General features: G+C 44.1%; 5 protein-coding genes across 8 annotated transcripts; 2 read left to right on the top strand and 3 right to left on the bottom strand.

Annotated features, from left to right (window-relative positions):
* The first annotated feature begins 54,081 nt into the window (after positions 1-54,081).
* On the top strand, positions 54,082-71,753 carry CALM1 (calmodulin 1). The gene is made up of 6 exons (XM_030213970.1): positions 54,082-54,188; positions 57,046-57,076; positions 58,225-58,368; positions 69,810-69,916; positions 70,476-70,611; positions 70,949-71,753. Exons 1-6 carry the CDS (start codon positions 54,186-54,188, stop codon positions 70,975-70,977), a joined length of 450 nt encoding a protein of 149 aa, XP_030069830.1. The 5' UTR covers positions 54,082-54,185; the 3' UTR covers positions 70,978-71,753.
* Positions 71,754-229,144: 157,391 nt separating this feature from the next.
* Positions 229,145-742,552, bottom strand: TTC7B (tetratricopeptide repeat domain 7B). Of its 2 annotated transcripts, XM_030214578.1 has the most exons (21): positions 742,388-742,552; positions 724,613-724,767; positions 712,733-712,901; positions 658,132-658,262; positions 612,087-612,208; positions 556,956-557,034; positions 551,429-551,601; positions 546,020-546,083; positions 526,480-526,617; positions 502,562-502,645; positions 499,646-499,750; positions 495,430-495,547; positions 490,685-490,742; positions 489,527-489,599; positions 467,856-468,016; positions 412,351-412,467; positions 405,876-405,973; positions 402,248-402,367; positions 379,911-380,051; positions 307,532-307,734; positions 229,145-231,247 (listed from the first exon to the last, which is right to left on the bottom strand). In XM_030214578.1, exons 1-21 carry the CDS (start codon positions 742,506-742,508, stop codon positions 231,026-231,028), a joined length of 2,652 nt encoding a protein of 883 aa, XP_030070438.1. In that variant the 5' UTR covers positions 742,509-742,552; the 3' UTR covers positions 229,145-231,025. The 2 variants fall into 2 exon arrangements, with proteins under 2 accessions (XP_030070438.1, XP_030070439.1); XM_030214579.1 differs by lacking the exon at positions 402,248-402,367.
* Positions 742,553-783,159: 40,607 nt separating this feature from the next.
* On the bottom strand, positions 783,160-966,985 carry RPS6KA5 (ribosomal protein S6 kinase A5). The gene is made up of 17 exons (XM_030215299.1): positions 966,874-966,985; positions 936,993-937,064; positions 918,292-918,510; positions 880,451-880,566; positions 865,757-865,864; positions 845,742-845,825; positions 842,094-842,197; positions 836,236-836,386; positions 830,076-830,237; positions 821,450-821,575; positions 820,481-820,614; positions 820,105-820,198; positions 814,151-814,321; positions 804,251-804,442; positions 795,896-796,055; positions 789,672-789,835; positions 783,160-783,598 (listed from the first exon to the last, which is right to left on the bottom strand). The coding sequence occupies exons 1-17, from the start codon at positions 966,929-966,931 to the stop codon at positions 783,359-783,361; spliced, it is 2,355 nt and encodes a 784-aa protein (XP_030071159.1). The 5' UTR covers positions 966,932-966,985; the 3' UTR covers positions 783,160-783,358.
* Positions 966,986-967,613: 628 nt separating this feature from the next.
* DGLUCY (D-glutamate cyclase) lies at positions 967,614-1,092,533 on the top strand. 2 transcript variants are annotated; one of them, XM_030214223.1, is made up of 13 exons: positions 967,614-967,736; positions 1,010,550-1,010,661; positions 1,020,153-1,020,306; positions 1,021,971-1,022,169; positions 1,024,301-1,024,451; positions 1,032,461-1,032,583; positions 1,034,179-1,034,376; positions 1,051,634-1,051,894; positions 1,059,307-1,059,406; positions 1,065,481-1,065,629; positions 1,067,033-1,067,152; positions 1,077,655-1,077,806; positions 1,090,652-1,092,533. In XM_030214223.1, exons 2-13 carry the CDS (start codon positions 1,010,562-1,010,564, stop codon positions 1,090,790-1,090,792), a joined length of 1,848 nt encoding a protein of 615 aa, XP_030070083.1. In that variant the 5' UTR covers positions 967,614-967,736; positions 1,010,550-1,010,561; the 3' UTR covers positions 1,090,793-1,092,533. The 2 variants fall into 2 exon arrangements, with proteins under 2 accessions (XP_030070083.1, XP_030070082.1); XM_030214222.1 differs by lacking the exon at positions 967,614-967,736 and adding an exon at positions 1,008,217-1,008,303.
* Positions 1,092,534-1,103,728: 11,195 nt separating this feature from the next.
* On the bottom strand, positions 1,103,729-1,150,886 carry GPR68 (G protein-coupled receptor 68). 2 transcript variants are annotated; one of them, XM_030215171.1, is made up of 3 exons: positions 1,150,714-1,150,886; positions 1,121,914-1,123,136; positions 1,103,729-1,103,977 (listed from the first exon to the last, which is right to left on the bottom strand). In XM_030215171.1, the coding sequence occupies exon 2, from the start codon at positions 1,123,018-1,123,020 to the stop codon at positions 1,121,935-1,121,937; it is 1,086 nt and encodes a 361-aa protein (XP_030071031.1). In that variant the 5' UTR covers positions 1,123,021-1,123,136; positions 1,150,714-1,150,886; the 3' UTR covers positions 1,103,729-1,103,977; positions 1,121,914-1,121,934. The 2 variants fall into 2 exon arrangements, with proteins under 2 accessions (XP_030071031.1, XP_030071032.1); XM_030215172.1 differs by having other exon boundaries at positions 1,150,718-1,150,886.
* Positions 1,150,887-1,153,433: the final 2,547 nt, after the last annotated feature.

Genomic DNA, 1,153,433 nt, shown 5'->3' with positions numbered 1-1,153,433 from the left:
GGCTCCACCTGGCAGCTGAATGGCTTTTTGGGAAGGTGGGGGAAATGGGGAAGAAGCAGGTAAACCAACTAAGCTCCACCCCCTGCCTCCCAGCACCTACTTTTGTCATCCTTCCTTGCATACATTTTCTATATAAAACCAATAAAAAATCTTGATGCTAAAAAATCAGCTGTGATGAGGGCATGTCAGTACTGATTATTCTATACTACGGATGTCGAGGGAGTAAAGCAGTGAACTAACGACTAGAGCAGCAAGCTGGGCACTGGATAGCACAAGTTGAAATCCCACAGCAGCTCTGTGTGGCCTTGGGCAAGCCATTTAACCCTCCATTGCCTTGGACCTGGTGCTGGGCAAGTGTTCACAGCACTGTCTCTCCAGGTCATACTCCCTCCATTCAGGCAGCAGCAATATAGTGCTGCCTCACACTGCACGGGAAAAGGCAATGGCAAATCTCTCTGGTGAACAGTGGCTTACCTAGGCTAGTTGTTCCTCAACTGCATGACAAATAGCTGGCCATGCAGTTTGTCATGGAGTTGAGGAACAACCTGTTAATCTGCAACACAGTGAGGTCTCCAGAAGAAGCTGGAAGCGAAACGGGTCCCCGTCGGGAGCACACTGTTACTTCTCTCTGCTGCATCGGGACACGATTATTACAAAGATAAGTGCCCATTTTTAGTGACTACATATCGATTTTTATATATATACTAGCCGTTAAGCCCATAAAAATGGGTGAGATTTCCAGCTACCCTCCTCGCCGCCGCTCCCTCCCCCCTCCGTGCCGGGCCCCCTGCACTGACCTGACAGCACCTCTCACCTCCGTGTGAAAGCACTGCAGGCAGCAGCAGATCGCTCTGCTGCTGCCTGCAGCGCTTCCACACGGAGGAGAGAGACGCTGCCAGGTCAGTGCAGGGGGCCCGATATGGAGGAGGGCGGGAGCGGCGGCAGGGATGGGTGGAGGTTGATGCGTGCGATGTTCGTTTCCAGGCAGCAGCTTCCGACAGTGACTCTGACTCCGTTTCCCTCTCTGTTCCGCTCTCTGACGTCATCACGTCTTGACGCGAGGGCGGGACAGAGAGGGACGTCTCTACTGCGCATTTGCAGGTGAGTCAGTCACTTGCAGTTTATATGTTTGATATATATATATATTTTTTTTTTTTTTGTATTGCACGTTATTGAATAGTATACTAAGGAAGTTTTTTGTGTTTGATGATTTATTGAATATTGGACACTTTTCACAGCATGGAGGGTTTTTTTTTACCTATGATTACTGTTTTAACTGTGTGCAAGATAGTTCACCGATGTAGTGATTTATTTTTTATGTCTTTTGCCACAGTTTTATGAGGTCTTCTTCCTCCTTCAAATTTAAAACAAAGGGAAGAGTGTTTGAATATCATCAATTCACTATAATACTGAGAATTAGTACAAAACACAACAAATGTCACTCAGGACCTACAAAGCACTTCTACCATACCATAAGTAGTAACTTATGGTATGGTACACTTAGGGTGTACCTAAGAAAAGGCAGCATCTTAAACACTACAGTGAGCACTAGAACATCAATACACCTATTGTAAAACCAAACCAACCAGAATACTACAGATCGTCGATCCTGCACCGTCAATGCCAACAGAAAGCCATGTCTTTTTCACAGACATAGATACATCTTAATCCAGTATAGAACAAGTACAAATAGAAATGTGTAGACAAAAATTAAACTGAACCCTCAAGAAGCCAGACTCTGCATAATAGTGATGTATGTCCCCTAGTACTGTGCAAATATAAAGATAGCAGATGTAAATTTGAAAAAACTAACAAATACCAATCACCGCTTTACAAATTAACAAATATAAATAAAACAAATATGGAAAATAAGATAATACCATTTTATTGGACTAATACATTTAGCTTTCAGAGGCCAAAACCACCCTTCTCAGGTCAGTACAGTATACTACAGTTACAGTATCTTGTCCTGACCTGAGGAAGGGGGTTTTGGTCTCTGAAAGTTAGTAAGAATGTATTAAAATTAGTGCAATAAAAAGGTTACCTTATTTCCATTTTCTGTATTTATTAATATTGCTACAATACTACTTTATCCTAAAGCAAAAAAAAAAAAAGATTTTATCTACCTTTGTGGTCTCTGGTTTCTATTTGCTTCATCTTCTCTTCACTCTCTCCCTTCCAGTGTCTGCCCTCTCGCTTTCCTTCCCTCCAGCATCTGTCCTCTCTCTTTCCTTCCATCCAGCATCTGCCATCTCTCTCTTCCCCTTCCATCCACTGTCTGCCCTCTCTCTCCCTTCCATCCACTGTCTTCCCTCTCTCTCCCTTCCATCCACTGTCTGCCATCCCTCTCTGCCCCTTCCATCCACTGTCTGCCCTCTCTCTCCCTTCCATCCAGTGTCTGCCATCTCTCTCTTCCCCTTCCATCCACTGTCTGCCCTCTCTCTCCCTTCCATCCACTGTCTTCCCTCTCTCTCCCTTCCATCCACTGTCTGCCATCCCTCTCTGCCCCTTCCATCCACTGTCTGCCCTCTCTCTCCCTTCCATCCAGTGTCTGCCATCTCTCTCTTCCCCTTCCATCCACTGTCTTCCCTCTCTCTCCCTTCCATCCACTGTCTTCCCTCTCTCTGCCCCTTCCATCCACTGTCTGCCATCTCTCTCTTCCCCTTCCATCCACTGTCTGCCATCTCTCCCCCTTCTATTCACTGTCTGCCCTCCGTTCTGCCTGTTTACCAAAAAACATCAACAACACCTTGAACTACAGGCCAGTGGCATTCATACCTCTAACAACTAAAATAATGGAAGGAATAGTGTCAGCCAACCAACTGACTACATTAACATATTCTCCATACTACATGACTCCCAGTCAGGCTTCAGACCCCATCACAGCACTGAAACAGTGTTGACCACACTACTAGCCAACTTCAAAAAGGAAATCTCAAATGGAAAAAAGCATACTTCTACTACAAATTGACATGTTGAGTGCACTTGACATGGTTGACCACCTAATTCTCAAAAGAATCCTCGATAAAATTAGAATTGGAGGCAAGGTGCCTAACTGGCTCCTAGGCTTCCTGACTGCAAGATCCTATCAAGTCAAGACAAATTCTTCTTTCTCCCTTCCATGGAGAGCGGAATGTAGGGTCCCCCAGGGCTCACTGCTCTCACCAATGTTGTTCAACATAATTATCACCCCCCCCCCCCCCGCCCGAACACTATCCAAACAAGACTTCAACCCCCTTATCTATGCAAATGATGTGTCCACTTACATTCCCTTCCATAAGAATTTGATTGAAATTACGTCTAGAATTGTGGATGGCTTAAACATAATGGAATCCTGGACATCATCATTCAAGCTCAAACTGAACAAAAAAAAAACACACTGCCTAATACTCACCTCACCACACAATATCAAACAGTACCCAAATATTGATGCCATGGGCACATCCCTCCCAATATATAGCACTCTAAAAATCCTAGGAGTCTCCATTGATCGCAACCTATCCCTCGACAAGCAAATCTCAAACACGATAAAGAAAATGTTCCAAACCATGAGGAAACTGAAACACATAAAAAAAATACTTCCCGAAAGATGTATTCCCCACATTAGTCCAATCCATGGTCCTCGCCCATGCAGACTACTGTAATGGAATTTACACCGGATGAAGAGAACAGCTACTCAAGAAACTGCAAATGGCACAAAACACAGAAGCCAGACTGATATTCGGAATAAATCGATACAAAAGCGCTAGACCACTGCTCCTCAAACTTCACTGGCTACCCATCAAAGCACATATACGTATCCTTCAAGATCTGCTCTCTAGCTCACAGGATAATCTTTGGGCCTTGCACCAGAATACATGACAAATCTAATAGGAATGTGCAACGCAATCGAAGGCACAAGAACCTACCTCACTTCCCCAAATGCCAAGGCCTAAAATACAAATCTGCACACTGAACCAGCTTCACATACATTTGTTCCAAAATCTGGAACACAATACCGAAAGTCCTAAAACGCACTACTGACTACTTAACTTTTCAAAAACACCTGAAAGCCCACTTCTTCAGGCAATCTTTCTTCGAAGATCTCACACAGGCTAACTATTCAGCAATACAAGTGGAGTGAGTGGAGGAGTGGCCTAGTGGTTAGAGTGGTGGACTTTGGTCCTGGGGAACTGGGTTCAATTCCCACTGCAGGCACAGGCAGCTCCTTGTGACTCTGGGCAAGTCACTTAACCCTCCATTGCCCCAGGTACAAATAAGTACCTGTATATAATATGTAAGCCGCATTGAGCCTGCCATGAGTGGGAAAGCGCAGGGTACAAATGTAAGAAACAAAACATGACCACTAACAGAAAGTAATCAACAATGCATGTTAACTCCCAATGAAAATGTAAGCCTACCTGTATTAAACTGAAAGCCACATTGAACTGACAACCTGATTGGAAAATGTGGGGTACAAATAGAGAAATAAATAGTAGTTTTGGTACTATGATATTGTCAAAATGCAGTCTGATTGGGATGCAACACGTGAGTCTTAGTAATAAGGTCTACAAGTTGAGTGTGAACCACTGACTTGACTATCTTTGAAAGGAGGATTTGCAATGGGATCAGGGGCAGACTGACCATTCAGGCAACCGGGCAGTGTCCGAGGGCCTAGAGGCTTTAGGGGGCCCAGAGGGTCTACCCAGTTTCCCGACACCACTGCAGCACATTGTAGCCCCTCCCCAGTCCTACCTTGAAGGGTCTGGTGATCTACTAGCCTCTGTAGAGGCAGGAAAGAATCCCACTCTTTCCTGCCCACTGCAGCTACTCTGCACGGCGGCACCATGTTTTAAAAATGGCTGCTGAGATTTCCTGCAGATGTTTCGCGAGACTGCTGAGACCCGTGAGACTAATGTGATAAGTCTCAGCAGCCATTTTGAAAAACACAGCGGCGCCACAGCACCATGCAGAATAGCAGCAGCGGGAAGGAAAGAGTGGAATTCCTTCTTGCCCCTGAAGAAGTCACTAGACCGCCAGGCCTTTCAAGGTAGGACCGGGGAGGGCGGCGGCACAATGGTGGGGCAGCGGGCAGTAGCCAATGGGCCCCAATTACCTTTACTGCCCGGTGGCCCCGACCACTGACAGTCCGCCCCTGAATGGGACGGTAGTTTTGTAAGTCTGAGGTAGATGAGAAGGGACCTTTAACCTTTGGGCGAATGATAGCTGATTTCTAGTACCTGTAGATAAATTTAGTGAAACCATGGAATGAACAATGGGAAGCAATGATTCAAGTGAGAATTTCAAGCCACTTTTTAGAGCTGGAATAGAATCTGAGGCCGCTCAGGTCCATTTTGTCTTTCAGTCTTTAGCCACGAGTTTCTGCAGAGCTTACTCAGGTAAGAAGAATTGCATCTCCTTCCCCTAACTATCCCTGGTAGGAAGTTATAGGGAAATGTAGGCGTCCCCCTCTCCTTTGCCCTGATTGGGATATTGCCAATCCCTGGGTGCAGTAAGGAACCCAACTTCCTCAAGTCTCATGATCCTTCTAGTGTGCTCCCCTCCTCCAGCTATTAAAGAGCACGACTCCTTTGGGTTTTCTGATCGCTTCCTTTTCCCTTGGGTTCATAGTAACACAGTAGATGACGGCAGAAAAAGACCTGCACGGTCCACCCAGTCTGCCCAACAAGATAAACTCACGTGTCATTTTTTGTGTATACCTTACCTTGATTTGTACCTGTCTTTTTCAGGGCACAGACCGTATAAGTCTGCCCAGCACTATCCCCGCCTCCCAACCACCTGCCCCGCCTCCCACCACCGGTTCTGGTACAGACCGTATAAGTCTGCCCAGCACTATCCCCGCCTCCCAACTACCAGCCCCGCCTCCCACCACCTGCTCTGGCACAGACCGTATAAGTCTGCCCAGCACTATCCCCTCCTCCCACCACCGGCTCTGGCACAGACCGTATAAGTCTGCCCAGCACTATCCCCACCTCCCACCGCTGGCTAAGCTTCTGGGGATCCCTTCCTTCCTTCTGAGGAGGGTTCAGTGAGGATTCCACCACCTCCACCCCACCCATTCCTTTAATCCAAAGCCTCTGACATTTGTTTTTAGATATGGAAGAACCACTGCTCTGCAATTTTGGGGGTTTTATTCCTGCTTCTTGTAGGGCTGTTCAATTACCCTCATGCCCAGACACCTTATTATCACAGTACATGCTATGAGGCCTGGGCCAAGAGCTTTCTCAGCCATGAGACCAGCTATGAGGACCTTGAAGAATGCAACAGTGTTGCCCTTGTCTTCAGCCTGCCTTGGCGCTCTTGCATTCCTCAGCTGCCTTCTGTCTCTCACCACTCAGTATATTGTGCACGTGATAGCAAATGCCTGATTGACTATGCTACCATCATTGGGATCCACTCCAAACAATCAGAGAGGCTGCTTACAGTGTTCAGCCATATGTGTACAGCAGCGATAACAGAGAGGGACTGTTGCTGCTAATTGCTTGACAGAGAAGACCACTTTACTACTTCGCTGCCCCTGAGCGATGCTATCAAATAATGTAATGGCTCTGTTTACAAAGTTGCGCTAGTGGCTGCGGGTGCGCTAATGGGGGGGTGGGGAGGCACACAGCTGCCACGCAGCAGCTGCTAACGTGGCTTTGTAAACAGAGGGGTTTATTTTTTAGCGCTGGGGTGGGTCGGGGCAGAGAGTAGGTGTGCTCTGTGCTAATCAGCACAGCTAACATTGCCGCATGCTAACCAATTAGTAGCGTGGAGCCCTTACTGCTTACAAAATAGGTTGCGGTAGCGGCTCACAACTGATGGCCACATACTAATGGGAAAATTAGCAAATGGCTATTAATTAAAAAAAAAATAGAAGAAACAACCATTTTATCCCTGCAGTAAAAATGGCCAATGTGCGTGAGAATGACACAGTGTGGCCACTTTTTACCTCAGTTTTGGAAAAGGGCCCCTTAATGTTTGTTGATGGCACTTCTGTTTTTAGTATTGTAAATGGCTTGATATTTTTAAGGCATCTAATATAATAATTTGCTCCGTGAACGTTCGAAAGTGTCTAACTTGGGATCGTAACCACCTGCTGACGTCACTGGCCAGCACTAGAACCCTGCTTGCCTAACGACAGGAGGTGGTTACGATACCACTGAGAGACGCGGGAAGCGCGCGACCGGCAAAAAGAACAGTTGAAGAACAGCGGGAGCGGGCAGAGACATCCCTACATGCACATTGCCCCCCCCCCCTCCAAAATCGCAAAACCCCCCTCTGCTACCCTCCCCTCCCCCCTCTTACCGGTGTCCCAGCGGCAGCAGTGTCGGCGAGTCGGCTGCCTTCCCTTCTCTTCGCTCTCAGCTCTGACTCTGGTCCCGCCCTTGCAGAACCAGGAAATGAGGGCGGGATCAGAGACAGAGCTGAGAGCGAAGAGAAGGGAAGGCAGCCGACTCGCCGAGCCTGCTGCTCGCCCTTTACTGCTGCTGCTGGGACCCCGGTAAGAGAGGGGAGGGGAGGGTAGCAGAGGGGGGTTGGCGATTTTGTAGGGGGGGTGACGTGCACATAGGGGGATGGGCGGGGCCAGTGTCGGGGAGGGCCGCGGGTGGAGGCATCGCAAGGACATGTCTGTGAGACTGAGAGAGGGAGGGCGATTTTGGAGGGGGGCGGGGGTCTGGAACTTGGAGGATGGACAGAGGGAAGGAGAGAGAGAGAGGGAGGGAGAGAGAGAGGGAGGGAGCACCTGGACCACAGAGGAGAGGGGGGGAATGCACCACCTATAAAAAAAAACACACACACAAAAAACAAAACAGCACCCCCAATCAGGCCCGTACAGAACACCTGGAAACTTATGGACAAAGTGGTGAGTTGCAGGGGACTGGGAGGGGAGGGAGGACGGCCTGGAAATCGGAAGGGAAGAAAGGGGGCCATGGGACTTGGAAGGGACAGAGGGAGAGAGCGAGGGAGGAGGGGCATAATCTTGCTAGTGCCTGTTTCATTTCATACAGAAACGGGCCTTTTTTACTAGTACTTGTATATTACATTAACTTGACAGGCTGCAGACCTCTACACCTCCAGCACATAAGCTGAGGTGCCATCAGACCTTCTCAGATCAATGAGACCAAGCTTGCTTGTGGGTCACATGACAATAGCAGTGCAAGCGATCAGGTGATGTAGTGTTGTTGGATTTTATGTTGAACAATTTTTGTCGTGAGAGTCTTTGAGATTTATTAGCAGTTTTTATTGCCGATCATGAATGCCAGTTCAGTTTTCCAGATTGGCAGCGACAGTAGCCACCTGGGTCTCAGTCCATGGTAAGAGTGTAAGAATCACTGATACATTGCAGACGCACATCTTAGGTTGTCTAGATACAACACCATAAGTACGTTAGTATTGCCATACTGGGACAGACCAAAGGTCCATCAAGCCCAGCATCCTGTTTCCAACATTGGCCAATCCAGGTCACAAATATCTGGCAAGATCCCCAAAAAAGTACAAAACAATTTATGCTGCTTATCCCAGAAAAAGTGGATTTTCTCCAATTTAATAATGGTCTATGGACTTTTCCTTTAGGAAGGCGCCCAAACCTTCTTTAAACTCTGCAAAGCTAACCGCCTTTACCACATTTTCTGGCAACGAATTCCAGAGTTGAATTACACGTTGAGTGAAGAAAAAGTTTCTCCGATTTTTTTTAAATTTACTACTTTGTAGCTTCATTGTGTGCCCCCTAGTCCTAGTATTTTTGGAAAGAGTAAACAAGTGATTCACGTCTACCCGTTCCACTCCACTCATTATTTTACAGACCTCTATCATATCTCCCCTCAGCCGTCTTTTCTCCAAGCTGAAGAGCCCCAGCCGCTTTAACCTTTCCTCATAGGGAAGTCGTCCCATCCACTTTATCATTTTCGTTGCCCCTTCTCTGCACCTTTTCTAATTCCACTGTATCTGTTTTCCTTCACATGTAGTAAAACCAAATTACTATAGTGAGCAATCCTACGCTCTGTTTTCCTACCAAGATATTTGTTATTCAGTAGTATGAAACCAAAGTAGAAAATATCACCTTCTTTCAGAGAGCAAAGTAAAATAACTTGAATTCTTTGCCTCCGTGAAGAGGTTAGATATTGCTGTACATTCACACAGTAGGAGAATAAGCAGAATTATCAGGAAAGGCACAAGGAGACAGTGAGGGTGGCTCAACGTGTAATTGGAATTCGTTGCCAGAGAATGTGGTAAAGGTGGTTAGCTTAGCGGAGTTTAAAAAAGGTTTAGACAGCTTCCTAAAGGAAAAGTCCATAGACCATTATTAAATGGACTTGGGGAAAATCCACTATTTCTGGGATAAGCAGTATAAAATGTTTTGTACATTTTTGGGATCTTGCCGGGTATTTGTGACCTGGATTGGCCACTGTTGGAAACGGGATGCTGGGCTCGATGGACCTTTGGCCTTTCCCAGTATGGCAATACTTATGTAGAGGAGCAAAGACCTGGATGAAAGAGAAAATTATCCAATCAACATAATGTGGAAATGAATTCTTCTTTAGATAAATAAAGGAAGACACGCAAAAGGGAAAATAGGTACAATCAAAGGAGAAAGTGTGATTTGCAAAGACGAGGAGGGCCAGCAAGAGGTAGAATCCTTTTGTTTGATATTTACAGACGAAGCAGGAGGTGATGGATCCAGAGAAGAAAATGTCATTGCTGCATGTAAAATGATTACAAGCAGAATTGCAAAGGAGGAGGTACTTGAAGTACTTCCACAAAAGACAGCGATAAGGCCATGGGAGCTGGTGAGCTGAATGAGCTCAAGAAGGTGCTGACAGCACTTCTGACACCTCTGTTCAGCATGGCCTGGAAGATGTGGGAGGTGCTGAGAGACTGGAAGAGAATAGACATTTGATCCTACTGGACACAGTAAGCCACACTTCGCATAGTGTCTAAACATGGGAAATGGGACATCCAGGTTGGGAAATTCACATTTTACAAAAGGCTCTTGAATGTGGAGCATTTTGTAAAACATGTATAAGGATGCCAGTAAATACTAGCACATATTTTTTATATTTGTACCCCGCACTTTCCCACTCATGGCAGGCTCAATGCAGCTTACATGGGCAATGGAGGGTTAAGTGACTTGCCCAGAGTCACAAGGAGCTGCCTGTGCCGGGAATCGAACTCAGTTCCTCAGTTCCCCAGGACCAAAGTCCACCACCCTAACCACTAGGCCATTCCTCCACATATAAAAGGAGCAGTGATTTTAGAAAAATATACTTAGAAAAAAAAAGGATTTGCTTGACTTGGTAGCTTCCATATGTAAGTATCAGCAGTTCTAAGTATAATGGCCCAATTAAAAAAAAAAACAGTACATATAAGTGGTGCCAATTAACCAGGCAAACTGCAAAAGATTTTATATTTTAACTTTGGAGACAGAAATAAAGAATGAGAAATTAAGGGGGGAAAAAGGAGCATGTTTAAAGCCCTGGCCGAAACAAACACTTTTATGAAACCTTTCTATGCCTTGGACCTTGGCGCAAAAGCCAACAGGGTCATTTAAAAATATATATGTGTGTGGTTTTGCACTGTAAAATTGGAAATACACATATATAGATTTTTGGCATGCTCAGACCGTGCCCAAAACATGAACACGTGTACAGTAGAGGCCGGCCAAAACCGGGATTCTTGGTTTCAACCGAAACAGAACCGGCAACCAAAATTTGCAGTTCGGTTTGGGCCGACACTGAAACTGAATACCTCCCCCCAGCTATCAGTCTCGGCAGCCTCCACACCCTGATTATTCTTGCCGCTGCTGCTCTCCCCCTCTGCAAACACTCTCGGCTCCTTCCCTCCTACCACCCACTACCCAAAGGCCTCCCTGGGCCTATCTTTAAACCCCCTAATGGTCTAGTGGGTCCTTCAGGGCAAGAGTGATCCGCAGGTTCTGCAGCCAAAATGGCAGCCAGGACATCCCAAGGCAGCCTCACCAGATTGCTGCGGAAGGTCCCGGCAGCCATCTTGGGACTGGAACCAGCATAATAAGCAAGAGCAATATTCAGTCACTCCTGGTTATGCTGTTTCCAGTTTCAAAATGGCCACCAGGACCTCCCGTGGCAGTCTTGTCCTGACGACCACTAGACCACCAGGAGGTTTAAAGGTAGGCCCACGGAGGGCCTTCGGGTGGTAGATGGTGGGTGGGGCGCCAGGCGGAGAGTGATCTTGATATATCACTTAGTCTGGAGAGCAGGTCAAAGCGGTGTACATAATAAAAACAAAAGAACACCATTGAAAATAGAACAGACTCATCCGTACCTGAGAATGGAAGACAGCCAATCTACATATGTAAATGCCACTAAGTGCAAGTATTGATGCTTCTAAAATTACCGCCAAAACTGCAGACAGGTAGGAGCACCTAGAGACCCTTTAGCCTGGGGGTACTCAAATCTGTCCTAGGGGTCCACATGCCAGTCGGAGTTTCAGAATATCCATAATGAACATTGTCATAATCAGGAGCATGCCCAAACCCTAGAAACCCCTCTCCCTAGGAAAACAGTTGTTTCAGAATCCCAGAGTGTACTAGGAGATAGTAAATTTCCGGGCTGGAGTAGAAGGTGAGGAGAGGGATGGTCACGAGTGATAAGAGGTTGAGCAGGGGAAGAGTTAATGAAGAGAGAAGCCCTATAGAAGATGAGCCTTCTTGGGTCCATAGATGCTATGTAATGGCTCCAAGTAAGTCCAAAAGTGCGGGGGGTGGGGGTGGGGAGCTCCTGGACGGTCCTGAGAGGTTTGAGGAACTCACTCCTATGGAAGTAGCAATGACAGGGGTACCTAAGGGACAGCAGATGTCTAATTCAGAATACATGGACTGTACTGATGCAGAAGTTTTAATGGACCCCCCAAGGAATGGAAATATGAAAAGGATTGCATGAATTCCCAGTTCATAGAGAAGAATTACCTGCTACCTGTGCTTGACAGCTATGGGGCAGGGAATAGTGCCTAGAATGTGAGAGAAACTATCCTAAGGGGAGTAGCTGTCAAGAGTCCCAAGCCTACTCAAGCCGAGAAGGACCCCAAACTAAAGCAGAGACTGAAAGAAATAAAAGTACTTGTTGGTTTTGGAGGACTTTATTCCTTATTGTTCTATTGAGATTAAAGGAGAGGTTTCTGGAAAGACCTGGAGGAAGCTGGATACCAGAAAAAGGACTGGTGTTTTCCAGGAGCTAATTTGCATATAACTTGTGAACAGTTTGAACCTCTGGATTACAAGTTGGGGAAGGAATGATTCAGGTTTGGAATTATGTTATAGCCTAAGGCTAACTTATTTTGGAGGTATATAGTGTTTATGCTGATGTCTGTTTTGAACTTGTTTGTTCAACCTGAATGTGAAAGGGACCTGTAATAAAGACCCCGCTGAGGAAGCATCAAGATTAACGATAATACTGGATTGAGGGCTGACCTGTGAGAAGGAGAATTCTTTAGCTGTTCTGGCACTAAGCCACATTGGTATGCCAAAAGTTAAGTACACCTTTTATGACAGGCCAACAGCTAACATAAGAGGAAGCACCTAACTGTGCCATGCAATGTGCATAATTGATAGTATTCTATACCAGTGTTTCCCAAGTCCAGTCCTAGGGTACCCCTTGTCAGCAGTGTTGCCAGGCGGAAAATGTTTTTCCCACCCAATCCAGCACAAAAACCGCCCAAAACCCGCCCAAACTCAAACCCCGCCCTTGACACCCCCACCCCCGCGTCATCACCCCTGCCCCCGCCGTCATCAACCCCGCTGTCACTGGCTCCGCCTCCCCTGTCATTGACCCCCGCCTCCTACGTCATCGGCCCCGCCTCCTACATCACTAACCCCGCCCAAAAACGTCACTAACCCCGCCCCCCGCGGCCGAAAAAGCCACACAAAAAACCGCCCTGAGCCCAAAAAACAGCCCAAAAAAACCGCAACCCGCCGCGGGCAAAAATTTCCCGCGGCGGGTCGCGGAAAACCGCCCAATTGGGTGGTAAAACCGCCCACCTGGCAACACTGCTTGCCAGTCAGATTTGTAGGATATCCACAATGAATATGCATGAACTTAATTTGCATGTATGGAAATCAAGTTCATGCATATTCATTGTGGATATCCTGAAAACCTGACTGGCAAGGGGTACCCTAGGACTGGACTTGGGAAACACTGTTCTATACATTGCATGCATCGCCTGGCAATATGCCCATGCTCTGCCCACTTGTCTAACCTCTTGACAATTGCACACTAAGGACAAAATTCTGTATATGGAGTGGAAAAAAATGAGTGCTTAGCGCTATTCTATAAAAGGCACTCTGAGTTAGGCGCCGTTTATAGAATAGCGTCCAGTGCTGGGATCCAAGCCTAACTTTTAGGCGTGAGAGTTTACACCAACTGAAACCTGGTGTGGAACCCCGTGCCTAAATTAGGCTCGGATTGGGCATATTCTGTAACAATGTGTACAAATTCTTGGAATGCCCCTCCCATGGCCACGCCCCCTTTTCAGCTGTGAGAGCGAGAATTTACACAGGCATCTTTATAGAATACACCTAGCAAGATGTGTGTGTAAATTCTGATTGTTGCCAATTACGGCTGATAACTGATTATTAGCACCCAGTTATCGGCACTAATTGGTTCACTATTCAATTAAATTGAATACGGAATTTGAGCATGCACCCAAGTTTGCAAATGCAGGGGTAAGTGATTTAAGCGCTTTCTGGTCAATATTCAAAATGATTTTAACCAGCCAGAAATGGCTGCTGACTTGTTTGAAGCTATCTGCTAATTAGTGCTTAAGTAAAACCTGTGAAACCCAGCTATTTGGAGGGGGGGGGGGGGTGCGGCGTTCCAAGGGCAGAGTCAGCACTTGGATGGTTATTGTAAAGTAGTATACTAGGCCATACTTTATACTGTTTGAATATTTTTTTACTGCTGTAATTGTCTGTTGCTTATGTTTGACTTATACTTGCTGTACACCGCCTTGAGTGAATTCCTTCAAAAACGGAGTAAATAAAGCCTAATAAATAAATAAATAAATAAATAGGAGCCAATATTCAGCAACCAGCCAGGGTAACAGTATAAATGAGACCATATAAAACACAGTACTATCTTTATGTGGGAACCCATGGCCAGTTGAGGCCTGAATATCGACTTAACCAGCCATGTATTAGCTGGCGCAGCATAAATCATATATTCAGTCGAAGCCCGGACATGGCCCAGCATTGAATATCTGGAAACAACGCCAGCAGTGGTCAGCAAAACGCTCACCACCACAGGCTGAATATTGACCCCACTGTTAATAAAATGGTGAGCGTACCTGCTAATTATTGGTGCTATTCACACATGAAAGTACTACTCTATGGACATTATTGGTGCCCAAATGTAGGTCTAAGTTTCATACTTTTATTGACGAAGGACCCAACTTGGCCAAGTTTCGACCATAAAACGTTGGTCAGGGGTCATCAGATTCTTCCATAATAAATACAATGGACACCTGTGAGTGTAGATCTTCAAAGAATTATTGAAGATCTGATGTCCCCTGATGAAGGCTCTATGACTGAAACTTGGCCATGTTGGATCCCTTCTTCAATAAAAAGTATTAAACTTGCATCATTGGTTGTTCCTTCTTCCTGGACCACCTTTGCCGTCGTTGTGCCCTTAACCGATTCTGCAGAGGTTGTACTCCTCTCTCCTCCAGCCTGCCCAAATTTAGATGGCAACTTATAGAATTGCCATTTTAGATCATAAACACTCAAGGAACAAGGAAATACCCAGCCTGAATGTAGCTCACCCTGAGCTACTACTGAAAAAGGTGTGATTTAAATCCATATAAATAATTTTTTTGATAATTTCTACTAGGAGAATGATAAAAACATGGTTGTAGTTCCTTTAATACGAGGAATCAAATCCACTGTTCTAGATTTTTTTTCTTTTTTGTGCAATGACAACTGTTTTATGGATCCGTTACTGTTGTGGGATGAAATGAGTCATACCACTATTCTGAAACAGCAAGGGAGTCATGCAGATCCTCTGAGAACCATCATGCTCAGCCTATGTACTTCCTGTGTACAGGCAGGATGATTGTGCAGTTCCCAAGTGACATCATATAATTGGTGCTCTGAGACTAGTGTGTTCAGATGAAGCTTTGGCAGGATCCTAGTGAGACAGCAGCAGTAAGTAGGAGATGTAAAGCAACAGACCAATTAGTCAAATGTCTGTGTCAGGAGCACTGTAGCTGCTGTGTGACTATAATAAAGTTGAACACTTTTAAGATGAAATTTTAGTCTACTTTCCCCCTCTCCCAATAACTTTTGTTTGGTGTCCTAGCCAAGCTATAATTTTCAGGATATGTTAGGGAGGACTCTAGGTGGGATTTTGATGCTCAGATCTACTCGTATGTGCTGAGTGTCGATATCCACATCTCAAAAGCAGGTTGTGTAGTTCTTGCTGGAGGAGCAACCTAAATGATTAGCTCATCGGGCCCTGGTTTAAATTTCACTTCGTCTCCTGGTGATCTTGGGCAAATCATTTATCTCAGGTATAGACTTAGATCGTAAGCCTTTGGGGTACAGAAAAATACTTCCTGTACCTGAAAGTAACTCACCTTGAGCTACAATTGAAAAAAAGACAGGAGCTAAATCCAAAATCCCTTCCCTCTAAGAGACAGGATATCACTCCAGGGATCCGCATCTTAGTTCATGAGCTATGAATAAGTATTATGCCTACGTGATGAAATCACAAGACCTGAACACCATAGAAATGTAGAATGTAACAGCATACAAAGAGCATAAGGTTCGTTCTCGTTTCCTGTTCAGCTTTACTGGCATCAGGTTGGAGAGCCCTTGCAGCAGTGGCGTAGCCAAGGGTGGGCTTGGGTGGGCCCAGGTCCACCCACTTTGGGCTCAGGCCCACCCAGTAGCAGCACACTTATGATGTGGCTGGCAGAGATCCCCAAGCCCCACCAGTCGAAAACTCCCAACAACTGTCTCTCCTGCATACCTTGTAAATAGCAGATCTTTGCCTGCAGTGAGCAGCGACTGATACATACTGCTCGCATCGGCCCCACAGTCTTCCCTCTGATGCATTCCCACCTATGCGTAAACAGGAAGTTGCATCAGAGGGAAAGCTGTGGGGCCAATGTGAGCAGTGTGTATTAGTTGCTGCTCGCTGCCAGTGAAAATCTGGTATTTAAGTGGGTATGCGAGGGAGGGGGAATGTTTGAGAGACCTTATGGCATGCAGGCAAGAGATGGAGAGACCAAATCACTTGTGGGACAAGACGGAGTTCTTCTGCCCACCCATCTTGGGCCCAGGCCCATCCAAAATTGGGTGTCTGGCTACGCCCCTGCCTTGCAGGTAAGCCACAGTTGGATTCAGTGTTTCTTGTTATGTAACTAAAATAATAAAAGATAAGACCGGCTTACAGATAACTTGGGCAGGATATAGATTTGGATATCCACAGCGTAGGAGCAAGGCTCCTCAAATCCATAATCTGGTCCAAGGTCTAGCCTTACTGAAATGTAGTACTTTTCACCCTCACAACATGTATATAAAGATTCATGAGTTTACTCGGCATTACTGAGGTGTTCCCAGGAGTTCCCTTTTGAATTTCTGAGGACCAGTCAGGTTCCTCGGGGGAGGGACTAATGGACCTTGTATAGCTTCTCTGAGTCTACATTGTCCCAAATGATTCAGTAGTTCCGATGCAGAACCCCAGCCTCCAACTCAAGCAGACTGGTTTAAGGGTGTTTGCTCTGACTGCTGTTCCTTTTCCTTCTTCAGAAATCCTCTGGGCGTGTCCTACTATTCCTGAATCTCCATTACTTTTCTCTGTACTACCTCCATCGGGTGACTGTTCCATTTGTCCACTACCCATTCTGTGAAGAAATGTTTCCTTAGATTACTCCTTAGTTCCTCCCCCTCATAAGACATTAAGGTAGACTGGAATGTAGCCTTGGTCATGGTTGCTAGCTCTGTGGTGCTCCACCAATAATTTATACCTGCAAAATCTCCCACATTTGGGAGACACCCCCCCCCCCCCTCCCTCATATAAGGAATACATCTTCCAGTCTCTTGCCTGGAAGTGGAGAACTCTCACCAACTGTGAGAGCCCTGAGTCCACTAACGGACTAACCCAGCTCAACTTCCAAACTGTTCTGTGCTATTTTCTGTCCATTCCTGTCGATGGAACACAATTGTCATGGCACTATACGCTATGGGGCTCAGAGCAGGTGCAGTGCAACCTGTTCCCATGCCAACCTATCAGCACACTTCCTGTTTCAAAGTAAGAGGAGAAGGAAGGTTGCAGGAAGGGGCACCACCGTGCATGCACTGACCCCTGGATTCTATATATGGCACCCAATGTGGGGTGTGTTCCCAGATGTTTGCACATTAATTGGCTATTAATCATCAACAATTGGATGCTAACAACCAATTATCAACATTAATTGGCACCAGTTAGGATTAGCACATGCATCCTGCTGCATGTCAGTCTATAACATTCAACCCAAAAGGGGGTGTGGCCATGGGAGGGCATGGGCAAGTCAGGAGCGTTTCAGAATAATTGAGTGCAGTGGGTTTCTGCGCCCAACTAGGGGGCCATGATTTACCCCAGGTGTCAGCAGGCGTAAGTCTGGCACCCAGAGCTGGGAACTGCTATTCTGCAACTTATCTAGAATAATGCTTAGCACCAATCTTTTCCGGTGACAATTTTTGAGCCTCATTTATAGAAGAAGAAAAGGGATAAGGGAGAAAAAAAGGGATAGTAAATAAGACTGAAAATACTATAATGCCTCTGTATCGCTCTGTGTTGTGACCTTATCTTGAGTATTGCATTCAGTTATGGTCGCCTTATCTCAAAACAGATATAGCGGAATTAGAAAACGTTCAAATGTGAGTGACCAAAATGGCAAAGGGGATAGAACTCCTCTTAAATGAGGAAAGGCTAAAGAGGTTAGGGCTCTTCAGCTTAGAAAAGAAATAGCTGAGGGGGGGGGGGGATATGATTGAGGCTACAAAATCCTGAGTGGTGTAGAATGAGAAGAAATTAATCAATTTTTTTTATTTGTTCCAAAAGTACAAAGACTAGGGGACACTCAAGGAAGTTACATGGAAATACTTTTAAATCAAATAGGAGGAAATATTTTTTCACTCAACTAATAGTTAAGCTCTGGAACTCACTGCTGGAGGATGTGGTAACTATGGTTAGCGTATCTGGGTTTAAAAAAGGTTTGGACAAGTTCCTGGAGGAAAAGTCCATAGTGTGCTATTGAGACAGACATGGGGAAGCCACTGCTTGCCCTGGGATTAGAATGTTGTCACTATTTGGGTTTCTGCCAGGGACTTGTGACCTGGATTTTGTCACTGTTGGAAAAGGATACTGGACTAGATGGACCATTGCCAGGGGCGTATCTGACTTTCCCTGGTAGAGGGTGCCAGAGCCCGAAGTGCGGGGGCCGTTTTTCACCCCCCCATAGGCTTCCATTGGCGGCACGGGGGGTTGGCGGCGGTAGCGGGGGCCAGGGCCAAATGTTCGGGGGCCAGGCACCCGTTGGCCCCATTACAGATACGCCCCTGGGTCTGACCCAGTATGGCTATTCTTATGTTTGTTTTTTTTAAATGGAAAGGGGGAGAGAGAATGTCAGAGAAAGATAAGGGACAGAGGAAGGAAAAGAATGAACAAGATGAAGAGGAAAATATGAGTGAACAGAGAGGGAGGCAATAGAAGACAAACAGAAGGAGGTATTATTCCCATTCCTGTATAACAGGGGTTCTCAACCCAGTCCTCGGAACACACCCAGCCAATCAGGTTTTCAAGATGTCCACAATTCTCATGCATGCCTCTGTTGTATGTAAATTTATCTCATGCATATTCATTGTGGGCACCCTGAAAACCTGACTGGCTGAGTGTGTCCCAAGGAATGGGTTGAGAACCCCTGCTTCAGGACAATGGGTTAAGAAGATCGATCCTGGTGTGCAAAAGATTGCATATTGTAAAGTTAAATATAAAAGGAATGGGGAAAACTTCAAAATTATCTTATATAGTATATCTGTCCATCCTTAAAGCACCGACTACTCTTTGTTGTAATCTATAGAATGGCTTCACAGATAACCAAAGTCATTTTTCCTTGCCAAGACCCAAACACCTTATTAAAGTTTCCACCATTTAGTTTTGAGTTTGAGACTCTTCGGACCCTCCTTAGGTATTCTGATTTAGTTTTAGCTTTACTTTTTTCATGTAAGATTATTATTATTATACAGAATCTTTTTAATATTACATTGTGTTTGCTTTTTTTTCCACTGAGATTTTTGTTGTTTTTATTTTGCACTAAAACCTTTTTTAAGCACGCAAATCAATTCTGTGCATGTTAATTCAGAAGTATGGGTGTGTAGAAGTAATTTATCTAATATCCTCCAATGCAGTATATAGCATGAGCCAGAACACGTCTGTCTATTGCAAGAGCATTGGCAGAGTGAAATGACAACTTTTTTTTTGTTTTGTTACATTTGTACCGCGCTTTCCCACTCATGACAGGCTCAATGCGGCTTACATGGGGCAATGGAGGGTTAAGTGACTTGCCCAGAGTCACAAGGAGCTGCCTGTGCCTGAAGTGGGAATCCAACTGAGTTCCTCAGGACCAAAGTCAACCACCCTAACCACTAGGCCACTCCTCCACTGTTGCTACTATTTGAGATTCTACATGGAATGTTGCTATTCCACTAGCAACATTCCATGTAGAAGTCGGCCCTTGCAGATCACCAATGTGGCCGCGCAGGCTTCTGCATGGAATGTTGCTAGTGGAATAGCAACATTCCATGTAGAATCTCCAATAGTATCTATTTTATTTTTGTTACATTTGTACCCTGCGCTTTCCCACTCATGGCAGGCTCAATGCGGCTTACATGGGGCAATGGAGGGTTAAGTGACTTGGCCAGAGTCACAAGGCGCTGCCTGTGCCTGAAGTGGGAATCAACTCAGTTCCTCAGGACCAAAGTCCACCACCCTAACCACTAGGCCACTCCTCCACTCCACTTCTTGCCTATTTTTACTCTCTCGGTTTTCTCCTACTTTTCCTAATGATTTAGTTCCTTATTCTAGCCAGGTTACCAAAAAAATAATTAGTTGACAGTGTGATCTAACCTTTAGCGGGACAACCTCTCTTCTCTCTGACAACTTGTAAACATGATAGTCTCTCGGCAATTAAAAAAAATGCACGTCTTTCTGCAGTAGCACCTTAGTTCCACGAGATGGCAGTCCTGTGCCCAAGTACACTGTTCAGTATTTAACCGCCTGCAGTGTGGTAGTGACATGAATACGTCGGTCAATGAAATAGTTACGAAGCTTTATTATGCATTACAGGAACTATAACATCTCCTTAATCAGACACATTCTAGTCAGCTCAGAAGGTTTGCTAATTGTACACTTTGCAGATAAACACACCGCACAGATGCGAGTTATGAGTCAATATGCTCCCATTGCCTTCAATTTTGTTGTTTTTGATGAAAAATGTATGTTATTCCATATAGAGACATAAATCAGTACTGCAGTGCCCACAGAACTGGGTCTAAATGAAGGTCTACCACACCAGTCACCCATTTTTGTATAAGCACAATTTATGTGGCTATATTTATTTATTTATTTATTGCATTTGTATCCCACATTTTCCCACCTATTTGCAGGCTCAATGTGGCTTACAGAGTGTGGTTACGACATAGTCTATAGGATATCAGATACAGTTTGTAATGTGCAAAGATTAAATCAGATACAATTCAGCACTCCGATGATCTGACTTGACTGCATACACCATGTCACTGGCGGGCTGAGCCACTGAAACCTTAACCCAGTCTGAAGCCACTTCCTCGACTACCCAGGCAATGGCAAGCTGCAGTTCCAAGCAGAAAATCATCTCTGGCTCAACTGAACCCCACCTCCACCCCTAAACAGCCATTTGCATATTTTGAAGGGGGGGAGCAAATACTTTAAAACGTACATCTGAATGGCATAGCTGCAATAAATGAGTTATTGGGGGGGGGGGGGGGGGTAGTTCTAGCTGGTGTTTTCTCTCCAGCTGTTAAGTATCAGCATTTCCCTTTCCTTCTGTCTCTTTCTTATTAATATTGAAACTCAAGTCAACCCTGTTATACTATCCGGTGTCAGCTTAATTTGGAGTTATTTTTTTTTTGCATCTTCCCTTGGATTTTCAGTGTCTTGGAACAAGCAACCAGGTACTTAGAACAAGTAACTTCACCCATCTAAATAATCAGTTACGATCACCCGGTTACTTGACTGGCATTTGATTTGTGAGGTATCACCAGACTTCAGTGCATTCCTGGAGTGATCAGCAATCAGCATGAGATTCACAGCCTGTAGAAATGAAATCCCTGCACTTAAAAGCAATTTTGTTAATTGTTAATATTAAAGAAACGCTGTTCTGCTAATCTCACTGCAACACCTCTATGTCCAATGTACAGGTAGGAAGGTGAACTGAAAGCAGACTTAGTTTTCAGAAGAAAAAGCAACATATGCAAAATAAACGTATGAATCAGCTATTGTGCACAGATACTTTATCCTAAATGCTCATTGTGGCTGTCATGAAAACCAGACCCAGATGTGACACAAGGATTGGAGTTCATAGTCCCTGCTGTATTACAAAGTGCCCCTTTACAGAACTGGTTATCAAGGACTAAGATATAAACACATACTGAATTTACTAATTACAGACTGGACCTTACCCTGGATACGTCATTATAAGGCAAGGTAACTCAAGATCAAATGACAATACAACCTGCAATGGAAAATTCTACATTTCTAATGTAAGATCAGTAGAGGCTGACAGAAACTGCCACTAAAGCCATCTGAAAGCTTTAACCAAAACTGCAGCTGAAACTCATCACCTGATTTCAGCCAAAGCAGAAACTGAAACCAAAAACTCAAGGCTTTTTTGTGTGTGTGAATGTGAACCAGTGAGGGGCACTGGGGATTGTCAGAGTTTTGCAGCCTGCATGCCTCTGCTAAACCCATAATATTCAAACCAGCCTCCACACACATAGACAAGGGCTAATGAAAACAAACTAAAAGCCACAGTGCTTTAACAGTGACTGACTTTGCGCTGCAATTGGAATGACAGCTGATGTCATAACGCCACAGAGAGGCTAATTCCTAAGAAGCTTATCATCTGAAATATACAGACATAAATTCCTGCTAACATTTTGTGCCAAAAAAGGCATTTATTTGGAGCGCAAACTATTGGGCGAGATCATAACTGCATTATTTTTTTTATTTATTTATTGCATTTGTATCCCACGTTATCCCACCTATTTGCAGGCTCAATGTAGCTTACATAGTTTTGTTATGACATTGTCACTCCAGAATATCAGATACAGTTAGTAGTGTGTCGAGATTAAGTAGGGAAGAAAAAGGAAGTGATTGGGCGGGTGATAGTAGAAGTGGATTTTCCTAGCTGGTTGGGTTGGGAAAGTGAATTAGTGAAGCTGTTGGTTCTGGTTGTAGGCCTTGTTGAAGAAGTGTGTCTTCAGAGATTTGCGAAAGTTATTTGTTTCGACAATTGATTTCAGGTCTGTGGGTAGAGCATTCCATATTTGCGTGCTCGTGTAGGAGAAGGTAGTGGCATGCATCAGCTTGTATTTTAGCCCTTTACAGCTGGGGAAGTTCAAATTGAGAAATTTGCGGGATGTTCTTGTGGCGTTTCTGGGAGTTAGGTCCACTAGGTTCAGCATGTAGATCGGGGCGTCAGCGTTGATAATTTTCTGTACAATCGTACATATCTTGAACGCAATGCGTTCTTTAAGTGGGAGCCTAAATGGAAATCTAAGATACTTAACAGTTTACTATCAAAATACTGTACTGCTTGTACCGGTACCATATTTTTTGCCTTTTGCAAAATGAGGATGCATTTTAGAATCAATAGCGTCTTTGAATCTAGGATTAATTTTTCCACTTTTGCAAAAGTGGGGTGCATGCATCTTAGAATCGAGGAATTACGGGACACTCTGGACATCCCAATTCCTACCTCAACATTCTATGCAAATGGCAACTTTACGTGTCTTAAACTGAAAAGGTCACCCCTCCTTTTACTGTCTTTTGGAGATGTGTAAAGTAATTATTAATCCAATTATTTCACCAATTGTTACCAACCGGAAAACAGCTTTAATAAAGCCGTTTATGAATTGCACAACTGCTCAAAACAAAAAAAAAAGTGAGGGATGGTAAAAACTCATTACAGAAAAACTACTTTGCTTCTTAACGATTCTACATTAGAAATAGAACTTCTTAAGTTTTCAGGTTTTTGCAGATAAGAAATCATGAATTCTTAGGATTTTATTTTTTTCCAGATCTGCTGCTGACACCCATTTAGCAGGAAGAAACCAGATTAACAATAAAGGTGAATTTTAAAAAGAAAGCCAGATCTCTAAAACCCAATGGACCTGTTTTGCTCTGCCTGTCATTTTCTCCTTCTCCAAAGCACAGCTCGTGTCCCAGTTATTATTAGGCTCCTTCCCCCGCTGGAGTCTGCCCGAACCGGGAAATTTATGGCACGTTTGCAGAAGATGACAGAGCAGTAAAGGGAGAAGCGCCACCTGATGCAATCGAAGGAACACGTCCTCGCACATTGCAGAAAAGGAGCTTTAATTATGGCAAAAAGCATAAATGCAGCCTAAAGCGCTCAGCCCCATTTGTTTGTACTGCAAAAAAAAAAAGCGAGCCCCTTTATTTGTTTGTATTGCTTAAAAAGAAGAAAAAAAGAGCATAGTGATATATTAAAGTCCTTAGAGAGCCCTGCGAGACGCTCCCTGCAAACTTTTACTCTTCCAGCCATTCACTGTCTCTACACTGTGGCGCGCGCGCATTGAACCCGGCTTCCCATCATGACTTGACGCATTGCAGATGCAACGCAGCCAATAGCAGTCCGCGACTCTTCCGGCAAAAGCATTGCGGAATCCCGCTGGCCAATCAAACCGCGTCTCTCAAGAACACCAACCAAGGCTGTGTGGCAGCGCCAACTAAGCAGCGAGGGCTTGGCCAGATTGTTGTGATGATGACAACCGAGAGAGAACCTTCCGCCGAAACAATGTAGTCCCTGTGAATGAAGGCGGAAAGGGAGAAGCTCTGCCCCGCGTGCTGGCTGGAATTTTGGCATAGTACGAAAGAGGGATTTGCAGAGGAATGTCTTTTTGAGCGCGTGCCGGGCTTACTAGTTCGGGAAAACGTGTGGCTCCCCTTTGAGCATGCATGCTTTACACTTAACAGTAGCTCAACCGCCTCAACTCATTTCCTATTGTAACAAAACTTTGGGGGCCCTTTTAATAATAGTTAAACACTTAACACGTGGTAAATAGCACGGAAACAGATGATTGCTCTCAGAGCTCTTGGGTAATCAATAGAAATCAAACAAAAGAAAATAAGATGATACCTTTTTTATTGGACATAACTTAATACATTTCTTGATTAGCTTTGGAAGGTCGCCCTTCTTTGTCAGATCGGAAATAAGCAAATGTGCTAGCTGACAGTGTATATAAGTGAAAACATTCAAGCATTACTATGACAGTAAAATAGATACCATTGGAGATTCTACATGGAATGTTGCTACTATTGGAGATTCTACATGGAATGTTGCTATTCCACTAGCAACATTCCATGTAGAAGGCTGCGCAGGCTTCTGTTTCTGTGAGTCTGACGTCCTGCACGTACGTGCAGGACGTCAGACTCACAGAAGCAGAAGCCTGCGCGGCCACATTGGTGATCTACAAGGGCCGACTTCTACATGGAATGTTGCTAGTGGAATAGCAACATTCCATGTAGAATCTATAGAAATCAAACCAAATAAAACATGGAAAAGAAAATAAGATGATACCTTTTTTACTGGACATAACTTAATACATTTCTTGATTAGCTTTGGAAGGTTGCCCTTCTTCGTCAGATCGGAAATAAGCAAATGTGGTAGCAGATAGTATATATAAGTGAAGCATCCACGCCTTTCATTGAGCTCTTGGGGTAATCTGCAGGTTTCTATGCATTAAACCACACATTATTACCAAAGTTTTCTGTCAGGTGTATGGCATGAAGAGTGGGCACGGAAGCATTAGCCAGTTAATGCATTACCACATCATGCCAATTTGGGGGGGGGTCTTTCAGGGCCGCCGAGGGGGGGACAGGGGGGACAAAATTCCTGGGGCCTCCTGGGGGGGGGGGCGGCGGCGCCGCAGCCCACCCGCCTTCCGTCGCTCCCTGGCATTGAACTTAAGCCCCTCACCTCTGAAAGCGCAGCAAGCAGCGGCAGACCACTCCTTCCTTCTGTGTCCCGCCCTCGCCTGACATAACTTTCGTGAGGGCGGGACGCGGAAGGAAGGAGTGGTCTGCCGCTGCTTGTTGCTGCGCTTTCGAAGGTGAGGCGCTTAAGGTCAGTGCAGAGGGCCGGGTGGAGGGGGCCCTGGGGGCAGCCTTGTCCCGGGCCTGGCCCAGTCTCTCAGCGGCCCTGGGGTCTTTTACTAAAGATTAGCTTGAGTTATCTGCAGCAGGACCCATTTTATTCCTGTGGGTCCTCCTGCAGGTAACTCAAGCTAATCTTTAGTGAAAGACCCCCTGGCTGACGTAGTAGCAATGCTCAAAGTGCTCAACCAGAAGCAAGTACTCTGCTTAATCTGAATGTTAACGCATGAATTGCAATATGTGCAACTTTATTTAAATTAGTTCCCTTATTTTTTTAACTCCTCTTACTCTCTTATCTATCCGCGGGCCCTGTTTACTAAGCCGCTCTATAGGCAGGTTAGCATTTATAACATGCTAAAAATTAGCGTGCGTTAACACTAGAGATGCCCATAGGAATATATGGGTGTCTCTAGTGCTTATCATGCGCTAAAAACTCTAGCACACCTTAGTAAATAGGGACCTTTATGTTCCATCTTTTCTTATACCCTGCTCTGTCTATTAAAATGTTTTATTATGTATTGTGTTGACATTGCAAATAGTGTACTATGCCATACTTTGTCTTATTTGAATGTTTTACTGCTGTAATTGTCTATGCTTATGTTTCATTTATTCTTACTGTACACCGCCTTGAATTAATTTATAAATGATTTATAGATGGGAGTAACTAGCGAGTTAATTACATTTGCTGATGACACAAAGTTATTCAAAGTCGTTAACTCGCGACAGGATTGTGAAAAATTACAGAAGGACCTTACGAGACTGGGCGGCTAAATGGCAGATGACATTTAATGTGAGCAAGTGCAAGGTGATGCATGTGGGGAAAAAAGAACCCGAATTATAGCTACGTCATGCAAGGTTCCACGTTAGGAGTTACGGACCAAGAAAGGGATCTGGGTGTCGTCGTCGATAATACATTGAAACCTTCTGCTCAGTGTGCTGCTGCGGCTCGGAAAGCGAATATAATGTTGGGTATTATTAGGAAAAGTATGGAAAACAGATGTGAGGATGTTATAATGCCGTTGTATCGCTCTATGGTGCGACCATACCTTGAGTATTGTGTTCAATTCTGGTCGCCGCATCTCAAGAAAAATATAGTAGAATTGGAAAAGGTGCAGCGAAGGGCGACTAAAATGATAGCGGGGATGGGACAACTTCCCTATGAAGAAAGACTAAGGAGGCTAGGGCTTTTCAGCTTGGAGAAGAGACGGCTGAGGGGAGACATGATAGAGGTATATAAAATAATGAGTGGAGTGGAACAGGTGGATGTGAAACGTCTGTTCACGCTTTCCAAAAATACTAGGACTAGGAGACATGCGATGAAACTACAGTGTAGTAAATTTAAAACAAATCGGAGAAAGTTTTTCTTCACCCAACACATAATTAAACTCTGGAATTCGTTGCTGGAGAACGTGGTGAAGGCGGTTAGCTTAGCAGAGTTTAAAAAGGGGTTAGACGGTTTCCTAAAGAACAAGTCCATAAACAACTACTAAATGGACTTGTGAAAAGTCCACAATTCCAGGAATAACATGTATAGAATGTTTGTACGTTTGGGAAGCTCGCCAGGTGCCCTTGGCCTGGATTGGCCGCTGTCGTGGACAGGATGCTTGGCTCGATGGACCCTTGGTCTTTTCCCAGTGTGGCATTACTTATGTACTTATGGTAAACCACTATCTGCTATACCACTATCTGTATTCCTAATGTTTGTTAATGTGTTCTGCAATACCACTATCTTATATTTCATGACCATGTAACCCAAAATCCTTCTGTAAAACCAAATGTATATTCTCCTCTCATTTCTAGTATCCATGATGTATTGTAAGCCACATTGAGCCTGCAAAGAGGTGGGAAAACGTGGGATACAAATGCAATAAATAAATAAAAAAAAGCCTATTAAATAAAATACTGGGAACACTCCTTCTTGATGCAGCCTTAGGGGTCCTTTTACTAAGTGGTGGTAAGCTCTACCGCTTGCCAAAATGCAGCTTAGTAAAAGGACCCCATATTTATTTATTTATTTATTTATTCATTCATCTGGTACTAATTATGAAGTCCTTTTATGTTAATATTTAGTATTATTTGATTTATTATGATTTTTAATTATATGATTTGGTCTTATTCTTATATTGGTTTTCATGCCCACCCGCGGGAGGTGGTGGGCATGAAAACGATAACGGAATTCAAACATGCGTGGGATAAACATAGAGGAATCCTATTCAGAAGGAATGGATCCTCAGAAGCTTAGCCGAGATTGGGTGGCAGAGCCGGTGGGGGAGGCGGGGCTGGTGGTTGGGAGGCGGGGCTAGTGCTGGGCAAGACTTCTGCGGTCTGTGCCCTGAAAATGGCAGATATAAGTCAAGGAAAGGTATACACAAAAAGTAGCACATGTGAGTTTATCTTGTTGGGCAGACTGGATGGACCGTGCAGGTCTTTTTCTGCCGTCATCTACTATGTTAGTATGTTACTACCACAAGGCATGCTCAGAAGCCCTGCAGTAGTTCAGGCATCTGTGCATGCTTCCCCTGGTGCTAAAAAAATACTTTGCATTTTTTAGTGCCGGGAGCATATTTGGCGATGGTCCATCTAGCCCAGTATCCTGTTTCCGACAGGGGCCAAGCCAGGTCACAAGTACTTGACAGAAACCCAAATAGTAGCAACATTCCAGAACCCCAAAGAGTAACAAGATTCCGGAATCATAACGAATAGCAAGATTCCATGAAGAATCTCAGAGAGTAGCAAGATTCTGGAACCCTAAAGAGTAGCAACATTCTATGCTATTAATCCCAGGGCAAGCAGTGGCTTCCCATGTCTGTCTCAATAGCAGACTATGGACTTTTCCTCCAGGAACTTGTCCAAACCTTTTTTAAACCCAGATACACTAACCGTTGTTACCACATCCTCCGACAAAGAGTCCCAGAGCTTAACCATTCATTGAGTGAAAAAAAATATTTCCTCCTATTTGTTTTAAAAGTATCTCCATGTTAACTTCCTCAAGTGTCCCTTAGTCTTTGTACTTTTCTAAGTAGTAAAAAATTGATTTACTTCTACTCGTTCTACACCACTCAGGAGTTTGTAGACCTCACTCATATCCCCCCTCAGCTGTCTCTTTTCCAAGCTGAAGAGCCCTAACCTCTTTAGCCTTTCCTCGTGTGAGAGGAGTTCCATCCCCGTTATCATTTTGATCACTCTTCTTTGAACCTTTTCTAATTCCACTATATCTTTTCTGAGATACAGTGACCAGCAGCGTAGCTGTCCAAACCCTATATAATATACATTATTTCATTCAACATAATTATCAATCAAACAAAAACATTTTCATTTTTTCCCCTAGAAGTATGGGAAAATACACAATAAATTTTGGTGAGCAATAAAACTGGTTTACCAAAAAATGCCACAATTTCACTATCATTCCATAGTGTATCTGCATCTTGTGTGCGATTCAGGTTGCTGTCTCTCAAAAAAAGATATAGTGGAGTTAGAAAAGGTACAAGGAAGGGTGACCAAAATGATTTAGGGGTTAGATCAACGCTCATATGAGGAAAGGCTAAAGAGGTTGGTTAGGGCTCTTCAGCTTGGAGAAAAGATGGCTCAGGGGGATATGATAGAAGCAGTGGTGTAGCCAGGGGAGCGGCCGCTCCCCCAAATGGAGTTCTGCCAGCTCTGGCGCCTATTTTTTTCTCAATGTGTTGCATTGAAAATGTGCGCCTGCACCGGTGGAAGTCCGCTATCGCTCCCCCCGCGTCGTCAATCTGGCTCCGCTTCTGGGTAGAAGTCTATAAAACCCTGAATAGAATGAAATGGGTAAACATAAATCAATTGTTTACTCTTTTTAAAAAAAAATACAAAGACTAGGGGACACTCCCTGAAGTTACACAGTAGCACCGTTAAAACAAATAGGAGAAAATATATATATATTTTTTAGTCAAACTTTAGAACTTGTTGCTGGAGGATCCGATAAATGAAGTTAGCATAGCTGAGTTTTGAACAGGCCACTGTTGGGAAACAGGATACAGACTAGATGGACCTATGGTCTGACCTAGTATGGCAATTCTTATGTTCTTATGCTATCAATCCTGAGTCAAAGGGTGTATTCTATTTGGCTAATGTAGTAAAGGTTAATTTCAATGTAATTAATTCATAGCTGAACTTGGAGGCAGCAGAACACTTTCCTAGGCTGGGAGCAAAAATGCTAAGGCAGTGGTTCCCCTACCTGGTCACGGAGGCAACCCAGCCAGTCGGGTTTTCAGGATACCCACAATGATTATTCATGAGAGACATTTGCATACAGTGAAGGCAGTGCATGCAAAGTTTTCTCATAAATGTTCATTGTGGATATCCTGAAAACCTGACTGACTGGGGTGCCTCCAGGACCAGGTGCTAAGGAGAGAGTATCATGAGTAAGATTTACCCCTCCCCCCCCCCCCAAAAAAAAAAAAGAGACTGAAGGCCAAAGAGAGATTTTCCAAGCACTGCGTTCAGGGTATAATTCTAGAAGGATTTAAGTGTAGTATTGGTTTGCAAATTTAATCAGCAGCGTAAATATTATTGGACTCGTTGAACGGTACTGTATTTCCTTTTGTTGTATTATTCTTCCCTTTTCTATTCGGGAATAATATCAGAGGGTTAAGATCTGTCATTAATAAAAGGTTGAAATCTAAAAGGCGGGGGGGGGGGGGGGGAGGGGTCACTTATGGGAAAAGATTGATGACAGATTGTATCTATCTGGCTTTGATATGTATGACCTGATACTGGCCACCCTGTATATTTTACTGTTTGGTATGTTACCTTTGTTATGTCATCAATAAAAAAACTGTTGAAACAAACAAACAAACAAAAAAATAATAATATTTGACTTTCTCTAGTGATTCTAAAAGGATATAGACAGAATGTAGGTAATATGAGGGTGTTTTCAAATGGACTTGCCAAACTCTCTGGGCTAAAAATTGCTCGCCACTCAGGACTAGACTCAATAAATCATGCAAAAAAAATTGGCGTGGAAAAATTATGTGTTCAGTGGTATTCTATAAAAGGCATCCGTACTTTATAGAATAGCGCCTAATCCTCGGATTCTATATAGCACGCCTAGCATTCCATGCCAACGTCCAAGCGTATTCTGTAACAATGTGTGTAACTTAATTGGCTTAACAAGCCAATCAGCATTGTTAACAGCACTTAACAAGCAATAATGAGCACTAATTGGCAATAATTACAATTTGCACGCATAACTTGCTAAGTGTATTCTGTGACACACTGCGCCTAAATTCTAATGTGTGCAGGCAAAAAGGGGCGTAATTATGGGTGGGGAAATAGGCATTTCATGGGCGTTCCAAAATTGATGCGCATAGTTATAGAATATGGCCCAGTGCACCTAAATCTACATGCCGGGATTTATGCCACGTTTTCATTGGTGTAAACGGAGGTGCGTAGTTTTAGATGCTAGAATATCAATTAAGCATATTCTATACTTCACCTTTCTTTAAATTAGTCACCTTACTCTCTCACCTATCTATAAGTTCCATCTTTGCTTATACCCTATACTGTCAATTAAGATGTTCTATTACATATTGTGTTGATATTGTAAGCAATATACTATTTCTTAATACTGCTATCAGTTGGTACTTGGGTATTCTTCTCCCAGCTTGTGTTTACATATATTGATTTATTTAAATGGACCTCAACACTTCCAAGCTTGGCTATCAAACATATAAATGGCAAGTGACCGTACTCACTTGCAAATGCGCGGTACAGACTTCCCTCTCTGTCCCGCCCTCGCGTCAAGACGTCATGACATCAGAGGGTGGAACAGAGAGGGAAATGGAGTCGAATTGTTGGACGCCGCCGCTGCCGCCTGGAAAGGAACATCACGCGAAACAACCTCCACCCTCCCCCCCATCCCTGCCGCCGCTCCCGCCCCCCTCCATATCGGGCCCCCTGCACTGACCTGACAGCGCCTCTCACCTCCGTGTGGAAGCGCTGCAGGCAGCAGCAGAGCGATCTGCTGCTGCCTGTAGCGCTTTCACATGGAGGTGAGAGGCGCTGTCAGGTCAGTGCAGGGGGCCCGGCACGGAGGGGGGAGGGAGCGACGGCGATGAGGGTAGCTGGACATGGGGGGAGGGCAGGGGGAGAGGCCATGGTTGCTGGACGGGGTGAGAGCAGGGCACAGAGGAGGGTTGCTGGACATGGGGGGAGGGGGGAGGCCAAGGGAAAGAGGAGGGTCAATGGATATGGGGGGGGAAGGATCGGTGGATGGGGTGAGGCCAGGGGAGAGAGGAGGGCTGCAATACTCGCCCGTTTTTATGGGCTTAACGGCTAGTTCTCCATAAAATGAAGGTTGGTCAATATTTTCATAAGAGCGCCAACGCTGTAACTGGAGCTAGTCTTATCACTGGTCCTTTCTCTTTTCTTAATCTTAATAGGATAAAGCACTCATAGGCCAATGTAAAAAAAACTCTCATAAGAGAAAAACCATTGGCCCATCAAACTTTCCGTCCTTGTACCAATACACCCATGCTGTGAGAACAATACTCCCGACTTCAATCGATTGAAATCTGTCAACCGCTATCTTTCTCTTGTATAGTAGTTTTCTATTAAATAGTAGTTGACCACTGATTTGAGAGTTCTGACTTTAGACTTTTAGCTTGCCCACAACCAGCCCTGCACTTATCTTTTTCGATGTTCTGTGACTCTGCATTGTATTTTCACCACTGCTGACCATCTGCAGCTGCTCACACCGGCTGGTGCGTTCCAATGTTAACTCTCCTCCAGTGGATTTACTTTACTACTTCACTGCTTCTCCTCCGTCAACAAGAACGTCTCATTTCGCAAACTTCTTTGCTGCTTCAGGAAGGAAAGGTTCAAACAAGTATGATCCACGCACGATTTCCTGCTCCAAGATGGCTGCGGTTTTTAAATGGACGCCTTCCAGGGCTTTCACAATTTCTTAAAGGGCTAACCTCTCTTAATAAAACGCCTTCCATTCAATGTTTTTATTCATGCCTTGTGGTGCAATGGTATCGTATTGAAAAATTAATGTGTGCTTCTTTTGCCATAGCTGTTTTTTAATGCCCCCCCCCCTCTCTTACCCTTCTGTATCATGTCTATCACCATGAAACCCATTTGCTCAAACGTGTGTCCCTTATTCATACAGTGTTGTGCCATAGGTGATTCCATTCTCTTATGTATTAAGCCATGTTTATGCTCAATTATTCTCGTTTTGAACCTTCGAGATGTGTGGCCGATATAGATTTTACTACAAGGACATCTGCATGCATAGATCACGTTTGTAGAATTGCAGTCTGAATTTCCCTTGACTTCTATCCTTCGTTGACCATGTTGCCAGATCAACAGAGACCCCTCAATGATATTAGGGCATATGCAACACCTGCCACATTTCCTGTTGTAACCTCTGCCATTCTCCCGCCTGGACCACACATCTGAGCTACATAATGTGTCTTGTAGATTGGTATTTCTAGTGTAAGATACCATCAGTCTTTGCTCTTTAAACACGTCATGCGTTTGAAGTATCCTCCAATGCTTTTTAATTATAGATGCCACCCCCTCTGATTGTTTTGGTATATTTTAGAATACAGTTAACTCTTGATTCCTGAGCCTTACTCCTCGGACTAAGCAGCCTCTCTGTCATTGAATCGTGCTCTTTTTTGGGCCTGCTTCACCAATTTCACAGGATTCCCTCTCTCTAGAAATTTCTCCCTAAGATCTCCAGATTTTTCACAATATAATTGAGACGAATCACATATTTTCCTATACCTTAAAAATTGTGAAAATGGCAGACTGGTAATTAGATGCTTTGGGTGCATACTGTCAAATGCCAATAGCGAATTACTGTCTGTAGGTTTTGTGTAAATTTCCGTATGAAGCACCTTATGGTCAAATTTAATTGAACGATGACATTGGTTTAACTCACTGACAAATATTTCAAATTCATTTATTGAGCCCTTCCATAGGACAAATATGTCATCAATGTAACAGCCCCAGTATGTTACTTTGCTAAATTTAGGGGGACAGTGCCCGTTGTTTTTCGAAGCGTGCCATGAATAAATTTGCTATAGAGGGGGCAAATGTCACCCCCAAAGCTATACCCGAGGTCTGGAGATATAGTTTTTCACCAAACAGGAAAACATTAGTCAATAGTGCCAGTTCTATCAGCTGCTGTAAAAATTCTGTGGGAACCTGCCAAGGTCTGTCTCTGGAATCCAACGTTTCCTGTGTTACCTCGAATGCTTCATTCTGGGGAATGGAGGTATACAACGCACAAACATCCAGCATGGCTAGGATCGTTGTATTTGTAATATCTTGACCTGCTAACTGGTTCAAAAAGTGTGTGGAATCCCTTATATATGCCGGGATCTTTTCCACCAGGGGACGTAAAAAAACATCTACATATTGACAGAATTACGCGCTGAAACTATTGGTCTCCCTGGTGATTTCTCCAAGTTCTTATGAATTTTTGATACCGTATAGAAAATTGGTATTGTTGCTTGCCAATGACATAAAAAGCTGTTCTCTTTTGACGACAAGAAACCTGCTTTCATTGCACGTTTAGTTAGACTTTGCAATGTGTTAGAATGTCCATGGATGGATCTTCCTCCAATATTTTATAAGTTGACTCATTTTGAAGTTGACTGTAAATAAGACCACTATGGCCCCACCTTATCTGTGCGACGTATCACAATAGATGATTCTTGTCTTGACCGTTGTAATGCTGTTTGCTGTTCCCTCGAAAGGTTTTGCCTTTTATTCCTATGATTTTGTTCCATTTGTTCTATCTCCTTCAGAACCAACTGACAAAAAATACTAATAGCCGGGTCTACAGGACCTGGGGGTGTCCATGTGCTTTTGGCCTCACAGTTAGAAAAGGAATTCTTTGTTTCCCCTTCATTGCCAAAGTACAGTGCAATCCGCTTAAGAGCAAGGGTCTGGGACCAAAGAAATGCATGCAGTTAACCGGAGCATGCATTTAACCGTTGTGACCCAAAGAAGCTTGACATCTGATAAACATATGTACAGTACTGTTTATTATATGTACAGTATACAGTCTCCGTTAACTGACATTAGGCTTACTTGAAGTAATCAGTTATAGTCCTCTGTACACTAATGGGTCTGTGAGTTCCATAGACCACGTCTGCCAGACGGTAAAAACTGTCATATCACTGATATCCAGTGGCCTCCAGATAGGCCCGTACGGTGTTGAGACTCTCCAGCACTCTTGCAAAAGTGACAGGTGGAGGTTGTTGAATTTCGTCAGCATGCGCCTCACTGCTCATTTCATCCTCTGTTTCACCGTCAGCTGTTGTTGCCTGCGTGTAGGGGCATATCTCCACATCAGTGCTGTCATCAGCTGTTTGTAGATCATAATCAACAGCTACACAGCGATGAAACTCCTCTTCAGTAACACCGGCTTGGGATGTCAATAACCTGTTCATCTGACACGTTTGCAACAGCTGCATCTGTTTCGTCCCTCTCCACATCCTTAACAAAGCTTGCCCGCTTGTAGCAGTTCACAATGGTTGCCTGTGTAACATGATTCCAGGCTTCTTTCTTCATATGTAGGGAATCCAACAGTGATAGATTACGAGCCAGTTCAACAGCACGTTTATCCTTGCCAGTCTGGTCATCCATAACGCTCATCAAACGACATAGCACAAGAGCCCAATAATGTTGTTTGAAATTGGCTATTATGCCCTGATCCATAGGTTGGATCAGAGAGGTAGTGTTTGGTGGCAGGAAGACCACCTTGACATTAGACAGTCTGACATCATCCCTGTGTGCAGCACAATTATCACAAAGCAACAAAATCTGATGCCTTTGTGCCCGCATTCTAGTGTCTAACTTCTTTAGCCACTGCTTCCAAATTTCCCCAGTCATCCATGAATTTGAGTTAGCCTCGTATGACACAGGAAGTCGCTTAAATTTCTTGAAGCAACAGGGCTGTTTGCTCTTTCCAATGACGAGGGATTCCAACTTCTCACTCCCATCCATATTGCAGCAAAGGAGGATCGTCAGTCAGACCTTCGACATTTTACCTCTAGTAGTTTCGGCATGTTTGAATGCAAGTGTTCCATCAGGAATCACTCGCCAGTAGAGACCATTTTCGTCAGCATTGAAAATGTCACGAGGTGCAAACTTGTTCAAGATGGTAGGAAGAACTGAAACAACCCAATTTTCAGCACCAAAGTCATCAGCGTCTTCTTTCTCACCATGCTGTTTCTTGAATTTTATGTTGTTCCTCTCCTTCCATCTTTCCAACCATTCAACAGTGGCTTTGAATTCAGTTAGTCCAAGACTTTCAGCTAGCTGGTTAGCTTTCTCCATAAGCAGTGGACCACTGACAGGAAACTGTCTGCTCCTGACTCGAGAAAACCACTGAAGAAGAGAATCTTCTACGCTGATGATGTCACAATATTCATCCCTTTCCAATCCAACCTTACAGAAATCTCGGAGAAAATTATCACTGCCATGAACATCCTAATATCCTGGGCCAACGCTTTCAAGATGAAATTGAACAAAGGAAAAACTCAATGCCTAATCCTTTCATCACAACACGCCACTCAGCTCCCAACCACCCTGACCACCCCCGACGTTACAATCCCAATATCTGACAATCTAAAAATCCTAGGAGTAACATTAGACAACCACCTAACTTTGGAAACCCATGCAAAAGCCACGACGAAGAAGATGTTCAACATGATGTGGGTACTGAAAAGAGTAAAACCATTCCTCCCACAGAAAACTTTCTGCAATCTAGTACAATCCACAGTACTCACCCATGCCGACTACTGCAACAGCATCTTCATCGGTTGCAAAGCCCAAATCATGAAAAAACTCCAAACCGCCAAAAACACAGCAGCCAGACTCATTTTTGGCAAATCACGATTTGAAAGTGCAACACCACTACGTGAAAAACTTCACTGGCTCCCTATCAAAGAATGCATAAACTTCAAAGCCCACACAATGATCCACAAGATCCTCCATAGCGAATCTTCAAGCTACATGGCCAACTTGATCGACCTACCAGCCAGGAACGGGTCCAAATCTTCTCGAACATATCTCAATCTTCATCTTCCCAATTGCAAAGGCCTCAAATACAAAACCTACTACGCATCCAACTTCTCTGTTATAGGCAGCAAACTCTGGAACGCAATACCTCGACACATCCGAACAACCAATGAACATCTACCTTTCCGAAAGCTGCTGAAAACTTACCTCTTCAAACAAGCCTACCCCAACAACCCAACTTAAATCTCGAACCTAATCCACACCACCAGCACCACCCGTACTCCAATCCTCTCCCCCACGTCTCGTCCTATTGTCCTACTCTCTATAACTGGTTTACCTTTGTGATATGTTGTACCATACTTTGTTTTATCTCTGTGATACTCTGTACCATACCTTGTAAGCCGCACTGAACCTGCTATCGAGCGGGAAAGAGCGGGGTATAAATGCTATAAATAAATAAATAAATAAATAAAATACCTCCTCAGCTTTTCCTGCCCGTTTTCGTTTCCGTTGTGGATTTGTATTGTTTTGCCAGTCTTCCAGAGGCTGGTCTTTCTACTTCAAGACACGTGAAATTTGACTGGGATTGACACCATATTCTTTAGCAATAGATGCTTGACTTTGTTTGTTTACAAATTTTTTAAGAACTTCTATTCATTCAACCAGTGTTAAAGTCTTACAGTTCCGCCGCGACAACGACAACAACAACGACCCCAGTGTACACTCTAACAATATTCTTTCGCTTATTCTGCCTGTGGCAGCTAAAGGGGCGGTAAATTTGAAATCTCATTGGTTGTCACTCGCCAATCGGCTTCCATATTCCGTGCGTGCGCTTATGCGGAGTCTTCTCTGCAGAGGAGTGGTCTTAAACCATGCATGTAAGCAAATCTGGAGCACTGATGTTTCTTCTTGATTAAGCTGATAGTTTGATACATTCACTATAGTGAATCTTCCCTTTGTCGAGTTTGAGTACTGGGACCTCTGTACATTTGGGGGAGAATAGCCAAGCTTGGAAGCATTGAGGTCCATTTAAATAAATCAATCTATATTTGTAAACACAAGCTGGGAGAAGAATACCCAAGTATCAACTGGTAGCAGTATTAAGAAATAGAATTTAAACCAGTGGTTCCCACAAATAAGAGTGTTTATAAGCAATATACTATGCCATACTTTGTATTGTTATCTGAATGTTCTTACTGCTGTAATTGTCTATTGCTTATGTTTGATCTATTCTTACTGTACACCGCCTGCCCTTTCTTTTCTGAGCACACTACCAGAACCCTCATCCACACTCTTATCACCTCTCGCTTAGACTATTGCAACTTGCTTCTCACAGGTCTCCCACTTAGCCATCTCTCTCCTCTTCAATCTGTTCAAAATTCTGCTGCACGACTAATATTCCGCCAGTGTCGTTATGCTCATATTAGCCCTCTCCTCAAGTCACTTCACTGGCTTCCTATCTGTTTCCGCATACTGTTCAAACTCCTCTTATTGACCTATAAGTGCTTTCCCTCTGCAGCTCCTCAGTACCTCTCCACTCTCATCTCTCCCTACATTCCTCCCCGGGAACTCCATTCACTGGGTAAATCTCTCTTATCTGCACCCTTCTCCTCCACTGCTAACTCCGGACTCCGTTCCTTTTATCTTGCTGCACCATATGCCTGGAATAGACTTCCTGAGCTGGTACGTCAAGCTCCATCTCTGGCCATCTTCAAATCTAAGCCCACCTTTTTGATGCTGCTTTTAACTCCTAACCCTTACTCACTTGTTCAGAACCCTTATTTTATCATCCTCACTTTAATATTCCCTTATCTCTTGTTTGTCCTGTTTGTCTGTCCTAATTAGATTGTAAGCTCTGTCGAGCAGGGACTGTCTCTTCATGTTCAAGTGTACAGCGCTGCGTACGTCTAGTAGCGCTTTAGAAATGATAAGTAGTAGTAGTAGTAATTCCTTCAAAAAGTCGGTAAATAAATCCTAATAAATAAAATAAAATAAATATAGGCGCCCCTTATAGAATACGCTTAGGTGGAAATGTTTTCCATGCGGATTTTCTAGGTGCCTTATATAGAATCTGACCCTAAATGCCTAACCCGCGCCTAATTTAAATCACCTGCTGCAGGCGTAAATGCGGCACCTAAATTAGGCATGGATCATGCGCATTCTACAAGAATATGTGCTAGTCATAGCAACACCCTGAAATGAGCCCTAAACGCACCCCCCCCCCAAAAAAAAAATACACATTTTAGGATTCACGTGCAGGTTGTTATATAGAATATGATCCATGCATAAATCCCCATTAATGGCAATTATTTGCGCTGATTTCTCATTAATCAATTACATTGTGTGTGCAAAATCGGCAATGAGTGCTGATTTGCGCCCACAACTTTAGTCATCATAGAAATAATCTGGGGGTCAGTGGCTAAAAGTATGTGCACAGGTTTTACAGCATGTGTATCATAGTCAGTGTATTTTTTCTAGCAAAAAAGGTGCCGGTACTCAAATACTAGGCCACTCTTCAAGGGTGATGTGATCACTGAGGGACCCACCCCACAATAGCCAGGCCCCCTGCAACCAGTCACAGAATCTATGACAAGACAGAATTGGTGTGTGGAGCCTGAGCTTTTTCATTAAAACTTGGGGTCCATGGGTCAATTTTAGCAGACAATGGAAAAGGTACCGATACTCAGTACCCCCAAGTACCCCCTCAAAAAAAGCCCCGATTACACTAACACAGTAAATGACAGCAGATAAAGACCTGTATGGTCCATCCAGTCCGTATCTATAGGTACAGTGAAAAGGGAGGGGCGGGGAAGGTGGTACCCAAGAAGATGTGCCTGGATGTCGTCCTGCTGGTAGGGATGCCTCTCAAAACAGTAGTAATTAAGATCTCTGCACTGTCACTGAAGCTCTAATGAGTGAAAGAAGGCCTCAAAAAGTCTGAGAGTGAGAAAGCTTTCAAATGAGCGAAACAACACGCTCTTAATGAGTGAGACTTAGCGTCTCTCTAAAGCGGTAGTTCTCAACCAGTGCGTCCTGAAGCAGTGCTGTAGCGAGGCGGGCTGACACCCGGGGTGGGTCGCCGCTGCGCACCCCCCCCCCCCGGGTGCAGCACGGCGCACCCCCCCCCCAGAGCACATTCTTACTGTCATACGAAAGCGGGGACAGGCGGGAACGCCGATCCGCCCCAAGTGCACATCTCTGGGAGCTGCGTTGGCTCTGCTGGTTCCCTGCTCTCTCTGCCCTGGAACAGGAAGTAACCTGTTCCGGGGCAGAGGGAGCAGGGAACCAGCGGAGCCGACACCCTCCAAGCGGCGTGCACCCGGGGCGGACCGCCCTACCGCCCCCCCCCCCCCTTCCTACGCCACTGTCCTCAAGAGGTGGGAGGTGTGTCCCAAAAAGTTTGGTATAGACAGCCTGTGTTTCTTTTACAACCATCAGTGCCTGCAAGCTGGGAAGACCAGCAATCTTGAGAGTCAGGTTCTTGAAATCCCTGTAACTGGGCCCAATTTCTGCTTCCCCACTACCCCCCTTAATAACTGCTGCAAAATAATGCAGGTCTGATATTTGCAGGTTTTTGGGTTGCTTCATAATATCTGGCAGTGGAGGGATTTTCTGTTGCTGTTACTGAGGTGACACTAGAATTTGAAAATATGTTTGTTTTGTAGTATGACAAGTGAGAAACCTGGGACTCATGTGTTGCATACAGCTTTTAGATATGGGATTGGCAAATTCATACCAAACTTACAGTTAAACAATGAAATATTTAGGCGTGCTTTGTTCAGCTTCTTGTCTGTACTGTATTGAAAACTAATAAAAATATGAAAACTAAAAAATACAAATCCTAATTAAATAATTCCTGAAGAACTACATAGTACTACATATACTACTGCAAACTGTATGCTCCAGAATTACGTTAACCAGCTAACTTGCAACTCTCCCTGTTTTTCAGCTGTTTGGGAATAAAGGCTTGATGCAAAACATTTTGCATGCAAAAATGGCCTCCGCTTTCCATTCCAGGAGCAATAGGGAAATGAAAACAAGTTCTAATGTATTCATATTTAACTAGCTGCAGTTTCAATAGACTCTGTGCCATGAAACGTAGAAACGTGACAGCAGATAAGGGCCAAACGGCCTTCGGTAACCACTAGCTCTTCCGTTTCCTAAGGGATCCCATGTGCCTGTCCCCTGAGCCACTATACACACAGAAAACCAGTCCAGCAGCCATCTGTGCGAGGTAGTGAGACCTCAACATGGTGGCCCAGGAGTCAATTAGGGGGAACCCTGGAGCTATTGCTCTGGTCCCGTGCGCACACCCCAGGAATGGCAACATCTATTAGGAAGAGCCGTCTAGCTACAGGCTTCTAGTTAGTTTCCTGGGCACCAGTCTGCCCTGTGCCACAAGAAGGAAACATGATGATTCCACCCATCGAGTCATCTTCTGAAATAGGATGCAGCTGGGCAGATCAAGAATCGGTCTGAATGGCAGGAAATACTCAAGCGACTACAAGAGGTAGTTCTGAGCAGAGAGCTGATGAAAGCAAATACTGCTCTTCACAACCTTTCAGTGCCTCATGTTGTAAAGGGTTTCTTTGTAAAATGAGCAGCATGTCGACCTCACCAATACTCTAGAGTAGCCCTAGAAGGCAATGGTAGGTCCTCAGGGAAAAACACTGGAATTCCTTATGCCCCAGTGAAGTCTGGTGCTGAATAAAGTTACTTCAACCCACCATTGGCTTGACGAGATTCCTTGGTCCACCCCTACTCCTTTGTTTTGGCTGTTGGTCTATACCTGGGGGTTTTCTTACCCTGATCTGTTGGTTGCTGTTCTGACTTCCAGCAAACTTATTACACATAACAGTAGCTTCCTCCTGTAATAGCATCAGAGCAGAACTAAACCGGAAACTAGATGTGATAGCTGAACTGAGTTGTTGACTCAGCACACACAAGGAAAGCAAGAAATAGGGGCTGGCTTTAACACTGATGAATGTTCTGGCCTTTTTCTGAAAATCTTGGCTTTTTCATCTTAACTTTAATTACATAAATGCTTGAACCTCGTCCTTTTTAAAAAATTTCTAGGTATCTTTATTTTTGAAGCACAGATATGAAGTCTATATTTTACATCTGAAGTACTTCTAAATAACATGTTTCAGTGAAGGACAACTAATTACATAGTAACATAGTAGATGACGGCAGAAAAAGACCTGCACGGTCCATGCAGTCTGCCCAAGAAGATAAATTCATATGTGCTACTTTTTTTATTTGTACTGTCCTCTTCAGTGCACAGACCGTATAAGTCTGGCCAGCCCTATCCCCGCCTCCCAACCACCAACCCCGCCTCCCAACCACCAGCTCTGGCACAGACCGTATAAGTCTGCCCAGCACTAGTCCCGCCTCCCAACCACCAGCCCCAGAACAGACTGTATATGTCTGCCCACACTAGCCCCGCCTCCCAACCACCAGCTCAATGTGTCTAACTCTTTACCACACGCTAATACCATTAATGCATATTATTAATAACTAGGGGGGTCCTTTTACTAAGGTGTGCTAACAATTAGCTCAGACTAAATGCATGCAATTTAATTACTTAACAAGCCAATCAGCGCCAATAATTGCCACTTAAAAAGCAATTATTGATACTGATTGGCATTAATTAGAATTTACGCGCACAACTTGCCAGGCGTATTCTGTAAAACGGTGTCCATAAGTTCTAATGCATGCTGCTAAAAAGGGGGCGTGGCTATGGGCAGACCATGGGCGTTCTGAAAATCTACGAGCAGGGTTATAGAATACACCTGCTCTGCGCCTAACTTAGGCACCGCTATTTACACCGTTTTACTTGGCATAAATGGATGAGCCTAGAGTTAGGCGCAGGCATGGCCACTAGGGGTATTCTATAAACTGGCTAGGCGTATTCTATAAACCAGGGGCGTAGCCAGACCTCAGCGGGAGGGGGGCCAGAGCCTGCGGTGGGGAGCACTGATTAGCTGCCTCCCCCCACCCGCAACTTTGGACACTCCCCCCCCCCCCCCCCCCCGCATCAGGTACCTTGTTTGCTGGCAGGGGTCCCCAATCCCCACCAGCCGAAGAGTCTTCTTCAGCGCCGGTCGACTCCAGCGCCTTCATTGTGTGATCATCTGTTTCTGACCCCTTACGTCCTACATGGGGCTACATGCACGGTGCAGGACATAAGGCATCAGAAACAGATGATCACACAATGAAGGCACCGGAGTCGACCGGCGCGGAAGAAGACTTGGGCTGGCGGGGATTGAGGACCCCCGCCAGCAAACAAGGTACCTGATGTGGCGGCAGTGTGGGGGGCGGGCGGTGACAGCGGGGGGGGGGGGTCAAATGTAGAGGGGGCCAGGGTGTAATCTGTGGGGGCCTATGCCCCCGTGGCCCCACGTAGCTATGCCCCTGCTATAAACTGCGACTAAATCTAGGTGCGGTTTACAGAATACGCCTTGGGCAGAAATATTTTTGGCGCTGATTTTTCAGGCAATATATATAGAATCTACTCCAATGTGCACTAATTCATTAGTACACACTAACTGCCGGATTCTATATAGCGCGTCTAGAGATCGGTGCCAAAATCCAGGTGTATTCTATAACAATGCACTTAACTTAATTGCCTTATCAAGCTAATCAGCATTGATAACAGCACTTAACAAGCAATAATGAGCACTAATTGGCAATAATTAGAATATATGCATACAACTTGCTAAGCATATTCTGTAATGAACTGCGACTAAATCCTGATGCATGCAGTTCAAAAGGGGCATGGTTATGGGCAGGGAAATGGGCGTTCTCAAATTTACATGTGTTGCTATAGAATAAGTACATACATAAGTACATAAGTGTTGCCATACTGGGATAGACCAAAGGTCCATCAAGCCCAGCATCCTGTTTCCAACAGTGGCCAATCCAGGTCACAAATTGTCGTGTTCTCGAGGACCTTGGCATTCTGTCAGGCTTCTTCCCCGGGAACCGTGGGTACGTGAGTCCTTGGACCACAGCTGAGGAGCGGCAGTGGCAGGCATTATCACCTTCGGAGCAGAGAAGAGACAAGGCTGGACTGGAACCCCGGACTGGAGTCCTGCACTGGACACTCGGGACTGGAACGCACCGGGCCAGAACACACTGGAGTAGGCTTCACCTACGCTTAGCTGCCTTTCCCCGAGGGTTGAGCCCTCAGGTTCGAGCAGCCGGTAGGGCTTACAGGAAAACCAGAACTGGAACCCGCAACAGGAACAACCGGAGTTAGGATCCAGCAGTGCTCCCAGGTACCTAGGCTAACGTGAGACAGGCAGGCAGGGAATGTCCGGGTTCTGGCAAAAGTCCGAGACAGGTGGCTGGCAGAGAAGATCTGAGTACAGGCAATAGGCAGAGACAGGTGGCTGGCAGAGAATAACTGAGTATAGGCAATAGGCAGAGACAGGCGTGGTCAGATTCAAAGCAGGAGTCTCTGGGCAGGCGGCTAGCAGAGCAGTAGATAGGTACAGGCAAGGGTCAGAACCAATAGCAAGACTAGGGCTGAAGCTCCAGAAACCAAGGAAACCCCACCGGGGAAAACCAGAGGCTAAACTCAGGAGACCTAGAAGCTGTACACAAGCTAACAAGCAGAGCAGTGCCCAAGCTAACTAGGCAAACACTAGGAACTCACACAGAGCAAACACAGAAGAACTAGTAAAGCTGTACACAGGCTACCAAGCAAGGCTGTGCCCAAGCTAACTAGTCAAACACTAGGCAATCACACAGAACTGGACAATGTAGCAGTGCACAGAGCACTCTAGTATACCAGGGACCTTATACAATGCAAAGGCTGCAGTCTCTAAGTGATTAATAAAGCCCTTCAACACCAGAGACACAGCTGCAGCAATCTCTAAGTAACTACGGAGGCTGTTCAGACACAAACCACAGAGCAGGCAGAAAGCACAGTGAAACACAGAGAGGCTTCCCACACCCAGGTGTAGTGTAGTGAAGCAATTAGAGTCATGCTGGAAGCAGCCAGCACACAGAGAGAGAGAGAGAGAGAGAGAGAGAGAGAGAGAGATAACCCAGGCAACACCCACAGGTGCAGTATAGTGAGGCAATTAGTGTCATGCTGCTGGTTGCAGCCAGCACAGAGAGCCAGAGCGAGTTCAGAAAGGACAGACAGAAGAAACAGGAGCCAGCTAGGAAGCTGACCCCCAGGAACAAGGTAAGTCTGAGGGTGGTCACGGCCACAGACGTGACACAAATACCTGGCAAGATCCCAAAAAAGTACAAAATATTTTATACTGCTTATCCCAGAAATAGTGGATTTTCCCCAAGTCCATCTCATAACGGTCTATGGACTTTTCCTTTAGGAAGCTGTCCAAACTTTTTTTAAACTCTGCTAAGCTAACCTCCTTTACCAATATGGCTCAGTGTGTGTAAATCTACGTATGGGGATTTACACCACGTTTTCATGGTGTAAATGGAGGCACTGGGATTTCAACTAAGCATATTCTATATACCGCGCCTAGATCTAGGTACTACTTATAAAATACGCTTAGGCGAAAATGTTTACCACGCAGATTTTTTAGACACCATATATAGAATCTGGCCCTAAATCCGTTAGTGTGCCTTAGTAAAAGGACCCCTAGGTCCCACTGCATAAAATAGGTCCTGTGATAAAATAACTCACATGTGTTCGTGAGGAGCTGGCTAAACTAAAAGTAGAGAATGCGACGGGGGCCTGATGGGATACATCCGAGGGTGCTCAAGGAACTCAGAAAGGTTCTAGCCACTCCTCTGCCTGATATCTGCAATGCTTAGTGGTCCCGGAAGACTGGAGAACAGTGGATGTGGTCCCAATGCATAAGAGCGGAAGTAAGGAGAAAATTGGAGATTACAGACCTATCATTCTGACCTTGGTGGTCAGCAAACTAATGGAAACATTGCTCAAGTGGAGGATTGTGAGGTTTCTCAAATGAAATGGACTGCAGGACCCAAGTCACTAGAGGCAGGTCTTATCAGACAAACCTGATTGATTTCTTTGACCGGGTGACCAAACAGATGGACTTGGGAGGTGTGTTAGATGTGGTATACTTGGATTTTACCAAAGTGTTCGACATGGTTCCACAAAGGTGACTGATAAATCAACTGAGTGCCCTCGGTATGGGGGTCTAAAGTGAGTGACTGGTTTAAAAACTGGTTAAATGGAAGGAGACAGACGGTAGTGGTAAATGGAGCTTGCTCTGAGGAAAGGGATGTTATCAATGATGTACCACAGGGATTGGTCCTCGGGCTGGCTAATTTTAACATCTTTCTGAGTGATATTGTGGAAGGGCTGTCTGGTAAGGTTTGTCTCTTTGCGGATGATACCAAGCTCTGCAATAGGGTGGACATCCCGGAGGGTGTGGATGACATGAGGAAGGTTCTAGCGAAGCTTAAAGAATGGTCTGATAATCGGCAACTAGGATTTAATGCTAAGAAATGCAGGGTCATGCATTTGAGTTGCAAGAAACCAGGGGAGCAGTACAATATAGGGGCTGAAGTGCTTCTGTGTACGAAAAAAGAGCGGGACTTGGGTGTGATTGTGTCCAATAACCTTAAGGTCTCCAAACAGATGGAGTGGCCTAGTGGTTAGGGTGGTGGACTTTGGTCCTGGGGAACTGAGGAACTGAGTTCGATTCCCACTTCAGGCACAGGCAGCTCCTTGTGACTCTGGGCAAGTCACTTAACCCTCCATTGCCCCATGTAAGCCGCATTGAGCCTGCCATGAGTGGGAAAGCGCAGGATACAAATGTAACAAAAATAAAATAGATACTATTGGAGATTCTACATGGAATGTTGCTACTATTGGAGATTCTGCATGGAATGTTGCTATTCCACTAGCAACATTCCATGTAGAAGCCTGCGCAGCCACATTGGTGATCTGCAAGGACCGACTTCTACATGGAATGTTGCAAGTGGAATAGCAACATTCCATGTAGAATCTCAAATAGTAGCAACAGTGGAGGAGTAGCCTAGTGGTTAGGGTGGTGGACTTTGGTCCTGAGGAACTGAGCTCGATTCCCACTTCAGGCACAGGCAGCTCCTTGTGACTCTGGGCAAGTCCATTGCCCCACGTAAGCCGCATTGAGCCTGCCATGAGTGGGAAAGCGCAGCGTACAAATGTAACAAAAAAAAAAAAAAAGCAACAAAGCCAGAAGGATATTTGGCTGCATAAGGAGAAGGATGACCAGCAGGAGAAAAAGAGGTGATAGTGCCCTTATTTAAGTTTCTGATGAGGCCCCATTTAGAGTACTGTGTGCAATTCTGGAGACCGCACCTACAGAAGGATATAAACAGAATGGAGTCGGTCCAGAGGGCGGCTACAAAATTGGTAAGCGGTCTTAGTCATAAAACATATAGGGACAGGCTTAGGAACCTCAATATGCATATACTGGAAGAGAGGCGGGAGAGATGGGATATGATAAAGACATTTAAATACGTCAGTGGCATTAATGTGGAAGAGTGGCCTAGTGGTTAGAGCACCACTCTTGACATTCAGAGGTGGCTGGTTCAAATGCCACTACTGCTCTTTGTGATCTTGGGCAAGTCACTGAGATTGTGAGCTTTCCAGGGAAAGGGTAATATCCAGTATACCTGAATATAACTCACCTTTGAGCAAAATCCTAATTAAATAATGTACAGGAAGTGAGCCTTTTTCGAATGAAGGAAAACTCTGGAATATGATGAAGTTAAAATAGGCTTAGGAGGAATCTAAGAACATACTCTTTCACGGAAAGGGTGGTGGATGAGTGGAATGGCCTCCTGGTGGAGGTCGTGGACTGTGTCAAAATTTAAGAAAGCGTGGGACAGGCATGTGGGATCCCTTAGGAAAGGAGTTAGTGGTCACTGAGGATGGACAGACTGGATGGGCCACTTGGCCCTTATCTACCGTCATGTTTCTCTTTTTCTATTAAGGGTATGAGTAGACATGCTTGAGACCTATTATCAGGGACACATGGAGAACATGATACTTACCTTATCATAACGTTATTTTGATCTATGGTTTTATGAGCTTTACAAATCTGAGGTTAGGAATAAACAGAAACATGTTTCAGAAAAGAACAAACAACAAAAAAAACCCCTAAACTTTTCAGTTTAACCAGGCCTGTTAGTGCCGTTTGCAGGCTAAGATATCTTCATTTTGTCTGCATAAAAATTATCTGGTGCAGAAGAGCCTTCAAGACTACATACATTGTATCATACTTTGCACTATCTCTGTGATACTTTGTAACTTACTTTGTATTGTATCTGTGATACTTTGTACCATACTCTGTAAGCCGCACTGAACCTGCTATCAAGCAGGAAAGAGCGGGTATAAATGCTACAAATAAAATAAAAATTACACACAACTGAAGCCGATCTACTACTACTACTACTACTTAACTTAACATTTCTTCCAGAGTTTGGCTGTTTTTATTCTTCCATCAATCAGAATGAAATGCTTGTGCATTCTGCCCTATCCTTCTGATGTGTGAGAAACAGGGAATAGAGGTAAATATGCATAAAAAGACATTCATAATCTTGACACAAGAGCCCCCTGGCAATGAGACCATATACTCTTCACCTACAGTATCGCAAACATGATTGTGTAATGTCTTATGTTTTCTACGTTCATAGATGCCAAGTTACCTATTTCCAGGCTGGATACTTTTTGGTTATGAACTTAGATCCCAAAGCTTTCTAGGATTTGTAGTGTTTGATCCTGCCCATTGAAATCAGTGCTGCAAGTCCTACAATGCAATAGGATGGGGTGGTCAACAATCGAAGACTGCCCCTAGACCTCCAGCCTAGAATTGGGTAACTTGACTTCTGTGTATCTTATGGTAGTGTTTCCTAAGTCCAGTTCTGGAGTACCCCTTGCCAGTCAGGTTTTCAGGATATCCACAATGAATATGCATGAACTTGATTTGCATACGCTGCCTCCGTTATATCCAAATCTCTTTCATGCATATTCATTGAGGATATCCTGAAAAATCTGACTGGCAAACGGTACCCCAGCACCGGACTTGGGAAACACCTTCATAAGATACCATAGAGCAGTGGCGTTCCTAGGGGGGCTGACACCCGGGGCGGATCGCCGATGCGCCCCACCCCCGGATGCAGCCCCCCCTGGAACAGCACGACGCCCCCTCCCCGGCGAAAGAACCCCCAATCCCCCGGTGAAAGAACCCCCCCGGCTGCACGCCGGTGGGGGGGGGGGGGGTGCCGCGCGCCTGCCAGCTCTTCGTTTTCATGCTCCCTGTGCCCCAGAACAGGAAGTAACTTGTTCCGGGGCAAAGGGAGCATGAAAACGAAGAGCTGACAGGCACGCGGTACCCCCCCCAGCGGCATGCACCTGGGGCAGACCGCCCCCACCGCCCCCACCGCCCCCACCACCCACCCCCACCCCTTGGTACGCCACTGCCGTAGAGTGTTATAACCATTTAAAGGGGGTTTGGACAGATTCCTGAGGGAAAAGTCCATTGAACATTATTAAGTTTGTTGGGTTTTTTTTGGGAGGGGGGGGAAGTTTGCCGGGTTCTTGAAGCCTGGATTGGCCGCTGTCGGAGACAGGATACTGGGCTTGATGGACCCTTGGTCTTTTCCCAGTATGGCGGTGCTTATGTATTTATGTACTTACGTACTTTTTTATAGCATGAACAAGGAGCAAGTACACATCAGTTCAATTCCCAACTTCCCCCCACCAAACACATATGCATATGTTTCCAAGTGCATTCAGTGCTTACCATCCATCACATGTCTTTTATATGCCTACGTTGAATGACTAATTAAAATCACGATCGTAAGCTGAACTACTGAACTAGTAAACCTTTCACTTCCTCTCCACATCTTCATATCTGATTAATTTCCATCATGTTTCCTTTCCAGGTATTGCTTTCTCTCCCTTTAATGTGGTAGAATCTGTCAATCAAAGCTTTGTCTTTTCAAGAGTAATATAGGGTGCCATGACTACACCTTTCTGTTCGTAACAAACAAAAATGTTTGCATTGTTAAGGTGTAATTTGCACATAAATCACAATTTTACACACAGAAATTGCCTGGGATATGTATGCAGAAAAGTGCACACTATCAATGCACAGTGCATGCTTTTATGTGATATATGCACAAGTGTTCCCAGGGGTGGAGGATGAGCAGAGCAGGGGTGGAGTTGCAAGATAAGTGCATATGTTATATCATGTGCACACAGGGCAAATTGAGGTGGAAAATTTACGCCTTCCTTGGAGTGGAGTAGCCTATTTTACCCTAGTGGTTAGAGCACAAGGCTAACAAGGTTCAAATCCTACTACTTGTGATATTGGGCGAGTCACTTAACCCTCCATTGCTTCAAGTACGAAATCAGATTATAAGCCCTCTGGGCAGTGGCATTCCTAGCCTGGCTGACACCTGGGGCGGATCGTCGATGCGCCCCCCCCCCCCCCCCCGGCGAAACTACACACCCCCAGGTGCATTTTTACCTGCTGGGGGGGGGGTGCCACGTGCCTGTTAGCTCCGAGTCCGCTCATTCCCTCCCTGCTGCTCCCTCTGCCCCGGAACAGGAAGTAACCTGTTCCGCGCAGAGGGAACAGCAGGGAGGGAATGAGCGGACTCGGAGCCAACAGGCGCGCAGCACCCCCCCAGCGGCGTGCATCTGGGGCGGACCGCCCCCACCTTGGTATGTCACTGCCTCTGGGGACATGGAAATACCTAATGTACCTGTATGTAGGTTACCTTGAGCTACTACTGAAAAAGATGTGAGCTACAGTCAAATACAATTTTGCATGTGAGCTTTTGGCAAGTCATTTTATAAAGGTACGTAGGTATACATGTTGTTTTTATAAAATATATCACCATGGGCTAAATTCAGTAAATTGCTTCCAGATGTGGACAGAAAAAAAAAACCACACGAGGACTAAGCGCTATTCTATAAATAATGCTCTGAGTCAGTCACCATTTATAGAATAGCACTTTTATCCATGCCCAGCTGTGGGTGTAAGGATTTATACCGGCTGAAACCTGGTATAAATCCTCAGGCCTAAACATAGTAACATAGTAGATGATGGCAGAAAAACACCTGCACGGTCCATCCAGTCTGCCTAACAAGATAAACTCATATGTGCTACTTTTTGTGTATACCCTACCTTGATTTGTATCTGTCATTTTCAGGGCACAAACCATATAAGTCTGCCCAGCACTATCCCCGCCTCCCAACCACCAGCCCCGCCTCCCACCACCGGCTCTGGCACAGACTGTATAAGTCTGCCCAGCACTATCTCCGCCTCCCAACCACCAGCCCCGCCTCCCCCCACTAGCTCTGCCACCCAATCTCGGCTAAGCTTCTAGGCATAGATCTGTTATATTCTATAACACTGAACGCATACAGTAGGAACGCCCATGCTCCTTCAGTCTGTCCCAGTATGGCAATGCGTATGTTCTTATGCTCCTCCCATAACCACACCCCTTTTTCAGATCCACACAAACATTTACATGCACATCTTTATAGAATACAGATTAGGAAGATGCACGAATAAATGCAAATTGTTGCCAATTACTGCCAATAATTGTTAGCAGCCAATTATCGGTGCTAATTTGCACATTATTCAATTAAATTGCGTGCACAAATTGGGCATGCGCCTAAATTTGCGCTCACAATTTTGAGCACCGTTTATAGAATTTGGGGGCACATGTGCCTATGCAAGGAGGTTTTATGATAGGATATGGCATGATGTAAAAAAGTTGAAGCCATCTCCCCCACGCAGTTGCCATATTGTGTGACCCCCAAACATTCACAGATGCTATTGAAAACAATAGCAAACCTGTGAAGTTTATGACTGCCTTTGTGTGTGTGTTTTTTTTTTATTTATTTGAAAGCTTCTCATGTGTAACCCAAGGCGGGTTTTTTTAACCTCTGGGGAGAGTCCCTACAACTCAAACCCTGAGGCTCAAGCAGAGCCCTTAAAGCTGCCCCCTACAACAATTGCAGACCACAGCTCACGCCCATAATAAACCCTCAGATTATGTAAGGCAAGCTTTCAAATTAAAAAAAAAAACGAAACACACACACACATATAGGCAATCATAAACCTCACAAGTTTGCTATTGTTTTCAAGAGCGTCCGCAAATGTTTGGGGGGGGGGGGGTCACACAATATGGTGGCAGGCTCCGCCCACTGGCTTCAGCCCACAGAATGGGCTAGATAAAACCTCCTTGTGCCTATGTGACTGTACTGACTGGGTGCCCTGTTATATAAAATTACCCTTCACATTTCCATTTTCACTTTGCCCTAGCATGACTGTGTCTGATTGTTTATCCTAATGCAGCAGATGAAAAACAAATGATATTTTCAGGCAGTGGCGTAGCCAAGGGTGGGCTTCGGTGGGCCCAGGTCCACCCACTTTGGGTTCAGGCCCACCCAGTAGCAGCATACCTATGATATGGCTGGCAGGTATCCCCAAGCCCCACCAGCCGAAAACTCCCAACAAGTGTCCCTTCTGCATACCTTGTAAGTAGCAGATCTTCGCCTGCAGTAAGCAGTGACATACATACTGCTCGCACTGGCCCCACAGCCTTCCCTCTGATGCATATCTGCCAAGGTGGAAACGGGAAGTTGCATCAGAGGGGAGGGTGTGGTGCTAACATGAGCAGTGTGTATTAGTTGCTGCTCGCTGCTGGTGAAAATATGCTATTTAAAAGGTATATGGGAGAGGGGGGGTATGTTTGAGAGACCATATTGCATGCAGGCGAGAGAAGGAGAGACAAAATCAACTGTGGAATGGGGCGAGGTTCTTCTGCTCACCCATCTTGGACCCAGGCCCACCCAAAATTGGGTGTCTGGCTACGCCCCTGTTTTCAGGCAGTAATAACTAGACAGATTAGATGAAACAACTACTCAATATGCTGTTTTCCAAAAAGATCTTTGTCCAAATAAAGTGACCTAACACTAGTTCATAAATTATCCCCCTGATTCTATAAAGGTCATCAAAAATTGTGTGCACAAATTTGGGTGTGGTTCCAATTTGCACCTTCAATTTAATTGAATAACAAGCCCCAATTAGTGCCAATAATTGGCTTTTTAACAAGCAATTATTGGCACTAGATTTAATTGGGTGTTATGCACTGAAAGTTAGGTGCGGGATCTGTGCCTAAAATGTACTAGCATGGCCCAAAAAAGGAGGTGCGGAAAAGGGACGGTCATGGGCATTTTGGGGCAGAATGGGGGCTTGGTTCTGAGTTACATGCGTAATTACAGAATAAAGGTACTCTGCATGTAAATTTAGGTGCAGGAATTTGCACTACATTTTCGTTGGTGCAAATGGTTGCACCTAGATTTAAGCATGACCATAATGCTTAACTGTTATCAGGGCTTTTTGTTTGAGGGGATACTTGGGGGTACTGAGTACCAGCACCTTTTCCATTGTCTGCTAAAATTGACCCACGGGCCCCAAGTTTTAATGATAGAGCTCAGGCTCTATACACCAATTCTGTCTTGTCATAGATTCTGTGACTGGTTGCAGGGGGCTATTTTGGGGTGGGTCCTTCAGTGATCACCCCACTCCTGAAGGGTGACCTAGCATTTGAGTACCGGCATCTTTTTTGCTAGAAAAAAACACATTGAGTGTTATTCTATAAACCACACTGAATTTTAGGCGTGGCTTATAGAATACCGCTTAAGCAGAGTTTTTTTTTGGAGCAGATTTTTTAGGCACCATTCACTGAATCTATCCCTATATCTATTACAAGCAAAATAAACAGCTGAACTACACTTGTATGAGGTTAATATGGGTATTTCAGTAAATCCTGTCAACAAGGGCAACTTAGTAACTATGATCAAATCTCTTATCAGAGCCCCTGCATGGCCAAGCATAAATTTGACATATTTGCAAATACATCTCTTCTATTTTGAAGCAGAGATGTAAGAAAAAAGTACAATAGAAAGGGGAAGCCAATACTTGCTGGTCTGTCCAGGACTAACAACCAAGGATGGATTTATATGTAAGGTGGCCCCTAAGCTGTTACATTTAGTAGCCCTCCCCCCCTCCCCCCCATTAAGTAGGAAGTGAAATTTAAATTTAATCGTTTTCTATGCTTGTGAAAGTGTATTCATAAAACACTAAATTACATAGTTTTTTTAATAATTATTAAAATAATACTAACAATGAGGCCCCCTTGTAATGTGATGCCCTAAACTGAAGCTTATCTACTTTATACATAAATGCAGCCCAACTAAAGTTAACAAGTACAGTGCTTAGGACCGTTTCCTTACATGAAGTCTGCTAAAGCTGCCAAATATTTCACATTGAAATAAATGCGTTCATTCATTCCTCTCTACTCCCTGTGTCCCCTGCCACGCCACACCCTACTGCAAAAGTTTCTGCAGCCTTTCTGCACCAAATTGACCAGAAAACGTCATCTGCAGCAGCAGCAACAGCAGCGCGCGCGCACACACACCGCCCTCTCTGCATAGGAACCAGCTTCCCAGGCGCGAGGTCAGGGGAGGAGTGAGGACCGGCAAAGGGGGGGTGGAGTCATTGCTGCAGTCAGTCAGTCACCCCCCTCCCCCTCCCCCTCCTCCCGAGAGCCGCGCACCCGCCGCCGCTTCACTGGCGGCGGAGGGATACGGCACTATATAGAGGTTGTGCGCGGGCTAACACCTTCATCAGTCTGTATTAGCGCTCGAGGAGGGACTATCGTCGCCGGGAGCTGCCTCGCTGAACCTTTTTCCCTTCCCCGTCCCGGAGTTATAACGCCGCCATGGTAGGTAGACAGCTCGCAGGTGTTTTTGGCCGACGGATGAAGGGTTCCGGAGAGAGAGAGAGAGAGAAAAGTCTGTCTGTGCTGCTGGGGATGGCGGTGATGCTGTGTGTTCGGAGGCGGTGGCGGCGCGTGCGTTAACGGCTTTTCCCGCCTGATCTTTCACCGGCTGCTCCGTGTGTGAGGTGAAATGGCTGCGCTGAAAACCTCCGGTTTTATTTGAGTGTTTTTGGTTTGTTTTTTTGGCTGTGGCGTAGCGTCTGGTGGGATTTCCGCTGCAAGCTGCACGTTTCCTCCCGGACGGGACGAGTACACTTTTTTTTTTTTTTTTGCCTATAATGGATGGCGATTTTGGTCTTTTTTTCTCTTTTTTTAAGATTACAAAGAGAAGCATTGATGCCTCTCCTGGGCTTCTCTGTTTCTCTCTTTTTTTTTTAGTATTTGTTATTCTGCGTTTTACCCGACATCTTTGGGGCTGTGGCGACGTGTCTGGTTCGGGCTGTTTTTTGTTTTGTTTCTGACGAATGAATTGTGTCAAACACGGCGGTGGCGGTGGGTAAAGAGGTCCAACATGGGCGATGCTGTGACGCGCTGATCTTCCTTCTTAGCTTTTGCTTTCCTGCTCCCGATCGATTTTGATTTCGGCGTGGAGACTCTTATTTTACAAAGGGGGGTGGGATCAGGAGTTACCCCCCCCCCCCCCAATCGTACTTATTATACCCCAAAAAAGATGGGATTTGGCTTTGCACATGTTATCAATAGAAATCAAACAAAATAAAACCTGGAAAAGAAAATAAGATGATACCTTTTTTTATTGGACATAACTTAATACATTTCTTGATTAGCTTTCGAAGGTTGCCCTTCTTCCTCAGATCGGAAATAAGCAAATTAAGTTATGTCCAATAAAAAAGGTATCATCTTATTTTCTTTTCCATGTTTTATTTTGTTTGATTTCTATAGATTCTACATGGAATGTTGCTATTCCACTAGCAACATTCCATGTAGAAGTCGGCCCTTGTAGATCACCAATTTGGCCGCGCAGGCTTCTGCTTCTGTGAGTCTGACGTCCTGCACGTACGTCAGACTCACAGAAACAGAAGCCTGCGCAGCCTTCTACATGGAATGTTGCTAGTGGAATAGCAACATTCCATGTAGAATCTCCAATAGTAGCAACATTCCATGTAGAATCTCCAATAGTAGCAACAGAATCTCCAATAGTAGCAACATTCCATGTAGAATCTCCAATGGTATCTATTTTACTGTCATAGTAATGCTTGAATGTTTTCACTTATATACACTGTCAGCTAGCACATTTGCTTATTTCCGATCTGAGGAAGAAGGGCAACCTTCGAAAGCTAATCAAGAAATGTATTAAGTTATGTCCAATAAAAAAGGTATCATCTTATTTTCTTTTCCATGTTTTATTTTGTTTGATTTCTATTGATAACCTTAAGAGTGGACTAACACGGCTACCACACTCCTCTACTTTGCACATGGCAAGCGTGTTTTATTAGCCTCTCCCCCCCCCTCCCGGCTGCGCACTTGCCTGGCTCGTAATGCAATGAAATCCTCCCTTTTGACAGACTTCCCGATCTCTACCTGCCTCGTTCTCTAATAGAGCCATAGTTTGCCCACGTTGAAGCAACACGAAAGCGCTCTGGAGTAAGTAAGGCCTTCCGTAGAAAATGGCTGGTTGAATGAGCTTAGGATACCGGAGGGCTGGGCGCGGTTGGGGGAGGGGAGGGGGGTTGGGAAACCGGGATCCTTGGTTTCTGTGGTGTTGGAAAAGGGGACTGTAGGATCGGGAAGTGGTGGTAGATGACGGCAGGTAAAGACTAGTCTGCCCAGGGGTTGAAAATTGGCACTCGGTGCAGTCTACACCCAAGCCTCCTCCCCCCCCCCCCTTCCTTTCCATCTCGGCGATTTACAATTCGTAAAATTCAGAAAAGGAGTCCGAAATTTTAGTGTAGTCTATTGAATACTTGCATGGAGTAGGGGGACAGAATACGTGTTGCCTGTAGGCATAACGCGCAGTGGGGGGTGGGGGAATGGAGTTTGCAAGCCAGTAGCTTTTAAAGAAGGGGGGGGGAGGGGAGATGGGGAAACCAGGTACTGAAACTGCTGTTCCGGCCTTGCCATGTCCTACTGTAAGCAAGAGTTGAAGGTTGGACGTTTTCGTATTCTACACCTTTACTCGAGGGTTGCAGTGCTGCTGTTTTTTTTTTTTTTTTTTATAAGCTTGCTGATCATTTGAGGTGTATTACGTGTCTCTTGTTTTATGAGGTTGGAATTTAAGAAAACTTGTGCTCCCTCGGCCAAACTCTGAAATGGAAATACATTTAGCCTTTACCCTGGTAACCATGGCAGCTGCTGACTTTTCGCTAGGCACTTGAGGGCTTTTTAGTAGTGTAGGACTAACGATATCTAGGCTAAGTGTAAATGTAGGACTGCAGAAAGAAGTTGTGTTGGATGAAATCCCACATGCTTTACGCTATTTTCTGTATTGCCCTGACGAATGCTAATTTTATATAAGGTTTTAATACTGGATTACATTTAATAGTTATTTAAATTGAATGCTCCATTCTTTTGTGGCTTATTTGTAGCTCATCATAGATTGCCATAATACATAATTGACAGCTGATCCATTTGAATGCTTCAGGAAATAGCTTAAAGGCAGGGTAAAACTAACAAAGTTGTAAATGTGCATCTTTCATTCTTTAGGGCTGAAGCTCTCCCTGCTCTGTTTTATGCAAATTTTGGCCTTTGCTTTAAAATAGGCCTTCTCTTTCAACAAAGTGCAGTACCTTTCAAATATCACATCAAATACATTTTAAATTGCTTTTTCTGCTCTTTCTTCTAGGCTGATCAGCTGACTGAGGAACAGATTGCTGGTATGTTAATTATTTTGTGTTTTTTTAGGCACTTGGTTTTGGCTTGACACTGTTATCATTTACTTTTAATATTAGTTGCTTATAGACCATTATTTGGTGGCCTCTTTCCCCAGGTTCACTTGGCTTTCTGAACCAGCAGGACTTACTGAAATGTCTAATTTTAACAAGCTAACTGGATGGAAGTCTTCATGTTGACTTAATCCATTAGTGTGAAGTCCTCAACTTCTGATATTTTCACGTGCCCCGGTGATCTTTTTTTATTTGCTAAGCATTTACTTTTGGGCTTTGTGGGTAGACCCTTAAGTGGACCAATAGTAAGTTGTTTAATTTGATATTAACCCCTACAAGTTGAATTCATCTTCCTTTTGTCTTTCACTTGTCCCCTTTGACCTTTAAAGTTGTGACAGGATTCTTGGGAATGTTGGGTGAACAGTAGCTGGCTCCCTTAGAGGAAAAATCTCTGACCTTGTCATTCTTGCTTTTCTCCAGTGACTTTGCCTAGCTCATAAATTTTAGGCACTTTAGTAAACTGGCACCCAGATTTTTTTGTTTTTTTTGTTTTAAGGCCTGTACCTACCCTAAGCTATAGCCATTCTACCAATGGACATAAAGTTTTTGTCATTAGCAAGTGACAGATCAAAACACATGGATTATAGCTTTAGTTGATCTTGTATATGGGTTAGGCTCTATGAGATTCTACATAGTGAACTTCGGATGGCTCTTGGTATGTAGCATGCCTGTAGTAAACTGGGTATATGCTGCAAGGCTAAATAAGGACTTAGTTGGGTTTAGTTCTTTGCATGCAGAGCAGATGTTCTATGAAATGGTTTGTATATAGTCTGCCTTTTGTTCATAGCACAATAAAATGTTTGTTGTAGACTTAATAACCTCTGCCTAGAAGGCCCATTGGTAACTTCAGGTGTCTAGTAAGAAGGTAACAATACTTCAGTGCTTGGTGTTCTCCAACCTGAAAGTAATGGACCAGTATAAAGTTTAGTATATTAAAGCGTCTGTTCATGTCATATATTTTATAGCTTGCAAAATGTCTGAAATTGAGACTAAATATTGCTTCTCTTGTGGTATTTAGCTATACAGTTCAAATTTGTATTTTTAAATTTAACTGACTTGGGGCAATGCTTGTTCCTTAGAGTTCAAGGAGGCCTTCTCCTTATTTGACAAAGATGGTGATGGCACTATCACAACAAAAGAACTTGGGACTGTTATGAGGTCGTTAGGCCAAAATCCAACTGAGGCTGAATTACAGGATATGATCAATGAGGTGGATGCTGATGGTAAGTCTAAAAAAAATAGATTAACTTTATCACTTATTGTGCAGAAGGCTGCTTCTGAAGTGCGTAGTCATATTTGCTGATGTGGTTGCCGAGTTGAATCCTTGCATCCTATCTATACAGGCTTGGAAACAAAATGCAGTTGCTATGGCTTAGGCCTGAATCTTCTAACTTGTCAACACTTTCTCCTTAGAACTTAGATGTTAATGCTTTACCTTCTACTTTGATTTGGCAATCAGGATTATTGTAAAAGAATCGACTAGCTTAGTCTTCCAGACTAATTAGACTTAATATCAATTTTAGTATTGGATGCATTTGCAAATAGTTCTCTGGAGGCTTGTATACAGAAAGTTAGTATGGTTTGTAAGTCTATACCATTACTGAGCATATTGAAGAATTGAAAGATCACAAAAGGCTCATTCTTCCTGCTTGTCTAACTTGGTTTGTAAGAGCAGCCCATATATACAATAAAACTAGTTTGACTGCAAAAATGTTTTCTAAACTGATGTACTAGTTTAATCAGTTATATAACTTTTGGCCTGGAATAGTCTGTAGTTCATTGGGATTCATGTAGTTTCACAGATTCATGACTATAGGTTTTTCCACTTCGTACAGTTGCCAGTGGGAAGTACTGAACGTAAAGCAACATTTTTAGGTTTGCCATGTATCTTATGAACTCGAGAAGCTCTTTGGCAAAATACAAGTAAATTTGAGACTGTTATACTCCACATGCTCTGGCTTAGGAGTGAGGTTCATTCCTATCATGCTATATGTGAAATTACCCATAAGACTTAACACTAAATCATGAGAGCAGTCCTTTGTGGCTGTATAATAACTAGCCAAACTGGAGCTTTCTTATTTTAATCTACATAAACTGCCTTGTTCAAGTTTTTTTTTTTTTTTTTTTAAGCTGGTAATCTGGAACATGTGGAATTTTAGTTGAACAATCTTATACTTGAATCTTGACTGATTCTTAAGAGAACACCAGTTTGGTGTTTACACAGCTAAAGTTGCTCTTCAAACATGCTGTATTGCGAGGAAAAGGATAGTGCTTTTAGGTTGGTACATATGTTCCATGGAGTGAAACTTATACTGATATTAACGAGAGCAGGAAATATCGGTGGCGGTGGTATTTAGGCACAAGTCACTGAATCGAGATCTAGGGTTATGGTATTCAAATACCCCCGAGTATGAGGCCAATTTCTAAAAGGGGGTTCTAGAACAAAGTTATGTTTTGGGAATGGGGTACTGAAAGCACAGGCTTCCTACAGTAGCTGAAAGGTCAGTCTTACAGAAGCTACATATTGATGTGAAATGATTCACAGTTTACTTTTGAGCTGTTGGGGGTAGACTTAATGAGAAGGTAAAATGGGGTGACTAGCATGGGATTGACCTTGAGAGTAGGAAGGGTGCTATGCCTGTTCTAGTTCTCAATTGTCAGTGTTAATCACTCAACACATCCTGCCCCTTCCCCTACAGGTTTTCATTGGAAACAGCAGTACCTCAAGCCACAGCCTCTGCTGTTGGGGCTCTGACAGACCTAAAAGCACTTGCTTCCCTGCCAGTTGCCCACTACATGTGACCTGCTTCTACCCCATGTTTTGAACATAAGAAGCCATACTGGGTCACACCAGTGGTCCATATAGCCTAGTATCCTGTTTCCAATAGCAGCCAGATTCATGCTACTTATCCCAGGGCAAGCAGTGACTTCCCCATGTCTGTCTCAATAGCAGACTATGGACTTTTCCTCTAGGAACTTGTCCAAACCTCTTTTAAACCCAGATATGCAAACTGCTGTTAACCATATCCTCCAGCAACAAGTTCCACAGCTTAACTATTCATTGTGATGAAAATAATAGCACTCTTTGGTTGGGACATAAATTCCATGGAGTGATTCATAGCAAAAGCCTAACATGCTTAAGGGCTGCAAAACAAGGACCCTGCTCATAACTTTTGGAGGGCAGTGGGTTTATAGAATAACCTAGTGGGCATGGAGGCCAAACAGTATTACCATTAAAATGGGAATAAATGCAGTGCATATTTACTGAATAAAATGACCTAGTAGAAGGTTGTGGAACGTCATCTTCACCTCTTAGTAAACCAAGCTTGTTCTGCTGGGGTAATGGAGGGGGGTGTGGCATAGGCTGGTAGCTAATGTATGTATATTCTAGAGTGAACTCTTCTTCCCCCCCCACCCTCTCAGTTTAGATACTTTCAATTTATTAGGATTTACTGCATTCTTGAAGATTCATCCAAGGCAGGGAACTATAACACGGAAATGCTACGTGCACTGTTTTGTTCTCACCTATTTATTCCCTTACCTTTAATTGTTCTGTTTGCCTGTCTTGTCTAGATTGTAAGCTCTCTGAGCAGGGACTGTCTTTTGTGTATGGTGTACAGCGCTGTGTATGCCTTGTAGCACTATAGAAATGATAAATAGTAGTAGCAGTACTAGGTACACTACTTAAATGTCAACACAGTACACAAGCAGAGGTGGCATGTTCTAGTATCCTGTACATGGGTCTTTAATCTATACGAGGCAAGAGGGTTAAATTTGCTGAAGCTAGAGTAGCAGTGGTATGTGAGCCCTTGATTCTTCTGGCTGCTGCTATAAGGCTGCAGATCCAGGAGTTGAGAAGAAACTGCATATGCATGTGGCCGATCTGAATTTTTACATGTGGTAAATATATCCTACTGCAGTATGTGCAGTCAGTTAATCCTGGTCTAGCTAGCTGCTTCTTTTAAGACTTGAGAGGGAAGCCATTTTCTTTACCCGTTTCCTGTACTAGAAGTAATAACACTTTATGGGGATGAGTGCTAGACTCAAGAGGTTGCTCCTGAAAAGCCTTGTTGGGGGAGGGGGTAATTGTTACAGGAATGCTGTCGTTCAGTATTTGCTGCATTCGTACCCCACATTTTCCCACCTATTTGCAGGTGCAATGTGGCTTACACTGTTGCAAAAGGTATCATTCTCACAGAGTTAGAGAGGTGTGGTCTAATTTAACATATTACTGTATAAGAAATTAGGTCAGTAGAATTATAGTAGTAGTATACTATAATTCTACTGACCTACCTATTATACTACTGACTTACAAATGTTCAGTGCTGATTATGCCCATGTGAGTAAAGGCATCAAATGTTGCTGATTTGGGTAGAAAATCTTTTTTTTTTTTTTTTTTTTTTTTTTTGTCAGTATTGCAACAGGCAAATGACGGACCTTGGAAAGTTAATTGGCTTTTTTTTTCTTATTGAAGGTGTTAGAAAACTTGGCATATCTATGCCTCTGCAGTACAATGTAAGCCACATTGAGCCTGCAAGTAGGTGGGAAAATGTGGGGATACAAATGTAACCAATAAAATATCTGTAGTCTAGAGAGACCTGATTAAGTTCAGAAAGTGATGGCTGTAGTTGGCTATAGAGAACTAGTTTTGATTCTATCCTTTGTGGATACCAAAGCAGCAAGGCTGGATTCTGGTAGCTAGCATTAATGAAGTGCACAGTAATGCATTTGGGCTGTATAAAGAGGAAGGTTGTAAATGTACCAGACGTCAAGGTAATTACCTTGTACTGTTTTGCTACTTCAACACTGGCTAAAGCAAAAGGAATGCTAGGTTGCATATATGCTGCATAACCTACAAAAGGCCACCCTTTTCTGCTAAGGCCTCACTTGGGAATATGGTTTGGAAGCCAAAATGGTGCAGCATTTGAATCAGTACAGTGTATCGGTTATCTCTCACTATTCTTTGGTTATATATTAATACCTTTTCAAAACAAGAAGCTAGGATTAGGACATACAGCAAGACTGTATTCAGCCTGTTCTGTGGCCCTAACTTCATCTTGCAGGAATGAAGCATGATGCCTTTCTGCTACTAATTGTCTTGTCATCACAACCTGCCTGTATTTACTTTGAAATTTAATCAAGTTCCACTAACAGTAAAAGCAAAACTTCTAGTCACAAGTTCAAAAAACAGAGCTGATCAGCATATGAGAACCTTATATCCTAGTGGGAAAGCTCAAAATAGGCTGTTTTTTAAGCATACGTAAAACTCCAGCAGAAGTTTATTCATACAGGAAACTGCCCTTCAAAGGGAGTAATGCAAACTGCAGATATAGAACTAAGATGAGAATGTGGACAGATGTACCATTCTTGGATCAAAGGCTTATAAGGTGTAGTACCTAGTCTAGGTTTCTGAGGAATAAACCATAGATTCTCATCCATCTAAATTAGGATGACATGTCTACAGATTTGTGGCATTGCTGTCTTAAGCTTCTGATTTTTGAGCATTGAAGGAGAAACTTTAATCTTACCTGCCAACTTTTTAATCAGGTGTGCAGTTCATGCCCCTCTACAACAGATGGAGACAAGGATTGAGCATTCCTTTCTATGAAAGGCATTTTGTAGCCTGACCAGTATTTTTATGTAACAAAGCCTTTAAGCCATTCCCACCCACCACAACAGATGGAGTAGAGTTCTTTACAGAAACAGAACTTTGAACAAACTAACATTCCCAGCAATCCTCAGTGAGCCAAATCTGAATGCCTCTTGCAGTCAAGCAGCCAGGACTTTGAACAAGCTGGTAGGACCTGAGGAAGGAATTAGCAAATAAGACCAAATATCTCCTAACTTCCCTGAGACCATTCCAGTTCTGCATCACTTTGAGGGTAGCTTTTCCTCCAGGTTTGTGATGGTCTTGGTCATCTCTGTGACAAAAGGATCCACCATAGAGTATTTAGCATTTATACTCCAGGATAACTAGTAAATATAGTAACATAAATGTTGGCAGATGGAACCTGTGTTAAGTGGCAGGTCTATTTCATGATTAAATGCACTTACATCTGACAATTTTGGGGCAGATGGCAGAAGTCTGTCCTGCACTGGTTCAGCTTCAACTGCTGGAGTTGCCATGAAAGCCCACTCCAGCCTTGATCCTTATGTCATTGTCATTTACAGAACCAACTATAGAAATCTGCCTAGTATTGGTCTTAACAACTTCTGGAGCTGCTGTCAAAGCTCACTCTAGCCATGAGGTCATTTTTAAAGTTGTGGAGTTTTTAATTGGATTCCATCCTTTTTTTCTATATAAGAATCCTTTTTATCACCAGATTCTTGAAATATTACTGTTTCTGGCTTCACAACCTTCCCTGGGAGGTCATTCCAGACATCCACCACCCTTCTGTGAAATTATTTTCAATTTCCTGATGTTGCTTAAGTCAGGGATCAACAAATCCCCAGGCACCAGGTTGCAATGGCAACTACAAAATGAGCTGGGACCAGTACATGTATATAAGTAATGCCATACTGGGAAAAGACCAAGGGTCCATCGAGCCCAGCATCCTGTCCACAACAGCGGCCAATCCAGGCCAAGGGCACCTGGCAAGCTTCCCAAACGTACAAACATTCTATACATGTTCCTGGAATTGTGGATTTTTCCCAAGTCCATTTAGTAGCGGTTTATGGACTTGTCCTTTAGGAAACCGTCCAACCCCTTTTTAAACTCTGCTAAGCTAACCGCCTTCACCACTTTCTCCGGCAACGAATTCCAGAGTTTAATTATACGTTGGGTGGTGGTAATTTTTCTCCGATTTTTTTATTCTTTTTTTTTTTTTTTTTTTTTTTAATTTACTACACTGTAGTTTCATCGCATGCCCCCTAGTCCTAGTATTTTTGGAAAGCGTGAACAGACGCTTCACATCCACCTGTTCCACTCCACATTATTTTATATACCTCTATCATGTCTCCCCTCATCCATCTCTTCTCCAAGCTGAATAGCCCTAGCCTCCTTAATCTTTCTTCATAGGGAAGTCGTCCCATCCCCGCTATCATTTTAGTTGCCCTTCTCTGCACCTTTCCAATTCTACTATATCTTTCTTGAGATGCGGTCGCACCATGGAGCGATACAGCGGCATCATAACATCCTCACACCTGTTTTCCATACCTTTCCTAATAATACCCAACATTCTATTCGCTTTCCTAGCCGCAGCAGCACACTGAGCAGAAGGTTTCAGTGTATTATGGACGACGACACCCAGATCCCTTTCTTGGTCTGTAACTCCTAACGTGGAACCTTGCATGACGTAGCTATAATTCGGGTTCTTTTTTTCTCACATGCATCACCTTGCACTTTCTTAGTTTCCAGAAGTGTATGGGTATGGGTCTGTTGCCCTTATTATTCCTCTCTTTCAGTTTGTCGAGGAGAGCAGCTGCATGTTCCTAGTCTGCCATGTTGAATTTTAATGATGTGGGACACTATAGAGCCCCATGGTTCCAATTCAACATTGGAGCAGAGCCAATGCAACTCAAGCAGCTACCTCAGGGAAGTAAGCAAGTCAGATGTCAAGGGTGACGGGTGCTGGTGGGGAAGAGAGATGTAGGTAGTATTGGGCTGGAGGGTTTAACTGAAGTTGTATTGAGGGACTTTTATAAATATATGGGGGGGGGGGGGGATGTTGAGAGCCAACTACAGTGCTGACTACAGGAGGATTGAGTAAGCTGTGTTGAGGTTTTTGAGTGTTCAGAGGGATAGTGGTTCTGTGCTGATGGGGAATGTGAGCTCTGGAGTCAGTGGGTGGCGGAGGGAGTTTAAGAGCAATGGGGATGTTCCAGAGGGAAGCATGAGGGTTTGATAGAGAACTGGGGGTGGAGGGGGTAGTCCTGCTAGGGGTGTCTACCATAGAGGAAGGACAAAACCAGTAGCAGAAGGGGCCCTCGCATTAATTAGGAAATTCCCCAGTAGCCCTGTTGGTAGGGTAGAATCGACTTATGAGGCAGGTAGTGGGGGGGGGGGGGGGGGGGGAAAGGTTAGAGGTATTGATATTTATGCTTGGCGGGTGGAGGAAAGGTTCATAGAGGTTGCTGCTACAGGGATGAATGGATTATAAAAGGCTGTGGCTGCTGGGACTGGGGAGGACTGTAACTGCTAAGGGTGAGCAGACCATGGAGAAAAGCTGAACCTGCAGCTTGAGTGCAGGTGGGTGCAGCGGCAGCAGCACCATTTCATCTCTAGCAGCTTTAAGTGATGGTTGCTCCAACCACAACCTAAAACCTTGCTCTCTATTGCCTGCGGCCATGGTTGAGGCTGCTAGGGACTGATGGGGTTTGGCTGAGGCTGTAGTTGCAGGGGGGAAAGTGGGTGGGGTGTGTCGCTTCCTGTGCATCACCTTGAGCATATGACTGGTCATTGATTAAATGTGCATAAATAAAAATGGTTCCAAATCTGGCTTCTAGATCCTGTCTCTACCTACCTACCCATCCATCCTTCTATTATGTTATACTTAATTTCCTACTTTACATAACAAAATTCTATTACCTATTACTATGTACGCCGCCGCTTTTAGTGGGGAAAGTGTGGGATACAAATAATTAAATAAAATAAATTTGTCACTGTCCTAAGTCTACCACTCTACAACCAACTCATAAGTTTGTAAGTACTGCCATACTGGGAAAAACCGAAGGTCCATCAAGTCCAGCATCCTGTTTCCAACAGTGGCCATTCCAGGTTACAAATACCTGGCAAGATCCCAAAAAAGTACAAAACATTCTATACTGCTTATCCCAGAAATAGTTGATTTCCCCCCAGGTCCATTTAGTAATGGTCTATGGACTTTTTCTTTAGGAAGCCATCCAAACTCTTACCTCTTGATCTGCTTTATCTCAAAAATGTATATTACCTTTTAAGTATTTAAACATCTGTATCATACCCCCTATCCCTCCTATGTTGTTTATATACAGCCACAACCTTCTTGCCTTAAGACACTATCGCCCCAAGGTCATGCCATCTGTGCTCATCAGCCTTGCCCCCTAGCAAATAGTTTGGGTTTCTACACACCAGGTGTATCACTCTGCACTTTGCATTATATTGTATTACATGGAAATGTTTTTTAAAACAGAGTGAAAATATTTCCTTCTAATGAAGCTCTGGAACTTTCTGCCAGAGGTTGTGGTAACAAACAGCATATCTGCATTTAAAAAAGGTTTGGTTTGGACAAATCCCTAGAAGAAGGGATTGGTAGCATGGATTTACTAATTGTGATCTGGAGATTGGCCACTGTTGGAAGCAGAATATTGGGCTAGATGGACCATTATTCTGACCCTGTATAGCTATTATGTTTTATATTATATTTTTTAACTGCCAAATGGGTTTGGTTTTTTTTAGTCTCGTGTCCACTCCCTCCAGGTTGCCTTCTCTGTTGCAGATCTCATCATATGCAAAACCTTTTCCTTATAACCATTTTGGCAATGCTGATCACAAATATGGAATAGAATGAGCTCCAGTACTGATCCTTGAGGCACTATACGTTTCCTCTAAATTCCACTCACTACCACATGCTGACCTAAAGTCAACCAATTTCTAATCCAGTTCAGCACTTTGGGTCTTAACTTCAGCTGGTTCAGTTTGTTCAAGAGCCTTCTATAAGGAACCATGTCAAGAGCTAATAGACCATATTTATTTAGCACATGTTCTCTGGTCACCCTCTCCAAATCATTTGGATTTTGTAAGCCATTGGATTCCAGGAATTATCCTTCCAGCAATACCGCCACATTTTTTTTTTTATTCCAAACACAGAAGTGAGGCTTATTTAACCTGTAGTCTCCAACTTCTGGGACTTCATCACCTTACCAATACTCCAGCTTCTGGAGTCTCAATCACTACTGGACTGCTTCCTCCTTGTAGTTGGAAGCTCCGTGGCAGCTCTTGCACTTATAATGCTGTTGGCCAGTATTGCAATACTGCTTCACACTCAAGCTGAACTACTTATGCACACTTTTGGCACAGCTCCAGGTGCAGCTCACCTGGCACAAAGCACTATACTGACCTAGTATACTCGGTCCAGGCCCTTCTTAGGAGCCAGAATACAACAGTCCATAAGGACCTTGCAGAGGGCTCTGTATATTTTCACTCTTCAACAGGCCTAAAGTCTCCATTCCCTGCACTGTCACACCAGTATGCACTTTCCTGCCAAGATTCAGGAGCACAACTGGAGATCAAACCAGTTGCATAGGCACCAGTCTACCATCTACTGGAGACAAATACTGGTAGGCAGTACAGCCCCTTTCATAGGTAGCAGTGCTCATTTCCTCTACTAGTAGATGGAAATGATCCGCATATCTGGACAAAGCACTCGTACTTCCTATCTTGTACTGTAATATGTTCTGTGTCTTGGGCCATTTTCTATGGTATCTCAGTGGGTCTGAGCCGGCATATCAGATACATTCTTGCACATCCAACATACAAATGTTAATTAGGTGGTAACATAAGCAAATTTCACATTTTTCAAATCTTTCCTATTTTAGCTTCACGTGTCTAAAAAGTCCACTTCACATGTACACTGACAAATGCAAACCTAAACATCATGTTTGGCCAGAACTGACTTTTTGTTGTTACATTTGTACCCCGTGCTTTCCCACTCATGGCAGGCTCAATGCGGCTTACATGGGGCAATGGAGGGTTAAGTGACTTGCCCAGAGTCACAAGGAGCTGCCTGTGCCTGAAGTGGGAATCGAACTCAGTTCCCCAGGACCAAAGTCCACCACCCTAACCACTAGGCCACTCCTCCACTCCATGACTTGAGCCATGAGGCAAATATGCTCTGGGTAGCATGTGAATTCAGGCTGTGCTGCCATGCGTTTTTTTTTTAATTGCATGGGAGGCAGGTACTATAGAAACGATACAGAAGTAGAACTGTATGAAGTGGGGGGGGGGGGAGTGGAAGAGCTTTGAAGTCATGAATCTTAAGTTGCCTGCGATATGAAGCTAAAAGCAGCAAAATCTAGCCCTTTTCTACCAAGTCGATAGGACACTGGAGCATGTGTCCACCATGCCAGAAGCAGCAGGTGTTCTCTGTGCCATGCTTGAAGGCAATGCAGCATTTAAATTTAATATACTGCCATACTAACTTGTACACCACTCAGGTCTGCCATAATGGTATAAAATCAAAAGGACAGAAAAACTCTATTGTAAAATAGGAAAGACATTCATTCCATATGAGCAGAGAACTAAATCCATATTTAAGAGTAGCATAAGAGGTAACAAAAAGGGTAAGGGATGCAAAGGGAAGAGGGAGCAGTGAGGTAGGGAAACGGTGATAACACAATGAGTGTGTAAGACATTGTATTGTAGGCCTGATGAAAAGCCAGATTTTTCAGTCTTGGAATTTTTTGGAAAGATTTTGATCGTGACTGAAATAGGGAGTTCCAGGAAAATGGAGCTGAGAAGAAAACAGCACAGTGAATGAACTCTGGGCAAATTTTGTTCCTGGGAGGACCATGTGGAAATCATTGATAGACAGTAAATGAAGTAGGGAATTTAGTTGCTACGTCGCAGGCAAACGGTCTAAAAGCTCGGAGTATAAGTTTAGACAATTTGTTGGTCTTAGAGAAGCCAGTGGAATTTTTGTAATGAGTAAAAAATTTCTTCAAATGACCAATCTAATAGCAGTGTTTTGGATTGTTTGGAGTTTCTTTAAATTGGCATGGGTGCAGCCAAGGTGAATATTAGTCTAGCCTTGAAACAAGAATAGGACTAGAGAAGTGTTCTGGTCATACGTCAGAATAGAAAGTGTTCTGCTTGTGTGCACATGTTCAGGCTGCATAGTTTAAAGTAGAATGAAGGATTAGAAGGGTGATAAGCCCCCCCCCCCCTCAAAAAAAAAAAAGTGGGTTTAAGGGGGGGAGGAAGGTAAGAAGGTATTGGAAAAGAGATGTGTAAAGGTAAGGAAGCAAAACAATTGCAGGGGGTTTGGGAAATAGTTATCCTCCTCCCTCCTGCCTAAGACTCATTTCACAGTGCTGTGTACATCTAGTAGCACTTTAGAAATGATTAGTAGTAGTAGTTCTTCCACTAAGTCCAGCCTAGTTCAAGGATTACAATTTAATAAATCCAAGTATATGTATTGTAGAGGACAGACTGCAAAAAATAACTTCTAGTTTCAAGAGTAACTAGCAAAGCATAATTCCCGTGAGCACATCTTAATCTGCCAAAGGGAACTTGGGGCTTTGCTTTTTTTTTTCTAATGCTTGACAGGTTATTTTGGATTGCAGAGGACAGGTAGTGTCAGGTCATCTTGAAGCGATAGTGATTCAGCAAAGCATTTGGTTATCCTGATATGGAGTGAAGATTGGTGGCCTTAAGTGTTGCTACTGAAGGATTACTGGAACAGTAGCAGTGATCCAGTGCATGGCAAATGTGAATGCAGTTGGATGGAATAGCACTGTTATGTTGTGAATTGTGGTATTTGTGGTTTTTACATTTTTATGTATATGTTGAGGAAACCACTTAGGCTGTGGTTTTATAAAATTTAAAGTGTACTGAGGGTGACATCTAAACTTCAGTCTGCATGAGTCTTCCCCCTTCCCTTCCTTTGCATATGAAACTGGATTGGTTTCAAAAATGCCTAGCTAATCTACCTTTTTCAGATTTAAAAATGTTCTAAAATTTCACCTCTAGGGAATGGTACCATTGATTTTCCTGAATTCTTGACCATGATGGCTAGAAAAATGAAAGATACAGACAGCGAGGAAGAAATCCGTGAAGCATTCCGAGTTTTTGACAAGGTGTGTAAGCCTTTTGTAATCTTGAGAAACTAGTCTCCATACCAATTTTTTCATTAGTATCCCAGAGGATGCCTGCCTCAGGACTTTCTTTGTGACCACACCTTTTACTGAACCTGGCTGCTTCCAGTTGTGCATGTAACTTTGTAAAGATGATCATTACTACCAGTAACTTAACCCAGGCTGCATCTGCCTGAAACATGTGGCCCTCATCCACATTTTATTTGTACATGTGCATATTTAAAGCAAACAGCAGTCTTGCAATCTTTTACCATGACTGACAGCTGCCCTCAGTCTCTTCAGTAGCTTCTCTCCTAGGAAGACAGTACAACAGCTACATACTCAATTTTTTTTTTTTAATGGGGCCTAAACTTGTGTGATGCTTACATAACAGGCTGAGTGTACTAACTTCATTGGTACTGCTTCAGCTGTGGTTGCTTCTGTAAGAAAAGTAAGGAGCCTTGTGTATTGTGCCTACCTTTTCAAGTCTAAGAAATTGGAAAATTCAGTAGTAGCAACTACTGAACAAATTGGGAAGTTACAATTCCTGTTATCTTCTTAGGATGGAAACGGTTACATCAGTGCAGCAGAGCTTCGTCATGTAATGACAAACTTAGGAGAGAAGCTAACAGATGAAGAAGTAGATGAAATGATCAGGGAAGCAGATATTGATGGAGATGGACAGGTCAATTATGAAGGTAAGATTTAGTGCCTTGAATGGAGTTAACTTTACATTTAAATGTCTGGGTTCAGTGAATTTATAAACATCCCCTGAGCTGAAGACCTAGCAACCAGCTAGGGAAATAACATTTTATAACCCAATTCCAGTTCTGTGTATTTGCAAAACAGTTCATGTTCACTAGCTTGGAGCAGGGGAAATATAAATGTATGCTTGTTTAAGGTAATGTACAAGGGCAATTTGGGTCCCTAAAAGCTACTGTAAACTTTACCTGATCACTAGATAGGAAGCTATGCTTAACTTTGTCTTGAATTAGTCAATTTTAGCCTCACTGTCCTATTTTTATTCCCCCCCAGAATTCGTACAGATGATGACTGCAAAATGAAGACTCGTCACCTTTTCCCCCTCTAGAAGAATAAAATTGATCTTTTACTTACCTCTTGCAAAAATGTTCATTTACTCATTCTGTTTCTGTATAGCAAAACTGAATGTCAAGAATACCTTCTGTCCACAAACTGCATGTAATGGTGGTCCTGTCCCCAGAAGATAAAGTTAAAACATCAGTTTTAAAGTGTAAATACTTGTACTACTTTCAACAAGGAAGCACTTAGTGGACTAAGATCCATTTGCTAACAATTACACTGTTTGGGCTGGCCAGTTTTTTCATGCATGCAGCTTAATTGAGCACAGTCAGACCTTTGTATTAAAATAAAAATCCACTATACAGGTGGATTGTATTTCAATTTGTAGTATAAATTGTCACTGCAGATTAAATTGGTTTACCTCAGGATGGTGTATAGCAAAGGTTGAAGGATGCAAATTGAGTAAACCCTAAGGTTGAATGGTTCTTTATTTAGTGTGCTCCAAAAATGCAATGATCTTAACTACAGATGGCATGTCTGTTTATTGGTTTGACATTGTCTGCATTGCACTATATAGTGAACAGCTGTCAAGCTGTTACTGTTCAGTTTTGAAAAACATTCACCAAGGGAGCATCTTTGGACTCTCATATTTTTAAATCTTGTGTACCATGACTTGGAGCCGGCAGAGTAGCCTATAGGACTTCAGCACAATGATCAACATGGCTGTTCAGATACAATTTGTCCATTCCAAGTTGTAAATGCTAGTCTTTTTTTTCCAATAAAAGACCATTAACTTAAATGTGGTGGTGTGCAGTGGCTTTAATGAAGCAGCTTAAATGTAGAAATCTTGAATATAGTAGCATACACAAATGTAGTCATTTAGGCCCAAGACATTCTACAGCTTAAAGCTGATCTATTTATATAGATAGACATACACTAAAATAGTCCAAACCAATGGGTTGTGTTTTTCTTCTAGCAGATGGAGATAGAGGAAGAATATAAAGGTATTGTGCAACATAGAATGTTCAGTATTTGCTGTCTCCCAAGCAGATGGGCAATGCACTAAATAGCCCTGCTCCTGACTTGGTTTATAATCAATTTCAGTTGAGCTCTAACTACTCTTTTGGGGTTTTCTGCCTCAGCCAGTTTTATACTGGGACTTTGCGTTTGGGGGTGCCAATTTGGCTTCTCCTGAACAGTTTAATACCTGGGGTTAAATTCAATTGGGGTTTTGCCTTTGGCATAAGTACTGTTCTGTGGTGTGGAGGTGAGGTTTGAGACAGTCCCTCAAAACTCATAATGAAACAAAATAGGGGATAAAGGTGAGCCCTGAGGGACTCTAGCTTTTAGAAACGTCTCCATTCTTAACACAGTATCGTTTAGTTTATTTTTTTAAGACTTCTGTAACCTAATTAAAAAAACTTCCAGAAAACCCAAGCTCATTACATAACATGAGTAGCCATACTGGGTCAGACCAATGGTCCATCTAGCCCAGTATCCTGTTTGCATTGGCCAGTGACATTGGCCAAGCCAGGTCACAAGTATCTGGCAGAAACCCAAATCATGGTAACACTTTGTACAACCCAGATATGCTATCTGCTTTTACAACATCCTCTGGCAAAGAGTTCCATAGCTTAACTGTTTGAGTGAATTTCCATGTAACTTTGAGTGTCCCCTAGTCTTTGTACTGTTGGAAGGAGTAAAAACAAACAAACAAAAAAAAAAAAAACAGTTCTCATTCTACACCATTCAGGATTTTGTAGACCTCAATCATCTCCCCTCATCTGTCTTTTCCAAGCTGAAGAGCCCTAACTTTAGCCTTTCCAATTTACCAGTAGAGTATGGTCAACTATCAAAAGTTCCAGATAATGGGTTTTCTGGAGCAGTTTTGAATTGGTGTACAGAAGTCTTGTGTTTTTTTTTTTTTTTTAAAGAATAGAGAATTAAAGCTGGAATCCCTCGGTGCTTACCTTTATCCCCTTTGTTTCATTGAGTTCTTTGAGGGATTGTTTAATTTATTTGTATAATTTTCCTCATGCTGATCATTTTGGTGCCATTGAGGTAGAGAATTTAATTTAGATTGCATAGAAAACACACGAGCATAGCAAAATTTGCTAAAACAATACTGCTAACAACCGGTCACGTGACGCAGTGAGCGATGGTGGATGTGTGAAACATCGTCTGCTCCAGAGCCCACGCCATGCCAGCAATTTAATCTGCCCCAAACCTCGCAGAACAGCACAAAAGACGTACTAACTTGGTGGGAGTGCATGGACAAATTTTTGACTCAGCACGCCATGGCTGCACCGGCAAAATCGGCAAAGAGAAAAGATGAGACTCTGTGGTGCCGAAAACAAAATGGCGCCCGCCATCCCACCCGCATCCCAATCTCAGGTGCCAGCGGACAGGCTGGTGCTAGAACTTACGGAGGCTGTAGTAAAAGCACTGGATTCCCGATTCTCACAGCTATCGGAGCAAATTACCGGGATTACGGCGGTAACAGCGGAACTAACCCGCCGAACCGGAAAATTGGAAGCGCGAGTATCTGAGGTAGAGGAAGTGCAAGCAGACCACGTGGCAAGTATAGAGAAGCTGGAGCGCCTCAGCCAGGAATACCAAGAAAAGTTAAGACGATCTTGAAAACCGTGCATGAAGAGAACTTACGGTTTGTGGGTTTTCCTGAGACACTTGAAGGGCAAATAAAACTGACCCTGGAAACATGGCTGAAAGCGCGATTCCCGGAAGCTAGCAAAGGGGGAGAGCTTCATTTAGACAGAGCACATAGAATTGGTCTGAAGCAACCCCGTGAGAACAGGCCCCGGATAATTATAGCGAAATTTCATCGCTATACACAAAAAGCAGCAGTATTACGTCTTTATAAAGCTAATAAAGAAGAGGCCAAGTTTGAAGGGGGATCCATAAGAATATTTCAAGATTTCTCAGCGCCATTAACTTCGCGGAGAAGAGCCTTTACGCCCATTTGTGCTCGTCTGGTGGAGAAGCAGCAGCGATTTATATTGCAATATCCAGCCACCCTGAGGGTCCAAACGAGCAATGGCTGGAAGAATTTTGTGACGCCGGAATTGGCCCAAGCATGGGCAGACTCAGCTTTCGGTTGAAAACCTAATACCAGGCGAACAGAGTATTGTAGACTGGACTGATAAGTTCAGCGTAACTAAGCGCACTCATGGACGATGACTACAGCAGAAGAATTGAGGTTCTATTATTATACATGTACAGTGGGGGAAATAAGTATTTGATCCCTTGCTGATTTTGTAAGTTTGCCCACTGACAAAGACATGAGCAGCCCATAATTGAAGGGTAGGTTATTGGTAACAGTGAGAGATAGCACATCACAAATTAAATCCGGAAAATCACATTGTGGAAAGTATATGAATTTATTTGCATTCTGCAGAGGGAAATAAGTATTTGATCCCCCACCAACCAGTAAGAGATCTGGCCCCTACAGACCAGGTAGATGCTCCAAATCAACTCGTTACCTGCATGACAGACAGCTGTCGGCAATGGTCACCTGTATGAAAGACACCTGTCCACAGACTCAGTGAATCAGTCAGACTCTAACCTCTACAAAATGGCCAAGAGCAAGGAGCTGTCTAAGGATGTCAGGGACAAGATCATACACCTGCACAAGGCTGGAATGGGCTACAAAACCATCAGTAAGACGCTGGGCGAGAAGGAGACAACTGTTGGTGCCATAGTAAGAAAATGGAAGAAGTACAAAATGACTGTCAATCGACAAAGATCTGGGGCTCCACGCAAAATCTCACCTCGTGGGGTATCCTTGATCATGAGGAAGGTTAGAAATCAGCCTACAACTACAAGGGGGGAACTTGTCAATGATCTCAAGGCAGCTGGGACCACTGTCACCACGAAAACCATTGGTAACACATTACGACATAACGGATTGCAATCCTGCAGTGCCCGCAAGGTCCCCCTGCTCCGGAAGGCACATGTGACGGCCCGTCTGAAGTTTGCCAGTGAACACCTGGATGATGCCGAGAGTGATTGGGAGAAGGTGCTGTGGTCAGATGAGACAAAAATTGAGCTCTTTGGCATGAACTCAACTCGCCGTGTTTGGAGGAAGAGAAATGCTGCCTATGACCCAAAGAACACCGTCCCCACTGTCAAGCATGGAGGTGGAAATGTTATGTTTTGGGGGTGTTTCTCTGCTAAGGGCACAGGACTACTTCACCGCATCAATGGGAGAATGGATGGGGCCATGTACCGTACAATTCTGAGTGACAACCTCCTTCCCTCCGCCAGGGCCTTAAAAATGGGTCGTGGCTGGGTCTTCCAGCACGACAATGACCCAAAACATACAGCCAAGGCAACAAAGGAGTGGCTCAGGAAGAAGCACATTAGGGTCATGGAGTGGCCTAGCCAGTCACCAGACCTTAATCCCATTGAAAACTTATGGAGGGAGCTGAAGCTGCGAGTTGCCAAGCAACAGCCCAGCACTCTTAATGATTTAGAGATGATCTGCAAAGAGGAGTGGACCAAAATTCCTCCTGACATGTGTGCAAACCTCATCATCAACTACAGAAGACGTCTGACCGCTGTGCTTGCCAACAAGGGTTTTGCCACCAAGTATTAGGTCTTGTTTGCCAGAGGGATTAAATACTTATTTCCCTCTGCAGAATGCAAATAAATTCATATACTTTCCACAATGTGATTTTCCGGATTTAATTTGTGATGTGCTATCTCTCACTGTTACCAATAACCTACCCTTCAATTATGGGCTGCTCATGTCTTTGTCAGTGGGCAAACTTACAAAATCAGCAAGGGATCAAATACTTATTTCCCCCACTGTATGTATAAAATGTTTATAATCGTTTTGAGAAGGAGTTGTTTGGGGCATTGAGTAGAGTTGGTTTACTTGAAGGAAGGTTTGGTGTGGGCACCGGGTGTGTTGTATGGGCCTGCTTGCCAGAGGGAGCGAGCTAGAAGGATAAGAGGGAATAGAGAATGTCAGGGGCGAGGGGGGTTGAGAGGGGAGGGTGGGATACACATAACTTCACCAGGCTTAGGAGAGAGAAGTACTGCACATCAGACTAAAGCAGATGTACAAGTGCGGTGGTTTTTTAGAAGGGGAGGGGGTCTAGGCTGGGAGACCTAGACTATGCCAGAATATTGTGCACGCCTCTAGCATAGGTGAAAATGGCTAAGCCCCCAACTTTAAGACTCGCATCCTGGAATGTGTCAGGGATAAATTCTCCCATCAAAAGGACCAAGATTCTCGCCCAGCTAAAGAGACACGTGGTGTCAATGGCATGTCTGCAGGAGACTAAATTAACAGACGTAGAACATCAGAAGCTGAGACAGCAATGGGTGGGGGAATGTTACTACTCGGCGGGGGGGGGGAGTGGCCCTCCTTATAAAAAAAAGGACTGGCGGGTAAAACCCGATTGGTAGAAAAGGACAAGGATGGGTGGTATGTCCTGGTACATTTGAGCTATGTAGAAAAGGACAAGGATGGGTGGTATGTCCTGGTACATTTGAGCTATCAGGGGCAGGAATATTACCTTTGTGGAATATATGGGCCTAACACTCGTGATCCACAATTTTTACACTCCTTAGTCCAATTAGGCATGAAGTATGACTCAGCTCCATGGGTGTTGATGGGAGACTTCAACCAAGTGCTGGACCCAGGGCTTGATAGATTCTCGAATGCAGTCTGGGGAGCGTTGAGCAAAGGGAAAGGGCTGGATTACTTATGTAAAATGTTAAATTTGGTGGACCCCTGGCGCCTTTTGCATCCCACACAACGAGAGTACACCCACCTCTCCAAGGCACACCGAACCTGGTGCTGCATAGATTACATTCTCATAGCTGAAACATTGTTCTCAACTACACATACAGCAGACATAGGTCCGATGGCAATATCGGACCACGCTTTGATTTGGGTGGATATGGAGATGGGACACCCCGCCGATTTGCAGGTTTGTTGGAGATTTCCTGCATATTTGGTGGGGGACCCTGACTTCTGTAGTTTCCTAGAGCAGAAATGGGTGCAATATGCGGAAATAAATTAACAACATCGAGACACACCAGTGCTGTTCTGGGAGGCATCGAAAGCAGTACTCCGAGGTGAAATCATAAGTTATGTGGCGGGTAGGAATAAAAAGAATGCCTGTACACAGCCTCGAAACATAAACACCAACAGCAGCCAACCCATGTTCATTATGAGCAAATGATGGCAAATCTTGCGGGACTCAATACACTAATACATGAAAGGACCAAAAAATCTCTCTTTCACAGGAAATTCCAATATTTCAAGTATGGTAACCGTACAGGGAAGCTATTAGCTCGTACCGTTAAGACTTGGACGGGGCACACGCGCATCCATACGGTGCGGGCCCCGGATGGGACTAGTAAACATCGTCCAACAGATTTGTTGCAAGTATTTAGAGAATATTTTTCAGAGGTTTATAGGGCAGAGCCCGAGATAGAGGTCTCAGCAATTTAAAGATTATCTGGAAGACTCTGGAATCCCATGCTTAACACAGGAAATGGTAGAGCAACTTAATGCCCCTTTGACAGCTCAAGAGATACAAAATATAATAAGATCTCTTCCAGGGGGGCACAAGCCCAGGAGGAGACGGGTTCTCCACAGAATATTATAAGTTAATCTCACACAGAGTGAGTGTCCCTCTGGTAAAGTATTTTGAAGAGGTAGTAGAGAGAGCGCTTCATTCACCCCTGCAGGAAATCGCCCTATCACACTAATACCAAAGCCGGGGGGAAACCCTGAAACGTTGGAGGCATACAGGCCAATCTCCCTCATTAATGTAGATCTTAAAATCCTGGCCAGAGCCTTAGCCGACCGATTGGCAAAGTATCTCCCTCAGGTGGTGGGACCACATCAAGTGGGATTCGTGCGGGGGCGACATCCAGGCCTAAACGTTCGGTGAGCACTATTAGCCTTGGCCCATAGTCGTGCGGAGAAGGATCCTTTATTGTTGGTTAGCCTTGACGCTGAGAAAGCGTTTGATAAAGTACGATGGGGATAACTTTTTGAAGTACTGAAGCACATAGGGCTAGGAGGTTGGTATCTTCACGCAGTATCGACCTTATATACAGGACCTCTTGCCCGCATTATAGTGAATAGGATGACCTCTCAAGCCTTTCAAGTACAGAGGGGTACACGGCAGGGGTGTCCTCTATCACCACTACTTTTCTTATTATATATAGAACCCTTTCTCTGTACAGTGGAAAACAATGCGGAAATTGTGGGAGTACAACTCCCGGGATTGCCAATCAAGGTATTAGCTTACGCAGACGATATTCTTCTTACATTAACGCAGCCGCAGAGCTCACTCCACAATCTGTTGGAGATGGTGGATGAGTTTCACTACCACTCGGGATTTTCCCTAAATAAAAGTCAGCTGCTTTGCCAAGCACACCGGACATACAGCTTCGTTGGGTGGGCCCCTTCCCCTTGCAGTGGAGAGCAGGCAAAATAAAGTACTTGGGAATTTACATAACAATACAATTAGAACAAACACATAAAGAGAATCTGAAACCACTCTGGGAATCTACTAAGGAGGCCTTGCAAATGTGGCAAAAGCTGCCTCTATTTCTGTGGGGGAGGGTGGCATTATATAATATGATAATAGTTCCGAAGTGGACGTATGTCACCCAAGTGATGTCACTACTTCTAACCCACAGAGAAGAATTAGACCTATATGGGTTGTTAAAGCGATTTTTATGGAATGGGAAAAGAGCACGAGTCTCATTGAAACAAACTTATCTGCCACGTAATAACGGAGGGTTGGGCGCTCTGAGTGTTAAATGGCTGTCTGTGGCGGGATGCGTGAGACACATAGCGGACTGGTTGAGAGGAACAGGACACTTATCCGGAAGCGGAATGTAGGCTGCTAGGAAACACACATTTCAGCTATTGCTTGCCTGCGGGGCTGGGAAAGGTGAAGACGCCCAAACATCTCTGTTTTCTATATACACCATTAAGAAAAACTTGGAAGTGGATCTGTAGGCTGTACGGGCTGGATGCTCGGACTTCACCATACCTGCCGCTTGGTGGAAATGCTGATTTCCCAGCGGGCAGCTCTTCCCGCACATTCAGAGAGTGGAGAGAGGTGGGGGTATTCTTTCTCTATCAGGTCTTACAGAGGGATGGTGCACTGAGGTCTGGGGAGGAATTGCAGAAGAGCCTGGGGTTAGACCTTGGAGATTTTCTAGCTTATACGCAATTGCAACATTATGTGCGCTCGCTTCCCAGGTCTGCATTGCAATATTCAGTACGGGCACAGCTCATGGAAATTTTTGATATAGAGGCTCGATGAGCTGTTCCATTAAAATACCATCATGCACAAATTCGAGCAGCCATGCCATTGGCACAGTACCAACATTTGACAAAAGCATGGGCCGGTGAGTTGAAGTCTCGGATTGGGCCTGGTACCCTGCAGGCCTGCCTGCAGACATGCTATAAAGAATTTAAGAATGCTGATATGCAAGAAACCCAATATAAATTCTTAATGCGTCTATTTATTTCCCCGCATAGAGCGTATAGAGCAACATTGAGGCCCTTGGATGACTGCCCAAAATGTAAAGGAAGAGGAGCGCACCTAGGCCATATGTTCTGGCATTGTCCATTGATATTGGGTTTTTGGTCTTTGATATGTAGGCAAGTTTCTAAGATGTGGCAGATACAATGGGTGAAACACCCAGGACTGTTGTTTGATGAGTTCACAAATCGTGGATCAACCAAGGCGGGCCTGCGCCATTTCCAGAGAAGAACGGTGATGATGGGAAAAAAAACAATACTTAAGCTGTGGCTACAGGAAGATGGCCCCACAATCCAACTTTGGCGGGCATATATGATATCACTATGTGCTTTGGAACGAAGAGATGTGCGTGACTTGGCCTCTAAGCAGGGGGAGAGATATTTGCAATGTTGGATGCCATTTCTGGACACTCTGACACCGCAAGCACACAGTAGAGTTTTAAATGGTTAAATAAAAATCTGATTGAATAGAGGCCTGGTGAAGAAGGGGGGGGGAGGGAAAGGGGGGAAGGAGTGAGAGGGAGGGAGAAAATAAAAAAATTTTTGATGACAAGTTGATGTTGCACAAGACCATGCGTATAGAATTGCCTGTTTGATTGTTTATGTCATCAATAAAAATACGTTTAAAAAAAAAAAAACAATACTGCTAACTCTACTATATCTGAGCACTTATACCTCATAGCATTATACTCTGGACAGGGCAATATTGGAAACCTCTTCCAGGGTTCTTTCATTTTAGATTCACAGTTGACAATGGAATGCCAAGGATCTCTTTCAAATTTCAAAAGCAATCTGATTTTTTTCCCCCTGACCAGTTTATGGTGCTGGTTCAAGCAATTCTGCCTCGAGTAGATTACTGCAGTACCCTATAGTCTGGCAATTAGGCTAGGCTGCAATTTTTGCAAAATTGTGCTACCAGAATGATTTTTGTTGTAAGTTTGATTGTGCTACTTCATTGACAACTACACTAGTTACCTATTGGCCATCAAATTGATTTTAAGATGGCTGATCGGACACTTAAAAGGTTTTATAGTTCTGGATTCTTTGGACAATGTATCTTTGATCACCTATATATCAAACAAGAAAAGAGCGGGTTTATATGAATGGGAACCCTGTTCAAAAACAGTGGAAAGGACCTCATAAGTGACATACAGCAATAATGCTGAACAAATTGTGCTCTACGTGAGCGTCACTACACATGATCACCTACCCATAAATTGATTACCTGATCTAATCTGCTGTAAGCATTTTCATGATGGTTCTTTTAGCTTGTATTTGAAATGCCACAGAGTATAGATACATAATTAGAAATCAGAAGTGCAGAAAATATTTTTATATAGCTTCTAGTCTATATTTAATTCATGTTACCCACTTTGATTCCAACTAGATGTATGCAGGATACAAATGATAGGAATGGAATAGATCACTGACCAGAGCATTAGTTCTTCCAGTTTCTAGAAGTAGTGAAATGTTCTGGGTCTATAAGTAGCCAATATTTCTTTAACTTTGTTGAGGATTACTGTTCCTGTGACAAATTTTCCTTGGTCCAGACCATTACAAGTTTTGCCACCAAAATTATTTGTCAGCTGGTGGATTTTATTTTCCCTAGTTTCCTGGCTGTGATTCATATTAGCTTTCCCAAGTTCAAAAAAAAATTACCCCACACTAGGACATGTGCGCCTATTTGGTTCTTTGCTGTATTCTGCAATTTGATTTAATGTAATTTCTGGTGCTATTACAATTACCTATGTAACCAAACAGTAATTGTCTTGTACAAAAAAAAAAAAAAACCTGCTCAAATTTACATAATAGTGACTGAAGAACTGAATCTTACAACACACAATAGTACAGAACACTGGCCCAAACCTTGAAGAGGAAGAACTGAATGGTTAACTTTGTTCTTCAGGATTGAACAATCAAGAACAGAACCAAGGAGACTGGTGTCCATGAGTCTGCAATCACAATAGTCCAGATCAAAGGCTGCTATCAAATCTTAGGAAATCACTAACATATCTTAGGGTAGTTAATATAGTTTCAGTAGTGTAACCAAATTTTTATGTACAAAGTATCTTAAAATGCTTAGGTGTATGAGGGCCTGTTTCACTAACAGTCTGACAACACAGGTTGTAGGAAGTATTGAAGTTTTTTTTTGCAAATGAGTGGTTTCTTTAAACAGTACACATTGTCAAATCAAAATTCTGCAGGGAGTATATTCTGTTGCTAAATTGTGTTCCTACTGCATTCTATTTTGGAAAGGGTCAATTTGACATTTCTCCATACATGCTATATAAGGCAGTCCACACTGCTAAAATCATGTACCACAGTGCCTACATAATGGAAAACCTGGAGTTATATGTAATATTTTTACATAAGTATTGCCATACTGGGACAGACCAAAGGTCCATCAAGCCCAGCATCCTGTTTCCAACAGTGGCCAATCCAGTTCACAAATACCTGGCAAGATCCAAAAAAAAAAAAAAGTACAAAACATTTTATGCTGCTTATCCTAGAAATAGTGGATTTTCCCCAAGTCCAATTTATTTATTTGTAGCATTTGTATCCCACATTTTCCCACCGATTTGCAGGCTCAATGTGGCTTACATTTGCCTTAATGGCGGTTGCCATTTCCGGGTAACAGAATTACAAAAGGCATTGCATTAAGGTGCATACAGAGATGGTAAAGAATACGCTATTCCTGAGTGATAGATTAGATTGTCATTATTAACAAAGAGGTTATTCATTTAAGTGGTAAAGAGTTCGGTTTTTCTAGTTCATGTGCAGTCTTATTTAGCATTGAGGATGGATGTTATTGGTATGCCTTCTTGAACAGTTCAGTTTTCAGTAGCCTTCGGAAGATAGTTAGGTCTTGTGTTGTTTTTATGGTCTTCGGTAGTGCATTCCATATTAGCTTTGATTAGCTTTTGAAGATAACCCTTCAGATCAGAAATAACACATGAATCACTAGTTTACACTTTCATAACTACTAGGAGTAGGGGGCATGCAATGAAACTACTAAGTAGTAAATTTAAAACTAGAGAAGATATTTCTTCACTCAAGGTGTAATTAATTGTGGAATTCTGATGTGAAGAAGGGTTACCTTTGAAAGCTAATCAAAAAAACATTTAATTTTTGTTTTGTTTTTATTTCTATTTATTAACTTTAAAAGTAGACTAACAGCTACTACAGCACTTTACTCTCTGTTTATGGTAACTGGAAAAAAAAAAAGACTTCTGGCAGAGTACCGGCAGAGTACTCCCAACATGGATTTGATAGCCACACATTACAGTGCCAAGGCCTGCAAGTGTTTTAAGTCAACAGAGGGTGTGTGGTTCAATAGGAATAAATGTTCTCATTGAACCCTTGTCATAATCTACCCTACTCTATCCATTTCTGTTATGACCCCTACCAGATAAGTGAGCAGAAGGATAGAGGATCATCAATCGCTTATGATTTGGTGGCACAAGATTAGTCCAGACACCCTTGCTATGCAGAGCTGGTGCATCTGTTGGCAGGTGTTCCCTTCTGCTTCCCTGGAGACGGGGTCTGCTGCAACAGGGGCCAGTGCTGTGTGTGGATTTGGATCTGTTTTGGCTCAGCAGAGCTTTTGAGCAGTGCAGGTTGCACAGGAATGTCTGTACTCTGCATCCATACTTACCATTTAATTGCAGACTGACAATTTTACTTCCTTAGTGTACAGCTGTCACTATGGCAAATGGAGATATGTTCTGTTTTTGGCTCAACTGCAGAGAGATTTAGAGAAGGGACTGTTCAAGTTCATTGCAAGTACAAGTGGCAGCAGCACTGTCTCCAGAATCTGGATCAGGCACAGGGGCACTCCTTGGCGCTTCACATAGTGTGCATTCTCTTCTGGTTTGGTTGATCATTCAGTGTTATTGTGCCCACTTGGGATCTCAATTTAGCTTCACAGCCAACCTGGGGTCTTCTTTGAGGCCCTTAGACATGTCACCTTGAAGGATTTAAAACAAAGTGGCTTTTCTGCAAGGCATTCGTCTTGCACAGTATATCACGGTTGCAAGCTCTCGTGATTTGTAGTTGGTTTCATGTGATTCATTGTCCTTTCAGCTAGTTCCCTCCCTTTTTGCCTAAAATTGTATATATGCTGCCAAGCAAGCACAAAAATCGTCTCCTTTTTCATTTAAATCGGGTGGTCTCTCTTTAGCCTTTCCTAAGAAGGACCATCAAGATCAGGGGACCTCTGTTAGATCTGCCTAGGTTAGGTATTTGCTTATACTTGAAGGCGAGCAATGCATTTCACAAGCCAGAGAGATTCTGTTTGCTAGTCCACCCAATAGGACAGGCAGAATCAAAGGCTTCTGTATCCACCTGGCTCACAGCTATTATTGTAGCAAATCTGCTCAAGGAGAGCCAGGTTCTAGAAGAGGTTTGAGTGTATTCGTCTAGTCCACAGGCTGCATGACAGATAGATGATTGCACTGTTATGCTAGAGGACATTGGTCATGCAGTTACCTGATCTTCTTTGCATTCCTTCATGAAACACTACAAGTTGGATGTTCATGCAAAAGAGGACTCTACCTTTGGCAAAGTGGTCCTTAAGGCAGCCTTGATTTCTCCTACTGGCTGTGAGGAAGCTTAGGACTGCCTATGTGACTAGACTGCTCAAACATGAAGGTAAGGAAGAAGAAATCTTGCTCTTACCTGTTTTCCTTTTCTTGAGTTTGCTACAAGTCCTACCCGCATATATTGCAGCTGCCAAAGGAGTTTCCTTGTCCACTGTAAGAACATAACATAAGCCTTGCCATACTGGGACAGACCGAAGGTCCATCAAGCCCAGTATCCTGTTTCCAACAGTGTCCAATCCAGGTTGCAAGTACCTGGCAAGATCCCAAAAGTAAAAAAGATTTTATGCTGCTTATCCTAGAAATAAGCAGTGGATTTGCCCCAAGGCTGTTTTAATAATGACTTATGGACTTTCAGGAAATTAATATAAACTTTTTAAAACCTGCTAAGCTAAATGCTTTCATTGCATTACTGTGTTCATTAAAGAAATATTTTCTCCGATTTGTTTTTAAATTTACTACTATATGTACTATATAGCTTCATTCCGTGCCCCCTAGTGTTTTTGGAAAAAGTAAACAAATGATTCACATCTACTTGTTCCATTCCACTCAGTGTTTTATAGACACCTATCGTATTTCCCCTCAGCCATCTGTTCTGCCAGCTGAAAAGCCCTAGTCGCTTTAGCCTTCCCTCATAGGGAAGTCATCCCATCCGCTTTATCATTTTCATTGCCCTTCTCTGTACCTTTTCTAACTTCACTATAAAGAACCAAGGTCCCTGTTTACTAAGACATGCTAGCATTTCTAGCGCACACTAAAAATTAGTGTGCAGTAATGCTAGAGACACCCATATATTCCTACAGTGCAGCGAAGGGTGACTAAAATAATAGTGGGGATGGGACGACTTCCCTATGAAGAAAGACTAAGGAGGCTAGGGCTTTTCAGCTTGGAGAAGAGATGGCTTTCTCCAATATATCTGAAAAAAGTCTTGTCACCTCTCTTTCCATCTTTAGCCATTTTTTCTTCCGCTCGCGCTTTCGCTAGCCTCTTCGCTTCTTTCGGCTAGCGAAAGCACGAGCGTTAGAAAAAATGGCTAAAGATGGAAAGAGAGGTGACGACTTTTTTCAGATATATTGGAGAAAGGAGAAGAGATAGGAATGGAATTGCGAGATTGAAAGATAATGAGAATGGCTATGTGGAGAGTGATGAAGATAAAGTGAACGTGCTAAACAATTATTTCTCTTCGGTGTTCACGGAGGAAGATCCTGGAGAAGGACCGCGGTTGGCTGCCGAGGGAAGGTCTGGGAATGGAGTGGATACTGCACCGTTTAAGGCAGAAAGAGTTTATAAACGGCTAGAGAATCTGAAGGTGAAGAAAGCTATGGGGCCGGATGGGATACATCCCAGGATACTGAAGGAGCTCAGAGAGGTCCTGGTGGGACCTCTTAAAGATTTATTCCTCGCTACTGGGCTGTCCTATCTTCCTTGTTTTGGTAGTTGTTCTGAACCATGCGCTTATCATTAACTGTCAGCCTTCCCCCAGTTTCTAGTTTAAAAGCTGCTGTATCTCGTTTTTAAATGTTGATGTCAGCAGCCTGGTTCCACTCTGGTTAAGTTGGAGTCCATCTTTCCGGAATAGGCTTCCCCTTTTCCAGAATGTTTTCCAGTGCCTAACAAATCTAAAACCCTCCTCCCTGCACCATCGCCTCATCCATGCATTGAGACTCCAGAGCTCTGCTTATCTCTTGGGTCCTGCGTATGGAACAGGGGTCACTTCTGAAAACGCTACCATAGAAGTTCTGGATTTCAGCTTTCTACCTAAGAACCTGAATTTGGCTTCCAGAACTTCCCTCTCACATTATCCTATGAATAGGAATTGTAAACAGACATCTTCTCTGAAGAAGTCCCTGAAACACTAGCCATGTTGACAGTGAGTCCGTCTGAAAATTAGTCCAAAGCTAAGTGCCTGTATATAAGAAATATTGATGGATATATACAGGCAATAGTAATGGATGCACACATCAGGTTTACACATTTTCAAAACAGAAATTAGGACTGATGACGATTTGAAGCGTTTTACTGCTTATAGGGGCCCCTACGCTCATACAACTCACATCAAATTAGAACTACCCCTTGGCTACCGTGTGCCCCGGGCAGTAATTCTAATTTTGACGCGTGTCCAAAACAGGGGCGTATCTGGAATCCGGCGGTAGGGGGGGCCACAGCCAGAGAGGGGGGGCACATTTTTGCCTCCCTCCCCCCCCCCCCCCCGGCCGCCGCCTCTCTCCACCCCCTCCCCGCCGTCAACCCTCCCCCGCTGCTTACTTTTGCTGGCGCCGAGGTCCGACCCGCAATCTCCGTTTTTCGTCTTCCTCCGTGGCCATGCTTCCAGGAAGTAACGCTGCAGTGCTGATTCGTTGAATCCAGTTCGACGTCTGACGTCAGACGCCGAACTGGATTCAACGAATCAGCACTGCAGCGTTACTTCCTGGAAGCATGGCCACGGAGGTAGACGAAAAACGGAGATTGCGGGTCGGACCTCGGCGCCAGCAAAAGTAAGCAGCGGGGGAGGGTTGACGGCGGGGAGGGGGGCCAGGGCGAAATCTGCAGGGGCCCAGGCCCCTGTGGCCCCACGCAGATACGCCCCTGGTCCAAAACATGTGGCAGGAAGTAATTTCTATTTTGTACCGAGTAATGCTAACTGGGCGGTAATCGGCAATATGCGTGCTGACAATTACCACCCGGTTAGCGCGTGAGACCTTTCCACTAAGTCAATGGATGGCGGTAAGGTCTCAGGCCCAAAATGGACATGCATTGATTTTTATTTTGCCACATGTCCATTTTCAACAAAAAAAGGCCATTTTTTGCAGGTGCGCTGAAAAATGGACCTGCATGTGTCCAATACATGTGCCCAGGGGTGTAGCTAGGTGGGGCCACGGGGGCATGAGCCCCCGCAGACTTAGCCCTGGTTCCCCTGCTTTCACCCCTCCCCACGCTGCCGACCCTTCCCGCCACATTCGACCCCTCTCCCAGGGCTGTGCCTAGGGTCTCCGGCGCCCCCCTGCAGTTGGCCCCCCTGCCCCCCTGAAAACGATCGCTACACTACCCGCCCTCTTCTCCCCAGATCCTTTTCCTTTTTTTTGTTTAAATTTACCTCTGTCCGGCAGCAGCGTAGCGTTAGTGAGAAGGAGGCGGTGCTCTCCCGCCCCGACGTGTCAGTCTTCCCTTCGCTCAGTGTCCCGCCTTCTTCTGACGTCATTTGTGATGTCAGAAGAAGGCGGAACTGAGCGAAGGGAAGACTGACATGTCGGGGCGGGGGAGCGCCGCCTCCTCACTAACGCTACGCTGCCGCCGGACAGAGGTAAATTTAAACAAAAAAAAAGGAAAAGGATCTGGGGAGAAGAGGGCGAGGTAAGCATGGTGCGGCGGGGCGCCCCCCAGAGGATGGCGCCCTCCTGCCATGCTTACCTCGCTTACCGTGTTGGCACGGCCCTGCCTCTCATGCCACCAGGTACTTTTGCTGGTGGGGGTCCCTAACCCCCACCAGCCGAAGTCCTCTTCAGCGCCAGTCTCCAGCGCATTGCTGATCTGGATTCTGTTTCTGACATGAGTCCTGACGTCCTGCACGTAGGAACGTGCAGGACGTCAGGACTCACGTCAGAAACAGAATCCAGATCAGCGAATGCGCCGGACTCGGAGACTGGCGCTGAAGAGGACTTCGGCTGGCGGGGGTTGCGGACCCCCCGCCAGCAAAGGTACCTGGTGGTGACGGGGGAGGGTTGGCAGCGATGGTGGGGGGGGGGGGGTTGGCAGCACCGGGGGGGGGGGGATAAAATGTGCTCCCTCACCTCGGGCTCTGGACCCCCCTCCCACTGAAGTCTGGCTACACCCCTGCACGTGCCTACACCAGCGCAGGCCATAATAAATAGCGGTTTGGAAACAACGCTGCTTCTGATGGTTCATAAAAAAGTATTACTTTATTTACAACTGATTATGCAAGTATGTGGCTTATGCAATAGGTACTTAAAACAAGGAGTATTGCTGGGACATACAGGACATTGTGCACATCATTTCCCCACATATACAAATTGAATGAGCCCTGTTTAAATAAATAATAGGACCTTAGACAAGTCATAAAGCAGCATTTGGATGGATTTCTTCTCAAAATGTCCAAATCGGTATTTTCCAAACCTGTTTTGCAGATGTCTCTCTATGCATTTTGTCTGCAGTGTGTCCAAATCACAAGGGGGCATTTCGAAGGCAGGCTTAGAGTGTGCCTAACAAAATGAGAATGTTATAATGCCTTTGTATCGCTCCATGGTGCGACCACACCTCGAATATTGTGTTCAATTCTGGTCACCGCATCTCAAAAAAGATAGAGTGGAATTAGAAAAGGTGCAGAGAAGGGCGACGAAAATGATAAAAGGGATGGGAGGACTTCCCTATGAGGAAACACTAAAGCGGCTAGGGCTCTTCAGCTTGGAGAAAAGGCGGCTGAGGGGAGATATGATAGAGGCCTATAAAATAATGAGTGGAGTTGAACGGGTAGATGTGACGCGTCTGTTTACGCTTTCCAAAAATACTAGGACTAGGGGGCATGCGATGAAGCTACAATGTAGTAAATTTAAAACGAATCAGAGAAAATGTTTCTTCACTCAACGTGTAATTAAACTCTGGAATTCGTTGCCAGAGAATGTGGTAAAGGCGGTTAGCTTAGCGGAGTTTAAAAAAGGTTTGGACAGCTTCCTAAAGGAAAAGTCCATAGACTGTTATTAAATGGACTTGGGGAAAATCCAAGTTTCTGGGATAAGCAGTATAAAATGTTTTGTACATTTTTGGGATCTTGCCGGGTGTCTGTGACCTGCCACTGTTGGAAACAGGATGCTGGGCTCGATGGACCTATGGTCTTTCCCAGTATGGCAATACTTATGTAAGATTTGGACGTGTTACAGCCATAATTGGACAAAATCAGAATGTCTAGGGCAAAAAACGTTTTGGTCTAAACCTGTTTTTCTAACAAATAAGACACAAAATGGTGCCCTAACTGACCAGATGACCACTGGAGAGATTCAGGGATGACCCCCCACCTTACTCCCCCAGTGGCTCCCACCCCCCAAAAATGTGACTAAAAATGGTACTCACCAGCCTCTATGACAGCTTCAGATGTTATAGCCAGAAACATTAGAACAGCATGTATACATAAGATAGGGTCAAATTTAAAACTCTATGTTTGATCTTCAAGACCCTTAAAAGAAATGGCCCACAGTACTTGAAGAACAGCATCTCCCTCTACATACCTCCAAGGAGGATCCCTAACCACACCCTCTCCAAAGGACGTCACACAATGTGATACCCGCCAGCGAGCCTTCTCTGAAACTAACTTAGGACACACACACAAACACCCACCCATTCACTCACTCACACACTCTCTCTCTAACTATATAGCAGGACCAGTTTATCCACTCCTATCCTAGCTAATATTCAAGCACCTTTCTGACCTCATTTGCAACTTTCTTTAAATTAGTACCTTATTTTCTTACTATCTATCTATAAAGTTCCATCTTTGCTTATATCCTATGCTGTCTATTAAAATGTTTTATTGTGTATTGTGTTGACATTGGAATGTAGTATACTATGCCATATCTTGTATTGTTATTTGCATATTTTTACTGCTGTAATTGTCTATTGCTTATGTTCGACTTATTCTTGTTGTGCACCACCTTGAGTGAATTCATTCAAAAAGTCGGTAAATAAATCCTAATAAATAAAAAAAATAGATCAGTGATTCTCTAGCTGGTCCCGGAGCACTCCCTAGCCAATCTGGTTTTCAGGATAACCACAACAAATATGCATGAAGTAAATTTGCATGCACTGCCTCCATGGAAAAATACAGAGTCCTTTTAAAAGCGTCCATTCTATCGCCTATGGATCGCTGTAAAAAAAAATCAGATGGGGGAATCTGAATGATCTCATCTGGTTTAATGATTTAAAAGCTGTTTTCGAGGAGCTCTTTGTTATTATTACTTGTTTTCATCTGTGGCTACACAGGCACTCATTTGGCACTGCCAGTTGGAATTTTGCAATGCAGGCTATTGTTTCTCCTGCCAGAGGTTTGCTCTTGCTGCATGCCATACGTTCAGTGGGTGCGGACCCACGGGAATCTTGCCAAAGTTTACTGACACTTTCCATTCATTCCAGACAAAGCCTAGCTTGTGGTAGTAGACATGGTTAATCAAATACTTCGATGTAAACACATGCAGTTAAATTCATTGCCTGTTGTGAAATAAAAGCCAAATGAATTAAGGATTTTCCTCTCTTCTATTTATGCTTAGAGGGTATGAGCCCTCAGTGCAGAGGCGTAGCCAGACAACAGATTTTGGGTGGGCCCGGGCAAGAAGTGGGTGGGCACCAAGTGTTCTCCCTCCCCCACCACCACGAAAAAATATCTCAGCTGGTGGGAAAACACTTCTTTCCACCTTGGCCGTTTGTAGCAGGCATACACTGAAAACTGAGCATGTGCAGGTGCCAGTATCATAGAGAGTAGCGTTTTCATTATCATCAGGGGGACGTCTTCAGCCGGCGGAGCTTAGGATCCCCACCAGCTACTGCTAAACATGTGCTACTGATGGGTGGGCCTGAGCCCTAAATGGGTGGGCCCTGGCCCACCCAGGCCCACCTGTGGCTACGCCATTGCCTCAGTGGACTTACTTTGTAAAGAATACAGAGTAGGCCAGGCATCATTCCATTTGCCTCTTTCTTATCCCTTCAGAGAAAGAAGTTGTACATTGAGAAGGTCAATTTGAAAGCATCTATATGTGTAAACAGTGGGATTGTTATATGTATATAGGCTACATAAGAATAGCCATACTGGGTCAGACCAATGGTCCATGTGGCCCAGTACCCTGCTTCTAACAGTAGCCAATCGAGGTAACAAGTACCTGGTAGAAACTCAAATAGAAGCAACATTCCATGTAGAAACCCAAAGAATAGCAAGATTCTGGAATCCTAAAGAGTGACAAGATTCCATGCAGAATCTCAAAGAGTAGCAACATTCCATGCTACCAATCCCGGAGCAAAGACTGGCTTCCCCATGTCTATCTCAATAGCAGACTATGGACTTTTCCTCCTGGAACTTGTCCAAACCTATTTCGAACCCGGCTATGCTAACCGCTGTTACCACATCCTCCGACAGTGAGTTCCAGAGCTTAACTTTTAGTTGAGTGAAAAAATATTTCCTCCTATTTGTTTTAAAAGTATTTCCATGTAATTTCATCGAGTACCCCCCGGTCTTCGTACTTTTTGAAAGAGTGAAAAATCAGTGCAAATGACAGTTTCAGGAAGCTGCTGTTGACATGTGGTGATGGTACACAGAGAGATCGAGGAGCACTTTTCAAGAAAGCGAAAAATCTATACATATATTTCTTATCTTACAATGGGAATACACCTGTATGTAAGCAAATTTCGTGCTTGTTTTGGCCATGATTTTACCTGAGGGATTAAGGAGTAAATCTCTTTAACCTCCATTTTTTTTTGTTTCTGCCCCAAATATTTAAAAAAAACCAACAACCGTTGAAATGTGATAAGATCTTCAAACATTGGAAAACAATACGGATATCACAACAACCAGTGAATGAATATTATCACAATGAATTTCAATCTCTGTTGTCATGATAACACACTTGGCGCTAAAAACAACTAGTAAGTATAAATCATTTGAACATTATGATCAAATAATGTTTTAATATATCATATTAAAAGGTGGTCTCAGAACACACGTCTACTCACTGTATGACCTTAATGTTTGCAGCCATTTTGGGGGTGATAAACTTGCCTCATTCATAGGACTACCTCTAATTGCTCATAACTAAGATGATAATTGGTGACAAATACCAGATACAGTAAAGTCTTGCTTATCCAATGTGTATATATGGCCACCCTTGCTCTCAGTAAAATACAGGTCAATGGCTCAGGCTAAAGAGCTAGGCCTCTACAAGCAAATGGCTCATAATAAGAGCTAGGCTTCTCTTAAAAATCCAAAGTCATCTCTGATACAAACTACATTTTTCTGCAGCACAATCTGAACTGAGTTCTCAGGGAGCTGGCACGGGAGGGGGTCCTTTGCTCTTATAAACATGCCTGGGACTGGCATCAGTGAAGAGTCATGAAAGATGTTTTGGGCTAATGAAAGTAGATAAGGGGGTAGATGTACCTAGTTAGAGAGTACTCAGAGGGAGGGGGAGCTGAGAATAGCTGAGAAGAGCAGAGTGACCGATGAAGTCATCTCGCCACCTGTGCTTTGCACCCCTTTTGTGTATAGTTGGAACCTGGGACCTAATGAAGTCACCCTTATCGGTTCCTTATCAACTGATAAGGGATAGCAAGTACTGCTGACAAAGCTGGATCCCATTGGAATCCATTGGGTTGAGACAGTATAAAGGAAGCACCCCGAGAAGTGTAAGACGCAGAAGGAGAGACAGAGAGAGAGAGACAGACGCAGATACAGAGGCAGATGCTGATGGAGGAGAGAGACAGAGTACCACCGAGAGCTGATGTGTCGTGTGATTCTGTTCCACTGTATGATTGACTGAATTGCTGGTATCCTCATTATTGGGTAATGTATCAATGCTAATTAATACTAATAAACTATATCTCTTTAACTAATTAAAACTGGGTTCCTCTTTAATTACAGACTTAGCTACGGCTGAGCCTGTACTGAACTGCCATGAGCAGATTCAAGGTTGGGAAAGCTAGATATTTGGAGGGCATATGTAACTTTGCCAAGAGAGATGAGACGGGCCACTGCTTCCGCTGCTTGATTAGCAAAGGCAGATTCTGAGAAAATAAACACCAACCATCTGAGTTATCTGAGCCTCCACTGATGTCACAGCATTGTGATTCTGATGCATGTGGCTTTTTCTTTCTCTTTCCTGATGTTGCATTCATTCTGTTTTAACTTTTCACCTGTGACCCTGCTTCCATTGTAAAGGCAGCAGTGCTTAATCACAAATTTTTCAAAAAATAACTTTTGTTTTATCGGGGCCCTTGTACTAAGGCATGCTGAGGGGAGACATGATAGAGGTATATAAAATAATGAGTGGAGTGGAACAGGTGGATGTGAAGCGTCTGTTCACGCTTTCCAAAAATACTAGGACTAGGGGGCATGCGATGAAACTACAGTGTAGTAAATTTAAAACAAATCGGAGAAAAATTTTCTTCACCCAACGCGTAATTAAACTCTGGAATTCGTTGCCGGAGAACGTGGTGAAGGCAGTTAGCTTGGCAGAGTTTAAAAGGGGGTTAGACGGTTTCCTAAAGGACAAGTCCATAAACCGCTACTAAATGGACTTGGGAAAAATTCCACAATTCCAGGAATAACGTATAGAATGTTTGTACGTTTGGGAAGCTCGCCAGGTGCCCTTGGCCTGGATTGGCCGCTGTCATGGACAGGATGCTGGGCTCGATGGACCCTTGGTCTTTTCCCAGTGTGGCATTACTTATTTACTTATGTACTTAAGGCATACCCTCCCCCCCCCCCTTATTACCCCAGTGGTCACTGACTCCTTCCCATCCCCAAAGATGTGAAAGAAACCAGTACGAGCCAGCCTCTATAACTGCTTCAGATGTTATGGCCAGTCATATTAGAGCAGCAAGCAGGTCCCTGGAGTAGCCTAGTGGTCGGTGCAGTTGACTGAAGAGAAGGGGACCTAGACCCATATCCCACTCTGTTACACTTATGGGGCATTGCAGTGGACATCATATAAAAGGTCAGTAAGCACCTCACTATTTCACCCTCCAAAACCCACCAAAAACCTACTGTACCTACATATAGGTGACACCAACAGGCATAAGGGCTATTGTAGTGATGTACAGTTGGGTACAGTTGGTTTTTGGTGAGTTTTGGAGGGCTCACCATACAATATAAGGGTGAAATAGTGAGGTGTGTACCTGGTACCTTTTATATCAAGTCCACTACAATGCCCCACTGCTCTGCTGGGATCTGTATGGCCAGTCTATTAAAAATGCTGCCCTCCCCCCTCCCCATACATCCCAATGGCTTGTTTTTGTGCATTTTTTTAATATGGTCCTAAAGGATAGAGACACTGAGCACAAAAACATCTAGCAAATGGCCATTTTTGAAACAAAAAGTTGGATATTTTTCCGGTTTGAAAATGGCCACGTTCACCACTGGAGTTTTGGACATTTTTCGCAAATCTCAGGGAGTACAAGGCCATAACTGAGAAAATAAATTAATTCTTTGCTTTGGCCTTCACTGAGGAAGATGTGGGGGAGATACCCATGCCAGAAATGGTGAGTTTGAAAAACTGAAACAAACTGCTAAACCTGGAAGATGTAATGGGGAAATTTGACAAACTAAAGAGTAGCAAATTGCCTGAACCAGATGGTATACATCCCAGAGTACTGACAAAACTAAAAAATGAACTTGCAGAACCATTACTAGTAATATGTAATTTATCTTTAAAATCAAGCATGGTACAGGAAGATTGGAGGATGGCCAATGTAACACCAGTTTTTTTTAAGGGTTCCACAGGGGACCAGGGAATTTATAAATCAGTAAGCTTGACATTGGTGCCAGGCAAAATGGTAGAGTCTATTATGAAGAATAACATTACTAAGCATATACATAGGCATGGATTAATGGGACAAAGCCAACATGGATTTAACCAAGTGAAATCTTGCCTCACCAATCTGCTACATTTCTTTAAAGGGGGAACAAACATATGAATAAAGATGAGCCAATTGATATTATGTATCTGGATTTTCAAAAAGCATTTGACAAAGTACCTCATGAATGACTCCTGAGGAAATTAGAAAGTCATGGGATAGGAGGTAGTGTCCTATTGTGGACTAAGAACTAGTTAAAAGATGGAAAACAGACAGTAGGATTAAATGGTCAGTATTCTCAAGAGAAGGGTAAATAGTGGAGTTCCCCAGGAGTCTATATGGGACCGCTGCTTTTTAATACATTTATAAATGATCTGGAAACAGGAATAATGAGTGAGGTGAATACATTTGCTGATGACACAAAGTTATTCAAAGTTGTTAAATCATAAGAGGATTGTGGAAAAATTGCAAGAAGACCTCACGAGACTGGAAGACAGGTTTTTCCAAATGACAGGTGACATTTAATGTGAGCAGGTGCAAAGTAATGCATGTAAGGAAGAAGAACCAAACTATAGGGTAGTTAGTGGGGTTCCTCAGGGGTCCGTGCTAGGACCGCTGCTTTTTAATATATTTATAAATGATTTAGAGATAATTAAATTTGCTGATGACACAAAGTTATTCAAAGTCGTTAAATCGCGACAGGATTGTGAAAAATTACAAGAGGACCTTACGAGACTGGGAGACTGGGCGGCTAAATGGCAGATGACGTTTAATGTGAGCAAGTGCAAGGTGATGCATGTGGGAAAAAAGAACCCGAATTATAGCTACGTCATGGAAGGTTCCACGCTAGGAGTTACGGACCAAGAAAGGGATCTGGGTGTCGTCGTCGATAACACACTGAAACCTTCTGCTCAGTGTGCTGCTGCGGCTAAGAAAGCGAATAAAATGTTGGGTATTATTAGGAAAGGTATGGAAAACAGGTGTGAGGATGTTATAATGCCATTGTATCGCTCCATGGTGCGACCGCACCTTGAGTATTGTGTTCAATTCTGGTCGCCGCATCTCAAGAAAGATATAGTAGAATTGGAAAAGGTGCAGCGAAGGGTGACTAAAATGATAGCGGGGATGGGACGACTTCCCTATGAAGAAAGACTAAGGAGGCTAGGGCTATACAGCTTGGAGAAGAGACGGCTGAGGGGAGACATGATAGAGGTATATAAAATAATGAGTGGAGTGGAACAGGTGGATGTGAAGCGTCTGTTCACGCTTTCCAAAAATACTAGGACTAGGGGGCATGCGATGAAACTACAGTGTAGTAAATTTAAAACAAATCGGAGAAAATGTTTCTTCACCCAACGCGTAATTAAACTCTGGAATTCGTTGCCGGAGAATGTGGTGAAGGTGGTTAGATTGGCAGAGTTTAAAAGGGGGTTAGACGGTTTCCTAAAGGACAAGTCCATAAACCGCTACTAAATGGACTTGGGAAAAATCCACAATTCCGGGAATAACATGTATAGAATGTTTGTACGTTTGGGAAGCTTGCCAGGTGCCCTTGGCCTGGATTGGCCGCTGTCGTGGACAGGATGCTGGGCTCAATGGACCCTTGGTCTTTTCCCAGTGTGGCATTACTTATGTACTTATGTACTTGATATTGGATACAGTTATATGAACATTAAGTTGGACACAATTATTTGGAGAACATTTGGACCAATGAGGATTTTGGGGGTTATAAAGAGATGTTTCATTCTACTTGATTTGTAGGTTGGCTCCTTCCATCTGATGGTCCTTTCTTATAAATTTTGATGGTGAAGACATGTGAATATTAGTTTTGGTCATCATTCCTTGCATGGGTTTTTTTTTAATTATTTTTTACAGTCTTTATAAAATAGGCAATCGTTAGAAAATTTTTCTAGGCTCCCTATTATGACCGCCCCACTCCCCCCCCCCCCCCCCCCCCCCCCCCCACCTCCCATTCTGTTAGCACTTGAGCTAAATCTTGAAGTGGCTGGCCTTTCTCTCAGACGTGCATAGAAAAATTGTTGAGGCAAAATCAAAAGTGCAACATTTTCAGTTAAGATAACACAATGAAGAAAGAAATGGAACTCTGAAGAATAATAGGGCTTGTGGCCTAAAGCGGGCCCACTGACAAAAATTCATAGAACTATTTCAGAAATGCCAAAAAGAATCTGACTGGAGAGCCAGCAAGATAATGAAATACGTTTTCTGAGGTACATTGAGCTAAAGAAAACAGCTGAACGCTGATAAACCTACCAAAAAGGCTAAAATCAACAGGAGAACCGCTACATAAAGGAAAAACTATATATATACCATTTTATGTTACCACTAGTAAAAAAGGCCCGTTTCCGAAACCAATGAAACGGGCGCTAGCATGTGGCTTTGTGTGTGCAGGTTGTTGATGTGTGTCTTTTTTTTGTTTTGTTTTTTGCTTGGGGGATGTGCTGTGCTGTCCTTGGTCGCTGTTTGCTGCTGGCTGGGTCGCGGGTAATCCTTCCAGCTGGGCCGCAGCTTGTCCTGTTCGCCCACGTCCCAGATGGTGACGGGCACATTGTTTTCCGGCTCCTCTGACTCCATATCAAGCGATCCCAAATATAGTCTGTGCTATAGGCCCTCTGGCACTCTTCAGTACTGGCATTAGGCATTAAAAAATTCCCCCCCCCCCCCCCCGGTCTATTTTTGCACATACCCACAGCAGGAATATTCTTCTCTCTTTCCAGCGGTGGTTCTGTGCTCTCCGTGCTGCACAGATAATGAGCCATTCTGCTGGGGAATGCTCCTCCCTTATTGTCACGTAGTTTCCTCTGATTGGTCCGTCTTACGTTGCCTAGTGTTGCCTGGGAACGGTGTTGTGATGGTCCTTTGTGTTTCAGAATGTTGAGGGTGTTTTTTCTGATTGGTCCGTCATGCGAGGGCGGGGCAGAGAGACATGGTCAGTGTTGTGGCTTCACCACCATGAATCCATGAACCCTTCAGGGAGTGACTGAGTGACTTCAGAACGTTGTCTTCAGAACGTTGAGGGTGAGTTTTATTATAGTAGATATATGTATTATGTGTTCCGCCGAGGGACAAGTTACTTGGCTTGGTGGGTCACAAATATTTAACATCGACAAATAAATAACTAAAATGCTTCCTTCTCTGCCTACCTAGTTCCTTCTTTTTAGCCAAATTGATTTGTCTTTACATTTTAAATCGCTGTTTCTTCTTTATTTGAACCCCTGAAACCCTGGAGTTTTTGGCTTACAAAGGAGCCTTCCAATTGTTTTTCATTAATTCTCAGCATAATCTTGTTCAAATCGGTGCCATGTCTCTGCAAATGGTGCAAGTGGGGCTCTTGTAAAGAAATTGCAAGATGTTAGAGTGTTGTTTTTAGTCTTTTAAATTATGGATGGTATCTATAGCAACACAGAGCACTTCTTCATTATTTCTGAGTCTCAATTTTCCTGTACAAGTGGCATTTACATAGAAACATAGAAAAATGTAGGCAGATAAAGACCATATGGCCCATCCATGCCATCTACTCTCCCTATCATTCACTTAGAGATCCTGTGTATTTGTCCTGGTTTCTATCTGTTCCACTCCACTCAGTTTTTTATAGACCTCTCTAATCTCCCCTCAGCAGTACCTTCTGCAAGCTGAAGAGCCCTAGCCACTTTAGTCTTTATATAAGTACATAAGTATTGCCACACTGGGACAGACCAGAGGCCCATCAAGTCCAGCATCCTGTTTCCAATACTGGCCAATCCAGGTCACAAATACCTGGCAAGATCCCCAAAAAGTTCAATACATTTTATGCTGCTTATCCCAGAAATAAACGGTGGATTTTCCCCATTTTAATAATGGTCTATGGACTTTTCCTTAAGGAAGCCGCCCAAACCTTTTTTTTTAAACCCCGCTAAGCTAACCGCCTTTACCACATTCTCTGGCAACGAATTCCTCATAGAGAAGTCATCCCATCCCCACTTTCATTTTCCTTGCCCTTCTCTGTACCTTTTCTAATTCCACTATGGGTCTCATTTTCAAAGCAATTAAGGGGTCTTTTACATAGGCACACTAGTGTTTTTAGCACACACTAAGCGCTATAGATGATAAAAGGGATGGAACGACTTCCCTATGAGGAAAGGCTGAGAAGGTTATGGCTCTTCAGCTTGGAGAAAAGGCAGCTGAGGGGTCATATGATAGAAGTCTACAAGATAATGAGCGGAGTAGAGCGGACAGATGTGAAGCGTTTGTTTACACTTTCAAACAACAATAGAACCAGGGGACACAAGATGAAGCTAGAATATGGTAGATTTAAAACAAACAGGAGAAAGGTTTTCTTTACTCAGCGTGTAGTTGGACTCTGGAACTCGCTGCCGGAGAATGTAGTGACAGCAGCTGACCTTACAGAGTTTAAGGGGGGTTTGGACAGATTCCTGAAGGAAAAGTCCATTGAACATTATTAAAAAATTATTATATATATATTTGGGGGGGGGGGGGGGGGTTGCCGGGTTCTTGAAGCCTGGATTAGCCGCTGTCAGAGACAGGATGCTGGGCTTGATGGGCCCTTGGTCTTTTCCCAGTATGGCGGTGCTTATGGGCTTCTCTAGCACTCTTATTTTCAGCGTGCCCATGAAAGCTAGCATGCCTTTGTAAAAGGCCCACTTAGATTTACAAACGTTTCATAAATTACTAACTTTGTAAGTCTATGTGTTTTGAAAATACACCTCTTAATCTTTTTTGAGCTGTGGGCGACCAAAACTGCACACAGTATTTGAGGTGCGGTCACACCAATGGAGCAATACAAAGGCATTATAATATTCTCATTTTTGTTTGCCATTCCTTTCCTAATAATTCCTAACATTCTATTTGCTTTCTTAGCCACCGCTGCACATGAGCAGAGGGTTTCAACACAGCTATACATAAGTACATAAGTATATACATATACAGTGGGGGAAATAAGTATTTGATCCCTTGCTGATTTTGTAAGTTTGCCCACTGACAAAGACATGAGCAGCCCATAATTGAAGGGTAGGTTATTGGTAACAGTGAGAGATAGCACATCACAAATTAAATCCGGAAAATCACATTGTGGAAAGTATATGAATTTATTTGCATTCTGCAGAGGGAAATAAGTATTTAATCCCTCTGGCAAACAAGACCTAATACTTGGTGGCAAAACCCTTGTTGGCAAGCACAGCGGTCAGACGTCTTCTGTAGTTGATGATGAGGTTTGCACACATGTCAGGAGGAATTTTGGTCCACTCCTCTTTGCAGATCATCTCTAAATCATTAAGAGTTCTGGGCTGTCGCTTGGCAACTCGCATCTTCAGCTCCCTCCATAAGTTTTCAATGGGATTAAGGTCTGGTGACTGGCTAGGCCACTCCATGACCCTAATGTGCTTCTTCCTGAGCCACTCCTTTGTTGCCTTGGCTGTATGTTTTGGGTCATTGTCGTGCTGGAAGACCCAGCCACGACCCATTTTTAAGGCCCTGGCGGAGGGAAGGAGGTTGTCACTCAGAATTGTACGGTACATGGCCCCATCCATTCTCCCATTGATGCGGTGAAGTAGTCCTGTGCCCTTAGCAGAGAAACACCCCCAAAACATAACATTTCCACCTCCATGCTTGACAGTGGGGACGGTGTTCTTTGGGTCATAGGCAGCATTTCTCTTCCTCCAAACACGGCGAGTTGAGTTCATGCCAAAGAGCTCAATTTTTGTCTCATCTGACCACAGCACCTTCTCCCAATCACTCTCGGCATCATCCAGGTGTTCACTGGCAAACTTCAGACGGGCCGTCACATGTGCCTTCCGGAGCAGGGGGACCTTGCGGGCACTGCAGGATTGCAATCCGTTATGTCGTAATGTGTTACCAATGGTTTTCGTGGTGACAGTGGTCCCAGCTGCCTTGAGATCATTGACAAGTTCCCCCCTTGTAGTTGTAGGCTGATTTCTAACCTTCCTCATGATCAAGGATACCCCACGAGGTGAGATTTTGCGTGGAGCCCCAGATCTTTGTCGATTGACAGTCATTTTGTACTTCTTCCATTTTCTTACTATGGCACCAACAGTTGTCTCCTTCTCGCCCAGCGTCTTACTGATGGTTTTGTAGCCCATTCCAGCCTTGTGCAGGTGTATGATCTTGTCCCTGACATCCTTAGACAGCTCCTTGCTCTTGGCCATTTTGTAGAGGTTAGAGTCTGACTGATTCACTGAGTCTGTGGACAGGTGTCTTTCATACAGGTGACCATTGCCGACAGCTGTCTGTCATGCAGGTAACGAGTTGATTTGGAGCATCTACCTGGTCTGTAGGGGCCAGATCTCTTACTGGTTGGTGGGGGATCAAATACTTATTTCCCTCTGCAGAATGCAAATAAATTCATATACTTTCCACAATGTGATTTTCCGGATTTAATTTGTGATGTGCTATCTCTCACTGTTACCAATAACCTACCCTTCAATTATGGGCTGCTCATGTCTTTGTCAGTGGGCAAACTTACAAAATCAGCAAGGGATCAAATACTTATTTCCCCCACTGTACATAAGTAGATAAGTAATGCCATACTGGGAAAAGACCAAGGGTCCATCGAGCCCAGCATCCTGTCCACGACAGCGGCCAATCCAGGCCAAGGGCACCTTGTTTTGCCTTCAAGCAGCTTTATCAAGGATACACCCTCAATATCAAGGATACACCCTCAATAGAAATACAAACAAACATAGTTTGAATCAAGAAAATAAGTTTACACCTAGATTTCTCAATTTGTGCTAGGAGCAAGCATGCTTATTAAAATCTCATCTCTTATAGACAATATATTAACATGCCGACTGATCTAGGACTATAACCTCCAAGATGGCGGCTGAGCATCCTGTTCTGAATTTAAAGCAGGATGACGTGGACCAATCAGGAAGCACGAACTCCGACTAGATATTTACAAATATTTACATAAGGGTAGACCACTCCAGTTCGGTGTTTAATCCCTTAGGATTTATTTTATTTATTTATTTTTGTTACATTTGTACCCTGCGCTTTCCCACTCATGGCAGGCTCAATGCGGCTTACATGGAGCAATGGAGGGTTAAGTGACTTGCCCAGAGTCAGAAGGAGCTGCCTGTGCCTGAAGTGGGAATCCAACTCAGTTCCTCAGTTCCCCAGGACCAAAGTCTACCACCCTAACCACTAGGCCACTCCTCCACTCCTAGGCCACTCTTTAAGCTGCTTATACTGTTTTTGTGGTTCTTTGATTAATAAAGATAATAATAATAAAAAGTTCAAATGACAGATGGAGCAGGAACCACAGGCATAATGTCCTGAAGGTAGTTTCTGACTTTAATTTCCTATTTGAAAGGGCAGAAGGTGCTCTCGCTTTTATATGCTACTAGTAAATTCTTTTCCAAAAAATGTTCAGTTCCCTGTATAAGTTTCTTTAATACATTTAGTATGTCCTTAGACAGATGATTTTAAAGGGCAAAGTGCAGACAATTCTGTCTTCCATTAGACAGTTTTAGTAAAGACTTCCTGTCCATCTTGTCAGCTTTATGGAATCTAATTTTAACATATTCAATAGGGTGTCCTCTCTCTAAAAGTCTATCACGCATCAACTGTGATTGCTCTCTAAACTCAGTATCCGCAGAACAGATTCTTTTCATCCTTAGAAATTGGCTATAAGGTAAAATCTTTTTGAGAGCTCTGTTGTGGCAGCCGGTATAATGTAGTTATTTATTCACATCAGTTTTTTTTTTCCGGTAAACACTTGTAGGGAACATTTGAAGGTGTTTAATCGGAATGTCTAAAAAGGGAATCCCTTTATCATGATAATTCATCTGGAATTTAAAGGTTTGAGTTTATGGTGCTCAACCACTCATGAAATACAGATAACTGTTCTGCACGTCCTCTCCGTAGTAGAAATATGTTGTCTATGTATGTTGATGATCAACAAGAACGGTTTCCTCAAATTTAGCCATATAAAAGTTGGCTATAAAGGGAGCTACGATAGACCCTATGGCTGTTCCTTTTTTTGGTTTGTAAAATTGGCCCTCAAAGCAAAAGAGGTTGTCTCTCAGGGCTGTTATTGCTAATTTTTTTTGTTACATTTGTACCCCGCGCTTTCCCACTCATGGCAGAGTAAATAAAAGCAAGAGAAAAAGGAAACCGATATGGTTCTCAAAGCAAGTGGCTGAGAAAATAAAGATTAAAGAGTTAGCGTTCCAGAAATATAGAAAATCTCAAGAGGAGGAACACGGGGAGGAATACCGGATGAAACTGAAAGAAGCCAAGAGAGAGGTACGTCTGGCGAAGGCGCAAGCGGAAGAACAAATGGCTAGAAATGTAAGGAGGGGAGACAAAAACTTCTTCAGGTATATTAGTGAAAGGAGAAAGACTATAAAGGGAATTGTGAGACTAAAAGAAACATCAAAACGCTATGTAGAAAATGATGAAGAAAAAGCCAATTTGCTAAATAGATACTTTTGTTCTGTTTTCACTGATGAAAACCCTGGGGAAGGACTGAGAGGGACTGGCAAAAGTACACCTGAAAATGAGGTGGATGGAGCGCCATTCACGGAAGAGAGGTGTATCAACAACTTGGAAAGCTGAAGGTGGACAAAGCCATGGGGCCGGACGGGATCCACCCCAGAATACTGAGGGAGCTCAGAGAGGTTCTGGCGGGTCCTCTTAAAGACTTGTTTAATAAATCCATGGAGACGGGAGAGGTTCCGAGGGATTGGAGAACGGCGGAGGTGGTCCCTCTTCACAAAAGTGGGGATAGGGAAGAAGCTGGAAACTACAGGCCGGTAAGCCTCACTTCGGTTATTGGAAAAGTAATGGAAGCCATGCTGAAGGAAAGGATAGTGAATTTCCTGGAAGCCAATAAGTTGCAAGATCCGAGACAACATGGTTTCACCAAAGGGAAATCGTGCCAAACGAATCTCATTGAATTCTTTGACTGGGTGACGGGAGAATTAAATCAAGGACGTGCTATGGACGTCATCTACTTAGATTTCAGCAAGGCTTTTGACACGGTTCCCCACAGGAGGCTCTTAAATAAACTAGACGGCCTGAAGATAGGACCCGAAGTGGTGAACTGGATTAGGAACTGGTTGACGGACAGACGCCAGAGGGTGGTGGTGAATGGAGTTCGCTCGGAGGAAGGAAAGGTGAGTAGTGGAGTGCCTCAGGGATCTGTGCTGGGGCCCATTCTGTTCAATATATTTGTGTGACATTGCCGAGGGGTTACAAGGTAAGGTTTGCCTTTTTGCGGATGACACCAAGATTTCCAACAGAGTGGACACCCCGGAGGGTGTGGAAAACATGAAAAAAGATCTGAAGAAGCTAGAAGAATGGTCTAACGTTTGGCAATTAAAATTCAATGCGAAGAAATGTAAAGTGATGCACTTGGGGAGTAGAAATCCAAGGGAGACGTTGTGTTAGGCGGGGAGAGTCTGATAGGCACGGAAGGGGAGAGGGATCTTGGGGTGATAGTATCTGAGGACCTGAAGGCAACGAAACAGTGCGACAAGGCGTTGGCAGTAGCTAGAAGATTGCTAGGCTGTATAGAGAGAGGAGTGACCAGCAGAAGAAAGGAGGTTTTAATGCCCCTGTATAAGACGTTGGTGAGGCCCCACCTGGAGTATTGTGTTCAGTTTTGGAGGCCGTATCTTGCGAAGGATGTTAAAAAAATGGAAGCGGTGCAAAGAAAAGCTACGAGGATGGTATGGGATTTACGTTCCAAGACGTATAAAGAAAGGCTTGCTGACCTGAACATGTACACCCTGGAGGAAAGGAGGAACAGGGGTGATATGATACAGACGTTCAAATATTTGAAAGGTATTAATCCGCAAACGCACCTTTTCCGGAGATGGGAAGGCGGTAGAACGAGAGGACATGAAATGAGATTGAAGGGGGGCAGACTCAGGAAAGATGTCAGGAAGTATTTTTTCACGGAGAGGGTGGTGGACGCTTGGAATGCCCTCCCGCGGGAGGTGGTGGAGATGAAAACGGTAACGGAGTTCAAACATGTGTGGGATATGCATAGAGGAATCCTGTGCAGAGGGAATAGATCCTCAGAAGCTTAGCTGAAATTGGGTGGCGGAGCAGTTGAGGGGAAGAGGGGGTGGTGGTTGGGAGGCGAGGATAGGGGAGGGCAGACTTATACGGTCTGTACCAGAGCCGGTGATGGGAGGCGGGACTGGTGGCTGGGAGGCGGGAAATACTGCTGGGCAGACTTATATGGTCTGTGCCCTGAAAAGGACAGGTACAAATTCAAGGTAAGGTATACACATATGAGTTTGTCTTGGGCAGACTGGATGGACCATGCAGGTCTTTATCTGCCGTCATCTACTATGTTACTATGGCAGGCTCAATGCGGCTTACATGGGGCAATGGAGGGTTAAGTGACTTGCCCAGAGTCACAAGGAGCAGCCTGTGCCTGAAGTGGGAAGGGAACTCAGTTCCACAGTTCCCCAGGACCAAAGTCCACCACCCTAACCACTAGGCCACTCCTCCACTGTTGCTACTATTTGAGATTCTACATGGAATGTTGCTAGTGGAATAGCAACATTAACATTCCATGTAGAATCTCCAATAGTAGCAACAGAATCTCAATAGTAGCAACATTCCATGTAGAATCTCCAATAGTATCTATTTTATTTTTGTTACATTTGTACCCTGCGCTTTCCCACTCATGGCAGGCTCAATGTGGCTTACATGGGGCAATGGAGGGTTAAGTGACTGGCCCAGAGTCACAAGGAGCTGCCTGTGCCTGAAGTGGGAATCGAACTCAGTTCCTCAGGACCAAAGTCCACCACCCTATCCACTAGGCCACTCCTAATTCTATAATAAACTCAGTAGGGACATATGGACAAAAATCCTTATTCTTAGATACATCTCTGATAATGTCTATAGCCTCCATCTGTGGTATAGTAGTGTACAAGGATTCCACTTTCAAAGTTATCAAAAGGATATTTTCCAAAATGTTCAAAGTTCCCAAGATATTGATTATTTATTTATTTATTTGTTACATTTGTATCCCACATTTTACCACCTATTTGCAGACTCAATGTGGCTTACATAGTACTGTAAGATTTTGTATTATTTTACTCCAACCTGCAAACCCGCCCTTATTTCTAAGTTTAATAACGTCCGGCCTCATGTTTCTGTAGTTTTGTTTTATTACTTTCAGCGTGGCGTGGAGGGGCGTAATTGAACGGGGCCGGCCATCTATATGGGCGGCCATCTCTAAGGCCTTCCCCGGAAAGCAGCATACCCGACAGTATAATCGAAACAAGATGGCCGGCCATCTTTTGTTTCGATAATATGGTCGGGGCCGGCCAAATCTCAACATTTGGGCCAGCCTTAGAGATGGCCGCCATTGGTTTTTGACGATAATGGAAACTAATGGTGGCCATCTCAAACCCGGCCAAATCCAAGCCATTTGGTCGTGGGAGGAGCCAGCATTTATAGTGCAGTGGTCCCCCTCACATGCCAGAACACCAACCGGGCACCCTAGGGGGCACTGCAGTGGACTTCAAAATTGCTTCCAGGTGCATAGCTCCCTTATTTTGTGCGCTGACCCCCCAAAGCCCCCCAAACCCACTAGCCACAACTGTACAACACTACCATAGGCCTTAAAGGGTAACGGGGGGCACCTAGATGTGGGTACAGTGGGTTTCAGGTGGGTTTTGGAGGGCTCCCATTTACCACCACAAGTGTAACAGGTAGGGGGGGGGATGGGCCTGGGTCCGCCTGCCTGAAGTGCACTGCAGTACCCACTAAAAACTGCTCCAGGGACCTGCATAGTGCTGTGATGGAGCTAGATATGACATTTGAGGCTGGCATAGAGGCTGGCACAAAAATGTTTATATATTTATTTTTGGGTGGGAGGGGGTTGGTGACCACTGGGGGAGTAAGGGGAGGTCATCTCCGATTCCCTCCGGTGGTCATCTGCTCAGTTGGGGCACTTTTTTGAAGCTTGGTCCTAAAAATAAATGGGCCAAGTGAAGCCAGCCAAGTGCTCATCAGAGCCGGCCTTCTTTTTTCCATTATCGGCCGAAGCTGGCCATCTCGTAACCACGCCCCCGTCCCACCTTCCGTACCCTGCTGAAACGCCCCCTTTAACTTTGGCCGGCCCTGTGATGGAAAGCAGTTGAAGCCGGCCAAAATCGGCTTTCGATTATACCGATTTGGCTGAGTTTAGGAGATGGGCGGCCATCTCCCGATTTGTGTCGGAAGATGGCCGGCCTCGTTCGAAAATAAGCAGGATAGTTGCAGGCTTTTTAAAAATATTTTTTAAGGTCAGGTGCTAATGTTCACATTAGCGCGCAGTACCGGTAAAAAGTTAACATGATAGCTCTTACTGGGCTAGCTGGATAATGTTTTCTCACCTATTTCCCACCCATGACATGCCCCCTTCCACAAAAATGATCAAATAACATGGGATTAGCGCACACCGACAAGCCTTTTGCAATACACCTTTTTTTCCCCGTGTGAAGCGTGCATTAGCGCTTAATGCAATTTAGTAAAAGGCCCCAAATGTTACCTGTTCCTATACAGCATTATGCCTGAAGGGAGTTGTTTTTTTTTTAATAATATTTTTTTTTAATATATAATTCGTTTTTACTGATTTTGATTTATACCCTTCTTAGATTGATATGGACTAAGGGACTCCAGTGGCGTTCCTAGATCAGCTGCCCCCCCCCCTTGGCGCATCACCTCCTGGGGGTGCAGGAAGCAGTCGTATGGCTACTAGCTCTGCCAGTTCCCTGCCCCAGAACAGGAAGTAACGTCAGAGAGAGCAGGGATCCAGTGGAGCTGGCAGCCTCACGGCTGCTCCCTGCACCCCCTTGCAGTGTGCACCCGGGGTGGATCGCCCCCACAACCATGCCCTTGGTACGCCACAGAGGGACCCTTTTACTAGAGGACAATAAGGCCTTATCCCCTAATTCCATAAAAGTCGCTAGAAATTGCACGTGCAAATTTAGACACACAATTTACGCATGCAACTTAATTGAATAATCAGCTAATTAGCACCAATAGGTGCAGCGAAGGGCAACTAAAATGATAGCGGGGATGGGACGACTTCCCTATGAAGAAAGACTAAGGAGGCTAGGGCTTTTCAGCTTAGAGAAGAGACGGCTGAGGGGAGACATGATAGAGGTATATAAAATAATGAGTGGAGCGGAACAGGTGGATGTGAAGCGTCTGTTCACGCTTTCCAAAAATACTAGGACTAGGGGGCATGCGATGAAACTACAGTGTAGTAAATTTAAAACAAATCGGAGAAAATGTTTCTTCACCCAATCCTGGGATTCGCTGGGTGAGGCTGAACCCATATATATATATTTTTTGTTGCATTTGTATCCCACATTTTCCCACCTATTTGCAGGCTCAATGTGGCTTACGTAGTACCGTTAGGCATTTGCCCAGTCGGTTGATAACAAATACAAGGTTGTACAGTGGTCGAGTGAGGTATATGTGGAGGGTCAGAGGGGATGTTGTGTGTTGTCCAGTGCGCTCGTTAGGCATGCTATGCTTTGGGTGAAGGGGTTTACGTAGGGTCATTTGGTAGGCCTTTTTGAAGAGGTTGGTTTTTAATGATTTCCTGAAGTTCAGGTGGTCATGGATTGTTTTCACAGCTTTTGGGAGGCCATTCCATAGTTGTGTGCTTATGTGCTAGTCCCTCCCTCCTTCAACTATTACCACCACCATGGAGAGGTAGGCTGCCGGGGGGGGGGGGGTGGAGGGGGGCAGATAGATAGCGGTCCCACTGGACCACCAGGGCATTGTTGTGTGATGTGGGTGTGGTGGGAGTGGGAAGCTAGCAGTCCCACTGGACTACCAGGGTTTTTGTGCTTTGAAGGGAGAGGCCTGGAGGTTCACCGGACCTCCAGGTCTTGTGTTTGGGGGGGGGGGGGGGGTCGGGTTTAGGTTTGACAGATCTGGGAGAAAATCCCAGACCTGTCAAACCTCTTCTGCTGTTTGACAGATCCAGGTTTTGACAGCCCAGACCTGTCAAACAACTTTTGCGGGAGGATTATGCCTTGGGCGAATGCCCAGGCAAAATCCTCCCGCAGAAGTACCCCTATGATCAGAGCTAATAGTGCGCATAAATTTGCATGCTATTAGCTTTGATCATAGGGGTGTTCCGGCACTATTTTTAGAGCACTGTTTGGAACTGCGCAGAGCTTCTGATGATCGACCCATTAATGCTTATGGGGATTTCAACGCTGTCAACCATATCCATTAATCTTTTTAGTGCTATTATAATTGCTAAGGTAGTTTAGACATACAAGGAAAGGATAGCACTACACTTCCTCGGGAACACCGCAGGACCTGCGTCCGTCCCCGCGGAAACCCTGCAGGACCTGCATCCATCTCTGTTGGGAGTCCCGTGGGTTTCCCACAGGAACTGCGGGATTCCTGCTAACCCCGTTCCCTTGCTGCTCTCTACTGGGAACACAGTCTATGAATTCATCTGTATCTGCTCCAGCCCCTCCCCTCATGGTCTCTCCCAGGTGTTGCCTGTTGAAACAAGAGGGCAGGTGGGGAGGGGGTTATGCTGAAGCAGACACTGCAAAGAAGAAAATAATTGCTCTGCTCCCTTCTCCAGCCCTTCCTGTTCCCAGCAGCTGCCTGAGGGAACGGGCTGGAGAAAGTGAAACAGAACAGATGTTTCTGGCTGCCTGAAATGTGTGTGTGTGTGGGGGGCCAGGGCCGCCGAGAGACTGGGCCGGGCCCAGGACAGGGCCGCCCCCGGGCCCCAGGCCCTGCCCCCACTGCCACCCCCCCAGGTTGTCGCCACCCCCCCCTGAGGGGGGCCCGGCGCCACAGGCCCACCCGCCTCCGCCACCAGGCCGGGCCCCTTCCACCCGAACCCTCGCCAGCAGAAGTGCTGTCTTCTGACTCCGGCGTGCGCGGCCCACACAGACGCGTTCCTCTCAGCTGATCTTCACTGTACTCTGCAGGGATTCTGTGCATCTGTGTGTCTGACGTGCAGGACGTCAGACGCACAGAATCCCTGCAGAGTACAGCGAAGATCAGCTGAGAGGAGCGCGTCTGTGTGGGCTGCGCACGCCGGAGTCAGAACAGAAGACAGCACTTCTGCTGGCGGGGTTCGGGTGGAAGGGGCCCGGTGGCGGGTGGGACTGCGGTGCCGGGCCCCCATTGGAGGCCTGGGCCCCGGGAATTTTGTCTCCCCTGTCCCCTCCCTCTCAGCGGCCCTGGGGGGGGGGGGGCACTGACCAAAAGATTCAGGGTATGAGTACTGTGCGTCAATGACACTCCTGGCCCAGAGAAGCAAGGAGTAGCAGATTCCAAGCAGGACTACTGGGAGCGCATCCAAAACATGTCACTAGATTTAGAATTTTAAGGACAGTTGGAGACTTGTGGCCAGAATCAGGATTTATGAGCAGATAATATGCACAGGAATGATGTGGAGGCCCAGAATTTCCAGGGTGGAAAGTGTTAACGTTCCTGCTCTTTTCCCAGCTTAAACATGAAACAGCTGGTGCTCCTCTCTCTGGCTAAGTGCAGAGGATATAACCCAGAGCTCAACAGCAGAGGAGGAAAAAAAAAATACTGTATGTTAGCAATGCCGGTGATTAATGTTTTATAATTAAGTCCCTTTCAATAGCATTTGTAGAAATCCATCAGCTGAACTTTATTTAACGGGGAAAGCCTTCCGACAGCTGAGGAGAGGCTCTGACACAGGAGCTCTATAAACACTGCTTTTCTCCTTAGGTGGTAGGACTTGAACGCCTCCACTTTACAAACATTTTCAAATTCCACTGAAATTTCAAAAATGCTGTGAGATTTATGCAGGCCAGTGGAAAAGACACTTCAGTCTCCTGTAAATAGTGGTTAATAACTAGGCCGGTCCTCACACCAATAGTGGTTGTTCTCAGCAGAGCTCTTAGTAGTGTATGTCACACCCAGGTCAGAAACTTGAGGATGTGCCTGGTCCCATCACCTAGTTTCAAAATCAAATGTTTTGCTCTTCTTAGTGTAATTAAATGATGTTGGGGTTTTTTTTTACTAGCTAATCAAAACTAGGTTCCCAAAAACGGTCTCTGGTAAAATCACAATAACAAATTTAAATGACTCATTAGTTCTTTAATTTTGAGGGAAGTGATAATTCATCCTTATCATTTAAATTCAACAGGATCACGGGTGTGCATTTGCTTAAAAAAATTGAAAAAACTCAAAGAGTTGTCCACCCTTAGAGACGTAATTCACTTCGGTGTAGTCTCGCTTGGGTGAGTTTATACTCTGAGAACTTCCTTATGATGTTCATATATTAATATACAAGTATTATTTATTAGAACTTGAGTCAATCCTACCACTGCTTAGTCTCCTTTATATTATACTCTGGTTTTTATGTTTATTTTTTTACTAGCTAGGCATTTGCAAAGTGGAGCATCTGGCTTTTGTCATCAGAAAATGTTATTTGATGTACGTTAGGCGTACTAGGGTTGTGGTGTCTACCTATCACAGAGAGTAAAATAGTAAATTTACCAGATAATATTCTTTCTACCTTGTCACACCTGTTCATAGTTTAGCTAGTAAGAACTCCCATCTGTCAACCATACAGACTTTAATGCCTTATCTACATTCTGTGTCCTCTGTCATTTTGGGTAGTTGCATATACAATAATGGCACATAAAGGATTATGGATTTGATATATTGGAAAGGAGATGGGATTTGGTATTCTGCCTTTCTGTGGTTACAGTCCAAGCTGACATATTTCTATGCAGGTACTTATTTTGTACATGGGGCAATGGAGGGTTAAGTGACTTGCCCAGAGTCACAAGGAGCTGCCTGTGCCTGAAGTGAGAATCAAACTCAGTTCCTCAGGACCAAAGTCCACCACCCTAACCACTAGGCCACTCCTCCACTGTTGCTACTATTTGAGATTCTACATGGACTGTTGCTATTCCACTAGCAACATTCCATGTAGAAGTCGGCCCTTGCAGATCACCAATGTGTGGCCGCGCAGGCTTCTGCTTCTGTGAGTCTGACGTCCTGCACGTACGTACGTATGTGCAGGACGTCAGACTCACAGAAATAGAAACCTGCGCAGCCTTCTACATGGAATGTTGCTAGTGGAATAGCAACATTCCATGTAGAATCTCCAATAGTAGCAACATTCCATGTAGAATCTCCAATAGTATCTATTTTATTTTTGTTACATTTGTACCCTGCACTTTCCCACTCATGGCAGGCTCAATGCGGCTTACATGGGGCAATGGAGGGTTAAGTGACTTGCCCAGAGTCACAAGGAGCTGCCTGTGCCTGAAGTGGGAGTTGAACTCGGTTCCTCAGTTCCCCAGGACCAGAGTCCACCACCATAACCACTAGGCCACTCCTCCACTGTTGCTACTATTTGAGATTCTACATGGAATGTTGCTATTCCACTAGCAACATTCCATGTAGAAGTCGGCCCTTGCAGATCACCAATGTGGCCGCGCAGGCTTCTGCTTCTGTGAGTCTGACATCCTGCACGTCAGACTCACAGAAACAGAAGCCTGCGCAGCCTTCTACATGGAATATTGCTAGTGGAATAGCAACATTCCATGTAGAATCTCCAATAGTAGCAACAGAATCTCAATAATAGCAACATTCCATGTAGAATCTCCAATAGTATCTATTTTATTTTTGTTACATTTGTACCCTGCGCTTTCCCACTCATGGCAGGCTCAATGCGGCTTACATGGAGCAATGGAGGGTTAAGTGACTTGCCCAGAGTCACAAGGAGCTGCCTGTGCCTGCAGTGGGAATCAAACCCAGTTCCCCAGGACCAAAGTCCACCACCATAACTACTAGGCCACTCCTCCACTAAGAGTGTTACTTCCTTTTCCAGCAAGTTGTTCCAAGATCCTTTCACTTTCTCAAGAAGTTTCCTCAAGCCTCTATTCCTCCCAGACACTTCGAAAACAATCTATCTCAGAAGTATATCACAGTAGGTTTCCTTATTTGAGACTATACAGTAGTTCACAAGGTTACTCTGGTAGATGTCTTGACTCAATCATCATACAATTTCATTATGTAAAAAAAGAACAATTTTTATTGCACAGGTCTGGGATAAACCCTTGGTTTTAATCTGGTTGGTTCTTATGGCATTAGAGTTAGTGCACATAGTTATAAGTCTGTTTTAAACTTGTCCTCTAGCCAAATCTATTTCAAGCTAAGATTGTAGTTATGGTTTCATATTCATATTTCCGGAAAGTACTAAAGACAGACCTGTTGAGAAAAGCGTACCCCACCGACCCAACATAAAAAACCTGGATACCTGCGACACAACGTAACCAAAGACCGTAATGGACATATCCTAACCATAGGAGCCAACTTTTCAAAATTATTGGGGGTGCAAAGCCCAATGGAAATAATCCCTCCCTGGACACATACAAGGAATTTTTCCAATATTGGGGGTGTTCAAGCACCCACAGAGTCGGCTCCAATGATCCTAACTCTTCCTCTCCCTCTCTAAGTTCCTCCAATTGTATTTACCATACATGTAACCCATTCTACTACTACTACTACTATTTAGCATTTCTATAGCGCTACAAAGCGTACGCAGCGCTGCACAAACATAGAAGAAAGACAGTCCCTGCTCAAAGAGCTATGTAATAAAAGTGAGCCAAGTATAGGACAATCAAGCCATTGTGACATCACTGATGAGGTTGGCTCTTATTGGTGGCCTGAGGCATTATGACATCACAATATTAGCTCTGGTTACAAGAGACTACTACTACTACTATTTATCACTTCTATAGCGCTACAAGGCGTACGCAGCGCTACACAAACATAGAAGAAAGACAGTCCCTGCTCAAAGAGCTTACAATCTAATAGACAAAAAATAAAGCAAACAAATCAATTAATGTGTAGAGGAAAGAGGAGAGGAGGGTAGGCGAGTGGATACAAGTGGTTACGAGTCAAAAGCAATGTTAACGAGGTGGGCTTTCAGTCTAGATTTAAAGGTGGCCAAGGATGGGGCAAGACGTAGGGGCTCAGGAAGTTTATTCCAGGCGTAGGGTGCAGCGAGACAGAAGGCGCGAAGTCTGGAGTTGGCAGTAGTGGAGAAGGGAACAGATAAGAAGGATTTATCCATGGAGCGGAGTGCACGGGAAGGGGTGTAGGGAAGGACGAGTGTGGAGAGATACCGGGGAGCAGCAGAGTGAGTACATTTATAGGTTAGTAGAAGAAGTTTGAACAGGATGCGAAAACGGATAGGGAGCCAATGAAGCGACCACAAGTTCACCTTGTATTGTTCATACCTGTATTTGTTCAAACTGGAATCGGCTAACGCCATTTACAGTACTATGTAAGCCACATTGAACCTGCAAAAAGGTGGGATACAAAAAAATAATTGCTGGTTCAGCGCTTCCAAAGATTCAGAGGCACCTCTAGGAGATGCACAGCTGTTTCTGATCCAAGTTATTCCTGACAAGGGGTGAGGGGAAATGATTTTGCCACGCTTATAAGTGTATAACCTTCTTCAAAATAAAGCTGGACAACACCACATACCAACAAACCATTCCTGATCCTCAATGCAACCCCCCTGATCCTTCCTCCCACTCCAATCTTCAATGCAACCCCCCAATTGTCAGAGAACTACGACCCATGCTTTGTGGTCCAGTAGGGTCACTGGACAGGAGCGATCCCCATCTCCTAAAATGAAGTTACACTGTAGCACATTTAAAAGAAACAGCAGAAAATATTTTTTTTCACTCAACATATAGTTAAGCATTGGAACTCATTGCCTGAGCAAGTGGTAAAAGCAGTTAATGTAGCAGGGTTTTAAAAAAATGTTTGGACAAATTCCTGGAGAAAAAAAAATCCATAAACCATTATTAAGGTAGACCGGGCAAAAACACTGCTCACCCCTGGGATCTTGCTACTCTTTGGGACTCTAGGTACTTGTAGGATACTGGGATCAGGGGCATTGCCAGACCTCACGGTGGGAGGGGGCCAGAGCCCGAGGTTGGGGGCACATTTTGAGTGCTGCCCCGCTGCCCCCCCCCCACTGCCATGCCTCGCCTCACCTCCTTGCCCCCCCCCCACCACTTTGCCTCGCCCCCTCACAAACAAATACCTTTGCTGGAGGGGGTCCCCAACCCCCACCAGCCAAAGCCTTCTTCAGTGCGGTCTCCGGTGCAGCCTCGTTCGCTGCCTACCCCCTGCCCTGCTCTTCTTTCTTCTTGCTCCTCCTGTGCATGCTGACGCTCAGAAGAGCAGGGAGCAGGCAGCGAACACAGCTGCGCCGGAGACTGCTGAGTGTCAGCGTGCACAAGAGGAGCAAGAAAGGGGGCAGGCAATGAACGCGGCTGCGCCAGAGACCGCACTGAAGATGGCTTCGGCTGGCGGGGGTTGGGGACCCCTGCCAGCTAAACCAGGGGCCTGGATGAAATTTGCGCGGGTCCAGGCCCCCATGGCCCCCCGTAGCTACGTCCCTGACTGGGATAGATGAATCCTTGGTCTGACTCAGTACGGCAACTCCTATGTTCTTATAAGGAGGCAGAATGTGTGAGCATGAGGAGGAGGTAAATGGAAGTGTATAGGAGACGAAGGGGCGGCACAATAATCTCTCTGAAATAATGGCAAAATAGTACTTTAAAGTAAATAAAGTTCTGTGAAGTGCATTGAGTTTTGAAAGTGAAAAAAACGGAAAAAGCCCAACTTCCAACCCGAATAGTTGTTTTCAATACCAAAGGTTGGGAAAAGTAAATGGGTTCCTTTTTTTTATTACATTTGTACCCCGCGCTTTCCCACTCATGGCAGGCTCAATGCGGCTTACATGGGGCAATGGAGGGTTAAATGACTTGCCCAGAGTCACAAGGAGCTGCCTGTGCCAGGAATCGAACTCAGTTCCTCAGTTCCCCAGGACCAAAGTCCACCACCCTAACCACTAGGCCACTCCTCCACTGTTGCTACTATTTGAGATTCTACATGGAATGTTGCTACTATTGGAAATTCTACATGGAATGTTGCTATTCCACTAGCAACATTCCATGTAGAAGTCAGCCCTTGCAGATCCGCGCAGGCTTCTGCTTCTGTGAGTCTGACGTACGTGCAGGACGTCAGACTCACAGAGAAGCCTGCGCAGCCTTCTTCATGGAATGTTGCTAGTGGAATAGCAACATTCCATGTAGAATTTCCAATAGTAGCAACATTCCATGTAGAATCTCCAATAGTATCTATTTTATTTTTGTTACATTTGTACCCCGCGCTTTCCCACTCATGGCAGGCTCAATGCGGCTTACATGGGGCAATGGAGGATTAAGTGACTTGCCCAGAGTCACAAGGAGCTGCCTGTGCCTGAAGTGGGAATCGAACTCAGTTCCCCAGGACCAAAGTCCACCACCCTAACCACTAGGCTACTCCTCTCATCACTGGCAAAAAAACCCCCCCTTAAATTCTTTAATGCAAAATGCTAAAACTTCACAGAACTGACTGTGGATCCAAAAACAAGAAGTGAAAAGATTTCTTAACTTAATTCTACTTCCAAGTGCAGGTAGGAAACAACACGTAGAAGATCGATCCAACACGCCAAAGGGGAACAGAAGGAAAAGGTGAAAACAAAAGCAATGGAACCGATAAAGAAGATGAGAAATCTGGAGAAACTTAGAAATCAGAGGGGTGTATGTCAGTGGCGTAGCCACAGGTGGGCCTAGGTGGGCCAGGGCCCACCCACATAGGGCTCAGGCCCACCCAACAGTAGCACATGTTTAGCGGTAGCTGGTGGGGATCCCAAGCTCCACCAGCTGAAGAGTTCCCCCTGATGGTAACAAAAATGCTGCTCTCCATGATACCGGCAACTGCGCATGCTCAGTTTTCAGCACATGCCTGCTGCAGACTGCCAAGGTGGAGAGAAGCATTTTCCCGCCAGCTGAGATCTTTTTTTGGTGGGAGGGAGAGAACACTTGGTGCCCACCCACTTCTTGTCTAGGCCCACCCAAAATCTGCTATCTGGCTACGCCCCTGGTGTATGTATTGCCAGTACATGGGTTTTCTGCGAACGGCGGTCACTTTTAGCATGGCAGTAAAATGGCCACATTGCCAAATTTTTCTTTAATGTCCATGCGGTTATTACCGACCGCGCTAACAGTGGCTGCGGTGTGTGGAAAACCCACATACTGACAACAGCACCAGCCACTTTTTAGCGCAGCCTGGTAAATGGGTCTGGTGAAGAGATCTTCCTGGTTCTTTCATTTTACTGAAACTTCAGGGCTAGAGATCCAAACTCTCGTCCTATCAGAATGTCACAAATATTTTCATACCTCTCGCAAGACCTGTGAAACCTGCTACCTTAAAACATGTTCTGTACTCGAAAAACTCAAAAGAAACAGATACTTAATGGCAAGGTGCCAGTCCTGTGTGTAAGTACTGGTTCCCTAAAATAGATTGCTAAATTCAGTAGACAATGCATAGACAAACACTGGATTTATATTTAGAGATGCAAATCCAGGAAAATGACAAGAAACATATGACATTAGAAAAAATAAATCAGAACAATACAGCAATATACAACTAGTTCACATCTAGAGGAGAGAATTGCAGCATATCGAAAAAGGAAACATAAGTAAATAAAATTTAAAACCCAAATTGAGAGGATTAGCTCAAATAACATGGTCAAAACAAATAAAAATCTTATCACCCACTTATAGATATTACTACCCACAACAGGAGACATCAACGTAATTTGGCCAAACTCCTTTTTATATTTCATGATAAAGTACTTTAAAAATATTGGAAGACGGGTAATCTCTATAATGAGATACATATCTCCTCCATCAGGTCTATACATTTTATCAAACCCAGTGCAATTGATCCGACAACTTCAAAAGGTGTAAAAATGTGTGAAATCATCCAGAGATCAAGACAGAGCTGAGAGCTGGTGGAGCCGGTGATGGGAGGCGGGGCTGGTGGGTGGGAGGCGAGGCTAGTGCTGGGCAGATTTCTACGGGTCTGTGCCCTGAAAAGGACAGGTACAAATCAAGGTAAGGTATACACAAAAAGTAGCACATATGAGTTTATCTTGTTGGGCAGACTGGATGGACCGTGCAGGTCTTTTTCTGCCGTCATCTACTATGTTACTATGAGAGAGAGAGAACAAGCAGCAGGCAGCACTGTTCCAGCTTCAGACCCCCTTTTACTAATGCGCGCTCACATTTTTTGCATGCGTTAAACGTCAGAGACGCCAATGCATTCCTCTGGGCATCTCTGACGTTTAGCATGCGCCAAAAACGTGAGCGTGCCTTAGTAAAAGACCCCCTCAATGTAGAGAAAAGTGAGATTTAAATTTAAACCTCTGTCTTTCTGGCTGTAGGGTCACAGAGACAACATATCAATTAAAGATATGAAACCCCAAAAACAGCATAGACAGGAAACATAGAGACAGGCAGACAGTCAGTCAACCACTACTAAGGGGTGTAGACATGAGGTGGCCTTGGGAGACTGCCCCCCCCCCCCCTCCATTTGGGCTCAAGCCCCCTCCACAATTGCAGCACTGGTGTAATGGCTGGCAGGGATGCTCAAGCCCTGCCAGCCACATAGGTTCGCTGCCCAAGCCCTCGCCCAAGCTGCCTGAGCAGCGCAAAAGTCAGCAGCATGCTTCAGCTGCCAATGCCAGCAGTCCTTTAAAAAAAAAAAAATAATATTTATTTAAACTTTAAAATACAATTCAAGCAATCCTACCTGAGTAGAGAAAACAGGGCATCATAGATAAATACAAATGAAATACACAATACATTTGGAAATAGCAAATCAAAGCAAAAATAACCTTTAGCCCCCAATATGGAGGAGAGAGCAGAAAGTTCAGGAGGGAAACAAGTACAGTGAAATACAAAGGTAATTAAAATGTTCTATTACGTATTGTGTTGAAATTGTAAGTAGAATTTGAATATTTTTACTGCTGTAATTGCCTATTGCTCATGTTTGATTTATTCTTACTGTACACCGCCTTGAGTGAATTCCTTCAAAAAGGCGGTAAATAAATCCTAATAAATAATTGGTATCCGACCTGATACTAATTAAATCCGTACAGATTCAGTGAGAGCCGACTGTTTGGTTGCTAATTTCAGACTGAGTTGGAAACTTAATAGCAAGAAAAATCAATGATTGTTTAGGGTCAAAGGAATCATATCTAGTATTACTGAATCTTACTCAACATTTCACCAGGAAATGAAGAAAAACATTCCACCATTTTGAACTACCTTATTCCACCGGGTGAGGAACTGCTTCTGGAGTTCCTGGGTCTTCCTACAGACATCAGGAAAACACCAAATATTCTTGCCCATAAACAGTTCAGATCTATGCTGAAAATATAAAGTCAGAACATGATTTCCATCCATTTCAAAGGCAAATGTCAAAAGCAGAGTCGCCCGATCTTCCACATGGTCTAATGATGTTTACAATAAAACGGTTACATTCAAACTATCAGGTGATACTACTGAATTTTCTCTAATTAGAGGTTGTTCAATAAGAACAATTGTAAGCCACATTGAGCCTGCAAATAGGTGGGAAAATGTGGGATACAAATGCAATAAATAAATAAATAAATAAATAAATACCCTGCTTCTTAGAAGACAGATAATATCCTTTACTAAGTGGTGGCACAACTTGCAAAGGTATTTTAAGACTCTCAGTCATATCTTTTTTTGAAAAGTTCCCTAGATGAGGTAAGATGTAAGTTCAACATTCTCAAATTAAACTTTCTCATATTCTCCGTTTGCTCAAACTTTCGATGTAACAAAGTACAATCTCAAATTATCTTACTCTGAACAACTTGTGTATCTTGTAATTTCTTCTCCAAAGTCAACGAACCATCCGTAGAGCCCTTCTCTAGAATAATCACTCTATTAGTCAAAGCTGTTAAATCAGGCTCGACTCATTTCAAATTCTTGCTCACATTCATGATTAGTCTAGTAATTGCTTCACCCAGCGTCACTGTAGTTCATATGGATCCTTGCATACACCCCAAGCCAAGAAGTCCAGTCAAAGTTATCTTTCCAGCATTGGCGTCTTGATGGTGAAAATGATCCTTGTATGAATGGAGCACTCTGGGGTGTTTGAATTACATCCAGGGCCAGTGTTAGACATGCAGGGGCCCAGGGTAGTTCCAGGTTGCCACATGGCAACCCTTTAGTAAAAGGGCCCCTAAGATAGCTACCACTGTTCCACAGTCAACCAGCTGACAACCATCGTTGGCTGTTGCTCTGAATTCCCTGAGATGATGTACCAATGAGGGAAGGAACAAAGGACTGAGCTTCCCATTGAACTGGAACCAGGGCTGATAACTGGTGCTATGGACCTTCATCTATAACTATCTGGGCCTTTTTTCACTAATAGGAAAAAATAAAAGCACTTAGTGTAACTGAGTTCAAAAAAAGGTTTTGACAAGTTCCAGGAGGAAAAATCCATAAACTGCTACTAAAGTAGACCTGGGGGAATCATTTCTTATCCCTGGGGGTGAGTAGCATGAAATCTAGCTACTTCTTAGAGTCCAGCCAGCTGTGTCCTGGATTGGCCACTGTAGGAAAAAGCCTTCATGAACCTTTGGTCTCATTCAATATGGCAATTCTTATGTTAAATAAGTCTGATCATTTTAATGATGGTCCTCGGCTGGGGGCAATACACCAGGGCAGCTTCAAACACCCTATAATCATGGTCCCTGAATCAAGTTTTTGCATAACATGAGGATTTTCCTCCCTCTCCCAGGGGCTTTGAGTGCTGCCCCTTCAGCTTCAGCTGACCTGGAGATTGGACAATGTGAGCTGGGAAATATCCCCCCCCCCCCCCCCCCGGAGGTCCCTCTGCATGGCTGTACACAGCCCTGCCACTGAACCACCAAGCTGACCCTGCAGCATTTCATTTGAGTACGGGATTTATATCACAGTAAACAAATACCTGTAACACCATAAAAACTTCGATTAAGAAACTGTACATCTTACATCTATACTAAATACAAATTTCCCGGAAAACATCTTACATGTATCAAGCAAGTAAGAAATATTAAGAACCGAAGATGAAGGTTTAATTATTGTGAAAGAGAAGTCCAGAACAGACTATACAGTAAAGAAGTGACATGTTTATTAAGACTCTCTGGCAGGCTAATGTATCAAATACAAGCTAGGAATTTTCCTTGGGGTACGGAGCAGACATATTTATTTCCATAGCATAGTGCCAGGGTTGCCGGGTGACGTCTAGTCATTAGGGACAGTTTGAGTCTGCCTTTAGCTCTTCATATCTATACACTTGCATGTCAAGTTTCTGTAACAATCATTATTAGCTGGAAAGGGGCAAAACCAGAACTGTCCTGATTGTTTACTTCACGACACACTAGAAAATTCACATAATGGCACCTTTTCAATCAGTATCCCAACACTAGTTGGATCTACGGAATCTTAGCGGAGATTGGGTGGCGATGCTGGTAACTGGGAAGCGGAACCAGTGCTGGACAGACTTCTACGGTCTACACTCTGATCGTGACTGAATAGATAGGGATGGGCTGGAGTGTAAATTTTATGGGGCTTCGACATTAGCTTCAGAACTTTTAGTACAAGAAGAGTGCTGGGCAGACTTCTACGGTCTGTGCCCTGAGAAAGGCAGGGACAAATCAAACTCAGGTATACATATAAAGTATCACATAGCATGTAAAATGAGTTTATCTTGTTGGGCTGACTGGATGGACCATACAGGTCTTTATCTGCTGTCATTTACTATGTTACTCTTTGGGGTTCCACATGGAATGTTGCTACTAATTGGGATTCCGGAATCTTGTAACTCTTCAGGATTCCAGAATCTTCAGAACTTTTAGTACAAGAAGAGTGCTGGGCAGACTTCTACGGTCTGTGCCCTGAGAAAGGCAGGGACAAATCAAACTCAGGTATACATATAAAGTATCACATAGCATGTAAAATGAGTTTATCTTGTTGGGCAGACTGGATGGACCGTATAGGTCTTTATCTGTCGTCATTTACTATGTTAGTTGAACCTGCATTTTGACAGGTCTAGAATTGCCATGTTTTATTACTTCGTCACTGGGGTGTGTATGTGTGCACTGTACACTCTAGGGCTGACTGTGTCTTGCAGTTGCTTTGTGAAGCTGTGAGATAGTTTCGGCGGTTGGGGATAGGGGGTGTGGCAGAGGGAGGGGCAAGGTGTTTGGGATGCATAAGGTTGGGAGGAGTGTGTGCAATATGTATACTTTGGAAGAAAGGCGGGAGAGATATGATATACCTTTACATACCTCTGTGGTATAAATGCACAGGTGAGTCTCTTTCAATTGGAAAGAAGCTCTGGAATGAGGGGACATAAGATGAAGGTGAAAGGGGGCAGACTCAGGAGTAACCTGAGGAAATACGTTTTCATGGAAAGGGTGGGGAATTCATGAAACATTCTCCTGGTGAAGGTGGTGGAGTCGAAGACTGTATCCAAATTCAAAAAAGCTTGGGAGAAGTACATAGGATCTCTACAGGAAAGGAAGAGTTGGTCGATGGCATGGATGGGAACTGGATAGGCCATATGGTCTTTATCTGCCTTCATTTTCTATGCTTCTATGTGAGGATGGAAGAGTGTCTGGCTGGGGTGAAGGTATATGAGGTTGTATGCCATTATCTAATGAAGCCCCTTTAAGTATTACTGCTTCATTACGGATTTACCGACCCTTTCGTCAACTTTGATCAATGAATAAGGGTCTGTTAGATGTCCCTACATTCCACCAGGTCCAACATGCAGTTTCCAGTGCTTGAATATTTTCAGTAGCTGGTCCAATTTTGTGAAATTCACTTCCTCAGGAAAAGTTGATCTCTTCTTTATTTACTTTCTGCAAAGGTTTAAAAACATATTTATTTACGCAGGCTTTTGAGTCATGATTGACTGTAGTTGACTTCAGTGATTGTCTCTGGATTATATTTATATAGCTGTTTGTTGTTTTTAATATGTTTATTTTATTACGTATGTATTTTGTAACCTACTTAAGGCCCCGTTTACTAAGCCTTGCTGTAGGCACGCTAGCATTTTTAGCGTGTGCTAAAAACGCTAGCGCACCTTAGTAAACAGGACCCTTGGACTTTTTAGATAATGCAGGATATAAATCTGTAAATTAAATAAAGTATGTGTAGGTCTGAGGGGGCACTTCCCATTATCAAGGCAGGCTTTGAGGTGTGCATATTGGCGGGGGGAGTATGTTGCATGGAGGTGTGAGGGAAGATATGAGGGTGCTGGTGTGGGGGATACACTCTCCCCCTCCTTTCTCTCTCCCTTTCTCCTCTGCTGCCTTTTTTTTGCCCCTTTCTCTCCTATCTCCCTCCTTTCTTCATAACCCTCTCCTCAGCTAGCAGGACCCAGGTACCCTGCCCAAACCAGATTTCCAATCTGGCAAATGCCAGCAGGCCAATCCAATTACAGACTGAACTGAGCAATCAAATTTATCAAGCTCACAGCCTGAATTTGGTCCAACACGTTAGAAATGTCAGTCCATCACTGTTCATCGCCCATTTTCATGTAACTCCTTCTCTTCAACCCCACTGGGGATTAAAGGGACAACCTTCCCTAATCCCTAAAGTAGAGTGCTTCCCAAATCAAAGCTCTTTTACCAAACTTATATTTAGGGAAAGGGAAATGGGACTTGATATACCGCCTTTCTGAGGTTTTTGCAACTACATTCAAAGCGGTTTACATATATTCAAGTACTTATTTTGTACCTGGGGCAATGGAGGGTTAAGTGACTTGCCCAGAGTCACAGCTGCAGTGGGAATAGAACTCAGTTCCCCAGGATCAAAGTCCACTGCACTAACCACTAGGCTACTCCTCCACTAGCAATATTCCATGTAGAAGCCTGCCCTTGCAGATCAGCAATGCGGCTGCGCAGGCTTATGTTACTGTGAGTCTGACGTCTTGCACGTACGTGCAGGACATCAGACTCACAGAAACAGAAGCCTGTGCGGCCGCGTTGGTGATCTGCAAGGGCAGGCTTCTACATGGAATGTTGCTAGTGGAATAGCAACATTATCATTCCATGTAGAATCTCAATAGTAGCAACATTCCATCTAGAATCTCCAATAGGGAAAGGGAAATGGGACTTGATGTACCGCCTTTCTGAGGTTTTTGCAACTACATTCAAAGCGGTTTACATATATTCAGGTACTTATTTTGTACCAGGGGCAAAGGAGGGTTAAGTGACTTGCCCAGAGTCACAAGGAGCTGCAGGGGGAATTGAACTCAGTTCCCCAGGATCAAAGTCCACTGCACTAACCACTAGGCTACTCCTCCACTCATTCCACCAATAAGAGCCAACCTCATCAGTGATGTCACACAATGGCTTGATTGCCCGATACTTGGCTCACTTCTGATATTGTGATGTCATAAGGGAAAGGGGGAAAGGGAAATGGGACTTGATATATCGCCTTTCTGAGGTTTTTGCAACTACATTCAAAGCGGTTTACATATATTCAGGTACTTATTTTGTACCAGGGGCAAAGGAGGGTTAAGTGACTTGCCCAGAGTCACAAGGAGCTGCAGTGGGAATTGAACTCAGTTCCCCAGGATCAAAGTCCACTGCACTAACCACTAGGCTACTCCTCCACTCATTCCACCAATAAGAGCCAACCTCATCAGTGATGTCACACAATGGCTTGATTGCCCGATACTTGGCTCACTTCTGATATTGTGATGTCATAAGGGAAAGGGGGAAAGGGAAATGGGACTTGATATATCGCCTTTCTGAGGTTTTTGCAACTACATTCAAAGCGGTTTACATATATTCAGGTACTTATTTTGTACCAGGGGCAAAGGAGGGTTAAGTGACTTGCCCAGAGTCACAAGGAGCTGCAGTGGGAATCAAACCCAATTCCCCAGGATCAAAGTCCACTGCACTAACCACTAGGCTACTGCTCCTCCATTTACCCAGGAGCAGCTGTAAATCCCGAAGTAATGCGTCTTGGTGATCATAGATGTGCATTCCTCTTCTGAAATGAGGAACATGCGTGTATTTTTTGCTGTTGCCTATACCGTGCCCTCTTTCCATATGCACACGTTGCAGGTTTACATGTGAAAATCCCAGCTTTCTACATTTTTATGAGTGTTTATAGTATTATTCTTGAGGGGGTACATTGTTAGCAGTTCTTTAGTAATCAAAACCATGGATAGAGACTATTTTTTATCTGTAGTTAGGTCTGAGCCCTGGTTGTTTTACATACCTAGGAATGCGGCTGCCTACTCTTCACAGGTTCCATTCATCAATCCCCTTTATCCCCCACCTTCCTGACCCAATCTCAGCTGATAGCAGGAGAGGAGAACTGGAGCACAGAAGGACAAGTGTTTTGCTAATCCAGAGGTGGGCAACCATGGTCTACGAGAGCCATAGTCCAGTTTTTCAAGATTTCCAGAATGAATATGCATGAGATCTATTTGATATAATTGAAGCAGTCCATGTAAATATTATTCCAAAGCAGGAACTCACCCTTATTTCAGGAGAAACTTTGAAAACTGAAAATAGGTCTAAAGTTTTGGGTCTTATTCTGATTCCAAATTGCCTTTTGAGCATCAAAAAGGTTATCAATAGAAATCAAACAAAATAAAACATGGAAAAGAAAATAAGATGATACCTTTTTTATTGGACATAACTTAATACATTTCTTGATTAGCTTTCGAAGGTTGCCCTTCTTCGTCAGATCGGAAATAAGCAAATGTGCTAGCTGACAGTGTATATAAGTGAAAACATTCAAGCATTACTATGACAGTAAAATAGATACCATTGGAGATTCTACATGGAATGTTGCTACTATTGGAGATTCTACATGGAATGTTGCTATTCCACTAGCAACATTCCATGTAGAAGGCTGCGCAGGCTTCTGTTTCTGTGAGTCTGACGTCCTGCACGTACGTGCAGGACGTCAGACTCACAGAAGCAGAAGCCTGCGCGGCCACACTGGTGATCTACAAGGGCCGACTTCTACATGGAATGTTGCTACTATTGGAGATTCTACATGGAATGTTGCTACTATTGGAGATTCTACATGGAATGTTGCTATTCCACTAGCAACATTCCATGTAGAAGGCTGCGCAGGCTTCTGTTTCTGTGAGTCTGACGTCCTGCACGTACGTGCAGGACGTCAGACTCACAGAAGCAGAAGCCTGCGCGGCCACATTGGTGATCTACAAGGGCCGACTTCTACATGGAATGTTGCTAGTGGAATAGCAACATTCCATGTAGAATCAATAGAAATCAAACAAAATAAAACATGGAAAAGAAAATAAGATGATACCTTTTTTATTGGACATAACTTAATACATTTCTTGATTAGCTTTCGAAGGTTGCCCTTCTTCCTCAGATCGGAAATAAGCAAATGTGCTAGCTGACAGTGCATATAAGTGAAAACATTCAAGCATTACTATGACAGTAAAATAGATACCATTGGAGATTCTACATGGAATGTTGCTACTATTGGAGATTCTACATGGAATGTTGCTATTCCACTAGCAACATTCCATGTAGAAGGCTGCGCAGGCTTCTGTTTCTGTGAGTCTGACGTCCTGCACATACGTGCAGGACGTCAGACTCACAGAAGCAGAAGCCTGCGCGGCCACATTGGTGATCTACAAGGGCCGACTTCTACATGGAATGTTGCTAGTGGAATAGCAACATTCCATGTAGAATCAATAGAAATCAAACAAAATAAAACATGGAAAAGAAAATAAGATGATACCTTTTTTATTGGACATAACTTAATACATTTCTTGATTAGCTTTTGAAGGTTGCCCTTCTTCCTCAGATCGGAAATAAGCAAATGTGCTAGCTGACAGTGCATATAAGTGAAAACATTCAAGCATTACTATGACAGTAAAATAGATACCATTGGAGATTCTACATGGAATGTTGCTACTATTGGAGATTCTACATGGAATGTTGCTATTCCACTAGCAACATTCCATGTAGAAGGCTGCGCAGGCTTCTGTTTCTGTGAGTCTGACGTCCTGCACATACGTGCAGGACGTCAGACTCACAGAAGCAGAAGCCTGCGCGGCCACATTGGTGATCCGCAAGGGCCGACTTCTACATGGAATGTTGCTAGTGGAATAGCAACATTCCATGTAGAATCTATAGAAATCAAACAAAATAAAACATGGAAAAGAAAATAAGATGATACCTTTTTTATTGGACATAACTTAATACATTTCTTGATTAGCTTTCGAAGGTTGTCCTTCTTCGTCAGATCGGAAATAAGCAAATGTGCTAGCTGACAGTGTATATAAGTGAGAACATTCAAGCATTGCTATGACAGTCTGACAGGGTGGGAGGATGGGGGTATTTTGTTTGATTTCTATTGATAACCTTAAGAGTGGACTAACACGGCTACCACACTCCTCTACTTAAGATGAGCATCAAAAACAAATTACCGAGGACATTTTTCTTTAAATTGAGCCAGCTTTTATTTATTTATAGTATTTATACCCCGCTCTTTCCCGCTCAATAGCAGGTTCAGTGTGGCTTACAATGTATGGATACAAAGAATCACAGAGATAACACAAAGTATGGTTACAGAGTATCATAGATGTAATACAATGTGTGGGTAAAAAGTATCACAAAGATAATACAATTGTATTGAGAAGGACAAGAGGAGGAAATGTGGTGGAAGGATTGAGGCATGTTTAATGCAGTGGCGTCATGAGGGCAGCTGACACCCGGGGCGGGTCGCCGCTGAGCACCCCCCCCCCCCCCCCCGCGAGAACATACCTGGAAGGCGGTGAGGGGCAGGCAGGAGGGCCAATCTGCCGAGTGCACGCCGCTGGGGGGTGTCGGCGCCTCGCTGGTTCCTTGTTCTCTCCGCCCCGGAACAGGAAGTAACCTGTTCCAGGGCAGAGAGAGCAAGGAACCAGCGAGGCGCCGACACCCCCCAGCGGCGTGCACCCAGGGCGGACCGCCCCCCCCCATTCCTACGCCACTGGTTTAATGTTAGTGGTGTGGATTAGGATCATAAGTTAAGTTGGGTCGTTTGGATAGGCTTGTTTGAAGAGGTATGTTTTCAGCAGCTTTCAGAAGCGTAGATGTTTGTTTGTTTGAGTTATTCATTCCTCTTTAACTGGTCAGACTTTTAGGATTATAACTCAATCTATTTTATTACCTCAGTTAGATTACTGTAATTCGCTTTACCAAGGTTTGTCAACTAAATTTCTCAAGAGCAGCCATTCCCAACCCAGTCCTCGGGGCACACCTAGTCCCACTGGATTTTCAGGATATCCACAATGAATATGTATGAGATAGATTTGCATGCACTTTCTCAATTGCATGCATATCTAACCATGAATATTCACTGTGGATATCCTTAAAAGCTAGGCTGCCCCGAGGACTGGGTTGGGAATGGCTGCTCAAGAGGTTACAGTTATTGCAAAATACCACAGCCAAATTAATTTTCAAGAAAGGTAAATTCTTGTTCAAAAAGGCATACCACAATGATACAGCCTAACTACCAGATAAAGAAACTCAAGCCAGAACTAGATAAAACCCAACTCTCTATACTTGACTACCAAAGTCTACCCTACCATGAACGAACTTTAACACAATACCACTCTATCTCCTACTCCGAATATGACCTCTTTATACCTGAATGTTTAATCTACTATGCCAGTCATGATCTCTAATGTAATACCACTGTATCTCTCACTCCGGAAATGGCGATCGCCATGACGGAACAATGTAAGCCACATTGAGCCTGCAAGTAGGTGGGAAAATGTGGGATACAAATGCAACAAATCTCTCTATATAAAAGGCACCACCAACGTTCTATGAAGCCTCCAGCTGGAAGTGTGGAGAGATATCCGGTTTCCCCATGAGTGTCTGCCCCGCCCTCTGCTCTCTCTGTAACACAGTGAAGGAAAACACAGCAAAGCACGAAATCAAATCGCTCTCTTTGTAACAGTGAAGGACTCAGAGGGGGGAGGGGAGAGAGGGCAGAGGGCAGGGACACACACACTCCCACATGCACACAGAAGAAAACCTTGCTAGCCCCCGTTTCATTTGCATCAGAAACGGGGCTTTTTTACTAGTAAATAATGTAATAGAGTTTTCCTCCTCTCTTGGAATGTCTGCACTGCCTTCCAATGGGTACGCAGACAGAATTTAAACTAGCATGTTCGATTTTAAGATCTCTTCACGGTCAAGGTCCTGAAGAATCGACCAATTTGCTTGGATTAAAATTACAGACATAATTCTCAGTTTTTAGATAATATGCATTTGGGTTACCCATCGGTAAAAAATCTCACTTCAAATTTAGTTTTTTCATACCAAGGAGCATGGTAGATTTCTTCCTGTCTTCTTTTCCATAAGACTCAAAACTTATTTATATACTTTATAGTTATTAGTATTTTGCTTATGCTGTGATGTGTTAGTTCCCTCGCTATTGAGATTTTTTCAAAAACATTCCGCTGAGAATCTTATGCGGAATATAAGAAATAGAATAGATCAATCTCATGCAAATTCATTGTAGAAATCTTGAAAACCCGACTGGGCTATGGTCCTTGAGGGCTATTGCTGCCCCTCTTGTTCTTCCTGCTCACAGGGGCCCTTTACTAAGCCGTGGTAGGCTCTACGCGTGTGCCCAAATGAGACTACTGCCAGGCCAGCACAACCCCCCCCCCCCCCCCGGTGGTAATTTCAGATTTGGTGTGCGAAACACCTGAATTATTTATCTTTCCTCCCACGCGTGCCATTTACAGTGGTAACTGGCAGTTGGCATGCGCAGACTGGTCACCGCTTGTGTAGCATGTGAGCCCTTACCGCTAGATCAATGGGCAGCATTAAGATGGTTTTAGACGTGAACTGGTTTCAGTTTTACTGCATGCCCTTTACCTGTCACATTAAAAAACAAACAAACCTTTTTTGCAGATGCGGTAAAAGCTGGCCCAGTATGTGCCTAATACATGCACCTACACTGCCACAGTCCACTTTTTACCGCAGCTTAGTAAAAGGGCCCCACAGTTCTTTGAACTATGCAGTATACCATGTGGTTCAAACAGTGGATCTGAGCTGTGAAACAAACACCAAAAACAGGAAATGGGTCATAGAATTGCTGGACCTTCCAGGCTATCAAGCACACTTGTCACCTGAAATTGATCTGCCAGTTGCAAGTGATGTGTGGGGTAAGGCAGGGTAGCAAATGTGCTCATCTTGTGCCACTGATAAAGTAAAGCTTGAACTTCAGCCTAAACTTTAAACCCAGATTATAAAGAGCTTTCCCGTGGGCTACAACCTCCTCATTGTCCTTCTAACTGGACTTAAGCCAGGTACTTCCCCTGCTGCTTCCTAACTACACTGGATGCAAAAAGACAATTACTTCAGGAGAAAAATTCAAATGAGAATTCAAGAATATAGTAACCAATTTCTCCTCGTTCCCATTCTTATTAACAGGGGTAAGAGATAACAGTTGAGAACCACAGGCTTACCCTCCCTCCGCCACGTTACAGGAGATAATGTTGATTTGGTTCCCCTCCCCCACTGCCATTATGCCTTCCTTACCCCAAACTATTACCTACCCTAGTTAAAACACTGCCAATCACGGTACATTTGCAGCTGTTGCAGAAACACCTGTCTCTATTCTCTCCCCCCCCCCCCCCCACTTCACACCTTTATTTGCAAGTTAATTCATATAAGGCATAATTTTCCTTCTCTACCTCTCTTGCTAGCTTTTTCCTTTAAGCTACGAGAACAACCTTTCCGTTCTAGCTTTTACGTCCATCTCCCTGGGGCGGGTTTGATCCGAATCGGGGAAAAAAAAAACCCCACATAGCATAATCCTCCCCCCGCCCGCACCTCACGCCGATTAGCAGCCCTCTTGCTCCCTGTCTGCGGAGGGAGAAGTGAAATATTTGTTGTTGCAACTTGCAACAAACCACAGATTTGCAAAAAAAAAAAAAACGCTCTCCCTCCCCTTGGGACCAGAAAGGGATTGAGAGAAATTAACGCTTTAACCCTTTCAGCTCCGGGGTGAGAAGGAATTTCAGCTGCTCCTCCCGGCACCACCGCAGACTGTGCTGCATTGCAGACCTTGCAGGGAGGAGGAGGGAAATCCGTCGGCTCCACCCCTTTTCCTTCCTCTCCCGCGCAGGGAGGAGGGGAATCCCTTAGCTCCGCCTCCTCGCCCTTCTTTTCCAGCGAAATCCTCTGTGCCGCTGGGCTGGTGATGGCTTAATCAGAAACGATTTTCATCTAGTTCACACACCTGCCCACGCTTTTGGACATTTCTTGTGGGGGAGTCGGCGGTAGGGTTGATTTGAATCATTATAGTAGCAGGAGAAAGTAGGTCTTTGGAAACAGACAGTGGCTAGGAATAGGATTTGATGAGCTGGTCCCTTGCCAGTGACTGACCTATGAAAAGTGTGAAACAAACATATTACATCCACTGTTACTACTGACAAAAATCAGAGACTCCCTTTAGCTCATATTCTCATAGTTGAGTAAAAAAAGGGTTTGTTGACTTGACCCCTATTCAGGGGCGTAGCCAGACAACAGATTTTGGGTGGGCCTAGACAAGAAGTGGGTGGGCACCAAGTGTTCTCCCCTTCACCCACCACCCAAAAAAAATCTCAGCTGGCGGGAAAACGCTTCTTTCCACCTTAGCAGTCTGCAGCAGGCATGCGCTGGTATTGTGGAGAATAGCATTTTCATTACCATCAGGGGGAAGTCTACAGCTGGCGGAGCTTGGGATCCCCACCTGCTACCGCTAATACGTGTGCTACTGTTGGGTGGGCCCACCCAGGCCCACCTGTGGCTACGCCACTGCCCCTATTTGCATCTGTACCTGGAGAGAGAAGTGCAGCCTTAATGATGAATTTCTTCTAGTCTACTACTACTTATCATTTCTAATGCACTACTAGACGTACGCAGCGCTGTACACTTGAACATGACGAGACATTGCCATTTTCTTTCCCACAGGGGCTCTATCTGGGAAATAGGACAGCCATGATCATATTTTCAGCAGTATTTTCCAAACGAGTCAGCTGAAAACAGAGCCTTTTGAATCATGTAAGGACTTGCAGCCCAAGAAACCTACACATGCAGAACATGAGTGGCTTCTAAGCACTGTCACCCAGGCATGAAGGTTCCAGTTTCACAACGTTCACATATTTTTCAGTGCTTACATATGGGTGTGCCAGATTTTTAAAAACTGCACATACAAGAGATGCCAACTGCATTTCAAAGAGCCAGATAAAATAACTCATCCTGAATTTTTGAAGTGGGGATAGATATTTACAGGGGTTACAGCTCCATGGTGCGACCGCACCTTGAGTATTGTGTTCAATTCTGGTCACCGCATGTCAAGAAAGATATAGTAGAATTGGAAAAGGTGCAGCGAAGGGCGACTAAAATGATAGCGGGGATGGGACGACTTCCCTATGAAGAAAGACTAAGGAGGCTAGGGCTATACAGCTTGGAGAAGAGACGGCTGAGGGGAGACATGATAGAGGTATATAAAATAATGAGTGGAGTGGAACAGGTGGATGTGAAGCGTCTGTTCACGCTTTCCAAAAATACTAGGACTAGGGGGCATGCGATGAAACTACAGTGTAGTAAATTTAAAACAAATCAGAGAAAATCTTTCTTCACCCAACGTATAATTAAACTCTGGAATTCGTTGCCGGAGAAAGTGGTGAAGGCAGTTAGCTTAGCAGAGTTTAAAAAGGGGTTTGGACGGTTTCCTAAAGGACAAGTCCATAAACCGCTACTAAATGGACTTGGGAAACATCTATAATTCCAGGAATAACATGTAGCTTGCCAGGTGCCCTTGGCCTGGATTGGCCGCTGTCGTGGACAGGATGCTGGGCTCGATGGACCCTTGGTCTTTTCCCAGTGTGGCATTACTTATGTACTTATGTACAGCAGTTGCTCCCTGAAGCACTGTTGAAGACCCAAAGTCCAAATCATCAGGTACTTTGGTGCTTCAGAGCAGCTGCAAATGCCAACATGGAAAATGCATGAGAATTACATGTATAATTTTGTGGCCCATTCAAACCAAATCGTCTTGAAATAAATTGTTGCATCCCAGTACCTTTATGAAACTGTCATTTACGTATGAATGCAGTCTACTTATATAAAAGCTGTTTGGTGACCTTTTTTCTTCATTTCCCCTCACATGCTGAGGAAGTTTTGCAGGATCATGATAGTTAATTTCCTGTCACCAGGTGGATAGTATTTGAGTTCTAAAAAAAAGTTTTATTTTTGAGTCTCCTTTTCTTAAGACTATGAGGCAGATGCACCAAAGCTTAATGAGCCTTTAATGACCCTCCAACGAGGAAATTTTGAGCCCTTGCATGCATCAAAGGGCTTTTACCGAGGAAGCTAGCAGCTAACGAAAACGGAGTGCAGATGAGCAATTAGTGTAAAAACCCCATTGAAACGAGATGCACTAACCTTTTCCGATTGCCTTTACGCAGGAAAAAGGCAGGAAATCTAACGAGAGGTCTGGACCTCTCGTTAGGACAGCTCTGTGCCAGGAAAAATTGTAAAGTGAAAAAATAAACAAACTTTGAGCCAATCCCAGTTACTTACGTCAGAAGGAGGCGGGGCCTAGGCCAGGGAAGAAGAGACGTCATGGAGACTCTGCGACCAACACAACAGATCTTCCTGCCTGTACAGTGCTTCAGAAAGAGGTGAGAGGCGCTGCTCGGGTCGGTAATAGGGAGGGGGTCTCGGTGGAGGGGGGGAGCGGCGTAGTCGACCTCAGGGGGGGCAGCGGGGCGGAAGAATGACAGGAGGCGGAGTTAGCTTTTGCAAAACAGAAGAACAGGAAGGGAGGGGGACCGGAGCTGCTAGAATTTTGCTTTTTCGTGGGGGGGGGGGGGGGGGAAGCGGCGGAAAGTGGGGAGCAGTGGGGGGGGGGCATGGCCGTCCATACAGGACGCTCCGGATGAGCGCCCTTGCCCCCTCCTGATCCTTTGTTTTTGTATTTTGCTGACCGGGTAGCCACGTGTATGTGTTGTGGCTTTTTTTTTTGTTTGTTTTGACGTTTGCAGCATGCGCAGAGCAGCCAGCAAAACGCTTGGCTGCTCTGCGCATGATTTAGGGGCCGATTACTGACGTGTATTGTGATTCTTTGATACATTGTACGTTTCAATACCGATCTGAGCATGTGTGACTTTTTTTTTTGGTGCATTCTTCGTTTTTTTAAAATCGTTAGGGACTTTAACGATTTAGATTTTTTAACGTTTGGTTGCTGCATCTGCCTCTATGACCTTTAACTTTTTAACATGTTTTCTCATCTTCTTCCTTGATGTGGGTTATTGAAAATGAATTATTTTTTGAACTTTTATTTTATTTCCTGATTGATATGTTACTTGTTTATTTCCTTTTCTGTGTTTTTGGGAAATATATATTAATTACTTACTATTAAGGAGACCTATTCCCACCTGCAAGGCAGATTATATCACCAAATAATTAATCAAACAATACCTCACTTTTATATTTAGTTGAAATAGTAATCTTAATTTAATTATTCAACTTGCAAACACAACCATTTCTATCTGACCACCTTATTGTGTGCAGTGTAAACCAAATGTTCAACCTACTTAATACATCATAATACTTGTTTTCTGTAATTGTCCATTTTTTAGTCCACTATTATGTAGTTCTCCTCTTAAAATGCCTTTCTGAACAATGTTGCCTATATTTAGTTCAGGAAATGTTAATACTATTCCTTTTTTTGATAATAGTCCAGTTTAATCAAGCATTTATTTATTTAACACATTTATACCCCACATTTTCCCACTAGTTGTAGGCTCAATGTGGCTTACACAAGACCGTAGTGTAGGCTACAGTTAGTAAATCACAAGGGGGCATGTTGGGGGCAGGATTTGGACAAATTTAATCTACTCAATGTTTGCTTTTTGAATTCAAAATCTAATATCTCTATTGCAAACTACAAAGTAGAGACTTCAGATACCCGGTGCAAATTCACTCTGTGTTAAAAAGCACCGCTCCGCTCTGCCGCTGGTTCGTTGATTTACCAGTGCGGTTACAGGCGGGCATCCTCATCAGATTTTAGACTGATGAGGATGCCCGCCTGTAACCGCACTGGTAAATCAACGAACCAGCGGCAGAGCGGAGCGGCGCTTTTCAATACAGAGTGAATTTGCACCGGGTATCTGAAGTCTCTTACCTCTTAATAAAAGACTGTGTGGTACTTTGTAGTTTGCAATAGAGATATTACATATAATGGAACAAAGCAAAAACGTCTGGGGCTACAAGTTAAGACGTTTTGGTCTAGTCTTGTTTCAAGGGGGTCTTGTACTAAAGTGCACTAGTGTTTTTAGCTCGAGGTCTTCCACCATACAGCAGAGAGCCACAGCTTTTACTCTACAAAATTTCCTAGGATCAGAGTTCATGCTCATATTTTGTCATGCCTTGGATTGATGGGGGGGCTGGGGTCAATCTTGAGCTATCTTTTATGTGGAAATGCAAGAGCAGAAGAGAGACACCAGCACTGCAGTATTGATTCTGAGAATGATCTCGAAGTCTCTTGTGAACAATGTGAGCAACCACAGGAAGCATTAATCTTGGGAGAAAGTCTTCACTAATAAAAATCAATTAAGGTGCCTGTAATAATTTATACAAAACAGTCAATAGTCTCCTCTTCAACTCACGCAGTGGTGGTGGAAAAACCAAAACATTTCTGTTCCTACAGTTGACAGCATGTTATACGAAGATAACGCCCAGTGCTTGCCCCTGGAGTAAAGTCCCCTAATATAAACCAGCTGCAGTTCACAACAGAGCCGCTAGTCTTAACTCTCACTCTCCGAGCTATCCTTGCAGCTTCGACTGGATTTTGAAGGACTCTGCAGCAGGGGCGTAGCTAGTGTTGGTGGAGGTGTACATTGTACTTATGAAGGCCTGAACCAAGCAGTTTCAGTGCTGCTAAGTATCTGATATCTAAGAATTAATGTACAGACGATGAGAAGTGGAAATTTCTCTTTTTTCTGTAAATTACAATGATATTAAGCAGGCCAGGTGGAGCAAGTACCCCCACCTCTTTCCCCCACCTTCCTCTGACCAAGCAAGTGAAAGACAATGAGCTCCTGCCATTTGTTGTCCATTTGCTGTTCACATGAATGTGTGTATTAGCCTTTGAGAGACTTTTAGGATGCAGATCAAAGGAAGTTCCAGGTGTAGGGGGCAGGGTTGACAGAGGAGAGAGAGATAGAAATCCTGTAGTAAGGACTGGATAAGAAAATATTATTGCAGAAGGGGGAGAATCTCTCCCTTTGAATATGGCCAAGAGACAGAATTCTTTCCCATGAAGTAAGGCTACTATCCAGGACAGAATTACCCTTTTACAACCACAATCAGGTAACACCTTATTTCCTTCTCTGCCTAGAACAATTCAAACACTATCTCCCTGGTCCCTGGAGTCAAAAGCAATAGTTCTATTGACAAGAGAAACCTAACACCTCTATAGCAACTGGAAGCAGTAAACTTTTGTCTCCTCTTTTAGAATAGGGGAGATATTAAATTAAAGGTTTGAGAAATGTATGTCCAAAACATTTGGACAACAGACCAAATGCATCTTCAAAAGGAAATATAAACAGATGCTGTGTATTTTATTGATACTAGAGATCCTGACTGACTGTAAGGTGCTAACTAAGGGGGTGTGACAACCCCTCCCCCTTGTGCTCCCTTTTTGTCTTGTAAGGGAAAAGAAACTCTATATATTATGTCTTTGCCAGATAAGAAGTTGGTCAGTGTCTAGTGCACTCTGCCCCATGCCAGGGGATGGAGAGCCTGACCTGACTATTTCCATTGTCCTTTCATGTTTTCTCTCCTCTTTTCTATACTAGACTATACTTGAATATTTTCTTATTTTTTTATCCTAATCTCTGGATAATTAAATAAACCTGTGTTAACCCCAGGAAGCACTTCCTTGGTCTCTTTTTGTCTTGGTTACAGTCTAAAATAGTGCTACCAGTTGTCTGGTTCTCTTAAGATATTGATTGAGAGAAATTGTATTGTGTAAGTAGTGCTGGCCGTGATTAGAGACTCTGGAGGCAGCACGAACAGGCACAAACACTAGACAACAGATTTTGGGTGGGCCTAGGCAAGAAGTGGGTGGGCATCAAGTGTTCTCTCCCCCCACCACCAAACAAATATCTCAGCTGGTGGGAAAACGCTTCTTTCCACCTTGGCAGTCTTGAAAACTGAGCATGCGCAGGTGCCGTATCGTGGAGAGTAGCGTTTTCATTACTATCAGGGGGAAGTTTTCAACTGGCGGAGCTTGGGATCCCCACCAGCTACCGCTAAACGTGTGCTACTGTTGGCTGGGCCTGAGCTCTAAGTGGCTGAGCCCTGGCCCACCCAGGCCCACCTGTGGCTACGCCACTGCTCTGCAGACATCTGCCTGTACTGTAAGATAAAACCCTATGACTCTCAGTAAGTAGGTTAGAAAAGATTTCATTCCCACCATGCCTTGCTATAGGAACCAACTCTGCAAGTGCTAGCGGGTTTTGAGCACCCCCAAAATTAAGCAAACTCCTTCATTGTGTCCGGGGGGGGGGGGGGTAATATGTACTAGTGTGGCACCCCCAATCATTTTGCAGTGTTGGCACTTAGTTCCTTGCCACAGTCTTCATGATTATTAGCTTGGGTTTCATAGGTTCTGGGGTTAGGTAGGGGATGGAAGGGCCGCCATGCTGACTGAACCCAATGCCATGCATGTATACACAGGAAGAAAAGGTATAGTCTGGCTGTGAGATCACAGCCTAGTATTAGTCAGGACAACACTGAAGTGCTGGACGTTCAACTCTTGTTCTTCCACTGATGTGTTGTGGACCAGGGCAAGTCACGTCCCCTGCCTGCAACTCAATTTTCATAATAATAGAAGAATAGTCATACTGGATCAGACCAATGGTCCATCTAGCCCAGTAGCCTGTTTCCAACAGTGACCAATCCAGGTCACAAATGTCTGGCAGAATGCCAAATAGTAGCAATATTCCATGCTACTGATCCCAGGGCAAGCAGTGGTTTCCCTCATGCCTATCTCAATAGCAGACTATGGGCTTTTCCTCCAGCAACTGTTCAAAACTTTTAGAAACTCAGATATGCTAACTATTGTAACCTGGCAACGAGTTCCAGAGCTTAACTAATTGTTGGATGAAAAAAAATATTTCCTCCTATGTGTTTTAAAAGTATTACCCATTCTATACCACTCAGGATATTGTAGACCTCAATCATATCTCCCCTCAGCCCTCTCGTTTCCAAGCTGAAGAGCCCTAACCTCTTTAACATTTCCTCATATGAGAGGAGTTCCATTCCCTTTATCATTTTGGTCGCCCTTCTTTGAACCTTTTCCAATTCCGCAATATCTTTTTTGAGATATGGCGACCAGAATTGCATGCAAGACTCAAGGTGAGGTCGCACCATGGAGCAATACAGAAGTATTATAATACTAGTAAAAAAGGCCCGTTTCTGACACAATTGAAACGGGCGCTAGCAAGGTTTTCCTCGGAGTGTGTATGTTTGAGAGAGTGTGTGTGAGAGTGACTGTGTGTGTGAGAGAGAGAGAGTGAATCTGCGAGTGTGTTTGTGTGACAGTGTGAGACTGGGTGCGAGTGTGTCTGTAAGAGAGAGTGTGTGTGCCTGGGGCCCCTCCCTCCCACCCAGTTCCAGTGTCCCCCCTTCCTCCGTGTTCCAGGGTCGTTGTTCCTCCTCCCTCCCTCTGAGTTCCAGGGTCGTCCTCCGTTTTTTGTTTTAGTTTTTGTACAGGTGGTGCATTCCCCCCTCCTCCCCTCTTGTCCCCTCCTCCAAGTTCCAGACCCCCTCCCTCCCTCCGAATTCCAGACCCCCCTCCCTCCTCCGAATTCCAGACTCCCCCTCCGAGTTCCAGACCCCTCCTGCTCTCCAAGTTCCAGACCCCACCTCCCTCTCTCCGAGTTCCAGACTCCACCTCCCTGCCTTCCTCCCTCCGATTTGCAGACCCCTTTCCTCGGAGTTCCTGACCCCCCCCTCGGAGTTCCTGACCCCTGGAACCCCCTGCCGCAACCCTCTCGAGCCCCCCTTCCCGCCGCCAACCCTCGGGGCTTCGGAGCCCATCTGTGAAGAAAGTTACGGACACAGGCAGGCAGACGCATAGAATGCTGGAGGTGAGAATTATTATATAGGATTCTTGGTCTTATTTTTCATCCCTTTCCTAATAATTCCTAGCATCCTGTTTGCTTTTTTAGCCGCTGCCACACACTGGGCAGAAAGTTTCAGTATGTTGTCTATGACGACATCTAGATCTTTTTCTTGGGTGCTGACTCCTAAGGTGGACCCTAACATCAGGTAACTATGATTCGGATTATTCTTCCCAATGTGCATCACTTTGCATTTGTCCACATTAAATTTCATCTGCTATTTGGATGCCCGGTCTTAGATAGCAATAGCGTGTCATCACTCCAAGTTTCTGGTGTGGTTTATAATTATGTGTTAAGAAAGGAAGGCTATTTTGTAGGTGGTAAGGGCTCAAGCACACTAATCATACATTAACCACAGCAATGTAGCTTCTTAAAAGAAAAGTCCATTATTAAAATGGACGGGGAAAATCCACTGCTTATTTCTACGATAAGCAACATCAAATGTAGTGTTTTGGGTTCTTGCCAGGTACTTGCCACCACTCTCCACCCCTTCTACAGTAAATAATATTTTAGCACATGGTATGGGCGTGCTAACCTGGAACTTATCACAGAATGCCTGAGCGCTCCTCGTGGTAAGCCCTATTAAGCTGAGGTAAGCATACTCAAGTGCCTAGTGCAGCTTGGTAAAAGGACCCCTAAGAGGCAGAGCTGCCAAGGAGTCCAATTCACTCAGGGGGAGATCTAGGGCCCATCTCCAGCTCCACCTAGTCCCACCCATTGCTCCACCCAACTCCACCCACAACTCCACCCATTTCTCCGCCTCAGCACAGCTGATTTGCAGCCAGTCGCTACAGGAATGTTCTCCCTGTCCAGCGGCAGCAGGAAACGCCTTCATAAAGTATCATCTCCTGCTGCCTTGGGGTGTGGGATCAGCAGTAGCAGGAGATGGTGCTTTATGAAGGCGTTTCCTGGCTGTCACTGGACAGGAGGCCACTCAGCAGGAGATCCCAATTTCTCGGCAGGAAATGACACGCGAATACGGGAGTCTCCCACTGAATGCAGGAGACTTGGCAGGTCTGAAAAGGTGAATATTTTTCAGGCACTGTTGGTTAAAAAGAGTTAGATTTAGCCAGAATTCAAAAGGGAGTAAGGATCTGGCTTCTTCAGAATGCAGACAGATTAGTGACAGACTGTGGGCTGGGAGATCTGTGAGAGATGCAGCTGACCTGGGGGGTTTTGCATGAGATATGACAGTTAGTAGGGGTGTGGGTTATTAAATTGGGTTTTAATTGTTATGCTTTTTTTGTTGTTGTATGGTTTTATGCATATAATGTTGTGAATCACATTGTTAAAACATTGTTTTTTATTATGGTAGATTACTACTTTTAAATAAATCAACACTTGGCCACTGCCAACTTTCAGCAGTTAGTGAGGGGGCAAGCACGTCACAATTTCCGGGCCCATTTCACATTATTCAGGAGACGTGTCATGTCTGGGAACAGTAGCATCAGCACAGTGCTAGGAAATCAGGCGTTATCAATAGTCCTTTATCCACTGCAGCGTAAAAGACCTAGCAAGGGCAAGTCCTGTTCCAAACGCAAGAAACCAGCCCACAGCAGGGACCGCTACTGAAAAGAGAAGGCCAGAAATCCTTTACAAGAAAGGTCTAGCATGAGGTTCGAAGATGCCTGGGGAAAGGACATCATGGGGTCTAAGGCAACATGTCAAAAAGTCAGTTATTAGCTAAGCTGCGTAGTTGTTGCTGCTTTTCAAGGCACAGTGTTTTATTCAGAGGCGTAGCCAGACTCGGTATTTTGGATGGGCCCAGAGGTAACTTGGATGGGCCATTCGACGCACACGTGCCCCCCCCCCCCCACCCCCAACCACCACACACCACAAATATCATCCCAGAGATATGGCAGCAACATCCGTAAGCCATTGATGCTTAGCTGGCGGGGACTCAAGCATGCTGCCACCGACTGCAGAGCTTGGTAGAAGGAAGTTCTGGCCGTCTTTGGAGGAAGTCCTCAGCTGGGGAGGCTTAGGATTCCTACCAGCTATACAGCAAGGGCAGCGCTCCGGGCAGGAAAGAGGGGGTTCTTTCCTGCCCCGAAGAAGTCACTAGACCACCAGGGCAGTAGATAGTAAGTAAGGGGAGGTGACAGGGGGGAGGGGAGGGGAATATTTGACCCGGGGGAGGGGAGGTGACAGGGGGGAGGAGAGGGGAATATGTGACCCGGGGGAGGGGAATATGTGACAGGGGTGTGGTGAGAGCGAGAAAAAGCGGGGCGAGGATGTGAAAGGGGCGTGGTGTGGGCGGGGCAGCGGGGCGTGACATGTGTCCTCTTTTTCAGAGGGCAAAATATGATAACCCTACCTTTTGCCATCACCTTTTCTACCTGTTTGACAACTTTGAGATCATCTTTCGCCTTTCTGCTCCACGGTAGGTTGTGTCAGTGGTGGTAGACAGGTTCCTTTTGCCCCCCTGTACCTGTGTTGCCTTGAAACAGTCCAGCAGCTTTCCTCGCTCTGAGATTGGTTCCCATTTCTTGTACTTTAAGGTTAGAGACTGTTAGCCAAAGACCTTAAACTTTTAGGGAAAGGGGATGGAACTTGATATACTGCCTTTCTGTGGTTACAGTCAAAGGGTTTACATATTATATACAGATTCTTATTTTGTACCAGGGACAACGGAGGGTTATCAAACCCAGTTTCCCAGGATCAAAGTCGGCTACTCCTCCGCTTAGAAAAAAGAGTAGATGCTGCAGGCCAGAAGTTTAAAAGTTACTGTAGATTATGTTCCTTTACATTGATAGTAAGGAGTTGGCCAGGGACTCACAGCCAAAACCCTGGCCCCCTCACATTAAATTGCAGTGGCCGAGTTTCTGGAACCAAAGACAGGAAACCCCTCCTTAGGCTGGGTATTTATACTAGTCCAGATGTTCCCTATCCTCCCACCCTGTCAGTCAGGAAGGAAGAAAGCCCCTGTTCTAGAAATTGTGGGGTGAGAAAAAGGTCAGAACTCCTTTTCTGTGGTAGAGAGAGAGACACAGGGCAATAAAGGTTCTTCACTGCTGAACAGGCAGAATCTTAGCTGTGTCTTTATATCTTTAATTAACATATTGTCAAATGTCAGTCAAAGCCTACCAAAACAGGAGAAGGAATCCATACATTCAGAAGTGTGGAATTGGTTAAACACCGAAACAAAGTGAGAAGAATCCTGTGGACATAAAAGAATGATATTCCACTGGAAAATACTACAAGGTAACATCAGATAGAGACAGGCACATGTTAGAGGTGGTGGAGATGAAAACAGTAACAGAATTCAAACAGACGTGGGATAAACATAAAGGAATCCTGTTCAGCAAGAATGTATCCTTGGGAGCTTAGCCGAGTTTAGGTGGCAGAGCCGGTGGTGGGAGGCGGGGCTAGTGGTTGGGAGGTGGGGATAGTGCTGGGCAGACTTATACGGTCTGTGCCAGAGACGGTGGTGGGAGGCGGGGCTAGTGCTGGGCAGACTTATACGGTCTGTGCCCTGAAGAGGACAGGTACAAATAAAAAGTAGCACATATGAATTTATCTTGTTGGGCAGACTGGATGGACCATGCAGGTCGTTTTCTGCCGTCATCTACTATGTTACTATGTTACTTAGCTTAAGGCTGTCAACTGGATCCACATTTGCAGGGCAGGGTTGATCCAGGCCTGGGTTTTCCGCATTGCATGCAGGGACTTTGTAGTTCTGATTTCCCCATTGCATTCCCTAAGAACAGCAAGTCCCAGCATACACTGGGGTAATCCCAGGACCGGATCAACCCTGTCCTGAGAATCTGGATCCAGGTGTCAGCCTTAACTTAGCTTCAAGACCTCAGCAACACCTAAGGTAAGCATGAATTCCACATTTCTTTTTATTTTTGAACTTCTGATATCTTCTGATACTTGGATTGTTCAGGACAGTAGCAGACTATAGCCCAGGGGCGTAGCCAGACAACAGATTTTGGGTGGGCCTAGGCAAGAAGTGGGTGGGCACCAAGTGTTCTCCCTCCCCCCCCACACACCAAAAAAAATATCTCAGCTGGCGGGAAAATGCTTCCTTCCACCTTAGCAGTCTGCAGCAGGCATGCACTGAAAACGGAGCATGTGCAGGTGCCAGTATTGTGGAGAGCAGCGTTTTTGTTACCATCGGGGAAGTCTTCAGCTTGCGGAGCTTGGGATCCCCAGCAGCTACCGCTAAACATGTGCTACTGTTGGGTGGGCCTGAGCCCTAACTAGGTGGGCCTCGGCCCACCCAGGCCCACCTGTGGCTACGCCACTGCTGACAGCCAGACCTCTTTGTCATTTTATTGTCTGTCACTTGCTGTTGTAACAATTTTAAGGAAACAACAAGAGCACAGCTAAACCTGGTGAACAATGATTCTCACTCCATCACCCTGGTGGTTTGCTGCCGATTGTATGTGTTCCTATGCATTCGTCTCTTCTATTTTTTTGGAAAAGGTGGTAGGGTGGAAGTCTAGGCCCCGCTGACTGATGAGTGAATGTGCTGTGTGTGCTTCCTGAGACTCACAGCAGATGATATCAGTTCTCAGTGTTACACAACTGGCCCTGCATTAAGAACTTTCTCTATCTTAGGCTGTGCTGAAGGGTGAGGCCTATGCCCAGCTGGGGAACCAGGCCTTTAAATGGATCCTTTGTGAATGCTACCTGTGGCTATTTTGCAGCAAAAAGAACTTTTGTTTTGTGAGCTAGAAAGTGCTCTGTGTGTGTGTTGGGCTTGGGAAGGTCTAGAAAACAGACTGGCAGAAAACCGGATGTCTGCCTGCCTTCCTGAGGATCCATAACATATGAATACTTTAAAATCTCATTGGTTGACTTTGCAGAATCTGCGGTGAACGTGGATATCTTTGCGCAACGACAAAAGCTTTTTAACAATTTATTTCATATTTTTGGGGGTTTTTTTTTCCTTTGGGCTTCCAGTTCAATTGGAATCAAATTCTGTTGGTCCACAGTGCCGTGTGCCTTCATTTGCAACCACTTGGAATTTTTTTCCCTGCTCAACACACCTAGCCCAGTCAGTGAAACTGGTCATCTGGCAGCCACTCCACCAGCAGTCCTAAAACTACCTCTAAGAAGCAGGTGAAAGCCTGGCTCTTCTCCCAGGTGACTGACTATCCACTCACTCTGCACCTGGGCTAGCTTGCTGCACACCCTGTAACTTAGACCAGTTCCTCATATCTTGTTTAATTTATTTGTTACATTTGTACCCCGCACTTTCCCACACATAGCAGGTTCAATGCGGCTTACATAGTAGTAAGATCAAATGTACAAAGAGCTTGCCTTGAGTTTTAGCCACCCATCTGCTTATCCCAATTGACTCTGTACTACCTATCTTGTCCCCATCTATATAGCTGCACTTGGCCCCTTGGCTACCTAGTAAGCTGTATTGTAGGAAAAGCATTAGCATCATATCACTCACACATAAAATCCATTATTCTGGCTCCCCCTTATTTCTGTTTTGTCTACTCAGTGGCCTAACATAGTAACATAGTAGATGACGGCAGAAAAAGACCTGCACGGTCCATCCAGTCTGCCCAACAAGATAACTCATATGTGCTAATTTTGTGTATACCCTGCTTTGATTTGTACCTGTGTTCTTCAGGGCACAGACCGTATAAGTCTGCCCAGCACTATCCCCGCTTCCCAACCACCGGCTCTGTCACAGACCGTATAAGTCTGCCCAGCACTATCCCCGCCTCCCAACCAGCCTAGCTAGGATTGAATGGGTCCCAGGTGGAAAAATTGAGATGGGCCTCCTATAACCCCATCTGCCTTGAGCTGGTGGGCACCCTTTCAGTTCTCTGGTAAACAAACCCTACAAAAAGCAAACATACCCTGTTTCCCCAAAAGTAAGACATCCCCCGAAAATAAGAGCTAGTTGAGGTTTTCCTGAATTGGTAGATATAAGGCCTCCCCCGAAAGTAAGACCTAGCAAATTTTTGTTTGAAAGCAGGGCTGCCGAGAGCCACACAAGGCCACCCCCGGGCCGCCCCCACACCCGAGGTCGCCGGGCCCCCCCCCACCCTCCGTTGCTCCCGGAACTAACCTAAAACGCCTCCTTTCACCTTCGCAGCAAGCAGCAGCAGGGCAGACCTCTCCTTCCTTCCATGCCCCGCCCTCACGGACGTTACGTCAGGCGAGGGCGGGGCATGGAAGGAAGGAGTGGCCTGCCCTGCTGCTGCTTGCTGCAAAGGTGAAAGGAGGCGTTTAAGGTTAGTTCCAGGAGCGACGGAGGGCGGGTGGGCCAACCCCGATCCAACCCCGATGTTTCCCCGAAAAATAAGACAGCCCCTGAAAATAAGACCTAGCGCATTTTGGGGGGCAAAAATTAATATAAGACAGTGTCTTTTTTTCGGGGAAACACGGTATTCCAGACCTATACAGAAAACCAGTCACAGTAATAGAAATTGGCATGCAAGATGTCAGAGATGCACATTTCTCAAAGATGAAATATTCCAATTAATAAATTCAGAAACAAAAAAAATACTTAATTTCTACCTTTGTTGTCCGAGCATTGCTTGGTCCCAGTGTCTCTCTTTTGCAACTGTCTCCAGGGTATCCTGTTCTTTTGACATTTCTTCTGTCTCTATGTGCAACATTCAGCTTTTCTGTGTGTCCCTATCTTTTCTATCCAGCATTTTCCCTCTGTGTCCCTGTCCCTCCCCTCATGTTCAGTATCTCCTCTCTGTGTCCAGCATCCCCCTCTGTATCCCTGTCCCTCCCCTCCCCTCATGTTCAGTATCTCCTCTCTGTGTCCAGCATCCCCCTCTGTGTCCCTGTCCCTCCCCTCCCCTCATGTTCAGTATCTCCTCTCTGTGTCCAGCATCCCCCTCTGTGTCCCTGTCCCTCCCCTCCCCTCATGTTCAGTATCTCCTCTCTGTGTCCAGCATCCCCCTCTGTATCCCTGTCCCTCCCCTCCCCTCATGTTCAGTATCTCCTCTCTGTGTCCAGCATCCCCCTCTGTGTCCCTGTCCCTCCCCTCCCCTCCTGTTCAGTATCTCCTCTCTGTGTCCAGCATCCCCCTCTGTGTCCCTGTCCCTCCCCTCCCCTCATGTTCAGTATCTCCTCTCTGTGTCCAGCATCCCCCTCTGTGTCCCTGTCCCTCCCCTCCCCTCATGTTCAGTATCTCCTCTCTGTGTCCAGCATCCCCCTCTGTGTCCCTGTCCCTCCCCTCCCCTCATGTTCAGTATCTCCTCTCTGTGTCCAGCATCCCCCTCTGTGTCCCTGTCCCTCCCCTCCCCTCATGTTCAGTATCTCCTCTCTGTGTCCAGCATCCCCCTCTGTATCCCTGTCCCTCCCCTCCCCTCATGTTCAGTATCTCCTCTCTGTGTCCAGCATCCCCCTCTGTGTCCCTGTCCCTCCCCTCCCCTCATGTTCAGTATCTCCTCTCTGTGTCCAGCATCCCCCTCTGTGTCACCGTCTCTTCCCTTGTATCCATTCTATTTCAATCTGCAGTACAAAAATGACAAATTGAGATAATTCTACAGGGAGTTTCAGCAAACCAAATCATGATTGAGACTTTGTCCCTGAGTGCTTAATATTTCAGAAAATCTCTCTCATTTGGCTACGTTACAGGTCTAAGGAAATGATGGCACTGCTGTGCTTGCTCTCTTTTGAACACCCTGTGTAGGCATCTCACACACACGCATGCAGAGCCCACAATTAACAGGAACTACAGAAGAGCAGACTCTGAAATGAAGAACCCTGGAAACAGGAGGTTTGTGTTAAAAATAAATCAAGCATTGGGTCGGCCCATAGGCAGTGCTGGGTGCTGTTTTGCAGAAGACCTGGGCTGGATTCCCAGTCGTGGGTTCTACTGCTCAGCCCAGCTGGGATGAGGGATGAGGTGGGAGGCATAAAGAGTCCCGGTCCCCACTCATCGCTGGCACATGGAGGGTGATATTATGACAGAAAAAGGCACATTTATTTATGCATTTGTACCCCACATTTTCCAGCCTGTTGGTAGGTTCGATGTAGCTCACGGTTATCTTTATGAGAAGAGTTTACAGTTATATAGGTTCAATGAGGTTTGCAGTTATCTTGTAAAAGACCTGTTGAGTGTGGTACAGCCATTTGGAATGATTCACTTGGTTCAGTTTTGTCCGTGGTCATGATAATGGAGTGTTATCCGGTGGTCTACTTGGTTATGTGAGGTCACTGGAAAGGAATGTTCTGAATAAATGGGCTTTCACTTGTTTTTGGCATGTTAGGTAATTGTTTATGAATTTTAGGTCTTTCGGTAGTGTAGTCCAGATTTTGGTGCAGACATGTTGGAAGCTGGTTGTATTTGCGGATTTGTATTTTAGGCCTTGGCATCTCAGGAAGTGGAGGGTAAGGTATGATCTCGCACTTCTGGTTGCGTTATGGATTGGTAGATCGATTAGGCTGGTCATGTAGCCTGGAGAGAGGCCAAAGATAATTCTGTAAGCCAGAGAACAGATCTTGGAGGATATATATGCTTTGATACGTAACCAGTGTAGTTTTCAGAGTAGAGGTCTTGCACTCTCGAATCGGGTTTTTCGGAATATGAGTCTGGCTGCTGTATTTTGTGCTGTTTGTGTTTTCTTTAAGTTTTGTTCCTTGCATCTTGCATAGATTCCGTTACAGTAGTCAGCATGGGCAAGTATCATGGTCTGGATAAGGGAGCACAATACATCTCTTGGAAAGTAGTTTTTTATACGTTTGAGTTTCCACATAGTGTTGAACATTTTCTTTGTAGTGTTTGCTGCTTGATTGTCAAAGGATGAATCAAAGGTAACTCCTACGATTTTCAGTTTGGCTGCTATTAGGAGGGATGATCCCACGGCATTGATGGTTGTAAAGCATTTGGTGTTGTGTGGTGATGCGAGTATCAGGTAGTGCGTTTTTTTCCCTGTTCAGTTTCCGTTTCAAGGCTGATGTCCAGGATTCCATGATATTTATGCTGTTCGTGATTCTGGATGCAATTTCAGATAGTTCATTTTTGAAAGGAATGGAGATTGACACATCATCGGCGTAAATAAAGGGGTGAAGCCTTGTTTGGATAGGGACTGGGCTAGTGGGACCATGATTAGGTTGAATAGTATTGGCGCTTTCCATGGGGGGATATTACTGAATTTGACTTCACTTGGTAGGATCTGGTGGTCAGGAAGCCTTGAACCATGCAAGTACCTTCCCTCCGATTCTGAGTTTGTCGAGTACTTGTAGGATATGGTGGTCAACCATGTTGAATGCACTGGACATGTCAAACTGGAGTAGGAGGATGTTTCTGCCTGTTGAGAATTCCTGTTTGAATTTGGCCAGCAGTGTAACCAGCACCGTTTCTGTGCTGTGGTGGGTCCTAAAGCCTGATTGGGAGTTGTATATTATTGAGAATTTGTTGATGGAGTCAGCGAGTTGGTTGGTTGCTAAGCCTTCCATTATTTTGGTCGTTATTGGTATGGGTGCTACTGACCTGTAGCTTGAGATGTCTTTAACGTTTTTCTTAGTATCCTTTGGGATTGGTGTGCGCAGTATATTGTCCTTTTCCGTTGGGAATCTGCCTTCCCGGAACATAAAGTTCAGGTGGGATGTGAGTTGATCTATGAAACGGTTAGGAGATCCTTTGATGATATAATTGTCAGGCGAGAATTTCTTAAATTGAGATCAAGAGCTTTGGCTCTTGGAATTACTTTTTTCTTGAAGTTTTCTAGGCATTGCCAAGTGAAATTTCAAGGGAAGGAATATATGTTCTTAGATCGCCTGCAGCTAGAGAATCTTTTGCAGACTCAAGAAGCTAAAGGGTCCTTTTACTAAGGCGCACAAGCGTTTTTAGCACACACTAAAAATAAGGGTGCACTAAATGCTAGAGACGCCCATATATTTCTATGGGTGTCGCTAGTTTTTATCGCCCGCTAATCATTAGCACGCACTAAAAACTCTACCGTGCCTTTGTAAAAGACCCTCTAAGAGAGTTAAAGTAACATCTGTTTAGAATTTGTAATGTATTTGTTTATTGGGTGGAAGATTGGGCATAGATTCAGTTAGGGTACATAAGTGAATTGTTTGTGACTATTATTAGATTTCTGTTTTTATTAATTGCTTTTTTCCTATCTATTGACAGGATTAAGCATTAGGTTTCTCCTTCCATTTTTCCTTATTTTTTCAATGATTGAAAGAGAGCATTAAATTTTTCTTTTTTTTCCCCCCTTTTTATATTGCCAGTTGCATTCCTCTCGGAACATTTCCTTTAATGTAAATGTATAATTCTCAATAAAATAAACAAAATACACTACATCTAGCACTTTCCCTTGATCCAGCTCTCTGGTCACCCAGTCAAAGAAATTAATCAGATTTGTCTGACAAGACCTGCCTCTAGTTATACCGTGCTGCCTCGGGTCCTGCAATCTTCTGGATTCCAGAAACCTCTCTATTCCCTGTTCTAAAATCATTTCCATTCATTTACACACCACGGAGGTCAGATTAACTGGCCTGTAGTTCTCGTCCTCCTCCTTATTCCTGCTTTTGTGGAGAGGGACCACATCTGCCCTTCTCCAGCTCTCTGGGACCATCGCCAATTCTAGAGGAGCAATGAAAAGATCAGCCTGAACTTCCCTAAGTTCCTTCATTACGCCTTGATGTATGCCATTTGGCGCCATCATTTTGCCAACCTTTAGTTTAGCTGGCTCTTCATGAACACAGTTCTTCGAAAATCGTTCATGGTCTACCACATCTCCATTTCTGCAGTCCTACTCCAGGCCCTTCAGCTCTAAACACAGAACAGAAATATTTGTTAAGCAATTCCTTATTCGCCTTATGCTTATCAGCTTCTACGTATTCCTTCCCTTCACACTTGGAGCGGAGGAGTACCTAATAGTGACCTGAGAACCAGGGGAGCTGGATTCAATTCCTACTGCAGCTCTTTGTGACTCTGGGCAAGTCACGAAACAACAAAATAAGTACCAGTATATCATTTATTTATTTATTGCATTTTTACCCCACATTTTCCCACCTATTTGCAGGCTCAATGTAGCTTACATAGTACCATCAAAGGCGTTTGCCCAGTCAGTGGATAACAAATATAAAATTGTATAGTGATCGTATGAGGTATAAGTGGAGGGTCGGAATGGATGAAGATTGCGTGTTGTCCTGTTCGATCATAGTCATGCTGTGTTCGTAGGTGAAGAGGGTTACGTGGGGTCGTTGAGGTAGGCCTTTTTGAAGAGGTTGGTTTTTAGTGATTTCCTGAAGTTCAAGTGGTCGTAGATTGTTTTCACAGCTTTTGGGAGCCCATCCCATAGTTGTGCGCTTAGGTAGGAGAAGCTGGCTGCATAAGTTGTTTTGTATTTCAGTCCTTTGCAATTTGGGTAGTGTAGGTTTAGGTAGGATCTTGACGATCTGACTTTGTTTCTTATTGGTAAGTCTATAAGGTCTGTCATGTATCCTGGGACTACGCTGTACATGGTTTTGTGGACTAAGGTGCAGATTTTGAAGATGATCCATTCTTTGATTAGGAGCCAATGCAACTTTTCTCGGAGGGGTTAGCACTTTCGAAGCTTGTTTTGCTAAATATCAGCCTGGCTGCTGTATTTTGGGCAGTCTGGAGTTTTTTTAATGAGTTGGTCTTTGCAGCCCGCGTAAATTCCGTTGCAATAATCTGCATGGCTTAGGACCATTGATTGTATTAGGTATCAAAAAGTTGCTCTTGGGAAGAAAGGTTTTAATCGTTTGAGCTTCCACATTGAATAGAACATTTTCTTTGTTACAGAGTTTACTTGGCTCTCGAGGGTTAGGTTGCGATCGAGTGTGACACCGAGTATTTTCAAAGTGTCCGAGGTAGGGAGGGTATGTCCTGGAGTATTTATGGTTGTGGGTTTGTATTTGTTATATGGAGAGGAGAGGATGAGGCTATGTGTTTTTTTCGGTGTTCAGTTTTAGTTGGAATGAGTTTGCCCAGGAGTCTATGATGTTCAGACTATCGTTGATTTTGTTGGTTATTTCTGTCCGCTTTGATTGTAACTACAGAAAGGCGGTATATCAAATCCCATTCCCTTTCCTTGAGTCTAACAATACCTCTATTGCAATTCCTCCTATCAACAACATTAAAAATAATGTCTTGGGGGGTCACGTGATGCTTTAGAACGAGGCGGACGTGAAACTGGGCTCTCCCGGTCCTCGACTCGATCTTTTGATATAAAAGACCCTGCAAACGCGAAGTGAGACCAAAACTTCGCCGTTGATTCAATCCGAGAACTGCATGGACAAATATATGAGCGTCGTTTCAAAGACAATGCCCCCCAAAAGCGCAAAAAAAGAAAAAGAACCGGCGAAGGTGGCAGGAGGCCTAGAGGTTGGAACACCACCACACACCTCGGGGGCGTTCACGGCTGAGCAATTACAACAGCTGACAGAAGTGGTGAGTGCCGCGATAGATCCGAAGTGGGAGAAAATTGCAGTACAATTGAATGCACTAGAGTCACTCACCGCAGAAACAACGAAACGGACAGGGGAGCTGGAACAGCGAATGACGGCACTAGAAGACACGCTGACCCCCGCGCAACAAAGGCTGACAAAGATGGACGCCAAACTAGAGACTTTTCAGGAGAAACTTGACGAACTTGAAAATCGCTCCCGCCGAATGAACCTCCGTCGTGGGGTTTCCGGAGTCTGTGGGAGCCTCAGTACTAATGTCAGTGTTGGAGAAATGGCTATCGACTGAATTTGCGCTATCGGATCACGCGGGGCCCTTGTGCTTGGAAAGAGCACACCGTGTGGGTAAGCAACAAGATGGCCGACGAAACCCCAGAACAGTGATTCTGAAGGTGCATAATTACATTCATAAGGATGAAATCCTGAGGGGGTTTCGGCAGAAGCGAAACGAGGTTACATTTGATGGACATCAAATATTAATATTTCAAGACTATTCAGCAGGGCTCCAGGAAAAGAGGAAAAAATACACCCAATACTGTAAGAGGCTGCATGAGCGGAAAGTCCAATTTATGTTGGCTTACCCAGCGGTGTTGAGGGTGAGAGACAACGGACAATGGAGAGCTTTAGGAACCCCCGAAGAAGCTCAGGCATATGTGGAAAATTTGGAGACTCAAGAACGGGACTCAAACAATAATGACTGATTATAAGCTTCAAAATGAGGAATTCACGGGAGCAGGAAAGTATCTATGTTTGTAGTAGTTAGAGCTGCAGGGTTCACACAATTTGATTAATGTCTATATGAGTGGGGGACCGGGAGAGGCAGAAACTCCTGAGACCCATTGAATATGGGCGTTTGTTGTGAGGGACTTAGGGATTGGGGAGAAGGGGGGAGTTGGGGAAGAAAGTGGGCGGTTGGGGAGGAAGGGGAGTGGGGAGGGAGGGAGGCAGACACACAAGCAGTTCTCAAAGTAATAATGGTTTTTCTGATAACATGGGCTGAGTGGTACAACAATAATAACTTGAAGAGGGGGCTGAATCAAAGTGGTGTGCAGATGGGGACCCTTGGAGTGGTGGCTGGGCACTCTGAGGTGGCAGATGTTATTGTCATTGTAGCAGATTCAAATAACCAAACATGCCCCCAAATAGAATCCGCATAATCTCATGGAACGTGGGTGGCATCACCTCCCCCATTAAGCAAGCGAAAATTCTGGCGGCATTGAAGAGACATGGGGTGGGAATAGCGTGCCTCCAGGAGACTAGGCTCTCTCAGGAAGAACACGAGAAGTTGAGGCGTCAGTGGGTGGGAGAGGTATTTTGTTCCCCAGCAGCTGATAGAAGAGGAGGGGTTGCCATTCTAATTCACAAATCTCTCATGTGCCAAGCACAAATGGTATTTAAAGATGGAGAGGGGAGATTAGTGGGGATTAAAATTAATCTGCAAGGGACAGATTTACATTTGGCTTCTGTATATGGTCCTAACACTCCAGCACATTCCTTTTATGCCCAACTTTTAGCAAAATATAAGACCTCACCAACATTACCGCTAATTCTGGCGGGTGATTTAAACCAAACGATGGACATAGAGCTGGATAGATCCAGGCAACAACAGCCGAAACAAAACCCCATTATCTCATTGCTGCAGGTCTTTTGTAGGGAAATGGGCCTGTTAGACCCCTGGAGGATCTTGCACGGGGAAGAGAGGGACTATACACACACCTCTAGAGCGCACCATACGCAGTCCAGAATTGATTATATCCTCACAACACAGGACCTCTTCCCCAGGGTCAGGGATGCGCAAATTGGACCAGAAGAGATATCGGACCATGCTATGGTCTGGTTGGATGTGGAAAATCCGCAATACTTTAGACAATCCCCAGGGTGGAGGTTTCCAGCCTACCTGTACCGCTCAAAAGAATTTGAGGGTTTCCTTCAAAAAAAATGGGAGGAATATTCGACTAATAACCAGGCCCACAAAGAAGACCCAACGTTATTTTGGTCAGCAGCTAAAGCTGTCTTAAGGGGAGACATAATCGCCTATGTTAGTGCCCGGAATAAACGTCTCTCACAAGGGATAGTGGATTTAGAAAAGAAGCTTAGGACAGCTAAGGGGAAGTATACTAGAGCTCCGACCCAGGCGACGTATGAGCTATTGGTATCCACCCGGACAGCGTTAAATAGTCTATTACATGAGAGAATCACAAGATCCCTGCTATATAGGAAATTTAATCTATGCAGATTCGGAGACAAAGTAGGCGGGATGTTAGCCAGGGTGGTGAAAGGTTCCCGGAAGTCCCACTTTATCCCTGCTATAAAAAAGCCCACAGGAACAGCAACAACTAATATGGCTGAAATAGCACAGACGTTCCGGGACCACTTTGCTGCATTATACGGGGCGAACAGTAAAGCAGGGCAAACTGGGGGTGACATAAGACAGTATCTGCAGGCACGGGGACTGGGAAAGATCCCGGCAGGCCATGTGGAGATTCTGGATAGTCCAGTGACAGCAAAAGAATTGCAAAAAGCTATAAGTGCGCTGAAGCTGCACTCGGCACCGGGGCCCGATGATCTGTCGGGAGAGTTCTATAAATCACTGAAAATGCAGATAGTGGGTCCTCTGACCGAACATCTAAATACTGTGGTGGAGGTTGGTCACTTTCCACAGCACACCAATTTGGCCACAATAAGTTTAATACCCAAACAGGGTAGAGACCCACTGCAACCTAGCTCCTATAGACCTATCTCCCTCATAAACGTAGAAGTTAAGCTACTGTCTCGAATATTGGCGGAAAGACTGGCGCCCTTGATACCAAATCTTGTTGGGGAGGATCAGGTGGGGTTTGTGCGGGGACGCCAGTCGGTACAAAATGTTCGAAAACTCATCATGGCCATGCTCTCAGGGGCTGAAACTAATACCGGCAGGATGATTGTGAGCTTAGATGCAGAGCGTGCTTTTGACCAAGTGGACTGGGCATTTATGTTTGAAACACTGAGACAAGTGGGTTTGGAGGGGTGGACTCTGCAAGCTATCCAGGCGCTATATACTCAGCCACGGGCTATGGTCCGAGTAAATGGGGTCCTAACAGAAGCCTTTGAGATAAACAAGGGTACGCGGCAGGGATGCCCCCTTTCCCCACTTCTTTTCTTGCTAACCCTGGAACCCATGCTAATGGCGATACGGGCGAATAGAGACATTAGAGGTATTCAAGTTCATGGGACAGAACTTAAAGTCCTTGTGTATGCAGATGATGTCCTGTTGTTGCTGAGCGACCCTCAGGCCTCCCTAGACAATCTTTTACAAGTTATTGACATATATGGCAAATTATCCGGATACACACTGAATAAGACAAAGTCGCTGGCCCTGCCATTGGATGAGGGGGTTAGGGGCTCCTGGAGGGGATGGCCCCCGATTCCCTGGGCGAACCAACACTTTTGTTACTTAGGAGTTACTATCCCAATAGAAATGGAGGCGTTATATGATAGGAACGTGCGACCCTTATTAAATACCACAAAGAGATTGTTACAACTTTGGAGTTCTTGCCCGCTTTCATTAATGGGCAGAGTGGGGTTGGTAAACATGATAATAATCCCTAAGTGGTTATATAAGTTTCAAGTGTTGCCAATCTACTTGAGAAGGAGAGAGGAAAAAGAGTAACATAGACTCATACAAAAATTCCTGTGGAATCAGAAAAGGCCTAGGCTTCCACTACATATCATCCAGAAGCCGAAGCTACAGGGGGGGATGGGATTATTAAACATCCGCTATTTAGTAACTGCTTGTTCCATGAGACATATTAGGGACTGGCTGACAGGTCACCATCATTTTTCAGCTACCAAATTAGAGATGAGGATGTCCCCAGCTGCACACTTGGGATGGGTGCTACATGCGCCAAGTAGAGCGCTCTCTGGGGGGCTGGGGAAAAATCCACTAGTGGCCACAGCGAGAGCAGCATGGAAATGGCTCTGTAAAAGATATCACTTTGATTGGATGGCAACACCTTTCCTGCCTTTGTTTCACAACCCTGATTTTCCAGAGGGCACTTCCTCGAAGACCTTTGGTCGCTGGAGAAAACTGGGGATCCACTATGTTTATCAGCTGGTCTCCGAGGAGGGTGAGACCAAACCATTCATGGAATTACAAACAGAGTTTAAGCTCCAGGAGTCGGACCGCTTTGCCTACCTTCAGGTTCGACACTACATCAGATCCCTAGGCTGGTCGAACCTAAGTGAAGATGTTCAGGATACACTGAGTTCTGATCTGACTTTGGGGGCGCAAACAGTGGTGCCCCTAAAATATCATCACAGATCCCTACAAGACTCGACTGAGAACATAGATTTTAGAGCCAGTGCCCAACGCTGGGCTAGAGACCTGTTAACAGAAGTAACAGAGGAGACATTGAGCAATTTTATTACTTCCATTCAGAAGTCTTCCATCTTTACCCGACATTGGGAAATGCAGTATAAATTTGCTCTAAGGCTATACATCTCCCCGGATAGAGCGAAGAGGGCCGGCTTTGGTGGAACTGGTACTTGCCCATGGTGTGAGCAATCTCTGGCCAAACTCGCTCATATGTTTTGGTACTGCCCACATATCTTGCAACTGTGGACGCAAATCTTGAGAGAGATTAAGAGATACTGGGGACGCACAGTACAGAGACACCCTCTGATGCTTTTTGGAGAATATAAATACGTCAAACCGGCTCCATCGGGCTTCCTCTCCTTCCTACAGAGAGCGATGCTGATGGGAAAGAAAGTAGTTTTGCAACATTGGCGCAACATTAGAGCTCCCACCATTGGATCCTGGAGAATACAAATGATTGAACTTTTGAAACTAGAGAGACGTGGTTATCTGGATTTGTCTACGGAGGAGGGCAAGCGGTTTCAGAGAACGTGGGAGAACTTTTGGGACACATTACAGCCCCTGGCAAGAAGCAAGATTCTAAATTAGAAGGGCCGGAATGAGAGATTCCACCCGGATAACTGATAGGACAGCTTGTGTCTGGGGAAGGGAAGGGGGGGGAGGGGGGAGGGTGATAAACGAAAATATTTGGCGTTGACAAAGTTACTGCTAGTTGCTTGTTGTATTAGTGTTTTAACGATTTCCAACCTTGATTGTATTTTATCAAGCATTATATGTCAATAAAAATGATTTAACCATAAAAATAATGTCTTGTACCCCCATTTTATCGTATTGGCTATTTTTTTCTTCCATTTGTATCTTTGCTTTCCTGACTACTTTACCAGCTTCTTTTAGCTTTTCCAGATATTGTTGCCCATCTTTCTCTTTCTCGGATCTCTTGTAGTTCTATGAAAACTAATCTCTTTGTCCTTACCTTTTCAGCTACGTCTTTTGAGAGTCAAAGTGGCCTTCTTTCCCTCTTACGTTTTATATACTTTCCTTACAATCTACCCAACAAGCATCGGATTGATGTCCCTTGTAGCCTTGGGCCAGTGGAATTCAAACCTCCTGAGCACTGGCACACATGCAACCATGCTGGAAAAACTAGCACGGTGCCTATGTTTACTCACGGATATACTTATTCATTTTATTTATTTATTTTTATTTGTTGCATTTGTATCCCACATTTTCCTACCTATTTGCAGGCTCAATGTGGCTTACAGAGTTCCGTCACGGCGATTGCCATCCCAGAGTGAAAGATACAATTGGTATTACATAAAGAACATGGGTGATAAAGTGGAATTAAACAATCAGGTATAAAGAGATAGCATTTGGGATTAACAGATAAGGCGGTAATATGTTAAGTTCATATGATGAATCATTGTGGTATGCTTTGTTGAAGAGGCAAGTCTTCAGAGATTTCCGAAAGTTGATTAGGTTGTGCTTTCTTTTCACTTCAGGTGGTAATGCATTCCATAGCTGCGTACTCATGTAGGAAAAGCTGGATGCATGTGTTAATCAAAGTTATTATTTAACAGAGTCATGGAGGCCTACGTACTAAGCATTTCTCCTATAGGTACAGCATGGGAAAAACCCATTAGTACCTAATGGTCCGCCTTGAGCCAGAAGCATGTGGATTTGAGCCAAAGTGAGCTGCACATTCTGTGTGGGCACATTTTTGTTGTCAGACTGGCAGCTCTGGTATCCCGCTCTTTGATGCCAGGGGATGAGAAAACGTGGGTTTACCCTTCAGAGCAGTTGATTGCTAAATCCACACCAGCTGTTTGTGCTAAGCCCAGCTTTCTGCAGCTAATTCCCCAGAGCACAGCTAGATTCTCTGATCTACAGGAGCTTTTTACATTTATTATGCTCTGCTTTGTAATATCAGTTTGCCAGTGGAGACTGATCTAAAGTAATTTGTATGATGTCTTGGTATATATGTTGCTAACAGGAGAAAAAAAAATCCAAAGCTCTGTTTTCAGGGGGAAAGGTTGTATATTATGTAAATAACTGTAAGGGACCAAAACCTAAACCAAACAGTAAGATATCGTTCATTAAACGCCTTTGGTAAACAAGACAAGTATAATTATGTCTTAAATCCATCTTGGCTAGAAGTTTGATTTGTTTGGGGTTTTTTTTTACTTCGCTTTCTCTCACGCTTCTTCTCACATTGATCTATACCTCTACCCTTAAAAGTATGATCTATTTTTATTATGAAATTTAAAGAGGAAGCGTCTGTGTTGAGTAGAAATAAGTCCTAGACCTCGGCACTTGTTGCAGAGAAATGCACAGGAGTTCAACTGCAGGTGCAAAGAAACGTGCAGGGGCGGAGCTCCTGTTGTAAACAAAAGCACAAGAACCCAGGACCTGCTGCCAAAAAAGGAGCAGGAACTCAGCTCCTGTGGTAAAGAGATGTAGAGGAACTGAGTACCTACTGTCAGTGTGCTGCGGTGGCTAAGAAAGCAAATAGAATGTTAGGTATTATTAGGAAAGGAATGGGAAAACAAAACTGAGGATGTTATAATGCCTTTGTATCGCTCCATGGTGCGACCGCACCTCGAATATTGTGTTCAATTCTGGTCACCGCATCTCAAAAAAAAAGATCTGGGAGAATTAGAAAAGGTACAGAGAAGGGCAACAAAAATGATAAAGGGGATGGGACGACTTCCCTATGAGGAAAGGCTGAGGCAGCTTGGAGAAAAGACGGCTGAGGGGAGATATGATAGAGGTCCATAAAATAATGAGTGGAGTGAAACGGGTAGACGTGAATCGCTTGTTTACTCTTTCCAAAAATACTAGGACTAGGGGGCACGGAACGAAGCTACAAAGTAGTAAATTTAAAACAAATCGGAGAAAATGTTTCTTTACTCAACATGTAATTCAACTCTGGAATTCGTTGCCAGAGAATGTGGTAAAGGTGGATACCTTAGCGGGGTTTTAAAAAAGGTTTGGATGGCTTCCTAAAGGCAAAGTCCATAGACCATTATTAAAATGGACTTGGGGAAAATCCACTGCTTATTTCTAAGATAATCAGCATAAAATGTATTGTACTTTTTGGGGATCTTGCCAGACCTGGATTGGCCACTGTTGGAAATAGGATGCTGGGCTTGATGGACCTTTGGTCTGTCCCAGTATAGCAATACTTATGTACTTATGAGGTGCAGGAACTTCAGTTCTCCTCCAACGGAAAGTTCAGGAACTCAGCTCCTGTGCTAAAGAGATGTACAGGAATGCAGCAGCAGCACCTGCTGTCAAAAAGACAGAACCAGTGTAAGGGTGGTGGGCACCCTAGGGAAACTTCAACCTTACACACGCTCAATTAACTTTCATGCCCCTAGCCTGGAGCCCAACCCCAATAATTTAATAATTAAACTCAGGATCATCGTACAAAAAGCCTAAAGTATGTGCTGATGGTTTTTTTCAGTTTGTGGTATGTCAGAGCCTATTGTTTTGCTTTCATGCAGCTACTCTTCGCTTCACCCAGGAGCTGCTGCCATAGGCAACCGCCTAGTCTTGCCTAACAGTCGGGCCAGTTATGCCAAAAAAAAGTATCGGAGCTCAGCTCTTGTTGTCAAGAGAAGCACAGGAACTCAGCTTCTGCTGCAAAGACATATGCAAGAATTAAGGACATAAAAACATTAGCATCGCCATGCTGGTACAACAGAAGGTCCGTTAAGCCCAGTATCCAGTTTCCAACAGTGGTCAATCCAGGTCACAAGTACCGGCAAGATCTTTTTGTGCTGCTCATCCTAGGAATAAGTCCATCTTAATAATGACTTATGGACTTTTCTGTTTAGGAAGGCGGTCAAACTTTTTAAAACCCTGCTAAGCTAACTGCTTTTACCACATTCTTTGGCAATGAATTCCAGAGTTTAATTACATGTTGAGCGAAGAAATATTTTCTCCAACTTGTTTTTAATTTACTACTTAGTAGCATCATTGCATGCCTCTTAATCCTTGTATTTTTGGAAAGAGTAAACAAGCAAGTCACATCTACTCATTCCATCCCAAGAGAAGCACAAGAACTTGGCGCCTTGTAACAATGAGAAACAAAGACAGTCAGTTGCTGCTGCTGCTGCACAGAGAAGTACAGTGCTGAGATATGGTGTACTGTCAGTGGCGGGGATGGGGAGAGTTCAGGAGGTGACTCTGTGCATACATTCTGCCACATTGAGAGAACTTGACAGAAGAGAAAGATCAAAACAAACCTTGTTCTCTACAAAGAGTGCCACCAGATCTATACAGCTAGGACCAGATTTAGTAAATGGTGCCCAAATTTGAGCACTGGAAAAAAAAAAATCGGCACCCAGCAATATTCTGTAAAGGGCACTCTGGGAGCCAGCCCTAGAGACAGAGTGCTGACAGTGATATATGAGGAACCAGAGAGAGAAATAGATAGGGACTCCGAAAGACTGAGCTGGGCCTGGGGCAAGGCCACCACCAGGCCCACCCCCCAGTATCGCTGCTGCCGGGCCTCCCCCTCCCAGGATCGTCACCGTCGCCAGGCCCCCCCAGGCTCGCTGCTGTTGGGCCTCCCCCCCACCACAGGATCGTCATCGCTGCCACCGCCGCCAAGGATCTTTGCCACCACTGGGCCCCCATTGGAGCCGTCACCCCACCCTCGCAGTTTGTTGCTGCCACCTGCCCTGGGTACCTTGGCTGGCGGGGATCCCAAGGCCCCACCAGCAGAAGAGTTCTCCAGCGCTGCACTTCTTCCTTCTGCCGCGTGGCCTTCCCCTGCAGCTGCTTTTTCTCTCAGGTCGCGCATTCGCGGCCTGAGGGGAAAGCAGCTGCAGGGGAAGGCTATGCGGCAGGCGCTGTGTCTATTCCTCCAGGTCCTCCCCAGCCTCCAAGGGGGGCCCGGTGCCAGAGTTTTCTCTCTCCTGCTCCTGCAAGGACACGATCCCCCTGGTCTCGTCAGGAGCAGAGGAGAGAGACCCTGACACCGGGCTCCCCTTGGAGGCCCGGGGAATTTTGCCCCCCCTGCCCCCCCTCTCGGCGGCCCTGGAAATAGAGACTGTGCTTGTGCAGGACTAAAGCCTGTGAAGTAACAGGGGTGCACAGGCTGAGACATTACAATACAATATTTCCCTTTTGTTTGCAAACCCTGCCTGTATGACTATGTTTGTGAGAGATCCAAGCCACACCCTTAGTCACATGACCACATAGGACCATTACTCAGACATCCAGACTCCCGTAATTGGGGTCTTCAACAGAAGTCACAACTACTTGAAAATTAGGAGACTTCAGATCAAAAGACTTTATTCGGGGGGGGGGGGGGGGGCAAATGTTAAGAAAGAAGTCTATACTGAAAAGATTGGCAGTTCCTTTGTGTATAAAAACAAATAGATGGCGACATATCCACTCATACTCCATACACAGACTCAGACGCACACCCACCCACCTACATACCTACATAGATATGTATCAGAGGGACAAGTACAGATCTATACTCCGACATTCACAAACATACATGCATCCAGCTGCTTCCTAACCATCTGTTCCAAGTGCTGTACATTTATAACAAGCTTCTTTCTAGATAAAATACCTTCTTCCCTGCAACACGTTGTGTATTTTGCTACACCCCACTGATTCTGAAAGGTGTAACCAGGACCAAAAAAAGATATCAGAAGATTACAATTTGTTTGCTCTTTGCTCAAGATTCATGCTCTTAAACCTTTCTTAGAAGAGGATGGACGGTTCTTAGTCTAATTTCCTCTACTGTGGTCTCTGGTCCAGGCTGGAACTTATTCAGAACACAACCATACAAATCCTATATAATAAAAAGCACCTCCAACATTCTGAAGCTGACTCTGTGGCACTGTGGCAGTGTAGGGTTCGTAAGTCTGTAGTTCAGCGTTTCATTGGCTCTCAGTGTCAACGAAGAACCAATCAGACAGAACGGAACTTGGAGGAGGAAAGTGGAGTGGATTGAATCTCTAACAAACAATCATATACAGGGAGGTACGAACATCAGTGGAGGCAAGTGCACAGAACGGAAGGGAAGACAAACATTTAATCACTTTGTCACTCACACACATCACACACACACGCAATCACTCTGTGTATCTCTCTCTTACATTGTCTGTAAAACATACTGTCACTCTCAGTCTCTCACATGGGCAACTGTATGTTGCATTCTCACGCTAAGGAGCTCTTCTGATGTGATTGTTAAACTGATTGAAGGGCCTGAACAAGGAAAACTTTTACCACATTGTAACACAGTTTACACAAAAACTATTGTATATAAAGAAATCTTACACATGTAAACAACAATTACATTCAGAATACAGCCGTGGAAACATTAATGGCAGGAATTCATTACATTGCTAGCGCCCGTTTCATTGCGTTAAGAAACGGGCCTTTTTTACTAGTATGCAATAAGGCTTGAAGATATATCCAGGTTATCTCAGTGATGTATGACAAAAACATCCAATTGCAGATTTCTGCCACTTTTTGGCCATCTTTCTCTTTTGAAAATGAGCCCAATAGTAACCAATGGAACTTTGTAAGTCTAAGTGTTTTGGAAAATGAGCCTCTGATCCTAAGATAAAGTATTGCTGCTTTTTTCTTCTTTGTATTAGATATTAATTTGTTTTTAATCCAAGCCTCAAAACCTCTAAATTTATAAAGCATAAAAATATTCCTGACTGTTTCTTCAGATAATGTCTTAGGAGGAATGACTTGACTGAGTTCAGAAATAATCAGAAAGCCACAGGAGTGGGGGTGAAGGGGAAACACAGCAGGGAGGCAGAGGGTGGGTGGGGGGGGGGGGGGGAGAAACAGGCCAGTCATACACTCCATTTGTACACTAAGTTTTCTCTGAGAGAACGCCATTTTGTTTTTTCTTGAACTCTTTGAGTTGTATATTGTATCATATTGCTTATCACTGAATTTTTACATACAGGTTAATTACACAAACTAAGAAACTTCCCAAATCTGATGTTTGTCAAATGGGTAAAGTAGCACCCTGAGACCCACAAAGTTCCTTCCTGAATCCTGCAAGCTGTCTAGGACTAGATATAATGTCATGGCACCCATAGAGGGGCATAATCGAACAGGGCGCCCAAGTTTTCCTGAGGATGTCCTCTCAGGACGTCCCCAGACAGGGGCGGGGAAACCCGTATTATCGAAACAAGATGGGCGGCCATCTTTCGTTTTCGATAATATGGTTGGGGACGCTCAAATCTCAACATTTAGGTCGACCTTAGAGATGGTCGTCCCTAGAGATGGTCGTCCCTGATTTTCAGCGATAATGGAAACCGAGGACGCCCATCTCAGAAACAACCAAATCCAAGCCATTTGATCGTGGGAGGAACCAGCATTCGTAGTGCACTGGTCCCCCTCACATGCCAGGAGACCAACCGGGCACCCTAGGGGGCACTGCAGTGGACTTCAGAAAAACCTCCCAGGTGCATAGCTCCCTTACCTTGTGTGCTGAGCCCCCCAAAACCCACTCCCCAGAACTGTACACCACTACTGTAGCCCTTAGGGATGAAAGGGGGCACCTAGATGTGGGTACAGTGGGTTTGTGGTGGGTTTTGGAGGGCTCACATTTACCACCACAAGTATAACAGGTAGGGGGGATGGGCCTGGGTCCACCTGCTTGAAGTGCACTGCACCCACTAAAACTGCTCCAGGGACCTACATACTGCTGTCCAGGAGCTGGGTATGATATTTGAGGCTGGTATAGAGGTGGAAAAAATATAATTTTTTTGAGGGTGGGAAGGGGTTAGTGACTACTGGGGGAGTAAGGGGAGGTCATCCCCGATTCCCTCCGGTGGTCATCTCGTCATTTAGAGCACATTTTTGTGGCTTGGTCGTAAAAAAAAAAGGACCAAGTAAAGTTGGCCAAGTGTTCATCAGGGACGCCCTTCTTTTTTCCATTATCAGTCGAGGACGCCCATGTGTTAAGCACGCCTCAATCCCGCCTTCGCTATGCTTCTGACACGCTCCGGTGAACTTTGGTTGTCCCCACGACGGAAAGCAGTTGAGGACGCCCAAAATCAACTTTCGATTATGCCGATTTGGGCGACCCTGGGAGAAGGACGCCCATCTCCCGATTTGAGTCAAAAGATGGGCGCCCTTCTCTTTCGAAAATAAACCTGATAATCTCCCACCACACCTACAAAATATGAATTTCTCTGTTAACCTTCCTGTAATTCTCTTGTGTTCAGGAGATTGTCTCATGCAAATATTTTGCAACAAACAACAAAGAGCTTGTTTTTAACCTTATACACACTGTGAGGACAATTTCTGGGCTTGTGCATAACTCAGTCTCATATAATTGTTCCATGTCTATGGATGACCATTTCCAGTCTCTATAATGAGATGCAATTGTAGGGTTCTGGTGAAGAATTTAAGGAACATTAACAAGACCAGCTCAACAGTCCATTAGGAGGATAATCAGGGTACCTGAGCCAAGACTGTCAATGTAATTGTCTCTGGTTGGAGAAACAGTAGTCTGGGAATGTGGAAAATGAGAGAAGCTTTTTCTGTGGTGGGACATAATTGCCATACAGTGTCAGGTCAAAGGTCTATCTAGCCCAGTATCCTGCTTTTAACAGTAGCCAGTCCAAGTCACAAGTATCTGGAAGAGTCTGAAAAAGGAGCAAAATTGCGTTCTACCTACAGCTAGAGATAAGCAGTGGTTTTCCCCAGGTCTACCTTAATAACAGTTTATGGATTTTACTTCCAGGAATTTGTCCAAATCTTTTTTTAAAGCTGGCTAACTGCTTTTACCACATCTTCTGGCAATGAGTTCCAGAGCTTAACTATCCGTTGAGTGACAAAAAAAATGTTTTCTCCTATTTATTGTAAAAGTATTACTGTGTATCTTTATGTTATGTTCCCTGGTCTTTGTACTTTTTGAATCACATGTACCCATTCTTAGGGTTACCATATGTCCGGATTTACCCGGGCATGTCCGGGCAACCGGACGGGTTTTGCCAATCTGCCCGTTTGTCTGGATTTCTGGACAAATGGGTAGGCTGGTGGGCGGGCTGTCCTATAGGATGGCCCGCCCGCCACCTGCCCATTTGTCCAGAAATCCGGACAAACGGGCAGATTGCTAGCCTCCCCTCCCCTTACTTACTAGTGCCCTGGTGGTCTAGTGACCTCTTCCGCCTTCGGGACAGGAAAGAGCCCCCTCATTCCTGCCTGGAGCGCTGCCCTGCATGCATCCTTCCTGTTGGTGATCTCGTCGCCGATTCAAAATGGCCGCCGAGAGTTGAAGTGACCTCGCGAGACTTCAACTCTCGGCGGCCATTTTGATTCGGCGCCGAGGATCAGCAACAGGAAGGATGCATGCAGGGCAGCGCTCCAGGCAGGAATGAGGGGGCTCTTTCCTGCCCCGAAGAGGTCACTGGACCACCAGAGCAGTAGTAAGGTAAGGGGAGAGGGGTGACTGGGAGGTGGGGGGCGACGGGGTATGTGACGGGGGAGGGGAAATGTGACGGGGGCGGAGCGAGGGTGTGACAGGGGGCGGGGTGTGGTGGGGGCGAGGCATGTGTCCTCCTTTTGGGGGAACAAAATATGGTAACCCTACCCATTCTACTCCTCTCAGAATCTTATAGGCCTCTATCATATCTCTTCTCCAACCTGAAAAGCGCTAACCTCTTTAGCCTTTCTTCATATGGAAGTTGTTGATGATTTTGGTCGCCATCCTCTGTACCTTTTCTAATTCTGCTATAGCTTCTTTTCTTTGTAAAGATGTAGCAACCAGAATTGCGCACCGTACACAAGGTTTGGTTACACCATTGATTGATACAGAGGCATTTTGATGTTCTTTGTTATATTTTCCAATATTCATTTCCTAATAATCCCTAACATCCTGTTTGCTTTTTTTGTATGCTGTAGCACAGAGAGCAGAAGATTTTCGATGTATTGTCCACAGTGACCCCAAGTAGGGCCTGTTTAGGGTTTACAACCTATCCCCCTTGCTTACTAAGCAACGCTAGTGCCAACCAGGGCCGGTCCTAGGGTCTTGGCACCCCCCTGCGCCCCCCCCCCCCCCCCGCGCACCCCCCGGTCTAACATCTTCTTTCTTTCTTCTCCCTCCCTGCCCCCTTTTTCAACACAGTGCTTTAAAAGGTGAAGAACAAGGTCTCCCTCCCTCCCTCCCTCCCCCCTCCCTCCCAGTTCCAGGGTCCCTTTCTGCCAGTTCCAGGGTCCCTCTCTCCGAATTTTAAAAGCCATCTTCTTACCTCGTCGGGGTAAAAGCGGCAGCAGCACGCAATGAAAAGCGTGCAGGCTCGGCGCTTCAGCCTTCCCTTCTCTGTCTCTCAGCTCTGGTTCCGCCTTCATTTCCTGTTTCCACAAGGGCAGGACCAGAGCTGAGAGACAGAGAAGGGAAGGCTGAAGCACCGAGCCTGCATGCTTTTCACTGCGTGATGCTGCCACCGTAACCCCGACGAGGTAAGAAGATGGTTTTTTAAATTTGGACGGAGGGAGGGGCCTGGAACTCGGAAGGCGGGCCCTGGAACTCGGAGGGCGGGCGGGACAGATGGATGGCTGGCCCTAGAACTCGGAGGGAGGGAGGGACTTTTAAAATTCTGGGCTGGAAGGGAACTTCCGGTGGAGGGGACGACCCCGCTCTGGGTGGGCAGCAGCACATGTGGCACCCATGAAGGCAGGTGCCCCCCTGCGGTGCTTACCCCGCTTACCGGGTTGGGCCGGCCCTGGCGCTGACACAGCCTGTTCACTTTGAATGGGCTGTGTCGGCATTGCCACGCGGCTTAATAAACCCCGGGGGGGGGGGGGTATGTAATCTCATAGGACATGCCATGACTTTGGGTGGCCAGTGAACCCTATCCCATTGGCCGCTACAGATAAGAAGGAAGGGATGCCTCAAGGCACCTGATGGAGGTGGTCAGACAAGAGACTTGGAGATGGAAGAGAAACTAGTGATCCTGGTGTGGCAGCTTTCAGTAGCCTCCTCAAAGATAAATTCAAGTGTAAGGTCTCCTGGTTTAGGGCCTTAGGTCAGCTGCTTTTGCTTTCATAGTATTTTCCTCTTTAGGTTTCCTTAAATTTTTTGGATTTCCCAAAATGGAGGACTGGAGATTTGCAGTGTTTTCCCTAACTTTTTGGCAAAATTTATTTTTGTTATTCCTTCTATGAGTGTTTCTTTTCTGTGGAAAAAAAAAAGATAAATGGTGTGACAGTGGCCCTGTCTCTGGCCCTGGCCGTCCACACTATTCTCCTTTAAGCCACCGCTGGGTAAACATTCTACTGTGTCACAGACAATGCACACCAGGAATAATAAGATAAGAGGTTACTTGAGGCAAAGGAGATAACGTGAATTGTCTGAGATCAGATGGAGTAAGTGAAATTTGAACCCTGGTTTTCAGTCCATGCACTAATGACTAGGTTCTTCCTTGTCATCACTAGTTCCTCTGATAACAGATGTTATTATTACACCAACTGGAGAAACTTAAAGCTAAACTGGAGCTAATATATCACAAACTTTGCCCAAATTTGCTCCAGAACACTATTGGGATCATTTTCGAAAGAGAAAGACACCTATCTTTCGACATAAATCGGAAGATGGGCGTCCTTCTCACAGGGTCATCCAAATCGGTATAATCGAAAGCCGATGTTGGACGTTCTCAACTGCTTTCCGTCGCAGGGATGGCCAAAGTTCAAGGGGGCGTATCGGAGGCGTAGTGAAGGCGGGACATGGGCGTGCCAAACACTAGGACGTCCTCGATCCATAATCAAAAGAAACAAGGATGTCCCTGACGAACACTTGGACGACTTTACCTGGTCGTATTTTTCTTATGACCAAGGCACAAAAAGGTGCCTGAAATGACCAGATGACCACCAGAGAGAATCTGGGATGACCTCCCCTTACTCTCCCAGTGGTCACTAACCCTCTCCCACCCTCAAAAACCATCTTCTTCAAAATTATGATTGCCTGCCTCTATGCCAGCCTCAGATGTCATACTCAGGTCCATACTGCAGTATGCAGGTCCCTGGAGCAGTTTTAGTGGGTGCAGTGCACTTCAGGCAGGCGGATCCAGGCCCATCCTCCCTACCTGTTACGTTTGTGGAGGAAACAGCGAGCCCTCCAAAACCCACTACAAACCCACTGTACCCACATCTAGGTGCCCCCCTTCACCTGTAAGGGCTTTGGTAGTGGTGTACAGTTGTGGGTAGTGGGTTTTAGCGGGGGTTTGGGGAGCTCAACACACAAGGTAAGGGAGCTATGTTCCTGGGAGCAATTTATGAAGTCCACTACAGTGCCCCCTAGGGTGCCTGGTTGGTCTCCTGGCATGTCAGGGGGAGAAATGCACTACAAATGCTGGCTCCTCCTACAACCAAATGGCTTGCATTTGGTCGTTTCTGAGATGGACGTCTTTGGTTTCAGTTATCGCCGAAAATCTAGGGACGACCATCTCTAAGGACGACCAAAGTTCAGGATTTGGGCGTCCCTGACCATATTATGGAAATGAAAGATGGACGTCCATCTTGTTTCGAAAATACGATTTTCCCCACCCCTGGATGGGGACGTTTTGCGAGGACGTCCAAATTGAAACGAGGATGTCCCTTTCGATTATGCCCCTTTACTATATGAAATTTTTCTTTTTTACAATCGCTGCTTAAATATAAACACAAGAAAATAGTATCACTCAAACCTCATTCATACCAATCACACCTTCCATTCACCACACCCAACACAATAACAAATTAAAAAAATCTTAGTGAGCAAGTTCCAGATTGTCTTTAACCAGAAGCTGATGATCTAACTAAAGGATCAATATATACATGTCCAAAATTATATGTAATCAGTGCAAATCTACTGAGCACAACAGCTTCATACAAGTCAAAAGGTGTTTCGCTGAAATTCCATGTAAAACTACTGGACTTATAATCTCTTTGTAGTAGAAACCAAATAAATGTCAACTCTGTGAATCTTTTTCGCTATGGTTGTCCGGTCGCTTGGTACTTAGGTTCTATCAGCTATAGGGGAACAAATGTGGCAAGAATTTGCTAGCTGATACCACATCCTCCAGCAATGAGTTCCACAGCTTAAAAATTCTTTGAGTGAGAAAACATTTCCTCCTATTTGTTTTAAAAGTATTTCCACGTAATTTCATTGAGTGCCCCCTGGTCTTTGTACTTTTTGAAAGAGTGAAAAATCGATTCACTTTTACCCATTCTACTCTACTCGGTATTTTGTAGACCTTAATCATATCCACTCTCAGCCCTCTCTTTTCCAAACTGAAAAGCCCTAACCTCTTTAACCTATCCTCATCCGAGAGGCGTTCCGTCCCCTTTATCGCTCTTCTTTGAACCTTTTCTAATTCTGCTATACCTCTTTTGAGATGACAAATAAAATAGTGAGGTAGATCCAAGGAGGATAAAAAAATCATCTTTATTGGAAACAGGTAAAAGACGACCTGACACGGCCGTGTTTCGGCCCAAAGTCCTGCCTCAGGGGTCTGTCGTATCTCTGATGTTATAGCAGAGGTGCTTAGCAACAAGAATATAATCAAAGTCCTGGCTGTGTAGTCCTGGTGATATCCACAATTTGACGGAAGTGTTGAGTTGCAGTGGCCGTACAACCGGCAAAAAACGGTGATACAAATTCTGCAACAGGCCTCTGAGGCAGGCCTTCAGGCCAAAACACGGCCTTGTCGGGTGGTCTTTTACCTGTTCCCAATAAAGACTATTTTATATCCTCCTTGGATCTACCTCACTATTTTATTTGTCATCTCAAAAGAGATATAGCAGAATTAGAAAAGGTTCAAAGAAGAGCGACTAAAATGGTAAAGGGGACGGAACGCCTCTCGGATGAGGAAAGGTTAAAGAGGTTAGGGCTTTTCAGTTTGGAAAAGAGAGGGCTGGGAGTGGATATGATTAAGGTCTACAAAAATTTTTCTTTTGCATATCTTTTTGAGATACAGTGACCAGAACTGAACGCAGTACTCAAGGTGAGGTCACACCACGGAGCGATATAGAGGCATTATATTATTCTTGGTCTTATTTGCCAGCCCTTTCCTAATAATTCCTAGCACCCTGTCTGCTTTTTTGGCCGCCACACACTGAGCAGAAGATTTCAGCGTATTGTCAACAATGGCACCTAGCTCTTTTTCTTGGGTTTCTGACCCCCAAGGCGGACCCTAGCATCGGATAACTATGATTCGGATTATTCTTCCCAATGTGCGTCACATTGCATTTGTCCACATTAAATGTCATCTGCCATTCGGATGCCCAGTCTTCCAGTTTCCTAAGGTCTTCCTGCAATTTTTCACAGTCCGCGTGGTTTTTTGGCTACTTTGAATGGTTTTGTGTCATCTGCAAATTTAATCACCTCACTCGTCATTCCAGTTTCCAGATCATTTATAAACGTGCTAAACAGCACTGGTCCCAGTACAGATCCCTGCAGCACTCCAGTATTCACCCTCCTCCATTGAGAAAAACGGCCAATTAACCCTGCCCTCCGTTTTCTGTTCAATAACCAATTAGTAATCCGCAGAAGGATGTTTGCTGAGAGTAGCTGGGAGGTAGGGCTGGATCTTATTTATATGTTATCAACAGTTCTGTACATATTTTATATCGCTACCATTGTCTCACTGGAGCTGTACGTCACTTTGAGCTTATATGTGGGAGAGAATAAGAAATGCTTTAAATACATAAAATAAATCAAAGGCTTAAATAACTGTTCTCTCTGTCTTTGGCTGAAAGCTGAGCAGCTCAGCACCTTCCCCCACACAATAAGGCAGTCACAAGTTATTTTAAGCCACTCAACAATCCTGCCTCATTTAGTTCTGTCCATTGCCATTAGCAAACTGACAGCGATGCTGTAAGAATTACTTTGAAACGCAGGCCGGATTCTTGCTCATCTGTTGGTGCCCTCAAAGTGCAGTAGCTGAAGATGTGACCAGCACTCTCCGCTGTGCATAGAGAGCGCTAGACTTTTTGGAATGTTCTAGTAGGAATACTGTGTCCTGATTGGTACTCCATCAAGCCCAGCCCAGCATCCTGTTTCCAACAGTGGCCAATCCAGGTCACAAATACCTGGCAAGATCCCCAAAAAGTTCAATACATTTTATGCTGCTTACCCAGAAATAGTAGTGGATTTTCCCCAAGTCAATTTAATAATGGTCCTTTAGGAAGCTGTCCAGACCTTTTTTAAACCCCGCTAAGCTAACCGCCTTTACCACTTTTTCCGATTCATATTAAATTTACTGCTTTGTAGATTCATCGTATGCCCCCTGGTCCTAGTATTTTTAGAAAGAGTAAACAAACGATTCACGTCTACCTGTTCCACGCCACTCATTATTTTATAGACCTCTATCATATCTCCCCTCAGCCATCTTTTCTCCATGCTGAAGAGACCTAGATGCTTCAGCCTGGTATTGGCCTAGATTAATGGCCTGGGTAGACTCCATGATTGTAAGCAGAATGTCTCAACCAGATGACAACTCAGTAGGGAACACCCATGGGCTTTTGGCCTGGGTTGGACATGTTCACATATAACAGCTGCCTTTCCCTTGGGGATAAGCCCTTCAGTACTCCCAGGGCTTAAGGCATGAGCCCAAGGTGTTCCTCACAGAGTTAGCATAGATGTTGGTCACCAGATGATGAAAGGCTGGAGATGTAAAGGAACGAAGGTCAGGAAAGTGGTCAGACAAGACGGATCAGGAATGGTACAGAAACGGCAGCAAAAATATAGTTTTGGGAACAGGCACCAGTCAGGGCTGGCGGAACTGGAAGGCAAGCTAAAGGTTGGTAATGGAAGACAGACATACAGACAGACAGTAGCGCTGCATCCAGGAACCCATTCACAAGACCTATCAAAAGGCAAGGTAGAGCGTGAGCTTTCAGGTTTACCTAGGGAACCAATCAAAGCTAGTCACTTCATCAGAATGTGACTTGCTATGGTTTAAGTGGCTCATGGGAGGATGGTGTCCTGGAGAGTAAGGGATCCTTTTACAAAGGCGCGCTGAAAAATGGCTTGCGGTAGTGTAGGCGCAGGTTTTGGGCGCACTCAGATTCCATTTTTCAGCACACCTGCAAAAAAATGTCTTTTTTTTTTTTTCTTTTTGCCAAAAATGGACGTGCGGCAAAATCAAAATTGCCATGTCTCCATTTTGGGTCTGAGACCTTACTGCCAGCCATAGACCTAGCGGTAAAGAATTTGGGTGGTAATGACCTACGCGCGTCAGATACCATTTGGCACGCGTCGGCTACACACACCAGAAAATAAAAAATTACTTTTCAGATGCGCGTAGTGGATGCGCGCCAAAATTGAAATTAATACAAGGGCCACGTGGTAACTGGGTGGTAACTCCAATTTAGCGCATGTTGGGTGCGCGTAGGTGCCTACGCAGCTTAGTAAAAGGGGCCTTAAGTATGTAACAGTACCCCTCCCTTTACAGAGGGCAAGAATAAAAAAGCCCACTGAAGCCAGAGAGAGAAAGGGGAAGGAGGTCTAACAGCTACGAATGCTAGTGTATAGCCAAAGGATTCTGCAAATGATTCAGGACCAGTGTAATAAGGGTATAAGGTGTCATAAGCAGGGGCGTAGCCTGACTTCGGCGGGAGGGGGGGTCCAGAGCCCGGGTGAGGGGACTTATTTTAGCCCCCCCAGCACCGCCGACCCCCCCCCCCGCGCTGCCACCACCAACTTTGCCCCCTCCCCCGCTGACAACCCTCTCGACCTCCCTCCCACCACCAACCCTCCCCCGCCGCTGCCATCGTTGCCTACCTTTGCTGGCGAGGGACCCCAATCCCCGCCAGCCGATGTCCTCTTGCTTCCTGCGGAAGGCTTCGTCTTGTTTCTGACTGAAACAGAACAAAGCCTTGATCTGCAAGGCTTCGTTCTGTTTCTGTGAGTCTGACGTCCTGCAAGATGTCAGAAACAGAACGAAGCCTTTGCGGGAAGCAAGAGGACCTCGGCTGGCGGGGATTGGGGTCCCTCGCCAGCAAAGGTAGCCCACGGCGACGGCGGGTTGGCGGCAGGAGGGGGGGGTTGAGAGGGTCATTGACAGGGGGGTCCAGGACCAAATCTACAGGGGCCCAGGCCCCCCTGGCCCCACATAGCTACGCCCATGGTCATAAGAGAACCTTCAACCTTGCCTGGGATGGAGCGGTAGCATCAGACCAGGAGAGAAGTTACGGTAAGACCGTGATATTTTGTTCATGGAGAACACACAATGCCCGACGTGGTCATGTTTTGCCTTAACATAAAGCTGTGTCAAGGGCAAACAACAAAACATATACAGTAATCTCTTCTCTCTATATAATAATTGGTCAATCTGCGTCCCTGGATGGCTGGCTGGGTTCATAACCGTATGCTAATGAGCTTACGTCAGCTCGCCTCCAGTGTTCCCTTCCCTCTCAGTGTCCCACCTGCGTGGAAAGATGAAATGACGTCAGAGGAGGGCGGGACACTGAGAGGGAAGGCTAGAGGCAACGTGAGCCAAACCGAGCCTGCCGCCACTGCGACCTCAGGTGGGGAGGGCAGGATCGCTGAACATGGATGAGATGAGATGGGAGGGGAGGGGAGAATCGCTGGACATGGAGGGGAGGGGAGGGCGGGGGAGAGAGACGAGAAAACGCTTAGACGATAGCCTTCCTAGGGCCCGTTTCATTTGTTCCGAAATGGGCTTTTTTGCTTGTACCTATTAAAACATATATATTCCATTCTTAATAAGCAAAAAAAAAAAACCTAACCAATATATAACAACATAATCAAAATACTCACAGTAATCCATATACTCACATAGAAACTTATTAAAAAAGGATACAGAAAACCAGGAGGAGTCCTAGACAATTGAAAATACATATACATTAATAGATACAATCATACACTTGCTTAGTTGGCAATTAAACCAGCATAAAAAAGCTCGACACTCACCAGCAATAATTGAAGGAAGCGCTCAGATGGCAGCAACAGCATATTAGTAGGCTGTATTCAAAGAAACACAACATTTGTGGTTGCTTTTAACCACTTTCTCTCTCGAGGTCAAAGGTTAACAGTCAACAATCAAAACAATTATTTTCAACAACTTAAATACTTACACGATTCTTCTAAATGTCCTTACTGAACAAAACGGAAAATTCAGGGCAAAAAAGGAGTAAAAATCACCCAACGTAGCGGAGGCCACTTTTTACCACAGCTTAGTAAAAGGGCCCCTAAGCCTGTCATGAAGGTATAAGTTAGATGTTGTCATTTGGTGCTTTGATGCTATTGAAATAAATGTGCGTTCCGAGGCAAGGCTTGTTTACTTTTTGGATACGCTGATGTTACTGAAACACATTAAGCGCTATTGGAACACATGCAGGCTTATTTTCGAAAGAGAAGGACGCCCATCTTTCGACACAAATCGGGAGATGGGCGTCCTTCTCACAGGGTCACCCAAATCGGCATAATCGAAAGCCAATTTTGTGCGTCCTCAACTGCTTTCCGTTGCGGGGACAACCAAGGTTCACCGGGGGGGGGGGGGGGTGTCGGAGGCGTAGCGAAGGCAGGACTGGGGCATGCTTAACACATGGGCATTCTCGACCAATAATGGAAAAAAGAAGGGCGTCCCTGAGGAACACTTGGACAACTTTACCTGGTCCTTTTTTTTTTTTTACAACCAAGCCACACAAATGTGCCCTAAATGACCAGATGACCACCAGAGGGAATCAGGGATGACCTCCCCTTACTTCCCCAGTGGTCACTAACCCCCTCCCACCCTAAAAAAATTCTTTAAAAATATTTTTCCCACCCTCTATGCCAGCCTCAAATGTCATACTCAGGTCCATCACAGCAGTCTGCAGGTCCCTGGAGCAGTTTTAGTGGGTGCAGTGCACTTCAGGCAGGCGGACCCAGGCCCATCCCCCCCTACCTGTTACACTTGTGGTGGTAAATGTGAGTTCTCCAAAACCACCACAAACCCACTGTACCCACATCTAGGTGCCCCCCTTCACCCATAATGGCTATGGTAGTGGTGTACAGTTGTGGGGAGTGGGTTTTGGGGGGCTCCACACAAGGTAAGGAAGCTATGCACCTGGGAGCAATTTATGAAATCCACTGCAGTGCCTCCTAGGGTGCCCAGTTGGTCTCCTGGAATGTGAAGGAGACCAGTGCACTACAAATGTTGGCTCCTCCCACGACCAAATGGCTTGGATTTGGTCGTTTCTGAGATGGTCGTCCTCGGTTTCCATTATCGTTGAAAATCGGGGACGACCATCTCTAAGGTCAACCTATATTTCGCAATTTGGGCGTCCCCAACCGTATTATCAAAACGAAACATGAGTGTCCATCTTGTTTTGATAATATGGGTTTTCCCCTCTCCTGTCTGGGGACGTCCTGCGAGGACGTCCTCAGGAAAACTTGGGCGTCCCTTTCGATTATGCCCCTCATGACGTTCTAATTCATTTTTAATTCCTTTTTAAGATTTCAACACCCATGTTTTATTTTTATGAGTCTTCCATCTTACAGTTCAGCGGAGGATAAGTACTTTTTATGAGTTTTGAATGTCTGTATAAAGGCAGTTGGTTCAGAGTTTTGTTTATTTAATTGATTTGTACTCCTTTTTTGCTCTAAATGTTCCTTTTTGTTCAGTAAGGACATTTAGAAGAATTGTGTAAGTATTTAAGTGGTTGAAAATCATTTCTATGATTGTTGAGTGTTAACCTTTGACCTTGAGAGATAAAATGGTTAAAAGCAACCACAAACATTGTACTGGTGCTGGCCATCTGTGCACTTCTTTGAATTATTGCTGGTGAATGTCGAGTTTATTTATGCTGGTTTAATTACAGCATGGCCAGTCCCCAAAAAAACCCCACTTAGCTGAAACTGCTGCTCTTGTATCACTCCATGTATTCCATGATGTCATTCAAAACAAGCTTCACCATCTGACAAAAAAACAGTGCACTGCTGGCCAGTGGCGTTGCTAGGGGGGCTGGCACCCGGGGCGGATCGCCGATGCGCCCCGCCCCCCGGGTGCAGCGCCCCCCCCCGATGCAGCGCGGACCCCCCCCCCCCCCGGTTAAAGGACACCCCTGCGAAGGACCCCCCCCGCTGGGTGCACGCTGCCGGGGGGGGGGGGGGTGCCGCGCGCGCCTGTCCTCTGTTGTTCGATGCTTCTTCTCTGCCCCGGAACAGGAAGTAACCTGTTCCGGGGCAGAGAAGAAGCATCGAACAACGGAGGGCAGGCGCGTGCGGCACTCCCGCCAGCGGAGTGCATCCGGGGCGGACCGCACCCACCGCCGCCCCCTAGGAATGCCACTGTTGCTGGCTCCCCTTGATATTTCTTCAACAAGAGCACCTTGTTTCGCTACTCTCCATGCTGCTTCAAAAAGAATCAAATTATATCCAAGGATTTACATCCCACCATCACAGACTCAAAGACGGCGCAATACTACGCCATACGTTGCATTGTTGTATGAATATTTACGTAAGTACATAAGCATTGCCATGCTGGGACAGACCAAGAGGCCATCGAGCCCAGCACCCTGTCACCGACAGCGGCCAAAAGAACAAGCAATTTGTCCCGCCCATCCTAGAAATACTGTATTATTCCCTCGTCCATTCAATAACATTCTATGGCTTTTTCCTCCAGGAAGCCGTCCAACCCTTTTTTGAAGTCCGCTAAGTTAACCGCCGTAACCACCTTTTCCGGCAGCGAATTCCAGAGTTTAACTACGCATTGAGTGAAGAAACATTTCCTCCGATTCGTTTTAAATTTAGCACACTGCAGCTTCATCGCATGCCTCCTTGTCCTACTATTTTTGGAAAGCGTAAACAGACGCTCCACATCGACCCGTTCCATTTTTACTGCTGTAATTGTCTATTGCTTATGTTTGACTTATTCTTGCTGTACGCCGCCTTGAGTGAGTTCCTTCAAAAAGACGGTAAACAAATCCTAATACTAAATACTAAAATTGCCAACTAAGCAAGTTTGTGATTGTATCTATTAATGTATATTCATTTTCAGTTGTCTAGGACTTCTCCTCCTAATTACTACTACTACTACTATTTAGCATTTCTATAGCGCTACAAGGCATACGCAGCGCTGCACAAACATAGAAGAAAGACAGTCCCTGCTCAAAGAGCTTACAATCTAATATATATAAGCCACCTGCAAGCCTAAAGGCTACAGAAGTGGTGTACATTCAGGTACAGTAGGGTGTATTGCTGTTTCTGGAGGGCTCAGAATTACAAAATAGAAAGAGTTAAATTGGGATTTGAACCTGAGTCCCTTGGTTCAGAGTTCACTGCACTAACCAGTAGGCTGCCCCTCTGCTCTATATAGATGTCTGTGTGGCCAGTAGCCATTTTTAAAGAATGCTGGCATACAGATGTCCCTTGTAAACCCCCCCCCCCCCCCAATTCATAATTTGGATGTTCCACTTTTTAAAATGGATGTTCAGGATGGACGTTGGACAACTGTCTCACGTTTTTGAACAGGAAATCTTGACGTATTTCCTGTTCGAAAATACACGTGAAATAGACATCTGTTAGGGATGGTCTGACTTGGACTTCCTTTCGAAAATTCACCTCCACGCGTCTGGAACAGAAAGCCTTGGAAATATACGGGACTGGAGGTTGGGAGGCAGGGATAGTGCTGGGCAGATTTATACGGTCTGTGCCAGAGCCGGTGGTGGGAGGCGGGGATAGTGCTGGGCAGACTTATATGGTCTGTGCCAGAGCCGGTGGTGGGAGGCGGGGATAGTGCTGGGCAGACTTATACGGTCTGTGCCAGAGCCGGTGGTGGGAGGCGGGGATAGTGCTGGGCAGACTTATATGGTCTGTGCCAGAGCCGGTGGTTGGGAGGCGGGGCTGGTAGTTGGGAGGTGGGGATAGTGCTGGGCAGACTTATACAGTCTGTGCCAGAGCCGGTGGTTGGGAGGAGGGGCTGGTGGTTGGGAGGCAGGGATAGTGCTGGGCAGACTTATACGGTCTGTGCCAGAGCCGGTGGTTGGGAGGCGGGGCTGGTGGTTGGGAGGCGGGGATAGTGCTGGGCAGACTTATACGGTCTGTGCCAGAGCCGGTGGTTGGGAGGCGGGGCTGGTGGTTGGGAGGCGGGGATAGTGCTGGACAGACTTATACGGTCTGTGCCAGAGCCGGTGGTTGGGAGACAGGGCTGGTGGTGGGGAGGTGAGGATAGTGCTGGGCAGACTTATACGGTCTGTGCCTGTGCCAGAGCCGGTGGTTGGGAGGTGGGGCTGGTGGTTGGGAGGCGGGGCTAGTGCTGGGCAGACTTATACGGTCTATGCTCTGAAGAGCACAGGTACAAATCAAAGTAGGGTATACACAAAAAGTAGCAAATATGAGTTATCTTGTTGGGCAGACTGGATGGACCGTGCAGGTCTTTTTCTGCCATCATCTACTATGTATATGTTACTATATAGATCATTCCACGGTCCAAAAAGATCCGTGATACTCCTAGTAATGTAGAAATAATACTAGAACATCTCCCTGACCCTCTCTGGCTTAAGTTTCAAGTTTATTGAGTACTTGCTATCCCGCCTATCAGCGACGCTATCTACGCGGCTTACAGACTAAAATAAAAGGAGAAAAGGAGAAAAAGAGAAAGAAGAGAGAGAGGGAAGGAGGGAGGCCTAAAATTGAGCCTGCAAAAAGGTGGGGTACAAATGCAATAAATAATAAAATAATCATGATAGTAATATATATGTGACCTGGTTACTCTTTCTAGGCCTTCTTTTAATGTTCTGGTAAAATTCTCTCTCTCTGGTGTTGAATCTGCCTAGTTATCCATCTCTCTGTCATATGTTCCTCTCTGTCCTTAAGAGTCTGACAGTATTAATTGGCTTTCCAATGCCGTTATTGTCTTTCATTCATAGAGCAGAAGCTTCGACAGGAATACTAAAGAAATGTAGGTTTTAGCGCAAATTAGCTACGGATGTGCATTATGTACTGAAAAGGACAAGGACTGAAACAGTGCTTCTGCTTAACTGGGCACATTCGACAGCACATCCGATGACCTTAGCTGTTTTTACAGTCCACCCACATCATGGTATGCATCTGTTCTGATATACAGAGCATTGGTAAAGATCAGAACAGCCTGCGCAATCATTAAAACCTTTATATTTTTATGTATCTACTAGTAAGGCGGACCCGGTGAAACTTAGTTGAGGATTTGTATGTGTATATGGCTGTCTGTCTGGGGGCTGGGTGTTCAGCAGCTTCAACGAGGCATATGGCTTATCTGGATAATGACAGAAAATCATTAACAATGATTGATCCAGATAATTTTGGTGTGTCGCCTTCCCTCACCATATGGATAGAGGGCAACTCTATGACAGTGTGCCTATATTTTAGAGGCCTGTTCTAGGTACATAATGCTCACCTTGGTTCAAGATAGGTTATGATCAAGTACACAAGGGATCTCCCTGCCCTCTTGAGCAAACAGTCATAATGAGCTGTAATAGGATTTGAACCCTACTTTCCCTGCTGCTTAACCCACTGCTCTAACCACTAGGCTCAGGCGTGTCCCAAGACAATCTGCCACCTGAGGCAAGAAATGAGCTGCCACCCAAGCTCTTCCCCGTCACCCCCCTCCCCATCCACGATCAAACATCTTTCCCCTTCCTTCTCAAAACTCCTTTCCCATAGGCTGCCCTGCTGCCAGTCCCTGCCCCTTCTCTCTATTGTGGGCGGCTCAACTATATCAGAGAATTTCCTGTTTCCTCAGAGGCGGGCCACAGTAGAGAGAAGGGGCTGGGACCAGTAGCAGGGCAGCCTATGGAAATCGCAGCTGCCTGCCTTTTTTAAAAAACAGGAAAAGAAAAAATTAATTTTGGGGGAGGAGGGGTGGGGAAGGAAGGCTGGGGGGCGATGCTGCCTCAGAAGAGTGCCGCCTCAGATGGCCTGATGGTAGGGCTGTCACCGACTAGGCTACTCCCTCACCGATGCTACTGCTGGGCAAATTCATAGTTCACATTAAAATATTTTAAAGCTGGTGCTAACTTTTTAAGAGATGTTAAGTTATTGCACCTTACTCTCGCAAGTCGATTAAAACAAACACGATCAAATCACATGCTATATGTTTGGGGTGCCCACAAGCTCCTCTGCCATCTGAATTTACTATTGAACTGCTTCCCATTCAATGAAGGTGCTATTTTTGTCAGCCCCATCTTAAAAATAACCTCTTTGTGCGTTGATATATTACTCATATTCCTTGGCATTTTTTCAGAAAATTCTAGATTGTACTAATAAGTTTGGGAACTTTGTTTTAGCTGGCATGAATTTGAATTCTATCCTGCTGGGCAAATATTTTTGGCTGACTCCCTTGATTTGCCTATTCAAGTTTCAATTCATTTGCTATATAGTGTATCATTGTGAATTGACTTTCTAAACTTAGGTATAGGGAGGGATTTTTCAAAGCCATTTCCACAGGTAAAATAGCATCTACCCATGGAAATGGGCTCACTCTATGAACAAAAGTGCCTGCTTTTAACTGTAGTGAAAAAAGGGTTTTCCCGGGGTTGGGGCCACTAGACCACCAGGGCTTCTAAGGTAGACCCAGGGAAAGACTAGGGGTGGTGGGAGGATAGTGTTTTTACACAGGGGTGCAGAGAGTGGGTGCTGCTTCTTGTCGGGGGGGGGGGGGGAGGAGGAGGAGAGTTTCCATTTCAGCCAAAATAAAGTACCATTTTCAGCCAAACCAAAATATAGCCAAATTGGAATTTTGAGCTGGTTTCGGCAGAACCAAAATTTGGTTGGCCTGTAAAGGCTAGAGCATAAGGAAAGAGACCAATAACAGTGCATGTCACTATGAGCACTGAAGCAAGCATGTGCCAGGGCTTCAGCGATTGGAGGGAAAGGGTCACATGCAGAGGCTGACCTATCAGAGATTTTCAAGTTGAGATGTCTCAATTTACACTAGAACAGGATCTCCCAATGCAGAACATCTTCTAAAATACATGGAGAAATGAACGATTAGGCACTGGTTGCGTGCGGCATGAAGATTTATTTTAAAATGTTAAAAAAAAATAAATGTCTAAAATATCAACAGATCAAAATGGAGTATGGACACATAAACATTTCCGCTGTAGAATAGTAATATAGAAGTGCTTGAACACAAATGTTTATCTCGGCCATTTTAGAAACATAGCCGTTTATTTTTCCTGACGCGGTTAGCGAGCCTGGTGACTCTTGCCAGTTTAGCTTTTGGGGGAGGGGGGACATCAAGCACCAGGGCATTAAGGAGGTAACCTCCCCTAATACCTCTAGTGGGGCACTGCTGAATAGGGGCATTTTTCTGAAACCTAGGGTGTCAATCCTGAAGTTGATTTGTGAGGATGCAGACCCCATATGTCCTCGGAAATGGGGAATAAATGTTCATTTTTTTAGGACAGTCCTAAACCCGCCCAAAATATACCCAGACTATGCCCTCTTCCATTTGTGCATTCTTCAGGGCTAGACATTTATAACCTGGCATTGTAAAATCGAAACTTAAATGTTGATTCAAAATAAGGTATAAGTGCCAGCTTATGCAAGTCTAAAATGAGAACGGCACTTCTAAAATAAGTACCTAGATCGCTTTAGGGCACACTGATAAATACACATCCCTAGTAACTGCCCGCTGCTGAAAGGATCGTTCTGGACACAAGTGAATTGAGAGGTGCTCAAACCACAGTAATGAATGGAGCGCTATGATGCTACCATGAACCTCCTCCGTAGGCCTCAGTCCTTCCAAGGGTGTCCCCTAGCGAGTGCATTGCTGTAGCAAGAAAATTCAAACCTGAATAACTGAATTGGAGTGAACCAGACTCTGGCAACCCTGGAAAGGGCCAGATTTACCAACCGGAGCATGCAGTGCCAATCATTCATCACTGATTTTCATTTCTCCATGTTCTCTTCCGAATTTTCTCAAACTCCTTAAGACTGCAGTTGAGGCTGCTGCTCCCTAGAAGTTGCCATGGCAACAAGAAGCCAGTTTTGTGAAGACACGTGCTTTTTCATCTTCTTTATGTGGGCGTCCCTTGCACCTGAAGCCAAAGAAGGGTTTGGAGCAGATTTCCCAGGCACAAACAGATTGCTTTGCTTATTAGGAGATTATAATGAAATCTCGCCTACTGTACGTAATGAGTAGAAGACCCCATAAAAGGCATTGTGGTGTTTGGGTGGCTTTTTGCTTGGCACAGACACATGCACAGGCAAAAAAAATTCATGCGAAGAAAATACAGGGTCATGCATTTGGGCTGCAAAAACCCAAGGCAACAGTATAGCTCAGAGGGTGAAGACCTTTTAGCGGGTCATGATCTTAAGGTGGCCAAACAGGTAGAAAAGGCAACGGCTAAAGCTAGAAGGATGCTTGAGAGGAATGGCCAATAGGAAGAAGGAGGTGATGATACCCCTGTATAACAGTGAATGGACACCCCCCACCCCAGTGAAAGAACCCCCCTGGGCGCACGCCGCTGGGGGGGTGCCACGTGCCGGTCAGCTTTGTGCGTTTCCATGCTCCCTCTGCCCCGAAACAGGTTACTTCCTGTTCTGGGGCAGAGGGAGCATGGAAATGCACAAAGCTGAGCGGCGTGCGGCACCCCCCCCCCCCCCAGCGGCGTGCACCCGGGGCGGACCGCCCCCACCGCCCCCCCCTTGGTACGCCACTGCTGTATAAGACTCTGGTGAAACCTCATTTAGAATATTGTGAACAATTCTGCAGACCCCACCTTCAAAAAGATAGAAACAGGATGGAGTCGGTCTAGAGGGCAGCTACTAAAATGGTCAGTGGTCTTTGTCATAAGGCATATGGGGACGGACTTAAAGATCTCAATATGTATACTTGGGAAGAAAGGCAGGAGAGAGGAGTTGAGACTGGCAGAATCTTATTTATGTTTTCCTAAATTGTTAAAGGCTCATTTATTTTCCATTTATTTAATGTAATTTTTATGTTTATTGTATTGAGAGAGTTTTGATTGGTTTACGTATAATTATATTTTTTGTGTTTTTTATCTAGTGATGGCCTAGTTTGTAAAATTGTAATCCACATTGATCCTTCATTGGTATATAGTGGAATATAAATTCCGTTGTATTGTATATGATAAATATTTATGTGGCATAAATGCACAGGAGTCAAGTCTCTTTCAACTGAAAAGAAGCTGTGGAATGAGAGGGCATAGGATGAAGCTAAATGGGGATAGAAGTAACCTTTTATATTCCACCATATACCTTTCAGTTCAATGCGGATCACACATTAAAGAAGACTGGACATTTCCAGGAATAACAAAACATAACCTAACAAAAACAGAACATCCCTGAGCTGCATATTCTATTTAACATTATTTAGCACAAATCATCTAAATAGGTAAGTGTTAATCTGTTTGCGGAATTGGTTATAAGAGATTTCACTAGGAGTGGCCTAGTGGTTAGGGTGGTGGACTTTGGTCCTGAGGAACTGAGTTCGATTCCCACTTCAGGCACAGGCAGCTCCTTGTGACTCTGGGCAAGTCACTTAACCCTCCATTGCCCCATGTAAGCCGCATTGAGCCTGCCATGAGTGGGAAAGCGCAGGGTACAAATGTAACAAAAATAAAATAGATACTATTGGAGATTCTACATGGAATGTTGCTAGTATTTGAGATTCTACATGGAATGTTAATGTTGCTATTCCACTAGCAACATTCCATGTAGAAGCCTGCCCTTGCAGCCGCGCAGGCTTCTGTTTCTGTGAGTCTGACCAGACTCACAGAAACAGAAGCCTGCGCGGCTGCAAGGGCAGGTTTCTACATGGAATGTTGCTAGTGGAGGAGTGGCCTAGTGGTTAGGGTGGTGGACTTTGGTCCTGGGGAACTGAGGAATTGAGTTCGATTCCCACTTCAGGCACAGGCAGCTCCTTGTGACTCTGGGCAAGTCACTTAACCCTCCATTGCCCCATGTAAGCTGCATTGAGCCTGCCATGAGTGGGAAAGTGCAGGGTACAAATGTAACAAAAATAAAATAGATACTATTGGAGATTCTACATGGAATGTTGCTACTATTGGAGATTCTACATGGAATGTTGCTATTCCACTAGCAACATTCCATGTAGAAGGCTGCACAGGCTTCTGTTTCTGTGAGTCTGACGTCCTGCACGTACGTGCAGGACGTCAGACTCACAGAAGCAGAAGCCTGCGCGGCCACATTGGTGATCTGCAAGGGCCGACTTCTACATGGAATGTTGCTAGTGGAATAGCAACATTCCATGTAGAATCTCCAATAGTAGCAACAGTGGAGGAGTGGCCTAGTGGTTAGGGCGGTGGACTTTGGTCTTGTGGAACTGAGGAACTGAGTTGGATTCCCACTTCAGGCACAGGCAGCTCCTTGTGACTCTGGGCAAGTCACTTAACCCTCCATTGTCCCATGTAAGCCGCATTGAGCCTGCCATGAGTGGGAAAGTGCAGGGTACAAATGTAACAAAAAAAACCCCATATCCTTAACAGCCTTATTCAAACGAACTGCTTGATATGAAAAAAAGAATATCAATTAGTCTTAGTTCTTCTCATATTTTTTTTAGAGAAGGAAAGGTGAAAAGTTGTGAAATCCTGGCGACTCTTGTTTTGTTAACAAAAAACAAGATGATTCAATAAGTAAAGTGGGGATAAGTCAATTATAATTTTATGCACAAAACAAGAAAATTTAAACAAAATTCTGGCTTGCAAAGGGAGCCAATGGAGCTTCACATAATAACAAGATACACTGTCAAACTTTTTAAAAGGAAAAAGTAGATGTAATACTACATTCTGTATAGTGAGAAGTTTCTTCAGTATCTGTTTGGACGCTCCCAAATAAACAATATTACAGTAATCAAGCAATCTCAACATCAAAGCCTGAACAATAAGTTGAAAATGATTTTGGTCAAAATATTTCTGAATTTGATGCAAATTACGCAACAGAAAGAAGGATCTTTGGGTAAGAATGTTAATTTGCATCTCTAAAGATAATTTATTATCCAACCATACCCCCAGAATCTTAATGGAAGATGAAAATTGATATTGAGTCTGATTTATCATAATACTCTTTTCATTCATATCAGGGTGAAAACTACACAGAGTTTGCAGATTTTTGCCCAAAGCTTCCTTCTCTACTCACATCTTCAGCTGTCGATAGAGGCCCTGTGGCTGTAAGGTATTAGCACACTACACCATGCTGTCCTTTTAATTATAAGCATTTAATGATTGACTTATACAGTTCAAACTTCTCTTACTGACCTTTAAATGCATCCATTCTGCAGCCCCCCATTACCTCTCCACTCTCATCTGTCCCTACATTCCTCCCCGTGACCTCCGCTCACTGGACAAATCTCTCTTGTCATCCCCCTTCTCCTCCACTGCTAACTCCAGGCTTCATTCCTTTTCTCTTACGGCACCTTATGCCTGGCATAGACGTCCTGAGCCTGTACGTCTAGCTCCATCTCTACCTGTTTTCAAATCTATGCTAAAAACCCACCTTTTCACCGCTGCTTTTGACTCCTAGCCACTACTCAATTTGCCCTCCCCTTGTTCCTTCTCACTCAGTACTTCCCTTGTCCTTAATTGTCTTGTCTGTCTGTCTTATTTTTAGATTGTAAGCTCTTTTGAGCAGGGACTGTCTCTCTCTATGTTGGATGTTCAGCGCTGCGTGCGTCTGGCAGCGCTATACAAATGTTAATAAACAAAGTAACTTGTCAAAGTGCATGCATAGGATCAGCAGAAATGCTGAGGTTTCAGGAACCATGCTTTAACCCCAAGGCTATACAAAATAACACACACACACACACACACACACACACACACACACAATCTTTGCTCCATTCAGAACGAAGAAGTCTCCTTTTCGGTGTATTTGTTTCTTTCCCACATAAATGCTTATTATTTCATCACTTTCACTGCTGCTTATCCACATGCATTGACAGAGGCAGGCGTCTGCCACTATCAGAATTGTTATAATGAGAGTTGACTGATGTTTTCTGATGCCCTGCCATCCTTGAGCACAGTAACAGGGCTGATTGGACAGGTTGTCATTTCTGCTTTTTCTCATATGATTAGTCTCCCTTTTTTCTTAAACTGCCTGATAGCCTGTCTTCACAGAAAACAACTTCGGAATATCTTCAATGGGCATTCGCCTGAAAGTGATTTAAGGATGCTGATTCCATTTTCATGATGCGTTTACATAATTCATTTTTAAAGTTCAATTCCGTTATTATAAAGTAAGTAATTCTGGTTTGTATAATTGTAATTTAAAAATTACACCTGGCGGGGGTCATATTGAATGGTGAACCCTAACAATTGAAGTGGAGCTTGTGTCGAAAATGAAGAATTTAATTTGAAGAGACTTCAATGGCTATCTCTTCCAGCTCTCCACTTCAAAGCAGAATCCAATGTACCTCAAGGAACTCAGACTGATGCCATCTAATCTCCTTAAATCAGTGGCATAGCTAGGGGTGGACCTCGGTGGGCACAGGCCCACCCATTCTTGCCTCAGGCCCACCCAGTCTAGTGGCTCATGAGGCCCCAAAACCCCTCAGTGGCAGCGCCTCACTCCCCTCTCTCCATGTCCTCCGCTCGCAGCCCAGCATCTGTCCCTCTCTCTCTCTCTCTATACACCCCTCCCCTCCGCTCTACCTCAGAGCCATCGCCAGAAGCAATTCCTAGAGGCAACCTATGCCAGCCCTGCAGGCTTCCCTCTACTGTGTCCTGCCCTCAATGATGTCACTTCCTGTTTCTTCACTGACAGGGACACAGTAGAGGGAAGACTGCAGGGCTGGCACAGGTTGCCTATAGCAATTGCTTCCGGCAACAGCCCTGAGGTAGACCGGGGGGCAGGTCTGACAGAGAGAGAGAAGGACAGATGTCGGGGGCCAAAGGTGGGGGTGTGTGCAGGCGGATGGGCAGATGCCAGAACTGGGTTGGAGGAGAGGGAGAAAGATGAAGACATGTGACTAGGGGCAGAGGGAGTGGAAGGAAAGAGAGAGAGAGGGAGAGATGGATGCAGGGGTGGAGGGGAAGGTTAAAAAAATTATATAAGCCCACCTCTTTAACATTGCTTTTGACTCGTAATCACTTGTAACCACTCGCCTCCACCTACCCTCCTCTCCTCCTTCCTGTACACATTAATTGATTTGATTTACTTACTTTATTTCTTGTCTATTAGATTGTAAGCTCTTTGAGCAGGGACTGTCTTTCTTCTATGTTTGTGCAGCGCTGCGTACGCCTTGTAGCGCTATAAAAATGCTAAATAGTAGTAGTAATATTGTATAGATGTATAGCAAACTGTATTGTTAACCTGGGTGGGAAAAGTCCACCCAGGTTAACTCTGGGCCCACCTAAAATGGCAGGTCTGGCTACGCCCCTGCCTTAAAACCTTCTGGTGGAGGTCCTAGCACCGCTCTGGCTATGGTAGGGCTGCCATGAGCTTTATCTATTGTAATGTTGATAGTAGTGGCAGTAAAATTTTTCCAGAACTGCAGCTGTTCCACTCTATTTTCCCTCCATAAAAGTTCCCGTTGTAGATTCTATTACAGATTCCATTATGGGTTCCACCATGTGCAGGGCCACATTAACCACCCAAGGGGCTCTGGGAAAACTTTTTGTGGATCCCCTTCCTTCCCTTGCTTCCTGAATCTAAAAAGCAGTATAAAAGTGTGGAGCTGCCGTCAGTCCATGCCACTGTTGGTTCTACCAGTCCCGCCCCTCAGAAACAGGAAGTGATGATGTCAGATGGGACGGGGCCAGCAGCAGCGTGTACCCAATGCACTATGCCACTTTTTATCCCTGGGAAGTAGCTGTACCGGGAGAGGGGAAAGAGGGGAGACGCTGGATTGGAGAGGGCCCTAAGCTCTGAACCCCCTTTTTAAGCAGCTGCCCCCTTGGCCTGTAGCTAAAAGCGGCCCTGATTGCATGTGACCAGTGATCTGTTAATAGGTGAAGTGAGAGAGAAAACACTGGTCTAACCTAGTTGCTCTACAGGAACATTTCTCCCCAATTGGTAGAAGCAAATGACCCAACCGACATCCCTTCCTTGGATCCACATTCACCCCTTAAACCAGTGGTTCCCAAACCTGATCCTGGAGGCACCCCAGCTAGTCAGGGTTTCAGGATATCCACAATGAATATTTATGAGAGAGATTTGCATGCAGTGGAGACAGTGCATGCAAATCTCTCTCATGAATATTCATTGTGGACAGGGGCATAGCCAGACATCGTCGGGAGGGGGTCCAGAGCAGTGGCGTACCAAGGGGGGGGGGGCGGTGGGGGCGGTCCGCCCCGGGTGCCAGTGGGTGGGGGGTGCTCCGCTCCCGCCACCTCCCGTGGCCGTTCTCGCGGCGCTGCACATTTAAAAAGCCGGCGAAGCAGCGTCGCAGGCAGCGCCTCCTGCCCTGCTTGTAAAAAAAAAAAAATCAAATCTCCTTCCTCCTTCTCCTCCTCGTCTTGACGTCTTGACGTCGACTCGGGCCTTCCAATCAATTTGATTGGAAGGCCCGAGTCAACGTCAAGACGTCAAGACGAGGAGAAGGAAGGAGATTTGATTTTTTTTTACAAGCAGGGCACGAGGCGCTGCCTGCGACGCTGCTTTGTCGGTTTTAACGGGACTGAGGTGGGGAAGGAGAGGGGCGAAAGGGACTCGCGTGGGGGTGTTCAGAGGGGACTGGGGTGGGGGTCTCAGACAGGGGATCTCAGAGGGGAGAAGGGGAGGGGAGAAGGGGACTGGGGTGGGGGTGTTCAGAGGGGAGAAGGGGACTGGGGTGGGGGTCTCAGAGGGGAATAGGGGAGGGGAGAAGGGGACTGGGGTGGGGATCTCAGACAGGGGAGGGGGAGGGGAGAAGGGGACTGGGGTGGGGATCTCAGAGGGGAGAAGGGGAGGGGAGAAGGGGACTGGGATGGGGGTGTTCAGAGGAGAGAAGGGGACTGGGGTGGGGGTCTCAGACAGGGGAGGGGAGAAGGGGACTGTGGTGGGGGTCTCAGACAGGAGAAGGGGAGGGGAGAAGGGGACTGGGGTGGGGGTGTTCAGAGGGGAGAAGGGGGCTGGAACTGGGGGCTGAAAAAAGGGGCAGAGAGAGAGAGAGGGGACAGATCCTAGATGGAAGGGGGAGCGAGAGGGAGGGCAGACCCTGGATGGATGGGAGAGGGAGGGCAAATGGTGGATTGAAGGGGCAGAGAGAAAGGGCAGGCAGTGGATGGAAGGGACGGCAGAGAGGGCAGACACTGGATGGCAGAGAGAGAGAGAGAGAGAGTGAAGACAGATGCTGGATGGAAGGAAGACGGTGAAAAGAAGATGAGGAAAGCAGAAACCAGAGACAACAAACTGTAAATAAAATATATTTTTTAATTTTTTTTGCTTTAGGATAAAGTATTGTAGATGTGTTAAATGTTTATAATAGAACATGTAAATAAGGTAATCTTTTTATTGGACTAAGTTTAATACATTTTGACTAACTTTCGGAGAACAAAACCCCCTTCCTCAGGTCAGGATAGGATACTGTAACAGCACTATACTGTACTGACCCGAGGACGGAGGTTTTGGCCTCTGAAAGCTAAATGTATTAGTCCAATAAAATGGTATTATTTTATTTTCTGTATTTGTTTTATTTCTATTTGTTAATTTGTAAAGTGGTGATTGGTACTTGTTAGTTTTTTCAAATTTACATCTGCTGTCTTTATATTTTGCACAGTACTAGGGGACATTTTCTGTTTCTGTGGTGTTGCATTGTATGCAGAGTCTGGCATTGGGGGTTCAGTTTAATTTTTGTCTAAATAGAAAGTTTATGATTACTTATTCTATAGTGGATTAGGGTGTATCTGTGTTTGTGAAAAAGACATGGCTTTCAGTTGGCATTGACTGTGCAGGATCTACGATCTGTACTATTCTGTCTGGTTTCGTTTTACAATAGGTGAATTGATGTTCTAGTGCTCACTGTAGTGTTTAAGATGCTTTCCTTTTCCTTGTGTGACTCTAGAAATGACTGCTTATGGTATGGTAGAATTGCTCTATAGGTCCTGAGTGTTTTGTATTCTCGGCATGCCTAGTACTGGATTTGGGGGGGGGGGGTGTTAAAAAATGACCGGCCCCGGGTGTCAACTACCCTAGGTACGCCACTGGTCCAGAGCCTGAGGTGAGGGGGCACATTTTATCCCCCCCCCCCCCGGCACCACTGACCCCCCCGCCACTTTTGACACATACCCCTCCCGCCGCCGCCAACAATCCTCCCCCGCCACCGCCAGGTACCTTTGCTGGTGGGGGTCCACAACCTCCCTCCAGCCGAAGTTCCCTTCAGCGCCGGTCTCACTTTTAAAGTACCTTGATAATCTCCCCCTGTAATTCTTCTCTCTGTAACTGAATATTCCCTGCTGATGAAATACATGGAAATGGCAGATCTGAGCCAGCTATGCTGAAGTTTCACTCGTTAGCCCAGAAGCTTTAGTTTCGTTCTCCTGATGACGCCTAAGGGCGAAACATGTGACCACATGTAGAGAACGTTGAAATAAGGAACACTAGCCACAGGAGAGGTGGCATGTTATAGCTTTGTGGACACCATTTTGGTTTTTTGGACACTATATTTGTTTACCGGCAAGATTGAAAAATTGAAAGAAAAATTATACCACCATTTGAGCTGAAGTCTATGCATGCGGCGTATTCCATTTGGACAGCACTCCAAAGCTAAGTACCATATCTAATAAACCATCAACAGATATATTGGTAGGAAGGCAGGGTAGTGCTGTGATGGAGGTGATGGTGTTATGATTAAACAGCTGCTCATAGCTCAACTCAAACACCAGTTTCTGAGCACTATTCAATAATTAAATAATTTTAATTGGTATGTCATACCTCTTAGTAACATGAAGTGAGTTACTTAACATTCAGATAGAAAGAATGTATGTAATATAGTAGGTTTCTTTGTTACAGTGTATTGCATGTTTTGAAGTACACAGCTTCATTCTCAGACTGAACATATTAATGTATCCCTTTCACATCTTGCATCGTGGCTTTGTACCAAGACATCTTTGGAATAGCTGGTGGCTGGCCTGCTGTAACGTGATACATTCTATCCTGGTTACCAAGATTCATAACATCTGCCTGATATAATCTTATCAATTACATCTCCTCTCCTTATCAAACTCAACCCGATTATGCTGTAATCCCTCATTAAGTTCTAACAAGCAGCAGGGCTTATTTTCATTACGTCTGGAATACGCGGCCCTTGAGGATGGACTTCGCTTTTCTTATCTTGCTGCTCCTTCCTGCTTCTTTGGGTTTTAACTCAACTGGACATTGTCACAAAAGGGGATCTAGCATTGTGAAACTTCATTCAGTGCTACCTGGGGAGGGGGGGGGGTGCTGTACACCCTCACCCCCCTCCTCCCCGCTGGAAACTCCTTGCTACAGCTTCCACATCCCAGGTCAGACGACCAGCAAGAGAAACAGGAACAGTGAGCGAGAACTGAATCGGGGTGCAAAGCAGCCATGGAAAAAGTAAGAGTAACAGATGAAGGTTGAATGAAAAGTAATGCCTTCACCTCTGTAACTTTTCTTTAAATGAAGATATTGTAACGAGTTTTTAAAAAACAGAGGAGTGTGGTAGCCGTGTTAGTCCACTCTTAAGGTTATCAATAGAAATCAAACAAAATAAAGCATGGAAAAGAAAATAAGATGATACCTTTTTTATTGGACATAACTTAATACATTTCTTGATTAGCTTTCGAAGGTTGCCCTATATACACTGTCAGCTAGCACATTTGCTTATTTCCGATCTGAGGAAGAAGGGCAACCTTCGAAAGCTAATCAAGACATGTATTAAGTTATGTCCAATAAAAAAGGTATCATCTTATTTTCTTCTCCATGTTTTATTTTGTTTGATTTCTATTGATTCTACATGGAATGTTGCTATTCCACTAGCAACATTCCATGTAGAAGTCGGCCCTTGCAGATCACCAATGTGGCCGCGCAGGCTTCTGCTTCTGTGAGTCTGACGTCCTGCACGTACGTGCAGGACGTCAGACTCACAGAAGCAGAAGCCTGCGCAGCCTTCTACATGGAATGTTGCTAGTGAAATAGCAACATTCCATGTAGAATCTCCAATGGTATCTATTTTACTGTCATAGTAATGCTTGAATGTTTTCACTTATATACACTGTCAGGTAGCACATTTGCTTATTTCCGATCTGAGGAAGAAGGGCAACCTTCGAAAGCTAATCAAGAAATGTATTAAGTTATGTCCAATAAAAAAGGTATCATCTTATTTTCTTCTCCATGTTTTATTTTGTTTGATTTCTATAGATTCTACATGGAATGTTGCTATTCCACTAGCAACATTCCATGTAGAAGTCGGCCCTTGTAGATCACCAATGTGGCCGCGCAGGCTTCTGCTTCTGTGAGTCTGACGTCCTGCACGTACGTGCAGGACGTCAGACTCACAGAAACAGAAGCCTGCGCAGCCTTCTACATGGAATGTTGCTAGTGGAATAGCAACATTCCATGTAGAATCTCCAATAGTAGCAACAGAATCTCCAATAGTAGCAACATTCCATGTAGAATCTCCAATAGTAGCAACATTCCATGTAGAATCTCCAATAGTATCTATTTTACTGTCATAGTAATGCTTGAATGTTTTCACTTATATACACTGTCAGCTAGCACATTTGCTTATTTCCGATCTGAGGAAGAAGGGCAACCGTCGAAAGCTAATCAAGAAATGTATTAAGTTGTGTCCAATAAAAAAGGTATCATCTTATTTTCTTTTCCATGCTTTATTTTGTTTGATTTCTATTAAAAAACAGAAAAATAATGCTTGAAACCTTTTTTTTTTTTAATTACTTTTCTACATAGTCGCCACCCATTCACCACATTTCTCTGCCGGCGGACAAGTTTTTTGAAAGCCGTCACGAAAGAACGTATCTTACGCCGGATTTTGTGTAGGTTTGTTCAAAGTTGGGCAAAGTTCCCAGATCTGCACATAAACTGATTAACCAATTGAGCGCTAACTGGAATTAACAAGCACTTAATTGGCAGTAATTAGGACTTATACGCGGACTGCTGTAGGCCCTGTTCTATAACTTGTGCGCCTAAATTTCATAGTCTGAAACTCAAAAGGGGGTGTGGCCATAGGAGGGGCTTGGGACGGTCAGGGGCATTCCCAGAAATACAATACCGGCCTTTGCGCGTCTAACTGCCGTCAGTTGTGCGTGAGCATTTACAGCAGCGTTTGGCAGGCGTAACTGCTCACACCCATCGCCCTTTACAGAATACTAGCTTAGGGGCCTATTTACCAAGCTGCGGTAAAAGGGGCCCTGCGCTAGTGCAGGGACGTAGCCAGACTTCGGCGGGAGGGGGGGTCCAGAGCTCGAGGTGAGGGGGCACATTTTAGCCCCCCCCCGCCATTGCCGACCCCGCCGCAGCCGCCACCACCAACTTTGCTCCCTCCCCCCCTGCCGACGACCCTTGAGGCATGCTGTTACTGCAAAAGAGAGCAGACATAAGTAGTGTTAAGCAGTGGCGACCCTACCATTAGGCCACCTGGTGTGGGGGTCTCAGGTGGCACTCTTCTGGAGCTGCATCCACCCCCGCGCTCTGAAATCACCCCCTGCCCTTCCTTCTCTGAATTTACCTTCTTTTCTTTCCAAAAGTTGGGGCAGCAGTGGTTCCCATACGCTGCCCTGCTGCCGACCCCTTCTCTCTTATGGCCCGCCTCTCTTACGTACTTCCTGTTTCCTCTGAGGCAGAGCGGGCTGCAGTAGAGAGAAGAGGCTAGTGGCAGGGCAGCATATGGGAGCCGCTGCTGCCCTGAATTGGAAATTCAAGGAAGGAAGGGGGGGGGGGTAGATATCAGACTGGAGGAGGGGAGGAGCGGAGATGCTGATCATCCCCTCGTCTCAAGCGGCAGACTGTCTTGGGCCGCCACGGCATTAAGTGCATGTCCATTGCATGCAATGCACTTAGAGGGTAATCTATAAAATATTGCAAACATTTACATGTTCATTACACATACATGTTTAGAATACTAGCATATATACATGTATGTGCACATATATTCATGTACATACTACTACTACTTATCACTTCTAAAGCGCTACTAGACGTACGCAGCATTGCCAGGGGTGTAGCCAGACTTCGACGGGAGGGGGGTCCAGTGCCCAAGGTGAGGGGACACATTGTACGTGCAGGAAGTCAGACACACGCACAGAAACAGATTCAAACTTGATCAGATCATTCGGCAACGCTGCGCAGCCGAGAAGAGGACTTCGTCTGGCGGGGGTTGGGGTCCCCCGCCAGCAAAGGTACGCGGCGGGAGAGGGTTGGTGGCGGGAAGGGGGAGTCAGTAACGCCGCACGGCCGAGAGAACTTCATCTGGCGGGGGTTGGGATCCCCGCCAGCAAAGGTAAGCGACAGCGGTGGGGGAGGGTTGGCAGCGGGAAGAGTGGGTCGAGGCAGGAGGGGCCAGGGCCAAATCTACGGGAGCACAGGCCCCCGTGGCCCCACGATAGCTACGCCCCCGGTACATGCCAAATTCCCACCTAAGTACGTCTCTGTAAAAATGTGTATATTCCAACTTTATGTAGGGCTTAAATCCCACAGCAGAAAACAGGAGTGGGATACATTATTAATTTAATCCCATTATTATGCCATTTGGGTTTCTGAAGGTGAATTGTGGTCCTTACAAATGTGAGGACACCTGTTTCCCAATTTACTCACTCTGCTTGCTATTGCTTATGTCTGGAAATACTTGTTGATGAAATCACAAATTTTGAGACATGACTATACATGTTTAAAGGAGACCCAACAACATTTAGGAACCGTACGGGGAAGCTATAGTTCTTATGAATCATCGATTCTCTTTTATTTGATTTTTATAAACACTTTCATAGTATTTGCGGCATGAATAAACTTCTATTGTGATTGCACGGTGTAGCTGCAAAAAAAAACAAAGAGCTTAAAAATTTAAAAGAAACAGATGGTGCAACAATGAGATGCATTTGCAGAAGAACTAATTCAGCAAGGAGCATGGTGTTGAATGACATGATAATGCTGACCTGGGTTACATACTAAAGCCAACGATAACGATCACGGGAGATGGAGCCAATTAAGCAAGTGTTGAGTTGGGTGAGGATTAGGCAGCACACAAGCCGGTCACTTGCTTTCAAGGAGCTCGTGCTGATGACATGAAAGAGCTTTGTATTCAGCCCAGATGATTGAAACCAATCCCCGAATCTCTTGATTCCAGGACACAGCAATATATGGATATAAGGGTGTATGTTACACCAAAACAAGTGATGTTTTTCCTTACATGGATATGACTCTTCAGTGAAATTCCCTTGGAAAATGTGGAAACATTATGACCTTCTTTTCATGTCCAGCCACTAGGGTCGTATTATGTTATGTGCCTTAATGAATTATTTTAATGCAGGTATTATCTTACACCATATTAAACACACTTTTAGATAACTGTAAGCCACATGGAACCTACCATTAGGTTGGAAAATGTGGGGTAAAAATGCGGAAATAAATAAATTCAATGACACAAGTGTTGTATTTATCATTGATTGATTGTTGTAATGCTGTTTCTAGGCCTTCCGAATTCGTTGGTTAAAGTGCTTAACTCAATCCAAAAATGGTGGCTAGTTTGATAACAGGTCACACAAAATATCATGTACCATCCCCTGTGGGTGTCCCTGGGTCTGCGGCTATCTTGGCAGGAGTTTCCCTTGGGTAGGCTCCATTGGTCCCTGAATGCACGGCCCTGATGCCTCCAATTGAGGGGTGGGATTTAACCTTCCTCCCGCCCTCCCTTCCAGGAAAATCCCCAGAACAAATGTGGCTATGAACAAGGTTGACTGGCAATATTCAAAAGTTTATTCAACTTATACAACTTATAGGTTAAAGCAAGTATCAACAGTCTACTTAAATCGTTAAACGAACAAACCCCTCGAAGCATAATCATTCAAAGAACAAGAATCTTTTATATACTATAAAGCAGTAGTTCCCAAACCCTACACCATGACATTCTGAGGTGCCACAGTAAACTCACAGGGGAGTCGTGGGATATTTCAAGACCACCTCCAAAATGGCTGGCAGGGATGCCCAGGCCCCACTAGCTGAAGCATGAACCGAGCATGCATAGGAGTACCGGTGCTGGCAGCTGACGCATGCCGCTGACTTCCTCTGCTCAGGCAGCATGGAGGTGGAGTTTGAGCAGCGGATCACTTAAACTGGCGGGACTTGGGTAACCTACTAACCTTCTACTAACCTATAAATGTACTCACTCAGCATGTGCCTCGCTACTCATTTCATCACCTGTTTCATCATCAGCCGTTGCCTGCGTGTAGGCACATATCTGGACATCAGTGCTGTCGTCAGCTGTTTGTAGATCGTAATCAACAGCTACATAGTGGTGAAACTCCTCTTCAGTAACACAGACTGGGATGTCAATAGCCTGTTCATCTGACACGTTTGCAACAGCTGCATCTGTTTCGTCCCTCTCCACATCCCTAACAAAGGTTGCCCGCTTGTAGCAGTTCACAATGGTTGCCTGTGTAACATGATTCCAGGCTTCTTTCTGCATATGTAGGGAATCCAACAGTGAAAGATTATGAGCCAGTTCAACAGCACGTTTATCCTTGCCAGTCTGGTCATCCATAACACTCATCAGACGACGTAGCACAAGAGCCCGATAATGTTGTTTGAAATTGGCTATTATGCCCTGTTCTATAGGTTGGATCAGAGAGGTAGTGTTTGGTGGCAGGAAGACCACCTTGACGTTAGACAGCCTGACATCATCACTGTGTGCAGCACAATTATCACAAAGCAACAAAATCTGACGCTTTTGTGCCCGCATTCTAGTGTCTAACTTCTTTAGCTACTGCTTCCAAATTTCCCCAGTCATCCATGAATTTGTGTTAGCCTCATATGACACAGAAAGTCGTTTAACATTCTTGAAGCAATGGGGCTGTTTGCTCTTTCCAATGACGAGTAGTTCCAACTTCTCACTCCCATCCATATTGCAGCAAAGGAGGATCGTTAGTCGGTCCTTCGACGTTTTACCTCCTGTAGTTTCGACTTGTTTGAATGCAAGTGTTCCATCAGGAATCACTCACCAGTAGAGACCGTTTTCATCAGCATTGGAAATGTCACAAGGTGCAAACTCATTCAAGATGGTAGGAAGAACTGAAACAACCCAATTTTCAGCAGCAAAGTCATCAGCGTCTTGTTTTTCACCATGCTGTTTCTTTAATTTTATGTTGTTCCTCTCCTTCCATCTTTCCAACCATCCAACAGTGGCTTTGAATTCAGTTAGTCCAAGACTTTCAGTTAGCTGATTAGCTTTCTCCATAAGCAGTGGACCACTGACAGGAAACTGTCTGCTCCTGACTTGAGAAAACCACCGAAGAAGAGCATCTTCTACATCCTCAGCTTTTCCCGCCCGTTTACGTTTCCGGTGTGGATTTGTATTGTTTTACCAGTCTTCCAGAAGCTGATCTTTCTGCTTCAAGATCCATGAAATTTGACTGGGATTGACACCATATTCTTTAGCAATAGATGCTTGACTTTGTTTGTTTTCTAATTTTTAAAAAACTTCTATTCGTTCAGCCAGTGTTAAAGTCTTACAGTTGCGCGACGATGACGACGACAACGACGACAACCCCAGTGTATACTCTAACAACATTCTTTTGCTTATTCTGCCTGTGGCAGTTAAACTGGCAGTAAATTTGAAATCTCGTTGGTTGTCACGCGCCAATCGGCTTCCATATTCTGTGCGCGTGCTTATGCAGAGTCTTTCCTGCAGAGCAGCAGTCTTAAACCATGCATATAAGCGAATCTTGCACTTATCAGTGGTGCGCTAAACCGAAGTTTGTCCCCATAGAAATTGATGGCGCCAAAAACGGGACCGAAGTACGGCATGCAGTAAAACAGACCATGCGCTTATCTGATGTGCACTTAAATGGAGTGCACTGTATTTTACAGACCTCTATCATATCTCCCTCAGCCATCTCTACTCCAAGCTGAAGATCCCTATCCTTTTTAGCTTTTCCTCACTGGGAAGTTGTCCCAGTCCTTGTCCTTTTATCATTTTGTTATCTTTCTCTGTGCCTTTTTTTTATTTCTGTTAAAAACCTTTTTGAGATGTGGTGAAAAGAACTGCACACAATACTCAATATGCAGTTGTACCATAGAGGTATTATGATATTCTCTGTTTTATTCTCTTTGCAGTGGTACTCAAACTAGTCCAGGGGGTTCACAGGCCAGTTGGGTTTTCAGACTATCCCTAATGAATATGTGTGAAGAAACAATGTGTTTTAAGCATGCAAAATGTATTGGATATTTTCCTGTTTTAATTATGTCTGAAGTGGTGTTTCTTTGCTGTAAAGCTGTTATAGGGAACTGAATGTTCTTTTTCTTTAACACAAGCAGGAAGCAAGCAGCAGTATACTTTCAAATCTTGTTGACTGGGCTCTGATTGGCCCAGGAAATGAGCGTATTGATTTTGCCTTCAGTCTTAGCCAGGAAGAAAGAAAGACAGATCTCTTTGCTGAGGCTCAGTGAATTATATGTCCTGATCTTCCCAGGTACTGTTTAGCTAGTATGCAAATGTAGTTAGTGTTATAATTGATTCATATTTCAGTTACATGTTATTGTTTGCCTATTTGCACTATTTTGTTCCACTGTTCAATATTTTTAAGAGAATAAACATAATTGTTTGTTCGCCCTGTTTGTCTGGACTGATAAAGAATCCTGGCGATTTGTGTGTTGGATCTGTGAATGCTTTCTGGGAACTGTGGGACCAGTGGGAGTGTGGCCCCAGTAACCTAGAAATCATTGGGGATAATTGGAGAGCGAGAGACTCGCCCAGAAGTGGGTTATTCTTCTCTATATGCATCATTTTGCATATGTCTACAGTGAATTTCATCTGCTATTTGGATGCCCAGCCTCCCTGTCTCACAAGGTTCTCCAGCAATTAAGAACATAAGAATAGCCCACTATCCTGCTTCCAACAGGGCCAATTCAGGTCACAAGTACCTGACAGAGTCCCAAATAGTAGCAAGATTCATGCTACTGACCCTAGGGACAAGCAGTGGCTTTCTCCAAGTCTATCTCAATAACAGATTATAGACTTTTCCTGGCAACAAGTTCCAGAGCTTAACTATTCATTGAGCAAAAAAAATATTTCCTTCTGTTCATTTTAAAGGTAGTACCATGGAACTTCTTTGTGTGCCCCTCTAGTCTTTGTACTTTTTGAAAGAGTAAAAGATCGATTTACATTTACCCGGTCTACACCACTCAGCATTTTGTAGAGCTCTATCATATCCCTCCTCAGCTGTCTCTTTTCCAAGATAATCTGTTTCTGATTTTAAAATTTTGAATAATATTTTTATTGTTTGCAGATTGGATCACCTCTCGTTCCCATTTCTAGATCAACTATGCATATGTACTATCATATCATACCTTATGCTATGAGTTTATCTTGTTGGGCCGACTGGATGGACCATACAGGTCTTTATCTGCCATCACCTACTATGTTACCATGTTGCTACGTAAATATATTTAAAAGCAGCGGGTTCCACTACAGATCCCCGAGGCACTTCCTTATTCACCTTTCTCTGCTGAGAAAACTGACCATTTAGCCTGACTCTTTTCTATCTAACCCAGTTCCCAATCCACAACAGAACATTGTCTCCTAACCCATGACCTTTTAATTTCTTCAGGAGTCCCTCATGAAGGATATGTTCAAGCATCTTTTGAAAATCCAGATATGCTATATCAACTGGCTTCCCTTTATCCACATTTTTATTCATACTTTCAAAAAAAATGTAATGGATTGGAGAGGCAGGACGTCTCTTGTCTAAATTCAAGTTGACTCTGTCCCGTTAAATCATCACTTTATTGTTCAGTAATTCTGTTCTTTATAATAATTTCTACCATTTTGCCTAGCACCAGTGTCGGACTTAATGGATTGTACTTTTCTGAATTGTCTCAGAGCCCCCACCCCTTTTTAAAAAAATTGGTGTTAGGTTGGCCACCCTCTGATCTTCAGGTAATCTTCACAATTTTCATGATAATTTGGAAAAGTCTGGCTACACTCACCCTTCCTTCTACTATTCTTTCTTCCTCTTTCAACCCTTTACTGCGATATAAGAGCCTAAGAAGGTCTTCATGACGACATGGCTCATTTAATCCATGAAGAGGATACCTCCAAGGCAGTTTAACTCATCAGCCTCTGTTTCTAACTCGCATTGGGTTGTATTAATATACGGAGAATGTTGTTGCGATGTAACCCCCACTCTTCTGGGATGAGGCAACCCAGTTTTACTATGACCCAATTATGTAGTCTTCACCAGCCGACGTACCTCAGACTGAGTTCTTATTCCAGAGAAGAGGGGACCAGAAACAAATGAACCTCATTCAGATGGGCTATCTCCAATCCAAAGGAAAATAATAATTATATTGTAAATGATAAATTGAGAATCAGAAAGGTGTCACACAGTTCTCTGGTGTGTGTTAAGAATACCTGTCTTCTATGGCTGTTGTTCGGTCTCAGTTTGTAAGTGCAGGAAGTACTTTCTCTACCCATCTAGTCAAAACCTTTGTTGATACTTTCAGGGCAGCTTTCAATGAAGAAATTAGCCTATACGGTGTTTATACTACTCTTGGTTTTCCCTCTTTAGGAATCAAAGGAATCAAGGGTTGGTCTATTGACTTTGGCAAAAGTCCGGCGGCAAAGCATTCTGGGATCCTTTTCTGCTCCAAGGTTTTGTAGTGTTCTGTACTAAATCCATCAACCCCTGATGTTTTTCTGATTCAGTATGCCAATAATTTCCATGTCTTAACTTGGTTGGCAAGTCATTTCCATATCGCCAGTTTGCAGCCTGTGCGAAGTTGGGCTTAATCCAGGAAGCTTTTAAATTTCATCAGGTCGCAATCTCCTTGTGAGATGTAGACTCAGTGTTCTGGAATAATTCATGAATTCCTTAGCAATTTCCTCAGGAAGGGAAATATTCACAGCATCCTTCCAAATCTCTTGAATATTACATGAGGCCCTGTTCCCTTTCAGACAACTGACCAAAATCGACTGGTTTAGTACATTTTTCATTGCACTTTCTTTTATGTAACGTCATCAACCATACAATCTGCTCATTCGAGGGAATAGTAAGGTGACTCCTTGCTGCTGATCAGTTTTTTTTTTTTTTTGCTGATCTTCTCTTTCCCAGACCTCTTCATATGTTTCTTTCTTTCATTTGTTCTTTTTCTAGCTGCAAAGTGAGCAGGTGTTTTCTCATACAGCATAACAGTCCTTATTCTTCTCATAACTGGTTATTGCAAAGCAGAAACACTAATAATATTTTTCACCCAGCTTCCGGCAAACCTGAGAATTCTTAAGCAAAGAAACATTCAGTTTCCATCTCCCTGGTATGCTGGCCCCTGCCCCTAAAATAAAAAAACGAGAGCAACATCCAAGATATTAATTATACCAACTTTGCAATGTTCCTCTCTCCCCAGCCCAGAACCATGAAGCCACCACCATATATGAAGTCTAATATAGCAGTTACAGGGGTGGTGGGAAAGAAATAATATCTCTATATATAAAAGGCACCACCAACGTTCTAAATGAAGGCTCCAGCTGGAAGTGTGAAGGGGGAGAGATATCCGGTTTCCCCATGAGTGTCTGCCCCGCCCTCGCTCTCTCTGTAACACAAACAGTGAAGGAAAACACAGCAAAGCACGAAATCAAATCGCTCTCTCTGTAACAGTGAAAGACTCAGAGGGGGGAGGGGAGAGAGTGCAGAAGCCCTCACTATCTCTGTAACACAAACACAGCAGGAAACTTAACACTGAAGGACTCCACTCCGAGGGGGGAGGGGACAGACAGCACAGGGGAAGGGAGAGAGGGCAGAGGGGCAGGGACACACACACTCCCACATGCACACAGAAGAAAACCTTGCTAGCCCCCGTTTCATTTGCATCAGAAACGGGGCTTTTTTACTAGTAAATATATAAACCCTGGCACTGAACAAACTGCTTCCAATATTAGCCTATAAGTGAGGAAAAGACACAAGACGCTCTGCAGTTTTGCCACAGTATCTGCCTACTGCCGAGTCTTGATTATCTTTCATTGATCTAAAAACCTCCTGACATGTTGTTATGGATATTTTTTTAATGATTTTCACAAATCTGTGCATTTCTGTCCATCCAACCACACGTGCATGACTTTAAAAACGTATCTTGGTCAGAATTACCCGACGGGGCCAGACTTTCTCAGGGGTTTTTCTTCAAATCAATGAGTCAAGTGGTGTGGTAGCCCTGTTAGTCCACTTTTAAAGGTAATAAGCAGAAATCAAACAAAACATAGAAAAGAAAATAAGGTAATACCTTTTTTTATTGGACTAATTTAATACATTTTTTAATTAGCTTTCAAAGGTAACCCTTCAGATTAGAAATAAAGCTAATGAAAAAAATGTATTTAGTCCAATAAAGAAAAGTATCATCTTATTTTCTTTTCTATGTTTTGTTTTGTTATCTTTAAATCAAATATTTCTATATACCTTCATGCTTCATTTATTGCATGTGGCTGTGTTTTGCACTGGCTGCTGTTATCTTTTAATATAAAATAGTTACATTCATTTTCTACACACACAATTGGCTCATTTAGCAATTATTTTCATTTCAATTTATTACATTTATAGACTACATTTTACCAGAGTCCTAATGTGGCAAACAACAATCATATAATCAATTAAAAGACATTCAATTAAACAATAAATACAGCAAGGTAAACAGGTAATACAAAGCACCAAAACGAAATCATAACTAGACTACATCAAAAATAAAGACCTCAATACAGCCAATTAGCTTGCCGAATCTTGGTGATGTACCCAAGTCTTCGCACTATGATGGAACTCAACAAAGTCCATTTCTGATCTAAATCCCTTTGGCAGTCTTATGGTTATGGTTTATTTATTTCACCTAAACCTGAGAATGTCCTATCACAGCTTCTTGCTAATCTTGCCTAAGCAATTGAGGGAACAGCCAAGACTAGCAATAACCACCTTGTTTTCTTATCTCTGCAAGAGGCCGAGTAAGCTTCCCTAACCCAGTTTAAGTTTCACAGAGAGGAAAGCTACCATCGTGCTTTTTTTTCCCTCAGAGCTGTGAACACTGTTAATTTTAATGTTTGTTTTTTTGTACGCTTAACATTGTATGCACAGAACTTTAAGTTGGAAATTAAGATAAAATAAAACAATTCTACATTGTCCTGTAATTTGAAATATATTTTGTCTCCATTCTGCTGTCGGGCACCCCTTCACACCAGGCAATGCCTTAAGGTTTTGTATATTCCTTCAACCATATTCATTTTCAACTAGCTTTTAGTGGCCTAGTGATTAGGGTGGTGGACTTTGGTCCTGAGTTCAATTCCCACTTCAGGCACAGGCACTTAACCCTCCATTGCCCCATGTAAGCCGCATTGAGCCTGCCATGAGTGGGAAAGCGCAGGGTACAAATGTAACAAAAATAAAATAGATACTATTGGAGATTCTACATGGAATGTTGCTATTCCACTAGCAACATTCCATGTAGAAGGCTGCGCAGGCTTCTGTTTCTGTGAGTCTGACATCCTTCCTGCATGTATGTGCAGGACGTCACAGAAGCAGAAGCCTGCGCGGCCACATTGGTGATCTGCAAGGGCCGATTGTTGCTAGTGGAATAGCAACATTCCATGTAGAATCTCAAATAGTAGCAACAGTGGAGGAGTGGCCTAGTGGTTAGGGTGGTGGACCTTTGGTCCTGAGGAACTGAGTTTGATTCCCACTTCAGGCACAGGCAGCTCCTTGTGACTCTGGGCAAGTCACTTAACCCTCCATTGCCGCATTGAGCCTGCCATGAGTGGGAAAGCGTGGGGTACAAATGTAACAAAAAAAAAAAATTCTACCTTTTACATTTTTCCCATATAATCTTCGCTTTCTTCACCACACTGAAAAATGTCCTGTACTCTCTTTTTACTACACTTAAGAAGCTCCCCATTAAATTCCAGGAAAAACCTGCCTACTAATTTTTGGTGAACGTGAGACATCTCCTCCTACTTTTCTAATAATATAGACAAAAATGTTCAGTTAAGCCTAATTCTTCCCAATTAAAAAAAAAAAGCAGCGAACTTCACATAGTAAAAATATGTCTCTAAGCAACCCAACAATTCACTGAACACAATCAAGCTTCTCCCCATGTAAAGGAATCAGAAAAATTACACTCCAAATATTAAGTACATAAGTACATAAGTAGTGCCATACTGGGAAAGACCAAAGGTCCATCTAGCCCAGCATCCTGTCACCGACAGTGGCCAATCCAGGTCAAGGGCACCTGGCACGCTCCCCAAACGTAAAAACATTCCAGACAAGTTATACCTAAAAATGCGGAATTTTTCCAAGTCCATTTAATAGCGGTCTATGGACTTGTCCTTTAGGAATCTATCTAACCCCTTTTTAAACTCCGTCAAGCTAACCGCCCGTACCACGTTCTCCGGCAATGAATTCCAGAGTCTAATTACACGTTGGGTGAAGAAAAATTTTCTCCGATTCGTTTTAAATTTACCACACTGTAGCTTCAACTCATGCCCTCTAGTCCTAGTATTTTTGGATAGCATGAACAGTCGCTTCACATCCACCCGATCCATTCCACTCATTATTTTATACACTTCTATCATATCTCCCCTCAGTCGTCTCTTCTCCAAGCTGAAAAGCCCTAGCCTTCTCAGCCTCTCTTCGTAGGAAAGTCGTCCCATCCCCACTATCATTTTCGTCGCCCTTCGCTGTACCTTTTCCAATTCTACTATATCTTTTTTGAGATACGGAGACCAGTACTGAACACAATACTCCAGGTGCGGTCGCACCATGGAGCGATACAACGGCATTATAACATCCGCACACCTGGACTCCATACCCTTCCTAATAACACCCAACATTCTATTCGCTTTCCTAGCCGCAGCAGCACACTGAGCAGAAGGTTTCAGCGTATCATCGACGACGACACCCAGATCCCTTTCTTGATCCGTAACTCCTAACGCGGAACCTTGCAAGACGTAGCTATAATTCGGGTTTCTCTTACCCACATGCATCACTTTGCACTTGTCAACATTGAACTTCATCTGCCACTTGCACGCCCATTCTCCCAGTCTCGCAAGGTCCTCCTGTAATCGTTCACATTCCTCCTGCGACTTGACGACCCTGAATAATTTTGTGTCATCGGCGAATTTAATTACCTCACTAGTTATTCCCATCTCTAGGTCATTTATAAATACATTAAAAAGCAACAGACCCAGCACAGACCCCTGCGGGACCCCACTAACTACCCTCCTCCACTGAGAATACTGGCCACGCAATCCTACTCTCTGCTTCCTATCTTTCAACCAGTTCTTAATCCATAATAATACCCTACCTCCGATTCCATGACTCTGCAATTTCTTCAGGAGTCTTTCGTGCGGCACTTTGTCAAACGCCTTCTGAAAATCCAGATATACAATATCAACCGGCTCCCCATTGTCCACATGTTTGCTTACCCCCTCAAAAAAATGCATTAGATTGGTGAGGCAAGACTTCCCTTCACTAAATCCGTGCTGACTTTGTCTCATCAGTCCATGTTTTTGTATATGCTCTGCAATTTTATTCTTAATAATAGCCTCCACCATCTTGCCCGGCACCGACGTCAGACTCACCGGTCTATAATTTCCCGGATCTCCTCTGGAACCCTTCTTAAAAATCGGAGTAACATTGGCTACCCTCCAGTCTTCCGGTACTACACTCGATTTTAGGGACAGATTGCATATTTCTAACAGTAGCTCCGCAAGTTCATTTTTTAGTTCTATTAATACTCTGGGATGAATACCATCAGGTCCCGGTGATTTACTACTCTTCAGCTTGCTGAACTGACCCATTACATCCTCCAAGGTTACAGAGAATTTGTTTAGTTTCTCCGACTCCCCCGCTTCAAATATTCTTTCCGGCACCGGTGTCCCCCCCAAATCCTCCTCGGTGAAGACCGAAGCAAAGAATTCATTTAATTTCTCCGCTACGGCTTTGTCCTCCTTGATCGCCCCTTTAACACCATTTTCGTCCAGCGGCCCAACCGACTCTTTGGCCGGTTTCCTGGATACTGGTGGAAGGTTGACTTCTTACGTTTTTAATTTTTTACTTTGTTTTGTTATTTTTTATTTGTACTCATGTTATTGTAATTTCTGTTGTGTATGTTATTTTGTAACTTGTCTTGAATTTTGCTATAAATGTGTATGATAAATTGTATATGAGCACAAGTTATGCATTATGGAATGGGTTAAAAGGTCAGAGATTGAGGAGCCTGTGTGACTTTGGAATCTATCAGAGATTAAGAAGCCTGTAATTTATTAAAGAACATGAGCCTGTGTAAACTCTGGAATTTATGATACCCCTACAAGCAGGCCTGGGAAGGAGACTAGTGTAAACAGCAGAAGAATGCTGGAAATCAGATAATCTGTGAGAAAGACAGTTTGCAGTAAAAAAAAAAAGTCTTGTAAATCATTGTGTATTATCACTCATAAGTGTATATTATGAATGTTAAAAATTAATAAATATAAGATTAAAAAAAAATGAAACAAATTATATAAGCTGGCGTTTCAGAAGAATATTTCATAATCACTTCAAGGGTTATATACAATATCAGTAGTCAAGTATGTATTACCTACTCTTAATTAGACTACTACAAAATTCAAAATTTTTTTATATCACAATTCTTTATTACTGCTCACACTCCCTCCCTTAATCATATATATTCGCTAACCCACATACATATTATCCAATACACCAAAAGACTTCCTATACAAATTACAAGACTAACAATGAACATGAATAATTCACTTATCTCAAAGTCCACCCTATGCAATACGCATCACGATGAAACGTCCACACAGTGCGTCCCACAAAATCATGTCCAGAAAGTTCATTCCTTCTTTTTCAATTCCAACTCAGTCAAATGATGAAAGATAGGCACAATCGTTGACAAACGTCCCTTCTTTCTTTCATCGGATTAAAAATATCCAATCTCTTCTTGTAAACAAAATTCCAGTCTCTTTTCACCACGGGTTATTGGATACCCACACTCTCTTTACAAACACAAATCTGGTCTCAACACTGGCCGTGTTTCATTAATCTTCTTCAGGAGAGCTGCTTCAACAGCCTCATATCATAGTTCGGTACACCAAGAGAACGCTCTGTAGTCGGTGTAACCTCTCACACTGAGTATTTCAGAGATGCAGGCAGAGAAACATCTTGTTATGTTACTGAATTGATCTCTCATGAGAAACTATGGTGAATAAAATATAATTTCTCATATGCATTGGTTTATTTTACTCCTTCCAGTTGAGAATGGCTGGTTTATGCTAATCTGGGAAGGCATACAAGCAGCCTAAAAACAAAATGCACTTCGATCGATCAGTCAATCATATGGGTTCTAGTTCCAGCTTTGCCACTGGCTGTCTGACTGACCATGAGTACTCTAGTGAAAAATAATTAATATTGCCCCTTTTCATCTCTGGTCTACCAGAAGCTGCTATGCGGCGTGAAAACAGCTGCAGGCACTCTAAAGCAAATGAAATAGCGTCTAGGAGCTTTTCAAAGTCAAGTGCTGTTTTTCTGCTGGTTTCATTTGATCAGCAAAATGCAACGTTGTCCTCATTTCCAGTCCGATTGCTGATACTGTTTACATTAGGGAAGATATAAAGGGCAATTCTCTAAAGGGGCATAAATATAGGCGCCAACCCTCAGATTCTATAAAGCATGCCTAGAGATGCGCGTCAAAATCCAAACGGATTCTATGACAACACGCGTAATTTAACATTTTAACAAGCTAATGAGAGATGATAACAGCACTTAACAAGCAATAATGAGCACTAATTGGCACTAATTAGAATTTATGCATTCGAAGTGCGCTGAACTTCTAATGCGTGCAGGCAAAAAGGGGTGTGGTTATGGGCGGATAAATGGGGATTTCATGAGAATTCCAAACTTTACGCACATAGTTGTAGAATATGGCCAGTGCGCGTACATCTATGTGCAGGGATTTACGCCACATTTTCATTTGTGTACATGGAGGCATGTAGTTTTAGGTACTGAGATATCAACTAAGCGTATTCTATATACCATGCCTAAATCTAGGCGCCGCTTATAGAATACGCTTACCATAGTTTTCGGACTATAAGACGCACTTTTCTCCCCCCAAATTTGGGAAGAAAATATGGGTGTGTCTTATAGTCTGAATGTAGCGTACCTGCTCGCTGTGGAGGGGGGGCGTCCAGGGCCGGTCTTAGGCCGAGGCGAGCGTTGCGACCACATAGGGCCTCACGCTCAAAGGGGCCCCGCGTGGTGCGCCTCAACTCCGCCCAGTGCTTTTTTTGTGAGGTCCAGCTCACCTGCCCGCTACCTTCCGTTCGTGCACCCATGCTCCCTGTTTTGAAATCTTTAATTTACCCAAAGACGCGGCGAACCAGCAGTAAAAGCAGCAGGCAGGCTTGCTTTCTTGTCTCTTCCCTTCTCTCTCAGCATGTCCCACCTTCCTCTGATGTAACTTCTTTTCTGCAAGGGCGGGACGCGCTGAGAGGGAAGGGAAGCGATGAGGAGGTGAGCCTGCCTGCCTGCTGCTTTTACTTACTGCTGGTTCGCCGCGACTTCAGGTATGTAAATTAAAGATTTCAAGGCAGGGAGCACGGTTGCACGAACGGAAAGTTGGGGAGCTGAGGGTGGACAGACAGGTGGGCGGGCAGGTGGGTGGGGGTTTGAACGAATCGCTGGACGTGGGGAGGGGAGGAGAATTGCTGGACATGGAGGGGAGGGGAGGGCAGGACAGAGAGGAGAATGGTTGGACATGGATGGCAGGGGAGGACAAATTCCAGTGGAGAGCCACACAGGTTGTGCAAAACTGCTGTCCTCATACAAGAGTGTTGCACAACCTGTGGTCCTCCAGCAGATCTCCGCCACACTTTTTGCTTCCAAATTTTTTTTCCTATGTTCCTCCTCTAAAACCTAGGTGTGTCTTATGGTTCGGTGCGTCTTATAGTCCCGTCTGCTGGATTCTGCTCTTGGTGGATCTATTTATTTGTTTATTAGGATTTATTTACCACCTTTTTGAAGGAATTCAATCAAGGCAATGTACAGTAAGAATAGATCAAACATGAGCAACAGGCAATTAGAGCAGTAAAAATATTCAAGTGACAATACAAAGTATGGCATGGTATACTACTTGCAATGACAACACAATACATAATAGAAGAGTAAGGCAAAATTGTAACATATAGATGAGTAAGAAATTGGAAGAATTAGAAAGTAAGGTGATTGATTTGAAGAAAGTTGCACGTGAGGTCAGAGAGATGGTTAAATACATCTATAGCACTACTAGACGTACGCAGCGCTGTACACTTGAACATGAAGAGACAGTCCCTGCTCAACAGAGCTTACAATCTAATTAGGACAAACAGGACAAATAAGGGATAAGGGCAAAGAGTAGCAAGATTCCGGAATCCCAAACAATAGCAAGATTCCGTGCAGAATCCCAAAGAGTAGCAAGATTCTAGAATCCCGAAGACTACTACTACTACTACTTATCATTTATATAGCGCTACTAGACGTACGCAGCGCTGTACACTTGAACATGAAGAGACAGTCCCTGCTCAACAGAGCTTACAATCTAATTAGGACAGACAAACAGGACAAATAAGAGATAAGGGAATTACTAAGGTGGGGATGAACAAGTGAGTAAGGGTTAGGAGTTAAAAGCAGCATCAAAAAGGTGGGCTTTTAGCTTAGATTTGAAGACGGCCAGAGATGGAGCTTGACGTACCAGCTCAGGAAGTTTATTCCAGGCATATGATGCAGCAAAATAAAAGGAATGGAGTCTGGAGTTAGCAGTGGAGGAGAAGGGTGCAGATAAGAGATTTACCCAGTGAACAGAGTTCCCGGGGAGGAGTGTAGGGAGAGATGAGAGTGGAGAGGTACTGAGGAGCTGCAGAGTGAATGCAATATTATCTCAGCTAGAGTAGGAGTGGATAAACATGTCCCGCTGCAGTATGTGCAGCCTGAATCAATCCGTGTGTGTGTGAGAGTGAGACTAACAAGTTAGTTACTTCTTCCATTAAAGGTTTGGTTGAAGAGCCAAGCTTTCACCTGCTTCCTGAAGTAGAGGTAGTCTTGTGTTAAGCGGAGCCTTTCAGGCAATGCATTCCAGAGTGTGGGGGCTACTCCGGAGAAGGCTCACTTGCGGGTATCACATCGTGTAATGTCTTTTGGAGAGGGTGCAGTTAGTGAAAGTCCTCGGGAGGACCTTAGTGTCCTTGGCGGTGTGTGGAGGATCATCCTATTCTCCAGATACTCGGGGCCATTTCCTTTCAGGGCTTTGAAGATCAGACATAGAGTTTTAAATTTAGCCCTGTATTGTACTGGTAGCCAATGAAGTTTTTGCAAAAATGGTCTGATGTGGTCACGTCGCTTGCAACCTTTCTACGAGTCTTGCTGCTGCATTCTGAAACAACTGGAGCCGGTGCAGGCCCTTTGTAGCATCAGTCTCTGGGATATCAGGAGCGGAGCGAGCACCAGTCTGATTACAGAGTTTTGCTGTCAAACAAGCCAAACCTCCGCTGCTCTCTGGGAACTGTGGAAGGCAGCAGGACTGCAGAAACCCTTCCTAAAAAGGAATGGCCAACAACGGCGTCTATTTTTAGATGATGGTGTGAAAGTGCCATGAAAGTTACCAGTCACATGAGCTATGGATTTTTTTTTTTGTTTTTAATTTTTGCTCACTAAAATGATATGTAATCCTTGGGTTTGGGGGCTGAATATGTGATCCTTCTGCCTGTCTGAGCAGTACAGAAACTTTGCTATGCTACTACTACTACTATTTAGCATTTTTATAGCGCTACAAGGCGTACGCAGCGCTGCACAAACATAGAAGAAAGACAGTCCCTGCTCAAAGAGCTTACAATCTAATAGACAAGAAATAAAGTAAGCAAATCAAATCAATTAATGTGAACGGGAAGGAAGAGAGGAGGGTAGGTGGAGGCGAGTGGTTACAAGTGGTTACGAGTCAAAAGCAATGTTAAAGAGGTGGGCTTTCAGTCTAGATTTAAAGGTGGCCAAGGATGCGGCAAGACGTAGGGGCTCAGGAAGTTTATTCCAGGCGTAGGGTGCAGCGAGACAGAAGGCGCAAAGTCTGGAGTTGGCAGTAGTGGAGAAAGGAACAGATAAGAAGGATTTATCCATGGAGCGGAGTGCACGGGAAGGGGTGTAGGGAAGGACGAGTGTGGAGAGATACTGGGGAGCAGCAGAGTGAGTACATTTATAGGTTAGTAGAAGAAGTTTGAACAGGATGCATAACTGGTAGGGCTAGTGTGAGCCTCAGATATGTGGAAATAAAGTACAAAACCAAGTTGCAGGTTGTATCTTTTTATTGGACTGACTGACCCGATGAAGAAAGCATAACTTCTGACAACTTTCAAGAGTTGTCCTCTCTTCATCGGGTCAGTGAAGAAATAATGCAGTTCCACTGGGGTTAAATACGACACTCATTTAGGTTTTAGGTTGCCTTCACAAATTAGTGAAAGTGGACAGGAGATAGACAGAAGTGGTGCAACAGTAACAAGTTGCAGTTCCAAGGTGAGAAAGTCAATGTTTACTGTTTTAAACATTTTGATGTACCACAGTGGAGGAGTGGCCTAGTGGTTAGGGTGGTGGACTTTGGTCCTGAGGAACTGAGTTCGATTCCCACTTCAGGCACAGGCAGCTCCTTGTGACTCTGGGCAAGTCACTTAACCCTCCAAAGCCGCATTGAGCCTGTCATGAGTGGGAAAGCGCAGGGTACAAATGTAACAAAAATAAAATAGATACTATTGGAGATTCTACATGGAATGTTGATCTATTGGAGATTCTACATGGAATGTTGCTACTCCACTAGCAACATTCCAGGTAGAAGGCTGCGCAGGCTTCTGTTTCTGTGAGTCTGACGTCCTGCCTGCATGTACGTGTAGGACGTCAGACTCACAGAAGCAGAAGCCTGCGTGGCCACATTGGTGATCTGCAAGGGCCAACATCTACATGGAATGTTGCTAGTGGAATAGCAACATTCCATGTAGAATCTCAAATAGTAGCAACAGTGGAGGAGTGGCCTAGTGGTTAGGGTGATGGACTTTGGTCCTGGGGAACTGAGTTTGAGTCCCACTTCAGGCACAGGCAGCTCCTTGTGCCTCTGGGCAAGTCACTTAACCCTCCATTGCCCCATGTAAGCCGCATTGAGCCTGCCATGAGTGGGAAAGCGCGGGGTACAAATGTAACTAAAATAAATTACAAATCAATTAAAAAAATCACTTTTGAACTCCTTTTCTTAATAGGAAAGACCCATTAATATTCATTCAAGAACAGCCATTCCTTACTAAATGTATCAATACTACAACTGTGTAAAAACAGGCACCAGATTCAATCCCTCCAAAGAACATTAACCTGTAAAAGCCTGACTAAATAAACGAGTCTTTAAAGCAACTTTAAACGTTTTAAAATCTACCCCCCCCCCCCCCCGCACGATGTTTCTATTGAATCTTTTTGTGTCCATCACAAAGTGTTTGATCATCCTAATGTTGAAAGTTTATCATTTTTGTCTGCTCCTGAAGCTTCCTTTCAACACCTTTTAAAAATTTTTCATGAGGTTTTATTAAATCAACGTTGTCCGCAAATCACAAGAGTAGCAACAGTGAGCCTTCTACAAAGCAACGGTACAAAATCCCAAGGAATAAACAATGAGCTGGACCTAATAACATCTACACTACAACCTCCATTTAACAGTTGTATTAAATGTGTCCCAAACCAAAAATATACTGTTTGGGGAGAAATTTTCCTTTGAGAAATGTTCACCTATTGAGTTGTCATTCTGGTTTTTTTTTTCTGTAATAGTTTATTATATCTATGAACGCTGATACGTGTCCTCGATTTTTGGCTTGTTTCTCTGATGTACACAAAGAAAAATGAGAGTTGGTCATGAAGTATAGGACTCTTCAAGCACCATAGGTATGAAGATGTTTATTGACAGAAACCCAAATAGTAACAACATTCCGGAATCCCAAATAGTAACAACATTCCATGCTACCAATCCCAGGACAAGCTGTGGCTTCCTCCATGTCCATCACATAACAGGACTCGACATAGAGCGTGTTTCGGCACCCCTGCATTGGGTGTAATAAACATGGGTAGTTGTTGGACCACAGCTACATAAGTACGTAAGTATTGCCACACTGGGACAGACCAAAGGTCCATCAAGCCCAGCATCCTGTTTCCAACAGTGGCCAATCCAGGTCACAAATACCTGGCAAGATCCCCCCAAAAGTATAAAACATTGTATGCTGCTTATCCCAGAAATATTTTCCCCAAGTCCAATTTAATAATGGCCTATGGAGTTTTCCTTTAGGAAGTCGTTCAAACCTTTTGTTAAACTCTGCTAAGCTAACCGCTTTTACCACATTCTCTGGCAACGAATTCCAGAGTTTAATTACACGTTGAGTGAAGAAATGTTTTCTCCAATTCGTTTTAAATTTACTACTTTGTAGCTTCATCGCATGCCCCCTAGTCCTAGTATTTTTGGAATACGTAACCAGACGCTAAGATATGACTTCTGCTATCTGAAGGTGCAATTAGGTTTTTGCACTCCAGATGCTATGAATTAATGAGCATTAACTACTGGTAACATTTTGGTCCAACAGCTATCCAAGTTTATACCCCTAATGTAGGCACGGTACGGAAACACGGTCTATATATCAGGCTCTCTTCAATAAACATTTTCATACCTATCATGCTTTCTGCAGTCTTGTACTTTGTAGCCTTTTCTGTTGCGTGTGTGTGTGTGTGTGTGTGTGTGTGTGTGTGTGTGTGAGAGAGAGAGAGAGAGAGACATTTTCTGTTGTTTGGGTCCCTCTACTCCATCTGTTTTCTCTGATATATCGTATTAGAACCCAGCACTGAAATCACTATAATCAGTGGAAGTATATATATGACCTCAGCAGTGACTCGTTTCACACCTGATCACTACCCAGTGGCTCACTGCAATTGTCACTGGCCATCAATACCATTTTTTGATTGCTTAAACAACACTTATAATTTTCTTATCAAATTGTAACACACTTCTTAGCTGACTCACAGCAACATGGTCCATGTTTCACGAACCTTCTTCAGAGTTACACCTAATCACACTGACCACCCTTCAACATCTTCTGTCCTTCTGTGACTGTTCTCTTGTGCTTGACTGCTTAAATATTTTAAATTTAAATGCTTTACTTTTTGTCTATTAGATTGTAAGCTCTTTGAGCAGGGACTGTCTTTCTTCTGTGTTTGTACAGCGCTGCGTACACTTTGTAGCGCTCTAGAAATGTTAAATAGTAGTAGTAGTAGTAGGATCTGGTCCTACAAAGTGTTTTCATTGATTTGTGAATATTGACCACTTAAATTGATTTGTCTCTCTGATATAGTTTTTGCATTGGATCATATATAATACGTTCAGGGGAGACGTTATCAATGTGGGTTACCGTTAAGATGTGTTATTCGATCACAAGTCCCATTTTATGCAAAGAGAGCTAGTTGCTAATACCTGGGGTTAAAAGAAAAATAACATGTCTTAATGGTAGCCCACGTTGATAACGTCCCCCTTAAAGAGAAACATAAATGGGAACATTTAATTCTGAATGTCTTTCCAATTTAATTTGATTAGGTTTATTATCAGGCTTAATTTCGAAAGAAAAGGACGCCCATCTTTCGACACAAATCGGGAGATGGGTGTCCTTTTCCCAGGGTCGCCCAAATCGGCATAGTCGAAAGCTGATTTTGGGCGTCCCCAACTGCTTTCCGTTGCGGGGATGACCAAAGTTCCTGGGGGCGTGTTAGAGGCATAGCGAAGGCGTGTTTTGGGTGTGCCAAACACATGGGCGTCCTCGACCCATAATCGAAAAAAATGGTGTCCTTGACAAGCACTTGGATGACTTTACTTGGTCCTTTTTTTTCTTATGACCAAGCCACGAAAATGTGCCAGAACTGACCAGATGACCACTGGAGGGAATCGGGAATGACCTCCACTTACTCCCCCAGTGGTCACTAACTCCCACCCTCAAAAAATTTTTTTTGTAAATATTTTTTGCCAGCCTCAAATGTCATACCCAGCTCCATGACAGCAGTATGCAGGTCCCTGGAACAGTTTTAGTGGGTGCAGTGCACTTCAGGCAGGCAGACCCAGGCCCATCCCCCCCTACCTGTTACACTTGTGATAGTAAATGTGAGCCCTTCAAAACCCATCAGAAACCCACTGTACCCACATGTAGGTGCCTCCTTTACCTGTAAGGGCTATGGTAGTGGTGTACAGTTGTGGGTAGTGTGTTTTGGGCTTTTGTTTTGGGGGGGGGGGCTCAGCACACAAGGTAAGGGAGCTATGTAGCTGGGAGCTTTTTCTGAAGTCCACTGCACTGCCCCCTAGGGTGCCCGGTTGGTGTACTGGCATGTCAGGGGGACCAGTGCACTACAAATGCTGGCTCCTCCCACAACCAAAGGGCTTGTATTTGTTCGTTTCTGAGATGGGCGTCCTTAGTTTCCATTATTGCCGAAAATCAGAAATGACCAATTCTAAGGACGACCATCTCTAGGGACAACCTAAATTTCAAGATTTGGGCGTCCCCGACTGTATTATCGAAATGAAAGATAGATACCCATCTTGTTTCGATAGTATGGGTTTCCCCACCCCTTCGCTGGACATCCTCAGGAAAACTTGGGCGCCCCTTTTGATTATGCCCCTCTATGTGTGTAGTTGGAGTCCTGTGATTTATGTTGGCATAACTTTGCATCGTGCTGTCTTGCAAGGTTTTGTGCCATTTTCTTCTGTTTGCAATTCTTGTTGGCACTTACTCCTTGTAAGATTTTGTTTCAGGTTAGGCGGTTGTGCTTTTAGACCCAGTGTAATTGCATTGCGTAAACATCTAAAGCTCAGTTTTACAAAGCTGGGATACACACATCTAAGAAATGTGTATCGGGCAAGGGGGCATGGTCTGGGCATGTTTTGGTCTGGACATAGTCCCCATTTCAGAAGGGGAACACACATTTCTGTACAAACAAATCGATACTGGGATTTACATCTGTTACCCAGGACACCTAAGGTTTCAAAAAAGTGCTGCTATTGGGCAGTGCTGCACTACAGGGATTAGGGGAGGTTGCCCCTTTAATCCCCCAGTGGTGTATGCTTCCACCCCCCCCCCCCCCACCCCCACCAAATAAAACTGGCACAGGATACCAGCTCCATAACAATTTTGGGAAAAATACATGTCTATGTTTCTATAATAGCTGACAATCTTGTATGTTCTGATACATACATACGTATGTTGCTATTACATGTTTATTTGTCCATGTTGCCTCACTGATATTTTAGAGATTTATGGTTATAAAATGTATGTCCCAGTGATGTAGCCAGACCAGCTATTGTGGTTGGGCCTAAAGTTAACTTGGGTGAGCTCTTCCATGCCCTCACCCCATAGCTCAGAATCTCCCCTCCCTTCCTAACCTCCCACCCTGGTAAATATATAAAGTACAGGGGTTTTTAAAACGTGGTTCCAAGAAGTGTTTTGTTTCCTGCAGAACCTTATTCTACCACTATTACACCCAGGGCCATGCCTAGGGTCTCTGGCGCCCCCTGCAGATCATCAGTTGGTGCCCCCCCCCCGCAGACCATTAGTTGGCGTGCGCGCATGCGCGCACATCCCCCCGTGCTTTAAATTTACCTCTCTCCGCCTCCGGCTCCGACGTCTGCGCAGCATCAGTGAAAGCGCTGCCCGTCTGACGACCCAACCAGCCTTCCCTTCGCTCTTTCGTTCCCTCTGTGTCCCGCCCTCAAGGAAATGACATCAGAAGAAGGCGGGACACAGAGGGAACGAACGAGCAAAGGGAAGACTGGTGGAGAGATGTCAGACAGGCAGTGCTTTCACTGACGCTGCGCAGACGTCGGAGGTGGAGCTAGGTAAATTTAAAGCGCCGGGGAATCGGGGATGGAGCGGAGGAGTAAGGTTTTTTTAAAAAAATACAACTTGACGGTGCGGCACCCTTGAAGGCAGGCGCCCCCTTGCGGCGCTTACCGCGCTTACTGTGTTGGCACGGCCCTGATTACACCTTGTATTTGTTCATACCGGAACTGGTGACCGCCATTACGGTACTCTGTAAGCCACATTGAGCCTGCAAATAGGTGGGAAAATGTGGGGAAGGACAGGGGGCAGGAGGGGGTCAGAGAAAGAGGCAGATGCTGGGCCACTGGCAGAGGAGAAGGAAAGAGGGGATCAAGGTACCATTTCCAGGTGGGCCTAAGCCAAGAATGGGTAGGCCTGAGTCCACCTGTAGCTACACCACTGGGATGCCCTCACTGCACATAACCAGTGTATAAAAATCTATTCCTCTAAATATTTTAGAAGAAGCTCTTTGTTGGCAGATCCTGTTCTAAAATACTGGCAGAACTGCCCCGACCTGAATGTCTCAATTCTGATTAGCATTTCTTTACTAAAATGCTGCTTAGTACGTACACAGGCCTGAACAGCTTTTGATAAACCAGGCTCAGGCTAATTCAGCTTCATTTGCTTTTGTCAAATGTATATTCCTGGTTCATCATATTATACCAAAAATGGAATTCAAACTTGGTTTTTTTTTTTGGGGGGGGGGGGGGGGAGGAGTAAACTCTGGAAGTCAATGCCTTGTAGCGTCTATAGGTGAAATGCTTCAGGCCCTACCACCAGGGGCACAGCCAGACTTCGACGGGAGGTGAGGGGGCACATTTTAGCCCCCCCACAGCGCTGCTGACCCCCCCCCCCCGCTGCCACCATCACCACCACCAACTTTGACCCCTCCCCCCTGCCGCCGACCTTCTCGACCCCCCTGCCACCGCCGCCTACCTTTGCTGGCAGGGGAACCCAACCCCTGCCAGCCGAGGTCCTTTTCTTTCGGCACAAGGCTTCATTCTGTTTTTGAGTCTGTCTGACGTCCTGCATGTTGTACATGCAGGACGTCAGACTCAGAAACTGAACGAAGCCTTGCGCCGGAAGACGAGGACCTCGGCTGGCGGGGGTTGGGGTCCCCCGCCAGCAAAAGTAGGCGACGGCAGGTTGGCGGCGGGAGGGGGGAGTCGAGAGGGTGGTCAGCAGGGGGGTCCAGGGTCAAATCTACGGGGGCCCACGTAGCTACGCCACTGCTCGCCACCAGGATTATGTTGTGGAAATAGCATTGGTCTCTGGAAATCTACAGGAGGCAGAATCCAGGATGCATTAAGAAGCAATCAAATAAGTCCCCCTCCCAAAATATCACATTGGGCACAACCCAAAAATTAAGGGCCCTATTTACAAAGGCTTGCTACAAATTAGCAGACGCTGTGTCGACGCCCATAGAAATATTATGGGTATCTACACGGTTAGTGGATGCTAAAAACGCTAACGGGCCTTAACTGCATCAGGAATGAAAGTGGGCAAACCAGGCAGACATTAAGCCACTCCTCCTCTCCCATCATATTCTGTTTCTATGTAGTAACTTAGAATAGGGTCAGAGACAGTGAAAAATAATTGTACACATAGGGGGTCAATATTCAGCCGTTGGCGGTGAGCATGGCCAGGGCCGCCGAGAGGGGGGGGGCAGGAGGGACAAAATTCCCCAGACCTGGGCCTACAAGGGGGGCCCAGTGCCACAGTCCCCACCCGCCCCCCTCCGTCTGCCACCGGGCCGGGCCCCCTGCATTGAAATCATCGCAGCGCATCACCTGTCACCTCCGTGAGTGACTGAAAGTGCAGCAGCGGCAGATGGAATTCGCCTCCCTTCGGGCCTTCCCTCCCTGTCTCCCGCCCTCGTCTGATGTAACTTTCACGAGGGAAGGACAAGGAGGGAAGGCCTGAAGGGAGGCGAATCCGATCTGCTGCTGCTGCGCTTTCAGTCACGGAGCGAGATGACAGGTGAGGCGCTGTGATGACTTCAAGGGGGGGGGCCTGGCCCGGTTGCGGACGGAGGGGGGCGGGTGGGGACTGCGGTGCATCGGCGACAACCTCGGGGGGTGCGGGGGGGGCCCGAGGGTGGCCTTGCCCCGGGCCGGCCCAGTCTCTCGGTGGCCCTGAGCATGGCGTTATTCCTGGATAACGGGAGGTGGTGGAGAGGAAAACGGTAACGGAATTCAAACATGCGTGGGATAAACATAAAGGAATCCTGTTCCAAGGGAATGGATCCTCAGAAGCTTAGCTGAGATTGGGTGGCAGAGCCGGTGGTGGGAGGAGGGGATAGTGCTGGGCAGACTTCTATGGTCTGTGCCAGAGCCGGTAGTTGGGAGGCAGGGATAGTGCTGGGCAGACTTCTACGGTCTGTGCCCTGAACAGGACAGGTACAAATCAAGGTAAGGTATACACAAAAAGTAGCACATATGAGTTTATCTTGTTGGCAGACTGGATGGACCGTGCAGCTCTTTTTCTGCCGTCATCTACTATGTATGTTACTATATTGAAAGCAGGACATGTGCGGGCTTCATCTTTGAATATCGGCTATTTTCAAGCTAGCTAAGACGTAGCCAGCATAAGTTGATATTCACCACTTAAAAGGCCATGGGTTATCGCACAAAAGGCTTTTATGCAGTCCCATTTATGCGCTATACCTGACCACTTAAGGGCTGAATATCAGCTGTTAAGCAGCCAAGTGCTGGCTCTCCCCCCCCCCCACCCCCTTAAGTCCCCCTAAATATTAGCAGCTAGCCCCGACCAAGCAATTTAACCAGTCAGTGGCCAGCAAAATCACTTTGGATATTGGGCCCATTATTTTCAGAGTTTAAGGTGTCACAAGAAACTGAGTTTGACTTGCACTTCCGTAGCTCCCTTTCCCATTTCTAGTACTGGATGAGTAGGTGGAAGAACTGCAGGTGTGATGACAGAAACAGAAAAATTATGGCAGATACAGATCACCAGACGTATCCGATCTGACCAATCTGGTGCAGCTCAGCTTCTATATTTCTGCAAACAAACAAACAAACAAAAACCTTCCTCAATATTGACCAGATCTAGTCCAAAGAGCTGCTTTTCATGATTAAACAAAAAATCCCATTCTTTCTCTCACTCTAGCTGATATTTTCTGTCACCTTTCTAACATCTTCAGATGATCTTTGGTTTCTCATAATGGTTGAGGTTGGTCTCCTCCAACCCTGTCCCCTCAGCATTGGCTCCTGTGCCAGCAGGGGGCACTACTGAAGGAGCAGCAGCTTTCCTTCCCTTACCAGGCTGGAATGCATCACCTTTGCACTGAACCCAGGCCCTTCAGAGATCCTTGCAGAAGAGATTTCATATGCAGCACGACCCTCTTGAGTCATTTGGCTGACTGCTGGTTTTGCATGTTAATTACGTTGAAATGAATTGCATACATTCTCATTTTAAATATTCTTAAAACCAGACCTCATTGATAGCTTCTGGGGACCGGAGCTGTCTTTCTCACTTTCTTGAACTGCCTGCCAGCTGCCCTACAATACACAATCCTTTCAGCTACCAGAGCTACAAAGCACAGGGGCCCTTTCATGGCATGGTTTCAGGACACTCATGGGAGCTGCAGAAGAAAGCCAACAGGGATTCACCCTGCTCACTGTGCTGGGAGAGTGTTGTCTCTTACCCATAGGCAATAATTATCTCTGTGGTAAGAGCTTGTAAAACTCCATAATCTAAACCATGTAAACAAGTATTTCCCAGTCATGTCACTAAATGTCAAGCATGATTAGAATTCATGGAGCACTGCCTTAACCTCTTTGCCAGTTCCAGTCAAGCACGGGGCACATGTCAGAAAGAACCAGCAGACTGGCATAAGCCCTAAACCTCCGTAAACTCTGGAGAGCACAATGTGTAGAGTAGGAAAGCTCGTCATTTTATCATTACTGCAATGCTGTATTATAGCCAAATGCCAGTCACAATACACAGACCACAAAGATTCCCTACTAAGGAGTCCCCTTTTTCTTTTTTTTTTTGTTTGTTAAATATTTTTATTAAATTTTAAAAATACAGCATAACAAACAAAAAGAAAACCATGTACCGTGTTTCCCCGAAAATAAGACACTGTCTTATATTAATTTTTGCCCTCCAAAATGCGCTAGGTCTTATTTTCAGGGGCTGTCTTATTTTTCGAGGAAACATCGGGGTTGGCCCGCCCGCCCTCCGTTGCTCCCGGAACTAACCTTAAACGCCTCCTTTCACCTTCGCAGCAAGCAGCAGCAGGGCAGACCTCTCCTTCCTTCCGTGTCCCGCCTTCACCTGACGTAACGTCCGCGAGGGCGGGGCACGGAAGGAAGGAGAGGTCTGCCCTGCTGCTGTTTGCTGCGAAGGTGAAAGGAGGTGTTTAAGGTTAGTTCCGGGAGCGATGGAGGGTGGGTGGAGGGGGGGCCCGGCGACCTCAGGTGGGGGGGGGCGGCCTTGTCCGGCTCTCGGCGGCCCTGCTTTCAAACAAAAATTTGCTAGGTCTTACTTTTGGGGGAGGCCTTATATCTACCAATTCAGGAAAACCTCTACTAGGTCTTATTTTCGGGGGATGTCTTACTTTCGGGGAAACAGGGTACCAGAGTACATCAAAACAAAATATACATTGAAATACACCAAGCTGAGTCCATGTTATAAAGTCAAACCATAGATGAAAGGAACAGATCCAAAGATCTCCATTTCTGAAGACCAGATTTATGGCCATGTATAGAAGTCGATGCAGTCTGTTCATATTTTTTGTATAGTAAGATCCAATTCCACCAAACAACAACATTAACTTGAGAATTGTCATTCCAATGCGATATTATTAGTGTCAAAGCAACAGAAAAAAAAAAAAAAAAATCAAACAATAGTTTATCATTTGCTGTAAATAAAAAATGGGATGCAAATAGATTTCCAAATTACATATTTGGGTAAAAAAGATTCTTGAAACCCAAAAATCTCTTTTAATTTATCCCAAACATCTGACCAAAATACTACCAGATTAGGACATTCAAGCAAAAGATGCACAAGACTTCCAGTAGAGGCTTTGCACGACCAACACAAATCACACCCAGACAATTTGCTCTTTCTAGGCATCCAAAGGGCCCTGTGATACATATAGAAAAGAGGTTGTGTTATGGCAGCCGACAAGGAGGCCCTTGGACCGGACGACTAAAGACGAGACCAAGAGCAGGGGTGTGGAGGAGGAATTTACTTATCCTTTAAAATGCATCAATAGATGGTACAGGAAGAGACTCCTTGTGACTCTGGGCAAGTCACTTAATCCTCCATTGCCTCAGGTACAAATAAGCACCTAAGCCGCATTGAGCCTGCCATGAGTAGGAAAGCGCGGGGTACAAATGTAACAAAAATAAAATAGATACTATTGGAGATTCTACATGGAATGTTGCTACTATTGGAGATTCTAGATGGAATGTTGCTACTATTGAGATTCTGTTGCTACTATTGGAGATTCTACATGGAATGTTGCTATTTCACTAGCAACATTCCATGTAGAAGGCTGCGCAGGCTTCTGTTTCTGTGAGTCTGACAGCAGGACGTCAGGCTCACAGAAGCAGAAGCCTGCGCGGCCACATTGGTGATCTGCAAGGGCCGACTTCTACATGGAATGTTGCTAGTGGAATAGCAACATTCCATGTAGAATCTCAAATAGTAGCAACAGTGGAGGAGTGGCCTAGTGGTTAGGGTGGTGGACTTTGGACTGAGGAACTGAGTTTGATTCCCACTTCAGGCACAGGCAGCTCCTTGTGACTCTGGGCAAGTCACTTAATCCTCCATTGCCCCAGGTACAAATAAGCACCTAAGCCGCATTGAGCCTGCCATGAGTAGGAAAGCGCGGGGTACAAATGTAACAAAAATAAAATCAAATCAATGGATATGATGAGATATTTCACAACAATGGAAAGATGCCACAGGGGTGGTGCTGATCATTCAGTGTCAGGAAGGAATAATTTTCTCAGTGTAGCTGAAATGGCAACCAACGCACAATGTTATTTCTTCTAAATCTTAAGGGTTCGAAAACTGTCTTCTACTTTGAGGCCAACTCGGATGTTCAATAGATCAATATTCTATTATACCAAAGCTTGTAATCTCTCTGCAATACCTTGTAACCCCTATTACCACGTAAGCCGCACTGAACCTGCCTTGAGTGGGAAAGCGCGGGGTACAAATGTAACAAATAAATAAATGCCTTTGCCAATAAGTAGTCAAATCCACTGCTTAGGGACTCTAACAAATGATAAATTCATCTTACTCTCTGTTCTCTCTTTGCTGAGTTAGACAACTGCAGCTTTTTCTGTCCAATACTGACCTCGTGTCTGTGATTTACATCCTTATTATCTTGAGAATTAACTTTTATATTTCCTTACTCTTGGGTCTTCTGCAGCTGATTCAGCTTTCTTCTTGATGTAGGTAGAAGGATCATATCACTCCAGTCCTTAGAGAGAGCCATTATCTCCCTGTGCGATTTAGAGCATAATTTTTGGAACTTCAAGGAGAGAATCTTAAAGTATGTGCCTTCAAGGGTATTACAGTCATGCAAGGAGACCTTATTTTGTATCAAACCTGTCAAGGAAATAAAACTAGAAAAGTCCTCATACCTGTGTTTCACTTATTACCTCTTCTATTTTGAATTTGTTACCAACTAGCATTTATTCTGATTTTGCTTTTTGTTGATATACAGTATAGTATATACAGGTAGTTATTTGTACCTGGAGCAGTGGAGGGTTAAGTGACTTGCCAGGGTCATAAGGAGCTGCAATGGGAATTGAACCCAGTTCCCCAGGACCAAAGTCCACTGCACTAACCACTAGGCCACTCCTCCACTAGCAACATTCCATGTAGAATCTCTTTGGGATTCTGGAATCTTGCTACTCTTTGGGGTTCTACATGGAATGTTACTACTGTTTCAGACTGTGCATGGAATCTCTTGTTAATGGGACTTGATATACCACATTTCTGTCGTTTTTGCAACTGCATTCAAAGCAGTTTATATAGTATATACAGGTACTTATTTGTACTGGGGCAACAGAGGGTTAAGTGACTTGCCAGGGTCATAAGGAGCTGCAGTGGGAAGTGAACCCAGTTTCCCAGGATCAAAGTCCACTGCACTAACCACTAGGCTACTCCTCCACTCATATAGCTCAGGAAAGTAGCAAAAGCCTAACTATTTAGATTAGCCTTGAATTAGGACTACTGCTTGTGAGAGGCTTCTTAAGTTCCATTTTAGTCAGGTCAGTCCATCTCAATTTCAAAAGTATCTACTGACAAAGTCTGTCCCACAATACAGGAGAAATGGATGCTTATGCGCCAGCTGCATGCAGCATAACATCCATCTTAGAAAAATAAACACATATAATACAGATGGATTCAAAGCCAGCATGACACCAATTATTGCCACAAATTTGTGACTTTAGAAAAATAACTGGGTATTATCCCAATGCTGTCACAGTGACCAGTTTTCCTTGCCAGTTTGACATTAAGGGGAGGGGGGGGGGGGGGGATGGGACAAAACCACTGAAGGAATAAGGGGGCAACCTTCCCAATTGTAACAAATTGTATTTCCATGATTCATAATGTATTGTAAGCCACACTGAGCCCGCAAATAGGTGGGAAAATGTGGGATACAAATGCAATTAAATAAAAAATTAAATAAAATTCCCTCTAGAAGTTTGCTCAAAAGAGCTGCTTACCAAATTCTAAATGTGCTTCATAGCAGGTGTAACTCCTCACATCAATCTTTTCGGACACAGATGTTTAGACCCCTTTGGAAATGAGGAAAAACATCTATGAACTTGTCACACCCTTGTCCTGCTCAAAACAAGCCCCCTTGCCATTTGCATGCAGTTAGGTTTGATACATGCATATCCTGGCTTTGTAAAATAAACAACATAAAAAGTAATCAGGGCATATACACAGAGACAATAAATGTTTAATCACAACAATTATTGTTTTCATGTTTATTCTTGGTTATTTTACTATTGTTATGCTGTTAACAAAATTATAAGTTTTATGTTAAACTGTATCTACTGTACACTACCTTGGGTGAATCTCTTCATAAAGGCAGTTAATAAATCCTAATAAATAAACAAACAAACATATTACAAATATAACCCCTATGGAGATGCTTCTGTTGCAGAGCAGGGTGTGAGAGGATCTGCTGGGGGTCATAATGGTGATGGGAGCTAGCAGAGGTGACCAGGTGGGTGGAGATAGAGAAAGACCAGTCCGAGGGGGTAGGTCAGAGAGACAAATAAAAGTGCTAAGCACTGCTGGAGTGGGGTCTTTGGTTGCCTGGCCCCCACCAAGACCCTGAGGACCAAGGGGGAATCCCAGACTCTGCAGCAGTGGGTCAGGTTTAACTTCTGCTAAAGAGCAGAAGTGATAAAAGTTAGTTTCCCCATGCATGTGAGAAAGGAGTGCCTGCTGGAAAAAGACACTTCAGACAGGGGGAGAGTGGGTGCAAAATGGTTGTATTTTACTATTTAGAAAGATGTAATAAAAATCTATAATAAATTGCCAGAAAGAAGTAGAAAGTCGAAGTATAGGGCAATCAAAGGATGACCAAATTATCAACTATCAAATTAGATTGCCCTATACTTCTACTTCTTTCTGGGAATTTATTATAGATTTTTATTACATCTTTCTAAAAAGTAAAATACAAACATTTTGCAATGTAATTATTAAACAAAATGTATAAAACAAAAATAATCAACAATAATCAAAAGCCCAGTAAATGCACAGTAAGGAGTAGATTCAGTAAATAGCCCTGAAAACAAGGGCACCAAAAAATTGGCATGAAGCATTGCTCTATAAACAGTGCTCAGAGTTGCATCATTTGTAGAATAGCGCTTAGAGCCAATTCCCATGCCAAACTTCGGTCACGAGGATTAACTCCAAGTAAAAGCTGGTGTAAATCCTGGCATGTTAGACGATGATTCCCTGAATTGTGTAGACTGCGCACCGCTTGTGAGAACGCCCATGACCTGCCCCATGTCCCTCCTATGGCCATTCCCCGTTTTGGGTTGCGCGTCATGAGTTTTGTGCACAGTGTTATAAAATAGCACACTGCAAGTTGTACGCACAACTTCCAATTCAGGTCAATTAATGACAATAATTGTTAGCATTCCATTATTGGCGTTGTGCTTCATTAAGCTACTAAGATGCATACATCAGAGTGGAGGAGTGGCCTAGTGGTTAGAGCACTGGTCTCGCAATTCAGAGGTGGCCGGTTCAAATCCCACTGCTGCTCCTTGTGATCTTGGGCAAGTCCATTGCCTCAGGTAAAAAACTTAGATTGTGAGCCCTCCTGGGACAGAGAAATATCCAGTGTACCTGAATGTAACTCACCTTGAGCTACTACTGAAAAAGGTGTGAGCAAAATCTAAATAAATAAATAAAGATTCTAGAATTCTAAAGAATAACAAGATTCCATGCAGAATTTCAAAGTGTAGCAACATTCCATGTAGAACCCCAAAGAGTAACAAGATTCTTTGGGGTGGAGGAGTGGCCTAGTGGTTAGAGCACCGGTCTTGCAATCCAGAGGTGGCTGGTTCAAATCCTGCTGCTGCTCCTTGTGATCTTGGGCAAGTCACTTAACCCTCCATTAGGTACAAACTTAGATTGTGAGCCCTCCTGGGACAGAGAAATATCCAGAGTACCTGAATGTAACTCACCTTGAGCTACTACTGAAAAAGATGTGAGCAAAATATAAATAAATAAATATATGGAATGTTGCTACTATTGAAGATTCTACATAGAATGTTGCCACTTTTTGAGATTCTGGAATGTTGCTACTGTTTGAAATTCTACACAGAATGTTGCTAGTGGAGGAGTGGCCTAGTGGTTAGAGCACCGGTCTTGCAATCCAGAGGTGGCTGGTTCAAATCCTGCTGCTGCTCCTTGTGATCTTGGGCAAGTCACTTAACCCTCCATTAGGTACAAACTTAGATTGTGAGCCCTCCTGGGACAGAGAAATATCCAGTGTACCTGAATGTAACTCACCTTGAGCTACTACTGAAAAAGGTGTGAGCAAAAATCTAAATAAATACACATCTCAGGATCACGCACAAAATTTGGTGTGCATCTTTTAGTGCCATATATAGAATCCAGGGGTGACTGGAGTTATATTCTCTTCTATCTGCCCAATATTTTCCATGCAGAACTAAGTGGGAAGTCATTTGGTAAAAGTACACTTTCCAGTTGTAAACTTTTGTGCAATAATTCTGTGAGACAGTTCTGCTGCTTGCTTACTTCCTCGCTACTCCAACTCCCCTTCCTCACCCCCAAGGAGTGGGGTCCGGTAAACTTGAGAAAGCACGAGCTATCCTGAATTGGTCCTGCCCTGGTGGCTCCCTAAATCAGTACAGCTGCTGCTGATCCCTAGCCATTGTCTTGTAATGTTACCACTGATCTTGGGGTGTTACGTGGGTGATTTTAAATTATTAGGTTTTAACATGGGTTGAAAAGGGGTCAGAAACGGTAAGGTTAATATCATGCGGGGAACATATGAATTTTTATTGTATAATAGTTATTGTCATGGTAGGATGGAAAGCTAAAAATAATGGTGTAATTAGAGAGTAGGGGATTTTTACATTTTATTATGGCCATGGAATTTGGGATTCTGTCAGGTACTTGTGACCTGGATTGGCTACTATTGGAAACAGGATTCTGGGCTGGATGGACCACTGGTTTGACCCAGTGTGGCTCTTCTTATCTTCACAAACAGATATTACGTTCTACAGTCGTAGGACTACTTCAGCACTACACCTGTCCGTAAGATGCTTCTTTGTGAGAAGTACCCTCTGTGCCAATCACTACCCACAGAAAGCTCTCAGCATTCATTGCTGCCAAACTTCAGAATCAGGTTCAACACATATCTACTTATATTACCCCCTTCCCCCCTCCCACTCCTCATGATACTGAGCCCACAGTAGTCAGTGAATTTGAAGTCGGGCAGAATATGATTCGGATATTCACTGGTGGGTCTAATCCTGGCACTGGTGTTACATATCTGGGTCACAGGCAGCCACTGAAAGTTATCCGGGTCCCGGTTGCTACTCAGGCCAGTGCCGGGATAACGGGCTGGAGGACATTAGAACAGCCTTTTTGCTTTCTTAACTTTATCCAGGCTCTTACCCAGTTAGTGGACAGAAAATTGCTGCTGACCAGATAAGTCCTGGCGTCACTCCCCAACTGCTGGCACTAGCCAGCGTGATTTAAGTGGGTAGGAGCCTCCAATATCTATCCCCACAGATTATTCTTTCTTTGATTTACTTACTCTACGTGCCACTGTTTTTTGATTTAAAGGATTGTTTGTGAAAGAAGCTCCAGTATTCTTTTATGCTGCTGTGTGTGTGTGTTTTGCATTCTAGACAATTACTGGTATCAGTACGGATAAGTACATCAGAAAAGATCCACTTAAAAATCCTTTTATTATTAACATCATAATATTCCAATTTTGCCATGTCAGGTACTGCACAAGAGATGTCCTTTTTACATTGATAAATAAGCTCTGAATTCACATAAAAAACCTTAAATACAATAACTAATATTTCCTTTCTTGTTTGTAGCAGGCATATATTGGTTTTATATATTGATAAATATAGATTCTTTCCTTTTTTTTTCAGGCCGGAGTCTAAATAAAAGTGAGAGTCACATGCTACAGCTATCAACATGTACAGTCGAGTATACTTCCACCTTCTGAACTGGTTTAGCATGGAAGGGATGAAACGAAAGTTGTGAGAGCTGTGTATTAACTAAAAATACAGGCCGTAAAGATATACATTTTACACTGAACTCTATCAGTTCTGGGTCTTTCACCAATGCCCTTATATTTATTTAAAGGAAATACTGACATACGGATTTTATTACCGTACTGCTGGGACCAATTTGGTCAGCGGCCACTTTTTTCAAAGCATTTTATACCCTCTTTCTTTAAAGAGATGGGCCAGAAAACAGCACTTCCAAAACCCAGATCATAATCCATACCCATTCTCCAGCTATTACTTCGGGATAGGTGGCGTTCTCTGGACGTGTTATCCCAGATCACAACAAACCATCCAGGAAAATCAGAAGGAAAGAATAATTCCATGTGGTGGGTCAACAGCTGGATGGTAGGAAGGAAAATTTGGATCGCCGTTACTTTCCTCCTTCTCTCTTAAGGATATTTTTCTTCCATTCTCTATTCTTTTACATTTGGCAACAGTGACTAGTTTACCTGTTCCTTTGTAGTAATATTTCCGATAGCTGCAGAATATGGCACCTTACCCTGGACGATGTTATGGTGAGTGCAAACACAGGCCAGCTGGATGGAGTTGAGCTTCAGTTTGCTTTGTCCTTATTGGCCAAATGACCACATATTTGTGGCATGGTTTGTTGTGTCTTCACATAGTAATAAGTTGAAATCAAGTAAAGGCATTTGGCCAGTTAGACTGCCCTTGTCATGACACTCAACAGACTACGTCAGAAGACACCACCACACCGGTATTAGGATCCTATTTACTAAGCAGCGTTATAGGCGTGTTAACATTTTTAACGAATGTTAACCATGCATGCGCCTACAATATCCTTATAGGTGCCTACATGGTTAGAACATGCGCTAAGTGTAGGCGCGCTAAAAACACTAACGCACCTTAGTAAACAGGGCCCTTAGTGACTTAACAACCAGATGGGAAAAGGAAAGGAACATTCTGCTAATTCAATTTGAATTAGATTTCCTTCTCTCCAAAGTCAATGCCCAAAGCAGCATTTCTTAATTATCAACCCTCTTCTGCCTGTCTGGGTCTCAGCTGAAGAGTCAACCAAGAAGACTATGCGCCTTCACATTTTCACATCTATTCCAATAAAATGTTCCTCAGGGCAAAGCTCTGTACCATATTTCATTTGGGAATTCAAATTCTGAATTGAAAATGCTACTCCCAACACACCCAATTTGTCAGGACCACACACACTTCATGGATGAGTCAACCATCTTTTCATCTGACCAAAACTGAAGGGCCAACAAGCTCGCCCACTTCGACACCTTTTCTCAATATTCAGAAATTCCTTATTGCTCTTCAAAACTGAAATATCAGGGTATGAAGCTCCCCACAATGCTGCTTTGTACTGGACCCCTGTTTTGCTGTAAGTGTATTCCCTATACTCGTGCCTAGAGAATAAACATGGAATGACTGATATTAACTGGGTACTCACTGGGCCTCCAGAAATAAACAAAATACACACTGTCCTAATAACCATTCAGGTGTAACTGTAAAGGTGCACATGAGGGGAAGGAAAGAAAAACATTGTATTTTCTTAAATAATGAAGGGGGTCTTTTATGTAGGCGTGCTAGTGTTTTTAGAATGCATTAAAAATAGGTGCGCGCTGGGAATGGTAGAACAGTTACTCTTGGATATTCCAGGGGTCTTTAGAGGCAAAAACCGTTTTGAGATACTGATGCTCCGCAAGATGTGCTTATTAGCTTATTAGGAAATGTATCTTACAGTATTGGATTGTTAAGGATCCTCCGGCATATTGGCACTGGAGGAATCAGTTGCACTTGTTGGTATCTTGGGAGGCTAGAGATTCTAGGCTTTCGCAGAGGAAGGGAACCACTTTTCTGGCGATTTGGGGTCCTTATCTACAAATGTTAAACCCCAGAGGACGTAGTCTACTCCTTAATGAAGGTTGAGCTTCCTATTCAATTCAGCTAAATTCTAGTTCCCTAAGGTTCCTGGGGGGGTGGGGGGTGTTGGGGGGGGTTGTAGTTGGGTAAGGGATAGATAGGTCTGCGATGTCAATACAGTGCTAATTGTCAAGAATTTGGGGTGTGAGGTTAGCCGTCGAGCAAGATAGCATGCCATGAATAGTTTAAATACCATCAGTGGTGGGTGGATTTTGTCTTAGTCTTGTAAGTTGATCACAATCTGCTGTTAATGTCTGTTTTTAGTTTTCCTTGGTATGACTTCAAAAAGGTACAGATTGATGCTCTTTGGAACTAGGGAAAGGGAAGAAAAGGTTGAATAATTGGAAAACGAATTTAGAACATTGGATCGTTGTAGAATATAGTTTATGTTAACTGCTGTGTATCTCATTGTGAAGTTGGTTTATATTGCTATGTCTTCAATAAAAATGTTGAAACATTTAATGAAAAATAGGTGTGCGCTAAACATTGAAGATGCCCACAGGAATACATTGGTATCTTTGGCGTTTAGAACGCGCCTATTTTTAATGTGCGCTAAAACTTTTGGCACGCCTATGTAAAAGACCCCCGAAAATAATATAAGCACTTCACAAAGGTAGATGGGGGTTGTCTTCTTCAAGACTTGTGACTTTGTTGAGACCAGAAACTCCTTCACATTGAAACAGGATGGGTGGATCCCTAGTTTATACAAAATATATTTTTGGTTTGTTTTCACGTGGACACCTTTTTGCTGGAACAAAAAGAAATATTTAGACTTCACTTGAAACGGTCCACACCAAAATGCATTGGCACTGGATTACAATGCATCCTCTAGTCCTCAGAGAACCCGGGGAATGATGGTGAAAGGGACCACGGGGCTGCTGGCTTCCAGTTCGAGGGCAGTCAGGAAACACTCCGTGGCTGCATCATCATTGCCCTGCGTTTGGAGAACCTCACCGAGATTGTTCCACACCTCGTGAGCTGTAGAGTTCACCTGCACTGCGTCTCGGAGAATCTTTTCTGCCAAACTATATCGACCCAGCTGGTGAAGTATCAGACTCTGAAACAGAAGGGAAAAAACAAAAGTCAAATAAAACAAGCTTCAGAAAATCACAAAGCAAACTCTGGTTGGATAAAACTTGGCAGACAGCTCCGGTTCATTAAGAGAATGAAAAGAGAAATTTCTAATACCACATCTAGATTTTATTTAAATACTAGTAAAAAAGCCCCGTTTCTGATGCAAATGAAACGGGTGCTAGCAAGGTTTTCTTCTATGTGCATGTGGGAGTGTGTGTGTCCCTGCCCTCTCTCCCCTTCCCCCTCTGAGTCCTTCACTGTTACAGAGAGAGTGATTTGTTGCTTTGCTGTCCCCTCCCGCCTCTGAGTCCTTCACTGTTACAGAGAGAGCGATTTGATTTCGTGCTCTGCTGTGTTTTTTCCTTCACTGTTTGTGTTACAGAGAGAGCGAGGGCGGGGCAGACACTCATGGGGAAACTGGATATCTCTCCCCCTTCACACTTCCGGCTGGAGGCTTCATAGAACGTTGGTGGTGCCTTTTATATATAGAGATATTAATAGATCACCTTTCCAGCTTTCTGTTAATAGGTCTGGTTTGCTGAAGGATGCTCTGTCTGTTTGCACTGACGGAGGGAAATTCTAATCTACAGAGACTCTCCCAGAACCATGTGATGGTAACTATTGCATGAGACTGACTGATATGCTCAGTGCATTTTTTCTAGCAAAAAAGGTGCCAGTACTCAAACGCTAGGCTGCCCTTCGGGAGTGGGGTGATCACTGAGGGACCCACCCCACAATAGCCAGGTCGCCTGCAACCAGTTACAAAATCTATGGCAAGGCAGAATTGGTGTGTAGAGCCTGAGCTCTTTCACTAAAACTTGGGATCCATGGGTTAATTGTAGCAGACCATGGAAAAGGTGCCGGTACTCAATACCCCCAAGTACCCCCTCAAAAAAAAGCCCTGGATATGCTAATTTGTACGCTTCAGTCTGTGGTTTCAGAGTCACTTCTGACTCTTCAGAGGAAAATGTGGTTAGTGTACAAAAGACTTTTTCAAACAGCATAGAAAGAACCAGAGCTAGAAGTTAAGATTTTAAGGTTCAAAGATGCTAATGTTTAAGAGGTCCAATTACTAAGCTGCGGCAAAAGGGGGCCTGCGCTGGCATCAGCAACTTGTTTTGGATGTGTGCCGAGGCCCCCAGGTTAAAGGCAGGATTTGTTTTTTTAAACAAACAGACGTGCGGCAAGTGAAGCGCTTGCTGAGCACCCATTTTGGGTGGGAACTCTTACCGCCACCCCTTTTAGCGAGCGGTAAAGCCTGTGTTGGGTTTACATTCGCTTTGTAAAAGGCCCCTAAATGTGGCTCTGAGGCCTCGTTTGACACACTGAGAAGCCAGTGACAAAGAAATGAGGACCACTGTGCTAATATCAGATCAGCACGCACATTCTTAAATCTTCACTTCCCCAGCTGTAAAGGACTAAAATACAGATTAATACACGCGTCCAGCTTTTCCTACATGAGCACGCAGTTGTGGAATACACTGCCATTTGACCTGAAAACAGTTTACGACCTATTCAACGTTCGTAAATCACTGAAGACTCATCTCTTTAACAAGGCATACCACAATGATCCATAATAGGAACTGTAACACACCATCACTTATATGATATTTTGAATGTTTTCTCTCTATACCTGATCGCTTTATTTTATTATGTCATCCATGTTTCTTTATGTAATACCAATTGTATCTTTCACTCTGGATTGGCGAATACCATGATGGAAAACTGTAAGCCACATTGAGCCTGCAAGTAGGTGGGAAAATGTGGGATACAAATGCAATAAATAAATAAATAAATAAATACATAAATATTTATAAGGTAATGATGCAATAAGAGATCACATCCTGTATGCTGTCTTATTGCTTCATTATATTCGGAGCGCAGTAGGGGGACCATGAAGTCAATTGCTGAGCGAATATAGTGGGAAAAGCTGGTATCAGGACAACACAGTAAATGAACCCATATGCTCTATGTTTATTTGTGCAGATAAAACTCCAGACCGCCCAAAACACAGCAGCCAGGCTAATATTTGGTAAAACACAATTCGAAAGTGCCAAACCCCTCCGAGAATAAACTACACTGGCTCCCAATCAAAGAACGGATCACCTTCAAAATCTGCACCCTGGTCCACAAAATCATCTACGGCGTAGTCTCAGGATACATGATAGACCTCATAGATCTACCAACCAGAAACAGAATCGGATTATCACGATCATACCTAAACCTGCATTACCCAAATTGTAAAGGACTTAAATACAAAACAACTTACGCATCCAGCTTCTCCTACATAAGCGCACAATTATGGAATGGACTCCCAAAAGCTGTGAAAACAATCCATAACCATCTAAACTTCGCTAAAAACCAACCTCTTCAAAAAGGCTTACCCCACCAATCCACCGTAAATCCCCACACCCAGCAACACAGCATAACCAAGGATCGTACTGGCCAATATACATTCCCTTCGACCCTCATGGTGCCTGATACACACCTACCTCATCAGACCACAATATAACCTTGTATCTGTTATCAACCGACTTGGCGAACGCCATTACGGTACTATGTAAGCCACACTGAGCCTGCATATAGGTGGGAAAATGTGGGGTACAAATGCAACAAATAATATAATATAATATAATATAACGGAACACAGAATGGTGAGGAAGAAAGAAAAAAAAAGAAAAAGAAATTCTCAAATTCTGAAAAAGCCTGGCAAAATAGCCAGGTTTTTAAAAAAACACTTTAAACTTAGGTAGTGAAGACTCACAATGAATATCCACAGGGAATGAATTCTAAAAGAGTAGGTGCAACACAACAAAAAACTGATTCCCAGGAGGAAGCAAGAACATGTTTTCATAGAGAAGGCACAAGTTAGGTACTACCTGCAGAACGCAGAGGTCTATGTGGCTGATAAATAACCAGCAAAGAATTAAGGTACAAAAGCTGTGGTAAAAAGTGGCCTGCACTAGTTTGGATATGTGAAATTGGCGCGTGCTGGGTCAGTGGCACGACTACTACCATGCAGAGCTGTTTAGAGTTATTCCTACAAAATTCCTGGACACATTTTTTCTCCGATTACCTCCACAGCATTTTTGACAGAGACCCCTGCAGAAGACTTGCAGCTGAAACATGGCCTTTGTTGGATCAAGATTGTCCACCCATTGTGTGTTATTTGGAGAATAGTAACATAACATATAACATAGTAGATGACGGCAGAAAAAGACCTGTAAGGTCCATCCAGTCTGCCCAACAAGATAAATTCATATGTGTATACCTTACCTTGATTTGTACCTGTCTTTTTCAGGGCACAGACCGTATAAGTCTGCCCACCACTATCTTTGCCTCCCAACCACCAACCCCTCTTCCCCCCACCTGCTCCGCCACCCAATTTCGGCTAAACTTCTGAGGATCCATTCCTTCTGCACAGGATTCCTTTATGTATATCCCACGCATGTTTGAATTCCGTTACCGTTTTCATCTCCACCACCTCCCGCGGGAGAGCATTCCAAGTATCCACCACTCTCTCTGTGAAAAAATACTTCCTGACATCTTTCCTGAGTCTGCCCCCCTTCAATCTCATTTCATGTCCTCTCGTTCTACCGCCTTCCCATCTCCGGAAAAGATTCGTTTGCGGATTAATACCTTTCAAATATTTGAACGTCTGTATCATATCACCCCTGTTCCTCCTTTCCTCCAGGGTATACATGTTCAGGTCAGCAAGTCTCTCTTCATACATCTTGGAACGCAAATGCCATACCATTCTCATAGCTTTTCTTTGAGAATGGTATGGCATTTGCGTTCCAAGACGTATGAAGAGAGACTTGCTGACCTGAACATGTATAAAACTTGAATGTATAGAACATGAATAAAACTTTTTATGTTTTTAGAAGAATTGGACTTCTGTATTTTTTTGGCTGTCATTCTGGGACATTTGTGGTTATCATCTTCTATCCCATGTGTCTTGATTTGGTTTTTGTGGAAGTACTGTTTTGTTTTTTTTTATAAGAGTTGTCACACGATCATATTTTTTAGCATTGTAGATGACTTTCACAGCAATATTCTCTACTATAAGCAATCCTCTTTCTAAGAAAGAGACCTGTTGGCTCCCAGCCCATTTGTCAGAAAGGGCAGCTGTGCTTCTTTTTGTTTTTGAAGGTAAGAAAGAACTCGCCAACTTGCTTGCCCCACCAATGCAGAGAATACGGAGCATTTCATTGTACTGCATCATGATTTCAGATGTTCACATTTGAGTTGTTACTTTTTGACATATTCACAGTAAGGGAGGAAAAGGTGAAAATGAGAAAAGAACTGTAATTCTAGAGAATGTTGGGCAAACAGAGGCCTGCTTAGCAGTAGGGAAGGAAAGGTAAAGCTGGGTATCAAGGAAAGTCTGTGTGTTATGATTTGAAGGGAAAAGTTGCCTTCATATTTCATTACTTTGAAAAGGCTTGGGACTATTATGATAAGCTTTTTTTTCTAAATTACTGATAAAAATGCAACTCATTATCAAGTTTGGATGTTTTTTTTTTGACTATTGATATATTTAAATCACAGCTTTCCAGAAACATATATTGGCTGTTACTAAGGTCTTCTACATCAGATAGACTTCTCTATGTGCTGAAGGTTCCTTGGATGGTTTTAACTAATCTACATCACCATCAAGTCTTTGTTTCATCTTGTAAGAACCTTGTCCATTTGGAAAGGACCAGCAGCATCTGTTCAGAATTGGAAATACTGTGGTTTGGGTTTGATTTCGCATTATGGGGCCTATTAACTAAGCTGCGCTAGGTGTTTAGCATGGTTTTCAACATGCGCTCAGAGCGTGGCACTGTATTAAACATCTAACATGGAAATTCCTACTAGGGATGTGGAATGGGAAGGAACTGCACCTTGAAGTACTGTAAATGAAGATTTCATCATCACATGTTAACTGGTGCAGCTAAACGCATTCCATGTTATTGGCCTTGCAGTTACCGCATGGTAGCAACCAGCATTCTGCATTAGCTGCCTTTCCTAAAGTGGTGGGGATTCCCCACAGTTAATTCAGAGGTTTGCCTGTTAATGCACGTTAGGGGGGAATTCAGTAAAGGACTCCCAAATTCAGGAACCGGGAAGATCCGCACTAAACTAGTATTCTACAAAGGGATTTCTGTGGATCTTTCACCTAATTATGAGTGCAAGCACTTATATCTGCTGAAAGCTGATGGCGGTTGGGTGCACAAATGACACAATTTATGACATTGTGCCTAAATTCTGGGAACATCCCAACCCAGCCATGCCCCCTTTTGAGGTGTATGTCATAGAACTTAAGTAGACTTTCCAAAAACTGACTTGTGGTATCCCCTTATAGCTTTCATAAATATTCCAAGAGGAAGTAGAATACCCAGGAGGGAAAAACCTCTGTACGTCTGTGGTCTGAATTTTATCTTGCATACAGATTCACAGAAGAGCACTTCTTCATCAGCTAAATAAATAAAACCTCCAACTTTATTTAACTTTTCTTTTTATGATTTTTTTTGATTTTGTAATATTTTTTAATTTTTGTCGTTCAGGAAATCATTAGTTGGAGGTTTTTTTTAGCCGATGAAGAAGTGCTCTTCTGTGAATCTGTATGCAAGATACAATTCAGACCACAGACGTACAGAGGCTTTTTCCTCCTGGGTATTCTACTTCCTCTTGGAATATTTATGAAAGCTATAAGGGGAAAATACAGTTCAGTGATTACCACAATATTTTGCAACCACATGTCAGTTTTTGGAAAGTGTTTTTTTCAATTTCAATTTTCGGTGGTTGAGCTCTTGGCATTTTGATAAGAACATAAGAATAGCCATACTGGGTCAGACCAATCATCTAGCCCAGGATCCTGTTTCCAACAGTGGCCAAGCCAGGTCACAAGTACCTGGCAGAAACCCAAAGAGTAGCAACATTCCATGCTATAAATCCCAGGGCAAGCAGTGGCTTCCTCATGTCTGCTTCAATAGCAGACTGTGGACTTTTCCTCCAGGGACTTGTCCAAACCTTTTTTAAAACCCAGATACACTAACTGCTGTTACCACATCCTCCAGCAAAGAGTTCCAGAGCTTAACTATTTGTTGAGTGAAAAAATATTTCCTCCTGTTTATTTTGATATTATTTCCACGTAACTTCATTGAGTGTCTCCTAGTATTTGTACTTTTTCAAAGAGAAAATCTATTCACTTCTACTCGTTTTACACCACTCAAGATTTTGTAGACCTCACAATCATATCTCCACTCATCCATCTCTTTTCCATGCTGAAGAGTCCTAACCCTCTTTAGCCTTTTGTTTTAATTTCCCCCTCTTGGACCTCTTTCTGACTCCAGATCACACGGGGGACTAAAGATACCTATTTCACATAACAGGCTCTGTCTGATTTCTCCCACCTTCATTGTCACCCAATCACAAGGAGGTCTGCTCTGGGTTTGCATTAGGGGCTGTAATAGAAATCTAATTCCCATAACTACTGCTTTCTGTCTTCCTGGATCTAGGTATACTCTGGGCCATTTATGTTCCCAGATAATGCCTATTAAAATTCTGTCTAAGTTTCTCCAGAGACTGAGTGTATGTGATCTGCCTTGTAAGCTAAATGTAAGGTAAAGAGAAGATAGTATAAAGACAGAGATAGGTTTAAATAGATAGATACTATTTATTTCTTACCCAAAGACAAGTCTTCAAGTTGGTACAAATACAGACATCAGACTTTAATCAGGTACATTCAGCAGAGAGATTCTGAGTACAACCGGACAGAGCTTCGCCCTCTGAGAAAACTCCCAGTTAAGGCACATTTTCCCCTCTTTTATACACAACCTCTCCATAGAAGTCAATGGTGGGAAACCTAGCTCTCAATTTCTGAGATGATACGTTCCCACGCGGGCTTATCAGTATGTTTTGGGAACAAGTTCTTTTTTCACATCTCATTTCTGAGACACCTGTTCCCTGTTGCAATAGTTTTCACATACTTTTCACACCATCTTAAGAACTCTGTAATAGGCTCCATTTTGTTCATCTTAAGAACTATGTAATAGGCTCCATTTTGTTCATCTGAGCCATCCTTTTTGTTTTTGTTTTCCCCAGTACAGGAGCTGAATTTGAATTAAAAATTGTACCAATTTGTAGCAGGACTCATTATTCAGAACCGCTTTTTACAGATTCTCAAATATTAAATCATGTACTTGTTATTTGGCCTAGTCAGTACTTCTTCAGTTATTTTAGGCTTCATAGCTTTGGCCCTCACTATTCCAGTGGTAGATCCAAAGCCAGGCCATATATTAACATTCCCCTCTTCACCCTATCCCATAGGGTGACACCAGGGTTAACGTACCGTGGTACCATCCATTCCAGAAGGTATTCTATGAGGCCATCAAATTATCTGAGTCTTAAGGTCAACTGGTACAATTTGTTTTGTTTACGGTGTGAACTCATCATCCTGACAATACTTCAATTATGTCAATCCTACACAAACTTATAGTTAGTACACTAATAATTTTCTGCAACCTTTTCATATGCCGGTTCTATCTTATTCATATCTATGTGATTGAGGCTTATTGTAGTGAGAGAGGTTTTATGAATGGGGCTAATCCATGAGATCATTTACAAAATCCCATGAAATATAGGTATGCGGGTATATTAACCAAGGTCTGCATGGATCTTGACATATGCATAATGACCTGGAAGTATGGGAAGTATTGTATATATCCGTTACCCTCTTGGAGCTTAGTCAAACCTACAGAAAGACATGCAACGTAAGTAAGCCTACACCAGAGTTAAACAATTGCATAACTCTTGTATCTGAGCAATATCAACTTCAATTTGAGTTACATACAGAAATAACGGGGAAACTCTTAGAAAAACAATTAGAACAATAAAGGAAATAATAGGAAAATAAAATAAAACCTTTTCTAGACAGGATTACTGCTAAAACTAAAAATAAAACAAAATATGAATCTATAATGTCCATAAACAGCAACAGTAGTTCTCAAATTAAGTATCAGTTCATGGTTGAGGCGGTGGAAGCGTTGAAGAATCTGGAAGGAGATCTAACAGGGCTGGGTTTTCAGGCTGGCTTGCTGAAGGAAGTTGCCGGTCTTGAGATGGTTAGGCTTGTAACATCTGGTTCTGCGGTTGAGTAAACCCGTATATTTTTCACATGGACCCAAGACTTGTGGTCCAGCAGTTTGCAAGGTGTAAAGATTATTGCTACAACCTTGGGGGATCTAACATCATTTGGGCCTGGATAGATCTTTATTCTAGGCATACACCATCATAATCAGTCCATCAAGAGCCAGAGGCTGGCAAAGGAATAAGCAAATAACTGTATGCCTGAATGATATATTGCTATATCTTAGTGGGCATAGTCAGGGTGAATTGAATAGACATGAAAGACAATGTAAACATGGAGAAAACAGTGCTAATTAAGTGCAAAAGCAAAAGGGAAACCAGAAGGGTTCAATAATGAAAAGCCAATTTACATAAACAACACTTTCTTCATATGAGAGGCGTTCCATCCCCTTTATCATTTTGGTCGCTCTTCTTTGAACCTTTTCTAATTCTACTATATCTTTTTTTAAATACGGTGACCAGAACAGGTGAGGTTGCACCATGGAGCAATACAGAAGCAAACATTATAGTATTCTGAGTCTTATTAACATCACTTTCCTAATCATTCCTAGCATCCTGTTTGCTTTATTGGCCACCTTCACACACTGGGCAGAAGAGTAGGGGGTGGGGTAGATCCTCGTGTAACTCCAAATGACTGCCAATTAACACCAATTATTAACAGCTCATTAACTAATTAGTTTGCGCACGGATCTGAGATTAGTGTGCAAAAAATTGAGCGACCTATATATAGAATCCAGGAGTAGGTAACATATATAGTAAATGACGGCAGATAAAGACCTTAACGGTCCATCCTGTGTGCCCAACAAGATAAACTCATTTTAAATGGTGTGTGATACTTTATATATGTATACCCGAGTTTGATTTGTCCTTGCCATTCTCAGGGCACAGACTGTTGAAGTCTGCCCAGCACTGTTCTTGTACTAAAGGTTCTGAAGCTAACGTTGAAGCCCCTTAAAGTTTACACTCCAGCCCATCCATATCTATTCAGCCACAATCAGGGCGCAGACCGTAGAAGTCCGCCCAACACTGGTTTTACTCTACAAATGACCAACGTTGCCACCCAATATCCGCTAAGATTCCGTAGATCCATGCCTTCTAAACAGGATTCCTTTGTGTTTATCCCACGCATGTTTGAATTCCATTACCGTTTTCGTCTCCACCACCTCCTGCAAGGGGGGGGGCATTCCATGTATCTACCACCCTTTCCCTGAAAAATACTTCCTGACATTACTCCTGAGTCTGTCCCCCCCTTCAATCTCAATTCATGTCCTCTAGTTCTACCACCTCCCCTTTAATGCAGCTAAACAAATAGGTCCAATGTAGGGTTCTGTCCACTGTGCCACTCAGACAGGAAAGAAATCCATGCAGAAAAATCACAACATGCCAGTCTGAGAGAGCTCATCTGTAGGAGATTTAATGAGTGAAAGAGGGGCATTTAATCTTCCACTGAAAGGCGCCAGAGGAAAACTGTTGAAAGGGTTAATGGGGCTGGCAAAAGCAAAAACATCCTCTCCTTTTAAAGAGTATTTACCTATTTAAGCAGTCTGCTTTTTCTAAGGGGCAGACCTGATAAATATACATGTTAAAAAATGCAAAGTAAACAGCAAGTGTGATCTGTACGGCTGGCCTTTGCCCCACTAGACCACAGGAAAAAGAATATTTAAAGATCTAAGGAAGTCATCAGCACTTCCTCTTTAAGAGTTGCAGAGGAAACCATTTATTACCTCTTTCCTTCAGAGACCAGCTTCCATGGAACAGTACAGTGTTTCTGTTTATAACTGTAATAATCAGGTGCCTGACACAGATGAGCCGAACTCTCAGAGGTGCAGCAAGCTGGAAATTAAAGGTCAAATAAAAAGTATCTCTCTGTACTCTGGATGAAGAGTCTTATGCATCTACCACATCTAGCTCAAAAAACAGACCTTTTCCCAGTGATTTTTTTCTAGCAAAAAAGGTGCTGGTACTCAGTGCCGTAGCGAGGGTGCCTGACACCCGGGGCGGGTCGCCGCTGCGCACCCCCCCCCGAAACGCACCCTACCTATCAGCGGGGGGCAGGCGGGAGGGCCGATCCGCCCCCAGTGCACGTCACTGGGAGCTGCGTCGGCTCTGCTGCTTCCCTGCTTTCTCTGCCCCGGAACAGGAAGTAACCTGTTCCGGGGCAGAAAGAGCAGGGAACCAGCGAGCCGACACCCCCCAGCGCGTGCACCCAGGGCGGACAGCCCCACTTTCCTACGCCACTGCTGGTACTCAAAAGCTAGGCCACACTTTAGGGACGGGGTGATCACTGAGGGACCCACCCCACAAAAGCCAGGCCCCCTGCAAGCAGTCACAGAATCTATGACAAGGCAGAATTGGTGGGTAGAGCCTGAGCTCTTTCATTAAAGCTTTGGGTCCATGGGTCAATTTTAGCAGACAATGGAAAAAGTGCCGGTTCGCAGTACCCCCTCAAAAAAAGCCATGCCTTTTCCACTGGACAGGCCTGTCACTGTGTTTTTCATCCCATTCACCTATGTTCATGTAGCCACCAACTGTGATATTTCAATTGTTTTATACAGTCATATACTGCCTACAAGGTTCACCAGAACGCTGGAATCTGCTACAGTCAGAGGACCTAAGCTTCCATGCCAAACAGATCTGATGGTTTCCTAGTACCAAACCCCAAACCCCCAAACCCCGCCAGCCGAGGCCCTCTTCTTCCTTCGTTCTATTTCTGAGTCTGACGTCCTGCACGATGTCACACTCAGAAACAGAACGAAGCCTTGCGCTGGAAGAAGAGGAGGCGGGAAATACTGCTGGGCAGACTTGTACGGTCTGTGCCCTGAAAAAGGCAGGTACAAATCAAGGTAAGGTATACACATATGAGTTTTTATCTTGTTGGGCAGACTGGATGGACCATGCAGGTCTTTTTCTGCCGTCATCTACTATGTTACTATGACCTCGACTGGTGGGGGTTGGGGTCCCCCGCCAGCAAAGGTAGGCGACGGCGGGTTGGCGGCGGAAGGGGGGGGGGGGGTCAAAGTTGGTGGTGGTGGCTGGGGCAGCAGCGCCGGGGGGGGGGCTCTGGACCCCCCTCTTGCCGAAGTCTGGCGACGCCCCTGCCTAGTACTCTCAGCAATAGCAAGTTTTAGGAAATGCCATACAGCCCCCCACAATTCCAGGGTGGATCTTTGGACTATAGCTATTTGATAAAGCCATTTTTAACTAGTGTAGCTTACTCCACCTCCTGCCAATACATGCCAGAATCAAGCTGCTTGTTGTGAACTACAACCAAAATCAAGTTATATACCCAGCAGGAGTCTCCTACCCCTGAGCTGTGTCCTGTAAATCTGGAGATCAGAGGCTGCATCTTCCACAGAGAAGCTGCAGTGCTTTCTATATCTCTTGAACCTAAATTCTTTGCCTAACCAACATTATATGGCCTAATTAACATGTGCTTCTTTGCCCTTAAAAGAAACAAAGACAACTGAAAAAGTGATTTCCTGTTGTTAAGTTACAGTTGTCATGCAGTGTTCTGATTATAGCATATCACTAAATCCATTGAGCTCCAAGGTTAGGACTTCTGCTACTGTGTGATGAGACATCTAGATCAGGCTTGTCCAAGTTCAGTCTTCGAGGGCTACAAGCAGGTTTTTAGGATATCCCTCAATGAAAGTGCATACAATGGATAAAGTAGGCATGCAAATCTATCTCATGCATATTCACTAGAGATATCTGAAAAAGCTGTTGAGGACTGACCTTCAACAAGAATGATCTAGATAGTCATTCAGAGGCTTGTGAGGCTTGAAGGGACCCAAGCCAAATGTCTTCTGGCCCAGGACTGTTGTTACAATGGCAAAACAAAAGCAAGTGAGGGTGAGGGGCAGGGGTTATAAAATAGGGGGAAAAGTCCTGGACAACTGTACTGGGGAGAGGGGCTCTAAAACAAGGGAAAGAGCCCTGGATAAGTGTGTGGGGGAGAGGGGTTCTATAATAGGGGGAATAAGTTCTGGATAAACGTAAGGGGGAGAGTGGTTCTATAATAGGGGGGATAATTTCTGGGTAAATGTGTGGTTGAGAGGGATTCTACAATGGGGGAATAAGTTCTGGGTGTGTGGGGGAGAAGGCTTCTACAATGGGGGAATAAGTTCTGGGTAAGTGTATGGGACAGAGGGGTTCTATGATAGGGGAATCAGTTCTGGGTAAGTGTGGGGGGGAGAGGAGTTATACGATAGGGGAGTAAGTCCTTTGTAAGTGTGTGGGGGAGAGGTGTTCTATAATAAGGGAATAAGTTCTGGTTAAGTGTGTGTGGGAGAGAGGTTCCATAATAGGGGTAAGTCCTGGGTTAATGTGTTGGTGAGGGGGTTGTACGATAGGGAAATAAGTCTAGGGTAAGTGTGGGGGGTAGAGGGTTCTACAATAGGGTATAAACCCTGGGAAAGTGTGTGTGAGAGAGGACTTCTATAATAAGGGAACAAGTCGTTTGTAAGTGTGTTGGTGAGAGGGTTCTACGATAAGAGTAGGAGTGGATAAACATGTCCTGCTGCAGTACAGTGGTGGAAATAAGTATTTGATCCCTTGCTGATTTTGTAAGTTTGCCCACTGACAAAGACATGAGCAGCCCATAATTGAAGGGTAGGTTATTGGTAACAGTGAGAGATAGCACATCACAAATTAAATCCGGAAAATCACATTGTGGAAAGTATATGAATTTATTTGCATTCTGCAGAGGGAAATAAGTATTTAATCCCTCTGGCAAACAAGACCTAATACTTGGTGGCAAAACCCTTGTTGGCAAGCACAGCGGTCAGACGTCTTCTGTAGTTGATGATGAGGTTTGCACACGTCAGGAAGAATTTTGGTCCACTCCTCTTTGCAGATCATCTCTAAATCATTAAGAGTTCTGGGCTGTCGCTTGGCAACTCGCAGCTTCAGCTCCCTCCATAAGTTTTCAATGGGATTAAGGTCTGGTGACTGGCTAGGCCACTCCATGACCCTAATGTGCTTCTTCCTGAGCCACTCCTTTGTTGCCTTGGCTGTATGTTTTGGGTCATTGTCGTGCTGGAAGACCCAGCCACGATCCATTTTTAAGGCCCTGGCGGAGGGAAGGAGGTTGTCACTCAGAATTGTACGGTACATGGCCCCATCCATTCTCCCATTGATGCGGTGAAGTAGTCCTGTGCCCTTAGCAGAGAAACACCCCCAAAACATAACATTTCCACCTCCATGCTTGACAGTGGGGACGGTGTTCTTTGGGTCATAGGCAGCATTTCTCTTCCTCCAAACACGGCGAGTTGAGTTCATGCCAAAGAGCTCAATTTTTGTCTCATCTGACCACAGCACCTTCTCCCAATCACTCTCGGCATCATCCAGGTGTTCACTGGCAAACTTCAGACGGGCCGTCACATGTGCCTTCCGGAGCAGGGGGACCTTGCGGGCACTGCAGGATTGCAATCCGTTATGTCGTAATGTGTTACCAATGGTTTTCGTGGTGACAGTGGTCCCAGCTGCCTTGAGATCATTGACAAGTTCCCCCCTTGTAGTTGTAGGCTGATTTCTAACCTTCCTCATGATCAAGGATACCCCACGAGGTGAGATTTTGCGTGGAGCCCCAGATCTTTGTCGATTGACAGTCATTTTGTACTTCTTCCATTTCTTACTATGGCACCAACAGTTGTCTCCTTCTCGCCCAGCGTCTTACTGATGGTTTTGTAGCCCATTCCAGCCTTGTGCAGGTGTATGATCTTGTCCCTGACATCCTTAGACAGCTCCTTGCTCTTGGCCATTTGTAGAGGTTAGAGTCTGACTGATTCACTGAGTCTGTGGACAGGTGTCTTTCATACAGGTGACCATTGCCGACAGCTGTCTGTCATGCAGGTAACGAGTTGATTTGGAGCATCTACCTGGTCTGTAGGGGCCAGATCTCTTACTGGTTGGTGGGGGATCAAATACTTATTTCCCTCTGCAGAATGCAAATAAATTCATATACTTTCCACAATGTGATTTTCCGGATTTAATTTGTGATGTGCTATCTCTCACTGTTACCAATAACCTACCCTTCAATTATGGGCTGCTCATGTCTTTGTCAGTGGGCAAACTTACAAAATCAGCAAGGGATCAAATACTTATTTCCACCACTGTATGTGCTGCCCGTGTCACTCCTTGTGTGTGTGTGTGAGTGAGACTAGCAAGTTAGTTACTTTTTCCATTAAGGCCTGGTTGAAGAGCCAAGCTTCCTGAAGTAGAGATAGTCTTGTGTTAAGCGGAGTCTTTCAGGAAGTGCATTCCAGCTGGCGTTAGGTTTCCAACGGTAAGGGCGGCTTTTTCTTTGCGCTGTTCTCTGATCATTGGGGAGTAAATAGGAAATGACCTTGTTAACGTTGACTACATTTAAATACTATTTGCGCTAATCTTTGCCGCACACAGTTTCCTGCGCTAGACCCCTTGAACATTCTGCGCAGATTAACGCCTGTGCTAGTCCAGAGTTTATCAGCTCTAGTGCCGGCATTAGGTTTTGAGCATCGGCCCATAGGGACCCTCGGTATCAGCAGGGGTTGGCGGGCGGGAAGACGGCCACGCATGCGTGGTGGGCGTGCCCCGCGCGCTGGACCTCCCGCGAGACTTTTGGAGTTTGCTAGGGAAACTCTCCGTTTCTGAGGGGCTGCCGTGGACGTCACCCATCAGTGAGAACAAGCAGCCTGCTTGTCCTCGGAGAATGGGGGGGAGGGGTCCTTGACTGAGGAGGGGATCAGGAGTAGTACTGATGTGGGTGGGGGGATTGGAAGTTGGATTTGCCCTCAGCCTTTGCACCTGCCCTTCAAGCAGGCATTTGTGAATGCGTCAGGGCAGGCGTAAACACCGACTTAAAAATGTTTTCATATACATATGCAATTCTCTTGTAAAATAGGGAATACGTGTTGGTAGGTTAGATCAGCTAAACCATTCCTTCTGCACACTTAAACCATGGCCCCTTGCTATGTAGACACCTATAAATGTACTCACTCTGCTGCTCCCCAGTATCTCTCCACACTCGTCCTTCCCTACACCCCTTCCCGTGCACTCCGCTCCATGGATAAATCCTTCTTATCTGTTCCCTTCTCCACTACTGCCAACTCCAGACTTCGCGCCTTTTGTCTCGCTGCACCCTACGCCTGGAATAAACTTCCTGAGCCCCTACGTCTTGCCCCATCCTTGGCCACCTTTAAATCTAGACTGAAAGCCCACCTCTTTAACATTGCTTTTGACTCGTAACCACTTGTAACCACTCGCCTCCACCTAGCCTCCTCTCCTCCTTCCCGTACACATTAATTGATTTGATTTGCTTACTTTATTTATTTTTTGTCTGTTAGATTGTAAGCTCTTTGAGCAGGGACTGTCTTTCTTCTATGTTTGTGCAGCGCTGCGTATGCCTTGTAGTGCTATAGAAATGCTAAATAGTAGTAGTAGTAGTAGTAGTAGTAAATAACAGCTTTGTTAAAACCCCAACTGCATGTGTAGATGCTGTTATTAATTTAAATTAAATGGGATGCGTCTAAATTAAGGGTCTATGTCTTATTTTGCCTCGGGACTCTGACAAATAAGCTAGATACTGTAGAACAGACAGAGGTGCATGCAATATGGCTCCAGAAAAAGAAGTATATTAATATCATATAGTACTCAGCTTCAACTCTAACTTAATATCAATACCATGTTCAGTAGTCTGGTTCAGTAATATCCTTTAGTTGGATCATCAGATCCGCGCACCCATCCCTGTCATGGCTAAAATGAGGCAAGCATATCTTGGAGGTAGTGTCGTAATCCTCATAGATCCTCTTACTATATTCTTTTTCTCTAAAGTTTTTCTCTTTGTCATTAATTATCAATAGCTTAATAGCTAAACACTTAGCTTTTTTGAGTATTACTCTTTTATTCTTCAACTAGTAAAAAAGCCCCGTTTCTGATGCAAATGAAACGGGGGCTAGCAATGTTTTCTTCTGTGTGCATGTGGGAGTGTGTGTGTCCCTGCCCTCTGGCCTCTCTCCCCTCCCCCCTCTGAGTCCTTCACTGTTACAGAGCCAGCGATTTGATTTCGTGCTCTGCTGTTTTCCTTCACTGACTGTGTTACAGAGAGGGCGGGGCAGACACTCATAGGGAAACCGGATATCTCGCCCCCTTCACACTTCCGGCTGGAGGCTTCATAGAACGTTGGGTTGCCTTTTATATAGAGAGATATGCATGATGGAGACTCGGTTATATAAGTGGTTATATGCCTAGTGAATACGTTTCCAGAAAAAGGAGGGCAGATTGAGCCAGTCCGGGTTTTACTTCCATTGCTTTCAATGAAAGTAAAATCTGGACTGGTTCAATCTGTCCTGTTTTCTGGAGCCATATGTTAACGCTATTATAGCACTGGGTTTGCTTGAATCCTAAAAGATATCTGCTGCCTGTTTTTGGAGGTTTCAATGCTATGTTTTTGTACTGGGTCCCTTTAGAAGGACCAGAAAGGCTGTGTGTAAAATCACTAATTACACCAAAGGAACATGTTGTTGGTAGAAGAACGCGCCACTAATGGACATGTTTTCACAGATTGTTTTTATACCTGACTACATCTGGACAGGCTCTTTTCCAGGTCAAATGCTTTCTAAACAGAAATGGGGCCTCTGGCTGGGAAATGTTTCCATTTCAATGTTGTGCTTCTTGACTGCACTCAGCAATTTGTCCTTCAAATGCCAAAGACAGTAACTAACAATGAAGCAAATGAACTTGAGGGGCTTCCATGAATTGTACGCACCAGAATTCACTGTCAAATATGTTCCTTTAAATAAATACCACAAAACAAACCTGTAACATTAATATTATAAAAAGATATTCTCTTCCCATTGTATATTGAGGCTATGACAATCCCATACCACTAACTCTTCGGTCAGAGATTTAACTTCATTATTACAGCTGAAGGAAATTTTCCAGCATTTAAAATCTCACTACAGGGTTGTATTGCTTTTACTATATGGAATCTTTGAAAGTGGGAAGATATGGCCAGCACTGATAGCTTGTTTCATGCTGCTGCAGGGACATTGTCAGCCTGGAGATACTAAACACAACTTCACGTTCATTTTGGTGTTTATTTTCAAGAAACAGGATAAAAGAAACACTGGCTATTTCCACCTTTAGTAAAACGTATTACTAAAGTTTCTCTAGGTCACAGTCCCTGGTATCTGGTTCAGATCTCAATTGTTATTTTATTTTATTTAGATTTATTTCTTGCCTTTTCATTGGTAGCTCAAGGCAAGCTATATTCAGATACAGTAGGTACATCCCTATCCTAAGAGGGCTTACGGACTAAGGACTAAATTCACTAACATGCATTGATGAGATTTAACATACATTATTTAAGTCCCATTATTGTCAATAGGGCCCTAATTACTAACTAAGCACATAATTCACATTAACACCCGTTAATAAATCAGGCACTAACCCCGGGATTCTATACAGCGCAACTTAAGTTGCGCATGCAAATCCAGTCATATTCTGGATTTGTGTGCCAACAAGCCAATCAGTGCTGATAATTGCCAATTATAGAAACAGAGAAACATGATGGCAGATAAAGGCCACATGACCCATCCAGTCTGCCCATCCTCTGTAACCCCTAATTCTTCCTGTTCCTAAGCAATCCCACATGCTTATCCCATGCTTTTTTAAATTCTGGAACATTCCTCAACTCCACCACCTCCACCGGGAGGCCATTCCACGCCTCCACCACCCTTTCTGTGAAATAATACTTCCTTAGGTTACTCCTAAGCCTATTCCCTCTTAACTTTGTCATATGCCCCCTCATTCCAGAGCTCTCCTTCATTTGAAAAAGGCTCTTTTCCTGTACCTAAATGCCCTTGAGATATTTAAACGTTTCTATCATGTCTTCTCTCTCCCTCCTGTCTTCCAGCGTATACATGTTGAGGTTCATAAGCATGTCCCTATAATTTTTGCATTGAAGACTGCTTACTAATTTCGTAGCCACCCTCTGGACAGACTCCATCCTGTTTATATCTTTCCGTAGGTACTCCAAATGAGGCCTCACCAGAGACTTATACAACGGCACTATCACCTCCTTTTTCCTGCTGGTCACGCCTCTCTTTATGCACCCAAGCATCCTTCTGGCTTTGGCCGTCACTTTTTCTACCTGTTTGAAAGCTTTAAGGTCGTCAGACCTATCTGTCTAATAATTAACATGCAATTATTGACACTAATTGGCATTAATTCGAATTTAAGCGCAGAACGTAAATTCTAAGTCGCATAGTTGGAAAGGGGCTGTGGCCATGGGTGTGGAATGGGCGGGCCGTGGGTGTTTCTAAAATCTATGTGCATGGTTACAGAATATACCCGGTCCATGTGTAATTTAGGTGTCAGCATTTACACCGAGTTTTACTTTACGTAACTGCCTGCAACTAAATTTAGTGGCGCGGATGGGTGCTAGGCATATTCTATAAACAGAAATTTAGGCATACTTTATAGAATACACCTAGGTGTATTTCATTTCAGTGTCAATTTTTTAGGTGTCATATAAAAAATCTAGTCCTAAGTGTGTCTCTGAGGCAATGGAGGTTCTGGCTTTGGCCATCACCTTTTCTATCCTTTTGGCCACCTTAACATCATCAGATATGATCACTCCCAAGTCCCATTCTTCATTCATGCACAGAAGAACTTAAGGGAAAGGGAAATGGGACTTGATATACCGCTTCCTGTGGTATTTTGCAACTACATTCAAAGCGGTTTACATATATTCAGGTACTTTATTTTGTACCAGGGGCAATGGAGGGTTAAGTGACTTGCCCAGAGTCACAAGGAGCTGCAGTAGGAATCGAACCTAGTTCCCCAGGATCAAAGTCCATTGCACTAACCACTAGGCTACTCCTCCACTCATTCCACCAATAAGAGCCAACCTCATCAGTGATGTCACAATAGCTTGATTGCCCGATACCTGGCTCACTTCTGATATTGTGATGTCATAAGGGAAAGAGGGAAAGGGAAGTGGGACTTGATATACCGCCTTTCTGAGGTATTTTGCAACTACATTCAAAGTGGTTTACATATATTCAGGTACTTATTTTGTACCAGGGGCAATGGAGGGTTAAGTGACTTGCCCAGAGTCACAAGGAGCTGCAGTGGGAATTGAACTCAGTTCCCCAGGATCAAAAAGTCCACTGCACTGACCACTAGGCTACTCCTCCACTTAACCCTCTATTGTACCACTCCCTTGAGCTTTTGCAGTCCAAATGCATGATCCTGCATTTCTTCACATTAAATCTTAGCTGTCAACTTCTAGACCACTTCGCTAGATCCCTCCTCATGCTATTAACATCATCAGGGGTGTCTATCCTATTACACAGTTTGGTATCATCCACAAAGAAGCAAACCTTACCAGACACCCCTTCCGCAATATTGCTCACAAAAATGTTAAGAAGAGCTGGATCATGGTTCAGTCCCTACGGCACATCACTGGAAACATTCCTTTCCACAGAGTGAACTTCATTTACTTACCCCTTGTTGCCTTCCACTCAACCAGTTTCAAACCCAGGTAATCACTTTAGGGCTCATACCCATGGCACTCAGTTTATCAGTCACCTATGTGGAATTGTGTCAAAAGCTTTGCTAAAATCTATGTAACTGCATCTAGTATTCCCCTAAATCCAACAGTTTGGTCACCTAGTCAAAGAAATGAATCAGATTTGTCCGACAACAAGACACACCTCTGGTAAAAATCATGCTGCCTCAGGTCTTGCATTTATGTGTAAACTAGTAAAAGAAGCCCGTTTCTGAGCAGATGAAACGGGCGCTAGCAAGGTTTTCATCGGCAACACCCCCCCCCCTGCCAACCCTTTCGTTGTTGTGGCATTGCTCCGCCCTCAACGTCATGACGTTTGACGCGAGGGTGGGGCCTGTAGCGATTTCCCACCCCCGCCTCCCTGCCTGCCAACCCCTTGGTTGTTCTGCCATTGCTCCGCCCTCAAGGGCGGGGCCCGTAGCGATTCCCCCCCACCCCGCCAATCCCTTCGTTGTTCTGCCATAGCTCCTCCCTTGAGGGCGGGGCCCGGAGCGATTTTGGTGGATTCACCACCACGAACCTTCGAACCTTTTTGAAGGAAGTCAGGGCTTGGCTTCACTGACGTCACTGTCTTCAGAACGTTGAGGGTGAGTTTTATATATATAGATGACTAAAATAGTGACATTTATGCACATTGTTTGCATCTCAGACTAGATGCTAATTACCTCCTTGGTGGCTCAGCGGCAGAGCCCCGGTCTGTCACCCTCGAATGCTGCCGACTCATGGACATGACAGACATGTCCAATTGTGAACTGGCCTTTTTTGTTCTGCCTGTTTCTGCAGTCCTCTGTTCATGAAGGCTCACTGCCACAGTCCTGAAGGTCCATATCATGATATAGCTAACCTTGCAACTTGTTCCCTTGACAAGAATGTCATGTGATTTTGTTGTTTTATTAGCAATTGGCATAAAACTCAAGGCATCTACACCCCACTGTGGTAAAATCAGTGGTAAATATTCTTTTTGCACAGAGCCATGCACAAAATGTAAGAAATTGTTTATAAACAAGCTCCAAGTCTCTAGATATCTTCCATACATTTTATCACTTGGAAAGCATCCTAATTTATCTCGCCGCACCTTATGCCTGGAATAGACTTCCTGAGCCATTACGTCAAGCTCCATCCCTGGCCGCCTTCAAACCCGGGCTAAAGGCCTACCTGTTTGATGCTGCTTTTGACTCCTAACTTGTCACCTGCTCGTAACCTTATCTTGTCTTCCTCTCTTCAATAGTCCCTTTTCCCTATGTGCCCTATCTGTCTGTCCTACCCTCATCCCTTATTTGTCCTGTCTGTCTGTCCTGATTTAGATTGTAAGCTCTTTTGAGCAGGGACTGTCTTTTTCTTCATGTTCAATTGTGAAGCGCTGCTTACGACTGGTAGCGCTATAGAAATGATTTATAGTAGTAGTAGTAGTAGAAGAAGCCTGCCCTTGCAGATCAGCAACGCGGCCGCGCAGGCTTCTGTTTCTGCGAGTCTGACGTCCTGCACGTACGTGCAGGACGTCAGACTCGCAGAAACAGAAGCCTGCGCGGCCGCGTTGCTGATCTGCAAGGGCAGACTTCTACATGGAATGCTGCTAGTGGAATAGCAACATTAACATTCCATATAGAATCTCCAATAGTAGCAACATTCCATTTAGAATCATTGCTATGTGTCCTTCTACCCTTATCCTTATTGGTCCTGTCTGTCTGTCCTGATTTAGATTGTAAGCTCTTTTGAGCAGGGACTGTCTTTTTCTTCATGTTCAATTGTGAAGCGCTGCGTACGACTGGTAGCGCTATAGAAATGATTTATAGTAGTAGTAGTAGTAGTAGTAGAAGCCTGCCCTTGCAGATCAGCAACGCGGCCGCGCAGGCTTCTGTTTCTGCGAGTCTGACGTCCTGCACGTACGTGCAGGACGTCAGACTCGCAGAAACAGAAGCCTGCGCGGCCGCGTTGCTGATCTGCAAGGGCAGACTTCTACATGGAATGCTGCTAGTGGAATAGCAACATTAACATTCCATATAGAATCTGCAATAGTAGCAACATTCCATTTAGAATCATTCCTATGTGTCCTTCTACCCTTATCATATTGGTCCTGTCTGTCCTGATTTAGATTGTAAGCTCTTTTGAGCAGGGACTGTCTTTTTCTTCATGTTCAATTGTGAAGCGCTGCGTACGACCGGTAGCGCTATAGAAATGATTTGTAGTAGTAGTCATTGATCCTAGGGTTCTGAGCTCCTTCTGGATCCCTGGTCTCCTAAATTTTCTGCTCAGGCAGTGACTTGCTCACTCTGTTGGCAAGAATATGATTACAACGGCACAGGGCCGATGATACAAAGCACACGACGTACCATTTGTGGCAAATCACAGCCTGCAATAAGCAACAAGAAGCAGCTTTTTTTGGAGTGGCAAAAAGCTGGTCTTTCTGATGAAATATAAACAATACAGGGGATTTAGGAATTTTTGAACTACTGTTTTTGACTTCCTTAAATATCTCTGTAATTAAATTCTGCATAATACTTTGCCACCAGTAGAAGTCACTAGCTCACAGCTTCCCAAATGTGACCTGGGTGGATGCTCCATAGGAGGTCACTGTCCTGTGCCATCCGGGAGTCGTGTGCTTTCTGCAGTCACAGACTGCTCTAGGTTATGTTGTATGCTTATGTTCCAGTGTATGACTTGTTCTTGCTATTTCCACATGTGCATCCTATCCTATAATTAACAAGTGTCCTATGAAAGATAAGAATCCGGTTATCTTAAAGAAGTGTGAAAATATTGATGAAATAAAAGTTTCACTTGCTGAGAATGCTGAAAGAAAGCTGGATAAGAGAATAAAACTCATTTTTTACAACTTTTTGCTTTCTTGGCCTTTTATAAAGGCAACAGTCTGGCCTAACAATGAATTAAAATGCCAAAATAGGTCAGGTTTTTCGAATCTTGTGATGGATTGTGTGTAATCAATCTTCTAGAAAATACCAAATGTAACTACAAAATGGCAATCACTTATCACTTTTCATTTACAGAGGCTCCTGGGTGAATAGCAATTTTTTCACGATTAATATTCAACCCAACTTCCCAGAACTTTAAACAGCAAGATCTTGTCAGGAATAAAATTAAAATGTAAATGAATGAAAGGGAAATGGGACTTGATATACCGCTTCCTGTGGTATTTTGCAACTACATTCAAGGCGATTTACATATATACAGGTACTTAGTTTGTACCTGGGACAATGGAGGGTTACGTGACTTGCCCAGAGTCACAAGGAGCTGCAGTGGGAATTGAACCCAGTTCCCCAGGATCAAAGTCCACTGCACTAATCACTAGGCTACTCCTCCACTCATTCCACCAATAAGAGCCAACCTCATCAGTGATGTCACAATGGCTTGATTGCCCAATACTTGGCTCACTTCTGATATTGTGATGTCATAACGGAAAGGGGGAAAGGGAAATGGGACTTGATATACTGCCTTTCTGAGGGTTTTGCAACTACATTCAAAGCGGTTTACATATATTCAAGTACTTATTTTGTACCTGGGGCAATGGAGGGTTAAGTGACTTGCCCAGAGTCACAAGGAGCTGCAGTGGGAATTGAACTCAGTTCTCTAGGTTCAAAGTCCACTGCACTAACCACTAGGCTACTCCTACACTCATTCCACCAATAAGAGCCAACCTCATCAGTGATGTCACAATGGCTTGATTGCCCAATATTTGGCTCACTTCTGATATTGTGATGTCATAAGGGAAAAGGAAATGGGACTTGATATACCGCTTCCTGTGGTATTTTGCAACTACATTCAAGGCGATTTACATATATACAGGTACTTATTTTGTACCAGGGGCAATGGAGGGTTAAGTGACTTGCCCAGAGTCACAAGGAGCTGCAGTGGGAATTGAACTCAGTCCCCCAGGATCAAAGTCCACTGCACTAACCACTAGGCTACTCCATGCAGAACACCGGGGTCCGTTAATTTTACACTGACACACAGGGCCCTGTGTGGACTGCTCCTACTGTTACCACCACTGCTACTGCCTTAATGCTTTGGATAAGCTGGGGGAAAAGGAAGTTTCTGAGGTGCGAGGAGTATGGAGGTCTGCTATTTTGTTTTAATCATCTGGGATCATGTTAATTTTTAAAATGTTAAAATGGAGCCATATTCAATAAGAATTTGGTAAGCACTGTTCTAGAGCTTTCTTTCCACTGAAAGAGCCCTACATCTGGCCCATTTCCTGCTTTTCACCCAAGGTATACATATTTAGATGCTGAAGTCCCACCCAATATGCATCCCAGATCTTCCCATCTGTTCTGTACTCACATGTTGTCTCCCCCCGCCCCATAAACTAGAGGGGCCCAAAAAGCCCTCTGAAACATTTGTTAAAAGCCAAGGGGCCTATTTACTAAGCCGCATTAGCTGTGTAACACAGGAGCTACCAAGCAGAAAATGCCATTTTGGGTCAGTGGAATGGGTGGGGACTCTGTCTTGTAGTTAATTCAGAGGTTATTACTGCTCAGTTAAATCACCTCAAGAGATGTAGCTAACTACATTACATATAAATGTGCAGTTGCAAACGAAAACAGAAGAACAAAGCTCCACACTTCACAATCCAATGCAAGAAACAGTGGAGGTGAGAAAGAAAATATGGTGCACTTGTGTCCTTTAATACATTTCTTCAAAGCAATATGACTGACATGGGCTGTGTTTTGGCTAAAAAGCCTGCTTCAGGAGTCTTGATTTCTTCTACTTCATTTGATACATAAGTAATGCCACACTGGGAAAAGACCAAGGGTCCATCGAGCCCAGCATCCTGTCCACGACAGCGGCAAATCCAGACCAAGGGCACCTGGCGAGCTTCCCAAACGTACAAACATTCTATACAATCAAGCCATTGTGACATCACTAATGAGGTTGGCTCTTATTGGTGGAATGAGCCACTATGACATCACAATAGGTTAAATCACTGCTCTATGTAATAAAAGTGAGCCAAGTAGAGGACATAAGTACCTAAGTAATGCCACACTGGGAAAAGACCAAGGGTCCATCGAGCCCAGCATCCTGTCCACGACAGCGGCCAATCCAGGCCAAGGGTACCTGGCGAGCTTCCCAAACGTACAATTTTATATGCAGATACAGTCCCGCCCAACAAAGAAGGATCTTGGACTAGGTCTTTATGATTTATCCTACTTCGATCTCCAGCAAGGTTTCTGAAACATTCAATTACCGTGGTGATTCCTCTAGCTCCAAAGTTTTTTGGGTTTTTTTGCAACTTTTTCTCTATGTTAACTGTCTGAGTTAATCGACTTACCACCCAGAAACGCTAAAAGATCATCCCGAACTTTCCTCAACCTCCACTTCCCTAACTGCAAGGGCCTGAAATACAAGGCGCTACACGCGTCAACCTTTTCCTACATGAGCACGTAGTTCTGGAACACACTTCCGCGCAACCTGAAAACGATCTACGAACAAACCAACTTCCGCAAATTACTGAAAACACATCTTTTTGATAAAATCTACGGAAAGAACCAAAACATATAAAATCCACACTCACTGTTCAGTTATACATCAACACATCCACTTATGAATTCTCAATCCTGAAATCTCACCACACTCATACCTTTAATCACAGAAAATGTATACTATATGTTTTTCGTTATTATATATTATATATTGTCCTCAGACCCTCTAGTTTCCCGTTGTTTTCCTTCCAATGTTTCAATGTTCTTTTCCATTGATATATTCCTTAACGATACTTTGATTTTGTCTCGTATAACTCTTCACAATGTAATCCATAACCGAATTGTAACAAACTGTATTTCCATCATTCATAATGTATTGTAAGTCACACTGAGCCCGCAAAAAGGTGGGAAAATGTGGGATACAAATGCAATAAATAAATAAATAAATAAATAAAGACAGCTTTCTCAAAATTGCTGGAAACAGTAGCACAGAAATGTTGCAGTTACTGAACATTAATTTTGGCACTTTCCTTGCAGTAACTACAAAATCTTACTTCAGAATATATATACTAACATAGTAGATGACGGCAGATAAAGACCTGTATGGTCCATCCAGCCTGCCCAACAAGATAAACTCATTACATAAGGTATGCTGTGATACTTCAAATGTATACCTGATCTTGATTTGTCCTTGCCATTTTCAGGGCATAGACCATAGAAGTCTGCCCGGCACTGTCCTTACTCTAAAACTACCGTAGTTGTCATCGAAGTCCTTGAAAAGCTCCACTCCAACCCATCCAAATCTATTCAGCCACTATCAGGGTACAGACCACAGAAATCTGCCCAGCATTGGCTTTGCTTCTCAATTACCGGTGTTGCTACCTAATCTCTGCTAAGCTTCTTTGGATCCATTCCTTCTAAACAGGATTACTTTGTGTTTATCCTATGCATTTCTGGGTATTCCAGGTATCTACCACACTCTCAGTGAAAAATATACTTCCTGAAATTATTCCTGAGTTGGCCCCTCTCCAATCTCAATTCATGTCCTCTAGTTCTACCACCTTCCAGTTTCTGGAAAAGGTTTGTTTGCGGATTAATAACTTTCAAATATTTGAACACCTGTATCATATCAACCCTGTTTCTCCTTTCCTCCAGGTTATATGTGTTCAGGTCATCAAGTCTCTCCTCGTACATCATGCTATGCAAACCCCATACCATTTTTGTTGCTTTTCTTTTAATCAATTCAAGTTTTTTACATCTTTAGCAAGACATGGCCTCCAAAACTGAACACCATACTTCAAGTGGGGCCTCACCAACAATCTGTACAGAGGCATCAACATCTCCTTTCTTCTGCTAGTTATATCCCTTTCTATGCAGCCTAGCTTCCTTTTGGCCATGGCCACCGTCTTGTCATATTGGGGCCCTTTTACTAAGCCGCATAGGCGCCTATGCATGCCCAATGCGCGTCAATTTGGAGTTACAATTTCATTTTTGATACACGTCCGCTATGCGCACCGGAAAATAATTTTTATTTTCTGGCGAGCAGCAGAAACTGGGCGGTAATCGTCATTCTATGCGTGTAGATGATTACCGAACGGTTACCACATGAGATTTTACCGCTAAGTCAATGGATGGCGGATGCGCCAATTTTTATTTTGCTGCATGTTGACTGGGTAAATGTAACTTCAGGGCATGCTAGGGAGGTAAAATTCCTTGACAAAATCAAGGACAGCTTTATGGAGCAGCTGATATAGGAGCCGACAAGAGAAGGAAAAATTCTAGACCTAGTCCTTAGTGGAGTACATGATCTGGAGCGGGAGGTAATGGTGCTGGGGCTGCTTGATAACAGTGATCATAATATAATCGGATTTGATATTAGCTTTGAAGTAAGTATACATAGGAAATCAAATACGTTAGCATTTAACTTTAAAAAAAGGAGACTATGATAAAATGAGAAGAACAGTGAAAAAAAACTTAGAGGAGCAGCTGCGAGGGTCAAAAATTTACATCAGGTGTGGATGCTGTTCAAAAACACCATCCTGGAAGCCCAGGCCAAATATACTCTGCGTATTAAAAAAGGAGGACAGAAGACCAAACGACAGCCAGCATGGTTAAAAAGTGAGTTGACGGAAGCTATCATGAGCTAAAAGACAATCCTTTAGAAAATGGAAGAAGGAACCGACTGAAAATAATACGAAACGGCGTAAGGAATGTCAAGTCAAATGTAAAGTGCTGTTAAGGAAGGCTAAGAGGGACTGTGAAAAAAAGATTGCGTTGGAGGCAAAAACACATAGTAAAAGTTTTTAAAGGTATATTAAAAGAAGGAAGCCGGCAAAAGAATTGGTTGGATCGTTAGATGACCGAGGGGTAAAAGGGGCGACCAGGGAAGACAAAGCCAAAGCCATAGCGGAGAGATTAAATGAATTCTTTGCTTCGGTCTTCATCGAGGAAAATTTGGGAGAGATACCTGTGCCAGAAATGGTATTTGAAGCTGACGAGTCAGGGAAACTGAATGAATACTCTATAAACCTCGAGGATGTAATGGGGCAGTTCTACAAATTGAAGAGTACCAAATCTCCTGAACCGGATGGTATTCATCCTTGAGTACTGAAAGAACTGAAAAATGAACTTGTGGAGCTATTGCTAGTAATATGTAATTTATCCTTAAAATCGAGCATGGTACCGGAAGATTGGAGGGTGGCCAATCAATGTAACGCCGATTTCTTAAAAAAGTTCCAGAGGAGATCCAGGAAAGTATAGACCGGTGAGTCTGATCTCCGTGCCGGGCAAAATGGTAGAGACTATTATAAAGAACAAAATTACAGAGCATATTCAAAAGCATGGACTAATGAGACAAATCTAACATGGATTTAGTGAAGGGAAATCGTGCCTCACCAATCTATTACATTTCTTTGAAGGGGTGAACAAACATGTGGATAAAGGTGAGCCGGCTAATATTGTGCATCTGGATTTTCAGAAGGCGTTTGACAAAGTACCTCATGAAAGACTCCAGAGGAAATTGGAGAGTCATGGGATAGGAGATAGTGTCCTGTTGTGGATTAAAAACTGGTTAAAAGATAGAAAACAGAGCGCAGGGTTAAATGATCAGTATTCTCAATGGAGAAGGGTAGTTAGTGGGGTTCCCCAGGGGTCTGTGCTGAGACCGCTGCTTTTTAACATATTTATAAATGACCTAGAAATGGGAGTAACTAGTGAGGGAATTAAATTTGATGATGACACAAAGTTATTCAAAGTCGTTAAATCGCGGGAGGATTGTGAAAAATTACAAGAGGACCTTACGAGACGGGGAGACTGGGTGTCCAAATGGCAGATGATGTTTAATGTGAGCAAGTGCAAAATGATGCACGTGGGAAAGAGGAACCCGAATTATAGCTACGTCATGCAAGGTTCCACGTTAGGAGTCACCGACCAAGAAAGGGATCTAGGTGTCATTGTTAATGATAGTTGAAACCTTCTGCTCAGTGTGCTGCTGCGGCTAAGAAAGCAAATAGAATGTTAGGTATTATTAGGAAAGGAATGGAAAAGAAAAATGAGGGCATTATAATGCCTTTGTATTACTCCATGGTGCAAGCGCACCTCGAATATTGTGTTCAATTCTGGTTGCTGCATCTGAAAAAAGATATAGTGGAATTAGAAAAGGTGCAGAGAAGGGCAACGAAAATGATAAAGGGGATGGGACGACTTCCCTATGATAAAAGGCTAAAGCAGCTAGGGCTCTTTAGTTTGAAGAAAAGGCGGCTGAGGGAAGATATGATAGAGGTCTATAAAATAATGAGTGGAGTTGAACGGGTAGACGTGAAGCGTCTGTTTACGCTTTCCAAAAACACTGGGACTAGGGGGGATGCGATGAAGCTACAAAGTAGTAAATTTAAAATGATTCGGAGAAAAAGTTTCTTCACTCAACATGTAATTAAACTCTGGAATTCGTTGCCAGAGAATGTGGTAAATGCGGTTAACTTAGCAGAGTTAAAAAAGGTTTGGACGGCTTCCTAAAGAAAACGTCCACAGACCATTATTAAATTGGACGGGGAAAATCCACTATTTCTGGGGATAAGCAGTATAAAATGTTTTGCACTTTTTTGGGATCTTCATAAGTATTTGTGACCTGGATTGGCCACTGTTGGAAACAGGATGCTGGGCTTGATGGACCTTTGGTCTGTCCCAGTATGGCAATACTTATGTACTATGCACTTATTTCCATTTTCGGCAAAAAGTTTAAAAAGGCCTTTTTTACAGGCGCGCTGAAAAATGAATCTGCACACCCAAAACACGTGTCTACACTAGTGCAGTCCATTTTTCCTTGCCTTGAGATCCTCAGACCCCATCATCCCAAGGTCCTTCTCCTAAGCCAAGCTTAACAATCTCTCCCCTCTTATCTGGTACATTTCTTTTGGATTTCTGCACTTCTTGGCATTAAATTTTAACAACCAGACTTTTGACCATTGTTCTAATTTGTGGAGATCTCTTCTCATGGTTTCTCTGCTTATTGAGTTCATCCTTCTGTGGCTAGAGCTGATAACTTGCACAGTAGTGACAGCTATGTAATATCTGGCAAGCATTGCCATTTTTCCTCTGTCTTGATCTCCAAAGGCTTTTGCTCACAGGCTGCATGTGGCATCTATTACTAGTATAAAAGGAGTGTATGAAAGAGATGGGGTATCCACTCTATTGGCTACCTTCGTGTCATCTGCAAAATGGCAAACTTTTCTTTCTAACCCTTCTAAATGTCTTTTATAATTAGAAACAAGTACTGGTTTTTAACCATCTCCATATGCTCTATAGCACTACACACAGCCCTTCCAACTCAATGTGAGAATGGACATAAAGACTGACAGTAAAGGGCTGACCCAGTGGCAAATGCTGCACACTGCCATGAAAGAACCTGGCTTTGATCTGCAGTTGCAAAGAAAGCAGTCACAGCTTTTCTGGGGAGAAGTCTCTTATCATAGTTTATTCACGCTTTCTATACTGCTTTGACTAGCTATGCAGGACTAAGCGGTGTACATACTACAAAATACAAATAGAAAAGGAAAAGAACTACATTTTCTGATAGAAAAGTGCAAACATTCACATCGAGTTAAGACATAAACAGAAGGTGGGGAAAGATAGCATGTTGAGACTGGGCAAACACCATAAAAATATAATAGAGACACACCTTAGGCAACTGGTACTCCGAAAGCCTGCAAATATAACCATGTCTTAAGTTCAACTTTGAACTGCTTAAAGGAGGTGGTACTACGGAGGGACAGTGGAAGATTATTCCAGATGTGAGGCGAGAGAAAAAAAGAAAGCATAGTCAACACTCAACACTGGCGCGTAATGGATGTGAACCCAGGCTGAGGACTGTCTCTGCGATGACATTGCTGAAGCTGGGGCTCGGAGGAGACTATGAGGCATATTTTCAAAGCACTTTGGGAGGCTAAGTTCCATAGGTTTCTATGGAACTTTGGGAGGCTAAGTGCTTTGAAAATAAGCCTCAATATAAACTAGGAGAGAAAATGTGAGATTCATGGTGCCACAGGCCAACAGAGGCTGGCTCCTAATAAGCTGAAAGCAGAAGTGATAGATCAAAATGTTCCTCCCTCCCAACAACCACGCATACACACATTCGACAGTACAGTCGCCATGTAACTAGACCCCTTTGAAACTCTAGTGGATGCATTTCAACCTCTTGTGTAGGAAAGCTGCATGTATGTTTGTAATGAAACACCTAGCCACCTGCCACCTAGGGTTACCCTGCAGCCACTTTGAGGGTCTATCCTCAGCACAGCTCAGGTCCACTTGCACCTGCCAGTTGTGCTCTACACTAGCACCCTCCTCCCACTGACTGTGTCTTAACCGCCTCTGGGCGAGTCTCCTGTTCTCAAATTATCCCCAATGATTGCTAGGTTACTGGAGGCCACACTCCCAGTGGTCCCACAGTTCCCAGAAAGCACTCACAGAACCAACACACAAGCCACCAGGATTCTTTATCAGTCCAAAGAAGCAGAGTCAATCAACTAATAGTGTTTATTGTCACAGAACTTGAAACAGTGAAACAGAAAAAGTGCAATCAGCAGGACAGTAACAGGTAACTGAAATATGGATCAATTATAACACTAACCAAACATTTGTTTACTATCTAAATAGTGTCTGGGGAGATCAGGACATTTACCTGCTCACAAGTTATCAACTATAACTGTTTTCAGGGCTTCAGCAAAGAGATTTCTCTCTCTCTTCTCCCTCGCTGAAACTGGAGCAAAAGCCAGTAACTCCTGGGTAACTTCAAACTCCAGGCCAATCAGAGCCCACAACAATAACATTTGAAAAATAGCTGGCCACATTACTGCAGGCACTTACTCTTTGTGTTAACTAAAGAAAGAACGGTCAGTTCTTTGTAACAGCTTAAAACATAACATGTACCACCTGCTGGCCAAATTAGAGAAATACATTGCAGGAAAATATCAAAACAATTATCATAGGTTTAAAAAACCCACTGTTCTGTCACAATGTTCTTCTATGAAATTAAATGGCATTACTCCATTTTATTTGAACAGGTGAGAAATGAATACCTTTTACTGATAAAGCGAAAAATTCCTCCAGTGAAAAGAAACCAAAAGGTGGGATTATTCTTTTTTATAGCAAGAGAAACAACCTTTACCTCTACTACTACTACTACTTAGCATTTCTATAGCGCTGCCAGGGTTACGCAGCGCTGTACAAATTTAACATGGGGAAGGACAGTCCCTGCTCAGGAGCAACGAGAATGTACAAATGTGAATGGGTATAAGATGCTTTATTTTTTTTAGACAGTCAGTTCACAGTAACATCTCTTTCCTACACTCCTTTTATACTAGTAATAGATGCCACATGCAGCCTGTGAGCAAAAGCCTTTGGAGATCAAGACAGAGGAAAAATGGCAATGCTTGCCAGATACTACATAGCTGTCACTACTGTGCAAGTTATCAGCTCTAGCCACAGAAGGATGAACTCAATAAGCAGAGAATCTCTCCAAGGAGGCAAACTTATCCTAATTATCCCACTGCACAGTGCAAGGGCCTGACCTCATCTGAAAACTGTTTTGCAAGGCACTTCTCACCTACTATCAAAGGGTAATTATGGAGAGGGAAAGTCAAAGCTGTATCTGATCACTGATGCCATTCTCCAGACCTGCACAGCTGAATGGCAGACAGGATAGCTGTGAGGTGCTCTCCTGTAGGTATCACATAGGGGATGCTGTTCTCCTCTCTTGCTTTTGATTGCTTATGCTCCTATTCTTCACTATTCAGTTGCTAAAGTGAAACATACGCTATGGTGGGTTTAATATTAGTAGTCCATCTTTGCATGCTGATGACAGAAATGATTCATCTTTTCATCTTGTTGGGTCGGTCCACATTTTTGTGTCTGCAAGTGCTGAAATTCCAATCAAGATGTAACCTCAGCCCTTACTAGCTCAGGTTCGCAACAATCTAGACGCGGGTCACAGGGAATACACCTTTTAGTTTCTCTTTCTCTGGCCAGGGTGTCACAGGGGATCACACATACACTGCACTCGAGTCCCAATTCCCCTGCAGTCGAGCTTGGGGGTGGGCAATGGTCCGGAATAGAGATCTTGGGTGTTGGGAGTTTGAGAGGAACTCTATAGTATAACTTTACTCTCAGTTCGAGAGCAAACGTACTCACATTCTTGCCAAAAATCACTCTGCACTCCTGGAGTTTGATACAATGGAAACCAACTTTACTGGAACTTCTGAAACCAGCAGCCAACACTTCAAACTCTTTACGTACATAGATCTTTTCAAGACCATTCGTGGTAATCCTGACGCCTCTTCTTTCCTCTCAAGGTAGGTCACATCTGTACATATTTATACCATCTCCTGTCGTGCCAGCAATAACCTCAAACTGCTCCTTCAGGCACAGACTCTTTAGATTGTCCTCCTTCCAGCAGTGCTGGGCTGGGCTCAGTGGTTGCACTCCGGCGTTGGACAGGCTTCCCTGATCTGGTACCACTTCCAGGCTGGACTCCCTTTATCCACCTGAAGCTCTGACTCCTTTCAAGTTGCCACTTATAGGGGCAGCAACTACACCTTCATTCAGTCTGTACTTATCTCTTACATTCCAGGATCTCCCAATGCTCCCAAAGGTCTTGGCTGGGGGGGGGGGGGGGGGGGGGGGTACAGGCAACCAGAGACCTCATGAACCTCCTTCCAATTATTTCCAATTATTTCTCAAACTACACCTCTGCAGTCACTCACTACAGGGAAACCACTTTCTGTCTGCCAACCCCTCCCCTGGGCAGGCCTCCCAATCTTACTCTCTAGCCCACTAGAAGGGACCTCCCTCCCCCCCCCAGGGCCTCTAGAAGAATCCAACACAACTTTTAATAATACCAATCTCATGAGGTATTACTTATATATATATTGCATACATGTGTAAATAGTGATTTCGGAAAGCTTCTATTTACACATGGATATCCACTCCATGAAGGTATTTTGTTTCAGCAGCGGGTAACGGAACTGACATGGGATGGAGTTATTCTGGACCTGGTGCTTGCGAATGGAAAGAATGTTTCTGAAGTCATGGTGGGAGACCATTTGGTATCTAGTGATCATCGAATGGTGTGTGGTTCAATATTAAAACAGGAGAGAGGGCTCATTCGAGATTGAAGGTCTTGGATTTAAAGGGAACTAACTTTGCCAAAGTGGGGGAATTTCTCAAGGAACAGTTATGGAACAGGATGGGAACAGCTGAAGGATGTAGAACAGCAATCGACAAGACTGAAAGGAGCTATATCAAAGGCAACTAACCTTTATGTTAGAAAATTACACAAAAGGAAAAGGAGAAGAAGGTCGCTCTGGTACTCGAATGGTGTAGCTGAAAAGATAAGGGAAAAGAGGTTAGCCTTTGCATGTTATAAGACAACTCAGAAAGATGAAGATAGAAAAGAATACATAAAAGTGAAGAGAAGCTGGAAAAGCTATCAGGAAAGCGAAGCAGCAAATGGAAGAAAAGATAGCTAATACGGTAAAATTGGGGGATAAGACCTTTTTCAGATATGTAAGTGACAAGAGGAAATGCCATAATAGCATTGTGAGGCTCAAAGCTGAGGGAGAGAAATATGTGGAAGAGGATAAGGATAAAGCTGAGCTGCTTAACAATTATTTCTGCTCTGTGTTCATGGATGAAAGGCCAGCGGTAGGGCTGCAGAAAACAAAGGCTAAAGGGGAAGGATGTATGGTAGACCAAGACCCATTTACAGAGGACTGTGTTTGTGAGGAGCTAGCCAAACTAAAAGTAGACAGAGCGATGGGACCTGATGGGATACACCTGAGGGTGCTCAAGGAACTCGGAGAGGTTCTGGCGGCTCCACTGACTGACCTCTTCAATGCTTCCTTAGAAACTGGAGTGGTCCTGGAGAACTGGAGAAGAGCGAACGTGGTTCCTTTGCACAAGAGTGGAAGTAAGTAGGAGGTTGGGAATTACAGACCTGTCAGTCTGACCTTGGTGGTAAGTAAGCTAATGGAAACACTACTAAAGCAGAGGATTGAGAGATTTCTTGAACTGAAGGGAATGTAGGACTCGAGGGAGCATGGCTTCACTACTGGCAGTTGACCAAACAGTTTGGCCAACAGTTGGATGTGGGAGGGGCACTTGATGTGGTATACTTGGATTTCAGCAAAGCCTTTGACACGGTTTTGCACAGGCTACTGATAAATAAATTGAGTGCCCTCGGTATGGGATCTAGAGTAACTGATTGGGTTAAAAATTGGTTGAATGGAAGGACACAGAGGGCAGTGGTAAATTGAGCTTGCTCTGAAGAAAAGGATGTTGTCAGTGGAGTACCGCAAGGATCGGTCCTTGGGCCGGCTCTTTTTAACGTCTTTATGAGCGATATTGCGGAAGGACTGTCTGGTAAGGTTTGTCTCTTTGCGGATACCAAACTCTATAACAGGGTGGACACCCTGGAGGGTGTGAATGACATGAGGAAGGACCTAGCGAAGCTGGAGGAATGGACCGATATTTGGCAACTTGGGTCGCAAGAATCCAACGGAATGGTACAGTATAAGGGGCAATGTGCTTCAGTGTACGAAGGAAGCACAGGACTTGGGGGTGATTGTGTCTGATGACCTTAAAGCTTCCAAACAGGTAGAAAAAGTGACGGTCAAGCCAGAAGGATGCTTGGGTGAATAAAAAAAAGGGATGACCAGCAGGAAAATGGAGGTGATAGTGCCATTGTATAAGTTGCTGTTGAGGCCCCATTTAGAGTACTGTGTGCAGTTCTGGAGAACACACCTATGAAAAGATATAAACAGGATGGAGTTGGTCCAGAGGGTGGTTACAAGATTAATAAGCAGTCTTGAACACAAAAAATATAGGGACAGGCTTATGAACCTCAACATGTATATGCTGGAAGAGGGGAGGGAGAGAGGAGACATGATAGAGACATTTAAATATCTCAAGGGCATTTATGTACAGGAAATGAGCCTTTTTCAACTGAAGGAGAGCTCTGGAATGAGGGGCCATACGATGAAGTTAAGAGGGAATAGGCTTAGGAGTAATCTAAGAAAGTATTATTTCACGGAAAGGGTGGTGGAGGCATGGAATGGCCTCCCGGTGGAGGCTATGGAGTCGAGGACTGTGTCAGAATTTAAAGAGGCATGGGATAAGCATGTGGGATCGCTTAGGAAACGGAAGAGTTAGGGGTTACAAATGATTGGCAGACTGGATGGGCCATATGGCCTTTATCTGCCATAATGTTTCTATGTCTGTTAAATTTAAAAAGTAATACAAATAATAATAAATAGGTCATCAGAAAAAAAGTTACAAGGTTGTTGCCAAGTTGTGCAAACACTGTTGCTAAATAAGTCTGTCCCCAAATCTTAAAAAGACAGTCTTAATACAAAATGGAATACCCACAACTACAAGAATATTCGTAAAAATATATATGAATATATATATTCTTAAAAAATGACACTCCTTCTGAGAAACATGTGATGTAACTCTAAATCCTAGCCTGCAATAGATGCTATCAACACATTATAGCTTAAAAATGTATATGCCTGAAGTGCTTAAGACTGAAGTTACAGGTTTACAAAGAGGGGCATAATCGAAAGGGGCACCCAAGTTTTCCTGAGGACGTCCTCGCAGGACATCTCAGCGAAGGGGCGGGGAAACCCGTATTATCGAAAGAAGATGGGCGTCCATCTTTCGTTTCGATAATACGGTCGGGGACGCCCAAATCGCCAAATTTAGGTCGACCTTAGAGATGGTCGTCCTTAGAGATGGTTGTCCCTGATTTTCGGCCATAATGGAAACCGAAGACGCCCATCTCAGAAATGACCAAATCCAAGCCATTTGGTCATGGGAGGAGCCAACTTTCATAGTGCACTGGTCCCAGACATGCCTGGATACCAACCGGGCACCCTAGGGGGCACTGCAGTGGACTGCACAAATTGCTCCCTTACCTTGGGTGCTGAGCCCCCCAAAACCCATTCCCCACAACTGTACACCACTACCATAGCCCTAAGGAGTGAAGGGGGGCACCTACATGTGGGTACAGTGGGTTTCTGGTGGGTTTTGAAGGGCTCACATTTACCACCACAAGTGTAACAGGTGGGGGGGGGGGGGAAGGGTGGTCCTGGGTCCACCTGTCTGAACTGCACTGCACCCACTAATAAGCCATATGGGAACAGATTGATGGGAACATTGGACACTAAAGGGTTTTAATAAAGTGCTTATTTCTGCCAGGGCGTCATATGAGGGAATTATGGGAGTCATTGTCCTTAATCCCATGTAGTTTAAACATTGCAGCCTCACTACTTTACTGGCAGCACTTACACGTGTAGGTTTGTAAAATTGGGTAGCTCCACATGGAGGCTGGCAGGTCCGTGACATTCCTTTTTTCAGGGTATATCTTTATAAAATGGCTGCCCCCGCTGCAGAAGCCGGCAAACACATGTGCACTCCTGCAGGTATTTTAGAAAAGGCTTTACGTGGACCGACCCATTCCTAAAATACCATCAGAACTGAGACACCCTGACCGGGATGTCTCAATTCCAGTCTTTTATGTTATCAGTAAAATGAGACTCAATATTTGGACAGTAACACACACAGGTTTTATAACAGACTATATCTGGTTTTAATTACAATGATTAGTGCATTTGTAAAGCTAATATATAAAGTGTACGGAGCTAGGTCTTCTCTGCACCGAATTTCATGGAATTTGGTGATTATAGTGGAATTGTCCTCCTTGTAGTGGAAAAAGTATCCTAACAATTTTGATGTTTACAGAATAGGGAGAATCTCATCTTATACAGAAAATATAAACAGAGGTGCTAAGTTCCTGGCACTAGCTTGGGTGCGGCTTCTGGTGGAAAGTGTCCCCTAAATTAAGTTCAAAGCACCTTCTCGGCAGCACCGGATGGTCACTGGAAGTCTTCTACCAAAGAATCAGCCAGACCCACTTCGCCTTAGCTCCAACGTTTTGCAGAACTGAAGACAATATGGCCAAGAGGGTTGAAACAACGGCAAAATCTCTACGTATGCAGTATATTACAGTAGGTGACTTGGCAGTGAGCAAGCAACATCTAGCACAGCTGCATTCATGTACTTTGTTTTCACTCAGTAACCTGCATTTTTAAGCCTCAGTGACATGAGCAAATGGTCAGGAAGGAAGGGCTCATTACTGGTGTACTAAGAAACGCCTGTAGCATACACAAGCATAATAAGCAATAAAGCCAGCAAACGAGCATGCAATCAATACCCTGAAAGTCATGAGCAGCTGAAATGGATTCATTACTTCCATAGCCCTGAGCTGATTTATGAAACCAGGAATTTATCCTCTAAGCCTGTCTGACAGATCACGCCGTGAGGTGCTGTCCTTTGCCAGTACTTTTCCATTCACGGGTTTTGTACTCTGCCCCTGTCCTGGGAGGAATGACAGAAAGCCTTGCTAGTTTCAGATCCTCCCATATGAGAGAACAACCTGTGAGTTCTGCAGAGCAATACAAGCTTTTCATATAATCACACCTCCAGGGATCACACCATTTACCCATCTCTTTCCTGCCCTCTACACTGCGCTGTTGTAATTATCTCACATCCTGTCACATCTTCTTGTGCTCTAAACATGATCAGCCCAAATCCTACAAATTTGACTGACAACACATGGAAACTTATTTTATCAAAATATTGCAGGCTACCTTCTCTTGTTTAGACCACAGTTAGTTTCTAATGTAGCAGATCAACTGGGGATGAATGCTTGAGAAAGGTGAGTGAGTGGAAAGCAACCAAGTGAAAGCTTTGATAGCTATGTGTGCAACACATAAAGTAGAGACTTGGTTCCTTTGCTTCACCTAGGGTGGTTCCAATGTTTTGCAATCTTTGGAGTTATTTTAATTACTATTTCCTGGCTCTTCCTTGGGTTACAGAGCTGCAAATATATGGTCTTATATTATGCTACTATTTATTCTAAGTGGCAGCTGTCAAATATCATCTCTGTACATTTCACAAGTAAGAATAAAATACTGGCACAGTGTTCCATCAGAAACTGACTTTTTCATTTAATGACTCCTGATCTGCTCAGAGATTGTTGACTATAATAGGGCTTCTTTTCCATTAACATTCAGATACGGGAAAGAGCAAAGTTTACTATATTTCAGAATAGGTTATGTAAGGTTTCCAGCTCCTCATATTTTCAGCTCATCAAAATATAGTTCACATGCAGACAATATGCCATCTTTATTTAATCGTTTCTTAACCTTCTGGTCTTCTTTCACAATTTCCTCTATGCACACATCCTCCTCCTAATTCTATAAAAAGCGTTAAGAAAATGTGCGTGCAAATTTGGGTGTACTCCCAATTTGCGTGCACATTTTAATTGAATAACAATCTAATTAATGCCAATAATTGTTTAACAAGTAACTATTGGCAGTAATTAGATTCAATTAACAGGCATGTGTCTAAATTCCTGTGCCTACATTTTACGCGTGAGTCAGAATAGGAGGCGTGAAAATGGGAGGGCCATGGACAGATCGGGGGCATGACTTTTAGTTAATAGCGTAATTATAGAATAAAGGGGCTCCGTTTTTATTGGTGCAAATGGCCATGCCTAAATGTAGACTCGATCCCCAGGCTTAAGAGCTATTCTATAAACCAGGCCTAACCTTAGGCGTGGTTTTAAGAATACTGCTATGTGCTTTTTTTTTTCCCCAATGCCAATTATACAATTCTCCCCGTGTGAACCATGCTTAGGGGATCTTTTACAAAGGCACGATAGCATTATTAGCGCACGCTATATGCTAGAGACACCCATAAGAACATATGGGCGTCTCTAGCACTTAGCGAATGCTTATTTTTAGCGTGCCTTTGTAAAAGGGGCCCTTAGTTTCTTAGATGCATGAACAGAATGACTTTACAAAATTAGGGAGAGTGAAATCTGCATGGGAAAAGGCAAGACAGATTAAAAACTAATCTTTTTAGGTTTCCACCTCAAATAATTTTAGCAGTTCATAAATCAGTATATTCTTGTTTTGAGCACCCACAAAAACCTCTCTTCATCCTTTTCAATAATTATCTCAGAAAATTTGCACATGCTTCTCTCCAATGTGGGGGAGTCAAGCACACTGGCTGCCACGAACAGCGCTCGAGTGTCTTTAAGAGCTACATTCTGTTCTCTTGATAATTTCCAAAGCAAACCGTTGCTGGTGGGTCTGTTTATTCTCCTTTGCAAGAGCTCTTTTCAACAGCAATGTAAGCTCAGGCCCATGTTCCTCCTAAGCAGAGTAGCCATGTAGGGGGAACGCCCAGCAGCATACAGAACTGATTCTAGAGGCTCATTAATTCCCGATACCGGCTTTTATGTATCATTCCAGAGCCCGTTGCCAAGAGATTTGGCATGGCTCAGAGCTCCTCTTTCAAAGGATTATGTCCAGTTGGAAGGGTTAGTTCCAAGATGGGAATGGAATCAGGGTCTCTCATCTGGAAGCACAGGGCTACTGGTCTAACGATCGTCTATTTAAATGTTATTTCACTATTATGTTTTCTAAGCCTTTCTTATTTATTTCACTGCTGTAAGCTGTATATTACTTGGAAACCCATCAGGTATGAACTCAGGGGTCCTTTTACTAAGGTGCACTGAAAAATGGCCTGCGGTATTCCCAAAGAAGCTTTTCCTCCGATTGTGAGAGCATACTATATAACAGGAGCTAAACCAACTGTAGGGGGCAGCTCCAGAAGTAAACTTGACTCAATTTCTTGAATCATCTCTTGAGAATATCACAGAACGCACTACTCTTCTGGTTTCTTTCGCATTTGAAACCGATAGGAACAATGTATTAAGACTTTACTTCAGATATATGGCAGCTCAATTCTATGGTGCAAAGATACAGGTTTTTCCTGATATTAGCAAGGCAACTCAGAAAAAGAGGAGAGAGTTCCTGGGACTTAGGTCTCGGATACTTTCATTGGGTGGTACTTTTAAATTGAAATTTGCATGCTGATGCTTAGTTTCATTTAATAACTGAAAGCCCACCTCTTTAACATTGCTTTTGACTCGTAACCACTTGCCTCCACCTACCCTCCTCTCTTCCTTCCCGTTCACATTAATTGATTTGATTACTTTATTTATTTTTTGTCTATTAGATTGTAAGCTCTTTGAGAAGGGACTGTCTTTCTTCTATGTTTGTGCAGCGCTGCGTACGCCTTGTAGCGCTATAGAAGTGATAAATAGTAGTAGTAGTAGTCTCTTGTAACCAGAGCTAATATTGTGATGTCATAATGCCTCAGGCCACCAATAAGAGCCAACCTCATCAGTGATGTCACAATGGCTTGATTGTCCTATACTTGGCTCACTTTTATTACATAGCTCTTTGAGCAGGGACTGTCTTTCTTCTATGTTTGTGCAGCGCTGCGTATGCCTTGTAGCGCTATAGAAATGCTAAATAGTAGTAGTAGTAGTATTATGTATTCTTTGACCCAGAAAAATTGAAGCATTTAGTAATGGTTAAAGAAAGCGGACACGCTCAAGTCTTGGAACCACCAGTAGGGAGCCGAAATCGCTGACCGAGCTTGAGACCCTGTCCTCCAAATATGTATTTTGAATATTTCATAACATTTCCTTGTATCTTGATTAACATTTAGTGGACTAAGTAATCTTGTTTAATTTTTCTTAAATCCATGAATATGTAATGGAGGTTTAAATTGTCTTTTGGAATATTTGCCTATTTTTCCACATTTACTGTATGTGAATGTATTATTTTGAAAATGATTAAAAAAAAAATTGAAAAATGGCCTGCGGTAGTGTAGACGCGTGTTTTGGGTGCGTGCAGAATTATTTTAGCGCACCTACAAAAAAATGTCTTTTTAAAAAATGTTTGCCGAAAATGGACATACAGCAAAATGAAAATGGCTGTGTCCATTTTGGGTCTGAGACCTTACCGCAAGCCATTGACCTAGCGGTAAGGTCTCACACGGTAACCGGGCGGTAACTCCAATTTGGTATGCATTGGGTGGCTTACTAAATGCAAAGTTTAAATAAATAAATATATGCCAATGTATACATATAATCCTATCCATGAATCCATAATGCTGCAGTTTCTATTACTGATACTCCTGATCCTCAGCAATAAAAAAGTGGAAGAAAAACCCACGACAGACTGCAGTCTATGGCACTTGAAAGGAAGCAAACTGAATGGGCCCTTAGGTCCTCATCTGTCATCAAATTCTAGGTTTCAATATTTAATTCCTTTTTGTTAACAGAGCCTCGCTTGGCTGTTGGGAAGCAAAATCTCACAGGCCAATGGTAAAGCTCTGCTAAGTTGGGCAGCAGAATCTTCTCCAAACCATGAGGAAATACCAGAACCAAAAGACGCATTGCGGTTCTTGTAATGGTTCATGACCTCCTACGTCAAGAGCTCTGTTTGACTGGATGATCTTTCACCTTTCCCAATATTTTCTGACCATTTTTCCACAAGGAAGTTGATAACAAACAGCATAGGGATGAATAAATCTGGGAAAACTTTTCTGTAGACACCAAAGATAAAGAAGGGACAATAAGCCCAGTTCAAGTGGAGGTTATACTCACAAAAGACTATTCCTCGGACCTGATGAAAAACAAATGAATTGGATGAGGCGCGGCTGCTATAATCTACACTTGAAAAACATCAAAATAATTGTATCGATAGAAAAGAAAATATAAATATTACTACCTTGTTAGTTGCGCAGTAAAATTAATGATCCACTGAACCTAAAAAATCATATATTCTGTAGAAGCTTAATATTGATTAAAAAAACTGCATGATTTATAAAGGGAGATAGCTTTCATAATACAGGCCCAATAGTTTATCTTAATATGTTTTTAAGCATTTAGCTCACACCTTTTTCCAAGTTGAGTTACATTCAGTTATATTAGGTTTGTCCTTCTATTCTTTTCCAGTACCTCAGCTCAGATGTATTTTTGCTACGTGTATCTAGCAAGTTATCTATTGCCCCTACTACTACTACTACTACTATTTAGCATTTCTATAGCGCTACAAGGCATACGCAGCGCTGCACAAACATAGAAGAAAGACAGTCCCTGCTCAAAGAGCTTACAATCTAATAGACAAAAAATAAATAAAGTAAGCAAATCAAATCAATTAATGTGAACGGGAAGGAAGAGAGGAGGGTAGGTGGAGGCGAGTGGTTACGAGTCAAAAGCAATGTTAAAGAGGTGGGCTTTCAGTCTAGATTTAAAGGTGGCCAAGGATGGGGGAAGACGTAGGGGCTCAGGAAGTTTATTCCAGGCGTAGGGTGCAGCGAGACAGAAGGCGCGAAGTCTGGAGTTGGCAGTAGTGGAGAAGGGAACAGATAAGAAGGATTTATCCATGGAGCGGAGTGCACGGGAAGGGGTGTAGGGAAGGACGAGTGTGGAGAGATACTGGGGAGCAGCAGAGTGAATACATTTATAAGTTAGTAGAAGAAGTTTGAACAGGATGCGAAAACGGATAGGGAGCCAGTGAAGGGTCTTGAGGAGAGGGGTAGTATGAGTAAAGCGACCCTGGCGGAAGATGAGACGGGCAGCAGAGTTTTGAACCGACTGGAGAGGGGAGAGGTGACTGAGTGGGAGGCCAGCAAGAAGCAGATTGCAGTAGTCTAAACGAGAGGTGACAAGGGTGTGGATGAGGGTTTTGGTAGAGTGCTCGGAAAGAAAGGGGCGGATTTTATGGATGTTGTAAAGAAAGAAACGACAGGTCTTGGCGGTCTGCTGGATATGAGCAGAGAAGGAGAGAGAAGAGTCAAAGATGACCCCAAGGTTTCGAGCTGAGGAGACAGGGAGAATGAGAGAGCCATCAACAGAAATAGAAAACGGGGGGGAGCGGGGAGGTGGGTTTGGGGGGGAAAATGAGAAGCTCGGTTTTGGTCATATTTAATTTCAGGTGGCGTTGAGACATCCAGGCAGCAATGTCAGACAAGCACGCTGAAACTTTGGTTTGGATGCAAGGTGAGATATCAGGGGTAGAAAGGTAGATTTGGGAGTCATCAGCATAGAGATGGTAGGAAAAGCCATGGGTTGAGATTAATGAACCAAGGGAAGAAGTGTAGATAGAAAAGAGGAGGGGACCAAGAACAGAACCCTGAGGTACGCCGACAGGCAGAGGGATAGAAGTAGAAGAGGATCCACCAGAGTGAACACTAAAGGTGCGAAGGGAGAGGTAGGAAGAGAACCAGGAAAGGACAGAGCCCTGGAATCCAAGTGAGGACAGGGTATCGAGAAGTATGCTGTGATCGACAGTGTCAAAAGCAGCGGAAAGATCAAGAAGAATGAGGATGGAATATTGACCTCTGGATTTAGCCAGTAATAGGTCATTGGAGACTTTAGTAAGCGCAGTTTCGGTTGAGTGGAGAGGGCGAAAACCAGATTGTAATGGGTCAAGAATAGCATGTGAGGAGAGAAAATCAAGGCAGCGGCGGTGAACAGCACGCTCAAGTAATTTGGAGAGAAAAGGAAGGAGGGAGATGGGTCGGTAATTAGAGGGACAAGTAGGGTCAAGTGAAGGCTTCTTAAGGAGAGGTGTGACCACAGCATGTTTAAAGGCAGCAGGGACAGTCGCAGTGGAAAGTGAGAGGTTGAGAATGTGACAGATAAAAGGAATAAGAGTAGGAGAGATGGCATTAAGAAGGTGGGTGGGAATGGGATCAGAGGAACAGGTGGTACATTTTGAGGAAGAAAGGAGAAGTGTAGTTTCCTCAATAGTAACTTCAGGAAAGGAGGAAAGGGAATGAGGGGAAGGAGAGAGAGGGGAACGGACTAGTGGAGGGAGAGCTGGTGAGGTAGAGAAAGCAAGGTTTATCTTTTGAACCTTGTTGTGAAAGAATTCAGCAAGGGTCTGAGGAGATAATGAAGGGGGAGTTGGGGGAGGGGGCACCTTGAGGAGAGAGTTCAATGTGGTGAAGAGAAGTCGAGGATTAGAGCCAAGAGAGTTGGTCAGTTGGATATAATAATCCTGTTTGGCACATGAAAGAGCAGATTGGAAGGAGGTCAGCATGAACTTAAAGTGTAAGAAATCAGCAAGGGCCCGAGATTTCCGCCAGAGGCGTTCGGCGGAGCGGGTACAGGAACGTAGGTAGCGGATATTAGAAGTCAGCCAAGGTTGGGGTTTTGTACGCCTTACAGGGCGGGTCATCAAAGGTGCAAGAGTGTCTAAGGCAGAGGATAGAGTATTGTTGTAAGAAGAAACAGCCTCGTTGACAGACGTGGATGGTGCCATAGTAGAGAGGAGGTTTGAAACATGGGAGGATAGAGATGAAGGGTCAATATCGTGAAGATTCCTAGATAAATTAGATAGGATGGGAGGGAGGAGATTTAAGTGTGAAAGTTATAAGATGGTGATCAGAGGAGGGATGATCAGAGGCAAGGAAACTAGAAGGTGAACAGTTGGAGGAGAAGATGAGATCAAGACAGTGACCATTTTGATGAGTGGGGGAGGTGGAGCATAGTTGGAGATTAAAGGAGGACGTTAAAGCGAGTAACTTGGAAATATAAGAGTTGGAAGGATCATTAGCAGGAATATTAAAGTCACCAAGGATGAGAGAGGGGGAGGAAGGATCATGGAATCTCTATCAGCAGTTTCTCACTTTTCCTGTTGCATGCGTATTCGGTGATACCACTTATTCACTCATCTGGATGACCTCTGCTATTTCTAGGCAAGGCTTTACCTCTGTCTCCTTGGAAAGGGGAAATCTGGAGGGAAGGGTTTAAGAATCCTGAAAACAATTGATCAGGACTACAATTAAAGGTAGAGCTCATTATTTCATTCAAAAATGCTGAATTACTTCTAAATGACAAGCTATTTTGCTCCTACAGTCATTGTGGAGGAGTGGCCAAGTGGTTAGGGTGGTGGACTTTGGTCCTGGGGAACTGAGGAACTGAGTTCAATTCCCACTTCCGGCACAGGCAGCTCCTTGTGACTCTGGGCTAGTCACTTAACCCTCCATTGCCCCATGTAAGCCGCATTGAGCCTGCCATGAGTGGGAAAGCGCAGGGTACAAATGTAACAAAAATAAAATAGATACTACTGGAGATTCTACATGGAATGTTGCTACTATTGGAGATTCTACATGGAATGTTGCTATTCCACTAGCAACATTCCATGTAGAATCTCAGATAGTAGCAACAGTGGAGGAGTGGCCTAGTGGCTAGGGTGGTGGACTTTGGTCCTGGGGAACTGAAGAACTGAGTTCGATTCCCACTTCAGGCACAGGCAGCTCCTTGTGACTCTGGGCAAGTCACTTAACCCTCCATTGCCCCATGTAAGCCGCATTGAGCCTGCCATGAGTGGGAAAGCGCAGGGTACAAATGTAACAAAAATAAAATAGATACTATTGGAGATTCTACATGGAATGTTGCTACTATTGGAGATTCTACATGGAATGTTGCTATTCCACTAGTAACATTCCATGTAGAAGGCTGCGCAGGCCACATTGGTGATCTGCAAGGGCCGACTTCTACATGGAATGTTGCTAGTGGAATAGCAACATTCCATGTAGAATCTCAAATAGTAGCAACAGTGGAGGAGTAGCCTAGTGGTTAGGGTGGTGGACTTTGGACTGAGGAACTGAGTTTGATTCCCACTTCAGGCACAGGCAGCTCCTTGTGACTCTGGGCAAGTCACTTAACCCTCCATTGCCCCATGTAAGCCGCATTGAGCCTGCCATGAGTGGGAAAGCGCAGGGTGTAAATGTAACACCCCCCCCCCCCAAACATTGGCATACTGTCTGCAGCAAACCCTACACCAGCATTTGCATGGCAACAGGCCCCAATTCCCCCCAATGCAGCAGCCCGCCCCCCCCCCTCCCCCACCATGCAGGAGCAGGAAACCTGACTCAACCCCCCCCCCCAGTGACATGTGGGCTGGAGGTCCAGTGGACTTCCAGTCCCCCTAACACAGGTTTGGGGGGGGGCTGGAGATCCGGTGGGTGTCCAGCCCCCCCTAGCATCCCTTCACATGGAGCTCTGGTGGCCCAGTAGCAATCCTCCCTGATCTGGTGGTCTAGTGGCCCTCCCCCACCCCCCTACCTTTGTTGGAGGAGGGAGGCAGCCTTGCGGCCCCCATGGAAGAGGCCACCTCCCTCCTCCAATGAAGGCAGAGGGGTGGGGATGGGTCGCTAGACTAGGGTTACCATTTAGCTCCAGAAAAAGGAGGACAGATTGATCCAGTCCACGTTTTGCTTCCATTGAAAGCAATGGAAGTAAAACCCAGACTGGCTCAATCTGTCCTCCCTTTTCTGGAGTCATATGGTAACCCTACGCTAGACCACCATGTCGGGGGGGGGGGGGGGGGACTGACTCGCAGCCCACTGGGCCACCAGGGCTCCATGTGAGGGCTCCCACTGGATCTCCAGCCCCCCGAACCATTTTGACACATGCCCATTTTTTGCCAAAAAAGAGACCTTTTTTACAAGTGCGCTGAAAAATGGACCTGTGCACGTCCAATACACGCGTCTACACCAGCGCAGGCCATTTTTCAGTGCACCTTAGTAAAAGGACCCCTGATCGAGTCCCATTTTTCTGCAGCTTGAAAACATGGTCATTTGAGCAAGAGTTATCAGTTCTGATCTTGCACGTGGTGCACTTATATCCAGTTGACATTTAAGTAGATTTTGTTTTCTTTGTCAAGTCTGTATGACTATTGTTTTTGATCGATTTATTGGCCTTTGTTTGTTAATTATTGTATTGTATTTATTTCCTGATTGTGACTAGTGCAAGGAGTAGCTTATATTAATAACATACTACATTGTATTATGTTATGATTGGCTTATTTATTTGTTACATTTGTATCCCACATTTTCCCACCTATTTGCAGGCTCAATGTGGCTTACATAGTACCGTAAAGGCGTTCGCCAACTCCGGTATGAACAAATACAAGGTGATGTTATGGTAGAATAAGGTTCATTTGAACTTCCTTATTTACTTTTTTTTTTATTCCCTCAAACCTTTGTGATTCATTCAGTGATAAATTACTAAATAAACGTATTCGCAGCTGATTATGTAGTTTCAGTCAGAAAGAAAGAAATGAAAAATGAGTAACGCCTGAGGTTTCCGGAGCTCTGTTCATTAAAAACTTACGTGGTTGATTTTTTTTTTTTTTGCTTTCCTACAAACACTTTAGATAGGTCTGAACTAGAGAGTTGCACGGGGACAGAAATCCTACCCATCCCCGCCCGTCCCTGCTGGAATCTTACCCGTCCCCACCCATCCCCGCTGGAATCTTACCCGTACCCACCCATCCCCGCAAAAATTTAAACCATCCCAACCCGTCCCCACCCATCCCCGCAAGAATTTAACCCATCCCCACCCATCCCCGTAAGAATTTAATAGTACATAAAAGAAAGTTCCAGTCAGCTCCCTTTCTGGATTTGAGCCACAGCACTGTAGGCAAGGATGGACCGGAAGTTGGAACTTGGAACACTCTGGTGCGCACATGTAAGATTTGTCTCTGATTCACTGGGATTGTGTGCTGAGAGGCCGCCACATGCACGCGCCAGTAGGTCAGGTGACATCTGATTCTCGTGCCTGTGTCAGAGCTGAGATCTGTGCACCAGCCTGGGAGCAAAGAGGATTAATAGTAACATAGTAAGTGACAGCAAATAGACCTGAACGGTCCATCCACTCTGCCCAATAGTCACACTCATGATCAATTCATCATTAAATCAACGAGTGTGATATTATATACTTGATTATGGTCTTTCTTTCATGTTTCTAGAACAAAGACCACAGGAGTCTATCTGGCCCCATCCTTATGTTCCAACTGCTGGAGTTGCCATCGAAGCCCACTCCAGCCTATTCATGTTCTCATTTGTGGGACACAGACCGTAAAAGTCTGTCCAGCACTGTCCTCATGTTCCAGCCACTGAAGTTGCTGTCTAAGCCCTTTCCAGCCCATCCTACACCAGATTGCCATGTATGAGACACAGAACATACAAGTCTGCCAGGTATCAGCTCTAGTTCATCACAGCCAGAGTCGCCATCTATGCGTCACTTGACACATCCACACACATGCAGCCATTTAAGGTTAGCTTTTATATAACTTCCATTTTCTAATTAGAGATCCTCTGTGTTCATCCCACTCCTTTTTGAATTCCGTCATCATTTGTGACTCTACCACCTCCTTAATGGAAGACTTTCCACATTTATGCTGTTAAAGCAAGGAAGAAGAGGAGGAGGAGACAGCACTCAAATAAATTGGTATTCGGTAGATGAGAGGCTGGTGCAGGTGCAGCTTACACTTCCACGGGAAGCCCACAGAACTGGTTCCATCCCCGCGGGAACCCCGCAGAACTGCTTCCATCCCCGCGGGAACCCCGCAGAACTGCTTCCATCCCCGCGGGAACCCCGCATGAACTGCCTCCGTCCCCGCGGGAATTCCGCGGGTTCCGCGGGATTCCCGCGGGGACGGAAGCCGTGCAGCTCTCTAGTCTGAACCAAATGCATCTTACATATTATTGTTTATTATTATCATTCTTGCTATAAAACCCTTCTGCACAATAATCAGGGCAGTTTACAGGCTAAAATAAAGTTAGAAAGGAAAAACATCAACTGATAAGAAAAGTAAATGCAATGAAAAGGGAAGAGAGGGGAAAGGAGGGGTGAAGAAAGGGAGGGGAAAGAGAGGGGAGGAGGAAAGAGTGGAAGAGATCAGTCTATTTTATTCTAAAACCCCACCTCTTTCACATTGCTTTTGACTCCTAACCTTTACTCACTTGCCCTGTACCCCACCCTCTTTAATTCTCTTACCTCTTAGTTGTTCTGTCTGTTTACCTGTCTTATTTAGACTGTGAGTTCTTTGAGCAGGGACTGTCTTTTCATGTATGGTGTACAGCGCTGCGTATGCCTTGTAGCACTATAGAAGTGATAAGTACTAGTAGTAGTAATGTAGAAGCCTGCCCTTGCAGATCAGCAACGCGGCCGCGCAGGCTTCTCTTTCTGTGAGTCTGACGTCCTGCACGTACGTGCAGGACGTCAGACTCACAGAAACAGAAGCCTGTGCAGCCGCGTTGCTGATCTACATGGAATGTTGCTAGTGGAGGAGTAGCCTAGTGGTTAGTGCAGTGGAACATGGGATGTTGTTACTATTTGAGATTCTGGAATGTTGCTATTACTTGAGATTCTACATGGAATGTTGCTACTATTTGAGATTCTACATGGAATGTTGCTATTCCACTAGCAACATTCCATATTTAGATTGAGAGCTCTTTGAGCAGGGACTGTCTTTTCATGTATGGTGTACAGCGCTGCGTATGCCTTGTAGCGCTATAGAAGTGATAAGTAGTAGGAGTAGTAATATAGAAGCCTGCCCTTGCGGATCAGCAACGCGGCCGCGCAGGCTTCTGTTTCTGTGAGTCTGACGTCCTGCACAGAAACAGAAGCCTGCACGGCCGCATTGCTGATCTGCAAGGGCAGGCTTCTACATGGAATGTTGCTAGTGGAGGAGTAGCCTAGTGGTTAGTGCAGTGGAACATGGACTGTTGTTACTATTTGAGATTCTGGATTGTTGCTATTACTTGAGATTCTACATGGAATGTTGCTACTATTAGAGATTCTGTTGCTACTATTTGAGATTCTACATGGAATGTTGCTATTCCACTAGCAACATTCCATATTTAGATTGTGAGCTCTTTGAGCAGGGACTGTCTTTTCGTGTATGATGTACAGAGCTGCGTATGCCTTGTAGCACTATAGAAGTGATAAGTAGTAGTAGTACTGTCTTAAGGTTACTTCTCCAGGAAAGGACATGGAGAAGAGATGGGTTTTGAACACAGGTTTACATTTGGGATAAGAAAGCTCAATGCATAGAGATGTGGGTAATGCATTCCAGAGAGAAGGGGAAAGGTAGAAAAATGTACTTAGTTGTGTAGAAGCAAACTGAGAATGAAAAATAGAAGGAATGCAAAGACGGTGTTCAAAGGTGGAGTGAAGGGCATATAAGGAGAGAGAGAGTAGATGCTAAATAGGGTGGCAAGTCAGCATGTAGGGCTTTATGGGAAAGGGTTAATACAAAGTGATTTTCTTTTCAAAGAGACTTCCATGGGTGCAAAGCGTTTACTCACGTAAACTGGCTATCTACATTGGAGGTAATATTATAAACAACCTGAGCTTGTACAATAGCATTTTGTACCCTCCATGCTAAACTGCAGTAAGGCTTTTGAAATCACCATGTGGTAATTGCTAAGATTAATGCACGGTAACAAAATAAAAAATCTCTGTTAACTGTTGGATCTTCTTTCCCAGCAGTTTCACATTCAGTTAGCACAGAAACATTTCTTAACACGTATTAAAAGCAGGGCAAATAACGTAATATAGTTAGCTAGATCTATTCAAGTGGTATGAACTTCCTCTACGTTAATTATTAGGCATGGCACTCACATTTTGCATTGGCTGTTAGCAGATAATGTGCAGTCATAGTAAATGATGGCAGATAAAGACCTGTACGGTCCATCCAGTCTGCCCAACAAGATACTTTATATGTATACCCGAGTTTGATTTGTCCTTGCCTTTCTCAGGGAACAGACCGTAGGAGTCTGCCTAGTACTGTTCTTGTACTAAGTTCTGAAGCTAACATCGAAGCCCCTTAAAATTGACACTCCAGCCCATCCATATCTATTCAGTCACGATCAGGGCGTAGACCGTAGAAGTCTGCCCAGGTCCCATTTTGTTTCCCAATTACCGGCGTCGCCACTCAATCTCCGCTAAGATTCCGCTGAACCATTCCTTCTAAACAGGATTCCTTTGTGTTTATCCCACGCATGTTTGAATTCCAATACCGTTTTCATCTCCACCACCTCCCGCGGGAGAGCATTCCACATATCCACCACCCTCTCCGTGAAAAAATACTGCCTGACGTTAGTCCTGAGTCTGCCCCCCTTCAGTCATTTCTGCATTAAACTGCACTATCATGTTAAGAGTTAATAACGCTTAGGGGACAATTGTGTTAACAGGGTGCTCCATTTTAGGAGCAGGGAGCGCTTATTCTATAACCGCATCTGGGCATGCAGATTCCTTTTCAGAATATTAACATAAACCTGAATTGGCATGCCTGTAAATTTAGGTACAAACACTTACGACAGGTCAGTGGATGCGGCTAAGTGTACCATATAATGTGTGTAACATAGCATTCTAGCTTTCCTTCCCCCAGTCCCCTCCCCAGAATAACATTTCTCTCTTCTCCCTGCTTTCCTCTTCCCAGCACCCCCTCCAGAATATTTTTTCCTCTTTTCCCTGAGTCCTCCTCCCCCCAAATACCCCCAGAATATTTTGTACTCTTCCTCCTGTCCCCATCTGGAATATTTTGGCGTTTACATTGTTTCCAATAAAAAGTCTCTTCTTAATTTAAAAGTCATAATGTTTTCAACAGTGGCGTAGCCAAGGGTGGGCTTAGGTGGGCCCATGCCCACCCACTTTGTGTTCAGGCCCACCCAGTAGCAGCATACCTATGATGTGGCTGGCAGGGATTCCCAAGCCCCACCAGCCAAAAACTCCCAACAAGTGTCCCTCCTGCATACCTTGTAAGGAGCAGATCTTCGCCTGCAGTGAACAGTGACACACATACTGCTCGCACCGGCCCCACAGCCTTCCCTCTGAAGTATTTCTGCCTAGGCGGAAACAGGAAGTTGCATCAGAGGGAAGGGTGTGGGGCCAACATGAGCAGTGTGTATTAGTTGCTGCTCGCTGCTGGTGAAAATCTGCTATTTAAAAGGTATACGGGAGAGGGGGAATGTTTGAGAGACCATATGGCATGCAGGCGAGAGAAGGAGAGACCAAATCACGTGTGGGACGGGGCAAGGTTCTTCTGCCCACCCATCTTGGGCCCAGGCCCACCCAAAATTGGGTGTCTGGCTACGCCCCTGGTTTTCAAACTTACTTAGTCATAGATGTAGAAGAAGACCAATGATAAAAAGTCACCAAAATGCCAGAAGCAAAGTTTATTAAATGACATAAACCCAACAAGTCATGTTTAGGCAGATGCCTGCATCAGGGGTGCGATTTTGATTGTCAAAGGGTTAAGTTTTCCAAATATTGAAGAAAAAAAAGAGAACAACTTTCCTGTAAGCAGGATTTAAATGTAGCTGGTGTAAAACTGCCTGTGAACAGCGATGCAAAATCTTGGGGACCTACTCAAACAGAGAAAAATAGTTCTAAATATACAAACTGAACTGTTAAAATGTAGGATAATTTTTCCTGATACGGAATATACTTTTCATGATCTAGATCATCTTTCTGAATTTATTAAGTCTCATACTGACCCAGATGTATTGTAAAAGTAGGGATTCTTGGCAATTCCACATTCAGTTTGGTGTTCGCTTTACTGTTGGGATTCAGTGTTTAACTTTTCCCTCTATGAAACACATCAGCATTACTCGATCTCTGTAATTTTGGACCTTTAACACATTAAATTGATGCTTATTAATGTGGAAGGGCTATCACGAAAATTTGCTAAAATTTGCCGCTGGGTATGCACCCTGACAGATATTTAAAAAGTGAGAAGAGTTATAATGAAGCTTAAGCAATGGCCTACAGTTTAGTCATGCATCTGGGTTGCAAAGCAACGGGAACAGTATATGATCTGGGGAGTGATTCAAGGTGGCCAAACAGGTAGAGAAGGTGTTGGCAAAAGCCAGTTGGATGCTTGAGTGCCTAGGGAGAGGAATGGCCAGCAGGAAAAAGGAGGTGACACTATCTCTGTTAAGACTCTGGTGAGATGTCTTGTGGAACAAAGTGTGTGGTTCTGGAGACAGCAAAAGACCATAAATCAGATAGATTCAATCCAGAGTGTGGCTACTAAAACAGCCTTCATAGGCATATGGGGACAGATTTAAAGATCTAAACGTGTTCCCTGGAGGAAAGAAAGAAATAAAAGATACAATAGAGACATTTAAATAACTTCAATTTAAAAAAATAGTTTCGGAGGCAGGTCTCTTTTAACGGGATGTACAAATTCGGGATTCTCTGCCAAAACCGGATGTGGAAGCCTTGACGAACCATTTTTCTGATAAGGTGGTTGGATTACGGGTGGATGTGGGGAAGGAGGGCAGCGTAGGAGGAGTTCAGGATCCAGGATAGATAGGTCTCGTTTAGAGAGAGAGTTGGGGTAGGATGGTTAAAGGAGACTGAGGAGTTTTTAGTATACCCACTCAGGCAGAATTTGTTCAGTTTGCTAGCAAACTATTTTGGGGGGGGGGGGGGAGAAGGGGGGGTCAGTTAAGGACCTTTATCAAGGTTAAGAAAGCAGTCCTATGGGTTATTATATTTGATGTATTCTATAGCTTGTAAGAGCCTGGAGGAGGGGAGAGTACTGGTGGGTTGGAAAAGAGCAGTTGTCCATCCTGTCCTAAAGGATGTTAATAAGGATAGTACAGAGGTATCCAATTATGGGCCGATCTCTAACCTCTGTTGTCCTGAGAAACTGGTTGAGAAGATTGTGCGGATATGGTTGAAGCCCTTAGTCCTTACCAGTCAGGTTTTAGAACAGGTAATGGGACAGAAACATTATTGACTTTACTCCTTTCTAATGTTAGGGGGCAGGTGGACAGAGAAAAGGTTACTTTGGCAATAACATTAGATCTGACATCAACTTTTGATCTATTGGATCATCAGATGTTATTGTACAGGAAGCCAGTGAACAGACAACAGTCTATAAAGTGCTCTGTGGGATGCCCCAAGGGTAATCTTTGTCTCCTATTTTATTTTATTGAACCTTTAGTTTGGCTGATCCAAATATATCTGACTGAAGTCTACGTATATGCTGATGATATTTTGTTAGTCTGCTATTGTGATCCTCATGATCTGGAAACGGACTCCTTGAATGACTGCTTGGTTGCTATTGCTGGATGGCTGGAAAGAAATAGACTGAGTTTAAATGTTGACAAATCTATAGATTGTTGGTTGACAAGGCATTTATCTAGGCCACTGACGTTGCCTAATTTTTTGGAAGGTCGTGTGACCTTATGTGACTCATTTCATTATTTGGGTGTTGTCCTGGATACTCAGTTAAGGTTTGAGCAACAAGTGTCGAAAGTGGTATGTTCAGGATTTTATGAACTGCATAGGTTACACTTGGTGCGTCCTTATTTTGGCAATGAGATCTTGCATTTGTTTCTCCATTCCCTGGTTATTGCTATGGACTTGGGTTTTGCCCATTATCTTCTTAAAAGATTGCGAACATTGCAAAATGCTAGTATTAGGCTTTTGGGAGGGGTTGGATGGCGAGAACATGCTACACCTCTATATATTCATTACTATTGGCTCCCGATGGAGTATAGGCTTATGTTTAACCCATAAGGTAATATAGGGAGGGACACCTGCGTATTTGGTTCCACTGATAAAATTCTATCATCCACGGCGGACTCCACGGTCTTAGCTGTGCTGACTTTCTCTAATACACAGAGAGCACGTCTTTCAGTAACACAAGGCAGTGCCTATTTTTGGCACACAACTTATTTAAGGAATCATTTGTCTTATGGTTTATGGACTGAAACTTTCAGGAGCCAAATTAAGTCAAAATTGAAAACTTATCTTTTCCAGCAGGCTTTTGGTGGTTTTGGTTAGCTAGAATACTATCCTGGAAGATCTGAGGGGATGCTTAATAGTATGGATGAAGTTGATTTTACGATTATTCTTGGGTGAATATTATGTTGTTGCTTTCCTTTAATTAATGGTGTTCTTTTCTAATTATTTTGATTGCAAACCACTCTGGCCATTTGAAGAGTGGTATATCAAATTTTTGTAAAGTATTAAACTATAAATTGAAGGGTTAGCTAATGAAATATTTATTTAACAGAAAGGCCAAATGCCTACGACAAGACTTAGCTTACACAGACACCACATCAGAAACTATACTGCTAACCAGGCTGACACCTTTGTAGGATAGCATTTTGCCAGACCAGAGTATTGCACTACTGACTTTAAGGTGGGAATACTAAAAGAAAATTTCAAAACCATTCAGGAATTTAAAATCTTTGAAGTTAAAATGATGAAATATTTTGGCACCCATCAGACAGGACTTAACAAAGATCTAGGTTTCCTATCACATTATAAACCATAAACTTATACTACTTTGTCACCCTCTGATCAGCCATCCATCTCTCCCTATTTCTTATCCCCCCCCCCCCCCCCCTCCTTGGAATGCTTTTATGTTTCACAGATATACTCTGATATACGTCATCATTTCAGATCTGCAGAAGAAGGGTTACCTTCGAAAGCTCATCAAAAAATGTTTTGTTAGTCCAATAAAAAAAAAGGTATCATCTTATTTTCTTTGTCTTGTTTTATTTCTATTTATTACCTTTATAAGTGGACTAACAAGGCGACCACACCACTTTACCCATTTGTTATTCCAATGTCATTTCTGCTGGATACATTTCCTGTTTCTGATTTTTCTAATTAGATAAAACCAAAACACCCTAGCAACTGAATCTCCGTTGTGAAGGGATCGAGTGAGGTCTCATTACCACATATATCTGTCACTTGTTTCAGCAGCAAGCACAGCCCAGTCCTACAGTCAATAAACACAGAATCTATTAACAAACGCTACTGGCCTCAATTTTCAGAGCAAGTTACGCATTGATTTGCAGCCGAAACATACAATTTCTCTATCCTTGTATTTTCAAACATTACAGTATATGGACATTGGTTGAAAATTCTTCTAACCAGCCTAACACTATTTGTACACTGAAGGAGTGTGGTTTGGGGCAAATGTTAACCATATAGCAGTAATGCTCAGCTGTTATATGGATAGTTTATACATTTAATTTATGCCTGCCAAATAGCAAGTCTGAACTAATGGATAACGGCTGCAGCAGTCACCGTGCTTCACACACTGACCTGCGTGTAAGTGGTACTGAATATATAGTTTAGTTTGCTGTAATAAAACTTGATATACCGCCCTTCACGATCAGAGCGGTGTTCAATCACAAATTAAAAGCAGTTAGAAAGGAACTACAAAATATGACAGGAAAGGGAGAGCGGAGACAAAACAAGCACACACATTAAAAAAAAAAGAGTTAAAATTATACATTTTTAAACTGAATTTTAAGTAGGCAGTGGGCCCTGGGCTCCCTAAGTTGGCACCAAAAGGAAAGGCAGCGTTAAACAAATGAGCTCTGAGCAAGGACTTAAAACGGCAAAAAGACTGTTCAGAATGAAGGGATAGGGGAAAGGCATTCCAAAGAGAAGGGCCCAAACAAAAGAAGGCAGAATGACAGTGGATTCCAGACAAGAAAGATGAATTGAGGGGACAGAAAGACGGGAGGCAGAGATCGAACAAAGGGGGCAGGAGGGAGTGTATGTATTAATTTAAAAGCTGCATCCGTGAATACCAACCCCACAATTATTTATTTACTGGGATGTATTAACTGCCTTTATGAAAAGATTCACCCAAGACGGTTGTACAGCCGGTACAATTTAACATAAAACTTACAATTTTGTTAACAGCATAACAATAGTAAAAATGACTAAATATAAACATAAATATGATAAACGAGGTAAACTTGAGGACAGCAAATTAAAACCTAATAATAGGATTACCATGAAACAGTGTAATATTAAAAAGTTCCTCCAATAATCCTGACACACTGAAGGACAAAGGAATTTGGAAACACAGACTATGCTGCCCATTCAGTCTGCCCAATGTGGGTGTCATTTTATAAAGCTTTTTTTCCCACATGTAAGTACATTTTACAAGTGGAAAACCGAGCAAGAGGTATACATACATGAAAAGTAGGTGCATCAAAAGAAAGTGCTTAGGTATTTCCAGGTGTGTAGTGTGGAGGTCAGAAAACATGCACTTTTTATAAAAGACCATAGAAATGGAAATGGAAATGGAAACCCAACTGAACAACTCCAAAATCAACACACAACTTCCACTGTGTACAGGTGATATGGACCTCAGCAGTGTCCCTCACCGATACCCAGCTCTAAACCAGCGAGACTCATACACCCACCTCGTCATTGGCCACCCACACAGATAATGTATCTTCGCAGAAAATATCTTAAGAAAACACTTATTTAACTATCATTGTCTTTTTAGAATGAGTGGTGGAGTCATCTTATGGTTAGTGCAGTGGGTTGCAGACCTGGGGAACCAGGTTCAATTTCCTCTGCAGCTCCGTGTAACTCCGGGCAAGTCACTTAGTACCTCCATTGCCCCATGCACAATATATATTACTTAGATTGTGAGCCCATTAGGGACAGTACTAGTACCTGTCAGGGGCGTAGCTACGAGGGGCCACGGGGGCATGGGCCCCCACAGATTACGCCCTGGCCCACTCTACTGCCGGTGGCCGCATTGGGCCGGCGGTAGTCCAAGAAGAGCAAGCGGTAAGCCTGCATTGGGCTTACCGCCACTCTATAAAATGGCCCCGTAGTCTTTTCTTCTGCAAAGATCTCCTCTTTCTCTCAGCCAAGCTTGAGTCCTTTGCCTACCTGCTGCTATTTCCTGATCATCTTTACTATCTTTGTTTGCCTGGGTCAGCCAGGGTACGACATTCTCTGTGACCTGATCTAAGGCTCTGCTCCTATTGGTCCCTTTGCCTTGCTCCTTGGCCTTGTGGGTGTTCTTCTTGCTCCCTTCTGCCCCTGGAAACCAGTCGCCTCCATTTTGATTAAGGAGCATGTGCTCCCCTGTTCCCCTGAAGTGAACTCATTTATTTATTTTATTTATTTGTTGCATTTGTATCCCACATTTTCCCACCTCTTTGCAGGTTCAATGTGGCTTACAATACATCATGGATAGTGGAAATAAGAAAAGAATAGACATTTGGAGTTACAGAAGGATTTTGGTTTGTTTGGTAGTGGAATACATGATAGTACTAAGACAGAAGGCATTATTAGACATTTCTGGATATCTATGGGGAATTTCACATGTGTTGATCTTTGTGGTATATTTTGTCAAAGAGATGGGTCTTCAGCAGTTTGCGGAAGTTGGTCAGTTCATGGATCGCTCTTATGTTGCGTGGCAGCGCGTTCCAGAATTGCGTGCTCATGTAGGAAAAGGTTGATGCGTGCATCAATTTGTATTTTAGACCTTTACAGTTGGGGAAATGAAGATTAAGGAATGTGCGAGATGGTTTTTTGGTATTCCTGGGTGGTAGGTCGATGAGGTCTGACATGTAGGCTGGGGCGTCGCCATGGATGATTTTGTGAATTAGGGTACATACTTTGAATGTAATGCGTTCTTTGAGTGGGAGCCAGTGTAGCTTCTCTCGTAGGGGTTTTGCACTTTCATACTTTGATTTCCCGAATATGAGTCTGGCTGCCGTGTTCTGGGCTGTTTGGAGTTTTTTGAGTATTTGCTGTTTGCAGCCAGCGTAGATTGAGTTACAGTAGTCTAGATGACTGAGTACCAATGATTGTACCAGATTACAGAAGACGTTCCTTGGGAAGAATGGTCTTACTCTTTTTAATTTCCACATTGAGTGGAACATCTTCTTGGCTGTATTTTTTGCGTGATTCTCAAGTGTTAGGTGTCGATCAATGGTAACCCCACAAATTTTTAGGGATTTCGAAATTGGTAAATTTAGTTTTGGTGTGTTGATAGTGGTACATTTGTTCGTGTTGTGTTGGGAGGTGAGTATTAGGCATTGGGTTTTTTCTGCGTTGAGTTTCAACTGAAATGCATCTGCCCAGGAGTGCATGATATGTAGACTTTGGTTGATGTCTTTGGAAATTTCTGTTGGGTCTTGTTTGAATGGGATGTAGATTGTTACATCATCAGTGTATATGTATGGGTTGAGTTTTTGGTTTGATAGTAGTTTGGCTAAGGGTATCATCATTAGGTTGAATATGGTCAGTGAGAGGGGGGATCCTTGTGGAACTCCACATTCAGGTGTCCATGTGGCTGATGTAACCGAATTTGATGTCACTTGATATGAGCGTGTGGTTAGGAATCCCTTAAACCAATTAAGAACGTTGCCTCCGATGTCGAAGTATTCGAGGATGTGTAGTAGAATTCCATGATCAAACATGTCGAAGGCACTAGACATGTCGAATTGTAGAAATAGTATGTTTTTGCCGGTTGCAATTGCTTGTTTGTATTTGGTCATGAGCGTAACTAGTACTGTTTCAGTGCTATGATTAGAACGAAATCCTGACTGGGAATCATGTAGTATTGAGAACTTATTTAGATAGTCTGTGAGTTGTTTGGTCACCTACTACTACTAATAATAATCATTTCTATAGCACTACTAGACATACGCAGCGCTGTACACATTATATGCAGGTACTTTCTCTGTCCCTAGAGGGCTCACAGTCACCATCCCTTCTGTTATTTTGGTTATTAAAGGAATGGACGCTACTGGTCTGTAGTTGGTTAATTCTCTCGCATTTTTCTTTGCGTCTTTGGGTATGGGGGTGAATGTTTCCTTTCTCCTTTGGGAAGAGTCCATTTTGTAGCATAAAATTCAGGTGTTTCGTTAGGTCTGTTATAAATTGTTGAGGGGCCGATTTCATGAGGTTATTTGGGCAAATATCTAGTTTGCAGTGAGATTTGGCGAATCGTTTAAGCGTTTGGGAGATGAGATCTTCTTTACTATCTTTGTTTGCCTGGGTCAGCCAGGGTACGACCTTCTCTGTGACCTGATCTAAGGCTCTGCTCCTATTGGTCCCTTTGCCTTGCTCCTTGGCCTTGTGGGTGTTCTTCTTGCTCCCTTCTGCCCCTGGAAACCAGTTGCCTCCATCTTGATTAAGGAGCATGTGCTCCTCTGTTCCCCTGAAGCAAACTCATCTTTTTACCTCCTCCTACCCCGAACCCTACCTCTGAATTACTTTCATCTACCAGCCAATTCTCCCATCTATGCCATAAAGCTTTTTCTCTTCAGAACTCCACCTTCATTTCCAGCTACTGCCTTCAGAAATTCAAAGTCTCTCGTCTAAGGGCAGCAAGCTTTTGAAAACCTACAAACTGTGACTAAATTAGCTACATTTATTCAATAAAGTAAATTTCAGAAAAAAGAACAGAGACTTCCTGCATGTGCTGATGTGCAAGAGGTTATACCGCCTGGATATTAGAGAATGAGCCCAGATGCATTAAAGTCGTTGGTAATTGCCGTTCCCTACCGATTCCATAGCGAATCGGTAAGGAACGGGAATTCACTAAGGAAAGGGAATGGAAATGAGCTACTCGTTGTAGCTCTGTTGCATTCACCATTACCTCGGTAGCCAGTCGGAGAATCGGGACGTCCCATTCGGTTATGCTCCTCTTCCAGGTCTCTTCAGCCAATCAAGCTTGCTGGTGTCAGCTAAATGCACTCTGATTGGCTGAAGAGACCTGGACGAGGAGCATAATCGAAAGGGACGTCCTGATCGATTTGCACGTCCCCGATTCCCTTCTCCTCGCACAGCTACAGAAGGTGAGCAGCGCCGGGGAGACAAAGCTAAAAAAAAATGGTGAAAAGACAAATAAAAGACGTTCCTCACAAGCGCAGGTAGAGTACGTCGATAAAGGACGCCCCTTACGTGAGCTCGCTGCTTTTATTTTTCTTTTTTTACCTTTTATTGGGGCCCTTTTCCTTTCTGATTCCCTCACAGGAGCCCCAACGAGAGGTGCAGACTCCCGTTAGGGTTCCCACGGTAAGGGAATCGGAAAATGGTAGTGCATCTCATTATAAAAGCCTTTGGATAATTTGCATTCCGTTTCCGTTGCCTGCTACTGTGACAGGGAAAATGCCCTTAGTGCATGCCCCCGGTAAACTACTTGCGTTTTAATCTGGCTGGAACCAGTTTAAAACACAAGTTGCGGGCTTGTTAGGTTTAGTGCATCTGGCCCTGAGTATGTTCTAAGAGGACCAGGAACACCATTAGGATCTGTAAAGTAACATTTCACTGCAGTCTTCCCAGAGCTGATGAACACACAGGCTGAACTCAGTCCTGAATCAGTTACAGGATTTCCTTTCCCTCTCCTTCTGCTTCCTGCCCTAAAATACACTTGCCTTTGCAACTCTGATTTCTGGCCCACGCATTTCTTTCATACCAGGTTCAAAACACTACACAATGCTTTACTGCTCATTTTTTCCTGCAGCTTCCCTTTCCTATTTCATGATCGTTTGTCCGCAGCAGCACAAAGGGCTTACAGAAGGGACTAGCACACTGTCAGTACAGACAACTCAAACTATACAGCACTGGCTATCCAGATCATGGTTTCTTTCTCACCCATCAGAGGTTCAATAAAACCAACACGGAATGGACTTTGCCAGATAATCGTAGAAATTGATTAACTACTGCAGTAAAAAAAAATGATTCCCAGAAAGCGATAATAATATAGTGGCATTTCTGATTACTTCTACAGCACAATGTGCTGCTTGAGGTAATTTACAGCAAAATCAAAGTAGTATCCCACAGGGAGAAAGGGTGTGAACCAAGGCCTCCAGGTACGTATTTCTGTTTTCCAACTGTTGTGCATCACATGACAAGTCCTGCCTTCAGCTGCGTTTTCACCCATTTGGACCCTGAAGTTCAGAAATCTATGACCTATACCAGAGCAATAGAATGTGATCAGAACACACCAGCCAAGCACTGAACTTTCTGCTCTGCTAATATGTTTACATTTGTTTATTAATGCATGATAATACTGTTAATGGATGTCAGCAGTTGTGTGTGTGTGTGTGTGTGTTCACATTTTAATTTATGGATGACATCTGAACCCCAAATTAAAAACAAATACTAGAACAAATAGTAGAAAATTGTTCTTCCTGAAAGCCAAAAAATGACCTTCTTTAGACTGGTCAACGCCTGAAGCTTCCAGATCTTTCCCTAAAGTGAATTCTAAATAGGAAAACGCAAAAATGACCAAGTACAACAATATAACCACAGCTGCAGTTTCCTCCCTTAGCAGAGACACCTTGAAAAGCTACAAAATGTGAAACGTAATCCCTTCCTTGCACGATTTTCCTATCAGAGCTTTTGCCTCATATGTTCCTCCCAGGGATGCAGGAGAAAATAGTTCTTTGAATAATTCATATGCAACTAGGCCCCTGATGGCGAACCTATGACACGCGTGTCAGCACTGACACGCGTAGCCATTTTTGATGACACGCAGCGCCGCCGCAGTGTGGTCCGCCCTCCCTCCTCGCTCCCGGAAACTAACCTTAAAGCCTCCTTTTACGTCGCAGCAAGCAGCAGCAGGGCAGGCCACTCCTTCCTTCCGTGTCCCGCCCTCGCCTGACGTAACGTCCGCGAGGGCGGAGCACAGAAGGAAGGAGGAGAGGTCTGCCCTGCTGCTGCTTGCTGCGACGTGAAAGGAGGCTTTAAGGTTAGTTCTGGGCCCGGTAGCAGGTGGAGGGGGGGGCCCAGCAACCTCGGGTGGGCAGCGATCTCGGGTAGGGGGGGGGCCCGGGGGCGGTCCTAGTAGATTTTTCTCGAAGTGACACACCACCCGAGTTATGCTCGGTTTTTTCGCGAATTTTGACACACCAAGCTCAAAAGGTTGCCCATCACTGACCTAGACCATAAGCAGCAATAATGCTCTGAATGAAAGGGCGTTGAGTTTAACAGCTAACAGAACATAACCTTTAGGTCCTCCCTTCTCCATCAGGGATTTCTTATCAGAATTTTTTTTTTAATGGAAGGCTTACATTGCTCTTCAGTACCTAGAATAATTAGATATTACAAACAGAAAAACTCAACCTGAGCTGTTCAGCTCTTGAAATATGTACATACTGGTTTCTGCGTTGAATTAATTTCTGAGGAAGTTCTAGATCTTAAAGTTTTTGAATGCTTCTCCTACATAGCTATTCACACCATTTCATATCTTTGTAACTTTTTTTTAAACTGTGCGTATAACTATTAAAATTCCATGCAGAAACTTACATGCAAAAATCATGAACAGAGAATAAACAGCTGAAGAGTGGACTATGGAAAACGTGTGGCCACTGCAAAAAGGGGAAAGGATTTGGCAGTACGTTTTTACTACTACTTAACATTTCTAAAGCGCTACTAGGGTTACGCAGCGCTGTACAGTTTAACAAAGAAGGACAGTCCCTGCTCAAAAGAGCTAGCAAAAAAGGTGCCGGTACTCAAATGCTAGGCCACCCTTCAGGAGTGAGGTGATCACTGAGGGATCCACCCCACAATAGCCAGGCCCCCTGCAACCAGTCACAGAATCTATGACAAGGCAGAATTGGTGTGTAGAGCCTGAGCTCTTTCATTAAAACTTGGGGTCCATGGGTCAATTTTAGCAGACAATAGAAAAGGTGCCGGTACTCAGTACCCCCAAGTACCCCCTCAAAAAAAGCCCTGGGATTTGGGGTTTAGCAAACCCCTTTCTCAACTTTAGTTCAAGATGAGTTACATTCAACGATAGTAGGCACATTTCTCATTCTTTTTTATTTTTAGCAGTTCGACTATGGAATAATCTTCCTGTAGATTTACGTTTAATGAGTTGCTATTACTCTTTTTGTAAAGCTTTCAAAACTTATCTGTTTGCTAAGATATGTTATTTTAGGCTGATTTTTTTTCATTTCTGATTCTTTGTAATTCTTGATGTTTTGTATCAATACCTTTACTTTTATTGTATCTCGCCTTGAATCTTGGGAAGTTTAATGAGCTAGGGTTGGGAGAATCAGTGCTTAATTGGTTCAAAGGTTTTTTAGAAAATCATAGTTACTGTGTCTTGAAAGACAGAATGTGTTCCAGGACGTTGAAATCTTCATGCACAGTGCCTCAAGGATCCCCCTATCTCTCCATTATTATTTAATCTCTACATGTCAGATTTAGGTACCATTATTTGGCCCAAAGATAAATATATGTTTTCTTAAGCTGATGATATCGTTCTGGTTCCAGTTTTCTCCTGATTTAACTAACATTCTCTTTTTTTTTAAAATTATTTTATTGATAATACAACAATATACAAACATAGCAAGATAATACCAGACATCATCAACCTGTGTCTATTCTATAGTCCCACTCCCTCCCTCCCTCCCTCAGTCAGTGTTAACTAACATTCTCAGCAATTAACCAATGCATTACTATTGCGAGATCTCGGGCTTATAGTCATTTTTTTAACACTGAATACGCATAAGACTAATATTTTATGGTTTACTAACATCTTGTCTGTTACTCCTGCTTCAGTTCCTTTTTTGAATGGATTAGTGTTGCCAGTGAATCAGTAGTCTCGGGTGTTGGGAGTTAGTTGGATTCCTCCTTGTCATTTGAGTTAATATCTTGCTCAAAAAAGGGTTTTTCAGATTGAAACAATTAAGATCCATTTGTTTCAATTGTCATAAAGAGCACTTAGCTCTTGTGGTTCAGGTGATTATTTTATTTGTTTAGATTATTATAATTCTGTTTATATTGCTCGTCCTCGAACATTATTAACCCAAATAGCAATTACTGCAGAATACTGCAGCAAGAATGACTTTCCATCGCTCTAAGTTTGATAGTGTTGCCCCTTTGCATTGGTTGCCAGTATCAGCAACAGAGTGATGTTTAAGGTGTTGTGCTATGTTCACAAATCCATTTATGGTGTGGCTCCTATCGATCTAATCAATCTATTAGACTTTTGCTTTTTTTTATCTGCTAATATCTGTCATTCGAAACATCGCTGTTTATTGGCCAATCCATCTCTGGAATGTTTACATTACAGTAAACATAGGAAAGCTTCTTTTTCCATTTCATTTTTTATTTGGAATGACTTGCCGCTGACACGTAGGTTAGATAGGTCATAATTTTCTTTCAGGAAAAGACTGAAAACCCATCTTTTTCAGACATTTTTTTTATCTGAAATGTCTTAGGTATGTTAAATCGTGTGGTATGATCCTTTTCAAGGGTTTATATATATTTTATTGTAAACTGCATAGGACCTTTTTAAGGAAATTCAAGTATTTATTTTAAGTTCTGTTTATTTGTGAGTCAAAGAGAATGATATATAACTCTTGCAAGGCAAATACAATCTGTCCTTAATTACAATTTACAACTTAACCTTCTATAAACATACAGGTATTTATAACTCTCTTCTTTAACCATAGTCTCACATAAATATCAACGAGTACTCACAACTTTTCACCCTTCCCCAAGTCCCACCCTCCACCCACCCTTAATCTTTGTCTAGTACATTGCATTCCTAGTGATCTCTAACACACACACACTGGATTATGTGTTCATGAGGTATCCTTTTGCCATTGGGGTCAATGTTTGCCAAAGTGGGGTCCATATATGGAAGAAAACTGGTTCTGTAAATTTTAAGTCAGACTTTGCCACTTGTCTCTCAAACTTCATAGGTGCGATCATTAGGCTTCGCCATTGCTGAATTGTGGGGCTGTTAGGAGAAATCCACTCACTCAAGATTAATGCCTTGGCTATGGTGGTCGATCTTTGCACAAACCCCTTAAAGCCTGCCGGGGTAGGGATAGCCAGTGAGGGTTGCCCAAATAGTAGCAATGGGTCGCGTCTCCATTTAGAATGCCACATTCTCGAGGTATAGTTTAGGAGACGAGACCAGAATAACTGAATTTTAGGGCAGGACCAATACATATGTCCCAAGTCTGCACCCAGGGCCAGGCACTTAGGGCATGCTCCATCAGGGGAGACGCCTACATAAAATGCTCGTCACGGTGGCATATGAACTCGTAAAGCAAACATATTCCAATTCCTGATATGCCACCATCTTTGAAGAACACTTAATGCTGAGAACAAAACTCTGTAGCATGGATCTAGATACTGTAACTGCCAAATCTATGCTCCAGGCTCCGGCCAAAGCAGAGAAGTTAGGCTCTTGCACAGAATCTCTAATGTGCCTATGGTGCATTCTCAATGGAACTTTGTCTTGTGCCTGGAAGGAAAATACTGATGACAACTCTTCTTGAACGTCTTCTGTCAATGACTCCCAAGGTAAACTTTGTACATAATGTCTCAGTTGAAAATAGTGGAAATAATCAGAAGGTGGTAATGAGTATTGGGACTGCAAATCTGCAAATGTTTGTAACTGACCCTCCTCTGTTAAGATTTGTATGAGATACTGTAATCCTTTCTGTTTCCATCTGCTGAAGGCTGGATATATGTTGCCTGGCGAAAATTTAGGGTTGGCACAGATCGCCATGAACGGGGTTATTCTCGCTGAAAATTGGTGGTGGCGGCAAATCCACTTCCATGTTGCCTTGGCTGTGGTAAGAATATGTGAAGTTGCTAGTACAGCTGGAATCGGGCCCCCACCCACGTGTAGAAGACAACTAAAGTGCGTGTCCTGGGTGAGTGCTGTTTCTATTTTGGTAGCTGAGAAATCAGTAGTAGAGCGAAACCAATCAGAGATGTGACGCATTCCGCTGGCTATGGAGAGGTGACGTATACTCAAGAGTCCCAGTCCTCCATATTCTCTTGGAGTGTACAAAGTCTTTATAGGTAGTCGAGCCCTTTTTCCTCTCCATAAGAATATTTGTAATTGTTTATTCAGTCTCTGCTCATCTTCCACTCTAAAGTAGAGTGGCAGTGTCTGAAACATATATAGCCATCTTGGCACAATCAAAATGTTATATAACGTTATTCTGCCTAACAGTGATAAAGGATAATCTTTCCATAATTTCAACTTACATTAGCCTGGTATAACCTCGTCAGGTCCTGTGTTATATAGGTGCCTAAATATTTAATTTTTTCTCCCGCCCAAGTTAAAGGGGCATCTCTCTCACCCGAACCCTCGTCTAAGGGGTATACTTTGAGACCTATCGATTTTTGAACATTCAACGTAAAACCAGAGAGTCCTCCAAATACCTGAATTAAGTCAATCAATTTTACTAGTGAGACTTGTGGTTGGGTAGTGATTATCAAGAGATCGTCTGCAAATGCCAGGGCCTTGATTAATTCTCCACCTACTCGAATACCTGGGATTTCAACTGAATATTTGATAGCTCTCAAAAGGGGTTCCATGGCTAAAATGAATAAAGTCGGTGATAGAGGGCAACCTTGTCTAGTGCCGCGTTGAATTGGAAATTGAAATATATAAGGCTGTGGATTAGATTAGATTAGGTCTCAAACTGAGGGAGCTGGTGGGTTACAAATCCTCTATAACATAACATTTCTGTCCCCTGGCAGCTTACAATCGAAAGGAGCAATCCTATCTCGGCACCTCCATTCAGGTGCCTCAATGCTGCGTGGGGAATGTCTTTTCTGTAATGGCATCTGAGATCCCTATTCTGTTATAGAACAGTAGCGTAAATCCACATTGGCACGCCGGAATTTAGGCATAACCATTTATGCCAGGTCAACAGCAGGTGTAAATTTGAATTGCGTTCAAAATCTGCACCCTGGTCCATAAAATAGTTCACGGTGAAGCCCCGATATATATGTCAGACCTAATTGACCTGCCAACCTGGAACACAAGAAGGTCAGAACGCACATTCTTGAATCTACACGACCCCAGTTGCAAAGGACTGAAATACAAATCAACATATGCATCCAGCTTCTCCTACATAAGCACACAACTATGGAATGCACTACCAAATGTTTTAACAACAATGCATGACCTAACAATCTTCCGAAAACTGCTGAAAATCTACCTGTTCAAAAAAGCATACCACAATGACCCATCCTAAATACCAGAACAAAACTTCACCAAAACTAGACAAAATGGAACTCTCTTACACTCGACTGCTTCATTTACGCAGCCACTAATGAACGCTACGCACTACTCACTACCATTCTACTTCTCATGCAGGATATGAACTTCCTATATTTGATCATCTACCTTACCCTGTAATCTACTCTATTACTATGATTTTCAAGGCAAAATTACTCTGTAATTTACCTTATCATTTATGAACTATAATGCAATATCACTTTGTATTTCTGAACCCGGAAGCGGTGATCGCCACTCCGGCACAATGTAAGCCACATTGAGCCTGCAAAGAGGTGGGAAATGTGGGATACAAATGCAACAAATAAATAAATAAATGGCCCACACCTTAGTGCGCCATATAATGTGTCTAACTTACAGTTGCCCATGCTCCAGCTACATGGATGGACTGTTCAGGTCTTTATCTGCCATCATTTACTATACTACATAGGCACTCCCTTAGAAAAGAGCATTTAATGCACTTGAATACCTAGTTACAAAAATGCCTTTTAAATCTGTACCTACATAAGTACATAAGAACATAAGCACTGCCATACTGGGAAAAAACCAAGGGTCCATCAAGCCCAGCATCCTGTCTCCGACAGTAAGAACCCGGCAAAAACCCGAAAACAAAACAAAAATTTAAATTAATAATGTTCAATGGACTTTTCCTTCAGGAATCTGTCCAAATCCCCTTTAAACTCAGCAAGGCCAACTGCTGTCACTACATTCTCCGGCAACGAGTTCCAGAGTCTAATTAAGCACTGAGTAAAGAAAAACATTTTCCTATTTGTTTTAAATCTACCACATTCTAGCTTCATCTTATGTCCCCTGGTTCTATTATTGTTATAAAGTGTAAACAAACGCTTCACGCCTGTCCGTTCCATTCCACTCATTATCTTGTAGACTTCTATCATATCACCCCTCAGCCTCCTCTTCTCCGAGCTGAAGAGCCCTAACCGTCTTAGCCTTTCCTCTTAGGGAAGTCCTCCCATCCCTTTTACCATTTTTGTCGCCCTTCTCTGCACCTTCTCCAATTCCTTTATATCTTTTTTGAGGTGCGGCGACCCTATTCAGGAAATCTAGACTGCACACTTTGTCCTTTAGATTGTAAGCTCCTTTGAGCAGGGATTGTCCTTCTCTGTTAAATTGTACAGCGCTGCGTAACCCTAGTAGCGCTGTTAAGTAGTAGTAGTAGTACTCGAGGTGTGGTCTCACCATGGAGGGTTACGGGGCCCTTTTATTAAGGCGCATAGGCACCTATGTGCGTCCAACTTGCGTCAATTTGGAACTACTGCCCAGCTACCACGTGTCCCGGGTGGTAAATCCATTTTTATGCGCATCCGAAAATATTTTTTAATTTTTCTACCAATTGGTGCTAACCAGGCAGTAATCGGCAGTGTACGCGCGCTGACGATTATCGCCTGGTTAACATGTGAGACCTTACCACTAAGTCAATGGGTGCTGGTAAGATCTTAGGCCCAAAATGGATGCGCGCCAATTTTTATTTTGCCACACGTCCATTTTCGGCAAAAATTTTACAAAGGCATTTTTTTGCAGGTGCACTGAAAAATGGATCTGCGCACATCCAATACATGCGCCTACAACAGCGCAGGCCATTTTTCGGTCCACCTTAGGAAAAGGACCCCTATGTGAAGATCTCAAGGAGCTGCAGCAGAATTTGAACTGTGCTTTCTACTACTACTAGAAATCATTTCTATAGCGCTACCAGTCGTACGCAGCGCTTCACAATTGAACATGAAGAAAAGACAGTCCCTGCTCAAAAGAGCTTACAATCTAAATCAGGACAGACAGGCAGGTTTTCCTGGTTCTCAACCCTTAGGCTACTCTACAACCTAAAACAAAACGGTCCATCTCTATAAAACCTAAGAAATATTAGAACATATGGTCAAAACAGAGATCAGATTTAGAAATAACTAGTAAAAAAGGCCCGTTTCTGACACAAATGAAACGGGCGCTAGCCAGGTATTCCTCGGAGTGTGTATGTTTGAGAGAGAGTGAATGTGCGAGAGTGTGTGGGTGAGAGAGAGAGTCTGGGTGCGAGTGTGTCTGTGAGAGAGAGAGTCTGGGTGCGAGTGTGTCTGTGAGAGAGAGTGTGTGTGTGTGAGAATGAGAGTGTGTGCAAGTGCGTATGTGAGACACAGTGTGAGAGAGAGAGTGTGTTTCACATAGATACAGTGTGTGCGAGAGAGAGAGTGTGTGTGAGACACAGACTCTCTGTGAGACTGAGTGTATGAGACCAAGAGAGTGTGTGAGTGACTGTGTGACACATAGAGAGTGAATGTGATACAGTGTGAGACATAGAGTGTGTGAGAGTGAGAGAGAGAAAGACATTGGCTGTGAGAGAGAGACAGTGTGTGAGAGAGAGTGTGTGTGTGTGACAGATACCTCCCTCCCCCCCTCTCTGGTGTCAGGCCCCCCTCCCTCCCTCTCTCTGGTGTCAGGCCCCCCCCCTCTCTCTCTCTGGTGTGGTTGGTCACTTCTGCTTGTGACGAACCCGGAAGTACGTGATGTCAATTCAGGAGATGGATACAGAGAGCAGGAATGCCTCAGCCATGCAGTCAGCTTCAGAATGTTGGAGGTGCGTTTTATTATATAGGATACTTCAAGAAATATAACAGTGGCCAAGAAACAGGCATGTTGATATTTTGAGGAACTAAACTAGTACTAGTGTTTTGGAGTGGGTACTGGATCTGGATGGTGGCAGGAGGAGGAGCAGAAAGCAAGTCTTTCCAATTGGACAATGTGCCACCTTCCCATAGTACAGAACGTACTTTACCCACAGAAGTTTTCATATATAACAAAAACATGAGCTTGACTAAATACCAGCCACATGCTGATTCAAGAATCAATGGGGTGGGAAGGGTTGGAGGGACATTCAGCTTGTTACAACTGCTTTGAGTTACTCAGTATAAAGTCATGGAAACAATCTATAAAAATGATACATAAATGAGTAAGTAAGAAATTTTGGCTACAACAGGAATGTGTGTGTAAGAGTGACTACTGCCAGCCTACACTGAGACACACGTCAACTCCGGTCACTCTGAACAGTTATTTCATTGTACAGTATCATACAGAGGGTATATCCATGGAGTATAAAAGTAACAAGAACATTTCTATGCCGACAAGTTTTTGACACTGGACAAAACGATGCGTAGTGTCAGGGAGATGCAAGATTATGACACTGAAAGTGTCACAGAAATATGGCTTCTTGAAACTCTGATGATCCAAAGAAGCAACGCGCTTGCCAATATTTCTAGCAACAGTAGGTGGTGCATCTCCACATACTGTAAAGATAAGCAGATGGTTTAAGTTTAAGTCATGACCCTAGAATGCCCCTGTTCACACCTCCTTTATGTTGCTAAATCTTCTGTGTTAAAGTAGGATGGCTTATAGCAGGGGAAGGAATTTAAAGGAAATATTGTCCCCGGCATGCCTGAGACCCCCGGATCTGTTGATTGAAAGAGAGAAAGAACACACCAAATGTGGCTCTTGTCGCATGTGTGGAATAATGGTAGAGACATCAACATTTAGTGATCCTCAGTCAGATCGTGAGTTTAGTCCTGTGATTCTGACTTCGTTGTGTATTGTTTGCAATGCCCATGTAATAAGCTGTATGTTGGGCAAACTACGAGGAAATTGAAGATGTGGTTAAAAGAACATAAAAGCAATATACACATTAAGAAATTGACAGCACCATTGGCAGCACACTGTGTAGAAGAAGGGCACGAGTTTGAATCCCTCAGATGTGCAGTTCTACAACAGATTGGGTTTAGCACCAGGGGAGGAGACAAAAAACTGGTGCTAATACAACAAGAACAGAGGTGGATCTTTTGGTTACAGACTGTACACCCCAAAGGGTTGAACACCAGAATCGAATGGGTTCATTTTTTCTGACTAAGATAGACCTGGCCATTGGCGGGTGTAACAACAAGAACAGAGGTGGATCTTTTGGTTACAGACTGTACACCCCAAAGGGTTGAACACCAGAATCGAATGGGTTCATTTTTTCTGACTAAGATAGACCTGGCCATTGGCGGGTGTAGGAAATGACGTCAGACGCCAGAGTATAAATGAAAGCAGGCAATGCTCAGGCACTTTTGGAGTGAGCAACAGTCTACAGTGAAGTGAGGGAAGCTAAAAGAACTGTACAACTTTGAGATTTGAGAAAATTGAGATTAGTATTCTAAAATGTTTATTATTGTTTGTGTATAGAGTCGCTAGATTTGTCGCCAAATACCACGGACACTGAGGCAGGAGAAAAAGAAGTACCGAAACCTTGGCCAACGTCGGCCGTGGCGAGGAGAGACTAAGCGACAGCAGTTTTTTGAACGCAGCAGCAAGACAGGATACAGCAGCAAGATAAGTGCTGGCTTTATTTGCTATTTAAAGCAAGAAAATAGAATACAGATTGTACAAATAAGTAACAATTAGTTAATGAGACTGAACAGTGAGGAGGTTTCTTGCCGATGATGACAGCAAGAACTCTGGTTAATTAAAAGCCATAAGGCTATGTTAAGGAGTCTGTTGAGACTTTTTCCTCCGCAAGAGAACACATTGTAATAAATGTATACAGTTCAGTGGTTAGGATACTAGTGAGATTGCATTAATGTAGGCTTGGCCAAACGTTATGGGGAATTGGGATATTATGCAGACTCACCCTCTTTTTCAACATCATTACCTTTGGATCGCTTTTTCGACGGGGGAAAAAACCCCCTGCTAAATCCAGCTGGTTTACCTGCATTATAGGTTGATACAACTTTGACAAATACGGGTCATTTTAAGGGTGGAAAACGTAGAGACGGTAGGGAATTCACCAATCCTGTGGATTCTAAGATTTACAAGTTGACATCAAAGACAAATTGCTCCTCTATGTTTGTGATTTACATCTTGTACTGTCGATGTAATAAATTTCATGTGGGCAAGACGTTAAGAAAATTACAAGTAAGAACGAGTGAACATAAATCTTGTGTTGCTCATCTTAAGGCGGGAACACCACTTGTGTCTCATTGTAAAAAGGTGAACCATACATTTTTTGGACTTTAAATGTTTTGCAGTTGCAAAAGTAGGTAGTTTACCCCGTGGAGGAAACAGGGATCGTCATCTACGGCTGCGCTGGATACGTCGCCTGCAATCCCTGGAGCCATGTGGATTGAACACTTCAGTAGAACGGGGGGTGTTTTTATGAATGCTGACCTGTGAATTTTCCACGGTGCTTTACTCTCCACACCGCTGTGCTATAGAGGCTGCTGTTTTATTAACTTTTGCTACAGCACCAGATATTACTCTCCATAGGGATTCCAAGATCTTTTTTATTTCCTGCAGAATTTTCAGTCTATTTGATTCAAAGCCCTCCTTAACATACAGTGCTACCCCTCCTCCAATTCGATCCACCCTATCACTATCATATAATTTGTACCTCGGTATGATAGTGTCCCACTGGTTATCCTCCTTCCACCAGGTCTCAGATATGCCTATTATATCTAATGTTTCATTTAGTGCAATATATTCTAACTCTCCTATCTTATTTCTTAGGCTTTCAGTTGTCTCAGTGTTTTAAGTTGTGTATATCGACTCCTGAGGAAGGCAGCTGTATCTGCTGAAACACAGCCCGTGTCGGGTCTTCTCATTTTGGTGCTTGAATAAATCTGCTTTGAACTTCATCTCCCCGGTGGATTGGTCACTGTGTCATCCACTATGCTGTAACATGCATGCACAACTCTGTGCACTAAGTGTGAATATGTATGCACAAGATTATAGAATGAGGGGGGTCTACATATAGTTAAGCAGTTTAATTTAGGCCAGTAAAAGAGCATTCCTAAATTAAACTGCATAATTATATGGCCAAAAGCTGAATACTGCCATTATAAGGGAAAAATCTATAATCTTGAGACCCGATATTCAGCGTTTTGCTTACCGCTTTCGGCATTACCCCGGCTATATCTGGATTCCGACATTAAGATTCTGGGTTTACAGAGCTGGCGAACATGTGGCCAGTTAAGTAAACCGCATAAAGATAGGACTGACTTTTATGTGGTTAGCTGCATCTGCTGAAACATGGCCCGTGTCGGGTCTTCTCGTTTTGGTGCTTGAATAAATCTGCTTTGAACTTCATCTCCCCGGTGGATTGGTCACTGTGTCATCCACTATGCTGTAACATGCATGCACAACTCTGTGCACTAAGTGTGAATATGTATGCACAAGATTATAGAATGAGGGGGTCTACATATAGTTAAGCAGTTTAATTTAGGCCAGTAAAAGAGCATTCCTAAATTAAACTGCATAATTATATGGCCAAAAGCTGAATACTGCCATTATAAGGGAAAAATCTATAATCTTGAGACCCGATATTCAGCGTTTTGCTTACTGCTGTCGGCATTACCCCGGCTATATCTGGATTCCGACATTAAGATTCTGGGTTTACAGAGCTGGTGAACACGTGGCCAGTTAAATAAACCGCATAAAGATAGGACTGACTTTTATGTGGTTATCATGGCCAGTTAAGTGCGGCATATCAGCAGTGTAGAAGAAAGCGTACGGCTGTGGGCTGGAAGCAATATGCTGCGCCACCGTGTTTATCCCTTCATACAATATCAAACGCAGAGATACTCTCACGAAACGACTTCTTCTTACCAGGTATTTGATATTGTATGAAGGGATAACACGATGGCGCAGCATATTGCTTCCAGCCCACAGCCGTACGCTTTCTTCTACACTTCGTGACCCCTGACGCAGGTGCTGTGCACCGAAACACGGACCGTGTCTGGTCCATTCTAGGATTGTTTCATCTATACATTTGATTAAAATTCTTATCCCCTTTTTTGAAGGCTCCTGGTACTTTTTGTTTTGCTGATAGAACAGTAGCACATACGTGTGGAAGTGTACACTGACCTATGAAAGTGCAAGCAGAGTGCCTAAGCACTATTCTGTAAGGGCACGTGGAAGTGGCATAGCGCATAAATGCAAAGGGGGGGGGGGGTGTACAATGGGTGGAGTATGGGCAGGCCTCCCATTTATGCGCTATAGTTACAGAATACTGCAAGTAATGCACATCCCTGCCCTATTTATGCAACCATGGGTGGGTGACTGTAAGGCACACCGATATCGGGTTATGCTGGGCACCCAGACGCCATTATAAAAATTGCTCTCACCACACCTCCTCTGGATGTCTAAATGGAGGTGCCCACTTACAGAATTGCCCGCTAGATGCACAGTCGTTGGGGGGTGATTGCTTTCTACACATATTTAGCTCCACCATCCAGGGGCATAGCCAGACTTCAGCGGGAGGGGGGTCCAGAGCCCGAGGTGAGGGGGCACATTTTAGCCCCCCCCCCGCGCTGCCATTGCCGACACCTCCCGCCGCCGCGAGCACCACCACCACCAACTTTGACCCCCCCCTGCCGATGACCCTCTCGACCCCCCCCCCCCCCCGTCCGCCGTCATTGCCTAACTTTGCTGGCGGGGGACCCCAACCCCTGCCAGCCGGTTTTCTTCCTTTGTTTGGTTTCTGAGTCTGACATCCTGCACGTACAACATGCAGGACGTCAGACTCAGAGAAACAGAACGAAGCCTTGAGATCTGCAGGGCTTCGTTCTGTTTCTGTGAGTCTGACGTCTTGCACGTTCTACGTGCAGGACATCAGACTCAGAAACCAAACGAAGGAAGAAGACTTCGGGGCTGGTGGGGGTTGGGGTCCCCCGCCAGCAAAGGTAGCAGACGGCGACAGTGGGTTGGCGGCGGGAAGGGGGGTTGAGAGGGTCGTCGGCAGGGGGTTCAGGGCAAAATCTACGGGGGCCCAGGCCCCCGTGGCCCCTTAGTAGCTACACTACTGCCACCACCTATCTGTATAGTGAAAATGAACATAATATATATTTTGTACATGTTGTGGCTGTCGTGTATCAAAAAAGATTTTAAAAAGCTTGAGCCAGGTCTGGATATAAACCAAAAGATTTTTTGTTCTTCATGGAAGAACATTAACCCACAACCTTTTGAAGCAAAAACGGCATCGTAAATGAATGGAGAGCAAGAAAAATCTTCCTTGTCCTTTTAAATGTAGGGCTTACCAATCTCTGCATACTCTTCACGTGCGTGGGGCTGATTGACAAGGCTTCTTCATACCATCGTTTAGCTTCCTCGATATTCCCTCGGAGCTCCGCCACTTGGCCTCTCATATAAAGCACATTATGTGACATTGGGAAGAGATTAGCAGCCTCCTGTGTACACGCTGTGGCTTCTGCAGGCTTCCCAATTCCAATATAGACTTCAGCTGTGGGGAGGAAGGCATGAACAAAACATAGGGTTTTTGGTTTTTTTTTCGCTTTTCTTTGTGTAGCAAAACAAGCTGGTACATTCAGTTTTTTCTTTTTCCCATGCAGCTAAGCCAATCTGCTACAGAGCACTAGGGAAGATCCCAAAATAACATTTTGTAATGCACTACAGCTGTATGAATTGTACACCACCTGAAACAAACTGTGAGGAGGAGTCTGACTATTATGACTATTTATTTTTCTCCAACAGTGCAAAAAAACCCCCCTTTGTTTGGTTAGTTTATAACTCCTTCATTTTCTATGGATATTAACACTCTCAACACTGAGCTGTCCACAGAGACTGAAAAGAGGCCAGTGACGAGGTGATAATTCTCATATGTTTGCAGATTCAACTACATGCCCATGGTTGTTCCATGGGTCCTTGACTTTCTAAACCAGGGGTCTCCAAATGTGATACTCAGGGGCCACAACCTACCAGTGGGGTGTTCAGAATGCATATACATCTCATCCATATTCATTAGGAAAATCCTGAACCCCTCCCACCATAGCTCTGGTGCAAGGATACCAAATGCCCTAGGCCAGTGGCGTAGCTACAGGTGGTCCTCTCAGGGCTCAGGCCCACCTAACAGTAGCACATGTTTAGTTGTAGCTGGTGGGGATCCCAAGCTCTGCCAGCAGAAGACTTCCTCCTGTTGGTAACGAAAACACTACTCTCCACAATAATGGCACCTGCGCATGCTCAGTTTTCAGCGCATGCCTGCTGCGGACTGCCAAGATGGAAAGAAGCGTTTTCTCACCAGCTGAGATATTTTTTGGGTGGTGGTTGAGGGGAGGGGGAGAGAACACTTGGTGCCCACCCACTTCTTGCCTAGGCCCACCCAAAATCTGTTGTCTGGCTACGCTCCTGCCCTAGGCAAACCCTTAATCTTGCTTCCCAGCCCTAGCCCCCCACTCTCCTCCTACAAGCTACCTACCGGCTCAGTCTCAGCTCTCCCGGAGGCCTTAATTTAGCACTTTCCCTGAATGCTCAGCCCCTGTGGCTGGCAGGGGAAAGAATTGTATTTATTGGTTTATTTATCGGGATTTATTATTCCCCTTTATGAAGAGATTCACCCAAGGCGGTGTACAGCAGGTACAGTTTAACATAAAACTTACAATTTTGTTAACAGCATAACAATAGTAAAATAACCAAGAACAAACATAAAAACAATAAATGAAGAATAATGAAAGAACGTCAGCTTCTCTGTCTTGCAGGGCCATTCTCGCAGCTCATACCATGAGAACAAATCTGCACTAGAGAGAAAACAGTACTATGAAGTGCCCTCCGTTTTGTTTGCTATAGCAGCCAACCTGCTGGGGTAGAGCCTCCAGGAGAATCAATGCACGGATGAAATGATGCTGCAAGGAAGAGGAATTTAGCGTTCTTAGGAACTGGGCAACGTTCTGGGGAAGGGGAAGTCTATTCTGGAAAGGCTGATTTATTAAATTTCTTATGTATCATCTGCAAGCTCAAAAGCTATCGACGAGGGGTACATTCAGATACAGTAAGCATTTTTCTGTCCCTGGAGGGCTCACAATTTGAGTTTCCACCTGAGGCAGAGGAGGGTTAAGTGACTTGCACAAGACTACAAGGTGCTGCAGTGGGATTTGAACCGGGCTCCCCTGGTTCTCAACACGCTGACCTTACTAATGGACACCACCTTACCCTGGGTGGAACCAGGCTGCTGATGATAATATTTAAAAAGAAGATAGAGCAGCTTTTAATCTAGAACCTGAGTAAAAGCCAACAGTTGCTCAGGAACGCATGGTTTGTGGTAAGATATCTTTGAAAGATTCTAACAAAATAGGGAAGATAGGGCATCCTAATAGAGAGGAGGGAAGATAGGGCATTCCAATAGAGAGGTTGCAATAAAGGCAAATGTAAGCCAGGAGCCTTTAAGGGAAGAGCAGATAGAAATTAAAGATTGCAAATTATCCTTGTCAATTCCTAAGCAGGTTGTAGATATAACAAAATAAAAAACCCACTTGAAATGTCTGTATACAAATGAGAGGATAAAAACAAGAGGCAGACAGACCGGCATGGCTATGTTTCAACTGAGAAACGGCTACGTCAGGGGTAGTCTTACCAGCTGGTGGGAAAATACAGACTTCACCATGTCTGGTCCAACAGATAAGAACATAAAGCGCAATGCTTCTTCCTCTAGGCAAAACACGGCCATGTCGGGCACAGATGTTTTGACTCGCTGGGAGCTTTTGGGTTTCAATAAAGACTGCTTCTTACAAGGTCTACCTCTTGCTTGTTTTCCTTCACGTTGGATTTGGTGGATCGTTTACCTTGTTGCTTTCTTACAAATGAATAGGATGGGAGAGTTAGAGCAAAGGTGGAAAGAAAAGTAAACGACAGCCAGCATGGTTAAAAGGTGAAGTGAAAGATTGTCCTTCGAAGTATGGACAAGTCAGATGCAAAGCATTAATAAAAAGGCTAAAAGAGAATATGAAGAGAAACTTGCCGCAGAGGCAAAAACTCACAATAACAACTTCTTCAGGTACATCAGAATAGAAAACCTGTGAGGTTGGGGCCATTAGATCATGAAGGAGCAAAAGAGGCAAGACCATAGCGGAGAGACTGAATGAATTCTTTGCTTCGGTCTTTATGGAAGAAGATGTAAGAGATCTGTCTGTACCAGAAAACGATTTTCAAGGGTGATAATGTGGAGGAACTGAAAGAAATCTGGTGAACCTGGAAGAGGTTCTGAGCCAAATCAACAAATTAAAGAGTAGTAAATCACCTGGACCAGATGGTATGCACTCTAGGGTACTGAAAGAACTCAAACATAAAATTGCTGATCTGCTGCTAGTGATCTGTAATCTGTTGTTAAAATTGTCCATAGTATCTGAAGATTGGAGGGTGACCAATGTAATATTGATTTTTTAAAAAGGTTTCCAGGGTTGATCCGGGAAATTACAGACCGGTAAGCTTGACTTCAGTGCCAGGCAAAATAGTGAAAATATTATAAGGAATAAAATTACAGAGCACATAGATAAACATGGTTTAATGGGACAGAGTCAGCATGGATTCAGTCAAGGGAAGACTTGCCTCACCAATTTGCTTCATTTCTTTGAAGGCGTGAATAAACATGTCAATAAAGGTGAGCCGGTTGCTGAAGTGTATGTAGATTTTCAGAAAGCTTTTGACAAAGTTCCTCATGAGAGACTTCTGAGAAAATTAAAGAGCCATGGGTTAGGAAGCAATGTTCTGTTGTGGATTAGGAATTGGTTAACGGATAAAAAACAGAGGGCAGAGTTAAAAGGCCATTTTTCTCAATGGAGGAGGGTGAATAGTGGAGTGCCACAGGGATCTGTATTGGGAACGGTGCTATTTAACATATTTATAAATGATCTGGAAATCGGAACAACAAGTGACGTGATTAAATTTGCAGATGACACAAACTATTGAAAGATGTTAAAACACATGTGGACTGTGAAAAATTGCAGAAAGACCTTAGGAAATTGGAAGACATGGTAGATGAAATTTAATGTGGACAAATGCAAAGTGGTGCACATTGGGAAGAATAACCTGAATCATAATTACCTGATGCTAGGGTCCACCTTGGGAGTCAGCACCCAAGAAAAAGATCTAGGTGTCATTGTAGACATTATACTGAAATCTTCTGCTCAGTGTGCGATGATGGCCAAAAAAGCAAACAGGATGAAAGGAATTATTAGGAAAGGGATGGTAAATAAGACCAAGAATACTATAATGTCTCTGTATCGCTCCCCGGTGTGACATCACCTTGAGTAGTACGTTCAATTCTGGTCACCATATCTCAAAAAAGATACAGCAGAATTAGAAAACGTTCAAAGAAGTGTAACCAAAATGATAAAGGGGATGGAACTCCTCTTATACGAGGAAAAGCTAAAGAGTTCAGGGCTCTTCAGATTGGAAAAGAAATGGCTGAGGGGAAATATTATTACTACTACTTATCATTTCTAAAGACCTATTAGACGTACGCAGCGCTGTACACTTGAACATGAAGAGACAGTCCCTGCTCGACAGAGCTTACAATCTATGACTGAAGTCTACAAAATTCTGAGTGGTGTAGAACAAATAGAAGTCAATCAATTTTTTTACACTTTCAGAGTACAAAAACTAGGGGACACTCAATGAAGTTTTAAAACAAATAGGAGGAAATACTTTTTTCACTCAACAAATAGTTAAGCTCTGGAACTCGTTGCTGGAGGATGTGGTAACAGCGGTTAGCGTATCTGGTTTAAAAAAGGTTTGGACAAGTTCCTGGAGGAAAAGTTCAGAGTCTGCTATTGAGATAGACATGGGGAAGCCACTGCTTTGCCTTGGGAGTGGTAGCATGGAATGTTGTAACTATGAGTTTCTACCAGGTACTTGTGACCTGGATTGGCCACTGTTGGAAACAGGATACTGGGCTAGATGGACCATTGGTCTGACCCAGTATTGCTATTCTTATGTTCTTCCACAAAAGCTAATGCTGAACACGGCAATCTACCTGGACTTTGGGCGAGTTTACACTTAATGCAGATAAGGGGTAAGAGTAAGATAAAGTACCCAAGGTCACAGATTCTACACCAGGGATGGAACAAACTATTTGCCACTGAAATCACTGAATATTTCCTCATTTGGTGAAAGTCTAATTAGTCACTTTCACACAGCTGAAGCTCTTTTGATGTCAATCTGCTTTCTACACTAGTGTGGAACTGGACTGATACTGCAGCTCTTTAAAAGATTCCACTATCCATTTAGTGTGAGTGAAGATAACATTACTTTTATCTTTATAGCAGATAAAAGGGCAGATAGGCCCAGTCAGATTGGAACAAATTCTTCATTTATGACTGCCATTACATTTTTTTGACTCATAAATGCACAGGCTTAGGAGTAAAGGTCAATGCGCGGGTGCATTCATCAGCACATTCACAGAGGACAGTGCTGACGGGCACAGCACCATTTCCCAACCCTGTCCAGGAGGCATAACTACCCAATCAGGTTTTCAGCCTTGCCATAAGGGTGAGTCATTGTTTGCAAATCTCTCTCCAACATATTCACTGTGGCAGTCTTGCAAGTCAGACTGGCAAGGTGAGCTTTCAGGATGTGGTTGCCTTATGACTGCTACCGTGTTTCCCCAAAAATAAGACACTGTCTTATATTAATTTTTGCCCCCAAAAATGTGTTAGGTCTTATTTTCAGGGGCTGTCTTGTTTTTCGGGGAAACATCGGGGTTGGATTGGGGTTGGCTCGCCCGCCCTCCGTCGCTCCCAGAACTAACCTTAAACGCCTCCTTTCACCTTCGCAGCAGCAGGACAGGCCACTCCTTCCTTCCGTGTCCCGCCCTCGCCTGACGTAACGTCCGCGAGGGCGGGGCACGGAAGGAAGGAGAGGTCTGCCCTTCTGCTGCTTGCTGCGAAGGTGAAAGGAGGCGTTTAAGGTTAGTTCCGGGAGCGATGGAGGGTGGGTGGAGGGGGGGCCCGGCGACCTCGGGTGGGGGGGGGGGGGCGGCCTTGTCTGGCTCTCGGCGGCCCTGCTTTCAAACAAAAATTTGCTAGGTCTTACTTTCGGAGGAGGCCTTATATCTACCAATTCAGGAAAACCTCTACTAGGTCTTATTTTCGGGGGATGTCTTACTTTTGGGGAAACAGGGTAGGTCTTGGGGATCTGTTTTGAAGGCAAATAACCAGGGATGTGCATTCATCTGAAGCAACACAAAAAATGTTTTCCATGTCATTTCACGTTGTTTTCTGCTCAAGCTTTTCCTGTGTCATAAACAGTGTGCTTTATTTTGATTCTGTAATGAAAAAAAATGTAAGAAAAAAAAAAGAAAAAGATCCTGTAAACAACATGGGAAATAGCACAAAACAAACACGGAGGTCACATGATGTTCAGCTGATGTGCGGGTGTCAGTGAGGCAAGCTCCCAAACCCCTTGCTTAAATTTTACCACTCCTGACTTAAAAGGCAAACATATATTTATAAGATCTTGTGACGCCCAAGCCACCGCCTGTAGGCAGACTTGTGAGGGATACACCCCGGGCAAGGTTCACAGTAAGCCAGCACGGATCACTTCCAGAACTAGAGACAGGATTCCCTTGGTACTCCATGTCTATGAAAATATGGCTATGTTTAATTCCAGTCAGTCATTATAATTTCCCTGACCAGAACTGCATCATCTTTACACGTTACACGTTTGCCAGCTGGACTGAAACATGAGACTCATTTGCTGACATTCAAGTGCCATTCGATATGTTTGGCTTTTTTTTTTGCTTCTGCAGTTTAAATAAGATTGCTGGTATTTTTGAACTTTCTTTAATTAGCTGAATATGGATTCTTGCTGCAAGTTCATTTTTCTTTGTGTAGTATGGTTTTATGAATTTTATGAGTGTATTTTGTACCTCACTCTGGATAAGGGCGGGTTATAAATAATAAAATCTAAATCTAAAGTAATAATATTTTCTGAATCCATGTCCGAATGGCCAGGCCCTGCACTGGTGCTGAATTTACTTCCACAAAATACAGCCCGCTTCTGCCCCAGAATAACTTGTTGCATAAAATACAAAACCTCAAACAAAAAAACCTTGGTGTCCCCGCCCTCAAGGGCTGACCCAACACTTAAGCAAGCAGTTCAATTTGAGCAAATCTGGGCCAGACGCTTGCAATCTCCATGTGGTTACTCTTGGTTTCTTTTTTTCAATTCAACTCTCAGTGCTTCATACCCAAGACATTTAATTTGTCCTCTGATAGCTGAAGCCCCTAGTAAACCTCTTGTCCCTTTGGGGCAAAAAAAGAAAAACAAGAATTAGGGACAAGAGGAGGGAGGTCTCTGTCTAATCCTTAACTTTCAGAACACTCCCCAAGACTTCCTGGCAGCAACAAACAAAAGCAAAACTCAGGAGGCCCAAATCCTGCCTCACTAAAAACAAAAATAAAAACAAAAAACAACCACAGTCAACAATCCAGCACCAGATATCTTCACTGCTGCCTCCAAAAGAAAAAAAAAAACCCAAACCTAGCTCAGGCTGTACTAACTTCTTGCTCCCTTTCCAAAACAAAATGTCTCCACTGGTACATGTTAAATTGTGAAGCGCTGCGTACGACTGGTAGCACTATAGAAATGATTTGTAGTAGTAGTAGTACAGAGTTTAAGCAGCCAGAACACCTTTCAGTCCAGGTTTTATCTAACTGTGGGTTTCTACCAATCAAGGTCCATACCTTTTTTTAACACAGTTCACAAAAAGTGTCAAATGGCTCTGGGGTTAAGGCCAGCTTTTCTTTCGAACAGCTGGGCAGCACACCCTGCTCTGTCTCAGGAACATTTTCAGGCTTAAACCCTAGGCTAGCCCAGGTGGGCTCTTAGCTCCTCCCATGCCAGTCACATGGGATTATATCAGAGAAATTCCAGCTTCTCATTGGTTCCTGGCATTCCCAGTGCATTCCCCAGAGTACCTTGCTTGCTTGCCTTGGGACTTCCCCTGCATGAAAGAATCGGAGCGTTGCCAGATCTGCGGGTTTCCCGCCCAATTGGGCGGCTTTCTGCGACCCGCTGCGGGCAATTTTTTCCGGCTGCGGGAAATTGAGCGGCTTTTAAAAAGCCGCGTTGCGGATTTGGGCGGTTTTCTGGGGCTTCTATTGGTCCAATTTGGTCCAATAGAAGCCCCGAAGAGGCTGGGTTAACAACTTCAGGGGCGGGGTTAGTGACGGCGGCTACGTCGGGGGCGGGGTTTAACTTTGGGCGGGTTTTGGGCTCGTTTTGGGCAGGGCAAATTTTTTCAACCTGGCAACCTTCAGAGAGTTTGTCACCCCTCCTCCTTCAAAAACTGAAAAAACCCCCCATTGATTCTCCCCTTAGGGCAAGTTTTACTTCCTGCTCTGCTCAGGCAGGGATTCCTTAACTCTCTAATCTAGAGCCAGTCCCTTGTTAGCCATGGACTGCTTTCCTTAAGGAATCCATAATAACTATTAATTCATCTAGGCATCTATCTGGTTTCCTTGGGGTCTAGCTAGGGAAAAACAGGATTTAAATGCTACCCACTTAATATTCAGTGAGGCCTCCTTGAGGGATCACAATCTGTATTACGAGGACTCCTAACTCAGAGGGATGCGCTGATTTGGAGTTAGCAACAGAAAGGACTTCAAAAATCCCAAGAAAAGAGAAGGCGCAAAACTATGCAGAGAAACACAAAATGGCGGATGAAGACATAGCACGGCCACCTTCAGTTAGCTTAATCTGGGTGGCAGAGATTGTCAGTGAAGTGAAAACAATAACAGAGGCCTCCATAGACAAAAAACATCAAAGGATTTCTGATAAGCTTGATACCGTAGATGGTCGATTGGAATCTTTACAAGCAGATTTTCTAGCTGATCAACAGTGGCCTTCTGACGTGGATGACTGCGTGAAATGACAGGAATCGTTGCAGCAGAGTTTAAAGTCTAAACTGGCTCTACTACAGGAAAAAGTTGACGATTTGGAAAATCGGTCCTGTCGATGCACCTTGCATTTGGTTGCATTACCTGAAACTATTGCTGAGGCAGAATTGAGAGGGTTTCTTGAACAGTGGCTAACACTATCATTGAAGCTTCCTTCCACTACAGGCCCATTGCGTATTGAATGTGCTCACAGGATGGACTCCTTAAAACATTCAGATTCTCGACCCAGAACGGTGATCTTCAAACTGCTGAATTTTGAGCATAAACAAGACTTTAACAGTGTATATGATCGAGGTTTACCTCAACAAAAGGGTTACCTTTGTTATGTTTTACCTTAGATCTCAAAGACGTTTGGAGAACATTACATCCAGGCACCTATTGTGAGCGCATGTATCACTGTCTAGAACTGATTATTGGCTGATCTCGAGAGAACTTTTCTCTCACATTCAAAATTCTGAAATTGGCTCTTACATTTCTCACCATGCAATGATATGGGTTTGTATAAAGTTTGGTGCCACAGCACAGGAGACTTTCCATATGGAAGTGCCCCCCACATTTATATTGGGATCAAGGGTTTTGAGAATACTTGTTGAAAAAAAATGGTCTGAATATAAAATGCATAATGCAGAGCATTTAGATGATCCAGTATTGCTTTAGGGTGCAGCTAAGGTGCTGCTTAGAGGGGAGATTATGGCATATACAAGTTTCAAACGGAAAGTGAGAGACAAGGTGATCCTTAGGACAGAAAACAAGTTAGTTCGGAGTGCCTTCTATACAGAGTGTGACCTACACCTCATGATAAGGCCAAACTCTTGGCTTCCTAGGCTGCACTTAGGCCCGTTGCTCAGAACCCCCGCGCTGTTCTAAACAGCGTGGTAAAAATAGCATCGGAACAGCGCAGGGAATAAACCTCCTAATGATCAACACTAATGACAAGCTAATTTAAACATGGTCAAAGCGTTGATCATGAGGGAGTTTTTGGAGTGTTAAGGGGAGGATTGTGCATGAGCATGCGCTCAAGAGCATGCCCGGACACAATCCTTCACCGGACCACCAGTCCCTCACATCTTCGGTGGGTCTGGGTTCCACCGGACCATCAGGGCTTTTTATCGACAGGGTCTCCCCATTCCTCCCCAATGCTCTGGCAAACACTAATGCCAGTTCCGGAGTGGAGGAGTAGCCTAGTGGTTAGTGCAGTGGACTTTGATCCTGGGGAAATGAGTTCGATTCCCATTGTACCTCCTTTTGACTCTGGGCAAGTCACTTAACCCTCCATTGCCCCTGGTACAAAATAAGTACCTGAATATATGTAAACTGCTTTGAATGTAGTTGCAAAAACCTCAGAAAGGCGGTATATCAAGTCCCATTTCCCTTTCCCTATTTGAGATTCTACATGGAATGTTGCTACTATCTGAGATTCTACATGGAATGTTGCTGTTGCTACTATTTGAGATTCTGTAGTGTTGCTACTATTTGAGATTCTACATGGAATGTTGCTATTCCACTAGCAACATTCCATGTAGAAGCCTGCCCTTGCTCGGCTGCGCAGGCTTCTGTTTCTGTGAGTCTGACGTCCTGCACGTACGTGCAGGACATCAGACTCACAGAAACAGAAGCCTGCGCAGCCGCATTGGTGATCTGCAAGGGCCGACTTCTACATGGAACATTGTTAGTGGAGGAGTAGCCTAGTGGTTAGTGCAGTGGACTTTGATCCTGGGGAACTGAGTTCAATTCCCACTGCAGCTCCTTGTGACCCTGGGCAAGTCACTTAACCCTCCATTGCCCCTGGTACAAAATAAGTACCTGAATATATGTAAACTGCTTTGAATGTAGTTGCAAAAACCTCAGAAAGGCGGTATATCAAGTCCCATTTCCCTTTCCCTATATCCACAGACGAAGTATCCTTGGCTACCCAACATAATGCTCTTTTTAAGGTGCCGGGATTGGACAGACTTAGGGCCGAATTTTATAAGATTCTGCAGCCTAAAACTGCCCCTATCTTGACAACATTGTTTAATTCCTTTGTGGAAGGAGAAAGATTGCCAGCCTCACTTCAGCTGGCTCAGATTACAGTTCTAAGGAAACCCAAAAAGGACCAGTGCAGCTATCTTCCTATCGTCCCATATGGAGGCCAAGCTGTTCGCTAAAGGTTGGCCTGAGTGCTACCATCCTTGGTGGCTGACCCTCAGGTAGGTTTTCTCAGAGGATGTACAGTAACTAACATAGTAACATAGTAGATGACGGCAGAAAAAGACCTGCACGGTCCATCCAGTCTGCCCACGATAAACTCATATGTGTATACCTTACCTTGATTTTACCTGTCTTTTTCAGGGCACAGACCGTATAAGTCTGTCCAGCAGTATTTCCCGCCTCCCAACCACCAGTCCTGCCTCCCATCACCGGCTCTGGCACAGACCCCGTATAAGTCTGCCCTCCCCTATCCTAGCCTCTCAACCACCAACCCCTCTTCCCCCCGCCACCCAATTTCAGCTAAGCTTCTGTGGATCCATTCCTTCTGCACAGGATTCCTTTATATAACAGCCATTTTAACTTCTTTAGAGCAAGTAGGGCGATGTCAGTTTTGACACAGAGAAGGCCTTCAATCGCGTGTCCTGGGATTTCATGTTTGAGGCTCGGTGTTTAATTGGTTTGAGGGCTTTCTGACATAGAACATATGGGGCAAAAGTTCAGGGTTCATTATCTTACCTATGGAGAGCAGACTACGGGGTCCCACAAGGTTCACCACTTTCCCCAAATTTGGTCAATCTTATGATGCAGTCCTTGGATGCTGATCTTGACAGGATTAAAGTCTCTTGTTATATATATGCTGATCATATCACAACTATTCTTCCTTTACCAAGGACAATATTAATAATTTGTCATGGATTAAACAATGTTTGTCTATAGTTTATTTATTTATATAGCAAATTTATATCCCGGTCCATAGTTGAGAAATGGGTATCTATTCATAGACTGAAATTAAACAAAGATAAAACAACATTTCTCTGGATAGGTCCACCAACAGAGGTATTAACAAATTTGACTTTTGTGATTGCCAATCTTGACTATAAATCTGAAACTTCAGCTCAAGTATTAGGAGTTCAGGTAGACCGCCTGTTTACATAGATTAATCTATTAATAAAAAATTCCTTCTTAATACTGCCAAAATTAAGAAGCATCAGAAAACTCTTTGACTCTTCTAGTTTCCGTCTTTTAGTACAAGTTCTTATTTTATCTAGGATGGATTATTGTAACACTAGTAATGAAGGCCTGTTTCTGGCAGGAATAAAACGGGCTCTAGCAAGGTCCTCCGATGGCCGGCATAGGCCCCGCCCATCCCACGGACGTGCACAGTGGCCCCCCCTCCAAAATCGGCAACCCCCCCTCTACTACCCTCCCCTCCTCTTACCGGGGGTCCCAGCCGCAGCGGCAGAACTGAAGGGCAAGGTAGTTCGGAGATTCTGCTGCCTTCCGTTGTGTTCGCTATGAGCTCTGTGCCCTGACTGTCTGGTCCCGCCCTCATTTCCTGTTGGGTGGGACCAGAGAGTCTGGCACAGAGCTCATAGCGAAGACAATGGAAGGCAGCAGAATTTGCGAGCTACCTTGCCCCTCAGTTCTTGCGCCGGGACCCCGGTAAGAGGAAGGGAGGGTAGCAGATGGGGGCTAGCGATTTTGGAGGGGGGACGACTGTGCACATAGGGGGATGGGCGGGGCCTATGTCAGGGAGGGGAGTGCCGTTGCGCGGGTGGAGGGATGGCTGAGAGACCGATGGGAGTGGTTTGTCATTTTTGGAGGGGGGGGAGGTGACGTGCAGGGGCATCTGTGAGAGTAAGACGGGGGGGGGGGGGGCGACGCGTAGGTACTGTATGGGAATGACGGCTGTGTTGGGGAGTGGAAAGAGCTTGTGTTCATTATGACCCGCCCTCGACGTCATAACGTTGTGACGTGAGGGCGGGGCACAGATAGATGGTTACTAAAAGTGGTTACAGAGTTTCAAACTTACGAACCCTGAAGCCACAAAGTGAGCCTTAGAACGTTGAGGTTGCTTTTTATGTGCAGATGGGGCGTGGCTGAGGGCGGGTCTATGAGTGAGGGTGATAGCCTAGCCTACAAACAGTACAGGAGTTCAGTGCTTCAATGTCAGGGAGTGAGGTTCAGAACGTTTGAGGGGGGATTTGAGCTTCAGAACCGTTTGAGGGGGGATTTTATTTACATAGATAGTGTATCTAGAATGTTCTACTTCTCTTATAAGAAAATGCAAACTGCAAAATACTGCTGTTTGGTTGATTTACGCAGTTCCAAGATTTGATAGTGTGCCTCTATTTTATTGTAAACTTCATTGGTTATGGCTCAAATTCAATTTAAATTAATCACAATGAGCCATAAAGTGTTAGATGGCTATGCACCATTTTACAACTATCTCATGGCAAGAGGATTTATTCCCTTCTGAATTTGGTTTTGTTTCAATTTCCGAGTGTCAAAGATGTGAAACTTGTTAAACAGCTAACCTCATCCTTAGATTATCAAGCTCCATCAATATGGAATGCCTTTCCTCAAGACATTAGGAGGATTAATGAGTACATGATGTTTGGGAAAGCATTGAAGACGTATCTATTTAAAAGTTTGTATGGGGAATGCAGTGATTGAGCCGTGAGTTGAAGGCACCTGCTGGGATGCCTGAAGGCTGCTTTGACATGAAAGAAAGGCCCTGATAACATTATTTAATAGGCGATCCTTGCTGTGGTATGCAGCCGTGTGCCCGAAGGGACGTGACCAAAGGGGCAGGTCCCACCCCTTTTGGAGCCCCTTAGGAACTTCTGAGGAGCGTGGAGCATGGCACTCTGCTCCACCCTCATGGGAAAGCGAAACGCAGCAAAGAAGAAATATGAGGCAGTTACTGTGGTTCCAGGACTGATGGACCTTCATTTGTAGTCATCTAAGATGTCAGTACCTCCATCTGGGGGACCTTCTCCGCCCCTCCCAAACAAATGCAGGAAGAATTTATGCTAAAGGTTTGACAAGTGTTTCTTTTCAGTATGCTGGCTTCCCTAAGTCCCCATCTTTAGATATTATTTCCTTGAAAGATGTATATGAGGTGAAAATGGATACAGGATTGAGAGACAATTGATCTCACTTTAGTAAATTTATAGAAGAGGTGGTGGACACCGTGGCCAAGTATAATGTTAAGCTCGCCAAAATGGAAGAAACTGGAGAAATCCACTTCTAATATTGCTACTTGTCAAGCGGCTGCTGGTGAAGCAGCTAAAGATAGCCTGTTAATGCATCTCCAGATTGAAAACCTAGAGAACACGCAGAGAGCTGTTAATTTGCGATTGCTTAATTTTCCTGTAACTCATTTTTTGTTCCCAGTTGAGTTGTTTAAGATGTATCTTAAAGATATTTTGCAAATTACATTTGATGTTAATGATATTAGTAGTGTATGTTACTTACCTAAGGGGATAAAGCAGACCAATCAGGATGGAGAGTCTGATAATTTACCCTCTTCTGACAATTTGGTTCTAACAAAATGTTTAGAATCATCACAGGAAAATATTGTTAAAAGAGCCACTTTGTTAGTAATATTGTCATCTGTTGAGAAGAAACTTTATATATTTTTAAGAAAAAGAAAGTTCCTTTCTATAGGCAGGTGGTTATAATGCTCCCTGATGTGGCCAGAGCTACACAACTTTGTCATAAGGCTTTCCTGAAGCTTAAGGCACGTGTCTTAGCTGCAGGAGGTCACTCTTGGGAACCATACCTATCTGTTCTTGGATCCTACACATTTAGAAACATTTCTTTCTAATAAAGTTTCCTTTGTTAATACTTCTTAGTTTATTGTAGCAGGTTATCTAGGGATTATTTTTTGTATTGAAAATCCAAACACAGCCTCACACTTAACTGTGTATATTTGATGTAGAACACTCACTCTGCTATGAAACCTATAACTTCTGTTTACACTTAAAGATGGAGAAAAAAAGCCAGTCAGAGTTGCCACCCAGCCAGCCCAACTCAGCAGGCTGTAAGGCGTAGGCTCGGTGTGCCATCATGTAGCTTTTAAAAAACTCCATCAAATTATTTTTTTATATGCCTGCAGGACTTGCTTTTGACGTTTTCTTTATTAATTTCTCTAATGGGTTAATGCTTATTGTTCTCCCCTTGATGTGGGCTTGAATATTGTGTTTTTATCTAAATAGTTTTCTTGATGTATTCTCAATTTTCTTAGTGCTTACCTGTATTAGTTTGCAAAATTTCAATTAAAAAAATTGGTATTAGATAATTCTTAACTGATACGATACTGGAATTTTACTAGGGATGGCCTAGTGTCTAGAATGTGATCTGCAGTGAACTGTATAGGTGACTGCGGAATATAAGTGTTTTAATGTAATGTAAAGAAATATGGTATAGAACAATTTTTTTCAAGAGGTGATTGAAGTGTTATATTCTGCTCCTCAAGCAATGTTGTAGGGAAATTGTGCATACTCCTCGCCCTTTTCTAACAGAAAGGTATGTGTCAAGGTTGCCTATTGTCATAGTAAAGACCATCCAGTCTGCCCAACAAGATAAACCCATTACGTATGGTATGTGATACTTCATATGTATATCTGATCTTGATTTGTCTTTGCCATTTCAGGGCATACTCCGAAGAAGTCTGCCTGGAACTGTTCTTATTCTAAAATTTCTGAAGTTGTCGTCAAAGCCCCTAAAGAGCTCTACTCCAGCCCATCCAAGTCTATTCAGCCACGATCAGGGTATAGACTGTAGAAGTCTGCCCAGCACTGGCACTGTTCTCCAACTTCTGAAGCTGAATCTGTCCAGCCATGATCAGAGCACAGACTGTAGTCTGTCCAGTACTGTCTTTGTTTCCCCAATTACCGGTGTTGCTACCTAACCTCCGCTATGCTTCTTTGGATACATTCCTTCTAAACAGGATTTCTTTGAGTTTATCCCATGCATTTTTGAATTCCATTACGGTTTGCATCTTCACCACCTCCAGCGGGAGGGCATTCCAGGTATCTACCACCCTCTTGGTGAAAAACTACTTCCTAACATTATTCCTGAGTTGGCCCTCTTTCAACCTCAATCCATGTCCTTCCTCTCTCTGAAAAATGTTTGCGGATTAATACCTTTTAAATATTTGAATGCCTGTATCATATCACCCCTATTTCTCCTTTCCTCCAGGGTATACATGTTCAGATCAGCAAGTCTCTCCTCATACATCTTGCTACACAAACCCCATACCATTTTTGTTGCTTTTCTTTGAACCACTTCAAGTCTTTTTACATCTTTAGCAAGATACGGCCTCCAATATTGAACATAATACTCCAAGTGTGGCCTCATCCCTCTATATGCAGCATAGCATCCTTCTGGTCGCAGTCACTGCCTTGTTGCATTGTTTTGTCACCTTGAGATCCTCGGACACCATCACTCCAAGGTTCCTCTCCTGAGCCGAGCTTACCAATCTCTCCCCTCTTATTCGGTATATCTCTTTTGGATTTCTGCACCCCAAGTGCATCACTCTGCACTTCTTGGCAATAAATTTGAACTCTTCTCTAATTATAGCATAGTTATGACATAACCTCTATCTTAAATACAATCAAACAAATATAATGGCATTTGTACATAAAGTGGCAGAGACTAAAAACATTTATGATATAGATTTATTGCAAATATATAATGTATCAAAGAAAAAAATATATATATATACACTTATCTGTGGAAAGATTCTTAAAATAGACAAGTGGAGGGGCATAACTGAACGAAAACGTCTATCTCCATGGGCGTTTATCTCCGAGAACGGGTCCATGAAGGGGCGGACCGAACCGTATTTAAAAAAAAAAAAAATAGACGTCCATGTTTTATTCGACAATTTGTGAGCTCGGCGTTTTTGTTTTTTAGTGATAATGGAAAATGAAAGCGCCCAGCTAAAAAACGAATAAATCCAAGGCATTTGTTCGTGGGAGGGGCCAGGAGTCGTAGTGCACTGGTCCCCCTCACATGCCAGGACACCAACCGGGCACCCTAGGGGGCACTTTTACAAAACCAAAAAAAAAGGTAAAAGAACTCCCAGGTGCATAGCACCCTTCCCTTGTGTGTTGAGCCCCCCAAATCCCCCTCAAAACCCACTGCCCACAAGTCTACACCATTACTATAGCCCTAAGGGGTGAGGTGGGGCACCTACATGTGGGTACAGTGGGTTTGGGGGGGTTGGACGACTAAGCATTAAGCAGCACAATTGTAACAGGTAGGGGGGGGGGATGGGCCTGGGTCCACCTGCCTGAAGTCCACTGCACCCCCTAACAACTGCTCCAGTGACCTGCATACTGCTGCCAGGGAGGTGGGTATGACATTTGAGGGTGAAAATAAAAAGTTGTGAAACATCATTTTTTGTGGTGGGAGGGGGTTAGTGACCACTGGGGGAGTCAGGGGAGGTCATCCCCGATTCCCTCTGGTGGTAATCTGGTCATTTAGGGCACTTTTTGGGGCCTTATTCATGAAAAAACAGGGTCCAGGAAAAGTGCCCTAAATTCTAGCTACAAACGCATACTTTTTTTCCATTATCGGCGAAAGGTGCCCATCTCTCCTCGGCCGATAACCACGCCCCAGTTCCACCTTTGCCACGCCTCCGACATGCCCCCGTCAACTTTGTACGCTTCCGCAATGGAGTGCAGTTGAAAACGTCCAAAATTGGCTTTCCATTATACCGATTTATTCGTTTTTGTGAGATAAACGTCTATCTCCCGATTTGGGTCGAAATCTAGGCGTTTTTTCTCTTTCAATTATAAGGTGGATGGATAGTGTCCCAAAATCCAATTAAATAGGAAATGATAAACAAAAAAAGGACCTAAAAGTCCTAAATTACCAAAAAAAAACCCTTTCAATTAAAACACTTGCTTGTTTTAAAGTCCACTTTCAATGCCACAATGTGATTGCTCCAATCTCACTGATAATTTCAAATAGGTCCTTAAATGTCGAAATCCGTTGGAATTCGAGTTGAAGTCCCAGTCTTTAATGTATCCCAAACAAACACTTGTACAAATCCTTATTCAAAGCAAAGTGCAAATCCTTACAGATAAGTATATATATACATATATATTTTCTTTGATAAATTGGATTGGGTGATGTACTTTTATATATTTGTAATAAATCTATATCAAACATTTTTAGTCTCTGCCACCTTATCTACAAATGCCACTATATTTGATTGATTGTATTTAAGATAGAGGTTATGTCATAACTATGCTATAATTAGAGAATTGTAATTGACTATAGTGAAGTAACTTGTTTTTCCTATTATTTGGTAATAAATTTTAACTGCCAGACACTTGACCATTCTTCCAACATTTGAAGATCCCTTCTCATGGTTTCTACTCTCTCCAGAGTATCCACGCCATTGGCTATCTTCGTGTCATCTGCAAAAAGGCAAACTTTTCCTCCTAACCCTTCAGCAAATATATTAAATGGAATCGTCCCTAGCACCGACCCAAGGCACCTTCCTTTCCTCTGAGTGGATTCCATTTACCATCACCCTCTCTTGCCTGTTAGTCAACCAGTTTCGAATCCAGTTCACCACTTTGGATTCTAAGTTCAGCCCTCTCAGCTTATTCATGAGTCTTCTGAAATCCATCTAGCGCATGTCCTTCATCCAGTTCTTTGGTAACCCAAAGAAGTCATTCAGATCCTTTTGGCAGGATTTTCCTTTGGTAAAGCCATGATGCCTCAGATCCTGTAACCCATTGGTTTCTAGAAACCTAACTATCTTTTCCTTCAGCAGTGACTCCATTATTTTTTCTACCACCGACATGACGCTTACCGGCCTGTAGTTTCCCACTTCTTCCCTGTCTCTGCTTTCATGAAGAGGGACCACATCAGCTCATCTCCAATCCCACGGAACCTCTCCTGTCTCTAAAGATCTGTTAAGTAAATCCTTAAGAGATCCCACTAGGACTTCTCTGAGCTCCCTCAATATCCTGGGATCTCATCCAGCCTCATAGCTTTGTCCACTTTCAGATTCTTAAGCTGTTTATAAACACTTTATTTTGTGAACGGAGCAATATCCACTCCATTCCCAGAATTCCCTCAACAGCCAACCACGGTCTTTCTCCAGGATTTTCTTCTGTGAACACAGAAGTATTTGTTTAGCACGTTCGCTTTATCGTCATCACTCTCCACATAGCTATTCTCAGAATCCTTCAGGCTTACAATTCTATTCCTATCTTTTAACATTAGACCCTCCCATCAGGGAAATCATAGGTAATCACGATATTAAGGGAGTGCGCCTGGACCACAAAATTTCGGCTTTTGCCGATGACCTCTTGGTGCACATCACAGATCCCCAGACTTCCCTTCTGGCTTTAATGGAAAGTTTTGCAGAATATGGTGATTTCTCAGAATTTAAATTAAATCTTAACAAATCCCTAGCCCCGGCCACTATGGACATAGTGAGTAAAGAATGGAGGGATCCTTTTCTTTTGTAATGGGAGAGTTCATCCTTCCGCTACTTGGGGAATACAATTAACCACCCTACTAGATGATATTCACAGAAACTTAGACAGGGGATTTGACTCAATGTTAGTACTGCTAGATTTCTCAGCAGCTTTTGACACTGTGGATCACACTATCATGCTAGCACAACTGTCAGAAACAAGTTTCAATGGAACAGTAATTGCTTGGCTCAAATCCTACAGGCAACAGTCCATATTGTTCGGCAGCACCTCATCGCCACCACGGGGACTGACCTGTGGGGGTAAAAGAAGGATCAATACTGTAACCTATTCCGTTCAAAATCTACCTCAAGCTACCAGCCAAGCTGATTCAGTCGATGGACATATCTACATGGATGACATGCAGCTACTCATACCACTGAACTTGACTTACCCACAGCCCCGACTAAACTGAATACCTGTCTAACATCAGTTTAAGGATGGGCTAAAAACAACAAACTCTGCCTGAACTCAAGTAAAACTGTGCTTTTATGGATCCCTTACACAAGTGGGCACATACCGGACATCAAAATCTGTTTTAGGAAATATGAACTCCTCCTCAAATCACAAGTCAGGAACCTTGGAATACAGCTAGATTCAACACTTAATCTGATCCCTCAAATCCAAGCAACCTCCACGATCTGCTTCTATCATTTGTGACAACTATGCTGCCTCTCTCCCAGGGGTGTAACCAGACTTCGGCGGGAGGGGGGTCTAGAGCCCGAGGTGAGGGGGCACATTTTAGCCCCCCTGGCGCCGCTGCCCCCCCACCGCCGCCACCAACACCACCAACAACAACTTTGCCCCCCCCCCCTGCCTACGACCCTCTCAACCCCCCCCCCCCCACCGCCAACCCTCCCCCATTGCCTACCTTTGCTGGCGGGGGACCCCGAGGTCCTCTTCTTCCGGCGCAAGGCTTCGTTCTGTTTCTGTGAGTCTGACGTCCTGCACAGCAGGGGGGGCCAGGGCCAAACCTACGGGAGCCCAGGCCCCCATGGCCCCACATAGCTATGCCACTGCTCTCTCCTTACATTGAGAAGGCAAGTCTTGTCTCAGTTGTGCATGCCCTAACCACACCCTCTCCAAGACATTACACAATGTAATACCCGCTAGTGAGCCTTCTCTGGAGTAGCCTCTGCACTCTGAAATGCACTCCCTGAAAAGCTTCGCTTAACACAAAACAAGACTATCTCTACTTCAGGAAGCAGGTGATAGCTTGGCTCTTCAACCAGGCCTGTCACACATACACATACACACACAGAGGAAGTGACACTGGTTACACATATAACAGGACATATTTATTCACTCCTACCCTAGCTAAGATAATATTTAAGCACCTTTATGACCTCATGTGCAACTTTCCTTAAATTAGTCCTCATATTTTCTATCTATTCAATTGTTAACCTATATCTTGTGAACTGCTCCTACCATTTCAAACTGTTAATTTCTAATATTTGACTGTTAGCACTAGTCTTGGACTCTGTAACTATCATTCCCAGCATTTTAAACTTTCTTATTTTCATTATCAGTTTTCTAACGTTACCAATGAGCAGTCACACAAACTCTTTAATAATGTACATTCATTAATTAGTAGTAAGAAGACATTAAGGAGATCTAGTGAGGGGAATATTCAGCTTGCTGCAGTCAGTGTTCTTTTAAATGTTGGCCACCATGGAGTCTTTATACTCACGTATTCAACATTGGCCTGACCCCAATACCGGCAATGAATATCTGGGTATAAAGAGGTCCTTGTCACTTATACTGGTACCAGCAATATTCAGAGCAAAACCTGGATAGCTACCCGCATAAAGTTAGGAAAGCCTTTGTCCTAATTTTGTCTGGATAGTTACCCTGTTAAGCAGGCTAAATATCACCACTAACTGGGTAATTTTTTGACAGCGCCAAACCACTACGAGAAAAACTGAATTGGCTACCAATCAAAGAACGCATCACTTTCAAAATCTGCACGACTGTTCACAAAATAATTTACGGCGAGACACCGGGATACATGACAGACTTCATCGACCTGCCAACCAGAAACATCACAAAATCTACACGATCATACCAAAACCTCCACTACCCAAGCAACAAAGGACTCAAATACAAATCCATCTACGCAACCAGCTTTTCCTATTTAAGCGTTCAACTATGGAACGCACTGCCAAAAGCAGTAAAAACTACGCTTGACCATCTAGACTTCTGGAAAGTACTAAAGACAGACCTGTTCAGAAGAGCATACCCCACCATCTCAACATAAAAGACCTGGACACCTACGTCATAATGAAACCAAAGACCTTAATGATCATTACCTGACTCTTCCTCCCCTCTCTAAGACCCCCCAATCCAACCTACCATACATGTACTTCATCCCACCACAATATCACTTTGTATTATTCACATCATGTATTTGTTCATACCGGAATCGGCTATTGCCGTTAACGGTAATATGTAAGCCACATTGAGCCTGCAAATAGGTGGGAAAATGTGGGATACAAATGTAACAAATAAATAAATAAATAAAATAATTCCTGGCTTCTTCCCCATATAAAGAAAATGCCACTGAAAATTTCGCCATGGACCTGGTAAACAGGACTTATCTTGGTAGGAATGGCTTCTATCTAGATAAGTCCCACTGAATATTTACTCCATTCTTTATAGTGACTATTTGAAATAAAAGGCATCTACTGCACACAACCCAAGGAAGAACCCAAAGCATTTCAGCAAAATGCCATTGCTTTAAACTCCAAAAGAAAGATCTGATGTATGCAGCAAATCTGATCTTGCATGTTCTAAGAATAGCTTTGAGTTTAGACTGTGAAAGGTGCCAAACTGAAAGCTATAATTATTAGCAAACTAACAAGCAGAAATTAACCACCTACTTAGAAGTCATTTTTAGCTGCCATCACCATGACTGTAGATTGAAAGACAAACATGTAGAGCCTAACTGCCCCTGCAGGGATCAGTGGCTCATTCTCTCTTTAGGAAACCTAGTCACACTAGCTCTGGGTCTTGGTGCTAACTGAAGAAGGAGGGCCGCTATTGGGACAATAGAAAGGGGCTATTACAGTTGAGTACATTAATTCAGTTGGGTAATCAAATGTTCCCACTGCTGAGAATTCTATCCATGCATGGTCAATTCATGACTGGTGCGCAGGGTCAGACAGCTTGAGATCATCTTGTTACAGCACAAAGAAACTCAGTCTGCCACTGTAATTTAAGTTTACAATAAAAAGGTTTTTAAAATACAGGAATAAAGGGATCTAATGAGAGGATACAAGGTGGTGACTCTACAGAAAGACATGCGCCCTGGTGCTCTGGCTTTCTTTGCATGTTTTAGCTGAGCTGCATTGGCCGCCTATATCAGCACGAATCAATTTTAAGCTTTTGTGTTTAATGTTTAAAGCTTTTTGGTTGGGAGCACCTGGTTATCTTACTGCATTAATTAACCAGTATATTCCATTAAGGAGGTTATGGTCTTCCAACTGAACTTGTTAGAACTTCCCCCTTTGTCTAAAATTAGGTTGGCATAAACTATGAAACGAGTATTCTCCTATTTTGGACCTTTGCTCTGCAACCAGTTATCAGAGGACATAAGAAGCTTGACTGACCACTTGCAGTTTTGCAAAGCAATGAAAACTTGACTTTATATTCAGTGCTTTACTTAACTTCTCCCACTAGAAGCATAGATTTTAGTATCATGTGATCAGGACGATTTAAACACTTGTATTGTAATTATCATTTTTTTTGTATTCTATTTTTTTAAGTTTTATTTTTATTGCTCTACTGTAACACTGAACCGATTTGGTGCCCTCTGGTGTAAATGCGGTATATCATATAAATAAATCTAATCTAATACACTTCTGCTAAGTTCATGAGCAAAGGAATAAGAACATTAAATTCTATCCTTTGCTGAACTCTACGTCCATTGTGTAGTCTGAGAAGGGTTCAATGGATACCATTGTCATTTCAGCCATGCCCAACTAATCAGTGGCGCTCTGTTGGCAGTTTCCACGAAAAATGCATTGTTAGGCCTGATGTTGGCAGTGCAGCTTGTGGAGCTTCCTTCTTGCCTAATGTAAATCTGCAACCTAACTATAGGCCACAGGTTATTATTCTGCTATGTGGGGCCAATATCCCAGGTCCACAGGACACAAATAGTATCAATGTAATCACTCTTCCACTGCTGGTCTGGGTGCCCAGCCCTCACCCAGTCCACAATACCTTCCATATGCCAAAACCATAGTTCCACAGAAATCAGGAGGAGCCACTCCACAAGACCAACATCCCAAACCTTCCCAATCCTCAAAGACCTCTCCTGCAACAGAATCCCACCCCTCCAAAAATCCCTCCCCTCTATTGTACCAAGACCACTGAATCTCCCCAGCCCCCTCCTCCTCCCATCCTTGGCACCTACCCCTGATTCTGGAGGAACAGATTGGAGTCACACACAATGCAAGGGGTTCTGCAACTTCCCCGCCTCTGTCATAGTAAAGATCAACATTTATATCTGTACACAAAAAGATATCACACAGTATTAAAATACACACGTTCTGCAGATTATTACCAGTCACAATGGCGTTGACTGGTATCTGTTAAGAGAATTTTGGGCAGTAGTTGGTGAATCAAAAGTGTGCCACTGACCCTCGGAGTTGATTTTTAAAAGTGCCGGGTATAGTAACATAAAGCGCAGCCCCTGTGAATGACAGCTGGAGCAGGCCTGATGGAACTTTCAGCATTTCTCCTGCTGCCGAATAATCTTGAAAAATCAAGATCATCTCTTCATATTTGAGCAAGCCTCTCTTTTGTTTGAATCCTCTCAGAACTCTCTACCTGGTGACACTAATTGTGTTTATGATTACTACTTGAGGTTTTTGCCTGATGGTTTGCATGCATCCCAACCTGTGTGCCCTCTCCAGGCATAAGGGGCCCATGCTGTCCATGAGCGCAAATTTGTTGCTCATTTTCCAGACTAGCTCCCAGGTTCTGCTCTGGTATGGACTTGAGGAACCCCACTATTTGAAGATTGTTGCATCTAGACCTATTCTCTAGGTCCTTTAGCTGTTCTGCTTGGTCTCATACTTTTTGTTCCAGAGATGCTAAGGTCCTCGCCGTACTCCATGCCTCCTCCTCCACTCCCAACACCCCCTGCTACAGATCGCCAGTTCTGCGGGTCGTTTCCGCCAACAGAGACTCCAGATTAGAAAGGGGTAGATATCTGGCTTAGCTGCACTTCTATTGCTATGGTTATTGCAGACATGAGTTGAATAAGTTGTTGATCTGAGAAAGTTGAGGGCTCCGAATTGCCAACTGCCACCATTTTGTCCACTCCACTCTGTGGTTTTGGAGTATCTTTCTTGCTGTTTTTCCCTGCCATCTTGTTCTCTGTCTTGAAAATATATCTGTCCATGAGGTTAGCAATCAAATAAGAAAGCAAGGTGTTGTATCAGGCGGCAAGAGGCAAAACATTCGGGCAGCGAGTTGCTGGACCCTGGAGAAGGCATGAAACACATCTGCCCTTCTCAGTGCATCACGTGACTCCTCCCGGTAGAGACCATTATAAAGAACAAAATTACAGAGCATATTCAAAAGCATGGTTTAATGAGACAAAACCAACATGGATTTAGTGAAGGGAAATCTTGCCTCACCAATCTATTGCATTTCTTTGAAGGGGTGAACAAACATGTGGATAAAGGTGAGCCAGTCGATATTATGTATCTGGATTTTCAAAAGGCATTTGACAAAATACCTCATGAAAGAGTCTACAGGAAATTGGAGAGTCGCGGGGTAGGAGGTAGTGTACTTATTGTGGATTAAAAACTGGTTAAAAGATAGAAAACTGAGAGTAGGGTTAAATGGTCAGTATTCTCAATGGAGAAGGGTAGATAGTGGGGTCTGTGCTGGGACCGCTGCTTTTTAACATATTTATAAATGATCTAGAGGTGGGAGTAACTGGCGAGGTACTTAAATTTGCTGACCTCGGGGCATGAAGGTGAAGACAGCGCAGCACAGCACTTGATTTTGCAATGCAGTCCAGGAAGAAGTACAACCTTTAAAGATAAGTGTTGGTACTCAGATCGAGCGCTATTTAACATAAGAAAATCATATGAAATGTAGCTATGTATACACCATTAATATAGCAGGAAGCTTTACACATCGTTAAGGTGTTTTGGCCGATGATGAAGGTAAGATCTTTGTGATCTGTTCTAGCTCCGTTAGATTAAATATTATCTAGGAGCTCTTTGAGGCCTTTTTCCTTCCTGCATGGTACACACTATTTAGTGTACGTTAAATATTTCAGTCATTTTTTTGGGGCAGTGGAAATGTTTGTGATATTTTTCTAGGACACTAGTACTTCCACACCCCATTACTTTTTTTTAAACTAGGATGAAGATCAGTTAATGATAAATTCAACATTTAGGATGGGATACATATTTCTGAAATGAGTTTTCATATTTTTCCTAAAATCAATATAAGACTGAGGAGACTAAAAAATAGGTGCAATCATAGTTTATAGTCTTGCCGCTTGAAAGGCCAAACCTAATTCAAACAAATATAAACTCTTTTTCCCTTTTGGTGAAGGAAAAGAGTAGCCTACGGTACCATTACATCTTGTTCTCAAAGCAAAAGTAAATATAAAATGTGGATATAAATAATCCGGTGCCAAACCATGTAGAAGTTTAAAAAGAAAACATGCCAACTTTAAATGTATTCTGGCTAAATAGGCAGCCAGTGCAATGTTAAATAGCTGGGAGTGATACTATCAAATTTAAATAATCCAAAAATCAGTCAAACTGCCGTATTCTGGATCATCTGCAGTCTCCTTATTAGACTTCTATTACAACCTAAGTAGATTACAATAATCCAATCGAAAGATTAAAAGAGACTGAACTAGGATTCTAAATTGATCTTGTTCAAAATAGCTGTGCACACATCTCAGCTTTTTCATCAGGAAGAAACATTTCTTCACTAATGAAGTAGAGGAGTGTGGTAGCCGTGTTAGTCCACTCTTAAGGTTATCAATAGAAATCAAACAAAATAAAACATGGAAAAGAAAATAAGATGATACCTTTTTTATTGGACATAACTTAATACATTTCTTGATTTTCCTTTCCATGTTCTTTCCATTTTCTTTTCCATGTTTTATTTTGATTCACTAATGAAGGAACTTTTCTATGGTTAAAGCACCATCAATAAACACCCCTAGTATTCTGATAACTGTAGAAAATTCGAAGGTAACTTTGGTTAATGGTAATTTATTTTGGAATATTCTCTGGATGCTTATCAAAACACATAAATTTTGTCTTGTCGGTATTCAATTTTAATTTATGGGAAAACGTCCAATTATTTATTAGCGACATGCATTGTTGAATTAATAAGGGATCAATTGCTGGAATAGAATCAAATGGAATCAAAACGGAAATGTAACCTGCATAAACATGGTGTGAAAATTTATTATTATGCAGCAAGAGGCCTAAGGATTCTAGGAAAACATTGAAAAGTAATGGAGACACTGGAGAACCCTGTGGGACTCCACATGTGTTGTTCCAAGAGGAGAATAAGCCATCCTTTGTTTTAACCAAATAAGAGCAGATTTGAAAGGTCTTAAACTAATCCTGCACTTTTCCAATAATTCCGATATTTTCAAGGAACTGCAACAAAATTCCATGATCCACTAGGCCAAATGCCACCGAAAGATCGAACTGTAACAATACTGCACACTTCCCCTCGCTTAATAAACATCTGACTTTGTCTATCACTGAACCAACTACAGTTGGGAGGATCACAAAATCAAATTATTTTCCAGATAGTGTGTTAATTGTCAAGTAATAAGACCTTCAGTCAGTTTAGCAAAAAATGGAAATGAGGCCATTGGTATATAATTCACAATACTATTGACAGGCAATTTCAAATCTTTCCATACTGGTGTAATAATTATTTCATGCAAGGTTTTGGGAAAAATGCCCAGAGACAATTGTTGTCGAATCCAATCATATAAAGCTAATTGAAAGAATGGTGGTGATGCTTTCATTAGATAAGAATGGCAACAATCCAAAGAACAATAGGAAGCATTATACTGATTATACAAACTGATAACATCATCCCAATGTATCGGGAGAAAATCACTCCAGATTCTATCATCAGACAGGGCCGGTCTTAGCAAGTGCGGGGCCCTATGCAGACCAATTTGGTGGGGCCCCATCATAGCCCCGCCCCCAGCCCAAGCTAAACTTGTACAGAAAAACTGATTGAAATAATAAGCACAATGCTATCATGAACCCCCCCCCCCCCCCCCAGAAATTATTCAGTTCAAGTCCACTACAATTAGTAGTTCCAATTCTCATAACCCCGGGGGGGTCAGAGGTGCGGACACACAATCTCTCCACTGCAAAACACTATACACAAACTTGTGCAAAAACACACTCATAACCTTACCAAATCATAACAGCACTAATTCCAAGGACAGGACGAGCTACAACCTTATGCGTGGAAAGACAGCACTGTAATTACACCAGGCTCTAAAACACCAATACACTACCTCGTGAAAAAAACAAAACAAAAGGGCTGCAAATGCTACATGCTAGCAGGATACTGCACCTTGATCACGCATGAAAAACACATGACACAACAGATATGAAGGCAAAATAAACAGGAAAGTTACCTCAAGAAGTCATACACAGCATGCAGCAATACTAGAAAAATTGAAACTTACATGTAAAATATCACAGATGCACATTTCCAAAAGCTGACATATTCCAATTAATACATTCTGAATAAAATACTTTTTTCTACCTTTGTTGTCTGATCATTTGTTTTTTTCTATTCGCTTTGGTCCCAGTGTCTTCTGTTTTATGCAGTGTCTTCTTTCCATTTGATATTTTTTCTCTCACCGTGTCCACCATCCTCCTGTGTCCTTATGTGTCCTGTCTACCATCTCCATGTGCATCTCCTTCCTTTGTCTTTCCTTCCCTCCATTCCTGCCCAACATTTCTCCTCTCTCCCCTGCCCTCCATGTCCAGCAATTTCTCCTCTCTCCCTGAGCCCTGCCCTCCCATCCATGCTCCTCTCCCCTGCCCCCTCCATTCATCATCCCTATCCAGCAATTCCCCTCTCTCCCTGAGCCCCCTCCCATCCATGCTCCTCTCCCCTGCCCACTCCATTCCATTCATCATCCCTATCCAGCCATGCCCCTCTCTCCCTGAGCCCCCTCCCATCCATGCTCCTCTCCCCTGCCCACTCCATTCCATTCATCATCCCTATCCAGCCATTACCCTCTCTCCCTGAGCCCCCTCCCATCCATGCTCCTCTCCCCTGCCCACTCCATTCCATTCATCATCCCTATCCAGCCATTCCCATCTCTCCCTGAGCCCCCTCCCATCCATGCTCCTCTCCCCTGCCCACTCCATTCCATTCATCATCCCTATCCAGCCATTACCCTCTCTCCCTGAGGCCTGGCATCCATGTCCAGGTCCTCTCTCCCTTATCCTCCCGCTCCCACGTTCAACTGCCTGCCCGCCCTGGCGCCCTCTTTTTCACCCCCCAACCAAGGATGGCTCTTCGTTTTTTGTTTTTTTTAACTTTACCCGCCTCCATCGCCGGAATCCGAGCGTCACTAAAAGCGCTCCTCCTCTCCCGAGTCCCCCCGACGTCTCTAGCAGAACTGGAGCTCTTCCTGATTCGTTCATTCTCAGTGTCCCGCCCTCGAGGGCGGGACACTGAGAATGAACGAATCAGGAAAAGCTCCAGTTCTGCTAGAGACGTCGGGGGGACTCGGGAGAGGAGGAGCGCTTTCAGTGACGCTCGGATTCCAGCGAGGCGGCGACGGAGGGTAAAGTTAAAAAGAAACTAAAGATCCTTGCGGCGGGAAGAGGCTGACTGAGGCGCGCCGCGCGGGGCCCTATGCGGCCGCCTCGGCTTAAGACCGGCCCTGTCATCAGGGATCCCTTCAATGATAGAAAATAGGGATTCATCCTGTAATTCAGACTGATAATCATGGAATCTTGCTCGTAACTTTTTAATTTTATTTTGAAAATAATCAGCTAGTTGGTTTGCTGGTGGTAATAGATCATCATTTTGAAAAGGTACCTTAATAAGGGAGTTAACAATTTGAAATAATTGCCTTGTATTAGAGTAGAAATTTTTTTCTTGCCGTTTTTAAAGCCGATGTATAATGATGGATACTTTTCCTCCAATTTTCCTTTAATTGAGCAGTTTTATCCTTATGCCATTTATTTGTAACCTGGATTGGTCACTGTTGGAAACAGGATGCTGGGCTTGATGGACCTTCGGTCTGTCCCAGTATGGCAACACTTGTGTACTTATGTTCTGTTTAGCCTTATACCTAATCTTCTCTACTTTACAGCAGATGAATGAGTTACAGCAAGAGTTTCCTTGGGTATGTTCTCCACTATCCTCATACTTATGCTTTTGCCGTTGGTGACGACCCAAACTCTTGCACATCCATTGTCTAAACACCTGGTAACACACTGCCTGAACTTATCACTTAGAATCTTCCTATCACAGAAAGATGTAGATCATCACAATATAGTCTTTTGTTTTTCCTTATATTGTCCCAGTCACTTATACATCTAAAGCCATCTTATTTACACCAGGTTTTCAACCACATATTGAAGTTGTTTGTCTAATGTTGCCTTTCCTCTCCCTTGCCACAGACAAATAGTACTTCTGAGAATGCAACAGTCCTTACCAAGGTCTTTAGACCCTCCCCCAATCTCTGGAAATTTCTCTGTGCTACAAAGGTGCTATTCCTGGATGTATTATAACATTGTTTAGTATCCTCTTACTTTCCTCTTGATGGTTCTTAGTATTAGGTTTGTACTTGTGCTGAGGATCCTGGAAGACATTTCACCTTTTTGCAACCTCTGGACTGTGTTCCCAAGCTAATGCCTTTTATAATGGAGTCTCCCAACAGTAGTATTTCTCTCTTTGGTATTTTGAAGATAATTCCGCTTCTCCTGTATCTGTGACACAACTTTTTTTGACCACTGCCCTCCCCTAAATTACATCATTTGTTTCATGGGTCTACTGGACTGTAGTAACGTGTTATGCTGCTGAAATCCATTTATATTTATAGATCCATGTACAAACAATTTATGTCCAAACATTGCCACACTAGGCTCAAATGTACCTAGTGCAGCTGAGTCAGCTCCAAGTTGGTAATAAGTCAAGAGACTTTGTATACATTTGTCTATAAAGAACATGTAGAGGCCATTAAGCAGAAGAAAACAATAAAAAATACTGAACAAATTCAGTATTTTCAGTAACTCGTTTCATCGTAATGCAGATTTTAGGATTTTGCTTTTCTGATTTGTTGCCTGGCCATCATGTTATAGATCCATCTAAACTAGATTTCATAGTTGTTGGATTATTTGTAGTAAATAATTAGCAGATTTTAGTACACACAGCTTCAGCTTTAGAAATGTTAATTTCTTTCTTCATCTCTCTCTCATTCACCCCTGAATAATTCACTGCTGAGTCACTTTAAAGTTGAAGTAACAAAACATCTGTTTACTCACAGTTTGTAGTTAGATTATAATCAGACAGGCTTATATATACATATTACTATACATTTGTATTATCAGCTCCTTCCATGTGCTTAGATGGTAATGGATGCTCACACCACCATAGATCCTCTCAGGTTAGGAGAGATCATGAGCTCCATGTGCTCCATGTGCTGCATCTAACCCCCACAGGAAGTTGCATAGCTGTGTGACCTCTCTAAGTAATTCACATCAGAGGTCACAGAGTAATCACAGAGAAATAATAGGTGACAGGCAATGCATGTAAAATACAATTACATTCCAACAAACCCCTTCTCATGCATAACTGTCATGCAATTATTTATTCATACAAAGTCCAAGCTTTATACGCAGATTCACAAAATGTTCTCTGGGTAACGGTTTGGTCATGATGTCAGCTGTCATCTCACTGGTGTGACAATAGTGTAGACTGATGACCCCTTCTTTCGCCAACTCTCGCACGTTGTGGTATTTCGTTGCGATGTGCTTGGTGCGTGACTGAACCTTGTCATTCTGTGACAGTCGGATGCAGCTCTGATTATCTTCCATTATCTGGATTGGTCTCTGTTCAGCTATTCCGAAATCCAGCAAAAGTTTTTCAATCCACATCAGTTCTCTGCACGCTTCCGATACAGCCACATATTCAGCTTCTGTAGAAGACAAACTCACAATACTTTGTTTATGACTGGCCCATGAAATTTGTACATTTCCATACATAAACACATATCCACTTGTGGATTTATAATTAGAATGATCCCCTGCCCAATCTGAATCACAGTAACATATTAGTTTTGGATTACTATTGGCTGAAATCTTTAATTTACAATCAATGGTACCCTTTAAATACCTTACCATCCTTTTAACTGCAGTCCAATCTGATTTGGTAGGTGAGCTGACCCTTCTGCTCAAAATTCCTACTGCATTTGCTATATCAGCCCTGTATGTGGTAGCTAGATATAAAAGCTTACCTATGGCTGATCTATATTGGATGTTATCTGGTAAAGGTTCTCTTACTGTTTCATCCTTCAGAAAATCAGTGATCATGGGAGTGCTTACAACTTGGGCATCTTGCATACCTAAACTTTCAATAAGCTCATTTATTTTCTGCTTCTGGCTTAGAAGATAAGAACCATCATTTTGTTTCTCAATTTCTATACCAAGATAGTATGACACATTACCAAGTTCTTTTATCTCAACATTGTGGTTTAAACACTTTACAATGTCCTTGTACTCTTGCTCACTTTTGCTTGCAATGAGCAGATCATCAACAAAAGCTAAAATGTATGCATATTGTCCATTTGTGCACCTAGTGTACAAGCATTTATCTGCTTCACCTTGCTTAAATCCTAAATTTGTCAATATTTCATGCAATTTTTCATTCCAACATTCTGCACTTTGCTTTAATCCACAAAGACCTTTGTTTAATTTACACACTAGCTGTCTTTGTTTTGTATTTATGAAACCTGTTGGCTGTTCCATGTACAAGTCTTCAGTTATATCTCCGTGAAGAAATGCTGTTTTCACATCAATGTGGTTTACTTGCATGCCTTTTGAGACTGCAATGCTCAGAAGTGTTCTTATTGTCGTGTGTTTCACTACAGGTGCAAACACTTCATCAAAATCTTCTCCATATTTTTGAAGATATCCCTTTGCCACTAATCTGGCTTTATACCTTTCCACTTTTCCTTGTGCATTCCTTTTTAACTTGAATACCCATTTGCATCCTATAGCTTTCTTGCCAGGAGGTAATTTTGTAAGAATCCAAGTATTATTTTTATCCAATGCATCAATTTCTTCTTGTGCAGCTTTATGCCATTCAGCAGCTTCTTCTGCTGGCATTTTCTCAATCTCATCCCATGTTAAGGGCTCTTGAGCTTCTGCTGACTTTGTTAAGTAAGACAGTCTTGGGGGTGGAACACCTTTGTTTTCCCTGGATGAGCGTCTGACAACAGGTTGGTCTGACCTTTCTGCATCCTCTAAATCTGAGAGTCCTTCTCCAATTGATTCCCCTTCTCCAACTGTACTGTCTTCTTCAATGATCCTTTCTGTGTCTGCTTCCTCTGCCTGTTCCTCGTTAGATACAGATGAGTTGCTTTCAGACATCTGCCTTGGTATGGCATTTATATACACTGGCATGTCTATTATGGTTCTAGTTTCATATTCTGGATGATAAGGCTCATCTGGGATAATCCAGCCTTTATCAACCCTTTTGTTTTCATCAAAATATGTAACATGTCTTATGCCAACAATGCCAGTTTTCAGATTCAAAATTCTATATCCTTTGTGTCCTGGAGCATAGCCAACTAAAATGCCCCTTTCTGTTGTGGAATCCAGCTTATGCCTTCTTTGCTTTGGTTCATGAGCATATGCTGTACTCCCAAATGTTTTTATGTGTGACAGGTTTGGCTTCCTACCATGCCATGTCTCATGTGGTGTGCGCTCAGCGCCTTTAGTTGGCATTCTGTTTTGTAGGTACACTGCTGTGAGAATGGCTTCCCCCCATAGTCTTTTAGGGAGATTGCTATCTGACAGCATACATCTGGTCATTTCCACAATTGACCTAAATTTTCTCTCTGCAACAGAATTTTGCTCTGGTGTATAAGCTACTGTTGTGATATGCTGAATGCCTTCTTGTTCTAGAAATGTGCGCATGCTTTGTGAAGTGAACTCACCACCATTGTCGGTCTGAAGAACCTTTGGTTTTCTTTCAAATTTATTGCTCACCATGGCTACGTATTTCTTCAGCATGTCTGTGACTTGACTTTTTTCTTTCAGCAAATAGGCCACACAATATCTAGAGAAATCATCCAAGAATATTAGCACAAATCTGTTATTTCCCAATGATGGGATATTAAACGGTCCACATAAGTCACTGTGTATTAAGTCCAGCACTTTATTACTCCTATTTCCTGTGTATGCAGGAAATGAGGGTCTCACACCTTTTTGAGTAACACAGTCTATGCATTTCTCCATTTTACCAGCATCTGCACTTATCTGAATGCCGGTGGCCAGTTGCTTACTGTAAAGATCCTGGATCACCTTAGAATCACAATGTCCCAGGCGGCGGTGCCAGATTTCCGGACTACATTTACCATCATTCTTCCTTACTTGCGCCATATGTGAGGCTTCACCTGAAATGCTCAGTTTATAAACATCATTATGCATAAAAGCTTCAGCATACACTTCATCATTTTTAGAGATTGTGCACTTACTATTTTCAAAATGAATCGCAAATCCCTTCTTATCTAATGTAGATACACTAAGCATATTACAAACTGCTTGGGGAATATACAAGACATCACTTACAGGAATTTCTTTAACTTCATTAGACACTTTGCATTTTAAGAATCCAATACCTTTTGCTTGGATCTTAGCAGTCCCTGCGTTTGCAGTTTTAAGAATACCTTCCTCTGGACACATTTCCTGAAAGAAATCTTTACAATTGGTTAAATGGCATGTGCTCCCTGAATCCAAAATCCAAGTACTTTCATTTGAATTATTATTTACCATAGTCAAAGATTTTTCTGCCATTAGAAAGCCCTTGTGTTTATCTTTGTCCTTCATACATTTCCTGGTTTGAAAATTCTTTAGTTCCATTGGCTTAGGTGAGCTAGAGGGAGTGTTTTGTGTTTCCTTACACCATTTAGATACATGTCCCTCCTTTCCACATGAGTAGCAAATCAGCTTGCCCTTGGGTGGAGTTTTCCCATAGCTCCGCCTTCCTCTGTTCTTTGCCAAGAAATTTGTTTCATTTCTCTCTGACTGACTTTGAGAACACATCTCCTCAGAATCATTTATTATGCATTCCTGCCTTAGTTTTGATGTTGCCTGTTCAAAAGATTGCCCTTCAATGGCCTCATTTACAGACCTAAAAACATCAAACTTCTTTGATAGTGAGGTAAAAAGAAATGCTCTTTTCAATGCATCACACATGGGAATTCCAGAAAGTTCTAACTTTTGAAATGAAGACATAAGATGCATAATGTGATCATTACATTTACTTTTATCCCTTAATTTGGTTTCATTCAACTCTGCCAACCAAATTGGTTGCTGCTTTGCATATGTAGTTGCATACATAGTTCTCAGTTTATATAAAATGTCCTTTGGTGTATCTTTTCCCTCCACTAATATGGCTTGTTTCTCTGAGAGAGCTTCCAAAAGCATGCACTTCACATAATAGTTTGCATTGTCCCATTCAGCCATATTTTCAGCTGTTCTGTCTTGGTCTAAGCATATATTTAATCTTTTTGCTCGAAGGAGACATATGAATCTTAGTTCCCACTGCCGATAATTAAACTCAGTTAATTTAGGCACCTTGAGAGAATAGAACAATGGTGAATTTCTTCCCTCAGCCATTTTCTTAGCCTTCTGTCTGCTGTGTGGGGGGAGAGAGAGACAGACTTAATCTTTCCTTTAAAACTTAAGAGAAAAATGTGGCCTTTTTTCCTGCCTGGTAATATTTCTCTTCTTTTTCAATTCCTGAGCCCTGGGCCCATAACCCTTTTGTTGGATTATTTGTAGTAAATAATTAGCAGATTTTAGTACACACAGCTTCAGCTTTAGAAATGTTAATTTCTTTCTTCATCTCTCTCTCATTCACCCCTGAATAATTCACTGCTGAGTCACTTTAAAGTTGAAGTAACAAAACATCTGTTTACTCACAGTTTGTAGTTAGATTATAATCAGACAGGCTTATATATACATATTACTATACATTTGTATTATCAGCTCCTTCCATGTGCTTAGATGGTAATGGATGCTCACACCACCATAGATCCTCTCAGGTTAGGAGAGATCATGAGCTCCATGTGCTCCATGTGCTGCATCTAACCCCCACAGGAAGTTGCATAGCTGTGTGACCTCTCTAAGTAATTCACATCAGAGGTCACAGAGTAATCACAGAGAAATAATAGGTGACAGGCAATGCATGTAAAATACAATTACATTCCAACAATAGTAACATAGTAGATGACAGCAGAGAAAGACCTCTATGGTCTATCCAGTCTGCCCAACAAGATAAACTCATATGTGCTACTTTAAGCGTATACCTGATCTTGATTTGTATCTGCTATTTTCAGGGCACAAACCGTAGAAGTCTGCCCAGCACTAGCCCCACCTCCCACCACCGGTGCTGCCACCCAATCTCCACTGAGCTTCTGAGGATCCATTCCTTACCGTTTTCATCTCCACCACCTCCCGCAAGAGGGCATTCCAAGCATCATCCACCACTCTCTCCGTGAAAACATACTTCCTGACATTTTTCTTCAGTCTGCCCCCCTTCAATCTCATCTCATGTCCTCTAGTTCTACCGCCTTCCCGTCTCCAGAAAAGGTTGGTTTGTGGATTAATACCTTTCAAATATTTGAACGTTTGTATCATATCACCCCTGTTTCTCCTTTCCTCCAGGGATACATGTTCAGGTCATCAAGTCTTTTCTCATACCTCTTGTAACGCAAATCCCATACCATTTTTGTAGCTTTTCTTTGCACCGCTTCAATTCTTTTTACATCCTTAGCAAGATACGGCCTCCAAAACTGAACACAATACTCCAGGTGGGGCCTCACCAATGATTTATACAGGGGCATCAACACCTCCATTCTTCTGCTTGTCACACCTCTCTCTATACAGCCTAGCAACCTTCTAGCCATGGTCACTGTCTTGTCACACTGTTTTGTCGCCTTCAGATCCTCACATACTATCACCCCAAGATCCCTCTCCGATCTGTACATATCAGACTGTCACCACCTAACACATACGTCTCCCGTGGATTTCTGCTCCCTGTGCATCACTTTGCATTTCTTTGCATTGAATTTTAATTGCCAAACCTTAGACCATTCTTCTAGCTTTTGCAGATCCTTTTTCATGTTTTCCATTCCCTCCAGGATGTCCACTCAGTTACAAATCTTGGTATCATCCGCAAAAAAGCAAACTTTACCTTTTAACTCTTCAGCAATGTCACTCACAAATATATTGAACAGAATCGGCCCCAGCACCGATCCACTACTCACCTTTCCAACACCCTCTGACGTCTGTCTGTCAACCAGTTCCTAATCCAGTTCACCACGTCGGGTCTTATCTTCAGCCTGTCAAGTTTGTTCAAGAGCCTCCTGTGGGGAACCATGCCAAAAGCTTTGCTGAAATCTAAGTAGATTACGTCTAAAGCACGTCCATGATTCAATTCTCCGGTCACCCAAAGAATTCAATGAGATTCATTTGGCATGATTTACCTTTGGTAAAACCATGTTGTCTTGGATCTTGCAACTTATTGGCTTCCAGAAAATTCACTATCCTTTCTTTCAGCATTGCTTCCATTACTGTTCCAATAACCGAAGTAAGGCTTACTGGCCTGTAGTTTCCAGCTTCTTCCCTATCACCACTTTTGTGAAGAGGGACTACATCCGCTCTTCTCCTGTACTGCTGGCCAAGAATGTTCTGAGTCTGACCAGCTAAAGAGTGTGCTCAAGAAAAAGAAAACGAAATGTCATAAGCAAAGGCTGTGGCCAAACTAAACAGCACACACCTTTTATTGCATAAATATGTCAACAAAATCTGAGAATCAAATAAAAAGCCTTTATACGGTTATATCAAAGAAGAGGTTGGATTACGACCATCCAGTGGAGCAAAAGGGCCCATTAAGAGACAAGCTAATATCTTTTCAGAACAGACAATAGGTGTTTCACCTTTTAGTGTTTATTTAATTTATACTGTTTCAAATATTGTGCTGTAACCTATGAGAAGCTTTGATTGGTGGGATATAAATGTTTTAAACAAATAAATGAATGATAGAGACATTTAAAAACCTCTATAGTTTGAAAGCAAAGGAGACGAGCCTCTTTCAATTGAAAGGAAACTCTAAAATTAGTTGTCATAGGATAAAGGTGAAAAGGGATGGATTCAAGGGTAATCTAAAAAGTATTTCTTTATAGAAAAATTGGTGGATGTGTGGAATGCCTCTAGTGGAGGTGCTGGAGACAAGTATTGTATCTGAATTCAAAAAAGCACGGGACAGGCACACAAAATCTTTGAGGAAGAAGCAAGGATTGTAGAAGTTAGTAGTTGGTGTAGATGGGCCATATGGTCTTTAGTTGCCCTTATCTTTTATTTATTTGTTGTTAGGATTTAGTGCATGCTTTTCCAGTAGTAGTTAAATTCAATTTACACTCAGGTTCAGTAGGTATTTCCCTTTCTCCAAAGGGCTTACAATCTACATTTGAACCTGAGGTAGTGGAGAGTTAAGATACTTGCCCAAAGTCATAAGGAGCAGTAGTGGGATTTGACCTTGGCTTCTCTGGTTCTCAGCCTGATGCAGTAGCTATTAAGATACTCCTTTGCCCCCATGCTTCTATGTGAGGTTCAAAGTTTAGGCAGTTTAGGGGCTCTTTTACTAAGGTGTATAGGCGCCAGTTTGGAACTACCACCCGGCTACTGCATGCCCCGGGTGGTAATTTCAATTTTTTATGCGCATCTGATATGCAGGACAGAAAATATTTTTAATTTTCTACTGCGTGGTGCTAACTGGGGCGGTAATCGGCAGTGTACACATGCTGACGATTACCGCCTCGTTAACGTGTGAGTCCTTACCACTGAGTCAATGGGTGGCGGAAAGGTCTCAGGCCCAAAATGGATGCGCGCCAATTTTTATTTTGCCGCACTTCCATTTTCGGCCAAAAAAAAAGGCCTTTTATGCACGTCCAATACACACACCTACAACAGCACAGGCCGTTTTTTTTGGCGCACCTTAGTACAAGGACCCCTTAGAGAGCATTGTTCTCTTTTTCTCTGACCTGGATTCTGTCAGATGATGTCATCCATGCATGAGGACTACTCATCTTTTTGGTATCAGAAAATATTACCAAATGTAATACAATATGGTGTAATAACAATGTAACCCTAAATTGATTATACAGTGTTAGTAGACAAAATAAGAAAAATAATTACGAAGCATTACAAGCAAGAAACCAGCATTCTTTAATGATGAATCCACTAGCATTTGAAATCAAAAGCTAAATTTGTGCCCTGCACAGGATCCAGTTCTCAGAGCACATTTCTGCTAAGTATAGCACAGTCTCAGAGAATGTGAAAGATTAAAGGTTTTTTTTTATTTCTTAGTTTCCTCCAAAGTGCTTGCTCAATGGATCATGTACTTTATGGCATCATCTTTATTTCAGTACCACAGTGACTTGCACAGGTCCCATGTCCTTTCCTCTCTCTGCAAGGGTCCACCTTCAAATGCCTAGCAGGGCAGCCTGACAAAATAGCCCTTGGCAAAATGGCCCTGTAGCAAAATAATCCTTGACTGTAACAAAACAGCTCTTCTCAAAAATAAAGGGTTCGTCTTCCCTCCCATCCATATATATGCAAAATCCATAAAAACATATATATATAACTTGTTAGTCTCACTCACACACACAAGGATTGACTCGAGCTGCACATACTGCAGCGGGACATGTTTATCCACTCCTACCCTAGCTGAGATAATATTTAACCTTCTTTCTGACCTCACCTGCAGCTTCATGTTCTAGTACGCCAAGCCCCCTCCCTGCCCGTCTTCAAGTCTTTGCTTAAAGCCCACCTCTTCAATGCTGCGTTCGGCACCTAACCCTTACCGTTCAGTGAATCCAAACTGCCCCAATTTGACTGCCCCTATCGGACCGACCGTTCACTTGTCTATTAGATTGTAAGCTCTTTGAGCAGGGACTGTCTCTCTTTGTTAAATTATACAGCGCTGCGTAACCCTAGTAGCGCTCTAGAAATGTTAAGTAGTAGTAGTAGTATTACATATAGCAGTGATTTAACCAGAGCTGAGATTGTGATGTCATAATGTCTCATTCCACCAATGCCTAAGAGCCAACCTCATCAGTGATGTCACAATGGCTTGATTGTCCTTTATTTGTCTCACTCTTATCTATTAGATTGTAAGCTCTTTGAGCAGGGACTGTCTCTCTTTGTTAAATTGTACAGCGCTGCGTAACCCTAGTAGCGCTCTAGAAATGTTAAGTAGTAGTAGTAGTAGTAGTTGTCATTGCAAGTAGTCTACCATGCCACATTTTGTATTGTTACTTGAATATTTTTACTGCTGTAATTGTCTATTGCTCATGTTTGATCTATTCTTACTGTACACCGCCTTGAGTGAATTCCTTCAAAAAGGCGGTAAATAAATCAGTATGTTATCATTACACATGCAAATGAATATGTAATACAGAACTTAAAATAAGTGCAATCATTAAGTAACAAAGTGTTACATGTGACCATTGGTGTATACCAGATGTGATATGCTAATGAAAGTGAACCATAAATAAACCTTAAGTGCAAAATACTCAATTGGGTGACAATAAAATTGAGGCACTGGAAAAGGTGCAGAAATTTAAATTTACATTATTGACTTTAAGTGTAAAAATGTTAACAAACCATTCAGGGGGTCTTTTAGTACGCTGCGGTAGCATTCTTAGCTCCTAGTAAATCAGTTGGTGGTAAACGCCAGCTGATTTCTACCGCAGCTTAGTAAAAGACCCCCTCAGTTAATCAGTAGTAGATCTGAAGCTCTTTCACAGCTCAAGTTTAACAGCTGTCCTTCTAGATAAACAAACCACAACAACGCCCTGTATTTCGTGATAGAATTACATCTAGTGTTATCGATATGACGCTTAAAAACGTGATCTAGCTAAGATAAGGAACACTCGGCAGCACATTGCCAAAGGAAGGGAAAACGGGGAGCTGGTATATTTTATGTATGTGTTTAAACATATCTCTGCATTGTGCTCCAGAAATATGTCAATGAGCACATAAAAACCATTTAAGAGCAAAGAAGTAGTGCTACAATGTACCGAGTATTTAAAAAAAAAAAAAACCAATAAAAAAAAAAAAAAAACCAATAAAAAGAAGCATATAAAAGCACTTACAAATAAAATCCAATCATGGAATATGTAGTTGGGAGCGGGCAAATAAGCAATCCACTACTGTCAATACTTCTATACCAGCCCAACAATTCTGTGTTTGAGGAAAACTGCCACGTCCCGCCTATGCTGAAGCTACTTCCTGTTCCTGCATAGGCGGCAAGTGGCAGAGACAAGGCAGACACAAGACTTCTGGAGTCGACCCGGGATCAGTTTTCATCGAACACAGGAACAGAAGAAGTAAGTTTTCTTCATAGTTAGTTCTACCCCCTGTCGGGGTGCTATTTTGTCAGCAGACAAATTGTGGGCAGGCTGTTTTGTGAGTGGCTGATTTGTCAGAGTCTATTTTGTCTGGGCTATTTTGACTCGGTACCGCTTAGCAGTAATAATACCTACCAACACTATTACAAGTACATTCTCAGCGCCATAGATCTTGAACAAAACCAGGAAAGAAAGCACTGCGAAGAGGTATTATTTCTGAACAGATCTGGATAAACCAGAAGCAGTATCTAGTTTGAAAGAAATCTACGCTAGGCTGACTGGGTGACAATTTCATTTTAATTGCTGTCCAGGCAGATCAATTTGAACTCTATTAAAATGCTTCTAGGGGAATAGAGGGAAGTGTGCTTCTGTAAAGTGTTAAATAAACAAGGTATATACTGCTTGTGCTTGAGCAGATCTATAAACACTCACAGGAGGAACAGACTTTCTCACAAACGTTTTGGGGGTCATTTTATACAGGTTATGAATTAAATATATGTGAAGAAATTGCATGTACATGAATATTTTGGAGCTCATTTTCAAAAGAGAAAAAAAGGCCAAAAAGTGGAATAAATCTGCATTTGGATATTTTTCTCACAAAAACATCCAAATTGGTATTTTCAAAACCAATTTTTAGACGTTTTTCTATGAAGCCCATCAGACGTGTGTTCAAATCACAATGGGGCATGTCAGGGGTGTGTTAAGGGCGGGATCTGGGTGTTCTAACACTTGGACGTTTTTCAGCCATAATGGACAAAACCAAATTGCCCAGGACTAAAACTAAGATGTTTTGAGCTAAACCTGTTTTTATAATGAATAAGGCACAAAAAGGTGCCCTAAATGACCAGATGACCCCTGGAGGAAATCAGGGATGACCTCCCCTTACTCCCCCAGTGGTCACTAACACCTCCCACCCCCCAAAAATGTGATTAAAAGCATTACTTGCCAGCCTCAGATGTTATACTCAGGTCCATTAAAACAGCATGCAGGTCCCTGGAGCAGTCTAGTGGTGAGTGCAGTGCACTGCAGACAGGTGGACCCAGACCTATACCTTCCCCTACCTGTTACACTTGTGGAGAAAATTATGAGCCCTCCAAAACTCACCAGAAACCCACTGTACCCACATATAGGTGCCCCCCTTTCAAGGTTGCCAGGTCTACGGTTTTCCCGCCCAATTGGGCGGCTTTCCGTGGCCCGTTGCGGGCAATTTTTGCCGGCTGCAGGAAATTGGGCAGCTTTTAAAAAGCTGCGTTGCGATGATTGGGCGGTTTTCTGGGGCTTCTATTGGTCCAATTTGGTCCAATAGAAGCCCCGCAGAGGCTGGGTTAACGATGTCAGGGGCGGGGTTAGTGACATCGGGGGCAGGATTAGTGACGTTGGCGTCTATGTCAGGGGCGGGGTTAGTGACGTCAGCGGCTACGTCGGGGGTGGGGTTAGTGACATCAGGGGCAGGGTTAGTGACGTCGGCGCTACATCGGGGGTGGGGTTGATGACATCGGGGGTACGTTGGGGGCGGGGTTGATGACATCGGGGGCGGGGTTTAACTTTGTGTGGGTTTTGGGCTCGTTTGTGTGGGGAAAATTTTTTCAACCTGGCAACCCTGCCCCCTTCACCAATAAGGGCTATAGTAGTGGTGTACAGTTGGGGTAGTGGATTTGGGGGGGGGGGGGCTCAGAGACAAAATAAGGGAGCGATAGTGAGATGTGTACCTGGGAGCATTTTATGAAGTCCACTGCGGTGCCCTATTGCTTTCCTGGGATGTCTGGGGTACCAGTCTACTAAAAATGATGGTTCCCCCTACGTCCCAATGGCTTGATTTTGTGCATTTTGCACTTGGACTTACCTTGTTCAAAACAGTATTTTTGAAAAAAAAAACCCCAAAAAAGACATTTTTCTTTTTTGAAAATGACCTTTCCTATTCAGATTTTGGATGTTTTTGGCAAAATGTCCAAAATTGGACTTAGACATCATATCGAAAATGCCCGGCACCATTTTATGAAAAGGAGGTAATATACTTGTATACAGCCTATAAAGGAGGTGTATTCTGGGTGGCATGTACAAGGGGACATGCACTATGTAGTTTCTAACCTCAGTACATGCCTGTGTCAAAAAAAAAAAAGGGTCACACTTTTATACCTCCTATAAATGATGCCTATACCTCAGACAACTTGTCTTTGGGACCTGGTGCGTGGATTACTGGTTGGTGCCAGAGAATAATGAGAGTCAGTGATTAATTGATATTGCCCTTCATATACTTTATCTTCTGATTCATCCTGCCCTCCTTTTCCAACCTTTGGTCTGCTCTCTGCCCTTCTCTCTCTGTCTGTCGGCTTCTGCTATGCCTCTGTGTTTGTGTCCATCTAGACTTTCAATCTCCCTGCCTGAAGCCCTTCCTCTCTATGACTGTTTCTCTGTATCTGCCTGTTCCTCTATTCATTTACAGACAGAAAATATAAAGAGGTACACGATAGCCAAGGCAAGTACTATGGCTGAATATGTAGGATCCTTGAGCAGAAGGCCAACATTTCAGCAAAACTGTAGCCTGTTAAATATGCATTAAGCAGCTCTATATACATAGCACATCCCTAGGTCTCATTTAAGCTTGTTCCCCCAAGTCATAAAAACCTAGAAAAATGTAGGCAGATAAAGGCAATATGGCCTATCCAGTCTGCCCTCCCCATGTCATCTACTCTCTCTATCACTCCCTTAGAGATGCTATGTATTTGTCACAAGCTCTCTTCAATTCAGATACTTTTTTCACCTCCACCACTTCCATCAGGAGGACGTTCCACGAATTCACAACCCCTTCCGTGAAGAAGCATTTCTTCAGGTTACTTCTAAGTCTATTCTCTTTCACCTTCATTCTATGCCCCCTCATTCCAGAACTTCCCCTCAATAGAAAGATTTCTTCTGTGCATTTATGTCGCTTAGGTACAGTGAAACCTCGGTTTTTGTCGATAATTCGTCCGAAACATATCGACGAAAACAGAGGCAACAAGCAATTTTTGTACAGGCACTGAACCAGAAGCAGCAGTGTGATCCCACAACTGGAAACAACGCCCCAGAAGAACGACACTCGAGAACGCAAAATTAGCAGCGTGGGCACGCCGACGAAATCCGAGACAAAAATTTCGCTAAACAAATCAACGATAACCGAAAACGACGAAATTCGAACTCAACGAAAACCGAGGTTTCACTGTATTTAAATGTCTCTATCATATCTCCCCCTCCTACCTTTCTTTCACAGCATACATATTTAAGGCTGTCCCCACATGCTTTATGACAAAGACCACTGATCATTTTAGCAGCCGCCCTCTGGACCGATTCCATCCTGTTACTATCTTTTTGAGGTGTGCTCTCCAGAATTGTACACAGCATCCTAAATGAGATCTCAGCAGAGGCTTACCACCTCCTGTTTCTTACTGGTTATTCCTCTCCCTGTGCACCCAAGCATCCTTCTAGCTGTCACCACTGCCTTTTCTACCTGTTTGGCCACTTTAAGATCATCACACATGATCACACCCAAGTCCCACTCCTCTTTCTTGCACAAATGTTCTTCACCCCCTATACTGTACCATTCCCTCAGGTTTTTGCAGCCCAAATGCATGACCCTGCAATTTTTAGCATTAAATCTAAGCTGCCGAATTCCAGACATTCCTCTACCTTCGCTAAGTCCTTCCTCATGTTATCCACACCATCAGGGGTTTCCACCCTATCGCAGATTTTGGTATCATCCACAAATTGGCAAACCTTACCAGACAGCCCTTATCAGACAGCGGGCTGGAGTAGCTTAGTGGTTAGTGTAGTGGACTTTGATCCTGGGGAACTGGGTTTGATTCCCACTGCAGCTCCTTGTGACTCTGGGCAAGTCACTTAACCCTCCATTACCCCAGGTACAAAATAAGTACCTGAATATATGTAAACCACTTTGAATGTAGTTGCAAACACCTCAGAAAGGCGGTATATCAAGTCCCATTTCCCTTTCCCTATTTGAGATTCTGCATGGAATGTTGCTACTATTGGAGTTTCTACATGGAATGTTGCTGTTGCTACTATTTGAGATTCTGGAATGTTGCTACTATTGAGATTCTACATGGAATGTTGCTTTTCCACTACCAACATTCCATGTAGAAGCCTGCCCTTGCTTGGCCGCGCAGGCTTCTGTTTCTGTGAGTCTGACGTCCTGCACATATGTGCAGGACGTCAGACTCACAGAAACAGAAGCCTGCGCGGCCGCATTGCTGATATGCAAGGGCCGACATCTACATGGAATATTGCTAGTGGAGGAGTAGCCTAGTGGGTTAGTGCAGTGGACTTTGATCCTGGGGAACTGAGTTCGATTCCCACTGCAGCTCCTTGTGACTCTGGGCAAGTCACTTAACCCTCCATTGCCCCTGGTACAAAATAAGTACCTGAATATATGTAAACCACTTTGAATGTAGTTGCAAAAACCTCAGAAAGGTGGTATATCAAGTCCCACTTCCCTTTCCCTCTTTCCCTTATGACATCACAATATCAGAAGTGAGCCAAGTATCGGGCAATCAAGCCATTGTGACATCACTGATGAGGTTGGCTCTTATTGGTGGAATGAGTGGAGGAGTAGCCTAGTGGTTAGTGCAGTGGACTTTGATCCTGGGGAACTGAGTTCTATTCCCACTGCTGCTTCTTGTGACTCTGGGCAAGTCACTTAACCCCCCTCCATTGCCCCTGGTACAAAATAAGTACTTGAATATATGTAAACCGCTTTGAATGTAGTTGCAAAAACCTCAGAAAGGTGGAATATCAAGTCCCATTTCCCTTTCCCTTATGATATCAGAAGTGAGCCAAGTATTGGGCAATGAAGCCATTGTGACATCACTGATGAGGTTGGCTCTTATTGGTGGAATGAGTGGAGGAGTAGCCTAGTGGTTAGTGTAGCAGACTTTGATCCCAGGGAACTGAGTTCGATTCCCACTGCAGCTCCTTGTGACTCTGGGCAAGTCACTTAAACCTCCATTGCCCCTGGTACAAAATAAGTACCTGAATATATGTAAACCACTTTGAATGTAGTTGCAAAAACCTCAGAAAGGTGGTATATCAAGTCCCACTTCCCTTTCCCTCTTTCCCTTATGACATCACAATATCAGAAGTGAGCCAAGTATCGGGCAATCAAGCCATTGTGACATCACTGATGAGGTTGGCTCTTATTGGTGGAATAAGTGGAGGAGTAGCCTAGTGGTTAGTGCAGTGGACTTTGATCCTGGGGAACTGAGTTCTATTCCCACTGCTGCTTCTTGTGACTCTGGGCAAGTCACTTAACCCCCCTCCATTGCCCCTGGTACAAAATAAGTACTTGAATATATGTAAACCGCTTTGAATGTAGTTGCAAAAACCTCAGAAAGGTGGAATATCAAGTCCCATTTCCCTTTCCCTTATGATATCAGAAGTGAGCCAAGTATTGGGCAATGAAGCCATTGTGACATCACTGATGAGGTTGGCTCTTATTGGTGGAATGAGTGGAGGAGTAGCCTAGTGGTTAGTGTAGCAGACTTTGATCCCAGGGAACTGAGTTCGATTCCCACTGCAGCTCCTTGTGACTCTGGGCAAGTCACTTAAACCTCCATTGCCCCTGGTACAAAATAAGTACCTGAATATATGTAAACCGCTTTGAATGCAATTGCAAAAACCTCAGAAAGGCGGTATATCAAGTCCCATTCCCCCCCCCCCCCCCCCCCCCTTCAGCAATATTGTTTACAAAAATGTTAAAAAGAACTGGCACAAAAACCGAACCTTCCGGCACACCACTGGTAACATCCTTTTCCTCAGAATGAGCTCCATTTACCACTATCCCCAGTCGACTTCCAGTCAACCAGTTCCTAACCCAGTCAGCCACTTTAGGGCCCATATACCAAGGACACCAAGTTTATTTATAAGTCTTCGAGCAAGTCAAGAGAGAACTTTTAAAAAGTTTACCTTCGAGGCAAACACTAATACTAAAAACTTTTTCAAGTATATTCAAAGAAAAACGGCTGAAGAGGGAACCAGCTGGACTGCTAGAGGGCTAACAGAATGCTCAAGGATGATAACAGAAGAAAAAGTAAATGAATATTTTGCCTCTGTCTTAATTGGAGAGGATGGTGGAGTTATACATTCTTTGATTGTCAGGATTCCAAGCAACTAAAGGAAATTAGAAGATGTAACAGAACAAACGGACAAACTAAAGAATAGCCAGGACTGAATGGTATTCATCACAGAGCTCTGAAAGACCTCAAATATGAAGGGGAAAGGGAAATGGGACTTGATATACCGCCTTTCTGAGGTTTTTGCAACTACATTCAAAATGGCTTATATATAGTCAGGTACTTATTTTGTACCAGGGGCAATGGAGGGTTAAGTGACTTGCCCAGAGTCACAAGGAGCTGCACTGGGAATTGAACTCAGTTCACCAGGATCAGAGTCCGCTGCACTAACCACTAGGCTACTCCTCCACTAGCAACATTCCATGTAGAAGCCTGCCCTTGGAGATCAGCAACGCGGCCGCGCAGGCTTCTGTTTCTGAGTCTGACGTCCTGCATGTACGTGCAGGACGTCAGACTCACAGAAACAGAAGCCTGCGCAGCCTTCTACATGGAATGTTGCTAGTGGACTACCAACATTCCATGTAGAATCTCAAATAGGGAAAGGGAAATGGGACTTGATATACCGCCTTTCTGAGGTTTTTGCAACTACATTCAAAGCAGTTTACATATATTCAGGTACTTATTTTGTACCAGGGGCAATGGAGGGTTAAGTGACTTGCCCAGAGTCACAAGGAGCTGCAGTGGGAATCGAACTCAGTTTCCCAGTTTCAAAGTCCACTGCACTAACCACTAGGCTACTCCTCCACTCAATATTCAAAGGGATTTTTATGTTCAAATGCAGCTGCTAAATATAAGTCCTCTATCTGTGAATTTTTAGCACCACCCTATGGATAGCACCACTGAACATTCCCTGTAACTGTTCAAGCACTAGCCATGTGGTAAGTAATTTTACAACAGGTTGCTTAGAGTTTGGGGGTCAAGCAAACATCTATTTTATAAAGACTCATGTGTTTCTATGTGTCTTTACAACATTGCACTACAAAGGCTGCAGAAATTGTAGCTACAATGAAACCACCTACTACTGGGAGCTGTTCCACATGTAAATCACAACTCTGCCTGCACTCCACCAGAAACATACACCCAAACACGCCTATACCTCAAGTTGTGTACAATTATGCACGTTCTTGTTATTATGCCTTAGGATGAAGGAGTTCTGCACAAAGGAAATTCAAACAGTATGCAGAATATTGCAGAATTTTACGTTTCATTGCAGCAAGTATGCACATATTTATAAAATACCACACCCACACGGCTTAACACTTTGATGAGAACTCAAACAGTGTTTTGGTACATACTTATGATACTGAAAGCTGCACTGCTGACACCACTGGATCTAATTTGGTCTATGCACTGGAACATATTTATAAAATAGGCACCAATGCGACTATATGCGGGGGGGGGGGGGGGGCGGGTAGGGGAAAGGGAAAGGGACTTAATATACCGCCTTTCTGTGGTTTTTCCAACTACATTCAAAGCGGTTATATATCGTATGTACAGGTACTTATTTGAACCTGGGGCAATGGAGGGTTAGGTGACTTGCCCAGAGTCACAAGGAGCTGCCTGTGCCTGAAGTGGGAATTGAACTCAGTTCCTCAGTTCCCCAGGACCAAAGTCCACCACCCTAACCACTAGGCCACTCCTCCACTGTTGCTACTATTTGAGATTCTACATGGAATGTTGCTATTCCACTAGCAACATTCCATGTAGAAGTCGGTCCTTGCAGATCACCAATGTGGCCACGCAGGCTTCTACATGGAATGTTGCTAGTGGAATAGCAACATTCCATGTAGAATCTCCAATAGTAGCAACATTCCAATAGTAGCAGCATTCCATGTAGAATCTCCAATAGTAGCAACATTCCATGTAGAATCTCCAATAGGGAAATGGGACTTGATATACTTCTTTTCTGAGGTTTTTGCAACTACATTCAAAGCGGTTTACACATATTCAGGTACTTATTTTGTACCAGGGGCAATGGAGGGTTAAGTGACTTGCCCAGAGTCACAAGGAGCTGCAGTGGGAATTGAACCCAGTTCCCCAGGATCAAAGTCCGCTGCACTAACCACTAGGCTACTGGATTAACCATTTGCTGGGCAGAGCTGAACAAGCACTTTAGCTCTCATCGTAATATAAATGCATTCTAGAACTCTCACAAACGGGGCCCCGTGTGGTTGTGATAGAGGAGGAGGAGGAGGCAGCAGGTAAGAAGGGCTCCTTGTCAATGCCACCTACCAACAGAGGGACAATGCACAGAGGGTGAGGAGGGCGGTGGCTCACATTCCCTCACCTTTTCTTTCTGGCTGCAGCTGACTTACCAGAGCAATAATCTGCCTTGGGAGCCATTATATTAACTGATCTGAGAGCCCCCCCCCCCCCCCCCCCTCACCCAGACATTTGGACACCTGGCAGTTACATTTATTATATGCAGGTAGTTTTCTTTCTCTGTCCTTAATGGGCTCACAATCTAATTTTGCACTTACCCAGGATCACAAGGGACCACAGTTGGTTCTCAGCCCACTGTGTTATCCTGTGAGGCTTTCCTCCACTCCTAATCCTACCCTGCACGTATGCCCTTCAAAGGTGCCCAGTTTTACTGCATCTTAATTTTTAATGTTTATGAAGGATATCTGTCTGTACTTACTTTCGCCAAAGAGTAGGCATCTGTTGCTAACTGAATGCTTTGTGCCAGGCAGCCAACTCCTGCTTTTTGAAAAGTCTGGGAAAGTTTTCTTGCCCTCTGGAGAGGGTTTTGGTCCTCCAGAGTGGGAGTCAGTGGACTTTCCTACACCTCCTTTCTCATTCACCTCTGCTGTCTTGCAATGCTGTAATCCCCCGAGTCAGATGGCCATAGTGCAACCTTGCTACAGTAATGTTAGAGCCATCTGAGTAGCTGAAGGACCTTATTCCCAAGAGGGTCTAACTAGCACCACATCTTGCTTAACACACATGGCATCTACATAAGTACATAAGTATGGCCATACTGGGAAAGACCGAAGGTCCATCAAGCCCAGCATCCTGTTTCCAACAGTGGCCAATCCAGATCACAAATACCCGTCAAGATCCCAAAAATGTACAAAACATTTTATACTGCTTATCCCAGAAATAGTGGATTTTCCCCAAGTCCATTTAATAACGGTCTATGGACTTTTCCTTTAGGAAGCCGTCCAAACCTTTTTTAAACTCCGCTAAGCTAACTGCCTTTACCACATTCTCTGGCAATGAATTACAGAGTTTAATTATACATTGAGTGAAGAAAAATTTCTCAGATTCGTTTTAAATTTACTACATTGTAGCTTCATCGCATGCCCCCTAGTCCTAGTATTTTTGGAAAGCGTGAACAGACGCAAATAATGTGATCCTCGGGAAACCAGATGTCATGCTCTCTAGCCAAATGGTTAGTGCAGTGGCCTAAGAATCGGGATCAATTCGCACTGCAGATCCTTGTGACTCTGGGCAACTCAATAAGTACCTGTATATAATATGTAAACTGCTTTGATTGTAACCACAGACAGGTGGCACTGTATATCAAATCCCATCCCCTTTCCCATGCCTTAGTACTTCAGGTAGGTAGATGCTCCTTCAGGCTGAGTCCTTTGGGTCTCTCTCTGCTTTCCTTATTTGTGATGTCTTCCAATGAACTGTATGAGCCTAGAGGTAGCAATGGTGGCTGAAGCTTCAGGATGGAATACCAGTAGGCTGGGTCTTTGGTGTGGCAAAGTTCTAACGTGCTTCTCATGTAAAACTCTCCGACCTTATTTTGGCATGCAACGTTTCTAGTTACTTTCTGAAATGGCTACCAGGTTTGATGTGTGTAAAACCTGTGGGGCCAGTCTTGTGTGTGTCTAGCCTTAGTGCTGCTTTTATATGTAACATGTTCAGCGTGCACAAGGTGAGGCCCTGAACTACTCCTGTGACCTGTAAGCTGTCTGTTTACTGCCTGATGCTATAGACTGCTGGTCTCCTTCTGGCCATTTGTGCTGGCTTGTGCTGGCTTGTGCTGGCCGGCAGCTTCAGTGCTGGCTTGACCTTACTACAAGCAAGGTTGCTGGTTGTTCTGACTATCCTCTGCCATTCTTTTACCAAACTGCAGAGAACATCAGCACTCATGGAGTGGAGTGAAGCAGAAGCTCTAACTCAAGGCCCACCAGATGGGTAAGCTAGTCTGCAGGAAGAATTATCACAGTGGCATCAAGTACTGGATGGCCTGCACTCCCAGGACAAAGCAATCTTTATTCAGACCACGTAAAAGGCTAAAAGGAGGGTTGAGACCTGGCTGCTCTGCTCATTCTCGTGCAATGCTTGTGTACCATCTGGTCTTCTGTTATCTCCAGAATTTTGAGTGGTTTAGGAAAGGAAATATTTCAGTGCTGTACCATGGTTGTACTGTCAGAGAACAATGAACAATGAAGTTGCCGATAGCTGTGCTATGGCTTTTGTTACAGTGTCTCTCTGTAATCCTTACTGAAAGCACTCTTTTTGAAATGTGCACGTGAAAATGTATGGATGTACATGTCCACTTATGCAGAAGCAGAGAAACACCTATTCTATCCTTTCACATAGTTTATAAAATACATGTGCATATTTAGGCAGCCCATTTTTCATTAGTTTTCCAACCACCAAAATGAGGTTTACTGGCCTATGGTTTCCCATTTTTTCACTGTCCCCACCTTTGTGAAGCGGCATCACATTTGCTCTTCTCCAGTCCCATGGTACTTCTCCCATCTTCAAGGATCTATCAGTGGAGGAGTGGCCTAGTGGTTAGAGCACCAGTCTTATAATCCAGAGGTGGCCGGTTCAAATCCCGCTGCTGCTCCTTGTGATCTTGGGGAAGTCCATTGCCTCAGGTACAAACTTAGATTGTTAGCCCTCCTGGGACAGAGAAATATCCAGTGTACCTGAATGTAACTCACCTTGAGCTACTACTGAAAAAGGTGTGAGCAGAATCCAAATAATTAAAAAAAAAACTTAATTAAATAAATCCTTAAGAGGTCCCACCAGGATTTATCTGAGTTCCCTCAATATTCTTGGATGTATCCCATCTGGCTCTATGGCTTCGTCTACTTTCAGTTTTTCAAGTTGTACATAAGCATTTTCTTCTGTAAAAAGTGTGACATCTACTCCATTCACATATATACCCCTGATAGCCAGCCGTGGTCCTTCTCCAGGATTTTCCTCCATGAACACAAAACAGAGGTATTAGTTTAGCAAGTCCGCTGTCTCCACATCATGGGAATCAGCAGCTTTCAGTCTTGCAATTCCATTTCTAGTCTTCCTCATTTTCCCCCAACATATCTGAAAAAAGTCTTGTCACTGTTGTCTCAAGTCCCGTCACTCTTAAGCAGCTGGGTATGAGGAAGTGACTTATATCTGGCTAATGGCCCAAACCACACCTACCCATACAAATTACTGGGGAGGGGAGAGAGTCTCTACCTTCTATGCACAAAATGTGGATAACGTAACAGCGTTAACACTTTAAAGTTGTCAAAAATGATAGCAGGCAGGGATCATTTCTTGTATCAACCGTTTTCTCTAAATCACAAACATATCATATGGATTGTGGGCAAGCCACAGGGTTCGGCTTTATGCCCAGTCTTGTTCAATATTTTAAAAAAGTCCATTAGCTACTATTATACAAGATTGCAGAATAAGTGCGTAGTTTTATGCAGATAATATTCTTTTGGTAACTCAAATATCATCAGTGGCTCTAGATCTTATTCTGTTAAGTTAACCAGACAAATACGACCCCATAAAATACAGTCCTATGTTTAACTTATGCAGTTAAGTAGGGTAATGGATGTGAACTACATAAGGGTCTTGTGAACATCTTCCAGTGAACATAAGAACATAAGTCGCATTGGGTAGGACCAATGGTCCATCTGGCCCGGTATCCTGTTTCTGGCGGTGGCCAATCTGGGTCACGGGTGCCTGACAGAAACCCCAATAGTTGCAGCATTCTATGATCCAATCCCAGGGCAAGCAGTGGCTTCACCATGTCTATCTCAATAGCAGACTATGGACTTTTCCTCCAGGAATTTGTCCAAACCATCTTTAAATCCAGATATGCTTGCCCTCCCGCGGGAGGAGGTGGAGATGAAAATGGTAACGCGATTCAAAAATGCGTGGTATAAACATAAAGGAATCCTGTTCAGAAGGAATGGATCCTCAGAAGCTTAGTGGAGGTTGGGAGGTGGAGCCAGTGGTTGGGAGGCGTGGCTAGTGGTTGGGAGGCGGGGCTAGTACTGGGCAGACTTCTACGGTCTGTGCCCTGAAAATGGTAGATACAAATCAAGGTCAGGTATACATATAAAATAGCGCATATGAGTTTATCTTCTTGGGCAGACTAGATGGACCATACAGCTCTTTTTCTGCCGTCATCTACTATGTTACAGCAATGTACGCTTGATATGTTCAAAAGGCTTTTGCAACAGCGTTTGTTGTTGAATATTGCTAATTGATCAGTCTGTTGGCTCAGAGGACATTCTGAGCAAATGCATACCATGATGACAGTATTAGATTTGTTTAAATATTTATCATTTATAGAGCAAATTTCCTGCAGAAAGCTTTTTGTGTTTTATGTCAGTTAAGATCTAATATGCGGAGGTTTGCTTTGATGATGCTGCACTCCATTTTCTTATTCATGCTCCGTTGATATTGCAGAAGGTCTATTATAATATATTATATTCAGGTTATTATTGCTTATAACACGAGATGGTTGCTATTCTTCAAAATGCTGCTGTTAGGATTTTGAGGAAGGCCAGACAATATAATCACCTTTACGGAAACAAAATCATTGGTTTCCTGTTTGTGAGCAAGCACCAGTATCCTGAACTCCGCTCTATAACAAAGTATTACTCCCTCTTATCTTGCTGCATCGGTGGCTCCCTATAATCTAGTAGATCGCTTTGATCATCAACACAGCATATAATCTAGTAGATCGCTTTGATCATCAACACAGCAGAGACTTGTGTTACCTGGGGGAAATCGATGTGGGAAAGTACTTTTTTTTTGGTGAGCCCCTATGTTGTGGAATCAGCTATCAATCTGTGTTGAATTTCTTAGAAGGAATCTAAAGTTTTCTTAAAGAGCCTTATTTTTGGATGTGCTTATGCAACTCAGGGTCCAGAGAGGTGACGGGGGCTGGTGGTGTGTAACTGATGTTTTATAGCATTTCGTATGCTTTGATTAAAGATTAGGCTAAGGGTGTGTTTGTTTCTCTCCTATTATACTTTGAAGTTCCTTTTCTGTTTTGTTTTCCATTTAAATTTTTTATTGAAGTATCAATATTATAAACCTGAAGCAAAACAATAAAATTTATCTTTGGCCCGGTAGATTTCTTTCTGCTCATTTTGGTCCTCCAATTCAATCAGAACCAGCCTCCATACTCCTATTGAAGGTGTTTTCCTCCATTTTTATATCCTGCTTCCAAGTCCCAACTCAGCCCAGGTGTCACGGTGACAGTTTTTTGCCACAGGCCACAAACTGCAGCTCCTTCTGGAACCTGGCTAACAAGGACCGTACGTCTGGCCGGCTGTTAGGTGTCATTGTTGGGTTAGGGCTGAGATTTCCCTCCTTCAGGGACTGTGAATGCTGCCTTCACAGCTTCCTGAGCCAGGCTTTTTTTTTCTTAAATTTATAAATTCATTAACTTTTTTCAAAGTACATGGATATAACACTTGTAAAGAAAAAATAAATGAATGCTACCTATCCAGTCCACGACATTGTGTGCAGGTATGTGGGGGTGGGGGGATGGATCAAACAGAAAAGCAAAGGAAAATATTAATCACACTAAAAGATAAAGCTACATGTAGCGAAGTGAAACTTCAGCATAATATTAATATATTAATACAGACTTCAAACTATCAATCTCTCTGGAGAGCTGGACACACCTCTTCTACTATTAACAAAAGCTGAAAGCTGTGAGGAATAAAGAAAACATAGGAACATGAGTAGCCATACTGGGTCAGACCAATGGTCCATCCAGTCCAGCATCCTGTTTCCAACAGTGGCCAAACCAGGTCACAAGTACCTGGCAGAAACCCAAATCATGACAATACTCCATGCTACCAATCCCAGGGCAAGCAGTCTCAATAGCAGACTATGGACTTTTCCTCCAGGAACTTGTCAAAACCTGTTGGGATGGGGTGGGTGGAATTGAAGACTAAACTAAGCTCTGCTGTGCCTTCTAGAGGCTATCTGTTAATAATGTAAGCTGTGGGAAAAAAAGTTCAAGTTTTAAAGTTTTCGTTTTATTTATTGCATTTGTATCCCACATTTTCCCACCTACTTGCAGGCTCAATGTTTCTTGTGACTATCAGCTCTGTATTCCTAATTAACTAAAGTTAAAACTATACCGCGGTTTCCTATGACTATCAGTTCTGCTTTACACTGATACTATGGTAAACTCTAGAATAGTGTCTTAAGTGCTAGCCTATGAAACAGTAACATAGACTTTAAATGCTAAACAAACAACCCCCCCCCCCCCAAATTCCTTAAATTGCCTTTGCTAAATAAGTTGAGTAACTTAAAAATAAAGATACTGATATAACCTATTTAACTCTAAATCTACCTTTCCCAAGTTTAAAAGCAATTTCCCAGCAAATAACTTACGAATGAAGATTTGTCCTGCTCCGGATGTCCTCACTTCTGGACATTTTACTGACTGCAAATTTGACAATGCAGCAAATTGTAGAACAGCTGGTCTAACTAATAAAAACTCTTTCTCCTTTTCTGGGTTTCCTTAGTCAGGTCAGGAAAAATCCTGACCCGAGAACCCAGAAATAACATATTTCTCTTCTTGAAAAATAAGCGCAAATATCAGTCATGGTCGGAAGGCAGTGCTAAAGTGGAAAGTGCATAGCTTTGCATTCCGTTAGCTGCTACTGTGACAGGAAAAGAGCTCGGAGAGCCCTTTTGTGCATGTCTTGTTTTATTCCTTGCTTTCTAAACCGGCTAAAACTGGTATAAAACCCACCTTGCTGGCTCATTAGGTTTAGTGCATCTGGGCCTTAATTTGAACAATATATGTTCATCCAGAGTCTATCTCAATTGGTTTTGAAAGGTATCAATAGAACACGGGGAGGGGCATAATCAAATGGGGCGCCCAAGTTTTCCTGAGGGTGTCCTCGCAGGACGTCCTCGCGAAGGGGTATCGAAACAAGATGGGCGTCCATCTTTCATTTCGATAATACGGTCGGGGACGCCCAAATCTCAACATTTAGGTCTACCTTAGAGATGGTCGACCTTAGAGATTGATCATCCCTGGTTTTCAGCGATAATGGAAACCGAGGGCGCCCATCTCAAAAACAACCAAATCCAACTCATTTGGTCGTGGGAGGAGCCAGCATTTGTAGTGCACTGGTCCCCCTGACATGCCAGGACACCAACCGGGCACCCTAGGGGGCAATGCAGTGGACTAACTGATGCACTAACTGAACGGAAAAAGCCCTTCCCTTACCGATCCCTTAGCGATTCAGAAAGGAACGGGCATGCATGAAGGAAATCGCATGCAAATGAGCTGCTCACTGTTAGCTCATTTGCACACGATTTCCTTCCTAAGGAGGGGAAGCCAGTGTAGAGCAGCCAAGCATTATGCGTGGCTGCTCTGCGCATGCCAAAGACGGCTTCATACATGCAGACAAGCTGCGTGTATAATAGCCGTCTACAACCTTAAATAAATTGCCATCTACAACCTTAGAAAAATACAAGTCCAGGTGAAAATGTCCAAGTGCTCGTCAGGGACGGAAGTCTTTTTTTTTTTTTTTTTTTTAAGAGTATGGGTGAAGGACGTCCTTCGCTATGCCTCTGTCCCTGCAACGGCAGTTGAGGACGTCCAAAATGTGGATGTTTCTGTGAGAAGGACATCCATGTGTACAGACTGGAGGTCTCTGAAGAATAATTTCTGGAACTGGAACTTGCTCCTTCTGTCTCTACAGCTGACTGTTGACCCAAGAGAGACAGATGACTTCCTCCTCTGATGCCAGGCCCTTAGCCAGGCGGCCTTCATGGACTTCGTTTCAAACATATGTGTATCCAACTCCAACACACTAGTACTAGGAGACATTAACCTTCACCTTGAAGACCCAAACTCTACCAATGCACGAGAATGCAAGGACTTCCTTCATCTATGCGATCTTACATGGCCACACATGCAAAAAAAAAAACCACGCAAAGGGTCATATACTCGACCTCTTCTCACACAAACTGTCCACTGATCAGAACCTAACCATAACACAAACTAGATGGACAGAAACACCATGGTCCGACCATTACAAATTAAGCCTATCCCTAAAATGGCGGAAAAGGGGCTCTCCCCACACACGAGAACACACAATTCACACCACGAGAGGCCAAACAGATCCGGTTACTTTCTGGCACCAGATATACAACAACGACTGGACAGCAAAAACGGAATCCGTATATTACCTCTCAGATTGGGACAAAAGATGCAGACACATACTAGACGAAATAGCACCCTTATAAACTAGAACCTCACGGAGACATATCTCGATACCGTGGTTCAATGATGAACTGAAAAAACTAAAAACACAATCTAGGAAACTGGAACGCGCGTGGAAAAAAAAAACGAACACACACTCAACGCTTGGAAACAACTACAAAGGAAATACAAATATGCAATAAGGCAGACCAAAAGGTCGTACTACAAAACTAAGATTGGGCCGGACTACAAAAACACAAAGAAACTATACCATCTCATGAACAAACTACTAGACACAATGCCGGTCACCACAACCAATACTGACATCCCATCTGCAGACAACCTTGCTAAATAGTTCAATGAAAAAAATCGTAAATCTACACAAAGCCCTACTTAGGAACAACATGGACATAGAAAACTTCATTAATGGTCTAGACCCAACCCCTGGTGAATACCCTGCTGACCGAATATGGTCAAATTTTGCCCCCCTCAACGCCAATACAGTCACCCAGGTGATTAAAAAATACTCCAGTAGCCACTGTCAACTGGACACCTGTCCCAGCTACCTAATACAATCTGCCCCCCATCGCTTCAAAACAGATCTCACATCCCACTTAAACTTCATGCTACAGCAGGGTACCTACCCTAAAGAAAAAGGCAACATCCTGTTCACCCCAATACCAAAAGACACCAAGAAAAAAACAGACGACATTACCAACTACCACCCAGTAGCATCTATCCCATTAGTAGTCAAACTATTGGAAGGTCTGGTGACCAAGCAACTCAATGACCACATAAACAAATTCACTATACTACATGAGTAACAATCAGGATTTCGACCCCTACACAGTACCGAAACAGTACTACTTACTCGCCTAACCAAATTCAAGCAGGAAATAGCAATAGGCAAAAGCATTCTCCTCCTCCAATTTGACATGTCAAGTGCATTCGACATGGTCAACCACAACATACTACTAAGACTTCTAGAACACTTCGGAATCGGTGGCAGTACTCTTAATTGGATCAAGGGCTTTCTAACCACAAGAACATATCAAGTGAAATCAAAATCAAACATATCATCACAGTGGAAACCAGACTGTGGAGTATCGCAAGGAACACCTCTATCACCGATCCTTTTCAACCTCATGATGACACCACTAGGCAAGAGCTTATCCACCCAAGGCCTTAACCCATTTATCTATGCTGATGACGTTACATTATATATCCCCTTCAAACATGACTTGGCAGAAATCACCAACGAAATCAAGCTCAGCTTAAACACCATGAACTCATGGGCTAACGCATTCCAACTAAAACTCAATATAGAAAAAACACACTGTCTCATCATCTCATCACAATACAATTCATACAAACCCACAAGCATCAACAGCCCAGGATACATCCTCCCTATCTCAGACAGCCTGGAAATTCTCGGAGTAACAATTGACCGTAACCTCACTTGAGACCCAAGCGAAATTCACCATAAAGAAAATGTTTTTCTCAATGTGGAAACTCAAACATGTGAAACCATTTTTCCTGACGGAAATATTTTGAAACCTGATACAAACAATGGTACTAAGCCATGCAGACTACTGTAATGGAATCTATGCGGGATGAAAAGATCAAATCATAAAAAAACTTCAAACCGTCCAAAACACAGCAGCCAGGCTTATATTTGGAAAAACGTGTTTTGACAGCGCCAAACCACTCAGAGAAAAACTGCATTGGCTACCAATCAGAATCACATTCAAAATCTGCACAACTGTTCATAAAATCATTTACAGCAAGGCACCTGGATACATGACAGACCTTATTGACCTGCCAACCAGAAATACCACTAAATCTACACGATCATACCTAAACCTCCACTATCCAAGCAACAAAGAACTCAAATATAAATCCACCTATGCATCCAGCTTTTCCTACTTAAGCTCTCAACTATGGAACGCACTGCCCAAAATAGTAAAAACTGCCAGACCACCTTAATTTCCAAAATCACTAAAAACGGTCCTGTTCAAAAGAGCACACCCCACCGACCCAACATAAAAATACATGGACACCTGCGACACAATGCAACCAAAGAACGAAAAGGATATTACCTGACTCTTCCTCCCCCCCCCCTCTCTATGTTCCCCCAACTACACCTACCTCACACATGTACCTTATCTACCACAAAATCACCTTGTATTCATTCGTACCATGTATTTGTTCAGGCCGTTAATGGCAATATGTAAGCCACATTGAGCCTGCAAAAAGGTGGGAAAATGTGGGATACAAATGGAACAAATAAATAAATAAAATAAATAAATATACATAGTAACATAGTAGATGACGGCAGAAAAAGACCTGCACGGTCCATCCAGTTTGCCCAAGAAGATAAATTCATATGTGCAATTTTTTTTTTATTTGTACTGTCCTCTTCAGTGCACAGACCGTATAAGTCTGGCTACCCCTATCCCCGCCTCCCAACCACCAGCTCTGGCACAGACCGTATAAGTCTGCCCAGCACTATCCCTGCCACACACCACCGGCTCTGGCACAGACCGTATAAGTCTGCCCAGCACTATCCCCACCTCCTACCACCGGCTCTGGCACAGACAGTATAAGTCTGCCCAGCACTATCCCCGGCGCCCAACCACCAGCCCCGGCACAGACCGTATAAGTCTGCCCAGCACTAGTCCCGCCTCCCAACCACCAGCCCCAGCACAGACCGTATATGTCTGCCCACACTAGCCCCGCCTCCCAACCATGGCTCAAATAAACATTTCTGAATGTATAATAAAGAAGTTATACATGGAGAATGATTTCCTTAGTCACACGAGAGAATGAGGATGATGAGATCTGAACCTGCATCTCTATGTTTGACAACTGCATAGTTTCTAGACTGAACAGAGACATTTGTTCATTATATGTTAAGCCTTCATCTAAGTCTCTCAATATTCATGCTGCTCTTTAAACATCAGTGGTACAGGGGTATTTTTAGCAGCTAAGAGCATGTGTAATTCCTGCTTAAAGACATATACAGAAGCTGTTTCTGTTACAGTTCCATGAAAGAATCACCGTGCTGTGTTTTAATTAACAGGAAATGATACGTGACGGTTGAGTTTTGGGTTTCTGTACATGATGGGAATAATTTTATAAAGCTTTTTCCAATTGTAAGATCTGTCTTGCACACAGAAAAGGCATTTTATTACATTGCATGATCACATACATGCACAAAAGGTAGGCACACAGAAACATACACCTATTTTTATTAGATCTGCGTGTATGGATTCCCAGGGTTATAGCCTGGACAGGGCGGAGGCGCAATGTATGCACATACTGTATTTCATAAAATGCACAGAGCACACCCACATATTTACACCTTTTTCATGCAGATGTAAATTTCTTCATGGAAACTGGGTGCTACTGGGGCCGATTCTGAGAGCCTAGTTTTACAGAGCCACACAAGTGCTTATACTGCTTTTATAAAATACATATCTTCTTAGACTTCTCACCGAGGTGTCCTATTATAAAACTAAGCCTTATGTGCACAGTAGGAAAGCAATACCTTGCTCTTTTCCAGATTTATGCTCTAAGGGTGAGAACTGTATTGGATTTTCATCCTCTATATAGCACAGCTGGAAGGCATGAATGTTGAAGCTGTGTGGTTTAGTATTATAAGGACATTAAAAGCTCTTGGGATTCTCAGTTTTTTTTTAAATTCTTACCCCCCCCCCCCCCCCCAACAAAAATAATTACATTACATTAAAAAAATTAATTATTGGGGTTTACTAACCTCTGGATTGAGAATTTCTGCCTATCTGGAGACAAAATAACTCTGAAAATTTAAAGCAATGGGACCAAATTTGTAGTGGCAGAAACAAACTGTAGAAAACACAAGTGGGGGATAATTTTGTAAAGATTTATACAAGGAAAAGGCCTTTTATAAAACTGCGCAGTGCTGACAAGATGCACACCACTTATTTGGCAATTTGACCACAAGGGCAGTAGTAAGGTAAGGGGAGGGGGGTGACGGGGAGGGGAGGGGAGGGGAAAATGTGACAGGGGGCGGAGTGAGGGCGTGAAAGGGGTGGGGCAGGTGTGAAATGGGGCGGGGCATGTGTCCTCCTTTTTAGGGGGCCAAAATATGGTAACCCTAATGTTCTGGGCATGTCTTTTGACAAACCATTTGAACAGGAGTGGGCCCACCAGAGTGTCCTGGCCCTTCATGCGTAACTTAAGGATCTGGGAGCGAAATTTTGGTTGCCTCGCATGAAGGTGACTTGGAATCACTCCACTATAACCTATGATGATCCTGCAGTTGTGGAAAATGTTTCATTTTGGTATAATGTGGTCCGTTCTCATGACATTTGGTTCATTGCACTGTCCTGAGTGTTAAGCATCACTGTCTTGTTCACAGACACTCTTTATTTCTGCACCTTCACAGGAGCTTAGTCGAGTTTAGTCGAGATCGGGAGGCGGGACTGGTGGTTGGGAGGCGGGGATAGTGCTGGGCAGACTTATACGGTCTGTGCCAGAGCCGGTGGTGGGAGGCAGGGATAGTGCTGGGCAGACTTATACGGTCTGTGCCAGAGCCGGTGGTGGGAGGCGGGGCTGGTTATTGGGAGGCGGGGATAGTGCTGGGAAGACTTATACGGTCTGTGCCCTGAAGAACACAGGTACAAAATCAAAGTAGGGTATACACAAAATTAGCACATATGAGTTATCTTGTTGGGCAGACTGGATGGACCGTGCAGGTCTTTTTCTGCCGTCATCTACTATGTTACTATGTTACTGCTAGGGGCTAGAGGCGCCATTTTGAATCCAAGCACCAATGGAGCAGGATCATCAGGGGATCACTTCCTCCCCCCCCTCCCCCGCCACCAACAGCCACCATGGAATCCCAGGTAACAGTAAGAACCAGAAAGGTTTGGTGATGAGGGGAGTCTTCTTCATCAAGCCAGGGAGAGAGTTCAGGCGGTAGGTGGGGTTTTTGAGGGCCATTAGGGGACTCTTTATTAGTTGACCTGCTCTATCTGTAACAGTCACATCACATGGTAATTTACTGTGTGCTAATGGCAAGATGTTGCCCATCCTCCACCCATTTCCTTCCCCTTCTTTGATAAGCACTTAGGGGTAGTCCTGTAACATAGGTGCTAATAGTTACGCACTAATTACATGTGGACATATTTAGAATAATGGCATTTGTGCACATGCGTGTGAACAAACATATGTAAGTGCCAAAAATCTGCCCACGCACTGTTCAGTAAATACCTTACATACATGAATATGCAAGGGGGAGCCTGGGTGGAGAAGGCTGAGAGGAGACATGATAGAGGTATATAAAATAATGAGTGGAGTGGAACAGGTGGATGTGAAGCGTCTGTTCACACTTTCCAAAAATACTAGGACTAGGGGGCATGCGATGAAACTACAATGTAGTAAATTTAAAACAAATCGGAGAAAAGTTTTCTTCACCCAACGCATAATTAAACTCTGGAATTCAATGTCAGAGAACGTGGTGAAGGCGGTTAGCTTAGCAGAGTTTAAAAAGGGGTTAGACGGTTTCCTAAAGGACAAGTCCGTAAACCACTACTAAATGGACTTGGGAAAAATCCACAATTCCAGGAATAACATGTATAGAATGTTTGTACGTGTGGGAAACTTGCCAGGTGCCTTGGCCTGGATTGGCCACTGTTGTGGACAGGATGCTGGGCTCGATGGACCCTTGGTCTTTTCCCAGTTTGGCATTACTTATGTACTTACAGAATAAGTTCCCTGGGTACCTGCAACACGGAGATGCGAACACTTAAACTATCTCTATGGGCTGGGACCTTAAGGCACTGTTCCATAAAGGAAAGTTGACACCAAAGTTCCAGGCTCCTACCAGGCACCCTGTTATCGAATTGTCCTTGAAGCATCAGAGCCATGCAATAACTATTACTACAGCCACGCGTTAACAGTTACTGTGTACTAATTTATGGTTTATTGAAGCTAGATATACAGCCATACCTAATTGGTAGATCACAGCAGTGTATAAGCAAAAATAAAATAGTACAAAAGGCAAAAAAGAACGACAGAATTTTAAGGTAAACAACCACACCAATTCATACAACCTGGAGGGAAGAGAGGGCAGTAGGGAAGACAGGGAGGAGAGTGGCAGGTACAAACCAGAGGACAGAGTGAAACAGCAAAACAGACTCAATCAAGAGAGAAAGCCCTTTTAAAGAGCCAGGTCTTAAGTACAAAACGTGGTGCATTTCTAGTGCTGGGATGAACTACATGGGGCATCGAGTGACCGGAGCAGACGAGCAGGAGAACAGGGCACAGTGAGGTTAGATAAGTACGTGGAGACACCCATTCTGAAAGCCTTGAAGGTCAGAGTGAGAAGCTTGTGAACTGTGAAGAATACGTAGTTCCACCAGTAACCAATAATAAATACTTCTGCAATAAGGGGGTGACATGATCAAACTTTCCAGCGAAGAAGACGGATAGCAGTGTTTTTTGGAATGACTGTAGCCACTTAAGATTAGACTGGCTGCAGCCTAAGTAGTCCAGCTTCATGACCAAAAGGGATAAGATGCATGAATGAAAGCTGACCTGACTGAAATATTTTCTAACAGAATGAAGCTAGCGCAAAATGTAAAAACTTGATTTACCACACTTTAGTTAACAGGTTCCTAAGCTTTATCCAACAGACACAAAATGGGAACACACTTTTGGTACACCCAGCCTTTATTCTATTTAATTGCTGATGCTGAACTCTGACTTGTGAACAGCTTTTACCATTATTGATCAACTAGGAAAAAATGCCCGTTTCTGAGCGGAATAAAACGGGCGCTAGCAAGGGGCCCCCTCCCTCCGTCCCTCGAAGCTACTTGCCTTGTTCGCTGTGGGCCGTTTCGGCCCTCGAGAGTCAATAGCTCCGCCCTGAGGGCGGCGCACACCGGATATCTCGGGCGCCTCAACTTCCGTGGAGGCTTCAGAACGTTGGGGTTGCCTTTTATACATATATAATAGATAATATCTAGAAGTCAAATACTTAATGTAGGTGCCACTGCAATAAATGACCCAAAGTTAAGTTGCTTGGACAGCGAAGGCTGTGACTTTATTACTCACAATATTAATGAACATCTTCACAGCATTACAACAAACAATTCTGGACTTTCCATAATATTCCCGGTCCAATCTAAGGTACTGCCCGTATTCCACACAGATGGATATTTCATGTCTAAGACCCTCAGCAACCTGCAGGACATAAAGCCCGAGACTGCGGGGACCCTCCATCTCCAAGAACTTCCAGTGTGATAATGTAACCCCGTCCCTGATTCTTCCCACATGGATGGGTCACGGGTGGGAATGTTTTCTCCTGCCTCTTGCTGGGTCCTGTCTATTCTTTTAGCCTTCTTATTATTTTTGGTTTGTTTGCTTTCCCAAGCAGACTTGCCGAAGCTTACTTTCCAACTTCAGACCTTAGGATTTGTGGTGCTTTTGTCTCTTAACAGTGGCAGGAAGGAGGTCGGATTACATCTCTATGTTTTCACAGGTCTCTTGTGAGTCACCTCCTCTAATACAATAAACTGCTACACATCCTTCCTTGCACTAATTAATAATTACAGTGATTATTATTATTATTTTACCACAGTCCCTGCATAGCTCCAGAACACCCACCTTACTCCCCTCCCCATTGCCTATTTCTACCTACTCATCTCATCTATTATTCTGGTATACTTAACTTTTACCCTCTCTAACAATATTCTGTATTCCTTTTACTGTGTAAGCCGCACTGAACCTGCTTTGAGTGGGAAAGCCCCTTTCTTTCCGAGCACTCTACCAAAACCCTCATCCACACCCTTGTCACCTCTCGTTTAGACTACTGCAATCTGCTTTTTGCTGGCCTCCCACTTAGTCACCTCTCCCCTCTCCAGTCGGTTCAAAACTCTGCTGCCCGTCTCAACTTCCGCCAGGGTCGCTTTACTCATACTACCCCTCTCCTCAAGACCCTTCACTGGCTCCCTATCCGTTTTCGCATCCTGTTCAAACTTCTTCTACTAACCTATAAATGTACTCACTCTGCTGCTCCCCAGTATCTCTCCACACTCGTCCTTCCCTACACCCCTTCCCGTGCACTCCGCTCCATGGATAAATCCTTCTTATCTGTTCCCTTCTCCACTACTGCCAACTCCAGACTTCGCGCCTTCTGTCTCGCTGCACCCTACGCCTGGAATAAACTTCCTGAGCCCCTACGTCTTGCCCCATCCTTGGCCACCTTTAAATCTAGACTGAAAGCCCACCTCTTTAACATTGCTTTTGACTCGTAACCACTCGCCTCCACCTACCCTCCTCTCCTCCTTCCTGTACACATTAATTGATTTGATTTGCTTACTTTATTTATTTTTTGTCTATTAGATTGTAAGCTCTTTGAGCAGGGACTGTCTTTCTTCTATGTTTGTGCAGCGCTGCGTACGCCTTGTAGTGCTATAGAAATGCTAAATAGTAGTAGTAGTAATACAAAGGTAATAAATAAATGAACAGGCTCTGGCAAAAGAACATCCAGGTTGGATAAGCCTGCTATACATATTCAAACAAGTTATTTTTCTGCTTTGAAGGGTGGTGAATGCTAGTTTTTTTTCACATCAGCACTGAATATCTGGGTGTTTGACGGCACCGGGGAGTTATCCAGCTAGATAACCGGATATAGTTAGGGCTGCTTTTTATACATCGGCCCTGAGTATCTGTGCGGCTCGGAGAACATCTGGGTTTGCCCTGACTCCTCCCTAGCACTCACTAGATAGTACTACATAAGTACATAAGTAATGCCATACTGGGAAAAGACCAGGTCCATCGAGCCCAGCATCCTGTCCCCGACAGCGGCCAATCCAGGTCAAGGGCACCTGGCAAGCTACCCAAACGTACAAACATTTTATACAAGTTATTCCCGAAATTGTGGATTTTTCCCAAGTCCATTTAGTAGCGGTCTATGGACTTGTCCTTTAGGAAACTGTCCAACCCCCTTTTAAACTCTGCCAAGCTAACTGCCTTCACTACGTTCTCCGGCAACGAATTCCAGAGTACAATTACGCGTTGGGTGAAGAAAAAGTTTCTCCTAGTTGTTTTAAATTTACTACACTGTAGTTTCATCGCATGCCCCCTAGTCCTAGTATTTTTGGAAAGCGTGAACAGACGCTTCACATCCACCTGTTCCACTCCACTCATTACTTTATATACCTCTATCATGTCTCCCCTCAGCCGTCTCTTCTCCAAGCTGAAAAGCCCTAGCCTCCTTAGTCTTTCTTCATAGCAGTCAGTGCTAATATTCAGCAGCACTATCCGATTAAGCGCCACTGAATGTTAGTGGCTGGGATGGCCAGCACAATTTAACTGGGCAGGAACCTCTATCACCTGGTTAAATCGTTTTGACTATCAACCACAAACCCTTTTTAAGCTTTACTAATGAGGATTCTTGTCAGAGAAATACTGAAGGGAAATTCCATAGAAAGGGTGCTAATGCAGGAAACCAGAGTGCTGCATTATGACCGCTTCTCATTTCTATAGTGTTACTAGATGTGAGCAGCGCAGTACACATTTATATGCAGGTACTTTCTATGTCCCTACTTTTTTTAATTTTTGTTACATTTATACCCTGCGCTTTCCCACTCATGGCAGGCTCAATGTGGCTTACATGGGGCAATGGAGGGTTAAGTGACTTGCCCAGAGTCACAAGGAGCTGCCTGTGCCTGAAGTGGGAATCAAACTCAGTTCCTCAGGACCAAAGTCCACTACCTTAACCACTAGGCCACTCCTCCACTGGACTCACAATCTAAGTTTTGCACCTGGGGCAGTGGAGGGTTAGGTGACTTGCCCAGGGTGACGAGGAGCTGCAGTGGAAACTGAACCCGGTTCACCAGGATCTCAGACCAGTGCATTAGCCATTGGGCTACTCATCACCCTCCTACCAGACTGTTGGAAGGTTCACTTGACGCCACACTCCCTTCAGCATTGATTATCTATTTGCAGATAAATCATATGCAATCTCTCATCACATCATATCTGATCTGAGAAGGATAAATGGTTAGGAGCACTGTCAGATCTGAGTTGGAATATGTGGACTTAAACAGTTTGCAAAATGTTGAAGTTGATACGAGTATAGTGCTCAAATGGTCATCACTAGGATGTTAAATTTATTCTGGTAAGAGACAGGCAGCCAATATTGAGCTGCAAGAGGCGGAGAAACGTGATCAAAATGATTTGCCCTACATAGAAGCTTTATTGGCATATTTCGCACTAGTTGAAGACACTTTAGGGACAACAAGGGAAGCAAATGATAAACAGCATTGCTGTAATCTATTTTTGACAAAACCAACAAAAGAAGTAAGAGAATTATATATTTATTTGTTTGTTGCATTTGTATCCCACATTTTCCCACCTATTTGCAGGCTCAATGTGGCTTACATTATGCCGTAATGGCGATCGCCATTTCTGGGATGAGAAATAGAAAGTGGTATTGCATTAGGGTTCATAGTTAATAAAGTATAGTTAGACAGTCAACTATCAGGAGTTCATTTCGGCATGAGGAATAAAGTGGTAGTGCTTTAACGTTCATTAGTAACAGAGTAAATGAAACAGTCAAGTGCAGAGAGTTCGGTTTTGTCTGGTTTTGGTGGAGTTTAGTATTTAGGATGGATCATTGTGGTATGCCTTTTTGAACAGGTAGGTTTTCAGTAGTTTTCGGAAAATTGTTAGGCTGTGCATTGTTTTTATGACATTTTCTTTTATGACAATTAAATCTGCCAGGGCCATTCTAGACTTAATTGGTTAATTCTATGCAAAGTAAAGAACAAAGAAGAGGTTACTGTTGAAATCTGCAGTTTAATAGTTAATGTGGAATCTAAAATAACACCTATAGAATCAAACATATAAATGGCAAGTGACCGACTCACCTGCAAATGCGCAGTAGAGACTTCCCTCTCTGTCCCGCCTCCGCGTCAAGACGTGATGACGGAACAGAGAGAGAAACTGCACTGAGGAGTGCACCACACGGAAGGGGAGGGAGAGATCCGCAGAGGTCGCTACGGCTCCCCTCCCCTCCGAGGTCACCACCGGCCCCCCTCCACCCAGGCCAGGCCCTCTCTTCTCGACTGAACTTACAGCGCCAAAACCGAGGTAGGCAGATCAGCTCCCGTCGGCCTTCCTTCCCTGCCTGTGTCCCGCCCTCGCCGACGTTACGTCACACGAGGGCGGGACACAGGCAGGGAAGGAAGGCCGATGGGAGGCGATATGCCTGCTGCAGTTTCGGAGGTGAGGCGCTGTAAGTTTAATGGAGCGGAAAGGGCCCAACCCGGGTGGAGGGGGGCGGCGGCAACCTCGGGGGAGAGGGAGGGGAGGGCAGGAGAAATGCTGGACATGGGAGGTCTCAGAAGGAGAGGGGCCTTGGAGCTGGGAGGGATGGACGGAGGGGATCTGGCTGGGAGGGAGGGACAGAGGGGGGCCTTGGAGCTGGCAGGGAAGGAGAGAGGATGCTGGACATGGGAGGTCAGAAGGAGGGGGCCTTGGAGCTGGCTAGGAGGGAGGGATGGAGGGGGACCCTTGGAGCGGGGAGGGAGGAGGGGCCTTGGAGCTGGCAGGGAAGGAGGGAGGATGCTGGACATGGGAGGTCAGAAGGAGGGGGCCCTTGGAGCAGGCAGGGAAGGAGGGAGGGAGGGAGTTAGACATCAAAATAGAACATATCAATACTCGCCCGTTTTAACGGGCTTAACAGCTAGTCATATAGCTATAAAGGCAGTTCTGAAATAAGAGGAGTTAGTTTTGATAATATTGTGCAGCGGTCTATCCACATAGCTTTGCATTTCTCACCAATTTGGAATTCGGAAGCTAGTCTCCTGCTGCTCTTAGACATTATTCCACTGGCTTAATGTCTGACACTAGATAATCAAAGGAGAACAGGATCTGCATGTCATCAGCATATACGTAAGGCCTGCCTCCGTGCAACAGAATGACCTTTGCCAGGTGATCTTGTGCTAAGAGTGAGTCTTGAAGGTGGCCCATGAGCGAGAATGCCCCACCAGATCACAGGCCACTGAGAGATCCAGGGCAGAGGAGCGCAGGACCATACTGAGAGAGACTCCCCTAATGCCCCCACCCTTCTCACTGTGCTGCGGCCAAAAAGAGAAGATGATGGATGATAAGCAAATTTGGCACCCTGCCTCCCTTGTGCCTTGTGCAGCCCTCTCAGAACTGAGATGCCAATGATACAGAAGCTTGTATCTATTTTCCACTAATTAAATGGCTACAGAAATTTTATTAATCCTATTCTATACGTATCTCCGCTGATTCGCCTACATAATTTGCCCCAAGTCTTTTTCCCCACTGCACAATATTTGTTTTATTTTTTAAAAATTTTATTCAGTATTTGATTTTATTTATTTGTGACATTTATATCCCACATTATCCGAAACAAGTCTGAGTTCAATGTGGCTTACAATAAACAGTATAGGATACATAACACAGAATAATGCATAAGAAAATAATTTGTTGTAAGAATCCAATTTTATGATATAGTATCATAAACGTACTGGGATAGCTATGGATGTTTAACATTTAGAAAATCTATTATGAATGAGAAATTGTACATGAAGTTAATGGTAAATAGAATAATAACCAATTCAGGTAATATGTGGTTGTTCTTTGTGAAGGTTTGTTTGAATAGGAACGATTTGAGGATTTTGAGGAATCTAGTATATTCCTGTATATTTCTTATTTTGGATGGTAAGGAGTTCCACCATTTGGTTCCTAAGTAAGTGAAGTCTGCAGAGTGGACAGTTTTGTAGATCACTTTTTTTGCAATTAGGGAGGTGTAGTCTGAGATAACGTCTTGCCTCGTATTTAGTGTTTCTTTGAGGTAAGTTTATTAATGGTCTGGAGCTGTGCCATTTAGGATTTGAAAGATAAAGGTACATAATTGGAAGTTGATTCTCGCTTTATTGGGAAGCCAGTGTAATTTGATGAATAAAGGGGAGGAACTTCCAAAATGAGAGATTTTATACATGAACCTAGCTGCAGAGTATTGAGCTGTTGGAGATTTTTCAATAGACTATCATTTACAGAACCTTCATGGCAGTGTACAAAATCATAGTAAATGTACTACAACATAAAAGCAGAAACTAAGAGGCAAAGACAGACACTAAACAAACAGAAAACAAAACAGGAAGGGAAGGATAGAACACCAATTTCCAAATAACCACATCTATCAGAACACAATAAGGTCAGTTAACACACAACATGCCGAGAGCACCTGAGGATTCATGGAAAACCCATTGAATAGAGCCAAATTTTCAGCAAAGCCCTATATTTTTTTCACTGAAGTCTCTGGCCAAAGATGCACAGGTAGCGGATAGGAAGGCTCCTAGTTTATTTATTTTGTAATATGTGGAGGGGCATTTTTGATATGATATCTAAATTTGATTTTGGATGTTTTGCAGAAAATGTCCAAAACTCTAGTAGTGAACAAAGGCCATTTTCAAACCAGAATAGCTTCAAACTTTTTGTCCTGAAAATGGCTATTTGCTAGATGTTTTTGTGCTCAGAGCATCTATCATATATACGTACATAAATATTGCTATACTGGGAAAGACCAAAGGTCCATCAAGCCCAGCATCCTGTTTCCAACAGTGGCCAATCCAGATCACAAATACCTGGCAAGATCCCAAAGAAAGTACAAAACATTTTATACTGCTTATCCCAGAAATAGTGGATTTTCCCCAAGTCCATTTAATAATGATCTATGGACTTTTCCTTTAGGAAGCCGTCCAAACCTTTTTTAAACTCCGCTAAGCTAACTGCCTTTACCGCATTCTCTGGCAACAAATTCCAGAGTTTAATTACACGTTGAGTGAAGAAAATTTTTCTGCGCTTCGTTTTAAATTTAGTACATTGTAGCTTCATCGCATGCCCCCTAGTCCTAGTATTTTTGGAAAGTGTAAACAGACGCTTCACATCTACCCGTTCAACTCCACTCATTATTTTATAGACAGCTATCATATCTCCCCTCAGCAGCCTTTTCTCCAAGCTGAAGAGCCCTAGCCGCTTTAGCCTTTCCTCATAGGGAAGTCGTCCCATCCCCTTTATCATTTTCATCGCCCTTCTCTGCACCTTTTCTAATTCCACTATATCTTTTTTGAGATGCGGCGAACAGAATTGAAAACAATATTCGAGGTGCGGTGCAAACCATGGAGCGATACAAAGGCATTATAACATCGTTCAAGACCATTAAAATAAAATAAAACAAAACAAAAACAAGCCACTGGGATGTATGGGGGGGGCAGCATTACATAAAATATGCACATAAATCAGGACTTCATCCAAACTCCACCTCTGAGCATGCCTACTCTACAAATATGCACCTACTTGACCGCACATACTTTTAGGCGTGACCTAATTTTAAAAGGGGTATTTTACATGTGTAAAAGTGTTATAACATTAAGGAAAGGGGAGATGGGATTTCATATACTACCTTTCTGTGGTTACAATAGTAGAGGAGTGTGGTAGCCGTGTTAGTCCACTCTTAAGGTTATCAATAGAAATCAAACAAAATAAAACATGGAAAAGAAAATAAGATGATACCTTTTTTATTGGACATAACTTAATACATTTCTTGATTAGCTTTCGAAGGTTGCCCTTCTTCCGATCTGACGAAGAAGGGCAACCTTCGAAAGCTAATCAAGAAATGTATTATGTCCAATAAAAAAGGTATCATCTTATTTTCTTTTCCATGTTTTATTTTGTTTGATTTCTATGTGGTTACAATCAAACCAGTTTACATATTATATACAGGTGCTTATTTTGTACCAGGGGCAATGGAGGGTTAAGTGACTTGCCAGAGTCACAAGGAGCTACAGTGGGAATCAAACCCAGTTCTCCTGGTTCTCAGGCCACTGCACTCCTCCACTCCACATATCCAAAAGATCCTAGAAAATACCAGGAATTCTCCTATTGGCTAAGCTAAGCGTTTAGTTCACTGTACCTGCATGAAGCCAAATCTGAGCCAGGGTCATCCATGGGTGCAGAGGGCCTTGCTTAGGAGCACTGCTCTGGAGAGAAGATGCCACCTCAGATAACGCCTGTTCCACTCTTGAAGCTGCTATTGATGTTGCATGTACTGAGCCTGAGGCAGTAAGAAAGCAAAACGACATCAGTATTAACATGGAAAACATCAAATCAACTTTTTTCAAGTACATCACCATCACCTAAGTAGGCAGGCCTGGAAATGTGCTTTTTTGCATTGCTACTGCTGAACACTACTTTGATTATGGACAGAACATTTATGAGTTTGCCACCTTATCTGTAATGTCCGACGTGAGCTCGGTAAGAATTGTGAAAACGAAGGCAAGAACCTTGTGTGCTTTTTAAGCCGGCAGAAATAAGTCTGAGGGGAGCTGTGATGTCACTGCACCCATAACCTCTTATTTGCTGCACACGCTGTCAATGGCAGCAATTACCGCGTCTTTCCAGAGAGTATAATTAGATGACTAATTATTTCTAGGCTAATAATAAACATCAGGGGGTATAAAAAGGAAGAAGGCAGGCACAAATAAAATGCAAAGGCTGACACACACAGGTCACTACATAAATGCAAAAAAAAAAAAAAAAAAAAAAAGCTAGTTAAGGGCAACATACAAGCCATGAGCTAATTAGCAAGGACAAATTTAGGAATTAGTAACATGAAACAAATAACAAACATCTCACTGCTACAGTAAACATTTTACACTGAGCTGTGGCAACTGGATGCCGGTATCCAGAAGACTTATCAGTAAAGGTTACCATACACTGCCAACCAAAGGGCGATCTCTTCGAGTGCTTGAAATATAAACGTTGGCTTATATCGGGGGTGCCCAACCTCGGCCCTCGCCCAGTCAGGGTTTTCAGGATTTCCCCAATGAATAAAGGTCAACAAAAATATCTATTCATAGGACAAATATATTTCCCTGGACTCTGAATTAAATGGGGTAGATACTTTATGGCTAGCATAAAGTATGCGGGCTAAAGGTTCCTGCTACATACCTTGCACCTATCTGTATGGCATAAAATATCAGGATTTTCAGGACTGGCTCTATGTTAACCAGCATCGCCTGTAGGAACTGAAATTGGTGAGAGCTCCATCAAAGCTTCCCCTCCTTCAACAGTATCACTGGCTCCAGTACACCTCTTTTTCTCTCTCCACCCTCTGCCCAGAACCATTATGACCTAATCCCCTCTTCTCATTCCACCTGCCACATGATACAGAAGTACACGGGATGGGAGCTGCCAGCATGGTGCTACTCTCTCCTGCATGGTGCTCTCTGAGGCTGCAGACCCTAAAATCCGACCCTGCACGTGCACTTTTGAAAATGTCATGTCATGTATATTCTGTTTCTCTGCCCTGATCTAAACACGTTCTTGGGAACATTTCTTTTGAACCCTTACCTCGCTAAATAGAGTTGAAAACTGCCTTTATGGAAGCTATAGGGTTGAGAGGTTGGATAAAAGACATGGAAGGAGAACAAGACAGGAACACAACTGGGTAGACCAATTAATTCTTGCCTGTGGTCATCTACATATGTTATTTTAACATGAGGGTCATAGTATACCACAAACAAACATTTTCCAGAGATGGGAAGGCACTAGAACTAGAGGACATGAATTGAGGTTGAACCGGGGCCAACTCAGGAATAACGTCAGGAAGTATTTTTTCATCGAGAGGGTGGTAGATGCCTGGAATGCCCTCCCGCGGGAGGTGATGGAGATGAAAACAGTAACGAATTCAAAAATACATGCGATAAACACAAAGGAATCCTGTTTAGAAGGAATTGATCCAAAGAAGCTTAGCAGAGATTAGGTAGCAACACCAGTAATTGGAAAACAAAGCCAGTAATGGACAGACTACTACGGTCTATGCTCTTATCAAGGCTAGACAGATTCAGCTTAAGAAGTAGGAGAACAAGGCCAGTGCTGGGCAGACTTCTATGGTCTGTGCCTTGATCATGGCTAAATAGACTTGGATGGGCTGGAGTGCAGCTTTTCAGGGGCTTTTCTATCTACACTTCTTCCCTTGGTTCATTAATCTCATCCCATGGCTTTTCCTACCATCTCTATGCTGATGACTCCCAAATCTACCTTTCTACCCCTGATATCTCACCTTGCATCCAAACCAAAGTTTCAGCGTGCTTGTCTGACATTGCTGCCTGGATGTCTCAACGCCACCTGAAATTAAATATGACCAAAACCGAGCTTCTCATTTTCCCCCCCCCCCCCAAACCCACCTCCCCGCTCCCCCTGTTTTCTATTTCTGTTGATGGCTCTCTCATTCTCCCTGTCTCCTCAGCTCGAAACCTTGGGGTCATCTTTGACTTCTCTCTCCTTCTCTGCTCATATCCAGCAGATTGCCAAGACCTGTCGTTTCTTTCTTTACAACATCCGTAAAATCCGCCCCTTTCTTTCCGAGCACTCTACCAAAACCCTCATCCACACCCTTGTCACCTCTCGTTTAGACTACTGCAATCTGCTTCTTGCTGGCCTCCCACTTAGTCACCTCTCCCCTCTCCAGTCGGTTCAAAACTCTGCTGCCCGTCTCGTCTTCCGCCAGGGTCGCTTTACTCATACTACCCCTCTCCTCAAGTCGCTTCACTGGCTCCCTATCCGTTTTCGTATCCTGTTCAAACTTCTTCTACTAACCTATAAATGTACTCACTCTGCTGCTCCCCAGTATCTCTCCACACTCGTCCTTCCCTACACCCCTTCCTGTGCACTCCACTCCATGGATAAATCCTTCTTATCTGTTCCCTTCTCCACTACTGCCAACTCCAGACTTCGTGCCTTCTGTCTCGCTGCACCCTACGCCTGGAATAAACTTCCTGAGCCCCTACGTCTTGCCCCATCCTTGGCCACCTTTAAATCTAGACTGAAAGCCCACCTCTTTAACATTGCTTTTGACTCGTAACCACTCACCTCCACCTACCCTCCTCTCTTCCTTCCTGTTCACATTAATTGATTTGATTTGCTTACTTTATTTATTTTTTGTCTATTAGATTGTAAGCTCTTTGAGCAGGGACTGTCTTTCTTCTATGTTTGTGCAGCGCTGCGTACGCCTTGTAGCGCTATAGAAATGCTAAATAGTAGTAGTAGTAGCTTTGACAACAACTTCAGAACAGGGACGGTGCTAGGCAGACTTCTATGGTCTATGCCCTGAAAATCGCAAGGCCAAATCAAAATCAGGTATACATATGAAGTACCACATACCATATGTAATGAGTTTATCTTGTTGGGCAGACTGGATGGACTGTATAGGTCTTTATCTGCCGTCACCTACTATGTTACAACTCCAGAGTCTGCATGGCTCTGACTGCAAGTTCTCTTGCCAGGGTTATCTACCTCTGAATTCTACTACTGTGTAATAGCTTATTAACTGATGAAAGTGTGCAAATATGTCAGAAATGCACTTATTTTCCCAAAGAGAATTCAGTTGTGAAAGGATGGCATTGTTTAAATATAGCATAATGAGCCAAACAAAAGGTAGGAGGAGAAGCCTTCAGAATTGTTTTCACTTAAAGTATTATTTTGTATGCAGGGATCAAAAGTGAAGCCATGGGAATCACTTCTGTTCCAATCAAACTGTTAACCCACAATGGTCAACGGGGAGCTTGTTTCTGGAATACCCTGTAATATTGTTTTGAAGCATTAATTGCTCCGTGAAGCAGAATAAGAGCTGCAGATATATTCAACATTTCCACCACTCGTTTTGCTCTGACAGTGAAATATCCAAAGCCAGGTCCCGGCCTGCATGTCAGATAATCCGGAATCTGTCAACTAGTTAGAAGCAGTTGGCATGTGTACTAAGCCCCTGAGGTGAGGGTGGGGGATCTGGTCTGTTGCAGTTACTTTGGAGTGGGGGGGGGGGGGGGTAATGGATCCCTGTGGGGAAGGCTGAAGGGGTGTGAGTATGACGCGGGGTTAATTGAGGTTACGCATATTGGTGGGGTAGAGTGTGAAGGTGATGTCTCTGTGGTCAGGGATTTGTGTGGGAGTGAATATAAAACGATCTACGAATTAACCGACTTCCGCAAACTATTGAAGACTCATCTCTTTGATAAAACTTATCGCATGAAGTCCATACAAACTAACAGAAGTGCATCAACACACTCTCTTCTGAATTCTCTTCCCCCATATACTCACCGCTCTTAGAAGTCTACCTGTAGTTAAATCGCTATACCCAAATGTTTCTTATTATTGTCCTATCGCCCTTATCATTTTCCCATTGTTACACTCCACTGTTCTCTTTTCCTAATGATACTTTGATTTTGCCTCCCATAACCCTTCATGATGTAACCCATAATTGAATTGTAACAAAATGTATCTCCTTTATTCACTAAGCCACACTGAGCCCGCAAATAGGTGGGAAAATGTGGGATACAAATGCTATAAATAAATAAATAAATAAAATAATATGTTGGTTACATGTAGGAATAGAGACACTAGCGTGTGTATGGGGGTAGAAGGGGAGACGTAACTGGAGACAGGGATAGGTGCATGTGTGCAGGAGAGGGGGAGGGATAGGTATATGTGTGGGGAGATGAGTGTGGGCAGAGGCGATTGTGTGCCAGCAGCAGATGGTAAAGAGCACGACAGGGATTCGTAGCTCCTCCTTAAAGCCTGACCTCTGCCTGATTTTCATCTGGCAAGACTTAAGAAACCCCAACACCTCCTCTTCTGCCACCGATGGCGCTTTCTCTTCTTTGGTTGGTGGAGCCTGAGCAGGGCTGTGCCTAGGGTCTCCAGCGCCCCCCTGCAGTTGGCCCCGCCGGCGCCCCCCCCCCCCCCGAAAACGATCGCTACACTACCCGCCCTCTTTTCCCCACATCCTTTTCCTTTTTGTTTAAATTTACCTCTCCGGCGCGCGGCAGCGTTAGTGAGAAGGAGGCGGCGCTCCCCTGCCCCGACGTGTCTTCTTCCCTTTGCTCAGTGTCCCGCCTTCTTCTGACATCATTTCTGACGTCAGAAGAAGGCGGAACTGAGCGAAGGGAAGAGACTGACACATCGGGGTGGGGGAGCACCGCCTCCTCACTAACGCTACGCTGCCACGCGCCGGAGAGGTAAATTTAAACAAAAAAAAAAGGACAAGGATCTGGGGAGAAGAGGGCGAGGTAAGCATGGTGCGGCGGGGCGCCCCCCAGAGGATGGCGCCCACCTGCCATGCTTACCTCGCTTACCATGTCGGCACGGCCCTGAGCCTGAGACACCCCACTAGCCACACTGCTGAATGAAACCACAGAAGTATTTCTCCCACAAGTAGATATGTTCTTGCTTGGTCTGCCTGCACAATGTTAATCACAACATGTGATGTCAGTGATGTATGGACAGACGAATAAACTGAAAAGAATATGTTCCTTTTTAGTTCATTCAGAGGGTCCCAGGCAGGGATGGTACATAGGTACATGTGTTGCACATGCTGGCAACATATGTACCTTATAACATTGTCCCTGGAAGGTAACATGGAGGGGCATAATCGAAAGGGACGTCCAAGTTTTGATGAGGATGTCCTCGCAAAACGTCCCGATGCAGGGGCGGGGAAACCTGTTTTCGTCCGTTAGGATACAGAAAGTGAAAGTGCCTTGTTGCTTTGTAGCCTTTACTAAATGAGACGTGGGGTAAGGAATAATATATTGTAGAGGAATATTTTCGAGTTATTCCCTGAGTTTTCCATGTCATCACTGTGACCCCTGACGCAGGTGCTTATCATCGAAACACGGCCCGTGTCGGGTCTTTTTGTCAAGGCTTATTCATTAAAAAACTGTGTTCCATTTTTAAAGGCCCGTGGTGCTGTTTGTTTGTATGGACCTGAGTATGACATCTGAGGCTGGTATAGAGGCTGGCAAAAAATATTTTGAAAGATATTTTTTGAGGGTGGGAGGGGGTTAGCGACCACTGGGGGAGTAACGGGAGGTCATCCCCAATTCCCTCCGGTGGTCATCTGGTCATTTCGGGCAGCTATTTGTGCCTTGGTCGTGAGAAAAACACGACCAGGTGAAGTCGTCCAAGTGCTCGTCAGGGACGTCCTTTTTTTTTCATTATGGGTCGAGGACGTGTTAGGCACGCCCACGTCCCGCCTCCGATACGCCCCCTTGAACTTTGACTGTCCCTGTGATAGAGTTGGGGACGTCCAAAATAGGCTTTCGATTATACCGATTTGGATGACCCTGTGAGGATGTCCATCTTCCAATTTGTGTCGAAAGATGGGCGTCCTTCTCTTTCGAAAATAAGGCCGATAGTAACATAGTAGATGATGGCAAGAAAATATTGGTTCTGGAGAAAAACCAAACTGTTTTGACTTTATATTTCCAAGAAATCTTTAGGGGCAATATTCAGTGGGTGGCAGTCAGTGATTTTTAAAAAGCTAGCTAGCGATGGCAGAATTCGACCCAAAATTCAGTGTTGGCAGAATTTGACCCAAAATTCAGTGTTGGCCCCTATCCAGGCACTGACACTGAATATCTGGGTCTGGGATGGCTGTTACTCTGGATCCCTTCCTCTGAATATGGACCCCTATTATTTGTGGTACTTATTCCTTGGATTTTTTCCTTTTCCAGTCCTGAATGCCTCACGGTGAGCCTCTAGGGAGAAAATGAAACAGGCCTTAGCGAGATCATGAGTCCAAAGCTGCTGAACAAAGGACTAATGCATATATGTGTACACATGAGAGGCCCTATACATGCCCTATACATGCTTTTTCCCTGGACATCCTAAAGCAAGTCTCCTGGGCTGGGCTTACCACTAAGCAAAGTAAGGCTGTCAATTTATATTGGGGGAGTAGCAAGTTGGGCCAGCTGGAAAGGATCATCATGCCCCGCCAGCTGAAGAGGGAATGGAATCACTGGATGGGGCAATGGGAACCCGTGAAGGCTGGCACCGTAAGCAGATACAAAACATAGAGATAGCACTTCCTGCTGACTGCAGAATTTTATTTATTTTAGTTACATTTGTACCCCGCACTTTCCCACTCATGGCAGGCTCAATGCGGCTTACATGGGGCAATGGAGGGTTAAGTGACTTGCCCAGAGTCACAAGGAGCTGCCTGTGCCTGAAGTGGGAATCGAACTCAGTTCCTCAGGACAAAAAGTCCACCATCCTAACCACTAGGCCACTCCTCCACTGTTGCTACTATTTGAGATTCTACATGGAATGTTGCTATTCCACCAGCAACATTCCATGTAGAAGTCGGCCCTTGTAGATCACCAATGTGGCCGCGCAGGCTTCTGCTTCTGTGAGTCTGACGTCCTGCACGTACGTGCAGGACGTCAGACTCACAGAAACAGAAGCCTGCACAGCCTTCTACATGGAATGTTGCTAGTGGAATAGCAACATTAACATTCCATGTAGAATCTCCAATAGTAGCAACATTCCATGTAGAATCTCCAATAGTATCTATTTTATTTTTGTTACATTTGTACCCTGCGCTTTCCCACTCATGGCAGGCTCAATGCGGCTTACATGGGGCAATGGAGGGTTAAGTGACTTGCCCAGAGTCACAAGGAGCTGCCTGTGCCTGAAGTGGGAATCGAACTCAGTTCCTCAGGACCAGAGTCCACCACCCTAACCACTAGGCCACTCCTCCACTGTTGCTACTATTTGAGATTCTACATGGAATGTTGCTATTCCACCAGCAACATTCCATGTAGAAGTCGGCCCTTGCAGATCACCAATGTGGCCGCGCAGGCTTCTGCTTCTGTGAGTCTGACGTCCTGCACGTACGTCAGACTCACAGAAACAGAAGCCTGCGCAGCCTTCTACCTGGAATGTTGCTCGTGGAATAGCAACATTCCATGTAGAATCTCCAGTAGTAGCAACATTCCATGTAGAATCTCCAATAGTATCTATTTTATTTTTGTTACATTTGTACCACGCACTTTCCCACTCATGGCAGGCTCAATGCGGTGGGCAATGGAGGGTTAAGTGACTTGCCCAGAGTCACAAGGAGCTGCCTGTGCCTGAAGTGGGAATCGAACTCAGTTCCCCAGGACCAGAGTCCACCACCCTAACCACTAGGCCACTCCTCCACTCCACTGCCTTGTGACGTACTATAAACTGCTTGGACTGTCCAACAAATTAGAAAGGCGTTACCCTGAGAAAAAAATAAAAATAGATCGAGATCGGCTTCAGGACGTTTTGGGCCTATGACCACATGTTTTTTGAGTGCGCTGGAAATGCCACCCTCAAGGAGTAGCAGGAAGGGGAGCAACAAGTTAGTCAGGGCGGATGGAATGGGAGGGCTCGGTGGGGAGGCCATGGGGCTGCTTTACCTGGGGTGTCCAGTACTGCTGCATCGGCTCTGCATGCGTCACAGCTTTCTAAACTTATTCCAGTTCTGCAGTATTACTTGGGCACAAAAAGCCAAGTTGATGACGATTTACAGACTAAGCTTCGGTTACATTTTTTTTTCCTGCATAGGACTAAAATAGCTTCCAGCCTTCATACCTGGGAGAACAATCAGCCCGTTATTAAACACAAGGTCTTCTTGAAATACTTTTGTTTGTAGTCCTGAAGAAATGAACACTGGCTCTTCAATAATTCAGTTCAAGAGCTGGTTGATTACAGCCCTTGAGGGTGACTGAATGGGTAATGAGCAGCAGACCTTGGCTTACACAGCGTATCAAACTTCCACCACTCCAACCCCGGACTCTGCTAGAGGGATTAGTGATCTGTGAAGTGTTATAAGGCAGGACCACTCGGCCAACACAGTAAAGGCAACTTACAAATCAGAAAAAGTGAGGAAAAGCCAGGAATGTCAGCATCTGGAGAATAGTATCACCAAGTCACTAAAAGTAATTATGAAATAAAAACATAACAAATAGCACTCATGGACACATAAAATGCTGATAATCTTCAAACCACAAGACAGTGCTACTCTTCTGAGTCAAATTGAAACCATAGTGCTGGCAACTGTTTTAAAAAATGGCTATGGCAGTGCAGGGATACTGGATGGCTCCATGATATTTGAAAAAAAGAAGAAAACAAAAAGTCGAGAGGAGAATCCTCACGTATAGCAAAAGCAATAGATACAAAAAGTGAGGACGAGTTGAAGAGGAAATCCAAAAAACCTTTATTAATGATAAAATGACGACCCGACACGGCCGTGTTTCGGCATCAAAGCCTGCATCAGGGGTCAAACAAAAAAAGTTGTCACTGAATAAGAGACCAAGGGAAGACGGCAATACACTTTTTATACTACTGACGTCATTTATGTGTATTGCCGTCGAGGCGCTTCACAGTTGACTGCTTAATTCTTGTGTTTTAAGGAAGTCCTACAGCCATATTTCCCTTGGTCTTTTATTCAGTGACAACTTAAAAAGATTTGTTTGACCCCTGATGCAGGCTTTGATGCCGAAACACGGCCGTGTCGGGTCGTCATTTTATCATTAATAAAGGTTTTTTGGATTTCCTCTTCAACTCGTCCTCACTTTTTGTATCCATTCCATGATATCTGAAACAGGTAGGCCAGGCCAGAATTTACCACACTGTTTTGGTTCACATTTGTGAACTCGTTGCAGGCTTCAGGATCTCCAGGCATCAGCAGGTCCTCCAATTCCAATTAACCCCCCCCCCCCCCCCAATTCAATTTTTTACAAGTCAATTTTCATATTTGAATGCTATGGAAATGTAAAAAGTGCCTTCAGATCATGATTAACTAATGCCTATCTCTCTATATAAAAGGCAACACCAACGTTTTATGAAACCTCCAGCCGGAAGTGTGAAGGGGGCGAGATATCCGGTTTCCCTATGAGTGTCTGCCCCGCCCTCTCTGTAACACAGTCAGTGAAGGAAAACAGCAGAGCACGAAATCAAATCGCTGGCTCTGTAACAGTGAAGGACTCAGAGGGGGGAGGGGAGAGAGGCCAGAGGGCAGGGACACACACACTCCCACATGCACACAGAAGAAAACATTGCTAGCCCCCGTTTCATTTGCATCAGAAACGGGGCTTTTTTACTGAAGGACTCAGAGGGGGGAGGGGAGAGAGGGCAGGGACACACACACTCCCACATGCACACAGAAGAAAACATTGCTAGCCCCCATTTCAATTGCATCAGAAACGGGGCTTTTTTACTAGTATTTAATATTTACTGAAATGTTATTTTAAACAAACCTTCAAGGGTTTGGTAATTCTCTATTGTAATCTCAGATGAAAAATATCCAAAATATTTTGGGCCCGATATTCAGTGATTTAAGCAAGTAGAAGAGGCTCCTACTCACTTAAATTGTGCTCAGAGAGCCGGCCCCTGATATTCAGCGGTACTTTAATGAGCAGGGCCGGGGCAGAGTCGGAGAGGAGTTGGGAGTTCAGTGCTGGTGCCTGAACAGCTAACCAGGCATATAGGATCGCAGAAACAGTAGTCCTAATTTTGCCCGGTCAGCTATGTGGGTGCCCGCATAAATTCCAGATTGTAATTGATGTTACCCAATGTGATCCCCTCCCTCCTGACTCTCCCCAAGATCTGACCAACACCTGACCCCTCCCAACATGATCTGACCCATTCTGATTCTCCCAGATCTGACCCACTCCTGACCCCATCCTCCCCCAGGATCCTACTCTTCTCCCAGACGCCCCCATCTCATTCCCTTTAGGCCCCCCTCAGGCCTACTTATACAATGCCCGGTTGTCTAGCAAATAACGGGCAGGAGCAACGCTCACACACTCCTGCTTCCTAATGGCTGCCATGACCTCTAGTTGCAGCCTCGCAGTACTACCCAATATCAGCTGGGATCCGCATAAATCCGTCAGCCCCGAATATTCAATGCCAGTGGCCAGACATGGCTTTAAGTATTGAATACTGGGGCCTAATTCTGCCAGTAGTCAATGTTTTAAGAAAATGCTCACTGCTGCCAGTTGAGTATTAGCGTATTTCACTAAAAGCAGTAGTGCTTGTTGCTGAGGTGGGTCCATCTGGTCACCCAAATGCATTCAAGTCCCTTTTCAATCCTGTAGAGCTCTCAGGGCCAGATGCAGGTCCTGGAGCATGTGGAGAATAGTGTGGTACTAAGGAAGTGAAGCCCTGGCACAGACTGTTCAAAGGGAAGGGCATGGAGAATCACCATGGACTGCTCTGAGTGCCAGGTGAAGAGAAGGAATCAGAGCCTCGGGACCAAGGAGCCACAGATTTTATTGACTCATACATGATAATGGTGGCAGCAGCAGGGTGGGGGTTACTGGACAAGAAAGTGAGACGACATATACTTATATGCTGTCCCTGTGGAAATGCATTTGGGGGGGGGGGGGGGAGAGGTGGAGATGGAAGGCAGGACCGACGGCTCCTCCTTTATGTTTTTTTTCCCAGTTCTATGGGAACTAGGACAGGGATTTTGGCACCATGACCCTATGGTCATAACAAATCAGAGAAAATATTTCTTCACTCAATATGGAATTAAACTCTGGAATTCGTTGCCAGAGAATGTGTTAAAAGCAGTTAGCATAGCAGAGTTTAAAAAAGGTTTGGACAAGTTTCTACAAGAAAAGTCCATAAGCCATTATTAAGTTGAACTTGGGAAAATCCACGGCTTATTCCTGGGATAAGCAACATAAAATCTGTTTTTACTCTTTTGGGATCTTTCCAGGTACGTGTGACCTGGAAACAGGATACTGGGCTTGATGGTCCTTTGGTCTGTTTTAATAGAGTCATCCCCAACTGTTCCTAGTCTGCACACTGCAGGAACAATGCAGAGGCTGTAAGCTGTGAACCAAATCTCCTTCTGGAATCCTGTGTCGTGCTCTAAATCTGCCATGACTCCTTCTTCCCCCAAAAGGCTTTGAAAGTTGCCTCTGAAGTATCCCCAACTCCACCCAATCCCCAATGTGGGAGACCCAGTCCAAGAACTGAACATGGGACTTTCTGTATAAAAGAGCACAGTATTTTATTTATTTTTTATTTATTTAGATGTTGCTCACACCTTTTTCAGTAGTAGCTCAAGGTGAGTTACATTCAGGTACTCTGGATATTTCTCAGGAGGGCTCACAATCTAAGTTTGTACCTGTGGTAATGGAGGGTTAAGTGACTTGCCCAAGATCACAAGGAGCAGCAGCAGGATTTGAGCTGGCCACCTCTGGATTGCAAGACTGGTGCTCTAACCGCTAGGCTACTCCTCCACTAGCAACATTCCATGTAGAAGCCTGCCCTTGCAGATCAGCAACGCGGCCGCGCAGGCTTCTGTTTCTGTGAGTCTGACATCCTGCACATACGTGCAGCACGTCAGACTCACAGAAGCAGAAGCCTGCGCAGCCGTGTTGCTGATCTGCAAGGGCAGGCTTCTACATGGAATATTGCTAGTGGAACAGCAACATTCAATGTAGAATCTTAAATAGTAGCAACATTCCATGTAGAATTTCAAATATTTATTTATTTATTTAATTAGATTTTGCTCATACCATTTTTAGTGGTAGCTCAAGGTGAGTTACATTCAGGTACTCTGGATATTTCTCAGGAGGGCTCACAATCTAAGTTTGCACCTGAGGCAATGGAGGATTAAGTGAGTTGCCCAAGATCACAAGGAGCAGCAGTGGGATTTGAAACGGCCACCTCTGGATTTCAAGACCGGTGCTCTAACCACTAGGCCACTCCTCCACCCCAAAGAATCTTGTTACTCTTTGGGGTTCTACATGGAATGTTGCTACACTTTGAAATTCTGCATGGAATCTTGTTGTTGTTCTTTAGAGTTTTAGAATCTTTATTTATTTAGATTTTGCTCCCATCTTTTTCAGTAGTAGCTCAAGGTGAGTTACATTCAGGTACATTGAGTATTTCTCTGTCCCAGGAGGGCTCACAATCTAAGTTTGTACCTGAGGCAATGGAGGATTAAGTGAGTTGCCCAAGATCACAATGAGCAGCAGCAGCGGGATTTGAACCGGCCACCTCTAACCACTAGGCCACTCCTCCACTCCTATCTGTCACTAAGTCACCAGGCTGACCCCCAAAATGTTTTAAATCAGATAGAAACATAGAAACATGACGGCAGATAAAAGCCATATGACCCATCCAGTCTGCCCATCCTCTATAACCCCTAATTCTTCCTTTTCCTAAGCGATCCCACATGCTTATCCCATGCCTTTTTAAATTCTAGAAGTCCTCGACTCCACCACCTCCACTGGGAGGGCATTCCACGCCTCCACCACCCTTTCTGAGAAATAATACTTCCTTAGGTCAGTGGCATTCCTGGGGGAGGTGGGCGGTGGGTGCGATCCGCCCCGGGTGTCAGCCACCCTAGGAACGCCACTGCCTTAGGTTACTCCTAAGCCTATTCCCTCTTAACTTTGTCATATGCCCCCTCATTCCAGAGCTCTCCTTCATTTGAAAAAGGCTCTCTTCCTGTACATAAATGCCCTTGAGATATTTAAACGTTTCTATCATGTCTCCTCTCTCCCTCCTCTCTTCCAGCGTATACATAAGCTGCAGTTCAATCAAGACAGTTCACTTAATCAGACAGTGCTGTTTCTCTAAGCAGTCCATCCTTCATCTGAGGGGAAAGATTTCAGACTGCACCACTGCCCTCCGGCTTGTTTGTCAGATATCCCCATGGAACTGTGGATGACTCACATCCCCAGAAAGCTACCTGGGATGCCCTGGAGCACAAAGAGCAGGAAAACCTTCTGGGGCTCAGTGCTGAACTAATTAATCAGGTCTAAAAGGGCTTCAAGGAAGAACCTGCAACTTCAGACTCCTCCTTGGAACAAAAGGCAATGTTCCTACAAAGTACTTAACTCAGAAATGCATATTCTGGATTTGCTGCTATCCAGACAAAAGAAATAAACAAAGACCCTGCATGGTGTTTTATAGGTAAATGGTTCTGCCTCTTATTCTTATGAACATTTGCCTCCTACTGAATCTGACAGAAGGACATTTTCAGAAAGGTTTTGTACAAGTAAGCCCTGATTTTACATGCGGAAAATTGGCTATGAAAAATTTCACACCATAAAAATGAACAGAAGTATATGCAGAGGGTGATCCTGCAGAGCTGGATAGAGTTTAGGGTTGGCAAGTAAACTTTGCAAAATGTAAAGTACATGTGCATAAACTGGCAGAAATAGAGTTCCCCTATAGGTATATTTTAAACAATTTCCCACATGTACCTTTATCAGCCAATTGAGGTCCTACTCCAGGATTTTCTTTGATGAAGTATTTTTCCATTTCTACCCTTCCTCCATTCACTAATATACCTGAAAATAGTATTTTCACTCTTTATGTTTTTAGCCACTTGTTCTTTCACCAGAGTCTTTGTCAGCCTCATTTCTCTCTTCACTTCTTTCAGTTTTATCTGGTAATCTCTTCTATGTTCCTCGTCTTGTGTTCTTTTGTATTTCATGAACACCATCCCTTTGGCCTTTATTTTGTCAGCAACTTATTTGATGAAGCATATCAGTTTCCTTTTTCTCTAATTCACGTTATATAAAGATCTGGTGCTGATTTCATAGCTCCTTTCATTTCAGTTTGAACCACGGATCATCCACTATTCTTATGTCCTTCTATCCCATCAGCTCTTTCTTCAGGTACTCCTCCATTTTGGCAAAGTTAACATGCTTAAAATCCAGGATCTTGAGCTTTGAGTGTCCATATTCTCTTTTAGCTCTTACATCAAACCATGCAGTGTGTTGATCACTAGTGGCCAGGTGAGCACCCACCCAAATGTTAGACACTATCTCCGTTTGTGAGCATAAGATCTAGTGTCACCCCTCCCCTTGTGGGTTCCATCGCCATTTGTCTCAACAATGCACTTTGAAAAGTATCCACAATGTCTCTACTTCTTTCGGATTCTGCAGATGGGACCTTCCAATCTGCATCCCTCCAGCAATAGCACCTCCCTCTTCATTCCAAACTTTTGGATATCTATGACAAAATCTTTGTCCAACTTCTCTGTTTGTGTTGGAGGTCTGTAGACAACATCCATGTGGATGGAGGTTCCATCTTCTCTTTCTAAGACAATCCATATTGCTTCTTCCTCTCCCCAGGTCCCCTGTATTTCAGCCACTTTAATACTGTTTTTCACATCAAATTCAAACATATCACCACCATGGAAAGCAATCTGTGGAGTACCTCAAGGATCACCATTATCACCAATACTCTTCAACATGATGATGATCCCGTTGGCAAAGTCCTTATCCAATCGAGGCCTTAACCCATTCATCTATGCAGATGATGTTACAATCTACATTCCCTTCAGACATGCCTTGACTGAAATAACCAATGAAATCAATGATGGCCTGAACATCATGGACTCTTGGGCAAACTCATTCCAACTGAAATTGAACACTGAAAAAACGCACTGCCTTATCCTCTCATCTCAGCACAACAACTACAAACCCGCAATCATAAACGCACCAGGACACGCACTCCCTATTTCAGACAACCTAAAAATACTCTGAGTCACAATTGACCGCAACCTCACTCTCGAGAGCCAAGTAAAAACCGTTATAAAGAAAATGTTCTACTCAATGTGGAAACTCAAGTGAATAAAACCTTTCTTCCCGAGAGATACCTTAGGACCAATCAATGGTCCTAAGCCATGCAGATTACTGCAATGGAATCTACGCGGGATGTAAAGAACAACTCACAAAAAAACTCCAGACCGCCCAAAACACAGCAGCCAGAGTGATATCTGGTAAAACACAATTTGAAAGTGCCAAACCCCTACAAGAAAAGCTACACTGGCTCCCAATCAAACAACGGATCATCTTCAAAATCTGCACTTTGGTCCACAAAATCATCTACGGCGTAGTCCCAGGATACATGACAGACCTCATAGATCTACCAACTAGAAACAGACTTAGATCAGCACGATCATACCTAAACCTACATTATCCAAACTGCAAAGGGCTAAAATACAAAACAACTTATGCATCCAGCTTCTCCTACATAAACGCACAACTATGGAATGGACTCCCATATGCAGTGAAAACAATACATGACCACCTAAACTTCAGGAAATCATTAAAAACCCACCTCTTCAAAAAATCTTATCCCACCGATCCAACATAAATCCTCCCATCCAGCAACACACCATAATCAATGATCGTACTGTAAAATTTACTTTTCTCTTTCTCCTCGACCTCATGTCCCTTGATTCAATTCTACCTCATTTGACCACAACACAATCTTGTATTTGTTATCAACCGAAATGGCAAACGCCTTACGGTACTTTGTAAGCCACATTTAGCCTGCAAATAGGTGGGAAAATGTGGGGTATAAATGTAACAAATAAATAAATAAATATAAAGCTTTTCTGCTCATCTGTATATTTCCTAAATAGGGTATAGCCTGGTATGCTTGCATCCCAATCATGGAAGTCGTTGAACCATGTCTCAGTGATAGAAACAATAATCAAGTCTGCCTGTAACATCAGGGCTTGCAGATCATGAACTTTGTTGCATAGACTGCGAGCACCTAGCTTTCCAGTAACACATCGTCTTCTTAATCCCCCTTTCCCCTCAAAGTGAAGCTCTATGACAGGGAGGGGAAGGGCTTTGATGGACCACCTTTCTCAGCAAACCAGGAAGCAAGTCCGAGGAGCCATCCAGAAACAGAAAAAAAACCCTATTTTACCTAAACATATAAAGGCACCTGCAAGCCTGAAGGCTATTGGTGTACATTCATGTACAGTATGCATGTTTCTGTTCCTGGAGGGCTCACAATTACAAAATAAAACTGTTAGTGGGATTTGAACCTGGGTCCGTTGGTTTAAAGTCCACTGCACTAACCACTAAGCTGCCCCTCTGCTCTACAGGGACGTTTGTGTGACCATTCTACTAAGAATGTTGCCTGAAGTCCATACCCCGCTTTTTTGCTGTTCATATGTTGGTCGTTCCAGTTTATAAATGGATGTCCTCAACACATAGAGGTCCATCTCACATTCTTTCCAATATGAAATCCTTATGTATTTCCTGTTGCAAAAGACATGTAAGATGGACATAGGCGCAGACTCCGTGGGTGTTGTGGGTACTCGAGCACCCCCAATATTTTCCCGCCGGAGGTTCCCAGCCAGCCCGACCTGCCCACCCTTGGCCTCAACAGTCCTCCGTTCACTCCTTGCCTTCCTGCTGCCCAGAATTTAAAACTTATCTTTCTTACCTCGGGTCCCGGCGGCAGCAGTGAAAGGCGAGCAGGCTCGGCGCTTCAGCCTTCCCTTCTCTCTCAGCTCTGGTCCCACCCTTGCGGAAACAGGAAATGAGGGCGGGACCAGAGCTGAGAGAGAAGGGAAGGCTGAAGCGCCGAGCCTGCTCGCCTTTCACTGCTGCTGCCGGGGACCCAAGGTAAGAAAGATGTTTTAAATTCTGGGCGGCAGGAAGGCAAGGAGTAGACGGAGGACTGTTGTGGGAGAAGAGGTCGGGCTGGGATTGGGACTGGCACTCGGAGGGGGGGCCTGGCACTCGGAGAGGGAGAGGGAGGGAGGGGGCCTGGAACTCGGAGGAGGGGGGCCTGGAACTCGGAGAAGAGGGAGGGGGGCCTGGAACTCAGAGGAGAGTGGGGGCCTGGAACTTGGAGAAGGAGGGAGAAGGAGGGAGAGGGAGGGAGGGGGGCCTGGAACTCGGAGGAGATGGGGGAGGGGAGGGGAGAGGAGATGGGGAGGGGGGAAATGCACCACCTGTAAAAAAAAAAAAAAAAAAAAAAAATTTTCAGCACGTCCAATCATTTTGAAAAGTTGGCTCCTATGAAGATGAACGTCCTTTCGAAAGTGCCCCTCCACGCTATGCACTGTTATTTGAATATCTTTACTGTTATAACTATCTACTGCCTATGTCTGGCTTATTCTTGCTGTACACTGCCTTGGGTGAATTTCTGCAAAAAGGCGGTAAATAAACCCTAATAATGAAATTCTATTGCATAACACTTCATTTCGCCAGCATCTGTGGGAGTCAGCTATACAGTTTGTTTTGATTGACTGTATGTTAGGTCAGATATATGGCTGCACTGTGATTTCTCCTGTATAACACTCTATTTAATGACAGGGTTGCCTAACACATATTATGACTGTATAATACCTAAATGCCAACAGCAGAAGGATAAAACCAGCTAATAAGTCATTTGCTGTGCTTTCCCAGGACATAAGTAAAAAGCCAAAGAATTTCCTCCAGCTCCACTAAAGGGTTTCTTACATATTTAGGGGCCCTAACGCGTGCTTACCGCCAGTAGTGTGCACTTCCCACGCGCTAAAAAAGAAACTTTATTTTTTAGCCTGGGGGGGGGGGGGCGGGGGGGGCGGGTCATGGGCCAGAGAGTAGGCATGTTTGCTCACATGATAACGAGCAGTGGCTTACCGAGGACGGGGCGGTGGGGGCGGACCGCCCCGGGTACAGCTCTCGTGAGGGGGTGCTGCCATGGATGTCTTCCCCCCCCCCCACGACTGGTGCGGTGCTGCCGTCTTCACAACCCCCCCCCCCCGGTGGTCCATAGGTGTCCTTACCCCATCCACCCCCCCCCCCGTCCCCCAATTAGTGCGGTATCACTCTTCCCCTTCTCGCTCCACATCTGCCCCACTCTGCACGTCTTTAAACTTCGAGGCTTCTGGCAGCAGTATCAGCAATGTAAGAACTATAGAAATGATAAGTAGTAGTAGCAGGATCATGGCTGAGACCTGCATAAGATCCGACCGCACATGTGGGCACAGAACCGGATATTCAATGATGGTGCCTGGACATGGCCTATTGATTGAAGATTGGGGCCTATTTCTGTAGATGGCAGTCAGCGTTTATGAGAGAGGAACAAAAAGGTTGCACAAGAAAACACCAACTAAATCAAGAGTGCAGCTACTGTAGGGTAATACCTAAAAAAACACTAACCGCTGTCGGTTGAATACTGACTGGATATATTTTTATCTGACCTACTAATTCTCTCTCTTTTTTTTTTTTTTACAGCTCTGTCAGAGCTGGAGGAGCAGCCTAATGGTTAGTGCAGTGGGTTGAGAACTTGGGGAAACTGCGGCTCCTTGTGACCCTTGGGCAGTGTACCTGAATGTAACTCACCTTGAGCTACTACTGAAAAAGGTGTGAGCAAAATGTAAATAAATAAATATATGGAATGTTGCTACTATTGAAGATTCTACATGGAATGTTGCTACTGTTTGAGATTCTAGATACACTGTTGCTAGTGGAGGAGTGGCTTAGTGGTTAGAACACTGGTCTTGTAATTCAGAGGTGGCCAGTTCAAATCCCACTGCTGCTCCTTGAGATCTTGGGCAAGTCACTTAACCCTCCATTGCCCCAGGTACAAAAGCTTAGATTTCGAGTCAACTAGAGAACAGAGAAAGTACCTGCTCAGAATATGTAAACTGCTTTGGTTGTATCACAGAAAGGAGGTATATCAAGTCCATGAGCCTTTACCTTTATTTATTTACTAGTAAAAAAGGCCCGTTTCCAAAACAAATGAAACGGGCGCTAGCATGTGGTTTTTTTTTTTTCTGTTTGATATTAAGGGATATATTTTTTTTTTAAAGGAAAAGAGTTTTTTTTTTTTAAGTTGTAAAGTCTGTATGAGTGTTTGTGGTTTTGAGGGGTGGGGGTTGTGGGGGTCTATGGGTGTATGCTATTTTTTTGGGGGGGGAGGGGTGTTTGTGGGGTAGGGTAGCGTTGTTCTGTATGAGTGTTTGTGGTTTTGAGGGGGGTTGTGGGTGTCTGTGGGTGTGTGTGCCATTTTGTGGGGGGGTGTTTGTAGGGGGGTGTTTGTGGGGTAGGGTTGTTCTGTATGAGTGTTTGTGGTTTTGAGGGGGGTTGTGGGTGTCTGTGGGTGTGTGTGCCATTTTGTGGGGGGGTGTTTGTAGGGGGTGTTTGTGGGGTAGGGTTGATCTGTATGAGTGTTTGTGTTTTGGGGGGGGGGATTATGGGAGTCTGTGGTTGTTTGTAAGAGAGAGATGTAGGTTTTTACTGTTTCAGTTTTTGTATTAAGGGGGTTGGGGGAGGGAGTGTGTGTGTATGAGTGTGAAAGCAAGATGTTGTCTGTCCATGGCAGTGTGTGGCATTTTGGGTGGTGGGCAGTTTGGTTGTATGTATGTGTGTTAGTGAGTGATGCTGATTGTCCATATTAGATGTGGGGTTTTTTTGTGGCTGGTAGGGGGTGATTCTCTGCGTGTGAGTGTGATACAGTAATCTTAATTCAGCAGGGCACTCTGATGTGGTATTTGTAGGCACTTGTATTTTTGTTGAAACCAGAGGGATCCGTTGCAGGCAGGCAGTAGGAGTAGATATGGGTTTTTTTTCGAGTGTGGAATGTAGGTGGTGTTCTGTAGGGGGGGTGGGGCTGAGGGCACATGTGTCTGGAGGTCTCCTTGTAGGCACTGATTTCAGCTGGGCACTCGTGGGCTGTGATCCGTTTTTTTTAGGGGGGGGTTGGGCACCGGAGGTTTCCGTTTGGGTGGTTTTTTTTGGTGGGGGGGTTGTTTTGGTTTTAGTGTGGAATGTGGGTGGCGTTCTGTAGGGGGTGGCGGGGCTGAGGGCGCATGTGTTTGGAAGTCTCTGTTGTAGGCACTGAACGCCGGCTTGGAGACTCACCGCATGAACAGCTTGCAGAGTAAGGTCCGCGATGTAGTGGTTGTTTAGTGGCGTTCTTCGCCCGCGCTTTCCTCGTGGTTGGTCCCCGTGCTGGTAGCTACCCCCTCCTCAGGAAGGGGCGGGACTCGTGTGTGTTTGTTTTTTTTTTCTGAATGCCGCTGCATTTTCTTCGCTGTCCCACTCCTGCTCCTCTGCAGCACCGGTCTCATTCAAAGGCTTGGTGGTTTCTAAGTCCATGTGAGTGTTTGGGAGGTGGAACCGTACTTTGTGTGCATCACCTGAGGCACAGCCAATCAGCAGCGCGTGGGCGGGGCAAACACTGATGTTCAAAAAGTGGTCTCTGCCGCCTCACTTTAGAACGTTGGGAAAGTGAGGCTTCATTAGAATGTTGGAGGTGCGTTTGATATAGAGAGATTACTACATTTGTACCCCGCACTTTCCCACTCGAAGCAGGCTCAATGCGTCTTACATAGTAATAGGGATTACTGAGTATTGATAGAGAAACTATAAGTTAAGTATAGCCGAATAACAAAAAAGACAGGTAGAGAAGGGCAAGGGAGAAGGGAGTAGGAGAGGTATAAGCAAGGGTAGTTGAGCGCTGGAGAAGGGGTAGCGGAGGCGGGAGGGGGATGGGATACGGGATAAACATAGGGAATTTTGGCGACAGAAGTAGTCTGGTCATTGTCGTAGTTTCCTGGATAGATGATGGGTTATAGAGTTCATAGGATTAGTTTGGGTCATTATGATAGGCTTGCTTGAACAGATGGGTTTTCAGTGATTTCCGGAAGGGTAGATAATCACTGATTGATCGGATAGGTTTGGGGAGGGCATTCCAGAGTTGGCTGCCTAAGAAGGAGTTATCATTCTAGAACTGTGTATTGTGGGCTACAAAGAGTCATTTTACTAATGACCATGATTCCCTTCCCCCCCACTCCCTGGGGCTGTGAATGCTACATTTGCAGCAAAATCCTGCCAACCTTGGGTTTTGGAAGACTCAACTTGAGGTTTGAACTGGGAACCTTGCATATGCACTTGCCTCTGAGCCAGCCAGTTATTGTTTTACATTATACAGAGAACTGAAGAGCTACACATTTGTACTGTGATTAAATAACTTCATAATCAAATTATCCCTAGCACAGTACCTATTTATATTGCTTCTGTGCCTTAGAAATCTTGATTCAGTCAAGAACTAAGAAAAAAGAAAAATGATTTTCCAGTCAGAAATAGCCAGGCTTTACCCTCCAGTAGCTACAAACTTGATTTAGTTGGTTACGGACAGCAAAGATGTCTTCTTCTGCAACTCTTTTGTTCCATTTGTTTTGGAGAAAAAAATCAAATAACTTTGCATTCTGAATAAAACGCATATGATCAAAAGACCAAAGAGATTAATTTACACGGAAAATGTAGCATAATCCCTTAAATTCTGCCAAGATTATTAGTGCTACCACACTTTATACTTCAATTAAGAACACATCACTCTATTCAAAATACAAGTTATATATACTACTGTAGTCCATGCTTGAATTTATACAAATTGTCTCTTCTCCCACAGCTACCAAAACAATCACAGCAAAGAAACATATTAGGCACTTAGGTTCCAAACTTTTGGTACCTACTATCTGAACTACACCGGAAAACGGCTTCATTTGTTGAAATAAATCAAACAAAATTTCTGTGCTGGCATTTGAGAAAGAGATGAAGGATCTTGTGAGTCCAGTGAGAAGCACTGCTTATGTGTTTGAAGATTATCAAGAAACTTGGAGAGCATAAGAAGAATGCCTATTAGAAAAAAAAAAAACAGAAACCAGTTTACAGAGAGCAGGTGCCTGGGGCCCCAGCATGTGGTCAGATTTGGGCGGAGAGTGAGGAAGATGAGGAGACACAAAGAAGTGGAGTGGAGGCTCAGTCCTTGAAAGAGAGGAGGTATCTGAAGCTAAAAAGAAGTGAAAGAGAAAAATGATAAAGGCAAAGAAACCACAAATAAAAAATAAAACTTTTAACAGGATATATGCTGAGCAGGGAATGATGTCATGCAAACTATGATTTATCACAAATATTGAACATAAACAATTTAAATAATGTTCTTAAATGAAATTTTAGAAAGCTTAATTCAACATTATATACCATGGGGCTGAAATTTAGACCACGGGACTTAGCTTGGCTAACTCCTGCGGTCAGCGCTAAACTCGGATATCCAATGCTGGGCTGTTTCCACTGACCTGCATTGAATATCCGGTTTATTTTTAGCTGGTTTGAACATAACCGCCAAAGTTGATATTCAGACTTAGCTGGTTATGTTCAAACCAGCCAACGATATCCCACATTTTCACTTGGCCAAATATGGCTGCTAAACTGGTTATAAAAACTGGCAGATAGCCAGTTATATCGGGCGATATAACCGGCTATCTGTAAACCGACAATATTCAGCGGAAGATAGCTGGCTATGTACCATTTAACCGGCCAGGTGGCGTTCCTGGCCGGTTAAATGGTTTTGATTATTGAGGGCATGTCTTTATGTTTCCTTAAAAATAATTTTACAAACAGTAACATTCTGTTTTTCTCTAGCAGTTAGATATTAATAACTGTAAATGTATGGCTATCTGACAGTATTTGGGAATTATTTTATTGAACTCAAAATCTGATTTTTTAATACCAGAGTAGATGTGTTGTCATGCTATTGACCCTTACTGAGTGGTAAGACTGACCTAAACTAGACAGCAAAGACATCATCAACCCTTTACAGCAAAGACATCATCAACCCTTTAAAACACGCTGTCATCAACTATGTGGTTTCTTATTGGCTATACAGGAACACATGTGCTCTGAACCAATCAGAATGCAACTTTTCAAAGACGGCATAATTAGCAAACTGCCTCTTATTACTATCATGGCCTTCAGGGTATTTATAGGATTTCTCACTGTTTAATCATGATTTATAGTCAATGAGCCCTTTTTATAATAATGTGAATACTTTTCTCCCAAAGGAAATCTTGTATAGCTCATTTTTTATAGAGAAAAATACCTACTGTATTTTCATCTACCTTTGGGGAAACAGCATTAAAATTAATAAAATAAACCAAAGAGGCTAATATAGCAGCATGGGAGATACCTTCACTGTTCAAATTATTCTACGCTGTCATTGTCCAACAGGCCCCTTTTCCAGGAAGAAAAAAAGGAGACGCCCTTTGGAGCTACAATGAATTCCTTGATGTGTGTGTGCAGATTGGCACAGGTGACAAGGTCTTCTGGACCAGGCAAATGCCACCCAGTGATGCCTCCCCTGTCTACTGCTTAGTATCACACGCATCCTTAAAGAAACTTAGATGTATGTAAGATTAGGCATGGATATGGGAGGGGAGAAGGAGAAGAGAGTTATCCAATTCACAGACAGCTGAATTTGAATTTATGACACATTAAATAAAGGCATTGAGAACCATTTCTGATTAGCTAAAAAGGATGTCATACCATTTATATTCAGTGCATGCAAAAGAAAATCATTAAGGCTGAAGAGACTTTCTTGTACACAACACTTATTCTATCTTTGAATCACATCATACTTGTCCAACCATTTTTATACTGAACAAGTATGAAGTCAGTGTCATTGATAGAGATTAAATCCTGCATAATACATCAACCCAAATCAGCAGGAAGATTCGGAAATCAGTGTCTTATTTTGCTGCTTCATCATGCATTTTTCAGCTCCAGCTAAAACGAAACTGGCAAAAATTTTGATCTGTCACCTGAGCAAGCATGATATGCCAAGGCTACTTATATGTAGGTAATAACCGCCATCAATATTTTAGAGCTATTTTGGCATGCAGAAAATTCTTTATAAAATTTTAGATTGAAGTTTAGATAAGCAAAGGACCAAGAAATCCAACAAAAATCTCAGCTCTGCCTGGACCTTGACATTATAAAATGACTGTCTACAGAGAGCAAATAACTGAGGAACACCGAGTTCAATAAGGTTTCTGTTGAATTTTATTTTCAGCATGGTCTCATACTAAATATCACTTTATTCTGCAGGATTGTGTTGTCAATGACCCTGAGAACTAGTCATTTTCATTTCCGTTGTAACTGAATTCTAGACCCACAGAAGCCAAAGCAGCTTTATACAAGGATTATTTTTACCTGGATAATTCTTTTTCCTGTGGTGGTTTGTTTTTGCCTTGGCCATCTAAGCACAAATGAATTTACACTTTTAGCAGCTCATTTGCATCCTGAGTGCTATGAGGTTTGTGCTCTCATTCAGGCCCCGATGTTCAGTTCCCTGCACTGTTCCGAACAGCGTCATAAAATTACTGCCAAACAGCACGAGGAAAGAACACCCTTACGTTCAACGCTAATAACATGCAAATATAAGAGCGTTATTAGCGTTGATCATAGGGGACTTCTGCAGAAGGACTGTGCCTGGGCATGTGCTCTGGCACAATCCTCCCGCAGAAGAGGTCTGACAGGTCCAGTAATCTGTCAGACCACCCCACCACCACCAAAACGAGGGCCTGGAGTTCCAGTGGACCTCTAGACCTCTCACCACCCCCCCACCCCCCACACAAAAACATTCAACCCTGGTGATCTAAATTCCCTTATATGGTGGTTAAGCCCCCCCCCCCAAGTGTATCCCAGGTTGCACTGGGCAGGCTGCTGCCATTTTGAGGTGGCGCCCCCAGGAGGAAGGAAGGAGTGCTAGTTCTTTCTCTTGTTTCAATCTAGGAACATGTTTGAAGGTACGAGAGGGCTTCGAGGGGGTTTGGGGTGTGGTGGAACAATGCTAGACCACCAGGGCTAGATTTCTGAGGGAGGAGGCCTGGCAAGGGTCCCACTGGACCATCAGGGTTCAATGTTTTTGCAGTGGGGAGTGTCATGAGCTTGTGGGGTGAGAGGTCTGGGGGTCCACCAAACCTCCAGGTCCTTGTGTTTGAGGGGGTGGGGGTCCAGGCCATTTTGTATTTGGGGAGCGTCGGGATCCTGGAAGCATGCAAATGTATGCTAAACAGGGTCTCCCCATTCGTCCCCCATGCCATGGCAAACCCTAATGCAGCTCTGAGCTGGTGTAGGGTGTGCGGCAGGAGCAACGCCCTTGTTTGGCGCGTTGCCTGCTAAGCACTGGAGAGGAGTAGCGATGGCTCTGTTTAGCATGCATTTGCATGCAATTAGCTTTGAGAGCCAGCAAGCTCATTGCTTCGTGCACTCGCTGGCTCTAAACATCACGCAGGAGCAAATGGGGATGCTAGTCCAGTGCTAATGACCTCTAGTGCCCACATTTGCTTCTGAGCATCTGCCTGTCAAGTTATACACAAACTGCAAGGGGTTTTTCTAATTTAACAAGATGTAATAGACGAAAGAACTCTCCAGAGAAAAGTTAATACCAGGCCTTTCCTTATACATGCATAGCAGCATAGCAGAATTTCTTTGCCAAGTGTCATAGTGCCAAGTCTTACCTGTCTCAGGATCGCTGAAGTCGGGTAATGTAATTGTGTTAAGCTGCCGCCTGTCAGCAATGGCTCTGTCTAAAAGACTGCTCCCCCGTCCAGAGTCACTAAGAAATAAAATATTTGTCACCAGAGAGGAAGAAAGTGCAGTGTCACGAGGCAAAAATCAGAGCACCTAGAAACTACTACTTTGAGAAAGCAATACCGTGACTTGATATTTATTTAAATCTAAAATGTCAGACCATGCATCAGCTAACCAGACATGACTGGACTGTCAGTCAGGGTGAGCTGCTTACTGAATCTTTTCAGTAGCAAGGTTCTATATGAAAAATGATTAGGACATTTTGGAAATATTGAAGATACTACTACTACTACTATTTAGCATTTCTATAGCGCTACAAGGCATACGCAGCGCTGCACAAACTTAGAAGAAAGACAGTCCCTGCTCAAAGAGCTTACAATCTAATAGACAAGAAATAAAGTAAGCAAATCAAATCAAATAGTGTGTACAGGAAGGAGGAGAGGAGGTTACAAGTGGTTACAAGTGCTTACGAGTCAAAAGCAATGTTAAAGAGGTGGGCTTTCAGTCTAGATTTAAAGGTGGCCAAGGATGGGGTAAGATGTAGGCGCTCAGGAAGTTTATTCCAGGCGTAGGGTGCAGCAAGACAGAAGGCGCGAAGTCTGGAGTTGGCAGTAGTGGAGAAGGGAACAGATAAGAAGGATTTATCCATGGAGCGGAGTGCACGGGAAGGGGTGTAGGGAAGGACGAGTGTGGAGAGATATTGGGGAGCAGCAGAGTGAGTACATTTATAGGTTAGTAGAAGAAGTTTGAACAGGATGCGAAAACGGATAGGGAGCCAGTGAAGGGTCTTGAGGAGAGGGGTAGTATGAGTAAAGCGACCCTTGCGGAAGATGAGACGGGCAGCAGAGTTTTGAACCGATTAGAGAGGAGAGAGGTGACTAAGTGGGAGGCCAGCAAGAAGCAGATTGCAGTAGTCTAAACGAGAGGTGACAAGGGTGTGGATGAGGGTTTTGGTAGAGTGCTCGGAAAGAAAGGGGCGGATTTTACGGATGTTGCTGGATACGAGCAGAGAAGGAGACAGAAGAGTCAAATATGACCCCAAGGTTTCGATGCAATTTTGGTTTGTTTGCACATGTAGACACAGCTGTCTGCATTCTTTTCCTATTTAGAAAGAAAGCAGCCATGGCAATTGTTCCTCTGAAAATCAAAATGGCCCAACACAAATCCTTACAATATAAGTCATTTTTAAAACCATGAAAAAGCACTGGTATTACCTTCCGATTTAACACAGAACAGCTCTTCTAGCACCAGGGAGGGTTTCAGAGGTTAAAAGGAACCTTTTTGGTTTCTTCCATTATTATGCTACAATGGTAATGGTCTTATATATTTCCCCTGTAGGCAGGCAAGTCCTTATGAGAGCCAGGAATTGTTAAAGTAGTGTAACCAGTGTGTGGACCTGTTTTTGTGTGGTTTTTGCCCTTTGGCTGGTGATATTTTTCGAGCAATCAGTTATTTCTTCTTATAGTGACCAGTGATGTAGCATATGATGCTGAACTCAGCCCACAGGAATAAATAGGGGGCTCATTTTCAAAACAAAAACAGTCCAAAAAATGTCATAAGGTGGCAGAAGGCTGTTTTCTCTCAAAAACTACTACTACTACTTATCATTTCTATAGCGCTACAAGGCATACGCAGCGCTGTACACCATGCACGAAAAGACAGTCCCTGCTCAAAGAGCTCACAATCTAAATATGGAATGTTGCTAGTGGAATAGCAACATTCCATGTAGAATCTCAAATAGTAGCAACAGAATCTCTAATAGTAGCAACATTCCATGTAGAATCTCAAGTAATAGCAACATTCCAGAATCTCAAATAGTAACAACATTCCATGTTCCACTGCACTAACCACTAGGCTACTCCTCCACTAGCAACATTCCATGTAGATCAGCAACGCAGCCGCGCAGGCTTCTGTTTCTGTGAGTCTGACGTCCTGCACATACGTGCAGGACGTCAGACTCACAGAAACAGAAGCCTGCGCGGCCACGTTGCTGATCTGCAAGGGCAGGCTTCTACATTACTACTACTACTTATCACTTCTATAGCGCTACAAGGCATACGCAGCGCTGTACACCAAACACAAAAAGACAGTCCCTGCTCAAAGAGCTTACAATCTAGATAAGACAGTTAAACAGAAAGAACAATTAAAGGGTAAGGGAATAAAGAGGTGAGGATAAAAGGACAGGACAAGTGAGTAGTGGTTAGGAGTCAAAAACAGCGTCAAAGAGGTGGGCTTTAAGTTTGGACTTGAAGATGGCCAATGATGGGGCTAGACGTACAGGCTCGGGAAGTCTATTCCAGGCGTGAGGTGCAGCAGATAAAAGGAACGGAGTCTGGAATTAGCAGTAGAGGAGAAGGGGACAGAGAGACAAGAGTGGACAGGTACTGGGGAGCGGCAGAGTGAATGCACTTATAAAACAACCAAGTAGCGATATTCGACACCCTGATTTTAGATGTTTTGCTCCAAAGTTTGTCCACATTTCAAGGGGGCGTGTTTTCCGTGGGACATAGGTGGCACCAAAAGATAGAGTTTTTCTGCAATAATGAAACAAAATGAAAACGCCTAGGGCCAAAATTAAGATTTTTTTTTGGCTAGACCTGTTTCTATTACAACTAAGTGACCAAAAGGTGCCCTAAATGACCAAATGACCACTGGAGGGATTAAAGCATGAGCCCCCCTTACTCCTCCAGTGGTCACTGATCCCCTCCCAGCCCACTAAGATGCGACAGTTACAGTTCATACCAGGCTCTATGACAGCTTCAGATATGATGGCCGTTCCTATTAGAGTAGCAAGTAGGTTCGAGGAATAGCCTAGTGGTCAGTACAATGACTGTAAAGAAAGGGATCCAGGCCCATAACCCATTCTAAGTGGTATACTTATGGTGGAACATATGAGCCCTCCAAAAACACTAAATACTTACTATAACTACATATAGGTGACACCTGCAGACATAAGGGCTATTGCACGGGTGTACAGTTGAGTACAGTAGGTTTTTGGAGGGTTCACCATACAATATAAAGGGGTAACAGTGAGATGTGTACCTGGGACCTTTTATGCTCTGCTGGACTGTCTGTGTGGCCAGTCTGCTAAGAATGCTGCCCCCCCCCCCTAAATGGCTTGCTTTTGTGCATTTTTTCCTTGGATGCTTTTCTTTCGAAAATGGTCCTCAAAGATAGACCTACTGAGCACATAAACATCTACATCTAGCCATGCTCACTACTGGATTTATGGACGTTTTTTACAAAATGTCCAAAATGAGACTGAGACGTCATATCGAAAACGTCCCTCCACATGCATATTTTCTCTCTCACAGTGCCTTCCCATGCGGGGGGGGGGGGGGGGGGGGTCACTGGAACAAAACAAGCAGATAGCCAATCAGCTGGGGAAAGCCCCTGTGATGTCAGCTATGTTATCTGCTTGAGGAGGGGGGGAATGATAAACAAGCACACAGCCAATCAGCTGGAGGAACCTCCTATGATGTCAGCTGGGGGGGGGGGCTTTAAACAAGGAGGAGATTGCCAAGCAAAATCATCAGGGGTAAAGGGAAGGCAAGTAAGCTGCAGGCAGAAGGTGGAGCAAGCACCAGAGCACTGCAAGGGAAAGGAGACGGGGGACAGTGGAGCCAGCAAGTACTGTAAGGGAAAGGAAAGAGTACACAAACCCTAGCACATGCACAGACCAGGGAGCCAGATGCACAAAGGTCCCCATTAAGAATCCGTCTGCATTTCCCGATCAGTAAAAATTTACCGATTTAGAAACACAGAGGGATTCACAAAGAGAATCGCATGCAAATGAGCTGCTTGTTGCTTTTGCGACCCAGCTCATTTGCATGCCAGTCGATGAGCTGAGCATGCACAGAACAGTCAATCACTATGCGTGGCTGCTCTGCGCATGCTACAGACGGTTCTCATACACGCAGACAAGCTGTGTATATGAAAGCAGTAGATTTACTCTTTTTTTTTTTTTTTTTCCCAAGCACAAAAGCGCTTTTTTTTTTTTTTTGGATGGCCATACCTGTGTTGGGGGTCCCTGCTTCCCGCTGCTGGGAAAAAGTGGGAAAAACCTCTCTGCTGCTCTTGGCTCTTCTGTGAGGAATCAGCATCAGGGCTTGGCTCCACTCCCAGCTGTTCCTGCTGCTTCCTTCTATTGGCCGGCTGACATCCTAGAACGCCTATCTCTCTGAAGGTGGACTTTCACTGGCTAGCTGCTGTCCCAACTCCTTCTCCATGCTGGGCTTTCCTGATGACATCACTTTAGAGCTGTAAAATGATTGGATCCAAACTTCCTGGTGCCCCCCCTCCACAGCCTGGTATGTCCTGCCCACTCACTACTGGAGGGGGACACCAGGAAGTTCAGATCCAATCAGTTCACAGCTCTAAAGTGATGTCATCAGGGAAACCCTGCAGGGAGGAGGAGATGGGACAGCAGCCAGCCAATGAGAGCCCATCTTCAGGGAGATGGGCGTTATTTGATGTCAGCCGGCCAATAGAAGGAAGCAGCAGGAACAGCTGGGGGTGGAACCAAGCCCTGAGTGTTTCCCATAGAATCTGTTTGATGGACCCTTGTCTTCCTTGCCTTTTTGGTAAGTCACCATTACTTTTATGCTGGGTACTGCCCCCCCCCCCCCCCCCCAATTTCTTGCCAGTAAAATGTCATTTGAAAAAGAAACATAGCAAGGCTTTCATACACACAAAGAAGCTGCGTGTAAGCTGGTGTACTTTTTTTTTGTGTGCTCCACCTTCCCTGCCTTGTTTCTCCCCTTCTCCTACTTGCAATAATGAAGAACTGGCAGGACCAGACCTCCCATTAAAATTTCCACGGTAAAGGTAGGGACTGCTTTTGTGCATGGGGTCGGAAACGGTAGTGCATCGCATTGCAGGCACATTATAATAGATTTGCATTCCGTTTTCGTTAGCTGCTACCGTGACAGGAAAATGGCTCGGAGAACCCTTTTGTGCATGTCCCGGTTTACTACTTGCATGCTAAACTGGCTACTACTACTACTACTACTAAACATTTCTAAAGCGCTACTAGGGTTACGCAGCGCTGTACAATTTACACAGAGGGACAGTCCCTGCTCAAAGAGCTTATAATCTAGTAGACAAGTGAACGGTCAAATTGGGGCAGTCTGGATTTACTGACGGTAAGAGTTAGGTGCCAAACGCAGCAATGAAGAGGTGGGTTTTAAGCAGAGACTTGAAGATGGGCAGGGAGGGGGCTTGGCGTATGGGCTCAGGAAGGTTGTTCCAGGCATAGGGTGAGGCGAGGCAGAATGAGCGGAGCCTGGAGTTGGCGGCGGTGGTGGAGAAGGGCACAGAGAGGAGGGACTTGTCCTGTGAACGGAGGTTTCGGGTGGTAACGTAAGGGGAGATGAGGGTAGACAGGTAGTGAGGGGCGGCAGACTGAGTGCATTTGTAGGTAAGAAGGAGAAGCTTGAATTGAATGCGGTATCTGATTGGAAGGCAGAACTAGAACTAGTTTAAAAACCACGTTGCTGGCTCGTTAAGTATCGTGCATCTGGCCCAGGGACACTTATCCGAGGACTATTCTGCGCATGTACTAGGCACTTTCCCTACCAAGCTGCTTGCTGAAATTGTGTGCAGCTCATTTGCATGGGATTTCCTTTGAGCAACGCTCGCTATTAAATTGGTAAGTTCTACCGAGGATCTAAATGCACGTGGTTTTTAATGTGGACTTTTGTGCATCGGGACCACAGTGTCTTCACTAAGATGCAAAGTATACACACACTTTTAACAAGGGCACTTTGTTAACACAATAATTAGACCCTCCAGTCTGTAAAGATATTTGAGATTCTCTTTCTCCTTCCTCCCTAATACCTTTGAATGTTACATTTTATAGAGAAATCACCTGTACTTTGTACCTGCTATTTGTGTGGATGGCTGAGGAGAAAAGTGCACACACTTCTGAAAAGGTCAAGTGTGTGTGAAGTTTTAGTCCTCCAAACTACATATTCATGATCACTGCGAAATTCTCACTTTAATCCCAGCTACAGGACAGCTGGACAGTTTTCAGAAAGGCCAATTTACCCAAGTAAATCATTATTTACCCAAATCGACAGCTTTGAAAATTGCTACTTGTACTAGTAGCTTGTAAAATAAAGCTCTCTCCTAAAAAAAAGAGGCCTCTGACATCATTCTTTCCACAGAGTTGCATAAAAATAGTGCAACGTGACTGGTTGGTTTAAATCATTGACCAATTCCATAGTCATAGGCTGACACAAACCCAGTGTTACTAACCCAACAGAGCACCCTTTGGCTTAATTTCACAATGAACAGTCTTGTCCACCCTCAAAACCAGTCAAAATTTCAGACCGCAGTTTTGGTTTGTCTAAATCATATTTGCATTAAAAGCTGAAATAATGAATAGCCACTCAGTCTCACCTGGGATTAGTGAGATTGTAACAGGATTTCCAAATCTGCAGCATATGCTTACAAGTAAGGAGAGCTTCATCGGGGCCCCTGCACAGAGATTCCAACTTGACCTTGGAAAACAATAAGCTGAGGGGAAAAAGCAAAATGCAATGAAAAAAAAATAAAATAAAATCTGGTAAATGAGGTACAGTACTGCAAGAAGTCAATGTTCTTTTATTACAGTCTGCATGAAGCATTGATCATTCTTGGCCAACAGGCACACTGGGCGGAAAAAGGCATGACAGGAATGTTATTAAAACTGTTTATATTATATATTCTTATGCTGCTTTACATCTGTGAACTATCAGAGCTGGCTTTCTTCTGCCATCTCTGTGCACATATCAAAGTTAAATACTATCATTGAGGCTTCATTACGAACAAGCTGAATTCCATTCAAGTCCAGTAGGGTGGCATTTTAGGCGACTGCTGCCAACCTGATTTCCTCTTTACAAAGCACTATTACATTCACACCTCCCCTACCTCATTAAACAGGGATGGCTGCACCAAGGAAAGGCCTGAGGCTCAGTAGTATAATATTTAGCTATACAACAAAACCCCACAAAGTAAGAGAAAAATCAACATATCATATAAAAATGAAGGAAACTCCGCGTACATCAAGGTGGGACCATCCTGTATAAAAGTCTGAAAATATATATACACATATACATACATACACATGTGGTATCTGGAAAAAAACAGAACCCCCAACATTTTTCCAGATAACCCAAAAACAAATGTACTGTACTATTATTAAAAAAATTACTACTATTATTGACAGGTGTAAAAACTGGATTATCCCTGTTTTCAAAATTCCTAGCATCCTGTTTGTTTTTTTGGCCACCGCTGCACAGTGGGCAGAAGATTTTGGTGTATCGTCTACAATCAGATTTGACTGTTGCTATCTCTGCCACCGCTCACTATGCCTGACTTGGTAGCAAGTTTCAAATTAGTCTTCTTCAGGGGCTGGCATGCCTGTGACTCCAACACTTTTTGTACAATAATTTAGCTCCAGCCTCACCAACGACTTGTACAGGGGCATCAGAACCTCCTGCTGGTCACACCTCTCTCTATACAGCCTAGCAACCTTCTCGCTACGGCCACCGCCTTGACACACTGTTTCGTCACCTTCAGATCCTCAGATACTATTACCCCATGATCCCTCTCTCCATCTGTACATATCAGACTCTCACCGCCCAACACATACGTCTCCCGTAGAGTTCTACTCCCTAAGTGCGTCACTTTGCATTTCTTCGCATTGAATTTTAATTGCCAAACCTTAGACCATTCTTCTAGCTTCTGCAGATCCTTTTTCATGTTTTCCACTCCCTCCAGGGTGTCCACTCTGTTACAAATCTTGGTATCATCCACAAAAAGGCAAACTTTACCTTCTAACCCTTTGGCAATGTCACTCACAAATATATTGAACAGAATCGGCCCCAGCACCGATCCCTGAGGCACTCCACTACTCACCTTTCCCTCATCCGAGCGAATTCCATTAACCACCACCCTCTGGCGTCTGTCCATCAACCAGTTCCTAATCCAGTTCACCACATCGGGTCCTATCTTCAGCCTGTCAAGTTTATTCAACACCCTCCTGTGGGGAACCGTGTCAAAAGCTTTGCTGAAATCTAAGTAGATTACGTCTATAGCATGTCCATGATTCAATTCTCCGGTCACCCAGTCAAAAATTCAATGGGATTCATTTGGCACGATTTACCTTTGGTAAAACCATGTTGTCTCGGACAACATGGTTCTATAAAATGAGTTTATCTTGTTGGGCAGACTAGATGGACCGTATAGGTCTTTATATGCCGCCATTTACTATGTTACTATGTTATGTTACATCCGCCTAGAATCCTCATATCCTAAGTTCAAGTCTTTACTCAAAACTTTCCTATTTGCAGAATACTTTGGTACTACATTGTGATTATGTTTCCTCTTCCTTTTGTGTCCCAAGCCCCACTATGTTGTTTTTAGAGCTGTAAACCGCACATTCACTTTTATAGAGAAAGCGCGGTATAACAAGTACCGAGAATAAATAAATATAGGATGAATTGTTGCTCCCATCTTTGATTCAACTTTTAATTGTTTTGATATTGTGCAATGAAATCAAGTAACAATTCCATTGACAGAAGAAAGAAGCCAACATCTTAAAGTAATCGTGGGTGCTAAAGTCAACATGAATTACCTCTTCCAGGACAAAGTAAAGGAGTTCACTCGGTAATTGGGTTACTCACAGAGCTAAAGAACACCATCTTTATTTCATACATCCTCAACTAAATTTTACTTAGGTAGTTAGGTATCAAGACCTATTCTTTGTTCAGAAGTGATTATTTATCACTATTTTCCGTTCTGTGTACAAAAACCTGTAAGTTGGCTGGTCTGATATTTAGTAATGTATGTGTAGAAGGTATTAGGGTTTTCTCCCTCATACAGGAGCGCGGAGGGGGCCCACCCAGCAACAGCAAAGTCCTGATACTGCTTGAGCTCAGTATTATCTTTATCCCATCTGAATTTTTAGTCCTTTTTGCCAAGATTGTGGCATCTCATGGAACTATTGACTACCACAAAGCTCAGTTTCAACAGGTTCTGCACTATCCCTTAAGTAGTGAGTTCAGACCCAGTAAAGGGGGTGCACAACCTCTGTCCTCAAGGGCTGCAACCCAGTCATGTTTTTGAGATTTTTTTAGGAGTTTGACAAAGAATATGCATGAAATCTATATGTATGCACTGCCTCCATTGTGTGAGATAAATATCTTGAGTATTCACAGGCAGATGATCAAAAGCCCCATGCTGTTCCAAATAGCGCTCTAAAATAGCACTGGAACAGCACGGGGCGCTATTAGACCTATGATCAGAGATAATGCATGCAAATTTAAGCAGCGCAATTATCTCTGATGATGGGGTAGAAGTGCGGGAGAATTGTGCCTGAGCATATGCTCAGCACAATCGTCCCCCACTTGTTTGACAGGTCTGGGCTGGAGACCAATGAAAAGAGAAGGACGCCCATCTTTAAATTGGAAGATGGACGTCCTCAACTGCCCTGTTGCAGGAACGGACAAATTTCAAGGGGGTGTCGGAGGTATAGCGACGGGGCAGTAGAGGACGTCCAAATTTTGGACATTTCTGCAATGGGCAGTTAAGGACGTCCAAAAATTGGATGTTTCTATGAGAAAGACGTCTTTCTCATAGAAACATCCAATTTTGGACGTCCTTAACTGCCCATTGCAGAAACGTCCAAATTTTGCACGTCCTCAACTGCCCCGTCACAGAACCGTCCAAATTTTGGACGTCCTCAACTGCCTTCGCTGGCAGGTTTGCTGTAGGGGGGAATGGGGGCCTGCCAGCATGCAAATGCATGCTGGACAGGGCTCACCATTCCTCCCCAATGATCTGCAAACCCTAACGCCAGCTTGGAGCTGGTGTAGGGTTTGTTGCAGCCAGCGATCCAATCTTTGGCACGCTGGTCGCTGATCATTGGGGATGAATGCGTTAAGCGCTGATTAGCATGCATTTGTAAGCTACTTGCGCTAAGAGCTCTCGAGCGCTTTGTTTCACACGCTTGAGGGCTCTGATCATGGGGCGGTAGCAAATGCCGGTGCTAGTATGGTGCTAACAGCCTCTAGCGCCAGCATTTGCTTTTGATCATCTGCCTGTCATTGAGGAAATCCTGAAACACTGACTGCATTGTGGCCCAAGGATTGAGGTTGTGCACTCCTCCCCTATAGCACTTACCACATTCTTGCTGATAATGTGTTGATTAATAATAAAATTAGCACATACTCCACACTATAATTCCATTACTCATGCCAATTATTATTCTTTGATGTGGTTGCTGATATAAAATGGATAGTTATTCTAATATTTAATATAGCTAGTATTCAATGCATTGAGAGAAATCATGATTGCTAACCATTTCTTCTTTGCCACAATTCAAGTAGTTAAATAACTTTGCAAAATGTGTATATTAATATGGTCCATGCCTCCATCTCATGAAAATACACGAAAGTCAGACAACTTATTTGACAAAACTTTGATGTTTATTCAAACCTTATCCGACAGTTTATTTCCTTTTCTTTAAATAAAGGCATAATACAGAGAAAATGGTAAACACTGAAACCAAGAAGATAAATCAACAATGGAAAATTTCTTCTGGACACATGTGAATTGTACCATGTTGTGCATAACTTTGATACAATTCCTACTCAGACTTCCCCCAGGAATGACAGAACTGACAGTTTGAATTGCTAATACAATTTAACCTCTAACTTGATATAAATTGTGGATTTCAATCCAATAGTAAGCAGAACAGCGATTCATATCAGAAAAGCAACACTACTACTATTAAACATTTCTATAGCGCTACTAGACTTACGCAGCGCTGTACAAATGAACATGAAAAGACAGTCCCTGCTCAACAGAGCTTACAATCTAAATTGGACAGACGAACAGACAGCTAGGGGTGGGGAAATTGCAGTGGTAGGGGTGATAAGTGAGGGTGTTGAGTAAGAGAGTCATGGTTAGGAGTCGAAAGCAGTAGCAAAGAGGTGGGCTTTAAGCCTAGACTTGAAGACAGCCAGAGACTGAGCCTGACGTACCTTGCAATTTGTTGGTCATTTCAACTGTGAAGGAAAAATAGCCCATCTATGCAAACAGTTTACGGGAGAGAACTGTGAACCGAAGCTAAGCACTTCTGGGTGCCAAAATGTTATAACAAAACAGCCATTTTTCAGAATGTCTAACTTATGGGGCAAAATTTCAGGCAGTTGTGCATGAAGAGTCGTTGCAACATAGAGGACAGTTTTGATTGAGTTGGGGGTCCAATGGAACAAGAAGAAAACTGCTGGATGAAAAATAGCTTAATAAAGCAGATAGCACAATAATTAAGCTAACGAAAACCACCCAATTGAAAAATCCCTTCCAATTAACATCATCCTTTAAAACTCTGACTGAGAATATATATAAAAGTCAGATCAGTACACAGCAATTTAGAAGAAATATTTAGCTGACTACAAGAAGCATCAAATTGACTCTGGGAGCATTTTTTTGTTGTCGTTGTTACATTTGTACCCTACGCTTTCCCACTCATGGCAGGCTCAATGCGGCTTACATGGGGCAATGGAGGGTTAAGTGACTTGCCCAGAGTCCCACTAGCAACATTCCATGTAGAAGTCGGCCCTTGCAGATCACCAATGTGGCCGCGCAGGCTTCTGCTTCTGTGAGTCTGACGTCCTGCACGTACGTGCAGGACGTCAGACTCACAGAAACAGAAGCCTGCGCAGCCTTCTACATGGAATGTTGCTAGTGTTCCATGTAGAATCTCCAATAGTAGCAACATTCCACGTAGAATCTCCAATAGTAGCAACATTCCATCTAGAATCTCCAACAGGGAAATGGGACTTGATATACTGCCTTTCTGAGGGGTTTACATAGTATATACAGGTACTTATTTGTACCTGGGGCAAGGGAGGGTTAAGTGACTTGCCCAGAGTCACAAGGAGCTGCCTGTGCCTGAAGTGGGAATGGAACTCAGTTCCTCAGGACCAAAGTCCACCACCCTAACCACTAGGCCACTCCTCCACTCCACTTTTGTAATATTAACATTTTGGACTGGCACACTAAGATATTTGTTGACAGAGTAACTAAGAAATTAACAATAAGCTCCAATCAGATGCTGGCTGGAGATGATAGCAGAAATTCAACTTTACCAAGGGTTTGCCAAAGTAGAATGATTTGAGAAACTTCCAGATTAAGTAGTGCCTCACTTCAAAATGGATAAGCGAGGCCCTCCTCACATATTCACCAAGGGCTAATCAACTCAAATTTCTAGAGCTCATTTGGAGAAAAATATAGTTGGACTGGTAACAAGAAAAAGCCACTCTGTAAAATAGAGGCAGGGCTATTGCACAGCTCAGTATATGCTTTAAAATACTGCATGGCTAATGTTAGTGCTGTGCCTGCCAAGTTTCTGTATTTAAGTGACAACTGGTTAGAATATAGGTTTCAATTATGAAGTATGCAAATATATTATGGGTTTAGAGTAGTAGCCTAGTGGTTAGATCACCAGTCTTGACATCCAGAGGTGGCCAGTTCAAATCCCGCTGCTACTCCTTGTGATCTTGGGCAAGTCACTTAACCCTCCATTGCCTCAGGTACAAACTTAGATTGTGAGCCCTCCTGGGACAGAGAAATATCCAGTGTACCTGAATATAACTCACCTTGAGCTACTGTGAGCAAAATCCAAATAAATAAATATATAATTTTTGATAGGTATCCTATTTACATTATGGTTATATTTTTATTATGTTATTTCTCTTTTGTAAATTGCATGAAGTGATTCAGAAGTAGGATTAAATAAATAATAAATACATGGGTAAGTTTGTAGATGCTGCCCAATGTATTATTTTCACTTTTTAAGTTGGTTTATAGTTGTCAATTTTTTTTAAAGATAAACAGTAATCCTACATAATAAAATGCACCTCCAACATTCTGAAGCTGACTGCATGGCTGAGGCATTCCTGCTCTCTGTATCCATCTCCTGAATTGACATCACGTACTTCCGGGTTCGTCACAAGCAGAACTGACCAACCACACGAGGTTTCTCGGCTTCAGAATGTTGGAGGTGCATTCTACTAAATAGGATTGGTCAGTTCCTTGAAGCACAGCCAGAGCACAGCGTCCTGCACAGTAACGCTCAGACACCAGAGAGAGAGAGAGAGGAGGGGCTTGACACCAGAGAGAGGGAGGGAGGGGGGGCCTGACACCAGAGAGGGGGGGGAGGTATCTCTTTCACACACACACTCTGTGTCTCACACTGTATCACATTCACTCTCTATGTGTCACACAGTCACTCACACACTCTCTTGGTCTCATACACTCACAGAGAGTCTGTGTCTCACACACACTCTCTCTCTCGCACACACTGTATCTGTGTGAAACACTCTCTCTCACTGTGTCTCACATACGCACTTGCACACACTCTCATTCTCACACACACACACTCTCTCTCTCACAGACACACTCGCACCCAGACTCACTCTCTCTCTCTCTCACACACACACTCGCACATTCACTCTCTCTCTCACACACAGTCACTCTCACATACACTCTCTCAAACATACACACTCCGAGGAAAACCTGGCTAGCGCCCGTTTCATTTGTGTCAGAAATGGGCCTTTTTTACTAGTATGGTTAATAAAGTCTTAACCCTTCTTTCTATATAAGCAAGTAGACTAACAGAACAATCACAATACCTTGCTTGTTAAGAAGGTAGAAAATCTTTGATATATGTACCTAAGCTTTACTATAAAATATCCATCTATTATTTAACACTGGATTGAATTATCAAACAGAATATGCTGAATATTATCTTCCAGATTCTATATATGGCACCAAACTTGGAGCGCGATGCTGAGATGGGTGCGCAACTTAATTGGCTTAACAAAGATTAATTGGCCGCTAACAACTAATCATTGATGTTAACTGGCACCAATTAGGATTTGCGCGTACATCTGGCTACGCACTATTCTATAATGCTGGGCACCCAAATCCTATCAGGTGCAACTCAAAAGGGGATGTGGCCATGGGAGGGGCATGGACACGACAGGGAAATTCCAAAAAGCTGTGCTTGTTGTTACAGAATAGAGGGTCTCCGCTTCCAACTTGGAAGCCAACATTTACACCGGGTTTCAGCAGGCGTAAGTCTGGCACGCAAAGACAGGGTGTGGGAATTGGCACTAAGCGTTATTCTAAGGGCACGAGCCCTTTATTACATAAGTAATGCCATACTGGGAAAAGTCCATCGAGCCCAGTATCCTGTCCCCAACAGCAGCCAATCTAGGTCAAGGGCACCTGGCAAGCTACCCAAACGTACAAACATTTTATACACGTTATTCCAGAAATTGTGGATTTTTACCAAGTCCATTTAGTAGCAGTCTATGAACTTGTCCTTTAGGAAACCGTCCAACCCCTTTTTAAACTCTGCCAAGCTAACCGCCTTCACTACGTTCTCCGGCAACGAATTCCAGAGTTTAATTATGCGTTGGGTGAAGTGCTTAGCACTTATCTTTTTCAGTGCCTATATGGCAGGTTATAAAAATGATTTAAAAAAAGAAACAGTTCAAACAAAAAAAAAAACCAATTGAAAAATTAGCACTAGCCCACAGAAGTCACAGATCCTGAACACTAAAGGGAAGTGTTAGGAAGAATCAATCACTGGAGAGGACTGCAGTCCTCTACAGCAAGCTGGAAACCTTGACGAACAACATGGTGGGACTGAACAAGTGCATATATTGTGGTGTAAATGTTTTATCACTGGAGAGAAAGGTTTAGAAATATGAGACTGTCTGATGCGTAATACACTCAGCTCTTACACAAGCAGAACTATTAATGACATGGCTGGGAGAAAATTCCTGAAAAGCAAGAGCAGATATATTCTGAACAGATGAGAACAAGCTGAATGGCCTTGACACTGCTGGTGATATAACCTTGTCAAGTAAGAGCAATGAGAAGATGCCCCCCCCCCCAAAAAAAAGCCTCTATCCATCAGCAAAAGGGCAGAAGTGTTGGGCGAGTGGCACTAGATGAATGACTAAAGCCATCCACGAGAATTTATTCAGCATTCTGCAGACAAGACTTGAAAGAAAATGAATTTTCATATTTATAGAGGTGGTTGACAGGTAATATGCATAAGGCAAGACAAAGCCTTCAGTGCTGCTCTGTGACTTCAAATAAAGCAGCACAAAAGGGCCTCCAGAACGGGAACAATGGTACAATGTATGATAATATATATGTCACCTGTATGTATGATGATTTTATATACATCTCTCTATATAAAAGGCAACCCCAACGTTCTAATGAAGCCTCCACGGAAGTTGAGGTGCCCGAGATATCCGGTGTGCCCGAGTGTCTGCACCGCCCTCGCGTCAAAACGTGATGATGTCGAGGGCGGCGCAATGACACTCGAGGGCCGAAACGGCACAGGCACGGAGGCGCAGCACACACAAAAAAAACCTCCCCACACAGAGCGAACGACGAACAACGTCCGACGGTCACACGGAGGCAGGCAATCAGCTCGGAGGGACGGAGGGATGGGGCCCCTACCATTATAGAACCTTGCTAGCGCCCGTTTCATTGCGCTGAGAAACGGGCCTTTTTTCCTAGTATATAAATAAGAGCTAACAGAGTATTAAAAATCCAATGATCAATTCTACGTCAATATACTCTAAGTGTTTTACTGTTGTGGTATGTAATTGGAGGAAAAAGCCTCAAATACGGATAGATACTCCTTTGTTGGGATACAACCTAAGGGAGTTGCATCTAATCATCACAGGCTAAAAAAACCTCCCAAGTTTTAATGACACTCAAGCTAGTAAATATGCAGGGATCACTTATCTTCCAGCTGTTCAGTTGATATATATGGATGATAGATATATCGACTGAACAGCTGGAAGATAAGTGATCCCTGCATATTTACTAGCTTGAGTGTCATTAAAACTTGGGAGGTTTTTTTAGCCTGTGATGATTAGATGCAACTCCCTTAGGTTGTATCCCAACAAAGGAGTATCTATCTGTATTTCAGGCTTTTTCCTCCAATTACATACCACAACAGTAAAACACATCGAGTATATTGATGTAGAATTGATCTTTGGATTTTATATACATGTCATGCTTATTATGCATTTTTATTTTGTCAGACCCCTGAGGCAGGTGAGGTTGAGCGCCGAAACACAGCCAATGTCGGGTCCATTTTATTAAAGATTGTACCATTGTTCCAGTTCTGGAGGCCCTTTTGGGCTGACTTCAAAACCTGACAATTGTGTCTCAGGTTTAAATTGAAGCAATTACGTCTAATTCAATCTTCGTTTTTTCCTCAGGCTGTTATTCTGGCACTGCTGGACTACTGAAATTCACTATATATAAATATTTCGCAGAAATTACTGAAGGACCTGAGATTGAGTCAGAACTCAACTGCTAGGCTGATTTGTAGGAAAAGTAGGCTTGATCATGTGACCCAGTTTTTTTGCTGGTCTTCATTGGCTCCCCATAGAAGCACAAATGATTTTTATTGTCAGGTACTTCTTTGGAAAGGTGTAAAATATAAATTGCTATATGACCAATCTTTAGTTTTCCATGCCATTAGAATCTGGAACTTTCTTCCACAGGACATTTGTTCTTCTTCCTCTTATGTGTTGTTTCGGAGAAAATTTTTAAAAACTTATCTTTTTGCAAAGTATGTTTTGTGAATTTAGAATGATTTGTTTAGTTCTACAAAAGTTATACTCTTTCTTTTGGCTTGGGTCTTTTTGTTACCCGTCTTGCACCTTTTTTAATGGCTTTGGGAGGATAGTAGAGGATGGCTAGAAAATAGATAGTAACACTGTCCCACTAAAGGCTCAGTTCAAGTTGGTCAACACAGCCGAAAATAACAAATATTTAGGGAACAGTTTTTAACTGTCTTCCAGTTTGATCTGCACCTAGCAATGGACTCTGTTCCTCTTCTACTGCTGTGCTATAGTCTGACAGCAAGTGTGTGCACATTTCTCTAGATCAGTCTAGCAGGAGTGGGGGATGGGAGTCATGAAGCTTCCAGCATAAGAACAAGGCAACAGAACACATTTAGTCTGGGAACGATGTCAGGAATTCAGATATTGCCAGAATTTATGGAAAGAAAAGCACAGAAGGAATGACACTGCAGCACATGTAAAACACACCAGAAAATTACAGGCACACAGAAATGTGTTCCCACACATCACACTGCTATAGGAAAGGGGAGCAAGAAGCAATGAGGTAAAACTTTGGTGGTGGTGGAGTCCACAAGGATGTCCCTTTCATCTGGAAGTGCTCCAAGAAAGACAGTCCAGAAAAATAACACAAAATGTTTGAGCCTGATGCTGACTTCTGGCAGAGTCTAAGTCTACAGACCAATATAGTAGATGCAGGTTACAATTAGTTTCTCAAGGCTGTCTTCATCTAACCAGATACTCCTATACTGGCCAGTGGACACGGCAATCTCAGAGTATTTGAAATGCTAATAAACAAAGTGTTTGGAAGCTTCTAAATTAGAGCTTTGCAGAAATTCTTGGGTGCCTAAATTAAGGACTAAAAACCAGAAATTACTCCCTTTAACAGGATAATGCACAAATGCTACAGGAAATATACCTGCTATCTCTCTGCATACTGGGTGGAAGGGGAAGTTATCAAAGTGAGCTACTATTAAGACAGGCTATTTTACCACAAGACGTGCTATTTTAGCACGGGGTCCCATTACTTGTAGTAAAATAACCTGTCCTAATGGTAGCTCACACTGATAACTTTCTCTGATAACTGATAACTAAAGCATAGGGGAGTCTCTCATCACAAAAATCAAGCCATCAATGCAGCATAAGCTGCTAATATAGGCTTGAGTGGTAGCCGTGTTAGTCCACTTAAAGCTAATAAATAGAAATAAATCAAAATATAGAAAAGAAAACAAGATGACACGTTTTTCATTGGACTAACTTAATGCATTTTTGATTAGCTTTCAAAGGTAACCCTTCCTCTTCAGATCGCAAATAATCAAGTGCTGATAAATATCAGAATCAGTGGCGTAGCCACAGGTGGGCCTGGGTGGGCCAGGGCCCACCCACTTAGGACTCTGGCCCACCTAACAGCAGCACTCATTTAGTGGTAGCTGGTGGGGATCCCAAGCTCTGCCAGTTGAAGACCTCCCCCTGATGGTGCTGAAACATTGCTCTCCACTTCAGCAGTCTGAGCTTCCTAAGCTGGCACCTGCACATGCTCAGTTTTCGGCGCTGCAGGCTGCCAAGGTGGAGAGCAGTGTTTTTCTGCCAGCTGAGATATATTTTTAAGTTGGTGGGGGAGGGGGTAGAACACTTGGTGCCCACCCACTTGTTGTCTAGGCCCACCCAAAATCTGCAGTCTAGCTACGCCCCTGATCAGAATAGATAAGTAAAACACAAAATCAATCCAATGACAGTCGCATAGGAAGGGGGAAGGACAGGTTAGGTGAGAAACAGGGAGAGCTGGGTGGGTGAGAGACAGGGAGAGATAAGATGGCTGATAAAGAGCAACAAAGCAGTATAATTATATGGTTTACAGTGGGATAGAAACCCCAGCTCTTTGTTGAGTCCTGTCTGGTGGGTGTCAAAATAGTTCATCATTTTGACTTCAGATTCCTGGATTGTCTTAAAATTTCCTTTTAGTATTCTTACCATAAGATCATTGATGCAGTGTTCTGGTTTTGTAAAGTGCTGTCCCACAGAGGTAGTATCCTGGTTGGCATTGGAATGTTTAATATTGTATTTATGTAAATTGAGCCCTGTCTTTAGCATCTGGCTTGTTTCTCCAATATAGCCCCCTTTTTCACACTGAATGATCTATACCACATTTGAGGATGAGCATGTAAAGGATCCCCTTATGTTGAATGTTTTTTTCCAAGTGAGTGATTGCAGGATCCGATCAGATGTGTTGGCACAGTTTGCAGCTAGGCATATTGCAAGGACGTGTGCCATTCTCTTCTTTTGAGTTTGTATTAGGAATTTGCTTTTCACTCATTTCTGTTTCAAATTAGTGGCTGTTGGAAGGCCCAGCGCTGGTAGGGCTGAGAATATCTCTTTCAGAAATTCATCCTCCCGGATTAGTGTACATAAGTATTGCCATACTGGGAAAGACCAAAGGTCCATCAAGTCCAGTATCCTGTTTTCAACAGTGGCCAATCCAGGTCACAAATACCTGGCAAGATCCCAAAAATGTACAAAACATTTTATACTGCTTACCCCAGAAATAGTGGATTTTCCCCAAGTCCATTTAATAATGGTCTATGGACTTTTCCTTTAGGAAGCCATCAAACCTTTTTTTAAACTCCGCTAAGCTAACCACCTTTACCATATTCTCTGGCAACGAATTCCAGAGTTTATTTATTTAATTTTTTTATTTATACTTTCCAAACTTTACAATACAAGACAAACTTGCTAAGTAAATCAGACAGAATATTATGAAGTTATCACATTCATCTTACGAAGATACATTAATGCCCTTTTTATATCACACAAAAAAAAATGAGACCAAGGCGTTACTAAGAATAAATGGGGAAAAATTATAGGTAAATATAACTAAAGAACAGACTTTGCACATATCATTCTTCCTTAATTTCTTACAGCTTTAAACATTAGTTAGAATGTAGAAAAATCATAACTTCCTAGAGTCAATGAATACTCTTAACTGCTCTGGCTGGAAAAATATATATTTTAAACCTTGATGTTTCACCACACATTTGCTTGGGTAGTTCAAGAAGAAAGACGCTCCCAATTCCTGGGTCTCTTTCCTCATGCTCAAAAAAGATTTCCTAATATCCTGCGTTTGTTTCGTTACGTCCTGAAATATACAAACTGTTTTACCGTAAAACAAGTCATTTATTCGACGAAAGTATAGTCTTTTTATAGCTTCAACATCTTGCAAAGAAACAAATTGAACCATTAAAGTCATTCTTTCTGATTGATCCGATATAGTAGCTTCCAACAGTTCAGATACATTTAAGTTTGTTTGTTCCATTAAAACGAATTCCAGAGTTTAATTACACGTTGAGTGAAGAAAAATGTTCTCAGATTCATTTTAAATTTACTACATTGTAGCTTCATCGCATGTCCCCTAGTCCTAGTATTTTTGGAAAGCGTAAACAGACGCTTCACATCTACCCGTTCAACTCCACTCATTATTTTATAGACCTCTAGTGGCTGTAGATCTTTTATGATTCTTCTCAATTTTTCTAGCTCTAGATTCTATATCACTACAGTAGGTTTTCTCTAGGTATTTTAAGGGAAGAAGCAATATTCTTGGAGATTATTTTGGGGTTGTAGCCTTTATAGCCTAATATAGATTGTGATGAGAATTCTTAAATTTGTAATCTGATTTATTACATATCATTTTTTGTACAAATTGTATAGTTTTTCTACATATCTTTTTATGTGATTTTTAAAATCATAGTCAGGCTCATTTTCGAAAGAGAAGGGCGTCCAACAAGCGACACAAAAGGCACATGGGCGTCCCCGTGAAAGGTCGCCCAAATCCAGTAATCGAAAAAGGGCTGTAAGGATGTCCTCAGCGCAAGGACGCCAGTCTATGGTCGTCCCCACAGGGGGCGTGTTATGGGCGGCGTTATGAGATGGCTGCCTCCACCATATAACGGCTAGCAAAATGGGTTCGCATGGGCGGAAACATGGGCGTCCTTAGTTAGACCTGAAATAAAAGCGACCGGGCTAAGGGGGAAGTCGTCTTTAGACCTATTAGCGATTTTGTGGAGTTGGAGAGTGGCGAGATCGTTGTTGGGAGAGAAAGTTGAGAGTTGTTCAGTGCCCTGTTACCTTTTTTGTTTTTTTTAAAATTTATGAGAAGACTTTATTGTTACCTTTGTCTGTGTCCCTGGTTTGCTGCTCTATCTGCCCTTCAGTATGCTGGGGTTGGTGCCCACTAAGACCAGCTTCTGTGTCTGACTGGTGTCATCACCTGCACAGCAAAAGAGGCGGAAGTGTGTTGCTTAAAATAACCCAGTTTTGTTTTGCAGCATTCATACACATAGCCCCACATGTGAAGACCCAGGAAACAGATGATGAAGAATGGCATTAGCAGGTAATCACAGATGGAGAGGAAGAGTAGAGACTGATATGCAAGAGGCAGGTGGGGTAGACATAGAACTGTGGAAGGAGTGTAGAGGTCACAGTGAAATTACCTTTGCGGGTGGGTGACTGTTTTGGTGTCATTGTACCAATGCGATGCAAAGAATCAAATACTGAGAAGGGCGCTTAAATACTATCCCAGGGACACCCATGTAAGAACGTGATGGGCGTCCCTGAGATGGGCGTCTTAATTTCGATTATTGACAAAATCCTAAACATCCCCAGCTGCTCTCTGCAATTTGGGTGTCCCCATTTCGATTATGGGTGGAGAACTATGGACTTCCCCAGCTGCTCTGTGTTTTGGACGCCCTAATTTCGATTATGGGTGAAAATGATAAATGTCCCCAGCTGCTCTTCCGGTTTGGAAGTTTGCATTCCCTTTGTTGGCGCCTCTTTAAAACGGCTTTCTCTGTACTCGCACTTTAGAGGTTTTTCTTTAGATTATGGGGTGGTATTTTTAAGCATTTTACCTTCAGTTATAGTAAACCTTGTTGTTGCCACTGTATGCTTTTGTAGACCTGTTTGTTTTTTTCGGTCTAATTTTTTTTTTTTTGGGGGGGGGGGGGGGGATACCTTTTGGCCAATTCTTTAAAGATAACTGGTGTATGGGCTGTGTACCTTTCCTTTCAAAAGGTTTCTGGGTGGGTGTTAGCTGGCAGCTTAGCATATACTCTGGATTTTCTGCATCTGACCAACTCTCCATCCTCTACCCTCCAGGAGCTGCTTGCTATGTTTGATGCGGTCCCTCACTGACCCCCATTCTCTCTCCTTAGTTGAAGCAGCCAGCCTCTGGCCCCTTGGAGCAAACAGATTGGTGTTCTTTTTGACAATTTCTGGAACCACAAGTTCAAGGTCAGCTCATACCTCTCAGCCACCTCTTCTCCTTCTGCTATGTAGGTGCTAGACAAACACTTCTTGCATCTTGCACTGCAGCTGGTCAACAGGATTGCAAGGGACAGTAGTGGACTCTAATACACTGGACTAAGTTACTGATGACTGTTTCTACCCAGTTCATTGTACAGATGTCTTGTTCTCTATTGGACACACTCAGTTGTGCCTTCCTGTGGGGGTGGGGGAAGAGGCCCTGAGAATGGATGTGTGCATCCCTCCAGGGCTCCCCATTCTCTCTATGTTCTCTGCATTCAAATCTTACCTCTATTTTCACCAGGTTTGCCGGTGGTTGCTGTGCAGTGGTGGAAGGAGACGCCACTTGTTGCTGTGTCAGGGCTGTACTGTGTGCTTGTAGGTCACGCCGTAGACCCTCTATGCTATGCTCCACTGTTGGAGCTGCTGTACCGCTTCCTGTTGGGCCTGTACTGCTCCCCGGTAGGTTCCATCCTTCTTTATGTGGTGAACCCCAGTCCCCTTTTATGAAGTGCCCACCCATTCTCAAGGTTGCTGGGAGGGGGGGGGGGGGGAAAGCATATATGCACTGAATGTCTTTTACACATTATTCAACACAGTCCTACAATCCTCAATAGTTATGGAACAACATTTCTAAATTCTATCCTGCAAACCATTTTCAAGGTGGCCACAGGTGCGTGCCTACCACGGCCTTGAGCCCTTAAGTCATGGTGAGGGAGAGGGGTTCTGGTTACAGTTCCTATTCTAAATTACCCGGTGCCTATATAATTCCCCTAGCCTGTGCCCTTCTGTACCTGACGTATTATTTTGCAATTGTGATGAAGTAAACATCCATCTAATGCTTTTACCATTGTTTTCCCTTTTCTCCTCAGCACTATATACCATTGCTGATACATTCAATGTGAATAGATGACCCAGCTGTTTATAGCTCCTTCCTCACCCTCAGCAATGTGGTTTGGTTTGGTTGTGGGTAAGGGTGTCTGCTGATCAGAGAGCAAACATCGTCTATGCACTACCAATGGTTATCTGCAAGTTTCTACTTGGCAGATCACTCATGCTAGACAACATACCTATTATTTACACAACTCTTTGCTGTGGGGCTCTATGGTAAGGGGAGAGAGGCTGGATGGGCATTTCTGTTCCTCAAGAGAAATGCCCACCCAGCCTCCCCCCCCCTTACCATACAGCCATGCAGTTTGGAAGGAACAGGTGGCCTTCTGTATGGCCACACTTATGACACATATGTACCAAGGTTTCTCTGTCACACTTCACCTGTCATGCAACCCAGCATTTGATAATATGTAGTGCACAAAGTAGAGACACACACCCTGTTATATGAAAAAATATCCAACGTGTATTTAACAAAAATAGAACTATGTACAATTCCCCCCCCCCCCCCCCCAAAGTCCTTCACGGGAGGCCACGTCCTCAGCCCTGCAAGGCGTTGTGCAGCAGGCTAACGAGCAGCACCAGGAGCAGCCTCTGTGCCCTGAAGTGCTGCTCGTTAGCCTGCCGCATTGCCAACACCTCCAGCCTCATCGCTGACACCTCCTGCAGCAACTGGTTTTGGCTATTCACCAGTTGCTGCAAGAGGCGCAGTGCTGGGGCTGGTGCTGGGGATGGTGTGGAGAGGGCTGGAGGTGATGGGCCCTCCTCTTCGAGGGGAGGCATATTATGCCAGGGGTCCTCCTCCTCCTCCTGCTCCACCACCGCTGCATGCAGTCATGCCTCCTCCTCCTCCTCCATCACCGGAGCAGGCAGTCTTGTTGGGCAGATTGGATGGACCGTGCAGGTCTTTTTCTGCCGTCATCTACTATGTTACTATGTCCTGCCTCCTCCTCCTGCTGCTGGCGCCCTGTGTATGTAAAAGGATTGTCCTTGAGATCAGCATTCAACATGGTTTGCATAGTGCAGGAGCTGGCTGGCTGGCATGAAGCAGGAATGGGAAATGTGGGGTCAGTGGTGAGTCCTGGGCTAGACACATGGGGTGTGAGATGCATGAGATGACATGACAGGGAACCCTGGAAGCTGGTCTGAAAAAGTACACTATAAGATGTGTTGGCAGGGAACACTTATTCCTCAGCAGCACGTTAGCATTTTGAGTTGTGACTATGGTAGGATGACCATTTGTTTTTGGGGGGGGGGGAGAAGGAGGGGGGGTGGAAGCACTATTTCTTTACATTACTTTCAAATCATGCTATGACATCCACTAACAGCAGGACATTAGGCAAGGATACCATGAAACAGTATCCACCCCAGAGAGGGGGATACAGAAGTGAGGCATGTCATCTCATTCATTTCAGAGGAGGTTAGTTGGAAGTTACAGCCACACTCATGGAACAGAGGTGTTATGACTTACTAGTTGCCTATTAGCCACATGGAAACTGATATTGTACACATTTGCATTATTAAATAAATACATTTACAAATGAGTACAGGTGCCCTATTTACAATACTTACGTCGAGCCCTGAAGCGCCGTCGCACACTCCTAATAAGATTGGGGCTGTCCCGCCGTATATGCCGGAACCGGCGTCTCAGGGACTCCAGGTCCCTCCGAATTCAAAAATGGCTGCAAGATACAAGTTTGTACACCAGGAGTCAGGGGATGGCCCTTCTTGCTTTCACAACACAAATTCATTTGGCAGCCAAATTGTAGAGACACACAACACTGATTGGGGGGGGGGGGGCATTAAATTGGTACAGGTGATGTCATTGAGGTGGACATGAGGACAGAGAGTACCGTTTGTGTGCAGTATTGTAGGAATGTGGGAATGTTTTTCCTTTCTACTACATAGATTCTATTAATGAATGTGCTTGTGCCCATATCACTGATTACCCTTGAATGCAGACTACAGTTAGTGCTTACATTGCTGAGGGAGCTCTTAAATGTGGTGCTACAGGAGGGGGACATGATAGCCCAGGAACAGTGGGTGGGGGAGGAGGGTGAAAAAAAAGCACTTACCTTTCCAGCCTTTGTTGTATCTGTGTCCATGTTCTAATGGACACAGTCCTGGGGGGCAGGTGGTGGTGGTGCAAGAAGAGCCTGCGTAGGTGCCTCAGGCAGAGCTGAACCAGGAGCAGACTCTCCACTAAACTAAAGTTTGGCTCCCGTCTGACAGCCATGCTTCTCAGTGAATAACCGTTGGAAAACGTGCATCGCTTTATATGGACGATCATGCGTGATGGACGTCCTTACATGCGCAGTTCCATATATGGACGAGTCAGCACGTGGACCTCCTGCCCCATAGTGGGTCGGCACGTGGACGACCATGATGCATGGACGTCCATGGACCGTCGTCACGTGTGCAGGGCCTTATTTGGATGAGTACGTGCTCTTACGTGCGGCGCCTTCCTTATATAGATCATTATCAAGAGTGCGAACCTCTTCATATATACACAATAAAATATGTTCCTTATATTTCCCATAGCTGCATGTTCCGCAAGCACAGTGCATGTAGTTGCGGACATCCAGGTACGGGAAATATAAGGAAAATTCATAAGTGTAAAATACAGTAATCAAGGACGTGTTTCTCACAGAACTGCCGAAGGACGTACCTCTTACAGGCCCGCCGTCCTTCGGTGGGCCTTGTAAGATGGACGTCCTTCGGCAGTTCTGTGAGAAACACGTCCTTGTTACTGTATTTTACACTTATGAATGTTCCTTATATTTCTCATACCTGGATGTCCGCAACTACATGCACCTGTACTTACAGAACAACCAAGTACATCAGAGAAGTCCAAAGTATAGTAATAAGGACATCTTTCTCGTTGAACCACTGAAGGACATTGATTTGAAAGTACAGTGAATGTTTTAGGGACGTCCTTTCGCGGTTCTGGAAGATGGGCGTCCTTTTTACTATACTTTGGGTGTCCCTGATTTGGGCATTTTGAACTGTGATAATGGAATGTCTAAGGACGTCCATACTATTTTTCGATTATACCTACCTGATTTTGGCCGACTTCACGAGGGCATCCTAATTCATACTTGGACAACCTTTCGAAAATGCCCCTCATTATTTTATTAATTTTGTTGTTTTTCAATAATGCATTATCTATGTTTGTTATAGACTCCTTAGGCAGGCCTGTGGCCTTAACACAGTACTGTGTCGAGTCTTCCGTCAACAAACCTTCATTTAAACTTCATCAGATGTCTCTTCCATCTCTGGAGTGCAAGGTCTACTTCCCACCATTTGTTTGCTTTGTACTTTAGTCGTGGGATTTCAGCATTCCTCCGCTTTGGTGGATTTTCTCTTACAGACTTTATCTCCAGGAATTTATCCAAACCTTTTTAAAACCCAGTTACTCTAGCTGCTTTTTCCATATTCTCTGGTAACGAGTTCCAGAGCTTAGCTATGCATTGAGTGAAAAATATATTTTCTCCAATCTTTCTTTAAAGTATTACTATGTAACTTTTTGGCATGTCCCCTAGTCTTTGTATTTTTTGAAAGAGTGAACAATCGATTCACATTTACCTGTTCCTCTCCATTCAGGATTTTTTAGACCTCTATCATATCCTCCCTCAGTTGCCTCTTCTCCAGGCTGAAGTGCTCTAACCTTTTCAGTCTTTCCTCATATGAGAGGAGTTCCATTCCTTTAATCCTTTTGGTCGCTCTTCTCTGTACCTTTTCTAATTCCACTGTATCTTTTTTAGAACTGCATAAAATAAGTAGGAATGCCTCCTTGCAGTACTGCTAAAGGACAATGCTGTGGAAGCCCAGCGTCATTTTAGCCAGGCAGAAAGGGGGTCATTTTCATCTAGGTCATTTTATTGGATGAACAACTCTGAAAATTATCCTCTATGACTCTGTCCAAGAAAATATTGCTTCCTTTGCATAGCTTACAAGCATAATCTGCTTAAATGTGTATAGCCTTAGGAAAAGAAGACAAGGGAATGACAGACTCATTCTAATCTGTAATACAAATTAAATTAATTAATTATTTGGAGTTATTTACTGCTTTTTTTGAAGGAATTCACTCAAGGTGGTATAATACATAAAATGTAAACCTTTCTCAATTAAGGTGCAGTTGTAGATCTAGGTTTCAGGAAATGATATTCCAAGGGGGCAGCTCAATAACGTCAGGAAGTTGGTCTATTTTTCATGGAAAGGATGTTGGATGCATGGAACTCTCTCCCAGACACCAGAGGCTAAAATGGTAATGGACTTCAACAGATAATTGGGCAGTATGGATGAACTGATTTTTTTTTTTCTGCTATCATTTTGTTATGGTGTTACTTTGTTAAAGTCAAGAGAGCAATGATTTAATCATTCCTTGTTGATATACCTAATTCTGAAACACTCTTTTGATGGTAAATGACTATGATGTACATCATCTGCGCATTGGCTTCTTGGTAGAAAACATTTTTTCACACCTTCATTAGGAATGTAGACCTGCCACAGCTTTAGCATTATGAAATGACCAATCCTTGGAGTCTATGCAATCCATTTTTTGTTTAAATTACAAAGACTCAGCCTGAAGCCAAAACAAATTAAATGGCCTTGAAAACAACTTGAAAGATTATTGGCCTGGGGCTGCAAGCCTACCATACTCAAAATTGACACTCCCCTCATCAAGTCCTACTCAGACATCCACCAACTAAACTTGGGCCATGTTTTCCCCATAGACACATCATTTATAATTCACTTAGATCCAAAGCAATTGCAGTAAAAACATACATGCCATAAATCCCTCTGTCTGGGAAATATAACTGGGAATTCTCAGAGATTAGCATAAAGCCTTCTTAAAGTCATCATATATTATTTAGCTGAAGGGAACAGATATGTACTGGATGCGCAGGACTGTGGAGTAAGAGTTGGAATCGAGGAGTCAGAAGCAAGTTTATGTGGAGTCAGTCAAAATGTATCGAGTCCAACTCCAGCTTCAAAATAAAGAAAGCATTACAATAAATGGTACATTTATCCTTTTATATTTATATACCCTGTCCTGGATCTAAAGTTATTTTTAGCAGCACTTTAGTTCCAGAACAAAAAATTTAGGGGTCCTTTTACTAAGGTGCGCTGAAAAATGGCTTGCGGTATTGTAGGCGCAGGTTTTGGGCGCATGCTGATCCATTTTTCAGTGCGCCTGTAAAAAAAGGCCTTTTTAAAATTTTTGCCAAAAATGGATGTGCGGCAAAATCAAAATTGCCGCATGTCCATTTTGGGTCTGCAACCTTACCACCAGCCATTGATCTAGCGGTAAAGTGTTACACGGTAACCAGGCGGTAATGACCTATGCGTGTCAAATGCCAACTTGGCGCGCGTACCAAAAATAAAAAATATTTTTCGGCCGCATGTTTCATACGTGTGCCAAAAATGAAATTATCGCAAGAGCCCACAGTACTAGGGGTGGTACTCATTTGGTGATTTGATCGACCATCCCTGCAAGAAATAGATCTATTTCTTCACGAACTTATCTGAACCTACACTTCCCAATTGCAGAGGAATTAAATACAAGACCTACTATGCATCCAGTTTTCTCCTTTTTGGGCAGCCAGCTTTGGAATGCTCTACCAAGACCTAAACGATTAATAACGACTACTTGTCCTTTAGAAAAATGTTGAAAGCTCACCTCTTTAAGCAAGCCTACTCCAATGTCCCAACCTAATCTTACCAACTCCATTCCCATTTCTGTTCTGACTTAGATGCTGACCTCATCATTGGTTTTACTTATCCTTCCTCCCCATTCCCCCTCTACGCATCCCATCCTTCTCTTCTCCATCTCCCTTTATTATATCCTTCCTTAACCCTTTTCCTCCAACTTATACTATCCTATCCTGTCTACCCATTTTATCCTAATCATACATTATCAGCTCAAATTCATAATGTTTCACTACCATTTGAAATTTCTGTTATAGACTTTGTCTTTCGAATTACTATGTAAGCCGCATTGAGCCTGCATTATGTGGGAATGCGCGGGGTACAAATGTAATAAATAACAAATAAGAGTTTGGGCATGCGTAGATGCTTACAGGATTAGTAAAAGGCCCCTTAAAGTCTAATATCAGTAGGAGTCAGACAGAAGAGATATAGAGGAATTGGAGTCAAAGGTTTGGTGCACTGACTCTACAGCCCTGCGGATACCAACTTTAAACGGGGTAACAAAAATGACAGGGGCAGGTGGCATTTTATGGACTAACCAATTTATGGAGACATGAGGAAGTTAACTTTAAAACACTTCCACAACAAGGGGTAGAATATCCTGCACTAGTGGAAAAAACACCCTTGGGGTAGAATTCCCAAACACATTTGGAAAGTCAAGTAAACAACTAGAACAAATATCACCTTATTTTGGGAGTAATTTTAGGACAGGTGGATTGTGTGACAAGTCCATAAAGGTGCTTATTTTATAACCCCAGTGGAAGACCTTAGAATTAATAGCCATTGTTTAGCTGAAACTCTCACAAAGGCAACATAGGCACCCACTTGTCTTTATCAAACAGGCACCGAGAACCAGCCTCAATAACATGCAAATACTCATCCAGAAGTTTAAACATGCTCTAAACAAGGTATAAATAGGTGCAGATATTCTACACATGTACCCATGTACTCCAGAAAAAATAACCTTTATATAATTACCCCCTTTATGCCACAAATCAAACCAATAATTAGTCCAAAGATAAGGTTTTATTTGTGATACTACAATTGAGGGGTTAAAACATGTACATGACATAGTCACGTTTTACCCTAAAGGTGTGTGACTGCTCCTACCAATTTGATTAGAACAGACTCTCCCTTTCTCTCAGGGGTTTTCAGCTACAACACAATGAGAGAGAGAGAGAGTCTGTTCTAATCAAATTGCTGGGAGTGGTTACACACACCTTTCTGGTATCACTTGCCCCTGATGCAGCCCTGATTTAGGGCAAAATGTGGCATGTGAGACCTAATAAAACCTTATCTTTAGATTACTTCTAGTTTGGTCTGCTCTTCTCCTTCTGCCTTGGTGCTTGCAGATCATCTGCCTTCCTGTTTCCTTGGGTAATTTTCAAAGTAATTTACTAGGCCAAATAGTTAAATTATGAAGGTAAACTTGCTCTCTGAAAATGTAGTCGGTGTGTACATTTGACAGAGGGACTCCTGGGCCCCTCTTGATCTCACATAAAGGACAATTCTATAACTGAACTGTGCATTATTCTGTATGGTAGTGGGCAACTGCAAGGAGGTGTACTTGTGGGCAGAGCATGGGAGAGGCATGTGTGTCTTTCATGCAGTTAAACAAAACTATGTGCATTACATGGGGCACCTGTTTACATCTGCCATTCACCTGGCGTAAATAATGCTGAGGGGAGATATGAAAAAGGTCTATAAAATACTGAGTTGAGTGGAACGGACAGAAGAGAATCGCTCGTTTGATCTTTCCAAAAACAAGAGGACTAGGGGGCATGCAATGAAGCTGCTAAGTAGTATAGTACATTTAAACAAATCAAAGAAAATATTTCTTCACTCAATGTAACTCTGGAATTCACTGCAGTTAGCTTAGCAGGGTTTTGAAAAGGTTTGGATAATTTCCTAACAGAAAAGTCCATAAGCCGTTATTAAAGAAAGACTTGGGAAAATCCACTGCTCATTTCTAGGAAAAGCAGCACAAAATCTGTTTTACTCTTTTGGGACCTTGCCAAGTACTTGTGGCTTGGATTGACCACCGTTGGAAACAGGATACTGGGCTTGATAGACCCTCTGGTCTGTCCCAGTATGGCAATGCTTATGTTCTTATGAGTAAGTCATAGATCATGCCACTAGCGGAGTGTGAGATACTACTTAGTGGGGGGCTAAGAAGGCAGTCCCAAGAAGCAAAATGATTGTTTATGTGCTAAGGAAAAGAAATGGCAGGATAGGGTATTGTTGTGGCTCACAAAAAAATTACAGCAATGCCAGCACATACATATATGAGGGAGAGTGAAAGAACTCGGAATCATTAAGAATGAAAATAGTTGTCATCCTCAGTGGCTGTGCTGTGACAAACATTAACTTGTACAAATACAGATTTTACCAGTGGGGAAACAAGGCAGGGAAGTTGCTAGTCGCCCTAGTACGACTTGATGGTAACTAACACTGTTATATCTCAGATATATGAACCAGGGGGGAGGTTAATCACCAAAATACATGACATTATGAAACAATTTGTTCAGTTTTTCCTGAGATCTCTATAGTAAACGGCTTTTGACAGCAGTGGCGTTCCTAGCGTGGCTGGCACCTGGGGCGGATCGCCGATGCGCCCCCCCCCCCTGCCTGCAAAATGACACCTTCCCCCCTCCCCGGCCAAAATGACACCCCCACGGGTACACGCCGCTGGGGGGCATGTGCCGCGGCGTGCGCCTGTGGGCTTGGACTTCGCGAACTTCGCTGCAGCTCCCTCTGCCCCGGAACAGGAAGTAACCTGTTCTGGGGCAGAGGGAGCTGCAGTGAACGAGCGAAGTTTGCGAAGTCCGAGCCCACAGACGTGCGCCGCGGCACCCCCCAGCGGCGTGCACCCGGGCAGACCGCCCCCACCTTGGTACACCACTGTTTGACACTGAAGCTAGGAACAACATTTTAAAGATTTAAATTTGCCAACCGTGACTAAGGACCAAATACTGCACTTAAATGCACCTATCACTCCTAGAGATGTACAACAAATTATCTAAACTTTGAAACCAGCTAAAGCTCCAGGGCCAGATGGCCTAGGACCTGATTCCATAAGATTTTAAAGAATTAAAGAAGCCCAGCATTAATGGCCATAAGCAAGGACATTCAAGCTACAGCAACTTTAGAGCTCCGATAATCCGGAAGACTATTAGGAATTATGGGGATGGGAATAAAAAGTAAAATCAGAGTCCCTGGAGTATAAAATGCATCACACATCCACTAGCTCCAGCTCAAACACATGAAGTAGTATTCCTTAAACCAGACAAGGACTTAGCAGAAAAATTAATTCTAAATCAGAATATGAAAATGTTAACAGTTATATTGGCAAAACGTTTAAGTAACATCATGCCGTCTTTATGGGAAAAAAATCATCTTTATTGATTTGTAAAGCAAAATCATTCCAGCTGAACATATATCGAAGTCAACAAATACAATAACTAGTGATCACCAATATTCCCCCTTCTTAACCTTTTAGCAATTAGGAACTACAAGCACTGAAACACATTATCATAACCTCTTTAAATCACCCAAGCAGAGTTGGTTTTGCCTCAGGGAGGTTTGCTTCAGCTAACATAATTAAAGCTTTGACAGAACAGTGAGAGGGTTATGAGGAGGAGGAGGAGGGGTGTCCCATCTTGGCCAGTCTAGACAGAGAAAAATCTTGACAGAGTTACTTGGGAATATTTTTTCTGGGTGATGCAACAATTTGCTATAGTGAGACCTTTTCAAGAATGGATAAGGATATTGTACAGGACACTTAAAGTGCAACTGCTAGGAACCAAAAACAACAAACAAAACCACACATACACAGAACTTCTGTTTGGAAAGGAGAACAAGGCAAGGCTGTTCTATATTGTCCTCCAACGTTTGGCTGCAAAAACCCGCCAGTCAGAGAGCATAAAAGGCATTGCAGTTGGGGAGAAAGAAGAATGCATAATGATATAATGTTCTTTATTGATAAGAGCAAGGAGAATGTCCCAAAAATTGATACAGCAGCTTGGATCCTTCTCAGGGCTTTGTATACATTTCGACAAATCAGAGTTCCTGGAAGTCTTTCACCCCTGTGAGTCTACAGCATTAGTGGACTTCCCTCTGAGGAAGGTAGAGAACCCGGGAATCTATTTGAGTGCTAACTCCAAACAAGTGTATCAAAGGAATATCATAGACAGACTAATGGTTATATAGCAACTTGGCTTAAAATGGAGGGATTTGCCACTGACCATGTTTGGCAGAGTGGTGAAAATGGTGATGTTGCCAAAACTGATGCAGCCACTCCAAATGCTGCCTGTTTGGATCAGCACAGAGAAGAAGGTTTATATAAAAGTATTATACAAACATTCATATGGTGTGAAAAGAAACTTAAAATAGGTTCCGAGAAGCTGACTCAGAGCAGGAGCAAGAGGGTATAGGGCTTCTGGACATCAGAGAGTATAATACTGCTACAGGAGGAGTAGCCTAGTGGAGTGGAGGACTAGCCTAGTGGTTAGTGCAGTGGACTTTGATCCTGGGGAACTGAGTTCAATTCCCACTGCAGCTCCTTGTGACTCTGGGCAAGTCACTTAACCCTCCATTGCCCCTGGTACAAAATAAGTACCTGAATATATGTAAACCACTTTGAATGTAGTTGCAAAAACCTCAGAAAGGCGGTACATCAAGTCCCATTTCCCTTTCCCTACATTGATGAGGTGGGTTCATGAACTATGAACTTCACACAGTGCAAGCTAGGTTAACTCCCCCAGGGATTGTCCACAGGCAAATATAGCCCCTCTGTCCTCCTGCAGCTGTGGCATTAGCAAAGGGATGTGGTGAGCAATAAAATGCAGTTTTGTCTCCCTTTAAAAAAGGGTATGGGTAGGCTGGAGAGGGTCTAGGGGGGAAGGGGCTAAGAGAAACTGGACCTTCCTCCCACTAGTGAATAACCCAGAATTTGAGCCAGGGGTGGGGAGATTGTGGCTCCAGGAGTGGTCTGGAAGAATTTGGTTTAAGAACCTTCCCATCATTTGAATAAATCAAACAGTGATGGTACATACCTAACTCTCACCTTTTTTTTTTTGTTTATCTACAGATAAGACACTATGTTCATTAGAAAAAACATTGAGAGCCTTAGGGAGGCAAGGAGTGAGATTTGGCATATGGAAAGGGGAAGACTTGTGTGAGATGCAAATGTATAAGTGGCACATTGGTACACATGCTGGCTGAGTTATTGGGATAAAGGGTCTGACCACTCCCCCCCTTTGAAGGTGGCAGTTGTCTTACCAGTTACTATATATGGGAGATGGTAAGGTATTAGAAGAAGGGGATTTAACAGTAGAAGAAAGCAAGTTTGTGTTGGTGGCCATTCTGTTTGCTAAGAAGAGAATTTTAAGTTATTGGACAGAGGAAAATCCAATTGAGCAATGGGCCTCATGTATACAAGGAACAGCCACCTGGGAGATGAAAAAAGCCAACCATAGTCTAATCAGCTTGGAGGTTTATAATCACTTGTTATTACATAAACTGACTGTAGAAAGCGAATGCTACATACCTGTAGAAGGTATTCTCCGAGGACAGCAGGCTGATTGTTCTCACTGATGGGGTGACGTCCACGGCAGCCCCTCCAATCGGAAACTTCACTAGCAAAGTCCTTTGCTAGTCCTCGCGCGCCCGCGCGCACCGCGCATGCGCGGCCGTCTTCCCGCCCGAAACCGGCTCGAGCCGGCCAGTCAGTATGTAGCAAGACAATACACTTCAAGGGAAGACACAACTCCAAAGGGGAGGCGGGCGGGTTTGTGAGAACAATCAGCCTGCTGTCCTCGGAGAATACCTTCTACAGGTATGTAGCATTCGCTTTCTCCGAGGACAAGCAGGCTGCTTGTTCTCACTGATGGGGTATCCCTAGCCCCCAGGCTCACTCAAAACAACAACCATGGTCAATTGGGCCTCGCAACGGCGAGGACATAACTGAGATTGACCTAAAAAATTACCAACTAACTGAGAGTGCAGCCTGGAACAGAACAAACAGGGCCTCGGGGGTGGAGTTGGATCCTAAAGCCCAAACAGGTTCTGAAGAACTGACTGCCCGAACCGACTGTCGCGTCGGGTATCCTGCTGCAGGCAGTAATGAGATGTGAATGTGTGGACAGATGACCACGTCGCAGCTTTGCAAATTTCTTCAATGGAGGCTGACTTCAAGTGGGCTACCGACGCAGCCATGGCTCTAACATTATGAGCCGTGACATGACCCTCAAGAGCCAGCCCCGCCTGGGCGTAAGTGAAGGAAATGCAATCTGCTAGCCAATTGGATATGGTGCGTTTCCCTACAGCCACTCCCCTCCTATTGGGATCAAAAGAAACAAACAATTGGGCGGACTGTCTGTGGGGCTGTGTCCGCTCCAGGTAGAAGGCCAATGCTCTCTTGCAGTCCAATGTGTGCAGCTGACGTTCAGCAGGGCAGGAATGAGGACGGGGAAAGAATGTTGGCAAGACAATTGACTGGTTCAGATGGAACTCCGACACGACCTTTGGCAAGAACTTAGGGTGAGTGCGGAGGACTACTCTGTTATGATGAAATTTGGTGTAAGGGGCCTGGGCTACCAGGGCCTGAAGCTCACTGACTCTACGAGCTGAAGTAACTGCCACCAAGAAAATGACCTTCCAAGTCAAGTACTTCAGATGGCAGGAATTCAGTGGCTCGAAAGGAGGTTTCATCAGCTGGGTGAGAACGACATTGAGATCCCATGACACTGTAGGAGGCTTGACAGGGGGCTTTGACAACAGCAAGCCTCTCATGAAGCGAACAACTAAAGGCTGTCCTGAGATCGGCTTACCTTCCACATGGTAATGGTAAGCACTGATTGCACTAAGGTGAACTCTTACAGAGTTGGTCTTAAGACCAGACTCAGACAAGTGCAGAAGGTATTCAAGCAGGGTCTGTGTAGGACAAGAGCGAGGATCTAGGGCCTTGCTGTCACACCAGACGGCAAACCTCCTCCAATGAAAGAAGTAACTTCTCTTAGTGGAGTCTTTCCTGGAAGCAAGCAAGATGCGGGAGACACCCTCTGGCAGACCCAAAGAGGCAAAGTCTACGCCCTCAACATCCAGGCCGTGAGAGCCAGAGACCGGAGGTTGGGATGCAGAAGAGCCCCTTCGTCCTGCGTGATGAGGGTCGGAAAACAGTCCAATCTCCACGGTTCTTCGGAGGACAACTCCAGAAGAAGAGGGAACCAGATCTGACGCGGCCAAAAAGGAGCAATCAGAATCATGGTGCCTCGGTCTTGCTTGAGTTTCAACAAAGTCTTCCCCACCAGAGGGATGGGAGGATAAGCATACAGCAGGCCCTCCCCCCAATCCAGGAGGAAGGCATCCGATGCCAGTCTGCCGTGGGCCTGAAGCCTGGAACAGAACTGAGGGACTTTGTGGTTCACTCGAGATGCGAAGAGATCTACCAAGGGGGTGCCCCACACCTGGAAGATCTGTCGCACTATGCGGGAATTGAGCGACCACTCGTGAGGTTGCATAATCCTGCTCAACCTGTCGGCCAGACTGTTGTTTACGCCTGCCAGATATGTGGCTTGGAGCACCATGCCGTGACGGCGAGCCCAGAGCCACATGCTGACGGCTTCCTGACACAGGGGGCGAGATCCGGTGCCCCCCTGCTTGTTGACATAGTACATGGCAACCTGGTTGTCTGTCTGAATTTGGATAATTTGGTGGGACAGCCGATCTCTGAAAGCCTTCAGAGCGTTCCAGATCGCTCGTAACTCCAGAAGATTGATCTGCAGATCGCGTTCCTGGAGGGACCAGCTTCCTTGGGTGTGAAGCCCATCGACATGAGCTCCCCATCCCAGGAGGGACGCATCCGTGGTCAGCACTTTTAGTGGCTGAGGAATTTGGAAGGGACGTCCCAGAGTCAAATTGGAGCAAATCGTCCACCAATACAGGGATTTGAGAAAACTCGTGGACAGGTGGATCACGTCCTCTAGACCCCCAGCGGCCTGATACCACTGGGAGGCTAGGGTCCATTGAGCAGATCTCATGTGAGGCGGGCCATGGGAGTCACATGAACTGTGGAGGCCATGTGGCCCAGCAATCTCAACATCTGCCGAGCTGTGATCTGCTGGGACGCTCGCACCCGCGAGACGAGGGACAACAAGTTGTTGGCTCTCGTCTCTGGGAGATAGGCGCGAGCCGTCCGAGAATCCAGCAGAGCTCCTATGAATTCGAGTCTCTGCACTGGAAGAAGATGGGACTTTGGATAATTTATCACAACCCCAGTAGCTCCAGTAGGCGAATAGTCATCTGCATGGACTGCAGGGCTCCTGCCTCGGATGTGTTCTTCACCAGCCAATCGTCGAGATATGGGAACACGTGCACCCCCAGCCTGCGAAGCGCCGCTGCTACCACAGCTAGGCACTTGGTGAACACCCTGGGCGCAGAGGCGAGCCCAAAGGGTAGCACACAGTACTGGAAGTGGCGTGTGCCCAACTGAAATCGCAGATACTGTCTGTGAGCTGGCAGTATCGGGATGTGTGTGTAGGCATCCTTCAAGTCCAGAGAGCATAGCCAATCGTTTTGCTGAATCATGGGGAGAAGGGTGCCCAGGGAAAGCATCCTGAACTTTTCTTTTTCGAGATATTTGTTCAGGGCCCTTAGGTCTAGGATGGGACGCATCCCCCCTGTTTTCTTTTCCACAAGGAAGTACCTGGAATAGAATCCCAGCCCTTCTTGCCCGGATGGCACGGGCTCGACCGCATTGGCGCTGAGAAGGGCGGAGAGTTCCTCTGCAAGTACCTTCTTGTGCTGGAAGCTGTAAGACTGAGCTCCCGGTGGACAATTTGGAGGTTTTGAGGTCAAATTGAGGGTGTACCCCTGCCGGACTATTTGCAGAACCCACTGATCGGAGGTTATGAGAGGCCACCTTTGGTGAAAAGCTTTCAACCTCCCTCCGACTGGCAGGTCGCCCGGCACGGACACTTGGATGTCGGCTATGCTCTGCTGGAGCCAGTCAAAAGCTCGCCCCTTGCTTTTGCTGGGGAGCCGCGGGGCCTTGCTGAGTCGCCCGCTGCTGACGAGAGCGAGCGCGCTGGGGCTTAGCCTGGGCCGCAGGCTGTCGGGAAGGAGGATTGTACCTACGCTTACCAGAAGAGTAGGGAACAGTCTTCCTTCCCCCGAAAAATCATCTACCTGTAGAGGTAGAAGCTGAAGGCTGCCGGCGGGCGAATTTGTCGAATGCGGTGTCCCGCTGGTGGAGAGACTCTACCACCTGTTCAACTTTTTCGCCAAAAATGTTGTCCGCACGGCAAGGCGAGTCCGCAATCCGCTGCTGGAGTCTATTCTCCAGGTCGGCGGCACGCAGCCATGAGAGCCTGCGCATCACCACACCCTGAGCAGCGGCCCTGGACGCAACATCAAAAGTGTCATAAACTCCTCTGGCCAGGAATTTTCTGCACGCCTTCAGCTGCCTGACCACCTCCTGAAAAGGCTTGGCTTGCTCGGGGGGAAGAGCATCAACCAAGCCCGCCAACTGCCGCACATTGTTCCGCATGTGTATGCTCGTGTAGAGCTGGTAAGACTGGAACTTGGACACGAGCATAGAGGAATGGTAGGCCTTCCTCCCAAAGGAGTCTAAGGTTCTAGCGTCCTTGCCCGGGGGCGCCGAAGCATGTTCCCTAGAACTCTTAGCCTTCTTTAGGGCCAAATCCACAACTCCAGAGTCATGAGGCAACTGAGTGCGCATCAGCTCTGGGTCCCCATGGATCCGGTACTGGGACTCGATCTTCTTGGGAATGTGGGGATTAGTTAAGGGTTTGTCCAGTTCGCAAGCAATGTCTTTTTTAGGACATGGTGCAAGGGAACAGTGGACGCTTCCTTAGGTGGAGAAGGATAGTCCAGGAGCTCAAACATTTCAGCCCTGGGCTCGTCCTCCACAACCACCGGGAAGGGGATGGCCGTAGACATCTCCCGGACAAAGGAAGCGAAAGACAGGCTCTCGGGAGGAGAAAGCTGCCTTTCAGGAGAGGGAGTGGGATCAGACGGAAGACCCTCAGACTCCTCGTCAGAGAAATATCTGGGGTCTTCCTCTTCCTCCCACGAGGCCTCACCCTCGGTGTCAGACACAAGTTCACGAACCTGTGTCTGCAACCTCGCCCTGCTCGACTCCGTGGAACCACGTCCACGATGGGGGCGTCGAGAGGTAGACTCCCTCGCCCGCATCGGCGAAGCTCCCTCCGCCGACGTAGTCGGGGAGCCCTCCTGGGAGGTGGCCGCGGTCGGCACCGCACGCGGTACCGACGTCGGGGACCTCAACCTGGGCGATGGGCCAGCCGGCGCCACGCTCGACGGTACCGGAGGCGCAAGCACCGCCGGTACCGGAGGGGTAGGGCGCAACAGCTCTCCCAGAATCTCTGGGAGAACGGCCCGGAGGCTCTCGTTCAGAGTGGCTGCAGAAAAAGGCTGAGAGGTCGATGCAGGCGTCGACGTCAGAACCTGTTCCGGGCGAGGAGGCTGTTCCGGGCTGTCCAGAGTGGAGCGCATCGACACCTCTTGAACAGAGGGTGAGCGGTCCTCTCGGTGCCGATGCCTGCTGGGTGCCGAATCCCTCGGCGACCCAGAGCTCTCGGTGCCGACACGGGGAGGAGACCGGTGTCGATGCTTCTTCGATTTCTTCCGAAGCATGTCACCGGAGCTCCCCGGCACCGACGAGGAGGACGTAGAATCCATCCGTCGCTTCCTCGGGGCCGAGACCGAAGGGGGTCGATCTCGGGGGGGCTGTACCGCAGGAGCCCTCAGGGTAGGAGGAGACCCACCCGAGGGCTCACCGCCACCAGCAGGGGAATGGACAGCCCTCACCTGCACTCCACTCGATGCACCACCGTCCGACGACATCAGGAGACGAGGTCCTGGTACCACCGACGTCGATGCAGCTATCCGATGTCTCGGCGCCGATGCAGAGGCCCGATGCCTCGATGCACTCGATGCAAGGGCGGCCGAGGAAGATGGTCTGGACGCTGACGACGTCGATGCACTCGAAGATCTCGGTGCCGATGCCGACGAAGAGCCCGAGAACAACACGTTCCACTGGGCTAGTCTCGCTACCTGAGTCCGCCTTTGAAGCAGGGAACACAGACTGCAGTTCTGAGGGCGGTGCTCAGCCCCCAGACACTGAAGACACGACGAGTGTCGATCAGTGAGCGAGATAACCCGGGCGCACTGGGTGCACTTCTTGAAGCCGCTGGAAGGCTTCGATGTCATGGGCGGAAAAATCACGCCGGCGAAATCAAAAGCCGAAATGGCGAAAATTGAAGCACCAAAATTTAGAGGGAGAAAAATCTCGACCGAGGCCGAAAGAGGCCTACCCCGACGACGAAAGAAAACTTAGCGGGGCAAAAAGCTGGAAGTACGGGGAGGATTGACACGAAACCCGGGGAGGGTTTCCGGAGCACTTCCCGCAGTAGAACAAAGCTTTTCCAAAGAAAAAAACACGCTCAAAAAAACTTTGGACGCGCGAGGTCGACTTTCCGGGGCTCGACACGGCGAAAAAACGACCGTACCGAGTGCGGACAAAAGAAGACTGGCCGGCTCGAGCCGGTTTCGGGCGGGAAGACGGCCGCGCATGCGCGGTGCGCGCGGGCGCGCGAGGACTAGCAAAGGACTTTGCTAGTGAAGTTTCCGATTGGAGGGGCTGCCGTGGACGTCACCCCATCAGTGAGAACAAGCAGCCTGCTTGTCCTCGGAGAAGAAATTTTACGTACAATGTGCTGAATCTGTATCAACTTGACTGGTAATTTTTTTCTCATATATTGTGGTTTGTTTCACTAACAAAGCCATTTTCTTAAAAAAAATTGAAGTATATTCCTCCTTTGTGTAATTTAGTCCCCTTCTTTCTAACTTCAAGGCAAATCTTGAAGTCCCTTTGTTGCTGTGGCAGAATAGACTTAATAGCAGTTTAAATGATCCACTGTGGCTCCATTAACAGCTGCCATGCTTTCAAAATATGTGTCTCTTCTGGCGATCTTAACCTGATTCTGCATGAAGCAAGACACTGGCCAAAACGCAACTAAGTCCACCAGCTCCTTTCTCCCTAATGCAAACAGTATTTCTCTACAGTCATGACTTTAAACAAAAAAAAAAAAATTGCCTCTGTTGGCTTCACTGTTTCACATCTTTCATGGTCATTGACAAGCTTCAACATTGGAGATCAAGTTTTATGAATAATTTTCCCAACCTCAGGGCATAATCAGAATACCTAGCAGTTGATTAAGAAACCAAGCTGAAAGACCTGTTCTGTACCTAACAAAGCATCTCTTCATAACGTACAATTCTAAGTAACAAGCTGTAATCATCCATTGAACTACTTCAGGATTCCCCTACTCTGAATCCACACATAGTCCACAGAGAAATATGCTCTGTGCCCCTCAAAGACTGGTGGGTGTGGAAACCTTGTAAGAAACTAACTTACTCTTACAACAAAATGAATTTTGGAAGTTCAGCTTCTTATCGACAGTAAATCAAGACCATGTGGAAGCAGGTTCATGACCTCAGGCATTCTTATCAATAAAACTACTGCTGATAATGGGATTAACTAGTGCCTCACAGGGAGCCTGAAAAGATAAATTAGACTGATGTCATTTGGAGACTAAAATCTCCTCTTTCTGTCCTCAAAAGCCAAGTCTGAGCAGCACTAGAGGGGAAAGAATTAGCTGGCTGTCCTGTACCTGTTTTCTTTGGATAATTATATAGCTTCAGTTCCCAATTTTGTCAATGGCCTTTTCATCAGCATTTATTTACTAAACGAAAAATGGTTAAAAATCCTCCCACCAGGCTTATGCTCACCGAATGAGAACTTAAATGCAGTTTGTTTGCAATGCAACTCCAGCAAAGTTCATGGACAGCTAACGGCAAAGGCTACTATAGGGTACTGCTCAAGGAAACTTATTTATCAATACTAGGACATGACTGGTTTACCATAATGATTAATCTGGACATATTTTCAAAGCACTTAGCCTTCCAAAGTTCCATAGAAACCTATGGAACTTTGGAAGGCTAAGTGCTTTGAAAATGAGCCCCAAATCTATTTGTCTACTAGCTGAGATCAGCTGAATGCACCTCTTTTGACCACTGAGATCAGTTGAGGAGGTGCATGCAACTGATCTCAGTGGTCAGTGCACTTCCTCAAGTTAGAGACTTTTTTCATCTGTCTCAATTCATTACCCTATTTTTTTCTCTCTCTCTTTCTAGTTTACCTCTGCTTGTTCCCTTTCCTATCAAGGTGTTTTAATGCCTACTGTGTTAACACTGTAAGTGGCACGTCTCCAATTATATTAATGTTTTACTATGAATATTTACTGTTGCAGTTGTCTATAGTTATACTTGCTGTACACTGTCTTGGGTGAATTTCTTCAAAAAGGCAGTACATAAATCCTAATAATTAAATAAATGCAATTTCTTTCACAATGTAAGCCTGTTGCTTTCAGACCCATTCCATATGTCTTTCTGTTTTTGAGTCGGCTGCTGAACATTAAAATAACATGCGCTAGTTCCTCAAATATCCCCACAGCTGGCCCTTACTTCTGCTGCTCGAAAAGCCTGGCAGCTGATATCTCTGGGAACATTCACTCATTTGCAGCATAATATCAATTGCTAGTGCTTACCGCTTATTGTGTTAAGTGGGCTTTCTCTTAACTTTACTCATCTCAAGTGACAGTTTCTCTTCTATCGATACTGTAATATAACTCCATGGCTTATCAAAAAAAAAAAAAAATATCCCACCAGAGGCAAAAAAAGCATCCTAATAAATACTAAATTAAGAAATACAACTCCAATGATCCAGGTGGTAATTTATTTATGGGTAACAAGGAACTCGGATAACTAAAAAGGCATTTAAAGATTTCATAGCAGAATTAGCTTGGGACCATATTGGAATGTGTAGCAGTTGCACCAGTTTCTTCGGAAAGGAAAACCATCTCAAAACGCGAGGAAATAAAAGACTAGTGAATAACATCTCTCTGAATAGTTGTAACTGTATAAAGTGAATCAAAGCTGTCGTCATACCACTAAACAAAGGTGCTCACTCTTCAGAACAGACCATAACACTGGTCTTTCCCACAGAGCTTCTGTCAAATTCTTTCTGTGACTTCATTAATGGACAAATGTATAGTTGCTGCAAATAAACAATCATCATTACACATTAGATGACAGCAAGCAAAGACCAATTAGCTCAGACAGTCAACCTTTCCAACTTTCTCTCTAGTTCTTTCCACTCTGGACAGATAAGCACTTAAATAAACATACACCTGAACCAACATCAGCTCCCGACTCATCTCTTTTACTCAACCTCTCAACCCTGTTCCTACCACTGGCCTCTACATCTGTTCAACATATTTTAAAATTCTGTTACGATGTCAGCTTCCATCGCCTCTGCTGGTAGATTACAGATTGTCATACATATTTAATCCAACAGCCAGCCCCCCCCCCCCCCCCACTAAGCTTTGTAGTAATCCAAATACCTAGTCACCAAAATATCAACCCAACCCATGCTCCTTGATGGTCAGGTTTTAACCACTGTCATTTTATGTAGGTTACCCAATCATGTTTTGAAGCCTGATGTAGCCATATCTCTGCTGTTAGGGTTGTATCCGTTGCCACTCCATGTAGGTCACGTCAATCTTCTTGGTTTCTTGATGTAGATGTTTCTTTGACATTATGGTGGCAACCACAGTCATTTTGTGCAGGTAACACCAGTCTTCTTGGGAGCTTTATGCAAACACAATGCCACGTTCTGTCTATTGACTTCTATTCTGTCTTTGGCTCTCTAAAGTTCCATACTCAAGACCCCTCCCTGCATTTCTTTTACCTATTACACTGCACTCTGTTCCAAGCATGTTCAAATTCTGTCACAGTTTCAGAGGAAACATGAAAAAATACTCCCTTATTGAGAGGAGGTTATGTTCCTGGAATAGCATACCGGCAGAGGTAACTCCATGTTTCCTCTGAACCATCCTTCCTGTAACTAGATGGACTCCTTATCCTTTCATTTCATTTTCTATGGAAAGTTTCATCTTCCTATTCTTTATTGAAGCCTGTCAAGTAGTTGAATGTCTTCATCATATCCTCCACCCCCATTTTATTTTTCTTCCAGCAAGAAAATCCTTAAACTGGTGGCAGAACATTGGACGTTTTGGAGGCAATTGTATAAAGGGTGCTAAAAGTTAGGCGCCAAAAATCTGAGCGCTCAGCTTGCATTCTAGAACAGAACATTTGTGCGCCAAATCCATGGGAATGACCAGAATGGTGATCCAGGATGAAGAAAGTCTTTTATTCAGCAGAACATAAACAAGTCCTATGCGAATCATATACGATAACAGTTTATCTTGGGTCACTGCGCTGGTCATTCCCACCTTCTTTATGTGCTGCATTCGAGTGCATGGGACTGCATGCTTTTCTCTTTTTTGTTTGCGTCAAATCCATTATAGAATACTAGTGCAAGTCAGTGATGTCACAACTAAATTTAGGTGCGAATGCTTAAATCTGTTCTATACTAACCAGAATTTATGGCAATTAACTTAGATATATCGTACTAGGAGCCTTAAATACACAAAACATCAAATTATATGGATCCTAGATAGGATTATGCTCCCTTCTGTCATCCATACAAATTCTAAACAGTATCAAATATATTTTTCCCAATTTTTTGCCTCAGCGGTGCTCATGACCAACTCTTATCTTATGTTGGAAATGTATATTAGCACCAAGTTCTTCATTGGCTTTTAAATGCAATCAATTTCGTTATATTTTCATGATTTAAGTACTTATCTTAATGAATAATAGGTCAGACTGGGGGTTCAAAGTTGTCCGACATGCATGTTTCGTCAGCTAGGCTGTGTCAAGGACTTCCCCCTTTTCCGTTTTCAGTACCAGCCTTGCAATGTTATTCTCGGGATTTCCCCCAAAGGGAAATTATCAGCTTTGAAGGTCCAGGAACAAGAGGGACATCAAGGCACATTGCTCATAAAAAAAGGAGTCATTCCTCACGAATCAAAAGAAAACATATTAGCAAGGCAGAACCTGGATGTCTCTGTCACTGTTCATACTGTACCCTGTCTGGGAATAAATGAAAAATAAGCACAAGGCTTTGGCAAGGTAGCATCTCCAAACGTATTTGTTTTGCATGTACCATGACAGGAATGAACCTCACTCTTAAACTAGGGTATACTGTGTATAATCTCAGTCTCTCGGACTTTTTGCTGGTGCATTGCACCAAAGACAGCTGCCTTCTAGTGTTCATAAGACTTGCTGGTGCCAGTGGTGTTCCTAGGGGGGTGGACACCCGGGGTGGCGCCCCGCCCCCGGGTGCAGCACCCCCCCTCGATTAAGCGCGGACCCCCCCCCCCCCCCGCGAAAGTGCCCCCCCCCCGGGTGCATGCCGCTAGGGGGGGGTGCCGCAGCGTGCACTTGCTGTGAGCTTACTAACTTTGCTCGTTTGCTGCAGCTCCCTCTGCCCCGGAACAGGAAGTAACCTGTTCAGGGGCAGAGGGAGCTGCAGCGAACGAGAGAAGTTAACGAACTCTTGCAGCAGGCGAGCGCCGCAGCACCCCCCAGCGGCATGCACCCGGGCGGACCGCCCCCACCTTGGTACGCCACTGGCTGGTGCATTGCACCAAAGAGAGCTTCCTTCTAGTGTTCATAAGATACAATATGCATCTCTGCACAGCCAGAAATAAAATAAACAGGAAAAAGACCTTGATGGTTATGCTAGAAATGGGGTTAGTGAATGGGAAAGGGTCATATGACTCACTAAATCCACTGCTTATCACAGATTAGTAAAAGGGCCTCTTAGTTGTGCTCACCTAGCTAAAACCCGATATCCCCACCCAATACTTATCCCCTCCTAGACCCCTTCTCCCACTGTCCCTGGATGCTTCCCCGTCCCCTTCCCCTGCAGTCAGAGCCTTTACTCACTGCCCCCTGCCCCACTAGTCATAATTCAAAATGGTACTGGTTGACCCAAGGTTCCCATTTGCCATAGTTTAGTAAATGTTGCAGAAGATAAAGTATTTTAAAACAATTTTGTAATGTACTTCAGTATACAGGGTGCCTAGTGAGGCTATTGAGATCCCAGTGTGCCTCTAATAATGATAGAAAACAAAAGTCCTCACTTCAGGAGAAAAGACACAAACATTTGATTATTTTTTTTCGGTGGCACTTAAACATAAAAATAATTAACACAAGATCCTTGGAGGAAGAAAAACAAATTCAGACAGGCAATGAAACAGGACTCTCTACCTATCCAGACCTGTGCCAAACCAGAACCAAACCAAAATAAGCATGAACCACCAAGTGCTTAAAAAAAACAACCTAGAACCAAGTGAGATTTGCTGGAGCCTTAAAGAAAGCCAGTGAGGACAACACTCAGGTAACACGCAAGGCAGCAGGTGATATCAGAACGATAGTCTGTCCACTTTCCTGTAAGCACAGCCTTCTCTAGAATGCAGACGTCTGCTAAAATTATGAACAGACTCTGCTTTAATATGTGCATGTCCTACTGACAGTGTTCAATTTATACTTCTCTGTGTTACAGGAAGACTATTCATAAGTGCCAATTAGGGCAGGCTAGTTCCGGATTATTAAGGAACAGGATGTAAATTTATGACTGTAACACACCTTTTTTTTTTTCTTCAAGAGAAAGAGGAGATATCCTTAATGCATAATTTGCCAACAAGCAAGATTAACTGAGCTCTAATACATTATACATAGACAGGAGCCACTATTCCCAGGTGCACAGAATATGTGATGGGCAATTGGCAAGGAGGGTTTCTGGTGGCTTTATAAATCATGACAATAGCAGTTAGAAGATCTCAAAATAACACCAGACACTGGATATTTTATCATCTTAATAATGTAATTTTATCGGTGTAACAACATTTTACAGGAGAGAGAAAAGAAAATGAAGGGTGGGGGTGAAGATTAGGGTCTACAGATACCAACAACTCTCCAGCAATGACTGATCTCTCCAACTGACAACCCCTGTGGCCCTGACCCTCTCTACTAGCAAATCCTACAAGCACAGAAGTGACCACCTTCACTTAACAATTCCTGTGACTGTAAACCTTACCGTCTCCCATTAGGAAATCCTCACCTCCACTAACAACCTCCTGCAGCCACTCCACTAGCAAATACCACAACCACAACAGTGACCATCTTCACTAACAACACCTAGACCATAGCCCTAACCTTCTCTATTAATACTACCTCAAGACTGGTGTCATTTCTCCTCTGGATTCCCTGTAGTTTCAATCTTAAATATATGAGCCCTCCTTTTTTCATCACTCTCTTCTGCTACACCAATAATACTAGCAGAAAAAAAGGACTAAAGGCCTTCAAGGTTGGGATAGTAAAGCAGTTCCTTAATGAGAGACCCAACACAGGCAATGTTTCGGCATAAATGCCTGCATCAGGGGTCAATTATTGAAATCCACTCTGTCAATACACACTGTGCAATACACTGAAAGCTGATTAGTCAACAGTTCACCTCACTAGTGCTACTTCTCAGACCTCACCGCAGCAAACTCCACCAGGACGACCATGTTGGGGCTCTTGTTAAAGAACACCTTTGCTATCCCATCCTTGCAGGCCTTTGGTGCTTTTCTCTGGTATTTCACACCTTGTGCTGGGTACTTTGGAATCCCTTTCTACTGCTGCTGTTGTTGTTCACACCAATAATTCTGGCAGGACTAAACATTATCTGCTAATCAAGCATATCAGCCTTCTCTCTCTGTGGTCATGTTCACAGAAGTGATTTATTCTCTAATGCACTGGTACTAGCAGGGACTCTGGCTTAAGAGATTCAATATTTCTAGGATCCAGTATTTCAAAAGCATGTCATATTCAATTATTCCTTCCAAGTCATTCACTTTGAAATTCATTCAGCATTCTCCCAGCACTTTCCCCGAACCTCTGGAAGCAGTCATGTTAACAAGGGAAATCCTATTATTGGCTCTGTCCTCAGTGACATCACACAAGCACAAAATGTAGGAGAAAAGTCCTGTCCAAGGTGGTGAACATAGTAAAAACCATAAAAGCAATACATACAAGACAAAGAACAACCACGAAACAAGACAAATCCCATCACAAACACAACAAACAAAATGCTACAGGCTCAAGCCTCCAACCACCTGGAGATAGCAAAACCCATTCCAAATTCTATTGTTTACCAAGGCCTAATCCATCTATATTTGACCACAGACAGCCTCCTTATAACCCACTACAGACACATCTTAGCCTAGCAGGAAACGTCAAACAATGTTGTATGACAGCCGCCGTGAGAGCGTTTTGAATTCTTAATTAATGTTTTATTCCTTTACTGAAAAAACATTGTCTTGACACTGGGATTTGCTGTATAATTGTGCCCCTGACGCAGCCTGAGGGTGAAATTGCTTTTACACACCTAAGGTTTTAGTACAGAGACACTGTTTAATTGTTTGTTGGCTCAGATTAGGTCAGTAATGTCTCGTGGACACCAGGTCATTTTGCTCCAATTTGATTTATCTGTAGCATTTGACCAGGTGGATCACTCTACTTTGACAGAAGTTCTGGATAGTTTTGGAGCAATGGGTCTGGTCCTTCAGTAGTTTGATGGCTTTCTTAGGAGGAGGGTTTTTTGGGTTCATAAGGGAGAATCTGCCCCCTGGACCTCTCCGGTTGGAGTGCCCCAGGGGTTTCCTTTAATGACAACTCTGGGGAAGTTCTTTGACTTAGCTAAACATCATCTATATCTTTATTCGGATGACATTACGATAATTTTTCACTTACCAAGTTCTATGAATGCAGGTATTAAAGTGATAGCAAGATATTTTAATTTGACGGAAGAGTGGGCTACTCGGCATAAACTGAAATTAAATACCAATAAGACAGAGATTCAATGGTTTTCTCATCCATCAACAGAACCGGCGATTACATCATTAACAGTTACGGATTCTCAATTTGCGTTGGAATCGTCTTTGAGGGTGTTAGGGATTATTTTAGGCAATCAACTGACTATGAAGAATGAAATTAAACAACTCGCAAAAAGGGTTTTTGTCAAGCTGAGACAGTTACAGCGCATAAAAAAGGTAATTACTCAAGAATATTTTCAAGTTGTGGTTTGTGTGCTGCTGCTGTTTCAGCTTGATTACTGTAACCCCTTATACTCTTGCTGTTCTAAATCATCAATACGGCATCTATAAACCTTACAAAATGCGGCAGTGAAACTGATTAAATTACATATATTTGTTTATACACTTTTTTGCATATTTAAAAAACAAAAAAGTATCGAAGGGGTTTTTTTATGTCTATGATTGTCCCGTTCCGGGCCCTTACCTGGCGCCCCGCGAATCGGAGCGGGGGGCTGGGGCGTCCGGGGAGCGCGGACCGACGGGGGAAGGTTGCCCCGAGGATCGCCGCGACGGCTGGTTGCCCCGAGGCCGGTGACCCCGGGGAACTAGCGCCGGTCTCGGGGAAAGGGATCCGCCGGACAAGATGGCGGCGCCGGCGTCAGCGTCCTCCTCGCTGTGGCAGGACCAGCGAGGAGGCTCCGCCCACTTGCGCCGGATTGGCGCATCGTCAGAGGAACTCCGCCCATTGGACGGAGAGACCAATCCGGTCCCCGTTACCGGCTGGGGCGGAGAGGATTGGCCCAGCGGTTCCCCAGCCAGAACAAGCGGGGGATTTAAACGGAAGCACGGAGGGGAACCGATGCTTCCGTTTCCTTGTTCGAAGCCCTCGAGCTAGCGGTTTCCAAGACGGTGTTCGTGCCTCGTGACTGCCAGCCGTCCTGCTAGCCATTTCCAAGACTGTGTTTGGTTCAAGTCTGCTAGCCGTCCTGCTAGCCATTTCCAAGACTGTGTTTGGTTCTCAAGTCTGCTAGCCGTCCTGCTAGCCATTTCCAAGACTGTGTTTGGTTCAAGTCTGCTAGCCGTCCTGCTAGCCCCTTCCAAGACTGTGTTTTGTCCTCAAACCGGCTAGCCGCCCCGCTAGCTAGTTCCAAGACGGCGTTTGTTCCTGTTGTCAGCGAACCGTCCGGTTAAGCCACGTTACCCAAGACTCTGTATCCATAGCCAGCCAGGCCAGCCGTCGCCCCGTGGTTCCAGCAGTCCTGCTGGCCGCCCGCAGCTGAGGGCTCAACCCTCGGTGAACGGCGGTCGCCGCAGGTGAAGATTCGGGGTGCGCGGTTATTTCCTGGGCCTCATAGAGCTCGGGAGAACTCGAGAGCTCACCTACACCCGAGTGACCTCAGGGCCACGACAGAAAACGGAAGCCATGAGCTCACCGACGCACCCTGATCTACGGGACCTGGCTAAGGTTCTCCAGCAGCAACAGGAACAGCTTAATGCCCTGTCGGGGGCTCTCCAGAATGTATGTTCGCAACTATCCACGCTTCAGGTACAGAACCAGGCCGCTGCGGTCCAAGAGGCCGCAGCCGCTCCCCGTATGGGAGGGTTCCGCGTGGGACCTCGGTTCCCTGAGCCGGCACGATACGATGGGAACCCGGGAGGTTGTCGAGGGTTTCTCCATCAGTGTAATCTGGCCTTCCGGATGCAACCGGAGGCTTTTGCTTCGGATCAAAGTAAGGTAGGCTACATTATGGGCCTTTGTGAAGATAAGGCCCGGGATTGGGTGGTCCCTCTGGACGAACAACATGATCCCATTTTGGAGGATTATAGCGAATTTCAGCGCCGGTTCCGGATGGTGTTTGACATTCCGGGAAGACCCTCCTCTGTGGCATCGGAGCTGCTCCGAATTCATCAGGGAGAGGGCACTGTGGCCGACTATGCCATCCGGTTCCGGACCTTAGCCGCGGAGCTGCGTTGGAATCCGGAGTCCTTGACGGCCATTTTTATGGAGGGATTACACGAACGGATCAAGGATGAGTTAGCCGGACGGGAGATCCCCGGATCCTTGGATGCCCTCATCTCACTCTGTATCCGGGTGGACACTCGATTCCAGGAGCGAGCCAGAGACCGGGCGGAGCGGCAGAAGTGGATACGAGGGTCCTCCAAGACGAGCAAGGGACCGGCCCCTCGTCAGGTGAACCGGGACGCTACGGAGCCCGGAGAAGAGCCCATGGTAATGGGCCGGCAACGGCTGACTCCCGCCGAACGACAGCAACGACAGTCTAAGGGACTGTGCTTCTATTGTGGGCAGGCCGGGCATTTCCTCCGGATGTGTTCCATCCGGCCGGGAAATGCGTTCCCCAAGGCACCCTGAGAGGAGGGTTCTTGGGGCACTCCGCTCCCCTACCAGACACCTTGCTCATCTTACCAGTGACCTTACAGTGGCAGGAGGCCACGGTCCAGACCCGAGCCCTGGTGGACTCGGGGTCGGGGGGAAATTTTATTGGGCTCGAACTGCTACAGCAAATGGGCTGGCCCACGCTCCCCGGAGACCTATGCTCCGGATAACTTCTATCCAGGGAACTACCCTTCCTCAGCCGGTCACTGAGATTACTCCTATGTTGGGTCTGCAAGTGGGGGAGGGCCATCGGGAGGAGGCTGAATTCTTGGTATTGTCTCGGACCATCCACCCGGTGGTTCTGGGATTGCCATGGTTACGATACCACAACCCGGTTATTGACTGGACCGGGAGAAAGATTCAAGCGTGGGGCCATTCCTGTCTAGAGACTTGTTGTAAGGGTCGGGCTGGCAGCTGTCCGGCCTTAAATATGTTGCCCGAGGAAGGACCAAGTGAACTGGGCTCCCTGCCTAGGGACTATAGAGATTTTTCTGATGTGTTTAGTCCCAAGGAGGCGGAGGTATTACCCCCGCACAGGTCTTTCGACTGTGCTATTAATCTGAAGACAGATACGGTACCTCCACGGGGCCGCCCGTACAAACTGTCTCGAGGAGAGGTCAAGGCTATGCGAGAATATATCCATGAGAATCTACGGAAAGGGTTCATTCAGCCGTCTACCTCCCCAGCCGGGGCGGGTTTTTTTTTTGTTACCAAGAAGGATGGAACCCTGAGACCCTGTATTGACTATCGGGGATTAAATGCCATCACCGTGAAGGATCGGTTCCCGTTACCACTCATTCCCGAGCTCTTGGACAGACTGCAAGGAGCCCAGATCTTCACGAAGTTAGATTTGCGGGGAGCCTACAATCTAGTACGAATCCGGGCAGGGGATGAATGGAAGACGGCCTTCAATACCCATGAGGGGCATTTTGAATATCGGGTAATGCCATTCGGTCTCTGTAATGCCCCTGCGGTGTTTCAACGGCTTATCAATTGTGTATTAGAAGAATTACTCAATTCCACAGTGATTGTATATCTGGACGACATCTTAATTTACTCTAAGGACCCCAAGGAGCACCCGGGCCATGTACGCGCAGTGCTGTACCGCCTACGGCAAGCCCATCTATTTGCGAAGCTGAGTAAGTGCGCCTTCCATCAGCGGTCTTTACCGTTTTTGGGGCATATCTTGCTTCCAGGGGGGTTACGGATGGAACCAGACAAGCTCCAAGCCATTCGAGAGTGGCCTCAGCCGAAGAGCCTGAAGGCCTTACAACGATTCCTGGGCTTCGCCAATTATTATCGCCAATTTATCCCCCAGTATTCTCGCTTGACAACCCCGCTGACGGCGCTCACCCGTAAGGACGCAAGGGTCAAGGATTGGCCGCCAGAAGCGCAAACGGCTTTTCGTCAAATCAAGGGGGCCTTTGAGTCCGCGTCTATTCTGCTGATTCCCGACCCTGAGAAGCCTTTCACGGTAGAGGTGGACGCATCCGCTCTAGGGGCCGGCGCGGTCATTTCTCAGATCAACCCCGAAGGCCGGCGTCAACCATGCTCCTTCTTTTCACGTAAATTCTCGCCAGCCGAGCGAAATTATACGGTTGGGGATAGGGAACTCTTGGCCCTGAAATTAGCACTGCAAGAATGGAGACATTTACTGGAAGGAGCGGAACACCGGTTCACGGTCATCACTGATCATAAGAACCTCCTATACCTCCAAGAGGCCCAGCGACTGAATCCCCGACAGGCCCGGTGGTCATTATTCTTTGCTAGGTTCCATTTTCAACTAGTGTTCCGGGCGGCCTCCCAGAATACCCCGGCAGATGCACTCTCCCGGGCCTTTGAAGTACCAGAAGAGACGAAGGAGACTCATCCTATGTTAGACCCTGCGTGTCTCAGTGCAGCCACCGGGGAGGTTGCCCAAGTCCCGAGATTCGTGGCGGCCACGGATCGGAAGAGGGTTCTGCAATGGGGACACTCGTCTAGGTGGGCCGGGCACTTTGGGTACCATAAGACACTCCGGTTCATCGCGAGACAGTATCGATGGCCACAGATGAGACAAGATATCCTCCAATTTGTTACCTCGTGCCCGGTATGTGCCCGAACCAAGCCCGTAGGAGGACCCCCCGTGGGAGACCTACAACCTATGCCCATACCGACCAGCCCCTGGTCGGAGATATCCATGGACTTTATCACTGACTTACCTCGTTCCCAGGGCCATACTGTGATCTGGGTAGTGATAGATCGGTTCTCGAAAATGGCTCATTTTGTTCCCTTCACTAACATTCCGACGGCCGCCTCGTTAGCTCAAGCATTCATTCATCACATCTTTCGACTACATGGACTGCCCACTCGGATCATCAGTGACCGGGGGCCCCAATTTACCTCCCGCTTTTGGAGAGCCTTATGCAAGGCCTTGGGGGTGGAGAATCATTTTTCATCCGCTTACCATCCTCAAACCAATGGCATGGTTGAAAGGATAAACCAAACTCTGAAAGGGTTTTTAAGAGCCTTTGTCAACCAACGACAGGATAACTGGGCTTCTCTACTTTCATGGGCCGAGTTCGCTTATAACCAAAGTGACCACTCATTCTCAGGACAGTCCCCGTTCTTCTTGGTATATGGCCGACATCCACGGCTTCCAGGACCGTTCCCGACTACCGCCATGATCCCGGCTGGGGACCAAGTTATAGCCGACCTACAAGAGGTCTGGAGGATGACTAGGAAGCAATTACAGAAGACCGCGACCAAGGACAAGCGATTTGCTGACCGCCATCGGCGGCCCGCCCCCGTGCTCCAACCAGGACAGAAAGTATGGCTAAGCACGAAACATCTGAGACTCCGAGGAGCTTCCCGAAGATTGGGACAGCGATACGTGGGACCCTATGCCATCCAAGAACGAATTGGGGCAGTAACATATCGATTGCGGTTACCCGCCACTCTACGAGTACATAATGCCTTCCATATCTCGCTACTGAAGAGGTTTCGGGAGTCCAGGTGGCACCCGCCGCCAGCCCCGGAGAGGGATCTCCAGGTGGCGCCGGACCCGGAGTTTGAGGTAGAAGAGATCCTCGATTCCAAGTGGCGGCGGGGAAGACTGTATTATTTACTATCCTGGAAATCGTTTGGCCCCGAAGATAATTCCTGGGAGCTCGTGTCTAATGTTCATGCTCCAGAACTGGTCAAAGCCTTCCACGCCCAATATCCGTCCAAACCCGGGCCCCGGAGGAGGGGGGCTTCCGGGGAGGGTACTGTCCCGTTCCGGGCCCTTACCTGGCGCCCCGCGAATCGGAGCGGGGGGCTGGGGCGTCCGGGGAGCGCGGACCGACGGGGGAAGGTTGCCCCGAGGATCGCCGCGACGGCTGGTTGCCCCGAGGCCGGTGACCCCGGGGAACTAGCGCCGGTCTCGGGGAAAGGGATCCGCCGGACAAGATGGCGGCGCCGGCGTCAGCGTCCTCCTCGCTGTGGCAGGACCAGCGAGGAGGCTCCGCCCACTTGCGCCGGATTGGCGCATCGTCAGAGGAACTCCGCCCATTGGACGGAGAGACCAATCCGGTCCCCGTTACCGGCTGGGGCGGAGAGGATTGGCCCAGCGGTTCCCCAGCCAGAACAAGCGGGGGATTTAAACGGAAGCACGGAGGGGAACCGATGCTTCCGTTTCCTTGTTCGAAGCCCTCGAGCTAGCGGTTTCCAAGACGGTGTTCGTGCCTCGTGACTGCCAGCCGTCCTGCTAGCTCCTTCCAAGATTGTGTTTGGTTCTCAAGTCTGCTAGCCGTCCTGCTAGCCATTTCCAAGACTGTGTTTGGTTCAAGTCTGCTAGCTGTCCTGCTAGCCATTTCCAAGACTGTGTTTGGTTCAAGTCTGCTAGCCGTCCTGCTAGCCATTTCCAAGACTGTGTTTGGTTCTCAAGTCTGCTAGCCGTCCTGCTAGCCATTTCCAAGACTGTGTTTGGTTCAAGTCTGCTAGCCGTCCTGCTAGCCATTTCCAAGACTGTGTTTGGTTCTCAAGTCTGCTAGCCGTCCTGCTAGCCATTTCCAAGACTGTGTTTGGTTCAAGTCTGCTAGCCGTCCTGCTAGCCCCTTCCAAGACTGTGTTTTGTCCTCAAACCGGCTAGCCGCCCCGCTAGCTAGTTCCAAGACGGCGTTTGTTCCTGTTGTCAGCGAACCGTCCGGTTAAGCCACGTTACCCAAGACTCTGTATCCATAGCCAGCCAGGCCAGCCGTCGCCCCGTGGTTCCAGCAGTCCTGCTGGCCGCCCGCAGCTGAGGGCTCAACCCTCGGTGAACGGCGGTCGCCGCAGGTGAAGATTCGGGGTGCGCGGTTATTTCCTGGGCCTCATAGAGCTCGGGAGAACTCGAGAGCTCACCTACACCCGAGTGACCTCAGGGCCACGACAATGATTACTTTTTGTGCTGTGTGCACCTGAAAAGTGAGAGTGTTGCCACAGGAGTGTATGAGACATTTTCCCCATTTCTTGAGAAGTCACATGTTTCGGTCTTCACTGGCGGACATTGTGTTCAATATACAAGATGCCAATCTTCATTTCAAGATTCACTATAGTCCAGAGGAGATTAGTTTTCTGGACCTTATGATACATAAATATTTATATCATTTCACAACTACCCTCTACAGAAAACCTACCGATAGTAATGCTTTTCGTCACTTCACCAGCTATCATCATCATACCTTAAAAAAGAATTTACCACTTTGCCAGTTTTTACGCCTCAAAAGAGTTTGTGCTAATTTTTAAAATTTTACACAACAATCTAACTTGATGGCACGTATGTTTAAAAATAGTGGTTACCCTATGAAACATATAACAACTGGATATGCGAGGGCTGGTTTTGCGGACAGAGATGATTTATTAACCATCAAACCAAAGAGACCAACACCAGATATAATGTGTACACTGAAGTTCTCCCATTTGGCTAGACAGATACAAAATTCCATCAGAAAGAATTGGCATATTCTGGAAGGACACGAATGTTTCAGGGACAAATGTTTAGTGGTGGCATACTCCCGAGAAAGGAATTTGAAGGAGATCCTTGTCCTCTCATGTCTACCAGAAGTTACATCTGGTAACACCAGAGTCAATTTCTCCGGTCACACTCGCTGTGGGAAGTGCAGTGTGTGTGCACATGCCCTCAAAATCAAGCAGTTTACTAACCCTAGCACCAACAGAGCATACACCTTGAAACACAACTCAAATCGTACAACATCTAATGTCATTTATATCATACTCTGCCCATACCCTCAGGTTTATGTAGGAAAAACTAAGAGACCGATCAAAACCCGAATTATAGAACGTCGCAGTTGTCTCAAGAGGAACGTAGAATCTGCTCCTCTGGTATCTCACTGGAAGGAAATGGGTCATTCAATACATGACCTGAGATTATTTGTGTTCAAAACTTTTAGAGGCAACTGGCGTAGAAACATTACAGACCAAACATTGCTACGTCAAGAACAAAGATGGATCTTTCAATTATAGAGTCTAGAACCCTTGGGACTAAATGCAGAAATTGAATACAAACATTTCTTGTAATCTCATTCCTGCTTTTTCTTCATGCTGCGTGACCTTGGATGTCAATTATTTTGTCATTTATTTTTTTCAAATAAGACTAAGCATATACACATATATACACCTCTTATTATTCCTTGTATTGCACTATGTAGTTTTTTTGTCCATACTTTTAATCACATTTTTCAGTTTTTATTTTTATTCTTTTATTTTTATTTTTTCTTATTATCATATTTTTATTTATATTTGTTATATATATTTTTTAAAAATTTGTTATTATTCTATATATATATTTTTTGCAACTTCCTTTTTCCTTACATATTTTATTTTTAATCATTATTCATTTTTTTCATTCTTTTTTTCATTTTGTGCCATTTTCCTTTATCCTCTTTTCTTTGTCCTGTATTTTGCCCATTTTTTCTTGACATATAATTTTTGTAACATATTTTATTATTATATATTTATCATTATATTATTATTGTTTATGTTATTACTATTTTTTTAATTTTATTTTTACATTTGCTTACCTTTTTTCTCATTTTCTTTTTTATGATTATTCTTTTTTCATTCCTTTTTTATCATTTTATTATTATTATTTTATTTTTTATTTATTATTTTTTTTATATATTTTTCATTTTTATAAATAATTTTTTTCACTGTGAATGCACGTGTATATACACATTTGTATATGTGTGTGAGTGCACATAATTCTTTGTTCTTGCTTATCCCCATTTTTCGGTCTTTAACTTGCATTTTGATTTCTTTTCATCTGCAATTACATATAGACATCTTTTACCAGGGATTTGCATCCGTGATGATGTCCTCAAGCACTACTAACATTTAATGCATGTTTAGACAGTCCAACTATATTTTAGCAAGTCAAGATGTTTAAATATCTCTTAGAACAGACGGTACTTGTGGATGAGCAGCTCGTCATAAAGATTTTCTTAATATGTTAATTCGACGTATATTTTGGTGTCTTTAATACATCCCAACCTTTAGTGTGTTTGTACATGTCAGTTTAATTTCTCAATGTATGCGTTTTCACGTTCCTCATTGGAGCTTATTACAGCTATGTTATGCAAGGTTCCGCGTTAGGAGTTACGGACCGAGAAAGGGATCTGGGAGTCATCGTGGATAGGACTTTGAAATCTTCAGCTCAATGTGCTGCGGCGGCTAAGAAGGCGAACAGAATGTTGAGTATTATTAGAAAAGGGACAGAGTGCAGTCTGTCCTGAAGACCTGGGCTCGCCTAGACTTATTTTGTCAGGCATCTCGTAGCACTACTTGATCTTGGCCTCTAGGTATTGTCCTGGAACGTCTATGTATTTGCACTTGGAAGCCATGGTGTTTTTTTTTTCCCATTCTTTTTGTTATGTGTTGTTTGCTTTTGTGTATACTTTTCTGTTGTATTTTGAAAACCTTTAATAAAATATGATACAAAAAAAAAAAAAGAAAAGGGATGGAAAACAAGCATGAGGATGTTATAATGCCGTTATATCGCTCCATGGTGTGACCGCACCTAGAGTATTGTGTTCAGTTCTGGTCGCCTCATCTCAAAAAAGATATAAAGGAATTGGAGAAGGTGCAGAGAAGGGCGACAAAAATGATAAAAGGGATGAGACGACTACCCTATGAGGAGAGGTTAAGATGGCTAGGACTCTTTAGCCTGGAGAGAAGGCGGCTGAGAGGTGATATGATAGAGGTTTACAAAATAATGAGCGAGATAGAGCGGACAAATGTGAAGCGTTTGTTTACACTTTCTAACAATAATAGAACCAGGGGACACAAGATGAAATTAGAATCTGGTAGGTTTAAAACAAATCGGAGAAAGGTTTTCTTTACTCAGCGCGTGGTTAGACTCTGGAACTCATTGCCGGAGAAGGTAGTGATGGCAGCTGGCCTTGCTGAGTTTAAAGGGGGTCTGGACAGATTTCTGAAGGAAAAGTCCATTGATCGTTATTAAATTTTGGGGTTTTTGCCAGGTTCTTGGGGCATGGATTGGCCACTGTCGGAGACAGAGTGCTGGGCTTGATGGACCTTTGGTCTTTTCCCAGCGTGGCAGTGCTTGTGTGCTTATGAGCTACGTTATGAATATTCATTATATGTCATGAATACAAATGACGTACTTTTGTCTTATTTTTCAATTTAGTCTTTATTTATTTGATTGTTTTATAAATTATATGTTATGGTATTTTTAATTCCTTTTTGGAAAGCCTCACATTATATGTTCATTTTGCACACATGTGCATCGCAGTTTACCTGATTTTTTGGCGCGCTTTTGGGCATTTAAATAACGGACGCGCTGTGTACATCTTCTTGATACGTCTTTGAGACTGTATATTCTGTTCATAGAAGTCACAATCTTGATTGTGGTGAGTGTATTTCTGTTCTTTCGGTCTTATTGCCCTCTGGTGATTGGAATGTCGCTTTAATATTTGTAGTAGGCTTAGACATATATATATACATTATTTTCTTCATGTTTCGAGAAGAGCTCGTTACACCGGTAGATATTATTAATGGTTATACGTTCCCCTCTGCCATCATTACTTATTTTCTTTTAGAACCACAAATACTGTTTTCTGTATTGGTGCTCTCGGTGTTCTTTGGCGATACTTGAACTTAACGTTGCATCATATTAGATTAACAGAATAGACTCATGTTATATGGTTCACATAAACATATGAATATTATATGTTTTTTAAGTGATTTCCTCTCACCCGGTTGGTCTTTCTACGTCAGTCTACCACCCTATCTCATACCTTGTCTCATTAGATTGTCTTTTTTATAGGACTGTGGTCCCACCTGTACGATATATTTAGCTGGAATTTAACATCATAGCACATCATAAGGTCAGTGAGATACTGTTTATACTTTCACTTATCATATATTTCTTCTTTTTTTATTTAACATTTATTTTTTACTCTTTTTTTTAAAGATATCACAAGATAACATTCTTATAGAACTGTGCCTCTTCTTATATAATGGGTTGTGCTGATACAGGATACAGACATTGGTCGCATTTTTTATTCTTCATTTATTATTTATTATCATTTTTTATTATTTACATTGTTCATTTTTTATCTTTCATTACATTTTTTCATTATTAGCATTTTATTTTATTATTATATTTTTTATTTTTATTGTTTTTTATCTTTTTCTATTTATTTTTCATTTCTTTATTATTTTCTTTATGTTTCACATTTGTAACAAATATATATTTTGTATATCCAATATCGGTAATTTTATTTATGTGCTTTTTCAGAAATATACATGTATATATACAGACATAGATATATATATGCAAATATACATTTTTGGATTATACAGCATACTGATGCAAAATAGCCCCACATTAACAGCATTTAAATAGTTTTATATTTCATATCAGGTGTTCCTTTGTTGTGCATAGTTTTTTTTTTCTTTTTTTACATTTTTCTTTCTTCATTTTTGTCATTGTTTTATTCTTTTTGCTGTCTCACATATATACATAGAAAATATCTTTTTTATCAATAAATTTTATCATGAATTGTCTAACTCCTTTTCATCTTAAAACATTTTTTATTGGCAAAATCATAACCTTTTTTATGAATACATATTGTATGGTCCATGGTTCGAACCTCTTTACATTCCAAAAAATATATATATCTTTTTATATTTTTGTTTATATAACTATGTTTGAATATTTTACATCACACACATATATATATTTATATGTTTGTAAAAACATGATGTTTTAATATCATGCCATTATGCTGGTATCATATAGAATGTATTTGTGCATGTAATTGTTTTTAATTATGTTTCATTTCTTTATATTTTTATTTTAATATATGCTCATGTACTTTTCTGTTGGTTTTATATTATTCAATAGTCACCTTGCTTTATAAGCTTTATTTACTATTACTATTGTTGTTTTTATCTCTACTTCTAATTATTCACTGTACATTATGTCACATTGATTTACTAGTACCTGATTGTTTTTTTGTACTATTTTTCTATCTTGTGTTTAATGTTTACTTGCCGAAACACAGCTGTGTTGAGTCATATATTTGTTTGATGCTACCAATAAACTATTTTAAATCATACGTCTGTCTCTCTGGTTGGAAAGGGCCTACCTTCCCCACTGGACCTGTGGAATAGCCTTCCGGTGGAGGTCATGGAGACAAGGACTATGTCTGAATCTAAGAAAGCGTGGGACAGGCACGTGAGATTTCTTAAGGAGGAGATAGTGATTACTGAGGATGGGCAGCCTGGATGGGCCATTTGGCCCTTATCTGCTGTCATGTTTCTACGTCCTATTTGCTCCATGGAAAAAAATAGCCCTGGAAGATGATGCAAAGAACAACTGATAAAGAAACTTCAGACCACTCAAAACACAGCAGCCAGGCTTATATTTGGAAAAATGCGATTCGAAAGCGCCAAACCCCTCCGAGAAAAACTACACTGGCTACCAATCAAAGAACGTATTGCTTTCAAAATCTGCACCATGGTCCATAAAATTATCTACGGCGAAGCCCCGGGATACATGACAGACCTCATAGACCTACCAACAAGAAACACAATCGGAACCACACGAACATACCTAAATCTTCACTAACCAAGCTGCAAAGGACTCAAATACAAATCAACTTATGCATCCAGCTTCTCCTACATAAGCACACAACTGTGGAACGCACTACCAAAAGCCGTGAAAACAACGTACCACCACCTAAACTTCCGGAAATCACTAAAAACCAACCTGTTCAAAAAGGCATACCCTATCGACCCAACTTAAGTGCCTAAACCCTGCAACACAATGAAACCAAAGCTTGTTATAGACTCTGCATAACTCTTCCTCTCTATGATTCCCCAATTGTGTCTATAACACATGAACCTTACTCGACCACAACTCTTTGTATTTGACTCTCTACCGGAGATGGCGAACGCCTCTATGGTACAACGTAAGCCACAATGAGCCTGCAAATAGGTGGGAAAATGTGGCAGACAAATGTAACAAATAAATAAATAAATAAATAAATGCAGAGTGTGAAGTACTACACTGTACGCTTAAGACTTGAAAAGCTAGGGGAGAATTCCTACATGCCAAAATAGTCACCCATTTGTGAAACATGGCAACTCCTGCCAGAGGGGCTTGTTAGCATTTATCTCTGTTTCTTAAATATTTATTTATTTTATTGAGATTCATTAACCACCTTTATGAAAAGATTCACCCAAAGCAGTGTACAGCAGGTACAGTTTAACTTAAACTTACAATTATTCTACAAGACACAAATTAAACAGAAATCTTTTCAATAAATTGATGCTCACACATTGATGCTGTTCATATAACGATGCCAGGCATTATTTGTTGTGGCTTAATGTCAAAGAATAAGTCATTAACAGTTATCCATTATATTATTTTCCAGAACAGTAGGTTTCTTTGGTTTCATCCTTACTCTCTGATCCAAACACAGCCCGTTCATTAATTTCTTTCTACCCCTTGCTGGCTTATACTATCATGCAATGAGAGACTGCTTCTAAAACTACAGGGTATTTTGCATTCTAGTTCATACTTACATGAAGTTTTCTGGATATTCACTAAGAGCCATGTCAATGATGTTGAGGGCATCATGATAGTGTTTCTGTGCTGACAGTAAGAGTGCCAGAAGATGCAAAGAGTTGGAATCATCCCCTTGCAGCTGAAGAGCCTGACGGACATATCCCAAAGCTTCTGGTATCTGGCAGGTAAATATAACCAGCAGGTAAAGAGTTAACAAAATCTTGTAAGTCCACTTTGTGTCAGTGATTCTGTTAATGCAAACATTTAGACTCCAAACCAGCAGACATCTACCTGGCCCAGGAGGACAGTGAGTTTTCCCCCACCCCCGCACATTTCTGAGCATCAATTTCATCCCCTCACCTCATCAGTTCAAAACTGAAGGAACACTGCTGAGACTGGTTCTGGGTTCAGCTGCTACTGGTAGCAGTCAGAGGTGGAACTGGCACAGGAAATGCCAGCTAGCATCTGCTCGTACACTCCCCCCCCCCCCCCACCCCACTGGCAATCTTTCTTTTGTAACAAGAAGATCATATAGGAGGAGAGGGTGAGGTCTGTAAGCATATTCTGGCTCATAGGCTCTGCACTGATTCACCACCGACTCCTACCATTGCTAGCTTTCTCCAAAAATGTCTCCCTCAAAGAAGTACGACCCCAGAACAGCTGCCCTCCAACCACTGATCCATCCTTGCTCAGCCGCATAGCCAATGTTCCATTCACCACATCTGCCATATAATAAATACTGCCATTATGAGTATGCAGACTAGGTTCACTATTAATCTACGGGTAGCTGATTTTGGAAAATTTCTGATTTCCCCTGTTTTCAATACCACATGCAAGAGGTCCGATGTTTGTTTGTTTTTGTATATAACATTGCAGTTGACAAGCAGGCTTATTTTCCGATTTGTGTCGAAAGATAGGCGTCCTTCTCACAGGGTCGCCCAAATCGGCATAATCGAAAGCCGATTATGCTTTCCGTCACGGGGACGACCAAAGTTCCCGGGGGCATGTCGGAGGCGTAGCGAAGGCGGAACTTGGGCGTGCCTAACACATGGGCGTCCTCGACCCATAATGGAAAAAAGAAGGGCATCCATGACGAGCATTTGGACGACTTTACCTGGTCCCTTTTTTTTCACAACCAAGCTTCAAAAAGGGGCCCCAACTGACCAGATGACCACCGGAGGGAATCAGGGATGACCTCCCCTTACGCCCCCCCAGTGGTCACCAACCCCCTCACACACACAAAAAAATTAAAAAACATTTTTTTGCCAGCCTCTGTCATACCCAGCTCCATGACAGCAGTATGCAGGTCCCTGGAGCAGTTTTTAGTGGGTGCAGTGCACTTCAGGCAGATGGACCCAGGCCCATCCCCCCCTATCTGTTACACTTGTGGTGGTAAATGGGAGCCCTCCAAAACCCACCCGAAACCCACTGTACCCACATGTAGGTGCCCCCCTTCACCCCTTAGGGCTATGGTAATGGTGTAGAGTTGTGGGGAGTGGGTTTTGGGGGGGGGGCTAAACAACCAAGGGAAGGGAGCTATGCACCTGGGAGCTATTTTTAATTTTTTAAAAATATTTTTTAGAAGTGCCCCCTAGGGTGCCCAGTTGGTGTCCTGCCATGTGAGGGGGGCCAGTGCACTACAAATGCTGGCTCCTCCCATGACCAAATGCCTTGGATTTTGCCGGGTTTGAGATCACCGGCATTATTTTCCATTATGGCGGAAAACCGAGGCCGGCCATTTCAACCCCGGCGAACTCTGACATTTGGCTGGGTTCAACCATATTAGCGAAAAAAAAATGGCCGGCCATCTTTTTCGAAAATACGGTTGGCTCCGCCCACTTGTGGCGCCGGAGATGGCCGGCCAGCTATTTGGCCGGCACCTTTCGATTATGTCCCTCCACGTTACTATGCTACTCTGTTAAACTGATTTAACTATAATGTTATCACATTATTTGTTTTAATTTTTCTTGTATTTTATTATTTTAAGGATGTAGTAAATTGATAGTTTTGATTGGTTACTGACTTTTAATTTTATAGTTGTAATCTCAGCTTCAGCATTTTTAATGGGTAACTATGTAAAAAAATAAAACTGACTGACATAACAGTCAGAGGGCACAGAAAGTGCAGTTCAAAAGGCAAACATGATCACTGAAAATCAAATGAAAAGATAATAAGGCTACAGATTAAATTATGGTAGAAAATAATGAGAAACAGCTGCAGATTCTGCAACACTTAAACGAGGACTTCATATCTTAAAAAAACTTCAGAAATATAATTACACACAATGAAAGATCACCAATAAAATGAGAGAGAACAGTCTGGCATTCTGAAACAGGGGAGAAAAAAAATGCTTATGCCAAGATTCAAGTCATTCACAGGAAATTAACAAGGCACAAAAAAATTATAACTTGACATGTCAGACATTAAAATGCACAGAAGGGCTCAAGCTGGTTGTATTATTTGAGATGTCTCAGTTTTTAAGTCCTTTAATCCTAAAGGTAACAAATAGAAATAAAACAAAACAAAGAAAAGAAAATAAGATGATGCCTTTTTTATTGGACTAACTAAATACATTTTTGATGAGCTTTCAGGTAGCCCTTCTTCAGCTCAGAAATTCAGAAATGAGGAAATGATGACATATATCGGAATATATACGTGAAACATAAAAGCATTCCAAAGTCCGTCTCATGGGGAAGGTGGGGGTGGGTGGGGAGGATGGTGAGAAACAATCCTAAATCCTAATCCTAAAAACTAACTCCAGCTACTGCAGTTTCAGTTACAATGAGCATTGCTCAAATCCAGCGAAGCCTGTTTCCAAATATTTGTTAAATGTTTCCTGGTTAATTCTTTTCGTTGGAGCTCTGCTATTTTGGTCTTTGAAAGGCTCTTATGCTTAACTACAGCATGCAAAGATAGAATTGGGATCTTTTGTAGGCTCTCATTCCTACAATTTGCTGAACACTAAGGTCCCCCCCCAAGAGGTATGATACCCACAAGCGAGCCTTCTCCGGAGTAGCCTCCGCACTCTGGAATGCACTTCCACTTACCACAAGACTATCTTTACTTCAGGATGCAGGTGAAAGCTTGGCTTTTCAACCAGGCCTTTAATGGAAGAAGTAACTAACTTGTTAGTCTCACTCGCACACACAAGGAATGATACGGGCTACACATATACATGTTTATCCACTCCTACCCTAGCTGAGCTAATATTTAACCATCTCTCTGACCTCATGTGCAACTTTCTTAAATTGGTCACCTTACTTTCAAAGTCCTCTTATTCTCTTACCTATCTATATGTTCCATCTTTGCTTATACCCTATGCTGTCTAGTAAAATGTTCTATTATGTATTGTGTTGACATTGCAAGAAGTATACTATGCCATACTTTGTATTGTTATTTGAATATTTTTAGTGCTTTAATTGTCTATTGTTTATGCTTGATTTATTCTTACTGTACAACACCTTGAGTAAACTTCTTCAGAAAGGTGGCCAATAAATCCTAATAAATAAATAACTTTTGCTCATATACAGCCTGTACCAGGCTAGAATGAATTACAAGTTCTTGGTAAGAACATTTTGGGCCTCTTTTATTAAGCCGTGCTAGTGGCTCCTGGTACAGTAATGCCGACAAAGCCCATTCACTTTAATGGGCTTGATAAAAGAGGCCCTTAGGGAATTTGTCACCGTTCCCATTTTGCCAAAAAATCCAAAGCAGTGGGTATGTAATCGTACTAAACTAGCCAATTTAAAAACAAGCCAAACAAATGAATCCATGTTTGATTAAACTTTATTACACAACAACTCAATGCAGACCACAGAGGTCATGCAAGTGTAATTTATTTATTTATTTATTTATCGTATTTATGCCCCACCTTTTCCCACAAGATACAGGCTCAAAGTGGCTTACAAGTGACTGAAAAGGCTAGTGCCAATCCAGTGAACATACAAATACAATATTAAATAGATTAGTAATCAGAGTAGAGAGAAAGAAAAAGAGTAGAGATAAAGGAGCCCAAAATGGTCCATGCAAAGAATTTTTAAGAACCATAATATAACCAGCATGGACCACATTTTGGCGAACTGCCTGCATCAGGGGTTGCAAGAAATAATAAATTACTGCTAATGAGAATAAAAATACTGGTCATAAAACAGAATCTTCTCAAAAGTCAGGGCACTCTCACACTAGGACAGGGGTAGGCAACTCCGGTCCTCGAGAGCCGCAGGCAGGTCAGGTTTTCAGGATATCCACAATGAATATGCAGGAGATAGATTTGCAAGCACTGCCTCCATGGTATGCAAATCTATCTCCTGCATATTCATTGTGGATATCCTGAAAACCTGACCTGCCTGCGGCTCTCGAGGACCGGAATTGCCTACCTCTGCACTAGGCTACTTCTCCACTGGCAACATTCCATGTGGAGGCAATGCGGTCGCGCAGGCTTCTGTTTCTGTGAGTCTGACGTCCTGCACGTACGTGCAGGACGTCAGACTCACAGAAACAGAAGCCTGCGTGGCCACGTTGCTGATCTGCAAGGGCAGGCTTCTACATGGAATGTTGCTAGTGGAATAGCAACATTAACATTCCATGTAGAATCTCAAATAGCAGCAACAGAATCTCAATAGTAGCAACATTCCATCTAGAATCTCCAAACGTAGCAACAGAATCTCCAACAGTAGCCAACATTCCATGTTCCACTGCACTAACCACTAGGCGAGGGGTAGGCAACTGCGGTCCTCGAGAGCCGCAGGCATGTCAGGTTTCAGGATAGCCACAATGAATATGCAGGAGATAGATTTGCAAGCAATGCCTCAATGGTATGCAAATCTATCTCCTGCATATTCATTGTGGATATCCTGAAAACCTGACCTGCCTGTGGCTCTCGAGGACCGGAGTTGCCTACCCCTGCACTAGGACAATGCTGATATTATATACAGCAGGGGTTCTCTATCCTGTCCATGGGACACACAGTAAGGTTTTCAGGATATCCGCAATGAATATGCATGAGGTGGATTTGCATAAAATGGAGGTAGTTCATGCAAATCTATCTCAGGCATATTCATTGTGGGTGTCCTGAAAACCTGACTGGCTAGGTGTTTTCTGAGATCTGGGTTGAGAACCCCTGTTATACAGAAATTGGCAATAAGCCGTGTTTCATTCTTGTGTAAAAACAAAGAGAGGCATGAACAGAAATGGAAAAAAACAAAGACGAAAAGAAAAAAAATGGAGAAAAGAAAAATATACTTTATCAAAATGGAACACACAACTGGTAGCCAAGTGATGCTCCAAAGGGAGTGGCACCACGAAACGCAAAAAGCTTCCAAAACTCAAAAAATACTTTAGTAACAATTTATAAAAAATCATAAAGTCATACCAGCAATCTTACAATTTCTTGTCATATGCTCAGAAGAGTGCAAATACCCTAAAGCTCATCAGGGTCCCTCTCACATGGACAACTCAGCTGACAGATAAAAACTGAAGAAGTTAAACAGCTGTTGAGATCCTATGCAAAATCTATGTTTTCTAGATTCATGTCCTGTGAGGCTGATGAAGTGTGTCACATCATTGTTTCTGGATTTGATAACTGCTTGGCTTAATTATCATTTAGGTAAAGGTGTATTTCCAAATACTGGAGGTGAAATAATTTTAACCCCTATACCAAAAAATCCTAAAGGAGATTTACAGGAGACTTAAACTACAGGCCGGTATTGATAAAGGTTATGGTGGGATGGGTTATGAACCACCTAGTAAAAGAGGCCCGTTTCTGAGCAAATGAAACGGGCGCTAGCAAGGTTTTTGTCGGCAACCCCCCCCCCCCCCCCCGCCAACCCCTTCGTTGTTGTGGCATTGCTCCGCCCTCAACGTCATGACGTTTGACACGAGGGCGGGGCCCGTAGCGATTTCCCACCCACCCCAGCCTCCCTGCCAACCCCTTGGTTATTCTGCCATTGCTCCGCCCTCGAGGGCGGGGCCCAGAGCGATTTCCCACCCCCACCCCCCTGCCTCCCTCCCTGCCTACCCCTTGGTTGTTCTGCCATTGCTCCGCCCTCGAGGGCGGGGCCGAGCGATTTCCCACCCCCACCCCCCTGCCTCCCTCCCTGCCAACCCCTTGTTGTTCTGCCATTGCTCCTCCCTCGAGGGCAGGGCCCAGAGCGATTTTGGTGGCTTCACCACCACGAACCTTCGAACCTTTTTGAAGGAAGTCAGGGCTTGGCTTCACTGACGTCAGTGTCCTCAGAACGTTGAGAGTGAGTTTTATATATATAGATATGATCTGTCACACCTAGTCAGGATCTTGGAAAGGATACAGCACAAAGATGGTTCTGGGATGTTTGTGACACACAGGAAGCATCTTTTAAGCCATGGCCAGAATCCTATGTTTATTCAATTTGACTTATCAAGTGCCTTTGACCTAGTTGATCACGATTTATTATTGATTATGCTGAATAGTTTTGGTTTACAAGGTGCAGTGCTGAATTGGTTGAAGGGATTTTTGACTAGCTCTAGTTATAGAGTTAAGACGCAGGGTGTCCTGTCAGATGCTTTGAAACCAACCTGTGGGGTTCCCTCAGGGGTGTCACCTCTGTCTCCAATATTATTTAATTTGTTTCTACAGCCATTAGGAAAGGATCTTAATGGTTTTAAACTACACACCTTTAATTATGCAGATAATATTACTATCCTGTTGCCTTGTTTAAAGAGCTATGAGAAGGTGATGAGGGGAATCCAAAAATGTGTTGAGGTAATAAAAAGGTGGGCATTATGCTTTTGTTTGAAACTTAAGAAAAAACAAAGCTTCTCCAGATTGGCTCACCATAGAATATAAAAGATAGAGGGGTCCTTTTACTAAGGTGCACTGAAAAATGGCCTGCGGGCTTTGGGCGAGCACAGAATCATTTTCAGTGTATCTGTAAAAAAAAGGCCTTTTTTTTTTTACATTTTTGCCGAAAATGGACATGTGGCAAAATGAAAATTGGCGCGCGTCCATTTTGGGTCTGAGACCTTACCGCCAGCTATTGACATAGCGGTAATGCCTCATGTGGTAATCGGGCGGTAATGACCTACACACGGGAAATGTCACGGCGCGCCTCCGATATGCGGCAGAAAATAAAAATTATTTTTTGGCCACGCGTATCGGACGCGCGTCGAAAATGAAATTATCGCAAGAGCCATGTGGTAGCCGCGCGGTAACTCCATTCTGGCGTGCGTTGGGCACACATAGACGCTTACGCGGCCTAGTAAAAGGGTTCCACAGAGACCTTTAGTATTGGTAACAACATCTTTAAGCTTGAATTTACAACTTATATATTAGGAATTGAAGTAGATAGTTAAATACTTTCAGGCTCTCCCGTTCATATCTTAACCTTCATTATCCGAACTGCAACGGCATCAAGTACAAATCCACGTATGCTACATCCTTCTCTTTCATCAGTACTCAGCTTTGGAACTCTTTGCCGAAAACCATAAAAACCATCACCGACCATCTAACTTTCAGGAAATCACTAAAGACCATGTTATTCGGAAATGCTTATCCCACGGCCTCTGCATGTGTCTCCACTGTTGGATGCGCATCGATCTAGAGACTCTTTGGACACATTCCCCTTCCCTCTTCCCTCCTGGTTTCCCTACTCCTTCCGTCAATTCCGACTCTTCCCCATTATCTCTTGCAGATTTTCCTGCTGTTTTAGCTTCATTTTACTGCATTGGCGTTTGCCTCTGTGGTGCGCTGTAAGTCACATTGAGCCTGACGCTGTTGGGAAAGTGTGGGGTACAAATGAGATAATAAATAAATAAGTTAAATCAGGTTAATAAGGTAGTCAAAATTTCTTGCTTTCTTTTAAGGAAATTGAGAGTAATAAGTAGAAACTTTGAATTACCTTTGAATTACCTAGTTTATGTAGGCCCTATGAATGAAGCTTAACCTTGCTGTAAGGGTTATTTTTTCACTACGTAGGGAAGATCATGTATCTCCTTACCTCGTAAAACTTCACTGGCTATCAGTAGTTGAAAGGTCTCAATTTAAACTATGTGTTGTGGTTTTCAGGGCATTGTATGGGAATCATCCATTATATCTGGCTGAGTTGTTTTCTTTTTTAGATAATTAGATCATAGACAGGCAGTTTTGAGATGACCTTCTATGGTTTTAGTTAAACTTCAGAGACAGTTAACTTCATGTTTATCTTATAGGGCTACTTTGATTTGGAATTCTCTTCCCATAATAATTAGATTATCAAAGGATTACTTGGCTTTCAGGAAACAGCCAAAGACTTTTCTTTTTAAAAAATATGTAGGTTGAGTTTAAAAAAAAAATTGTACCTTATTTGTAATTTCCCGATTTGTCTCGGTGCTTTGTCTTTTTGTTATCTGCACTGAACTGCAAAGGTATTGTGGAATACAAGATTAATGTGTAATACGGTGATTCCCATACCTGGTCCTGGAGGCACTCATCCAGTCAGGTTTTCAGGCTATCCACAATGAATATCCATGTGACATATTTGCATGCACTGACTCCACTGCATGCAAAACCCACTCATGAATATTCACTGTGGATATCCTGAAAACCTGACTGGCTGGGGTATTATACAATTTAAAGATGATCCATTATATTAGGCCTTTCCTGGATACTCAACATCCACAATTGACTGTTCATGTGGTAGTTCTGTCTTATATAGGCTACTGTCTCCCAGAAAGCGAATGCTACATACCTGTAGAAGGTATTCTCCGAGGACAGCAGGCTGATTGTTCTCACTGATGGGTGACGTCCACGGCAGCCCCTCCAATCGGAAACTTCTCTAGCAAAGTCCTTTGCTAGTCCTCGCGCGGCCGTCTTCCCGCCCGAAACCGGCTCGAGCCGGCCAGTCCAGTATGTAGCAAGACAATACACTTCAAGGGAAGACACAACTCCAAAGGGGAGGCGGGCGGGTTTGTGAGAACAATCAGCCTGCTGTCCTCGGAGAATACCTTCTACAGGTATGTAGCATTCGCTTTCTCCGAGGACAAGCAGGCTGCTTGTTCTCACTGATGGGGTATCCCTAGCCCCCAGGCTCACTCAAAACAACAACCATGGTCAATTGGGCCTCGCAACGGCGAGGACATAACTGAGATTGACCTAAAAAATTTACCAACTAACTGAGAGTGCAGCCTGGAACAGAACAAACAGGGCCCTCGGGGGGTGGAGTTGGATCCTAAAGCCCAAACAGGTTCTGAAGAACTGACTGCCCGAACCGACTGTCGCGTCGGGTATCCTGCTGCAGACAGTAATGAGATGTGAATGTGTGGACAGATGACCACGTCGCAGCTTTGCAAATTTCTTCAATGGAGGCTGACTTCAAGTGGGCTACCGACGCAGCCATGGCTCTGACATTATGAGCCGTGACATGACCCTCAAGAGCCAGCCCCGCCTGGGCGTAAGTGAAGGAAATGCAATCTGCTAGCCAATTGGATATGGTGCGTTTCCCTACAGCCACTCCCCTCCTATTGGGGTCAAAAGAAACAAACAATTGGGCGGACTGTCTGTGGGGCTGTGTCCGCTCCAGGTAGAAGGCCAATGCTCTCTTGCAGTCCAATGTGTGCAGCTGACGTTCAGCAGGGCAGGAATGAGGACGGGGAAAGAATGTTGGCAAGACAATTGACTGGTTCAGATGGAACTCCGACACGACCTTTGGCAAGAACTTAGGGTGAGTGCGGAGGACTACTCTGTTATGATGAAATTTGGTGTAAGGGGCCTGGGCTACCAGGGCCTGAAGCTCACTGACTCTACGAGCTGAAGTAACTGCCACCAAGAAAATGACCTTCCAGGTCAAGTACCTCAGATGGCATGAATTCAGTGGCTCAAAAGGAGGTTTCATCAGCTGGGTGAGAACGACATTGAGATCCCATGACACTGTAGGAGGCTTGACAGGGGGCTTTGACAAAAGCAAACCTCTCATGAAGCGAACAACTAAAGGCTGTCCTGAGATCGGCTTACCTTCCACATGGTAATGGTATGCACTGATTGCGCTAAGGTGAACTCTTACGGAGTTGGTCTTGAGACCAGACTCAGACAAGTGCAGAAGGTATTCAAGCAGGGTCTGTGTAGGACAAGAGCGAGGAGCTAGGGCCTTGCTGTCACACCAGACGGCAAACCTCCTCCACAGAAAGAAGTAACTCCTCTTAGTGGAATCTTTCCTGGAAGCAAGCAAGATGCGGGAGACACCCTCTGACAGACCCAAAGAGGCAAAGTCTACGCTCTCAACATCCAGGCCGTGAGAGCCAGGGACCGGAGGCTGGGATGCAGAAGAGCCCCTTCGTCCTGCGTGATGAGGGTCGGAAAACACTCCAATCTCCACGGTTCTTCGGAGGATAACTCCAGAAGAAGAGGGAACCAGATTTGACGCGGCCAAAAAGGAGCAATCAGAATCATGGTGCCTCGGTCTTGCTTGAGTTTCAACAAAGTCTTCCCCACCAGAGGAATGGGAGGATAAGCATACAGCAGGCCCTCCCCCCAATCCAGGAGGAAGGCATCCGATGCCAGTCTGCCGTGGGCCTGAAGCCTGGAACAGAACTGAGGGACTTTGTGGTTCACTCGAGATGCGAAGAGATCCACCAAGGGGGTGCCCCACGCTTGGAAGATCTGGCGCACCACTCTGGAGTTGAGCGACCACTCGTGAGGTTGCATAATCCTGCTCAGTCTATCGGCCAGACTGTTGTTTACGCCTGCCAGATATGTGGCTTGGAGCACCATGCCAAGACGGCGAGCCCAGAGCCACATGCTGACGGCTTCCTGACACAGGGGGCGGGATCCGGTGCCCCCCTGCTTGTTGACATAGTACATGGCAACCTGGTTGTCTGTCTGAATTTGGATAATTTGATGGGAGCCGATCTCTGAAAGCCTTCAGAGCGTTCCAGATCGCTCGTAACTCCAGATTGATTGATCTGTAGACCGCGTTCCTGGAGGGACCAGCTTCCTTGGGTGTGAAGCCCATCGACATGAGCTCCCCATCCCAGGAGAGACGCATCCGTTGTCAGCACTTTTTGTGGCTGAGGAATTTGGAAAGGACGTCCCAGAGTCAAATTGGACCAGATTGTCCACCAATAGAGGGATTCGAGAAAACTCGTGGACAGGTGGATCACGTCTTCTAGACCCCCAGCAGCCTGATACCACTGGGAGGCTAGGGTCCATTGAGCAGATCTCATGTGAAGACGGGCCATGGGAGTCACATGAACTGTGGAGGCCATGTGGCCCAGCAATCTCAACATCTGCCGAGCTGTGATCTGCTGGGACGCTCGCACCCGCGAGACGAGGGACAACAAGTTGTTGGCCCTCGCCTCTGGGAGATAGGCGCGAGCCGTCCGAGAATCCAGCAGAGCTCCTATGAATTCGAGTTTCTGCACTGGGAGAAGATGGGACTTTGGATAATTTATCACAAACCCCAGTAGCTCCAGGAGGCGAATAGTCATCTGCATGGACTGCAGGGCTCCTGCCTCGGATGTGTTCTTCACCAGCCAATCGTCGAGATATGGGAACACATGCACCCCCAGCCTGCGAAGCGCCGCTGCTACTACAGCTAGGCACTTTGTGAACACCCTGGGCGCAGAGGCGAGCCCAAAGGGTAGCACACAGTACTGGAAGTGGCGTGTGCCCAACTGAAATCGCAGATACTGTCTGTGAGCTGGCAGTATCGGGATGTGTATGTAGGCATCCTTCAAGTCCAGAGAGCATAGCCAATCGTTTTGCTGAATCATGGGGAGAAGGGTGCCCAGGGAAAGCATCCTGAACTTTTCTTTTACGAGATATTTGTTCAGGGCCCTTAGGTCTAGGATGGGACGCATCCCCCCTGTTTTCTTTTCCACAAGGAAGTACCTGGAATAGAATCCCAGCCCTTCTTGCCCGGATGGCACGGGCTCGACCGCATTGGCGCTGAGAAGGGCGGAGAGTTCCTCTGCAAGTACCTGCTTGTGCTGGAAGCTGTAAGACTGAGCTCCCGGTGGACAATTTGGAGGTTTTGAGGCCAAATTGAGGGTGTATCCTTGCCGGACTATTTGCAGAACCCACTGATCGGAGGTTATGAGAGGCCACCTTTGGTGAAAAGCTTTCAACCTCCCTCCGACTGGCAGGTCGCCCGGCAATGACACTTGGATGTCGGCTATGCTCTGCTGGAGCCAGTCAAAACCTCGCCCCTTGCTTTTGCTGGGGAGCCGCGGGGCCTTGCTGAGTCGCACGCTGCTGACGAGAGCGAGCGCGCTGGGGCTTAGCCTGGGCCGCAGGCTGTCGGGAAGGAGGATTGTACCTACGCTTACCAGAAGTATAGGGAACAGTCTTCCTTCCCCCGAAAAAACGTCTACCTGTAGAGGTAGAAGCTGAAGGCTGCCGGCGGGAGAACTTGTCGAATGCGGTGTCCAGCTGGTGGAGAGACTCTACCACCTCTGTTCGACTTTCTCTCCAAAAATATTGTCCGCACGGCAAGGCGAGTCCGCAATCCGCTGCTGGAGTCTATTCTCCAGGTCGGCGGCACGCAGCCATGAGAGCCTGCGCATCACCACACCTTGAGCAGCGGCCCTGGACGCAACATCAAAAGTGTCATACACTCCTCTGGCCAGGAATTTTCTGCACGCCTTCAGCTGCCTGACCACCTCCTGAAAAGGCTTGGCTTGCTCGGGGGGAAGAGCATCAACCAAGCCCGCCAACTGCCGCACATTGTTCCGCATGTGTATGCTCGTGTAGAGCTGGTAAGACTGGATTTTGGCCATGAGCATAGAGGAATGGTAGGCCTTCCTCCCAAAGGAGTCTAAGGTTCTAGAGTCTTTGCCCGGGGGCACCGAAGCATGCTCCCTAGAACTCTTAGCCTTCTTTAGGGCCAGATCCACAACTCCAGAGTCGTGAGGCAACTGAGTGCGCATCAGCTCTGGGTCCCCATGGATCCGGTACTGGGACTCGATCTTCTTGGGGATGTGGGGATTACTTAGTGGCTTGGTCCAGTTCGCAAGCAATGTCTTTTTCAGGACATGGTGCAAGGGAACAGTGGACGCTTCCTTAGGTGGAGAAGGATAGTCCAGGAGCTCAAACATTTCAGCCCTGGGCTCGTCCTCCACAACCACCGGGAAGGGGATGGCCGTAGACATCTCCCGGACAAAGGAAGCAAAAGACAGACTCTCGGGAGGAGAAAGCTGTCTTTCAGGAGAGGGAGTAGGATCAGAAGGCAGACCCTCAGACTCCTCGTCAGAGAAATATCTGGGGTCTTCTTCTTTTTCCCACGAGGCCTCACCCTCGGTGTCAGACACAAGTTCACGGACCTGCGTCTGCAACCGCGCCCGGCTCGACTCCGTGGAGCCACGTCCACGATGGGGGCATCGAGAGGTAGACTCCCTCGCCCGCATCGGCGAAGCTCCCTCCGCCGACGTAGTCGGGGAGCCCTCCTGGGAGGTGGCCGCAGTCGGCACCGCACGCGGTACCGACGTCGGGGACCTCACCCCGGGCGATGGGCCAGCCGGCGCCACGCTCGACGGTACCGGAGGCGCAAGCACCGCCGGTACCGGAGGGGTAGGGCACAACAGCTCTCCCAGAATCTCTGGGAGAACGGCCCGGAGGCTCTCGTTCAGAGCGGCTGCAGAGAAAGGCATGGAGGTCGATGCAGGCGTCGACGTCAGAACCTGTTCCGGGCGTGGAGGCTGTTCCGGGCTGTCCAGAGTGGAGCGCATCGACACCTCCTGAACAGAGAGTGAGCGGTCCTCTCGGTGCCGATGCCTGCTGGGTGCCGACTCCCTCGGCGACCCAGAGCTCTCGGTGCCGACATGGGGAGGGGACCGGTGTCGATGCTTCTTCGACTTCTTCCGAAGCATGTCACCGGAGCTCCCCGGCACCGACGAGGAGGACGTAGAATCCATCCGTCGCTTCCTCGGGGCCGAGACCGAAGAGGGTCGATCTCGGGGGGGCTGTACAGGCTCTCATGGCTGCGTGCCGCCGACCTGGAGAATAGACTCCAGCAGCGGATTGCGGACTCGCCTTGCCGTGCGGACAAAAAACACAGCCGTACCGAGTGCGGACGAAAGAAGACTGGCCGGCTCGAGCCGGTTTCGGGCGGGAAGACGGCCGCGCATGCGCTGTGCGCGCGGGCGCGCGAGAGCTAGCAAAGGACTTTGCTAGGAAGATTCCGATTGGAGGGGCTGCCGAGGACGTCACCCATCAGTGAGAACAAGCAGCCTGCTTGTCCTCGGAGAATAATTAGATTATCAAAGGATTACTTGGCTTTCAGGAAACAGCAAAAGACTTTTCTTTTTAAAAAATATGTAGGTTGAGTTTAAAAAAAAAATTGTACCTTATTTGTAATTTCCCGATTTGTCTCGGTGCTTTGTCTTTTTGTTATCTGCACTGAACTGCAAAGGTATTGTGGAATACAAGATTAATGTGTAATACGGTGATTCCCATACCTGGTCCTGGAGGCACTCATCCAGTCAGGTTTTCAGGCTATCCACAATGAATATCCATGTGACATATTTGCATGCACTGACTCCACTGCATGCAAAACCCACTCATGAATATTCACTGTGGATATCCTGAAAACCTGACTGGCTGGGGTATTATACAATTTAAAGATGATCCATTATATTAGGCCTTTCCTGGATACTCAACATCCACAATTGACTGTTCATGTGGTAGTTCTGTCTTATATAGGCTACTGTCTCCCAGAAGAGCAAATACACAGAATTCAGGTTTTTAAAAATGCAGCTGCAAAGCTAGTATTGGGAGGAAAAGCTATAGACTATCCAGCTTATTTTCGAAAGAGAAAGACGCCCATATTTCGACCCAAATCGGGAGATGGGCGCCTTTCTCTCATGGGCGCCCAAATCGGTATAATCGAAAGCCGATTTTGGGCGCCTCCAACTGCAGTCTGTCGCGGGAACGAACAAAGTTGACGGGGGCATGTCGGAGGCATGGTGAAGGTGGGACTGGGACGTGTTTATCGGCCGAGGAGAGCTAGGCGCCCTCGGCTGATAATGGAAAAAAGAAGGGCGGCAGTAGCAAGAATTTGGGTCGCTTTTTTTGGACCCTTTTTTCTCACAAACAAGTCCCCAAAAAGTGCCCCAACTGCCCAGATGACCACCGGAGGGAATCGGGATGACCTCTCCTGACTCCCCCAGTGGTCACTAACCCCCTCCCACCCAAAAAAAAAACTTTAAAAACTTTTTTTTGCCAGCCTGTATGCCAGCCTCAAATGTCATACCCAGCTCCATCACAGCAGTATGCAGGTCCCTGGAGCAGTTGTTAGTGGGTGCAGTGGACTTCAGGCAGGTGGACCCAGGCCCATCCCCCCCCCACCTATTACACTTGTGCTGGTAAATGGGAGCCCTTCAAACCGCCCCCAAAACCCACTGTACCCACATATAGGTGCCCCCCTTCACCCATAAGTGCTATGGTAATGGTGTAGAGTTGTGGGGAGTGGGTTTTGGGGGGGATTTGGGGGGCTCAGCACCCAAGGTAAGGGAGCTAAGGACTTGGGAGGTATTTAAAAAATTTTTTTAACTTTTTACAAGTGTCCCCTAGGGTGCCGGTTGGTCTCCTGGCATTTGAGGGGGAACCAGTGCACTACGAATCCTGGCCCCTCCCACGACCAAATGCCTTGGAGTTGTTCGTTTTTGAGCTGGGCGGCTTCGGTTTCCATTATCGCTGAAAACCGATACCGCCCATCTCAAATCCGCCCAAATCCGATGCATTTGCCCGGCACCAACCGTATTATCGAAACAAAAGATGGATGCCCATCTTTTTCGAAAATTTGGTCTGTCCCGCCCCTTCGCGGACCTGTCCTCGGAGATAGTCGCCCATGGAGATGGGCGTCTGCATTCGATTATGCCCCTCCATGTGACTCCATATTTAATCAACCTTCATGGGCTTCTAGTAAAAGCAAGAATCAAGTTTAAATTGTTGACATTTATTTTTTTAAATGTATATGGTCTCAGTGCTCAGAATTTATGCTCTTCCCAGGACATATAGCTTATAGACCTAAATGTAAAAAGATGCTGTTTGACAGTAGCTTGAAATAAAACTATTGTGGACGGGGGCTTGAGTCTTAGAATGCTTTGCCGATTGAATTGAGAACTGTCACTAGCTATCAAACTTTTAGATATTATTTAAAAATCTGGCTTTTTCAAAAGTATTTTTATTGAGATTTTGGATATGGAATTTTCTGTATAATGCTTAACTTTATGGATACACTGTAATTTTAATGTTCGGTTCTGCTGTTATCCGTTTTGAGTTATTTTGTTGAAGCAAATTTTAAATGCTCATGCTAAGTTAAATTAAACTGAAACATGCAAGCCCACAGGCTGTAATTGTATTGTCCTGTGTGGATACACATGAAAAATTACAAACTATAATACTTTTGTAAAACGAACAGGCTGAAAACTAATGAATCACTAATAAATGAGGGTCTGCAGTAGAATAATGTCACTGCCTTAAAACATTCTGAATAAAAATTCTTCATGGTGAGCAAGACCAGTACATTTTAAAGGATTATATAATACATTTTCAGTCTGTGCATACTAAAAATGATACCATAATAGTGCATTTCCATGAGAATATAACCTTTCATCCCTGCCACTTCATCACCCCCCCAACCAAGTGTATTTAGTGCCTTTCAGCTGAATTGTCCCTTAACCAAACACAGCCCCTGCTTATGAGCCCTGTCTGCTTTCATCTTGTTCTGTAGACAAGCATCTCTCTTGTAAATCTGCCCCAGGTGTGCAAGGCAGTCAGTACAATTGAGAACAAAAACAGAACTTGAACTCCAGCTATGGAATGTTTCTTAAAAGCTGAAAAAAACATGATTGTATTGACTAATGTTCTTAGATGACTCATATTATTATATACACCAGGTATTTCCAAGGAGAAATTAGGTTTTACGTGATACTTTTTTTCCCATTAATCTTTCCCACTATTCCAGAATCTGTGGACAATTGTGCTCATCAACCAGTATTTATGTAGACAAGCGGTAAGAAGAAATACAACAACATTAAACAACTCACTAACCTAACATTATCCGGGTGAGCAAATATGTGTAGACCTCTCTCATCTATGGGCAACTTGTAGAAAACAAGAGATATATAGGAAGCACCATGCAAGGTGACAGTCGTTATATGACCCATTACTTCACACTGACTAAACATCTCTGAAATCTCCGACAGGCCTCTTGAATAATGGGAAGGACTAATGAAAAGAAAATGATCAGGTAAGACCTAATTTCTCCTTCCATTATGTAGATTCCCACTATTCCACAACCTGTGGGATATTCAAAAGCAATCCCTAGAGTGGGTGGGATCGTGATACTGCCGCTCTGAGGACAGAAGCCCCATAATTGGCTTCCATGTGTGCTGTAATGTCCACCCTGTAGTGCTTGCCAAAGGTATGCATCATCAACCATGTTGTCGCCTTTCAAATATCTGCTAGAGACAGTAAGTACTCTCCACCCAGGATATTGCTGTACACCTCATAGAATGAGCCCGCAAAGCCTGAGAACCCTACTTCCCTACAAGCAAACAAGCGGACACAATAGTCTCCTTCAGCCAGTAATTGTGGGCTTGGAAGCCAGGAGGCAAAGCCTCTGTTTATCAAAAAAGAATAAACAGTCTATCCGATTTGTGAAACTACTCATTCATGACTTCCAGATATCTAATGAGGACTCTATGTCCATCAAGAAGCTTCAAAAAAGAATACTGAGCATCCTCTCTGCAAAAAGATGGAAGATCTACAGATTGGCTGAGATGAATGCTGATAGAGAGAGCCTGAAGCTCCACAACCCTATGTGCTAACGTAACAGCCACCAACAACATTGTCTTTAATGTAAGATCTTTCAAGGAGGTCTTCCAGAGTGGCTTAAAATGAGGCTTCTGAAGAGCCCAAAGGATACGGCATATGAAAGGGAGGTCACAAGTGGCACATTCCCCATAAGAATCAAATGATATCCACATGAGCTGCGAGAGACATCTCCTTTGGTTGGCCCCTGAAGAAGGACAAAGCCGCAACCTGAACTTTTAGAGAACCCAACTTCAATCCTTTCTGAAGACCTGCCTGGAGAAAAGCTAGGATGTACATGATCTGAGCAGAGAAAGAAGACAATAAGCACTCAGAACACCAGTCCTCAAATATCGTTCACAATCTCACATACGCCATGGATATAGAGCGTTTCCGAGCCAGAAGCAAGGTAACAATGACTGAATGAAAATAACTTTTTTGTTTCAACTGAGCCCTTTCAATGGCTAAGCCGTATGACCAAAGGGGCACAGATCCTCCATGAGCACCGGCCCTTGCTTCAGTAGGCCATATTCCTGCAAAAGACAGAGAGGTCCAACAGTCAAATCAGGTCCGTGTACCATGGTTTCCGCAGCCAATCTGGGGCTATGAGAATTATTTGACCGCTGTGCAATGCAATCCTTTACAATATGCAGCCTACCATGGACCAAGGAGGGCCAACATATAGTAGATATGTCCCCAGCCAGGGCTGTAGTAGTGCATTGATCCCCATCAAACCTGGCTCTTTCCAGTGGCTGAAGAACTTGGGCACTTTGGCATTCTTTTTCATCACCATCAAGTCTATAAGTGGAGAATCTCATTGGTCCACCATCAGCTGAAACCCCAGGCTAGATAGTTCCCATTCTCCTGGGTCCACGGAGTGTCTGCTGAGAAAGTCCACTTCCACGTTCAAGGACCCTACGATATGAGCTGCCGACAAGCAGAGAAGATTTTTCTCTGCTCAGCTCATGAGGGAGGCTACTTCCATCACCATCGGACAACTGCAGGTCCCACTTTGCTTGTTGATATAAGCCACCACTGTCACATTGTTGGAGAAAACTCAGACTGGGGGGTCCCCACCAGAAAGGGAACAAAGTAGTGTAAGGCATTCCGCACTGCCCTGAACTCCAAGCAATTTAACGACCACTGAGACTCCTGTTCTGTTCAGGTGCTCTGTGCCAGATGGAAAGCTCCCCAACCCGACTTGCTGGCATCCATTGTCATCATCTCTCATTGTGTTATCAGAAAAGGAGCTCCAACAGTCAAATTCCTGGGTGACAACCACCACTGCATACTCCATCTGGCAACCTGTATCCAAGGAAGATGAAAGTCGTACTTCTACAACACCGGAGACCAGCAACTGAGAAGAGATTCCTGTAACGTCACTGTCATTAACCTCAGAGACTCTGGGTCTGCCTTGACTGAGGAAAAGACAAATCTGCTGAACCAGCTTTGACTTCCTGTGATCTGTGAGGAAGGTCCTCTCCCATGCTGTGTCGAATAGAATTTCCAGATACTCTAGCATTTGCGATGCAGTTAGTCTGCTCTTCTAGAAATTGATCAACCCACCCAACAACTGCAGAAGACAGAAAACTTTGCCCATCTCCGCCACGCTGTCCAAATAAGAGAACACATGAATGAGCCAGTCATCAAAATATGGGTGAACTCTGATTCTCTGGTCCTAAAGAAAGGATACCGCCACCACCATAACCTTGGTAAACGTTCTTGGAGACATGGTGAGACTGAAGGGCAAAGCCCTGAACTGGAAAGGACGGCCCAGCACTGTAAAACGTAGAAACCTCTGATGCAGCAGCCATATGGGTATATACTTGTGACTGAGGGCAGTGAGCAATTTTTCTGCTTGAACTGAGGTTATGACTGCTCTTAGAGTCTCCAAGTGAAAGACACTTAGAGGCAGTGGTTTAGACCTTTGAGATTTAAGACCGGACAAAAGGTACCTTCCTTCTTTGGGACCATGTAGATGGAGTATCTGCCTTGTCCCTGTTCAGCCTGGGAACTGAAACAATGGCCCGGAGTGCCAGTAAGGAATCTATGATAGCCTGAATCTCGACCGCCTTGGTTCCCCCTTTTGACAAGGAGACTGCAAGAAGAGAGGAGTGACTGAGTGAGAACTCCAACTTGTAACACTATGTAAGAATATAAAAAACCTACTAGTCTAACATGATTTTGGCTCACTCCACCCAAAACTCCTGAAGACATCATGCCACCGGAGGAAGAAAAGAGCGGATCAGCATCGCATCATTGCGAAGCTCTGGAGGCATTAGGTGCTCTAGCTGAGGAGGACCTCCTGCCCACAGGAAAGGAAGATTGCTGTGCCTGAAAGCTGACTTGCCCAGAGTTACAAGGAGCTGAAGTGGGAATCGAACCCAGTTCCCCAGGATCAAAGTTCACTGCACTAACCACTAGGCTACACTTCTACTCCATGTTGGCTTTGTCTCATTAATCCATGCTTTTGAATATGCTCTGTAATTTTGTTCTTTATAAGTCTCTACCATTCTGCCTGGCACAGACGTCAGGCTCACCGGTCTATAATTTCCCTGTCTATAATTTCTGGATCACCTCTGGAATCTTTTTAAAAAATCAGCGTTACATTGGCTACCCTCCAATCTTCTGGTACCATGCTTTATTTTAAAGATAAATTACATATTACTAACAATAGTTCTGCAAGTTCATTTTTCAATTCTATCAGTACTCTGGGATAAATACCATCCAGTCCAGGCGATTTGCTACTCAAGACACCTGCAAAGCTCAACGGGGGCCAGTTGACCAACTGAACCAGGAGCAAAGTACTCAGAACCAGAGGCCAAAAAGTGTGTCCATCCATCTTACTGAGGAGCTGGACTGGCTTACCAATAACACCAGTGAGATGATTAAGGTATTTGGGGGTACTTATTGATTCACATTTAATTTTTGAAGACCAAGTTAGAAAGGTTTTAGCTCTGCAGAGATTACGTTTATTAAGATATTTAACGAAACAGCTTTGGAAACATTACATGCCCTAGTGATCGCACAAATAGATTAGGGGAATGTAATTTATGCAGGATTGCCAGAATATAAACTGAAAAGGTTACAAACCCTCCAAAATGCAGCAATTAAGACTTCTGGGCAACAAATACAAAAATGATCATGTTACTCCATTATTTATACATTATCATTGGTTGCCTGTCAGATTTATAGTTACAGTTAAGGTGCTTGTATTGGCACACAAAGCTTTTTATATGCTGCAGTCTCCTTACTTAAGCACCCTAGTAATACCATATGCACCACGTAGGGTTCTTAGATTCCTACAGGATTTTAGGATGGTGATACCATCCAGAATTAGAATAAGAAGGGATTGGACTAGAGAAAGAGCTTTTCTTGTTGGCCGCCATATTTATGGAATGAACTGCCAAAAAGTGTTTGAGCTGAAGCCAACTTAAATACTTTTAGAACAATGCATAAATTTTATACTTTTGTCAAGCTTTTAATATCCCAGAAGGGGGGGAGGGGGAATGTGAGAGTCTACTGAGATAGCTGCAATTGTAAAGATACTATACTCTGCGTATATGACCGTAAGGGAGATTGGTGGCTTGTATGATTGTGTTTTTTGTCTTTCCTGTCCAATATTTGAAGTTCTTTTCTTATATAAGATTTGTATTTTTATTTACGTGTAAACCGCCATGGTCTATATAAGTTTAGCAGTATATAAAATCATTAAATAAACAAAAACATAAATAAACATATGTCTTAGCTCAGTTTTCAATTCTCTGTCTCTACCTGCTAGTTGATGGATACAACTATTCACAGGTTCTGGAACAGTGGGAAGCTACATAAAGAAGAGTTTATTTTAAGGTATTTCCATAGATACAGCCATCCTTACCACTATACTTTGAACATTTCCATAGTTTTATGTTTGCATGCACAACTGACCTGCCGGGATATAGCTAGCTGTAATGCCAGGTAAAAGGCTGCCAGATGGTCCGTAGGCGACAGACTATGGGCCCTGAAAAAAATGAAACAAGAAATCAATTGCTTAACATACATAGCAAACATAATAAAGTATGAAGCATGCCAGCAAACTGGTCAATCCAGTCTGCCCAGTAGAGAGTCATCCACTCTCGGCAGACATCCTCACAGGAGGTCATTTTATAAAGTCATTTTTGTGCATATGTGGCCTCATACATATGTAAACGGCTTTTTATAAAATACTGGCTGGTGTGAAATTATACATGATGACATAAAGGTTTGTACAGGGACAGAGTTAAGACTAGATACCAAGTGTGGATAGTGAAGTCAAAGCCGTAGGCAGGTGCCAGGACTTTCAAGTGACAAGCCGTGGACTTTCTCAGTAATTTATGGCTCCTCCACTTCTTTGTACCCTTCAAATTCGTACCATTCAAAAATAAATCTATTTCATCAGGCCCTTTTGTCGGAGTCTATTTTGTCAGGGACTTTTATCTCGGGAACTTTTTTTCTTTGGAACTTTTTTGTCTGGTTTCTTTTGACAGGGTGCCATAATTTGTAATGTGATTTTTTAATGCATGTAAATGTGTAATCCGCCTAGAACAGTAGTTAGTGTGGAATAAATTTTTTTAAAATAAATAAATAAAAATATGTGCACCTATGGTTTACTGAGCATTAAACATGTTTTGTACGGGTAGTAGGCGGACACAGAGGCATATTTTCAAAGCACTTAGCATTCCAAAGTTCCATAGGTTTCTTTGGAAGGTTAAGTGCTTTGAAAATATGCCTCTACAATATGCTAATTCTGACCAGAAAGTGGGAAACAACAGAGAGGCTGAGAAACAGGAATACCATGTCATCCAAAGTTTTCACCTTTCACATTCAACTAAGCAATCACTCTCTAGTTTCACCGCAATTCATTCACTGGCTTGTCTGCTGAAATGAAATCCAGGACATGAACTACCCAGTAAGCGTTAGCTATCTTTTATTTTGTAAATGAACTCCTACAAACAAATCTCTCAAAGGTAAAATTCAGTTCAAATGATCTTTGTAAGAATAGACCGTTCTGTCCAAGAGTTCATTATGTGCATCTGAAGGAAACGAAACACACTTCTGTTCACATACCTCTGAAACGCAAGGAGTGCCTTCCTCTGCAGATCTTCCTGATTTCCCCGTAAGGAGGCTAAAAGCAAACCCAAAGAACACAGTCAGATTCAAGAGTCCAAGTATATCTGCCTTATAACAATTTATTCACAAACGATGTACTTAGAAAAGCAAAATTATTTTTCCACCTTGAAGTTCCCGTTTCCTTTCTCCACACCTGTGCAGTTTTTTTAAAACTGTTTGAATGTCAATTTCTACTGTCCCCAGATTCAACTTCCACACTAAAGAAAGAAAAGCATAATGCCCAGAAGCCAGTCAGAAATCTCTGGAGAGGATGGAAATTCAAATGCTGGCTAACTAGTGCATTTCTCTGTCCACATGTCTTGTATGAGAAGAGGACATTTCTCTGGGTAAGTGACAGTATTTTGCTCTGTGCTTGGTAACTTAAAGATTGGGTTTAAAAGAGGAATTGTAGGTTATTGATAAACACAGTTAGAATTAAAACAAAAAGAGAGAGAGAGACGCAAACTATTAACTAGTCTCCATACCCTTTTCTCCATAGTTTTAAAGCTTGAATTTTCTGCCACAGCATTAAAAGATAGACTCTAGAAGGCACAGTAGGGCCTAGTTCAGTCTTCATTCCCACCCCCCTCCCCAGCTCCCACCCACCCACAGCTCAACATTTATAGTCAATTATTCTAATTAGGATAACAAAAGGAGAGTTTTAATTACATTTAATTAATTTCTGAGAAGCAAACACTAAATAAATTACATATTATACCATATGATCTTAAGGATCTTTATATTCATTTGACATCTGTAGTACCTTAAGAAGTTCTTATTAAACAATTCTATAATACTAAGGTGCAGACAGCAATCCAGCAGAAAGAGGGGTGATATCCAGTCTTTTACAATGAGTGTCACATGTATGATTATCTCAGAGTTGGTGAGAGGTTATATGTGTGTGCGTGATGCAAAGAGCTCCTAGATCTCAGAGAATGAGTCCGTTCACTTGAGGCTAGAGTAGCAGGCTTGGGGGAGCTGAGGGAGACAGAGAGGTACATAGAGGAGGCATAAAGGGACATTGTGGAGAAGTCCCACCTCCAGTCTGGCAGAATCACCCTGGTGAAACTGGAAGTAATCCTGTAGACAGGACCAGCCCACCAGGGGATGCATTATCCTCTTGTACCAAGGATGTGTCTCCAGGAGCTTCTGCCAAGAAAGGAAGAATTAGGACGGCTGTTGTAGTTGGTGATTCGACTATTAGGCATGTAGATAGCTGGGTGGCTGCTAGTCATGAGGATCACCTGGTCACTTGCTTGCCTAGTGCAAAGGTGACGGACCTCATGCGTCACCTAGATAGAATTTAGATGGGGAGGAGCCAGCTGTCTTGGTACATGTGGGTACGACATAGGAAAATCTGGGAGGGAGGTTCTGGAAACCAAATTTAGGCTCTTAGGTAGAAAGCTCAAATCCGGAACCTCTAGAGTAGCATTTTCAGAAATGCTCCCAATTCCAAGTGCAGGGCCCAAGAGAAAGGCAGAACTCCAGAGTCTCAATGTGTGGATGAGGCGATGATACAGGGATGAGGGTTTTAGATTTGTTAAGAACTGGGAAACATTTTGGGGAAGGGGGAGCATATTCCGGAATGATGGGCTCCTCCTTAACCAGGGTGGAATCAGGCTGATGGCATCGGCATTTAAAAAGGAGATAGAGCACCTTTTAAACTAGAAACTCGGGGAAGGCCGATAGTCATTCAAAAGCACATGGTTCGGAACAAGGTATCTTTCAAAGGTATTACTAGAACAGGGAAGACAGGGCATCCCGATAGCAAGGTTGCAATCGAGACCATAGTAGACCAGGTATGTTTAAACAAAAAGCAGATTTTCAAGATTGCAAATTATAACTGTCAACTGCTGAGCAAGATGTACATAGAAATAACAAACATAGTTTGAAATGTCTACATGCAAATGCCAGAACCCTAAGAAATAAGATGGGAGAATTAGCATGTATTGCACTAAATGAAAAATTAGATATAATAGGCATCTCAGAGACCTGGTGGAAGAAGGATAAGCAGTGGGACACTGTCATACCAGGGTACAAATTATATCGTAGTGATAAGGTGGATCGAATTGGTGGAGGGGTAGCATTGTACATTAAGGAGGACCCTGAATCAAATAGACTAAAAACTCTGCAACATACAAAACACATCTTGGAATTCCTATGGATTAAAATACCATGTATAAAGGGGAAAAGGATACAGACGGGAGTGTACCACCGCCCACCTGGCCAGGATGAACAGACATAGAAACGTTATCAGAAATTAGGGAGCCTAACAAACTGGGCAACACAATAATAATAGATGATTTCAATTACCCCGATACTGACTGGGTAAATGTAACATCAGGGCATGCTAAGGAGGTAAAATTCCTTGACGGAATCAAGGATTGCTTTATGGAACAGCTGGTACAGGACCCAACAAGAGGAGGAAAAATTCTAGACCTAGACCTTAGTGGAGTGCATGATCTGGTGAAGGAGGTAATGGTGCTGGGGCTGCTTGATAACAGTGATCATAATATGATCAGATTTGATATCGGCTCTGGAGTAAGTACACACAGTAAATCCAATACGTTAGTGTTTAACTTTCAAAAAGGAGACTATGATAAAATGAGAAGAACGGTGAAAAAAAAAAAACATAAGAGGAGCAGCTGCAAAGGTCAAAAATTTACATCTGGCGTGGATGCTGTTCAAAAATACCATCCTGGAAGCTCAGGCCAGTTATATTCCATGTATTAAAAAGGAGGAAGGAAGGCCAAATGACAGCCGGCATGGTTAAAAAGTGAGAAGAAAGCTATCAGAGCTAAAAGTAAATCCTTCAGAAAATGGAAGAAGGATCCGACTGGAAATAATAGGAAGCAGCATAATGAATGGCAAGCCAAATGCAAAGTGCTGATAAGGAAGGCAAAGAGAGACTTTGAAAAAATGATTGCGCTGGAGGCAAAAACAAATAATAAAAACTTTTTTATAGGTATATTAAAACAAGAAGCCGGCAAAAGAAACAGTTGGACTGCGAGATGACAGAGGGGTGAAAAGGCCACTCAGGGAAAAGAAACCCATAGCGGAGAGATTAAATGAATTCGTTGCTTCAGTCGTCACTGAGGAATATTTGGGTGCTATAAATGGTATTAAAAGCTGACGAGTCAGAGAAATTGAATCAAATCTCTGTAAACCTGGAAGATGTAATGGGGCAATTTGACAAATTGAAGAGTAGCAAATTGCCAGGTCAATAAAATAATTAGTGAACAGGTAGATGTAGATCGCTTTGTTACTCTTTCCAAAAATACTAGGATTAGGAGGCATGCAATGAAGCTACAAAATAGTAAATTTAAAACAAATCAGAGAAAATATTTCTTCACACAATGTGTAATTAAATTTCGTTGCCAAAGAATGAGGTAAAAGCAGTTAGCTTAACTGGGTTTAAAAGAGGTTTGGATAACTTCCTAAAAGAAAAGTCCATAAGCCATTATTAAGATGGGGAAAATCCACTGCTTATTTCTAGGATAAGCAGCATAAAATGTATTGTACTCTTTTTGGGTCTTGCCAGGTACTTATAACCTGGATTGTCCACTGTTGGAAACAGGATGCTGGGCTTGATAGACCTTTGGACTGTCCCAGGATGGCAACGCTTATGTTCTTAAGGCTAACGCTACTCAGGAAAACCTGCTCGAGACTCTGTTGATTCATCTGTTTATTAGCAGTGTTTAAAAAGATGAGGCCTGAAGGTTGCTGCTCTCACTCTCTCTCACACCCTCATCCTTCTTTAATCTTTGGAACTGAAGGGACTCCATTCATCAGATTTCATACTATCTAGACATCCAGTGAAAGCCGTGCTATCCAAGCTTCAAGCTGATAGAAAATTTTTAGATGTGGAGACTTTAGGAAGTTCTGAGTTCCAACTCTTTCAGAACAAGTGAATGAATGAGTGCACTATGATGTATTAACATTCAGCAACTCTTGTTCACCTTTCGGTATGTAGATTGTCGTAGATGTATTTGTTTATACTTTAATAAAAAGAGTTTAATAATAAAATGGAATGAGTACAATGAAAGAATGGAAGGGTTGGTGCTGACCATTTGGATTGGCCATAGCGCTGTGTGCTGCAGCATGGTGGATCTGCATTCAGATCTGCCATTTGTCTGGGCCAGCTGGGCCTAGATATCCTGCATTCAGCATGAGTAAGGAAAGAAAAAAGCTGCTGCCAATGTAATGGCCTCTGTCCACCAACATGTGGTGCTGCAGAGCAGTGGCACTGCTCCAGCACTTGGGCCATCAAGGACATGCCTTTTAGGGTAGATGGGGGGGAGGAGGGGAGAGGAGAAAGCAGAGCGGAGATCAAAGAAAAGAAAAAGACAACAAAATTTCATGAAACAGTATACCAAGCTTGAATATCTCTGGGGGTATAAGTTCAATACATCAATACTCGTTCACTATCCTTTTCCTGTCATTCTTCTGTTAAAGGAACTATAGATGGAAATGGTGTTACATACACAAATAAAGATTCCCTCTACCACCCTCTGTGGCGCTGTAGTAATGTAGAGGGTCCATATGGCCTGGCAAGAAGTCAGAGTGCATCCAGTTATACAGCAGTTCCTGAGAAGATAACATTTGATTCCCTTCTATAGTCCTCTGTGTACCATAAAGAACACTTCAGTGTATGAAGCTTAAACTTCTAATTACGTGCACGTAACTACTTTTACATTTCTTACCATCAGTAGCTTGTAAACTGTACGTCAGCCCCAGCGCCAAGTAACCTTTGGCTTTAAACTCAGATGTCTTCTCTCCCACATCTACAACCATTTTGGCAAATCTTTCTGCTTCTTCCATCTGAAATTATTCGAAGGAAAATCAGTCTGAGGGACAGTTTATACTTTGTCCAAGAACCACCTTCCTTCTGTACCTGAATGTAACTTGCCTTGAGCTACAACTGAAAAAGGCATGAGCAAATCCTAATAAAAGAAGCTCTTCTCATGACTGCTTCCTGCAGGACCTCTCTTATTCCTGACTTGTCAGTTACTGGTAGGACCACGGCATACTCTGTTACCTCCTTTAAGTCCCCTTTTCCCAGATATGAGTACTTTTGGCCAGTGCAAGTATAGCACCAGATGCAGAATGAAGTACATCAATGCTCCTGGTACACATGAGTAGTATAAGTTACATAGCTTTCATCAAACATAATCTGCATATTTTTGACAGTTCTGGTCTTTCTAGCTATTTAGTATTGAGGTCCCACCCTAGCAATGCCCCCACTCTACCTTTGAGGACATCACAGGATGTTTTTGATGATGTCACAGGATGTGACATCATCACTATCCTTAGCCATGCCCCTTTTTGATGATGCATCCAGGTGGGTGGTGTCTTCCAGAAACCCGTGTAGAAGCAGATTGGCCCTAGCAATAGGCAAATTAGGCAGCTGCCTAAGGTGGCAGAATTTTAGGGGCAGCAATTTCTAAACATCACCAGCATGTTCCCTCTGCCTACTACTGCTAGTGACATTTAGAAGTGAACACTTTTGAAGGTGCACTGAGGGAGGAAGGGGGAACTTACCGAATTGGGGGGGGGGGGGGATGGAGGGAGAGATGCTGCTCTGCAGGCAGGATGGAGGGAACAGAAAGGGAGAGATGTTGGACCACAGGGCATGGGAGAGGAGAGATGTTGGACAGAGATGAGGGAGAAGAGGAGACAAGTGGACTATGACATGATGAAGGAAAAAGTGGGAAGATGCTGATTATGGGGGGAGGGGAAGAGAGAAAGGGGGAAATGCTCACTAAGGGGTGGAAGGAGGAGATAAAAAGATGGAAATTCTGCACTGTTGGGGAGAGGACTGGGAAGAGGATTGGTGAGAGGGGAGAAGCTGCATTGTTGGGGAGATAGGGAAGAGAAGGGAGATGACACACAGAGATGGTAAGCTACAAATATGGGGAAAAGATTAAGATAGAGAGAGACTGGTTGGGGTTGAAGAGAGGGGAAGAGATGCTGGACCTGAGTTGGGGAGTGGAAGGGGAGAGATAGACTAGACCAGAGGAAAGAAGAAAGGGGAAGAGATGCTCAACTCAATCATAAATTTGTTATAAATACAGACATTTTTATATTAATTTTCAAAACATTAATGGATTAATGAACAAAGGCAGGATATGGGGGAGGGGGGAGAGGGCACCACAGCTTTGTTAAACATATTTTTCTGATGCATTTGTACTTTTGCATGGAGCAACAGGAAATGTATTTCTCACTTATTCTGTATTTCTTTAATGTCTGTCTGTGATTTTGCATACTTGAATAAGCATACATTCCCCTCCCTGCCCCCCTCACTGATGTAACCCAGTAAGCATAGTGACTTCTCAGACTTTGCACATTCCTAGTTGTTCACACCATGCATGATAAAAGCAGACATATTGATGATGTCTTGTACTGGGAAATCTTTGGCTTTCTTTTTTAGTTTTGGGGAAGTGTAATAGACTTTTTTCTATTGAGAAATGCCAAGGCTTATTCCTCTTTTCTGACCTAATATCTGGTTCAGAATCGCACACCATTATTGTACTTTTAGCTAGTATTTCAACCTGCCAGGCACTTGTTTGCCCACCATCTTGAACTAAAGGGGGGAAATGTAAGAGCTAGCCCCTCCCCCCCTACATAACTACAGTGAGAGCTTGGTTTAACAACTTTCTGCTATCACTATAGACAGTGCTGTGTCTCAAAAAGAGCTGCTTTTCCAAGAATTTGTTCAAGGACTACTAGGATAACCTGACATGGATTGCAACCTGATCCTCTTGTACTATACCAAGAACTCAGGTCGGGCCATCCCAACCCTTCAGAGCCTGGGCATGGAAGAACACTACAGCACTCATGTCACTAGACTGGGTTCTTGGAATTTCACCCTTAATGATGCAACCCAAATGTCCTTATGGTTTACAGGGTCAGATGGTCCAGTACATATAGGGAGGAACTTGCTTATCTTCAAAAACAATGCCTCCGTATAAAGAAGCGCCGGAAATCAAGGAGAGTTAGCTGGTTTTTCCATTTGGTCTGAATTACCACTGTTCAGGTTTCTACGAGCCACCTTCTCTGCTGCTGCACTGCTGGAACCTGCCTAGAGATCGTCTTCATCCAGTTGTTCGTCTGGTGTCCTGAACTGAAATCACCTGCTACCCTCCATCTACATCTAGGTTATATGCTAGCTCTATTATTGGTAAAGTGCAATAATAGGAGGGCTGATTTCAGTGTCTGATCCAGGGTTGTTGTGCATTCACTCTGATCACTTTTCTGATAAGAACCTCTGTCTTTTACTTTCCTGAGCTAGCTTGCATGTGTATATCATTCTTAGTTATTTGTGTTTTCACTTTTTGGGTTGTTTTACTTGCTTGTAAATAAATAGCCTTTATTTTTAAAAACTGGCCTGTTTCCTTGCTTGTCAGTTCCAAGAACGATAGAACTCAGAATTGTATGATTTGTGGGACGGTGTTTTAGAAAATCCTGATAACATCTACCATTATACAATTTACCCTTCCCACTCTTACAGTGCATACAAAAAGCACTACACTGTAGCTTGCTCTGCCTATACTAGGTGTTTAAAATGGGATCTAATGCACGGTGGTGACTATTGCTTGTCATTCAGCATTTTTTTTTAACATGCATTAAACCAAAGGTACAAACTTTGTAAAATCATCCCCAAATGTACTCCTGACTTGAAGCAGCTTTCAGGGAGGCCATTTTATAAAGGCGAACAGATGCTTACCTAATTTAATATAATATATACAACATATGTGCTTAGGTACCTAGTTATAAATTACAGGAGCGGAACAGCAATCCCACCTGCCAGAGACCTCCTGCTCCTCAGAGGTGCAGTGTTATTGCCTGGGAGGAACCAGTGGCGGCATCTGACATCATCAACCACCACTGAGCGGACTCGTGGACTGGATAAAAGCAGTGCTGACACTACAGCGTGTGGTCGCAGAGTGTGCCCTGAGGGTCAAGCCCAAAGGGGCACACCAAGCCCAAAGGAGCTCGAGACTCTGCCCAATTGTTATCAGAGGTACTGCTTGTTTTATTTTCCTACCAGCTTTGCTACAATATGGGAAAGAAGAGAGAGAAAGTTAAGTCTGGCATCTCTAGTATGCCTAAAATCAGTGGGCTGATGGACAAATGTCTAGTGAGTAAAAGTCCTCCTTTTCTCTGGAGCTATCTTCATCAACAGGACCCTTTCTGAGTCTTGGTGGCAGTTCTATCTCCTCTGGGGTAAAATCCTTCAAGTCTTGCCTAGCAAAGTTTCTCCCAATTTGGTACCATTTTGCAGGGTGGAATATCTTCTGAACTTCTGGGGGGCAAGATGGCATCAGAGTAGGACATGCAGGGAACGCGTCCCTGATCTTTTCTCCTGTTAACGCGTGAAATCACTGTTCTCATGCCTAAGTGCTGGGGACAAGGTAGGTAGGAGGTATGCATGGGGATTTCTCTGTTGATCACCCTCCCCTCACCTATCCACACCTATCCTGTTAGAATATCAATGATATGCTTTGATGTCCCCATGCATACTTCCTACCCACCCCCATCCTCCCACCCTGTCAAACTGTCATAGTAATGCTTGAATGTTTTCACTTATATACACTGTCAGCTAGCACATTTGCTTATTTCCGATCTGAGGAAGAAGGGCAACCTTCGAAAGCTAATCAAGAAATGTATTAAGTTATGTCCAATAAAAAAGGTATCATCTTATTTTTTTTTCCATGTTTTATTTTGTTTGATTTCTATTGATAATCCTAACTTCTAAAAGTTCTTTTGATCAATATGAGGACAAACATGTAATAGTTCTATAGTCTAAGCTTAATACACTCGAAAAACCCTGTGTCCTATTCCTTTCATGAATCACATACAGGATGAAATTATTACACTTTCTTACAGTTCGCTAGTGGGATTTCAAGGCTGGCTTACCCAATGAAGCGATCCCATACATAACTTGGCAGCAAGGAGTGGAATGGTGGCATCATCTGGCTTCAGACGTATACATTCTTTTAAGACCTTCACAGCACGAGCGGACTGTGTAGGAAGAGACACATGCAGTGAAATGTACTTCCGAATGGTTTGGAAATGGAAATCTGTTATCATACTTTGTGAAAAATTAACCAAAACAACAACGTAGTACAGGAGCTTTCAACCCCACGGGCCTGTTCGATGCAAGAAGGAAACTTTCTCTATCGTGTCCTGGGGCAGGAATTCTCACAACAAAAACATACTTATCTTTAACAAGTACTCCTATGTACTGCAGAATAATCAGTCAAACAAGTAGTGTCACCTCAGCTTACCAACACAGGGCGCCATTTGATGACATCACTCATCAGTGTGAATCCACTGATCCTGCCTGTTATTACAGAAAGTGAAACTGCTTACTAGTAATTGACGTTTTCTAGTAACAGCAACTCAGTGATTCCGGCAGAGGGGTGATATCATCCAGGAGTGCCCCATGTCTTATTAATCCAGTTTTCCTTAAAAATAGAAGTAACCTTGGCTAAGATTAAATATGAGGTTCAAGAAATGAGGGGCAGTGCTCTCTCGGTCATTTGGCTGATATTGAGAACCGTATGATTGGGGGGGTTGGGGGGAGGTTAACATCTGCCACTTGACCTCACTAGCTACTTTGCTGGTTGAATAAAGCATTGAATCTTGTCAGATGAAGCCAAAATTAGTGTTCATTTATATTATAGAAGCTTGTGCTTATGCTGGCCCATTAGTTAGGGTGCTTTTTTTTTATCATGTCATGCGCAAGTGGGAGGGGTGCGGGCTCAACTATCTCACAACTATATCCCAAATTACTGAAGGATCTCAGCCCCTTAGGCAAGTATGCTGGGTTACACAGGGAGAGGAGGGACCCTAAGTTATTGTGAACGAAGGCTCATCCTACACATCGTTTAATGTACAACTTTTTACAGCTTTGAAAACATTAATATACCATAGAACTGTGAGCTAGTCCCCTTATCTTCTATATAACTCCTGTTACTCTATTTTCTCTCTAAATATGGGTCCATGTCCATTTACAACCTATGCTGTCTGTTAAGATGTTTAATGTGTGTTGACATTGTAAATAGCATACTAAGCTACCTAGGCGCCAACTCCGTGGGTGCTGTGGGTGCTCGAGCACCCCCAATATTTTGACCCACCGGAAGTCGGAAGTTCCCTTCCCAGCCGGCCCGACCTGCCCGGTGCCCGCCCTCTTCTCCCTCAACAGTCCTCCACCCTCGCCTTCCTGCGTGCCGCCCAGAAGTCATCTTACCTAGGGGTCCTGGCAGCAGCAGTGAAAGGCGAGCAGGCTAGGCGCTTCAGCCTTCCCTTCTCTCTCAGCTCTGGTCCCGCCCTCATTTCCTGTTTCCGCAAGGGCGGGACCAGAGCTGAGAGAGAAGGGAAAGCTGAAGTGCCGATCCTGCTCGCCTTTCACTGCTGCCACCAGGACCCCGAGGTAAGATGAGTTTTAAATTCTGGGCGGCATGCAGGAAGGCGAGGGCGGAGGACTGTTGTGGGAGAAGAGGTCTGGCTGGGGTCGGACTGGCACTCGGAGGAGAGGGGGGGATGCACCACCTGTATTTAAAAAAAATATTTTCAGCACCCCCAATCATTTTGAAAAGTTGGCTCCTATGCTAAGCTACAATGCGTACTACTATTTGAATATCTTTACTGCTCTAATTGTCTATTGTCCATGTCCCATTTGTACACTGCCTTGGATGAATTTCTTCAAAAACATGGTAAATAAAGCCTAATAAAAAAAAATGAAGACTGTTATTCACCCAGGATTTAGATCTTATATGGTACAAATAATAGCTACTTCATACTGCCGATGATGAAGAATAAGAAGAAATTGATCGCTAATGTTTAATAGAGATCCAGAGTGGGTGGTGCCAACTGGATGACCTGGTCACTAGTCCCAGTATTGGAGAGAGCAGCTATTTTCTTGAAAGATGAAGTGTAGAATTTAGGAGTGGATTTTGATTCAATGTTTAGCTTGAATCGCAGCTCTCAAAGGTTGCTCATCAACATGGCTTTCCGTACTGCGGCTGATAAAAAGTCAGCCTTTTTCAGACACATAAGAGGTGTATTTTCAAAGCACTTAGACTTACAAAGTTCCATAGTAACCTATGGAAACTTGTAAGTCTAAGTGCTTTGAAAGTGAGTCTCACAGTCATTTAAGTGCATTGTGCAACATTTGGTCATAACTAGGATCTTTGGTTATCAGTTTAATCCAATTTTTCACCCATAAAGCCAGAGCCCTTAGGCTGGAATTGAGGCAGAATATTTGATGCTCTCTTTTTAATGTGCTTGTTTCAAGTATCAAATATTAAGGAATGCTGGTTCAGTTTCTTCAATTTATTGTCTGCTTGTTTTTACTTATTATGCTGTTCACTTGGTATTGCACACCTTGTTGGACATTTGGTTTTCACGGAGGACACGGTAAATAAGTGCGTTTAGATAAATAAACATTGTAGCTGATGAGGACGTGAGGCCCTCAAAAGCTAATCTAAATGCACTTAGTCCAATACAAAGCTTTCATTAAAACCACACTGCTTTGTTCATACAGTAACACAAATGTTTCATGAGCTGAGGTTCACATGTGCACTGGCTTAAGCTCACGAATGGACATTCAAAGAATTCTTAGCTCTCATCCCAGCTCAACTTTTGTTGTTTGGAGTGGATCCTGGACAGGACCTTCTATAACTAAGTTACAATATTACCTCATATCTTTTTATATTTATAGAAGTTACCCTACTGAGTGCTTAACCAACCTCTCTCCCATAACCCCTGGCAATCACCAGAAGTGTTCTGAGATGCCACTTACACCAGACTATTATGATCAAAATTTACCTTTCCTGCTGCCATCAGAGACAATGCAAACTGATACCAGAGATGGAATTCTTCAAATGCAAACTTCATTGCTCTTTCCAGGCACTAATGAAAAGAAAAGGATCTATATGAACGTAACCTGAAAACAACACTTGAAAATACATTTCGACAAATATGTACTGTGGAAAAGAGAACTGATCCTGCATCATCCTGCCTCCTCCTCCCAAGGCCTCTAGCCTACTTATGGTTTATTCAATTTGCTATAACACACAAAACCGACGAGTGGACCAAGGCGGTTTACAATTTTAAAAATACATATAATAAAAGCAGGAAAGGACTTGGAAAATCCACTATTTCTGGGATAAGCAGTATAAAATGTTTTGTACTTTTTTGGGATCTTGCCAGGTATTTGTGACCTGGATTGGCCACTGTTGGAAACAGGATGCTGGGCTTGATGGACCTTTGGTCTTTCAGTATGGCAATACTTATGTACTTATGAACTCCATTTATATTATTTATCAAATTAAAACATTCAATGGGATCCAAAATGTGAAGTCACTCAAGACTATTCTAGAAATACAGTCAGGAACAAAATGAAGAACATTTTCCCAAAACTCACCCAGTCCATTTTTTGTTTGTCAGTTTTGAGCTGTGCGATTAATTTCATTCATCAGGGCGAGATTCATTTACAGTCGCTTATTCCTGTGCCAAAAATCATGGACTTAGTGAGTTTTGGCGCAGGAAATGAATCTTGCCTTGATGAACAAAATTAATCACATAGCTCAAAACTGACAAAAAATGGAATGAGTGAATTTTGGAGAAGTGCTCATCAAAATCGTCCTTCCAACCCACCACCTCCTCTATCCATTCAGAAGCATGCCCCTCCATCCCCATGTTAGATGCTCCACTCAACCACCACTATAGATGCCCCTCGATCCACTATTAATTATGCCCTAGGTCTTAGGCTGTTCTTGGTTGGTGGTGCAGAGTACAGGTTACATGCATACAATGGGAGAGTCACGTGATGCTAGGCGAGGGATAGGACGCCGCAGGGGAGAGCTCTGAGACCCCGGTGTAACATCAACCCCTCTAACGGCCGAAATCGACAAGAGAACAACCCATACGGAGTATAAATAGAAACAGAACATTGCCAGGGAGAAAGCTGAGAAGATCCGCCGAAAATATCAATAGTATGGCATCCAAATCGCTGCGGAAAGATGGAGCACGAGGGCGGACTGGAGAAGGCAAAATGGCGGACGCGGGCCCCTCGGGAGAAACTGTGAGCTCTATCTGGGCGGCAGAAATAGCGGTGGAGGTCTCGCAACTGCTGGAGTCATCAGTAGATGTTAAATTGCAGAGAATCTCCGAAAAGCTTGATAATATGGATGGCAAGCTAGAAGGACTAAAGAATGATATGGCGGGATTCCAGCAAAGACTGTCAGAGTTAGAAGATCGGAGTGCACAGCAGGAGGGCCGTGATAAGGACTGGCAGAAGAGGATTACCCAACTAGAAACGAAATTGGAAGACTTGGAGAACAGAGCAAGAAGAAACAATCTCAGACTAGTGGGGATCCCGGAAGCTGTAAGAGAAGTGGATCTGCGCGAAGTTTTAGAGTCCTGGCTACCAAAGGTCTTGCAAGTTAAAGCCCTGGAGAATACATGCATACAATGGATTTTCACATCCAACAGGGCTTTAATTTCATTTATTGACATTTATATCCCACATAAGCGAACTCAGATTCCAGAATAAAAAAAAGACATCCTAAGGTTTCATTTCCATTAAAGAATTTAATCTGCTGCTTTATGGTAGCGCTGGCCTCCTGCCAGGTTACCCAGAGTTAAAAAAGCAGATGTGATAATTGCTGTCAGTATTAAAGGCAATCTTAATTGTAAAGTCATTGTCACCTCTGGGAATCATATATCCAAGAGAGCACTAAATTCAGAAATAAGTATTCTACAGAGACATTTTCATTTCAGCTAGCAAGCTTGAAACAGGCTATAATATTTAATTTATATCAAAACTGAATGTATATAATGGCAGCGTCTATACTTTTCGCAATAAGAAAACCTTCCAAATCCTTCAGGGTTTACAAATGTAATCAGCTGCAGGAATGGCGGCAGGAAGTTCTTCAGTCTTGATAATAACCCTCCCGGCACATGAAGTCAAGTATGAACAAGGACGTCGGTATTCAAAGCTATGCAACAACACAAAATGTAGAGCCTAAAGAACTTCATATATAACATAGTAGATGACGGCAGAAAAAGACCTGCACGATACCTTGAAAATCAGACTAAAAGGCTTAACCTTAGGTTTCTTAATTTTCCCAAATCGCCGTTAATTTCTCCTTTGGAGATGGTTAAAAAATATTTGGTGGACATCCTGGGAATGGACAAGGACTCCCTCCCTCCCATTACACGGGCTTATTACATCGGGAGTACTGGAGTGGTGGTGGGAAACCCCCCCGTAATAGGGGAGGGAATGAATCTTACCTCATTCCTAGAAAGCTCATTAGAAATAGTTACTCAGAGGTTAACTCTGCTTGCCACTTTTGCGTTGGAGCCTGATAGGAATGCCGTACTACGGCTTTCGTTGAGACACTTAGAAAATCTGTTTTTGGGCTCAAAGGTCCGTATCTTTCCAGATCTCTCACGGCCTACACAGATGAGACGAAGGGCCTTTTTGGAACTTCGCCCCAGGGTGGTGGCATTGGGAGCAAATTTTGTTTTGCGATTTCCTTGTTTTTGTAATGTGATGCTTGAGGGTAAACATTTTCAGTTTGTAGATCCTAAACAGTTGAAAGAGTTTATTAATGCAAGAGTTGATGTGAATATAGCAAACCTTCCCTAATTTAGCAGGCTGAGGTCTGAACCAGAGGAAGCATCTATTGATTATTAATTTTTGTATTTTTTTTTTCTTTTTTAATTTCCTTAATCTTGGAATCAAATTTCTTTAACTTGTGGACAAATGGGCTGTAAAGATATATACTTATCATTCTTGTTTCCTAATGTTAAATAATGCCGATTGCATATTCACTTTATGTGGTGATATATTGGAAAATTTAAATAAATAAAATAAAAAAGAAAAAAAAGAAAAGACCTACACGGTCCATCTAGTCTGCCCAACAAGATAAACTCATATGTGCTACTTCTTGTGTATACCTTACTTTGATTTGTATCTGCCATTTTCAGGACACAGACCGTAGAAGTCTTGCCCAGAACTAGCCCCACCACCCAAACACCAGCCCCGCCTCCCAATCTCGGCTAAGCTTCTGAGGATCCATTCCTTCTGCACAGGATTCCTTTATGTTTATCCCACGCATGCTTGAATTCCGCTACCGTTTTCATCTCCACCACCTCCCGCGGGAGGGCATTCCAAGTATCTACCACTCTCTCCGTGAAAAAATACTTCCTGACATTTTTCTTGGGTCTGCCCCCCTTCACTCTCATATCATGTCCTCTCGTTCTACTGCCCTCCCATCTCCAGAAAAGGTTCGTTTGCGGATTAATATTTGAACGTCTGTATCATATCACCCCTGTTTCTCCTTTCCTCCAGGGTATACATGTTCAGGTCTGCCTCTCCTCATACGTCTTGTAACACAAATCCCATACCATTCTCGTAGCTTTTCTTTGCACCGCTTCCATTTTTTTATTCAGTAGTGTTTGAAATCTCTGAGATTACAAGGAATTACAGAGACTTCTTAGTGTAGTGGTTGATAAAAGTTGGGTCTTCTATGCATTATATGGGGTCCTTTTCTTGATAATGTGTCTCACCTGTCTGCTGTTCAGATGGAATGGGTAGCGCTGCAGGAAAGACAGCAATTCTATACAATTGATCAAAGCAGCCTCTGAGAAGCAACCTTGAACCACTCATAAGAACAGGAGCAGTGTCCCAGAGAAGGTTTTTAGTACCCACATGCATGTCGCAGAAAGGTGAAAGTAGCAGCTGAGGAATGGACAAGAGCAGGGATAAGGAGAAGAAAGAAGTTAAAAAGTGAACATCTGATAGGCCAGGGAGAAATACCATGGGGTCAGGAAATTTTGGCGTCCAAGAGAGATCCTTAGCTCAAAATAGGTTTGAGAACGGCTGCCTTAGTCTGAAAGCACAGTGTATGCAGCAGGGGCGTAGCCAGACACCCAATTTTGGGTGGGCCTGGGCCCAAGGTAGGTGGGCAGAACCCCACCCTGCCCCCTCTTCTCAAGGCGATTCGGTTTCTCCCTCTCCCACATGCCATAAAGTCCTTCAACCCATTCCCCCCCCCCCCACCCACCCCAGCACACGTACCTTTTAAACAGCAGATCCTCACCAGCAGCAAGCACCAACTGATACATACTGCTCACGCCGGCCCCACAGCCTTCTCTCTAACACAACTTCCTGTTTCCGCATAGGCGGGAGTACGTCAGAGGGAAGGCTCTGGGGCAGTGTGAGCGGCAGGGGCGTATCTGCGTGGGGCCACAGGGGCCTGGGCCCCCGCAGATTTCGCCCTGGCCCCCCTCCCCGCCGTCAACCCTCCCCCGCTGCTTACTTTTGCTGGCGGGGGGCCCCAACCCCCGCCAGCCGAGGTCCGACCCGCAATCTCCATATCTCGTCTTCCTCCGTGGCCATGTGCTTCAAGGAAGTAACGCTGCAGTGCTGATTCGTTGAATCCAGTTCGGCGTCTGACGTCGCAGCGACCAATCAGCACTGCAGCGTTACTTCCTTGAAGCACATGGCCACGGAGGAAGACGAGATATGGAGATTGCGGGTCGGACCTCGGCTGGCGGGGGTTGGGGCCCCCCGCCAGCAAAAGTAAGCAACGGGGGAGGGTTGACGGCGGGGAGGGGGTGGAGAGAGGCGGCGGCGGCGGGGGGGGGGAGGGAGGCAAAAATGTGCCCCCCCTCTCTGGCTCTGGCCCCCCCTACCGCCGGATTCCAGATACGCCCCTGGTGAGTGGTGTGCATCAGTCGCTGCCAGCAAAGATCTATTTAAAAGGTACACGGGAGGGAAAGTTGATAGGAGTTTTCAGCTGGTGGGACTTGGGATCCCTGTCAGCCACATCAGAGGTGTGTTGCTACTGGGTGGGCCTGGGTCCACCTATGGCTATGTCATTGGCATACAGCGTGTCACAAGAAGAATTCACAATGCAATCTGTGTCAGCCAGGGCCTTTTCTTCTGACACAGGACCTGATTACACTGCTGAACAGTAGCCAGCTGAGAACCAGGGAAGCCAGGTTCAAATCCCACTGCTGTTCCTTGTGATCTTGGGCAAATCACTCCAATCCCTCCGTTGCCTCAGGTACAAACTTAGATTGTAAGCTATCTAGGGACAGGGAAATACCTAGTGTATCCAAATGTAACTCACTCTGAGCTAATATTGAAAAGACAGGAGCAAAATTCAAAAATGTATTTTTCAAATTTTGTGTCTATACGAGGACAACATTATGTGAATCAGGAGCATAGTGTTCTATTTCTATATGAAATACTCCCCCAGAAAATATGATTACACAATAACAGTGCATGTAAGTAAAAGCAGCTGCGCCTCCTACATCCCACACAAATTAATTCTGTATTTAAAAACAGAGAGGAAATGGTCATTGTAACAATAAAATTTGAAAGGTAGTTCCACAATTCAGTGTATGCCAAGAGAAGGGCAAGTAGGAAGTAGCAGCACATCCTTTTGAGTAGCTTCTGAAGCAGGGGACAGGTGAAGGCTCAGCCTCCGAATACCCACAAGAAGGGGTCACAGTCTGGCTGACAGCTGGTGATGGTTCAGCCTCTGAATATGCACAGGGAGGGATCACACTGAGTCTGACTGTTGTTGATGGTTCAGCATCTGAACATTCACAGGCAGGGGTCATACTGTGGCTGACTGCTGGTGACGGTTTAGCCTCTGACCACCCACACCGAGGGGTTATATTGTGTCTGACTGCTGGTGATGGTTCAGCCTCTGAATAATGCCAACCAAAAGGAAAGGAGAAGACCCTATGTGAAGAACGTCTAACGGCGGAGTAAGGTTGACCAAAAAACGCTTCCAGCAAAAAATGTAAAGAAATACACTTTGATTGACGAAGCCCATGTTTTGGTGGGGAACCGCCTACTTTAGGGGTCACAAATGCTCTGTCAAAATGTATTGTGGATCATGGAGGAGTGATAAAACAAGTTCCAGATTCGGTAAAGCTCAACTGGCAAAACGTCAATATAAATCGTGCCAGGTTTATTTATGTATTCGGATATATTTACCACCTTTTTGAAGGAATTCAGGTTGTGAAAATAACTTCCACAAGAAACAGAACTTTTTGTTACTTTGGCGCTCTTATGGAACTCTTCACTTGCAGAAGTGAGCAGTTTAACAAGTAACCTTGGGTTTCGCAAGATTCTCAAAACATGGATTTTCGAGAATGTCTATGCCGGATCATAGACATACTAAGACAATTTCTTTTTTATTTATTTATTTATAATTTCAACATATTACACAAGCATTCAATCTTGTTCCAGAAAAACAGAGCATATATGATACAATTAGGAAACAACATAATCTTTCCCCTCTTACTCTGAGAGAGGTAAAGAAAACATAGCAATTTAATCTCTTTCTTAGACCACCTATTCAAACCAACAATACTAAGACAATTTCTGACTGTGATTATTGATTATTTACTTTGATTTTGGTTACTCAATTATACTGTTTGGTTTTACTTGTTAGAACATTCATTGTACTTGTTCCTGTTTTATTGTAAACTGCTTTAAAATTAGCTGTATTAAGTGGTATATTAAGTATTAAATCAAATCAAATTCACATCTGCATTGTCTCAAACAGCTGTTGCAAGCAAAAGTGGGGATAACAGGCAATCCTGTCGGGTGCCATGAAATCACATGAACATCCTCAAGTTACTCCCATTAGCTCTCACACATGCAAGAGGGAAGGAATAAAGACCCTGTATCCACTTTAGAAATGTTTTCCCCATCCCTACCTTCCCCAGAACCCCCTCCATAAAAGCCCAATGGACCCTATCTTACGCCTTTTCGGAATGTATCCCCAACAAAAAGGCTGACATCTGCTTCCGTTTAGCCACATATATAAGATTAATCACCCTATGGATATCGTCTGCTGCCTGTCGTTTGGGGAAAAAGCCCACCTAGTCTGGATGAACCAGAACCAGTAAAACCTCTCCAAGCCTAATAGCCAGGACATTTGCAAATATTTTTATATCAGCATTTAGAATGGATATTGGTCTGAATGGCTGACGATCTGTTTTATCTTTACCGAGATCCAAGGCGCCATCATAGACGGAAGTACCTGCTCAACTCTACCCATCCTATGAATCACCTCTGTCAGTAAAGGTGTTAACTCAGCCGGAAAAGCCTTGTAAAATTCCAAGGTCAGGCCATCTAACCCCATAGCCACAGACTTTATAGCTTTCCAGACCTCTGTTGGGAGTCACTTCCGCCCCAAGACACTGCTGCTGATGAGGGCTCAAGGAGGGCCATTATGTGCCTCCAAATAGGAGGTAATATTGGTACTTCTAATATGGAGGTCACCAGTATATAAATCCTGCAAATACTCCCAAAAACGCTCACGGATTTGTGATGACAAATAGAACAAATTGCGCTCCCCCCTCCCCCAAATCCTCAGCTAAACGCGTTGTGATTGGCTCAGGGACTTCCAGGTCTCTCAGCTGAGTGAAGCACTGCCAAAAAAGACGTTTTTATTATTGCGGGGGGGGGGGGGGGGGGGGGGGGGAATGACGGGCAAAATGGACGGGGTTTTTTGGATGGGCGTCCTCAACTACTGTCCTCTGGATCGAGCCACATCGGAGGGGGTGAGCGGCACGGCATCTTCGGGGGGGGGGGGGGGGGGATGACGGCCAAAACAGACGTCTTTTTTGAAGCGGAGCGCTATTTTTTTGTTTGTTTGTTTTTGATGAGTGAAGGATGTCCATAAAGGACGTCCCTGACGAGCACTTGACTTTTTTCCCCCGATTTTTTGTTTTTGTTACTTTTGTAGCAGTTTTTCAATCCCGCGCAGCCCCAATGAGAGGTACAGACCTCTCGTTAGATTTTCCAGCGTTAAGGCAATCGGAAAAGGTTAGTGCATCTCATTACAATAGGGTTTCTAACATTTTGCTCATCTGCATTCCGTTTTCGTTAGCTGCTACCGTGGTGGGAAAAAAGTCTTTAGTGCATGCCAGGGTTTACTACTTGCTCATTAATGGCTCGTTTGTTGCATCTGGCCCCAGGTTCCTACAATGCTGCTAAAGAAATGATCATTGGCAGCCCCTCTCCATTAACATCCTCAAACTGTGTCAACATCCTCTGGAGTAAAACAAGTAGCTGAGAAATTCCTAGCATATAAAAGGGATTATTAGGGATACACCAAGGACACGGCAGATTGCCAAATACAGACCTCACAGTGGTCTTCCATATTATTTCATGTTTTATTTTAATGGCTCTCTTGAGAAAGAAAATTATCCAGTAGGAAAGCAATTGCAGAAAAAAAACCTCTTTCTTCTTTTGTTTTGTTTTGTGGCAATACATTGTCTTTGAAAGGCAGCTCGCAGTAACATCCAGCAAAGCTGACATGGCCGGTCAGGCTTCCAATATAGATAAAATGCAAACCACCACTAAGAAAATTATAGAAGAACCAAACTATTATTAACTGAATTGCCATCTTCCATGCTTTCCATCACTAATTCATTCCATTCTGATGGAGTATTCTTGAGGATAATGAAATACAATCACTAGACTTGATGTGGAATGAGGCTTTTGCTTTCAGGGGGTTACGACATTAAGAAGTGGAGCTTGTCCCAGTGGCACATCACAATCGATACTAAGATTAATTGACCAAAGGAAACTAGCAGTTCCTTGTATGCTATGTTATAGCTGCCACTAGAACACCTCCATCCTGCCCCTCTCCGTGGTTCAGGCCTCCATGGCTTACTTATATGTGACTGTTCTATGCCTCTCAGATAAAGCAACTCATGCAAGAACGATCAAAGGTAAATGCAGGACCTGGAGGTCACTAGTGCTGCACAAACGCCTGCATTTACCTGCACGCCAGGGAATACCGCATAGCTCATTTAAATGACATTTAAATGAACTCATTGGTATTCGATCAAGAACTGTACTCTGATGCTCCTGCGCTCCTATCACCTTAACCCTACGCCAGCTCAGAGATGGTGTTAGGTTTAAGGCTCCGTCTCCCTCTTCCTCCTCCCCCCTGTTCAGGCCAGGCAGCCCGGGCTCTCACTGCCAGCCCTGGGGTCCACTGGACTCACGGAACCCCACTCTCCCATCGGTAAGGCCCTGGGGATCCAGTGGATATACGGACACCTGCACACAATTACAAAAAGCACCCTAGTGTTCCAGTGGGACCCCTGTACTCCTGCCCCTCACTCCTCCCCCGGCCACTGCCATGGGTCCAGTGGGACCCGAGACAGAGACCTGACCAGACCCCCCCCCCCACCACCACCACCAAAAGCTTGTCCTGAGTGCATGCCCAGAACACAGGCTGTCAGTGCCAGCCTGGTCTGTCACTGACCCCCCCAAACCCCCTCACACCCCTAATTGGTAAGACCCCCCACACACAAATACAAAAAAACACCCTGAAGATCCAATGGGACCCTGGTCCTCCTGCACCTCACTACCCCCCCAAGCCACCACGGGTCCCAGGGGGCCCGACCTGATCTAAACCCCCTCAAAAACTTGCCCTGGTGCTAGTGGTGGGGGATCCCCCCAACACAACCCCCTCCCCAGTACCTTCAAAGTTTATTTATTTTATTTATTTAGATTTTTCTCACACCTTTTTCAGTAGTAGCTCAAGGTGAGTTACATTCAGGTACACTGGATATTTCTCTGTCCCAGGGGGGCTCACAATCTAAGTTTGTACCTGAGGCAATGGAGGGTTAAGTGACTTGCCCAAGATCACAAGGAGCAGCAAAGTTGGAGGATGGCCTAGCACTCCCTCCTCCTCAGTGGGCACACCTTCCTCGAGAGTCTCAACTTGAATTGGACTTGTAAATCCCTTGTGCCGTTTATAAATAGATATACAGCCAACCACAATATGGGCTGTGGCAGCAAAATGACATCAACTGCTGAAAGTAACATAGCTGATGAGCAAACTGAGTGTTTCATGGTGTTGTGTTTATATCTGTTTCTAAACAATGCAAGGGATTTACAAGTAGGCGCACTGCAAGCCGAAACGCAGGACTGGGTCGAGTCTTGATATTTCATTTTTTATGGATTTTATAGATCTCTATGAACTGTATGTTTTTGAATGTGATTTTTAATAACTATTCCTCGGTTGGTACTTCTTTGGTTGTTCCCCTTTTTGTTCTGTTGTTTCTCTTTGGTTGTTTTTTGTAAAGGGGGTACTTTGGCTTTTTTGTATGTAGAGGAAGACCACCAGCTGCAGTCAGTGTCAGGCAAGAGGAACTCCACAAGCCACAACCAGTTTTAGCCATGACCTGTTTAATATGGAAAACAAGAGATACAGATGTGTGTAAAGTTACCAGGTAGCTCAGGGCCACCTGGGACAGGTAAGGCAATTCTGCTTTTTCAAACCCTATTCCCTTCTCATAGCATTTGCACTTACAATTTCCCAAACGGAAAGAAAAGCCCTATAGGATTAATTCAAATGCTCCCAGACAATATGGAGTCGACTACCTTATCATCACACCATTTCCATAATTATTACTGATGACATAGGCTGTTGACACTGCCATCACAAAAATTTTATGTAATACAATGGCGGAGCAGGTGGGGGGAAGAGGGGGTGGTGATTGGGAGGAGAGGATAGGGGAGGGCAGACTTGTACGGTCTGTACCAGAGCCGGTGATGGGAGGTGGGACTGGTGGTTGGGAGGCGGGAAATACTGCTGGGCAGACTTATACGGTCTGTGCCCTGAAAAAGACAGGTACAAATTCAAGGTAAGGTATACACATATGAGTTTGTCTTGGGCAGACTGGATGGACCATGCAGGTCTTTTTCTGCCGTCATCTACTATGTTACTATGTTATGTAATGCACTAGCATTCTATAACATTTGTATATTTTTAATAATTTGATCATATCTACATATGATATGATACACACTGCTGCAAGGATGTCTGTGGAAACAACAATTTATAGTCAAGAGAAAACAAACAAACAAACATGACAGCCACAGCCACAGGTTCTTGGGCAGAAAGTCTGTCTTCTTTTGAAAAAGATTGGCAGCTATCCAATCCCAAAGTGCTTCCGAGTGTGCCATAAAAGCTGTGACAGTAGCATATTCAGTCATTGCTTCCAGCTAAGTGTATTAGCTCTAGGGATCTGCAAGCTTGGAAACCAGGATTAACCTTTTCCTTCTTTTAGCCTTATTTGCTGCTCTTCTCGTTGCCCAAAGACTAAGCTATCGGCTAACGAAGATCTCCTCTTGGCCTTTCAGCCAAGTCTGAGAACCTGCAGAGTACAAGGGAGACAGTATAACACCCTGCCACCTGACCCTGTTGAGGATACAATAACGTAATGACCACAGCCAAAGCAGGAGACTAACTTACTGAGCATAACTAGTACTACTACTACTACTTAACATTTCTAGAGCGCTACTAGGGTTAGCAAAGACTAAGCTATCGGCTAACGAAGATCTCCTCTTGGCCTTTCAGCCAAGTCTGAGAACCTGCGGAGTACAAGGGAAACAGTATAACATCCTGCCACCTGACCTTGTTGAGGATACAATAACGTAATGACCACAGCCAAAGCAGGAGACTAACTTACTGAGCATAACTAGTACTACTACTACTGCTACTACTTAACATTTCTAGAGCGCTACTAGGGTTACGCAGCACTGTACAGTTTAACAAAAAAGGACAGTCCCTGCTCAAAAGAGCTTACAATCTAATGGGCGAAATGTCAAGTGTCAAGTGGGGAAAGTCTAGATTTCCTGAATAGAGGTATGGTGGTTAGGTGCTGAAGGCGACATTGAAGAGGTGGGCTTTGAGCAAGGCTTTGAAGATGGGCAGGGAGGGGGCCTGGCGTATGGGCTCAGGGAGTTTATTTCAGGCATGGGGGTGAGACGAGGCAGAAAGGGCGGAGCCTGGAGTTGGCGGTGGTGGAGAAGGGTACTGAAAGGAGGGATTTGTCTTGAGAGCGGAGGTTACGGGTAGGAACGTAGGGGGAGGTGGGGGTAGAGAGGTAGGGAGGGGCTGCAGATCGAGTGCATTTGTAGGTTAATAGGAGAAGCTTGAACTGTATGCGGTACCTGAACTAGAAATCCAGTAGCCCTGGCTTCAGAGACAGCATGATCTGAAGTTTCAGGGACTCACTATCAGCTTTCAGCTGCTTCTCCTTGCTTCCTCTTTTGCTGGTTTTTGATAAGAATTGGCTTCACGGATGTCTCTTTCTTGCCCCGACTATTGACGTATTCTGTAACTGGCAATGTGCCCACCTTTAATATCTAAGGTCCCATTCTCTGGATTTGAACATTCGCTTCCAAACGTGCAACTCTTACTTTTCACTCCCAAATCAGACATTTTTTGACAGCTAGTGAAATCTTATTTCAAAGCAAGCGAGTCTAAAAATATGCAACATGGATCTAAGAAAACAAAACCACCGTTCCTGGGAGAAAGGGGTTAAGCGAAACACCGTGAGGAAGCATCTAACATCTGTGCAATGAGCGAAGTCTCTAGAGGAATCCCATGCTCAAGAAGTGTTTTTCTTCTCTCACATCAGGGGGCTTGAAATAACACACACTGCTTTAATGATATGATTTAAACCAAGACAGGATTTACTGCACACTTCCACCTCTGGAAGGTGCTCATATTTGAATATATCGATTACGAGATAAACTGTTTAAAAATGTAACACTAGTAATGTTGCTTTCTATATTGTTATTACAGTTCTTTACTTTAATTAAGAGATTATAGAAAATTTAAATGTACAAAAGAAACATGATAGCGGATAAAGGCCAAATGGCCTATCCAGTCTGCCCGTTCGCAAAATCCACCATCTCCTCCTCTCCCCAAGAGATCCCACATGCCTGTCCAATGCTTTTTTTGAATTCAGACGCAGTCTTTGTCTCCACTACCTTCACTGGGAAGCTATTCCACACATCCATCACACTTTCTGTAAAAAAAAAAAAAAGTATTTCCTCAGATTACTCCTGAGGCTAAAACCTCTTAACTTCACCCTATGCCCTCTCATTCCAGAGTTTCCCGTTATTTGAAAAAGGCTGACCTCCTGTATATTAATGCCACAGAGATATTTAAATGTCTCTACTATATCCCCTCTCTCCCACCTTTCCTCCAGAGTATACATATTGAGGTCTATAAGTCTGTCCCCATACGCTTTATGAAAGAGACTGCTAACAAATTTTGTAGCCGCACTATGAACCGAGTCCATCCTGTTTATATCTTTTTGAAGGTGTGAACTCCAGAATTGCACACAGTATTGTAAATGGGGCCTCACGAGAGATTTATACAAGGGCACTATCACCTCTTTTTTTCCTACTGGCCATTCCTCTCCCTATGCGTTCAAGCATCCTTCTGGCTTTCACCGTCACCTTTTCTACCTGTTCTACCTGTTTTGCCACCTTAAGATCATGAGATACAATCATCTCCAAGTGCACCTCTTGTTTCGTACACAGAAGTACTTCACCTCCTACACTATACCATTCCCTTGGATTTTTGCAACCCAAGTGAATGACCCTGCATTTTTTAGCATTACATCTTAGTTGCCAATTTCTGGACCATTCTTCAAGCTTTGCTAGATCCCTCCTTATGCTTATGGATCCTCTGGGGTGTCTATCTTATTACAAAGTTTGGTATCATCCACAAAAGGACAAACCTTACCAGACAGTCCTTCTGCAGTATCACTCACAAAGATGTTAAAAAGAGCTGGCCCACAGACAGATCCCTGCGGCACAGCACTGATAACACCCTTTTCTTTAGAGCGAACTCCATTTACCACTACCCTTTGTCTCCTTCCACTTAACCAGTTTTTAACCCAGTCAGTCAGTTTATTTATCAGCTGCCTATAAGGAACTGTATATCAAAAGGCTTTGCTAAAATCAAGTACACCACATCTAGTGCCTCTCCCATATCCAACTCTTTGGCCAGTCAAAGAAATCAATCAAATTTGTCTGACAAGACCTGACTCTAGTAAAATCATGCTGCCTTGGGTCCTGCAGTCCACTTGATTTTAGAAACCTCACAATCCTCTGCTTGTTTCCATTAGTTTACTCACTACTGAGGTCAGGCTAACCTCCTCCTTACTTCCATTCTTGTGCAAAGGAACCACGTCCGCCTTTCTCCTGTCCTCCAGGACCATTCCACACTCTACAGAAACATTGAAAATATCAAATAACAGAGCTACCAGAACCTCTCCAAGTTCTTTACCCTGGGATGTATCCCATCAGGCCCATCACTTTGTCTATTTTCAGTTTAGCCAGCTCCTCACAAACACATATTAAATTAAATCAACATGGAAGAATGCTGAAACATAAGAACTTTAGCATATCAGGCTGGTTTTGAACATGAAGATGGCAGGAGGCATTGCAAACAATAAGACAGAGCTAATGCTACCCGGGAGAAGATCGGGAGAGAAGAAAAGGGTTATCTGAAGTCTGGATGAACCAGAAGTTTAATAGATTGGAAACAAGCAATGAAAGGGAATGTAGAAAAGTGATAAAGGATTAGGGAATGATGGGGATTCTCTCATTCAAATAGGATTTGAAGTCTTGCTATTTATTTATTTATTGCACTTGTATCCCATATTTTCCCACCTATTTGCAGGCTCAATGTGGCTTACAAAAACCTGTTATGGCATCACCATTTCAGGGTACAGAAATACAATTGGAGTTACAGATATATTAAGAGTAACAAGGCTAACAAGTCGATCTAATCAAGCAATTGTGGAAAGAAGGCAGTTATAAGGGCGGAGTGGTGAAGAAATGCAAAGTGATGCACTTAGGGAATAGAAATCCACGGGTGACGTATCTGTTAGGCGGGGAGAGTCTGATAGGTACGGATGGAGAGAGGGATCTTGGGGTGATAGTATCTGAGGATTTGAAGACGACGAAACAGTGTGACAAGGTGGTGGCCGTAGCTAGGAGGTTGTTAGGCTGTATAGGGAGAGGTGTGACCAGTAGAAGAAAGGGGGTATTGATGCCCCTGTATAAGTCGTTGGTGAGGCCCCACCTGGAGTATTGTGTTCAGTTTTGGAGGCCATATCTTGTTAAGGATGTAAAAAGAATTGAAGCGGTGCAAAGAAAAGCTACGAGAATGGTATGGGATTTGCGTTACAAGACGTATGAGGAGAGATTTGCTGAACTAAACATGTATACTCTGGAGGAAAGGAGAAACAGGGGTGATATGATACAGACGTTCAAATATTTGAAAGGTATTAATCCGCAAACGAACCTTTTCTGGAGATGGGAAGGTGGTAGAATGAGAGGACATGAAATGAGATTGAAGGGGGCAGACTCAAGAAAAATGTTAGGAAGCATTTTTTCACAGAGAGAGTAGTGGATGCTTGGAATGCCCTCCCGCGGGAGGTGGTGGAAATGAAAACGGTAATGGAATTCAAACATGCGTGGGATAAGCATAAAGGAATCCTGTGCAGAAGAAATGGATCCTCAGGAGCTTAGTCAAGATCGGGAGGCGGGGATAGTGCTGGGCAGACTTATACGGTCTGTGCCAGAGCCAGTGGTGGGAAGCGGGACTGGTGGTTGGGAGGCGGAGATAGTGCTGGGCAGACTTATACGGTCTGTGCCAGAGCCGGTGGTGGGAGGCAGGGATAGTGCTGGGCAGACTTATATGGTCTGTGCCAGAGCCGGTGGTGGGAGGCGGGGATAGTGCTGGGCAGACTTATATGGTCTGTGCCAGAGCCGGTGGTGGGAGGTGGGGCTGGTGGTTGGGAGGCATGGATAGTGCTGGGCAGACTTATACGGTCTGTGCCCTGAGGAGCACAGGTACAAATCAAAGTAGGGTATACACAAAAAGTAGCACATATGAGTTATCTTGTTGGGCAGACTGGATGGACCGTGCAGGTCTTTTTCTGCCGTCATCTACTATGTTACTATGTTGTGGTTAGTTATGGATTTTCGTGGTAGGCTTTGGTGAAGAGATAGGTTTTCAGCGATTTACGAAAGTTCGTTATTTCGTTAATTGTTTTCAAGTGATTTGGAAGTGCATTCCACATCTGCATGCTTATGTATGAAAAGCTGGACGCGTGAGTTAGTTTGTATTTTAATCCTCTGCAGCAGGGGAAGTGAAGATTGAGAAATGTGCAGGCAGATCTTTTAGCATTTCTGGGTGGGAGGTCTACAAGATCAAGCATGTAGGACGGGCGTCTCCGTAAATAATTTTATGAACAATCGTACAGATTTTGAACGTGGTCTGTTCTTTAAGTGGGAGCCAATGTAATTTCTCTCTTAGGGGTTTTGCGCTTTCATATTTTGTCCTTCCAAATATATGTCTGGCTGCGGTATTTTGAGCGGTTTGGAGTTTCTTGATAATCTGTTCTTTACAGCCTGCGTACAGTGCATTGCAGTAGTCCAGGTGACTTAATACCATTGACTGAACCAGGTTTCAGAAAATGGCCCTTGGGAAGAAAGGTTTTACTCTTTTGAGTTTCCACATGGAGTGGAACATTTTCTTAGTAGTATTCTTCACGTGGTTCTCAAGCGTGAGATTTCAATATAATTACAGCACTTCAATTAGCACAGCCTGCTCTGCAATGGACTACCAGATGGAGCATTTCTGGTGAATAGAGAGAATGGTTGCTTCCAAACAAGTACACAAATATTGCTCTTGTTAACTGATTTATGAAATCCTTCATGGAAAAACAATCACTTTTTTGTTTGTTGTCTTGTCCACAATGTCGGTGAGCCCTTAGGTCCCCCAAGGCCCAAAGGACCTCAGAGGACAGCCCAGCAACCCCGAATCTTCACCCGCGGCGACCGCCGTTCACCAGAGGTTGAGCCCCCCGCTGCAGGCGGTCAACGGGACTGCTGGAACCGCGGGGTTGACGGACTGACCTGGCTGGCGTCGGGAGGCGGAGGCCCTAGCAAGCAGCAGTCAGAATCAAAGCAAGTCTCTGGGCAGGCGGCTAGCAAACAGTAGTCAGGTTCAAAGCAAGTCTCTGGGCGGGCGGCTAGCAAACAGTAGTCAGGTTCAAAGCAGGTGTCTGGGCAGGCGGCTAGCAGACAGTAGTCAGGTTCAAAGCAAGTCTCTGAGCAGGCGGCTAGCAGACAGTGGTCAGGTTCAAAGCAAGTCTCTGTGCAGGCGGCTAGCAGACAGTGGTCAGGTTCAAAGCAAGTCTCTGTGCAGGCGGCTAGCAGACAGTGGTCAGGTTCAAGGCAAGTCTCTGTGCAGGGGAGTAGCAGACAGAGGTCAGGTTCAAAGCAAGTCTCTGTGCAGGCGGCTAGCAGACAGTAAACATACGGAACCACGGAGTGGGCTTCGGGAACAGAACCTGAAGCAAAGTGTCAGTGCAGATTCCCTCTTTAAATAACGAGCCACATTAGCCGCCCCGCCCTCGTGGGGAACAACCACCAATCCGGCCCCGGGAATCGGCAGAGCCCCTCGGATTGGCTCTGCTCGATCTCCCAGGGAGAGCCACTGCCTCGGCCCTCCAATCCGACGCTGTGTAGGCGGAGCTCCAGGGCCTCCGGCTCGTGAGCGAGGGAGACACCGGCCCTAGCGTACTGGCGCCGCCATCTTGGGCGACGCGAACCCCGCTACCACCCCCGGCAAGAGAGAGCCCGGTGGTCGCCATCGCCGTTCGCCGGTCTCGGCCTGACCCGCCAATCCTGCGGCAGCGCCCGCCCCCACGCTGGAGCCTCCGAGCTGCCATCCCGCGCCGCGGAGGACGCCGGCACCTGCCCCCCGCGGCGGAAGAGCAGGTAGGAGCGTGGGACGCGACATTTGTGAACTAACATGGATGCCGTAAGCAAGGGGCATCCAAGTTAGCACATGATCAGAAATCCATATATGTGTGCACTTTGTGTATTTATTTTTATAGTGGCCCACATCATCAGAAATCCATGTATGTGTGAGCTGCATGAATATTTTTTATCCGGTTAAAGCAAGAGGTCCTCAAATCCACTCCTCGAGGGCCACAACCCAGCCTAGTTTTCAGGATTTCGATAATGAATATGTGTAAGTTCTACTGGAATGCAATGGAAGTAGTGAATGCAAATAGATCTCATACATATTCACTGTGGAAATCCTGAAAACCATGCTGGGTTGTGGACCTCGAGGACTGGATTAGAGGACTCCTGGATTAAAGCATGATTTATACTCATCACAATCTTTTGTACTTTTTGGAGGTAATTTTATAAAGGCATTTTAGGACATTTCAAGTGAGAAGTGGTGGACTATTTCACAAGTAGTTACAGTATCAAAAGGTGTTCCACAGCTTTGTCTGCCCTTTTGTTTAATTTGTACATGGGTCCTTTAGGGTTAGTATTTGAAAAGCTAAATCAGTTACATGCTGATGATGTACAGATTTTGTTTCCCAGTGGAAGATAGCTGGGATGATTGGCAGTGTCAGCTATCTAATGTTTGAATGAGATTAAAAGGTGGATGTATGCTAATAAATTGGTTCTAAATATTTACTTTACTTTGATACTTATCCCCCACATATAACTTAAGAGTTCAATGTGGCTTACAAACAGTATCAAATAAGTACCAAGCAAAAAACATACAAAGAAAACTCTTCATAGCTCTATAACATGGATTCAGGAGTCGAAAACAGCAATAAAACAGAACTGATGTTGGTTGGGAGAGTTTACGAGCCAAGTTGGCCAGATGCTGGGAGAATTAATGCTACCAATGAAATTTATTTATTTATTTATTGCATTTTTATCCCACATTTTCCCAGCTATTTGCAGGCTCAATGTGGCTTACATTGTTCCGTCACGGCGATCGCCATTCCTGGAGTGAGAAATACAAGTAGTATTACATTAGAGATCATGATTGGCATAGTTGATTAAACAGTCAAGTATAAAGAGTTCATATTCAGGTTTAGAGATAGAGTGGCGTTGTGTTAAAGTTCATTCGAGGTAGAGTAGACTTTGGTAGTCAAGTATAGAGAGTTGGGTTTTATCTAGTTCAGGCTTGAGGTTCGTTGTCTGGTAGTTAGACTATATCGCTGTGGTATGCCTTTTTGAACAGGTTGGTCTTCAGTGATCTCCATGAAGGAAGCACTAATATGTGGGTAGAGTCTTTGGGGGTAATTCTAGACTCAGGTTTGTCTCTAAGCAGTATCAGATCTCACAAGTTGTTTGATGTTCCTTTTTTCAGTTGAGACTCTTCAGACCTATGTTATCTGTTGCTGATTTTAGAACTGTAACTCAAGCTTTGGGTATATCAAGATTATTTTATTGCAATGCTTTGTACACCTTGGGATTGCTGTATCCAGGAACAGTGCATTGCAAATCGCGTAGAATGCAGCAGCAGCCAGGATGATTGCATGGATAGCCAAAGGAGAACACATTACACCTGTGTTATCTTCCTGTTAAATTTTGTATACAATTTAAGATCCTGTGCATGGTTCACCAAATACTGTATCTTGATGCCCCCATGGCATTTAAAACAGTTGCTGTCAATTGTCAGCTGGTCCCTCTTCCACAAACGGGCCAAGGCTGATACTGCTTAGCTTTTTCAGATTCACTGTTGGCCAGGAGGCTTCAACCACCATCTTGTCCTCACTCGTTCTCTCGGGCTCCAGCCCTCTTCTCCAATGATCATTACCCTCTGTTCTCCTCACAAAAGGTTTCACTCACAAACGCACAGCAACTCCAATGCTTCTTATAAGTTAAGAATTTATTTGGCTTAATCTTTGATTACACAATTCATAACCTTTATTGTTCTCCTTTTCCTTTAAAATAGTCCAGCATACCTCTCTAGGAGGCCCTAATGTGTGTCCAGTTCCTTCTGACACTGCTTTAACTTCTCAGCAATTTGTCAGTTTCATTAGCTCTGTAACATCAATGCATTTCATCACACACCTTGCTTTAAATCTTCAGCACTTTGCTAGCTTCATTAACTTTGAAACATCCGTGCATTTCATCACACTATCCCTGGTACGTTCAACAAAACAGTTCCATTTTATTTCTTTCCCATATCCCCATTCCTTTAAACACACTTTTCCGCCCTCAGAGGCAATTCACCCAGCCAACCTCTTCCACAGGCTCCTTCCCCATTGCATAAACCTTCCTTCCCCGGTCTTCAACAATTTTGGTATCACAGCAGATAGAAATCCTTTTACTTTACCCCCTGGAGTCCGGGCCAGAGCTGAGATCTCCATACACTCCTCCTCCAGCTCCTCAGCTGCCTCCCTTTTATCATACTCCATAGCTTCCTCCCCACAAGGTTCCCCCAGCTGTTCCTCATCACCCTGATCAGAGACCATTTCCCCAATCATCTTCCCCGCCCTCCAATTCCTGTGTGTCTTGCCTAGAGAGTGATGGATCCTGGGGATGGTAGTTCCTTCCCCTATTCAATATCCTAACTGGTCTCTTGGCCACTAGGGGGCGAATTCCCCGTGTACTAGGAACCCGAGAGTAAACCTTTCTCTTCTTTAAGAATACTTCTTCCTCGAGCCCCTGTCTCAGCCCTCTCTCAGTTTGACTTCTCCCCAACCCCTTACACAATTTATCAGCCAAGGCGTAATTTATGTTCTGAATCAGCTATGCACCTATCGGTGGTTGCCGTGACATACATTACTCAATTACCAGAATGTCTGCATTCTCCATTGCTGTGGAATGTACTCCACAGCAATGGGTTTTACGCTTATGTAGGTCAAGATTGAATAAAAAAAAAACAGCTAAAAACATATTTGTGCAGCCTTTTCATGTACTACAATAGGGATTTGTTCTCTTTTGTTAACAGGTAACAAATCAGGTACAAATTCTGTGGAAATTTCAGCACAAGGTTTCGCTGATGCGTTTCAGCTAAGACTGTTACCATTATGAAGTCTTTTGATTGCTTGCCTTTTCCAGTTAGGAAGCAGTGTTGTATTGATGATACGAGTTGGTGGGAGGTTTTTTTCACCTGTTTCTATGAAACAAATTTCTCAGATTATTAAAAGACTGAAAAATAATTGTAAATTGGATCTCTGTTCAGTGTCCATTTTTAACGCTATGTGACTTTGATTGATTCTATCACTGATTTAATTAATCGTTCTCTTAATGATGGGGTAATGCCACAGTGTCTGAAACAGGCTTCCATTATGCCTTTATTAAAAAAGAATAAGTTGTATGCTACTAAATCTGGTAATTATAGACCAGTTTCTTCGATTTCATTTTTGGCAAAAGTGACCTCAAAGACAAGTTTGCAGATAGCAAGGAAGCTTAATGACCTCCTTGGCATGAGTTTGTTCTTACTGTGCTCCCTGTTTATGTAATTGATACTGAATCTGGACCCCTAAAGGCAGGCGTTGTTTATGCTGAAACACGGCCCGTGTCGGGTCAGACTGAAATAAAGGACTTCTGTTGTCTCAGTCTTGAAGGTCCAGTTGTGCTTTTTTTCTTTGTTGAACCAATATTTCAACCATTGTGCTGTGGCTTTCTTCAGGGTAGGAGCAGTAGGCCACCAAAGGGGAAGGGGGAGGAAGGGCAGACTAGCTAGCTAGCTAGCGGTCCCACTGGACTACCAGGGCGTTTTTGTTAAATGTGGGGGGGGGGGGGCAGGAGGGGGGGGGGGGGAAGCTAGTGGTGTTTGTGGTGGGGGGCCTGGTGATTCGGTCCAAAAGACCTCTGGGTCTTGTGTTTGGAGATCCACTTTGAATCATGAGTTAAAAGCAGTATAAACATCTTGCAATAGAATAGAACAGTATCTCATCCATTTTAAGACCAAAACAAAACTGGAAGAATGCATGCCAATGCCCTCATTCAACAGGGGGTGCAGAAATCCTCCTGAGAAAAGCAATTTGGTTGATCTTCAGTCTTACAAGGAAGGCTTGCAACCCTCCAGAGTGGCAAGCAGAAGGTAACATAATGGTACAATGGGTTATTATCTAGATATGAGGGCCGAGCTCTGTTATTAATAGACTTCAGTTCACATTTTTTCAATGGCTGGGGGCTTTGTACGTTAAAAGAAAGGGCATAAGAACATTAGAACAGCCATACTTGGTCAGACCAATTTTCCATCTAGCCCAGTATCCTGCTTCCAACAATGGCCAATTCAGGTCACATGTACCCGACAGAATCTCAAAGAGTAGCAAGATTCATGCTGCAGATCCCAGGGACAAGAGGTGGCTCGCCCCATGTCTATCTCAATAACAGACTTTTCCTCCAGGAATTTGTCTAATCCTTTTTTAAACTCAAATATACTAACCGCTGATACTGGCTAGACTACATTACACAAACAAGAAACAAAAAAAGACTTTAATAATATTTGATTCTACCACACCTGAAAATGTCTCAAGCTAACTATAGTTTAATTATAACAACAACAATAAAAAGAACAACAAAGTAAAAAAACATTCAATGAAGGCCTCGGACATTCTGTCATAACTCCTGGATAGCATGTGTGTAGCTCTGCCAACTATCCGCACATAATTTTTTTACATTTGAAATGTACAAAGCAAGCATTTCCTAAAAGACCCCTGTTAAAAATATCTGACAGTATGTGATCTCACATTGAAATAGAGCAGAATTCTCTCTTCCAAGCTATGCAGTATATTGTACCAGATAGCCTACCATGGTTCTGCTTGACTGCTGTTTAGTCTTTCATTGAATCTGGGGCTTCCAGTGACAGCACTAGAGCAATCCATCAAACCCACACAAGGAATGAACAACTTTCCATATAAGGAATCCCAATCACACAGTTACACAAGGATCACTTGCACAATAACACTTGGTTCCTTACTAATTTGAGCCCTGTATGTTCCATGCTCCAGGCTGTCAGTTTTCTAACAATCTACAGGGATGTTCACGTGAAAACGTTCCACAGTATCAAGTGCATGAACAGACCTGCCAAGGCCTGAGCACACAACTCGATCCCCTTTTCAACAAACAGTCGAGTCTGAACCATCTGTATATCTTTTTTGACTGCTGGAAACATGAGCAGGGAGAAAAGTGGAAAATAAACTTTCAGATTACTCATGAGGGATAAAGGTTAAATACTGCCTAGAAAAAAGGTTGCATAATCTGTACCGTACAAAATGACATGAAAAGGACATAGATCAATATTCAAGTGCTGTGGACAGTGTTTTTCTAATGCTGGCTTGGCCGTTTGTTCTGTACAGTCAGTGCCACTAATCAGATATATACATGGATGGCAGTGACCGAATCTGGCTCTACTGAGAGTCGTGACACTTAAGCTGCTAACTTCACAGCCATGCGGTTTAAATTAGGACTGCTTTTTTCTGATCTAAATTAATGTACAAAGTTTGATGGATAACGGCTGAGTTGTGCCAGGGTACTCAGTAAGAATTTTCAGTGGCACTATCTAGATAGTGAAGGAGAAGAAGCAACAGACAAGCTACGTCAATTTAAGCTAACCTGTGCTCTGAATGTTGCTTATAAGAAGCAGATAAACGAAAAATAAAAAAAACAAAGAATAAAAGTAATGAGGTTTTTTGGCCAATGATGAAGCAGTCCTGCCCCTGACGCCAAACTTGAGCTGGGGGCTTCTTGAGGCCTTTTCCTCTGAAACGCCAGAGCGGTTTAAACAACAGTGTCATGGTTAGACAAGCCAATATTCTACCTATAGAATCTCCTATTTGTCTAGATGTCTTGTTAATTAACTAAGGAGATTACACCCTGTCGAAAATATAGTTTGTGAACTATCTAGATAGTGCCACTGAAAATTGGGGGATAGGGCACTTACCTGTATAGCAGCTGCTGCTCTATGGACAAGTGGTTCAGAACGCTGACGAGATGATTATAAACCAAGAACCTCATTTTATGTGGGACAGATTTAATAGCATTACAGGAACTGGGGACAAAGGTCTGGAAAGCTGGAACAGTCCTGACCTACCTCAGAAAGCATCTCATACTGGCCCCGTCTTCCCAGTGCGATAGTCAGCAGGTCGTAGACGACGGATGCACTCTGAAGGCTGATAATGCGATCGCTGCGGTGCTCAGGGATTCTGCTCAGCACGGCGTCCCGGTTAGCCTGCGGTTCAGTACAAAATGTTTCAGGTCTGACTGGCCAGAATGGGTCTCAAGGAAGGGAACAAAGACAACAGAAAACATTTTCCGTCTTGCGTGTAATGTCTCCATTTTACCTATAAATGGAAGCTCTGTGTTCCATTCAGATAATATTTCTAGTTTACAAATACAAAAGCTAGGGGTGAACAGCTGTCTCTTAAGGAAACATAGGGCCCCTTTTACTAAGCAGCGTAGGCGCCTACGGATGCCAAACGCACACCAAATTGGAGTTACCGCTCGGTTACCGCATGGCCTTTGCGGTAATTTCAATTTTGGCGTGTGTCTGCTATGTGCGCCTGAAAAATATTTTTTTATTTTCTGGCGCGCGGAAGCGGCATCTGATGCACGTAGGTCGTTACCGACCAAATTCTTTACCGCTAGGTCTATGGCTGGCGGTAAGGTCTGAGGCCCAAAATGGACGCACGGCAATTTTGATTTTGCCGCACGTCCATCTTCGGGGGGGGGGGGGGGGGGGGGGGGAGAGGCCTTTTTCACAGGTGCGCTGAAAAATGATTCTGCGCATGCTCAAAACCCGCAACTAAACTACCACAAGCCATTTTTCAGCACACCTTTGTAAAAGGACCCCCATAGTCATTTCTGCATAGTCTAACAGAAGAGTCTTTAAAAAGATATTTTAATATTGGGGCTATTTTCTAATTGATGAATTTCTAGTGCTATGCAATATCACAGCGCTACACTGAGCTATACACGCCTTCTTGGAAGAAAATCCCTTTTATAAGAAAAAAGGTTTTTTTCTTGCATGCTTATTTATTTATTACATTTGTACCCCGCACTTTCCCACACAATGCAGGCTCAATGCGGCTTACACAGTAATTTGAAATACAAAGTCTTATAATAGAAATTTCAAAACAGTAATGAAACATTATAAAGTTGAGCTTGATAACGTATGATTAGGACAAGAGAGGGTAGACAGGATAGCATAGTATAAGTTGGGAGAAAAGGGGTAAGGAGGGATATAATAAATGAGAGATGGAGAAGAGAAGGATGGGATGAGTAGAGGGGGAATGAGGAGGTGGGGTAAGTAAAACTAATGATGAGGTCGGTATCTAAGTCAGAACAGAATTGGGAGTGGAGGTTGGTAAGATTAGGTTAGTACATATGTTCCATCCTTAGTGGCACCTATAACCCATGGAAAGCTTTACGCTCCTTGTGCAGCTCCCTGATAACACAGTGAAACAAGGTCAACATGACCTACAAGGCCTCAAAAATCCAAACCAGAACAACTCTTACTTAAGGGGTCTAGCTTCCTGTTAAGAGCTGACTGCTACAACGCAGGGCTGTAAACCTCCAGGACAGGGCTTCCATGCAGTGTATACTTTTCATTATAACATAATTCAGCTAAATCAGCATTTTAACTCTCTTTCACTAGGGTTTTCCTATTTCTGCATGCACCAGGGGGAGGGGTCAGAAGAGAAAACTTTCATAAACCAGCGACACAGATTGTTCTGAACCAAGACGCCAAAAAACATAGATTTATTGGGCGGGTTACAGCTCAGGCCAAAGAGCTTTGTTCAGTGTCGCATGGGATTGACGTTTGCATCCTTCTGTCATTTAGGGCAGGTCTAGCCTGAGCCTGCCACTGAGGTTAGGAGGGGGAGGAAGATGGCTGCCAGCTAAACAGCACATGGATGACATGTTCTGAAGGAGGCAATCCTCAAGTCAGCAAGGGTCCACAGAACCACACAGACATGCTGTGAAAACGGTGGGATTGTAAGGAGAACATCACAAATGAAAATGACTTTGTGTTTAGCATTCTAGCTATTCTGTTACAGGGATTGTCTCTTTTTCTTTTTTCAGATACAGGAATTAATGCACATTCTTTATTACAGCGAAAGTGAAAAAGGGGCACTAGATTTTACAAACCTATTATATAACAACTAGGAAAAAATGCCCGTTTCTGAGCGCAATGAAACGGGTGCTAGCAAGGGGCTCCCTCCCTCCGAGCTACTTGCCTTGTTGGGGGCTGTGTGTGGGGAGGGTTGTTTTTTTTTTTTTGCTGCGCCTCCGTGGCCGTGCCTATGGCGTTTCCGTTTCGGCCCTCGAGTGTCATAGCTCCGCCCTCGACGTCATGACGTTTTGACGCGAGGGCGGTGCAGACACTCCAGGGCACACCGGATATCTCGGGCGCCTCAACTTCCGTGGAGGCTTCAGAACGTTGGGGTTGCCTTTTATATAGAGAGATCATGACTCCGAAATAATTTTATTTACTTACCATATAGAGAAATTAAATGTCTTTAAACTGAAATCTGCTTTATGCATGAATTATAAAATGTTTTTCTCCCATTGTGCCTATGGCAAGCATGGTCAGCAAACAAGGTTTTTGCAATAAAGCAATGCTTATTATTCTTCTCTTCATAATGGTTTTCACAGATGCAGCTTATTAGCACAGATTCAGCCGGATGGGAACAACTACAGTAACGAAATGGATCTGCAAGGTCTAATGTTGTTCCATTTCTTCCACTATGCAGACTTGTCAATACATTAAGAAGGGGGGGGGGGGCAATTTTCAAACTGTTTGCATTAGAACAAAGACAGCCCCTATTTTAGCCCTTAGGCTTTGAACTAATTCTCACAGTGAAAATACACAAGTACTTTCAACTTTGAAACTTGTCATGGATACAAAACACCCATCACACTATTATAAGCATACAATATAAACGTGAGTGTGTGTGTGTATATATATATATATATATATATATAGAGAGAGAGAGAGAGAGAGAGAGAGAGTTGTACTATCAGAAAAAGAAAATTGTGCGAGATATTTAAGGATCTTTTGAATAATGAATAATAACATTCATTATTCAAAAGATCCTTAAATATCTCGCACAATTTTCTTTTTCTGATAGTATAACTCTACAAAGCTGTTATACTATAAAATATTTTCAATCATATCTCATACACTCTTCATATATATATAACCATCTATAACATACAGAAAAAAAAACGTTCCCATCATCTCCATATATTACTCCAAAAACCTTTTACTAGGAATCAATCATCTTGCTGGAATTCTTCCATTAACCAAATGCCAAAAAATGTTTAATAAAAAACTAAATACAAGATCACTTTTTAAACCAATATCATAATATTCAGCCAACATCTATCAAAACATCATAAATTATATTTTCAAGGGCCCATCTGAAGTGGACGTATTAAGGTGTATTGAAACTTTTGATGTATTAAAACATATTTCATAGGCAAGTAATATATAGAAATAAAGCAAAACATGAGGATACCTTTTTTTATTGGACTAACAATACATTTTTTGATTAGATTTTACTTTGATGCGATTTGTTGTATAAAACATAATCCCTATTACGCACCTGTTGTACTATATTTCACCGTGTACTTAGATATTTATGATCGTTTTGAAGCCAGCCACCTAATAAAGTAGGTTGCTATTCCTTTTTTCAGGTTGACCTCTCAACTCCCCTCCTCCCTTCTTCTCCCCCACCCCTAAAGATACCCAGTATTACTCCCCAGCTCCCCCTCCCCAAACTGGCAGTTATCCTAACACGATAAATACCCATAAGCCCCCTCTAACCCCCTGAATGCTAGCCCCCCCCCCCCCCCCCATCCCTCCCATTCACTCTACATTCATCTCAATTCATTCAATACCTGACTTCTGGATCTAGGTGCGATTATTTTTTATTAGATTTTGAAGGTAACCCTTTTCCTTCAGAACAAAAATGAGCAAATGTTGACAAATATCAGACTATATAAGTAAAACATAAAAGCAATCCAATGACAGTCTCACAGGAAGATGGTGGAGTGGGTTAGGTGAGAAATAGGGGGAGCTGTGAGAGAAAGGGAGAAACTGGATAGGTGATGAGGGTGACAAAGCCGTATAAATTAATGGTTTGTAATGTGATAGAAAACCCAGATCTTTGTTAAGTCCTGTCTGGTGGGTGTCAAAATAGTTCATCATTTTGATTTCAAAGGTCTTACATTCAAGAATTGACTTAAAATTTCCTTTTAGTATTCTCACCATAAAACCACTGATGCAGTGTTCTGGTTTTGTGATGTGCTGTCCCACATTCTGGTTGGCATTATGATGTTTAATATAATGTCTGTCTAAATTGATTGTTAGCTAATCTTTTGATAACATACTGTTAAATGTAAACTGCTTAGAACTTGTCGGTAAAGCGGGTCATAAATATCAAATTAAATCAACACAAATGCATCAAATTGTCATTCTTATTAAATCAACCATAATAGCAAGATATCTGATCCCTTCAGAGAAATTCCGGAGTCATTTGACTGATACTATGACATAAATGTGTGTATATAATGTAATTAGGGCTTCTATTCTTAGGAGTTTCCGGCTAATATGGAGTTCTTTGAGAGTACAAGATATCAGTGTCTATCGGTGTTTTTCTGCCACAGGTACTACAGCGAGATACCTTTTCTAATGCGTTTGTGGCAGAGTACTAGGGGAAATGGGGTTCATTCAGTATTTATCCAATAAATATGTCCAGACATGGGTTTACCCTCTACATGTCGATGATAAGCACTAATTGCACTAAGGTGAACCCTTACAGAGTTGGTCTTTAGACCACACTCTGATAGGTGTAGAAGGTATTCAAGCAGGGTCTGTGTAGGGTAGGCAAGCAAGGGGATCTAGGGTCTGCCTCTCACATAAGACGGCAAACCTCATCCATCTGAAAGAACAGCACCTCTTAGTGGAGTCTTTCCTAAGTTCAGAGAGCATAGCCAATCATTTTCCTGAATCATTGGGAGAAGGGTGCCCAAAGAAACCATCCTGACATTTGTTCATGGCCCTTAGGTCTAGGATGGGATGCATTTCCCGTTTTCTTTTGCACAAGGAAGTGCCTGGAATAGAATATCTGCCCCTCCTCCCCTGGTGGAACGGGCTCGACCACATGGGCCCTCAGAAAGGCTGAGAGTTCCTCTGTAAGTACCTGCCTTTGCTGAGAGCTGAACAAATAAGCTCTCGGTGGGCAATTTGGAGGTTGTAGATACCAACTGAGTGTGTATCCAAGACAAACTATTTGAAGAACCCACCAGTCAGAGGTTATAAGGGGCCATCTTTCTGATAAAATGTCAGCCCCCTCCTCCGACCGGGACGGACACTTTTACTGTGGCTATGCTCTGCTGGATCCAGTCAAAAGCTCATCCCTTGCTTTGCCTGGGAAGCAGTAGGGGCCTTTGGTGCACGCTGTTGACGTGAACGAGCGTGCTGGAGTTGAACCTGAGCAGGCTGGCGAGCCAAGGGGTTGTACCTACACTTAGGATAGTAATAGGAACTCCTTCTTGGCTTGCCAAAATTCCTCCTAGCTGAGGAGGTAGATGCAAAAGGCGCCTGGCGGGAGAAAGAAGAGATGGTATTAGTATGTTTTTTGATTTGGTCTGTGACCTCCTCAACCTTTTCTCCAAAAGTCATCCCCCCAGCATAGGGCATCCGCCAACCTCTGCTGAACAGAATGTTCCAAGTCAGAAACACGCAGCAATGAGAGTCTGCACATTGCTATACTCTGGGCAGAGATCCTAGAATCCACGTCAAAAGTGTTGCAAATGTGCCCCTAGCCAAGAAGTTTCAACACACCTTCTGCTGCTTGACCAACTGACCAAGTGACTTGGCCTGCTCCTGCGGGAGCGTTTCAGCCAGGTCCATCAACTTGCGTACCAAGATTCAGAAGTAGACGCTTGTGAAGAGCTGGTAGGATTGTATTCAGGAGATTAGCATTGAAGTCTGGAACATCTTTCTCCCAAAAGAATCCAGGGTTCTAGCTTCTCTGCCTGGGAGCGCCAAGGCATAGTCCCTGGAACTATGAGAGCGGATTCCACCACCATGGAATTGTGAGGCAACTGAGGCTTACCAAAACCAAGTGTACTATGGATATGGTATATGGTATCAATCTTCTTGGGCATGACTGGGACCGACAGAGGGGACTCACAATTCCTAACGGGGGCTTACTGGAGTACCTTCTAGAGACAGTCACAGCCTCCCTAGAAAGAGACATGTAGTCCAAGACCTCAAGCATCTTGGCCCTGGGCTCGTCCTCCACTTCCAAAGAAAATGGAATGGCGCTAACCATTTCCTTGACAAAAGAAGGGAATGAAAGGCCCTCCGGAGGAGACTTTCTCCTTTCAGGTGGAGGGGAGGGTTCAGAGGGAATTCCATAGGACTTATCTGAGGAAAAGAACCTTGGATCCTCCTCTGAATTCCATGAGCGCTCCTCTTCGGTGTCAGACAATACCTACTGGTGGGAGTGTCGAGATCGAACCTGCTTCGATGTGGAGGAGCCATGTCCTTGACAACAGCTTCCTCCACCGAAGTTGAGGGAGTGACGGTGGCGGTTGACACCAGAGACTCATGCGGCGTCAGGTGTCAGAGGCCGCACCGCAGCCTGAGGGTCAAGCGGGGCTGCAACTGGAGGCAGGGTAGGCGCAAGCACCCCCTGATGCCGATGCACACCACTGCAGAAGGCCATCCAGCAGCTCAGGGAGCAAGGTCCGGATGTGCTCATCGAGGGCTGACACCGGGAAAGACTGGAGTATCGGTTGAGGCACAGGTTGCAGAACTGTTGAGGTCGACGTGGGAGCTAGCTCTTGGCTGTTGGGAGACCAACGTATCAGCACATCCTGTATGGAGGGAAAACGGTCCTCCCAAAGCCCATGGTTCTTGGGTGCTGAATCCTTCAACGCCCAGGAGTTGTACATCAAGGGCAATCAATGTCGATGCTTCTTGGCCATTGTCTGAAGGTTGTCATCGAGGCTCCTCAATGCTGACGAGGATGACATCAAATCCACACGTTGCCTCGGGGTTGGGTCTGACAATGGGCGGTCTCAGGGACTCTGCACAGCAGGAAGCCTCTTGGCAGGTGGAGACCCACTTGATGCTTCACTGCTCCCCAGTGTCCAAAAGTCTAACCGCAGCCATGCTTACTGATGCTCGACGTCGATGTCAACACCTCCAACCTTGATGCCGATGCCAACATTGAGGAACCAGACTTGGCTCCAACAATCCTCTCTCGTTGAGCCTCTCTGGGAACCTGGGTCTTCTTCTTCAAACTAAGGCAGAGAACACAGTCAGTTGGGCTATGGTGGGCCCACGACACTGAAGACACCAAGAATGGGTGTCTTTCCCAGAGATCGTACGATTGCACCAGGTACAGTGCTTAAAGCCACTGGGAACCTTCGTGGACATGGAAAGAAAAACATCCCAGGCTAAATTAAACAAAGCGATGGTGCCTGAAAAAGGGGCAAGGTATGGCGAAAAGGAAGGGAAATATCCCGGCCAAAGTCAAGGCCTAAAATGGTCGAATGACGATGGAAAAGAAAGGAAACAAAACCATAAGTACATAAGTATTGCTATACTGGGACAGACCAAAGGTCCATCAAGCCCAGCATCCTGTTTCCAACAGTGGCCAATCCTGGTCACAAGTACCTGGCAAGATCCCAAAAAAGTACAATACATTTTATGCTGTTTATCCTAGAAATAAGCAGTGGATTTTCCCCAAGTCCATTTTAATAATGGTCTATGGACTTTTCCTTTAGAAAGCCATCCAAACCTTTTTTTTAAACCTTTCTAAGCTAACTGCTTTTACTACATTCTCTGGCAACAAATTTCAGAGTTTAATTACACGTTGAGGGAAGAAATTATTTCTCTGATTCATTTTACATTTACTACATTGTAGCTTCACTGCATGCCCCCTAATTCTAGTATTTTTGGAAAGAGTAAACAATTGATTCACGTCTACCCGTTCCACTCTACTCATTATTTTATAGACCTCTATCATATCTCCCCTCAGCCGTCTTTTCTCCAAGCCGCTTTAGCCTTTCCTTATAGGGAAGTCGTCCCATCCCCTTTATCATTTTCATCGCCCTTCTATTTACCTTTTCCAATTCCACTAAATCTTTTTTAAGATGCAGTGACCAGAATATAACACAATATTCGAGGTGCAGTCGCACGATGGAGCGATACAAAGGCATTATAAAGTCCTCATTTTTGTTTTCCATTCCTTTCCTATAATACCTAACTTTCTATTTGCTTTCTTAGGTGCCGCCGCAAACTGAGCAGAGGGTTTCAATATATCATCAACAATGATGCGTAGACCCCTTTCCTGGTTGTGGAACCTTGCATTACGTAGCTATAATTTTGGTTCCTCTTTCCCACATACACCACTTTGCACTTGCACACATTAAACGTCATCTGCCATTTAGGTGCCCAGTCTCCCAGTCTTGTAAGGTCATTTGATGACCAAATAGCAACGGTCACTAAGAAGACTTTCAGGACACTCTGGAAACTAAGAAGAACCAGGAGTCTTTTCCAGGTCACAACCTTCCATCTTCTGGGCCAATCACTGATACTATCCCAGCTAGACTACTGAAATGGACTATATGCAGGATGCAAAGTTCTGAGCCTAAAGAAACTACAGATGATGCAAAAGGATTTGACAATGCAATCTATGCACCTTCCCCAGAATTAAAAATGGCACCTCTCAATGTGGCTACAAGTTTGCACATTGTTCTACAATGCACAAATCCTTGGTCAGAGAGACAAGGCAACATTCAAACATCCAATTAACACAAGTAGAAACTGTTTTACCCATGTAAATCACTTTGTAAATTGTTTCCAGTATCACATTTTACTATTCAGCTGAATGTGAAAAATGAAAAATAGTGTTCAGTTGAATACGAATACCAAATACAAATAATGGATATTGAGCTTTAATATAAATAATAAAAGAAGCAATGTGATCAAGGGTCCAAGGGTTTGGCACAGTAGAGCCCTGGATTATTTGTATTCGAATTTAAATCACTGTTCGTCCGAATACAAATAATGTATTTAGGGCTCTATTTGGGGCCAAATCAAATACAAATATTTGGTACAACTCTACCCAATATATGTTGGCATCTTTCCATCTGGTTCTAATTTCTACCTATCTAGGGTCTCCAGGAACTGGCATCAAACCTTCTGCTGTCTTCAAGTCTGACGTCAGACTCACAGAAACAGAAGCCTGCGCAGCTGCGTTGCTGATCTGCAAGGGCAGGCTTCTACATGGAATGTTGCTAGTTGAATAGCAACATTCCATGTAGAATCTCAAATAGTAGAAACAGAATCTCAATAGTAGCAACATTCCATCTAGAATCTCCAATAGTAGCAACATTCCATCTAGAATCTCAAATAGTAGTAACAGAATCTCAATAGTAACAACATTCCATGTAGAACCTCAAATAGGGAAAGAGAAATGGGACTTGATATACCGTCTTGCAACTACATTCAAAGCGGTTTACATATATTCAGGTACTTATTTTGTACCAGGGGCAATGGAGGGTTAAGTGACTTGCCCAGAGTCACAAGGAGCTGCAGTGGGAATCAAACTCAGTTCCCCAGGATCAAAGTCCACTGCACTAACGGAGAAACAATCTCATTCCTTCCTGCCTATCTTAGGGAAAGCGAAGTGAGATTCATGTACACTGCCAAGGATAAAAACTTAGGAGACCCTTGCAACTTTATTGGAAAGCTCCCTGAATGATTATACTAGATTTAAGCAGTGGCATACCACAAAAGAGGGATCTCCAATATATGCACATATACTGTGAGAGACTGGAATTTAATTTCCACATGGCAGAGTTTAGAGATTCAGTCATTTCAGTTGAAGCCATCATATTGGCTGCTAGAAGGGTGCCAGATATCGCAAGCATTAAAATGTCATTAGCACAAGGCTGGGGACTGATGATTAAGGACAGAAATGCAGGAGCAGCAGCAGGTCTAATTCTGTTGCCTTTCCAGCTGAGAGGCAGCAAGGACATGGCGGGGAAACACTGCGGATTACAAAACACCTCCAAGAGGGGCTTGGAAACAGGATGAGCACCACCAATGACAATGATACAGTAGGGAACACGCACAAGGTCACTAGGTTCAGCTTGCCCATGCACATATACACAAAGCATCCTGATACCAGTCATGGATATGTAATGCTCATATTACTCTAAATGACAAAGAGTATTTCTTTTGTAAACTGTTAGCCCAGTGCCAGATGCTGTGACAGCTGTTCTGCTGCTCTTCGTTGATGCCATGTGAGAGCCCTGGCTTCCAGGGACAAAGCTCAGTTTTCCAAGCCCATACTCAGTTACTGAGGAGAAAGAGTGCCAAGGGACAGTTCCCTTCCTGCACGTTGGGCAAGTGAATTCACAGAGTGACGGGAAGCCTTCCTGTTCTGAAAGAAGTCACTCAGGATGCTGGACTGGTAAACCAGAAACGGTTAAGACTAATTCACTCCATGAGAGAGAAGCAATTTTAATTAAAAAAAAAAAAATTTCTAAAGAACCCAAGCAAGTGAAATCCTAAGGGATTTCTGAGTTTCTGGGAGCACAATACGGGAAAAGGAAAGGGGGTGGAATTTGATATGTTGCCGTTCTGTGATTACAATCAAAGCGGTTTACAAATTATATACAGGTACTTATTTTGCACCATGGGGGAATATAGGGTTAGGTGACTTACCCAAAGAGCTGCAGGCAGAATTAAACCCAGTTCCCCTGGTTCTCAGCCCACTGCACTAGCCATTAGGCCACTCCACAATAAGATGTGATCTCATACCGCTGGTGCTCAGAAGTACTCAGCTTCACCTTAAGCTCATCTTTCAGGTTGCAAATGGTTTATTTTTTTCTTACATTTGTACTCCGCGCTTTCCCACTCATAGCAGGTTCAATGCAGCTTACATATTATATACAGGTACTTATTTGTACCTGGGGCAATGGAGGGTTAAGTGACTTTCCCAGAGTCACAAGGAGCTGCCTGTGCCTGTAGTGGGAATCGAACCCAGTTCCCCAGGACCAAAGTCCACCACTCTAACCACTAGGCCTCTCCTCCCCTCAATACCACATAAGCCTCTGTACTCCGGCCCTCGCCTGGTGGTGCCAAAGACACACCCTCAGCACAAGTGCTGCCACTTATAATGGCCCTCTATTTCTTCTTGGATGGGGAACCAAAACTTGAACAACTTATCAAAAAGGGGGGACAACCGTATAAAGATTTTTCCACGTGGAAAGAGGTGAATATAAAATTGCAAGATGTGCAATTGATGTCTCATGCATATTGTAAACCCCCAGGGGTCTCTCACATGTGCTGAGGCCCTCTAGTGGCTCCTGTCCACACTCACGTGCTCTCCGCCAGGGCTTACCAGCACTTGGCTTTCAGAGAAGGACTCCAACAGGTCTCCTCCTTCACTTTCTCATTCTGACTTCATGCTCCATTTATTCCAGGTCCCCCATCTCCTCTCTTCCAGCTCCTCGGGAGGTACTGTTTATAAAGAGCAGCTAATAGCCCACCACACCCTTTCTAGGCCCCTCCTAGTTCTGGAAGAGTCCAGAGCCTTCTGTGTGCCCTTTTCTCTTAACGGGAAACCTCTGCTACAGATACTCCCTGGTCCCCCTGTTCAGGCCTTGGCTGGAGCTCCCTCTACTGGCCCCTTCAGGTCTGATGTCCCATTTGGAGTTCCCTCTAGGGACCATATCATGGCATTTCCCATGCTTTCTGTAGGAGAGCGCCCTCTGGCGGCCTCCTCAGGGTAGGGCAGTCCAGTGTTTATCACAATATTCACAGAATAGCACATACCAGGTTTTGCCATTTCTGCACTATCTGCACATTTGTCAGCAAATAGAGCAGGCTCCCATTCAGACACTTGGAGCAGGTGCCTGATCTGTGCACTATTGGGGGGGGGGGGTCACTGTACAAGCCTATTCTAGAAAAGCACATAGGCACCTATGCTGCCTTTATAAAATTTGAATTAAAGGTCACTACAATATAACTCCAATCTCAGAATGCTGATTTAATCATGTTCTTCTCTTACATATAAAGCTTCCTCTATGTCAGTGCTTCTCAGCTTTCTCCTGGAAGCACACTTTGCCAGAGCATTACTACAATGAATATGCATGAGACAGATTCACATATACCGGAGACCCGATACGTGCAAATCTGTCTCATACATAATCATTGTAGTAATTCAGAAAACCCAACTGGCTAGATGTTCCTTCAAGAAAGAAAAGGTTGAGAATCATTGTGCTGTGCTGTGTTTTTCTAGCTGATTTTACACTTTATTTCTTTAATTTTTGTATCCTCCAGTAATATACGTCTGAATCTTTGCCTGCTTTCCTTATCTCTCCATATCTTGACTTCTCCTTCTCTCTACATACGCCTGGATTTTCCCATCCTATACTTACCAAACTTCTTGATTCTCTTCTCTCTGTTCATATTTCTCTTCTCTTTGATTTTCTGTCTCTATAATGTTTCCTTTCTTCCTATATCAAGCCTCTGTGTACTGCAGTCTCTCCCCTCTCTTTTTAGAAAAACAAGTGTTACCAGTCTTGTTTCCATTTATGCATATACTCTGCTTACTAAGCTCTGTACATAAAAGCATGACCTTCAGAGAGAAGATAGACTGTGTGTGCTAGATAACTCACAAGCTCCCTTTAGTTTCAGAATGCTAGATTTCTTATGATGTATGAGATCCTTTAAAATAATCTCCTGCTAAAAGGACTGCTCTCTACAGCAACCGAAGGATGAATGAGCAAAAACCTCTAATATTTCCACCCTGAAGGAGATGCCATCATGTAAAGCCTTTTCTACAAGTTCTCCAGTTCAGTAGAGAGTATTTCTCTGTTTATCACCCTTCTCTCTCCTATCCACACCCATCCTGTTAGACTATCAATGCAATGCTTTGATGTTCCCATGCATACCTCTTACCCACCCCCACCCTGTTAGACTGGCAATGAAATGCTTGGATGTTTCACTTATAAATATACTGTCATCTACCACATTTGCTTATTTTCGATCTGACAAGAAGGGCAACCTTCGAAAGCTAATCAAGGAATGTATAGCGAATGCTACATACCTGTAGAAGGTATTCTCCGAGGACAGCAGGCTGATTGTTCTCACTGATGGGTGACGTCCACGGCAGCCCCTCCAATCGGAATCTTCACTAGCAAAGTCCTTTGCTAGCCCTCGCGCGCCCGCGCGCACCGCGCATGCGCGGCCGTCTTCCCGCCCGAAACCGGCTCGAGCCGGCCAGTCCAGTATGTAGCAAGACAAAACTCTGAAGGGAAGACACAACTCCAAAGGGGAGGCGGGCGGGTTTGTGAGAACAATCAGCCTGCTGTCCTCGGAGAATACCTTCTACAGGTATGTAGCATTCGCTTTCTCCGAGGACAAGCAGGCTGCTTGTTCTCACTGATGGGGTATCCCTAGCCCCCAGGCTCACTCAAAACAACAACCAAGGTCAATGGGCCTCGCAACGGCGAGGACATAACTGAGATTGACCTAAAAAATTTACCAACTAACTGAGAGTGCAGCCTGGAACAGAACAAACAGGGCCCTCGGGGGGTGGAGTTGGATCCTAAAGCCCAAACAGGTTCTGAAGAACTGACTGCCCGAACCGACTGTCGCGTCGGGTATCCTGCTGCAGGCAGTAATGGGATGTGAATGTGTGGACAGAAGCCCACGTCGCAGCTTTGCAAATTTCTTCAATGGAGGCTGACTTCAAGTGGGCTACCGACGCAGCCATGGCTCTAACATTATGAGCCGTGACATGACCCTCAAGAGCCAGCCCCGCCTGGGCGTAAGTGAAGGAAATGCAATCTGCTAGCCAATTGGATATGGTGCGTTTCCCTACAGCCACTCCCCTCCTATTGGGGTCAAAAGAAACAAACAATTGGGCGGACTGTCTGTGGGGCTGTGTCCGCTCCAAGTAGAAGGCCAATGCTCTCTTGCAGTCCAAAGTGTGCAGCTGACGTTCAGCAGGGCAGGAATGAGGACGGGGAAAGAATGTTGGCAAGACAATTGACTGGTTCAGATGGAACTCCGACACGACCTTTGGCAGAAACTTAGGGTGAGTACGGAGGACTACTCTGTTGTGATGAAATTTGGTGTAAGGGGCCTGGGCTACCAGGGCCTGAAGCTCACTGACTCTACGAGCTGAAGTAACTGCCACCAAGAAAATGACCTTCCAGGTCAAGTACTTCAGATGGCAGGAATTCAGTGGCTCAAAAGGAGGTTTCATCAGCTGGGTGAGAACGACATTGAGATCCCATGACACTGTAGGAGGCTTGACAGGGGGCTTTGACAAAAGCAAACCTCTCATAAAGCGAACAACTAAAGGCTGTCCTGAGATCGGCTTACCTTCCACATGGTAATGGTATGCACTGATTGCACTAAGGTGAACTCTTACAGAGTTGGTCTTGAGACCAGACTCAGACAAGTGCAGAAGGTATTCAAGCAGGGTCTGTGTAGGACAAGAGCGAGGATCTAGGGCCTTGCTGTCACACCAGACGGCAAACCTCCTCCAATGAAAGAAGTAACTTCTCTTAGTGGAGTCTTTCCTGGAAGCAAGCAAGATGCGGGAGACACCCTCTGGCAGACCCAAAGAGGCAAAGTCTACGCCCTCAACATCCAGGCCGTGAGAGCCAGGGACCGGAGGTTGGGATGCAGAAGAGCCCCTTCGTCCTGCGTGATGAGGGTCGGAAAACACTCCAATCTCCACGGTTCTTCGGAGGATAACTCCAGAAGAAGAGGGAACCAGATCTGACGCGGCCAAAAAGGAGCAATCAGGATCATGGTGCCTCGGTCTTGCTTGAGTTTCAACAAAGTCTTCCCCACCAGAGGAATGGGAGGATAAGCATACAGCAGGCCCTCCCCCCAATCGAGGAGGAAGGCATCCGATGCCAGTCTGCCGGTGGCCTGAAGCCTGGAACAGAACTGAGGGACTTTGTGGTTTGCTCGAGATGCGAAGAGATCCACCAAGGGGGTGCCCCACGCTTGGAAGATCTGGCGCACCACTCGGGAGTTGAGCGACCACTCGTGAGGTTGCATAATCCTGCTCAACCTGTCGGCCAGACTGTTGTTTACGCCTGCCAGATATGTGGCTTGGAGCACCATGCCGTTCCGGCGAGCCCAGGTCCACATGCTGACGGCTTCCTGACACAGGGGGCGAGATCCGGTGCCCCCCTGCTTGTTTACATAATACATGGCAACCTGGTTGTCTGTCTGAATTTGAATAATTTGGTGGGACAGCCGATCTCTGAAAGCCTTCAGAGCGTTCCAGATCGCTCGTAACTCCAGAAGATTGATCTGTAGATCGCGTTCCTGGAGGGACCAGCTTCCTTGAGTGTGGAGCCCATCGACATGAGCTCCCCATCCCAGGAGAGACGCATCCGTGGTCAGCACTTTTTGTGGCTGAGGAATTTGGAAGGGACGTCCCAGAGTCAAATTGGTCCAAATCGTCCACCAATACAGGGATTCGAGAAAACTCGTGGACAGGTGGATCACGTCCTCTAGACCCCCAGCGGCCTGATACCACTGGGAGGCTAGGGTCCATTGAGCAGATCTCATGTGAAGGCGGGTCATGGGAGTCACATGAACTGTGGAGGCCATGTGGCCCAGCAATCTCAACATCTGCCGAGCTGTGATCTGCTGGGACGCTCGCACCCGGGAGACGAGGGACAACAAGTTGTTGGCTCTCGTCTCTGGGAGATAGGCGCGAGCCGTCCGAGAATCCAGCAGAGCTCCTATGAATTCGAGGTTCTGCACTGGAAGAAGATGGGACTTTGGGTAATTTATCACAAACCCCAGTAGCTCCAGAAGGCGAATAGTCATCTGCATGGACTGCAGGGCTCCTGCCTCGGACGTGCTCTTTACCAGCCAATCGTCGAGATATGGGAACACGTGTACTCCCAGCCTGCGAAGTGCCGCTGCTACCACAGCTAGGCACTTTGTGAACACCCTGGGCGCAGAGGCGAGCCCAAAGGGTAGCACACAGTACTGGAAGTGGCGTGTGCCCAACTGAAATCGCAGATACTGTCTGTGAGCTGGCAGTATCGGGATATGTGTGTAGGCATCCTTCAAGTCCAGAGAGCATAGCCAATCGTTTTGCTGAATCATGGGGAGAAGGGTGCCCAGGGAAAGCATCCTGAACTTTTCTTTTACGAGATATTTGTTCAGGGCCCTTAGGTCTAGGATGGGACGCATCCCCCCTGTTTTCTTTTCCACAAGGAAGTACCTGGAATAGAATCCCAGCCCTTCTTGCCCGGATGGCACGGGCTCGACCGCATTGGCGCTGAGAAGGGCGGAGAGTTCCTCTGCAAGTACCTTCTTGTGTTGGAAGCTGTAAGACTGAGCTCCCGGTGGACAATTTGGAGGTTTTGATGTCAAATTGAGGGTGTATCCCTGCCGGACTATTTGCAGAACCCACTGATCGGAGGTTATGAGAGGCCACCTTTGGTGAAAAGCTTTCAACCTCCCTCCGACTGGCAGGTCGCCCGGCACGGACACTTGGATGTCGGCTATGCTCTGCTGGAGCCAGTCAAAAGCTCGCCCCTTGCTTTTGCTGGGGAGCCGCGGGGCCTTGCTGAGTCGCACGCTGCTGACGAGAGCGAGCGCGCTGGGGCTTAGCCTGGGCCGCAGGCTGTCGGGAAGGAGGATTGTACCTACGCTTGCCAGAAGAGTAGGGAACAGTCTTCCTTCCCCCGAAAAATCGTCTACCTGTAGAGGTAGAAGCTGAAGGCTGCCGGCGGGCGAATTTGTCGAATGCGGTGTCCCGCTGGTGGAGAGACTCTACCACCTGTTCGACTTTTTCGCCAAAAATGTTGTCCGCACGGCAAGGCGAGTCCGCAATCCGCTGCTGGATTCTATTCTCCAGGTCGGCGGCACGCAGCCATGAGAGCCTGCGCATCACCACACCTTGAGCAGCGGCCCTGGACGCAACATCAAAAGTGTCATAAACTCCTCTGGCCAGGAATTTTCTGCACGCCTTCAGCTGCCTGACCACCTCCTGAAAAGGCTTGGCTTGCTCAGGGGGAAGAGCATCAACCAAGCCCGCCAACTGCCGCACATTGTTCCGCATGTGTATGCTCGTGTAGAGCTGGTAAGACTGGATCTTGGACACGAGCATAGAGGAATGGTAGGCCTTCCTCCCAAAGGAGTCTAAGGTTCTAGCGTCCTTGCCCGGGGGCGCCGAAGCATGTTCCCTAGAACTCTTAGCCTTCTTTAGGGCCAAATCCACAACTCCAGAGTCGTGAGGCAACTGAGTGCGCATCAGCTCTGGGTCCCCATGGATCCGGTACTGGGACTCGATCTTCTTGGGAATGTGGGGATTAGTTAAGGGTTTCGTCCAGTTCGCAAGCAATGTCTTTTTTAGGACATGGTGCAAGGGAACGGTGGACGCTTCCTTAGGTGGAGAAGGATAGTCCAGGAGCTCAAACATTTCAGCCCTGGGCTCGTCCTCCACAACCACCAGGAAGGGGATGACCGTAGACATCTCCCGGACAAAGGAAGCAAAAGACAGACTCTCGGGAGGAGAAAGCTGTCTTTCAGGAGAGGGAGTGGGATCAGAAGGAAGACCCTCAGACTCCTCGTCAGAGAAATATCTGGGATCTTCCTCTTCCTCCCACGAGGCCTCACCCTCGGTGTCAGACACAAGTTCACGAACCTGTGTCTGCAACCTCGCCCTGCTCGACTCAGTGGAGCCACGTCCACGATGGGGGCGTCGAGAGGTAGACTCCCTCGCCCGCATCGGCGAAGCTCCCTCCGCCGACGTAGTCGGGGAGCCCTCCTGGGAGGTGGCCGCTGCCGGCACCGCACGCGGTACCGACGTCGGGGACCTCAACCTGGGCGATGGGCCAGCCGGCGCCACGCTCGACGGTACCGGAGGCGCAAGCACCGCCGGTACCGGAGGGGTAGGGCGCAACAGCTCTCCCAGAATCTCTGGGAGAACGGCCCGGAGGCTCTCGTTTAGAGCGGCTGCAGAGAAAGGCTGTGAGGTCGATGCAGGCGTCGACGTCAGGACCTGTTCCGGGCGAGGAGGCTGTTCCGGGCTGTCCAGAGTGGAGCGCATCGACACCTCTTGGACAGAGGGTGAGCGGTCCTCTCGGTGCCGATGCCTGCTGGGTGCCGAATCCCTCGGCGACCCAGAGCTCTCGGTGCCGACGCGGGGAGGAGACCGGTGTCGATGCTTCTTCGACTTCTTCCGAAGCATGTCACCGGAGCTCCCCGGCACCGACGAGGAGGACGTAGAATCCATCCGTCGCTTCCTCGGGGCCGAGGCCGAAGAAGGTCGGTCTCGGGGGGGCTGTACCGCAGGAGCCCTCAGGGTGGGAGGAGACCCACCCGAAGGCTCACCGCCACCAGCAGGGGAATGGACAGCCCTCACCTGCACTCCTGACGATGCACCACCGTCCGACGACATCAGCAGACGAGGTCCCGGTACCACCGGCGTCGATGCAGCTATCCGATGTCTCGGCGCCGATGCAGAGGCCCGATGCCTCGATGCACTCGATGCAAGGGCGGCCGAGGAAGATGGTCTGGACGCTGACGACGTCGATGCACTCGAAGATCCCGGTGCCGATGCCGACGAAGAGCCCGAGAACAAAACGTTCCACTGGGCTAGTCTCGCTACCTGAGTCCGCCTTTGAAGCAGGGAACACAGACTACAGTTCTGAGGGCGGTGCTCGGCCCCCAGACACTGAAGACACGAAGAGTGTCGATCAGTGAGCGAGATAACCCGGGCGCACTGGGTGCACTTCTTGAAGCCGCTGGAAGGCTTCGATGTCATGGGCGGAAAAATCACGCCGGCGAAATCAAAGTCCGAAATGACGGAAAAAGAGCACCAAAAACTTTAGAGGGAGAAAATCTCGACCGAGGCCGAAAAGAGGCCTACCCCGACGACGAAAGAAAACTTATCGGGGCCAAAAGCTGGAAATACGGGGAGGATTGAAACGGAACCCGGTGGAGGGGTTCCGGAGCACTTCCCGGGTAGAAGAAAAGCTTTTCCGAAGAAAAAACACGTTCAACAATATGGACGCGCGAGGTCGACTCTCCGGGGCTCGACACGGCGAAAAATACGACCGTACCGAGTGCGGACAAAAGAAGACTGGCCGGCTCGAGCCGGTTTCGGGCGGGAAGACGGCCGCGCATGCGCGGTGCGCGCGGGCGCGCGAGGGCTAGCAAAGGACTTTGCTAGTGAAGATTCCGATTGGAGGGGCTGCCGTGGACGTCACCCATCAGTGAGAACAAGCAGCCTGCTTGTCCTCGGAGAATAAGTTATATCCAATAAAAAAGGTATCTTATTTTCTTTTCCATGTTTTATTTTGTTTGATTTCTATTGATAACCTTTAAGAGTGGACTAACACGGCTACCACACCTCTCTAGTAAAGATCTTGAATGAACACATACAGAACCTTAACAGCATCCAAAAAGGGAAGTTTAAGCAATAAACTAAGAAGCTATGACTTACAAGCCATAGAACAAGGACCCAGAGGCAATCTGAAGGTCTTTAATGAACATACTGATTTCTCTTACAGTAGAAGAAATATTCTACATGTAAACTTACCATAGATTCACTGATCAACAACAGCAGCAAAGCTTCTTCTGTATTTTCTTGAGGACAGAAAATGCTGTACAATTATCAAAAATAAGTTTAAAGTTTAGATCAGATTATCAGTTAGTAATGTTCATGAAAAAAAATTGGTTTACGCTGCTTTGAATGGTCAGAGTCAAAATATACTTTTAGCTCAGTAGCTCTTAAACCTGTCCTGGGGATCACCAGCCATTTGGGTTTCAGGATATCCCTAAGAAATACTCAGCCTTACTATACTGGGCTAGATATCTACTATAATAAAACTTACCCTCAACGTTCTGAGGACACTGACGTCAGTGAAGCCAAGCCCTGACTTCCTTCAAAAAGGTTCGAAGGTTCGTGGTGGTGAAGCCACCAAAATCGCTTCGGGCCCCGCCCTCGAGGGCGGAGCAATGGCAGAACAACGAAGGGGTTGGCAGGGAGGGAGACAGGGAGGCGGGGGGGTGGGAAATCGCTCCGCGCCCCGCCCTCGAGGGTGGAGCAATGGCAGAGCAATGAAGGGGTTGGCAGGGAGGGAGGCAGGGAGGCGGGGGTGGGAAATCGCTCTGGGCCCCGCCCTCAAGTGCGGAGCAATGGCAGAACAACGAAGGGGGTGGCAGGGAGGGAGACAGGGAGGCGGAGGGGGGGTGGGACATCGCTCCGGGCCCTGCCCTCGCGTCAAACGTCATGACATTGGGGGCAGAGCAATGGCAGAACAACGAAGGGGTTGGCCAGGGAGGGAGGGGGTGTTGGCGACGAAAACCTTGCTAGCGCCCTTCATTTGCTCTGAAACGGGCCTCTTTTACTAGTTACTAAATAACTGTACCAACTATACTAACAGTATAAATCACTCTGTCAGTTATGCTCCATTAAAAAATCTTTTATTATTTTTTTTGTCATTTACTGCGTGCAAAACATACTGTCTTAATATATTATTTCTTCATGTGCACTCATACCCCTTTTTTTACGTACCATAAAGCACTAGTAGAGCAGACTCACTAATACACATTCAATCTAACTGTTCGAAATGCCTGTGAACCCCAGCAAAGAGCTTACTGAAAAATCCATATAACTCTAAATGCTGCACTTCACCATAAGGTTGTGCACAGTTCAGGAGACTGATTTGCATGCCTGTCACCTCCATTATATGCAAATCTGTCTCATATGTATTCATTAAGGATATTCCAAAAACCCAAACGGCTGGTGATACCCCAAGGACAGGTTTGAGAACCACTGTTTTAGCGGATACAGATACTGGAAATAATTAACAGAAATGGAATGTTCTTAGATGAAAAAATGTTTTATAATTATTTAGTCACAGTTCTTTTGACAGGAACCAACAAAAGGGGTAACAATTCTAGACCTAGTCCTTAGTGGAGCACATGATCTGGTGCAGGAGGTAACAGTGCTAGGGCCAGGGCCGGTCCTAGGGCCTCTGGCGCCCCCAGCAGACTATGAGTTGGCGCCCCCCCCCCCCAATCTCCTTTCTTTCTTCTCCCACCCTACCCCTGTCCAGCAATTCTCCTTCTCCCCATCCCCCGCCACCCTTAGTACTTTAAATCTTTCATTTACCTCCGTTCCAGCAGCCGCGTCATTTGAAAGCCCTGCCCTGTCTCTAGCCTTCCTTCCCTTCGTGAGTTCGTTCCCTCAGAGTCCCGCCCTTGAGGAAATGACGTCAGAAGGCAGGACTGTGGAACGAACTAACGAAGGGAGGGAAGGCTAGAGACAGGGCAGGACGTTCAAATGACGCGGCTGCTGGAACTGAGGTAAATTAAAGATTTAAAGCACCAAGGGCGGCGCGGTATGGCGGCGCCCTTGAAGGCAGGCGACCCCTGCGGTGCTTACCCCGCTTACCAGGTTTGACCGGCCCTGGCTAGGGCCACTTGATAACACTGATCATATCTCTGGAGTAAGTACACACAGGAAATCCAATATGTTAGCATTTAAATTTCAAAAATTGACTACGATAAAATAAGGAGAATGATTTAAAAAAAAAAAAATAAAAACTTACAGGCACAGCTGCAAAGGTGAAAAATGTAAATCAGGCATGGATGCTCTTCAAGAATACCATCATGGAAGCCCAGACCACATATATTCCATGTATTAAAAAGGAGGAAAGAAGGCCAAATGATAGCTGGCATGGTTAAAAGGTGAAGTGAAGGAAGCTATTAGAACGAAAAGAAAATCCTTCGGAAATGGAAGAAGAATCTGACTGAAAATAATAGGAAACAGAATAAGGAATGGCAAGTCAAATGCAAAGAGCTGATAACAAAGGCAAATGGAGACTTTGAAAAGAAGACTGAATTGGAGGCAAAAACATACAGTAAAAACATTTTTAGGTATATTAGAAGCAAGAAGCCGGTAAAAGAATTCGTTGGACAGCTAGATGACTGAGGGGTAAAAGGGTACTCAGGAAGACTAGGCCATAGCAGAGAGACTAAATTAATTATTTGCTTCAGTTTTTACTGAGGAAGATATGGGAGAGATACCAGTGCCAGAAATGGTATTCAATACTGATGAAACTGAAACAAATCTCTGTAAACCTGGAAGATGTAATGGAGTAATTTGACAAACTGAAGAGTGGCAAATCACATGAACCAGATGGTTACATCCTAAATTACTGATAGAATTGAAAAATGAACTTGCAGATCTATTGTTAGTAATATGTAATTTATCATTAAAATCAAGCATGGTACTGGAAGATTGGAGGGTGGCCAATGTAATGCCAATTTTTTAAAATAGTTCCAGACGTGATCCAGGAAATTATAGACCAGTGAGCCTGACATTGATGCCAGGCAAAATAGTAGAGACTATTATAAAGAACAAAATTACTGACCATATACAATAGCATGAATTAATGAGACAAAGTCAACATGGATTTAGTCAAAGGAAATCTTGTCTCACCAGTCTACTACATTTCTTTGAAGAGGTGAATAAACATATGGATAAAGGTGAGCTGGTCAATATTGTGTATCTGGATTTTCAAAAGGCATTTGACAAAGTACCTCATGAAAGAACACTCCTGAGGAAATTAGAAAATCATGAGACAGAAGGTAATGTCCTGCTATGAATTAAAAACTGGTTAAAAGATAGAAAACAAAGAATAGGGTTAAATGGTCAATATTCTCAATGGAGAACAGTAGATAGTGGGGTTCCCCAGGGGTCTGTGTTGGGAACGCTGCTTTTTAACATATTTATAAATGGTCTAGAGATAGGAATAACTAGTGAGGTAATTAAATTTGCTGATGACACAGTTATTCAAAGTTGTTACATTGCAGAAGCTTGTAAAAACTTGCAAGAGGACCTTACAAGACTGGGAGACTGGGCATCCAAATGGCAGATGGCTTTTAATGTGAGCAAGTGCAAAGTGATGCATGTGGGAAAGAGGAACCCAAACTATAACTACACGATGCAAACTCCCACATTAGGAGTCACTGCCCAGGAAAAGGATCTAGGTATCATTGTTGATGATACTTTGAAACCCTCTGCTTAGTGTGCAGCGGCGGCTAAGAAAGCAAATAAAAGGTGTTATTTGGAAAAGAATGAGAATGTTATAATGTCCTTGTATAATTCCATAGTGCAACCACACCTCGAATATCGTGTGCAATTCTGGACACTGCATCTCAAAAAAGATATAGTGAAATTAGAAAAGGTACAGAGAAGGACAACGAAAATGATAAAGGGGATGAGACAACTTCCTTATGAGGAAAGGCTAAAGCGGCTAGGGCTCTTCAGCTTGGAGAAGAGATGGCTGAGGGGACAAATGATAGAGATAGGCGGAGTCTGAGCAGGGTACAAAGTTACGGAGGTATCTCTGGCACTTAGACAGACACATTTATGTCTGCTATACAGCTGCTGTGTTTGTGCTTAAATTACAGGTATTTTTGTTGTTACACTAGTCTTATCTAAAGAAAGTAGTTGCCTACCTTCCTTTACAAAATAGCTCCTACCAAGGATCCAGTTATAGAACTGCTCCCTTGGAGGGCAGGGAAAGGAACAGTAGATAATGGAGAGGGGAGAGGGAAGAAAATGGGAGATGCTAGTCCATAGGAGGGTACACGGCTGAAGATACTCCTAGGGTATCAGATTCCTTTGAGCCAGCCTTCTTAGGACCCAAGAAATCAAGTAAGAGGAAAGGGAAGAGGCAATAAATATAAATGTAAAAATCAAAATCCAGGCTGAATTAAATCAATGCAGAGAATAATCTGCCACTATGTCTGAATAGGAGAAAGCAAACTCTTGAAGAAACAGACATGGCAGATGCATGTCAAAGCTGGCTTAAGAGGATTAAAAAAAAACAACTGCCTTGGGAAATGTGTTTCTTTGCAAAGTGCTTGAAATGTTTTTCAAAGCTGTCATCAAAATGTAATGAATTTGCACAGGACCATTGTTCTTGTCACTTGCTTTACTGCTGGGAAGACACTGGCTAGAAATGTGGTGTAATTCTTGCTGCTTCAATAACAAGAGATGAACTTTATTCATACTTGCTAATTTCCTTTTCTTGAGTCCTTATAGATCACTCAAGGCTAGTGAGTTGAGTCCTCCTACCAGCAGATACTTAAGTCTTTCAGTAATATTATTGGTATAAAGGCTATTGCAAGCTGGAATTCTGCAGTATTTCTCTACCGCCAGCAGATGGTGTAGGTCGAGGGATGCCGGGGGGGGGGGGGGGGGGGGGGGGGAAGATTCTCTGGGTCCCACCTTGGCAATCAAAAGAGATTGCTCTGCCGGCCATGGGTCCTTCTTCCTGCCGCGTCCTGCTTATGTGGCAACAGGAAGTTACTTCACAGGAGGCAGGACGCGACAGGAAGAAGGACGTATGGACCTATAGCACTCTCTCTTGTTTGCTACTGTGGGAGGGGATGGTGGGTGGAGCAGCAGGGGGGAATAGCAGCGGCGGGGCCCTGTTGTTTGGCCCTGGTACAGCTTTGTCTCTGGCAGCCCTGTTTAGGTCTGGTCTGGTACAGCAGCAAACCTCACTCACTCCTGCCTCTGCCAGTTCTAGAGGTAAAATGGCTGCTGAGACAACCGCTATAGCCCCAGCAGCCATTTTACCTATGGAGACAACAGGGGCAGGAGTGAGGGGTTTGTTCCTACCCCAACGATCCATTAGACTACCACAGACCTAGGCCGGGGGGGGGGGGGGGGAATAGGAGAATCTTCAGAATGGGAATCTGCTCGTGGGAGGATTGGGAAGGGAGGTAAACTCTTGGGGGGGGGGGGGAACAGGGGAACAAAAAGAGACTCTCAGGCAGCTAATGCCAGCTCATATTCAGGGCTGGGACCCACACAGCTAATTCACCTTGAGCTGAAAAGGTGTGAGCTTAAATCACAATAACTAACTAACTAACTAAATAAATAAATAAAATTGAAACATTATTTAATAAGAAAGAAAATGGGTACTTTTCTCCGCTGTAGACACGTGGCCGTCTGCTGAGAGCATATGTTTTAGTATTGGCTCCTTGCCGCAGTGGATCGTCGAGAGGGGACTGGTGAGGTGGCTCTTCCAGTGGATTCCAGTAACTCTGCTCACATATGCCCCGTAGTAAAATCTCAGCTAGCTGCCGGGCTATTGTCTGAGGAAGTCAGCATAGAAAAATATCATTTTTTTTTTTTTAGTTTTAAAACTTTACTGCAAAAGGACACAAAATACAAAATGAAAAAAACAGCAAAGGATAACCCAATCATCATACAACAAAATTACCGTCACAACCCCCCCACCCCTACCCCAACAACAACCCTGTAGGGTCTCCCCTCTAAAGCCCAAGTAGGGGGCAGGTCCTCAACATATAGCCCTGGAACCAAAGCATTCACCCAGCAAATGTCTGATAATTATTCAATTGTTATTACTAGATCTCCAAGTTTGATAACAATCCCAAATTTGATGAAACGCGGTGATATGCCGATTTTTGAATGCCGTCAATTCCAACATTAAGCAGAAGTAATACAATTTACGCAATAACACTGTCAAATCAGGGACCATTGGCTTCTTCCATGCTACCGGCAAAGCCAAACGAGCAGTGGTAAACAGGTGTGTTGCCAAGATGTGTTGTGGTGGTTTAATCCCCACTGGTTTGTGATGAAGGAGACAATATTCTGCTCTCAGGGAGTATGTGATCTTCAATATATGCTACACCAAGCCAATCACATCCCTCCAGTAGGTTTGAAAAGCAGGACAGGTCCACCAAACATGGAACATATCCCCGTTCAACACAATTATGCCAACAAAGGGAAATCCTGATTTAAACGTCTTTAAAAGTCGTTGTGGAGTGTAGTACCAATGGTATAACATTTTATGTCCACTTTCAATCAACGTACTGCTAATACTTTAAGCATATACTTGAAACTAATTTCCCATTTTCGCCACTTGTATATCACCCTAGACCTAGACAGTGCTTGATAAATTCAGAAAATACAACCTCTACCCCTCCCCCTCTCCTGGCTCGCTCTAATACAGTCTCTTAAACTAATATCTTTTCTGCCATACGAGAGATATAATCTCTAAGTTGTCATAATGGAAGACCTGATGAGAGGGTAAGCCATACTCTTCCATCAGTTCTTGATATGGAAGAAATTCTCCTTCCTCCCAACTCTGTCCCAACACTAAAAGTCTGTTGGTCTCCCATTGAAGGAACACCCTGTCAATTCACCCAGGAATAAATCCCGCGGCGTATCGTATGGCTGTCTACAAAAAACAAGTCCTCTCCAGAAAGAATGTCTTCCTAATATCATACCAGGTAAAAGATATGAATTTTTCAGTAAGATGAAAATATGAAGGGCAGGAGGCCACTTTAGCTTTATAGTGACTCAGATAGGTAGGGCAGCCTGAGCTGTCTTAACATTTTATTTATGAGTTTAAGTTGCCATATCAAAACAAGTAAAAAGTCACTGATTATACCGATTTGGACGTCCCTGGGAGAAGGACGTCCATCTTCCAATTTACGTCCTTCTCTTTTGAAAATGAGCCCCATAATGACTCTGACAGCTGAGTGACACCCAGATCAGCAGCCCCCCTCCCCATCACCACCCAGCAACCAGTGCCTGGGCCATTGTACTGGCATCCCGAGTGGGAACAACAAAAGCGCCATCCATTTTGTGAAACACTCACCCACTACAAGTCCTGCTCCTCAAAATGACAGTGCTTTCTCTCAGTGGAGGAGGGTGAATAGCAGAGTGCCACAGGGTACAGGGACCAGTGCTATTTAATATATTTAGAAATGATATAGAAATCGGAATGTCACGCTTCACACAAAATACTGGATAGTGAGCCCTTGGGCTACTGCCGAGGGCGGCAGCGGCAGGAGGAACACCCACCAGAACAGAAGCCACAGCAGGAAGACAGTCCACGAACCCAGCAGAACCGGGGCCAGGCAAACAAAGTCAAGGTCCAGCTCCAGGCACGGGTTCCAAGGCAGCGGCAAACAAAGTCAAAGTCCAGGTCCAGGCAAAGGTTCAAAGGCAGGTGGCAAGCAAACTCGAAGTCCAGGTCCAGGCAAAGGTTCAAAGGCAGAAACTGAAAGTAGCAGGGAAGGCACAGCAACAAACAACCGCAGAAGACACACCTCTGAGGACCTCTGTTGCAAGGCAAACTAGAAACACTTCCAGGTGGTTAATAAAGGCCAACAGCCAGGGTGTTCACCAGGTACGGAAACAGCTGAGTTCCAAAAGGCCTCGAGACCAACTGGCAGGCTAGAAAATCCAGACCGGACCGGTATGACTTCTGGAACCAGGAAAACCATCAACAGACAGTCCATTGCGACCACCAGGGGGCGAGATGAATGAGAGCATGATACCGGGGCAGAGTCATAACACGGAACGAGTGAAGTGATTAAATTTGCAAATGACACAAAACTATTCAAGGTTGTGGGGATGGGACGACTTTCCTATGAAGAGAGGCTGAGAAGGCTAGGGCTTTTCAGCTTGGAGAAGAGACGGCTGAGGGGAGATATGATAGAAGTGTATAAAATAATGAGTGGAATGGATCGGGTGGATGTGAAGCGACTGTTCACGCTATCCAAAAATACTAGGACTAGAGGGCATGAGTTGAAGCTACAGTGTGGTAAATTTAAAACGAATCGGAGAAAATTTTTCTTCACCCAACATGTAATTAGACTCTGGAATTCGTTGCCGGAGAACGTGGTACGGGCGGTTAGCTTGACGGAGTTTAAAAAGGGGTTAGATAGATTCCTAAAGGACAAGTCCATAGACCGCTATTAAATGGACTTGGAAAAATTCCGCATTTTTAGGTATAACTTGTCTGGAATGTTTTTACGTTTGGGGAGCGTGCCAGGTGCCCTTGACCTGGATTGGCCACTGTCGGTGACAGGATGCTGGGCTAGATGGACCTTTGGTCTTTCCCAGTATGGCACTACTTATGTACTTATGTACTTATAAAACACATGCGAGCTATGAAAACTTGCAGGAAGACCTTAGGAAATTGGAAGACTAGGTAAACTGGTAGATGAAATGTAATGTGGACAAATGCAAAGTGGTGCACATTGGAAAGAATAGTCCAAATCATAGTTACCTGATGAGAGGTTCCACCTTGGGGGTTAGCACCCAAGAAAAAGATCCAGTTGTCGTTGTAGAAATACGCTGAAATCTTGTGCTCAGTGTGTGGCGGTGGCCAAAAAAGTAAACAGGATGCTAGGAATTATTAGGAAAGGGATGGTAAATAAGACCAACAACACTATAATGCCACTGTATTGCTCCATGGTGCTCACCTTGAGTATTGCATTCAGTTCTGGTTGCCGTATATCAAAAAAGATACAGTGGAATAGAAAAGGTTCAAAGGAGAGTGACCGAAATGATAAAGGGAATGGAACTCCTCTCACATGAGGAAAGGCTAAAGAGGTTAGGGCTCTTCAGCTTTGAAACGAGATGGATGAAGGAGAGATATGATTGAGGTCTACAAAATCTTGAGTGGTGTAGAACGAGTAGAAGTGAATCGATGTTTTACTCGTTCCAGAAGTACAAAGACTAGGGGACACTCAAGGAAGCTACATGGAAATACTTTTAAAACAAATAGGAGGAAATATTTTTTCACTCAACTAATAGTTAAGCTCTGGAACTCTTTGCTGGAGGATGTAGTAACAGCGGTTAGCATACCTGGGTTTAAAAAAGGTTTGGACAAGTTCCTGAAGGAAAATTGGCCACTGTTGGAAACAGGATACTGGGCTAGATGGACCATTGGTCGGACCGAGTATGGCTATTCTTCTGTTCTTATCACCTAGCACCAGACCTTTCCCTCATCTGTCTATTCTATTCATGGCCCCATCCTTCTTCCCCAAGGACAGACAGCAACTTCCCACACAATGTGATATTAGAAAATGACAAAACTGGCAGTTCCCTCCCATAGCCACATGGGCCTCTTCTACAGCTCTTAATTAGTGCACAGACCTGATGACATTGGGCCCTGCTCCTGCACACCCTTCAGTCCATTGCGACCACTGTAACTGAATTTAAGTGCAGAAGGAAAAAATGACCAGGGCAACTTTAGTTCCATGATAAAAATGTTTATTACAACATAGAAATGTTTTTGACAGTATTGCTGCATTAAAACATCCCTTTAACTATCTGCAGAATGAAAACACAAGAAAATACGAGAAAGTAACTCCACTGCTTGTATTGCTACACTGGCTCCCAATCAAAGCTAGACCTTTAATCTTTAAAATACTGTTTGACATGTCTCCTGACTACATGTTAAACCTAACTGAGCTCTCACCAAGAATCACAAGCCCAGAAACCATGAGCTACCTATTACTCCACCTACCTAACTGCAGAAACATCACATACAAATCCATCTACACCAGAGGATTCAGCTACCTGGGCACCAAGTGGTGGAACTTAGTTCCCAAGGCCATAAGAAGCATCAACAAATACCTTCAATTCAGAAAACAACTAAAAACATACCTTTTCAAGAAAGCTTATGGTTAATCTCAACGTTCCACAATATATGCAACCGAATACTAATACTGTAATAACATAACATAGTAAAGGACGGCAGACAAAGACCTGTAAGGTCCATCCAGTCTGCACAACAAGATAAACTCATTTTACATGGTATGCGATACTTTATATGTATATCCAAGTTTGATTCGTCCTTGCCATTTTCAGGGTACAGACCATAGAAGTCTGCCCAGCACTGTTCTTGCACTTATTTGGTTTGTTTTTGTTTTTAATTGGGCTAAAAAACAAAACGTCCAAAGCACAAAACCTTGTATTTTCGAAAAAAAGATAAGACGTTTTTCTTTTTCGAAAATGATCTTCTTTCCTATTCGGATTTTGGACGTTTAGTGCAAAATGTCCAAAGTCGGACTTGGACATCATATCGAAAATGCCCCTCTACGTAACCTATGGAACTTTGTAAACCTAAGGGCTTTGAAAATGAGCCCCTTACTCATGACAAATAGAAAATTTAACCTACAGAAACCCTTTCCAGACATCCACATCAAGAGGAATGAAGAATACCTTGGAGACTGAAGACGCTTCCCTTTGCTCTACAGCAAGGGTTTATATCAACAGCTCTCCGAGAGGAGAACAGAGAGAAGGGGATAAAACAGCTAACTGTGACTCAAGTGCAGTAATGTAACACAAGAGATTCAGGGTCAATCAAGTCTTTGGTGTACTGGGGCCCAAGTGTGCTACTAAGGTGATAGGCAAAGGGCCTCTATAAGGGCAGGAGAATGAGTGTTGCAGGGACGATTTCCAGTGGTGCACAGGACAGCCTCAGGAGAGCCTTCTTCTAACTCTCAGCCAACAGGCGAATACAATCACTCTGAAAACAAAGATGGCTGCAACACCTATTTCAGGCTACTCATTCTTGTCTCTTCCTTACAAACAAATCTAATTAACCTGGTAAAGGCCTGCACAATGATTTAAATATTATTAAACACCACATCTACCTTGTCAGGTTAAAGCAAAAGCTTACCATTCGCAAGTTTTGTGTCGTTCTGGTTTCAACAGCTCTTAGGATTTCTCTAAACCTTCCAACGCCTCTTGTTAAGTTCCTGTATGCACAGAGAATTTATGAAAACAAGACACATTTTCCATCTGGTGTGTAATGACATTTATACAGTTCAGAAACAAACAGGCACAGCAGTTTGCTATAAGTTTGAATGCTTGATTTTACTTTGCACAATAAGGATTTATACATGAAATGTTCAGGTCATTTTCTTTAAAGATTTCAAATGAACAATTTACCGCGGAAGTGCCTAGCAAACAATTACATTTTGAAAGATGCAAACATTTGTGCTCATGTTTTTCCTTTTTTTTTCCAATTCAAATTTACATGGCAACACAGTAAATGATGGAAGATAAAGACCCACACAGTCCATCCAGTCTGCCCAACAAGGTGGCCAGAGCCGTGCCCACCAATCTGAGTGGGCCCCAGTCACCCATGCTTAAACACTGGCTGTCAAGTCTCCACCATTAACATTGTAAAGCATGCTATGTAAAACAAGCCCCATTATTATCAACAGAGCCTAATAATTTGCATTAATCACATCAATGCAAGTTAAATGCAATTAACACGCACTAGTTAATCTAAGCCTAAGTTTGCATTGTGACATAACAGAGGGTTAAATGACTAGTCCAAAGTCACATGAAGTGTCAGTGGCTTGGCATTTTCCTTCTGCTCCTTTGGGCTTGCAATTTAACGAGAAGTGGGATATACATCATTTGCCAATACCTGGGGTAGGGGTGTCTCTATTTGCAACATTCTCTTGCCCAAACTGTGGTTTCTTCAGGATCCTGAAATAAGTTGATCCATCAGTCCGGCCATTAAAGATGTTAAACAGGGCTTCCATTTTGACACATAATAATCATTCCTGCTTTGAAAGCCCACTGTGTGCACTCTTTTCCTTCTATCTTCTTCAGCCCTGTCACCACCTAATTTTACCCATTGGAGGAGGGGTGCAAATTTTCAAATGAAGATTTTCTACAGATAAAATATGAAAGTAGTGTACTATGCCAACATCCGTAAAATCCGCCCCTTTCTTTCCAAGCACTCTACCAAAACCCTCATCCACACCCTTGTCAACTCTCGTTTAGACTACTGCAATCTGCTTCTTGCTGGCCTCCCACTTAGTCACCTCTCCCCTCTCCAGTCGGTTCAAAACTCTGCTGCCCGTCTCGTCTTCCGCCAGGGTCGCTTTACTCATACTACCCCTCTCCTCAAGTCGCTTCACTGGCTCCCTATCCGTTTTCGTATCCTGTTCAAACTTCTTCTACTAACCTATAAATGTACTCACTCTGCTGCTCCCCAGTATCTCTCCACACTCGTCCTTCCCTACACCCCTTCCCGTGCACTCCGCTCCATGGATAAATCCTTCTTATCTGTTCCCTTCTCCACTACTGCCAACTCCAGACTTCGCGCCATCTGTCTCGCTGCACCCTATGCCTGGAATAAACTTCCTGAGCCCCTACGTCTTGCTCCATCCTTGGCCACCTTTAAATCTAGACTGAAAGCCCACGTCTTTAACATTGCTTTTGACTCGTAACCACTTGTAACCACTAGCCTCCACCTACCCTCCTCTCCTCCTTCCTGTACACATTAATTGATTTGATTACTTTATTTTTTGTCTATTAGATTGTAAGCTCTTTGAGCAGGGACTGTCTTTCTTCTATGTTTGTGTAGCGCTGCGTACGCCTTGTAGCGCTATAGAAATGCTAAATAGTAGTAGTAGTACTTTGTATTGTTATTTGAATATTTTTACTGCTGTAATTGTCTATTGCTTATGTTTGATTTATTTTTACTGCACACTGCCTTGAGTGAATTCTTTCAAAATGGCGGTAAATAAATCCTAATATATCCTATATAATAAAAAGCACCTCCAACATTCTGAAGCTGACTCCGTGGCACTGTGGCAGTGTAGGGTTCGTAAGTCTGTAGTTCACCGTTTCATTGGCTCTCACTGTCCCGCAATGTCACAAGACTGAGGAGCCAATCAACGGTCTGAAACAAACACCCAACCCGCCTGCCCGGACCGTCATTGCCACGCAACTCTCCTCTGTCTCCTGCCCCCCTGTAGCCACCCAGCGATTCTATTCTCTCCCCTGCCCCCCGCTCCAGGCACCCATGGATTCTCCGTCACTCCTTTGCAAGCCCTGCCCGTCTGTAGCCTTCCCTTCCAGTTCGTTCCCTCAGAGTCCTGCCCTTGTGGAAAGAGGAAGACGTCAGAAGATGGGACTCACAGGGAACGAACTCAAAGGGAAGGCTACAGACGGGCAGGGCGTTCAAAGGAGCGACAGAGAATCGGTGGGTGCCTGGAGGGGGGGCAGGGGAGAGAGGAGAATCGCAGGGTGGCTACAGGGGGGGCAGGGGACAGAGAAGAATCGCTGGGTGCCTGGAGGGGGGGCAGGGGAAAGAGGAGAATCGCTGGGTGGCTGGAGGGGGGCAGGGGAGAGAGGACAATTGCAAAGTGGCTGGAGGGGGGCAGGGGAGAGAGGAGACTTGCTGGGTAGCTGGAGGGGGAGCAGGGGAGAGAGGACAATCGGTGGGTGCTGGAGAGGGGGGGGCAGGGGAGAGAGGAGAATCGCTGGGTGGCTGGAGAGGGAGGTCAGGGGAGAGAGGAGAATCGCTGGGTGGCTGGAGAGGGAGGGCAGGGGAGAGAGGAGAATCGCTGGGTGGCTGGAGGGGGGACAGGGGAATGAGGACAATTGCTGGGTGCCTGGAGGGGGAGCAGGGGAGCGAGGACAATCGCTGGGTGCCTGGTGGGGAAGCAGGGGAGAGAGAAGAATCGCTGAGTGGCTGGAGGGGGGGCAGGGGCCAGAGGAGTCAGTCTCACTCTCTCTCTGTCACACACACACACTCGCACATTCACTCTCTCTCTCTCTCACACACACAGTCACTGTAAAACACACTCTGTCAAACATACACACTCCAAGGAAAACCTTGCTAGCGCCCGTTTCATTTCTGTCAGAAACGGGCCTTTTTTACTAGTAAATAAATAAAGCCCTATTTACCAGCAGAAATCCCTTTGGAAATTGTCCTCTAAAGAGGCAACAATCAAAGCCCTTTTTAGGATCAGCCCTAGCACAAGGCAGACCCGAAATCCACCTAGGGCAGCACAAGTTTGGGGACAGTGTAGTTACTGTAGGAGCTAAAGATCCTGGATATGGTGGCACTAAAATAAACAGCATGAGGCTTTTGAGTATATTCATACGCTCCTTATGCCTGGAATAGGCTTCCTGAGCCATTACGTCTAGCTCTATCCCTGGCTGCCTTCAAATCCGGGCTAAAGGCCTACCTGTTTGATGCTGCTTTCGACTCCCGACTTGTCACTTTTATCTTATCCTTGTGTCCTTCTGTCTGTCCTTCCCTTATCCTTATTGATCTGTCTGTTTGTCCTGATTTAGACTGTAAGCTCTTTTGAGCAGGGACTGTCTTTCTTCATGTTCTATTGTAAAGCGCTGCGTATGACTGGTAGCGCTATAGAAGTGATTTATAGTAGTAGTAGTAATATACTCGAGGCCTGCAGCATCTTATCCCTTCTAAAGTAGCAAGTTTGCATTGGAGAGGATGGGACATGCAGGCTTTGAGTGTGTGCATCAGGGGCGTAGCCAGTATGGCGCCACAGGGGCCTGGGCCCCGTAGATTTGCCCCAGAACCGCCCTGCCAACGACCCCCCTCCCGCCGTCGCCTACCTTTGCTGGTGGGGGACCCCAACCCCCGCCAGCCGAGCCGAGGTCCTCTTCTTTCCAATCCCGCGCAAGGCTTCGTTCTAGTCTGACCTCCTACACATACAACGTGCAGGACGCCAGACTAGAATGAAGCCTTGCACGGGATTGGAAAGAAGAGGACCTCGGCTCGGCTGGCGGGGGTTGGGGTCCCCCACCAGCAAAGATAGGCGACGGTGGGTTGGCGGTGGGAGGGGGGGGTCGGGGGGGGGTCGTCAGCGGGGGGAGGGGGGTCAAAGTTGGTGGCGGGGGGGGGGGGTCGGCGGCACTAGGGGGTGGGGCTAAAATATGCCCCCTCACCTCGGGCTCTGGACCCCCCTCCCGCCGAAGTCTAGCTACGCCCCTGGTGTGCATGTGCCCCGCAGCCCTACCTGTCGCTTAAAGGACAATTCTATAACATAGGTGCAACAAGTGTTGCTCCCATTATGAATGTAAATGTTTAGAATAATTGCATCGATTGTATATATGCACACATACACGCATAAATGCCAAAATTCCACCTAAGTGCTATTCTGTAAACACGCGCTTAACTTACATAGCATGTATTTGCAAGGAGGCATACACACGGGCAAAGCGTATGCAGGACTCCCACTTACTTGCATAACTTATAGAAAACTGTAAAGGTTACACATGTATCTGCGACATTTAGGTGCCAACACTTTCTCCGGCTCTATGGCTGGAGTAAGTGCTGACTCCTACATTTTAGGCATGTACAGGGCCGCCGAGAGATTGGGCCGGGCCCGGGGCAAGGACGCCCTCGGGGCCCCACCCCCACCGCCCCCGAGGCCACTGCCGCCGCTCCCCCCTCCATCCCCTCCGAGGTTGCCACCGCACCCACCTCTCCACCCGTCCACCACCGGGCCGGGCCCCCTGCATTTAAATCACAGCGCCTCTCACCTCCGTGTGAAGACGCTGCAGACAGCAGGGCTGCAGATCGCCTCCCTTCGGCCATCCTTGTGTCCCGCCCTCGCGGAAGTTACGTCAGACGAGGGCGGGACACAGGGAGGGAAGAAGGACTGAAGGGAGGCGATCTGCTGCCCTGCTGTCTGCAGCGCCTTCACACAGAGGTGAGAGGTGCTGTGATTTAAATGCAGGGGGCCCGGCCCGGTGGCAGACGGTCAACGACGGAGGGCGGGTAGGACTGCGGCACCGAGCCCCCCTTGGAGGCCCGGGCCTGGGGATTTTTGTCCCCCCTGCCCCCCCCTCTTGACGGCTATGGGCATTTATTAGGTTAGTATTCTATATAGGATAGTAGGCCCCTATGTTCCTTTATAGACTCCTTCCAGGCATCCTGTTATAGAATTGCCCTGCATGTTCAATAAGTAGGCCTGAGAGGATTGCACCATGACAGCAGTGGCAGCAAGGATGACTGGGGGTGGGAGGAAGGGAAGAGCAGGAGATGCTGGACACAGGGGGATTGTGGGAATAGAAGGAGAAATGCTTGAGAAGGAGGGTAGGAAAGGGAAAAGATGAGGAGAGGCTGGACATGGGGAGTGGGAAAGAGAAGGGGAGATGCTAGACACAGGAGGGGGTAGAGGAGGGGACAGAATGGATACAGGCGGGGAGAGAAAGAAAGAGGAAAGACGCTGGACACAGGACAGCAGGGGAGACGTAAGTCACAAGGCATGGAAGATGGGAAGAGAGGGGAAACGTTGGACATAGAGAGGAGGGCTAATGAAAGGCTAGGTAATAAGAAGTGAAATGGAGAATGGGAAATGGAAAGCAGCAAACTCAGCACAAGAGCTTGGAAACTGAATGATGATAAGGAATGTAACATGGTTAAACAAAAATAAAAAACAGAAAAATGGAAGAAGGCTGAAAGTGAAACATCAATGTTACAAGGAGGAAGTGAAAACCAAAGGGGAGAAAAGAAGACAAATGAACGTACAACCTTCAAAGCAGAGTTAAAAGAAGACAGAGAAAAGCAGCAACCATACATTGACAGCTAGAGGATTAGAAAAATAAAAAAGGCCAAACAACAAATGAACAAAACTAAATTCTGTTTTCAATTTAGTGACTGGAATATGTTGGTTTTTGGAATGTACATCTACTATCTTCATATCTGGCAAAGTATGGGGGAAATGCATTGGTGTTTCACTGCATGCACTGTGGCTTCTTGGAGTTTTAGTTTAATTAATTAATTGTATTTATTTGACTTTAACACTTTTTTGCAAGAATTCACTCAAGGTGGTGTACAGTAAGAAAAAAAATCAAACATGAGCAACAGGCAATTACAGCAGTAAAAACATTTAAATAACAATACGAAGTATGGCATAGTATGATTCTGTACTTGGTGAGGGTCTGTCTGTGTTCAGCATCTGACCAAGGCCAGGCCTTCTGTTAGCGTGGAATGTCTACGTAGGGATCGGTACTAATCCAGCTTGTTCAGTTTTCCCAGTACGTGTACTGATGTTTTAGAGACCACTGCAATATTTGTATTGCTGCCTCTTTTGGGTAAGTTCCTTGTTGTGCAAGTTCCACTTCTCAGTGAATTTTATTCAGTTTTCTATTATAATACAGTCTCAATTATCCAACCTTCACTGATCCGACCATCCAGCATATCCGACAGACCTCTGGTGACATCACCGCGTCGCTGTTAAGAAGCGCGTGGCTTCTCTTCCCGTTTTCTGGTTTCACATGCTGCAATGAAGCCATGTTTGATCTGAGACCATGCTTTTCTGCAAGAGAACCTGCTTTGCAGCCGATACGCCTTTATGCACCCATCATCGCTGTTAAAAAAAACGCGCAGCTTCTCTTCCAGTTTTCCAGTACTGTACTGTATGTGCAGTAAATTTTTTGACCTGGAACCCCGCTTTTGTAGCGAGAGAACCATTTTTAATTTGAGACCATGCTTCTAAGCAGTAGGTTTTGGACCTAGGACCTCGTTTTTTCAGCAACAGAACCGTGTTTGATTTAAGACCAGTGGCGTACCAAGTGGGGGGGCGGTCTACCCCGGGTGCACGCCGCTGCGGGGTGCTGCGGTGCGCGCCTGCTCCAAGTTCACTAAACTTCGTCGCTCGTTCGCTGCAGCTCCCTCTGCCCCGGAACAGGTTACTTCCTGTTCCGGGGCAGAGGGAGCTGCAGTGAAGCGAAGTTTAGCGAACTCGGAGCAGGTGCGCGCCGCGGCACCCCCCCAGCGGCGTGCACCTGGGGGGGTGTCATTTCGCCAGGGGGGGGGAAGGTGTCATTTAGCAGGGGGGGGGGGGGCGCTGCACCTGGCGGGGGGGGGGGGGGGGGCATCGGCGCTCCGCCTCGGGTGCCATCCAGGCCAGGAACGCCACTGTTTAAGACCATGCTTCTATGCAAGGGAACTGTTAATTTTTGGACCTGGGACCCCTCTTTCGCAGCAAAGGAACTGTTTTTGATCTGAGACACAACTTCTAACAACGCTTGTTTGAGCACTGGATGATGGTAAAGGAAATGCTAAAGAAAATGAATATTTAAGATGTTCTGAGCTAAGACCTTGCTTTTCCTGCCAGGGAACCATTTTTGAGCGGAGACTGTGCTTTTGAAGAAATGGAGCCATGGTAAGATTCTTCTGCACAATGTGTTTTATGCGGTACTGTATGTACACCAATTTCTGTTTGTTCATTTACATTTACAGCACTTTCTTTATTCTTACTTTCATTCTTACATTTGTTTTGCCTGTGAATTTTCCAGTTTCAGTTCTGCTGTCTTGTTCTCTGTTTCACACTGTTATTGACTGGAGAAGACAAAGCAGTGAGCTCTGCTCAGTTCTGTATTCTGTTCAAATTGTCTGCTGTAGAAGACAACTCTAATGAGGCTGAACATGCAGTAGAGAAATATGCTTTACTTGCTCAGTTTTGTTTTTTGTTCATGCTGCCTCTGTATAATTGTTTTGAACAGTACTGTGAAATATACTGTTCTGCATACTTGTGCTCAAATTGCCTGCTGTACAAGAAGGCCAATCACGCCCTATACAAATTTTTCTTTTTTTGTTAAAACAAATCAGAGAAAATATTTCTTCACTCAACACGTAATTAAACTCTGGAATTCGTTGCCAGAGAATGTGGTAAAAGAAGTTAGCTTAGCAGGGTTTTAAAAAAGGTTTGGCTAACTTCCTAAAAAAAAAAAAGTCCATAAGCCAATATTAAGATAGACTTGGGTAAAATCCACTACTTATTTCTAGGATAAGCAGCATAAAATGTATTGTACTCTTTTGGGATTTTGCCAGGTATTTCTAACCTGGATTGACCACTGTTGGAAATAGGATGCTGGGTTTGATGGACCTTCAGCCTGTCCCAGTATGACAACTACTACTACTTAACATTTCTAGAGCGCTACTAGGGTTACGCAGCGCTGTACAGTTTAACAAAGAAGGACAGTCCTTGCTCGAAGGAGCTTACAATCTAAAGGACAAAATGTCAAGTTGGGGCAGTCAAGATTTCCTGAATACAGGTGTAGTGGTTAGGTGCCAAAGGCAACACTGAAGAGGTGGGCTTTGAGCAAGGATTTGAAGACGGGCAGGGAGGGGGCTTGGCGTAAGGGTTCAGGAAGGTTGTTCCAAGCATAGGGTGAGGCGAGGCAGAATGAGCGGAGCCTGGAGTTGGCGGTGGTGGAGAAGGGTACTGAGAGGAGGGATTTATCCTGTGAACGGAGGTTATGGGCGGGAACGTAAGGGGAGATGAGGGTAGAAAGATAGTGAGGGGCAGCAGACTGAGTGCATTTGTAGGTAAGAAGGAGAAGCTTGAATTGAATGCGGTATCTGATCGGAAGCCAGTGAAGTGACCTGAGGAGAGGGGTGATATGAGTATATCGGTTCTGGCGGAATATGAGACGTGCAGCAGAGTTCTGAACAGATTGAAGGGGGGATAGATGTGTAAGTGGGAGGCCGGTGAGGAGTAAGTTGCAGTAGTCCAGGCGAGAGGTAATGAGAGCGTGGACGAGAGTTCGGGTGGTGTGTTCAGACAGGAAAGGGCGAATTTTGCTGATGTTAAAGAGGAAGAAGCGACAGGTCTTGGCTATCTGCTGGATATGCGCAGAGAAGGAGAGAGAGGAGTCAAAGATGACTCCGAGGTTACGGGCAGATGAGACGGGGAGGATGAGGGTGTTTTCAACTGAGATAGAAAGTGGAGGAAGAGGAGAAGTGGGTTTTGGTGGAAAGACGATAAGCTCTGTCTTGGACATGTTCAGTTTCAGGTGGCGGTTGGACATCCAGGCAGCAATGTCGGATAAACAGGCCGATACCTTTGCCTGGGTCTCCGCGGTGATGTCTGGTGTGGAGAGATACAGTTGGGTGTCATCAGCATAGAAATGATACTGAAAACCATGAGATGAGATCAGGGAGCCCAGGGAAGAGGTGTAGAATGAGAAGAGAAGGGGTCCAAGGACAGATCCCTGGGGAACACCAACAGATAAGGGGATGGGGGTGGAGGAAGATCCATGAGAGTGAACTTTGAAGGTGCGGTGGGAGAGATAGGAGGAGAACCAGGAGAGGACAGAGCCCTGGAACCCAAATGAGGACAGTGTGGCAAGAAGTAAGTCATGATTGACAGTGTCAAAAGCGGCGGATAGATCGAGGAGGATGAGGATGGAGTAGTGGCCTCTGGATTTGGCAAGGAACAGGTCATTACAGACTTTAGAGAGTGCTGTTTCTGTCGAGTGAAGAGGGCGAAAACCGGATTGAAGCGGATCGAGGATGGCAAATAGTAGAAGAAGCTCTTGAAGGTTGATTGGATTTGGGGAATCAGAGTAAGTGTTGAATCTAACTGTATTCCAAGGTTCCTGACTTGTGATTTGAGGGGGAGTTCATACTTCCCAAAAGGGATTTTTATGTCAGGTATGTATCCACTTGTGTTAGGGACCCTGAGAAGCTCGGTTTTACTTGGGTTCATTCAAAGTTTGTTGTGTTTAGCCCATTCTTGAATTGATGTTACACAGGTAATCAGTTTATTCAAAGCTGTAGGTAAGTCAGGTTCAATGGGTATGAGTAGCTCTGCATCATCCACATAGATGTAGAATTGAGTGCCCATTGACCGAATCAGTTCAGCTAGTGGCTTGAGGTAGATATTGAACAGAATAGGTGACAGTATCAATCCTTGTGGTACCCTGCAGGTCAGTGTCCATGGTGGTGATGAGTTGCTGCCAAACATTATGGATTGTTGCCTGTCTGATAGAAGGATCTGAATCAGGCAAGTACTGTTCCATTGATACCTGTTTCTGTTTAGTACACAGGCCCCTTGATTAGGTTAATCAATGAAGGGGCTGATACTCAGCAGCAGAAAACTGAGTACGAGAGGCAATTACCATTTATCTCCTGCTGACCAGGTGATCCCGTATTTTCAGAAGTGCATAACCAGATAGTACTGCTGAAAATCTTGGAAGGCCATCACAGCACTATCTGGTTATTGTCTGGAAGTCCAAAGGCGGAGTTAGGGTGAATCTAAAAGTTATCTGGACTACACCAATTTTCTGTGCCGGTGCCCAGAAATAGCTGTCCTAACTTATCCGAATAGTATCCAGGTACCAGCGTTGAATATTGCTTCGCACCCTGCTGACTTCCAGCGGCAAGAATAGGCCTAGCACTGAATATCTGGGTCAAATTCAGCCCGTGGTGGTCAGCACCTTAAAAATCACTCACCACTTCTGGCTGAATACTGGGCCCTAAATTAGACAGCTGCATGGGAATGGGGATTGCGGGAATCCTACAGGAATTGAAGAAGTTACCACGTGATTCTCGCAGGGATGGAAGAAGTTGCCTTGGGACTCACGTGGGATGGTAGTCAAAATGTGTGGTGAATCCAGAATGAGGCTTGGAATGCACTGAGAGAGGCAACTGGAGCACCAGAATGAGGCTTGGAAAGTATGGAGAGAGGCAGTTGCAGTGCCAGAATGAGGCTTTGAATGACCAGAGAGGCAGCTGGAACATCAGACTGAGGCTTGGAACACTCATAGGTCAAATAGTGAATACCATCCAAAAAACCACGGGAGGCTTTTAGGGTTGGGAGGAAACAGAGGGCTGAGAGCAAGTAAATAATAGCATCGACTCCTGCAGGTACAGGTGGGGATGGGTGAGGATGGATTTGATTTTAGCAGGTACAGGTTGGTATGGGTTAGATTCCATTGGGGATGGCTGAAATTTCTGTCTCCGTGCAACAGTCTACCCTAAATTCTAATACAGAGCAGACACTGAGGAAGAGGAGAGCCATTGCTGAGCCAGACCATCTTAGATGTGGCAGCTGATAAAGCCAAAGCAACTGTGCATCACTCCTGCACTTGAAGACCTCAGCAAACCTGGGGAGGCGGAGGGCGCATCTGGGGAACAAGACATTGCAGGTTGGGTAGGATATAGAGGAGCTCAACATTTTGGTCATGTAGGGGACATGAAGCAGGATAAAGAGGTTATGTTGAATGGGCAGAGGAATAGGGGTGAAATTCTACCCTGTCATTTCGAAGAAGACAGCTTAGAACACTGCCGCTAGACTGGCCTGTAATGCAAAACAGTTTGATAGTGCTACTCCCTCTCCTAAAATCTCTGCACTGGATCACAGAACACATTCAAGTTCACTTTAAATTGTGTTCATTGATTTATGCAATTATTTGGGGTTCCACAGCCGTCTATATGATTCCCCTGATATCATATCAACCTTCAGGCACTACATCGCAAATCAAGACATTTTACTTTGGGGTTTTTTTTCATTACTCAGGAATGCAATTATATGTGATCTCGAAAAAGGTTTCAGCAATTTTTGTAGTTTAACCTGTAAATAATCTACTTCATATTTTTTTAAATGTAATTCCTGGATATGTCCAGCTTCTTATACTGTACTCTGCTCTGAACTTACAAGGATAGTAGTGGACTATAAGAGCCTTATTATATTGTACTGTATTTTTTTGTAGATGAGATTCTGCATGCTGGTATACGAAAGAAGCTGGTAACAGCATGAAAATTGCCATGATATGAAATGAAGTGGCAAGGAGGAAAACTTTAAAGCAACATTAGGAAATACTTTTTCATGGCAAGGATGTTAGATACCTGGAACGCTCCTCCATGGGAAGCAATGTGATCACAAACAGTGACAGTTCTCTATGTGGTATCAAGATGGACTAAAAGTATAGCACATTTTACTCACCATAAAATAATTTTCACACTTTAAAGAATAAAAAAAGAGGTATGGGGGCGGGGTAGACTGCACTGGGGGGTTAGTTACAACTTTAAAGACAAAAGTGGGAGTAATCTGCACAGAGTCACAGGTACAATCCTGGCTGCTTTTCTGGGCAGATTGGAAGGACCATGCTGTTGTCATTTACAAGGTAAAATTATGTATAATCATACCTGATAATTTTCTTTCCATTAATCATAGCTGATCAATCCATAGACTGGTGGGTTGTGTCCATCTACCAGCAGGTGGAGATAGAGAGCAAACTTTTGCCTCCCTATATGTGGTCATGTGCTGCCGGAAACTCCTCAGTATGTCGATATCAAAGCTCCATCCGCAGGACTCAGCACTTAGAGAATTACACCCACGAAGGGACACTCTGCCCAGCTCACCACCGCCGAAACGGGGGAGGGACACCACACCCGCCGATGCGGGGGGATCTGGCTTATCCTGCAACCGCAACCGCGGGAGGAGCTGACTGACCCTAACACCGCCGAAGCGGGAGGGGTACAAAACTGCCCTACAGCCGCACGAAGCGGGAGGGAGTGCCGGCAGAATTTTAAGTCTCAATCCAGCCCCGTAAAACGGAGGGGAGAGGAATGCAGCAGCTCACTGTAACACAAACTCGTCTTAACTCTTGAAGAATCCAAGTGAAAAAACTTGAACACGAAGTCTTTCTGAAGTAACTGAAGACTAAACTTGAACCTGAAATGCAACCAGAATAAAAACAATACAGATATCTGGGAGGGGCTATGGATTGATCAGCTATGATTAATGGAAAGAAAATTATCAGGTATGATTATACATAATTTTACCTTCCATATCATCAAGCTGATCAATCCATAGACTGGTGGGATGTACCGAAGCAGTACTCACCCAGGGCGGGACATAGAAATCCCTGACCGCAACACTGAAGCTCCAAACCGGGCCTCCGCCCGAGCAGCCACAGTCAAGCGGTAATGCTTGGAGAATGTATGGGCCGAAGCCCAAGTTGCCGCCTTGCATATCTCTTCCAAGGAGACGGAACCGGCCTCTGCCATCGAGGCCGCCTGAGCTCTTGTAGAGTGAGCCTTCAGCTGGATAGGCGGCACCTTCCCCGCGGCCACATAAGCCGCTGCAATGGCTTCCTTGACCCATCTTGCCACTGTAGGCTTAGCAGCCTGCAGACCCCTACGAGGACCTGTATACAGGACAAACAGATGATCCGATTTCCGGAAATCATTGGTCACTTCCAAGTATCTGATGATGACTCGCCTCACATCCAGATATTTAAGAGCAGAGTACTCCTCTGGGTAGTCCTCCCTACGAAAGGAAGGGAGACATAGCTGCTGATTCACATGGAAGCGAGAAACAATCTTGGGCAGGAAGGAAGGCACTGTGCGAATAGTCACTCCTGCCTCAGTGAACTGTAGAAAAGGCTCTCGACACGAGAGCGCCTGGAGCTCGGAAACTCTTCTGGCTGAAGTGATAGCCACCAAAAAGACTGCTTTCAACGTCAGGTCTTTCAGAGATGCCCTTGACAAGGGTTCAAACGGCGGCTTCTGCAATGCTCTTAGCACCAGGTTGAGATTCCACGCAGGCACCACTGAGTGCAGAGGAGGGCGCAGGTGATTAACCCCCTTGAGAAAGCGCACCACATCTGGCTGCGAAGCCAGGGAAGCACCCTTCAGGCGGCCCCTGAAGCAAGCCAGAGCCGCTACCTGGACCTTAAGGGAACTGAGCGACAGGCCTTTGTCCAGACCTTCTTGCAGGAACGCCAACACTGAAGAAATTGGAGCAGTGAAAGGAGAAAGAGAGCCTGCTTCACACCACGCTGCAAAGATACGCCAAACCCTGGCGTAAGCAGTAGAAGTAGAGCGTTTCCTCGCTCTCAGCATAGTGGCGATGACCTTGTCTGAGAAGCCCTTCTTCCTCAGACGCTGCCGCTCAATAGCCAGGCCGTAAGACCAAAGGGGGAGGGATCCTCCATCACCACGGGACCTGATGTAACAGGCCCTGCTCCACTGGCAGCCGCAGAGGATCGTCGACTGAGAGCCTGATCAAGTCCGCATACCAGGGACGCCTGGGCCAATCCGGACCCACCAGGATTATCCTGCCGGGATGCTTTGCCACCCGGTCTAGTACCCTGCCCAACATGGGCCAGGGCGGGAACACATAGAGAAGCTCTTGTGTCGGCCATTGTTGGAGAAGAGCATCTACTCCCAGGGATCGAGGGTCCCGTCCTCTGCTGAAGAAGCGCGGCACTTGGCAATTGGCCGATGACGCCATCAGATCTAGGCTCGGCTGGCCCCAGCGCTTCGTGATGTCCAAGAACGCCTGAGCAGATAGCTGCCACTCTCCGGGCTCCAAGGTATGGCGACTGAGAAAGTCCGCCTTGACATTCATGACTCCGGCAATGTGGGCCGCTGACAGCTGTTCCAGGTTCGCTTCCGCCCACTGGCATAGACTCATAGCTTCCTTGGCTAGAGGGGCGCTCTTGGTACCTCCCTGGCGGTTGACATAGGCCACAGCCGTGGCATTGTCCGACAGGACCCGTACAGGCTTCAACACCAGTACCGGGATGAACTCCAAAAGCGCCAACCGAATGGCTCTGAGTTCCAGGAGGTTGATAGACCACTTTGCCTCTGCAGGAGACCAGAGCCCCTGCGCTGTCCTTCCCAAGCAGTGAGCTCCCCAGCCCGATAACGAGGCGTCCGTCGTGACGACAATCCACTCTGGGGACACCAGAGGCATTCCCGCAGACAACTTGTCTGTCTGCATCCACCAGCTCAGCGCCTTGCGCACTGCTGGATCCAAGGGAAGACGCACCGCATAATCCTCCGACATCGGAGTCCAGCGCTGCAGCAGAGAGTGTTGTAGTGGTCTCATATGAGCCCTGGCCCAGGGCACTACTTCCATCGTGGCTGTCATAGAGCCCAACAGCTGCACATAGTCCCAAGCCCGAAGAGGAGAGGCTACTAGGAACTGGTCCACCTGAGCCTGAAGCTTGACAATCCGATTGTCTGGCAGGAACACTCTGCCCACTTGGGTGTCGAATCGAACTCCCAGATACTCCAGGGACTGAGTCGGGCGCAGCTGGCTCTTCTCCCAGTTGATGATCCATCCCAGGGAGCTCAAAAGAGCAACTACCCGGTCCACAGCTTTGCCGCACTCTGTATAAGAGGGGGCTCGGATCAACCAGTCGTCCAGATAAGGATGGACTTGTACTCCTTCCTTTCGCAGGAAGGCCGCTATGACCACCATTACCTTGGAAAAGGTCCGCGGAGCAGTAGCCAACCCGAACGGGAGGGCTCTGAACTGGAAGTGTCGGCCCAGGACTGCAAAACGCAGAAAGCGTTGATGAGGAGGCCAGATGGGAATATGCAGGTACGCTTCCTTGATGTCCAAGGATGCCAGGTACTCCCCTGCCTTCACCGCCGCTATAACAGAGCGGAGAGTCTCCATGCGAAAGTGCCGCACTTTCAAGGCCCGATTGACTCCTTTGAGGTCGAGGATAGGCCGGACAGAACCTCCTTTCTTTGGTACCACAAAGTAAATGGAGTAACGCCCCTTGCCAAGCTGACTTTCTGGCACCGGAACGACCGCACCCAGGCGGATCAGATTGTCCAAAGTCTGCTGCACTGCCACAGCTTTGACCGGAGACTTGCAGGGAGAGAGTACCAACCCGTCTCTTAAGGGTCAGCAGAACTCTAGCTTGTAGCCGTCTCTGATGACTTCCAGCACCCAAGCGTCTGAAGTTATTGTGGTCCACTCGCCCAGAAACGAGGACAGCCGTCCTCCAATCTGCACTGGGGCGTTGACCAATACCCCGTCATTGGGTACGAGACCCTGGGGGAGGACCGGAGGGAGCACCTCCGGGACGGCGGTCTCTGCGAAAGGAACGCTGCTTGGGGGAGAAATTCCTCTTAAAGGAAGAGGGGGCAGAAGCACCCGACCTGCCCGGGCGGTACCGACGGGCTTCCTGAAACCGTCCTCTGGAGGTACCGGGACGAGCACTAGCCCGAGCCCTGACCTCCGGTAACTTCTTGCCCTTAGACGTGCCGAGATCAGACACGATTTTGTCCAGCTCGACCCCAAAGAGCAGCTTGCCTTTAAAAGGCAATCTAGCCAGGCGGGATTTTGAGGCGTGGTCAGCAGACCAATGTTTCAGCCAAAGCCACCGCCGCGCAGAGACAGTCTGAGCCATGCCTTTAGCTGAGGCTCTCAAGACATCATACAGCAAGTCTGCCAAATAGGCTAAGCCCGATTCCAGGGCTGGCCAATCATCCCTCAAGGAATGATCCGAGGGGAAAGCCCGCTGCACCATAGTCAGGCACGCCCTGGCCACATAGGAGCCGCAAACTGAGGCCTGCAAACTTAAAGCAGCCGCCTCAAAGGACGACCTTAAGGCCGCCTCCAACCTCCTGTCTTGGGCTTCCTTTAGGGCCGTGCCACCTTCCACCGGCAATGCCGTTTTCTTAGTCACCGCAGTGATTAAAGAATCCACGGTAGGCCACAGATAGGCCTCACGTTCACTCACAGCCAAAGGATAGAGGCGGGACATAGCCCTAGCCACTTTAAGGCTCGCTTCTGGGACATCCCATTGAGCCGAAATTAAGGTGTGCATGGCATCATGCACGTGGAAGGTTCTAGGCGGGCGCTTCGTCCCCAGCATAATGGCAGAGCCAACAGGGGCTGAGGGAAAGACGTCCTCCGGAGAGGATATCTTCAAAGTGTCCATGGCCTGTAACAACAGGTTGGGCAAATCCTCCGGGCGAAAAAGCCGCGCTGCAGAGGGGTCATCCGCTCCATCCGAGCGGGGATCCGTCTCCTCCAAGGAATCTGCAAAGGACCGTTGGGAGACCTCAGACACGCTGCCCTCATCTACATCGGAGGAGACAAATTCCTCCAAGGCCTGGGAATCAACCCGAGGGCGTTTACCTCTGGGAACCTCAACCTCTTTACCAGAGGAGGGAGCGGGGGCAGCGTTGTGCATGAGGAAGGCCCGATGCAGCAGCAAAACAAACTCGGGGGAGAAACCCCCCAGACTGTGCACTTCCGCAGCCTGGGCAACAGCCTTAGGCGCGCTCTCAACCGGCGCTCGCAACAGCGGGGGAGAGACATGCTGCGCATCCAAAATGGCGTCCGGCGCGAAACTCCGCGAAGGAGCCGCGCGGGAAGAACGGCTCTTAACTTTAGCCGCTTCTGTGCCGTCGCCCAAATTAAGGGCGTTCATGGCATTAATGTCTCCAACCTCAAGGGCGGCCCAAGAAGAAGCCGTCCGAGCCGCGTGGCCGGCCAAGATGGCGGAGGCGAGGAGCGGGGGATGGGCATTTATGGCGGGAAAAACCGCCACGCCGGAGGAAGGACCGGGACATGCATCGGTCGCGAAACTGTCACCCACCAAGGGCGAATCCGGCTTGAAGACCCCCGCATCCCCTCTAGAAGCGCTCGAGCGACCCGGGGAGCGACCCTTTGCGCCCTCGCCCTCCGACGCCATGTGCCACGAGGAGAAGAATCGGGGAACCCCCGCCCGCTATAAAAAGGTAAAATTACCTGCTGTCCGCTCCGAGTCGTAACGACCTGGTGTCTCAGTAAGTAGCTGCAATAGACGCTTAAATAAACGTCGAAATAAACGCCTTTAAGGCCGTTCAAAATTTTTTTTTTTTTTTTTTAACGGAGCCAGCGGGAGGGGGGAGAAAAGGAGGGACCTGGCACCACCAGGTTTGCACTTGCTCAAAAGAGCCCTCAACCCCAGGCACTCAACAAAACCTAAAAATTAGGCTTGGAGGCCTAGCCAGAGCTGCTGCTGTGTGTGACCACCACCTGCTGAGATAGAGAACATACTGAGGAGTTTCCGGCAGCACATGACCACATATAGGGAGGCAAAAGTTTGCTCTCTATCTCCACCTGCTGGTAGATGGACACAACCCACCAGTCTATGGATTGATCAGCTTGATGATATGGAAGGTAAGTTCACTGCCTGAAGGACAGTTGTAGAAAACTCAGAAGTGTCATTCCATCTACCACAAACACAATATTTAGAACAGACAAAAAAAAAAGAATTGATGTGACTTTGCTGAAAAAGAAAATTATGCTAAAGTGGCCAAATGACTGATCTTAATTCAAGGCAGGCTGCCATCATGGTCCTCTCCTGTGCTGCTGACAGAGCTCTCTGGAGCTCATTAACGTCCCTCTTTAAGCAAAGACAATGCAATGCTGTACTAAGGGACTCATTCTCAAAGCACTTAGACACACAAAGTACCGTAGGTACTATAGTTGTTGGGTTTTTTTTTTAAAGAGCCCGAATATGATCTGGGAGCCCTTCCAACTTGTATGCAACAGGATAAAGTGCATTGTGTGTGTGTGGTGGAGGGGGGGCTTTTACATAAGCGGCTAAAATATGGGAGCTTTAATCCTATTAAGTGGAACTGAATGAGGCCTGAAGTCCGTGGAAAGCCTGCATAGCACAACTCCCTGGCACGCTATCAGAGCTGGAGCTGCATCCATCTGTGCTACCTCTGCATTGCTTTAGCTCTGCTGCAGAGTTGGCAGTTCTTTACAAGATGTCAGCTACCGGTATGTCCTTCAGGCTGAGCTCTCACACTGGCGCTGTGGAACAAAGTGTTTTCCTCTTTGCTTCCTTGCACTTGAGCTACCCATAAGAACATGAGCATTTCGACAGTGTGCTCTTTTACGGAGGGGCCCTGGGGGTGGTTTCACTACATCAAAAATTAAAATAGCATTTAAATACTGCAAGTGCGTCATCAGAAATATATTTAGAGAAGGAAAGAAGGCTGTTTATTTCCAAACAGGGACCCTGTATAAGGTGTTAAAAAAATATATACAAGAAAGTTCATTGCTACAGATTTCCGTTCCCTCTTTCAATTATGTCTATGGTGGAATCATTCTAGAAACATCAATTAAGAATGCGCATTTTTTTGAAGTGAAATGGGAAATTTAAATGACATGCCCTGTTTCCATTCATTTGGGGTTTTTGTTGTTTTATTTTTAAACAAAAGTGAAGAAATTGAATAAGATTATGTTTGTTTCCACTTCTTTTTTCTTGAAATTTAAGCCCCGCCCATCAATGAAAAAACAAAAGCCTTCTAGGGCCGGTGACCCTCCCAAACTCTCTTATCATTTTTTGTCCCTGTAGGTAAAAATAACCTCCAATCACTTCCCCAGCTGGAATAATAATAAAGAAACCCAAGGTGGCACCATTTTCTTGTACAGCAAAAATTTAAGAACATAATAGTTATACTGGGTCAGACCAATGGTCCATCTAGCCTGGAATCCTGTTTCCAACAGTGACCAATTCAGGTCACAAGTACCTGGCAGAAACCAAATTAGGAGCAACATTCCATGCTACCAATCCCAGGACAAGCAGTGGCTTCCCCCATGTCCATGTCAACAACAGACTACGGACTTTCCTCCAGGAACTTGACCAAACCTTTTTTAAACCCAGATTCGCTAACCGCTGTTACCACATCCTCCGGCAACGAGTTCCAGAGCTTAACTATTCTTTGAGTAAAGAAATATTTCCCCCTATTTGTTTTTAAAGTATTTCCATGTAATTTCAGTGAGTATTCCCTGGTCTTTATACTTTTTGAATGGCACCAGCCTCAGGTTGACTGGTGTCACTTTCTAGGCACATTTTGCTTAAACAGAGCTTTTTAGGGAGGATCCATCTGCTTGTCTGTCTAAGCAAAGAAAGTGAAGCATGCTGCTTCATTAGTATTTAGAAGAACCACTGGTAACCCCAAAAGACGAGCAAAGCTGACAGAGAAGGATCAAGGAGCCACAAAGAAGGGAAGGTCAGACCCCATAGCCTGAAAGAAGAGTGAAGTTGTTGAGAGAATGATCTAGGAGAAGCAGATGGCATGGAGGTCAGGCTCCCCACCACCGAAAAGAAGAGCACAGCCAGCGGGAAAAATCAAAGAGTAGCGGGGAGTGGAAAGGCCAGAAGCATTGTGCCAATGCGAACTCACACACCCCCCCAACTCCCTGCCATGGAAAGAAAAATAAAAAGCAGGAAGGTGCCAAAAGCCTTGGGTAACTGTGATAGTCCAGGGGAGGGGAGGGAGGGAGAGAGTGCAAGACTTGATAGGGGAAGGGGGAAGAGAAGAAAAGGAAGGGAAAGTGAGTGAAATGGGATGGCAGGGAAGGGGTGAGTAGTGAAGGAGGGAAGCAAGTACATGAACGGGCAGAAGGCAAAGGCAGAGATTACAAGAGGGAAGGTGGAGCAGGATAGGAAGATGGAAAGTGGAAGAAGGTGTTAGGGAAGTAGAAAATTACAAGAGCATTGAAGAGGCAGGGAGCGAGTGCACGAGAGAGAGAGAGAGAGAGAGAGAGAATGTCAAAATGCCCACAGCCATACAAATACACCTCCCCTCCACATCTACACATATCTCCCTACTGTGACATCCCACTCATAAATCACCACAAACAGCTAAACTCTCGCCATGAAAATAAATGTATAAATCATAACACTGATAAATATACCCCCACCCACCATATAGACCATCAGTCACTGCCCACACTAAGATGTATTAATACATTGCTCCTGCTCTGACCTGCATAGTGAACACATGGCTACAATTAGGCAAATTGCCAGAATCTCCGTTTGCCTGTTGTTAAAAAAAAAAGTACCCAAAGGCAGTTACTAGTTATTGGCCCATCTCCTCACTACCAGTATTAGGCAAAATTATTGCATGTACTGTTGGGTCAGCTGAATGACTTACTGGGAAAAGCTGTGATTCTTGACCTGCTTCAGTATGGATTTCACAAAGTACATAACATGGAATTCCTTTTGCTTTCTTCAGGCAGGGACTCATCCACTGTTCCAATTATTTTCTAGCGCTACTGGATATAACAGCTGCATTCGACACCATAAACCATCAGATTTTATTGGGGCATTATAAGCTGTTTGGGTTTATAGGTAAGGTCCTAGAATGGTTTGCTTCTTTTTTTTTGACGAGCACAAAGCAAACAAGCTGAAGAAACTTTTCTTTCCTCAAATCAATTTTTGCGGGAGTAACCCAGGCATCTTCCCTTTCTGCTATTCTATTTAATCTTTATCTGAAACCTTTATGTTGCAGGTTGAGGGAACTGGATGTCCTAAGGAGCTTAGCCGAGATTGGGTGGCAGAGCCGGTGGCGGGAGGCGGGGATAGTGCTGGGCAGACTTATACGGTCTGTGCCAGAGCCGGTGGTGGAAGGCGGGACTGGAGGTTGGGAGGCATGGATAGTGCTGGGCAGACTTATATGGTCTGTGCCAGAGCCGGTGGTGGAAGGGGGGACTGGAGGTTGGGAAGCAGGGATAGTGCTGGGCAGACTTATACGGTCTGTGCCAGAGCCGGTGGTGGGGAGGCGGGGCTGGTGGTTGGGAGGTGGGGATAGTGCTGGGCAGACTTATATGGTCTGTGCCAGAACCGGTGGTGGGAGGCAGGACTGGTGGTTGGGAGGTGGGGATAGTGCTGGGCAGACTTATACGGTCTGTGCCAGAACCGGTGGTGGGAGGCGGGGCTGGTGGTTGGGAGGCGGGGATAGTGCTGGGCAGACTTACACGGTCTGTGCCCTGAAAAGGACAGGTACAAATCAAGGTAAGGTATACACAAAAAGTAGCACATATGAGTTTATCTTGTAGGGCAGACTGGATGGACCATGCAGGTCTTTTTCTGCCGTCATTTACTATATTCTTGAATCTATGTCAATGACACTCAGTTCTTTTCATTTGATCCATGTTCTAATAAAACTCTTAAATGCTGACACCAAGTGTTTTCTGCTGTTGCTTCCTGGTTATATGACAACAAGCTTTCTTCGAAAGTTGCAAAAACAGAGATTATGCTCATCAGTCATTTCTTTAGACATGATATTCCTCTGAAGATCAAGTTATGAGGTCAGAAGCTTACTACTGCTCAGCCAATACGCAGCTTGTGGGTCATCCTTTAGTTTAGCCTGAAAAATATTTGGGTGTTGTGTAGGAGGGAATGGATAGAAACAATTGACCAAGACAACCCCCCCCCCCCCCCCCCCCCCACACACAAAAAAAAACCCAGACGAAACAATCCACAGCAGGTAAGACACAAAAACAAACAACAACGGGGTTGATGCAAGAACACAGCTAACCGGGAGTCTATACAAAGAGTATAGTAAATAAAAATGGATATAAACAAATGCAAAAGGGAATAAAATACTTAAATACAATTTATAAAGACATAAAGAACAATAAAATGTAAAATCTGAAATCATATATAAATCAATGTATATAAAGAAATAATGTACAGTAAGTAAAACAGCTTATACATTTCCAAAAGAATGCAGATAGGGAAGGTAGAAGGACCCAAATTAAGTATTAATGGAGGTGGGATTGTCATTATGGATAGGGATAAATATATTAGGGAGACTGAGAGACAGATTAATGATTCACAGTATCATCGATTAAATGAGGATCATTCAACTGCTCTGCAGTCTGAGGTTGGAAAGGGTATTAATATAACCTATAGTGCTGGTTACATCACATTGAAAGAGAAAGAATTTTTGTGAAAACTCCATCTATCCCTATAATTTATGTCTTACCCAAGATACACAAAAGTTTGTGCATGCAAGGACACACAACTTAATTGAATAATAAGCCAATACCAGAGCAAAAGAATGACAAACAAGAATGTTTATTCTTCTTTGTCCACTGCAGAAAGCTTAGTTTTGGTGGTGTAAATATAGGACAGTCTCAGCTAAAATCACACCCTTTCTTGCATTAATTGGGAATCCTGCCTTTCAATCAGGGATGGTTCAAATGATAACAGATTTCAGTTAAACAATTTATACTCACAGCCTCTCTCATGGTACACAAGGTTAAAGTGGTAGGTTTAAGTGGATGCCCCTCCGCCAGCAGTATGGATGAGACTTTATGAGTAGGTTGGCAGTATTAGAACTGTGGATTATTAAAACTCGTAAATCCCAGACTGCATTATGTTTTACGCAGCTCCTGTTACTGATCATGAAGTCTGAATGTAGCGAAGTAATTGTCCCAAGGTGGGAGCACAGGGAGGTATTTAGTGAGAAAGAGTTGTAAGTCTGGGGGATGCACTGAGGGGTAAAATGCACATGTACAGAGAGGCTGTAATATTACTCAAGCTTCTTCTGGATAAGAGACAACCAGGAGGGGCAAATGTTAGCTTTTAAATCAATCATTTATACGTATGATGATAATTTGTTTTTCACATTATATCGTATGACCTATTCATTTATTCAATGTACTACTTACTCCTGTACTGTACAGAATAATAAAAAAAATATTTTTGAAAACAGGACTTGCTGCAGCATTGTCGGATAAAGGCCAATATGTGATTCCTAGCATGACTAATGGTGATGGAACGTGGCTGTGAAGGAGTCTACAGGATGCTGCTCTTCTCCCTTGATAGCATTCCCTCAGTCCCGCCCGGGGAGGGAAGTGACATGGGAGGGGAGGAGCCAGGAGGACATGGTCCAGGAAGTATATAAGCTAAGGCTATATCTAGGTTAAGGAGGCCCAGATGGAAGCAACTACGCTCCACGACATACTCTGCCACTACCTATATGTGAACGGCAATTGCTACAGTCACGTAGGCGAAGCTCTACTTGGAACTTTGCTGATTTTGACCTGAGTAATTGCAAGAGTCTACACCGGTAACTTTGAAGAACCAAGCCAAGGACAAGTAAAGTGTGCTGCTGTGCTGAGAGGCAGTAAGGTACCCAGTAGCCCTGAAGGAGTAGGCCACATGAAGGCATTTTTACATTTACAAACTAGCTGCATGTTGCTCTTTTCTCCTACCTGTGAATGAACAGCACCTCTGTTAAGCTTTAATAAATGTTATTTTCCTTTATCTGCAACCGCTGTGTGGTTGTCTTACCTGGGCTCTGGGCCCACCCTCGTTCACGTTACCACAGTGGCATATGCAAGCTTTCTTCAAACAAAATGGAAATTCAGCAATATTTGAAGGAAAACAAAATGGTGGATCCAGACAACTCCAAATGGAAAAGGCCAGGGCCAGTACAGTACCAGGAAGACAGTGGAGGGATCAATGGGAGGAAAAGGAGATCTGTACCAGCACAGTATATAGACTGTAGTGGGAATTCTATGACGATGGAATCTGGTACAAAGTAGATTGAGGAGGAAACAAGCCATAAAATGGAAGGAATGAAGAATCAGAGAAACAGGATCATCTCAGCCTGGAATGTAAGATTTTTATCTCTTGAGTAAATATGCAGAAAGTGGGAGAGTAAACTGAATGCATAACAAGGGTGTACCCTACTCAGGGTATCTGTCAGAAGAATTAATATTTGATGCTAAAGGGAAAGGGAGAGGGATCCAAGATGGCATTCTGACAGGACATGTTTGCAGGAACTCCCGAATTCCCAGTGATTTTAGCTGTTCTGACCTGCTACCCGATTAAGAGCTATGGGGAAGAGGAAGGGCATGAGTCGGTTAAGTTCCTCTGTGCCCTGAAATGCTCCTCAGCTTCACCAGACTAAACTTTGGGAATTTAGAAGTTCTTAAGAACCTACCTCTTTTACCATTTCCACTCATTCTGCAGTGTCTGCAGACAGCAGTGACGACCGTGCTTCTCACAGCTTGGTCCAGAGAGTGCCTCCCTCACAACCCGGAAGCAGTTTGATGTAGGAGGGAACGTTTTGAGCCCGACCAGGGTGTTGGATTTGCCTCCTGCTAGTTGTTTCAATTCCTATGGAAGCTGCATCGAGATCATCTTCTGCATTCGTAATGCGGAAAGGCCAGCAAACTATGAGTGATATTCTCCAATACAAGGGGAATTCTGCTTCTTATTTGAAGGTCCAGAGATTTCAAAAGTCTGGTACTGTGACTTTAGAGTCACTCCGAGATGCCATTCAGGGCTCAAATGACTTCCCGCTAAAACTTTCTATTAATGTTTTGACTGATTTGACTACAGTTGCTGAAGTTGTTATGGCCCACCCAGAGAAGCTAGACCAACAAGTGACCACTTGAGAATAATATGCAGCAGATACAAAATCTAACTACTGCTTTGTTGAAAGGTAAGAACTATGAGAACCACAGACTGGAATATTTAGAAAATCAGATCAGAAGGTGTAATTTAAGATTTCTGAATTTTCCAAAGTTACCTTTGATAACTCCAGTCAATATTATGGAAATTTTGAAAATACCAGTGGAATCACAGCCACTTATAGTTAAAGCCCAACACTTCTCTGTTGGTAGAAGTGTGGATGATAGAATAATTCAGGCTCAAGGAGTTACAATGAATCTTACAGATTTTTTTAGAATCTTGGATGTCATCACTCAGAGAACAACTTTGGTTGTTACATTTACCCTAGAGTTTGACCACAATAATGTTTTTCGTTTTTACTTACGACACATGAATGAGTTGTTCTTGGGGTCAAATATTCGTACTTTTCCTGATTTAGCAAAGATTTCCCAGAAGAGGCACCAGGAGATTCTGGCGTTGAAACCTAGAGTCTTGGCTCTAGGTGCTACTTATCTGTTACATTTTCCATACTGTAATTGTTCGATAATTTATGTGAACAAGAATTATTTGTTTTTTGATCCTAAGCAGCTGATTGATTTTTTTCAGGCTAAGGAAGAATTAAATGTCCAAGTTGTTGTCCCTCAGAATTAAAACACTGTATAAGTGGGCTTCAATATTAGAGGAGGACTATGCCCTGTTGTTTCTTTAGTTACTGAAATAGATATTTTCTTTTTCTTCGGATCCATAGTTTCCTTTGATATGGACAAGTGTATTCATATTATTGCTATAATTAGAGAGAGTTGAATTGCCTGTTTTAGCCATTGTTTTCTATTTTCACATTGTTTATATGTGATTGAAGATATAATTCAATTTAAAAAAAAAATAAAGGGAAGGGGGGATGTTGGGAGGGGAACGTGGATATGGGCTTTCCTAAGGGGATAAAAAACACCTGGATGAAAAGGATGGAGAGAATGAGAGAATGTCGAAAAGGGGGAAGGTTTATAAGTTTGAGTTCTTTGTTTTTAGTGTGCTGTGTCATGTGTAAAGCCTGGCAGTATAGTGAAGAGACATGAGCAGAGGTGGGTAGAGCTGGGCAAAATAAAACTCGGAAGATAAGCTTTATAAGTACATAAGTACATAAGTACATAAGTACATAAGTAGTGCCATACTGGAAAAGACCAAAGGTCCATCTAGCCCAGCATCCTGTCACCGACAGTGGCCAATCCAGGTCAAGGGCACCTGGCACGCTCCCCAAACGTAAAAACATTCCAGACAAGTTATACCTAAAAATGAGGAATTTTTCCAGTCCATTTAATAGCGGTCTATGGACTTGTCCTTTAGGAATCTATCTAACCCCTTTTTAAACTCCGTCAAGCTAACCGCCCGTACCACGTTCTCCGGCAATGAATTCCAGAGTCTAATTACACGTTGGGTGAAGAAAAATTTTCTCCGATTCGTTTTAAATTTACCACACTGTAGCTTCAACTCATGCCCTCTAGTCCTAGTATTTTGGATAGCGTGAACAGTCGCTTCACATCCACCCGATCCATTCCACTCATTATTTTATACACTTCTATCATATCTCCCCTCAGCCGTCTCTTCTCCAAGCTGAAAAGCCCTAGCCTTCTCAGCCTCTCTTCATAGGAAAGTCGTCCCATCCCCACTATCATTTTCGTCGCCCTTCGCTGTACCTTTTCCAATTCTACTATATCTTTAAAATAGTATCTAATATAATAATTTGCACCTCCAACGTTCTGAAGCTGACTCCGTGGCAGCATGGCAATGAAGCCGTGTAGTGTTCGTAGGGTTCGTAATCGCTCCGCCCTCAAGGGAACTCTGTGGTTTCGCTTCAGTTTCTGCAGTTCCTGTGGTCCCGCCCTTCTGCAAACATGAAATGAGGACGGGACCAGAGGAACAGTTGAAACAAGCAGCGTCTGTACCTGCTGCACTTCAGTGTTGCCGGACGAGCAGGAGGTAAAACTTTTTAAACAGCAGCTGCCACGTACGAAGGGCTGGGGCACCCGCACACATGCTCCTTGCTGTCGGAGGCCACAGAGACAGAGGGAGGGAGGCACTGGCCAGCGGAAATGGGAGGAGGGAGGTGCGGATATCAGAGGAGAGAGGGGGACCGGATAGAGGGGGGGGGTCCTGAGACAAGGGGGGCTGAGACGAGAGAGAGGGGGAGGGGGTGCTGCGACGAGGGGGGAGGGGGAGAACGTTAATGGCAGAAGGTTTCATTTCAATGAGAAACGGGCTTTTTTTTACTAGTCTCTAAATATAGGAGGAATTAGCAACCCCATTACAAGGAAAATAATCTTAAAATATCTACAGAATAGTAGAACAAATATTGCTCTGTTACAAGAGACTAGACTGACAGCTGAAGACTGAGAAACTGCAGAGAGAATGGTGTAACATAGTAAATGACGGCAGATAAAGACCTGTATGGTCCATCCAGTCTGCCCAACAAGATAAACTCATTTTACATGGTATGTGATACTTTATACCGGAATTTGATTTGTCCATGGCATTCTCAGGGTACAGACCGTAGAAGTCTGCCCAGCACTCTTCTTGTACTAAGTTCTGAAGCTAATGTCAAAACATCCATATCTATTCAGTGTTGATCAGGGCGTAGACAGTAGAAATCTGCCCAGCACTGGTTTTGCTTCCCAATTACCGGCATCGCCACCTACTCTCCGCTAAGATTCCATGGATCCATTCCTTCTAAACAGGATTCCTTTGTGTTTATCCCACGAATGTTTGAATTCCATTCTAGTCCTTTCATCTCAATACTCTCCACTTCTCCCGACTACTCTTAGCACCCCAGACGTTAAACTCTCCATATCTGGCAACCTAAAAATACTTGGAGTAACGATTGATAACCATTTATCATTCAAAACCATGCTACATTCATCACAAAAAAACATGTTTAGTATGATGTGGATTTTGAAACTAGTGAAATCATACCTTCCCCTGGACACCTTTCGGAACCTAGTACAATCCACAGTACTCACACACGCAGACTACTGCAACAGTGTTTTCTTAGGATGTAAGACCCTAATCCTGAAGAAACTTCAGACTACCCAAAACACAGCAGCCAGACTTATCTTTGGCAAGTCAAGATTCGATAACCCAACACCTCTTCGAGAGAAGCTTCATTGGCTCCCCATCAGAGAAAGAATAAATTTTAAAGTCCACACTCTGATTCATAAGATCATATATGGAGAATCCCCTAACTACATGAATAACCTCATCGACCTTCCAACCAGAAATAGATCATCGTCTTCTCGTACTTACCTCAATTTACACCTTCCCAACTGCAAAGGTATTAAATACAAGACCTCCTATGCATCCAGTTTCTCCTTTATGGGCAGCCAGCTTTGGAACGCTCTGCCAAGATCCATCCGAACAATCAACAACCATCTACCATTCAGAAAAATGTTGAAGATCCATCTCTTCAAGAAAGCTTACCCTAATGACCCAACTTAACTTTTTAAGCCTACCCACATGATTCCTGCCCCAGCAAGTATTATACCTTTGACCATGTCTCACAATCTCTTTATACTCATTCCTCAATCTTTTCCTCTCCATTCTTCCTACTCCTTACCCCTCCCAATCTCTTCTCCTTTTGCTTATCCTATCTTTATTTACCTCTCCATGCTCAATTTACATATCCTCAAAACCCCACTACTACTATGTTTACTACACCTTGTAACATTCTCCCTCAAGACTTTGTAATTCTATTTACTATGTAAGCCGCATTGAACCTGCTATGTGTGGGAAAGCGCGGGGTACAAATGTAATTAATAATAATAATAATTACCGTTTTCATCACCACCACCTCCTGCGGGAGGGAATTCCTGATATACACCACCCTCTCCATGAAAAAATACTTCCTGACATTACTCCCGAGTCTGCCCCCCCTCAACCTCAATTCATGTCCTCTAGTTCTACCACCTTCCTGTCTCCAAAAAAAGTTTGTTTGCAGATTTACACCTTTCAAATATATGAACGTCTGTATCATGTCATCCCTGTTTCTCCTTTCCTCCAAGGTATACATGTTCAGGTTAGCAACGCAACGCAACGCAAATCCCATACCATTTTTGTAACATTTCTTTGCACCACTTCCAGTCTTTTTATATCTTTAGCAAGATATGGCCTCCAAAACTGAACACAATACTCCAATGAGGATGTGAGGATGTGTGGACAGGTGTATTATTCTGAGTTTCTCAAAAAAGGGGGCCAGGGAGGATTTCTATCCTAGTCAATAAAGAAGCCCCTTTTGTAAAATACAATGCTGGAAAGGAAAATCAAGGAAGGATGAACCATAGAGCTAAATATTTTGAATATATAAGCACTTGATGGACAGAAAGCTGACTTTTTTGAATACTGGATGTCACAATTTCATAGCTACCAAAGATGCTCCAAATAATCAAAGGGGGCATGAATTGTGCATTGGGAGACCAGTACAGATCATGTTAGCAAGAACTGAGATCAAATCAGAGGGTAACGAGTTAAAAAAATGAATGGCTGATATGGATCTGAGAGACACATGGAGAGAAATTAATTCTAAGGGAAGGGAATATATTTATTTGCATGAAAATGGCACATACGTCAGACTTGATGATTTACTATTAAAAATAAATTTGGGCGTGATGGTACAAAGGTAGTGTCAGTCCAAACTTTAATCTCCATGCAAGTATCCCTGAAAGGAGGGGTGGGGCCAGAGAAGGGGAGGTGGTGGCCACGTAATGTGAGCTTGTTACAGAAACAAGATGTGAAGGAGAAGGTATGGCAAGCCTGAGAAGGTTGCACACAAACGAATAATAACAGTACAACCCTGCCAAGGATTCTATGGGATGCTGGGAAAACATGCATGAGGGGGATATCCACACACCAAGCAGCAAGAAAGGAAAAAGGATCTTAAAATTTGGAGGAGAAAACTTCAGGCGACAGGAGGACAAAAAAGGACATAGGCAGATGATAGAAACTAAAATAGATGAAATACTACTATTACTTACCAGTTCTATAGTGCTACTAGATAAACACAGTGCTGTCTGTACATGTTATATGCAGGTACTTTCTCCGTCTGATTTTTTTTTTTTGTACCTGGGGCAATGGAGGGTTTAGTGGCTTGCCCAGGGTCACAAAGAGATGCAAGAGAGACTGAGAGAACAGAATTTCTCCTGAGTCTAATTACGAGGCATTTTCTGGAGCATGGGAATAGAGCGAGGAAAATGCTAGCTTGGCAGTTAAAGAAAAGGAGAAAATCAAAACTAATAAGACTGTGGGTAAAGGGGGGGGGGGAGGTCCCTGAGAAAATATCTGCAGGAATTGCAGCAGAATTCAGGAAATACTATATGAAACTCTATAGGGTTGAATATATCAAGCACACAAGGATGCCTGAAGTGGCAGAGGGGATAACTGATTGCTTCAATAGACCTATTAATGTAATAGAAATTGAGGCTGCAATTAAAAATCTTCCCAGCAGAATTCTATAAAGTAATGAGTTGGAGAATTGGCTAAGATACGGAATGAGACCCTAATGGAAGCAATGCTGCCAGACTTAATGTTCAAGGCAAATGCTGTGGTGCTGCATAAAGAAAGGAAACCTGAACAACCGAATAGGAGCTCTCACCGACTGTTTCTCTAAACTGTGATGCTAAGGTGTTAGCAAGTAGACTGAAGAGGGCCTTGCCTCAACTAATCTGCACAAATCAAACAGGATTTATTATGGGCAGGTTAATAGACAAAGTCTGGAGGGCTATTAACACAAAGCGAATGCTACATACCTGTAGAAGGTATTCTCCGAGGACAGCAGGCTGATTGTTCTCACTGATGGGTTGATGTCCTCGGCAGCCCCCTCCATCGGAAAGTTTACTAGCAAAGGCCTTTGCTAGTCCTCGCGCGCCCATGCGCACCGCGCATACGCGGCCGTCTTCCCGCCCGAAACCGGCTCGAGCCGGCCAGTCCAGTATGTAGCAAAACAATACACTTCAAGGGAAGACTCAACTCCAAAGGGGAGGCGGGCGGGTTTGTGAGAACAATCAGCCTGCTGTCCTCGGAGAATACCTTCTACAGGTATGTAGCATTCGCTTTCTCCGAGGACAAGCAGGCTGCTTGTTCTCACTGATGGGGTATCCCTAGCCCCCAGGCTCACTCAAAACAACAACCATGGTCAATTGGGCCTCGCAACGGCGAGGACATAACTGAGATTGACCTAAAAATTTACCAACTAACTGAGAGTGCAGCCTGGAACAGAACAAACAGGGCCCTCGGGGGGTGGAGTTGGATCCTAAAGCCCAAACAGGTTCTGAAGAACTGACTGCCCGAACCGACTGTCGCGTCGGGTATCCTGCTGCAGGCAGTAATGAGATGTGAATGTGTGGACAGATGACCACGTCGCAGCTTTGCAAATTTCTTCAATGGAGGCTGACTTCAAGTGGGCTACCGACGCAGCCATGGCTCTAACATTATGAGCCGTGACATGACCCTCAAGAGCCAGCCCCGCCTGGGCGTAAGTGAAGGAAATACAATCTGCTAGCCAATTGGATATGGTGCGTTTCCCTACAGCCACTCCCCTCCTATTGGGATCAAAAGAAACAAACAATTGGGCGGACTGTCTGTGGGGCTGTGTCCGCTCCAGGTAGAAGGCCAATGCTCTCTTGCAGTCCAATGTGTGCAGCTGACGTTCAGCAGGGCAGGAATGAGGACGGGGAAAGAATGTTGGCAAGACAATTGACTGGTTCAGATGGAACTCCGACACGACCTTTGGCAAGAACTTAGGGTGAGTGCGGAGGACTACTCTGTTATGATGAAATTTGGTGTAAGGGGCCTGGGCTACCAGGGCCTGAAGCTCACTGACTCTACGAGCTGAAGTAACTGCCACCAAGAAAATGACCTTCCAGGTCAAGTACTTCAGATGGCAGGAATTCAGTGGCTCAAAAGGAGGTTTCATCAGCTGGGTGAGAACGACATTGAGATCCCATGACACTGTAGGAGGCTTGACAGGGGGCTTTGACAAAAGCAAACCTCTCATGAAGCGAACAACTAAAGGCTGTCCTGAGATCGGCTTACCTTCCACACGGTAATGGTATGCACTGATTGCACTAAGGTGAACTCTTACAGAGTTGGTCTTGAGGCCAGACTCAGACAAGTGCAGAAGGTATTCAAGCAGGGTCTGTGTAGGACAAGAGCGAGGATCTAGGGCCTTGCTGTCACACCAGACGGCAAACCTCCTCCAATGGAAGAAGTAACTTCTCTTAGTGGAGTCTTTCCTGGAAGCAAGCAAGATGCGGGAGACACCCTCTGACAGACCCAAAGAGGCAAAGTCTACGCCCTCAACATCCAGGCCGTGAGAGCCAGAGACTGGAGGTTGGGATGCAGAAGCGCCCCCTCGTCCTGTGTGATGAGGGTCGGAAAACACTCCAATCTCCACGGTTCTTCTGAGGATAACTCCAGAAGAAGGGGGAACCAGATCTGACGCGGCCAAAAAGGAGCAATCAGAATCATGGTGCCTCGGTCTTGCTTGAGTTTCAACAAAGTCTTCCCCACCAGAGGGATGGGAGGATAAGCAAACAGCAGGCCCTCCCCCCAATCCAGGAGGAAGGCATCCGATGCCAGTCTGCCGGAGGCCTGAAGCCTGGAACAGAACTGAGGGACTTTGTGGCTCGCTCGAGATGCGAAGAGATCCACCAAGGGGGTGCCCCACGCTTGGAAGATCTGTCGCACTACCCTGGAACTGAGCGACCACTCGTGAGGTTGCATAATCCTGCTCAACCTGTCGGCCAGACTGTTGTTTACGCCTGCCAGATATGTGGCTTGGAGCACCATGCCGAGACGGCGAGCCCAGAGCCACATGCTGACGGCTTCCTGACACAGGGGGCGAGATCCGGTGCCCCCCTGCTTGTTGACATAGTACATGGCAACCTGGTTGTCTGTCTGAATTTGGATAATTTGGTGGGACAGCCGATCTCTGAAAGCCTTCAGAGCGTTCCAGATCGCTCGCAACTCCAGAAGATTGATCTGTAGATCGCGTTCTTGGAGGGACCAACTTCCTTGGGTGTGAAGCCCATCGACATGAGCTCCCCAGCCCAGGAGAGACGCATCCGTGGTCAGCACTTTTTGCGGCTGAGGAATTTGGAAGGGACGTCCCAGAGTCAAATTGGAGCAAATCGTCCACCAATACAGGGATTTGAGAAAACTCGTGGACAGGTGGATCACGTCCTCTAGTCCCCAGCGGCCTGATACCACTGGGAGGCTAGGGTCCATTGAGCAGATCGCATGTGAAAGCGGGCCATGGGAGTCACATGAACTGTGGAGGCCATGTGGCCCAGCAATCTCAACATCTGCCAAGCTGTGATCTGCTGGGACGCACGCACCCGCGAGACGAGGGACAACAAGTTGTTGGCTCTCGCCTCTGGGAGATAGGCGCGAGCAGTCCGAGAATCCAGCAGGGCTCCTATGAATTCGAGTTTCTGCACTGGGAGAAGATGGGACTTTGGGTAATTTATCACAAACCCCAGTAGCTCCAGGAGGCGAATAGTCATCTGCATGGACTGCAGGGCTCCTGCCTCGGATGTGTTCTTCACCAGCCAATCGTCGAGATATGGGAACACGTGCACCCCCAGCCTGCGGAGTGCCGCTGCTACCACAGCTAGGCACTTCGTGAACACCCTGGGAGCAGAGGCGAGCCCAAAGGGTAGCACACAGTACTGGAAGTGGCGTGTGCCCAACTGAAATCGCAGATACTGTCTGTGAGCTGGCAGTATCGGGATGTGTGTGTAGGCATCCTTCAAGTCCAGAGAGCATAGCCAATCGTTTTGCTGAATCATGGGGAGAAGGGTGCCCAGGGAAAGCATCCTGAACTTTTCTTTTACGAGATATTTGTTCAGGGCCCTTAGGTCTAGGATGGGACGCATCCCCCCTGTTTTCTTTTCCACAAGGAAGTACCTGGAATAGAATCCCAGCCCTTCTTGCCCGGATGGCACGGGCTCGACCGCATTGGCGCTGAGAAGGGCGGAGAGTTCCTCTGCAAGTACCTGCTTGTGCTGGAAGCTGTAAGACTGAGCTCCCGGTGGACAATTTGGAGGTTTTGAGGCCAAATTGAGGGTGTATCCTTGCCGGACTATTTGCAGAACCCACTGGTCGGAGGTTATGAGAGGCCACCTTTGGTGAAAAGCTTTCAACCTCCCCCCGACCGGCAGGTCGCCCGGCACTGACACTTGGATGTCGGCTATGCTCTGCTGGAGCCAGTCAAAAGCTCGCCCCTTGCTTTTGCTGGGGAGCCGCGGGGCCTTGCTGAGGCGCACGCTGCTGACGAGAGCGAGCGCGCTGGGGCTTAGCCTGGGCCGCAGGCTGTCGGGAAGGAGGATTGTACCTACGCTTACCAGAAGCATAGGGACCAGTCTTCCTTCCCCCGAAAAATCTTCTACCTGTAGAGGTAGAGGCTGAAGGCTGCCGGCGGGAGAACTTGTCGAATGCGGTGTCCCGCTGGTGGAGAGACTCTACCACCTGCTCGACTTTTTCTCCAAAAATGTTGTCCGCACGGCAAGGCGAGTCCGCAATCCGCTGCTGGAGTCTATTCTCCAGGTCGGCGGCACGCAGCCATGAGAGCCTGCGCATCACCACACCTTGAGCAGCGGCCCTGGACGCAACATCAAAAGTGTCATAAACTCCTCTGGCCAGGAATTTTCTGCACGCCTTCAGCTGCCTGACCACCTCCTGAAAAGGCTTGGCTTGCTCAGGGGGAAGAGCATCAACCAAGCCCGCCAACTGCCACACATTGTTCCGCATGTGTATGCTCGTGTAGAGCTGGTAAGACTGGATCTTGGCCACGAGCATAGAAGAATGGTAGGCCTTCCTCCCAAAGGAGTCTAAGGTTCTAGGGTCTTTGCCCGGGGGCGCCGAAGCATGTTCCCTAGAACTCTTAGCCTTCTTTAGGGCCAAATCCACAACTCCAGAGTCATGAGGCAACTGGGTGCGCATCAGCTCTGGGTCCCCATGGATCCGGTACTGGGACTCGATCTTCTTGGGAATGTGGGGATTACTTAGTGGCTTGGTCCAGTTCGCAAGCAATGTCTTTTTCAGGACATGGTGCAAGGGAACAGTGGACGCTTCCTTAGGTGGAGAAGGATAGTCCAGGAGCTCAAACATTTCAGCCCTGGGCTCGTCCTCCACAACCACCGGGAAGGGGATGGCCGTAGACATCTCCCGGACAAAGGAAGCAAAAGACAGACTCTCGGGAGGAGAAAGCTGTCTTTCAGGAGAGGGAGTGGGATCAGAAGGAAGACCCTCAGACTCCTCGTCAGAGAAATATCTGGGGTCCTCCTCTTCCTCCCACGAGGCCTCACCCTCGGTGTCAGACACAAGTTCACGGACCTGTGTCTGCAACCTCGCCCTGCTCGACTCGGTGGAACCCCGTCCACGGTGGGGGCGTCGAGAGGTAGACTGCCTCGCCCGCATCGGCGAAGCTCCCTCCACCGACGTAGTCGGGGAGCCTTCCTGGGAGGTGGCCGCGGTCGGCACCAAACGCGGTACCGACGTCGGGGACCTCAACCTGGGCGATGGGCCAGCCGGCGCCACGCTCGACGGTACCGGAGGCGCAAGCACCGCCGGTACCGGAGGGGTAGGGCGCAACAGCTCTCCCAGAATCTCTGGGAGAACGGCCCGGAGGCTCTCGTTTAGAGCGGCTGCAGAGAAAGGCTGAGAGGTCGATGCAGGCGTCGACGCCAGAACCTGTTCCGGGCGAGGAGGCTGTTCCGGGCTGTCCAGAGTGGAGCGCATCGACACCTCCTGAACAGAGGGTGAGCGGTCCTCTCGGTGCCGATGCCTGCTGGGTGCCGAATCCCTCGGCGACCCAGAGCTCTCGGTGCCGACGCGGGGAGGAGACCGGTGTCGATGCTTCTTCGACTTCTTCCGAAGCATGTCACCGGAGCTCCCCGGCACCGACGAGGAGGACGTAGAATCCATCCGTCGCTTCCTCGGGGCCGAGACCGAAGAGGGTCGATCCCGGGGGGGCTGTACCGCAGGAGCCCTCAGGGTAGGAGGAGACCCACCCGAAGGCTCACCGCCACCAGCAGGGGAATGGACAGCCCTCACCTGCACTCCTGACGATGCACCTCCGTCCGACGACATCAGCAGACGAAGTCTCGGTACCACCGACGTCGATACAGTCGCCCGATGCCTCGGCGCCGATGCAGAGGTCCGATGCCTCGATGCAGTCGATGGAGCGGCAGCCAAGGAAGATGGTCCGGACGCTGACGACGTCGATGCACTCGATGCCTCCGGTGCCGATGCCGACGAAGAGCCCGAGAACAAAACGTTCCACTGGGCTAATCTCGCTACCTGAGTCCGCCTTTGTAACAGGGAACACAGACTGCAGTTCTGAGGGCGGTGCTGGGCCCCTAGACACTGAAGACACGCAGAGTGCCTATCAGTGAGCGAGATTACCCGGGCGCACTGGGTGCACTTCTTGAAGCCGCTGGAAGGCTTCGATGTCATAGGCGGAAAAATCACGCCGGCGAAATCAAAAGCCGAAATGGCGAAAATTGAAGCACCAAAATTTAGAGGGAGAAAAATCTCGACCGAGGCCAAAAGAGGCCTACCCCGACAACGAAAGAAAACTTACGGGGCAAAAACTAAGAAATACGGGAAGGGCAGAAAACCCGAAAGGGTCTTCCGGAATACTACCGGAGCGCTTCCCGAACTTTTCTCAAGGAAAAAAAGGACAAAAACACGTCGAAAAGGACGCGCGAGGTCGACTCTCTGGGGCACGAACGGCGTAACACGACCGTACCGAGTGCGGACGAAAGAAGACTGGCCGGCTCGAGCCGGTTTCGGGCGGGAAGACGGCCGCGCATGCGCGGTGCGCATGGGCGCGCGAGGACTAGCAAAGGCCTTTGCTAGTAAACTTTCCGATGGAGGGGGCTGCCGAGGACGTCAACCCATCAGTGAGAACAAGCAGCCTGCTTGTCCTCGGAGAATGCATATGTGTAGTGTTAGATGCTGAAAAAGCATTTGATATAGTGCAGTGGAAGATTTCATTCTCACTAATTTCACAGACGAACAAGGGGATTTATTTTTCTATTTACTTAATTGCCAATTCTTTTTCCATTAGTTGTATTAATAAACAAAGACTGTTTTTTTAAACTACTAAGCTATGCTTCGTTTTGGGTTTTTTTTTTAAACACTACAGTGGCTTTAATAACTGCTCTGCTAAGCTCTAACTCTGTATAATCAATTGCCCCAGATACTTTCAATTGTGGCAAAGATCGTTAAAGATGTTTATATGGCATAGAGGAAAGCCAAGAATTACTCATCAGAGATCATGGAGAAAGGAGGGAGGAGGACTAGGAAGTCTGATATTAGGAGACCATTTTAAAGCAGAACTGCTGAAGGTAGTCAAATATCTCTGTGACAGTCGAGAAAAGATTCACTGGATGAGGATGGAGAAATCAGTCTTGAACCCAGACTCCATCTTTGAAGTGGTGAGGTTAATAGGAAAGAAGACCTCCACCTTAGAACTCCTTATCTGGTGTGGAAGGAGGTGATGAAAAAGACAGGGGTGGGAAGGATGGTTTTTCCTCCAGGGAAAATAGTAGACTTTTCCACGTTTCCATAGCTGGGGCTCAATTATTTTTGTGCAAAGCTGGAAGCAGTGGGGTATCTTAAGGATCTGCTCAACAAGGTGTTTTTCTCTTGATAAGCCAGCTGGAAGATAGACTCAAACAGAGGATGCCCTCTTACCTTATTTCCAACTTAAGTATAATAGAGGTGGGCAAACACGGTCCTCAAGGACCACGATTTAGTCAGGTACTGCATACAATGGAAGCAGTACATGCAAACCCATCCAAAGCATATTCATTATGGAAATCTTGAAAACTAAACTGGGTTGTGGCCCTCGAGAACTGTGGTTGCCCACTCTTGTTCTAGAGGGATGCTCTCTAAACTGTACAGAGAACTGAATAAGGGTAGAGGACCTTGTGAGGGCATAGCATAGTATAGCACAGTAGTAATTCTTATATTCCACATATACCTGAAAAGGTTCAACGGGAGTTCAATGTGGATCACAAATCCAGATTAGGACATTTTTCCAAGAATTACAATACAAATCTAATTATATAAAAAAAGTAACGTGGCTCTGAGGGAAGACCAGGAACTGAAAAAAAATCTCCATGAACCTGAAAGACATAGAGGGGTATAATCGAAAGTGACGCCCAAGTTTTCCTGAGGGCGTCCTCCAGGACGTCTCCATGAAGGGGCAGGGAAACCCGTATTATCAAAACAAAATGGACATCCATCTTTCGTTTCGATAATACGGTCGGAGACGCCCAAATCTGGAAATTTAGGTCGACCTTAGAGATGGTCGTCCTTAGACTTGGTCGTTTCTGATTTTCGGCGATAATGGAAACTGAGGACGCCCATCTCAGAAACGACCAAATCTAAGCCCTTTGGTCATGGGAGGAGCCAGCATTCGTAGTGCACTGGTCCTCCTCACATGCCAGGACACCAACCGGGAACCCTAGGGGGCACTGCAGTGGACTTCAGAAATTGCTCCCAGGTGCATAGTTCCCTTACCGTGTGTGTTAAGCACCCCAAAACCCACTACCCACAACTGTACACCACTACCATAGCCCTTATGGGTGAAGGGGGGCACTTAGATGTGGTTAAAGTGGGTTTCTGGTGGGTTTTGGAGGGCTCACACTTACCACCACAAGTCTAACAGGTGGGGGGGATGGGCCTGTGTCTGCCCGTCTGAAGTGCACTGCACCCTCTAAAACTGCTCCAGGGACCTGCATACTGCTGCGATGGACCTGAGTATGACATTTGAGGCTGGCATAGAGGCTGGCAAAAAATATTTTTAAAGAATTTTTTTGAGGGTGGGAGGGGGTTAATGACCACTGGGGGAGTAAGGGAAGTCATCCCTGATTCTCTCCGGTGGTCATCTGGTCAGTTCGGGCACCTTTTCGTGGCTTGGTCGTAACAAAAAAAGGACCAAGTAAAGTCGTCCAAGTACTCGTCAGGGACGCTCTTTTTTTTCGATTATGGGTCAAGGACGCCCATGTGTTAGGCACGCCCAAGTCCCGCCTTCGCTACACCTCTGACACACCCCTGGGAACTTTGGTCGTCCCCGCGACGGAATGCAGTTGGGGACGCCCAAAATCGACTTTTGATTACGCCGATTTGGGCGACCCTGTGAGGAGGACGCCCATCTTCCGATTTGTGTCGAAAGATGGGCATCCTTCTCTTTCGAAAATAATCCTGCAAATGTATCTAGATTTTCAGAAAGCTTTTTATAGGTGAGGTATTTCAGAAGTTTCCACGATGGCAATCTGCACACTTGAGTTGGAGCTCTGCATCTTACCTCCTGTGATAAAGTCACATCCAGGATAGTTGGGTTACGGCAGCTTCAGTCTGAACTTCAAGTCCCAGAAGGCATTGCAGGCAAGGAGCCAGGGGGTGAGATGGAAAACCCGGACTGGACTCCTAGCTGCAATAAGGGAGGATATGGGTGTAAGCTAGGAGGTGGTGCAGATTGGCTGCCACTAGGGGGAAAGAGAGATAGGAAACCCTGTGTGCAGGAGCTCCTCATTAGGCTCATGCTCAACTCAGCTGGTATGGGTGTGTAGAGAAGCTAATGAGTGGAGAATGATTGGTTGTGAAGGCAGAAGCCAGGGCTTGATTAGGCAGGTGGGAAGAAGTCTCATTAGTTCAGTTCAGGGAGAGCAGCAAGAACGGGGAGAAGCAGTGGCAGGCTGAAAATCCTTGGGCAGGGAGGTCCCTAAAGTACTGAAGCAGGCTGAGATTCCTTGGGTGAGAGGAAGTCCCAAAAGTATTGAATTCATTGTGAAGCTGATGCAGGGGAAAACCCTTGGGTAGAAGGAGTCCCTAAAATATTGAACTCTCCTGAAGGTAAAGAGGATAGAAGGTAGAAAATGCTGCTGGGTGACTGAATTGTGATGATGAACTGAAAGAACTGTTCGTCTTGGGAATTGAATTACTGTTTATTGTGCACTGGATAAAGAGCCCAGATTGGAGCCTGTAAGCCTGTATTGAATCCTGGTATGTGCTATGCTGCTGTTGGAACTGTGTACTAGAAAGCTGCATGGAATAAAAGTTCTTAAGATTGAAGTTACTGGTGGACATCTGTTTCTTCATTGTGCCGGGAGCCTGTGGCTGGAGGAGATTGTTCTATCCTTGGCTGCACAAGAGAGGCGCCTGGTTACACTCCATGTGCTTGCTTTGTTGGCGTCCCAGATGCTTCACAATGGGGAAGAGAAGGGGAAAGGTTCAGCAGCAGCCTCCAGCTCTAACCTCAACCCCGCTCCTGAAGCAGACCACTCTGGAAGAATTTTGTACCCCTCTGGTTCAGTAATTGCAATCTCTTCAATTTTGCCGCAGGAGAGATCTGCAGGCAGCAGTATGAACAGGGTTTCTTTGAGACCTGCACCGGTTTTGGCCCTGCTGCAGCCAGGAAGTTTGGCAAGTGCTAGTTTGAGGAGTGAAGTTTATTGTAGTGCCCCAGTGGCGGAAAGATGTTATTACAACTAAAATTAATTCTCACAGTGTTGGGTTTTCCCCTATTAAACTTTCATTAAAAGGGTGCCACACAAAAAAAAAAAAGTAATGAGCGTTAAGTGCTTTAAACAATTCCTGAACCTTTTACAGTATTAAATCAGCAGTCAACGCGGCCGCCAGCGGTAGTCCCACCCCGAGCGTGCACCATTTCCAGGGGAAAAAGAAAACCCCAGGAAATAGCTTGCGCAGCAGTAACCCAGCAGTAATCAGGCATCACTGCTTGCGTGGGTGCCTGTGATGCTGTCTTCGGGCATGCTGCCCCTGTAACAGGTCACTTGTCTTTACTGCAATCTAAAAAGGAAAAATACCCTACCTCCCTCACCTTTGTATGCAAGTTGGTTCCCTAAATATGGGGTAAAGGGTAACTGCGGATTTTTAACTAACAATAAAATAAAGGTAAATATTGTATTTCCCTTTCAGCCTTCCTATTCTTTCACTTATACCCTATTCTATAGAAACCAGCTGCTTGTGTATCTTGGCCCACTCACACCACTAGTTCACTCAGCCACAAAAGCAGATTTAACAATCAGCTTCGACCTCTCAGTTTTAAAAAACAGGCACTGGCACTGCTCAGGGTGAACAACGTTCGTATTACAATCTCAAAATAATTACTTCCACTCACACAATACAATCTCTTGCTCATAATCCAGTCAACCTCCATAAACATAAATCTGGATTAAATTATTTTCTGTCACAGAACTCAGTGGCCCGCTAATGTGCCACCATTAGTTTTTGGGACTAATTATTTAAAACAGGTGACTGCCCAATCAGTGGCGTAGCCACAGGTGGGCCTGGGTGGGCCGGGGCCCATCCACTTAGGGCTCAGGCCCACCCAACAGCAGCACATATTTAGTGCTAGCTAGTGGGGATCCCAAGCTCCGCCAGCTGAAGACCTCCCCCTGATGGTGCTGAAAACACTACTCTCCACTTCAGCAGTCTAAGCTTCCTAAGCTGCTGATACTGGCCTCATCGCATTGGGGGGGGGGGGGGGGGGAGAGGAGAACACTTGGTGCCCACCCATGTCTTGACTAGGCCCACCCAAAATCTGCTGTCTGGCTACACCCCTGTGCCCAATGCCGGATAACACCCAACATTAGCACATTCAAGTCACCAAAAGTTTCTTGCCAAGGAAAACTGCTTTCTCCTTTCACATTCAGGCTATTCCAATTACCACAGCACCAATTTTAAAATCAAATTTGCCATTTTTCTGAGTCATCACAGACACACTTCCAGCCACACTGACATCCAGGGCTCCTCTGGCAACAGCTGGAACCAGGGTTGCCAGGCGGAAATTTTTTTCCCCACCCAAACCAGCCCAAAACCTGCCCAAAGTCAAACCCCACCCCTGACACCCCCGCCGTCATCAACCCCGCCCCGCCGTCATTGGCCCCGCCTCATCTGTCATCGGTCCCGCCCAAAACGTCACTAACCCCGCCCAAAACGCCACTAGCCCTGCCCCCCGCGGCCCGAAAAACCACTAAAAAAACTGCCGAAAGACCCCAAAACAAGCCCAAAAAACCGCAACCCGCCGCGGGCAAAAATTTCCCGCGGTGGGTCGCGGAAAACCGCCCAATTGGGCGGGAAAACCGCCCACCTGGCAACACTGGCTGGAACTGTCATTGCCCAGGCAACCAGGTTCTGGCTTGGATCACCTGACCCTCCGCAGCCAATCGGGCACATCTTCATGGAATGTACAATTTTTTCTACTGTTTGGAATGGTGAAAATCTCCAATTTGAAACCAATTTTACCCCAGAACCACCATTAAAATACACCGAAAAATTACCAAATTTTCGGCACAGTTTAAATTCAATTTATGCTTAGAGACGCCAGAAATGGATTCTGGAAAACCGCATCCTAAGCAGCCTAAGGCGTTCTGCACCAAAACTGTCCAAAATAGCCATTAAAAATAAATTTCAAAATTTTCCAATGACCCAGCCCACCTAAAGGGAACCTCAGGACCCCCGACCATAAACAGAAACATTTTAAATTAATCCTGGAAGGCCCTAAAAATAACTCTCCAAAAATGGCCGAAATAAATTAAACCAGGGGCAAAGGCCTCTTACTTTGGTCCACAGATGATTTATAAGCATGATCAATAATTGCAATTTATGTGGATTATTCTAGAGTGAAATATTAACGGGCTCTTTACTTCTGTACTACAGGGCAGCAAACTGCTGGTTCTATGGAAGAAAGCAGCTCCACCACTCAAACACTCTTAGCTTAAAAGCTTAAGTATAAATTCAATAAAAAGAAAGTAATAAAACAAAAGCTTAAATACCATTTCCAGAGCATCTGAGGTTTTGAGTTATTAGTCAGTCTGACCTCAGGAATCTAGTCCCTTTTCGGTGTTATTTCCATAAGTGCTACAACCTTGACTTATTGGATGCAGGAAAATCTCTGGGCTAGGGGAAACAAATGCAAAGGAGGGCCTGGCTCATAAAATTCAAGTCTCCTGGGCTTCAGAGGGAGTGTTTCAGTTTCAAAGAAGGCAATAAGGTAGTTTCCATGTCCCCTACAATTCCTGCAAGAGAGGCATTTGGGTCAATCATGAAACAGACGTCCCTCCATCCCAGGGGCGTAGCCAGACAACAGATTTTGGGTGGGCCTAGGCAAGAAGTGGGTGGGCACCAAGTGTTTTCTCCCCCCACCCCAACCACCACCAAAAATATATCTCAGCTGGCAGGAAAATGCTTCTTTCCACCTTGACAGTCTGCAGCAGACATGCGCTGAAAACTGAGCATGCACAGGTGCCGGTATCATGGAGAGTAGCATTTTCGTTACCATCAGGGGGAAGTCTTCAGCTGGCGGAGCTTCAGATCCCCACCAGCTACCACTAAATGCGTGCTACTATTGGGTGGGCCTGAGCTCTACGTGGGTGGGCCCTGGCCCACCCAGGCCCACCTGTGGCTACGCCACTGCTCCATCCTACGGCAGCTAAGGGATGCTGTGTCACTTCAATAGGCCGTTCAAGAATGAAGGGCGGTTATAAAGTGAGGAAAACCAAAGGAAGTATGTTAAAGGTTTCAGAGGGGAACTTGTGTTAACAAATCTACAGGATAAGTAATTTTTTTAACTGGCTGCCTAACTTGTGTAGTCAGTTCTCAAGCATAAGTTACACAAATTTTCAAACTTTCATGTGAAAATTATTCCACCAAAAATACCAGCACACACTTACATCTGTTATTTAGTGCATACAAAACTTGAGAAATGCATTCTATTAGAGGTCATCTAAGCATGTAAGTGGACATTTGCATATGTTCCTGCTGCCTAAAGTTGAGCAGCTCATTAAATTACCTTCCAAGTGTCTACATTTCAAAAAATCAATGGCAGAGGATTTCCCTGTAAGAAACCCCACCCTGCTCCATTTCAGAGAGTTAAGATTTCTCAAACCTATTAGTCTAATAAAATTACATCTAGTTTTTCTTGTTTCCCAGGCAATCTGGTAGAGTTAATCAGGACATGCAGCACCGCTTCATGGCAGGGAACAGGAATCAGCAACGGTAAGGACAGGTATGACATTTACTGTAATATTCAGAGCTTGGTTATTAAAAAAAATTCTTAACACCTACAGACAACAGACCTAGCAACTGGACATTACATTAAGTCTTCTATTCTGCAATAGCCTTCACAGTTTAATACGGATTACATAAAGAAAAAAGATTATCAGAACAGAAAGCAGGGAACGTACAAAATCAAGATTACAATATATCATCATTGTTTCTTAAACAGAATAGTCTTTTGTTTGAGAAATAGTAATTAATGAGTTAAAGAATGATCAGATGTTGTAAGAATATTCTATAATGAAGCAGCTTGATATGGAAGTGAAGCTGAAAGCTGTTTGAAATACTTAACCAGTTTTACTGACGGAAATGATAGATTTGCCCTCTCATTAGTTGTCTACTTAGTAAAGGGAAAAAACCTACCCAGTGAGCAGTTTAAATGAGATCTTGCTATAACCAGAAGCCAATGTAATTTATAGAAATAAGGAGCTACCGATTCATCTGTTAGAGAAAAATAATCACCCTAATTGCCAATTTTTGAATTGTTTGTAACCTTTCCAGTAAAAAATTAGTGCAACCCACATATACAATGTTGCAGTAATCCAGTTTAGAAAGTAGCAATGATTGCACTATAAGTCGAAAAGGAAACAATTCAAAAGTTCTGCAAATAGATCTTAATTTTCATAGTAACAAAAAGGAATGTTTTATTACCTTACTGACTTGGTTAACCATGGTCAGCTGACTGTCTACTTCTACTCCTAAAATCCACGAGGAAAATTCAAATTCCCAATGGTGAAGTTTTCTCTACCCTTAATCTCATGCGGGGAGCCAATGATTAGGAATTTCGTTTTTTCTTGGTCAAGTTTTAATCAAAATTCTTTTGGCCAGCTTTCCGTGATATTTAACACATTTTTGGATTTCATTTAAGATATCAACATATTCTTTAGAGGCTGGCAGAAGAAACGTAATATCATCCGCATAAATATAAAAGAATACCTTCAATTTCTTCAATATTCGCCCTAGCGGCTGTAAGAATACATTGAACAGCATTGGTGATAGGGGTGAACCCTGTGGCACTCCACAAACTGGTTTCCAAATGTCAGAAAGCATACCTTGCATCTTAACACTATAATTCCTCCCAGTTAAAAGGAACCCAGTTCAATATTGCTCCTGATAAGAACATAAGAATAGCCATAACAGGTCAGACCAATGGTCCATCTAGCCCAGTATTCTGTTTCCAACAATGGCCAATCCAGGACACAAGTACCTGGCAGAAACCCAAATAGTAGCAATACTTCAATTAACCAATCACAGGGCAAGCAGTAGCTTTCTCATGTCTGTCTCAATAGAAGACTATGGAGTTTTGCTCCAAAAACTTGTCCAAACCTTTTTAAAAACCCAGATACGCTAATCGCTGATACTGCATCCACTGGCTAAGAGTTCCAGAGCTTAACTATAGGTTGAGCGAAAAAAAAATTTCTTCCCATTAGTTTTAGAAGTGTTTCTATGTAACTTCATTGAGTGTCCCCTAGTCTTTATACTTTTTGAAAGAGTCAAAAATCGATTCACTTCTACTCGCTCAACACCACTCAGGATTTTGTAGATTAAATCATATCTCCCCTCAGCCATCTCTTTTCCAAGCTGAAGAGTCCTAACCACTTTAGCCTTTCCTCATGTGAGAGGAGTTCCATCCCTTTTATCATTTTGGTTGCTCTTCTTTGAGCCTTTTCTAATTTCGCTATATCTTTTTTGAGATAGGACAATCAGAACTGAAGAGGTCGCACCATGGAGCGATACAGAGGCATTATAGTATCATTCCTTTCCTAAGAATTCCTAGCACCCTGTTTGCTTTTTTGGCCGACGCTGCACACTGGGCAGAAGATTTCAGCGTATTGTCTACAACGACACTCAATCTTTTTCTTGGGTGCTGACCCCCAAGGTGGACCCTAGCATCAGGTAAATATGATTCAGATTATTCTTCCCAATGTGTATCACTTTGCAACTCTCCACATTAAATTTCATCTGCAAGTTGGATGCTCAGTCTTCCAATTTCCTAAGGTCTTCCTGCAATTTTTCACAGTTTTCACAGTCTGCATGTGTTTTAACAACTTTGAATACTTTTGTGTCATCTCCAACTTAATCATATCACTCATATGTTAAATAGCACCCGTCCTAATTCAGATCCCTGTGGCACTCCACTATTCACCCTACCCTCTGCTTTCTGTCCAATAACCAATTCCTAATCCACAACAAAACATTGCTTCCTATTCCATGACTCTTTAATTTTCTCAGGAGTCTCTCATGAGGAACTTTGTCAAAAGCTTTCTAAAAATCTAGATCCACTACATAAACCGGCTCACCTTTATCCACATGTTTATTCACTCCTTCAAAGAAATGAAGCAACACTTCCCTTAACTGAAACCATGCTGACTCTGTCCCATTAAACCATGTTTATTTTAGTGTTCCATAATTTTATTCTTTATAATAGTTTCCACTATTTTATCCAGCACCGACGTCAGGCTTACCGGTCTGTAACTACCCAGATCACCCCTGGAACTCTTTTTAAAAATCGGCATCACATTGGCCACCCTCCAATCTTCAGGTACTAATGACGACTTTAACAACATGTTACATATTACTAACAGAAGATCAGCAATTTCATGTTTGAGTTCTTTTAGTACACTTGGATGTATGCCATCCAGGCCAGGTGATTTACTCCTCTTTAATTTGTCGATTTGTCTCAGTACATTTTCCAGGTTCACAGAGAATTCTTTCAGTTCCTTTGCATCATCGCCCTTGAAAACCATTTCTGGTAGAGGTAGATCTCTTGTGTCTTCTTCTGTAAAGACCAAAGCAAACAATTCATTCATTTTCTCCAGTATGGCCTTGACCTCCCTGAGTGCCCCTTTTGCTCCTTCATGATCTAATGGTCCCATGGATTCCCTCACAGGATTTCTGCTTCTGATGTACCTCAAAAAGTTGTTGCCTCTGCGGCAAGTTTTTGTTCATATTCTGTGTTAGCCTTCTTTATCAAGGCTATTAAGATTATATAATCCACAAGGTCAAAAGTACTCAACATATATCTCCCTTGAGTTATCAGGGCAGCCAAAATACTTTCAGTACTATAACCTTTATGGAACCCCGATAAGTAAATCAAATTTTGACAGATAATCCTCCAACTGCATCTCAACCCAGCACTCCATAATCTTTATCAACAATAGAATTGATGAAACTGGTCTATAGTTTGTAAACTCTTGCAGGTTACCCTTGGGGTTTTTAGGTGTCGGTGTTAGCACAATGTTACCACCTAATGTCAAAAGCAATCCCTTACTGAGACAATGATTTAACCAATCAGATAGAAGAGCTTAAAATGCAGGCGAAACATTTCTCATCAAAATGGCTAGACTCGTGTCAAGACAACAGGAAGATTTAGAATAATATTGCAACAGACGTTTAACTGTATTACAATCTATATTAGTAAAACTATCCCAGGAGAGGCCTGTGTTCCATACTTCGCTACATAACCCTCATAAGCAGCACACATTATTCTGTATTTTTCATACCCAGAAGCAAGAAAAGCTTAGCCAACACAGACATCTGCTCAAATGCCACACGGTAAAAAGAAATGCTGCAGAAAGCTGGTTCTACTGTCAACTAAAACAGTTAATGTAAGAATGAGAAAAGTCTTTCAAATAGCATATTCGCTCTGCATTTTCAATCTATTGCTGCTGTGGATGGGGCACTGAAAAAGGCAGGATTAACAGGTGCTCTCTCAGAAACCTCAACTGCGATAATATAGGAAATTATATTGTCTCCAATATTTAAAGCTGGCTGTTGCTCCAGACTCCTGTGAAAATGTCATCACTTCCCAATTAGAACATAATATCATCAGAGCGGTTTCCATGGTGTTTAACATTAATTCATATAAAAATAGCAGGCAGCTCACTAATAAAACTATTATAAGATGAATTCATCAGGTCTATTTGGTGTTATGAGAGCGATGACTTCATGCAAATGTAGAAAACAATACAGTGGCTTAGTGGTCTGCACCTATGGTATTTAGAACAGTGTATGAATCGGTGCTCTCCACACACTCTTCTAAATACCAAAAGATGCCACAGAAATGTTTCTTAGTTAAACATACAGTGTAAGCCAGTCTGGTGCTTGAATAGGAATGATGTGCGTAACCATGCTGACTTCAGTTTGAGCTGGATCTTGCACTTCCGGTTTTGGCTGACGCTTTCACATTGAATCTTCCATTCCTGGGAGATAGCCCCAGGGGGTGAGGGACTCAAGGTAACTGCTTAGGAGTGACACCAAGAGGCCAGATGCAAGAATTGTGATTGTAATCCAAGTAATTGCCCCAAGGCCCAAATGCCATTGCAATGACCAGACTAATTTTATTTAAAAACTTACTTTCCACCTTTACAATTCAATTGAACATTCAGAGTAGATTCCAAAGTTCCATACACAGTACAGTTTTCAGAGACCCCAAAACAAAGCTAAACAAAACAATGTTACAGTAGAGAGTCTGCGATTGAGTTTGCTGTGCCTGCACTCATGATCCTGCAATTCATCTTGCTGGGATTCCTCTGTGCTTGCTGAAACACTGCTGCCCTGGGACAATAGCTGGCCTCAACACTCTCCCCCCCCCGGATGACCTCAGTGGCATGGGATGAAAATGGGCAGCTGTGTAGCAGAGGCGTGCCGTGCCAGAGGAACACCTCCCTCTGTCATGCCAACAAAGGAGCGCTCTTTTGGGTAGATTTTGAGGGATTTCGGGAGAAGTTAGAGAGATTAAGGTGTGGGGGAAGGCTTTTGAGGTAGTTAAGGGGATATTGGAAATTGAGGCTGTGCTTGGCAGTGGGGAGGTATGGGGTTTTGGTGTCCTTGTCTAAATGTGGATGACAGCAGCCGTTTGTTACCAATGCTTTAAAACCTGTACCTATGGTGGCAAAGAACCAATTAGCAGAGCAAATATTCAAAATAGAACTTATAAATGCGTGGTCAGTTAGAAATAAGACTGTTATAATTTATGATTTTATTGTTTTAGAAGTTCGATTTTGTACATTTTCCTAAAAATATCTAAAAACTGAGTAGTGAACATGGCCATTCTGAAACCTGAAAAATGTCTGTCTTTTTTGTCCGAAAATCAACTTTTTCCTAGACATTTTGTGCCCAGAGTGTTTTCATTTTGGGACCATTTGGGAAAATAAAACATGCAAGACAAAAACACCCACAAACCAGCCAATGGGATGTCTGGGGGCCATCACAGACATCCCAGCAGAGTAGTGGGGCAGCCTAGGGGACACTGCAGTGGACTTCACATAAAAGGTCCCAGGTATACATCTCACCATTACCCCCTTATATTGTATGGTGAACCTTCCAGGAGCACAAAAATGCCTACTGTACCTCACTGTACACTACTACAATAGCTCTCAAGCTTGCAGATGTCACCTATATGTAGGTACCATAGGTATTTAGTGTACTATGAAGGCCTTACATGTTCCAACACAAGTAAACCAGTTAGAGTGGAAAATGGGCCTGGGTCCCCTTCTCTACTGTCCACTGCATTGACCATCAGGCTACTCCTGGGACCTGCTTGCTGCTCTAATAGGAATGGCCATCATATCTGAAGCTGTCATAGAACTAGTATGTATTGTCATTGCCACATCTTAGAGGGCTGGGAAGGGGTCAGTGACCACTGGGGGAGTAACGGGGGGTTATGCCTTAATCCTTCTAGTGGTCATTTGGTCATTTAGGGCACCTTTTGGTCACTTAGTCATGAATGAAACAGATTTAGCAAAAAAAACCACCTTTTTTGGTCCCAGACATTTTCATTTTGTTCCATTATTGCAGAAAAATGTCTATTTTTTGGGACCACCCAAGTTTCACCCAAAACACAACCTCATCACGCTCCCAAAACGTCTAAAATCGGGGTGTCAAAAATCGCAATTTAGACATTTTTGAGAACTGCAGGCTCTTAGCCCACTGCACTAACCACTAGACTACTCCTCCACTCCTTTTTGATCCTGGTTCCCAGAGGTTTTAAGAACAGGACCATGTGCAGTCTAGCAACATGTTCTTTTGCACAAGTTGTACAGGTAGCGACTCGTAAGGCAGGAAATGTTTTAGACCTTGTGGTTTTTTGTCCTGCTTGTTGAAACGAGTTTTCGTTGAAATACCAACAGTGATTGACGTGGGGTAGTCTGACAACACACGTGACTTTTTCACTAACTTTAGAGGCTGTTACGGATTTGTATGGAAGAGGCAGGCGGATAGTGAGGACCCATTGATGTGAAGGATTTGAAGGAAAGTTGGATTCCAAATATTTGGTTTGATTGGAGACTTTTCAGTGGATGAAGCAGTTGATTGACGATATGATACTTTCAGAAGGGATCTAGATGTTGTTAGCATGTTCTTGGGAAATAATAGGAGGAAAAAGCAGTTTTTCCATGGAGAACAGTAGCATTGGTTAATTTGAGGAGATCAGAGAGGGAGTGGAAGAGAACACAGGATGTTGATGTTTGTGAGACATATAAACTGAAATTATTTGAGTATTTGTCTGTTTGTGATTATGTAAGAAGTGCATATTTTAGAGAGAAGATCAGGAAAGTGTTAAATATGAGTTGTTTTAGACTGTGAAATATTTGAGCAACAGAGATATATGGGAGGGCCGGGAGCTAAGATTTTTTTCTCTGACACCTATCTACTGGTAAAGGTTGCATTGGTCTGGCCTGGTCTAGCAGGATAATAAGGAATCAGTGTTTACTGGTGTATTCATTTTGGGGAAAAAATGTTACGCCTTTTTAGGTGGATTCCATCCATTCAACGTCACAAAACAATTTCCAGCATCAGCCCCACTGCCCAACCCTCCTACACCAGCAACACATCAGTTCCTGTTTCCCATCTGATTCAAATGCCACAAAATCACCTGAGTAACATAGTAATGACAGCAGATAAAGACCTGTACGGTCCATCCAATCTGCCTAACAAGATAAACTCACAGCATACAATATGATGTGATATAACATATCTATACTTGACCTTCATCTGTCCTTGCCATTTTCAGGGCAGAGACAATAGAGGTCTACCAGCACTAGTTCCAACTACTGGAGTTATCATCGAAGTCCACTGCAGCCCATCCAGACCTATTCAGCCATCACCGGGACACAGACTGTAAAATTCTGTCTGACACTGGCCTTACTTCCTAATTAATGAAGTTGACGTCTAAGGACCGCAAAGTTTTGTTCTGATTGCATTCTTTTTCTACACGGGAACCCTTTGTGTTTATCCCACCCATTCTTGAATTCCATTATTGTTTTTGTTTCCACCACCTTCCTTGGGAGGGAATTCCAGACATCTACAACCCTCCCTGTGAAAAAGTACTTCCAGACATTACTCCTAAGGTAACCCCCCTGAAATCTCAATTCATATCCTCTAGTTCTACTGTTTCCCAATCTCTGGAAACGATTTGTTTGCATATTAATACCTTTCAAATATTTAAATGTCTCTATCATGCCACCCCCATCCCTCCTTTCCTGTAGGATACATATTCAGGTCATCAAGTCTCTTCTCATACAACTTTTAGTGCAAATCCCATTCCATTTTTGCCTCTTTTCTCTGAACTGCTTCATCCAGAATGGTGGAACTGAGGTCATATAGCAAAAAGAAGCACCAGGAGCCTTCAAAATCGGGACACAGTTGCTTTAATCATACAACTTGAACATCAATTCCTTCCTTAGTGACCCGCACAGTGCCTGCGTCAGGGGTCAAATCGGTTGTGACATCTAAGAAGCAACGGAACTTACGCCTTTAAAGGTGACAGGTTCCCCCTCCGAAGGGACATCACCTTGTAGAGGTGGAGGGGCTTGTGTGTTTCTATGACTTAGAGGGCTATGCTGAAGGGTTACCCATATCAGACAGGCCTCTGAGGAGAAACCAGACAAAGAGTGTCCCAAACTGGGAGAGTGGTAAGATGGTGACCTGAAGTTCATATGCCCAACGGCCCAGCTGCCCTCTGAAGTTTTGTCTTCTTTACGTAAATTTCCTCTCTGCAATTGCAGTTACCTTAACTGAGAGGAAGGGGACAACCGGCGGTCAGCCGCCGATGGCCAGTGTTTTATCCCCTGAGCAGCAAGTGCGGGAACACTGCGCAACGAACTGCCCACAGATGAAAGGGTTGGCGAGTCCTTTGATTAGCGCCGGCGAAGGAGCGTTGATGCTCTTGGACCTGGAAAAAACAACTCCATCGCTCCCGAATTATTCAACCACCATGTCCAAAGGAGTGGAGGAGTGAGTTAGAGGTATATGCTGAAACGGAGGATGTTTACAGCAGAACCCGAATCGACAGAACCACTCCTAAACACCTATGAGAAATCAACTTGGAGTTTTTGGCTCCCGTGGAGGTTACATTGAATACCATCTGGAAGGCGCTTCGGGACCTAACAGTGGCAGTAAATAATTTTGTTTCCGATATAATTTTATTAGAGAGTTACATGGACAATTCAACTGAACCCTTTGAGAGTAAAAAATTGATATAACAAATGATTCTACATGAGCAAGAAGTGGTTATGATAATAGACCAGAAATTTTGAATAATAAAATGAATATTATTATAGATGATTAATATCGAGATTATTGTTTTTCCCAGAGTTCCGGGTATGACTCCTAAAGTTTTCCTCAGAAATATTTCCTCAAATTATTACTTTAAAAGGAGTGAAGCCTGTGAAAACTGGGATTACTTTATTCAGTGGGATTTGAATTAGAGACTTAAGTATATGTATGTATGAATTATCCGTTAAATGCCGATAAAATATACTTGATCGCTCAGTAGAACTTGAGCAAAGACAATCCCTCTTGCTCTAGTCCTTCTGTCTGAACAGAGACACCCCTATCTGATCAATAGAGGAATATTTATTGTCTGCGGAGCTGCCTTGATTCAGGGTCGAGGTGGTATAATCTTTGGGGTAGCCTATTACAGAGTATGATATCATCACAGCAATTAAACAGGCCCCACCGTCCAAGGCCCTGGGACCTGATGGCTTTACTGCTGAATTCTATAAAATCTTACAGGATTAGGTCTCACTGCCCTTGGAGGCTTACTTCAATTGGGTACACGACAAGCAGTCCTTCCCTGAATATGCAAATCATTCTAATACAGTAGCTGTACCTAAGTCTGGTAAGAACCATTCATTATTAGAATCATACCACCCGACTTCATTGATAAATTTTGAATTAAAATTGCTAGCAAAGATCTTGGCTACTCATTTGGCTAAATCAGGTGGGGTTTATACAAAATAGGCAGGCAGTTTGGAGTGTGCATAGAGCCTTGGCAGTGATGGGTCATTGTGCTACGCAATTAGTCCCTGCCTTTTTAGTCAGCCTAGATGCCCAAAAGGCCTTTGACTGTGTACATTGGCCTTATTTGTACATAAGTATTGCCATACTGGGAAAGACCAGAGGCCCATCAAGCCCAGCATCCTGTTTCCAACAGTGGCCAATCCAGGTCACAAATACCTGGCAAGATCCCAAAAAAGTACAAAACATTTTATACTGCTTATCCCAGAAATAGTGGATTTTCCCCAAGTCCATTTAATAATGGTCTATGGACTTTTCCTTTAGGAAGTAGTCCAAACCTTTTTTAAACTCCACTAAGCTAACCACCTTTACCACATTCTCAGGCAACGAATTCCAGACACGTTGAGTGAAGAAAAAGTTTCTCATATTCGTTTCAAATTTACTGCATTGTAGCTTCATCGCACGCCCCCTGATCCTAGTATTTTTGGAAAGCGTAAACAGACGCTTCACATCTACCCATTCAACTCCACTCATTATTTTAAAGACATCTATCATATCTCCCCTCAGCTGCCTTTTCTCCAAGCTGAAGAGCCCTAGCCGCTTTAGCCTTTCCTTATAGGGAAGTCGTCCCAACCCCTTTATCATTTTTGTCGCTTTTCTCTGCACCTTTTCTAATTCCACTATAACTTTTTTGAGATGCGGCGAGCAGAACTGAACACAATATTCGGGGTTCCAACTCCTGAGGAGATATAGGTTGAACAGACCTTTTGTCGAGATGCTTAAACTGCTATATAATAGCCCTGCATCTGGGCTCACCTCTGATTATTTCCCTCTTGGGGGGGGGGGGGTGAGACAAGGGTGCCCTCTTTCACCATTATTATTTTAGCCTTAGCGTCTCTGTCCATATTCAAAGGCACTTCTCTAGAGAGCAGCAGCTGTTATCTAGATAAGTACATAAGTACATAAGTAGTGCCATACTGGGAAAGACCAAAGGTCCATCTAGCCCAGCATCCTGTCACCGACAGTGGCCAATCCAGGTCAAGGGCACCTGGCACGCTCCCCAAACGTAAAAACATTCCAGACAAGTTATACCTAAAAATGCGGAATTTTTCCAAGTCCATTTAATAGCGGTCTATGGACTTGTCCTTTAGGAATCTATCTAACCCCTTTTTAAACTCCGTCAAGCTAACCGCCCGTACCACGTTCTCCGGCAACGAATTCCAGAGTCTAATTACACGTTGGGTGAAGAAAAATTTTCTCCGATTCGTTTTAAATTTACCACACTGTAGCTTCAACTCATGCCCTCTAGTCCTAGTATTTTTGGATAGCGTGAACAGTCGCTTCACATCCACCCGATCCATTCCACTCATTATTTTATACACTTCTATCATATCTCCCCTCAGCCGTCTCTTCTCCAAGCTGAAAAGCCCTAGCCTTCTCAGCCTCTCTTCATAGGAAAGTCGTCCCATCCCCACTATCATTTTCGTCGCCCTTCGCTGTACCTTTTCCAATTCTACTATATCTACTATAGCCAGCCCTATCTGTAAATTGTGGAGCTATATAGTGCACTGAAAATCATCATAGATAGCCCTGGAATTATCAGGATAGTGCCTGGGCAGAGTAAGGGCAGATTGTGAGCATTCTGGAAATCTATTTGGAGATCTGAGATACGCAGTCCACTATCCATATAGCTATCCGGATAATTTTAGGACAGCTCTACGTGTATGTTTGGTAATGTCCACTGAATATACATACATAAAAAAGCATTGCGGTCGTAGCGTTTAAAAGAAACATTAACCACAGATTTTAAAAAATTAAGCCGACAATGTTTAACAAAATCTATCACTGTTTACCCTGCAACAAAAGAATTAGAAATCAGAAGGATAAACAAACAAGGGGCACTTACCCGTTTTTGAAATATAGGACATGAGCTCTTTGAAGTCCCGTTTCCAGGAAAAATCCCAGCTCTTGATCCTGTGCAGCTGGACTTGGTTTAGGGCTTCTGTTCTGAATATTAGTAATCATTACCTGAGGTAGTTAAAAATAGAAAGAAGCAGCATATCAAATTTCAAAATTCACATACACGGCCAATAATGATTAATTTGTTTGTTTTAAAGAGTCTACTGAAAACCCAATGATGTCAAAGAACCTAAAATATTTTTCAATAAGTTACAGGCAAAAAAGTGAAGGGTAAGGGGGTCATGGATTTGGTAAACCCACCTTTCTGTGGTACAACCAAAGTGATTTACATTTTATTACATGCAGGTATTTTCTCTGCCCCTAGTGAGTTCACGATCTAAGTTTTTGTACCTGGGGCAATAGAGGGTTGTGACTTCCTCAGGGTCACAAAGAGCTGCAGTGGGAATTGAAGGTGCTTCCCTAGGTTCTCAGTCCACTGCACTAACCATTAGGCTACTTCTCCACTCCATGAAGAAAGCAGGTAAGTTGATGAGGGTGCTGAGTTAATAAGACCATGGTAAAAATCAGGATATTTATCTATATCTTTGATATATTTCACCTTTTCACATCATATCTGGGAGATTACAATTAAAACATCTATAAAATAAAAGTGTACATATAAGTCACATATACAACTGACAAAAAAATGACATGACATGCAGCCAACCAAACAACATCTAAAATCTTATTAAACCTCATAAGACAGGCTCTGGGGGGTTGTTTGGAGACCAACTCCATCTCAGTTATTTGAGGTGTTCAAGGTGTCCCCGCTTCTGCCCTGGGGCTTCAAATGTTTCTTGAAAAAAACAATCCTGGTTGGAAAGAAATCGATTCTCCAACACTGGATAACCGCAAACCCGCCTTCATTGCAACACTGGCGATTCACCTCTGCGCATTGGAGCGCAGGGGAGTGGATGACCTGTCTTCGCCATGAGGAGACCGGCTTTGCCAAGTCTGCTCTGCTTTTTGGGACTCATTGACTGTAGTAGCGCGTCTTAAATTTGTCAGGGTGGTAGGGGAGGGATGGGTTTGGGGGTGGGTGGGGAGAAGTTCAACTCGTGTTTAACTCAGGGTGATATCACTCAAGGTAACCACTCTGTCCAGGCCATGGAGATGGGATCTATAACTGCGGTGGTTAAACTGTGGAGTGCGATGTGGTTCCTGGACAAGAAATGTTTAAAGGAGAGACCTAGGTCTCATCAGATGGAGTTTATTGAACCCAGCTTTATATTGCAATGTACAAGGGGTAGGGGAGGGGGAAAAAACAAAAACGCACTGTGGTGAGTTGTACTATAGTAGTGTGACATTGCATTAGTGGTGTATGGATTGTTTACACGGTGACTGTATTGTGTATGTTTATCTTTTGCACCAATAAAAATATTTAAACATAAACCTCATAAGACTAGTGCTCATACACATCAATTGGATTTTTCCCCTTCAATTATGTCATTTCTATCTAAATGTTATCCCTCTGAAATTAAATGGTCTCTTCTTGTTTGCACTAATCACTATCTATTGGAGTTTACTGTGTTTTGGAGGATGAAAATGGAAATGGTCAGGTGGCCAAGAAGTGATCCTATTTCTAGAGGTAAAATATGCATTAACTATTTTGAACAAGTTTACGTTCTTTTTTTCTTAAATTCCTTCTCAGACACTACGATTCATTTTAAGGACTGGAATAAGGTGGTGTTAGATCATTTAAATACTATAGCTCCTTTGACTCGACGAGTATCTAAAAATACCTCCTGTCCTTGGTTCACAGATAATCTGCTCCGCATGAAGAGCAATTTAGGCAGATAGAGCGCACCTGGAGGAGATGTCAGGATCCTGATCTTAAAATTGTGTGGAAACAGCTCACTGACTCCTATAAGTGAACTCTCTGGTGGGAAACGTTTGACCAACATCCCCAAAAAAGTGGAGAAAAAAACATCTCAGTGATACCACTCAAGCCACCCAAGGTTTAAGACATTGAGAACAGTACACCATCACAGATCACAAAAAAACTCCACTCCCCATAGTGTCAATCAATTTATTTCATTCCAAAACTAGAGTAAAAAAAAACAAAAACAATTGTACATCCACAGGTTAGAAAAAAACAAATCACAATCACTGTAATTCCAAACAGGTGAATATCTCAATCGACTTATCTCACACCTTTTTCAAACTGCATATCTTCACATCAGCTGCCAGTGAGCCCCGATACCCAACAGGGCATCCCCATTTCATTAAAGCTGCGTCAGGGGTAATTGTCCTGTATATGAGTACTTACGATTCAGCAGGCTTTAACTGCCAAAAAATGCCAACCTGCTTTAAATCCAGAAGCTCCTCCTTCTTGACCCAAAATCGCCAATCCACTTACTCATCCAATCAAAAGAACGCAGACCATTCAACTTTTACGTTCAATCCATGAGGCTTAATAGAGTTAAAGAAAAAAAAATCCAGCATTGCTCAGACTGACGCAGCAGATGCCCCAAATCTCCCCTACTGGTAGAACCCTGTAAATTGTTCTAATGTGATACATTGTAACTCATCAAATAGATGGCCTTATTGCTCACAATGTGTCACCAAGGGGGCTTCTCTTTTACACAATTTCATGCATGACTGGTGCACCATCAACCTCGTTTTCAAGCTTCTAGAGGTTTGACCAACATAATCCCCACACCCAGCAACACAACATAATCAAAGATCCTACTGGACAACACACTATCCTCTCCCCTTGACCCCTAACGTCTGACTCACTTCTACCTCATTTGACCACAACACAATCTTGTATTTGTTATCAACCGAAATGGCAAACGCCTTTACGGTACTTTGTAAGCCACATTGAGCCTGCAAATAGGTGGGAAAATGTGGGATATAAATATAACAAATAAATAAATATTCAAAACGTCACATTGGCACCTTATCAAATAAACCAACCCTATTGATTCACAAGTAGTGATGCATCTCAAGGCACACTTTTTCCCGGTTTTTAAATGTACAAATTCAGTTGACTCCAGCAAAATGTGGCACACCGAGCAGTGACCACATATAATATGTTTGCCATATCCTAGACGAACAGCACTTGAAAGTCCTGACCAATTGTTCTAGAATGAAGGTAAATGTTCTGCTCCTGCAGGAGTCCCATCATTCCAATACGGAACATCTGAAGTTGCTTAAAACCTGGGTGGGCAGGTTGGCCTATTCTTCCTTTAATTAATTAATTTATTTATTTATTTGTTACATTTCTATCCCACATTTTCCCACCTATTTGTAGGCTCAATTTGGCTTACATAGTACCGGATGATGTTGTGGTAAGATCAAGTTCATGTGGCACAGCCACATTAGGGAATCAGAGAATGGCAGAGTTGTGTTATGTCCATTACGTGCTTTTTTAATGGGAGGCAAAGGGGCATGGCTATTTTAATTCACAAGAAACACCAAGCGGAACTACATAAGCTCCTGCAGGACCTAGAAGGCCAGTTTGAGGTATGGGTGGGAGAGCTTCCCAGGGTACACGTGGCCTTGTGCTTGGCTTATGCTCCTCCATGCTCCCAACGTTTATTTATTTAGCGCATTTGATATACCTCTGAGGCCATCACATAGGCATGCAGCAGTTAAGAAGCATAATTTTCTAACAGGTACTAGTACTGTCCCTAATGAGCTCACAATATAAGCAGTAAATATTGTACCTGGGGCACTGCAGATCAAAGTGACTTGCCTAGGGTTACATGGTGCTGCAGAGGGAATTGAACTCGGTTCCCAGGATCTCAACCCCATGACTACTGTTCAGCAGCAGTGGGAATCAAACCTGGTTCTCCAGGTGGCTTTGCAGGCAAGGGAGATGCGATTATTACCAGCCTGAATACAGAGAAAGCATTTGACAAAATTTTGTGGGACTACCTTCTCTGGGTCCTTCCCCAATTTGGAATTCTGGGAGAGTTTCTGGGAGGGATTAGAGCACTTTATACACTGAGCAGAAGATTTCAGCGTATTATCTACGGCGACACCTAGATCTTTTTCTTGGGTGTTGACCCCCAAGGTGGACCCTAGTATCAGGTAACTATAATTTGGATTATTCTTTCCAATGTGCATTACCTTGTATTTGTCCACATTAAATTTCACCTGCCAGTTGGATGCCCATTCTTCCAAGATCTTCCTGCAATATTTCACAGTCCACACGTGTTTTAACAACCTTGAATAGCTTTGTATCATCTGCAAATTTAATCACCTCACTCGTCGTTCCAATTTCCATATCATTTATAAATATGTTAAATAGCATCAGACCCAGTACTGATCCCTGCGGCACTCCACTGTTCACCCTCCTCCATTGACAGAAGTGGCCATTATTCTGATAATGCAACTGAAAATGATTACAGACAGCCCCAGCGCTATCCAGACAGTGCCGGGGCAATATAGGTGTTGAGCAATGGCAGAGCCGGAAGTTATCTGCTTAGTGGCAGATAGCAGGACCAGTTTTGCTGCTATCCAGATAGCGGTGTGGGTCACTGTTCTATTTGAATATTAAGTGCTGACCACTATCTGAATACTGTTGCTGATATCCAGGGTTTTCTTTTTTCGTTGCCACGGGGGGATATGACAGAGGTCTACAAAATCCTGAGTGGAGTAGAATGGGTAAACACGACTCGTTTTCTCTTTCGAGAAATACAAAGACCAGGGGATATTCCATGTTAACACTTTTAAAATTAATAGAACAACATATTTTTTTTTCTCAACGAATACTAGACCTCTGGAAATCATTGCCAGAGGATATGGTAACAGCAGTTAGTGTATCTAGGCTTAAAAAAGGTTTGGACAAGTTCCTGGAGGAACAGTCCATAATCTGATAGTATGATAGACATGGAGAAAGCTACTACTTATTGCTGAGATCAGTAGAACAGAATCCTGCTACTCTTTGGGATTCTACCAGGTACTTGTGACCTGGATTGGACACTGTTGGAAGCAGGATATTGGGCTAGATGGAACATTAGTCTGATCCAGTATGGCGATTCTTATGTAATCTCTCTAAACGCTGGAGCAAAGATTGAATTTTAAAGAACATAAAATCTGCAGTCAAAGGGGACTGAATAAAGAACTTGAATGGATGGCACTAATCTGACAGGATGCTCTGAGTGAATGTTCTCTATCATGTGATATCTGTTAAACTGGGAAGGAAACGGAACCAGAATTGAGGAACAATTGGTTTGCCTGTTAAGGTATTGTCAATATAGTAGATTATTTCTTTGGATTGAAAGTTTCTAATGTATTTTTATATTGGTTTTTTTTCCTCAGGAGACATACTCTTGGTACAACACGGTATCATGTTGGTGTCTTTGGGGTTCTTGTACTAAGCCACGGTAAAACATGGCCTGCAGTAGTGCTAGTGAATCTTTTGGGCGCGCGCTAGGCCATTTTTTACTGTGTCAAGGAAAAAGGGTCTTTTTTTTTAAGGTGGCTGGAAAATGGACTTGCGCTAAAATTGAAACCGGTGTGCGTCCATTTTCAGCCTGAGACCTTACTGCCACCCACTGACCTAGCAGCAAGGTCTCATGTGCTACCCACACAGTAGATAAAACAAAAAGGAGGTAAAATCCTCACGAAACCGTGAGATATGAGAACAAAAAGTGAGGAGAATGAACGAGGATACCAATTAGTTTGTTTATTCACATAAAAAATGACGTAATTCACATTAAAAATGACCCGACACGGCCGTGTTTCGGCCCAAACTTGTTATACTCCTCTCCAAAAAGATGTGTACAAATGTAGGATGCATCCTACATTTGTACACGTCTTTTTGGAGAGGAGTATAACAAGTTTGTTCCGTTTCTCAACAAAAATTTTTTTAAAAGAGAGGAGACCCAAGAGAGTTTTTTCTTATTATTTTCCTTGGAGTACACATCTCAAGCCATACTCTCTGAGGTTTTAAAGACCCCTGAGGCAGGTCTTTGGGCCGAAACACGGCCGTGTCGGGTCATTTTTAGTGTGAATTATGTCATTTTTTATGTGAATAAACAAACTAATTGGTATCCTCGTTCATTCTCCTCACTTTTTGTTCTCACTACCCACACAGTAAGCATGCAGCGCACACCAACTGTTGTTTACCGCCGGGCAAGTGGCCTGCGGTAGAAAATAGAAAATAGTTTTCTACCGCTGGATTCGGCACACACCAAATTCAGAATTACTGCCCAGCTCACATACAAGCCAATTTGGCATGTGCTGTACGTGCGTTGGCTCTTATACAGCTTAGTAAAAGGCTCACTTGTTTCCTGGTTCTGTGTTCTACATTGAAAGATAAGTTATAAATCTGATATTTAAGCTCCTAAACTGAAATTTTGAATATTTAAACTGAACTTGAAAAATAGTTTTTGAAGATAATGAATATAAATTATTGTTGTCTGAATCATACATACATTTTTTTTTTTTTTAATCTTTTCGGATCAATATGATTACTGAGTTTACCTGATAAGCCTTGTTTTGTTTTCGGGTTTTTTTTTTTGAGATACTATGCTCCCTTTTCTAATAAACCCGATAATAAATATATTTCTTCATATTATTTTTTTTTGGGGGGGGGTAGTTGGTTAATTATTTACCCCACTTTGAATAACAATGCAATCTTTTAAGCCTTCTAAAACACATACCAATATCTAGAAAAATAAACCAGAGTAGCTCATAACAAATAATTTACCCCCCTGTTTACAAAGCCGCGTTAGCGGCTGCTGGTGCGCTAATGCCAACACGTCAGCATTGTCATGTGGCTTTGTAAACAGGGGGGTTAGAAAGGCCACTATAAAAAGACAAAATAACCTATAAGCTATACATAAACCTAAAGGGATCACATAGAAAGAGGCAAATTTAGAAAAACAAAACATAACTACAGTGATTCAAACTGCAGAACTGGCAAAAATGCTCTAAGATCAAAAGTGTTTGTAAATTTAAAAAAACAACCCTGCCTTAAAATAAATGTAACACTAATAACCATAAAAATTCAGCTTTCCCTCACTTAAGCATTAAACTGACGCCAACAAGCAGTTCCTTGCTTTGACAGCTGTTTAAATGCCCAGTTTTCTCACCAGCAGAGTGACTGACAGCTTTTCTAAAAATATTGGTGATTTTCAGATGTTTATCAACATTGGGTTGATCTCAGCAGATAAGTCAATCACCCGGGCATTTAAAAAGCTGTCAAAGCAAGGAACTGCTTGATGGCAGCTGTTTAATGCTGAAGCAAGAATTTTTTTATAGTTTTTTTTTTTTTTAAATTAGTCTTTTTGTTTAACTGTTCATTTTTTTGTATACGTACATTTCTTTGGCCAACAGCCATACACAAATGGACAGTGTTCCTTACCTGGTTAGTGGGTAGGTGTTGGGCAGCCTGTGCTCTCTTTTTCTTGAATGTGTGTATTGTGTCCTATCTGCTAATGGTGTTCCTTTCAGATCTCTTATTTTAGATTGTACATGTCAGATAAGAAGGTATACCAAATGCTCAATAAACATAGGAACTGAGTTCGATTCCCGGCACAGGCAGCTCCTTGTGACTCTGGGCAAGTCACTTAACCCTCCATTGCCCCATGTAAGCCGCATTGAGCCCGCCATGAGTGGGAAAGCGCAGGGTACAAATGTAACAAAAATAAAATAGATACTATTGGAGATTCTACATGGAATGTTGCTACTATTGAGATTCTGTTGCTACTATTGGAGATTCTACACAGAATGTTGCTACTATTGGAGATTCTACATGGAATGTTGCTATTCCACTAGCAACATTCCATGTAGAAGGCTGCGCAGGCTTCTGTTTCTGTGAGTCTGACGTCCTGCACGTACGTGCAGGACGTCAGACTCACAGAAGCAGAAGCAGAAGCCTGCGCGGCCACATTGGTGATCTGCAAGGGCCGACTTCTACATGGAATGTTGCTAGTGGAATAGCAGCATTCCATGTAGAATCTCAAATAGTAGCAACAGTGGAGGAGTGGCCTAGTGGTTAGGGTGGTGGACTCTGGTACTGGGGAACTGAGTTCGATTCCCACTTCAGGCACAGGCAGCTCCTTGTGACTCTGGGCAAGTCACTTAACCCTCCATTGCTCCATGTAAGCCGCATTGAGCCTGCCATGAGTGGGAAAGCGCAGGGTACAAATGTAACAAAAAATAAAATAAAATAAACACTTTAAAAGCAATTTTTGTACCCTCTAATGTTTTTTGTTCTTTTTAGTATAGTTCATCATGTCCCTGTCCTTGCTGTGTATTTATATATATATATATTGATTCTGTATTAATTTAACGCTAACGTATCCCTGATGCAGTCATTATTTATTTATTTATTACATTTGTACCCCACATTTTCCCACCTATTTGCAGGCTCAATGTGGCTTACTTAGTACCGTCAAAGGCGTTTGCCCAGTCGGTGGATAACAAATACAAAGTTGTATAGTGATCGTATGAGGTATAAATGGAGGGTTGGAATGGATGAAGATTGCGTGATGTCCTGTTCGATCATAGTCATGCTGTGTTGCTAGGTGAAGAGGGTTACGTGGGGTCGTTGGGGTAGGCCTTTTGAAGAGGTTGTTTTTTAGCGATTTCATGAAGTTCAAGTGGCCATGGATTGTTTTCACAGCTTTTGGGAGCCCATTCCATAGTTGCGCGCTTATGTAGGAGAAGATGGCTTCTTAAGTTGTTTTGTATTTCAGTCCTTTGCAATTTGGGTAATGTAGGTTTAGGTAAGATCTTGACAATCTGACTTTGTTTCTTATTGGTAAGTCTACAAGGTCTGTCATATATCCTGGGACTACGCTGTACATGATTTTGTGGACTAAGGTGCAGATTTTGAAGATGATTCGTTCTTTGATTAGATGAAACAAGTTGGGTATTTGAATGAGATTTTATGTTGTGATTTATATTTTATTTAATAGGGGCCCCGTTTACTAAGCCGCACTATAGGCACACTAGCGTTTTTAGCTTGTGCTAAAAATTAGCACGCGCTGCTAGAGAGACACCCATATATTCCTATGGGTGTGTCTAGCATTAGTGTACACTAATTTTTAGTGCACGCTAAAAACACTAGCACACCTTAGTAAACATGGCCCTAAATGTAATATTTTTAGAACTTTTAAATAGTGCATCCTATATACTGTTGGCCTGTTGTCCGATTGCTCTTTGTGGTGAAAGAACATAAAATCATTACATCATTATCACACAAATCAATGAATTCACGTAACGTTTAAAATAATCAAATCAAATCAATTCTTGTATACTGCTAATATCCCCTTTCCAGGGTTCAGTGTGGCTTACTTCTAGGTGAGACCAAAAACACAGGAAAGGATAACGGATGATACTAGGAAGTAGATGTCAATGGATTTTTTATGAAGCATTTATTGTATATTTAATCCTCGGAAAATACTGCTCAAACACCCACGCTTTGCATTGTTTCCTACAAGTTAGAATAACAGCAATTACTTTAGGATCGTTAGGGATACAATTCCAAAGAAATATTTTAAAAATATACTAATAACTGTAGGTGAAATTTAACTTGTTTTTCATATCCCTGCATTGAATTTGCTCTCTTGTTTTTGGGTAAAATAGTAGCATAAAAATACCAAGATGTTGTGTTCATAACTGGAGTTTTATTCTGCTGATGTCAAATGGTTCTTCCTGTGATGCTACAGAATAGACAGTAATGCACAAAGGCAGCTTCTTAAAGATAAGCTCTATACGCACAGAAACCCAAAGCTTCCAAACACCGTGATGTTAACTACAGGGATTCTTCCAAATTTAATTTATCCATTTAGTTCTTATTTACACTTCATTTCTAACACATCTCTTTATTTATTTTATTACTAGCCGTTGAGCCCGTAAAAACGGGCTGGTATTGAGGTTTTCCTACCCCCGCGGTCACCACCGCTCCCCTCCCCCCCGCGAAGTCGCCACCGCTTCCCCCCCCTCGAAATCGCCGCCGCCGCCACCCCTCCACCTGGCCCGGGCCCTCTCTTTACTTTTGAACTTACACATCCATTCGCCGAACGCAGCAACGCACATCAGCTGAGCTGCCCCTTCCTTCTCTGCCTGTGTGTGTCCCGCCCTCGCTGACGTTACGTCACAGGAGGGCGGGGCCACAGGCAAAGAAGGAAGGGCTCAGTGCAGCTCAGCTGATGTGCGTTGCTGCGTTCGGCGAATGGATGTGTAAGTTCAGAAGGGAAGAGAGGGCCCGGGCCGGGTGGAGGGGTGGCGGCAGCAACCTCGGCGGCGCAGTTTCCCTCTCTGTCCCGCCCCTCCCGTCATCACGTATTGACGCGGGGGCGGGACAGAGAGGGAAGTCTCTACTGCGCATTTGCGAGTGAGTCGGTCACTCGCCATTTATATGTTTGATTATGCATTTCAACATTTACATCAAAGTCAAAAGCTTTGTATAGGATAATGAGCAAACAACTTATATCCAAGGAAATAACAATTATCAAAAAGAAAGAAAATAAAAATTTATTGAACAGCCCAATCATATAGTCCTTAAATAGGAGGGCAAGAGGTCATTAAATCTAAAGAAGAGGGTATAATATTTCAAGAATAATAACAACAAACAATAACAGTAAGTAGCAGCTGAAATAAAAATGGTTCAGAATCAAGGATGTAAATCAGTCCCCATGTCCTGCCAATCCTTTACCTTTAAGGAAAAGTTTTAACTGAGAAGGATCATAAAAGATAAAGGTACGATTAACGAAATTAACACCACACTTGCATGGATATCTTAGCTGAAATTTTGACCTACGTTCAGAGTTTGTGGTGAAGGTTAAGGAATTACGTATGTATGGTCTGTGTTGATTTAGCAACATGAGGAAATATTGAAACTTTCCCCATCAAGAAGAGTAGAATCTTTAACTTTAAAATAAAGACATAATAAAGTGTCTTTGTCGTGGTGAAAGATAAAGGTCACTAACAGGGTTGTTCTTATCACCAGGACTTTTCAGGAAAGTTTGTCAGATCCAGACTGTCTGATTGGTCTCTTTCTGGGGTAGAATGTTTCTTAAAAATAGGAAGACCTATGATATCACTGCACAGGGTGATGTTTTTATGAATTCAGTGGATAAGAAAATCTACCACACTACCCGTTACACGGATTACAGATCCTGTGCGGTCTACGTGTTGCAGTGCTCATGTCTGAAATTGTACATTGGTAAGACCATCAGACCTCTAAACATCTGCATCAACGAACACAGGTACAGCATTTGCATCAGAGGGTGGGTGCACCTTTAGTGTCCCATTGTCTCCAACGTTCGCATTCTCTGGATGATTTCACCGTCAGAGTGGTTGACAGTGTGATCCCGAGATCCCGTGGAGGCAACATTGACAGGAGATTGTTACAGTTGGAACAATGTTGGATATTTCGGCTCAAGTCTATAGAACCGCGTGGCCTCAACGTTAAGCTCGATTGGTCAGCGTTTTTTTGACAGAGTGATATTACACAGATATGGATACGAGGATTGTTCACTGTTTTGATTATTAACAGTTTTCTTTTTCAAATTTTCTCTTTATTTAATTTTTCTGTTTTCTTCTTCTATTGGATCCTTGCGGGTATTATTGTATATTACCGCTTGACAGGCGGACTGACAGCTGTCAAGATCAGCTGTTGGGTACCTGACAGGTTGTCAAGTATGCATGCGTGGGCGTTCAGTATATAACTGGTGCTATTTTTTCTGGGCTCCTTGTGTTAAGAATTAAAGTCCGCAGTACCTGTTGAGGTTGGCTCATCCAGTTTTTTACTTTTATTCTTATTTTTGGTATGGGTGGCACTATATGATAGTTTTGGTGGTGATTTTTTGCAATTCTTTGTTTCCCTGCTGAGTTGGAACCTGCACTTAGGAGTTTGGTATCCAATATCCCCTGAAGAAGCCCCATGGTGAAACGGGTCCGTCGGGTCTGGATGCATTCCTGGGACACTCGCACGCAGTCAAGCTCAGTTAGTTAAGCTGAATTTTCAAACTAAGACTACAGCATTGCGGAGGGGAGAGTTTGTTGATTGGATGAAACTTCCTTTTTTTGATTTTCACACAATGCAATACTACTACTGCTATTTAACATTTCTAAAGCGCTACTAGGGTTACGCAGCGCTGTACAGTTAACAAAGAAGGACAGTCCCTGCTCAAAGGAGCTTACAATCTAATGGACATGTGAAGTCAGCTTACAATCTTACAATCTAACGGACAGTATGTGCGGACCAACAAATTGGGGCAGTCTGGATTCCTGGGTAGAGTTGAAATGGTTAGGTGCCGAAGGTGACATTGAAGAGATGGGATTTGAGCAAGGCTCTGAAGATGGGCAGGGAGGGAGCTTGGCGTATGGGCTGAGGAAGTTTATTCCAAGCATAGGGAGAGGCAAGGCAGAAAGGGCGGAGCCTGGAGTTGGCAATGGTGGAGAAGGGGACAGAGAGGAGGGATTTGTCCTGTGAGCGGAGGTTTCGGGTAGGAGTGTACGGGAAGATAAGGGTAGAGAGGTAGTGGGGGGCAGCAGATTGAGTGCATTTGTAGGTTAGTAGGAGAAGCTTGAACTGTATGCGGTACCTAATCGGAAGCCAGTGAAATGACTTGAGGAGAGGGGTGATATGAGTATATCGGTCTAGGCGGAAGATAAGACGCGCAGCAGAGTTCTGAACGGATTGAAGGGGGGATAGATGGCTAAGTGGGAGGCCAGTGAGGAGTAGGTTGCAGTAGTCAAGGCGAGAGGTAACGAGAGCGTGGACGAGAGTTCGGGTGGTGTGCTCAGAGAGGAAAGGGCGAATTTTGCTGATGTTATAGAGAAAGAAGCGACAGGTCTTGGCTATCTGCTGGATATGTGCGGAGAAGCAGAGGGAGGAGTCGAAGATGACTCCGAGGTTGCGGGCAGATGAGACTGGGAGGATGCAATAAGAAAATAAAAAAGATTAAACAGATTTGCACAACCACACTTAGGTTGGTTTGGGGTTTTTTACGACCGAAGATTATAGAGAAGAACTGTGACCAGCAAGATTCAGCCACTTCGGTTTTGGAGCTGATGGTCACCAGTTTCTGAGTTTTTTTTATTTTTTACGATGTCAACCTATACCAAAACATAAGCTTGCTTTTTGTTACATTTTGAGCTTCCCCTTTGTGTTTGTTAATTTGTTAAAAACAGGAAGGTAATGTATCCTATGTAGAGGTGGTAATCCTTCTTCAGTAGTCTTGTAAACCTCTTTCAGGAATTTATAAAATAAATCCCTAGGAGTAGATGTCATAAATTGAGGAAAATTCAACAAGTGAAGATTCAGTTGCTTTTGTATAGTTTTCAAAGTTCTCAATCTTATGATGAAACATTAATCTATCTTGCAAAATAGAAGTTTGCTGTTGCTTTACCTGTTGCAAATGAGTTGCACTTTCCTCAGTTTTCCTTTCATGAGAGACCATTGTTTCTTCAGGTTTATGAACCTTATCAGCATTCTGCCATGTAACTGTTATGGTCAGAAAGCAAACCTTGTACAGTGACTCTAAGGCAAACCAGATGGCGTCAAGAGTCACCACCAAAGGTCTTACCAGTGAGAGAATCTCTGAGAGCACAGATAGCTCATTGTTACTTTCATCGCTTTTCCTAACAAAGTTCTTTTTTTTTTTTTGTTACATTTTGTACCCTGCGCTTTCCCACTCATGGCAGGCTCAATGCGCCTTACATGGGGCAATGGAGAGTTAAGTGACTTGCCCAGAGTCACAAGGAGCTGCCTGTGCTGGGAATCGAACTCAGTTCCTCAGTTCCCCAGGACCAAAGTCCACCACCCTAACCACTAGGCCACTCCTCCACAAAGTTCTTTTTCAAGACCATTGCTTTACTCATTGTACCAACTAGCGATTACCCATTTGTGATTTACATATATTATATGAAGACTCCTGAAGCAGGCTCACCACCGAAACACAGGTCTGTGTCAAGTCTCTGACATAAATGTTTTATCATCATTAGTAATCTCCGCGTTGTTTCTGGAAAGCCTGGTCTACTTCCCACTATCCTTGTTTGTCATCAGACCTCCTGACACTGTCATCCCTTTTGCAGTCTCCATGGCTCACAATGCCAGGGCAGCTTCTGGGTCTATTGGGCTGAGTGATACTTCACTCCCCAGGTCTGGGCTCTTCTTCACGCCCTAAACCTTGGGTACACCCATTGCAGCACTTTGCTGAGCAAACTGCAGTATCATGGTGATGCAAAGAAGGTACTGGGAGTGAGTTGTAGGGTACCCGAAACTTTCCCGTTCATTTGGGCATAAGGAAAGTAAGTTACTCCAAAATATAGGGAATAAATTTTAAGACCGGAGTGCAGCGCACAGCATTCTTGCTAAGAAGTTTATGAATCTTGCCCCCATGTAACACATCTCTTTAAACGTTTAAAAATGGATTTAATTTTGGTAAATAGATGTGTTATATGCAATGAGTATATGGGAGAATATAAAAGCAGCAATCAAACAATTAATACGCACTTATAGTTGCTAACAGTTGAGCTTCATAAAAAAGAAATGAAGGGTTGTTTAACCAAAACACCTCATCACATCCTTTTATACACAAAATTTATCTCACTCTATCTCTACTTTCTGTGAATTCAGTGCCTATGCATGACATGAAATCGAAAACAGGAGAAATCAAGTGTTCCATTTATTAACTAAGGAGGTTATTTAGGGATCCTTTTACTAAGGTGCGCCGGAAAATGGCCTGCACTGGTGTAGATGTGTGTATTGGACGCACACAGGTCCATTTTTCAGTGTACCTACAAAAAAGCCTTTTATTGGGGGGGGGGGGGGGGCGAAAATAGACATGCGGCAAAATAAAAATTGGCACACATCCAATTTGGGCCTCAGACCTTAGCGCCACCCATTGACCTAGTGGTAAAGTCTCACACGTTAACTGCACGGTAATGGTCTACACGCATAAATTCTGCTTACTGCCCGGTTAACGCTGCGCGCCAAAAGTTTCTGGCACGCCTAGTGGACACACGTAAAAAATGAAATTACTGCCCGGTCCTCACATGAAATTCACATGCATAGGATGTGCGTACGCGCCTACACAGCTTAGTAAAAGGGCCCCTTAGAAAGGTTGTGTAGTATTTACATGTATAAATAACAATTTTACAATGTCACTACTTGCACATATGTAGATTTTAGGAAGACATGTTTAGGAGTAGTTTGGACAGTTCAAAAATACTATACGTGTATTTTCGCAACTTGTGCATATTTTTTAAAATTTCCCCAATGGCATTTACACCTGTTCTAAGACATACATATGGAGTGGAGGAGTGGCCTAGTGGTTAGGGTGGTGGACTTTGGTCCTGGATAACTGAGGAACTGAGTTTGATTCCCACTTCAGGCACAGGCAGCGCCTTGTGACTCTGGCCAAGTCACTTAACCCTCCATTGCCCCATGTAAGCCGTATTGAGCCTGCCATGAGTGGGAAAGCGCGGGGTACAAATGTAACAAAAATAAAATAGATACTATTGGAGATTCTACATGGAATGTTGCTACTATTGGAGATTCTACATGGAATGTTGCTATTCCACGTAGAAGGCTGCGCAGGCTTCTGTTTCTGTGAGTGCAGGACGTCAGACTCACAGAAGCAGAAGCCTGCGCGGCCACATTGGTGATCTGCAAGGGCCGACTTCTACATGGAATGTTGCTAGTGGAATAGCAACATTCCATGTAGAATCTCAAATAGTAGCAACAGTGGAGGAGTGGCCTAGTGGTTAGGGTGGTGGAACTGAGGAACTGAGCTCGATTTCCTCTTCAGGCACAGGCAGCTCCTTGTGACTCTGGGCAAGTCACTTAACCCTCCATTGCCCCATGTAAGCCGCATTGAGCCTGCCATGAGTGGGAAAGCGCAGGGTACAAATGTAACAAAAATAAAATAGATACTATTGGAGATTCTACATGGAATGTTGCTACTATTGGAGATTCTACATGGAATGTTGCTATTCCACTAGCAACGTTCCATGTAGAAGGCTGCGCAGGCTTCTGTTTCTGTGAGTCTGACGTCCTGCACGTACGTGCAGGACGTCAGACTCACAGAAGCAGAAGCCTGCGCGGCCACATTGGTGATCTACAAGGGCCGACTTCTACATGGAATGTTGGAACATTCCATGTAGAATCTCAAATAGTAGCAACAGTGGAGGAGTGGCCTAGTGGTTAGGGTGGTGGACTTTGGTCCTGGGGAACTGAGTTCGATTCCCACTTCAGGCACAGGCAGCTCCTTGTGACTCTGGGCAAGTCACTTAACCCTCCATTGCCCCATGTAAGCCGCATTGAGCCAACCATGAGTGGGAAAGCGCAGGGTACAAATGTAACAAAAAAAAAACCCATAACTGTCAGCTACCTGTTCATTTGGACCTGGGGTCTCCATTAGTGATTGAGGGAGAAATTGAACCCCAATGACTTTGTTCTCCCTCTGCCACCTATTAAGATGTTTCATTGTAACATACTGACATTATGAGCACCATATCTAAATTAACTGAATATTTTCATGTGTGCCTAATTAAGGTATTTCATTGGGATTGTGCTGACATCGTATCATATCTATGTTATACGAATGTGCATTCAATGGTGCCTACTATAATGTATCATCATTGATTATCATTTATGGAGAACTCGCCTTCTTCTGGCAAAACAGGTCAAAGTGGTTCACAACATACTAAAAGAGATAGATGAAAAGAACTCAATTAGTAATAGGAAAGAGTACAATCTTCCATACAACAAGCTATAGCTGAGCGAGAACAAAAACCAACGTCCTATCATATCCAGCCAAACTCAGAATCAGTGCCACCAAACGCCCGCTGAAAAAGATATGCCATCACTTTACCTCCTTCATCTGCCTTATTTAAGCCTCCATCATAAAATCAACATGATGCCAGTCTTCGAACACCCACATATCTGCAATGTGCAGCATCCTGCTCCCTCCGGTGAAACATTTGTGTCAGAGGGGGCAGGACACAGCAGACCTTGAATGTGTGTGCACTGGGGCTCAAAGGCCTGCTGTGCTAACAGTGGCCTTCCAGTCTAGATCTGACACATTTGTACCACACCCAGATCTTGCCACCCTAGGCAAATGTCCAGTCTGCCTAGTGGCTGGGCCGGTCTTGACCTACTTCAAAGCAAGTGCATCTGACTCACTATTCCCTCATGGGTCAGGTATTCAAAGGAAGCAGGATACTGGGCTACTCTTACATTTATTTCTTTAACACATTTATATCCCACATTTTCCCACTTAGTTGCAGGCTCAATGTGGCTTACACAACACCGTAGAGGTAGGCTCGGTTCAATACTACAAATACGTGGAGGGGCATAATCGAACCCAAGTGCCCATCTCCATGGCCGCCTATTTCCGTGAACGGGACAAACTGTATTTTCGAAAAAAGATGGGCGCCCATCTTTTTTCCGACAATACGGGTTGTGCACGGCAAATGCCTAGGAGTTGGCCGTTTTTCAGCTGGGCACTATCGTTTTTCAGCGATAATGGAAACCGAAGGCGCCCATCTCAAAAATGAACAAATCCAAGGCATTGGGTCGTGGGAGGGGCCAGGATTCGTAGTGCACTCGTCCCCCTCAAATGCCAGGACACCAACTGGGCACCCTAGGGGGCACTTTTACAAATTAAAAAAAACAGTAAAAGAGCTCCCAGGTGCATAGCACCCTTCCCTTGTGTGCTGAGCCCCCCAAATCCCCTCAAAACCCACTGCCCACAAGTCTACACCATTACCATAAGGGGTGAAGTGGGGCACCTACATGTGGGTACAGTGGGTGTTGGGGGTTTTTGGAGTGGTCAGCATTAACCAGCACAAGTGTAACAGGTGGGGGGGGGGATGGGCCTGGGTCCACCTGCCTGAAGTCCACTGCACCCACTAACAACTGCTCCAGGGACCTGCATACTGCTGTGAATGAGCTGGTATGACATTTGAGGCAGGCATAGAGGCTGGCAAAAAATATTTAAAAAGTATTTTTAGGGTGGGAGGGGGTTGGTGACCACTGGGGGAGTAGGGGGAGGTCATCCCCGATTCCCTCCGGTGGTCATCTGGCCATTTAGGGCACTTTTTTGGGACTTGTTCGTGAAAAAAAAAGGGTCCAAAAAAAGTGCCCTAAATTCTCGCTAAAAACGGGTATTTTTTTTCCATTATCGGCGAAAGCCAGCCATTTCTGTTCGGCCGATAACCACGCCCCAGTCCCGCCTTCACCACGCCTCCGACACGCCCCCGTCAACTTTGGCCGTTTCCGCGACGGAGTGCAGTTGAAGACGTCCAAAATCGGCTTTCGATTATACCGATTTGGCCGCCCACGGGAGAAAGACGCCCATCTCCCGATTTGGGTCGAAATATGGGCGTCTTTCTCTTTCGAAAATAAGGCGGATAGTATAGTAGTAAGCATGTAAGAAACATAAGTATAAAGCAACAAAAAAATAAAGAGGGGGTGATGACAGAAGTCTAGCACGGTCCATATTTTGCTGTGTCGCAGGAAGTAGAAAGTTAATTTGGGTCGGGGGGTAGGCCTTCTTAAACAAGTTGGTTTTCCGTAGTTTCCTGAAGTTAAGATGGTTATGGATAGATCTCAAGGTTTTGGCCAAAGCGTTCCACATTCTAACAGTATGAAGTGTTAACTGCTACCAACCCAGGAGAAAAGTTCTCAAAAGTACTGCAGGAGACATTCTATATGCAAATAGTTAACAAGCTAATATTCACTGCAATTATACTAAAAACATTTCTCTGCCTCTCTGCGTTATCCACCACTAGCACACACTGAACACCACTGCCAGTTTTAATTTTGACTGGAAATTTTTAAAGGTGTGAACTGGAATCTCAGTAGGTGATAATGCTGTTTAACAGCTACAATAACAAAGATGTCTCATGGCTTAAAATTAAAAAACGAAACCTGACGCATTTGCAGAGACTGGCTCAGATGCTGCAGTATCAATATTTCCAAGGTTACAGTTTGAAAAGGTTATTCAAAAACTGGCACTGTGCACATTTCATCTGCAGGAAGCAGTTCACTGGACTATCAAAGGTCTGCATTACAATCAAGTAAGTTTGTCAAACAACAATTGACAGGAATACAAGGAGATATTTCAACCAAGTCATTATCGTAGCCTGCTCTAACCTTTGACAATTCCACTAGCCATTTATATTCTGCCTGGCAGGGAGCCATACCTAAGGGCATCGCCACAGATGCTCTAATGCAAGTTCCCTCTCCTTCTTTTCATGTCTATCTTCAGAAACGGCCAAAGTTGACGGGGGCGTGATATGATATGATACAGACGTTCACATATTTGAAAAGTATTAATCCGCAAACGAACCTTTTCCGGAGGTGCGAAGGCAGTAGAACGAGAGGACATGACATGAGGTTGAAGGGGGGCAGACTCAAGAAAAATGTCAGGAAGTATTTTTTCACGGAGAGAGTAGTGGATGCTTGGAATGCCCTCCCGCAGGAGGTGGTGGAAATGAAAACGGTAACAGAATTCAAACACGCGTGGGATAAACATAAAGGAATCCTGTTCAGAAAGAATGGATCCTAAGGAGCTTAGCCGAGATTGGGTGGCAGAGCCAGCCGGTGGTGGGAGGTGAGGATAGTGCTGGGCAGACTTATACGGTCTGTGCCAGAGCCAGTGGTGGGAGGCGGGGCTGGTGGTTGGGAGGGGGGATAGTGCTGGGCAGACTTACATGGTCTGTGCCCTGAACAGGACAGGTACAAATCAAGGTAAGGTATACACAAAAAGTAGCACATATGAGTTTGTCTTGTTGGGCAGACTGGATGGACCATGCAGGTCTTTTTCTGCCATCATTTACTATGTTAGAACTAACTTCAATTGCCTAAATCAAATCAAGGTCAACTTAGTAGCAAGATGTTATCAATTATTGGAAGTAATCACACTTTATTTTGATATGTCATGGATTTTTTTTTAATTTGTATGAAGTCTTTATTAAGTTTTGAAAAATCCCTGTACATAAAAAACTACACGAGGATAAACAGCATACAAGCACGTAGACACAAAAAGTTCTAACATCTTGGCCCCCTTATAAGACACGTCAAATTACTTTGACATAATATGTAAACGGCATGAATTCCAAAGCTACCTACAACTCAAACAAGTACTCCAAGTTCTTGAAGTTTTAGAAAGTTACCCTCCCCTCCCAGCTATCCCACCCAACTAAACCATAGTCCCACTCACCTCTATCTAACTCCCCCACCCACCCCTCCCCCCCACCCCACCACAGCATACACAATATTTTATGGATTTTTAATGGTGAGGAAAGCCTATCTTCTGGACTTGAGCTCAGTAGCTTCAGCATTACCTCAGCACCACAGTTCCTCTAAATCCATTTTTTCTTAACGTAGTGGTGTTTCAACCTCTGCATATCTGGCACTAGAACAAGGCATTGCTTTAATTTAAAAAAAGAACAAAATTTTTATGTCATAATTTTAAGAGCTAGCTGCGGTGCTTCCATCTGCCTTGATTCTTTGCTGAGTTTCACTAAAAGGTTATTGAGTAAATCATTTTCTGTGTCTAAGGAGGGGTCATTTCCGTTGAGTTTAAGCACCCCATTGTAAATGAGGAGGTGTATTTTCATAGCACTTAGACTTACAAAGTTCCACAGCAACCTATGGAACTTTGTAAGTCTAAATGCTTTGAAAATGAGCCCAATAGTAATATAGTAAATGACGGCAGATAAAGACCTTTACGGTACATCCAGTTTGCCCAACAAGATACTCATTTCACATGGTATGCGATACTGTATATGTATACTCGAGTTTGATTTGTCCTTGCCAATTTTAAGGCACAGACTGTAGAAGTCTGCCCAGCACTGTCCTTGTACTAAAAGTTCTGAAACTAACGTCGATGCCCCTTAAAGTTTACACTCCAGCCCATCCATATCTATTCAGTCACTATCGGGGTACAGGCTGTAGAAGTCTGTCCAGCACTGGTTTTGCTTCCCAACTACTGGTGTTGCCACCCAATCTCTGCTAAGATTCAGTGGATCTATTCATTCTAAACAGGATTCATAAGTACATAAATATTGCCATACTAGGAAAGACCAAAGGTCCATCAAGCCCAGCATCCTGTTTCCAACAGTGGCCAATCCAGGTCACAAATACCTGGCAAGATCCCAAAAAAGTACAAAACATTTTATACTGCTTATCCCAGAAATAGTGGATTTTCCCCAAGCCCATTCAATAATGATCTATGTTCCTTTAGGAAGTCATCCATACCTCTTTTAAACTCCGCTAAGCTAGCCGCCTTTACCACATTCTCTGGCAACGAATACCAGAGTTTAATTACACGTTGAGTGAAGAAAAAGTTTCTCAGATTCGTTTTAAATTTACTACATTGTAGCTTCATCGCATGCCCCCTAGTCCTAGTATTTTTGGAAAGCGTAAACAGACGCTTCACATCTACCCATTCAACTCCACTCATTATTTTACAGACCTCTATCATATCTCCCTTCAGCTACCTTTTCTCCAAGCTGAAGAGCCCTAGCCGCTTTAGCCTTTCCTTATAGGGAAGTCGTCCCATCCCCTTTATCATTTTCGTCGCCCTTCTCTGCACCTTTTCTAATTCCACTATATCTTTTTTGAGATGCGGCGACCAGAATTGAACACAATACTCAAGGTGCGGTCGCACCATGGAGCGATACAAAGGCATTATAACATCCTCATTTTTGTTTTCCATTCCTTTCCTAATAATACCTAACATTCTATTTGCTTTCTTAGCCGCCGCAGCACACTGAGCAGAGCATTTCAACGTATCATCAACAATGATGCCGAGATCCCTTTTTTCCTGTTTCCCCTTTGGTGGGTATAGAGTGGAATATAAGTGTTAAATTAAATTTGGGTTTGCTGTGACAGTCAAGACATTTTAGCATCTTATTCTTTCACAGTGGAAGTGTAGTCTATGTTGTGTAGATCAGTAAAATAAACTAATGCATTTTTAATTGATTTTTTTGGATAGCAGAATATGAAGATGTACAATAGTGTGAAGACTTCTGAAAGTGATTGTACCTTTGGGTTGCTTGAGTTGCCTACCATGTGTTGAGTAATAGGGTATTTTGGTGGCTTTGCGATTTTTTATTAGATGAATAAAAATAGATAAATCTCTTCAGATCTACACAAATTGCCAATTCTGGTCAAATCATCTCAAAAAAAAAGATCTGGGAGAATTAGAAAAGGTACAGAGAAGGGCGATGAAAATGATAAAGGGGATGGGACAACTTCCCTATGAGGAAAGGCATCTAGGGCTCTTCAGCTTGGAGAAGAGACAGCTGAGGGGGGATATGACAGAAGTCTATAAAATAATGAGTGAAGTTGAATGGGTAGATGTGAAGCGTCTGTTTACGCTTCCCAAAAATACTAGGACTAGAGGGCATGCGATGAAGCTACAAAGTAGTAAATTTAATACGAATCGGAGAAAATATTTCTTCACTCAACGTGTAATTAAACTCTGGAATTTGTTGCCAGAGAATGTGGTAAAGGCGGTTAGTTTAGCGGAGTTTAAAAAGGGTCTGGACGACTTCCTAAAAGAAAAGTCCATAGACCATTATTAAACTGACTTGATGAAAATCCGCCCATCAGATCCATGTGAGCGGTTTACACATACATATAAAATTTATTTATTTTACTGCGGATAAGTAGTGAAATGAATTCCATTAAGACAGGAAAGTTGAGAAGAAAACAGAGAGAACAAAGTTACAGTAGTGTTGTTCAAGACTTCCCACTGCATCCGCGATCCAAACCCTCACCTATTAAAGGGTGGGATAATTCAACAGAATGCATCTTCAAATAAGAAGGTCTTTACGTCAGTTTTAAATTTAGTTACAGAATCATGCAGTCTTATGTGAGTAGAGAGAGTATTCCAGAGACTAGGATCCACCACGGTAAAGATTTTTTTCCAAACACAGTCATTACATATTTGCTAGGACATTGGTAGAATGAGTAGGCATTGATGTTGCGACCTAAGAGCTCGTTGAGGGGAGCAGGGAAGGAATAAACAGGAAAGAAAACTGGGAAGGTTGGCTTAAAGAATTTTAAAGACTAAAATTATACTACATAAAATATTAAGACTACAAAAAAAGAATATTTTGTAGGATTTATGGAGTGTAAGCGGCAGCCAGTGTGCCTCATGGAGAAGTGGTGTCACATGATCATATTTCCATACACCCTTGATGAGTTTAATTGTGACATTTTGAATAAATTGAAGACATTTAATGTCTGAGACCCTAAAGCCCTGGTAAAGCGCATTGCAATAATCAAGATTATTAATAACTGGAGCATGAATCAGTGTTTCAAGAGCAGCTTGGTGGAAGAGACGTCTCACAGATCGAATCTGTGAAAGCTTATAAAAACAGCACTTCACTACTGATGAAAGCTGAGCCTGATAACTAAGCTTATCATCAAGTATGACACACAGAGGTTCATTTTCAAAGCACTTAGACTTACAAAGTTACATAGTACCGTATGAAACTTTGTAAGTCTAAGTGCTTTGAAAATACGCCTCTTTGTATTTTTAACGTAGTAACCAAAGGTATGGTGTCACCCCGAATAGTCAAGGGTAAAACAGGCGTGGTGGAACCTTGTTTCAAAACTAAAAGTGCCTACATTTTTTAGGGTTCAGAATCAATGTATTGCTAGAGAGCCAAGAAGTGATTAGATCTAACCTGGTATTAAGGGCTTGTAATTCCAATAAACTGGTCGGGTCTAAGAAGGTAAGAATTTGAATATCATCAGCATATACATAGGGAGTCAAGTCCTGAGACTCTACGAAAGTCAAGAGAGGTGCCAAAAAGATATTAAATAGGACCGGGGCTACAATAAGAGCCCTGTGGAACTCCGTATGTCAATGTACAGCTGTGAGAAAGAGTATTTTGCCAATTGACCATATAGGCTCTATTCTTAAGGTAAGAGAAGAACCAATTTAAGGCACTCCCTGACACCCCTATGTGATTTAGCCATTGCAGAAGGAGGGTATGGTCAACCATGTGGAGGAGTGGCCTACTGGTTAGAGCACTAGTCTTGACATCCAGAAGTGGCTGGTTCAAATCCCATTGCTGCTCCTTGTGATCTTGGGCGAGTCACTTAACCCTCCATTGCCTCAGGTACAAAATTAGATTGTGAGCCCTCCTGGGATAGAGAAATATCCAGAGTACCTGGATGTAACTCACCTTGAGCTACTACTGAATAAGGTGTGAGCAAAATCCAAATAAATTATTTGAGATTCTGTTGCTACTATTTGAGATTCTATATGGAATGTTGATATTATCTGAGATTCTACATGGAATGTTGCTACTATTTGAGATTCTAGACAGAATGTTGCTAGTGGAAGAGTGGCCTAGTGGTTAGACCAGAGAGGTGGCCAGTTCAAATCCCACTGCAGCGCCTTGTGATCTTGGGCAAGTCACTTAACCCTCCATTGCCTCAGGTACAAACTTAGATTGTGAGCCCCCCTGGGACAGAAAAATATCCAGTGTACCTGAATGTAACTCACCTTGAGATTCTACATGGAATGTTGCTACTATTTGAGATTCTAGACAGAATGTTGCTAGTGGAAGAGTGGCCTAGTGGTTAGACCAGAGAGGTGGCCAGTTCAAATCCCACTGCAGCGCCTTGTGATCTTGGGCAACCCTCCATTGCCTCAAGTACAAACTTAGATTGTGAGCCCCCCTGGGACAGAAAAATATCCAGTGTACCTGAATGTAACTCACCTTGAGATTCTACATGGAATGTTGCTACTATAGGAGATTCTACATGGAATGTTAATGTTGCTATTCCACTAGTAACATTCCATGTAGAAGCCTGCCCTTGCAGATCACCAATGCGGCCGCGCAGGCTTCTGTTTCTGTGAGTCTGACGTCCTGCACGTACGTGCAGGACGTCAGACTCACAGAAACAGAAGCCTGCGCGGCCGCATTGGTGATCTGCAAGGGCAGGCTTCTACATGGAATGTTGCTAGTGGAGGAGTAGCCCAGTGGTTAGTGCAGTGGACTCTGATCTTGGGGAACGGAGTTCAATTCCAACTGCAGCTCCTTGTGACTCTGGGCAAGTCACTTAACCCTCCATTGCCCCTGGTATGAAATAAGTACCTGAATATATGTAAACCGCTTTGAATGTAGTTGCAAAAAAAAAAAAAAACCTCAGAAAGGCGGTATATCAAGTCCCATTTCCCTTCCCCTATTTGAGATTCTACATGGAATGTTGCTGTTGCTACTATTTGAGATTCTGGAATGTTGCTACTCTTGAGATTCTGTTGCTACTATTTGAGATTCTACATGGAATGTTGCTATTCCACTAGCAACATTCCATGTAGAAGTCGGCCCTTGCAGATCACCAATGTGGCTGCGCAGGCTTCTGCTTCTGTGAGTCTGACGTCCTGCACATACGTGCAGGACGTCAGACTCACAGAAACAGAAGCCTGCGCGGCCGCATTGGTGATCTGCAAGGGCAGGCTTCTACATGGAATGTTGCTAGTGGAGGAGTAGCCCAGTGGTTAGTGCAGTGGACTCTGATCTTGGGGAACGGAGTTCAATTCCCACTGCAGCTCCTTGTGACTCTGGGCAAGTCACTTAACCCTCCATTGCCCCTGGTATGAAATAAGTACCTGAATATATGTAAACCGCTTTGAATGTAGTTGCAAAAAAAAAAAACCTCAGAAAGGCAGTATATCAAGTCCCATTTCCCTTCCCCTATTTGAGATTCTACATGGAATGTTGCTGTTGCTACTATTTGAGATTCTGGAATGTTGCTACTATTGAGATTCTGTTGCTACTATTTGAGATTCTACATGGAATGTTGCTATTCCACTAGCAACATTCCATGTAGAAGTCGGCCCTTGCAGATCACCAATGTGTCTGCGCAGGCTTCTGCTTCTGTGAGTCTGACGTCCTGCACATACGTGCAGGACGTCAGACTCACAGAAACAGAAGCCTGCGCGGCCGCATTGGTGATCTGCAAGGGCAGGCTTCTACATGGAATGTTGCTAGTGGAGGAGTAGCCCAGTGGTTAGTGCAGTGGACTTTGATCTTGGGGAACGGAGTTCAATTCCCACTGCAGCTCCTTGTGAGTCTGGGCAAGTCACTTAACCCTCCATTGCCCCTGGTATGAAATAAGTACCTGAATATATGTAAAACGCTTTGAATGTAGTTGCAAAAAAAAAAAACCTCAGAAAGGCGGTATATCAAGTCCCATTTCCCCTGCTAGTCCACAGAGAATATATGGCATAATTTGAAGACTGGAGTCCACATACGATCCACAGCCAACTTGAAAGAGCTTGAGCTATTATATGCAAAAACCACATCATCCAGCTGTGCAAGTTGGTAGACTCATTAGCCTAAACCACGCATGGCTATAAAAGGGGTTTCCGCACAAATACTGAGCCAAGGTGTATGAGGAATTATGCAGTCAAGACTGTTTTGCATTCTTATTCTTAATTATTTTTTCAGTATCTAACCGTTCTTTCATATTGAAAGCAGAGCTGCCAAGAGGGCCCTGTTTTTGAGAAGGAGTTAACACACCCCTAGCCCTTCCCTACCCCACCGAGCCCCACCCTCACCCCAACCTTAGCCTCACCCACTCCACCTCCTGGCTCCACCCCTGTCTGACCAAAATTCCAACAAACCACCTCCCCCCCCCTCTGACAGCAGGAGACACCTTAATAAAATACCATCCACTGCCACCATGGGACCAGTCTCGCGATAACAGCTGTAAGATTTTGCACCTCTTATCGTGAGACTGGTCCTATGGCGGCAGGACATGAAGTATTATTATCATATCTCCTGCTGCCAATAGAGAGGGAGACTGCTGAGTGGGCGTTCTTTGCTACCCAGCGGGAGTGCAGATGACGACCTGCAAAAGCAGGAGACTCGGCAGGTCTGTGAAAGTGTTGTATGTGTTGTCTAGAGCACCAGGAAAAAACCAATTTAGTCCATTTTGAACTGTATTTTTTTAGACAGAATATGAAAAATCTCTCTATATAAAAGGCAAAACCAACGTTCTATGAAGCCTCCAGCCGGAAGTGTGAAGGGGGCGAGATATCCGGTTTCCCTATGAGTGTCTGCCCCGCCCTCTCTGTAACACAGTCAGTGAAGGAAAACAGCAGAGCACGAAATCAAATCGCTGGCTCTGTAACAGTGAAGGACTCAGAGGGGGGAGGGGAGAGAGGCCAGAGGGCAGGGACACACACACTCCCACATGCACACAGAAGAAAACATTGCTAGCCCCCCGTTTCATTTGCATCAGAAACGGGGCTTTTTAGAGCACGAAATCAAATCGCTGGCTCTGTAACAGTGAAGGACTCAGAGGGGGGAGGGGAGAGAGGCCAGAGGGCAGGGACACACACACTCCCACATGCACACAGAAGAAAACATTGCTAGCCCCCCGTTTCATTTGCATCAGAAACGGGGCTTTTTAGAGCACGAAATCAAATCGCTCGCTCTGTAACAGTGAAGGACTCAGAGGGGGGAGGGGAGAGAGGGCAGGGACACACACACTCCCACATGCACACAGAAGAAAACATTGCTAGCCCCCGTTTCATTTGCATCAGAAACGGGGCTTTTTTACTAGTGTACTATAAGCACTGTATCCAGAGGGATGTCCCACACTAGCTGTGAAACCAGCAAGGATCCAGCAGAGAGAGATTCAAGGACCAGAGAAAGTGAAAACCCGGGAGCCATATATGGCACTTGGGACATCCAGGTAAGCTGTTTACCTGTAACAGGTGTTTTCCATAGACAGCATAATTAATCAGGCAAGCAAGTAGGTCACACTGTCACATGGTCGTTTTATCCCAGCTTCATACAATGATGTCACCCACGAGTATGCCTAATTATATCCTCACTGTTGATGGAAAATAAGGAGATTGCTAGTTTATTTTGTATGTGTTTAATTAATGACGTTGTACTTTATTTACAATATCACTGCACAATTTGAGTGCAAATTTGGAAGAGGGCGCTACAACCACTAACAAAAATGCAAATTCTTCCTGGAACCATGAATTAACAATTCAAGGCAAACTCTCAAGAAACCTTTTAGAAGCACTGCGCCTATATGCTTTGCCTTGCTTTCGTTCTGGCACTGTTGCCATCTAAGCAATGTTAATTATCCTTAAAAAGACAATATAGAAGTTTAATTACAGCAGTGATATCACCTAGGGGCCCATGCACTTGCTTGGCTTATGCAAGCTAATTGCACACCTGGGAAATGGGACTGCAGGGATTAAGCAATGCATCTTCTATAAACCAACAGTCTAAGGCCCCGAACATTTATCTATACCTAAATGGCATGTTTTCAGCCAACAAAAGCCACTGAAAGCCCCAAGCTGGCAAGTGACCTACCAGTGCAAGGATGGTGCTACAGTGAAGGCCTATAGGAACAGCTTCCCCATAAGCACTGGTAATCCTGCCTGTTGGACACTATTATTACCAATAGGTCTGGGGAGGTATTTATTTATTTGTGACATTTATATCCCACATTATCCCAAACAAGTTTCAGTTCAATGTGGCTTACAATTAACAGTATAGGATACCTAACAAAGAATAATGCATAAGAAAGTAATTTGTTGTAAGAATCCAATTTTACAATACAGTATCATAAACATACTGGGATAACTGTGGATGTTTAACATTTAGAAAATCTGTTATGAATAAGAAATTGTACATGAAGCAAAGAGAAAGTTAATGGTAAACAGAGTAATAACTAATTGTTTGAGATATGGTAGTTCTTTGAGAGGGTTTGTTTGAATAGGAACGATTTGAGGATTTTGCGGAATTGAGTATATTCCTGTACATTCCTTATTTTGCTTGGTAAGAAGCTCGACCATTTGGTTCCTAGGTAAGTGAAGTCTGCAGAGTGGACAGTTTTGTAGATCACTTTTTCTGCCCGGCACCCATTTCATTCCACCATGCTAGTGCAACATGGCGATATCTCTAAAAGGGAAAGGTAGAGACTGAAAGGGCAAAGGGGGAAATGGAGAGTGAGCGAGAAAAGAGAGACAAGAACTCCAAAGGAGAAAAGGAAGGAAGAGAGAGAAAAACAGGGCATGAGGCGAGAAGGAGGACTGCATCCCTGTAGGGAAGGAACACTGGAGCTCAGCAGGGAGGAAGAGCAGCTGAAACATATCTTTGGTAGGAAAGTTATAGAAAGGAATCAAAAGGAGAAGGGAAGGAAAGGAGATAGTCTGTGGAATGAAAGCAGGAAGAAGGAAGCAAAGATATAAGTGCGAAAGGAAAGCATCACTTAAGAGTTCTGTGGTAAATCAGAGTGCCAGAAATTGTTCCTTTTATCTTGCTGCACCTTATGCCTGGAATAGACTTCCTGAGCCGCTACGTCAAGCTCCATCTCTGGCCGCCTTCAAATCCGGGCTAAAGGCCCACCTGTTTGATGTTGCTTTTGACTCCTAACTTTTCACTTGCTCGTAACCTTTATCTTGTCTTCCTCTCTTCAATAGTCCCTTTTCCCTATGTGTCCTGTCTGTCTGTCCTACCCTTATCCCTTATTTGTCCTGTCTGTCCTGAATTAGATTGTAAGCTCTCTTGAGCAGGGACTGTCTCTTCTTCATGTTCAATTGTGAAGCGCTGCGTACGACTGGTAGCGCTATAGAAATGATTTGTAGTAGTAGTAGTAGTCTGCCCTTGCAGATCAGCAATGCGGCCGCATAGGCTTCTGTTTCTGCGAGTCTGACATCCTGCACGTATGTGCAGGACGTCAGTCTCGCAGAAACAGAAGCCTGCGCGGCCGCGTTGCTGATCTGCAAGGGCAGACTTCTACATGGAATGCTGCTAGTGGAATAGCAACATTAACATTCCATATAGAATCTCCAATAGTAGCAACATTCCATTTAGAATCATTCCTATGTGTCCTTCTACCCTTATCCTTATTGGTCCTGTCTGTCTGTCCTGATTTAGATTGTAAGCTCTCCTGAGCAGGGACTGTCTCTTCTTCATGTTCAATTGTGAAGCGCTGCGTACGACTGGTAGCGCTATAGAAATGATTTGTAGTAGTAGTAGTAGTCTGCCCTTGCAGATCAGCAATGCGGCCGCATAGGCTTCTGTTTCTGCGAGTCTGACATCCTGCACGTATGTGCAGGACGTCAGTCTCGCAGAAACAGAAGCCTGCGCGGCCGCGTTGCTGATCTGCAAGGGCAGACTTCTACATGGAATGCTGCTAGTGGAATAGCAACATTAACATTCCATATAGAATCTCCAATAGTAGCAACATTCCATTTAGAATCATTCCTATGTGTCCTTCTACCCTTATCCCTTATTTGTCCTGTCCTGAATTAGATTGTAAGCTCTCTTGCGTAGGGACTGTCTCTTCTTCATGTTCAATTGTGAAGCGCTGCGTACGACTGGTAGCGCTATAGAAATGATTTGTAGTAGTCGTAGAAATTGTGTATCACTGAAATCTGATTGAATATCCTCCTCCTCTGCTAATGCCAGAATAAATACGTCTGGCAAGTGTAGTAAACGCACGCGTGTGGCGGTGCTTAAATGGGGCCATTCTGGCAGAAGAAATCTTCAATGTGACAGTCAGCCAGCCATCAGGAACACTGCTGCACTGCCTGTCCCCATCAGTCTCCCTTTCATAAATCCTCTACTCTGTCCCACCAGTCTTTCTCACTGTCTCAAATCTCTCATTACTCTGTCCAGTCAGACTCTCTGCCCCATCCTGTCCTACAAATCCCTACCAGTCTCTCTCAACCCCTCTAACCACAGCCCCACAAGTCTCTCTCTGATCCCCACCACCCTGTCTCCACCATTCTTTCTATGGTGGTCAACAGCTGTCCTTCTGTGAATCCAAACAGTTCTATAGTTGATTCAATAAAAATCTTCCTCCTCCCTTTCCATGTGTTGTCACAAACTAATGGACACCGCTAGGGCTTCCTCCCTTTTTTTCAACTGCAGACCAATGATACTGCCCAACAGTGGCGTTCCTAGGGGGGCGGACACCCTGGGCGGCGCCCCCCCCCCTCCCCGGTGCAGCGCGGACCCCCCCCCCCCCGCGAAACAGCCCCCCCCCCAGGTGCATGCCGCTGGGGGGGGGGGGGGGTGCCGCAGCATGCGCCTGCTGCGAGTTTACTAACTTTGCTCGTTCGCTGCACCTCCCTCTGCCCCAGAACAGGAAGTAACCTGTTCCGGGGCAGAGGGAGCTGCAGCGAACGAGAGAAGTTAGCGAACTCTCGCTGCAGGCGCGCGCCGCGGCACCCCCCAGCGGCGTGCACCCGGGGTGGACCGCCTCCACCGCCCCCCCTCCCCCTTGGTACGCCACTGCTGCCCAAAACTATAACACTGCAGGGTAAGATTACTTGCATGCCCGTACTCTCTCTTCATCTATCCCCTCTTTCCACTGTTCTCCAACCTAAACGGTGGCCTTCTCCCTGACTTTTCATCTGCTGCTGTTAGCCCACACTTGCAATTCAGTCATCATTTGTCCTGCAGAGCGTTGCACTCTAAGCAACTGCTATTTATTTATTTATTTTGTTTCACTTGTATCCCACACTTTCCCACCTATTTGCAGGCTCAATGTGGCTTACATGGTACCGTAACGGCGTTCGCCGGTTGCAGTATGAACAAATACAGGTGTTATTGTGGTAAAAGAGGTTCATGTTTGGTAGATACATTGGGGGAATTTAGGCGGGGGGGGGGGGGGATGAGGGTTAAGGTGTGTCCATTACAGTCTTACCCACCCCTATTTACAGCCTTGACACCACCCTTGCACTGCATATACCTCTTCCTCCTTGTTTTCCCATGGGCCAATGACACTACTGTCTCTATCTTTCAGCTCACATGGGACAATAAAACTTTTATTCAGCCAGCATGGGCCAATGGAAGCATCCAATTTTAAAATAAAAGATCACAACATGGGAAGCACTGCAAACCAGACACAGGAGCACTGAGCTGCAAACCTGTCCACCATAAAACCTTAACCTCTTCATGGCCAAACTTAGGGGCCCTTTTACTAAGGCCTGTAGGCGCCTACGCGTGTCCAACGTGCGTCAATTTGGCACTACCACCTGGCTACCGCGAGCCCTGGATGGTAATTCCATTTTTTACGCGCATCCAATACGAGTGGCAGAAAATATTTTTTTATTTTCTACCGCATGGCATTAACCAGGCGGTAATCAGCATTGTATGCGTGTTGATGATTACTGCACAGTTAACGTGTGAGATCTTACCGCTAAGTCAGTGGGTGACGGTAAGGCCCAAAATGAATGCACGCCAATTTTTATTTTGCCGCATGTCCATTTTCGGTCCCCCCCCAAAAAAGGACTTATTTTGCAGGTGCGCTGAAAAAAGGACCTGCGAGCATTCCAATATATGCGTCTACACCAGCGCAGTCCACTTTTTGGCGCACCTTAGTAAAAGGACCCCTTAAGAATATAGGCTCTCTGTGACAGGGGACTTAAAAACAACCGAATTTTCCTGTTCAGTGTCATGCATACTGAGAGAGTCAAAATCACTGGCAATGCAGAATTCATAATGTAATTTGTAATTCAGAGGATGTCACTATTTTAAACTTCTATACTAAGCACCTATTGGTAAGAGAAGCTCGATCTGGTTCTGGTTCTTAAAGAGTGGTGTTAGAAAAGGAATGTATCACGTAATCGTTGCTATCTGAAATATCCCTGCTACTTAATTACTCTGAGTTTTATGCCAGTGAGCTGCTAGATATAAATACACATGAAATAACATCTCAGCTCAGCAAAGGCCATGACTGTAGAGCAGACAGCAAAGCAAACACGGGCAGACTTCATCTCAGCTCCAGAAAGTAAAGCGCTGGGCATGCACCACTGCCTAATCTGCTCGCTCCTTTCTAACAAATGTTAATAAATAGAAATTAAAAACAACAACAACAAAAATAATAGGATACCTTTTTTATTGGACTAAATACATTTTTGATTCGTTTTCAAAAGCCAGAACCTTCTTCTTCAGGTCAGGTCAGAATGAGCAAAAGATTTCAACAATATCCAATTAAAAACCGTATCATCTTATTTTTCTTTTTAGTCTAGTTTTAACCTTTAAAGTGGACTAACATGGCAAGCACACTATTTTTCTTACAAAATGAATTGATTCAATAATAGCCCAGGACATGCCTGCTATCCCCATCTGAAACACCGGAATTTCTTAGCAATTCTGCACTGCTCTTTGCAGATCCCTATGCAGGAGAGGTGGTATCACTGCATTCCCACTGCACCTGTCAGCACACAGCTAGGGACATTTATCTCTGCAGAGAACTCTCTGCTTGCCTCCTGAGTATTTATATCTGCAGTATATGCTGTCAGTGTTCATTAACTCAACTATTACTGTCACCATTCCTGAAGCAAAGGTTGCTCTTGGAGGATGAACCTTTCGTTTTAGGGCTAATTATTCTGAAATGTGTCAGCAGCAAGCCAAGGTCCAGCTGCAAGGAGAGGTGCATTTCTACAGCAGGACTTCAGCCTGAGCAGACACTGAACCAATGCAGACAGCCCACTGAGGCAGAAGGAGCTAAAGAAGCACCAAAGAGGAGAGTCATGTGTCTTCAACAACAGGAAGAACATTTTACACCTGCCAGCCTGTAGATGGCGCAATATGATAGCCCTACAACAGACAATCTGGAAAACAAATCAGAGGGTACTCCCAGTGCCTGCCAAACATAGTATTCTCAATGGTTTACACAGCATTTAACTACTTATCACAAATGATACGAAAACAAATTAGAACACAATACCTAAACAATATTTCACAATAAACTTTAGAATATTACAATAAATTAAAAATCAAAATCTCAAACAACCTCTTGGGATACTACAATGCTGAGGAAATATAAATAATCTGAAACAGAAAAACTAAAAAGCAAATTTGCATAATCTTATCAAAAGGTAAACAGTAAACTCCTGATGGAATTTTGTGCAGTGCACAATTTGTGCAGGATTCAACATTTTTGCACAGAATCTGGCTGGCTGCCCCCCCTCCCCCCCGGAGCCTAACACTCCCTGGTGGTCTAGTGACTTCTTCGGGGTAGGAAATAACCCCACTCTTTCCTGTCCGCTGCCACCGCTCTCTGCCCAGTGCTCCACTTCTTCAAAATGGCCACCCAGACTTCAAGCAGTAATCTCGTGAGACAGCCGCAGGAAATCCCGGCAGCCATTTGCAAGAAACAGTGGTACTGGCCCAGAGCAGAGGCAGCGAGCAGAAGAGAGTCAGGTTTTTTCCTGCTCCAAAGAGGTACTCCCAGTGCAGTTCCTCATCATCGCTGCTCCCTGATGAGTGCAAATCCGGGTGGGTTGATGCGTGGGGGGGGGGGGGGGGGAGTCGGTGGGGAGGCTGGAAACAAATATAGATGGTGCAGGGGGGCTAGAAACAACTATGGATGGAGTGGGGGGCGGTTTGGGAGCTAGACACAACTATAGATGGTGCGGTGGGGGGCAGTGTGAGGGCTGGAAACAACTATGGATGGTGCAGGGTGGTTGAAAAAAACCTGGATGGTGTGTGGGTGGGGGGCTGTAAAATAGGTGTATGCTATAGGTGCTAGGATGGGGGCTGGGAAAAATATGGATGGTATCTACTACTACTACTTATCATTTCTGTAGCGCTACTAGACGTACGCAGTGCTGTACACTTGAACATGAAGAGACAGGCCCTGCTCGACAGAGCTTCCAATCTAATTAGGACAGTATCTCTCCACACTCGTCCTTCCCTACACCCCTTCCCGTGCACTCCGCTCCATGGATAAATCCTTCTTATCTGTTCCCTTCTCCACTACTGCCAACTCCAGACTTCGCGCCTTCTGTCTCGCTGCACCCTACGCCTGGAATAAACTTCCTGAGCCCCTACGTCTTGCCCCATCCTTGGCCACCTTGGGAGGTTCACAGCTGTCAACTTGGAGTGTATGCAATTAGATGACTGCTGAGATAGCTTTAAAGGGGTGAAGCCCTGCACTATGTAGGTGCTAACAACTACACACCAAATACACGTCAATGATTAGAATAAGTGATGCGTGTGGGAAGGAGGAACCTGAATTACAGCTATATCATGCAAGGTTCCGCTTTGGGAGTTACGGACCAAGAAAGGGATCTGGGAGTCATCGTGGATAGAACGTTGAAATCTTCCGCTCAATGTGCTGAGGCGGCTAAGAAGGCGAACAGAATGTTGAGTGTTATTAGAAAAGGGATGGAAAACAAGCATGAGGATGTTATAATGCCATTATATCGCTCCATGGTGCGACTGCACCTGGAGTATTGTGTTCAGTTCTGGACGCCTCATCTCAAAAAAGATATAAAGGAATTGGAGAAGGTGCAGAGAAGGGCGACAAAAATGATAAAAGGGATGGGCCGACTACCCTATGAGGAGAGGTTAAGACAGCTAGGACTCTTTAGCCTGGAGAAAAGGCGGCTGAGAGGTGATATGATAGAGGCTTACAAAATAATGAGTGGGGTAGAGCGGACAGATGTGAAGCGTTTGTTTACACTTTCTAACAATAATAGAACCAGAGGACACAAGATGAAATTAGAATGTGGTAGGTTTAAAACAAATAAGAGAAAGTTTTTCTTTACTCAGCGCGTACTTAGACTCTGGAACTCACTGCCGGAGAAGGTAGTGATGGCAGCTGACCTTGCTGAGTTTAAAGGGGGTCTGGACAGATTCCTGAAGGAAAAGTCCATTGATCATTATTAAATCTTGGGTTTCTGCCAGGTTCTTAGGGCCTGGATTGGCCGCTGTCGGAGACAGAGTGCTGGGCTTGATGGACCTTTGGTCTTTTCCCAGCGTGGCAGTGCTTATGTGCTTATGTATGTGTGGCCATGCAAAGGCCAAAATGCCACCTAAGCACTAGTCTGTAAATACTCAGGTTACACAGCTCATATTTGACATTGCGGAGTGTTGACAGGTCTTGTACATATCTCCAGCATTTAGGCACCAGCACTTAACACAAGCTCTGTGGCAGGTGTAAGTGATCACACTTAAATTATAGGCACATATTTCAACTGTTACACTAGTGTGACAGCCCCCCCCCCCCCCCAAAAAAAAAAGCCTCTGTTGCAGGTAGGAGATGGGAGGTTTTGGGGGGGGAGGGGGTGGTCACTCTGGCAAGGGGGGGGCTGACAAAGCTAGTCTGGTTGGTAGAAATAAAGGGAGTCCAGCCTCCAGAGGTGGGAAAGAAGAGATAAAAAAAGATGTTTCACTCAATGTGGAAACTAAAAAGAATTAAACCATTTTTTCCAAGGTCTGTCTTCCGCAATCTGGTACAATCACTAGTACTTAGTCATCTGGACTATTGTAATTCACTATACGCTGGTTGCAAAGAGCAAATACTCAAAAAACTCCGGACAGCCCAGAACACAGCAGCCAGATTAATATTCGGCAAATCAAAATATGAATGCGCGACACCCCTACGAGAAAAACTACACTGGCTCCCACTTAAAGAACGCATCACGTTCAAACTTTGTACCCTAGTCCACAAGATCATCCATGGAGATGCCCCAGCCTACATGTCAGACCTAATAGAACTACCACCCAGGAACGCAATAAAATCTTCTCGCACATTCCTCAATCTTCATCCTCCCAATTGTAAAGGACTGAAATACAAATTGCTGCATGCATCTACCTTCTCCTATATGAGCGCTCAGCTATGGAACGCACTACCACGCAACTTGAAAACAGTCCATGAACTGGCCAATTTCCGCAAACCACTGAAAACTTATCTCTTCGACAAGACTTATCACAAAGATCAGCACATGTAACTGTACAATCTTTAATATATACAGTGGGGGAAATAAGTATTTGATCCCTTGCTGATTTTGTAAGTTTGCCCACTGACAAAGACATGAGCAGCCCATAATTGAAGGGTAGGTTATTGGTAACAGTGAGAGATAGCACATCACAAATTAAATCCGGAAAATCACATTGTGGAAAGTATATGAATTTATTTGCATTCTGCAGAGGGAAATAAGTATTTGATCCCTCTGGCAAACAAGACCTAATACTTGGTGGCAAAACCCTTGTTGGCAAGCACAGCGGTCAGACGTCTTCTGTAGTTGATGATGAGGTTTGCACACATGTCAGGAGGAATTTTGGTCCACTCCTCTTTGCAGATCATCTCTAAATCATTAAGAGTTCTGGGCTGTCGCTTGGCAACTCGCAGCTTCAGCTCCCTCCATAAGTTTTCAATGGGATTAAGGTCTGGTGACTGGCTAGGCCACTCCATGACCCTAATGTGCTTCTTCCTGAGCCACTCCTTTGTTGCCTTGGCTGTATGTTTTGGGTCATTGTCGTGCTGGAAGACCCAGCCACGACCCATTTTTAAGGCCCTGGCGGAGGGAAGGAGGTTGTCACTCAGAATTGTACGGTACATGGCCCCATCCATTCTCCCATTGATGCGGTGAAGTAGTCCTGTGCCCTTAGCAGAGAAACACCCCCAAAACATAACATTTCCACCTCCATGCTTGACAGTGGGGACGGTGTTCTTTGGGTCATAGACAGCATTTCTCTTCCTCCAAACACGGCGAGTTGAGTTCATGCCAAAGAGCTCAATTTTTGTCTCATCTGACCACAGCACCTTCTCCCAATCACTCTCGGCATCATCCAGGTGTTCACTGGCAAACTTCAGACGGGCCGTCACATGTGCCTTCCGGAGCAGGGGGACCTTGCGGGCACTGCAGGATTGCAATCCGTTATGTCGTAATGTGTTACCAATGGTTTTCGTGGTGACAGTGGTCCCAGCTGCCTTGAGATCATTGACAAGTTCCCCCCTTGTAGTTGTAGGCTGATTTCTAACCTTCCTCATGATCAAGGATACCCCACGAGGTGAGATTTTGCGTGGAGCCCCAGATCTTTGTCGATTGACAGTCATTTTGTACTTCTTCCATTTTCTTACTATGGCACCAACAGTTGTCTCCTTCTCGCCCAGCGTCTTACTGATGGTTTTGTAGCCCATTCCAGCCTTGTGCAGGTGTATGATCTTGTCCCTGACATCCTTAGACAGCTCCTTGCTCTTGGCCATTTTGTAGAGGTTAGAGTCTGACTGATTCACTGAGTCTGTGGACAGGTGTCTTTCATACAGGTGACCATTGCCGACAGCTGTCTGTCATGCAGGTAACGAGTTGATTTGGAGCATCTACCTGGTCTGTAGGGGCCAGATCTCTTACTGGTTGGTGGGGGATCAAATACTTATTTCCCTCTGCAGAATGCAAATAAATTCATATACTTTCCACAATGTGATTTTCCGGATTTAATTTGTGATGTGCTATCTCTCACTGTTACCAATAACCTACCCTTCAATTATGGGCTGCTCATGTCTTTGTCAGTGGGCAAACTTACAAAATCAGCAAGGGATCAAATACTTATTTCCCCCACTGTATAGGAGTGTTTTATAACGTCTTTTGCTGTAATACAACCATGTACTTCACCACCATGTAACCCTAACCCTCCATAAACCAAATGTATATTCTCTTCTATTTCCAATATCCACGACGAATTGTAAGCCACATTGAGCCTGCAAAGAGGTGGGATAATGTGGGATACAAATGCAATAAATAAATAAATAAATAAAAATAAAAGGGGCAGTGAATGGTGAAACTGGGTCTTTGGTTGCCTTATCCCCGTCGAGACCCTGAGTACTGAGGGGGAGTCCCGGAGCTGAGCAGGTGAACTTTGGAATGGCTGGTTGCTGAAACCTCTGTCTATATTAAGGTATTAATATAGAAACAAATATTTTCCTGAGAAGTGGTAAAACTGGAGGACATGAACTGAGGTTGTGGGGTGGTAAACTTAGGAGAAATGTCAGAAAATTATTTTCCATGGAGAGGGTGGTGAATGTTTGGAATGATCTCCAGAGGGAGGTGGTGGAAAAAAAACATTGTGACAGAATTCAAAAAGGCCTGAGACGAACAGAGGATCTGTAATTAGAAAATAAATGATATAAAAAACGAAAGGGTTACATATGTGTTTGCATATGGCTGCTTTAACTAAGGCTGCTGCTGAGCTGACTTGTATGGTCTGAGTCCCGTATATGGCGATCTGGTTTAGGATGAGCTGGAGAGAGCTTCGACGGAAACGCCAGTGGTTTGGAACATGAGGACAGTGCCGGGCAGACTTTTACGGTCTTTGTCCCGCAAATGACAAGACGGATTTGGATAGGCTGGAGTGGGCTTTGATGGTAACTCCATAATTGGAACATAAGGACAGAGCCAGGCGGACTTCTACGGTCTGTGTCCCAGAAACACCAAAGAAAGACCATGATCAAGTAAATAACATCACGTTCATTGCTGGTTAAATGTTGAATTGAGAATGTGACTGTTGGGCAGACTGGATGGACCATTCAGGTCTTTATCTGCCGTCACTTACTATGTGACCAAGTCAGGGGACCGGGGGGGGGGGGAGGTTTGAGTTGAGAACCCCTCAACAGGTACCATGAGAAGAAAGGAGTACTTGGTGGAAAAAGACACCCCAGGCGGGATGGACATGGGTGAAGGGACGTCCCAATCCTGGCAGGACTTTGCCAGCCAGCTAGAGGATCTCTAATCCAGGATGGGACAGACATATAATAGACATTGATCGGATGTGACTTTAGACTCTTACGCACTCAAATTGAATAAATGAGGGTTGGCTTATGAACTGTTTACTGGTTTGAGTTAACCCAGTAACAAGATATGCACGATTGTTCATAAAATCATTCATGGAGACGCCCCAATCTACATGCTAGATCTCGTGGACCTCCCACCCAGAAATGCTAAATGATCCTCCCAAACCTTTCTCAACCTACACTTCCCCAGTTGCAAAGGGCTCAAATACAAGTTAACACATACGTCCAGCTTCTCCTACATAAGCACGAAGATGTGGAATGCACTACCAATCCAATTGAAAACAATCAATGAACTAAATAGCTTCCGTAAAGCCTTGAAAACCTCTCTCTTTAACAAAGCCTACCACAAAAATCCTTAATGAATAGAACACAACCCTTATGCTCCTTTATTGAGAATGTCTCACTGTATAACTACATAACCTGACCCTCATGTCTTTGATTAACCCTTTGTAACACCAATTGTATTTCTTCTCTGTTACAGTAATGCCATAACAGATTTCTGTAAGCCGCATTGAGCCTGCAAATAGGTGGGAAAATGTGGGATACAAGTGCAATAAATAAATAAATAAATAAAAGAAAGTCTGAAGTGTATCTATTGAGACTGCTGGGCATTATTTGAAAGTGGACTCTTGCGAATCCCAGGATGGCAATACCCTTCGGCCTACCAGAGATTTTCTTCGGTCCCGGCTTGTGCCCAGTTCATCTGAAGTACAAATTGGTTTTGTGAATCCTGGTCCCAGACACCTGGCCCGGGGAGCTTAGTCGGCAACCATGACTGAAGGGTAAACCAGGTGCCTACTGTCCTTTATAGAATAGAAGCCTAAATATAGGTGCACTGTTATAGAATCGCCCTCTAAAATTACTTCTTGAATCAATAACAAGCCAAGGATTGGAGACACAGGATCTTGGTATCTTGCACCTGCGCTGTAGTACTTTGGACTAAACTGGATAAAACAGATAAAAGAAGAACAGGAAGGCATCAAATACTTTGAGGGCAAATTTTATGGAAACAGTTTTTCTGCAAAATTATGGCTTTCATTCTTTATAAACACAGCTGTAGCCTGCGGAAACAGGAAGTGACTGCCAGCATCTGCAGCAAGACTGTCTGCTCTACTGTAATGACAGAAATGTTCTCTCTCCTTACATCCAAGGCAACAAGCAATTCAAGCTTGAGAGTTCCAAGGGGACAGAAATCCAACCCGTCCCCACCCATCCCCATGAATAATCTCCTCTCTCCCCACCCGTACCTGCGAGTAATCTCCTCTGTCCCCATCCATCTCCATAAAAAAAATAAGAAGTATCTACTTCTGAAGGTTAATCAGCTTTTAATGAGTTTAATGAAAATACAAATGCAAACATCGACAATAACCAGTCAGTCAGGAATATCGGGCAGTTATTTTTTTAATCTGTTCAGAAACAGAAGTCCATCTACAGTAAGAGGTCCTAGCTGTGATCATCTATCCTCGAGAACACGCCCAGCCAATGAAAATGACCAGATGATGTGCTGGCAACAGGCACTCCAAGGACTCGTCTGGCAATTTCAGTAAGATTTTTACACTTAGTTGATTTTGACTCCAGTGATTTCGTCGGTAGTAAAGCACATGGTATCGTTTTGAATGTGAAGACATATTTTGCAAGTAATATTGTCATTACAAATAGATATAAAATATTGAAATAGCTAAAAAAAGAAAATATATATATACCTCAGATATATTTCAAGAAAATGAGGAAGAAGAACAGAGGTGTCCCAAGAAAGTTTCCTCTAGTTTCATCTTCTTATTGGGTTGTTGCAAGACATCTTCTGGAGTGTCAGCTGCTGGCAGTCTATCCACCATCTCTTTCAAGTTGCACAGTGCCTGTGGATCCAGCAAAGCAGTGGTACAATGCAACTGATGAACTGTGAAGTATTTATTCAGCATGTTAAACAGATGGTTTTTCAGTTGTAAGATGTCAGAAGCCTTTTCAGTGAAATGCTTTTGCAGCTTTATTTTTGTAGGTAACACCAGATGCAACGAAAGGCTTTTTTTTTTAGTAGAAAGGCATTTTGTGGCCACATCAGCTGATTCCAAAACTTGAATGACATCAGCCAACAAGTCTTCATTGATATCAGCTAGCAGACGAAAAAACTTTCTATTAAAACCTGGCTCAAGGCTCAGTGTATGGAGATCTGAAAAATGTGTTGCCACTGATTTCAGTGTTAACAGCACACTGTTCCATCATGTTAATACATATTGTTTAAGTGTTGTTACCAGATGATAATTCATTTTTGTTCGTTTTGCCAAGGTCACCAGATCTTTTGAGGTGTCCATAAGTCTGGCTTCCTTAGGCGGCAAACTAGTGCCATATGAATTTGTCTGCTGCGGTCCGTGCGACAAAATAAGATTTAGATTAAGACATGAACATCCAATCCACGTGTTTTCTCGAAAGGCAGCCTTCATATTACTGGCATTGTCTGTAGTGAACATATTGTCTTGATGTTGTTCACAAAACTTATCCAGAATCGTTCACTGTCAGTTTTATATTTTCAGAGGTATGAGTTTTGTCCAGTAATCGAGAAGCCAAGATACGCAATTCAGTTTGCCAGTACAGGCAGTGGCTGTGGCCAGAAGGATGCTAGGCTGCATAGAGAGGGGTATAACAAGAAGAAAGGAAGTGTTTATGCCCCTGTACAGGTCATGTAAGGCCCCACTTGGAATACTGTGTCCAGTTTTGGAGGTCGTATCTTGCTAAGGATGTAAAAAAACTTGAAGTGGTTCAAAGAAAAACAACAAAAATGGTATGGGGTTTGCGTAGCAAGACGTACGAGGAGAAACTTGCTGACCTGAACATGTATAACCTGGAGGAAAGGAGAAACAGGGGTGATATGATACAGACGTTCAAAGATTTGAAAGGTATAAATCCACAGACAAACATTTTCCAGGAAGGTGGTAGAACTAGAGGACATGAATTGAGGTTGAAGGGGGACAGACTCAGGACTAATGTCAGGAAGTATTTTTTCACAGAGAGGGTGGTAGATACCTGGAAAACCCTCCCACAGGAGCTGGTGGAGATGAAAGCGGTAAAGGAATTTAAAAATGTGTGGGATAAACACATAAGTACATAAGTATTGCCATACTGAGAAAGACCAAAGGTCCATCAAGCCCAGCATCCAGTTTCCAACAGTTGCCAATCCAGGTCACAAATACCTGGCAAGATCCCAAAAAAGTACAAAACATTTTATACTGCTTATCCCAGAAATAGTGGATTTTCCCCAAGTCCAATTTAATAATGGTCTATGGACTTTTCCTTTAGGAAACCATCCAAACCTTTTTTAAACTCTGCTAAGCTAACCGTCTTTACCACATTTTCTGCAACAAATTCCAGAGTTTAAGTACATGTTGAGTGAAGAAAGCTTTTCTCCAATTCGTTTTAAATTTACTACTTTGTAGCTTCATCGCATGCCCCCTAGTCCTAGTATTTTTGGAAAGAGTAAACAGAGACTTCACGTCTACCCGTTCTCCATTCATTATTTTATAGACCTCTATCATATCTCCCCTCAGCCGCCTTTTCTCCAAGCTGAAGAGCCCTAGCCGCTTTAGCCTTTCCTCATAGGGAAGTCATCCCATCCCCTTTATCATTTTCGTCACCCTTCTCTGCACCTTTTCTAATTCCAATATATCCTTTTAGAGATGCGGCGACCAGATTTGAACACAATATTTGAGGTGCGGTCGCACAATGGACTGATACAAAGGCATTATAACGTCCTCATTTTTGTTTTCCATTCTTTTCCTAATTTTTTATTTTTGTTACATTTGTACCCCGCGCTTTTCCCACTCATGGCAGGCTCAATGCGGCTTACATGGGGCAATGGAGGGTTAAGTGACTTGCCCAGAGTCACAAGGAGCTGCCTGTGCCGGGAATCGAACTCAGTTCCTCAGTTCCCCAGGACCAAAGTCCACCACCCTAACCACTAGGCCACTCCTCCACTCCATTTTTGATCGTTTTGCCAAGGTCACCAGATCTTTTGAGGTGTTAATAAGTCTGGCTGCCTTAGGTGGCAAACTAGTGCCTAACATTCTATTTGCTTTCTTAGCCGCAGCAGCACACTGAGCAGAAGGTTTCAACGTATCATCAACGAGGACACCTAGATCCCTTTCTTGGTCTGTGACTCCTAACGTGGAACCTTGCATGACATGGCTATAATTTGGGTTCCTCTTTTGCACATGCATCACTTTGCACTTGCTCACATTAAACGTCATCTGCCATTTAGACGCCCAGTCTCGTAAGTTCCTCTTGTAATTTTTCACAATCCTCCTGTGATTTAACGGCTTTGAATAACTTTGTGTCATCAGCAAACTTAATTACCTCACTAGTTACTCCCATCTCTAGGTCATTTATAAATATGTTAAAAAGCAGTGGTCCCAGCACAGACCCCTGGGGAACCCCACTACCTACTCTTCTCCACTGAAAATACTGACCATTTAACCTTACTCTCTATTTTCTACCTTTTAACCAGTTTTTAATTGACAATAGGACAGTACCTCCTGTTTGGAAGGAATGGATTCAAAGAAGCTTAGTGGAGATTAAGTAGCAGCACCGTTAATTGGGAAGCAAAACCAGTGCTAGGCAAGACTTCTACAGTCTGTGCTCTGACTGTGGCTGAATAGATTTAGATGGGCTTCAGTGGAGCTTTTCAGGGGCTTCGACAAATTCAGAAATTTAGAACAAGGACACTGCTGGGCAGACTTCTACCGTCTGTGCCCTGATAATGGCAAGGACAAATCAAGATCAGGTATATATATCTATATCTATATCTATATCTATATATATCTATATATATATATATATATATCTGACCCTCACAGACCACCAGGAAGGAAAAGTACACCCTGGGGAGCATACCTGAACTGCGTAGTGGGGGCAAACGTGCCAGTGGGAGGGGGATCTTGACCCAAGCGGGTTGGGGGAGGGGATGGAATGAAAGAGGCGGAGACTTAAAAATAAGAGTTATGTAGGTCCCGGCCAGTATTCAGCCGGGGCCCGCATAACTGTCTTATTGGAGCCCCAGCTAAATATCAGCTGGGACCGGCATAAGTTCCAGTAGCCAGCCCGCCTGAAATTAGCGCCCGATATTCAGTGCCAGTGCCCGGACATGGCTTGGCACAGAATACTGGAGGCTAATTTAGCTAGCGACGATCAGTGTTTGCTGCCAGCTGAATATTGGCCGGTCCATATGTAACATAGTCCACCGTTAGTTTTGTAGGAAGGTTGCAGTTTTTCCTGAAGCCTAGCTTACTCCCTTTCTCTTCCACAACTCCTTATGTTTCTCATGTTCAAACAAGTAAGGGATGATGTTCAAGAGACGACTGACTTCTTGAAGATGAAATACTAAGCTAGTGCATCTTCCTTGGATCAACTACCACTTGTATGGGTATAACACTGAAATTCTGGAAGAACTTTCACAATTTCTTCCCTGAGAAGCAGCTACATGACAAAACCACAAGCACTGGCTAACAGATCGGTTCATATGAGGTATGTTATATCACTTGTGACACTATAGTCAATAAAGACAAACCATATACAATATGAAATAACAAATGATATAGTGAGTGACATTGCTGTCCGAGATGTGCACACCCTTGTAATTTTTTTTTTAATGTTTATTTATATATTTTAACATACACTTCAAAGTATATTGCTGTAATTTACATATAAACAGTCCCATATCCCCTCCCCCCTCCCTCCCTTCCCCAACTCCCTGCCCGTATGTCTCTTCTATTTTCTGCAATAGTCCCAACACTGCTGCACCCGTGGTTAAGTTTATGATGTATTTCGGTCCTTGCACTTTTAGTGGCGTTCAGAGCTGCGGTGTCATACCCTTGTAATTTTAAAAATAAAAATGACACAGCACCAGGATCAGCTTTAGTTTAATCCTCGTCTTTCACTTCCCAGGTTGGCTAGGGATGCTGCAGAGGTAACATTCCTAACCCCTGGAAGTGTGGGTGGAGGAGGAGAAGTCATTGTCATACTCAAGGATTCAGAACACATGATTACAGGGTTCTGCAAAGAGCCCTACTACATGGCCCCAGCCCAAGACTATCATGAGTTTTGAAAGCTCATGGTATCGTATCCCAGTCCTAATTCCAACTAACCAGCACATACAGAAGTAGGAGGAAACTCCCATGTCAAAAACCTCCACCAAGCTACAGGCACAGAAATGTGATACACCATTGATAGGACAGTGCATTCAAATATGTGGACCAGAATCTTATGGTCAACAAGTAGAGAGGTGTGGTAGCCGTGTTAGTCCACTCTTACAGGTTATCAATAGAAATCAAACAAAATAAAACATGGAAAAGAAAATAAGATGATACCTTTTTTATTGGACATAACTTAATACATTTCTTGATTAGCTTTCGAAGGTTGCCCTTCTTCGTCAGATCAGAAATATGAAACAGTCAACAAGAAAACATGACTAAAAGCAAAGAGAGCATACCCGTTCCATCTCCTGGAGGTAGAGCAGCACAATGTCGCCAGCTTTCTCATAGCACGTGATGATTTCCTGCTCACGGTCCACATTCAGGTTATTTAAAGAGGAAGAATGAGGCAGCTTTTCCAGACACAGGCCTGGAAAGAAATAAAACAGAAGTGTAAAGCAAAAGGTCTCAATTAATTCTTGCCAACCTTCATAACTCTTGAGATTAAAAAACAAACTTCTGTACCAGATACAAAATATATTAACAGCTCACAGCAAACACTGCCTTCAGAAAGGAGTTTTATATGATAAGAAATGCAAAACCATCACTCAGATACACACAGTGTTCACCTCCTATCCAGTAACTTCAAACTGTAATATAGGCAAAAAAAATGTAGTTCCTCCACCCCCTCCCACCAACATTCATGTCTTATTTGGTCCTAAATAACCTAGTTTCCTCCCGTCACATTGGATTCTTCCAGCGATCATCTCACTAAGCCTTTCACTTCACTTTCCTGATTCTTTTAAATCTTTTGGTGGTTTCTATCACAATGCTGCACAATAGCGAAGATACTTACAAGTAGCAGGTATTCTTCGAGGACAGCACACCATATATTCTTACATGTGGGTGACGTCTCCTGCGTCGCCCGGGTCGAAGCTTGAAAAAGCTTTGTATAGCTTTAAGAGTGCATGCAGTACTCCCACTGCATGAGTGCCTTCCTTCCCGCCACGAGACTGCGGGACCTCCAATACAATAAAATAGCAAACAGCCAACTCCAAGGGGAAGTGGGAGGGAATATGAGAATATATGGCCTGGTGTCCTCAGAGAACACCTGCTACAGGTAAAGTATCTTCGCTTTCTCCGAAGACAAGCAGACCATAATTCTAACATGTGGGAATCCCTAGATACCATAATGTGGACTGGCCTAGTGGTTAGAGCACCAGTCTTGAAATCCAGAGGTGGCCAGTTCAAATCCCACTGCCGCTCCTTGTGATCTTGGGCAAGTCACTTAACCCTCCGATTGCCTCACGTACAAACCTAGATTGTGAGCCCTCCTGGGACAGAGAAATATCCAGAGTAACTGAATGTAACTCACCTAGAGCTACTACTGAAAAAGGTGTGAGCAAAATCTAAATAATAAATAAATAAATACTCACCGAAAACAACAAAAGTGGTCAACTGAACCTAGCAACAACGAGGTCAAACACAGATTAACCTAAAAATTACATGCAAACTATGTGAGAGTGCAGCCTGGAAGAGAACAAAATGGGCCTAGATGGGTGGAGTTGGATTCTAGATCACAAACAAATTCTGCAGCACTGTCTGTCCAAACCAACTGTCATGTCAGGCATCCTGCTCAAGGCAATAGTGAGATGTGAATGAGTGGACCGAAGACCAAGTTGCAGCCTTGCAAATCTCTTCAATGGAGGCTGACTGAATGAGGGCTACCGATGCAACCACTGTTCTGACATTATGAGCTGTGACATGACCCTCAAGAGTCAGACGCTCAGCCTAGGCATGAGAGAAAAAAATGCAATCTGCCAGCCAATTGGAAATGGAGCGTTTCCCGATGGTGACCTGTCCAGGATCAAAAGAACAAAAATCTGGGTGGACTGCCTGTAGGGCCTAGTCCACCTCCAAGTAAAAGGTCAATGTTCGTTTGCAGTCCAAGGTGTGACGTGCACTTTCACCAGGATGGGCATGAGGTTTGGGAAAAATGTTGGCAAGACAATCGACTTGTTCAGATGGAACCCCAACACAACCTTTGGTAGGAACTTTGGGTGTGTGTGGATGAAACTTTATATAAGGTGGATCCACTACTAGGGCCTGAAGCTCACTGCCCCTACCAGCTGAAGCAACAGCCACCAAACACAAGACCTTCCAGGTCAAGTACTTCAGATGACAAGAATCAAGTGGCTCAAAAGGCGGTTTCATCAGCTGAGTGAGGACAATGATGAGGTCTCATGACACTGGTGGAGGTTTGACAGGGGGCTTTGTCAACAGCAAGCCTCTCATGAATCGAACAACTAGAGGCTGTCCAGAGATGGGCTTACCCTCTACATGAAGATGATAAGCATTAATTGCACTGAGGTGAACCCTTACAGAGTTGGTCTTGAGACCAGACTCAGAGAGGTGTAGAAGGTATTCAAGCCAGGTCTGGGATGGGACCTAGGGCTTTGCCCTCACACAAGACAGCAAACCCCCTCCATTTGAAAGCATAACATCTCTTCGTGGAATCTTTCCTGGAAGCCAGCAAGACTTTGGAGACACACTTAGGAAGATGCAAGGAAGCAAATTCTAAGCCCTCAACATCCAGGCCATGAGGGCCAGAGTCTGGAGGCTGGGATGCAGAAGAAATTCCTCGTTCTGCATGATGAGGGTAGGAAAACACTCCAATGTTCTTTGGAGGATAACTCCAGAGGAAGAGGGAACCAAATCTGCTGGGGCCAATATGGTGCAATCAGGATCATGGTTCCATGGTTTGCTTGACTTTCAGCAAAGTCTTCCCCACAAGAGGGATAAGAGGATACGCATACTGGAGTCTGTTCCCCCCCATAAGAACATAAGCATTGCCACACTTGGACAGTATGGTCCATCAAAACCCAAATCTTGTTTCCAACAGTAGCCAATCCAGGTTACAAGTATCTAGCAAGATCTCAAAACAGTACATTTTATACTTCATATCCTAGAAATAAGCAGTGGATTCTCCCCAATTCCATCTTAATAATGGCTTATGGATTTTTCTTGTAGGAAGTTATCCAAACCTTTTTAAAACTCAGCTAAGATAACTGCTTTTACCACATTCTCTAGCAACAAATTCCAGAGTTTAATTACACATTGAGTAAAGAAACATTTTCTCTGATTTGTTTTAAATTTACTACTTTGTAGCTTCATCACGTGCCACCTAGTCTTAGTATTTTTGGAAAGAATAAACAAGAAATTCATGTCTACCCATTCCACTCATTATTTTATAAACCTCTATCATATCTCCCCTCAGCCATCTTTTCTCCAAGCTGAAGAGCTCTAGCCACTTTAGCCTTTCCTCATAGGGAAGTCATCCCAACCCCTTTATCATTTTTGTCACCCTTCTCTGTACCTTTTCTAATTCCACTATCTTTTGCGATGTCATGATCAGAATTGCACACAGTATTTGAGGTGCGGTCCCACCATGAAGCGATAAAAAGGCATTATAATGTCCTCATTTTTGTTTTCCATTCCTTTCCTAATAATTCCTTACATTCTATTTCCTTTCCTAGTCACCGCTGCACACTGAGCAGGTTTTCAACTTATCATCAATGATGATACCTAGATCCCTTTCCGGTCGGTGACTCCTAATGTGGAACCTTGCATCACCTAGCTATAAGTTCGTGTTCCTCTTACCCACATGAATCACTTTGCACTTGCTTACATTAAACGTCACCTGTCATTTGGATGCCCAGTCTCCCAGTCTCGTAAGGTCCTCTTGTAATTTTTCACAATCCTCCTGCAATTTAACAACTTTGAAAAACTTTGTGTCATCAGCAAATTTAACTACCTCACTAGTTACTCCCATCTCTAGATCATTTATAAATATGTTAAAAAGCAGCGCTCCTAGGGGAACCCCACTATCTACCCTTCTCTATTGACTGACCACTTAACCCTATTTTCTATCTTTTAATCAGTTTTTAATCCACAATAGAACATTACCTCCTATCCCTTGACTCCAATTTCCTCTGTAGTCTTTTCACGAGGTACTTTGTCAAATGCCTTCTGAAAATCCTATCAACCAGCTCACCTTAATCCACATGTTTGTTCAACCCTTCAAAGAAATGTAGTAGATTGGTGAGGCAAGATTTCCCTTCACTAAATCCATGTTGGCTTTGTCTCATGCTTATGAATATGCTCTGTAATTTTGTTCTTTATAATAGTCTCTACCATTTTGCCTGGCTCACTGGTCTATACTTTCATGGATCACCTCTGGAACCTTTTTTTTTTTTTTTTTTTTTAAATAATCGGCATTACATTGGCCACCCTCCAATCTTCCGGTACCATGCTTGATTTTAAAGGTTTATTACTAACAATAGTTTTGCAAGTTCATTTTTCAATTCTATCAGTACTCAGGGATGAAAACCATCCAGTCCAGGCAATTTGCTACTCTTCAATTTGTCAAATTGCCCCTTTACATCTTCCAGGCTTACAGAGATTTGATTCCGTTTCTTTGACTCATCAGCTTTGAATACCGTTTCTGGCACCGTTATCTCTCCCAAATCTTCCTCGGTGAAGACGAAAGCAAAGAATTCATTTAATCTCTCCGCTATGGCTATGTCTTCCCCGAGTGCCCCTTTTACCCTCTGTCATCTAGCGGTCCAACTGATTCTTTTGCCAGATTCTTGCTTTTAATATACCTAAAAGAGTTTTTACTATGCATTTTTTACTCCAACGCAATCTTTTTTTCAAAGTCTCTCTTTGCCTTCCTTATCAGTGCTTTGCACTTGACTTGACATTCCTTATGCTATTTCTTATTATTTCCAGTCGGATCCTTCTTCCATTTTCTGAAGGATTTACTTTTAGCTTTAATAGCTTCCTTCACCTCATTTTTTAACCATGCCGGCTGTCGTTTGGTCTTGCTTCCTCCTTTTTTAATTGAAATATAACTGGCGTGAGCTTCCAGGATGGTATTTTTGTATAACATCCATGCCTGACGTAAATGTTTGACCTCTGCAGCTGCTTCTCTATGTTATTTTTTTCACCATTCTTCTCATTTTATCATAGCTTCCTTTTTGAAAGTTAAATGGTAATGCATTAGATTTCCTGTGAGTACTTACTCCAGAGTTAATATGAAATCTGATCATATTATGATCACTATTATCAAGCGGCCCTAGCACCATTACCTCCTGCACTAGATCATGCGCTCCAATAAGGACTAGGTCTAGAATTTTTCCTCCACTTGTTGGCTCCTGTACCAGCTGCTCCATAAAGCAGTCCTTGATTTCAACAAGGAATTTTACCTCCCTAGCATGCTCTGAGGTTATACTTATCCAATCAATATTGGGGTAATTGAAATCACCCATTATTATTGTGTTCCCTGGTTTGTTGGCCTCCTTACTTCTGATAACATTTCTACATCTGTATGTTCATCCTGGACAGGTGGATGGTAGTACACTCCTATCACTTTCCTTTTCCTCTTTATACATGGAATTTCAATCCATAGGGATTCCAAGATGCTGCAGAATTTTTAGTCTATTTGATTCAAGGCCCTCCTTAACATGCAATGATACCCCTCCACCAATTCGATCCACCCTATCATTATGATATAATTTGTATCCTGATATAACAGTGTCCAACTGGTTATCCTCCGTCCACCAGGTCTCAGAGATGCCTATTATATCAAATTTTTCATTTAGTGCAGTATATACTAACTTTCCCATCTTATTTGTTAGGCTTCTGGAATTTGCATATAGACATTTCAAACTATGTTTGTTGTTCCTATTTACATCTTGCTCAGCAGATGACCATGATAATTTGCAATCTTGAAATCTGTCTGCTTTTTATTTAAAGACACTTAGAGGGGCATTTTTGAAAGAAACGTCTAAGTCGGAATTTGGACGTTTTACAAAGACATCCAAATTTGGAGACGGGGAGAAGGTCATTTTCGAAAAAAGATGGACGTCCATATTTCTTTTCGAAAATACCAAGGACGTCCTGTGATTTGGACATCCTTTTTTTTGGTCCATTTTCGAACAAAACACATCCAAATACAAGATGTTCACAACAGAGGAGGAGTGGCTTAATGGTTAGTGCAGCGGGCTTTGATCCTGGCAACATGGGTTCAATTCCCACTGCTGCTCCTTGTGACTTTGGGCAAGTCAAATACAGAAAGGGCATTTTTGGATATGACATGCAAGTCTGAATTTGGATGTTTTTTGTAAAACGTCCAAAATCAGAACAGGAAAGGTCATTTTCTACAAAAAAAAAAGTCTACCTTTTCCTTTTGAAAGTGCTGTTTGGAAAAATGTTTTGTGATTTGGGGGAGTAAGGGGAGGTGATCCCCGAGTCTCTCCAGTGGTCATCTGGTCATTTGGGGCACCTCTTGTGTGGAGTAAAGGAGCAGCCTAGTGGTTAGTGCAGCAGACTACTCCTGGGGAAGTGGGTTCTTCAATTCCCACTGCAGCTATTCGTTATAAAAACAGGTCTAGCTGAAAACGTCTAAGTTTAAGTCTTGGACGTCTTTGTTTTGTTCCATTATTGTGAAAGACGTCCATATCTTAGGAACGCTCAAGTCCCGCCTTGAGCACGCCCCCCCCCCCCCCCGGCACGCCCCCTTGAGATTTGGATGTCCTTCTGACGGACTTCAGAGAAAGACATCCAAAAAGAGGTTTTAATAATACTGATTTAGACGTTTCTGTGAGATAAACGTCCAAATGCTGACTTATACACTTTTTGGATGTCTATCTCTTTTGAAAATGAGCCTGCTGGTCTACTATGGTCTCTATTGCAACCTCACTATTGGGATACCCTATCTTCCCTGTTTTGTCTTTGAAAGATACCTTGTTTCAAACCATGATTATCGGCCTTCCCCCAGTTTCTAGTTTAAAAGCTGCTCTATCAACTTTACAAATGCCAGCAGCCACCCTAGTTAAGGTGGAGCCTATCATTCCGGAATAGGCTCCTCTTTCCCAAGAAGCCCATTCTTTACAAATCTAAAACCCTCCTCCCTGCACCATTGCCTCATCCTTGCATTGAGACTCCAGAGCTCTGCCTGTCTTCTGGGCCCTACACATGGAACAGGGGAGCACTTCTGAAAACACAAAACTGTTCAGATCGATCATGGTTTATGACGAACAGTTTATAACTCTTTTAGGGGGGTCTTTTACTAAGACACAGTAGCGTTTTTAGCTCACAGTAGAAATCAGCTGCCCACAGGAATATAATGGGTGTCTCGGTGTTTACCGCCAACTGATTTCTACCGTGAGCTAAAAATGTTACAGCAGCTTAGCAAAAGACCCCCCTTAGTGTAGAAAATGATCATTCTACACTACAGTTTGTTGCCAAAAGTAAATAAAAACATTAGTAGCACAACACTGATGTTTGGATAGCCTGAGTGAATGTTTTTTTCTTCCCTAAATATGTTTGCCCAAGGTCAGATCTGAGGTATTTTCATCACAGGTTGTCATAGTGGATAGATAAGCCTGGAAATCAAGGCATTCTTCCTAATCCAATGAGTAGCAGATCAACAAATATTGTGCTTTCTCTGAAATAACTGATGTTTCCATGCTGCAAATTTTTGGAAGAAACACAAAAAGATCTGCAGATTACTTATAAGCTTTAATATGCCAAATTAATTCATATTTCTATCTACTGAATACAGAGAAAAAGGTATTTCCATTAAATTTGTCCCTGTCAATTACATTTCATTGCCCTGCATTTCAAAAAAATGATTTTCTTTTTCTTCTCTTCTATGTATATTCTGACAAAGCATAAAAATTCATTACATTTTGTTCAAGCTTATCAATCTATTTGCTTTTGCACATATCAGACACAAATATAACCCATAAATTGTAAAACTCTACTACAGCATTTGTAGTGGCCTAGTGGTTAGGGTGGTGGACTTTGGTCCTGGGGAACTGAGGAACTGAGTTTGATTCCCACTTCAGGCACAGGCAGCTCCTTGTGACTCTGGGCAAGTCACTTAACCCTCCATTGCCCCATGTAAGCCGCATTGAGCCTGCCATGAGTGGGAAAGCGCAGGGTACAAATGTAACAAAAATAAAAATAAAAAAATAAAAATATCAATGTTAACACTGAAAATCTTTTGGCTAATCTCACCAAATCTCCCCAGTACTATGTTCCAAAAAGTATATATGAAAGCTACTTCAAGTTCATGGAATCGGAGGTAGGGTATTATTATGGATTAAGAACTGGTTGAAAGATAGGAAGCAGAGAGTAGGATTGCGTGGCCAGTATTCTCAGTGGAGGAGGGTAGTTAGTGGGGTCCCGCAGGGGTCTGTGCTGGGTCCGTTGCTTTTTAATGTATTTATAAATGACCTAGAGATGGGAATAACTAGTGAGGTAATTAAATTCGCCGATGACACAAAATTATTCAGGGTCGTCAAGTCGCAGGAGGAATGTGAACGATTACAGGAGGACCTTGCGAGACTGGGAGAATGGGCGTGCAAGTGGCAGATGAAGTTCAATGTTGACAAGTGCAAAGTGATGCATGTGGGTAAGAGGAACCCGAATTATAGCTACGTCTTGCAAGGTTCCGCGTTAGGAGTTACGGATCAAGAAAGGGATCTGGGTGTCGTCGTCGATGATACGCTGAAACCTTCTGCTCAGTGTGCTGCTGCGGCTAGGAAAGCGAATAGAATGTTGGGTGTTATTAGGAAGGGTATGGAGTCCAGGTGTGCGGATGTTATAATGCCGTTGTATCGCTCCATGGTGCGACCGCACCTGGAGTATTGTGTTCAGTACTGGTCTCCGTATCTCAAAAAAGATATAGTAGAATTGGAAAAGGTACAGCGAAGGGCGACGAAAATGATAGTGGGGATGGGACGACTTTCCTATGAAGAGAGGCTGAGAAGGCTAGGGCTTTTCAGCTTGGAGAAGAGACGGCTGAGGGGAGATATGATAGAAGTGTATAAAATAATGAGTGGAATGGATCGGGTGGATGTGAAGCGACTGTTCACGCTATCCAAAAATACTAGGACTAGAGGGCATGAGTTGAAGCTACAGTGTGGTAAATTTAAAACGAATCAGAGAAAATTTTTCTTCACCCAACGTGTAATTAGACTCTGGAATTCATTGCCGGAGAACGTGGTACGGGCGGTTAGCTTGACGGAGTTTAAAAAGGGGTTAGATAGATTCCTAAAGGACAAGTCCATAGACCGCTATTAAATGGACTTGGAAAAATTCCGCATTTTTAGGTATAACTTGTCTGGAATGTTTTTACGTTTGGGGAGCGTGCCAGGTGCCCTTGACCTGGATTGGCCACTGTCGGTGACAGGATGCTGGGCTAGATGGACCTTTGGTCTTTCCCAGTATGGCACTACTTATGTACTTATGTACTTATTTAATTCAGCCCACAATCCTGAAGCATTACACTGTGTAACAGCGTTTTCTGCTGAATCACTCAGAATTTTTTTTTATAAAGCTATTAGTATTTCTTTCCATGAATTACCTAACCTTTTCCAAGCATTTTCATTAAGTGGCCAACATGTTTCTGCTAAGCTCTTCACAACACTTTTAAACTGGATATGAGAAAGAAAAACAGTCCATCACTGTGCTGATAATTTAAAGAAAGCATTTAAAAATGTAGCAGCACATTTTGTTTATTTATTTATAGCACTTGCTAACTTGCTCAATCCCAAATGTTCTTGGCGGTTTACAAAAGTAGCATACATAATTAACTCATACATAAAATATAAAAAACACAAACATAATAAAAGATCCTCCCCATCAAACCTCTCACACTATCAGGCTTATTTTCGAAAGAGAAGGACGCCCATCTTTCGACACAAATCGGAAGATGGGCGTCCTTCTCACAGGGCCGTCCAAATCAGTATAATCGAAAGCCGATTTTGGACGTCCCCAACTGCTTTCCGTCGCAGGGATGGCCAAAGTTCACGAGGCGTGTTGGAGGCGTAGCGAAGGCGGGACTTGGGCATGCCTAACACATGGACGTCCTCAACCCATAATGGAAAAAAAAAGGGCATCCCCGATGAGCACTTGGACGACTTTACCTGGTCCTGTTTTTCTTACGACCAAGGCACAAAAAGGTGCCCGAGCTGACCAGATGACCAGCAGAGAGAATTGGGGATGACCTCCCCTTACTCCCCCAGTGGTCACTAACCCCCTCCCACCCTCAAAAAAAATCTTTAAAAATATTTTGTGCCAGCCTCAAATGTCATACTCAGGTCCATCACAGCAGTATGCAGGTACCTAGAGCAGTTTTAGTGGGTGTAGTGCACTTCAGGCAGGCGGACCCAGGCCCATCCCCCCTACCTGTTACACTTGTGGTGGTAAATGTGAGACCTCCAAAACCCACAAGAAACTCACTGTATCCACATGTAGGTGGCCCCCTTCACCCGTAAGTGCTATGGTAGTGGTGTACAGTTGTGGGTAGTGTGCTTTGGGGGGATCAGCACACAAGGTAACGGAGCTATGTACCTGGAACCAATTTATGAAGTCCACTGCAGTGCCCTCTAGGGTGCCCGGCTGGTGTCATGGCATGTCAGGGGGACCAGTGCACTACAAATGCTGGCTCCTCCCATGACCAAAGGGCTTGCATTTGGTCGTTTCTGAGATGGGCGGGTTTCCCCGCCCTCCATCAGGATGTTTTGTGAGCACATCATCAGCAAAACTTGGGTGTCCCTTTCGATTATGCCCCTCATTGTGTAAAAGCGTTTCCTGAAGAATAAAAATACTCTGAGCTACCTTTAAAAACACAGGTTGGCAGATAAACATCTCTCATTCTGTACTATATGCTTGTTGAAACAAGAAGGCCTTGAGTCCTTTCTTGAAAGTAAACATGCTCTGAGCCGCTCTTAAAGATGCTAGTAAACAATTCCACAAAAATGGACTCATCACCCTAAAGGTTCCACTCCTAGGTGGTTTAGAAATTCTCTGCATGGTAGCAATTAACAGCAAGACAGAATCAGTGATAGCTTTAAACAACAACAGTAACAATTTATACTTAACCTGTTGTTCAATGGGTAACCAATGCGACTGTTGTAAAATTGGTGAAATGTGATTATAACGTGAACAACATGAAAGTAGTCTAGCCACTGAATTCTGTGTAATTTGTAGAGTCCTCACAGTATATTTCGGTAATCCTATTAGTAACCCATTACAGTAAGCAAAATAGGGAACGATGAAGCTCTGAATCACAGTGCGAAAATTGGAAGCAGTAAGTAGCTCTTTCGATCTACGAACTCTTCTCAGTTTACAAAACACCACTTGAATAATGCTCATTGAGGAATCTAATATAACTCCAACGTTACAAATTTTATTCACAACTGGAATAGAGCATTCAGGGATATCTTCAGACAGATAATTTGGTAATAAAAAAATCTGTGTTTTAGTCATATTTAATTTTAGTTGATTACCCATCATCCACTGGTGAACAGCATTCAGACACAGAGAAAGCTTATTAAAAGCAGAGTTTACTCCCTGTTCAGTCCGAATAAGAAATTGAATATCATCAGTGTATTATATCGTAACTTTAAACAATGCAACAGTCGACAAAGGGATAATAAAAGCATGTGTTCTGGTGCTTGCAGGGGCAGAGGGAGAAAGTACTACTACTACTATTAAACATTTCTATAGCGCTACTAGACTTACACAGCGCTGTACAAATGAACATGAAAAGACAGTCCCTGCTCAACAGAGCTTACAATCTAAATTGGACAGACGAACAGACAGCTAGGGGTGGGGAAATTGCAGTGGTAGGGGTGATAAGTGAGGGTGTTGAGTAAGAGAGTCATGGTTAGGAGTCGAAAGCAGTAGCAAAGAGGTGGGCTTTAAGCCTAGACTTGAAGACAGCCAGAGACTGAGCCTGACGTACCGGCTCAGGGAGTCTATTCCAGGCATAGGGAGCAGCGAGATAGAAGGAACCGAGCAGGGAGTTAGCAGTGGGGGAGAAGGGGGACGACAGGAGACATTTACCCAGCGAACGGAGTTCACGGGGAGGAGTGTAGGGAGAGATGAGAGCGGAAAGGTACTGAGGAGCTGCGGTGATTTAACCAGAGCTGACATTGTGATGTCATAATGCCTCAGTCCACCAATGCCTAAGAGCCAACCTCATCAGTGATGTCACAATGGCTTGACTGTCCTATACTTGGCTCATACTACTACTACTACTATTAAACATTTCTATAGCGCTACTAGACTTACGCAGCGCTGTACAAATGAACATGAAAAGACAGTCCCTGCTCAACAGAGCTTACAATCTAAATTGGACAGACGAACAGACAGCTAGGGGTGGGGAAATTGCAGTGGTAGGGGTGATAAGTGAGGGTGTTGAGTAAGAGAGTCATGGTTAGGAGTCGAAAGCAGTAGCAAAGAGGTGGGCTTTAAGCCTAGACTTGAAGACAGCCAGAGACTGAGCCTGACGTACTGGCTCAGGGAGTCTATTCCAGGCATAAGGAGCAGCGAGATAGAAGGAACGGAGCCGGGAGTTAGCAGTGGGGGAGAACGGGGACGACAGGAGACATTTACTCAGCGAACGGAGTTCACGGGGAGGAGTGTAGGGAGAGATGAGAGCGGAAAGGTACTGAGGAGCTGCGGTGATTTAACCAGAGCTGACATTGTGATGTCATAATGCCTCAGTCCACCAATGCCTAAGAGCCAACCTCATCAGTGATGTCACAATGGCTTGACTGTCCTATACTTGGCTCATACTACTACTACTACTATTAAACATTTCTATAGCGCTACTAGACTTACGCAGCGCTGTACAAATGAACATGAAAAGACAGTCCCTGCTCAACAGAGCTTACAATCTAAATTGGACAGACGAACAGACAGCTAGGGGTGGGGAAATTGCAGTGGTAGGGGTGATAAGTGAGGGTGTTGAGTAAGAGAGTCATGGTTAGGAGTCGAAAGCAGTAGCAAAGAGGTGGGCTTTAAGCCTAGACTTGAAGACAGCCAGAGACTGAGCCTGACGTACTGGCTCAGGGAGTCTATTCCAGGCATAGGGAGCAGCGAGATAGAAGGAACGGAGCCGGGAGTTAGCAGTGGGGGAGAAGGGGGACGACAGGAGACATTTACCCAGCGAACGGAGTTCACGGGGAGGAGTGTAGGGAGAGATGAGAGCGGAAAGGTACTGAGGAGCTGCGGTGATTTATCCAGAGCTGACATTGTGATGTCATAATGCCTCAGTCCACCAATGCCTAAGAGCCAACCTCATCAGTGATGTCACAATGGCTTGACTGTCCTATACTTGGCTCATACTACTACTACTACTATTAAACATTTCTATAGCGCTACTAGACTTACGCAGCGCTGTACAAATGAACATGAAAAGACAGTCCCTGCTCAACAGAGCTTACAATCTAAATTGGACAGACGAACAGACAGCTAGGGGTGGGGAAATTGCAGTGGTAGGGGTGATAAGTGAGGGTGTTGAGTAAGAGAGTCATGGTTAGGAGTCGAAAGCAGTAGCAAAGAGGTGGGCTTTAAGCCTAGACTTGAAGACAGCCAGAGACTGAGCCTGACGTACTGGCTCAGGGAGTCTATTCCAGGCATAGGGAGCAGCGAGATAGAAGGAACGGAGCCGGGAATTAGCAGTGGGGGAGAAGGGGGACGACAGGAGACATTTACCCAGCAAACGGAGTTCACGGGGAGGAGTGTAGGGAGAGATGAGAGCGGAAAGGTACTGAGGAGCTGCGGTGATTTAACCAGAGCTGACATTGTGATGTCATAATGCCTCAGTCCACCAATGCCTAAGAGCCAACCTCATCAGTGATGTCACAATGGCTTGACTGTCCTATACTTGGCTCATACTACTACTACTACTATTAAACATTTGTATAGCGCTACTAGACTTACGCAGCGCTGTACAAATGAACATGAAAAGACAGTCCCTGCTCAACAGAGCTTACAATCTAAATTGGACAGACGAACAGACAGCTAGGGGTGGGGAAATTGCAGTGGTAGGGGTGATAAGTGAGGGTGTTGAGTAAGAGCGTCATGGTTAGGAGTCGAAAGCAGTAGCAAAGAGGTGGGCTTTAAGCCTAGACTTGAAGACAGCCAGAGACTGAGCCTGACGTACCGGCTCAGGGAGTCTATTCCAGGCATAGAGGGAGCAGCGAGATAGAAGGAACTGAGCCGGGAGTTAGCAGTGGGGGAGAAGGGGACGACAGGAGACATTTACCCAGCGAACGGAGTTCACGGGGAGGAGTGTAGGGAGAGATGAGAGCGGAAAGGTACTGAGGAGCTGCGGTGATTTAACCAGAGCTGACATTGTGATGTCATAATGCCTCAGTCCACCAATGCCTAAGAGCCAACCTCATCAGTGATGTCACAATGGCTTGACTGTCCTATACTTGGCTCATACTACTACTACTACTATTAAACATTTCTATAGCGCTACTAGACTTACGCAGCGCTGTACAAATGAACATGAAAAGACAGTCCCTGCTCAACAGAGCTTACAATCTAAATTGGACAGACGAACAGACAGCTAGGGGTGGGGAAATTGCAGTGGTAGGGGTGATAAGTGAGGGTGTTGAGTAAGAGAGTCATGGTTAGGAGTCGAAAGCAGTAGCAAAGAGGTGGGCTTTAAGCCTAGACTTGAAGACAGCCAGAGACTGAGCCTGACGTACTGGCTCAGGGAGTCTATTCCAGGCATAGGGAGCAGCGAGATAGAAGGAACGGAGCCGGGAGTTAGCAGTGGGGGAGAAGGGGGATGATAGGAGACATTTACCCAGCGAACGGAGTTCAGGGGGAGGAGTGTAGGGAGAGATGAGAGCGGAAAGGTACTGAGGAGCTGCGGTGATTTAACCAGAGCTGACATTGTGATGTCATAATGCCTCAGTCCACCAATGCCTAAGAGCCAACCTCATCAGTGATGTCACAATGGCTTGACTGTCCTATACTTGGCTCATACTACTACTACTACTATTAAACATTTGTATAGCGCTACTAGACTTACGCAGCGCTGTACAAATGAACATGAAAAGACAGTCCCTGCTCAACAGAGCTTACAATCTAAATTGGACAGACGAACAGACAGCTAGGGGTGGGGAAATTGCAGTGGTAGGGGTGATAAGTGAGGGTGTTGAGCAAGAGAGTCATGGTTAGGAGTCGAAAGCAGTAGCAAAGAGGTGGGCTTTAAGCCTAGACTTGAAGACAGCCAGAGTCTGAGCCTGACGTACCAGCTCAGGGAGTCTATTCCAGGCATGGGGAGCAGTGAGATAGAAGGAACGGAGCCGGGAGTTAGCAGTGGGGGAGAAGGGGGACGACAGGAGACATTTACCCAGCGAACGGAGTTCACGGGGAGGAGTGTAGGGAGAGATGAGAGCGGAAAAGTACTGAGGAGCTGCGGTGATTTAACCAGAGCTGACATTGTGATGTCATAATGCCTCAGTCCACCAATGCCTAAGAGCCAACCTCATCAGTGATGTCACAATGGCTTGACTGTCCTATACTTGGCTCATACTACTACTACTACTATTAAACATTTCTATAGCGCTACTAGACTTACGCAGTGCTGTACAAATGAACATGAAAAGACAGTCCCTGCTCAACAGAGCTTACAATCTAAGTTGGACAGACGAACAGACAGCTAGGGGTGGGGAAATTGCAGTGGTAGCGGTGATAAGTGAGGGTGTTGAGTAAGAGAGTCATGGTTAGGAGTCGAAAGCAGTAGCAAAGAGGTGGGCTTTAAGCCTAGACTTGAAGACAGCCAGAGACTGAGCCTGACGTACTGGCTCAGGGAGTCTATTCCAGGCATAGGGAGCAGCGAGATAGAAGGAATGGAGCTGGGTTAGCAGTGGGGGAGAAGGGGGACGACAGGAGACATTTACCCAGCAAACGGAGTTCACGGGGAGGAGTGTAGGGAGAGATGAGAGCGGAAAGGTACTGAGGAGCTGCGGTGATTTAACCAGAGCTGACATTGTGATGTCATAATGCCTCAGTCCACCAATGCCTAAGAGCCAACCTCATCAGTGATGTCACAATGGCTTGACTGTCCTATACTTGGCTCATACTACTACTACTACTATTAAACATTTGTATAGCGCTACTAGACTTACGCAGCGCTGTACAAATGAACATGAAAAGACAGTCCCTGCTCAACAGAGCTTACAATCTAAATTGGACAGACGAACAGACAGCTAGGGGTGGGGAAATTGCAGTGGTAGGGGTGATAAGTGAGGGTGTTGAGTAAGAGAGTCATGGTTAGGAGTCGAAAGCAGTAGCAAAGAGGTGGGCTTTAAGCCTAGACTTGAAGACAGCCAGAGACTGAGCCTGACGTACCGGCTCAGGGAGTCTATTCCAGGCATAGAGGGAGCAGCGAGATAGAAGGAACTGAGCCGGGAGTTAGCAGTGGGGGAGAAGGGGGACGACAGGAGACATTTACCCAGCGAACGGAGTTCACGGGGAGGAGTGTAGGGAGAGATGAGAGCGGAAAGGTACTGAGGAGCTGCGGTGATTTAACCAGAGCTGACATTGTGATGTCATAATGCCTCAGTCCACCAATGCCTAAGAGCCAACCTCATCAGTGATGTCACAATGGCTTGACTGTCCTATACTTGGCTCATACTACTACTACTACTATTAAACATTTCTATAGCGCTACTAGACTTACGCAGCGCTGTACAAATGAACATGAAAAGACAGTCCCTGCTCAACAGAGCTTACAATCTAAATTGGACAGACGAACAGACAGCTAGGGGTGGGGAAATTGCAGTGGTAGGGGTGATAAGTGAGGGTGTTGAGTAAGAGAGTCATGGTTAGGAGTCGAAAGCAGTAGCAAAGAGGTGGGCTTTAAGCCTAGACTTGAAGACAGCCAGAGACTGAGCCTGACGTACTGGCTCAGGGAGTCTATTCCAGGCATAGGGAGCAGCGAGATAGAAGGAACGGAGCCGGGAGTTAGCAGTGGGGGAGAAGGGGGATGATAGGAGACATTTACCCAGCGAACGGAGTTCAGGGGGAGGAGTGTAGGGAGAGATGAGAGCGGAAAGGTACTGAGGAGCTGCGGTGATTTAACCAGAGCTGACATTGTGATGTCATAATGCCTCAGTCCACCAATGCCTAAGAGCCAACCTCATCAGTGATGTCACAATGGCTTGACTGTCCTATACTTGGCTCATACTACTACTACTACTATTAAACATTTCTATAGCGCTACTAGACTTACGCAGCGCTGTACAAATGAACATGAAAAGACAGTCCCTGCTCAACAGAGCTTACAATCTAAATTGGACAGACGAACAGACAGCTAGGGGTGGGGAAATTGCAGTGGTAGGGGTGATAAGTGAGGGTGTTGAGTAAGAGAGTCATGGTTAGGAGTCGAAAGCAGTAGCAAAGAGGTGGGCTTTAAGCCTAGACTTGAAGACAGCCAGAGACTGAGCCTGACGTACTGGCTCAGGGAGTCTATTCCAGGCATAGGGAGCAGCGAGATAGAAGGAACGGAGCCGGGAATTAGCAGTGGGGGAGAAGGGGGACGACAGGAGACATTTACCCAGCGAACGGAGTTCACGGGGAGGAGTGTAGGGAGAGATGAGAGCGGAAAAGTACTGAGGAGCTGCGGTGATTTAACCAGAGCTGACATTGTGATGTCATAATGCCTCAGTCCACCAATGCCTAAGAGCCAACCTCATCAGTGATGTCACAATGGCTTGACTGTCCTATACTTGGCTCATACTACTACTACTACTATTAAACATTTCTATAGCGCTACTAGACTTACACAGCGCTGTACAAATTAACATGAAAAGACAGTCCCTGCTCAACAGAGTTTACAATCTAAGTTGGACAGACGAACAGACAGCTAGGGGTGGGGAAATTGCAGTGGTAGCGGTGATAAGTGAGGGTGTTGAGTAAGAGAGTCATGGTTAGGAGTCGAAAGCAGTAGCAAAGAGGTGGGCTTTAAGCCTAGACTTGAAGACAGCCAGAGACTGAGCCTGACGTACTGGCTCAGGGAGTCTATTCCAGGCATAGGGAGCAGCGAGATAGATGGAATGGAGCTGGAAGTTAGCAGTGGGGGAGAAGGGGGAGGACAGGAGACATTTACCCAGCAGCGAACGGAGTTCACGGGGAGGAGTGTAGGGAGAGATGAGAGCGGAAAGGTACTGAGGAGCTGCGGAGTGGATACACTTGTAGGTCAAAGAGTGAAATAATAGCTGGCAGGTCTCGAGGATCTGGAGTAAAATGTGAACTCCTGTCACTCACAACTGACTGCTTGAAATTTTGTAAATTGTTAAAAGCATTCTTATTTAGTGAATTCCTCGCCACTGTTGGTGATTGTTATTCTTTTAGTTAATTTGTTATTTCAAAATGAGTCATCTTACTGCTTAAAAGTTTGATGTAAGCCACAATGAATCCAAACTTGTTTGGGATAATGCGGGGTACAAATGCCATAAATAAATAAATAAATAAATAAATAAATAAATAAATAAATATTACCCAAAACAGCAGATAAAACACTTCCTTGTGGAACCTCAGTGGTACAATGTATATCAGTGGATTTTACACCAACTTCATTACACAACATTTTCTATTTTCTAAGAAAGAATAAAAACCAGCCCTGACCACTCAATCCAATAGATCTCAATCTGTTAATTAAGATCTGATGAATAACCGAGTCAAATGAAGCAAATACATCTAAAGTAATAAGTAGATACTGACTATCACTATCAAATTCTGTCTTCACTAAGGGCCCTGTTTACTAAGGTGCGCTAGCGTTTTTAGTGTGCGCCTAACACTACAGATGCTCATATACTCCTATGGGCGTCTCTAACGTTAGTACGTGCTAAACAAATGCTAGCACACCTATAGCACAACTTTGTAAACAGGGCCCTAAATCTAACATGGAAATCAAAAAAGTCTCAGTATCATGATTCCTTCTGAAACCAAACTAGTGTGAATTTAGCACATTATTCTTCTCTAAAAATCTGTAACAGTTGGTCATAAACTAACTTTTGAATGATTTTAGCAAGATAAGGCAAGGAAGAGATTGACCTATAATTTTCTACTATATTAGGGTCAGGTGAAATTATTCAAAAGAGGTCTCACTGTAGATATCTTCAAATTAACAGTGATTTATTTACAACTAGTAAAACAGGCCCGTTTTGGTAAGAAATGAAACGGGCGCTAGCAAGGTTGCCCTCTAATGGCAATTATGTTGTAAAGGGAACTGTTAGGAGTATGTGTGAGAGAGAATGAGTGTGTGTCAGAGAGAGAGAGTGTGTGATTGAGAGACAGTGTGTGTCTGCTCTCTCCCCTGCATTCATCCATATGCATCTGTGCCCTGCCCCCTCCATTATCACACCTCCCCCCTCCACCTCCCTCCAAGTTCCAGGCCCCCTTCTCTCCTAGTTTCAGGCCCCCTTCCCTCCCTCCCTCCCCTCTCTCTCTCCTTTCCCTCCCCCCTCCGAGTTCCATTGTCCCCCCTCCCTCCGTCTCTCCCTCCCAGTTCCAGGGTCATCCTCCCTCCCTCCCTTCCAGTTCCAGGGCACCTCGCTCCGATTTTTTAAACTCCTCTTCACTTACCGCGTTGGGGTTACAGCGGCCGGCAACAGCGGTACTAAGCGTGCAGGCTCGGGCCTTCTCTGTCTGTCAGCAGTGGTCCTGCCCTTGCGGAAACAGAAATTGAGGATGGGACCACAGCTGACAGAGAGAGAAAGGCCGAGCCTGCACGCTTTCTACCGCTGTTGCCGGCACCCGTAACCCTGACGCAGTAAGTGAAGATGAGTTTTTAAAAGCGGAGGGAGGGTGCCTGGAACTTGAAGGGAGGGAGGGAGGGCCGACGACCGTGGAACTGGGAGGGAGGGGGGACGGAGAACGTTGGAGGAGAGTGACGTCAGGAGATGGTTACGGGCGCAGGTAGCCTCATTGGAACATTGGAGGAGCAAATTATTATATTAGATAATCTCCATAGACCTTATAGCTACGCTCTTCAATGCTTTCACAATAGATGGATGAGAAGAGTCCAACGTATAGGGTGTAGTCTCGACTCTTGAAAGCGCTAACTGCACTCTATCCAGTTACTGGTTGAAACTCTTTCCATAAGGAATTATCTTCCAATGGCTAATTTAATTCAACAGGTAAATTCTCAGATTCAAATAGAAGAATTATCTTTTGAACTTTGTTTTGGAAAACTGACTGCAAAATTCTCGACATCTAAAGAAGCAAGCACATTGTTATCTCCATTTGGCTCAGAGGTAAGTCTAGAGGCAATCTTAAAAGCTCTTTAGATTCTGATATATAATTTTCAATTGCTTCATTATAATACTTCTGTTTCACTGAAAAAACTAATAGTCTTATATCTCTATGCTTCAAGATTATATTCTTCAAGTGAAACTCTCGATTAATATTTTCTTCATCTCCTTTCAACCTAAGTTTACATTTTTGGGCTTTCTTTTTTTTTTATACATATACAATTATTTCAAGGAATTACACTTGATTAGAAAGTGTTAAATTCTCAGATTAACAAAGGAAATATATATATTTCACATGTCTTCAACACTCAAGTCCACATTATATTAGGGAGATAACCATAGCACAGGAGGATAAAAGAAATCTTTTCAAAAGAATTTAGCATCTAGGAGAGAATAAGCAAGATTAATACTATTTCACTCCTTCAGCTCTTTTTCAGGCTACAAACGTTGTTAAATGGGATGGATCTGTGAAAACATACTTTTGTGCATTATACAGGGAAATCTAAGATAGAATGTGCCTCCTAGCTGCAATACTTCAGGTTTCAATACCAAAAATTGTTTACGTTTCTTTTGTGTATCCTTCGAAACATCCGGAAATAATGATATCTTTAGTCCCACGAACAATTTGTCCTTATGTTTAAAAAACATTCTGAACAACCATTGTTTATCTGGCAGTAAAGCTACCGCGGCTACCAAAGTTGCTGCAGTGGCTTGTTCCATATCAGATGTTTCCAAGAAATTTATAACATCCAAAGATATTTGTGGTGGATCTTGTTGTTTTGGGGGCACATAATAAACTTGAGTAAAAGGTGGTAGGTTTGCCTCAGATATCTCTAAAACGTCTTTAAAATACCGTTTTAACATTTCTAATGGATTTATCATTTTTATTCTCGGAAAGTTTATAAATCTTACGTTACATCTTCTCATGTGATTTTCATATATTTCCACTTTGCTCCTAAGGTTTGAAATATCTGTCAACATAACAGTTTGAATATTTCCCATATTTGTAACCTTTTCTTCCATAGTATCAATCCTTTCAGAACAAGATTTAATATCAGTTTCATTTTTCTCCACTTTCCTTTCAATCACATTGACTTTTTGAGACACTGCATGTGTTTGTTGTAGCGAATATTGTACCATTTGTGCCACCAAATCCCACAAAATATCTAGAGTTACCTCTGCCAGTTTCTCCACAATCCCAGGAGGTATATTCGAAAGTTCTGTTTTCTTCCCAGTTTCTGTGCCTTGTTGACCCGCATCAAATATCGTCAGACTGCTTTCTTCTGGAGGAACCAATCGTCCTCCTAACTCCCTCTCGAAATGCTTGCTATGAGCTTCACTCGAGTCCATGTCAGATCTACTTTTTGGTATCTGGCTGCTCACTCCCTCAGAGGGAGAGCTCGTCCGTGTTGGCTGCGGTGGCGGAGCTCTCAAATCGGGGCTCAGAGTAACATCCAGTCCTAGAGACGTCAAAGTATCCTCCGTTATGCCGGCGTTTCCTAAGGAACCACTCCCGATCGATCTGTCTTGCCCCGGAGTCTTCAAAAAACGGTCGATAGGACCAGCAGGTAATGAGGCAGGCGTTGGGGAAACCCGGACCACTGCCTTGCCTCTTCTTTTCGGCATTTTGTTTAAACATGAAACGAGGACTGCAGCACTCCTAGATGCGTGCGGCCCGTGAGAGCAAAATCTCAGAAATACAGACTGACTCAACACTTAGCATTTTTGGGCTTTCAATTCATCTGAAAACTAAAGCACTTTATAAGATCTAAGTACTTTCCACCCGATATTCAGCGCTATTTAACCAGTCAGAATGGCTGCTGACCAGTTAAATAGTAGTTTACTGGCTATCCACTGATATTCAGCAGGGGACAACCAGCTATCCCCGCTGAATATCCCCAGTTAGCTGCTAGCTGCTAGCCATTTATATCACGCAATATAACAGGCTATCCACTGATTTTTAAAGCTGGTTTAGCGACCATATTTGGCCATGTCAAACCCTGGAATATCTTTGGCCGGTTTGAGGATAACCAGCTAAATCTGAATATCGACTTCGTTGGTTATCTTCAAACCCAGATATTCAATGTCAGTCACCGGAAATGGCCCAGCATTGAATATCCGGGCTTAGCGAAGACCGCGGGAGTTAGCCAGTCTAACTCCCGCGGTCTGAATATTGGCCCCTTTGTGTTTTAAGTGGAGGAATTCAAATCTAAAGACTCCCAAAGCACTCTGTTCTAGAGATTAACAGCATTGTCAATGTCTAATAAACTTAAGTCAGTTAATTTTGATAAAACTACTGATTTTAAATCACAAATCTCAAAATAGTCACAACTGGAAAAAGATTTAAGAGTAGAAGTCCTAATCTGACCTACTTCTTGAATAAGTCTGCATTTTATTAAAAAGTGATCAGACCTAGGAACAAGTGATACTACTTCTACTTCAGCCTTACTCAACGGTAGGTCACGATCCAAAAAAAATTGGATCCAATGTATGACCTCCAGTGTGAGTTGGTACATTCACTACCTAATATCTGATATTGCTAGCTCTACCCCTACGGACTCTCTTTTATGCCGCAGAATACTCTTCAAAGGGTTACTACCCTCCAAGAGACCTTGGGGCTGTTAACAGTGGCGAACCTATGGTAACCCACAGAGACCCAAGACCATAGAGCAATGGGGCCATCCAGACAGGGGCCTCCAGCACAGTGATGACAATGGGGAGACCCTAAAATGCAGCGTTTGCAGAGCAACTCTGATGCCTAACCAGCAGAAACTGACATCCCGACTTGACTTTGCACCTTCAGTATTATTCTGAGCTAACAGATGTTGGGTCCAGTAAGGCGTTCCACAGGAGGGCATTCCAAGTATCCACCACTCTCTCCGTGAAAAAATACTTCCTGACATTTTTCTTGAGTCTGCCCCCCTTCAATCTCATTTCATGTCCTCTAGTTCTACCGCCGACTTAATGTGGATGAAATTATTTGTTCTAGGGGGTACTGTTTATCTTATTCTGAGCTTGTTATTACACCAGTAACTTCTTACTTAGAAGGAGTGGGTTAGGGGAGGTCTCAGTGGCTGCACTTCCCCGAGAGGCCTGTTTTGAATAGAATCGCCAGAATGGAGGGAAACGGGGTGTGGGGAGTGTTGGGGGTGAGAGGGTAGGGGAGATGGGAGGGTTGGGAGAAGGGGGAGAGTGGGGGTTTGGGTTTATATGATTGTGGATTGTGTGAAGATACACCTGTCTGGATTGTTAGTGTTGTTTTAACCAGTCATTGTGCTTCATACGAGCTTCTAGATCACATACTTTGCCACATTGTTTTGCTTACGTTTAATTTAATTTAATTTGGCATTTATAACCCACTTTACTGACAAGTTCTAAGTGGTTTACATTTAACAGTATGTTATCAAAAGATTAGCTAACATTAATTAGTAATAGCTGACAGTGGAACTGTTCAGTATACAGTAAACAATATTACATTACATCTTCTTAGCTAGCTAGACATGGTTGAGTATAATTGTTTATGTAAGATCATATTTAATATGAAACTTGATAGTCTTTGGAACTCACAGTCTATAATGTAGACCCTTCGCCATTTTTATCGGGACGTTTAGGTTCCGCGAGAGTGTTCTGCTAGGTTTAGCAGGTGGTTTCGTGTTTCATCTTCTGTGTCTTGTTTAGATGTGGGGCTAATTTTCCTGAGGTTGAACCATGGTGTTTCTGGAATAACTAAGTTTTAACTGAGCGTCTGAAGTGCAGATAGTCTGTTATTAATCTTATATCTCGTGGTATTAAATTCCACAGTTCCGCTCCTTTGCCTGTAATTTGTCATGTTGTGAGTTTTCTTTCTTCTGCATTCTTGTGAAGTTGATATAACCAGTTTGATTTCCTTTAAGAATCTCAAGGTTCACTTGGGTTGATGTGGTTGGACGAGGTGCTGAATGGCCATAGAGACTTTTAAAGATCATTGTTAATAGCTTGAATTCTATTCTTGCTTTAATGGGTGGCCAGTGTAGTTTGATGAGAAACAGTGTAGCATGATCAGACCAGCGACCTCCTCCTATCAATTTAGCTGCTTCATTTTCGACTATTTGCAGATGTTTCAGTGATTTGTCTGGTAGTCCTAAATAGACTATATTGCAATAGTAAAGTCCTGTAAGGACCATAGGCAATACTATAATGTGGAAATGGGTTTGGTCAAGTAGACGTTTCATGTGCTGGAGAAGTTTTAATTTGAAGAAGCTTTTACATATCAGATTGCTTATTTGCGAGGACATAATGAGGTGTGAGTCTATCCATACTCCTAAGAGTTTGATTTCATTTTTCAGTGGAATTGTTGTTCCTGCCAGTTCAGGGTGTGTGTCTGGTTGTCTTGCTATCTTGTTTCCCATCCATAGTATGTTGGTTTTATCGGGGTTAATTTTCAGTTTCAGGGCACAAAACCATTCATAGAGCATCGTGAAGACTTCTTTCCCTGGTGCCTCCGGTGCTCCACAAACCGGTGTTCAGCATGCATTTTGACATCAACAGGAGCTGGCTCTCCTAGGGGGAGCACGAACACGCCGAAGCACAGAATTTAAAGGGCCAGCGATGCTGACACTCCCCAATGACATCTTCCTGCTGGAGTATATAAGGCGATCCAACCCCTTCCGCCTTGTCTACGCAACTGCTTTGCCTTCTCTGGGTTGCTGCCAACCCAGCCTTGGTGTTCTCATCGCCAGTCTGGCCTTGGTGTTCCCGTCTCCAGCCCAGCCTTGGTGTTTCTATCTCCCTCCCGACCTTGGTGTTCCTGCCTCCAGCCTAGCCTTCATTTTTGCCTCCAGTCCTGCCCAGCGTCTTGTCTCCACGCTGCTCTACGTCCTGTCTCCATTCCTAGCCATCATCCTAGCCTGCTCAGTGTCCTGCCTTCAGGGCCACCCAGGTCCTAGCTCGCCAGGCCTGCCCCCAAGGGCTCTTTTCAGTGCCATCCAGGTCCTGATTCGCCAGATATGTCCCCAAGGTCTCTTTTCAGGGCCATCCCGTTCCTCCTCATTTCCATGGGCGAATCAACTGCCACCAGCCAGGACTCCTTCCCCTACCAGCAGTCCGGCTGCAGCCTAAGGGCTCATCTTCCCAGATCAGCGACAGCTTTAATTCCAAAAGTTAATCATTTGATTCAGTCTGTGATACAACTGGAGGCTAGAATGGAAAATAATGCTTCAGATTCAGTACAACTGGATCAGCATGTTGAGAAGGTGGAAGACATTGGACACTTGTGAGTCTGTTCAGGAGGCAATTATTAAGGATATTAACAGCTTGCGATCGAAAGTAGAGAATCATGACAATGTGCCTAGAAACTGCACTTTTATGTTTCCAAGTTTCATGTTTACTACTATTTTTCCTCATATGTTGTGATATTATATGACTGAAATTTTGTGAGTACCCGTTGAGAATTTACCAACTTTTACACAAGTTTAATGTCTGCCCCCCCCCCCCCCCCAGCTAAGAATCATAGTTTACAATTACAGGAGGGGACTTTTCAGAAAAAAAGGTCTCACTGATTGTCTCAGAAGTTTTGGAATGATCAGAATCTGAACTGGTGGCATCAGTTACTTTACTGGCTACTCTGGCTTTAACCTATAGTACGCAATGGCTTCTTAAGCTTTTCTTTAAATATCATGACAAGCTTCTTCTAAACTTTAAAATACAAATATACCCAAATGTATCCAGAAACTTAGACACAGAAGTATAGTCATTTTTTGCTTTTGCATCCAGAAATGCTACAACTCGGGGCATTCATTTTTACATAAGTTTCCTTGTAAATGTGCTGTAATATTTCATTCTGTGACATATTTTTTTTGGAGTCCTAATAGTAGGCTGCTTTTGTTGCTTCTAAGAGACTTGTTGTTGGACTGCCTTACCCTCCCATCATAACCTTAATCTAAAGCTCTCTATACAGGAGGGTAGTCTGTTTTCATTTCAGAATTGTTTTTTCTAAGTATACATCCTGTTTTAAGTTGGAGTTCTCCCAATAGTAGTGGAATTGAGCAATCTTGAGGACTGATTTTCTTCAGTTATAGGATGCTATTTCCTTATATTTACTTACCAGATTTTTCCCTGTATGAGTAATTGCTTGGATCTATTTTTGTGGAATTCTTTAACAAAATACTTATCTAAAGAATTTTCTAGTTTTCTTAACTAATTCAGTCGAGAAGCTTGGCTTTTCAAGTTTTCTTAACCACAGAGTTTCCTCTTGGGCAGTGGCACTTTTTTTTTTTTTTTTACTAGTACAAGAAACAAGAATTGAAAGTATATGAAAAAGCACACAGAACCAAAAGATAAGTTTCCAAGTTGATTAAGGGTTTATACCCCGCCCATTAAGCAATGTCTGAGCGGATTACAATAACAAATGAAAGAGAAATAAGAAAATAAAGGTGTTACATAGTAGATGACGGCAGAAAAAGACCTGCACGGTCCATCCAGTCTGCCCAACAAGATAACTCATATTTGCTGCTTTTTGTGTATACCCTACTTTGATTTGTACCTGTGCTCTTCAGGGCACAGACCATATAAGTCTGCCCAGCACTATCCCCGCCTCCCAACCACCAGCCCCTCCTCCCAACCACCGGCTCTGGCACAGACCGTACAAGTCTGCCCAGCACTATCCTCACCTCCCAACCACCAGCCCCGCCTCCCACCACCGGCTCTGGCACAGACCGTACAAGTCTGCCCAGCACTATCCCCGCCTCCCAACCACCAGTCCCGCTTCCCACCACCGGCTCTGGCACAGACCGTATAAGTCTGCCCAGCCCTATCCCCGCCTCCCGATCTTGACTAAGCTCCTGAGGATCCATTCCTTCGGCACAGGATTCCTTTATGCTTATCCCACGCATGTTTGAATTCCGTTACCGTTTTCATTTCCACCACCTCCCGCGGGAGGGCATTCCAAGCATCCACTACTCTCTCCGTGAAAAGAGAGTAGTGTTAAGAAATAACTGATAGTGAGGGAAGAGGGGAGGAAATACAATGATTAAAGGAAAGCTGGGAGGTGGGAGTACAAAGAGAAGAGGAAGTTACAATATCCAGGGCGCCCCTGCTTTCACAGCAGGTGAAGTTGGTACAAGTAACCAGCTAATGCACAGTTCAATAGAAAGGTTTTCAAGTCGGCCTAATATGCAGACAAAATTATGACAGGACCTTACCCCATCCAACACTAACTTCTGATACATTCAATGTTAATAAGGGGGAGATGGAACAGCTCCCCTAAGAGGAAAGACTAAACAGGTTAGGGCTCCTTACACAGCCACAGTTGAGCAATGATAGAAGTTTATGATATGTGGGGGTGGAACAGCTACATATGAAACGGTTATTTGCCCTTTCAAACAGCACTGGGAAACTAATTGGTAACACTTCACACAAAATATTTTTCACTCGGCACACTGTGGAATTTGTTGCCAGAGGATGTGCTAATGATAGCAATTAACATATCTGGATTTAAAAAGGGTTTAGGCAAGCTCCTGGAGGAAAAGTCCATAAATCATTATTAGCTTTATAACTAGGGAAAACTGTGAGTATGAGCAAGGAGGACAGGATTTATTCTTTGGGATCCTGCTTTTATGTCAGGACAGTTTTTTTTATAAGAAACACAGAAAATGATGGCAGATAAAGACCATATGGCCTATCCAGTCCACCACCTACACCAACTATCCCTTCCTTTCCCTTAGAGATACTATGTGCTTTGACCCATGCTTCGTCTCTATCTCCTCCACTGGGAAGGCCGTTCCACAAAATCACTATCCTTTCTGTACAGAAGTATTTCTGTACATTACTCATAGTAACATAGTAGATGACGGCAGAAAAAGACCTGCACGGTCCATCTAGTCTGCCCAACAAGATAAACTCATATGTGCTACTTCTTGTGTATATCTTACCTTGATTTGTATCTGCCATTTTCAGGGCACAGACCGTAGAAGTCTTGCCCAGCACTAGCCCCGCCTCTCAATCTCGGCTAAGCTTCTGAGGATCCGTTCCTTCTGCACAGGATTCCTTTATGTTTATCCCATGCATGCTTGAATTCCGCTACCGTTTTCATCTCCACCACCTCCCACGGGAGGGCATTCCAAGTATCTACCCCTCTCTCCGTGAAAAAATACTTCCTGACATTTTTCTTGAGTCTGTCCCCCTTCAATCTCATTTCATGTCCTCTAGTTCTACCACCTTCCCATCTACGGAAAAGGTTCGTTTGTGGATTAATACCTTTCAAATATTTGAATGTCTGTATCATATCACCCCTGTTTCTCCTTTCCTCCAGTCAATCCCATTTTACTTTCACTCTTTGCCCCCTCACGCCAGAGGAGTGGAACAGTGGTCTAGTGGTTAGAGCACCGGACTTGACATCCAGAGGTGCCCGGTTCAATTCCCACTGCTGCTCCTTGTGATCTTGGGCAAGTCACTTAATGTTATGCTCTGCTACACTTCTCCAGGATGGGTCAGTTTCTGTTTCCTAACCCGGCAGCCATCATCCGGCTTGGAGCAAGAGCAGCAGCCATCTTGGCTAGCTCAGGAAGGGGCAGCCATCTTGTCTAAACGAGAACAGGAAGGAACTCCATATCTGGTCGTGGGTAGGGTTACCATTTTGTGTCCTCTGAAAAAGAGGACACATGTCACGCCCCCCCTACCCCGCCCCCGCCCCGCCTCATGCCACGCCCCTGCCACGCCCCCTTCAGGTCCGGGTTCCGCCCCTATTCCCCCCCCCCCGTCACATAGTCCCCTCCCCCCCATCACATACCCCCCCCTCACTTACTGTCTAGCCCTGGTGGTCTAGTAGCGTCTTCTCTTCGGGGCAGGAAAGAGCCCCCTCTTTCCTGCCCGGAGCGCTGCCTGCCCTTCCCTGCTGCATCCTCCTCGGTATGGCTGGGGATTCAAAATGGCCACCGAGAGTTGAAGCGGCCTCGCGAGTGTTCAACTCTCGGCGGCCATTTTGAATCCCCAGCCAGACCGAGAAGGATGATAGACAGGGGAGGCAGCGCTCCGGGCAGGAAAGAGGGGGCTCTTTCCTGCCCCGAAGACGTCACTAGACCACCAGGGAACATGGTAAGGAAGGGGAGGGGAGGGGACGGGAGACCACGTGCCGATCGCCCGCCCACACGCCCACCGCACGCACGCGCCTGCCCGCACCCGCGCCCACGTTTGTCCAGAAATCCGGACAAACGTGGGCGGGGGCAAAATCCGCCGGACGCCCCGGACATGCCCTCAAAAAGAGGACATGTCCGGGGAAATCCGGACGTATGGTAACCCTAGTCGTGGGAGGATCTCCTATGGGGGCTGCCATGTTGGATGCACCTAAGTTTGGTTGCTCTGATTGCTTCACTATTTAAAGCACTGCCTCCAGGCCTTCTTTGCTTCGGCCTCAATTGTTCTGAGGAGTTGCTGTCGGAGTGCTGTTCGCCGGCTATCTCCTGTTCCTGATTTCCTGTGTACCGGACCTTTGCTAGTTCTTGGATTTCACTTGTTTGCTGTCTGCGTTGACCCTGGACTGATTTTTGACTATTCTTGCCTATTCGGAGTTCTGGTGCTGGACTGTGTCTGTATTCCTGCCATCCTGGTCAGCGGCTGTGCAACCCCGCCGGTTCCAGAAGTCCTGGTGGCCACCTGCAGCTGAGGGCTCAACTCTCGGTGAACGGTGGTCGCTTCCCAGGTGAAGCTAGGGGTTGTCTGGCTGCCTGACCGAGTACGGCATCTCTCCATCTTCGCCGTGCTCAGTCAGGGCACAAGGGCTCACACATCTCCAGTCATAACACTTAACCCTTCATTTCCTCAGGTACAAACTTACATTGTGAGCCCTCCAGGGACAAGGACATACCCAGTGTACCTGAATGTAACTCATCTTGAACTACTACAGAAAATGGTGTGAGCAAAATCCAAATAAAATAAATAAATAAACTGAAAGAGGCTGCCTCCTGTGCATTTTTGCCACATAGGCGTTTAAACGTCTCTATCATAGATCCTCTCTCCCGCCTTTTTTCTAAAGAATACATATTAAGATCTTACGTCTGTCCCCATACGCTTTATGAACAAGACCACTGACCACGATAGTAACTACCCTCTGGATCGACTCCATCCTGTTTACATCTTTTTGAAGATGGAGTCTCCAGAATTGTACATAGCACTCTAAATGGAGTCTCACCAGAGACTTATACAGAGGCATTATCACTCCTTTTTTTCCTGATGGCAAATCCTCTCACTATGTACCCAAGCATCCTTCTGGCTTTTGCTGTTGCCCTTTCTACCTGTTTGGCCACCCTAAGATCTTTAGATACGATCACCCCCCAAGTCTCGTTCTTTTGTGCATAGGAGTAATTCACCCCCTATACTGTACCGCTCTCTCGGGTTTTCACAGACAAACACATGACCCTGCAATTTTTAGATAAATCTTAGCTGACAAATTCTAGAACCATTCTTCAAGCTTCATTAGATCCATGAACAACACTTTGGCCCCATCCACTCTCCTACCAGGAAGTGACATGACAAAGCTGTTTTGCTCTCTCCTGGATTTGATGGCCCCCTACCAGGCTTTCTGTGTGCCTAAGGAGTGCACACAAGAAGCAGGACATGCCCCTTAGTGCATGATTCAATGCCCAATCATTCAGATGACTGTCTTCTATGCCCACAATATGCCTTTGGTATTCCGGTACACCACTCTTTATCCTTACTCTCTTTGCCCTCCTCATGACTTTCTCTAGACCTATCTCGGTTTAGTGGGGCCACTGGCCTGCATACCGACTAAGCACTCTGCGCCCCCAAGTAAAATAACTTGTCTCTGCCCCACTCTCTGCTGCTTAATCTCTTGCTAGCAGCCCTGAATGCATTAACTTAAGCCTAGGCTAACTTAACATTTTTTCACTAGTAAGAATTTTCTCATTAAAGACCTCATTGGCCAATATTCCCTCAATATTCTCTATTTGACTGAGACATAGCTATCAGATGGCGATATCTTCCACCTCACTCAGGCAGCCCCTCCAGGTTATTCTTTTTCCTGTCTCAACACAACAAGAAGCAAGAGGGAGGTATGGTGGTTCTCCCGCTTGCATATCAGCTTTTGCACACCTCCTTCAGGTCTGGTTGGCTGTTTCTCCCCTGACAGATTTCTTACTAGTTTAATTTACTTTCCCCCTTCAGTTTCTTCCTCCTCTTACTAGTGCCAACAAACAATCATTAGCCAGCATTCTCTTCAACTGCTATCATCTTGGGTGACCTGAATCTACAACTAGATGATCCTCAGGCTCTTTTGTTGGTGACTTCCAGGATCTTCTCCAGAATTTATTGCTTTCACAGAACATTACTTCCTCCACTCACCAGGCAGGCCACCTACTGGATGCTCTTCTCTCTCCCTTGACTAGTAGTTTCCGGTTATCGGAACTTATCTCAGTGCCCCTTTCTTGGATGGATCATTTCCTAATTCATTTTCACTTGCAAACTGCCATGGTTTCAGAGGCCGCTGCTTCCCTTTTTCTGCACACACGTGACCTTGTGAATCTTACAGCTGCTGCCTTTGAGACGCGTTTACCCCTTCAGCTCTCAGAGTTTTCACCTTATCCTTGGTGAAACAGGACATGTCCTGGGACAGGACCCTGTTGGATGTCAATAATTGCCTAGCTCCTCTGAAAGGAGGCATCTGTCCTGCTACCCTTCTCTGTAAAGAACTTTGGTTTACCTCCAACCCTTGTCTTTTCTGCTGTCAATTTTGCCAAGTAGAATGCCACTGGAGGAAAACTAAAAGTGATCCTTTCTTACTCAGATACAGATCTTTGGCCGTTCAGTACAAACTAATGATTACTAATGCAAAAAGGACCTATTACTCTACCCGAATAGCACAAACCCCTAACTCTTGGAGGGTTAACCACATCTTGCGTTCCATCACCTCCGACCCTGCCACCCCGTCTGCTCAGCATGATTCCTTTCTATTGCTGGAAGCACCTTCTCCCAGAAAAGAGCCCTGAGGTATAGGAAATCTATGGGCCCCTCGGTGATACCGTATGTATACACCAATAATATGTATTACATCATAAATCACCGCCTCACCATTCCTCCCATCAGTGCCGACGAAGAGTACCTGGCAGTCCTGATAGCGCGATTGCCATCGGAGGAGCCCCAATCACCAACTGCATGGCTGGACAGACCCTGAGTATTGAAGATGGCATGGTCACTCAGACTGCGGCATATCAAGCAACGCTGGGACTGCCACAGGGAAGGAAGAGACTAGAAGACCAAACCGATCCACAGAAGTGAGGCGCTCTATGTAACAGCACCGGCTGATGATCAGACCGGCCTGAAGGATAGAGACGCCCGCGCCCACTCTACACCCTGCCAGACATCCAACCCGGAACAACTCACTGAGAGCGGCAAGTACAACGGAGGTCAACTGCACCCCAGGCCAAGGGGAGCCAATTCAGGCGCTGAGAACAGCTCAGAACCACGATGGACAACTGTCCAGTAGGCTGAGGAGAGTGGCTCCAGGTCCCTGACTTTCAACCCAAATGAAATGATCAGAAGAGTTATCTTCCTCGCAAACCCGAATCTACATAAGAACTAGCTGAGATAATCCAACACACGTGGAACCCTGTTTGGGGAACACCATTTCAGGTAAAACAAATCCTCCCACTTGCGGAGGAAAGAGAAAAAAAAAGAAAAGAGAAAAAAAATCCCATATATAAATATCCCTAGTCCTCTTCACCCACAAGATCTACTAGCCCACACACTCAATACAGGAAAAGGATAAACACAACTTATACAACCACATCACTAAAACAACCAAAGATGCACTCAAAGACTATAAATCTACTTTTTTCACAGTACAAAGTACAAAAATATAAGAACAAGACAACCACAAACACACATCCTCCCTAACTGAAATGGCCCAGGCAAATACTATCTCATCCCTTTACATAATAAGAAACAAAATGCACATCACAAGACTTCTTTTAAGACTATCTATCTTAACGCTACTAACAACCACAGAAGCCCTAACACAAGAAGACAACAACGTAATCCCAATTTAATGCACCTGAATCACCCAAATAGATATGCCGCCTTCCATCAAGATAGAACCCAACCAAACAGATGAAGAGACTCAACCATGGTCCAAAATAAAAAAGGGAACCAACCAACTCAAAAAGCCAAGCGAGTGTCAAATAGTGAAATGTCTCGCTAATAGAGGATAACTACCTACCAGTGGGATAAATCAATGCTAGATCAGCAGTAAATAAAACCGAAACAATAAAAGACTGGATGCTGAACGAAGGCCTCTGACTGGTCTTCAGGCTATAAAATTCTGCACTGGACCAGAAACAGGAAAATGGGAGGGGGCACTGCATTAATCTACAGATCCTTCTTCACAGCGGAAACCATAGCGGAATCCATAACACCGCAACTGGAAATCGCCTTGTTTAGAATAAAGGATAAATCCCTGCATAATCACCTGTGGTGCATTCTATTCTATAGACCCCAAGGAAACTGGAGAGCGGCTCAAACAAACTGTATGGATTTTATCTCAAACACTTGTCTAGCAAACCCAAACAAGATGACAACAGGAGACATCAATCTGCATTTAGAAGATCAGAGCACAGAATGCACCACAGAGTACAACGAATTCCTTCAACTATGGGACTTCCAACAACCACCAGTGAACATAACCCACGTAAAAGGTCGCGCACTAGACCTACAAGCATACAGATTCGCAACGAACCAGAACTTCAAAATAAAGAACCAGAGATGCCCCAGAACTTCAAAATAAAGAACTAGAGATGCACAAACTCCTTGGACCGACCACTTCAGGCTAGACATGACCCTCTACTGGAAAGAACAGGGGACCCGGTCAACACATATAAGAACCTCATACAAATCACTAGGAAAGGTTGATGGAAATACATTCTGGTCTTCTATATATGAAAAACAATGGTCACACCAACAGACTCTACAGAATTCCTTTCAGAATGGGGAAAAAAGATGCACTACAGTACTAGACAAAATAGCCCCCATGCTAACCAAAACCTCACAAAAATGCAAAACAGTCCCATGGTATGATGAGAAACTGAAAGAGTTAAAATTCTTTATCTGGAACTAGGTATAGGTTAGGATGTTATGATGATTGTTTTTGAATATCTCTGTGGCTTTTTATACAGTAAAGCTTGATTGTTACTGTGCAGGTGGATACCAAGATTAGAAGTACAGTATTTACAGTAATGTGTATCTTTCCTTGAAGACATCAACAAGAAATGACTGGAGATTCTTACTCTAAATCTACCAGTCCTGTTGTCTTATTAGCATCTATAAAATGTTTCTTTGTAGTCCTAAGTGAGCAGTAGAACTGAGATTCTATATTTTTGCAAATAAGGTGAAATTTTCTATAGTGGGTAGTAACTGGATGATATGTAGAAAGGATACTTGATTTCTGTAGGAGAGAGAATTTTATTTGATGGGGTAAAGGAGGTTTTGGATTACTGTCTAAATAGGATGAAGCATTTTATAATTTGTATTACAAAGCTACATAACAACAAAATCATAAGAAGCTAACTACAGAAAGCTCCAGTTGGAGTGGCTGTAAATAAAACATAAACACACACACACAAAAAACAATCTACTAACATCTTGCTTAGATTTGCTCTGCTAGTCAGGTTCATCCTTAAACTCTCTTGACCAGACCATGAAGGAAGATGCGATACAGCTGGCAGACTATGACACCATATGGCGGCAAATGCCAAGTTCTGCCAAAACTATATCCTGTGTATTCTACCTCTGCAAAAGAGTACAGTGCATCTCTATAGCAAGCATCACACATACAGTTTGGTTAACACTCAACTTAGCACAATGGGGATCCAAGATGGCCGCCTGACCAGACGTGTGTGCGAGAGCTCCAGAAGCTTACCTTTGAGGATTTGCGATACGGAGCGCTCCCCAGGTACAATGGGGAAGAGAAAAGGTAAAACTGCTGCTCCTACCTCCTCAAGCGCAGTTAATGTACCCACCATGTCGCAACCCACACTGGAGAGCTTCGGAATCCGCCCACCGGGAACGCCGGTTCAAACTTCTAGAAGTTCCATAACGCTATCTTTGGAACACAGTACTGAGGGAGCTACATTGAGCCCCCCTTCCGGTTTGACCCCTCCGCAACCTGGAAGGAGTAGCGGAGCTGAGAGAGGGCCGTATGAGGGAGCGTCCGGAGTTGGCGACTTTCCAACGGCTGCGGGAGGACCAGCTCTCGCCTCTACTCCAGGTACTATAACAACAGAAGGGGGATATTTACCCCTAGGCATAATCCATGGAGATTTCTCCCCTGGATTAGGAAGAGGTTCGTCAAAACCTGAAAAAGTCACTATGGACACTCTCTGTGAGGCCATCCAAGGGGTAAACACATCTCTACAGCAGATACTGAATTATGCCCAGACTGAAATAAGTCAATTAAAATCTACTAATGCACAGATATCCACTAAGGTTGAAAATTATGACTCTGAATTTAAATCAATGCAATCTACTGTGGTTTCTGTAATTAAGGAAAATAATGCCCAGGCACGTAAAATGGAGTATATTGAAAATCAGCTTAGAAAGAATAACTTAAGATTTTTGAACTTTCCTTCATCTTCGTTTATTTCACCTATTGAACTTTTGAAAAAGTATTTCTTAGAGATTCTGGATATTCCTTCAGAAAGTCACCCTCCAGTGACTAGAACACAGTATTTAAGAAAAGCTCCGCGTTCAACAAATGGAACACCAGAACAACAGCAAAATCACAATTTAACTGATTTTCTTGAAAGGTCTAAAATTACAGACCGAGCTACATTGCTTGTAACTTTTGCACTGGAGTCGGATAAAAACTTGATATTGCGAACTTATTTCCGGAAAATGAATGCCATCTTTATGGGAGCTAAAATTCAGATCTTTCCAGATCTAGCGAAAGAAACTTTAGTTAGGAGGAAAGAGTTGATGGTTTTTAAACCAAAAATTCTTTCACTCGGTGGAACTATTTTTGTTAAATTTCCTTGTAAGTGTTTGATTTCTTTGCATGGAGTTAATTACCTTTTTTCTTCACCCAAAAGATTACAAGAATTTATTACTGCTAGAGAGAATGTAAAGGACACCCCTGAAATGGTAACTTCTAGTTAAAAATACTGTCTAGGCTGTATGTTCCTAAATTCCTTCTGGTCAATGTGACTTATTATATAATGTTTATTTCTGTTATGTATTTTGATACGTGGGTTTATTTCCTGCTCTTGGATCCATTTATTGTGGACAAATTATTTTGATTTTTTTTTCTTTTTATTATTAGATTTACTGTATTATATAGAATATTGTGAATTTCCAAAGCATTGTGATGTAATGTCATCTTTATGTGATAATATTAAAATTAATAAAAGAAAATTAAAAAAAAAAAAAACTTAGCACAATCATGTACATGACAACTGGAATCCTCTGTTCAGCTTTCTTTCCCTGGTTTCCTGTTCTTGCCAATTGAACTCCCCCATATATTCACGAGGCTGATGATAAAACCATTTTTGCTGTGCCTTACCCATCACTCTTCAATGGCTTAATTAACTCTCTAAGGCCCAACTCTCTTCGCAATAACCTTTATGAAGCAACTACTTCAACCAGGATCTAGCTATAAATATCCTTTAGGTGAAGGAATGGGAATTACAGGAAATCAAAATACCTGGTCTCAATGAGAATGGTTATTATAAACCAAGTTCAGAAGAGACAAAAGCCAGCAAAAAGTCACTATTCACTACTGGTGCCACAGTTAACCCACTGTGTACACGTGAAGAGAAAATAACCTATATCACACATTAGAGTGTCCCTTCTACAAATTAAGAGATAGATTAATAATTTTCATTTAGCTAATGAGGCCACTGTTTGACTTCAAGGAGAGCTGCGTTAGTTAAACTAAATTAATATAGATGGTTGACTATGATGAGATTGCTGCTATCAATTTCCCAGGCTCGTAACAGGCATCTCGCTCTGCAGTATCATTCCCATCCACCTAATTCTGAGGATTAGAAGGATCCTGACAGTTATTTTCTACCACATGCCAGGCAAGGAAGTGTAGCATTTATCACATTTGCACACTGGCTAAGGGAAGGCATTCCACTGCTGATCACAGTAATGCACTGCTTACTTCTAGGGGAATACTGTACAAAATATCCCCAAAAAATTACAAATTCTGCACCCAGTATTTTAACATGCCGCATATTTGGTGAAAATAACACCATGTAAATGCTTAAGTAATAATTTGGGGAAAAAGTTATAACTCAATAATGCAGAATTTCAAATTTTTTTTGAGTTTTTTTTTTTTTAGCTTATGCTTTTTTTTTTCAGTAGTAGCTCAAGTGAGTTACATTCAGGAGCAGTAGGCATTCTCCTGTCTCCACAGAGCTTACAATGTAAGTTTGCACCTGAGGCAATAGAGAGTTAATGATTTGCCCAAGATCACAATAGAAATCAAACAAAATAAAACATGGAAAAGAAAATAAGATACCACCTTTTATTGGACATAACTTAATACATTTCTTGATTAGCTTTGGAAGGTTGCCCTTCTTCGTCAGATCGGAAATAAGCAAATGTGGTAGCAGATAGTATATATAAGAGAAACATCAAAGCATTACTTTGACAGTCTGACAGAGTGGGAGGGTGGGGGTATGCATGGGGACATCAAAACATTTCATTGATATTCTAACAGGAAGGTGAGAGGAGGGTGATAAACAGAGAAATAAACAGAGAAATACAACTTTATGGTTTATAATGGGCTAGAAAACCCAGATCCTTATTAAGTCCTGTCTGTTGGCTGTCAAAATATTCAATCATTCTGACTTCAAAGGTCTTACGTTCCTGTATTGTTTTAAAGTTACCTTTCAGGATTCTTACTGTGAAATCACTGGTGCAGTGTTCTGGTCTTGTAAAGTGTTGGCCCACAGGGGTGGGGGCCTGACTGGCACCGGCTATTTTCATGTGATGTCTGTGCAGATTGAATCTTGTCTTAAGCATCTGGCCTGTTTCTCCAATATAGCATCCCAAGATCACAAGAAATGGCAGTGGGATTCAAAATCTGGCTTCCCTGGTTCTCAGCCCTCTGCTCTAATCATTAGGCTACACCTGCACTCATGAGAAATGCTACGTAAGTCCTCTCAGGCTTTGACACTGTGAGCCTCAACTTCTAACCCCACCACCCACAAACATAACCTCTCTCTTACACATGCATCTTCCCAAACCAAGGCTCAATCCACACCACAGCTGTCTTTTACTCACCAGGTTACACCCACAGCTCTCTCCCCATCTTCACTCCCAGTTCAACACCACCAAATTTTCTCTGTCCGAGACTTAATCCCTCACTCCCCCCTCTCCCCGGCTCTACTGCCCCCACAGTTCTCTTTCTCTCCCCTACCCCTTTAGGCAGAACCCCAAGCTCCCTCCTCAGCCAGGTTCAGTCTTTTGCCATTGGTGTTGCCTCTTCAAGTCTGCTGGACTTGAGGTTCACCGCTGTCCCCAGCCATGAAAAAGAAAAGGCTCCGGGACAGTTTTAAAAAGTACATCTCTCTCTCAAGCAGGCCAGCTTCCCAACCAACTGCTGCCCTGTGACAGAGGAGAGCTGCTGTAGCAGCTGCCAGCATGAAAGCCCACAGCAGTGATTCTGAGTTGGGTTGCACGGAGTTGAGAGAGGCACGGCAGGGTGGAGGCAACATCTGGTTTAAAGAGGTCAGTAAGCAAGAAAGTTAAATGTCTTTATCTCTCAGTTATTGGGAAAAATTCCACTGAGACTGTGGTCCTTTTTATACAAGGGAGTGCCACACTAACAAAGTCCCAGCGTCATAAACTCAAGCTAGAAGTCAATAAGAATTTAGTAGAGCTGACTGTCACTATGAGCACACACTCCAATCCTCTTGAGGCTCTTTAACGGCGAAAAGAAAACTCATGGGCTTCATAGAGGTGAAACTACTGGATAACTCAAGTACAGGAGGAGAACAATGGAAAAATCCTCCAGTAAGTTTTACAGTGTCTCAGAGGGTGATTACGCCACACAGATTCTTCCAATTGTGATGGAGGTCAGTGAATTTCAAAGCTGGAAGCAAATGCTCAAAAGGAGAGCAAGATACTCAAAGCCTATATATTTAAAAACAAAATAGCATTTTCCACAAGGACTTGATCTCGAGAGAAAATGAAAGAAAAGGAAGAAGCCGAGTCTAAACAGCATCATCATTCTAACAATGGGACTACTGTATTAGGATAATGTTTATACACCTCAGGCCTCATTTCACATTTTAGGATTAATCATTTTTATTGACTAAAACATTTTTTTAAAAGCACAGGTTTCACAGCAGTAACTGTCCATCCTGTCACGATCACTTAACTGACTCCCTCCCTCCCCAATTCCCAAACCACATGCCCCAAGCCTTAAATAACATTCAGTATTGCATTTCTACACTGTAGGTTCATTATGAAGGGGTGCCAAATATTTAAGGCTCTGTCTGAGTAGTCAGATGCTCCATCCTCAACAATTACATCCGCATTCTATACCTTTCACATCTTTGTGTAGGAGGCCACTACATTTTGGTTTTGGCATCAAAACCAATCTGAAATCCAGGGTTCAGGCTTTGACCGAAAATACCTGTGCATTTTCGGCTAAAACTGAAGCTCAGCTCCTCCCCCCCCCCCCCCCCCCCCCCCCCCCCCCACCGACCTCAGGAAACAGGAAGGAGATGCACATGGATGGAGGGGAAGGGAGTTATCAGCATGGATGCAACAGCAAAAATCACATTAATTATTCAAAAGCATGCCAAATGCTTTTAAAGTTCTGTTATTCAGGTTAAATTGCCCTGTTGGCACTTTGCGATAAATAATTAGATTTTGGGTTGCTGTTTGGGCACTCGGTCTCTGAAAGGTTCGCCATCACTGTTCTAGGGGCATGTGGCTGAGTGCAGCCCTATCTCTGAGTCAAGTCTGCCTATCTGGATCTGAGAGGGATATGGAGAGAGGCTGCCCAGTCAGTCACAAGTGCAGCAATCTTCCTTAATGCGGAGACAGACTACTTCCTGCTTTACTGATTTCTGGACAGGAATCCTTTTGGGAGTTAAACCTCAAGGGACACTAATGGAACCCTTCCAACTTTTATTCACCTGACACTTTCACTGCTCCTAATGAACGCTTGCATTTATCTCTAAATAGAACTAATTAACGGCCAGTCACTTAACGTGTCTTATGCAACATGAAATATGAATGTGGGTCAGCAGCAATAAACCCAAGATCACCTTACATCCCTCACATCATCGGAATATAAACAGAGATACCTGAACTGGTAACCAGAGAAGCCAGTCTATGAATGTCAGTCTCTGAAAGAGCTGATGATGGGTCAGGGAGCACATGCACAACTATGTTATTCGGGCCAGTCCAATGGTCTAATGTTCAATACCCTGCATCTGACTCTATCCCCCACCCTAGGCCAGCAGAAGCAGCCTTCTACATCTATGCAGTAGGAGGGGGAGGGGAAGTCCAAATTCTGCTCTTATAGTGACACCTGGTGGTCAACCATAGTACAGCCAAGTGGAGCTCACAGGGGCAGGGAGCTTTCTTGCTGCTTCTAGATTCTGCTGAGGAGTAGGTTAACTCCTCTTAGTTCAGGTATGGGAAAGAACAGACAAAATACCAGAAGGTAAAAGGAGAAAAATCTTCATGAAAAGAAAATTATACTTGAATCTAGTTTCAAGCGCATTTCCTTTGTTTCCATTTTCCTAATCAAAGAAGAGTGCCCCAAATGATAAAGAGGATGGAACGCCTTTCATATGAGGAAAGGCTAAAGATATTAGAGCTCGTTTGGAAAAGAGGGGAGATATGATTGAGGTTTACAAAATCGTGATTACATAGTAACATAGTAGATGACGGCAGAAAAATGACCTGCACGGTCCATCCAGTCTGCCCAACAAGACAACTCATGTGTGCTACTTTTTGTGTATACCTTACCTTGATTTGTACCTGTCCTTTTCAGGGCACAGACCGTATAAGTCTGCCCAGCACTATCCCCGCCCCCCAATCACCAGCCCCGCCTCCCAACCACCGGCTCTGGCACAGACCATATAAATCTGCCCAGCACTATCCCCGCCTCCCACCACCGGCTCTGGCACAGAACGTATAAGTCTGCCCAGCACTATCCCTGCCTCCCAACCTCCAGTCCCGCCTCCTAACCACCGGCTCTGGCACAGACCGTATGTCTGCCCAGCACTATCCGTGCCTCCCACCACCGGCTCTGGCACAGACCATATAAGTCTGCCCAGCACTATCCCCGCCTCCCAACCACCAGCCACACCTCCCACCACCGGCTCTGGCACAGACCGTATCAGTCTGCCCAGCACTATCCGTGCCTCCCACCACCGGCTCTGGCACAGACCGTATAAGTCTGCCCAGCACTATCCCCGCCTCCCAACCACCAGCCCCGCCTCTCAACCACCGGCTCTGGCACAGACCGTATAAGTCTGCCCAGCACTATCCCTGCCTCCCACCACCGGCTCTGGCACAGACCGTATAAGTCTGCCCAGCACTATCCCCGCCTCCCAACCATCAGCCCCGCCTCCCACCGGCTCTGGCACAGACCGTATAAGTCTGCCCAGCACTATCCCTGCCTCCCACCACCGGCTCTGGCACAGACCATATAAGTCTGCCCAGCACTATCCCCGCCTCCAAACCTCCAGCCCCGCCTGGTGTATAATGGGTAAAAGTGAATCAATTTTTCACTCTTTCAAAAGGGAAAATGACCAGGGAACACTCAATGAAATTACAACATGGAAATACTTTTAAAACAAATAAGAGGCAATAGTTTTTTACTCAAAGAACAGTTAAGCTCTGGAACTCGTTGCTGGAGGATGTGGTAAGAGCAAGCATATCTGGATTTAAAAAAAAGGTTTGGACAAGTTCCTGGAGGAAAAGTCCACAGTCTGCTATTGAGATGGACATGAGGGAAGCCACTGCTTGCCCCGGGATTGGTAGGATGAAATGTTGCTACTAACTGGGTTTCTGCCAGGTACTTGTGACCTGCATTGGCCACTGTTGGAAGCAGGATACTGGGCTAGATGAACCATTGGTCTGACCCAGTAGGGCTGTTCTTATCTCTTCAATTGCTAAATCTTGTTTTTCTCATATATATATAAGTTGCACATTTTACTGCCTTCTCCAGGCAAGCCCTTCCATGAGAAATTAATCCATGCTTGTCATAAGTCATTTTGATTACTGTTAGTGGCCACTCGCAGACCTAACTCAGAATTCTAGTTGACAAATTGAGTTGGTGAAAAATGTTGCTGCTCACACGTTGCAGAAATCAGGTATTACAATCCTGTAACCCCAGTATTGCTATCAATCACTATTAGGATAAAATTCAAAGTCCATGTATTTTTTTTTTTGTTACATTTGTACCCTGCGCTTTCCCACTCATGGCAGGCTCAATGCGGCTTACGTGGGGCAATGGAGGGTTAAGTGACTTGCCCAGAGTCACAAGGAGCTGCCTGTGCCTGAAGTGGGAATCAAACTCAGTTCCTCAGGACCAAAGTCCACCACCCTAACCACTAGGCCACTCCTCCACTGTTGCTACTATTTGAGATTCTACATGGAATGTTGCTATTCCACTAGCAACATTCCATGTAGAAGTCGGCCCTTGCAGATCACCAATGTGGCTGCGCAGGCTTCTGCTTCTGTGAGTCTGTCAGACTCACAGAAACAGAAGCCTGCGCAGCCTTCTACATGGAATGTTGCTAGTGGAATAGCAACATTAATCCATAGTAGCAACATTCCATATAGAATCTCCAATAGTAGCAACATTCCATGTAGAATCTCCAATAGTATCTATTTTATTTTTGTTACATTTGTACCCTGCGCTTTCCCACTCATGGCAGGCTCAATGCGGCTTACGTGGGGCAATGGAGGGTTAAGTGACTTGCCCAGAGTCACAAGGAGCTGCCTGTGCCTGAAGTCCAACACCCTATCCACTAGGTCACTCCTCCACTTTAAGGCCTTGAGGAGATTAAAACCAATGTATTTGACCTCATGACTGCATCTTTACGCTTCTTCTCTTATCCTTTACTTCCCAGGAAAGGCCTTCCTGGCATCTCCTTCCCTAGTTGAAGCGAGATCATTAGATTCAGAGAGCCGCTCTGGACTTGGTCCTGATTTATATAATTTGCCTCAGAAGATATGTTAGCTGAATACGCTTATTTCTCAAACAAGTTAAGACCTGGGTATTTTCTGATCTGCAAATAAAGAGAACTGTGTTCTGCTCTTTGATGTTTGCTACCAGCTGTTGTGGCTCATTTCTATAGAATTATGTTTGTGTTCTAGTTTTACTGTCTTCTGATTGTCTACTCTTAATCTTTTAATCCCTTATAAATTGTTATTAGTGATTTGAGCATTTCCGTGAATATGTATAACTAGCCATTATGCCCCTTAAAACGGGCGAGATTTCCAGCTACCCGAGTCGCCAGGTCGCCGCCCCCCCCCCCCCCTCCCGAGTCGCCGGCCCGGCAGGGTAACTTCGGCGAGTGCGGGACAGAGGCAGGGAAGGAAGGCTGACGGCAGCTCAGCTGATCTGCCTGATGCGTTTTCGGCGCTGTAAGTTGAATTGCGAAGAGAGGGCCCAGCCCGGGTGGAGGGGGGGGTGGCGGTGACTCCGGTTGGGGGGGGAGCGGTAGCGACCTCGGCGGTTCCCTCCCTCCCTCCCTCCCCTTCGCGCAGTTTCCCTCTCTGTCCCGCCCCCTTCATCACGTATTGACGCGGGGGCGGGACAGAGAGGGAAAGTCTCTACTGCGCATTTGCAGGTGAGTACGGTCACTCGCAATTTATATGTTTGATACCCCATTGAAATGGGCATTACTAATCAGAACATGCAAGAACTTTTCAGAGTTTCTGAAAGGGGGTGGGGGGTGAGCACAATGGGTGGACAGTGATCCAGCCCAGGTGGTGCATTTTGAGGAATAAGTTGCAGAGAGAAATCATTTAAGGGAATGAGTGCCATGGGTGGAAGTGTTTGAAAGTTAATAAATGCGGGTGGTGGAGGTGTGGAATGGCCTCCCGGTGGAGGTGGTGGAGTCGAGGACTGTGTCATGGGATAAGCATGTGGGATCGCTTAGGAATAGGTAGAATTGGGGGTTACAGAGGATGGGCAGACTGGATGGGTCATATGGCCTTTATCTGCCGTCATGTTTCTATGTTTCTAAGTGTTGTGCAAGGCACGGGGTCTTTGGTTGCCCGTACCCCTGCCGGGACCCTTAGAGGAGAGGAGGGTACTGGACAGTCAGAATAAACCAAGGCTGAATAAAGGAGTATTTATTTATTTATTACATTTGTATCCCGCGCTTTCCCGCTCATCGCCGGCTCAATGCGGCTTACATAGTAACAAGAGAATACAATCTGTAGTATCAGAATCAACAAAGGAGGTAAGTAGTTCCAGCTCCTAACAACAGACGCTCAGGGGAGCGAGGCGCTCCGTGTGGGTAACGGGAACCCAGCCTAGAAGCAAGGACCAGACCAGGGGAAGCCTGTTCGAGGCCAGGGTGCGGCTCTAAGAAGTGCATCGCTGGAAGGACAGCCAAAAGGGTCTGTGCCTGAAGGAGAACTGATTGTGATCAGGATTATCGGGAGCAGCCTTGGATTACTGAATGCCCAAAGGGCATATATTGAAGATCCCTATTGGAAATTTTTGGAGAAGTGTTTGGGACTGTGGTACATGGTCTTGATTGGGAAAAAAAGAATTACTTAAAGCAAATATTTGGTGGAAATAAGGAGTTACAGTGATTTATCTGCCTGCTGCAGAAAGTTCAGTAAAGCTGAATTCGCACAAAGTCAAATCCTTGGAGTACAGTGTGTTCTTTGGAACGGGAGCGAGGACACTTGCTCCCTGGACTGACAAGAGTACCATTGAGAAGCCCCACTTAATTCCCCATTGCTTTCTGGGTCTCTATTCCGGCCCTGTCCCATGCCAAATTTTGGATGGAGATATTTGTGTGAGTTGGAGAGAGACTGTGAAAGAGAAAGGAAAAAAAAATGTATCCCTGTGGCCCAGGTCTGCTGCGGGTGTCAAAGCCCCCGAGAACAACTGAGCTAGTGGCAGTGAGACCAGGGTTACATAAGAAAGAGGATTTGTAAATAAAGCTGAATTAAGAAATACCAGGATTATGCAACTAAGCCTAACTCCTTTACCTTAGTGAGCTATAGTGTCCTGAAATGAAAGAGAGGAGACGAAAAACTCACCTCCTTCCACCTGCTGGAGACTGAGTTTACTGAATCTGGGACTAGTGGCTTAGGGCTCTTATTGGCTCCCGAGATTCACAATTCTCAGTCTCCGCCTGCTGGAAGGAGTACACAACCCACGAGTCAGTTGCTGGACCGGTCCGGAGGGACGCTAAGGAATACCAGGATTATGCAACTAAACCTAACTCCTATACCTTAGTGAGCTATAGTGTCCTGAAATGCTCGGTAGTATCTCTGTCAATATCATACGTGCCATTCCCTTAATGTGGTAACAGGAGGATACCTCAGTTTCCTCAGGTCCAGCTGAGAATGGGACCTTTGACCTGTTTCCAGGATAAAACAGAGCTCTTGGGAGGCGAGGATAGTGCTGGACAGACTTATACGGTCTGTGCCCTGAAGAGAACAGTACAAATAAAAAAGTAGCACATATGAATTTTTCTTCTTGGGCAGACTGGATGGACCATGCAGGTCTTTTTCTGCCGTCACCTACTATGTTACTATGTTAAAACATTCATGCCCCAAGGCTCACCAGGATCTAGTACACCTTCCCTGCTCAGATCAAACTCCGCCAGCATTTCACAGAGTTTACTCATGCATAAAGGGGGGTAACTTTCAGCCTTTGCAGGAAGTTTACCAGCCATGAGTACAGCAGAGCTTCCCTTTGAAAAATTATATTCTGAAGTAGCTGTTGTGCAAATCTTTTAAGAAATTATCTCTCTCTCTCTAATATCTAGGAGTTTCATAGCCCTCTACCTGCAATGGGCACTCATGGGTGGAATAAGTAGGGTTACCATATTTTGTCCCCCAAAGAGAAGGATACATGCCCCGCCCCACCACACACCATGCCCCGCCCCTTTCACGCCCCCACTCCGCCCCCTGTCACATTTTCCCCTCCTCCCTGTCACACACCCCGTCACCCCCCTCCCCTTACCTTACTACTGCCCTGGTGGTCTAGTGACCTCTTCGGGGGAAAGAAAGATCCCCCTCTTTCCTGCCCAGAGCACTGCCCTGCATGCATCCTTCCTGTTGGTGATCTCAGCGCCGATTCAAAATGGCCACCGAGAGTTGAAATCTCGCGCAATCACTTCAACTCTCGGCAGCCATTTTGAATCGGTGCCGAGATCACCAACAGGAAGAATGCGTGCAGGGGCAGCGCTCCGGGCAGGAAAAAGGGGGGCGGAAGAGGTCACTAGACCACCAGGGCAGTAATAACTAAGAGGAGGGGAGGCTAGCAATCTGCCCGTTTGTCCGGATTTCTGGACAAACGGGCAGGCTAGCGGGCGGGCCGTTGGACCCACCAGCCTGCCCGTTTGTCCAGAAATCCGGACAAACGGGCAGATTGGCAAAACCCGCCCGGTTGCCCGGACATGTCCTGAAAAAGAGGACATGTCCGGGTAAATCCGGACATATGGTAACCCTAAGAATAAGTAACACAGGAGACAGCATTCTCCATCACTACGTATAGAAGTCTCTAAGAATTCAGCCACCACCACAACTGCAGCAACACCACAAGAAGATGGCATTTCACTTGGGGAGAGGCAAGGGCATAGGACCCATCCCTTTCATTCATTTGCTATTAGCTAGGACGTCCGTGCAGAATGGATGAAATCTCATGGAACTGAGATGAATACCCTTGAGAGATCTGCTGCAGAATGCTTTGCCTCCAGATATATTTTCATTCCAGAGCTGATGAAAATTTGCAAACCTGAGCTGCTCCCCCCAGGAGCACAGTCAGGTAACACTCCTACACCCTACTTTACAGCAATTCACATCCCACTCTGTTTATTCTAAAAGACCAAACGTTACCTCCTTTCAGGGAGACTGGCACATGGCATGATCCAGCCTTTTTATCTGGCTCTTTTCAAAAGCCTTTCTTGTACTCTTGCCTCACAAGCCACGACCACGCAACTTGAGTCACAGGACCAGAACAGCAGGCAAAACAGCATGTGGAAAAAGACAATGCTTCTTCTGGTCATATAAACATTTGCAGAAACTGGTTCAGAAAATTGGAAAACAAAATTGAGGCCCTAACTGAAAGAAACAACTGACTTGGTAGATTTCAAGCAAATAACGTTATCCGATACAAATGTTATAAAGAAGAAAATCTAACTTCAGATATCTGAAACAGTGCTGAGGAGGACCCTTTCTTTCCATGGTGTCTGGAGCCAGAAAATCAAACAGCACTACTCCCAAAGCAGTTTACTGAAAGCTCTCAGCAAAATACACTCTAAAGATCAAATGCAGAAAACCTGGCAGGCCCTCTGGCATCTCACTCTTCTAAACTGAGGTGGTGCTGCCATCAAGAGGCCCAGAACCTGCACTGCAGGTGGTTCTTACTCCTCACCGGCCTCCCACTTGGCCATCTATCCCCCCTTCAATCCGTTCAGAACGCTGCCGCACATCTTATATTCCGCCAGAACCGATATACTCATATCACCCCCTCTCCTCAAGTCACTTCACTGGCTTCCGATCAGATACCGCATACAATTCAAGCTTCTCCTCCTTACCTACAAATGCACCCGGGTCTGCGGCTCCTCACTACCTCTCTACCCTCATCTCCCCCTATGTTCCCGCCCGTAACCTCCGCTCCCAGGACAAATCCCTCCTTTCAGGTCCCTTCTCCACCACTGCCAACTCCAGGCTCCGCTCATTCTGCCTTGCCTCACCCTATGCCTGGAACAATCTTCCTCAACACCTACGCCAAGACCCCTCCCTACCCATCTTCAAATCTCTGCTTAAAACTCACCTCTTCAATGCTGCTTTCGGCACCTAACCTTTCGAGAAATACAGTATGACCTATCAGATCGACTCTACACTTGTCTTTTAGATTGTACACCTGTCTTTTAGATTGTAAGCTCCTTGAGCAGGGACTGTCCTTCCATGTTAAATTGTACAGCGCTGCGTAACCCTAGTAGCGCTTTAGAAATGTTAAGTACTAGTAGTAGTAGTTCTTACAGGGTAATTGGAAGGTAGCTCTAACACCAACTACCACCCTAGGGCCAAACATACATACGTATAGGAAAGAATGCAATGCATTCGTGAATAAAACCCTTTCAGAGTGACACAGATAAGGTCAACTGACTGTACCAAGATCAAAAAAGGTGACCAATTTCTCTAGTGTCCTCCCTGGACAATGCAGTTCTGTTATTACTCCCTGTACTACTACTAATCATTTCTATAGCGCTACTAGACATACACAGCACCGTACACATTATACGCAGGTACTTTCTCTGTCCCTAGAAGGCTCACAATCTAAGTTTTGGTACCTGGGGCAATGGAGGGTTAAGCGTTTAATATATTTGTGGGAGATATTGCTGAAGGGTTGGAAGGAAAGGTGTGCCTTTTTGCGGATGACACGAAAATAGCCAGAGTGGATACCCTGGAGGGAGTAGAAACGATGAGAAGGAATCTCCGAACGTTAGAAGAATGGTTGAGGGTCTGGCAGTTAAAATTTAATACTACCAAATTTAAGTTATTCCTGGGGTACCTTATTTTCTTCTGGGTTCATGTGTTCAATACCACCATGTAAAATCAAGTGGAGGAGTGGCCTAGTGGTTAGGGTGGTGGACTTTGGTCCTGAGGAACTGAGTTCGATTCCCACCTCAGGCACAGGCAGCTCCTTGTGACTCTGGGCAAGTCACTTAACCCTCCATTGCCCCATGTAAGCCGCATTGAGCCTGCCATGAGTGGGAAAGCGCAGGGTACAAATGTAACAAAAATAAAATAGATACTATTGGAGATTCTACATGGAATGTTGCTACTATTGGAGATTCTACATGGAATGTTGCTATTCCACTAGCAACATTCCATGTAGAAGGCTGCGCAGGCTTCTGTTTCTGTGAGTCTGACGTCCTGCACGTGCAGGACGTCAGACTCACAGAAGCAGAAGCCTGCGCGGCCACATTGGTGATCTGCAAGGGCAGGCTTCTACATGGAATGTTGCTAGTGGAATAGCAACATTCCATGTAGAATCTCCAATAGTAACAACATTCCATGTAGAATCTCCAATAGTAGCAACAGTGGAGGAGTGGGCTAGTGGTTAGGGTGGTGGACTTTGGTCCTGGGGAACTGAGGAACTGAGTTCGATTCCCACTTCAGGCACAGGCAGGTCCTTGTGACTCTGGGCAAGTCACTTAACCCTCCATTGCCCCATGTAAGCCGCATTGAGCCTGCCATGAGTGGGAAAGCGTAGGGTACAAATGTAACAAAAATAAAATAGATACTATTGGAGATTCTACATGGAATGTTGCTACTATTGGAGATTCTACATGGAATGTTGTTACTATTGGAGATTCTACATGGAATGTTGCTATTCCACTAGCAACATTCCATGTAGAAGGCTGCGCAGGCTTCTGTTTCTGTGAGTCTGACGTCCTGCACGTGCAGGACGTCAGACTCACAGAAGCAGAAGCCTGCGCGGCCACATTGGTGATCTGCAAGGGCCGACTTCTACATGGAATGTTGCTAGTGGAATAGCAACATTCCATGTAGAATCTCCAATAGTAACAACATTCCATGTAGAATCTCCAATAGTAGCAACAGTGGAGGAGTGGGCTAGTGGTTAGGGTGGTGGACTTTGGTCCTGGGGAACTGAGGAACTGAGTTGGATTCCCACTTCAGGCACAGGCAGCTCCTTGTGACTCTGGGCAAGTCACTTAACCCTCCATTGCCCCATGTAAGCCGCATTGAGCCTGCCATGAGTGGGAAAGTGCGGGGTACAAATGTAACAAAAAAAAAATACTGCTTTTATCTGTTGGAACCCTTATATTACTTTTTTCCCCCTTTTCTTTACATATTTATTTATTTAACACATTTATACCCCACATTTTCCCACTAGTTGTAGGCTCAATGTGGCTTACACAATATCGTAGTGCAGGCTACAGTTAGTAAAATAAAATTAAACAATGTGATAATAAGATAGTAATCGTATATGCAACGTATAAAGCAACAGAGATAATAAAAGATAATTAAAGATAATAGAGTCCATGAATTTTGCTGTAACAAAGAAGAAGTAAGTTAGGCTGAGTCTGGAAGGTAGGCCTTCTTGAACAGGGTGGTCTTCAGTAATTTCCTGAAATTTAGATGGTTCTGAATTGATCTTAAGATTTTGGGTAGTGCATTCCATAGCTGTGTGCCTATGAAGGAGAAGCTGGATGCGTAGGTAGATTTGTATTTAAGGCCGTTGCAGTCTGGATAATGTAAATTTAGGAAGGATCGGGAAAAGCAGAAACTGTTTCTGGGTGGTAGATCTATTAGATTTAACATGTATCCAGGAACTTCTCCGTAAATAATCCTATGAATCAAGGTGCAAACCTTAAAGGCAATACGTTCCTTAATGGGAAGCCAGCGTAATTTTTCAAGAAGGGGCTTGGCAGATTTGAATTTTGATTTACCAAAGATCAATCTTGCTGCTGTGTTCTGGGCTGTCTGAAGTTTCTTGATTTCTTGCTCTTGTAAGTATTATTTTCCTATACACTTGATGATAATTAAATTTAAATTAAAATCAAATTTAAATTGAACAGAGAGGATGATCCGCACCAGAGCCTATAAGTTCTCCTGACGACACAAGATATTGAGAAACACAGCTTGTGTTAAAGAGGGAACAAACACAGCGAGCGGAAAATATGGACTCTAGATGTTAAAAAGGTTTTAAAAATGGCACGAACACAGCGTCAAAAAAATTGTTTACTCCGAAGATTTTTTCACATCACGGACACGCATAACGTTGACCCAAAGACCCACCTCAAGATAAGTACACTTGCAAATCACAAAAATTATGAATATCAATGAAGTGAAGGAGATGGCATGAAGCAAAAGTAATCATTGAGAGATAAAGAGGAGGTAGGGAGGGTCACAGTGCAGTGATGTGTGGGTGATTATATTACTAATGCAAGCACTCGGAGTGATAAGTAATATGCACAACTGAGCACTGTTCAATTTAAAATTGAATTGAATTTAAATTTAAATTTAATTATCATCAAGTATATAGGAAAATAATACTTAAGAGCATATGTAAAAAAAAAAAGGGGGGGGGGGGAAAGTAATATAAGGGTTCCAACAGATAAAAGCAGTTAAAATTTAATGCCAAGAAGTGTAGAGTGATGTACTTGGGGTGCGGAAACCCAAAAGAGAGATACCGGATAGGAGGGGAGAGATTAGTAAGCTCAACTCAGGAGAGAGACCATAGGATGTTGGTGTCGGAGGATCTGTAGGTGAAGAAACAATGCGACAAGGCGATGGCCGTGGCCAGAAGGATGCTAGGCTGCGTAGAGAGAGGCATAACCAGCAGAAGAAAGGAGGTGTTGATGCCCCTCTACAAGTCGTTGGTGAGGCCCCACTTGGAGTATTGTGTTCAGTTTGGGAGGCCATATCTTGCTAAAGATGGAAGACGACTGGAAGCAGTGCAAAGAAAAGCTACGGAAATGGTATAGGATTTGCGTTGCAAACCGTACGAGCAGAGACTTGCTGACCTGAACATGTATACCTTGGAGGAAAGGAGAAACAGGGGTGACATGATACAGCCTTTCAAATATTTGAAAGGTATTAATCCACAAACGAACCTTTTCCGGAGACGGGAAGGCGGTAGAACTAGAGGACATGAATTGAGGTTGAAGGGGGGGCAGACTCAGGAGTAATGTCAGGAAGTATTTTTCCACGGAGAGGGTGGTGGATATGTGGAATGCCCTCCCACGGGAGGTGGTGGAGATGAAAACGGTAATGGAATTCAAACATGCGTGGGATAAACACAAAGGAATCCTGTTTAGAAGGAATGGATCCAAGGAATCTTAGAGGAGATTGGGTGGCGACGCCGGTAACTGGAAACAAAACGGGAGCTGGGCAGACTTCTACGGTCTACGCCCTGATCGTGACTGAATAGATAGGGATGGGCTGGAGTGTAAATTTTAGGGGCTTCGATGTTAGCTTCAGAACTTAGTACAAGAAGAGTGCTGGGCAGACTTCTACGGTCTGTGCCCTGAGAAAGGCAAGGACAAATCAAACATATAAAGTATCACATACCATGTAAAATGAGTTTATCTTGTTGGGCAGACTGGATGGACCGTGCAGGTCTTTTATCTGCCGTCATTTACTATAAGTAAGTGACTTGCCCAGGATCACAAGGAGCTGCAGTGGGTACATTCAACGAACAACCAGAATAACTACAAGCTACTCCTCTATGAATTTTACGTTATCCTCAAGAATGCAATCATTCATCCACTCTAGTCACACCTATCACCTGGAGGTGCTGCTGTACTGTTCATTATCAAACCTGTCCTAGGGGCACCTGTGTACACTTGGACGTGTTAGTAATATGTAATTTATCTTTAAAATCAACCATGGTATCAGAAGACTGGAGGGTGGACAATGTAATGCCAATTTTTAAAAAGGGCTCCAGAGGTGACCCTGGAAATTATAAACTGGTGAGCCTGACATTGGTGCAAGGTAAAATGGTATAGACTATTATAAAAAAACAAAACTACAGAGCATATACATAAGCATGGATTAATGAGACAAAACCAACATGGATTTGGTGAAGGGAAATCTTGCCTCACCAATCTACTACATTTCTTTGAAGCGGTGAATAAACATGTGGATCAAGGTGAGTCAGTCGATATTGTGTACTTGTATTTTCGAAAGTCATTTGACAAAGTACCTTATAAAAGACTCCAGAGGAAATTGGAGTGTCATGGGATAGGAGGTAGTGTTCTATTGTTTATTAAAAACTGGTTAAAAGATAGAAAACAGAGAGTAGGGTTAAATGGTCATTATTCTCAATGAAGAAGGGTAGTTAGTGGGGTTCCCTAGGGGTCTGTGCTGGGACCGCTGCTTTTTAACATATTTATAAATGATCTAGAGATAGGAATAACTAGTGAGGTAACTAAATTTGCTGATGAAACAAAGTTATTACATCGTAAGAGGATTGTGAAAAATTGAAAGAGACTGGGCATCCAAATGGCAGATGACATTTAATGTGAACAAGTGCAGAGTGATGCATGTGTGAAATAGGAACCCAAACTATAGCTACGTGATGCAAGATTCCACATTAGGAGTCACCGACCAGGAAAAGGCTCTAGGTGTCATTGTTGATGATACTTTGAAACCTTCCGCTCAGTGTGCAGCAGCTAAGAGTGCAAATAGAATGTTACATATTATTAGGAAAGGAATGGAAAGCGAAAATAAAAATGTTATAATCCTTTTGTATCGCTCCATGGAGCGACCTCACCTTGAATACTGTGCACAATTCTGGTCACCGCATCTCAAAAAAGATAAAGTAGAATTAGGAAGGGTACAGAGAAGGGCAACAAAAATGATAAAGGGGATGGGACAGCTGCCTATGAGGTAAGGCTAAAGCGGCTAGGGTTCTTCAGCTTGAAGAAGAGACGGCTGAGGAGAGAAATGATAGAGGTCTATAAAATAATGAGTGGAATGGAATGGGTGGATGTGAATCGCTTCTTTACTCGAACTAAGGGGGCGTACAATGAAGCTATTAAGTAGTAAATTTAAAAATCAGAGAAAATATTTCTTCACTTAACGTGTAATTAAACTCTGGAATTCATTGCCAGAGAATGTGGTAAAAGCAGTTAGCTTAGCAGGGCGTAAAAAAGGTTTGAATAACTTCACCTACTGTGTTATGTTACTATGTTTCTAAAAGAGAAGTCCATAAGCCATTATTAAGATGGACTTGGGGAAAATCCACTGCTTATTTCTAGAATAAGCAGCATAAATTCTATTTTACTGTTTTGGGATCTTGCAAGGTACTTGTAACCTGGATTGGCCACTGCTGGAAACAGGATACAGGGCTTCGGTCTGTCCCAGTATGGCAACACTTATGTTCTTAAGACTGGTGGGAGGGGGACGGGGGGGGAGGGAAGAATGGTCATGATACAAGGTCTACATGATTTATTCCAAACCAAGGTAAAAATATTAAATTAGAAAGAGAAAACATAGGCAAAAAGGAAGGGAGGGAGTTTCTGATAACACTTTGGATAATGTGAAGATTTAAGCTGCTTCCTGGAGAGGAAAAGGAAACAGGACAACATCCTGCCTTCTGGTACAGCTGATGGTAGCTGTGTTAAGTCAAACAAATATTTTATGAGGGTTAGAGTGAATCTGGAAGGTGAAATCAAGTGGGAGAGGGAGTGTGCAAACCCAGCCTTCTAAGTTCAGAGGAGGATGCTGAGAGTGAGTTCTGAGTTCCCTTTCGAGTGAGTTCAAAGTAGGGATGTTGAGCCGTGACTCAAAGAACCACTTCTGCATAAGCCAACATACCTGTGAAATTTGGAGCTGGTGACGAAAGCCACTGAGGGGAATCACTGCACAGTCTGCCTTTACAGTCACAGTTAATTTATTTATAGCCCGCTAATAGCGGATTACAACTAAGATCAAAAAAACAAATCTAGGATGTAACAAAATAATCCAAAAATAAACTAAATACAACAGACAAGCCCAGTTTAAGCACTTTAGTTATCACGCGTACACGAAAACCAGCAGTGACACAGGAAGAAGAGTCAGCTCTCACCTTTAGTTGAATAGGCTTCAGCGATCATCCTCAGCTTATAGGGAGGTACAGCCACCAGCGGCAAGTCATCCAGTCCCACCTGTGCATAAACATCAATGGCATCTCTGTATTCACCTTCTACGTAGTCCAACTTTCCCATCAACAAACTGGCCTCTTGCATGAAATCTGGCTGGAAAGAGGGTGAATATGGCACAGATTACTGGTACTGCATACTAAAGTCTTCCGATACTTTATTAACAATTATTCCTTCAGATCTCACAGCTGGAAGTCCAAGCGGCTCTGCCCTGCCCAGAGAGTTTAACAGCAACAATACTAGCACTACTGTACTTGGGGAGCACTGTAAAATGGTGATAAGTACTCAGGTACAATATGTCCATGCCCCAAAGAGCTTACAATGAAAATACTTTGTATAAATACCATTCATTTTTATTCAGGCCTCAGTTTGAACATAAATCTGATGTAACCAAGTAGCAAAGCGGCCAGAAAATCCCATGGTACCCAAGAATCAAACATATAAACGGCGAGTGACCGTACTCACTCGCAAATGCGCAGTAGAGACCTTCTCTGCCCCGCCCCCACGTCAATACGTGATGACGGGGGGCGGAACACAGAGGGTCTGTACTGCGCATTTCTGAGGGAGGGACACCGCCGTCTAACGCTCCCCCCACCCGAGTCGCCGCCGCCCCGCCACCCACCTTCTACCCGGTCAGGCCCTCGCTCCACTATTGAAACAGCGAGGGTCCGGGAACGCAGCACTGAGCTCTGCTGAGCTGCCGACATCGCCCTTCCTTCTTCTTCTCTGCCTCTGTCCCGCCCTCGACGACGTTACGTCACACGAGGGCGGGACAGGCAGAGAAGAAGAACGAAGGCCGACGTCGGCAGCTCAGCAGAGCTCAGTGCTGTGTTCCCGGACCCTCGCTGTTTCAATAGCGGAGCGAGGGCCCGGCCGGGTGGAAGGTGGGTGGTGACGGATCGGTGGGGGTGGGGGGGCGAATTCGGAGGGGGAGGGGCAGCAGCAAACTCGGCGGCGGGGGCGGGCCTTTCAACCCCCCGTTCCTATAATAGCCCGTTTTTACGGGCTCAAAGGCTAGTATAAACATAAAAGGTCAGTGCACTTGATCAAATGCCTTATCAGCATCCAGGGATAACAAGAGCAGGGGAACCTGAGAATGAGTAGCCCTCTGTATAATATGTATATCTCTACACACATTGTCAAAGGTCTGCCTCCCCACCACAAAGCCAGATTGGTCAGCATGGATCAGCTGAGGGAAAGAATACACTGTAAGCATTGCGCCGGGACTTTTTAAGAGGCACACAATAATGTGTCTTTGCTGGGCTTTGGAAGCACAATGATAGCAGCTAACCGCCAAAAAATCCAGCAAGCCTCCTCCCGCCTCCAAAAAATTCAGCATCTTAAGATGACAACATTAGCTGGATCTAGTACAATATCGGATCCCTCCCCTCTCCACCTTCACTGAAAGGATCCAACGGTAGGGGGTGAGTGATCCAACCAGGTGCGTGGGCAAATTTGGAGCACCTGGGTCTGGCAGTGTATAGGCAGATCTCTGAACCAATAATCTAAGTAATGAAGCCAGGTGTGCCCCAAAGCATTCATAATACTTAATTAGAAAAGCCACTGGGTCCTGGGGCTCTACCAGTCAGCAAATTCTTAATAGCCCATTGTACCTCCTCTAATTCTATAGGAAACGACAGAGCCTCAGAATCCACAGGTGGTATCCAAGGAAGAACAAGAGGGGCTAGACAGGTTAGTATATCGGGCTCCGTGGGGGAAATGTCCGGAATGTAGAATTCTTCATAACAGGTGGCAAAAGCCTCCCGCATGCCCTCTGCAGAAGTGTGAAGCCTGCCCGGTCATCCCGGATAGACCCAGTCTGGGACTGCCCTGCCTGCTGCTGCACCTGTTGCAGTTTGATGGCCACATCCGACATTTGCAGCCTGCAAAAGTCTAATCTCAAGGCATGCAATTCGTCCCCTCCCGTAAACTCAGCTCCCTACTTTTTAGCCTGTTGTTCCAGGGCTGCTATATTAGACCGTAAGGCCTGTTCCTTACTTCCTTGTTGTCTTCCATAAATGGGCCTGTAAAGCAATAATTTTGCACTGTAAAATGGCCTTGTGCCTCTTCCACATCGTAAATTGGATTCACCTCCCCATTATCATTATGTTGGAGATAGTCCAAAAGATCTTTCTCAAGCTGGCCAACATTAAAATTGTATGAGTTAAGCACCAATATTGGATCCCTCCCCCACTCCACCTTCACCGAAAGGACCTATCAGTAGGGGAGAGTGATCCAACCAGGTGCGTGGGCAAATTTGGAGCACCAGGGTCTGGTACAGTATAGGCAGATCTCCGAACCAATAATCTATACAAAAAGATGACTTGTATACTGATGAATAGTAAGTATACTCTTGCTCCCCAGGGAAAAAGAACCTCTACAAATCCACCAATCTCCATTGGGCCAGGAAACTTTCCAGTCTGTCCCTACGTGCATAAGTAACAGTTACAGTTTAAATTCTCTTGTATACTGTATCATGTTCTGAATGGTGACTGCCCTGAATACTTACTATCTCACTTTGAATTTTTGGTTTCCTCTAGGAGTAGGAGTACATAAGTAATACCACACTGGGAAAAGACCAAGGGTCCATCGAGCCCAGCATCCTGTCCACGACAGCGGCCAATCCAGGCCAAGGGCACCTGGCAAGCTTCCCAAACGTACAAACATTCTATACAATCAAGCCATTGTGACATCACTAATGAGGTTGGCTCTTATTGGTGGAATGAGCCACTATGACATCACAATAGGTTAAATCACTGCTCTATGTAATAAAAGTGAGCCATGTAGAGGACATAAGTACATAAGCAATGCCGCACTGGGAAAAGACCAAGGGTCCATTGAGCCCAGCATCCTGTCCATGACAGCGGCCAATCCAGGCCAAGGGCACCTGGCAAGCTTCCCAAATGTACAAACATTCTATACATGTTATTGCTGGAATTGTGGATTTTTCCAAGTCCGTTTAGTAGCGGTTTATGGACTTGTCCTTTAGGAAACCGTCCAACCCCTTTTTAAACTCTGCTAAGCTAACCGCCTTCACCACTTTCTCCGGCAACAAATTCCAGAGTTTAATTACACGTTGGGTGAAGAAAAATTTTCTCCGATTTGTTTTAAATTTACTACACTGTAGTTTCATCGCATGCCCCCTAGTCCTAGTATTTTTGGAAAGCGTGAACAGACGCTTCACATCCACCTGTTCCACTCCACTCATTATTTTATATACCTCTATCATGTCTCCCCTCAGCCGTCTCTTCTCCAAGCTGAATAGCCCTAGCCTCCTTAGTCTTTCTTCATAGGGAAGTCGTCCCATCCCCGCTATCATTTTAGTCGCCCTTCGCTGCACCTTTTCCAATTCTACTGTATCTTTCTTGAGATGCAGTAGAATTGGAAAAGGTGCAGCGAAGGGTGACTAAAATGACAGTGGGGATAGGCGACCATAAATTGTTCCCCTTTTGTCTTCCCTTCCGCCAAGGGCATTAAGCAACAAGATTTATGATACGCTTTTTACCTAGCAAGCCCCCAAAGTCTGGTGTACATGTGTTCTCCTGCTTTACGAATAAACTTAGGTATGCATATTTTAGGAAGATATTAAAAACTTCTCTTTTTAAGAATTTTCTTGTTAGTTCAGATTGAGTGTTTCTTATTTGTTTTTATTTTCTTCATGAAGAGGTTGTCTTAATTTTTTTGTCGGACTGTAAACCGCTTTGAACTTTTGGTGTTAGCGGTATATAAATTGTAAATTGTAACTTTAACTGTAGGTAATCCCTGGAGTAGAATTAGCCATAGTGGGATCTAGAGTTAGATTAAAATCTTCACCAATAATAAGGCTTCCCTGGGTATGATGTAAACGTATTTGACCCAACAGATGCACAAAAGTCCCCTGATCTTCATTTGGGGCACAGACATTAAACAAAGTATAAACTACACAATAAGGAGAAGACATCAGCCTTCTTTATCACATACCACTTCATGAACTTCCATTGATATTTAGCCAACAGAACAATGAACACCCCCTTGTTTTCTTTTGTATAGTGTTAGAGGCATAGTAAGGGTCATGGATTTGATATACCGCTTTTCTGTGGGTACAACCAAAGTGGTTTACATATACAGTATGCAGGTACTTTTGAGGTGAGAATAATTCAAGTGTGTTTCTTGGATGAAAGCTATTGCTGTATTTGTCCACTCAAGTTTTTTAAACAATAATTGATGTTTATAAGGTACATTGAGACCTAAAATATTGTAACTAATCAATGTGATTATATCCAATACCTTAGAGAAAAATAAGGAGACTGTTCGCCTTCAAATCTAATAACAGAGAAAAGAGTAGGAAATCCCCAAATTGAATTATCCCCTAAAAGACCCTCCTCGTCCCTCTCCAAAACTAACACCCCCCCCAACCTAACCCTCTCTCCCACCCCAATATATACAGAAAATCAGTGAACTCCACCCCTCAAGGGGAGACCACCTAGCAGAGGAAGCAATTTCCCTTAACAATCATAACAATACCCTCAAGAAAACTATAGACTGTGGCCACTGCACATAAGTAATTTATTTATTTGTAGCATTTGTATCCCACATTTTCCCACCTATTTGCAGGCTCAATGTGGCTTACATTATGCCGTAATGGTGATCGCCATTTCCAAAGTGAGAACTACAAAGTGGTATTGCATTAAAGTTCATAAGTGACAGAGAGGGGCAAAATAGTTCGCCGGTGATCTATTTGGGCGGCGGCGCTACAGCTGGCCAGAACCGTATTATCGAAAAAGATGGCCGGCCATCTTTTCTTTCGATAATACGGTTTAGCCCGGCCAAATGCCAGAGTTCGCCAGGTTTGAGATTGCCGGTTTTGTTTTTCAGCGATAATGGAAAAAAATGCTGGCCATCTCAAACCCGGTGAAATCCAAGGCATTTGGTTGTGGGAGGAGCCAGCATTTGTAGTGCACTGGTCCTCCTGACATGCCAGGACACCAACCGGGCACCCTAGGGGGCACTTCTAAAAAGTTTTAAAAATACACAAAAACCTCCCAGGTGCATAGCTCCCTTCCCTTGGGTGCTGAGTCCCCCAAAAATCCCCCCAAACCCACTCCCCACAACTCTACACCATTACCATAGCCCTTATGGGTGAAGGGGGCACCTACATGTGGGTACAGTGGGTTTTGGGGGTGTTTGGAGGGCTCAACACTTAGCACCACAAGTGTAACAGGTAGGGGGGTCTGCCTGCCTGAAGTGCACTGCACCCATTAAAAACTGCTCCAGAGACTTGCATACTGCTCTCAGGGAGCTGGGTATGACATTTCAGGCTGGCATACAGGCTAGCAAAAAAGGTTTTTATTTTTATTTTTTTAGTGTGGGAGAGGGTTGGTGACCACTGGGGGACTACGGGGAGGTCATCCCCCATTCCCTCCAGTGGTCATCTGGTCAGTTGGGGCACCTTTTTGAGGCTTAAAATAAAAGGACCAAGTAAACCCGGCGAAATACTGATTAACGCCGCTTTTTTTTTCCCATTATCCGCGAAAGCCGGCCATCTGGTAGCCACGCCCATGCCCACCCATGTCCCGCCTTCTCTAAGCCGCCGACATGCCCCCTTGAACTTTCGCTGGCGAGGCGACGGGAAAGCAGTGATGCTGTCAAAAACGCCGCTTTCGATTATACCGATTTTGCCACTTTTGAGAGATTGCCGGCCATCTCCCGATTTATGTCGGGAAATGGCCGGCGATCACTTTCGAAAATAAGCCTGAGAGTAAGTTAAGAAGTCAAGTATAGAGAGTACATTTCCGGAATGAGAAATACAGTGACATTGCGTTAAAGTTCCTTAATGACAAAGTAAATGAAGCAGTCAGATATAGAGAGTTCGGTTTTGTCCAGTTCTGGTATAAGTTTTGTTGTCTGGTATTTAGGATGGATCATTATGGTTTGCCTTTTTGTACAGGTAGGAGTTTAGCAATTTTTGGAAGGTTGTTAGGGCTCACAGTTTCCACCACAAGTGTAACAGGTAGAAGGAGGTATGGGCCTGGGTCCACCTGTCTACAGTGCACTGCACTTACCACTACTCCAGGGACCTGCGTGCTGCTCTAATGGACCTAACTATAACATCTGAGGGTGTCATTGATGCTGGTAAGTACTATTTTTATTCCCCTTTTTGTTTTGGGGGGGGGGGGGTCAGTGACCTCTGGGGGAGTAAGGGAGGGGGTCATCCCTGAATACCTCCAGTGGTTATCTGGTCATTTAGGGCACCTTTTTGTGTCTTATTCGTTAGAGAAACAGGTCTAGGCTAAAACGTTGATATTTTCACCCTAGACCGTTTGGGTTTTGTTCCATGGCTGTAAAATGTCCAAGTATTAGGCATGACCTAATCTCGCCTTTGAAACACCCCCAACACACCCCCTTGTGGTTTGAATACACTGCATAGATAAACATATGCAAAATAGGTTTCAAAAATACCGATTTGGATGTTTTGAGAACAAATAATGACAACCATTAACAGCAACTAATAACAACAACCTGTGAAAAACAAAATTGGATAGTAGAACAAGGGAACTATTGCCCTTTCATGAAGATGACACAGGCCTCCACGGCAAAGGCAGCTCCAAGAGTAATAAAGTAAGATATGGGGTCCGAAGAGCCAAAACCCTTGTTCCATCATGTTGTGGCTGTCACGGGCAAATTTTTTGCCAACTGTTGCCAAGAGGCCAGATCCCTTGGCAACCCGCTGCCATTTCAGCTGGTCAGAAAAGCCCAATGTAGATTTGTGGCTGAGAGAAGATTGTGCCGCATTAGAAGCCTCCAAGCCTCCACTGCTGAGCGTACTTGATGCAACCTGCCATCTTTATAGAATAGTACAACAAATGGATGGCACCACTGTATGCCCACTGCTGAAGCTCCATATGGTGCTTTAAGGTGGCACTGGCAAGATCCTGATAAACGTCTATGTGGTATGAATCCCACTGAAAGTTGCCAACTTTCCATGCCGCCATATGGAGTGAGCATCAAAGTAGTTTCCTTAAATCTTCCTCGCATAAACTACTTTGATGCTCACTGAGATAAGTGTTTTTTTTGTTTTCACTATTGTAGTAAATGACATTTGAAAGATCGCTTAACAAATTACCTAAGTAATTCTTGGGAACAAATTTTTGAAATAATATTTTTTACAAGAAGCAGTTAAAGATAAAAAAGTTTTCACAACAAAGGTTAACGCTTACGTGGGGAAGGTTTTTGCCGATGATGAAATGCCGATCACCATGATTAACTTAGCTCTTTAAATCAGAAACAATTGTTGAGCTCTTTGAGGCTTTTCCTTTCCCTATATTAACACAGCTTATCCAGTCAACATTTTCGCATTGTGGATTAGGTTTGGTTTTTTTTAGTTTGTTCAGTTTAAGTTCTAATTCCACACCCACGTTATTTTTTTTTTGCTTTAGTTGAATCCCTCCCTGACTCTGGGCAGCTCTGGATACCAGAACTATCACCCCTAAATCAATAAGATGGTGTCTTGAACCGCTCTTTGGTGAAGTTTCTGCATGGTGATTCGAAGTAGAAATCTGTGATTGGATGAGAAAACTCTAATTTGTACATCTGCCCGATAATGTCGTGGACCCATTGAGATGGTATCCAGGTCTATTACTCGAGGAAACTGATAAAGCACCCTCCTGTGGAGACACACTCAAGGAATGGATCAGCTGGAAAAAACAACTCCATCGCTCCCGAATTATTCAACCACCATGTCCAAAGGAGTGGAGGAGTGAGTTAGAGGTATATGCTGAAACGGAGGACATTTACAGCAGAACCCGAATCGGCGGAACCACTCCTAAACACCTAAGAGAAATCAACTTGGAGTTTTTGGCTCCTGTGGCGGTTACATTGAATACCATCTGGAAGGCACTTCAGGACCTAACGGTGGCAGTAAATAATTTTGTTTCAGATATAATTTTATTAGAGAGTTACATGGACAATTTAACTGAACCCTTTGAGAGAGAAAATTTGATATAACAAATGATTCTACACGAGCAAGAAGTGGTTATGATCTTGAAAATGATAATAGACCAGAAACTTTGAATAATAAAATGAACATTATTATAGATGATTAATATCAAGATTATTGTTTTTCCCAGAGTTCTGGGTATGACTCCTAAAGTTTTCCTCAGAAGCATTTCCTCAATTATTACTTTAAAAGGAGTGAAGCCTGTGAAAACTGGGATTACTTTAATCAGTGGGATTTGAATTAGAGACTTAAGTATATGTATTGTTAATTAACTTCTGGTTTTTAAAAGAGAAAGAATGTAATTAGATGTATTATTTCTAACTAATATTGGACAATAAGTATGTTTTCAATTGACTTGACACCGTATTGGCCTTGAAGAAGCCAACCAGATGATCAATGTGGAATAATGAATTAGACGGGTAATATCTGGGGATAATCAGGTTAATACCACATTTTTTTTCCTGTTTACTGTTTAATTGATCTCCTTGTCTTGTTTCACTCTCCCTATTTAGTGGTCTAAGGAAGAGAATAGAATTACCTGACTGAAATAATTCCTATATATTACTCTCTCTGTATTTCTGGCAAGTTGTTTTATCGCTTGTAAAAATTTAAATGGTTATAAATAAAATTTAAAAAAAGGAATGGATCAGAAACCCATTATTGGTTGGCCCGAGCAGCATTAACCAACCTAGATGGCTGGGACCTTTCTGTCCCCTCTAAAAGGAAGATTACCAAGGCTGGAAGCACGTGATGGTTATGGGAAGAACATCCTGGTCTCCATCTCCTAGCATCCTGAAATTTAAACATGCTAGCGGAAACCTTAGCAGTTTGGCTCCCCCTAAATCATTAACCAAATTGGCCAGGCCCTCTTCAAACAACTACTTCCCTCTGAAGGGGAGTTTCCCTATATAAAGTGGTGTTCGCCACTCTATTTCTTAACCACAAAAAACTTCAAGCTGTGCATGCCAATACCCTAACCAAATCATAAAAGGCGTCCACCATATGCCAGGCCTGCCTTCAACTTAGCCATACAACCTTGATGTGAATCTAGATCTTCATCCATGTAGTCCTCATACTGAGGCCAATGAAAGCAAGCTCTAGTCACAAAAGAGTTGGAAATACAAACTTGAAGATCCAGGGAGGCCACTTCAAAGCCATCTCTATTTTCTGGTCTTGAAGATGCTTGAGCACATTAGGCCCTTCCATTGGCATAATAATCTTCTTGGTGACAACGGTAACTAGGGAATCCATTGTGAGCTGCTGAAACTTATCCTTTTGGTCAGGCAGCAAGGGATAAAATTTAGCCATTGCTCTGCCAACCTTGCGGTTAACATCAAGCGATTCCCACTCAGCTGCAGTTAACTCCTGGTTGCTGGATGCATAGGAAAAGATCTGGGTGGACCCCTCTAAGCCCTCTCACAATCAAACCCCCTGGATGAGGGACCTTGAAGTACCAGGAAACCAAATTTTAGGCCATCTAGAAACTTTGTAATTAAGGCTGGAAGCTCTTCTTTATGAAACAGCCTGAGTACTTTCAGATCAACCCCCTCCTCCTCCTTCTGAGGAATTTCTCTCTCTTCCAAAGGATTGTATTTGGAGGGAAGACCTAGAAACTAAGGAAGGCACAACTACAGACAGGGGAGCTCTAGCTGTTTCAGTCAGACTCTCTTAGGCACCGAGGGTTTTGTTTATGAGGGAGCAGGAGGAGGAGAGTTCTGAGAGACTTGTCTGCTTTTCAGCATATAAGCTTGGTGGAGAGAAAAAAGTCATGGCATTTGAAGTATCTGATCCCCCTACATCAATTGCCTGAGATGGAGCAGTAAATTCTAAAAGTGCCAAGTCTCCAGACAAAATTCATGCTGCAGCAGCTCAAGAAAAACATGACTCCAAGATGGCTGCCCCCTCCTGCAGATTCTAGCACGCTGCTGAGATTCCCTTCAGGCACTTCAGAGCTCTCTCCAGTCTGCTGCACATTCTTCAGGACAGTCTCGATGTACCTTCCCCAGGACTCTCTGGGCTTCCCTGACATACTGACCTGGGGCAGCACACCAAACAGTGCCCTGACGCCGAGCACTGAGCTGACTCCGCCGGAACAACCACAAGGGAAAATGGATAAAGAAATATTTATGATGTCAGTTAGGTAAGAGAATAGAACCTGCTTTTCCAGTTCACAGCTCTGTCTGTAGAGCTATTGTTCTTTTCGCCTCTTGTTTTCTTTAATCAAGGCTATAGAAGGAGAGAGAACAGCGGTGAAAACAGTGGGCAAAGGGGAAGAGACCTCTAGGTATCGCCCCAGACTACACCTGTGACCTCAAATGCTGGATTCCCCTGTTCTATTGAAAGTCAGTTGACCGTCTGGACTAGGAATGGGTCAGTCCAGGAGCTGCAGTGCACACCACCTACCACCTGCTGGAGACAGAAAAATACTGAATTGCTGGAGCTGCACACAGTCCTTATGACCACAGCACAATTCTGTGTTTTCTATCTCCACCTGCTGGTCAATGGATGCAACAACACACAAGTTCTGGACTGGTCTGAGAGAAGCTAAGGAATCTGTAACTGAGCAAATGGGGTGAAGTGACTTGTCCAAGATCACAAGGAGTGTCAGCAGGATTTGAATCCTGGCTCCCTTGGTTCTCAGCTGTTGCTCATAAATATCTAATAAACCTTCTGCTACACATAAAGCAAAGAGACTTTACGCTCACTGGCTTTTAAGAGCACACCTAACAACTAAAACTTCATTATCAGGGTCACTGCAGTCCCTATTACCACCTGAAATTCTGAAATATTCCTTTCACTTTGACTGATTCCCCCCCCCCCCCCCCCCCCCAAGACATAGTTGCTACTGAATATAGGTGAAGCACGACTCCCAAATACTTCCAGAACATGGGGATTTCATCTGTACGGAATGTGGGGACCCCGACTCCCAGACACCATTTATACTGATGTGGAGTGATGCCTGACCCCACCTGCACTGAATGTGGGTGAAGCCTGACCCTCAGACACCATCTGCGCTGACTGTGGGGTGATGCCTGAACTTTAGACATCATTTGCTCTGAATGTGAATGATGCCTGACTCCCACATTCTTTATGGAACACGAGGAAGTCCTGATTCCCAGACACTGAATGTAGGGAAACACCTTTTACACTGAATGTGGGGTGATACCCAGCTCCCAGACACCATTTATACTGAATGTGGGGTGAGGCCTGACAACAACTGCACTGAAAGTGGGTGAAACCTGACCTTACACAGAAGGGGAAAAGAGAGGGGGTTCAAAGTACACCAACCAAACAAAGCCAAGAAAAAAGCACAAGTGGGCTTTTGTGTATTGTCAGAATTTAGGCTGCAGTCTTTACCATTTGTGGTTTGAAGTTTTATTTAAACGGGACAATATTGTTCCATTTTGTCATTGGCAGACCAGTTTCTTATAACAAGAAGTTTTCAGATCTTTTTGTGACCCCTGATGCAGGCGTTTTGTCACTGAAACACGGCCTGTGTCAGGTCTTCTAAATAAAGATCTCCGTTGCCCACACCTGAAGGCCCACCTGTGCTTTTTTCTAGGCTCTGAAACCTGACCTTAAACACATTCAGCACTGAACACAGGTGATGTCTCAGACCCAGCACAGCACTGACATAGGTCCTTTTACAAATTCCCATGAGCACCCACTAATTATGAGATTGACCTATGCAAGGTGGAGACAGATATATCTGTCACATCTTAGAAACTGAAGAGAAGGGTCTTAATACAAGCAGAGTAACTGGAGTGCTATCCTAGCCCTTCGGTTTCCAGTGAACTCGTGTCGATGCCTCTGCCTGGGTTCTGGTGTGTACCTTCAGGTTTCCTCTATCCAGCGCTGCAGTAAGATGCTTCCTGACCTCGGCCAGCTTAGGCTTGGGACCACGAGGGCTGCATCCCTCTTTAAAGGGGTTTTCTTTCAAGAAGAGCTCTAGTTTGGACTCTCCAAGCAGCAATTCTGCCATATCATCTGTAAAGAAAAGAAAATCTAGAATAAGTTGTATAGTACCTGCAGAAGTCATGCTATAACCACACGGAAGTACACTAGATCTACATTACAGCGGGGTAGTAGACTGCCCAGTTTCCCGACTGGTGGTCAAGCAGAGAACGTAACAATTGCCTAGTGGAGAAAAGGCACTAAAGAATTCAGTCTTGAAGAAAGATTTTACCTCCACTCCTCACTGAGCAAAGGAACTTGAGTCACCCTGTAGCCCTCGAGAATAGCATCTGCAAACCTGAAAACTGTGAGTGACAGTTTGAGACTGTGCAGAAACCTGTAGTAGGTGGTGGGGCTGTCGGCCAGCTCACAGTCCCCTACACAGTATAATGCTCCTCCTTCGGCAGCACCCACCACCCCTGTCAGAGGGAGGTGAAGGAAGAAGAACGTCAGCACTGTTGATGATGGAGAGAAGGAAGTGAGAGGAACTGTGGCCAGAATGTGACTGGAGGTGCCAAGTCAGGTTTGCCAAGCATTCTTGAGGAATGTCACCCAGGTGTCAGGGGAGTAGCCAGACACCCAATTTTGGGTGGGCCTGGGCCCAAGATGGGTGGGCAGAAGAACCCCATCCCATCCCATAGGTGATTTGGTCTCTCCTCTCGCCTGCATGCCATATGGTCTCTCAAATATCCCCCCTCTCTTGCACACCTTTTAAATAGCAGATTTTCATCAGCAGTAAGCAGCAACTAATACACAGTACTCATGTTGGCCCCACATCCTTCCCACTGATGCAGCTTCCTGTTTCCGCATAGGCGGGAATACGTCAGAGGAAGGCTGTGGGGCCGGTGTATGCAGTATGTATCAGTCGCTGCTTCCTGCAGGCGAAGATCTGCTATTTATAAGGTATGCAGGAGGGACAGTTGTTGGGAGTTTTCAGCTTAGGAATCTCTGCCGGCCACATCATAGGTGTGCTGCCACTTCACCTTTCTCTTATAATATTACTGGAGCTCAGGCCATGATCTCAGCTGCGTTGGCTGCTAGCGAACTGCAGGATCACCTCTCCCTTTTCTTGACGGTAATTTGATAGTGCTTTCTGGCCTCTTTTAGTATTCATTTTTCTCTCCCCTGGATTCTTATTTCCAATTTGTTCTTCTCGTCCCTATTTTGAATTATAATTCCTTTCAAATTATTCTACTATTTTTTTTTAGTTTGTGTACCACTTTGATTTCTGTTCTGAAAGGTGGCATAACAAGAGCCTAATAAACATAAACATTATTGAGATACTTTCCCACTGTCGGGCTTAAGTTGAAGTCTCATTTGTAGCTCACTACTCCAAAGACACCCCATGATTAATATTCAAATTCTAATCCTTGTATACCGCTAATATCCCCTTTCCAGGGTTGTGTGGTTACATTTGATCAGAGGCCTTTTGTTAAATATTGGAATACTAGTAAAGCAGGCCCGTTTCTGACACAAATGAAACGGGCGCTAGCAAGGTTGTCCTCTGAGTGTGTAGGTTTGAGAGAGTGTGTGTGAGACTGACTGTGAGAGAGAGAGAGAGTGAATGTGCGAGTGTGTGTGTGACAGAGAGAGAGAGTGAGACGGTGCGAGTGTGTCTGTGAGAGAGTGTGTGTGTGAGAATGAGAGTGTGTGCCATGGGCCCCCTCCCTCCGAGTTCCAGGGTTGTCCCCCCCCTGCGAGTTCCAGGGTCGTCCCTTCCCGAGTTCCAGGGTCGTCCCCCTCCCTTCCCTCCGAGTTCCAGGGTTGCCCCCTCCCTCCCTCCCTCCCTCCATGTTCCAGAGTTGCCCCGCCCCTCCCACCTCCCCCTCCCTCCAAGTTTCAGGGTCCCCCTCCCTCCCAGTTCTAGGGTCGTCGTCCCTCCCTTCTTCCCTCCCAGTTCCATCCGCACTCGCTCCAAGTTTTAAAAATCATCTTCACAGGAAAGCAGCATTTAAAGACGTGCAGCCTCGGTCCTTCTCTCTGTGTTAGCTCTGGTCCCGCCGTCATTGCGGAAAGAGGAAATGAGGGCGGGACCAAAGCTAACAAAGAGAGAAGGGCCGAGCCTGCACGCCTGGTGGCGGCGACCTGGGGGGGCATGGCATTGCGGCGAGGGCGGCAGGGGTGGGGCCTCATGCGTTTGGCCAGTGCTGCAGCTGACGTTCCCGGAACTACGTGACGTTCAGTAGCCTTACAGCAGAGCAGCGCATGAATGCCTCAGCCAGACAGCCACGCAGTCAACTTCAGAACGTTGGAGGTGCATTTTATTAGATAGGATAGTGCAGTGGATGTGCATCAAGTAGATTAAAGTCATGTTTGGATTTACTCACTGAAGATATTTCTGTACAATGGACAGAACAACATTTCTTTTGTCAGTAGGAGGGGGGCTATGCATCCTACTCATTTGGTCTACTAAGAGTATACGATGAGGGATGTAAAAGGAGAAATATTAAATTTATTTGTTAGCCTTTCATATTACGTAGGATTCCAACATGCTTGGCAGTCATAGCATTTCTAAGTCAAATGTGTAGCCATCCCTTGGGTGTACTGTATGGCAATACATTTTTGGCACCAGGACCAGGGCTGAGAGGGGGCAGGGGGGACAAAATTCCCCGGGCCTGGGCCTCCAAGGGGGGCCCGGTGCCGCAGTCCCCTCCACCCGCCCCCCTCCGTCCACCACCGGGCCAGGCCCCCCTGAATTCAAATCATAGCGCCTCACCTCAACCTTGCTCCATGTGAAAGAAGCGCAGCAGCGGCAGTCTGCAGATCACCTCCCTTTGGGCCTTCCCTCCCTGTGTCCCGCCCTCACGCAAGTTACGTCAGACGAGGGCGGGACACAGGGAGGGAAGGCCCGAAGGGAGGCAAGGAGGCGATCTGCAGACTGCCGCTGCTGCGCTTCTTTCACACAGAGCAAGGTCGAGGTGAGGCGCTATGATTTGAATTCAGGGGGGCCTGGCCCGGTGGTGGACAGAGGGGGGCGGTGATGACGACGACCTCGGGGGGGGGGGGGGCAGTGGGGGCGGCCTTGCCCCGGGCCCGGCCCAGTCTCCTGGCAGCCCTGACCAGGACTGCATGATTAATGCCATTAACTACTGCTTGCTTGTTATTATCATCGTTATTGGGTTGTGCAGAGCTAGACATGTTCCTCCCCAGTTCCCTGTTATGTGGTTCTATGATGTAATGCTAACTCTCAAAGTTTCAACCCAAGCTACTGTCCATTCATGCATTTTCCATAAGTCTTCAAAGTTCAGTTATTTAAACAATACAAAAAAGTCTCTCCCAAGCATCTTCAACTCATGCATTTATTGATAGGAAGAGCTACCTAAGGGCTCACTTTAGGAAATCTACATGACTCCAGAGACAGGAAGATTTCAGAGAAATGGGTTGGGGTTGAAGAGGGGTCCTGGGAAAAGCACTTTATTTTTTTCTTCTTAGGAAACTGACTTGGGGATTGTTGTTAAAATAACAAAAGTGTGGGATTACTTTAATCAGTGGGATTTGAATTAGAGACTTAAGTATATGTATTGTTAAATAACTTCTGGTTTTTTAAAGAGAAAGAATGTAATCAGATGTATTATTTCTGACTAATATTGGACAATAAGTATGTTTTCAATGAAATTATTTGACTATACACCATATTGGCCTTGAAGAAGCCAACCAGATGATCAATGTGGAATAATGAATTAGACGAGTAATATCTGGGGATAATCAGGTTAATACCACGTTTTTTTTTCTGTTTACTGTTTAATTTATCTCCTTATCTTGTTTCACTCTCCCTATTTAGTGGTCTAAGGAAGAGAATAGAATTACCTGACTGAAATAATTCCTACATATTACTTTCTCTGTATTTCCAGCAAGTTGTTTTATCGCTTGTAAACATATAAATGGTTATAAATAAAGCAATTTAAAAAAAAAAGAAAAAAATAACAAAAGTGTAAGAAGAATCTGACACTACCACAGATCCTACCTAATTCTATGGGACCACAAACTATAGAACAAATGACAATGCTAATATCAAAATACTTTGAACTTTGTGCCTCATTCACTTCCTCCAGGCAAACATTGTTTTAAGTAACACTGACCTCAAATCTTCCAATAGGGAATAATACACTATTGAAAGAACCACCATCGTAAATGGGAGTCAGTTATTATCACAGGTCCATTTTTTAAAGGAAGAAAGAGGACAAAAGAATCAGGTAAAAAAAAAAAAAGCTTCCTACTCATTTAGAAAATCTATTAATTCAAAAACCCTTCTTTCAAATACCTAGATCAAAGTGAATGAACACACAAAACTTAATGAATTATTAACAAATCCATAATCCTAAAAATAATACTTAAACTAGAACCAAGCAAGTAAGCTTACTGCATTCAATGCCCATTACAAAAAATCAGAGGAGCATAACCAGCAGACAAAATGCCCGTAAATTCACTTAGCTGTAAAAAAAAGGTCCATGATCCGCTGATGTAGCTCCAACCAAGCCTGTATCCATTGGTAGTTTCCACAATTCCATCTGTGTAACGCACTGTACAGTGCACTGCTAGTTCCATGTAATATTTTTCTTCAACAAGAGCGCCTTGTTTCGCTTATCCAAATGCTGCTTCAGGAAGAATCTCACAATGCACGATGGATTTCCCACGTTATTTGGCACAGAGATGGCACCAGGAAATAAAAAGATGCCAAGGACTTGAATAGCCAATCCTGTTTGAGTAGACAATCCAGTTCATCGGACAAAACCATATTGATGAACAGGGGTCAACCATTAACTTCCTTATATTTAATTAAAACACCTTTCAAACAATTAAGACCGCCAGGGAAAAACTACAAATAAGCATTCCATTCCACATTTCTATTCAATCCCTGCGGTTCAACCGTATTTAAACTTTTTTAACATCCCCCCCCCCCACACCCCCAAATAGACGTGATCAATGATAATGCATTTCATTTGGTCAAACTGATGTTTAAACTGCTGGCAATGTCACACCACAGAGACTTCAATTTTCTCACGAGTTATGCAATGTCGATGTTCAATCACTCATGCTTTATATTTCCTTGTGGTATGTCCTATATCTAAAAGTTCACAAGGACATTTATATTTATTAACTACATTTTCTGAATCACAAGAAGTACAATATCTCAATTTAAGCTCCTTACTATTCTGCCAATTCAATATAGAACTCTCTACAGTCACTGAACAAATGGAACAATGTCCACATTTTTTTATGTCCATCCCTTGCATAGTTCTTTTCTGTCCATACATCAGAAAAACTCAATTTGTCCTGAAGATTAGTTACAAGCATAAGATCAGGAAGGACTGTTTTGTATTCGACAGTGAGGGGTAGGGAACTCCACTCTATTTGCATCGTGCGGGAAAGGAGACACCTCCATTATACGTCGGATTTTTTCAATCAGAATTGCTTATGAATCAATCACTGACCCCTGATGCAGGCGCTGTGTGCCAAAACACGGCCCGTGTCGGGTCATTAACACAAGACTGGTATTCAAGTTATACTATTAAAAGGATTTGTGTCCCTGTTTTGAAGGCTTTTAGTGCTTTTTTTCTGCTTTTTTGAACTTTGTACCATCTCTGTGCATGCATATGCATAAAGGTCATTTATACATGTATACCCGGGTCTCACCAACCAGCTCAGTTCTCTCCGACCGACCTGGGTCACAGCAAGCAGATTTCCTTGGTCACTCGATACCTTTTTCCTCTTTCAGTCCTCCAGATTCAAGTTTGGGCATAGGCTGGGGAAGGCCATAGTATGTTAAGCTGGGCTACTTTCTGAATACCCTCTCACAGTCCCAGGAGTAGCTCTTTACTCTCTCTCTCTCAAAGGAATACTCAGCACACCAAGGAGTTGTGATTTTATGTAAACTTTACTGAACTCTGCAACAGCAATAAATCCAAACTTCAAACTCTTCATATACAGTCAGCTTTCTGTTTAAGAGGTTTCTTATTTCATCTCCAGCCAAGACTATTTGGTTCAGTTTTATTCACTAGAAAATATTTCTCTTTTCCACAATCCAGAACCGTGTATAAATTTACACCTCCTCCAGTCCATCACCCATCCCTTTGGCCTTTATATTCCGAGGCTGCTCCTGATGTCTCTGTTCACTATGTTTCCCTCAGGATCAGACCTCGTCTGTCCTCCTTCCAGCGATGTCCCTCTCCGGGCTACACCCTGGCCTTGAACAGGCTTCCCCTATTCCAGCTCTCACTCCCAGGCTGGTTTCCCCTTTCCCACCCAGAGCTCTTTTCACCCTCACAGTTACTGCTTTTAGGGGCAGGAACTTCTCCTTACTTCAGCCTCAGTTTATTTCTGGGATAAGCAGTATAAAATGTTTTGTACTTTTTTGGGATCTTGCCAGGTATTTGTGACCTGGATTGGCCACTGTTGGAAACATGATGCTGGGCTTGATGGACCTTTGGTCTGTCCCAGTATGGCAATACTTCATGTCTCAGTCATGCACTGACCTACAATATTTTTTTTATTTTATTTGTACCCTGCACTTTTTCCCACTCATGGCAGGCTCAATGCGGCAGGCAATGGAGGGTTAAGTGACTTGCCCAGAGTCACAAGGAGCTGCCTGTGCTGGGAATCGAACTCAGTTCCTCAGTTCCCCAGGACCAAAGTCCACCACCCTAACCACTCCTGCACTTATTTCTGGGATAAGCAGCATAAAATGTATTGTACTTTTTTTGGGATCCTGCCAGGTATTTGTGACCTGGATTGGCCACTGTTGGAAACAGGATGCTGGGCTTGATGGACCTTTGGTCTGTCCCAGTATGACAATACTTATTTATTTATTAGGATTAATTTACCGCCTTTTGAAGGAATTCACTCAAGGCGGTGTGTACTTATTCTGCCTTTCCAGAATACCCCCTCTCCTCCTAGGGTCCTGGTGTAGGTGAAGGCAACCAAAGACCACGAGCTTAAACAAACCAGAACTTTTATTACCTTCAAACTCCACCTCTGCTGTCAATAACTAATTAAAAACATTTCTCTCTGTAAATTATTCCACAAACACTCCCTTTGGGTTGGGCTTCCCTCCACCCAAGGACATCTCTCTCCCTCCCTCCCAGTGACTCTAGGCAGAACCCACCACCACTCTGTAATCCCCATTATAATGGGGGATTACACATGTATTTGACTACTTACCTGTGTAAATGGCTAAAATACCGAAATTTACGCACATTCTTAGTGCACCTAACAGAATTACTCCCTTGTCACAAAGTGTAGTATGCTAATATTAGTGGGCCTACATACAGAAAGGCACAATAAAGAAGCACCATCTCTCATCCACTCCCGCTTAATGAAAACAGTTCCCATTCTTATCAACGATAAGCTCTATACAAGAAAAGGAGCCAACAAAACGACAGCATTACTAATACAAGTGTCAGTACCAAGTGACTATTCTGTACTGTGTGTGGAAAGAGAGATGATCTCAAGTACTAACAGATGCATTCAAAAACTAAGAAAATATGATAAAATGACACACAAATTGGCCCATTTGTTTTGGGAACCACTGGTGTGATTTTAAAAAGATTTTCCAAGCCAATCTCGACATGTTAGATACATAAATCGTGCCTTAGAAACTTTAGGAGGCAGCTCTCTTTGGCAACGTAAGTTTTGAGACAAACACTCACTAGCAGCCAATCTAAGAGAGTGAGATCATCTCCAACCGTGAGGTTCATCCCTGCCATGGCGTATGCCAAACTACCATTTGGAGCCACTACCACAGGGGAAATAGAAAACCACCAAAGTGCACGAAAATGCACAGTTTATTGAACGTATAACTGGCCCAAGTCACTAAGCTGCAAGCCCTGTGGTCTGTTTCAAGGTAAAATACCAGTTACCAAACTAATCAGCTTTCTGTCTGTGTCCTTGAACAGTCAACATGACCTTCAAGAGGATTGTCACTAGGACTGAAACATAATGGGTGCTGGTTTACCCGGACACATATTTGGATAAACCTGGACAGGAGATAAGCTACCAGAAGCACGGTTAATGCAAACCAAGAACATGCCTAGGGCTCAAATGTTCAGAAATCTGCAGGAATCTGTCCATTCTCCCCATCCCCTATACATTCTTCTCCAGTTGGCAGGGACAGCCGTTAAGCAGGGCTTCTTAGATGGTGCTCCCCTACTCTGCTGGTTTTCCTTTGCAGTCAGAACCATGCAAGGACCTGTTTACGGGAATTTGGGGAGTTCATGCTTGTTTGCCTAGTGTCACGTCTGTGGCCGTGACCACCCTCAGACTTACCTTATTTCTGGGGGTCAGCATCTGTGCTGGCTTCTGTCTGTTTCTGTGTTAGTTTTGTCTCTGTGTGCTGATTACTTCACTAGACCTCACCTGTGTGGGCTATGCCTCTCTGGGGAGCCAGCATCTAAGATGGCTTCCGCCTGTTCTGTTCCAGCTTCCAAGATGGCTCCTGTCTGCCCTTCTTGTGTGTGCACTTCCTATGTGCTTCAAGCCTCTCTTTGGTGGCAGTGTGTTCCTGCTCTGTCCTGCAAGTCCTGCCGGCCACCTGCACTCCGGAGCTCAACTCCGGAGGAACGGTGGTCAAGTGCAGGTGAAGCTGTTCCTGTTCTGCCTGTTCTAGTTGTCTGCCTTAGTTACTACTCCAGTCCAGAGTTCCAGTCCTGCTCTTCCTTGTATCCAGTTCCAGGGTGGTCTTGTCTGCCTCTGCTGCTCCTCGGCAGTGGTCCAAGGGCTCACGAATTCCGGTCCAGCCTCGAGGACCTCACACCTAAGGCCTACAGAAGGCAGCCAGCCACTCCTGCTGCCTCTCAGCTAACCCTGCCCCAACCCCCAGAGTTATGCCATTGCAGATAAAGTGCAAAGCTGTCAGCTCTTACAGCCCGCAAGTATGATACCATGCATGTCATAGCCAAACAGATGCAGCCAATGAGAGAAAGGCCAGATAAGAGCTGCATGTGGAAGAAACCAAAATGTACAGGCATACGCTTATTATTTGAAAACAGTGCTTTGTTTGGAGTGGAGGAGTCACCTAATGGTCAGAGCACTGGGCTGACAACCAGGGAAGCCCAGTTCAAATCTCACTGCTGTTCCTTGTGATCCTGGACAAATCACTTAACCTTCCATTGCTTCAGGTAGAGACTTACACTGGAAGCCCTTTGAGGAAAGGGAAATATTTAGCGTACCTTAATGCAACTCATCTTGAGCTATTACTGAAAAAGGTGAAAGCTAAATCCAAATAACAAAAAGGCACCAATACTCACACACAAGGCCATCCTTAAAGGGGATCTACCCCTACAATAGCCACACCCCCTGCAACCAGAGTCTCTGAAAAGGCAGCACTGCAAACAATTCACCAGTCCTTACAACACACCTCTTGTTGAGAAAAGAAAACAAGCAAGTGCTACAAATCCCTACACCAGAGGCGTAGCTAGAACTAAATAGGTCCCCCTATAACAACACTGCACCCAAGGGGGGAGGGGAAGGAGAAGATGCACATTTCCTAAAGCTGACATATTACAATTAATACATTTTTTTTTTTTAATTTTCAATCTTTGTCTGAGCATTTCTTTGGTCCTAGTGTCGCTTTCCTGCATGTCTCTTAACTCTCTGCAGTCTCCTGTACTTTTGACGTTTCTTCTCGAGGTTCACCATCCACCTTTCTTATGTGTCTCTATCTGTCCTGTCCAGTGTCTCCCACCTGTGTTTGTGTCCCTGTCCCTATGCTCCCTCCAGAACCAGCATCTCTTTTGTGTACCTGTCCCTCCTCAAGTCTGGCTTCTCTACTCTCTCTTCCAGTCCTCCTGTGCCCCCTTGAACTCCCACCCACTTTCAGTAGTATGGCATCTCTCTTTCCCTTCTTCCAATTGGGCCAGTGTCGCTCCCCTAGCCCAGTCTCTGCCTCCTTCTGTTCCTCCCCAGTCTAGTCTCTGCCTCCCTCTCTTCCTCCCCAGTCCAGTCTCTGCCTCCCTCTCTTCCTCCCCAGTCCAGTCTCTGCCTCCCTATCTTCCCTCTGCTCCACCCCAGTCCAGAATCTGCCCCCTCTCATCCCCCTCCCTTTTGCTCCAGGTCTCTTTTTCTCCTCTCTCAGCCCCCCCATCCCATCCCACATCTCTCTCCCTCTCTTACCTTTCTGCTTTGACTCAGGCTCTCTCCCCTTCCCACCACCCATGCACCTGGGTCCAGAGTTTCCACTCCCTGCAGGTCCAGCATCTGCCTACCTCCATTCCCCACTCCCAGTCCTCCAAATGCTAGCGGGTCGCAGCAGAGGCAGTGCTGAAGGCTGTCCAGCGAGGCCTTTCCTCTGCTGCGTCCTGCCCACAGGAAATTGCAACAGAGTGGCAGGATGTGGGAGAGGAAAGGTCCCACTTGAGAGTAAGCATAAGTACATAAGTAATGCCATACTGGGAAAAGACCAAAGGTCTATCGAGCCCAGCATCCTGTCCCCGACAGCAGCCAATCCAGGTCAAGGGCACCTGGCAAGCTACCTCTGCCATGACCCACCAGCACTTGGAGGACCAGCGGCCCTGGGCATTTTGCCCAGCTCTCTCAATGGTAGCAATGCCCCTGCCTCACACAGAAATTACATGCTCACTAAATATCTCACCTTGGTCAAAAATGCAAAGTATGAATACAGCCCTACCAAATGCTTGATGGACCTCTGGTCTGACAACTCTTTATGTTCTTAAATTACCACACATTAGCTATAGAAACGTGCTGACAAAAACTTAACTGGAACCCCCAAGCTGACTGCAGTAAATCACTGGAGAAACAGGAATGCCTTTCTGCCTGTAATACAGTATATTTCCACTCACACCCAACTTGGAATCCTGGATTTCAAACACCAGTAAAATGGGGAAGTACCTGAAGGATTTGCTGGCAGGGTGGTAGGAAGTGGGAAGACCGGACTAAACTGAAAAGGGTTATAAAATGGGCAACAGATGTTTATGTATGAAAAGTAAATACAAGCAAGAGGAAAAGGAAACTGGTTCTCCAAAGAAGTGGCTGTAAAATTAAAGACAAAAAAAAAAAAAGAAGAAAAATACAGAACATCACAAAAACAAAAAAAAAAGTAGTACCCAAAGCTAAAAGAAAAAAATCAGGGTGGCACAAGCACAGGCACAAGAAAGAATAGCAAGTGACAAGTCTTTTTTCAAGTAAATTGGGGAAAGAAGGAAGCTCAGAGGTGAAATAACATGACTCAAAGATGCTGGGGATCAATGTGGAGAAAGTGACTAGAAAAAAAGAAGAAATTCTAAACAATTACTTCTGTTCATGTTCATGGAAGAAGCACCCGGAGAACGTCTGCAGATGACTGACAAAGATAAATACGGGAATGGAGTAGATACCACACAATTCACTGAAGAAAAGTGTTTATGAACAACTTGCAAAACTGAAAGTGGACAAAGCCATGGGATCGGATGAGATATTTCCTACAACACAGAGGACGCTTAGAAAGGTTTTTGCAGGTCCTCTAACAGAAGAGTTTAATAGATCTTAATAGACAGGGGAAGTTCTGCAGGTTTGGAGAAAGGCTGATGTGACCCTCTTCACAAAAGTGGTAACCGGGAAGAGGTGGGAAAATAAAGGCCAAGTAAGCTTTACTTTGGTGGTGGGAAAAGTAATGGAGACACACTCCTGAAGGAAAAGATTGTGAACTCTCTACAGTCCAATAACCTGCAAGATCCAAGGCAACATGGCTTTACCAAAAGCAGATTGTACCAAATCTTGATTGATTTCTTTGATTGGGAGGCAAAAGAACTGGATTGGTGGCTATCCAATAGATATGGTCTACTTAGATTCGGCAAAGCCTTTGGTAACAGTTCCTCATAAGAGACTTAAAAATAAAGTAAGCAGCTTGAGGATGGAACCCAGGGTGGTAAACTGGATCAGAAATTGGTTGACTGGTAGGCAACAGAAGATAGCGGTAAATTAAATTCACTCAGAAGAAAGAAATGAGAGTAATGGAGTACCTCAGAGATCCATCCTGGGATCCATTCTGTTCGATATATTTGTGAGCCAAAGGGTTAGAAGGAAAAGTATGCATTTATGTGGATGACACAATGGTTAGCAACAGAGTTATTACCTCAGAGGGAGTGGAAATCATGAGAAGTGATCTACAACAATTAGAAGCGGGCTAGTGCTTTCAATTAAGGGTTAAGGTGAAGAAATGTAGAGTGATATATTTGGGGTGTGGAAAAGCAAAGGAACTGTATGCAATAGGAAGCGAAAGGCTGAAGAACACACACCAGAAAAGAGACCGATAGTGTTGGAGGATCTCTAGGTGGTGAAAGAATGTGACCAGGAAGTGGTCAAAGTTAGAAGGATCCTCAGCTGCATAGCAAGATGCATAACCAGAAGAAAGAAGGAGATAATAATGCTCTCAACAAGTCATTGATAAGACCTCACTCGACGTACTGTTTTCAGATTTGGAAACCACATCTTGCAAAGGACACAAAAAGAATTTAAGCTTTCAGAGAAAATCAACCAAAACAGTTTGGGATCTGCAGCAGAACTAAAGATCTGACCATATGAGGAGCTTCATTGTTAAAGCTTAGGGCTGGGAACCAGAGGGCACAGGTTCAAATCCCATGGTGTCTCCATGTGGCCTTGGCTAAGCCACTTAACCTTTCATTGCCTTGGGATGGCTGGGGACAGTACTATCAACCATTGCAAAGGCCCACATAAGTCATTAATGGCTTAGTACTTGTATACAGGAAATACTACCATTCCAAATATGATACAGATATTTAAATACTTAAATGAGCAAACAAATCTTTTCCAACAATGGGAAACCCTAGAATTACTGAGTCTCTGCTACTGACAACACTTAATGTAAGACAGTGCAGTACTGAACATCTCCTACTGACAACACTCAATCTGTGACATCCACTGCAATACTGAACCTCTCTCCTACTGACAATACTCACTGTATGGCGTGCACTGCAATACTGAACATCTCTAATAACAACACTCACTGTGTGATATGCAGTGCAGTACTTAACATCTCCTACTGACAACACTCAATCTGTGACATCCACTGCAGTACTGAACCTCTCTCCTAATAACAACTCTCAGTGTGTGGCATGCAATGCAGTACTGAACCTCTCTCCTAATAACAATACTCACTGTATGGCATGCAATGCAGTACTGAACCTCCCTCCTAATAACAACTCTCAGTGTGTGGCATGCAATGCAGTACTGAACCTCTCTCCTAATAACAATACTCACTGTATGGCATGCACTGCAGTACTGAACCTCTCTCCTACTGACAATATTCACTGTATGGCATGCACTGCAATACTGAACATCTCTAATAACAACACTCACTGTGTGATGTGCAGTACTGAACATCTCCTACTGACAACACTCACTATGTGACATCCACTGCAATACTGAACCTCTCTCCTACCGACAACTCTCAGTGTGTGACATGCACTGCAATACTGAACATTTCTCCTAATAGCAATACTCACTGTGACATGCAGTGCAGTACTGAACCTTTCTCCTATTGACAACACTCACTGTGACATGCAGTGCAGCATTGAACCTTTGAAGGGGTGAATAAACATGTGAATAAAGGTGAGCTGGTCAATATTGTGTATTTGGATTTTCAAAAGGCATTTGACAAAGTACCTCATGAAAGACTCCTGAGAAAATTAGAAAATCATGGGATAGGAGGTAATGTCCTGTTGTGGATTAAAAACTGGTTAAAAGATAGAAAACAGAGAGTAGGGTTAAATGGTCAGTATTCTCCATGGAGAAAGGTAGACAGTGGTGTTCCCCAGGGGTCTGTGCTGGGAGTACTGCTTTTTAACATATAGATGGGAATAACTAGTGAGGTAATTAAATTTGCTGAAGACACAAATTATTCGAAGTTATTAAACCACTACAGGATTGTGAAAAACTGTAGAAGACCTTAAAAGACTGGGAAACTGAGCATCCAAATGGCAGATGACATTCAATGTGAGCACGTGCAAAGTGATGCATGTAGGAAAGAGGAACCCAAATTATAGCTATATGATGCAAGGTTCCACATTAGGAGTCACCGCCCAGGAAAAGGATACGTTGAAACCCTCTGCTCAGTGTGCAGCAATAGCTAAGAAAAATGAGAATATTATAATGCCTTCGTATCACTCCTCAAATACTATGTGCAATTCTGGTCACCGCACCTCAAGAAAGATACAGCAGAGAAGAGCGATGAACAGGATAAAGGGGATAGGATGACATCCCTGTAAGGAAAGACTAAAGGGGCCAGGGCTCTTCAGCTCGGAGAAGAGATAGCTGAGAGGAGATATGATAGAGGTCTATAAAATACTGAGTGGATCCTAGGAGATGTTTAATTGTTTGTCAAACCAAGGACTGTGCTTGTTGATGCTGTACAATTAGGAGAATTTCTCAGAGTATAAGAACAGATAGTTAGTACAGCAGATGGGTGTCTAAATGGGAGATGACGTTTAATGTGAGCAAGTGCAAAGTGATGCATGTGGGAAACAGGAACCCGAATTATAGCTACATAATGCAAGGTTCCATGTTAGGAGTCACCAACCAAGAAAGGAATCTAGGCGGCGGCGTTGATAATACGTTGAAACTCTCTGCTGAGTGTGCTGCGGCAGCTAAGAAAGCAAATAGAATGCTAGGTATTATTAGGAAAGGAATGGAAAACAAAAATGAGGACATTATAATGCCTTTGTATCGCTCCATGGTGCGACCGCACCTGGAATACTATGTTCAAGTCTGGTCGCCGCATCTCAAAAAAGATATAGTGGAATTAGAAAAGGTACAGAGAAGGGCGACGAAAATGATAAAGGGGATGGGACAACTTCCCTATAGTGGAATTAGAACAGGTACAGAGAAGGGCAACGAAAATGATAAAGGGGATGGGACAACTTCCCTATGAGGAAAGGCTGAAGTGGCTAGGGCTCTTCAGCTTGAAGAAAAGACGGGTGAGGGGAGATATGATAGAGGTCTAGAAAATAATGGGTAGACGTGAATCGTTTGTTTACTCTTTCCAAAAATACTAGACTAGCGGGCATGTGATGAAGCTACAAAGTAGTAAATTTAAAACGAATCGGAGAAACATTTTCTTCACTCAACATGTAATTAAACTCTGGAATTCGTTGCCGGAGAATTTAGTAAAGGCGGTTAACTTAGCGGAGTTTAAAAAAGGTTTGGACGGCTTTCTAAAGGAAAAGTCCATAGACCATTATTAAATGGTCTTAGGGAAAATCCACTATTTCTGGGAAGGGTGGAAGTAAATCTTTGCTTGGTTTTTTATTGTACAATTTCCTTTTCTTTTGTATTTCCTTAATGATAGCGTATTTTGGTTTTCCTAATTGTAAATGAAAAATCTTCAATAAATAACGTTTTTAAAAACCGGAATGGAACAGGTAGAGACAAATCACTTGTTTACTCTTTACAAAAATAAAAGGACTAGGGGGGCATACAACGAAGCTATTAAGTAGTAAATGTAAAACAAATTGGAGAAAATATTTCTTCAACGTGCAATTAAACTCTGGAATTCATTGCCAAAGAATGTGGTAAAAGCAGTTAACTGGGTTTAAAAAAGGTTTGGATAATTTCCTAAAAGAAAAGTCCATAAGCCATTATTAAGATGGACTTAGGAAAATCCACTGCTTATTTCTAGGATATGCAGTATAAAATCTGTTTCAATGTTCTGAGATCTTGCCAGGTACTTGTGACCTGGATTGGCCACTATTGGAAACAGGATACTGGACTTGATGGACCTTCAATCTGTCCCAGTACAATATGTTCTTATGCTCCTACTGACAATACTCGCTGTGTGACATGCAGTGCAGCACTAAATCTCTCTCCTACTGACAACACTTATTGCGTGACATGCAGTGTAGTACTGAAACTCTCTCCTACTGACAACACAGTGCGGCACTGAACCTCTCTCCTACTGACAACACCCACTGTGTGACATGCAGTGGAACAATCAACCTCTCTCCTAATGACAACACTCATTGTGTGACATGCAGTGCGGCACTGAACCTCTCCTAATGACAACACAACTGACTTACTGTGTTACATGCAGTGTAGTACTAAACCTCTCACCTCTCCTACTGACAACACTCACTGTCTGACATGCAATGGAACAATCAACTTCTCTCCTACTGACAACACTCACTGTATGACATGCTGTGTGGCACTAAATCTCTCTCCTGACAACACTTATTGTGTGACATGCAGTGTAGTACTGAAGCTCTCTCCTACTGACAACACAAGTGACTCACTGTGTAACGTGCAGTGTAGTACTAAACCTCTCACCTCTCCTACTGACAACACTCGCTGTGTGACATGCAGTGGAACAATCAACCTCTCTCCTAATGACAACACTCATTGTGTGACATGCAGTGCGGCACTGAACCTCTCTTACTGACAACGTAAGTGACTTACTGTGTTACCCTCACTGTATGACATGTGCAATACTGAACCTCTCTCCTATGGACAATTATTGTGTGACATGCAGTGCGGCACTGAACCTCTCCTACTGACAACACAACTGACTTACTGTGTTACATGCAGTGTAGTACTAAACCTGTCACCTGTCCTACTGACAACCCTCACTGTATGACATGTGCAATACTGAACCTCCCTCCTATGGACAATTATTGTGTGACATGCAGTGTGGCACTGAACCTCTCCTACTGACAACACAACTGACTTACTGTTTTAAGTGCAGTGTAGTACTAAACCTCTCACCTCTCCTACTGACAACCCTCACTGTATGACATGTGCAATACTGAACCTCTCTCCTATGGACAATTATTGTGTGACATGCAGTGCGGCACTGAACCTCTCCTACTGACAACACAAGTGACTTACTGTTTTAAGTGCAGTGTAGTACTAAACCTGTCACCTGTCCTACTGACAACCCTCACTGTATGACATGTGCAATACTGAACCTCCCTCCTATGGACAATTATTGTGTGACATGCAGTGTGGCACTGAACCTCTCCTACTGACAATACTCACTGTGTGACATGCAGTGTGGCACTGAACCTCTCCTACTGACAACACAACTGACTTACTGTGTTACATGCAGTGTAGTACTAAACCTCTCACCTGTCCTACTGACAACCCTCACTGTATGACATGTGCAATACTGAACCTCCCTCCTATGGACAATTATTGTGTGACATGCAGTGCGGCACTGAACCTCTCCTACTGACAACACAAGTGACTTACTGTGTTATGTGCAGTGTAGTACTAAACTTCTCACCTCTCCTTCTGACAACACTTATTGTGTGACATGCAGTGGAACAATCAACCTCTCTCCTAATGACAACACTCACTGTGTGACATGCAGTGCGGCACTGAACCTCTCTCCTACTGACAATACTCACTGTGTGACATGCAGTGCGGCACTGAACCTCTCCTACTGACAACCCAAGTGACTTACTGTGTTACCTGTCACTTCTCCTACCGACAGCACTTATGTGACATCTCTGCTCTGTCCCACCCTCTCCTTCAGGTTCAGTTTGTAAAGTTCCCATTGCTGGAGCTCAGTCCGTCTACCTGGAATTTACTTCGCACAGTCTCTTCCCAGACCACTGCTATCCCCCCTCCCTCCCCGGGCCCGCCAGACAGGAAAGTCCGAGGCTCCGCGGCTAGACTAGGCCCAGGCCCGCCACCCAGTCCCTCTCCGCACCGTTAGCGATCAGCTTGGCCGAAAGCTGCTTGACCAGCTCGGGGATTCGCTCCCACTGGCATTCGGAGCGGCAGCGCTCGATCTCCGTCTCCAGCCGGGAACCCGACCTCTTGGTGGCCATGGCGGGAGCCGCCGCCGGGCTCCGGAGCGACTGCGGGAGCAGAGCGGGACCGGCGCCCCCTGGAGGTGGAGAAGCCTCAGGCCCGGTTCAGTCTGGGGTGAGTCGGTTCCATCCGCACACAGAGGCTGGGGGCGAAAACTAGCTGTAAATGAACCGAGCCAGGTTCAAATCCCCGCTACGGCTCCTTCCGCATTGTGAGCCCTGAACTTCAGCCTAATCTAATTTATTTATTTATTAGGATTTATTTACCACCTTTTTGGAAAAAAAAAGTGAAGGGGGGAAGAGGAGCCCCCTTCCCTGCAAACGTGACTTCTTGGCTCTGGATCAGAGGGTGAAGCACCTAGGTGCAGTGTTGCCAGGTGGAAAATTTTTTTCCCACCCAATCCAGCGTAAAAACAGCCCAAATCCCGCCCAAACTCAAACCCCGCCCCTGACACCCCCACCCCCGCGTCATCACCCCCGCCCCCGCCGTCATCAACCCTGCCCCCGCCGTCACCGGCCCCGCCTCCCCTGTCATCGGCCCCGCCCAAAACGTCACTAACCCCGCCCAAAACGTCACTAACCCCGCCCCCCACGGCCGAAAAAACCGCCCGAAAAACCGCAGAATAGAAAAAAAAGAAGCCCAAAAAACCGCGACCCGCCGCGGGAAAACCGCCCAATTGGGCGGTAAAACCACCCACCTGGCAACACTGCCTAGGTGCACAGACAGGGTGGTGTTCTCATCGATCCTTCCTGTTGAAGGTAAAGACCAAGGGCAAGATGCACTAAACATTAACGAGCAAGTAGTAAACCGCGGCATGCACAAAAAGCTTCGCCGAGCCATTTTCCAATAACGGTAGCAGCTAATGAAAACGGATGTAAACGAGCAAACTACTATAGTAATATGGACGTGTCGCGCTGCACTACTGATACCGACGAATGCGCAAAAGGATGAGGGAAGCTTGCATCCTGGAGCTAAATGTGTGGCTGCGTCGCTTCGGTTTCATAGACTATGGGATGAGCTGTGATGGTGTCCCTCTTTCAAGGAAGGGACGAAGTGTCTTCAGTAACAGACTGGCTAAAGTACTAAAGAGGGCTTTAAACTAAATTTGCTGGGGATGGGTGAGAAAAGTCCCAAAGTCATTAATAACCCTCAGGAAGGTAAGACATCAAATACCCTTATAGAAAGTGGAAAGAAAAGTAGCATTTGGAGAGCCTTGTATTCCCATGCCCATAGTATGGGAAACAAGTTTCTAGATCTAGAAGCTGCAATGATAGAAGCCGACTTGGATTTAGTGGCGGTCACAGAAACATGGTTCATGGAGAACCATAACTGGGATATAGTTATACCTGGCTATAATCTATTTAGGAAGGACAGGGTAGGAAAAAAGGGTGGAGGAGTGGCATTATATGTTAAGAATAATATTAAAGTGATAGAATGGCAGGACATATGGGGTAAGGAAGAAGCACCATGGGTTAAACTGGCAAGAAGGAAAGGAAAATGTATTTACATAGGTGTAATATACATGTCGCCTTCATGGCCAGAAGACATGGAAGGACACTTAATTGAAGACATCTACAAGATAGCTAGGAAAGGGGAAGTACTACTGATAGGTGATTTTAATATGCCTGACATCAGTTGGGGTGTCCCTGCTGCAGGATCATCCAAAAGCAAAGGGATCTTGGATTCTCTACAGGGGGAATTGTTTCAGCAGTGGGTAACGGAACCGACACGGGATGGAGTTTTTCTAGACCTTGAGCTTAGAAATGGAGAAAATGTTTCTGATGTTACGGTGGGAAATCATTTAGCATCTAGTGATTACCGAATGGTGTGGTTCGATATTAAGACAAGGGAGGAGAGGGCTTGTTCAAGATTGAAGGACCTAGAGGAAAAGAAGGCCGCTCTGGTTCTCAAACATAGTGGCAGAAAAGGTAAGGGAAAGGAAGTTAGCCTTCATATGTTACAAGAGGACTCAGAAAGAGTAAGACAGGCAAAACTTCCTGAAAAAGCTAAGAGAAGCTGGAAACGCTATCAGGAAAGTGAAGAGGCAAAGGGATAGCAGATATGGTAAAATTGGGGGACAAGACATTTTTCAGATATGTAAGCGAGAGGAGGAAGTTGCATAATAGTATATTAAAAGCAGGAAGCCAGCAAATGAATCGGTTGGACCGCTAGATGACCAAGGGGTAAAAGGGATAATCAGGGAAGACAAAGCCATAGCGGAGAGATTAAATTAATTCTTTGCTTTGGTCTTCACCGAGGAAGATTTGGGAGAGATACTGGTGTCAGAAATGGTATTCAAAGCTGACAAGTCAGAGAATCTGAATGAAATCTCTATAAACCTGGAGGATGTAATGGGGCAATTTGACAAATTGAAGAGCAGCAAATCTCCTGGACCGGATGGTATTCTTCCCAGAGTACTGATAGAATTGAAAAATGAACTTGCAGAACTATTGTTAATAATATGTAATTTATCTTTAAAATTGAGCGTGGTACCGGAAGATTGGAGGGTGGCCAATGTAACGCCGATTTTTTAAAAAGGTTCCAGAGGAGATCTGGGAAATTATAGACTGGCAAGCCTGACATTGGTGCTGGGGAAAAGAGTAGAGACTATTATAAAGAACAAAATTACTGAGCATATTCAAAAGCATGGATTAATGAGACAAAGTCAACATGGACTTAGTGAGGGGAAATCTTGCCACACCAATCTATTACATTTCTTTGAAGGGATGAACGAACATGTGGATAAAGGTGAGCCGGTCAATATTGTGTATCTGGATTTTCAAAAGGCGTTTGACAAAGTACCTCATGAAAGACTCCAAAGGAAATTGGAGGGTCATGGGATAGGAGGTAGTGTTCTATTGTAGATTAAAAACTGGTTAAAAGATAGAAAACAGAGAGTAGGGTTAAATGGTCAGCATTCTCAATGGAGAAGGGTAGTTAGTGGGGTTCCCCAGGGCTCTGTGCTGGGACCGCTGCTTTTTAACATGTTTATAAATGATCTAGAGATGGGAGTAACTAGTGAGGTAATTAAATTTGCTGACAATACAAAGTTATTAAAAGTTGTTAAATCGCAAGAGGATTGTGAACAATTACAAGAGGACCTTCTGAGACTGGGTATCTAAATGGCAGATGACATTTAATGTGAGCAAGTGCAAAGTGATGCATGTGGGAAAGAGGAACCCAAATTATAGCTACGTAATGCAAAGTTTGACGTTAGGAGTCACCGACCAAGAAAGGGATCTAGGTGTTGTCATTGATGATACATTGAAACCCTCTGCGTAGGGTGCTGCGGTGGCTAAGAAAGCAAGTTAGTTATTATTAAGAAAGGAATGGAAAACAAAAATGTTATAATGCCTTTGTATTGCTCCATGGTGCGACCGCACCTTGAATATTGTGTTCAATTCTGGTCACAGCATCTCAAAAAAGATATAGTGGACTTAGAAAAGGTGCAGAGAAGGGTGATGAAAATGATAAAGGGGTTGGGACGACTTCCCTTTGAGGAAAGGCTGAAGCGTTTATGTAGAAGATGATAAGGTTAAAGCTGAACTGTTTAACAATTATTTCTGTTCTGTGTTCACGTATGAAAGTCCAGGAGTAGGACAGCAGAAAACAAATGCTAATGGGGATGGATGGATGGTAGACCAGAACCGATTCTCAGAAGACTGTGTTCATGAGGAGCTAAATTAAATCATTTTTTATTGAAACTTCAAGTAAATTAAAACATGTCTAACATACACAATGTTCTGTTTGCTGATCCCATTTTGCTTTGTTACAGGCAATGTTTATAATATCTATCCAAAGCTGGTACATGTCCTATGTGATTTGCTTTTTATTTTTCTTTATTTTCTAGATTCCTTCTCCCCCCTTCCCTCCCACTTCCCCAACCCCTATACTCCTTCCTAAGCGTTCTTCCCTCCTATACATCCCTCCCCCTCCCCCCTTCCTGTATATGTCTCTTTTACCCGTGCTCATCCAGTATCCCAAAATCCTCAGGGTAGCCCGTTGAGCACTTGACTGCGTGCTCGGGGCGATATCTTGTTTATGTATTTCCCCCAGATACTTAAAAACTGTGTCCTTCTCTTTGGTGTCCAGCGTGCCCCTCTAGCCTCCCAGAGCATCAGCTGATGTAATTTGTTTCTCCAGTACCAATGAGAGGGAGGCACGTCCACCACCCAATGGTTGAGAATGCACTTTTTCCCCACTATGCATGCCTTGCTCAAAAACAGCCGCTCCCCTTGGGTCCCAACCCCCCACTGCCCAGGGATACCCAATATCATTTTTCCAAAAGTGAGAGCGATTGGGTACCCCAGCACCTCTCCCATATATCTACCCAATTTCCCCCAGAAGGCTTTAAGAGCTCTACACTGCCATAGGCAATGCACCAATGTGGCATTGTTCTGTTTACATTTCGGGCATCTATCTGAAGACACCACTTTAGCATGGAAAGCCCTCCTGGGGGAAAAATACGCTCTGTGTAAGATTCTAAATTGACACTCTTGCAGTTCTGCACTGTAAACCACCTTCGGTATACCCATCAGCGCTTGCTTTATGTTTTGTTCAGAAATTTGTTGTTGTACTTCCGCACTCCACCTCGCTGCCACCTCTGACATCTGCTTTCCTGGCTGCCCTTTCTCTAACTCTTTGCGGAACCAGGAGACTGAAACCTGCCCCAATGCATCCCCTTCCATAAATTCCCTGAATTGTCTCCCAAAACTAAGGGACAACCCCTCCTTCCCCAGACTACGCACATAATGTGCTAATTGCTGATAAGCAAAGAGCACCGCCACTCCCCCAGAACATCTTTGTTGGAAGTCAGCCAATGCAATCAAGGTTCCATCCTCTTGAATAAAACTCTCTAATAGCTCTACTCCCTGCTCCTGTAATCTACAAAACACAGCATTTTCCCTACCTGGGGTAAAATCATCATTCCCAGCTAGTGATAAGAATACACTGGAACCCGGATCCTGTCCCCACCTTTGCAGTAACTCCCGCCACACCTTCCTCAGCGGCCCCAACAATACACTCTCTCTGATTTTAACAGGTAACTGCCCTGGCCGCTTAATATGTAGTAAATTGTTCATATGCCACGGGAAGAAATATGCCCTCTCCAATTCTACATCCGTGTATGTGGTCGTACCCAGGAGCCAGTCCCGCAGATGTCGTAGGAGGCATGCCTGGTTATACTCCCGCATATCCGGCAGTCCTAACCCCCCCACTCTCCAGTGCCCTAATAGCTGCTGCCACTTCATCTTAGATTTCCTGCCAGCCCAGCAGAACTTCATCACCATTCTTCTGAGTGTCCCCAACTCCCGCTTTGCCAACCACAGAGGAAGGGCCTGTAAGACATAGAGCCATCGTGGAAATACTATCATACGGAACAACTGTATTCGTCCCATTAACGACACAGGGAGCATAGACCACCGTGCCAACTGCTCCCTGGTGTCACTTAGCAATTTGGCCATATTAAGGTCATAAATCTGCCTGGTATCCATTGGCAGTTGTATTCCCAGATATTTAAAAGAACCCTGCGCCCATCTCAATGGAAAACTATCCCCCCACCCTCTTTGTAGATCTTCAGAGCTAGCTAAGGCCTCTGACTTCGACAGATTTAACCGGAACCCCGAAAAGTCCCCATACTCCTTTAAGCTTTCCATCAGATATAGCAGGGAGCGCCTCGGGTCTGTGATTAGCACCAACAGATCATCCGCGAATGCAGCTGTCTTAAAGGTATGCTCTCGAATCACCACCCCTCGGATATCTACATTCTGTTGAATCTCCCTCAGAAGGGGATCTACCGCTAGGATAAATAGGAGCGGTGATAGTGGACAACCTTGCCTTGTCCCTCTCCCTATCGGGAACCATTCAGACTGTAGACCATTCGCATATATCTGCGCCTGGGGATCTGTGTATAGCGTTCTCACTGCCTTCTCAAACAATCCCGTGATCCCATAAGCTCGCAGCGCTCCAAACAGATAACCCCAGTCCACTCTGTCAAACGCTTTCTCAGCGTCGAAACTGATTAGCAAAGCCGGGTCCCGTTCTATTCTAACCCTCTCTAAAGCAACCCATATTCGCCTCATGTTCTTAGCTATCACCCTCCCACATGTAAATCCCACTTGGGAGTCCATGACCAAATCGGGCAGAAACCTCGCTAATCGATTTGCTAAAATCTTTGCCAAGAATTTTAATTCCACATTTATTAGTGAAATTGGTCTATATGAGTCTGGTCTATCTGCTGGTTTACCTGCCTTGGGCAGCACGCTGATCTGTGCCCTATTCAGGTGTCGTGGCAACTGCCCCTGCTGAATGGCTGCATTAAATACTGCCGCGAGCAATGGACTCACCTCAGCATTCAATATTTTGAAAAATTCACTTCTCCAACCATCCGGCCCTGGAGCCTTCCCTAACTTACTCCCCTTAATCACTAATTCTACTTCCTCTTCTATAATAGGTGCATTCAACACCTCTGCTTCTTCCGTAGTTACCTTCGGCAGGTCCATACTATGTAGGTACGTCCCACTAGGGTGTACTAAATCCTCTTGTTTTGTGTATAGCCTGCCAAAGAAATCCCTTAGGATGGCCACTATGCCCTCATCTGTATTTGCCCTTATTCCTGCATTATCCTCCATTGTGAGGATTTTCTTAGCACTAAGCCTCTGGGAGGCGAGTCGAGCCAAAAACCTCCCACTTTTGTTAGCAAACCTATAGAGTTGATACTTATAATATATGTTTGCTTTCTGAGTCTTCTCCTGTAGAAGTTCATTCAATGCCTGCTGTGTCTCTAGCAACTGCCTTCTCACTCCCAGATCATGACCCTTTCCATACCTCTTTCTCAATGCCACCACTTGCTTTTCCAATCTATATACCTCCCTATTTCGTGCTCTCTTTTTGAAGGCCAGATAAGAGATGATGTCTCCTCTGAGGACTACCTTGGCCGTCTCCCAAAAGAGAATTGGATCAGATCTATGTTGTTCATTGTGAGCACTATATTCCCTCCACCTCTCCACCAGGAAAGGCCCAAATTGAGCGTCCCGATACAGATGTGCGGGAAAGCGCCAAGTTCCCATCATGGATCTCCCTCCTCCCAACCGGATCTGCATTCTCACCCAAGCATGGTCAGAGACCATGATTGGGCCTATCTGGGCTTCCTCCACTTTGGTGATAAGCTCCCTGGAAAGCATTATGTAATCTATTCGAGATAGTGTATGATGAGCCCTGGAGAGGTGTGTAAAGTCCTTATCTATCGGATGTAACAGTCTCCAGACATCTACCAATTCTAATGCATCACATATCCTCGTAGTACCCCTTTCCCTTCTATTCAGTTCCTTCCCTGTCGGTTTAGATCTATCCCATATCGGGTCCATTACATCATTCAAGTCCCCTCCCACCACTAATGGAATCTCACCCATTGTATGTATCTTGCGAATAAGCTGTGTTGCAAACCGTTTATCAAAATTGTTTGGAGCGTATATATTACACAACACTAATGGTTGATGTTCCACCACCACTGATGCAAGGACATATCTCCCCCCTGGATCTGCCACCACTTTTTTGACCTCCACATTTAGGTTTTTCCTAATTAGGATCGCTACTCCTCCCTTTTTTTTGACTGCTGCCGCTTCATACACTTCCCCCACCCACCAGGCTTTCAACTTTTTATGTTCTTCCCTAGTGAGGTGCGTTTCCTGCAAGAATGCTATGGACACTTTCTTATCATTCAGTGTTTTTAGTATTTTTTGTCTCTTGATCGGAGAGGATATACCCCCCACATTCCATGTTATTATCTGTAGAGTTGTCATGTCACCCCTCTTTCTATAGTCGCTGCCTGTCTATTTCCTTGCAATATACTCCGAGAGAGTGTCCCAGCCTCCACCCCCTCAGCTCGATATGAATCCCTCTTCAGACTTATTCGGCCTACCCCCCAGATCTTCCTTATTTTCATCATACCACCATAGCCATACAGGAATTTCCCCTCCCTCCTCCCTCTCCCTCCCCCCCACCCCACCCCCTCCCCCCTCCCTTCCATTCCCACTTTCCATCCCTTCATGCCTCTAAGCATAACTTCCTTCAGTATCGAGGCTAGGGCGCCTCTAAAAAACCCTCGATTATTCCAACCCTCTTATTCTTCCCACCCCCCTTTTCTCACCAGACCTCTAGATGACAAATAATGTCCAGAAAAAGGTCCATTCGCCCTTCGTCAGGGCTCTTCATTCATCCCAAATTAACCTCTTGACTTTTCTGGATTCTGCGCCCTGTGATCCTTTCTCCAGCCGACAACTGGTCCTGCTGCAAACTCGCAATAACCAAACAACAGCAACTCAAAACCGCTTTGGAGAATTCCTTCAACATGCCCTCAAGGCTCTCCACTCTCATTTTCTATGTGTCTCCGCTATGTCCATTAACTTGTAATCCAACAATGCGAAACCTTAGTCTCTAAGCCCACCAATACTGCTCTGCGGGAGTTTCTCCCTTATTTCCAGTGCCTCTGAGCTCTCACCCTTCACGGCCCATGGCAAGCATCCTCTCCACATATGTCTTCGCCTCCTCCACCTTCTCAAAATACACCACCTGCCCATTTTCCATCAATTTGAGCTTGGCCGGGTACAGGAGGCTAAATTTGTATTTGAGTCCAAACAACTTCGTACACAGTGGCGCAAAACTTTTTCTTGCCGCCGACACTGCTGTGGAGTAATCCTGAAAGCACAATATTTTTTTGCCTTTATATTCAAGATGTTTCCCCTTGCGCAGCTCTTGGAGAATAAGCATTTTGTGGGCATAGTTTAAGATCTTGAATATTACCACTCTGGGCCGACCTGTTTCATCTCTTCTCTGACCAAGCCTGTGCGCTCTTTCAACCCTCAGAGCTGCCACCATCTCCTCATTTCCCAGCGCTTCTGGCAGCCATTTTTCTAGGAATGCACTTAAATTTCTCTCCGGTAATGCTTCAGGCAGCCCCACGAGGCGGAGATTATTCCTCCTCGAGCGATTCTCGAGGTCATCGAGCTTCGCCTCCACCTCCGCGAGGCGCGTGCGAATTCTTGGCTGCTCCTCCGAGACTTTTGTTATGTCCTCCTCCGCCTGCCCGACTCGTTGCTGGACCGCCTGCAATTCGTTAATCAGCTGCGTGTTTCTCTCTGTCAGCCCTTCAAGCTTGTCTAATATCAGCTGTAGTTTGACTCCCACCGCTTGCTCCACCGCCGCCTTTACCTCCTCGGTGATTTCAGTTGCCCATTGTGAGCTAAGCGGTGGCGACTCCGGCGCGTGTTTGTCCGCCATTTTGTCCGCGGCTCGAGTCTTTTCTTTTGGCTCTTTCCGAGCTGATTTTGTTGCCATCCGACGTTTTTTGGGCCCCGCGTTATTCAATAAATGTTCGCGGTTTGCTTCCTTCACGATCCGGCGTTCTTTTTTCAACGGGGTTGTGCTGTTACTAATGCTGATTTATACTGGCGCCCCGGAGCTGCCTTTCCTCACGTCCTCACAGCTCCATGCCCCCACCGGAAGTCCGAGGAGCTAAATTAAAAGTAGACAAAAGTGATGGGGCCTGATGAGATACATGCAAGGGTACTCAAGATCTCGGAGAAGGTCTGGCAGCTCTGCTGTCTGACCTCTTCAATGCTTCCTTACAGTCTGAAGTGGTCCCAGAGGATTGGAGAAGGGCGGGTGTGGTCTCTCTGCACAAGAGCGGTAGTAAGGAGGAGGTTGGAAATTACAAACCTGTCAGTCTGACCTCGGTGGTGAGTAAACTAATGGAAATGCTCCTAAAATGGAGGATTGTGAGGTTTCTTGAATTGAATGGACTGCAGGACCCAAGGCAGCATGGCTTCACTAGAGGCAGGTCAGGTCAGACAAATGTGATTGATTTCTTTGACTGGGTGACCAAACTGTTAGACGTGGGTGGGATGCTAGATGTGGCGTACTTGGATTTTAGCAAAGCCTTTGATATGGCTCCGCACAGGTAGCTGACAAACTACCCTCGGTATGGGACCTAAAGTGACTGACTGGGTTAAAAACTGGTTAAATAGGAGACAGAGGTTAGTGGAGCTTGCTCTGAGAAAAGGGATGTTATCAGTGGTGTACCACAGCGAGATCGTTCCTCAGGCCAGCTCTTTTTAACATCTTTGTGAGTGATATTGTGGAAGGGCTGTCTGGAAAGGTTTGTCTCTTTGCTGATGATACAGAAGCATTATAGTATTTTCAGTCTTATTCACAATCCTCTCTCTCTGCCCCAATCCAACACTGCCCCACTGTCTTGCCCCACACCACCATCCAACATCTCTCCCCATCTTTCTCTCCTCCCTTCATCATCCACTGCATCATCACCCCTCTGTTTCTCCTCCCTCACCAGTCACCATCATTTCCTATTTCACAAAAAAAGTATTAAGAATTGCTGAATGAAGCATCTATATATTTTCATAATCAGGTGACCAGGCAGTACCATGTGTTAATGCATTGCTAAATCTCCTCCTAGGACTCTCGTTTACAACCACCCTCTCCTGTTCAGCAAAGCAAAGCAAAGCAAATGAGACCCAAATACTCCTCCCGCTCCTCCCCCCTCCAATACTTACCAGCTTGCACGATCCTCCACCTCCCTCCCTGGCTCGGTTCGTGACTGACTGAAAAGAGCCGCATGCTGCAACACTCAGGCTCACAGTCACAGCCCCAGGCTCTGCTGCCGGAACATACAGTGCAGGAAGTTACAGGGGGAGGTTCCGGCAGAGCCGGCAAGAAAAGAAGTGAGCGGGCTCAGTGGGGGATAGGCACCAGCAGAAGATACAGTCTTGTCAATGGCTGATCCGGGGCTGAATTTGAGGAGGAGGCAGGTGGGGAAGGTCACGGTTGGGCTGGGGAGGCTTAGCCTCCCCAAGCCTCTTATATGGGGCGCCTATGCCTACTACTATGTAAGCCGCATTGAACCTGCCATGAGTGGGAAAGCGCGGGGTACAAATGTAACAAATAAATAAATAAATCCCTTTCCTACTAATTCCTAGCATCCTGTTTGCTATTTTGGCCACCGCTGCACACTGAGCAGAAGATTTCAGCTTATTATCTACAATGACACCTAGATGTTTTTCTTGAGTGGTGACCCCCCAAAGTGGACCCTAGTATCAGGTAACTATGATTCTGATTATTCTTCCCAATGCACATCACTGTGCATTTCTCCACATTAAATTTCATCTGCCGGTTGTATGCCCAGTCTTCCAATTTCCTAAGATCTTCCTGCACAGTCCGCACGTGTTTTAACAACCTTGAATAGTTTTGTATCATCTGCAAATTTAATCACTTAACCAGCATTGCTTGGTTAAGTGCTATTAAATATCGGCAGCTGGCCCACTGAATGCGATTTAAATGATTTAAGAATAGGAGTAGGCAAGCCATATAACTCTATATTCCCAGATCCACACAGGGCATAATAAGTGCTTGAAGATGAACTATAGTACAGAAATCAGATTCTGCTAAGAAAGGACTCAAGTGTCTAAGTATCTTCAGTTTGTGGAAAAGAGTCCTTGATTGCGGTGGGATATCACCATACCCGGCTACAATCTAATCAGGAATGACAGATGACAAAAAGGGGGGGAGGGGTAGACCTGTTTTTATAATGAATGGCTGCAGTGGGAATTGAGCCCGCTTCCCCAGGATTGGGGTCTGCTGTGCTGGTGACTAGGCTGCTCCTGTACTCCACACAAGAGGTGCCCCAACCAGATGACCACTCCCCCAACTCATAAAACATTTTTCCAAACAGCGTTTTCAAAAGGAAAAGATAGACTTTTTTTTTTTAGAAAATGACCTTTCCTGTTCTGATTTTGGATGTTTTACAAAAAAACGGCCAAATTCAGACTTAGATGTCATATCCAAATATGCCCTTTGTGCATTTGACTTGCCCAGAGTCACAAGGAGCAGCAGTGGGAATTGAACCCATGTTGCCAGAATCAAAGCCCACTGCATTAACCATTAAGCCACTTCTCTGTTTTGGATGTGTTGCATTTGGACATCTTTTGTTCAAAAATGGACCAAAAAAAAGGATGTCCAGATCACAAGACGTCCATAGCATTTTCAAACACAAAAGATAGACGTCTATCTTTTTTTTGAAAATGACCTTCTTTCCTGTTTAGAATTTGGACGTTTTTGTAAAACGTCCAAATTCTGATTTAGACGTTCTATTGAAAATGTCCCTCTTTGTCAGATAAAGGCAGTATAGTAAGTTGGACATAAATAGAGTGGCAGGTTCAACTCTGGCCACCTTTTTGGGCAGACTGGATGGATCATGCTGGTCTTTATTTACTGTGTTACATGGGTTGCCCATTAAATCTATGGCAAAATGTAAGACTCTGAGCTTGACTTTTAAAATTGTATATGAGGAAGGACCAGTGTATTTGATGGAAAAAATGTAAAATTTAAATCCATCAGAGAATTGATCTCTGTACAGGATAGGCTTATAAATTGTGCCATCAGTGATAAAAGTACAATATACTTATTATTATGCTATGGTTGGGCCCTCGCATGCAGATTTTATGGTATAATTATTGGCACCGGTTGGTCTATTAGAGTTGGGTAATTTACATATTTGCTTGGTTGTATCTGACCGCTGTTATTAGCACCTGAACCATGAGGTTTCTACTAGAGAATAACATGGGGACAAAGTTTGTCTCCATCCCACCCCATCCTCGCAGGCTCTGTCTCTGTCCATGTCCCATCCCCGCGGGCCCTGTCTCAATCCATGCTCTGTCCCCATCTGCAGAAGCCTCGAACACATGATTTTATATTTAAATCTTTTTATTAAATTATAAAAAGAGGCAATGTGCTGTGCAACTGTTGTTAATAAATCACAAACAGAAAACAATAACAACAATAAGCAACTATAATAATCCAACAATTGACAAAAATACTATTTTTAATGTTCATTAATATTATTTTTATAGTTGATTTATCAATGTGGGATATCTACATTTATATTATGTAGTCTCTATGTACAATAATGCCATTTCTGTTGTTATTGAGTATGTATATCATCTATTTTCATATTTCTATATACATGGATATCAATATATTGTTTTTTTAGTTATATATGTCTTAAAATAGTTTTTAAATATTTTGTCAGTCCATATACATTTTTAATTGTGCTTTTTAAATGTAATTTTGTTTTGCTTTATAGCCCCTGACGCAGCCCAGTCGGGCGAAACACAGCCAGTGTTGGGCTGATTTGAATATTTAGTTGTAATTTATCAAAATATTTTTTTACTGATCTGCTTTTTTGTCTTTCCACCTTTAAAACCATATGCACATAAAAGTTCCTTTGAGTGTTGGTTTAATTGGAAGATGAAAACACTAAGATGCAGGTTGTATACCATGTTCATTGTGGCTGACAATCTTTGTTTGCCACAATTAATAAGGCCAAAGGTTAATGTATACTCAAACTGCATGAAATCTGATGGCATACAGGTAGAAACAACACAATGCACAGACTGATGAATAACTGGCTATTAGAAAACCTGCTTGTTTAGTTATAGGTTCGCAATAGATTTACTAAATAAAGGTTTAAAGACTATATAGGACACAGTTTCATAGGTATCAGGGTATATGGTTTACATACTGTCCATCTAACAGCGAGCAGATGAGGATAATAGCCACACAATTGCTGATTGTATGGAGCCTCTGGTATTGAAATTTCAAATATTTACCTGAAGTTCAGATCCATAACCTGTGTGAGAATTCCATGTACAGTCACTACTAAAGCAATGCGTAAACGACATAGGGACATCCCTCCTATCAAAGAGGGGGAAGGGGATAAAATGTGACAAGTGGTTGGCACTCTGTACTAGCTTAACAAAAAAGTTTCTTTATGAACATTTGTATCTGTGAGGCTGTGTATATGTGGTCAAGCATGTATTTTATTGAAGTGTCACTAATAAAAATGTTGTAAAATAAAACCATATGCCTATTTTGGTGAGCTCTGTTTTGATGGTGAGACTGACACCAGATGATCTTTTGAAGGCAATATGTTTGTATATGTTCTTTATGTGTTTGCATTCTCTCCTATGACCTTTTACTCTATTCCTTAAGTAGAGGAGTGTGGTAGCCGTGTTAGTCCACTCTTAAGGTTATCAATACAAATCAAACAAAATAAAACATGGAAAAGAAAATAAGATGATACCTTTTTTATTGGACATAACTTAATACATTTCTTGATTAGCTTTCGAAGGTTGCCCTTCTTCGTCAGATCGGAAAGAAGCAAATGTGGTAGATGACAGTATATTTATAATCAAGAAATGTATTATGTCCAATAAAAAAAGGTATCATCTTATTTTCTTTTCCATGTTTTATTTGGTTTGATTTCTATAGATTCTACATGGAATGTTGCTATTCCACTAGCAACATTCCATGTAGAAGTCGGCCCTTGTAGATCACCAAAGTGGCCGCGCAGGCTTCTGCTTCTGTGAGTCTGACGTCCTGCACGTACGTGCAGGTCGTCAGACTCACAGAAACAGAAGCCTGCGCAGCCTTCTACATGGAATGTTGCTAGTGGAATAGCAACATTCCATGTAGAATCTCCAATAGTAGCAACATTCCATGTAGAATCTCCAATAGTATCTATTTTACTGTCATAGTAATGCTTGAATGTTTTCACTTATATACACTGTCAGCTACCACATTTGCTTATTTCCGATCTGACGAAGAAGGGCAACCTTCGAAAGCTAATCAAGAAATGTATTAAGTTATGTCCAATAAAAAAGGTATCATCTTATTTTCTTTTCCATGTTTTATTTTGTTTGATTTCTATAGATTCTACATGGAATGTTGCTATTCCACTAGCAACATTCCATGTAGAAGTCGGCCCTTGTAGATCACCAATGTGGCCGCGCAGGCTTCTGCTTCTGTGAGTCTGACGTCCTGCACGTACGTGCAGGACGTCAGACTCACAGAAACAGAAGCCTGCGCAGCCTTCTACATGGAATGTTGCTAGTGGAATAGCAACATTCCATGTAGAATCTCCAATAGTAGCAACAGAATCTCCAATAGTAGCAACATTCCATGTAGAATCTCCAATGGTATCTATTTTACTGTCATAGTAATGCTTGAATGTTTTCACTTATATACACTGTCAGCTACCACATTTGCTTATTTCCGATCTGACGAAGAAGGGCAACCTTTGAAAGCTAATCAAGAAATGTATTAAGTTATGTCCAATAAAAAAGGTATCATCTTATTTTCTTTTCCATGTTTTATTTTGTTTGATTTCTATTGATAACTCTATTCCTTGAAATACATTATTACTCTATGGCTCATTTCTGCTATTTGACATCTATTGAGGTCGGTACCATATGACCCTCTAGTATGAATCTGATGGGTTATTTATGGGTGGGGCATATTGGTGGAAGCCTTTGGAGCACGTATAGTTTTCCTTTGTCAGCAATGTGTAATGAACTCATTATAGGCAGCCAGAACAGTTTGTAGGTTTATCCCTTTAAGGTAATGTTACTTTTTTAGAGCATGATACACAGAGATGATAAGTAGTGGCTTTCTCCAGGTCTACATTAATAACAGTATATTGCAGTGGATCCCAAACCTGTCCTGGGTGTTCCCCAGCCAATCACAATTTCAGGATATCCACAATGAATATCTGTCAGAGAGAGAGAGAGCTGCATGCAAATCTCTCTTGTGGATATCCTGAAAACCTGACTGGCTGGGGAGCCCCTAGGACAGGTTTGGGAACCACTGGTCTGTTGTCTTTTCCTCCAGGAAATTGACCAAACCTTTTTCAATCTCAGCTACACTAACAGCTTTTACCACATCCTTGGGCAACAGGTTCCAAAGCTGTTAAACTGTACAGCGCTGCGTAACCCTAGTAGCGCTTTAGAAATGTTAAGTAGTAGTAGTAGTAGTAGACTATGGACCGAGTGAAAAAAAATATATATTTCTCCTAAAGGTAACTTTATTGCCTGCCCCCTGGTCTTTGTGCTTTTTTGAAAGCGTAAACAATCTATTTGTGTTTGCCCATTCCATGCCACTCAGGATTTTTATCATTCTCTTTTATATTTTCCCTCAGTTGTCTCTTCTCCAAACGAAAGAGCCCCAGCAGCTCTAGCCTTGTCGCATATGAGAGTCATTCTATCCCCCCCAATCGTTTTATTTATTTATTGCACTTGTATCCCACATTTTCCCACCTATTTGTAGGCTCAATGTGGCTTACATAGATCTGTTATGGCATCACCGTAACAGAGAAGAGATACAATTAGTGTCATAGAGGGATGAAAGAAGACAAGAGGATCAGGATATGCAGCTATACAGTGAGACCTTCTGAATAAAGGAGCGTAAGGGGTTGTGTTCGTCATTATGGGTTCCCGTGGTAGGCTTTATTAAAGAGATAGGTTTTCAATGCTTTACGGAAGCTATTTAGTTCGCTGATTGTTCTTAAGTGAATTGGTAGTGCATTCCACATCTTCGTGCTCATGTAGGAGAAGGTGGACATGAGCATGAAGATGTGGAATGCACTACCAATTCACTTAAGAACGATCAGTTTTGGTGGCTCTGCTCTGTACCTTTTCTAATTCTATCTTTTTTGAGATGTGGCAATCGGAATTGCATACAGTACTCAAGGTGTATTGACCATGGGCATGTATAGAGGTATTATATTCTGTCTTATTCTCTATTCTTTTCCTAATAATTCCCAACATTCTGTTTGTTTGTTTTTTTGGTCATTGCTGCACAGTGAATGGAAGATTTCAATGCATTATCCACGATGACACAGAAATCTGTAGGGACAAAGCATGTAGCATTACAATGAAGCACTGTTCTACATTACGAACCTGACTTTTCACAGACGTAGGCCATGTTAGTTTCCATGAAGAGGCTTGTTCCTGTAATAGGCCTCAAGCACACTGCTGACACATCAAGGCTAACAGAGGCGAAACAACTATTCGTAACAACTTTTGTTTACTGTGCTGGGGACCTTCATGGACAAGAAGAAAACATCTATGGCGTCTTGAGCCGCATCCTTGGGCCCCCAAAGACACAACATTGGGAATCCCCAGACACAGTCACTAATCAGCATGACTCTTCAATTTCTGAAGAAAAGGTGGAAAAAGGATACAAAGTAAACAACAGGGGGTAATTTGGTTGTTACCTGATGCAACTCGAGATAGTTGCTCCAGCCAGCTGAGCCAGCCACAGGACAATGGCTCATTAAAGATGTGCCTGCATGCTCACCTGCCTGGGTAGAGCTATTATTTGCTGACCAGCCTGAGGTCACTGCTGCTGTCTCACCGAGAGGTGAAATGCTTGTCGGCCTCTGTCTTCAGTCCCTGACTCCCTTTGGATCCAGTGTTTCTGAGTGTTATCATCTCTCAGGTTGAACTGCTTTCTCCTTAGTGCTTGGGGTGTCAGGTGTCTTACAAACCTCAGGACCAGGGCTAGTGTACATTATCTTTGCCATGAAGTCATTGTTCTTCAATCCTTGTGGATAATTCTGCATACAACAGCTTTTCTATTTTTTCTAATACCTAAGCCTTGTGTCCTTTCCTCTCAGTGTTTATACTCTGGACTGTTATGCATTGGGAAATTTGTGATCTAATCCCAGAGAGCTAAAATGACCATTATTTGTCATATTTGTACTTCTCTCTCTTTGCCGGCCCTATAACGAGGCACAGTAATTGTGATTAGTCCCTACAGACCCTTTTCCTGGATGGTGATTGAACCTCCCTAAGTGAATCAGCAGAGCAGCTCAGCCCAGCCTTCCTTCCGGATCCTTGCTGCATGCACACCCCTCCCCCCACAGGATGGCAGCTGGTGATGCTTGTAATCAGCTGTCATCTTCTGCTGAGATGGAGCCAGACTTCCAGTAAGAGACAAGTAACACTGCCCCATGGCTGGATGGAGATGATGTACAGCCGTGTTTGCTAAGTTGGTCCTGTAGAACCCCCTTGCCAGTCACGTTTTCGGGATATCCACAACGAATATGCATGAAATTGATTTGCATATGCTACCTCCATTATATGCAAGAGGGTACTCCTGGACCGACTTGGGAAACACTAATGTACAGTTTTACGTACATTATGCTTCTCCTGCTGCTGTCCCGTGAGTGAGGAGGAAGAGTGGGAGGGTGGGTGTCTGATATTCTACACTCAGCTGCGTTGCTGAGAGTGGGGGAGGAGAGGGAAGCTGAGGGAAGGAGGGTTCTAGAAGGGAAAAAGTGCCCGGAGACTTATTAAGAAGCAGTATCTAGAACAGGGGTTCTCAACCCAGTCCTCGGGGCACACCAAGCCAGTCAGATTTTCAGGACACCCACAATAAATATGCATGAATGGATATGCATACAGTGAAGGCAAGATGGTGGAGGCTATTATTAAGAATAAAATTGCAGAGCATATACAAAAACATGGACTGATGAGACAAAGTCAGCACGGATTTAGTGAAGGGAAGTCTTGCCTCACCAATCTAATGCATTTTTTTGAGGGGGTAAGCAAACATGTGGACAATGGGGAGCCGGTTGATATTGTATATCTGGATTTTCAGAAGGCGTTTGACAAAGTGCCGCACGAAAGACTCCTGAAGAAATTGCAGAGTCATGGAATCGGAGGTAGGGTACTATTATGGATTAAGAACTGGTTGAAAGATAGGAAGCAGAGAGTAGGATTGCGTGGCCAGTATTCTCAGTGGAGGAGGGTAGTTAGTGGGGTCCCGCAGGGGTCTGTGCTGGGTCCGTTGCTTTTTAATGTATTTATAAATGACCTAGAGATGGGAATAACTAGTGAGGTAATTAAATTCGCCGATGACACAAAATTATTCAGGGTCGTCAAGTCGCAGGAGGAATGTGAACGATTACAGGAGGACCTTGCGAGACTGGGAGAATGGGCGTGCAAGTGGCAGATGAAGTTCAATGTTGACAAGTGCAAAGTGATGCATGTGGGTAAGAGGAACCCGAATTATAGCTACGTCTTGCAAGGTTCTGCGTTAGGAGTTACGGATCAAGAAAGGGATCTGGGTGTCGTCGTCGATGATACGCTGAAACCTTCTGCTCAGTGTGCTGCTGCGGCTAGGAAAGCGAATAGAATGTTGGGTGTTATTAGGAAGGGTATGGAGTCCAGGTGTGCGGATGTTATAATGCCGTTGTATCGCTCCATGGTGCGACCGCACCTGGAGTATTGTGTTCAGTACTGGTCTCCGTATCTCAAAAAAGATATAGTAGAATTGGAAAAGGTACAGCGAAGGGCGACGAAAATGATAGTGGGGATGGGACGACTTTCCTATGAAGAGAGGCTGAGAAGGCTAGGGCTTTTCAGCTTGGAGAAGAGACGGCTGAGGGGAGATATGATAGAAGTGTATAAAATAATGAGTGGAATGGATCGGGTGGATGTGAAGCGACTGTTCACGCTATCCAAAAATACTAGGACTAGAGGGCATGAGTTGAAGCTACAGTGTGGTAAATTTAAAACGAATCGGAGAAAATGTTTCTTCACCCAACGTGTAATTATACTCTGGAATTCGTTGCCGGAGAACGTGGTACGGGCGGTTAGCTTGACGGAGTTTAAAAAGGGGTTAGATAGATTCCTAAAGGACAAGTCCATAGACCGCTATTAAATGGACTTGGAAAAATTCCGCATTTTTAGGTATAACTTGTCTGGAATGTTTTTACGTTTGGGGAGCGTGCCAGGTGCCCTTGACCTGGATTGGCCACTGTCGGTGACAGGATGCTGGGCTAGATGGACCTTTGGTCTTTCCCAGTATGGCACTACTTATGTACTTATATTGATTTTGGATAACTTGAAAACCAGAGTGACTGGGTGTGGCCTGAGGACTGGGTTCAGAACTCCTGATCTAGAATGAGTAATCCAGGGGAGATGAGAAAGGGAAGAGCCTAGATGGGTGAGAACAGGAGTGTCACCTGGAGTATAAGAGCAGAGTATCTGGGGAAAGTAGAGTGAGAAAAGGGATTATCATCTGAAGAGAAAAGGTTAGAAGGGGGAAGAGCCTTTAGGAGGGTGTGAGAGGGGAATGCCAGGAGGGGGGTGTGGCAGGGGAATGCCAGGAGGGGAGTGTGGGAGGAGACAAGAAGGAAGTGTGGGATACCAGAAATTCAACCCTGCTTCTCCTAGACTCAGGTTTGATAGCTGTAATTTCACAATTTTTATGAGCTCAGATACAAACACAGATCACGGGTTATCAGCTCCAGTCGAAGATCATTCAGCTCTTGGTTTTAGTAGTAACTATGCTATATAATTTGCCTTTATTTTAAGACCATATACTCGTATATGCAAATACACATGATTAATGCTAGACCTGTTTGCAGCATTTGCAGGAAACCCATGATTTAAACACCCAAGACTGGCCCTATAAGGTATAGCAATAGAGGGAAAAAAATCTCAATATCAACATTTTTTTTCAATGATGTGGGAAAATACTGTGGTTTATAATGAAACCCAACAACACATATTTTATCCAAATGTTAAGAAAACATACTAAAACTTTAAAAATGAAGTTATAAACAAATGTATGTGCTTTCATATGTGACCTGTTAATGATAAGACACCTCCAGAAACTTGTCTTCACAGTGGTAATTTTATTGATCTAAAGATAGAACAAATACATCTATATTTACAAAACTCTTACATTTAAGCCCTTACTACTTTTCTTTTTAAATCCATGCACAGTTTTCCATCTGAATCTAAAAAAGCAAGCAACAAATTCAAATTTTTTGACATCAATAAATGTTTCTTGTTTTGTTAACTGGGTTACCAAGTTGATACAACTCATTCCAGTATTCCTCTACATCAAGGAAAACCACATTTCAAAGCCTGTTAAATATATTTACCATTGTGAGTCTTCAGCACTTATCAATAAATAATCCATCATATAAAATTCCTTTTTACGTAATTCTTCTTAATAAAATGACTGTGCCAAGAACAATCATCGTAACAAAGCATTCAATAAATGTTAACATGGCTTAGGTTATGTACAAAAATCAGAACAACACAGAATGATTTTTGACATGTTTCTTTCCTCTAATTGTAGAACACACCAAAACACTATATTATACAATAAGTTAACATTGTTAAATTCTAGGCCAGCTAGAAATCACCTGCTACCAACAGGAAGTGATAGTTTGCATTTAAGAAATGCCTGCATACAAAATGGTAGAAATATTATATTTGTGAAAATGATTTTGTAAAAACCTGTGTTATATTTGAGATCTGAATTGTTACAGCAACTAAACTGCCAATCCTTTCTGAACCTTTTAAAAAAGGTCTAATTACATTTTGAGAGGACGCCTTTTAGGTACTTGCTACAATAGGTAACAGTGAACCGCCAGAAATTCAGAGATAGAGTCAACAACAAGCAATTGTACTTATGTTTACATTATACTTGGCTCTCTATTTAAAATCTGATCCAAACCAGGGTGGAGGATCGAGTCACACTTTAAATGCACTCAGTCTGCGGCTCCTCACTACCTCTCCACCCTCATCTCCCCCTATGTTCCCGCCCGCAACCTCCGCTCACAGGACAAAGCCCTTCTCTCAGTACCCTTCTCCACCACTGCCAACTCCAGGCTCCGCTCATTCTGCCTTGCCTCACCCTATGCCTGGAATAATCTTCCTTTACCCATACGCCCATCTTCAAATCTCTGCTTAAAACTCACCTCTTCAATGCTGCCTTCGGCGCCTAACCGCTCGAGAAATATAAAATGCCCCAATCTATCCACCCTATCAGATTAACTGTTCACTCGTCCTCTAGATTGTTCACTTGTCTTTAGATTGTTCTCTTGTCTTTTAGATTGTAAGCTCTTTGAGCAGGGACTGTCCTTCTATGTTTGAATTGTACAGCGCTGCATAACCCTAGTAGCGCTTTAGAAATGTTTATTAGTAGTAGTAGTAAATGCGCTCAACATTTCAACTAATCTAGGACCAACATGACAGAAAGCATAAGAATTTATCAAGGTAATATGGCCATAGGATTCATTGTTTACATCTAGGAAGACTGTTGCATATAAGCTGTTGAGAGATATAGAAAGAATGAACTTTTGGGGGGATGAGACTTCTTTTTTTGCATTTTGGTATGCTAGCCCGTACTTATCATTCACTGGCTCAGTATAAATAGGCTTATAACAAACTGGTGTGCTTTTTGTTGGCTACAGAACATAAGCAGATCCTTGTGAGAGGGGAATGCATTTTAGAGGGCTTATGTGAGGACATTCTTGGGACAAGGAAACTTACAGCAGTCATCTATAAGCATTTGAGAGACACGAATAGAGCTTCACTGGTCCATAGGGAGAACTGGAAAAGTGAATTTGGTTTCCATTATGAAGACTGAGAGTGGAAGGTTATGGAGGCTGCTCTTCCTCAGGTCTCAAGAGCAGTCAATGTGCAGGAAATTAGTATCACAGTAATGTACCATTGGTATCTGAGTCCAGTCAGATTGCACCATATGTTTGTTGGAGAAGGTGTGGAGAACATATAGACCACATATGGTTTTGTAAACTTATGATAGATTGCGTTGTAGCACAACAGTGCTTTTTCACCTTTTGTTTGGCTGCTGCACACCTAACCCTGCCCAGTTTTTAGAAAATTAAGCAAGTGCCCTCTATTGTAAAATGGATGGTGAAAGTATGCTATACTTGTGAGATGGAATGATCGATTGAGAACGACTGTGAAAATGGGAAGAAATATGGGCACCTCGTTTGCATCATAGTGGTTTGTATATTCAGTGAATGGATGTTTGACATTTAGGGCCCTGTTTACTAAGCCACACTATAGGCAAGCTAACGTTTTAGTGCACGCTAAAAATTAGAATGCACTAATGATAGAGACACCCATTATATTCCTATGGATATCTCTAGCATTAGCGTGCGCTAATGTTAGCATGTGCTAAAAAGTTAGTTTGCCTACAGCGTTGCTTAGTAAACAGGGCCCTTAATTTGTTACGTGGATCTCTGTATGGGGTCAGATTGTCAATGGAGTAAGGGCTGTAGTTAGGAATGTTATGTGTGTGTGGGGGGGGGGGGGGAGGAGGGAGTTTGGGGGTTAGTGTTGTGTGGGTGGGAGGGGGGGGAGTTTGGGGGTTAGTGTAGTTGTTCCCAAACCTGTCCTAGGGGCTCCCTAGCCAGTCACATTTTCAGGATATTCACAATGAATATTCACAAGAGAGATTTGCATGCTGTGGAGGGAGGCTGTGTTCTATAATTCTGCATGCAATGTTTTGAACGCTCCTGACATGCCCATGGCCATGCCCCTTTTGAGTTACACACTGAGGGGGCTCTTTTACTAAGCTGTGGTAAAACGTGGCCTGCAGCAGTGTAGGCGCATGTATTAGGCGCACGCCAAGCTAGTTTTTACTGTGTCTGCAAAAAATGGGTTTTTAAAAAATGTGATGGGAAAATGGCATGCAGTAAAACTGAAACCAGCGCGTGTCTAAAACCGGTCTGAGCACTTAACGCCACCCATTGATCTAGCAGTAAGGGCTCACGTGCTACACGTGGTGACCGGTCGGCGTGCGCCAACTGCCAATTACCGCTGGAAACGGCACGTATGGGAGGAAATACATAAATAATTCATCCAGGCGCACGTGCCAAATCTGAAATTACTGCCAGGGGGTGCGCTGGCCTGGTGGTAGTCTCATTTAGGTGCGCACTACACATGCATAGAGCCTACCGCAGCTTAGTAAAAGGGTCCCTAGTAGAGTTAGGTGTTGTGCCTTATAGAATAGCTTGCATCCAGATGCACAAGCAAATTTTAATGAGTTCCAATTAACACCAATAATTGGTTGTCAGCACTCAAATATTGATGTTAATTGGCTCATTATTCAATTAATTTGTGTGCACTCAAACTTGGGTGCGCAATTCGGGGTACCATATACAGAATTCTAGGGAAACTGACCAGAGGTTGAGTAAATGGACTAAATTATAAATGTCTTTAAACGAGAATAAAAAAATATATATATATATGTAAATAGAATAACTTCAATGTATTAAGGTTCAAGTCCTGTCTTGTAGACACACCAAACTAATCTGGTTTTCAGACTAGACTCAATGAATGTGCATATTATTTAAATACATTGCCGCTGCAAATCTGTACCATGCATATTCATTATGAATATCATGAAAATCAGACTGAATAGGTGTGCCTCCAAGGTCAGAAGTTAGAACTGGGGCTAGTTTTCTTTCTTTTTTTTTGTTTACAATTTCTTACAAGCTTTTGGACAACAGAAAAAATGGCCCAGTATGATTCTAAATTGGCAATTAAGTATTTTACAGCTTATACATTGAGGGGGTCTTTTACAAAGGTAGGCTAGCGTTTTTAGTCTGCGCTAAATGCTAGAGACACCTATATTCCTATGGGTGTCTCTAGTGTTTAGTGCATCCTTATTTTTAGCGTGCACTAAAAACGCTAGTGCGCCTTTATAAAAGGACCCCTTAGCGAGAATTCTATAAATGGCATTCAAAATTTGCTGCCGGAAAAAATTGGTGCTAGGTGCTATTTTATAAAGGACACGCAATAGAAAGCGTTTCAAGAGGATTCATGCACCCAACTCTGGCTGCCAGACTTACGCCAGCTGAAACCTGGTCTAAATCTTGCACATGGATCACCCATATTCTGTAACACTGCATCCAACTTTTCAGAACACCCCTGACCTGCCCAAGCCCTCCTTTTGGGTTGCACACTATGAGATTTGGGTGCCCAGTGTTACTGAATAGCATGCAGCCTGATGCACATCTTAATTGATGCCAATTAATGTCAATAATTGCTCATTGGCCTGGCGTGTGCATCTTGGATCGGTGCCATATATAGAATCTGAGAGTTATTGCTTGATGGTGACTGAACTTGTCTGAGGTTTACTGGCGGTTCCCACTGTTTTTGAGTTTGAAATGAAGTAATGCAGGCATTTCCATTTATAGTTAAGATAAAGCTCAGCAGTGTTTCGGAAATGGTCTTTCCACCACTCTGCTATACTAAAATATCAATATCACATTAAGATTTATAAAGTAAATCTTCTCTACAGTAAAATACCTTTGGGTCATTTTGCTAATAATAATTTTTAGAAAGTATAAATGTCTCCAACCTGCTGCAGTGCCACGAATTTACCTGGTGCCTTTATACACAGCTGAGCTTCTTCTAAGAGACTCTACTAAAGACTTCAAAGAAAGAAATAGCCTTTTAATTCTCTCTCAGTTTATTCACTTCCTGGCTATATAGTTTTTAATTATGGAAAAAAAAATCTAAGGGCACTCTCATTATGTGTATTTCTCCTGTAAATATCAAAGTAATATGCTGAACAGAATGAGGCCTATCTGATATATCACAAGAGTAGCCTACTGATTTGGACACCTGGCTTAGAACCAGGATTCAAATCCTGCTTCTTCTACCAACAATCCTTGTGACCTTCTGTAAGTCACTTCTATTGTCCCAAGTACAACCTAGATTCTATGCCCACTTGAACAAGGAAATAATTTATGTATATACCTGTAACTTGCCTTGAGCTCAGTTTGGTAAAAAGGTGAGAGTAAGAAGTGGTTATGATCTTGAAAATGATAATAGACCAGAAACTTTGAATAATAAAATGAATATTATTATAGATGATTGATATCGATATTATTGTTTTTCCCAGAGTTCCAGGTATGACTCCTAAAGTTTTCCTCAGAAATATTTCCTCAATTATTACTTTAAAAGGAGTGAAGCCTGTGAAAACCGGGATTACTTTAATCAGTGGGATTTGAATTAGAGACTTAAGTATATGTATTGTTAAATAACTTCTGGTTTTTAAAAGAGAGAGAATGTAATCAGATGTATTATTTCTGACTATTGGACAATAAGTATGTTTTCAATGAAATTATTTGACTATACACTGTATTGGCCTTGAAGAAGCCAACCAGATGATCAATGTGGAATAATGAATTAGACGAGTAATATCTGGGGATAATCAGGTTAATACCACATTTTTTCTGATTATTGTTTAATTGATCTCCTTGTCTTGTTCCACTCTCCCTATTTAGTGGTCTAAGGAAGAGAATAGAATTACCTGACTGAAATAATTCCTATATATTACTTTCTCTGTATTTCCAGCAAGTTGTTTTATCGCTTGTAAAAATTTTAATGGTTATAAATAAATTTTAAAAAGGTGAGTAAAACTTAAAGTAAGACTTTTCAACCATATTGTATATAATACAACCCATCTACCTTACATATACCGAAGAGAAAACGACATTGACCCAGACTCTTATCTCCCACCTTACCTTCCTCTCTATCACCTCTCTCTACCCACCCATCCACCCTATTACTACCCATCATTACTATGCTATACTTAATTTCCTACTTTACATAACAAAATTCTGTGTTACCTATTACTATGTAAGCCGCATTGAGCCTGCTTTTAGTGGGAAAGTGCGGGATACAAATGTAATAAATAAATAAATAAATAAATAATCAGAAATATATTAACTGGGAAAGCTGGATATTCTCATTATTACAAGTCTTATTTACTAGTCTGCCTATAAGCAGACAATGGAAGCAAACAATTAAAGGCCTGCAGCTCATGAAACTGAAGTGCATAATGTGAATATAGCTTAGATGGAACACTCTGGAAAAGGTTTCAGTTAATCAACCTAGATCAGTCTTTAAAAGGGAATGGGACTTGATATACCATCTTTCTGTGGTTTTTGCAACTACATTTAAAGCGGTTTACATAGTATATTCAGGTACGTATTTGCACCTGGGGCAATGGAGGGTTAAGTAACATGCTCAGAGTCACAAGGAGCTGCAGTGGGAATCAAACCCAGTTCCCCAGGATCAAAGTCTGCAGTAACCACTAGGCTACTCCTCCACTTAGACACAATAGAAACAAGAAATCTTTGACTGTCATTAATCAGATACACAAATACGTGATGATATCTTATGGTACCGAGACAGAGCTAAAAAATATTCTAAAGTTCTGAGCATGCAAAACCCTTCCCACATAGTTAGCTTAAAGTTTGGAATCAACTCTCTGGGAAGTAGGTGGGATTGTATACCTCGATCTTGCTGTTTATGGAGAACACCAGAGCAGCAGGACCGAATCAAGTAAGCAACTGGGCGACGACTCAACCTAGGATTATACTCACATTTGAGCAACATGTTCTGCCATTGTAGAATGAAAAACTAAGATGTGCCATTCGAGAGCTGACTTGACTTGGTGTACTTGATGCAAAATTGATCCAGGCAGTAATTGAATAAAAGGTTTGAAGAGAGGACCGGTGGGGCTTCTTTGCAGATAACCCTCTAGTGATGCAGAGTTAAGGTAGCAGCAGTGACTCTTATATGTGATTTGAGTTTGCTGATCAATGGAATAGAAGCTTGATCTTAACAGAAACCAGTTAGATAATGCAGACTTTGCCCTGGAATGCCAAGACTGTTGGAGACAAAAGAGAAAAGGCCAAGTAGACTTTGTCTGAGAACTGAACCTTTGAAGAGTTACATAATAGACCACACAGTAACTCAGGTATACGGTCCCAGAAATAGTGGCCACATGTAACTATTGAGCATCTGAATACAGACTGCTAGCTTCATTCTGACTGTGTGCCAATACACACTTTCTGTAAGATATAAGATTCATTGCTGGTCTCCTGTAATTTTAATCACTACAAGGTACAAAGGATAAGAGAAATTAAGTAAAAACATGGTTTCCAAAATAATTATAGCCTGGCCATAAAATCTGTCCGCTTTGGCCAAATGCTCCCCCTTCCAATGTCCTAAGTACAGAAATCAAAGAACTTTTTCACAAAGCGGTTTCCTACAACCTATTTGTTTATATGGTAAAGCAGAGTGTGGATGAGCAGAAAAATTAGGAATGGACTTTCATTCTTCCATTATGTTCTTGAAAAGAACCACAGCTAAGAAATTAAATCAGTTTAAGATGATAAATGAGGATTTAAAAAAACAGAAATAAACACACATTTTTAACCTATAACCCTAGGTTATGGGAAAAAAAAAGGGAAAGCCAGGAATGAAGAATTAGTACAGGATTTGGCTGACCTGAAATTAAGTAAGGGTCAACTAGAGACACACTAGGCCACAGGTCTATAGAATAAGGGCTTAAAATAAACCCAGAGTCAATGACATAGAAGAAATCACAAAGAGAAAGTTCCCAAGTATGGTTTACCACATAGGCTAGGCATATTTTTTTTATTTTAGTTACATTTGTTCCCTGCGCTTTCCCACTCATGGCAGGTTCAATGCGGATTAAGTTTCATACTTTGCTATCTTTTTGTTTGCATCATCAGCTTTTCCTTTTCATGAGCAGAGCAGGCCAATATTAGGGTCCTAGGCAACAATACCATCAAGATAGGGTAAAGTTATATTTATGCAGCCTGCCAACTTTCTGAAACTTTGTCCTTTTAAAGTAATAAGCCAGAGGTAATTTACAGTTCAGAGTATGGACCATTTTCTCCTATTTGTACTTACAAGCCTTAAGACAGAAGGCAGGTAACACTTTCTTCATTAATATGAGAGAATGACTATCTTCGGTAGAAATTTACCCCCAGATTCTATAAAGGTCACCCAAATTTGGGCACGATCCCGAGTTGCATGTGCAACTGCCTATGCACAATCCTATAAAGAACCATGCCTAAATTCTCTCACGCACAACCCAAAAAGGGGCATGGCCAAGTGAGGGGCATGGGCATTTCTAAACGTTACGCACAGTGTTACAGAACTGGAGGGCCTTGCACCAGGATTTACACCTGGTTTCAGCAGGCATTAGTCCCAGCACCTTATTTTTGTTGAAGGAATCAATGCTATGCTTATCCCAGAGTTTCCTTTATAGAACAGCACTGATTTTTCCCAGCACCTAACTTTGGACGCCATTTACCCAATCTATCCCTTAATGTGTATTTGTAAAACTATTGTAATACAATTGTATATAGGGTTTGTACCTGATCAAGACATGAAGTTCACAGATTCTTTTGATCAAGGTAACTGCCATGAGGGAAAATAACTTCCAAATGAGATATTGTAAAGAAGAGTATTCCTTTGGTTTGAAAGGTGGTTTAATGACAGAAAAAGAAATAATGTTCAAATACAAAGAAAGCCCTTCATGAACTTAGAGACAAAGAGATAAGTGAGAAGATGGAGCTCTGTTCATCAATATATGATAGACAAACAAAGCACTCAGACACACCCTGATAGAAGATATTTGAAGCCCACCTCTTTGGTTGTATCACAGAAAGGCAGTATATCAAATGCATTACCTCTTACTGATAGAGATGATATAGGCAGTGTGGTTTTTTTTTCTAGCAAAAAAGGTGCTGGTACTCAAATGATAGGCCACCCTTCAGGGGTGGGGTGATCATTGAGGGACCCACCCCACAATAGACAGGCCCCCTGCAACCAGTCACAAAGTCTATGACAAGGCAGAATGGGTGTGTAGAACCTGAGCTCTTTCATTAAAACTTGGAGATCCATGGGTCAATTTTGGCAGACAATGGAAAAGGTGCCGGTACAAAGTACCCCCAAGTACCCCCTCAAAAAAAGCCCTGGATATAGGTATTGAAGTATGATGTCTGACCAACATCAAAATGGGTCCTCTACTTGTATGTACACCAAACGGAGAACCTTTTCCACTTAAAAGCACAGTATCTCCTAGTGGAAGGTTTCATGTCACCACCAATACATTTTGAATTGGAGGCTGTAGACTCAAGGAAGCACTGGATTTTTATCTCTTGGAGTATTAAGTTTAAAGTCTTGACACTGATTTTTTTTAAGGCCTTGAGAAATGAAGCTTCTATTGTAATAGCCTCAACCCCTAAAAGTTATAGACCAGTATATACTTTAATGTAAGCCAATAAAAACCTTCTTGATGTGCCATCTTATCACACAATCAACCTCCTTAGACTTCATTCTATAACTTTTCAAGTGGTAAGTTCATTGTTATGGAATGCATTATCTCTAGAGTTACACAAGGCAGAATCACTCATTGGCTTTAAGAAACAATTAAAAGCATTTCAAAAAAGCCTTTGTATGATACTTTTTGTACCAAATTTGTTTTACTATTCTGATGATGACATTGTATGTCGTTAGTCTTGTTTGTTACTTTTGATTATGTTTTTGATTGTGTGTGTTTCATTTCTAATCCACCTAGCACTGAGAGATTGTGTGGAATAGAAATGTTTTTAAATAAAATAAATCTTGCTCAACTTCCAGGGATTTGAGACTGGGCTGAAGGAGTTCACCTTGAATCTGCACTATCAAGGCTGGAAACACCTGGAGCCTGAGTGGAGGTTGTACAGGCAGTTTTTTTGATGAGGGGAAACCAGATTTACCCTAGTCTGTATGTAAGCTATAAGAATCATTGCACTGAGCCTCCTTTGAAAAATTGCTAGTGTGTTTCTAGTGTGTTAGGGATAAGAGAAAAAAAACATATAGAGGAGTCAACAAGTCTAATCTATTGCCAAAGTTTCTTAAGGCAGATGATTTGGAGATGAACTGTGGAATAGTAAATAGGCAGTTTGGTGTTTTCCTGTGTTGGAATGGGTGAACTTGATGATCTAGAAATCATTCAAGTGGTTGAAGTACTCTGCTGCCAAGTTGTTTTGGCTTCTGGGATTGCAGGTGACCTGGATAGATATCAGATTGCTCATTACAAAAGTCTATATTCATGCTGCCCCTCAATGTAGATGAAAGATGCCTTATCTTCCCTGCTTATTAATATAACATATGGATCGATTGTCCATCTGGATCAGCACCAACAGACCACAAAGGAGATGTGTGAATACTCAGAGAGAGTAAACATTGTGGATTAAAAACTGGTTATTGTGAAATAAAAACTGGTTAAAAGATAGAAAACAGAGAGTAGGGTTAAATGGTTAGTATTCTCAATGGAGAAGGGTAGTTAGTGGGGTTCCCCAGGGGTCTGTGCTGGGACCGCTGCCTTTTAACATATTTATAAAATGACCTAGAAATGAGGGTAACTAGTGAGGTAATTAAATTTGCTGATGACACAAAGTTATTCAAAGTAGTTAAATCGCGGGAGGATTGTGAAAAATTACAAGAGGACCTTACGAGACTGGGCATCTAAAGGGCAGATGACGTTTAATGTGAAAAAGTGATGCGTGTGGGAGAGAGGAACCTGAATTATAGCTATGTCATGCAAAGTTCCATGTTAGGAGTCACCGACCAAGAAAGGGATCTAGGTGTCGTCGTTGATGATACGTTGAAACTTTCTGCTCAGCAGCTAAGAAAGCAAATAGAATGTTAGTTATTATTAGGAAAGGGATGGAAAACAAAAATGAGGATGTTATAATTCCTTTATATCGCTCCATGGTGCAACTGCACCTCAAATACTGTGTTCAACTCTGGTAGCCGCATCTCAAAAAAGATATACTAGAATTAGAAAAGGTGCAGAAAAGGGCGACCCAATCGTGACCCCCTCCCCCCCCCCATATGGCTTTCACATTTGGATGGAGCAATCTACTTTCTGGCTGCATCAGAAGGGTGGATTTGAAGCCCGTGTGGAATGGATGTTCCTGACAGATATGCTCTATCTTATAGAATTTTCTGAATGACCTAGCAAGTGTAAATGTAGTATCATGGTATTACATCCTGACCTCTAGCAGTTGTAACACAACACTACCACAAGGAGTGGAAGGGGCTCATTTTGAAAAAGAAAGTCACTGGCCAGGAGTGACAGGGATCACTCTTGTCCCCTCTCTCCCCACTAACAACTAGGGATCTTGGTGAGGTATGCGGTGGATGGAATGCATGACAGAAGGGTTATGGGGGTCGACAGGGCCTCAGATTTAAAAAAAAAAAATGAAAATAAGAGATTGGGTGGAGAGGGGTTAAATGAGGCCAAGAATGGGTAGTTATTTATTTTTTTTTTTTAAAAGAGGTCAGATTACATGGGAATGTGCTGGAATGCTACTTATATTTAAAACAGATCCAAGCTTTAATGCAAGCTGTGTTATTCATTTTGCATAATGAGCTGCTTTGACATGCATTGGCCTGTTTAGCAGCTCATTATTTAGCATGTATTGTGGTAAAATATCCCACCTTAAGCTGGGGTTACTGGAAATAACATGTTGATTGACAAATAACTCATGTTATTTGTCATTACATAGCTTAGGAAATAGGGGCTTAAGTTTGTATCGGAAGCGATGGGTGGTGAAGTGACTTATCCAAAGGTAACAAGGAGCAACAGTGGGATTTGAACCCTGGTTCTCAGTCTGCTACTCTAACCACTAATCTACATCGCCACTCCATTTTGAAAATTGAGCAAATTCTGCATACAGAAAAGTAGACACACTTTTTACCCATGAGTGCAATTATAAATTGCCTCCTACGGGTGTAATTTCATTACAGGGTGATTATGTGAAAAGTCCATAAAGGTGCCTATCTTATAAAAGTAATACAGGCACCTAAGTATCTTTATAGATTGTTGTACAATGACTCCTTGTACCGCACAAATTCTCTGTAACAAATTTACACCTGCTCCAAAGGCATAAATGTGTGCATATGTTCTATGCATGTAATGCATATTTTACAAAATATATACATTGTAACTTCCCCCACCCCAGCTCTGCCCGGATTACACTTCTAGAAACACTTACACAAAGACTGTGTAAAAGAAGGCACAATTTTGCGGTACACCTACTTTTTCCACATGTAGACCCACAAGCTATTGTATAAAAGCTATTTTTTTGCATGCAAAACTTGCTTTGCATGTGGCCAATGATTTATAAAATTACTTCCTAAATGTACATTCCTTAATGGAAGAATACAATTTTGTCCGATAAAATGGTAGCTCTCTCAGATGGGCACTGCATTGCTAAACTGAATTTACAAATTCTTGGCTGTAAAAAGAGTAAAAACGTATAAATTAAGCACAACTTCCTTTCGTAACTATAATTTTAAAGATGACCTGACAGCCATAATGCAAAAATAGTTGAAAGTGCCATTTCTACAGCAGTTTGCTTTTGCAGAAGCCTGTCTCAAATTCACTTGCAGTATTTACATAATCAGGAGTGTGCTGGCATGCTAATGTCTGACGTGTCTTTACATGAATATTGCCATTATAGTCAATATTTCATAAATATTTCAAAATCAGATTAGAACTGAACTAACACTGCATTCTTCAATGCACCATACGTTAGCTTGTATATAAAATGCAAAACCAGAAAGAGATTTAAAAACAAAATTTCCCTCAAGATGAGGGGCCAATTAGAAAGTTTTACAAATCTCACTGATGCCAGCATCAGAAAACTGATTAAAATGCTTCTGTAATCTATGTTTAAGTACCACAAAATGAACGTGCAGAACTTCTCGACCTTCCCATTTTGGCAGTCACTTTTTCTGTACAGAGTTTCGTTCAGTTCTTTAGGACCAAGACGTTATGAGGCCGTGTAAAGAAACCCACTAACAGACCACAATTAACTGCTTGATCACCAGTACCAAAAAGCCTGTTTGCATAGGATATGGAATCATTAGTTCTAAAATGCACCAAGTTATTAATGCTAATTGCATTTCACAGTCTACAAAAAAAAGTTTTTCAGTTGAAATCTGAGAAGTTGCAGGTATTTGTTTTAACCTGTCAAAAATAAATTTCTCCAGAACTGACATACCATAGACAAATATCCTCATAAAGCAATCTTATACCTCTGCAGTATGGCTAATTACTGAAATTTTGCAATGGATAATTCTTCTTCGAGGATGCCGAAGTGTTCCTTTCTGAAGCTGTAGCAATTCAAAGCCTTCTCAAATTACTGTGGAATAGAGAGGTGTATAAAAAGGAGTTCTAAAATCCAGATAAAAATGTATGTTATATTAATTATTGTTTTGTGGTCACTGCAAAGAGTCAGTCCTCAGTTAGGGGCTGCAGTTTATTCCAGAACCTAATATCCATTAAGGGGGGTATTTTATAACTGTGTGCCTGGTCCTAGCATAATTGGGTATTAACGCACCTAACATTTATGTGCTTGCTGGTAAGTGTGAATGTCTAAGAATGGCAGGTACTCATGTAACTTGCAGTATTCTATAACTTACATGTGTAAGTAGGACCCCATCTATGTTCTGCCCATGCAATACCACTGTGTATGCCCCTCTTGCAAATACACGCTATGTAAGTTAATGGGTATTTGAAGAATAATGCTTAGGCAGCATGCAGGTGCACAATTATGCTAGTATTCTTTCTTTCTTTGGATTTTTTCTTTTACATCTTTTCAGAACTAGGTCAAGGTGAATGGCATTCAGGTACGCTAAACGTTTATGCATGTAATGCGCTCATAAATATTAGTGCCTAGTTTACAGATTTGCCCCATGTCACCACAATATAATAACTGGAATTCCTCGCTAAAGGCTGTGAATACTGCCTTTGCAACACCTCCAGCCCTAGATGCAGAAATCAGGCCTGTCAACCGATGTGTTCACAATGCTGAAACACAGTGCAGTCACTTGAGTCCTGTAAACCCCCCGGATTCTTTATAGCGCGACTTAAGTTGCTCTCACAACTCTGTATTCTGGATTTGTACGTGCAACTTAATTTGCTTAACAAGCCAATCAGTGTTGATAATTGCCAATTAACTAGAAATTATTGGCACTAATTGGCATTAGAATTTGCACACACAACTGCCTAAGCATAGTCTATAAAGTACTGCATGTAAATTCTAAGGCGCATAGTTGAAAAAGGGGCATGGCCATGGGCGTTTCTAAAAACTATGCAAGTTCTTATAGAATACACCTGGTCCACGTCTAATTTAGGTGTAGGTGGACAGGTGCTGGGCATATTCTATAACCCATCCTAATAGTTTATACAATAGCCCTAGGCGTATTTTTTTCGGCACAGATTTTTTTAAAGTGTGATATATAGAGCCCTGTTTACTAAGCAGCACTAATGGTGTGTTAGTGTTTTTAGCAAGCGCTAATGGTTATCATGCATTTAGAGTTATTGCAAAACATTTTAAAGGAAACAGTACACTGGGTGCTAAAGCATAAGCTTAAATTTATGTTAATTAGTCGTAACCCTGACATGGATGAAAACAGTATTATGATAAATCAGACTCAATATCAATTTTCATCTTCCATTAAGATTCTGGGGGTATGGTTGGATAATAAATTATCTTTAGAGATGCAAATTAACATTCTTACCCAGAGATCCTTCTTTCTGTTGCGTAATTTGCATCAAATTCAGAAATATTTTGACCAAAATCATTTTCAACTTATTGTTCAGGCTTTGATGTTGAGATTGCTTGATTACTGTAATATTGTTTATTTGGGAGCGTCCAAACAGATACTGAAGAAACTTCTCACTATACAGAATGTAGTATTACGTCTACTTTTTCCTTTTAAAAAGTTTGACAGTGTATCTTGTTATTATGTGAAGCTCCTTTGGCTCCCTTTGCAAGCCAGAATTTTGTTTAAATGTTCTTGTTTTGTGCATAAAATTATATATGACTTATCCCCACTTTACTTATTGAATCATCTTGTTTTTGTTAACAAAACAAGAGTCGCCAGGATTTCAGAACTTTTCTAGACTAATTGATACTCTTTTTCCCTACCAAGCAGTTCGTTTGAATAAGGCTATTAAGGATATGTTGATGTCTGAAATCTCTTATAACCAACTCCGCAAACAGATTAAAACTTACCTATTTAGAAAATTTGTGCTACATAATATTAAATAGAATATGCAGCTGTTTTTGTTAGGTTATGCTTTGTTATTCCTGGAAATGTCCAGTCTTCTTTAATGCGTGATCCGTATTGAACCAAAAGGTATATGGCGGAATATAAATTTATTGTTTATGTTAAACACTAAGCCGCCCATAGGAACATACGGACAACTCTAGCGTTTAGCGCATGCTAAAAACGCTAGCACGGCTTAGTGAACAGGGCCTACAGAATCTAGCCCACAGTGCTTAATGGTTACACATCAGCCTCTTCCAGACAATTTCCATTTTAAAAGTTCAGAAAATTGGCCTTCAACAGGGAAGCAGCCCTACAAAAGTTGTCCCTCGTTTGAAACCTGAGGAGAGGTGCAAGTCTACAAAATTAATTCTTCAGGTTCACAAGTGGATCACTGGAAACGTTTCAATACACACAAGAAATGTTGCTTCTAAATGCACTACATGCGATATATTAAAACTACTACAGCAGGCCATATCTCACTGTTGCCCTGCAGGGCAGAGAATTTTGAAACAGAGTTTTTGCTCACTTTACTGTGTAAGTGATTTGCAATTACAACATGCCCCTTATTCTACTTACTCATTATTTACAGTTAAGAGTAAGGATGTGAAGCACATTTCTATTAAGAATTTTAAAATGGCTACCATACATGTGCACTTCACCAAACAGCTGAATGATGTTTGAGGTCTTTCAAGTACACCATATTACAAAGAAAAGCGAAAAAAAAAGGGCTTCTTTTACAAAGCCATGCTACTGATTCTCGGTGCGGCAAATGAGAGAAAGCCCATTCAATTCCTATGGTCTTCCTTTCATTTGCCGTGCAGGAATCGCTAACGCGGCTTTGTAAAAGAAGCCCTTAGTTATTCAATCAAACCATGAGGAAAACAGTCCAGAAATTATAAGTCTAACTGAACATGAATTCCACTTCCTTCCTCAAACACAGTAGGATTACTGTATTTATGCTAAGGTCAACATGAAATTCTATGCTGCACAAAGAAAAACAGGAGGAATAAAAACAGCACAATGTGGTCGGTTTAAGCCTTCATGCAGTGCAATTTGTATGTGATGCACAAAAATATGCGGGACTATAGATGCACGATAGCATAGAAAAAAATATGTTTCTCTTTTGTATAAATATGGTTTTCCAAATAATTGCAATATATAAATATTTAGATCTGTGGAATGCATGATTTTTGTAAGTATTCTGTATGGCTATACAAAATAGTACAAAAAGTGGTCCTTAAATAGTTATCCAAAATCCCATTAAAGCAGAAGTAAGGCTGAAACAAAATTCTAATATGCCCCTTAACATTTTTCTATTAATTCCATTGTATATTGTGCTTTTTAAATATAGCGCTAGAGTTGCCTATATTTTCCTATGGGCGACTTAGCATTTAGCGCCCGTTAAAAAATGCTAACGTGCCCTTAGTGCTGCTTAGTAAACAGGGCCCATAGTGTTTTGCAAGAACAGTACGTGGCTCTTGTACCTCAGGTTGATTATCTGTGACTTGCAACTAATTTTGGGATTCATTTTTGGGAAAGGAATTCATGCACTGTGGCTAGGGACAAATGTCTAAGAAATAGGAATGTGCATTTGTTAGCAAACATTTAGTTTACTAGTTTGCCTTAAAAATTTAGGGGCCCTTTCACTAAGCTGCGGTAAGCACAAAAACATGGCTATTGCAGGTAAAATGCACTGCTGTAGTGCTGGGACGGATCTGGGGACGGACAGTAGGTGTGGTTCTGCGCTAATCCGTTAGCGCAGCTACATTAATGTGCACTAACCTAAATAAGTGTCGGTAAGTGCTCACGTGCTATTGGGAAAATTAGCACATGGCCATTATTGCCAAAATAGAAAAATCTGCCATTTCCCGGCAGTGTAAAGCAGTCTTAGCACATGGGAAAGACTGCGCCATACAGACCACTTTTTAGCACTACTTAGTAAAAGTGTTCCTTAGTGCATGCAAAACCAAAATCACATGCATACAATTTGCAGATCAAACAGTTCTAACATACGTTAAAAACATTTTATTTTTTACTAAAACATATCTGAAATTAACCTAAAAAGTCTAAAAATTCTGAAAAAAGAATCGATATATTTTCGTCTGTGCACATCCATACTGAGAACTCAGAACCTCAGTGCATACAGAGCCTTGCTATGGAGAGCCAAGGAACTGCAAAGTCACATGTTCTGAGGCACAGATGGCAACTGCCAATGAGGTGAAAATAATTGGCACATCTAGCCAACTTTATGCTTGACAAGGTGTATGCATTTACTTAAGTTACTTCTTTATCTTTGAATTACTGTGGACATTTGAAATTAAGACCAATCCAAATAAATTAAGTAACTTTTGCAACTGTTTATCAAATTTTTCATCAATATTGCACTGGAAGAGAATTTTCTTTTACCTGCTAATTCACTTTGTTAGTTTTGTGTTAGCTTGAATCATACAAGATACAAACACTATCTATGCCAATCTTCTTTTGGTTCCTATAATGCCTTCTTCCCTGGATCCCTTCTGCTGCTTCTCCTCCCTCAGACACAGTACATCCTCAGCAATACTGTAAGATAAGAATTTTTGAGAGACAAAAAACCCAGACTACAACTTTTGAAGCTGCTTTTAAATCTTAAACCCTGGCTTTACCTGATCACAGTCTCCCCAAATTTAACCGTTATTATTGTAATAAATATCTTTCCTGAAATCTCTTATTTTTCTTGTCAGTGTGTCTCGACTAGATTATAAGCTCCACAGAGAAGGGACGATCTACTTTTAGTGGCACTATAAAACTTAGTAGCAACAGAAGTAGACCTGTATGGTCCAATCAGTCTGCCCAACAAGATAAACTCATAGCACCTGTTTTGATGGGATATTACACAGGCATGCTTGATCTTGATCTGTCCTTGCCATTTTCAGGGCTCAGACTGTAGAAGTCTGCCCAGCACTGGCCTTGTTCCCCAATTACTGAAGCTGTCATCGAGGCCCCACTCCAGCCCATCCAGATCTGTCCAGCTATGATCGGGGGCATAGACTATAGAAGTAGGCCCAGCACTGGTTTAATTTCCCAATTACTGGAGTTGACATCTAAGCACCACTAAGTTTGTTTGGTTCTAGTCTCGTTCCATCTAGGATTCCTTTGTGTTTATTGTACGCATTTTTGAATTCTGATGCAGTTTTCATCAACGCCACCTCCTTCAGGAGGGCATTCCAGATATCTACCACTCTCTTCGTGAAAATTTCCTGATGTTATTCCCGAGTTGGTCCCCTTGCAACTTCAATTCATTTCCTCTTGTTCTACTGCTTCCCCATCTCTGGAACAAGGTTTGTTTGTATATTAATATCTTTCAAATATTTAAATTGTCTGTATTATATTGCCTCTATAGATCCTTTCCTCTGGGGTATACATCTTCATGTTATCAAGTTTCTTCTCATAAGACTTGTGGAGCAAACGCCATACCATTTTCATCGCTTTTACATCCGTAACAAGATACGGACTCCAAAACTAAACACAATACTCCAAGTAGGGCCTCACTAATGACTTGTACAGGAGCATCAACACTTCCTTTCTTCTGCTGGTTATACCCCTCTCTTTGAAGCTTAGCATCCTTCTGGCCATGATTACTGCCTTGTCACATTGTTTTGCCACCTTGAGATCCTCAAATACCATTATCCCAAGGTCCTTCCCTGAGCTGGGCTTATCAATCTCTCACCTTCTATCTCGTACATTTCCTCTGGATTTCTGCACAAAGCGCCCTTTACATAATACTAACTTGGTGCACTTCTTGCACCTCATTTTGAATAAAAGCACTTATGCCTCCCAAAAGCTGGTATAAATGCTTGCGCCCAACTGGTAGTTAGGTCCACAAATGCAAGTATTGTATAACATTGCACAAAATTCCTGAGAACGCCAATGCCTCTCCCATGGCTACGCCCCCTTTGGAGTTGCATGCTATGAAATTTAGATGCACATGTTATAGAATAGGGTATAAGGAAAATCTGCACAGAACTCTTAATTACTGCCAATTAAGTGCTTGTCAACTCCAATCATTGATTGTTTGTGCCTAATTATCTAATTAGTTTATACTGCAAATTTGGGTGAACTATACAGAATCCAGGGATAAATGAGGTAAGATCATATAGCAAAGCACTGTACAATTCAAAATGTAATGTAAAATATACAAATGGTCTTTAATCATATGATTGTGCCATGGAGTTTGGTTGATCACTTGTAAAGACCATTTGTTACAGAATTTGGATTGTCTTCGTTTGACTTTTTACCTCGCTTTTCTTCATTTGGTTGCTGTGTTACGTGGGGCCTTTATCCTTCTTTTGGACTTCATAAAATATACAAAACAATTTTTCATATAGCCACAGATCATGCATTAATACGCTTGCAGAAAAAGGCTGTGTGAATGCTTAAGCTGGACTGAACATATTCAAAGGCAGACAAATTTAGCATATGGAATTCAGAAAATAGTGCTACCCTCTGAGAATGCTCAAATCCTGTATTCTTTACCTGCTACTTGTTTATGCTTGAATGAAAGTTCAAAGAAAAAATAGCACCATAACAAAAGCTATTTAGCTTGAGTGTCTTTGTGCAACACAGATGTAAAACCTTTTTTTAAAAATCTAGTACAAAAGAATAAGTAAGAAGTAAGTCTCCTGGGTAACTGAATTCTTTACCCCATAGGTTCTGTATATTCAATATCGGCGGCAGTTTCTGGTATTAAACAAACAAAAAAAAAGAATGTAATGTGCTGTGTTTGTGATGCTAAGATTTTTTTTTTTCTAAATGGAAAGTTACTATCAGCAGAGCTTTTCAGGCAACTCCATCTGCAATAGAGCAAGCATGGTTTCACTGATGAAAAATTGAGTTAAAGGGTATAGAGGCAAAAACAGATTTACCTCTTTTTTTTTTTACCCCTTTCGAAAAAAAAAAAACAACCCCAAACTCTATAGCCCATATAACTTACCCTGTCATAAGTCTCCATCTTTGGCTCAGGATACTTTACTTGGCTTATGGGACTTAGCTAAGTATTGGAAGATACAGCCCTCTACTACAGATGTTAGCACTGAAAGTATACATAAGTGTTCTTGCATTTATAACTAAATTGGTACCCAAAAATTAGAGCTATGTATAGACAGGGTTAAAATAAAGGTGATGCAAAAGTAATAACCTCATGCCTATGATCTGGATGCTGCAGGCTCCACCACTGTGAGGCAAGTTTTACACTTATTCTGTTGTCAGTCTGTGAACTGGAAGATGGTTTCAGGGTTATTGCTGGCACTGGGATTAGCTGGCTGCCGTACTTTTGTGGGTGAAATTTTACCATGACAGTGAGAGGAAGACGAATGTGAGCTTTCACTGGAGCTGCTGCGAGTCTCAGTGCTGGTACTAGTTTGCTTCATCTTCCTTCTCTTTGCCAGAGGTGCCTTGTCCACATTCTGGAGACGAAAGCCCTCCCTTTTGTACTTGTTAAAGGCCTGTAAAAAAAAAAAAAAATTCCTAATTAAAGAAATTGTAAACTTTCTACTGTTCCCTCATACAACAAAATTCTAATCCACATTTCTATAAAATGTGTAAATTATGACATGAATTTGCTATCAAGAAGCTCCACAAAACTGATTTCTTATGCTTCAAAAATAGGATTAAGTATCATCTGAAAGCTTAGCTCATGCCATTCATGAATATGTAATTTGTTTTCCAAAAGGAGCATGTCTAACGGAATTATTAATGTTTTTAATTACAGTGGCCATCTTGTTTTTGCCTATTTTAATTGCAATTTAAAAATGGTCAAAAAGCAGTTTTATTTATAAGAGCCACATAAGCTGCTTCTGCTCTCCATGTTTATACTTTCACTTTGCTTAAACAAAGATTTAGGGACTCTTTTTAGATTTCTTTTTTAGTTGCAGCAGCCATGTTGTCCCCTATGACATCATTGCAACACATACATGGAACACATGTTTTTATTAACTCCAAAGTCATTTTGGTAACCATTGTTTGAATCAGATATCGCACAGCCAATGGGGCCTCCCCCAGGAGTGCAAACAGCTGTTTTACCAGCAGCCAAAGAAAAGAACTTAATTGTCTAGATCCCAACCAATTCTATCCGAAGCCAAGAATTTTTGCAGTCAGCGATCCACTCTGCAAGCAGCCGCAATTGTGCTGCTTGAAAGCAGAGGAAAAAATTGGGGACTCCTGTGCCTCCTTTCAGCTTAGATTGATATACTGTAGGACATCTGCCTGTACACGTCGGTGGCTTACACTTCCATATATAAGCAAAGACGTTTAGCTGTCGGAAAAATTGTTTAAGGACAGGCAATGGCAAAACTAGAAATAAGTATAAACGTTTGGGTAAAATCATCATTTTAATTGCATGTACCCTCCCCAGCCATAATAGCTCTAAACCTTCCCAGCGTTCTAACTCGAGAAATAATTCCCACATCTTGAGAGGGAAGTTAGCTTCATATAGGCCCTGCAAGGTAGGCATAATATTAATTCCCAGGTATCGAAGACATCATATAGTCCATCGAAAGAGGAATTGGTGCTGCAGCGAGCGGGCCATATCGGAAGCCGAACAGAAGCCCATGATCTTCGATTTGGTCATATTTACCCAAAACCCAGAAACTTGCCCACAGTGTTGCAACTTGTGGAACACCTGCAGAAGGAAATTATCAGTCTGTTAGGGTAAGTAAAATATTGTCAGCGAAAAGTATCAGCTTATATTCTTCATTTCCTATAGTAACCCCTCGGATATCTGGTTGGGCTCGAATCATCTGAGCCAGTGGCTCAATGGCGAGTGCAAATAATAATGCTGACAGCACACACCACACACAATGGTGACAGCCAGGTAAGCCTTTCTGATTTTTGTACTGTTTTACCCTTATACATCGTTTTAGCAACCAGACATTAGGGGCCTCTTTTACTAAGCCACACTAGCTATTCCCACACGGCAATTGAGAGGAAACCCATTCAATTCCAATGGGCTTCCTCCCATTTGCTGCATGGGAATCGCTAGCACGATTTTGTAAAAGAAACCCTAGTTTTTTTTAGTATGGTGGTATTATTAAGAGTTCTTCTGAGAGTTCCTCTTGTGTTTTTAAAGTTTATTTATGTATTATTATGCTCTTATAGGAATTTGTTATTAGATACTAAATGATTTTATTTTCATTTACAGTGACTCACTGCCCCTCACACAGACATTTTGTACTGGCAAAACATGGTCATGTCAGGCATTTTAAATTTAAATTCTGAGAACTTTTAATCTGTTAATACAAGCTGTGTTTTTTTTACAAGGTCTGCCTTGTTGTTTTATCTTCCATACTGGGTATGCTGTAAGGCCTTGGAGCACACTGACTTCTGGCAGAAGTAAACTATCAAGAACAATCCTTTATAAGTTAGGAATTTTAGAGAACAAGAACGTAAGGGTTCGAACAGAGGTTTCATGAGAGGTGAGGACAACGTTGACATCCCATACCACCAGAAGCAGTTTGATGGGAGGTTTAGTGTGATATAAACCTTTAATGAATTTAGCCATCAAGGGATACACTGCAATTGGTCTATTATCAAGTTTAGCATGAAATGCACTCAAATGTACTCTGACTGAGTTGAGCCCAGAATTGGAAAGATGGAGGAGGTATCAATCAGAGTAGGTAGAGAACATGATATAGGACTGAGCAACTTAAGAGGTTTCCAGCTAAGTAAACAACTCTGTGGAAGATGTTTTGGGAAGCTGCCAAATATCTGGACTGCTTGTTGACTGAGGAGGTAAGATCCCATTCCATCCCATCGCCATCTGATTGTTTATGTTTATTAAAATTTGCTATACCACCTGTGTGTACTGGTATTACCTGGTTGAGAATTTGATCCTGGAAGGTTTTGAGAGAATTCCAGACTGCTTACAACTCCAGAAAACCGACGATATATCTCTGTTCTTGTGGGGTCCAAAAACTCTGTGTACAGAGACCATCGAGGTGTTTTCGCCACCCTGTCATGAAAGCATCTGTGATGAGAACCTTCAGATGTGGAAGGGGTTGGAATGGGAGGCCTCAGGTTAGACTGCATGACATCATATTCGGCAAAACAAAATATGAAAGTGCTAAGCCACTATGAGAAAAACTACACTGGCTCCCACTCAAAGAACGCATCACGTTCAAAATATGCTCCCTAGTTCACAAAATCATTCACGGAGATGCACCAGCCTACATGTTAGACCTGATAGACTTACCACCCAGGAATGCCAGAAGATCATCCCGCACATTCCTTGATCTACACTTCCCTAACTGCAAAGGTCTAAAATACAAACTAATGCATGTGTCAAACTTTAACTACCTGAGCACACAGCTATGGAACGCACTGCCGTGCAACTTAAAAGCGATCCACGAACTAACGAACTTCCGCAAACTACTGAAGACCCATCTCTTTAACAAGGCATATCTCAAAGACCAACCAATGTGAATATACACAACTTCTACACATATTAGAACTGTCTTACAATATCTGATTGTTATATTATTTTTATGTTTTATCATTATCATGTTGCCCAATATCCTTTTGTAACACTAAATGTCTATTTTTTAGCATATTCCCACTACACATGATATATTGTAAGCCACATTGAGCCTGCAAAGAGGTGGGAAAATGTGGGATACAAATGCAATAAATAAATAAATAAATCATCCACCACTGAAGATAGTGGCGGTGCTGCGGAGTCACCTGGATACGGACAGAAAGGGGCCCCGTGGCCTGAGTCCATTGCAAGGAGAGCGTCCATTGAGGACTTCGAAAGCGAAGGCGAGCCAATGGTGTTACATGAACTGTTGCGGCCATGTGACCAAGAAGGCAGAGCACCTGACATGCAGATATGAGTCACTTGGGATACCTGAGTGGCGAGATGTATTATATTGTTTGTCCTCTGCTGAGGAAGGAATGTTCGAAATTGAGTTGCATCGAGAAAAGCCCCAATGAATGCCAAAGTCTGTACTGGTTAAAGATGCGATTTTGGGAAGTTAACTACAAATCCAAGGAGTTCTAGAAGTTGTACTGTCGACTTCATGGAATCGGTGGCAGATTTCTGAATGGCTGCCATGATTAACCAGTCATCCAGGTAAGGGAAGATGTGGATGTCCCATCCCCGAAGTCCTGCAGCTACTACTACCATACTACCAGACACTTCGTGAACACTTGAGGTGCTGAGGCCGTGCCAAATGGTAAGACCCATAGCGGAACCGAAGATATTTCCTGTGAGCGGGTAGAATAGCTATGTGGGTATATGCCTCCTTGAGGTCTAAAGGGCAAAGCCAATCGATGAGGTGTATCATGGGGAGTAGTGACTCCAGAGATACCATACGAAACTTTTCTTTGTGGAGAAATCTGTTTAAGTCTCGTAGATCGAGAATTGGATGTATTTCTCCTGTCTTTCTGGGAATCAGAAAATATCTGGAGTAGAATCCTCAACCCCTGTCCAGCGGAGGAACTGGTTCTATTGCAATCTTGATAGAGGAGGGCCAAGAATTCCTCTTCTGAATAGACCCTGGCCACATCAAATAAGGAGGGAGAAGCCGAGATAGCCTCACTGCCCATTCCTGGAGGTCTAAATGAGAATCTCTTAGGAATCGGAGGGGCAGTAGAGCAAGAAACTGAAGCACTGTAGAAAATCTGACTGTCCTTGCTTCAGTAAATCAGCCTGGTGTAGGGACAATATAAACTCTGGAGAAAACAAAGATTCTGATGCAACTGAATGCACCAAGTAGAACCTGCAACCCTCCAAGCGGGTCTGAATCAAACTTTAGTTGGACTTACCACTACCGGCTGCTCCCCCTCCCCCCCCCCCCCCAAGCTCACAGACTCCACAAGTCTTACCACAGATGAGAGAGGCTCAGGACTGATACTCTGTCTCACGCTCTCCAGCAAACCTCTTTTCTTCTTTCTTTTTTTTATTTTTAAGGTTGTTGTGCTGGAAAAGGACAGCTCCACAGGATACAGGAGAGACAAGAAGTAGTAAATTTGTGGGGCAACAGAGAAAGGGGTCTGAAGACCTCTAGATATGATTCTGCAGACTCAAGCCATTCGCAAAGCTCAACTGGGGACCAGTTGATCAACTGGACCAGGAGCAAAGCACTCAGAACCAGAGGCTGAAAAGTGTGTCCATCCACCTGCTAATGATAGAAAATACTGAGAAGCTGGACTGGATGCAAAGAGAGAGATGTCTCAGCTCAGTTTTCAGTTCTTTATCTCTACCTGCTGGTTGATGAACACAACTATTTCCACAGGTTCTGGAATAGTGGAAAGCAGTTTTTTTGTGGGTTTTAGAGGGTCACCATAAAATATAAGGGGGTAACAGCGAGATGTGTACCTGGGATCTTTTATGTGAAGTCCACTACAGTGCCCCTAGGGTGCCCAACTGCTCTGCTGGAATGTTTGTTTGACCAGTCTGTTAAGAATGTTGGCACCTCATACATCCCAATGGCTTGTTTTTGTGCATTTTTTCCTTGGACTATTTTTTTTTTTAACGGTCTTAAAAGATAGATGCAATGAGCATATAAATGTCTAGCAAACGTCCATTTTTGAAACAAAAGGATGTTTTTCTGGTTTGATATTGGCCATGTTTGCTACTGGACTTTTGGATGTTTTTCGCAAAACGTCCAAAAGCAGATTTAGACATCATATTGAAAATGCCCCTCCACATGTCTGAGGCAACAAAAGAAACTGTATCACAATAACAGCTGTAGTGCTCTTATAAACAGGTATTAAAAGCCTCCCTTCTGAGGCTGTCCTCTTTCTCTGCAATGCTCTCAATTCAGGTTCCCAGGGTGCTTATTCTGTGACTTAAAACTACTTGCCTGAGCATCAAACTGAACTAGATGAATCAAATATTCTCTAACAATGATTAGGTGAGATGTAAAATAATTTATAAATTACTCCGTTTACTAAGCCACATTAGTGGCTGCGTGTGCTAATGCCGACGCAGCCCATTTACTTTGAATGGGCTATGTCGGCACTGCCACACTGCTTAGTAAACAGTGAGGGAACAGTGAACCTAAATATTGGAAAAGATATTTTTTGCTTATCCTCCATTAAAAGGGTTCTCCTTAGTGGACTTTGATCCTGGGGAACTGAGTTCAATTCCCACTGCAGCTCCTTGTGACTCTGGGCAAGTCACTTAACCCTCCATTGCCCCTGGTACAAAATAAGTACCTGAATATATGTAAACCGCTTTGAATGTAGCTGCAAAAACCTCAGAAAAGCGGTATATCAAGTCCCATTTCCCTTTCATCTCCAGAAGACAGTCAGATGAAGATTGTGATGCTTTCATTTCTTTCCTTGTGTTCTCTTCTACGTTTATCTTACAAAGGCCAAGCACTACAGCAATTTCCTTTCCTTAAAAGAACAATTTGCAGTTCTAAAGTTGTTTGCATGCTAATTTTTGACCAGGCATTAAACACTAGGATAAACACAATGGAGTCCTCAGCCCTCTTTTTATAAGCTGGAAGCTACCTTAGCACCATTCACAGCCACAGAGCCAGCCTGAGAAAAGTAAGGGATACTCAGCCTTACATGAAATGTTGCTTTGACATAAGTATGAACAACAGCTCCTGAAGATCCCAAGATGTCAGGTGTCATGAGAGGATTGGATGAGAGCTGGCTGCCATCCTGAAGCCATTCATTATATCTCAAGCTTGACATTTTGCTTCTTTTATTAGGATCCACAGTTAGAAGTCCTAACAGAAAAAAAAATATGGTGCTTCTGTTTATTGCATATAATTTCAATATCTTTCAATTTAAACATAGCAAAAAAATGTGTAACCTATTAGTCTTTCTTGATGTTATATAGCTTTCTTGCACGCATGCTAGGCTAAAGCAAATATTCTGAACTGGGAGTGAACAAGTCTCTTTTTATTTAATATTTATGATTTCATTTTTATGGATTTTATATAAATAAGCTTAGAAATCTGAAGACACATACCCTGGAGATAAGAGACAGCGAAGATATGACAGGAGGTATTCAAATATCTAAAATGTATTAGTAATACACAAAACAAGTTCTAGAACAAGCAGATATGAAATAAGGTTCCAATATGGAAAACTAAAGAGCAATCTCAGAAAATAAAAAAAAAATACAGAAAGAAGGGTGGATGGTGGAGAGTAATGACATACTGAACACTTTGTAATAACACATCATCTGTGCAAGAGCGCCTCAAGCTGATTACAGAAGGGACCTTGAGCTTCCCTAGGCTGGTAATCACGAATATATATATTGAAACCCCAGATACCACCATAGTTATCTTCCTACATACGATGACAGCACCGGGATTCACAATTCTCCAATCCATCAAAAGGGTCATATACTAGACTAGATGTTTTGCAAGGGGTCTGGGATAGTGGTTTTGAAATAACACCTCTATCATGGACAACCACTTTCTAATCAAATTTTCTCTAAGTGAACACCTGAAGCATATGTCTCTGAAGATCAGAGACAAGAAAAATCTGACTGCTGAGAATCTTCTAGAGGCCTTGGGCTATCCCCACGTGGATGGAAAGACAACTACAGTGTCAAAAGCAGGTTGATATCTGGAACACATCAAACATATAAACGGCAAGTGACCGACTCACCTGCAAATGCGCAGTACAGACTTCCCTCTGTCCCGCCCTCGCGTCAAGACGTCATGACGTCAGAGGGCGGAACAGAGAGGGAAACGGAGTTGGACTGTCGGACGCCGCTTCTGCCGCCTGGAAATGAACATTGCACGAACCAACCTCCACCCTCCCCCCCATCCCTGCCGCCGCTCCTGCCCCCCTCCGTATCGGGCCCCCTACACTGACCTGACAGCGCCTCTCGCCTCCGTGTGGAAGCGCTGTAGGCAGCAGCAGCGCTTTCACACGGAGGTGAGAGGCGCTGTCAGGTCAGTGCAGGGGGCCCGGCATGGAGGGGGGAAGAAGCAGCGGCGAGGAGGGTAGCTGGACATGGGGAGAGGGCATGGTTGCTGGACATGGGGTGAGAGCAGGGCAGAGAGGATGGTTGCTGGACATGGGGGGAGGGGGAGGCCAAGGGAAAGAGGAAGGTAGTTGGATATGGGGGGGAGGATCGGTGGACGGGGTGAGGCCAGGGGAGAGAGGAGGGCTGCAATACTCACCTGTTTTTACGGGCTTAACAGCTAGTACTTAACTAAAGCCCTAGAGAAAACTACACCACTTAAAAAAAAAAAAGTCTTATGCCCCAATCACAAACCCTTTCTAAAACTTTAGAAATTTAACTGTGAAGGACAGAAAATGTAAAGATGGCGGCATAAAGTTTGCCTGCACGAGGACTGATTAAACTGTAGGAAACAAGTACTGCCAAGCCTTAACAGCAGCCAAAAAACAATATTACTCTTGATGCATTGAACAGGCTGCCAATTCAGTCAAGCACCTATTCAGCATAGTCAACAGCATACTACAACCCCCACAACAGAACTATCCTGCCCATTTGAAAATGAATTTGATGCATACTTTGCCAAGAAAATTAAAAGTCTCTGCCAGGATTTAAAGGCAGTCTCCTGTCAGTTAACCAGGAGTGCACAAACTGACTTTCAGCTTCTTATATTGTTATCTACATTGAACCTTGCAGTATTTGCGGACTACAAGACTATATCGCATTCTAAACTTGCCCTCTCCTTACATAAATGTACAGGACTCTTCTTAACCTGATAACAGTGGAAGGCTTTGACAAAATGCTAAGAGGCCTCTGTCTAGCCACCTGCATCCTTGATACCTGCCCATCAAAGATAATGTAGCAGGCAAGCAAGGGCCTCATAAGCAAAGGCCACATAAATCATGAACTCTTCTTTTTCTAACAGAACTATTAACAACATTAAAAAGGACAATGGTGCATCCTATGCTAAAGAACAATCTAGATAACGACTACTTTGAAAGTTACAGACCAGTATTTTATATTCCATTTCTAGGAAAACTGATAGAACAAGTCTGCAGTCAGCTCAATGATTGGCTAGAACAGAGAAACTGGCTAGATCCACACCAATCTCCTCATATCTATATTAGATGATCTTCACAAAAATCGAGACTCAGGATTCACCTCAGTTTTAGTATTGCTGGATTTCAAAGTTGCTTCTGACTCTGTAGACCACAACATCATGCCAGCATGACTGGCAGAAACAGGTTTCAGTGGCACAGTACCTGTCTGGTTCAGATCCTATCTATCAGTCAGGCAACAGTCAAAATGCATTCACTGAGCCCAGACCTGACTAATCTCAATGTAGCTTTAACTGTTATCAAGTCCTGGTTAACTAACAATCGACTTGTCCTGAACCCTTTTAAAATCACTGCCTGCTGGATAACTGGTTCCTCTGCATCCCCATCTCTTTCCCCAGTATTCTCAAACTCTTCAATTTCCCTAGTGTCTCACTTCAAATACTTAGGTGTTTTTCTAGATCAGGAACTCTTTTCTCCCATAAACTTGCATCCCTTGCTAGAGCCTGCTTCGTTTCATTACAATTCAAATCTGTCAGACCCTATCTAGACTACGCACTTGTGATTTCACCAACTAGAGTACTGTAACACTATCTATTCTTCTTCTGCAATATTCTAGTCGCCGTCTTGAGACAATTCAAAACACTACTGCTCAGATCCTTACCCGTGCCACTAGATTTGATCATGTTACTCCTCTTGTCAACCACCTACATTGGTTGCCTGTTTCTTGCCATATTCAATATAAGATCCTTATTCTTGCTCACAAGGTCCACTATTCTGGTTCACCATCTTCTCTTCTTGTTTCCTACACCCCTCCTAGAACTCTTTGATCACTTAATGACAGTTTATTCCGAATTTCTTCACTGAAAGAGGCCCATCATGAACCAACCCACAGTCACGCCTTCTTCTGGAATGCCTCGATGCTAAGGAACTCCCTTCCTCCCCTTATTCAATTAGAGAACTCTTACCCCAAATTTAAAACTCTTCTGAAGGCTTTTTTTTTTTTTTTTTGAAAAAGCCTTCTCTGTCCAGATAGATCTGATCAGCAATCCTGGGATCCACCAGCCTTCTGGTGTCTCTTGCGTGTGTATGGGGGGTTTCCCCTTCTTTTTCTATTATTTCCTCTTTCCTGTTAATTTTGGTGTTCCTTTCTCTATTTAGAGATCTGTTTATTAAGTATTGTACATCACTTTATCATCTCTGTCAGCACTCATCTGTGGTGTACCACAAGGATCAATACCTTTACCTACCTTGTTTAATATTTACCTCAAGACCTGAACCAAGCTGATTCGGTCGATGGATACTCAGTTCTACAGCTATGCGGATTAAAGTGTAGCTGCTCATACCTGATGAACCAGACTTACTTACAGCCCTGAAGCAACTGAGTACCTGTTTAACAGCAATTCAAGAATGGGCTAAAACAATAAACATTGCTGAATCCTGTAAAACCAAGCTTATATCACAAGCCAGGAACAATGGGGTACAGCTAGACCTAAGCAACTTTCAGGCATTGCCTCTATCATCTGTGACAACTATGCTGTCCATACTCTGAGAACGCAAGTCTTATCACTGTGGTTGACACTATAACAACTGTAATGCACTCTATATTGATGTGACTACAAAGACTTAGTCACCTGCTCCAATTGATTTAGAATACCAAAGCATGATTGGTAGAAGATTGTAAGCAATGTGATCATATTATATTCCTACAAAAACTTTGCTGGTTACTAGGGCTAAATTTAAACTCTATGTCTGATCATCAAGGCTCTTAAAGAAAATGAGCCAGAATACTTGAAGAACAGGATCTCCTTCTACACACCTCAAAGGTTGCTAAAGTCCTCTCAAGAAATATCCCAAACAACATCCTCTCCCAAGGAAATTACATGATGAGACACCCAGCAATGAGCCTTCTCTGGAGTAGTCTCCACCCTCTGGAACAAACTCCCAGAAAGACTTTGCTTAATACAAGACTCCAGGGCCGCCGCCTCCCCCACAATCGCTGCTGCCCCTCCCCAGATCACTTCTGCAAAATACCTTGTTGGCTGGTAGGGGATCCCGAGGCCCTGCCAGCAGAAGACATCTTCCTCCAGCACTGCTCTTCTGCCGATTGCCTGCCCCTGCGGCTGCTTTTCTCTCAGGGCATGCTCAGTTTCAAAACCGAGCATGTGCGGTGAGAGGAAAAGCAGCCATTCAAATGAGCAGAAGAGCAGTGCTGGAGTTGCTCCTCCAGGTCCTCCCCAGCCTCCAAGGGGGGCTCGGTTGAAGCGGTGGAGTTTTCTCTCTCCTGGCTCCTGTCAGGACGCGAGCCCGGGGAATTTTGTCCCCCCCCCCCCCCCCCCGGTGGCCCTGACTCTCTCTCTCTCTCTCTACCTCCGGAAGAAGGCAAAAGCTTGGATCTTCTCCCAAGACTTTTAAAGAAAGAAGCAATTAACTAGCTAGTCACACACACAAGGACTAGCACCAGCTGTACATACTATATAGTAGGACTTGCTCATCCACTCCTACTCTAGCTGAAAATAATTTTCCTGCAACTTTTCTGACTTCATGTGCAATTTTCCCTTAAGTTAGACACCTCTTTTCTACCTAACTCCTGCTACTTTATGTCTATATGGTTCACCTCCTCTTACACCCTATGATCTTTATTAAGCTGTTTCAATGTGTATCATGACAACGTTGTAGATAGTTATAATGCTATAATGTGTATTGTTCCTTGAACATGTTTGCTGCTGTAATTTTCTACTGACTATGTTTGACTTCTTGCTGTATACTGCCTTGGGTGACGGTAAACAAATCCTAATAACTAATACATAAATAAAAACATCAAAAACCAAAAAGAAGGGCCCGAAAATTGCAAACACACACACACACAAGATATTAGCTACTTAAGAGCCTGCCAACATACAGTTTTAGCCCCATGTTATATATCATCTATGCTAAATAGTCTCAACTCCATTTTTAAACTTTAAACATTTTGAATAAGCTGTGTTATTACATGTGACATTTAATGAATGGACTTCTCTGTGATATAATTTATCCATCCAGTGTCTGCCCCCTTTCTTTCCACCCTTCCATCCAGCATCTGCCCCTTCTCTCTGATCCTATCTTTCAGCATCTGTCCCATCTCTCTAACCTATGTCTCTGATTCTTCCCTTCCAGTGCTTGTCCCTTCTCTGATTCTTCTATCCAGTATCTGTCCCCCTCTCCCTCCTTCCATCCAGCGCTTGTCCATTCTTTCTGACCCTTCCTTCCAGCATTTTTCCCTTCTCTCTGACCCTTCCTTCCAATGTCTCTCCCCTGAGTCTGCCCCCTTCCTTCCAGTGTCTGATCCTTCCAAGCAACATCTAACTTCTCTCCAATCCTCCCTCTGACACCCTTGCCACTGCTATTAATCCAGACCAGCAGTGGCAGGAGAAAAAAAAAAAGACAGCCACTGCGAGGCCGCACTGTGCAGATTCATGGTTGCCAGCTCTGCCCCAGAACAGAAAATGACATCAGGAGGGGCAGGGACTGGCAGCTGTGAGTCTATAGTGCAGCCCCCCAATATTTGTCCTTTGTTTTGCTGCTGTTTCTGCTGGGCTGGATCAGCAGAGATGTGAGAGGGAGGTGAGGCAGGTTTGCTGCCACACAGCTTAGCAGGAACAATACACATAGGCGCCGCTTCCCCCAAAATCCGTTTGGGGGAGTGACCGCTCCCCTTGCGCCCCACCTAGTTACACCTCTGGTGATGATTGAATCAAATTAACAGCTGGATCTGTCTGCAAGTTGCTAAGTTATTTAAAATACCTACAACATGTTATTTCAGCATAGGATCTTACCTTGTATTAAATCTTTGGCTTCTTGAGAAACATTTTTCCAAGCTTCTCCTTCAAAGGAGAAATCACCTGTTTTAATTTTCTTCATTATTTCTTCTGCACTGCTCCATGTCAAAGATTTTTCTTGGCTCTGGAAAGGCACCTGCCCTGACAGCATGGTATACTATATACATTAAAAGAAAATACAATTCAGTGATTTTATCACAGATCAAATTAGTGCAGTTCACTAGTATGCAGCTAAACACTTATCATAATTCAAAATAAATGTATTTTTTATAACACCTTATTTAACTCAGCAGGTCACACACATAAGGGAAAGAGGAATGGGACTGGATATACAGCCTTTCTGAAGTTTTTGCAACTACATTCAAAGTGGTTTACATAGTATATACAGGTACTTATTTGTACCTGGGGCAGTGGGAATCAAACCCAGTTCCCCAGGTTCAAAGTCCGCTGCACTAACCACTAGGCTATTCCTCCACAAGTACAGTGAATATACAGCATAAGAGAAAATATCTCCTCTGAACTGCTTGAGACAATGCCATAATAAATGTTGCACGTTTTTTCCTGATCCTTAAAACTTGAAATAGCCCATTATAGTAGAAGTCTGGAAACCTGGACCACACGAGAATCTGAACCCTTTCAATTTTTGTGCTGACCGCCCAAGAATTCGGACTCCCTTCCTCCTGCCTCGCCACACACGGTCCTGTGTCTCAACCTCCCCTCCCCGCTCTGCCCACGGCTCCCCCAGTGTACAAACTTTGGGATACCCAGGGATTGCATGAGAACGAACAGAAGACTGCAAAGGTAAAAGAGTGCCTTTATTTGTCTGTGAAGACCCAGGTCCTGAGTGTCCTAATTAGAGCCAGGTCTGGATTTACAGAGGAGGATGCTGGGGTCATATCCACACTAGAAACTTTCTTTGATAGTGATGATTTGGAGCAACTAAAGTACATCATTATAAATCCAGAAGATGTAATAGATAAGACAAACTCAAGAGCATTAAATCACCAAGGCCAGAAGGCATTAACCCCAGAGTCCTGCAAGAGCTCAAACATGAAATTACTAATCTATTTGTAACCTATCATTCAAAACAGTCATGATGGATAATGGGAGGGTGCCCAAAGTAATGCTAATTTTTAAAAAGCACTCCAGGGGTGATCCGTGAAACCATAGACCAGTGAGCCTGATTCTAGCCAGGCAAAATTGATGAAGCTATGCTAGACAAACAATTACTGACCACAAAGACCTAGATCAGCATGAATTTAGCAAACACAAATCTTGCTTTACCAATTAGATGTTTTTTTTGGCCGAGTGCATTTGGAGTTTCATAAGGTGTTTGAGGTGGAGGGGCATAATCGAACATCGCCGGTGAAATAGATCGCCAGCTATCTATTTTGGCGGCGGCGCAACAGCTGGCCGGAACCATATTTTCGAAAAAGATGGCCGGCCATCTTTTTTTTCGATAATACAGTTTAGCCTGGCCAAATGCCAGAGTTCGCCGGTTTTGTTTTTCAGCGATAATGGAAAAAACTGCCAGCCATCTCAAACCCGGCGAAATGTAAGGCATTTGGTCATAGGAGGAGCCAGCATTCGTAGTGCACTGGCCCCCCTGACATGCCAGGACACCAACTGGGCACCCTAGGGGTCAGTGCGGTGGACTTTAGAAAATGCTCCCACATGCATAGTTCCCTTACTTTGGGTGCTGAGCCCCCCAACCCCCCCCCCCAAAACCCACTACCCACAAATGTACAACACTACTGTAGCTCTTAGGGGTGAAGGGGGCAACTACATGTGGGTACAGTGGGTTTTGGAGGGCTCCCATTTACCAGCACAAGTGTTACAGGTAGGGAGGGGGTGGGCCTGGGTCCGCCTGCCTTAAGTGCACTGCGGTACGCACTAAAAGTGCTCCAGGGACTTGCATACACGCAGGCCTCTAGGACTCGTTACTGCTCTATAGCTTTGGCACACCAGTTGACACCTGAAGACTAATAAGCCACACTGAGCCCGCAAATAGGTGGGAAAATGTGGGATACAAATGCAATAAAATAAATAAATAAAATCTCTTTGAAAAAGTCCTTTATTTGAAAAAGCATGTTTACTCACAGTTAACTGCAGATCAGAGGTTGTGCCCCACTGGCAAAGAGTTTCCCTGGTACTGAGATTAGCAGTAGGTCAGAGCTGGCAGAATGGTGTACAATGCCCTCTTTCAGCAACATTCAAGGTAATAACTAAGTTCTCTAACGTGGGTAACACATGAAAGGGATCTAAAAGTGGCTGACAAAAATGGCCACTACCTCATGGACTACCGGAAACAAAACTGGAAACACTCTTACCCAGTTAGCAGGGGGAAAAGCACCATGGGAGTAGAGCCCACTACCCTACATCCACCACAATGCATTGCTGATGTGACTCTGCAGTGCACCTAACAGAAAAGGTGTCACCCTCACCCGAGAGCCACATCACAACCAGGGAAAGGCGGTCAGAGGATAGAACACATTCTGCTGTCATGGAGGTGGGTATGGCATTTGAGGCTGGCATACAGGCTGGCAAAAAAGGTTTTTAGTTTTATTGTTTTAGTGTGGGAGGGGGTTGGTGACCACTGGGGGAGTCAGGGGAGGTCATCCCCGATGCCTTCCGGTGGTCATCTGGTCAGTTGGGGCACCTTTTTGAGGCTTGGTCGTGAAAATTAAAGGATCAAGTAAACCCGGCGAAATACTGCTGAACGCCACTTTTTTTTCCCATTAACCACGAAAGCCGGCCATCTGGTAGCCACACCCATGCCCGCCCATGTCCCGCCTTCGCCACGCCTTCGCCACGCCCCCTTGAACTTTCGCCGGTGAGGCGACGGGAAAGCAGCGATGCTGTCAAAAAAGCCACTTTCGATTATACCGATTTGGCCGCTTTTGCGAGATTGCTGGCCATCTCCGGATTTATGGCCGGCGATCACTTTCGAAAATAAGCTTGCAAGTCTCTCATGAGAGGCTCCTTTTGCAGATTTCAAAATGGCTGAAGGATCTTGTAAGACTAAGAAACTGGGTATCTAAATTGGAAGACAACATTTAATGTGGACAAATATAAAGTAATGCACATAGGAAAAAATCATCAAAATGGTGCATACAAAATGCTGGATTTTGAGTTTGGAGTCATCATCCAAGCAAAAGATCTGGCAATTGTGGATAATACATTGAAATTTTCAGCCCAGTGTGTTGTGGCTGCCAAAAAAACAGCAAATAGAATGTTAGGGATTATTTGAGAAGGGAGGGAGAACAAAATAAGATATCATCATGCCTCTGCATAGGTCCTTGGTGTGACCACACCTTGAGTACTCTGTGCAGTTCTGTCTATCCCATCTCAGAAAGGATATAGCTTACCGTATTTTTCGGACTATAAGACGCACCGGACCATAAGACGCACCTAGGTTTTAGAGGAGGGAAATAGGAAAAAATTTTTTTTTCCTTTTTCTCTCCTCTAAAACCTAGGTGGTCCGGTGCGTCTTGTCCGAGTTCGGGATCGCCCTCCCCTACTCACGTCACGCGATGTTCACTGGTGGTCTAGTGACGTCGGGGCAGAAAAGAGCCCCCCTCTTTCCTGCCCAGCGCGCTGCTCTCCGTCCTCGTTGAGATTCAAAATGGCCGCCGAGAATTGAAGTCTCGGCAGCCATTTTGAATCTCGCCGAGACCGTCAGGCAGCATACAGGAGGACGGAGAGGAGCGCGCTGGGCAGTAAAGAGGGGGCTCTTTCCTGCCCTGACGTCACTAGACCACCAGGGAACATCGCGTGACGTAAGTAGGGGAGGGCGATCCCGAACTCGGGGGGAGGGCGATCCTGAACTCGAAACTCGCTACCTTCGGACTATAAGACGCACCCCCCATTTTCCTCCCAAATTTGGGGGGAAAAAAGTGCGTCTTATAGTCCGAAAAATACGGTAACTAGAAAAGGTTCAGAGAACAGTGATAAAAATGATAAAGTAGACAGCACACCTCCCTTATAAAGAGAGACTAAACAAAGTTAGGGCTTTTCCGCTTGGAAAAAAAAGACAACTGAGAAGGGATATGATAAAAGTTTATAAAATCATAAGTGGGACGGAATGATTAAATAGGGAACAATTAACTTGTCAAAAAATGGAAAAGCAAAAGGACACTCCATGAAAAGTAAGTAAGAATTTTATTTTTGATTTATATATTCAAAATGATTAACTTTGGCAACGTGAATGTGCAGTATTTCTGATCTCTTGGAGTAAACACATTTAACTGCATGCAGAGTCTGGCTTTTTTTGCGTTTCCTGTTTAGTTTTTGTCTGAACATTTCTATTTCTAATTTACAATCCTTTCTTCTGTGTTTATAGATGGCCTGTTCACGTTCTGTTTTGGACTTAGGGAAACTTATTTGGGTTAATTTCTGTGTAGAGATCTATAGCGATCCTGCTTGTTCTGTTTTCCCAATAACAGGAGTACTGGTGTTCTAGGAACCTATGTAATATTTATAAAGCCTGCCTTTTCACAGGCTCTGTGGGCAGCTGAAAGGGCTAGACTCTCTGTGAGGCATGACTATAGTGGGGGTGATAGAAGCCTCAGTAAGGATGGCCCTGCACTCTGGCACCTTTTTTCTTAGAAAAAACGCACTTCAGCTTGCAATATGCATATTGTTGGATACTGTTAATCTGTGGGAGTAATTTTAGAGCAGCCTGCCTAACTCATATATCAAATAAGCATTTAAGTTACTCTAATTTTCAAAGGGAAAGCAGACACATAATAAAGCTCCCTGTGAAAATTATCCCACAGAAAGTATCCACATACAGTGGGGGAAATAAGTATTTGATCCCTTGCTGATTTTGTAAGTGTGCCCACTGACAAAGACATGAGCAGCCCATAATTGAAGGGTAGGTTATTGGTAACAGTGAGAGATAGCACATCACAAATTAAATCCGGAAAATCACATTGTGGAAAGTATATGAATTTATTTGCATTCTGCAGAGGGAAATAAGTATTTGATCCCCCACCAACCAGTAAGAGATCTGGCCCCTACAGACCAGGTAGATGCTCCAAATCAACTCGTTACCTGCATGACAGACAGCTGTCGGCAATGGTCACCTGTATGAAAGACACCTGTCCACAGACTCAGTGAATCAGTCAGACTCTAACCTCTACAAAATGGCCAAGAGCAAGGAGCTGTCTAAGGATGTCAGGGACAAGATCATACACCTGCACAAGGCTGGAATGGGCTACAAAACCATCAGTAAGACGCTGGGCGAGAAGGAGACAACTGTTGGTGCCATAGTAAGAAAATGGAAGAAGTACAAAATGACTGTCAATCGACAAAGATCTGGGGCTCCACGCAAAATCTCACCTCGTGGGGTATCCTTGATCATGAGGAAGGTTAGAAATCAGCCTACAACTACAAGGGGGGAACTTGTCAATGATCTCAAGGCAGCTGGGACCACTGTCACCACGAAAACCATTGGTAACACATTACGACATAACGGATTGCAATCCTGCAGTGCCCGCAAGGTCCCCCTGCTCCGGAAGGCACATGTGACGGCCCGTCTGAAGTTTGCCAGTGAACACCTGGATGATGCCGAGAGTGATTGGGAGAAGGTGCTGTGGTCAGATGAGACAAAAATTGAGCTCTTTGGCATGAACTCAACTCGCCGTGTTTGGAGGAAGAGAAATGCTGCCTATGACCCAAAGAACACCGTCCCCACTGTCAAGCATGGAGGTGGAAATGTTATGTTTTGGGGGTGTTTCTCTGCTAAGGGCACAGGACTACTTCACCGCATCAATGGGAGAATGGATGGGGCCATGTACCGTACAATTCTGAGTGACAACCTCCTTCCCTCCGCCAGGGCCTTAAAAATGGGTCGTGGCTGGGTCTTCCAGCACGACAATGACCCAAAACATACAGCCAAGGCAACAAAGGAGTGGCTCAGGAAGAAGCACATTAGGGTCATGGAGTGGCCTAGCCAGTCACCAGACCTTAATCCCATTGAAAACTTATGGAGGGAGCTGAAGCTGCGAGTTGCCAAGCGACAGCCCAGAACTCTTAATGATCTAGAGATGATCTGCAAAGAGGAGTGGACCAAAATTCCTCCTGACATGTGTGCAAACCTCATCATCAACTACAGAAGACGTCTGACCGCTGTGCTTGCCAACAAGGGTTTTGCCACCAAGTATTAGGTCTTGTTTGCCAGAGGGATCAAATACTTATTTCCCTCTGCAGAATGCAAATAAATTCATATACTTTCCACAATGTGATTTTCCGGATTTAATTTGTGATGTGCTATCTCTCACTGTTACCAATAACCTACCCTTCAATTATGGGCTGCTCATGTCTTTGTCAGTGGGCACACTTACAAAATCAGCAAGGGATCAAATACTTATTTCCCCCACTGTACATTTACATCTGCTATTTAATATGCACAAATTTCCCAGCTTACATTATGCACAAAAGTGTGTATTTTATAAAGTACACTTCAAAAGCTGGCAAATATCCACCGTGGGCAAACAAAAATATAACAATATCAGAAAGATTCCCATAGTGATCAATTATGGTACCCCTGCCAATCTCAGCGGTGTAACTTGCCAGTATATATCTAAAACCGCAAGAGTAGCCGACCTATAAGTGACAGAACATAAATCAAGGACAGTTACTCAAACTTTACAAGCACCTCTGGTTCAGCATGGGCTATCCAAGGCCCATTCTATCTCAGATATCCACTGGAGGGTTATAGATCAGGAAGTTGAAGGGTGGGAGGGTGGCTCACTGGAGAAACTTTTGAATTATAGGGAGCAACAATGAATATTCCAATTTCAGTCTGTAGTGCAGACAGGGCTTAACTTAGAAGTTGACAGGATGACGTTAGTTTAGTCCAGGATTGAGGGGAAGAGTTTAAGTAATGCCATACTGGGAAAAGACCAAAGGTCCATCGAGCCCAGCATCCTGTCCCCGACAGCAGCCAATCCAGGTCAAGGGCACCTGGCAAGTTACCCAAATGTACAAACATTTTATACAAGTTATTCCCGAAATTGTGGATAGTGATGTCACACTGTAAGTGTTAAATTCAAACACAGCAAACGCGGGTGCCATCTTGACTGGGTGGAAATAATGTGCACCAGTAAGCTGACGTCTTAAATCTTAGGTATGTGAAATGTTATTTGGTGAGAATAACAGGAGAGGAGGTTATAGCAATAAATAATTGAATTGCTTGTTTTATTGCAGGGGGAGGTCTTTGAAACAGCTGGGATGAAACATGATTCATGTCAACAATACTTCAAAGATTGCTAAGGTGAGTATTGTTTGAAACGTTTTTGAAAACTTTTAGATGAAAAATGGATTTGCACTGAAGTTAAATATGATATATCAGTACTGAAAATTATATTCTACACTGCTTGATCGACGAAAAGGTTGCTGTTGTAAATCTTGCAGTTTTAGATATATACCAGCAAGTTACACTGCTCAGATCAGCAGGGATACTATAATTGATCACTGTGGGAATCTTTCTGATATTGTTATCTATATAAATAAAATCCCCCTCAGACATTCTGAATCCCCCTCAGACGTTCTGAAGCTCACCTCACTCCAACTGTGGCTCCTGACCTAGGCTATTTGGACTCCCGCACTCAGCCACGCCCATCTGCGCCCTAGGCCACGCCCCATCTGGACATAAAAACCACTCTCAACGTTCCATTGACCACTGACGTCAATGAAGCCAGTTCGTTTGTTCGAAGCTCTGTAGCACAGTCTGTGGGCCCCGCCCTCGCGTCAAACGTAATGACGTTGAGGGCGGAGCACATTCAAGGAGCCAATCAGTAGCCGAAAGCAGGAGAGAGGGCAGAACGACGAAGAGGAGGCGGGTTCGAAGCTCTGTAGCACAGTCTGTGGGCCCCCGCCCTCGCGTCAAACGTAATGACGTTGAGGGCGGAGCACATTCAAGGAGCCAATCAGTAGCCGAAAGCAGGAGAGAGGGCGGAACGACGAAGAGGAGGCGGGAGAGAGGGCGCAATGTGGAAGAGAAGGCGGCCCGGCAGCGCTTCTACACACTACGAGGAAAACCTGGCTAGCGCCCGTTTCATTTCTTTCCGAAACGGGCCTTTTTTACTAGTATTTTATAAAGTATGCATGTAAACTTCAACAGATCTCCAATCCTGCCCCCAGGATACCTCCGCTCTGTTTGAGTGAATGTATGCACACAGAAGCTGTATGCGGGTAAGTACAAAGGTATGTCCGGAAGGCAATTTCATAAAAATCTATGCCTGCATGTAAAACATTTACCAACGGAAATTCCTTTTAAAATCACCCCCTGTAGGACTAGAACATGAAATGATGATTACGATTCAGCCTGTTTTTCAGGTAACTCACCAAAATGACTCCCAGACTCCAGAGATCACAGGACTCATCATAGCCATTATCATTCAGCAGCTCGGGGGCAGCATAATGTAGGGTAAAACAAGGTGTCTTCAGTGGCTGATTATCAGGTGGCTTTAATCGTGCAAAACCAAAGTCAATAATTTTTATTTCAGAACTGTCATTTTCATCTGTGAACAAAAAATTCTGGAACACAAAAAAACACACCAGTGATACAAGCAACCAGAGTTTTTACAGGAGAGAAGAGTTTATTAAAGAGATACAGAGAGGACATCCTAGTCAGTACATCACATATAGACAGAACAGGATCTGCCAACATACAGCCTACTCTAAAATGCATGAGACATGGATGTCCATATGCTAGTGACGTGAAGCATAAACATTCATTTTACAAACTGAAATGTTCAAAATTAAGAACGGGGGCAAGACAAGGGACATGGGTATATTTGTGGCAGCATAGGGGAGGTCTAATGGTTAGAGCAGTGGATTGAGAACCAGAGGACCCAGGTTCAGATCCCACTTCAGCTGTTTGTGATTTATTTACTTTTTTTAATTGTGATCCCTCCATGGACAGAAATATACCTACGGTATCTGAATATATACCGTTTCAATAGTCTTCAGGCTACTACTACTATTTAGCATTTCTATAGCGCTACAAGGCATACGCAGCGCTGCACAAACATAGAAGAAAGACAGTCCCTGCTCAAAGAGCTTACAATCTAATAGACAAAAAAATAAATAAAGTAAGCAAATCAAATCAATTAATGTGAACGGGAAGGAAGAGAGGAGGGTAGGTGGAGGCGAGTGGTTACAAGTGGTTACGAGTCAAAAGCAATGTTAAAGAGGTGGGCTTTCAGTCTAGATTTAAAGGTGGCCAAGGATGGGGCAAGACGTAGGGGCTCAGGAAGTTTATTCCAGGCGTAGGGTGCAGCGAGACAGAAGGCGTGAAGTCTGGAGTTGGCAGTAGTGGAGAAAGGAACAGATAAGAAGGATTTATCCATGGAGTGGAGTGCACAGGAAGGGGTGTAGGGAAGGACGAGTGTGGAGAGATACTGGGGAGCAGCAGAGTGAGTACATTTATAGGTTAGTAGAAGCTTGAACAGGATGCAAAAACGGATAGGGAGCCAGTGAAGGGTCTTGAGGAGAGGGCTAGCAGGTTTCTTATACATTCAGGTACAGTAAGTATTTTTTTTGCCAGAAAGAAAGAAAGAGCTGAAGTAGGATTTGAACCTGGTTCCCTTAGTATTCAGCCCTCTGCACTAACATTAGGCTTACTCCTCAACTGTGCACGGAAGTCCATTAAGAAGTTAATGGAGGGGGAGGGGGAAGATTGCAAGTTGTAATTTTAAAAAGTCATGGATGTTTTTTCTTCTTTGTCAAGCACTATGTCGTACATAGAACTATGACCAGGGAGACAGAAACAACTGTAGTTAATGTTTCTGGCTATCTGTGAGGAACCAGTTTGGTGCAGTAAAGTTGTTATTTATTATGTGTTGTAATAGCATCTATGAACCAATAAAGATATTTAAAAAAAAACCAGATTGTATACCATGAACATCCGTAGTTCCTGAAGCTGTTATAGAGCTCGGTATCCCTCCTAGTTTCATATTCAGGGGAGGGAGAGGGACAGTACACTGGGGGTTTACGGTGATTTGCCTTAATTCATTCAGTGGACAGCTGCTCAGTCAGAGCACCTTTCTGTAACCTGCACATGTCAAGTACCTGTATATAATATGTAACCGCTTTGTACCACAGAAAGGCAGCATATCAAATAGATTACTCTTCAAGTACCAGGTCTAAATAACAATGTCCATCTTGTTAGACATCCTTTCCCCTTCTGAAATCAGAGTTGCACATCAATATTTGTGTGTCCCCCTAGTCCCACCCAAAATACACCTATACCATGCTCACTTGCCATAAGGATGTACTGCAGTTTTAAATATCCATATCCTCGCTTTATAAAATTGATATTTGGACGACTTCTGGTTTGCGAATGGAAGAGGGAGGACGGAGATCTGGGAGCTCTGGCCTCTACTGCCCTATTCTGCAGTTATTTTCTATCCAGGTGCCTCTTTTCAAAGAGCAATTCTATTGCCTCTGCCTTGTTGAGTGCTGCAATCACCGTGAGAGCGATTTTCTTTTAGAATGACAGCCAGATCAATGAAAAAAGACCAGGAGAAATTCTCATTGCAGGGTGTGAAAATGGTGGACAAGAACGTGTCTTGATCTCCCTCTCCAAGTTCCGCATGGGTAGCTGAGATTATTACAGAGATGAACGCGGCTATGGAATCTTCCATGGAAAAACAATTTCAACGCATATTATACTGGACAGAATGGAAACAAATTTCACTAACCTTTCAAGAGATGTGCAAGTGCTTCAGCAGAGAATGAGCACTGCAGAGGACTCATTAGAAGATGTGGAGGATTGGGGCCCTCGGGTGCTACACATCTCACCATTACCCCCTTATGCTGAGCCCTCCAGAACCCACCAAAACCTTACTGCACCCAACTGTGCACCACTACAATAGCCCTAATGGGTGAAGGTGTTACCTATATGTGGGTACAGTGGGTTTTGGGGGAGTGTGGGAGGGCTCACACTTTCCACCACAAGTGTAACAGGTAGAGTGGGATATAGGCCTGGGTCCTCCTCTCTACAGTGACTCCATTAACCATTACACTACTCTAAGGACCTGCTTGCTGCTCTAATAGACTTGGCTAGAAGATCTGAAGCTGTCATAGAAGCTGGTAAGTAATATTTTAAATCACATCTTTGGGGGGTGGGAGGGGGGTCAGTGACCACTGGGGGAGTAAGGGGGGGGTCATCTCTGATTTCCTCCAATGGTCATCTGGTCATTTAGGGCACTTTTTGTGCCTTATTCATTCCAAAAACAGGTTCTGACCAAAACAAAGTTGCAGCCCTAAAAATAGGTTTTGAAAATATTGATTTGGACATTTTGAGAAGAAATTCGTCCAAATGCTTCTTTATGACATTTTTGGGACCTTTTTCTCTTTTGAAATAGTGTAACAAGTATAATAAGCCAACATAACCAGAATTGCTTTTCACTAAATATCATCCCTGTCCCGAACTACAGCACAATGTTTCAGATTACAAAGATGATTGCATTATTTCTTTTCCACAGTCACCACCCTATATAATAGGACAGTTATTAACCCTTCTCCTTCCCAACCATTCCCTCCCCAGCCCTCTATGGTGAGTCAGATAAAAAGTATTAAATATTCAGCAAAGTACTATCTGCTGTTGGTGATAGTCTTTGCCAAACCAAGGCCCAAATTTGATGAAACACTCTCCATCTCTTAGGGGAAACATTTTTGCATCTAACATTTCAAATTTCAACAGCTGCTAGAGTTCATTTTTCCAATACGTCATAGCGGAAGGGTCAGAATGCCTCCAGACATGTAAAATACATTTTTTTCTCCCAATAAAAAAGCTTTTTGGAATAGCTTACATTCTCCCCTTTGCAGAAAAGGCCGTCGCTCAACTTTATCAAAAAGCACAAACTTCATTGTAGTTTGAATTTGACAACTGATTATACTATTTAGAAAGACAACCATCTTTCCCAAAAAGATTTTATACTTAGACAGGCCCAATTGCATATGACCCAGATGAGTGTTTTCCATGAAGCATTTGGGGCACTCTCCAGTGAGGGATATTCCTGCCAAATGTGCCTGATAAAAGGACACACAGAGTTTTAATAAACATTTGTACTGCTGCTCTTGTAAATTAGCTGATCTGATAGCAACTTCTTCAGCAATTTCTGCAAATCCTCTCCTGAAACATCTAATAATTCTATCAAATCCCAGTTATCTACCAATATGACAGGGTCCCAATTTGCCGAAGATCCCTGAGCCACTTCTTGATATAATGTCACTGGGGCTCTTGTATCCCTGTTTAATAATAATATTTCCTACAATGTATTCCATTGATTTTCTGTTACATTTGTGATCCCTAAAGTATGTATATAATGCTGAACCAGAAAAAGGTATACCAATCTTCTGGGCTTAAACTAAGGACTTGTCTTACTTCATCAAAAGATCTGCATTTACCTTGGTCCATTAAAAAAGCAGCTTATCATTTGTTTTAACTTTTGGTGGTTCTGTATTTATAATATTGTTAAATTTGAAACGACAATAGCGGAATGGCAAAACGATTTCAATAGTTTCAAGAAAGTATGGAACCCATTGGTAAAATTCAATAAGGCATCTTCTTCTACTTTAAATAGGAGCAACGTGATGAGATATGCTGTATTTTGTTTATATTGTTCTGTTATGTAATGTTATATAAAATTCAATAAAAAGACTGAATTCAAACATCAGATAATCAATTCGCACCCCCCCCCCCAAAATCACCACTGTAAAAACTCCCTCTGAGAGTCAAAGCGCCTAAATCCACATTACCATTTAAGGGAAGCAGGGAGGTCACTCCTACATTAATCTTCATCATTTTACAAAGCCCCTGCCATCCTTGCCGGGTGGAGGTACAAATCATATGCACAATAACTCCATCAATAAGGGATAGCCCAGCAGCATGTAACACATAGACCAGGTCTAATGAAGCCACCACCTGATGCTCAGGGTCGGGGGTGGTGGTGAAATATTACATTCTTTTAATCCAATCTACCAAATGTCTTATTTTATATATATATATATATATATATATATATATATATATATATATATATTCTCATCTCCAACATTCTATGGTCTTGCTGCCTGTGTCCGTGGCTTTTCCCTGAGTTGGTCTGCTGCTAGGCTCCGTAGATCAGGCTGATGTCACCGTAGCCATTGTGGCCACACCCCTGGGGGGCGGGGCTGTCATGGGAGTGGCTGGGGCACGTGATGTGGGCTTGCGGCGAGTTGAAGCCGACCATGCAGAGCCTTGCGGACGTTCTGTTCAACCGCCTCCTGCACCCTCCCACAACAACTCATTCCTTACTGAGTCCGACCGGAGCCAAGGATTTCGTTGAACCAGTTCAGCAGAGAACAGAACTCTGGCTGAAAAGTTGTTTTTCTTTTGTTCTGAGCCAAGGAGAAAGTTTTGTGTTCAGGTTGTGAGGGCGATTTTTCGAGTGCATGTTAACTGAGGGAAATAAACTCCAGGCAAAGCGCAAGTCGCCGTTTTTTGTTTTTCCGGAGCAACACTAAACGGAAGATGCAAGATGACTGGGGGCACCCGGGAGGCTGGCGTGTGCGACGGAGTATCAGCTCTCCGGTATGTCGGGAGTTGAAGGGGCACTTTTCGGTGGCTGCTGCCCCTGCTGTTCTCCACAGCGGTTTTCTGGAGGTTTAGTGCCGCTGAAACAGACTTTTCCATCCAGGACGAAGCACAAATCTTGGCAGCTCAGATAAGGAAGCTGGTGGCAGAGGAACTACTCACTATACAGGTCTGTGTGTGCCCACACCCTGTCCTGGTCCTGGCGCTTTGGTGCCAGGGTGCAGTTAGAAGGATGGGGGTGGAGAGAGAGAGGTGAGGGGTTCAGATGCCAGGGTGCAGTCAGTGGGGTGATTGTCAAAAAGCAGAGGGACTACTGCCAAGGAGATCGTGGGATGTTTGGTGGAGAGAGGAGGGACTATGGTAGGGTGAAATCAATGGGTTGGGGAGTAGGGAGGCTCTGGTGCCGAGCTTTAACAGGGTAACGACCCTGGAACTGGGAGGGAGGGGGGAGCCCTGGCACACACTCTCTCTCTCTCACAGACACACTCACACCCAGTCTCACTCTCTCTCTGTCACACACACACACTCGCAGATTCACTCTTTCTCAGTCACTCTCACACACACTCTCGCAAACATACACACTCTGAGGAAAACCTTGCTAGCGCCCGTTTCATTTGTGTCAGAAACGGGCCTTTTTTACTAGTATGTGTGTGTGTATATATATATATATATATATATATATATATATATATATATGATAATCTTCAGTTCACAGCTCTATCCAGGAACAGGAGAACTACTAACAAACTACTAACAATTCTCCTTTTAGTTTCCCTTCTGTTAAAGTTTGTAAGAGATTAAAAATTCATTAAATGTTATTAGCATATTAACACAGGATTGAGGGTTACAGTGATCGGATAGTGGCTGCATAGAAGAGAGGGGGTGAGAGAGAGGCAAAGGCTAGATAGAAAGGGGCCAGAAAAGGAGGGAAGACGCTGGATTGGGGGTTACAGAGATTGGACAGTGACTGCATAGGTGAGCGGCAAAAGCTAGATGTAAATGGGACAGGAAAGGAAAAGGAGGATTAGGGGTTACAGAGATGGGACAGTGGCTGATAGAAGAGGTGGGGGAAAAAGAGAGCAAAGGCTGGATGAAAAGAGGACAGAGAAGAATAGACAATGGACTGGGGGTTACAGAGATGGTGGCTGGATGGAAGAGGTGGGGGGGGAGGGAGAGAGAGGGCAAAGGCAGAGGAGGGATAGGGACATAGAGATGTGATGCTGGGGGGATAGGGTGTTGCTGGATGGGGCAATAATAAAGATACAGACGGGGGATATGCTCAACATGGCAGGAAGACAGGGGTAGGGACACAGAGGAGAGTTGAAAGATAGATATGGACAGAGAAGAAATGACAAATGGCTCAGGAGATCCTAGCAAAAGAGTTAAGAGAAGACAGAGGAAAGTGAGAACCAGAGACGTGATTACAAAAATTAAATGACCAGACAACAAAGAGAGAAAAATGAATTTTATTTTCTATTTATTGATAGTGGCTTAAAATTGATTCTTATGAGTGAACTGAATTGAAAATGTTTTGGCCAAATTGGATAGCACTATTCAGCGGATATAAATCCAGCGCACATTAGTCGTGAGATCCACACTAAGTTAGTGTTTTGCAAAGAGTGAACGCCCTTTTCAGAATACCAGTTTAGTATGGATCATTTCGGTGACTAACTTTAGATGCCACTTATTGAATTCGGCCCTATATTAGCTCAGTGGGAATTCCAGCTACACGTGGCCCCTAATATACCTGCTTTGCACAGAGTCCAAATTTTTCTACCAATGGCTCTATGCTCTTTTTGGCCAAACGGATGGCCTACATATACCACGAAGTCAACATTTTATTTGTTTGTTTGTAGAAAACTCTACTCCTATAGACAAAAATGAGTGCTACATTTTGATTATCCCTTTAATATTATTTGAATTTAACTTAACTCCCAAGCCCTTACCACTTTTTAGGGTCCAGAGAACTCTTCACTACTAGGGACTTAACACCTTTTGGGATGACATTTCCAATACATCTAGTCCCTATAAATTTTGCTAAGTTGTGATCTGATCAGGAAATAGCAACCATTTCTGGTCAAAAGAACATAAGAATTGTCATACTGGGTCAGACCAAAGGTCCATTAAGCCCAGTGTCCTGTTTCAAATAAAGGCCAATATAGTTCATAAGTACACGACAGGATAAAAAAAGATACCCTAGGATCTCCTTGAACTTGCAACTCAGTTGAAATGGTCTCAGCCTGAACAGACCCAAAGAAGGGCCAATCTCCAACAGTCAAGAAGCAGGAACCAAACAACAGCAGAGATGACCAAGGACTAGTGCGGAGCCAAAACTGTCTCTTAAAAGACCTTTGAAGAGGTACACAATCACTGTGGGGATTCAACACGAGCAGTATTTTGGCAAAAGTGCCTGCATCAGAAGTCCCATAGTACATAATTCCAAAAGTGCATACATCAAATGCACAAAGTTGTGTTGTGTATGAGCTCACAAAGTGTAGCAACAAGTCTATAGGGAAGCTTAAAAAGCAATTTCCCTGAGCGGTAAAAGGCAGGTACAAACCCATTAGTTACTGCCTTCCATGGGTCAGTTCAACAGCATTTCTCCTCTATAAAGTAGTGGGAAGAATCAGCCATTACCTGCCAAAAACAAAAAAATCACGAAACAATAGACCATAAGTGTGGCTTTGCTCCTATGCTGTTGAAGAGAGGGATTAATGGGAAGATTAGGAGATTTCTTCTCTTCAAAGTCAGTTTTTGCTGATCTACAACAGGACTCAGGGTCACTCTCACAGGAGATTGTTGAAAGTTACGTCAAACCCTGAGCTGACCACCTTTAGGAGCAAAAGGAAGGTTCTTGTGGCACAGGCATTGGACAGTGATGGACAGCAAAAATCTTCTTTCCCCAAAGGTATCGACTATGACCTGGCGCCCCTTGCGCCAACATTAAACCTTAACTTCTCTGATGTAACTTCCTGTTTCCTCAGAGGTGGCCACAGTAGAGAAGAGGCCAGTGCCGGGAATTGTTGCTGCTGCCGCCAACTTTTGAAAAAAGGAGAAAGGAGGTAAACTCAGGGAAGGGGGTGGAGAAAGGAAAGGGGAACATGCCAGAACTTGGCCTTGTGGGGGGGGGGTGGCATCTCAACCCTGCCTCAGGCGGCATCTTGCCTTGGCCTGTCCCTGCTCGTTGTCTGCGTTCTTTGGATAAACATTTATTGGACATTCCTTCCTTTAAGTGCATTAGGCTTGAAGCTAACCATTCAGCAATGCTTCAGATTGCAGGCATAGCTATTTAGAATACTTTGTCCTTTGTCCGTGAGCGTGTGATAACATTGATCCTTCAGTTCAGGAAACAGCTAAAGTTGTTTCTTTTTGCTCAGTCTTTTTCAGTCCGAGTCTTTTACTTACTGCTGCAAGATATTACTCTTGGTGGAGATGTGTTCATTTGTGATTCTTTGTTTATTATTATTATTTTTTTTTTTTTGTTACATTTGTACCCTGCACTTTCCCACTCATGGCAGGCTCAATGCGGCAGGCAATGGAGGGTTAAGTGACTTGCCCAGAGTCACAAGGAGCTGCCTGTGCCGGGAATCGAACTCAGTTCCTCAGTTCCCCAGGACCAAAGTCCACCACCCTAACCACTAGGCCACTCCTCCACTCCTTGTTGTGTGTAGTTGTGTGTATTCTGTTATGTTTTTTGTGTCTTTCACTATATATGTTCCAGATGTACACGGCCTAGGACAATTGGATATTGTGGTTTAGAAATGTTTTAAATAAATAAATGCATATACATATCAAGTCAATTCTGAAATGGAAAAAATGGGGCCAGTCTGTATAGTTATACATATATTTGCATATGAATATTCCATGGCACCAGTAGTGAGCTACTGAATACCCACATTCCATGTATTAGTATGGTAACTGAATATCACAGCTTCTACATGTAAGCAGTGAATATCAGTGTTATATATATGGCCATTACATCCCAGGTTATCCCTGATTTTCTTTTCGCCCTGAACCAAACATTTAAACTATATGTATAGGGGCTAAATATCGGTACCTATATGTATTTGTGATTTGTGACCTAACATCTCCGCATAGCACTATACATATAATGCCATCAGATTAAAAAAAAAATACAATTAGACATTCTGAATTTGTCCAAACATTAAAGTATTGACAAGGCATATATGTGAAGGATGGACACCTAGCACAGCCTATCAGGAGAGGCAGTAGCAACCAAAAGTGGAAAAGATCCAACATGCAGTAGGAAGGGCAGCTGGAAGGAGTAGCAGATGGAAGAAATGAACTGTACATGCCCCATCATGTGAATATTAGGGGGCCAAAAAGCAGAGAAGACAGAAAATGTGTAGTACAAATGCATCAAACTTCCAAGAAGACAAGATCAACCTAGATAAAACTGCAGCAATGCTTCAACATATCCTTAGGCAACAGAAACTGGGCAGATCAAGAGTGCCAAATGGTCCTTCTCTGACCATTACCATGCTCCAAGTATGAACGTTGAATATTACTTCTCCTTCCTCAAACAGAACCCCAATGCATACTTCGGTTTTTAATGTAAGTCACCTACAGCTTTTGTTTGATCAGTGCATGCGGCATAACCACGAATTTGAAATTATGAATAAAATACTACTACACCATACCTCAGGTTTCAAATCTCTGTGGACCACTCCAACATCATGCATGTGGCTTACAGCTGAAACAATTCTGCGCATGATATAACTAGCTTCTGTCTCACTGAAGTGTTTCTTTTTTTTTATACGTTCAAACAGCTCTCCTCCTTTCAGCAGTTCCATCACTAGAAACGTGTGGAGCTACAAAGCAAAGATTGGTCATTAATACAAACTTTATGTAAAAAGAACCTAACAAAAACAAGACATGGTAGATGTCAAGATACCATTGTTTTCAAGGTCAACATTAATATGTAACAAATAGACCCATCCCATTGTCTTATTGGTAAGTACTGTATGCTGCTACAAGGAAGACTTGAGTTCAACTCCCAGGTCAGGATTCTGTTCCATTGAAGCTAGAGATGTTGCCGAGAAAGAATTCACAATCACTCCCTTTGCTCAACAGAGACACCCAGTGGTCACATGTAGCATCCAATTAGAAGGGCTCTTGAGAGGGCTGCACTGTGTGTGCTGGCTGGGATGAGTTGAGCAAATGATATAAAAAATGGGGAAACTAAGAATCTCGAAATGGTTGCAAGTGAAGACTCATAAGAAGTCTGTTTCATTAGATTTGGAAGCCCAAAGGGCAGAAGGAAACTGCCAAGGCAAAATACGAACAGCTGAAGCAAAAATACATAAATTAAAAAAACAAAAATAAACATGTTGTGATAGAAAGGAGCTTTTCCTGATGTTCCTTGTGATGCAAGTTTCTCTAAATAACTAAAAGCAATAAAAAAAAAAAAAAAATTATTCTCTGTTTCTATTTTTTTTTCTTTATATTTTGCCTAGTTTGCTTTGGGGCCCTGATCAGAATTATAGCATCAATATCATCCAAAGAAACTTTTTATGAAAGCAGATCATCACCAATTTCAATTTCAACATTTCTGATGTCAACATGAAAATCAGAAGTCCATCATAAACGATGTATCATAAATGTTATATCCAAAAAAAGCAATTCACAATCACATAGAAAATATTTTCAAAGGTAATGTTTATCTTTATTCACTGACAAGTTGGTACAGTGGGATTTGCAAGAGCTCAGGGAGCCAATTATTACAACTACTATAAAATTACTGTACCTGAATAGCTAGCTGAACTAACACTATTAATTTGTTCTTGATCAGTTTTGGAGGAGGTGGGACCCAGCAGGCAGGACTGTAGGTGGAAGACTCCTGCTCAGCTTGTTCCCTCTTAACTGAGTAGGAGCCCTCCACCTACAGTCCTGCCAGTACAGGTGCTATCACATTTTCAAAAGGGAAGAACAGGCAAGCTCAGGACTTCAGAGAACTTGCCTATTCATAGCAATATTGAAGAACCATCTCCTACTGGAAGCAATGCAGTTGGAGAACACCTGTTCAGCTTAGAGGGGACAGTGCACCCAGGGCGGCAGTGTGTGTCTCCTGGAGTCTTAATACAGCCAATGTTGGGCCTCAATCTTCTGCTCACGCTCAAGGCCTGCTGAACTTCCAGTTTTGGAGGGGGTAGGACCCAGGAGGCCTTGAGTATGAGAAGGTGCTAAAGGTTCAAAGCTGGTTGCAATGAGACTTCGGGTGATATATTGAATGCTGCATTTGTGCTACCCGGAAGGGGAAAGAAGGGATGAGAAGCCACTGAACACTATAGGACTGGGATGATAGAGAAGGAGAGAGATGCTTGACAACCCAGGGGGGGGAGGGTAGGATGATAGACACCTTGAGGGGGGAGGTATGAAAGGAGAGAGATTCTGGACATCTCTGGGAGATAGGGTAGGAGAGAGATGCTAGACATCTCAATTGGTAGGTAGGGAAGGGGAGATGTTGGACACCTTGGGGAGGGATGATGGACAGAGCAACAGAACAAATGACAGCAGATATGCTATTGATGCATGGGGGGGGAACTTGGGGGGGGGGAATGTTGTTTTTTAGGGGAGGATTTTGGTTTGCTGGGGTTTGCAATATTTCTTGGCCTTCAATGGGATGGGAAGAAGGGTTTAGGACCTGTCATATAAGATGAAAAAAATCTCTATACTACAAAGTCTCATGGTTTTAAATCACAGCTTCCCAAACTGTGATTTGGGACCCCAAATGGGGGGTCATGACCTGGACGGGCTCTCCATAGGTGCATCATTAATTTTGCACCACCAGAGGTGGGGAGGGGTCACACAATTTTATTTGGCCAGAAAAAGATCAAAAAGAACTGTTTTTAAATGGAAATCTCCCCTAGAAACCAGCAGACGTTATCAGGTAGATTCAGTGAACTGAATGTTACCCTCTTGTTGGTGGAGGTGTACATTGTACTTATGAAGGCCTGAACCAAGCAGTTTCAGTGCTGCTAAGTATCTGATATCTAAGAATTAATGTACAGACGATGAGAAGTGGAAATTTCTCTTTTTTCTGTAAATTACAATGATATTAAGCAGGCCAGGTGGAGCAAATACCCCCACCTCTTTCCCCCACCTTCCTCTGACCAAGCAAGTGAAAGACAATGAGCTCCTGCCATTTGTTGTCCATTTGCTGTTCACATGAATGTGTGTATTAGCCTTTGAGAGACTTTTAGGATGCAGATCAAAGGAAGTTCCAGGTGTAGGAGGCAGGGTTGACAGAGGAGAGAGAGATAGAAATCCTGTAGTAAGGACTGGATAAGAAAATATTATTGCAGAAGGTGGAGAATCTCTCCCTTTGAATATGGCCAAGAGACAGAATTCTTCCCCATGAAGTAAGGCTACTATCCAGGACAGAATTACCCTTTTACAATCACAATCAGGTAACACCTTATTTCCTTCTCTGCCTAGAACAATTCAAACACTATCTCCCTGGTCCCTGGAGTCAAAAGCAATAGTTCTATTGACAAGAGAAACATAACACCTCTATAGCAACTGGAAGCAGTAAACTTTTGTCTCCTATTTTAGAATAGGGGAGATATTAAATTAAAGGTTTGAGAAATGTATGTCCAAAACATTTGGACAACGGGCCAAATGCATCTTCAAAAGGAAATATAAACAGATGCTGTGTATTTTATTGATACTAGAGATCCTGACTGACTGTAAGGTGCTAACTAAGGGGGTGTGACAACCCCTCCCCCTTGTGCTCCCTTTTTGTCTTGTAAGGGAAAAGAAACTCTATATATTATGTCTTTGCCAGATAAGAAGTTGGTCAGTGTCTAGTGCACTCTGCCCCATGCCAGAGGATGGAGAGCCGGACCTGATCATTTCCATTGTCCTTTCATGTTTTTTCTCCTCTTTTCTATACTAGACTATACTTGAATATTTTCTTATTTTTTTATCCTAATCTCTGGATAATTAAATAAACCTGTGTTAACCCCAGGAAGCGCTTCCTTGGTCTCTTTTTGTCTTTGTTGCAGTCTAAATAGTGTTACCAGTTGTCTGGTTCTTTTAAGGTACCGGGGTCGAGGGGATTGCATTTGTGTGAGTAGTGCCCAGCCGTGATTAGAGACTCTGGAGGCATGGCACAAAAAGCACAAACACTCTCAACACCCAGTTCAACTGAATTAGTTACATGATGGGCAATTCCAGTAAGAGCAGGAACCAGATCTAACTCAACCAATAGGGAGCTATTGTACAAGTATCAGAATTCCCCAGCCTATCCTCCAACAGAAATCAGGAAACTTTCTTCAGAGGAAACAGACACAAATCTACTGCAAATATGTGCCACCTATGGAATATCTTTGTTGCAAGTTATTTCCTCAGTGGTTTCTAAGGACACTGGGGCCACAATCCCAGGGGTCCCACAGTTCCCAGAAAGCACCCAAAACACAAACCACCAAGATTCCTAATCAGTCCAGGACAGCAGAGTCAATAAACTAATAAGGTTTATTGTCAATACATTGAACAGTGGAGGAGTGGCCTAGTGGTTAGGGTGGTGGACTCTGGTCCTGGGGAACTGAGGAACTGAGTTCGATTCCCACTTCAGGCACAGGCAGCTCCTTGTGACTCTGGGCAAGTCACTTAACCCTCCATTGCCCCAGGTACAAATAAGTACCTGTATATAATATGTAAGCCGCATTGAGCCTGCCATGAGTGGGAAAGTGCGGGGTACAAATGTAACAAAAAAAAAACACAGTAAGAGTGAAAATATAGCAACAATAACAAGTAAATCAAACAGGTATCAATATTAAAACTAACTACATGTGTTTACTACCCTAGTAGTACCTGGGGAGTTCAGGAAATATAGCTGCTCACAGGTTATAAAATATGACTGCTAAGAGGGCCTCAGTGAAGAGATCCTCTCCTCTTCCTATCTGAGATTAAAGATTATCTCACAGCTAGGCGAGAAAAAAACTGTCACTTCTGTAACAGCGTTACAAAAACAAAAAAAAAAAGACAGTCACCATCTGCTGGCCAAACAAGGGAAATGCACTTCATGAAATAATACAGTTCACAGGCTTCGAAACCCACTGTTTCGCCACAGTCCCATCTATTGAAGAGGAGTCACAGCTATGGATTTTATTATTTATATGGATTTAGCTCACACCTTTTTTCAGTAATAGCTCAAGGTGAATTACATTCAGGTACGCTAAGTATTTCCCTGCCCTCTAGAAGGCTTAAAATCTAATTGTGCACCTGAGTCACTGGAAGGTTAAGTGACTTGCCCAAGATCACTTAAATGGATGCAAGCCAGTGCTCTATCTATAATGGAGGAGTAGTGTAGATGTTAGGGAACTGGGCTTCATCCAGTTCAAATCCTGATATCATCCTGCCATACTGCCTATACTTTCTGAAGTCATTAGGAGTCTTCTCTTCATGGTAGAAAAATAGCTGATTGAAATCAAATGGCTCAATGATAGAAAAATATTTGACCAATGCCATTCAACAGATATCACCGAAGGAGTTCCAGAAAAATGGAACTGAAGTAAGCCTGTACGAAGACAACAATACAATAAATTCCACATATTCCAGGTGCAATGCCCTAGAAAGGTCTTAAGAGTTCTGTTTATATTTTTTCTGTACCACAATTTTTTGAAAGTTTGCACAGTGCTTTAGGAATTCTGTTAAAGTTTTGGAAGGTGGTCTAGAAATCTTTCAAATAAATAAAATTATGAGCCAATAATGTATTGTTTTACATATGACACATAAGTACATACATAAGAACTGCCATACTGGGACAAACCAAAGGTCCATCAAGCCCAGCATCCTGTTTCCAACAGTGACCAATCCAGGTCACAAATACCTGGCAAGATCCCAAAAAAGTACTAAAACATTTTATGCTGCTTATCCCAGAAATAAGCAGTGGATTTTCCCCAAGTCCATTTTAATAATGGTCTATGGACTTTTCCTTTAGGAAGCCATCCAAACCTTTTTTAAACCCCTCTAACCTAACTGCCTTTACCACATTCTCTGGCAAAGAATTCCAGAGTTTAATTACATGTTGAGTGAAGAAACATTTTCTCCAATTTGTTTTAAATTTACTATTTTGTAGCTTCATTGAATGCCCCCTAGTCCTAGTATTTTTGGAAAGAGTAAACAGACGCTTCACGTCTACCCTTTCCACTCGACTCATTATTTTATAGACCGCCAGGCGGACGGTACTACACTCCTATCACGGTCCTTTTCCCTTTTACACATGGAATTTCAATCCATAGGGATGTGTTTTGATTCCTGTAGAATTTTCAATCTATTTGATTCAAGGCCCTCCTTAACATACAGTGCTACCCCTCCACCAATTTGATCCACCCTATCACTAGGATATAATTTGTACCCCAGTATGACAGTGTCCCACTGGTTATCCTCCTTCCACCAGGTCTCAGAGATGCCTATTTTATGCAATTTTTCATTTAGTGCAATATATTCTAACTCTCCCATCTTATTTCTTCGGCTTCTGGCATTTGTATATAGACATTTCAAACTATGTTTGTTGTTCCTATTTAAATCATCATGCTCAGTACCTGACAGTAGTAATTTGTAATCTTTTGTTTGATTTAACAGCAAATACCTGATCATGATAAACTTCATGCAATTTCACTATGTTAGGGTGTCCTTCACAGAGTTTTAAAGCTGTTACTTCTTTCTGGGTGTTCGCTTCCAGTCTAGAAATCAAAGCAATTGATAATGAATCGTTTTAAGTACATTTCCACACAGAAAAAAATGATACATTCCAATTCTGTATTCATATTTTACTTTTATTCCAACCTAGCTCTAACTGCAGAACACTGTGCCAGGGTTGTACTAATACAGGTAATTAAACTCCTAGAAATATGTCCTTTTAGAAACTTCCCTTTACTTTGTTAAATTTTACAAATCAACAGAAACATCTAATCTTTTGGGACTAGGAAGAATCATTGATTTATTATTTTGGTAGAATTGCATACCGTTTACTGATTATTTTTACTGCATACTCTTGACTAGTTTTCTTGTGCAAGCACTTCCGACAAATTGAGAAACTTCCTTCTCCTAAGGGCTTTTCTTTTAGATCCAGTTCATAATGCTGGTAAAATGGTGAGTCCTGTAAAAAGAACAGTTGCATTTTGTAATAGACAACATGTTTAACATGTCCGCTCACAGGACAAATCCCTCCTCTCGGTACCCTTCTCCACCACCGCCAACTCCAGGCTCCGCTCATTCTGCCTCGCCTCACCCTATGCTTGGAATCAACTTCCTGAGCCCTTACGCCAAGCCCCCTCCCTACCCATCTTCAAATCCTTGCTCAAAGCCCACCTCTTCAATGTTGCTTTCGGCACCTAACCTTTATACCTTTCAGGAAATGTAGACTGCCCCTATTTGACTGACTGTACATTTGTCTTTTAGATTGTAAGCTCCTTTGAGCAGGGACTGTTCTTCTATGTTAAATTGTACAGCGCTGCGTAACCCTAGTAGCGCTTTAGAAATGTCAAGTAGTAGTAGTAGTAGTTTAACAAATATACAAAATAAGATCAGAGTAGGTATTAGAAACTGGTTGTGCTCTGAATGCCAAAAGCTGTTTTGTTTCCTTAATTTTCTTTATAAATTACTGATTATCTGCTTTGTATCAAAATATCTAAAATAAGTCAGCAAGTCAGACTAAGGACAGTGAGACAACCTTAAACTTCCCCACTGTTACAATACATTACAAGTAGTGTATACTTTCTCACTAACAAAAGTACCCTCACTTAGGGTCTCTTTTACAAAGGTGCAATAGTGTTTTTAGCGCGCACTAAACGTTAGTGATGTCCATATATTCCTGTGGAGGTTGCTAACGTATTAGCGTGCACTAAAAACGCTAGCGCGCCTTTGTAAAAGAGGACCTTAATAAGACACTTTCAGAATGTTTTCAACTTTAAATATATCCTGCTTAATATTACCTTCATCATAGCGCTTCTGGCAATAGATGTAACTCCAGGCCGTTCAATACCCAAGTGATATGGAACAGGGTCTGAAATGGCCGCATTGCGGTTAAACAAAATAGATGGTGCAACAAAAGAATATCCCTAAAGAATAAAAATAGAGGATGCAAGTGAGTTTCTGTAATCCAGCAGGTTTCAAGCAAATTAACAGCGTCAAGCACTAAAGAAATATTATTGTGGTTAACTAAAAATCAATCAACTAAAAATGGATAAATGTACAAACATTAATATACAACTTCTCTTCCTAAAGCAGGCCTTGGACATTTTTCAATTGCTAATCAACTGAAAAATGAAACATTCTTAGTCAGATTTAAACTTGAAGTAACAAGTCTTACGCTTATCCATTAGATACAGACACATTTATTTTGATTATTTATGCAAACAGATTCAACAATAAATATACATGTATGAAGAAGTATGTGAACCTTTAATTCAGTAACTGTTTTAAGTGTATTCACTGGATAACAGATATTATAATCACACTAGTGTCTTCAGTTTTCATCAAGGCGGCCGATCATGGAGACTTAATACAGCAAGGAAGAAACACAGCAGTGCTCTTCTGTAGTGAAAAGTTAGCATCTGAGAATGAAGATCTATTGCAGCTCATAATTATCCGCAGCCAATGGAAGAGCCCTGAAGACACCATAGTGTGACCTTCATGTCTTCTCTGAAAAGTCTACTAGGCAGGTAATGCATGACAAGTGAATACCCTCTAAAGAAGGCAGCCCATTGAGACTGAGGGCAATCAAGTGTAGGCACAATATTAGCATCACTGCACCTCGCCAGAGGGTTTGTCCAGGTAGCCACTTGGTCCGCCATGGTAGCGGGGAAATATCTCAGCTCAAAGAGCCACACAAAAACACTAAGTCTGTCAGTTCCAAAGCATCTGACTTGGCCGCATCAGGACTTGGTTGAAGCTCTGGTCTAGGGTATTGACTATCGACTACTGTTTTTTCTCTCTACCACTGAATCAAAAGACACCAATTCTCTAGCTCTCACAAAGAAACTGTGTAAGAACAGAGTGAGAAATAGGTACCTAGACTGGATGAGGTAAGAGCTATGGGTGTTAAGGAAACCAGGAGAGTTAACATGGCGGATCTGCCCCATGAGAGGAGTAAACTTGGTAGTAAGAATTAAACAACGGCATCTACCACACACCATTGAATAGGTGGTGTAGTGCCAAGAACTCTCGTCACAACACCACAATATCAAACCCAGACAGCGAAGATACATACCTGTAGCAGGTATTCTCCGAGGACAGCAGGCTGATTGTTCTCACATGTGGGTCAACGTCCGCGTCAGCTTGGGAATTGGCAATTTTTCAGGCAAAAATATATAAAAAGTTTTGCCAGAGTCTTCTGGCGTACATGCAGCGTGCATGCGTGGCTGTCTTCCCGCCTGTCGCGTGAGCATTCCCGCTCAGTTTAATCAAAAAGCAAATAAACAACAAACAACTCCAAAGGGGAGGTGGGTGGGTTTGTGAGAACAATCAGCCTGCTGTCCTTGGAGAATACCTGCTACAGGTATGTATCTTTGCTTTCTCCAAGGACAAGCAGGCTGCTTGTTCTCACATGTGGGGTATCCCTAGCAACCAGGCTCACTCAAAACAATGAACATTGGTCAATTGGGCCTCGCAACGGCAAGTACATAACATCGATTGACCTGAAACCATAAACAACTAACTGAGAATGCAGCCTGGAACAGAACAAAAATGGGCCTAGGGGGGTAGAGTTGGATTCTAAACCCCAAACAGATTTTGCAGCACCGACTGCCCAAACCAACTGTCGCATCGGGTATCCTGCTGAAGGCAGTAGTGAGATGTGAATGTGTGGACTGATGACCATGTTGCAGCCTTGCAAATCTCCTCAATAGAGGCTGACTTTAAGTGAGCCACTGACACAGCCATGGCTCTAACATTATGAGCCATGACATGGCCCTCCAGAGTCAGCCCAGCTTGGGCATAAGTGAAGGATATGCAATCTGCTAGCCAACTGGAGATTGTGCATTTTCCGATGGTGACTCCCCTCCTGTTGGGATCAAAAGAGACAAATAACTGGGCGGACTGTCTAAAGGGCTTTGTCTGCTACACGTAAAAGGCCAATGCTCTCTTGCAGTCCAAGGGTGCAAACTGCTTTCGCCAGGGCGGGTATGAGGACAGGGAAAGAAAGTTGGCAAGACAATTGACTGGTTCAGATGGAACTCCGACACCACCTTTGGCAGGAACTTAGGGTGAATGCATCGGCACCTCCTGAATAGAGGGGGAGCGATCCTCTCGGCGCCGATGCTTCTCGGGTGCCGAATCCCTCGACGCCCCGGAGCTCCCGGCACCGTATGTCGAAAGAGATCAATGATGGTGCTTCTTCGCCTTCGCTTGATGCCCGTCATCGAGACTCGTCGGAACCGATGAGGAAAACATGGAATCCTCACGTTTCCTTGGGGCTGGGTCCAACTAAGGTCAGTCCCAGGGGGGCCTGCATAGTAGGAGGCCACGAGACAGGTGGAAACCCACTCGATGTCTCACTGCTCCCAGCACAAGTTGGTCATTCCGCAGCCATTACCTTCACTCCCGATGTCGATGTGTCCCTCGATGTCGACGTCGAAGGACTGGACTGAGCCCCAAAAAGCTTCTCACGTTGGGCGTCTCAAGACGCTTGGGTCCGTTTCTTCATACGAAGACACAGACTACAAGCGGCTGGGCTGTGGTCGGGCCCAAGGCACTGGATACACCAAGCGTGGGTATCGGTACCCGAGATAGTCCGGTTGCACTGCGTATAATGTTTGAAGCCGCTGGGTGTCTTCAATGACATGGAAGAAAAAACAGCTTTGGCGAAATCAAAAGAAAAAAGGGCACAAAAAGAAGGGAGCAACCCAACCACGCAGCCTAAGCCGGCTGCATTGAAAAAACAAAGGAAACTTAAAAAGGGGCAAAAAAAGTAAAGAAAAAAACTACGGGAATTTTTTTTTAACTGAAAATTATCACTACAAATGAAAGAAAACAGACAAAACCAATGCAGAAAAGTCTTTCCTGGGCCTAAGAGGAGCGGGTAAAAACTCGACCGCACCTCACCGCGGAGAAAAAAATAACTGAGCAGGAACGCTCACGCGACGTGCAGGAAGATGACCGCGCATGCGCAGTGTGCACTGCACGCGCGCCAGAAGACTCTGGCAAAACTTTTTATTTATTTTTGCTTGAAAAATTGCAGATTCCTGGCCCGACGCGAACGTCGACCCACATGTGAGAACAAGCAGCCTGCTCGGATAATGTTTCTAATAGAAATCATGCAATGTGTACCAAAATATAGGAAGTGGCAAACAGGACAGAAAGCCTGGTTTACCACATAACAGACTCTGAAAAAGGATAGCATAGAAAATAAAGCCCCCCACCGGAGCCTCAAATGGAAAGCTGCCCAGAGATGAAGAAGTTGCCCTGTACGTTAAAATCCAAGCCAGAGCAAGTACTACCCGCTGGATAGACAAACAGAAAGTTAAACCACAATAAGAGAGTAAGTAACAGATGCTTGCTGTTTCCTGAGGTGAAGGTGTTATGGTGAATGGTGGTGGAGGGTAAGGCAAACTGGACTTGAGGTTCTAAGCATTGCCCTCTAGTTCACAACACTTTTAAATGGAGAGCCACTTGCTCAACCGACAGCCAGTCCTTGAACTGGATTCGGGAGCTAATCTCAGACAACTCTTTATTAGTATGGATATACTGTGTGTGTGGCAACTGCCAAAAAAGCAAACAGGATGCTAGGAATTATTAGGAAAGGAATGGTAAATAAGACTGAGAATACTATAATGCCTCTGTATCGCTCCATGGTGTGACCTCATCTTGAGTATTGTGTCAGTTCTGATCGCTGTATCTCAAAAAAGATATAGTGGAATTAGAAAAGGTTCAAAGAAAAGCAACTAAACTGATAAAGGGGATGGAACTCCTCTCATATGAGGACAGGCTAAAGAGGTCAGGGCTCTTCAGCTTGGAAAAGAGACAGATAAGGGGAGATATGATTGAGGTTTACAAAATCCTGAGTGGTGTAGAACGAGCAGAAGTGAATCGATTTTTTGCTCTTTCAAAAAGTACAAAGACTAGGGGACACTCAAAGTTACACGGAAATACTTTAAAAACAAATAGGAGGAAATATTTTTTCACTCAATGAATAGTTAAGCTCTGGAACTCTTTGCTGCAGGATGTAACTGCGGTTAGTATATCTGTGTTTAAAAAAGTTTTGGACAAGTTTTTGGAGGAATGGTCCATAGTCTGCTATTGAGACAGATTTGGGGAAGCCACTGCTTGCCCTGTGATTGGTAGCATGGAATGTTGCTACTACATGATTTTCTACCAGGTACTTGTGACCTGGATTGGCCACTGTTAGAAGCAGGATACTGGGCTAGCTTGACCATTGGTCTGGTCCATATGGCTATTCTTATGTTCTTACCACTCAACCTCAAAAAACTTTTCCGGGGGAAAAGGGGAGGGTAGAAACAGAAGAAAGGGACTCAGAACCATCCAAGTATTTCCCCTTTTTTGGCGTGACCCTTCTTATTCCAAGTAACTTAGCTCTAAATGACCAGAAAAAAAAAATCCTAGCACAGGAACTCAAAAAGAGCAAAGCAACCCAGAACCTGCATGGTGTGCCATCTACTAGAGACAGAGAAAATACTGAATTCCTGTGCCTGCCTAATGCTATTATAGGGCAAATCACAAAGGCCTATTTTGTTTCTGTCTCCATCTGCTAATAGACAGACACAACCCACAGGATCTGGACTGGTCTGGTTTGGTAAGGATAATAAGGAAAATTGATTTTAACAGTAATCATAAAATCACATGCTCAACTGCAAGTTTTTTCAACACAGGAACAATTTTCATTTAGAAGAAAGGTACCCCCACTATATCATGTGTCTAATTTCCAATGTCCACATGGCAAGCAGTATTACCTACCCTGAATCAAACAGGGTGCAGGATACTACTTCATGTGTAAACTTTTAAAGTGAGAATACCAGCAGTAACTCCTGGAGACATACAGAAAATAAATTAATTCCTTGCTTCACATCCAGAAGTCAGCTTCTGTATTTTTCTTTCCTTTAAAATATTTCTTATTTTCTTTCTAAGGACGTTTCTTTCTCACTTAGGGCCCTATTTATTAAAGAATACTAAAAATCGCATGCTAAAAACATACTTTTAAAATGCACATTACTGTAAAATATTTATGCACTATTCACAGGAAATGTAATTTTATTGTAAACAGCTTTGATTTTTCCCTAAATTAGTTTAGTTTATTTTGCTTTATTAACAGCCAAACAGTCCTTTTGCTTAAGTGAGGTAAAAGTTTGCAGTTACTATGCACTGATTACCCAAATTATCACATGGCACCAGCAAAACTTATGTGTTAACTGTCGGGGGCACTCTCAGCATCCACCCACACAACCAACACAGAGAAAACACATTAACAGCATGACAGGTGATCTGCATTATATTGTGTGGTAACAGTTAGCACGCCCTTACTGCAAGGCACAGGCCACACTATAGCATTTGGGGCGCATACAATAGGGTGCCCAGTTACAGAATTGCTCCCTATGCTGCATGGGGAGTCCCTATTCTATAACAGCATCTAAGACGGTCAGATTCTGTTAGCATAAACCCGCATTGGTGTGCCAAAATGTAGGTGTGCCAATTTACATCAGTCAATAGCAGGTGTGAATGGATGCATCTTAGTGCAGCATTCAATAAGCTTGACATACAATATTCTGTAAATTGCATGCTTAAGTGGCAGTCCCTACTGTGATCCACAAACTTTTCTCTCTGCTCCAACCCTCCACCCCTCCCCGGCACCTCCCAACTCAAAACATAAATACTTTAGCTCATGAGGATCCCCAAATCCAACAGCTGAAGACTTCCTCCAAAGATGGCCAGAACTCCCTTTTACCATGCTTGGCAGGCGGCAGCAGCAACTCCTTGAGCAACCGATGCTGGCACCCCACTCATGCTTAGTTGACGGTGGCTCAAGTATGCTGCTGCTGACTGCAAAGCTTGGTAGAAGAGTGTTTCACCCACCTTTATAGAAGGTCCTCAGCTGGCGATGCTTAGAGATCCCTCACCAGCTACAGCAAGGGGTCAGGGCCGGTGTTAGACATGCTAGAGCCCAGGTCAGAAAATAATGGAGGGGGCCCTCTGGATCCCCTCCCCTCCCTACATCCCCTCTGATCTCCCCACCTGCCAGTACTATCCAACTGACATAGCCTCACCAAATGAAGAACAAGGGATCACAAATTAGAACCAAAAATATGTAGACAAAAATTGAATTGGGAACCTCAGCATGTACTGCAATAGTGGAGAAATAAAAACAGAAATTTCTTTTCTTTTCTACTGAATACAATAAAAAGCCATTTGCTATGCATATTTCCCAAAGCTAACATATTTCAGTTAAAAAATTCAAAATAAAATGCTTTTTCTACCTTTGTTGTCTAGACATTTTCTTTTTCCATCATATTGGTTCTAGTTTCTTTTTTCCGCTTTCCTGTCCATCTTCTGCTAATTCTCCATCATGCAGCTGCTGCCCATTTCTCCTCTCTCAATCCATTCCCTCACTACATTTGACATAATGATCTTTAACATTTCAGTTCTTTCCTCTCTTTTGTTTTCTTTTCTGCTTCTCTGTCCACTCATATTTCACCCTCTTTTTAACCCTTTTCCTTCTTTTTACTTTTCAGATACATATCACATTTCCATCTCTTTCTTTCACCCACTAGCTCTCCCATTCTAGTGGCATAGCCAAGGGTGGGCCCAGGCCCACCCACTAGCAGCACACCTGTGATGTGGCTGGCAGGGATCCCCAAGCCCCATCAGCCAAAAACTCCCAACAACTGTCCTTCCTGCATAACTTATAAATAGCAGATCTTCACCTGCAGCGAGCAGCACTGGCTCTACAGCCTTCCCTCTGATATATATCAGAGGGAAGGCTGTGGGGGCCAACATGAGCAGTGTGTATTAGTTGCTGCTCGCTGCTGGTGAAAATCTGCTACTTAAAAAATATGCAGGGGAGGGGGATATTTGAGAGACCATATGGTATGCAGGCGAGAGAGGGAGAGACCAAATCAATTGTGGGACAGGGCAGAGTTCTTCTACCCATCCATGTTGGGTCTAGGCTCACCCAAAATTGGGTGTCTGGCTATACCCCTGTCCCATTCCCCATCTCACTCCTTCCCCAGCCTTCAATCTATTCCCCATTATTATACTTCTACCCCCAGTAATAACTATCCTCATTCATTTCTATACCACAAACCCCCTTGGTATCTCCTACATGGTTCCACCATTCCCAGTGTCTCCCCTCCCTCTATCCTTCTAGCCCAGCCTCTGCTCCCTCTTCCTCCCCTCCCCACCCTCGCAGCCTGACATCTCCCTCTTCCATCCACTCCATCCCCCTAGCATCTTTCTATACTTTGTCTTCCCTCCTGCCCCCTCCCCTGTGTTACAGCATTTCTTCATCCCACCCATAGTCCAGCATCTCTCCCTCAATCCCTTTTGATCCTGGACCCAACATCTTCGTCCTTCTCCCCCCCCCTCCTCCTGTGCAGTAACTCTCCTTCAGTCTCTTCCACTCTTATGTTCGACATCGCTCCCTCATTGTCCATTATCTCTCTCTCTCTCTTGCACCCAAGGTCTAACATCTCTTCCCCCCACCTCGTACAGCATTTCTCCCTCCCCTCCATGTCCAACATTTCTCTCTCTTTCATCCCTTTCTCCCCTGTGCAGAATCTCTCCCTCCCTGGTCCAAAATTTCTTCCTCTCCAGCCCTTCACCCCCCCTGTGCAACATCTCTCCCTGCCCTACCATACCTTAAATCCAACAATTCTCCCTCTCTTGCCCCCATATGCAGCATCTCTCCCTCACCCTCCTCATGTCCAACAATCACTCCTCCACCCCCACTGTCCAACAATTCTCTCTCTCTTCTACCCCCCATGCAGCATCTCTCCTTCTCTCCATCTGCTCCACCCCCATGAACAACAATTTTCACTCCTACGCCCCTCCCTGTATAGCATCTTTCCCTCCTTCCCATCCTCATGTCCAACAACTCTCCCTCTATTCCATTGTTCAGCACTGCTCTAGAAGGTTCCAGGTATGGATCTTTCCCCTTTATACCTTAACAAGTGTCTGTCTTCAAAGGGTCGCTGCTGCCAACTGACCTGGAAACCTTCTCTCTGCTGCGTTTCTCCCAGGCTGTAAACAGGAAGTTGCGTCAGTTGTGGGGGGAGTAATGTGGCACAGGGGAGGTTTCTAGTTGAGCCAGCAACAGCGGCAGTGATTCTTACACACTGCTGGGGTCCCTTTGAAGACAGGTGCATGGTTAAGGGAGAGGGCAGATGCAAGACAGCAGTGGAAGCCTAGATTGCACCCCAATACTGGTGCTGTGTTATATATTTATATACATATATATGTAGTAGGGAAGGAAGGGGATGGGACTTGATTTACCACTTTTCTGTGGTTACAATCAAAGCAGTTTACATATTATGTACAGGTACTTATTTTGTACCTAGGGCAATGGAGGGTTACATGACTACACACACACTTTACATTTCAAATCCTATTTACCTGAAATATCCTGTCTGCATTCTGAGGCATGGCTGCAGGAGAATATGTGGGATCCATGTCAGTGAACTCCTCTGCAAAATTACCAACATCTAATTCATCCCGGATGACTGGTTTAAATGGAGCTGGTACTTTTTTGGCAGCCAAATCATCCCAGTTTATGTTCTAAAATAAAAATAGAGAATCCACTGTATAAATTTTTCCACTTAAACTTAATTTTGCATCCCTACAAAATAAGGACTTAAAAAAGGTAGAGAATAACAGTAGAGTACACGATACCAATAGACTGAACAGAAATTATTCAGTTGTATACAAAGTACACTATGAAGAGCTTCCTCATGTTGGGAGTAATTTGAGCACAAATTATAAGAAGAATTGTCATTGTACTGTTTCTTTTGAATTCTTTCTTTACAGAAAATGCTGTGAGAGAAAAAAAAAATCAATTTAAACATACATTGTATGTTTTGAGCCAGGCAGTGAGGGAACAGGCAACAAAAGGCTTTCCTTAGTAGTGCTGTGCACACCTGTTAAACAGCTATTTGCCTATAAAACACAGAACACACAAAGCCAACTGTCACAGTAAGAAACCGCTGAAAATGGTTTAGTGCCTTAAGTACTAATTTAGTTTCAATTCAAGAGTAACTCTTGCTTCACTCATATAAAATGCCATATGGCGCTGGTCTGATAAAAACCGTAAAGGAAAAGAAAAAAAAAGCTGCTGGGCAAAACCCCCAAATCATGCAGATTTGTTAATAATTCAGCAAAAGCATTATACAACTTGTAACATAGCATGACAAAGCATTTCCCTTTCTTCCAACAGCCCCCAACAAATCTATACTCTCCACTCTTTCTTATCCCACAAATTAGAGACCAATCCAAGCCCCAGTGGTGGAGGTTAGCAGCAGCAGCATGGATTTGCAAAGATGCAAGTTCAACACACATTCTTTTCCCAGGCTCTGTAAGCTCCTGGCCTCCATACAAGAGAAAGGGCTTGAAAGAGAACACGCACAGAGGGCTCTATGCATCTAAATTAATATTCCATGCTGCTTCTGCTGTTGCTGCTTCCACAGCCACCATGGGGTCTTAGACTGGCCTCTACTTTAGTACGTTTAGGCCTGTGGGGCAGGAGAGAATAAGGAAGGGGAGTTGTGGAAGGCTATTGTTGCATTGTCTTTTTCTTCTTGGGACGGAGTGGTCTGGATTCCACTCTGCTTGCTCGGCTGTGCATACAGAAGCCTCAACAACAAAGGGTTTCAAAAAAAAATTTTTTTTGCAGCACACACCTAACCCCCCCCCCCCAAAAAAAAAAAAACCCCTGTAACCTAAACCCATTCAACAAGGAGACATGTATTTTGAGAAAGGATAGCCGATACAGTAAAACTGGGGGACTTCTACTTCTATCCCTCTGCCTGTCGGCGTACCTCAGGGTTCTGTTCTTGGTCCCCTCCTCTTTTCTATCTACACTTCTTCCCTTGGTTCATTAATCTCATCCCATGGCTTTTCCTACCATCTCTATGCTGATGACTCCCAAATCTACCTTTCTACCCCTGATATCTCACCTTGCATCCAAACCAAAGTTTCAGCGTGCTTGTCTGACATTGCTGCCTGGATGTCTCAACGCCACCTGAAATTAAATATGACCAAAACCGAGCTTCTCATTTTCCCCCCCAAACCCACCTCCCCGCTCCCCCCGTTTTCTATTTCTGTTGATGGCTCTCTCATTCTCCCTGTCTCCTCAGCTCGAAACCTTGGGGTCATCTTTGACTCTTCTCTCTCCTTCTCTGCTCATATCCAGCAGACTGCCAAGACCTGTCGTTTCTTTCTTTACAACATCCGTAAAATCCGCCCCTTTCTTTCCGAGCACTCTACCAAAACCCTCATCCACACCCTTGTCACCTCTCGTTTAGACTACTGCAATCTGCTTTTTGCTGGCCTCCCATTTAGTCACCTCTCCCCTCTCCAGTCGGTTCAAAACTTTGGTGCCCGTCTCATCTTCCGCCAGGGTCGCTTTACTCATACTACCCCTCTCAAGACCCTTCACTGGCTCTCTATCCGTTTTCGCATCCTGTTCAAACTTCTTCTACTAACCTATAAATGTACTCACTCTGCTGCTCCCCAGTATCTCTCCACACTCGTCCTTCCCTACACCCCTTCCCGTGCACTCCGCTCCATGGATAAATCCTTCTTATCTGTTCCCTTCTCCACTACTGCCAACTCCAGACTTCGCGCCTTCTGTCTCGCTGCACCCTACGCCTGGAATAAACTTCCTGAGCCCCTACGTCTTGCCCCATCCTTGGCCACCTTTAAATCAAGACTGAAAGCCCACCTCTTTAACATTGCTTTTGACTCGTAACCACTCGCCTCCACCTACCCTCCTCTCTTCCTTCCCGTTCACATTAATTGATTTGATTTGCTTACTTTATTTATTTTTTGTCTATTAGATTGTAAGCTCTTTGAGCAGGGACTGTCTTTCTTCTATGTTTGTGCAGCGCTGCGTATGCCTTGTAGCGCTATAGAAATGCTAAATAGTAGTAGTAGTAGTAGACAAGACATTTTTCAGATATATAAATGACAGGAGGAAGTGCCATAATAGCATTGCGAGACTCAAAGCTGAGAGGGAGGAATATAGAGAAGCTGATAAGGATAAAGCTGAACTCCTTAATAATTATTTCTGTTCTGTGCTGACAGACGAAAGGCCGGGAGTAGGATGCAGAAAACAAATGCTAATGGGGATGGATGGATGTATGGTAGAACGGGACTGATTTTCAAAAGACTCTGTTCGGGAGGAGCTGGCTAAATTAAAATTAGACAAAGCGATGGGGCCTGATGGGATACATCCAAGGGTACTCAGGGAACTCGGAGATGTTCTGGCAGCACCGCTGTCTGACCTCTTCAATGCTTCCTTTACAGTCTGGAGTGGTCCCGGAGGACTGGAGAAGGGCAGATGTGATCCCTCTGCATAAAAGCGGAAGTAAGGAGGAGGATGGGAATTACAGACCTGTCAGTCTGACCTCAGTGGTGAGTAAACTAATGGAAACACTTCTAAAACAGAGAATCATGAGGTTTCTCGAACTGAATGGACTGCAGGACCTCAGGCAGCATGGCTTCATTAGAGGCAGGTCGTGTCAGATAAATCTGATTGATTTCTTAGACTAGGTGACCAAACAGTTGGATGTGGGAGGGGTGGTAGATGTGGTGTACTTGGATTTTAACAAAACCTTTGATACGGTCCCACACAGGCGACTGATAAATAAACTGAGTGCTCTTGGTATGGGACCTAAAGTGACTGACTGGGTTAAAAACTGGTTAAGTGAAAGGAGACAGAGGGTACTGGTAAATGGAGCTTGCTTTGAGGAAAGAGCTGTTATCAGTGGTGTACTGCAGGGACCAGCTCTTTTAAGAACATCTTTGTGAGTGACATTGCGGAAGGACTGTCTGGTAAGGTTTGTCTCTTTGCAGATGATAACAAACTCTGTAATAGGGTGGACAACCCAGAGGGTATGGATGGTATGAAGAAGGATCTAGCGAAGCTTGGTCCGATAATTGGTAACTAAGATTTAATGCTAGGAAATGCAGGGCCATGCACTCGGGGTACAAGAATCCAAGGGAACAGTACAATATAGGGGGGGTGAAGTGCTTCTGTGTCGGACTTGGGGGTGATTGTGTCTGATGACCTTAAGGTGGCCAAACAGGTAGAAAAGGCGACAGCCAAAGCCACAAAGATGCTTGGGTGCATAAGGAGAGGGATGACCAGCAGGAAAAAAGAGGTGATAGTGCCCTTGTATAAGTCTCTGGCTTATACAAGGGTACTATCACTGTGTGCAATTCTGCATACAATTCTGGAGACCGAGACCGCACCTACGAAAAGATGGAGTCGGTCCAGAGGGCAGCTACAAAATTAGTAAGCGGTCTCTATTGTAAAACATATAGGGACAGACCTAGGAACCTCAACATGTACAGGTACAAATAAGTACCTGTATACAATATGTATGCCGCATTGAGCCTGCCATGAGTGGGAAAGCACGGGGTACAAATGTAACTAAAAAAAAAAATGTATAAGCTAGGAAGATAGGCAGGAGAGAGGGGATATGATAGAGACGTTTAATTACCTCAGTGGTACCAATATATAGGAGGCAAGCCTTTTTCAAATGAAGGAAAACTCTGGAATGAGGAGGAATACGATGATGTTAAGAGGAAATAGACTTAGGAGGAATCTAAGAAAATATTCTTTCACCAAAAGGGTGGTGGGTGGATGCATGGAATGGCCTCCCGGTGGAGGCTGTGGAGTCAAAGACCATGTCAGAATTTAAGAACACGTGGGATAGGCATGTGGGATCCCTTAGGAAAGGAAGAGTTAGTGGTTACTGAGGATGAGCAGACTGAATGGGTCATTTGGCCCTTATACGCCATCATGTTCCTATGTTTCTAAAGTGTGTTTTATCTACAAAAACAAATCAGGCAATTGCTACCTTTCCATATGCCTTCAGCAATATGTAATGTAGTCAGAGCTGGAAGTGGTTAAATATATTGCATATTAATGGTGCAAACCCCATTCAAAATGTGCAGTAATTAATGTGTTACTGTAGAAGCATCCTATCACAACTTTTTCTTATTAATTTATTTTCAAAATATATTGCCTGCTATCATAGGCTGTTGGTGACTCAGCTGCTTGGGGGGGGGGGGGGGCTAAAGTGGGCACTCTTCTGCCTAGCCCTGCCCAGTGGGCAGGACTAGGTAGAAGAGAGTAAATTAAAATCCTTGGGGTGGGGGCAATACCTATGCTGCAGGAAAGGGACTGGGCCACTTTTGAACACAGCAAGGAAGGAGTCTCTCACTGTGAGGTTCTGGTACAGCTGCACCAGCTGTCTCCCCCCTCCCCCCAGTACCTTTGTTACTGGTGGTAATACGCAAACTCAATACACCCCAAGAATTATATACCAGAAAATCAATATAATGCACCAAAGCAATACAATATATTAAACAGAACAATATTTGCAGTATTATGGAAATATATGCAGGCACTTTAACACTAGGTCCCAGTCAGCCATAGCACCACAGTCCAGCATCTTCCAGTTGGCCACGTGAACAGTGGTGTTCAGGAGCACTGTAACAGAAATCCTGCGGTTAGTGGCAACCATAAAAACGTATGTTCCTTATACCAGTGATATCACTGGAACCTTCAGTTTCTCTGCCCCCATCAGCAGCGACATCACTGGCATTTATTAAACTTTATTAATTGTGTCTAATGACAATATCAAAACATAGGTCACTGGTTTATATTAAGCTTAAAAAGGGTGACCTGGCTGTGAAAATAAGTTTTTCTACCTGGAAAGCCTGTTTTATAGGCAGAATGTGCTTTTATAAAATTGCAGGAACATCACATGTACTTATACTCATGTAGTGTGTAGGTGCTTCTGGGAGTATAATTTGGACAGAGCAGAGGCAGAATCAGTGCCGTAGCGAGGGTGACTGACACCCGGGGCAGGTCGCCGCTGCGCACCCCCCCCCCCCCCGGGTGCAGCACGGCGCACCCCCCCTCCGGCGCGCACCCTCCTCCCCCCCCCCGAGCGCATTCTTACTTACTTTAGAAGCGAGAGGCGGGCGGGAGGGCCGATCTGCCCCCGAGTTCACATCGCTGGGAGCTGCGACGGCTCCATTGGTTTCTTGCTCTCTCTGCCCCGGAACAGGAAGTAACCTGTTCCGGGGCAGAGGGAGCAAGGAACCAACTGAGATGACACCCCCCCAGCGGCGTGCACCCGGGGCGGACCGCCCCCCCCCCTTCCTACGCCACTGGGCAGAATCACAATATATGTATATATTTTATAAAATACAGACATATACATAGAGTATGCACAAATATGCACATTTTCTTCTGAGTATGTGTAAATTTGGGTGCGAGAATTTGCATGTCACTAGGTTGTGGGTGGCTATTTTATAAAAGGCAAATAAGGCACCTATGCTACCTTCATGCTCTTTTATAAAATTACTTCCCATTAATATATTGTTAAAGAGTCAGATGGCAGGGCATTTGCCCCTTCCCACCTCAATCTCAGCCAAAAGACCAAGAAGAGATTCTCTTCAGCTTGCAGCTCCAAACCTAAGCTTGAATTTTAAGTAAAAACACATAGGTTACAGAGAATACAATGTATATACATCTTCTTACCTGGAAGAAGGGATGCTTTTTTATTTCATCAGAACCACCTGGACCACAGCCCAGTCTTTTTTGAGGGTCTTTTACCAAGAGACCTTGTATTATATCTTTCGTTATGTAACTCATTTCTGGAGGGTATGGAGGGTCATTTTTTAATATTCTCCTGCAGACAAGTCACATGTTGCAGTTAAATAAAAGTTTATACAACACTTATATACAACTCTGCAATGAGGCAAATCAGTGTCAAATTTGATATATTGTTGATTTCTGCAATCATAACTCACTTCTTTGTGGAGCAAATGATTTAGTTAACTAATTGGTTTTCAACCTTTTTTATGGACGGCAGCGGTTCCCCCATGTGATAGTTTTGGAAGATGCCTCATCAAAATGAATCACCCTTTATAAAGTCCCCACCCTCAGCCTCAACCAAAACGAGGTCCCAAGTTGGTCTCCATCGCCCTGTCCCCTCTCCACCAGACCAGCATTCCGTCTCCCCACCTCACCTTCTCCAGATGCCACTACAAGCTTCAGCCCTACCGCTGGAACAGCCATTTTTCTAGCAACGCATGGCTCTCATATTTGAGCTGTGCTGCACCTGAACTCCTGTGTTGTTCTCACAGTCTTGCAAGCATGGCAGAAGGTTCTGGCCACTATGGGGGTAATTCTATAATTGTGCATAGGATATTCCTATAACCAGGTGTGTATATATATATATATATATATGTGTGTGTATATATATATATATATATATATATATATATGTGTGTGTGTGTGTGTGTGCGCACCTAAATGTCAGAAATATGCATGTAACTTATAGATTACATGCATGCGAGTCCCAGCCATTCTCCATTTGTCTAGGTGTATGCCTACTTGAAAAACATGTGTTTTGTAAGATACGCACATCTATATATATAAAAGGCAACCCCAACGATCTGAAGCCTCCACGGAAGTTGAGGCGCCCGAGATATCCGGTGTGCCCTGGAGTGTCTGCAGTGCCCTCGCGTCAAAACGTCATGACGCGTCAAAACGTCATGACGTCGAGGGCGGAGCTATTGACACTCGAGGGCCGAAACGGCCCACAGCGAACAAGGCAACTAGCTTCGAGGGACGGAGGGAGGGCGAACAAGGCAAGTAGCTTCGAGGGACGGCGGGAGGGGGCCCCTTGCTAGCGCCCGTTTCATTCCGTTCAGAAACGGGCATTTTTTCCTAGTATTTACATAATAGTGGTTTGGTGAATTCTTGGCATTTATGCACATAATTAATAACATAGTAGCACAGTAAATGACAGCAGATAAAAGACCTGTATAGTCCATCCAGTGTGCCCAACAAGATAAACTCATTTTACATGGTATGTGATACGTTATATGTATACCCGAGTTTGATTTGTCCTTGCCTTTTCTCAGGGCACAGGCCGTAGAAGTCTGCCCAGTACTGTTCTTGAACTAAGTTCTGAAGCTAACGTCGAAGCCCCTTAAAATTTATACTCCAGCCCATCCATATCTATTCAGTCACGATCAGGGCGCAGACCGTAGAAGTCTGCCCAGCTCCCGTTTTGTAAACATTTATTTCCAGCTCGGGGTTGTGGGGTTTTAGGGTGAAGTTTGAAACTTAATTCTGTGCTGGATATTTTGGTCTTCGACCGCCTTAAGAAACTAGGTGAATGGAGCCATCTACTTTTCTGGAGCAGGGCAGGGTTTTTCTTGTTTGGGGGGGGGGGGGTAATTTTATTAAGTAACTTAAGTGCGCAATTTGTTATTATCTTGCAGACTGTTACTTTACCAATTCAATTCTGCTTACCTCAACAGTGGGTAGGGATGGATTTTGGAAGGGATAAGAGAGGGGAGGGGGGAATTGTTAAAATGTTGACTATGTTTATGTTACTTTGACATCAATAAAAATGCTGAAACATTAAAAAAAAAATCTAAATTTCTTTAGTCAGATTATAGCCAGCAGGAGGAGGAAGGGAGGGCTGAGATTTCTAACTGATTAAAATTCTGATAGCTACAAGGAAGCTAGGCAAAATATGATGGTGAAAGGGAAAACGGAAAGGGAATGGGTCAGTTGTGCTGGAAAAGTGGCTGAGGGTTAATGCAAATATATTTTTTTAGATCAGCAATCACACCTCTACTCTCATGAGTACTCTGTAATCGATCTCACCTGTGAAGAAGATGCAGATGCTTACAATTTCAATGGTTTTAGTTACTATTTATATGTATGGCCCCTGTTTCACTCTAGTCTTATTTCTTGTTCTGTGCTATTAGGCACACTCCAGCAAGAAATCTCTGACTAGTTGACCCAACAGGATAGATTCACAGTCATATCTATGGCTAAAGGGATAAAATACAGCTCTCATCATTGTTCTCAGTTATATTTTTTAAATGCCAACAGGAAAATGGTAGATACAAATCAAGGCCAGGTATACATATAAATTAGCACATATGAATTTATCTTGTTGGGCAGACTGGATGGACCGTACAGGTCTTTTTCTGCTGTCACCTACTATGTATGTATGTTAGGTGTTGCTGCCAGAGTGCAAATTGTTATCTGATCATCAAGAAAGGCATGAGTTCAAGATAGGAACGGAATCGTTTACACTTTAGACCATAATGCCGGGTTGGGCCGGTCTTTTAAGGGGCCCTTAATGCGCAGCAGGCCTACCGCAGGCTTGCTCTGTGCCAATTCACTACTACTACAGGAGACCAGTGGTAGTTCCCATCCCCCACTGCGCGCCACTTCCGGCATCTAAAAATACGTTTTCTATTTTTAGCGCCAGAGGCTTACTTAGCGGTAAATGGGCAGCCCTGTGCAGTGCACAGTTACCACCTCCTAAATAGGTGGCGGTAAGGGCTCCCCCAGGAAATGGCTGCGGCATTAACTGTTTACCTTACCGCACAGCCATTTCCTTTTAAAAAAAACCCAGCCTCTTTACCCGCTGAGGTAAAAGGGGGCCTCGGTGCATGGCAAATCCACACACTACTACTACTTATCATTTCTAAAGCGCTACTAGACGTACGCAGCGCTGTACACTTGAACATGAAGAGATAGTCCCTGCTGGACAGAGCTTACAATCTAATCAAGACAGCCAAATAAGGCAAATAAGGGACAAGGACAAAGAGTAGTAAGATTCCGGAATCCCAAAGAGTCGTAAGATTCTATACAGAATCCCAAAGAGTAGCAAGATTCTGGAATCCCAAAGACTACTACTACTACTTATCATTTCTATAGCGCTACTAGACGTACGCAGCGCTGTACACTTGAACATGAAGAGACAGTCCCTGCTCGACAGAGCTTACAATCTAATCAAGACAGACAAATAAGGCAAATAAGGGACAAGGACAAAGAGTAGTAAGATTCCGGAATCTCAAAGAGTCGTAAGATTCTATACAGAATCCCAAAAACTACAGTGGTGGAAATAAGTATTTGATCCCTTGCTGATTTTGTAAGTTTGCCCACTGACAAAGACATGAGCAGCCCATAATTGAAGGGTAGGTTATTGGTAACAGTGAGAGATAGCACATCACAAATTAAATCCGGAAAATCACATTGTGGAAAGTATATGAATTTATTTGCATTCTGCAGAGGGAAATAAGTATTTGATCCCCCACCAACCAGTAAGAGATCTGGCCCCTACAGACCAGGTAGATGCTCCAAATCAACTCGTTACCTGCATGACAGACAGCTGTCGGCAATGGTCACCTGTATGAAAGACACCTGTCCACAGACTCAGTGAATCAGTCAGACTCTAACCTCTACAAAATGGCCAAGAGCAAGGAGCTGTCTAAGGATGTCAGGGACAAGATCATACACCTGCACAAGGCTGGAATGGGCTACAAAACCATCAGTAAGACGCTGGGCGAGAAGGAGACAACTGTTGGTGCCATAGTAAGAAAATGGAAGAAGTACAAAATGACTGTCAATCGACAAAGATCTGGGGCTCCACGCAAAATCTCACCTCGTGGGGTATCCTTGATCATGAGGAAGGTTAGAAATCAGCCTACAACTACAAGGGGGGAACTTGTCAATGATCTCAAGGCAGCTGGGACCACTGTCACCACGAAAACCATTGGTAACACATTACGACATAACGGATTGCAATCCTGCAGTGCCCGCAAGGTCCCCCTGCTCCGGAAGGCACATGTGACGGCCCGTCTGAAGTTTGCCAGTGAACACCTGGATGATGCCGAGAGTGATTGGGAGAAGGTGCTGTGGTCAGATGAGACAAAAATTGAGCTCTTTGGCATGAACTCAACTCGCCGTGTTTGGAGGAAGAGAAATGCTGCCTATGACCCAAAGAACACCGTCCCCACTGTCAAGCATGGAGGTGGAAATGTTATGTTTTGGGGGTGTTTCTCTGCTAAGGGCACAGGACTACTTCACCGCATCAATGGGAGAATGGATGGGGCCATGTACCGTACAATTCTGAGTGACAACCTCCTTCCCTCCGCCAGGGCCTTAAAAATGGGTCGTGGCTGGGTCTTCCAGCACGACAATGACCCAAAACATACAGCCAAGGCAACAAAGGAGTGGCTCAGGAAGAAGCACATTAGGGTCATGGAGTGGCCTAGCCAGTCACCAGACCTTAATCCCATTGAAAACTTATGGAGGGAGCTGAAGATGCGAGTTGCCAAGCGACAGCCCAGAACTCTTAATGATTTAGAGATGATCTGCAAAGAGGAGTGGACCAAAATTCCTCCTGACATGTGTGCAAACCTCATCATCAACTACAGAAGACGTCTGACCGCTGTGCTTGCCAACAAGGGTTTTGCCACCAAGTATTAGGTCTTGTTTGCCAGAGGGATTAAATACTTATTTCCCTCTGCAGAATGCAAATAAATTCATATACTTTCCACAATGTGATTTTCCGGATTTAATTTGTGATGTGCTATCTCTCACTGTTACCAATAACCTACCCTTCAATTATGGGCTGCTCATGTCTTTGTCAGTGGGCAAACTTACAAAATCAGCAAGGGATCAAATACTTATTTCCACCACTGTACTACTACTACTTATAATTTCTATAGTGCTACTAGACGTACGCAGCGTTGTACGCTTGAACATGAAGAGACAGGCCCTGCTCGACAGAGCTTACAATCTAATTAGGACAGACAAACAGGACAAACAAGAGATAAGGGAATATTAAAGTGAGGATGATAAAATAAGGGTTCTGAACAAGTGAACAAGGGTTAGGAGTTAAAAGCAGCATCAAAAAAGGTGGGCTTTTAGCTTAGATTTGAAGACGGCCAGAGATGGAGCTTGACGTACCAGCTCAGGAAGTCTATTCCAGGCATATGGTGCAGCAAGATAAAAGGAACGGAGTCTGGAGTTAGCAGTGGAGGAGAAGGGTGCAGATAAGAGAGATTTACCCAGTGAACAGAGTTCCCGGGGAGGAATGTAGGGAGAGATGAGAGTGGAGAGGTACTGAGGAGGCCATTTTACCGCAAGTTGGTAAAAGGGACCCTAAGACAGGGATGTAGAAAAAATGTAATTAGCAACTGACAAATAGATGAATAAACAGTCTCAGACTGAAAAGGAGATGGTCACCTGCTTTTAACTTATTAAAAAAAATAAAATAAATAAAGAACACATATATACTGACACATAGCCTTTCCATGTTATTTAAGAAAATAAATGTTGTCTTTTAGAGAAGGGTCAGAGTCACTGGCTTCACCTCTGTTTTTTCAAACATTCTATTTATAGATCAGATGATAATGTATGTTTCATCTATTATTGCAGCTTCAGCTTCAGGAGAAAAATTCACACTCTGTCACAGTTAGTTTCCCCATTCTTAACACATGTAAACCAACTGTAAATTGTTATATTACAATTTTCAGCGAATGAAGAACAAATTAGTGTATAATGTCATGCTTTACCTAGAAATCTCAGATTGAGAATTTTTCTCTCCATCAACAGTAAATGGAGATGCTCCTGTTAACAATTCATACATTAGGACACCCAAACTCCACCAGTCCACTGCCTGCAAAACAGAAAGTACTACATGTCATGTGATACATATGAACAATTTAAAAACAATTAATTAAAGGCCATGACAACTACATAACAGCTATGATGAGCCTAAGAGTCAATAACCTCAAATTACTGAAATCATAGGCGCCGACTCCGTGGGTGCTGTGGGTGCTCGAGCACCCCCAATATTTCACCCACCAGAAGTTCGTTCCCTCCCTCCCTCCGAATTTTAAAAGTCATCTATTTTACCTTGTCGGGGTTAGGGCGGCAGCAGCGGTAAAAAGCATGCAGGCTCGGCTCGGTGCTTAGTTCAGTTTTCCCTTCTCTTTCTCTCAGCTCTGGTCCCGCCCTCATTTCCTGTTTCCGCAAGGGTGAGACCAGAGCTGAGAGAGAGAGAGAAAGGAAAACTGAATTAAGCACCGAACCGAGCCTGCATGCTTTCTACCGCTGCCTCCACCCTAACCCTGACGAGGTAAGATTGATGACTTTTAAAATTTGGAAGGAGGAGGGCCTGGAACTTGAAGGGAAAGAGGGAGGAAGGGAACGATGATGACCCTGGAACTGAAAGGGAGGGAGGGACGACGACCCTGGAACTGGGAGGGAGGGAGGGACCCTGAAACTGGGAGGGAGGGCGGACCCTGGAACTGGGAAGGAGGGAGGGCGGACCCTGGAACTGGGAGGGAAGGTGGAACGGAGGGAGGGGGAGGGGCCCTGGAACTCGGAGGGAGGGGGGAGGGAAAGGAGAGAGAGAGGGGAGGGAAGGGGGCCTGGAACTGGGAGGAACTGGGAGGGAGGGGGGCCTGGAACTCGGAGGGAGGTGGAGGGGGAAGGGGTCAAGGGGGAGGGGGGACTGCACCACCTGTAAAAAAAAAATCAGTACCCCCAATCATTTTGAAAAGTTGGCTCCTATGACTGAAATGATATTCAACAACTAAAATGGAAATTTTCAAATCAGTGCTGTATTTACAGAAATGCCTAACATTTAGGTGAATTTACATATGTGCACAAGGCCAGAGTTTTAGTTATAAACACACTTTGGGATTTTCAAAAGAATGCATGTTTTGTAGCTCAGAAAAATTATGTGAACCAAACAGCAGATGTAAATGTGTGTGCACAGCTATCCTGGGGTAATTTTCAAAACAAAACTACGGCTGCACTTTCACCTTGAAAATCCATGATGAAAAGTATGCAAATACAACTGCAAAGATACAGATAAGCAGTACATTTTATTTTTCTAGTACATCAATGATAATCATGAAGAATTCCTATTCTTCCTTTACAATTAGTGATCTTTTTCAGAAGCTGAAAAAACATACTTTGGGCTAATATTCAAGGTACTTATTGAGTTAGCAGGCACTGCTAACTGGGTAAATGTCAAGCAAGTGGGATATCCAGCAGCACTAACTAGATAGTACTGCCAAATATCCCCTCTGACCGCCTCTGAGCTATCTGGACAGTGCTAGTGCAGTCCATGCATGAAGCTGGGCACAGGCAGAAGGTAATTTCTTAGTGGCCATATTCAGACTGTAAGCCAGATAACTAATGGGAACTTGTTGGGTTAGCAGTATGAATATGGCCGCTAACCCGATAAAATTTCCGGGTCAGTGCTGAAATCAAATATTCATTAGGCTGGCCAAATATTCCAGATACACCAGCCTGTGCTCCTGGCCAATTCATCTGTTACCAAACCACCATTTACAGACTGAAAAACTGCCCCACAAGATAATATTGACAAGAGAAGACTGCACAGGAAGTTCTACCACCGGCTGGAGATTGAGAAATATAGGATTTTAAACTGCTAACATCATAGTTCATTACTTCTCAGTCTCTACTTCCTGGCAGAGAGGCCTAAACAAGCATCTAGACTGGTCTGATGGGACAATAAGAAATTACTCTCTTAAAGTAATGAGAAGTACAGCCCCAAAGCAATTGAGTGTTGTCTTGGTTCTGTTTGCACCCAATTAATCTGTGCTGTCTACTCAGCTGGCATTGCTAGAGGTGCCTCAATGATGGGCCCTTTGCAATAGCCAGTTCTCTCCTTTTCAATACTCTTGCCATTATGAGGGTAATTTTATAACACATCACCGACAGGCAGATGATCAAAAGCCCCGCGCTGTTCCAAACAGCGCTCTAAACTAGCGCTGGAACAGCGCGGGGCTTTACCGCACCGATGATCAGAGATAATGCATGCAGATTTAAGCAGCGTATCTCTGATCATGGGGTAGAAGTGCGGGCGAATTGTGCCGAGCATGCACTCAGCACAATCCTCCAGCTCTTGTTTGACAGGTCTGGGCTGTCAAAATCCCAAACCTGTCAAACACAGGGGCTAGAGGTTCATGGGACCACCAGGCCCTAACTACCCCTGCCCCAAGCAATGGGGGCTGGAGGTCCGGCGGACCTCCGGTCCCCCCCCCCCCCCGACAATCCCACCCCCCCAGCCCCCCCAAACCCCCATAAAAAAGACTCCCTGGTGGTCCAGTGGCCGCCGTCGCTGCCGGTCAAACCCCCCCCCTTCCCTCCCTCCCAGCGAGCGACAGGGGTGGGCGGACCTCCAGCCCACCACAACTCCCAGAGTTGTCTGCCGCCGAATCCCTGGTAAAAATAACCCCGAACCCCCTCCCGGCCCCCCTACCTTAGTTGGAGGAGGGACGCAACCTGCCTCCCTCCTCTTCCTTCGACGCCGCAAAATGGCGGCGCCCAGCCCTGCCCAGTGCATCCTGGGATGCGCTGGGCGGGGCTACACACCATATAAGGGAGGAACTCCCAAAAGCAGGTGTAAACGCATGCACATATTTTATAAATATGTGTAATTTGCAATTCCATCTGCTCTCTGCCCATTCTCCTTCTCATAACATGCATTCACATGGGTTCCAAAAAGTATACACCTTTTCATTGCACATTCTTATATGTGAATAACCTGTGGGCCATTTTTATAAGAAGCCATTTACATGCAAAAAAAAATCCTTTGTAAAATAACTCTGTATGTGCTGAATTAGATATACTTAAGTTTAGGAAATAGCTAAAAGCTATTTTCTTTTCTTTTAATGATACAGTTTGAAGTAAAACTTTATATTGTTAGATCTTGCCTTTTTAATATGTATGTTCTAAATGAATGTTTATTTTGTACATTTTGCATTGTTTTGTTACTATCTGTTTTAGATATGCGATTATATGGTACATTTCGATGTAATTAATTTCTGATATTCATATATGTTATTCACCTAAGCTACTTAAGTAGGCTATAAATTTAAAAAATACATTTTCTTAAATCATTTTGTCAGGTTTTTTTTTTTCTACATGTCTACAATGATGAGAACAGACTACCTAAAGAAAAGCTGGAAATAATCCTTCATGCCTTCTGGAATTTAGATTAGATATACAAGATTTTAACAATAGTAAAACTGCATTGTAGGGAAATAATTACCTCCCTCACCTGTCCTTAACAAGTACAGTTAAAAACAGTCAGGATGAAGAAGCCCTGTCAGAAACAATCATTTTATATTAAAGGGCCTACAATGAAATGCTCTTAGAAAAGCTTTGCATAAACATAATACCTTGTCATGTCCTGTTTCTCCTCCTCTGACAATCTCTGGTGCCATATATTCTATAGTTCCACAAAAAGAATAGGTTCTTTCTTTCTGAAACAGAAAAAAATATTCACTATTAAGAAAAAAGTCTTTAATCGCTCTTTTGTTGAACTGTATCACTGCAGTAATTACAAACCTATGCAATCACGTTTTCTTTTTATTCCACGAATCCACACATATACCTGTCAATTTATGGATAACAGGAAAGGCTTGGGTTCTTAAGTGAAAAAAACATCAGAAAATACATTTCCAACTTCACTTTTGTGATAAAAGCATGGACAAACAGATTCTACCAGTGTTCTAGAAAAAGCATAAAACCTTTCACTGCTACAGCCATGCCAAATTGCTGTCTTCAGAGCAGGGGCGTAGCTAGAAAACAGATTTTGGGTGGGCCAAGGCAAGAAGTGGGTGGGCACCAAGTGTCCCCCCCCCCCCCCCCCAAAAAAAATATCTCAGCTGGCGGGAAAACACTTCTTTCCACCTTGGCAGTCTGAAGCAGGCATGCGCTGAAAACTGAGCATGAGCAGGTGCCGGTATCGTGGAGAGTAGTGTTTTCGTTACTATCAGGGGGAAGTCTTCAGCTGGCGGAGCTTGGGATCCCCACCAGCTACCGCTAAATGTGTGCTACTGTTGGATGGGCCTCAGCCCTAAGTGGGTGGGCCCCAGCCCACCCAGGCCCACCTCTGGCTACAACACTGCTTCAGAGAAAATCTGATACAAGTTCTTATTTCACTTTAAGTCACACGTCAGCATTGCATAGGACACAGCAGGTCTACCCACAACTCAGTTAATCTAAGTTTACCTACTGAAGGCCTCTGGAAAGTATTATAGTTCTGACCACTGATCTCAACTTCAAGGTGATGTAAGTGTATACCAGATGTCTCCAAACTGTCAGGTTGTCGTGTTACAGGAGCAGGTTTCTTAATAATGCAGACCAAACATGCAAGCTCCTGAAGCTCAGTCTTCAAAAGGAATTCACACCAACTTGGAAATAAAGGTGTCTTTAGATTAAAAGATTCTATACAGGGCAAACATTGGGAAAGAGGGATATGCTGAAAAAGTTCTGCAATTCCTTCATGTATAAAAAACACAAGTCTCCGAGATGCAGCGGGTATAGCAAAATAAAACAGAAATAGGTGCTTATATGGAAGGAAACATTACGTTGCAGCAGATGAATCCAGAGACAGATAGGTTGTGCCCATCTAACAGCAGGTGGAGATAGACAGCACTGTACTGAACTCAGTGTTATAGGACGGCCAGCTCCACCTCTAGTCAGTATATGTCATAACCAAGCAGAAGGAAGAAAACTCCCCTAATCCAAAAAATCTTCCTCACAGAAGAAGCAGCAGCACCAACAGACAAGAATAGCATCCAACACACACATCGAAAAAAGAACATTCAACAGAGACCTGGAACCAAGAGGCACAGTGAGGTGAACAGCAGCGAAAAGGTTGGCTCCTGGATTCATCTGCTGCGACCAAAGGAAAGAAAATGATCCTAGGAACTGAAGCACTGCAATCACCCAGGAGGTAGAATGGCGACAGTCCGCTGACGAGTCTGCTCTGATCAGTGAGTCGTCAAGGTAGGAATGAGCCCATATCCCCTCTTTCCACAGATATGCCATGACTACCACCATCACCTTGGAAAAGGTTCTGGGAGTTGTAGCCAAACCGAACGGCATAACTGAAAATTACAGCCCAAACCAGCAAAGCAGGGAAAACGCTAATGAGGAAGTCAAATGGGAATATGTAAATATGCCTCCTTGGGATCCAGGGCTGCCAGAAATTCCCCTTCCTAAACTGCCACCATGACGGACAGCAGAGTCTCCATACAAAAATGCTTGACCTTCAGAAACTGATTCACCTTTTTGAGATCCAACACAGAGTGAGACTGCAAGCCCTTCTTGGGACCCACAAAGTAAATGGCGTAGCAGCCCTCTCCGATCTCGTTAGCTGGTAGCAGAACCACTGCTCCCAATTCCGGTAAGGAGTGAAGAGTGGCCTGCACCGCCTGCTGCTTTGCATGGGCACTGCATAGGGACTACAAAAAACAATTGCCAATAGGAAAGGAGAAGTCTAACTTGTACCTGTCATGGATAATCTCTAAAACCCACTGGTCCGTGGTAACCTTGAACCAGTGCTTGTTAAAAAGGGGCTTTCGGCCCCCCATTTTCAGCTCCGAAGAGTGGGCCGGCAACCCATTTTTAGGCAGCCTGAGCCCTCACGACCTAAAGCTCGCTTGTCAGCCAGAAAGGAAAACCGTGGCTGAAATCAGGACCTCTGGAATGAAGAGAGGCCCACCCCGGACTAGGGTTACCATATGGCTCCAGAAAAAGGAGGACGGATTGAGCCAGCCGGGTTTTACTTCCATTGCTTTGAAAGCAATGGAAGTAAAACCCGACTGGCTCAGTTACTTCCATTGAAAGCAATGGAAGTAAAACCCGACTGGCTCAATCCATCCTCCTTTTTCTGGAGCCATATGGTAACCCTACCCTGGACAATACTGCCGCATCTCCCGGAGACAAAAGTGAGCCACTCTGGTAAATGCGGGGCCTTTAGAGTTCCCCAGGTTCTTGACTAACTTCACCAGGTCTTTGCCAAACAGGAGCTTACCCTGGAAGGGCAACTTTGTAAGACAATGTTTCGATGTCACATCTGCTCAGTACTGCCCAGTGCCGCAGTCACAACAACTGTTGGGCTGTGACCACCAAAGACATCTGCTTACCGGAAGAGCAGACCAGATTGTATAGTGCAACCGCCAAGTAAGAGAGGAAAGACATCTGCCAGTGGTGCTCCAGGATCCTCCTCAGATCCGCTGCCTGTTTGGCCCAACTAAGGCAGGCCCACGCTGCATACGAACTACAAATGTCAGATTGGAGAGCGAGTGAGGACACCTCGAACACGAACTTCAGAGATGCCTCCAGCTTCCGATCTTGCAAGTCTTTCAGGGCAATGCCCTCCCTCCACTGGGAGGGTAGTCTTCTTAGTGACCGCGGCCACAAAATCATCCACCTTGGGCATACGACCGTTCTCCAGGTGAACCGGTGCAAATGGGCACAGCCATGACATCGCCTTTGCCACCTTCAATATGGTATCGAGAGACATCCTCTGAGCCGTAACAAACTCTTGAATGGCCTCGTGAACCATGAAGGCTCTAGGCGGTCGCCTAATGAAAGACATCGGGTTCATCGCTGTAGAGGCATGAGCCCTCTAATCCTTGATATTAAATGCCTCCAGCGCGGACTTCCGGTGGAGCGGCGAGCCAAGATGGCCGCTGTAAGGTGAGCTCCTGCAGGCAACGACCAGGGATCATTCTGATTACAGCAGCCCAAGCCCCCAGAACAAGACGGAGAAGACGGGGTAGTGCGGAGGAGAGTCCCAGGCTCATAATTGGGAAACGCGAAGCCGCTTGGTGAAGACGGAGCGGCGAAAAACGGCGATCGCGCACCCACCCGACCGAAACCACGTGGAGCCGGGGCCGGAGGAGGCCGGCGAGACGCGGGGAGCGGAACACCTAGCTCGATGCGGGCGGGAGACCTGGAGGCTAAAAGATAGAAAGGTCTCGCCGATGTTGCTGATGTGCTCGGGAGCGGGCGATTGAGACCGCAGCTAAGAGCAACCAGATGAGAGCACGGCGGAGGACGGACAAGAACGTGGGGCAAAAGGAGCATAAGGTACCGTGCTATAAGGAGAAGATGGCGGAGAGATAGTGGGAAGAGAAGCGTGGGGAAACAAGAGCAAGGAATACTGCACCAATCCCTGTAAATGAACATGTGGCAATTGAAAAATAAAGAGACAGAGGAATACTTAGCATAGAGACCAAGAATAATAAAACAGTATCCAGCACAAATAACAAGCCGAGTTAATTCTCTGCAGCTGAGAAACGGAGACAAAAACAGTATTAAATCAGTGGAATAGACTGTAGTTGCCCCGTGCATTGCTGTATGGCTACCAGAAGCTCCAGGAGAGAGCCGGAGAAGAATAAGAACGGGGGTATAAAGATGGCGGACAAAAATTCCCCACCGTCACCAACAGTGAGCTCTGTTTGGGCCACGGAAATTGTCACGGAGGTAAAAATGGCGGTGGAGGAAACTATGAACAATAAATTGCAGCAAATAATTGACAAGCTTGAAGGAATGGACCAAAGAATCACCACGTTTACCAACGAGTTCCAGGAGGTTCAACAGCGACTGGGAGAAGTGGAAACCTCCACGCAGGAGGCATCAAAATCCATCGAGCATTTACAAGCAATGGTGACAACCTTGGAAGACAAAGTGGACGACCTGGAGAATCGATCTCGAAGGAATAATCTTCGGCTGGTAGGCATACCAGAATCAATACCAGAGGCGGAACTGAGAGGTTTTTTGGAGCCATGGCTCACCAAGCTTTTGACTAACCAGAGTACCGCGGGACCAATTAAGATAGAACGAGCACACCGGTTGGGTCCAAGAAGAGAGAATAATACACGGCCAAGAGTGGTCATATTGCGATTGCTACACTATCAACATAAGATGGATGTGTTGATAGCTATACGGAAAGGAGGGAAGCTGGAGGTGGACGGACATAAGATACTGTGTTTCCAGGACTATTCTACCAAAGTGTCCCTCCAGCGCAAGCAATATTCGCAAATATGTGGGAGACTGCACAAAATGCAGATAAGGTTCAGTCTATTATATCCAGCAAAATTGAGAATCCAGCACAATGGCTCAGTCAGATTTTGTGACACGGTGGAAGCCGCTCAAGCATTCGTGGACCGGCTGGAGGATGAAAGGCCTGGAACGTCGAGTAAAACCTGAGTGGTGCGGTGACAAGAAAAGAGAGACTGGTACAATAGTAAGAGGAAGAGCAGAAGTGGTGAGGAAACCAGAGACTATTTGATGCAGAGTTAAAAAGTTTTGAAGATGTTGATACTGTTTGTAAAGTTAATAAGGTAAACTGAGGGGGGAGGGGATAAATGACACACAAGTAGGGATTGGTCTAGAGGGATCCCTGGTCGGAAGCACGGAAGTACAGCACTATAGGTGCCAATAAGAATATGGGGGAGAAGGGTAGTAGGGGGGAGGGTGGGGGAGGAAGGGGGAGAGGGTTAATGTGGAACAAAATCTTCATGGTAACAGAAGAACAGGGGAATACAGGCAATATAGTAGGGGACACACGAGTTGAACATCCATGTAGGAACAGGGTCAACTACAGGGGGTGGGGGTATAGGCTGGGATGCCCTCCCCACTTAATCAGAGAGAGAATCAAGGTAGTAATACAGCAACCTTACGATATCACTTAATGGCCCTTAAAGTAGTGACCTGGAATGTGGGAGGTATTTCTTCGCCGATAAAAAGGCAGAAGATACTCCGGGCACTCCACAGGCAAAAGGTGTCAATAGCATTACTTCAAGAAACACATTTAAATGCCAAGGAACATGAGAAACTATGCCGTTGGTGGGTGGGCTCATATTATGAATCCCCAGCGCAAGCAAAAAAAAGCGGGAGTCATAATTCTAATCAAGAAAGGGGTGCAAATAACTACACACAAAGTAATAGCTGATGATGCGGGAAGATTTGTAATTGTGCATTTAACTGTAGAACGTCAACCAGTGGTTCTGTGTAATGTATATGCTCCTAACACGTATAACAAAGCTTTCTACAAACAACTTTTACGTCAGTTAACAAGTTTTGAAGGAACACCCATGCTAGTTGGGGGGGATTTTAATGCAGTAGTGGATCCTACACTGGACAGATCACAGGGGGGAAGAAGAGGAGCAGGGATGGAATCAAGAGGACTGGAGGTGTTAAGTAAGGTCCTGGACCTGGTGGATGTGTGGCGAACACTGCATCCCGTAGAGCGAGACTATACTCACTTGTCTCGCGCACATGCCACCATGTCGAGGATTGATTACATATTTATATCTCGAACAATATTTACTAAAATATGTAGTGCAGAAATAGGCCCCATTAAAATATCAGATCATGCAATGGTAATGACCGTATGGGAGCCTATGGAGAGAGAGATTAGACAGTTCCAGTGGAAGTTCCCTATTTGGTTATACAAAGATCAGGGATTCCGAGATTTTATAATCAAAAAATATAAGCAGTTCCAAGACACCAATCAGGCACATACAACAACTCCTATACTTTATTGGGACACGGCAAAGGCTGTGCTTAGGGGAGAGATAATCGCGTATACTAGCCATCAAAAAAAGGCAAGGGAGAAGGAACAGATTTGGCTAGAGAAGGAAATAACAAGGGTAAGACGGGAGTATGGACGCCAACATACTGTTACACTAAAAGCCCAACTCTTGGAACTGCAGCAGACCCTTAATGAGAGACTTCATAGAAAGGCCCAACACAACTATGGCTCTTATAAATATAAATTATATAAATATGCTAACAGAGGGGGAAAGATGTTGGCTAGGTTAGCAAATCCAAGGCAAGGACCTCCAAAAATTAACGCATTATATTCGGCCAATGGAACTTTAGAAAACAAAGATACCCAAATAAACAGAATTTTGCAAGGTTATTACAGGCAGCTGTATGATGTCCCTGATCCACCCCCGATGGATAGTGAAATGTATCTGGAGGGACAAAATCTTCCGAGAATAGATATAGAGAGCCAAGAAATGTTAAATGCCCCCATAATGGAAGATGAAGTAGCATGGGCAATACAGCAGGGGCCTTTGGGGAAAGCCCCGGGCCCAGATGGGTATAGAGGAGAATTTTATAAAATGATGAGGGATGAAGTGGTGTTACCCATCACATTGATGTTTAATGCCATAGTGAAAGAAAAACAAATGCCTATCTCCTTGAGAACAGCTCAGATCATTGTGCTCCCAAAACCAGGAAGGGACACACAGAAACCAGAATCTTATAGGCCAATTTCGCTACTTAATTATGAGGCTAAACTATTTGCCAAGGTTTTGGCAAATCGTTTATCGCGAATTCTGCCAGATATTATTGAAGATTCACAGGTAGGATTTGTACAGGGGCGAAATATCACAAAAAATGTGAGAAAGATATTGGTAACTTTGGAGGCGGTAGCGGAACGGGCCACGCCGTCGGTGCTGGTCAGCTTCGATGCTGAAAAGGCATTCGACAGAGTAGTATGGGACTTTATGTTTGGAATATTGGATGTGTATGGAATAACAGGGTTCTTTCAGGAGGCAATTAGAGCATTATACTATCTTCCACAAGCCCAGGTGTGGGCGAATGGAATATTGTCCCCTCCCTTTCCCATTTGTAGGGGAACAAGGCAGGGATGCCCACTATCACCTTTACTATTTGTATTAACTTTAGACCCATTGATTAGGAATATCCAATAAACACCTGATGTAAGGGGAGTTAGGATGGGCACGGAAACTTTTAAAATAGCAGCATTTGCTGATGACTTATTAGCACACGTGATTCAGCCAGAGGAATCATTACCAGCCCTCATCGAGTGTATGGCAGAGTATGGCGACTTCTCAGGCTTTAAGCTCAATCTAGAGAAGTCTGAAGCTATGCAGAGGGAGGGAGCCCAAGTTAGAGATTGGCAAAGACAATTACCATTAAAATGGGCAGCGGAATCGTTCAGATATTTGGGAGTGCGCTTAACTATGGATATAACTAATCTATATAAGATCAACATAGAAAAGCTGTTACAAGACACCAGCAGCTCTTTGGAGAGTTGGAATCATTTGCCTCTGTCATTAATAGGAAGAATCAATATGTTCAAAATGATTATATTCCCAAGGTGGCTCTACATATTGCAGGTATTACCATTGCATATCCTGGGTAAGGACATTAGAAAGTTAAATAGAATAATCCGAAAGTTCCTTTGGGGGGGGAAGAAATCAAAAGTTCGCTTTGAATATTTGTATGATGGATGGACACAGGGGGGACTGGGATTACCCTGTATAAAACGATACAATCAAGCATGCCTGTTGAGACATCTTAGGGATTGGCTGCTCAATACCAACCAGTATACCCCGACTAGCTGGGAGAGAACACTATTTGAGCCTTGGCACTTGAATTTTATATTGCAGGCCAAAACAAAAAACTTACCATTAAACCTCCGAAAAAGTATATTGTTAAGGCCAATGAGAAGCATATGGCGATTGCTCATGCAGATATGGAAGCAAAACCCCAATGTTAGCGATCAGCTACCAATTAAAGGAAATGGGGACTTTCCACCCGGTATGGAGAAAGGTATATTTGATAGGTGGTCAAGGGCGGGGATTACCTTACTCGAACATCTAGTTAATGAGGAGGGAGGGTTGTATGGCTTTCAGGATCTGCAGCAAAGAATGTCTTTAGCAAACCAGGATCATTACTCATACAGACAACTACATCATTACTGGGGCAGTATGGACCAAGAAGCAATAGGCGCGAGGCTTGGTTGTAGACTTCGGGAATTCTTAAAGGGAGATGCACACGGGCAGGTATCAATATCGAGTTACATAGAGCTTTAGTAGCATTGAGTCCCCCCCGTACCTATGAGATACTTAAAGAGGCATGGAGTAAGGATTTGGGATACGAATTGAAAGGAATAAATTTTGCAAAACTGATAAATGATATACCACATCAAGTAGGTGGGGCAGAGTTACAGGAGAGTCAATATAGGGTAATACACAGGGGATACATAACACAAAACCAAGCAGCAAGAGCGGGTTGGATAGGCGAAGCTCAATGCTCCAAATGTAATAGAGAAAATAATACCTTTTTGCATGCATTCTGGAAATGTGCTCGAATAAAAATATTCTGGAGAGCTATACAGAAGTATATCGAGCAGATCATAGGGCAAAGATTGCTCCCCTCCTGGAGAGGAGTGTTGTTGAACAAAAGGGATGCATATGGGATAACAGACAGCTATATAGGGCTATTTTTATGTAAGGCATATGCAGTGGGGAAAAAATGCATACTTAAACACTGGATGCAGGAAGATCCACCTTCCTTTTGGTACTGGAGAAATAGGATGCATGAATTGATGCTTTGGGAGGCTAGGACGGCCTTTGGTAACTCAAAGAAAAGAAAGGAGTTTATCAAAATATGGAGTAAGTACTTGCAAAACATATCCCATAAAGCACGAAGTGCGGTACTAAATAGACTTGGAACGCCTTAACCAGTGGGGTGTTTGGGAGATTAGCATTTCAGGATGTAAATGGGTATAGTCCTGTAATAGATATTGAAAAAGATTAGGTGCTATGAAGTTAAAAATGATCACTGTAAAGATGTCAACCCCCGGGGGGGGGGGGGGGGGGAAAGGGGGGGGAGGGGGGGAAGGGGGGGGAAAAGGGGGGGGGGAGGGGGGGGGGAGAAAATGATGATGGAAAATATTGATGAAGCAGTTATGATGTATGTATGCAACAGTGACTTGTTCTTAGGTTAATGAGCTGTTTGAATTTATGAACCATGTTTATAATGTTTATTGTCATCAATAAAAACTGTTGAAACATAAATGCCTCCAGCGCCTTAGTAGTGAATGACAGCAGCTTCTCCTTATGAAAGATCTGGACTACTCTACATCTGCCAACTCCCCCTCTTCCAGATCCTCACACCTGGGGTTCTGACCAGAGCTGACTGACAGATCCACCTCCAACTGTGGAAGCGACACAAGCCCCACTGACCCCCCCCTCCCCCTCCCTTGGAGAGGGACCCCACATGCTGTCACTTCAAAGCGGGATCCATGTGGGAGGATGGCAGCGTGGAGTCCGATACCCCCCCCCCCCCAAAGGAGGACCGAGAGGCAGAGCCAGAAGCAACTGCTGCCCAGGCCACTTGTAAAATAAACTCGGGAGTACCCCCCATTGCCTCCGGAGCCCCTGAGCAGCCCCACTCTGCACCAGACCTGCCGAGCAGCAGTACCCCCGAGGAAGGGTGCAACTGCGATAGGTCAGGAAGGCCTCCCCTCCCAGGTTTTGGTCAGGGCAAATAACATGGCTGCCAAAGAAGAAAAGGAGCAGAGTCAGCAGGACAGTGAGAGCTCGCTCACGTGTATGTAGCAAAGGAAACCTCAGACTTGGAAGGAAGAGGACTGTCTGCATCCTGCAAGACCTCTGAACAGCCTGCTGAAAAGAGGCCAAGCATTGCTCACTGCTTACAACAGCGGGAGCAGTGCTTCACAGTTTCCACAGCCATGCTCCACTGAGTTGTCTAGCCGCAAAAGTCGACAGCAAACTTGTAAAGGGATACACACTGAATTAACCCGTGGTGCCTCCCAATCCCGGGTCTCCGTCCAAGAAGGGTCCTTAGCCCACACACTGACTTGGAAGGCAGCCTCCAAGCCACCACAGCCATTGACAAATGCTCTGTCTGCCTGTCCTGTGGGTGTTTTCTGGGTTTCTTTTTTTTTTTTTAACCCAGTGTGATGCCAGTCTGTAAGGAAGGCACCCACCACACAGAGAAAGGCTCAGGCTGCTGGGGAACCAGGGTGGAGTAGGGAGCTAGAACTGCCAGGTATGCCCCCCAAAGATGGCACCGGACAGCCAATAACCCCCAGGCTCAACAAAAGTAAAAAATCTTGAATTGGAGAAACCACACAGAAGAATCCAGGAGCTGGTGAGAATTTGCCTACTGGAGATAGAGACATACTGACTGAAGGCAGAGCTGGCCGTCCTATAACATAAAGGAAATATAAAAGGCTACGATGCCTTGGAGAATAAAAAGGAGCATCATCTTGGTAAGGGAGGAAGTGATTTGTAGCCAGGACTTGCCATCCAGTTAATATAATACTGCCCTGCTAATCAAGAACACTGTATCTTCAGTAAGTAACATTTTTAGGGAAAGTTAACTTTTCTAAAATTTCTTTGCCAACCTGACAATATATTTTGTTTCCAAAGCCTTGTCTACATTACATTTCATTTGCTATTTGGATGCCCAGTCTTCCAGTCTCACAAGGTCTTCTCACAATTTATCATAATCCGCACAATTACACAATGCTAGGTTCCATATAAGGAATCACCACTCAGGAAAAGGATCATGGGGTCATCACAGAAAACAAGTTGACGTATTCTGCTCAGTGTGTGGCAGTGGACAAAACAGAATAGAGAACAAAGGATACCATAATGCCTCTGTATCAGTCCATGATGCAACCATACGTTTAAGTACTTTGCACAATGGTTGCCGCAGCTCAAAGAAAATAAATTGGAATTAGAAAAGGTACAGAGAAGGGTGTCCAAAACAATAAGGGGATGGAACAATTCTCATCTAAGGAAAGGCTAAAGAGAATAGGGCTCCTGAGCATGGCGAATAGGTAGCTGTGGAGATACAATAGAGGTCTCTAAAATCCTGACTGGAGTGGAATTGATTGTTTATGCTTTCAAAAAAGAGTAAAGACTAAGAGACACGCCATGCAGTTTACAAATATTTTTTCATCCAACACATAGCTAGGCTCTGAAACTGGTTGCCAGATGATGTAGCAAAAAACAAATAGAAAGCTGGGTTTACACAAATTTTTCAAAATATTCATGGAGGGAAAGTCCATATATTTATTTGAAGAATGTAGCCAGCACATCCAGGGGGAACCATAATGGTGGTGAACACAATAAATGGTAACTATAACATAACACAACACTTTGTTTTTATAGCAAATCTCACAGTTCAATGCGGGTTACATACAAAGAAGCTGGACAAACCAGGAAGTACAATAATAATAATATCACAATAATTAACTAAAACTAATATCCATAATTCTGAAACAAATATTGTAAAGGGGGGGGGGTCTGCTTCCTCCTCTTGGGTGGAGCCAGCAAGCCTTCGGGGCTCCAGGACAGAATGCTGCTGATACTGGGACTCAGGGCCAAAGTATTTTATTATCAAGGCAATTTCATACCAAAAATCATAATATATTCTTCAAAACAAAAGGTACAGCCCTCTTAATATAGTCTTCAAAAGAAAAAGGTACAGTCCAGGTCCCAAATCCCTCAGCAAACGCTCAGGTCTTCTATTAGGGCATTAGCTTTCCCTACCCCCTCCTTTAGAAGGGTTTAGTAAGAGTTCAGAACACTTCCAATATAGCACAACAGTCCAGAACAAGTCTTCATGGACAGCCCTTGACATCAAACCAATACCACAAATCACCTGCCTTTTCACAGCACAGAGGTAACCCTGTAAGGAACAGGGTTGGCAGTTTCTCCCACCTCTCAGCACCACGCCCAGTGTGGCCTCCTCCACTGCCTTCAAGTGCTGAGCAGGGCAACCTTTGAATTCTCCCACTCCATGGTAGCTGGCTCCTCTCCCTTAGGCAGCTCTAGTGGCACACTACTTCCTTCCTCCACATACTCCATGGAATCTCTCTCTCCGTTCATCTCCCCTCTCTTCTGGTGACTGAGAGCCTCCAGGAAATCTGCCCTCCCCTTCTCACAGCTGGCGGGAATTATATACCGATGGTGAAGCCAGGGAAACTGAGCTTCATTCTTCCCTCGCCCTCTAGTGGGGAATGGAGTAACAGGCTCACCCTGCCTCGAGCCATTGCTCCCCCTGCTGGGACTGGGAATCCATTCCATCTTTTTAGGACTACTCTCCTCACTCAGTCTTGCAAGGACTTCTGGGACCCGTAGTTCTGGGGCTCAACTGCTTCACTGGGGAATCTCTGGGGCTTGCCTTGTCACAATATGTCTTAAGCAACCATCTAAAGTTTACATAACTCAATGCCTGAACTATCAAAGAGGAAACGTATTTGCCTAATTTGGCAGCCTGATAGGAAAGGAAAGAATCTATACACTTCTTTCTTACTTTGTCCTTCATCGATGAAAAAGAAAACAAGTTTAATGACTGAGAAACTTGTAATATTTTTGACAGACCAAAACTTCTTAACAAGTAGAAAGGGGCTAAACCATAACAAACCTTGTACATTAAATAAGATAGTTTAAACTGGACCCTTGCAGCTACTGGCAACCAATGAACTTTAGAATAATAGACTGACAGATGATCAGAACGTTAAAAAAAAAATTCAATCTCAGCGCAGTATTCTGAATTATCTGCAAACTTCACAGCAATGCTTGAGAGCAACCTAGATGACATTACAATAATCTAGAAAACTCAGCAACACAGCCTGGACCAGCAACCAAAATTGATGGTCCTGAAAATATTTACAAACACAATATAATTTGTGTATGAGAAAAAATATTTTCTGACCCACCTTACTAACTTGAAGCTCCAGAGCCTGTAGAATCCAAAAACACCCATAAAACTCTCACATAACACCACATTGATCAACATACACAAATAACTGATAGGCCTACTTAGATCATTACCAAGAAAAGGACAAACACATGAAATAAAAAAAAAGAGTGGGAATGCACAGGACAATGATAGTTAACAAAAAAAAAACCAAGTTCTATAGACTACATGAGGAAATAGGCAAAGAGAAGTCAGTCAATCAGATGTAGGGCCTAACCCACCAGCAAAGTGAAATTAGTTGGAGTTGGGAAAGGCATGTCAGAACAGCCAGGGTTTTAAACAAAGATTTTAACTTTATAAAAGAAGGTTCAGAATGGAGTTCATTTGGAAAAACATTCCAGAGGGACAAAGCTATACAACTGAAAACCGTGGATCGTAAGGAATCCCATCTGAGCTTAATACAGGAGGGAACAACAAGATAGTTAGTATTCATTGACTGCAGAACCCTAGGAGGTTGATATGATGTAAGCAAAGGCAATAAAGAATAAGGAATACCAGTATGATATACCTTATGTGTAAGAGTCAATATGTCATATTGTACTCTAGTTAAAATGGGAAGCTAATGAGAAATGGTGTCACATGATCATGTCTATGAGCGTTATGAACCAGTTTAGCAGTGGAATTTTGGATAAGCTGAAGGCATTTCAGAGAATATTGAGGGACTCCTGCCAAAAGAGAATTGAAGTAATCAAGTCCGTCCATCATGATAGCACAAAAAAAGAGTCTTAAACCATTATTGTCTAGAAGACAGAGTAATGAGCCTATCTCCCACAAACCAAAAAAAGATATCTATCATTGTGAGACACATTACAAAAGACAGAAAGCTATACCAAGAGAGCAACATATCTCTAACTTGTACTGGAGTTTGATTTATACGAGGAGAGAAAGGCAGTGGGGTAAATCACTTGATAACCATAAGGCTTCCAATTTAGATTGACTGAGGATCAACTTATGCTCAGTAAGCCAGGAACCTATGCAAAATAAATTCTTCTCCAAAGAAGCTGATAGATGTTATCAGAAGAGTCATGGCTAATGAATACAATTGAATGTTGTCAGCGTAAATATAAGCATATGGTCCAAGACCTTGAATAAAAGTTGCTAGTGAGGCCAAAAAGACATTGAATAAAATAGGAGCAACAATGGATCCTTGCGGAACACCAGAAAGAGGGTATGAAGTAGAAGCAGTATCGTTTAATGTATCCCTAAAAAAGCGGAATGAAAACTATGATCAAAACCAATTTAGTTCAAGACCATGTAACCCAGTATCTCACAGCCGGTTTTACTAGTAGATTGTGGTAAATAATGTCAAAAGCAGAGGACGTGCCAACTTGAATCAGTAGAATGTCTTTCCCTGTGTCTAAGTGGTGTACTACTTCATCACAGTTTCGGTGCTACGACCTTCTGTGAAGCCTGATTGTTTCTGATGACAAGTGCTTGTATTGTCCCAAATTTTTAACAATTGATTAATTTAATCAGTTAATTGGTAAATTGGCCATGAATGGTTATCAATAGAAATCAAACAAAATAAAACATGGAAAAGAAAATAAGATGATACCTTTTTTATTGGACATAACTTAATACATTTCTTGATTAGCTTTCGAAGGTTGCCCTTCTTCCTCAGATCGGAAATAAGCAAATGTGCTAGCTGACAGTGTATATAAGTGAAAACATTCAAGCATTACTATGACAGTAAAATAGATACCATTGGAGATTCTACATGGAATGTTGCTACTATTGGAGATTCTGTTGCTACTATTGGAGATTCTACATGGAATGTTGCTACTATTGGAGATTCTACATGGAATGTTGCTATTCCACTAGCAACATTCCATGTAGAAGGCTGCGCAAGCTTCTGTTTCTGTGAGTCTGACGTCCTGCACGTACGTGCAGGACGTCAGACTCACAGAAGCAGAAGCCTGCGCGGCCAAATTGGTGATCTACAAGGGCCGACTTCTACATGGAATGTTGCTAGTGGAATAGCAACATTCCATGTAGAATCTATAGAAATCAAACAAAATAAAACATGGAAAAGAAAATAAGATGATACCTTTTTATTGGACATAACTTAATACATTTCTTGATTAGCTTTCGAAGGTTGCCCTTCTTCCTCAGATCGGAAATAAGCAAATGTGCTAGCTGACAGTGTATATAAGTGAAAACATTCAAGCATTACTATGACAGTAAAATAGATACCATTGGAGATTCTACATGGAATGTTGCTACTATTGGAGATTCTGTTGCTACTATTGGAGATTCTACATGGAATGTTGCTACTATTGGAGATTCTACATGGAATGTTGCTATTCCACTAGCAACATTCCATGTAGAAGGCTGCGCAAGCTTCTGTTTCTGTGAGTCTGACGTCCTGCACGTACGTGCAGGACGTCAGACTCACAGAAGCAGAAGCCTGCGCGGCCAAATTGGTGATCTACAAGGGCCGACTTCTACATGGAATGTTGCTAGTGGAATAGCAACATTCCATGTAGAATCTATAGAAATCAAACAAAATAAAACATGGAAAAGAAAATAAGATGATACCTTTTTTATTGGACATAACTTAATACATTTCTTGATTAGCTTTCGAAGGTTGCCCTTCTTCCTCAGATCGGAAATAAGCAAATGTGCTAGCTGACCGTGTATATAAGTGAAAACATTCAAGCATTACTATGACAGTCTGACAGGGTGGGAGGAGGAGGGTGGGTAGGAAGTATGCATGGGGACATCAAAGCATATCATTGATATTCTAACAGGGTGGGTGTGGATAGGTGAGAGGAGGGTGATCAACAGAGACATACAGCTTTATGGTTTATAATGGGCTAGGAACCCCAGATCCTTGTTAAGTCCTTTCTGTTGGGTGTTAAAATATTCAATCATTCTGACTTCAAAGGTCTTACGTTCTTGTATGGTTTTAAAGTTACCTTTGAGGATTCTCACTGTGAAATCACTGGTACAGTGTCCTGGTCCTGTAAAATGTTGACCAACAGGCGTGGGAACCCTGCTGGCACCAGTATTGTTCATATGATGTCTATGTAAATTGAATCTTGTCTTAAGCATCTGGCCTGTTTCTCCAATATAGCATCCTTCGTTACATTTTTTACACTGAATGATATATACCACATTGGAAGATGAGCAAGTGAAAGATCCCTTTATGTTGAATATCTTTCCTTTGTGGATGACTTTGGGGTCCTGTGAAATATTTTGGCATAGTTTGCAACTGGATAAATTACAGGGAAGTGTGCCCCTCTGTTCCTTTTCAGTCTGTGAAGGAAGTTTACTTCTGATTAGCTTGTGTTTTAAATTGGGTGGCTGTCGGAAATTTGCTTATTTCCGATCTGAGGAAGAAGGGCAACCTTCGAAAGCTAATCAAGAAATGTATTAAGTTATGTACAATAAAAAAGGTATCATCTTATTTTCTTTTCCATGTTTTATTTTGTTTGATTTCTATTGATAACCTTAAGAGTGGACTAACACGGCTACCACACTCCTCTGCCATGAATGGTAAATTTGCAATAGGGTGAAAATTATTTGGTCAAAAAAATAACTAACTAACCAGGTTTCTTTAGGTGTGGGTGTATTACAGAATGCTTCCAGATGTGAGGAACTATGCCCGCACATAGGCTAGAATTTACTATATCCAAAAGAACTGGCAAAGGCTAGTGCAGCAAGCTTTTAGTAACCATGATGGAGCTCCATCATGTTTTGATCTTGAAAGATGTAATGCACTTAAAAGCTTATGAAAGGAGACAGATGAGAAAGTGGAAAAAGAAACTGATTGGGGAGCAGAATAATAAAGACTTGGTGGAGGGGTAAAGTGGTAAAAATTTCTGCAAAATTCCCTGCCTTGCCGTTTTATGGGTTATGTGCTATGCCATCAAGGACACTGCTTGCCTGAATGCCATCTTTGCCTATTATTCACTGTGTGGACCTGGGGCGAGTGAGGTTCCCAGCTGTGGATAGCTTGAACAACCTTGGGAGGCAACATTGTATCGGATCCAGTTAGAACCAGGTCTGCTTGAAAATGATAATAGACCAGAAATTTTGAATAATAAAATGAATATTATTATAGATGATTGATATCGAGATTATTGTTTTTCCCAGAGTTCCGGGTATGACTCCTAAAGTTTTCCTCAGAAATATTTCCTCAAATTATTACTTTAAAAGGAGTGAAGCCTGTGAAGACTGGGATTACTTTAATCAGTGGGATTTGAATTAGAGACTTAAGTATATGTATTGTTAAATAATTTCTGGGTTTTAAAAGAGGAAGAATGTAATTAGATGTATTATTTCTAACTAATATTGGATAATAAGTATGTTTTCAATGAAATGATTTGACTATACACCCAGGGCCGTGCCAACACAGTAAGCGGGGTAAGCACCGCAGGGGGGCGCCGACCTCTGGGAGGCGCTGCCGCGGTGCTTACTCTCGCCATTATCTCAGTTCCACGCCGCCCAGGGGGCTTTAAATCTTTTACCTCCGACGGTCGCAGCAGCTGAGCAGCGTCAGTGAAAGCGCTGCCGACGTCTCCAGCCTTCCCTTCGCGCTCGTTGGTTCCCTCAGTGTCCCGCCCTCACAAGGAAATGACATCAGAAGAAGGCGGGGCACTGAGGGAACGAACGAGCAAGCGTGAAGGGAAGGCTGGAAACGTCAGCAGCACTTTCACTGACGCTGCTCAGCTGCTGCGACCGTCGGAGGTAAAAGATTTAAAGCCCCCAGGGCGGCACGGAGCTGAGGTAAGGGAAGGGCAGAGAGGGACATGGATGGGAGGGCAGGGCCCAGGGAGAGGAGAAATTGCTGGAAATGGAGGGGAGGGGAGGGAGGAGAATTGCTGGATATGGATGGAGGAGGGTAGGGCAGAGAGGGACAAGGATGGACATGGATGGGAGGGCAGGGCCCAGGGAGAGAGGAGAAATTGCTGGACATGGAGGGGAGAGAGGAGAATTGTTGGACATGGATGGAGGGGAGGGAAGGGAAGACAGAGGAAGGAGATGCACATGGATGGAGGGGAAGGGAGAGAGAAGAAATGCTGGGCATGGATGGAGCAATCTCACAAAGATGCACTCCATCTTTCAGCTCCTATTTCCTTTGCATCTTGTGCCACATGGGGGGGGGGGGGGGGGGGGCGCCAACTGATAGTCTGCAGGGGGGCACCAGAGACCCTAGGCACGGCCCTGTATACACCGTATTGGCCTTGAAGAAGCCAACCAGATGATCAATGTGGAATAATGAATTAGACGAGTAATATCTGGGGATAATCAGGTTAATACCACGGGTTTTTTTTCTGTTTACTGTTTAATTGATCTCCTTATCTTGTTTCACTCTCCCTATTTAGTGGTCTAAGGAAGAGAATATAAACATAGTAAACTTAGTAGATGACGGCAGAAAAAGACCTGCACGGTCCATCCAGTCTACCCAAGAAGATAAATTCATATGTGCTACTTTTTTATTTGTACTGTCCTCTTCAGTGCACAGACTGGCCAGCCCTATCCCCGCCTCCCAACCACCAGCTCTGGCACAGACCGTATAAGTCTGCCCAGCACTATCCCCGCCACCCAACCACCAGCCCCGGCACAGACCGTATAAGTCTACCCAGCACTAGTCCCACCTCCCAACCACCAGCCCTAGCACAAACCGTATAAGTCTGGCCAGCCCTATCCCCGCCTCCCAACCACCAGCTCTGGCACAGACCGTATAAGTCTGCCCAGCACTATCCCCGCCACCCAACCACCAGCCCCGGCACAGACCGTATAAGTCTACCCAGCACTAGTCCCACCTCCCAACCACCAGCCCTAGCACAAACCGTATCTGCCCAGCACTAGCCCTGCCTCCCAACCACCAGCTCTGCCACCCATTCTAGGCTACGCTCCTGAGGATCCCTTCCTTCTGCACAGGATTCCTTTATGTTTATCCCACGCATGTTTGAATTCCGTTACCGTTTTCATCCCCACCACCTCCCGCGGGAGGGCATTCCAAGCATCCACCACCCTCTCCGTGAAAAAATACTTCCTGGCATTCTTCTTGAGTCTGCCCCCCTTCAATCTCATTTCATGCCCTCTTGTTCTACCGCCTTCCCATCTCCAGAAAAGGTTTGTTTGCGGATTAATACCTTTCAAATATTTGAACGTCTGTATCATATCACCCCTGTTTCTTCTTTCCTCCAGGGTATACATGTTCAGGTCTGCAAGTCTCTCCTCATACGTCTTGTAGAATTACCTGACTGAAATAATTCCTACATATTACTTTCTCTGTATTTCCAGCAAGTTGTTTTATCGCTTGTAAAAATTTAAATGGTTATAAAAAAAAAAAAAAAACCAGATCTGCACTGAAGAAAGAAGCAGCTGGACCACCAAGCAGGCTACTTGGGTGGACTCAGACTTCTGATTGGGGCAGTGAATACCCACAGTCAAAGCTAATCAGATACACTGTTCCTGTCCTGTTTGTTATCAGACAGGTAACTCTGAGGAGTGCCTCCCAGGTTGTTCAAGCTAGCCACGGCTTGGAACCTCACTCGTCCCAGGTCCACACAGTGAACAATAGACAAAGATGATGGTACAGCACATAATCCACAAAACTGCAAGGCAAGGAATTTTGCAGAAGGCAAAAGCCATGACAGTATGGCTGGCTCAGAACATAAGGTAGGCCTCAGGCTCACAAAGATAAGCCAGGAAACACTCCTACAAACCTTTGTCAAGTAAAATCTATCTGGATATATTGTATATCTGCACTATAGATCTTGGCTTCTTTTTTTTTTTTTTTCTTAATCCAAGCAACAATTTTAAAAGTTTTAACAGTTTTTCCCATTTTATGAACTACAGAAGATAACTTTTAATTACTTACTTCATCAGTAAGAAATTCCTTACTGAGGCCAAAGTCTGTCAGCACCACATGACCAGAAGAATCTAGTAGAATGTTTTCAAGTTTTGTATCTCGATATATAATCCCCAGCTGCAGAAAATACATATGTATACACTTACTGCTTTATATATAACAAAAATAAACTTACTTTGCTAAGGGAAAAAAATCTGGTTAAGGTAAACTAAAGTAAAATATATTTTAAGATATGGAACCTTATATAAAACAGTACATTTTCTTATATGCTCTGTTATATTGATGCTGACCCTTTAAAAAGGATAACAATCAGAGGGATAACCCAGTTTTTCACAATCATGTCCTGGAGACACACCTAGCCAGTTAGGTTTTTAGGATTGCCATGATGAATATGCATAAAATTGGGTCTCCAATTTATGCAATCCTATCTCATGCATTCATGATGGTAGTCCTGAAAACCTGATTGGCTAGGTGAACCTTCGGGACAAGATTGTGAAATTCTGAGAGAGCCCAGCAAAAGAATATCACTACAGATGGTCTGGGGTGAATTCCTGATTTGGATTCAGATTCTTCAAATCCCTGGGAAAAAATTGGGATAGAAGTTTTGAGCTTATGTCAAATGTGATAGTTGATGCAGCATTCACAGCCCTTGGGACAGTGGCGTAGCCAAAGGTGGGCCTGGGTGGGCCGGGGCCCACCCATTTAGGACTCAAGCCGGGGCCCACCCATTTAGGACTCAGGCCTACCCAACAGTAGCCCACGTTTAGTGGTAGCTGGTGGGATCCCAAGCTCGGCCAGCTGAAGACTTCCTCCTGATGGTAACGAAAATGCTAATCTCCATTATACCAACACCTGCATATGTTCAGTTTTCAGCACATGCCTGCTGCAGACTGCCAAGGTGGAAAGAAGCGTTTTCCCACCAGCTGAGATATTTTTTGGGTGGTGGTTGGGGGAGGGGGATAACAATTGGTGCCTACCCAGTTCTTCCATAGGCCCACCCAAAATCTGTTGTCTGGCTACACCCCTGCCTTGGGAAAGAGGCAGTTAGCCACTGCACATCAGTGATACATGCCAGCTAACTTGCAGGCATTGCTGTACTGCATTTTTGATGGAAGCCATAGGTCATGCTTCTCTGCTGAAGACTGTTATTGCAATGGGTAGCATTAGCTTTAACTTCAGATGTTGCTGAAATTTGATTATATATAGTTTACAGGAACACTGCTTCTATCCCTCCATAAGAACATAAGAATACTCATACTGGGTCAGATCAATGGTCCATCCAGTCCAGTACCCTGCTTCCAACAGTGGACAATCCAGGTCACAAGTACCTGGCAGAAATCCAATTAGTAGCAACATTCCATGCTACCAATCCCAGGGCAAGCAGTGGCATCCCCCAAGTCCATCTCAATAATAGACTATGGACTTGATCTCCAGGAGCTTGTTCAAACCTTTTTTAAACCCGAAACAGGGTTTTATGTTTATTAGATCATCCTTGATATACCTACCACTTCTGTGAGGTACTTTCTCATAATCTAAGTTTTGTACCTGGGGCAATGGAGAGTTAAGTGATTTGCCCAGGGTGACAAGGAGCCACAGTGGGAACTGAACCCAGTTCCCCTCGGTTCTCAGATCAATACACAACTATTAGTCTACTCCCCCCAAAAATAAAACATCAACTGATATGGATTGGTGCAGATGCTGCAGCGATCCTTGAACCCATTGGAGACGACTCTGTGGGTGCTTGAGCACCCCCACTATTGGAAAAATTCCTTGTATGTGTCCAGGAAGGGATTATTTCCATTGGGCTTAGCACCCCCAATAATTTTGAAAAGTTGGCTCCTATGCCCACAACTATGGTTTCTGAGGCTGTTGTGCTAACCAGTACGCTACAGCATTTTTATACAAAAAAAGTTTTAAGGACAAAGTTTGACTAAATTATGTTAAAGTAAAAGGTATCCTTTTATAGAGTAGTTCAGTTATTTATTGATCTGCTACATTCATCTTTTATTTCAGTTCACACCAGGTAGTGCTGCGAATTTGAACTACATGGAGGAAGTGACATCACACAAAATGATGGCAGCCTAGGAGTGGAGCTCTGAAGACTGCTGGCACATTTTCATTGATACTCTCTTCCCAGCGTTGCAGAGTTGCCGGCTGTAACTTTAATTGTGCATGCATAGCACTCCGGTAACGGCAGATGGCATCCAAAATGCGGCAGCCTAACATCAAGGTGTTCTCTCAAACCACGACCCCACAGTCCACAAGGCACGCGACTAAGATGGAGGCGGAGAATGCAGAAGCCACAGGGTGTTCGGTGGAGCAGAGTGCTGACAGTGTTCCGATTTGGGAGGATATTTGGCAGGGCTTTCATGACCTCAAGGGTGAGCTTGTGACATTTAAGGTTGAGAACAAACAATCCTTTGTTGACATTAAAAAGGAGCTAGCGTGGAGTCACGTGATGCAGTGAGAGAGGAAGACGTGCGTCTTTGCTCTCCGAGGCCCCGCTGCCCGATCACACCTTTAAAATAGCAAAACCCACGCTAATTACCACAGCAACAGAGGAGAAAGAACAAGCAGCTGATGGATAAGTTTGTGGAGACAGCAACTAAATCGATGCCGGCACGCAGCGCGAAAACGGCGAAGGACAAGGCAAAGGCGGCGGACCACGCTGAAGAGAAGGCCCCGCCACAAAGCGAACAGAACTTACTCCATCGCAGCTGGCACAATTGACCGCCGCGGTGACACAAGCGCTGGAACCGCGCCTAGCAAAAATCTCGGCGCAGTTGGAACAGTACGATTCCCGCTTGGCGGACGCGACGAAACGCATCGGAGAGCTCGAGCGGCGAGTATCAGATATCGAAGATTCGCAGGCCCCCTTGCACAGCCAACAGCAAACCACGAAAGCAACAGTGGAAGCGCTACAGCAGAAAGTAGACGATCTAGAAAACAGGGGCAGGCGGAGCAACTTACGTCTGATCGGCATACCAGAATCGGTGAACGACTCAGTGCTGGCCACAGTGATTGAAAAATGGCTGACAGACGAATTCGCGTTGTCCGACCACGCTGGAGCCTTGTGCTTAGAGAGAGTGCACCGAGTGGGCCGGCTCCAAGATGGCCGCCAGGCCCCACGTGCAGTCATCCTAAAAGTGCATAACTACCTGCACAAGCTGGAAATTTTGAGAGGCTACCGTTTAAAGCGAGATGACACTAAATTTGAGGGGAAAATTGTAAGAATCTTCCAAGACTTTTCGGTGTCCCTACAAGATCGCAGAAAGAAATTCACACCACTATGCCGACGACTGCATGAGCTACAGATCCAGTTCATGCTGATATACCCAGCGGTGTTAAAGATTCGGCAAGGTGGCAAATGGAAATCATTTGACTCGGAGGCTGCTGCTAAAGAACACATAACCAAGCTGGAACAGAACAGACCGCAGCCGATGGAAGGACAATCAGGAGAGTGACTTGGGATTTCAGCTGGTGAGATATGATGAGAAGGTTGCTGCTGGACACATTTCACATAAAGCAGACTTGGGTGTAACTTAATGGGTCGGGTGGTGGGGCCTCGGGCATGGCAGGGGCTCCCATAGATTTGTTGTCAAGGGAATGTTGGGGAGAGCGGATAATGGGAGGGGGGAGAGCGGGAAGGGTAGGGCGGGTAGGAAAGGATTAACAACAGGTAAAGTTATCACCATGAGGAATTCTCAGGGGGAGAAGGAACCCACACAACATAGTCACAGCAGGCAGCAGGGGAGCTTAAAAGGTTGGGTGGAAACACACACGGAGAAGTACAATGGAAGAGAGGGGTCTCCGGGGCCAGGCTGGGAGCCCGGGAGCCACAGGTCAAATATGTTTACCTTTGCAGTAACAGAAAATCAAAGGTGGGGTGGATAAGACAAGACTAGTTTCCTGGAATGTGTGCGGTATCACATCTCCCATCAAGAGAACTAAAATATTATCAGCCCTTAAATGGCACGGGGTGGGCATAGCCTGCTTACAGGAGACTAGACTCTCCAAGGAAGAGAGCGAAAAATTGAAAAGAGGATGGGTGGGAGAGGTGTTCTATTCCCCAGCAACAGGTAGAAGAGGTGGGACGGCTATCCTAATACATAAAGCCCTGAAAGGAACCGCGAAAATGCTATTTAAAGATGGGGAGGGAAGATTTGTGGGCATAGAGCTTAACCTTCAAGGAAAAGAGATGCTTCTGATCTCAGCATATGGCCCCAACACATCGGCTAAACACTTCTATGCTCAATTACTAGCACAGTGCCTTACGCATGCGGCCCTTCCCACGGTGATTGCAGGGGATATGAATCAAGTGCTAGACCCCCTTCTAGACAGGACGCGACAACCGGGCCCTGGAGCCTCACCAGACACATCACTTTTAGATTCGTTCTGTCAGAGGGTGGGACTGCTAGATCCATGGAGGATATTACATGGCGAGGAGAAAGACTACACTCACACCTCTCGTGCACATCGAACCCAGTCCCGCTTGGACTACATACTAACCTCCCCCGACATATTTCAGAAAGTAACGGAGGCGGTCATAGGCCCCGAAGAAATTTCTGATCACGCCATGATATGGGTTGATCTGGAAGGAGAGGCATACTTTAGGCAGTCCCCGGGGTGGAGGTTTCCGGCATACCTGTACTCCTCAAAAGAATTTGCAGAATATTTACATCAGAACTGGGAAGAATTTCATACACATAACCAGGCACACGTAGAAGACCCCATTCTGTACTGGTCTACAGCCAAGGCAGTCCTGCGGGGACAGGTTATAGCGTATGTGAGCAAACGAAATAAGCGCATGGCCAAACGTATAGTGGCGCTGGAGAGGCAGCTCAGAGAAATAAGAAAGCAGTACACCAGACACCCTACGCAACACACCTATGAGCTCCTCACATCCACAAGGGTGGCATTAAATAGCTTACTCCAGGAACGAACAGCGCGCTCTATGTTGTTTAGGAAATACAGACTGTTCAAATATGGAGATAAGGCAGGGGGGATGCTTGCGAGGTTAGTCAAAGGTGCGCGAAAGCCCCACTACATCGCAGCAGTGCGCGGACAAATGGGAGAGATCACCACCAAACCAGATGAGATAGCGCACATCTTTCAGCAACATTTTGCCACACTATATAAGGGGGAGAAAGAGACGGGAGACATTCAGGAGGCCATCCGAACATACCTAGGCAAAGCTAACATGGGGAAAATATCGCCAGAACACCTAGACCACCTTAATAAACCAATTGGGGCAAAGGAGCTCCAGAAGGCTATAGGTGCACTGAAAACGCACTCCGCGCCAGGGCCCGATGGGCTATCTAGTGAATTCTATAAGATGCTGAAACAGAAAATTTTGGGACCCCTAACAGAATATCTTAATGAAGTGGTAGACAATGGTCGATTCCCCTTGCATGCTAACACGGCCCTCATAAGCTTAATTCCAAAAAAAGGGAGAGATTCACTACAACCCAGCTCCTACAGACCAATCTCCTTGATCAATGTGGAAGCCAAGCTATTGTCTAGGATATTAGCAGACAGACTGGCACCACTTCTGCCACAGCTGGTGAAGGAGGATCAGGCTGGATTCGTCAGGGGACGTCAATCAGTCCTTAATGTGCGTAAATTCATACTAGCCACATTAGTAGCTCCTAACACAAAATCTCAAAAATTGGCGGTGAGCCTTGACGCAGAACGGGCATTCGACCGGGTTCTATGGCCCTTTCTGTTCGAAACATTACGATGGGTGGGCATTACGGGATGGCTACTGCAGGCTGTCATCACATTATATACCGACCCCCGGGCTATGATATTAGTTAATGGGATACGAACAGAGGGATTTGACATTGGGAAAGGAACACGTCAGGGTTGCCCACTGTCCCCGCTGCTCTTCCTGCTGTCCCTGGAACCTTTGTTGAATAAGATCCGATTGCATGAGGGCATACAGGGGGTCAGAGTTGAACAGCACGAGATTAAGGTACTAGCATACGCTGATGACCTGCTGTTGTTGCTGAGTGCTCCCCAAACATCGTTAGAATACCTCCTAGACACTGTGCACAGTTATGGTAGGCTCTCGGGCTTTCAGCTGAACCTGACGAAATCATTGGCACTGCCCCTGGATCAGGGGTTGCGACACGAATGGGGCGATTTATTCCCTCTGCAATGGGCTGAAGATCAGATTAAGTATCTGGGGGTAGTGGTTCCTTCTGACCTGGGGCTCCTATATGATAAGAACGTACTCCCAGTTTTACAAGAGACCAGACGCCTGTTACATTTATGGAATACATGCCCACTTTCCCTATCAGGACGCATAGGATTAGTCAACATGATGATAGCCCCTAAATGGCTATACCTTTTTCAGATGCTACCACTATATTTAAGACAAAGAGAGGAAAAGGCCCTTAATAAATTGATTCAGGTGTTTTTGTGGAGAGGGAGGATGCCTCGGCTCCCCTTGAGTGTCATTCAGAAGCCGAGACAGCACGGGGGGATGGGCCTACTCAACATAAGATACCTAACCATAGCATGCTCGATGAGACACATTAGGGACTGGCTGACAGGACATGGGGAGTTTTCAAACACACAACTAGAACAGGCCCTTTCACCTACAGTACATTTGGGATGGTGGCTGCACGCGTCAGGCAGAGGAGTTAAACTCAACTTAGGACATAATCCATTTGTTCTGTCAGCAAGGGCAACGTGGAAGTGGCTGTGCAAAAGACATTGGTTTAGATGGACCGCAACGCCCTTCTTGCCACTGTTTAATAACCCAGATTTTCCAGAAGGCACAACATCAGTAATGTTTGCTAGATGGCGGAAGAAAGGAATTCAGTATTTGTACCAACTGTTGACAGATGAAGGTAAAGTGCGGCCATTCCGGGAATTACAAACAGAATTTAACTTGCCAGGGACAGATCAGTTTGCGCATCTGCAGATACAACATTACCTAACCGAGCTGGGCTGGACCAACTTGAGCGAGGATGTGCAGGACATTTTAAACACAGCACTGACATTGGGGGCTCAAAACAAAGTGCCCCTGCGATTTCATCACAGGTATCTCCAGGACTCCACGGAGGACATTGATTACAGAGGCAGAGCACAAAAATGGGCGATTGACCTGAAGGCGGAAGTCTCGGAGGAGGTGTTGCAGAACTTTTTTAATTTGGCATCGCGCACCTCTGTATATGCTAGACACTGGGAGATACAATACAAATTTGCATTACGACTTTACATCCCACCAGCTAGGGCGTTCAAGGCAGGATATGGTGGCACAGGCACATGCCCTCATTGTGCCCAGGCGCTAGCAGGACTGGGGCATATGTTCTGGTCTTGCCCTCATGTAGAGCGCTTTTGGTCCCAGATCCTAACGGCCATCAAACAATACTGGAGATGCAATATAATACAGAGGCAGCCATTGCTGCTTTTTGGAAAACACTGCTACACGGGGCTTGTCCCTCCAGGACTCAACTCCTTCCTGCACAGGGCGGTGCTGATCGGCAAGAAGATAATTCTGCTAAACTGGAGAGAGAACGAGGGCCCTACATTTGGGGCTTGGAGGGCGAATATGATTGAACTGTTAAAACTAGAACGTTGTGGAATTACAGATATCTCCTCTGTGGAGGGTAAAAAGCTGGAAACCACCTGGGCAAAATTTTGGGATACCTTACAACCAGCTGCAAAAAGTAAAATTTTAAATTGAGAGACTGTGTGGGTAGATGAGAGACCTTGAATACCTGTAGTCTGATAGTAGCCTTTTGGAGAAAAAGGGGGGGGGGGAGGGAGGGGGAGTTGGGGGGAGTTAAAAGGGGGGGGGGGGGGTGGGAAGGGATAGAGGAGACCGATAGACAGACATGTTGTAGTGCATTGTTGTAATAGTGTTGATTTAGGTGTTAATCATTCAAAGATCATTGCATACCTGTACACTGTTTATTGAAATACCTCCAATAAAAATGATTGAAACATAAAAAGGAGCTAGCTGAATTAGGTTCCTGGCTGGGAGAGGTGGAGACCCTTTAGACTCCTAAGGAGAGGAAGTTATACAGATGTAGGAACAGGTGTCCCGCCTTGAACAGCATAAAGAGAATATTTTACTGAAGTTGGAAGATCCGGCAACAGATCCAGGAGACAGAACCTTCGGTTCTATGGAGTTTATCGTTTATTTATTTTCTATACCGTTTCTTATTGCATACACAAACCAGAATGGTTTACATCTTAAACAATAAAATATCAAAATTTAAAATAACATATAAGAACTCCATTAATTAGACAGGAAAGCACAGCAAGCTAAAAACATCCATTCTAAAGAGTAAAAAACATCAGTGGACAATCCATTCATAACAAGTTTATACAAGCAGACATATGATTTGTTACTGCATATTTATTCTGCCCATGTTCCCCTTTTTCATCCCAGATTACTTTCAAATGTATTCTGAAATAGATGTGTTTTTAGAAGTTTGTGAAATTTAACATACGATTCTTCCAATCTAATAGTTTTAGGACGACAATTCCAGAGAGAGGGAGCTAGAAAGAAAAAAGCTGAATTTCTAGTAGATTCCCATCTAGCCTTTTGTAGTGATGGAATTATCAATCTGTTATCAGTAAGTGATCGGAGTGTTCGTGTAGGTGAATATGGTAAAATAACGTTGGCTAAGTATTGAGGAGTCAGTAAATGTAGGGCTTTAAAAGCCAGAGTAAGAATCTTAAATTTTATTCTGGCTTCAACTGGGAGCCAATGAAGATAGTATAAAAGAGGTGTAATCCTATATAATAATTCTCACCTCCAACGTTCTATGCTTGGGACCGTGGCTCCCTGGCTGCAAGTGGTCTGCGAAGCAGACACGCACGGACGTCAGTGACGTCAACACAGCTGATTCCAAGGCAAGGGGAGGAGTAGGGAAACTCGCGCAGCGTGTTTCCCTATTCCTCCTACTGCCTCGGAATCAGCTGTCACCCCCCCCTGCGCTATGGCCCCCTCGAAAACCCACCCCTCCCGCGAACTTGTCGATCCCCCCTCCCCCGGAACGCCGAAAACTGCCGCCAACATCGTTGTTGTGCTACCTTCCCTTCCCGTAGGTTGTTCAATCATCTTCTTAGAAAGTTTAACTCCATGCGTCTGACGTCAGACGCACGGAGTTAAACTTTCTAAGAAGATGATTGAAGAACCTACGGGAAGGGAAGGTAGCACAACAACGGCGGCGGCAGTTTTCGCTGGCACGGGGGGGGGGAACGACAGGTTCGCGGAAGGGGGGGTTCGAATGGGCCGTAGCACGGGGGGGGGGGGGGGAATTGCCTGCCTAAGGCCCGTTTCCTTGCCTACAGAAACAGGCCTTTTTTACTAGTCTTATCATATTTTGACGCTCTACAAATAATACGAGCTGCAGTATTCTGTATCGTCTGTGGACTCTCACTGCTGTAAGGTCATTCAGACTGTCAGGAGTTACTGCAGGGCTCCTCTCCTCCGCACTCAGTACAGAGATCATCACTGAGAGTGCGCACCGAGTGGCAAGGACTTGAGAACGAAATGTGCCCCGGGATATTATCATGTGTTTCCATTTATTCAGTGATAAAGAGCAGGTGTTGTGGCCTTCAGGAGATGGAAGAGCCAACTTGTTTGGCAATCAGTGAAAACTGAGGTCTACTCAGACATGACTCCGACTACCCTCAAGCGTTGCAGGGACTACCGGAGTTGGACGAAGGTGTTGCAACAGAAGCGGGTGCAATATCGCTGGCTGAACCCCATTGGCTTGGATTTCAAGGTAACTGGAAAGCACTTCCAGTTCCGATCACTGGAGGAACTGTCTGTCCGCTTCACAGAGGCTGGCTTACCATCTATCTCCTCCTCTGCTGATTCAGTGGATGCACCCTCTGGAGGTTTGGTGACAGAGGGCCATCAAAGATGGCAGCAGGTATCTCAGGGATCAAGATGCCCTACTCCCAGGGCAAACCCATGAGCCTTGGTGACTCATGAATGCTTAGCTGGTTGCAGACTGTTTTATGTTTCTTGCTGGGAAGAGAAGTAGTGATCCTCCTCTAATGGGAGGGGGGGGGGGGGGTCTGAGCGATTTTAGGAAGCATCGACTGCTTCCTCCTTGGTCCTTGCTAGATTCTGGCAGGAGATATAGTACTGGGGGCAGGGGAGGGGGAGCTATTGTGGATTTGGTTGGGATGGGTGGGGGAGGGAGGCCTGGATTGGTGGATTTGGGTGGGAGAGGTATAGGGTGGGGGGGGCGGGTTGGGAGTTGGGGGGGGAGTTGAGGATTGTGTGGAGGATGTTAATGGTTGTTTAGGCTTGTGTTTTTTTATTTGCTGAATAATGACTCATCTCACTTTTCTCTCTTATAATGTGAAAGGTCTAAACTCTCCGCAGAAGCGTCAGCTGTATTTTAAGGAGGCAGTGCGGACACACATGGAGATTGGCTTTCTACAGGAAATGTATCTGTTAGTGCGTCATGAATATTTATTGTCTCATCGCTCCTACCCCCATGTGTTTCTAGCATCTAACAAATTACATAGGAAGACCTGTGGGCATTGTGATCCATAGCACGGTCTGTTGCACACCTTGGGAGGTGAAGGAGGATCTGGGAAGCAGATTTATATTTTTAAAGGTGGAGCTAGTGTGCCAACTCTATACATTGTTGAACTTATACACCCCTAATAAGGATCAGGGCCCTTTTAATGAGGACTTGGGCAAAGGATTGCTTGCTTTTGCAGAGGGAATCCTTATTGTGGGGTGGGGGGTGACTTTAATCTCACATGTGACCCACGCCTTGATAATTTTAATTCTGCCATACAGTATGCAAGGAAAAATAGGGCCCAGCTGCATACCTTTATGGCTCGCTTTAGTTTTGAGGATGTCTGGAGACTTTTCCATCCTGGGGAGAGGGATTATACCTATTACTCTTCCCTACATCACTCCTACGCTAGAATAGATCTGTGGTTCCTAGAACGAACATCTTGCTTAGCTGTTCAGGCAGTTTCGATTGAACCACGTGTCTGGTCTGACCACACTTCATTTAAGCTGCAATTCTCAATTGCTTGCTCCCCTCGAGGGCTTCAATACTGGAAATTCAATGACCAGCAGAATATCCGAGAATATTTTGATCTTAATACAGGGGAAGTGGATGCTGTGACTGTGTGGGAGTGTTTTAAAGCCTTTATGAGGGGCCCATGTATTTCGAGAGCTTCCTATCTGTATAGGGGTCAGCAGATCCATAAACTTCAGTTGCGCGCAGACATTCTCCAGCTGGAGAAACAACATAGTCCAGTCCTGAGGCCTTTGCTCATTTGGTTTCTTTGGACACTGTCAGAAATTGCACAGTTTGGAGCTTGAAGAAGTAACCTGCAAAGAACTCGCCAAGAGTTCTTTGAGTGGGGGAATAAAGAAGAGCGTTTGTTGGCCAACAAATTACGTAAATTGCATGCTGGAAATTTAATCCTTCACACTGAGAATGAGCAAGAAGAGGTGGTTACAGAGGAGGCTGGTATTCAACATGCTTTTGTTAGTTTTTATCAGCGGCTGTATGCCCCAGAATCCCCAGCCTCACAGGAGGCTATAGAAGTGTTTTTGCAGGAGGTGACCTTCCTAATTTAGTGAGGCGGACCAGTTGTACCTCCCAATTACTGTTGAGGAAGTGTTGTGGGCTATTTGTCAACTACCTGTGCATAAAGCACCAGGGATTGATGGGTTTACTAACCGGTTTTATATGGCATTCGCAGAACATCTTGCCAAACCACTTACTAACATGTTTAATCTGCTTCTCACACCCAGGAGACCTTGCTGCTTTCTCTTAGGCAAGCTGGTATTATTTTGTTGCTGAAGCCTGGTAAGGATGCTTCTGATAGACCTATCTTTTTGTTAGGGGTCGATTATAAGATTTTGGCCAAGATTCTAGCTACCCAATTGTAGAAATACTTACCTGGCCTCATGCATGGCAATCATTTTGGCTTTATAGCCGGATGCTAGCCCCAGAATAATGTGCATAGTTTGTTAGATCTGATTTGGTGGGGGGGGGGCATCAGGGGCCTTCTCTGGCGGTTGTTTTAACCATTAATGCAGAGAAGGCCTTTGACAAGGTTTTCTGGCCGTTTACGATGGCCACTTTACAGAAGTTTGAGTTTGGGGAGAATTTTTTGAGATGGTTGTACCTCATTTATGCTGCTCCTTTGCCCTGCCTTCAAATTAACAGCAGTTACACTGAGCACTTCCCTATATAGCGGGGCAGTCCCAGGCATGCTCTCTTTCCCCCTTTATCTTCACCTTGGTTAAGGAGTCTCTGGCTCAAGGTGTCCAAGCAGATCCTGGGGTTAGAGGTTGGTAGTTAGAAGCATAAGCAGCACCTGTATGTGGATGATGTTTTGTTTGTTGTTACTGCACCAGAGACCTCTTTGCCTGCATTGTTGGCTCATCTGACCCGTTATAGTGCTGACTTTGGCTTCCGGTTGAATATTTCTAAGTCAGAACTTATGAATCTTACAGTGCCCAGGCTTGGTAGGCAGTTTCATTTTTGGCAGGTGATGCACATTAGATACTTGGGGATCAATATCCCAGTGGATCTTTCTAGTCTCTTTGACCTTAATTATCCTCCCCTGCTTTAATCTGTTCTTACTGATTTGGATAGGTAGGAAGGGTTGTGGGTTACTTTGCTGGTGATGGTTTTGCCAAAATTCTTATACCTTTTTGCAAGTTTGCACCTACCTGTACCCAAATTTTTTCTCCTTCAGTTGCAATGGTAGCTTTTTTCTTATATTTGGAAGAGAAAACCTCAGAAGTGTGGAGAGATCGCATGTACTTGGATCGAGCCCATGGAAGGATGGGAGTCCCTCATCTAATCTTGTATTATCAGGCTGCATAACTTAAATTCCTTCTTCAGTGGGTTACTTTTCCTGAGAAGAGGTAGGTGCAATTGGAGCAAGTGTTCACAGATCCACTTTCTCTTTGCACCCTTCTGTGTTTGCCGCTAGGTGACCTGAAGGCTCTGCATTTGGACTGGCCCTGCCTGCCTGCTTGATATTTGGCATACTGTTTGCTCTAAGTTTTTTCCTCACCAAAGTTATTTTTATCACACTCTCATACAGTCGGCTCCAGGGTTTATCCCAGGGGAGTTTACCTCTGTTTTCCATAGATGGGTGGGGCAGAGGTTGAGAGTTTTGTGTCAACTGGTGCTGGATCATGCTCTTATCCCCTTTAAGGCCCTTCAAGATGAATATGGGTTAGAGGCTCCTGATTATTCTTATTAGTGTCAACTTTGGGATTTCATGGGCAGGAAAGTGCTAACACTTTGGGAGTGGGAAAATTTACCCTTGCTAAAAGTTTTTCATCTGGGAGTGGGTAGTGGCCTTATATCTTTATACGGCTTTATTATTGCTGCTGAGTACACCTTCAGGGTGCCTTTATGAGGAGAAGTGGAAATCTCTCTTGGGGTATTCTTTGTCTAGTGTTTGCTTTGTTATCTCTTTCTGCTAACTTAAGAAAGCATGGTTACAAAATTCATTGCATAAACTTTCAATGGTATTACACTCCAGCCCACCTTTTTAGGCTTCTTGGGTCAGGCATAGGTGCATGTAGGAGACAGTGTGATCAGCTTGGTATATTTGCTGATGTTTGGTAGGATTGTGGAGGAGTGGCCTAGTGGTTAGGGTGGTGGACTTTGGTCCTGGGGAACTGAGGAACTGAGTTCCATTCCTGGCACAGGCAGCTCCTTGTGACTCTGGGCAACTCACTTAACCCTCCATTGCCCGCCGCATTGAGCCTGCCATGAGTGGGAAAGCGCGGGGTACAAATGTAACAAAAAAAAAATTGTCCTAAAGCCCAGAAATACTGGCAAATGGTGACAGAACTTATTAAGGATGTTTTACAGGTTGAGATACCTCTGGATATGTGTATCCTGCTGTTGAATGGGGGCTCTCCTGGACTAGAGGAGGATTGCTCAGAAATTTGTGGCTTTGGTTGCTACAGCCACCAGACTTTTTTTGCCCTTCTATTGGAAACAACTTGTGCTTCCCTCCAGAGGCCTTCTTTTGAAGAAATTACATTTGTTTCACGACTAAAATTACTGTTCTGCAGACTGCTACAATGGGAGCGTTCCAGAGAGTTTGGCGATTGTAATTGGCTATGGCGAGGCCTTACGCTTTGATTGGCTGCTTCTCCTTGGTTGGTTTGTTGATATTTTATGAAGGGGGGAGTGTGGATTGTTGGGCTACTGGAATGGGGTCTTTTATGTAAGTTGGATATCTATGGAGTTTTTTTTTTATTTTGCGGCTTGTACTGCTCCACATTTTCTAAATAAATACAATTATTTTTTAAAAATGTATGTGAACTATATTTTATTTATTGCATGTGTACCCCACATTATCCCACCTTTTTGCAGGCTCAATGTGGCTTACAGGGTGTTAATATGATATAGTCATTACATAATCTTAGATATGATGCGGCACACTAACAATGCACCTAATCTTTCAGTCTTTGAATTTCTCTCTACTTTTAACAGAAGATCATCCCATGGAAAATAAATAAAAGCAAATATGTTCATGCCAAACCTAAACGAGAATACTAACAGGTGAGGAGAGTGCTAAAAATGAGAGTGGCATTTTTTTTTAAAACAAGATTTAAAAAAGAAACAAATACAATTTTTTAAATCTACACTAACTACTTCAGAAAATAGATGGCAATAGAAATTTAATAAGAGCAGTGATGGGAAAACACTTTACCTTGTGTAGATGTTCAAGTGCCAGTACAATTTCACCAATATATATCTGTACTTCATTTTCTGTAAATCGCTCTCTCTGCGACAGGTGAGTAAAAAGTTCTCCTCCATTTATATAGTCTACAAAACACAAAAATTAGTTTTTGAAGAAACCAGCATGAACAATTTTAAAAAATTCTTAACAGGATTATCCAGCATTTCATCATGGCCCCATAGTAGTGTTAAAATAATTCTAGTAGTAAACAATATTCTCCCCATTTTGATCTCAAAAATTTATCACAACACTTTTTTTTTTATTTTACATAAACACAGGAAAAAATAAAGAAAGGAAATCATGAGTATCAAGAAAACATATTAACATAGGTAGCCCATGTCAAGGGGGAGGAAAGTGCACAGCATATTATATTCTCACATGTGGGTGACATCATTCAATTAAGCCATGTGCGGGAGCAACTCTACAGCTTCAGAAAAAGTTTTAAGAGTTCTGTTACCTGCCTTTGTGGTGCAGGACCTAGCAGCCACCATTTAAAAAAAAAAAATAGAGTTTAACAGTTTCACTTCCTGGTGCTCCCTCTCAGCTTGTGTCTGGTCATCATTTTGAACCATTTTCAGTTTTTTTTCTGTCCCTGTCATTTTCCCAGTAGCCACTGTTAAGACATGTTATTATTTTACATGTTGATCCTAGATATTAGTATCCCCCCGTTTTCTATTTCTGTTGATGGCTCTCTCATTCTCCCTGTCTCCTCAGCTCGAAACCTTGGGGTCATCTTTGACTCTTCTCTCTCCTTCTCTGCTCATATCCAGTAGATTGCCAAGACCTGTCGTTTCTTTCTTTACAACATCCGTAAAATCCGCCCCTTTCTTTCCGAGCACTCTACCAAAACCCTCATCCACACCCTTGTCACCTCTCGTTTAGACTACTGCAATCTGCTTCTTGCTGGCCTCCCACTTAGTCACCTCTCCCCTCTCCAGTCGGTTCAAAACTCTGCTGCCCGTCTCATCTTCCGCCAGGGTCGCTTTACTCATACTACCCCTCTCCTCAAGACCCTTCACTGGCTCCCTATCCGTTTTCGCATCCTGTTCAAACTTCTTCTACTAACCTATAAATGTACTCACTCTGCTGCACCCCAGTATCTCTCCACACTCGTCCTTCCCTACACCCCTTCCCGTGCACTCCGCTCCATGGATAAATCCTTCTTATCTGTTCCCTTCTCCACTACTGCCAACTCCAGACTTCGCGCCTTCTGTCTCGCTGCACCCTACGCCTGGAATAAACTTCCTGAGCCCCTACGTCTTGCCCCATCCTTGGCCACCTTTAAATCTAGACTGAAAGCCCACCTCTTTAACATTGCTTTTGACTCGTAACCACTTGTAACCACTGGCCTCCACCTACCCTCCTCTCTTCCTTCCCGTTCACATTAATTGATTTGATTTGCTTACTTTATTTATTTTTTGTCTATTAGATTGTAAGCTCTTTGAGCAGGGACTGTCTTTCTTCTATGTTTGTGCAGCGCTGCGTATGCTTTGTAGCGCTATAGAAATGCTAAATAGTAGTAGTAGTAGGTCTCATTGCATAAAATGGGACCTGTTATAAAACAGTAAACGTTAGTGTAAAATAAAGCAATACTACTCATCTGTAGCAGGTGTTCTCCGAGGACAGCAGGACTAATATTCGTACATGTGGGTACATCTCCAATGGAGGCCTGGGTGCAGACAATATCCAACACTGTTTAGTCTCCCTTCCCAAAACCATGGGAAGGATAATCAGTGGAAGGCTGTACAGGCTAAACCTTCAGGGGGGTGCTTCTCCCTGGATTCATTCTTTTACACTTTAAATCTTACCTGTTCTATTATCACAGCAAGAGATATACTCTGAATCAATTTGTAAAAGAAATTTCTTTTTTTTTTAACTTTTATTTTAGACACCAATCGGACAAAGTCAATTACATTGCAATTTCATAAAACATATATTCTGTAACAAGCAATTGGGTCTCTTTCTTCCTGTGAGGAACTAAAGCAAAATCTGCATCCATCGGAGATATACCTACCTGTGAGATGAGACTCTAGCCCTGCTTGTCCTTGGAGAACACGTTAACAATAGCACGTTAGTAACTATGCCCCTTAGTTAAGTTTTTCAGTTGTTTCAAAGTTTCCATTCTTTTCTGTCAGCTCAATTTTGCCTTAATAGGCCTCAGATATTCAGTTGGGTATCGTTCATCATCAAGTCGTTTAATTTCATTGTGACTATTTTTCTGGAAATGCCTACCCCCAAAATACTTCCCAGTGGCTTTAAAAAGTGTTCCCGGTGCAGCGATACCATATCAATAACAGATACCCATTCCTAGTCCCTGCAATGCTTGGGACACAATCATGATCCTTCTCACTGTATTCTGTCTGTCATAAACAGGAATCCATGGTTGTGAGCAGCAGTGTGAATGAAATTTTGAAAGATAAATCTAGTTTATCGACACTGGCATCAGTCTTCATGACTGCTGGACCTACATCAAACACTGGGGATGCATCAACACTGAAAGTATCTCAACCACCCTTGATTTTGAGCATCAATGGACAGAGGCCATTGGGATCAGTCATCATTCAAATCTCCCCCCCCCCCCCCCCCCCCCGGACAACATCAGCTACATATGAGCATATCAGTATCCTGCTCGTCCTTAGAGAAATAGTAGAACAATTCCAAACAAGAAGAAAAAAAAAATAAGCAGCAGTTATAATTTTACAAACTCTTTATTTATCCACCTAAAGATTTTCCAGGTGTAATGGGTCAGAGAATACATATCTAGACCCTTGATATATCACCAGGCAATTGCACAGATATCTAAGGAAAAAGATATCCCAATGGCCAAAAACTGGTTCTTATGTTGAAGGAAAAGTCATCCCTGTGTGTGGCCCTACACACATCTGAAAACAAATTTATCTTTTGCCCATGAAAAGGAATATATGTTTGCTACATTTGTACCCTGCGCTTTCCCACTCATGGCAGGCTCAATGCGGCTTACATGGGAAATGGAAGGTTAAGTGACTTGCCCAGAGTCACAATTTCTTTGAGAAATAAGCTTTTAAAAATGTATCCACTTTAGCAGCAAGTGAGACCAAGAGAGGGGCTCTTGTGGGTATTATAACCACAGAAAAATTCCCCCCCCCCAAATTAATAACATCCAAACTATTATTTATTTATTTACTTACACTTATTACTCACCTCAATCAAAAGACCCAAAGCAATCCATAACATTTCAAATACGTTTAAAATTATCAGAGAAAAATAATATCATGCACTCCATCTTCCACCATAACCCAGAGCCCATATTCATGCATACCACCTTTTCCATTCTTTATAACCACTTATCTACCCCCACCAAAACTTCACTCATTATCAATTCCATCCACTCTTCCCAACTGCAAATATAACACCACACAACACCATCATACATAAAATCTCAGTCATATAAACAGCTCTAAAAGACTCCTATAAATTAAAGAAACTACAATGAGAAAGATTATAAGTTTGCCAAAGACCCATATTTTCACAACTTTCTAGAACAAGCAATACAGAATGAGTTGAGGCGAGTTTTAGGGAAATTTAAAATCCATAGACTTTTAGCTTTCATATTTTCCAAAAACTTTGAATGATGATTAAAAAAAAAAATAAAAAAATTTATATATATATATATATATATATATATATATATATATATATATAAAAGGCAACACCAACGTTCTATGAAGCCTCCAGCCGGAAGTGTGAAGGGGGCGAGATATCCGGTTTCCCTATGAGTGTCTGCCCCGCCCTCTCTGTAACACAGTCAGTGAAGGAAAACAGCAGAGCACGAAATCAAATCGCTGGCTCTGTAACAGTGAAGGACTCAGAGGGGGGAGGGGAGAGAGGCCAGGGACACACACACTCCCACATGCACACAGAAGAAAACATTGCTAGCCCCCGTTTCATTTGCATCAGAAACGGGGCTTTTTTACTAGTATATATATATCACCCAGTTGCCTATGATGCTGCAGCCTGGACTCCATTTTAGTTACTAGCCCTTCCACAAAACAATCTAGAATCATGATCTTGTAGCTTTTATGCAATCTCTTAAGATAAATTAATTGTCTGCTCAGCAAAGCTCTGTAGCAACAAATATGGTAAATAAACTTCCATATGGCCACAACTGCAGAAGATTCAGTGGATGTTTATCCTATCCCAAATCCCAACAGCAAGTTCATTGCTTTGGGAAAGGAAATATTTCAAACAGTCTGGCTCTGAGGTTAAAAGGTATAAGAAACAGCTGAGGCTGTCCTAAAACACCCCTTCGGGTTCACCAGCAATTCTTAAATCCTCTAGCTGTCTATGACTAGGAGGTGTTTTTGAAATGGGGCTTTAAAATGCCCCGGTCAACTGCATGAAGAACTTGATTTTTACTTTTCCTTTTGTCCATATTCCACAAATCACATAGACATAAAGGCAAGTCTTACAACAGTCACAGGTCTGTTATGTTCCAGAGAGACATGCCCTGAGTGCCTACTGCAGCCAACTTCCCTTTTAACAATGGAGGTTTTTTTTTTTTTTGTTACATTTGTACACCACGCTTTCCCACTCATGGCAGGCTCAATGCGGCTTACATGGAGCAATGGAGGGTTAAGTGACTTGCCCAGAGTCACAAGGAGCTGCCCCGTGCCTGAAGTGGGAATCGAACTCAGTTCCCCAGTTCCAGAGTCCACCACCCTAACCACTAGGCCACTCCTCCACTCCAGAAGATGACATCAAGATCAATTCTACTACTACTAATAGCATTTATATAGCGCTACCAGACGCACGCAGCGCTAATTCTGCATTAGTAAAAGTATAACAAAAAGGAACCGGAGAGACATTCCTTGTACCAACAGACTGCACAAAGGTCCCTTCGTTCCTGCTTCATGTTACAGCTAGCTTCCCTTTTAACAACAGAGGATGACCCCGGAAAGTGACATAATCAGGGTGAACCCTCTCTTGGCTGTGATGGTACAGCAGAAAGGAGCCAGAGAGACCTTCCCTGTGCCATTAGACTGTACAATTGTCCTTTCCTTCCCCTGTCACTTGTTTTATACTGCAATAGACTTATGAAATTTAAACAAGAACTGCATGTTATATAGCGTTGATTATCAAAACATAATGAAATGCAAAATTGAAATAACTTATTAAGCTCTATTAATCAAATGAATTCAAGGTATGCATTTTCTAATAAGAAAACCAACAACTATATTGGTTCATTATGAGTCCTGCTCACACTATTATAAAGTTTTATTTTACAAACAAAATTGTTCAACTGCTCATTTATGTCTCAGAAACCAGATTCTTAAAAAAAGCAAATTCCTGTCATCTATATATTAGTAAGCAAAATATTAGAAACCAAGGCACTTTTTACCTCAATTATAAAACCAAAACAAAATATAAAGAAATAATATTTAAATGAGTGCTCAGTTTTTTGGTGTATATACAATGACTCAAGGAATCAATCTATAAATCCACACCTCATTGACATCATTGCACGCCCTGCCTCCACCTATAATAATATTACTTCTAAAAAGTCTATCTATAGAATTTGTAAAAAATACCCGCTACTTAGCTTAAGCGGTGTGGAGAAACATTCAGCGGCTTGACGTGCTTTGACAGGTAAGGATGGTATCCTGGTCACTGCAATACTTTTTCAATGCAAAATTTGTGAATTCAAACATCAAACGAAAATCGAAGTCCAAAGTTCCCACTTCCCTACATGGGCCATGTTTTGCCGATATGACGGCGTCTTCAGGGGAACTGAAGGTTCAGCAACTCAGGGAGGAACATAATCCCTGGTTTTATAATTGAGGTAAAAAGTGCCTTGGTTTCTGATATTTTGCTTACTATCGTATAAAATAGAAATCAAACCAAATAAAACATGGAAAAGAAAATAAGATGATACCTTTTTTATTGGACATAACTTAATACATTTCTTGATTAGCTTTCGAAGGTTGCCCTTCTTCGTCAGATCGGAAATAAGAAGGGCAACCTTCGAAAGCTAATCAAGAAATGTATTAAGTTATGTCCAATAAAAAAGGTATCATCTTATTTTCTTTTCCATGTTTTATTTGTTTGATTTCTATAGATTCTACATGGAATGTTGCTATTCCACTAGCAACATTCCATGTAGAAGTCGGCCCTTGCAGATCACCAATGTGGCCGCGCAGGCTTCTGCTTCTGTGAGTCTGACGTCCTGCACGTACGTGCAGGACGTCAGACTCACAGAAACAGAAGCCTGCGCAGCTTTCTACATGGAATGTTGCTAGTGGAATAGCAACATTCCATGTAGAATCTCCAATAGTAGCAACATTCCATGTAGAATCTCCAATGGTATCTATTTTACTGTCATAGTAATGCTTGAATGTTTTCACTTATATACACTGTCAGCTAGCACATTTGCTTATTTCCGATCTGAGGAAGAAGGGCCACCTTCGAAAGCTAATCAAGAAATGTATTAAGTTATGTCCAACAAAAAAGGTATCATCTTATTTTCTTTTCCATGTTTTATTTTGTTTGATTTCTATTGATAACCTTAAGAGTGGACTAACACGGCTACCACACTCCTCTATCATATAAAAGAAACCGTTTGTGGGATACACCCAGTTTATTAATCAGTATCTATATATTAGTGCCTAAACTGAGAAATTTGTATAGATCAAATTTTAAAAATTCTACTTTAGCTACCAGAGAATTTATATAATCCCTTGAACAAACACACACTATCAGCACTGGTGTTTTTTTTTTTTTAAGCTGAGTGCCATTAATAGGACATTCCTGTAAATAGGTCACAGTTCTCTAAGAATCAATCTACATCTCATTTTCCCTTGCAGATGATAGGGATGGCTGTTGCTAGCAGGTAAGTAGTTTTTTCTCCCTGTAAGCCATAAAAGCTGCCTTGACCCTACAAGAAGTAAGGGGCCGATGGTCAAAGCATGTGGCTTCTACCACACCATGAAGAAACCTAAAAGTATTTAAATCTGATGTGTGGAAAACTTGTGGCTAATGGGGGGAAGCGTGCCTGATGCATGTACACAAACCAGCTTATTTTCGAAAGAGAGGGCCGGCCATCTTCCGACATAAATCGGGATATGGCCGGCGAAATCGGCATAATCGAAAGCCGATTTTGGCTGGCCTGAACTGCAGTCCGTCGCAGAGCCGGCCAAACTTCAAGGGGGCGCGTCGGCAGGGTACAGAAGGCGGGACGGGGGCGTGGTATGAGATGGCCGGCTTCGCCCGATAATGAAAAAAAGAAAGCCGGCCTTGACGAGCATTTGGCCGACTTTACTTGGTCCCTTTTTTTTCAGCTCCAAGTCCCAAAAAAGTGCCAGAACTGACCAGATGAGCACCGGAGGGAATCGGGGATGACCTCCCCTGACTCCCCCAGTGGTCATTAACCCCCTCCTACCCTCAAAAACACAACTTTAAAAACTTTTTTTGCCAGCCTCTATGCCAGCCTCAAATATCATACCCAGCTCCCTGACAGCAGTATGCAGGTCCCTGGAGCAGTTTTTAGTGTGTGCAGTGCACTTCAGACAGGTGTACCCAGGCCCACCCCCCCCCTACCTGTTACACTTGTGGTGGTAAATGGGAGCCCTCCAACCCCCCCCCCCAAAAAACCCACTGTACCCACATTTAAGTGTCCTCCTTCACCCATAAGGGCAATGGTAATGGTGTAGAGTTGTGGGGAGTGGGTTTTGGGGGGGGGGGGGATTTGGGGGGCACAGCACCCAAGGTAAGGGAGCTATGCACCTGGGAGCTATTTTAATGTGTTTTTTTTTAATTTTTAGAAGTGCCCCCTAGGGTGCCTGTTTGGTGTCCTGGCATGTCAGGGGGACCAGTGCACTACAAATGCTGGCTCCTCCCACGACCAAATGCCTTGGATTTGGCCGGGTTTGAGATGGCTGGCCTCGGTTTCCATTATCGGCAAAAACTGAGGCCGGCCATCTCAAACCCAGCCATCTCTGGCATTTGGCCGGCCCCACCACACACCCCGCCCCTTTCACACCCCGCCCCGCCACATTTCCCCTCCCCCGTCACATACCCCGTCGCCCCCCTCCCCGTCACCCCCTCCCCTTACCTTACTACTGCCCTGGTGGTCTAGTGACCGGAGCAGGAAAAAGCCCCTTCTTTCCTGCCCGGAGCGCTGCCCTGCATGCATCCTTCCTTTTGGTGATCCTCGGCACCAATTCAAAATGGCCGCCGAGAGTTGAAGTCTCGCGAGGTTACTTCAACTCTCGGCGGCCATTTTGAATCGGCAACAACATTCACCAACAGGAGGGATGCATGCAGGACAGCGCTCCGGGCAGGAAAGAGGGGGCTCTTTCCTGCCCCAAAGGCAGAAGAGGTCACTAGACCACCAGGGCACTAGTAAGTAAGGGGAGGGGAGGCTAGCAATCTGCCCGTTTGTCCGGATTTCTGGACAAACGGGCAGGCTGGCAGCCGTCCACCAGCCTGCCCGTTTGTCCAGAAATCCGGACAAACGGGCAGATTGGCAAAACCCGCCCGGTTGCCCGGACATGCCCTCAAAAAGAGACCATGTCCGGGTAAATCCGGACATATGGTAACCCTAACTGGAAAGCTTCTCCAGCTAAACAAGTACTAGAAGCTTTTGTATTGTTTCACTCTGCATGTGTACCACTTCCTGCCTGCCATTGTCACCTTGGGCTGCTCAGTCTAGTTATTCAATGAGCAGAATACAACTGCTTGGGGAGGTGGTGGGTATGTGAGGATTTGTAACATGCTGCCCACGTAGAACATCTGCTACACGTAGTAATTTGGTTTTCTCCAAGGACAGCAAGTCCTCACTGCATGAGGACTCCTCTTAGCTATAGGCTGCCTTCAACAGGAAAAATGGAAAAGAATAACAAGGCACTACAATCAGCAGACACTAACTTATTTTTGGTGAAAACTAACATTTTTCTTTTTTTGGGGGGAAGACACTTAAAACAGAAAGAAATTGGCCTTAGGGGACGGAGTTGGATTCTAATCCCCAAAAAGTTTCTGGAGGACTGACTGGGCAAACCTAGTGCCATATCAGGAGCCATTTCCAAACAGTAGAGGGCTGCAAAGGTATGCACAAACGTCAATCTTGCAGCTCTGCAAATTTCCTCCATGGAGGTCCATTTCAAGCCACCATACCTATAACAATGTGAGATATGACATGATCCTCAAGAAACCTGCCTGGGCAACAGTGAAGGAAACACAGAGGGGCATAATCGAAAGGGACACCCAAGTTTTGCTGAGGACATCCTTGCAAAACGTCCCGATGGAGGGGCGGGGAAACCCGTATTATCGAAAGAAGATGGACGTCAATCTTTTGTTTCGATAATACGGTCGGGGACACCCAAATCCTGAAATTTAGGTCGCCCTTAGAGATGGTCGTCCCTAGACTTGGTTGTTTCTGATTTTCGGTGATAATTGAAACCAAGGATGCCCCTCTCAGAAACGACCAAAACCAAGCCCTTTAGTCGTGGGAGGAATCAGCATTCGTAGTGCACTGGTCCCCCTGACAAGCCAGGACACCAACCGGGCACCCTAGGGGGCACTGCAGTGGACTTCATAAATTGCTCACAGGTATATAGCTCCCTTACCTTGTGTGTTGAGCCCCCCTCCCCCCAAATCCCACTACACACCACTACCATAGCCCTTACGGGTGAAGGGAGCACCTAGATGTGGGTACAGTGGGTTTCTGGTGGATTTTGGAGGGCTCACATTTACCACCACAAGTGTAACAGGTAGGGGGGTGTAGGAGTATTTACCTGAGATCTCACCTTTGCTGGTCTTGGCCTATACAGCCATTGTTATAACAATATGGATTTTGCAGCTTGTGGCCTGTATGCATCAGTAACCATCAGAAACCAGCTTGGTTACAAAGGAAAATTACTGCTCAGCATACCAAGATGACTTCATCTAAGGCCATATTCTTTGTTGCAAACTAGCCCAGTTATCTCCTGGGAAGATTGGAGGAGACACATGGCTCCAGGAGTATGGAATCAGATAGGGAGGTTTGCATGCCATCGATAACAGTTTCATGGCTACAACAAAGGCTCTCCTCATGACCATGAAGCTGGCTGGACATTATTACACCGGCTGTGATTGGTCCACAGGTATCATATGACCCATGGATGCCAAAAGGTTGGACTGAAGAAGAGAAAGGGAGAGCAGAGGACCAGAAGACTTGAAGGAAGATAGAAGGCTCTGAGAGCAAGAGACTGATTTCCTAAAAACCAGTGAACTGCATACCTTGTAACATATTTTGACACCTACCAGACAAGACTTAACAAAGATCTGGGATTTCTATCTCACTATAAACCATAAATTCTACTGCTTTGTCACTCTTATCAGCCATCCATCCCTCCCTGTCTCTCACTCACCCACCCAAGTTTCTCCTGTTTCTCACCTAACTTACCCTTCCCTCTTCCTGTAAGACTGTCGTTGGAATACTTCTGTGTTTCACTTATATATTCTGATATTTGTCATCATTTGCTCATCTCTGATCTGAAGAAAAAGGGTTGCCTTCAAAAGCTAATCAAAAAAATATTGTTAGTCCAATAAAAAAGGTATAATCTTCTTTTCTTTTTTTGAAAATATCTTTATTGAGTCAAAGGCAGGAGCAAAAAATTACAAAGACAAAAATCCAACACCAAGAAAGATAAAAATACATACATAAGGCCACTATAGAAGCCGATTGTGACATGTATTCATAGAAGAGAACTATTATAAGCGAAGACATATAAACTTGGGGCTTCCCCCTTGACATTTTCTTAATTGTCTCTCACCCAAGGAACACACCCCATCCCCCCCTCCCTCCCTCCCTCCCTCCCTCCTCCCCAGGTCTCCAGTAATCATCCACACCCAAACCCTCTTCTAGGGGTCCTTAGGCTCATCATTCGCTTACCCCAGATGCAAATTGGAATAACTGTTCCATATCTCTCGGTATAGCCTATGCCTTCTAGACATCGAGGAGGAGTATTGGAGAGACACCCACTGTGCCATTTCCTTCATGAGATAAGTTAAATGAAACAAAGCGACACTATTAAGGATTAAAAAGTTAAAAAATTATGCAGAGGTTTTTTGGCTAATGAGGATGCTCGTGGTAGGCTAAGTTTTGTAGAGAAATCAAAGCCGCCAAACGAGTCAGTGAGCCCATAAATTTAAAAGATCGGCTCACTGAGCGTCTGAAGCCTTTTCCTCTGTAATAAGAGAATAGAGGGAAATTGTCTTGCTTTTTGATGATATTTTGGTGAAAAGTGTGAGCAAGCTCCATATTGTGTATTAATCTTCATGAGATAATGCAATTTAAGTTTAGAAGGGGGTATTGGATCTGCCCAAAACTGTAGAATGCATTTTTTGACTAACAGGGTTGCTGTCATAATAAACTGACATTAATCTTAATTTCTTTTCTATATTTACATTTATTTCTACTTCTTACCTTACATTATTAGAGAAACTGAGACGTATCAGGTCTAATTTCACGCCTGATATTTTTAGAATGTTTGTACAAACAATGGTGTTAGCCCACATTGACTATTGTAACATAATTTATATGGGTTGCAAAGAAACCAACTTAAAGACATTTCAGGCTTTGTTAAATACCACAGCCTGAATGATTTTTGAAGTCTCAAAGTTTGAGAGGGACACACCATTGTTATTTATTTATTTTTTATTTATTTGTGGCATTTATACCCCGCTCTTTCCCGCTCAATAGCACTGGTTAGCGGCAGAACCACATATTTTTAAACTATGCTGTTTAATTTTCTTGATTTTACATGGCTATTCCCCTAGATATATATCTGCTTATTGATTTATCACACAGAAATTCAAGCCCAGAATCTAGAGAATTTTAAAATTTTGCATTATCCAAACCCTATGAAGATTGTTTACAAGAAGATATTTTCAGCAACATTTTCATATCAGGCTGTGAGTCAATGGAATAAGTTACCACGTACGATAAAATATTAGACAAATTATAGCAAATTTCGGAAATTGTTGAAGACTTATTTATTTAGGGAGTTATGTGGATACTACATCATTTTAGGCCCCTTTCACAAAACCACGCTAGCGATTCCCAGCACAGCAAATGTGCCACAGCCCACTCAATATAAAGTAAAAGTAGCTGATCGTGCTTTCTATACACCTTTAGACCACGATTCTCTGATAGACTCAAAAGGGAAATAACAGAGGCAATTGATTGTGCTGCTAAGATGGGATATTTTACCACCAAAGAAAAAGTTATTTTACTGTAGAAGATCCAACAATACACATTTTACCCAAAACACACAAATCCACGATCAACCCTGCTGGTAGGCCCATCATTTCAGGAAAAGGCTCTGTGCTCGAGCCTCTGTCTGATTTTGTTTATTTTTTTCTCAGACCCTTTGTACCCCATGATTGAATCATATATTCGTGACACATCACATATGATCTATTATCCAATGCTTCCACAAACTGAAAATGGCAGTCTGTATGAATTTTTCCTTTGACAATAACATTCATGCAGAGTGCATGTTAAGCTTGTGGAAGCATTGGATAATAGATCTCGTGATTGTGCACTTCCACACCCTATAGATTTTTTTTACATATACTTATTCATCACATATGATTACATTACTAGATGACTTTGATGGGAATCTCAGTGACTTAGTTTTTGTAACCTTGGACATTGAGTATTTGTATACTAATATACCACAATTGGAGGCATTATTAGTAATCAAGAGAATATTGGAACGACATACTACACACCAGATGATACCTAATAGATTAATTCTGACTCTTGCCACTATTGCTTTTACTGAGAACTGTTTTTACTTTAATGGGAGCTTTTACCATCAAATAAAAGGTACCGCCATTGGGGCTTCCATAGCCAACCTTTATGTTGCTGAGTTTGAAAAATTATATATGGTGCAGAATCCGTATGCAGTAAATATAAGAATGTATAAACGTTACAAAGACGACATCTTTATTTTGTGGAAAGGAGATTTGGATACTTCACACTCTTTTTACAAATAGATTAATAATAGAGATCCAAATTTAAAGTTTCAAATTAATTACCATCAAAATGAGATAGTATTTTTGGACATTCTGATTAAAAAAGATCAGTACCACTTTGTTACTATAGGAAACCTACAGATAAAAATAATTATTTACACTATTCGAGTTATCACAATAGGCAACTTAGAAATAACTAACTCTATAGTCAATTTTTAAGAGTAAAGAGGCTTTGTACATCTCAGGAAGATTTTATTGCACTGTCAAAAATATTAGCTACAAGATTTCAACATAGAGGTTTATTCCACTAAGTGCATTACAGAAGGGTACTTGTAAAGCAAAAACTAAAGCATGTGAGGATCTTCTAAAAACAGGTAAAATCTCTAAAATGACTTCCAATTTAGTGTGCACGTTGAAATTCTCATATTCATCTCATAATATTAAGAATATTATTTTTAAACATTGGCACATTTTGCAATCTCATACATGTTTCAGAAATACAAAACCTGTCACTGGCTAGTCACGTAATGCCAATTTGAAGATTTTATTGGTTCAATCAGTGTTGCCATCTTGTAAACCATGTGGTAAGAAAGTGTGTTCAATATGCAAATATTCAATGACTATTCCAACATTTACTCATCCATCATCTGGCAAAGAATACAAATTACATTTTAGAAGCACTTGCAGTTCTAGTGGTGTTGTTTATATTGTCACTAGTAAAAAAGGCCCGTTTCTGACACAAATGAAACGGGCGCTAGCAAGGTTTTCCTCGGAGTGTGTATGTTTGAGAGAGTGTGTGTGAGAGATGGAGTGTGTGTGTCAGAGAGAGAATGAGAGAGAGACAGAGACAGCGTGTATGTGTGTTTGTGTGAGCGAGAGAGTGTGTGAGAGACAGAGTGTCTGTGTGTGTGAGACTGTGTGTGTGTGACAGAGAGATAGTGTGATAGACAGGGAGTGTGTCAGAGAGAGTGTATGTGAGAGACAGTGAGTGAGTGTGAGCCCCCCTCCCCATCCCCACTTCTCTGGAGCCCCTCCCCACCTCCGTCTCCCCTGCCCCCCCCCCGCCATCTATGTCCAGCGACCCTCCTCTCCCCCTGCCCCCCTGCAGCCACCCATGTCAAACGACCCTCCCCTCCCCCCCCCAGCTACCCATGTCCAGCGACCCTCCCCTCCCCCCCAGGGCATCAAACCCCCTCGCCACCCACAGCTGCCAGTGGTAACGCTGTCCGTCCGCTGCTGCTTCTCCTGTTGAGCAGCAGCAGCTGCTACAAAAAGAAAAAAAGCGTTAAATGTTTTTAAACCCAACCCAAATCATTCGCAAATGCCCGAGTCTTAAAACGCAGTCTCTGCAGCTGCTCCTTCTCTCGCCTGTCACGTCGCTGCGCTCCTCCGGGGTCTTACTCCAGGGGCAGTGACGTGAAGGCGAGAGAAGGAATCATTTGCGAATGTTTTATCGCTTTTTTTCTTTTTGTAGCGGCCGCTGCTGCTCAACAGGAGAAGCAGCAGCGGCCAGACAGCGTTACCACTGGCAGCTGCGGGTGGCGAGGGGGTTGATGTGCCCGGGAGGGGGGGTGTTGATGTGCTTCGGGTGGGGGGAGGTGTTTGATGTGCTTTGGTGGGTGGAGGGGGTGTTTGATGTGCTTTGGTGGAGGGGCTTCTGTGGTGCTGCGCTTGTAGTTTTTTGATGTGCCGCTCCCTGCCACTTGCTCCGAAGTGGCAGGGAGCGGCGCACTGACAGCTGATTCCCAGGCAGGAGGAGGAGTAAGTTTCCCTACTCCTCCCCCTGCCTGGGAATCAGCTGTGAGTGACGTCATCCTGGCTACGGAGCCTAGCTCAGCAACTCCACGAGCCACGGACACAGGCAGTCCCACATTAGAACGTTGGTGGTGAGAATTATTATATAGGATATGCCTATGCAAGTTGTTATAAGTGGGTAAGACTAAGAGAATAATCAGAACAAGGATTGTCGAGCACAGAAGTAGTCTCAATAGGCAAATTAAAACAGTATCGCTGATAGAACACTGGATTGAAAAAGAACATACTATGAATGATCTCCAATGTTTTGTATTCAGGTTGCTTAAACAAAGTTGGAGAGGTGATTTAGATAAGTGTTTATTACAGTTGGAGCAGCGTTTGATTTATGAGTTGAACACTGTTATTCCACTAGGTCTTAATAAGGATGTGGAGATGATTCATTTTCTATAAATATGATGTTCATCTTATAGACATGGTCTTGTTTAAATTTAAAATTTCTGTTTTCTACATGCTTTGTTGTTGAAGCTTGATTTTTTTTCTTTACATACAGATGAAACTCTTTGTGTTGCATTCACATGTTTTTTGTAAAACATCATTTTTATACTCTATTTTTAATAACCCTAATAAGTTAATGTGATTAGCCATGGGGCTCATTTTCAAAGCACTTACACAGTAACCTATGGAACTTTGTAAGTCTAAGTGCTTTGAAAATATGCCTCCATGTCACCTTTATAAAACTTTTTAATTGAATATGTAAGTTTTTTAACTGTTGGTTTACTGTACAATTTTACTTAGTTTTTTTTAGAAAACATAGGCAGGGATTATTGTTTTCCACTCCATACATGTTTTACATTTTATGCATATTCATAATCGAAGACATCATACTTTGCATATGTATAAGATGACACATTAGGTCCTGCGCATTTGTAAAAGTTTTTTGAAAAATGGCGGCCATCTCCTGTCTCTATCGAGATCGCGGTTAGATGATTCTAGTTCAGCGGTTGCATGGTAAGGTACCTATTTACGCTGTTCCTTAAAGTAATTTTTATTTTAGAGAATGTTCTTTTCTGGAAATGTGTTACCTATATTGCCACTTTAATATCGTGGATAGCATTAGACATGAGCATTTGGAGTTGGTTATTTTCCGGTTTAATACCAGCGCAGGGTATTATCTTCTCTTTTGCTTTTATGAGCTGAATTTCCTTTTTTACAACTTTGCATAGTGTTTTTGAGATTCAATTAGACAACTACTACTACTACTTAACATTTCTAGAGCGCTACTAGGGTTACGCAGCGCTGTACAAATTAACCATCATATGCTAAGCTGTCCGTGGTTTTATATGAGCGCTTGATTTTCTTTTGTGGCTCTGAGGGATATATTTCCAAACGCGGCATTTTTAAATGAAAGACAACACTATACATGAGTGCTTTGGCCCGCTTATGCTCCTGCCATTTGTCAATGGGGGCTTTTTTTTTTTAATAACCCTGCATAGTGATTTTGAATTTTAACCTGATACATCTGGTGGATTTAGATTTGCAATTACAATATCTTCAAATTGCAAACAGTGTTTAATACGTGTTTAGAACTCCTCCAGTTTTTGTTCCAGTTTTTTTTTTTTTTTTTGCTATTGTGGGGTATGTTTGTTTTCTTTTTTTCATAACCTTGCATAGTGAAATTAAAATTCATTTTTGACAAATCTGGAGTGCCAAGTTGTCTATGATTTTATTTGAGATTCTAGATGGATTTAAGGTACACATATACAATTTACATTTTTTAAAGTAAAATCTTTGAGACACTGAGAAACTCAAGTATTTACGGATGTTTCGTCTTATACATTAGACTTATTGAAATTAATTTTTTTTTGAGGCAGCATCTCATGGTTGCAGTAATTTTGGTTTGGAAAGCCTTTTTTATGTGTTCACCTTTAGTTGCATTTTCTGGCAGATTTAAAATGGCATTTTGAATAAATATATATATATTTATTTTATTTATTTATTTGTTGCATTTGTAGCCCACATTTTCCCACCTCTTTGCGGGCTCAATGTGGCTTACAATACATCATGAATAATGAGAATACATGAGAAAGTATACATTTAGTAATAGCAGAAGAATTTTGGGTAATATGATAATGATAGAACATGATATGATTTAACAATAAAACATAGTAATAGAAATTTAAGAAATATATGAGAATTATAAAGAAAGTGTACATTTAATAACAGTGGAAGATCTTGGGTAACATGATAATGAAAAACAAGATAGTTTAGCAAGCAAATATTGTAGGAGCAATTCTGGCTGTGTGTACAGGAATTCATATTTGTTGATCATTGTTGCATGCCTTGTTGAAGAGATTTATATTTATTTGTTGATATATGTTCTATTGGAGTGGACAAAGATATAAATGTTATGTTTTTTTGTTTATAGTTTTGATGTTGTGACACATTTCTACAGAATTTAAAGTTTTAGTCATAGGCGTAGACTGGGGGGGGGCGAGGGGGGCAATGCCCCCCCAAACGACGACGAGGCGCCGCCGCGCCATTAGTTAAAAAAAAAAAACACATGCAGGCACGCGCTCCTCTCCATCCGCTTGGCTTCCCTGCCCTCTCTGTCTGCGTCCCGCCGTCCTCTGACGTCAGAGGAAGGCGGGACGCAGACAGAGAGGGCAGGGAAGCCAAGCGGACGGAGAGGAGCGTGTCCGTCTACCCCTCTCTCTTCCTCCCTCCCTCCGGCACAGGCAGCAGTCTTTTTCAGCGTTCCTGGCAGCGGTAGCGATGTACACGCTGCCTTCGGCTCTGCCCCAAAGCCTTCTCTTCAAGTTCCTGTTCCCGCATAGGTGGGAACAGGAACTTGAAGAGAAGGCTTCCGGGGCAGATCGAAGGCAGCGTGTACATCGCTACCGCTGCCAGGAACGCTGAAAAAGCTGAAGACTGTTGCCTGCGCCGGAGGGAGGGAGGAAGAGAGGGGGTAAACGGAGTCACCATCTTGGACCTCGCAGGGGGGGGGGGGCAGTAGAAAGAAGATGGATGGAACTGGGAGGGGTGGGGAGCAGAGGGATGGACCAGGAGATGGATGGGATTGGGAGAGGTCAGGCACAGCAGAGGGAAGGAGCAGAAAGATGGGACGGAGGGATGGTGAGCAGAGGGAAGGAACAGAAGATGGATGGGACTGGGAGGGGTGGGGAGCAAGAGATGGATGGGACTGGGAGGGTGGGGAGCAGAGGGAAGCCTACTGGAAAGAAGACACTGCATAAAACAGAAGACACTGGGACCAAAGCGAATAGAAAAACTAAATGATCAGACAACAAAGGTAGATAAAAGTATTTTATTCATAATTTATTAATTGAAATGTGTCAGCTTTTTGAAATGTGCATCTGTGATATTTTGCCTGTAAATTTCAATTTCTTCCTCCATATTAGCATATTCATTTGCATTTGTATATATGCAAATGATATGCTAATATGCTCCACCCATTCTTTGCCCCCCCAAATGAAACAGTCAAACTACGCCTATGGTTTTAGTGCTGATTGTTCAGATATGTTTTTAAATGATGTCATGCTGAGATTACATAAGAACATGGTCCATCTAGCCCAGTATCCTGTTTCCAACAGTGGCCGAGCCAGGTCACAAGTACCAGGCAGAAACGCAAATCATGGCAACATTCCATGCTACAAATCCCACAGCAAGCAGTTGCTTCCCCATGTTTGTCTCAATAGCAGACTACGGACTTGTCCAAATTTTTTAAAACCCAGATACGCTAACCACTATTACCACATCCTCTGACAAAGAGTTCCAGAGCTTAACTATTCGTTGAGTGAAAAAATATTTCCTCTTATTTGTTTTTAAAGTATTTCCATGTAACTTCATTTAGTGTCCCCTAGTCTTTGTACTTTTGGAATGAGTAAAAAATTGATTTACTACACCACTCAGGATTTTGTAGGTCTCAATCATATCTCCTCTCATCCATCTCTTATCCATGCTGAAGAGCCCTAACCTCTTTAGCATTTCCTAAATTGAGAGGCATTCCATCCTCTTACCATTTTGGTCACTCTTCTTTGAACCTTTTCTAGTTCCGCTATATCTTTTTTGAGATACGGTGACTAGAACTGAAAGCAATACTCAAGGTGCGGTCGCATCATAGAGCGATACAGAGGTGTTATAGTATTTTTGGTCTTATTCGCCATCCCTTTCCTAATAATTCCTAGCATCCTGTTTGCTTTTTTGGCCGCCGCCGCACACTGAGCAGATTTCAGTGTATTTTCTACGATGACACCCAGATCTTTTTCTTGAATGTAGACCCCCAAGGTGGACCCTAGCATCAGTTAACTATGATTCACATTATTATGTCCAATGAGCATCACCTTGCATTTGTCCACATTAAATTTCATCTGCCATTTGGATGGCCAGTCTTCCAATTTCCTAAGGACTTCCTGCAATATTTCACAGATTGTATGTACATACACAAATTCTGTCCTTATCCATTTTAAATAAGGACTGATTGTTTTGTTCATATTTATTAAGGACCCCCGATGATGGCAGGATTCCCGAAACATGGCTTGTGTTGGGTAAAGCTGTCAGCATCTTTGTGATTGTTTGTGGAATAAACCCTTATCTTGTTGAAGTCAAGTTGCAAGCAGTCATCTGTTTTTTTTTTTAAGAGGTTTTTGTCTTGCTTCAGTTTACATTGAGTTTGTGGCATCTTCCACTCTTGTGGTGTTACTGTTCTTTTTGTTGAAGATTTTTTCCCTTTTTTGGGGATTTACTTCAGCCAGGTCATAGTAGCTAGATACGTTGTGAAGGGGTTTGCTGGAGATTACTTCTTCCATCCCTGGGCCTCCTTAACCCCACTCAGGCCCTGCCTTTTATAGTTCCTGGTTCCTGTCCTTTCAGCTCCACCCCTCCTGTCTCACTTCCTCTTTGGACAGGACTAAGGGTTTTAAGGTGGCTCACAGTACCTGAGGGATCATTCTTAAGGGTGAGGGCAGTGCTCTATATACTCCATCACACAAACATAACACAAGCTGTTCGAACCCTGTATTTTCTGCATGACTTCCCTTTGCCCACTAGTGAATGGACTTCCTCTCCCTATTCCAGAGGAAGAATGTTGGCAAACTCCCTAACACTGCAAATAATGTTTCAAAAACCATGCCCATGAAGGTCTTGTAAAAATCTATACAGGAAATAACGCACAGTTACTCACCTGTAGCAAGTGTTCTCCAAGAATAGCAGGACAAATATCCTCACAGATGGGCAACGTCATCAATGAAGCCCCAGTGATGAGAACTTCTCAGCAACCTTCCAGAAACTTTTAGAATACCACACCGCGCCTTCACGCACGTCTTCCCGCCCACCATGCAAGACCAGGCATTCAATTAGAAAGCTAATATGATACAACTCCTAGGGGAGGTGTGCGAATATGTAAGAATATGTGTCCTGCTGTCCTTGGAGAACATCTGCTACAGGTAACTTCATTTTCTCAGAGGACAAAAATGACAGCATGTTCTTACAGATTGGAATCTCTAGCTACCATGCCGTCTAAAATTTAAAAAACGGAATAACAAGGCCTGAAACAGGCTAGGACCTAGAACAGGTTTTTAAAAATACATACATATTTTCTAATTAAATTTGTTTTGGATGAGCAAGGAACAGAAACAAATGGGTCTAGAAGGGTGGAGTTGGATGCTAGACTCTGAACAAATTCTGAAGGATGGACTGGCCAAACTGATTGTTGTGTCAAGAGTCTCTATGAGATGTGAATGTGTGGACTGATGACCACATCACAGCTCTAAAAATCTCCTCCGTGGGGCTTGACCTCAAGTGAACTACCAATGCAGCCATGGCTCTGACATTATGAGCCATGACAGCCCAGCCTGGGCATAAATAAAGGAGATGCAGCCTGCTAGCCAATTGGATAAAGTGTGTTTTTAGCGATTTTAGCGATAGCTTCAGTAACAGCAAACCTCTCATGACTCCAACAACTAGAGGCTGTACAGAGATGGACTTACCTTTCCATGCTGATGGCAAGCACCTGTTGCACTGAGGTGAACCTCAACAGAGTTGGTCTTGAGGCCAGACTGACAAGTGCACAAAGTATTGATGCAGGTTTTTTGTAGGACAGGAAAAAGGATCTAGGGCTCTGCCTTTACACTAGATGGCAAACCTCTTCCATTTAAAATTATATGACCTCTTATTGGAATCTTTTCTGGAAGCAAGCAGGACACAGGAGACATCTTCATGCAGGTGGAGAGAGTCAACTACTAACCTCTGAACATCCAAGCCTCAAGGGCCAAGGTCTGGAAGCTGGGATGCAGAAGTGATCCCTAGTTTTGGGCGATGAGGGTCGGAAAACTGTTCAGCTTCCATGGATCTCTGGAGGCTTCTGGAAGGTTGCTGATAAGTTCTCCACACCAGGGCTCCGTCGATGATGCCACCCATCTATGAGAATGTGCTGTCTTGCTTGACCTCAGAAAACAGTATTCTGAAAAAAAAAAACAAAAAAAACAAGAGATGTTTCTATCCTCTTCATAACATTTTGTGCAACTCCATTATCATGGTCTGACCACTTTTTACTTTCTTTTTGTGTTTGTTCTCTTATAATCTCTCCTGTTCCCCAACCATCCACCATAGTTCAATTTCTTACTGAACACTTGATAAGGCCAGTTCTCTTCACTATGTCTTTTTACCATCCTTGGATGCTTTACTTCTGGATGATAAACAACATTCCGTTTCTTTTTCCCTTTCTTCTGCCCTTGACACCTTAGCTCCCATTAGGGATACTGAAACACAACAGGTAAAATGAAACCCTTGGTTCATGACCGAGCATAGGTCATTTAAATGCCATCTGCAGAGAGCTGAACACAGGTGGAAAATACTGTTCTCAGTACTCTCATTCTGAATGCAAATCTATGCAAATAAGGTATAATGCTCTTCTTAGACACTCCAAATCTACATATGTCTCCAAGCACATCTGTTCTGCAAGTAATTACTCACAGAAATTATTTTCACTTGTGAATAGTCTATGTTCCGGTAAAGACCCAGTTGCCTCTTCCCCCTAATTTCACCCTGACTCATAGGCTTGTTTCCTCTAGAAACTGTATGCGATCCCAGTCATTTGTCTCCTCTGTCTTCTCCGCAAAGCCTGCTGCCACTTCCATTAGGTCTGGACAAAATGACTACTTGGTCTTGCTTCACTCCACTGTCTTCTCTGGATTTAAAGCAATTGATTCAAACTTCAAGAGCTTCAGGCTCTCCTCTTTGTTCTTTATTTTTCTAGACTCAATAAACTCTGAGTTATGGGGAAACATTGAATAACATGTCTTTGTTGAAAAAAAAACAGGTTTGGATAATTCTTGTCCTGGGAATTTTCAGTTAATTGCCAAGTTGCCTTTCCTAGCTAAGCTTACAGAGATAACAGTGCTTCAAAAACAAACCAATTTTTTAGACTCGGTTTCAGGTAAGGTGAACCCTTGTGCTGTTCCCAGAGCAGAAGTACAGGCCAGCAGGCGTGACCTCTGTTCCAGGAGGGGCTTGTCGACAATCCCAGTTCTTCACCTGTGGTGACTGCCATTCCCCAGCGATTGAGCCCCTGGTTGCTGGCGGCCGGCAGGACATAGTAATGCCGGAACAGGAAACAGGAACAGATGGCTATCAGAGATGACGTCAGGTTCAAACTTTGGGTCCAGGCAAGTGGCTAACAGAGGTGGCATCAGTTTCAGGTCCAGGCAGGCAGCTAGCAGAGGCGGCATCAGGTTCAGGCTTCAGGTCCAGGCAGGTGGCTAGCCGAGGCGACATCAGGCTCAGGCTAAGGCCCAGGCAGGCAGCTATCAGAGGTGGCGTCAGGTTCATACTAAGGTCCAGGCAGGCGACTATCAGAGGTGGCGTCAGGTTCAGGCTAAGGTCCAGGCAAAGGGAAGGTTAGGCAGAATAGGATCAGTTACGCACCAGCTCTAATACACACAGCAGCTGAGGTTGCGAGTCAGGATCCAGCTCCTGCTTGAGGGGAAGGCGTCTGATGTCAGCAGACACCTCTCTCCAATAGAAGACCTGCAGGGGAGGAGCCAGCCCTGTCAAAGCTGTGCCGGCCGGCTGTGCCACCGTGCAGAGTCCCGGGATTGCGACGAGTAGGGAAGAAAGGAGAAAGAACCAAGCACCACGGCGGTGCACAGAGAGTGGAGCCAAGTGCCGTGGCGGCTGCCCATGTCGCCAACCCAGAACCCAGCAGTGAGGTAAGTCCTGACACTAACAAGTTCATCTATCCCAGGCAATCAGGCTTCCATGAATGACACAATATAGAGCCGGCTCTGCTGGCAATGCTTAGTGACATAGTTTGCCTAACTAGCTTCTGACACAAAAAATGTGCCTTGGTCCGAAAGACCATTAGAACATTCCAGTGGTATGTAAGAGAGGAAACCATAATCCCCAAAACCAAAGAGAAAGCAAAAGTGCAAGAGGACAAACACCTACATAACAGTACTTAAAAGATCACCTCATTGCCACAACAAAGCTACCCCAGCACCCTCAGACCACCTTTGGGAACTACAGGACTAGTGAATGCCAGAACAGCTGCAAAGAAATCCTTGGTGATCCATGATGCCATAAATGAACAGCATCTTGACATCCTAGGAATAAGTGAAACCTGGCTAGATGAAAGTAGAGGTTTACCACTGGCTGAGCTATGCCCAACAGGTTTCAACATCCAACATCAACCAAGACCAGGAAGACGGGGTGGAGGGGTAGCAGTCTTGGTTCAGGATACAATCAAACTGCGCAGAATATCCACTCCCCCCAGCTAAATGAATCAGAATCTCTTTTAATCCAACTTGAACAGGAGAACCCAATCTGGCTGCTCATGGTATACCGAGCACCTCATAACAACACATTATCAGTGCAAGAACTCCTAGACCTGATTACTCAAATGATCCTGAATTATCCTAGGCTGGTAATCATGGGTGACTTCAATCTACACATCAAAACCCCAGATACCACCACAGCTGCCTTTCTGGACACGATGACAGCACTAGGATTTACACAGGTGATCAATTCTCCAACTCATGAAAAGGGTCACATACTAGACCTGGTATACAAAGGGGTGGATATCCCAGAATTCTGGGATAACAATACTGAAATAACACCCCTATCGTGGTCAGACCATTTTCTAATTAAATTTTCCCTAAGTGACCACCTGAAACAAATGGCATCTCCCAGAGTTTGGAAGGAGATCAGAGACAAAAAAAGCTGACAGCTAAGAATTTCCTAGAGGCCTTGGACTATCCATGTGAATGAAAAGACAACTACAGTGTTAGAACAAGTTGACACTTATCCGAGACCTTAGAGAAAATAGCACCACTGAAAAAGGTCTTATGCCCCATTCACAAACGCTTACCTTGGTTTTTTCCAGAACTTCAGATCCTTAAAAGCGAAGGACGGAAACTGAAAAGGAGATGGCGCAAATCTCGCCTGAATGAAGACAGGCTAAACTGTAGGAAGCACACGGCAAAGTACCGCCAAGCCTTAACAGCAACCGAAAAACAGTATTTCTCTCAATGCATTGCACAGGCTGCCAATTGAACCACACAGTTGTTCAGTATAGTAAACAGCCTACTGCAACCCCCACAACAGAACCAGCCTGCCCAGTCTAAACTGAACTGCAATGATTTGCTGCACACTTTACCAACAAAATTAAAAGTCTCCACCCGGATTTACAGGCAATCCCAACCAGTCCCCAGCCAGTTAACCAGGGGTGCACAAACTCACCCCCTCCTGACAGAGACAGATGGGACACTTTTAACCCAATGATAGAGGAGAGCTTTGACAAAATCCTAAGAGACCTTCGACCAAACTACCTGCTCCCTTGACCTCTGCCCATCAAAGATAGTGCAGCAGGCAAGTATGGGCCTTATAGAGGGTGCCACAAAAATTGTGAACACCTCTCTTTCTAATGGGCAACTACCAACAGCATTAAAAAGGGCAGTGGCTCGCCCTTTGCCAAAGAAAAACAACCTTGACTAGGACAAACTTGAAAGTTACCGGCCAGTATCCAACATCCCATTTCTAGGGAAACTCATAGAACAAACAGTCTGAGTTCAACTTAATGACTGGCTAGAAGAGAGAAACTGGCTAGATCCATGTCAATCTGGATTCAGACCCAGTTATGGAACAGAAATGGTCCTCTTATCCCTACTAGATGATCTTCACAGAATCCGAGACAAGGGATTCGTCTCAATGTTAGTACTGCTAGATTTCTCAGCAGCTTTTGACACAGTAGATCATGATATCATGCTAGCACATCTGACAGAAACAGGTATCAACGGAACAGTACTTGCCTGGTTCAGATCCTATCTATCAGACAGGCAACAATCCATAATGCTTGGCAGCAACTCATCCCCACCATGGACACTGACCTACAGGGTACCACAAGGATTGATACTGTCACTTATTCTGTTCAATATCTACCTCAAGCCACTAGCTGAGCTGATTCAGTCAATGGACACTCAGTTCTACATCTATGCGAATTATGTGCAGCTACTCATACCCATTGAATCTGACTTACCTACAGCCTTGGATAAACTGATTACCTGTCTAACATCAAATCAAGAATGGGCTAAACACAACAAACTTTGCCTAAACCCAAGTAAAACCGAGCTTTTCTGGGTCCCTAACACAAGTGGATACATACCTGGCATCAAAATCACTTTTGGGAAGTATGAACTCTCCCTCAAATCACAAGTCAGGAATCTTGGAATACAGTTAGATTCAACACTTACTCTGATTTTTCAATTCCAAGCAACCTTCAAAAGCTGCTTCTACTATTTGCGACAGCTACTCTGCCTCTCTCCTTACATCGAGAAGGTAAATCTTATCCCAGTTGTGCATGCCATGTTAACATCAAGACTAGATTACTGCAATGCACTATACAATGGTCTGACTACAAAGGGCCTGCACCAGCTCCAGTTGATTCAGAATGCAGCAGCAAGACTCATAGAAGGTTGCAAGCAACATGACCACATCAGACCATTTTTGCAAAAGCTTCATTGGCTACCAGTACAATACAGGGCTATATTTAAAACTCTATTTCTGACCCTAAAGGCCCTAAAAGGAAATGGCCCTGAGTACCATGTCACTTCAGTGCCCTTCATGTGTTTCCACTGCGCTGACTACTTCCTGTGCCCAAGCTTTGGGTTTTCCCCCTCTCCTATTCTTACCTGCTGTGCTTATTCACACTATTAAACATAGTGTATGGAAAAATGGACCCCTTACACAGTTTCAAATCTAAAACGTTCCTCCCTGCACCATTGTTTCATCCACGCATTGAGACTCCAGAGCTCTGCCTGTCTCTTAGGCCCTGCACGTGGAACAGGTAGCACTTCAGAAAATGCTACCCTAGAGGTTCTGGATTTGAGCTTTCTACCTAAGAGCCTAAATTTGGCTTCCAGAACCTCTCTTCCACATTTTCCTATGTCATTGGCACCCACATGTACCAAGACAGCCGGCTCCTCCCCAGCACTATCTAAAATCTTATCTAGGTGACACGTGAGGGACAGGTGATCCTCACATCCACCAGCCACCCAGCTATCTACATGCCTAATAATCAAATCACCAACTACCACAGCCATCCTAACCCTTCCCTCCTGGGCAGTAGCTCCTGGAGACACATCATCGGTGTGAGAGGATATTGGATCCCCTGGTGTGCTGGCCCTGTCTACAGGATTACTTCCAGCTGCACCAGGGTGATGCTCTCCTTTTAGAAGGCCTCCCTTCTCCAAGGCAGCACAGGAGATGCCAGACTGGAGGTGGGACTTCTCTACAAAGTCCCGGTAGGCCTTCTCTATATACCTCTCTGTCTCCCTGAGCTCCTCCAATAGATAGGGTGACTGACTATACACCCATTCGACACCTGGACTAGCTTGCAACACACACTGTAACTTAGATCAATTCCTTATCTCTTGCTTAACTATACAAAGAACTTGCCTTGATTTTAGCTATTCATCAAATTATCCCTACTGACTCTGTACCACACACCTGGTTCCCATCATATATCTGTTGTTGATCTCTCAGCTATATGGTAAAGCCATATTGTAGAATATCTTCAGCATCATATCTATGTTAATTGAATGTTCTAATGCATGCTTATTAGGTATATCATTAGTATTATTCCAAATTGTATTATATCTCTGGTACTTGAATTCCAGTGCTGTTAAATGTGTATATTTTTTATACTGTTTCACGGTAGTTCTATTATTAGGTTTCAAGTTACTGTTTTCAAGTTTACCTCATTTATTGTATTTAAGTTTATTCTTGGTTATTTTACTATTGTTATTGTTATGATTCTGCCGGTTTGGCTGAGGGGGAGGGGGGACGTCTCTTCTGATTGGCTGCCAGGGGTTGTGCTGACGTCAGGGGATAGTACTTTAGCCTGCAGCTGAAGAGTTTCTCTGCTTTTGCGTTACTTATCTGGTGGTAACAGGAAAGCCTGATAGGTTTCTCTCAGAACGTGCTCTAGGTTCTGACAGGGATCTGTGTTGATTTAGAGTATTCTTTTCCTTCCCTCCGGGTTAGCTGCTGCTGCTGTGTGTGTGTGTGTGTGTGTGCGTAGCTCTGTAATCAGGGTCAGCTGCTCGTTTGTTTAGTGGGGGCTGGGCATTGCTCAGCCTCCGGGGCTCTGGGCTGAGTGAGAGGTTCTCCTTTGTTTGTTTGTTTTAAGGATTTCTCTTCCCAGTGTCCTGGCCTGCTGGCTCAGTGAGTTTAACCCTTTGTGTACTGTGTGTATTGTATTCCTGCCTCTGCCAGTGTGTTTGTTTGGATGGGCCCCACTCCCTCTCGGGAGGGGTAGCGTTCTCTCTGATTGTTTGTTGATTTATGGCACTCTCTCTCTGCTGGCTCTACAAGCTTAACCCTTTATGTTCTGTGTGCCTCTGTCTACAGTGGGTTTGAGGCAAAGGCTTTCTGCCTTCCTTTGTGTTTGGTTCCTCTGGCTTCTGCCTGGGGCTCCTACCCTGGTGGGGAGGGGGTTGCTGTGTTAGTTCCCCTGTCCTGCGCTAGTCCCCTGCGTGGGTGTGGCCCGCTCTGGTCCTTTGTTTCCCCCTCTGCCCTATTGCTGGTGTTCAGCGCGTGTCTGGCATCTTGGGGCCCTCTGGGTTCTTTCACCCCCTCCCTGTGTGTGATTGGGTTCCAGTTCAGCCGTGAGGCTCGCACGAGTGGCTCTGTCTGCGTGGGTTCCGGTTCGGCCGCGAGGCCCGCCTGTATGCCTATTTCCCTTCTTCCTGAGGGACTGGGGGGAGGGGTAGCTTAGGGGGTATTGTGTAGCTGGGGTGTGCGGTGGTGGGTCGGTCTCCCCTTGGCCTGGGTCGGCGCCCTGCTGGCCTCGGCCAGGGCCCAAGGGCTCACGACCAACCCAACGGATTACAGAACGCAAAAGCCATGAGCTCGACCGATCCATCCCCCATGCAGCTGCTCCAGCAATTGCATGCTCAGCTACAACAGGTATCGGGAGTCGTGAACGCACTGTCTCAACGGGTAGACTCGCTGACTGTCACGGGGGCTGCGGAGGTCCCGCCAGCAGCTACTCCGCCTAGTTCCCACGCATGTGGCCGAGGGATTCGGGTGGCTACGCCCCCGAGGTACGAGGGCGACAGTAAGACCTGCCGGGGGTTCCTCAATCAATGCCAAATTGTCTTCGAGTTGCAGGCCCGGGATTTTCCTTCGGATCGGGCGAAGGTGGCTTATATTATCTCTCTACTGGCAGGCCCCGCTCTGGCCTGGGCCTCGCCCTTATGGGAGAAGAAGGATCCCCTCCTGGATAATTTGGCAGAGTTTTTGAAACAATTTCGGCTCATCTTTGAGGAACCCGGGAAGCCCTCCTCGGCGGCGACTCAGCTGTTGAACCTACATCAGGGGCGACTCTCTCTGGGTGAGTACGCCATCCAGTTTCGGACTTTGGCCGCAGAGCTAGGTTGGGATAACCCAAGCCTGACTGCGGTATTTTGGCATGGTGTCTCGGCCAACATTAAGGACGAACTCACAGGCCGGGAGCTGCCCTCAGATCTGAATGACCTCATCCGTCTCTGTACCCAGGTGGACATCCGGTTCAGGGAGCGGGCCTGTGAACGTCGCGCTGGTCAGCAGGTTGCAGGGGCTAACTCGAGGAGCTCGCACAAGAGCCCTGCTTCCCCGTCGCTGGGTGTGCCCGATGGGTCTGAACCTATGCAGGTTGACCGGGCGGCCCAGGAGAGACAGCGGAGACGCTCTAAGGGGCTGTGCCTGCATTGTGGAGTGAAAGGGCACTTTGTCCGTGAGTGCCCGAAGAGAAAGAAGTCGGGAAACCAGCAGCCCTGATACCGGCTAGGGAGACCGGGTCAGGGCCAAAGTCCTTCTCCCCTTGGATGCAGGTTTTGGTGCCAGTTCTACTGGCGATTAAGGATACCCCTTGTTTTGAGGCGCTAGTTGACTCGGGGGCGGGAGGCAACTTTATCAGCGCGGACCTGGTGCGGGTTCATCAAATTCCTACGATGGAGTTACCTCAGCCCATCACCGTCTCAGCGGCTTGGGGACTGGTTCGGGGAGTTCTCCGCTCCAGAACCGTGCCTATGACCATACGGGTAGGAGTCTTAAACAAAGAAGTTATCTCCTTCTACGTCCTTCCGTCGGCCACTGAGGCCATAATCCTGGGATTACCCTGGCTTCGCCTGCATAACCCTTGCATTGATTGGGCCCGGGGTGAATTGACGGCGTGGGGCCCGGGCTGCCAGAAGGTCTGTTTGGATAAGGTCTCGCCAGCCCCAGTGACGCTTCCTTTGGATCGAGCCAATGTTATGTTACCGGGGCCCTACAGACCCTTTGGAGATGTTTTTTCCAAACAGCAAGCAGAGATTCTGCCTCCTCATCGCTCCTATGACTGTGCCATAGAGCTACTACCTGGCACTGAACCTCCCCGTGGCCGCGTATACCCCCTATCCCGGCCAGAGACGGAAGCCATGTCCCAGTATATTCGAGAGAACCTAGCTCGAGGCTTCATCCGGCCCTCTAAATCACCCGCGGGGGCTGGATTCTTCTTCGTGGAGAAGAAGGATGGGGGGTTGCGCCCCTGTATTGACTACAGGGGACTCAATGCCATCACGCGGAAGGACAAATACCCCCTTCCCTTGATTTCTGAGATGTTTGACCGCCTCCAGGGGGCCCAGATCTTCTCCAAGCTCGATCTCAGGGGGGCCTACAACCTTGTGCGGATCAAGGAGGGGGATGAGTGGAAGACGGCGTTTAACACCCGCGACGGGCATTACGAATATCTGGTAATGCCCTTTGGACTTGCTAATGCTCCAGCCGTCTTCCAAGCCTTCATGAATGACATCTTCAGGGATCTCCTGTATAAGTTTGTGATGGTCTACTTGGACGATATTTTGATTTTTTCAAGGGCTAAGGAAGAGCACCAGGAGCACCTGAAGACCGTATTGCAGCGGTTGAGGGAGAACCACCTCTATGTGAAATTGGAAAAATGTGAATTCCATCGCTCCGAACTGCTCTTCCTGGGGTACATCATTTCTAACCACGGGCTGCGTATGGACCCCAGTAAGCTGACAGCCATCCTGCACTGGCAGCAACCTACGGGGCGTAAGGCTCTACAGCGCTTCTTAGGTTTTGCCAACTACTATAGGCAGTTTATTTGGAATTACTCGTCCCTGACTGCCCCTCTTACTGCCTTGACTAAGAAGAACGCTGACGCTCGCAACTGGTCGCCTGAGGCGTGTCAGGCCTTTGAGAATCTGAAACAGGCATTTGTTGGAGCTCCAGTGTTGCGCCATCCCAACCCGACAAATAAATTTTTCGTGGAAGTGGATGCATCATCGGTTGGCGTAGGAGCAGTGCTGTCCCAGGCCCACCCCAGTGGGAAACTTCTCCCATGTGCATTCTTCTCTAAAAAGTATACCCCTGCCGAGAAGAATTATGCCATCGGGGATCAGGAGCTATTAGCCATTAAATTGGCCCTGGAAGAATGGCGTCATCTGCTGGAAGGGGCGCAGGAGCCCTTCACGGTGTTCACGGACCATAAAAACCTGACTTATTTACGAGAAGCGAGAAGGCTGAATCCTCGCCAGGCCCGGTGGGCACTATTCTTCTCCCGCTTTGATTTCATTCTGACCTATCGTCCAGCGGAGAAGAACATCAAGGCAGATGCCCTCTCCAGGTCCATGGAGGCTGACCTGGAGGAAGAACCCCTGCAGTATGTAATTAAACCTGATGTCATTGTGCCCGCGATGACGCTAGCAGTACCTGCAGGTATGACCTTTGTGCCACCCCGGCTGAGAGAAAAGACACTCCAATGGGGGCATGCCTCTCGAATGGCAGGACATCCCGGGATCCTGGGAACCAAGCGGTTCATCTCCCAGCAGTATTGGTGGCCTTCACTTGATCGGGATGTGCAGGAGTTTGTGGCTGCGTGTCCTGAGTGCGCCCAGCATAAGGCTGACCGTCGGAGACCCCAGGGGTTGCTGATGCCTTTACCGGTACCTGAGAGACCGTGGACCCACATTGCCATGGACTTTGTTACGGATCTGCCTAACTCTGAAGGGCACACAGTTGTCTTGGTAGTGGTGGACCGGTTTTCTAAAATGGCCCACTTCATACCCATGCCTACCCTTCCTTCAGCGGTGAAGCTGGCACAGTATTTCATCAGCTCTATTTTTCGTCTCCATGGTCTGCCAGAATCTATTACCTCTGATCGAGGAGTACAGTTTGTCTCAAAGTTCTGGAGAGCCCTGAATCGGGCCCTTGAAGTAAAGCTGAACTTTTCGTCGGGATATCACCCACAATCCAATGGCCAAACAGAACGAGTGAACCAATGCTTGAAGCAGTTCCTACGGATGTATGTCAATGAGCACCACAACAACTGGAGTCAGCTGCTGCCTTGGGCAGAATTCGCTCATAACAACCGAGTGAGCTCGGCCACGGGCGCGTCGCCCTTTTACATCGTATATGGACGACACCCGCGGATACCAGCCCCCTTGAAAACCAACTTGGATGTCCCGGCAGCGGTTGATGCGGTGACCTCGCTCCAAGCAATTTGGTCATCAGTTCAGAAAGCGCTGCGAGTGACCTCCACTCGTATGAAACGCCAAGGCGGATCGGTCTCGCAGAGTGGAACCGCACTTCCAGCCTGGCGACTTGGTGTGGTTGTCCACGCGTAATCTTCGTCTGAAGATTCCCTCCTCCCGCTTTGCACCTCGATTTGTGGGCCCGTATCCCATTGTGAGGCAAGTGAATCGGGTCTGTTATCAGCTAAAGTTACCACCTACATTACGGGTACATAACACCTTTCATGTGTCCTTGCTGAAGCCTGTGATTCTGAGAAAAGGGGCTTTGCCCGCGTTGCCTGCTAGTCCAGCCATCTCAGCCTCCCAGGGGGAATACGAAGTCCGGGATGTCTTGGATGCAAGGCGCTTCCGGGGACATCTCCAGTATCTCATTGCGTGGATGGGATATGGACCGGCAGACAATTCCTGGGAGGACGCTACTCATGTCCACGCGCCAATCCTAGTCAGACGGTTCCATCGCCTTTTCCCTCACAAACCTAAACCTCGTGGACGGGGTAGGGGGGGCCCTTGAAGGGGGGGTGATGTTATGATTCTGCCGGTTTGGCTGAGGGGGAGGGGGGACGTCTCTTCTGATTGGCTGCCAGGGGTTGTGCTGACGTCAGGGGATAGTACTTTAGCCTGCAGCTGAAGAGTTTCTCTGCTTTTGCGTTACTTATCTGGTGGTAACAGGAAAGCCTGATAGGTTTCTCTCAGAACGTGCTCTAGGTTCTGACAGGGATCTGTGTTGATTTAGAGTATTCTTTTCCTTCCCTCCGGGTTAGCTGCTGCTGTGTGTGTGTGTGTGTGCGTAGCTCTGTAATCAGGGTCAGCTGCGCGTTTGTTTAGTGGGGGCTGGGCATTGCTCAGCCTCCGGGGCTCTGGGCTGAGTGAGAGCGTTCTCCTTTGTTTGTTTGTTTTAAGGATTTCTCTTCCCAGTGTCCTGGCCTGCTGGCTCAGTGAGTTTAACCCTTTGTGTACTGTGTGTATTGTATTCCTGCCTCTGCCAGTGTGTTTGTTTGGATGGGCCCCACTCCCTCTCGAGGGGTAGCGTTCTCTCTGATTGTTTGTTGATTTATGGCACTCTCTCTCTGCTGGCTCTACAAGCTTAACCCTTTATGTTCTGTGTGCCTCTGTCTACAGTGGGTTTGAGGCAAAGGCTTTCTGCCTTCCTTTGTGTTTGGTTCCTCTGGCTTCTGCCTGGGGCTCCTACCCTGGTGGGGAGGGGGTTGCTGTGTTAGTTCCCCTGTCCTGCGCTAGTCCCCTGCGTGGGTGTGGCCCGCTCTGGTCCTTTGTTTCCCCCTCTGCCCTATTGCTGGTGTTCAGCGCGTGTCTGGCATCTTGGGGCCCTCTGGGTTCTTTCACCCCTCCCTGTGTGTGATTGGGTTCCAGTTCAGCCGTGAGGCTCGCACGAGTGGCTCTGTCTGCGTGGGTTCCGGTTCGGCCGCGAGGCCCGCCTGTATGCCTATTTCCCTTCTTCCTGAGGGACTGGGGGGAGGGGTAGCTTAGGGGGTATTGTGTAGCTGGGGTGTGCGGTGGTGGGTCGGTCTCCCCTTGGCCTGGGTCGGCGCCCTGCTGGCCTCGGCCAGGGCCCAAGGGCTCACGACCAACCCAAAGGATTACAGTTATGCTGTTAACAAAATTATAAGTTTTATGTTAAACTGCACCTGCTGCTGTACACCGCCTTAGGTGAATCTCTTCATAAAGGCAGTTAATAAATCCCAATAAATACACAAACAAATCAGTTTGTTTACTCTTTAAAAAAATAATACCAAAATATTCTCTTTTCCACTGAAATTAAAATGGTACACAGATCAGTGCCGCCTACAACTAAATCATTAAAATCATTATAGTAATTTCTAATGATTTTGAAAGGAGGAAAAAGAGCCTCACAGAGCTCCTAGATGAGAAACTGTCTATTGAAGCTAAAACGGATGCAAAGCTGTCCTCTGTTCATCATAGGCTCAAAAAAACCTCCAAAAGGAATCTCTGTTAAATGGCTGCTCGTGCTCAAAAACAGATCCTATCCTGTGTTGCACTTTACACATCAAACCAGCAAAATTTACTCTTTAAAAAATACATAACATAGTAACTTAATGGTGTGTCCTCTAAGTAGAGATTTCAGAGCCGGCTCAAGGGGCAAAGGCATCCCAAGTCACCTTTTGCTTTACATTCCCATCTTGGAGCCAGTTTTGCAGTATGAACCATTCAAAGCCAATGCTCCCCACACTAGTAGAAAGCTGTTGTAGCATAAATGCCATTGTTTACCCAGTTTTTAGACTACAAACACTCCATACATTTTAGTTCCAGAGCTCTTCCCATTCCATATATGAGCACTTTCTGAGCTTCCAGTGCTGCTACAATGATCTGCCACAATTTTGTGCACATGCAAACTCTGGACCCTCTCTCCAGAGTTCTCTCTACTGCTCCAGTGAGTCTAGCCACAGAAAATAGGAACACAGCAAGCAGCACTGGGCATGAGCCAATCTTGAAGAGGAAATGAAAAGCCAGCTCTGATTGGCCACTTCTAATTATATTCCAGCCCCAGTCAAGTTTCAGCCATTCGCTAAAACTACCATTACAATTCAACTTAAATATCATTCTACTATATATTTTAACGCAAACCATATAAAAGGAAATTCTGTAAGCTGGTGACTAATTTCAGGCACCAATAGTGCGCATAGTTTATAGTATAGTAGCGTGTACTCATGTAATTGGCCCTAATAATTGGCAATTATGCACTTAAGTGCTAGGCATCATTCTATAAACAGAGAGCCAAACTCGTTTAGAACACAACTGTCAGGGGGTATACAAGTGGGCAGAGCATGGGTGTGAAATAGACATGTTGCCAAATGACACACGTGCAGCTTACAGAATACTATCAGTTGTATGCATTGCATGGTGCACTTAGGTGTGTCCACTTAATGCCAGCCACCGACCTGTCATTAAGCAGATGTGCTTAACTTTTTATGCACCAATGTGGCTTTGCACTGATATTCTATAATGGCTTAGGCACACCCTTAAACCATTATAAAACTGGTGCTAAACATATCCCTTTGTGGCACCTAAGGTGAGGTGCCAATTTTAGAGAACTGAATAACTATACACTATGGCAGTAATCACATATAACTTCCCACAACGGGTGCAGAGCAGAAGCAGGACACTTCGATATACAGCTCAACATTCAAAATCATTCTGTTCAAATTCTGGGATCATATCAGTGACAGAAGAACTGGCATACACTGTGAAATGACACAAAACCCTACAAATGGACATTCTGAAACTTATACAATGCCAGCATCAAGTCCAAGAACTCAAACTGCACCAAACCTATAAAAAGTCATCACTGCAAATATTCTACACCACCAAAACAACTCCAGACAGATTTCTACACAAAAACCTACATGTTAGCTGAATTCATCAACTTAATTACATTTAGAAATAGAGATCAATAATCTTCTTGAGCCAGTCAGCTCAAGATGCGTCTTCCACACTTGTCAGTATTGTGTTTAATCAACTTCTGACTAACTAATATCCAGTTCAGTGAGGTCCTTTTCAACTGTTTGATATTATGTCAAATAAATCAAAAACAAATATGCAGACAAAAATGGAGAAAAAAACCCCAAGACACCAGACTCTTGAGCTATGAAACACTTAACAGAATACAAGAAAAGCATAATTTCAAAGCTGACATATTTCATTCTCTACAAAGTGAAAATACCTTTGTCTGGTCATTTTATTTTTCCACTTGGGTTGGTCATGGTATGTCTTTACTACTTTTTGTTGATTTTCCCCTGAGTCCTCTTCCAGGATCTCACTTCAGTTTCTTTTCTCTCCTTGTCTTTTTCCCCTTCTCCCCTACATCTTATTCTAACTTTTACTTCCCTAGTCCTCTTATTCCCCATTTCTGTCCTATTTCCTCCTATAGTTTCTTGTTCCCTTTTTTTCACACTGTATTCATGACATTCCTAGCCTCATCTATCTTGTGCCTCTAATCCCCTCACCAGCTCCAGCTCCTTCCCTGTCACTCATCCCCTTTATGCCTGAAGTCCCGTTATTATTGTAGTCTCTCTCTTATGTCTTACTCCTATCCAAGCCCCCACATACCCTTTTACCTTCTCCATTTCCCCCTTTGCCTCTATCCCTTTCAACTGCCTACTAATCCCCCTAGATCCTTCAAATCATCTCCCCTATGTGTCTGTACTGTTTTCACAACCCTTCTCATACCCATACCCAATCACCTACACCCTGTTGTCTCAGTTTCTTAGACCTTACTATCTTCCTGCCTAATCCCCACTCTACCAAGTCCCGAGTCCTCACTTAACAATCCTACCCAAACACAGTCCTCACTTAATGCTCCCAATGCCCAGATAATTTTAGAGTCTATCTTTTTCTGGCCTCCTACGCAATCAGAGAGTCTCTACCTGTCAAAGTTCCTGCTTTCTTGCATTCCTATGTCCCACTGTCGGCCCTCATGACTCCTTCTCCCCTTCCCCAACACTTGTCCATCTACTTCCTTCTCCAATATTTGTTGGCACTGTTTTTTTGCCAATAAAAAATAAGTGGCTTTATTCCTAAATGTTTTGTGAGGAAATTAACAATTTTTAGGAGTAGTACTACTACTACTTATCATTTCTATAGCGCTACTAGACGTACACAGAGCTGTACACTGGACATCAAAAGACAGTCCCTGCTCGACAGAGCTTTCAATCTAATTAGGAGAGACAAACAGGACGAATAAGGGATAAGGGAATTACTAAAGTGGGAATGATGAAACATGGGTACTGAACAAGTGAGTAAGGGTTAAGAGTTAAAAGCAGCATCAAAAAGGTAACCAATGCATGAAATATCAAACATTAATAATTTTTCTTGTTTAAAAATCATATTTTGTTTTGGACACTTATAGCCACATTGAGCACTATATTTTAGAAGGTACCTACGACTGAACTCGCAGCCACCGGATTTTAGTGGATTCATATTATGAGCTGCATGACAAGTTTGTAAGGTGCTGAGGCCCCTATCACATTAATATTAGTATTTTTGACAATTTTGTTAATTTAAGGTGGTGGTCATTTTAGTTCATATTAGATTGTAGCCATTCTTACACTGAATGATTTGGTCAAGACTTGAGTAGTAATCATTCAGTGAAAAGGAATTTTGTGATTTGGTTTGGCTAGGGCTAGGGCTTTTCAGCTTGGAGAAGAGACAGCTGAGGGGAGACATGATAAAGGTATATAAAATAATGAGTGGAGTGGAACAGGTGGATGTGAAGCGTCTGTTCACGCTTTCCAAAAATACTAGGACTAGGGGGCATGCGATGAAACTACAGTGTAGTAAATTTAAAACAAATCGGAGAAACTTTTTACTCACCCAACGCATAATTAAACTCTGGAATTCGTTGCTGGAGAACGTGGTGAAGGCAGTTAGCTTGGCAGAGTTTAAAAGGGGGTGAGACGGTTTCCTAAAGGACAAGTCCATAAACTACTACTACTAAATGGACTTGGGAAAAATCCACAATTCCAGGAATAACATGTATAGAATGTTTGTACGTTTGGGAAGCTTGCCAGATGCCCTTGGTCTGGATTGGCCGCTGTCGGGGACAGGATGCTGGGCTTGATGGACCCTTGGTCTTTTCCCGGTGTGGCATTACTTATGTACTTATAAAATTGTTAGAGGCAGGTGGCTTATAAACGTATGAACTCTGGTCCTTGAAAGCTCATGGCTCAATAAACTGGTTAATCTATAAGGTGCCACCTGCCTCTGTCAATTTTGTTGCTCTGAAGGTTTTAATACATTTATGTGGAATTAGATGCTAGAATGGACACCACTTTGCTGCATTTGATATAGTCAATATATTCACCTATTTTTACAATGCTACACCTACACAAGTAACTTTGCTGGCAACTGATTGAAATCAGTATTAACATAACACATTCTCCAGTTATTTCTGTAAAACACAGAGAAAAATCAGAGGCAACATTTACAGGAAGTTTGAAGACTCACCTAAAATAAGATGAAGCTTTGTATCTGTCTGGAAAGCATAATGCAAAGTAACCAAAAAAGGCGACTGTCTAATGTGTTCCAGCACTTGACGTTCTGTCCTTGTATGCTCTGTAGTCTTGGCTTTTTGAACTATAGTAGCTTTCTTCAAAACTTTCATTGCATAGAGCTTTCCAGCATCATGGCCGCTAATTTTCCTCACCAGAAACACTTTCCCATAGGCTGTGAACACAAAGCGTAAAGAAAATTATGTATTTCTGATGCACAAGATGGAAAATACATTCAGAAATGGCACACTGATAGAGTGATGTTAAAATGAACACCTAGATTGAAACTGCAGTGTGAGGTCATTGTTTCAATCAAAAAGTATAGCTAACTACGGTCAGCTGTCATAATCCCAGAATCAGTATTACTAATCCAATGGGGAAAGCATAATATTGCTCATGGAATTCTTTCCTACTCAGCATGGCTCTGTATGTGTGTGTGTCTCAGTGCATGCCTACTACTACTAATCATTTCTATAGAGCTACTAGATGTATGCAGTGCTGTACACATTATATACAGGTACTTTCTCTGTCCCTAGGGGGCTCACAATCTAAGTTTTATTTATTTTTTGTACCTGGGGCAATGGAGGGTTAAGTGACTTTCCCAAGGTCACAAGGAGCTGCAGTGGGAATCAAACCCAGGTTGCCAGGATCAAAGCCCGTTACACTAACCATTAGGCTACTCCTCCACTCCTCAGAACAAACCGTCTGCCAATGCCTGTATATGTGTGCGTTTGAAAATGCTTCCATGGGTAGATTAGTATGTGTCTGGCAAAACTTCCTCTTACCTCCTAGACCAGTTCAGATGAATGGTTTATGCCCCTCAACTAGGGGTGACATGATACAGACGTTCAAATATTTGAAAGGTATTAATCCGCAAACAAAACTTTTCCGGAGATGGGAAGGTGGTAGAACTAAATGAATTGAGGTTGAAGGGGGGCAGACTCAGGAGTAATGTCAGGAAGCAATTTTTCACGGAAAGGGTGGTAGATACGTGGAATGCCCTCCCACAGGAGGTGGTGGAGATGAAAATGGTAATGAAATTCAAATGTGCGTGGGATAAACACAAAGGAATCCTGTTTAGAAGGAATGGATCTGCGGAATCTTAGTGGAGATTGGATGGCGACGCCGGTATTTGGGGAGTAAAACCGGTGCAGGGCGGACTTCTACAGTCTATGCCCTGATCATGACTGAATACATATGGATGGGCTGGAGTGTAAATTTTAAGGGGCTTCAATTTTTAAGGGGCTTCGACGTTAGCTTCAGAACTTTTTTTTAGTACAGGTACGGTGCTGGGCAGACTTTTACAGTCTCTGCCCTGAGAAAGGAAGGGACAAATCAAACTCGGGTATACATATAAAGTATTACATACCATGTAAAATGAGTTTATCTTGTTGGGCAGACTGGATGGACCGTTCAGGTCTTTACCTGCTTTCATTTACTATGTTACTATGTTTTATGTGGACTACACATGGACTTGACACAGATCCACGTTTTGGCATGAATACCCATTTCAGGGGTCAATGTGTCCGATAAATGCAGTATATAGGGGGCTCATTTTCAAAGACTTAGACATACAAAGTACCCCAGTAACCTATGGTACTTTGTGTGTCTATGTGCTTTGAAAATGAGCCCCTAAGTGCAATATATATAAGGCACCTCTGTAGTGACAGAAGGAAACACCGAGGACAATCAAAGCAGTTAGCGTGTAGACATCAAAAGCAAAGCTTGACTTAGAGGGGCATAATCGAACGCAAACGCCCATCTCCATGGGCATCTATGTTCGCGAACGGGTACATTAAGGGGCGGTTTGAACCGTATTTTCGAAAAACATGGGCGTCCATCCTTCGTTTCGAAAATACGGGTTTTTTACGGACCAAATGCCATGAATTTGGTCCTTTCTGAGATGTGCGGGTTTTTTTTTTTTTTTGCGATAATGGAAACTAAAAACGCCCAGCTCAGAAACGTCCTAATCCAAGCCATTTGGTCATGGAAGGGACAACTGTACAACAGTACCATAGCTCTTAGGGGTGAAGGGGGCAAGTACATGTGGGTACAGTGGGTTTTAGAGGCCTCCCATTTACCACCATAAGTGTTACAGGTGGGGGGGGGGGGGGGATGGGCCTGGGTCTGCCTGCCTGAAGTGCACTGCAGTACCCACTAAAAGTGCTCCAGGGACAGGACTTGTTGCTGCTGTATAACCTTGGCACAGCAATTCACACCTGAAGACTAATCTAGCTGAAAACGTCCTTTATTTGAATAAGCACGTTTACTCACAGTTAACTGCAGATCAGAGGTTGTGCCCCACTGGCAAAGAGCCTCCCTGGTACTGAGATTAGCAGTAGGTCAGAGCTGGCAGAATGGTATACAATGCCCACTTTCAGTAACATGGGTAACACATGAAAGGGAGCTAAAACTGGCTTACAAAAATTGCCACTACCGCACGGACTACCGGAAACACAACAGGCCACATTCTGACCCAGTAAGCAGGGGGGAAAGCACCATGGGAGTAGAGCCTACCAACATCGTGAGCATTGAACACAAGCTAGTGGAATCACGGAGCCCACTACCCTACACCCACCACAATGCATTGCTGATGTGACTCTGCAGTGCGCATAACAGAAAAGGTGTCACACTCACCTGAGAGCCACATCAGAACCAGGGAAAGGCTGTTACAGGATAGAACTCATTCTGCTGTCATGGAGGTGGGTACGGCATTTGAGGCTTGCATAGAGGCTGGGAAAAAAACTTCGTAAAGTGGGGTATTTTTGGTGGGAGGGGGGTACTGACCACTGGGGGAGTCAGGGGTGGTCATCCCCGATTCCCTCCGGTGGTCATCTGGTCATTTAGGGCACCTTTTTGGGACTTGTTCGTGAAAAAATAGGGTCCAAAAAAAGTGACCCAAATTCATGCTAAAAACACGTTTCTTTTTTCGATTATAGGCCGAGGACGCCCATCTCTCCTCGGCCGATAACCACGCCCCAGTCCCGCCTTCACCACGCCCCCGACACGCCCCCGTCAACGTTGGCCATTTCCGCGACAGATTGCAGTTGAAGACGACCAAAATCGGCTTTCAACTATACCGATTTGGGCACCCACGGGAGAAAGACGCCCATCTCCCGATTTGGGTCAAAATATGGGCGTCTTTCACTTTTGATTATGAGGCGGTTAGGGTGCTTTGTCTCCTCCTGTTTTTACACACTAATTGTTGATGACAATACTACAAAAGTTTTTAATACCTCTAATCTCACTTCTTTATTCAACTCAATACATGAACTACAATTCTAATCAAAAACTGACCCTTCTAAGATCATTTTAAAACACCCCGGGATTATCATCTACTGACGCTCTATGTGCTAATCATAGCAACAACATACAATGATTAAAATACTATTACATCATGTTTGTATCCTAACATTCATTGATTGTGTATACTTACCCATCTGTTTCCCGAGACTAAAGATATCCCACTAAAATACAAAGAGTCTCCCCAATGAAACCCATTTAAGATGACTGTCATGCCGCAAATGCTTCAAAAGCAGCCCAATTCAGTTCAATTGTGTAGACCCACACAAGAAGTTCCTGGAGCATTTATAATCCTTTAACCCTAAAACTATCAAAAAAGAGTGCTGCGGTGTTCCTCTGTTGAATGAAATGTTTCCTCTTTAAATCCTCTGCTTGGGTTCATCGGGACACATTCAAAAACATCCTAATAGAGTATGAAATGCTCGGTGAATACTTATGGCAATATTTCACAACAGCATGTGCAATTCTGCAATACCAACTTGGTCTCTACATGGACCTTGTTTCACATACGCTTCTTCAGGAGACCAAAATCTGAAAAATAAAAATACATAACCTAAACAGCTATTAACAACCTTACATTATAGGGCAAGTAAACTCTCTCTGTTTCTTTGATAACCAAAATAAATAAGGAAAAATAATTCAGAAACTCCGCGCCAGCTGGTCCTAATGATAACCGGACCACTGACGACACCGCTCAGCGTGGCTCAATATTGAGCTTACGCTGGCGAGAATCCTCATTAGTCTACTTCCTCTAACACACTAGCAGTAATCATTTTACATATTTTCAATTTATTTGTACATGCTGTGTGATATGAGTACTAAAAAAGTACTTAGCTGTGGCTGTGCTTGAATAATAACGAATGTCCGTGCCCAACAGAAAGCTCCTGTTTCGCTCTACGCTTCTTAAGGAGCCGGACCTTACATCTTTTCACAGCTCCAGCTGGTGGCTCTTTGGAAGGTGCTGAGAAAAGATGTAAGGTCCGGCTCCTTAAGAAGCGTAGAGCGAAACAGGAGCTTGCTGTTGGGCACGGACATTCGTTATTATTCAAGCACAGCCACAGCTAAGTACTTTTTTAGTACTCATATCACACAGCATGTACAAATAAATTGAAAATATGTAAAATGATTACTGTTAGTGTGTTAGAGGAAGTAGACTAATGAGGATTCTCGCCAGCGTAAGCTCAATATTGAGCCACGCTGAGCGGTGTCGTCAGTGGTCCGGTTATCATTAGGACCAGCTGGCGCGGAGTTTCTGAAGTCTTTTTCCTTATTTATTTTGGTTATCAAAGAAACAGAGAGAGTTTACTTGCCCTATAATGTAAAGTGTATGTTCGAATAAGGACAAGTACCAGTAATATTGTTTATTAACAACCTTACTAATCTAATTCACAAAACAGGCTTAATAAGTACATACCGACAGCCAATGCAGAATGGGGAGTCTCCAGACCTCTCAGCAATGGCGTCCCCCTATACAAAGAATGCTAATGCATGCGCAGCAGCAAGCCTTGACACTTAATATACAAAACCCGCCATCATGAAGGCGGAGCATAAATTAACCGTCAGCAATGCAGACCAATCCACCCCCTGATTGAGTCCATTAGGCTCTACCGAGTCCCACAGAAAAATTCCTTTTTTGTTCCTTTTAAGAATAACTTCTTCACAGTATCACCGCCACTTTTGGATGCCAATTGCTTGAGCACTACAGAATGTAACTCACTTACAAAGTGATTTTTCTCCATCCGATGTGCTACCAGTGGGGTCTCTGCTTTCTGTAAGCATATGTTGCTAAGATGTTGTGCTATACGGACTTTCACTTTCCAAATGGTTTCCCCTGTATACCATATGTTACAGGGGCACGACAGTGCATATATAACACATACAGAATCACAATTCATAAGACATTTCAGAAAGAAAAATTTACCTAACTTGGGTACTCAAATCTTATTGGTAATAAGGGCATGCTTACAGTATGCACAATGGCCACAATCTCTGTGGCCACCCAGCTCTGAGTTTAACTCTTCTTGCTGTGCTCTATAATGTACCAATTCTCCTAGATTAGGTCCTCTAGTAAAGGCAAATTATGGGGGCTGTTCAAACCCGTTAAGTAATGACAGCAATGACCAATGGTGTAAAATAGATCACTGTATTCCCTGAGCCTGAATATAATTCGATAACCCACATGTAACCCCTGAATCTACTGGCTTCCTAGTGGGGTGTAACAACCAGTCCCTCTGCACATTATTGACTCTTTTCAAGGGTTTTTTTTTTTTTAACTAACCCCTAGGGTAGCCCCTGGTTCTAAACCGTGTGCACATCTGGGAAGCTTGCTGCCTATACTGATCATCATGCATGCATAAATGTTTCAATCTCATGAACTGCCCAACTGGTATATTACCCTTCAGTTTATTTTAGGATGATGACTAGCATAATGTAATAACATACTGCGGTCAGTAGCTTGCTATAGGCATGTGTAAAAAAAACTTCCTTGACTGAAATTAATTGAAATGTCCAAAAACTCAACCTGAGAGCCCACTATATGGATGGTAAATTTAATGTTAGGATTGCACCGATAAAGATAATCCAAAAAACTACGAAAATCAACCTCTCCACCAGCCCTTATTAAAAATATGTCATCAATAAAACGTTTCTAGGCAAAAATGGATGTAGCCTGCCGGTAAGTATATACAAATTTGGCCCCTGCTTGATGACATAGTACATGGCAACCTGATTATCTGTTTAGATTAGAAAATATGATTCAACAGCTGATCTCTGGAAGTCTTTAGAGCATTCCAAATTACCCCCAGCTCCAGGAAATTGATGTGAAGCTGAATCTCCTGAACAGACTAGCACCCTTGAGTGTGAAAACCATCTACATGAGCACCCTATCCCATGTTGGATACAACTGTGTTCAGAATTTTATCTGGAAGAGGAATTTGGAATGGAAGTCCCAAAGTCAAATTGCTTCAAACTGTCCACTAGAGCAGTGACAGAGCTAGCTTGGAGGTGACCAAGATGAAATCTACTAGATTCCCTATGGCTTGACACCACTGAGAAGCTAGGGTCCACTGGCCACTTCACAAGTGGAGGCAAGCCATCGGTGTGACATGCACTGTGGAGCCCATATGGCCCAATAACCTCAACATCTGCCAAACTGAGACCTGTTAGCCAAACCAAAACTAAGAGGTGATGGAAATGAGTGTATCCGCCCATGCCTGAGGCAGGTAGGTTTGAGCCTGAACCAAAAACAGTCTACTCCTTTGAAATGTCCCATGCGGGCAGAAGATTGCTGCACCCCCTTAGACCTTGTTCAAATTTTAGGGTATCCCATTCTTCCTAGTATAATATCAAGAAATGAATATACCCAAGGCTGCTATTGAGAAAGCAATTAGATACTTTTATTTCCAAACCACCAAGTATAATTATAATTGGCCATTGCTCAGTAAGTGCAGTTTACAGAACACCATTTGTGATGAGAAGTACAGAATATTGCTATATGAATAACCTCTATATCTAAGACTCCAAAGAATATACAAGAGACATGTACAATCAATTGGTTATGGGAATATAGTACCCCAGCTACACATAGGTGTTTTCTGGGTCTGAGTCTTTAATGTTATATTTTACCACTCAAAGCCAATTAGTAGATATAAAAGACTCAAAACTACTCATGAGAAAGCAATTGGATTATTTGCCAATTCAGATGCAATAGATTGGTTTCTCATGGAGAGAGCAGTCGTGACCGTCTCTCTGGCTTAAAGTAGGAAGTACACTCATTTTTATATGCCCATTCAGAATACGGATAATATGACAGTAATCACACCTGATTGGATCTATATTAATGTCATAGTTAACACTGATTGGTTTTGGTAATAAGTTGGTTAGTATTTTACTGGAAAAGCTAATAGACCACCCCTTACTGGAAGACAAAGTCATGTTCTTGCAAGAGCACTCATTTCTACATTTTTGACCATATCTTCTTCAAAACACTTTCTGTGACACCTGGTCATCTTCCTGTGAAGCTATCTTTTGTTCTGTTTTTCAAGAACATCTGTTACCACCATACTGCCACATTCATGCAACTCTGTCAGTTAAACCCCCACCCTTGCGTGTTTCTTCTTGCTCTGCAGTGTTTCAACACTGGAGTTCAAGTCAGAGACACAGGCCTATAAGTTTTTTCTTCATTTTAGATTCTGAAGCAAAGTCAGGCCTGGGATCAAATAGTAATAATATTCAACCTCAACTCTGGGAGCCAGAGAGGCCATTCTCCATATCCTTTACCAACTTCTCCAGGTCTTCGTCAAAGAGCAAGTGCCCCTGAAAGGGCAGTTGACAACAGTTTCTTAGGAAACGCATCCGTACCCAGTGGCAGAGCCACACAACTGAAGCAGCTATTCAGTGGGAAGCCAGGCATAACAGGTCATAGAGGATGTCCACAAAAAAAAAAAAAAAAACACATCCATGACTCTGTCTTGTAATTAGAACATCTTTCTTTATGTAATCATGTTCTTCAAATATGCCTCAGTTACCACGTCTGCAATAAGTTCTTGTAAATGCTTAACTGGGTCCTCTAGCAATATACAATATGCAGTCTGGCCAGTTAATTGCCTGCTACCTTCTCATTGGTAAGTCTGCAAGGTCTGAACCATCGTGGCTCCTCCTTTATCTGCCTTCAGAATAACTAACTGATGAGGCATTAAAATTAGTGGTGCAATTAAAGCAAAATTTGAGAAGTGAGGAGGCAAGGCGAGCTAAGAGTAATTCTGGCTCTTACAAAATGAGTTGCCACTAAGGTCTTTGACTTAACATAACCTAATAGTATCGAAAAAGTTATTAATTGATGGGCCACTGGGTTTGTTTGTGACGTTCAGGTTAAAGATTAATGGCACCTTGACAGACTTGTTTGGACTGGGGAGAGGGATGAAGCAGGGGCGCCCCCTGTCGCCATTACTTTTCGCCCTATCTATGGAACCATTTGCACAGGCTCTTTGGCAGCACCAGATAATTCATGGAGATAGGAAGGGCGAAGCCAAGAATAAATTGGTGCTCTATGCAGATGACGCCTGCTTTTCTTACAGAATCCCAGTCACTTTCAGGTTTTTTACAACTGTGTGATGCTTATACTAAGGTATTCAGGTATAAACTAAACACCACAAATCTATAATACTCTGAATTGTGTTTATGAACAACTTGAAAATGTAAAGGTGGACAAAGCCATGGGACCGGATACTATGGGAGCTCAGAGAAGTTCTGTCGGGTCTTCGTAAAGATTTGTTTAATAAATTCTTGGCAATAGGGGAGGTTCCTTGGGATTGGAGAAGAGCGGTTGTGGTCCCTCTACACAAGTACATAAGTAATGCCATACTGGGAAAAGACCAAGGGTCCATCGAGCCCAGCATCCTGTCCACGACAGCGGCCAATCCAGGCCAAGGGCACCTGGCAAGCTTCCCAAATGTACAAACATTCTATACATGTTATTCCTGGAATTTTGGAGTTTTCCAAGTCCGTTTAGTAGCGGTTTATGGACTTGTCCTTTAGGAAACCGTCCAACCCCTTTTTAAACTCTGCTAAGCTAACCGCCTTTACCACTTTCTCCGGCAACGAATTCCAGAGTTTAATTACACGTTGGGTGAAGAAAAATTTTCTCCGATTTGTTTTAAATTTACCACACTGTAGTTTCATCACATGCCCCCTAGTCCTAGTATTTTTGGAAAGCGTGAACAGACGCTTCACATCCACCTGTTCCACTCCACTCATTATTTTATATACCTCTATCATGTCTCCCCTCAGCCGTCTCTTCTCCAAGCTGTATAGCCCTAGCCTCCTTAGTCTTTCTTCATAGGGAAGTCGTCCCATCCCCGCTATCATTTTAGTCGCCCTTCGCTGCACCTTTTCCAATTCTACTATATCTTTCTTGAGATGCGGCGACCAGAAATGAACACAATACTCAAGGTGCGGTCGCACCATGGAGCGATACAATGGCATTATAACATCCTCACACCTGTTTTCCATACCTTTCCTGATAATACCCAACATTCTATTCGCTTTCTTAGCCGCAGCAGCACACTGAGCAGAAGGTTTCAGTGTGTTATCGACGACGACACCCAGATCCCTTTCTTGGTCTGTAACTCCTAACGTGGAACCTTGCATGACGTAGCTATAATTCGGGTTCTTTTTTCCCACGTGCATCACCTTGCACTTGCTCACATCTGCCATTTAGCCACCCAGTCTCGTAAGGTCCTCTTGTAATTTTTCACAATCCTGTCGCGATTTAATGACTTTGAATAACTTTGTGTCATCAGCAAATTTAATTACCTCGCTAGTTACTCCCATCTCTAAATCATTTATAAATATATTAAAAAGCAGCGGTCCTAGCACGGACCCCTGAGGAACCCCACTAACTACCCTTCTCCATTGTGAATACTGCCCGTTTAACCCCACTCTCTGTTTCCTATCCTTCAACCAGTTTTTAATCCACAATAGGACATTTCCTCCTATCCCATGACCCTCCAATTTCCTCTGTAGCCTTTCATGAGGTACCTTGTCAAACGCCTTTTGAAAATCCAGATACACAATATCAACTGACTCCCCTTTGTCCACATGTTTGTTCACTCCTTCAAAGAATTGAAGTAAATTGGTCAGGCAAGATTTCCCCACACAAAAGCCATGCTGACTTGGTCTCAGTAATCCATGTCCTCGGATGTGCTCTGTAATTTTGTTTTTGATAATAGCCTCTACCATTTTCCCCGGCACCGACGTCAGACTCACCGGTCTATAATTTCCCGGATCTCCCCTGGAGCCTTTTTTAAAAATGGGCGTTACATTGGCCACCCTCCAATCTTCCGGTGAGGGAAGATATAATTGAGGTCTACAAAATCCTGACAGGTGTAGTAGAACTATTAGATTGTAAGCTCTTTGAGCAGGGACTGTCTTTCTTCTATGTTTGTGCAGCGCTGCATACGCCTTGTAGCACTATAGAAATGCTAAATAGTAGTAGTGAATCGAGTTTTTTTTACTCTTTCAGAAAGTACGAAGACTAGGGGACACTCAATGACGTTACATGGAAATACTTTTTAAAAAATAGGGGGAAATATTTTTCACTCAACAGATAGTTAAGCACTGGAACTTGTTGCCAGAAGATGTCGTTAGCGTATCTGGGTTTAAAGAACGTTTGGGACAAGTTCCTTGAGAAAAAGTCCATAGTCTGCTATTGAAATAAACATGGGGAAGCCACGGCTTACTCTGGGATTGGTAGCATGGAATCTTGCTTCTATTTGCGATTCTGTCAGGTACTTGTGACCTGGACTAGCCACTGTTGGAAACAGGATATTGGATTAGATAAACCATTGGTCTAACCCAGTATGCCTATTCTTATGTTCTTACAGGTTTAGCAAAGGGAAACCTTACCAATTTATTTTTGTATTTATTTTATTTTTATTAACATACTGCCTTTCTGTGATACAATCAAAACACCTTACACAATGCATTCAGACACTTTCATTTGATTTTTGTGAAGGTACAAACAAACATGTGGATAAGGTGAGCTAGCTTATCTAATACATGTGGATTTTCAAAGACATTTGACAAAGTCCCTCATGACAGGCTCCCTAGAAAATAAAAAAAAAAATCATGGAATAAGAGGCAAATACTCTGTTGTGGATTTGAATCTGGATATAAGAACAAAAACAGAATTAGACTAAATGGTCAGTCTTCAAAATAAAACATCAGTAGTGTCTGTATTTGGCCTTGAGCTGTTTTAACATTTTCAAAAATGATCTAGAGAAAGGCGCAATGAGTTGGGTGATCAAATATCATATGCAATTCTGGTCACTTCCTAGCAGAGCTGATAAAGGTTTAGAGAAAAGGTTTGTTTTTTTAATGATAAAGGAGATGGAACATATTCCTTATTAAGAAAGGTTAACCAGATTAAGGCTATTCAGCTTGGAAAAGCGATATAACAAAAGTTTTTTAAATCATGTATTTTCACATGCCAGAGGACATGCTCAGGATGGCTAACAGTAGGATTCAAAAGGTATTTTGAAGTTCCTGGAAGAAGAATCAATAAAAAAACATTAGTAATTTTGTAGAAATGAGTTATAAGAAACAGATCTGCTTTTTGGAGTCTCTCAGGCACTTGTGAACATGGATTGGCCATTGTCAGCGAGTATGCTGGGCTCAATGAACCTTGGTCTGATTCACCATGGCTTATTTCATGTTCTGAAGTACAAAAACAAACTAGTTACTCACCTGTAGATGTTCTCCAAGGACAGCAGGATAGTATCCTGACGCAGCCCAGTGCAGATGCTGACCAGCACACTATATTTTAAGAGGCTTTTTGGCAACGAACACACTGTGCATGCGCGAGTGCCTTCCTACCCGACGTGCGAGCGCAGGACCCTCAGTAACATAAAATAGCTAAAAATAAAGGGGCCGATATTCAGACCACGGGAGTTAGCTCAGTTAACTCCTGGGATCCGTGGTGATGCCGGATATTCAATGCCGAGCCATTTCCTGTGACTGGGATTGAATTATCTAGTTTCTTTTTGGCTGGTCAAATTCAAACTGGCCAAAGATATACCAGCCAAGTCGATATTCAGCGCTGGCTGGTCAAATTCAAACCTGCTAAAAATATACCAGATATGCACATGGCCAAATATGGCCCCAAAACTCACACTGAAAAAAAAAAATCAGTGGATAGTCAGTTATATCGCCTAGCTACTAACCGCAAATTTTGGGTCATGGCTGGCCACGTCCCGCTGAAAATTTGCAGATAGCCAGTTAAGTACTAACTAGCCAGTTGTCATTCTTGGCCGGTTAAATGGTTTTGAATATCGGGGGGGGGGGGGGGGGGGGAAGAGTTCAATTCCAAGGGGAGGTGGGAGTGATGTAAGGATACCTGTCCTGCTGTCCCCCGAAGACACCCACTACAGGTGAGTAACTTCACTTTCTCCAAAGACAAGCAGGACAACAATATCCTTACACTTGGGAATCCCTAGTTACCAGGCTCACCGAAAACAACAACTCTAGGACAACAGAGTCTCGCAATGGCAATACTAACTTGAATCCAAGTAACCTTAACTTATATACAAACTGGTTGGGGAGGTAAAGCTTGGAACAGAATAAAATGGGGCCCTAGGATGGTGGAGTTGAATTCTACAAACCAAACAAATGCCTCAGGACTTTCTGGCCAAATCAACTGTCGCGCTGGGTATTCTACTCAAGGCAATAACGAGAAGTGAATGTGTGGACCAAAGACCAAGTCACAGCCTCAATGAAGGCTGACCTCAAGTGGGCTACTGATGCAGCCATGGCTCTGATGTTGTGAGCCGTGACATGGCCTGCAAGAGTCAGCCCTGCCTGAGTGTAAGAGAAGGAGATGCAATATGCTAGTCAATTGGACAACTTGCGCTTACCGATGGCTGTCCCCATCCTGTTTGGGTCAAAAGAAACAAAAAGCTGGGTGGGTGTCTATGGGCTTTAGTGTGCTCCAGAAAAAAAGCTAAGGCTCGCTTGCAGTCCAAGGTATGAAGTGCACTTTTGTCAAGATGGGCATGAGGTTTGGCAAGCATGCTGGCAAGACAACTGATTGGTTAAGGTGGAACTCAGGATGCACGCGGAGAACTACCCTGTTATGATGGAATCTAGTGTAAGGTGGATCAGCTACAAGGGCCTGAAGCTCACTGACTCTGTTTTTTGTAGGACAAGTAAAGGGATCTAGGGCCTTGCTCTCACATTTGTTAGCAAACTTCCTCCACTTAAAAGGTATAACACCTCTTAGTGGAATCTTTCCTGGAAGCCAGCAAAATCCTGGAGAAACCCTCAGGTAGCTACAAGGAGGCAAATTCTGTGCTTTCAACATCCCGGCTGTGAGGGCCAGGGTCTGGAAGTTGGGATGCAGAAGAGACCCCTCTTTCTGCATGATGAGAGTCGGAAAACAGTCCAACCTTCATGTTTCTTCGGAGGATAACTCAGAAGTAGAGGGAACCAGATCTGTCTTGGCCAGCAGGATGCGATTAGGATCATGGTTCTCCTGCTTGAGTTTCAACAAAAATTCTTCCCTGTTAGAGGTATGGGAGGATGTGCATACAGAATAGTCTCCCCCCCCCCCCCCCCCCCCGTGTAGGAAGAAGGCATTTGATGCTAGTGTGTCATGTGATGTTTCTGGAGCAGTACTGAGGGACTTTGTTGTTGAGGTGAATGGCAAAGAGATCCACCAAGGGGGTGCCCCACGATCAGAAGATCTTGAGGGCCACACCCATGCTGAGAGACCACATGTGGTTGCACGGCCCTGCTTGACCTGTCCACCATACTGTTCTCCTTGCCTACCAGCTCTGAGCATCATGCCGTAGCTGAGGGCCCATTGCCACATCTTGACTGCTTCCAGATACAAGGGGTAGTATCCCACACCCCCTGCTTGTTTATATAGTACATCACAACCTGATTGTCCGTTTGTATCAAAATGATTTGGTTCCCAAGCTGATCTCTGAAAGCCTTTAGAGCGTTCCAAATTGCCCGAAGTTCCAGGAGATTGATATGAAAAGTGATCTCCTGGGAGGATCAAGTCCCTTGAGTGTGAAGCCCATCTACATGAGCTCCCCAGGCAGGATGCATCTGTGGTCAGAATTTTGTGTGGAGGTGGAATTTGGAATGGGAGTCCCAGAGTCAAATTGGACCAGATTATCCACCAGCGATTATTTGAACTGTGGCGTGACCTCAATGACATCAACCAGGTTCCCTGTGGCCTGATGCCACTGAGAAGCCAGAGTCCACTTGGCCCTCCTGAAATGGAGATGTGCCATAGAGGCCATGAGGCCTAACAGTCTTAACATCTGCCAAGCTGTAACCTGCTGGTTGCTGCGAAGCTGGTCAGAGATTGAAATGAGAACAGTCGTCTGATCTTGGGGGAGAAAAGCTCAAGCTTGTGCTCTGTCTAGCAGGGCTCCTATATACTCCAATTGCTTTACTGGGTGTAGGTGGGACTTGGGGTGCTCGATTACAAACCTTAGCAGCTCCAGCACCGGGATAGTTCTCTGTATTGATGCTTGAGCACCCTCCCGTGATGTATTTTTGACCAGCCAATCGTCTAGGTGGGGAAAACACATGCAATCCCAGTCTGCGTAGCGATGCTGTGACTACTGCAAGACATTTGTGAATACTCTGGGAGCAGACATGAGTTCAAATGGCAGGACGCAATACTGAAAGTAGTGTTTCCCTATAAAGAATATGAGGTACTTCTGGTGACTGGAAAGTATCTGTGGGTACAGTGGGGGAAATAAGTATTTGATCCCTTGCTGATTTTGTAAGTTTGCCCACTGACAAAGACATGAGCAGCCCATAATTGAAGGGTAGGTTATTGGTAACAGTGAGAGATAGCACATCACAAATTAAATCCGGAAAATCACATTGTGGAAAGTATATGAATTTATTTGCATTCTGCAGAGGGAAATAAGTATTTGATCCCCCACCAACCAGTAAGAGATCTGGCCCCTACAGACCAAGTAGATGCTCCAAATCAACTCGTTACCTGCATGACAGACAGCTGTCGGCAATGGTCACCTGTATGAAAGACACCTGTCCACAGACTCAGTGAATCAGTCAGACTCTAACCTCTACAAAATGGCCAAGAGCAAGGAGCTGTCTAAGGATGTCAGGGACAAGATCATACACCTGCACAAGGCTGGAATGGGCTACAAAACCATCAGTAAGACGCTGGGCGAGAAGGAGACAACTGTTGGTGCCATAGTAAGAAAATGGAAGAAGTACAAAATGACTGTCAATCGACAAAGATCTGGGGCTCCACGCAAAATCTCACCTCGTGGGGTATCCTTGATCATGAGGAAGGTTAGAAATCAGCCTACAACTACAAGGGGGGAACTTGTCAATGATCTCAAGGCAGCTGGGACCACTGTCACCACGAAAACCATTGGTAACACATTACGACATAACGGATTGCAATCCTGCAGTGCCCGCAAGGTCCCCCTGCTCCGGAAGGCACATGTGACGGCCCGTCTGAAGTTTGCCAGTGAACACCTGGATGATGCCGAGAGTGATTGGGAGAAGGTGCTGTGGTCAGATGAGACAAAAATTGAGCTCTTTGGCATGAACTCAACTCGCCGTGTTTGGAGGAAGAGAAATGCTGCCTATGACCCAAAGAACACCGTCCCCACTGTCAAGCATGGAGGTGGAAATGTTATGTTTTGGGGGTGTTTCTCTGCTAAGGGCACAGGACTACTTCACCGCATCAATGGGAGAATGGATGGGGCCATGTACCGTACAATTCTGAGTGACAACCTCCTTCCCTCCGCCAGGGCCTTAAAAATGGGTCGTGGCTGGGTCTTCCAGCACGACAATGACCCAAAACATACAGCCAAGGCAACAAAGGAGTGGCTCAGGAAGAAGCACATTAGGGTCATGGAGTGGCCTAGCCAGTCACCAGACCTTAATCCCATTGAAAACTTATGGAGGGAGCTGAAGATGCGAGTTGCCAAGCGACAGCCCAGAACTCTTAATGATTTAGAGATGATCTGCAAAGAGGAGTGGACCAAAATTCCTCCTGACATGTGTGCAAACCTCATCATCAACTACAGAAGACGTCTGACCGCTGTGCTTGCCAACAAGGATTTTGCCACCAAGTATTAGGTCTTGTTTGCCAGAGGGATTAAATACTTATTTCCCTCTGCAGAATGCAAATAAATTCATATACTTTCCACAATGTGATTTTCCGGATTTAATTTGTGATGTGCTATCTCTCACTGTTACCAATAACCTACCCTTCAATTATGGGCTGCTCATGTCTTTGTCAGTGGGCAAACTTACAAAATCAGCAAGGGATCAAATACTTATTTCCCCCACTGTATATGAATCCTTCAAATTCAGAGAGCACAGCCAATCTTTTTCCTGAATCATGGGAAATGCTTAGGAAAATCATCCTGAACTTTTCCTTGACCAGATATTTGTTTCAGGCCCCTCAGGTACAGGGTGTGATGAAATCCCCATCTTTGTATTCACGAGAAAGTACCTGGAATAGAATACCTGTCCTTCTTGCTCTGGTGGGATGAGCTCGACCATATGTACCCGGAGAAGGGCATAGAGTTCCTCTGCAAGTACCTGCTCGTGCTGGACACTGAAAAATGATGCCTGTGGAGGACAATTTGAAGATCTCTTTTGCCAATTGAGGGCATATCCCATCTGAACTATTTGGAGAGCCCACCGGTCTAAGGTTACAAAGGGCCACCTTTCTTGGGAAAAAAAATTCAGTTTCCCTCCTACCAGCAGGTCGTGCGGGATGGACACTTTGATGGCGGCTATGCTCTCCCGGAGCCAGTCAAAAACTTCTCCCCTTTTTTGACTGAGGTGCAGGCTGTGAATTTTGTTGACGTTGCTGGAAGACCCGGCAGGGAACATCCACTAACCTCTCATGAACTGCAGGTTCAAAGTCAGAGATGCACAGCCATGAGAGTCTGCACATCCCCACACCTAAAGTGGAGAGTCTGGACGCAATATTGCCCCTGGCCAGATATTTTCAACATTCCTGCTTTTTGGCTAACTGGTGAAGCTCTGCAGCCTGTTGCTGTGGGAGACAGTCTGCAAAGGCAAGCACACTGCACATAAATGCTTGTGTAGAGCTGGTAGTCCTGGGTGCAGGAAATGAGCATCACAGTCTGATTAACCTTCCTCCCAAAAGAATCCAAAGTCTAAGCCTCTCTGCCTAGGGCACTGAGGCATTAGATCTGGAACTCTTGGCCCTTTTGAGAGCAGATTCGAACAAGAGGGAGTGGTGTGGCAACTGAGCCTTATCGAATCCGGGAGCCTTTTGGATTTGACACATGGAATCTAGCTTCTTGGGTTCTACTTGCATCTCTGAGAACTCTGTGCAGAGGGACAGTCACAGCACCTCTAGACGGAGAATCAAATTCTAGGACCTCAAATAACTCAGCCCTAAATTCCTCCTTCAATTCCAACTTAAAGGGAATAGTATCCCATTTCCTTCACAAAGTGGATGAAGAAGATGGGTTCAGGTAGAGATTTCCTCTTCACATCAGGTGAAGAGGGGATCTGAGGGTATGCTATAAGACCCCTCCTCCAAGAGGTAGTCTAGCTCTTCCCCAGATTCCCATGTCCAGTCCATATCAGGCTCAACAAAACAGTCTTCATGTGACATCTGAGCCTGCACTTGACTTGGTTGGCTGGAATGATGTCTAGGCATCAGAACCAGGTGCCGAGGTGCATGCTCACTTCTTGACCTTGAGGGAGCTTCCTCCACCGACATCGAGCGTTGCAGTGTATGAGTCTGTACTAACGCCAATGCCCCTCGAGACAAAGGAGTGAGAACCAGGTGCCGAGGTGCATGCTCACTTCTCGGCCTTGAGGGAGCTTCCTCCACCGACATCGAGCGTTGCAGTGCATGAGTCTGTACTAACGCCAATGCCCCTCGAGACAAAGGAGTCAGGGACCGCTCCCCAGGCAAAGCATGGGCCTCAAGGTCACAGTGGCTGAGTGCTACAGCTGGCGGAAGCAACCTCGATGCCAGAGCACTTTGAAGCTGAAGCAAACCTGCCAACTCCTCTCTCACATGGTCCGTAATTGGAATCGGTACGGCTGGTGTCAGAGTCGGTGTGAATATGGCCTGCTGAGTTGCCAGTGCCGAATCAGAAGCGGCGTCCCAGCTGTATTGGGACTGAGGAGATGGCATCAGAATAACCGAGGGGGAGCAGTCCTCTTGGCGCCGACACTTCTTGGGTGCTGGCTATGCCAATGCCCCGTCACCCCGGCACCATGCATCGAAGGTCTATGTTGTCAAATCCACATGCATCCTCAGTAATCTATGAAGAAAATTATCAAAATGACCCACACGGGAAGGCACAAAATTTGCAAAAATAAAAAAAAGAGTGCTGAGGGGGAGAGATCTACTAAATGCAACCTTCCTGCTCCATGGAAAAAAACTAGACTGAGGGTCCCATGCTCGTGAATCAGGTAGGAAGGTACTTGCACATGCACGGTGGGGCCACTGCCAAAAGCCTTTTAAAGATACAGTGTGCTAGGCAGCATCCATACCTGGCTCCATCAGGATGATTTCACCCAAGTGTAAGGATACCACTGTCCTGGTTGTCCTCGGAGAAAGCCTAAACCACAAAAAAGATGATTCCCCACTCGTGCCAAAACGCAATGCATGTCCTGAACAAAAAGAGAATAAGAGGCTTCTTCCATGCAAGGGTGGCTCAGTGGAAACTCTCACTCTTGGTCTTTTCCTTAGCTTGCAAGAAATGTTCCATGTGTCAGTGCAGTCACTGACATCACCGAATTGTATGTTTGTCTTATCTTGCTTGTCCTCAAAGATAACTGAAAACTAAATCTTACCTCCTGTTCCAAGCACTTTCAAGAGTTCAAAGTTTTCAATTCCCACCTTCTCTGTATATCCAGTTAAATTAGCTAAACAAAAGAGAACAAAAATCATGTTAAAATTAGCAGTCACATCAAGATCCCAATTTGACTGGCATATATCAGAAACAGTCTCCACTAATGCAATGAAATATACTGCAATGCATTTGAGGACTGTTCGCATTCTCTTTGATTAGTTGTTTATTCTATAATCTGACCAGCTTGGTCTTTCATGCCTCCTTTTGGGATAAATATGTCTAGTAATTTGATAGAGTTGAACGTACTTAATTCTGGTGATCACAACAGGGAAATCAAGTCTGACTTTGAAAAATGTTGAATGCTTTCTTTTTGTCTCTGGACATAGAATGAAGTTACTCACCTATAGCGGGTGTTCGAACACAGCAGACCAAGTATTCTCACATCTAGGTGATGTCATCTGACAGAGCCTGGTGCAAATGCTGACTAGCAAGATGATTGTAGAAATTTCTAGTAGTGTCCCACTGCACATGCGCCAGTACCTTCTTGCCCAACGCTCAAGAATGGGTCCCTCAGTCATGTAAAATAGCTAAATAATACAACTTCAAAAGGAGATGGGAGGGTATGTGAGAATACTTGGCCTGCTGTCCTTGAAGGACACCTGCTACAGGTAACCGGTTTTTCCAAGGACAAGCAGGCCAGTTATATTCTCACATCTGGGAATCTCTAGCTACCAGGCTCACTGAAAACAACAATGCTAGGATAATAGGGAACTGAATCATCAATTAACTTGAAACTATTTACATACTAGTTGTGAAGATGGAGCCTGAAACCAAAGAAAATTGGTCCTAGGAGAGAAGGGGGTTGGATTCTAGACAACAAATTCTTCAGAACTGCCTGACTGCTATAACAGGTCTTTGTAAGCCACATTGAGCCTGCAAATACAGTGGTGGAAATAAGTATTTGATCCCTTGCTGATTTTGTAAGTTTGCCCACTGACAAAGACATGAGCAGCCCATAATTGAAGGGTAGGTTATTGGTAACAGTGAGAGATAGCACATCACAAATTAAATCCGGAAAATCACATTGTGGAAAGTATATGAATTTATTTGCATTCTGCAGAGGGAAATAAGTATTTAATCCCTCTGGCAAACAAGACCTAATACTTGGTGGCAAAACCCTTGTTGGCAAGCACAGCGGTCAGACGTCTTCTGTAGTTGATGATGAGGTTTGCACACATGTCAGGAGGAATTTTGGTCCACTCCTCTTTGCAGATCATCTCTAAATCATTAAGAGTTCTGGGCTGTCGCTTGGCAACTCGCAGCTTCAGCTCCCTCCATAAGTTTTCAATGGGATTAAGGTCTGGTGACTGGCTAGGCCACTCCATGACCCTAATGTGCTTCTTCCTGAGCCACTCCTTTGTTGCCTTGGCTGTATGTTTTGGGTCATTGTCGTGCTGGAAGACCCAGCCACGACCCATTTTTAAGGCCCTGGCGGAGGGAAGGAGGTTGTCACTCAGAATTGTACGGTACATGGCCCCATCCATTCTCCCATTGATGCGGTGAAGTAGTCCTGTGCCCTTAGCAGAGAAACACCCCCAAAACATAACATTTCCACCTCCATGCTTGACAGTGGGGACGGTGTTCTTTGGGTCATAGGCAGCATTTCTCTTCCTCCAAACACGGCGAGTTGAGTTCATGCCAAAGAGCTCAATTTTTGTCTCATCTGACCACAGCACCTTCTCCCAATCACTCTCGGCATCATCCAGGTGTTCACTGGCAAACTTCAGACGGGCCGTCACATGTGCCTTCCGGAGCAGGGGGACCTTGCGGGCACTGCAGGATTGCAATCCGTTATGTCGTAATGTGTTACCAATGGTTTTCATGGTGACAGTGGTCCCAGCTGCCTTGAGATCATTGACAAGTTCCCCCCTTGTAGTTGTAGGCTGATTTCTAACCTTCCTCATGATCAAGGATACCCCACGAGGTGAGATTTTGCGTGGAGCCCCAGATCTTTGTCGATTGACAGTCATTTTGTACTTCTTCCATTTTCTTACTATGGCACCAACAGTTGTCTCCTTCTCGCCCAGCGTCTTACTGATGGTTTTGTAGCCCATTCCAGCCTTGTGCAGGTGTATGATCTTGTCCCTGACATCCTTAGACAGCTCCTTGCTCTTGGCCATTTTGTAGAGGTTAGAGTCTGACTGATTCACTGAGTCTGTGGACAGGTGTCTTTCATACAGGTGACCATTGCCGACAGCTGTCTGTCATGCAGGTAACGAGTTGATTTGGAGCATCTACCTGGTCTGTAGGGGCCAGATCTCTTACTGGTTGGTGGGGGATCAAATACTTATTTCCCTCTGCAGAATGCAAATAAATTCATATACTTTCCACAATGTGATTTTCCGGATTTAATTTGTGATGTGCTATCTCTCACTGTTACCAATAACCTACCCTTCAATTATGGGCTGCTCATGTCTTTGTCAGTGGGCAAACTTACAAAATCAGCAAGGGATCAAATACTTATTTCCCCCACTGTAGGTGGGAAAATGTGGGATACAAGTGCAATAAATAAATAAATAAATAAACCAGCCGTCACATCTGGTATCCTGCTCAAGGCAGTAATGAGATGTGAATGTGTGGACAGAGGACCACATTGCAGCTTTGCAAATCTCCGCTATGGAGGCTGACCTCAAGTGGGCTACCGACATCGCCCAGCCTGGGCATAAGTAAAGGAGATACAATCTGCTAGCTAATTCGAAATAGTTTGTTTGCTGATGGTTATTTCCCATCCAGTTAGGGTCCACTGGGCCTCTCTCAAATGCAGACATGCCATGGAAGTGATATCCACTGTTGAGACCATGTAGCCCATTGATCTCAACATTTGCTGAGCTGTGATCTGCAGCTTCGGACTTTTGCATATCCACTTGCGAGGCGAGTGTTATCAAGGCCTCTGCTGTCACTTGGGGAAGAAAAGACCAAGCCTGCAATGTATTGTGCAGGGTTCTTATGTACTGCAAATGCTGAACCAGGAGAAGGTGGGCCTTGGGTTAGTTTATTATGAACCCTAATAGCTCCAACACCTGAATAGTTAGGCACATTGACTGTCACTCCTTCCTGCAATATGCTCTTGATCAACCAGTCATCCAGCTAAAGAAACACATATACTCCCAGTGTACGCAAACACTCTGCAACTACTTGAGGCCTGATATTAAGCTGGCAGTGGGGGCTGTCCGCCGCCAGTGCTAAACCAGGATATTCAATGCCAGGCCATATCCAGAGATTGGCATTGAATATCCAGGTTTATTTTGGCCGCTAAAAAGTTAACTGGCTATGCCAATAGTCAGTGCTAACCAGTTAACTTTCTAGTGGTCAAAGATAGGCCTGCTATTTAAGCAACCTAATTTGACTGCTCAACATAGCCGGTTAGGTGCTGAATATCCGTGCCTAACCAGCTATCCACTAACCGGGATATTCAGTGGGAGATAACCAATTATCTCTCACTGAATATTTGCATTTAGGTGCTTAAACCCTATTTAACCGGTCAGAAGGCAGTCCAGGCCGGTTAAATAGTTTTGAATATCGGTGGGATGGTGAATACCCTAGGAGATGACATGAAGCCAAACAGAACGCAATACTCGTAGTGGTGTTTCCATATTCAGCATGTGAGAAACTTACTGTGACGGGGAAGTATCAAAATGTGAGTATAAGCATCCTTTAAGTCTAGAGAGCATAGCCAATCTTTTTCCTAAAGCATGGAAAGTAGAGTACCCAGGGACATCATTCTGAACTTTTCTTTGACAAGGAATTTGTTCAGGACCCTTAGGTCCCTGTCTTTTTGGGCACAAGGAAGTACTTTTTATAGAATCTCTTTCCTTCTTCCCCTGGTGGCATGGGTTCGATCATATTAGCCTGTAGAAGAGCAGAGATTTCCTCTACAAGTACCTGCTTGTGCCAAGAGCTGATGAACGATGCTCTCAGTGGGCAACTTGGTGGTCTTTTACGCCAATTCAGGGCGTAACCAAGAGATTATTTGAAGAACTCTCCAGTTGGAGGTTACAAGGAGACATCTTTGCTGGAAAAATTTAGCCTCCCTCTCTACTATCCGGGAAGGTTAATTGGACTATGACTATGCTCTCCTTGAGTCAGTCAAACGCTCATCCCTTGCTTTGACTGGGGAGCCAGCTGGGACTTCTATTGATGGGATTGGCAAGGCAGAGAGCACTAGGCCTGGTGCTGCTGGGCAGAATGAGGAGGTGGAAACCTATGTCTTTGAGGGTAGTAGGGTCACTGTCTAGGCCCACTCAAAAACCACCTAGAAGAGCAGGCTGAAGCTGGAGGTTGTGGAGACAGGGACTGGATAGTATCCTGACCGAGGGGTAAAAGGGGCAGTCAAGGAAGACAAAGCCACAGTGGAGAGATTAAATTAATTCTTTACTTCGGCCTTCACTGAGGAAGATTTGGGAGAGATACTGGTCCAAGAAATGGTATTCTCTGACGAGTCAGAGAAACTGAATGAAAGCTCTATAAACCTGTAAGATGTAATGGGGCAATTTGACAAATTAGAGTAGCAAATCTCCTGGAACAGATTGTATTCATCCTCCAGGACTGACAGAATTGAAAAATGAACTTGTGGAACTATTGTTAGTAATATGCAATTTTTCTTTAAAATCAAGATGGTTCCGGAAGATTGGAGGGTGGCCAATGTAATGCTGATTTCTAAAAAAGGTTCTAGAGGTGATCTGGGAAATTATAAACCGGTGAACCTGACATCGGTGCCAGGCAAAATGGTAGAGACTATTATAAAGAACAAAATTACTGAGCATATTCAAAAGCATGGATTAATGAGACAAAGTCAACATGGATTTAGTGAAGGGGAAATCTTGCCTCACCAATCTATTACATTTCTTTGAAGGGATGAACGAACACGTGGATAAAGGTGAGCCGGCCAATATTGTGTATCTAGATTTTCAAAAGGCGTTTGACAAAGTACCTCATGAAAGACTCCAGAGGAAATTGGAAAGTCATGGGATAGGAGGTAGTGTCCTATTGTGGATTAAAAACTGGTTAAAAGATAGAAAACAGAGAGTAGGGCTAAATGGTCAGTATTCTCAATGGAGAAGGGTCGATAGTGGGGTTCCCCAGGGGTCTGTACTGGGACCGCTGCTTTTTAACTTATTTATAAATGATGTAGAGATAGGAGTAACTAGTGAGATAATTAAATTTGCTGACGACACAAAGTTATTCAAAGTTGTTAAATCGCAAGATGATTGTGAGACTGGGCATCTAAATGGCAGATGACATTTAATGTGAACAAGTGCAAAGTGATGCTTGTGGGAAAGAGGAACCTGAATTATTGCTACGTAATGCAAGGTTCCACATTAGGAGTCACTGACCAAGAAAGGGATCTAGGTGTCGTCGTTGATGATACATTGAAGCCTTCTGCTTAGTGTGCTGTGATGGCTAAGAAAGCACATAGAATGTTAGGTATTATTAGGAAAGGAACTGAAAACAAAAATGAGGACGTTATAATGCCTTTGTATCACTCCATGGTGCGACCGCACCTCGAATATTGTGTTCAATTCTGGTCACTACATCTCAAAAAAAGATATAATGGAATTAGAAAAGGTACAGAGAAGGGCGACAAAAATGATAAAGGGGATGGGATGACTTCCCTATGAGGAAAGGCTAAAGCAGCTAGGGCTGAGGGGAGATATGATAGAGGTCTATAAAATAATGAGTGGAGTGGAACGGGTAGACGTAAAGCGTCTGTTTACTCTTTCCAAAAATACTAGGACTAAGGGGCATGCGATGAAGCTACAAAGTAGAAAATTTAAAACGAATCGGAGAAATGTGTAATTAGACTCTGGAATTCGTTGCCAGAGAATGTGGTAAAAGCAGTTAATAGCGGGGTTTTAAAAAGGTGTGGACGGCTTCCTAAAGGAAAAGTCCATAGACCATTATTAAAATGGACGGGGAAAATCCGCTGCTTATTTCTGGGATAAGCAGCATAAAATGTTTTGTACTTTTTGGGGATCTTGCCAGGTATTTGTGACCTGGATTGACCACTGTTGGAAACAGGATGCTGGGCTTGATGGACCTTTGGTCTGTCTTAGTATGGAAATACTTATGTAAGGTTTGACTCAGGTCAGGGCAGGCAGCAGACAGACAGGGTCAAGGTCCGGTCCAGGTGAGGGCTGGCAGCAGAAGGGTTAAGGTCCAGTCCAGGTCAGGCAGCAGACAAGCACAGTTGAGGTTCGTCTCAGCTCAGAACAGGCAGAAGACAACTGGAATCAGGAAGCAAACAGACACATCAGCACCCACGGAGCACCAGTGAAACACCTACCTGAGGCCCTGGGGATAGCGCGGAGCCCGAAGATCAAGGGGATCAGCGTTTGACATCATTGCTTAGCCCCAAGAGTCACTGGCTGACATCAGTCTAGTTCCCGAATGACCCGCTGCTACTGCTGCTAAGCAGAAGTGGGACCATCGCAGCGCAGGCAGGCACGTGTCCTGGGGGTCATGCCTGTGCAGTGAGTGGCCATAACACTAATGCACCAAGAGTGCGGGGCCATCATGGAAATTACCTGATTACATTGGGCGCACCTTTTGATGCCACTGGGTATCTTCTTAGACATTGAAAAAAGAATTGGAGCCAAATTAAACTCCTTAATTGTGAACTGTAAAAGAAGGGGCAGCTTTCAAATTGAAATTGGTACTCCAGCCTAAGTGGGTCTAGCAACTCACAAAAAAGGAAACTTGACAAGCAGAAAATACTAAAAAACTAAAAGGAAACAAAATAAAATAAAGATTATGGCTAAAAGAATTGCAAAAGGGGGGGAAATACCCACATGGGAAGGCATTGCAATAAAAAAGCCTCACTGTGAAAAGAACACGAAGATGTGTCCTCCCTATACTGTGGAAAAACAAAGACTGAGGGACCCGAGCGTCGGGCGGGAAGGCACCACTGCATATGCGGTAGGACACTTCTAGAAATTTTTACAATCATCTCACTAGTCAGCATCCGCACCAGGCTCCATCAGATGATATCACCCAGATGTGAGAATACAACTGGTCTACTTGTCCTTCAAGAATGATATAATTAAATTAAAGCCCCCTGAATCTAACATACTTTTTCATAATACTTGTGTCCTCCCTGCTGCTACTTTTGAGAAATTAAAACTCAGTTTTTTCAAAATTTGAACAGGGAGTGTACTAGGCTGCGCATTTGGTTTGCTATACTCTAAACATGTTACGAAATATTACAAAATATTATAGAAAAATTGTACAGGAATCAGAGAATTAAAAGTCTTTTATTACTCACCCACCAGCACAGCATCAGATATCAGTTTAAAGTTGTAAAACAATTGCAAAATCTAACATCAGTACCTCTGGTAATTATGAGTAATTAGACTAATTATATAAAGAAGAGAAAAAGAAGGAAGGAAAGCTTATTCCTCATACAAAGGTCCCAGAGCAGAGAGAGGGAAAGAAAGAAAGAAAGAAACAAAGAAAAAGAAAGATTCTTAGATATTAGTTTCTACGGAGGGGGGAGAGCACCCCCTTTGGGAAAAACAATAGGCCATTTGACAGATCTGAAACTATCTTTCCAAGCATGTCTAGTTTTTCAGAGTTTCTTTGTCTGCAGCGTGGTTTTATAGACTGTGGTGAGCATCCACCTCTCCTCTACCCTGGACCAATCATAGGTGCTGCATATGTGCTGGAGACTTGTAAATTGGGTCTTTCATATGTGCTGGAGGCTTGCAATTGGTGTCCTTGCCATACCTCTTCTCAGTAAATTACATTTGTAACAAGTTATACCAGGTAGCTGAGTTGCCCTGGCAACATTTGCACCATCAGAGCATGTGACCAGCCAGAAATTCCTTAATGTGGCTGACAATAAAGAAAAATGGGGGTGGGGGGGGGGGGGGAAATAGTGCAGCATACCTGAAGTAGAACTTTATAGCTTAAACTTATAGACAGGAGAAAGACTGATGCAACTCAAAGAGAGTGGCAGCCTGGCTATTCTTAAGCTAGCTACACAGCTGTGACATTGAAAAGTGTGGACCTCTGATCCATACTAAAAATGAACGACAGAATTATTCTTTAAACCCATTCATTTATTGTCCTTCCCTTTCACACCATTTAGTAACATAGCCAGAGCCATAACTTTCTCACAACCAAATCTCCTTAAAAGCCTGACATCATGCTCAGAAACTAACTTGAATAAGACATCACTTGTCCTCTAATCTCAATCTGGCACAAACTTGGTTTAAGCACTCACCATGACAGATTTCCCTTTCAAATACATCCCCCCCCCCCCAAAAAAAAAAAAAAAGAATGACCCAACAACTTAAAGATTTCATACAAGAAGACTGAATTTGGTGAATTGTTCTTTCTCCCAAATGTTCTACAGAGTGTTTGCACTGGTCACCATAAAAAGAAAATACTATACCCATTTCTTTGGTATTTATAAATACTGCTTATCCTACCATGCTTGTTTTAACATATAATGTGCTCATTTTCAAAGCAAAGAAACATCTGAAAGAGCCCAGATAGACATTTTTCTGGTGAAAACGCTCAAATCGCCATAATCAAACCGAAAATTTGAAAACTGAGTGGTGTGTGCATGCCCAAGATGTTTTGAGAAGGGGCAATTTGGGAGTGTGTCATGGACAGTGTTACAAGATGGACATTTGTCAGTGATAACAGATAGTGGGGAGACGTTTTGTGATGAAAATGAAAAATTTAGACCTGCTATAAAGCGAGTTGCTGAGTGGTTTGTTAGCTTTGTTTGTCTGCCCCAGTCTAAAACCTTTGTGCCTCACATTTGCTGCTGTGCTTCCTCCCTATCTCATGACATCTCCTGCACTCCTTGCGCAAACCTGCTAGCCACCCAGACACACCCATCCCTTGTACTCTATCAGACTCCTACACTTCTGCTGTGTCCTGGCCCCACCAAACCCTCACTGTCCCCAAACACTTGAACCTCCATTTGTATCTCTTTACCTGCTTGTACTGTGTCTCTCCTTGTGCCTCTGTGCTGTGTTTCTGTGTCTGTCCAGTCCCATTCTCCCAGTGTACTGTGTGTTGCTGCAGTGTTTGCGAGTGCTGTGTGATGATGCTGGTGGTGGTTCAGTGTCTTACTTGGTGGAGTAGGTAGAGGTGTGCATAGTGGTGTCACTGGGGTTTGAGAGTTGCACTTGTGGTGGGACACCTGCACATTAATTGAATGCTTTGTTGGATGTGGCTGACAGTCTGGAGAGGAGGGCTAGGAGCAGTGGTGTACTGGTGTCGGCTCGCACCGGCTCACAAGAGCCGGTTGTTAATTTTTTAAAGATCTTGTGAGCCAGTTGTTCAGCACGGTGAGCTGGCTCCGGTAAACGAAGTAAGCATGGCAGGAGGGCGCCACAAGCCATGCTTACCCCGTTTACCTCACCTCCCACCACTGCCCTCGTTTGCCTGCGCCACCTAGTGATTCTCCTCTCTCCCGATTACCTCCGTTGAAGCGGCCACGATTGAAAGCCCTGCCCGTCTCTAGCCTTCCCTTCGTGAGTTCATTCCCTCAGAGTCTTGCCTTTATTTCCTCTTTCCGCGAGGGAAGGCTAGAGATGGGCAGGGCTTTCAATCATGTGGCCGCTTCGACGGAGGTAATCAGAGGAGAATCGCTGGGTATGGGTGGCTGGAGGCGGGGCAGGGGAGAGAAGAGAATCGCTGGGTATGGATGGCTGGAGGGGGGCAGGGGAGAGAAGAGAATCGCTGGGTACGGATGGATGGAGGGGGCAGGGGAAAGGAGAGTTGCTGGATATGGATGGAGGGAGGGCAGGGGAGAGTTGCTGGACAGAGGGCAGGGGAGAGGAGAGGAGAGTTGCTGGACATGGGTGGATGGAGGGGAGAGGAGAGTTGCTGGACATGGGTAGATGGAGGGGAGGGGAGAGGAGAGTTGCTGGACATGGGTGGGTGGACGGAGGAGAGGGCAGGGGGAGAGGAGGGTTTCTGGATATGGGTGGATGGTGTATAATTATGGTACAGCCAGAGACCCCCCACTGGAATAGTGAAGGGCCCAGTCATAGAGCTCAGGCCATTACAGACCTTGGCTGAGTCAGAAATCTGATGGCTGACAAAACTGGGAGCTTACTGGAAAAGTATGGCCTAGTTGTTAGCACAGATAGAGGCCTGATGGTAAAGCCAAGTGTAGTTGTCAGGCTTAGGAAAAGGCCTGAATGACTTAAATTGGAAAGTTAGGTCAAGGAAAAAATGAAACAAAATGGAAGATTAGAGAATTAAAATGGAAACTATCAGTTACAAAGTGGACTTTTCTCTAATCTAAGTTAGAAAAACAAGTTGAGAAATGAATGCATCATGCCAAGTGCAAGGAAATGATTAAGAAAAAGGGGTGTCAACTTTGCAATTGGGCAAGATTGTGGTCAGCTAGCTTGGGATAAACAACTTAACATGGTAGCTTATGGGCCCCATTACTTAGAATTGAGATATGAGAATATATAAGGTGGGTAGATTTTGGGCGTACCAGAAGACCTTCTGACTTGCTACACAAACTGCTGTCCGGCCGTCCACCTATCTGCTTGTATTCCTGATCCTACTGTGCTATTGTGATAAGATATAATAAAGGTAATTACCCTTGCTATCTGTCTTCTCTCCTTCTTAACTAATGACTAGCAGGATGCTTAACCTCCTGAGCCTAAATTAGTTATAGGTAGGACCCTTACACATCTACTGATATTCACAGATATCAGGAGTCAGATGAAAGAGGTCATGTTAGAGGGATATATTTTAAGCCTTCTGGGAGACTCCCCTCGTCCATTTGGACACATGTCCATTGTGGGAGAGGGGCAATTCTTCCCGGGATAGAAAGGAAGAATAAAAACAATGGAGGGGAGGGAAGGGAGAGAGAAGAAATGCTGGACATGGATGGAGGAGAGGGAAGGAGATGAGATGAGGAAAAAGGAATATAGGAGAAAAACTGCACATGGATGAAGAAAATAGGCAGAAGCTGGATCCACTGGACAGTCAAGTCTGCGGAGGACCCAGCTTTTACTTACGGATGTAGGGCAAGAAATGAAGAAGAAAGGCAGAAAGTAAAGACATAAATGGAAAGGAAGCCCTGGAAACGGAGTTAAGAGGACAGATAGCAGCAGAATCGGATACTGAGCCAGCATGATCAGAAAAACAAAGTCACCAGACAACAAAGTTAGAAAAAAAAAATTTTATTTTCATTATAGTGTTTGGAATATGTCCACTTTGAGAATCAGGTGCTCAACATTAAAAGTTTATATTTACTTATTTATGGCATTTTATCCCACATTAAACATGAATTAGATTGGAACCTGGGATCATTTTTTTTCCTGGAGTAATGCATTGCCCCCCCCCCCCCCCACAGGCTCTCTCCCCGGCTATAGCCAGCTCTGCAATTTGGGGGGGCACAGAGGTGGACCGGGGAGAGAGCCTGTTGTTAAACATTTACCAGCACACCACTGGCTAGGAGGAGATACGTCTGTCGGAGAATATTTAGGCCAAGGACACAGTTCTTGGACCTCACTGATAAGGAGTGCCTTACTAGATACTGCTTTGATAGGGCTGCCATACAGCACCTGTGAGCAGTTACAGACCTTCCTCCAGGCCAGAACACGTAGGAATAATCTTTTGCCAGTTCGCCCTAAGGTTGGACACCTTAAAATTATCAAAACACATGCAGACTGTGAAAAATTGCAGGAAGACCTTAGGAAATTGGAAGACTGGGCATCCAAATGGCAGATGAAATTTAATATGGACAAATGCAAAGTGATGCACATTGGAAAGAATAACCCGAATCATAGTTACCTGATGCTAATGTTCACAGTGGGGGTCAGCACCCAACAAAAAGATTTAGGTGTCATTGTAGATAATATCTTGAAATGTTCTGCTCGGTGTGTGGCGGTGGCCAAAAAAGCAAACAGGATGCTAAGGATTATTAGGAAAGGGATGGTGAATAAGACTGAAAATACTATAATGCTTCTGTATTGCTTCATTGTGCGACCTCACCTTGAGTACTGCATTCGGTTCTGGTCACTGTATCTCAAAAAAGATATAATGGATTTAGAAAATGTTCAAAGAAGAATGACCAGAATGATAAAGGGGATGGAACTCCTCTCATATGAAGAAAGGTTAAACAGGTTAGGTCTCTTCTGCTTGGAAAAGAGACTGATGAGGGGAGATATGATTTGAGGTCTACAAAATCCTGAGAGGAGTAGAATGAAAAGAAGTTTTTACTTGTTCCAAAAGTACAAAGACTAGGGGACACTCAAGGAATTTACATGGAAATATTTTCAAAACAAATTGGGGGAAATATTTTTTTCAGTCAACAAATAATTAAGCTCTGAAACTCACTGCTAGAAGATGTGGTAACAGCGGTTAGTGTATCTGGGTTTAAAATAGGTTTGGACAAATTCCTGGAGGAAAAGTCCATGTCTGCTATTGAGACAGACATGGGAAGCAACTGCTTGCCCTGGGATTTGTAGTTTGGAGTGTTGCCATGATTTGGGTTTCTGCCAGGTACTTGTGACCTGGCTTGGCCACTGTTTGGAAAACAGGATACTAGGCTAGATGGACCATTGGTCTGACCCAGTATGGCTACTCTTACATTCTTAGAGCATTGAGGCCTGGAACATCTTCTTCCCCCAAAAAGAGTCCAAGGTCCTAGCTTCTCTGCCTGGGGGAACAGAGGTACAGTCTCTAGAACTCCTGACTCTCTTGAGAGCAGATTCCACCATCATGGAATTGTGAGGCAACTGAGGTCTACCAAACCAGGTGTGCTGTGGATCCGATACTGGGTGTCAATCTTCTTGGGCGAGACAGAGACCAACAGAGCAGACTTCCAGTTCCTATCGAGGACTTCTTTGAGGATCTCATGGAGAGGGACAGTCACAGCCTCCCTAAGAGAGGACTTGTAGTCCAGGACCTCGAGCATCTTAGCCTTGGGGTCGTTCTCCACTTCCAAACGAAATGGAATAGCATCAGCCATTTCCTTCACAAAAGAGGGAAATGAAAGGCTCTACAGAGGAAACTTTCTCCTGTCAAGCAGAGGGGAGGGTTCAGAGGTGATACTATAGGACTCATTCTTCGAAAAGTACCTTGGATCCTCCTCTGACTCCCATGAGTGTTTCTCATCGGTACCAGTCACTCTTCATGGGAGGGCCGAGACCAAGCCTGCCTCAACTTGGAGGAGCCATGTCCTTGAGTGGGGCATTGAGTCGGTTCCCACCTCGACTCTGGTGAAGCTTCCTCCACTGATGTTGAAGGGGTACTGGATTGGGTGGCAATCGACACTGGGGCTGCATGCAGCGCCTGAGGCCACACCTCACGCTGAGGGCCAAGCGGGGCCGAAATGGGCTGTATGGCAAGCACAAGCACCCCTGATACCAATGCATACCATTGCAGAATGCCATCCAGCAGCTGAGGGAGCAAGGCCCGAATACGCTCGAGGGCCGAGACCGGGACAGTCTGGGACACCGGCTCCAAGATAGACTGCAGAAATGATGGATCTGAAACAGGAGCCGAATCCTGGTTGGCTGGAGACAGACGCAATGACACCTCCTGGATAGAGGGGGCACAATCCTCCCCCTACTGATGCTTGTTGGGTGCTGGATCCCTCCCGACATCACGCGTCGAGGACTGATGCCAATGCTTCTTGGCCTTTGCCTGATTAGCGTTGAGACTCCTCCATGTCAACAAGGATGATGTCAAATTCTCATGTCGCCTCAGGGCGTTGGCGTTGAGACAGGTAGCGACCCACTCGATGCACCACTGCTCCCAGTGTCTATGGGTCTCAAAGCTGCCAAATAGACCGATGCCTCAATGCAGTCTTCAACGTCGAAGCCGACGCCTCCGATCTCAATGTCGAGCACTCAGATCTGGCTCCAAAACTCCTCTCACGTTGAGTGTCTCTGGCAACCTGAGTCCGTGTCTTCATCCAAAGACAAAGGACGTATTTGGCAGGGCTGTGGTCAGGCTCTAAGCACTGAAGACACCAAGAATGGGTGTCTTTGCCAGAGATCATCCAATTGCACTGGGAACAGCGCTTAAAGCTATTGGGAACTTTAATGGACATGGAAGGAAAAGCCTGCAAAGCGAAATCAAAAGATGTGATGGTGCCTGAAAAAACAGGCAAGGCACCACAGAAAAATTAATGGGAAAGACCCAGCCAGAGAGTAGGCCTAAACGCGGCCTAAGGCATGGAAAATAAAGGAAACTTTAAAATGAGCAAAAAATAACTAAAAATCCTTACTCAAAACCCACCTCCTTCAATGTTGCTTTCGGCACCTAACCTTTATACCTTTCAGGTAATCTAGACTGCCCCAATTTGACTACCCCTACTTGATTGACTGTACATAGGTCCTTTAGATTGTAAGCTCTTTGAGCAGGGATTGTCCTTCTATGTTAAATTGTACCGCGCTGCGTAACCCTAGTAGCGCTTTAGAAATGTTAAATAGTAGTAGTAGTAGAACAGGAAGGGGTTACTGTTTGGAGTAACAATACTTCTGTAAAAGGCTAGAAGAATCAAAACAGAACTGTAAGGGGAGAAGGATTGGGTGATTAGGGCAGGCACTGGTAGAGAAGCTGTTGGGAGAGGAATAGAGAGGGCTATGAAGGTGTAAAGGGAATTGAAAGGGGTTACTGGCTGGGAGAGAGAATGTTGCTGTAAAGAGCTGGAACTGAAAGCTCTAAAGGGAAGAGAGGCTGAGTGATGGGAACAACTGGGAATGTAGCTGTGTGAGTGAAGACGAAAGGCAGCGATAGTGAGAGGTATTCAGGGAGAGAGCTGAGAGAAGGCGACATGATTTGAGAGAGAAGAAAAAAAGAAAAGGCAGAGGGGGACACAAGATGCAAAGAAAAGAGGCAAAGGAAAGAGTTTGGAGTGCATTTTTTGGGGATTGGGAAAGAGGCGAAAAGGTGAGAGGTAAGAGAGGTCATGATGGAGAGAAGAGAAATGAAGGTGACAAGGGTGAAAAGTGGCATGCGGGGGCGACACTAAAATGAAGCGAGATGAGAGAAGGTAGAGAGACAGACTATGGAGAGTCAAACACATGGAGTAAAGAGAAATTAACAAAATGAACAGACTGGAAAAGAATTTATAAAGTACAAAAAACATGATGGCATAAGAGGAAGCATAAGAAACGATGATGAATAAGCAGAGAAAGAGAATATCAAACACAAAAGTAATGATTTCTGTGCGTCAGGGGTGGGGAATAGCTGGTATGTTACCATTCTCATCCAGCCCTATGGTCATCAGGATAGACAAGCTGTTTTACTGAAGGGACAAAGAAGAGCAGAGGGAGTTTTTGTAGTATGTAATGCCATGATCTGAAAAAGTTTTGTAATGGAGGGAACCTATGGTGAAATCTCAAACTGAAAGAGAAATAGAAAGAACATTATGTCCCTTTTTCACAAAAATAAAACCATCATCCTGCCTGAATGTGGGTGGTATGGACAGGCTGGACTGGAAGAGATACGACTATGGTATGGATAGGCAGCGAGTGGGAGGGAGAAGAAACGTGGAGTAAATTGGTGAGGTTGGGGAGGAAGAGAGACTGGTGGGACATTCAGTGCTTCACTAGCTTTGCTTTTAGCCATCAGTGTGCACTACCTGCTGTGCTCTACATCTAAATATGCTTGACCTGTTGTGCCCATGACCCTGTCATACTTTGTTTTCCTTTTACAGATAAGGTAATGTGTGCCCATTTTGAAAAGTTGGCTCCTATGTTCACCTGCCTTATGAGATTTTAGGAAATTTGATTCTTCTTTTTCAAATTTCAATTGCAAGTGGCTAACCATCTCCACATGCTTGATGTGCAAGAAAGTGTTTTAGTCCAGCAGGTAAGCGCTGTAGCACAGAAATTCCAGGTGAGCAGGGCCGGATTAACACTACATTGGGCCCTAGGCAATCATATTTGTGCGCCCCCCTACCATGGGCCTCCCAATTTACTTCTTTTCTAAGTCCCCTTGATATCTTCACTTATGTCTTCTCTCTCATATTCCACCTCTCCAGAAGTACAAAGCTTGGCTCTGGGAATACAGCAGTAACAGATTGTGCGTATAGGAACAGGGGAAGCACATGCTTCAAATGGTGTGGCTTAATGATTAGATCTAGAGAGCTGCCAAGTTACCCCAGTTCCAGGAGAAAGATTTTAGGCCAGGATATCTGACAATCTTACCCTGGTGTATTATTTATTTATTAAGATCTGTATACCCTCTTTTTGAAAAAATTCACCCAAAGCGGAGTATAGCAAGAAAGTAAAGTACTCACATGTAGCAGTGTTATCCCAGGAGAACAGGACTAGTATTCTCACATGTAGGTGACATCCCCCGATGAAGCCCAGTACAGACCTTACCCAGGATTCCCGCATCTTTAAGAAGCCTTTGGTAGGCCCCAACTATGCAAGTGTCTTTCCGTCAGCCCATGTCATGCTGGACCCTCAGTCTGATAAAAAGCATAAGGAATACAATTCCTAGAGAAGGTGGGAGGGTATGTGAGAATACTAGCCCTGCTGTCCTCGAAAACACCTACTACAGGTGAGTAACTCTGCTTTCTCCAAGTACAAGCAGGTTTCAGTTTTTCATAAGTGGGACACCCTAGCTACGAGGCTCACCAAAAACCAACAACAGGCAATAGGGGCTTGCAATGGGCTGAACCAATACTGAACCAATAATATTAACAAAATAAGCAGGCCTGTTGTGAAGGTGCAGCCTGGAACAATGAAAATGGGCTTAGAAGGGTGGAATAGGATTCTAGATTCCAAGAAATTTGCTGCAGGATTGTCTGACCAACTGGTTGTTTTGAGTATGCTGCTCAAGGCAGTAATGAGATATGAATGTGTGAACAGAAGACCACATTCCCGCTGTGCAAATCTCAATAGAAGCGGATCTCAAGTGGGCTACCGATACAGCCATGGCTCTGAAATTGTGAGCCTTGACAAGACCCTCTAGTCAGCCCAGCCTGGGCATAAATGAAAGAGATATAGAGGCTTATTTTCAAAGCACACAGGAGCTTTTACCCCTACAATTCCCCCTTTTTTTAAGATGAAGGCTCCATGGGTGTAAGTTCATTGCATATCTGTGTATATGTGTGTTTGTATCCACTGACACAACAGTACTTACACAGATGCAACACAGCAATGAATGAACAATACAGACATATGCTAACAGATGTCAAAATGAGTTCATCATATACTAGTACTAAATACAAAAACAGTAATCATAATAAAACAGTAATGCAAACACATTGAATGCATAGACGTATGATGACATAATACAGCATAATAAATGTAACCGCAATAATAGAAATGTAAATTAAAAATAACTTTCATAAATGCTATAATATAGCATGAAATGCAGAGTGAATGTCCATAGTAGTGGAATGTCTTTTCCTCTTTGCAGGACCGATGACTTGTAGTTTCATGGATGAAAAGTCACTTTGTTAGCATAATTTGTGTCGCAGCTGTGGAAAGCGCTAAAGCCATGAAGCAGATGATGCTGGATATAGTGCCAAACACACAGCACAGAATGTATATTGCACGTAGGTGCAGGCTGTATATAGCTGCAGATCTTAGCACAGCCAATCAGGATAACAGTTCCTAGATATACAGCAAGTGTCTCCATGCACAGGTATGGTTCTTAGCATAACATGTCCAATAAACTACATTAATATTGAACATGATAGGTAATACATAACAGATTGCAATGATCAAAAGCATTCAAACAGCACCAAGGGCCATCAAGTTTCGGATAAGTAACAATCGTTTACTGATCTGACGCAGGCCATGTTTTGGCGTCAAATGCCTGCGTCAAGGGTCTACTCAAAATAATACATATATATGTCAGCAAATTATGATCACAAAACATACATTGTTTAAAGACAGTTGCCTATATCAATTAACAATAAAACAATCAGTGAGACAAACATGAAATTCAAAATCACAGAAACTAGAAATTACATATATTGCCAATAATATTGAGATATGCGTGTACAGAATAATACGAGTGAACAGAAAATAGGACAATTTAAGCATAGCAGTGCATCAGAAATATGCCTCTAATACAATCATGATTAAGCATGAAGAGAATGTGGAAAACATTCTGTGTGTGCAAACACCCCAAAGTGGAAAAATAATGTCAAAAATTGATCCTTACTGACTAAACTCACCACAACTTATATAAATTTAAACCAGGACGTTAAAACCCAAGCAATTAAAAATCTTAGGGATTATATAAAAACCAATTGGGCCATTAAAATGGGAGGCAATAGCTCTTTAAATGGATAGCTTATATTTTATCAAACGAATTTTAAGAACCCATAATTACTACCCAAAAAGATACTTTCTATCTTCTCAGGGAAAAGAAGACTTTGTTTTATGAAAATAAAATAATAATAACAGATTCTCCTTGGGTGCCGAAATGTCACTGCGCATTGAAACAATAATAACCCTTTTCCTGCATTGCTGTTACCCAAATAGTTTTTATTACCCAGTGTATCTGAATGTAAATCACCTTGAGCTACTATCGAAAAGGTGTGAGCAAAATCCAAATAAATATTAGTATTAATATTTTACGTGCATGTACCTATTAGCTCTGTCCTGATGCCAATAGCAAGGAATGAACTGAAATGCAGTCTTAGCAAGGAGAAGTAGCGGCTGACCAAAAAGACGAATCCAACGCTGGAGATATTGTGAAGAAATGCTTTATTGTTGCTGATACAGGGGGACCCAACACGATCCGTGTTTCGGCACCACAAAATGCCTACATCAGGGGTCATACAATGGTTCCTCAGAAAACACTTTATATTCAAAACAGTCAGGAGATACCAACTCAAGGGACTGAGGCGCAACCAAACTGGCCAAAAGGAATGGGCTGTCAGTGTTTGTTGATTTGAGCATGCCTTTTGGCCAGTTTGGTTGCACCACAGTCTCTTGAGTTGGTATCTCCTGACTGTTTAGAATATAAAGTGTTTTCAGAGGAACCATTGTATGACCCCTGATGTAAGCATTTTGTGGCTCCGAAACACGGACTGTATCGTGTCCCCCTGTATCAGCAACAATAAAGCATTTCTTCACAATATCTCCAGCATTGGATTCATCTTTTTGATCAGCCTCTACTTCTCCTTGCTTGATCTTCCTGAAGTAGAGGTTTCTTCCTGCCTTTGTTTTTATTACTGAAATGAAGACTTACCAGATAACTTATTCATGTAACGCAACTAGTTGGCATCTCACAGAATGGCGCCAAATTCCACCCCCCCCCCCCCCCGATATGCTAACCACTGTTACCATATCCTCTGGCAAACAAGTTCAAGAGCTTTAACTATTCATTGAGTGAAAAAATATTTCCTCCTAATTGTTTCAAAAGTATTTTCATGTAACTTTATTGAGTGTCCCCTAGTCTTTGTACTTTTTGAAAGAGTAAAATCAATCTCTTTTACCCATTCTACACCACTCAGGATTTTGTAGACCTTGATCATATCCCTCCTCAGCCATCTCTTTTCCAAGCTGAAGAGCCCCAACCTCTTTAGCCTTTCCTCATATGGGAGGAGTTCCTTCCCCTTTATCATTTTGGCCATTCTTCTTTGAACCTTTTCTAATTCCACTATACCTTTTTTTGAGATACGGCAACCAGAACTGAACACAATACTCAAGGTGAGGTCACACCATAGAGCAATGCAGAGACATTATAGTATTCTTGGTCTTATTTATTTACCGTCTCTTTCCTAATAATTCCTAGCATCCCGTTTGCTTTTTTGGCTGCCTCCGCACACTTGAAAGATTTCAGTGTACCATCTACAATGACAGCTAGATCTTTTTCTTGAGTGCTGACTCCCAAGGTGGACCCTAGCATCAGGTAACTGATTTGGATTATTCTTCCCAACGTACATCACTTTGCATTTGTCCACATTAAAATTCATCTGTCATTTGGATGCCCAGTCTTCCAATTTCCAAAGGTTTCCTGCAATTTTTCACAGTCCACATGTGTTTAAACAGCTTTGAATAGTTTTGTGTTATCTGCAAATATAATCACTCGTTACCATTTTCAGATCAGTTATAAATATGTTAAATAGCACCGGTCCCAGAACAGATCCCTGCAGCACTCCGCTATTCACCCTCCTCCATTGAAACAAATGGTCTTTTAACCCTACCCTTTGTTTTTTGTCCAATTCTAAACTTAGGAGTTTGCCAAGTTCCCAAGTCAGAAACGAGTCTAGGAAGGTATTCCATCTACTCTGTAGTGCACAAAAAGGAGGGCACCTTCAGGCCAAACCTGGAACTCAAACAGATGAACCAAGCACTGAAGGTGACTCATTTCCAAATAGAAACAATTCACTCTATCATGTCAGTTCAATCAAGGGAATATCTCACTTCTCTAGACCTCAAGGCTTACTTTCACATTCCAATTTGGCCTCCTCATCAGCACTTCTTGCATTTTGCAATCCTGGGTGCTCATTATCAATTTTAGGCAATGCCCTTTGGTATCTCAACACTCCCCAGGACCTTTTCAAAAGCCATGGTAGTGGTGGCAGCCTTTCTTCAGCAACAGGGAATCAAAGTACATCTTTATCTGGATGACTGGTTAATCAGAGTCTCCTCTCTACAGAAAGTATGGACCATACCTTCAGAGTAGCCTTCACTGCTTGGGTTTGTAGTCAACCTTGTCAAGAGTCAGTTAACACCCTCTCAATCTCTCGAATAGCTAGAAGTCTGGTTTGACAACAAAACTGGAAAAAAAGTGTAATTTCCTCTACGCGGGAAGTCTCAAACTTCAGCCTCAGATACTTTGCCTCTTCTACCTCCTGAACCCTTGAGCGTGGGACTACAAGCAGGTGCTGGGTCCATCGCACAAACCTTAGAAGCGATTCTTTGGGTGACAGCTCACATGAGACCGCTTCAGTATGCTCTCTTGATTCACCTGTCCATCCAGACTACAATGTTCACCTTCCATGGACATCTCAAGCAAAGAGCAGCATGAGATAGAGGCTTCTCCAGCGCAGTTTACAGCAGGGAGTCATTTAAACAATGAAAGACCACATTTTACCTCCAAGCAAAATAGTCTCCACACACACGGACCTCAGCTAATGAAAACAAACTAAAAGCGACAGTGCTTCTCCAAAGGCTGACTCTGACCCATATTTGTAGTGACAGCTGAAGTTGTTATCTCCACAAAGAGACTAATTCCTAAGGAGTGTATGTCCCAACTTTAGAGACTTAGGGGCCCTTTAACTAAGGCGCTTAGGCGCTGTCAATTTGGAACTACCTGGCTACTGCGAGCCCTGGATGGCAATTCCATTTTTTATGAAAGTCAGAAAATATTTTTTATTTTCTATGACGTGACGCTAACCGGGCAATGGACCTGCGTGCAGCACAGGCCATTTTTCAGCACACCTTAGTAAAAGGACCCCTCAAATTCCTGCTAAACTTCTATATCAAAAGCATTTATTTGGAGCACTATTTACCATATAAATTACTATATAGTAACATAGTAGATGACGGCAGAAAAAGACCTGCCCAACAAGATAACTCATATTTGCTGCTTTTTGTGTATACCCTACTTTGATTTGTACCTATGCTCTTCAGGGCACAGACCATATAAGTCTGCCCAGCACTACCCCCGCCTCCCAACCACCAGCCCCACCTCCCAACCACCGGCTCTGGCACAGGCACAGACCGTGTAAGTCTGCCCAGCACTATCCTCACCTCCCCAGCCCTGCCTCCCAACCCCGGCTCTGGCACAGACCGTACAAGTCTGTCCAGCACTATCCCCGCCTCCCAACCACCAGTCCCGCTTCCCACCACCGGCTCTGGCACAGACCGTATAAGTCTGCCCAGCCCTATCCCCGCCTCCCAACCACCAGCCCCGCCTCCCGGTCTTGACTAAGCTCCTGAGGATCCATTCCTTCGGCACAGGATTCCTTTATGCTTATCCCACGCATGTTTGAATTCCGTTACCGTTATAAGATCATAACCGCATTACTTGCAATCGTATTACAGAAAATAAAATGCAAAAAGAGTAGCTTACCCCTCCCCCCCAGATTACCTTACAATCCCTCACGGTCTAGTGAAGTAGTCAGGGCAGGACTGATCCCCATTGTTGCCCGTGTCAGCTTTTTTTCTCAAAATAGGTGCTGTAACCTCTTGTGGCAGTCTTGTGAGATTGCCACTAAAGGTCATGGCAGCCATTTTGACAGCAGAGCCAGGATGGGCAGGAACGACTGGGGATTATTACTACCCTATTATTATTATAACACTTGTATCCCACATTTTCCCAAGAAAGCTCAGGTTCAATGTGGCTTACATAACAAATTAAGAAGAATTACAAGACAATTAGTATTAATACAAGAATACAGCTATTAAAAAAAAAAAATTCTACACCCCAAGGCTACCACAAGAAGGGGTGGGAATGACCAATATAATAGTCCAGAGTAAAAGCACAAGTCCTTTACTGGCATATACAAAAGTGCTTGCTAAAGCCACATATTTGACTATTTGAATACAGTGGGGGAAATAAGTATTTGATCCCTTGCTGATTTTGTAAGTTTGCCCACTGACAAAGACATGAGCAGCCCATAATTGAAGGGTAGGTTATTGGTAACAGTGAGAGATAGCACATCACAAATTAAATCCGGAAAATCACATTGTGGAAAGTATATGAATTTATTTGCATTCTGCAGAGGGAAATAAGTATTTGATCCCCCACCAACCAGTAAGAGATCTGGCCCCTACAGACCAGGTAGATGCTCCAAATCAACTCGTTACCTGCATGACAGACAGCTGTCGGCAATGGTCACCTGTATGAAAGACACCTGTCCACAGACTCAGTGAATCAGTCAGACTCTAACCTCTACAAAATGGCCAAGAGCAAGGAGCTGTCTAAGGATGTCAGGGACAAGATCATACACCTGCACAAGGCTGGAATGGGCTACAAAACCATCAGTAAGACGCTGGGCGAGAAGGAGACAACTGTTGGTGCCATAGTAAGAAAATGGAAGAAGTACAAAATGACTGTCAATCGACAAAGATCTGGGGCTCCACGCAAAATCTCACCTCGTGGGGTATCCTTGATCATGAGGAAGGTTAGAAATCAGCCTACAACTACAAGGGGGGAACTTGTCAATGATCTCAAGGCAGCTGGGACCACTGTCACCACGAAAACCATTGGTAACACATTACGACATAACGGATTGCAATCCTGCAGTGCCCGCAAGGTCCCCCTGCTCCGGAAGGCACATGTGACGGCCCGTCTGAAGTTTGCCAGTGAACACCTGGATGATGCCGAGAGTGATTGGGAGAAGGTGCTGTGGTCAGATGAGACAAAAATTGAGCTCTTTGGCATGAACTCAACTCGCCGTGTTTGGAGGAAGAGAAATGCTGCCTATGACCCAAAGAACACCGTCCCCACTGTCAGCATGGAGGTGGAAATGTTATGTTTTGGGGGTGTTTCTCTGCTAAGGGCACAGGACTACTTCACCGCATCAATGGGAGAATGGATGGGGCCATGTACCGTACAATTCTGAGTGACAACCTCCTTCCCTCCGCCAGGGCCTTAAAAATGGGTCGTGGCTGGGTCTTCCAGCACGACAATGACCCAAAACATACAGCCAAGGCAACAAAGGAGTGGCTCAGGAAGAAGCACATTAGGGTCATGGAGTGGCCTAGCCAGTCACCAGACCTTAATCCCATTGAAAACTTATGGAGGGAGCTGAAGATGCGAGTTGCCAAGCGACAGCCCAGAACTCTTAATGATTTAGAGATGATCTGCAAAGAGGAGTGGACCAAAATTCCTCCTGACATGTGTGCAAACCTCATCATCAACTACAGAAGACGTCTGACCGCTGTGCTTGCCAACAAGGGTTTTGCCACCAAGTATTAGGTCTTGTTTGCCAGAGGGATTAAATACTTATTTCCCTCTGCAGAATGCAAATAAATTCATATACTTTCCACAATGTGATTTTCCGGATTTAATTTGTGATGTGCTATCTCTCACTGTTACCAATAACCTACCCTTCAATTATGGGCTGCTCATGTCTTTGTCAGTGGGCAAACTTACAAAATCAGCAAGGGATCAAATACTTATTTCCCCCACTGTATATGTGTCAAAGGATTCTGGAGCTGTCTTATAGAGTGCTTGTGATTTTTGCAGTGCGTTTTCTTCTTTTTGTGGAACAGGACTACTGATGCAGGCATAGGCCGAAACACGGACTGTGCTGAGTCTATCTTCAAGCCATGCTTGTTGTACCCTATTTATGTGTTGTTTTCAAGCAAGAACTTTTGTATACGCCAATAAAGGACTTGTGCTTTTACTCTGGACTATCGAATTGGCCATTCCCATCCCTTCTTTTGCTTGTCTTGGTTTCTGTGGGAGTGTTTCATTTTCCACATTTTTTGGACTACACCCCTCGACTGCCAGAGATAAGATAAGCCCGAGGGGGCACCTACAGGTGCGCAGGCAGGAACGGCAACTAGGGGGAGAGAGACAAAAATAGGACAAAGCACAAATTTTTAGCTTCCATCGAAAACATATGGTCAGTTTTGGCCAAAACCGTGGTCGTAGCCTTTTGACCAAAACCAGGCAGACAAAGGATTTTAGGCCAGTTTCAGCACGTAAGTGAAAACAAACACAAAACTTGGTTGGTCTTTCACTATTTTACTACATCCCGCAACTCCTGAACTTCTCTGTTGGGATTAAGGGAAATGGGACTTGATATACTGCCTTTCTGAGGTTTTTGCAACTACATTCAAATCGGTTTACATATATTCAGGTACTTATTTTGTACCAGGGGCAATGGAGGGTTAAGTGACTTGCCCAGAGTCACAAGGAGCTGCAGTGGGAATCGAACTCAGTTCCCCAGGATCAAAGTCCACTGCACTAACCACTAGGCTACTTCTCCACTGGCAGGTAATATAATTTTTCCTTCTTTGTTCTCACCAGCAGATCAGAAACCCTCCCATTCTCTCCGTTTTCTTGCAATATAGTTTTCAAGACTTCAGTTCAGATACGAAGACTACTTTTGCAAAAGTTTCACCATGTTTGGAGTGTTTAGCAGTTTCTCATTTTGTAAAAGACAAAGGAGAGAGATGTAATGCCTTTATTTCCTACTGCTTTGTTATTGAAATACTAAATTGGAACACCTGCACAGTCAGTGCCTCTTATGGCAGAGTTCTATCCTGATCTGTTGGGACTAAAAGAAAATTAGCAGGTACAACCTAATTTTCTTTAAGTGTTAAGGAAACATAATTATGTCCATACAGAAAAGAAATTTTGGCTATATATTACTGATGAGTAAAAACATTTTAGAATTAAAAAAAAACAAAACAAAACACAGAAGCAGCCTATTTACAAAACTTGGGCCTTCGTTGGATTCAGATTCTGAAGACATTTTAAAAGTTAAATCAAAGTTAAAAAGTGTGAAATGTTGCTAGTGTTACATTTTAGTTGGTGCACTGGAAGTTTTTTTTTAAAGAGAAAAATAAGTATACCAGTTAAATCTAAGCTGCAGAAATTCTGAAATCTGTTTTTCCTACCATTTTTATCATCTTTTGACATCACTTTTATATGTCTATGGGTCGAATAAAATTGTGGTGCTCCAGTGTATTGGCTTTCACATAATTGTGCCAGATCTGTCTGTAAAATCTTATAGAAAAAAAAGTTACATTAAGAAGACTATCTTATGCCAAAATGAGATAGGCATCAAGGAAACAAAAACCTCTTTCGAAGTCTCAGAAAACATGAAGGGCTAGCACTACCACATTCACCAATGGACATTAACTCACATTATTTACCACAAGACTCATTTTACGGAATAGGACCTATTTACAACTAATGCATGCTAACATAATAATGCACATTAGTAATCCAGTCCAAAACGTTTTGACTCTGAAAAGCAAAACACACAACAATTATGTTGTGGAGGAGTGGCCTAGTGGTTAGGGTGGTGGACTTTGGTCCTGGGGAACTGAGTTCGATTCCCCCTTCAGGCACAGGCAGCTCCTTGTGACTCTGGGCAAGTCACTTAACCCTCCATTGCCCCATGTAAGCAGCATTGAGCCTGCCATGAGTGGGAAAGCGCAGGGTACAAATGTAACAAAAATAAAATAGATACTATTGGAGATTCTACATGGAATGTTGCTACTATTGGAGATTCTACATGGAACACTAGCAACATTCCATGTAGAAGGCTGCGCAGGCTTCTGTCTCTGCGAGTCTCTGCGCGGCCACATTGGTGATCTGCAAGGGCCAACTTCTACATGGAATGTTGCTAGTGGAATAGCAACATTCCATGTAGAATCTCAAATAGTAGCAACAGTGGAGGAGTGGCCTAGTGGTTAGGGTGGTGGACTTTGGTCCTGGGGAACTGAGTTCGATTCCCACTTCAGGCGCAGGCAGCTCCTTGTGACTCTGGGCAAGTCACTTAACCCTCCATTGCCCCATGTAAAGCCGCACTGAGCCTGCCATGAGTGGGAAAGCACAGAGTACAAATGTAACAACAACAAAAAAATTATGAGTTTTAAATTGAAGGATGGACAGAGCATAAAATCCCAAAGATAATAAATCAACCGGTACATAAGAACTGGTCAAATAGGAGGGCAAAGCCTGACACAACAGGAGATGGCAGCATGAGTTTGGAGCTCTGTGTCCTGCAGGCCTAAAACCTGCTCTCTACAGTTTCAAAGTGAAATATAATAACCAATTTCTGCATCTGGAATGATACATAAGATGACAAACAACAAATCAGGGAAAACTGAGGCCGCTCAGGTTGTCATCACTAATAGATTTAATAGATGCTTGAACCTGGAATAGTGGGTGGGAAGGGGGGATAAAATTGTAAAAAAGTGTGATGACGGTTTGTAAAATACTCTCTCTTTTTCTTTATGCATGTTTTGCGATTGGATTCTTTGTATACTCCTATTGTTGGCCTCGTCATCAATAAAACTGTTTAAATTGAAGGATGGAAACAGAACATTAGTTGACCCGAGTGCAACAAAAATGCGCCTCAACGATGGGAAGTTTCTTTTAACACTCTCTTTCAGCATTGCCCAGTAACTATAAGGTCGCACTGTGATTCGCTGCCACTAACCATTATTTAACCATTTCTGTGAATGATGAAGGAAAAACAGAACAAGCAATGCTGCTTATTACAAGGCGAAGAAAGGGCTAGTGACAGTGTGATAGTATAGCATCAACATTTTTGTAACAACTCTGAACAGAGTTTTTACTAATCTCAAATTATAACCCTAATATATTCAGGGGTCCTTTTACTAAAGCGCACTGAAAAATGGGCTGCGCTAGTGAAGACCCATGTTTTGGGCGTGAGCAGATTCAGTTTTCAGTGCGCCTGTAAAAAAGGCCTTTTAAAAATTTTTGCCAAAAATGGACGTGTGGCAAAATAAAAATTGGCACGCGTCCATTTTGGGTCTGAGACAGGGGCGTAGCCAGACTTTAGCGGGAGGGGGGTCCAGAGCCCGAGGTGAGGGGGCACATTTTAGCCCCCCCCCCTGCCATTGCCGACACCCCACCCCACCCCCCCGCCGACCCTCTCGACCCCCCTCCCGCCGCCAAAAACAGAACGATGCCTTTGCGGGAAGAAGAGGACCTCAGTTGGTGGGGATTGGGGTCCCCCGCCAGCAAAGGTAGGCGACAACGGCAGCGGGGGAGGGGTCGAGAGGGTCATCGGCAGGGGGTCCAGGGCCAAATCTGCGGGGGCCCAGGCCCCCCTGGCCCCACGTAGCTACGCCACTGGTCTGAGACCTTACCACCAGCCATTGACTTAGTGGTAAGGTCTCATGAAGTAATTGTCTAAACGCGTAGAATGACAATTAGTGCCCAGTTTCCACCGCATGCAGGAAAATAAAAATTATTTTCCAGCGTGCATAAAAAATGAAATTACCGCCCGGGCCATGTGGTAGCCGGGCGGTAACTCCAAATTTATGCATGTTGGACGCGCGTAGGTGCCTACATGGCTTAGTAAAAGGGCCCCTCAGTACTCTGCAAAGAAGGCAAATCAGATATATGTGGTTAAGAGAAATAATGTCAAATAGTGCAAGTCTCTCACTTAACTGAAGACTAAACCACAATATTATATTGAAATACTACTAAATGTGTCAAAGTGGTTTGTGAATAATGTGGTATTAATTCTTATGTGTAATGGAGGAAAAAGCCTCTGTAACCCCGATCAAAATTTATAATCTTGTGACACACGGGATGAATTCTTCATCGGTAAAAAACCCTCCAAATTTTCTTTTCATTTACAATTTAAATTTTTGAGTCATGTATCTATGTTATGCATCTTCCATTATTGCATTGAAGCATAAGCCTGTAGCACTTAGCTTAGTCGTCCGACGGGGTCCCGTTTTGTCATATGGGCTTTGTCAAGGAGACCAACCTCGTGCATCCAAACATCAGCATAACGGGACCCCGTCGGACGACTAAGCTAAGTGCTACAGGCTTATGCTTCAATGCAATAATGGAAGATGCATAACATAGATACATGACTCAAAAATTTAAATTGTAAATGAAAAGAAAATTTGGAGGGTTTTTTGCCGAAGAAGAATTCACCCCGTGTGTCACAAGATTATAAATTTTGACCGGGGTTACAGAGGCTTTTTCCTCCATTATACATAAGAATTATTACCACGTTATTCACAAACCACTTTGACACACTAAATAGTGCAAGTCAACATGGGAAATCTCCCCTCCCCACAGCATTTTAGTTCCAAAGATCAAAGTATGTGAACTTTTTCCCCCATTCAGTATGATTTGATATCAAGAAAAAAATGAATCTTTTTACATGACATAAGAAAAAAAGAATGCGCATTTTATACATTGTTAACCAAGTTTTTGGGTCTTGAGATCTTTATCCATAAATTTTTTTTTATAGTTTCTTTATTGAAAACAGCTTGAATAACACCTTTGATTATTGAAGTCTTCAACAATAAGAGGCCATCTCATCCATCAGTGGCCAAGACATTTTTACCTTTACTGTTACCTTCCTTCCCTCTCCCATCCATACTTCTTACCCCTAGGCCCATGGGTACCATAAAATCTTTCTGAATACAAACCTACAAATGGGGAACTTAAAACATGAAATCTTCCTCATTTGCGTGGTACTGTTTGTTCTCCATAACACTTATCTAATGAATGTAAAATTTTGTAGGCAGCTTGGCAACAAATCTTCCTGTGATTAACCATGGAAGCACCAAGATAGAGAAAGAACAAAGTTTGGGAAATTAACACCAAATAAAATGTTGGTTTTTTTTGCAAACATTCCTCTCATATTGCAAAACACTGAAACGCTACTAAAAGTAATATGACTAAAATTGCAGAACTAACTTCTGGACGTCAAAATAATGCTTTCAAGATTAGATTATGATCCTAGGTTTGGAGAACCAAAATAACAACTTACAATTCTAAAAACAAGGGGAAGCCTTTCCACAGTTCAGAGAAACTCTTTACACATTTCGGAAGTAAAATTTGGAAAAAAAAAACGATAAATAAATAACTGACATGGAGAATTAGCTGGAACACGGAGTTGGGTAATACGTGCATTGGCAAATATACCACTCAGGACCTGTCTCTGACAGGCCTATCAGCTGATGATGATTTTAACAAACACCAGCAGCACAATACGAAAACAAACATTTAAAAACGAAGTGATCAAGACGCCCCCCATGTCATGCAATTAAAACAGCACTGCAAAAAACAAAAATAAAAAAGAACCCCCTCTGCATAAATGAAGGGGAGGGCAGAGCTAGAGCTGCAAACCCGCCTGTGGCTATAGCGGAGCCCTACGAAGAGAGGGGGGAGTGTTTCCTGCGTTGCTGCACTTTCACGTTACTACATCTCGCGCAGGAACTCACCGTTCTTGAGCTCGTGCTTCACAGTGAGCAGGTCACCTTCGCGGGACGGACCCTCCATGTTTGTGTGTCCCCACCCCCACTACCACCCCCCTCAGCCAAGAAATCCCTTTCAACCGACGAGGACGACTCGGTTTCTCTCCTCCGTCATTCACCTATAGTAATACTCAGTAGTAGTACAAGTACTCGTTGTTTTTGTTGTGTGACGAAGAACGACAGCACTAAAAATGACGCCTTCCCAGCATTGAAATCACATCGCGCGAAACTTCCTTCGTTGAGGAGCTGAGCCGCGATACAAGCGAGGCGGCGGCACCTGTTCTCCTGGTTTATTATTATTATTATTATTCTCCGCTCTCTTTCGTTGTTTTCGTCCCCTCAGCTCCTTCCGTTCCCACTGCACGGTGCCAGAGCGGATTCATTACCATACAGCGCAACCAACCGTAAAGCTCCTCCCCCGCATCCCTGCTCTTGTAGTTTTCGTTGGTCCACTGGATACATTCTGTAAACAAAAAGGCGGGGAAAGGCAGGGGAGTGGGAGGAGCTGGCGTCCTCTGTTGCAGACCGAGGTCCCGAGCTAGGGCAGCCTCCAATCACAGCTTCCATCCTCCTCAGCCTGTTTGTAAACGCTCCTTAGCTGTTCCATAGCTCCGCCTCCTGCTCCTCGATTGCTTGGGTTACAGCCGCCCCGGGAGTATTTGATTGGTTGCTCGCGTTGTCGGGCTTCCTACCTGATGGCGGTGAGGTTTGAGTGTCCCCCTCACCAGTTGGAATTCATGGTAGAAGTTCTCCTGGAATTTCTGGTCAACGCCAGCTGTCCTTGGAATGCTCTAACTTTAAAGTATTATGAGTGGAGCAATAAGTTGTAGGTAGGTGATACGTTTTTATTGGCCTCAGGCTTATCGCCAGTGTGAGAGAGAAAGGGAATGAATATACTGCCTTTTGCAACTACATTCAAAGTGGTTATATATAGTATGTGCATGTACTTATTTGTACCTGGGGCAATGGAGGGTTAAGTGACTTGCCCAGAGTCACAAGGACCTGCCTGTGCCTGAAGTGGGAATCGAACTCAGTTCCTCAGGACCAAAGTCCACCACCCTAACCACTAGGCCACTCCTCCACTGTTGCTACTATTTGAGATTCTACATGGAATGTTGCTATTCCACTAGAAGTCGGCCCTTGCAGATCACCAATGTGGCCGCGCAGGCTTCTGCTTCTGTGAGTCTGACGTCCTGCACATACGTGCAGGACGTCAGACTCACAGAAACAGAAGCCTGCGCGGCTGCAAGGGCAGGCTTCTACATGGAATGTTGCTAGTGGAATAGCAACATTAACATTCCATGTAGAATCGCCAATAGTAGCAACATTCCATGTAGAATCTAATAGGGAAAGGGAACTGGGACTTGATATGCTGCCTTTCTGTGGGGTTTACTTAGTATATACAGGTACTTATTTGTACCTGGGGCAATGGAGGGTTAAGTGACTTGCCCAGAGCCACAAGGAGCTGCAGTGGGAACTGAACCCCAAATCCGCTGCACTAACCACTAGGCTACTCCTCCATAGCGGTGTGCTATGCTGGCTGGGCATAGGGTCGGGGTCCAGGTCTTCCACCGATGACGTTCCTGCAGTCCAGAGTACTGAAGAGCTTTGGCCATGACATTTTGGGACAAGAGCAGACTTCTAAGAAGACTAAACGGGGAATTGTATTGCTTGGCAAAAGCTGAAAGGCGCTATGATAGTCCTCCAGTAAACTAAATTGATTGCCTGGGGGAGTTCTCTTCTTTTGCTAAGGGTTGGGGCCAGGGAAAGTCGCTTCTGCCTTCTCTGCACTTATTTAGCCACTTCAGGGGGAGGAGCTGCTCTCACTTCAAGGACTCTCTGCCTGCCATAACTTTGGAAGGAGACCCTGACCCCTCTCTGGAGGAAGCTGCCAGTTGCCCATGCCTAAAGGGAGCCAGCCAATGTGTGAATCTGTCATTGCTTTTGGAGCTTTCCTTTGTATTCTTTCCAACACAAGAGGAGGAAAGAATTAGACTGTGTGCTAAGAATGTGTGGCACCTAAAATGTTTACCAAGGTTATGGTGGTGATGATGGTGGCCTTCCTTCAGTGCTAGGGAGCCACCATTTACCCATATCTTGACCAGCATGGCAGCAACAGACAAAGTTGTTCGCCTTCTGCAGTTGGGTCGGGTGATCAATTTCAAGAACAGCAGACTCCAAAGCAGATGCTGGAGTATCTGGGTGTTCTATTTGATACAGGAAGGGAGATTATCTTCCTCACAGAATGCAGGAGGTTGAAGCTCGTTCAACAGATTTTGTCTTCTCCTTAGTCAAGGCAGACCCAGGGTCTGGGGTCAATGACTGCAGTGATCAAAGTGGTGCCATGGGCAAGGGTTCATATGCAGCCATTATAGGAGGCTCTTCTTGGCCACTGGTGTCGCAGAAGTATGACCCTCATTTTCCTTAGACACTGGTTGCCAGAGAGAGTATGCAGTGATGATTGTCGCTTAGGAATATGACTGTCGAAGCTCCCTTTCCAATAACACAATGGGAAGTGGTAACAGAAGATGCCAGCAAGTCGGATTGTCGCTCCATGGTACGACCGCACCTCAAATTCTGTGTTCAATTCTGGTCACCGCATCTCAAAAAAGATATAGTGGAATTAGAAAAGGTACAGAGAAGGGCGACAAAAATGATAAAGAGGATGGGATGACTTCCCTATGAGGAAAGGCTAAAGTGCCTAGGCCTCTTCAGCTTGGAGAAAAGACAGCTGAAGGGAGATATGATAGAGATCTATAAAATAATGAGTAGAGTGGAACGAGTAGACATGAATCTGTTTACTCTTTCCAAAAATACAAGGACTAGGGGGCACGCAATGAAGCTTGAAAGCAGTACATTTAAAACGAATCGGAGAAAATATTTCTTCACTCAACATGTAGTTAAACTCAGGAATTCGTTGCCAGAGAATGTAGTAAAAGCAGTTACAGTGGTGGAAATAAGTATTTGATCCCTTGCTGATTTTGTAAGTTTGCCCACTGACAAAGACATGAGCAGCCCATAATTGAAGGGTAGGTTATTGGTAACAGTGAGAGATAGCACATCACAAATTAAATCCGGAAAATCACATTGTGGAAAGTATATGAATTTATTTGCATTCTGCAGAGGGAAATAAGTATTTAATCCCTCTGGCAAACAAGACCTAATACTTGGTGGCAAAACCCTTGTTGGCAAGCACAGCGGTCAGACGTCTTCTGTAGTTGATGATGAGGTTTGCACACATGTCAGGAGGAATTTTGGTCCACTCCTCTTTGCAGATCATTTCTAAATCATTAAGAGTTCTGGGCTGTCGCTTGGCAACTCGCAGCTTCAGCTCCCTCCATAAGTTTTCAATGGGATTAAGGTCTGGTGATTGGCTAGGCCACTCCATGACCCTAATGTGCTTCTTCCTGAGACACTCCTTTGTTGCCTTGGCTGTATGTTTTGGGTCATTGTCGTGCTGGAAGACCCAGCCACGACCCATTTTTAAGGCCCTGGCGGAGGGAAGGAGGTTGTCACTCAGAATTGTACGGTACATGGCCCCATCCATTCTCCCATTGATGCAGTGAAGTAGTCCTGTGCCCTTAGCAGAGAAACACCCCCAAAACATAACATTTCCACCTCCATGCTTGACAGTGGGGACGGTGTTCTTTGGGTCATAGGCAGCATTTCTCTTCCTCCAAACACGGCGAGTTGAGTTCATGCCAAAGAGCTCAATTTTTGTCTAATCTGACCACAGCACCTTCTCCCAATCACTCTCGGCATCATCCAGGTGTTCACTGGCAAACTTCAGACGGGCCGTCACATGTGCCTTCCAGAGCAGGGGGACCTTGCGGGCACTGCAGGATTGCAATCCGTTATGTCGTAATGTGTTACCAATGGTTTTCGTGGTGACAGTGGTCCCAGCTGCCTTGAGATCATTGACAAGTTCCCCCCTTGTAGTTGTAGGCTGATTTCTAACCTTCCTCATGATCAAGGATACCCCACGAGGTGAGATTTTGCGTGGAGCCCCAGATCTTTGTCGATTGACAGTCATTTTGTACTTCTTCCATTTTCTTACTATGGCACCAACAGTTGTCTCCTTCTCGCCCAGCGTCTTACTGATGGTTTTGTAGCCCATTCCAGCCTTGTGCAGGTGTATGATCTTGTCCCTGACATCCTTAGACAGCTCCTTGCTCTTGGCCATTTTGTAGAGGTTAGAGTCTGACTGATTCACTGAGTCTGTGGACAGGTGTCTTTCATACAGGTGACCATTGCCGACAGCTGTCTGTCATGCAGGTAACGAGTTGATTTGGAGCATCTACCTGGTCTGTAGGGGCCAGATCTCTTACTGGTTGGTGGGGGATCAAATACTTATTTCCCTCTGCAGAATGCAAATAAATTCATATACTTTCCACAATGTGATTTTCCAGATTTAATTTGTGATGTGCTATCTCTCACTGTTACCAATAACCTACCCTTCAATTATGGGCTGCTCATGTCTTTGTCAGTGGGCAAACTTACAAAATCAGCAAGGGATCAAATACTTATTTCCACCACTGTAGCTTAGTAGTGTTTTAAAAAGGTTTGGATGACTTCCTGAAGGAAAAGTCCATAGAAAAGCTACAAGAATGGTATGGGACTTGCGTTACAAGACATATGAGGAGAGACTTGCAGACCTGAACATGTATACCCTGGAGGAAAGGAGAAACTGGGGTGATATGATACAGATGCGGGAGGTGGTGGAGATGAAGCGGTAGCGGAATTCAAGCATGTGTGGGATAAACATAAAGGAATCCTGTGCAGAAGGAATGGATCCTCAGAAGCTTAGCCGAGATTGGGAAGCGGGGCTGGTGTTTGGGTGGTGGGGCTAGTTCTGGGAAAGACTTCTATGGTCTGTGTCCTGAAAATGGCAGATACAAATCAAGGTAAGGTATACACAAGAAGTAGCACATATGAGTTTATCTTCTTGGGCAGACTAGATGGACCGTGCAGGTCTTTTTCTGCAGTCATCTACTATGTTATGTTACTATGACTATTATTACATAAGTACATAAGTAATGCCACACTGGGAAAAGACCAAGGGTCCATCCAGCCCAGCATCCTGTCCATGACAGCGGCCAATCCAGGCTAAGGGCACCTGGCAAGCTTCCCAAACGTACAAACATTATATATATGTTATTCCTGGAATTGTGGATTTTCCCAAGTCCATTTAGTACTTGTCCTTTAGGAAACCGTCTAACCCCTTTTTAAACTCTGCCAAGCTAACCGCCTTCACCACGTTCTCCGGCAACGAATTCCAGAGTTTAATTACGCGTTGGGTGAAGAAGAATTTTCTCCGATTTGTTTTAAATTTACTACACTGTAGTTTCATCACATGCCCCCTAGTCCTAGTATTTTTGGAAAGCGTGAAAAGACGCTTCACATCCACCTGTTCCACTCCACTCATTATTTTATACACCTCTATCATGTCTCCCCTCAGCCGTCTCTTCTCCAAGCTGAAAAGCCTCCTTAGTCTTTCTTCATAGGCAAGTCGTCCCATCCCCGCTATCATTTTAGTCGCCCTTCGCTGCACCTTTTCCAATTCCACTATATCTTTCTTGAGATGCGGCGACCAGAATTGAACACAATACTCAAGGTGTGGTCGCACCATGGAGTGATACAACAGCATTATAACATCCTCACACCTGTTTTCCATACCTTTCCTAATAATACCCAACGTTCTATTCGCTTTCCTAGCCGCAGCAGCACACTGAGCAGAAGGTTTCAGTGTATTATCAACGACGACACCCAGATCCCTTTCTTGGTCTGTAACTCCTAACGTGGAACCTTGCATGACGTAGCTATATTAAAATGGACTTGGGGAAAATCCACTGCTTTATCCTATATAATCCTATCCTATATAATAATTTGCACCGCCATCTGGATGCCTGGGTTCGTAACACACTTCCCATTGGTCCGCCCTGGCGATGACGTCTGAGGGCGGATCAGTGAGAGGGAAGGGAAGCCAGCACCAGCCAGCCACAGAACGTTGGAGGTGAGGTGAGTACAGAATTGCCCCCTTCCTCCCCCCTCCTCCTCCCCCTCTCTTCCGAGTTCCAGCCCCCTCCCTCCGAGTTCCACGCCCTCCTCCTCCGAGTTCCACGCCCCCACACCTCCCTCTCTCTGTCTCCCCCCCCCCCCCCCCCCTCTCCGAGTGCAAGCACGACTTGCCTTCCGGGAGCCCTTCACCTTCCTGCATGCTGGCTGTAATTTAAAAATTCTTACCTCGGAGTCCGGCGTCTGCAGTGAAGGCAAGTGGCGCTTCAGACTGCCTTCCCATCTGTCTCAGCTCTCCCTCTGGTCCTGCCCTTCCGAAAACAGGAAATGAGGGCGGGACCAGAGGCAGAGCTGAGACAGATGAGAAGGCAGTCTGAAGCGCCGCTCACCTTCACTGCTGACGCCAGACCCCGAGGTAAGAATTTTTATAATTACTGCTGGCACGCAGGAAGGCGAGGGGCTGCCGGAGGACAGGTCATGCTTGCACTCGGAGGGGAGAGAGAGGGAGGGAGGCGCGGGGGTCTGGGAGGAGAGGAGGGGCCTGGAACTTCGAGGGGAGGGGGACTCCTGAAACTCGGGGGGGGGGGGGGTCCTGGAACTAGAAGGAGAGGAGGGGCTCCTGGAACTCGAAGGGGAGGTGTGCCTGGAACTCGAAGGAGAGGGAGGGAGGGAGGTAGGGGGCCATGGAACTCAGAGGAGAGGGGGGCTGGAACTTTGAGGAGAGAGACAAAGGGAGGTAGGGAGGGGGGCATACAACCTTGCTAGCACCAGTTTCATTTCTGTCGGAAATGGGCCTCTTTTACTAGTATCTGTAATAAACAGCATAAAATGTATTGTACTGTTTTGGGATAATGTCAGTTACTTGCAACCTGGATTGGCCACTGCTTGGAACAGGATGCTGGGCTTGATGGACCTTCGGTCTGTCCCAGTATGGCATTACTTATGTAAGTTCAATCTGGCACATGGCACTTGGACGGAACACAAGTCTCAGTGGCAGATAAATGCCTTACGCGACTCTGGATGCCTGGGTTCGTAACACACTTCCCATTGGTCCGCCCTGGCGATGACATCAGAGGGCGGATCAGCACCAGCCAGCCACAGAACGTTGGAGGTGAGGTGAGTACAGAATTGCCCCCCTTCAGAAAAGAGTTCAAGAAAGTGTATGGAGAACAAGGATCAGAGATGTAGCAGAGAACCTGAATATTGTTGGCATAGCAGAAAGGGAGTTGAATAGTAGTCAAAAGGGAGGTGAGGAAGATGTTAAAAAGTATAGGAGATGGAACCTTGGGGGAACACCTGAGAAGACAGGGAGAACAGGTGTATGAGAGTTGGAGTGGACCAGTTGGAAAGAGTGGTTGTAGAGGTAGCTAGTGAACCAAGACAGAACTGTGCCTGAAATTCCAATAGAGCGGCGATGACAGAGAAAAAGGGAGTGATTGAAGGCAGAAGAGAGGTCTAGAGAAACAATAATAACAGAAGTTTGTTGATCCAGTGCAACCCGAATGGTGTTGTAAAGAGTCAAAAGTAACGTTTCAGTGCTGTGGCTGATCAGAATTGATGAAGGACATTGGACTGTTCCAGAAAAGATTTGAGCTGAGTGAGAACAAGTTTATAAAGGAGTTTTCCAAAAAAAGGGGGGGGGAGATTAGAGAGAGGATGAAAGTTAGCAGGGAGTGCAGGGTCAAGTTGGAGTTTAAGAAGAGGGTTGATGAGAGTGTGCTTCCAAGGGGCAGGAACAACACCAAATGAGAGACAGGCTTGAAGGAGAGGGGTAGGAGGAAGATGATAAGGGACTGAGCAAGACTGTGGATCCAAGGATGAGGAGGAGGGATTGAGAGACTGTTTTTAGTGGTGAAGTGAAAACCCAAAACAGTTGTCTTAGCTATGTCATAGGATACTGCTAGCTGTGTTATTTTTTTAAAAATTAACAGACACGCCAAGGGTGGCCTATCCCAAAGCTGAAGGCCAATGAGTGAGCTTTTTCTCACTTGCCCCAGACAGGTCTAACTCCAGTTCTGGGATATGTACAAAACAAAACGAAACTTTTTTTCTTTTTTTCTCTTTCTTTTTCTTTCTTTCCCAGCAAGTCCCAACATGTACATCAGGTGTCCCTTCCATTCTGCCTCCCCCCCCTGCCTCATTCCCCTTCTAGTCAAGGCATATGTTCCTCTCACCCACCCTGCGAGTCCTCCAGCATCTCTCTATCTTCCTCCTGACCTCTCCTCCCCCCTAGGCCTCTGAGTCCACAAAATATCTTCCTCTCTCCTCCAATTCTTCCTCCCCTCCCGGATTGACCCCAAAGGCATGGGAAAATTGTCAATCAGAGAGTTTTGTGAAGAAGCTAGGGAAATGGGGGGCAAAAACAAGAGTGTGCAGTGTTTCAAATACACACATCAATAACGTGATTTAACTTGGTGATAAAAGGCAACTCATGTCCATCTACAAGCCAGTGGAGTAGCCACAGGTGGGCCAGGGCCCACCCATTTATGGCTCAGGCCCACCCAACAGTAGCACATGCTTAGTGGTAACTGGTGGGAATCCCAAGCTCCACCAGCTGAAGATTTCCCCTGATGGTAACGAAAACGCTACTCTCCACGACACCAGCACCTGCGAATGCTCAGTTTTCAGTGCATGCCTGCTGCCAAGGTGGAAAGAAGCGTTTTCCCACCAGCTGAGCTAATTTGGTTTTTATTTGGAGGGGGGGGAACACTTGGTGCCCACCCAATTCTTGCCTCGGCCCACCCAAAATCTATTGTCTGGCTACACCCCTGCTACAAGCACTACCCACTTATGTCAGAAAAGTATCTGAACTTCCTAACAAAATCCAGTACAGAGAAAAGCCTTGAAGAAAATGAATTTGACAGCTAGGTGACAAATGCTATAACAGAAAGGGCAGAGTGAAGTACCTGAAGTTAAGGTACAGCATTCTAACTCTTCTAGGTGTATTTCAAGATCTCTAAGAGCAATAAAAGTCAATTCATTTGAACCTGTTCCATGCAAGTTTATCTGCTACCAGAGCATATGCTAAAGAATAAAATGCAAAGATGTATATCTTATTTAGTAAATATGAAACTGTCATAAAAATTGGAGAACCCAAAAAGAAGGAGGAAGAGGAACAGAAAACTTGCCACTGTCGCTGAGTTACAGTAGATAGAGAGCAGTAGACTGCTGCTACTTCTCATGAAAAAGGACAAAGCTGAATGCTAACCTAAAAATACTGCATCAGTGTTCACTCTACACACAACCTCCCCATCTAAAAAAATGCCTTGACTTACAGAGAAACCTATAGCAGAATATGGAAACTTGCTCAAAGAATATGGTTTACATTACAGGTTCTGTTCTGCTACAAATCACTTATCTAAAGAGTGTAAAAGTACTATTAAATGAGTGTGACAGTGCAAGTGTGTTATACAGGCATAATACCCCATGGTCCTCTGAACATTGGGCAAAGAAGCACTAAGAGTTAGGCCAAAGTCATAGGTTTTATTTTAATGGGAAAATGAGCCCATATGAGGGATACATGAAGGACTATCAGTGTTCTCACCGTAGACAGTGAGATTTTGATAGCAACAATTTACTGTCTGTTGGACTGCCATAAAGAGCACATGAAAGCACTTGAGGCGTCTTTTTTGAAAGGAAGATTGTGGACTTGAGGCGTCTTCTTTGAAAGGAAGATTGGAGTACAGTCTAAATGTGTATCTGTAATGTTCCGCAGCAGTGGCGTAGACATGGGTGGGCCAGGGCCCATACACTTAGGGCTCAGGCCCACCCAACAGTAGCACACGTTTAGCGCTAGTTGGTGGAGATCCCAAGCTCTACCCGCTGAAGACTTCCCCCTGATGGTAACGAGAATGCTACTCTCCATGATACTGGCACCTGCGCATGTTCAGTTTTCAGCGCATGCCTGCTGCAGACTGCCAAGGTGGAAAGAAGCATTTTCCTCTCAGCTGAGATATCTTTTGGTGGTGGTGGTGGTGGTGGTGGAGGAGAACGTTTGGTGCCCACCCACTTCTTGCCTAGGCCCACCCAAAATCTGTTGTCTGGCTACGCCCCTGTTCTGCAGGCTGTCACCAAGGGCATACTATTGACCAGCCCCAACCACCTTCTGAGACAATAGGATTGTCAGATGCAAAATCAATAAAGCTTTGGCATGGTAGGGATAAAGCAGCAGCAGAATTGGCAGGAAAACCCCAAAGCAATAAGAACAAAATGATTATGGATTGGTGGGGGGAGGAAGTATCCCCAAAACTTTGGCCAGTAGATGGGTCAGCATTCTAAGCAGCATCAGTAGTCCAGAGTCTCCTGAAGTATATGGATGCATGAAATATATTAGCTTAGGAAATGCTATCTTGGAGGGCACTTGGTAATGCAGCAATTATTTCCTCTCTGTACCATAGAGGGAAGAAGATCAAGGCGACTGAAGGTGCAAGGCACCAAGGGGTAACCTGCATCAAATGAGTTAATAGCCTAGCCACCTTACTGAGCAGACTAGATAAACCCTTTGTCTGTCATCTAACTCGGTCTGTTTTGGGGAAATTTCTGCACCACACCACTTGTTTTTGGGACTCATTCAGGCTCATTTTCAAAGCACTTAGCCTCCCAAAGTTCCATAGAAACCTATGGAACTTAGCCTCCCAAAGTGCTTTGAAAATATGCCTCTCTGTCACCTTTGCTGTTGTTGCTTCATACTATTGCCCTGTTTTTATTACTGCTCTTGTTTAAGTAAAAGATAGGACCTTTTTTTTTTTTTAAATCAAGAAATTCCACTCAGAACTAAAGGAGCCTACTTTCCAGGTCAAGCATGTGTATGGGAGTGGTTCCAGAAAATAGAATACCCCTAGTCCTCTGACCTGTCTTGAAAACTTCTTTTGGATGGGATACCAAATAAAAATGTTGTTAGGACACAGTCAAACCCATGACTTTTAAGCCTTCTTTTCTTTCAGAATGTGGGTTAACTTTAAATCATTTTTATTGAGCAGTAAAGTACAACAGTCTGGCTTGTAACGACCAGATAGAACTTGAAACAAGGTCAAGAATGTGGGTTAAAACAGGACTGGCTACCCTCTTTCTGAATCTTAGTAGAGTATATAAAGATAACAGTGCCTCTCATGAAGATGCTGGATGAATGGGGAGTGAGTTTACTAGGACAGGCTTTACTGCCAACAGTTAATACTTAAGCATTTCATGGCTCCTCTGCATTTTGTAGCTAATGTAGGCACATTCCTGCCAGCAGCAGTGTAGAAAAACTCCCTCTCCCCCCCCCCCCCCCACCATAAAAAAAGGCATTTGCCACAGTACTCTTACTCTGAGCATTTCTATTTTGAAAGCACCTTAATTCAGTTCCATGAAAGTACGAGAAGGAAATGCCATCATCTTCAAAAGTGGTGGTGGTGGTAAGCCTATGAGGAAATAGACCTTATCTCAAGAAAGCTGTTAAAAGCCAAGCACATCTTTTTTTCGGTTTAAGACTGTAACCCCCTTCTGATGAGCCTACTAAGCCTCATGGGGGCTAAATAGAGGGAATCCTTACCCCCTAGACCCTCTCCTTTACATCAATAACTGAGGGCCAGCCCCAGTTATGCAACCCTGACTCAGCTAAGGAGCCTGAAGGAGCAGACGCAATCCCCACTTGCTCTTGCCTGGCAGCTCCCTCTTTAAAACAGCTGCCATTGATCTCTTCCCTTGGAATTTCCACCAACCAAGATAGTTTTTATTTTCCCCTGAGATTGGGAAGTCCCTTTTCAATTTAAAAGGCAGCTTATATGTTGAAAATTGAAATAAACATACACAGAGACAAACTATACATAAAGATAATTATACATATGAAAACTTCAGTAACATTTTGGAAAATAAATATGCAGTATCTTTTCTTAAAGGTTATCAATAGAAATCAAACAAAATAAAACATGGAAAAGAAAATAAGATGATATCTTTTTTATTGGACATAATACATTTCTTGATTAGCTTTCGAAGGTTGCCCTTCTTCGTCAGATCGGAAATAAGCAAATGTGTTGGCAGATAGTATATATAAGAGAAACATCAAAGCATTACTTTGACAGAGTGGGAGGGTGGGGGTATGCATGGGGACATCAAAACATTTCATTGATATTCTAACAGGATGGGTGTTGATAGGTGACAGGAGGGTAATAGAGAATAAACAGAGAAATACAGCTTCATGGTTTATAATGGGTTAGAAAACCCATATCCTTATTAAGACCTGTTTGTTGGGTGTCAAAATATTCAATCATTCTTATTTCAAAGGTCTTATGTTCTTGTATTGTTTTAAAATTACCTTTCACTATTCTTACTGTGAAATCACTGGTGCAGTGATCTGGTCTTGTAAAGCTTGACTGGCACCGGCTATTTTCATGTGATGTCTGTGCAGATTGAATCTTGTCTTAAGCATCTGGCCTGTTTCTCCAATATAGCATCCTTTGTTACAATTTTTACACTGAATGATATATACCACATTGGAAGATGAGCATGTAAAATAGTCCTTTATGTTGAATATTTTTCCCTTGTGAATGACTGTGGGGTCTTGTGAAATGTTTTGGCATAGTTTGCAGCTGGCTGTGTTACAGGGAAACGTGCCCTTTTCTTTTTCCGTCTGTGTTGGGAGTTTACCTCTGATCAGCTTGCGTTTTAAGTTTGGTGGCTGTCGAAAGGCCAGCACTGGTGGGGATGGGAATATCTCGTTATCTTTTCCAAACTGTCTTCTTCCTTGTAGGTCCCTTCGGGAAACTGCTCAAGGGATGTAAGCTTCCTACCAAAATTCAGTAGAGAACTACAGTTGTGGTTCCCAAAGCTGCCCTGTGGGAGCCCCAGCCAGTCAGGCTGTCAGGATACCCACAACAAATAAACTACTACTACTACAAATAATTTCTTTAGCGCTACCAGTCGTACGCAGCGCTTCACAATTGAACATGAAGAAGAGTCAGTCCCTGCTCAAGAGAGCTTACAATCTAAATAAACATAGGATAATTTTGTGTACAATGGATGCAATACATGCAGATCTCTCTCATGCATATTCATTGTGACTATCTTGAAAAGCTAACTAGCTAGAGGTCCCTCAGGACAGGTTTAAGAGCCAGGGTTCTAATCCAGGGGTAGGCAGTTCTGGACTTCAAGAGCTCGAGGCAGGTCAGGTTTTCAGGATATCTATCTTGTACATATTCATTTATACATATTCATTGTGGATACTGTATCTTGAAAACCAGATGGGCTTGGTGTGTCTGAGGACTGGATTGAGAACTCTGCACTTGTCGCATGCCAGGAGGAATTGTCTTTGTTGTGGAATTATGTTTTGTTTCTAGGTTCCTGGAGAGCTCCAAGCAATGTTGCCATCCTAATCCACTAACACGTTACCAATGCTAAATGACCAGAAACTCTGAGCTGTACTCGCGACAAGCCAAGAAGCCAGCAAGTAGTATTTCAGATGTAGGCTCTCTGCCTTCAATGTGATTCACACACAAATCTGTATGCATAAGGCTTGACTTAAAAGCATTTTCTTAATGTCAGCCTGTGGCAGGCTACTGTTTGTCAGAGCATTTCTGTTTTTAAAAGCTGTTCAATTCTGTGAAAATATTGCAAGAAATTGCCATCATCTTCAAAAGGAAGTGGTGGTAACCCTCTCAGGAAATGGGCTTTTTCTTAAGAAAGCTGTTAAAAACCAAGCACATTTTGGTTTTCAGTTATCTGCTGGAGCTCCCTGCAGAAGCAGTGTTGGCACGAGTACAAGACAGCAGATGGAAAGAAATGCGCAATAATATGGTTCTGTGTGTGTGGGGGTCTTATCTTTTTTTTTTGACTCAGCATAAAAGCAATTCTTTAATTAACAACAATGATGATACTGAAATGGACACCTTGAAACTAAATCCATCCTTTTAGGCAAATTTCATTCCAGGTCAGACCATTGTTCTAAATAAAAGTGCCACAACAGGAGTTTACAGTTTTAGAGACTGTATCTTACAGTCTAAGGATGTAAAAAGACTTGAAGTGGTTCAAAAAAAAGTGACAAATATGGTATGGGATTTGTGTTGCAAGGTGTTCGAGGAGAGACTTGCTGACCTGAACATGTATACCCTGGAGGAAAGGAGAAACAGGGGTGACATGATACAAACGTTCAAAGGGGTTTAAAAAGGGGTTAGATAGATTCCTAAAGGACAAGTCCATAGACCGCTATTAAATGGACTTGGAAAAATTCCGCATTTTTAGGTATAACTTGTCTGGAATGTTTTTACGTTTGGGGAGCGTGCCAGGTGCCCTTGACCTGGATTGGCCACTGTCGGTGACAGGATGCTGGGATGCAGGATGCAGGATGCAGGATGCTGGTCTTTCCCAGTATGGCACTACTTATGTACTTATGTACTTATGTATTAAGAAGCTTAGTGGAGATTGGGTGGCAGAGCCAGTGGGGGGAGGCAGCGCTGGTGGTTGGGAGGCGGGGCTAGTACTGGGCAAGACTTCTACGGTCTGTGCCCTGAAAATGGCAGATACAAATCAAGGTACGGTATACACAAAAAGTAGCACATATGAGTTTATCTTGTTGGGCAGACTAGATGGACCGTGCATGTCTTTTTCTGCCGTCATCTACTATATTACTATCCACCTTATAATTGAAAGAGAAAAACGCCTAGACTTCGACCCAAATCGGGAGATAGACGTTTATCTCACAAAAACGAATAAATCGGTATAATGGAAAGCCGATTTTGGACGTTTTCAACTGCACTCCATCGCGGAAGCATACAGAGTTGACGGGGGCGTGTCGGAGGTGTGGCGAAGGTGGAACTGGGGCGTGGTTATCGGCCGAGGAGAGATGGATGCCTTTCGCTGATAATGGAAAAAAAGTATGCGTTTGTAGCTAGAATTTAGGGCACTTTTCCTGGACCCTGTTTTTTCCACGAATAAGGCCCCAAAAAGTGCCCTAAATGACCAGATTACCCCCAGAGGGAATCGGGGATGACCTCCCCTGACTCCCCCAGTGGTCACTAACCCCCTCCCACCACAAAAAATGATGTTTCACAACTTTTTATTTTCACCCTCAAATGTCATACCCACCTCCCTGGCAGCAGTATTCAGGTCCCTGGAGCAGTTGTTAGGGGGTGCAGTGGACTTCAGGCAGGTGGACCCAGGCCCATCCCCCCCCTACCTGTTACAATTGTGCTGCTTAATGCTTAGTTGTCCAACCCCCCCAAACCCACTGTACCCACATGTAGGTGCCCCCCCTTCACCCCTTAGGGCTATAGTAATGGTGTAGACTTGTGGGCAGTGGGTTTTGAGGGGGATTTGGGGGGCTCAACACACAAGGGAAGGGTGCTATGCACCTGGGAGCTCTTTTACCTTTTTTTTTGTTTTTGTAAAAGTGCCCCCTAGGGTGCCCGGTTGGTGTCCTGGCATGTGAGGGGGACCAGTGCACTACGAATCCTGGCCCCTCCCACAAACAAATACCTTGGATTTATTCGTTTTTGAGCTGGGCGCTTTCATTTTCCATTATCACTGAAAAACAAAAATGCCCAGCTCACAAATTGTCGAATAAAACATGGACGTCTATTTTTTTTCGAAAATACGGTTCGGACCCGTTCTCGGAGATAAACGCCCATGGAGATAGACGTTTTCGTTCAATTATGCCCCTCCACGTAACCAGCAAATAAACCTTTTCCAGAGAAGGCGCTAGAACATGAGGTTGAAAGGGGGCAGACAAAGGCATAATATCAGGAAATAGTTTTTTCACAGAGAGGGTAGTAGATACCTGGAATGCCCTCCTGTGGGAGGTGGTGGAGATGAAAACGGTAACGGAATTTAAAAATGCGTGGGATAAACACAAAGGAATCCTGTTTAGAAGGGATGAATCTAAAGAAGGTTAGTAGAGATTAGGAAGCAACACCGGTAATTGGGAAGCAAAGCTAGTACTGGGCAAACCTTTGTGGTCTGTGCTCTGGTTGTGGCTGGACAGATTCAGCTTCAGAAGTTGGAGAACCAAGGACTGTGCTGGCCAGATTTCTACGGTCTATGCCCTGAAAATGGAAAGGTCAACTCAAGACCAGGTATTTTATTTATTAGGATTTATTCATTGCCTTTTTGAAGGACTCAAGGCGGTGTACAGTAGGAATAAATCAAACATAAGCAATAGACAGTTACAGCAGTAAAATATTCAAATAAGACAAAATATGGCATAGTGTACTACTTACAATGTCAAAACAATACGTAATAAAACATTTTAATAGCATAGGGTATACGCAAAGATGGAATATATAGATAGGTAAGAGAGTAATAGGAGTCAGAAAATAAGGGGATTAATTTAAAGAAAGATGCACATGAGGTCAGAGAGGTGATTAAATATTATCTCAGCTAGCTAGGGTAGGAGTGGATAAACATGTCCTGCTGCAGTATGTGCAGCCAGTGTCACTCCCTTGTGTGTGTGAGACTAACAAGTTAGTTAACGTCTTCCATAAAAGGCCTGGTTGACCAACCAAGCTATACATATGCTGTATCACATACCCTATATAATGAGTTTATCTTGGACAGACTGGATGGACCGTACAGGTCTTTATCTGCCGTCTTCTACTATGTTACAGGCGCTGCAGCAGTGACATGTTAAATAAGAATAGCCATACTGGGTCAGACCAATGGTCCTCTAGCCCAGTATCCTGTTTCAATAGTGGCTAATCCAGGTCACAAGTACCTGACAGAAACCCAAATAGTAGCAGCATTCCATGCTACCAATCCCAGGGCAAGCAGTGGCTTCCCCATGACTATGAACTTTCCTCCAGGTACTTGTCCAAACCTTTTTTTATACCTAGATACGCTAACTGCTGTTGCTACATCCTCCAGCAAAGAGTTCCAGAGCATAACCATTTGTTGAGTAAAAACATATTTCCTCTGTTTGTTTTAAAAGTATTTCCATCTAACTTCATTGAGTGTCTCCTAGTCTTTGTACCTTTTGAAGGAGTAAAAAATGGATTCACTTCTACTCGTTCTACACCACTCAGGATTTTGTAGACTTCAATCATATCTCCCCTCAGCTGTCTCTTTTCCAAGCTGAAGATCTCCAACCTGTTTAGCCTTGTCATATATGAGAGGTGTTCCATCCCTTTTATCATTTTGGTCACTCTTCTTTGAACCTTTTCTAATTCTGCTATATCTTTTTTGAGTCATGGCGACCAGAACTGAACACAGTACTCAAGGTGAGGTCGAACCATTGAGCGATACAGAGGTATTATAGTATTCTCGGGGTTTTTTTAAATTTTTTTATTTATCATTTTACTTAATTACATTCACATTTATCACGTAAATGTAAGGAAAAACAGAAATTAATATAAGGAAAAAGAAAAAACATTTTCTCTCAACAATATATATAATTGTCCACAATTGGGGGATCCAAGATCAGGAAAACAATTTCAAAGAAAATAAGAAAAACACCAAATGGTTAATCTTACAAATTCATATTTTCTGAGGAAGGAAGGTTAATCGGTAATTGCAGCCGGTACAGTGGTAACTAAAGGAAGTTGCTGCAGAGGGTTCTTCATCCGTTCTTTTAACTCCACAAACTCTTGTAATTTCTTGGGTTCAACAAATAAGTAATAAGGAAGTAAAACACAAGTAAAACTCTAGGAAGGTCCCACCTAGGGCAATGATTCTTGGCTTAAAAGCCAAGAGTTCACACCTCCTAGTCTGCGATTCCCTTGATATATCAGGAAATATATTTATCTTTGAACCCAAAAAACTATCAGCCATGTATCAGAAATACAATTTCAAAACATTGTTCCTATCTAAATCAAAGGCAAAAGTCACTAGTAATATAACTCTCTATATAGGGTATTTTAGGAAGATTTATCATTCTCAAGTTATTTTTCCTTAATTGGTTCTCCAGAAGTCCCACTTTTTTACAAGAAACATGACTGTCCTTCATTACCAGATTAACTGATTTTCGTAGAGAAACCATTTCCGTAATCAAAGTCTCTATTTTTATATCTTGGACTTCCACTTTGTTAGATAAGTATTGATATAATCACACATTTATTCCTGAAAAAATTTTGACATCTGAAGAAGAGAATTATTCATATTCTGCAGCACTTCCCATAGTGCGTCCATTATGACATTTTTTGGCTTCACCAGGTCCAATTTCTCCACAGAAACCGCTCCAGATATCTTCGGGGGGAAGAGCTCACTCTCCAATCCCCCAGTTGGTTTATTATCTGGAGTCAATGCTGCGCCAGGACCTCCTCGGATCGTGTGAGAATCCTAACCCACTTCGGGCGTTTCCACTGTTGACCTCCATAGAGAAGCGTTACTGTTTCCGGGTCTTGGAGAGGTCATGCCAACAGGGGGACAAAGTCACTCCCTCTCCACTGAGATTCGGCAATAAAGCCTTGCTGTTCCCCGAAGCAGGAACCGATGTCCCCAACGTTATGACCCCGAATCTCTCCAAAGTAGACTGAGAAGTGGTGGGAACCCCAGCCGTGTTCAAGGAGGACAACAACACGGCTTTGCCTTTTTTCTTCCCCATTCTCTGGGGAGCGCGCCTACTTCTTCAGGTATTCTGGTGTAAAACGGGAACTCAACTAACGTACGTCCTCCCTCGACGCCATCTTGGATCCTCCAGTTTGGGACACTCTTTGTCTGGTTTCTCCTCAGAGGCCTGTCTGATATGGGTAACCCTTCAGCATAGCCCTCTAAGTCATTGAAACACGGAAGCCCCTCCACCACTTACAAGGTGGTGTCCCTTCGGAGGGGAGTATTCTCGGTTTTATTTACCATCCCTTTCCTAATAATTCCTAGCATCCTGTTTGCTTTTTTGGCTGCCGCCGCACACTGGGCAAAAGATTTCAGTGTATTGTCTACAATGACACCTGGATCCTTTTTCTTGTTTGCTGCTTCCCATGGTGGACCCTAGCATCAGGTAACTATGTGCATCATTTTGCATTTGTCCACTTTAAATTTTATCTGTCTTTTGGATGCCCAGTCTTCCAATTTCCTAAGGTCTTCCTGCAGTTTTTCACAGTCTGCATGTTTTAACAATATTGAATAGTTTTGTGTCATCTACAAATGTAATCACCTCACTCATTCCAATTTCCAGATCATTTATAAATAGCCGACAATGTAGCATGGTGTGAGATCCAATACAAATTCTTGCTACGTTTACACATCTCCCCGCATAGAGCCTATCGGGCTGCTCTTCAGGCGACAGACACCTGCTTGAAGTGCGGGAGGGGTGATGCCAATCTAGGACACAAGTTTTGGCACTGCCCAAGTATTAAATCTTTTTGGAAACTGCTGAGCTCCCATGTGTCGCGGATGTGGTCCTGCAGATGGAGTCTTTCCCCGGAACAATTCTTTGATATTTTTAGGGTGCAGAGCCCGTTACCTCCAGGATACAAATCATTTCTAAAACTAACCACTCTGATGGAAAAACGAACAATTCTCCAACAGTGGTTAGCCATTGAGGGTCCCAGCGTGGTTCACTGGAGGATGGCCATGATTCAATGTTGCTCGTTGGAGAAGAGGGGAATCAGAGACTTAGCTTCCAAGAGAGGTGACATGTTTTGTAAATCTTGGTCTCCGTTCTGGGATACTCTCACTCCAATAGCCAGAAGTAAAATTTTGAATTGTTAATTATGGGTTGGGAGGGATGGAAGGGGGGGGAGGTGGGAATGGGGGAGGAGGGGGGTAATTGAAGATAGGTATATTAAAATTAGCCAGTTTATATTTAATCTGTTGGTTTAAGTTTGTATGATGTCACTTGTTCTGGTTTCAATAAACAGATTAAAAAAAAATATATATATATATATATGTTAAATAGCACCGGTCCCAGTACTCCACTATTCACCCTCCTCCATCGAGAGAAATGATCATTTAACCCTACCCTCTGTTTTCTGTCCAATAACCAATTCCTAATCCACAACAGAACATTGCCTCCTATCTCATGACTCTTTAATTTTCTCAGGAGTCTCTCATGACAAACTTTGTTGACAGACCCCTAACCCCTGCTGGCAGGAAGAGGAAGGAGAGCTGCTGGAGTGGCTGAAAGTGCCAGCAGAAGGAATAAGTCTTGCTGCCATGAAAATCTATCTCATGAATATTAAGGATATCTTCTAAACCTGACCTGACCTATTTGCGACCCTCAAGGAGAGGGAGTGAATACCACTAATTAAACATTATAGGTAGCATATAAGTTAAACTTTAATCCATATATTCAGCAGCACTGAATATTTGGATAGTGTGGTCACTGTGCCGGCACTATCCATTTAGTTTAGGTCTACTAATCAGCTTTCTCATTTTTCAGTGGTAGATGCGCAGATGGTGTTCTCATCAAAAGTAAAGGCTAAGGCAGAGAAGCCCTTATCCTGGAGGCTTTTCATCAGATCATGGTCATGTGGGGGGTTCCACTGTTGGATCTGATGGCAAGGAAGGACAATGCCAAGGTTCCCATATTTTTTAGCAGAAGGAGGTTGGCACAGAGGCCTTGGATGCCCCTCTATAACCTTGGCCATCCAAAGAGCTCCTGTATGTCTTCCCGCTGTGACTAATGATCGGCAGGATACTCTGGTGCTTCTCATCGCAGGATCTGTAATTCTAGTGGTGTCAGATTTGACCCAGAATACCATGTTATACGTATTTGGTCAAACTGCAGATAGATGGCCCTCTTCTGCTGCCAGGCTGGTGGGGGCTATTGTCGCAAGGTCCAATGTTGATAGAAGATCTTGCCCCACTTTGGTCTTATGGCCTGGCACATGAGAGGTTGAAATTGAAGAAGACGGGCTAACTGGAGGGGATCATTGCTTCCCTACTCCAGACCAGGAAGAAATCAACCTTGGTGGCTTACAAAGGGTGTGCAGAACTTTTGAGTCATAGAGCTCTTCTAGGGGAGTGTTACCAGCTTCAGCGTCCTTAGCTAGCATTCTTTCATTTTTACAGGAAGGTCTGGAGAAAGGATTAGCCTTGAGTTCCTTGAAGGTCCAGGTGGTGGTGCTGGTTTGTTTTGGGGTTACATTCACAGAACTTCTCTGGTGGCACATTCAGATGTCCTTTTTCTGAGGAGGATTCAACATTTGCATCCTCCCAGGTGGATGATCTGTCCATCTTGAAACCTGAACCTTCTGCTCAGGGCCTTACAGAGGGTTCTACTTGAGCAATTGGATTGCTGCACCCGATGGATCTCAAGTCACTCAAGCATGTCACCTCTTTCTATTAGCGGTTACTTAGGCTAAAAGAATATGTGAATTTGAGACCTTGGTTAGCTATGAACTGTATACTTGGTTTCATTGCAACAAAATAGTTCTTCTTACTCATCCTAAGTTCTTACTGAACACAATCATGTATTTTCATGTCGATGAGGAGATGGTGCTTCCAATATTTTTCACTAAATGTCATAAGAATCTGTGTGAGAAGTTCCTCAACACTCTGGATTGTACACAAGCTCTCGCTACTTTAGAAGAACTAAATCCATCAGAAAGTCCATGTAATTGTTACACGCTGGCTGACTGCTTGGATATGAATTTTAAATGTATTACTGACCTTTTCCATATCTGAGCTAAGACTGAGCTGGTATGGTGGTTCAGTGGAGTGCTGTGTATTGCCATGCAGAGTATCCTGTGTTCAATTGTTGGTTCGGGTCTTGCTCTCCAACTTGTTTAAATGTGGAGAGGCTATAGAGGCAGAGTTCTTAGCACCAGGCAGGAAATGCAGGGGTAGTTTAGTGGATAGAGAAATGTGAAACGGGGATGCCAGAGTTATAATGCTGCTTCTCCCACTGATACTCTTTGTGACTTTTATCAAAATACTTTACTATCCATTGCCTTTGATACAACTTAACCTTTGAGCCCATTTGGACAGGGAATTAACCTATGCACCATTTGGACAGAGAATTAACCTGTGCACCTGAATGTAACGTTCTTTGAACTCAGATGTAGAAAAGGCGATTAATACATTTAAAATTCATATCCAGTCAGTCAGCCAGAGTGTAATGATGACACATTGTTACTGGATTTAGGGCCTATGTTGAGTTCTAAAAGAAGCTCTGTAGACGCATTTGGATCAGATAATTAGCCTATAACCAATTATTAGGGTATCTTGCTTGGCTAAAGATGATTTTATGTGGTACCAAAAGAGGTTCTTATGAAGGTTTTTGGCAAAATAAGGGAAGAATGCCACATTTTGGCCATCGGCTCAAGTCTATCCCTTCCAACTTACTTTAGTGACTAGAGTAAGTTGGAAGGGAATATTAGATAGTTGCAAATAAAGGGTGTGAAGATACATTTTACATGCTTAAAACACACTGTATTGGATATTTTCCTGCGTTATGTTTGAAGTGTATTTCTCTTATTTGGCCAGCAGCTGGTGCATGTTTATGCTTAAAACTGTTACAGAATACTGACTTGTCTTTCTTTATTTGGCACACAGATAATAGGAAGTGTCTGTAGTTTTTATTTGAAACTTGACTGTTCTGGGCTGTGTTTGGCCTGGAGTTTTGAAAACTACCCAGCAGATGCTGTTACTTCAGTTTTAGCCCGGGAGGAAAAAGAGACAGATCTCTTTGCTGAGGCTCGGTGAATTATATGTCCTGACCTTCCCAGGTTATGTTTAGACAGTATATAGATGTTTTCGTTAGTTTTCTAATTGATCCATTTTTCAGTTACTTGTTGCTGTTTGCACGTTTTTGTTCATTGTTCCAGTGTGAGAATAAACACAACTGTTTGTTCGTTCTGCCTATCTGGACTGATAAAGAATCCTGGTGGTTTGTGTGTTGGGTCTGTGAGTGCTTTCTGGGAGCTGAGGGACCACTGGGAGTGTGGCCTCAAGTAACCTAGATATCACTGGGGATAATTTGAGAGAGGGAGACTCGCCCAGAGGCAGCTGTGACCCAGTCGGTGAGAGGAGGGTGCTAGTGTAGAGCACAAGCGGCAGGTGCAGGCGGATCTGAGCTGTGCTGGGGATAGACCCTCTAGGTGGCCGCGAGGTAACCCCAGGCGGGTGGCTAGGCGTTTCATGACAAGCAGTCATTGGAGCAGGTCCCTTGCCTGGTTCTGACATATTTGTAAGTCCAAAGAAGCAGGAAGAAACTGCTGGATCAAGAAAGGACTTCAGGTGCACCATAAAGTCAATATGCGGTGACAGAGCAAGACAGGAGGTGACAATGCTTGTCTTTATTTGTTGAGTAAACTAGACAAAAGATTCTTCACCATCTTGGGGCAGAAAATCCATTGTGCCCTCTCAGAGATGTCATGCACTTCATCAGTGGTAGCTGGCAAGGCATCAGTTTAGTGGCTTATACTCCTGAAAAAAAGGTTCAAGGTATAGGGCTTCATACATCTTAGAATGAGAGGGGCTAGCCTTGCTGAGTTGTACTTGTTGGAAGATTTGGGGGAATTGTTCAATTCAATTCTTGTATACCGCTAATATCCCCTTTCCAGGGTTCAAAGCGGTTTACATTCTAGGTAAGACAAAAGCAGATAGTGTTAGTGTGAGGTATGAGAAACATTAGAGACCATTGGAGTAATGCATGAGACTAAAAACATTAAAGGAAAGGATAATGGATGATACTAGGAAGTAGATGTCATGATGAATTATTATGAAGCAGTCTTTGGGAAAAGAAAGATTTTTAGCCTCTTCCTGAAGTTGAGGTAGCTGTTTTCTGTTCTGATGGGAATAGGTAGAGAGTTCCATATTTTGACTCCAAGTATGGGGAATAGAGAGCAGAAAATCTTCTGATTTTGAATTGTCTTTTGAATGGTGATGCAGTTGTTGTTATTTCAGTCTGTTAGACTGGACCAGATATAGCAAAGCAGTCTTAGCCAGCAGTTCAGAAGTGACACCCTGTGTCCAAAAAATGGCCTGGAGATGATGAGTCTAGTAAAGCTTGATAATAAGACATCAAATGAGTTGAGATAGAAGCAGAGAACGATTTATAAAATTCCACTGGCAGCCCATCTGGACCTGGTGCTTTTGATGAAGGCAATATTTTGATTGCAGAGATTATCTCTTCATGAGAAATGGGTTGATTGTTGACATATTTGTTGCTCAGAGAGGTGAGGAAGATTTAATGATGAAAGAAATTTAGAAATGTCAGAATCAAGAGCTATGCATTCTGAAGAATATAATGACATCTACAATGATTCAAAAGCTTTGAGTATTTGAGAAGAAGTAGTCAAGGAAGCTCCTGTAGGTGATAGAATTGTATCTATGCGTTGCTTTGTTTTTTTTGCCTTTAAGATAGGATGCTAGTAATTTACCAGCTTTGTTTCTGTATAATATGTAGCATTTTGTTTAAAAGTGATGATACTGGTAATGCTTGACAAAATGGAGTTGTACTGCATTTTAAGGAGCCTGAGCTTTTGAAGTGTAGACTTAGATGATTTGTACAAAGTCATTTCAAGTTGGCGAATTTCTTCCTCGAGTTTAGTAATTTTAGCATTGTTGGTTTTGTGAAGATGAGATGTATAGCTAATTATTTCACCTCTCAGCCATGTCTTAAACACTTCCCACATTGTTATATATGATTTATTTATAGTACATTTCTACCCCACATTTTCCCACACATGCAGGCACAATGTGGCTTACATAGGATTAATAAAAATTACAATACAGTACAGAAGAGTTGTTTTAAGAGACAGGAAGCATGGAAAGGGCATATCATTCGGTATGGGTATGATGGTACAGAGTCTTTGTTATTAGCAAATAATTCAGACGATTTTGGGGAAATGTGTTGCAGAAATGCTGAATCCGAGAGCAGGGAAGTATTGAGTCTCCAACAAGAAGATTTTGTTTTATTAAAAGACCAATTGAAATCGCAAAATATTGCTGCATGGTCAGAGATTGATATTTCATGTATCTGTGCAGCAGATAGCATAGGGATCAAGTCTTTGGTGCCCAAGAAATAGTCAATTCTTGAATAAGTTTGGTGTGGGGCGGAGAAAAAAGAGTAATCTCTAGATGTTGGATAGATTAATCTTCATAAATCAGACCATCCATTGGATTGCATAGGAGTATTCAGTGAGTTTCGAACTTTGAGTTTGCAGGTCTACAGTTTGAAGATCTGTCCATATAAGGATCAATTGGAAAATTAAAGTCTCCTCCAATTATAGTGTGACAAGAGCATTTGATCCAGAGGTATTAATTTTGTGGAAAATATTAGGGTCATCTTATTTGGAGCATAAACATTGATTAATGTTATAGGTTTGCCCTCTAAAGAACCTTCCAACCTAGACCATCTGCCTTCACTATCATTAATATGAGAAATTAGTTGGAAGGGCAAGGATTTTCTAATAAGTGTGATAAACGCCATTTTTACGACCATTTGCTGGACTTATAAAGCATTGATCAAACCATTTACCTAGACGTTTGGAACCTTGTGCATCTAAATGAGTTTCTTGCAAGAAACAAATATCAGAATTTTTCCTTTTCAGGTAAAGTAGGAGTTTCTTTCGCTTGATAGGATTAGTGATCCCTTTAATATTAAGGGACAATATTCGTAGTTTCATCATTGATAATATATAAGCTCTGCATCCAGTTGAACAGTTCAATGTAGATATGCATGAAGAGAAGACTGCGAATAATTGGCAGGCTTAAAATCCTCAAAAATAGTAAAAAATCAATGAATATAACAAAATGAAGGTTGATCTTAATAAGTGAAGAGAATGAAGACAAAAAGTCCATATGCTCCATGTATAAGGAGAGTGAAGACCAATTATGGGGCACATTCGTCCAGATCAGACACAAAGAAAGAGCTTAAGCCAGCATAAAGTAATATGATAGCACATATAACAGCAATGTGAAATTAGCTTTAGAAAGCCATCAGAGAGAGAGAATTTTAGCAAGGCACTTACAAGCAGGCTGATTGAGCAGCTAACACATGGTGTCAGAGGAATCTTTTATTAAGAAATTCTGATAGAACAAGTGATGCCCCAGCCACATTGGTGGCTACGGTTGCTTTGTCGCCTGATAAAGCTTGGATATTAAAATTGTTTTATAAAAATCGAGATAAACTTTTCAAGGGATTAAAAATTAATGTGTACCCAGATGTGTCGAGGGAAACACAAGTGCGCCGGAAAAGATTTCTTCAGAAAAAACAAGAAACGGTCCAATTGGGAGCATCTTTTTTTTCTTAAATTTCCATGCAAATGTTTAGTTAACTACCAATCTGAAAAATTTGTGTTTTATGAGCCTTCCCAACTTGAGCTATTTATTACATCTAAAAGGACAGTTGGAACAAGTTCTCCAACTAGTAATACTGCTTGATAGTGAAATATAGAGTCCAGTACATGTCCGTTTAATCTTCTTTAATTTTTTTATTGTAATAAGTCTTCAACAGTTTTGAAATTTTGAACTCCTACTTGTGGACTTTTATTAGTATGAGATATATATCTGTAAATGGTAAAATCATTATTTCTTTATTGTAAATTTTTCTCAACTGATTTTCTTAAACAAGTTTATGCTTGTAATGTAATGGAAATTTAATAAATAAAGAAAGAAATTCTGATAGCTCAGCAGAATCATTATAATGTTTAACATTGACCACGCTATCCCATGGTATCAGAGGAATCTTTGTCAAGAAATTTTTGTAGCTCAGCAGGATAGTTATAATGTTTAGTATTATTTTGAAAGGTTACCCTCATAGTTGCAGGATACAGGAGACCGTATTGTGCGGCAGTAGCTTTGCGTTTAGGGCACATTTCAAGAAACATCTTCCTTTTTTTGGCAGTGAGCTTGGAGAAATCCGGCACTAGAAGAATTTCGCTCCAGCGAACATCAAAGGAGGTTTTGAACGAGTAGCATTCAGTAGGAACAATAATTGATCATGTCGAAGAAATTTAGCGATTATAGGTCGCGGATAGTTTTTTCCAGGAATAGGCCTCGACACGATGCGGTGAGCATGTTCTATATCAAAACTTGTGTCGGTTGAAAGAGCAGCGATTTTAACAAAGAACGAATTCAAAAATTGAATCATGTCCTTACCCTCAGTTTGTTCAGGTACCCCTAATATTCGGATATTATTCCTTCTCATTTGATTAGATAGATCCTCTAGCTCCCGCTGCATGAGTTCAATTTTGTTCATCTTACGATTCATTTCCTGGTGAAGTACGTCATGCGCAGACATGCAATCTGCAAGAAATTCAATTCTGGCATTGAATTGAGTTGAGTAGAAATTGAGATTACTTCTGACTTAATTTCAGAGGTGGTGTTGAGATTTTGTTGCATTAGGTTATGTAATGCTTTAATGTTGTCTGCAATAAACTCTACCTTATCGCGTGGTAATAGCGACTGCAGGGCCTTCTCAGGCATGGAGAGATCAGTTTTTTGTTTCTTTTAAAGGCTGAATGTAGTGTAGAAGAGCCTTCATTACTATTAGATTTTGACGACATCCTGCTAGAATGGCTTTCCCAGTATCAAAAAGAGGTGCTAAGCTGTTGTATCGTAATATTAGAAAGGAAGCTAGCAGGAGAGAAAGCTCTACGCATCCATACTGGATGAAGTCACCTGGCACCCCCGAGTTGTATTTTTTTTTAGTGATTTTAAGCATGGCCTTATGGTTAGAATAGCTGTCTGTGAACCTGACATTGTGAGTTCAAATCCCACTATTGATTAGCATTATATACACTGCTGGTCTTTAGGTCTGGGTTATTTATTATTATTTTTTTTTTAATCAGAACAGGTCATTTTTATTTTAAAAAACAATAGGGCTGCATTTCGATTACAATGTCTAATCGTGATTAAACCATTTTTATTGCGATTCATCATGCAATTAAAGGGGTTGTATTTACTTATTATTTTTTTCCCACTGCAGCTCCTTGTGACTCTAGGCAAGTCACTTAACCCTCAATTGCCCCAGGTACAGAATAAGTAACTGTATATAATATGTAAATTGCTTTAATTGTAAACATAAAAAGGTGAAATATCAAATCCCATCCCCTTTCCCTTCTCTAAAGGACTGATAATCTCCCTCCCACCCACCTACCCCCTGATCCAGCATCTCTCCCTTTCTGTTCCTTCCCTCCCTCTCCTGTTTTTCCCCAGATCCATTATCTCTCTTTCTTTCCTGGGGTCCATTCTTTTCTCTCTCTGCCCTTCCTTCCTCCCTCCCTCCCTCCCTTCCATTGTTCAGCACCTCTCCCTCCTGCCTCTCCACCTCCATGAGCAGCGCCAGGCCCCTACCCAGGGCTCAGCATCTTTCCCCTTCTCAATCCCTCTGCTGATCTACCTTAAATGTGCTTGTTTGGGGGTTTTTTTATCCCTGAAAGTGGGAGCATTGCATATATGCTACCTGTAGCCTGCCCCAAAGCTTTCCCTCTGTCTTGTCCTGCCTCCTCTGATATCACCTCTTTTTTTTCTGCATAGGTGATATGGGTCAGAGGAAGAGCTTTGGACCAGGCTGCAGGCAGCATATGTGCAATGCTGTCGCTGGCAAGGATTAACAGAAGACCACCTTTAAGCTAGAATGGCGCAGGGATGGGTGATGTTGAAATGCTGGTAGAGAGGCAGATGTCGGACTGCAGCAAAGACAGGGGCTGATAGTGGAAGAGATGTCTGAGGAGACAGAAGATGCTTAAATATGATTCATTTTTTTAATCGCACTTAATGGTAGTGCATTAACCGGAGAGTTAACTGTGATTGAAATGCAGCCCTAAAAAAAACCCTGGGTCGTTTTGTGTTACTGCATAGTGAAAGTATGTGTATATGTATTTTTTTAATATTTCTATTATTTTTTTTGGTACCCTAATTATCTATGATTTATATTAAAAGATTATGTTTCAAATGTCTTTTAAGTATTTTAATCTGTAGGAAGCAAGGCCATATGACCATGGTGAATGCTTATAGGCTGGCACTGGCAGCAGTGCAGTGTTTGGTTGCTATAGCAACGACACAAGTGTTTGAGAGGGAAAGACTACCTGAGTACTTTGTCCATTATGTAGTAGATTCTTCTTCTCTTTTGCATTTTTTAAACATTTTTTTAAGCAAACTAACCTCCCTATTTACTAAGCCGTACTAGCAGCTGCCAGGCAGCAGTTCCAACACAGCCCATTCAAAGTGTCGGCTGTGTCGGCATTAACGCACGGCAGCCTCTAGTGCAGCTTAGTAAACTGGGGGATAAGATTTATATTAGTTCACCTAATAGAATTGAGCCAGATCTGGTGCATGCCTGTCTTTCACACTCATCTGTGTATATATTTTTCCTTGATGCCCAAGTACATTTTACTAAATTATTATAGGGTCCTTTTACTAAGGTGTGCCAAAAGATTTAGAGGCGTATTTTCAAAGCAGTTCCATAGTAACCTATGGAACTTTGTAAGTCTAAGTGCTTTGAAAATGAGCCCCTTGGTTCGTGTTAATGATTACCACATGCTAAATGACAAGATGGCCACTGGAATATAATGGGCATCTTATCATTTAGCACATGCTAATGATTAGCGCACGCTAAATCCATTAGCGCACCTTAGTAAAAGGACCCCTATATGTTATATTTAAGGTTTCTTAGATTGTTTAATGCAGTGGTTCCCAAACCTGGTCCTGGAGGCACCCCAGCCATTCAGGTTTTCAGGATACCCACAATGAATGTTCATGAGAGATTTGCAAGCACTGCCTCCACTTCATTAAAAAAAATCTATCTTATGAATATTCATTGTGGATGAACTGAAAACCTGACTGGCTGGGGTGCCTCCAGGACCAGGTTTGGGAACCACTGGTTTAATGCATGTTCTAATTTAATATTATGTTGAGATTGGTGTTATTAGCTGGTTGGTGAAGTTTTTGCTACTTACTAATATTTCACATGTTGTTATTTTTTATGTAGTTAACATCATTATGTTTTTTATTATATTTCTGTTAGTTACTTTAGCCCCTGAAGCAGCCATTTGCCAACACTTGGCCAAGTCGGACAGGTGTTTTTGTATTATTTTGGACTTCTGCAGTCTTTTTGTGGTCTGCTCACCATTTCCTTTGGTTTAGATTTTGCAGAGCGCCTGCGCTCTTGTTTTTTGTAACCTGGATGTACCAGGTCTAAATACCAAATCCATCTTTTCAGACATAGATGTCTCTTTCTGAAACCAGTTGGATGGCCATATGTTGGCTCCTTCCTGGTCCAGCCCAAAGAATGTGTAGACCATACCCCCGTGCCATAAGGACATGCTGCAGTTTTACATATTCATATCCTAGCTTTATGAAATCGGGATTTGGATGACCTTGCAATATGGGTATCTTACTGGTTTTCAGATGTACAAAACACGAATAGAATTCCTAAAATAAGGGCCAGAAATACTACTTGGGAGGGGGGAAGGGGGTTGGCAGTGAAGCAGTTTGCGACATTGTGGAGTAGTTGCAGGAGTGGTTTTTAGGGGGTGGGGCCATGCTAAAAGTAAGCACCTATCAGCAGATATTCAGCAGTATTTAACTGACCAGGAACAGCTCCTGGATGGTTAAATAGCACTTAACTGGCTATCTACAAATATTCAGCGGGAAATAGCCAGTTATTTCCCGCTGAATATTCACAGTCCGTAGCGGCTAACCAGTTGTATTGCTTGATATAACCAGCTATTCACGAATATTCAGTGCTTTGCCAGCCAAGTTAAGTAGCCAAATTTGGCTGCAGAAATAGCGGGCCTATCTTTGTCCGCTATAAACTTAACTGTCCAGCACTGAATATTAACTTAGCTGGTTAAGTTTATAGCAGACAAAATAAACCCGGATATTCATTGCCGGTCACCAGAAACGGCCCTGCATTGAATATCTGGGCTTAGTGCCAACCGCAGGATTTAGCTGGCCTGCCTCCCACAGGCTGAATATTAACCCCCTAGATTATATCTGGATTGTGGCTGAATATCACTACTATCTGGATAATAGCTGCTGTTCAGTGGTGAGTATATATATTTAGTGCTGCTGAGTATATGCGTTTATTTAAAACTAGTAAAAAAGACCCGTTTCGGACAGAAATGAAACGGGCGCTAGCAAGGTGTGCCTCTGAGTGTGTATGTTTGAGAGAGTGTGTGTGAGAGTGACTGTGTGAGAGAGAGAGAGACAGTGAATGTGCGAGTGTGTGTGTGTGTCACTGTCTATGTGATAGTGTGTGTGTGAGAATGAGAGTGTGTGCGTGAGAAAGAGTGAGAGTGTGTGGCAGGGACCCCCCTCCATCTCCCGGCCTCCTTCTCCCTCCCCCCTGTATTCCTTCCCCCTTTCCCGTCCCCCTCAAGTTTTTTCTCCGCTCCCTCCTCCCAGCTTCAGGGTCTTGGCCTCACCTACCTCCGCCTGTCATGGTCGTGGGCCCCCTTCCTTCCTTCCTCCGTCCCTTGTTCAGGTTGGTTCCCTCCCTCCCTCCCACTCCCACGGTCAGGCAGGCTCCCTCACACCATCGTTCAGGCTGGGAATGTGGAAGTGTTAATGTCAATAAATGTGTGTGTGATTGTTTTTTTTTAATGTTTTTTGTTTGTTGGTGGGGAAAGGGGGGGAAGTGGGTGGTGTGGGGGTGAGGTGGGTGCAGGTGTGTCTCTGTTATACTGAAATTGTGTCTGTGTGTGACAGTGACGGGGTGGGGGGTGGGTTTGGTTTTTGCAAGTCTGAGTGGTAGTGTAGCTGCCCTTGTATGTGTTTCTGTCTGCTTGTGTCTATGTGTCAAAAAGTGGAAGTGGGGGTTTTTTTAACTTGGAGGGTGGTGCGAGGGGAAGGGTCAGTCCATAGGAGTGAGGGAGAAGACTTTCCTGTTACCTGTTGTTGTTTTTTTTTCTCCTGTGTGCACAGCAAGATAGCGGGATTTCTGTTTCCTTGGCTGCGGGCGGGTTCGCTTTTGTGAGTGGCAGCGGGACATCTCGTGTGTCTCAGAGTGCCAGTGGTTGCTTTGCTTTGGTGCGGGCTTTGGATTTTTCCGCGCTGCAAGTTTGAGCGATCAGCTGTTCTTATGGCCCACGGCGGTTTCGTTTCGTTGGCTGGGGGCGGTTTCGCGGTGCTTGTGAGTGGCAGCGGGAGGGCTCGGGTGCCTCAGAGTGCCAGTGGTCGTGGTGCGGGCAGGCTTGGGGGTTTGCGGTGTTTGTGAGTGGCAGCAGGAGAGCTCGGGTGCCTCAGAGTGCCAGTGGTCGGTTTGCTGCGGTGCAGGCGGGCTTGGGGTGTTTCAGCGCTGCAAGTGCCTTGTCCGTTTCGGCCCTCGAGTGTCAGTGCTCCGCCCTGGACGTCATCATGTTGTGACGCGAGGGCGGGGCAGACACTCATGGGCATACCGGATATCTCGGCCGCCTCAAACTTCTGGCTGGAGGCTTCATTAGAACGTTGGGGCTGCCTTTTATATATAGAGATATGTGGCCAATGTTTAAATAAGCTGACTGCCAGCAGAAAAAGATCAAAGTGGCCCATCCAGTGTGCTTAGTTGAAATTCTTTCATTTTGGCTAGATAAGCAAACGACATCCATCCACAATGCCAGTTGCTTGTTCCTATATCATTTATGTTTATGTTTATTACATTTTTTAATATACCTCCACTTCTACAAGAGGATTGCAGTGGTTCACAGTAAAATTAAATTGAAATAGAAAATAACTCCATAAATCAATAGGACAGAAATATTCATACTAGAACAAGCATACAATCAAATAGCTTAAATGAACAAGCAACCCGCACTAAGTGATTGGAGGTGAAAACCAAAAGCAAGAAAGAAAAAGTAGATTTTCAAAAAAACTTTAAAGCCTGAAAAGGATAGTTCTGAGCACAGACCCGAAGGAAGATCATTCCAGAGTTTAGGTGCTAGAAAGTAACATGCAGTGTGACGAGTAGAGTCATAGTGGTCCTTTTTTCAGAGAAGGTAAAACCAGATGATGAGAATCAAGTGATCGAAGGGAGTGAGAAGGAGTATAAGGAATAATAAGACAAGAAAGATAGGCTGGAGAGCCACAGTGAAGAGTTTTGTAAGACAAATCGTTTAAAACCAAGATCGATAACTGGAAGCCAATGAAGAGATGACAAGAGAGGGGTAATGCAATCAGACCTGCAAGCTTTACAAAGAGGACGAGAAGTTGCATTCTGCAACATCTTTGATCGATGAAGTTGTAAAGTTGACAGTCCAGCGTAAACCACATTAGCATAATCAAGAAGAGAAATCACAAAAACGCGCATCAGGATATATAGATCAGAAAACTCAAGAAATTTAGAACTAGAATGTTGATGCCTAAGAGAAAAGAAACCATGCTGAAGAACAGAGAAGATTTGGGGTGAAAAGGAAACGGCAGTCAAAGAAGACACCATGATATTTAAATGAGTCAACAGTTGGAACAGGGGAGTTAAAAAGAACTAGCACAAGTGAAGGAACAGAGAAAGGACCCGAGCCCCAACAAGCTACAGTCTTTGAAGTGTTCAAAACCAAGCAATTATCAGAAAGCCAGCCAGAAACAGTGCCAAGTCACAATTGTAGATGAGTGAGATCTGGGTGTGAAGGGGAAGGTGGGAAAAGCAAAAGAATGTCATCTGCTTAAATTAAAAATTTTATATTAAAACTCTGAATCAGGGTAGCAATTGGACGAAGGAAAATATTGAAAAGCAGTGGAGAAAGTATAGACCCATGAGGAACACTGAATGACAGAGAATACTCAGAGGAAGCTGTGACTACTGTGAAAGAGCAGAAAGAAAGAAACAAAACAAACCATGAAAAAACGGTGCCCAAAAGTCCTAAAGAAGCAAGACGTGATGAGAGAAGTGTATGATCGACAAGATCAAAGCTGATGAAGGGTAACTTTACAAGCATATAAAGTACAATGGAGTTCACTCAGAAGTGCCACTATAGTAGTTTGCATGCTGTGAGAATTATGAAAACCTATTTGACAGGGGTGAAGAATAGATGTCAACTGATTGAAAACAACACGTTCGGTAATTTTGGAAAGAATGCATAGATTGGAGACAGGATAGTAACTTTCCGGAGTGGAAAGATCAAGTGAAAGTTTTTTTTTTTAAGTAATGGGTGGACCACCGCCTTCTTCCAAGACTGAGGTACCTGCCCTAAAGAAATACTTTCAGAAACCAAATGGAGAGCAAAAGGGGCCAAACCGTGACAAGAGTATTTGAGCCAGCAAGAATACAATGGATCCAGGGAACTGGTAGTAAGCCGCATGGATTACATCATAATTGTGAACTGAGTAAGGGAAGGGAGAGAGAAAGAAGTCCAAGTGGAACAAGTTAGAGGAGTAGGTGATGACTTATGAGCAGATAAGACTGTAGGCCTATCTATAACAGGGAGGGGTGGCAGAGGAAGAGAATTTTGGAGGCAGGCAACCTTGGTGGAAAAGTACGATGCTAAAACATGAGCAGCAGGATATAATGAAGAAGAATTAGAGAGAGGACAGGACAAAAACCTAGATAGTACCTGGAACAATTTCCTAGTAGGACACTGAGAATCAGAAATAGTCCAAGATAAATAGGATTAAATGCTCAGCCCTCTGAACTTGATGACGAAGAAGATGGAGTCCTTGATGGAACCAAGGGTGAGTTAGACATCGGGAGGAGATACTCATACTTATTGCTTCAGTCCTTTTCCTACCATTGCTCTGCACATCAGTCCTAAACATGCCCATCAGTGAACCCACATTTCTCACTGAGGCAACAATATGCAGGTCCAGTTTTTAGGAAGTCAAGTCCACAATAAATATTGCATACATGGAAGTACAAGGATAGTTTGCTTGCTCAGTTACTCAGAAAATCAGACCTGTTTGCGGCTGCTTTCAGGAACAGAGTTGAGAACTACAGCCCTGAAATAGTATTCCTGGCTGTTCAGGAAGCAAAGGGTCATACCGTAGTAATATAAGAACGTTAAGAATAGCCATACTGGGTCAGACCAATGATCCATCTAGCCCAGTATTCTGCTTCCAACAATGGCCAATCCAGGTCACAAGTACCTGGCAGAAATGCAATTATTAACAACATTCCATGCTACCAGTCCCGGGGCAAGCACTGGCTTCCCCCATGTCCATCTCATTAACAGACCATTAAAAAACAGGTTAAAAGTAAATTAATAATTTTGGCAGTGTGTCTCTGAGTTAACTTTCAAAAACTTTTAGACAATGTTCATGGATTTTCATTAATGTATTATCTGACTTTTTTTTTTTTTTTTTAGTTCCAATATTTTTATCTGACTTTTGAGTTTAAGGCTATAAAGACCTTCTCTCCTGATACTCCACATCCCAGTTAGCAAAGCAACTTTTTAACCAAAAATGGCAGGAATTCTCTCTCTCTCTCTCTCTCTCGCACACACTTTGAGTAAATGTGAATTTCCCTAACAAGTGCTAGAACATATTTTTAAAAATCTCCCCATATCCACACATTCTCCGATTGTGTCAGCCTCTGTGTCTGTCAGCATGCAAGTCCTAAATGGTTAAAAAGCAACTCTAGCTCTGAGTACCATGTTGACTACCAACTGACCTAATCTGTGGGTCCATGTTGAGTAGAAGTCATCCCCTAATCTCACAGGGATGCCTCCGGGCTTTATGCCTGGTAGCAATATACAAATAATAAAATGTTTACAAAATATATGCAAAGCGAGACAGGAGGCAAAGAAGTGGCTTGAAAAAAATAAACTTAAAACAAATATTGGGAGATACAACATGAATACCTTATTTGTTAAAAACCTATATAAAGGTAATAATACATATATACTGAACTAGGTTTTAGCAAAAAGTCAAATATAAACAAAAACTTTATTATAATATAAAAAATCCTTCATTGTTTAGAAAAAAATGATAAAGATATAATTTAAGTGTAATGTTCTTCAGAAAACAAAAAGTGGCCAATCAATGTGCAGAATATCCACAATAGCGAGCCACTGTTATCATTGCACATACAGCGTCCCTTGTGTATTATGTTCATAAAGTTATTGTAGCAATAAGATACTGAATGAGCTCAGATAGGTTTGGTGGGTCCTCTGAAGGATGCGTTTACTTCATGTTCAATTGTGAAGCGCTGCGTACGACTGGTAGCGCTATAGAAATGATTTGTAGTAGTAGTTTAATAGATCCTTGGAGATGGGGAAAGTTCTCTGGGATTTAAGAAAGGCTAATGTGGTCCCTGCTCAGAAAAGCGGGAACAGAGGAGAAGTAGGAAACTACAAGCCAGTAAGTCTTACCTTTTTGATGGGAAAGGTAATGGAAACACTGCTGAAGGAAAGGATAATGAAGTTTCTATAATTCAGTTGGTTGCAGGATCTGAGACAACATAGCTTTAGCAAAGTTAGATCATTCCAAACAAATCTGATAGATTCTTTCACTGGATGACAAAAGAATTGGATTGAGGACATGTGCTTGATATGATCTACTTAGATTTCAGCAAAACCTTTGAGAGTATTCCTCATAAGAGGCTCATGAATACTACTACTACTATTTAGCATTTCTATAGCGCTACAAGGCGTACGCAGCGCTGCACAAACATAGAAGAAAGACAGTCCCTGCTCAAAGAGCTTACAATCTAATAGACAAAAAATAAATAAAGTAAGCAAATCAAATCAATTAATGTGAACGGGAAGGAAGAGAGGAGGGTAGGTGGAGGCGAGTGGTTACAAGTGGTTACGAGTCAAAAGCAATGTTAAAGAGGTGGGCTTTCAGTCAATTTGCGGATAGGACCAAAGTAGTATACTGGATCAAGAATTGGTTGACTGACAGGCAACAAACAATGGTGATAAATGGAATTCACTTTGAAAAAAGGTTGAGTAGTTTAATGCCTTGGGGATCTGTTCTAGTGCTGATTCTGTTAAGTCTGCAGTTCAAAGTTTAGGGGTGTCGCTAGATGAAAATTTTTCTATGCAAAACCAAGTTCATAATATCATTTCATCTGCCTTTTTTCATTTGCGGATATTGAGTAAATTGAAAGAGATGATTCCGTTATTGGATTTCAGGATGATTGTGGTCTTGGCAAAAATTGTTTACTGTAATTCATTGTATTTAGGGATGTCATCTGCTAGGTTCCAGGCTCTGCAGGTCATCCAGAATACGGCAGCATGGTTAATTTCCAGGGTAACAAAATCAGCACATATCTCCCCTGTTCTAAAATGTTTGCACTGGTTGCCTTTTACGTACTGTGTTTTATGTTCAAAGTTCTTATGCTACTTCATCAGCGGGTTTATACAAATGTTCCTGCATATTTACTGTTCTGAAATTGTATCCACCTAATCATTCCTTGTGTTGTAAGAGATTGAGGCAACTGTGTTTACCATCACCTATGGCTTTTTATTATGCTGATACTAGAACACGCGCCTTCTCGATTGCTGGACCAGTTCTATGGGATGGCCTTTCAGGCCATTTGAGAATATGAGATAGCGTTGCACAGTTTAAAAAGTTCTTGAAGACCCATTATTTTTGAAGGCTTTTGTGGAGAAATGAAATATTTTCAAATGTTTAAGTGATTGTGATTAGCAATTTTTATGATGAAGAAATCTGTGTTTGTGATCTGTCTAGTTGTTTTCATAAGATTTTATGTATGTTTTAATTGTTACTCACTTTGGATTAAGGCAGGATACAAATATGATATTTGGGGCATTCTGAGTGGTGGGCTCTAGCACTTTCTGAGTGCAGACCAGCTAAAGTTTAGAGAGAGAGTGGCTCCAGGATTCCGTCAACATTGGCCTCTGAGGAGAGAGCTGTCTGGCACATTTTCTACCGGAATGAGCGTTGCTTTAAATTTTGCCCCTGTTTGCACTGCACTCACAGCTGTTTTTATTTCTCTCCATGGCTGCTGAAGTGGTTAAGCACAGCTCCTGCTGTGGGAAGCGGAGAGCAGCGTTGGGTCTCTGCCCCGGGGGCTGTTCCAGCCTGGACAGTTCGGAGGACACGGCTGATTTAGGTGTGGCAGTTTCCTTCACATGGAATGCACAGCCGGACTCTCCTCAGACAGCCACGGTGTCGGCAGCCATCTTGTCTTCCCGCAGTACTGATACCACAGTCTTCACAGCAAGTTTGCCGATCGCATCAGAGGATTCAGGCAGTGACAAAGAAGACCACCTTGCTGGTGCAAGGGGGCATTGTCCCCATGGATGTCCAGGACCACAAGCTGGAGTCTGCTCTCAAGCTTTCATTTAAGGTTTTTGCCTTGGCATTGCAGGCAGCGGAATGCAGTTCTTATATGGCCTGGGCTTGTCTTTCCTGGGTGCATTAAGGTGGTGAATAGTTTGTATGATTTGGGGGCCCAGCCTTCACCCAAGTTTCCCAATGTGGAAATGGGTCTTGCTTATTTAGCGGATTCCCTGTATGATTTGGTCAGGGCGTTGACTAAGCAAATGTCTCTCGTGGTTTACGGGGCGCTGTTTACTGTGGTTGCACCACTGGGCGGCAGATGTGGTTTTGAAGCAGCGTCTGGTTAAGCTACCCTTTAAGGGCAGGCTGTTGTTTGGAGAGGATCTAGAGAAGCTAGTCAAGTATCTGGGGTATTTGCAGACTCAGCAGTTACTGAAAGACATGTCCCATGCTTCCACTAAGTTGGGTCAGACAAGGGCTCGGTTTCGAGATGCAAGAGGTATCATCTGGGGTGGCCTTCCTTTCCTGCGAAGTCCTGGTACCAGCAGAAGCAGTCATTTCGGATTAGCAAGCGTGCTTCTGGTTCTTTGGGACAGCCTTCCTCCATTCCTCTTTCTTTTCCCCCTTCCATCTAGCTTCTGCCCTCTCACTCTTCCCCTGTTCCACCCAGCTTCTGCCCTTTCTCTCTGCCCTCTTTCTGATCCCCTTCCATAAAGCATCTTCCCCCTCTTCCCCCGTTTTCATTCAGCGTCTCCCTTCTTTCTCTACTCCCTTCCATCAGTAGCACCCTTCTCTTTCTGTCTTCCTCCCCAACCCTTGGTCATCCCAGCCGCTGCTACTACTTCTTCATGCAAGTAGCAGCAGAGGCAAAGCTGCAGTATTGTGGCCTCAGTCTCTGTATAAGTGGCTGCCAAAGCAGAAAGGTGACATTGGAGGGGGTGGGACCAGGAGCTGCACATGTGGAAATTGGCAGACTGTGGCCCTGTGACTGATATGTTCTGTTTTACTGCTGTTTCTGCTGGTAAGGAGAAACAATAGCAGTCGTTGGAGAGAGGTGGAGAAAGTCCAGGTGACTTTTGCTGCATGTTAGTTTTTTAAAAGGTGCACAGCTGTGCAGCTTAGATGGGAACAGTGGTGATAGTGCCCTGTACAGGTTGTTGGTGAGACTGCACTTGGAGTGCTTTGTTCAGTTTTGAAGGCCATACCTTGCCAAGTACATAAAAAGATTCCAAAGCAGTTCAGAGGAAGTAGACCAAAATGAGATGAAGTCGCATGAGAAGAGAACTGAAGACTTGAATACATTTAACTTGGAAGAGAGGAGGGATAGAGGAGGTACAATATTTGAAAAAATATCAAAACAAACCTTTTCCAAAAATACAAGGCAGTAGACCTAGAGGGCCGGAAATGAAGCTGTAAGGAGAGAAACTGAAAAGCGATACCAAGAAATACTTTTTCACGGAGGTGGTGATGGATGCCTGGAATGCTCTTCTGTGAGAAATGGTGGGATTGAAAACAGTAATGGAATTCAAAAGGTTGTGGGGTAAACACATAGGATCCCTAAAGGGCAAGAGGATGAAATAGAAGTATCATGTGTTTCCACTCATAACAAAACAAATGACGCGTGCAAAAAATGTATATATCTCTATCTATGTGGAGCAGCAGGTACATCCCTAACAAAGGAGGAGGTGACCTGCATGAGGTGCAACCCTGGCCACCTTTTTAGGAGGATTGGATGAACCATGCTGGTCTTTATCTGTCTAGAGAGAATCCACGTACGCGGAGAACTCAATAGATCCCACGAAGCGTAAAATGAAAATAAAAAGGTGGGAATATGAGCCAGGCTATCCAAAAACTGGAACCAAAATGAAATTATTAATAAACAACGTTTAATAATGTTAAAACTAATGATGATAAAACAATTCCACATTAAAAGTGACTCGACACAATGTTATGTTTCGGCCAGATGGCCTACATCAGGAGTCTATAAACAAAAACAATAAATAAATACATAAATAGGGTATACATAAATATAACATACAAAAAAGAGAAACGTGTATGAGATATCAAACATCAAAATAATTACCATACTAATATGAATACTAGAAGTCATATTCTATAGGAAGTATTGCATGTAATGGCCTATAACAAAAATCTGACTAAATACACGAAAAAGAAACTCGTATGTGAGATATAAAATACTAGTAAAAAAGACCCGTTTCTGCCGCTGATGAAACGGGTCCTAGCCGGCACCGGACTCCCTTCCCCTCCCCTTACGCTTGTCTCCCTGGTGGTCTAGAGGTACCTGTTCGGTCGGGGCAGGAAAGAAAGAGCCCCCTCTTTCCTGCCCGTAGCGGTGCTGCTAGCTTCCTTGCTGCATCGTGTGGGAGTCCAGCTCTCGGCGTTTCAAAATGGCCGCCGAGAGTTGAAGTCTCGCGAGGCAGCACTCCGGGCAGGAAAGCAGGGGTTCCTTCGTTCCTGCCCGAGCAAACAGGTACCGCTAGACCACCAGGGATAGTGGCGTAATGGGATGGGAGGCGACAGGGGGGAGGGAAGGTGATGAGGGGAAGAGTGTGGTACCGGGGGTGGGCCGGTACCTTGAAAGGGACGGGGCGATGTGGTGAAAGGGGCCGGGGTGATGGGCACTTCGTCGTTTGCGGCTGGGATTTGTTGGAAGGGGAGGAGTAGGGACTGCTCCCCGTGCGTTGATTTGCCTTGTTTTCGTGTTCTGCCCTCGACGTCATGACATGTGACGCAAGGGCGTGGCATGCAGACATGGTGAGTGTTGTGGCTTCACCACCATGAAGTTACGAACCAGTGTGTGAGTGCCTGCAGTGACGTCAGTATCCTCAGAACGTTGAGGGTGCGTTTTATTATAGTAGAAGATGACACATTTATCAGACAAATGCCATAAGTCATAAACATCATAAAACATAAACTACGAAAAGTGTGGGTTTACATATACTTATATATTTATTATTTTTGTTTATAGACTGGCCGAAACACAACATTGTGTCGAGTCACTTTTAATGTGGAATTGTTTTATTATCATTAGTTTGAAAATTATTAAACGTTGTTTATTAATAATTTCATTTTGGTTCCAGTTTTTGGATAGCCTGGCTCATATTCCCACCTTTTTATTTTCATTTTACGGTCCTTTATCTGTCATCATTTACTGTGCTACTGTGGATGACTGCCTGGAATTTGATTCCATGTATAAATGATTAATTAAAAAGAATTTGAAAAAAAGATTCCTAGTGACTTAATACAGAATTGACTTTGTTATAATAAAAAAGACAATTGTTTTAACTTGTTAAAGTTTGACAGAGAGAGATTAATGTGAGCAAAGGAGAGCAGAAAATGCAGTCTTTTGAAAGTGTTTGTGCATAGATCGTGATGGCTGATTCAGCTTTAAACCTGTTCTCGGAGCCCAAGGTAAGGGAGCAAAAGATTAGGGAGGAGTATATATTTTTTTCTCTGTAATCCATAACTATTATAGGTAATTTTGTAGTGCTTCTGAGAGAGGTAGCACTGGAAATTAAAGTTTCATTCTAGGCAGAAGGTAAGTGCAGTGATATTCCATTCTTCACTCACAGTCCACTGTTCAAGTTCTGCCTTTAAGGGTTTTCCGAGTACTTTTCTTCCCATGTAAGATTCAGACTTTATTCTTGTTTTTGCTTCAGATTTGCCTCTTGAGAGTTTTCAAGTGCTATTTTGGATGAATTTCATACAAGAGGGTCTTAGCAGGAGTATTCCTGTACGCATACTGGAAAATCTCAGAGGAGAAAAAAAGGGGGGGGGGGGGGAGTGCAGTGCTTGTGACATAGTTGAGAGCAACACAGAACAAGTGGGTGCATAAAAAGTTTAGTACTGGCTGTCAAAAAATGCTTGCAACACAATTTACTAAATACTTCCCACACACAAAAAAGGTTTTAAACAGGAGTACTAGTTATTTAGAATCCGGACAGGCTTATTGTAATAAAGTAAGAATACATTTTCACAAGACCAGCCATTCTTACCATATTTAGCAGAAGTCCTGTCTTTGTAGCCCAAGTGTCAGATAATTTCTGTACCCATCATGTTCCTAAGACCCATAGGCTGGAATTGTGTCTGTTCTCAAGCATCACCTTCTAGCTTCTTACTTTTTTGCTAGATTCTCCGGCTTCTTTATTGAAAACAACTAGCCCCTTGTTATAGTACTGCAGAAACAGAGACCGTGTAGTAATTGAATTACTTGTACATTATTATGCTTCCAGTGTTTATCAGTCCAGAGTATATGATTATTAGTAGTGGTATCGTTTGTATAGTGCATACCAGTGTGCAGTGCAGTACGGAGACCTAAGGGGGTTAATTTCATAGCAGGGAGCCTTTGTGCTTCTATAAAACAGGCTTCTACAGTGACCCCTAGCAACACACATATGCTCTTGCACAGATTTCCACCTGCTCTGAAAAAATGCAAATGTGTGTGTATATATACACATATTTTATAGAATATGCAGGTACATCGCCATTCTGCCCCTCGTCCACCCAAACTACCCCTGGAAATACCTACATATGGCACGTGAAGAAGTGTACATCATACTGTTGGCATGTGCACTGATATATGTGGGTATTCAGACGTACAGTTATATAGGAGCCTTTTTCTACATGTAAAACATGCTATACGTGTAGAAATTATACAGTTGCTCCTATAATGACCAGCCCCTGTTTCTCAAAGCTTAGTATCTAGTAAAGACAGATAGACAAGGCACATAACAAAACATCTGTGAGGCTTTGAGTGAAGAGAGCAGGCCATGACTGAGAAAGATTTAAAGTAGGTGGGATTAAGCTGAGGAAGGAGCAACTGAATATTATAAAAAATAAATATTATCAAATAGTCACCTAGGGCCCTGTTTATTAAGGTACGCTGGAGTTTTTAGCTCATACTAAAAATTAGCGTGTGCCAGTGGCGTAGCCACAGGTGGGCCTGGGTGAGCCAGGGCCCACCCACTTTGGACTCAGGCCCACCCAAAATTGTTACACTCTTGCTGTGGCTGGTGGAGATCCCCAAACCTTGCCGGCTGAAGATTTTCTGTCCTTGGGCAGCCAGCGCTCTTCCAAATGTCAGCCAGCAGCACTTGCCTTGAGCTGACGCTGAGACCTGGCCCTCCTGCACATGCTCAGTTTTCGCTCATGCAAAAGCACTGAACATGCATGGCCTCCCGGCAACAGCATCAATTTGAGGCAAGTGCTGCCGGCTGTCATTTGGATGAGTGCTGTCTGCTCGAGGAGGAAGAGGAAATCTTCAGCTGGCAGGGTTTGGGGATCCCCGCCAGCTCCAGTATTTAATATTTGGGGTTTGTGGGCAGGGTAGGTGGAGAGAGGAAGAAACTGGGGGGGGGGGGGGGGAGAGGGTGAATTCCATGCCCATCCACCTTGGGCTCAGGCCCACCCAAAATTAGCCATCTGGCTACGCCCCTGGCACGTGCTAACAACACTAACGTGCGTCTATTGCATTTTAGTAAACAGGGCTCCTGGTCATAGTTCTATACAATTTTTTCAGTATAAATGACTTCATGAGTTTTGATTGGGTTGTAGTGTGCCTTCCGAAGTTCAGCTGGAATGTTTGATTGTGCCCCACTTTGCTGTTTACCCACATATTGTGAATAGCTGTTTATCATGCTTATTGCTTTCTCTTTAAGAAGGAAGATGTGATGGGTATTCAAAGACTGATATCGCTTTGTCCTATGGCAATCAGAAGCTTCATTCGACACAAGAAACTAAACTTTAGAAGCACTTCTGGAATGGCTGAGGGTAAGGTTCCATCTCACAACATGCAGCTTTGGGTTGTAAAATCTGTCTGTCTTGCTGGCATGAAGAAAAAACTTTTCATTCTAGAGTACACCAGTAATGAGAGACTGACCCATCTATGGAACAGTATTCAAAGTGACGTTTAACTTAAACTGTATAGATAGCAGTGCTGAATTTATGGATAGTGTGGTAACAACACCGGCACTATCCATACAGTCTAAACCTAATAGGTATCCGGCCTAAACTAAACAACTGAGGGGTAATTTTTTTTTTTAAACTATAAATTTTTATTGAAATTTTGCAATATAGATGAGAGAGTATAAATAACAGTCAAACTCAGAAAAATGTTTCCCCACCCACCTCCCCCTTCCCAACTCTAGAAGTCCAAAGTTCTGCAAAAAAGTGGCATCCACTGTTCTTCTTCCAACAGACACCAGCCTAATACGTAGAAGCCCCCATCTCAACCCCACCCCTCACACAGATCTTTCCCTGTATTTGGATCATCTTAGTTGCCAGATGAGTCAATTCCTTAGCATCTGCTCCAGTGTTCTACATGAATGGGTGTTATCCCTTCCTACCAATAGGTGGGGATAGAGAAAACTGAATTCTACCAGTAGCATCACCAGTATAGGTTAGGTTGCTTCCTGGAACAAACAAGTATTTTTCTCCGCATTTAGCAGGTGATAGGTTGTGCTAACAGTGCTCCTGGTCCCTGGCCTAGCTCCCTGCTCTGCTGGCCACAGCCACACAACGTGATTGAGCCTAACGGCCTCTCTCAGAGTTCCAGTGCCGGACTGTACCTGGTTGAGTGCAGAGCTTGCGTCTGCGGCCTCTCTCAGAGTTCCAGTGCCAGACTGTACCTGGTTGAGTGCAGAGCTTGCGTCTGCAGCCCCTTGTTGCACTCCTTAATGCCACTAAGAGGCCTTGGCCCAGTCCTGCGGGCCCTTGACTGAGGGGTGTGGGTCCCCATCCCCCCACCCCCACCAAATAAAAGAAAAAATTCAACCTGATTAATTTTATTCCCTTGTCATTACAGCTTCAAAATTAGTGCACCCAGAAAAAGCCAGAGCCCCAGGCCAAGACAGTCCCAAGCAGCAGGGCAGGCCTGCGAGCGTCTGTCACGTGGTCGGGCATGCCGGCCAGCAGACGCTGCGGTGTCTGCAAGAGCTGGCTGCTGAGTACAGGTGCCAGCTCTGTGTGTCCCCTATGCAATGGGCCATTTCTGACATCGGAAACGGCATCGGGGGGGGGGGGCCTCCAGAGCCAATGCAGCATCTTCCTCTTCTGAAGCATCAGGACCCGCAGTCCCGATGACTTCGGCAGGAATGGCGGCCATTTTCCCCTGGGCTATTTTTATCTTTCTGCTGTTTCTCAACAGCAGGAGAGCTCTCATTCCCATCGGGATTTACAGGGGTGAAGGGGTCTCCCCTTCCTACCTCCCTTGGGTCTGTCTGGGGGGGGGGTCCCGATGGGCCCCCTGGGTCGTTTTGGCTACAGAGCTTAACCCAGATGGGTAAGCAAGCCCTGCAGATGGATGCCAGGTTTCCCCCTTAGTGGTGAGGCCCCTGGGGACTTGGAGAGGACCAGCAGGGGCCCGTTTGTGGGTTCTAAGCACTGTAGAAGGTCTGGGCATCCCAGATAGTCCGGTCCCCTCTGAGGAGGCAGCAGCAGAAGACTACAAGGTCCAATTGGACTCCCAGTCCCCTGAGGATTCCAATTCTGAGGAGTATCTCTGTGGAGAGGTAGAGGAAGAGCAGTCTCATATGATTTGGCCCTTTCGCCATGAGGCGTTAACTTATCTAATTGACAAGGTCAAAGGGGCCTTGGCTATGCTCAAACCCCTGGCCACTGACCTCTCAGAAGGGGACTTGCTGCTGGAGGGCTTCGCAAGGCCCCTGAAGCATTTCTCACTCCATAAGGCCCTCATTTGTATGATGCTGGTGAAGTGGTCCTTGGATTGTCTTTATACCTTCACTCCTGAGGAGGTTGAAAAGTATTGGGTGTTACCTAAGGTGGATGCTCTGGTTACTGCATCACGAAGGCAACCGCTTTGTGGCCATGGGGGCTCAGCTCTTAGGGAGTTGCATGAGAAGAAGGTGGAGCAGCAGTTCCACCTAGCCTTTTCAGTGGGGACCAGCATTCAGGCCACTATTTGTGGTGGCCATGTAGCTAGGGCCTTGCTGCGTTGGTTACAATAGTTACCAGAGTCCCCTGAGGTCACTTGCCTAGAGTCTGGGATGGCGTCTTTGTTGGATGTTCTCTACGACCTGGTCCATCTGGCCTCCTGCTTTGTGGATTCTTCAATGGTGGGGCGCTGTTGGTTGGGGCTCCGCTGCCGGGTCACAGATGCAGCCTCTAAGAAGCTTCTGAGTCAGCTGCTATTTAGAGAGCACTTGCTGTTTGGTGATGAATTGGAGAAGCTGGTGAAGGATATGGGAGAGGTGTGGCTCCTCCATCTGCCTGAGCTGATACCAAAGGGTGCTCAGCGATCCTCTACCTCTAGAGGGTGCTCCTAGGGAGCAAATAGTTTTAGGCCAGCCTGGTGCTCTCCTGCCTGGGAGGGGCAGGGTAGACCCTTCAAATAGAGTTCCTTTCATTTCCCCAAGAGAGCTGGAGCCACAGGTCCCTCAGGCAGAACCACAGCCACCCAGCCTGCCTAATGAGAGTGTGCCAGGTTTCTCGTTGGTTCCTTTGGAGGAGCAGATTGTCTCTCTTCCTTAATGAGTGGGTCTGCATCACCTCAGATCAATTGAAGTGGTCAAGAAGGGGTACTCCTTAGAGTTTGCCTGCCCAGTTCCCAACATCTTCATGGCTTCCCCTTGTGTTCTGATCCTAAAGTGGCAGGCTGTCTCTCTCACGCTACAGCATCTATGTGAGTTAGGGGTGATGGAACCCATCTCACTAGTGGAGTGCGGGTGGGGTTGATACTCCATCTATATGCCAAAGTAATGCAGCTCCTTTTGTCCCATTCTGGACCTAAAAGGGGTCAATGCTTGTGTGCAAGTCCAGTATTTCCATATGGAAGCTTGTTGCTCTGTGATCACCTTGATCCATCCAGGGTAGTTCTTGACTTCATCTGCACTTTCCCATCATAGCCCATCATAAGAGATATCAATGTACAGGGGCAGCACTTTCAGTTTTGAGTCCTGCCTTTTAGCCCAGCTATGGCACCCCGCACGTTTTCCAGTAGGATTGTGGTGGTGACTGCGCATTTGCAGCACCAGGGCATTCGAGTCCATCCCTACCTGGACAACTGGTTGATTCAGGCCGACTTTGCTTTGGAGGACAGTTTTGGCCACCTCTCAGGTAATTTCTCTTCCGGAGCTTCTGGGTTGGGTGGTGAACTAATTCAAGAGGCATCTGATTCTGTCTCAGTCCCTGGAGTACCTCAAAGCCTGTTTTGACATGGCCTGGGGGATGGTGTTTCTTCCAGAGGACCGGGTAGAGAAGCAGAGATGGCAGTTGTGCAAGCTCTCATTGCCCATGGTCTGGGACTTTTTACAGCTCCTGGGCTCCATGGTGGTGACTCTGGAGTTTGTGCCTTGGGCGAATGCTCATATAGTATGTGGCTTCTGCAGTGAGCCCTGTTATCCTGGTTTGTCCCAGTCTCTCAGGACTTTCACTGCCCTCTGCCTCTTTCATCCAAGGTGAGGTTGTCTGGATTGGTGGGTGCCTAACTCACTTGCTGAAAGGGGTTCCACTGGATCCCCCTCAGTGGGTACTGGTCACCACAGATGCAAATCTCATCTGGGGAGCTAATTGTCTGGGTTGGGTGGCACAGGGGACCTAATCACCCCAGGAGGTGACCTCGTCCATCAATCACCTGGAGACCAGGGTGTTTCATCTGGCCCTGCTGGAGTTTTGACCACTTCTAGAGAGGAAGGCGGTCAGAATGATGTCGGACAATACCACAGCTTACATCAACAAGCAGGGAGGAACTGGGAGTTCGGCAGTAACCTTGGAAGCAGCATGTCTGTTGGGCAGAAACCATCTGCAGGCCCTCTCAGCGGTCCATATTGCGGGCAAAGACAATGGTCAGGTGGACTTTCTCAGCCACTCTCTTCGAGACCCGGGAAAATGGGAGCTAGGGCAACAGGCCTTTCAGTTCATTCTGGATCGCTGCTATGGTTACTAAAATAATAAAACTGAGCTGTTGAGCTAGTCAAAGTTAAACCAGAGCTAATGTAAGAATATTTGGTTCTAGAGTTAATTTTTCTTCACCCCAGAGGCTCAGCTTGGTTCTTGTTGTGGACTTTGAGTTGAAGGTTACCAACAGCTGCCTGAAGAAAAGTCAGGTGGTTTGTTTCTCTGGCAGAAGTTAGAGTGTAAATCAGTTACTGGAATTAGATTAGGGACTGAGATATTGGCTATTCCAAGATCCAAGGAAACTAATGTTGATGTCCTGCTCAGGCGTCACCCAAAATCCATAAATTGAAAAAGGTCCTGACATCTGGGCATCTAATGCAACTACAGTGCAGTATATTACTCTAGGGGCAAACCTGTTAATTTAAGCAGCCTTCTGTTTGCTTTTCAATTAAAATTAGAAAAGAAAATCTTAATTATGCAGCAGGTAGGAGGCTGAGGAGAAAGGGAAATGAGAAAAATTGTTCTGGTTCATGTTTTAAAATAAGGACTGGTAAACAGAAGTGAGAGGGAGAGAATGCCAAAAGCAGTGCTCATTCCCTCTCAGTTTCTAGACTCTCTCCCAGTTGAGGAAACCACAAACAGAAAGCTGAGAAGAAGCAAGAGGTGCTTCTGCTTTGATACATCCAGACTTTATTATTGCTGAGTGTGAAATGTAGATGATTAACTGTGTGCTAGCAAAAGAAGCTATTTTTAGAAACAGTTTTAAGAAAAAGGATCAGTAATATGTGTTTACTGCCCGTTAACACCAATAATTGTTAACAGCTCATTAGCTAATTAGTTTGTGTATGGATCTTGGATCCATGTCCAAATTTGGGCAAGCTTTGCAAAATCCAGAGGTATATTACGCCAGTGTAAATAGTTATTCCATTCCCATTTTCCAGATTAACCCACTATGCCTCTTCCTTGCCTCATGAGCCCAGCAGTTCTGTTGCTTTAATATTATCTTTAATATACAACAGCACTCATCCTCCCTTTCTTCCTACCCTCTCTTTCTTGAAGGATGTGAATGGTATGGGTTGGTATGAAAATTGATTTTATTTTGTTCTGTGGGTGTGGACTGGATCATTGCACTTTGCAGGGGCGTAGCTACGGGTGGGCCTAGGCCCGCCCACCCAAGCGCACACACAACTGCAGCAGCAGCAGCCTAGCGTGACGGCAGAGATGGCACCTGCGGCGCTCTGGCAGCTGATCTCTCCAGGCTCCGATTTCGGCTCAGGCCCGCCCACCACCCAAGTGCACACACACACTGCAGCAGCCTCTAGCGTACGTCGCAGGCACCCGCTCAGGCTCAGACATCAGCCCACTTACCTTCGGGCTTAGAGAGAGAGAGTGGCAGTCGGCTCGGCGCTGAAAAATGCACTTGCAGGTCGCAGCGGGTCGTAGTTGTTGTTCCACATCCATCCTATGTGGTAGCGGTATGACCCGGACCTGGCTGTGTGCGGCGGCGTGCTCAGCCTTGCTCTCGCTCCGCTCGGCTCCGTCCGCTCACTCGTGGCATCTGAGGGAGGGCAGGCTAAAAAAAATAGCTGCACCGCACATGCACGCAAGTAGGGTTGTGCGAGCCTCAGCCTGGCTCTGCCCTGGAAATGTGGGAATTGGGAAAGAAACTAAGAGGTCTTCAAATTGAGATCATTTGAGAATCGACTCGAGTTCCTGTCTTGGCCCCAGGTAACTTTACTGTCAAGCAGCAGCAGCTGCCAACCCAGCCCAGCAGCAGGTAATAAAATTGTAAATGCTTTTTGGGGTTTTTTACATCATAATTTTAACATCATCATGTAATTTTTTTTTTAATTAAGCTAGCTGGGGCCTGGGCACTATTAAAATTTATTGTTGTGGAATTTCTGGGTGGGGTAAGCAGCACTTCACTGCCTAGGGCAAAAAATGTATATATTTGCTGATTAAAATATACCTTTTTTTGCCCTGCAGTGAAGAGTCCACCCCCATCCAGAAGCCCACCACCATGACCTGCCAGCATTTTGATTTTTGTTATCAAAATGATGGCTGTGGTCTGGTAGTGGACTTCTGGATGGTGGGGGGGGGGGGGGGGGTAGACGTTTCACTGCCAGTGCCTAGGGCAATGAGGAGCCCATCCCCACCCAAAAATTCCCCAACAATAAATTTTAATAGTGCCAAGCTAGCTTAATTTTTTAAAAAGTTGTCTTTCTCTCATTTTGGTGGGTTTTTGGGTGGGGATAGTCTCTGCAGTGCCTAGTTTAAAATTAAAAAAAAAAAAAGTGTAGGCACCGGCAGTTTTCTCTGGGTGGACCAGTGCGTGCAGAGGTGGGCATGGAAAAAAAGTCTTTTTTAATTTAATTCCATAGGGGGTGGATAGGGAGTAGGACAGGGCTGTTGCTAGGCTACAGGGAGGAGTGGGGTGAAGGATAGAGCTGATGTTTAGCTATGGGATGGATGGTGGGGAAGGGAAGGATTGATACTGGGCTATAGGGATGGATTGGGGGGGGGGGGTACGGTAGAGAAGGGAAGGGCTGATGCTGAGCTATGGGGATGGATAGAGAGTATTGAAGGGAAAAGGTGATACCAAGCTGCTGGGATGGATGGGGTAGGGTAGGGAAGGTCTTTATGTTTTTGTAATATGTTTTAAAATTAATGTGTGTTGAATTGTGGTCTGTTTAGAATTGCAGAGATAATGTGGCATAAAAATGTAGAAAATCAATACATTTATAATTTTTGGTCCTTTATTCTGTAATTGATGAGGGTTGGTCTGTGTTCTGAATGTGACTGAGTAGGTGAGAGATTCTGCTGGCATGTGGTTTGTGTGGGGATCTATGAGTCTGACTTCTTTGGCTTTCCCAATGGGATGCGTAGTGCTGTTGTGTATATTCACTGCTGCCTTTGGTGCTGTTTTTGGAATTGGTGTTTAAGGTTTGCAACGTAGGATCTGAGAAGCCTCTATGCAGGATTTAGTGCTACTTTACAAAGTACCTGGCCTAGTGGTTAGGGTGGTGGACTTTGGTCCTGGGGAACTGAGTTCGATTCCCGGCCCAGGCAGCTCCTTGTGACTCTGGGCAAGTCACTTAACCCTCCATTGCCTGCCGCATTGAGCCTGCCATGAGTGGGAAAGTGTGGGGTACAAATGTAACAAAAATAAAATAGATACTATTGCAGATTCTACATGGAATGTTGCTACTATTGGAGATTCTACATGGAATGTTGCTATTCCACTAGCAACATTCCATGTAGAAGGCTGCGCAGGCTTCTGTTTCTGTGAGTCTGACGTCCTGCACGTATGTGCAGGATGTCAGACTCACAGAAGCAGAAGCCTGCGCGGCCACATTGGTGAGCTGCAAGGGCACAGGTAGCTCCTTGTGACTCTGGGCAAGTCACTTAACCCTCCATTGCCCCATGTAAGCCGCATTGAGCCTGCCATGAGTGGGAAAGCGCGGGGTACAAATGTAACAAAAAAAAATAGATACTATTGGACATTCTACATGGAATGTTGCTACTATTGGAGATTCTACATGGAATGTTGCTATTCCACTAGCAACATTCCATGTAGAAGGCTGCGCAGGCTTCTGTTTCTGTGAGTCTGACGTCCTGCACGTACGTGCAGGACGTCAGACTCACAGAAGCAGAAGCCTGTGCGGCCACATTGGTGATCTGCAAGGGCCGACTTCTACATGGAGTGGTTAGGGTGGTGGACTTTGGTCCTGGGGAACTGAGGAACTGAGTTCCATTCCCACTTCAGGCCCAGGCAGCTCCTTGTGACTCTGGGCAAGTCACTTAACCCTCCATTGCCTGCCGCATTGAGCCTGCCATGAGTGGGAAAGTGCGGGGTACAAATGTAACAAAAATAAAATAGATACTATTGGAGATTCTACATGGAATGTTGCTACTATTGGACATTCTACACGGAATGTTGCTATTCCACTAGCAACATTCCATGTAGAAGGCTGCGCAGGCTTCTGTTTCTGTGAGTCTGCCGTCCTACACGTACGTACGTCAGACTCACAGAAGCAGAAGCCTGCGCGGCCACATTGGTGATCTGCAAGGGCTGACTTCTACATGGAATGTTGCTAGTGGAATAGCAACATTCCATGTAGAATCTCAAATAGTAGCAACAGTGGAGGAGTGGCCTAGTGGTTAGGGGTGGTGGACTTTGGTCCTGGGGAACTGAGGAACTGAGTTCGATTCCCGGCCCAGGCAGCTCCTTGTGACTCTGGGCAAGTCGCTTAACCCTCCATTGCCTGCCGCATTGAGCCTGCCATGAGTGGGAAAAAGTGCAGGGTACAAATAAAAATTTTTTTTTTTGAATACATTGTTATATGTCATTGCTGTAATTATATTGCAGGATCCTGTCATGTGCATTGAGATGTTTGCCATTATAGTAGACTTATGTCTGGTCAAGTTTGATATGGCATAATGTAACTATATTTAAAAATATCAGTTTTTCCATTAAGTATGTCTGTGGTTTGTGTTGATCCAGGGCAGCTGTTGGGCAGACTACTTAGAAATCCATCATCAAGTGCATTCTATGGCATTATTTTGTAGTATCCCAAGAAACACTACTCATACCTATATACACAGTGCCCACCCATAGTATCTCTGGGCCCACCCAAAATGTCAGGTCTGGCTACGCCACTGCCACTGCCACTTTGTATTAGTCTAATGAAATAATACCAGAGTACTACCAGGAGATAATTAAGTGCAAGGATTGACCTGATCCTACTCTGGGTGACAAAAATATATATTTATTTTTAGTAGAGAAGGTCTCAGAGTGATGACCTCACCCAAAAACGAGGCGTCACACTAAGTAGCACCTCTAAGGGTGGATAAGGTTCTCTATCATGGAACTTCTCACTATAGTATTTTTTTGAAAATGGCACCACCCGTGCTCCACTTAAAGTGCAAATTAAAGTGTAATAAATAAATAAACACTCACAAATCTCAGAGCTGAGCAAATCAATCCTGTCACTTACTCCTGTAAAACCTCATATACTTCATGCTTCTCAAATATATCATAAATACCATATCGGCACTTAGCTTAGGAGATGATCGAACAAGTCCTTTAAAACATCTGTCCACATCAATGGCTTCAATCCTTCATGAAATGTAAAAAACGTCTGTCCAGATCGATAAATTCAGTCTTGGCCGGATGATAAAGGATAGCTGTTACTGGGTTCCTCAACGGGAATCCCGCCTCGTCATCTCCAAAGATTCTTTCTCAGTGAGACAAAACGAGTTCGACTCTGCAGGGTTTCGGAATCTTCCTCAGGAACTCGAAGATTGTATTACTTTGTATTAGTCTGACATACTTCCTAGATGTTTCATTTGTAGTGTTTGAATGTTTTACTTTTTCTGTGGTCCTCTAACACATTCAATCTTTAAAGGGTACAAACAGTCTAATATTGTGATCCTGCACAAGTTCCTTGCTGATGATTTTGAGAAGTTCTGCCATGCAAACAGTGGAGCTCTGCCATTGCTGTACCGCAGTAAGCCAGGGGAATGGGGCTGCCCACCACTGAGCACCGATGCTGATATACGGTAAGCATGTGAATGGCCTTCCTCTGAAAGGGATTACGAGCTGTGAGATCTTGTTTCTTCACTTGTCCTAAAGAAAATTGGGTTCTTGGTATCTAGCTGGAGTGAAATCTGAAGTGAGTGCTGTTGCAGGGCAGATCTCTTTCATTAGCTGATCTTAGCACTGTGAAAGAGAGTTGATGATGGGTAGGAAACCTCACGACCCCTTTTTACTAAAGAGCATTAAGCAGTTAGGGGCATAGTTGTCTAATGCGGACTTACGCTGGTATTTTATAATGGCAACTATGCATAATATTTCCATTATAGAATTGGTGCTTAGAGCCCAAATTTATGACACCTTTTAGTGCCCTTTACTGAACTGAGCCCTTAATGAAGAGAAAAATAGCACTGCAGGAGTTTCATTTTTAATGCACTGCTAGTCTACAATGTTTTGTATTCTGTCAGGTTTTAAAATTTACAATAAAGGACTTGATGGGCTTGGTAGTAGACCTGAAACTTAGAGTAAGAACATAAGCATTGCTATATTGTCCTTCAAGCCTAGTATCCTGTTTCCAACAGTGGCCAATCCAAGTCAAAAGTACCTGGCAAGATCCTAGAACAATAAAACAGATTTTATGCTGCTTATCCTAGGAATAACTCAACAAATAAACAAAAGTAGAAAACAATAAACTGATCACTCAATATGTGTATTTCAGGGGAAGTCTCATATTGTCGCTTTAGATAGCCGGTTCTGCTGCCGGTTTCCTGCGACTGTTCTAATCATAGACCACCCCCTACCATCCACATAAAAAGTTTTTTTTTTTTTCCCCTCTAGTGTATTCAAAATAATAACAAAAACTTGTGCAATCGAGTGACCACTATTAAATCAGTGGAAGTTTGTATATTTATACAAGACACTTTTAACCACTCAAACACTTATCTGTGTGAGTCTGTCTTGAGCGACCCAGGAGCCCTTGTTGTCCCGACGGGTCCTGTTTTGCTATGGAGCTTTGTCAAGGGACAGTCGGTCTCATCTCCTAGGAGACTGTTCTATGATTAGAACAGTCGCAGGAAACCGGCAGTAGAACCGGCTATCTAAAGCGACAATATGAGACTTCACCTGAAATACACATATTGAGTGATCAGTTTATTGTTTTCTACTTTTGTTTCTTTGTTGAGTTGTTCATATGGAATACGTAGAGTGCCATACAGAAGTTTTACAGTATCCTAGGAATAAGCAGTGAATTTTCCCAAATCCATCTTAATAATAATAATATCTTATGGAGTTTTCTTTTAGGAAATTATCCAAACTTTTTTTAAACCCTGCAAAGTTCTGCTCTTACTACATTCTCTGGCTACGAATTCCAGAGTTTAATTAAATGCTGAGAAAAGAAATATTTTCGCTGGTTTGTTTTAAATTTACTACTTAGTAGTTTAATTGTGTGCCCCCCTAGTCCTAGTATTTTTGGAAAGAGTAAACAAGCGATTCACCTCTACCCATTCCACTCCACTCAGTATTTTATAGACCTCTATCATATCTCCCCGTCTCTTTTTTAAGCTGAAGAGCTAACATTCTATTTGGTTCTTGTCCGCCACTGCACACTGATCAGATTGTTTCTGTTGCTAGTAGCGGGTGGAAAAATAGACAGCAGAGATGTGCACTTTACATATCAGGTCTCTCTGCATAGGGATGACTGTCTGGAATACTGGAAGTTCGAAAATGGAATTTTTACTGGCACCCTGAGCAGCTTGGAGAAATACACTGACCAACTCAAGGACATGGTGACTTTCTATCTAGGCTGTAGCTTCTCCTTTGAAAGAGCGGCTCAGAAAGCTGGAGTCCCTGTCCGGAATGTCGAACAGAAGTGCAACGTGAGCATGTATAAGGTAAGTTCCAGGAAAGAGATGGCTAGGGCCTTTAGTAACAAGAAATGCAGTAGAAATTTAAATAAATGTAAACAAATTGAAGTTGTATAGCGTTTTTAAAACCACCACATTTCGAAGCTATGGATTTTGAAATATTATTTTTCTGCAGAATGCATGAATGCTAATTTAATATTGTTTTCTGAAAATCAACCTCATTGGATTGTGCTTTTATGTATGTTAATGCTATTCAGTCTGCTGCTCCTCACTACCTCTCTACCCTCATCTCCCCCTATGTTCCAGCCCATAACCTCCGCTCGCAGGACAAATCCCTCCTCTCAATACCCTTCTCCACCAGCGCCAACTCCAGGCTCCGCTCTTTCTGCCTCGCCTCACCCTATGCCTGGAACAAACTTCCTGAACCCCTACGCCAAGCCCCCTCCCTACCCATCTTCAAATCTTTGCTCAAAGCTCACCTCTTCAATGCTGCCTACAGCACCTAACCTTTTGGAAATCTAGACTGCCCCACTTTGTCTGTACACTTGTCTTTTAGATTGTAAGCTCGTTGAGCAGGGACTGTCCTTCTATGTTAAATTGTACAGCGCTGCTTAACCCTAGTAGCGCTATAGAAATGTTAAGTAGTAGTAGTATACCTGCCATGTTTTTCAAACCAATAATTTAGGTGCAATTATATTGATGCTCTCAGATACTACAGAACACAGATGTCAGAAAAGTTCTTGCGACAGCTTTCTGACAATGTTATAAACAGGGTGAACGTGCCTTGAAATTTATATGAATTCTTTCAAAAAGGTGGTAAACAAAGCAGTAGCGGAGGACTTAACAAAACACAAATCATATGTCACAAACTAAAGGATTGATATTCAAAAGATTTATGTGATTGAAATTGGTTTTTTAAGTGCACAAATTTAACCAGTTAAAAGTCCTCCCTCACCTGTCCAGTTGAAATCTGTCAGCAGAAAATCAATATATAAGAAAAAGAACATTCCTGGAGCAGTAATTCTGATTCAGGTAGTTAATGCATTAGTCACTCTTGTCAGAATTTGCATGGACACCCTGAATCTCACTGCACAAGTCTTAAGTCAGAGATCTTCCTTCTTTTTCAAGCAGAGACCAATACGTCAAAAAAAAAAGTTTAATTTGAGACAGGGGCGTAGCCAGACTACAGATTTTGGGTGGGCCTGGGCAAAAAGTGGGTGGGCACCAAGTGTTCTTCCCTCCCCCTCCCCCAACCACCACCAACAAAAATATCTCAGCTGGCGGGGAAATGCGTCTTTCCACCATGACAGTTTGCAGTACGCATGCGCTGAAAACTGAGAATGCGCAGATGCTAGTATCATGGAGAGTAGTGTTTTCATTACCATTAGGGGGAAGTCTTCAGCTGGCTGAGTTTGGGATCCCCACCAGCTACCACTAAACATGTGGTACTGTTGGGTGGGCCTGAGCCCTAAGTGGATGGGCCCCGGCCCACCTGTGGCTACGCCACTGATTTGAGAGCCAAGACCAAAGCGGCAGACACACTGTCAACCTCCCTCCCCACATCCCCATTAATTTAGCTCTCCTCCTTCCCTAATTTTTAATCTCCCCCTTATACGTCCTCTGGAAGCTTGTTTGTGGCGTCAGCATTTTGAACAGCTGTTCTGTTTTCTTCCAGCACCACCTAGCTCGCAGTATGTTTGACCTGCATGGTACTCATTCAGTCTTGTGAGAATAGAGTGGGATTTTGGGCAGCACATAGCGCGAACTCACACAGAGCTGCACGGTACAGATATTAAACAGAATAACTGTTATGGAGGTACGTCAGCAGCTAATCTGAGGGGAAATTGTATACTGGAGAGTCAGGGGGTCAGCCTTAGGGTCAATGGGTGCCACCACTGGCCCCCGGCTTTGCAGTGAACAACACTGTCTAAAGCAGTTTGATTTAACTGGGTATTTGGTTACAACTTTTGCCAGTTAGCTGCATTAACTTTGCCGTTTGGTAGTGCTTTGAAAATCTAATTGGATTGGATTCTAGTCTTCCAGAAAAGAAAACTCTTCCCTACTTCCCTCATGCACAGACTTCAGCAGAAAACAAACCTCTGGAGAACCCTACTGCTGGGTACCAACATTCTTTTATCTTTTTTTGTTTATTTGTCAGACGGCAGTGACCTGTTATGAAGTTGGCAGATTTTCATGCCAGTTGGTGGTTTCAATGAGACCGATTCCTGAAGACAAGTTGGACGCTGTTGTGCTGGCCACTCACCCAATGAAAGATGTCCATGGAGCACCAGTTCACATTGGCAGTCCAAGTCAGTACATGTGTTCTTCTGCCAAATCTCTGTTCAGTTGTTAAATAGAATTTAGGCATGTTGCATACATGTTACATTGTGGATCCTTACTACACTGTAGAGCTACTTGCCAGCACCACAGTAGTTACACAGTACTAATCATTTGGAGACATTGCCCCCTGGGGATCAAACATATAAATGGCACGTGTCCGACTCACCTGCAAATGCGCAGTAGAGACTTCCCTCTCTGTCCCGCCCTTGCGTCAAGACGTGATGACGTCAGAGGGCGGAACAGAGAGGGAAACGGAGTCGGACTGTCGGACGCTGCCGCTGGAGCCTGGAAACGAACATCGCGCGCACCAACCTCCGCCGCTCCCCTCCGTATCGGGCCCCCTGCACTGACCTGACAGCGCCTTTCACCTCCGTGTGGAAGCGCTGCAGGCAGCAGCAGAGCGATCTGCTGCTGCCTGCAGCGCTTTCACACGGAGGTGAGAGGCGCTGTCAGGTCAGTGCAGGGGGCCCGGCATGGAGGTGGGAGGGAGCGGCGGCGACGAGGAGGGTAGCTGGAAATCTCGCCCGTTTTAACGGGCTTAACGGCTAGTAATTTTATAAGAGACAAGGGTCATAGGCACATTTGCTATGTCTTATTTTTTTATGTGATGGGAGACGGTTTATTATTTTTTTATTTTAAACTCTTGCTTGTTGAACCGTTATTTGAACATCACATCAGTACAGTAATGGCTATATACACATTAAAACTCAACATTTCCATTCTCTTAATACAACTTATAACTTTTTCCATTTTCACTTCCTTCCTCTTTTGTACCAATACCCACCTATCTAGTACCTGACCCCTCCTTCCAATATCCATACCCTTTTTTCCCCCCCCCCCCCCCCCCCCCCAAGCCAAATACATAACCACATTATCACACATAATGAAAGTGTTCACCGGCCATTATGCAATCTTGGGGTTAGAGACATAAGAAATGAATCCCGCACTTTCCAGAATTTATGCACTGCTTGCTTCCATGCGTTCAAGGCTATCGTTCATTTCATCTTCGGCAGTTCTCGCATCTGTTTTCTCATAAGGTTAATTCAGGCAGTGTTTCTATAAGACACACCGGACCATAAGACGCACCTAGGTTTTAGAGGAGGGAAATAGGAAAAAAATTTTTTTTCCTTTTTCCCTCCTCTAAAACCTAGGTGCTCCGGTGCGTCTTGTCCGAATCCCTCCCTCCGAGTTCGGGATCGCCCTCCCCACGGCCCTGTCACCACTTCTCCCTACTCACGCGATCTTCCCTGGTGGTCTAGTGACGTCGGGGCAGGAAAGAGCCCCCTCTTTCCTGCCCAGCGCGCTGCTCTCCATCCTCCTGTATGCATTGCTGCCTGACGGTCTCGGCGAGATTCAAAATGGCCGCCGAGAATTGAAGTCTCGGCGGCCATTTTGAATCTCGCCGAGACCGTCAGGCTGCATACAGGAGGATGGAGAGCAGCGCGCTGGGCAGGAAAGAGGGAGCTCTTTCCTGCCCCGACGTCACTAGACCACCAGGGAAGATCGCGTGAGTAGGGAGAAGTGGTGACAGGGCCGGGGGGGAGGAGGTAACCCTGACGGCGATCCGGAACTCGGAGGGCGGGCGGTCTGCCAGCCAGCCAAATCTACCTTCGGATTATAAGACGCACCCCCCATTTTCCTCCTATAGTCTTATAGTCTGAAAAATACGGTAATTTCTTCCTCCATGTCCAGCAAATACACCTCCTGGTTTTGTTTCTATTCTGACCCTCATAATGGAATTTTGAAAGCAATCCGTTTCCAGACATCTGCCACAGTTAACAGTATGGGTAAATCCTGGAGCATGTACAGCCATTTAGATAATAATATCATCTTTATGAATTGCCCTCTGCCACTCAGAGAGATTGGCAAGGATTACCAGGTTTCCATCAAATCACCCAATTCCCTTAATAGTAGGGGCACATTTAATATATACCTGATTTCACAACTCTAGAGAGCACAGCTTCTAGGTATGTAATTAATCCCCTTGTCCACTGCAATGGGATATCAACTTCCCATTGCTCTTCCATCCCCTCTTTCAAGCCTAACACCAGTGATTTTCCACAATTCACACTAAGGCCTCAAATGTTGCAAATTCCTGAAGGTGTCCTAGGACATACTTCAGAGACTGCTTAGGGTCTACTATACCATCTGACAGTTCCCCCACCTGTATACCTGTGACATTCCTATCCTGCAGAGTTTTCATGCCAGGGGCTCTATATACAGCACAAAAAGCGCTGGCAATAGCGGGCAACCCTGCCATGTACCTCTTCTCTAAAGAAACGGGATCAGACTCTATACCGCTGGTAAGGACCTGTGCTCTAGAGCCAGCATAGAGTACCTGTAACCACTTAACGATGTCTCCTTCAAATCCAAATTGCTGCAACACACATCCCAGAGGTGTTCCCAGGACATGCTATCAAATGCTTTTTCTATACGAAAACTAATTAATGCCACTTCAAGCTCATGTTGCTGCCTTTCACAATTACTGCATGCAGTCCTTATGTTAGTTACCACAGTGCATCACGTGACAAAACCAGAGCCGTAGTGAGGGGAGCTGACACCCGGGGTGGGTCGCCGCTGCACCCCCCCCCCCCCCCCGGTGCAGCACGGCGCCCCCCTCCTCCCGCTGGAGCGCCCCCCCCCCCCCCCCCGGAGCGCATACCTGCGGCGAGGGACGGGCGGGAGGGCCGATCCGCCCCGACTGCACATTGCTGGGGTGTGTCGGCTCCGCGCTGGTTCACTGCTCTCTCTGTCCCGGAACAGGAAGTAACCTGTTCCGGGGCAGAGAGGGCAGTGCACCTGCGCGGAGCCGACACCCCCCAGCGGCGTGCACCCAGGGCGGACTGCCCCCCCGCCCCCCCCTTCCTACGCCACTGGACAAAACTTAGGTGATATTTATCTATCAGTGATAGCATTTATTTACTAGATTTGATATACCATCCTGTCTGGACTAGCCAATCAAAAGGATTCACAAAATCAGTTTCCATACTAGTGCCTGTGTTTGCAATACATGCAAAACAGGGCTCTTAGCGCAAGTAGCATGCAAATGCATGCTAAACCTATTCATCCTCAATGATCAGCAACCAGTTTGCTAAAGATTGCCTCACTCAGTGCAGCAAACCCTACGCCAGGTCGGAGCTGGTGTTAGGGTTTGCAGACCATTGGTGGGGAATGGTGAGCCCTGTCCAGCATGCATTTGCATGCTAGCTAGCCCCCATTCCCCTCAATGCAGCAGCCCCAGCAGGAACCCCGAACTTCCCCCCCTCCCCCCAGCAATGGGGGGGGGGGGGCTGGAGGTCCGGCAAACCTCCGGTCCCCCTGAACCCCCTGACACAGGTTCAGGGGAGGCTGGAGATCGGGTGGGTCTCCAGCCCCCTCAGCATCCCACTGATGTCCCTGGTGGCCCAGTGGCCACCCCCACCTGGTGGTCTAGCACCCCACCCCGTACCTGCAGTTGGAGGAGGGAGGTGGCCTTCCTCCTCTTCCATTGGTGCCACCTGCAAATGCCCTGCGCATCCCAGGATGCACTGAGCTGGGCGCCGCCATTTTGCAGGCGGCGCCAATGGAAGAGGAGGGAGGCCACCTTCCTCCTCCAACTGCAGGTAAGGGGGTAGGGAAAGGCCGCTAGACCACCACGTGGGGGAGGATTTACTCATGGCTCACTGGGCATCCAGGGACATCGGTGGGATGCTGGGAGGGCTGGAGACCCACCCGATCCCCATGCCCCCCCCGAACCTGAGTCGGGGGGACCGGAGGTCCGCCAGACCTCCAGCCCCCTGTTGCTGGAGGGAGGGGGGGTTGGGTCAGAATTCCTTACTTACCCGCGCCCCACTGGGCCACCAAGGACATCGAAGGGATGCTGGGAGGGGTTGGGGGGGTTTCACTTGGCTCGGGCAGGGGTAGTTGCTTAGTGCAAAGGACTGATAGCCTAGGGATTCCCACTGCAGCTCTTTGTTGTGACCCTGGGCAAGTCACTTTGCCCCAGGTACAAAACTTAGATTGGGAGGCCACTAGGGACAGAAAAAGTACCTGTAAATAGTATATGTAAACCGCTTTGGTTATACTCTCAGAAGGGCAGTGTATCAAATCCATGACTGTAATAATATAGGAGTCAAAGAGGGGCATAATCAAACAGCGCCATCTTCAGGGCCGGCTCCACAAGGGGGCAGAGCCAACCGTATTTTCAAAATATGGTTGGGGCCGGCTAAATCGATCGCTGAGTGTAGAGGAGATGGCCTGCTTCCTTTTTCAGCCGTAATGGAAACCAGGCCCGGCCATCTCAAACCCGGCGAAATGTAAGGCATTTGGTCGTGGGAGGAGCCAGCATTGGTAGTGCACAGGCCCCCCTCTCATGCCAGGACACCAACCGGGCACCCTAGAGGGCACTTCTAGAAATAAAAAAAAATAAAATAAAAGTAGCTCCCAGGTGCATAGCTCCCTTACCTTGGGTACTGAGCCCCCCCAAATCCCCCCCTAAAACCCACTCCCCACAACTGTACACCACTACCATAGCCCTTAGGGATGAGGGGGGGGCACCTACATGTGGGTACAGTGAGTTTTTTTTTTTTGGGGGGGGGGGTTGGAGTGCTCACATTTACCACCACAAGTGGAACAGGTGGGGGGATGGGCCTGGGTCCACCTGTCTGAAGTGCACTGCACCCACTAAAACTGCTCCAGGGACCTGCATACTGCTGTCAGGGAGCTGGGTATGACATTTCAGGCTGGCAAAAAAGTTTGTTTGTTTTTTTGGGTGGGAGGGGGTTGGTGACCACTGGGGGAGTAAGGGGAGGTGATCCCCGATTCCCTCCGGTGGTCATTTGGTCAGTTGGGGCTCCTTTTTGCAGTTTGGTCATGAAAAAAAAGGGACCAAGTAAAGCCGGCGAAATGCTCGTCAAGCCTGGCTTTTTTTTTTTCCATTATCGGGCGAAGCCGGTCATCTCATGAGCACGCCCCATCCCGCCCCGTCCTGCTTTCACTACCCTACTGACACGCCCCCTTGAAGTTTCGCCGGCTCTGCAACGGAAAGCAGTTGAACCCGGCCAAAATCGGCTTTCGATTATACCGATTTGGCCGGTTTCAGGAGATCACCGGCCATCTCCCGATTTGTGTCGGAAGATGGCCAGGGATCTCTTTCAAAAATGAGCTGGAAAGTATGCAGATGTGAAATAAGAGCCCTCACCTTTATTTCTAGTGGGCAGGCTTTTGCTGGCTCGATTAAATAACAGCATGGGCTGGTGACATGCTATGAGTATTGCCGACTGGCCTAGATTGTCAGAACAGGCTGACCCAATCCTGATTTAACCTCATTGCATGCACAGACATGTACTTCTCGTTTCCCTGTTACCATCCATAAGAAAAACAAGAGTACAAGTCCTTGTGTGCAGTGGGTAAAAGGAGGATTGGCTCTGCCTGCCCTAACAATCTGGAGTCCTTTGCTAACCTGAGTTGTAAATCTGGAGACTGGGTTGATTTTTGTTTCTCCACAGCCGTGTGACTTGGAGCAATTCACTTGTAACCTCTGGAAAAACTCAAATTTGAATTTCTGTAAAGTTGTCAGGCAGAGACATAACAATAATGTTACTCCTATATGAAGCTTTACGAGGAGCAAGTCAAAGCCAGAATCTGAATTGATTTCAGGGCTTGCTGAATCGCAGAGTTGCCTTTACAGAGCACTGTTGATTTTAAAGCAGGGTTTATTATTTGCAGATAAATGTCTTGCCTAATGCTCCATTGACCGATGAGCGTCTTCTAGTTGTCCTCCGTTATAGGACAATAGTTTGAGTTTGCAGTAGCTGTTATATTTATTCATTTTTGACCTTAGTCCCTGTCTTTTAATTGGTAACTCAAGGTGAGCTATATTCAGATATTCGTGTAAGTGCTAGCTGGGCAGCTAAATAGAGGCTCTCACTTGTAGAATTGCCCCCCATGGGGGTTAATTCTATTACTGTATATTCTATAAGGAAAAGTAGGTTGCTTTTAACTGGGTATAGTGTGTATGTGCTTAGGCATAAGCACTTACACCAGCTGTGGAAGCTGGCATGAATGTGTGCACCCAAGTGCCAGTGATACATTCACAAATTATAGACTTCTATAGGTTATGCACGTTAATGTGCACGCCTACCTGTAAAATATGTGCTATTGCAGATATGTGCATATTTACAGAACAGCGCGTAGGCACATATCTGGCATGCACATGCATTTGTTTGCACATATGGGCATATATAGAAACATAGAAAATGACTGCAGGTAAAGGTCATATGGTCTATCCGGTTTTCCCATCCATCTCATCTGCGATCTCTTCCTTTCCCTATCTGCTTGCCCCACACTTTCTTGAATTCAGATAGTCTTCATCTCTACTACCTCCACCGGGAGGCCGTTCCGCACATCCACCACCCTTTCCTAACATTTATGTGCATAACTGGTATATAAATGTTAGCACCTACTTTTTAGAATTATCCTCTTAGTTTTCAAATGGGAGAATAAAGGGATTTTCATTATCTAAAGTTTGTTAATACGAGTTAGTAAATTAGGTCTTAAGTCTATACCTGAGGCAGTGGAGGGTGAATTGCTTTGCTCGTGGTCCCAAGGAGTGTCTGCAGCAGGGGCGTAGCCAGACAACAGATTTTGGGTGGGCCTAGGCAAGAAGTGGGTGGGCACCAAATGTTCTCCCCTACCACCACCAACAGACATCTCAGCTGACAGGAAAATGCTTTTTTCCACCTTGGCAGTCTGCAGCAGGCATGCGCTGAAAACTGAGCATGCGCAGGTGCCAGTATCGTGGAGAGTAGCGTTTTCATTACCATCAGAGGGAAGTCTTCAGCTGGTAGAGCTTGGGATCTCCACCAGCTACTGCTAAACATGTGCTACTGTTGGGTGGGCCTGAGCCCTAAGTGGATGGGCCCTGGCCCACCCCGGCCCACCTGTGGCTACGCCACTGGTCTGCAGGATTTCAGCCCTGTTTTTCAGCTTGCTGCTGTAAACAACAGGCCAGTGATTACCAAACCTGTTGTGGAAGACCCCCAGCCAGTCAGATACTCAGGATATCCACATTGAATATCCAACGAATCAATATGCATTCAATGGAGGCAGTGGATATTCTGATAACCTGACTGGCTGAGCGGGTCCTCCAGGACAAATTTAGGAAGCACTGCGCTAGCCTACTCCAACAGAAGATACTGCTGTGAGCTCTGAAAAAATGACTTGTTTTGCCAGGTGCATGGAAAATACTAAACCTCATTCTCATAATGAAGTGATACGTGGGGCCATAATCAGATAACCTGCATTGTTGCAAACCCCACAGTAATCAAAGCAAAGCTATGTGGGTAGTTTTTACTTTGATTAATTCCCCTTCAAAAATAGGATGTTGATTTTTTTTTTAATCCAATTATTTGGGGGGTTTTTTAAATCCAAATTTGAACTCAAGTTGAGTTTTATAATTTAGGTATTGTAGTTATTTTTGTCCAGTGGGACTTGCAGTCTAAGTTGTACCTAAGTGACTTGCCAGAGGTCACGAGGAGTGTCAGTATGATTTTGAACCCTAGCTTCCCTGATTCTCAGCCCATCAGGCTACTCTTCTGCCTCATAGAGGGCTTCTTTTACAAAGCCGTGCTAGCGATTCTTCGGCAAATGAGAGGAGCCCTTAGGAATTGAATGGGTTTCCTCTTTTTTTGCCACACTGAGAATCGGTAGCACGGCTTTGTAAAAGGAGCCCAGAGTTGCCTGTGTTCTTTACAGTAATTTTGTTACCTAAAAAATGCATGCAATTTTGAATTATCAAAACTTGGTGCATCATTCGATCCCCATCCCTAGGATTGTCTCTGGCGTGTTGTACAATAGCATGCCTAGTTTTCCCTGCATTGAGGGTGAGTTTTTTCTTGGGTAAAACACAAAAATGTTTTTGTTCATTGCCCACTTGTGTCCTAGTTTGTTTGTTGTACCTAGACTAGCTAGGTCTTAATTTTTATTGTGTGTGTTTCAGGCTATTTAGGAATCAAAGATCTCGCTAGCCCAGATTATGGAGACCCAGTGCAGCTTCACCCTGGGGATGTTCCAGTGTTTTGGGCCTGTGGAGTCACCGGAGTGGAAGCTGTCAGAGGCTGCAGTATGTATGACAGTCCCCAATCTAGTAAAAATTATGGGTTACGTTAGGTCAGTGTCTTAACCATGCCTTTGTCAGCTACCTTTATGGTTCTTAAATAGATTTTGCATTTTGAGAGTAGTTCGATAGAAATATTCAGTGAGTGAATTGTTGAGATCTGGAGGCTGCCAGGGGGAGTGACAGTCCTTCTCCGTACAAAGGCTACTTACCCCCTTCTCCCTCTCGAGCCTGGCTTAACCTGCTTACTTTGGTTGACCTTAAGGTGTTGTCACTCTCCAATAACGGTGAAGTCTCCTTCCCCTATAAGTTCTTTAGATGCTATCTTGAGAAGAAGTAACCATTTCCAGAAACCAATCTGAGATCATCCACTGATAGTAAGTGTAAACCAGATTCAAAGAGAAAATTGCAAATACAGGGCCTCATTAACTAACACAGATTATACACTGAGGGGCTGATATTCAGACCGCAAGAGGAAGCCCGGCTAACTCCTGCGGTGGGTGGTCAGCTCGGATATTCAGTTTCGGGCCACTTCCGGTGACCAGCATTGAATATCTGGTTTATTTTTGGTCACTTTAAACTTAACCGGCTGTGTTAAAATTCAGAGATAACTGGTTAAGTTTAAACCGCCCAAAGATATTCCAGCTATTTATGCAGCCCAATGTGGCTGCTTACAATAGCCGGCTATGCGCTGAATATTCGCGGATAGCCAGCTATGTCATGTGATATAGCTGGTTATCTTCTAGGTGCTAACCGGGAATATTCAGCAGGGGATAACCGCTTGTCCCCTGCTGAATATTGCCAAATAGCCGGTTAAGTGCCATTTAACCGGCCAGGTGCTGTTTCTGGCCGGATAAATGGTTTTGAATATCAGGGGGTGAGTTTTTTTTAAATAGGCCCCACTGAAATTTATGAGGCTTGCATTAAATAACTTATGCAGGCTAGTAAATGAGGCTAATAATTTGAATGAAGCCCCTTGTACATATCTGGTAGATGAAACACTGTGTGGCTGTCAGTGCTGAGTGGATTAAGGTATTTCAACCTGATTAAGAAAGAATGTCTCTAGAGCAGTGCTTCCCAAACTTTTATCTGATTTGACCCCATCTTAACACTTAAAATTATATGTGACATAAAATGATGACAAAAATAAATAGCAGACCTCCACTGCTCTTCCCTCCTTCATCTACTTCCTCCTCCCTCAAATTATCAAAAGCATGAAGGCAGCAGTAGTCAGCCCAGGGTTTTTTGTATTAGTTTGTGCTTCCAGACCCCAGCATCTCCAAGGGCTTCCAGTCTAACAGGAAGCCCACATGGGAAGAGGGGCAGGACCTCTGAGTGTTCGCTGATTCACAGATCCCATGCTAACTGCTACTACTTAGGTATAAGTCACAAAGGAGGTCCAGAGGGAGTGGGAGCAGCTCTATTCCTATGGCCTCATCCACTGATAATATAATCCCATTTGGGGTCCCAACCCACAGTTGGGAGTCACTGCCCAAAGTGCGAAGTAGTTCTGCATGGAGGTATCGTCTTGCTCTGCTTTGTTTCGCTGTGGATGGGACACTACTGGTGAATGCACTGTGTTCTACTACTGTCCCCTTCAGAGTCCCCGTTGGCTTTCACACATTCTCCCGGCTGCATGTTTATCACTGACCTGAAATGCGAAGAGGCTGTGCTCAGTGATCCTAAGGAGAGTCTGCATGCTAGCTGTATTTCCCACAACCCCCTGCACTACAGCATTGCTTCAGCAAAAGCCATCAGAAAGATTCAGGCTCTGGAGAACCTGATTGGAGCAGATCCAGGTAAGAGATACTTCTCTGAAATTATGGTATCAGCAAATTAGAGATGTGCATTCTTAGTGTGCATTTGGGTCTTTAATGCACCTAAGAAAATTTAGCTTTGAGATTGCTTTATGGTTGCTTATTTAATTATATTACTTATATGAGGGTTGAATGAAAAGTAATGCCTCCACCTCCATAATTCATCAACAGATGGCAGCACTGATGTGCTACATGTGTTGTTTGAAATCTCTTCCTTCACCTCAGTTGGCGAGAAGTATCTTTTTGAAGAAACTGTTTTGCTGTTGCTTCTGAATTGGAAGCATGCAAGTGAACGCTCATCGGTGTGATTTAAGCAACATTCCAGATAGAAGTTTTGATTGTTGAAGGAGTCCTTCCAGTTGAAATTCACTGCTGCATGCAGGTTTTTTATGGTGATGACTGTATGTGAATACTGTGTGTTGGACCAAAAAATAGACTGATTTGTGTGATCAAAAACGAAGTGGGTGACCCGTGACAGCAATGAATGAGTCCTAAATGAGAAAGGTTTATGAACTCGTAAAGGACAATCAGAGAATCACTCAAAGGGGAATTGTTAACACCCTTGGCATTTCACAGGAAAATGTGGGTTGCATTATTGATATCCTTGATTGAAAGGTTTATGCAAAATGGGATTCTCGCATGTGGCCTCAGAAATGAAAGATTCAAGACGTGAAAACTGTGAGCAGTTGTCCCAATCAGTGGCGTAGCCAGACTAAGTGGGTGGGCACAAACTTTTCTCTCTACCCCCCCCCCCCCAGCAAAATTTAGTCACACTCAGATGCATTTGTCACACAGGGTAAAGTGCTGCTTTTCAGTGCATCCGATTTCAGACAATTTATTTAATAGCCTAATCCTTTTCAGTGAGCTTTCAGAGGCCAAAACCTCCTGCCTCAGGTCAGTATAATGCTGTTACGGTATCCTCGCCTGACCTAAGGAAGGAAGTATTGGTCTCTGAAAATTTATGTTTTAACTGTTTTATTGATGTCACAGTTTACAACATGCTTAGACAATAAACATAAACTTAATATTGATCTCTGTCTTCTTTAACAGACCTTTGACTAAAGTGTCATCAAATTTTTCTGTGAATTTTTTCTCCCTCTCCCCACCCCCCCATCCCCCCCATCCCCTTGCTTATGGTTCAACAATGTGTGTTATTTTTTAACAAGTCTACATATTAACAAGCATTTACATCCACAGTTATATACAATGCAGTTCCACATCATTTGCTCTCATTCCAATATATTCTGTTCAAATCACCTAAATTAATGCTATTCCCCTTTCTTGTTGATCTCCTTATGTCCAATCTTTGATCTTTATTCCCCCCCCTTTCCCTTAATCACCCCTTCCTCTTCCTCCTCCCCCTCCCTTCAGCCCTCCCAGCAACTCTTATATGCCAAACCCGTATCTGTCATCTTATAGTATTGCCTATAAGGAGTTAACAATAAGACTACGTCCTTTCTGTGTCATCTTATCTAAGTAACATCCCCATATTTTTAAGAATCGGGTTTTCCTTTTACAATGTCCTTTGGCTTCTTTGGCCTCCCAAACCAGCAATTGATGCACTTTGTTGCGCCAATGCCAAAAGGTCGGCGGGTTGGCTACAGTCCAATGTTGCATGATACATTTTCTTGCTACTAGATATAGTTTTCGGCACAACAGTGTTTTGTCAGCATTTAATCTCCTTTGTGTTTCATTCATATCTAATACCAGTTGTAATGGATTCATGTCTCTTCTACTACTCACCACCCCTGAAAGATAAGTAGTTATTTGCCTCCAATAGCGTTGTATTGGCACACAGTCCCACAATGCATGGTATAATGTATTCTCAAAATTATTACATTTCAAACACATAGCTGTTTCAATTCCCCCCGATTTAAACAGTTGCACTTGGGTAAAGTATGCTCTGTGTAATACTCTGTACGCACACTCTCTATAATCAGCTCCTCCTATTATATATGGGATATTTTTAAGCTGTGTTGTCATATCCCATGTGTCCAATGCCCTTCCCACATCCTTTTCCCATTTCTGCCGGATCTGCGTCAAATCTTTCCCCGGGGCAAGACTCCACAGCTTTTGATGTATTTGTGATATGGAGGGGGCATGTTCAGTGATCTCATCAAAGAAAATCTTAATTTGATTTCCTAATTTTTTATTCAATAATTCTTTGTTTAGTGATTGTATATAGTGCTTCAGTTGGCAATGTGCATACCTATCTCCCCAGCTTTGTTCGTTCTGTCCTATCAACTGTGTCAGCGGTTTGATGCCGCCCATTGCATCTAAAACATCTGCTAGCTCAGTTACCCCCAATTGTTCCCATCTGTCAAAAGTTTTGTTTTCCATCCCTGGTATAAAGGCTGGGTTCCCTTTAATATTGATAAGTTCAGTGATTTTTGAGTCCCCTCCCAGCAATGTCCCTATAAACCTCCATGCTTCTCTTATTGGTTTAAGTAGTACATTATTTCTATGTTTTTGTGGTATTTCTGCATTCCTCAAGTGTAGTAGTGTAATAACGCGATATGGACTAAAGAGCTCTTCTTCTATCTCAAGGGGTGTATGTTCTTGAGTTTGGCAAATCCTATCCCTCACATGTCGTAAAAGGCAGGCCATATTATAAAATTTAATGTTGGGAATTCCCAGTCCTCCCTGTTTCCAACCTCCCAACATATATTGTTGCTGCATCTTAGCTCGTTTCTTGTCCCAACAAAACCTAAACATTAACCGATATAGTTGTTTTATATCTTTCTTTAGTAATGCTATAGGCAAAATCTGTAGTGCATAAAGCCACCTTGGTAGTATGACCATTTTTATAAGGCTGATCCTCCCCGACAGGGATAGCGTCAAGGTGCCCCAGTAGTTTAGTTGTTGAGAGGTCTGTTCTAATAATTTTGCTACATTTAATTGATATGTCTCTCTCGGTCTAATTGGTAGCAATATACCCAAGTACGTAAAGGAATTATGTGTTTGTTTCAAAGGGAATCCATCTAGCCATAAGCTTTGGATACTCACATTGATCGCCAGGGCCTCCGATTTGTCCATGTTCAGTCTGAAGCCTGAATAATCTCCATATTCGCGGAAGATCTCTAAAAGATCTTCAAGTGTCTTCTTTGGTTTTGTTATTATCATTAACAGATCATCTGCAAATGCAGCCAGCTTGAAATCCTGTTTCTTAAATTGTACCCCAGATATCGCTTTACAATCATATATATCCCTTATAAGCGGGTCCAATTGGAGCGCAAAAAGAAGGGGCGACATAGGACACCCCTGTCTTGTTCCTCTACCAATCTGTATTTCTCCTGATACATTGCCATTTATCAGTATTTGCGCTCTCGGTAAGTTATACAATGCTCTAAGCGCTTGCACAAAATTGCCATTGAATCCATATTTTCCTAGCACCGAGTATAGAAAGGGCCACTCCACTCTATCGAATGCTTTTTCTGCGTCAAAGCTTATCATTAAAGCTTGTTCTTTGGAGTGCCCCAATCTTTCCAAGGCCGCCATAATGTTCCTTATGTTTTTCGTAGTTGATCTGCCTTGTACAAATCCTACTTGCGCTGGATGTATAAGCTCAGGTAATACTCTGCCTAGTCTATTTGCTAGTATTTTGGCAAATAGTTTTGCTTCCTGATTGAGTAGAGAGATAGGTCTGTAAGATGTGACTAGTTTTTCGTCTCTTTTAGGCTTAGGAAATACTACTATTCGGGCCCGGTTTAAATGCTCAGGCATCTTACCCTTATCCATCCATTCATTAAATACCTTAGCTAGGGTAGGAATCACCGAGTCCCCCATCAGCTTATAAAATTCCGCTTTATAGCCATCTGGGCCTGGGGCTTTGTCTGTCTTGCTCTGAGTTATGGCCCAGGTTACCTCCTCATCACTAATCTTAGCATTCAAATGATTTTGGTCACTGCTTTGTAACCTCGGAAGGCGTAGGCCCTCTAAATAAAGTTCACCTGGTAGTCCCTCCTGATCCGTAGCCTTATAAAGCTGTTGATAATATGTTTGGAAAGCTTGCCTGATCTCATGATTAGTGTGTATAAGTGTCCCCTCTGTAGTTTTTATAGCTGTTATATTTCTGGATGCACTCTTAGGTGCTATGAGGCGAGCTAGGTATTTGCCCCCTTTATTTCCATGTCTATATAGTTGGAACCTATAATAGGCCTGGGATTTTATTTCTCTCTCATGTAGCAGAGAATTCAGAGCTGTCTGCAGGGTCACTATCTCCTGTCTAGTCTTGTTACAGGGGTTCGTGCCGTATTGTCTATTCAAATAACGTAGTTGTTTTTCTAGCTTCTCAATTTCTCTATCTCTTGCTTTTTTATATTGCGTTACATAACTTATAATTTCACCTCTCAATACGGCCTTTGCTGCTTCCCAAAAGTTGGTCACTTCTTTTACCGAGCCTTCATTAAAATGTTTATATTCGGCCCATTTTACAAGTAAGTATTCTTTAAATTTTTCTTCCCTTATCAAGTATGACGGAAACGTCCAGCTGTGCATTCTCTCTTCTTCCCCTCTTCCCCTCCATGTCATTCCTATCACCGAGTGATCTGATATTACACATGGGTCTATATAGGCCGCCGTAATATCTGTTAATAAGTTACGGGATATCAGTAGATAGTCTATTCTTGAAGATGTACCGTGTGCTCTGGATTGATGTGTGTATTCCTTGTCAAATGGGTGCAGTGTCCGCCAGACGTCAATTAAATCAAGCGCTGTACAAAGATCTGGAATTCCTCTAGTATCCACATTTCTCATTTTAGTTGGGGGGTGTGATCTATCCAGGATTGGGTCCCAGGTCATATTAAAGTCGCCTCCCAATATTGTGGGTAGCGAGTCCAGCTGTGTGATCTGTTTAAGTACCCTCTTGTAAAATTTTTGATCTAGTATATTAGGAGCATAAATGCTTCCCAGAAGCGTGTTCTTTCCATTTATCGTAACTATGCCCAAGACATATCTACCCTCTAAGTCTGTAATTATCCTGTGCACTTTAGTTGCTATCCCCTTTCGGATGAGTATTGCCACCCCTCCTTTTTTTCCTACAGCCGCCGATGCCACACAATCAGCTACCCACCATTTAGCTAGTTTGTCATGTTCTGTTTTGGACAGATGTGTTTCTTGGAGCATAACAATATCAGCCCCTATTCGCTTTAAGTGTCTCAGTATTTTTGATCTTTTGATTGGGGAATGTATACCCCCTACGTTCCATGATACTTTAATCTGTTACCTTTTGTAGCCAGTGTACTGTCTGCTGATTATATTTTATTTCTAGGAATCGCCGGCCCAGCCTCCAGCCACCCCTTTTAGTATGCAGTTTCCTTTCTATTAGTTGTATTTGGATTTTGGCTTTCCAATGAGTTACTTTTGTCCCCCCCTCCCCCCCCTCTTCTCCGAGTTTGTCTCTAGCTGTTTGTGTTTGTGCGTTGTCTTCCCCTTCCTTAGCTTCTCCCCTCCCTTTGACCTCCCTCCCTCTTCCCTTCCCTGTTCCCCTTTGGAATTTCCAGCCCCTATTGGACTTATCACGTGTTAACCCCCTCCCTCTAGACCCCCGTATTGCATTTTCCCTTTCCCTGATATTTCAATCTTCCATACTATCTGTTAAACCCTATTATCAGAGTCTCTGTTACAACATCTTAAATTTTTAACATATTTCTAACTCTCACAACTTTCAGCATCATTTGCCATCCTTAGTATACTTCGCCAAGGTTACAACGCCCCAGCCAGCTTTGTCAACTCTAGGCATGTGCGTTTTGTCCTTTTGACAGTACCTTATCTAATCAACATAAGATTATTTTAACTCTTAATTTTCCTATTATCTTGTCATTAAATTCTTCTAACATACATAACTTTAGCTTATTAGATATTTTACTCTGAACCTGGTTGTTATAGACTGCTGCATGTTCACAGGCCTTAAAGTTTCATGTGCTGGTGTTAGGGCAATTCTCTTTTGTTTGTCGTCTCTTCATTTTCTTTCGCTTCCCTTCATTAGTATCAAGCCGTCTTTTATCAAGCCATTTTCAATATATGGCGTCCCTTCTGTCAATTCTGATATCTCAATGAAGTGATTTCAGGATTTCGCGGGTGTTGGGACTAATATTACCCTGCAATCCATTCTGCCATAGTTTGCCATCTTCTGGTTCTCATCATTCAAAAATTTCCGGTTTCTCAGTATAATCCTTGATTCTCTTGCGGCATTGTAATCCAATTATGTTTATGCTTAGTTTCATATCCATGTCGTCATACTAGCTGTGTCCTTGGTATTCAAGCGTCAAGTTCTTATGCCAATTTTAATTATTTCTTCCATATCAGTCATTCATCTCTAGTTGTTATAATGCTTGCAACATATTCTTGAGCCTCTAATAGCGTGTTGCACATGCGTGTATTAGATTGATAAAAAATCTTTAATTTGGCTGGGTACAGTAAAGCGAATTTGATTTTGTGCTGTACTAATTGGGAGCAAATTGGCGAGAAACTCTTTCTTTGGGCGGCCACCGCCGTGGAATAATCTTGGAAACATAGAATTTTATACGTGTTATAATTCAAGCTGGCTCCCGCTCGCATTTTCTGCATTATTATAGTTTTATGATGAAAGTTTAATATTCTGCAAATAACCACTCTTGGTCTGTTGCTATTCTGTCTCACCGGGCCTACTCGATGGGCTCGTTCAATGATCAGTGGGCCCATTTCTTCAGGCAGACGGAGCTCTTTTGCTAACCACGTTTCCAAAAAACCGCGTAGTTCCTTGTCTCCCAGCTCCTCCGGTAAGCCTACAAAGCGGAGATTATTTCTTCGCGATCGATTTCAAGATCCTCAATTTTTTCCGCCTGAGTTTCAACCATTTTCAGCAGTTTGGTATTTTGGTGTTCCACCGCAGTAACTTGGTCTTCAAGAGCCCCCGTGCGTTGTTGAAAACTAGCCACTTCCTGGCTTAGTTGAGTCATGTGCGTTTGGAGACCCTCCAATTTAGTTTCCAATCCCTGTAATTTCTTATCTAAGACGATTTCCAGTGCTGTAGTAACTTCTCCTACAATCTCGGCTGTCCATGCGGAGCTAACTGTTACGCTCGATGGACTTGCCGGGGCCGCCATCTTGTCTTCTCCGAGCTTGCTCTTTTCCCTGTCTCGTCGAATCGATTTAGCCGCCATCGCCGCTTTTGTTCTCCCGCTAGAATGATTATAGCGTTACGGAGGTATCCTGATTCTTTCTGAGACGTATTGGTATTAGTTTACAGGGTTCCCGACCGGGGTTATCCAGAGGGAGCACGGAGCTGATCTTTTAGTGACCGCTCGCGTGCATGGCGTCACGTGATCTCATGGTCTCTGAAAATTTATTAACACCATATTACTTTATCCTAAATTAAAAATACAATTATTTTCTTTACCTTTGTTGTATGGCCATTTACTTTTTCTCATTGTGTTGCTCCCAGTCTCTAGATTCTGCTTTCCTTCGTTTTCGCTTAACTCTTCTGCCAAGGTTTCCTGGCCATTTGTAATTTTTCTCTCCTTTTTCTTTGCTTTCTTCAATATTTTTCTGCCTCTCTCTCTGTCCAGATTTAATTCATTCTTACTATCCATTCTTTAATTTCTTTCATCTACTTATGGCTTTTCATCTCTCACCCTTGTTCTCCCCATGCCCCTTCCTCTTATTCTCCAATCTTTCACTACTCCCCCTTTCCATGCAGCAGCTCTCCTCTTTCTCTCCCCATCCTTCCAGTGTCTCCCCTCTCTCTCCCCATCCTTCCAATAGTCTCCCCTCTTTCTTTCTGCATCCTTCCATCGTGTCACCTCTTTCTCCCTACCCTTCCATCCAGCGTCTTCCCTCTTTCTCTCCACATCCTTCTACCCATCTACCTTCTCTCCTGATCCTTCCATCTATTGTCTCTCTCCCTCCTTCTAACCAGTGTCTATCTCTCTACCCTTTTCTGTTCAGTGTCCCTTCTCTCTCCACATCCTTCCAGTCTCTCCCCTTTTTCTCTGCATCCTTTCATCCATCTCCCCATCCTTCCATCCAGTGTCTCTCTCCCCATCCATCTGTTTTCCCTCTTTCTCTGCCATCCTTCCATCCGTTTTCCCTCTTTCTCTGCATCCTTCATCCGTTTCCCTCTTTCTCTGCCATCCTTCCATCTCTGTACCTCTATCTTCCTCCATGTTTAGTATCTCCTTTTCTCTGTGTCCCTATATTACTCTGTCCATCTTCTCCCCTCTCTTTGTCCCCAGCGCCAATATATCTCTACCCTCTCTGACCCTACCCCATCCAGCTTCTCTCCCTCTCACTCCCTCCTCTTTCCAGCATCTGGTTTGGTTGCTTGATTTCCTGCCTCCCTCCCTCCCTCCCTCAAGCTGTAGGTTTAATATTCCCTTTTCCTTCATCTCTTTGGTCTGGTATCTCTGTTTCCCTTCCCTCCCTCCTTGTGCTGTACCAGCAGTTCTCTCCCTTCCCTCCAGTTCTCCTCCCATGTCCAGCAGCTCTCTCCCTTCCATCCAGATCCCCTCCTCCTCTTCCTCCCACATCTAACAGCTCTCTCCCTTCCACCCAGATCCCCTCCTCCTCTTCCTTCAGCAGCTCTCTCCCTTCCAGCGTCCCCTCCTTCTCTTCCTCCCATGTCCAGCAGCTCTCTCCCTTCCCTCCAGTCCCTTCCTCCTCTTCCTCCCATATCTAACAGCTCTCTCCCTTCCATCCAGATCCCCTCCTCCTCTTCCTTCAGCAGCTCTCTCCCTTCCATTGTCCCCTCCTTCTCTTCCTCCCATATCCAGCAGCTCTTTCCCTTCCCTCCAGTCCCTTCCTCCTCTTCCTCCCTTGTCCAGCAGCTCTCCAACCCCTTCCTCCTCTCCCTCCCATGTCCAGCAGCTCTCTCCCTTCCATCCAGTCCCCTCCTCCTCTTCCTCCCATGTCCAGGAGCTCTCCCCCTTTCCTCCAGTCCCTTCTTCCTCTTCCTAGCTTGTCCAGCAGCTCTCCAGCCCCTTCCTCCTCTCCCTCCCATGTCCAGCAGCTCTCTCCCTTCCATTCAGTCCCCTCCTCCCCTTCCTTCAGCAGCTTCTCTCCCTTCCATCATCCCCTCCTCCTCTCCCTCCCATGTCTAGCAGCTCTGTCCCTTCCATCCAGTCCCCTCCTCCTCTCCCTCCCATGTCCAGCAGCTCGCTCCCTTCCATTCAGTCCCCTCCTCCCCTTCCTTCAGCAGCTCTCCCCCTTCCATCGTCCCCTCCTTCTCTTCCTCCCATGTCCAGCAGCTCTCTCCCTTCCCTCCAGTCCCTTCCTCCTCTTCCTCCATTGTTCAGCAGCTCTCCAACCCCTTCCTCCTCTCCCTCCCATGTCTAGAAGCTCTCTCCCTTCCATCCAGTCCCCTCCTCCTCTTCCTCCCATGTCCAGGAGCTCTCCCCCTTTCCTCCAGTTCCTTCTTCCTCTTCCTAGCTTGTCCAGCAGCTCTCCAGCCCCTTCCTCCTCTCCCTCCCATGTCCAGCAGCTCGCTCCCTTCCATTCAGTCCCCTCCTCCTCTTCCTCCCATGTCCAGCAGCTCTCTCCCTTCCCTCCCTCTTCCTCCCTTGTCCAGAAGCTCTCCAGCCCCTTCCTCCCATGTCCAGCAGCTCTCTCCCTTCTATCCTGATCCCCTCCTCCTTTTCCTCCCATCTCCAGCAGCTCTCTTCCTTCCCAATTCCCTCGAATCCCCTTCCTCCTACAAGTCTGCCTCTGTCTCTGGCAAAAGTATCCCTTTCCTCTCCCCCCCCCCAACCAACCAACCACAAATCCAGCACTTACTTTCCAGGCCCGCCCATACAAATCCTTCATCGCTGTCGCTGCTTTTTCTCCCGCGGCTTCGGGGAACGGCCGCCCGGGAGGCAGCAATCAGCGTTACCTGTCAGTGCCTGCCCTAAAATTGTGCTTCTCTTCTCCCCAGGCTTCGCCCCGCTCTTTTCTTCGCTCGTTGTGCAGCGCTGCGCTGCTATTCAAACAGGCAGCTCCGTTCCTCTCTGCCGCGTCCATCCGGCCCTACTAAACAGGAAGTGCATCAGAGGGCCGGATAGACGCGGCAGAGAGGAGCGGAGCTGCCTGTTTGAATAGCAGCGCAGCGCTGTGCGACGAGCGAAGAAAAGAGCGGGGCGAAGCCTGGGGAGAAAAGAAGCACAATTTTAGGGCAGGCACTGACAGGTAACGCTGATCGCTGCCTCCCGGGCGGCCGTTCCCCGAAGCCGCGGGAGAAAAGACAGCGACAGCGATAAAGGATTTGTATGGGCGGGCCTGGAGGGAAAGTGGGTGGGCCTGGGCCCGTCCAGGCCCACCCGTGGCTATGCCCCTGGTCCCAATATGAGAATGAAGGTAAGGAATTTCTTTACAAAATTGTGACAGATGATGAAACATGGGCTCATCATTATGAGCCAGAAACTAAGCAGCAGTCCATGGAGAATCATCACAAAGGTTCACCTGCAAAGAAAAAATTCCAAACAGTAATCTTTTTTTTTTTTTAGAAGTCTTTATTGAATTTCCAAGAACAATGAACAGCATAACAAAGAAATATAAATGACAACATCCTGCAAAAGTATCAGTAGAACATCCCAACTGGGGAAGCAAAGAAAGAAGAACAAGTCCAAGTCCTGGAAAAACAAAGATAAACCCTTACACAAGACATTTCTAATAATTTTTTGAGAACAAAGAAAAAAACGGTGTTACTCCCCCTCCTAACCCCCAACTCAAACTGCGAGTGGCCACTCATTCAGGCGATTCCTCCTGATTGAAGACATTGGCAAAACCCAGATCTGAGTTGGGGAACGCCATGAGGAATTTGAATTTGTGAGTGTGACATGCTTAGCATATTGGAGCACTTTGGTGGTAGGAGACTACTGGGATCATCACTTATCCTGTATTTGGAAGTTGAGATGATATTTAGATAAGTACTTGAACCTTATTATTGGCAAGTGAAGTTTGAGATTGCATATTGCGTTTGCCTTACAAGGAACTGTAATGTAGCTGTAAGCTCCCTGCTGACTGCAGTTCTGTTTAACTTGCTACCAGAGCTGTGCTGGGAGATGTGATTCCATTTATTGCAACCGACATCTTGGGTTTAATTGTGTTAAAGTCTGCTGTCTCACTAGCTTTCTGCTTTCTTGTTCAACTTGCTTCTGGAGCTGTCCTGTGAGACGTGTTTCCATCTACTACCACTGTCATCTTGGCTTTAATTGTGCTAAAGACTGCCTTTGATTTCTTAGCTTGTGGGAGTGGAAGCAAACTCCACTTAGTACCCTCACTTGTCATCTCGGGTCGCAGTGTGGGAATAAGCTCCGCCCACTGATATTGATGTCAGATGAGTGGTGCCCATATGGGCGCACCACCAAAGGTGTGAGCTTTTTGTGCAGCACCTGGTTCAAGTATAAACATCCGTCGTGGGGATGACCAAAGTTCCCAAGGGGTGTGTCGGAGGCGTAGTGAAGGCAGGACTTAGACGTGCCTAACACATCGGCGTCCTTGACCCATAATGGAAAAAAAAAAGGGCGTCCCTGAGGAGCATTTGGACGACTTTACCTGGTCCTGTTTTTCTTACGACCAAGGCACAAAAAAGTGCCCGAACTGACCAGATGACCACCAGAGAGAATCGGGGATGATCTCCCCTTACTCCCCCAATGGTCACTAACCGCCTCCCACCCTCAAAAAATACATTTCAAAATATTTTGTGCCAGCCTCAAATGTGATACTCAGGTCCATCACAGCAGTATGCAGTTCCCTGGAGCAGTTTTAGTGGGTGCAGTGCACTTCAGACAGGCGGACCCAGGCCCATCCCCCCCCACCTGTTACGTTTGTGGTGGTAAATGTGAGCCCTCCAAAACCCACCAGAAACCCACTGTACCCACATGTAGGTGACCCCCTTCACCCATAAGGCTATGGTAGTGGTGTACAGTTGTGGGTAGTGGGTTTTGTGGTGGGGGGTTGGGGGGCTCAGCACACAAAGTAAGGGAGCTATGTACCTGGGAGCTTTTTATGAAGTCCACTGCAGTGCCCCCTAGGGTGCCCGGTTGGTGTCCTGGCATGTCAGGGGGACCAGTGCACTACGAATGCTGGCTCCTCCCACGACCAAAGGGCTTGCATTTGGTCGTTTCTGAGATGGGCGTCCTTAGTTTCCATTATCGCTGAAAATAAGAAACGACCAAGTGTAGGGACGACCATCTCTAAGGACGACCTAAATTTCAAGATTTGGGCGTCCCCGACCGTATTATCGAAACGAAAGATGGGTGTCCATCTTGTTTTGATAATACAGGTTTCCCCGCTCCTTTGCCGGGATGTTTTGTGAGAACGTCGTCAGCAAAACTTGGGCGTCCCTGTCGATTATGCCCCTCCATGTGAGGTGGTAGCAATCTGAGCACGTTCACCTTATTACATTATTTCATTTTTGTAATAATTTCATGACCTGTGGCATCCAAATGGCAGATGATGTTTAATGTGAGCAAGTGCAAAGTGATGCATGTGGGAAAGAGGAACCCAAACTATAGCTATGTAATGCAAGGTTCCATATTAGGAATCACCAACCAGGAAAGGGATCTAGGTGTCATCGATGATTATACGGAAACCCTCTGCTCGGTGTTCGGCGCACTGAGAAAGCAATGTTAGGTATTATTAGAAAAGGAATAAGAAACAAAAATGAGGACGTTATACTGCCTTTGTATCACTCCATGGTGTGACTGCACCTCGAATATTGTGTGCAATTCTGGTCGCCGCATCTCAAAGATATAGTGGAATTAGAAAAGGTACAGAGAAGGGCAACAAAAATGATAAAGGGGTTGGGACGACTTCCCTATGAGGAAAGGCTGAAGCTGCTAGGGCTCTTCAGCTTGGAGAAGAGACGGCGGAGGGGAGATGGTCTATAAAATGATGGGTGGAATGGAATGGGTAGACATGAATTGCTTGTTTACTCTTTCCAAAAATACTAGGACTAGGGGGCACGCAATAAAGCTACAAAGTAGTAAATTTAAAACAAATTGGAGAAAATATTTCTTCACTCAGTGTATAATTAAGCTCTGGAATTCGTTGCCAGAGAATGTAGTAAAACTAGTTAGCTTAGCGGGGTTTAAAAAAAGGTTTGACTAGCTTCCTAAAAGAAACGTCCATAAGCCATTATTTAAATGACTTGTGGAAAATCCACTGCTTATTTCTAGGGTAAGCAGCATAAAATATATTGTACTGTTTTGGGATCTTGCCAGGTCCTTGTAACCTGGATTGGCCACTGTTGGAAACAGGATGCTGGGCTTGATAGACCTTCTGTCTGTCCCAGTATGGCAATACTTAAGTACTTGTGTAGGTATTAGATACAAATTGAGGGCACAGGGATGGTTTGATTTTGCTCCTTCTTTTGTGTTTTGTTTCAAAAACCTGTCCATCATTGGCAAAAATGAGTGATGAATGTTTGCAACTATGTAGAAAAGTAAATACATGTAATAAAAGAGCAAGTTTCAAGCATTATTTTAATTTTGTATTCATTACAATATTTTCATTCAAACAAAGGTTATGGAGGTGGATTCATTACTTTCATTCAACTGTCATATTTTTTTTTATTTTTGGCTCCTTCGCTGTCTTTATTTTAAAATTGTTCCAATTATATCTTTTAAACTGGGTGCATGCTGCCTTAACCTTCTACTAAATTTCTAGAGACTCGCCGATATTCTAGCCTGCATACTGGTGGAATAAGTTTTGCATTCCTCATGTATCCATACATAGTATAAAATATACAGGGCAAGCTTGTCCACACCATACATACATTCCAGCATACCAAGCAAAAGAAGGAAGAGAGAACTAATCAGACTTTTAGTCCTTGGACCTAACCCATCAGTTTTATCTGCAGAAGGGTGGAGGAGGGGAAGTCTTCTCCCATGGAAAAAGCTTTAACAATGACCCATCCCAATAGAAACATCCCACGTGTTTAAGGAAAAAAAAAGTTTTTTTTAGAGGTCAAGTACTTCCATTATTGTGGAAATTTTTCGACTAGTTTTTAGAGAAAAAAAAGCTGAAGTCTTGGAGGTCACATGTTTCCCTGTCGGTGTTATGTTCATTCTTTATCCTGGGAATAATATATTTTCCCAAGAATTTGCAAAGTGGAAAGGAGTCCCCCCTTTTTATGGGTGCTGAACTAGCAAAGGCTAACGTCGTATGTTGTATAAATACAAGAAAGAAATTGAATTTGTTGGTCAGCAACATTTCACTGCTGTAGAGGGGAGAGAGTGTCCATTTCCTTGCTTAATAAACCAGAGATTTGCCTCAGAATACTGGACTGCTGGAAGGAAGTTCCAGCAAAATTCTAGCTTCGGCCCTGGAGACAACCTCAGACTGAAGGAAAGTTGTAAGTTCATCCATAGCAGAAGATTACCTGAATCCTCCTCACACAAAGGGCCCTGTTTACTAAGCCATGCTAGCGATTTTAGCGCATGCTAAAATTAACAGATGCTAAGTGCTAGAGTCGCCCATACGTTCTTATGGGTGGCTTAGCGTTTAGTGTGTCCTTATCATTAGTGCATGCTAAAAAATGGTAACGTGCTCTTAGCGCTGCTTAGTAAACAGGGCCCAAAGTGACAGTCGGGACTCACAAGTTAAACATATTGACCTTGGTCTTGACTAAAAATTAGACAAAATAGTAGCTTATTAATTGGTGAACATTTTGCAATAGCAAAAAGACCCTTGAGTGTGTACTGAGAGAAGTGAATGTCCCCCAAAATTCTATAAATGTTGCCCAAATTTGGGCGCAATTCTGAGTTGCATGCACAACTAAATTTAGTTAATGAGCCATTAACACTCAAGCAAAAAACAAAAACACAGAAAGGCCCATTTCCGTTTCCCTTTCCTTTTTTACGTGTATTACAGAAAGCCTTTATAAAGAGGAGGCAAGCCTCTAGAATGTCGATGTGATTGTTATGTATAAAAGACAACACATCAGTAATTATGATGATGTGATTATTACATGTAAAGGGCATCAAACCTGTAGTTATGTTGGTGTGATTGTTACATGTAAAGGGCATCACACCTGTAATACATCTCCTACATAAATGATGGAGTTACTAGTGCTATGTTTTACATATTTCTGATTTAGATTCTTGAAAACCTTTACATGGAGAAATGGTGGTTGGGCGGCGGGGATAGTGCTGGGCAGACTTATACGGTCTGTGCCAGAGCCGGTGGTGGGAGGCGGGACTGGTAGTTGGAAGGCGGGGATAGTGCTGGGCAGACTTATAGGGTCTGTGCCAGAGCTGGTGGTTGGGAGGCGGGGATAGAGCTGGCCAGACTTATAGGGTCTGTGCACTGAAGAGGACAGTACAAATAAAAAAGTAGCACATATGAATTTATCTTCTTGGGCAGACTGGATGGACCATGCAGGTCTTTTTCTGCCGTCATCTACTATGTTACTATGTTAACATTCAATAATTGGATGCAAACAGTCAATTATTGGTGTTAATTGGCACTCGTTTGGAGTTGTGTGCGCAACTGCCTCTGTGCGATTCTATAAAGAACAGCACTTAAATTCTCTCACGTGGAACCCAAAAGTGGGTGTGGCCACAGGAGGGGACATGGGCATTCCCAAAAGTTACGTTCAGTGTTACAGAATTGGGGGGTGTGCACTTGGATTTACGCCTGGTTTCAGCAAGCTTAAGGTGCCTAATTTTGGTTGCAGAAATTGGCGCTACATGCGATTCATTCCAGAGGGCCCTTTATAAAAATAGCACTGAGCACCGGGCATCATTTACTTAATCTAGTCCTCTAGGTCCAACGGAGTACAACCTTTCATTTTGCCTCACAGCGGCTCTTGTGTTTTGTAGGCTGTTAATCAGAAAAAGCTCACAGCATGTAAAACAGAGATTCCAAGCCCTTCGCTGCACAGAACAAGAGACTCTCTTTTTTTTCCTGGTAGACCTGCATGACCCATCTGTGATAACTCTTTTTTTCTGTTTCTCTGTGAGGGATCTGGACTTTTATTTATTTATTTATTGCATTTGTATCCCACATTTTCCCACCTATTTGCAGGCTCAATGTGGCTTACAGAGTATGGTTATGACATAATCATTTCGTGATAACAGGTACAATTCTTAATGTTTGAAGATTAGGTAAGGGAGGATAGACATAGTCAATTCATGATAACAGGTACAATTATTAAAGTTTGAAGATTAGGTAGGGGAAGATAGACGGAAGGTGTTAGGTAGGATATAGGTGAACTGTAATAACTGTGTAGTTTGTTGAGGTAATTTTGTAGGCTATGTGTTTTCTTTGTAGGCCTTTTGGAAGAGATGTGTCTTCAGAGATTTGCAGAAGTTAGTTATATCGTCAGTAGCTTTCAGGTCTGTAGACTTGATAAAGTAGCCTGCATGCTGATGGTCTGAGGTTTCAGTATTTGATCTTGTGACCCCTGATCTGTATTCTGCGAACCTTCCTCATGATCCCAATGAGCAGCTTCTTTCATGCATATCTACAGTGTGTTTTTTCTAGCAAAAAAGTTGCCGGTACTTAAATGCTTGGCCACCCTTCAGGGGTAGGGTGATCACTGATGGACCCACCCCACAATAGCCAGGACCCTGCAACCAGTCACAGAATTTATGACAAGGCAGAATTGGTGTGTAGAGCCTGAGCTCTTTCATTAAAACTTAGGGTCAATGGGTCAATTTTAGTAAACAATGGAAAAGGTGCCGGTACTCAGTACCCCCAAGTACCCCCTCAAAAACAAAAACATGTATCTCTAGCCCCTGTCTGAGATAGCAGTAAATCACCTATCCCAAATTCCCTTTATCAATTCACATCCTATTTTGACTTACTATGATTATTTCATATTTATTTATTTGTAACATTTATATCCCATGTTATCCCAAACAAGTTTGAGTTCAATGTGGCTTACAATAAACAGTATAGGATACATAACAAAGAATAATGCATAAGAAAGTAATTTGTTGTAAGAATCCAATTTTACAATACAATATAATAGCCATAGATGTTTAACATTTAGAAAATCTATTATGACTAAGAAATTGTACATGAAGCAAAGAGATAGTTAATGGTAAATAGAATAATAACCAATTCAGGTAATAATTAATTGAGATATGATTGTTCTTTGTGAGGGTTTGTTTGAATAGGAATGATTTGAGGATTTTACATTACATTAAACCTATAACTTTGCACACACTTTAAAGCTCCATAAAAACATAAAACAACGTGAATAATGTAATAATGACATGTGGGAGAAGTATGAAATGCTGAGATCCAGGAAATTGTTTTTTTTCACGCTGTTTAGGTAAAAGGGGTATACTTCACCTCTTTATTAAGGATGACCTATTGAAGGCATCGCTCTCCCTATCTCATGCCAAGTCAGTGCTCATCACCACTGGATTTCCAACCCACTTTAATCACCAGCCTCCTGAGGAGAATGATGGCCCTCCAGGAGCCATTGCTATGGCAGCCATGCTACTAGCCTTAGGCAAGGAAGTTACCATAGTAACCGACCAGAGGGCCATAAGCCTGAATCAGAAGATTATTGAAGATGCCATCAAGGGAGGTAAGGTTTTGCTGACAGAATACAACTTAGGAGACAGACTGGCTGATTTTATTTTATACTTTTAAAATAAGAATCAGTGCCCAATTTTTACTTGTGTATAAATTCATTAGCAAAATGTATCAACAGATTATATTTGTCCTAAAACTTTGTGAGTTTTTGTTGCTGAGAAAAATAATTCTATGAACTAAAACAATCTTGGGTTTAATTATTTGCCTTTTCCAATATGGGCTACAATGGACATTTCCCTGCCCTAGAGGGCTTAGGGGCCCTTTTACAAAGGCGCGCTGAAAAATGGCCTGCGGTAGTGTAGACACATGTTTTGGGCACGCACAGAATCATTTTTCAGCACACCTGTAAAAAATGCCTTTTAAAATTTTTGCTGAAAATGGACGTGCGGCAAAATGAAAATTGCCGTGCATCCATTTTGGGCCTGAGACCTTACCACCAGCCATTGATCTAACGGTAAAGTCTCACACGGTAACCGGGTGGTAATGACCTATGTGCACCAAAAGCCATTTGGCACGCGTCCAAAACGCACAGCATAAAATTAAAAATTATTTTTCGGTTGCGTGTATCAGATGCGTGCCAAAAATGAAATTACAGCAAGAGCCACGTGGTAGCCGTGTGATAACTCCATTTTGGCGTGCATTGGGCATGCATAGATGCTTACGTGGCTTAATAAAAGGGCCCCTTACAATCTAAGTTGTACCTGAGATAATGGAGGGTCACAAGGAGTAGTAGAGATTTGAACACTGGCTTCCCTGGTGCTCAGTCTGCTGCTTTGAACCCAAGACCATTTCTGTAGTCCACTTAGTAGGGAAGTGGATTTCTTAAGAGTGTTTCTGTGTATATTTAGTCTTTATATCCAACCATGCGTGGGATAAGCATAAAGGAATCCTGTGAAGAAGGAATGGATCCTCAGGAGCTTAGTCGAGATCGGGAGGCGGGGATAGTGCTGGGCAGACTTATACGGTCTGTGCCAGAGCCGTGGTGGGAGGCGGGACTGGTGGTTGGGAGGCAGGGATAGTGCTGGGCAGACTTATACGGTCTGTGCCAGAGTTGGTGGTGGGAGGTGGGGATAGTGCTGGGCAGACTTATACGGTCTGTGCCAGAGCCGGTGGTTGGGAAGCGGGGCTGGTGGTTGGGAGGCGGGAATAGTGCTGGGCAGACTTATACGGTCTGTGCCCTGAAGAGCACAGATACAAATCAAGGTAAGGTATACACAAAAAGTAGCACATATGAGTTGTCTTGTTGGGCAGACTGGATGGACCGTGCAGGTCTTTTTCTGCCATCATCTACTATGTTATATGTTACTATATCCAGCCCTTATACTGTATTCTGGCCAGGCTGCCTTCTAATAAGCAAGAATGATGTAAAGCGTTTGGATATATCATGCAGATAAAGACCTGAACGGTCCATCCAGTCTGCCCAACAAGATAAACTCATTTTACATGGTATGTAATACTTTATATGTATATTTGAGTTTGATTTGTCCTTGCCATTCTCAGGGCACAGAGCGTAGAAGTCCGCCCTGCACCGGTTTTATTCTCCAAATACTGGTGTCACCACCCAATGTCCTGCTCTTCTTTCTTCTTGCTCACGTGCACAGGAGGAGAAAGAAGAGCAGGGAGCAGGCAGCGAACTCGGCTGCGCTGGAGACCGGCACTGAAGAAGGCTTCGGCTGGCAGGGGTTGGGGACCTCTGTCAGCCAAACCAGGGGACCGGATGAAATTTGCAGGGCCCAAGCTCTCGTGCCCCCCTCCGTAACTACGCCCCTGTCACACCCAGGTAGTATAGTAGGGGATGTAGTGAGTAGCTGTATGCTTCCAAAAGTTTGAAACCCCAGGTCTACCACAGAAGGAGCTTTATATGAATACGTTATTTTTTCTTTTGAGCCACATTTGGCGCTGTAATTTAGTGCTGTCTACTAGTGGGGGCATTTCAGCTTCAGCAGTTTTGAAATGTCCCTTCAAAATCTTAATTTTCTTTACAACACATTCTGGTGGTAATTTTATAAAGTCATATTCACACATACGTGATCACATATGTGCATGAATGACCTGCTATAAAATTCCAAACAACCCAAAAGCACATGTGATGACATCAGGGGTGTAGCCACGGGTGGGCCTGGGCCCACCCACTTTGGGCTCAGGCCCACCCAGCGACGATGAGAGACGCCAAAAGAATTGATCCGCCACCGCTGGCACGCTGCAGGCCTTCTTTCCCCTCCCTCCCTCCCCCCCCCCCTTCGGGCAGCGCCGCAGTCTAACGCTACAGCTGAGCAAAGCTGTACCGCACCGGGTCCGTCTCTGTCCTGCTGCTACTTCTGCCCTCCGGCTCCGGGTGACCTTTGTTTGCTCTTCTGCTGCTTATCTGCAGCGGTTCCGGAACCACACGCTCCCAGGCCTGTCTGTGTATGCTGCCTGCGACTGCTTCCTCGGCGCTGGACCCGCCTACTCTTCTGAAGAGGCGGGGCCCAGCGCCGAGGAAGCAGTCGCAGGCAGGATACACAGACAGGCCTGGGAGCGTGCGGTTCCGGAACCGCTGCAGATAAGCAGCAGAAGAACAAACAAAGACCACCCGGAGCCGGAGGGCAGAAGTAGCGGCAGGACAGAGACGGACCCGGTGCGGTGCGGTACAGCTTTGCATAGCTGTAGCGTTAGACTGCGGCGCTGCCCGAAGGGGGGGAGGGAGGGAGGGGAAAGAAGGCCTGCAGCCAGCGTGCCAGACTGTGGCTGGGGAAAGGGAGGGAAAAAACGTGTGTGGTGGTGGTGGGTGGGGTGTCGGGGAGAGACAGGAGCACTGTTGGGATGAGGGAGTGAGACAGGGTAGAGCTAGGTAGGGGGAGGGACGGAGAGATGCTGCAAGGGGAAAGAGAGGGAGAATTGTTGGATATGGGTGGGATGGGGAGATGGAGCGAAAGGACATGAGAGAAAAAAAACATTTTGGACTTGGAAGTGGAAGGGAGAGGTGAGAGGGGAAATGTTGAACATGGCAGTGAGGGAAAGGAAGGATGGAGAGATGATGATGGTGGTGGGGGGCGGGGGGGGGGCAGAGAGAGATGTCAAACCAGGGGCTCAAGGCAGGGAGAGGGAGAAAAGTTGGACATGAAGGTGGAGAAGAGGAGAGGAAAGGAGAGATGCACAAGCGGGGGGAGGGGAGAAAGAGGGAAGATGGATCCAGGGAGAGAAGATAGACAATGGATGGTAGGGAAGAGAAAGGGGAAAATGCTGGACAATGGGGGAGGGGAGAGAGATGGGACAGGAAGATGCTGGTGGTGGGAGGTAAAAGGGATAGGGAAATATCAGGCTACGAGGGTGAGGAGGGTAGAAAGAGGGAACAGATGCTGGGCTGGAAGGGTGGAGGGAGGGAGACACTGGGAATGGGGGAAAGCATGGGGGAGAGGCCCAGGGAGTGGAGATGGCAAGGAAAAAAATGAGAGAATAGTGATCACAGGGGATAGAAATATGGTAATGGCGCGTAGATCGAAGATAGAAGGGAATGGAAGGCTGAGATGGAGAGAGATGCGGAATGGGAGAGCTAGTGGGTGAAAGGAGATGGAAATGTGATAGATATCTGAAAAGTAAAAAGAAGGAAAAGATTTAGGAAGAGGATGAAATTTGAGTGTACAGAGGCAGAAAAGAAAAAAAGGAAGGAAAGAGCTAAAATGGAAGGATCAAAATTTCAGAGGTAAGTGTAGTGAGGAAATGAAAAATGACAAATGGACAACCGCTTGAAGAATTAGCAGAAGACAGACAGGAAAGTGGGAAAGAGAAATTGGAAACAACATGATGGAAAAATAAAATGTCCAGACAATCATTTTACTTTGAATATTTTAAATGGAATATGTTAACTTTGGGAAATGTGCATAGCAGATGTCTTTTTATTGTGTTAAGTAGAAAAGGAAATGTGCTTTTGTTTTGTTTTGGGGTTTTTTTCTCCAGTGTTGCAGTACATGCTGAGGTTCCCAGTTCAATTTTGTCTATATATTTTTATTTCTAATTTGTGATCCCTTGTTTTGTCAGTGTGACTTTAGCGGCAGATGAGGAGTTTGGAGAGGAGAGGGAATTGGGGGAGGGGCTTTATTTTCTGCCCTGGTCACCAGCATGGCTAACGGCAGCCCTGACCCTTGCTGTAGCTAGTGGGGATTCCCAAGCCCTACTAGCTGGGGTCTCTTCTGAAGCTGGCCAGAGATGCCTTCTACTGAGCTTGGCAGATGGGGCAGCATCCTGGAGCCACTGACAACTAAGCATGTATGGGGTGCTGGCATCAGTGGCTTGAGGAGTTGCTGTTGCCTACTGGGCTTGGTGGAGAGGCGTTCTGGCCATCTTTACTGGAGGCCTTCAGCTGACAGAGATTGGGGATCCTCATCTGCTAAAGTATTTATATTTTGAATTGGGAAGTGCTGGGGAAGAGAGAAAATTTTGTGCCCACCCACTTTGTGCTCAGGCCCACCCAAAATTGGCTGTCTGGCTACGCCACTGGATGACATGTACTTTGCTAGTAGGCATGTGCCGGGACAGAGTTTGGGTTGAGCAAAGGTGGAGTTCACAAGTACATGTATAGATTATAAAATACCATTTCAGGTATTTTATAATCTGTGCCATGTGCCTGGAATAGACTTCCTGAGCCGGTATGTCAAGCTCCATCTCTGGCTGTCTTCAAATCTAAGCTAAAAGCCCACCTTTTTGATGCTGCTTTTAACTCCTAACCTTTATTCACTTGTTCAGAACCCTTATTTTATCATCCTCACTTTAATATTCCCTTATCTCTTGTTTGTCCTGTTTGTCTGTCCTAATTAGATTGGAAGCTCTGTCGAGCAGGGACTGTCTCTTCATGTGCAAGTGTACAGCGCTGCGTACGTCTAGTAGCGCTTTAGAAATGATAAGTAGTAGTAGTAAAATACACTAATCTGTTCATGTACTGAAAATTCCCAGGACAGGTATAATTATAAAAATGTTGATCTCCTACCCCCACTCCACAGTTAACATTTGCTTTTGCAGTTACTGCCTGCTAATTGCCAAAATTAACAAATGGTAACTACAAAACCTTACCGCACTTTAGTAAATAGTGGCATTTATACCCAAAGATATTATTGGCGCCTTTGTATTCGTTCACCCTCGTTATAGGGTAATTTTATAAAGACGTTTTTTGTGCATAAATGCAAGTTGATCTAGAACAGCAGTGACACCTGCTGGTAATTTTTGTATTTTCAGATAATACGTAAACTACAGACTCACACACTCACCCAGCTTCTGGTTACAGGTAGACGATATTCATGGCAGTCTAGCCTCCTGTGCATGGGGAAGGGACACGAAGAGTCTGGACTGTAGAGACTTGCAGCTATATCTCCGCAGTGCACAGAGATGGAATATCGGAGCAAAAAGCCAAAGGAAAAAAGCTCCAAAGAAGTTCCACCTAAAAAATGCCAGTGCATAGTGCACTTATACTCATGCTTTGCCCACCTGAAAACAGGGCCGAGCCTGGACAGGCCAAGTAATCAAATTTTGTACATGTGCATAGAGCCTGGCTATGGTAACATGCAAGTACACAGAAAAAGGAATATTTGTCTCCCTCAGTTATGTGGGGGGTGAAGGTGTCTGGCTATGGCAGGGGGATTCGAAGACAAGGCAGTGTAAACATGGGTATGTCAGATAAGAAAAACAGATGTGAGACCAAAGGTAAGGCCTTGGATACCTAGGGAGAGATCTCTGGAAAGCACAATTCGCAGCCTATGTGGACCCAGTTTCCACTGACAAAAGCAGGTTTGTACCATTGTGCATGACAAGTATCTTCATGTAAAATGCTGCTTATAAAATTATCCCTGCATAAATGTCTGTGTAATGACAAGAAGGTGTTTACCGTTAAGTGATTTGGGTGTGGGCATATTTGGGGACAGATTTTGGGTGGCGTGCAGGCAGTCATAATTTATGCTGGTTTGCATACTTTACATACGAATATATACACCTGCTCCCGAGATGATGTAAATATCCATGACTTAATTTTAGCCATTATTTTTGCTGCCTTTGCGGGGCAATTTTATAATAGGTCTCTACATGTGTCTTTATAAAATTAGGCCCAGAATCCGCGCCCTCTTGCTTTCCCAGCCTAGTCTACCTGGTCTAAAATTACCCTCAAGTATTTTTAAAACTGGCTGTAAAAGAAATGAACATTGCAGGAGTCGCTTGTAGTAATATGCATTTTGGTTTTGATACCAATAAAAGTCTTTAAATAAAAAGAAAAGATTATTTTGACCAACTGACATGAAAAGATCATGGGGTCAAATTTTCAAAGAGTTTAGATGCCTAATTTGGAGAGTTAGCAACCTAAATCAACTCTTTGGAAAACTGTCTAGGGCTGAACTCCTAAATTTAGGAGTTTGTTTTCACTTTCCTAAATTAAAGAGCCTAAAATTGGGGTGTCTAGGGGGTGGAGTTACAGCAAGGAATTTAGGGGTCCTTTTATGAAGCTGCGGCAAAAGGGGACCTGCGCTGGCATGGGCGTGAGTTTTTGACGTGCGCAGAGACCCCCTTTTACCGCAGCGGGTAAAAGGGAGGTCTTTCTTTTTTAAGGAAATGGTCCGTGTGGCCATTTCGGTGGGGGGGAGAGGAGAGCTTACTGCCACCCATTGAGGTGGCAATAAGGGCTCCCACACTAACCCGGCGGTAACCGGGCAGTGATTACCGCCAGGTACACACCGACGCTACAAAAATTGAAATATTTTTGAAGCGCCAGAAATGGTGCACACTGGGAGAGGGAACTACTGCCAGGCTGCTGTCGTAGCTAATTAGCTGTCCATCCTGAAATTAACTGAACAATTTTATCTGGTTTATTTTAGACTGGATATTCAGCCTGCACAGTTTCAGGTTGAATATCCTGATAAAGTTAATTAGACAAAGTTGACCAATTAACTTAATCCAGAAAAGTCTGGCTGAATATCGGCTTCTGAACATTTTTTGACAATTGACCCCATATGACTTTGGAACTATTAAAAAACCCCAGAATTAGGTTTATGATTTCCTGCTCAGCCAATGAGAAGGCAGTTTTAACAATTATTGATGACATCACAATGCTGGATCAATGTTGGAGAAAATGTGATCAGAAGCAGGACAGGAACAGGGAGGAGGAAATTTATGTTGCTGAGAGCTCTATTCTCACTTGCCAGGTCATTTGTTTTGACCTACATTATTTTTCTGTATAGATGATTTTAGAGAGGCATAGAGGCATATTTTCAAAGCACTTAGCCTTCCAAAGTTCCATAGAAACCTATGGAACTTTGGAAGGCTAAGTGCTTTGAAAATATGCCTCTTGTTCTCTTTATTTAACTGCAAATGTCAGCGGGAGACAGGGCTGCTGTGTACCGGAACTTGTATGCAGCCCTTGCAGTGTGATGGGTGTTTTCTCTCATACAGGTGTCTTGAAGACAGCCATTCCTCTTGTAAGTTATCAGGGGAAGGATGCAGAATCTGCTTTGAAGTTTCTGTGCCAGGACGGGAATCCAGAAGCCCCCAGGTGTGTTTAAGTGATTTTCTTTCTTGGAATGTTGGTGCTCATTGAGGACCAGATTTTTGACTGGGTGTATTTTTTTTATCCCCCAAGGACTCAAATTTCTTTCAAGTTAAGGAAGGGGGTAAAAGTCCATAGAAGAAATTGGGTCTGCAAAATCTTCTGCCAAACTGCAGTGAGACTTGTGTGTAGTTTAGGCATCAAGGAAAAATGCTTACCATGCTTAAAATCAAAACTTTTGAAAACTGATTAGGGCTGAACTCCTAAATTTAGGAATTTGTTTTCACTATCCAAAATTAAAAGCCTAAAATTTGTGTCAGTGGGGCCCCACAGTAGATTTTGCACAAGGATTTGTGTTCACAAGCATTTTTCTGTAATGTTTTCTTTCAAAAGTTGGAAACGTAAGAATGTAAGAGTTGCTGTACTGGATCAGACAAAGGGTTCAATCTATTTCAATATCCTGTTTCCAACAGTGACCAGATCAGGTTACAAGGACCCCTCAGTTTGTTTGAGACTTGCATTGCTTGTAGTCTCCCTCTATTCTCATGAGAATGAAAGGAGAGCTCAGCTGGAGAATACAGGCACCAGGGGCGTAGCCAGACACCCAATTTTGGGTGGGCCTGGGCCCAAGATGGGTGGGCAGATCTCCGCCCTGTCCCACAAGTGATTTGGTCTCTCCCTCTCTTGCCTACATGCCATATGGTCTCTCAAACATCCACCCTCCCCCGCATACCTTTTAAATAGCAGAATTTCAACGGTAGCCAGCAGGGCCGTGCCAACCCAGTAAGCGGGGTAAGCACCGCAGGGGGGCGCCTGCCTTCAAGGGCACCGCTGCCGGTCGAGTTCTATTTCAAAATTTAAAAAATAAACCATACCATGTTGGCGCGTCGGCGCCTATGTGCATGCGCTGCTGCCTTCCCGCGCGCAGTGCTCGGGCTTGGCTCTCCTCCCTCCCTCCCCATCAGCGCCTAGACATGTCCACCTGCGAGCTCTACACCCGGGTATGTGAAGCGGGGAATCTATCTCTTCAGCTGCTTAGCAAGCGGCGGGGGGAGGGGCGCGTTGAGAGAAAGGAGATGCCACACGGGGGGGGGGGGGGGGCGCCAACTGATAGTCTGCAGGGGGGCACCAATGACCCTAGGCACGGCCCTGGTAGCGAGCAGCAACTAATACACACCGCTCAAGTTGGCACCACAGCCGTCCCCTGATGCAACTTCCTGTTTCTGCATAGGCGGGAATACATCAGAGGGAAGGCTGTGGGGCCGGTGTGAACAGTATGAATCAGTTGCTGCTCATGCAGGCAAAGATCTGCTATTTACAAGGTATGCAGGAGAGACAGTTGTTGGGAGTTTTCAGACGGTGGGGCTTGGGGATCCCTGCCAGCCACATCATAGGTGTGCTGCTACTGGGTGGGCCTGGGCCCACCAGGGCCCACCCATGGCTACACCACTTACAGGCACCATGTGGATGTAACACAGTGAGAGCCATTAGGTGTACTCAAAAGAACACACTGCAGTGAGAGGGAAGCAGATGAACTGATGTGGAACCCTGAGGCCTTTATGCACTGATCCTGGCAGTTGGCTACCTTGGCTAGGAACTGTCTTCTTCTTTAGGGGAAGGGGCCTTTGAGCACCCTGGCTATCTGCTTCTCAGAAGGTGGAGGAAGGAAGCCAGGCTCACTGACAGGCAGATGATCAAAGCCCCACACTGTTCCAAATAGCGCTGGAACAGCGCGGGGTTTTACCGCACCTATGATGAGAGATAATTGCATGCAAATTTAAGCACGCAATTCTCACTGATCATGGGGTAGAAGTGCGGGAGGATTTAGGCACGATCCTTCCGCATTTGTTGGCAGGTCTGGGTTGGGGGGAGCCTGCTAGCATGCAAATGCATGCTGGACAGGGCTCACCATTCCTCCCCAATGGTCTGCAAGCCGTAACGCCAGCTCCGAGCTGGCATAGGGTTTGCCGCACCCAGCGAGCCAATCTTTGGTGCACTGGTCACTGATCATTGGGGATGAATAGGTTTAGCATGCATTTTTGCATGCTAGTTGCGTTCAGAGCTCTCGAGCGCGTTGTTTCACGCGCTCGGGGGCTCTGATCATGGGGCAGTAGCAAACACGGGTGCTAGTGTGGCGCTAACAGCCTCTAGCACCTGCGTTTGCTTCTGATCATCGACCCATGACTGCTTGAGAGCAGGCAGGCTATTTGAGGAAAGAGAGGTGAGGCTGTATGACTGGTGAGAGGTTGAGGAGAATAGGATGGCTTGTTGGTGTGTCTGTCTGTCTTGGCAACACTACTGCCTAATTGGGAAAAAATGCTGAGGATATAAGTTGAGCATTAAGAGGGAGTGTGTGTCTTAGGGTGGGGGCAGCCAGAGGGCATGGGGTTTAGGGCTTCTGATTTTTTTTGGATTTTTATTCATAAATTCATGGAGCCTGAGAGAAGTTCTGAGCTGCAGTGGCGTACCAAGGTGGAGGCGGTCCGCCCCGGGTGCACACCGCTGGAGGGGGGTGCCACGCACCTGTCAGCTCTTCGTTTTCATGCTCCTTCTGCCCCGGAACAGGTTATGTCCTGTTCCGGGGCAGAGGGAGCATGGAAACGAAAAGCCGACAGGCGCGCGGCACCCCCCCCCCCCCCCAGCGGTGTGCACCCGGGGGGGGTGTTATTTCGCCGGGGGGGGGGGGGGGGCGCTGCACCCAGGGGGCGGGGCGCATCGGCGATCCGCCCTGGGTGTCAGCACCCCTAGGAACGCCACTGCTGAGCTGTCACCACCCACTGACTTTGTGAAAGTACTGTCATTGTTACTTCAAGACAGCAACTCCAAGCTTTCCTCAGGCTCTACAGGTTGATAAAATAAGAACCCCAAAAACCAGGAACTATACTTACAATGGGTATTCTTAGGGGAATTCTGCCCTAAATCCTTAAAAATCCTGAGAAATAACACATTTTCTGCTATTGCATTTTAATTAATTATGGCTTAAGAATAATGGTTATATTGAGTTATTGTGACAGAGTTGCATAATTTAGCAGATTTTTAAAAATAATGTGCACAAAATTTTATGCGCAGAATTATTTTTTTTGGCTCTGAATTCCTGGAGTACTACTGAGGGGTCCTTTTACAACGCCACAGTAAAAAGTGGCCTGCGGTAGTGTGGGTGCATCTTTTGGGCCACTTTTTACCGCAGCTGGAAAAAAGGCCATTTTTTTTAATGGGCCGGGAAATGGACTTGCGCAAAAATTAAAACTAGCATGCGCCTATTTATGGTCTGAGCCCTTACCTCCAGCCATTGACTCGTATGCTACCATGCAGTAACCATGTTGCGCTGCCAATTACTGCCGGGAATGCCCCCTGCGGTAGAAAATAGAAAAATATTTTCTACCACAGGATTCAGTGCACGCCAAGCTCGGAATTACCGCCAGGCGCACACAGTATTCTGTCAGTAGTGCCAATTTGGTGCTCGCTACCCACGTGTTAGCCATCCTGCAGCTTTGTAAAAGGGTCCCTGAGTGAAAAAATATTTTCTCCTATTTCTTTTAAATGTGCCACTATGTAACTTCATGATTTGCCCCCTAGTCATTGTCCTTTATGAAAGAGTAAACAATCGATTCACTTTTACTCATTCTACTCCATTCAGGATTCTTTATAGAACCTCCATCGTATCTCCCCTTGGCTATCTTGTCTCCAGGCTGAAGAGCCCTAATCTCTTTGATCTTTCCTCATATGAGAGTCCTTCCTTCCCAGTAATCATTTTGGTTGCCCTTCTCTGTACCTTTTCCAGTTCCACTATCGGGCATTTTCGAAAGAGAAGGGCGCCCATCTTCTGACACAAATAGGGAGATGGGCGTCCTTCTCTCAGGGTCGCCCAAATCGGCATAATTGAAAGCCGATTTTGGGCGTCCTCAACTGCTTTCCATCACGGGGACGACCAAAGTTCCCGGGGGCGTCAGCAGTGTACCGAAGGCGGGATGGGGGCGTGCTTAAGAGATGGGCGTCCTCGGCCAATAATGGAAAAAAGAAGGGCGTCCCTGGCGAGCATTTGGCCGACTTTACTTGGTCCCTTTTTTTTCACGACCAAGCCTCGAAAAGGTGCCCAAACTGACCAGATGTCCACTGGAGGGAGTCAGGGATGACCTCCCCTTACTCCCCCAGTGGTCACCAACCCCCTCCCACCCAACATTTTTTGCCAGCCTCTATGCCAGCCTCAAATGTCATACCCAGCTCCCTGACAGTAATATGCAGGTCCCTGGAGCAATTTTTAGTGGGTGCAGTGCACTTTAGGCAGGCGGACCCAGGCCCATCCCCCCCACCTGTTACCCTTGTGGTGGTAAATGAGAGCCCTCCAAAACCCACCCGAAACCCACTGTACCCACATGTAGGTGCCCCCCTTCACCCATAAGGGCTATGGTAGTGTTGTACAGTTGTGGGGAGTGGGTTTTTTGGGGGGGGGGGCTCAGCACCCAAGGTAAGGGAGCTATGCACCTGGGAGCAATTTATGAAGTCTACTGCGGCATGTCAGGGGGACCAGTGCACTATGAATGCTGGCTCCTCCCACGACCAAATGCCTTGGATGTGGTCATTTTTGAGATGGGTGTCCTCGGTTTCCATTATCGGCGAAAACCAAGGTCGCCCATCTCTAAGGTCGGCGATCTCAACATTTAGGTTGGCCATCTCTAAGGTCAACCTAAACGTTGAGACTTGGGCGTCCCCGACCTTATTATCGAAATGAAAGATGGACACCCATCTTGTTTCGATAATACAGGTTTCCCCGCCCCTTCGCGGCGCCGTCCTTAGAGATGGGTGCCCTTAGAGATGGTCATCCCCATTCGATTATGCCCCTCCACATCTTTTTCTAGATGCAGCAACCAGATTTGCACGTAATTCTCAAGGTGTAGTCTCACACTGGAGTATTACAGAAGCATTATGATATTTTTAATGTATTCTCTATTCCTTTCCTAATAATTCCCAATTTATGCCACAGACTGTTCACTAGCTCTGCTGCTGTGAGATCTTGGAAATTCTCCTTAACACTAGCCTATCTCACTCCTTAATTCTTCAGACACTGCAATTTAGAATCAGAAAAAAAAAAATCTTGTCGCAGTTCCAGTACAGCATAATAACTGCAATCATTATGCCTTGTGGTTATAAACCTGACTATACTTGGATTAGGTATATTTAGCAGCGGTTGTGTTGGCTTTATAAGGAACCTTAAATGGAAACATATGTGTGCATACTTAGGCTGATACCTGACTTCACATTGTCAAAAACTGCATTAAAATGTCCCACAAGGGGTGCCAGTGTATGTGTTTAAATTAAAGCTCAACTCTTTCTGGGGACTTGGCTGTATATCCAGTAAGATGACACTGCTCTAGCCAGATTCTATCTTATTTCTGAGCTAAATTCTGTTGTCTTGGGAGGGTTTCAATAGACACATATGTGAGAATCTCATACTGTATATGTAGTGAGGATATTTATATGTACTGGATCCTCCAATATTGTTAATGTGTTCTGGAGAGGACAGTTGTCCTTGAACAGGATTGTAACCAGGGGACACACAATCTATGCACGAGTGCTTCAGTATATAGGAAAGTTCCTGGCTTCGAACAGAATCAAGTGGTTGAAGCCATGTGTATGGCCAGAGCCGGTGGTGGGAGGCGGGGATAGTGCTGGGCAGACTTATACGGTCTGTGCCAGAGCGGGTGGTGGGAGGCGGGGATAGTGCTGGGCAGACTTATACGGTCTGTGCCAGAGCCGGTGGTTGGGAGGCGGGGCTGGTGGTTGGGAGGCGGGGATAATGCTGGGCAGACTTATACGGTCTGTGCCCTGAAGAGCATAGGTACAAATCAAAGTAGGGTATACACAAAAAGTAGCACACATGAGTTGTCTTGTTGGGCAGACTGGATGGACCGTGCAGGTCTTTTTTCTGCCGTCATCTACTATGTTACTATGTATGTTGGCCTGGTTAACCTGCCAAGAGCTGCCTAGCTGTTCTTGTGGTGATTGTCATTGAGTATTGTGGCAAAGGTCTTTCTGCTTCTGTTCTGTGGTTTATATCATTGTATTATTTTGGTCACGAGCAGATTCGAGCACCTGGTAGCTATAGAGCGTGCAGGGATGGCTGCTGACGGGAACTACTACAATGCACGGAAAGTGAACATCAAACACCTGGTGGATCCCATTGATAGTCTGTTTCTCGCGGCTCAGACTATTCCGAGAATTACAACAACTGGTAAAGATCTATGCAATAAGTCAGTTTTTATGTTGACTTCATACAGACAGCATGCCCTCTCCCATTCCCTTAAAATTAAAGGAAATTAGGACTCGGGCTGTCTTTCCTGTGCTTCCAGTTTCCTTTTTTTTAATTGCTATGCAGAGATCTGTGTGCTTTCCTGATTCTGAAGAAAACAGAATTCTTTGCAGGCTGGGATCCCTTTTAGTGGACCAGCTCAAGAGTCATACAGACATAGCAAAGTACATGAGTTTTCCAGACCGCATAGGACGCTTCTGGTGTTCCAATGTAGTCTTGCTATATTTAGTGCACCTTCTTTCAGCAGCATTACAGCAGATTGTGGGTTTAAGCACTCCAAGATGATTTTTTGTAGGAATATCTTAAAGCAGGAATGGGCAATCTCGGTCCTCGAGGGCTGCAACCCAGTCGAGCTTTCAGGATTTCCCCAATGAAAGGAGAAACAGGGATGATGTGTTACAGACATTCAAATATTTGAAAGATATTAATCCGCAAAAAAAATCTTTTCTGGAGATGGGAAGGCGGTAAAACTAGAGGACATGAAATGAGGTTGAAGGGGGGCAGACTCAAGAAAAATGTCTGGAAGTATTTTTTCACAGAGGGAGTGGTGGATACTTGGAATGCCCTCCCGCGGGAGGTGGTGGAGATGAAAACGGTAACGGAATTAAAAAATGCGTGGGATAAACATAAAGGAATCCTGTTCAGAAGGAATGGATCCTCAGAACCTTAGCGGAGATTGAGTGGCAGCACCGGTAATTGAGAGGCAGGGCAAGTACTGGGCAGGCTTCTACAGTCTAAGCCCTGAAAATGGCAAGGATAAATCAAGGTCAGGTATACATAAAAAGTACCACATATGAGTTTGTTGGGCAGACTGGATGGACTGTACAGGTCTTTATCTGCTATGTTATGTGAGATACAATGGAGGCAGTGCTTGCAAATAGATCTCATGCATATTCATTGGGGAAATCCTAAAAATCTGATTGGGTTTTGGCCCTCAAGGACCAAGGTTGCCCACCCCTGTCTTGAAGGTTGCATTTAATAAAAGAATAAAACTTGGGCCTGTGAGCCAGCACATTCCTTATACAAGTATCAGGGCACTTGATACTAGAAAAGAGTTTAGCATCATATCTGCTCTAGATAAATATCTGATTTCTAATGTATTTCTAAGTGCTTTGGTTATCTGCTTGAGTTATTGATAACAATAAAGTTTATGTGATTGTAAAGCACTATGATGCCTTTTTGAAGCACAGTATATCAAAACTTGTAATAAACATGTTTTTAGTATATTCCATGTGCTCCCCCCACCAGATAACCAGGTTTTTGTGTTAGGGCTTTTTGCTGGGCAACAAATTCAAATAAAGAAAGTTTATTCCATTTTTACCAAGGCATTGGTGACGGGGGCAATGAACTCGGCATGGGCAAAGTGAAGGAAGCTGTGAAGAAACACATTGCTGGAGGGGATGTGATAGCTTGTGACGTCGCAGCTGACTTTGCCATTACAGCTGGTGAGTCAAGAACAACAAATAGCAAAAGCCAAACTGGCCCTGCTTTAGGTATGCAGTGTAACTGTAACATGCATCCATAGGCTCTCCTCTCCCACGTCCCATGCTATGGGTTAACACCAGATTAAATGAATAACTCGTAAAATCCAGATTCTTTTCAATGTATATACAGCAGAGAAGAGAAAAGGGTGCCATGAGCACTTAATAGAAGATAAAGGATGCTTCTTTTCCCACCCCAGCACTTGATTCTGTATTGGGGAATGCATGTATGTTTACCCCATTTAGGAAAGTGTATCTAGGGACTCATTTTCGAAACAGAAAAACATCCAAAAAGCAGCAGATGGACGTTTTTCTTACAAAAACATCCAAATCATTATTTTCAAACCACAGGTGTTTTTATCCAAATCACAAGGGGGGGGGGTTGGGGCGAGATTTGGGCATTCCCACATCTTGGACATTTTACTGCCGTAATGGAACAAAGCAAAAACGTCCAGGGCTAAAAGTTGGATATTTTGGTCTGGACCTATTTCAATCACAACTAAGACATAAAAAGGTGCCCTAAATGACCAGATGACCACTGAAGGGATTAAGGTATGACCCCCACCTTACTCCCTCAGTGGTCACTGATCCCCCCCCCCCCCCCCCCCATACACACACACCAAAGATGTGAAAGAAACAGTACATACCAGCCTCTATGACAGCGTCAGATGTTATGGGCAGTCCTATTAGAGCGGCAAACAGGTCCCTGGAGTAGCCTAGTGGTTGGTGCAGTTGACTGTAGAGAAGGGGACCCAGGCCCATAACCCACTCTAGTGGAAAGTGTGAGCTCTCCAAAACCTACCGAAAACCTATTACACCCACATATAGGTGACATCTGCCAAGCTTAAGGGGCTATTGGAGTGGTGAATAGTTGGGTACAGTAGGTTTTTGATGGGTTTTGGAGGGCTACCATACAATATAAAGGGGTAACAATGAGGTGTGTACCTGGGACCTTTTAGGTGAAGTCCACTGCAGTTCCCCCTAGGGGGCCCCACTGCTCTGCTGGAACATCTGTGTGGCCAGTCTACTGAATGCTGCCCCCCCCCCCCCCCCCCATAAAACCCAATGGCTTGTTTTCGTTCATTTTTCCCTTAGACTTTTTTTTTCTTTTCCTGAAAACGGTCACAAAAGAAAAATGCACTCCTCCCCCCCTCCCCAGGCCGATTATTCAACTTCATTTGCCCGGCCAGGATTGGCATCTGTCTGGTTAAATGCGGGATAACAGGCTATCCGTCGATATTGAGCACTTCATGGCTGGCCTTGTACTTCTGAATATTGATGGTTAGCAGCTATCGGATAGCTGACCAAGTTTGGCAGCCATATTTGGCTGCGTGAAACCCTGGAATATCTTTGGCCAGTCTTACTTTAACAGTCCAGCGCTGAATATCGGTTTGGCCAGTTAGTCTGACTGGCCAGAGTTAAACTGGATATTCAGTGCTGGTCACTGGAAGTGGCCCGGCATTGATTATATGCTCTCAGCACTGACTGCGGGAGTTATCTGGTCTAAGTCCAGAGGTCTGAAAATTGGCCTCACTGAACACAAAACATCTAGGAAATGGTGTTCTTCAAAACCACAAGGTAGACAATTTTCAGGGTCACCACTTGATTTTTGGACATTTTCAGCAAAACGTCCAGAGTTGGATTTAGACGTCATATCGAAAATGCTCCTTTTAGTGTCTAGCAAACAAGAAAATAATCAGGGTGGAGAGGTGGGGAATTGATAGAAGTCTCAGTAGTGCAAAATTCTTGAGTTATGGCAATGATTAGGAAATATTTAGCCTGCGACTTTTCTTTTCTTTTGCTGTAAGAAATCAAATTTTCTTCATCCTCCCTCCAGATGTGTCCAGATATGTGAGTTACATACTTATACCAGCAGATGGAGCCGGAGAACCACTAGTTTGATGACATCACCCTATAAAAGTGCTGTGCAGTCCACGACTAGCCAGTATTTCTCAATGTCCAGCAGATAGTAAGCTAGTCTGAGCTGGTGTGAGGAATTTTTGGGATATATAATCTTCTGAATAGGAGTGGAACTGGTTTTGATATCCCCCCTGATCAGAAGCAAGACTGGGTTTTGGTATATTACTACTACTACTTGACATTTCTATAGTGCTACTAGGGTTACGCAGCGCTGTACAATTTAACAAAAAGGGACAGTCCCTTCTCAAAGGAGTTTACAATCTAAAGGACGAAATGACAAGTTGGGGTAGTCTAGATTTCTTGAATAGTGGTTAGGTGCCAAAGGCGACATTGAAGAGATGGGCTTTTAGCAGGGATTTGAAGATGGGCAGGGAAGGGGCCTGGCGTATGGGCTCAAAGAGATTATTCCAAGCATGGGGTGAGGCGAGGCAGAAAGGGCGGAGCCTGGAGTTGGCGGTGGTGGAGAAGGGTACTGAAAGGAGGGATTTGTCTTGAGAGCGGAGGTTACGGGTAGGAACGTAAGGGGAGATGAGGGTAGAGAGGTAGGGAGGGGCTGCAGATCGAGTGCATTTGTAGGTTAGGAGGAGAAGCTTGAACTGTATGCGGTACCTGATCGGAAGCCAGTGAAGTGATTTGAGGAGGGGGGAGATGTGAGTATATTGGTCCAGGCGGAAGATAAGACGTGCAGCAGAGTTCTGAACGGACTGAAGGGGGGATAGGTTGGCAAAGTGGGAGGCCAGTGAGGAGTAGGTTGCAGTAGTCGAGGCGAGAGGTAATGAGAGAGTGGATGAGGTTTTGGTATATCCCTGAGGATAAGAGGGCTTGGATCTCCTGAGACCAGTTCGATATCCCAGAGGTGCAGAAAGTGTTACCGGGTCCCTCGCCTCTCCTCCCCTTTCACTTTGTGTCTGGGGGAAGTTGCCAGTTACACCTATTGTCTTCCTGGTCTACCATGGGGAGAGAGCCAAGTGTGCTTTAATTGGAAGAGCAGGCATTCATATGAAAGAGCAATAACTAGAACCTGAAAGCCATCTTGAAGGAAGCCTTTGAGCAAATTAGCAGCTTCAGCAGCAGTTCTAGCCAAAATGATGTCCTTGCTTGGTGTGAGACAGGTGAATTGGCAGCAGAACTGAATCAAAAGATGTCAGGGCAGGCCAAGCACAGCAAGTGTAGCACAATCTGTAGTATGAACCTCTTCTCTTTCAGCATACCCAGCCAGTGTTGTGGGTGCAAAGGAGAGAGAATCACAGAATTGCTATTTGGCTCCGTAGGAACTCTGGTGACATGCAGGTCTGTGAGCCCACAATCATACGAGTCTGCAGCAAAAAGGTCCTTGTATTTGTTCAGCAACTCCGTCAACTGCATCTTTTTTCTGCCTAATTGTGGGTAATTTTTGAGTCTCAGCTAGGAAGCACACAGAGATAAACATCTCTGACTTGAGGCCCTGTTCAGACTTGTGAGCAGTTACGTTTCCTGAAGCTTCACAGGCACTTTTCAGGTAGTGAACAAGTGTTAGATAATTTTAATATTAATTTCTGTTTGTTTTACCTGTTATTGCCTGTTAATTTTCCATCTGTTTTATATGGTTCATTCTTCAAATCTTGTGACAATAAACCTATTAGTTATTGGCTCTAATGGCTTGGACTGACTACGAATTCTGGTGGTTTGTGTTTTGGGTCTGTGAGTGCTTTCTAGGAACTATGGGACCCCTGGGAGTGTGGCCCCAGTAACTTAGAAATCACTGGGGAATAACTTGAGAGTGGGAGACTCACCCAGAGGCAAGTGAGACCCAGTCGATGTGGGGAGGGTGCTAGTGGGGTGAGGCCCCACTTGGAGTATTGTGTTCAGTTTTGGAGGCCGTATCTTGCTAAAGATGTAAAAAGACTGGAAGTGATGCAAAGAAAAATCTCAAAAATGGTATGGGATGTGCGTAGCAAACCGTATGAGGAGAGACTTTCTGACCTGAGCATGTGTACCTTGGAGGAAAGGAGAAACAGGGGTGACGTGATACAGATGTTCAAATATTTGAAAGGTATTAATCTACAAACAAACCTTTTCCCGAGACGGGAAGGTGGTAGAACCAGAGGACATGAATTGAGGTTGAAGGGGGGCAGACTCAGGAGTAATGTCAGGAAGTATTTTTTCACAGAGAGGGTGGTGGATACATGGAATGCCCTCCCGTGGGAGGTGGTGGAGATGAAAACGGTAACGGAATTCAGACATGCATGGGAAACATTTCGTAAGCTAATACAATCGATGGTATTAAGCCATGCAGACTACTGCAACGGAATCTATGTGGGATGCAAAGAGCAACTCACAAAGAAACTCCAGACATCCCAGAACACAGCTTCCAGGCTGATATTCGGTAAAACACGATTCGAAAGAGCCAAACCCCTCCGAGAAAAACTGCATTGGCTCCCAATTAAAGAACGCACTACCTTCAAAATTTGCACCCTGATCCACAAAATTATCTACAGCATAGTCCCAGGATACATGATAGACCTCAAAGATCTGCCAAACAGGAACAGATCCGGATCATCTCGAGCATACCTAAACCTCCACTACCCATACTGCAAAGGACTCAAATACAAAGCAACCTATGCATCCAGCTTCTCATATATAAGTACAAAACTATGGAACGCACTGCCAAAAGGAGTGAAAATAATCTACAACCATCTAAACTTCAGGAAATCACTAAAAAACCTATCTGTTCAAAAGGGCATACCCTATTGACCCAACATAGATGCCAACACTCTGCAATACAGCAAACCCAACATTGTATTGGACTTTATTTAACCTTCCCTCTCTTTGACCCCATTGTGCCTGAAACAAACGAGCATGGGAAGCCTGGGAGTGCCTGACATCAAGCTCTATAACCAGGCATGCTTGTTAGCAATTGGGTGTGGGAGTCTTCGCGTTATACATATTTTTCTTTTGAACTCGATTATTTTAAGCCTTGGCACCTTATTGCTTTATTATATACTCCTATGTCTCAGCTTCCCTTGTGTGTTAAGAGCAGTGTTCTCTTACGACTTTTATGGTATTAATGGAAGGAGTTGATTTTGGGTTGGGGTCAAAACACCAATAGCAGTGTGTTATTACCACTGTTAAGGAACGTGGAATTTTCACAGGATCTCGATAATGCAATGTTTTGGAGGTGGTGGATGCAGGGTATCACGCGTTTGGAACATTTGATGCATGTTAATGGTATTATTGTGTATTCTGACGAGTTACAACAGAAATTTTTATTTCAATTGGTGGACCATTTTGCATATCGCCAATTTATCAGCTTGACTTTTACATTTTCTTCCAGACTAAGAGAATTTCTCAAGGGAGGTGCAGTTGGACAAGTGTCTACCGCGTTGTTCTATAAGCTGTTGACTAAACAACTCACCATCCCTTTATATATAGCTCTACAGGAGGCATGGTCTCGGGACCTTGGTCACCCATTAGAGTGTTTGGTGGGTCTTCCCTTATTTATATTGGTACATCAAGCTGAACTTCGAGAATGCCATTGTCAGGTGCTTCATCATGCTTATTTCTCTCAGAGCAGGGGTTATTGGGTAGCCTGTGCTGACACGCCCTCTTGTACAAAATGTAACTCTAAAGATAGCACATTTTACCATGGAATGTGGAATTGTAGGCTCATCAAAGCTTTTTGGGTGGCTCTCCAGACCTATTTGCAACATCTTCTCAGGCATTTTCTTCCACTTTACGTGGAGGGGGTACTGAATAAATTCTCTTTTTTGGGCTCACGAGGTAAAGGAAAAGGCTACTTTTTGAGAGTGCCTACATTTTGGGTCAGAAACATGTATTAAATCACTAGTTAAAAGTCTCTCGGCCCACATTTTGGTATTGGTGGAACACATTTTGTGCCTTGATACTTTGGGAATCCTATGGGGCTCGTAAACACCCTAAGCATCAGAGGGGAAAAGCTTTGGGGCAGCTTTTGAGGATTGCTGCTACGCCAGGGCCCCCCTGAAAAGGGAAATACATTTTTAAAGAAGATCAGGAAGGTGAGAGGAAGGGAGGAGAAGATGAACTGTGGTGGGGAGAAGGGGAAGAGATACCTGGACCGCGGGGCCCCCTGGAGCAGGGCTGCCGAGAGGGGGGGCAAAATTCCCCAGGCCCAGCCTCCAAGGGGGGGGAGGGCAGCGCCAGCAAGCTTCTTCCTTCCTGCCTGCCTGCTTCCAGGTCTGTCTCTCTCCTGCTGCTCCTGTGTGCCAGGACCCGGATGATTGTATTAACGCGATAACCCGGTTAACTCAGGTTATCACGTTACTGTGAAGGAACTCCACTTTCTCCATTATTCAATATTTTTATGTCTTTTTAAAATATGATACCTTTTAAATAGGACGAACATTTATTCTCATATACCGACGATATATTTCTGCTCAGTACAATGTCTTTTACTGATTATAATTCAATTTGTTTGAAAATACCTAAAAATATAAAAAAGATTAATGATTGGGCATTGTCTCACAGATTAAAACTTAATGCAACATAGTAACATAGTAGATGACGGCAGAAAAAGACCTGCACGGTCCATCCAGTCTGCCCAACAAGACAAACTCATATGTGTATACCTTACCTTGATTTGTACCTGCCTTGTTCAGGGCACAGACCGTACAAGTCTGCCCAGCAGTATTTCCCGCCTCCCAACCACCAGTCCCGCCTCCCATCACCGGCTCTGGTACAGACCGTATAAGTCTGCCCTCCCCTATCCTTGCTTCCCAACCACCACCCCCTCTCCCCCCCCACCTGCTCCGCCACCCAATTTCAGCTAAGCTTCTGAGGATCCATTCCTTCTGCACAGGATTCCTCTATGCATATCCCACGCATGTTTGAACTCCGTTACCGTTTTCATCTCCACCACCTCCCGCGGGAGGGCATTCCAAGCATCCACCACCCTCTCTGTGAAAAAATACTTTCTGACATCTTTCCTGAGTCTGCCCCCCTCAACCTCATTTCATGTCCTCTTGTTCTACCGCCTTCCCATCTCCGGAAAAGATTCATTTGCGGATTAATACCTTTCAAATATTTGAACGTCTGTATCATATCGCCCCTGTTCCTCCTTTCCTCCAGGGTATATATGTTCAACAAAAACTAACATAGCCCCCTGTTTACTAAACTGTGCGCTAATGCCGACACAGCCCACTCTTTGAACGGACTGTGTCAGCATTGCCTCACGGCTTAGTAAGCAGAGGGGGTAATTTGGTTTACCAAAAGTAAGTTCTGGGAAGACCCTACCTGTTAAAATGTCCACAAAGATCTTGGGTGTAATTTTGGATCACTCTTTCTTTTGATCTTCAAAATTAAGAGCTATTCAGGTTTACTTTCATAATTACAGTTTTGCTACATTAACTCGGCAGTTATTTTCTCATATTGATTAGATTGTAAGCTCCTTTGAGCAGGGACTGTCCTTCTTTGTTAAATTGTACAGCGCTGCGTAACCCTGGCAGCGCTTTAGAAATGTTAAATAGTAGTAATTTATGATGGCTTATCTGCTAAGAATTATATACAAATTACAACTGTTACAAAATATAGCCGCTAGGCTGATTTTTAGAGTATCTAAATTTTCTCATGTGACTTCGTCGTTGGTCTCGTTACGTTGACTCCCTGTTCGTGCTTGCATTGATTTCAAGCAATCCTGTTTTGTGTTCAAGATTTTAAATGGTCTTGTACCATTTCACTGTAGTAATTTGATTTCATATGAGACAAATAGGTATAAGTATAGATCTTTTGTTGACATTTCCTTTGTTTAAAAATATTCTTTTGAAGAAATTCTTTGAATCTCCTTTTTTATTTCAAGCAGCTCAAGTTTAAAATAACCTTCCACTAAATATAAAATCTCAAACATCCTACTTATCTTTCAGAAAACCATTGAAAGCTAATCTTTTTGAGCAGTAATTGTGATGTATTTTTTTAATTAACTGTCACTGATCACTGTAACTCTTTCTTGCTGTGAGCAGATGCCCATATATTTCTATGGGCGTTTCTGGTGTTTAGTGTGCGCTAATCAGCATGCACTAAAAACGCTGGCGTGCCTTTATAAAAGGACCCCTGAATGGGCTTCCTCTCATTGACCACACAGGAATTGCTAGCACGGCTTTGTAAAAGATGCCCTTAGTTTTAAAAAAATTGCTGATTTCTTCAACATTGTGTATTTAAGTGTAGAGAAGCAGGTACCAAACATGTAAGAATCTCTCTTATAGGGCTCAGTCAGAGACTATTGGAAGGCAGGAACTCGCCCTCACCCTTGAAATGGGAAAATGTGTTTATTTCAAAATCTTTTATCTTCGTAGTTTAGTATAACACTGCTCTAGCTCCTTGGATACCTTTGTTACGAATTCTGTCATTAGGCTTGTGATGTTGAGCTGTTGAATGTCCTTGTCCTTGGTGATGCAGACCATGGCGGAAGAGAGAGGCTTGTAACCTGAGGTCCGCTCAGTAAATTTGAGATTTGCTCCCCGGGAAAGCCCTTATATAGCCATATGTACTATCCTCCCAAGACTTATGCTGTCTCACTCCTGATAAATGTGTTTCCAGGGAAGGATTTAGAGGCAGATGCACTAAACCTTAATGAGCCTTTAACGACCCTCCAAATGAGGAAATTTTGATCCGTTGCATGCATCAAAGGGCTTTTACCGAGGAAGCTAGCAGCTAATGAAAACGGAATGGAGATGAGCAATTAGTGTAAAAACCCCATTGAAACGAGATGCACTAACCTTTTCCGATTGCCTTTACGCAGGAAAAAGGCAGGAAACCTAACGAGAGGTCTGTACCTCTCGTTAGGACAGCTCTGTGCCAGGAAAAATAGTAAAGTGAAAAAACAAACAAACTCTGAGCCAATCCCAGCGCATTAGCAGAGCTAAAAGCGCTGTGATTGGTCAAAAGGAAACTGAAAGGCACAATCCATAAACAGAAGCCTCTACCAGCCCCAAGGAGTTCAAAAATATTTCTTAAATAAGCTTTCAAAATGTCCCCATGGAAGAGAAATCCACAAGTCCGGATCTCCCACCGCTGCTTCGGCTCCTGCCACAATAGTACTATCCAAAAAAAAAAACCACCCACTGCGTGTGCGCGACCCTATTCATCTCAGTGGAAAAGAAAGTGCCATTTCAACAGAAAATGATAGCAGCCAGCTCCCCCTCGTTAGCAGCTGCGGCCCAAAAGTATGGAAGCCCGGGCTGACAAAAAAAAAAGAAAAACATGGGGGGAATGAAAAGGGGACTCGCTCGTCAAGCGACTTCTCAGAGTTTGTGCAAATGCCCCGAACCAAAACAAGCCAAAGCCGCTGTGTCTACATTTCCCGAGGCGCACGCGTCTCTCTCCTCCTGGGCCTGCCCCCGTCTGACGTCAGTAACCTACGCAGGTTACTGACGTCAGACGGGGGCAGGCCCAGGAGGAGAGAGACGCGCGACCGAAGCTGTGCGAAGACAGGCATCAGCTTTTCTTCTTGCCCGTGCAGCGCCTTCGGACAGAGGAGAGAGAGGCGCTGCACGAGCCCGGTAAGAGGGAGGGGGGCCCGGTGGAGGGGGGAATGGGGGCGACGACCCCAAGAGGGGGCGGGGCACAGGGCGGAGGATGTCGGGAGGTGGAGCTGAGGGGAGACAGAGTAGTGAGGAAGGGAGAGGGGCCGGGGCTGCTAACGGTATGTTTTGTTTTTTAATTTATAATGCAGGGGGAAGCGGGGGGGGGGGGGGGAAACGGCGACCTCGGGCGGGGGGGGGCAAGGACGGCCATACAGGACACTCCTAATGAGCGCCTTTGCCCCCTCCCGACCCTTTTTTAATTTTTGTTTTGATTTGGGAGCCATGTGCTTGTGTTTTGACTGTTTGTGGCATGCGCAGAGCAGCTAACATAACGCTTGGCTGCTCTGCGCATGATTTAGGGGCCGATTACCGACGTGTATTGTGATTCTTTGATACATTGTACTTTCCAATACTGATCCGAGCATGTGTGACTTGTTTTGGTGCATTCTTCGTTTTTTAAAAATCGTTAGGGACTTTAACGATTTAGATTTTTTAACGTTTGCTTGATGCATCTGCCTCTTAGATTTGATTATTACCTTTCCAAATCTGAGCTCAGATCAAGTTACATTTCAGGTACAGTAGATAGTTCACTGCCCTAGTCTAAGTTGTACCTGAGAAAACTGAGTGTGAAATTACTTTCCCAAAGTTATAAAAAGTAGCAGTGGGAGAAGCAGGATTTGAACTTTTGTCTTCTCTGGTTCTCTACATACTGCTCGAATCACTAGGCCACTTCATTCCAGAGGTGAATTTGGTACTTGGAGCATTGAGTTGTCAGAAGAGGCTCTGGAATATGACCTGAAGGCATAGTTTTGCTGCTGACTCTGTGTGACATTGGACAAATCACTTTATCTCGCTGGGCCTCCAAGATTCAGTTAAAAACATAACCTATCTTTTCTGGTCAGCAGTACATGTGATTGTATAGCTTCTATAATTAATTAATTAACTTAACCTGCCTGTCTGCCTGTTCTGTGCACCCAGAGAAATGCCAGAGAATCTTATCTTCTGTTCCAGGTGTCTCAAACTGGGGAGGATATGCTGTAGCTTGTGCCTTGTACATCCTGAACACATGTGATATCCATGAGCGCTACCTGAGGAAAGCCATTGGTTTCCCCAGACTGTTTGAAGCAGATGCCTGGGCTGCAGCTCTACCCTCTGTTAGAAAGGTAATGGGTTTGAGCACATCTGTTTTCAGAGTCATTTTCTTTCCTTATTCAGCATGTGCCAGGTGACTGTGGAGCTCATTTTCTAAAGAGAAAACCATCCAAAAAGTGGCATAAATCTGTATTTGGGCGTTTTTCTCACAAAAATGTCCAAATAGGTATTTTCAAAACCAATTTTTAGATGATTTTCTATGAAGTCTGTCAGAGAGTGCGTTCCAATCACAAGGAGTCGTGTCAGGGGCGTGTTAAGGGCGGGAGCTGGGCGCTCCTAAGACTTGGATGTTTTTCAGCCATAACGGATCAAAACAAAACCATCCAGGACTAAAACTAAAATGTTTTGAGCTAGACCTGTTTTTATAATGAATAAAGCACAACAAGGTGTTGTGAGAAGTTCTGAGAGAAGAGGACATTTCTCTGGTACCGCGTCCAATGACCTCAATTAGATGTTAACTAAGGTGTGGGGAAGTAGAATATTTGCATAGGTTGCTGAGTTAGGTTCAAAGAGCCTGTTTGAAAAAAGCCCCTTACCTATATAAAGAGGAAAGGTCCCACTGAACTTTCTTTCTGAGAAGTTCTGAGAGAAGAGGACATTTTTCTAATAAGTGAACACTATTTTGCTTGCTTTGGGAACTTAAAAATTTAGGTTTAAAGGAGGAATTGTAGGTTAGTGACAGGCAAAATAAAAATATAAAAAAGCAAATTTTATCAACTAATCTCCATAGTCTTTTCCCCTTAGTTTTAAAACTTGAACTTTGTACCCCAGCATTAACAGATAGCCTCTAGCAAGCACTGCAGGATCTAGTTTAGTCTTCCCACCCACCCCTAGGACAACTCTTCATTTATAGTCAGCTATTGTAATTAGGGTAACAAGCAAGGAGTGCTCTTACAAGAGTTTTAAATACATTTCATTACCATCTGAGAAGGAAACACTAAATAAATCATACAATATACTATTTGTATTGAGTGCCACATGTATGATTATCTCCCAGTTGGTGAGATGTCATATGTGTGTTCCCAATGCAAAGAGCTCCCAGCTCTCAGAGAATGTGTCCGTTCTCTTGAGACTAGAGTAGCAGACTTGGTGGAGCTGAGGGAGACAGAGAGGTACATAGAGAAGATCTACAGGGATGTTGTACAGAAGTCCCACCTCCAGTCTGGTAGCCCCTGTGCTACCTTGGAGGAGGGAGGTCTCCTAGAAGGAAAGCATTACCCTGGTGAAGTAGGAAGTACTCCTGTAGCCAGGACCTGCCCACCAGGGGATGTACTATCCTCTCGCACTGAGGATATGTCTCCAAATGCTGCCCAGGAGGGAAGGGTTAGGACAGCTGTTGTAGTTGGTGATTCGATCATTAGGTATATACAGTGGTGGAAATAAGTATTTGATCCCTTGCTGATTTTGTAAGTTTGCCCACTGACAAAGACATGAGCAGCCCATAATTGAAGGGTAGGTTATTGGTAACAGTGAGAGATAGCACATCACAAATTAAATCCGGAAAATCACATTGTGGAAAGTATATGAATTTATTTGCATTCTGCAGAGGGAAATAAGTATTTAATCCCTCTGGCAAACAAGACCTAATACTTGGTGGCAAAACCCTTGTTGGCAAGCACAGCGGTCAGACGTCTTCTGTAGTTGATGATGAGGTTTGCACACATGTCAGGAGGAATTTTGGTCCACTCCTCTTTGCAGATCATCTCTAAATCATTAAGAGTTCTGAGCTGTCGCTTGGCAACTCGCAGCTTCAGCTCCCTATTCAGATTTTGGACTTTTTTTTTTTTTTTCAAAAAGTCCAAAGTCGGACTTAGACGTCATATCGAAAATGCCCCTCTATAGAGCTGAAATAAAAGCGCGCCATCATATCTGGTGCTACAAAAAATATATTTATTTTTGTAGTGCCGGTGTGTATCCGGCAGTAATCGGGTAGTACCGTGCTTTGCCCAGTTACCACCGGGTTAGCACGGGAGCCCTTACTTCTACCTCAGTGGATGGCGGTAAGAGCTCCCCCCGAAATGGCTGCGTGGCAAATGCTTCACTTGCTGCACAGCCATTTCTTTAAAAAAAGAAAGACCTACCTTTCACCTTCTGCAGTAAAAGGGAGCATCGGTGTGTGTCAAAAACATGCACCACCAACGCAGGCCCCCTTTTTACTGCAGCTTGGTAAAAGAGGTCCACAATGAATGTCCTCCACCAATAAATAGCACCTCATTTGGGACAGACATGGTCATATTTTAGTTTCTAGAAATTTGCCAAACTGCTGCTGTGTGTTGGGATTGCTAAGTTTAGGGATAGAAGAAAGGAGAAATCCCCCACATTAACCAATTGAAAAAGAAAAAACATATAAAGTATCACATACCATGTAAAATGAGTTTATTTTGTTGGGCAGACTGGATGGACCGTACAGGTCTTTATCTGCCTTCATTTACTATGTTTCTATCCTACTTATTTTCGAACGAGAAGGCCAGCCATCTTCCGACACAAATCGGGAGATGGCCGGCTATCTCCTAAACCCGGCCAAATCGGTATAATCGAAAGCTGATTTTGGCCGGCTTCAACTGCTTTCCGTTGCAGGTCTGGCCAAACTTCAAGGGGGCGTTTCAGCAGGGTACAGAAGGCGGGACGGGGGCGTGGTTACGAGATGGCCGGCTTCGGCCGATAATGGAAAAAAGAAGGCCGGCTCTGACGAGCACTTGGCCGGCTTCACTTGGTCCATTTATTTTTAGGACCAAGCCTCAAAAAAGTGCCCCAACTGACCAGATGACCACCGGAGGGAATCGGGGATCACCTCCCCTTACTCCCCCAGTGGTCACCAACCCCCTCCCACCCCCCAAAAAAATTAAAAATCATTTTTATTGCCAGCCTCTATGCCAGCCTCAAATGTCATACCCAGCTCCATGACAGCAGTATACAGGTCCCTGGAGCAGTTTTTAGTGGGTGCAGTGCACTTCAGGCAGGGGGACCCAGGCCCATCCCCCCCTACCTGTTACACTTGTGGTGGTAAATAGGAGCCCTCCAAACCCCCCCCCCCCCAAACCCACTGTACTCACATGTAGGTGCCCCCCTTCACCCCTAAGGTCTAAGGTAGTGATGTACAGTTGTGGGGAGTGGGTTTTGAGGGGGATTTGGGGGGCTCAGCACACAAGGTAAGGGAGGTATGCACCTGGGAACAATTTTTGAAGTCTACTGCAGTGCCCCCTAGGGTGCCCGGTTGGTGTCCTGGCATGTGAGGGGGACCAGTGCACTACAAATGCTGGCTCCTTGGATTTGGCTGGGTTTGAGATGGCCGCCATTAGTTTCCATTATCAGCAAAAACCAAGGGCGGCGATCTCTAACGCCGGCCATCTCTGAGGCCGGCCCAAATGTTGAGATTTGGCTGGCCCCGACCGTATTATCGAAACGAAAGATGGCCGGCCATCTTGTTTCGATAATACGGTCGGGTATGCTGTTTTCTGGGGCTGGCCTTAGAGATGGCCGCCCATATAGATGGCTGGCCCCGTTCGATTATGCCCCTCCATGTTATATGTTACTATAAAGAAACATTTTTTTTATTGTGCTTATAAAACTGAGATAAAAACAGCACCAAAGGTGTCAAAGATGACATCTTATTAATTTTTAATCATTGTACAAATCCTTTAAGAAAATGATCAAAGTAAAAGTTTCACAAACCAAAAAACTCACTTACAAAAAGCAATCACAGAGTTACCTTCCAAGACGATGTAATCAAAACACGGATATATCCACCACATTTATCATAATACTTACTCTAGGTGCATGCTAGCATGAACTTCAGTGAAAAAGATTAAACTTTAATCCCAGACCTGGGATTATAGTTTAATCTTTTTCACTGAAGTTCTCGCCAGCAAGTGCTTGGAACAAGCATTAAGATAAGTGTGGTGGGAGGAAGTGACGTCAGCGTTGCAAATGGTGGCTTGAAACGATAGCTCCCGAACCAGCAACCGCAAAGCTTTAATTATCGGCACGATCTGCACCACGCTGTAAGGCGAACCACGAAGGAAAAGCGGTGGGAAAGCGTAGCGCAGAGGACGATGACATCTGGAAGCGCCAAAACAGCTGATCTGCAGGCATTTGCGTTTAAACGCAAAGACGCCAAGACGATGCAGCAGCAGGAAGAAAATGGCGCGAGTCAGAGGACCGACCACGAAGTTTCGGCTCTCCTAGAGGGCGGAGTGGCGGACGCACCACAACAAGAAGTCTGGGCAAAGCTCTGCAACTGGTTCCAGGAGATCCGCACAGATCTAAAAGACCTAAAAGAGGTACGCCAAGATATAGCTGCCCTAGGTGCGGAGCTTCGGGGAGAAATGGCCGAGCTAGGCAGCCGCGTGGTGGAGTTGGAGGCGGGCCTAGAAGAAAATGGGGAGACGCTGCAGACACTAGAACAACGGGTGCAAGGCCAGAAGGCAGAGACTCAATATCTACTAGACAAAGTAGAAGATCTAGAGAATAGAAGCCGACGAGCTAACATTCGGGTGCGGGGCGTACCCGAACTACCAGACTATGTGAATTGCGAAGTGGTAGTACAACGCATAGCGGCCCAACTGCTCTCGGAGCCGGATAGCCCAATAGACACGGAATCCATACAGATTGAGAGAGCACATAGAGCGCTGGGCGGTCGCAAAAATAATGCGCCAAAAGACATAGTGGCCTGCTTTAAAGACTATAAAACAAAAGAAGCGGTGATGCGGAAAGCTAGGGCGGCTGAACCGATCGAGTGGGATAGCTATCCCATAGCAATTTATCATGATTTGTCATCCACCACCCTGAAGCGGCGCAGCGAACTCAAACCCCTCACAAACCAACTGAGAGAAGCAGGGATTAAGTATAAATGGCAGCATCCGTTCGCCTTGATGTTTTACAAAGAAGGCAAACAATGCAGAGTGGGGTCGATTGAAGAAGCACAAGACTATTTGGCGGCTCATGGATCAGATGAGGCTACTACAGCTCCGCAGAAAGCAGGTCAACCACGGAAAGAAAGGCCGAAATGGTAGCGAGTGTCCCAAGGAAGGGGGAGACTGAGGCGCCAACTATCAGATAAGCGGATGACCCCATCGGCGAACATGGGATGACCATTTGACTATAGACCTATGGGAAGATTGCTGTTAACAAAAGTCTGGAGTGGTTTCACACTGAGGTTAACTAGCCCTGTAGTGCAGAGTGATGGTATACTGAAGGTTGCTGAGATGATGACGTGATTTCCTCTTTAATGGACATGCCAATATTGGGTAAATTGACATGTCAAACACAGATGTGGGGGGCGAGAGGGGGGGCTGGGAGGGGAAAGGAGGGGAGGGAGAGCACTAGGTGGTGGATATATAGGTGGGGAAAAAAATAGAATGCCATGTCGGTGTGCACGTATGTGACAATGAATGTGCGAGGCCTAAACACCCCCCAGAAAAGAAGGCAGGTGTTCAGAGAGATGCTGCGTCTGAAAGCAGACGTGGTGTTTCTTCAAGAAACCCACTTAAAGCGAAACCATGAACACTTGATGAAGCATAAAAGCTTTCCAATTATACAGTATGCGTCGAGTCTAGATGGCAAAAAGACGCGGGGGGTGCTGGTGGCAATGTCTGGTGCTCACCCATGGTATATACATAAAACAATAAGGGACAAATTAGGCAGATATGTATTGGTGGTGGCATCCCTATACGGTATATTCTATACCATGGTATGTGTATATGCTCCAAATGAGGGTCAGGGAGAATTTCTGGAGGAACTAGAGGAACTCATGCAAAAACACATACAGGGACACCTTATGGTGGGAGGTGACCTAAATCTCACGATGGACCCAGCAATAGATAATTCGGGGGGAAAGGTGACATATGCCAAGAAGGATAGAGTGGCCCTTAAGGGGTGGATGATGAGATGGGGGCTAAAGGACCTATGGAGAGAGAGACATGGGCCAATAAAAGACTTCACATATTATTCACCAAAATATAATTCATATTCTAGGATAGACTATTGGCTAGGAGAGGGAGTAATAGGGGATAGAATGCGTGATGTGGAAATTGAACCAAGAACATGGTCGGATCACTCCCCGGTGGTTCTAACCATGAGGGTAGTAAACGCGCCTAAAAGACAGTGGCAATGGAGGATGAATGAAGCTCTCCTATTAGACCCGCAGAATATAAGTACCATAGAAAATTATATAACAGAATACCTTAAATTTAATGACACGGAGGAGGTTCAGCCTATCAGCATATGGGAGGGGCTTAAAGCAGTACTTAGGGGTCAGCTGATATCACTTCAGGCCCACTGTAATAAAATCAGGGCGGAGCGGGAAACCACTCTCAGGAGAGCAGTAGCAGACCTGGAAAAAGCCCATAAAACTGACCCGGCAGATAAGAAAAAGACGGCAGAGCTGCACGAGCTTAGGGCGCAATTAAATGAACTACAGCTGTCAGAAATAGCAGTGCAAATGCAGCAAACACAGCAAGAACACTTTGAGTGTGGGAATAGGGCTAGCAGATTACTCGCTTTTAAGCTTAAAAAGAGTGCACAAAGGAATGTCATTACTGGCATAAAGGATGCTTTGGGAGAACACCACACTCAAACAGAAAAAATACAGGAAATATTTTGGGAATTTTACACTAGGTTGTATCAGTCAGAACATACAGCATCTGAGAATGAGATAGCTCAGTATTTGAAGGAAGCTGACCTACCTAAAATGGCCTATGAGGAACTAGAAACACTGTCAGGACCTATGACATTAGAAGATATAGAAAGGGCAATCGCAGATCTACCCAATAACAAGGCCCCGGGTCCAGATGGGTTCCCTGTCAGGTTCTATAAAATGTATGCCAAATGGTTGGCCCCTGTGTTGCTGAGGGTGGTGACATCCCTAGAAACGGCCAGAGAACTACCATATTCTTGGAGAATGGCAGAGATAGTACTGATCTTAAAACCTGGTAAGGACCCGCTCCATTGCGGATCGTACCGACCGATTTCGCTCTTAAATACTGATTATAAGATATTCACTAAAGTGCTGGCTAAGAGATTACAGGGGGTAATGCCACGCTTGGTGCATGAGGACCAAGCGGGCTTTATCGAAGGTCGGCAGACATTTGATAATATTAGATGTCTGCTCCATGTTATTCAACAAGCGAGGGAAGATGAAGCTCCAGTGATTGTGTTCTCGGTAGATGCAGAGAAGGCGTTTGACCGAGTAGAATGGCCATTTCTGTTTGCGGTCCTAAAACAGATAGGAATAGAAGGAAGATTTCTGACTTGGCTTCGCCTGCTATATGCTAACCCACTGGCAATGATTAAGATAAATGGTACACGTACCAAGCCGCTGTCCTTGAGCAGAGGTACACGACAGGGGTGTGCGATATCACCACTGCTGTTTGCACTATCAATTGAGCCACTAGCCAGGATGGTTAGACGTCAGCAAGAGGTACGGGGAGTGGTCAGAGGTAGACGCGAGCACAAGATCATGCTGTTTGCAGATGATATCTTACTAACCCTTACACACCCAAAACAATCGCTGGAGTGGGCGATGGAGCTCATGGATCATTATGGGCAGATGTCAGGCTTTAAAATTAATGCAAACAAGTCAGAAATCTTAAACCTCACGACGCCTCCAGGCGAGGTAGCACAAATACAGAGGGCTCACCCATTCGTTTGGGCAGAGAAATCCATCAGATATTTAGGAATCCAAATTACTAATCAGGTAGAGACAATGTTTCAAGCAAACTACCCCAGAAAGGTAAAGGAGTTATTTGAAGAATTAGACAGGTGGGAAGGTCTAAACATATCATGGATGGGTAGAGTTCATGCAATAAAAATGATGATACTCCCCAAACTACTATACCTGTTCTTGGCCCTTCCAATACCAATTCCCCGCTCATTTTTTCAACAATTAAATAGGAAAATGTTTACGTACATTTGGCGGAAGAGGCCGCCCAGGGTGCGCAGGTCGGTGATGTTCCAACTCCCGGCCATGGGAGGCATGGGTGTACCAAATTTCTATCTATATTATCAGGCTGCACAGTTGAGGATTCTAGCGGAATGGTACCCTGAAAATAATAAGAAATGGTTACACTGGGAGAGAGCATGGCTAGGAACCCGATACTTAGGAGCTATACTATGGGCCCCGGGGAAGGACCTCTGGGCAGCTATCAGAAGGGCTCCGGAGGGGATAAGCCATCTCTTACACATCTGGTACCACATCCGAACGCAGACTTTCCCAGACAGGAAATACTTCCTACAAATGGCTATTTGTGAAGCTCCGGGATTCCCACTGGGAAAGTCAGAGAGTGTGTATCAAAGGTGGGCTAAGCAGGGACTGCATAAAATAGATCAGATATGGGATAAGGGGACAATACGAGAATTTCAGGACATGCAGGTGGAGTATGGATTGGAGGAGAAGGATTTGGTATACTACCATTGCTTGAGAAATTATATACACAGACGAGCGAGGGAAGAGCTAGAGTTGGCTGAAACAGTGCTCGAGAGAGCGATCAGGGGGGGAGGAGGCAAGGGTGGTGTGACTAGGCTCTATAGGGCCCTGCTGCTGCTCTCAACTCCCCAGGAATATTATGTGAGGAGATGGGAGTCGGTGCTCCAAACTAGCTTTACGGATGAGAGTTGGCGGAGTGTGTATAGATATTTGCTAAAGCCATCTATAGCACAACCCCTAATTGAAAATGGGTATAAGATACTGTACTGGTGGTACTACACGCCGGACAAGCTCCAGAGAATTTACACGCACATGTCTGCAGACTGTTGGAGAGGCTGTGGGATAAGAGGGACGTTTATGCATATTTGGTGGGAATGTCCAAAGGTCAAGGTGTATTGGGCACGGGTGCTGGAGATGATTCATACAATGGTTAAGGTGACATACCCTAGTCAGGCAGGATATTGCCTATTACACCTTCGGCCCCAGAAAGTTAGGATACACTGGCATAAATTAGCGATCCAGTGTTTTGTAGCAGCTAAAATTATGCTAGCGAAGGCCTGGAAGCAGGTCGAACTACCTGGCATGCAGCTGGTGGCACGTAAATTAGATTATATATACCAGATGTCCAAGTTGACGGCAATTAGAAAAGGCCATGTTAATTTGTTTCGAAAGATATGGCTCCCATATGAACAGAAAAGAGAAGTGCTTTTGTCACCACCATAGTGCGGGAGGGATGGGGGGGGGGGGGGGGAGGTTGCTTTACCTGTAACTGTTTTGAATTGTATGAGAAACCCTATGTATGAGACTTGGCAAATGTTGCTGGGTTTTTTTTTTTTTCTCTGTTTGTTGAAATTGAAAAAGCAATAAAAATATTTGGGGAAAAAAAGATAAGTGTGGTGGATATATCCGTATTTGGATTACATATTCTTGATTGCTTTTTGTAAATGAGTTTGGTTTCTGAAATTTTCTCTTTGGACACTTTTTCTTAAAGTGCAATGAATAAAAATTAATGAGCTGTCATGTTTAGCACTTTCGGACTGACTGTTCACTTGTCTTTTAGATTGTAAGCTCTTTGATCAGGGACTGTCCCTCTATGTTAAATTGTACAGCGCTGCGTAACCCTAATAGCGCTTTAGAAATGTTAAGTAGTAGTAGTAGTAGTGGTGCTGTTTTCATCTCAGTTATATGAGGACAATAAATTTTTTTCTGTATGGCCTAGTGGTTAGGGTGGTTGACTTTGGTCCTGGGGAACTGAGGAACTGAGTTCGATTCCCGGCACAGGCAGCTCCTTGTGACTCTGGGCAAGTCACTTAACCCTCAATTGCCTGCCGCATTGAGCCTGCCATGAGTGGGAAAGAGCGGGGTACAAATGTAACAAAAAATTATTAATTTGAAGGGTGTTTGAATTGGTTGATGTTCTGGCTTTCTCCTATGTTGTTTCCTATATTTCCTCCAGTATGCTGTGTGGTTTCACCGACAACTTTAGGGATATGGCAGAAGACGCACTGTGTATCACCCCTGCAATAAATTTCACACAAGGTTTTTTGCAGAATGTTTTCCTCTTCCACAAGTTGGAAAAGATTGAAGGCTTAAATGAAAGACATGTTGTAGGATTGTGCAAGTAAGTTATGGCCCTGTTTACTAAGGCGTGCTAAAATTTAGCGCGTTCTAACACTAGAGACACCAATATATTCCTATGGGCGTCTCTATCATTAGCGCACGATAAAAACGCTAGCACGCCTACAGCGCAGCTTAGAAAACAGGGCCCTTAGTTTGTAGGCTAGGTTTTTTTGTCTGAAAGTTAAATCAGAAGAAGGGAAGCTGCAGGCAGTCTTTACAACCAGAGGTGTCTCTGATTCACAAGCCTACTAGGGATGCTAAGTTGTAGCAGGCAAAGAGGTAATGGATATATTTTGCTGCTCCCCTAGACACATTCAGCTTTGAGCATCCTATGTGCACTTTTTTCAGGTGTGCACATCTGTGTGGTTGCATATCACACCTGCCCTCATAGGTAAAACACAACCAGCCTACAGCTGAGGGGGTAGTGAGCACTTCCTTCTCTGGACTGAAGTCATTGGTTATTTCTCTACTAGTAAAAAAGGCCCGTTTCTGGGAGAGATGAAAAGGGCGCTAGCAAGGTTGTGGTGTGCAGCGATGGTCGTGTCTCCCGGAGTGTGCAGCCTCCCCACCCATCCCGACCCATCGTCAGGGACCGAGCTGTCCCCGAACCCCCGGTTTTGGTGTGCAGCGATCCTCGTGTGCCCCGGCGTGTGCAGGCTCCGCACCCATGCCGACGCATCGCCAGCGACGCAGCTGTTCCGCAAACCCCCTGCAGGCCCTGGTTGATGTGCAGCAATCCTCGTGTGTGCCGGTGTGTGCAGCCTCCCCACCCATCCTGACGCATCGTCAGCAACGCACCTGTCCCGCAACCTCCCTGCAGGCACATGGGCGTTCTGTGATGCTGATCACGTGTGAACCATGGGCATAGAATCGCCGAGGGGCAGCGTTTCCTGGGCAGGGTTTCGTGGACCGAGGTGCGCGATGCGGGTCCCGTCCGAACCATATTTCCTGGTCAGCGTTCCCTGGACTGTGGTGCGTGATGCGGGTCCTGTCCGAACCATGGCCGGCGACTCGCCGAGGGGCAGGGGGAGATGTCGGTTCCTGGACTGTGCTCCGCCCTCATCGTCATCACGTTCTGACGCGAGGGCGGGGCACAGGATGCCTCACACTTCCTGTTTTGAGCCATGGGCAAAACGGATATCTGGACGCCTCACACTTCCGGTTTGGAGCGGTTTGGAGGCTTCATTTAGAACGTTGGGGTTGCGAATTATGTCCGGAAGGGGCGTGGCTGAGGGCAGGTCTATGAGTGACAGTGAGTGGTGCATGAGTGAGAGTGAATGAGCTGAGAGCCTAGCCTTCAGTGTTTCCCTCCCACAGAGTGAGCTTCAGAATGTTCCAGGTGAGAATTATTTATATAGATTAGCTGCCTTCTCTGTTTTGACCTCATCACCTATTTTTCCTCCCATTTTAATAAAAGTTGAAATGTGATCTAATTTCAGTGGGCCTTTACCTCTTCTAAGTGACTGCAATTAAATGGAGTGTCCCAGCCCAAGTCTGGCTGCACAAAACATTGCATTTTTAATGTTAATAGCCTTTCTTAGACCAGAATAACAGAAAACCACTCTAACAAACAGTCCAGTCCATCTTATCATGCTGGTGTTTTCCAGTCAGTAGGCAGAAATCAGTCCCCGCAGATCTGGAAGCTTAATACTCAATACATGTTCCCAGAACATTAAAAGAAGTTGGGCAGATTCTTCCTCACAGGTTAGGTCCTGTACGGTAAATATTCAAACTGCGCACACTGCTGTAAAGTTTGTGGGTACCTTTTATTTTGGACCAGTCTTCAAAGGCAAAGTATGCACATAAATGCTGAAGGTGCAAAGAATCCATAGACAATGTTTTTCTTTGGGTTACATGTTGCATGGAAAATAATGCACATAGATTTGAAAAGATAATCTACATGCATTTTAGTTGCTCGATCGGAACACCTCCTCTAAATGTAGGAAAAACTGTGTGCGCTATGGAACCCAGCATGTGCTTGTAGCCGGGTTTAGGATGGACAATTTTCAGACAGCCTCTTTACCTGGATAAATCGGTACCTATCTATTTATTTGTTGCATTTGTATCCCACATTTTCCCACCTATTTGCAGACTCTATGTGGCTTGCAATATTACATCATGGCAGGCGCCAATCAAGAGTAGATAATTGGTTGCATCCATTGGTATGCGATATGATACAGATGTTCAAATATTTGAAAGGTATTAATCCGCAAACAAACCTTTTCCAGGTAAATGGGTTTAAAAGGTAGTCCTCTATATGTTTTCAATCTGTTGAACTGCATTTGTAATCCCTTTCCCCCCCATCCCACACTCTTACCTGCTGAATTGGTTGCCTCCAGAAGCTGATCTCAGAAGCCCAGGTAGAAGAAAATGAAAGGTCTCAATTTCCATGCCAGTGTCAGGGCAGCATATTGTGAAAAGTGATGGTAGTGCTTTCCAAAGAATTCTAGGTTGTACCTACTTGCAGCTTTGTGGCTCTGAATGTCCCTTCCCTCTTGCTGCTTAATTACAGTAGCAATTAATAAAGACAACATAAGATCCACCTTGGGTAAGCTTTTTTATCATATATATATAAATGCTGTCAGGGGCCTTTGATTCATCATAGGGGCAGTAGAACCCCTCTTTGGCTCAGGGAGGTCCATATAATCCAGCCCTCCACTGTTATTTAAAAATATTTGTCTGCACCAGTGTTTCCTTGGCCTGGTCCCTACTTGCTGATGCCATGTGAGGGAAAAGTTGATTGGGCTCTGGTCCCAGTGCTGTATCCCTTTCGCTGCTTATAGGTTGCTGTTTTCTTATTTGTTTCATTCCCAGGAAGAAGAGCTGCTGAAAATCCTTGTAAGTCACAGGGTACGGAGTGGAAAGACTGCAAGTCTGGCCATGGAAGTGGATGGACTACCTTTCTACGATACACACTCTGTAATGATCGACAAGCTGTTAGAGCTCACACGTTAATGTGATTGCTGATAGCATGCATCCTATAGCCTGAAGTCCACTTGTTAGCTACCGGGCATAAACTGAGAATGAGGGTGATACACATTTGAGACAGTGAATGACCTGTTACAGGTTATTTAGTCAGCCAGAGCTAGGAAACTATTTGTTTGTGTCCAGTATCACAGATATAATTTTATACTGAGTAAACCATAGTAGTGAAGGAAAGCCTAAAGGTGAATCTAACATACATCTTTCACAGGAAGGGCTATGTTGGTTCACCAAGGGCTTCTTTTAGAAAGCTGAGCGGCAAATGAGAGGAAGCCCATAAGAGCTGAATGGTAGTGTGGCTTTGTCAAAGAGGCCCCAAAAGCAGCATTGTAAGAAAAGCAGCAGGCAGAGGAGTTGGGTAAAGGTGATACTTCTTATAAGAATGATGAAACCTAAGGATATGAGCTTTTTGGATTCTTTAGATTTCTCCTGAACTGAACAGACTGGATTGTTGAAAGTGTTGGCCTTCTAAAGGCATCGTCTCCGCCAGCAATCTCATTCAACTAATCGTACATTTCTTAACAATCTGTAGAACCTGCTCGTAGTATGAGCTCTGAAATTCCTTTCCGTTTGTGCTACAGCTCCCACCCTTCAAAGACAGACATCCATCATAGAAGATGTTCCCCTAAAATCCCGAGACTACACAATTCACCTTTCTAGGAAACAATAATTCTCTTCTATGTAAAGGGGAGTGATTCTCCCTGCTCTTGTGTGAGTGTGGAGCTACCTCAGGGCGAATGTTTCTACTCATATATTTACCCTTCCAGCCTGTTCCTTAGCATTCAGCACTCATGTATAGTATTAGCTAGCTGTTAAAAACAAAAAAAAAGAGCAGAAGGGAGCAAGGATTCTAAAGTTCCATTTTTTTTAGTAATATGAAAAACATCATTATAAGATCTAAATAGATTTAGCAGGGTATCATACTGATTTGGTAGATGTTAGGTTTTGTAAAGTGCACCAAAGCTTGTAATCATGCAACTTTCTAAATATATACTCACTAAACCTTACCAGAAAAAATGTAACATTTTTTCACCTAATAACCATTATTGTGGCATAACAGTATAGTTTAGGTTGAATCATGGGTTTATCCTGTCATTGTGACATCTTCAACCACTTTCTATGTAGAATATTGCAATGAACTCAAACCAGTGTCCAGCAAGAAGGGAAGCTCTCAGTCACATCATCCTAAACCCAAGACATTCGTTTTCAGGGAATAATACTTACATATTTATTAACTTTGCTCTCCTTTTTGTTTTCATACTAAAAGTATAAAGTACAGTTTTGCTTTGCAAAGTTTTGAGCCTGCACTACTTCTGCCAAGAACTTCATTCTCTGTAATTTCAGGAATGGAAAAAATTCCCAGAGCAAATTAGACAAGTATTTCTGCAGAAAAAAAAAACCCCCACAGAAATAGGTTTATTGAATCCCTTTCTCTACCTACATAATGAGTATTGGCAGTAGTTATTAAAATATAGTAAAAATTTACCTTGGGCGTCACTTAACCGTGATGTCTCAGTACTACATAATGAGAAGCAAAGGATGCAAATGCATGCAAAACACCTCATTATCATATATATCAAAATGGTTTACAGCAAACACTGAAAAAACTCATGCGACAGACATCTGTAGATTTTGTAAGATAGAGCCCATGGCTGGCTACGAAGTGTTGATGGTGGAAAATATTTATACAGAAAGGCACAACAAGGTGAGACATCTCATTCATTGGAAACTCTGTAAGCATTACAAAAACAGTGTACCAGAAAAGCACTGGGATCCTGACCCTAAGAGAATTATGGAAAACTAAGAGGCAGATGCAGCAACCAAACGTAAAAAAATCTAAATCGTTAAAGTCCCTAACGATTTTAAAATAACGAAAAATGCACCAAAAAAAAAAGTCACACATGCTGAGATCGGTATTGAAACGTACAATGTATCAAAGAATCACAATACACATCGTTAATCGGCCCCCAAATCATGCGCAGAGCAGCCAAGCGTTATGTTAGCTGCTCTGCGCATGCCACAAACAGTCAAAACACAGTCAAATCACAAGCACATGGCTCCCAAATCAAAACAAAAATAAAAAAAAAGGGTCGGGAGGGGGCAAGGGCGCTCATCAGGAGCGTCCTGTACGGACGGCCTTGCCCCCCCCCCCCCCGCTGCTCCCCACTTTCCGCCGCTCCCCCCCACCCCGAAAAAAGCAAAATTCTAGCAGCCCCTGCCCCCCTCCCTTCCTCACTACTCTCTCACCTCAGCTCCGCCTCCCGACATCCTCCATCCTGTGCCCCGCCCCCTTTTGGGGTCGTCGCCGCCATTCCCCTCCTCCATCGGGCCCCCCTCCCTCTTACCGGGCCGGTGCAGCGCCTCTCTCCTCTGTCCGAAGGCGCTGCACGGGCAAGAAGAAAGCTGATGCCTGCCTTCGCCCAGCTTCTGTCGCGCGTCTCTCTCCACCTGGGCCCGCCCCTGTCTGACGTCGGTAAAGGCAATCGGAAAAGGTTAGTGCATGTCGTTTCAATGGGGTTTTCACACTAATTGCTCATCTCCATTCCGTTTTCGTTAGCTGCTGGCTTCCTGGGTAAAAGCCCTTTGATGCATGCAACGGATCAAATTTTCCTCGTTGGAGAGTCATTAAAGGCTCATTTAGCTTTAGTGCATCTGCCTCTAAGAGGTTATAATGACCTGGGACAGCTCTATCCTGACTGGTAAAAAGCTGGATACAAGAAAAACAGATCTAGTAGTAAAAAAAAAGCCACCAGAGCAGCATTGATTATAGAGTTATTGTCCCAAATGATCACTCGGTGAATTGCATGGAGAAAGGGAAGATCCTGAAGTACCAAGAAATGCAGTCGGAGACTAAGAAAATGAGGGAGAAAGATACAGAAATATTTCCAATCATTTTGGATGCTACAGGCTTGATTAAAAATAAGTTGCAAGCACACCTGGTAAGTTGCCTATACATATTTTATCTTATGAACTCTAGAAAGAATCTCTCTTTGGCACAATGCAAGTATTACGATGAGTATTAGCAATAATTTTGAGAGACTGAGATCGTAAACCGTATGCCCTGGCTGAGGAGTGAGGTTCAATCTTGTCAAGGAGAAATTGCCCCCTTGTATATATCAAATAAGGCAGCTTGCAGTGAACCTAAGCCCAGTGCTCCTGGACAACTTCTTAAAGGAGTCTAGCATACAAAGAATATTCTCCCCTGAAGACTCCCCCTGAATACATACCCCCTCCTGAAGAGCCTCCGCCCCCCCCCCCAACACACATACACACACACAGAGCTTCCCCTTCCTTGGAACAACCCCCACCCTCCCATAGGCCTCCAGGGCCTACCTATCCAAATTCCTGGTGTCTAGAGATTCTGGGACAGGAGTAATCCCAGTATAGTTTAGTTTGAATCATGACTTTAGCCTCTCATTGTGACATCTTCAATCATGCTCTATGTAGAATATTGCAATGGAGTCACTTGATTCCTAGTAGTCCGTGGTACTACCACTAGGAGTTCATCTGTGCCATTTTGAACCTGGCATCAGCAGGGGCAGGAATGACTGGGAATCACTCTTGCCCTAGAATTCCCAAACAGGTAGTTCCTGGGAGGCATTTGGAAGGGTGAGAGTAAAGGGAAAGGAGGAGCAATTCCTGGGAATTGTGATGGGGGAGAGTCTTCTGGGGAAGGGGTTATGATGAGAGAGTGATTCAGGAAGGGGGAAGGGCACCACATTGATTGTTCACGTGCCAGCCTCTTTAAGATGTGGCGCAGGAGCATTGGGACATGAGTTAGCATCCTGATGCTCCCAGGCAGCTAAAATAACGCTGCAAGCTGCATTATTCAATTTACATAATAATGAGATGTTTTGCATGCCTTCTATCTCATTATGTATCATGCAGTAACATACCAACAAGTGTTACAATAATATAGTACACATTATTGTCATTTAACATATTAATGGGCAAACATCATGCATTATTGCTGTACTGCACCTTAATAATTATTCCCCTAAAATACAAGAAAGGTCTGCTTGGGATATCATTTCTTATTTAAAAAAATTCTCTATGTATCTAAGGCTAAGTCACTTCGTAGAAATTACATGGCTGTGCTCTTCCCTTTCTCCTGGCTGTCTTCTTCCTCTTCAGTATCTGCCTTTGCTGCATAAGAGTTCTGGCTACAGTTCTCTGGTTGAAGAGATTTTTAGCTGCCCCGTTCTGCTACACAGCAGGTCAAACAGGTACTCTGCGATACTAAAACATGGCACTACATGCCCTTTGTAGGTAAAATAATGTCTTACAAATATATTAGTCTTCCTTGTGTTTCTGGAAGCATCACTTAATAGAAGCTGTGTCTGCTGTTCTTCTGAAGAGCTATGTAGTCCATTTGTTGGAGTCCCCTACCTTTTCCCTTGCCCCTGTCCTCCCAAGCACCTCAAAACTCAATAATGAGGGTAATCTTGGTGTATAGCAAAATTCAAGAAGTCTAGCAAAGGATTGAGTACTAAGCTCATGAGTCAGCTGTCGCTGTGATTTGGGTTCTCCACGCACTATAGTTCCATATTTCATGATACAGCAAGATCTGGCCATACTTTAGAGCCGTCAACTTGGCCATTAAACATATATAGTCCAGTTTTAAGAGAACCATCTCCAGAGGTGGAGTTTGTGGTTGTTTTCAAACTCTTGTCAGGGTGATCTTTTCAGCTGTGAAAAGATGATTTGCCAGTTTATGAGCCTCTTTCAAAATTCCAGTAATTTTATGATGAAGTCAACAACATTCCAGGCAGCAGGGAGGTGCCTGTAAAATAAGAGTCCACTATTCCAAAGATTGCTGTCCAAAATATTCGCACTGCAGGACAGTTCAACCATATATGAAAGAAGTTGCCCTGCTCACCAAAGCTTTGCCAACATCTGTCCAAGTTAGTTTTGTAAATCTTGGCTAGATGAGCCGGAGTATAGCATCACTGATAGAAGATTTGTAGCCATTTTCAATCATTCTACTAGCCACTGATCTTTTAAGGAAGTGAACATCTTAGTCCAGTCTTTAAACTCCCAGGGTTGTGCTTTTTATTCCAATCTGCCAGTATAAAAAGACATTGGTATGTATTGGGCAAGTAGGGCTCTTATCTTCCCCCCCCCCCCCCCACACACACACACACCTTTTTCCCATTGCCATACATATCGCCTTTTCCAAATCTGTTTCCCATAGTTGTAAGTCTTCGTGGGCCCTCTTTAAGTATAAAATCATGAAGTTACTTGTACTGGAAAGCATCTCATAGAACACCATATTCCTCAGCCAAGGGTAATAATTCACCTTTCTCCCATACTTGTCCCAATGTGTGTGGTGAAGCTGAGACCCACTGAGCGAATACTATATCTTCTTGTCCCAGGGTGAAACCTTGTGCATACATAATAGGCATAGACTGGTGTTATTTTCTATCAGAAAGCCACCTAGATCACTGCACAAGCCAAGGATCTCTCACGTAAACAGGCATGGGAGAAACCTCAGTTGTTGCATAGGAAGCCAATGTAGTGCCCACAGGAGTGTCTTCCCAACGATTTTCTGTTCTATGGACAACCATGCTTTCTGGGATCCGTGTAACCATTCAGCTATAATTTGAAGTTGTGTTGTTTATTGTAAAGGGCAAAGTGTGGAACCCCCATGCCTCCACATTGTTTCCTTTGATAGGGCATAGCCCTATTTACCCTAGGTGGCTTTTTTTTCTAGATGTAAATACAAGTTTTTCTAGTCCATAAATGAAGGAAGCCCTTGGGCAGAGCACTTGGGATGACCAGAAAAAGATATAGCAGTTTTGGAAAGGCAATCATTTTTAGAGCATTGATCCATCCCAACCAGGATAGATTTAAACCTTCCCGTCTCTCTGGTTCCAAGAGGAGCTTCTTAAGCTTAGGAAGGAAGTTAAGTTCGTATAATTCCTGGGTTGAAGCAGACAATTGGATGCCCCCCAAAAGTATTGATTTTTGTGCCCAACAAAATGGAAAGCCCTGTTGTAGTTGTTTGGCCTCATTCATTTCAGACTTATCCGTATTTATTTTAAATCCTATGCAGCACTTCAATAATTTGAATAAGGGAGGAATCTGGAGTTGATAAAGTCAGCAAAATATCACTCACAAATAGAAAACCTTTATGCTTTTGCACACCTTATGTTACAGTCTCTATTCCCGCTGAAGCTCTATTTAATTGAGCCAGGATTTTGATGGACAAAGCGAATGGGCAACAAAGCACAGCCCTGACAGGTACCTCGAAATAGTTGAAAGGCTTTAGTAACATGTCCATTAATTTTCAAAGATGTCAAGGGTTTTGTACATAGAGTTTGAACCCTTTGCAGAGAAGGCCTCAATATGCCCCCTTTGTGAAGTACCATGAAAATATAGAGCCAACGGACTCTGTCAAAGGCCTTCTCCACATTGAATGAAAGTATCAATAAGCTTTGGCCTGCTCCACCAGTGGATGCACTCCATGAATGTTATCAAAAGTTTTTCTTCCCATGATAAGCCAGTTTGGTCAGGATAAACTAATTTAGTTAGGACTTTTTTAAACTGAGCTGCTAAGGTCTTTGTAAAAATCTTATAATCTCTTCCCTGGCCTAGGTAAATTAGTACCCACTGCCAGGCGTCAGGAATAGGACAGCTCTGTATGTTCATCAATAGAATTATAAACCCTCACTAGGGCCCTTTTACAGAGCAGTGGTAAGCCCAACGTGGGCTTGCCGGCAGTATTCCCGCCCTGAGCGCGCATGTGGGGGAAAGACCCCCCCCCCCCCCCCAAATGGCTTGCGCGGTGATAACCCGACAGTAATCGGCATCACCGTGTGCTGGCCAGTTACCGCCAGATTAATGCGGGAGCTCTTATCGCCACCTCAGTGGGTGGCGGTAAGGGCTCCCTGCTGCATGGCCATATGGTAAGAGTTCTCTTACCACATGGCCATGTGTGCTGGGGGCTTTTTTGCCCGCTGATCCTTAAGATAGGTGCAAGGACTTTACCAAAGTATTTGTCTAAGCGATTGCCAAAACTATCCATTCCCTGGTGTCTTGCTACTAGGGAGATTTTTAATGGCCCAGAGTACCTCATCTAAAGCAATCGGGAATGATAATAAATCACTTTCCGAGGGGGTAAATCAGTAGTTGAGAGGAATTGAGAAATCATTGTCTCTTTAGGCTCTGTCTCAGGTTTATATAGCTTGGTATAAAAGGCCATAAATTCTTGCTGAATATCAGTGTCATCTACCTGACGCTGACCCTTATGAACCTAAATTGCTAAAATATAATTATGCAACTGTTGTCTATGTATTTTATGGGCAATCAGCCTGCTATCTTGATTTTTAAATCCAAAGTATTCTTTCTTAACATAATTTAACTTCTTATCTAATTCAAGCTCATGAAATTGTAATCGAGCTATATATAGGGCTTCCCTATGAACATTAGGCCCCTTACCCCCCCCCCCCCTTTACAAGAGGCCTCTAAAGTCATTATATTTGCTCGTAGTTCTTGCTCTTTCAACCTCTTAGATTTATTCGTGTAAGACTACAAAGAAATAATATGCCCCCTCATTACTGTTTTTATAGTTTACCATAGAATCAATGAAGCTACCTCTGGGACATAATTATAAGACAGAAAGTCTAACAATCTCTGTTCTAATTGAGAAACATTGACCAGGTCAGACAATAGTGTCTCATTTCCGCAAACTCCTGAAGACTTATCTCTTCGACAAAATATATCATAAAGAACAACATACGTAACTCCACCTTCTTCAAGATATCCAGGAATGTTCTTTAATGTCTTTTGCTCTCACACCTTCTTGTACCTAATGCTTTTGACTCTAACACTATCATGTATTTCACCATCATGTAACCAAAACTTCTGCTAAAACAAATGTATACGCTTTTCTATTCCCAATATTATGTATTTCACCATCTTGTACCCAAAACTTGCTGTAAATCCAAATGTACATTCTTTTCTATTTCCAGTATCCACGATGAATTGTAAGTCACATTGAGCCTGCAAAAAGGTGGGATCATGTGGGATACAAATGTAATAATAATAATAATAATTTAAGTGCCAGTATTTCTGCCCCATCTCTTCTATCCCAGGATAAAGTTAAGGATACAGGTGTATGGTCTGACCAAGTTCTTGATGGATGGTGATCTCCTGGATATTTTCTCCTGTTTCCCTTCCTCCCAGCCATGGGTCTATTCTGAAATAGGTGTCTTATTTTGGCAGGATAAAAAGTATAATCCTTGTCTGCTATGTGATATTCTCTTCATAGATCTAATAACCCCTGGTGGATTAAAAAGCATTGTAAAGCCTTTCTATCAGCTTGAGCAAAGGTCACACAGAGGTAGCTGTATTATCAATAATCAGGATTTAAAGTGAGATTAAAATCTCCCCCAATTAACAGAGTTCCTTCCATATGCCTAATCCGCAATTCAGATAATGTTTCAAAAAATTTTGTGGGTCTTGATTAGGTGCATAAATATTTAGGAAGGTAAATAAACATTGTCTCATCTAACATAGTAACATAGTAGATGACGGCAGAAAAAAGACCTGCACGGTCCATCCAGTCTGCCCAACAAGATAAACTCATATGTGCTACTTTTTGTGTATACCTTACCTTGATTTGTACATGTCCTTTTCAGGGCACAGACCGTATAAGTCTGCCCAGCACTATCCCCGCCTCCCAACCAACAGCCCCGCCTCCCACCAATGGTTCTGGCACAGGCCGTATAAGTCTGCCCAGCACCATCCCCACCTCCCAACCACCAGTCCCGCCTCCCACCACCAGCTCTGGCACAGACCGTATAAGTCTGCCCAGCACCATCCCCGCCTCCCGCCACCGGCTCTGCCACCCAATCTCGGCTAAGCTCCTTAGGATCCATTCCTTCTGAACAGGATTCCTTTATGTTTATCCCACGCATGTTTGAATTCTGTTACCGTTTTCATTTCCACCACCTCCCGCGGGAGGGCATTCCAAGCATCCACTACTCTCTCCGTGAAAAAATACTTCCTGACATTTTTCTTGAGTCTGCCCCCCTTCAATCTCATTTAATGTCCTCTCGTTCTACCGTCTTCGCATCTCCGGAAAAGGTTCATTTGCGGATTAATACCTTTCAAATATTTGAACGTCTGTATCATATCACCCCTGTTTCTCCTTTCCTCTAGAGTATACATGTTCAGGTCAGCAAGTCTCTCCTCATATGTCTTGTAACGCAAATCCCATACCATTCTTGTAGCTTTTCTTTGCACCGCTTCAATTCTTTTTACATTCTTAGCAAGATACGGCCTCCAAAACTGAACACAATACTCTAGGGGGGCCTCACCAATGATTTATACTGCTATCAATAAATACCACCCCTCCTTGTCTGCCAGCTGCTTCTTTGATCTCGGGAAACAAAATGCCCACGCCTTTAGGTTTGTTATGAAGCTTATTAGAAGCTAAATCCACCCCCAGGTATTTTTTATGAAAAAATACTCATTCATGTCTAGGAAGTAAATGAGTTTCCTGGATAAAGATGAGACTGGCCTGCAACTGCTGTTCTTCTCTAAACAGTTGGCGCTTAAAAGATGTATTTAGGCTTTTTACAGTCAAATAAATAAATTTTACATCCCCCATAGAAGATGATAAGGTGTAAACATCTGCCATAAGCAGGGCACATTGATATCCCTTTTAGCCCTACCCCTTTCTCTAAAAGACTCCCTTTGAACTTTCCCAAATACCCCCCTCCCACCCCCCAACAGCTTTATGATAGTACCGCATGCCACAATTCAGGCACATCTCTATAAGGAGGAGCGACTCATGCACAGCTCCAAATTTCAACATAAACGGAGAAACCAAGTATATCCCCTTAAGCATAAGTAAAACAATTTAAAAAAAAAAACAACAGAGCAATTGCACATAAAACCACCTCCAACTGGATATGAACCATGCATGCAGACTTGAATAATCAGAATATAGGAGAATATCATCTCGCAGCCAAAATGTGTGACAATTTGCTTCCCAATTAAAACAGATCGTGTAGGAGCTGTGCTAGGTAATTGGACAACCGAGATCTGCCTGGTCAGGCAGCCTTTACCATGAGAGACCCTTTGCCACTTAGGTCGAGCTGAAAGACGCTGAAGTGGCAAGCCTCCAGTTTTTAAGCAAGCAGGTGCAGCACATGAGGAGTCCAGAAGAAAGGGAAAACCAAACACTCCCACAGAAACCAAGGCAAACAAAGTGTACATAAGTATTGCCATACTGGGAAAGAGCAAAGGTCCATCAAGCCCAGCATCTTGTTTCCAACAGTGGCCAAACCAGGTCACAAATACCTGGCAAGATCCCAAAAAAGTACAAAACATTTTATGCTGCTTATCCCAGAAATAGTGGATTTTCCTCGTCCATTTAATAATGGTCTATGGACTTTTCCTTTAGGAAGCCATCCAAATCTTTTTAAAACTCCGTTAAGCTAACCGCCTTTACCACATTCTCTGGCAACGAATTCCATGGGAATGACCAGTGCAGTGAACCAGGATAAAAGCACAAATCCTATATTAAACACATTCAGCAGTGCTTGCTTGAATTCAAAAGATCCAGCAGGTACAATAAAAATACTTGCTTGGAGATGGACTCAACATGGTTCGTGTTTTGGCTAGTGTTCCTTCATCAGCAGTCCAGTTCCTCAACAAGCAATAAATGCACTACAAAGCTCACAAAGTACTATTCACTGAAGCAAAGGGCCACAGCACTTCAGTTGTTTCTTGGCATTTGCACTGAAGAACTGTTCACGCGTGAATTGAAGCACCTGCTTTAAGTCTCATTGATTTGGTTTGGAAACATGTGTGACCTGATGAAGGTTTGTCTGAAACTTGGCCAGGTTTGTGTCTTGTTTCCAATAAAATCTTCTTTGGATGAACTCTTGTTCACTCTTTTTTTCCCTGGATCACTGCTGCTGTTGTGTTGTTTGCTTCTATTCTCAAGTAGGCTGTCTCCTGTCCTTTTTCATGGAAATTGGGCAAGCCGAAAATATGGATGTTCATTCCCCATTGCAGAAGGAGAACGAACATCCGTGTCCCTAAAGGTTAGTATTGGGAGTTAGATCTGCTACCTGGAACATCTGAGGGATCCTTGTTGGAAGGGTCATTAGCTCTTTGCACTTACCCTGTGTACACCGCCAAACATAACACACAGAAAGTGCAAAGCCTGTGTGGTGCATGCAGAGAGTGTTCCCAGCATGTGCCCTGTATGTACTGCACAGGTCATGGAGAGCCCCAAAAACTCTAGTCTATGGTGGTGCCCTCCCTGATCCATGTCCGTCCCTCCCCTGGCAGGTCCAAAGCCCCATTTCCCACCCCACCAACAGTTCTGATTTCACTCCTCCCCCACCCCCATGCCTTACAGTCCCTCCTAAACAAAATCCTGCCCCGGACAAGAGAACTACAGCACCCCTCCCCCCGGCTCTACCCTCACCAATCCGCAAACCTTTCCCCCATACACACACCTACACATTGGAGCCGACTCTGTGGGTGCTTGAGCACCCTCAATATTGAAAAAATTCCTTGTATGTGTCCAGGGAGCGGTTATTTCCATTGGGCTTAGCACCCCCAATAATTTTGAAAAGTTGGCTCCTATGCACCTACATGGGATATAGATGTCCAGTTATATTGTCCCAGGTGACAGTGGTCCCTCTCCATTACTGCCCACCAGGATCCAAGATGGCACCTCTGCCTTCATACACTGCAAGAAGGCATAGACACTATGATCCAAGATGGCATTGGGGTGGGGGTTGGGAAGCATGGGGTTAAGAGGGGGGTCAGACATAATGGGGGGGGGGCCCGGTGACAGCAATATGACTGTTGTTGCTGCACAACATAGATGTTCATGTACTTTGAAATGGACTCTGCCTGCTCTTTCCCCATCCATATTTTGGACGGGTTTGTTTCTAAAATGGACATTCCTGCTGCACGTAGTAGAACATAGATGTTCATTTCACCATGCAGATCCTGTTCTGAAATTATAGGGGAACGTCAAACATCTCGACTCAGATGTCTGTTTTCCCATTTGAACATTCTTTCCAGGTTATCAATAGAAATCAAACAAAATAAAACATGGAAAAGAAAATAAGATGATACCTTTTTTATTGGACATAACTTAATACATTTCTTGATTAGCTTTCGAAGGTTGCCCTTCTTCCTCAGATCGGAAATAAGCAAATGTGCTAGCTGACAGTGTATATAAGTGAAAACATTCAAGCATTACTATGACAGTAAAATAGATACCATTGGAGATTCTACATGGAATGTTGCTACTATTGGAGATTCTACATGGAATGTTGCTATTCCACTAGCAACATTCCATGTAGAAGGCTGCGCAGGCTTCTGTTTCTGTGAGTCTGACGTCCTGCACGTACGTGCAGGACGTCAGACTCACAGAAGCAGAAGCCTGCGCGGCCACATTGGTGATCTGCAAGGGCCGACTTCTACATGGAATGTTGCTAGTGGAATAGCAACATTCCATGTAGAATCTATAGAAATCAAACAAAATAAAACATGGAAAAGAAAATAAGATGATACCTTTTTTATTGGACATAACTTAATACATTTCTTGATTAGCTTTCGAAGGTTGCCCTTCTTCCTCAGATCGGAAATAAGCAAATGTGGTAGCTGACAGTGTATATAAGTGAAAACATTCAAGCATTACTATGACAGTCTGACAGGGTGGGTAGGAGGTATGCATGGGGACATTAAAGCATATCATTGATATTCTAACAGGATGGGTGTGGATAGGTGAGGGGAGGGTGATCAACAGAGACATACAGCTTTATGGTTTATAATGGGCTAGGAACCCCAGATCCTTGTTAAGTCCTTTCTGTTGGGTGATAAAATATTCAATCATTCTGACTTCAAAGGTCTTACGTTCTTGTATGGTTTTAAAGTTACCTTTCAGTATTCTCACTGTGAAATCACTGGTACAGTGTCCTGGTTCTGTGAAATGCTGTCCAAAATGGTCTTCCACATCATAGCAATGGTCGAAAGAAAACAGATGTACTGGAAAAAAAAACCTTTTTCCAATTGAGCTCATGATCTACTTCACAAAACTCTCTTCTTCTGTTGACCAGGATGTACAGCTCTCACCCCGGCTGCTCTCTCCTCCTGCTCCAGGATGTTCATTAAAATGTTCTGGGGGAAGAGGCAGAGGCAATTAGTTGTGAAGACAGAACAGTCTGGCACCTCTGGTTTATCAATAGTCTCATTAGCTAGGTGCAGACAAGCATTCCCTGTTTTTCAGCTTCTCATCGACCCGGGATTGCAAACGCATCCCTGGGATTGTTAAAAGCCTAACAGATTGTCAGATGCACATTACAAGGGCAACTGTGGTCAGAATTCTGTGATTTTATGAACCGTTCCCAAGTGCTTCTTCTGTGCCTGATGGTAAACATTATACAAAGAGTATTTGAGGGACCCAGGTACCCTACTGCTTCAGAAGAATCAGAATGCTAAGATTGTGCCTGACCCCTCTGATACAAGATTAGATTTATTGGAACACCCCTCCATTGTGCAGGCTAGAATGTTTGGTTCCTCCTTCTGCACCTGGTGTCCCTATTGGACACACCCAAGTCAAAATGATATTAAAACATTTACTCAGATGAACTTCCGATGCTGCTGGAAGTATTTATCTTGGTCTTCGTGATTCTGTGGCTGCAGAGAGAGCTACATAAGCCACCGTTTCCTGCAGAATTTGCTTGTCTCTGTAGGTTATCAATAGAAATCAAACAAAATAAAACATGGAAAAGAAAATAAGATGATACCTTTTTTATTGGACATAACTTAATACATTTCTTGATTAGCTTTCGAAGGTTGCCCTTCTTCGTCAGATCAGAAATAAGCAAATGTGCTAACTGACAGTGTATATAAGTGAAAACATTCAAGCATTACTATGACAGTCTGACAGGGTGGGAGGATGGTATGCATGGGGACATCAAAGCATATCATTGATATTCTAACAGGATAGGTGAGGGGTGGGGTGATCAACAGAGACATACAGCTTTATGGTTTATAATGGGCTAGGAACCCCAGGTCCTTGTTAAGTCCTTTCTGTTGGGTGTTAAAATATTCAATCATTCTGACTTCAAAGGTCTTACGTTCTTGTATGGTTTTAAAGTTACCTTTCAGTATTCTCACTGTGAAATCACTGGTACAGTGTCCTGGTTCTGTGAAGTGCTGTCCCACCGTGGTGGGGGCCCTACTGGCTGTATTGTTCATGTGATGTCTATGTAAATTGAATCTTGTCTTAAGCATCTGGCCTGTTTCTCCAATATAGCATCCTTCGTTACATTTTTTACACTGAATGATATATACCACATTGGAAGATGAGCAATTGAAATATCCCTTTTACAGCAACATTCCACATGCGGATGGCATAGCTGCATGTGGAAGACTCCTAAAAAAATCCACACTGGACCATCAATACTCACCAGATACTATTACAAAATTAATCAAATTCATTTTAACTCGCAACTACTTCCGCTTTAACAATGATATCTATCTGCAAATAATGGGCACTGCGATGGGCACCAGGACAGCACCCCAATATGCCAACCTTTTTATGGCTGAGCTGGAAGAGACATTTCTGAATACACACCAGACCAAACCTCTAAAATACTACCGGTACATCGATGACATTTTTATGATTTGGACGGAGGGTGAAGAAACTCTGAAACAATTTTATTCTGCCTTCAATACATACCATCCTACAATCAGATTCAAAATTGACTACTCCCCAGAAAAAGTCAATTTCTTGGACATCACGGTCTCAATCAGTGATGGCTGTATACAAACATCTATATACAAGAAACCCACAGACAGATGCAGCTACCTCCACAACTCCAGCTTCCATCCTTCACATACAAAAAGATCCATCATTTACAGCCAAGCCACAAGATACCACCGTATCTGCTCTGACCCAGGGGACAGAGACAGACACCTTAAAAGCCTGAGTGCATCCTTCAAACAGAAAGGCTACAACCCCAAAATAATCTCCAAGAATATTGCCTCCTCCCTCAAAACACCCAGGGAGAATCTGCTACAGTACAAGGAGAAAAAATCCACAGACAGAATTCCCCTTGTAGTGACATACAATCCAGAGCTGGAAAAACTGAGGAAAATCATAAGAGATCTACAACCTATACTCCAGGAGGATGAATTACTGAAAGAGATATTCCCATCCCCACCAGTACTGGCCTTCCGACAACCACCCAACTTAAAACACAAGCTAATCAGAAGTAAACTTCCATCACAGACTGAAAAGGAACAGAAGGGCACACGTCCCTGTAATTTATCCAGTTGCAAACTATGCCAAAATATTTCACAGGACCCCACAGTTACCCACAAAGGAAAGATATTCAACATAAAGGGATCTTTCACTTGCTCATCTTCCAATGTGGTATATATCATTCAGTGTAAAAAATGTAACGAAGGATGCTATATTGGAGAAACAGGCCAGATGCTTAAGACAAGATTCAATTTACATAGACATCATATGAACAATACAGCCAGTAGGGCCCCCACCCCAGTGGGACAGCACTTTACAGAACCAGGATACTGTACCAGTGATTTCACAGTGAGAATACTGAAAGGTAACTTTAAAACCATACAAGAACGTAAGACCTTTGAAGTCAGAATGATTGAATATTTTAACACCCAACAGAAAGGACTTAACAAGGACCTGGGGTTCCTAGCCCATTATAAACCATAAAGCTGTATGTCTCTGTTGATCACCCCACCCCTCACCTATCCACACCCATCCTGTTAGAATATCAATGATATGCTTTGATGTCCCCATGCATACCTCCGACCCACCCCCATCCTCCCACCCTGTCAGACTGTCATAGTAATGCTTGAAGGTTTTCACTTATATACACTGTCAGCTAGCACATTTGCTTATTTCCGATCTGACGAAGAAGGGCAACCTTCGAAAGCTAATCAAGAAATGTATTAAGTTATGTCCAATAAAAAAGGTATCATCTTATTTTCTTTTCCATGTTTTATTTTGTTTGATTTCTATTGATAACCTTAAGAGTGGACTAACACGGCTACCACACTCCTATCTCTTTAGAATGGGGAACTTGCAAGATCAGAGAGGTGGCAGCTGTCCTGTAGTGTCCACTGCAGTAGTACAGTTCAGTGCAAGAGTTGAGCTGTGAGTGGCAAAGGAGAACACAGCCCAACATGCTGCTACACTCCTGTCCTGCAACTTGGTCAGTGTGTGGAGGGGGGGGAGGAATTTGGGTTGATTAGATGACCTGAGGGGAGGAGCAAAAGAAGGGGATGGGGCTGCTTAAATACATGGACTGGGGTCTGAAAGATGAGGTTGGAATGTATGTGAAAGGGAGTCAATAGAAATCAAACAAAATAAAACATGGAAAAGAAAGGGAGAAAAGAGTCTCTAGTTTTTTGTTTTTCTTATTTTTTTTGTTTCTGAAAACCTGGATTTTCAACTAGGCATACAGAATAAAGATTTTAAATTGTGGGAACAAAAAAGTATAACTTGTGTCTCAGTTGTGGTCAGAGGCTCGTCAGCAATAATGCCTTTTCAGAAACTGATTCAGGAATATGCCCCATCTCAGGAGTTATTAGTCTACTTGCAAATGTGTCATTGCTTGGAAGCTTTGATAAAGTGTAATGCCTATATCTTTAACAGAACACAATTGATGGAGGATAATGTTCTTCCATCATGCCTTCTTTATCTGAAATCCCAAAGTGACTTGGTTTGTTTGTTCCTGGAAAATAGTAGAAAGCCAAGGAAGTTTATTTTATTTATTTATTAGGATTTATTTACCGGCTTTTTGAAGGAATTCACTCAAGGCGGTGTACAGTAAGAATAAATCAAACATGAGCAATAGGCAATTACAGCAGTAAAAATATTCAAACAACAATACAAAGTATGGCATAGCATACTACTTACAATGTCAACACAATACATAATAGAACATTTTAATTGACATTGAAGGGTGTAAGCAAAGATGGAACATATAGATAGGTAAGAGAGTAGGAAGAGTTAGAAAGTAAGGTGACTAATTTAAAGAAAGGTGCACATGAGGTCAGAGAGATGCTTAAACATGATCTCAGCTATGGTAGGAGTGGATAAACATGTCTTGCTGCAATATATGCAGCCCATGTCGCTCCTTGTGTGTGTGAGGGAGTGAGACTAAGAAGTTAGTTACTTCTTCCCAGTGGCGTAGCCAGAAGGCAATTTTTGGGTGGGCCAACAGGTTGGGTGGGTGGGCACTACAACTTCTTTGAAAGAGAAAAAACAGCAACCTGATGCACCCATGCTCTGTCCCTACCATGCTCCCCATAACTTCAATGAGGGTAGCAGTGCAGGCTTCAGTAGCTGCGGGCCAATTGAGAGCTAAGGGCAGTACAAAAGAGTGCACGTCATCCCCATTGAGCCATGGTCCTCCAACACACATATGGTATTGAAGCCAAACACATTCTGCATCCAGAGAACCTCCTGGCCCTCCACCAACAATGGATACAGAGCACAGCAAGGACATTTCCACATAAAACTCATCATACAAAGAAATCTTGGTTTCTAGTGTAATCTCAATAACAGACATATTATAAATTATTTTTTTTAAATCTATAAAACAAAAGTCACTCAGAACCCACAGTAAATCTACAATGCCAACACTAACTTCCAAAAACAAGGATCCTACCTATGAAAAGGAAGTGCCTTAAATATTAGAGTGGGGCCCTAAAATACAAATATCAGGAAAGCTGAACAAGCCAACTTACTACAGAATGCTACATTGAAACTTCATGTTAACAGAATATCTCAGTCACACACAGAGAACACAAATGTCAAATACAGAATAAGTGACCACAAACTCTAGAAATATAAATTAAACAGAAACCTCAAGAAACCAGACCTTGCATGTAGTACAACACCAAAGAAACATGAAAGAAAGGCATTTGCTCCTGTGCAAAATATAAAGACAGCACGTGCCAGGGATGGTGTTAGGGGTTGCAACTAGGGCAATTGTGCCTGGTTCCCTGGCCAGAGAAAGCCCACCTGCTGGAAGCTGAAGGCATAGCCTGGTAATGGACTTTGGGGTCCTTTCCTAGATTTCTGTCCTGGACCCCAGCTATGTTTAAAATCAACTCTGGCAAGATGTACATTCCAAATCCAACATATTATATTCACAACATTAAAAATAAAATAATTTTCTGTACCTTTTTGTTGTCTGGTCTTTTTATTTTTCAAATCATAATGGGCCCAGTGTCTGATTTCTGCTTCCTTCTGTCTTCTCTTAACTCACTTGCCAGGGTCTCCTGTCCATTTGACATTTCTTCTTTATCCATGTCCATCATCCATCTCCCATCTCTATTTTCCTATATTTCCTTGTCCAGTATCTCCCCTGTGTTCATATCCCCTCATCCATCATCATTCCTCTGTGCACCTATGCACCCCATGCCCAGCATATCCCTTCTGTGTTCCTTTTCTCCCCCTTGTCTGGTATCTCTCCCCCCTTTCTGTGTCCATATACCCCCCGCTCCAGTGTCCAGCATTGTATTCCATATCCCCCTCCCCCCCCCCCATCAGGCATTGCCCCTCTGTGCCCATATGCCATTGCCATCCCCATACAGTATCTCATATTTGTGTGCCTTTCCCCATGCTCCCACCTAATGCTCATCATCTCTCTTCTGTATCTGTACACCTCCCTATGTCCCCTTTCTCCCTCCTCCACACCAATGTGTCCCTCTCCTCTCTGATCCCACCCCAACCAGCTTCTCTTCCTCTCTCTCTTTCCTTCCTCATATGCATCTGGCTCTTTCTCCCACTGTGGGTTGAGCATTTGACTCCCTCTTCCTTTATCCCCTTGTCCAGCATCTCTCTCCCTTCCTCTAACCCCTCCCATAGGTCTAGCACCTTTCTCTCTTTGCTCCAGCCCTCCTTGCAGGTCCACATCTCTCTCCTTTCCCTTCAGTCATCCCCTGTATATCCAGCACCTCTCTTCCAGCCCCCCCTACATGTCCAGCACCTCTCTCCTTCATTTCAACTCTCTGCATATCCAGCTCCTCTCCCTTTCACTCCAACACCCCCTGCAAATCCAGCACCTCTCCCCTTCCCTCCAACCTCCCCCTGCAAGTCCAGCACCTCTCCCCTTCCCTCCAACCTCCCCCTGCAAGTCCAGTACCTCTCTCCTTTCCGTTCTCTCCAACCCCCTGCCCCTCACAAGTCTAGCACCTCTCCCTTCCCTTCAGCCCACTCCCTTTGCAGGGCCAGCACCCCCCCCCCACACACACACAAGTCCAGCACCCTTCCCTTCAGCCCACTCCCCTTGCAGGGCCAGCACCCCCCCCCCCCCCCACAAGTTCAGCACCCTTCCCTTCAGCCCACTCCCCTTGCAGGGCCAGCACCCCATTGTCTTCCTCACCCCCCAACACACATCCAGAACCTCTCCCTGCCCTTCAGCCCCCTCCCCTTGCAGAGCCAGCAGAGACCACTGTCTTCCTCACTCTCTCCCATCCCCACTGCAGCGCTTGTATTCAACGCTATCGGTGCTGCCTCCTCCCGCACTTCACAGTCTCCCACCCCCACGGCAGCACTTGCAGTTTGCTACCGGCGCTGCCTGATCAACTCACAGACGAGGCGCCAACAACCTGCTCTGGGACTTTCCCTCTGCCGCATGCATTCCGCCCTGTATAAACAGGAAGTTGAATCAGCGCGGCAAAGGGAAGGCCCCAGAGCAGGACGTCGCGCCAAGTCTGTCAGTTGTCAATAAAGATATAGTGGAATTAGAAAAGGTGCAGAGAAGGGCGACAAAAATGATAAAGGGGATGGGATGACTTCCATATGAGGAAAGGCTAAAGCGGCTAGGGCTCTTCAGCTTGGAGAAAAGGCGACTGAGGGGAGATATGATAGAGGTCTATAAAATAATGAGTGGAGTTGAACGGGTAGATGTGAAGCGTCTGTTCACGCTTTCCAAAAATACTAGGACTAGGGGGCATGCGATGAAGCTACAATGTAGTAAATTTAAAACAAATCGGAGAAAGGTTTTCTTCACTCAACATGTAATTAAACTCTGGAATTCATTGCCAGAGAATGTGGTAAAGGCGGTTAGCTTAGCGGAGTTTAAAAAAGGTTTGGATGACTTCCTAAAGGAAAAGTCCATAGACCATTATTAATGGACTTAGGGCAAATCCAGTATTTCTGGGATAAGCAGTATAAAATGTTTTGTACTTTTTTGGGATCTTGCCAAGTATTTGTGACCTGGAGTGGCCACTGTTGGAAACAGGATGCTGGACTTGATAGACCTTTGGTCTGTCCCAGTATGGCAATACTTATGTACTTATGAGTCTGGTATGTAGAATGGCTGCAGGGAGGAACTGAACAGGGTTATTTAGACAGGTGGGAGCAGTGGCCACCCCTTTTCCTTAGGCCAGTGTTTCCAAAGTCCAGTCCTGGAGTACCCCTTTGCCAATCAAGTTTTCAGGATATCCACAATGAATATGCATGAAAGAGATTTACATATAATAAAGGCAGTGTATGCAAATCAAGTTCATGCATATTCATTGTGGGTATCCTAAAATCCTGACTGGCTAGGTGTGTCCTGAGGGCTGGGCTGAGAACCCCCTGCTCTAGGGCAGGGATTCTCAATCTAGTCCTTGGGACACACCTATGAATAGGCATGAGCTAGATTTGCATGCACCACCTTCATTATATGCGAACCTAGTTTATACCTGTTCATTGGGGATATCGTAAAAATCAGACTGATTAGATGTATCCTGAGGATGGAGTTGAGTACCCCCACTCTAGCGTAAATATTCAGATGGCGGCGATCAGCGTGTTGTTTTTGGTTTTTTTTTGCAACGGCTGGTGTTACGCCCAGATATTCAATGTAAGTTAGAAGACAGGACTGAGTTTTATGCGGTCCAATTTGTCCAGTTAACCTATGCAGTTAAGTGCTGACTCTGCCCCTGGACCACCCACAAAATAGCCAGCTACAGCTTTAATGGTTAAATCGCTTTGAACAGACTAGAGAGCTGCAAGGGAACAGGGCTAGCGGGAATCCTGCAGGGATCCCCTCCAGGTCCATGGGGTTCCTGCAGGGATAGAAGCAGGTCCTGCGGGGTTCCTGCAGAAGTGTAGTGCCAGGTCAGCCTATCTTTTCCTGTTGTGTCTAAACTACCTTAGCAATTATAATTAGCACTAAAAAATGAATGGATATGGTTGACAGCCTTGAAGGCCCCATAAAGCACTAAGAGAAGAATTTATCAACATGGGCTACTGTTAAGTCGGGTTACTTTAGTAGTAGTCCAAGGGACAGGCGGGGATGGAGGAGATTCTAGTGGGGATGGGTGAATTTTCTGTCCTTATGCAATTCTCCAGAATAGACACCACTGTGACTAACTGCTGTGAATTCTAATCTAATCCTGGAGGAGTGGCCTAGTGGTTAGGGTGGTGGACTTTGGTCCTGAAGAACTGAGTTTGATTCCCATTTCAGGCACAGGCAGCTCCTTGTGACTCTGGGCAAGTCACTTAACCCTCCATTGCCCCATGTAAGCCGCATTGAGCCTGACATGAGTGGGAAAGCGCAGGGTACAAATGTAACAAAAATAAAATAGATACTATTGAAGATTCTACATGGAATGTTGCTACTATTGGAGATTCTACATGGAATGTTGCTATTCCACTAGCAACATTCCATGTAGAAGGCTGCGCAGGCTTCTGAGAAGCAGAAGCCTGCGCGGCCACATTGGTGATCTGCAAGGGCCGACTTCTACATGGAATGTTGCTAGTGGAATAGCAACATTCCATGTAGAATCTCCAATAGTAGCAACAGTGGAGGAGTGGCCTAGTGGTTAGGGTGGTGGACTTTGGTCCTGAGGAACTGGGTTTGATTCCCACTGCAGGCACAGGCAGCTCCTTGTGACTCTGGGCAAAGTCACTTAACCCTCCATTGCCTCGGGTACAAATAAGTACCTAAGCCACATTGAGCCTGCCATGAGTGGGAAAGTGTGAGGTACAAATTAAAAAAAAAAAAAAAAAAAAAGATGAGCGTGTACTGAAGGGAAAACAGGGTAGGCACTAGACTTTCAACAGCCCAGAAAATGAAAACCTAAAAGGATGCTTCTTCTAGAAACAATTCAGTCACACTGGTTTCTTTCTAATGTATTTATTTTCAAATCACAAGTGCAGAAATACAAAAATAGATAAGGTACAAAATAAGATAAATAATAAAAAAAAAGAATAGAGAACATTGCCCATAATATTAGCAATGTTATATCACAATGTTGAACACAGAGTAACAATGATTAAGAATAGGATTTGCAACAAACATTCAAAAGATAAAACTTCATTTACCAATATAACATCTGATTATTACAAACTATACAGCATGTTAGAGTGGATAAATTTGTATAGGTTGTGTAGATAAAAACATGGATGACCAAAGCAGATGGTTTAAAACTACGCTAGTATTTTACAAAAGACTCAGCAAGCACTGAGCCTTTAATAAACTACATAAAGAACTGCCCACAGAAACATAGGTTTGGTACCATGACCAACAGAAAAGCCCGTTTTATAAAGGAAGAACATGGATGACCAAAGCAGATGGTTTAAAGCTATGCTAGTATTTTACGAAAGACTCAGCAAGCACTGAGCCTTTAATAAACTACATAAAGAACTGCCCACAAAAACATAGGTTTGGTACCATGGCCAACAGAAAAGCTCGTTTTATAAAGGAAGAACATGGATGACCAAAGCAGATGGTTTAAAGCTATGCTAGTATTTTACGAAAGACTCAGCAAGCACTGAGCCTTTAATAAACTACATAAAGAACTGCCCACAGAAACAAAGGTTTGGTACCATGGCCAACAGAAAAGCCCGTTTTATAAAGGAAGAACATGGATGACCAAAGCAGATGGTTTAAAGCTATGCTAGTATTTTACGAAAGACTCAGCAAGCACTGAGCCTTTAATAAACTACATAAAGAACTGCCCACAGAAACATAGGTTTGGTACCATGGCCAACAGAAAAGCCCGTTTTATAAAGGAAGAACATGGATGACCAAAGCAGATGGTTTAAAGCTATGCTAGTATTTTACGAAAGACTCAGCAAGCACTGAGCCTTTAATAAACTACATAAAGAACTGCTCACAGAAACAAAGGTTTGGTACCATGGCCAACAGAAAAGCCCGTTTTATAAAGGAAGAACATGGATGACCAAAGCAGATGGTTTTAAAGCTATGCTAGTATTTTACGAAAGACTCAGCAAGCACTGAGCCTTTAATAAACTACATAAAGAACTGCCCACAGAAACAAAGGTTTGGTACCATGGCCAACAGAAAAGCCCGTTTTATAAAGGAAGAACATGGATGACCAAAGCAGATGGTTTAAAGCTATGCTAGTATTTTACGAAAGACTCAGCAAGCACTGAGCCTTTAATAAACTACATAAAGAACTGCCCACAGAAACATAGGTTTGGTACCATGGCCAACAGAAAAGCCCGTTTTATAAAGGAAGAACATGGATGACCAAAGCAGATGGTTTAAAACTACGCTAGTATTTTACAAAAGACTCAGCAAGCACTGAGCCTTTAATAAACTACATAAAGAACTGCCCACAGAAACATAGGTTTGGTACCATGGCCAAGAGAAAAGCCCATTTTATAAAGGAAGAACATGGATGACCAAAGCAGATGGTTTAAAACTACGCTAGTATTTTACAAAAGACTCAGCAAGCACTGAGCCTTTAATAAACTACATAAAGAACTGCCCACAGAAACATAGGTTTGGTACCATGGCCAAGAGAAAAGCCCATTTTATAAAGGAAGAACATGGATGACCAAAGCAGATGGTTTAAAGCTATGCTAGTATTTTACAAAGACTCAGCAAGCACTGAGCCTTTAATAAACTACATAAAGAACTGCCCACAGAAACATAGGTTTGGTACCATGGCCAACAGAAAAGCCCGTTTTATAAAGGAAGAACATGGATGACCAAAGCAGATGGTTTAAAACTACGCTAGTATTTTACAAAAGACTCAGCAAGCACTGAGCCTTTAATAAACTACATAAAGAACTGCCCACAGAAACATAGGTTTGGTACCATGGCCAACAGAAAAGCCCGTTTTATAAAGGAAGAACATGGATGACCAAAGCAGATGGTTTAAAACTATGCTAGTATTTTACGAAAGACTCAGCAAGCACTGAGCCTTTAATAAACTACATAAAGAACTGCCCACAGAAACATAGGTTTGGTACCATGGCCAACAGAAAAGCCCGTTTTATAAAGGAAGAACATGGATGACCAAAGCAGATGGTTTAAAACTATGCTAGTATTTTACGAAAGACTCAGCAAGCACTGAGCCTTTAATAAACTACATAAAGAACTGCCCACAGAAACATAGGTTTGGTACCATGGCCAACAGAAAAGCCCGTTTTATAAAGGAAGAACATGGATGACCAAAGCAGATGGTTTAAAACTACGCTAGTATTTTACAAAAGACTCAGCAAGCACTGAGCCTTTAATAAACTACATAAAGAACTGCCCACAGAAACATAGGTTTGGTACCATGGCCAAGAGAAAAGCCCATTTTATAAAGGAAGAACATGGATGACCAAAGCAGATGGTTTAAAGCTATGCTAGTATTTTACAAAAGACTCGGCAAGCACTGAGCCTTTAATAAACTACATAAAGAACTGCCCACAGAAACATAGGTTTGGTACCATGGCCAACAGAAAAGCCCATTTTATAAAGGAAGAACATGGATGACCAAAGCAGATGGTTTAAAACTACGCTAGTATTTTACAAAAGACTCAGCAAGCACTGAGCCTTTAATAAACTACATAAAGAACTGCCCACAGAAACATAGGTTTGGTACCATGGCCAAGAGAAAAGCCCATTTTATAAAGGAAGAACATGGATGACCAAAGCAGATGGTTTAAAGCTATGCTAGTATTTTACAAAAGACTCAGCAAGCACTGAGCCTTTAATAAACTACATAAAGAACTGCCCACAGAAACATAGGTTTGGTACCATGGCCAACAGAAAAGCCCGTTTTATAAAGGAAGAACATGGATGACCAAAGCAGATGGTTTAAAACTACGCTAGTATTTTACAAAAGACTCAGCAAGCACTGAGCCTTTAATAAACTACATAAAGAACTGCCCACAGAAACATAGGTTTGGTACCATGGCCAACAGAAAAGCCCGTTTTATAAAGGAAGAACATGGATGACCAAAGCAGATGGTTTAAAACTACGCTAGTATTTTACAAAAGACTCAGCAAGCACTGAGCCTTTAATAAACTACATAAAGAACTGCCCACAGAAACATAGGTTTGGTACCATGGCCAAGAGAAAAGCCCATTTTATAAAGGAAGAACATGGATGACCAAAGCAGATGGTTTAAAGCTATGCTAGTATTTTACAAAAGACTCAGCAAGCACTGAGCCTTTAATAAACTACATAAAGAACTGCCCACAGAAACATAGGTTTGGTACCATGGCCAACAGAAAAGCCCATTTTATAAAGGAAGAACATGGATGACCAAAGCAGATGGTTTAAAACTACGCTAGTATTTTACAAAAGACTCAGCAAGCACTGAGCCTTTAATAAACTACATAAAGAACTGCCCACAGAAACATAGGTTTGGTACCATGGCCAAGAGAAAAGCCCATTTTATAAAGGAAGAACATGGATGACCAAAGCAGATGGTTTAAAGCTATGCTAGTATTTTACAAAAGACTCAGCAAGCACTGAGCCTTTAATAAACTACATAAAGAACTGCCCACAGAAACATAGGTTTGGTACCATGGCCAACAGAAAAGCCCGTTTTATAAAGGAAGAACATGGATGACCAAAGCAGATGGTTTAAAACTACGCTAGTATTTTACAAAAGACTCAGCAAGCACTGAGCCTTTAATAAACTACATAAAGAACTGCCCACAGAAACATAGGTTTGGTACCATGGCCAACAGAAAAGCCCGTTTTATAAAGGAAGATTTTTAAAAAAGCTGAATCGCTAAGGAGTTTATACATATAAATAGCATTACATATATACATAGGATACAATTTTTCAACGTATACGTATTAGTGGCAGATTCTGTGAACCTGCAAGTCTGCCAGGAGCCGCCCTCTGAAGTTCAAAGGATTTGCAGACAAAGCTGGTTTTGAACAACAGAAGTGAATACAATTCCTTACTTAAGAACACCTCCAAATCCCAGGTCCAAACAAGAAGTTAGCTGAGGGTTATGCGTAACACAGAGCACCTGTAAATCCCAACAGGTAAAGTGCTGCTATATATGTGAACTGTCATAAAATTCAGCAATGCATGTATACACACTCCTTCTAAATCAGTGCATGTTGCCATCTAATATGATTTACATACATGGATCTGCTTTTTTCATAAGTGTAGATGGTGCCTCGGGCTATTAGAATTCACTCCATCGTCAGACTTTTAACATTCTTTTTACTGACTGATCAATAGTGGTGGATTAGTTAGAGAGTCCCTTTCGGCAAATGCCATCAGTAAATAGATTTTCAAAGTTTAGGGCAACATCTTTCCAACTGATGTAGCCATGAAAATTGGGCCTCTCCACTCCTTATGAGGAGCTTTCAAGCTCACTTTGTTCTTGGGGGGTCAATGCAGAAAGTCTCACAGCTGCTAATATGAGTTTCCCACAAAAAATTACCACCAGGATTCAGTAAGCAATGAGCATGCAAATTATTGCCATATTCAAACTATGGCAGTAATCTCCTTTCATTGAAAAAAAAAAAAAGTTCCATTCCTTTCAATGTAAGAGCAGTAATTGGGTCAGGAAATAACACAAAGGGGGACATTTTTTAAAATTGAGGATCTGTATCCTCCCCCCCCCCCCAAAAAAAAAAAATCACAATTCCCTGGTGTGTAGTGGCACCCCTACCCTCTAACCTAACCTCCTGCCTGAGTGGGGTCAGTTTGCCAAATAAGGAAATTTAACCTTTTATTTGGTAGTCTGGACAGCGGTTACCAAAAAGGGACAAATGTCCTTATTTGACAACTGACCACTCTGGGTGCATCCCAGAATACACTGAACAGGGTTAGGCACCACCATTTTCCAAGATGGCGGTGCCAGAATCAGGAGCAAGTGGGCATCGTTCCTGTCTCTCTAAGGCACAGCCTGGGGAGGGGATCTGGGGGTATTAGATAATACAGAATTTCTATTTTTAAATCAGGGGTGGGGGTCATGTTAGAGGGTAGGGGTGCCACAGGACAACAGGGCATTTTAAATTTTAAGTTGGGGTGGGGGGGAAGGAGAGGGCTAGTAGACTACCAGGTATGTGGAGCCGATGCAGAAAGATATATGACGGAGACATAGGGTTCAGGTCAGGGGGGGAGGGTCTCCTTTTACCTCACTTCAGCCAATGGTACATTTCCCATGTGGCAGACATCAGTACACAGCTTTAAAACCATTCTTGAATTGCTGCGGATCAGCTTATAGCCTCCTTACCATCCATTTTAATATTCTGCTTACTAGTGTCTAGTGTGTAAGTTTACAGTGCTGAAACCCTTTCTGCATTTCATGTCGACCACTCATTAACCTCACGCTTCTGCCTGCAGTACCTTTCTGCATCAGTCCCATGGTGACAGAATAGCACTAATACTCATATTTTAGTATTTTGATGAAACAAACATTTGAATTTTTTTCCAGATTCAAAAAGCATCTTCAGCAGACACTTCTTACAGAACGGTTTGTCTTTTCCTTGTCACTTGCATCCCAGGGACGGTATGAGCAGGACCTGGGTAAGGGTCTGTACTGAAGTCTACCACCTTGGCCTATGGTTCCCAAACCAGGTCCTGGAGGCACCCCAGCCAGGCAGGTTTTCAGGATATCCACAATGAATATGCATGAAAGAGCTGCATGCAGTGTAGGCAGTGAATGCAAGTATCTCTCATGCATATTCATTGTGGATATCCTGAAAACCTGATTGGCCAGGGTGCCTCTAAGGTCAGGTTTAGGAATCACTGTCTTAGGATGAAAAACTATTTGAAAAGTGGCTTCACTATTAAACATATTCCTATTTTTAAAGTTTCAGAGGTGCAGCAGCTTTCTTGCTCTTTGGGAAAGTAGGATTGAAAGGGGGGATGCAAATAGATCTCATACAAATTGATTGTGGAAATCCTGGAAACCAGGCTGGGTTGTGGACCTTGACGACTGGATCTGAGGAACCGCTAGGAGGATGAAGTGGAGGAAAGACATTTTCAGAGGGAGAAAGTGGAAACCAAGTGCAGTCTTTTGATATGAGCTTTGCTTGTCTCCTTCTTTATAATCTCAATAGTAAGCCACATTTTCCTTGATGTAAATGGATGCTCGTAGCTGTAGGCGCTGGAATATCAACGAAGTGTATTCTATATACCGCACCTAAATCTCAGTGCCACTTATACAATACACTTAGTCGTAAATTTGTTCCACACGGATTTTTCAGGCACTATATATAGAATCTGACCCTTGAGGGTAATTTTCTACAAGTCTCTTAAAGTGAGGTGCTGGGATGCTGCATGCCAAGTGTGAATTCTGTACAGGAGCATAGCCAGACTTCGGCGGGAGGGGGGTCCAAAGCCCGAGGTGAGGGGGCGCATTTTAGCCCCCCCTGGCACCGCCAACCCCCTCCCCGCCATTGCCGACTTTGCCCCCCCTGCTGCCAACCCTCTTGACCTCCCCCCTCCTGCCGCCAACCCACCGTCACCTACCTTTGTTGGCGGGGGACCCCAACCCCCGCCAGCTGAGGTCCTCTTCTTCTCGCAAAAGGCTTCCTTCTGTTTCTGACGTCCTGCACGTACAACATGCAGGATGTCAGAAACAGAAGGAAGCCTTTTGCAAAAAGAAGAGGACCTCGACTGGTGGGGGTTGGGGTCCCTCGCCAGCAAAGGCAGGCGATGGCGGGTTGGCAGCGGGAGGGGAGGTCAGGCGGGTTGGTGGCAGGGGGGTCCAGGGCCAAATCTACGGGGGCCCAGGCCCCCCTGGCCCCATGTAGCTACGCCACTGCTGTATCAGCAATTACACTCGCAATTGCCTTTCTAGAATACTAGCATGAGTCGACATTAAGAAGTAGCCACTTACACCATGTCGATGGCTGTGATACATGTTCATGACTAAATGTTACAGTTGCACAATTTATGTAAACACTATTCTGTAACCTTAGCGCATAAGTGCTGGCCACGCCTCTGACCCAGCCGTGCCCCTCCCACATCCACTCCCCTTTGAAGTTATAGAATGCAGACTGCCCTGGATTCTATATAGCGCGTCTAGAGATCCGCGTTAAAATCTAGGTGTATTCTATAGCAATGTGCGTCACTTAATTGAATTAAGAAGCTCGTCAGCATTGATAACAGCACTTAACAAGCAATAATGACGCACTAATTGGCAATAATTAGAATTTATGTGCACAACTCACTAAATGTATTCTGTAATGAACTGCGCCTAAATTCTAATGCGCAGGGGCATGGCTATGGGTGGGGAAATGGACATTTCTAAGTTTAAAACTGTATGTCTGACTTTCAAGGCCCTCAAAGGAAATGGCCCTGAGTACCTGAAGAATAGGATGATCCTCTACACACTGCCAAGGACATTAAGGTCCTCTCAAGGACTATCATTAACTACACCCTCTCCAAAAGACATTACACAATGTGATACCTGCAAGCGAGCCTTCTCCGGAGTAGCCCCTACACTCTGGAATGCACTGTCTCAAAGGCTCTGCTTAATACAAGACTAACTCTACTTCAGGAAGGCGGTGAAAGCTTGGCTCTTCAACTGTTTCGTATTGTGTTGAAATTGTAAGTAGTATACTATGCCATACTTGAATTGTTATTTGAATATTTTTACTGCTGTAATTACCTATTGCTCTTGTTTGATCTATTCTTACTGTATTCCGCCTTGAGTGAACTCCTTCAAAAAGGCAGTGAATAAAGCCTAATAAATAAATAAATAATTTACATGTGCAGTTATAGAACATGGCCCAGTGCGTGTAAATCTAAACACAGTGATTTAGGCCATGTTTTCGCTGGCCTGAATGGACACGCGTAGTTTTAGATGCTAGGATTTCCGCCTAAGCATATCTACTATAATAAAACTCACCCTCAACATTCTGAAGACAACGTTCTGAAGTCACTCAGTCACTCACTGAAGGGTTCATGGATTCATGGTGGTGAAGCCAGAACACTGACCATGTCTCTCTGCCCCGCCCTCGCATGACGGACCAATCAGAAAAAACACCCTCAACATTCTGAAACACAAAGGACCATCACAACACCGTTCCCAGGCAACACTAGGCAACGTAAGACGGACCAATCAGAGGAAACTACGTGACAATAAGGGAGGAGCATTCCTCAGCAGAATGGCTCATTATCTGTGCAGCACGGAGAGCACAGAACCACCGCTGGAACGAGAGAAGAATATTCCTGCTGTGGGTATGTGCAAAAATAGACCGGGGGGGGGGGGGGGGGGGGAGAAATTTTTAAATGCCTAATGCCAGTACTGAAGAGTGCCAGAGGGCCTATAGCACAGACTATATTTGGGATCGCTTGACATGGAGTCAGAGGAGCCAGAAAACAACGTGCCTGTCACCATCTGGGATGTGGGCGAACAGGACAAGCTGCGGCCCAGCTGGAAGGATTACCCGCAACCCAGCCAGCAGCAAACAGCGACCAAGGACAGCACAGCACATCCCCCAACCCCCAAGCAAAAAACAAAACAAAACAAAACAAGACACACATCAACAACCTGCACACACACCGCACCCTCACACCCTCACACACACACACAAAATAACTCTGTGACACATTCACACACACACAAAAAAAGCCACATGCTTGCACCCGTTTCATTGGTTTCGGAAACGGGCCTTTTTTTACTAGTTTTATATATTGTGCCTAAATCTAGGTGTCGCTTATAGAATATGCTTAGGCGGAAATCTTTACTGTGCGGATTATTTAGGCGCCATATATAGAATCTGGCTCTATGTGCAGTTATGCGCATAACTAGTGCCAATTAACGACACTGAAATTTTCACCAGTAATTGGTTGTTAGGTGCCTATTTGTCAATTAAGTTACACAAAGGCATTCTATTACCTGTCTGAGCGATTTTGCACGTTAAGTGTAAAATTGTTCATGCAAGATTACAGAATGAGGGAGTTGATGCTTGTTGAGCTCATCAGTTTCCTTCTCGGCCAATGCACCGCTGCTCCTCAAGATTTCAGGAGTATTCATTTCAACAGATTCCTGAGTCTCAATTTTTGAGCACCTTGAAAATCTTAAACAACAGTTTTTCAGTTTTATGAAGTCCTTGTAGGTGCTCTCACTTGCAAAGCAGTAGAGCGCGGGGTCAGCAATGCAGTTAAAACTGGTTAGTGAAAGGGAAAAATGGTACACATTAAAAATCTTTGCAGCAAAAGCGCAGGTCTTCTCAAACAAGCTACGCACCACCACTAGAACGTGGTATGGCCCAAAGCAAACCAAAAAAATGATAACGGTGCTTAACACAAGCTGTTTGATCTGAAGCTTTTTCTTCAGTTGAGTGCCGTGACTCTTTCTGACCACCCTTAGAATGCAGCAGTAGGAGAAAAGCAGAAGGAAGATGGGCAAAAGGAAACCTGCGAAGAATCGGTAGTAATTGATGGTGTGCTCCCAAGATTTGATGGGATAGTGCTCAAAACACACCACGTGACTCTCAGGGTCTTTCGTGAACTCGCCGTGTTTGAAGAAAAGCAAGCTGGTCAGGAACTCCTTGGTCCAGATAGCAGCACTTATAATGACGGCGGCCTTCATTGTCCTCAACTTGTGAAACCGGAAAGGATGGACCACGGCGAGGTAACGGTCAATGGAGATGCAGCAGAGGAACTCTATGCTGATGTAGATGTTCTCGTAGAGCAGAACACCACATATCTTGCACATCAGCTCGTTGTAGGTCCAGTTGTCATGCTGCAGAACGTACTGGAGCCAGAAAGGCAAAGAGAAGATATAGAGCAGGTCCGCCACGGTCAAGTTGCAGAGATAGATCCCAAGTTCATTCTTGACCTTAATTTGTAAATATCCATAGTAGAGTGAAAGGCAATTAGCTGGAAAGCCCACCACAAACACAAAGACATATACTACAGGGAACCACATCTGATGTATGCTGTGATCAATAAGACAAATAGTATCATTGGCACTGTGATATTTTTCCGTAAAGTTCCTCATCTTGGCAGTACTTGCTTCTCAAGTATCCACGTAAGTTATGACGTTCATCCTGGTTAGGTTAAGTCTTTTCCTTCACATCCTTGAGGCAGGAGCACTCCATTCAGAAATTCAAAAGCCTGTAATTTTAAAAAGAATGCATGATATGAAATAAAGAGCAGGTACCTTGCCACGAGCCCCTTCCCCTCACTCTATAACAGGTCACTTAAATCTAGGTGCCAATTTGTGAGCTCAGATTATATAGAATGCTAGTGCTGATACACACAAATGTTACAGATTTGCTAGCAAGTGCTAGTTGAGTGCTGAGCAGTATTCCATGATCTTTGCACACAACACGCACTATCACTTTATTTCTTATGCCAGAAATGAACTCTCTATAGCTGACTATCCAACTTATGCTATAATTAACTCTATCACTCAGGAACCTCTTTGCAATATCAAATTGTATCATATTTTACCATGTATGCACCTTAAGGTAACATCATCTGTAATTCTCGACCCGGAAATGGCGATTGCCATTACGGCATAATGTAACCCACATTGAGCCTGCAAATAGGTGGGAAAATGTGGGATACAAATGCTACAAATAAATAAATAAATACATAAATTTGCATAGCACATAATTCCAAGGGGCGTGCACAAGGGGAGGGTATGGGCGTCTCCCACAATTCCATGCACAGCTTATAGGACTGTGTCATTTATATGCCAAAGTGCAACATTTAAGTGCACATATTTACACTGGCCATAGATATTTATTTTATTTATTTGTTACATTTGTATCCAACAAACGCAAAAGGGGAAAACACCGCTTTAAGTTTTGTGAAACAGCAATAAAATAAGCGGATCCGATCAAACAGATTTGCAGAACAATAGAAATTAAATTGGGGGGGGGGGGGGAGAAAGATGTCAGACAGGTGATGATCAGCCAGATTACTGGAATTCCTCTTGAACACAATGGATTCAGTATATTCATTATAAAAAAATTATTAAAACATTCGTTTACACCACGGGAGGAGGTTTCAAGACCAGTGATTGATAGATGGTGATTTTTCAAGAGGAATTCCAGTAATCTGGCTGATCATCACCTGTCTGAGGTCTTTCTCCCCCCCCCCCCCCCCCCCCCCCCATTTATTTTCTATCATTCTGCAAATCTGTTTGATCGGATCCGCTTATTTTATTGCTGTTACATTTGTATCCCACATTTTCCCACCTATTTGCAGGCGATCGCCAGTTCCGGTATGAACAATTACACGGCAAAAGCAGGTGCCTAAATGCTTTCTTATGCTAGCATTCTATAAAAGTGCCCGGAGTTTTGGTATCTAACTCTGCACGCTTAGGAACCTTTTTACTTAAGGGTGGTAGCGTGCAGCAAAACAGCACCACCGCGGGGCAAGCAGAGGCAGTGATCAGGGGTGGCCCAAGGCAATCTGCCACCTTAGGTAAGGGCTGAGATGCTGCCCACCCCTCCAGTCATGGACTGGCATCTGCCTTCATCCTTATTCAACTCCCTTCCCTGAGCCTACCTTTGTTTTCCAAAAGACGGTGGCAGCAGTGATTCTCATAGGCTGCCTTGCTGCCAGCATCGACCTTCTCTCTACTGTAGCCCACCTCTGAAGAAACAGGAAGTTATATCAGAGGCAGGCTGCAGTAGAGAGAAGAGGCTGGTGCTAGTGGCAGGGCAGCCAATGGGAATTGCTGCTGCTGTCGCCTTTTAATAAACAAAGGTAGGCTCGGGGAACAGGACTGAAGAAGGAAGGGGGAGATGCCAGACCACGGCTGGTTTGAGGAGATATGCTGCTCCAGGAAGAGTTCCACCTGAGGCCCTCGCCTCCGGTGGCCTAATAGTAGGGCCGACACTGGCTGTGATCAGCACATGCCAATCCCCATGCTAGAAAATAGAAATTATTTTCTAGCATGGGGGGATATGGAGTAGGCAGGCTCTCTGGTAATTGGGCAGTGTACAGCCATTGCTGCACGCTGCCCGATCACCACAGGATTAGCGCGTGAGCTCTTATCACCATCTAAAAAAATGGCGGCAAGGGCTCAGGTGGGAATGACCACCCGCCAATTATGAAATTAGTACACGGTCATTAGTGACACAAATTACAATTCCAGCATTTTTTTCTCCATGCTAGAAAGTAGCCAGACCATGCGGCACACCCAGGCTAATCACAGTGCTGGCCACTTTCTATTGAGCTTGATAAAAGGACCACGTATCGAATTGCCCTCACTGTGGCTTCCACATGGCAGAATTATATTTATTTCTATTTATCAAACTCATATCCCACATTATCCAAATGATCTAAAAGGTTTACAAAGAAAACTGTACATAAATCATAAAAACACACGATATAAAATCACGTAAAAATTACGAACTTACTACACCAAATAAATGTCAAGCTTACTCACTTATCTGCCACATATATTAATTAACTCTTTAAAAAAAACTTCCCAAAACAAATATGCTTTTGTTTCTTAACCATGGAACAGTGATAATAAGTATCATTTATATATTATTCAATATTCTGCCTTTAGGTACAGAATAAAAAATAAATATGTAGACCATGGATAATTTTTCCCCCAACGCTTATGGCCCTCTTCTGGGTATGTGGCCTCTTTGTGTTTCTCCAATCACATACGTCTTAATTCTTGATGCCAATCGCCTCACTGTTGCATTATGATATTGAAGGAAAACAGATAAGTCCTGTTAAATTAAATTTGGTTAGCACAGTGGATCTCAATTAAGTCCATGAAAATATATCTTAGCAGACATAAATTTCTGGAATGAACGTACATGAGCTGTGTTTACACAGAAACATAGTAGATAATTGTGCAAAAAGACTAATTGACTCATTCCGGCTGCTAAGATTTTATGAGCCGCATTGCTCATTATATTGTCCAGCTGCCGTCAACAGAGGCACTTTTAAGATATTGTTCTATATCCAAGCACTTGTAAGATATCCACTGTATTCAAGTCAGATTTGGCTCTCTATCATTCCTGAGGTAAGTATATCCAGTGCATTTTTTCTAGCAAAAAAAGCGCTGGTGCCAGGCCACCCTTCAGGGGTGGGGTGATCATTAAGGGACCCACCCCACAGTAGCCAGGGTCACTTTACTCATACTACCCCTCTCCTCAAGTCGCTTCACTGGCTCCCTATCCGTTTTCGGATCCTATTCAAACTTCTTCTACTAACCTATAAATGTACTCACTCTGCTGCTCCCCAGTATCTCTCCACACTCGTCCTTCCCTACACCCCTTCCCGTGCACTCCGCTCCATGGATAAATCCTTCTTATCTGTTCCCTTCTCCACTACTGCCAACTCCAGACTTCGCGCCTTCTGTCTCGCTGCACCCTACGCCTGGAATAAACTCCCTGAGCCCCTACGTCTTGCCCCATCCTTGGCCACCTTTAAATCTAGACTGAAAGCCCACCTCTTTAACATTGCTTTTGACTCGTAACCACGTGTAACCACTCGCCTCCACCTACCCTCTTCTCTTCCTTCCCGTTCACATTAATTGATTTGATTTGCTTACTTTATTTATTTTTTGTCTATTAGATTGTAAGCTCTTTGAGCAGGGACTGTCTTTCTTCTATGTTTGTGCAGCGCTGCGTACGCCTTGTAGCACTATAAAAATGCTAAATAGTAGTAGTAGTAGTAGTAGCCAGCCCCCCTGCAACCAGTCACAGAATCTATGACAAGGCAGAATTGGTGTGTAGAGCCTGAGTTCTTTCATTAAAACTTGGGGACCATGGGTCAGTTTTAGCAGACAATAGAAAAGGTGCCGGTACTCAGTACCCCCAAGTACCCCCTCAAAAAAAAAAAACCCTGGTAATACTAAACAGCAAATAATAAAATCAAGAGAAGTGCTCTGCTTACTTCAATACTGTTGGATGTCGATGTTAATGAAAATGTAGCGTCATCAAAATAAAAACAGAACTAAAATCAATATAAAAAAAAATAGAAAATAAAGAAGAATGACCAGATTGCAAGATGTATAATGTATTCGTCAACCTTAAATATTTATTTATTTTATTTATTGCATTTGTATCCCACATTTTTCCCACCTTTTTGCAGGTTCAAAGTGGCTTACAATGTAACGTTCTTGGTGGTGGTGGATTAGAACATAGTTGCTTATTGTTACATATGTGCACAAAAACACGTGTATTAAAACTAAACCTACTGATGGCATGTCCCGAGGAATGGGAAGCATACAGTGATGGATTTAAAGAGATACATTTAATACATAACTGCATCAAAAGATCGAACTGAAAAGGATGGAACTGACCATTATAAGTGTCATACTTTTCCCAATGGAGCAAGTGTGTCATACAGTGATAAACTAACATGTGATACATAACAGTGTCGGAGAACCAAACTGAATTATAAATAGTAAACAATAAAACATTTCTATCATTATATTTATGAAGTTGTTCCAGTCATGCCCTTTTTTTTTAGCATCTTCTAGTCCACACATTTTTTTATGCAAGATGTGTTTTTTTCTATGTGCTTTTATATAAGGAGCGTTTGCTCTCTACCTATACTGTTGCTCAATGATTAACACAGAGCACTTTACACCATGTATGTTTTTATGTTTATTTTTCACATCATTCTGGAAATCACATTTAATTTTGTTGGTAAGACATGCACATCATAATAGGAACATCATTTATACATGTTTCCCATGATGCACCTTTTTCATCAAGTTTATCGATGAGCCGTATCTTTTTACACTTAAAGCGCATGATTTTTTCAATATTGATTAACGTCAGTTTTTCACCTACTTACTCAGCACATGCTTCTGGAGTGGAGGAATAGCCTAGTGGGTAGTGCAGCAGACTTTGGTCCTGGGGAACTGGGTTCAATTCCCATTACAGTTCTTTGTGACTCTGAGCAAATCACTTAACCCTCCTCTGCCCCAGGTACAAATAAGTACCTCTATACACTATGTAGTAAATTTAAAACAAATCGGAGAAAAGTTTTCTTCACTCAACGTGTAATTAAACTCGAATTCGTTGCCAGAGAATGTGGTAAAGGCAGTTAGCTTAGCGGAGTATAAAATGTTTTGTACATTTTTGGGATCTTGCTGGGTATTTCGGACCTGGACTGGCCACTGTTGGAAACAGGATGCTGGGCTCGATGGACCTTTGGTCTTTCCCAATATGGCAATACTTATGTACTTATGTAAACTGTTTTGAATGTAGTTGCAAAAAACACAGAAAGGCAAGTCCCATTCCCTTCCCTTTTGATCTATTAGTATTCAGTATTATGTGAACAGTGGAGTTACATTGTCAATGACGTCTCATACAGTTTTATTTTAGCCTACTGTGCATGTACAGCTTCTCCCGTTTTGGCGGGCTTTTGATGGTTTAAATTCACTTCACTATGCATGCACAGCTTTTTCTGTTTTGTTGTTACTTTGACACAATGGACTCATCGCAACAGGACTTCAGGATTAATTATAGACAAAAGGTATATTTTCATTATAATAGCCTAACTGTGATAGTATCAATGATTGTACTATTATCCGGAATGACTGTCTTGGAAAATAGTCTCTGATCCTTCTCAAGTTTCCACAGTGTTCTGTAACATTTTGTTGTTACTGCTGATATCTGGCTGCCCAGTGATAAATGAGGTTAATTCCCAGTATTTTTAGCTGTGTTTCGATTTTGTATGTTTGATTGTTGATTGTGATGTTTTGGTGTGATGCGAGGTTGTGTGGACTTGATAGAGCCGGGAATTCTGTTTTGTCCCTGTTTAGTTTGAATGTTGCTGCCCAGTTTTCCATGAGGTCGAGACCCGTCTTAGCTTTGTCCAGTATTTCTGTGACGCTGCTTTTGAATGGTATGTAAATCGTGACATCATCTGCATATATGAATGGGTTGAAACCCAATAGTTCCAGTTTTTTTCCCCGAGTGAAGCCATATTACATTGAACAATATAGGAGATATTGGGGATCCCTGTGGTACCCCACACTCGGAGGTCCAGGAGCCAGATAACTGGTTGGACATCTTCACTATGTAGAATCTGATCTTTAAGAAGCCATCGAACCATGTGGCCAGTGTCCCACTGATTCCTATGTAATAAGCAGGGTCATTAGTGTTGTGTGATCTACTAGGTCGAACACACTTGACGTATCGAATTGTAGTAATAGTATACTCTGACCTTGGCTCATCAAGCTCCCGAATTCATTATCTCGGTTGTTATGACTGTTTCGGTACTGTGTTGTGGTCTGAATCCTAATTGGGATTTATGAAGGATTGAGAAGTTTGTCATGTATTCCATTAGTTGTTGTGCCACCAGGCCCTCCGTTGTTTTGGTCAGCAGTGGTACTGAAGCCACTGGTCTGTAGTTTGTGAGATTGTTGATCTTCTTAGTTGCGTTCTTGGGGACTGAAGCGAGTATGATTTCACCTTTATCTTTTGGAACTTGTTCTTTTAAGAGCATATATGTGAGGTGTTTGGTGCAGAGGTGTAGCTATGGGGGGGCCACGGGGCCCCTGCAAATTTTGTCTGGGCCCCTGGTTTGGCTGGCGGGGGTCCCCAACCCCCGCCAGATGAAGCCTTCTTCAGCGCCTCCGGCATAGCCGCGTTCACTGCGCTGCTCTTCTTTCTCCTCCTGTGCCTGCTGATGCTCCTTCTCAGTTTCACGGAGCATCAGCGTGCACAGGAGGAGCAAGAAGAAAGTAGAGCAGGGCACTGAACACGGCTGAAAAAGGCTTCGGCTGGCGGGGGTTGGGGACCTCCGCCAGCAAAGATATTTGTTTTTGCAGGGGGAGCAACGAGGCAGTGAGGGGAAGTGGCAAGGAGGCGAGGTGAGGCAGTGGGGGGGCAAGGAGGTGAGGTGAGGTGAGGCATGGCAAATAGGCAAGGCGAGGCATAGCGGTGGGGGGGCTGCGGGGCGGCACTCAAAATGTGCCCCCAACCTCGGACTCTGGCCCTCTCCCACCCTGAGGTCTGGCTACACCCCTGGTTTGGTGATCAAAAACTTCTGCCCTCATGGATACTCCACAAAACTTTTCTTTTTTTTTATCAGGAAGAGCACTCACAGGAAAGCTGCCCATTGAATCACAAAAATGTTTTGTGGAGTATCCATGAGGGCAGAAGTTTTTGATAGAAGATTGGGTCAAGAGCGCCCCTTGTGCAGAAGTTTTTGATAGAAGATCGGGTCGAGAGCGCCCCTTAAAAGTTATGTTTACATGATGACGATAGCATGACGTCAGTGCATTAATGAGCATTCACCTTTAAAAGTTGGCGCCTTTTTGTTAGTGTAACATCAATAGATGCAAGCAAGGACACTGACAAGTAAGCCGGTTATATATACATTATTTGAAGCCTTTGTTTAATCTATGAATCTAATTGGTTTACAACAGAATTGGCGAACAGAAGACTGTATGCCGAAATACAATTTTGAAATTGACACGGTATCTTTGGGTTTTGTAGGAAGCATTGGACAAGGATGCTAACGGATAAATGGTGGAAGCACAGTCTGAACAACAAAACTTTCCCTGACGAAGCCGATGTGAACAGAAGGGCGAAACGGGACCCCGTAGGCTGGTTGAGACCTGAAGATAAGTAAAAGCTTTAGGTCCCCTTGTTTTGTTACTGGTTTGATTTGCTTCCATTACTGAAAATTATTGAAAACTAGTAAAAAAAGGCCCGTTTCTGGAGCCAATGAAACGGGCGCTAGCAAGGCTTTCCTGTGGCCCCCCCACCCAACGCACCTTCATCGTCAGTGACGCCATTGCGCCGCCCTGGCCGCCGTCGATGTGAGTGAATTGCTCCACCCTCAACGTCATAACATTTGACGCGAGGGCGGGGCCCCGAGACTGTGTTTTTCGTGGCTTCAGAGCTTCGAACTTACGAACCTTGGCTTCAGTGACGTCAGGCAATAGAACGTTGAGGGTGAGTTTTATATATATAGATAACCCCAAAAATAGAAAACGTAAGCAAGAATCAGAGCGGGGGGTTTTTTTGCCAGAGAAGAGTCAGTTCAGCGAGTCTGTAAAAGACAAAAAAATTTCAGTCTGCTGACGTACAAAGGCATTTCCTACGAAAAGATTTCCCGTCTTAGATAAATTGGAAAACATCACAAATCTGGATTTGGAAACTTGAACTTCAGATTATATACACATCACTCTAGAAAGAATATCACACAAGTGACAAACAGGAATACTTTGCGATACCACTGTAGAGGAGTGTGGTAGCCGTGTTAGTCCACTCTTAAGGTTATCAATAGAAATCAAACAAAATAAAACATGGAAAAGAAAATAAGATGATACCTTTTTTATTGGACATAACTTAATACATTTCTTGATTAGCTTTCGAAGGTCGCCCTTCTTCCTCAGATCGGAAATAAGCAAATGTGCTAGCTGACAGTGTATATAAGTGAAAACATTCAAGCATTACTATGAGAGTCTGACAGGGTGGGAGGATGGGGGTGGGTCGGAGGTATGCATGGGGACATCAAAGCATATCATTGATATTCTAACAGGATGGGTGTGGATAGGTGAGGGGTGGGGTGATCAACAGAGACATACAGCTTTATGATTTATAATGGGTTAGGAACCCCAGATCCTTGTTAAGTCCTTTCTGTTGGGTGTTAAAATATTCAATCATTCTGACTTCAAAGGTCTTACGTTCTTGTATGGTTTTAAAGTTACCTTTCAGTATTCTCACTGTGAAATCACTGGTACAGTGTCCTGGTTCTGTGAAGTGCTGTCCCACCGGGGTGGGGGCCCTACTGGCTGTATTGTTCATGTGATGTCTATGTAAATTGAATCTTGTCTTAAGCATCTGGCCTGTTTCTCCAATATAACATCCTTCGTTACATTTTTTACACTGAATGATATATACCACATTGGAAGATGAGCAAGTGAAAGATTCCTTTATGTTGAATATCTTTCCTTTGTGGGTAACTGTGGGGTCCTGTGAAATATTTTGACATAGTTTGCAACTGGATAAATTACAGGGACGTGTGCCCTTCTGTTCCTTTTCAGTCTGTGATGGAAGTTTACTTCTGATTAGCTTGTGTTTTAAGTTGGGTGGCTGTCGGAAGGCCAGTACTGGTGGGGATGGGAATATCTCTTTCAGTAATTCATCCTCCTGGAATATAGGTTGTAGATCTCTTATGATTTTCCTCAGTTTTTCCAGCTCTGGATTGTATGTCACTACAAGGGGAATTCTGTCTGTGGATTTTTTCTCCTTGTACTGTAGCAGATTCTCCCTGGGTGTTTTGAGGGAGGAGGCAATATTCTTGGAGATATATACCACTGTGTATGTGAATGAGAATTGACAAGTGAAGTGGGGAAGTTCTATTATTTTTGGATGCATTCGATGAACCATTCCAGTGGGTTTTTCCATCATATAGTTGGGGCATTTGTCTAGTAGGTACTTTGCATGTGCGTATATTGTCAGTGCTGCCTTCACTGGTCTTGTTCTGCCATGGTGTGGATGTTGTTGGTTTCGCATTCTTGTAAGAAGTCTTCTCCATAAAGTAGAAACCGGGAATTTGTGTGCTGCGGGTGGGTAGGAAGAAGGCCCAGGCCGGGAGCTAGGGAGAACCCATGCAAGGACCAGGGTGATCAAGAAAGTGGTCACCGCTGGTGGAGGGTCAGGCCGAGGAGGGGTCTGAACCCACACAGGTGGTTTAATACAGAGAAGAAGAGTACAGCCTTTGGGAATAAACTCTACAGGATAGGCGTGGACAGGAGCCTTATATATATGTACATAGTCCCAAGCTCAAGAGTGTCCTGTAAGTAACCTGAGAGGGAGAGTGGTATAGGAGCTGTCAAGCAGAGAAACAGAAGAAATTGAATTAGACTGGTTTGACAATAAGTGAATGTTTTCTGTTTAATTTGGATCTGCAACAGTATTTTTCCAATAAAAATTACAATTTCTATGATGCCCTCAGTACTGTGTGGTTCCTGGACTGAAGGGCTGAGTAGAAGCTGGGAACAGAGTAAGATTATCTCCCAATCCCCGGATCGCTATTCTGGACCACTCCCAAGCTTGACTGCAAACGAACTGGAACTGACGAGTGTGATAAGAGTGGCCTGAGAGAAAGGAACTGCAAGTATGTTTTGTTTGTGGCTCAGGACCGGAGCTAGTGGATGGCCCAGGTTACACATCTCTGAGGGGCTTATGGTTCAACTCTTCCTGCTTCTGTGGAATGACCAAAATTATTCTATATTCTTATTGCTGTATTAATACACATCTCATACCAAGGGCATAGCCAGACACCCAATTTTGGGTGGACCTGGGTCCAAGATGGGTGGGCAGAAGAATCCCGCCCCATCCCACAGGTGACTTGGTCTCTCCTTCTCTCACCTGCATGCCATATGGTCTCTCAAAACATCCCCCCTCTCCCGCATATCTTTTAAATAGCAGATTTTCACCGGCAGTGAGCAGCAACTAATACACTCATGTTGGCCCCACAGCCTTCCACTGACACAACTTTCTGTTTCCGCATAGGCAGGAATACGTCAGAGGGAAGGCTGTGAGGCTGGTGTGAGTAGTATGTATCAGCTGCTGCTCGCTGCAGGCGAAGATCTGCTATTTACAAGGTATGCAGGAGAGACAGTTGTTGGGAGTTTTCAGACGGTGGGGCTTGGGGATCCCTGCCAGTCACATCATAGGTGTGCTGCTACTGGGTGGGCCCGAGCCCAAAGTGGGTGGACCTGGGCCCACCCAAGCCCACCCTTGGCTACGCCACTGTCTCATACACAATAATCTGTCACTAGTACAGCACTGTACAGACGCCCAGAAGAGACAGCCCTTGTTCTGTGACGCTTATTCAAGACACCAAGACAAGACTTTAGATTACTCCGTCATGGCCTTGCTGACTTTAATTATATTAAAAACCTACCCCACTGCTTTGTCTCTAACAAAAATTCCTTCATTATTAATCTGAAACTGCAAACAAGTTTCTGTGAGTAGGCATGTTGGAATATATCCATCCGTTGTAAATTGTTTCACTTCTGTTGGGATTCTTTGTACAAGGAAAGTCAACCTTGCACAATCCAAAAAAGCATCAACAATGCAATGATGAATCATTAGCCATTCTTTCCAGAGCCAACTACTCACTGCCTGTTTCCAGTAGTCCCCACCCAGAATTACAAGAAGCTACCCCCACCCCCCCTAAAAAAAAAAAATCTGGTTGGCTTCTTTTGTTTTTTTCATATAGCCACTTGAGACACTTCTCTACAATTCTTTTTAAATAGGTGCCAGCATTATTGTAAATTCTGTTCCCAGACATTGATTCTTCTTGTCAATTGTTGTTCTTGTGATCTGTACTAAAAAGCAACGGATATCCCCATCCTGAAATGTAGTGACAGGAAATAAGTGAGCAGTTGTTCCCACCATGGACAGATACCGCCAACCTTGAAATGATCTGAATGGAGAAGTACATTCAAGACGTGAACGTTTTTCTTCCATTTGCCTTATTTGGTTGCACGTTGGCAGTGAGAGAGATTTCCTTCATGTAGAGTTCTGAAGCATGATTAATTTTGCTGGAGAAAATTCTGTGTCAGAAAGCAGTAAAAAGGGTTGCAAAGGAGCTACTGCTACTGGAAAACCAAAGGAAAGACAAAACTTTATTAAGGGCTCCTTTTACAAAGCTGCAATAAAAAGTGCTCTGCGGTAGCATGGGCACATCTTTTAGGCGTGCGCTGGGCTATTTTTTTTACCGCGGCTGGGAAAAAGGCCATTTTTAATGGGCCTGCGCTGATATTAAAACTAGCGCACACCTATTTATGGCCTGAGCCCTTACCGCCAACCCACTGACCTAGCGGTAAGGGCTCATACACTACCCATGTGGTAACCATGCAGCATGCGCAAGCATGGGACTGCTAGATCATGAAGGAACAAAAGAGGCGCTCAGGGAGGACAAGGCCATAGCGGAGAAACTAAATGAATTCTTTGCTTCAGTCTTTATAGAAGAAAATGTAAGAGATCTGCCTGTATCGAAAATGGTTTTCAAGGGTGATGATGTGGAGGAACTGAAAGAAATCTTGGTGAACCTGGGAGATGTATTGAGCCAAATCGACAAATTAAAGAGTAGTAAATCACTTGGACCGGTTGGCATACATCCAGGGGTACTCAAAAGAACTCAAGCATTAAATTGCTGATCTGCTGTTAATAATATGTAACCTGCCGTTAAATTTTTCCATAGTACCTGAAGATTGGAGGGTGGCCAATGTGACACCGATTTTAGTTCCAGGGGTGACCTGGGAAATTACAGACCAGTAAGCCTGACGTTAGGGCCGGTAAAAATAGTGGAAACTATTATAAAGAATAAAATTATGCAGTGCCTACACAAACACGGTTTAATAGGGCAGAATCAGCATGGTTTCAGCCAAGGGAAGTCTTGCCTCACCAATTTGCTTCATTTCTTTGAAGGTGTGAATAAACATATGGATAAAGGTGAGCCAATTGATGTAGTGTTCCAGAGACGGGAAGGCGGTAGAACTAGAGGACATGGATTGAGGCTGAAAGGGGACTGACTCAGAAATAATGTCAGGAAGTATTTTTTCACTCAGAGGGTAGTAGGTACCTAGAATGCCCTTCTGCTGGAGGTGGTGGAAATGAAAACGGTAACGGAATTCAAAAATGCATGGGATAAAGACAAAGGAATTCTGTTTGGAAGGAATGAATCCAAAGAAGCTTAGCGGAAATTAGGTAGCAACAGTGCTAATTGGGAAGCAAAGCCTGTGCTGGGCAAGACGTCTACGGTCTGTGCCCTGATCATGGCTGAATAGATTTGTCTGGACTGCAGCGGAGCTTTTCAGGGGCTTCGTCAACTTCAGAAATTTAGAATAAGGACAGTACATACAGTAAGTACATAAGTAATGCCACACTGGGAAAAGACCAAGGGTCCATCGAGCCCAGCATCCCGTCCACGACAGCAGCCAATCCAGGCCAAGGGCACCTGGCAAGCGTCCCAAACGTACAAACATTCTATACATGTTATTCCCGGAATTGTGGATTTTTCCCAAGTCCATTTAGTAGCGGTTTATGGACTTGTCCTTTAGGAAACCGTCTAACTCCTTTTTAAACTCTGCCAAGCTAACCGCCTTCACCACGTTCTCCGGCAACGAATTCCAGAGTTTACGCGTTGGGTGAAGAAAAAGTTTCTCCGATTTGTTTTCAATTTACTACACTGTAGTTTCATCGCATGCCCCCTAGTCCTAGTATTTTTGGAAAGCGTGAACAGACGCTTCACATCCACCTGTTCCACTCCACTCATTATTTTATATACCTCTATCATGTCTCCCCTCAGCCGTCTCTTCTCCAAGCTGAAAAGCCCTAGCCTCCTTAGTCTTTCTTCAAGGACAGTGCCAGGCAGACCTCTACGGTCTGTGCCCTGAAAATGGCAAGGACAAATCAAGATCAATGAAGTATAACATCATACCATATGTAATGAGTTTATCAGGTCTTTTTCTGATGTCATCTACTCTGTTACTATGTAAGAGTTACCTTCGAAAGCTAATCAAAAATGTGTTATGTTAGTCCAATAAAGAATGTATCATCTTATTTTATTTTCTCTGTTTTCTTTTATTTCTATGTATTCCCTTCAGCACGAAATGGAACCCAGATTAGATGTATTTGGCCTTTCCAAATATATGGAGGCACCCAAGACAAGAGAGAGGATGTGCCAGTGCACGGCATGCTCAAAGGCCAGCAGTTTCATGCGTGGCAAAACCCACTTTCCAATTCGCCCTCGTTCAAAAAGCGTAGACATGGAATATAAAGTGCTATGTAACTACTACTAATCATTTCTATAGCGCTACTAGACATACGCAGCGCTGTACACATTATACGCAGGTACTTTCTCTGTCCCTAGAGGGCTCACAATCTAAGTTTTTGTACCTGAGGCAATGGAGGGTTAAGTGACCTACTCAAGGTCACAAGGAACTGCAGTGGGGATTGAACCCAGGTGGTTTTACTAAGGTCCAATTATCCCAGTCAGCAGTTGCAGTAGAAGCGGCTCAAAGCTAAAAAATAAAAAATGCTGCTTTGCCCCTATTCTCAGCCTCAGAGATCAACAGTCACCTTTTCAAAGAGAAGCTGATCTTTCTCTGCTCAGCAAAGGAGATTGCATGTGACCCTCTAGATCTGAAGGATGTTTACGATTATTGAATATTTCTAAAACCGCTTTTCTTATCAAATCTGCCACTGCTAAGCAACAATCATTATTATTCTGCCCCAGAAGGCCAGGTCTAATAGATGATCATGAATACTTACCAAGAAACAGAAGAATAAATCAATAACTTAGTTAAAGAATCAATAAGTGTCCTGCGGGATAATTTAACAAGCAATGAACCACTCACGCTTGCTAACCAATGCACCACAGCCCCAGGAAGATGCAGCCTCCATTTTATGGTACCGACATTAAAAAAAAAAAAAGTCAGGTCAGGTAAACCTACAATATATCAGCCCAAGCTGCCTGTACATCATAGGAAAGGCCATGCGGTGAATATGAGCTCAAAAGACATGTTCCATATAGTGAACAACACTTTACACGCACTAGTGGAACACAATTAAAAACGTAAACGAAATCAGTTGCTCTAAAGAAGTAAAAAGACTCCGAAACTGCAAGTAAATCCCAGGAAGAAAAAAAAAACAGTTGTCATAGTATGGAAGATACGTGTGGATGTTCATTGCAATGTGTTCTGCGCATTGCAGAAACGTGTTTTGCTAAGCGTGAGATCGAGTTGCAATTCTTTTCTTCTTTTAGGGATCACATAAACCCTGAGATCTGCAGCTGCTTGGGGGGCCCTTTTACTAAGCCGTATAAGCGTAGACACTACTACTACAAATCATTTCTATAGCGCTACAAGTCGTACGCAGCGCTTCACAATTGAACATGAAGAAAAAGACAGTCCCTGCTCAAAAGAGCTTACAATCTAAATCAGGACAGACAGACAGGACAAATAAGAGATAAGGGTAGGACAGACAGTTAGGACACATAGGGAAAAGGGACTATTGAAGCGAGGAAGACAAGATAAAGGCCAATTATCTTGTAAAGGCCAATTAGCAGCTAATTAGTGCCCAATGCATGCCAAAATGGAGTTACCACCCGGCTACCATGTGGCTCTTGTGGTAATTTCATTTTTGGCGTGTGTCCGAAAAATAATTTTTAATTTTCTGACGCGCATAGGTCACTACCGCCCGGTTACCACGCGAGACTTTACCACTAGGTCAATGGCTGGCGGTAAGGTCTCAGACCTAAAATGGATGTGCGCCAATTTTGATTTTACTGCACGTCCATTTTCGGCAAAAAGTTTTTTAAAAGAGGCATTTTTTTTGAAGGCACGTTGAAAAATGTTATCTGCGCGCGCCCAAAACACGCGCCTACATTACCGCAGGCCATTTTTCAGCTCACCTTAGTAAAAAGGACCCCTGGGTTTGTTGCAGACTTTGCTTCTTTTGCATCCACTAAATACCATGTACTCAAAGACCTTTCAATACTTGAGCTTTGGAGACCACACAGGTCTCTTTTTCAGATGCAAGAACAAGGCTGCCGGTGCAGGAAGGAAGTGCGTACCACATTCTGCCTGCGCAGAACACATCTGCTGACAAGAATTGACACCAGTTCTTGTGGTGTGATATTGAACACAAAGAGGTTGCTTAAAGCAATATGGTTGCCACCTACTTCTTAGTTTATTTTTTTATTTATTTATGACATTTAAACCCCCACATTTTCCTGTACAATTTTGAGTTCAACGTGGCTAACAAGCTAAAAAGAAGTCATTACAAAACATGAAACAAAATACATAAACCCACACGGAGGTGAGAGGCGCTCTCATGTCAGTGCAGGGGGCCTGGCACGGAGGGGGGAGGGCGCGGCAGTGAGGAGGGTAACTGGACATGGGGGGAGGGCGCGGCGGTGAGGAGGGTAACTGGACATGGGGGGAGGGCAAGAGAAAGAGGAGGGTTGCTGAATATGGAAGGAGGGCAGGGGAGAGAGAAGGGCTGCTGGACATGGGGGGGAGGGCCGGGGTGCTGGACATGGATCGATGGAGGGGAGAGAGCAGGGTTGGTGGACAGGGCGGGGAGGCCAAGGGAAAGAGGAGGGTTGCTGGACATGGAGGTGAGAATTACAAATCTCGCCCATTTTAACGGGCTTAACGGCTAGTAGATTAATAAACTACTTTGTTACAGGTAGGAAAATGAAGACGCAAGTAGTTTCTTGCACCAAAGGTTGAATTGCGAGAAGGTAAAGTAACAAGGGGCAACATATGGTTCCTTCCACCTAATCCCCCCTTTTAATGCTTGGAATTAAACGGCAACAAAAGTAACGGCAGGAAACACCGTTGTAGCTAATCAGCTTAATAGATCTCTAGGCCACAACAAAATGAGCGGGTCATAAATGATATGGAAGGATTTAAGATTTTGAAAAATCCTGTAGCAATAGCTTGCAATTTTACACTGTTAAAAAAAAAAAACACTATACAAAGCTTGTTTTCTGCATAACTCTGTCAAAACTTTACCAGAAAAATGTGGGATGTATCATCTTGAATAAGTTAGCAATAAGCCTACACTCACGCCGGCCACCTCATCTAAACTATATCACTTCACTACCTGGTTCGTCAACTGTCGTGATGTTTGTTCAGTGAGAACTGATTGGGCCCTGCCGCTTCCTGAACCCATTTTGCGATGTCTTTAAAACATATTCTGAGTGAAGGAGTAGCCTAGTGGTTAGTGCAGTGGACTTTGATCCTGGGGAGCTGGGTTCAGTTCCCACTGCAGCTCCTTGTGACTCTGGGTGATTCACTTAACCCTCCATTGCCCCAGGTACAAATAAGTACCTGTATATATTATGTAAACCACTTTGAATGTAGTTGTAAAAACCACAGAAGGGTGGCATATCAAGTCCCATTAACAAGATTCCATGCACAGTCTGAAACAGTAGCAACATTCCATGTAGAACCCCAAAGAATAGCAAGATTCCAGAATCCCAAAGAGATTCTACATGGAATGTTGCTACTATTTGAGATTCTACATAGAATATTGTTAATGGTGGAGTAGCCTAGTGGTTAGTGCAGCAGACCTTGATCCTAGGGCACTGAGTTCAATTCCCACTGCAGCTCTTTGTGACCGTGGACAAGTCACTTAACCCGGTACCCATATATACTATGTAAACTGCTTTAAATGCAGTTACAAAAAGGGGGTATATCAAGTCCCATTTCCCTTTCTACACTTATCCACTTCTTTTCTGGAAACTCTTGCACCATTCTATGAGAACCATAACCTTTCTCCTGATACAAATTTTTAATAAGGATCGGATCCTCCTGACTGAAACCCATGATAACTGCGTATGTTTAAAGCAAAAATGGTGTCCGCACTCATGACAATAATCACTTGGTGAAAGGGATGTCGTTTAGGTGAGGTGGCCAGCGCGAGTGTAGACTTATCGCAAACTTGCTCAGGATGATATATCCCAAATTTTATGAAATTGGTCAAGTTTTGTCAGAGTTTTGCCAAAAACAAACGTAGTATAGTTTTTTTTTTAGCCAGTTTCCTAAAATATCAGTCCTTTCCACTTCACGCCAGCATTCTACTGTAATCCTGGGCCTTGAGCTGCTCATCCTGGTCTGACCTGTGGAACGGCATGCAAACTCCTCAAATGTATTAAAATGGTCCATCAAAAAGGTATCACCTGCATGCTATTTGAACGTGATCTGTAAATACTCTTATGCATTAACAGGAACTGATGGCTGCAAACCAGACGCTAAACTCTTTTCATTCTCTGCTTGTGGCTGCCTTAACCTTTCTGATGATGGTAGAAGATAAAACCAGTCGCTCTGAGCAGGAGCATATCATTCAGCCTGTTTATTCATTTAAATTCCTTCGCTATTCATATCTTGGATAAAGATGAGTGTTGCACAAGCCTAAATCCATGTGCCCGATGCATTGATCCAGTGGCGTGCTTGCCCACCTGTCACACTCAAGTTTCAATTCCTAAAACTCAGAAATATTCATTACAAAATGGCTCATGGAGGTCAAAACCAGTTTCTTTTTCTTGAGAAGCCAATATAAATTTAGAAAAAAGCAGCTTCTGAATGAGAATCTCTTTCCAGTCTGGGTGGTTGCTGCACTGCTAACAGAGCTGGATATGGAGACCCTTGTTTGTCCCACTTCTACTTCACCCTTATGCCCCTAGAGCAACCCACTCCTCACCCACTCACTTAGCTTCTTCTTTCTCCCAACCCGCAGCTTGCTTTTGTCCTTACAGCAGTTGTGCCCATGAGATTTGAAGTTTCCAGAAGAGAGAGGAGACACTTGCTGACCTGAACATGTATACCCTGGAGGAAAGGAGGAACAGGGGTGATATGATACAGACGGTCAAATATTTGAAAGATATTAATCCGTAAACGAACCTTTTCTGGAGATGGGAAGGTGGTAGAACTGGAGGACATGAAATGAGATTGAAGGAGGGCAGACTCAAGAAAAATGTCAGGAAGTACTTTTTCACGGAGAGAGTGGTGGATACTTGGAATGCCCTCCCGCAGGCATGAAAATGGTAACGGAATTCAAACATAAGCAGGATAAACATAAAGGAATCCTGTTCAGAAGGAATGGATCCTCAGGAGCTTAGCCGAGATTGGGTGGCAAGAGCCGGTAGTGGGAGGCGGAGATAGTGCTGGGCAGACTTATATGGTCTGTGCCAGAGCTGGTGGTGGGAAGCTGGACTGGTGGTTGGGAGGCGAGGATAGTGCTGGGCAGACTTACACGGTCTGTGCCCTGAAAAGGACAGGTACAAATCAAGGTAAGGTATGCACAAAAAGTAGCACATACGAGTTTATCTTGTTGGGCAGACTGGATGGATGGTGTAGGTCTTTTTCTGCCGTCATCTACTTTGTTACTATGTAAGAAGAAATTGAACTGCCACAAACACACACACACACATGGGTTCCCAGCCTGTGCTCCCGTGGTCTGCTTCTCAAGTCTTTTGCACTGGCTGCAGACAAGAAGAAACTGTTCACGACAAATAAGGTTGAAGGCAGTATGGCGTAAAAATAGCTTTATTGAAGTCAAAACTCCCAACACAGCTGCGTTTCAGCTTCAGCCTGCATCAGGGGTACAACAAATCGCACATTCATGAGATATCACAGATCAATAAAGCAATGCCATGATATACAGCTCATGTATGAAGCATCAAGGAAATCAGCACATAGCATAGCTGAACTCAAGACAAATGTGGTACATGAGCTCATTATAGAATTGTGCCGATCAGCAACAGTGAAGCTATATTTGTCATACTGCCTTTGACCTGATTTGTCACGTCTACAACTTGGTTCTGCTGGTGACTGCTTCTGTTGTCTGATGTTTTGCACCAGCAGTTCTTGCATGGGACAGGGAGATGGATTCTCACGTCAGGTAATACTTGTACATTGTGAATCTAGTCACTAATGAAAAATGATGATTTTTTGTTTTGAAATACTGGGACAGACTGAAAGTTCATCAAGCCCAGTATCCTGTTTCTAACAGTGGCCTATCCAGGTCACAAGTATCTGGCAGATTGTATGCTGCTTATCCTAGAAATATCCAGCAGATTTCCCCAAGCCCATCTTAATAATGGTTCATGGACTTTTCTTTCAGGAAACCATTTTTAAACCCTGCTAAGCTAACTGCTTTGACCATATTCTTTGGTTACAAATTCCACAGTTTAATTACACGTTGAGTGAAGAAATATTTATTCTGATTTGTCTCAAATTGACAACTTAGCAGCTTCGTTGCACGCCCCCTAGTCCTTGTATTTTTGGAAAGAGTAAACAAGTGATTCACATCCACCCATTCCACTCAGTATTTTATAGACCTCTATCATATCTTCCCCTCAGCCGTCTCTTCTCCAAGCTGAAAAGCCCTGGCCGCTTTAAGCTTTTCCTCATAGGGAAGTCATCCCATCCTGTTTATCATTTTTGTTGCTCTTCTCTGTACCTTTTCTAATTCCACTACATCTTTTCTGAGATTGCGGTGACCAGCAGGGTGATTCTATGATGTAGGTTACACATGTAACTGTTTCAAATACTATGACATGTGTGTGTACATGCCAGATATGTGCTTATTTATTTGGATTTAGCTCACACCTTTTCAGTAGGCGAGTCACATTCAGATACACTGGGTATTTCCCTGTCCCCAGAGGCATTACAACCCAGGGGCATAGCTAGGTGGGGCCACGGGGCCTGGGCCCCCACAGATTTAATCCGGGCCCCTGGTTTTGCTGGTGGGGGTGCATGGTCCATGAGCCTAATATATTTGCTGCTTTTGCAGTTTCTGCTCAGGAATAATTATTAGACTGTAACAGAATATATGCAGAGATCTATTTTTTTTGAGTATAGTATTTATTTTTGTGTGCTTGTTTGCCAATTATCATTATTATCCTATAATAAACTAGTAAAAAAAGTCCCGTTTCTGTTTGAAAGGAAACGGGCGCTAGCAATGTTTTTTTTTTTTGTTTGTTTTTGGTAACTATAGAGTTGTTAGAAAAGTATTATAATGAGAAGGAATATTTGTTAAATTTGTAAATCATCTGTTGCTGAGTTGTTCCGTCATGTGAAGCAACTGTCTTCCCAGGTGCAGTATATGTTTGAGAGCGTGTTTGAGAGTGTCTGTGTGTGAGAGAGAGAGTGAATGTGAGAGTGTGTGTGTGTTACAGTGGGCATTGAAACAGAGTGTATGCCTGTGTGAGAGTGTGGGTGTGACAGTGAGACAGAGTGTGTGTGTGTGTGTGTGTGTGTGTGTGTGTGTGTGTGTTTGACAGAGTGTGTGTCACAGTGACACACAGAGAGTGAAAGACTGTGTGTGTGTGTGTGTGTGTGTGTGTGTGTGTGTATGTGTGCATGTCCCCCTCCTTCTGTGTGAAGTGCAGTCCCCCCCTTTCTGTTAGAAGTTTTCTCCCCCCTTCCCTCCTGTGAGTGGCAATGTAAGGGTGCCCCCCCCCCCCCCCCCGTGTTTCGTTTTTGAATTCCTTTTCTTTCTTTTATCCAGCGATTGTGCTCTCTTTCTCATGCCCTCCATTCATCCATGTGCATCATTTTTCCTCTCCCCTTCTGTTCTCTCACCCCCTCTCCATGTGTTTGTCTGTCTCCCCTTCAAGTTCCATGGCCTCTCCCTTAAAGTTTCTGCCCCCTTAATTGTACCTGTTTGTTTACGTTGCACTGCTGTCTGCAGGATCGGTGTCTGTGAACCTCATCCAGCTTGCCCTGTTGTTAGTGCTGCAGTATCGGGAGGGCAGTTCAGGGCGGCGTGAACCTCGTCCAGAGAAGGCTGCAGTTTGTTTTATCTTCTTGCGCAGCCTGCTGAAGTCTTTTTGCTTTTTTTGACGTCCCCTGTTGAGGCGGCTGGAGGCTGTCTGTTGACCTTGTTTTTTTTGTTAGTGTGGGTCCGGAGGGCGGCTGGAGGCTGTTTCTTCACCTTTTTTTGTTTGTTGGTGCGGGTCCGGACGGCGGTATTCTCCTCAGCTGGGCGGCAGTCTCGTGCGGTGCGAGCGTTGTGGATGGCGGTTGTTGATTTCGTTAGAGCATGGCAGGGTCGGGAGTGCTTCTCGAGCCTTTTTTTTTCACCTTTTCTTTTTTTTTTTTGCACGTGCCAGCAGCCAGTTCCTGCGATCTGCTGGGTTTGGTGACATCATTGAGTTCGATGCTGCCTCGCAGACCACCTCCGTGCTGAGGGAGCCACAGTCCCAAGCACTTTAGAACGTTGGAGGTGAGTTTTATTACATAGGATAATATATGTATACATTGACATTGGCATAGTCCTTCATTGGGAGACGTCCAGCGTTGAACCATAACGGTCCCAAATACTGCAGTCATACCCCTTAGCTAAACATATCCAGAGGAATTACCATTCCAAGTGATTTTCTATCCATCTTATGCACTAACTATTATTACAGAACAAATGCGGCTATTCTAGATGAAGCAGCGAAACAGACGGTGAGGACTTGTCTGGTATCATCACCAGGGGCATAGCCAGACTTCAGCGGGAGGGGGGTCCAGAGCCCGAGGTGAGGGGGCACATTTTAGCTCCCCCCCCCCGGCGCCGCCGACCCCCACCCACCATTTAACCCCCCCCCCCCCCGGCAGCCATTTTTGACCCCACCACCACCACCACCACCTTTGACACCCCCCCCCCGGCGCCAACCCTTTTGACCCCATCTTCCTGCCGCCGCCAACCCTCCACCACCGTCAGGTAACTTTGCTGCTGGCGGGGGTCCTCAACCCCCGCCAGCCAAAGTCCTCTTCTCCGGCACAGCCACATTGCTGATCTGCAAGGGCAGGCTTCTGTTTCTGTGATTCTACATGGAATGTTGCTAGTGGAGGAGTAGCCTAGTGGTTAGTGCAATGGACTTTGATCCTGGGGAACTGAGTTCGATTCCCACTGTAGCTCCTTGTGACTCTGGGCAAGTCACTTAACCCTCCATTGCCCCTGGTACAAAATAAGTACCTGAATATATGTAAACCACTTTGAATGTAGTTGCAAAAACCTCAGAAAGGTGGTATATCAAGTCCCATTTCCCTTTCCCTTATGATATCAGAAGTGAGCCAAGTATTGGGCAATGAAGCCATTGTGACATCACTGATGAGGTTGGCTCTTATTGGTGGAATGAGTGGAGGAGTAGCCTAGTGGTTAGTGTAGCAGACTTTGATCCCAGGGAACTGAGTTCGATTCCCACTGTAGCTCCTTGTGACTCTGGGCAAGTCACTTAACCCTCCATTGCCCCTGGTACAAAATAAGTACCTGAATATATGTAAACCACTTTGAATGTAGTTGCAAAAACCTCAGAAAGGTGGTATATCAAGTCCCATTTCTCCCCTTCCCCTTAACCACTATTCACCAGGCTTCTCAAAATTGAACCTTCAATTGTTCACATCTTCTTCATGCCAATCAAGTTGGAGCTATGCCAATTTTGCCAAAGCTGCATGGTAGTCTGCTTAAAAAAAGTTTTTTTAACTTCTCTCCAATATGATAAACTTGTAACCACTCTCCGAACCACTCAAAGACCACTTAAAGAACGCATCACGTTCAAAATTTGCTCCCTAGTTCACAAAATCATTTATTTGTGTTTAAATACACAACATTATTTATTTATTTATTTATTTGTAGCATTTGTGTCCCACATTTTCCCACCATCTCATTCAATGACACTGAGTTTCCTCTCACTGTAACCCAACACGTTACGTGTTTCACTCTCTGAGCGTCATCAGGAGTCAGTGCCTCGGCTACAATAAGCCGCTGAGTTCTCGATCATGGCACCATACCACCGTAGGTAACGCCCACACATGTGCATGAATACGCATGAGATGGCTTCGCAAACACTGCCTGGCTCTGAAGCTTGTGTTCTGGAATCTAGGCAGCACCGTTACGGTGAGAGATCAGAGTGGTGTAGTAGAAGAATAAAAAGCAGAGGGAAGTGGGAATGTAAACCAGGATTCCCAAAGACCGGACCACAGCAGTAGTAAAAACGAAGCAAAGTTTTATTAAACGATAAAATGACTCGACACAACGTTGTGTTTCGGCCAAAAGGCCTACATCAGGAGTCTGTATGCTTGACATGAGAAAGAAAGCCGAGAAAATGGCGACGTTTGGTTATAATGGTCTTTAAAAAGATCGTTGTTTATAGAAGTATGCCTGAATCGTAGGCAAGGCAATGTAGTGAACAGAGTTGATAACAGCCGTCCTTTATTATTACAAAGATCCGACACGGGCCGTGTTTCGTTGCACAAGCGCCTGCCTCAGGGGTCTGACATAAAAACACAAAGATAAAATTACAAAGATAAAATTTAAAATTAAAAAAAAACCTTGTAAATATACATATATACAACAAAATATTGAATATTAAATCATAAAAACGTGCTATAAAAAGTCAATAAAGAATAAAAATATGAACATGGAGTTACTATGGAATATAATGGAATCAAAACAAACAAAATATTGTATTAATGTTAACTTAACAGACTACTCTATTTGGAACCAGACGACTTCATACATGCACTATATTCAATATTTCAATCACTTTTAACATTCCAATACACATGACACCATGTTTTTGTCAGTGCATTAAACTTATCTCCCTACCATGCAGATATTTGTAACACTGCTTTCATCTTCATTATTGTCAATGTTCTTTGACTTATATATACATGCACATGTGTGTACATTTTATTTATCTTTGGCACAATATTGATTCTCGTGTCGGGTCTTTGTAATAATAAAGGACGGCTGTAATCCCTCTCTTGAAGGCCCAGTGTTGCTTTTTTTGTGTGTATTGTATGCTGCAAAACCCTCTCTTCTGTGCCTGTGAACAGAGTGGAAGAATGTCATCTGCGTAGAAGTAAAAAGAGATTCCAGCTTCCTGAATAAGGAGTGCTAGCGGACTAAGAAAAAGATTGAGCAAGATAGGAGACAGGATACAACAATCAAGGTGCTTAATTGCAGACTCACCAGATTCACCCTGAGATCCACTCCTATGGTCTTTGGTAGCCTCTGTGACCCTGCCACAGGAGGGGGAAATGGGCAGTCGCAGTGTCTGTCTGTCTCTCTCCCTCTCCCCCACCCCATTCACATGCACCAAGCCTAATGGCTTATGAGGGACAGCTACCACAAGCATGACATGCCAGCGCCACCCCCAACATTGGGCAGAATAGACAGGTCTACTCTGCGTTCATGTCATAGCTGCTGTCCTCTGCCCAATGAGGAATCCTGCCACAAGTTAAATTCACTGGAGAGAGCATAGTGGTAAAGTAACAGTATTTCACAGCAGAAAAAAAAGTCAACTCGCTCCTCCTTCCTGCCCACTTATCCCTGATCAATGGGAGCTGCCAGCCATTGAGCTTGTCCATTTGCAGGATATCACTGCGTAGAACACTGCAGCTAGACTCATATTCGGCAAAACAAAATTTGAAAGTGCTAAGCCACTACGAGAAAAACTACACTGGCTCCCACTTAAAGAAGGCATCACGTTCAAAATTTGCTCCCTAGTTCACAAAATCATTCACGGAGGTGCACCAGCCTACATGTCAGACCTGATAGACTTACCACCCAGGAACGCTAAAAGATCATCCCGCACGTTCCTTAATCTGCACTTCCCCAGCTGCAAAGGTCTAAAATACAAACTAACGCATGCGTCAAACTTTACCTACTTAAGTACACAGCTATGGAATGCACTACCACGCAACTTAAAAACGATCTACAAACTAACGAACTTCCGCAAACTACTGAAGACCCATCTCTTTAACAAGGCATACCTCAAAGACCAACCAATGTGAATATACACAACTTCTACACATATTAGAACTGTCTTACAATATCTGATTGTTATACTACTATCATGACTTTCATGATCACATTGCCAAAGATTCTTCTGTAACACTAAATGTCTACTTTTAGCATATTCCCACTACACATGATGTATTGTAAGCCACATTGAGCCTGCAAAGAGGTGGGAAAATGTGGGATACAAATGCAATAAATAAATAAATATCCAGGCCAGGCTAGTCCATGAGCATGCAAAAACCTTTTATCTTTTTAGTTAACAACATGGCGCTCAGCTACAATCTTAACTTGATGATACAGTCAAGTATGTCTGATAGAGACTAACATATTGGGAATGAAGACTACTACTACTTAACATTTCTAGACTGCTACTAGGGTTACGCAGCGCTGTACAGATTAACAAAAAGGACAGTCCCTGCTCCAAGGAGCTTACAATCTAATGGGCGAAATGTCAAGTAGGGGCAGTCTAGATTTCCTGAATAGAGGTATAGTGGTTAGGCGACATTGAAGAGGTGGGCTTTGAAGACAAAGAGAGGGCTTCAGATCTGCATGACAACACTTTTTCTCTCATGACCCCACTGAACCAGAGCATCCGCACTACATCTCCGTGTGTCACACATTAAGCTCCAATTACGGAAGGATTACCAATAAATATGGCCACTTAATCACACATTTCCATCAATAGAAAGCTCTTACCCGGTGGGGGAAAACACAATTATTTGTTGCTAGCTGTACTTGAAGGAAGAAACTGGTATTGTGGTTTCAGCATTTTACTGCCAAAACAAACTTCATGGCTAAAGAGCCGGCAAACACCTTAGAGCTGAAAGAGTTAAATGAACCTTAGGAAAAGGGAGACAGAAGAGGTTTACAGGTTTGCCCTTGCCTGAGAGAACTGACAACACAAAATCTGATGTGTTGTGTTGCTGGCAGTTAATATTCACCTATTGCGGAGCTGCCACGTTACCCATTCCAGGAGGGAGACTTTTTGGCCGGTCCTGGATTTCTGCCAACTTCATCCTGGTGCATTATGGGACCTGCAGAACTAATTTCAATGGCTAGAATCATGGACTACAATGACTACACTGCTTTGGGATGTAAGTTTAAAATCAGGACTGGCCAAAAAGTCTCCCTCCTGGAATGGGTAACTTGGCAGCTCTGCAATTGCTTGTCGAGAACCCCCCCCCCCCCCCAATTCCCTAAGTTTCATCAGGGCCTAACGCTCAGGTGTAGCCACTCCAACAGAGCAGAAAAGCCAGGGTATCAGCAGAGAGGCCAAGTTACACGGTCCTGGATTTCTGACCACCCCATCCTGGGGCATTATGGGACTTGCAGCACTAACACAAGACTCTATTTCAGGAAGCAGGTGAAAGCTTGGCTCTTCAACCAAGCCTTTAATGGAAGAAGTAACTAACTTGTTAGTCTCACTCACACACACAAGGATTGATTCGGGTTGCACATACTGCAGCGGGACATGTTTATCCACTCCTACCCTAGCTGAGATAATATTTAACCATCTCTCTAACCTCACGTGCAACTTTCTTCAAATCAATCACTTTACTTTCTAATTCTTCCTACTTTCTTATTCATCTATATGTTACAACTTTGCCTTACCCTTCACTACCAATTATAATGTTCTATTACGTATCGTGTTGACATTGTAAATTGTATACCATGCCATACTTTGTATTGTTACTTGAATATTTTTACTGCTGTAATTGTCTATTGCTCATGTTTGACCTATTCTTACTGTACACCGCCTTGCCCGTAATGTCTTGTCTGTCTGTTTTACCTAGATTGTAAGCTCTTTGAGCAGGGACTGTCTCTCTATGTCAAATGTTCAGCACTGTGTGCGTCTGGTAGCGCTATATACATGCTATTAGTAGTACTAGTAGTAGAGTGAATTCCTTCAAAAAGGCGGTAAATAAATCCTAATAAATAAATGACTAATTTCAATAGGCAGGGTCAGGCACTACAACTCCCACACTGCTTTGGGATACAAGTTCAAAACCAGGACGCCAAAAGGGCTCCAGCCTGGAACTGGGTAACTTGGCATCTCTATGTCAGGACCTGCAGAGAGTGGAAAAGGTGGTCTGCAGGGAGATGAGCTGTGTTGTAGAGCCAGAGGACAGCTCACCCACTATTTAACCGAAAAAAAACACTCTCCCCCTTGTCTGGAAATGCAGAAACGGTTATCTAAAAAAAAAAAAAAAAACCGTATAAAGCATGTCACCTGCATAGCGAGCATACCCTGGCACTAAAATATGTATTGGCTAAGTATAAGAAAAACTGAACACAGGCTAGAAGAATTGTTAATCTTATCCCTCCCAAACCATACTTAGCTGAAACAGCTGCCAATGAACACAAGCTGCTCTTTTTCTTTCCTGAGACGATTTAGCGATCAGAACTGAAGCGTTTCCTACTTACTCGTTTTGCCTTCTGGGGCCGAGGCTTGCGGGGTGCTGCTGTGCTGTTCCGCATCGCATTTCCAGGCACGCATCTCTCTAATACCAAAGACGGGTGGCAGCCTCGGGGCTCAGCGCTCTAGATCTTGTCTTCTTCTCAGGGACATGTAAGAGCCCGAAAAAAGTTTTCCGTCTCCATCTTTCCTTATCTTGAATGAGCGGCACAAACCTGAAACTAAAAGCCAGTCGTTTTATATCTGTCTGCCGCCTCCCGAGTGAGTCACCCAGAAACGCCTTCGGCTGCTTCGGCTTCCTCCTTCTCTCCCCCTCCTCTGGCTCAAGACATCAGCCTCAGCCGCTCACGTCTGTACAACCTTTACAGCTACAGCCCATAGCAGTATAGGCTGCTGCCTACAGGCATCCGCTGAAACCCAAGCTGTCCCAGGTAGAGCTAGTAACTCGACAGGGCACCGTGTTTCGGCACTGCCTCAGCAGTCTCCAAAACGAAACTGTAAATGCAAATTAAAGCATAAACAGACAATTAAAATGGCTTTGAATAAAACAAACATAATTAAAAATCAACATAGTTAAGATCACAAACCATATACCCTTTAAATTCCAGTATGTTCGGGATAATACATAGTAACATAGTAGATGACGGCAGAAAAAGACCTGCACGGTCCACCCAGTCTGCCCAACAAGATAAACTCACATGTGCCATTTTTGTGAATACCTTACCTTGATTTGTAATAAGTACATAAGAACTGCCACGCTGGGAAAAGACCAAAGGTCCTTCAAGCCCAGCACTCCGTCTCCGACAGTGGCAAATCCAGGCCCCAAGAACCTGGCAAAATCCCAAAATTTAATAACGATCAATGGACTTTTCCTTCAGGAATCTGTCCAGACCCCCTTTAAACTCAGCAAGGCCAGCTGCCGTCACTACCTTCTCCGGCAGTGAGTTCCAGAGTCTAACTACGCGCTGAGTAAAGAAAAACTTCCTCCGATTTGTTTTAAACCTACCACGTTCTAATTTCATCTTGTGTCCCCTGGTTCTATTATTGTTAGAAAGTGTAAACAAACGCTTCACATCTGTCCGCTCTACCCCACTCATTATTTTGTAGACCTCTATCTTATCACCCCTCAGCCGCCTTTTCTCCAGGCGGGGTATAAATAAATAAATAAATAAATAAAATGATGTTTGTTTTATTAAGTCTGTTTGTTTTAATTTGTTTTTACTGTTTCATTTTTTACACTGACTGATACCCATTTTTGAGCTTCTTTTATTTTATAGACTCCTGAGGCAGCCAAGCAGTGCCGAAACATGGTGCCCTGTTGAGTCCTTTATGTAACAGCAATATAAGAAGAGTCTCTTTATGAAACTTTTATATATCACATGAATTAAAATACTGTTTTTTACTGAAGTCCCCTCGTTTGTCGCGCCTTCTTTAGTTTTCCGCTCTTTTCACGGTGTGAATTTGTTCCATGAGATTTTTTTGTTCAGTTACCCGGTGGTTCCAGGTCGAGTTAATGCCACTCACCTGACATACCCTCTTCCCCAGCTGCCCCCCTACTGTGCACCTGTCCACAGCTCAACCTCACCCAAGCAGCAGTCAGCAGGGCCCTTGGAAAGGGTATTGGTGCCCTGGGCAATCTATCCCCTATTCCCTTTATTGTTATTGGTGATCTGTATAATTGTGAACCGCATTGAACCCGAAAGGGGAAATAGCGGAATACAAGTCTCTGCACCCCCTTGCAAACTATCAGTTGGCACCCCCCCAATCCAACATCTCCTTTCTCTTTTCTCCTTCCCCCTTCTCCCACCCAGCCCCCTTTTTCAGCTCAGTGCCTTAAAAGGTAAAAAACAAAAGTTTTTGTTTTTTTACTCATCAGCTTTTTTAAATTTATTTTGAAAGCTTCCCATATGTAGATATAAATATCATGAAATAAAATTGAATATCACTAAAACTGCTTAAAAAATTATTGTAGCTGGTGGAAACAGCACTAATAAAGGCTGTATTTTATGCTCCTTGTTCTACGGTAACGGAATTCAAAAATGCGTGGGATAAACATAAAGGAATCCTGTTCAGAAGGAATGGATCCTCAGGAGCTTAGCCGAGATTGGGTGGCAGAGCCGGTGGCGGGAGGCGGGGATAGTGCTGGGCAGACTTATACGGTCTGTGCCAGAGCCGGTGGTGGGAGGCGGGGCTGGTGCTTGGGAGGCGGGGCTAGTGCTGGGCAGACTTATACGGTCTGTGCCAGAGCCGGTGGTGGGAGGCGGGGCTGGTGGTTGGGAGGCGGGGATAGTGCTGGGCAGACTTATACGGTCTGTGCCCTGAAAAGGACAGGTACAAATCAAGGTAAGGTATACACAAAAAGTAGCACAAATGAGTTTATCTTGTTGGGCAGACTGGATGGACCGTGCAGGTCTTTTTCTGCCGTCATCTACTATGTTACTATATAAATACAGTAATATATGGCCAAATCTCAGTGAGGATATCCTGTTTACTGATGGGGTCATCTTAACTGTTGTTGTTATCTGCCTTGGGAAGCCTGGTGTTATAAAGATTGGAAGTAAAATTAAACTCTCCTTTCAGTGGGGCACATGGAATCACATCTTCACCTCATCTCTTTTGTACAAATGGATTATTCTGTTTTGAGCATGTTTCAGGGACAAGTGGTTTTCGGAAGTCAAAATAATAAAACTAAATATTTTCTGAAATGCAGATCTCTCATTTGCT

This window comes from Microcaecilia unicolor, chromosome 9 (genome assembly GCF_901765095.1).
Source record: "Microcaecilia unicolor chromosome 9, aMicUni1.1, whole genome shotgun sequence".
NCBI classification, from domain to species: domain Eukaryota; kingdom Metazoa; phylum Chordata; class Amphibia; order Gymnophiona; family Siphonopidae; genus Microcaecilia; species Microcaecilia unicolor.
Note: the sequence above shows the minus strand (reverse complement) of the source record. Positions and strands in the feature narration are given on the sequence as shown.

Bases quoted from the DNA above. Each gene is read 5' to 3' on its own strand.
- GPR68 (XM_030215171.1), bottom strand. From the start codon at position 1,123,020: ATGAGGAACTTTACGGAAAAATATCACAGTGCCAATGATACTATTTGT.
- RPS6KA5 (XM_030215299.1), bottom strand. From the start codon at position 966,931: ATGGAGGGTCCGTCCCGCGAAGGTGACCTGCTCACTGTGAAGCACGAG. The intron at 937,065-966,873 runs GTGAGTTCCTGC...TCTTTTGTTTAG, and splicing joins GAAGCACGAGCTCAAGAACG to CTAATTTAACTGGATATACA. The intron at 821,576-830,075 runs GTAAATAGGATT...TTTATTCTTTAG, and splicing joins ATGCAGACAGGATATTTCAG to GGATATTCTTTTGTTGCACC.
- CALM1 (XM_030213970.1), top strand. The intron at 58,369-69,809 runs GTAAGTCTAAAA...TTTCACCTCTAG, and splicing joins CAATGAGGTGGATGCTGATG to GGAATGGTACCATTGATTTT. The intron at 69,917-70,475 runs GTGTGTAAGCCT...TTATCTTCTTAG, and splicing joins CATTCCGAGTTTTTGACAAG to GATGGAAACGGTTACATCAG.
- TTC7B (XM_030214578.1), bottom strand. From the start codon at position 742,508: ATGGCCACCAAGAGGTCGGGTTCCCGGCTGGAGACGGAGATCGAGCGC. The intron at 658,263-712,732 runs GTGAGAGCTGAC...ATTTCTTTCCAG, and splicing joins TGAAGCCTATTCAACTAAAG to GCCTGTGTCTGGAAAAGCTG. The intron at 499,751-502,561 runs GTAAATTTTGAT...CTTCCTACACAG, and splicing joins CTCTGATGGCAGCAGGAAAG to TCCGCTCGTGCTGTGAAGGT.
- DGLUCY (XM_030214222.1), top strand. From the start codon at position 1,008,265: ATGGCTGATTCAGCTTTAAACCTGTTCTCGGAGCCCAAG. The intron at 1,010,662-1,020,152 runs GTAAGGTTCCAT...CAATCTTTAAAG, and splicing joins CACTTCTGGAATGGCTGAGG to GGTACAAACAGTCTAATATT. The intron at 1,032,584-1,034,178 runs GTATGTATGACA...TGTCCCCTTCAG, and splicing joins GGAAGCTGTCAGAGGCTGCA to AGTCCCCGTTGGCTTTCACA.